Below are 1,153,433 nucleotides of genomic sequence, written 5' to 3' on the forward strand. Positions count from 1 at the left end.
TCATTATAGTTAAAATGATATTCGTAACGGGATTTTATTATACATAATTTTATAATAAGTGATCCTTTAACCCATTTTCACACTTAAGACCTGTATCCTGACTTAATTGCTATATTTCCATAAACCAACACAGAGTTCAAGTACTTTCTGTAACATTTTACTAGTACTTTTCATGTATTTACATTTTCATAGCAGTAATGCATTTCATTTTTTATAACTTTTACATTGATTTGCTTTCCTCTTTTTTCTTTCGGTTTGTCGTCGTTTCTGATGGAATGCAACTTTGGATTTTTTAATTCTGGCTTTGAGAATTTGTTCCTTTGTTTTCAGTTCATGTTTTGGCAATTTATTAAATTTGCCTCTCATCTTGTTTCTATGCATCATTTTTCCTGTAAGAAAAAATAAATAAAACAGCAAATAAATAAAATGACATAAAAATTGTACTCTCAACTAGATTCTTTAAAATGTTCTTAATCTAGCAACCCCTGTGACCTGATACTTGCTGGACCATGGAACTGACTGAACGGGCATAGTATAAAAAAAAAAAAAAAAAAATAAATGATGAAAGTGACAGAAATATTGTCAATAAATAAATATAATAATGCTAGAGATTCCATCTGCTATAGAACAGTCAGCGCACTTCACTGATTAGAGTCCACCAGAGCAGGACCCACGTTGAGTTACTTTGTGGTGATCACTTTTCATTGTATGCTAAGTTTTGGAATATTTTAATTATATTTATGATTACAAATTGCCTACAAATTAAAGGATCTAACTTCTTACTCTCACTCCTTATGAAATGGCATTACATGTTGAGAGAGAGATTGTGTCGCTAAAAATTTGCTTTTGTTTTTGGTGTTTTTTTTGACTAGTGTCACAGCAGGATTGGTGCCATTGAAGTGGAGGGCAAAATATCTCCAAAATAAGATTTGAAGACTGTTAATAAATGGATTAAAAAAAATTACACTGGTGAAGTGCTTAGATAACACATGCAACATGCTATTCAAATATTATATTAGTCATATACTATACTGCATATGCCAATGTAACAAAAAACAGATAGCACAGCACACCACAGGTATATTTCTACTTATCACAAGTTTAATTAAAATTGTTACACCTACATTGAAAGAGTGTGGTACAATAGATGTTCTATTAACCTTGTGAAATCGCAATTAAGAAACACCTTAAAATTCAGCAATTCTAAATTGTAGCATTGCAAACTGACTTAACAGTCAAAAGTCTTACAAACAGGTATTTCAACTGAAATCAGGCTTTTAGTATTTACCTCTTCCTGTAGGTAATGATTTAGCAAGCCTTTAAATTTTCTCAAACTGCTGACTTTTCTTACACAAAGAGGCAATTAGTTCTAACAATGCTGGCTAAAGGAAAAAATTGGATATTCTGAGTCTAGCTTATACCAAGAAAACTTGGTATAAGCTAGACTCAGAACATAATCCTCAGCCACTTTTATTAGGTGTGTTGCCCATTTCTGAACCTCCTGCAAAACCTTTATTTTCATTCATTCTTTTTTTTTTTTTTAAGGTGTGGCCTCCATCATCGCATACAGCAGGGATCTAGAAAAGTTGAGATGGGCTGAGAGGTGGCAACTGAAGTTTAACATTGACAAATATAAAGTACTGCATATGGGAAGCAGTAACACCAGAGTAACAGTATCAACTGTGTGGTACTACACTGACAATGGTAGAGACTGAAAGGACCCAGGGGTAATTGTGCAGGGAGATATGAAGTTTTCTGAGCAGTGCAGACAGTCTGCTAGAGTAGTTCATGGTGTCTTGTCAATGATATACAGGAATTTTTCTAGCAGGGATAAGGAGGTGATTATCCTCTTGTATAAGGCAATAGTCACGCCACACGAGTATTGTATACAGGTCTGGAGGCCTCATTTTAAGAAGGATGTAGAGCTGTTGGAACGAGTACAGAGAAGGGCAACAAGATTAGTGAATGGAACAAAGGGTTGTTCTTAAGAAGAAAGGCCTAAGTTTTGCAAATTACAGTGTCTGGAGACTAGGCACCTGCAAGGTGTATAAAGCTTTGAAGGGTTTGAGCATGCTCAATGCTGATGGGATTCTTCCTCTTGCTCAGAATAATTGCCCGAGAGGGCATAAATTCAAATTGAGGAAATACAGTTGTAGGATAGATGTGTGGAAGTTTGCCTTTAGCCAGTGGGTGGTTGATTGCTGGAATGAACTTCCATCTGTCGTTGTAGAACTTGATAGCTTAAATAGATTTAAGGCAGAACTAGACAAACATTTGAAGACAGTGGATAAGTGAAATAAGGGTTTTTTTTTTTTTTTTTTTGGCCGATGCTATATAAGCTTGTTTTCTTGCATCATGTGTCTTTGCTAATGCTTCTCAAACTGTGTTCCGCAGAACACTAGTGTTCCCTGAGATGTGAACAAGTGTTCCGCAAAAAATTGTAATTAATAATTAAAAAATTAAAATAAATAAATTTTGTGTATTTGTAGTGTACGCCACTTTTGTATCATTATATTATTTAACATCATTTTTTTTTTTTTTTTTTTCGGTTATTAATGTACTGGCATAAACTAATAATCAAATAGACCATGGAACACTTTATTTTGCAGGCTTTGCATAAAGAAGTATGCGTAGAGGTAATGACATCTACAAAAAAGTAGCAATGTGGTGATCTAGTATGCCATTCACATGCATTTTAGTCTAGAGTACACGTGTTGAAGGAGAGGAGGAAGTGAACCGATATCATAACTAATCTCACTTCCTTGTATAAATTTTTTTGATAATTATCAGTATTTCAAAATATTATTATTAATATATGCGACCACGGATTTGTGGTAGAAAAAAGGAAATTTAAAACGAGAAGCAAAGTACTTCTAGTAGTGCAACTGTGGTCGATGAGAACGAACACAATATTGTCACACTTCAAAGTGAGGATGAACAATTGCAGCCTTTTGTTCCCCAGAAATCTGAAGTGAGAAAACAGGAACCAACTAATAAAAGACCAAAACGAAAGTATAATGACAGTCATTTGAATTTCGGCTTTACATGTGTTGGAAATGAAGGTGCTCCTGATGCACAGAGATATATGTAATAAAATATTAGCAACAGTTCTTTGGCTCTCGCTAAACTCGTTTTGCAAGCATTCCACAAATATGTTGTGAGATGAAAAGTGTTCCATGACTAAAAAAGTTTGGGAAACACTGGCATACAGTATTCCAGAGTGGTATTGCACTTGTCTATATGGTGGAACTATAATTTCCCTATCTCTACAAGCAGTTGTTCATTTAATCATTGACAGGACACTGAGTTCTTGCCAATGCAGGCTCTTCATCAAGTAGTCTGTGCAGTACAGACATGAAGTTGTTGTAACATAAAATTACCTATGCACTGCACAGGTAATTTTATATCTGCTTGCACTGTAACTTACAAATAACTTTCTTCCTCTCATTTTTAATTCAACCCATCTCAGTGTATACGTGATTTTGGGGCTGTTATTTTCATCAAAGTGTAAAACCTTTTATTTTATAATATTAAAGCACAGTTGCCACTCATACAACTCAGTTTTCTTCTCGAGAAAATCATTCTGAAGCCGAGCTCCTTGATTTTGGTTAATTACTACTCTTTCCCAATCTTCACATCAGAAAATTTTGGTATCATGCCTTAATATCATTAATGTCATTTAAGAATATCTGACACAGGAATGCCCAAGCACTGATCCCTGGTCCATACTTCTAATCTGAAACTGTTCTGAAGGGTAGCTACTAATTACAATTAAATATTAAATAAATCTGGTTCCTTGAAAGAGAATTCTAAATGACATTTCAACATTACCTTACACAACCATATGTCACAAACCATTGGAATATTACACCCCATCTCCACAAAGTGGCAGACATGACGGTTTGGTAGTCTTGCCACTGCCATCTATCTATGGATCTTACTTGTGATCCCAGTAAGTTCCAGTTTATATAGCTTGGTTGGTAGACTGTTAATAAATGCATGATCGAAATATGTAATTCCACCGGGGGGCCTAGGTTTTATTGGAGCATCAGCAACACAGGCCAGAATGTGCTAAACTTGAACATTATACTGACCTACAGAATTAGATTATGTCACCATATACATGGGCAGCAACAGGTAAAAATGGTACCAAATATATATATTAAATAAGAGTAAACAAGTTTAACGATTTTAAATAATTAAATACTGCTGACAAATGGTCACCGGATAAAACCGGAGTGGGTGTATAGAGCTTAATTCAGATGATGAAAACTGGTACAACATAAACAACATTCATTGTTAAAAAAAGGACAGTGGGACAAAGTATGATGGGTAGTTAGAATTGTGTTGCAATCTTGAGGTGGTAATTGGCTTGCTGCAATTGTCTTTTGATGACTCTCATGACTGCATAAAATAGTGACATCATCAAAAATAGGGGCACTGTGCATCACTGGAGGAAGTTGTCCTGTAACAGAATTAACTTTTATAGCAAAAAAAGCATGGCACTTAGGACGGATCTGTGTGGAAGTCTCTCCTTTCGGCAAAAGGGCCAGGAAAGAGTGGACCTGCACACAAACTTGGATTGACTAGTTTGATATGAAGTGTTTAGCCTGGCAGTAGTAGCATGGGACCTGACAAGTGCCTTCAAGAGGAGGGGAGGAGAGGGAAAAAACCGTGACTCTCAACGCCACCCTTAAATCAATGAATAAAAATTTGAAATAATTTCTAACTGCCTAAATAAAGTTAAACTTTTAACTGCAATAGTTCTTGAATTTTTTTCTTATGCCTAGCATGGAGTAATTAAAACACGAGCATCTGTAAAGTGCCGTGCCATTTGTTTCATTTGCAGGAATAGCACTGTGGGAACTGGCTTTGCTATGGAGTTTTGAATTCCATGTTTATTAACATTCAAGATTAATTACCTTTCTAATCCCAGAAGTTAAACAAACTTCTACAGCTACACAAGAGCTGTTTTTTAAAGACTTTATTGTAGTTCACATGTTAAAGATATAGAAATGCAACACAATACCCATTACAGATATTGCTACTCTGCAGGAAACAATGTAGGTATCAACATTTTGTGTGCTGCAAAGCCTCCCAAATTCAAAATAAAATTCAGAAAAAATTAGAAAATTGATGGGTAGAATAGTATGTAATATATATTTAAAATATTTTTTTAGAAGTACAGGCAGTTCCCGCTTAATGAGTCCCCCCCCCCAATTATTAAGTATAAAAAAAATCAAAATTTTGAACATTAATTGCAATAAATAAATGGTAAACATGCATACATAAGGCATTTCACACAACTCGTGTAGCTATACAATACTACCGTGCTTATGTTTGTTTAGGTAGACAAGAATGTCTCACTGACTCATAACATAGAGCAGTTGCCATGCTGACGTTACAAAGCTTGATTGTGTTGCTCTTCCTTTTCATTGTCTTGTCTTATTTCAAATTTATCCCGCTTATTAATAAAAATAAACAGCGTAGAGGAACAATATTGGAAACAAAATGAGATCATTGGCCAGAATGATCTTGGAAATAAACAACTTTTGAAGCTTTTCTGAAGGAGAACACAACTCCTTGTGTTTCTAACAAATTAACAAAGTGCCGAGCCAACACGTGTTGAACCAACGAGTAAAGAATGATCAACAAGTAAGGGACCATCAACGAGTGTGCATTTAGTCGACGATGAGGTTTGCTCGATTTCATTTTTCATTTCTTTGGATAAATAAATCATTGTTTAAGCATAAATTATTATTTTGTTGACTTTATTTAGTAATACAGATATGTAATGACAGAAAGCAAGCTTACGTAGCATCAGGCAAAAAAAAAAAAAAAAAAAAAATTCACACAACATTTCCTCTAAAAGTTTGTTAAGCTCCTCCTTGAATTTATTTAAGCTATCAACTTCAACAAAAAAAATTAACCCCTGGGGCTAACATCTGGTTAGTATGGGCTTGGCACACCCAGGGTTCTGAGCTGGATATCATCATTCTTCTCTTCCTTGATGATTCCCTTCTACTTCTGACACTTGTTTTCTCTCTCTTGGGTAATTCAGAATTTTTTTGGCTGGTGCAGCATAAGCCTCAGTCTTCCTTGCACCATATGGCTAATAATAATAATAACGACAGATGGAAGTTTGTTCCACCAATTAACCACCTGCTGGCTAAAGGCAAATTTCCGCACATCTATTCTACAACTGTCTTTCCTCAATTTGAATTTATGCCACCTCAGGTTCTTAATCTCAGCAAGTGGAAGAATCCGATCAGAATTCAGTGTGCTCAACCCATTCAAGGCCTTATACACCTCAATCAGATCACCTCACAGGTGCCAAGGCTCCAGCTGCCGCAATTTGCAGAACTTAAGCCTTTCTCTCTTGGTAAGAATGATCCCTTCATTCCCCTCACCAATCTTGTTGTCCTTTTTTTGTGCATGCTCAAGCAAATCTATATCCTTAAAATGAGGCCTACAAACCTGTACATAGTACTCAAGGCATGGCCTGACCATTGCCTTATACAAAGGGATTATCCGAGCAAGCAGAAGAATCCCACCAGAATTCAGCGTGCTCAACCCATTCAAGGCCTTATCAGATCACCTTGCAGGTACCTAGTCTCCAGCTGCTGCAGACAGAGAATGTGATATACAGATTCTAAATGGATGTCACCTGGATCAACAGCACTTGCTGGGGAGAGTGATAATGCCATTCTAAGTTACAGCTTCAATGGTTATTTTTTGAATTTTTGTTTCAGGGCCAGAACTCTGGTGAATTATGTTTTCACAGACAATTTAGCAATGTTCCCCTTTATTCGTGGCGAGCAGACATGCCTATTACAGCTCTTCATTAAAGAAGCATAGATAAGAGGGGATTAAAGCAGGATTAGTGAAGTAGAGCATGATTTCAAAGGTTTTTTAGTATATTGTAAAGTATATTTTAATAAGTTTTCCCCGTAATAGTCTGATTTATTTTTTTACATTATAAATATAATCTTTTGAAAGTTTGCTTTATTAATAATTAGTAAATTTCATAATGGTTATTACAAGATCCACCTTGAACACTTCATCAGAGGGTACCATGACTCATATGGAAATAACCTATGGCGATTTCCGGGAGAGTCATGATTTTATCCTTTGCAGAACCTGCGGCATGTACTCCAAGGTCGACCTAGTGAATAATCCTAGCCCATTTGAAGATTCTTTTTGTTGTCACTGTTGTAATGAGTGCACCAATCCTTTGTAACTACATAATAGTATCCAATCAAATTGGTCGGACAATACTTTCCCTTAACAAACCCATGCTGTGTCCGAGCTATATCTGAAGTCTTGTCTAGATGATCCTGCAATGCTTCTTTAACCAGTGCCTCCATTAATTTCCATTAAGTTACAATTTGGTGCATTGCTAGAACAATTTGAGTCACTGAAAAAATGGGTGCTTGCCCTTGAGAATAATGTAACTGGGAGCTTGTCAGGGACTCTAGCAACCTACCAAGTGATGCACTCCTAATTTGGGCCACAGAACAGAATAACCAAGTGCAAACTACTCTGATTCAAAAGGACTTAGTTCTATTAGGAGACTCCATTGTCAGGGAAACGGGAAACATTTTTTGTAATAAGGATAGGTGGACTAGAACCAGGATAAGTCTGCTGCAGCAACTATTAATGATGTCAACAACAGACTATCAGATTTTAAGGGGGGAAGAAGAATATTATTATTCATGTGGGGACTAATGTCATTAAGCATAGACGATCTGACAATATGTTAGACAAATATAGGACCATGCTGAAGAAATGTTGCGAGTTAGGTCACAATGTCTGTGTGTCTGCAATTCTGCCCAAGGAACAATAGGAGGGATTACATGCTGAAAGCCTTGTGAATTAACTCAAGGCTTAAGGACTCTGCAAGGCTTTAGGGGGAAAATTTCTATCAGCTTGGCCTGCACTTGAAGGCAGAAGGAATCTGTTTTGTAGAGACGGGATATATTTAAGCAAAGGTGGTTCAAACATTTTTGCCCGTATTATTGAGGATACCTTGAAAGTTCAGGAAAACTACTAGTTTTTTTTTGGGGGGGGAGAAAGGGTAATATAGATATGCATTTCACTGATAGTATTGGTCAAATTAACTCTTGCACATACCTCAAGAGTATTTGTTTGTTACCATAACAGAACATAGTAGCAAGATGTTCTGAGGGCAAAAGCGTTTTAAATGTTTTGTTTCTCCTGATAGAACTAAGTGGGTAGCAAATGTCAGGTTAGCGAGCTTAAATAACTTTAAGGGGATGTCAGGGTAGTTAATTATACAAGAACACTAATTCTTAATTGTTTATACAGTAATGTCTTAATTGTTTATACAGTATAGAAGTGTCGTCAATAAAATGAGTGAATTTGAACTGCTGGTTAGGATAAGTAAAGTAGACATAATAGGGCTTACAGAAATCAGGAGTGGTGCCACCCGGAGATAAGGGATGATGAGTTGCAGCATTAGCATTAGTAGAGGCATATGATGCAAGAAAGCAAGCTTATTCAGCATCATCCAAAAAAAAACACACCACTCCCATTTCACCCCTCCGTTCGCTCGAAATACCTGTCCAGTTGAGCCTTAAATTTGTTTAGGCTATCAACTTCAACAACAAGTGATGGAAGTTGGTTCCACCAACCAACCACCCACTGGCCAAAGGCAAATTTCCGCACATCTATCCGACATCCGTCCTTCCTCAATTTGAATTTATGCCCTCTGAGCTGATTATTCTGAGCAAGATGAAGAATCCCATTGGCATTGAGCATGCTCAAACCATTCAAAGCCTTATACACCTCTATCAGATCACCTCGCCGGTCCCTAGTCTCCAGACTCTGTAATTTGCAAAACTTAAGCCTTTCTTCGTAAGAGCAACCCTTTGTTCCATTCACTAATCTTGTTGCCCTTCTCTGTACCCGTTCCAGCAGCTCTACATCCTTCTTGAAATGAGGCCTCCAGACCTGTATACAGTACTCAAGATGTGGCCTAACCATTGCCTTATACAAGGGAATAATCACCTCCTTATCCCTGCTAGAAAAATTCCTGTATATCATTGACAAGACACCATGAGCTACTCTTGCAGCTCGTCTGCACTGCTCAGAGAACTTCATATCTGCCTGCACAATTACCCCCAGGTCTTTTTCATTCTCCACCACTGTCAGTGTAGTACCGCAGAGTTGATACGTTGCTCTGGGGTTACTGTTTCCCATATGTAGTACTTTACATTTGTCAATGTTAAACTTCATTTGACACCTCTCAGCCCATCTGTTCAACCTTTCCAGATCCTGTTGCAGCAGCATAGCGGCAGTGGTGTCCTTAACAACCCTGCCAACCTTTGTATCATCTGCAAACTTGGACATTAAACTTGATATCCTGTCATCAATATCATTCATAAACACCGAAAACAACAACGGACCCAACACTGAACCCTGAGGAACTCCACTAATAACATTAGTCCACGTTGAGCAGTGTCCATTGATTACCACTCTCTGTCTTCTGCCACTCAACCATCCCCTTATCCATAGCAGCAATTTGCCTCCAATGCCACACTGCTCCAATTTGTGCAGCAGTCTTCCATGTGCAACAGTATCAAAAGCCTTTCTAAGATCCAAGTATATAATATCAAAGTTATTCCCTGCATCTAGTTCTTTTGTGACTACATCATAGTATCCAATCAAATTGGTCAGGCAAGACCTGCCCTTAACAAAACCATGCTGCGTCTGAGCTATAACTGAATTCTTGTCTAGATGATCCTGCAGTGCTTCTTTAACCAGTGCCTCCATTAATTTACCTGGAACAGAAATTAAACTAACAGGTCTATAATTACTTGTGTCAGCCTTTGATCCTCCTTTGTGAATTGGGGTTGCATTTGCACATCTCCAGTCTATGGGTACCTCCCCTGAGTCCAAAGAAGCTCTCATAATTATGGCTAGGGGTTTGCTTACTTCCTTTGCTGCCTCCTTTAATATAACTGGATAGATCCCATCCACCCCAGGTGCCTTTTTTATGTTTTTCCTCAACAATCTCTACTCCACTTTCCTCTCAGTTATTACAAAATCATCCAGCTCACTGCCAATGTTTACTTTGCCTACATCATTCTCCTTCCTGAATAACTCCTCATGCATGAATGTAGATGCAAAATACTCGTTTAGATTGTTAGCCACCTGAGCAGGATCCTCAACTGTTGAACCATGAATATCCAGTGGACCAATTCGATTCATCCCTTTCCTTCTTGAGTTTAAATAGGTAAAGAACTCTTTTCTGTTTTTCTTTGCATCCTTTGCCAAGGATGAATAATGTATAGTATGTATAATGTATTTAGGAAGGACAGGGAAGGTAGATGGGGCAGTGGGATCATGCTTCTTATCAAAAGTAGCCTGAGCGCGACGAAAGCTTTCCCGGATTCAGACGTTTCGCATGCTAGTATAGAATCTGTGTGGTGTTAAATAGTTGGAAGCAAAGGTATAATGAAAGTGGGAGTAATCTACAGGCCAGGTTATTGTGAAGATTATGATGACAACCTCTACATGCAAATGGAATGGGCAAGTAAGTGTGAATGTCTTATTATGGGTGATTTCAATTTGCCTCTAATTGACTGGAGCAAATGGGAAGGAAACTCCACATGGGGGAAAAATTTTTAAAATCAACTAGATGATTGTTATTTGTATCAACTTGTCACAGAAAGTACTAGCGAAAAGAACACTCTAGACCTCTTCATCACCCATGAACCAAATGCCAGGTTAGCAAGCACCTTCATGATGCTGGGCCTATCAGTAATCCTTGGTATAACCCCCATGCACAAGCACACTGGGGTGACTATGCAGGTGTGAACTAACGTAAGCTAGGATCGATGTGTGGCGACCACACCACATGGAGGAATGCCACCCCTCTGTGTTACCAGGCAAAACTAAGTGGTAGATGACTCTAATGAACCGGTCCAATACCACCACTTTGCTTATTGGAGGCTTGAAGTGGTGAAACCCATGTTTAGTCTCCAGAGCTAAGTTCTGGTGAACCCTTCTCCAAACCATCATGCAGTATGACTGATGACTTTTGAGGTTATGATGGACATCTTGGCAAGACCCCATCTTCCTTACATTTCAGAGTTTCAGCTCTAAATTGGTGTTCGCAGGCTGGCTGCTAGTTAGTACACCAGACCGAACCTATGGGTCAATCTTTAGGAGGCTTCTGGATCAGCTAGTGTATAATATTACTACCTATACTCTGCCAAATAGTGACTAGAGAGAGTCCGAGTAGTGTGTATGTGGAGGCATTGTCAAGGACACGTTGTGTCAAGGATATGGGTATATGGGTATGCCATAACCAAAAATTTCATTACTTCAAATAGCATGTCCCCCCACCACTTTTCCTTACTATTGAATACACCATGAATTGTCAAACTAATAGAGTAAGCTTATCTGCTAAAAGATCTAAACCTCCCAAACACTTCCTAGTACATTTCTCATTTCAAGTGGAAATGGACATTCAACGATGTCCATTTCCACTTGCAGTCTGCCAAACCCATCTACTTTTTATGACAGGATCCCAGTTATTGGTTGATTCAATTAGTGCTTATCTCAGTTGCCCAAATTATTTACTGTATGATTCCTTTTGCCTCAAAGGTGGTACTTGTGCATATGTGTGTTCCAATATTCCCTGTCAGAGACTTGGTAATTGGGAATCTCCTTTTTTCGAACTTCTCTGGCTTAAAATCTCTCTACCTCGTTCTGTCAAATTCATGTGCTGTCTCTACCGTTCTCCCAACTCCACTAATCACTTGCAGCTCCTTGACTTCCTCTCTTTGCAACTTGACTTTCTCCAGTCCAACTTTCCTAACAGTGAGGTAATTTTAATGTTCAAAACTCCAGCTGGCTTCCGTTTTCACACCGACACAGCTGGTCAAAATGCTGAGGCTTTTGCAATTACTAATGACCTAGCACAGATTGTTCATTTACCTACAAGAATACCAGACAATCCTAACCATACAGCCAACAAGCTTGAACTTTTTCTCACAAACAACCCATCCAAGTAACGGTCAAAGTGAGTGGTCCTAAGGACACCTCAGATTACAAATTGGTGATTGTCTCTTCTCCAATGGAGCCTTTATCTCATGGCTATTCCCAACCTCGTGTTGCTTGGCATTACAAGAATGCAAAATGGGATAACCTACAAGATTTCTTTTCTTCTTTTCCTCGGTCAGATTACTGTTTCAAAACTTCTGATGTTAATGTTTGTTCAGATCGTGTCAGTGAAATTATTCTTGTAGGAATGAAATTTTTTATCCCACACTCCACTTTAAAATTTTGTCCTTTATCTAAACCTTGGTGTTCCAATAAATGTGCTAAGGCTGATCAAGAGAAGAATGTTGTATATCGTAATTGGCTTCAGTTTCATTCTCTGCCTACACAAAAGCTCGCAACAATTGTAAAGCAGTTATTAATCAGCCAAAACTAGATTTTAATCAGGCTAAGTGTAGAAAACTTGCTTCTTGCCCTAATGGTAGCCGAGAATTCTGGTCTCTTGCCAAAGCTATTGGCCACAACTTTTGCCCATCTCTGTTCCCACCTCTGTCAAAACCAGATGGTTCTGTTGTCACCTCTGTCAAGGATAAAGCTGACCTGCCAGCATCCCATTTTTCTTCCAATTCATGTATTAATAATCTTGGTAAAACACCTCCTACCATGTTCCATTCAATGCCTCCTGTGGTCTTCCGTCAAAAGGATGTCAGAAGGATTTTGACGAATCTTGATATTAAGAAAGCTCCAGGTCTTGATGATATTTCTCCACTTGTTTCAAAAACTGTGCTCCTGAATTTACTCCTGTTCTTTGTGGGCCCTTTTTTCACTTTCTTATTCCAAATGTGTTTCGTCTTGGAAACTTGCTCATATCCGGCCAGTTCCTAAAAAAGGGTGACAAATCCCTCCCATCCAATTATCGTCCCATTGCAATTATTTTTACTCTTTATAAAGTAATGGAGAAATCAATTAACTGCCAACTCTTAAACTATCTAAAAACCTTCCATCTGATCAACAATCGCCAGTATGGATTCCATCAATGTCGATCCACTGGTGATATTCTGGCTTATTTTACCCATTTATGGACAAATTCAATGGAAAAGTTCTGTGAAACACATGCAGTTGCTCTTGACATCTCAAAGGCTTTTGATCGTGTTTGGCATAAAGGTCTTCCAAACAAGCTTCCATCTTATGGTTTGCCAACTGTTTTTTGTAATTGGTTATCCAGTTTTCTCTATGATCACTCACTGAGGGTGATGGTAGGTGGCTCTCTGTCTTCAACTTCTCCACTAATGCTGGTGTCCCCCCAAAGTTCAGTTCTTTCCCCGACTCTTTTCCTCTTGTATATTAATGACCTTCTTCAATTGACTGGAAATCCCATCTATACTTTTGCCGATGATAGCACATTGCATTCCACTTTCCATTATGAGAAACCTTGCCCTGCTGAATCAGCTTCAACTTCTCGAATACCCACTATCAATTTCTTAACTTCCGATCTCCAGTTAATTCCCCAGTTGGGCAAAGACAACTTAGTTGATTTCAATTCTTCTAAAACTCAGTCTTGTCTTATATCACGCAAAGAGGATTCTTCTACTCCTATGCTTATCTTTGGTGACACTCCGATTTCTAGGCAAGTTGATATATCTCTTTTGGGGATTACACTGACTTCTAATTTCTCTTGGCACAAGCACATTAGAAACATTGCTTCCTCTGCATCTTAAAAAACTTGGTTTTCTTTTTAGCTCTCGGCGTTACTTTTCCATCAAACAGATGTTCACTCTGTACAAATCTGCCCTACTATGGAATGTTGTTTCCACATCTGGGGCAGTGCCCCCAAAACCTATCTCAAGCTTCTAGATTCCATTCAGAAAAGGGCAGTTAGGTTAATTAATGACTCTTTTGTAATACAGTCTCTCCAGTCTCTGTCTCATACATGTACTGTTTCTGCTGCATGCCTTTTCTACACATACTTCCCTGGTCATTATTCTTCTGAATTGGCTTCTATTATTCACACTCTCTTTCATAACAGTCTGAACACGTGCCCCCACCAGCGAAAATCCATTTACTGTCTAACTTTAAACTCACAGAACCAACTTTTCACCTTCCTCATTTATTCATTCAACTGCCGTTTTCTTGAACTATCTTCCTTCATATGTATTTCCTGAAAATTACAGTCTACAGAAGTTCAAGTCTAATGTCAACAAATATCTTCTCTTGTCTTTTCAACCTCCAACTGAAACACAGTACTAAGTACTATAGGTTCTAATACCTCTCGTGTTTGAGGATTCCATAAAAAAAAAAAAAAAACCATACCCTATGTGGGGATGCTCACTTGCAGACTAGAGGGTACTGTGCATGTGAATGGGACACCAAGTTCACTTAGAGTATCATAGAAGCATTTCCAATGAATCAATGCTGTCCCAGGACTAAAGGGAAGGAGACCCACTGGAATACAGTTGACTCTAGCAGAAGAACTATCTGCTGATTGAATCCACTGATGCTGTTCCAGGATCTCACATCTGGTTAAAGCAGAAACACAAGTGGTGTTATTTGGATTGGGTCCCCTTACCCACCAGATCAACCTTTTTGAGTTTCTATGGGTTGTGGCACATGGCTGCACATGACAGATTCCAATGATAACCTTGGAACCCAGATATGGGTACTGGAGCCCTTTCATCATGTACAGATGCCTACACGGGGGGGGGGGGGGGTGTCAGTTTACAGAGGAAAATCTTGTGTAGGACCAAGCCAACTGTTTTGCTTAAGTCTAAATAAACCAGATTATGTTTCTGTGTCTAAGTCACGAGTGATATTGTTATAATAATTTAGCAGATTAGTTAAACAAGGATTTTTTCTTGAAACTATTGTGTGTTTCCTTAAGAAAATCATTTGTATCAAGATGACAATGCATTACATGCTTAATTATGGGCGATGATTGGTGCTTTTGAGGTCAGAACCATATGACACAGCAAAAATTGCTCTAATTCAGCAAATTCAATAAGAGATGATCTCTAGTTGATCCTGGAGCTTGCGACGGCACAGATAGGTCCTCTCTAGAGGACACTCAGGGATAAATTTGGTCTCTGAAGCTGGCGTTCTATTGGTCAACACGAGATCCCTCTATTGTGGTCGCTACTGGAGAGACTTCTGGAAAAGGCTTTCGTGATTTAATGGAAAGGCTGTCCTTCATGCACTTTGTATGTGGAAACTGCAAAGATGTTGGGCCCATTGTTGTTTCCTGTATTTATCAATGATATTGATGAAGATATATCAGACTTAACATCCAAGTTTTCACATGTTAAGCAGGTTGGCAGGGTTGTTGCTAATGACAGTAAAAACAGTATGCTACTGCAACAGGATCTAGAAAAGTTGGGCAGATGGGATGAGAAGTGGCAACTGAAGTTTAACATTGACAAGTGCAAAGTACTGCATATGGATAGAAGTAACCCCAGAGAAAGGTACCAACTGTGTGGTACTACACTTAGGGTAGTAGATAATGAAAGGGACAGACCTAGGAGTAATTGTGCAGTCAGATATGAAATTTTCTGAGCAGTGTAGACAGGCTGCCAGATTAGGTCATGGGGTATTTTCAATAATATACAGGAATTTTGCTAGTAAGGAAAAAGGAGGTGATTATCTCTTTGTATAAGGCAATGGTCAAGTCATGCCGTGAGTACTGCATACAAGTCTGGAGGCCTCATTTTAGGAAGAATGTAGAGTTGCTTGAACGAGTACAGAGAAGGGCAACAAGATTGGTGAGGGGAACAAAGGGGTCCTCTTACCAAGAAAGGCTCTTAAGTCCTGCAAGTTGGAGCATCTGGTGAGTAGGCACCTGCAAGGTGATCTGGGGGTGTATACAGCCTTGAATGGGTTGTGTGGGCTCAATTCTGATGGGATTCTTCCTCTTGCTTAGATTATGAACCTGATGGTGGATCGTTATTTGTTATTTGGTTTTTAGGAGCATTAGCAACTACGGCCATATTGCTCTGAGGATATGCGGTGGTCATACCCTGACCTTTCCGCATCCTCCGTATTTGGTGGTCACGGGCTCGAACCCCGGTCTAATCAAGAAGCGTGTGCTACGCACTGCTGCTTCTGCCCACCTGGCTACGGAGGCGCCCCTTGATGGTGGATGCAATCATATTGAGGAAAGACAGTTGTAGAATAGATGTGCAAAAATATGCTTTTAGCCAGCAGGTTGTTGATTGCTGGAACAAACTTCCATTTGTCGTTGTGGAAGTTCATAGCTTAAATAAATTCAAGGAGAAACTGGACAAACTTTTAGATGGAATGGATGTGTGAAATGTGTTTTTTTTTTTTTTTTTTTTTGCTGATGCTACATAAGCTTGCTTTCTTACATCATATGCCTCTATAACTACTATTGTTCCCCACACTAATTTCCTAAAAGTGAAGCCAGGCTGTAATTACTTATTTCATTCTTGGAATCAAATTTTATGGAGTGATGATGAGTTTCTCCAATCCAAAAGAATCAGAATCAACACTATGTCTAATGTTAACACAATTAATCTTAATGGTTTGATGCCTTTCCTTAATTGCCTTCAGGTATCACTGATTTTAAAGTGCTGTGTTTGCTAAGAGTTTTTCCTTACATCAAAAGGACCTTCATCTCAATAGACACAAAGTATCCATTCATCAGTATGGTTGTCACTAACTTCCCCCACAACCACCATGCAAGGGCAAATTGGAAATATAATTTCTTCTTTTCTTCTTTGCATTTACATATGTAAAATTTCTCAATCCATTTTCTATTCTTTTAACTAAGTAGTAGTACTGGCCCCTTTTGTCGTGAGTGACATCTGGTGCTGTAGCAGAAGGTATACTCTATGAATGTTATGAAAACCAGAGACCTACTGTGCATATCAGGCTTATTAATCGAAGTTCCTTTGGTTGCACAGAATAAAACAAGCAATTTTTCAAAGTAATATTCTGTATTTTGGTAATCAGCATATGAAAACCTGATAGTCAATGAAATAAAATTATGATATTTGTTTTTTCAAGTCTTTCAAAAACCAGAAGGTATACGGCATATACCAGTGTATACCCTCCATTACAGCGCTGGTGACATCCCATCCCTACAGGTGCAGATTTTACTTTCATATCTGAAAAAAAATATTGGTTTTTTGAAATGTGCTTTTAGTTTACCAACAATTGACCTTTTACCAATAGATTGCAATATTTATTAATTTCAACTTGACAAGGCTTAATTTCACAAATGTTCTGCTTTTTGCTATTAAAAATACTCATTAAATAAAATAAAATTAAAAGTTTATTAATTATACTTAAATTTTCAAAAACAAAATGAATTTCATGCTAGTATTTTATGTCCATAACATAAAACAGAAGAATGAAACATTTAATGTCTGGTAAATTTAAATTTGAGGGGGCATTAATTGCACAAAATTTAGGCATTACTCATACTCCAACACAACAGATTAAGCCTTTATTTACAAAAAACTTTTTGTGAATAAAATCAAATCCTCTTGTGTATCTTTCCCCACCGTTATTTTCTAAATGACGGAGTTTTCATTTTGATTTATCAAAATTACGAGGCTAACTGTTTGTTTGGCACCCGACAGATGGCATGAAACCAAACAAACCAACATAATTACCAGGGGGTGTACAATATTCATCCAACAACTCTACCAAGCATCTGAACCAATAGTAGATTACAGTGGTGTTGCATGCCCACTTAGGTTGAGCGTGTTGTTATGAAGGTGGGAAAGTTTTATGTAACCAGCACTACAAAATTCATAAACTATTTTGAACATACTATAGCATTTTTATCGACGTGTTGTGGAAGTTTTAAGAGTAAATAAAGCAGCAGTCTTTTTAATTACTTATATATAATAATCACTGCTGATTATCAAAAGTGATTATTCATGCATTAAGAATCTGCAGATAAGAGAACCACTAGATGACAATGATCACAGTGTATTGAACTGGGATTTAATGAATTAATAATATTAGTGTTGTAGAGAGATTAGGTTCCTAAATTAAATTTAGAAGTTAAATCAATTAAAACAAATTTAACAACATTCCCTTGATGACATCTAGAGAAAGCTGCATGAAATGTCACTATACAAGAAACTGGAACCAACCAAAACAACATGGCCAATGATACAAAGCAAAATAAATTAAAACAGATAGACCACTGAGCCCAACAATGGTTGTGGAATCACTGCATTTCAAATGCCAAATGAATCCATGCTCCAAACAAACTGACTCGCTGATTACTTGTCAGTTTGATCGACACATGGCTTTGTTTAGCATTTGAAATGCAGCGATTCCATTACCCGGTTTAATTTATTTAGTGTTATATCACTGGTCATGTCACTGTGGGAGGATTCCAGTTCCATTTATGATATTTTGTGAAATTCACTGAGTGCCCTTAAATTTGTTTTCATTGACATGTGTAATCTTTCTACGACACTCTTATTCTTAATTTATTCTCCCCTCCTCTATTTTGTTGCTCCATTTTCAGCATTTTCTGATGGTCTAAAGTTTCTTGAAACAAATTTTTAATAATATAAAATTGTATTTTTTATCAAAAAGCCTCTATAATACATTTATCGTCGATGTGCTCTGATAATTTTAATATTCTATTCATCAATATCCACCATAAGAGGCAAAATTACCTTTCATTCCTGGCCTTAGTTGCCCAAATTGATTATCGTTATCTTCTACATTAATATTTTGGTTATCGAGCTGTTGATGAGAAATTTTATTTCTCTCTTGCCATTTTTTATATCTAACGATTTTTGTTAAAGACAAAAATTATTATTATTGTTCTTTAATGGAAATAAATTTTTAATACAAAAAGAAAATTTCAGAATAGTATTAAAATGTTTAAGTGAAATTTAATTTAAGCATAAATACTGATGAGCTGTCCCTAGTATTAATGTGACAATACTTGTACAATTTCTGAAACATATTTAGAAATTTTGGAACTTAACTGAAATTTTCAGTACAAGCACAGAAATAACACATTTGAACTTTTTGTGTAACAGAAAAAAACAAATATATATATTTTTAAATGTAATTTATTTTCTCATTACTAAATAATCATTTGATAAAATTTTAAAACACAGCATTGCTAAAAAAAAACAAAATAAACAGGTATTATATACAAAAATAATAATTATAAATAAATAATCAAATGATATACAAAAGTTTTTCTTTTTTTTTTAAATGTACAACCTACAATGAAAGGACAGAGTTCATGGGATACCTGGTTCCAGGGCCATGCGATGCCGTCACCCCTCTCACTAGCGGACGAACCCATAGTTATGGAGGTATATAGGTACACTGCATCATTGCATTCATGTAGACGGTAATTTGATGTCAGCACGGATAAATGTCATGAGTTAACTGACTTTGAAAGAGGGATGATAATGGGTGCCCAACAGATGGGTCACTGTGTGTGTGGTATGGGTGTTTAATGGTGCACAAGCTGCTGTGGCTATATTGCGCCTATTCATAGGTATGTTGAAAAGATAAAATAAATAATTAATGTGAAGACGGTTCAATCTCATTTCATGCCAGAAACTAATCAGAGTCGCTTATGCATTCCTATTTGTTTCAAATAACAGAAAAGTTCATTAATATTGGCATTTTCACCAATGATATCATTTAATGTTATCCGTTCATGGAAATTAGCCAGAGAATGAAATATTGAAGTTCGATGTTGTTGATAATGTGGACAGTCAATCAAAATATGTTTGACTGTTAGATGCTCAGAGCACTGTGAACAAAGAGGAGGATCATCACCTGTCAGTAGATGGAGGTGAGTCAGATGAGTGTGTCCTATTCTAATCCGTGCAAGTACCACTTCTTCTCGCCGAACTGTCTGAATGTATGAGTGCCAAAATTTTGGGTCCTGTTTTAACTGGAACAGTTTGTTATTTGTTTGTTTATGCCATAGCTCTGTCCATTGTGCATGATATGCTGTTTGAATTATAATATTATAATCAGAAACTGGAATAAAGGCGGAGGTTAAGTCTACTGTTGATGGATTTTTAGCCGAAATATCAGCCAACTCGTTCCCTTTGATGCCTGAATGTGCTGGAATCCAGCAAAAGTTCACTCGTTGCTGGCGATCTTCGATTTTCAACAGCAAATACTTGATTTGATTTAGTATAGGGTGATCCTTATAAGAGAAATTCTGCATTGCTCTAAATGAGCTGAGAGAGTCGGTGTAAATTAAATATTTTGCAGATGGGTGAAGACTCAAATTTTCTAGAGCTAATTGAATTGCATATAATTCCGCTGAAAAGCTGCTGTACTCAGGTGGAAGAGAGGCTGATATGATAGCAGAGTGAAACACTGCTGCTGCTCCAACAGTTGAATGAGATTTGGAACCATCAGTATATATCGGTAAGAAGTCAAAACAGTTTTGAATATGGCTAGCATGGAGTTGTTGCACATTCAGAGTTGGTAGACGATTCTTTCCCCATTGGAGAAAATAATTATCACAGGCTGGTTGAGGAAATGGGGTCCATGGTGGGCAAGAATAATTCTTTCTGTAAAGCCTACTCTGGAGAGGAACATCCCAATTTTGTGCTATTTCAAGGAGCCGTAGGCCTGCTGGGCGTATTTTATTTGGTTTATTTCTATAGAGATTGTGAAATGATGGATTAAAGAGATATGGTTGGATGGGGTGCAGAGAACAGTTTCGTATTCTGACTGCATATTTAAGTAGTAACATTTTTCTGCGGAGGTAAAGAGGGGGCTCATGGGCTTCAATATATAGACTATAGGTTGGTGATGTCCTATAAGCACCAAGAGCAATCCTCAGTGCATTGTGTTGTACAGGATCGAGCCAGCGTAATACGCTCTTTCGAGCAGAATCATAAACTGGGGCACCGTAATCTAACTGAGATCTAATCAGTGCTCTATATAAGAGCAGCAAAGTTGTACGATCTGCTCCCCAAGAGTGGGCAGATAGAGCTCTAAGCATGTTCAGCTTTTTCAGACAGGTAGTACGTATTACTCTAATGTGCTAAAGGAAATTTAACTTGCTGTCTAATATTAATCCCAAGAATCTAATATTGTTGGTAATCGGGATGCTGGAATTTGATATCCGGAGTTCAGGGTCTGTATGTAATTTGCGTTGGTTACAAAAGTGGATAGCAACTGTTTTATGATGGGAAAGCCGATATCCATTGAACTCAGCCCATTTTTGAATTTTATTGAGGGATATTTGCAATTGGCGTTCAATAGATCTCATGTTCTGAGAGTGGCAAGAAATGGAGAGATCGTCAGCATAAAGATAGGCTTCTACAGTATTTGGAAGTTCTTTGGAAATGGAATCAATTCTAAGGGCAAATAGGGTTGCACTCAAAACCGACCCCTGTAGTACTCCTTCTTCCTGCAAGAATGTAGAAGAAAGGGAGTTTTGGTATCGAACCTGGAAAGAACGGCTCTGGAGGAAGTTCCTAATAAATATAGGCAGGTTGCCTCGTAGACCAAGATTATGTAGGTCACTGAGAATGCCATACCGCCAGGTAGTATCGAATGCCTTTTCTATATCAATGGAGACCATGACAAGGTGTTCATTTTTCACAAAGGCATTGCGAATTTCAGATTCGGCCTTGATCATCAGATCTAGAGAGGACCTATTTTTGTGAAAGCCATGTTGACAATTACTCAATAGTTGTTCAGTTTCAATGATCCAGCTGAGTCGACTGTAGATCATTTTTTCAAGAATTTTACCAAGGCAACTTGACAGAGAGATTGGCCTGTAACTATTAGGACTGGAAGGATCTTTTCCAGGTTTCAAAAAGGGCAAAACTGTAGCATGGTGCCAAGATGTTGGATAAATATTTTCCAGGAAGATCCGGTTAAAGAAAACTAGCAGCATTTGTAAGTTTTGCTCATCGAGATGCTGCAGCATGACATAATATATGCCATCTGGCCCAGCTGCACTGTTTCTCGTTGTTTTTATGGCTTGTAAAAGTTCACAATATTCAAGGGGCTAATTATACGGAAGTGATAGTGAGGTTCTAAAGTTAATGGGCCTCTGTTCGGTGGAGGTCTTAATTTTTTGGAATTTTGGAGTGTAATTTGATACAGCAGAGACTTCAGCAAAGGTTTTACCCAAGGCATTCGCTATATCTAGAGGACCAGAGAGTTCTTGTCCATTGTATGAAAGAATTGGGGAAGGGATGATTGGAAACTTCCCAGAAAGCTGTCTAATTTTCTTCCATATTAATCTGGAGTCGGTATTTCTGTTGATAGTACATGCAAACCGAGTCCAAGAATCTTTCTTGGCTTGCCTGTGAATGAACCGCGCTTTTGCCCTTAGCTTCTTGTAGCTAATTAAATTAGCTGTTGTTGGAAATCGACGGAATAAATTGAATGCTTTATTTTTTTCCTTCTTTGCTTTCGTGCACTCTTCGTTCCACCAGTAGTTGAAGTGCCGTCGGGTTGGGGGGTTTGATGATGGAATTGAGTATTTTGCTGCAACTAAAAGACTGGATGTGATATAATCGGTTACTTTATCTATAGGTTGTAGCTGAATAGTTTCTTTGTCCAGAATGATTGCTGATTGAAATTTGGCCCATTTGGCTTTAGAAAATTTCCATTTTCTGCAGGGTTGGTCTAATGGTAGTTGTGTAGTGAGCAGGTTACAGACAATTGGAAAATGGTCACTTCCCATTGGATCATCCATAGCGGACCACTGAATGACTGGAAACAGTATCGGAGAACAAATCGAGAGGTCAATTGCAGAGGTCTGTCCAGTAGGTAACTGTATATGGGTGTGTGTACCAGTATTAAGAATGGTAAGGTTTTGTTTATCTAGTAGAGTTTCAATCAGTCGGCCCTGTCTATCTAATTTAGAGGATCCCCATAAAGGGTGGTGGCCATTAAAATCCCCTAGCAAGCAGACTGGTGAGGGTAGCTGTACTAAAAGTTCTTCAATATCTTTGAAAGAGTAGGTATTGTTTGGTGGGAGATAGACTGAGACTAGCGTAAATGCAATCTCAGCAATCAGACGCACAGCAACGGCTTCAATTTGGGTTTGAAGAATGATTTGGCTAGCAGGGATCTTTGAGTTAACCAAAATAGCTACACCACCACGAGCAGATTCAGATGTATTCCGATCTCTTCGATAGACTGAGTAGTTTTTTATAGAAACAGAAATTTTAGCAGTTAAATAGGTTTCCTGCAGACAGAAACCCACTGGAGAGTAGCGTCTAATTAAGTACTGAATGTCATCAATGTTGCATCTAAAGCCTCTACAATTCCACTGTAAAATATAAGGCATTATTTGAGTTCAGAAGAAGCTGTACCTGACGTGGCTGTCTTGTGGCGTTCTGGCTTTGGTTTATTTCTTTTTGGAAAGGTGGGGTGACCTGTGTCCATATCTTCTTCTGCAAATATTTCAAGAATCGGATCTTCCTGTTTAGATGGGTACTCTTGATCCATTGATGTTTCCTGAATACTCTGTTTTGAAGTTGAACTGGGATTATTTGGTGTGGTAGCAATCATTGGCGAATGAGGAGATTTTGCTGGAATCGTAAGAGGCGTATTACTTGCTTGATCTGAGTGCTTCTGGATATTGGACTGTTGCTGAGAAAGAACAGCTCGGGCCCAGTCGGAGATTGATATGTTGGATGGAACAGAAACATCAGTTTGCATGGCTATTGATTGATATTTTTTTGCAATACTGGCATAGCTACGGTTAGATATACTGGGTGCAATTAATTTTCTTGCTTCCTGATAAGTAACTTTGTTTTCGACTTTATATTTTACAATTTTTTTCTCCATTTTCCATTTCTCACATGTTTTAGAGTAAGCAGGATGGTTACCCTTGCAATTAGGACAAGTCATTTCTTTTGCCGAACAGTCGTTTTGACTGTGATCAGAAGATCCACAGTTGGGACAAGCTGGGTTCCCTCTGCATGCCGTCTGAGAATGGCCATACTTTTGGCATTTGTAGCATCTCAGCGGATTAGGAATATAAGGACGAATGCGACAGAGTAGATATCCTGCTTTTACTGTTGAGGGTAGATTTGGACTGTTAAAGGTGAGAATGATACTTCTGGTGGGTGTGAGTATATTGTCCCTTTTAGTCATGATTCTTTTGACAGCAATTACATTTTGTTCATTTAGCTCTTCTTTAATTTCTTCTTCTGTCACATTCAAAAGGTCCCAACTAGATATAACACCCTTAGATGTATTTAGGGTTGCATGGGCAGTTACCTTTACTGGAATTTTTGCAAAGTTTGTCACTTTCAGGAGTTTTTCAGAATGCCTGCAGTTGACAGTTTCTACTAGTAAGTCCCCCGATTGCAATCTCTTAACCATCTTGGGAGACCCTGCAATACTTTCCAAGTGTTTTTGGATAAGAAAGGGGGATAGCTTACTAAGAGGCTGTTCTGATAATGAATGCATTATTAAAAATGCAGGAAACTCGGTAGCAGAGGAAATGGTTTTTAACCTCTTTGCTTGTGAAGAGTCATGTTCCTGTTCTGTGTCTAGCCGACTGCTTGTCGGTTGTAAAGAAGGAAACATATTTTGTTCCATTTTGGCTCCTTTTAGCCCCTGGCAGATGAACTTTTCTGCCAAGGTTACCGGCCCCGCCATGGGGAGGCAGGAGCAGTGCCTGGAGTGACCAAGCGAAATTAGTAGGAGTTAGTCTATTAAATATGAAAAATAAAGAAAGGTTACTTTCCTTCCTTGCTCTCTACCAGTACTTTTGATTAAAGAGCTACTAAATAAAAGGATTTCTCAACGAGAGGAACGTAAAAGAGAACGCAGAATTCACCAATGAAAAAGTCGCAGTGAAAGCACAAAGAGAAATCGCTCAGTCAATCGCTTGGCACCCGGGGCCAGATGGGTCACTCTATCGCGGAGGTGGTACAGAAATTGCTCTATCCCATTCGACAGTATCAAGAGTGTATCGGGAATACACCATTTCCGGAATAACATCTCATCATGGACAGTGCTGTGGATGGAGAAAGGTGGTGGATAAATGTGGCTGCCTGTCTGGCATTGTTTCAGCCAACTGGAGAGTGACAGTGGCACAAATCACCGCCAACTTCAAGGAGGGAGGTGCCAGAAATGTCTCCACCAAGACCATTAGGCGATCATTGCTGAATAGGTAATGGGAGTCCAATTGATAACACCATGACACATGATTCTACGCCTCAATTGGGCGAAAGAACATCAGCACCAGACCTTGGATAATTGGGGACAGGTCTCCTGGTCCGATGAGTCCTGTTTACAGTTATTTAGAACAGATGGGGAGGGGAGCATGTATCTGGTGGAAACTGCATAAAGTTATGCACTGGCCATATCAACATGGAACTGTTCAGGCAGGTGGACGGTAGGTAATGGTCTGGGTGTGTTCAACTGGCACATGTTGGGACTGCTGGTATGTCTAGACAATCTCTGAACAGTCCAGGTTACGTGTCCAACCTGCAGATGGTCTGATCTGCATCCCTTCATGGTCATCGTGCACGCACAGGGCAATGAACTCTTCCAGCAGGACAATGCACCTCCCCACAGAGTCATGGTGACTAGAACAGAGCATTTCGCAGATTTTACCACCATGGAATGGCCTTCACTGGACACAAACCCTGTGCAGCATCTTTGGGATGCTGTGGAAAGGTCTGTTTGAGCTTTGGATCCATAGAATCTATCTAGCTTCCATCTTATGGTTTGCCAGTTGTTTTTTGTAATTGGTTATCCAGTTTTCTCTCTGACCCCTCACCGAGGGTGATGGTACATGGCTCTCTGTCTTATAACTTCCCCACTAATGCTGGTGTCCCCCAAGGTTCAGTTCTTTCTCCACTCTTTTTGTCTTGTATATTAATGACATTCTTCCACTGACTGGAAATCCTATCCATAGTGTTGATGACCTTCAAGCTTTAAGCACATTGCCTTCCACTTTCCAGTTTGAGAAACCTTGCCCCACTTCATCAACTTCTCGAATATCTGCTACCAATTCTTTAAATGCCGATCTCCAGTGGGGCAAAGACAACTTAGTTGATTTCAACCCTTCTAAATCTCAGTCTTGTCTTATATCTAGTAAAAAGGATTCTTCTGCTCCTATGCTTATCTTTGGTGACACTCCGATTTCTAGGCAAAATGATATATCTCTTTTGGGGATTACCCTGACTTAATCTTTCTTGGCAGAAACACATTACAAATATTGGGGTTTGTTTGTTTGTTATTTGGTTTTTAGGAGCATTAGCAACTAAGGCCATATTGCTCCGGGGATATGTGGTGGTCATTCCCCGACCTTTCCACATCCTCTGTATTTGGTGGGGCTCGAACCCCGGCCTAATCAAGAAGCGTGTGCTATGCACTGCTGCTCCTCCCCCACTTGGCTACGCAAGTGCCCATCTGGGGGTGGTGCGCCCAAAACCTCTCTCAGGCTTCTGGATTCCATTCAGAAAAGGGCAGTTAGATTAATTAATGACTCCTTTTTAACAGAGTTTCTCCACTCGCTATCTCATAGACGAACTGTTTCTGCTGCATGCCTTTTCTACAGATACTTCCATGGGCACTCTTCTTCTGAATTGGCCTCTATAATTAATCTAAAAACAGTCCGAACACATGCCACCACCAGCCAACATCCATTTATTGTCCAACTTCAAACTCACAGAACCAACTTTTCATCTTTCTCGTTTATTCATTCAGGTGCCGTTTTCTGGAACAACATTCCTTTATATGTATTTCCTGAAAATTACAGCCTACAGAAGTTCAAGTCTAATGTCTACAAATATATAATTTTGTCTTCTCAACCTCCAACCCAAGCACGGTACTAAGTACTATAGATAGGTTCTAATACCTCTCGTGTTTGGGGTTTTCATAAAAAAAAAAAAAAAAAAAAAAAAGAAGATAGACAAGCAGTATATGCCCACTCAACCTAAGCGAAGAGTCCATCCCATCCAAAAGGCACAAATGACGCTAGAAAAATTGGCATGGAAGACACTCCATGGCAAACACTACGGTGACCTCCATCAAGATCACAAAGATAAAACTGCTTCCAATGCACGGTTAAAGAGTGGAGCGATATTTCCTGACACTGAAAGATTTATGCTCGCCACCCAAGACCAGATAATCAACACCAGGAACTATAGAAAATACATCACCAAGGAGCCTCGAGTGTCTGATGACACATGTCAACGAAGCCACCTGGCCTCAGAAATGATCCAACACATCACTGCGGGATGCAAGGTGATCAACCAGTCTGAGTATCCTCATAGATATGAGCAGGTTGCCAGGATAATACATTAGAAGCTAGCAAGGATATACCAATTGTTCGAAGTAAGTGTACCGTACTATAAGTACGAACCCCAGGCAGTACTAGAGAACCTAACCCACAGGCTGCACTGTTATTGCGCCATAATAACAGATAGGACAATCCTGCACAACAGACCGGACAAAACCCTTGTGGACAAGAAGGGAAAGGCTACCTATCTGACTGACATAGCAGTACCCAACACAGCAAACCTGCAGAAAACCCAGGGGGAAAATATCAGAAAGTACACGAACCTAAGACAGGAGATCAAAGAGATGTGGCATATGCAACAAGTAATGACCATCCTGATCATCATGTCAACCACAGGGATGATGCCAAAGACCCTACATAACAGACTAGCAGCAATAGATCTCCCAGAGAACACCTACAAGGAACTCCAGAAAGTCACAATACTGAACACCAGATATAACAACAACCACCCTATGTACTTGGTAGCAAATAGCCGTCACGAGGTGGAACCTCCAATCAGGGAGAAATAATAACAGCAATAATAATAATAATCCCCATCAGAAGAGGAATCTTTCAGGGTGATGCTCTAGGCCCACTTTGGTTCTGTCCAGCTCTCAACCCGCTATCCACCCTGCTTAATGACAGCAAGTATGGATATAACCTCAAAGAAAGAACCTGTACACTCTCACCCACCTGATGTGCATGGATGGCATCAAGCTCTACATGGCAATCAAGAAACAACTCCAGCAACTACTACGGATCACCGAAGAATTCAGCAAGGACACCAGGATGGAATTTGGTCTAGACAAATGCAAGACCCACACACTGAACCAGGAAAAATTATCTGGTCAAAACTACCAGCTGCTGACTGGTAAAGAGGTCGAGGCTATGACAGAAGGAGAGGACCTACAAATACTTAGGGATGATGCAGGCTCAGCAGTTAGAGCACAAGGAAATCAAGAGGTGCCTGACTGAAAAAAAAATTGAATGGAGGGAACACAGTTAAAGCCATAAACACCTATGCAGCTCCAGTACTAACATACACCTTGGGAATTATAGATTGGACTAACACTGAGCTAGAGGATATCATGCGAAAAACAAGGACAATGATGACCAAGAGCCAACAACACCACCCGAAGTCAGCAGTGGAGAGACTAACAATAACTCGGAAAGAGGGAGGAAGGGGCCTGATGGAGCAACAGAAAACAGCAATAGTTAACCTGAAGGATTAGCATTAGCATTAGTAGAGGCATTTGATGCAAGAAAGCAAGCTTATGCAGCATCAGCCAAAAAAAAAAAAAAAAAACACCCACTTCCACTTCACCCCTCTGTTCGTTCAAAATACCTGTCCAGCTGTTGTTGTTATTGTTGTAGACTTTAGCATTAGCAGAGGCATATGATGGAAGAAAGCAAGCTTATGCAGCATCAGCCAAAAAAAAAAAAAAAAACCCCCTTCCTCTTCACCCCTCCGTTTGTTTGAAATACCTGTCCAGCTGAGCCTTAAATTTATTTAGGCTATCAACTTCCACAACAAGGGATGGAAGTCTGTTCCACCAACCAACCACCCGCTGGCTAAAGGCAAATTTCCGCACATCTATCCTACATCTGTCTTTCCTCAATTTGAATTTATGCCCTCTCAGGTGATTTTCTGAGCTAGAGGAAGAATCCCATCAGCATTGAGCATGCTTCATTCAAGGCTTTATACACCACTATCAGATCACCTCGCTGGTGCCTAGTCTCCAGACACTGTAATTTGCAAACTTTAAGCCTTTCTTCGTAAGAGCACCCCTTTGTTCCATTCACTAATCTTGTTGCCCTTCTCTGTACTCGTTCCAGCAGCTCTACATCCTTCTTGAAATGAGGCCTCCAGACCTGTATACAGTACTCTAGGTGTGGCCTGACCATTGCCTTATACAATGGAATAATCACTTCTTTATCCCTGCTGGAAAAATTCCTGTATATCATTGACAATACTCCATGAGCTACTCTTGCAGCCCGTCTGCACTGCTCAGAGAACTTCATATCTGCCTGCACAACCACCCCCAAGTCCCTTTCATTCTCTACCACTGTCAGTGTAGTACCACAGAGTTGATACGTTGCTCTGGGGTTGCTGTTTCCCATGTGTAGTACTTTACATTTGTCAATGTTAAACTTCATTTGCCACCTCTCAGCCCATCTGCTCAACCTTTCCAGATCCTGTTGCAGCAGCATAGTGTCAGTAGTGTCCTTGACAACCCTGCCAACCTTTGTATCGTCTGCAAACTTGGACATTAAGCTTGATATACCATCATCAATATCATTTATAAATACAGAAAACAATAATGGACCCAACACTGAGCCCTGAGGGACTATACTAATAACATTAGTCCACGATGAGCAGTGTCCATTGATTACCACTCTGTCTTCTCCCGCTCAACCACCCCTTTATCCATAGCAGCAATTTGCCTCCAATGTCACACTGCTCCAATTTGTGTAGCAGTCTTCCATGTGCAACAGTATCAAAAGCCTTTCTAAGATCCAAGTATATAATATCAAAGTTATTCCCTGCATCCAGTTCTTTTGTGACTGCATCATAGTATCCAATCAAGTTGGTCAGGCAAGACTTCCCCTTAACAAAACCATGCTGTGTCTGAGCTATACTGAAGTCTTGTCTAAATGATCCTGCAGTGCTTCTTTAACCAGTGCCTCCATTAATTTTCCTGGAACAGAAGTTAAGCTCACAGGTCTATAATTACTTGTGTTAGCCTTTGATCCTCCTTTGTGAATTGGGGTCACATTTGCACATTTCCAGTCTATGGGTACCTCCCCTGAGTCCAAGGAAGCTCTCATAATTATAGCTAAGGGTTTGCTTACTTCCTTTGCTGCCTCCTTTAATATAACTGGATAGATCCCATCCACCCCGGGTGCCTTTCTTGTGTTTATCTTCAACAGTTTCTCCTCCACTTTACTCCCAGTTATTTCAAGATTCTGTAGCTTACTGCTAGAGTTGAATACACCTCTGGCATTCCCCTTGCTGAATAACTCCTCATGTGTGAATGTCGATGCAAAATATTCATTTAGTTTGTTAGCTACCTGAGCAGGATCATCAACAGTTGACCCATCAATATCAAGTGGACCAATCTGATTCATCCCCTTCCTTCTAGAGTTTACATAAGTAAAGAACTCTTTGCTGTTTTTCTTTGCATCCCTTGCCAAAGATTTCTCGTAATCTGCCTTCGCCTGCCTAACCTCCTTTGTAACTTGGTTGCATATCAACTTGTATCTGTCATAGGCTTCTGTGTCATGTGTTAATTTGTAAGTATCCCATGCATTTTTCTTCTCTGCCATATGCCTCATTAGTTCATCTGACATCCATTTTGGCCTAAACCTTGAACAATATTTCTTAGTTGGTATGTAAAGCCTAGTAGCTTTACATACCAACTAAGAAATATTGTTTACTTTGAGAACAACACAGCACCATTCCACCAGGCCAAAAGGAAGATAGATAAGTGGTATACCCCACTCAACCTAAGCGAGGAACTCCCTCCCGTCCAGATGGCACAAGAAACGAAGCTAGAAAGATGGGCAAAGAAGACACTCCACAGCAGACACTACAATGACCGCCATCAAGATCACATCGATAACAATTGCTACCAATGCATGCCTCACAAGCGGGACACTCTTCCCCGAGACTGAAGGATTCATGCTGGCCATCCAAGACCACGTAATCAACACCAGAAACTGTAGAAAATACATCGCAAAGGAGCCCGGAATGTCAGATGACACATGTCGACAATGCCGCGTGGCCTCAGAAATGATCCAACACATTGCCGCAGGATGCATGGTGATCACCCAGACTGAGTACACTCATAGACATGACCAGGTAGCCAGAATAATATATCAGAAGCTAGTGAGGAAATACCAGTTGATCAAAGAAAGTATACCATACTACAAGTACGAACCCCAGGCAGTACTACAGACCCGAACCCACAAACTGTACTGGGACAGCGCCATAATAACGGATAAGACCTTCCCGCACAACAGACCAGACATAACCCTTGTGGACAAGATGGAAAAGGCTACCTACCTGATTGACATAGCGGTGCCCAACACTAGTAATGTCCAGAAAACCAATGAGGAAAAAAATTAGGAAGTACACGAACCTGAGACATGAGGTCAAGGAGATGTGGCATATGTAAGAAGTAATGACCATCCTGAACATCGTGTCAACCATGGGAGAGAGACTTGGTAGCAGTACCCGTGATAATATGAATAATAATAATAATAATAAAGCAATTTCAATGATGGCACTAAAGACTATAAAAGGAATTTATGATTTATTTATTTTAACTTTTTCATCAAAGGATACAGATTAGATTTGTAAGAAACTGGTATCCAGTTTCCACTTTCAGTTTGAATTTTTTTCTTTTTTTGTTCATTTCCAAATTTTCGAACAAATTTCTTTTTCTTGCGATCCCTTAAAAAAAAAAAAAAAAAAAAAATTAACTTAATATTCACAACTACTAATATCAGTTGATTAAATTCCACATATACAGAGCCAAAAATTCAAAATGGAATCAGAATATAATATTTTATAATCTTAATGAAGAAAATTATAATGCCAGTGTAATGGTAAGCCAATATAGTGACAAGCAAGACTGCATTATGGAATTGCTTGCTACTTTCAATGCATGAATGGTAAATACCATTTTTTTAAAAATATTAATTTATATTTCATACAAATGCAGTAAAATCCCACTATACGAACTATATGGGGTGCATGTCTTTCTGTTGTACTGAAATTTCATTCTAATGAATATCACTGAAAATTATTTCAAAAGAATAAAACATAAGTTCTGTTGCATGCACTTTTCTAATATATATATATATGGTAATTTCTGCCTTGTTTTGCTTAATATCAAATTTAAAATCAATAATAATAGCGAAATTATAGTAATCTTATAATACCATGAGGAATCTGACTAAAAATTGAATAGCAAGTGCTTAAAAAATGGCACTCACCTTGTATAAATCTGCAATAAATTTATTGGTAGATGGTGGCTAAATTTAGGTTGGAAGGTGCATTAAAAACAACTCAGGCTGAGAATGGGATGAAAATATTTTAAACAGATTTTAAAATGAGCACAAGGAAGTAGAAGTGCAGATCTCCAATCCTTGATTGTCATAAAGAGGTTAAAGGACATAAATGAAAAAAATGGAAAAAATTGGTAAAAATGGAAAATATCGGTGATGGTCGTTACGAGGGACTTTCATTGAATAAACCGTCATCAGTTGGCAAATGGGAGAGAAGTGAGTGCGTGTTGTATTTAAAGTTTATCTATACTCTTGTGATGCTCTTTTTGACACGTGGGAACTTTAGCCGCAAGAGGTTCCAAGCCGGTGAAAGGTTTAAGGGAAGTTTAGCGTTAATAAATTGAGATCGGAATGGGGTCGGTACCATTCGATGGTGAGGGCTTCATATTGAAGAATTCCGTAGCTCAATCTAAGTTTAATAATGGTGATGGCAGAGTCTACAAGGGGGGTGTGTTTGTGGGTTTGAGCTTGGATTGTTAACTCAGTGCAGGATTGATTTGTCCTGAAACTGTTGAAATGGTAGTATGCGCGGGTATTGGAAGTTGTGGAGGAACCAAATTTGGTGGTATTATTGCCAATATAACAGGTGTCGCAGTTTGGTTGGCATTTTATGGAGATATATTATATTATTGAGATCGTTGATGGGATATTTGTGTGTATCTTTATAAGAATTAAATAGGGAACCTAGTTTATTGTAAGAAGAGAAGGTGAGGGAGATATCGCTATCTTTGGATATACGCCGGAATTGTGCTGCGAGTTCACTATGATAAGGGAGAACTATGCGAGTATTTGTCTTGTTACTGTGTCTGCTGGGGTTATTAATACTGTTTTAAACTGTGGATATTGTATGTTGGATGAGTTGAGGGGAGTAGCTCCTGGCTATGAATTTATCAGTAAGGTAATGAAGTTCATTGTGTAGATCGTTTTGTGAAGAACTGAATTTGATAGCATTGTAGTGGTTGTGTAGGGACGGCTTTTTTGGTACTAAGGGGATGATGTGAAGTGAAATGTAGATATTTACTGGTGTGCGTGTTTTTTCTGAAAATCTTTGTATTTAAATTCGTGTCTGTTGTATAAACAGTGAGATTAAGAAAATCTGGTTGTCCGTTGCGATTTTGAGGGTAAGGTTTAGCCTGTCATGTATTGTATTGAATTTTAAAAAGAGATTGTCTATGACTGTTCTGTTGCCTATTATTAGGATGTCATCGGCGTAGCATACGTATAATTTAATTTCGGAAGGAAAAGGTTGTAAAATTTGATTTTCAATAGTGGCGAGATAAATTTCAGAAAGGGGGGGCAGAAAGGCCTAAACCCATTGGTAAACCGAATGTCTGTCTATACATTTTATTATTAAATCTAAAATATCTAGCGTCTAGTAAAAGAGTGGTGAGTTCAAGGATGTGGTCAACTGAAAGAAAGGTATATTTCGTTAAAGTGTCATCAGCTGTTAGAAGTACGCGTAATGCTTTTAGGGTGAAAGGAATATGCACATTAGTGTATAGAGGTATGACGTCGAAAGAAGTTAATACGTCTCCGTCGGATATGGTGGTGGTACTGATTTTTTGGAAGGCTTGGTTGGTATTATTAAATTTGAATGTAGAGAATCGAGTGAGTGGGGATATAATTTTGACAAGGAAGGTGGTTAGATTAGCAAAAGTTAATCTATTAGCTTTGTATAAGCTGATCTACTAAAAGAAACAATAGGTCTTAGTGGGTGGCCAGGTTTGTTTAACTTGGTTATTCCGAACATGTGGGGCAGAATGTTGTTGTGAATACCTATCTGTTGTAAAGAGGTTGATTTCTTTGTTCTGTCTGAGTTTTCTAAGAATCGTGTAAAGTTTATTTTTGAGTTTTGTAATGTTGTGGTTCTGTCATTTGTATATGTATCTTGGTTGGCTAAAATTAATTCCATTTTTTCTGTGTAGGTATTCTTGTCCAGGATAACGACTGTCTCCTTTGTCAGCTTTTTTGGATGATGATATTTCGGGGTTTGCTTAGTCTTTGTAAATCCGAGAGTTGTTCTTTTTTTATGTTAGGCAGAGATATGAGTTTAGAATTTATTATCCTGTTGGACTGGTGTATAAAGTCACTGGTAAATATCTACATTTCACTTTGCATCATCCCCATAGTATCAAAAAAGCCGTCCTACACAACCAAATCTACAACGCTATCAAATTCAGTTCTTCACAAAATGATCTACACAATGAACTTCAATACCTTACTGATAAATTCATAGCCAGGAGCTACCCCCCTCTACTCATCCAACATACAATATCCACCATTAAAAACAGTATTAATAACCCCACCAGACACAGTAACAAGACAAATACCCGCATAGTTTCTCCCTTATCATAGTGAACTCGCAGCACAATTCCGGCGTATATTCAAAGATATCGATATCTCCCTCACCTTCTCTTCTTACAATAAATTAAGTTCCCTATTTAATTCTTATAAAGATACACACAAATATCACATCAACGATCTCAATAATATAATATATCTCCATAAAATGCCAACCAAACTGCGACACCTGTTATATTGGCAATAATACCACCAAATTCGGTTCCTCCACAACCTCCAATACCCCCACATACTACGACTTCAACAGTTTCAGGACAAGTCAATCCTGCACTGAGTTAACAATCCACGCTCAAATCCACAACCACACCCCCCTTGTTGACTCTGCCATTACCATTATTAAACTTAGATCGAGCTACAGAATTCTTCAATATGAAGCCCTCACCATCAAATGGTACCGACACCATTCCGATCTCAATATTATTAACGCTAAACTTCCCTTCAACCTCTCGCAGCTAAAGTTCCCACGTGTCAAAAAGAGCATCACGACGAAAGTATAGATAAACTTTAAATACACAACATGCGCTCACTTCTCTCCCATTTGCCAACTGATGACGGTTTATTCAATGAAAGTCCCTCGTAACGATTATTGGCATCACCGGCTTTCTTTTTTCAATTGTTTCCATTTTTTTCATTTACATCCTTTAACCTCTTTATGACAACCAAGGATTGGAGATCTGCACTTCTACTTCCTTGAGTTCATTTTAAAATCCGTTTAAAATATTTTCACTCCATTCTCCGGCTTAGTTCTTTTTAATGCATCTTCCAACCTAAATTTGGCCACCATCTACCAATAAATTCATTGCAGATTTATACAAGGTTAGTACCATTTTTTAAGCACTTGCTATTCATTTTTTAGTCAGATTCATCACTGTATTATAAGATTACTATAATTTCGCTATTGTCAAACTTAAGATATTTTAACGTCACAATCCACACGTTATCTGCACGGGTCAATACCTTTTATATACTTCTAATATCATCTCTGATGCTGTTAGACATGCCTGATAGGAAAATACAACTCTCCAAAGCGCTTATCAAATATTTCTCCAATAAACTACACATAGCTTTCCTACAAAAATGCTTATATCATAACAACGTTATCCCCAAATTCGCCCGCATTTTCCCCAAAAGTAACTGTAAAAAATACCCACATATCATACACCGCACGTCCATCGCGATCATACGTGAAGAACTTAAGAAAAGATTTAACAAAAAACATCAACTTTTAAACTGTATACACCAATTGCGATTCTTTCTTAAAAGAGACATGCTACCGTACGCCTGGATTGAATATATTAACCACAACAATATACATATCAATGCCACCATCCAACACAACACAAAAACACACCAAAAAATGGAACACACTCATATTCAAACCTCCCCCCCCCCAAATCTCCACCGTCAACCTCTTTCCACAATCATTCACCCCTTCCGAACGAATTTCGGTTCAATTTTGCCATTAAAGAGCAACACTATCCAATAAAAGATTGTATAATCAAACTCTAGTCCAAACTCGACCAACATCCTGATAAGTGGCGACTTATACACCAGTCCAACAGGATAATAAATTCTAAACTCGCATATCTGCCTAACATAAAAAAACAACGACTCTCGGATTTACAAAGACTAAGCAAAACCCCAAATATCATCATCCAAAAAGCTGACAAAGGAGACACAATTGTTATCCTGGACAAGAACACCTGCACAGAAAAAATGGAATTAATTTTAGCCAACCAAGATACATATATACAAATGACAGCAACCACAACATTACAAAACTCAAAAATAAATTTGACACAACTCTTAGAAAACTCAGACAGAACAAAGAAATCAACCTCTTTACATTACAACAGATAGGTATTCGCAACAACATTCTGCCCCACATGTTCAGAATAACCAAGTTACACAAACCTGGCCGCCCACTAAGACCTATTGTTTCTTTTAGTAGTAGATCAGCTTTTGCTAATCTATCCACCTTCCCTGTCAAAATTATATCCCCAACATTCAAAATTAACAATACCAACCAAGCCTTCCAAAAAATCACTAACACCACCATATCCGACAGAGACGTATTAGCTTATTTCGACGTCATATCTCTATACACTAATGCGCATATTCCTTTCACCCTACAAGCATTACACGTACTTCTAACAGCTGATGACACTTTAATGAAACATACCTCTCTTTCAGTTGACCACATCCTTGAACTCACCACTCTTTTACTAGACGCTAGATATTTTAGATTTGATAATAAAATTTATGGACAAACATTCGGTTTACCAATGGGTTTAGGCATTTCTGCCCCTTTTCTGAAATTTATCTCGGCACTATTGAAAATCAAATTTTACAACTTTTTCCTTCTGAAAATAAATTATACATATGTTATGCTGATGACATCCTAATAATAGGCAACAGAACAATCATAGACAATCTCTTTTTAAAATTCAATAGAATACATGACAGGCTAAACCTTACCCCCGAAATCGCAACGGACAACCAAGATTAATTTTCTTAATCTCACTAGTATTTGTATTAGTAATGGCCGCATGGTGCAAGAAAGCCTATGGCTTATGCTGCACCAGCAAAAAAACCCCCCCTCCTCATGGAGTATTTTTTTAATGGTATATGCACATTCAAGGCATCTGTGATTAATGTTTTAAAAGCATACCACAGTTCAAATGTATTCATTCTCTGTGCGATATCTACCCAGTTAATACAGGCCATGTAGTACCTTAAGGCATCATAATTTCCTTTTCTAAAATTAAAACCCATTCCTTTGCCTTTTACTGCTGCTACCTCTCTCATCATCATCGTCCACCGTAGAACTCCGTGATCACTTCCTGCTATGGTTCCTCTACTGTCAGCCCTGTTATGTCATCTGATTCATGGGTGATGATGAGGTCTAGGATATTCTTTTCTCTAGTACTTTCCCTGACATGTTGATACAAATAACAGTCATCTAGTTGATTTAAAAATTTTGTTCCCCATGTCGAGTTTCCTTCCCATTTACTCCAATCAATTAGAGGCAAATTGAAATCACCCATAAGACATTGACGCTTACTTGCCCATTCCATTTGCATGTAGAGGCTTTCGTCATAATCTTCACAATCACCTGGTCTGTAGATTACTCCGACTCGCATTATACCTTTGTTTCCAACTATCTCACACCATACAGATTCTATACTCGCATGTGAAACGTCTGAATCCTTGAAAGTTATCATCGCACTCAGGCTGCTTCTGATAAGAAGCATTACCCCACCACCGCTTCTATCTACCCTATCCTTCCTAAATACATTATACAAGCCATACTGAAATTCATCATCCCCAATTTCCGGGTGGCACCACGTCTCCATAAGCCCTATTATGTCCGCGTTACTTGTCCTAACCAGCAGTTCGAATTCGCTCATTTTATTGACGACACTTCTAACATTACTATATAAACAATTAAGACTTACTGTTCTTGTATATTTAACAACCCTAACACAATCCTTAAAGATTTTTAGGCTCTCTTCCCTAGCATTAGCTACCCACTCACTTGAAACGTTTCTGTCCGCAGAACATCTAGATAATATGTCCAGTTGGGGTAACAGATAAGAACACTATTTATACAACAGACACGAATTAAAATACAAAGATTTTCAGAAAAAACATGCACACCGGTAAATATCTACATTTCACTTCACATCATCCCCTTAGTACCAAAAACGTGGTCCTACACATCAAATCTACAATTCTATCAAATTCAGTTCTTCACAAAACGATCTACACAATGAACTTCAATACCTTACTGATAAATTCATAGCCAGGAGCAACTCCCCCCTCAACTTATGCTGCACCACCAACATACAATATCCACCATTAAAAACAGTATTAATAACCCCAGCAGACACAGTAACAAGACAAATACTCGCATAGTTCTCCCTTATCATAGTGAACTCGCAGCACAATTCCGGCGTATATTCAAAGATACCGATACCTCCCTCACCTTCTCTTCTTACAATAAACTAGGATCCCTATTTAATTCTTATAAAGATATACACAAATATCCCATCAATGATCTTAATAATATATCTCATAAAATGCCAACCAAACTGCGACACTGTTATATCAAGTACTACCACCAAATTCAGTTCCTCCACAACTTCCAATACCCGCACATACTACCACTTCAACAGTTTCAGGACTAGTCAAAATCCTGCACTGAGTTAACAATCCATGCTCAAACACACAACCACACCCCCCTTGTTGACTCTGCCATCACCATTATTAAACTTAGATCGAGCTACAGCATTCTTCAATATGAAGCCCTCACCATCGAATGGTACCGACACCATTCCGATCTCAATATCATTAATATTTAACTTCCCTTCAACCTCTCACCGGCTTGGAACCTCTCGCAGCTAAAGTTCCCACGTGTCAAAAAGAGCATCACGAGAGTATAGATACACTTTAATACAACACGCGCTCACTTCTCTCCCATTTGCCAACTGATGACGGTTTATTCAACGAAAGTCCCTCGTAGCGACTATTGGCATTATCAGCTTTCTTTTTTCAATTTTTTCCGTTTTTTCATTTACGTCCTTTAACCTCTTTATGACAACCAAGGATTGGAGATCTGCACTTCTACTTCCTTGCGCTCATTTTAAAATCTGTTTAAAATATTTTCACTCCATTCTCCACCTTAGTTCTTTTTAATGCATCTTCCAACCTAAATTTAGCCACCATCTACCAATAAATTTATTGCAGATTTATATAAGGTGAGTACTGTTTTTTAAGCACTTGCTATTCATTTTTTAATCAATAATAAATAAAAAAATAAAACGATGCCATATATCAATGAAAAAAAAAAAAAAAAAATTTTTTTTTCAAAAACAGCACCGTATTTAGCGGTCACAGACTTGAACCCCGGTCACTCAATGCATGTGCACCTTATGCACCCTTGTAGTTGACTACTCGGCTTCCACTAATTTTCAGATATTAATGTCAATTTTATTTTTAATATTTATCTTTTTTTTTTCTCTCTACATTAATGTGAAAACTGAACATCAGTGTAATCAAAATTACTGTAGGGGTAAAAAAAAACAGACGCATAATCATCATTCAAAAAAGCAGAAAATGTAATAAAAGGTGAGACTGAATTCTTTCACCACCACCTTTTAAAATTTCTATTTTTGCCTTCAAATGAATGCTGCAACAGCTGTATTTGCAACATCATATATACACATAATGCCATTGACAATTTTCTAATAAACTTTTTCTTTTATTGTAAACCAGTACATTTTAAAAATAGTTGGACTTAGAAAATAATTCATTGTATTAAATTTTCCATTGAAACAATTTCCTCAAAACGAGATTTACTGAGCATTAATAATAAGGGAAATCGGCTGGTTCCTAGAAATATTATTATAGAAAATTTTCATTAAAATGGAATTTGTTGTAATGGGATTGTGCTGTAATTAAAATACAAGCACAAACTGAAATGTGTATGGAATAATTTATATAGCAATTAAGAAAAACATTTAATTACTTCTCTGCTTTATACAGGAGGATACTGATTACTCAAACAAATTAGAAATTAACTAACTTTTCCTCACAATAATTTAATTGTATTCTAATCATTTTTTTACTATCACCATTTTTCTGATTAGCTTTTGATATCAATGAAATGACAATATGGTTAATGTTCTTTACAAAATTCATTTAACCATAATTGAGGTGATCTGACTGAGGTGTATAAAGCCTTGAATGGTTTGAGCATGCTCAATGCTGATGGGATTCTTCCTGAATCACCTGAGAGGGCATAAATTCAAACTGAGGAAAGACAGATGTAGGATAGATGTGCAGAGGTTTGCTTTTAGCCAGCAGGTGTTGGTTGGTGGAACAGACTTCCATCCTTTGTTGTGGAAATTGATAGCCTAAATAAATTTAAGGCTGAGCTAGACAGGTATTTGGATTGAACAGAGGGGTGAAACGGGAGTGTTTTTTTTTTTTTTTTTTGGCTGATGCTGCATAAGCTTGCTTTCTTGCATCATATGCCTCTACTAATGCTAATGCTAACCATTTGTTAAACAACTTTGTGAGAGAAGGAAAAAAATTATTAAATTTTGTCAGAAAGTACTAATGGTGCAGTGGCCACAACACTTGGTGTTGTTATTCTGCTATACTGAAATAATTATTACACTCCCATCTATTCATAATTCATATAAACAATGAGGAAAACAAAGGAAGTGTATCCGGTTAAAATAGGTCAACAGGGCAATGTTGAGTCACTTCTTGAGAGTAGGAGTGGGTTATAAGGTCTAATGCCAGATATGAGTACAGTGAACAACTGTACAGAGAAACAGAGTGGGCCAAGTAAAGCAGATTGTCTTATAAATGGGGATTTTAACATCCCAGACAGACTGGAACTTGTGGTTGGTCACCCACACACTAGCAAGACTTTTGTGGATTTATTGGATCACTGTTTTCTAAAGCAGTATGTTCGAGAAGCAACCAGAGGGAGTAATACTCTTGATCTGATTATCAGCAGTGATTCTTCATGCATTAAGAATCTGAAGATAAAGGGACTACTAGGCAGCAGTGATCATAATGTACTTATGTGGGATTTTCTTAAAGATGTAACTAGTATCAGAGGCAAAGGGAAGGATTTTTGCTTTCGTAAAGGTGACTACAGCGGTCTCAGAGATTTTTTAAATTCTATACTGAGGGACCAACTGATGATGTTACCAACAGCAAATTCTAATTGGGAATCATTCAAGGAATTAATCTTAGAAGCTAATAGGCTTTTCATACCAATTAAGAAATACTGTTCAAGATTTAGGCCTAAATGGATGTCAGACGACCTATTGAGACTTGTGGCAGAGAAGAAAAATGCATGGGGCACATCTATAAATTATCAAGAGACACAGATGCCTATTGTAGATATAAGATAATCTGTAATCAAGTCACAAAGAAACAACATTAGGCAAGCAAAGGCGGCATCATCATCAGCCATTTTCAATCCACTGCAGGATGAAGGCCTCTCCAGCAACCTTCCAGTTCCTTCTGTTTTGAGCACTGGCCATCCATTTACTACCCAAAAACTCATGAATTTCATCTATCCATCTTTGCCTTTGTCTTCCAGGTTTTCTTCTAGCTCCTCTTAGGTACCATTCTGTTATTTTCTTAGTCCATCTGTCATCATGTCTTCGAGCTATGTGTCCTGCCCAAGACCATTTTAGTTCTTTAGTTTTGATAAGAATGTCCTTTACTTGAGTTTGCTGCCTAATCCATGTGTTTCTCTTCTTATCTAACAGTCTGATTCCCAATATAATTCGTTCCATTCTTCGCTGTGTAGTTCTCAGCTTCTCTTCCATTCTTTTGGTGAGTGCCCAAGTTTCACTTCCATAAGTCATGGTGGGGAGTATACATTGGTTCATTATTTTACGTTTCAGACAAACTGGGATATTGCTCTTCAGTATGTGACTATATTTCCTGAATGCTATCCATCCAAAATTTATTCTTCTCTTGACTTCTAGCCATTTATCATTATTACAGCTAATAACTTGTCCCAGATAAGTATATGACTCCACCTTTTCAATTACTGCTCCTTCAATCATTATTTCCCTTTCTGTGGCATACTTGTTCATCATTACTTTTGTTTTAGCCATATTCATCTTTAGTCCAAAAAAATCCTTACTAACTGTGCATAACTGATTAAGATTTTCCTATAATTCTTTGGGATCGTGGCTTATGACCACAATGTCATCTGCAAATCGTAAATGGTTTAGGTGCTCTCCATTCACATTGACTCCTTTCTGCGACCAGTCTAATCTTCTGAAAGCTTCCTCAAGGGCAGCAGTAAACAGCTTCGGAGATATTGTGTCTCCTTGTCGAACCCTTTCTCGATTTTAAATTTCCTACTGTCTTTGTCTAGTCTAATAAAGGAGGTAGCACTCTCGTATATTTTCTTCAAAATCATAATATATGGGGTATCTATGCCTTGTCTTTCCAGTGCCCGAAACATTGCCTTATGCTGTATGGAGTCAAATGCCTTTTCATAATCCACAAATGCCAGACATAATGGTGTTTTATATTCATTTGCTTTCTCCATTAGCTGTGATATTACGAGAAGGTGATCCATAGTTGAGAATCCTGTCCTAAAGCCAGCTTGCTCTTTCGGTTGATTCTCATCAAGTATTCTTTCTAATCTGTTAGTAATGACCCTTGTGAACAACTTGTAGATGTGGGATAACAAGCTAATTGGTCTATAATTTCCAATTTCTGATTTATCTCCTTTCTTATGCAGCAAAACTATGATTGCATTATTCCACTGCTTAGGCATCGCACCTTTTCTAATGCACTTTGTGAAGAGCCTTGCCAGTTTTTGTGTTATGTCTGTTCCTCCCAATTTTAACAACTCTACGGTAACTTCATCTTCCCCTGGGGCTTTCTGATTCTTCATTTTCTTCAATGCATGTTCTACCTCATCAGGAAGAATATCGGGCATGTCGTATGTGTTGCTACTTTGCAATCCATCTTCCCCACTGCTGGCATCATTCCCTCGCTCCTTGTATAATTCTCTATAGTAGTCTTCTGCTATTTGAATTACGCCTTCTCTGCTGTTTACAAGTACACCATCGCTATTCTTCAGTATCATTTGTCTTTCTGTATTACTGCTCATGGCTGCTGATTTAAATCCTTTGTTTTCCCTTAATGTTTGTTCTACTTTTCTTGTGTTCAAAGGAATATTGCTAGAAATCTTTGGCAAATGATGCAAAGAAAAACAATAAAGACTTCTTTACTTATGTAAACACTAAAAGGAAGGGGATGAATCAGATTGGTCTACTTGACATCGATGGTTCAATTGTTAATGCACCTGCTGAGGTAGTTGACAAATTGAATGAGTATTTTGCATCTGCATTCACACATGAGCAGTTATTCAGGAAGGTGAATGCCAAATGTTTATCAAACTCTGCCAGAGAGCTAAATGATTTTATAATAACTGACATAAAAGTGGAGGAGAAATTGTTGAAGTTGAACATAAGAAATGGGCTCCAGGGGTGGAAGGTATCTCTCCACTTTTATTAAAGGAAGCAGCAAAGAAAGTAAGCAAACCCTTAGCCATAATTATGAAAGCTTCCTTGGAATCAGTGGAGGTCCATATGGACTGGCGATGTGCAAATGTGCCCACAATTCACAAAATGGGATAAGAGGGTGACATGAGTAATTATAGACCTGTTAATTTAACTTCTGTTCCAGGGAAATTAATGGAGACACTGGTTAAGTAAGCAAATCAGGATCATCTAGACAAGATTGCAGTTATAGTTTAGACACAGCATGCATTTGTTAAGGGGAAGTCTTGTCTGACTAATTTGATTGGATACTATGATGTGGTCACAAAAGAACTGGATGCAAAAAATAGTTTTGATATCATATACTTGGATTTTAGGAAAGCTTTTGATACTCTGGCATTAAGGGCAAGTTACTACAATGGACACTGGTCTTTATGCTCTTATTAGTGCTGCTCGTTATTAGTGGAGTCCCACAGGGTTCAGTGTTGGGCCCATTGTTGTTTTCTGTATTTATAAATGTTATTGATGAAGGTATATCAGGGTTAATGTTTAAGTTTGCAGACGATATAAAGGTTGGTAGGGTTGTTAATGAGAGTAATGATAGTATGCTACTGCAACTGGATCTGGAAAAGTTGAGCAGATGGGATGAGAGGTGATAAATGTAGTTTAACATTGACAAATGTAAAGTACTGCATATAGGTAGCAGTAACCCCATTGTAACATATGAACTGGGTGGTACTACACTCAGAGTAGTGGAGAATGAAAAGGACCTGGGGTAATTGTGCAGTCAGATATGAAGTTTCCTGAGCAGTGCAGACAGGCTGCAAGAATAGTTGCTCATGGTGTCTTGTCAATGATATGCAAGAATTTTGCTAGCAGGGATAAGGTGATTATCTCCTTGTATAAGGCAATAATCAGGCCACACATTGAGTGCTGTATATATAGGTTTGGAGGCCTCATTTTAGGAAATATGTGGAGCTGCTGAACGAATACAGAGATGGAGAAGTGTAAAGTACGTTAGTTATGTGACAGTACCAATGGTTTCCCCATCTCTGCACTGTATTGTATTGTGGATGCCAGAGATTTAAAAAGTGTGTGGGAGTCTGTTGTTTCTCTCAGCATTTGGCCTTTGGGTGCCTACTGGAACCTACAGTGGCCCACACTTTGCTACGAGGAGGCAGGTCAGGCACCCAGTAGATTATTTAAGTATTCTGGCAGGCTACACCACCTAATTTCCAAGGATTTCACTGGCAAGGCCTAGAAAAAAATTAAAAAAAATAAAAAAAAAAGGGGGGGGGGGAAACACTAGAATTTGGTGGTATTGTTCAAGGGGTCTAATCGGTCGGTTTAGTGAGGGGGTAGACTGAAGACTGGGGGAAAACGGGGAGAAGAATGGGAATGATAGAGTAGGCATCCCCAAAGAGGTCAGTGGAGACGAGCCCCACCAAGTGAAGTATGGAAAGGTAGGGATGGGAGGAGACAGAGACCTGTATCTTCCCTCCCCTGCCTGAGATGGGGTTTTAAAATGAAGCAGGTTAGAGTACCCAGTTCGATCACCAAATGATGTGTCAGCAGTAAGCCGTAGTATGTCTTCGTCAGTGATGGTGGTCATGTCCATGTAGTGTCGAATCCAGTAGGAAGGCCAAACTGGCCTTCCTCCTCGGGGATGGGACATGTTATCTGGCAGTGGCGAACTCACCAGTTGAAGAGGTGGGAGAGAGACACATTCACTTCATTAATAATCTGCATTCTCGCTCTACTTGCATTCTATTTTTATACTATTTTCTTATGTATTTCCCCCACATCACCTTTTATATATATATATATATACAGTGAAACTTCTCCTAACGGACACCTCTCGTTAACGGGCACCTCTCTACAATGGACATTTTCAAATTCCCCAACTCACCTCCATTGGTTTTAACGTGTTTGCAGCTTCTGTCTAGCGGACATTCTTTGTAACGGACGCGGACAGGCAATCTGCACTATTTCGTTTAGATTAGCACTTAATTTGATCTCCCCATAACGGACTGCGGGAGAGCTCACGGCCCTTTTTCTAGGAACTTTTCTTCCACATATTGCCTCAATCTATTTTCTATTTCCGATTCTCTGAATTTTATCAAGGTTTACGTTGCAGTTGTAAACCCTTTTTCAAGAATTTTAAGGCACGTGTAAAACTTCTGATGAATTCGGTGTGTGCGGGTGGGTATATGGTCGGCCTTTCGTCTTTTCAGTTTCTGTTTTCAGTTTTGTTCAGTGTCGTGTGAAGTGCACAATGTCTTCTCGTAAACATTTAACTTTAAAAGATAAAGTCCTCATTAATGAGTATGATCGGCAAAAAAATAGTGTTCGCAATCTCGCTGCAAAATTCAAAATCGGGAAGACGCAGGTAAGCGACATCCTAAAGAAAAAAAATGAACTGCTCGAACAATTTTGGCGACACTGAAATGATCAGGTTCAAAAATCATTCCCGAAAACTGTTGGACTTCAAACTGACAATGTTACGTATGAGTGGTTTTGTCACACACGTGCTAAAAAAATTCCCATTAATGGGCCTATTATTAGGGAAAAGGCTTTGGAGGTTGCGAAATCTATGGGAGTAAATGAGTTCAAAGCTTCTGTGGAATGGCTAGACAAGTTCAAAACTCGGCATAAAATTTCTTGGAAAACCGTAAGTGGTGAAGGTGGATCTGTTGATACTGGGGTTGTAACAGAGTGGACCGTCAAATTGGAAGATTTATGTCGTGATTTTGAAGCTAAGGATATTTACAACTGTGACGAAACAGGGTTGTTTTTTAAAGCTCTTCTTGAAAAAACAATGAGTCTAAAAAACGAAAAGTGCCAGGGCGGAAAAATTTCTAAGGAACGCTTGACTGTACTATTGTGTACAAATATGCTGGGAGACTTTGAACAACCTCTTGTTATAGGAAAACCACAAAATCCTCATTGTTTCAAGGGCATAAAGTTGAATCTTTTGAATGTTGACTTGAAGTCTAATAAAAAAGCGTGGATGACACGAGATATCACGAGCGACTTTAACCAAAACATGATTCGTCAAAACAGAAAAATTATTCTTTTCATGGATAATGCTGCATCTCACCCGCACATTGAATTGTCAAACATTCAAATCATTTTTCTGCCACCAAACACATCTGCAGTGTGTCAGCCCTTGGATCAAGGGATAATAAAAAAATTTAAACTTCACTACAGAAAACGTGTTTTAAGACATCTCATTGCAAACATGAACGATGTAACATGTGCGAGTGACTTTGCAAAGAAAATCAGCATCCTAGGTGCGATTCAATGGATTTCCTCTTCAGTAAACGCAATTAGAAAACAAACTGTCGTGAACTGTTTTGTAAAGTCTGGCTTCTCAAACGCAAAAATTGAAGTTGTGAACAGCAATGTGGAGCACCAAGAAGAACAAGAACTTCAAACATCTATTGATAATGTACGATACTTCAGCTACAAGTGACCCTGGCTACAAAGATATAGACTCGAACCTCACTACAGAAGATGGTGCTCTAGATATCAATGACATTATCATCAATATTTTTCAAGAAGTTCCTCATGAGGATGAAGTAATGGAAGGAGGTCATTCTGTCGATGAACATATTAACGACGAACCACCGATGAAAATAGAAGAAGCGCTCATACAAATCAATCGTTTAAAAATGTTTTTCGCCGCTGAAGAAGATACTGAAGGACTTTCGATGGTTTCTTCACCCCAAAAAAATGTTGAAAACAAAATTATCAGCCGGAAGAAGGTGCAGAAGAAAATAAGTGATTACTGTATGTATTTTTCTTAAGATAAAGTCATAATATGCATAGCACAACTGTACGTATATTATTTACAAAAATATTGTGCAAAATCTGTATATAATTTAATTTTATTTTACATTAAACGTTTAACGATTTTTCTTTCTTTTTTTTTTTTTCTCCCTCAGACTTCTTGTTAGCGGACACTTCTCTCTAACGGACACATTTTCATCGCCCATGGCTGTCCGTTAAAGGGAAGTTTCACTGTATATATATATATATATATATATATATATTTTTTTTTTTTTTTCACTCATTCATCTTTTTCTCAGACACCTAGGGAGGATGCAATGATGTGTAGTGTAAATTTAAATACAAATTAAAACTATAGTTAGTGTGTACTTAACTGTAGTATTTATGGTTTGTTCTTTTTCTCATAACCCTTACACTTCCATTCATTCTTCTGGCTTTCATTTCATTTATTCGACTCTTGCTTTCTGCTCTGCACTCTCTGGGCACCTCAACTTATTGTTATTCTTCAGTTGTGGTGCAGGCCTAGCCGGAAGTTTTTTGCAGGCCAGGGGTGAATGCAATGATAGTGTTTGTGTTGTTAGTAAATGTTTATATAAAGTAATTAGTATATATAAAGTAATATAAGTTATTATTAACTTTGTATTCTATCGGCCAATTACATTTGCTCTTCCACTCATTCCCATTCTCTCTCTCTTTCCCTCATGCTAAGTCACTCTTTCTTTCACCAAAACTGCTATTTATGCCATTTTACCATAATTCCTAGTTCACTCAGTACCCGGACTATTCATTCCATCTTTCGTTCTACATTGCATCCCCTTACTATTAGCTTACTGATATTTTTCAGCTAATCTGCTTCCCTGGCTGCCTGTAGATCTCCCTCCCCTAAGTGGTTATTTATTTGGTGTGGGCCCCCTGGTTCCTACACACGGCAGGGTAGTCCTGGGGTGTTTTACCATGTCAAGTTCTGTAAGAGAACAGAATACCGCTATTCCACAGGTACTATTGTTGTCGGTGACTCTATTGTCAGGAGAACAAATTGTTTTGTCAGACTCTATTGCCAGGAGAACAAATGGTGGAACAGGACCAGGGTATGTCTGCCAGGAGCAAAGGTTGATGACATTGTAGAGAAGATATCTTTTAAGGGCACAAAAGGTGATATTGTTGTGCATGTTGGCACTAATGATATTGAAAGTAGGAGACAAGCAGAATTACTCAACAAGTACAAGTCACTCTTGAAAAAAAAAAAGGCATGAATTACAGTTCAATTTGAAAGTGTCTGCAATTCTGCCCAGACACGATAAGAGGGAGTATATGATGAAAGCTTTGTCGATTAATTTGGCCCTGGAGAGATTGTGCAAGGCTCAAGAGGTTGAATTTATCTCAGCCTGGTCTGTGCTTATTACAGGGATTGGATACACTTAAATAGAAAGGGTGCAAGAATATTTGCTGATGCTATTGAGGCAGCGTTAGGTGGGTCAGAAAACGGCTAGCTTGGGGGGGGGATACACGGACTAATAGATTACCAGTAGCCGCTGGCAGAGGTGAAAGTGATTCTTGCGCTGCTTCTATTGGAATGAGCAGCAGTCTGGAAAACAAGATGCCGGGTATTTCAGAGACTGCTGGGAGTCATTGCTGTACAAGTAAACACATGGGTTGTGTTAGGGTAGTAGTGGCATGTAATGCAAGAAAGCAAGTGTATGAGCTTATGCCGCATCAGCCAAAAAAAAAAAAAAAAAAAAATCACACCATTCCCTCCAAATGCCTCTCCAGTTCCTCTTTAAATTTATTTAACCTATCAACTTCCACAACGACAGATGGAAGTTTGTTCCAGCAATTAACCACCTGCCGGCTAAAGGCAAACTTCCACACATCTATTCTACACCTGTCTTTTCTTAATTTGAACTTATGCCCCCTTAGGTTCGTAATCTGAACAAGTGGAAGAATCACATCAGAATTCAGCGTGATCAACCGATTTACACCTATATATCACCTTATACACTTATAGATCACCACACAGGTGCCTAGTCTACAGCCACTTCAATTTGCAGAACTTAAGCCTCTCTCTTGGTAAGAGGATCCCTTCAATCCCCTCACCAATCTTGTTGCCCTTCTCTGTACATACTCAAGCAAATCTACATCCTTCCTAAAATAAGGCCTCCAGACCTGTATGCAGTACTCAAGGCTTGGCCTGACGATTGCCTTATACAGAGGGACAATCATCTCCTTTTCCCTGCTAGCAAAATTCCTATATATCATTGACAAAACCCCATGACCTGCCCTGGCAGCCTGTCTGCATTGCTCAGAAAACTTCATATCTGACTGCACAATTACTCCCAGATCTTTTTCATTTTCTACCACCTTAAGTGTAGTACCATACAGTTGGCACGTTTCTCTGGTGTTACTTCTATCCATATGCAGTACTTTGCATTTGTGAAGGTTAAACTTCATTTGCCACTTCTCAGCCCACCTGCCCAAATTTTCTAGATCCTGTTGCAGTAGCACACTGCCATTACTGTCATTAACAACCCAGCCAACCTTTGTATCATCTGCAAACTTCGACACTAAGCCCGATATACCTTCATCAATATCATTGATAAATATACAAAACAACAGCAGACCCACCACCGAACCCTGTGGGACTCCACTAATAACATTAGTCCACAAAGAGCAGCACCCATTGATTACCACCCTCTGTCTTCTCCCACTTAACCATCCTTTTATCCATTGTAGCAACTTACCCTTAATACCATTCTGCTCCAATTTGTACAATAGTCTTCCATGCACAACAGTGTCAAAAGCTTCCCCGAAATCCAAATATATGATATCAAAATTATTTTTTGCATCCAGTTCCTTTGTAATCACATCATAATAACCTATCAGATTTGTCAGACAAGACTTTCCCTTAACAAACCCATGCTGTGTCTGAATTATTGCTGCAGTCTTGTCAAGATGATCCTGCAATGCATCTTTAACCAGTGACTCCATTATTTTACCTGTAATTACTCATGTCACCCTTCGATCCTCCTTTGTGAATTGGGGATACATTTGCACATCTCCAGTCCGAGGGGACCTCCGCTGAGTCCAAGGATGCTCTCATAATTATGGCTAAGAGTTTGCTTAGTTGCTTTACTGCCTCCTTTAATATAACTGGATAGATCCCATCCACCCCAGGTGCCTTTCTTATGTTTAACTTCAACAATTTCTTCTCCACTTTGCTCTCAGTTATTACAAAATCATTAAGCATCCTGCTACAATTTGATAACCTTCTGCCATTTTCAAACCTTAATAATTCCTCATGTGTGAATGTAGATGCAAAATACTCATTCAGTTTGTTTGCTATCTGAGCAGGATCATCAACAGTCGAACCATCGATGTCAAGAGGGCCAATCAGATTCATCCCCTTCCTTTTAGAGTTTATATAAAAAAAGAAATTCTTGCTATTTTTCTTAGCATCCTTTGCCAAAGATTTCTCGTAATCTGCCTTCGCCTGCCTAACCTCCTTTGTGACCTGATTACAGACTACGTTATATCTGCCATAGGCTTCTGAGTCACTTGATAATATTTATGCATCGCATGCATTTTTCTTCTCTGTCACGAGTCTCATTAGTTCATTTGATAACCATTTAGGTCTAAACCTTGAACGATATTTCTTAATAGGTATGAAACTTTTAGTAGCTTCCACGATTAATTCCTTGAATTAATCGTGGAAGCTACTAAAAGTTTCATAAATGGATGATGTTAAGAATCGTGAAATTCTTAACATCGTCCATTAATCCCACTGTACAGAATTTAAAAACTGTCTGAGACCACTGTACTCACTGTTAAAAAGCAAAAATCCTTTCCTTTACCCCTGATGGTAATTATATCTTTATGTAAATCTCACATCAGTACAATGTGATCACTGCACCTAGTCGTTCCTTCATCTGCAAATTCCTAATACACGAATGATCACTGCTGATAACCAGATCAAGAGTATTACCCTCTCTGGTTGCCTCTTGAACATGCTGCTCCAGAAAACAATCATCCAATAAATCCACAAAAGTCTTACTAGTGTGAGAGTGACCAACCCACAAGTTCCAGTCAATATCTGGGAAGTTAAAATCACCCATTATAAGACATTCTGATTTACTAGTCCACTCTATTTCTCTGTAAAATTGTTCATTGTACTTATTCGAGTCATTAAGCCTATAACACTCTCCTACTCTTATTCTTGCTTTCACAGTGCTTATGTCACTGTCAAACCGACTCAACAGTGCACTGTTCATCAATATCAACTGGATGCACTTCTTTTGATTTTATGTTTTTCTTCATTAACAGCATGACACCTCCTCCTTTCTATCCTGTCTATCCTTTCTGTACACATTGTACTCCCCAAATTCCAGTTCTGCATTCCTTATATCTGTGTGACACCACGTCTCTGATATCCCAACAATATCCGCCTTTTATGTCTTGACCAACACTTCAAATTCATCAAATTTATTTATTATACTTCTAGCATTGGTATACATGCACCTATTCCTATTTACCCTGACACATCCCATATACCCACCTGTTTCACAATGACTGCCATCAGTCCCCAGCACCCCTCGGCCCTGGTCGCTACCTATACTAATAGAAGTTGTGCAAGAATCAGCTTCACCTCTGCCTGCGGCTACTTTTAACCTTTTAGTCTGTGAATCCCCCCCAAGCTAGCAGTTTTCCAACCCACCTAACACTGCCTCGATAGCATCAGAAAATATTCTTGCACCCTTTCTATTTAAGTGTATCCCATCCCTGTTGAAGCAGTCTCTCCTGTTAACAAGCACCGACCAGGTTGAGATAAATTCTACCCCTTGAGCCTTGCACATTCCCTCCAGGGCCGAATTGATTGACAAAGCTCTCATCATGTATTCCCTCCTATCGTGTCTGGGCAGAATTGCAGACACTTTCAAATTTAACCCTAACCCACGACTTTTTTTGCGACATTGACTGTACTTGTTAAATAAATCTGCAGATCTCCTACTCTTAATGTCATTGGTGCCAACATGTACAACAATATCACCTTTTGTACCCTTAACAGATGATATATGCTTTACAACATCATTAGATGTTGTAAAGAATAACCAACTTTGTTAACTAACTAGGCTTTACATACCAACTTTAGAGATTTGGTAAATAAATTTGATGAATTTGAGGTGTTGGTCAAAACATCAAAGACGTGGTGTCACACAGATATAAGGAATGCAGAACTGGAATTTTGGGAGTACAATGTGTACAGGAAGGATAGGAAGGGATTATGCTATTAGTTATGAAACACAAAATCCAAGGAAGTGTAGCCAGTCAACATCGATGGACAGTGCAGTGTTGAGTCAGTTTGGTGTGACATAAAACTGGGAGATTAAAATTGAGAGTAGGAGTGTGTTATAGGCCTAATGACTCTAATGAGTATAATAAAAAAACTGTACAAGTGACCCCCGCTTAATGCTGATAATTCGTTCCGGAAAAACAGAGCACTAAGTGAATCAGCGCTAAGCGAGCGCCATATTCCCATAAGGTAACATATGTATTTGTGAGTTGTGGTCCGTGCCATAGGATATTCCCTAATCAATAATAAACGGTAGTGAAAAGATGCACAAATGTCGGTCAAAATATTTAATATTCAAATATTTGTACATATAAAATATTCTGCATTACATACGTATATAATTATGTGGTAATTACTTACGTATCAAAATTAAACTTAAAATTCCAATAAAAATCATGAATTTAATTGACCTAAACTGATTTAATTTAATTGATGAATTTAATCATTAAAAATGTGTAGATTTTGGGTTGCACTTTGGCCCTTTTCCAAATAAACTAAAAGGGGTATTAATTTTAAATCCCTGCAGCATTACCACTCAACAATAAAGTTAACCAATCCTTCGCCGCATTGAAACCTGGCATGTTTTTTCTTCTTTCAATATAAAACTTCTTTTAGGCATTTGTTCCCACAAAAGTCCTGCTTCATCTATGTTAAAAACTTGTTGAGAAGTATAACACATAATACCCCTCTTCAATAATTTTAACAAGTTTTTTTGAAAGTTTCGGCTCCTTCATCTTGCAGCTTGCAGCATTTGCGGCTTCTCCCTGGATTTTAAATCTATTCAACCAGCCCTTACCAGTTTTAAATGGATCCACATTTTTTTTTTAGGTGAGTTTTCTTCAGATCATCATACTGGCTAATATCTCTCTCTCTCTCTCTTTTATTATATTTAACTTAACTGAATTCTGCATTGTATATTATCTTCAATAAAATTAGTTAAAGTCGTTCCACATTTCAATCCTAATAGTCGGCTAGCCCTAGTTGCTTGCAGTGGAACAGCTATCTTTCCCGCTGCTAAAATTAATTCTTTATTTTTTTATAATTGTTCTTACAGTTAAACTTGCAAGTCCTAAATTATGGCACACATCCGCATGTCGTTGACCAGAATCGATTCGCATTAAAACGTCTAATTTGATTTTCAAATTCAGTCTTTTTCTTACATTTATATATAGTCTTCATACTGCGCCCAGACGTTGTTGCTTTATCATTCTTATCGGCCATTATTAACTCTTTGAAAATGTAACTGCATTGGTTGCATTAATTATGATATAATGTTCAATGCTGTATGAACATCGTTCGCACGATGTCTAATACTGTACTGAGTGATGATTAGTCTTTGGATAAATGCATATAACGCAAATATTACAAGCAATATACTTGATAATTTATTAAAATGTTGATCTCAGAACTACGTAAAAAGCGACTGTAATGCAATTAAATTAGCATGCGAGAAAATTTCACTGAGCGTGGAAAAATTTCTCAAGTTTGGCCTGGGAAACGATTAATGCTGTTTTGGAATTCATTTTCAAGCTGTCGACTCCATCAAATGAAATGATTTCATTAAATATGCCACAAGTGCAATCTGTAAAAGAGCGTTATAGTGATTTGACAGCATTATAGTCAGATACGGGTTATAATATAAGAACAGCGTTATAGTGAATCAATGTAAAGCGAACCGCGTTATACCAGGAGCCTGCTGTATAGGGAAATAGAGTGGGCCAGTAAATCATAGTCTTATAATGGGGGATTTTAATTTTCCAGATATTGACTGGAATTTGTGGGTTGGTCACACACACATTAGCAAGGCTTTTGTGGATTTATTGGATGATTGTTTTCTACATCAGCATGTTCGGGAGGCAACTGGAGGGAGTAATACTCTTGATTTGATTATCAGTAGTGATTCTTCAGGCATTAAGAATCTGCAGATAAAGGGGCTACTAGGTGGCAGTGATCACAGTGTGCTGAAGTGGGATTTGCTCAAAGAGGTAACTACCATCAGGGGTAAAGGGAAGGCAACTACAGAGGTCTGAGACAGTATTTAAATTCTATATGGTGGGACCAACTGATGATGTTACCAACAGGAAATTCTAAATGGGAAGCATTCAATTAATTAATCTTGGCAGCTACTAAGCTTTTCATACCAACTAAGAAATACTGTTCAAGGATTAGGCCTAAATGGATGTCAGATGAACTATTGAGACTTGTGGCAGAGAAGAAAAATGCATGGGATGCATATAAATTATCAGACAACACAGAAGCCTATGGTAGATATAAACTAGTCTGTAATCAAGTCAAAGGAGGATAGGCAAGCGAAGGCAGATTACGAGAAATCTTTCACAGAGGATGCAAAGAAAAACAGCAAAGACTTCTTTACTTAAGTAAACTCTAGAAGGGGATGAATCAGGTTGGTACACTTGATATCAGTGGTCTGACTGTTGATCATCCTGCTCAGATAGCTGACAAACTAAATCAGTATTTTGAATCTACATTCACACGTGAGGAATTCTGTATGGAAGCAGAGGACAGAAGCTTATTAAACTCTAACAAGGAGCTAAATGATTTTGTAATAACTGAGAGCAAAGTGGAGAACAAATTATTGAGGTTAAACATAAGAAAGGAACCTGGGGTGGATTGGCTCTATCCAGTTATATTATAAGGAGGCATCAAGGGAAGTAAGCAAACACTTAGATCTAATTATTAGATCATCCTGGGATTCAGAGGAGGTCTACACAGCCTGAAAATGTGCAAATGTATCTCCAATTCACAAAGGGGTACCAAAAGGTGAAACGAGTAATTACAGTCCTGTTAGTTTAACTTCAGTTCCAAGGAAAGTAATGGAATCATTAGTTAAAGAAGCTAGAGACAAGACTGCAGTCATAGTTCAAACACAGAATGGGTTTGTTACGAGGGTAATATTATCTGACTGATTTGATTGGATACTATGATGTGGTCAGAAACGAACTGGATGCAAAAAATAGTTTTGATATCATATACATGGATTTTAGGAAAGCTGTTGATACTATTGCAGATGGAAGACTATTGTAAAAACTGGAGCAGAATGACATTAAGGGCAAGTTGCTAGAATGGATAAAAGGATGATTGTGTGGAAGAAGACAGAGTGGTAATCAATGGACACTGCTCTTCTTGGACGAGTGTTATTAGTGGAGTCCCAGGGTTCAGAGTTGGGCACATTGTTGTTTTCTGTATTTATCAATGAAGGCATATCAGACTTAATGTTGAAGTTTGCAGATGAGGCAAAGGTTTGTAGGGTTGGTAATGACACTAAGATACTGCAACAAGATCTAGAAACTTTGAGCGGATGAGCTGAGAGATGGCAACTGAAGTTTAACATTGACAAATGTAAAATACTGCATATGGGTAGCTGTAACTACAGAGTAATGTACCAACCAAGCAGTACTACACTCAGGGTAGTGAAAATGAAAGAGACCTGGGGTTAATTGGGGAGTGAGATATGAAGTTTTTTGAGTAATGCAGACAGGCTGGCAGTGCAGCTCATGGGGTCTTGTCAATGATATGCAGGAATTTTGCTAGCAGGGATAAGATGATTATTCCTTTGTATAGGGCAATAGTCAGACCACACCTTGAGTTCTGTATAAGGTCTGGAAGCCTCATTTTAGGAGGGATATAGAACTGCAGTAACAATTACTGAGAAGGGCAATGAGATTGGTGAGGGGAACAAAGGTAGTGAACAAAGGTAGTAGTAAATAAGAAAGGCTTAAGTTCTGCAAATTGCAACATCTGGAGACAAGCATCCGCGAGGTGATCTGACTGAGATGCATAAACCTTTGAATGGTTTAAGCAAGCTCAATGGTGATGGGATTATTCCTCTTTCTTAGTGTACTTGAGGGGTTTTAAATTCAAATTGAGGAAAGACAGTTTTTTTTTTTTTTTAATGTAAACCACAAACACTAGAGGTATTACAACCTATAGTACTCAGTACCATGCTTGGGTTGGAGGTTGAGAGCACGAAAGAAGATATTTGTTGAGATTGGACTTGAACTTCTGTAGACTAATTTTCAGGAAATATGTATGAAGGAAGGTTGTCCCAGAAAGCGGCAGTTGAATGAATAAACGAGGAAGATGAAAAGTTGGTTCTGGGAGTTTGAAGTTGGACAGTAAATGGGATGTTGGATGGTGGCTGCACGAGTTCAGGATGTTTTGAAAGAGAGAGCAGGAATTATAGAAGCCAATTCAGAAGAATAGTGCCCATGAAAGTATCTGTAGAAGAGGCATGCAGCAGAAACAGTATGTCTATGAAACAGCGAGTGGAGAGACTGTTAGAGATGAATCATTAATTAACCTAACTGCCCTCTTCTGAATGGAGTCAAGAAGCCTGAAAGAAGTTTGTGGGCACCATCCCAGATGTGGGAACAATATTCCATGATAGGGCAGATTCGCGATTTATACAGAGTGAGCAGCTGATTGGAAGAAAGGTAATGCCGAGAGCGAAAGAGAAAACCAAGTTTTTTAGATGCAGAGGAAGCAATATTTGTAATGTGCTTGTGCAAAGAGAGATTAGAAGTCAGGGAAACCCCCAAAAGAGATATATCATTTTGCCTAGAAATCGGAGTGTCACTAAACATAAGCATAGGAGCAGAAGAATCCTTTTTGCGAGATATAAGACAAGACTGAGTTTTAGAAGGGTTGAAATCAACTAAGTTGTCTTTGCCCCACTGGAGAATTACCTGAAGATCGGCGTTTAAGGAATTGGTAGCAGATTTTCAAGAAATTGAAGCTGATTGAGCAGGACAAGGTTTCTCAAAATAGAAAGTGGAATGCAATGTGCTATCATTGGCAAAACTATGGATAGGATTTCCAGTCAATGGAAGAAGGTAATTAATACACAAGAGGAAAAGAGTGGGGGGAAGAACTGAACGTTGGGGGACAAAGGCATGAGTGGAGAAGTTAGAAGACAGAGAGCCATCTACCATCAATGAGCGATCAGAGAGAAAACTGGATAACCAATTACTAAAAACAGTTGACAAACCATAAGATGGAAGCTTGTTTAGAAGACCTTTATGCGAAACACGATCGAAAGCCTTTGAGATGTCAAGAGCAATTACTTGTGTTTCACCGAACCTTTCCATTGAATTAGTCCATAAATGGGTAACATAAGCCAGAATATCACCATTGGATTGACACTGACAGAATCCATACTGGCGATCGTTGATTACACGGAAGGTTTCTAGGTAGTTCAAGAGTTGGCGGTTAATTGATTTCTCCATTACTTTAGAAAGAGTAGAAGTAATTGCAATGGGACGATAATTGGACAGGAGGGATTTGTCGCCCTTTTTAGGAACTGACTCGACGTGAGCAAATTTCCAAGCAGAAGGAAAAACACCTTTGGAATAAGAAAGTGGAAAAAGCAGCAAAGAATAGGAGTAAGTTCAGGAGCACAGGTTTTGAGAACAAGTGGAGAAATACCATCGGGACATGAAGCTTTCTTAGCATCGAGATTCGTCAAAATCCTTCTGACTTCCTTTTGACGGAAGACCACAGGAGGCATGGAATGGAGCGTGTTGGGAATAGTGGGAGGTGTTTTACCAAGATCATTAATACATGATTTGGAAGTAAAATGGGATGCTAGCAGGTCAGCTTTATCATTGGCTGAAGTGACAACAGAACCATCTGGTTTGGACAGAGGTGGGAGCAAAGATGGGCAAAAGTTGCGGCCAATAGCTTTGGCAAGAGACCAGAATGCTCAGCTACCATTAGGGCAAGAAGCAAGTTTTCTACTGTTAGCCTGTTCAAACTCTAGTTTGCACTGATTAATAACTGCTTTACAATTGTTGCGAGCTTTGGTGTAGGCAGAAAATGAAACTGGAGAATTGGAAACAAGCCAATTACGATATGCAACATTCTTCTCTTGAACAGCCTTAGAACATTTATTGAAATAAAAAAAAAAAAAGTAAAGTGCAGACATTATCAACCCACTGCAGGATGGAAGCCTCCTCAACAATTCATGCTGAGGGAAATGGACCATAATCTGCCATGCTGGTCCATTGCGGGTTGGCAGATCGACCGTATTCAGCAGTCAGGGGCTTGAACCCCGGTCTACTCAGAGAGCGTTTGCTACTGCACTCCCGCTCCTGCCCACTCGGCTACGGAAAACCAAGGTTTAGATAAAAGACGAGATTTTAAAGTGGAGTGTGGGATAAAGGATTCCATTCCTGCAAGAATAATTTCACTGACATGATCTGAGCAAACGTTGACATCAGCAGTTTTGAAACAGTAATCCAACCAAGGAAAAGAAGAAAAGAAGTCTCGAAGGTCATCCCATTTTGCCTTCTTGTAATGCCAAACAACGAGGTTGGGAATAGCCATGAGATAAAGGTTCCATTGGAGAAGAGACAATCACCAAGTTGTAATCTGAAGTGCCTAAAGGACCTCTCGCTTTGACCACGTGCTTAGAAGGGTTGTTTGTGAGAAAAATGTCAAGCGTATTGGCTGTATGAGTAGGATTGTCCAGTATTCTTGTAGGTAAATGAACAATCAGTGCAAGGTCATTAGTAATTACAAAAGCCTCAGCATCACGATCAGCTGGGTCGGTGTGAGTAGAAAACTGAAGCCAGCTGGAGTTGTGAACATAAAATCACCAAGGAAAATTACCGCACTGTTAGGAAAGTTGGACTGCACAAAGTTGTTGTTAATGTTATTTGGTTTTTAGGAGCATTAGCAACTAAGGCCATATTGCTCCGGGTGTATGTGGTGGTCATTCGCTGACCTTTCCGCATCCTCTGTATTTGGTGGTCACAGGCTTGGACCCCGGTCTAATCAAGAAGCGTGTGCTACACACGGCTGCTCCTGCCCACCTGGCTATGAGGCGCCCTCTGGGGAAAGTCAAGTTGCAAAGAGAGGGAGTCAAAGAGTTCCAAGTGATTAGTGGAGTTGGGAGAATGGTAGAGACAACAGATGAATTTGACACAATGAGGTAGAGAAATTTTAAGCCAGAGAAGATCAAAGGAAGGAGATTCCAAATTGCCAAGTCTCTGACAGGGAATATCAGAACGGACATATGCCCAAGTACCACCTTTGAGGTGAAATGAGATTAGAATTAAGACCACGTATATTTGTGAAATGAATTAGGAAGTGCTTGGGAGGTTTAGATCTTTTCGCCGATAAGCTTGCTCTATTAGTTTGACAATTCATGGTGTATTCAATGGTAAGAATTTATCCAGATCTTAGACACTACGTGGCTGGCCTAAACAATGCTCCCTGCATACACACTACTCGGACTCCCTCCTGTCACTATCTGGCAGAGTAGAGGTAGCAAGATTAGACACTAGCTGATCCGGAAGCCTCCTAGAGAATTACCAATAGGTTCGGTCCAGTGTACTAACTAGCGGGCGGCCTACAAACATTGTTTTAGAGCTGTAACCTCGAAATGTAAGGAACATTGGATCTCACCACGACGTTCATCATAACCTCAAAAGTCATCAATCATACTGCATAATGGAAGAGATAGGGAAGGGTTGACTGGAACTTAGCTCTAGAGACTAAACATAGGTTCCACCACTTCAAGCCTCCAAGAAGCAAAGTGGTGGTATTGCACCGGTTGATGAGAATCAGCTACTACCTAGTACTGCCTGGTAACATAGAGGGGCGGCATTCCTCCATGTGGTGTGATGTGGGCGCCACACCTCAACCCCTGCTTACGTTGGTTCACACCTGGGTGGTCACTCACCACGTACTGGTGCATGGAGGTTATACCCAGGATTACTAACAGTCCGACCATCGTGAAGGTGCAAGCAGACAATTTGGCTGACACAAACCGTCCGGACTTCGCCAAAATTGCGTCCACTTGACTTGAGTGTCACCCGAATATGAGTTCCATCAGCGTTTTACACGCCCAGGTAGCAAGTACAGCTTGTCTGGCATATCTGAGAGAATGTCTGTGACAACCTCAAGGAGCTGAACAGATGCAGAATATATGTGCAGAAATTTGCCTTTAGCCAGCGAGTGGTTGATTGTTGGCAACAAACTTCCATATTTCATGGAAGAACTTGACAAACTTTTGGTGTGAATGGCTACGTGAAATGGTAAGTTTTTTCCCTTTGGCTGTTGCTGTATAACCATGCTTTCTTGCATCATATGCCACTACTAATGCTAATGCACAATTTTCTATGAAATGTAAGCATTTTGAAGTTTCATGGGGTACTCTCCCAGGTAAACAACAGATTGTTTTGTATATTCAAATTTGCAAAATTGCCTGGTTTGGAAAATCATGATGAATCAAAGTCTGGAATTGTAAATACAGTCCACTTACAATTCCAAATTAGTTGACTCTCATCAACTGGTGCAATACCACCACTTTGCTTATTGGAGGCTTGAATGGTGGAACCCATGTTTAGTCTCTAGAGCTAAGTTCCTGTCAACCCTTCCCTATCTCTTCCATCATGCAGTATGATTGATGACTTTTGAGGTTATGATGAACATCGTGGCGAGATCCAATATTCCTTACATTTTGAGGGTACAGCTCTAAAACGGTGTTCGCAGGCCAGCCGCCAGTTAGTACACCAGACCAAACCTATTGGTAACTCTCTAAGAGGCTTCCGGATCAGCTAGTGTATAATCTTGCTACCTCTACTCTGCCAGATAGTGACTGGAGAGAGTCCGAGTAGTATGTACGAGGGGGAGCATTGTCAAGGCCACGTTATGTCAAGGATCTGGGTATATTCTTACCATGTGTACGCCCTATCCAAAAATTTCATTACTTCATACAGCATGTCCCACCCAATTTTTTTTACTATTGAATACACCATGAATTGCCAAACTAATAGAGCAAGCTTATCTGCGAAAAGATTTAAACCTCCCAAGGACTTCCTAATTCATTTCACAAATATATGTGGTCTCAACGATGTCTATTTCCACTTGCAGTCTGCTAAACTACATGTACTTTTTCTGACAGAATCTCATTTATCAGTTGATTCAACTACTGCTCATCTCAGATGCCCAAATTATTCGCTGTATGATTCTTTCGCCTCAAAGGTGGCACTTGTGCATATTTCCGTTTTGATATTCCCTGTCAGAGACTTGGCAATTTGGAATCTCCTCTCTTTGAACTTCTCTGGCTTAAAATCTCTCTACATCATTGTGTCAAATTCATCTGTTGTCTCTACCGTTCTCCCAACTCCACTAATCATTTGGGGCTCTTTGACTTCCTCTCTTTGCAACGCGGCTTTCCCCAGTCCAACTTTCGTAACAGTGAGGTAATTGTCCGTGGTGATTTTAATGTTCACAACTCCAGCTTCAGTTTTTTAGTCACACCGACCCAACTGGTCGAGATGATGAGGCTTTTGCAATTACTAATGACCTTGCACTGATTGTTTATTTACCTACAAGAATACCGGACAATCCGAATCATACAGCCAATACGCTTGATCTTTTTCTCACAAACAACCCTTCTAAGTACACGGTTGAAGTGAGAGGTCCTTTAGGCACTTCAGATCACAACTTGGTGATTGTCTCTTCTCCAATGGAGCCTTTATCTCATGGCTATTCCCAACCTTGTGTTGTTTGGCATTACAAGAAGGCAAAATGGGATGACCTGCGAGACTTCTTTTCTTATTTTCCTTGGTTGGTTGGATTACTGTTTCAAAACTTCTGATGTCAACGTTTGCTCAGATCGTGTCAGTGAAATTATTCTTGCAGGAATGGAATCCTTTATCATACACTCCACTTCAAAATCTTGTCCTTTATCCTCAATGTGCAAAGGCTGTTCAAGAGAAGAATGTTGCATATGGTAATTGGCTTGTTTCTAATTCTCCAGTTTGATTTTCTGCATACACCAAAGCTCGCAACAATTGTAAAGCAGTTATTAATCAGTGCAAACTAGAGTTTGAACAGGCTAAGAGTAGAAAACTTGCTTCTTGCCCTAATGGTAGCCGAGCATTCTGGTCTCTTGCCAAAGCTATTGGCCAGAACTTTTGCTCATCTCCGCTCCCACCGAAGTCGAAACCAGATAGTTCTTTTGTCACTTCAGCCAAGGATAAAGCTGACCTGCTAGCATCCCATTTTTCTTCCAACTCATATATTAATGATCTTGGTAAAACAGCTCCCACCATTCCCAACACACTCCATTCAATGCCCCCTGTGGTCTTCCATCAAAAGGATTTTGACAAATCTTGATGCCAAGAAAGCTCCAGGTCCTGATGGTATTTCTCCACTTGTTCTCAAAACTTGTGCTCCCGAACTTACTCCTATTCTTTGCTGCTTTTTTCACTTTCTTATTCCAAAGGTGTTTTTCCTTCTGCTTGGAAATTTGCTCATATCGAGCCAGTTCCTAAAAAGGGCGACAAATCCTTCCCATCCAATTACCGTCCCATTGCAATTACTTCTACTCTTTCTAAAGTAATGGAGAAATCAATTAACCGCCAACTCTTTAACTACCTAGAAACCTTCCGTCTGATCAACGATCGCCAGAATGGATTCCGTCAGTGTCGATCCACTGGTGATATTCTGGCTTATGTTACCCATTTATGGACTAATTCAATGGAAAGGTTCGGTGAAACACAATTGCGCTTGACATCTCAAAGGCTTTTGATCATGTTTGGCCTAAAGGTCTTCTAAACAAGCTTCCATCTTATGGTTTGCCAACTGTTTTTAGTAATTGGTTATCCAGTTTTCTCTCTGATTACTCACTGAGGGTGATGGTAGATGGCTCTCAACTCCACTAATGCCGGTGTCCCCCAACGTTCAGTTCTTCCCCCCACTCTTTTCCTCTTGTATATTAATTACCTTCTTCCATTGACTGGAAATCCTATCCATAGTTTTGCCGATGATAGCACATTGCATTCCATTTTCCATTTTGAGAAACCTTGTCCTGCTCAATCAGCTTCAATTTCTCGAAAATCTGGTATCAATTCCTTAAACGTCGATCTTCAGGTAATTCTCCAGTGGGGCAAAGACAACTTAGTTGATTTCAACCCTTCTAAAACTCAGTCTTGTCTTATATGTCGCAAAAAGGATTCTTTTGCTCCTATGCTTATTTTTAGTGACACTCCGATTTCTAGGCAAAATGATATATCTCTTTTGGGGGTTTCCCTGACTTCTAATCTCTCTTGGCACAAGCACGTTACAAATATTGCTTCCTGTGCATCTAAAAAACTTGGTTTTCCTCTTTCGCTCTAGGCGTTACTTTTCTTCCAAACAGCTGCTCGCTCTGTATAAATCGCAAATCCGCCCTGCCGTGGAATATTGTTTCCACATCTGGAGTGGTGCCCCGAAAACCTCTCTTAGGCTTCTTGATTCCATTCAGAAGAGGGCAGTTAGGTTAATTAATGATTCATCTCTAACAGAGTCTCTCCACTCGCTGTCTCATAGATGTACTGTTTCTGCTGCATGCCTCTTCTACAGATACTTCCATGGGCACTATTCTTCTGAATCGACTTTTATAATTCCCGCTCTCTCTTTCAAAACAGTCCAAACACATGCTACCACCAGCCAACATCCATTTATTGTCCAACTCTAAACTCACAAAACCAACTTTTCGTCTTCCTCATTTATTCATTCAACTGCCGTTTTCTGGAAGAACCTTCCTTCATACCTAAGAACCTTCCTTCATAAATTACAGTCTAGAGAAGTTCAAGTCCAATGTCAACAAATATCTTCTTTCGTCTTCTCAACCTCCAACCCAAGCATGGTACTAAGTACTATAGGTTCTAATACCTCTCATGTTTGGGGTTTACATAAGAAAAAAAAAAAAAAAAAAATTAGGGGGGGGGGAGGAGAGAAGAAGGGCTTGGCACAATAACATTCCTTTCAAAAATGTAACTCTCCTTACATTTTTGAAAGGAGTTAAAAACACCATCGTTCATGACAAAGCTTAAAAATATTAGTGAAAATGGTTCTTCTGCTAAGGTACAGTGTAGAGTTATGGCATTAGGGGAAAAAATTATTGAAGGAGTGGAAATAGTGTTTTCTCCATTCTGTTATTAGGTTAAAAATCAATCATTCATATTATAAATAATAGAATTTTGTGTCCTATTGCAATTAATAACATTGAAGTTAGATGTGAAAACAGGCAAGGTATCTTATTTTGGTAATTTAAATATTAGTTATATTTTCTATTTCTATTGTTTCTGTATTTTCCAACTCACTGAATATACGACCCTTCTTTGCATATTACTCCTAAGTATTTCCTGTTTAATAATAATTTTTCATGAATATGATGGTGGGTTTTTGCCTAAAGATAGGTCTCTGCTCCTGAGAATTTTTTTTGTAGCCAACTGTAGTGGTTTTCTATTGTGTTCCATCCTTGTGTTTTTGGGTCTGTATCCAAGTATGTAGTAGTAGTAGTAGTGGCATGTGATTCAAGAAAGCATGTGTATGATCTTATGCAGCATCAGCAAAAAAAAAAAAAAAAAAAACACACCATTCCCTCCAAATGCCTGCCTAGTTCCTCCTTAAATTTATTCAACCTATCAACTTCCACAACGACAGATGGAAGTTTGTTCCAGCAATTGACCACCCGCTGGCTAAAGGCAAATTTCCGCACATCTATTCTACATCTGTCTTTTCTTAATTTGAAGTTATGCCCCCTTAGGTTCGTATTCTGAACAAGTGGAAGGATCCCATCAGAATTCAGCGTGCTCAACCCATTCAAGGCCTTATACACCTCAATCAGATCACCGTGCAGGCGCCTAGTCTCTAGCCACTGCAATTTGCAGAACTTAAGCCTCTCTTGATAAGAGGATCCCTTCATTCCCCTCACCAATCTTGTTGCCCTTCTCTGTACACGCTCAAGTAAATCTACATCCTTCCTAAAATGAGGCCTCCAGACCTGTATGCAGTACTCAAGGCATGGCCTGACCATTGCCTTATACAGAGGGATAATCACCTCCTTTTCCCTGCTAGCAAAATTCCTATATATCATGACCTGCCCTGGCAGCCTGTCTACATTGCTCAGAAAACTTCATATCTGCCTGCACAATTACTCCCAGGTCTTTTTCATTTTCTACCACCTTAAGTGTAGTACCACACAGTTGGTACGTTTCTCTGGGGTTACTTCTACCCATATGCAGTACTTTGCATTTGTCATGTTCTGGGCTGCAGTGAGTTTTTTTGAGTTTGAGTTAGGAAGTCTGATGCTTTGCTTAAGACTAGCTAATTAAAACCTGATTTAAAAGCCAGTCAGAAATTCCACTAGTTTAAGATGGGCTTTCCAAAGGACGCTAAATGGCTAGGCATATATATTGATAAGGAGACAGAATTTTTAATGGAGAAATATACATCTTACATATTTAAGAAAACCAAATAATTGCAGCCATGTAATCAAAAATTAAAAACTGACCTTAACATAAATTTAAAAGTGTAAAGTGACTTCAAAGAAAACATGTATGAAATTTTCTAAACTGTTTTTGTTTACTTCTAGCTAACTTAGTTCTGGAAAAAAGGCCTTTAAAAAATTGCTCTATTCATGTACAAACCCTGCATTACCGCTTATCACATGACTAATGCTACAGCAGTACTTTCCACTCATGCAAATTACACAATAGATTAACAGTAGCCACTGGCAGAGGTGAAAGAGATTCTTGCACTGCTTCTATTGGAATGAAAAGAACCCTGAAAAACAAGATGCAGGATATTTCAGAGACTGCTGGGAGTCATTGCGGTACAAGTAAACACATGGGTTGTGTTAGGGTAGCTAAGAATAGAAATAGGTGCATGTATACTTGCGTGTACATCAATGCTAGGAGTTTAGTAAATAAATTTGATGAATTTGAGGTATTGCTCAAAACATCGAAGGCAGATATTGTTGGGATATCAGAGACGTGGTATCACACAGATATAAGGAATGCAGAACTGGAATTCGGGGAGTACAACGTCTACAGAAAGGATAGACTGGATAGGAAGGGAGGAGGGGTTATGCTATTAGTTAAGAAATACATAAAATCCAAGGAAGTGAAGCCAGTGGACATCGCTGGACAGTGCAGTGTCGAGTCAGTTTGGTGTGACATAAGCATTGGGAGATCAAAATTGAGAGTAGGAGTGTGCTATAGGCCTAATGACTCTGATGAGTATAATAAGAAACTGTACAGGGAAATAGAGTGGGCCAGTAAATCAGAGAGTCTTATAATGGGAGATTTTAATTTCCCAGATATTGACTGGAATTTGGGGGCTGGTCACTCACACACTAGCAAGGCTTTTGTGGATTTATTGGATGATTGTTTTCTACATCAGCATGTTTGGGAGGCAACTAGAGGGTGTAATACTCTTGATTTGATTATCAGCAGTGATCCTTCATGCATTAAGAATCTGCAGGTAAATGAACCACTAGGTGGCAGTGATCACAGTGTGCTGAAGTGGGATTTACACAAAGAGGTAACTACCATTAGGGGTAAAGGGAAGGGTTATTGCTTTCGTAAAGGCGACTACGATGGATTAAGACAGTATTTAAATTCTATACAGTGGGATCAACTAATGATGTTACCAACAGCAAATGCAAAATGGGAAGCAATCAAAGAACTTATCTTGGAAGCTACTAGGCTTTACATACCAACCAAGAAATATTGTTCAAGGTTTAGGCTTAAATGGATGTCAGATAAACTGATGAGGCATATGGCAGAGAAGAAACGTGCATGGGATACATACAAATTAACACATGAAACAGAAGCCTATGATAGATACAAGTTGATCTGTAACCAAGTTACAAAGGAGGTTAGGCAGGCGAAGGCAGATTACGAGAAATCTTTGGCAAGGGATGCAAAGAAAAACAGCAAAGAGTTCTTTACTTATGTAAACTCTAGAAGGAAGGGGTTGAATCAGATTGGATCACTTGATATCGATGGGTCAACTTTTGATGATCCTGCTCAGGTAGCTAACAAACTAAATGAATATTTTGCATCGATATTCACACATGAGGAGTTATTTAGTGAGGGGAAAGCCAGAGGTGTATTCAACTCTAGCAGTAAGCTAGAGAATCTTGTAATAACTGAGAGTAAAGTGGAGGAGAAATTGTTGAAGATGAACACAAGAAAGGCACCCGGGGTGGATGAGATCTATCCAGTTATATTAAAGGAGGCAGCAGAGTAAGTAAGCAAACCCTTAGCCATAATTATGAGAGCTTCCTTGGACTCAGGGGAGGTACCCACAGACTGGAGATGTGCAAATGTGACCTCAATTCACAAAAGAGGATCAAAGGCTGACACAAGTAATTATAAACCTGTGAGTTTAACTTCGTTCCAGGAAAATTAATGGAGGCACTAGTTAAAGAAGCACTACAGGATCATTTAGACAAGACTTCAGTTATAGCTCGGACACAGCATGGTTTTGTTAAGGGGAAGTCTTGCCTGATCAATTTGATTGGATGCTATGATGCAGTCACAAAGGAACTGGATGCAGGGAATAACTTTGATATTATATACTTGGATCTTAGAAAGGCTTTTGATACTGTTGCACATGGAAGACTGCTGCACATATTGGAGCAGTGTGACATTGGAGGCAAACTGCTGCTGTGGATAAAGGGGTGGCTGAGGGGGAGAAGACAGAGAGTGGTAATCAATGGACACTGCTCGTCGTGGACTAATGTTATTAGTGGAGTCCCTCAGGGCTCAGTGTTGGGTCCTTTATTGTTTTCTGTATTCATAAATGATATTGATGATGGTATATCAAGCTTAATGTCGAAGTTTGCCGACGATACAAAGGTAGGCAGGGTTGTCAAGGACACTACTGACACTATGCTGCTGCAACAGGATCTGGAAAGGTTGAGCAGATGGGCTGAGAGGTGGCAAATGAAGTTTAACATTGACAAATGTAAAGTACCACACATGGGAAACAGCAACCGAGCAACGTATCAACTCTGCAGTACTACACTGACAGTGGTGGAGAATGAAACGGACCTGGGGGTGGTTGTGCAGGCAGATATGAAGTTCTCTGAGCAGTGCAGAAGGGCTGCAAGAGTAGCTTATGGTGTATTGTCAATGATATATAGGAATTTTTCTAGCAGGGATAAGGAGGTGATTATTCCCTTGTATAAGGCAATGGTCAGGCCACACCTAGAGTACTGTATACAGGTCTGGAGGACTCATTTCAAGAAGGACGTAGAGCTGCTGGAACGAGTACAGAGAAGGGCAACAAGATTAGTGAATGGAACAAAGGGGTGCTCTTACGAAGAAAGGCTTAAGTTTTGCAAATTACAGTGTCTGGAGACTAGGCACCAGCGAGGTGATCTGATAGAGGTGTATAAAGCCTTGAATGGTTTGAGCATGCTCAATGCTGATGGGATTCTTCCTCTCGCTCAGAATAATCACCTGAGAGGGCATAAATTCCAATTGAGGAAAGACAGATGTAGGATAGACGTGCGGAAATTTGCCTTCAGCCAGCGGGTGGTTGGTTGGTGGAACAGACTTCCATCCCTTGTCGTGGAAGTTGATAGCCTAAATAAGTTTAAGGCTCAGCTGGACAGGTATTTTGAACGAACAGAGGGGTGAAGTGGAAGTGGTTTCTTTTTTCTTTGTTTTTTTTGGCTGATGCTGCATAAGCTTGCTTTCTTGCATCAAATGCCTCTACTAATGCTACTAACAACACAAAAATATAAGTAAACCTGGAATAGAGGGACCACATGGTCTTATGCACTTACCCTGTGTGTTGTAAGTGCACTTACAACATGTGGTCTTTATTTACTTTCAGCCACTATAGATTAAAAGAACTATTCAAAGGGCAATGTAAAATCTATAAAACACTTATAACCAAATACTTTCAATTCCATTTTGGTGCTGACATCCAAATGTTACCTTCCTAGCAGCATGCAATTTCATAAAACTAACACTGGGAACTCTATTTAATTACTTATAAAGTCCAAATTTAATGTTCTCTGAATGTTTTATAACAATAGCCCAATAATTATATTTTTTGAAAATATAGAACATTTCTTCTGAAAATTCTGTAACCATTCCAAGTGATACACTTAAGAAAAGGACAAAGTATTTTTCTAAGGTAAAAATAAAACCTGTAAGCATACCATTTACATGCATTTTTCTGTCGTGTCATTTGATCAACATCATCACACGTAAAGTCAACCACAGTTTCAGCAGCTTGTCTATCAAAAGTTTTCTGCAGTTCTAATCTGCAAATCAATAAAAATAAAGCAATTAATTATAATAATACAACAAAAAAGTAACACTGATAACACAAAAATTAACATAAAAACAAAATCAGAATGCAAACAAATAGCATGAATAGCACAAAAGCAAGACTTGAGGTGTGTATTCTTATGATAGGCAGAAATGAATGCTTAGTAACAAAGAAATTTCATTAATCAAAATAATGAAATGATTGAATTGAATAATAGAATGGTATACAGTGGATGCTGCTTATTGTGATCACTTTGAGATAGTTAATTGATAATAATAACTGATTAAACAAGAATGCAACTGTTCAAGCATTGCTTATTGATGCAGAGTGGAAATGTGTACAAACAAACAAATAGATAAAAAATAAATGTGGAAGTGGACAGAAAGAAAAAAATAAAAACATTAAAATCAAGCAATATAAAATACTTTAATTTCACTGTCCACTATTCATTCAAGAAAGTCATCAATAAAAATGCAACTGTCATAATGTTTCTGAAAATCCATACAAACCTTAAAAACAAATAAAATTAAAATCAAGAATTAGAAAAGGCTTAATGCTCTATTGTAAAACAGTCGTATTTATAGAAGTACAGATATGGTACTTTCTTTCATAGATAATGACCTTGACAACCATATTATTAGCTATATGGTGCAAGGAAGCCTAAGGCTTAGGCTGCACTAGCCAAAAAAAAAAAAATTTCTGAATTACCCTGAGAGAGAGAGAAGTAGAAGGGAATCACCAAGACAGAGAAGAATGATGATATCCAGCTCAGGACCTGGGTGTGCCAAGCCCATAACTCACCGGATGTGAGCCCCTCGAGTTATATGAAACGTATAGAGCAATAGCTGTAACTAGATATGCTATGTGCAGGAATTAAAGAACAAATCAGAATGTTATGTAATTACTGTACTAAACCACAATAATAAAACTGAAACACTGATTACAGCAAACAATCTTTTTTCCTATGTATTAGTATATTTGATTGGGACTTCACAAAATTGATATCACAAGGATGATAGCAATAACCATGATCGCAATAAGCAGCATGCACTGTAATTCATTTATATCATTCAAGTAATATTATCAAACAAAATCGTCAAATGATGTGCTATAATCAAAATAATCGATTATGATCTCTCAATTATGTCCATCACTAGTATATTCATTCTTAACACCATGTAAATTAATACATATAAATAAAACCAAATTCTGGTTTAATCAGAATTACCTATTTTCAGTAGCCTACTTTTTAAAAATAGACAGCAGAATTATGAAATCACCATGTCTATGTGTTATTCTTCCAATTCCATAACGTAGCAGAAGCACCTGCAGTCTCCCACTGTTGGAATGGGGTAAAAACTGAATATCTTCGTAAGATTTCTTCATGAATATCTTATGAAAATAAGACATTTAAAAAAAGAAAAAAGTGCCATAACTGTATTAAAATACAATAGACTGCACTCAAACAACATTTTTCCCCTGAGGGGATGTAATCGGTTTTTTACCCCTCACTTTTCCACAATCCCCATCTCAAATTAGGATTAGCATTAGCAGAGGCATTTAATGCAAGAAAGCAAGCTTATGCAGCATCAGCCAAAAAAAAAAAAAAAAAAAAAAACCCACTTCCACTTCACCCCTCTGTTCGTTCAAAATACCTGTCCAGCTGAGCCTTAAACTTATTTAGGCTATCAACCTCCACCACAAGGGATGGAAGTCTGTTCCACCAACCAACCACCCGCTGGTTAAAGGCAAATTTCCACACGTCTATCCTACATCTGTCTTTCCTCAATTTGAATTTATGCCCTCTCAGGTGATTTTTCTGAGCTAGAGGAAGAATCCCATCAGCATTGAGCATGCTTAAACCATTCAAGGCTTTATACACCTCTACCAGATCACCTCGCTGGTGCCTAGTCTCCAGACACTGTAATTTGCAAAACTTAAGCCTTTCTTCGTAAGAGCACCCCTTTGTTCCATTCACTAATCTTGTTGCCCTTCTCTGTACTCGTTCCAGCAGCTCTACATCCTTCTTGAAATGAGGTCTCCAGACCTGTATACAGTACTCTAGGTGTGGCCTGACCATCGCCTTATACAATGGAATAATCACCTCCTTATCCCTGCTGGAAAAATTCCTGTATATCATTGACAATACTCCATGAGCTACTCTTGCAGCCCATCTGCACTGCTCAGAGAACTTCATATCTGCCTGCACAACCACCCCCAAGTCCCTTTCATTCTCTACCACTGTCAGTGTAGTACCACAGAGTTGATACGTTGCTCTGGGGTTGCTGTTTCCCATGTGTAGTACTTTACATTTATCAATGTTAAACTTCATTTGCCACCTCTCAGCCCATCTGCTCAACCTTTCCAGATCCTGTTGCAGCAGCATAGTGTCAGTAGTGTCCTTGACAACCCTGCCAACCTTTGTATCGTCTGCAAACTTGGACATTAAGCCCGATATACCATCATCAATATCATTTATAAATACAGAAAACAATAATGGACCCAACACTGAGCCCTGAGGGACTCCACTAATAACATCAGTCCACGATGAGCAGTGTCATTTGATTACCACTCTCTGTCTTCTCCCCCTCAACCACCCCTTTATCCATAGCAGCAATTTGCCTCCAATGTCACACTGCTCCAATTTGTGTAGCAGTCTTCCATGTGCAACAGTATCAAAAGCCTTTCTAAGATCCAAGTATATAATATCAAAGTTATTCCCTGCATCCAGTTCTTTTGTGACTGCACCATAGTATCCAATCAAGTTAGTCAGGCAAGACTTCCCCTTAACAAAACCATGCTGTGTCTGAGCTATAACTGAAGTCTTGTCTAAATGATCCTGCAGTGCTTCTTTAACCAGTGCCTCCATTAATTTTCCTGGAACAGAAGTTAAGCTCACAGGTCTATAATTACTTGTGTCAGCCTTTGATCCTCCTTTGGGAATTGGGGTCACATTTGCACATTTCCAGTCTATGGGTACCTCCCCTGAGTCCAAGGAAGCTCTCATAATTATGGCTAAGGGTTTGCTTACTTCCTTTGCTGCCTCCTTTAATATAACTGGATAGATCCCATCCACCCCGGGTGCCTTTCTTGTGTTTATCTTCAACACTTTCTCCTCCACTTTACTCCCAGTTATTTCAAGATTCTGTAGCTTACTGCTAGAGTTGAATACACCTCTGGCATTCCCCTCGCTGAATAACTCCTCATGTGTGAATGTCGATGCAAAATATTCATTTAGTTTGTTAGCTACCTGAGCAGGATCATCAACACTTGATCCATCAATATCAAGTGGACCAATTTGATTCATCCCCTTCCTTCTAGAGTTTACATAAGTAAAGAACTCTTTGCTGTTTTTCTTTGCATCCCTTGCCAAGGATTTCTCGTAATCTGCCTTCGCCTGCCTAACCTCCTTTGTAACTTGGTTGCATATCAACTTGTATCTATCATAGGCTTCTGTGTCATGTGTTAATTTGTATGTATCCCATGCATTTTTCTTCTCTGCCATATGCCTCATTACTTCATCTGACATCCATTTTGGCCTAAACCTTGAACAATATTTCTTAGTTGGTATGTAAAGCCTAGTAGCTTCCAAGATAAGTTCTTTGAATGCTTCCCATTTTGAATTTGCTGTTGGTAACATCATCAGTTGGTCCCACTGTATAGAATTTAAATACTGTCTCAGTCCATCGTAGTCGCCTTTACGGAAGCAATAACCCTTCCCTTTACCCCTAATGGTAGTTACCTCTTTGAGTAAATCCCACTTCAGCACACTGTGATCACTGCCACCTAGTGGTTCATTTATCTGCAGATTCTTAATGCATGAAGAATCACTGCTGATAATCAGCTCAAGAGTATTACTCCCTCTAGTTGCCTCCCGAACATGCTGATGTAGAAAACAATCATCCAATAAATCCACAAAAGTCCTGCTAGTGTGTGAGTAACCAGCCCCCAAATTCCAGTCAATATCTGGGAAATTAAAATCTCCCATTATAAGACACTCTGATTTACTGGCCCACTCTATTTCCCTGTACAGTTCCTTATTATACTCATCAGAGTCATTAGGCCTATAGCACACTCCTACTCTCAATTTTGATCTCCTAATGTTTATGTCACACCAAACTGACTCCACACTGCACTGTCCAGCGATGTCGACTGGCTTCACTTCCTTGGTTTTTAGGTGTTTCTTAACTAATAACATAACCCCTCCTCCCTTCCTATCCTGTCTATCCTTTCTGTAGACGTACTCCCCAAATTGCAGTTCTGCATCCCTTATATCTGTGTGACACCACGTCTCTGATATCCCAACAATATCTGCCTTCGATGTTTTGAGCAATACCTCAAGTTCATCAAATTTATTTACTAAACTCCTAGCATTGGTGTACACGCAAGTATACCTGCACCTGTTTCTATTCTTAGCTACCCTAACACAACCCATGTGTTTACTTGTACCGCAATGGCTCCCAGCAGTCTCTGAAATACCATGCATCTTGTTTTTCAGGCTTCTGCTCATTCTAATAGAAGCAGTGCAAGAATCTCTTTCACCTCTGCCAGTGGCTACTGTCAATCTATTGGTCTTTGTCTCCCCCCAAGCTAGCAGTTTTCCGACCCACCTAACACTGCCTCGATAGCATCAGCAAATATTCTTGCACCCTTTCTATTTAAGTGTATTGCATCCCTGTAGAAGCAATCTCTCCTGTTAACAAGTACAGTCCAGGCTGAAAAAAATTCTACCCCTTGAGCCTTGCACAATCTTTCCAGGGCCGAATTGATCGACAAGGCTCTCATCATATACTCCCTCCTATCGTGTCTGGGCAGAATTGCAGACACTTTCAAATTCAACCCTAATTCTCGGCTTTTGTTCAACAGTGACCTGTACTTGTTAAGTAATTCTGCCGGTCTCCTACTCTCTAATAACGTGTACAACTATATCACCTTTTGTGCCCTTAAAAGATGATATTCGCTCTACAACGTCATCAACCTTTGCCCCTGGCAGACATACCCTGGTCCTGTTCCACCTATCTTTTTTACAAAGCATGTTCCCCGTTTCCCTGACAATAGAGTCACCAACAACTACTAGTTCCTTCGGGACCAGCGCATTCTGCCTTAGGGGTTGTCTCTGTGTCACGCGATGCCCAAGTGCAAGCTCTGGCGTTGATGTGGGCAGCTGAGAGCTTGATGGGCCCCTCAATTTAGTTTCTTCGAGGGCATCCACCCTGTCCTTCAAGCTCTCATATAGGCCCACAAGAACGCCGAGTTGTTGCCTGATATCGATACACTCCTTGCATCGCGCACACACAAAGACATCCCCCTTGGCAGTATCATGTCCCGTACCCAATTGCTCTGCAAACATCAAGCAAACAGTGCATTTTATAAGGCTGTGAGTCAGAAGACAACTGCCACCCTCAGTTCTGCTCTGAGCCACAGCACTTCCATTAGCTTGAGCCTTTTGCTTTGCTGCTCTGGTCTGAGTCACGATTCTATTAATTTATTAATTAATTATGTTATGTTATTAATTATATTACGTTTGTAATCTAAGTCGTTATACGTATTTATTTAAACGTACAATTTTACTGCTAACGAAGTTCAACTAACGCTATCTAGTACGGTATATAACCTACGGTATATCTAGTACGGTATCACAATGGCGGGAAAGTTACTAACGGTAACGGTAGTTACGAACACGTGGAAACCCTTACCGATACTTTTACAAGGCCGAGTAAAGAATAAATACACCAAATTAATCAAAAAATCACAAAATAATGTTATACTACTAAATTTAAATCAAAAGTTTTAGAAAAACAATAATTTCAAATCAATAAATAAGAAAAATCCACTTAGCGGCTTTGAACACGACCGTCATCACTAGTAGCCTCGTCAGCATGCCATTGTTTATAATCGACTCCAATCAAATTTATAGTACAAGTGAGGGAATCTTACAGTACTTTAATAGTTTTATTGGGAGAAACCTAACATGAGTTTAAAGCATATACAAGTTTTATTTATAACCTATAAATGGATAAAAATTAAATTATACTGGCACTGTAAAGTTATGGTTGGTTTCCACCTGTCACATTTTCTCATTAGATTGACTTTCAAACAAATTTGGAGTGTTACTGCAACTGATATACAATCACTGGACAGTTCTGCTCCCTCAGATCATCGATGCCACTAGGACTTGGTCATAGTTCCAACTTAACTTAAGTTTTTAATATCTTTGTAAGATTCATCTGAACAAGAGATTCTTCTATGCATTTAAAAATTTGAGACACTGACAGGGGAGCAATTTTGAAGCCAACTGGGTTCTGTTGTTGTTTTGGTTTTTAGGAACATTAGCAACTAAGGCCATATTGCTCCAGGATATGCGGTGGTCATTCCCTGACCTTTCCGCATCTTCCGTATGTGGTGGTGACAGGCTCGAACCACGGTCTAATCAAGAAGCATGTGATACGCACTACTGCTCCTTCCCACCTGGCTACAGAGGCGCCACCAACTGGGTTCTCATCAGTCAAGCAGGTGGCCTCTATTAGTGAACACATGCCAAATTGTGCATAATTTACTTTGCCTAGGTCAGCAGTCAAGCTGGGGATGGAAGAATACTTTCATTTAAACACATAACTTGGCTGCTTTATGAATATATGTTTGGCCTTTGCTGAGATAGACCATATTGAACTTCTGTCTTGGTTAATAAAAAATGTTAACTTAAAAATTAAGACATTTTAACCCCCCCACTTCCTTTTTTTGAAGACAGTTCCTCCAGTAATTTAGAAGTTGAATACCTCTAATCTAACCCAAATAAGTAATTTTCCTGCAGAAAAAATGTTTGATCTCTTCATAAATGCTGCCAACTCTTATTTTCATGCATGGAAATCTACAATCACGTTCAATCATCTTTGTGTATCTCTTGCAAAAATTCTAACCCCCCAAACTAGACTGCTTTAATGCTTTGTACAGGAACCCCCCCCCCCCAACTTTCTTAACATTATTCTCATTCCTGAGTGTATTAATCTCTTTCTGCAGCATCTGTTACCATTCTGTCCTACTACCTTAATTTCTGATACTTCTAAATGGCTTGCTTGCATTTTCACCAACACAGTTTCAAAAATAACCCATAATAAAAAAAATAAGAAACTTTTTTAAACTGTCACTCAAGTTTCAGTACCCCCAGAATGAAAATATGTATCTGTATTTGCATCACCTATACTAAAGCATCGACAAATTTCTTTTGAAACCACTGGTTAGGCAAATTTTTGTTTCTAGACCAGCATCAATTCACTATGGTAGGTTCAACTGAAACATGTCTTTAACTCATTTACAGGATTTGTATCATGACAGAAAAGGAGAATCTACACCGCTTCTTCCTTGATATCACTGCTGCCTTTGACTGACTTGCTGTCAGTCCAATGATATCTCTGCTCCAGAACAATTACTGCAGCTCAGGATCATGCTGAAAGTGGCTCAACAATTACTTTGACTGTACTCTTATCTCGTATTTGGAATATTAGCTTAGCAGTGCCCCAAGGAGGAGCCCCCTTGGCTTCATTTTTTTCAGCCATACTCTTTCCTTTTCTTTCAAGTCACTCAAACTTCAGCTCTTATTCTGATGAGATTTTCCTGACTTTTCCAGCCTTTTCTGGCAATGTCAGCCTTTTCAAATTCATCATATAGGGCTCAACAACTGACTGATGATTCCTGGATTATATTGAACTTTTTAGTTTGAATATCAACCCCTCAGGGACCAAGTACCTGCCATTTGCTCCTTTCATAAACTCCTCCTTCCTATAAGTTACAATCTAAATTAATATAAATTAATCTATCCAATATAAATTAATTTCCCCTGTAAAAAAGATTACATTTTTAGGAGTACATCTGGATTCCAAACTTCTCTTCTCAGTCCACTGCACAAAGCTTCAGTCTACCATTCTAACAGAATTTTGGTTTATGAAGTGCAACCATACTTTTATTCATAATCTGAACATAATACAGAAATATTTACCTTCTATATCCTACCTCACTTCCTCTATGTATCACTAATCTGGTTTTTCAACATGAAATCCACCCTTCAGCCCATCATGTCAGGTGAATATTTTCTCAACAGATGGTTAAATAAAGCTTAAATATCCTATTTTCCAACTGTACTAACAAATTGAAATAATGCCTGTTACTGTTAAAGTGATGTTACTGGCAACACATCCCTTCCTTAAAACCTGGAGCTTTCTTCAGTGGCAAATTCCAACCAAGACTACCAGTCACTCTGATTTTTTTCAGCCTAAACTCTCCAGAATAAACAGATTTGATTCTTCATTCATCAACAACTCTGTCAAGTCAGCCACCTGCTTTGATTTTGAACCTAATGTCTGGACTCTAAACAAGGTATACAAGTATTTCAGATTCTCTCACATCAAACTTTGAACTGCTCTTCTGTAGACTTGTTATATTTCTATTTTATTCCTTTGCTAAAGCCACATTTACCTATTTAATATGGTGTCATTATCACTTAGTTTATGTAAACCCCCTTTACCTTGGCTGTAATGGGGTATTGCCCTTACTTTATCAAATGGCAATAAATGATTTTATATATGTTAAAGCTGTGATTACCCAAAACAGATAACATTAAGATCTATAATCAAGAGGAAGGAGGTGCCAACTTTGAGATAATGAAAAAGTAAAAAAAAAAAAAAAAAAAAAAATCTAAATTCCCCTACTCCAAACTCTCCTGTAAGGAGATGCTTTCATCTTTGTGTTTCACCAGTTTCGTTCTAATATTTTCTAAGAGAAGACTTACTGATAGATCTCAGTGTATAACTGAAACACCAGCAACCTCTTTCCAGTATAGCCCGGATCTTCGTAACCCAGTGTCAGGAAGACGGACAAGCATGCAGTCAGTCTTATAGTATGTAATTCCAGCCAAAAACAAAATCTCTACTTTTGAATCACTCAGACAAAACAGAATGTATACATGCAGCCACAGTAATCCCCATAGGAAGCCTTACAAAGATGTGATGTGGGACATGTGGATGATCTTATTGACACAGTAGTTATAATTTATAAATTAAGTTAAAAAAAAACCCTGTGTAGGCAAAGTAAGATTTTAGGTGCACTCGGAATCATACAAATTTCAATCAAAAATTTATGGCGAGAAGAGCATAAGAAAACACTAAAGAAAAAACATACCGTAAGAAAACACTAAACAAGATTGTTCATACACACTGGGTTCTGGATTTTCCCCAACAATTAGACCCTGTGGTATGGACGGATTCTATAAGAAGACTTGATTTGGACACCAACACAAAGTGACTGACAGTAATCTAATCAACAATAGATACAATGAACGATATATAATTCACATGCAAAACTGGAGGAAAAAACAATTTTAAAATTGTCACAAAAAACAGTTGGCAACTGGTGTTGATCCTTTATAGTTTTCCCCCATCATATTCTATTCCAGTAACCTCCACAAGCACATTATTCTATTCTACCCAAATTAACAATAACAAATCTCTTACTGATGACTCACATCATCCAAAGTCCACAAAGAAGCCTGAGCTTGCCATTTTTTACATCAACTTGTAACCATTCTTTGATAGTACAAAGGGTACTAGGAAAGTTTTGCAATAAGACACAACAATGAATCACAGGAAGCTGCTTGTTGCTGCATGTTGAGACATGTTCATACGTGCATAGTAGCCACTGCACCAAGTCGATGGGCTCAGTTATTCATTAGTAGTGAGAGTGTAAAGTGCTTGCGATGGCATCTTGGTCACGAAATGAGATAAGGACAGTTTTTTGGTATAATTTCGTGCGTGGTTTAACCATAGACCGGTGCTTAGAAGAAATGACTCTTGCACTAGATGATGATTGTCCACATCGTACAACGATATTCAGGTGGTATAGAGAATTCCAAAGGGGAAATTTCACTCTGGAGGATTCTGAGAGACCGGGAAAACCACGAACGTCAGTTACGGAGGAAAATGTTACTGCTGTGAGGAAAATGCTTGACGAAAACAGGCGAGTGACCTACCAACAGATAGAGGATACTTTGGGCCTAAATGCACCAGCAATTCGTTCGATTCTGCAAGATCATTTGCACGTGAAGAAACTTTGTTCTCTCTGGGTGCCGCATCAACTGACTGAAGAGCAGATGACACGACGTGTGACTTGGTGCCGGGAGATGTTAAAAAAGTTTGATAAGGGACAATCTCAGTATGTGAACAACATCGTCACAGGTGACGAGACTTGGCTGTACTATTACGATCTGCCGACCAAGGCTCAAAACAAAGTTTGGGTCTTGATGATGATGACGACACACCCGTAATTGTCAGAAAATCCCGATCTGTAAAGAAGAAAATGATAGCTGTATTTTTCAAATCGAGTGGAATTGTGGAACGTGTTGTTTTGGACATGCAGAAGACAGTCACAGCTAAGTGGTATACTGAACAATGACTGCCTAAAGTCATTGAATCTATGAAGAACCTGCGGCCAAAGTCAAGAATGGACACCTGGTACCTCCATCACGAAAATGCTCCAGCTCACCGCGCCAAAGCCTGCACCGAATATTTGACCATGACAGGACTGAAACTTCTCGAGCACCCTCCCTACAGTCCAGACCTTGCTCCCTGCGACTTTGCACTGTTCCCGCATGTGAAAACGAAGCTAAAAGGGGGGCGGTTTTCCAGTGATGAGGACCTTCTACAGGCTTGGGACAACGAGTGTGCTTTACTCCCTAGTGAAACTTGGCAGAACTGGTTTAAAGATTGGTTTCGGAGGATGGAGAGGTGTATTGAATGTAGAGGAAATTACTTTGAAAAAATTAAATAAACAAAGCTGTATTGCAAAACTTTCCTAGTACCCTTTGTATAAGGTGTTTCTGGCCTTCTCACAATGCTAGAAAGGTACTATAAAATTAAGGGTGATGTGATAAGCTTTTCTAAGATCCTTCCTGCAATACAGCTGAATGCATATGACAGTTTAAAACAAAAAAACAAAAACAGCTGATTGCAAAGTCCCTTAACTATGGAATAGTAAAAGGAGGAGTCATTTAGGCTTCTCTTTCTAGTCCCAGAAGAGGTTTGGGCCTTGACAAGTGAGTTTTCTGATAGGACCTGGCTCCGCAATGTGAAATTTTTCATGAAATTTTGAAAATTCATAAATTTTGTCATCATCATCATCATCCATTTTCAATTCACTGCAGGATGAAGGCCCCTCCAGCAACTTTCCAGTTCCTTCTGTTTTGAGCACTGGCCATCCATTTACTATCGAAAAACTCATGAATTTCATCTATCCATCTCCGCCTTTGTCTTCCAGGTTTTCTTCTAGCTCCTCTTAGGTACCATTCTGTTATTTTCTTAGTCCATCTGTCATCATGTCTTCGAGCTATGTGTCCTGCCCAAGACCATTTTAGTTCTTTAGTTTTGATAAGAATGTCCTTTACTTGAGTTTGCTGCCTAATCCATGTGTTTCTCTTTTTATCTAACAGTCTGATTCCCAATATAATTCGTTCCATTCTTTTGGTGAATGCCCAAGTTTCATTTCCATAAGTCATGGTGGGGAGTATACATTGGTTCATTATTTTACGTTTCAGACAAACTGGGATATTGCTCTTCAGTATGTGACTATATTTCCTGAATGCTATCCATCCAAAATTTATTCTTCTCTTGACTTCCAGCCATTTATCATTATTACAGCTAATAACTTGTCCCAGATAAGTATATGACTCCACCTTTTCAATTACTGCTCCTTCAATCATTATTTCCCTTTCTGTGGCATACTTGTTCATCATTACTTTTGTTTTAGCCATATTCATCTTTAGTCCAAAATCCTTACTAACTCTGCACAACTGATTAAGATTTTCCTATAATTCTTTGGGATCGTGGCTTATGACCACAATGTCATCTGCAAATCGTAAATGGTTTAGGTGCTCTCCATTCACATTGACTCCTTTCTGCGACCAATCTAATCTTCTGAAAGCTTCCTCAAGGGCAGCAGTAAACAGCTTCGGAGATATTGTGTCTCCTTGTCGAACCCTTTCTCGATTTTAAATTTCCTACTGTCTTTGTCTAGTCTAATAAAGGAGGTAGCACTCTCGTATATTTTCTTCAAAATCATAATATATGGGGTATCTATGCCTTGTCTTTCCAGTGCCCGAAACATTGCCTTATGCTGTATGGAGTCAAATGCCTTTTCATAATCCACAAATGCCAGGCATAATGGTGTTTTATATTCTTTGCTTTCTCCATTAGCTGTGATATTACGTGAAGGTGATCCATAGTTGAGAATCCTGTCCTAAAGCCAGCTTGCTCTTTCGGTTGAGTCTCATCAAGTATTCTTTCTAATCTGTTAGTAATGACCCTTGTGAACAACTTGTAGATATGGGATAACAAGCTAATTGGTCTATAATTTCCAATTTCTGATTTATCTCCTTTCTTATGCAGCAAAACTATGATTGCATTATTCCACTCCTTAGGCGTCACACCTTTTCTAATGCACTTTGTGAAGAGCCTTGCCAGTTTTTGTGTTATGTCTCTTCCTCGAAATTTTAACAACTCTACAGTAACTTCATCTTCCCCCCCGGGGCTTTCTGATCCTTCATTTTCTTCAATGCATGTTCTACCTCATCAGGAAGAATATCGGATATGTCGTATGTGTTGCTACTTTGCAATCCATCTTCCCCACTGCTGGCATCATTTCCTTGCTCCTTGTATAATTCTCTATAGTAGTCTTCTGCTATTTGAATTATGCCTTCTCTGCTGTGCCCCCCCACCCTCCCACAAAGTTGTTTCATACTGACTTTTGAAAATATCAGATTTTAATAATATTTGATTTTTATATGTTGCTGTCCTGTGTTTTACATATTTTCCTCAGAATTTAGCAATATTATTAATATTATGTAATAATTGGTAGATTTTCATGTTAAATTATTAAATGTAGATAACAAAAATGCATAATTAGTTGTAAGGAACTGGTCTTGCAGCCCAATTATCTGCTTGCCAAGACCACTCATACAGCATGCAACCTTCGACAGTTTATCTGTTTTGGCCTTGAGCCTAAAAATATTGGATGCTCCTGGCCTACGTGATTGTGTATGGAAAAAAAAAATAAATAAATAAAATAAGATGTCAATTTCTCCAATTTTGGTCCAATTTCAGTGAAATTTGGGAAATCTCAACACCATTATAAAATAGCTAAATATAAAATTTCATCCATCGAGAGTAGAATAGCTTAGAATAGTTTATAATTACTGCGTAGTTCTATTTTTAAAAGTATAGAGCAGGACATTTTTAAATGTAACTCATCAGTGCTCTATTGAATATAATTTGATATTTTTGTGATTTAAATTTTATTTAAAGGTAAATATGGTTTCAAGAAGAAAGGCAAGCATACCATGTCTCAGCATGTCATGAATTCACTTGCAGGTCACAGCCTTTTCACTTGTATTTAGTATAGCAAAACTTCTCTAAGGAGTGTGATGACTTGAAATAAGAACTGTGTACTGTTAGATAAGACTAAGTCTGAGACAACAAGTTAATACTCTAGAGTAAAACCAACTAATGGAAGCTCAACAGAAACTTAAATGTTTAATGCTATGCTTAGAGATGCTCTTCAAGTCCAGTCAGAGAACTAGATCATCTGGAACAGAATGTTTTGGTTCCACAACAGGTAGTCTTACTGGTAAAAATCAATTTTAGGAGAAACTAGGAATGCATTCTATAAAAAGGAAAAATGGAAAAGACTCAAGAGTATGTCCCCTTATTTGTCTTCTAGACATATTTATTTTCCTTCCTAGGTTCTTCGTTCTTGATTAAAGGATACAATAAAGCCTGAGTGGGTTGCAAATTTACAACCTATCCAGACTTTATTACAATATTTTGGTTCTTTACATTGAGACAGGTATGCTGGTGTCTCAACTGCACCATAACCTTTGTTTCACCTACCAGAAAGTTTATTACTATCTTTCTATATAATCATTCAGCTCTTATATCTTATGTGTATAACTTACTACATGGTGCATAGAGCACTATTAATTAAGTAAAAATTCTGGCCCATCAAACATTACTAAAATTAAATTTTCTGCATAATTCTCAATAGAATTGTTGATTTTGTTATTAAGTACCTACCTACTTAAGCATTTCTATTAATTGCATGTGCACCACAGAAGTATTTCTACAAAAATATTTGTGCAGAATATTTTTGTAGATTGGTGAATGGGTGTGTTCACAAATTCATAGAGATGGCATATTTGAACAACTTTTAGTAACTTCACCAAACTTATCAAACAATTACCTCCAACTCTAAACAAAACAGTAACATATACTACTTGTTCTTCCCCAACAGCAGTGCAGCAAAAGCCTATAGCTTCCTTGCACTCTATGGCTATTACTATATAACATACCCTTTTTCTGAATAATGATTAACTGGATTATAATGTAAATAGTGTTCTACATCTTTATAAACTAGCTTCCTCTTCTTACTAATACAAGGATCACCAACTTCTACATCCTGGTTAAATAAGATAGTGGGAAATGAATTCTGCAATAAAACAGAATTATTGAAATATCAAAAATACATAACACAATGAAAAATTAGTGAAACTAAAGGGGATTCAAATTACAGACTAAAATGAAAATATTTTATCAAAAAACATATTTACAGTGATGATTTTAACAGAAAATTAATGATTATAATAATCATATGAATATATTGCCATTTTGTAATATAACAGCCATACTTTTCTTACATTTTTTTTTTCAGTCAGAGAGAATGAAAAGTCATCATAACTACAAAGGTTGTTAAGTAATAAGATAAACATACATAAATATGATATACAGTAAACCTCCGCTTTTTGCGGGGGTTACGTTCCTGAGAAATGCCACGAATGCTGAGTTATGACACCCATAGTAATAAAAGGGTTCCATTCCAAAGTATGAAATATATAATAAAAACTAGTCTAAAATTTTGTCTGTATGTATTATATATGTATTTACCTATATAATATGACTATGTACATAGACAAACGTAGACAGTACATAGTGAAATACCAGCATAAGGCATCGAAATGAAAATAAGAAACAATTTAATATTAAATGTAATATTTATTAGAAATTTTAAACAAACCTTTCGAAACATATCAAGAACATGGGTTGCTGGGCGAAAAATAACTCTTAATCGAAGTTTGCTTCTTCATTTTTTTATTGAGCTCCTTTTGAATTTCCACGTAAGGCAAGAGTAATTGTTCTAGGTCTCATTTAAACTTGATGATTCTTTCCAAATTAGGATCCGTTTCCACCACCTTTTCTGAAAGTTGTATGGAGAGGCTAAAGATTTCCTTTAATGATTTGCTATTGAATTCTGGTCTAACAACATTTAGATCTTCCTCCTCAGGATAATTTTGGTTTTTATTTGACCATGTTACTAATTCATCCAACTCTTCTATTGTAAGTTCATCTGCATAAGTCTCAATAAGTTCCTGAATGTCTGTTGCATCGATGTTTTCAAAGCCCCCGCCTTCTATTACTTGTGCGATTTCTACAATATCGGCAACCAGTTCATTGACATTCGGGATTGTTTTAACAACAACTACTTCTGGCCACAATTTTCACCAAAATGCGTTAATTGTAGATGCACTTATCTCATCAACTGATGCCTTGATGTTGATCAGGCAATCTGCAATGTTATAATTTTTCCAACTCTGACTTAGAGTTAAGTCTGACTCCCGTTCCATTTTTTTCAACATAGTAGGACTTAAATGCAGAAATCACACCTTAATCTAGCGGTTGTAAAAGCGATGTGGTGTTGGGTGGCAAAAACACAATTTCAACATTTGGATGGTCGAATTCTAGACTGCTCGGATGTCCTGGCGCATTATCAATAAGAAGCAGAACTTTGAAAGACAAAGATTTTGAAGTTAAGTAACTTTCCACCTATTGCACAAAGCTATCATTAAACCACTCTCTCTAAAAAGTGTAGTTGTTACCCAGCCTTTATGGGATTTCCATTAAACTGGAAGATGACCTTTATTCTGCGATCCTTCAAAGCACGTGAATTCTGCGATTTATACACGAGCATCGGTATGATCATGTGTCCACTAGCGGTTGCACAAAACAAAAGAGTAAGCCTATCTTTGGAAGCTTTGAATCCAGGAGCAGATTTGTGTTAAGTAAGTTCTGGCTGGAATTCTCTTCCAAAACAACCCAGTTTAGTCTACATTGAACACCTGTTCAGGAACATATCCTTTCGTCCGTAATTAATTTTTTTAGTTCAGTCGGGAAAATTTCTGCAGCCACGAAATCCGCTGATGCAGACTAGCCTACAAGTTTCACGTTATGAAGGCCATATCGATTTTTAAATCTTTCAAACCAGCCTTGGCATGGCTAAAAAACTTATCCTGCCAGTGCTATCACCAGTTTTGGCTATAGTGTTGATAAAGGTGTTTTGCCTTTTCACGAATGATGAGTGAACGTACCGTGATTTTATTTTGAGTTCGGTCTATCCACAGATTTAAAGCCTTTTCCATTTTTTCTAATTTAACATCACGAGTTACAGAGCAAATTTTTGAAGCAATTAGTGCGTTTTCACTGACACTACGGCAGATTTTTACTTCCGATTTCTTGATTGATTGTACTGTTGACTCATTGATTTTATAATGTTTTGTCACTGACGAGACACTTTCACCATTAGAAATTTTGTCTAATAACTCAATTTCACTCGCAAATGTCATCACCTTCTTTGATCTTTTCACAATTCTATTGTTATTTGTAGCCACCTGACTAAAATCATCTTGCCTGTTCCACAGAGTACTACTCTGTGGAACGGGCAAGATGATTTCACCCACACGTTTTTTTTTATGGCGGAAAATGTTCACGCCGCTTTAAAATTCATATATTTTTTTAGGTTTAAATTAGCAATTTTTAGGAGCATTAGCAACTAAGGCCATATTGCTCCGGGGATACGCGGTGGTTTTTCCCCTGACCTTTCCGCATCCTCCATATTTGGTGGTCACGGACTCAAACCCCAGTCTAATCAAGAAGCATGTGCTATGCACTGCTGCTCCTGCCCACCTGACTACGAAGGTGCCAGAGGGGGGTATACTGTATTTAATCATCCAGATCAGTAAGTCTGTTTTTAGAGTATCCACATGGGAATGCAATGCATTCATCCCACTGCTTGATCCAGACTGTAAAACTGTGTCCAAATCACATTTTGATGATACTTTCATTTTATGTCCATGACATTTATGTCTTGATCAATGGAAACAGTTTGCCTTTCAGGCTTGGTTTTCCAGATATACTGCCATTTTTTTTTTTTTTTTTTTTCAGTGCATTGCTTCTTTATAATGAATTTGTAACATGTGCCCGGTATATTAAAGCACTAGTTCATGGAGGCAAGTCAAACTGTGGCAGCTCAAACTAATGTATAGTCAAACTAGTAGAACAAGCTTATCTGCGAAAAGATCTAAACCTCCTAAGCACTTCCTAATTCATTTCACAAATATACAAAGGGTACTAGGAAAGTTTTGCAATACAGCTTTGTTTATTTAATTTTTTCAAAGTAATTTCCTCTACATTCAATACACCTCTCCATCCTCCGAAACCAATCTTTAAACCAGTTCTGCCAAGTTTCACTAGGGAGTAAAGCACACTCGTTGTCCCAAGCCCGTAGAAGGTCCTAATCACTGGAAAACCGCCTCCCTTTTAGCTTCATTTTCACATGCGGGAACAGTGCAAAGTCGCAGGGAGCAAGGTCTGGACTGTAGGGAGGGTGCTCGAGAAGTTTCAGTCCTGTCATGGTCAAATATTCGGTGCAGGCTTTGGCGCGGTGAGCTGCAGCATTATCGTGATGGAGGTACCAGGTGTCCATTCTTGACTTTGGCCGCAGGTTCTTCATAGATCCAATGACTTTAGGCAGGCATTGTTCAGTATACCACTTAGCTGTGACTGTCTTCTGCGTGTGTCCAAAACGACACGTTCCACAATTCCATTCGATTTGAAATATACAGCTATCATTTTCTTCTTTACAGATCGGGATTTTCTGACAATTACGGGTGTGTCGTCATCATCATCAAAGACCCAAACTTTGTTTTGAGCCTTGGTCGGCAGATCGTAATAGTACAGCCAAGTCTCGTCACCTGTCACGATGTTCACATACCGAGATTGTCCCTTATCAAACTTTTTTAACATCTCCCGGCACCAAGTCACACGTCGTGTCATCTGCTCTTCAGTCAGTTGATGCGGCACCCAGAGAGAACAAAGTTTCTTCACGTGCAAATGATCTTGCAGAATCGAACGAATTGCTGGTGCATTTAGGCCCAAAGTATCCTCTATCTGTTGGTAGGTCACTCGCCTGTTTTCGTCAAGCATTTTCCTCACAGCAGTAACGCTTTCCTCCGTAACTGACGTTCGTGGCCTTCCCGGCCTCTCAGAATCCTCCAGAGTGAAATCTCCCCTTTGGAATTCTCTATACCACCTGAATATCGTTGTACGATGTGGACAATCATCATCTAGTGCAAGAGTCATTTCTTCTAAGCACTGGTCTATGGTTACACCACGCACGAAATTATACCGCAAAACTGTCCTTATCTCATTTCGTAACCACGATGCCATCGCAAGCACTTTACACTCTCACTACTAATGAATAACTGAGCCCATCGACTTGGCGCGGCGGCTACTATGCACGTATGAACATGTCTCAACATGCAGCAACAAGCAGCTTCCTGTGATTCATTGTTGCGTCATATTGCAAAGCTTTCCTAGTACCCTTTGTACATGGTCTCAATTCTAATCTTAACAATATCCATTTCCACTTGCAGTCTGCCAAACCCCATGTACTTTTTCTGACAGAATCTCAGTTATCGGTTGATTCAACTACTGCTCATCTCAGATGCCCAAATTATTCGCTGTATGATTCCTTTCAAAGTGGTACTTGTGCATATGTCCGTTCTGATATTCCCTGTCAGAGACTTGGCAATTTGGAATCTCCTCTCTTTGATCTTCTCTGGCTTAAAATTTCTCTACCTCATTGTGTGAAATTCATCTGTTGTCTCTACCGTTCTCCCAATTCCACTAATCACTTGGAGCTCTTTGACTCCCTCTCTTTGCAACTTGACTTTCCCCAGAGGGCACCTCGTAGCCAGGTAAGCAGGAGCAGCCATGCGTAGCACACGCTTCTTGATTAGACCAGGGTCCAAGCCCGTGACCACCAAATACGGAGGATGTGGAAAGGTCAGGGAATGACCACCGCATACACCCGGGGAAATATGGCCTTAGTTGCATATGCTCCTAAAAACCAAATAACAATAACAACAACTTTCCTAACAGTGAGGTAATTTTCCTTGATGGTTTTAATGTTCACAACTCCAGCTGGCTTCCGTTTTCTAGTCACACCGACCCAGCCGGGTGAGATGCTGAGGCTCTTGCAATTACTAATGACCTTGCACAGACTGTTCATTTACCTAGGAGAATATCGGACAATCCTAATCATACAGCCAACACGCTTGATCTTTTTCACACAAACAACCCTTCTAAGTACATTGTCGAAGTGAGAGGTCCTTTAGGCACTTCAGATCACAACTTGGTGATGGTCTCTTCTCTAATAGAGCCTTTATCTCATGGCTATTCCCAACCTCGTGTTGTTTGGCATTACAAGAATGCAAAATGGTATGACCTAAAATATTTCTTTTCTTCTTTTCCTTGATCGAATTACTGTTTCAAAACTTCTGATGTCAATGTTTGCTCAGATCGTGTCAGTGAAATTATTCTTGCAGGAATGGAATCCTTTATCCCACACTCAACTTTAAAATGCCGTCCTTTATCTAAACCTTGGTTTTCCAATAAATGCACTAAGGCTGTTCAAGAGAAGAATGTCGCATATCGTAATTGGCTTGTTTCTAATTCTTCAGTTTCATTTTCTGCCTATACCAAAGCTCGCAACATTTGAAAAGCAGTTATTAATCAGTCCAAACTAGAGTTTGAACAGGCTAAGTAGAAAACTTGCTTCTTGCCCTAATGGTAGCTGAGCGTTCTAGTTCCTTGCCAAAGCTATTGGCTGCAACTTTTGCTCATCTCTGCTCCCACCTCTGTCCAAACCAGATGGTTCTGTTGTCACTTCAGCCAAGGATAAAGCTGACCTGCTAGCATCCCATTTTTCTTCCAACTCATATATTAATGATCTTGGTAAAACACCTCCCACCATTCCCAACACGCTCCATTCAATGCCTCCTGTGGTCTTACATCAAAAGGATGTCAGAAGGATTTTGACGAATCTTGATGCTAAGAAAGCTCCAGGTCCCGATGGTATTTCTCCACTTGTTCTCAAAACCTGTGCTCCCGAACTTGCTCCTATTCTTTGCCGCCTTTTTTCACTTTCTTATTCCAAAAGTGTTTTTCCTTCTGCTTGGAAATTTGCCCATATCCAGCCAGTTCCTAAAAAGGGTGACAAATCCCTCCCATCCAATTATCATCCCATTGCAATTACTTCTATTCTTTCAAAAGTAATGGAGAAATCAAATTAACCGCCAACTCTTAAACTATCTAGATACCTCCTGTCTGATCAACGATCGCCAGTGTGGATTCCGTCAGTGTCGATCCACTGATGATGGTCTGGCTTATGTTACCCATTTATGGACTAATTCAATGGAAAGGTTCAATGAAACACAAGTAGTTGCTCTTGACATCTCAAAGGCTTTCGATCGTGTTTCGCATAAAGGTCTTCTAAACAAGCTTCCATCTTATGGTTTGCCAACTGTTTTTAGTAATTGGTTATCCAGTTTTCTCTCTGAGCGCTCACTGAGGGTGATGGTAGATGGCTTCTAACTTCTCCACTAATGCTGGTGTCCCCCAAGGTTCAATTCTTTCTCCCACTCTTTTCCTCTTATATTAATGACCTTCTTCCATTGACTGGAAATCCTATCCATAGTTTTGCCAATGATAGCACATTGCATTCCACTTTCCATTTTGAGAAACCTTGCCCTGTTCAATTAGCTTCAACTTCTCGAAAATCTGCTACCAATTCCTTAAATGCCGATCTTCAAGTAATTCTCCAGTGGGGCAAAGACAACTTAGTTGATTTCAACCCTTCTAAAACTCAGTCTTGTCTTATATCTCGCAAAAAGGATTCTTCTGTTCCAATGCTTATCTTTAGTGATACTCCGATTTCTAGGCAAAATGATATATCTCTTTTGGGGATTACCCTGACTTCTAATCTCTCTTGGCACAAGCACATTTTTTTTTTTTTTTTTTTTTATGAAAACCCCAAACACGAAAGGTATCAAAACCTATAGTACTTAGTACAGTGCATGGGTTGAAGAAGAAGTATGGGGGGGGGGGGAATGCCGGAAACTTTGCTCTAGAGACTAAACATGGGTTTCGCCACTTCAAGCCTCCAATAAGCAAAGTGGTGGTATTTCACCGGTTGATGAAAGTCATCTACCACATTACAAATATTACTTCCTCTGCATCTAAAAAACTTGGTTTTCTCTTTCGCTCTCGGCGTTACTTTTCTTCCAAACAGCTGTTCACTCCGTATAAATTGCAAATCCACCCTGCCATGGAATATTGTTCCCACATCCGGGGTGGTGTCCCCAAAACCTCTCGGGCTTCTTGATTCCGTTCAGAAGAGGGCAGTTAGGTTAATTAATGATTCATCTCTAACAGAATCTGTCCACTCGCTGTCTCATAGACGTACTGTTTCTGCTGCATGCCTCTTCTACAGATACTTCCATGGGCACTGTTTTTCTGAATTGGTTTCTATAATTCCCGCTCTCTCTTTCAAAACAGTCCGAACACGTGCCACCACCAGCCAACATCCATTCCTGTCCAACTTCAAACTCACAGAACGAACTTTTCATCTTCCTCGTTTATTCATCCAACTGCCGTTTTCTGGAATAACCTTCCTTCATACGTATTTCCTGAAAATTACAGTCTACAGAAGTTCAAGTCCAATGTCAACAAATATCTTCTTTCGTCTTCTCAACCTCCAACCCAAGCATGGTACTAAGTACTATAGGTTCTAATACCTCTCGTAGTTCCAAGTGTAAAATTTTATGTGTTAACAGTGTTAAACCTATGTGAAAATAATGGTAAACAAAATACATAAATCTACAAGACCTTCAAAAAATATTACTGATTGCAAGATCACATATTTTTGTACAAGGAAAAATACATGAAAATATTTAACATATCACATCCAGTAATTACACATTGGTGTGTTGAATGTCCAATTGCACATGCTTGTAATTTATCTCCCCACACAGAGCTGACTGAAAACTGATGGTGCAACTCATGAGCAAGTGCATTGCTAAGGATTTGACCCAGGTCTAAGGATTTGTTATAGTCTTTGGCAATTAAGTTGGCATGTTCATTTCTAGTGATCCTACTGACATGCATTTTCAACCTAAGCATCAATAATCAGAATGAATAACTGGAATTAAGGTTGGTATATATATAAACTATTTCCAATCTTTATACTTTCAAAATTTATAGACCCTCAAAATTAATGCACTGCTCTACACACAAGCTTCAATGCTCAATTTTCTACAAGGTTCTGTCACTGTGATAATGGTAAAGTTATCACACATATGACTACATCTTTTTAAACTAGAGTACTCTCCTATAAGGACAGGCTGCTATGTTCCCAGCTTGCCCAAGTATTAATCACACTTATTTTCTTGCTCTAAATGCTATGTCTTAATATTTCTTGCTTTTTAAACTTCTATATTACTATTAGAGCAATTCAAGACACTCTGCCATCCTTTTTATGCCTTTAACTGCTCTCTGGCATTCTAAAACCCCACTTCTAGTTGGCCTCTTTGGCTATCACCAAACCCTAGGAATAATAAAAATAAAATAAATTTTCTGTTTACATTCTGGAATAGGCACAGGGATAAGAGAAATTTAAAATGTAAAGATAATGCAAGAATATCATTATATGATATTCTTGTTTTATATTGTTGTAGCCTACACGACTATATTTAGCAGTCAGGTAGGCTAGAACAACACTCAACTCAACTGTGTGCGTACTATGGTAACCCTCACAGTTTGCTACCCAGCTATGGCAGCACTAATTATGTTAATTTACCTTCACAACAAGTTTCCATGGTATTGCACTACCTAGAATAAGTAATGCCTCACCAATGGAGAACAATAATGTTACTTATTCTCACTGAGACAAGGCTTGCTGGCCTCTCCTCGGTGGGTGGGTAGGTACCCTAGTGTTCAAATCGTGACAATCCACTTATGAAATTCCAGTTATCAACTCCACAACATGAGATGCCTGATGGTGTGCAATAGTATAAAAGTAACTGATTGTTTTGCATAAAGCATGAAACTACGCATAAGTGAATAGGATAGTGCCATTACACCATGTTTTATTCATTGTGAACTGCCGAAATAGATAACTGACATCCTTTTAATTGTATCTCATATTGTGAATACCTTCCCAAAGAGCTGCCACAGTATTGCACTACCTTGAATAAATAATGCTCACCAACGGAGAGACTAAGATTACTTATTCTTGGCGGGTACCACCACCCAGACAGCGCCAAAAGGTACCCTGTTGTTGCAATCGTGACAATTCAGTTATGAAATCTAACTCAGTATGTAAACTCTGCAATAGTATAAACTACAGCTGTGACTTGCAGGCCCCGAAAAAACGATAAGCGTTTGCCTTTTTATTTACATAATTGTTATTTTATATTGTACTTAATACGTAGTCTTATAGTTACGCTGGTTATTTTTATTTTAATTTAGATACAGTTTTTGTAGATATACGTAATACTTAATATACGTAAAACTGTTATTTCGTTCGAATCTTGCAGCCACTGTTTTTGTATATAGTGGTAGGGAATTCAAATTTTTAATTGAGGTAGTTAGGTAGCTCTAACGTATAATTTATAGAGTAATATGCTTCACTGTTTCTATTAGATAGCGTAGTATTGACATTTAATTAATTTAATTTATTGATTTTATTAATTTAAAATATCATGCCCCAAACTAGAGCAGCAAAGCAATGGGCGCAAAGTGGCAAGAGTGCTGTGACTCGGGGGAGAACTGAGGGGGGTGATTCTCCAACGCATCAGAGTCCAAAAAAATTTGCGACTTGTGAAATGTTTGCCGAACTCTCTGGAACGGAACATGATATTGCCACGGGGGATGTCTTTGTGTGTGCGCAATGTAAGGAGTGTAAGGAAATCAGGCGACAACTCAGTGTTGTTATGGGCCTATATGAGACCTTGAAGGACAGGGTGGATGCCCTCAAAAGATCTAAATTGAGGGGCCCATCAAGCTCTCAGCTGCCCACATCAACGCCAGAGCTTGCACCTGGTCATCACGAAACACAGCGGCAACCACCAAAGCAGAATGCGCTGGTCCCACAGGAACTAGTAGTTGGTGACTCTATTGTCAGGGAAACATGCTTTGTAAAAAGGATAGGTGGAACAGGACCAGGGTATGTCTACCAGGGGCAAAGGTTGATGACGTTGTAGAGCGGATATCATCTTTTAAGGGCACAAAAGGTGATATAGTTGTACACGTTGGCACTAATGATATTAAGAGTAGGGGACTGGCAGAATTACTTAACAAGTACAGGTCACTGTTGAACAAAAGCCGAGAATTAGGGTTGAATTTGAAAGTGTCTGCAATTCTGCCCAGACATGATAGAAAGGAGTATATGATGAGAACTTTGTCGATCAATTCGGCCCTGGAAAGAATTGTGCAAGGCTCAAGGGGTTGAATTTTTTTCAGCCTGTACTGTACTTGTTAACAGGAGAGACTGCTTCTATAGGGATGGGATACACTTAAATAGAAAGGGTGCAAGAATATTTTCTGATGCTATCGAGGTAGTGTTAGGTGGGTCGGAAAACTGATAGCTTGGGGGGATACAAGGACTAATAGTTTAACAGTAGCCGTAGGCAGAGGTGAAGGTGATTCTTCCACAACTTCTAGTAGAATAAGTAGCGACCTGGAGCGTGGGGTGTTGGGGGTTTCAGGGACGGATGGCAGTCATCCTGAAATAGGTGGGTATATGGGATGTGTTAGGGTAACTAGGAATAGGAGTAGGAGCATGTATGCTTGAATGTATACCAATGCTAGAAGTATAGTAAATAAATTTGATGAATTTGAAGTTTTGGTCAAGACATCAAAGGCGGATATTGTTGGGATAGCACAGACGTGGTGTCACACAGATATTAGGAATGCTGAACTGGAATTTGGGGAGTACAATGTGTACAGAAAGGATAGACAGGATAGAAAGGGAGGAGGTGTTATGCTGTTAATTAAGAAAAACATAAAATCAAAAGAAGTGAATCCAGTTGATATAGATGAACAGTGCACTGTTGAGTCAGTTTCGTGTGACATAAGCACTGCAGAAGCAAAAATAAGAGTAGGAGTGTGTTATAGGCCTAATGACTCGAATGAGTACAATGAACAATTGTACAGAGAAATAGAGTGGGCTAGTAAATCGGAATGTCTTATAATGGGAGATTTTAACTTCCCAGATATTGACTGGAACTTGTGGGTTGGTCACACACACACTAGTCAGACTTTTGTGGATTTATTGGATAATTGTTTTCTGCAGCAGCATGTTCGAGAGGCAACCAGAGAAAGTAATACTCTTGATCGGAATGTCTTATAATGGGAGATTTTAACTTCCCAGATATTGACTGGAACTTGAGGGTTGGTCACTCACACACTAGTCAGACTTTTGTGGATTTATTGGATAATTGTTTTCTGCAGCAGCATGTTCGAGAGGCAACCAGAGAAAGTAATACTCTTGATCTGGTTATCAGCAGCAATCATTCGTGTATTAAGAATTTGGAGATAAAGGAACCACTAGGTGGCAGTGATCACAGTGTACTGATGTGGGATTTACTTAAAGATTTAATTACCATCAGGGGTAAAGGAAAGGGTTTTTGCTTCTGTAAAGGTGAGTACAGTGGTCTCCGACAGTTTTTAAATTCTGTACAGTGGGATCAACTGATGATGTTACCAATAATAAATTCTAAGTGAGAAGCATTCAAGGAATTAATCGTGGATGCTATTAAAAGTTTCATACCTATTAAGAAATATTATTCAAGGTTTACACCTAAATGGTTATCTAATGAACTAATGAGACTTGTAACATAGAAGAAAAATGCATGGGATGAATATAAATTATCAAGCAACTCAGAAGCCTATGACAGATATAAGCTAGTCTGTAATCAGGTCACAAAGGAGGTTAGGCAGGCGAAGGCAGATTACGAGAAATCCTTGGCAAAAGATGCTAAGAAAAACAGCAAGGATATATAAATTCTAAAAGGAAGGGGATGAATCTGATTGGTCCACTTGAAATCGATGGTTCGACTGTTGATGTTCCTGCTCAGATAGCAAACAAACTGAATGAGTATTTTGCATCTACATTCACACATGAGGAATTAAGGTTTTAAAATGGCAGATTATCAAATTGTAGCAGGATACTTAATGATTTTCTAATAACTGAAAGCAAAGTGGAGGAAAAAATTGTTGAAGTTAAACATAAGAAAAGCACCTGTGGTGGATGGGATCTATCCAGTTATATTAAAGGAGGCAGCAAAGCAACTAAGCAAATCGTTAGCCATAATTATGAGAGCATCCTTGGATTCAGAGGGGGGGGGGTCCCCACTGACTGGAGATGTGCAAATGTAACCCCAATTCACAAAGGGGGATCGAAGTGTGCCACGAGTAATTACAGACCAGTTAGTTTAACTTCTGTTCCGGGTAAAATAATGGAGTCACTGGTTAAAGATGCATTGCAGGATCATCTAAACAAGACTACAGCAATCATTCAGACACAGCATGGGTTTGTTAAGGGAAAATCTTGTCTGACAAATATGATAGGATATTATGATGTGGTTACAAAGGAACTGGATGCAGAAAATAATTTTGATATCATATGTTTGGAATTCAGGAAAGCTTTTGACTCTGTTGCGCATGGAAGACTATTATACAAATTGGAGCAGAATGGTATTAAGGGTAAGTTGCTACAATGGATAAAAGGATGGTTAAGTGGGAGAAGACAGAGGGTGGTAATCAATGGGTGCTGCTCTTCGTGGACTAATGTTATTAGTGGAGTCCCACAGGGTTCGGTGTTAGGTCCACTGTTGTTTTGTATATTTATCAATGATATTGATGAAGGTATATCAGGCTTAATGTTGAAGTTTGCAGATGATACAAAGGTTGGCAGGGTTGTTAATGACAGTAATGGCAGTGTGCTACTGCAACAGGATCTAGATAATTTGGGCAGATGGGCTAAGAAGTGGCAACTGAAGTTTAACCTTGACAAATGCAAAGTAACCCCATCTGCATATGGGTAGAAGTAACCCCAGAGAAACGTACCAACTGTGTGGTACTACACTTAAGGTGGTAGAAAATGAAAAAGACCTGGGAGTAATTGTGCAGTCAGATATGAAGTTTTCTGAGCAATGCAGACAGGATGCCAGGGCAGGTCATGGGGTTTTGTCAATGATATATAGGAATTTTGCTAGCAGGGAGAAGGAGGTGATTGTCCCTCTGTATAAGGCTATGGTCAGGCCACGCCTTGAGTACTGCGTACAGGTCTGGAGGCCTCATTTTAGGAAGGATGTAGATTTGCTTGAGCATGTACAGAGAAGGGCAACAAGATTGGTGAGGGGAATGAAGGGAACCTCTTACCAAGAGAGGCTTAAGTTCTGCAAATTGCAGTGACTGGAGACTAGGGACCTGCGCGGTGATCTGATTGAAGTGTATAAGGCCTTGAATGGGTTGAGTACGTTGAATTCTGATGGGATCCTTCCACTTGTTCAGATTATGAACCTAAGGGGGCATAAATTCAAATTAAGAAAAGACAGATGTAGAATAGATGTGTGGAAATTTGCCTTTAGCCAGCGGGTGGTTAATTGCTGGAACAAACTTCCATCTGTCATTGTGGAAGTTGACAGGTTAAATAAATTTAAGGAGGAACTGGACAGGCATTTGGAGGAAATGGTGTGATTTTTTTTTTTTTTTTTTTTGGCTGATGCTGCATAAGCTCATACACTTGCTGTCTTGCATCACATGCCACCACTACTACTACTACTGAGGTGATTATTTTTCATAAACATGAGACTAAGCGTAAGATTTACTAGTGAATGGGAAATCTTTCACGTAGTCTCATGTTAATTAGTACTGCACCTTGTTTTGCATAGGCATTTGAAAAATTTAAGATGTCAAAGTAAAGTGAACTAAGTGAACAAAGTAAACTAATATACTGCATTTATGTTCAAGACAGTAATTGTAAAAGCTACTAAACTTTTTATATCAACTAAGAGATACTGCTCAAAAACTAAACAGACATCAAATGAAATGAAGATGACAGGAAGAAAAACAAATGGGATGTTTATAAATTATCAGGGGAAACTGAAACCAATGGTAAGTACCAACTAATCTGCAATCAAGTTGCTAAGTAATGTGAAGCCTTTGGCCAAGATTGAAAGAAAAGTAGCAAAGAATTCAAAGTAGCAAATTTGAACTCACCAATCTCATTCCAGCAGCTCTACATCCTTCCTAAAATGAAGGCTAGACCTTATGCAGTACTCAAGATGTGGCCCGACCATTGCCTTATAGAATGGGATAATCACCTACTTATCCATGTAGAAAAATTCCTGTACATCATTGACAAACCACATGAGCAGTCCTGGCAGCCTGTCTGCAGTGCTCAGAGTACTTCATATCACACTGCACAATTACCCATAGGTCTTTTTCATTTTCCACTACCCGAGTGTAATACCACACAGTTGGTACATTACTCTTCAATGACTTCTACCCATAGGCAGTACTTAACATTTGTCAATATTAAACTTCAGTTGCCATTTCTTAGCCCATCTGCCTAACTTTTTTACATCCTGTTGCAGTAGCAAACTGTCATTAACCACTCTGCCAACTTTTGTATCATCTGCAAACTTGGACATTAAGCCTGATATGCCTTCATAAATATCACTGATAAATATAGAAAATAACAATGGGCCCAACACCGAACCCTGGGGGACTCCACTAATAACATTAGCCTATAAAGAGCAGTATCCACTGATTACCACTCAGTCTTCTCCTACTCAACCACTCTCTTTATCCGTAGCAGTAAATTTCCTTTAATGCCACCTGGCCCCACTTTGTACAGCAGTCTTTTATGTGCAACAGTATCAAAAGCTTTCTTGAAATCCAATTATATGATATCAAAATTATTTTTTTGCATCCAGTTCCTTGGTTAATGCTTCATAGCAATCAATCAGATTGGTCAGACAAGACTGCCCCTTAAGAAACCCATGATGTGTCTGAATTATAACTGCAGTCTTGTCTAGATGATCTTGCATTAGTTCTTTAACCGTGACTCCATTATTTTTTCCTGGAACAGAAGTTAAACGAACAGATCTGTAACTACTGATGCCACCCTTTTATCCCCTTTTGTAAATTGGGAATACATTTACACATCTCCAGTCTGCCGAACCTCCCCAGAATCCAAGGCTTCTTTGCTGCCTCCCTTAATATAATTGGTTAGATCCTATCCACCCAAGGTGCCTTTCATATGTTTAACTTACACAAATTCTCTTCCACTTTCCTCTCAGTTTTTACAAGATCATTTAGCTCCTCCCTTTTATAGTTTGATAAACTTCTGGCTTGAACTTTCCTAAAGAATTCCTCATGTGCAAACATAGATACAAAATACTCATTCAGTCAGTCTGTAACCTAAGCAGGAATCATCAACAGTTGAACCATCAATATCAAGTGGACCAATCTGATTCATTCCCTTCTTTCTAGTGTTTACATAAGTAAAGAAGTCTTTTCTGTTTTTCTTTGCATCCTATGCAAAGATTTTTTGTAATCATCCTTCGCTTGCCTAACTTCCTTTGTCACCTGATACTTTATATAATCATCCCATGCATTTTTCTTCTCTGCCACAAATCTCACCAGTTCATCTGACATCCATTTACCTTGAAGAGTATTTCTCGGTTGGAACAAAAAGTCTAGTAGACTTTCTGATTAATTCCCGGAGTGCTTCCCATTTAGAATTTGCTGATGGTAACATTGTCAGTTGGTCCCACTGTAGTCACCTCTACAAAAGCAAAAACTCTTCCATTCACTCTTTATGGTAGTAATCATCTTTAAATAAACCCCATCTCAATACACTATGATCACTGCTAATCAGAGGTTCTTTTATCTGCAGATTCTTAACTGCTGAATTTAAAAGTAAATAAGACAGCCTGGGTAGGATGGAATCTGTTCAAACTTTTGACCATAACTATGACAGCAATCTTGCATTTGGGATTACCTACAAATTGGAGATGCGCAAATGTCTCTCTTTTCACTAAATAGGGAGGGGAGATCAAAGGGCTAAGATAAATTTCCTTTGGACAAGACTGAAAGAAGTGTAGCAAAGAATGAACCACACTGCTCCACTGCTGATCCTGTTTAGACTGCCGAAAAACTGAATAACTATTTTACACCTAAATTCACGTATGAAGATTTTTTTAGGGATGGAAATACCAGTAGTGCAACAGAAACTGCTGAATTTAAAAGTAAATAAGACAGCCTGCAGTGAATGTATTCTATTCAAACCTTTGACCATAATTATGAGAGCTTTCTTGTATTTGGGAGTACCTAGAGACTGAAGATGTGCAAATGATCCTCTTTTTCACAAAAGGTGGGAAGGATCAAAGGAGAAGTAATTATAGACCTATAAGCTATATAGACCTCAGTGGTTGGAGCAGTATTGCAGGATCATCTTCACAGGAATGCAGTTATAAGCAAATCACAGGATTTGTAAAGGAAGACCTCGTAGGACCAATCTGATTAGCTACTAAGATGCAGTAACAAAGGAATTGGATGTAAAAAAATAATTTTTACATTGTATACTTACACTTTGGTAAAACTCTTGACCCTGTTCCATAAAAAAGATTGCTGTACAAATTGGAGCAGTTAGACATCATGGGCAAGCTACTGTTATGGATGAAGGAATGAGTGGTAAACGATGCAGTGGGAAGGAGTTGGGGAGGGGGAAGTTATAAATGGATATGGCTCTCCTCTAGCTAATGTTATTAGTGGCATCCATCCATCAGGTGCAGTGCTGGGCACCTTACTGTTTTCAATATTTATTAATGACATTGATGAACAGATATCAAGCTTATTGTCTAAGTTTGCAGATGATACAAATGTTGACAGGGTAGTATATGACAGGAATGTGGTTCTACTGCAAAAAGCTCTAGAAATATTAGGCAGACGGGTCGAGAAATGGTAATTAAACCTGTTAAAAGAGGAATTAAGCACTTCAACCTATGGTAGAATATCTGTTTATTTCCAGTTGGAAATTACCAACAGACAAATGGGAATCAGACATTTCAGTATGTATTATTACCACTTTATCAATGATTGCAAGGACAGCAAATGAAAGATTAAAGTTAATACAAAATAATAAAACTTAAAAACTTAAGATTAAATTAGTAAAAAATTAATTAATTACTCCATCTCTTCCATCATGCTGTTGTTTGGTTTTTAGGAGCATTAGCAACTAAGGCCGTATTGCTCTGGGGATATGCGGTGGTCATTCTCTGACCTTTCTGCATCCTCCGTATTTGGTGGTCACAGGCTCGAACCCTGGTCTAATCAAGAAGCGTGTGCTATGCACTGCTACTCCTGCCCACCTGGCTACGGAGGTGTCTTCCATCATGCAGTATGATTGATATCATTTGAGGTTATGATGAGCTTCATGGCAAGATCCATTCTTTCTTATATTTTGAGGGTACAACACTAAAATGGTATTTGCAGACCAGCCACTAGACAGTTCCCGTATCAGCTAGCATATAATCTTGCCTCTATTCTGCTAGACAGTGACGGGGAGAGTTTGAGTATTGTGTATGTGGGGGGTCTACTGTTGAGGCAACGTTCAAGGAGCTGGGTATATTCTTGCTGCATGCATGCCATATACAAAAATTTCATTACTGGACACAACATGTTCCCCCCCACCTTTTCTTAATAATGAATACATCACGAATAGTCAAGCTATTAGAACAAACTTCTCTGTGAAAAGATCTAAACCTCCCCAACACTTCCTTGTTCATTTCACAAATATATGTGGTCTCAGTCCCAATATTAATGATGCCCATTTCCACTTTAAGTATGCCTAGCCCATGTTAGTTAGTTATTTGGTTTTTAAGAGCATTAGCAACTAAGGCCATATTGCTATGGGATATGTGGTGGTCATTCCCTAAACTTTCCGCATCCTCCGTATTTGGTGGTGATGGGCTTGAACCCCGGTCTAATCAAGAAGCGTGTGCTATGCACTGCTGCTCCTTCCAACCTGGCTACGGAGGCGCCTGCCTAGCCCATGTACATTTTCTGATAGAATCCAATTATCAATTGATTCAACCACTTCTCATTTCAGTGGTCCTAATTATTCATTGTACGATCCCTTTTACTTCAAAGGTAGAACTCATGCATATGTCTGCCCTGATAATTCCCGACAGATACTTAGTGATTTGGAATTTCCTCTTTTTTTAAACTGCTCTGGCTTAAAATCCCTCTACCCCCATTCGGCCAATTGCCTCTTATCATTCTCCAAACTCCACTAATCACTTGGAACTCTTTGACTTCCTTTTTTTTTGAAACTTGACTTTCTCCAATCTAACTTTCCTAACAGTGAGGTTATTTTCCTTGGCAATTTTAATGTTTAGAACTCCAGGTGGCTTCAGTTTTCTAGTCACATGGACCTGGCTGGTTGAGATCCTGAGGCTTTTTACTAATGACCTTGCACAGATTTTCTATTTACCTATCAGAATATCAGGCAATCCTAACCAGAGGGTCAACACTCTTGATCTTTTTCTCACAAAACAACCTGTCCAAGTGCAAGGAATACTGGGTCTTTAGGCACCTCAGATCACAATTTAATGTTTGTCGCTTTCTCCAATGGAGCCTTTCTCTTGTGGTCACTCTCAACCTTGTATTGTTTGGCATTACAAGAATGCAAAATGGGATGATCTACAAGAATGTAAAATGGGTTGATCTACAAGATTTCTTTTTTTCTTTGCCCTTTAATTTCATTACTGTTTTAAAACTTGTGATGTCAATGTTTGCTCAGATCATGTCAGTGTAATTATTCTTGAAGGGTTGAAATCGTTTATTTCACACTGCAAATTTCATCCTTTATCTAAACCTTAGTTTTCCAATAAATGTGCTAAGGCTGTTTAATCAAGATAAGAATGTTGCACACTGCAACTGGCTTACATCTCCAGATTCAGTTTCTACCAAAACTCAAAAATTGTAAAGGAGTTATCAATCAGTCCAGACTTTGAACAGATTAAGAATCTTGTGTATTGATGATATTCTAACTCTTCTAACTCGTGTATTGATGATATTGGTAAACTTCCTCCTACCATCATCAGTATAATCCATTCAATGCCTCCTGCAGACTTCTGTCAAAAGGATGTCAAACGAATTTTGAACAGTCTTGATGCCAAAAAAGTGCCAGGTCCTGATGTTATTTCTCCACTTGTTCTCAAAATCTGTGCTCCTGAGCTTACTCCTGTTCTGTGTCACCTTTGTTACACTTCCTTAATCTTCAAGTGTGTTCCCCTCTGCTAGGAAATTTGCTCGTATCCAGTCAGTTCCTAAAAAAAGGTGACAAATTCGTCCTGTCCAATTATTGTCCTACTGAACATACTTCTACTCTTTCTAAAGTAACGAAGAAATCTTCTAAAGTAATGGAGAAATACTGCCAGGTCCTAAACTCTCTAGAAACCTTTAATCTGAGCAGTGATTGCTAGTATGGAATCCGTCAGTGTTGAACTACTGGTGATGTGCTCGTTTATGTTACCCATCTATGGACAAATTCAATGGAAAAGTTTGGTGAAACTTTAGCAGTTGCTCTTGACAGTTCAAAGGTTTTTGATTGTGTTTGGCATAAAGGTATTCTAAATAAGCTTCCAACTTATGATTTGCCAACTATTTTTCATAATTGGATATTGTTATTTCCTCTGACCTCACTGTAGGTGACGATAGGTGGCTGTCTTCTAACTTCTGCACTAATGCTGGTGTTCTCCTGGTTTAGTTCTTTCTCCTACTCTTTTCTTACTCTTTTCCTCTTGTATATCAATGACCTTTTTCCATTAACCAGAAATCCTAACTATAGTTTAGTTGATGATACACATTGCATACCAGTTTGAGAAACCATACCCTGCACAAACAGCTTCAACTTTTCAAATATCCACTACCAATTCTTTAAATACTGATCTCCAGGTAATTCTCCAGTATGCCAAAGATAATGTAGTTATTTTCGATCCTTCTAAAACTAAGTTGTCTTATTTCTTGCAAAAAGGATTCTGTACTACTTATCTTTGATGACACATTACTAGGGACAGATTACACAGATTATTAGGGATTTTCTTGACCTAATCTCTCTTGGCATAAGTACATCACAAATATTGCTGCTTCTGCATCTAAAAAACTAGGGTTTCTATTCCTATCTCGGTTTTACTTTTCTTCTACACAGCTACTCTGTACAAATCTCAAATCCACAGTACCATGGAATATTGTTCCCACATTTGTAACGGTGCCCTCAAAACCTCTCTCAGGCTTCTAGACTCCATTCAAAAGAGGGCAGTTAGGTTAATTAATGACTAGTCTCTAACAGTCTCTCTCCACTCTCTGTCTGATAGATTTTCTGTTTCTGCTGCATGCCTTTTCCTGCTTTCATTTCATGCTTTTTTTTTGGATACTTCCGTAGGCTCTGTTCTTCTGAATTGACTTCCATAATTCCTGTTCTCTATTCCAAACCAGTTCAAACACATGCTGCAACCAGTCAGCATCCTGTTACATTCCAACTTCAAACTCACTGAACACACTTTCCTTCTTCCTCATTTATTTCTTCATATTCTGTTTTCTGGAATATTCTCCCATCATACATACATCTTGAAAATTATTGCCTACAGAAATTCAAGTCTAACGTCAACAAGTATCTTCTTTTATCTTCTCAACCTTCAACCCATGCACAGTACCAAGGATTCTAGGTTCCAATATTTTCTTGTTTGGGGGTTTCATAAAAAAATTAATTAATATTATATTAATTTAAGATATCAATTAAGGTTGCTTTTTTTAAAAATAAGATCTGTATTTTACTAATCATATTAAGGATACGATTTGCATTAAATAACTTATAACCATTCATTTGCTTTATTCCTCTTTTGACTAATTTTACATTACCTTTACACTATGCCACTGAAGCAAAATCCAAAGTGGCAATTAAAGTTTAGCAGTGATAAATGAAGGTACAAGCTCGTTTGTTATTTGGTTTTTAGGAGCTTGTTTGTTATTTGGATTTTAGGAGCATTAGCAACTAAGGCCATACTGCTCCGGGGATATGCGGTGGTCATTCCCTGACCTTTCTGCATCCTCCGCATTTGGTGGGCAAGGGCTCAAACCCCGGTCTAATCAAGAAGCGTGTGTTACGCACTGCTGCTCCTTCCCACCTGGCTATGGAGGCGCCGAAGGTACAAGCAAGGTTAGGTATAAGCAAATGCAAAGGTATGCATAAGGGCAGCAGTAATCCCATAATAACATACCAATCAGATGGTACCATCCTCAAGATGGTGAAGAACAAAAGAGACCTAAGTATAATTGACAGTCTGAAATGAAGTTCTCTGAGCTGTGCAGGCAGATTGCTAGCATGGAAAATGAGTCAATTATCCCACTGTAAAGCAATGGTTAGGCTGCATCTTCAATAGTGAATAAAGATCTAGAAGCCTCATTTTAAGGACAAAAACATGTGCAAACAAGATCAACAAAATTAGTCAAGGGCACAAAACGGTATTCTTACCATGAACAGCATGAGCTCGTCAAATCAGCACTTGGAAACTAAATGGGTGTTTAGTTAGTTTCCAAATGCTGATTTGACCTGATTGAAGTGGCTAAGATGGATTGAGTAAATAAAATTCTAACTCTGGCATCTTAACTCTTGTTCAGGTGAAATATATAATGGGACATAAATTTAAATTGAAAAAGAATGGTTGTAAGACAGATGTGTGAAAATTTCCTTGCAGCCTGAGAGTGATTGATCGTTGGATAAATCACTCTCAGGCTGTGGAGGCAAGTAGTCTGAATAAATTTAAAGAATTATTGGATGGGATGGGCGGATGAAGCAGGTTATTATTATTATTATTATTTTTTGTTTGTTTGTTTGTTGCTATATAAGCTTGCTTCCTTGCATAATTTGCCACTACTAATACTAAACACAAAAAACTGGTATATGTAGAAATCATGACATGATATGAAATTTTTTAAATGTGCATAAAAATTAACTTCAAACAGTTGATATATATATTAGTGAAAGTAAAAGTCATGTTGGCAGTGTACTTTAACCTATTCTTTGAAGCAATACAATTTATTCACTGTACTCCTAGGTTCAGTTGTACATGCATGAATATACACACATGTATTTACTTCTATTAACCCCTAACAGCCCATATATTTGCTTCTCAATTGATCCACTTATGGCAGACTTTGTAACCCCGTCAACCTTTTTTTCAAGCTGCTGCCTATCCTAATAGAAGCAGAGCAATAGTCAATTTCACCCCTTCTTGTAGTTGCCATTAGACTATTAGTCTGCAAGTCTCCAAAACTAAACAAAAAATATTCTTGCACACCTTCTATTTAAGTGTTTACAAAGGATGGATCATATGTGATACTTAGCAGCATCACATATTATCCCATCCTCTGTAAAAACACTCTCTCCTGTTCATAAGCAGAGCCTATGCTGACAATATTCTACCCCGTGAGCCTTGTACAATCTCTTCAGGCCTGAATTGATTGACATGGCTCTCAACCATGTATTCTCTCCTATCATATCTGGGAAAAATTCCAGACATTTTCAGATTTAATTCTAACTCATGGCTTTTACTTAACACTGTCCTATACCTAACTCCTCAGTTGTTTTTAATGATATTAAGTTCAATTCTTAATACCATTAGTACCAACATTTACAAAAAGATCACCTAAAAAGCTAACTGTTCTAGAATGTCATTAACTTTAGCCCCTGGCAGACATACGATGGTCTCCATGGTATATACAGGGTCTCCAAGAATAGTGATATTTATCAGTTTCCTGAATACAGACTGAATGGCCACTTTATTAGGCACAGCTACACTTCTCATGAAACGGAACACTCTTCCAGTAATAGCATCATATGTTTGTACTAAGTGATATAATGCAAGCAGGCAGATGCAAAGGGATTCTGTATGTGCTCAACTCCATGTGGGAATGGGAGATGAAAGATTTAATTGACTTTAAACACGGTATAGTAATTGACACAAGATGCAACAATATAAATATCTTGGAAACTACATCAGTGGAGTTTTCATGTATGACTCTCTTGGGTGTATCAAGGTTGCAAAAATAACTAAAGTGCATCTAGCTAATGGCAATCTCTGGTTGCAAATGGCCAAGAGACCAGTGGATATTGACAAGACTGGTGCAGGGTAAGAGAAAGGCTGCAGTCAGCAACATAACAACTGAGTATAACAGTAGTAACCAAAGAGTCATTCCAGAATGTACAATCAATATACAGGATCATGGATGCAGTACAGCACCAAACAACCAAACCAGTTCCTATTAGCAAAAAAAAAGTGTGGTTTTATTGGGTTAAAGACCACCAAGATTGAACAGTGGATGATTAGAAATAGGTTGCCAGGGCTGACAAATTCCAGTTCCTTCTGTTTTATGCTGATGGGACCAGAATATGGCAAAAACAGCAAGGGTCCTGGATCCATGCTGTCACGTGTCCACAAGAGCTGTTGGTGGCAGTGTAATAGTGCTTTCATTGTGCACATTAGGCTTCTGATTCAGTGGAGCACTTGTATTCCTCAGGTTACCTTCAAATTGTTTCCAACCATGCTCATTGTTTCCTGGCTGCAGTGTATCCATCTGTTAATTGGTCTTCCAATAAGATAATGCACCATATTATAATGCCAGAATTATACAGAACTGGTTGAAGGAACACGAGAGTGAATTCAGTCTTCTGTAGTGGCCTCCTCATTCATCAGATCTCAATTCAACTGAGTATCTATAAGGTAACATGAAACAAGCAATTTGGTAGAGAAATCTGTAACCATCCAATTTGCAACAGTTGTAGGAAGTAATTGCAACAACATGGCCCAGCATCCCTGTGACATGCTATTATTGAGGTCATGCCATGATGAATCCATGCTGTTCTGAGGACTAAAGGATGACCAACTCACTATTAGCCAAGTGTACCTAACAGACCCTTCAGAAGAATCACTTGGATCTAATGCACTAATCAATCAGAGGTCACTCAGTGTGAAGCACTAAGCAAATCATTTTTCTATAAGACTACCAAGGTAAAAAAAATTCACAGAAAAAATGTATTTTTTTTTTTACCTTAGTATTATTCTTATGGAAAAATGTGTTTTTTCTGTTTGCTTAGGTAAATCAATTTTTTGATTTAGACAGATAGAATCTACTTAAAAATAGATTTTTCTGGCTTTTTAATCTATTCTCAGTTTATAGTAATATATATTGACAACTTCTTGTTTTGAATAAAAAAAAAAAGTATGTGGGAAGATATGGGCTCCTCCATGACTTTGAAGTATTACATTTTCATTCTACCTCAGGATTCCTTATATTTTGGAACTACATGCTGCTTGTCATTTTAGATCAAAATGAGAAGCAAGATTTGTTTTACTACAACACCTTCTCAATTTCTGCAGTTCACTGTTAGTAACATTCCCACTCCTGCAGTGTTTGCCTCCCACTTTGTTCATTTATTGCTCTCAGCAGAAGTATTGTTTCCAAATAGTATAACTGCACAAAAAATGGTTTGATTGGATAAGGGAATGTTTCTGCTTTGGTTGATGGGATGGTCAGTTCCATTAAAACAGAATGGGTATGACAACAAACATTCCAATAGAATGGAAAACATCTGATGTCATAGGCAGCCCTGGAAAATCATTTATGGTTCTGTTGCTGAACATCAATCTACATCTGACAGTTTCTTTCTTGAATGTGAACCTTTTTTTTTTTGCTATTATACACCTTGTTTTGGAGAACAAATTGTATGATTTACAATAACAGAACTCTGTGACATTCTCTCTCTCCATCTTAGAACTGTATGCATCTGTTGCCTACTGGTTTCCTATATCAAGAAGTGCATAGATATGCATAACTGCATCATCTGACACAATTACCATATGTCATTTTTTTTTTTTTTTTTTTGTAGTTGTTGGCGCATAGGCTTCTATGGTCATAATGCACCTCCCAAGGTTTTTGAAGTACTTTGATCCAAGCCCGAGGTGGGAATCGAACCCGCGACCTTTGGGTTGCCAGTCAGGCACTTTACCCACCCGGCTAGCCCAGTCGGCACCATATGTCATGTTTGAATAAGATGCATATGATAACTTCACTCCCTCCCATAGCATCTTAACCTATATTGTACCATTGTATTATGTCAGTACAAGTGCATGTTTACAAGCAGATTTCTATAGCATGCAAACTGAAAAACCTGTGACTTATAGAGTAAAAGTTTACTCCCTCAGCCTGTGGGCAATGACCTACAAACCCCGATGAAAAGGCCTTTAAGGGTTCCTCTCCAGTCAGGAGGGATTCACATTAAGACCACCCCTAATCAACCTTATCCAACCAAAACATCTTTTGTGTAATTACATTTAGAAACAATATTTCGAGAGAGAGAGAGAGAGAGAGAGAGAGAGAGAGAGAGAGAGAGAGAGAGAGAGAGAGAGACGTACCACATCTTCACTAGTTACTTTCTCAATATCCACTTTAACGTCTTCATTAAGCTTTAATGACAACTCATTTTTCCTCTGAATTTTTGACGACTGAAATTCATCAATGACTCTTCTGTATCGTTGCCTTACTGATTTCATAGCGATGACAGCCTTGTTCCTTTTTTTTGTGGACTCAATTTCAAATATAGTCTGAAAATAATCAAATTATTTTAATAAAATATGGCAATTAAAATAATACAATAAGAATATTATGTAGGAATTAGTATTGAACATAATTTAAACATAATGAAGTTCCAAGAATTATAATACTGTTCTTGTTGGTGGTGGTGGGATTTATGGAGATCAGCTACTTTAGGCCATACTGCATCATTATGTATTATGTCTGCAGAAGTGTGATTCATGGGCCGATTTGCTTATTATGCAGGCTGAAAAACTTGGAAAAACCTACCCCCCTTTGCCTGAGATTGCTAACTACAGCTCTGATTGAAGAGGCCTTTAGAAATTCTTCTAGTCTATGATGGGACTTGAACTCAGACTTGTGGAGGACAATTATCCTTTTAGTAAATCTATTGACAAGAATTTGTATTCTAATTCTTGAAATGTCAATGCATCAAATTTTGTGTGTATCTTAACATACAGTAATGTATTGTGGCAGAGAATAATGAAAATTTAAATATTTCAACCTGTGTACAGTAAAATATCTTGAATTTCTTAAAGGAATACAGATAATTCTTAGGTGTTTCATGGTATTTCCTGTATCACTTGTGACTGAATTTCTGTTCTTATTACACCATCAATTTCACATGCATGCCACTAATGTCCTATGTGACAGTATAGTAGTCTCGTCTCTTGTTTGGAGAGGTCTGAGCTTGATTCTCATCTATAACTGGAGAAATTTTTAAAGTCTTCTTCAATCAAGGCTGTAGTTAGCTGATCATGGATGGGGAGGGAATAGGGTCTCCCATGAGATATTTTGGGGTTTTCAGTCCACACAACAAGCAAATCAGCCTGTAAACACACTTGTACAGGCACAATACATACTGGGGCAATATGGTGCGAGATGCTGATGTTCCTAAAATTCAACAACAATATGCCACAAAGAAAATTTAGCATGTATTACATTTATTCTTGGTTGAAATCAGTGAGAAACTTAGGATGAAAACCCAAAATATAGATAACTGGTTTGCAGCATTAAATCCATATTAATGATTAATATTTGTGAAAATAATTTATACAAACATTAAAAGAGAACACACATTCTTCTATTTAATACAGGCACGTCGAAAAGTGAAATGCAAGAAAAGTATTTTTGAATTTGAGTCCTTTTAAAATTTTAAAGAAACATAACTTTATGAATTTTACAATGAATTATATACATTATCTGTTCTAGTTAAATCTACTACAGTTGAGCAAAGGTATTAACATCAGGAAATTTCCATGTGTGGTCTTCTTGGATGTTGCTGGAAGCAAGTGTTAGATATGACAAGAATGTTCAGATGGCAAAATTCAATTAATCTTTCTCCTCGTTCATTTCAAGTCAGCATAGATCCAAAATAATACTTATATTCGAAATGCTTAATAAATTGTAGGAATCAGTATTATTATTATTGTTTGATTAGAGTTAAGTTACATAAACTATAAATTTTACATACTCTATTGGGACGATATTCCTTAATCTTTTCCACCATTTTTAAACGGTCCTTTTCAAAATTATTCATAGGTGTACCTAAAAAGAATATAAAAGCACAGTTAATAAACACATGTTATGCATACACAAGTCTATATTCACAAATACACTTTGCTGTGCTCTATTTCTATCAAAGTAAAGTTGAATCAATGCATTTCTGATCACACAGGTCAAAAAAAAATTTTGTTGGGTAAGGGGGGAGGGACTAGACAGAACGTTTGACACAGGTTCCAAATTTGTTTTCAGTTTTACTTCATCATGTCTAGTTTTTGTGATGAGCCCAATGAGACTGATTATACCACTTACATGCCTAGCCAACCTATTTGAATATAATTATTTATTTATTATTACTGATTGTAATAATAAATAAATATATTTTTTGAATATATCTATATTCTTGTTATTTCATAATTCAGTTATTTGATTATAAATTGTTTCAGGTGAAACTGGTGATCTCTCCTGAAACACCATCATTGTGCCTCAAAAATGTAATGAAACCAAATGCTATTTGTTCACTTGTTTGAAGACAACACGACTAGTGAACAAATAGAAAAAGTCACTGCCATTTTCCATACCCATGGCATTGAGGGAGCCAAAAAAACCAAGATGGTGATTGCTACATTTGTAACAAGAATGTAACTAGATTCTCGGTGAAGAATAATCACAAGATTGTTTATCTGAACCTGGATTCAGCAATGAAACCAACTCCTCACAATGTGTTCCAATTCCAGGAGGGACTAGATAATTTAGAAGATGAAACAGAATGCAGTGAAGGTGCAATTGGCAAAGATTTCAGTTGATTCTAAGTAAACCTCTCACTTTAAAATCATAAAAGAGTTACCTAAATATTTCTTCATGGGATGCCTTCTCTACACAACTCTCCAAACCTGACTTATTTTGATTACATTTAAAAATTATTTAAAATTACATAAACTTCATTCAAATACTATTAAATGGGTTCAATCCTCTTAGTCCATGAATAATCAGACACCACCATGATCATTGTCGAAAGCCCCAACCCAACCCCAGACTTATCCAATTCACCACAAAACCTCAAGTGACTGAAGACATTATGTCAAAAATTAAAAATAAACACAGCTAAAATTATCACAAAATATACTAAAAACAATGATGAAAGTAAATAAATTACGATGAAACAATTTCCTAAAAAAATCTTAAGGGGACCAAACTTTGACATACCGTTGTGTTCACAGTTAGGAATTCAAATGCTCTATGTGAGCATTCCGCCCCACTATTTATTAATGGGAGATTACTTGTTAATACGCATGCGCATGTGCAATATAGCCGAAGTAGCTTTTGCGCCACAAAACTACAAACAACAACGCATGTGCGTTGTTGTTTGTTTGTAATCCAGGATGAGAAATGGTCATCGTATGTTAATTGAGTTACTTTGTATTCTCATTTCTAAGGTTTCTGCAAATTAAAAGTTGTGTAATTGCAATGTATGTTTAAAACCTTAGCTTCAATGAACAGGAAAGTGTGATCCTCGTTGATGGCATGGAATGAAATTTCTGACGCGGTGGTCCTTATTGCCCTAACTGATGAAGCATGTTGTTTAAGTTGTGTGTCCAAAAGGCACCTTGTCAATCCCATGTACCAGGAATCACAATTTCCACATGGGATATTATATACTACATTGTGCATTTCTATGGGGATAAGTGGGGAGTACGGAACGATTTTTTAATATGGAATGAAGTTTCGGTGTGGGTTTTGCTGAAACTCTGAATTCAGCATCTCTGAAAAGAATATTAAGCTGTTTGTACCATTGCTGAATGTACAGAATTGTAATAAAGTGTTTTTCCCAATTGTATTGCTATTTTCTGTATTGTCTAACCTTTCTTTGGCCTGCAGCCTAATATTGTTAATGGTATTAAGCGAATAGCTCCTGTTTAAAAACCTGTATGTGGGTTCTTCAATTTCATTATCTAATGCAGTCTGAGTTGTCGAATATTTATAAGCGTTTGTAAACCGATTTAATATAATGGAATGTTTGTAGGTGAAAGGATGATAACTAGTATGGTGTAAAAACATCCCTGTATTTATACGCTTCTGGTAGATTTTTAACTGTAATTTGTGTCTCTTTCTCTCTCGGTAGTGTAAAATTTAAAAAATTAATCGTATTTGTCTGTTTATGCTCAAATCTCTAATGTAACCATGTACGTTGTTGAGCGTCCATAAAACATTATTAGTAGTCTATTCATCCAATATGATGAGTATGTTATCCAAATATCTCCCGTAAAAGGTAATCTCAGATAAAAATGGTGACAAATATACTTGTTCGATTTTATTTAAATATATTTCAGCAATAAAATCACTCAGACTTAGTCCCACAGGTAACCCAAATATGTCTATGCACTTTATTCTGGAAGGAGATTTAATTCGCTTGAACTAAAAATTTAACTAAATTAATTTTGTTTAATGTGAATGCGAATTTAGTTAAATTAAATTAAGCTAAATTCCCATTAGAGTATGAGGATATACAGATAAAGACGATAATTTTTAAATTTTACACTAACAAGAGAGAGAGAGAGAGAGAGAGAGAAATTAGTTCAAAATCTACCGGAAGCCTAAAAACACAGGGAAGTTTTGACACGATACTAGTTATCATCCTTTCACCTACAAATTTCCATTATATTAAATCAGTTTACAAATGCTTATAAATATTCAACAAATCAGACTACATTAAATAATGAAATTGAAGAACTCACATACAGGTTTTTAAACAGGGGATATTCGCTTAATACCATTAACAATATTAGGCTGCAGGCCAAAGAAAGGTTAGACAACACAGAAAATAACAATACAATTGGGAAAAAACACTTTATTACAATTCCGTACATTCAGTAATGGTACAAACAGCTTAATATTCTTTTCAAAGACACTGAATTCAGAGTTATAGCGAAACCCACAGAGAAACTTCATTCCATATTAAAAAATCGTTCCATACTCCCCACTTCCCCCACAGAAATGCATGATGTAGTATAAAATATCAAGAGGAAATTGTGATCCCTCATACGTGGGACTGACAATGTGACTTTTGGACGAACGTCTTAAACATGCTGCGTCAGTTAGGGCAATAAAGGTCATGGTGTCAGAACTTTCATTCCATGCCATCAATGAGGATCATGCTTTCCTGTTCAATGAAGCTAAGGTTTTAAAAGTACAACACAATTACACAACGCTTTTAAATGTGGAAACCTTAGTAATGAGAATACAAAGTAACTCAATCAATACACGATGACTATTCCTCATCTTAGATTAGTGGACGTTTATGCTCATGCATTGTTGTTGTTTGTAGTTTTGTGGTGCAAAAGCTGCTTCGACTACATTGCACCCGCATATTAACAAGTAATCTCCCATTAATAAATAGCACGGGAAATGTTCACATCACGCATTTGAATTCCTACCTGTGAACATGATGGTATGTCAAAAAGTTTAATCCCCTTTAAGGAAGATTTTTCAGGAAATTATTTCATAGTAATCTATTTATTTGCATCATTCTAGTTTTTAGTATATTTCATGATAATTTTAGTGTGTGTATTTTTAATTTTTGACATAATGTCTTCAGTCACTCGAGGTTTCATGGTGAATTGGATAGGTCTGAGGTCAAGTTGGGGCTTTAGACTGTGATCCTGGGGGATGATCATTCATGAACTAAGAGGAATGACCATATTTAATAGAATTTTAATGAAGTTTATGTAATTTTAAATTGTATCTAAATTAAGTCAGGTTTGGAGAGTTGTGTAGAGATGGCACCCTATGAAGAAATATCGAGGTAACTCTTTCATGATTTTAAAATTTGATTAAAACATAAGATATATTGAGATCTATTAGAGATATAGATTGAGATATATTAAAGATCTAGCCCTCTCAAAAGAAAGCAAAATTTCACCTTTAGACTAAAGCAGAAACAACTGGCTAAGAACAAAGTACCTCATTATTGAAAAAGACACGAAATTGGTGACATTCTTTACAATAAACAATCTCTCTGCTACTGCCTTGATAACAGTGGAATTTCCAGTTAAAGGCCACTCTGAATAATTCCTCTGCACAGTAAAGTTAAAACTGTTCTCCTGCATAATGTAAACTTAAAGTCATTTTCCCATTGCCTCCTTTGTTCGTCTAAAGAAGATATGTTACAACATGAATACACTACATGAAACAATTCAATATGGCACTCATCAATAGAATATCCGCAGTGACCTCATAGTCATTTTTATGTTAATGGGCATGGAGGATTCACAAAATAGTGTTTCCTAATACTAAGGGCATTATTTCAGATGTGCTTGGCCTCAGTCCTCAGCTGGACACGTATTTCGAATGAACTGAGGGGTGAAGTGGAAGTGAGTTTTTTTTTTTTTTTTTGGCTGATGCTGCATAAGCTTGCTTTCTTGCATCATATGCCTTTACTAATGCTAATATAAGCCAGGAATGAGTAGTATGCAGTATGTTTCATTAGTGGATCCAATGAAGATTATCTTGCCATCTCTCCACACTAAACTTGGCCTAATAAAGAGTTCACTGAAAGCAATGTGAAAGATGAATTTGAGAGGATTTCAATTACTTAAGTGAGAAATTTCCAAAGATCAGTCCACAAAAGTGAAAGAGGAAGTTTAATGAGGCCTCAAATCACAGCTTCTGTAGGATGAAAGCTATGGAAAATGCCACAATGTATTAAAACTAAAAGCATTAGCAGGATTTCAAAAACTGCTTTGCAGAAACTTTTTGGTAATATAATATTAACATATTCAAAATTTATTTAGAGTTGTTTCTTTTTTAACTCTTGAAACACTGAAAACTCACCACCAAGGTGGCTGGAATGAATGTATATTGGCGGACTACTGCTGGATGTTGAACCATGACATTCTGCACAAGGTGTACAAAGGAAATCATCCACATAACATCGTTAAATTGAATATATATATATATATATATATATTTTTTTTTTTAGAATACTGAAATGTATTACAGGTGACCCCCGCTTAACGCTGATAATGCGTTCCAGAAAAACAGAGCGCTAAGTGAATCCGCGCTAAGCGAGCACCGCATTCCCATAAGGTAACATATGTATTTGTGAGTTGCGGTCAGTGCCATAGGATATTTCCTAATCAATAATAAACGGTAGTGAAAAGATCCACAAATGTCGGTCAAAATATTTAATATTCAAATATTTGTACATATAAAATATTCTGCATTACATACATATATAATTATATGGTAACTACTTACGTATCAAAATTAAACTTAAAATTCTAATTAAAATCATGAATTTAATTGATCTAAATTGATTTAATTTAATTGATGAATTTAATTATGAAAAATGTGTCGATTTTGGGTTGAACTTTGGTCCTCTTCCAAATAAACTAAAAGGGGTATTAATTTTAAATCCCCCGCAGTTTAATTACCACCCAACAATAAAGTCAAACGATCCTTCGCCACTTTGAAACCTGGCATGTTTTTGTCTTCTTTCAATATGAAACTTCTTTTAGGCATTCGTTTCCACAAAAGTCCTGCTTCATCTATGTTATAAACTTGTTGAGAAGTACAGGAAACCCTTGATTAATGCGGTTTTGAACAATGCGGTTTTAATTAGTGCGAAAAATTTTTTTGATACTATCCCCTTAATATATGCGTTATCAAATTTGATTAGTGCGCTGTTTTTTTCTTGCGGTGCTTGGCAACTCACAACGGGGCCTAAAGCGGCAAATACGTGACACGCACTCACCAGGGTCTTCTAACTTAAATGAATGGGAATCGACTCCAAAATGCTCGACAGCAGCACCCCATACCACTCTGAAATTGAAATTTGCTCTGGTAACTCATATTCTTTTGTTCTTTTATTATTAATATTAAACTTCTTTAATATTATGATATTAAAGAAGCAGTTGAGAACATACACAAATCAAAGAAATGACGAACAACTGCATGAGAGCTGTCTGGCAGAATCTTTTGCCTGAATGCGCAAATGATTTTTGCGGTTTCATTAATCCTGTCAACAAAGTTATTGATGAAATTACTACAATTGGAAAAGACCTCGGCTTTGAGGAAGTAGATTCAGAAAACGTTAGAGAATTATTGGACTCGCATTCAAAAGACTTAAGTAACGACGATCTTGAAATTGAGCATCAACATGCATACGAGGAAGAAGACGAAAATGAAGCAGAAGAAAAGCAATTTGCTCCCAAAGAAATTTCATTCAAAAAACTTGAACTATTTAATACACTTTAAAAAGCAAAAGAACTCATACTAGAGATTGATCCAGATGCAGAGAGAAGCATGAACGTTCGTTGAGGGTTAGATAAGCAAATTGATTGTTATCGCAAAATCATGGAGGAAAGGAAGAAAGCCACCACTGTTCAATTGAAGTTAGATAAGTTTTTTTTTTGCAAAAAATAAAATTTAAATCATACTATCTTTTTTTAAATTTATTCCTTAATAATTTAAGAACTATGCAGTGCATTATAGGTACGTATTGAGTAAGAAAAAATATATTTTTACAATTTCATAATTTTCAAGGATTCATTATAATTATTCCCATTGTTTCTTAAGTTTGATTAGTGCGGTTTTAATATGTGCGGTATATTTCAAGGATTCATTAACTGCACTAATCAAGGGTTTCCTGTATAACACACAATACCACTCTTCAATAATTTTAATAAGTTCTTTTTTGAAAGTTTCGGCTTCTCCCTGGATTTTAAATCTATTCAACCAGCCCTTTCTAGTTTTAAATGGTTCCAATTTTTTTTTTTTTAGGCGAGTTTTCTTCAGATCATCACATAGGCTAATCTCTCTCTCTCTCTTTTATTATTTATAATATTTAACTTAACTCAATTCTGCATTGGATATTATCTTCAATAAAATTAGTTAAAAGTCTTTCCATTTCAATCCTAATAGCCGGCCTAGCCCTAGTTGCTTGCTGTGGAACAGCTATCTTTCCCGCTGCTAAAATTAATTCTTTATTTTTTTTTATAATTGTTCTTACAGTTAAACATGCAAGTCCTAAATTTTGGTGCACATCTGCTTGTCTTTGACTGGAATTGATTCGCTTCAAAACGTCTAATTTGATTTTCAAATTCAGTCTTTTTCCTTACATTTATAGTCTTCGTATTGCACTCAGACGTTGTTGCTTTTTCATTTTTATCCGCCATTATTAATCTTTCGAAAATGTAACTGCGTTGGTTGCATTAATTATGACACAATGTTCAAGTAAACTGTCCGTTTTGCACGATGTCTAATACGGTACTGAGTGATGACTAGACTTCGGATAAATGCATATAACGTAAATATTACAAGCAATATACTTGATCATTTTTTAAAATGTTGAGCTCGGAACTACGGAACAAGTCACTGTACTGCAATTAAATTAGCGCGCGAGAGAATTTCACTGAGCGTGGGAATATTTCTGAGGTCGGCGTGGGAAACGTTTTAACCGTATTTTTATATTCATTTTCAATCTATCGACTCCATCAAATGAAACGATTTCGTTAAATATGCCAAAAATGTAATCTATAAAAGAGCGTTATAGTGATCTGTGACAGTGTTATAGTCAGATACGGGTTATAATATAAGAACAGCATTATAGTGAATCAGCGTAAAGCGAACCATGTTATGACAGGAGCCTGCTGTACAGTATTTAAAACTATGTATATAAAACGCATTAAAGTTAATACTGTTAAGATGATAAAAATGTAATTAATTTTTATTGCCGTTCCATGTTTATCAGTGTTTTGTAATGAAATCATCTTAATTAACTTGTACTGATATTATCCGCAGTCATATTATGAAAACTAGTTGTTAGGAAAAAAAAAAAAAAAAAAATTGGGAACATATTTTAAAAAGTCTTAGAAGGTTGAAAATAACTGCTTGAATTTCAAGGCAGCTGCTTTTCTTTTTGAAAGTATTTGTCCAAAGAAGAATAACAAACATAAGTCAACATTCACCAATGGATCAACACTGAAGGACCACCAGTTTTCCAACTTACGGTTGTCTCAACTTTCCACCCTAATCAACAATAGTATGATCAGGAAAGTAGGAAAACTGGTATTTGATGAATTTTTCCATCAATTAGGAACAAATCGAGGTAAGCACAATGGGACAATAATTGGAAGGGAGGATCTGTCAACCATATGACAAATAAGCAAATTTCCATGCAGAAGGATGAAACGGTGGAACGATAGTGTAAAAAGGTAACATAAAGAGGATTAATCTCTGGGGGCAGAGGTTTTTGAGACCAAGTGGAGAAATACCACCGGATTAAGATTCTTAGCATCAAGCTTATCCAGGATTTTCCAATGTCATTCTGTCAGAATTGACTGGAATGTATTTGTTTTGGCAGACAGTTTACCAAGATTGCTAATGCAAGAATTAAGAGGAAAAGTAGGATGTTAATAAGTCAGCTTTATCTTTAGACGAGGATGCATAATTTTACAAATAAATACTGAAAACTTTTCAGTATTCATTGTAAAAGTAGTTTTCAGTACCAAGTACTGAAAAGTATTCAAATGAATATTCTCAGTACTTGGTACTGAAAAGTGAAGTGTTTCATAGTCACTTAAAAGGTGCTCTATACAGAGCTTGTTTAAATTGTCATACTTGTTTAAAGCTATATGCTTTAAACAAGCATAAAGTCAAATTATCCAAAAGACTAATCCAAAAATTGTTTGAATGTAGTGAATATTTTAAATTCGAATCTATAATTATTATCTTTTGATTTTAGTTTCTTCATATGTTTAAACCAGATAAAATAAGAGGTAAGTCTCAATAAAAACTAACTATGCTTTTAATTAAGTACAAAAAAATATAAACATCAATAATCACCACAAAATACGCTGCTCATTAAAATTAACAGAACAAAATGTTTTTCATGAATATTTTATTGTGAACCGTATAGCTGAAGGCGAAAATTTGATATAATAGGCATCCTAGCATGCAAATTCTGAGTATCCAGTAAAAATCAATCTACCACCATACAAGAGCTGCAAATTATGCAAATTATTCATGCCTATAAAAACACGGATTGCAACCACATCACTTCATTCCTGTTTTTTGGCTTGCTCAAGTGGGACTGCAGGATCATTTAGACAAGACTTCAGTTATAGCTCAGACACAGCATGGTTTTGTTAAGGTGAAGCAGTACTCAGGATGGCAAGTCATTTAGACGATTCTTTGAGATGGCAGTCCATTGGACGACTTGAAGCTGCGCAGTCGTAGGTGACACATTGGCCAAATGTGCATCTCACCACTTATAGAAAGTTTCAGGAGACAGGAACCATTAGAAAAGATGGCCAAGATTTCCCGAGGGCTACATCAATCAGAATGGCCCACTATCTGGCTCTAACAGCAAGACAAAACCCTACAATGTCTTGCCATCAATTCTCTTGAGGTTGTTATGGCCACAGGTGAAAACATTTCCAAGGAGACTGTGCTAAGAAGGCTCAATTCAAGTGGACTCTATACAAGGAAACCAGTGATTTGTACCCCCATTAACCCCAAACCACTGCAGAAATCATCAAAACTAGTGCAATGAACATGTGACTTGGAGCCCTGACAAATGGGGTACAATTCTGTTCTATGATTAGTCCCATTTTAGCCTACAAACAGATTCTAGACATCTGGAGACAATTAGGAATGCAATACAATCCCTCCAACAGCAGAGAAAGGAACACTTACAGCGGAAGCCATGTTCTCATGTGGGGTGAAATAATGATCAACAGCTGCACTCCTCATGTTTTTGATAGTGTTCTGTAACTGCAGAGACGTACCAAGAATACATCCTCGAACACTATAAGCAACTTTTTAGGGGTGCGGTTGGTCCAGATTTGCTTTTCATGCATGACAACATCACTGCACAAAGAGCTCAAGCGGTGGAGGAATATCTTGAAACTGAAGATATCCAATGACCAGTGGCCAGCATGATCACTAAATTAAATGCAATTGAACATGGGTGGGATGCCCTTGTGAGTTGCACTGCACGCTGACAGCCAACTCAGTCACTTAATGAGCTAAGGTCTGCGGTGGCAGAAGAATGGGATTTGTTGCCACAGAATCTTAGAGACCCCTTATAGAGAGCATGGTTCGCTGCTCTCTGGCCTGTTTAGCTGTTGGAGGGAATCATATTCCCTCCAACAGCTAAACAGGCCAGTGTCATGTGATCATATTTTCTAGCATCTTGTATCGACCTGGGTATTGACCTTTTTGGTGATTCTTATACAACCCCTATAAATTTCCCCTATACCTGTCTGAAATTTCTCGCTGTCTCCTCATTGCATCATTATTCCATGGTAAACTACCATACCAAATTCTGTCCCACTTCATAGCAAGATGCACGAGTTTCACCACGTTTTTCTATGTGTTCTGCCAATTTTTTCAAGCAATGTATAAAGAACTCTGCTATAAACTTATAAATTTGAGGATCAAAAAGATCTATGCAATAACATTATACATGATATACCCTTCTACTAGTGGCTTAAATTTTTGGAAAGAGTTCATTATAACACCTTTATTGAAAGTACTTTAACAAGGAAAAAATTAAAAAAAAAAAAAAAAAAAAATCTGTTACTGCTCTTTGTGGTCGCATTATAAGCTTATAATTGTTGGGTGTCAAAATCAGCAAATGCAATTACTAAGGTTAGGATGGTTGGTAAAGTGCTTTTTTTTTTAGTAAACAATACAGACTATGTATATATGTATTAATATGGCTGTGTATTAATGATGCAATAGCATCATTAATACACAGCCATTTCTGAATAAACAGAATATTTATAAGGCGGCATAGTTTTAAGTTATATCTCATATTGTGAATACTTTCACGAGTTGCCATGATATTGCACTACTTTGAATAAGTAACGCTTCATCTAAGGAGAAGACTAATGTTACTTATTCTCAGATAGGTACCACCATCCAGACGGCACCGTTTCAGGGCTATTTGGCCCTTTTTTCGGTGGGTGGATGGGTAGGTACCCAAGTGATGCAATGATGGCAAAACAGTTATGAAGTATAACTCCACAATATGAGCGATGCCTGATGGTATATGATGTATTTAGACTAAGATGCATTTAGGGCTAAAGCCTCAAGCTGCGAGCAAATTTAGACTATGTATATATTAAGTGCAATAGAATCATTAATACACAGCCATTTCTGAATAAACAGAATATGATGAATAAATCACAACCCTTTCTGAATAAATATTCTGTTTATTCAGAAATGGCTGTGTATTAATGATGCTATTGCACTTAATATATACATAGTCTAAATTTGCTCGCAGCTTGAGGTTTTAGCCCTAAATGCATCTTAGTCTAAATACATCATATACCATCAGGCATCTCTCATATTGTAGAGTTATACTTCATAACCATCTTCTGCCATCATTGCATCACTTGGGTACCTACCCACCCACCGAAGAAGGGCCAAATAGCCCTGAAATGGTGCTGTCTGGGTGGTGGTGGTACCTATCTGAGAATAAGTAACATTACTCTTCTCCTTAGGTGAAGCATTACTTATTTGAAGTAGTGCAATATTATGGCAACTCTTTGTGACGGTATTCACAACATGAGATATAACTTAAAACGATGCCACCTTATAAATATTTTGTTTATTCAGAAATGGCTGTGTATTAATGATGCTATTGCACTTAATATATACACAGTCTAAATTTGCTTGCAGCTTGAGGCTTTAGCCCTAAATGCATCTTAGTGTAAACAATACAGTTATTGATAGTTTAGTTTTAAGGTAAAACTCTACAGAACAGGAAAAATAAATTGAAGAGAAAATTTCAAACTTTTACTGAAAATATACATTGAAAAACTAGTCACAACATAACATTAACATATTCAAAATTTATTCATATATATATATATATTCTTTAAACTCTTGAACAGACCTTGAAACACTGGATGCACTCCTGGTTTTGTGAAATGTGTAATACTCTTGATCCTCTTAACAGATTCTTTGGATGGTGCTGGTCTTGATTTCATATACTTCTTATAAGCATTGTTACAAACTTTTTCCATGTTTTTCTATAGAAATACAAAAAGCTCTTTTTAACAACAAAACATGCATGCACACGCACACACACTTATAAAAAATATATTCTGTCCTTTCATGTGTTTTTGAAGACAGCAGGATTTAAACTGCTTAGTTAATGCAATGGTCTTAATGCTCACACCAGAACAAACATTGCTTTCATAATGAGTTTCTCTGGTATGGCATTACTTTCAAACAAATGCCTTACCAAAAGGTTAATTGGCCATTTGTTTAAAAGATAAGATAGTGCTATATGTAACTCCTGCTGTCTACAAAACCACATGAAAGGGCAGGAGAGTTCAAACAAACTCTAATTCTTATAATTCCCACTCTCCCTTCCAAACCAGTCCATATCAGGGGTATCAGGGGCTCACATCTAGTGAATATGGGCTTGGCACACCCAGGGTCCTGAGTTGGATATCATCATTCTTCTCTTTCTTGGTGATTCCCTTCTAGTTTAACTCTCTCTCTATCTCAGCATAACTCAGGATTTTTTTTTTTTTTTTTTTTTTGGCTGGTGCAGCATAAGCCTCAGGCTTCCTTGTGCCATATAGTAAAAGAATAATAATAATAAATAATAATATTCTTTTACTGTCCAACTTCAAACACACAGAACCAATTTTTCTTCTTCCTCATTTATTTCTTCAACTTCTGTTTTCAGGAACAACTTCCCTTCATATGTATTTCTTGAGAATTACAATTTACAGATATTCAAGTCTAATGTCAACAAGTATCTTCTTTAATCTTCTCAACCTTAAACCCATGTGCAGTACTGAGTGCTTTTAATATCTCTTGTGCTTGGAGTTTTTACAAAAAAAAAACCTTATGATTTCTACACGGTCATGCAGCATTAGTTATGCTTTAATTTGGAAACAAATGCTTATTTCTCATTTATATTTCTAGCCAAATTTTTTGAACATTTTTAAAGATTATGAAATGTGAACTTTAAAACAAGGTAGGCATCTTTCAATAGGGAAATAACTTTTGGAAAAAATATAATTAAACTATAGAAATATTTGAACTTCATTAGCAGAGTGAACACAGAAGAATAATATTAACACACAAATCCATAATACTTAAGTCCTGCACATTTTACAAAAAAAAAAAAATTCAATATTTTACAATTTGAAAATATAAAGAAAATAATCTCACACTTAGAACATCAATTGCATTAGTCTTGGAGAATCCAGAAAAAAGGAAGACATTTCTTTCTTTATAAGATGCTTGAAGAATTACTTTGTCCTTTAATCTGTTTTTTCAGCCAGCAGGATTTAAGCTACACAGATAATGCAATGGTCCTAATTCTCAAACTTGTCTTTGCAATGAGTTGTCCTCATACAAGCAGATAGCTTGCCAACAGATTAATTGGCCTTTTGTTTAAAAGATGAGCTGCTATGACAGCATGTTTAACGAATATTTGGTCCCTCATTAGAAAGAAGGTAATTACAATGCAGACAAAACAACAGTTGTAAAAAAGTTGGTAGATGTAAGTTGTTGGTGGTGTATGAAATCAGGGTTCCAAAGTTGTAACAGCTAGCTAATCTGTTGAAAGTGAGTGGTACTAATACTACTCACTACAAAGGCAAGGTTGTTCTGCTGTGAGATTTAAGACTAGGCACCAGTGGTGTGATCTGATGAAAGTGTTAAAGGCTTTGAATGGATTGAATAAGCTGAATGTGAATGGCATTTTTCCTCTTGCTGAGACTACACACATGAGGAGTGGATAAATTTAAGTTGAGAAAGAATGGTTGCAAGACAGATATGTAGAGGTTTGCCTTCAGCCAGTAACTGGTTGATTGTTGGAATAGGCTTCCATTTACTGTCATGGAAAATGGATGGTTTGAACAAATTCAGGGAAGAAGTCGACAAATTCTTGGAGGGTAAGGATGGATGAAGTGTTTGTATGCTTTTTTTTTTTTTTTGATGATTCTATATAAGCTTGCTTTCTTGCATCATTTTCCACTCTACTACTACTACTACTAAATTTTACAATGGTGGTTACAAGTACGCCTCGAACACTTTGTCAGTGGGTATCTCGACAGATGGAAACAGCCAATGCCGATTTCTGGGTGAGTCATGATTTTATCTTTTGCAGAACCTGTGGCGTGTATTCCAAGGTCGACCTAGTGGGTAATCATAGCGTATGATTAAAACAATATGGTTAAAACAATTTGAGACACTGAAATAAAAAGGGTGCTTGTCCTCGAGAATAATGTAACTGGGAGCTCGTCAGGGACTCAAGGCTCCAGTAACCTACCAAGTGATGCACTCCCAATTCGGGCCCCAGAACAGAATAACCATATGCAAACTACTCTGGTTCAAAAGGACTTAGTTCTATTAGGAGACTCCATTGTCACGGATGGGAAATTTTTTTGTAATACGGATAGGTGGACTAGAATCAGTTTGCCTGCCGGGAGCTGCAATTAATGATGTCACCAGCATACTGTCAGATTTTAAGGAGGATAAAGAGAATATTATTATTCATGTGGGGACTAATGATATTAAGAACACACGATCTGATGATTTGTTAGAAAAATATAGGACCATGCTGAAGAAATGCCGCAAGTTAGGTATCAATGTCTGTGCCTGCAATTCTGCCCAGACATGGCAGGAGGGATTATATGCTGAAAGCCTTGTGGATTAATTCAAGGTTTAGCATTAGTTGAGGCACATGATGCAAGAAAGCAAGCTTATAGAGCATCAGCCAAAAAAAAAAAAAAAAAAAAAACCCTTCCCGTTTCACCTATCCGGTCACTCCAGCCTTAAATTTATTTAAGCTATCAACTTCCACAACAACAACAAATGGAAGTCTGTTCCAGCAATCAACTACCTGCTGGCTAAAGACTTGAAGGACTCTGAAAGGCTTTTGGGGGGGGGGGATTTTTTTTTTTTTTTTTTTATCAGCTTGGTCTGCACTTGTAGGTAGAAGGAATGTTTTGTAGAAACGGGATACATTTAAACAAAGGTGGTGCAAGGGTTTTTGCCAGTATTATTAAGGATACCTTAAAGGTTCAGGAAAACTGCTAGTTTGGGGAGGAAAGGGTAATATAGATATGGGTTTATCAGATAATATGGTTAAAGTAATGCTTGCACATACCTCAAGAGTTCTTGTTTGTTACCGCAACAGAACATATTAGTAAGATGTTCTGAGGGAAGAATTGTTTCAAATGAGTAAGTAGTTAATGCCAGGGAAACAAGCTTAAATAACTTTAAGGGGTGTATTGGGGTAGTTAACTATACAAGAACACTAAGTCTGAATTGTTTATACAGTAATGTCAGAAGTGTCGTCAATAAAATGAGTGAATGACTGCTGGCTAGGATAAGTAACACTTGACATAACAGGGCATATAGAAACATGGCGCCACTCGGAAATAGGGAATGATGAGTTTCAGTATAATGTTTTTTAGGAAGGATAGGGCAATAGAAGGGGTGATAGGGTCATGCTTCTTATCAAAAGCAGCCTGAGTGTGATGAAAGCTTTTCCAGATTCAGATGTTTAGCATGCTAGTATAGAATCTGTATGGTGTGAGATAGTTGTAAGAAAAGGCATAATGAGAGTGGGAGTAATCTATAGGCCAAGTGAAGATTATGAGAGCCTCATTATGGGCGATTTTAATTTGCCTCTAAATCAGGCCTTCTTAAACTATGGGTCGCGACCCCATTTGGGGTCGCGTAGCAAAATTCTGGGGTCGCGAGAGATTTTAATGTCAAATATTTAAATACACGATTTTATAACATCTAGATGTGTATTTGTGCAGAGTCACACTCACGCACCTGCACACAAACAAAGGAATGCACGCGCACACGTGCAGCGAGACTATGATTCAATAACACTGACTGTAATGTGAACTAGTGTAGTATTGATGCTCTTCTAGTGTAGTCAATTGTCAGTGTTCCGCCGTAACGAGATTTTAGTTTTTTTTATTTATTCGGTAATTAATAAATCAATTATTATATGCAATATGTTATTTTTATATATTTATTGTATTTTAGGATCAAAATAACTTTTGGCCATGGATAAATGGCTGAACTTAAATAAGAATAGCAATGACGCAGATAATAATGCTACAAACTCTTCTCAGGCAGGACAAAATATTCAAAAACAGGCATCTTATGTGCGAAAAAGAAAATATGATGAGTCTTTTCTGCAATTTGGCTTTACATTTCAAAATTGTAAGGGTAATGAACAACCTCTTTGTTTGATCTGCAATTAATTATTGGCTCCGGAGAGTATGAAACCATCAAAATTAAAAAGACATCTTGAATCAAAGCATGTTTCGTATGTCAATAAACCAAAAGAATATTTTGAAAGACTGTATAAATCTTTAAATAAAGAAAAAAAATCCTTTGAAAAATTTATAACCGTTAGTGAAAAATGTTTACTAGCGTCATATGAAGTTTCATACTGTATTGCTAAAAATAAAAAGCCGTTCACCATTGGAGAAGATCTTGTATTACCTGCTGCTATTAAAATGGTAGAAATACTACATGGAAGTTAGTTAGTTAGTTATTTGGTTTTTTAGGAGCATTAGCAACTAAGGCCATATTGCTCCGGGATATGCGGTGGTCATTCCTTGACCTTTCCGCATCCTCCGTATTTGGTGGTGACGGGCTCGAACCCCGGTCTAATCAAGAAGCGTGTGCTACGCACTGCTGCTGCTCCTTCCCACCTGGCTACGGAGGCGCCACTACATGGAAGTAAATATGGCGATGATATTCGAAAAATTCCTTTGTCGAACGACACTGTCTCGAATAGAATTTCTGATATTAACAAGGACCAATTAGTGAAACTTATTACAAGAATTAAAGAAAGCCCAAAATTTTCAATTCAGTTGGACGAAACAACTGATATTACTAAATTGGCTCAGTTGTTAGTATATGTCAGGTACGTTTATAAAGAAAGCGTGGAGGAAGAATTGTTATTTTGTCGTCCTATGGAAGACCATACTACAGGGAAAGACATATATTGTAAAGTTGACGAATTTTTAAAAACTGAAGGTTTAGAATGGAAAAATTGCTGTGGAATATGCACAGATGGTGCAAGAGCGATGACCGGCAAAAACTTTGGTTTTAAATCATTTTTTCAAGCTGCTCATTATGATCATATAACTTTTACTCACTGCCTTATTCACCGAGAGGCCCTTGCAGCAAAAAAATTAGCACCAGAATTGAACGATGTGCTTCAGGATGCTGTTAAGATTATAAATTTTATTAAGAGCCATGCCCTTAACAGCCGCTTATTTTCAAATCTCTGTAAGGATACGGATTCCAACTACACAACTTTATTATTACATGCAGAAGTAAGATGGTTGTCAAGAGGTCAAAGTTTAAGAAGATTATTGCTATTAAAGGACGAGATCGAAATATTTTTAACCAAACGAAAATGTGAACTTGCTGCTTTTTTTCAAAATGACTTATGGCTATCCAGGCTGTGTTATTTGTCAGATATTTTTGCAAAATTAAACGATCAACTTGTCTCTCCAAGGAAAAAATTGCGATATATTTACTTCGAATGATAAAATTGAAAGTTTTATCAAAAAGTTCAACATTTGGAAAAGTGGGGTAGAAAAAAATTCGTTCGAAATGTTTTTCAGTGTCGACAATTTTATAATCGAGAAAATTCATTGTAAAACTTTTATTGCAAAAATTATTGTAGATCACTTAAAAGCGCTAGAAACACAGTTCCGTACATATTTTATATTAAATATTGATTTCCAAAAAATAGTTTGGATTCAAAAGCCGTTTTGGATTGGCTTAAGTGAGATTGATCACCTGCCACTTAAAGCTCAAGAGGAATTTGCTGAGCTTTCGAGTGACTCAAACTTAAAACTACAATTTCAAAAAAAGTCCTTGACTGAATTCTGGATCGGAACTAGAACTGAATTTCCCACAATCGCTGATATGGCGTTAAATGTACTTCTGCCATTCAACACCACATATTTATGTGAAGTTACTTTCTCAGCTTTAATACATATTAAATCCCAGTATCGTTCAGCGCTAAAAAATGTTGAAGAGGTCTTACGTCCAGCAGTGTCAAACATTCCACCAAGATTTAATTTGTTATGCAATAAAAAACAGGCACATCCATCTCATTAAATTTTTTACTTTAATTTTAATTTAATACTTACCACTCAACGACTGCGTTCGAATATATTCGAGCGAACTAAGACGGTCCGAATCCCCTTTTATTTATGTTATTGCAAAAAATGCAATTTTGATGAAAAATAGGGCATATAATTTTTGTAACTATAATAAATACAATTTTACAATTTTTTGTGCAATTTTTAATTTTAGATTTTTGTATGTTTCAAAACGAATTCTAAAACTATATATTTTCATATGTATATTGTTACCTAATAAATAAATCATCAAAAAATATTAATTTATCTTTCTTTTATATTTATATGGGGTCGCCAAGAAACTCGCAATCATAAATGGGGTCGTGAATGAAAAAAGTTTAAGAAGCCCTGCTCTAAATGATTGGAAAGAAGCTCCACATGGGGTACAAAATTTTAAAATCAACTAACTAAATGATTTTTATTTGTACCAACATGTGAGGGGAAAGTACTAGAAAAAAGAATATTCGAGACCAGAATTTCTCAACTGGTGGTATGTGGAAAAAGATTTGATGGTATGTCAATAACGGACAGTTGAATTTATGAAATTATCAAAAATAAAACATCATATTTTGTTTGCTCAACCTCCAAGCGGATTGCTATATATTTCTTGGAAAGCTTAAAATCACGACCAAGTCTTCTCTCGCATTGTTTTCTATTCCTTCCTGGAAAACTTACATGAATGTTTGCTATCAGTACGCCTTGTTGCTTTAGTAAGTTACTGTGCAGCATTGAGGATTTAGTAAAAGTCTGTGTAAGCATTTAGTAAAACAATTGCAAACAAAATATTTAAAAAATTGGACAATTTTATGATGTAACACAATATTTTTTGGAAGAACTGCATTGTGTGTATACTGATGGAGCTAAGTTCACTCATTGGTTAAATCGTTTTATTCACTGTGAAGCCTTGGTTGCAAAAGCAATACCAGAAGAACTGAAAACTGTTTTAAATCAGTCAGTTAAGATTGTTAATTTTATTAAATCCCATGCACTAAATTTATAAAAATGTTAAAAATTTTATGCCAAGAGATAGGGAGTGACCACGAAAAACTAATACATTCAGTTCTGCTACAGTGCGCATTTTTGAAGCGCAAATTTGCTCCAATGCAATTGATATATTAGGAAACAATGCAACTAGGTGCAAATCGAAAAATTTTAGTGTATCAAAGTTCAGTATCCATACGGTTTTGAATGGCAAAGGAAAATTCCGCGAAGCTGCTGCAAGTGGGCGGAAAATACCAAAGAAACTGCAACCTGCTCCAAGTCAAATGAGGTTGTTGTTGTTTGGTTTTTAGGAGCATTAACAACTAAGGCCATATTGCTCTGGGGATATGCAGTGGTCATTCCCTGACCTTTCCGCATCCTCCGTATTTGGTGGTCATGGGCTCGAACCCCAGTCTAATCAAGAAGCACGTGCTACGCACTGCTGCTCCTGCCCACCTGGCTATGGATACACCTAGTCGAATGAGGGAGATAGTACGAAAAGTGCAGTTGATCATTGTCAGTGAAAATCCAAAAACCCAAAGAGCTATAGTGTCAAGTGTGGGAACATCCCAGTCAACCGTTTGTCGCATAAGCAAAGAAAATTTGCAACTAGAGAAGCACAAGGCCCTCGTACACCACCTAGGAGCATAGCACATTGCAGAGTGGCGGGTCAATACTTGAAAACTCTGCGAAAAATATCTGGCAGCAGAAAGGTGGAATTTAGTAGCAACACTGGACGAAGCATGGGTGTAGCTCTCCTATTGCAACAAAATTTGGTCAATTTATTACCGTCCATAGGGTGAAAAGGCCTTTCCAACATGGGTGCATCAGTGCAATGAAAGTTTTTGCCGAGGTTTTATGGTTGTAGCCTATTTTTGTTATAACAGCAAATTTGAGTTGCGCAGAGTCGCTAAAAACGTGAAAGTCAACTTAGTGTATTACCAGACTGAAGTTCTACAGCCATTGTTTGAACGTGAAATACCCACACTGTACGGTTCTGACTGTGAAAAGGTCTGAGCGCACCAGGATAAGGCGTCCAGCCACAGTCACGTTCCACCCGTGCTTTTTTGCAGAGAATGGAAGCAGTGAAAGGTATTCATTCGATCCCATTTGAAGATATATCTGTTAAATCACCTCACGCCGCACCCATGGATTTTTGCGCATTCGGAATTTTGAAAAGAGCTCTCGGAAACCGCCGCACCAGAACTGTTGAAAGTTTGTAGAAAGTCTGCCAGCAGGAATGGGACAAGATCGACTTGGCAGTTTTCCAGCGGACATTACTTCAATAGAAATTGCGATGCTGTGTGATAGTCCATGAGCAGGGAAAACAAATAGAACACAACCGGTGGCGGCGGTACGGAATTTCGTAGTTTTAAAGGACTGTCAAAATCATTATCAAAAGGCTGAATCAACCCTCCGTACAAATTTATATTTTAATGAGTAGTAAAGTAAAGTGTGTTAGTTGTCTGACAGCACCAGGGGTTCCCCCATCTCCTCGTTGTATTCTTTGTAAGTGACAAAACTCTGTGGAGGCCAGAGATTTAAAAAGTGTGTGGGGAATAGTGGTCTGTTGTGTAGTACTATGTTCTATTGTTTCTCTGACCATTTAGCAGTTGGAACCCTATTATGGCCCACTGTTGCCATACTTTGACACGAAGAGGCAAGTCAGACACCTAGTAGATTATTTAGGTACTCTGGCAGGTCTCAACACCTATTTTCTGAGGATTTCAGTGGCAAGACCTATTAAAAAAAAAAAAAAAACAAACAAACAACAGGGGTGAGGGGGGGGACTAGAATTTGGAAAGGCTGAAAGAGGTTTACGAGAAAACAGTTGAATTTTTAGATGTTGATTAGAAATTGGTGGCATTGTACGAGGGGCGTACTCGGTCGGTTTAGTTAGTTAATAAGTTACCTACATGGATGGTAGAGTCTGATAGTTTTGGGAAATTCAAAGGTCATCTGAATAGGTAGGAGTTGTTTGTTATTTAATTTTTAGGATGCTCCTAAAAATTAGGAGCATCCCAATATGGCCTTAGCAACTAAGGCCATATTGCTCCGGGGATATGCGGCAGTCATTCCCTGACCTTTCCGCATCCTCCGTATTTGGTGGTCATGGGCTCGAACCCCAGTCTAATCAAGAAGCGTGTGCTACGCACTGCTGCTCCTGCCCACCTGGCTATGGAGGCACCTAGTCGAATGAGGAAGATAGTATGAAAAGTGCAGTTGCTCGTTGTCGGTGAAAATCCAAAAACCCAAAGAGCTATAGTGTCAAGTGTGGGAACATCCTAGTCAACCATTTGTAAAAATTCGCAACTAGAAAAGAAGCACAAGAAGTACACCACCTAGGAACATGGCGGGTCAATGCTTGAAAACTACGAAAAATATCTGGCTAAAAAGACCACACTTGGAATATCGTGTTCAAGTATGGAGACTGCACCTAAAGAAAGACATTTATCTTCTTAAAAGGGTCCAAAGACGGATAACTCACCTGGTGAGTCGTCAAAAGGGCATCGATGTGAGGAAAGACTTCGAATGTGGGTTGCGGAGCTTGGAAACTAGGCACTTAGAGGAGATTTGATTGAGGTGTTTTAAGGATCTGAGAGGCACAAGTAAAATGAATGAGGACAAAATTTTTGCAGTTATAAATAATTCTAGAACTAGGGCCATAAATTCAAGTTATGGGGGAGATGTTCAGCCTGGATTGCGGGAAGTTTTATTTTAGCCAGCAAGTTATAGACTATTGGAATAAGTTACCTACATGGATGGTAGAGGCTGATAGTTTTGGGAAATTCAAAGGTCATCTGGAAATGCATAAGTTGCCTATTTTCTTTTCTTTTATTTATTTATTTTTTTCTTAAATTTTCTTCTTATTTATTATTTTAATCTTTTTTTTTTTTTTTGGCTGGTGCAGCATAAACCATAAGCTTCCTTGAACTATGTGGCCATTGCTAATACTAATACTACTGTTATTAGGTATCTAGTTTAAATGCTTCTGCCTGCAAAAGGAGATGAAAGGACAAGATAGTCATTATAAAACGCTGATATATGTATATATAAGTTCATTTGTCTTTATTTAATTTTTATTAAAATCTGCTGAAACTAAGTATAACTCTCCAAAATTCAGCAACTCTCAATCTCCGGCTGTGCTCAATTTTAAAGAATTTGTGATAATGTCCAAATGGGCTGAGAAGTGGCTACATTGACAGATGCAAAGTACTGCATATGGTTAGCAATAACCGAAGAGAAATATACCAACTGGGTGGTACTACACTCAGGGAAGTGGAAAAGACCTGGGGGTAATTGTGCAGCCAAATATGAAGTTTGCTGAGTAGTGCAGATAGGCTGCCAGGGCAGGTCATGGAGCCTTGTTAATGATATATAGGAATTTTGCTAGCAGGGACAGGAAGGCGATAATCCCGTTATACAAGGCAATGGTCAGGCCACACCTAGAGTACTATGTAAGGTCTGGAGGCCTCATTTTAGGAAGGATACAGAGTTGCTAGAACGAGTACAAAGAAGGGCAACAAGATTGGTGAGGGGAACAAAGGGGTGCTCTTACCAAGAAGGGCTTAAGTTCTGCAAATTGCAGCACCTGGAGAGTAGGCACCTGTGAGGTGATATGATTGAGGTGTATAAGGCTTTGAATGGGTTGAGCAAGCTGAATGCTGATGGGATTCTTCATCTTGCTGAGACTAAGAACCTGAGGGGGCACAGTTTCAAACTGAGAAAAGATAGTTGTGGAATAGATGTGCAGAAATTTGCATTTAGCCAGTGGATAGTTGATTGGTGGAACAGGCTTCCATCTTTTGTTGTGGAAGCTAATAGCCTAAATAAATTTAAGGCTGAGCTGGACAGCCATTTGGAATGAATGGAGGGGTGAAATGAGAGCGTGTTTTTTTTTTTTGGCTGATGCTGCATAAGCTTGCTTTCTTGCATCATATGCCTCTACTAATGCTAGATAAATTATACACCATAAATTATCCTTAATTAGGAAATCTTTTGGCAGAATTTAATTTTTGTTGGATGTCTTGGCCATTAATAAGGTCACTTATTAATATAAACATTAACATTAACATAAAAACTAAAACTAGTAAGAACCCAATCAAACAAGGAATTAGGCCAATTTAACATTGTGATACCAGTGGGGAGAAGGAGGAATTTCTCATCTGGTGTTTTGAAATGTTACATTTAACATTGAAGAATAATAAATCTGATAAGGTTTTTTTATGTTTTGTTGCATATGAAAGACAAATAATAAAAATGAGACTAGTCTGTTGCAAAGTCAAATGACTGGATGAGCATAATGAATAACTATACAAACAAAGTGGAGCAGCAAATTAGAATATTCTATCATGGGGAAGTGGGCTAATTAAAATTTAACTCTCCAGATATCAAACTCTTGATCCAGTGAGATTTGCAGCTCACCCAGTAGCAAAACCGTTCTTGATTTGCTGTATGACTGCTTATTACCCAAACAGGTTAGAGTGAGGCAACAAGAGAAAACAATATTCTTGATCTGTTTATTAGCAGTGATTCATAATTTAATGAAAATTTTAAAAGTAAAGGAATCTTAAGTAGCAGTAATTATAGCATATTGATTTTGGATTTAGATGGCACGATGGGTTCAAGGATTAAAGGAAAGGTTCATGTTTTGCAAAGGTGGCTGTCACATTTTTTAAACTCTTTACAGTAGTACCAACTGATGTTGAAAAATATAACTGGCAAATGAGATGTGTTCTGAGAAGTAATCATTGAGACCAGTAAGCAGTTTATACCAACTATGAGATACTGTTTAGGATTTAGAGATGGCAGATAAAACTGATGAGCTTAGTGGCACAGAAGGAAAATGCATGAAATAATTACAAATTATCAGGGAATACAGAGTCCTACAATAAATATAAACTAAGGTGTAATCAAATAACTCAGAAGGCTAGCAAAGCTAAGGAGATTATGAGAAGTATATCTGACTAAGAATGCAAAGAATTCTTTGCTGCTTTTCTTTGCATTCATTTTTTATGCATGTTAACAATATAAGAAAGGGGATGAATCATATTGGCCCACTGGACATGAATGGTATAACTGGTCCTGAACTGACTGCTCATAAACTGAATAAATATTTTATTTCTACTTTTCCCATGACGAAGAGATGGGTTTAAGGTCCTATACTCTAATGGGAAATTGGAAGATGGAAGAGAAATTGCTACTAAAAGTCAACAAAGCACCTAGAGATGATGGGATCTAACAATTATATTAAAATAAGCTGCAAACGGGGTAGTTAAGCCCTGAGAGCATCATTACATTCAGGAGAAGCACCTGCAGATTGGAGATGTGCGAATGTATCTCCTATTCCCAAGTGTGATTCAAAGAATGAAGTGGGTAGCTACAGACTTGTAAGTAAAACCACTGTCACAGAAAATAACAGGGCTCACTCACAAAATGCTATAGAGATCTATGTAAATTAAGACCAAATATCTTCATAAAATAGAAAATACTGTTAAAATTGATACAATGAATATTTATTCAAAAAAGCAATCCTGCAAATTATAAAATATTTAACAATTGCATTTTGAAATATGATAACATTTTCAAAAGCACAAGGGTTACCTAATAGTTTTGTAAATAACATATATTGAGGTTAATTTTCTACACAGAGAGAATTTAATAGACAGTTTTCTTTGTGTAGCTGTCACTACCTACATTATAAATGTTGTAAACTGTCAATTACAGCTTGTGGTCAGCCCACTCAGTTATCTTTCAATCCTATATTCTACTATCTCTTCCAATAGGCAATTATGGCAAAGTATACAGTTGAAGGAAAGGCAGACAGACAGAAAGCAGTAATTTTGGAAAGAGGATGGTGGTCACACGTTTAGAGTGAATTAATCCAGACAAAAACAAAAACTGAAGTAAAAAAATAACACCAAAAAAAAGGAAAATAAGATGTAAAAACTAGGAAAGTGATGATCCTGTTAGTTGCAGATAGGGAGCAGAAGCAAGCTACAGTGAGAAAAGAGCTAGAACTACCAAGCTGAATTACCTAATTAATTCAAACTTGAAATCTGCACTCTTGTGCATTTTTAGCATTAGTAGAGGCATTTGATGCAAGAAAGCAAGCTTATGCAGCATCAGCCAAAAAAAAAAAAAAAAACCCACTTCCACTTCACCCCTCTGTTCGTTCAAAATACCTGTCCAGCTGAGCCTTAAACTTATTTAGGCTATCAACCTCCACCACAAGGGATGGCAGTCTGTTCCACCAACCAACCACCCGCTGGCTAAAGGCAAATTTCCGCACGTCTATCCTACATCTGTCTTTCCTCAATTTGAATTTATGCCCTCTCAGGTGATTTTTCTGAGCTAGAGGGAGAATCCCATCAGCATTGAGCATGCTCAAACCATTCAAGACTTTATACACCTCTATCAGATCACCTCGCTGGTGCCTAGTCTCCAGACACTGTAATTTGCAAAATGTAAGCCTTTCTTCGTAAGAGCACCCCTTTGTTCCATTCACTAATCTTGTTGCCCTTCTCTGTACTCATTCCAGCAACTCTACATCCTTCTTGAAATGAGGCCTCCAGACCTGTATACAGTACTCTAGGTGTGGCCTGACCATTGCCTTATACAATGGAATAATCACCTCCTTATCCCTGATGGAAAAATTCCTGTATATCATTGACAATACTCCATGAGCTACTCTTGCAGCCCGTCTGCACTGCTCAGAGAACTTCATATCTGCCTGCACAATCACCCCCAAGTCCCTTTCATTCTCTACCACTGTCAGTGTAGTACCACAGAGTTGATACGTTGCTCTGGGGTTGCTGTTTCCCATGTGTAGTACTTTACATTTGTCAATGTTAAATTTCATTTGCCACCTCTCAGCCCATCTGCTCAACCTTTCCAGATCCTGTTGCAGCAGCATAGTGTCAGTAGTGTCCTTGACAACCCTGCCAACCTTTGTATCATCTGCAAACTTGGACATTAGGCTTGATATACCATCATCAATATCATTTATAAATACAGAAAACAACAATGGACCCAACACTGAGCCCTGAGGGACTCCACTAATAACATCAGTCCACGATGAGCAGTGTCCATTGATTACCACTCTCTGTCTTCTCCCCCTCAACCACCCCTTTATCCATAGCAGCAATTTGCCTCCAATGTCACACTGCTCCAATTTGTGTAGCAGTCTTCCATGTGCAACAGTATCAAAAGCCTTTCTAAGATCCAAGTATATAATATCAAAGTTATTCCCTGCATCCAGCTCTTTTGTGACTGCATCATAGTATCCAATCAAGTTGGTCAGGCAAGACTTCCCCTTAACAAAACCATGCTGTGTCTGAGCTATAACCGAAGTCTTGTCTAAATGATCCTGCAGTGCTTCTTTAACCAGTGCCTCCATTAATTTTCCTGGAACAGAAGTTAAGCTCACAGGTCTATAATTACTTGTTTCAGCCTTTGATCCTCCTTTGTGAATTGGGGTCACATTTGCACATTTCCAGTCCATGGGTACCTCCCCTGAGTCCAAGGAAGCTCTCATAACTATGGCTAAGGGTTTGCTTACTTCCTTTGCTGCCTCCTTTAATATAACTGGATAGATCCCATCCACCCTGGGTGCCTTTCTTGTGTTTATCTTCAACAGTTTCTCCTCCACTTTACTCCCAGTTATTTCAAGATTCTGTAGCTTACTGCTAGAGTTGAATACACCTCAGGCATTCCCCTTGCTGAATAACTCCTCATGTGTGAATGTCGATGCAAAATATTCATTTAGTTTGTTAGCTACCTGAGCAGGATCATCAACAGTTGACCCATCAATATCAAGTGGACCAATCTGATTCATCCCCTCCCTTCTAGAGTTTACAAAAGTAAAGAACTCTTTGCTGTTTTTCTTTGCATCCCTTGCCAAGGATTTCTCGTAATCTGCCTTCGCCTGCCTAACCTCCTTTGTAACTTGGTTGCATATCAACTTGTATCTATCATAGGCTTCTGTGTCATGTGCTAATTTGTAAGTATCCCATGCATTTTTCTTCTCTGCCATATGCCTCATTAGTTCATCTGACATCCATTTTGGCCTAAACCTTGAACAATATTTCTTAGTTGGTATGTAAAGCCTAGTAGCTTCCAAGATAAGTTCTTTGAATGCTTCCCATTTTGAATTTGCTGTTGGTAACATCATCAGTTGGTCCCACTGTATAGAATTTAAATACTGTCTCAGTCCATCGTAGTCGCCTTTACGGAAGCAATAACCCTTCCCTTTACCCCTAATGGTAGTTACCTCTTTCAGTAAATCCCACTTCAGCACACTGTGATCACTGCCACCTAGTGGTTCATTTATCTGCAGATTCTTAATGCATGAAGAATCACTGCTGATAATCAGCTCAAGAGTATTACTCCCTCTAGTTGCCTCCCGAACATGCTGATGTAGAAAACAATCATCCAATAAATCCACAAAAGCCCTGCTAGTGTGTGAGTAACCAGCCCCCAAATTCCAGTCAATATCTGGGAAATTAAAATCTCCCATTATAAGACTCTCTGATTTACTGGCCCACTCTATTTCCCTGTACAGTTCCTTATTATACTCATCAGAGTCATTAGGCCTATAGCACACTCCTACTCTCAATTTTGATCTCCCAATGCTTATGTCACACCAAACTGACTCAACACTGACTGTCCAGCGATGTCGACTGGCTTCACTTCCTTGGTTTTTATGTGTTTCTTAACTAATAGCATAACCCCTCCCCCCTTTCTATCCTGTCTATCCTTTCTGTAGAAGTTGTACTCCCCAAATTGCAGTTCTGCATCCCTTATATCTGTGTGACACCACGTCTCTGATATCCCAACAATATCTGCCTTTGATGTTTTGAGCAATACCTCAAATTCATCAAATTTATTTACTAAACTCCTAGCATTGGTGTACACGCAAGTATACCTGCACCTGTTTCCATTCTTAGCTACCCTAACACAACCCATGTGTTTACTTGTACCGCAATGGCTCCCAGCAGTCTCTGAAATACCATGCGTCTTGTTTTTCAGGCTTCTGCTCATTCTAATAGAAGCAGTGCAAGAATCTCTTTCACCTCTGCTAGTGGCTACTGTCAATCTATTGGTCTTTGTCTCCCCCCAAGCTAGCAGTTTTCCGACCCACCTAACACTGCCTCGATAGCATCAGCAAATATTCTTGCACCCTTTCTATTTAAGTGTATCCCATCCCTGTAGAAGCAATCTCTCCTGTTAACAAGTACAGTCCAGGCTGAAAAAAATTCTACCCCTTGAGCCTTGCACAATCTTTCCAGGGCCGAATTGATTGACAAGGCTCTCATCATATACTCCCTCCTATCGTGTCTGGGCAGAATTGCAGACACTTTCAAATTCAACCCTAATTCTCGGCTTTTGTTCAACAGTGACCTGTACTTGTTAAGTAATTCTGCCGGTCTCCTACTCTTAATATTATTAGTGCCAACGTGTACAACTATATCACCTTTTGTGCCCTTAAAAGATGATATTCGCTCTACAATGTCATCAACCTTTTCTCCTGGCAGACATACCCTGGTCCTGTTCCACCTATCAATCCTTACATTTTGACACAATGTAAGGATTTCACAACTGTATGGAAAGTTTGTGAAAGCCAGAGGTATCATATTGGCAGAAGCACCAAGCTCACAAATTTTGAGAATTTCATCTAAGGGTCGTTCTCAGTTAAAATAATCTCTTAAATTTTATTAAACTAATTTTTTAATAATGGGCTCTTGGATAATCTCAAAAAAGTTTGTGCTCTTTAGACATTTTAAATGTTAATTATTTATATTATTTTAGTGTGTGGTATTTCTTGAAACTTTCAAAATCCTGCCAATTCTGGTATTCAGGTGTATTTCTCACAATACCAAACTTTTTTTCCCTCCCATTTCTATTACTACACACGGCATAGGCTACTTCTTTTTATTTGGATTGTTATCTTTGATTATAAAATGAGGACGGCCAGTCTTCAGCATCCAAACCTAGCCTCTTTCTAGACAATGTTCTTATTTTGGACATATACAGGGTGTCTCAAAAATATTGGAACAAACATTTAGGGGAGGTAGGTAACATCTAAAGGAATGTGAATCGCATTTGATTCACATTCCTTTTGATGTTACTTACATCTAAAGGAATGTGGATCGGAACCGTCACCTTAAGTCGGTAGATGGCGCTGTTCATCAGTTCGCGAGAGGGAAAATTTCTGGTTTACTCATTCAAGCAGTAGTCGCCGCACGAAGAGCATACATCGATATACGAACTGTGAGCTGGCAGATATACACCTAGTGTATGAATTAGCAGAGGGCAATGGACTAGCTGCTCAACGAATTTATGGAGAACACTTCCCAGACAGACATGTGCCGGACCACCGTTTGTTTGCATGTGTGCATCAAAATTTGTGCGAATATGGGTCATTTAGAGGTAACAGGAGTAGTGCGGGCAGACCACGTTTGACGTGAAATCCCGCCATGGAAGAAAGTGTGTTGAATGCCGCCCAGAATAATCCTACTACCAGCACACGTGCCGTTGCCTCTGCCTTAGGAGTGTCTCATTGCAGTGTACAGCGTGTCTGGCACGACGATTCCTTACACTCCTTTCATCTCCAAAGGGTTCAGTTACTGCTCCACCAAGATCATCCGGCACGTGTGGCTTTTGCGCAGCGGTTTCTCCAAGAAAGTGTTCAAGACTTGAATTTTCCAGCCTATGTTTTGTTCACAGATGAGGCTTATTTCACTCGGGAAGGCTTATTCAATCAGCACAATGCTCATATATGGGCTCACGACAACTCACACGGTGTGCGCCCCCATGTGGCACAACATCGCTTTGCAATAAATGTGTGGGCAGGTATGGTTGGTGACTGCTTAGTCGACCCATACCTGTTACCATCCTGCATGAACTCCGCTAAATATCGGATCTTTCTTGAACAAGTTCTACCAGAGTTACTTGACGATGTTCCAGCAAATGTGACGCCACATTTGGTTTCAACATGACGGGGCGCCTGCCCATTATGGAAGGTGTGTTCGTGACCATTTAAACAGACGTTTTGGGCGCTGATGGATTGGCCGTGGTGGACCCGTTGTCTGGCCCCCACGCTCACCTGATTTATCAAGCCTTGATTTCTTTCTGTGGTGGACCCCTCAAATCTATCGTGTATGAATCGCCTGTGGAGATGGAAATGGATCTCGTGGTGAGACTCGTCTGTGCTGCTGCTACTGTCAAAGAAACTCCAGGCGTGTTCGACAGTATCCGCCAATCCATGCTGCGTCAGTGTCATGCATGCATAGTGTCTCGTGGTGGAACCTTCGAGCATCTGTTGTAACATCATGAAATGCATCCATCTCATACTCCATTGTTAATATTATGTCAAATAAATGTTTGCCACTAATTACATTCTTGTGTTATTTCTGCTTCTTGTGCTTCTGTTACTACTTTCCCGTGACATTTCTGGTAATGGGTTCCTATGTGATTCACATTCCCTTAGATGTTACCTACCTCCCCTAAACGTTTGTACCAATATTTTTGAGACACCCTGTATAGCTGAACAAGCAACTTCTTTCAAAACTGCATGTGACAAAGGTTCTTTGGAGAAGGATCTACCATGATTACAATAGCATAGAAATAGCAATGGGTAAAAAAGCTTTTGAGAAACAAAGAATATTATATGAAAGATAATGAACTGGTTTGAGAAAAAACTATTATGACTTTTGGTATGGTATGTAGTACTTTATGGAACAGAGACATAAACATTGAGAATGAAATATATCCGATGATTGGAAAGGTGAGGTGAGAGATTGATGAACAGAAAAGTTCAGGGGAAGAGGCCTAAAGGGAGATTGAGGAAACTATGATAGCTGAATTGAGGGGAATGGTGGATATGGGGAGATGAAAAGGAGGACTAAGTACAAGGAGAAAGATAATAGAGAAGTAGTTGTTGACCACATGCGTGGCCCTGCCCTTGGTAGTTGGCCCTTAATGTTATCATCACCAACGATGATGATAACATTAAAGGCCAACTTTCAGAGAATTAACAGACACGCAAGATAGGATCTACTTTAGGAGGTAGTGAGGTGAAAGTGGTGCTAATTCTAATGGTTCCAACCTGACCAATAAAAAGCGGCCCAACAGATTTCATTGTTGAGATGATGCATTGCTATTGTAGTTCTCGAGACATACTAAAAATCTATAGATGTGTGAAACTCTTTGCTCTGCAGAACCTCTTTCACTTATTCCACCAAAGTCCATAAATGGACAAGGCAACACAGAGTATTTGATACTGATATGAGGCTTGTGAGATGCAGTGCTCCCAAGAAAACTATGAAACTGCTTAAAGACCTCTTAACATCTCCTCGGCTCAGATAAGCCAGAGTCTCTAGACTCTGGCTTATCTCAGCTTAATTAAGAAAGGGCAGTTTGCTTGTTTATATAATTGCTATTATTATCATTAAAAATTAAGAATTAACAGCTTATTTGTTCTTCTACTTATGCTTTTGAGATTGGGTAAAAACCCAATTTGTTGCAAGGTGATTTTTTAATCTAATCTTGACAAAAATATTTTAATATCTATTTACTTATTAAAACTATATTTTTATTTATTTTTTTTAAATTTAACATTTCTGATTTTAAAAATTAATCAAGATCAGATCTTACCAGGTCAACAGAATTTTCATGCCAAACTCTTAACAATTCTAATTCTTCATCAATACTATGTTGCGGTGTACCACCAAATATGTCATCTAAAAATAAAATTTTAAATATCATTTATCTAAAATTTTTTAAATTAAAAATTGAAATATCATAATATATAAGACAGTTCAAATACACATAACTCTTTAAGTCAAAGTGTAAATGTGGTTACTGAATGAAAACAACATATGTATGTCACACTGGATAATAAATCCATAAATTGGATGGGGAAGAGGAAAACTGTTTTTCCTCTTCCACATCAATCCTTCCTATAGCTTTATATAAAAAAAGGAAAAGCCTATTTCCTCAAAAGTTCTGTTTTCATTTCATAATTTCAATCAAGTGTCCTTCATTACGATTCCCACTACAGAATGCCTTACTGTAGAGCATGCAATTATTAATAATTCAGGTGATGACTAAAAATTTTCACAATTTTAAAAGTTCTACATAAATAAGTTTGACACACTGACCTTTCAGGCTTTTTTTAATTTTTATGTTAATGGTATTGTCAATTAAAATACCTCGAGCATCTCATGTAAACAAATTTCATTACACTCCAATGAAAACATACATTCCAGTCATATAGTTTAGTTGATCAATATAGGATTTCAAAGAATGCACAATAATTTTTAAAAAAACTGCTTTTTAAATATAAAAATATATTATTTAGTGCCTTAAAAAACTGGGAGCATGAACTAAACAAAAAAGTAGTGGAAATTTTTTTTTTTTATATTTCTTTCTATATATTAAAATAATTTTCCTCCTAATGATATTTTGCGGGTTATGTGGTAATACATAACAAATGCAAAAATACATAACAGAAGCTTGTTTTACTATGGTAAAACAAACTTCTGTTTAAGTGAGGTCACATACTATGTTTATCTAACATGACCATGTGGTACCATTCTTGATTTCCATAAATGCAACAAGGCATATTTGTGCTCTATTTATTGGTCCTCTAGTCTAAAGTTTTTTACTGTCCAGTGAATGTATTAGGCCAGCCCTAATGCTTTGTAAAAACCACAGGACTTGTGATCTCTGAGTTAACCATTGATAAATATCAATGAGCTGCTAATTTCACTCTTGAAAAGCAATAGAATCTACTGACCTTATTTATGCCATGCTATTAATTGTCACTTCAGTGTTTAAAATGTGGTCTTGTCTCAATGACTATTACCATATCATGCACCTGTATTTGTGGAGGGGGGGAAAAAAACATGAAAAACATTTATTTTTCAAGATTTTTTCTTTAACTTTAAAATTATTCTGAGCAATATTGTTTTTGGCTTTCACTGGAAATATATAACAGTTTTGCTACATTATAAGTTAAATAAGAGTCAGACTTTTATTGTTCTACAATAAATGTCTGCGTTCTGAACATCCAACTTAAGAATGAACTTTTACAATGCAACTAATTCATAAAACGGAGACTACCGGTATTAGGAAAAAAAAAGAACAAAACCCATTTTCTGTAATGAGAAGAACAATAACCTTCACAATAAGTTGCTTCAATATTGCACTAACTCAAATAACTCCAAAAAATATATGCAATTAAATGCAGTAAATATTCAATTTATGCTAGATTAAATATTCTAGTTTCTCAAAAAAAAAACAACTATGGTATTTAACTGATATTTATAAATAATGAGTTATGTTATGAGTTTTTTTTTTTTTTTTTTTTAATGTAAACCCCAAACACAAGAGGTATTAGAACCTATAGTACTTAGTACCGTGCTTGGGTTGGAGGTTGAGAAGATGAAAGAAGATATTTGTTGATATTGGACTTGAACTTCTGTAGATTGTAATTTTCAGGAAATACGTATGAAGGAAATTTGTTCCAGAAAGCGGCAGTTGAATGAATAAACGAGGAAGATGAAAAGTTGGTTCTGTGAGTTTGAAGTTGGACAGTAAATGGATGTTAGCTGGTGGCTGCACTTTTTCAGACTGTTTTGAAAGAGAGAGCAGGAATTATAGAAGCCAATTTGGAAGAACAGTGCCCATGGAACTATCTGTAGAAGAGGCATGCAGCAGAAACAGTACATCTATGAGACAGCGAGTGGACAGACTCTGTTAGAGATGAATCATTAATTAATCTAACTGCCCTCTTCTGAATGGAATCAAGAAGCCTGAGAGAGAGAGAGGTTTTGGGAGCACCACCCCAGATGTGGGAACAATATTCCATGGTAGGGCAGATTTGCGATTTATACAGAGTGAGCAGCTGTTTGGAAGAAAATTAATGCCGAGAGCGAAAGAGAAAACCAAGTTTTTTAGGTGCAGAGGAAGCAATATTTGTAATGTGCTTGTGCCAAGAGAGATTAGAAGTCAGGGTAATCTCCAAAAGAGATATATCATTTTGCCTAGAAATCGGAGTGTCACCAAAGATAAGCATAGGAGCAGAATAATCCTTTTTTTGCAAGATATAAGACAAGACTGAGTTTTAGAAGGATTGAAATCAACTAAGTTGTCTTTGTCCCACTCAAGAATTACCTTAAGATCCACATTTAAGGAATTGGTAGCAGATTTTCGAGAAGTTGAAGCTGATTGAGCAGGGCAAGGTTTTTCAAAATGGAAAGTGGAATGCAGTGTGCTATCATCGGCAAAACTATGGATAGGATTTCCAGTTGATGGAAGAAAGTCATTAATATACATGAGGAAAAGAGTGGGGAAAGAATTGAACCTTGGGGGACACCGGCATTAGTGGAGAAGTTAGAAGACAGAGAGCCATCTACCATCACACTCAGTGAACGATCGGAGAGAAACCTGGATAACCAATTACAAAAAACAGTTTGCAAACCATAAGATGGAAGTTTGTTTAGAAGACCTTTACGTCAAACACAATCGAAAGCCTTTGAGATGTCAACAGCCACTACAGTAATACTTCGCATAGCGCGGCTTTCTCTACAGCGTGGTTTACAAATTGAAATAAAAATTAACTGTGTTACGCACTAATACATTTGATATGTATTATAAGGCCAGCACGTAAGCCAATGCGTTATGGATTCAAGGCCACACTGACTGTTGTCACAACTCCCATTATATACAGACTCTGCTAGCTTTGATAGATTAGTAAACACTAAATTCCGAGCAGTGAGCACGTTGATTGTGCCTAAGCTGTACAAATATTTTTCGCTGTGTACTTTTATTAAAGATTATTTTTTAAAAACTTTAAACCTTTATATGCAAATATGAGTGGAAAGAAGAAATGTAATGGGCTGAGTGTTCCTCTAGATCCAAACTCGCAAGAGGTATGAAAGTAAGGCAGGCATTACAAAATGACATGCAATGTTATAAAGAGATGTATGCAGATAAGAAGAAGGAATAACTGTACAAACTAAGCTGATCAGTTATTTTTTCAAAATCAAAAAACAGTACATACTTCACTTATATTCTTTTGGTATGTATATACTGCAATAAAAATAATTTGTATTGTATTTACTAATATTTTTCATTTTTATCATTTTGGTTTCTTTTTTTGCAAGAATTTTGTGTGTATCAATTTATAGTAAACAAACACCTATATATTTTTGCAACTCGACCCATATAATCAAATTGTCGAAACGCATTACAATAAAATACATACTAATAATACCTCGATCGGTGCAGTTTCGCATAGCGTGGCATTTTTTTGGCATGAATTACCCGCTATGCGAGGTATTCCTGTCCTTGTGTTTCACCGAACCTTTCCATTGAGTTAGTCCATAAATGGGTAACATAAGCCAGAATATCTCGACACTGATGGATTCCATACTGGCGATCATTGATCAGACGGAAGGTTTCTAAGTAGTTTAAGAGTTGGCAGTTAATTGATTTCTCCATTACTTTAGAAAGAGTAAAAGTAATTGTAATGGGATGATAATTGGATGGGAGGGATTTGTCACCCTTTTTTAGGAACTGGCTGGATATGAGCAAATTTCCAAGCAGAAGGAAAAACACCTTTGGAATAAGAAAGTGAAAAAAGGCGGCAAAGAATAGGAGCAAGTTCAGGAGCACAGGTTTTGAGAACAAGTGGAGAAATACCATCGGGACCTGGAGCTTTCTTAGCATCAACATTCGTCAAAATTCTTCTGACATCCTTTTGATGTAAGACCACAGGAGGCATTGAATGGAGCGTGTTGGGAATGGTGGGAATTGTTTTTCCAAGATCATTAATACATGAGTTGGAAGAAAAATGGAATGCTAGCAAGTCAGCTTTATCCTTGGCTGAAGTGACAATAGAACCATCTGGTTTGGACAGGGGGAGGGCAGAGATGGGCAAAAGTTGCAGCCAATAGCTTTGGCAAGAGACCAGAATGCTCGGTTTACAATTGTTGCGAGCTTTGGTGTAGGCAGAAAATGAAACTGAAGAATTAGAAACAAGCCAATTATGATATGCAACATTCTTCTCTTGAACAGCCTTAGCACATTTATTGGAAAACCAAGGTTTAGATATGTATTGTTGAAAATGTCAAATAGGCCTGCAGATATCCCTATGGGTAATAGTGATAAGAAAAAGAGGAAGCATTTATGTTTACTATAGCACTGAAAGTCAAGCTGTTAGAGAAACTGGAAAGTAGTATGTGAAACATCTTACAGAATACGTATGGAGTTGGAATGACCACCATATATGACCTGAAGAAACAGAAGGATAAACTGCTGAAGTTCTATGCTGAAAGTGATGAATAGAAGTTAACGAAAAATAGAAAAACACTGCATAAAGCTAAAAATGAAAATCTCAATCGTGTATATAAAGAGTGGATCTGTTAGCATCACAGTGAACACACTCTGCTTAATGGTATGCTGATCATGAAACAAGCAAAGGTCTATCACGATGAACTGAAAATTGAAGGGAACTGTGAATATTCAACAGGCTGGTTGCAGAAATTTAAGAAAAGATGCGGCATTAAATTTTTAATGATTTGTGGTGATAAAGCATCTGCTGATCATGAAGCAGCAGAAAAATTTATTGATGAGTTTGCCAAGGTCATTGCTAATGAAAATCTGCCGCCAGAACAAGTCTATAATGCTGATGAAACATCACTGCTTTGTCATTAGTGCCCCAGAAAGACACTGACTATAGCTGATGAGACAAGCCCCTACAGGTATTAAGGATGCCAAGGACAAAATAACTGTGCTGGGCTGTGCTAATGCAGCAGGCACGCATAAGTGTAAACTTGCTGTGATCGGCAAAAGCTTGCATCCTCGCTGTTTTAAAGGAATGAATTTCTTACCAGCCCATTATTATGCTAACAAAAAGGCATGGATCATCAGGGACATCTTTTCTGATTGGTTTCACAAACATTTTGTACCAGTGGCTCGTGCTCACTGCAGGGAAGCTGGACTGGATGACGACTGCAAGATTTTGTTATTTTGTTATTCCTTGGCAACTGTTCTGCTCATCCTCCAGCTGAAATTCTCATCAAAAATAATGTTTATGCCATATACTTTCCTCCAAACATGACTTCATTAATTCAGCCATGTGACCAGGGTATCCTTAGGTCAATGAACAGTAAATATAAAAACACTTTCTTGAACAGCATGCTAGCAGCAGTTAACAGAGGCATGGGTGTGGAAGGTTTTCAAAAGAAGTTTAGCATGAATGATGCCGTATATGCTGTTGCCAACGCTTGGAACACAGTGACTAAAGACACAGTTGTCCATATCTAGCACAACCTCTGGCCAGCAACTACATTTGGTGATGATGATGAACAAGGTGGTGACTTTGAAGGATTCCGCATGTCAAGTGAGAAAAAAATGTCTGACCTCCTTAGATATGCAAAAAATATACCTTCAGAGTCCATCAATAAGCTGGAAGAAGTGGATATCGAAGAAGTTTTTAACATCGATAATGAGGCTCCAGTTGTTCATTCATGACAGATGGTGAAATAGCCGAAAGGGTTTTGAATCAAGGTGATTGTGATAGCAGTGATGATTAAGGTGATGTTATTAACACTGCAGAAAAAGTGCCTATAGACGACATGGTGAAAATGTGTGATGGGCTTATTGAAGGACTAGAGCAAACATAACAGAACAAGAAATCATGTCAATTTATAAAATTAAAGAGAGACTTCTAAGACAAAAACCGTTATTAATGAGGCAGATGACTCTAGAGGAAACATTTAAAAAAGCCATCCAGCAGAATGCCACCATAAGCCTAGAGGACTCACAACTGATTCTGATGTTTCTTCTCACCTAAAAAAATAAAATACGGTACAGTGTACAGTAACTTTTTAATCAAAACACAGCATCATAGGTGGAGACTGCCGCTGTTTGTTGTTGCTGTTTAACAGCTGATACAGGTATTCTGGTGATGCTGCTGTGCTTAGTTACCCTAAACACATTATTTTTTCACTGTATTAATGGTATGTCATACTTTTTACTGTTAAATACTTGTGTGAATAAGTGTAAGAAAATGATTGCTTATCGGTAACATATAAATTCAGAGTCAGGAATAATAGTGATGCCAAACAACCACAGATTGTCCACATGGGTGGCTGTGATAGTGACACCTTTGCTTTCTGATGGTTCAATGTACACAAACTTTGTTTCATGCACAAAATTATTAAAAATATTGTATAAAATTACTTTCAGGCTATGTGTATAAGGTGTATATGAAACAAAAATGAATTTCATGTTTAGAACTGGGTCCTATCCCCAAGATATCTCATTATGTACATGCAAATATTCCAAAATCCGAAAAAATCTGAAATCCAAAACACTTCTGGTCCCAAGCATTTCGGATAAGGAATACTCAACCTGTAATAATAATAATAATCCCCAGGGGCTCAACATCTGGTGAATATGGGCTTGGCACACCCAGCGTCCTGAGCTGGATATCACATTCTATTCTTTCTTGGTGATTCCTTTCTACTTCTGACTCTTGCTTGCTTTCTTTCTTTCTTTCTTTCTTTCTTTCTCTCTCTCTCTCTCTCTCTCTCTCTCTCTCTCTCTCTCTTAGGGTAATTCAGAATTTTTTTTTTTTCCCTGGTGCAGCATAAGCCTCAGGCTTCCTTGTCCAGTATGGCTAATAATTATAATAATAAATAATAATAATAATAAGAGACAAGATTTTAAATTGGAGTGGGGGATAAGGAATTCCATTCCTGCAAGAATAATTTCACTGACACGATCTGAGCAAATGTTGACATCAGAAGTTTTGAAGCAGTAATTCGACCAAAGAAAAGAAATCTTGTAGGTCATCCCATTTTGCATTCTTGTAATGACAAACAACATGAGGTTGGGAATAGCCATGAGATAAAGGCTCCACCGGAGAAGAGACAATCACCAAGTTGTGATCTGATGTGCCTAAAGGACCTCTCACTTCGACCGTATACTTAGAAGGGTTGTTTGTGAGAAAAAGATCAAGCGTGTTGGCTGTATGATTAGGATTGTCCATTATTCTTGTAGTTAAATGAACAATCTGTGCAAGGTCATTAGTAATTGCAAAAACCTCACCATCTCGACCAGCTGGGTCGGTGTGACTAGAAAACTGAAGCCAGCTGGAGTTGTGAACATTAAAATCACCAAAGAAAATTACCTCACTGTTAGGAAAGTTGGACTGGAGAAAGTCAAGTTGCAAAGAGAGGAATTCAAAGAGCTCCAAGTGATTAGTGGAGTTGGGTGAACAGTAGAAACAACAGATGAATTTGACACAATGAGGTAGAGAGATTTTAAGCCCGAGAAGATTGAAAAGAGGAGATTCCAAATTACCAAGTCTCTGACAGGGTATATCGGAACGGACATATGCACAAGTACTACCTTTGAGGCGAAAGGAATCATACAGCGAATAATTTGGGCATCTGAGACGAGCAGTAGTTGAATCAACCGATAACTGAGATTCTGTCAGAAAAAGTACATGGGGTTTGGCAGACTGCAAGTGGAAATGGACATCGTTGAGATTAGAATTGAGACCATGTACATTTGTGAAATGAATTACTTTTACATTTGTGAAATGAATTAGGAAGTGTTTACAATATGAATTGAGTTTTATGCTACTTATTTGAAATTTCGTCAGTTGCATAGCTTTGATTTGTAGGACTGATAACTTTACTTCTACTGTATACTGGTATCATCTGAGTTATGCTATTAATGCATTCCTGTTACTTAACCCTCAAACGTTTCTTATTTACAACCTACTTAGGGTCAAAGGTCAAAAATACTTGCATGAAATAAGAATGATAAATATGCTTATACAAATGCAATTAAACAATACATTGTTTACAAAAGTAATATTATTTCACACACAAAGTTTAATGAACATAAGCAATTAGACCTTTAAGCTTGGTTTCTGTTCCAGGGAATACAATTGGGGCAGTAGTTAAAGTAATGTAGTATCACCTTTACAGGTATACAGTTACATAGATTTTGATTTGATTTGATTTGATTTTATTTACTGGTGCAACAGCAACCTAGGATATCACAGTTATATAGAAATCAGCATGGATTTGTTAAGAGGAGATCTCGTCTGACTAATCTGATCAGCTATTATGATGCAGTATCAAAGGAACTAGAATAAAAAAAAAAAAAAAAAAGACATTGTATGTTTATATTTCGGTAAGCTTTTGATACTTGCACACGAAAGACTGCTCTACAAATTGGAGCAGTGCGGCATTAACAGCAAGTTACTGCTGGTAATGACAGAAGTTATTAGTATTAGTGTTATTAGTGGAGTCCCTCGGGGTTCAGTATTGTGTCCCTTACTGTTTTCAAACTTATTAATGATACTGATAAAGGCATATCAAGATTACTGTCTAAGTTTGCAGGTGACACAGAGGATTTTGGGATGGTTAATGACAGGAATAAAGGTCTACTACTACTACAAGACTAGAAAAATTAGGACATAGGCCGAGAAGTGACAACTGAGGTTTAAGATTGATAAATGCAAGGGAGCATATAGGCAGCACTGAACCCAGGATAACATACCAACTAGTGGTAACACACTCAAGGTGGTGAAGAACAAAAGAGACCTAGAGATTCAACTTGCCATGAAGTTCTCTGAGCAGTGCAAACAGGCAGCTGGGACAGCTAATGGAGTTCTCTCCATGATAAACAGGTACTTTGCCAACAGAGCCAAGGAAGTGATTATCTTGTTGTATAAGGCAATGGTTATCTTGCATCTTCAGTATTGTATATAGGTCTGGAAGTCTCATTTTAAGATATATATGGATGTTCTGCAATGGGTGAGAAGAGTGACACATTATCAAGGACACAAATGGGTACTCTTATTATAAAAGATCAGTTCTCAAAACTTTAAAATTGGACATTATGAGGAGGCCTCACTGAAATATTTAAGGCTTAGTCAAGTCTATGGAAAAAGCATCAAGCTATGAAAGCTATATAAACTTATTGTACACATCAGGCACACCTCTTCCTGTACATAGCTATGAGCAAACTGGACTTGTTCCTAGCTATGTAAATCAACCTTATATTGCAAAGGCACTTTGCCACGATCGCATCGTATTGCACTAAATAAATGGCTCTGCTCTAATGGCAAAGTATACTTTTATTTAAAGTGTATGCCACCACTCAGACCCAGGTTTTGACTCTGAATGGAGTCTCATTAGTGGGCACAGATCTTTTAATGCACTAAGTATTAAAGCGTGTTTGCTCATAGCTATGTACAGAAAGAGACTCCGCCCAATGCGTACAATGACTTTATATAGCATTTATAGCTTTAGACCTAAACTTAACTATGTCTACTTGTATCTCACATATTGTGGATATATCTCATCAATGCATTGCTCAAGTCTCTGCACTGCAAAAAAGATGACCAGTTGGAGTTCTGCAATTTTTAGGGGTTTAGGGGCGCATAAGATGCCGGAGCTATAGTGCACCTTATAGCCATTAAATGTCAGCATCAATAGGCAATTCAAGAATTAACTTGCGGGAGCAATGGAATAATTGACAGATAGAGGGGAACCATGATACGATGTCTGCAGGAAGGATGAAACATCCATCAATAGCACAAATGTGTGAATGGGTGCTGATTGATTGATTTATGAGTTCTTGGCGCAAGAGCTACCATGTCTAAAATGTACCTTAAAGGTCTTATATGGCAGTTCTGTTCATGTTTGTATTTTGCTGGAAAAAATTTTCAAAGATCAAGGAGTGTGTAAAGCTTAATACAGGGATAACATTTGATTTCATATTTGGTTATAGAAGTTTATTTCCTTGAGGAACTGAAAAACACCTGCTATATTTTTCCTGTCTGCAAATATGGTTTTGAGAGTGAGGGAATGATGCTTGGTTATTAACCCTTCAAAGGTTTGCCGCTCAGCTGCAAAAGCTGGACAAGTAATTAGTACATGTTCCACTGTTTGTTGTATTTGTGGCAGGCAGCACACAGAGGGGATCATCTCCTTGCAAGAGATAACAGTGGCTGAAATGAGTGTGTCCTATTCTTAACCTTTCAAGTATCACTTCATCATGTCTGTTTTGTTGTATGCTGGATTTCCATGGTTGGAGTACACTTTTAATTTGATGCAGTTTGTTATTGGTTAAGACTTGCCATTGCTGTTGCCAGCGATGTATCCCACTGTGATGAATAACTTGTTTGTAGCTGGAGAAAGCGATGTATTCTGATGCAGAAATATTGCTGTTAGTTTCTTTAGCAGCTCGGTCTGCTTGTTCGTTACAATATATACTGACATGATTTGGGATCCAGCAAATTCTAATATTATGACCCTCTTCAAGGAGTTTTGATACTCAGTATTGAATTTGTTGTTGTTGTTATGGATATTTGTTGGAATTGATATTTTGTATTGCCATCAGAGGGGAACAGGCATTCTGGGTGTTATCAGACACTCACTCTAAAACACTGACAGATCCAATATCTTTCTATTTCAGAAGATTTAGGAGAAGTCCGGTTGGCCTGCCTCCCTAAAATCCACTCATGCATGCCTTCTCGATAGTAAGCCCTGTTAAGTCACTTAGTTGGCAATGAACATGTAGACTGGTTCTCTTCAAGATGCCTGGTCAGCGTGAAGAGGAAAAGACCAAACCCTCCAGCACATGACAGGACAACAAAACAAATGGTCCTCAGTCCCCAGCGGCTTTCACTTCCCCTCTTATGGCAGTGGGAGGAACAGAGTGGAAGCAGAGGGTGCTAAGAATCTCTGGGCACAATCAGGCTGCCAAGCACGGAAACTGAACGTGGCCTGTTACAAAGTAAGATCACTCATCAGTGAAGACAGGATACTAGAGCTGGAAAAGGAATTAGAAAATGTAAATTGGAATATCATCGGTTTGGCTGAAACAAGAAGAAATGAATCACTTATTAAGTTTATCACGTGGAAATCTGCTATACACCAATGGAAACAGTGAAAGGAGTGAAGGTGGAGTTGGCTTTCTGGTCCATAAAGATATAAAAAACATTTTGGAATTCAAAAATGCATCACCAAGGGTGTCAAGACTACTACTCAGGATTTCTAAGAGGTATAAGCTAAAGGTTATGATTTATGCAGCAACATCAAGCCATGATGATGAAGAGGTTGAAGAAATGTACACCAAAATTGAGTCTTCTAGATGAACAGAAAACTCACTACATATCATTATGGGGGGACTTCAATGCTAAGGTTGGAAAGAGACAAAACAGTGCAGAAAGGGGAACTATAGGAAATTTTGGAATTGGTGAAAGAAACGAAAGAGATGAAAGACTTGTGGAATTCGCAGAATCTAGAGGAATGTCAGTAATAAACACTTTTTTCAAGAAAAGGGTGAACAGAAAGTGGACATGGAAGAGCCCAAATAGATTAACAACTAATATGAAATCGACTTCATCCTCACTAACAGAAGATATATCGAGAATGACGTTACTCTCCTGAACAAGGTAAACGTTGGAAGTGATCACAGAATGGTAAGATGCACACTTGATATAGATGTAAGAAAAGAAAGGAAAAAACTGACTCGAGTAAATAATACAAAGGTCTTTGAGATAACAGAGGAGGAGAAAAAGCAGTATGTACTAGAACTTAAGAACAAGTTTGAGCTTCTGCAGACTGTTCAGGACCAAGATATCAACGAGGAATATTACAACTTTCTGGAAATGATAAAGCCCAAGAAACCTATAGGGAAAAAGAAATCCAAAGAAGAAAAAAATCAGTCAAGAAACACTTGTCATGATGAACCGAAGACGACAAATGAAGAGCAAGAAAAACACTGACAGGGAAAAAATTGAGTATACTGAGTTATGCAAAGCCATTAGAAAGAGACTCAGAGAGGACATAAGAAGATTTAACACAAGAAAAGTAGAACAAGCATTAAGGGAAAACAAAGAATTTAAATCAGCAGTCAGTCATGAGCAGTAATACAGAAAGACAAATGATACTGAAACTGAAGAATAGCGATTGTGTACTTATGAATAGCAGAGAAGGCATAATTCAAATAGCAGAAGACTACTATAAAGAGTTATACAAGGAGCGAGGGAATGATGCCAGCAGTGGGGAAGATGGATCACAAATTAGTAACACATACAACATACCCGATATCCTTCCTGATGAGGTAGAACATGCATTGAAGAAAATAAAGAATCAGAAAACTCCGGGGGAAGATGAAGTTACTGTAGAGTTGTTAAAACTGGGAGGAAGAGACATGACACAAAAACTGATAAAACTGTTCACAAAATACATTTCAAAAGGTCTGGCACCTAAGGAGTGGAATAATGCAATCATAGTTTTACTGCATAAGAAAGGAGATAAATCAGAAATTTGAAATTATAGACCAATTAGCTTGTTATCCCACATCTACAAGTTGTTCACAAGGGTCATTACTAACAGATTACCTTTGCGTAATGTCACAGCTAATGGAGAAGGCAAATGAATATAAAACACCATTACGCCTGGCATTTGTGGATTATGAAAAGGCATTTGACTCCATACAGCATAAGGCAATGTTTCGGGCACTGCAAAGACAAGGCATAGATACCCCATATATTATGATTTTGAAGAAAATATATGAGAATGCTACCTCCTTTATTAGATTAGACAAAGACAGTAATAAATTTAAAATTGAGAAAGGAGACAATATCTCCAAAGTTGTTTACTGCTGCCCTTGAGGAAGCTTTCAGAAGATTAGACTGGTCGCAGAAAGGAGTTAATGTGAATGGAGAGTACCTAAGCCATTTACGATTTGCCGATGACATTGTGGTCATAAGTCATGATCCCAAAGAATCAGAGGAAAATCTTAATCAGTTATGCAGAGTTAGTAAGGATTTTGGACTAAAGATGAATATGGCTAAAACAAAAGTAATGATGAACAAGTATGCCACAGAAAGGGAAATAATGATTGAAGGAGCAGTAATTGAAAAGGTGGAGTCATATACTTATCTGGGACAAGTTATTAGCTGTAATAATGATAAATGGCTGGAAGTCAAGAGAAGAATAAATTTTGGATGGATAGCATTCAGGAAATATAGTCACATACTGAAGAGCAATATCCCAGTTTGTCTGAAACATAAAATAATGAACCAATACATACTCTTCACCATGACTTATGGAAGTGAAACTTGGGCACTCACCAAAAGAATGGAAGAGAAGCTGAGAACTACACAGCGAAGAATGGAACAAATTATATTGGGAATCAGACTGTTAAGAAGTGAAACACATAAGAAGAAGATAATAAGAAGAGAAACACATGGATTAGGCAGCAAACTCAAGTAAAGGACATTCTTATCAAAACTAAAGAAGTAAAATGGTCTTGGGCAGGACACGTAGCTCAAAGACATGATGACAGATGGACTAAGAAAATAACAATGGTACCCAAAAGGAGCTAGAAGAAACATGAAAGACAACAGCGGAGATGGATAGATGAAATTCATGAGTTTTTGGGTAATAAATGGATGGCCACTGCACAAAACAGAAAGAACTGGAAAGTTGCTGGAGAGGCCTTCATACTGCAGTGGATTGAAAATGGCTGATGATGATGATTGCCCATCACGGAGCTAAGGGAGTCAGTGAAAATGATGCTGTTTTGGGAACTTGTATGTTTGATTTGGTTTAGCGCTAACATAATGGCTTGCAGTTCTGCAGTATAAATACTGCAGTCTTTTGGGAGTTTTGGGCCAACATGTTATCTGAAAAGTAAACTGCTGCTGCCACATGAGATTCAGTGTTTGAGTCATCTTATATAAAAAGCAGTAATCTGAAAACTGTAGCTTGTAAGCAGCATGCAGATGTTGATAGTTTATATGAGGAAGTGTTTGCTTGCTCCAAAGGTGGAAGAAAAAGTCATATGTAGACAGTTTGATTATCATAGGTGGTGTTGGTTGGTTCGTCAGTGGAGTGATATTATCCAGGTTAAGATTAAAAATAGAATAAAAATAAAAGTGGAGGAGAAGGATTTTTAATCTCATGCTCACAGGTTAATTTATTCTTTGTTATTGTTGATAATGTTGTTCCCATTCTTATGTAAAAAGAATTTTCTGTAGGGGGTACCCTGGTCCAGAGCACGCAGTGATGTCATCTCAGTGCACTAGGCCTTGCTGCGTCATAGACAAGGGCACCACAGTCTAACTTAGACCCGATGAGTAATCAATATAATTGTAGTAGCACTGTTCTATCCACTCCCCAGGATATGGCGGATAGGACAGTTACAAGATGTTCATTTTCTTCAGACATAGAACTGTTATATGTCTAATATGCTCCGAAAATGTTAGTTTCTTGTCAAAGACAAGCCCCAAGAAACGGACACTATTTTTGACTGGAATGATCTGTCCTTTCAGCTTGAGTTATGGATCAGGATGGAGATTCCTTTCTCTGCAAAAGTGAATACATACAGTCTTTTGCACAGAAATTCTATATCCATTTGTTTCTGTCCATTTTATGATTATTTGTAACAGATGTTCTATCGTCCTCATATGTTATGCATGATAAGAAATGTTGAAATCATCAGCATAAACAGTTGTGAAGATGTTTGGCATTTATTCTATTATTGTGCTGAAGTGGACTAAAAAAAAGTGTGGCACTTAGCATTCATATGATGCAAAGTAAGCAAGCTTATATAGCATCAGCAAAAAAAAAAAAAAAAGCTCCCATTTCACCCATCCATTAACCCCAAATGTTTGTCTAGTTCTGCCTTGAATTTATTTAAGCTGTCAACTTCTACGACAAATGGAAATTTGTTAAAGCAATCAATCACCCGCAGGCTAAAGGCAAATTTCCACACATCTATCCTACAACTATCTTTCCTCAATTTGAATTTATGCCATCTCAGGCGACTATTCTGAACAAGAGGAAGAATCCCATCAGCAATGAGCATGCTCAAACCATTCAAGTCTTTATACACCTCAATCAGATCAACTCACAGGTGCCTAGTATCCAGACACTGTAATATGCAAAACTTAAGCCTTTCTTCGTAAGAGCAACCCTTTGTTCCATTCACTAATCTTGTTTCCCTTCAATGTACCTGTTCCAACACCTCTACATCCTTCTTAAAATAAGGACTCCAGACCTGTACACAGTGCTCAAGGTGTGGCCTGACTATTGCCTTATACAAGGGGATAATCACCTCCTCATTCCTGCTCGAAAAATTCCTGTATATCATTCACAAGACGCCATGAGCTACTCTTGCAAACCATCTGCACTGCTCAGAAAACTTCATATCTGCCTGCACATCTGCTTATCTCCAGTTCCTTTTCATTCTGTCCAATTTTAGTGTAGTACCACAGAGTTGATACGTTACTCTGGGGTTACTCCTTCCCATATGTAGTACTTTACATTTGTTAATGTTAAACTTCATTTGCCACCTCTCAGCCCATCTGCTCAACTTTTCTAGATCCTGTTGCAGCAGCATACTGTCATTAGTGTCATTAACAACCCTGCCAACCTTCGTATCATCTGCAAACTTGGACATTAAGCCTGATATACCATCATCAATATCATTTATAAATACAGAAAACAACAATGGACCCAATACTGAACCCTGAGGGACTCCACTAATAACATTATTCCATGAAGAGCAGTGTCCATTGATTACCACTGTCTTCACCCACTCAACCATCCCTTTATCCATAGCAGCAATTTGCCTTCAATGCCACATTGCTCCAATTTGTGCAGCAGTCTTCAATGTGCAATAGTATCACAAGCCTTTCTATGATCCAAATATACAATATCAAAATTATTATTTGCATCCAGTTTCTTTGTGACTACATCATAGTATGTTAATTACATTACATCATAGTGTCACATGTTAATTTATATGTATCCAATGCATTTTTCTTCTCTGCCACATGTCTAAAAAGTTCATCTGACATCCATTTAGGCCTAAATCTTGAACAATATTTCTTCAAGGCTTTTTTTTTTATGTAAACCCCAACACGAGAGGTATTAGAACCTATAGTACTTGGTACCATGCTTGGGTTGGAGGTTGAGAAGATGAAAGAAGATATTTGTTGACATTGGACTTGAACTTCTGTAGATTGTAATTTTCAGGAAATACGTATGAAGGAAGGTTGTTCAAGAAAACGGTATGAAAAGCCTAGTAGCTTCCAAGATTAATTCTTTGAATGCTTTCCATTTTGAATTTGCTCTTGGTAACATCATCAGTTGGTCCCACTGTATAGAATTTAAATACTGTCTCAGACCACCGTAGTCACCTTTATGAAAGCAAAAACCCTTCCCTTTACACTTAATAAGTTACCTCTGGGTAAATCCTACTGCAGCACACTGTGATCACTGCCACCTAGTCATTCCTTTATCTGCAGATTCTTAATGCATGAAGAATCGCTACTGATAATCAGATCAAGAGTACTACTCTCTCTAGTTGCCTCCCGAACATGCTGCTGTAGAAAACAATCATCCAATAAATTCACAAAAGCCTTGCTAGTGTGTGAGTGACCAACCCACAAATTCCAGTCAATCACTGGGAAATTAAAATCTCCCATTATAAGACACTAATTTACTGGCTCACTCTATTTCTCTGCATAACTGCTCATTATACTCATCAGATTCATTAGGCCTATAACATATACCTACTCTCATTTTTCCTTTCCCAGTGCTTACGTCACACGAAACAGACTCAACATTGCATTGTCCAACAACATCAGCAGGTTGCACTTCCTTAGATTTTATGTGTTTCTTAACTAACAGCATAACCCTTCCTGTACACACTGTACACACCAAATTCCAATTCTGTACTGCTTATGACTGTATGACACCACGTCTCTGATATCCCAACAATATCAACCTTTGATGTCTTGACTAGCACTTCAAGCTGATCAATTTTATTAACTATACTCCTAGCATTGGTGTACATGCAAATACACATGCATCTGTTTCTACTCTTCATTACCTTAACACAGCCCATGTATATACTTGTTCCACAATGACTCCCAGCAGTCTCTGAAATCCCCTGCACCTTGTTTTCCAGGCTGCTGCTCATTCCAATTGAAGCAGTGCAAGAATCACAATCACTTTCACTTCTGCCAGCGGCTACTGTTAATCTATTAGTCTGTCAACAGGATATCCCCCCCTCAAGCTAGCATTTTTTGACCCATCTAAATCTACTTCGATAGCATCAGCAAATATTCTTGCATCCTTTCTATTAAGTGTATCCCATCCCTGTAGGAGCAGTCTCTCCTGTTAACAAGCACAGGAGAGAAAAAATGGCTGAGAAAAATTCTACCCCTTGAGCCTTGCACAATCTCTCCAGGGCCGAACTGATCAACCAGACTCTCATCATATACTCCCTCCTATCGTGTGTAGGCAGAATTGCAGACACTTTCAAATTCAACCCTAACTCTCAGCTTTTTTTTAGTAATGACCTGTACTTGTTAAGTAATTCCGCCGGTCTCCTACTCTTAATATCATTAGTGCCAATGTGTACAACAATATCACCCTTTGTGCCCTTAAAAGATGAGATGATATCTGCTCTATGTCATCAACCTTTCCCCCTGGCAGACATACCCTGGTACTAGTCCTGTTCCACCTATCCTTTTTGCCCAATATGTTCCCTGACAATAGATCACCCACAACAAATAGTTCCTTTGGGACCAGCGCATTCTGCCTTGGGGGTTGCCGCTGTGTTGCCTGACGTTCTAGTGCAAGCTCTGGCATTGATGTGGGCAGCCGAGAGGTTGATGGGCCCTCAGTTTAAATCTTTAGAGGGCCTCCACCATGTCCGTCAAGCTCTCATATAGGCTCATAACAACGCTGAGTTGCTGCCTAATTTCCTCACACTCCTTATCATGCACACACAAGGACATTCCTGTTGGCAATATCATGTCCCGTTCCTGACTGCTCCACAAACATCAAACAAGTAGTGCATTTCAAAAGACTGTGATTCAGAGGACAACCGTCCCCCTCAGTTCTTCCCTGAGTCACAGCACTTCCATTAGTTTGAGCCTTTTGCTTTGCTGCTCTGGTCTGAGCCATGATTTCTATTCATTTTCAAATAAAATTCCAATAGAAAATGTAACGCTAAACTTATATCCGAATGTAGTTATAACACTATATATATGTATTTCAGTATCGAATATTATCTCCGAGTTATGTTATATGACTTCCTTATCTCCTGTCAAGTTATGTATTAATTTATAATGTTACGTTTGTAAAAACTAAGTCCTTATATTTATTTAGTTAAAAAAGCACAATTTAATTAACAATGAAATTTAATAAGATTAGTAAATTTTACTGATAATTGATACTACTATACTTGCTATCTAGTTTTCCATTAAACCTTACGCTATCTAGTTCGGGGTTTACATTGTATCATATAACAATGGCAGCAAGTTACAAATGGTAAATCTACGGACACGAGGTAATTACTTTCAAAATCGCGCTATCTAAATTCAAAATGAACCATGGTGCTTGACTAGGTCTATAAGCTACTTATATAAAATAATTTAATCTAACAATCAAGTCAATAAAACGCCTAAATATAATTAAAAACTTAACGTTCGCGGAAGCTGCAAAACTTGTCCAACCCGTGGATTAGATACCCTTACCGATACTAAGTAATAACCTACAAAATCTCTATCTAAGTTTAAATTAAACTAAAGTATTGTTACTAGGAATATAAAGGAACTCTAGAAAATAAATTAATATGCCAATTTAAGTCAATAAAAAGAAAAATTTAAGAAAACTTCCCTATTAGCTAGCAGTAGAAACAGTGACTGAAGAGAAGAATAATTACAAAAAGAAAGACATAAATACTTTGACTTATGCCCAAGTAGCAAGGGTCACCAACGCAGATTCATCACAAACTAAGCAGACCTGTCTACCAACAATAAGACTAAAGAAATACCAAAGGCAAAAGAAACAAACATAATAATTATAAAGGCTAAGCCTGACTCTACATACAAATCCAGCAAGACAGTCAGGGATACTGTCATGACAAAATTAAAACCTCATTTGAAAGAAATAAAAGTGAACAATATGAAAAAAATAAAAGATAATGGAGTTTTAATTGAAGTAACAAATAAAGAGGATGTTAAAAAGATTGAAACCAACCAAGAGGTAGTAAAATTGGGACTGCAAACAGAAAAGCCAAGGGGCAGAAACCCCAACATCATTATATTTGACATCCCTGAAACAACTCTGGAAAGAGATCTTATATTGGATTTCTACAACAAAAACTTTATCAATATAATGGAACTGGAAGAGTTTGCCAAAGAATTTCTCCTAAAAAGAGGGACAAAAAACCAATTGAAATGGGCAATTCAATATCATTGTGGAAGTGTCACCCAGAATTTGGAAAAACCTACAAAGACAGCAAAGAGTCTATGCTGGCTGGACCAGCCATAAATTCATGAAATTCTTTCCTGTACAGAAGTGCTTTAATTGTCATAAATATGGCCATACTGCCAGAGACTACAGTCAGAATTTCCCTGCCTGTAGCCACTGCACAGTCATTGGCCATGATTACAAGAACTGCCAAAATAAAAAGCAGCAGCCAAAATGTGCTACATGTAAAGCAGCACTATTGACTGACTATGCACACAGCATCAGTGATGTAAATGCCCCTGTTATAAAAAAATGGTAAAACTAATACAATCTAGGACCAACTATGGGCCAGATTGAAAACATAAATGTGACTAGGGTTCTAAATCTCGTCCAATTGAATGATCAAAGAGCAAGAGCAGTTGTAGATCAGATCAAACTCAAATTGGAAGAAAATAATATAGATATCTTGGTACTCCAGGAGCAATACACACATATGGATAGAGTTCAAGGATACCCAAGGGGCTATAAAATATTAGAATACACCTCAGGTGTCCCCCTTCTACAGCAATAGTAGTTAAAAATACTAACCTTACAGTCACAAAGGTGGGTCACTTCTGCTCTCCAGTAGCAGTGTGTGCCCATATCATCAGTGCTGTAGGACAGTTTTACATTATTTCACTATAATCTAGACCATGTGAAGATATAAATCCAGCTATTGAATAGCTACAAACAGTCAGAGACTTGCTACCTAATGCAAATATCACAGTGTGTGCTGATGTCAAATGCCGGTCAGCTTTATGGCATAGCTAGCCGTACAGAAGACAGAGCAGTCAGACACAACAGCCAGATACTTTCAGACTAAATAGCCACCTCACCCTTTCAAGTGCTAAACCAACCAAATAACCTCCCAACTTTTAGCAGTACCATGTGGGAGAGTGACATTGATGTTATTCTTGCCACCAATTCAATAGCTTGTAAAATTACAGACTGGTTTGCCCAGCCGGTCTGGACCACATCAGATCATAGAGCCATTACCTTCAAACTAAACAGGCAATTACAAACATTCCACCACTCCTTGTTGGATATCAAAAGGTATAACCTCAAAAAGGCAAACTGGCAGTTTTTTTGCAAAATATACAGCAGCTCAGCTGCAAAAACAGGATAATGAGTGGTCCAGATCAGGCAACTGTAGCCCGGATGAGCAAGCACTGACTATGACAACATTTTAACAAAAACAACAGACCTGTCTATCCCACGGAAAAAATCGAGGAAGCAGGCAGTCCTCAGGTGGTGCCCCGAACTGACTGTACTCAGGAGATGGGTGCACCAGGCGAGGAGAAATTTTCAAAGAGCAAGAACATCTTGGCCACAAAATGAGGTGGATGCACTGAGAGATTCTTATATCTCTCAGGAATCAGTATACAGCCCATATAAGGGACAAAAAAAAAAGGAATGCTGGAGGCACTTGGTGGGAACCACTGTAAACAATAACCCCTAGGGAGTTGTCTACCAACAAGCTACTAAGAGATGTCTTTACTGTCAAACCAGATGGAACCCCAACCCTGTGTTGAGCAAACTCTGCAAATAACATCCTAGACCCACGGTCGCCAACCTTTCAGACCTCACGGACCATTAAACTCAAAATTTTGAATCCCGCAGACAATTACCATGATTTTTTCATAAAAGTAACATTCTAAATATGAAATGATACATACACTTGTTTTTGCACTCCAAGTTATTTGCAAAAAATTGGATATCATTAACGTTAATATAATATAATGGCCTTATAATGATAAAAAAGTATAATAAATAAATGCAGATATATTCATTATGAAAAATGCAAAAAACATTTTAAATTTCATTTTATTAAAAAGAATTAACAGAAACAATTAATATTAACAATTATCAAATATCGAGTGCACCTCGACATAGAGGTGTATAAAGGATTAATTACAGCAAAATAATCAGTGTGACATTTGTTGCTGCTTGTTTGAAATAGGCTGTTGGATTCATGGCTCCAATGACGTTACTGCAACACGGAGAGCTGTTTGTATTTCTAGCAGACAGCGATACTTGTTTTTAATTGCCATAACTGATGAAAATATCTTTTCACACATATATGAAATTGCGAATGGAATTAAAATTTTGATGGCCTTTTCACTCAGCACTTGGTACTCACTTTTTATGGAAAGCCAAAAATGAGATCTTGTTAAGGACGAGTGGAATTTACCTTTGAGACTGTGGTCGGATGATAGATCGATTAGGCTTTCTTTTCCTTTCATGTTCAAATTATTATCCTCGATTTTCGCCAAAAATGGATCTATTATCCATGTACTTCCATGTCTGGGGTATTCTTCCTTTGGGTAATAATTACCAAAAGAGTCAGTGAGCGACTGTAAGTGCAATCGAACAAGAGCTATTACCTGTCGGTTGACATCCTCCTGTTTCATATAATCATCAAAATTTGGGAACATTTGCAGATCTTCTTCAGCCAACTGCGTTTGTCACAGCATCTTCCTTTGAAATGCATCCATTTTGCCTAGCAGTGTGAACACGTCCGTAAGCTGTCCTTGCAAAGGACGTGTTCCGCTCGTTTAACAGAGAAAAAATATCTACCAGGTATGCAAGCGTGGCTAGCCAATCATTGTCGGACAAGAGATCATGGAATCTCAAATTATTTTGCTACTGAAAGGATAACTTGACTTCTTGGAACAGGTTGAACAATCGGGTTAGTACTTTGCACTCACCTCAGCGTGAAGAAGAACATGAGTATGCTGAGAGCCCATTTCTTCACAAAGTGCCTCAAATATTCATGAACTGAGCGCTTTGTGGCGAATTTCGTTTACAATTTTAATTACATCAGAAAGTACTTCGTGCAGTTCTGGAGATAATCTTTTCGCCACAAGTTGCTCATGATGTATAATACAATGAGCAAACAATATGTCTGGGTGTCCAACGTCTTTCACTTTTGCAACAACTGCTGAACGATGTCCAGTTGTGCTTGTGGCACCGTCTGTGCATATCCCAATACTGTGTTTCAGGAAATAACCATTAAGTGCATCAAAAATTTCAGTCTGTTGTTCTACCCAACAAGATTAGCGAACAGAGGAGTTCTTCCTTTAATTCTCCTTGACAATCAAACCTCACAAAACAAAGACCTGCCTTGTTAGTTATGTCTGTTTGATTCGTCAAGTTGAATTGAATAAAACATAGAATTTTTTCACAAGTGCAATCACTTGATTTTCAATATCTTCGGCCATGTCTTCAATTCTGCACTTCACAGCGTTATCGGACATAGGAATTCCTTTCAGTTTCTGGACGGCCTGTTTCCCCAAAACTTCTTCACAGACTTGTAACAAGCAAGGCTTAATTAATTCTTCGCCAATCGTATACAGCTTTTTACATCTCGTGATTTGAAGTGCTATCAAATAAGAAGATTTTACTAAGGACTTATCTTCAACAATCATTGTTACTAATGAACTTTTTTGCTTTTGCAAATTTTCACACATCCTTTGGAAGTATTCAACTGGCTTTTTAGCTAATCTGGGTGTTTTGACTGCAAGTACCTGCCAAGTTTTGAAGGTTTCATGGCATCATTGGATAAACTCTCAGAACATATAATACAAAGTGGCCGTGGATCCAGTTCACTTCCAGGTTTTTGAATAAATCCAAACTTCAAGTATTCTGCATCATATTTTCTTGAAACTTTGAACTTTTTCTTCTTTCCGTCTCCAGTTCTAATGTCCTTCCTGATGATGCCTTACAGTGGCTGTGAGGCTCTGATTCATTAACCAACTCATGAGAACACGATGTATTACCTAAGAAGTGCAAAATGCTTGCTTGCTTTTTCTCACTCATTAGGGTTATTTTATTTGAAACTAAAACCAAACAGGTCCTTGAGGCTGTCACAGACATTCTCTCAGATATGCCAGACAAGCTTTCTTGCTACCTGTGAGTCTAAAACGCTGATGGAACTGATATTCGGGTGACACTCAAGTCAAAGTGGACCCAATTTCGGCGAAGTCCGGACGGTCTATGACAGCCAAATCCTCTGCTTGCACCTTCACGATGGTGGGACTGTTAGTAATCCTGGGTATAACCTTCATGCACAAGTACATGGTGGGTGACCACCCAGGTGTGAACCAACGTAAGCAGGGGTCGAGGTGTGGCGCCCACACCACATGGAGGAACGCCGCCCCTCTATGTTACCAGGCAGTACTAGGTGGTAGATGACTCTCATCAACCGGTGAAATACCACCACTTTGCTTATTGGAGGCTTGAAGTGGTGGAACCCATGTTTAGTCTCTAGAGCTAAGTTCCGGCCAACCCTTCTCTATCTCTTCCATCATGCAGTATGATTGATGATTTTTGAGGTTATGATGAATGTCGTGGCGAGATCCAATATTCCTTACATTTCGAGGGTACAGCTCTAAAACGGTGTTCGCAGGCCGGCCGCTAGTTAGTACACCGGACTGAACCTATTGGTAACTCTCTAGGAAGCTTCCGGATCAGCTAGTGTATAATCTTGCTACCTCTACTCTGCCAGATAGTGACTGGAGGGAGTCCGAGTAGTGTGTATGCGGGGAGCATTGTCGAGGCCACGTTATGTCAAGGATCTGGGTATATTCTTACCACATGTACGCCATATCCAAAAATTTCATTACTTCATACAGCATGTCCCACCCACTTTTTCTTACTATTGAATACACCATGAATTGTCAAAATAATAGAGCAAGCTTATCTGCGAAAAGATCTAAACCTCCCAAGGACTTCCTAATTCATTTCACAAATATACGTGGTCTCAATTCTAATCTCAACGATGTCCATTTCCACTTGCAGTCTTCCAAACCCCATGTACTTTTTTCTGACTGAATCTCAGTTATCAGTTGATTCAACTACTGCTCATCTCAGATGTCCAAATTATTTGCTGTATGATTCCTTTCGCCTCAAAGGTGGTACTTGTGCATATGTCCGTTCTGATATTCCCTGTCAGAGACTTGGCAATTTGGAATCTCGTCTCTTTGATCTTCTCTGGCTTAAAATCTCTCTACCTCATTGTGTAAAATTCATCTGTTGTCTCTACCGTTCTCCCAACTCCACTAATCACTTGGAGCTCTTTGACTTCCTCTCTTTGCAACTTGACTTTCTCCAGTCCAACTTTCCTAACAGTGAGGTAATTTTCCTTGGTGATTTTAACGTTCACAACTCCAGCTGGCTTCCGTTTTCTAGTCACACCGACCCAGCAGGTCGAGATGCTGAGGCTTTTGCAATTACTAATGACCTAGCACAGATTGTTCATTTACCTACAAGAATACCGGACAATCCTAATCATACAGCCAATACGCTTGATCTTTTTCTCACAAACAACCCTTCTAAGTACAAGGTTGAAGTGAGAGGTCCTTTAGGCACTTCAGATCACAACTTGGTGATTGCCTCTTCTCCAATGGAACCTTTATCTCATGGCTATTCCCAACCCCGTATTGTTTGGCATTACAAGAATGCAAAATGGGATGACCTGCGAGACTTCTTTTCTTCTTTTCCTTGGTCTGATTACTGTTTCAAAACTTCTGATGTCAACGTTTGCTCAGATCGTGTCAGTGAAATTATTCTTGCAGGAATGGAATCCTTTATCCCACACTCCACTTTAAAATCTCGTCCTTTATCTAAACCTTGGTTTTCCAATAAATGTGCTAAGGCTGTCCAAGAGAAGAACGTTGCATATCGTAATTGGCTTGTTTCTAATTCTTCAGTTTCATTTTCTGCCTACACCAAAGCTCGCAACAATTGTAAAGCAGTTATTAATCAGTCCAAACTAGAGTTTGAACAGGCTAAGAGTAGAAAACTTGCTTCTTGCCCTAATGGTAGCCGAGCATTCTGGTCTCTTGCCAAAGCTATTGGCCGCAACTTTTGCCCATCCCTGCTCCCACCTCTGTCCAAACCAGATGGTTCTGTTGTCACTTCAGCCAAGGATAAAGCTGACCTGCTAGCATCCCATTTTTCTTTGAGCTCATGTATTAATGATCTTGGTAAAACACCTCCCACCATTCCTAACGCGCTCCATTCAATGCCTCCTGTGGTCTTCCGTCAAAAGGATATCAGAAGGATTTTGATGAATCTTGATGCTAAGAAAGCTCCAGGTCCTGATGGTATTTCTCCACTTGTTCTCAAAACCTGTGCTCCTGAACTTACTCCTATTCTTTGCCGCCTTTTTTCACTTTCTTATTCCAAAGGTGTTTTTCCTTCTGCTTGGAAATTTGCTCATATCCAGCCAGTTCCTAAAAAGGGTGACAAATCCCTCCCATCCAATTATCGTCCCATTGCAATTACTTCTACTCTTTCTAAAGTAATGGAGAAATCAATTAACCGCCAACTCTTAAACTACCTAGAAACTTTCCGTCTGATCAACGATCGCCAGTATGGATTCCGTCAGTGTCGATCCACTGGTGATATTCTGGCTTATGTTACCCATTTATGGACTAATTCAATGGAAAGGTTCGGTGAAACACAAGTAGTTGCTCTTGACATCTCAAAGGCTTTTGATCGTGTTTGGCATAAAGGTCTTCTAAACAAGCTTCCATCTTATGGTTTGCCAACTGTTTTTAGTAATTGGTTATCCAGTTTTCTCTCTGATCGCTCACTGAGGGTGATGGTAGATGGCTCTCTGTCTTCTAACTTCTCCACTAATGCCGGTGTCCCCCAAGGTTCAGTTCTTTCCCCCACTCTTTTCCTCTTGTATATCAATGATCTTCTTCCATTGACTGGAAATCCTATCCATAGTTTTGCCGATGATAGCACATTGCATTCAACTTTCCATTTTGAGAAACCTTGTCCTGCTCAATCAGCTTCAACTTCTCGAAAATCTGCTACCAATTCCTTAAATGCCGATCTTCAGGTAATTCTCCAGTGGGTCAAAGACAACTTAGTTGATTTCAACCCTTCTAAAACTCAATCTTGTCTTATATCTCGCAAAAAGGATTCTTCTGCTCCTATGCTTATCTTTAGTGACACTCCGATTTCTAGGCAAAATGATATATCTCTTTTGGGGATTACGATTACTTCTAATCTCTCTTGGCACAAGCACATTACAAATACTGCTTCCTCTGCATCTAAAAAACTTGGTTTTCTCTTTCGCTCTCGGCGTTACTTTTCTCCCAAACAGCTGCTCACTCTGTATAAATCGCAAATCCGCCCTGCCATGGAATATTGTTCCCACATCTGGGGTGGTGCCCCCAAAACCTCTCTCAGGCTTCTTGATTCCATTCAGAAGAGGGCAGTTCGGTTAATTAATGATTCATCTCTAACAGAGTCTCTCCACTCGCTGTCTCATAGACGCACTGTTTCTGCTGCATGCCTCTTCTACAGATACTTCCATGGGCACTGTTCTTCTGAATTGGCTTCTATAATTCCCGCTCTCTCTTTCAAAACAGTCCGAACACGTGCCGCCACCAGCCAACATCCATTTACTGTCCAACTTCAAACCCACAGAACCAACTTTTCATCTTCCTCATTTATTCATTCAACTGCCGTTTTCTGGAACAACCTTCCTTCATACGTATTTCCTGAAAATTACAATCTACAGAAGTTCAAGTCCAATATCAACAAATATCTACTTTCGTCTTCTCAACCTCCAACCCAAGCACGGTACTAAGTACTATAGGTTTAATACCTCTCGTGTTTGGGTTCTCATAAAAAAAAAAAAAAAAAAAAAAAAAAAACAACAAGAAATAAGATAGTTATCAAACTCAAGCTCTTTGATGCCATTAAATATCAGACTGTGCACAGTTAAAATAAAAATATCACTGGTCACTTACCTAAGAAGAGTATCATATTGAATAAACACCAGTATAGTGTTGACGAAAATTCGCTTCTTGAATAGAAGGGAATAGAAGTGAAAGTCTTGCGAACTGAGCCGTGCCCAGGCTGGCCATCGATAAGAAATAGAAATAGCTTTCTATAATTTTTTACAATAAAAGCATCGCTAATACCGGATATTGCACTGGGCCTTTTATAAACATGCAACGTAATAAGGCAAAAATTGCAAAAAAGTAGAATCAGAATATAATGAAACATTTTAATAAACACGAAAATTGCAAATATATTAAAATTACTCTGCGGACCACCAAAATTCTCTTGCGGACCACTGGTTGCCGACCACTGTCCTAGACAATATTATTCAAACCGAAACTGGGGATCAATCCCCCACTTAGCTGGACATTATAAAAGAAAACACTGAATATGAAAATGCCAATATTGAACCTCTGTTTACTATATAAGACTTAGAAATAGAAATATACTATCTAAAACCAAAAACAATAAGTAACCAGGTTTTGACCTCAGCAGTTGAGATTATCAAAAAATTAGCAGAAATAGCACAAGACAAATTAAGAGCACTATATAATAACTGTATGACAAAATGTATATTCCCAAAAATATGGAAAACAGCTGTATTAAGATTAATTCTCAAAAACACTAAGAAACTTATTGGTCTATATGATTATGATCCCAAATCATATAGACCAATAAGCCCTATTCCCTGTACTAGGGAAAATATATGAAAGACTATATAATATATAGAAGTTTAGCCTAATACTACATAGAAGCAGATTTACATTCCAACAGTCAATATGATTTTAAGCAGGCCAACTCTATGGAGGATGCAATGCACCACCTACTGACAACAGTTAAAAACACAGAGGAGAAATATATGCTGGCAATTTCTATTGACTTTGCTTGGGCATTTAACCCACTCTGGGGGCCTAGTGTCGTTAGGAGACTCCGCCAGGCAAATGCCCCACAAAACCTATTAAGGTACAGGTCGACCATCACTAATCCGGCAGCGTTGGGACCTGTGGGATGCCGGATCACCGGTGGTTATTTTAGCACATACGTTTTACCCAACAGGTAATCACCTCTGTCTACCTTTAACACGTTGACTCCCAAGCTAGTTTAAGAAAAAAATTCCCCAGGGGCCAAAAAATATTTAGGAAATAATTTGATTAGTAATTCTAAAATAAATATTGTAATGTCAGTGTTGTCGTTTTTTAGCTTAAAATATTAAAAAAAAAAGTATTTTTTTATGCCGCATATATGGGGCCAACGGGGCCTCATATGTTGGTTGCTTTATTTCTTGAGAAGCCATGTCAGCCACATACGTGTAACGCTATTATGGCATACATATGAAGGTTGTTTGTGATTAGTTTATTGCACACGCGGTAAGTGCTGCAATAAAACTAATTACAATAAAATAAACTCTCAAACATTGCAATAAGTTTGTTAGAGATTTTGTGAAAACAAGTTCGTTAGCGTGCTGTATTATCCATCAAAATGTGTTGTGTTTTTCTGCGAGTTTGTGTGTGTTGTAAAAAAAAAAAAAAAAAAAAAAAAAAAAAAAAATCTAAAAGGGAATGGCTAAAAAAAATTACTAAGATTAGAAGAACAGAGAGAAATTGCCATAATTTACAATTAAGAAGAGTTAAACTTCTCACAGACACACCACTGTCGAGTTTTTTCAGAAGTTCAACTTTATCTGTTATGGACAATGTACGGTGTTTGTGCTTTACACCACGAGAGGCACTTCCTTTATGAAGTGGAACCATGGCTGGGGCTAAATGTGAGCAGGTTATAATAATAAATGTAGTAAGGATATTTGCTGATGCTATCGAGGCAGTGTTAGGTGGGTCGGAAAACTGCTAGCTTTGGAGGATACAAGGACTAATAGATTAACAGTAGCCACTGGCAGAGGTGAAAGTGACTCTTGCACTGCTTCTATTGGAATGAGTAGCAGAATGGAAAACAAGATGCAGGGTACTTCAGAGACTGCTGGGATACAAGTAACATATGGGTTGTGTTAGGGTAGCTAAGAATAGGAACAGGTGCATGTATACTTGCGTGTACACCAATGCTAGGAGTTTGTTAAATAAATTTGATGAATTTGAGGTATTGCTCAAATACATCAAAGGCAGATATTGTTGGGGTATCAGAGACATGGTATCACACAGATATAAGGAATGCAGAACTCGAATTTGGGAGTACAATGTGTACAGAAAGGATAGACAGAATAGGAAGGGAAGAGGGGTTATGCTATTAGTTAAGAAACACAAATTAAATCCAAGGAAGTGAAGCCAGTCGACATCACTGGACAGTGCAGTGTCAAGTCAGTTTGGTGTGACATAAGCATTGGGAGATCAAAATTGAGAGTAAGAGTGTGCTATAGGCCTAATGACTCTGATCAGTATAATAAGAAACTGTACAGGGAAATAGAGTGGGCCAGTAAATCAGAGAGTCTTATAATGGGGGATTTTAATTTCCCAGATATTGACTGGAATTTGTGGGTTGGTCACTCATACACTAGCAAGGCTTTTGTGGATTTATTGGATGATTATTTTCTACAGCAGCATGTTTGGGAGGCAACTAGAGGGAGTAATACTCTTCATCTGATTATCAGTAGTGATTCTTCATGCATTAAGAATCTGCAGATAAAGGAACCACTAGGTGGCAGTGATCACAGTGTGCTGACGTGGGATTTACTCACTCAAAGAGGTAACTACCATCAGGGGTAAAGGAAAGGGTTTTTGCTTTCGTAAAGGCGACTATGATGGTCTGAGACAGTATTTAAGTATTTATACAGTGGGACCAATTGATGATGTTACCAACGGCAAATTCCAAATGGGAAGCATTCAAAGAATTTATCTTGGAAGCTACTAGGCTTTACATACCAACTAAGAAATATTGTTCAAGGTTTAGGCCTAAATGGATGTCAGATGAACTAATGAGACATGGAAGAGAAGAAAAATGCAACGGATACATATAAATTAATGGGTGACGTGGAAGCCTATGATAGATATAAGCTGGTCTGTAACCAAGTCACAAAGGAGATTAGGCAGGCAAAGGCAGATTATGAGAAATCCTTGGCAAAGGATGCAAAGAAAAACAGAAAAGAGTTCTTTACCTATGTAAACTGTAGAAGGAAAGGGATGAATCAGATTGGTCCACTGGATATTGATGGTTCAACTGTTGATGATCCTGCTCAGGTGGCTAACAAACTAAACGAGTATTTTGCATCTACATTCACACATGAGGAGTTATTCAGGAAGGGGAATGTCAGAGGTGAAGTAAACTCTGGCTGTTGTTGTTGAAGTGGGATTTATTGGCGCAAGGGCTGCTATGGCCAAAATGCGCCTATAATTTAAGATCGTTGGTCAATATATGAAAGGAATTGTTCTAGAAGTGACTGTATACGTTTATCATTTTTAAGTATTTAAACAGTTCTGATAGATTGGCATCATCTCCAAGTATATGAGCTAGTTGCAAGGGTTTTTGTGAGTTGATTAAAGATCTGAAACATTCAATTCTAGCTGAACCATAGTGTGTACATTCAATAATAATATGTTTCACTGTAAGAATGGAACTACAATGCGAGCAGAGAGGAGGCTCTTCTCCTAGCAGTAAAAAAAGGTGCGTTAGGTGCGTATGTCCAATTTGTGCTCTTGCAAGCACGACCTCTTCGTGCCTGGTTAATCGGGAACTAGATCTCCATAGCTGTGGGTTTTGTTTTATTTCAAGAAGTTGGTTTGATATCTGATTATGCCACTTTTCAGACCACATCTTTGTACATATCCTCCGCATGATTGGCTTGTAATCAGAAAAAGGAACTGGGATGGGATCAAAGCAAGCAGGGTGTTTTGCTGCTTCATCTGCATGCTCATTTCCTGGAATTCCAACGTGGCTGGGTATCCAGCAGAACGTGACAGTCAGCTTATTTTTATTGAGGTGATATAACTGTGATCTGATTTGTGTGAGAAGTGGATGGGAATTTTGTGGTTTTTCCTGTAGGGCATTCATTGCACTTAAAGAGTCTGTGTTTATTATGACCTGGATATTTAGAAGATCATTAAGGAGATTTAGAGCCATTTTGATTGCATATAATTCGGCAGTAAATACACTGCATTCACATGGTAATTGTACAGAGTTTAGTTTTTTTTTAGGAGCATTAGCAACTAAGGCCATATTGCTCCGGGATATGCGGTGGTCATTCCCTGACCTTTCCGCATCCTCCGTATTTGGTGGTGATGGGCTTGAACCCCGGTCTAATCAAGAAGCGTGTGCTATGCACTACTGCTCCTTCCCACCTGGCTACGGAGGCGCCGTAATTGTACAGAAACAGTGGATGTAGGACTGATTACTGCAGCTCCCACGGATATATCAGTTTTGGATCCGTCTGTGTATATCTGAAGACTGCGAGCATTGGTCAATGCATGGTCCGCATGTAACTGTCTAAGATTGTGATTTGATAGGGAGTGTTTTCCCCACTGTTGAAAATAGTTATCGCAAAGAGGTATATACATTGCCCATGGTGCTTGTACTACATCTGCAGCTTGAGAGATGTTTCCTAGACAGATGTTCCAATTTTTGGTTAGCTCTTGTAGCCGGATACCAGCAGGTTTGTTTTCATTGGGTTTATTTTTATACAAATTTTCCCACTGAGGTTCAAACAGATATGTCCAGATGGGGTGAGAAGGGAGGCTATGTAGTTTGGCTGCATAGTTAAGGAGCAATACTTTTCTCCTAAGATGTAGTGGTGGTTCATTGGCGTCTATATACAAACTTTGCACTGGGGAGGTCTTAAAAGCCCCTAAAGCAATCCTCAGTGCACTATGCTGGACTGGATTGAGCCGGGCTAGTACTGTCTTACGCGCAGAGTCATAAACTGGGACTCCATAATCTAGACGAGATCTTATTAAAGTACGATATAAGTGTAAGAGTGTGAAGCGATCGGCTCCCCATGTCATAGAAGAGATAACTTTGAGAATATTCATCTTTCTCATGCACTGAGTTCTCATTTGCATTATATGTGCCTGAAAGGTAAGTTTAGTGTCCAGTACTAAACCCAAGAACCGGATATTGTTGTTAAGTGGTATTAGTTGGGCTCCTAACCTTAGCTCAGGATCTGGATGAAGCTGTCGCTTTTTACAAAAGTGAATAGCAGTTGTTTTTGTTCTGGATAGGCAATAGCCATTGTGGGATGCCCATGACTCTATTTTGTTTATTGAGAGTTGCAGTTGGCGTTCAATGGAGCACATATTTAGTGAATGGCAGGATATTGTAAGGTCATCTGCGTATAGATAAGTGTCGACATTAAGGGGAATATTATCTGTTGCACTGTTCAACCTAACTGCAAAGAGCATTGCACTAAGAACTGGTCCTTGTGGGACCCCTTCTTCCTGAACAACCTTTTGGGACAGTGTATTGCAATAACGCACCTGAAATGTTCTATTTTGGAGAAAGCTCTGTACTATTAGTGGTAGCTGGCCCCAAAGTCCTGTGGCATAGAGATTTTTAAGTATGCCATAACGCCAGGTTGTATCAAAGGCTTTTTCAATGTCCAGGCAGACCATGACGAGATGTTCTCTACGGATAAAAGCATTCCGTATGTTGGATTCTGCCTTGATCATAAGGTCTAGAGTTGACCAGTTTTTCCTAAAGCCATATTGATTCTTGTCCATTACCGAATAAGATTCTAGAAACCAGACTAATCGAGCATGAATCATTTTTTCCGTTATCTTACCAAGGCAACTGCTGAGACATATTGGCCGATAGTTTTGTGGTTCTGACTGATCCTTTCCAGGTTTAGGAAAGGCTAGGACAATTGAGTGGCGCCAAGAATGAGGGAAGTAACCTTCTGAGAATAGCCGGCTGAAATATGCCAGTAGTGAATTCAGAGCTTGATTGTTTAGGTGTTTAAGCATCATGTAGTATATTCCATCAGGCCCTGGTGCAGTATTCGCTGACCGGTTTAGGGAGCTCTAGTTCCAGTAATGTGAAAGGTCTGTTATATGAGAGAGATGCCATTGTATGAAAGTTCAGTATATACTTTTCTGCGTTGGCTTTATGATGTTTGAAGGCAGGCTCATATGCTACTGTGGCTGATATTTGAGAAAAGCATTCTGCCAGGGCATTTGCAATATCCACTGAAGAGGAAAACTCTTTACCTTTCCAGCTTAGAATAGGCGTTAGTTCTGGAAGGTATTTTCCATTTAGTTTCTTTATTTTATTCCACATTTTTCTACTTTCAGTATTTTTAGTGATGGAAGAAGCAAACCGGATCCAAGAGTCTTTTTTTTTGCTTTTTTCTGCACGTAACGTGCCTTGGCTTTGAGTTTATTAAAATTAATTAGCTTGTCGGTTGTTGGGTGCTTGCGAAAAAGATTCCATGCCTTATTCCGTTCTTTTTTAGCATCTTGACAATCACAATTACACCAAATATTGGCATATCTAGGTGGACCAATTATGACTTTGGGTATGGCACTGGTTGCAGCTGTTATTATCTGTGTAGTAATATGGTCGGTAACATCATCAATAGGCTGGTTTTTAATAACTTGATCATCAAAGGAAATTGCATTGGTGAACTTGTTCCAATCTGCTTTGGAGAATTTCGATTTTATGGGACTGATTATATGTGATGTTCTGTTTGTTTGCAATTTGCAAATTATCGGGTAATGGTCGCTGTTCAGTGGGTTATTTGAGAATGACCACTGAAATAAATTTAACCACTTGTCCATAATGATAATTAATTTTATTATATTTTAAATTTTCACTATTAAAATTCAAATATTATTACACACTATGAGAAAGCAATGATAACCTCACCCAAAGAATGTTGAAGATTCATAAGCAAATCAACAATCGGATCACCCTACATGAATAACAACTGAGCTCCTTTTGATTATGTTTGGAACAGCAACTGTTTGTAGTACAAAGGTTACCAGGAAAGTTTTGAAATATGTTAGTTTTAAGAACAGTAGGGACTTCAGGTGGATATTATTTCAATGAACGTTTAAATATAGGGGGAGTGATAATAATTGTTAATGGAAATGCAGCAATTGCTAAGCACAGTGCAATTAAAAATATCGAGTATGGCATCGTGGTCACAAAATGAAATTCGTGTAGTTATATGATACAATTTTGCAACAGGTTTGTCAACAAATTAATGCATAAATGAAATGCATTTCTTCTAATTCATATTTACTGCTAAATCGTGACATCATACCATTACTCTCAACACCTGTATCGGATACTCATCATAATTGTAACGACTCGGCCAGCGAAATTATGAAACCATAATTTTTAAGTGTGATTCAGATTCCGATTGTTGTGTCGGTCCACACTCTTGACTGCAAGTGCAGGTGCAAAACTGTAATAGCCCATAATTGTTGCCTTTTTAAGAAAAGGTGATTAGTAACTCCATTAATAATTATCAAATTTTTTATTTTTCCTAATTTTCTACAATCCCCCTAAAATTTTTGTGAACCTCCTGGGGGTCACAACCCCTAGTTTAAGAAGCACTAATCTGGAGAATACAAACTACTACGACAAGAAATTCACAACTCTGGACTACAGTTGTTTCCATAAAGTGAACTCTGCTATCTCATAAGAGATTTAAATCTACACAAAGGATCTGCAGAGCTTTTAGGGTCAAGACTGAAATTCAAGAACCTGCTGACCCCAGGAATGGTATCTTCACGTACAGACATTGTGAAAAAGAATTGGTTCCCCACTTTTTTTTTGAAGAAGGCTTAATGATGTAGGAATACGTCATTAAGCCTTCTTAAGGAATACATCATAACTGTAGGAATCCAACAGCAGTCCTACAGTTATGAACTTTTTTTTGAAATTTTCTAAAAATCCCAAGGAGTTCTCTTTTATAATAGAAACAAGTATGAATCCATTCCTGTAGCTCATTAAGCACACTTTAAAGAAAATTACAAAAATGTTAAACTTTTATAAAATATTCAGCATAAAGATTGTGTTTAGCAAGTGTGTGGGAATTTTAAAGTTACTGAATCGCCTACTCAGCTGTGAGTAGCATACCAAAAACTATGTTACAATTTAAAGATGGAGGAGGTTTAATAGGGGAGTCCATTGCCGCAATGGGCTCCCCTATTAGTGCTGTCACAGCAAATGTAGCTATGGAGGAGCTCGAGTCCAGGATTTTTGATGGGTCTGTTCTCCCCATGGCAGATGGAAACAATATAAACAATACGTCGACAATACATTTGCAATTATTCGGAGGGTGAGGTGCTTGGTTTTCTCGTGAAGATACCCTCCTTTTCCTTGATGTGTTGGTACATAGGGAGGGCACTAGAGTGAAAATCAGTGTGTATAGAAAACCCATGTGCTGGGGGCCAATACATACATTACACTATGGCACAAGCCAACCATCACAAGAACAGCATCATTATGGCATTACTCGATAGGGCTAAGTCCCAATTCAGCACCTCCGAGGATAGAAAGAAATTAAACGTGTCACAGCTGATCTCGGGAAATGCAGCTACTCCCAGAGAGTCGTAGATGAATGTATCTGAGAAGTGGGGCATGGATGTAGAGAGCCGTTTACACCCATTGCCACCGCATACATTCCCTACTATCCAGGCCTAACTGAGTGTATAACTCAGGTGCTGCACGATTGCCAGACACGCTGTGTGCAGCTACCAGGGCAGAGTTGCACACAGTTGTGTCAAAGGTTAAGGACCCCATACCTATGGAATGTGTAAGTAGGGTCGTATATGAGATAAAATGCCTGGATTGTGAGAATGTTATGTTGGTGAAACAAAGCATCGGTTTAAAGATCATATGGGGGAGCATATCAGCACGATAAAGACCACAGATTATGGGAGGTCTGCTGTGGCGGAGCATTTTTGGGAGGAGAACCATCAAATCTCTCCTGACGAAGCTGTTATCATCGACCGGTCACACAGATTTTAGGACTGCAAGTGGCTCAAGAGAGCTTGTGAATTTGCTCTTCTGAGGGTAACACTATTAATAGAGACAGGGGAGGCTGCATTCATCCCCTCTTTGAGGTTGTGGTTCTTGGACGAGATGAACAGTTCCATATATTAATTGCAATCATGGAACCCGTGTATACCCTATTATGGAAGTGGTAATTTTACGGCACGATGAAAGATTCTTGAAATGGGCCTCTGGGGTTGGGCATATTCATAATATAAATTTTTAGTAGTTTACACTAACCTTGCATTGAAATAATAAAACAAAAAACAAAATTAATAGTTTAATAACTGGTATTACTAATTTACAATAAATTACTATTTACAAAAAGCATATAAAAGAAAGAAAAAGAAAACCATAAAATAAAATAAAATATACAGAATTAAAAGTGCTAAAAATCTGAAGCTTTTGAAGGCTCTGCCTTCTTTCTGTTGAGAAAGAAGGCAGAGCCTTCGAAAGCGTCAAATTTTTGGCGCCTTTAATTCTGGATACAGTAAACCCCCACTATTTGCAGTATCTGTATTCGCGGTTGCTGACTTAACATAAAATGAAACCTAAAAAAATGTGAATTTTTAAAGCGCCATGAACATTTTCCGCCATAAAAAACGTGGGCGTGTCTAAAATTATCTTTCCCGGTAAAACAGCGCTCAGTGTGGGGAGAGGGGGTGACAAAATGGCGAGCGTGGATGTTTCTCGCTAATCCTTGTTCGGTATGTGTTATGCGCTTGCCATGGAAGGTTTCGTCGTTTGTTTTTAATTTATATGCTTTTAAAATTGAATAAATTTATCAGTTTATAAATTGATATGCTTACAAAATTGATAAATCTACCATTTTGCAGTGTAAAACAGACTTTTTCGAGTATGTTAACGGAATAAAGTGAATAATAATATTTGGACAAGTTCTTTCTAACCCATACAAAAATATGGCTACGAATAACAAGGGAAATGTGAATGTGAAATTATCAAAGAAGGTGATGACATTGGCAAATAAAATTGAGTTATTAGACAAAATTTCTAATGGTGAAAGTGTCTCCTCAGTGGCAAAACATTATAAAATCAATGAGTCAACGGTACGATCAATCTAGAAATCAGAAGAAAAAATCCGCCGTAGTGTCCGTGAAAACGCGCTAATTGCTTCCAAAATTTGCTCTGTAATTCGTGATGTTAAATTAGAAAAAATGGAAAAGGCTTTAAATCTGTGGATAGAAGACCGAACTCGAAATAAAATTCCGTTAAGTTCACTCATTATTCGTGAAAAGGCAAAACTCCTTTATCAACACTTAAGCGAAACTGGTAATAGCACTGGCGGATAAGTTATTTTAGTTAGCAAAGGCGCTGGTTTGAAAGATTTGTTTGAAATTTCTAATAAATATTACATTTAATATTAAAGTGTTTCTTATTTTCATTTCGATGCCATATGCTTGCATTTCACAATGTACTGTCTATGTACATAGTCATATTATGAAGGTACCTATAATACATACATAGACAAAATTTTAGACTAGTTTTTCTCATATATTTCATACTTTGGAACGGAACTCCTTTATTACTATGGGAGCCATAACTCAGTATTCGCGGCATTTCTCAGGAACGTAACCCAGCGAATAGTGGGGGTTTACTGTATTTTATGGTATTCTTTTTCTTTCTTTTATATGCTTTTTGTAAATAGTAATTTATTGTAAATTAGTAACACCAGTTATTAAACTATTAATTTTGTTTTTTGTTTTATTATTTCAACGCAAGGTTGGTGTAAACAACTACAAATTTATATTATGATGAAAGATTCCGAGCTTATAAGGCAGCAAATGTACATTGGCCTACTACTGTAGAGTCTAATGGCTGATGTTTTGTTCCTCCCCTTCACCATTCACGATCTGCATTTATTTGTGTAGTGCATGCGTATATGGTGTGCCTCTGCAGAATATGAAGAAGTACGTCATACAACTTATGTTCTAAGTTGATAAAGGGACACCTGCACCAAAACTTACTTAATGTATATTTTGTTTTTGTTCTTATTGCTTTTAGTACTTTTAATCACTTTATTATCACTATTCTTAATAAGTTATCATAAACTAAATTTAATTTTTACTGTATTTTTAATAAAGTTTAATTTTATAATTTTATGCTTCACCAGTATTTTTTTTCCTTTGGTCCTGTATAATGATATACAGGAATTTTCTAGCAGGGATAAGGAGGTGATTATTCACTTGTATAAGGCAATGGTCAGGCAACACCTGAGTACTATATACAGGTCTGGAGGCCTCATTTCATTTATAATATTTTTATTTTAATAATTTCATTTGGAATATTTATAATTTTTGTTTCATTAAAGTCGAATGAATGTCGTTCATTTATTGCGTGGAACGAAAGTTCCGATGCATTTGAATGACCCGCCCACACAGAAGCTTCGTGTTGTTTTGCTCAAAGCTGTGTCACTCCCATGGTAGATCCTACATAAACAGCGTCGCAATTTTTGCATGGGATGCTGTATACCAGGCCATGCTGTGATTGGAATGTGGTGTTTGAAGGTCAATTTCTGAAGAATGTGTATAATTTGTTCTTGGCAAATTATACACATGAACCAAGTGTATAATTTGTGTATAATACTGTATAATGTGTATAATACTGTATAATGTGTATAATACATGAACCATGAACAAATTATACACATTCTTCAGAAATCGACCTTTAAACACAACTACCACAAACTACTTATTGCGGAAACTTTAGAGATGAAACTACATGAAACTTCAATCAATATCCATAGACCATTCCTATTGTCTGACAATTGGTCGCTTATACGCATGCGTGAAGAACAAATACTATAAAATAAGACAAAAGTTTCGGATTAATTGTGAGTTGCTCTATTCCTGTGAACATGACGCCCTGAAAAGTTCTAATCCGACTTAAGGAATGTAGAGAATAATCCCCCCATATTCATTAAACTTTTTAGACCCCTAAATTTAATTCTAATGTCCAGCTACAGTGAAGAAAATAATTCGTCCATATTTATTAAGCGGTTTAGACCTTCAAAATTTAATTTTATGTCAATCCACGTAATGGTTTCCTTGCTGCCAGAGGTATGGTGTTTGAAGACAGAAGTCTTGAGTGCTCAATGTTGAGACTGAGGGGTCTGAACACTATGGTTCTGACAGTGGGGAAGAGGTCCCACTTGTTTTGTAAAATTGATATCGCCTTCTCAAATAATTATTAGCGCTTTGGACTATGAGAGTTGGTTGGAAAAGAAGCTTCCTATATCTAAAATAAAGGTAATCCCTGTTGTTTCATAAACTAATATTTATTGAATGGCTGCATTATAGGTATAGCACCACCACTTAAAGACAACACTTCAAGACTGAGCTGAGTAACTGTGGTCTGATGACATTATTCAGCTGAGTGCTGAAATATAACTTTTCAGTTAAGTACCTTGTATAGTTATTCTTCTTCTTCTTCTTGGTCCTTAGCTGGCAGCTGGGGGAGGCAGTTGGCCACGCAACCAGTATGCTGCTGTAGGTGCTGCAGGGTTTCGGACTTGCTCTGTGATGTTCTTCCATACTTTACGATCCATGGCGTCAGTCCTGGCCTGGTTAAGGTCGAGACGTCGGCTCTTCAAGTCATTTTCCGCTTGCTTGGCCCACGTTTTCCTAGGCGTGGTCCGTTGGATGCTCCATTGGATGGGTCGTTGTCTCCAAAGGAGTGTGGATGGTATTCTGTTTGTGCCCATTCTACATACATGGCCAAACCATCTAAGCCTTCGCTTCTGGATTTGGTCAGCAATGGTTGGTTGCTGTTGGCATCTGGTGCGGATGGTATCATTAGTGATGCGGTCACGAAGTGAGATGCCCAAAATCTGCCGCAGGCATCGCATTTGGAATACCTCAAGTTTGTTTAAATCTAGCTTGAGACAAATCCATGTTTCTGATCCGTAAAGGAGAATGGGCAGGATCAAAGTCCGGAAGAGTCGGATTTTAGTCTTTGAGGAAATGTTGGTCCTCTTCCACAGACACCATTTGAGCGAGGCGAACGCAGTGGCCGCCTGTCCAATTCTGCTGTGGATTTCCATGGTGGATGCAACTTTCTTCTCCTGGACCAGCGACCCAAGGTATTTAAAGTCCTGCACTTGCTCGATCTGGACGCCTTCGAGATAGATGGTGGCTTGCGACCCATCTGTTGTCAGGGCCTTTGTCTTATCAGCATTGATCTTCAAACCGTATGGCCGAGCAATGCGGGCAATGTCGTAGAGGATGTCCGTGGCTTCAGAGTCGTTACCAGCAAAGATAGCACTATCATCGGCAAACATCAGGTCAGTCACATAGTGATCCTTGTCATATTGTATGCCCCGTCTGTTTCTGAATGCTTGCCTCATAATGGCGTAGACCACGATGTTGAAAAGCAACGGGGAGGCTACATCCCCTTGGCGGACTCCAGTTTGGATGGTAAATTCCTCAGATAAATTGTTCTGGATGCGCACCTGGCTGGTTAAACCGTTGTATGCAGTTTGGAGGAGTGTGATGACTTTTCGAGGTACATGTTCGACCTCTAGTAGTTTCCATAAGGCAGGCCGATGTATAGTTATTACATAACCATTTCAATAAATTTACTTAAAATTGGTATAATAATGTCTTTCCTTCATATTAATATCATGCCAGTTATATTTCCATATAATTGTTATTTCCATTATTTCCATTATTGTTAGCATCAGCTGTTCAATATGTATCTGATTTAAAAATGCATACTATGTTATCAAAATGATAAAAATAAAACAGACTACAAATAAATGGAAAAAATAAAATAAAATAATAATAATCCCACTAAAAGGTTAATGAACACTCACTAGCTTATTCAGAGCTGAAAATAACTCTGCCTGGATTCCAGTCTTGTTCCGTTATTTTTAACGTTTTTGTCTAATGTATTTTTATATGCACTGTTAATTTTTAGTTACAATTTCACTGTCAATTTTGATAGAAGAACCATGCTTTAAACAGGAATTATCTTCCTTTGTAAGGTTTTTTTAGAGAAAACAGCCCTCAAATTAATGCATGGACATAAAATTCTTGTCACACTGACTAAACAAAAAAAATTTTTTCCTTTAAGTTAGTGGTAGGAATTCCTTTTTCATGCTTGCTGTTTCTCAAGATACCTTTTCCAATAATATACGGATTTATGGGAATGCAACTTGATGCTACCAGTACATTCCTGTTTTGGTACAGTATCTGTTAAACCCCTAGCATTGTTGCTGTTATGGGTATTGCATCAGGCATCCATGTAAAACTATTCGCTGATTGCAATAAAGATAGTATATATATTCCAAACATCAAGGCATAACAAATATTGTATCGTTGATCCAAATCAACTGATAACCTCAAAAGGGTTGTTCACAAGTAAAAACATGGATAAAAACAAAAATTTTTGAAAAATTTAATAAAATAAATATAGCACTTTTAGAAAATTACTTAAATTATAGCCATACATATAAAGTAATGCTAAAAGTGATTTAAAAAAATTCCCAGATGTCTTGTGCAAAATGCAATAAATATCTAGCACCGTATTTTTGGGAGGGAAAAACGCCTTATTATTTTTATTTTATTGTCTTAAATATGATTTTGTCTATTATTCTTTAACTTGAGTATGGGTTTTGTGACAGTAACAGCAAACATGATATATTAAGATTAACAAAAGCTACATATTGTAATAAACACAAATTGTTGTTTTTTGATTAAATCTATATTATTTAAAATTTATGTTTTGCTTAATTGATCAACTGGTTGATCATATTTCTTAGCTACTTTTCAGAATTTTTGGAAATCAAACTTTTTTAATACTGAAAAATAATAACGTAAAATATAGAACATGGGAATTAGAATAGCATGGGAAAAAAAACTTCACATTTTCCACAGACTATTCCAAATTACCAGTATAAAATACTGGTAAGTAACATGTACCATGTGAGTGATGTCAGGCCACTTTGCCCAAGATTTTCCAACTTACAAACACAAAGCATCATCTAGACTACTGAAAAGATGATATACGGCATATTTATGTATCCTGAAGCATTAAGGAAACAATTTCAATTGTAACCTTGATTCATACAAAATTTTTCTTGATGCTGGCATTCCTCTGCAGAAATTAGAAAAACACATTAGGAAACATGTCCCAAATGAGTGTATATTAAGAAATGAATTATATTGTTGGCTGCCACACTCTTGCTTTTTGATGTGTACCCCTGTACCCCCAAATGGTAAGAAGTGTGCTATGAGTGAAAACTGTGATAGTTTTATGACGACTAATATGGAAACTACTACATCCTCAAAACAAAGAGTATTAGAAGTATATGAAAAGCAAATTACAAAATGGTAGCCAAACTTTTTAAAAAAGCTCTTTTTATGTTTTGGTTGGACTGAATTAAGCATGATAATGTCTTGCTGTCCCTGGCCAATGCAGCACATTACACAAATAAAGTGGCAGAAGCTTTTAATATTCTTTTCCCTTCATTGTTTCACATAACATGTTTAGTGCATGTGTTACACCTGGAATGTGAAACTGACCAGTTCCTGAAATGGGTAAATTTTTGTCCATTCCAAGAATTGACCTCTCCTCTTGCCTATTTCAAGACCCGAATAAAATTTTGATCATGTCCTGCCCATTTAATATTTAATACTATATGACATCTGTTTCGGTTAGTGCCTAAGTCTAGTAAAAAAAGTTAGTATATCTGGCTATTCAGGAGGGATTCAAGTATGAATGAAAAAAAAAAAGTATATATATATATACAGCAGACTCTTGATTTACTGGGACTGATTTAACCAGGACACTTCAAGAGTTCAAATTAAAAAAAAAAAAAGAAATCACAAAATTCAAGTAATAACTAGAATAGGTATAAATAAACAGATGTTTTGCAAGTCGTTAATAAGCGACAATAAGCAGCGTTATAAAGTCGTCTCATCATTGGGAGATTATTACCTTGCAATCCCCACTGTCTTGACACACGATGCTGAAAAAAAAGAATAAAAAAAAAAAAAAAAACACAGAGAGAGAATAAATGTCTAGTTTTTTTAGTGCGTCGCACCGCAAAGGAAAAAATTCTGTCACACCGCAAAGGAAAAAATTTTATTTCATTATTTATGTCAGAGATAATGAAAATTTTTTTTTTTGTTTAGAAATCATGAAAACAATGGTTAAATGCAAAGGAGTTTCACTTTCAATTAAACAAAAACATGAAATCATTCAAAAGTTTGAAAAAACAGGGGGGGAAGCTATTAGATTTAAAGCCGACCGGGCTAGCTGGGTGGGTAAAGTGCCTGCCTGGCAACCCAAAGGTCGCAGGTTCGAATCCCGCCTCGGGCTTGGATCAGAGTACTGCAAAAACCTTGGGAGGTGCACTATGGCCACAGAAGCCGATGCGGCAAAAACTAACTTAAAAAAAAAAAAAAATTAGATTTAAAATCGACATCGAAAAAAATAAAGGGAAGAATTGTATTGGATGCGCAAGTAGTGTGGTAAGTTTTTTAATCCATCGCCATATTTTTTACGTAGGTTGCAGAACATTTTGGATACAGCAAGTCTTGAACTTGCTTTAATTTTTTTTACTCATTTTTTTTTTCTTTTTTAGGATTGTAAAATTTAAAACAGTAAAATAATAATAATTATAAAAAGCAATGAATAATGACAATCATAGCATGCACAAATTGTACAAGCGAGATAAGGAGTAACAAGCTTAAAAATAGGAATGAAGAGAAGATTCTTAAAATTTATTCAGGTTTTTTTATATATGACTGAAGATTTCAGCGAAGGGTCACACATTTCACCATAACATAAAATCCCACATAATTCCAGCTATCGATATTATCACAAATGCAATACGATCGAGTTTACTACCCATTTATAATGAATTGGACCAACAGAAAAGCCTAATAACCCGGAAAGTACAAATTGTTTTTATTGTTTTATGGCAGTGACCTCCAGAAATGAGTTTTAGTAAAGTGTGAGCTCGCATGGGATAATGGATAATAGTGAGTTTTCACCTTAACCCTGTGAAGTTCTTTACAGAAATTTTAATTTTGACTGTTATCATGGTGCTAAGAGAATGTGTGACAACGGTACTAGTAAATCTACCAAGAAAACGAAAGCAATCAATTTGGATCTGAAAATTAAAATAATAAGGAAGTAAGAAAATGGCCAAATATTAACAAGTATCGCCCAGAATTCAGATTTGTCAGTGTCAACAGTGAATACAATATTAAAGGACAAAGACAGAATGTGAGAAGCGGTTAAGGGATCGGCACCAATGAAGTCAACTATGATAACCGAGGCTCCGAAATACACATCAATTTTTACTGTACAATTTCTTCCTTTTATGTGCCACTCCAGCTACTTGACTGGATAAAATTTTTAGTTGAACAAATTAAAAATATATAATAACTTTATATATATATATATATATATATATATATGAAATATGAAAACAAAGATGTGGAAAAACAGGAAAAATAAGGAAAAAAAGTACGTGTACCTGAATGCGCAAAGCAGCAAAACAGGATACATGTATATAAATAATATAAAATAAAAATATATAAAAATAAAATAAAAATATAGATGGAGAAGTTATTAAACACAAAATGCCGAGCCTAGTTGAAGAAAAAAGAGAAAAAGAATGTTAAGATCCTATAAAAAAAAAAAAAAAAAAAAAAAAAAAATTAATTATTAAGTAGAATTAAATCCGAATTAATGCCGAATTAACAGGCCAATTATATGTACAAAAGCTGAAAGAAAAAGAGGGGAGGGTGATAGAGATAAAAATTATAAAATAATAAAATAATAAAATAAAAATTAAAAATTGGTACATAGATCAGGTATTTCATCAGGGGGCTACACCTGATCATGTACCAAACACTGTGTTTCTATGCAAACTCATGTTGATGGAGAAGCTGAAAAATGAAAAGGAAATAAAAAGGAAATAAAAAATTTTAAATTTTTTTTTTTTTTTTTTTTATAAAAATTTTTTATAGCTCCAGAAACATGAGTGAGGTAGCCCCAACGCAGTGTATTTAGATTAATAAATTAAGTAACGTAGTGTATTTGGAAATAAATTGAATAACGCAACCGCAGTGTATTTAGATTAATAAATTAAGAAAATTGAGTAACGCAGTGTATTTGGAAATAAATTGAGTCGATAGTATGTAAGAACGCCAGTTTAAATCGAAAGTATGTAATAAATAAATAAATAACAAGGTAGCGGTATAGAAAAAGGAAGCAATGCAAGGTAGGGGAGGGAAAAGAAGTTAAAAATACAGAGGCGAAGATAGTGAGAAAGAGGAAAGTGAGAATGTCCGAATCACCCTCGTATTACACTAATAGTTCAACGGACGGAAAAACGAAGAGTAGAAAGTAGAAAGATGTAAAGAGAAGGAAAAGAGTTTAAAGGATACTAGGCAAGCTGGGGGTGTAAGTACCCAACCTCATAGAGAGGGCCTTGGCTGTGAGAGTGTTAGTAGAAGTGGAAATTAATACCGCTAGCTTGTATTGTATATTTTACGAAATAAAATAAAATAAAAATATGAACAGGAGGAAAATTAAATACATACGATAACTGGCAGAAACAAGTTGAGTGAAATATAATTAAGAAATGACAATAAAATATGCAATCATGATTAATAAGGTACAATTATGTGAATATGATTAATAAGAATGGAATGCAAACAGAGGGAAAACTATGACAACGATGGTGGAGTTGCTCAGAAGAGAAGAACTATGGGAGCCCTCTGTGGTCAAAATAAAATAGAGAAAATAAAAGATTGGACATAAATAATTATTGATATTAAATTACGAAAATGAAAAGAAAACTTAGGAAGTGAAAGAACACGAACATCGTTCTAATAGAAGTTATAATAGAAGTCATTATGTGTGATCACTTTCCAAGTGGTGGAAATACCACCATTCAAATGTACAACTATACAACTATACAAGTATCGAATTAACCCTAATCAAGGTGGAACATGGTGAAACCGAATTTTTCTTTAATGTAATCAGAGAGAATTTTTATAATAAAATTTAAGAAATTAATAGGAATGTCATTATTGCGAAGTTTGGTATAAAGATCATTTAATGCACCAGCGAAAAGTGATTGATTGCTACTAATATTAGCTAAACGGATAATCTGTGTGCAGATAATATTTTTATGAACCTTAATCGAAATGTTCGAGTTCCAATTTGTTAAATAGATAATATTAAAATTAAATTCGCTTCTTTTGTCAAATAGTTCCAAATTATGACGAAGAGGAGGACTATTTAAAGTAATACTTAAATCCAAAAAATTTGCATGTTGGTTGCCAAAGTTTTCTTTATTGAGAGTGAGTTCAGTTGGATATATAGATTTAGCAATATTTTCAAAATGAATGTTGAGAATAAGAATGTCATCAACATAGCGGAATGCATAAAAATTAAGGTTCGGGTTGTTATCAATAAATAGATGTTCGTAATAATGGAGAAATAGATTAGATACTGTGCTAGAAATTTGTGAACCCATGGGAACTCCTATGGATTGTTTATAAGCATATCTACCATCATAGATATAATTGTTTAGGATACAGAGGTTGATGTAGTTATTCCAAGTGACCTCATCTGTTGATATAACGTTTTTGTATTTGAGGAACAATTGATGAAGTACATTAACAATCAGGTGATGCGGTAAGGAGGTAAATAAGTTGGTGAAGTCATATGTTTCAATACTAAATATGCTGGAATATGCATTGGAATTAAAAATTTTAATGATACTGTGGTTGTTGTTAATGATCCAGGTGGTAGGGATATTAATAAGGATAGTAGTTAACAATTTGAAAAATTGTTTACCTGGATGATAACAGCCACTTTTTTTGGCACTAGTGATGAATCTGAAGCTAACTGGATGTTTATGGAATTTGGCTATCATATTTTTTATGCAAAGCTATAATTTTTTTGATGATGGTATTAATGCCGAGATTACAGCGTAAAAAGGTGGAACTACTTTCTACTTCCTTTTTGAGGGTGGTGTAATAAAATTGCTTGCAGAAGATAGCAAAGTTATTAGAAGCCTTATCTACCGGAGTGATGATAAATTTTTGTTGTAAATCTGAGATGGCTTTTTTCAGGTTAAAATATTTGGTATGCGAATTATTATAAAGGTAGTAAGTTTTAGAAATAATTTTTTTAATGTCTTGAAATGTGACATTTATCCAATTATAGAAAGCTTCGTGGGGTATTGTATATTTATATGCTAACTTGTTGCAAAAATTCAAGATATTCAGATAAATATCTTTATATATATTATTGAGGTTGGCCTTATGGACTGGTCTGAATTTAAAACCTTTTTCCATAGCGGACTTTAGTGGAATGTTGTTAATAATGTCCAGGTTACCAGTAATAATATGTTTATGATGTTGATCAACATAAGGAGCATATATGGGATCATCACAGTGACATGGAAGATCTAAAGCTTGTAAGTTGCCTAAATTAGTAGCAAGAGTTTTATAATTACAGATTTTGAGTCCAATAGGAGATTCATAGTTGAAGCAGTGATGGATCTTGAACTTGAAATGATTATAAAATGGGAGAATATTATTACGATTATTAAGTAAATAATGCCAAGGAATTTTATCGAACCAACTATGAGTAAATTTAATAGTACAGTATTCATTACTGTATGTAGTAATGCGACCTAGTCTAAAGAGAGAGAGGTCTAAAATAATATGCTTAAGTTGAATATTTTTACATTTAAAATTGCTAATAAATAAAGTTAAGGCTTTAAGTATAGAGTTTTTGATATTAAAGAGAAAAAGAGAAATGTTGTGTACATCAAGAATGGTATTGTCCCAGGAGCTAATAATATTACGAAAATTGTGCCAAATATGCCTATGATGACGATTTGATTTATTTCCACGTTTGTATCTACGCTTATTGTTATTGAAGAAATGACTAAGATGGAATAAATTGTAAATGCAGTGGCTGGTGTTTAAACAACCATTGCTTAAAAGAGTTTTGTTAAAAAATCTATTGTTTAGGCCGTAGGGATATAAAGATTTATAAGTGCACATAAATAGATTCTCATAATAATCACGAAGAACGTTGTCATTGATAAGGGCAAGTATTTTAATTTTAACGTTGTTGAAGCCATGGTGGTGAAAATGGAAAAGTTCTATTTCAGTATCTAAAATGTTATCAAGTAAAAGATTTTTACTTTTGGATCTGTGCCCATTGATTCTGATATTAAGAGAATTTGTGGTTTGGCCTACGTATTTAACATTGCAAATATTGCATGTGAGCAAATATATGACATTTTTAGTTTTACAAAAAGGAGGATAAGTAGAGTTAGATTTGGATTCGGAGTTATCCATCATGGGACAAGTGAGACATCGTTTATCTAAACATTTTTGAAAAAATAAATTTTGGTTTAAAATATGTGTAATGTACTCAGGTTGGTTAGGGTTAAGGGAACGATTCTCCTGTTTAATATTTAACACTACATCCTCAGGAGTGGGATGTAGCGCAACACGTTTTCTAGCTGAACTAGGGGCAACACAGTGCTGACTCGCCGTATTGTTTAAAGAGACGTAGTGCATGACAAGTGGGGTAAAAATTAAATAGGGCAAATTGTGTTAGCAACGAATCCATCTAAAGGGAAGGAGTGGGGGTTGCATTTAAAAGTAGCCACGCGCAAAGCTGCAGATAGCTAAAATTAAATGAAATACATGAAATATGAAAACAAAGATGTGGAAAAACAGGAAAAATAAGGAAAAAAAGTACGTGTACCTGAATGCGCAAAGCAGCAAAACAGGATACATGTATATAAATAATATAAAATAAAAATATATAAAAATAAAATAAAAATATAGATGGAGAAGTTATTAAACACAAAATGCCGAGCCTAGTTGAAGAAAAAAGAGAAAAAGAATGTTAAGATCCTATAAAAAAAAAAAAAAAAAAAAAAAAAAAATTAATTATTAAGTAGAATTAAATCCGAATTAATGCCGAATTAACAGGCCAATTATATGTACAAAAGCTGAAAGAAAAAGAGGGGAGGGTGATAGAGATAAAAATTATAAAATAAAAATTATAAAATAAAAATTAAAAATTGGTACATAGATCAGGTATTTCATCAGGGGGCTACACCTGATCATGTACCAAACACTGTGTTTCTATGCAAACTCATGTTGATGGAGAAGCTGAAGAAATGAAAAGGAAATAAAAAGGAAATAAAAAAAAAAAATATATATAAAATTTTAAATTTTTGCAGTGTATTTAGATTAATAAATTAAGTAACGTAGTGTATTTGGAAATAAATTGAATAACGCAACCGCAGTGTATTTAGATTAATAAATTAAGAAAATTGAGTAACGCAGTGTATTTGGAAATAAATTGAGTCAATAGTATGTAAGAACGCCAGTTTAAATCGAAAGTATGTAATAAATAAATAAATAACAAGGTAGCGGTATAGAAAAAGGAAGCAATGCAAGGTAGGGGAGGGAAAAGAAGTTAAAAATACAGAGGCGAAGATAGTGAGAAAGAGGAAAGTGAGAATGTCCGAATCACCCTCGTATTACACTAATAGTTCAACGGACGGAAAAACGAAGAGTAGAAAGTAGAAAGATGTAAAGAGAAGGAAAAGAGTTTAAAGGATACTAGGCAAGCTGGGGGTGTAAGTACCCAACCTCATAGAGAGGGAATTGGCTGTGAGAGTGTTAGTAGAAGTGGAAATTAATACCGCTAGCTTGTATTGTATATTTTACGAAATAAAATAAAATAAAAATATGAACAGAAGGAAAATTAAATACATACGATAACTGGCAGAAACAAGTTGAGTGAAATATAATTAAGAAATGACAATAAAATATGCAATCATGATTAATAAGGTACAATTATGTGAATATGATTAATAAGAATGGAATGCAAACAGAGGGAAAACTATGACAACGATGGTGGAGTTGCTCAGAAGAGAAGAACTATGGGAGCCCTCTGTGGTCAAAATAAAATAGAGAAAATAAAAGATTGGACATAAATAATTATTGATATTAAATTACGAAAATGAAAAGAAAACTTAGGAAGTGAAAGAACACGAACATCGTTCTAATAGAAGTTATAATAGAAGTCATTATGTGTGATCACTTTCCAAGTGGTGGAAATACCACCATTCAAATGTACAACTATACAAGTATCGAATTAACCCTAATCAAGGTGGAACATGGTGAAACCGAATTTTTCTTTAATGTAATCAGAGAGAATTTTTATAATAAAATTTAAGAAATTAATAGGAATGTCATTATTGCGAAGTTTGGTATAAAGATCATTTAATGCACCAGCGAAAAGTGATTGATTGCTACTAATATTAGCTAAACGGATAATCTGTGTGCAGATAATATTTTTATGAACCTTAATCGAAATGTTCGAGTTCCAATTTGTTAAATAGATAATATTAAAATTAAATTCGCTTCTTTTGTCAAATAGTTCCAAATTATGACGAAGAGGAGGACTATTTAAAGTAATACTTAAATCCAAAAAATTTGCATGTTGGTTGCCAAAGTTTTCTTTATTGAGAGTGAGTTCAGTTGGATATATAGATTTAGCAATATTTTCAAAATGAATGTTGAGAATAAGAATGTCATCAACATAGCGGAATGCATAAAAATTAAGGTTCGGGTTGTTATCAATAAATAGATGTTCGTAATAATGGAGAAATAGATTAGATACTGTGCTAGAAATTTGTGAACCCATGGGAACTCCTATGGATTGTTTATAAGCATATCTACCATCATAGATATAATTGTTTAGGATACAGAGGTTGATGTAGTTATTCCAAGTGACCTCATCTGTTGATATAACGTTTTTGTATTTGAGGAACAATTGATGAAGTACATTAACAATCAGGTGATGCGGTAAGGAGGTAAATAAGTTGGTGAAGTCATATGTTTCAATACTAAATATGCTGGAATATGCATTGGAATTAAAAATTTTAATGATACTGTGGTTGTTGTTAATGATCCAGGTGGTAGGGATATTAATAAGGATAGTAGTTAACAATTTGAAAAATTGTTTACCTGGATGATAACAGCCACTTTTTTTTGGCACTAGTGATGAATCTGAAGCTAACTGGATGTTTATGGAATTTGGCTATCATATACAAGAAAGGCAAAGTAGAATTGCGAATTTTGGTATGCAATTTTTTATGCAAAGCTATAATTTTTTTGATGATGGTATTAATGCCGAGATTACAGCGTAAAAAGGTGGAACTACTTTCTACTTCCTTTTTGAGGGTGGTGTAATAAAATTGCTTGCAGAAGATAGCAAAGTTATTAGAAGCCTTATCTACCGGAGTGATGATAAATTTTGGTTGTAAATCTGAGATGGCTTTTTTCAGGTTAAAATATTTGGTATGCGAATTATTATAAAGGTAGTAAGTTTTAGAAATAATTTTTTTAATGTCTTGAAATGTGACATTTATCCAATTATAGAAAGCTTCGTGGGGTATTGTATATTTATATGCTAACTTGTTGCAAAAATTCAAGATATTCAGATAAATATCTTTATATATATTATTGAGGTTGGCCTTATGGACTGGTCTGAATTTAAAACCTTTTTCCATAGCGGACTTTAGTGGAATGTTGTTAATAATGTCCAGGTTACCAGTAATAATATGTTTATGATGTTGATCAACGTAAGGAGCATATATGGGATCATCACAGTGACATGGAAGATCTAAAGCTTGTAAGTTGCCTAAATTAGTAGCAAGAGTTTTATAATTACAGATTTTGAGTCCAATAGGAGATTCATAGTTGAAGCAGTGATGGATCTTGAACTTGAAATGATTATAAAATGGGAGAATATTATTACGATTATTAAGTAAATAATGCCAAGGAATTTTATCGAACCAACTATGAGTAAATTTAATAGTACAGTATTCATTACTGTATGTAGTAATGCGACCTAGTCTAAAGAGAGAGATGTCTAAAATAATATGCTTAAGTTGAATATTTTTACATTTAAAATTGCTAATAAATAAAGTTAAGGCTTTAAGTATAGAGTTTTTGATATTAAAGAGAAAAAGAGAAATGTTGTGTACATCAAGAATGGTATTGTCCCAGGAGCTAATAATATTACGAAAATTGTGCCAAATATGCCTATGATGACGATTTGATTTATTTCCACGTTTGTATCATAAAATAAAAATTATAAAATAAAAATTAAAAATTGGTACATAGATCAGGTATTTCATCAGGGGGCTACACCTGATCATGTACCAAACACTGTGTTTCTATGGAAACTCATGTTGATGGAGAAGCTGAAGAAATGAAAAGGAAATAAAAAGGAAATAAAATATTATATTAAAAATTATTATATTATATAAAATATTAAATTTTATATTTTTTATTTCCTTTTTATTTCCTTTTCATTTCTTCAGCTTCTCCATCAACATGAGTTTGCATAGAAACACAGTGTTTGGTACATGATCAGGTGTAGCCCCCTGATGAAATACCTGATCTATGTACCAATTTTTAATTTTTATTTTATAATTTTTATCTCTATCACCCTCCCCTCTTTTTCTTTCAGCTTTTGTACATATAATTGGCCTGTTAATTCGGCATTAATTCGGATTTAATTCTACTTAATAATTTTTTTTTTTTTTTTTTTTTTTATAGGATCTTAACATTCTTTTTCTCTTTTTTCTTCAACTAGGCTCGGCATTTTGTGTTTAATAACTTCTCCATCTATATTTTTATTTTATTTTTATATATTTTTATTTTATATTATTTATATACATGTATCCTGTTTTGCTGCTTTGCGCATTCAGGTACACGTACTTTTTTTCCTTATTTTTCCTGTTTTTCCATATCTTTGTTTTCATATTTCATGTATTTCATTTAATTTTAGCTATCTGCAGCTTTGCGCGTGGCTACTTTTAAATGCAACCCCCACTCCTTCCCTTTAGATGGATTCGTTGCTAACACAATTTGCCCTATTTAATTTTTACCCCACTTGTCATGCACTACGTCTCTTTAAACAATACGGCGAGTCAGCACTGTGTTGCCCCTAGTTCAGCTAGAAAACGTGTTGCGCTACATCCCACTCCTGAGGATGTAGTGTTAAATATTAAACAGGAGAATCGTTCCCTTAACCCTAACCAACCTGAGTACATTACACATATTTTAAACCAAAATTTATTTTTTCAAAAATGTTTAGATAAACGATGTCTCACTTGTCCCATGATGGATAACTCCGAATCCAAATCTAACTCTACTTATCCTCCTTTTTGTAAAACTAAAAATGTCATATATTTGCTCACATGCAATATTTGCAATGTTAAATACGTAGGCCAAACCACAAATTCTCTTAATATCAGAATCAATGGGCACAGATCCAAAAGTAAAAATCTTTTACTTGATAACATTTTAGATACTGAAATAGAACTTTTCCATTTTCACCACCATGGCTTCAACAACGTTAAAATTAAAATACTTGCCATTATCAATGACAACGTTCTTCGTGATTATTATGAGAATCTATTTATGTGCACTTATAAATCTTTATATCCCTACGGCCTAAACAATAGATTTTTTAACAAAACTCTTTTAAGCAATGGTTGTTTAAACACCAGCCACTGCATTTACAATTTATTCCATCTTAGTCATTTCTTCAATAACAATAAGCGTAGATACAAACGTGGAAATAAATCAAATCGTCATCATAGGCATATTTGGCACAATTTTCGTAATATTATTAGCTCCTGGGACAATACCATTCTTGATGTACACAACATTTCTCTTTTTCTCTTTAATATCAAAAACTCTATACTTAAAGCCTTAACTTTATTTATTAGCAATTTTAAATGTAAAAATATTCAACTTAAGCATATTATTTTAGACATCTCTCTCTTTAGACTAGGTCGCATTACTACATACAGTAATGAATACTGTACTATTAAATTTACTCATAGTTGGTTCGATAAAATTCCTTGGCATTATTTACTTAATAATCGTAATAATATTCTCCCATTTTATAATCATTTCAAGTTCAAGATCCATCACTGCTTCAACTATGAATCTCCTATTGGACTCAAAATCTGTAATTATAAAACTCTTGCTACTAATTTAGGCAACTTACAAGCTTTAGATCTTCCATGTCACTGTGATGATCCCATATATGCTCCTTACGTTGATCAACATCATAAACATATTATTACTGGTAACCTGGACATTATTAACAACATTCCACTAAAATCCGCTATGGAAAAAGGTTTTAAATTCAGACCAGTCCATAAGGCCAACCTCAATAATATATATAAAGATATTTATCTGAATATCTTGAATTTTTGCAACAAGTTAGCATATAAATATACAATACCCCACGAAGCTTTCTATAATTGGATAAATGTCACATTTCAAGACATTAAAAAAATTATTTCTAAAACTTACTACCTTTATAATAATTCGCATACCAAATATTTTAACCTGAAAAAAGCCATCTCAGATTTACAACAAAAATTTATCATCACTCCGGTAGATAAGGCTTCTAATAACTTTGCTATCTTCTGCAAGAAATTTTATTACACCACCCTCAAAAAGGAAGTAGAAAGTAGTTCCACCTTTTTACGCTGTAATCTCGGCATTAATACCATCATCAAAAAAATTATAGCTTTGCATAAAAAATATGATAGCCAAATTCCATAAACATCCAGTTAGCTTCAGATTCATCACTAGTGCCAAAAAAAGTGGCTGTTATCATCCAGGTAAACAATTTTTCAAATTGTTAACTACTATCCTTATTAATATCCCTACCACCTGGATCATTAACAACAACCACAGTATCATTAAAATTTTTAATTCCAATGCATATTCCAGCATATTTAGTATTGAAACATATGACTTCACCAACTTATTTACCTCCTTACCGCATCACCTGATTGTTAATGTACTTCATCAATTGTTCCTCAAATACAAAAACGTTATATCAACAGATGAGGTCACTTGGAATAACTACATCAACTTCTGTATCCTAAACAATTATATCTATGATGGTAGATATGCTTATAAACAATCCATAGGAGTTCCCATGGGTTCACAAATTTCTAGCACAGTATCTAATCTATTTCTCCATTATTACGAACATCTATTTATTGATAACAACCCGAACCTTAATTTTTATGCATTCCGCTATGTTGATGACATTCTTATTCTCAACATTCATTTTGAAAATATTGCTAAATCTATATATCCAACTGAACTCACTCTCAATAAAGAAAACTTTGGCAACCAACATGCAAATTTTTTGGATTTAAGTATTACTTTAAATAGTCCTCCTCTTCGTCATAATTTGGAACTATTTGACAAAAGAAGCGAATTTAATTTTAATATTATCTATTTAACAAATTGGAACTCGAACATTTCGATTAAGGTTCATAAAAATATTATCTGCACACAGATTATCCGTTTAGCTAATATTAGTAGCAATTAAATGATCTTTATACCAAACTTCGCAATAATGACATTCCTATTAATTTCTTAAATTTTATTATAAAAATTCTCTCTGATTACATTAAAGAAAAATTCGGTTTCACCATGTTCCACCTTGATTAGGGTTAATTCGATACTTGTATAGTTGTACATTTGAATGGTGGTATTTCCACCACTTGGAAAGTGATCACACATAATGACTTCTATTATAACTTCTATTAGAACGATGTTCGTGTTCTTTCACTTCCTAAGTTTTCTTTTCATTTTCGTAATTTAATATCAATAATTATTTATGTCCAATCTTTTATTTTCTCTATTTTATTTTGACCACAGAGGGCTCCCATAGTTCTCTTCTGAGCAACTCCACCATCGTTGTCATAGTTTTCCCTCTGTTTGCATTCCATTCTTATTAATCATATTCACATAATTGTACCTTATTAATCATGATTGCATATTTTATTGTCATTTCTTAATTATATTTCACTCAACTTGTTTCTGCCAGTTATCGTATGTATTTAATTTTCCTCCTGTTCATATTTTTATTTTATTTTATTTCGTAAAATATACAATACAAGCTAGCGGTATTAATTTCCACTTCTACTAACACTCTCACAGCCAAGGCCCTCTCTATGAGGTTGGGTACTTACACCCCCAGCTTGCCTAGTATCCTTTAAACTCTTTTCCTTCTCTTTACATCTTTCTACTTTCTACTCTTCGTTTTTCCGTCCGTTGAACTATTAGTGTAATACGAGGGTGATTCGGACATTCTCACTTTCCTCTTTCTCACTATCTTCGCCTCTGTATTTTTAACTTCTTTTCACTCCCCTACCTTGCATTGCTTCCTTTTTCTATACCGCTACCTTGTTATTTATTTATTTATTACATACTTTCGATTTAAACTGGCGTTCTTACATACTATCGACTCAATTTATTTCCAAATACACTGCGTTACTCAATTTTCTTAATTTATTAATCTAAATACACTGCGGTTGCGTTATTCAATTTATTTCCAAATACACTACGTTACTTAATTTATTAATCTAAATACACTGCGTTGGGGCTACCTCACTCATGTTTCTGGAGCTATAAAAAATTTTTATAAAAAAAAAAAATTTAAAATTTTATATTTTTTATTTCCTTTTTATTTCCTTTTCATTTTTCAGCTTCTCCATCAACATGAGTTTGCATAGAAACACAGTGTTTAGTACATGATCAGGTGTAGCCCCCTGATGAAATACCTGATCTATGTACCAATTTTTAATTTTTATTTTATAATTTTTATTTTATAATTTTTATCTCTATCACCCTCCCCTCTTTTTCTTTCAGCTTTTGTACATATAATTGGCCTGTTAATTCGGCATTAATTCGGATTTAATTCTACTTAATAATTAATTTTTTTTTTTTTTTTTTTTTATAGGATCTTAACATTCTTTTTCTCTTTTTTCTTCAACTAGGCTCGGCATTTTGTGTTTAATAACTTCTCCATCTATATTTTTATTATATTTTTATTTTATTTTTATATATTTTTATTTTATATTATATATATATATATATATATATATATGATCATCATCAGCCATTTTCAATCCACTGCAGGATGAAGGCCTCTCCAGCAACTTTCCAGTTCCTTCTGTTTTGAGCACTGGTCATCCATTTACTACTCAAAAACTCATGAATTTCATCTATCCATCTCCGCCTTTGTCTTCCAGGTTTTCTTCTAGCTCCTCTTGGGTACCATTCTGTTATTTTCTTAGTCCATCTGTCATCATGTCTTCGAGCTATGTGTCCTGCCCAAGACCATTTTAGTTCTTTAGTTTTGATAAGAATGTCCTTTACTTGAGTTTGCTGCCTAATCCATGTGTTTCTCTTCTTATCTAACAGTCTGATTCCCAATATAATTCGTTCCATTCTTCGCTGTGTAGTTCTTAGCTTCTCTTCCATTCTTTTGGTGAGTGCCCAAGTTTCACTTCCATAAGTCATGGTGGGGAGTATACATTGATTCATTATTTTACGTTTCAGACAAACTAGGATATTGCTCTTCAGTATGTGACTATATTTCCTGAATGCTATCCATCCAAAATTTATTCTTCTCTTGACTTCCAGCCATTTATCATTATTACAGCTAATAACTTGTCCCAGATAAGTATATGACTCCACCTTTTCAATTACTGCTCCTTCAATCATTATTTCCCTTTCCGTGGCATACTTGTTCATCATTACTTTTGTTTTAGCCATATTCATCTTTAGTCCAAAATCCTTACTAACTGTGCATAACTGATTAAGATTTTCCTCTAATTCTTTGGAATCGTGGCTTATGACCACAATGTCATCTGCAAATCGTAAATGGTTTAGGTACTCTCCGTTCACATTGACTCCTTTCTGCGACCATTCTAATCTTCTGAAAGCTTCCTCAAGGGCAGCAGTAAACAGCTTCGGAGATATTGTGTCTCCTTGTCGAAATCCTTTCTCGATTTTAAATTTGCTACTGTCTTTGTCTAGTCCAATAAAGGATGTAGCACTCTCATATATTTTCTTCAAAATCATAATATATGGAGTATCTATGCCTTGTCTTTCCAGTGCCCGAAACATTGCCTTATGCTGTATGGAGTCAAATGCCTTTTCATAATCCACAAATGCCAGGCATAATGGTGTTTTATATTCATTTGCTTTCTCCATTAGCTGTGATATTACGTGAAGGTGATCCATAGTTGAGAATCCTGTCCTAAAGCCAGCTTGCTCTTTCGGTTGATTCTCATCAAGTATTCTTTCTAATCTGTTAGTAATGACCCTTGTAAACAACTTGTAGATATGGGATAACAAGCTAATTGGTCTATAATTTCCAATTTCTGATTTATCTCCTTTCTTATGCAGCAAAACTATGATTGCATTATTCCACTGCTTAGGCATCGCACCTTTTCTAATGCACTTTGTGAAGAGCCTTGCCAGTATTTGTGTTGTCTCTTCCGCCCAATTTTAACAACCGGGGCTTTCCGATTCTTCATTTTCTTCAATGCATGTTCTACCTCATCAGGAAGAATATCGGGTATGTCGTATGTGTTGCTACTTTGCAATCCATCTTCCCCACTGCTGGTATCATTCCCTCGCTCCTTGTATAACTCTTTAGAGTAGTCTTCTGCTATTTGAATTATGCCTTCTCTGCTGTTTATAAGTACACCATCGCTATTCTTCAGTTTCAGTATCATTTGTCTTTCTGTATTACTGCTCATGGCTGCTGATTTAAATCCTTTGTTTTCCCTTAATGCTTGTTCTACTTTTCTCATGTTAAATCTTCTTATGTCCTCTCTGAGTCTCTTTCTAATGGCTTTGCATAACTCAGTATACTCAATTTTCTCCCTGTCAGTGTTTTTCTTGCTCTTCATTTGTCGTCTTTGGTTCATCATGACAAGTGTTTCTTGACTAATTTTTTCTTCTTTGGATTTCTGTTTCCCTATAGGTTTCTTGGGCTTTATCACTTTCAAAAAGTTGTAATATTTCTCGTCGATATCTTGGTCCTCAGCAGTCTGCAGAAGCTCATACTTGTTCTTAAGCTCCAGTACATACTGCTTTTTCTCCTCTTCTGTTATCTCAAAGACCTTTGTATTATTTACTCGAGTCAGTTTTTTCCTTTCCTTTCCTACATCTATATCAAGTGTACATCTTACCATTCTGTGACCACTTCCAACATTTACCTTATTCAGGACGGTAACATCAGTCACAATATATCTTCTGTTAGTGAGGATGAAGTCGATTTCATTAGTTGTTAATCCATTTGGACTCTTCCATGTCCACTTTCTGTTCACCCTGTTTTCTTGAAAAAAGTGTTCATTACTGACATTCCTTGAGATTCTGCAAATTCCACAAGCCTTTCACCTCTTTTATTTCTTTCACCAATTCCAAAATTTCCTATAGTTCCTCTTTCTGCGCTGTTTTGCCTTTTTCCAACCTTAGCATTGAAGTCCCCCATAATAATAGTGTAGTGGGTTTTCTGCTCATCTAGAAGACTCTCAATTTCAGTGTACATTTCTTCAACCTCTTCATCATCATGGCTCGATGTTGGTGCATAAATCATTATAATCTTTAGCTTGTACCTCTTAGAAATCTTGAGTATTAGTCTTGACACCCTTGGTGATGTACTTTTGAATTCCAAAATGTTGTTTTTAAAATCTTTATGGACCAGAAACCCAACTCCACCTTCACTCCTTTCACTGTTTCCATTGGTGTACAGCAGATTTCCACTTGATAAACTTATAAGTGATTCATTTCTTCTTCTTGTTTCAGCCAAACCGATGATATTCCAATTCACATTTTCTAATTCCTTTTCCAGCTCTAATATCCTGTCTTCACCGATGAGTGATTGTACGTTATAACAGGCCAAGTTCAATTTCCGTGCATGGCAGCCTGGTCGTACCCAGAGATTCTTAGCACCCTCTGCTTCCACTCTGATCCTCTCGCTGCCGTAAGAGGGAGAGTGAAAGCTGCTGGGGACTGAGGGCCATTTGTATTGTTGTACTCTCATTGCTGGAGGGTTTGGTCTTTTCCTCTTCACGCTGACCAGGCGTCTTGAAGAGAACCACTCTACACGTTCGTTGCCACCTAAGTGACGTAACAGGGCTTACCATCGAGAAGGTGTGCATGAGTGGATTTTAGGGAGGCAGGCCAACCGGACTTCTCCTAAATCTTCTGTAATAGAGAGATATTGGATCCATCAGTGTTTTAGGCTGAGTGTCTGATAACACACAGGATACCTGTTCCTCTCTAAGCCCCTATATATATATATATATATATATATATAACTAATTTAAAAATATATAACTAATTTTCTTCATTCTTCTGAGGATATGATATTATGTGGTTTTTCAATTTCGGCATATCACGGATATAGTAGCAATATTTGATTAGTCATTTCCGAGTTACGTAAAGCTCGACTTCTGTAAGAAGTCCTGGAACTTATCTCTTATGTATATCAGGGACTTACTGTATTTTTGGATTAAGCGGGAAATCGATTATCCGAGATTTTTTTTTAACCATCTATCCAGGAAAATCGAGAGTCTACTGTATATGAGATGTCATATTAAATCTTGAGTTTAGACCAGAAGTTTCAATTGGTAGATAAAAATTAAGATAAATAAGTAATATATGACATATGCACCAAAATGGGCAAAGCAGCAGTAAAGGATGCAAAAGTATATACAGCCACTCCCCAACTTACGCAAGGGTTGTGTTCTGCGGAACTCTACGTTAGTCAGAATTTCCTCAAATGCTTATGCAGCACTCACAGATTTGATTGAAGCAAAAAAGAAATGTTCGACGAACGTGTAAATAGAATTAGTTATTCAATTTTTTTATCTCATGAGCAGGAAAAATTACAAGTGTACAAAATTACAAAATTATAGAATTACAAAAAGAGAGAGGAGACAGGCATAACATCAGCAAATTTTAACATTCGAGCATTGTTGCCAGAATTAACTCTCCTGCTGATAAGCATGCCACTGCGGAAGTTGAGTGCTGTGGAGATTTAGACGGGGTTTTTTCCAACACATCACAAAATTTCTCTGCATTTGCAGAATCAACACCGGCGATTTCACTGCATACTTTAATGTTTTGGAAACCAGCGTGATGCTTGAACCTATTAAACTACCCATTGTTTGCCACGAACTTGGCTCGGGGTTCGCCATACTTCCTTAATGTCTTCATAAATACTTCTTGCTTTTGCTTGAATGGCCATTGGACTCAGGGGCACTTGCTTCTGAATCTGATTTTCCATCCATATTATTAATAGCCTTTCCATCTTCAATATGGCACCTGAATGTTGTTTTGCAATCATTGTTGATCTTATATGCATTGATCCTTTAACATGTTCGTTTAAAAGTGCACTGTCCCTTAAAATAGTATTCACTGTTGAAGCAGCGAGACCTAATTCTGTGTAATAGATGATAAACTTTGTCCTGCTTCATATTTCTTAACTAATCATCTTCATTTTTAAATCATTTATTTATGTTTTTTATATGATTGAAAATTTCAGTGAAGGGGAACTCATTTCACCATAATTATACAGTGATGTAAAAACCTACGGAATTCCAGTTATCGGTATTAGCGCAAATGCAATAAGATCGAGTTTACTACCCGTTTATAATATATTGCGCTAATGGAAAAGTCCAATAAACCAGAAAGTGCAAATTGTTTTTATTGTTTTATGGTAGTGACTGGCAGAAATGTGTTTTAGAAAAATATCACAAAGGCATTCAAAATTGATTCTTATAACGGAACACATAACAATGAAAGTGTAGTGCAATTTTCATTATAAAAATGACCTTTTAGAAAGATAAATAGCTTAGTTATATAGCGAAAATTTCAACTTTCGAGGTCTTGGAACAAATTACCAAAAAAAAAAAAAAAAAAACAATGTTATTGGGTTCACATTACAATATTTTCATGATACCTACATTTATCCCTATGGGAGGCAAAATATATTTCCATGATTTTTTAAAATTTGCACCAGCCAGCAAAAACTTATGTAAAGTCTAATTTCCATAAGTCACGTATTATGTAAGCTGGGGAATGACTGCATATGCAAGTAGGATTTAATAAGTCTGATAAATTTTGATGTAGGTACAAAGTTGGGAGTGAAAAATACACAAGGTGCCCAAAAACTAGAAGGGTGAGGATAGCACAAAAAGGAAGTATTGTAGGTTTGTAAAAAGAAAGAAAGAATGTGAATATCATATATGTTATGATGAATTAAGAGAATTATAGGCTAAATTGAAAAGCTAATTAGAGGTGAGAGAACTGTAAAGTAAATACAAAATGGTTAAACAAATAAAAAGTGAGATAGCAGTCATCAGAAATGGGTGGGCAAGTTTAGTTATAGGTCGAAAAAGGGGTGTAGAAAAATGCAAAAAATCTGATAAGAGCTAAGGTAAATATGGTACATGGTCATGATAATTACTGCTCAGATACAGATGAGGATGTCAATGTGTACCCCAGATGGTAAGAATTGTGCTATGGGTGAAAACTGTGATAGTTTTATGCTGACCAAAACTTGCAAATGAAATAATAAATAAAATAAACTTTGTAGGAGAATCTGCTGAAACAGATGTGAAATTCATTAGAGCTCGCTCTCTCTCTCTCTCTCTCTCTCTCTCTCTCACATGAAACATGTTGTCTGATAGGAGGTAAAATTAACCTCGAAACTTTGAAAATTCTTATTATTATGTATACAACAAATGATAACAATTATCTGGTTTGATTCATAAGCTAATATTATTTTGTGAATATAAAATTATTAAAAAGCACAATATCACTGAATGATTCCATGACTCATTAAATATTACAACAGACTGTACTACAATTTTTTAGCAATAAATAGACTCATACACCAACCATGAAAATATAAGTATTTTACTGTAACTAAAATATTTACAAAAACTGCTATTATATTAAATTAAATTATGTACGTTGTAAAAAAAAACAAAAAAAAAACATTAAAACTATGATGAAATCCTTGCGATAAAATACACTAAAATAAACCAGATTAAAAGCGATAAAAATCTGGAGCTTTCAGAAGCATCGGCTTCCTTCCTCAGCAGTAACAAAACTTCCTGCAGCACGTCCTTATATAACAGGCTCACAGTACTCATACACGTGGTTCAGTTGGCGCATGGTCTGAACTGGAAGCGGAAACAGCTCGGCAATGTGTCAAGCAAACCGTTCATCTGTACTTAGGATGATAGTTTAAAACAGAGGATGCATACGCATACCTCTATCCCTATTCATAATATTGTGGTTGGATGAACAGATTCGTAGGCTCTCGAGCCATTTACAGTTCCAGAACCCATGCGCTCGATCCACAATAATCGCATCCTCTGGGGAGATTTGATGCTGCTTCTCCCAAAAAATAGCATTTGCATGTTCCCCCATCGTCTGGGGGAACGTACAAATGCTATAAAAACCGCTGATTACAATAAGTCTGCTGTGGCCAAACATTTTTGGGAGAAGCAGCATCAAATCTTCCCAGAGGATGCAGTTATTGTGTTCTGGAACCGTAAATGGCTCGAGAGCCTACGAATCTGTTCATCCGACCACAATATTATGAATAGGGACAGAGGTATGCGTATGCATCCTCTGTTTGAAACTATCGTCCTAAGTAAGGATGAACGGTTTTGCTTGAAACGTTCCCGAGCTGTTTCCGCTTCCAGTTCAGACCATGCACCGACTGAACCACGTATAAGTACCGTGAGCCTGTTATATAAAGACGTGCTGCAGGAAGTTTTGTTACTGCCGAGGAAGGAAGCCGATGCTTCCGAAAGCTCCAGATTTTTATCGTTTTTATCGCTTTTAATCCGGTTTATTTTAGTGTATTGTATCGCAAGGATTTCATCATAGTTTTAATGTTTTTTTTTGTTTTGTTTTTTTTTACAATGTACATAATTTAATTTAATATAATAGCAGTTTTTGTAAATATTTATTTTATTTTATTTGTAAATATTTTAGTTACAGTAAAATACTTATATTTTCATGGTTGGTGTATGAGTCTATTTATTGCTAAAATATGAATTTGCCCAACCTCAGAGGCCTTTTTCAGGATGTACTACAATTTCAAAAAATCAAACCTGTAATGTGAATAAAAAAAGAATGACCAAGAAAAAAATTACTTGTATCTGCCATTCCATCTACTGCTATTTTCAAAGGACGACCAAGGAAAAGCTGTAAATCACAGAGAAATGGAGCTTCCTCAGGAGCAATTAAAGAATATGCTGTACCATTTCGTCCAGCACGAGCTACACGACCTATAATTTTTAAGATTAGCTAAATCAGAAAACACAAATACTGAACAAAATTTAAATGAATGGCAAAAATAAAAGTTGTTAATAAAACTTACTAATAAAATTTATAATAAAAGTGAAATAACAAATTCCTTGTTTTTGGAAAAAAATACAATATGAAACAAAAAGCTTTACATACCAACTCTATGCAAAAATAGCTTAGGCTGAGCAGGAAAATTGTAATTGATAACATTGTCTAAAAAAGGAATGTCAATTCCTCTAGCCGCTATATCTGTAGCTATAAGGATACCTACTTTCCGGGAACGGAATTTGGCTACATTAATCTTACGTGCTGTTTCATTCAGACTGCTATAGACATAAGTACAGGCAATGTCTGCTATAAGCAAGATCTAAAAAAATTAAAAGCAACTCTTAAATTAATATCACATAATAAAATATATAATGTAAAAAGAAAAAAGTCACATAGAAAAAGATGACATTCTGAATTTCTTAAAAAAACATACCATGTGGTTTACTGTGATAAAAAATGGATATAGAAAACAAATGTCAAAATCGCATAGTAAAAATATGAAATACACTGGACTCCCATTTTACGATTGGTTCACTATAAGATCAAATCACTTTACGATGGCCTCACCATTACAAAATACAGTTCACTATATGATATGTAGTAAGCGCCAGTCATTGTGATCACGTTTGTGAACTGAATTTTAATTCTATTAAACGGCAATTCTAATAAGCGGAAATAGGAGGAATATTATCCAAAGGCTATAAAAGTAAAGATATAGAGTACAAATTCACACTACATTACCTTACCAATTAGCAAAATTAAATGATACATGAAAATCAGACTATTTTCCACAGGTTAACAAAATAAAAAAGAATTTACACTTAAGTACACAGCTTAATTAATACTGTAATATATAATACTAACTAATTGATATTTCTGTTTACTGATTTTTTTTTTCTGGGTTGTAACATTTAAAACAGTAAAAAAGATAAGCAATCAATAACGAAGAACAAAGTGTGCACAAATTGCACAAGTGAGATACGGAATAACAAGTATATGAAGTTTAAAAAATAGGAACGAAGAGAAGATAATGAAAATTTATTTACGTTTTTTTTATATGATTGAAGATTTCAGTAAAGGGGAAACACATTTTACCATACTAACATAAAAACCCACAGAATTCTAGCTATTGGCATTATTGCAAATGAAATAAGATCGAGTTTACTACCCATTTATAATAGATTGCACTAACAGAAAAGCCCAATGAATCGGAAACAGCAAATTCTTTTTATTGTTTTATGGTAGCATCTTCCAGAAATGTGCTTTAGAGAAATATCACAAAGGCATTCAAAATTGATTCTTATAACCTTTGATAACGATGAAAGTGTAGTGCATTTTAATGATTTGAATTGGGTTTTTGAAATTTGTTTCTATAAAGCAGCTGATTCTACTAACAAGTGATCATGTTAACCAGTACTTGCTTATTTCACTTTACGATGAGCTTATGATTGTCTCTGACCAGACCACGTGGTCTTTCTTCTCAGCCAATAGCAGGGGTTGTAAACTTTCCCGCATGTTTTGTTTTTGCATCCTTTGGTTGAAGTCATTTTTTTGTGTTGTGCTTATTTGTCTAAGAATTTGCACATGCCACTTGCAATAATACAATCCTACTTATGCCAGTTCTATTTTCTATTTTTTATTATTATAACAAGTCTGTCACTAAGCTTTAATGTTCTTCTTTTCTTCTCTGTATGAGGTTTATTAACTTGCCATAGTGAGGAGTTTTAATTTAAAATGAATATAAAACAGCAGTATAATCTGTGATATCAGTACAGAATTCACTTTCCAAATTGGTGAACTTAAACAAATATAGTAATCATGTGACTTGCTGTTTTTTTTTTTTTTTTTTGTTTTTGTTTTTTTTTTGGCACTGCAAGTCATCTGCACTGTATGTAAATGTCCGATCTCAATGTGCCATTACCTTGAATGTTCCGTTATTTGGGATGCCGTGATTTAAAGTCTACTGTAAATCTGATACTTGCTAATGCAATTCAGAATGTTTCTTACAATAAAGCTTTAATTTGGTATGACAGCATTCTCTCTCTCTCTCTCTCTCTCTCTCTCTCTCTCTCTCTCTCTCTCTCTCTCTCTCTCTCTCTCTCTCTCCACACGTGTGTGTATATGATTGCTTAGAACAAAAACGAAACAAGGTGGTGAACCCTGCAAAAACCCAGTTATACAGATATATGTGTTCTGCTTTCCAATCTCACTCCCTTCACAAAAGGCTCCACCATTACAGTTACTGATTATATTCTGATGAAAAGTTCATTTGTAGTGTTTATTTGGAAGGGAGAATCAATTTAAATATTACCCAACTACTTAACCTACTTTAAGCCCAACAGAAATATAAGAATGAAACTTCAAACAAATATTTACAATTTTCCTAGTTAAATTCTAATATGAAAACTGTTTTAAAAGCAATTACAAAACAAATCACTATATTAATTAATTCACTCATAAATACAACTTACATCTTTCAAATATTCCACATGATATCGTGTAGCTACAAAAACAATTGTCAGTTCACAAGACTTCATCACTGACTTCAACAGGTACAGCAAGATTGCAAGCTTTTGCCTCTCATCAGAATGGCAGCTTAAGTATATGGTCTTAAATAAATAAATAAAAAAGGACAACTGTAACATTCATAAAAAAATGGATAATAATAATGCAAGTTAGTTATTTTCCATATACTAATCAGTGCACCATTAAGGCAATTAATTACGGCTGGGATTTGGATTAAAATAAAGTAAAGGCTTTCTTAATATTACTTTCTATGTTGCCAGAGGTTCTATAAGGCTGGAACAATAGAACTGCAGTTTTTATTGCACCTGTTAATCTAATCTGATATTATTGCTTGTCTTTGCGCACACAAATATAAGCAAAGAGAAAGAATATAAGGTGTATCACAATTTAAATAAATTTTATTAATAAAAACTTTAGCAAAAAATATAATGTATGCAAAAATTAGAAGTACTGAGTGATTTAACTATACAAGGGCTGAGAAAGTATCCATTAAAGATGAGATAGGGTGAGATTGGAGATAGCTGCATTTATTTATAGCTTTACATAACTAATAATTTTTTAATGATTTTTTTAAAAATATATTTTCTGTTATAAATTTGAAATCATCTTAACAGTTTTTATTATACTGAACACACATCTTAAGTTACATATATAAATCAGGCAAATATTTGAGAAGTTAAACTTAAATAAGTAGATGCTTGTAGTAATTTTTGGCACCAAAGCCTACAAACTTAGATAAGGATTTCTTTGAGGAGATATAAATAAATAGTATATTTAACTGAATATAAATAGTATTATAAACATAGATATTATAAATAGTATTTTAAACTTAGTGGCTACAATGGATAAAAGGATGGTTGAGTGGGAGAAGACAGAGTGGTAATTAATGGACAGTGATCTCCGTGGACTAATGTTATTAGTCCATGAAGTGCAGTGACCCAGAGTTCGGTGTTGGGCCCAATTTTGTTTTCTGTATTTATCAATGATATTGATGAAGGTAAAAGTAAGAGTAAAGTGCAGCCATTATCAACCCACTGCATGATGGAAGCCTCCTCAACAATTCATGTTGAGGGAAATGGACCATAATCTACCACGCTGGTCCAGTGCGGGTTGGCAGATCGACCGTATTCAGCAGTCAGGAGCTTGAACCCCTTGATGAAGGTATATCAGGGTTAATGTCTAAGTTTACAGATGATACAAAGGTTGGCAGAGTTGTTAATGACAGTAATAACAGTATACTACTGCAAAAGAATCTGTAAAAGTTGAGCAGATGGGCTGAGAGGTGGTTTTGTTGAACAAAAGCCGAGAATTAGGGTTGAATTTGAAAGTGTCTGCAATTCTGCCCAGACACGATAGGAGGGAGTATATGATGAGAGCCTTGTCGATCAATTCGGCCCTGGAAAGATTGTGCAAGGCTCAAGGGGTAGAATTTTTTTCAGCCTGGACTGTACTTGTTAACAGGAGAGATTGCTTCTACAGGGATGGGATACACTTAAATAGAAAGGGTGCAAGAATATTTGCTGATGCTATCGAGGCAGTGTTAGGTGGGTCGGAAAACTGCTAGCTAGGGGGGAGACAAAGACCAATAGATTGACATTAGCCACTGGCAGAGGTGAAAGAGATTCTTGCACTGCTTCTATTAGAATGAGCAGGAGCCTGAAAAACAAGATGCATGGTATTTCAGAGACTGCTGGGAGCCATTGCGGTACAAGTAAACACATGGGTTGTGTTAGGGTAGCTAAGAATAGAAACAGGTGCAGGTATACTTGGGTGTACACCAATGCTAGGAGTTTAGTAAATAAATTTGATGAATTTGAGGTATTGCTCAAAACATCAAAGGCAGATATTGTTGGGATATCAGAGACGTGGTGTAACACAGATATAAGGGATGCAGAACTGCAATTACAACGTCTACAGAAAGGATAGACAGGATAGGAAGGGGGGAGGGGTTATGCTATTAGTTAAGAAACACATAAAAACCAAGGAAGTGAAGCCAGTTGACATCGCCGGACAGTGCAGTGTTGAGTCAGTTTGGTGTGACATAAGCATTGGGAGATCAAAATTGAGAGTAGGAGTGTGCTATAGGCCTAATGACTCTGATGAGTATAATAAGGAACTGTACAGGGAAATAGAGTGGGCCAGTAAATCAGAGAGTCTTATAATGGGAGATTTTAATTTCCCAGATATTGACTGGAATTTGGGGGCTGGTTACTCACACACTAGCAGGGCTTTTGTGGATTTATTGGATTTTTTTTTTTTTTTTTTTTTTTTTGATTTGGTAGTTGTTGGCGCATCGGCTTCTGTGGCCATATTGCACCTCCAAAGGTTTTTGCAGTACAGTGATCCAAGCCCGAGGCGGGAATCGAACCCGCGACCTTTGGGTTGCCGGGCAGGTACTTTACCCAGTCGGCTAGCCCGGTCGGCAGGATTTATTGGATGATTGTTTTCTACATCAGCATGTTCGGGAGGCAACTAGAGGGAGTAATACTCTTGATTTGATTATCAGCAGTGATTCTTCATGCATTAAGAATCTGCAGATAAATGAACCACTAGGTGGCAGTGATCACAGCGTGCTGAAGTGGGATTTACTCAAAGAGGTAACTACCATTAGGGGTAAAGGGAAGGGTTATTGCTTCCGTAAAGGCGACTACGATGGACTGAGACAGTATTTAAATTCTATACAGTGGGACCAACTAATGATGCTACCAACAGCAAATTCAAAATGGGAAGCATTCAAAGAACTTATCTTGGAAGCTACTAGGCTTTACATACCAACTAAGAAATATTGTTCAAGGTTTAGGCCAAAATGGATGTCAGATGAACTAATGAGGCATATGGCAGAGAAGAAAAATGCATGGGATACTTACAAATTAACACATGACACAGAAGCCTATGATAGATACAAGTTGATATGCAACCAAGTTACAAAGGAGGTTAGGCAGGCGAAGGCAGATTACGAGAAATCCTTGGCAAGGGATTCAAAGAAAAACAGCAAAGAGTTCTTTACTTATGTAAACTCTAGAAGGAAGGGGATGAATCAGATTGGTCCACTTGATATTGATGGGTCAACTGTTGATGATCCTGCTCAGGTAGCTAACAAACTAAATGAATATTTTGCATCGACATTCACACATGAGGAGTTATTCAGCAAGGGGAATGCCAGAGGTGTATTCAACTCTAGCAGTAAGCTACAGAATCTTGAAATAACTGGGAGTAAAGTGGAGGAGAAACTATTGAAGATAAACACAAGAAAGGCACCCGGGGTGGATGGGATCTATCCAGTTATATTAAAGGAGGCAGCAAAGGAAGTAAGCAAACCCTTAGCCATAATTATGAGAGCTTCCTTGGACTCAGGGGAGGTACCCATAGACTGGAAATGTGCAAATGTGACCCCAATTCACAAAGGAGGATCAAAGGCTGACACAAGTAATTATAGACCTGTGAGCTTAACTTCTGTTCCAGGAAAATTAATGGAGGCACTGGTTAAAGAAGCACTGCAGGATCATTTAGACAAGACTTCGGTTATAGCTCAGACACAGCATGGTTTTGTTAAGGGGAAGTCTTGCCTGACCAACTTGATTGGATACTATGATGCAGTCACAAAAGAGCTGGATGCAGGGAATAACTTTGATATTATATACTTGGATCTTAGAAAGGCTTTTGATACTGTTGCACATGGAAGACTGCTACACAAATTGGAGCAGTGTGACATTGGAGGCAAATTGCTGCTATGGATAAAGGGGTGGTTGAGGGGGAGAAGACAGAGAGTGATAATCAATGGACACTGCTCATCGTGGACTAATGTTATTAGTGGAGTCCCTCAGGGCTCAGTGTTGGGTCCATTATTGTTTTCTGTATTTATAAATGATATTGATGATGGTATATCAAGCTTAATGTCCAAGTTTGCAGATGATACAAAGGTTGTCAGGGTTGTCAAGGACACTACTGACACTATGCTGCTGCAACAGGATCTGGAAAGGTTGAGCAGATGGGCTGAGAGGTGGCAAATGAAGTTTAACATTGACAAATGTAAAGTACTACACATGGGAAACAGCAACCCCAGAGCAACATATCAACTCTGTGGTACTACACTGACAGTGGTAGAGAATGAAAGGGACTTGGGGGTGGTTGTGCAGGCAGATATGAAGTTCTCTGAGCAGTGCAGACGGGCTGCAAGAGTAGCTCATGGAGTATTGTCAATGATAAACAGGAATTTTTCCAGCAGGGATAAGGAGGTGATTATTCCATTGTATAAGGCAATGGTCAGGCCACACCTAGAGTACTGTGTACAGGTCTGGAGGCCTCATTTCAAGAAGGATGTAGAGCTGCTGGAACGAGTACAGAGAAGGGCAACAAGAATTAGTGAATGGAACAAAGGGGTGCTCTTACGAGGAAAGGCTTAAGTTTTGCAAATTACAGTGTCTGGAGACTAGGCACCAGCGAGGTGATCTGATAGAGGTTTATAAAGCCTTGAATGGTTTTAAGCATGCTCAATGCTGATGGGATTCTTCCTCTAGCTCAGAAAATCGCCTGAGAGGGCATAAAATACAAATTGAGGAAAGACAGATGTAGGATAGACGTGCGGAAATTTGCCTTTAGCCAGCGGGTGGTTGGTTGGTGGAACAGACTTCCATCCCTTGTGGTGGAGGTTGATAGCCTAAATAAGTTTAAGGCTCAGCTGGACAGGTATTTTGAACTAACAGAGGGGTGAAGTGGAAGTGGGGTTTTTTTTTTTTTATTTTTTTGGCTGATGCTGCATAAGCTTGCTTTCTTGCATTAAATGCCTCTACTAATGCTAATGCTAACTGATGTTTAACTTTGATAAATGCACTGCAGCATATGGATAGCTGTTGTTGTTGTTATTTGGTTTTTAGAGCATTAGCAACTAAGGCCATATTGCTCCGAGGATATGCGGTGGTCATTCCCTCACTTTTCCGCATCCTCCGTATTTGGTGGTGACAGACTCGAACCCTGGTCTAATCAAGAAGCGTGTGCTACACACTGGCTCCTGCCCACCTGCCTATGGATGCGCCCCTATATGGGTAGTAGTAATCCAATAGTAATGCACCAACTGGGTGGTATACACTCAGGGTAGTAAAGAATAAAAAGGACCTGGGGGTAATTGTGCAGTCAGATATGAAGTTTTCTGAGCAGTGCAGAGAGGCTGCAAGAGTAGCTCATGGTGTCTTGTCAATGATATACAGGAATTTTGCTAGCAGGGATAAGGAGGTGATTATTCCATAGTATAAGGCAATGGTCGGGGCACATTTGATTTGATTTGGGTTTTATTGGCGCATTAGCAACTAAGGCCATAATGCGCCGGTCAGGCCACAACTTGAGTACTGCATACAAGGTCTGGAGGCTTCATTGAAAGAAGGATGTAGAGCTGCTGGAACAAGTACACAGAAGGGCAACAAGATTGGTGAGCGGAACAAAGCGTTGCTGTTACCAAGAAAGGCTTAAGTTATGCAAATTGCAGCATCTGGAGACTAGGCACCTGTGAGGTGATCTAATTGAGGTGTATAATGCCTTGAATGGTTTGAGGAAGATTCATACTGATGGGATTCTTCCTCTTGATCAGATTACACACCTGAGAAGACAAATTCAAATTGAGAAAAGACAATTGTAGAATAGATGTGTGGAAATTTGCCTTTAGCCAGCGAGTAGTTGATAGTTGGAACAAACTTCCATCTGTAGTAGTGGAGGTCAAAAACTTAAATTAGTTCAAGGCAGAACTTAAACAAACATTTAGAGTGAATGGATGGGTTAAATAGGAAGGTTTTTTTTTTTTTTTTGGCTGATGTTTTCTTTCTTTCTTGTATCATATGCCTCTACTAATGTTAATTCTAAACAATACTATAGTAATATAGGATTTTAAAGAATGTTATAACTGTAAAAATTATGAGTGGGAGAAGACAGGAAGTTATCAATGGACACTGCTCTCCATGAATTAATGTTATTAGTGTAGTCCCCTAGGGTTCGGTGTTGGACCTATTATTATTTTCGTTATTTATTAAATGATATTGATTAAGATATATAAAGTCTAAGTTTGCAGATGATACGAAGGTTGTCAGGGTGGTTAATGACAGTAATGATGGTATGTTACTAAAAAATTCTAGAAAAATTCGGCAGTTGAGCTGGGAAATGGAAATTGAGGTTTAACATTTACAAATGCAAAGCACTGCATATGGGTAGCAGTAATTCCAGGTTAATGTTACAGCTGTGTGGTACTACACTCAGTGTAGTAAAAATGATGACAGTTATTTGAATTTTGGCTTTACATGTGTTGGAAATTAAGATGCTCCTGATGCACAGTGCGTTGTATGTAATAAAATATTAACAAACAGCTCTTTGGTTCCCGCTAAACTTGTGTTTACTAAGTGTTCCATGAATATATTGTGAGACAAAAAGTGTTCCGTGAATAAAAAAGTTTGGGAAACGCTGCTCTACATGACGCTTGAAATATAAAAAGAAATTAGAATAAAAATTAAATAAAAATCATGCCAGCAGCATGGCAAAACAGTAAAGTGAAAATAGTCAAAATTAAACATAATAATCAAACCATAAGGGAGGGAAGAGAAAAGGGTAACAAGACTAAAAATATTGTAGCAGAAACTATCCAAGATAATTTAGAAAATCTAAATCAAAAATAATAATAAATAATCAATTAAATTTTGGATGCCAATTAGATAGAAATTTAATGGTGGTCCCTTTGACAGGCACCAAGTCCAAATTGTGTGAAATATCACCAACAGAGATGTAACCCAACTACGATAAAATTAAACAAAAATAGACTGACCATTATGCCCCACCATCTATAGTTTATTTGTCTATATAATCTTACTTTCTGTCAGTGGTGTGGCTTTGCATTAGAGTGCTTGTATCTGTCCTATTTTTAATTTTCACTGCATAAGGACCACTGCTATTCAAATCCTCTGCTTTGGCGATTCCATCTGTCGATCAAATGGGTGACTGATCTTTCAATCGACTCGCATTTGCAGCGATTTGTCTAGCGAGTGAAATGCAGTGATTCCTTGACTATTATTGGTCCTGTGGTCCTCTGTTGTGATGGGGCATAATGGTCAGTCTATTTTTGTTTTATTTTATTGTAGTTGGCTTACATCTCTGTTGGTTATATTTCACACAATTTGGACTTGGTGCCTGTCAAAGGGGCCGCCATTAAATTTCTATCTAATTGGCACCCAAAATTTAATTGATTATTTATTATTATTTTTTATTTATCGTGGAGAGTTTCTGCTACAATATTTTTAGACTTGTTACCCTTTTCTCTTCCCTCCCTGTTGGTTTGATTATTATGTTTAATTTTGACTATTTTCGCTCTACTGTTTTGCCATGCTGCTAGCAGATTTTTATTCTAATTTCTTTTATATATATATTAGTAAAATAATAAGAGGAGTCTACCTCAATATAGTGCGTAGAACCCTTCCGTATGATAACCTCCAGAAATTAAAACGGAAAAAACGAAAAAATCGGCAAACTTACCGGTACATTAGAGTAAAAAATAAATAATTAAATAATCAATTTAACACAATACAAATCAATTTAAAACAATTAAAAATCAAATTAACGCAATTAAAAGAATCAAACGAAAATATTCAAAACGATTTTCCTTCCTGAAGCTGACAACACTTTTCGACCGTATGTCGTGATCACAGGAATGAAAATTACCGAATCGGGTTAAACCTGTTACTTAAATAGAGATTATTTGTCTTCGCGCATGCGCGTAAAGGTCCACGAATCGGAGATCAAATATGGCCGCCGAACATTAACAGAATTCTCGTGTAATTTAATTTCAACGGTTTCTGCAATTAATAGTCGCGTATAATTACGTTGAACGTTAAGTATTTTGGCTTCGTTAAATAAAAAAGTATGTTTTTCGTTAATGGCATGAAAGGCTAATTCTGACGCTGCTGAACGAGAAGCACGAACTGAGGCTTCATGTTGATTTACACGAATATTAAGAGAAAATCGGGTCGAACCCTGATAAGACGAGTCGCAATCACCGCAAGAAATGTTGTATACCAGATCATTAATTTGTGTTGCGAACGCTGAAAGAACCGAGCGATTGTTCAATATAGTGTGTAACTTACGTATTGGCCTAGCTACAATTTTAAATTCGGTATCTTTAAAGAATCTGTTAAGCTATTTGTGCCACTGTTCAACATATGGGACAGAAATAAAGTATTTTTTGATGTTACTATTGTTGATTGGTGTAGTATTTTGTATCCTATCCTTAGCTTGTACCCTAATTCGGTTTATTGTGGTAATGGAATAACCCCTGTTTAAGAATCTGCTAGTTAATATTTGTATTTCTGAGTCCAAAGCAGATTCCGTCGTTGAATATTTATAGGCATTAAGAAATTGATTAAAGATAATCGATCTTTTGTAGGTGAACGGGTGATAGCTATTATAATGTAGAAGCATACTGGTGTTTGTAGGTTTTCGATAGATGCTAAATTGTATTCTATTCGAGTCCCGGGTAAGCGTGAAATTTAGAAAGTTTAATGACTTAGTATCCGTATCCTCCCTTTCCAATGTAAATTTGAGTCTAGAATGAATATTATTAAACGAATGTAAAATGTCTTGGATAGTATTACTATCGATAATAACTAGAACATCATCTAAATACCTATGTTCTACGTTGATAATAATATTAGTAAAATAATAAGAGGAGTCTACCTCAATATAGTGTGTAGAACCCTTCCGTATGTAAAACGGAAAGTATGTAGTTAAAGGAATTGAAGTCCAGAACATACAATATTCCTGCACTTTTCGGTCAGGTAAAATTACACAAGACTGGGTTTCCTATTCGACCTATTGTTTCTTACAGGAACTCGGCATTTTCATCCTTAGCCACACATGTGTATAACATTATAAAACCCTTTAGACAGGTAATACAATTTGGGATTAAGAACTACGATACATTATTTAATACGCTGAAAGACTGTAGACTCGGCGACAATGACAATTTATTCTCACTAGATGTTACCTCATTATATACGAATGTAAACGTTGAATACACATTAGATATTATTTGGGATATGTTAAATAAAAACTCGACACCGATTAATTATACGAAGCTACCTATTAAGGAAATTTTTCACTTAATTAAACTGTTAGTTGTGGCCAACTACATCACCTTTCGAGACAAGGTATACAAACAAATTTTTGGATTACCAATGGGTTTGAGCCTGAGTGGCTTAATGTCAGAGATCTATCTCTCAACGATTGAGCAGATACATTTGACACCTTTTCGAACCCGCATCACATACTATGGTAGGTATTTAGATGATGTTCTAGTTATTATCGATAGTAATACTATCCAAGACATTTTACATTCGTTTAATAATATTCATTCTAGACTCAAATTTACATTGGAAAGGGAGGATACGGATACTAAGTCATTAAACTTTCTAAATTTCACGCTTACCCGGGACTCGAATAGAATACAATTTAGCATCTATCGAAAACCTACAAACACCGGTATGCTTCTACATTATAATAGCTATCACCCGTTCACCTACAAAAGATCGATTATCTTTAATCAATTTCTTAATGCCTATAAATATTCAACGACGGAATCTGCTTTGGACTCAGAAATACAAATATTAACTAGCAGATTCTTAAACAGGGGTTATTCCATTACCACAATAAACCGAATTAGGGTACAAGCTAAGGATAGGATACAAAATACTACACCAATCAACAATAGTAACATCAAAAAATACTTTATTTCTGTCCCATATGTTGAACAGTGGCACAAACAGCTTAACAGATTCTTTAAAGATACCGAATTTAAAATTGTAGCTAGGCCAATACGTAAGTTACACACTATATTGAACAATCGCTCGGTTCTTTCAGCGTTCGCAACACAAATTAATGATCTGGTATACAACATTTCTTGCGGTGATTGCGACTCGTCTTATCAGGGTTCGACCCGATTTTCTCTTAATATTCGTGTAAATCAACATGAAGCCTCAGTTCGTGCTTCTCGTTCAGCAGCGTCAGAATTAGCCTTTCATGCCATTAACGAAAAACATACTTTTTTATTTAACGAAGCCAAAATACTTAACGTTCAACGTAATTATACGCGACTATTAATTGCAGAAACCGTTGAAATTAAATTACACGAGAATTCTGTTAATGTTCGGCGGCCATATTTGATCTCCGATTCGTGGACCTTTACGCGCATGCGCGAAGACAAATAATCTCTATTTAAGTAACAGGTTTAACCCGATTCGGTAATTTTCATTCCTGTGATCACGACATACGGTCGAAAAGTGTTGTCAGCTTCAGGAAGGAAAATCGTTTTGAATATTTTCGTTTGATTCTTTTAATTGCGTTAATTTGATTTTTAATTGTTTTAAATTGATTTGTATTGTGTTAAATTGATTATTTAATTATTTATTTTTTACTCTAATGTACCGGTAAGTTTGCCGATTTTTTCGTTTTTTCCGTTTTAATTTCTGGAGGTTATCATACGGAAGGGTTCTACGCACTATATTGAGGTAGACTCCTCTTATTATTTTACTAATATTATTATCAACGTAGAACATATTGAGTAGCACAGCTCTGATTCATACTATTTATATATATATATATATATATATATACATATAAGAAAAAAAAAGGGGGTGAACACTAGAATTTGTGTTCACCTTTTTGAGTTCACCTATGAGGGGAGGAACATAATATGATGCACAGTGAACACATTATGATGTTCTGCATGAAATCCCACACTGGCTAGACCAGCTGAAGCCGGTGTCAGCAGTTTCCATGCCGTGCCTCAAAAGAGGTATGGCTTCAGCATTGTAAAGGGGGGGGGGTTTCCCATATAGGTTGCTGTTATGTTGTTATTTGGTTTTTAGGAGCATTAGCAACTAAGGCCATATTGCTCCGGGATATGCGGTGGTCATTCCCTGAATGACCTTTCCGCATCCTCCGTATTTGGTGGTGACGGGCTCGAACCCCGATCTAATCAAGAAGCGTGTGCTACGCACTGCTGCTCCTTCCCACCTGGCTACGGAGGTGCCATATATATACATATAGGTTGCAGTCAGATTTAGGGTGCCTACAAGAATATCAGATACTGTACATGTACTCAACCCATCTGTACACCTGTCATCTTACATATATGCAAGTGAATTATTTTTATTTTTTTTTTTTTATTTAGGGGCTTTTGCAGACAGCACATAGCACAACTCTTACTCATACATTTGCCTTTTTATACTAAACACAAACATTCATTCAGTCACCACAAAGTTTACCAAGGTGACGTAGCTTTCCCTCACATTTATGCATTTTAACCTGCAAAAATGGCTAATATATTATTTATTATTTTTGTAAATATATATATATATATATATATATATATATATATATATATATTCGGGATACAACATTTAACACCTATAGGAGACATTCCCATGCATTCACAATTTTTACATGCTTATCACACTCATTACAGTACCCTGAATGGTTCAGCATTCAGGGTACTGTAATGCAGTACCCTGAATGCTGAAAATTTTTTTTGCAGGTTAAGTGGACTCATTTCCCACCCAAACACAAGACACACATGCTAACATATACCTGCATAATCAATATACACATGTACCCACATTCGCTCAAACATTTCCATACTTTAAAACACATTCACTCCATACATACTATACACATTCACACTCATGCTCTCAAGAACATACGTTTTATCACTTTTATACATAATTATACTCATTATACTCACAGTCATGCATTTGCACATATTATTATTATTATTATTACATATATCAATCATTTTTAATACGAGTGAAGTTATCATGAAAACAACAATTAGTAATGCATAATCAATAATTAATCATTCAGATGAATTAAATTACACATACAGATCCCAAGAACATGCACTTTATCAAGTTATACATAATTTTACTCATAACACTAATTAATACTTGCACTCATACTAATAATTAACATATGTACAATTTGCATATGCATTAATTATTAACACATATCAATCATTGGTTAGTCTTCAGTACAAAGTTCTTACCCATGGACCTTTGCGACATTGAGTCTTCCAATGACTGTGCAGCAGTGGGTGGGGGCCCACTGCTTCACAGTGATTGGAAAACCTAGTCCCAGGATGAAAATCACTAAGATTTTAAACCAGGAGCAAAGATAGGAAAATTTCTTTCCAATTTTAAACCACTGCCAAAAGGGGATAATTGAGAAAATTTTCCCCCTTTGCCACTGGATTCACTCTAACCCACAATTGTGGTGATTAACAGTCAATCACTGTGAAAAAGGAAGTGAGAGGAGCTAGACCTGCCTATCACTCATTGTTGCAAAGATCCACAGGTAGGAATCTTGTACTGAAGATTTAACCAATAATTATTAATTTTCACATGAAATAATTGTAAGGGCATATAAAAATATATATTTTTAACTAAGAATACACATAAAATCTGTTGTCCAAATGAATTTTATACATATACAGACTATTTTTACACAACTTTCTCACTGGATGGAAAACACATTCTTACAGGCCTTCTCATTTGGGTTTGTCTATTTCAGTTAGAGTCACGGTCAGGTACCACTTGTCTAGGTAGGTGGAGGTGTCACAGTTTGGGTGGTCATAGCATAGTTGCATCTTGTGGTCTCAAAAACTTTAAGCAAACTCAGAAGGCCATGTAACGCGTCTCATCAGAGATAAGTAATTGCTCATCTCCGTAGTGTATAGTCAGTCTTCAACAGAAGTCTACATCTGTGGTGATAATAATTAGGGCAGTCATATAAATGCTCAGAGGGCAATGAGTGTTGCTGGCCAGCTGGCTGCAGTCATGGAGGAGAAGAATAATGACCTAGTGACGTTGCAGTAGCCTTGTGCCGACAGTGGCCAGGTCTGAGGTTATCCAAAGAGATACAGAGTGGTTTCAGCATGGAGACCCCCCCCCCCGTACTGCTATAGTTATTATAAATCCTGAGTTGACTGTCCCTCATATTTCAACACTATGCTTCTCACATGGTGTCTGTGTAGAGGTGATTCATTCTCTGGGCCTATCTACTTTGTATCCCTATATTGTCAACATGCAGATTATACTACTCGGTATATCAGTTACCTGGAACAGGTTGAGCACATGCTGGGTCAACACAGGATCATCGTAGGGGTGGACTCAAATGCTAGATAGAGCTATGCTGTGGGGGGGGGATTGAATGAGGAAAGAAACTTCAAGGAGTTCCTTTCCTCCTCTGAATGTGTGTTGAATGACCCACATCAGCTCGCTGTGTTCTCCTCTGTGCCTGGGGAATCGTATATTGATGTTATTGCTATTACATGTTCAGCTACAAGAATGATTAAAAACTGGCATGTCTATGATAGCTGGACCACCAGTGACCACAGAGCTATCATTTACCAGCTCTAAACCAGCTTGGGACCAAGACATTGGGTTTTCAATGAGAAACTCATCAACAAGACAGTGGTATGAAACCAGACAGTTTTCAATGGGAAGTGTTAACTGGGACCACTTTTCTTCACTGATGCAATCCTTCCAGGATGAATGTACAGAATGGCATGAATTCAGCCAGTAGTACAGCAGAGTTGCTGACCGACAACTCACGTAAGATGTGTAAGAACATCATTAAGAAGAAAAGTAGACCAGATAAATCTGTACCGTAGTGGACCAATGCGCATTCACTTTCAAAGTTGAGACATGCTGTGAATAGTGGAAGAACAGATGCAGTGAGTGCACATTCTTCTCTCAAGTGTGAATACGTGGAACTAAGGAGCCAGTATATGAAGAAGATCTTTGTTTCCAAAAGAGATCCTTGGAGACATTCTGTGTAGTCCCAGGGTTCGATTTGTCCTGGGGCTCAGTGTATGGTCTGATTACAGATCTTATTTGTAATCAGATACTACACAGCTCTGTAATTGTCTGATTACAGGGCTGTTCTATATGGAAGCATAGATTCACCATAAGCCCCCTTTAACATTTCATACACTTCAGCTGACGTTTTCTTGAGATGGAAAAAAAATTTTGAGAGCAACATAGTGTTCCTTGCATGTCACGTCCATTTTTACATAGGTGAAACCAAACAGACAAACTTTCCTGACCACCAAGGTCATCCAGTGCACAGGAGTAACTGCACGACTGCTATGCGATGTAGCTTGGTTTCATCTTAAATTCCAAAGCACAACTAGAAATAGCAAGCACTAAGGTTGTTCATGAAAAATTATGACCATTCTTTATTCAATGGGCCCTCATAATTTTTTTGCTCAATTGAGAGCTCTCCATACTGATGGCCATCCAACAGATTTTGGAAGGCCTGCCAAACCATCAAAACAGTTTTATATAAAGAGTGGTGATATTTTTCCTATTACTTGTTAATTTGTCGAGTGAATAATTAAGAACCTAGGGAATGGAACTGATATGGCTTTTGTTCTAGCTCTATGGAGAAATGGCAATATCACATTCTCCACAAACGTTTCAATGGTGACCATGTTGGGGTCTCAAAAGAAGGGTGTCTACATTATCAGGAATCACAGAGATTTTGCTCTTGGTTCGGTACCCAAGCTCCCCATTCATCAGAAAGCTTTGGGGGGGGGGGGCTCTTGCTATCCAGCAAGCAGTAAATGCACATAGAGGGGGATGCTAGGGCTACTACCCAAGCACTGTACCTGCACTTCAATCTGCCTGAATTCTGTCCCTTGACTGTGAGGAAAGGGCATGGCATCAGCCAAGTGGTACCTTGCAGCCGAACCCATTAACTAACTATGGTGGGCACAGCATCTCAGAACCTCTTGTTTTGTTGAAGCAAGGACTAAAGTGGTCTGTTAGATCTGAACAGTTCAACTAACAGGAATTCCCTTTCTAAATTACCATGGGTTGCAGCAACCAAGTAACCAAGATGGATGGCTATGGTGTTAGTCTGGAACCCAGGCTGCATCCTAGGTCCCAGGCTAACAACTGGAACCTAGTAATCTGGATGGCCAACAATATAAGAAATTGAAACACCAAAAAAGTAAAGTCAGTAGGAAGTTACCAAATTTTAGATCATTAATGGAGATCACCCAATTGCATAGTGATGTTCCACATAAGCTGCCACAAAACACAGGCCGACTGGGCTAGCCGGGTGGGTAAAGTACTTGCCTGGCAACCCAAAGGTCGCGGGTTCGAATCCCGCCTCGGGCTTGGATCAAAGTATTGCAAAAACCTTGGGAGGTGCATTATAGCCACAGAAGCCGATGCGCCAACTACCAAAAAAAAAAAAAAAAAAAAAAAAAAAACAGAATATTACTATGAAATTGTTCAATGTTGCAAAATAAAATATTAATATTGTTTTTTCATAAAATCAACTTTGTGGAAATACTCTTTTACAAAATTGTTAGTAATGGTATAATAGTAACCAATAATAACACTCAAATGTAAAAATGACCACCTTGATAAAAGCTATACATAAACATACCTTCTCAAAACAAAAGCAGGTCCCTTCAATTTCATTATTATGGTGTCCAAAGAAATTCTGGTGGTCCAAGAAAGCGGGCTTTGATTTGGGAGTGGAGAAGGAAAATTCAGCAGACATCCATATTTATTCAATTCCAACTGGATAGCCACTGTTTTTGGTAATGAAGGCATTATAGGAGTTGTTTAAATGAAGCCATTAACATTTCATTACAGTAAAGAAGTACCACAAAAAATAATGGTAAAATGGATGGTAAGAAAGGTACTCGGTTTTTAAGTAAGGAAAAGAGAAATGTATGGAATAGAATATTGCAAGACTATTCATATAATAATTATAAGCAAATCTGAAACAAAACCAATGATAAAGTAAGACAGGAAAATGCTGAGAAATGAAAATTACTAGTTAAAGGAACTAAGAACAAGGAGTTCTACTCATGAATACAAGGAAGGAGAAACATAATATAATAGATGCTAAACAGACCCCTTACAAGATTGAAATTGTGGAATCATGGACAACAGAAATAAATTGGTAGACTTAAGCCGAACAAGTACATTGCAACATTTAGAAATTAATACACATTAATTTACTAAAAGGGACAGCACACGATCCATCAAATTAATAGTAATTTTAATGTGCATATCAACAGAGAAAAGAATGATTGTCCCCACCCTAGACAGGAGAAAGGCTAATTTCACCTCAATAAATTCACCAGTCAGTGGTTTCCCATCACTACTTTATCTCCTCTCAAATGGAAGGAGTTAACAAGTGGTGATAGGAAATCACTAAATATGAATCTAACTCCCATGTGGTGGGCAAGATCAGGGAGTCTATGGTTAAGGGCACAATACAGAATTATCTTGGTAAGGATGGATTCTTAAAGGGCCACAGCATGGTTTTCTCTGTATTGTAGGAATGTTCTAGCAATACATGTGTTATGAAAATAAAAAAAAAACAAGCAAACCAAACAGATTACAAACACACATATTTTAGTTTATCTCTTCAAATTCATGATTTTTTATTTAAATGTTACTTTTTTTTTTTTTCTTTTTAATTTTTGATGAATTTACCTTAAGTTGATTACTAAGTTTAGTATCAACATCAAGTCTAATAAGCACTGGGTCTGTCAGTCCTGCTTTAGCAAAATCCACAAGGCGGCATGGGAGAGTTGCAGAAAATAAAAGTCTTTGGCAATGATCAGGTAATCGATGAAGAACTTCCTTCAGTTGTTCTTGGAATCCTAATTCAAATAACCTGAAACAAGCCCATATACTGTCAGAATAATCCAGGTTCTGAAACTTCATGTTTCACAGTCTATTAATAACACCAAGCAAAAAATGTTTCACTGTGAAAACTCACTAAAATGAAATAATTACTTATGCTTTCATGTAAAAATTAAAACACTTTAAAGTTTTTTCATTTTTCTAACTTCTTTGGAGGAAAAGGCAACATCAAGAGCCACATAGAAATTTTAATAAAATACGATTCAGAAATTTTAATGTAAATTTAAATAACATATTGGTTAGCACTTTGCATCAATATAGCATGTAGCTGAATAGTGTGAAGCAAACAAGTTTGCATAAGAAGCATCATTAATAATACATCTCATACTGTGAAACTCTTCACACCAAATACCATATCCTTAGACCTCAAAAAAGCAACACTTCCCATATATGGAAATGTTACTTTATACTATATAGATTATATTTCTTCCCTCTAGCTTGAACCTTTAATAGCATTAAATTTATACAAATCCAAATTTAAATTTAAAAAATTTAATTATATCTGATGCAGTATGCATGAAATACTTAAGAATGCATACAAAAAATTCCTTACTTGTCAAATTCTGAAATATTTGTCCTCCTCATCCAAATATAATGTTCATAATCCAACACACCTAAGTATATCAGATAGTTTCTAAACTGCTGTAAAAAACTGTATACTCATATAATTAGATCTGAAAGACTGCTTGGTGTACACTAAGTTAGTTTCAGGAAGGCAAAAAGTTTGTCGACATTAGAACGTCCACCTAGAATTTGTGATAGAGAATCCTTTTGATGTACAGTGTGGTAGAGAATCCTTTTGATGGGGGGGGGAAGGCTGTTTGTTGTGCCATTTGATGAAGTGTTGATGCCATTTGTGCCATTTTATATCAAGCTTAATGTCCAAGTTTGCAGATGATACGAAGGTTGGCAGGGTTGTCAAGGACACTACTGACACTATGCTGCTGCTGCAACAGGGTCTGGAAAGGTTGAGCAGATGGGCTGAGAGGTGGCAAATGAAGTTTAACATTGACAAATGTAAAGTACCACACATGGGAAACAGCAACCCCAGAGCAACGTATCAACTCTGCAGTACTACACTGACAGTGGTGGAGAATGAAACGGACCTGGGGGTGGTTGTGCAGGCAGATATGAAGTTCTCTGAGCAGTGCAGAAGGGCTGCAAGAGTAGCTTATGGTGTATTGTCAATGATACATAGGAATTTTTCTAGCAGGGATAAGGAGGTGATTATTCCCTTGTATAAGGCAATGGTCAGGCCACACCTAGAGTACTGTATACAAGTCTGGAGGCCTCATTTCAAGAAGGATGTAGAGCTGCTGGAACAAGTACAAAGAAGGGCAACAAGATTAGTGAATGGAACAAAGCGATGCTCTTACAAAGAAAGGCTTAAGTTTTGCAAATTACAGTGTCTGGAGACTAGGCACCAGCGAGGTGATCTGATAGAGGTGTATAAAGCCTTGAATGGTTTGATCATGCTCAATGCTGATGGGATTCTTCCTCTTGCTCAGAATAATCACCTGAGAGGGCATAAATTCAAATTGAGGAAAGACAGATGTAGGATAGACATGAGGAAATTTGCCTTTAGCCAGCGGGTGGTTGGTTGGTGGAACAGACTTCCATCCCTTGTTGTGGAAGTTGATAGCCTAAATAAGTTTAAGGCTTAGCTGGACAGGTACAAATGAACAGAGGGATGAAGTGGAAGTGGTTTTTTTTTTTTTTTTTTTTTGGCTGATGCTGCATAAGCTTGCTTTCTTGCATCAAATGCCTCTACTAATGCTAAGTGGACATTCAGTAAGCAAATGTTTTACAGTAAGTTGACAGCAGTAGTAGTAGTACGGACATTCCAGTGGATCGTCCTTTCTAAGTAGGTAAAAATGTGTGAAGTGAGTGTGTCCAATGCATATTCTTGCTAGAATTACTTCTTCGTGCAGATTCATTCAAAAGCTTGATTTCCATTGCTTTAAATCCTAGGCGTTCCTGCTAGTGGAATCTGTTATAAATGGGTATTAAACTCGATCTAATTGCATTTGCGATAATACCAATAGCTGGAATTCTGTATGTTTTTATGTTATGGGGAAATGTGTTTCCCCTTCACTGAAATCTTCAATCATATAAAAAACATAAATAAATTTTCAGAATCTTCTCTTCATTCCTATTGTGTTGCATTGGGGTGATTCCAGTGTTTGACTGCCATTTCTTGTAAAAACGGAGGATGCGGAAAGGTCAGGGAATGACCACCGCATATTCCCGGAGCAATATGGCCTTAGTTGCTAATGCTCCTAAAAACCAAAATAACAAACAAACAATCTTGTAAAAACAAAGGCGAATTGTGCATAAGCGAATTTGGTTTGTGTTATATATGACACTGTTCCCCCTATTTATAAATCAGGTATGGTCGAATTCGTGTTGTGTAAACATGTTATACGAGGTCTGTCTGTAGTGAGAAAAATATGATAAATATGCTGCATGAACATGTTTAATGTTAGTTTTCCAGGGTATTTTTATCCCATTGCTGAAAACAACATGGAATATCTGTAACAGTACTACTTTGAGATATATTATCAAAGCTTAAAACCCAATTCTGTAGAACAAAACTACTTTTAAACCCCAGTTTAGAAGTAGTTTTACAGTCATATGCCTACTGGTTTATTTGTGGTGAGTTTGTTTCTGCATAGATTTTCCCATTGTGGATTAAAAGGTATTCCAAAATAAGGTGATTAGGCAGGCTATGGATTTTCAGGAAGAGTTTAATAGTAACGTTTGACTCTGGAGGTTTAGTAGTGGTGGTGCATAGGCTTCTGCATATAAACTTTGTGCAGGTGATGTTCAATATGCACATGATGTAACCAATATGACACTATTTTTCCTCTATCTTTCAAAAATTTCAGGACTAATTTCATCTACACCTGTTGCTGTTCCATATCTGATATTTTCCATGAATTTTTCTACCTCAGTAATGGGAACAGTATCCAAGATTTCTCCAATTTCCATCTTTCCTCTTCTTCAGCAGTCATCACATCATAGCAAGTATTTACCCCATAATTCTAAAATATCCTTCTCCTCTGTTTTATCAAAACCCTTATTAATCTCAAAATGATCAGGGAATGAACAATTCTTTTCAATGAACAATTAAGCTTTAGTTAGAGAGGACTGTTTATTAGAAAAACTTTAGAGGCTGAAAGCAAGCAAGGGCTCTGGAATAAATTGCATACATTTTTTTTTTTTTTTTTTTTTTTTTTTAATGTAAACCCCAAACACGAGAGGTATTAGAACCTATAGTACTTAGTACTGTGCTTGGGTTGGAGGTTGAGAAGACAAAAGAAGATGTTTGTTGACACTGGACTTAACTTCTGTAGACTGTAACGTTCAGGAAATATGTATGAAGGAAGGTTGTTCGAGAAAACGGCAGTTGAATGAATAAACGAGGAAGATGAAAAGTTGGTTCCGTGAGTTTGAAACTGGACAGTAAATGGATGTTGGATGCACGTGTTCGGGCTGTTTTGAAAGAGAGAGCGAGAATTATAGAAGCCAATTCAGAAGAACAGTGCCCATGAAAGTATCTGTAGAAGAGGCATGCAGCAGAAACAGTACGTCTATGAGACAGCAAGTGGAGAGACTCTGTTAGAGATGAATCATTAATTAACCTAACTGCCCTCTTCTGAATGGAATCAAGAAGCCTGAGAGAAGTTTGTGGGCACCACCCCAGATGTGGGAACAATATTCCATGGTAGGGTGGATTTGCGATTTATACAGAGTGAGCAGCTGTTTGGAAGAAAAGTAACGCCGAGAGCGAAAGAGAAAACCAAGTTTTTTAGATGCAGAGGAAGCAATATTTGCAGCCGAAGTACTGTAGCCCCCCCCCACCCCCATCACTGGCCCGAAATCAGATAATTCCCTTGAATCAGAAAAGTGCCAACAATACAGACAGTTCATAAAGGTGGTTCCAAGAATAAAGTGAGTAACTAGAGACTGGTCGGTCTGCCTTCAGTGATAGGGAAATGTAGTTATTTTAAAAGAAGAAACAAAGGAATGCATCAAATCATTAACACTCTTGTCTACACTTAGGCAAGAGTGTCCAGAGGTAACATGGGTGCCAGTGCAAAGTACACAAAAGTCTCCCTTGTGTTTGTGTGTTCACATGTACATGTAAAGGTTAAAAAGCAGCAGGTCAACTCTAATATAATAAAACAATAAGATAAAAAATTAATAAAATAAAAACATTTTTATTTTATTTACTTTGAAGTTTGTAAAAATTTTTTGCCAAATTATTAAAATAAATTTAATTACTTAAAAAATATAATATTAAGGTTGCGGTTAGGTTCCATGAACTGCAGCCGAAGTAGTGTAGCCCCCCCTCACAGGCTCGAATTCAGATAATTCCCTTGAATCAGAAAAGTGCCAACAATACAGACAGTTCATAAAGGTGGTTCCAAGAATGAAGTGAGTAACTAGAGGCTGGTCAATCTGACTTCAGTGGTAGGGAAACCATACAGGAAATGATTATCAATGCAATGCAGGGCCATCCAGATAGAAATAGTTTTCTCAAGGGAATATAGTACAGTTTTATAAAAGGAAAATCTTGTTTAATCAACCTGATAAACTATTATAACAGTCTCACCAGTAAGTTTAATGAAATAATTTTGATACTGCTTACCTGGGCATTATGGATATGGGGATTAAACAATAAGATCCTAGACAGATAATGGAATAGTGACTACATAACAGGAGGCAGATTATTTTAATTAATGGTTACTTTTCACAGAATGGGTTTTGGCTAAAGTAGAATCTCTTGGGAATCAATGCTTTTCTACTCCTGTTAATTTTTTTTAAATAACACTAAAAAAAAAACGAAAAAAAAAAAAAAAAAAAAACAGATATGAGCAAAGTCAAACTTTGCAGATATGAAAACTGGGAGAGTGGGTAATACCCAGTATCAAGCAGAGCAGCACTCCTTAAGGATACCTCAGAGAGGCTTCAGCAATGCTCAAATAAATGGCCACTACCTTTAAAGCTGCAAAATGCAGATTTTAAACTTGGGAAATAACAATCCTCAATTTATAGAATTGGAAATTGTGTTATTAACAGAAGCAAAAGAAGGGGATTGAAGGTACAGACAGACATAAGGCTGTCTGTGTAGTACAGATAAGAGACAAAGAAGGCTCTACCAAGGATTCATAGAACAAATGATTATAGAAATACGGAGGCTATATAATTCCACTGTATAGACAATTCTGATTCCGCACTTCGGAATACTGTGCCCAGTTATGGAAACTAGTCTTAAAAAAAATAATAATAAAATAAAATAATAATAATTTTTTTTTGAAAAGAACCAAACTCTCATCATTAAGTCACATCTCTGCCCAACAAAGAATGTGCCTAGAGCAAGACTTGCAGTCTAGGTATACTACTTTACCAAGAATTGCACAAAGTACCACTCATCCTTATGTATCAATCCTATGAACAAATAAGAATAAAATGAACAAATCTTTAACTGGAAATGGTGCTAACTTTTTTGCCAAGAAAACATGGATGGAACTTGAAAAGTAGGATATCACCGTTGCCTCTGCAGAAGGTTTTGGTTTGTGGTGTCATATGCCAATATTTTCCAATGACTCTCCTTTAAATTATTCAACAGTAGATCCACTGAACAATTTCATTATGATACCTTGATGGTAACAATATGAACAAATGTCTCTATAATCAACTTCTGCACTGTATATATTCCATCAATATCTATGTATGAGATTATCCTAGAAGCGCCAACAGACATTATCCTAGCCAGCCAACCAGACAGGATAATCAACTAAATCTATATCCTCTTTGTTTTAACACAGTGACTGGTGCCACCTCCTAAAGCTGCCTGTGATTGACTATGACTCCATATTAGCAGAAGTCCTCCTCCCTACACCGAATCTTTTCCATCAGGACTCCGCTGAATAAGACAAAATAATTACTCCTAACTATTCAAACCAATTATGCCCAAACTGCCCAATTATGTCATAGTATGTTCTATAGTTCCATGAAACCACTTTCTTGATTACTTTTATCTTGAGGTGGATCAATCCATGTAAGTGTATCACAGAGTACACCTTATACAAAAAAGATATTAATCACAGACTACTCTAAAGTATGGTAGTGGAACAGAAATGTGAATGAGGTTTTTCTACTTGAACATAACTGCAAAGAATTACTGAAAATCTGGGAACAGAACCAAGATATTACAAATCATATAACCTACTCCAGAGCTTTATGACCATTTTAAATGCCAGAAATCAAAACAATCAATGCTTTTGTCAACTCGCATCTAAAATGGGCAAGTCCCTTACAGATGGAGGAATACAAAATTCCCCAAAAGAAAGACAAATAATAACATCACCAAATTGGAAGCTGTCAATGAAAAGTTATATGTATTATATACTGTCTCTCCCTCTCTTCATAAGCAGGCTCAAAGATTCATTTACAAACAACCAATGCATCTTTGAGATGTTAGCATCGTTCCACAACCAGTCATGTGAGTTGTGTAGATGCTGTATGTGGTGTTGTGTTATGCGGTGATGCTGTATGTGGTGTTATGTTATGTGATGTTGCACAAGTGGCCTCTTAACTAGCAGAATTGGCCAAGCTGTGAATGAACATTTAGACTCCCATATTGGATTGGGTCAATACAATGTGAGTTGGGTGTTCAGTAATTTTGTGATTTGTGAGTCAGGTGCAATTCCAGTTTTTGAATATAGATAACTGAATACAATAATATCAAAAATTAATATATTAACTAATAAAGTAATGTTTTTATTACTTATTTCCAATTAACATTATTCACTAAATTATCATGTGTATCATATTTTATTGTGTAATTTGAATTATGCATAACACTACTCCACTGCTAATCTCTTTATATATTGCATGCATTTGCCTAAAAGGTATGATGTTTCCTATATTTAAAATTATTTTTTAACTTCCTCTCAATATTGTGTTGCCAGACATGAAGGGAGACAAAAAAAAAAAAAAAAAAAAAAACCTTCCTTTTTTGATTTCTGAATTATCTCTGATTATAATGTTATTGTTAAGCATTAGTATCTAAGGCCATATTGTGCTTTTGGTTATGAAGTTTGCACTTGGTGCTGCAGAATCAAAAATTAGATCAACACTAAAAATAAAGTTTTTCAGTACAAGACAAACATAATTAAAAGTGTCCTAAAAGCTGCAGTTAAAAAAGAACATTAACTTTTTAGGATTGCATTTGTTGCAGGAAATTCAAAATTACTGTATAATTTATTTAAGTAGTTATGGTCACACACAAAAAATAGTCTTCAATTTTTTACTCTTTATTAAAATTATTTTACAAAGTAAAATAATTACAAAGTAAATTCACATCCAGACCCCTTTAAGACAAAAGATATAAATATGGATATAAAAATTATTTGATTTGAATTTTTATGGTGCAGCTTAGGCCACGATGTGCCATCCAAGAATATAAAAATGTGAGTTATACGAAGATATAAAATAATCAAGTAAATAATGCAGTACATAATCAAGAAAAATAATGATAATTTACAATTTGAAAATGGGGCTGGAAATTATGGGGTGAGAGTGTGGACAGATGGATGCAGCTCCACCTCTGTGACCGATTAAGCAATCGGTGTAAATTATATGGTATCATCTGGATCAATACTGTGGGTAAATTTTAGGGCATATATTTCTCTCCTCTGTTGAGGAGAGAAATATACTTGGAATCCCTGCCAACAGTGCAGCAAAAAGAGTTTTCTACATCTAGATTCCTAATCAAAAAAAAAAAAAAAAAAAATTGCAAAATTAACTGTTTTATATTTTTTATGTATTATAATACAACAAAATATTAATATTACTGATGTGGTGAAAATTTTAATAAATTTTTATTTTCTTAATAAAAAATTTCATTATTTTTAATGTTTTTTTGTTAATTTTTTTTTTTTTTTTTTTTGTGGGTTGCAGATACAGTGTGGGTTTGGTTCGGGTGCAGGTCTAATACAGTGGGACCATGCAGGATTCTACAGTATACTACACTTTTGAGGTATCCAGTACTTGAAGAAAAGTGGTAATGGACCAAGGCTGATCAGAGTGTACTGAAATTGAATGCACACATCTCATAAATCTCACTGTGCAAAAATATTGGCATGTTTACATCTCATTCCACTGCTTCAGCCATTCATCTTATCAAGGTGGAAGTTTATTTCAACAACTGATTACTCTCTGGTTGAAGGCAAACTTCAACTGAGAGTAATTTATTGAGTTAAATTTATTTCATCTTGTGTATGTGTTATCTGAGAAAGAGTAAAGATGATATCACCATTTAGTTACTAACCCCTTTTAAATTCAACTGATAATAAGCAACATGCTAACATGCCTTGAGGACATGTAAGTGTCCAGAGTTATCATCTGTGAATTCAGCAACAAATGTGTATGACATAACAGAGTATGACTGACAACATTATTATTATTATTATTAATAATATTAGTTATATGGTGCAAGGTAGCCTGAAGCTTATGCTGCACCAGCCAAAAAAAAAAAAAAAAAAAAAAAGATGATATCCAGCTCAGGACCCTGGGTGTGCCAAGCCCATACTCACCACATGTGAGCCCCTGGGGGTATGCTGGTCCTGCCATCAGCATGCAACAAACAGAATTTAGATTCATAAGACAAGGCAACCTTTTTTCCACTCCTCCAATGTATAAAAGTGACAGTGTTTCTGTGCCCAGTCCGCCTACAGCTGCTTGTTTTAAATGAGAAGGAACAGAATCCAGTGGTTGTCTGTTGCTTTACACTATCCATGATATCCTATCTCTGGCTATGGTGCTACCACTGGTAAGATGGTTGCTGGGCCACTCTTCATACACTCTACACTGTTCTGTGTGAACCGTGTAGAGTGACAATAGGTGATAATGTTCAAAAAATCAGGGCCTAACTTGAGGATATATGGACCCTCAAAAAGTATTTTTGGGGCTCCTGTAAAAATGTTTATTATGAACAGGAGCTATCTTCAGAGTATTTGGTCCCTAGGCAAAATATTTTCCGGGAATCCAATGCCCTACTTTAACAGTAAAAAATTAGGGCATAAGGGCCCTTGGAAATTTAGGATTACACAATAAATATAAAAATGTAAAGCAAATAAAGCTGCATATATTTCTAAGGAATATAAATATAAGACCATATCAGTGGCATGCACATTTTGACCAGAAGCTACATTACAGTTTGAAAGTATATTTTATTTGTAAATTTTATAAGGAACACAAGCACTCATGCTCGTTGTTATACTACTGGATATTGCTGATATCCAGTAGCATAACAACGGCTGTGTCCATTGCCATTTATGGGCCCTAGGCACACATGCAGACCTAAGACAGGCCCTGCATAAAACCTGCAATGGCACGTCTAGTGCTGGCTATCACACTGCTCTCAAAAAAGCTTAAGTTGTGCTGCTTGTCCAGTCTTTCACTGAATTGCACATCTACACTATTCTTTGGTTTGTAACTACCTGCTTTATATAGCCTGAGGTGTGTATGCACATATATACAGGGTGTTTCAGTTAAACGTTTCAGAACTTCTAAGAGGGGTAGGGTACATCCTGACAACTCGAAATCATATAGCAATGTGGGGTCGGAAATGCTTTCCTGAAGCGGTGTTGTACACAGAAGCACCATAAAGAAAAGAGACCGTAAGTGAGAAATCGTTTTAATAATACATGAAAAGAAGCAAAAGGTACATGGATTAAAGTAAGTGTTCGAAGTTTCTTCCACGGGCTACAATGCACGCCTCACATCTCCGACGCATGGACATCCGAACATTCTGGAATACTCCAGGCGAATTTCAAATTTCTTCGGCAGCTACTGCGATTCTTGCAACCAGCTCCTCAGCATTGTCAACAGGGGTGTCATAAACTAGCGATTTCATATGACCCCAGAAATAAAAATCAAGACATGATAGGTCGGGTGACCGAGCAGGCCAACGCACGGGACCACCACGTCTGATCCACTGTTGACCAAATGTGACATCCAGGTAGTTACGAACATCTCCGCTATAATGGGCAGGGGCTCCATCATGTTGGAACCACACTGTCTGTTGCATCGATGCAGAAAGCTGTTCATCTCTCAAAAGTTCTGGCAATAATTGCTGCAGAAAGATCAAGTAGATAGGTCCGGTTAGACGACACGGTAACAGGTAAGGTCCGATGAGGTGATCTCCCATAATACCGGCCCATACATTGACCGAAAATCGAATCTGTGCTGCACGACGTCGTATTGCATGCGGGTTCTCGACCGCCCAGATATGGTCGTTATGCGTGTTGAAAATTCCTTCCCTTGTGAAAGATGCCTCATCGGAAAACAACACTTCAGCAGGAAAAAGGGCATTTGTAGCACATTTTCCAAGGTACCACTGTGCGAAAGCAATACGAGGTGCATAATCCTCCGGTTGCTGTGTCTGGACACGCTGCAGGTGAAATGGATGCATGTCTTGTTCTCGGAGAATCCTCCAGACGCTGCAATGGGAAACCCTGACTGCGTTAGCTAGACTTCGTGTACTCGTTCTTGGATTCCCCTGTACATGCTGCAGCACATTCTGTTCGACGGCTGGAGTCCCTGCTGTTCTTACCCTGTCCCTGTCAGCTCTTTCAAATGAACCTCTCTCAGCTAACCTCTGGTGCAGTCTTGCAAAGAAATTATGACTGGGAATACGCCTCATCGGATATCGTTCCGCGTACAAACGCTGTGCGGCTGGCCCACTACAATTTGCAGCCCCGTACGCCAAATGCATATCGGCTAACTCTGCGTTCGTGTAATCATCCATCCTACTAACTTGGCGTTCTTGTTCAAGAAATTCGAAATTCGCCTGGAGTATTCCAGAATGTTCGGATGTCCATGCGTCGGAGATGTGAGGTGTGCATTGTAGCCCGTGGAAGAAACTTCGAACACTTACTTTAATCCATGTACCTTTTGCTTCTTTTCATGTATTATTAAAACGATTTCTCACTTACGGTCTCTTTTCTTTATGGTGCTTCTGTGTACAACACCGCTTCAGGAAAGCATTTCCGACCCCACATTGCTATATGATTTCGAGTTGTCAGGATGTACCCTACCCCTCTTAGAAGTTCTGAAACGTTTAACTGAAACACCCTGTAAAAAGAATGACTGGTAAACACTGAATCTCAAACAATCAATATTAATCAATACTGAAGATGTTTCTAAACAATTAGTCAATATTATAAATTTTAATCTGCATTATATTTTAATATAATATTAATTTTAATCTGTTTTAAATTTAGAAAGTTTCGCTCAGCTAAATTTATTCTTAATATGATATCCAGATTTGGATACATGTCCTCCATTTCGTTACAACTGATTATGTTAACATCTTCATCTTCCATCACTGATATTTTTCAAATATCAATGATGGAAATCTTATGAAACAATGTTGTATAAAGTCTAGAAATATCAACATTTTTTTGTATAACTGAAATAGTTTTTAGTGACATAAGAGTATAACGAATAATTTTTTTAAAAAAGAATCAATTTTAAATAATTCTTTTGGATCAGCATTGATTTAATTGTTGTACTGCCTATGCAAGATGCCTGTAACAGTTTTCTTACTACAGTCATATTATATAATACTCATATCTCATGCTATATTACTCTAAATAAACTTTCATTTTAGGATTTGTAGTGATATTCAAAACTTTTAACGTCTCGTTTTCTCTGTCTATTTGAAAAAGTACCGTTTTCATGCTGTTTTATTATGCATTCCCAATTTCTAATACTGGATTTACTGATAATAAAGAGGCAGATTTTTAAAATCTCCCATGCAGCAGTTTATTTACAGATATCAATTTTTCTGATGATGTCCGAAAATATATTATCTGTATGTTGAATAAAAATATAAGAATTGTTTAATTCAAGCATGTTTGACACATGAGAGTTCTCAGCAAACAGAGTGCAGATGGGCATATGCTTTATAATTAATAGTGACATATGATTCAAGAAAGCAAGCTTATACAGCATCAGCCAAAAAAAAAAAAAACTTTCTCCAAAAGTTTGTTCAGTTCTACTTGGAATTTATTTAAGCTATGAACTTCCCCAACAACAGATGGAAGTTTGTTCCAGAAATCAACCACTCACTGGATAAAGCAAATTTCCACACTTTTATTCTGCAACTATCTTTCCTCAATTTAAATTTATGGCCCCTCAAGTGCATAATATGAGCAAGAGGTTGAATCCCATCAGCATCAAGCTTGCTCAAACAATTAAATCACCTCACAGGTGCTGCAATTTACAAAACTTAAGCCTTTCTTGGTAAGAGCACCCCATTGTTCCCCTCACAAATCTCATTGCCCATCTCTGTACTCATTCCAGCAGCTCTACATCCTTCCTAAAATGAGGCATCCAGACCTGTATGCAGTACTCAAGGTGTGGCCTGACCATTGCCTTATACAAGAGGATAATCACCTTCTCCCTGCTAGCAAAATTCCCGTGTATCAATGACAAGACCCCTTGAGCTGCTCTTGCCTTCAAGCTTTAAACCAATGCACCGACATGCTAGTTAATAACAAGACCTGCATTGGTTTCATTTACACCCTCATTACGATTGTGCGTGCTGTAATTTTTTTGTATAACATTTCAAATAAAGAGTAAGTTCCAACCAGATCAGTGTGCAATAATCCATTCCGAACTGGGGTCCAAACTTTCCATACATGGTAGAAGCAACTCATCTCCAAGAATTTTAAACGCCAATTCCAAATTTCTGCAAGAAAAGTTATGATAACCAATTTCTTGGAATGCTGGTATTTTCCTGTTAGATTTTAAAGAATTTGATGCCAATGTTAACTTGAAATGGGATGCTGAAACTTTGAGCTGCCTGCACTTTGATGTTACACATAAGCAACTGGCACACAACTGAAAGAAGGAATTATTTTGCTTTGTGATCATTTTTAACAACCTGATTAAAGCCTTGTTTCAAAAGATTTACCATGAGACACTCAAACACACCTGATATGCCTCAGGTTTGTCACCAACATTTATCTTGGAAATTACACATAACCTGAACAATAAATAACATATTATTTATTAGACTTCAATTTTTTTTAAATTAGTGCTTTCTATTCCTTAAATCTGCATACTGCATTTTTAAATAAACAATTTTATGGATTTATACCAGCTGTAATATGTGGGGCACTATAAAATGAGAAGCTCTAGACAACCCTAGATGGGTGGAGATACCCCTGTATCTCCACCCATTCCGAGTGCCGATATACGAATTTCTAACCTCGCAGTTTGTCTAGTGCTATCCAACTATGTGCAATGTTATCATTAATCAATATTTCTGAGTATGACCTGTGGTTATTTTTGATTCAAATATATTTCCATGCTCCTAAAATAGTCTTCCAATACACAGCTAAACCAAACCGCAATATATATAAAACACTTCTGTAATGATTTTGTAAGAATATTTTATGTTTACTACAGTAATGAATACATGATGACACTATAACAGTATTCCTCGGTGAAGAAAATTACACAACTCATGATAACTAAAGTTATTTTTTTTATATTAAATATCTGTTAAAAAAAAGAAAGTGCTATTGCAAAATAGGTATTCAGCTTGAGTGAAAACAATTTTTCCTCAGTCATTTCTTAAAATAGCTGGTTTATTTTTAAATTTTTTTGTACAAGCATTAAAAGAACATTGAATAGGGATAACGATGTTTTCCTGAATTATCCCACCACCAAATTAAAAATTTAATGGCATGCTGGTATATGATTCACCTACAGTTACCCTTAAAAAAAAAAAAAAAAAACCATTCACCTGAAACAAAATTTAACCTACTTCAGAAAAAGGTAAAATCGTAGTTTAAACTTCTTATCCCGCAAAAATCACATAGTGTTTCCTCATTGGCTGGATATAATAAGAATGACTCCAAAAAAAAAAAAAAAAAAAAGTTGAGATGGTACTAAGCATATATACTGATTTCTGCAGTCTTGAAAGCCCTACTTTTATTTGTCGACAGCAACTAATGGCTGAAAAGTGACAAAACCTGTGCCGTGCGCATCATGTAACATAAAATGATGTAAAGAGGGTATCAATCATAATGTTCTTTTCTATCATTATTTATAGCACGTGAGGACTTACCACTAACTGCACCAAATGTCAATATAAAATTCTGCACAAAACTCATCTAAAAATATCATTTACCTGTCTGCTTCATCAAACACTAAATATTCCATATGTGTTAATTTAAGATCCATCTCTATCACCAGATGGAGAAATCGTCCAGGAGTGGCAATTAATATGTCTGGATTTTCATGAATGGCAGCAAACTGTTCTTCCATATTATCTCCTCCTAAAATGACTGCTATTTTCAGACCAGTGAATCTGCCTAGCTAAAGGGAGAAGACAAAAAATTTATCATAACTGATTTTCCACATTTGACTAACTACAAATTAAAATATAAATTAGCTGTCACTTTTGCACACAGTTGTGCCACTACAGAATTGAACTCTATATTTCATTAAGGAATAGCAACATCTGATGTAATTTTTGCTTTAAATTACTGACTCTAAATCAAATTTTATTTTATCATTATAACTTTTTATCTTTACACATTATTTATTAAATTAAATATTTCTAAAGTCATATCTTCTTTGAGAAATTTAGTCCTTAAGACTGTCAGACAGTCTTCAGTGATAAAGCTGATACTCAAGTTGTATTCATGAGTCAAATAAGCTGAATTTCACCAAATCCTGAATTTGAACCTTTCATGCTGATGGGAGGGTTGGTGACCATACTGGAAGATTTCCACCACAATTTAAGAATTTCCCCCCAATCCCTTTTTAAAACATAAAAAAGGGCTGTAACTTGCAAAGAAAGATTTCTGGACATGTTTTCAACTTCATCTGTTATTGTACATAAAACTGCTCCTATAATTGTTAGTGTAATTTATAAACATCTTATAAACATGCAGATGTGCTGCATACGTACCTAACATATAAACAAGCCCTGGTTATTTTAAATCCTGATTTTGAATGCATAGGTAACTTATAAAATGGTTTTGTTTTAATCTTCTAATCCTGCCCCCAGGAAATTTTTTTGTTTATTTTGCAATTTTTGTCACTATATCCTTTATTCTTTTTATCCTTTATCCTTTTCCCACATGGGGAAAATATAGAGATATTCCCCTATATAGGGACTTATATCAAAAGGAAATAAATATGTAGGAGACAAATGTGAAAATATAGGGGCAAATTATTTTTTTAGAGTGTTCCATGAATGTTCTGCTTTCTCTGTGCATGATGGAGACCTTTCTGCTGCATATTAAAATGAAGTTATTTTCTAAAAACAATAGCATGAAACTGTAAAAGGGCTAATTGCGATCCACAGGTTTCATACGGGTGTGGTTACAACATGAACTGTGAATTACAGTCAAACTCAGATATACAGTTAACAACCCCACCCCTTCCATCTTATGTATATAATTTGTGTATATACATTTCTTCAGTCTATCTGTTAGGCTAGTTGTTATTCTGCCAGTAAGCTGTTAAAATTTTGATAAATCATTACATTTTTTTCATTAAGACTCATTGGACTTTCATTAGGTCCTGCTATGAGCGGCAAGTAATAATCAGAAATATAGCTTTTAATTATCATTATTTGGATGTATTGAATGGATGGTCCTTCATAATGTACCATTCAATGTATCCTATTATAATAATTACAATAATTTTAATAATAATATTTTATTTATTAAATCTTTAATCTTTTAGTATTAATCAACTAGCCTGTTTTCCACTTTTCTTTCTAATGTGCATAATTTTATTCCTTTTTTTTATATATATAATTCTCCATATTTTCTTATTCATATATATATATAAAAGTATGTAAGAACTGATAAGTCTGATTAAGTTTGCACAGATGGAAGTGAAAAATACACAAAGTGCCAAGTACTAGAAGGGTTGAGGATAACAGAAAAAAGAAGTATTGTAGGTTTGTAAAAGGAGAAAGAATGTGAATATCCTATAAGTTATGATGAATTAAGAGAATTATAGGCTGAATAGGCTGAAAATGATTAATACCAAATGATTAAACAAATAAAATAAAAGGTGGGATAGCTTTCATCAGATAATGGCAGGCAAATTTAATTAAGTTGAATACAGGGATAGCAAAAATCTGATGTAAGATAAAATAAATATTGATACATGGTCAGGTATTCTTACATAATTATATAAACTTTTGCATCCATTACTACTGCTTTGCGTGTTTTGGTGCATCTGTCATACCTTGCTTATTTATTTTATTTTTATCCATCAACTGAAACTACATGTTTAATACTCCTGATTTTATATTACATTGAATATACACTGATGAGCCAAAGTATTATGACCAGCAAGTTGTTATGCAAATCGAAGCAATGGCAGATGAACTATGGTGCTTGCACAGGTCGGGACACAGTAAAAAAAAAAAAAAAAAAAAACACCTGATACTCAGCTCCGCTAATCAGTGTTACTCTTGTTTTTCAGATGGGAAAGGCAGCGGACTTAAACAAGTTTGACAAAGGCCAAATTGTAATGGCCAGATGACTGGGTCAGAGCATATCCGAAATGGCACGGATGGTGGGATACTCATGGTTAGCTGTGGCTAGTACCTACCGAAAGTTATCTGAGGAGGGGAAACCACGAACTGCTGGCGACGTGTTGGACAACCACAGCTCATCAATGCTCGAGGTGAGCGAACGGTCTCCCAGATGGTACGTGGCAACAGAAAGGCGACTGGTGCAACTAGCCGGTAACTGGAATGCTGGTGATGGGAGTAATGCATCACAACACACAGTACATCGAACCCTGCTGAAAATTGGGGTTGTGTAGCTGCAGGCTGCTCCAAGTGCCCATGCTAACCATGGTTCACCAGGGGAACAGCACCTACAATGGGCAAGCGAGCATCGAAACTAGATCTTGAGTGATTGGAAGAAGGTTGTCTGGTGTGATGAATCACGTTTCCTGTTGCACCATGTGGATGGCCGGATACTTGTGCATCGTTTACCTGGGGAAGTAATGGTGCCTGGATGCACCGTGGGACAAAAACAAGTCGGTGGCACCAGTGTTGTGCTTTGGGTGATATTCTGCTGGGATACCCTGGGTCCAGTCATCCATGTGCCGGGCACTCTGACGTCTACCACCTACCTAAACAGCATTGCTGATCAGGTACACCCTTTCATGGCAATGATCTTCCCCTCTGGTGGTGCAGTCTTTCAGCAGGATAATGAGCCATGCCACACCGCCCGGATTGTTCGAGACTGGTTTGTGGAACATGAGGAAGAGTTCCAGGTATTGCCCTGGCCTCAAAATTCCACAGACATCAATCCCATCGAGCACCTGTGGTTTGTGTTGGAACAGCAACTCCGATCTGTGGCATCTCAACCGCAGACCTTACAGGCGTTAGAGGATCTGCTGGTACCAGATACCACAAGACACATTTATAAATCTTGTAGGGTCCATGCTTCGCAAAGTACAAGCTGTTTTGGCTGCACATGGAGAACCAACATCATATTAGGTAGGTGGTCATAATGTTTTGGTTCATAGTTGTATATACAGTCCATTCCGGTTATTTGGGACACATCGGGACTATTGCATTTTGGCCCAATTAAGCAGCTGCCCCAATTATCTGAAGTTTCACGTAAATAGTTAAAAATACAATGTAACCCACCCTTTACAATTAGGTCACTGTACAATCAAATCACGTTACAACAAACTCACCATAGTAATGTACCGTTCATACGATGTGTAGTAAGCGCCGGTCATTGTGATCACTTTTACGAATTGAATTTTAATTCTATTAAACAGCGATTCTAATTAGAGAAAATAGGAGGAATATTATCCACCGGCTATAAAAGTAAAGATATTAAGCACAAATTTACCCTTTGTTACCTTACCAATTAAAAAAATTAAATGATACGTGAAAATCGGAAGAATTAATACATACTATTATTATTAGCCAAATGGTGCAAGGAAGCCTGAGGCTTAAGCTGCACCGGACAAAAAAAAAAATTCTGAGTTACCCCGAGAGAGAGAGAGAGGGGGGGGGGGGGAAGGAATCACCAAGAAAGAGAAGAATGATGATATCCGGCTAAGGACCCTGGGTGTGCCAAGCCCATACTCACCAGATGTGAGCCCCTGGGGTTCACTGTAATATGTACATACGAACTAGTTGACATTTCTGTTCACTGACATTTGTGGGTTGGGATTAAAATTTAAAACAGTAAAAAGATAAGCAATCAATAACAAAGAACAAGGCACACACAAATTGCAAGTAACATGATACGTGCAAGTGAGAACGGAGTAACTAGTTACAAAGCTTTAAAAATAGGAATGAAGAGATCTGAAAATTAATTTTTTTATATGATTGAAGATTCCATGGAAGTGTAAACACATTTCATAATAACCCACAGAATTCCAGCTGTCAGTATTATCTCAAATTCAGTAAGATCGAGTTTACTATCCGTTTATGATAGATTGCACTAACAGAAAAGCCCAATAAACAGGTGACTGCTAATTGTTTTTATTGTTTTATGGTTGTGACCACCAGAATTTCGACCGAACCACGTGGTACCGTCGGAGACAATCGTAGGGTAATCTCCAGTGCTGCGGTCTCCTGCCCCGATTAAATGGCATGCTGTCCCAATTAAGCGGAATAAACCCTGGCTATTTTCTCAATTGGTTTCTGTTTTTTAAGATTTGCCCCAAATAAATGGCTGCCCCAATTAACCGGTGGCCCAAAATAACCGGAATCCACTGTATGCACACACACACTTAGGGCATGATTTTTTTTTTTTTAATCAATTTTTTTTGGTGTATTTATAACTTGGATGGAAGGCATTTCAGACATTAAGGCCTAATGGTGCTGACTAGCAATTTAATGTGCTAGTAGCAGCTGCTTTTTTTTTTTTTTTTAAATTATTATTTCACCTTTTTTTCACCTTTTTACTTTTTTTTAAAATTATTATTCATATTCATTCCCAATTTTACTAGTTAAATATTAAATTAGTATGATCTTATAGCTAAAGAACCATGTTGAAAAAAAATAAAATAAAACATAATACAGCCAGGCCTCGGATAATGCAAGTTCGATTAACGCGATTTTCAGTTAACGCTATTTGAAAAATTATACCACTTTTCACTTTACAAATTTCCAGTTAACGTGATCTTTTTTTTTTTTATGCAATAGTTGAAAAAGATTTGAATCGCGCGTTAAGCTTACCACGAGTCGTATGGGCAATAAACAAACGTTTGCCTGCTGCCTGCCTCGGTGTGTTCCATCAACCATTGGAAGAAGACGTGTTACTTGTTTGTCTCCTGCTAATAAAGTCAATGCACACTTGCATAAAAATTCAAATTTTTAAATGAGCCAGATGAAAATGTTACCACGAAGGAGATAACAGTAAAAGAATTAGATGAAATCTTTCGTATCGCACAGAACCTCAAACAAAAGGTTTGAGGTTCTCTGCGATATTTATTTCGCCAGGGCCCAGAGAAGATTGTTGTTGGCTATCGGAAATTGATTGATGAAAAGAGAAAGTCAACACTGTTCAAATATTTCCGCAACAGTCATTTCTTCATTGTGTATTTTATGTCAGAGGTTCCCAAACTTTCTCGGTTCATGGTGGCCTTAGTGTCTCAGTAATTTTTTCAAGGCACACCCAGACCAAAAGAAATACCTAACAGTTCCGTTTAGTAGTTAGGTCCAAACAACTTAATAAGAAATGCTGAAACTGTGAACTACCTCGAGCTAGCGCGGCGTCCGACAGATGTCGAGTATCGCTGTGTTTCACTCGAAAATTTAAAATATTCCGAGGTGCACAGTTTGGAAACCACTGTTTTATGCAATAAACATTTAATTCCATAATTATTTTCATTATCTTTTTCATTGTATACAGTTAAAAAGTTATTTAAAAGGTATTTTTAAAATTCGTTATGGACATTCCAGAAGGTCAAGGACCAATTATAATTTTTCCTATTGATTATTAGCATTAGCATTAGCATTAGCAGAGGCATATGATGCAAGAAAGCAAGCTTATTCAGCATCAGCCAAAAAAAAAAAAAAAAACCCACTCCCATTTCACCCCTCCGTTCGTTCGAAATACCTGTCCAGTTGAGCTTTAAATTTGTTTAGGCTATCAACTTCAACAACCAGTGATGGAAGTCGGTTCCACCAACCAACCACCCGCTGGCCAAAGGCAAATTTCCGCACATCTATCCGACATCCGTCCTTCCTCAATTTGAATTTATGCCCTCTGAGGTGATTATTCTGAGAAAGATGAAGAATCCCATTGGCATTGAGCATGCTCAAACCATTCAAAGCCTTATACACCTCTATCAGATCACCTCGCCGGTGCCTAGTCTCCAGACTCTGTAATTTGCAAAACTTAAGCCTTTCTTCGTAAGAGCAACCCTTTGTTTCATTTACTAATCTTGTTGCCCTTCTCTGTACCCGTTCCAGCAGCTCTACATCCTTCTTGAAATGAGGCCTCCAGACCTGTATACAGTACTCAAGATGTGGCCTTACCATTGCCTTATACAAGGGAATAATCACCTCCTTATCCCTGCTAGAAAAATTCCTGTATATCATTGACAAGACACCATGAGCTACTCTTGCAGCTCTTCTGCACTGCTCAGAGAACTTCATATCTGCCTGCACAATTACCCCCAGGTCCTTTTCATTCTCCACCACTGTCAGTGTAGTACCGCAGAGTTGATACGTTGCTCTGGGGTTACTGTTTCCCATATGCAGCACTTTACATTTGTTGATGTTAAACCTCATTTGCCACCTCTCAGCCCATCTGTTCAGCCTGTCCAGATCCTGTTGCATCAGCATAGCGTCAGTATTGCCCTTAACGACCCTGCCAACCTTTGTATCATCTGCAAACTTGGACATTAAACTTGATATCCCATCATCAATATCATTCATAAACACCGAAAACAACAACGGACCCAACACTGAACCTTGAGGAACTCCACTAATAACATTAGTCCACGTTGAGCAGTGTCCATTGATTACCACTCTCTGTCTTCTGCCACTCAACCATCCCCTTATCCATAGCAGCAATTTGCCTCCAATGCCACACTGCTCCAATTTGTGCAGCAGTCTTCCATGTGCAACAGTATCAAAAGCCTTTCTAAGATCCAAATATATAATATCAAAGTTATTCCCTGCATCCAGTTCTTTTGTGACTACATCATAGTATCCAATCAAATTGGTCAGGCAAGACCTGCCCTTAACAAAACCATGCTGCGTCTGAGCTATAACTGAATTCTTGTCTAGATGATCCTGCAGTGCTTCTTTAACCAGTGCCTCCATTAATTTACCTGGAACAGAAGTTAAACTAACAGGTCTATAATTACTTGTGTCAGCCTTTGAACCTCCTTTGTGAATAGGGGTCACATTTGCACATCTCCAGTCCATAGGTACCTCCCCTGAGTCCAAGGAAGCTCTCATAATTATGGCTAAGGGTTTGCTTACTTCCTTTGCTGCTCCTTTAATATAACTGGATAGATCCCATCCACCCCAGGTGCCTTTTTTATGTTTATCCCCAACAATCTCTCCTCCACTTTCCTCTCAGTTATTACAAAATCATCCAGCTCACTGCCAATGTTTACTTTACCTACATCATTCTCCTTCCTGAATAACTCCTCATGCGTGAATGTAGATGCAAAATACTCGTTTAGATTGTTAGCCACCTGAGCACGATCCTCAACTGTTGAACCATCAATATCCAGTGGACCAATCTGATTCATCCCTTTCCTTTTCGAGTTCAAGTATGTAAAGAACTCTTTTCTGTTTTTCTTTGCATCCTTTGCCAAGGATTTTTCATAGTCTGCCTTTGCCTGCCTAATCTCCTTTGTGACTTGGTTACAGACCAACTTATATCTATCATAGGCTTCCATGTCACCCATTAATTTGTATGTATCCCATGCATTTTTCTTCTCTGCCACATGTCTCATTAGTTCATCTGACAACCATTTAGGCCTAAACCTTGAACAATATTTCTTAGTTGGTATGTAAAGCCTGGTAGCCTCCAAGATTAGTTCCTTATTATATCTCTCTCGAGAAACGGTGCCTTAACGTGGCGAGAGAGTTTGCGTACATTAAAGAAACTGAAAGCTATACCGTCGGGAGCTATATGCTTCCAGAAGGGCCTCCCATGGCGGAAAGGTTTCAGTGGAGACGTCAGACGAAACCCGTTTCAAAAGGTCCACACACAACCTTTTCAACTAAATTGTGATCCAAGAAAGCAACGGGAAACTACTTGGATTATCCTTCCCTTGAAAACTTCAATGATAGCAAGCAAAATAAACCACGGCCCCGAGTTTCGGTGTCCCTTGAATGGGACAGGTGTGCTAAGAACCTCCGAGCTTGAGTCGAAGAATTTTCTGAAACTAGCTACATGGAACGTTAGAAGCCTACTACAACCAGGAAAACTAGCCAATGCTTTACAAGAAATGGAACGCATTAACATCAACATACTTGGGCTAAGTGAAACCAAATGGCCTGGAACAAAGAAGTTTATATCAAACGACCACTACATCTTCTGTTCCGGAGGAGAAGAGAACACCAAGCAGACGTACGGCGTCGCTTTCGTTGTCCACAAACAACTGGCCAACAAAGTCACCAGTTTCACCCCAATATCGGAACGAATCGCACTACTACAGTTAGCAGGTAACAAGATCAACCTGAATGTGCTCCAGGTCTACGCACCGACAGCGGACAAAGACGATCAAGAAATTGAATTGTTCTACGACAAGCTAAGCAACACTTTAAAGTCACTGAAGAAGCACGACATTACGGTCATCCTCGGTGACTTTAATGCCAAAATCGGTCAAGGAAAGCTACAAAACATTGTCGGAGAACATGGCTTGGGGACACGGAATGAACGAGGCGACAGACTCGTCCAGTTCTACCAAGAAGAAAAATTTAGCATTGCTAACACTTGGTTTAAACTACCACCTCGACGACTATACACCTGGACCTCACCACAAGACTCTGACAACAATATCGTCAGTAACCAAATTGACTACATCTTAATCAACATTAGACAGCCAAGATAACCAACGTAAAGGTCCTGCAGGACATGCACACGGAACGGGACCTGCTCAAAACCATCATCAGCAGGAAATGCAAATACCTAGGTCACATCGCTAGGAATCAACAAAAATATCACCTACTACCACTCATCCTGGAGGGAAAGATCAAAGGCAAGAAACGCCCAGGCAAACCGAAAATGGCATGGCTAGATAACATCAACACCTGGCTTCACTTGACAACAGCACAAATTCTACACGCAGCGCTAGACAGAGAACAATATCAAAACGAAGTCGCAAACGCCATTCAGCAGCATTAAAGAAGAAGAAGAGATTATTATATTCGATTAACGCGTTTCCGTTTTGTGCGATGCACTCACGGGACGAATTAATTGCAATAATCGAGGCCATCCTGTAATAAAAAAAGGAATGTAAAAGGTTTAGGGAGGAAATGGAAAATTACATTCATCTGCTTGGCCATCTCTCTGCTACTTCATCAAGGGCTTTGAACAGACATGTAGCCATATGAAATGAATCTCTCATGCATACCAGTTTCCGTAGTCCCAATATCAGTTTTACTATTATTAATTCCCTATTTTCCATTTTGGAATATACCAATTAATTTTGATAATATGGGATCAAAAGTTAAATTTATTTTATGTTTGGTACTTACAGTAAACTGGGATTGGAACCCAAAGCCCAATGGGTATGCATCAGCATAAAATATTACAATATTTACCTGAAATCTCCATAAAACATTTTGGATGGAGAAACCATATTATTGTAATAATGGCCGAATTTATAGGTTGCAGGGGTGTGATCTGGCCAATTTGCTGGATTGGAAGCAATCACAATTATTTTGTCTAATTCTAGGCTTTCACTACTCTATGTTGATGTTGAATAAATATCAAATTTTGATATTAATGATCATTTTGATATTAACTAATAAATTTGTAAATGTTAATGTAAAGCCATTTTTGATTATATTAGGATTAAAGGTAGACACAGAGAGGAATAAAAAAGAGAAATAAGAAGTTATGCGATTAATAATATAATATTAATACTAAATTGTAATGTTATCCGCTAGGCAAGGACTGGTATAACCTTTCTACAGTATAACAGTCACCGTATACCCAGTGGGATAGCTATTTAACCTTGACACCAATCTCAAGGTAGTGGAGAGTGAAAAAGATCCAAGGATATTTGTACAGTCTGGCACGAAGTTCTCAGATCAGTATAGACCAACTTGTGGGGTTTTGTCAAAGATATAGATAAATTTTGCCTACAACAATGAATAGATTATTATTCCATTGTATAAGGCAATGGTTATGTCACTAAATATTGGAATCCTGTAAGCAGGCATTGGGAACCTAAATTTAGGAAGGATACAGATCTGTTGGAAAGGGTGTGTGCAGAGAGGAGCAACAATGCCAGCTGGGGCCAAAAAAATTATATCCTTTACTAAGAAAGACTGAGGTTCTGTAAACTTTAATCTCGAAATTAGGCAACTCTGTTGTGACAAAAGGCATTAAAAGGATTAAGTAATCTAAATAATTATGACATCCTTACTCTTTTTCAGATGAGAAAGAGTAAGAGTAAGTTGCACAAACAACTATGGGATGTATTCAGACGATGTTCTAGTCATTACTGATAGCAGCACTATCCAAGACATTTTACATTCGTTTAATAATATTCATTCTAGGCTCAAATTTACATTGGAGAAGGAGAATATGGATACTAAGTCATTAAATTTTCTAAATTTCACCCTCACTCGGGACACGAATAAAATCCAATTTAACATCTACCATAAATCTACAAAAACTGGAATGCTTCAACAATATGACAGCTATCACCCGTTCACCTACTAAAGATCGATTATCTTTAATCAATTTCTCAATGCTTATAAATATTCAATGACGGAATCTGCTTTAGGCTCAGAAATACAAATATTAACCAGCAGATTCTTAAACAGGGGTTACCCACTTGCCAGAATAGACAGAATTAGGGTACATGCTAAGGATAGAATACAAAAAAATATACCAACCAAAAACAGTAATATCAAAAAATACTTTATTTTTGTCCCATATGTTGAACAGTGGCACAAACAACTTAGCAGATTCTTTAAAGATACCGAATTTAAAACTGTAGCCAGACCAATACCGAAATTACACACTATACTGAACAATAGCTCAGTCGTCCTTTCCTCGTTCGCAACACAAATAAATGACCTAGTATACAACATTTCTTCCAGTGAGTGCACCTCGTCTTATCAGGGTTCTATGCAGTTTACTTTGAATTTGCACATTAATTAACATGCGGCCTCAGTTCGTGCTTCTCGTTCAACAGTGTCAGAATTAGCCTTTCATGCCGTTATTGAAAAACATACTTTTTTTATTTAACGATTTTACTCAGTATTCAACATAATTATACGAGGCTATTAATTGCAGAAACAGTTGAAATTAGATTACATGAGAATTCTGTTAGTGTTCGCCGGCCTTATCTAATCTCTGACTTGTGGTCCTTTACGCAAATGCACGAAGGTAAATAATCCCTATTTAAGTTCCATGCTCGCCCCTATTCGGTAATTTTCATTCCTGTGATTGCGACATATGGTTGAAAAGCATTGTCAGCTTCAGGAAGAAAAATCATTTTGCAATTTTTTTCATTATATTAATTTTTGACTTAAATTTTAATTGCATTAAATTGATTTTTAATTGTGTTCGTTTGATTTTTAATTATTGTTAATTATTTCTTACTGTAATGTAAGATTTAAGAATTTTAATTGTTTGCATTTTAATTTCTGGAGACTATCATTCGGAAGTGTTCTACATATCATATTGAGGTAAACTTCTCTTATTCTTTTACAAATACAGTTTATTGGTATATGTTAATAAGGTGAAATTAGCTCCAAAATGCTTGTCTGCTTCTTCCTTGAATTTATTTAAGCTTTCAACTTCCATGACAACAGATGGAAGTTTGTTCCAGCAATCAACTATCCGTTGGCTAAAGGCAAATTTCTGCACATCTGTTCTACAATTGTCTTTACTCAATTAGAGTTTATGCCCACTCAGGTTCATAATCTCAGCAAGAGGAGGAATCCCATCAACACTGAGCTAGCTCAACCTATTCAAGGCCTTATACACCTCAATCAGATCACCTCGCAGATGATCTGATTAAGGTGTATAAGGCTTGATCATTCCCCTCACCAATCTTGTTGCCTTTCTCTGTACTCGCTCAAGAAACTCTACATCCTTCCTAAAATGAGGCCTCCAGACCTGTACGCAGTATCCAAGGTATGAGCTGACCATTGCCTTATACAAAGGAATAATCACCTCCTTAATCCTTGCTAGCAAATTTCCTGAAAATCACTGACAAACATTCCATGATCTGCTCTGGCAGCCTGTCTGCACTGCTCAAAAAACTTAATATATCTGACTCTACAATTACCCCCAGGTCTTTTTTATTCTCTGCTACCTTGAGTATAGTACCACACAATTGGTATATTTCTCTGGGATTACTGCTACCCATATGCAATAATTTGCATTTGTCAATGTTAAACTTTGGTTGCCACTTCTGAGCTGATCTGCCCAACTTTTAGTAGTAGCATACTGTCATTATCAACCATGCCAACCTTTGTATCATCCGAAAACTTCAACATTAAGCCTGATATACCTTCATCAATATCATAGATAAATATACAAAACAACAATGGGCCCAACACCAAACAATGGGGGACTCCACTAATAACATTAGTCCATGAAGAGCAGTGTCCATTGATTAACCCCAGGGGCTCACATCTGGTGAGTATGGGCTTGGCACACCCAGGGTTCTGAGCTGGATATCATCATTCTTCTCTTTCTTGGTGATTCCCTTCTACTTCTGATTCTCTCTCTCTCTCTCTCTCTGGGTAATTCAGAATTTTTTTTTTTTTTTTTTTTTGGCTGCTGCAGCATAAGCCTCCGGCTTCCTTGCACCATATAGCTAATAATAATAGTAATTACCACTCTGTCTTATCCCACTCAACCACCCTTTTATCCATTGCATCAACTTGCCCTTAATGCCATCTGCACCAATTTGTATAGTAGTCTTTCATGTTCAACAACTTTCCTGAAATCCAAGTATGTGATATCAAAATTATTTTTTCCATCTGGTTCCTTTGTAACAACATCAAATATCCAATCAAACTGGTCAGACAAGACTTCCCATTAACAAAACCATGCTGTGTCCGAACTATAACTAATGTCTTGTCTAGATGATCCTGTAGTGCTTCTTTAACCAGTGCCTTCATTAATTTCCCCAGAACAGAAGTTAAACAGGTCTGTAATTACTTGTGTCACCCTTTGATCCTCATTTGTGAATTGGGGTCACATTTGCACATCTCCAGTTCGTGGGGACCTTCCCCGAGTCCAAGGATGCTCGCATAACTATAGCTAAGGGTTTGCTTACTTCCTTTGCCAACCTATAACTGGATTGTCCCATCCACCCCATTAAAAAAAACAAAAAAAAAAGTCTGATCTATGCTGAGGGCATACAATTTTTCTCAACTGTAGCTAATAATGAGGACCTGTAATCAATCTATAAGTATAAAAGGGCAAAAATAATCTAGCAAAATGATGCATCCAGTGGCTGCACAACTTAAGTCCTCAAAAATGTTGGGTCATAATCTATGGTGGCAGGAAATGGAACTAGTGTTGCAGAGGTGGAGGTTTGATTATACTTAAAAGTACGTTTGTACTAATTATTGCAAGGAATTTAGACCTTGGAATCTAATGAGTCATTCCATAAACATATATGGTATGTTTTTGGAAACAATTAGGATTCAGCATATAGAACGACAGGTTTTATTAAAAGGTGGAGATTCAAATTTACATTAGACAAGGCATTTGAACTCTTGAACTGTGAACTGGTAATATCCATTCTAGATTATTTGGAAAATTAAATGCACTAGGCATAATCCTTATGAGTTTTGATAATTAACTATATAATATCGGTGTAAATACACCATAGTTAACCCATATATTTGAGCTACGATTGTAGCGTGGAAGGCATCATTTTAAATGTATCTCATAATGTGGTTGCCTTCACAACAAGATAGCTACTATTGAATTACTTCAAATAAATAACGCTTCTCTAGTAGAGAAGGCTACTGTTATTTAGTTTCAGCAGTACCACCACCCAGACGATCGTTTCGAAGCTTTTTGGCTTCGTCATCAGTAGGCGGGTAGGTACCCAGGTAATACAACAAGCCATCTCAGTCGCGAAGTTATATCCACATTATGAGAGATGCCAGAAGGGTGTGGTGGTAATGTATTTGGAAAATTAAATGCACTAGGCATAATCCTTATGAGTTTTGATAATTAACTATATAATATCGGTGTAAATACACCATAGTTAACCCATATATTTGAGCTACGATTGTAGCGTGGAAGGCATCATTTTAAATGTATCTCATAATGTGGTTGCCTTCACAACAAGATAGCTACTATTGAATTACTTCAAATAAATAACGCTTCTCTAGTAGAGAAGGCTACTGTTATTTAGTTTCAGCAGTACCACCACCCAGACGATCGTTTCGAAGCTTTTTGGCTTCGTCATCAGTAGGCGGGTAGGTACCCAGGTAATACAACAAGCCATCTCAGTCGCGAAGTTATATCCACATTATGAGAGATGCCAGAAGGGTGTGGTGGTAATGTATTTGGAAAATTAAATGCACTAGGCATAATCCTTATGGGTTTTGATAATTAACTATATAATATCGGTGTAAATACACCATAGTTAAACCATATATTTGAGCTACGATTGTAGTGTGGAAGGCATCGTTTTAAATGTATCTCATAATGTGGTTGCCTTCACAGCAAGATAGCTACTATTGAATTACTTCAAATAAATAACGCTTCTCTAGTAGAGAAGGCTACTGTTATTTATTTTCAGCGGTACCACCACCCAGACGATCGTTTCGAAGCTTTTTATTAGCAACTAAGGCCATATTGTTCCGGGATATGCGGTGGTCATTCCCTGACCTTCCCCATCCTCCGTATTTGGTGGTGACGGGCTTGAACCCCGGTCTAATCAAGAAGCGTGTGCTATGCACTGCTGCTCCTTCCCACCTGGCTACAGAGGCGCCCTTATGGGCCAGGATTAACATGATATAATTTGAAAAAATATGCAGTACAGGCAATCCCCACTTAATGCTGATAATTCATTCCGGAAAAATAGAGCGCTAAGTGAATCTTAAGCGATGTCGCATTCCCATAAGGTGACATATGTATTTGTGAGTTGTGGTCGGTGCCATAGGATATTTCCTAAACAATAATAAATGGTAGTGAAAACATGCACAATTGTTGGTCAAAATATTTAATATTCAAATATTTGTATATATAAAATATTCTTCATTACATACGTATATAATACAGTCAGTCCTCATATAGCACGATAGTTGTGTTCCTAGAAACCCTCGTGCAATATGAACAACAGCCCTATGGGAAAAATAGGGTTAGGTGCCGACCACCCAAGATTGAACACACATTTGTAACCAAAACATTACCAAACACAATAAATAATCGTAATAAAATACTTAAGTATTTTTTTACGACTATTACATAATAAAATATTGCTACTGCTTTTGCTTCTATCGTAAGCAAACTTGTTTTTTGTTTGATTTTCTATCCAAACAATTGACAGCCATTGCATCTCTTCCAATTCTTTGTGTCTTAATCTAATGGATTTTAATTACACTTTGAGTTGTTCCTGCTATGAAAGTTGTTTTTATGCATCTTTCTCTGATTCACTGTTGAAACATCATGAAATGCATCCATCTCGTACTCCATTGTTAATATTATGTCAAATAAATGTTTGCCACTAATTACTGTCTTGTGTGATTTCTGCTTCTTGTGCCTCTGCTACTACTTTCCCGTGACATTTCTGGTTATGGATTCCTATGCGATTCACATTCCTTTAGATGTTACCTACCTCCCCTAACCATTTGTACCAATATTTTTGACATACTATGTATAGCTGATGCAATATTACGTCATCACCTATGCATGTGAACACATTGTCTGTTGCGTCGATGCAGAAATCTGTTCATCTCTCAAAAGTTGTGGCAATACTTGCTGCAGAAAGATCAAGTAGATAGGTCCGGTTAGACGACAGTTAAGGGCCGATGAGGTGATCTCCCATAATACCGGCCCATACATTGACCGAAAATCGAATCTGTGCTGCACGATGTCGTATTGCATGCGGGTTCTCGACCGCCCAGATATGGTCGTTATGCGTGTTGAAAATTCCTTCACAAGGGAAGGAATTTTCACGGCCATATGAAATCGCTAGTTTACGACACCCCTGTTGACAATGCTGAGGAGCTGGTTGCAAGAATCGCAGTAGCTGCCGAAGAAATTCGAAATTCGCCTGGAGTATTCCAGAATGTTCGGATGTCCATGCGTCGGAGATGTGAGGCGTGCATTGTAGCCCGTGGAAGAAACTTCGAACACTTACTTTAATCCATGTACCTTTTGCTTCTTTTCATGTATTATTAAAACGATTTCTCACTTACGGTCTCTTTTCTTTATGGTGCTTCTGTGTACAACACCGCTTCAGGAAAGCACTTCCGACCCCACATTGCTATATGATTTCGAGTTGTCAGGATGTACCCTACCCCTCTTAGAAGTTCTGAAACGTTTAACTGAAACACCCTGTATATGGGCAACATAAGCCAGAATATCCATAGTGGATTGACATTGATGGAATCCATATTGGCGATCGTTGATCAGGCGAAAGGTTTCTAGGTAGTTTAAGAATTGGCGGTTAATTGATTTCTCCATTACTTTATAAAGAGAAAAAGTAATTGCAATGGAACGATAATTGGATGGGAGGGACTTGTCACCCTTTTTAGGAACTGGCTGGATATCAGCAAATTTCCAAGCAGAAGGAAAAACAGCTTTGGAATAAGAAAGTGAAAAAAGGCGGCAAAGAACAGGAGTAAGTTCAGGAGCACAGGTTTTGAGAACAAGTGGAGAAATACCACCAGGGCCTGGAGTTTTCTTAGCATTGAGATTCATCAAAATCCTTCTGATGGAAGACCACAGGAGGCAATGAATGGAGCGTGTTGGGAATGGTGGGAGGTGTTTTACCAAGATCGTTAATGCATGAGTTGGAAGAAAAATGGGATGCTAGCAGGTCCACTTTATCCTTGGCTGAAGTGACAACAGAACCATCTGGTTTTGACAGAGGTGGCGGCAGAGATTGGCAAAAGTTGCGGCCAATAGCTTTGGCAAGATACCAGAATGCTCGGCTACCATCAAGACAAGAAGCAAGTTTTCTACTCTTAGCATGTTCAAAATCTAGTTTGGACTGATTAATGACCGCTTAACAATTGTTGCAAGCTTTGGTGTAGGCTATTTATTCGACGGGCTCGAATCCCAGTCTAATCAAGAAGCGTGTGCTACGTGCTGCTGCTCCTTCCCACCTGGCTACGGAGGCGCCTTTGGTGTAGACAGAAAATGAAACTGAAGAATTGGAAACAAGCCAATTACCATATGCAACGTTCTTCTCTTGAACAGCATTAGCACATTTATTAGAAAACCAAGGTTTAGATAAAGGACAAGATTTTAAAGTGGAATGTGGAATAAAGAATTCCATTCCTACAAGAATAATTTCACTGACACGATCTGAGCAAACATTGACATCAGAAGTTTTGAAACAGTAATCCGACCAAGGAAAATAAGAAAATAAATCTCGCAGGTCATCCCATTTTGCATTCTTGTAATGCCAAACAATACGAGGTTGGGAATATCCATGAGATAAAGGCTCCATTGGAGAAGAGACAATCACCAAGTTGTGATCAGAGGTACCTAAAAGACCACTCACGTCGACTGTGTACTTAGAAGGGTTGTTTGTGAGAAAAGGTCAAGTGTGTTGGCTGTATGGTTGGGATTGTCCGGTATTCTTGTAGGTAAATGAAAATCTGTGCAAGGTCATTTGAAATTGCAAAAGCCGCAGCATCTCGACCAGCTGAGTCGGTGTGACTAGAAAACGGAAGACAGCTGGAGTTGAACATTAAAATCAGACAAGACCAAATAAAATTACCTCATTGTTAGGAAAGTTGAACTGGAGAAAGTCAAAGAGTTCCAAGTGATTAGTGGAGTTGGGAGAACTGTACAGACAACAGATGAATCTGACACAATGAGGTAGAGAGATTTTAAGCCAGAGAAGATCGAAAGAAGGAGATTACAAATTACAAAATCTCTGACAAGGAATATCGGAACAGACATATGCACAAGTACCACCTTTGAGGCGAAAGGAATCATACAGCAAATAATACAGCAAATCATACATCAAATAACCCCTGGCACCACCATGCCGTCACGGGAATAATTGTATGTCTATCATTGCTGCAATTAAAGATTCTATTCTAATTTGGACAGCTGAGATGAGCAAACTGATAACTGAGATTCTCTCAGAAAAAGTAAATGGGGTTTGGCAGAGTGCAAGTGGAAATGGTCATTGTTGAGATTAGAATTGAGACCACGTATATTTGTGAAATGTACTAGGAAGTGTTTGGGAGGTTTAGATTTTTTCGCAGATAAGCTCTCTCTATTAGTTTGACAATTCATGGTGTATTCAATAGTAAGGAAAAGTGGGGGGGACATGCTGTATGAAGTAATGAAAATTTTGGATGTGGCATACACATGGTAAGAATATACCCATATCCATAAACATAACGTGGCCTCGACAATACCCCCCACCCATACACACTACTTGGACTCCCTCCAGTCACTATCTGGCAGAGTAGTAGAAGTAGCAAATCCGGAACTAGCTGATCCAGAAGCCTACTAAAGAGTTACCAATAGGTTCGGTCTGGTGTACTAACTAGCAGCCAGCCTGCGAACACCGTTTTACAACTGTACCCTTGAAATATAAGGAAAATTGGATCTCACCATGATGTTCATCATAACCTCAAAAGTCATCAGCCATACTGCATGATGGGAGAAATGGGGAAGGGTTGAACGGAATTTAGCTCTGAAGACTAAACATAGGTTCCACCACTTCAAGCCTCCAATAAGCAAAGTGGTGGTATTGCACCAGTTGATGACTAACATCTAGTACTGCCTGGTAACACAGAGGGACGGCATTCCTCCATGTGGTGTGGGCACCACACCTCAATCCCTGTTTACGTTGGTTCATACCTGAGTGGTCACCCAGTGTGCTTGTGCATGGAGGTTGTACCCAGGATTACTAACAATCCCACCATCGTGAAGGTGCAAACAAAGGATTTGCCAGTCACAGACCGTCAGGACTTTGCCGAAATTGGGTTTACTTGACTAGAATGTCACCTGAATATCGGTTCCATCAGCATTTTAGACTCCCAGATAGCAAGTACAGGTTATCTGGCATATCTGAGAGAATGTCTGTGACAACCTCAATACACACACACACACACACACACACACACACACACACACACACACACACACACACACACACACACACACACACACACATAAAATGTGAAGTGAGAGAGAGTGTATGTGTGTGAGTGTGTGTGCGTGCATGCGTGCACTATTCACAACAATACATAGTTTAAACAAGTGACCTGGCATTCACTCATATATATGCAACTTAACCTGCAAATATAACTTTTTTTTTTTTTTTTTTACCCCCAATGTGTATATTAAGGGTACAACAATATGCATAAACAGGACATTCACATTCAGCCATCCTTTTCACACACTTATCTCACTCACTACAGTACCCTGAATAGGACTACACGTACACTTTTCTTTTTGCAGGTTAAGACATTCTGGTGATACATTGGTATCTTCTTTTAACTCACCTATCATCGATGTAGTCTTGTATACACCTGTACAATTTCTCAGATATTCCAGGGTGGTGAAGTCTGTGAAGTATGCTGTTGCACCATAACATGTCAAATGCACCAGCAAAATCAATACATGTGGCAAACAGGTAGGTTTCCTGGCAGTGTTCATTATGTAATTAAGAATCCTCAGCAGAGCTTCCTGGCTTGAAACCATACTCAAGTAATGAGTGTTCAGGCAGAGTAGCATCATCCTTTCCACCACCTTGCCCAAAACAAGTAACAATGTGATAGATCAGTAAGATTTTGGATCCATAAGGTGGTTTTCTATTCTGGGTTTTTTAAAATTAACCTGATATTTGCCTGTTTCAAGGTAATGGGAAAAATTTCCTGCTGCATGCAATTGTACAGCTGTAGTGAGTGATCTGAGAAACGTTTAGATACTTTTAGTACATCAATTTCGATGAGGTCATTTCCTGTGCATTGATTGTTTGTACTGCATTTAGGAGTTTGTTGTAAACTGGGAACAGTGCATCTAATATGATGCTGACTATTTTTCCCAGGTATGCATAGTGTTGACTATATCTCCTTCTGGCAGCTTTTCTGGTAATAATACAGTATGCCACACCCGATTAGCAGTGGTACCAACAAGTGATTGCCAAGACTTTCTGTTTCTGTCAAATAAGACTGGGATATTGGGTTCTGGGATTTTTGTATATGTCTCATTGGGTGCTAACTTTTGCTGGCAGCCAATTTGATCTCCCGATCTTTAAGTGTTTACTTGCCAGTTTGACACCCTTTGCTAGAGATTTTCAGCTCAGGGGACCACCAGGGAACTGCACTGGGTCTGGTATGTTTCTTCCCCATAAAGGTGTCAGTAGCTTCGATGGTAGTATCGAAGTTTGTTTTTAAATCTGTTCATTTGGGTGGACATGACTGTTTGTCTCTGGTGATACTCGTGTTAAAATAGTGCCAAGGGTGGCTGTATATTTGTTTCAATCTGCTTTTTTTTTTTTTTGATATAACAAAATATATCATACAATGGGGGGGGTAAGTTGATCTAGTTGGTATGCCAGTTGGGATGTAATTGCACAATGGTCGAACATATTCCAGGCCTCCTGCACTTTTCACTTGTTAAATTTGTGAGCTATGGCTTGGATTAGCAGTAGTAATAATGGCAAATGATGCATAAGCAAGCTTATATACCATCAGCCAAAAAAAAAGGACACAGTTCACCCTCCAAGAATTTGTATAGTTCTTCTTTTGAATTTATTCAACCAATCTATTTCCACAACAACAGATGGAAACCTATTCCAACAATTGAACACCGGTTGGCTGAAGCCAAACTCAACTTGAAATTATGCATCATCATATGTATAGTCTCAGCAAGTGAAAAAATGCCATTACCATTCAGTTCACTCAATCCATTCAAGGCTTTAAACACCCCAATAAAATCTCCCCAAAAGGTGCCTAGTCTCCAGCTGCTGAAATTTACAGAATTTAAGCCTTTCTAGGTAAGAGCACCTTTTGTTTCCTTCACCAATCTGGTTGCACTTCTCTGCACTTGTTCCAGCAGATCTACATCCTTCCTAAGTGAGGTCTGAAGACCTGTATATAGTATGAGACCTAACCATGACCTCATACAAAGGTATAATCATCTCCTTATCCCTGCTAGCAAAGTCTCTGTATAGCATTGACAAAATCCCATGAGTTGTCCCAGCAGCATGTCTGACTGCCCAATTACCCAAGGTATTTTTCATTCTCCAAGTACCCTGAGCGTAGTACCAAACAGTTGATAAGTTACTCGAGGGTTACTGCTACCCATATGCAGTACCATGCATTTGTTGATGTTAAATTTCAACCTACATTTATCAGCCCATTGATCCAATTTTCCAACATTAGGTTCAGCCGTACACCCTGATGAACATCATTAACCACCCTGCCATCCTTTGTATTATCTGCAAACTTAGATATTAAGCCTGATATACGTTCATCAATGTAATTGATAAATATTGAAAACAACAATGGACCCAGCATTGAACCCTGGGGAACTCCACTAATAACGTTAGTCCCCAAAGAGCAGTGCTCACTGATAACTACTCTTATCTTCTTGCACTTAACCATCCCTTTATCCATAGCAGTAATCTGCCCTTAATGCCAACTTGCTCCAGTTTGTACAGCAGTCTTTTATTAGTAAAATAATAAGAAGAGTTTACCTCAATATAGTGCGTAGAACACTTATTAGATAGTATGAATCAGAGCTGTACTACTCAATATGTTCTACGTTGATAATAATATTAGTAAAATAATAAGGAGTTTACCTCAATATAGTGCATAGAACACAAGTGTTCTTCTAATATTAGTAAAATAATAAGAGGAGTTTACCTCAATATAGTGCGTAGAACACAAGTGTTCTACGCTCTATATTGAGGTAAACTCCTCTTATTATTTTACTAATATTATTATCAACGTAGAACATATTGAGTAGTACAGCTCTGATTCATACTATCTAAGCAGTCTTTTATGTGTAACAGTATCAAAAGTCTTCCTGAAATCCAAGTATATGATGTCAAAATTATTTTTGATGCAAAATCATCTTTGGCGGCACCTACTAAATTTCAGACTGAAGTAAAACCAATCTGTCACGATTTTGCGACACAGAAATGACATAATTTCCAGTTTGTTGATTTAATCAACAAACCGAAAATTACTATTTTGCGACATGGAAATGATGTTGCAAAATCGTGACAGAATAGTGAATTCTAAGGGGACGAAAGAGGTCTCAATAACAGAAATGACATCATTTAATGCCATTTTTGGTTTGCCAATCAAATCGGCAAACCGGAAATTACAATTTTGCAACACGGAAATGACATGTCGCAAAATCATGTGTCGACACGCTTTTGTCGATTTGAAGCACATTCATGCAAAAAGGGGTGAATGGTGCTTCAAATTGACACTGTTATTTGTTATTTATTTTTTTTTTTTTTTAGGAGCATTAGCAACTAAGGCCATATTGCTCCGGAGATATGCAGTGGTCATTCCCTGACCTTTCTGCATCCTCCGTATTTGGTGGTCACGGGCTCGAACCACGGTGTAATCAAGAAGCATGTGCCACGCACTGCCGCTCCTGCCCATGGAGGTCAGGTGAGCGGGAGCGGAAGCGCGTAGCACATGCTTCTTGATTGGATGACAGACATGTCAATTTGGCCTCAAATTGACACGTCTGTCATTCACCCGGCATTATTTTCTTGTAACACGTGAATATATGTTTGTGAGTTTGAAGCATGATGCTCTCCGAAGCCTCGCTAGCAAAGACAGCCACTAACTCACCCAAAGGATCTTTGGGAGTGTTATTTGGCAACAGCAAAATGTGCATGTGGACTACCACGATGTTGAAATTCTATGCACTTGAAAAAGTTGACTACGTAAAATTGACTAAACGGGCTATAATGTTTTGACTGCAATATATTCAGAATTACATCCACAATCTTCTTGAAGTATATCACACAAGTTACAGTGTCTTCGTTCACCAGCGTTGCCTTCTGCATGAAGTCCATGTCACTCGCATCATCCTCACTAATATCATACCCCTTATTCTGTAACTTGTACAATAGCTGAAGCAAGTGTGGCCAACCGATTTCAAAAACATTGTAGATTTACCGAGCTGTCTAATCATAGCTAATAAATCGCACTTACATTAAGCCCAAAATAAATATGTTTCTTCTTTTTGGGTGGCCCCTAGACATAAGTCCATCTCCAACTTAAGGTATTCTGTGATAAGAAATAGTACAATTGTCTACAGGTCTGAATGTGTTAAGGTGCATACATGTAGAATGTAAGTAGCATGTATCAGAAACCAACAGTTGAAGCTCCTCACTGGCTATAAATACATAGAAAGCATTTGACCTGCCGACCAGAGTACAAGGTTCCTGGGCTGTATGTTATTGATTCTATTGTTCGCCAGTCGAGGCACCAGTTTGGGCCAGAAAGAGATGTGTTTGCACCTCGCTTTACAAAAAATATTACTGTCACGTTCCAGAATCTTTTTAAGTGCCCTGAAGATGAGAGGGTGAGTATATCAACTTTCCTCCTCCCATAACAGTCTAATCTAAGTCATCACACTTGAGATTAGAGTGTATGTCTGAATAAGCTCTTCATATAAGTTAATAAGAATTCAAACTGCAATACATTCAACAGTATTTAATTAGCATTCCTCCTTAGAGTTTACTGTTCATCTCTATGTAAGTGTAATGATGCAGATCTAAAATTTTGTGTGGTTTTGTACATTTTTGCTTTTGAATCTTTTTTTTTAATTTAGAAACCTTGAACTGTCCTTATTTAACTGTATGAGAGTGGTTTGAATGAAAATACCAAAGTTAAATAATTCTTTCTTTTAAAGCTGTTGTTAGCAACCATGTCATTGGAGTGGAAGTGCTTTTAGTGTACTTAATGCTTCATTCGGTTGTCCAAAAAAAAAAAAAAAAAGAAAAGAAAGAAAGAATCAGGAGCATAAACAAGGGTGAGCTCTTCAAACTGCAGATTTAGTATAGTATAGTATCAACAGTTGTACTGTCACTCTAAGGAGAGTTGTTGACATACTGTAAACAGATTACTTTTGAGATAAACTCATGTTTGTTGCGGATTAAAGTTGTCAGATTGTCCATAAGCATATCACGGCATGAAGAATATGGCATAGATATCTTGTAATCTGCCTTCGCCTGCCCAACCTCCTTTGTGACTTGATTACACACTTGCTTATACAGTCCATTCTGGTTATTTGGGACACATCGGGACTATTGCATTTTGGCCCGATTAAGCGGCTGCCCCAATTATCCGAAGTTTCACGTAAATAGTTAAAAATACAATATACCCCCCCCCCCCTTCACAAGGTGGTAGATGACTTTCATCAACCGGTGAAATACCACCACTTTGCTTATTGGAGGCTTGAAGTGGTGAAACCCATGTTTAGTCTCTAGAGCAAAGTTTCCGGCATCCCCCCCCCTCCCCTCCATACTTCACCTTCAACCCATGCACGGTACTAAGTACTATAGGTTTTGATACCTTTCGTGTTTGGGGTTTTCATAAAAAAAAAAAAAAAAAAAAAAACAAATCACGTTACGACGAACTCACCATAGTAAATACCGTTCACTATACGATGTGCAGTAAGTGCCGGTCATTGTGATCACGTTTGTGAATTGAATTTTAATTCTATTAAACAGCAATTCTAATTAGTGAAAATAGGAAGAATATTATCCACAGGCCAGAAAAGCAAAGATATATTAAGCACAAATTTACCCTTTATTACCTTACCAATTAAAAAATTAAATGATACATGAAAATCGGAAGAATATATATGATAATCGGAATAATTAATACGTACTGCAATATGTACATACGAACTAGTTGACATTTCTGTTCACTGACATTTGTGGGCGGGGGATTAAAATTTAAAACAGTGAAAAGATAAGCAATCAATAACAAAGAAGACGGCACACACAAATTGCAAGTAACACGATACGCGCAAGTGAGAACCGAGTAACGAGTTACAAAGCTGTTAAAAATAGGAATGAAGAGAAGATCTGAAATTTGATTTTTTTTATATGATTGAAGATTTCACGGAAGTGTAAACACATTTTACCATAATAACCCGCAGAATTCCAGCTTTCGGTATTATTGCAAATTCAGTAAGATCGAGTTTACTGTCAGTTTATGATAGATTTCACTAACAGAAAAGCCCAATAAACAGGTGACTGCTAATTGTTTTTATTGTTTTATGGTTGTGACCTCCAGAATTTCGACCGAACCACGTGGTACCGTTGGAGACAATCGTAGGGTAATCTCCAGTGCTGCGGTCTCCTGCCCCGATTAAACGGCATGCTGTCCCAATTAAGCGAAGTAAACCCTGGCTATTTTCTCGATTGGTTTCTGTTTTTTAAGATTTGCCCCAAATAAACGGCTGCCCCGATTAACCGGTGGCCCAAATAACCGGAATCCACTGTATCTGCCATAGGCTTCTTTGTCGCCTGATAATTTATATGCATCCCATGCATTTTTCTTCTCTGCCTTGAACAGCATTCCTTAGTTGGTATGAAAAGCCTAGTACCCTCCAAGATTAAGTCCCCTGAAGGCTTCCATTTTGAATTCACTGTTGTAACATCATCAGTTGATCTCATTGTATAGAATTTAAAAACTCTGAGACCACTGTAGCCACCTTTATGAAAGCAAAAACCCTTCCCCTTACCTCTGATGGTAGGTACATCTTTAAGTAAATCTCATATCAGTACACTACGATCACTGCCTCCTAGTGGTTCCTTTATCTGCAGATGCTTAATGCATGAAGAATCACTGCTGATAATCAGATCAAGATTATTACTCCCTCTGGTTGTCTCTTGAACATGTTACTGTAGAAAACAATCATCCAATAAATCCACAAAAGTCTTCCTAGTGTGCAAGTGACCAATCCACAAGTTCCAGTCAATATCTGGTAATTTAAAATCCCCCATTATAAGACATTTTTATTTACTGGGGCAGTATTTCTCTGCACAATTGCTCATTATACTAATCAGATTCATTAGGCCTGTAACACACACCTACTCTCCTTTTCCCTTTCCCAGTGCTTATGTTACACCACACTGACTCAACATTGCATTGTCCACCAATGTCAATTGGAAGCACTTCCCTAGATTTTATTTCTTAACTAACAGCATAACCCCTCCTCCCTTCCTGTCTTATCTCTCCTTTCTGTACACATTGTACTCCCCAAATTCCAATTCTGCACTGCTTATATCCGTGTGGCACCACATCTCTGACATCCCAACAATATCCGCTTTTGATCTTGCCCAGGAAATTCATCAAATTTATTTACTATAATCCTAGCATTGGTGTACATGCAAGTATACATACACCTATTCTTATTCTTAGTTACCCTAACTCAGCCCATGTATTTACTTATTCAGTGATGACTCCCAGCAGCCTTTGAAATCCTCAGTACTTCACTTTCCAGGCTGCTGCTCATTTCAATAGAAGCAGTGCAAGAATTACTTTCATCTCTGCCTGTGGCTACTATTAGTCTGTGAATCTCCCCAAGCTAGCAGTTTTCTGACCCACCTAACATATCCTCGATAGCATCGGCTAATATTCTTGCACCCTTTTTATATAAGTGTATCCCATCTCTTTAGAAACAATCTCTCCTGTTAACAAGCACAGACTGCACTGAGAAAAATTCTACCCCATGAGCTTTGCACAATCTCTCCAGGACTGAATTTATTGACAAGGTTCTCATCATATACTCTCCTAACATGTCTGGGCAGAATTGCAGACACTTTCAAATTTAACCGCAACTCACGACTTTTTTTCAACATTGACCTGTACTTGTTAAGTAAGTCCTCAAATCCCTGCTCTTAATGTCATTAGTGCCGATATGTAAAACAATATCACCCTTTGTGCCCTTAAAAGATATCTACTCTACAATGTCATCAACTTTTGCCCTGGCAGACATATCCTGGTCCTATTCCACCTATCCTTTTTGCACAATATTTCCCATCTCCCTGACAATAGAGTCACCAACAATAATTAGCTCCTGTGGGATCAGTGCATTCCCCTTGAATGTTGCTGCTATGTTGCCTGATGATCAAGCTCTGGCATTGTGGGCAGCTGAGAGCTTGATGGGTCCCCGATCAGGTGGTAGATGACTTTCATCAACCGGTGAAATACCACCACTTTGCTTATTGGAGGCTTGAAGTGGTGAAACCCATGTTTAGTCTCTAGAGCAAAGTTTCCGGCATCCCTCTCCCCCCATACTTCTCCTTCAACCCATGCATGGTACTATGTACTATAGGTTTTGATACCTTTCGTGTTTGGGGTTTTCATAAAAAAAAAAAAAAAAAAAAAAAATTTAAGTCCTTCAAGCTCTCATAAAGGCCCATAACAACCCCGAGTTGGTGCTTAACTTCTTCACACTGCTTACATCGAACGCACACAAAAACATCCTCCTTGGCAACATTATGTCCCATCCCAGAAAAGTCTGCAAACATTTCACATGTTGGACATTTCTTTAGGCTATGATGTGTTGGAGAATCGTCCCCTTTGGTTCACCTCTCCCAAGCCACAACACTTCTGCTACTTAGTGCAAATTGTTTTGCTGCTCTAGTCTGGAGCATGATTTCTGTTTAAATAAGATTTAATTAATTAACAATGAAAATTAATAAGGTTAATAAATTTAATTGATTAATTTACTATACTTGACTATACAATACTATACTAAGCTAATGCAGTAATGCATATTCTGCTATATAGTTTTACATTATACCTTAGCTATCAAATTCGAGATATACGTTATCAAGTTACGATATACTGTAATGATCCTAATGCTAAATTAGTTATATCCTTAGCTAAATACAAAAATATATGTCCAAAAAGTGATTAAAAACTTCAAAATACTTATTTATTACAATTAAAACTCTACTATACTTATACTGTGCTACTATACTGTGCTACAATATTCCAGCCAAAACATCAATATAATAGCAGTAAGAGTAGCTAGTTGTAACTTACTAAGTCACTAGCTAAATTTTAAAAAAATATGCCAATGAATGCTACTAAGTCTATTTAATCTATTTGTAAAAGACAAATTAATATGTTAACTAATCAAAAAAATACAACAGATATATGCCCAAAAGGTGATTAAACCCTTCCAAATACTTATTTATTACAATTTAAACCTTACTATTTTTCTGAGCTACTGGTTATGCTACAATATTCCCTCCAAAAAAACACCACTACGATAGCTGTAGGAGTAGTGAGTAGTGATAAGCTCCGAACTCCAATAAGCCTATTTAATCTACCTGTAAAACACAAATTAATACACTAATTAATCAAAAACACGACGAAATTTTCAATTTTTTAATTAAAACTCCTTTTAAACCTGTCAGTGAGCAGAATGCAAATTTAAAAACTGTGCACTTCAACAAACGCTGCAATTAGACATCAGCATGTCACTAACAGTGTACCGCTCACTGCGTGAAATGTGAATTGTGCATGTCAACAGTTTGATTTCAGATGATACACTAGTTTCACAAATCCAGAGAGTATTACCGACTGGAGGAAAGTGCATAGCAGTAGTTAACCAGCTTGCTATTAATAACTGTATGACAAAAGTTGATAAGCATGTACATATAATTAGGTTTGACTTAATCATGAATTTTTCCTAATTGTGTGATAATTAAAAGAAATAATTGTGTGATAATTGCTGAAATTTTCAGTGGAGAAATAAAAGAAAACATTTTTCAAGAGTGGCTGTTATGAGTTTCAGCTGTGTGGATAGAATAGATGAAGCACAAATTTCTGAAATTTTGTTGGAGTTTCATCAATATCATGTGCCTAATATAGGGTTAAAGAAAGAATCTAATTTTGTTTGCACAGTTTTTGTCTTATAATATGCATTATAAGACAAGTATAAGACATTATAAAATGCATTATAAGACAAGTGTGATATTTATAAGTCTTATATTATAAGACTTATAATATCACACTTGATTTCTGGACTGTTTTTAGATAATATCCTCTCCAAAGCCACTCTTCTTGAAATTGATTATTACACTTGATGTATTGTTTCAGTTTTATGTTGTGGATCAAGTACCTTATCAGGTGGGCTCTGTGCTCTCTTGAGGTTATAAGTTAATGCCTTGATCCAGTGGCTGCACAAACTGATGGTATTGGGGGGTAAAAACAACAGCCATATATTCACCAACTTAAGTGTCTCAGCAGAATGTGCTGTCAAACAATCAAGAACAATCAAAATATTCCCTTTTTCTTAAGCCATTCTTCTTCTTTTCACTCTTGATATCTAAGACTGAAAAATTTTGACCATAAGCCAAACACTTTGATTGGCCTCATGATTACATAGAAGTTGGTTAACTCCTTTAAAAAATCTTGGCTTGGAAAATTTATCAACCCCAAGTGGGCTAAGTTTTGTACTGTCATCTTTGTAGCATGACAGAGTAGTGATTCTTTGTTTACTTAGTTTTCCACCATTACAAAACTGTCCCTGAACAAAATGTTTCTTTTGGCAGCAAATTATAAAATACACCCTCTCATCAAGATTATATATATCCTTTACCTCATTTTTCAAGAATGGGCTGTATGGAACACAATTAGACTGCAGCCTTTTCTTTGTCAGCAACTGATCTGGATTCACCACAAACATTTTGCAAAATGTTATTTCCATTCTTAAATTTTTGCAGTTGGCCACTGCTGCATTTGAAGTTGCTAATTTCATTGCTGAAGTAGAGAATTAGCTTTTTCACACAAAATTGGACTTGATATTGGCAAATCAGATGCATGCATTTATTGGCACTACTCAAACGTTTTGTTTCAAGCTCATGTTTTGCATCATACTTTTGTTTTCCATTTTTTGATGCTGCTTACTGTCATGCACTTCAAGTTGTTTTCTGATTTTTCCATGTCATAGACAAAGTAGGTAAAAGGATGCATTCTTTTGCATTGTCCATTTTACTTTGTTCCATCCTATATCCATCCTCTTGTATAATTTTCTATTTAAATTCCAGGTTTAATTCTCTCTGCTTAAGCTTTGTCACTATAAATGCTAAATGAGGTTTAATGTAAACTAGGGTTGCCATAATCGAAATCACAAAAAAGAGGACATTTCTGAGAATGAGGGTAAAAAAAGAGGATATCAGTAGAGAGCATCATATTTTTTCGATATCAGTAGAAAAAAGATGATGCTCTAATAAACCAGTTTTTAATAATCAGTATAATATTACAAAGCCATGCATGATGATATTCAGCACTTCTAAATTTGTAAAATGTTGTATCTGACAGTAAGATCAAAAAATATATTAATAATCACTAAAGGTAACACACTTTTTTATTAAAATTGAAACTTGTTATTTCTGTGACCACTTATATTTTACAATGAAATTGTTTGTTTTAACAGTGTTAGGTTAGAATACAAGTAGGGATAGAAATTAGAGTAAGACATTTCTTTAAAGTTGTATTGTAAAAATATGTTTTTTATAGTATTTTGTACACTTTATTAATGAAAATACCCTTTCTATATTTGCATAGTGCGGAGTTTTATGTATTCTGTGTAATGCTCTGGGCCTTTTCCAATTTTGAAAAATTTGGTCCATTTTCGCGGGTTAGCAGTTGATTGAATTGTTTGTTTTCACTTTTTATTTCTACAAAATTTTTCAAGCTTGTAAATTGATCAAAACATTTAACACCATCAGTTTGAATCTCTTTAATGATCAAATACTAGACCAGCATTTCCCAAACTTTTTTTAGTCAAGGAACACTTTTCATGTCACAATATATTTACAGAACACTTATGAAACACAAGTTTAGGTGGAGCCAAAGAACTGTTTAATAATATTTTATTACATACCACACACTGTGCATCAGGAGTGCATCATGAAGAGGAGTGCTTCACAGTGAGATACCAGGTATTGCACTACTTCAAATAAATAACTCTTCTATAGTAGAGGAGACCACTGTTATCCCCTCTATTATAGAAGCATTGTTTGTTTGAAGTAGTGCAATACCCAGTATCTCGTGAAGGTAGCCACAACATGAAATAAAATCAAACAATGCCGTTACACTACTTATGTAGTTAAATTTATGGGCAAACTATGGTGTATTTACACTGATATTATATAGTAATTTCAACCCATAACTTATTATGCCTTGTGCATTTAGCTTCAAAAATATTTTGTTTACATATGTCCACTTCTTGCTCAATTATCTCACTCACACAGAAGACAAGGCATTTTTGTGCAATAACCAAGTTTTTTGTTGAACAGCAGAAGAATAACTAAAATCTTCATACACTAGCTAACCATGATCCTTGTATTAAATTTTTTCCAAAAGAAGCTAAACACTTTCATGGTTTTTCTTTTAAGTGTGCTGAATGAGTTACAAGAATGGATGTATGCTTGATTCCATTATGAAAGAAAATTATGAACCCCTTGTTAAGCCCTTTGAGACTTTACTTCAATGAGTCAATAAATAGGCTCCACTCTGTTGATTGTTAGAAAATTCCAAAAAAAGTTCAGGAATGTTGTTGCAATATATCATTGAACCTTCTCTGTAAAAATGGGGGAACCCATTTTTTTCCCCTTTTCCTACAATGTTTATAGCCATAAAAAGACTGTTCACAGGGCTAAAAGATTCTCTGATTTCAGTCTTGACCCTAAAAGCTCTTAGACCCTTTGGGTAAATTTAAATCTCTCACGAGGTTGTTGAGTTCACTTTGTGTAAATAGCTGTGGACCAGAGTTGTGAATTTCTTCTTAACAATAGTTTATATCATCCTCTAGATCAAAAATGTCATATTTGGTATCTGGTGGCAAAATATCAAGGACAACTGGTGGAGGTGGTACCAGTAGTTCAGGTCCATAGGTTATTGGCCTTAAATCTGAAGTAATGTTTTTTGGGTACACAATGCCATGCTTGTTCTTCGCGTTATAACTTGCTATAATTACAGACCAAATAGAAATGGCAACTGTCATGGCTCTCTGTTTACAACACTTCCACAACTGCAAGTCCTCCACACATATATGGCACACTTCATGGTGGGCCTAACTTTTATCTTCGTCACCTAATTTAATTCCAAAATAAGCTGCATATACATTTTTCACAAATGATCTAATATCCTGCCTCTGTTTCACCACAATGTAATTGTTGCAAATGTGACAAAATATATTTGGATTGTTCACACAACCATGAATTGACACTATCAAAGACAGAATATGAAAATCATGTCAGAAGCAGATACTAGTTAGCTCAACTGCACTATAAAACAAAAAACTGCAAAAGGAAATATCGGAAAGGTTATAAATATTTGCAGATTTATAAGCTACCTGATTTGCAGATCATAACATCTATACCCATTAATCACAAAGGAAGTAGTAGTATGTATACATGGAATATATCTAAGATAATTCTTATTGTTTGTAAAAAAAGCTGTATGTAGTTTGGACTTTTAGAATTAATGAAAGTACACCTAGAAGCACCACAAATATTAAAACATCAAAATCTATGCAGACCAGTGTATTTATTATTTGAGCACAAATCAATTGTCACTATTATCATGATTTAAAACAGTAGATCAAGTAGCTAAAATATAAATGTGAATTTTAGGTAATATTTAATCTTTGTGTGCTGGTATGCATCATATGTAAGCATAATGACTACGCTAATCCTAATATACATTAGCACTGCTATGTAGGATTAGGATTAGCAGAGCAATGCTGCTGCAACTCACCAAGAAACTGTTGTCATGACAGGCTGCATCAACACTACTATTGCTTTTTGCCACATGACTGTCTTCCAATAGTTACACAAGAGAAACAATGTGAGATGGTATCAAATATTCCTCTGAATATAGAACAATGTACTATCAACTTTCCAATGAAAGAGATTTTGAAACCCACTAAAATTCTATGTAAGTTATGCACAGTGTACCCAAGAAACCCTATTTCGTGTGTGTGTGTGTGTGTGTGCGCGTGTGCGTGTGCGCGCGCGCATGCACACACACAACTGGGGAAAACATTTTCAGGATACTAAGCAGTCACCAAATCAACGGCATGCTGGTATTCAGCTGATCACTGTCATGGGCACAAGTATTTGTTGCATCGAGGAACTGATTTCGGAAAACATGCAGTTAGGGTATTGATTTTTTTTTCTTTCTTTTTTTTCCAGGTTTTACCTCAAACTGATTTTAACTCAAAAACAGTTATAATAAAATGATCAGTAAATATGAAGATGGAATTAGCCTCCACTAGCTTACAAATAAAACTGAATGCAAGTAAAATATTTGATTGTTTAAATACACATAACCTACATTATTGTGGAATTGCCTTGTCAAAGCACATCAGTGTTTTGACAGGGCAATATAGCAATGTCATACAACGAATGCTCCTTCACAATGAATAAGTATTAGTATTTTTTGTTCATCAAATTTTTGAATATATGTAATAATTAAGTCAAGTTAAATTAAGAAAAGAATTGTTGGCAGTGAATGCAACTAGAATAAACGTCAGTTATAGTGACCACGTTTGCAAATTGAATTTTGATTCAAATAAACAGCAATTCTAATAAGTCAAAATCAACAAATATTATCCTAAGGCTGTAAAGATAAATATATAAAGCACAAATTTACACTCTATTATCAAAGGTTTATTACCAGTTAAATGATACGTGAAAATCGGAAGAATATTATCCACGGGTTAGCAAAATAAAAATAAATTTATACTTGCGTACAAAACAAAGTGTCATATTAAACATAACGCATTGTAATATGATTAATTTAAAATAGTCAATTGTTTTTGATTGCTTTAAATTATCTCTACAAAGTCTATTTATAGATTTTTCAATATTATATAACAGCCTATATTCACAATCAGTTGCACCAGTTTCTTCCAACAGTTTCCTCAGGATGGCTATAGCTTCACGAGTTTGCTGTTTTGTAACTGGAATTCATTTGAATTCATCTTCATTTTCCTCCTCCTCCTCCTCGACAAAATTATCAGTAACAGACTGGGCAATTTCTTCATCTGTCAAAGCTGTAGTAACTTGTAGATTACTATGTCCACTCGGAGCAATATGGCCTTAGTTGCTAATGCTCCTAAAAACCAAATAACAACAACTATGTCCACCCAATCATTAAACTACCGTTCACCCATGTCTTCAGAGTTGGGTGAACGGTAGTGAACGATGATCCTGCTCAGATAGCAAACAAACTGAATGAGTATTTTGCATCTACATTCACACGTGAGGAATTATTACAATTTGAAAATGGAAGGTTATCAAATTGTAGCAGTGTGCTTAATGATTTTGTAATAACTGAGAGCAAAGTGGAGGAGAAATTGTTGAAGTTAAACATAAGAAAGGCACCTGGGGTGGATGGGATCTATCCAGTTATTTTAAAGGAGGCGGCAAAGCAACTAAGCAAACCCTTAGCCATAATTATGAGAGCATCCTTGGACTCAGGGGAGGTTCCCACGGACTGGAGATGTGCAAATGTGTCCCCAATTCACAAAGGTGGATCGAAGGGTGACACGAGTAATTACAGACCAGTTAGTTTAACTTCTGTTCCGGGTAAAATAATGGAGTCGCTGGTTAAAGATGCATTGCAGGATCATCTAGACAAGACTGCAGCAATAATTCAAACACAACATGGGTTTGTTAAGGGAAAGTCTTGTCTGACAAATTTGATTGGTTATTATGATGTGGTCACAAAGGAACTGGATGCAAAAAATAATTTTGATATCATATACTTGGATTTCAGGAAAGCTTTTGACACTGTTGCGCATGGAAGACTACTGTACAAATTGGAGCAGAATGGTATTAAGGGTAAGTTGCTACAATGGATAAAAGGATGGTTAAGTGGGAGAAGACAGAGGGTGGTAATCAATGGGTGCTGCTCTTCGTGGACTAATGTTATTAGTGGAGTCCCACAGGGTTCGGTGTTGGGTCCACCGTTGTTTTGTGTATTTATCAATGATATTGATGAAGGTATATCAGGCTTAATGTCGAAGTTTGCAGATGACACAAAGGTTGGCAGGGTTGTTAATGACAGTAATGGCAGTGTGCTACTGCAACAGGATCTAGATAATTTGGGCAGATGGGCTAAGAAGTGGCAACTGAAGTTCAACCTTGACAAATGCAAAGTACTGCATATGGGTAGAAGTAACCCCAGATAAACGTACCAACTGTGTGGTACTACACTTAAGGTGGTAGAAAATGAAAAAGACCTGGGAGTAATTGTACAGTCAGATATGAAGTTTTCTGAGCAGTGCAGACAGGCTGCTAGGGCGGGTCATGGGGTTTTGTCAATGATATATAGGAATTTTGCTAGCAGGGAAAAGGAGGTGATTGTCCCTCTGTATAAGGCAATGGTCAGGCCACGCCTTGAGTACTGCGTACAGGTCTGGAGGCCTCATTTTAGGAAGGATGTAGATTTGCTTGAGCGTGTACAGAGAAGAGCAACACGATTGGTGAGGGGAATGAAGGGATTCTCTTACCAAGAGAGGCTTAAGTTCTGCAAATTGCAGTGGCTGGAGACTAGGCACCTGCGCGGTGATCTGATTGAGTTCTATAAGGCCTTGAATGGGTTGAGCACGCTGAATTCTGATGGGATCCTTCCACTTGTTCAGATTACCAACCTACGGGGACATAAGTTCAAATTAAGAAAGGACAGATGTAGAATAGATGTGCGGAAATTTGCCTTTAGCCAGCGGGTGGTTAATTGCTGGAACAAACTTCCATCTGTCGTTGTAGAAGTTGATAGGTTAAATAAATGTAAGGAGGAACTGGACAGGCATTTGGAGGGAATGGTGTGATTTTTTTTTTTTTTTTTTTTTGGCTGATGCTGCATAAGCTTCTACACTTGCTTTCTTGCATCATGTGCCACTACTACTACTACTACTACTACCAGTGCAAAACTTATCCCTTCACATACCGATAAGTTGCACTGGTCAACTGCCTCCTATGTGTTCACAGCCAGTCAGAAGCTTCAACTGCTGGATTCTGATAAGTGCTACCTGCATTCTACATGTGCACACCCTTATTTTTTTGTGTATCTGTTTTATACACACACAGCTTTGTGTATGTGCATATATATTGAGCCCAGTCGTAGGTCGACTTTGGAATTGTCCTTAGGAAGGCCAAATTGTTTTCGATACAGCTGTATCGAAAACAATTCTTTCGGCTGAACTTGCCACCATCAAAGAGATTCTCAATCCCATTATCTTCATTGCTCCGTAAAGGAGATGATCTGGGTGGCATCAGTCATATCATCTAAGCTCGCTCATTGCCATCATGAACAGAGTCGCTTGTAAATGCTCTCTGAAAATTCTGAATTGTCCGAGATAAATGATGGGAAAGGACAGTTCCTCTGCATGCTCATTAAACGGTAAGCTCTGTGGTACATCAGTTTCTATTTTTCGTCACTCCCCAACAACGTTTGCTGTTGGGCAATGAGACTTTCCTCAATCGGAACTGCTTCGCTTATGTCGTCATTAGCCAAATTACTTTTGGCTAACAGCTAAAGTCATGAAAATTGACTGATGAATTGAAGAATGACTGATCGATCATAATTTGATACAACTGACAACAGCGTGTCGACCAAATATTGAAGCCATGCTTTAACCACTCGCTTTCTTACTAACCAGATCAAATACCTGGACTTGTATATTTTCTTGAGTTTTATATGCACGAATAAGGTGCCTGAGACATGCATACGGACAATACAGCATTCTGGGCCAAGTGATCAATGTGCCTTTCAGTCAATTTCCCTTGGCAAGCAATGGACCATCGCATTGACTGAAACAGGCACATTGCTCACTTGGCCCAGAATGCTGTATTGTCCGTATGCTTGTCTCAGGCACCTTATTTGCATGAATGGTAAGTGAGGAGAAATAAGCCTCTCTGTCACTAAATCCAACTTTGGCAAATGCAGTGGAATTTCTAGGTATACAAAACTGTTCAACTTAGCACTAGAATGGTCTAGTTCTTAAGTGATCCTCTGCAGCTATTACACACAAGGATCCAGTCGACGTCAACATCAAGAAATGCAATGCATATCAATGGTGTATCTTTAGCAGTTGGTTTCTTTGTGTCGTTTTCGAACCATAGACGATCACAAATGTAGCATACAGAACAGAAATCATTTTTTATAAATATCCTTTCAAACTCTCGATGCGCATTCTAATGCAAAATAGTAGTAGGTATAAAGAAAAGGAGCTTGATCATTTAAACTTTATCTGCTCCACAAATGGAGAAATGTTCTGTTGTACTTAATTAATATTCACTTCGGGTACATCATTGTTAGATGGAACGGCATTGATGGTTGAAGGCACTACTAAATCCAATACTTGATTTTTTGTTTGTCTTTTAGCAATCTCTATAGTCTTTGTCATTATTGCATACTCACTGCTACCTCCATCTTTATTTTGTTAGGTTGGCTTTCTTGATACTCTCGATAACGCTTTGCTTTTGATTCAGCATTGTTGAATACAAAGGCTATAGCAGTGTGGCATTCAGTCCCTTTCACTACTCAGAAAATTACTGATGTGAAAACATCTATAGTAGCACCTCACCATGAATTATAACAAAAATGTGGACTGCAACAATACAAATCCTTGTATTGCTGCAATCATAATATTGAAAAAATGGCTACATTCAAACGGATAACTTAGGCTATTGGCTTGGATTTCACTAACCTCCTCCACATGTTAATTTGGTAGAGTAAATATAGCAGGAGTGAGCATAAAATGTTACATCGTCCATGACTTCAATTCTAGCTATTCGATTTTAAAATGGTTCTGATTTTTGTCAAAGATGTTTTCACATAAAACATCTTTCGTGCATACAGGGTATACATGTGGTGTTTTTTTGCATCCAGTTCCTTGGTCACTGCATTATAGTAACCTATTCAGATTGGTTAGATAAGACTGCCCCCTAACATATCCATACTGTGATTGCAGCATAATTGCATGCTTGTCCAGGTGATCCTGCATTACTTCTTTAACCACTGATTCCTTTATTTTCCCTGGAACAGACGTTAAACTAACAGTCTGTAATTACTCACATCACCATTTGATCCCCCTTTATGAATTGGGGGATACTTTGCACATCTCCAGTCCTTAGGGACCTCCCCTGAATCCAAGGATGTTTTCATAATTATGGCTAAGGACTTGCTTACCTCCTTTGCTGTCTCCCTTAATATAACTGGATAGATTCCATCCACCCCAGGTGCCTTTTTCATTTCCATCTTTAACAATTTCTCTTCCACTTTCCTTTCAGTTATAACAAAGTCATTTAGCTCCTCATTAGAGTTTGATAAACTTCTAGCATTCCCTTCCCTAAAGAATTCCTCATGTTTGAATGTAGATGCAAAATACCTATTCAATTTGTCCGCAACATGAGCAGGGTCATCAACAGATAACCCATAGTCATCGAGTGGCCCAATGTGATTCAACCCCTTCCTTCTACTGTTAATATAAGCAGTATATTAATATAAGTCTTTGCTAGAGACTTCTCATAATCTTCCTTAGCTTGTCTGATCTCCTTTGTGACTTGATTACAGACTAACTTATATCTACCTAGACTTCTGTATCACCTGATGATTTTCATGGTTGCCAAAAGTTGTCAATCACACTCTGATGCAACGTACTACTGTATGTTGGTAGCTGTAGCTAGTTCAGAATCTTAAAAGAGGTTGTGGTAATAAAGTCCTCCATCTGCTGCCCAATATTTGTGCCTACTTTGCTAGATGTGTGGCTATGCCATAAAGGTGATCCGCAATTTGCATTCATTGGTGCAAGGATTTTGCAAGCTGGTAGTAAGTTTAGTGCTGTTGTTAAGTATTGGATTGAAGGTGCAAAATCTTCACCCAACCTACAATATGAGATGACATAGAAGGATCCACGAGGAGAAACCATATGGACACAAGCAAATAGTAATGTACAAAAACTATTGGCTTTTATAGCTGTAAGTTTGGTATTTCTGATGACTATTGCAGTCCATGTGGTTTCCACATAGGCTTCAATGATTTTTAACTTCTTGGATATTCTTGAACCCTACCCCAATGTGTGTAGGACTCCGGAATACAGGCAACATCTATTATTTATTCTTCCACAAATGCCTTCTCACCATCTATTAACATCCTACTTCTTAGTACAAACACTGGAAATCTACTTTAACATTGACTAGCCAAAACACCACAAACCCATATCCTATGCTAACCTTATATGGAAGTAACCTTGTGCCTCACCCCTTTTATGCATGGTAACACTTTAATTTTAAAAAAAAAACTAACCTTACTAAGAAGTAACCTGCCGCCTACAAAAAAAAAAATGAAATAAAAAAACTTTTTAAAAATATATAAAATAATAACAATAGATAACATCCAATGCTATTCATGTTAACTACTCTCTCCTGCTTGGGTCAGATCACTCCTGGCTCCCACCCCGGATGTGGTTAGGGGGACATATATGTTTAAGCTCTAGCCACTGGACTAATTTCAGCCTTTCCAGAATGTGGCACGGTCCCAATGATGTAGACGAGCTCGACCCAGTGATCCAGATGGCATATAATGAGCAGTACTACACTACTTATCATGGCATCATCATCAGCCATTTTCAATCCGCTGCAGGATGAAAGCCTCTCCAGCAGCAACTTTCCAGTTCCTTCTATTTTTGTGCAATAGCCATCTATTACCCACAAACTTGTGAATTTCATCTGATCTCCGTTGTTGTCTTCCAGGTTTTCTTTTAGCTCATCTTAGGTACTGTTTTGTTATTTTCTTAGTCCATCTGTCATCATATCTTCGAGCTATGTGTACCACCAAGTCCATTTCAGTTCTTTAGTTTTGATAAGAATGTCCTTTACTTGAGTTTGCTGCCTGATACATGTGTTTCTCTTCTTATCCAACAGTCACCATGACTAATGGAAATTTCACTTCCATAAGTCATGGATAGCATTTCCTGAATGTTATCCATCCAAAATTTATTCTTCTCTTGACTTCCAGCCATTTATCATTATTACAGCTGACTTGTCCCAGATAAGTATATGAATCCATCTTTTCAATTATTGCTCCTTCAGTGATTATATCCCTTTCTGTGACATACTGCTTCATCATTACTTTTGTTTTAGCAATATTCATTTTTAGTCCAAAATCCTTACTAACTCTGGTTAACTGATTTAAGATTTTCCTCTAATTCTTTGGGATCATGGCTTACGATCACAATGTCACCAGCAAATCGTAAATGGTTTAGGTACTCTCCATTCACACTGACTCCTTTCTGCGACCAGTCCAATCTTCTGAAAGTTTTCTCAAGGGAAGCAGTAAACAACTTCGGAGATATTGTGTCTCCTTGTTGAACTCGTTTCTCAATAATGGTGTTTTATATTCATTTGCTATCTCCATTAACTGCGATATTATGTGAATGTGATCCATAGTTGAGAATCCCATCCTAAAGCCAGCTTGCTCTTTCAGTTGATTCTCATCAAATCTTCTTTCTAATCAACCCTTGTGAATAACTTGTAGATGTGGGATAACAAGCTAATTGGTCTATAATTTCCAATTTCTGATTTATCTCCTTTCTTATGCAGCAAAATTATTATTACATTTTTCCACTACTTAGGCGTCACGCTTTTCCTAATGTATATTTGGAGTCTTGCCAGTTTCTGTGTCATGTCTCTTCCTCCCAATTGTAACAACTCTACAGTAACTTCATCTTCACATGGGGCTTTCTAATTCTTCATTTTCTTCAATGCATGCTCTACCTCATCAGAAAGGATAATGGTTATGTCATATGTGTTGCTAATTTGTGATCCATCTTCCCCACTGTTGGCATCATTCCCTTGCTCTTTATATAATTCTTTATAGTAGTCTTCTGCTATTTGAATTATGCCTTCTCTGCTATTTATAAGTACACCATTGCTATTCTTCAGTTTTAGTATCATTTATCTTTCTGTATTACTGCTCATGTCTGCTGATTTAAGTCCTTTGTTTTCCCTCAATGCTTTTTCTACTTTTCTTGTGTTAAATCTTATCCTCTCTGATTCTCTTTCTAATGGCTTTTCATAACTCAGTATTCTCAATTTTGTCCTTGTCAGTTTTAATCTTGCCCTCCATTTGTCTTCTTCCATTTATCACAAGTGGTTTTTGACTAATTTTTTCTTCTTTGGATTTCTTTTTACCTATAGGTTTCTCAGGCTTTATTGCTTTCAGAAAGTTGTTGTATTCCTCGTCGATATCTTGGTCCTGAAACATCTGCCAAAGCTCATGGCAGTGACTGTTAAACAGCATGTATAGAGCATGGTGCCTTCTCCAACACTCGCCCTGATAGAAGATGATGCCTCCTCTCTCTCATCCCATAACACAGCAATCCCCAGATGATCAATTTCTATCCCCCAATTTACCTTTCCTATCCAAATCTTTCCTTTCATGTCGCATCTTATGTTATTTTTATATTCTATTTATTTTTATTTAGTATACTCATCTACCTTCCCCTCTTGGCAGGGACAGGAGCCAATCAAGAGATTTCAAAGTGACTTTCACGGGCCAGCTGCTAAAAGGCAAGTTGAACAACATATCACTAAGCAACACAACATACATGACTGACTTTGCAGAGGCCCTTAACACAGAGACATGAGCCAGATTAGAAACTGCTGTAACAAACTACATATACTTCCTACCTACTGTATTCAAATTCCTTAGGTCTAAGTGGCACCACATTTCTAATATTCCAACAATTTACACATTTGATGACTTAAGTAATACTTCAAATTCATTGAATTTATTTACCATACCCCTAGTATTAATGTACAATTACACATATATGCCTGTTTTTACTCTTTGTAACCCAGAATAGATTTGCTTGGTCCATGAGGATTCCCAGCAGACCTTGTAATCCACACATCTTATTTTCCAAGCTATCGCTGCATGTCCCAGTAGAAGCAGCAGCAGAAGAATCAATTTTGCCTCTGCTTAGAGTTACTATTAAACTATTAGCATTTGTGCCCCATCACAAGCAAGCAGTTTTCCAATCTATCTAGTACTACTCAATAGCATCAGCAAATTTTCTTCTACCCCTTCTATTGACGCATATTCTATTCTTTTCAAAGCAGTGTCTCCTCTTAACAACAGAAAATTCTACCCCATGAGTTTTTCACCATCTCTACAGGGACAAAGTGATTGACAAGACTTATCATATACTCTTTCATATCATGTCTGAAAAAAGTTCCATCAAACACTTTCAATTTTAATTATAACCCACAAATCCCCCACCAAGTGTTCTTTATACCAGCGTTTCCCAAATTGTGTTCAGCGGAACACTAGTGTTCCGTAAGATGTGACCAAGTGTTTCGTCAAAAATCGTAATTAACGATTAAAGAAATAAAATAAATAAATTTTGCATATTTGTAACATACACCACTTTAGTATCATTACAATACTTACCACTAATTTTTTTTTTGGTTATTAATACACTGGCATAGACTAATAATCAAATAGACTTCGGAATACTTTATTTTGGTGGGCTTTTGCATACAGGTAATGACATCTACGGAAAAGTAGCAGTGCAGTGATTTAATATGCCATTTGCATGTGATTTAACCTGGTGTACACGGATTGAAGGAGGGGGAAACAAACCGATATCATAACTAAATTCACCTCCTTGTATAAATTTTTTTTTGATAATTATTAGTATTTCGAAATACTATTACAATAGGACATCGGTTATCCAGGATAATTTGAAAGGCTGATCTTTCTTCTTTTTTTTTTTGATTAACCCAATAGTACAGTAAGCACTATTGTTTAGAGGGGGAACAGTCAATCTCTGTATTATCAGACACTCAGTCTAAAACACTGATGGATCCAATATCTTTCTATTTCAGAAGATTTAGGAGAAGTCCAGTTGGCCTGCCTCCCTAAAATCCACTTATACACACCTTCTCGATGGTAAGCCCTGTTACGTCACTTAGGTGGCAACGAACATGTAGAGTGGTTCTCTTCAAGACGCCTGGTCAGCGTGAAGAAGAAAAGACCAAACCCTCCAGCACATGACAGTAAGAAGAAACAAATGGCCCTCAGTCCCCAGTGGCTTTCACTCCCCCTCTTACAGCAGCGAGAGGATCAGAGTGGAAGCAGAGGGTGCTAAGAATCTCTGGATACAACCAGGCTGCCATGCACAGAAACTGAACTTGGCATGCAATAACGTAAGGATGCTCATCGGTGAAGACAGGATATTAGAGCTGGAAAAGGAATTAGAAAATGTGAATTGGAATATCATCGGTTTGGCTGAAACAAGAAGAAATGAATCACAAGTTTATCAAGTGGAAATCTGCTATACAACAATGGAAAGGAGTGAAGGTGGAGTTGGCTTTCTGGTCCATAAAGATATAAGAAACAACATTTTGGAATTCAAAAGTACATCACCAAGGGTGTCAAGACTACTACTCAAGATATCTAAGAGGTATAAGCTAAAGGTTATAATGATTTATGCACCAACATTGAGCCATGATGATGAAGAGGTTGAAGAAATGTACACCAAAATTGAGAGACTTCTAGATGAACAGAAAATTCACTACACTATCATTATGAGGACTTCAATGCTAAGGTTGGAAAGAGACAAAACAGTGCAGAAAGGGGAACTATAGGAAATTTTGGAATTGGTGAAAGAAATGAAAGAGGTGAAAGATTTGTGGAATTTGCAGAATCTCGAGGAATGTCAGTAATTAACACTTTTTTCAAGAAAAGGGTGAACAGAAAGTGGACATGGAAAAGCCCAAATGGATTAGCAACTAATGAAATCAACTTCATCCTCACTAACAAAAGATATATCATGAATGATGTTACTGTCCTAAACAAGGTAAATGTTGGAAGTGATCACAGAATGGTAAGATGCACACTTGATATAGATGCAAGAAAAGAAAGGAAAAAAACTGACTAGAGTAAATAATACGAAGGTCTTTGAGATAACAGAAAAGGAGAAAAAGCAGTGTGTACTGGAACTTAAGAACAAGTTTGAGCTTCTGCAGATTGCTCAGGACCAAGATAATGACGAGGAATATTACAACTTTCTGAAATTGATAAAGCCTGAGAAGTCTAGAGGTAAAAAGAAATCCAAAGAAGAAAAAATTAGTCAAGAAACACTTGTCATGATGAACCGAAGATGACAAATGAAGAGCAAGAAAAACACTGACAGGGAGAAAACTGAGTATACTGAGTTATGCAAAGCCATTAGAAAGAGACCCAGAGAGGACATAAGATTTAACACAAGAAAAGTAGAACAAGCATTAAGGGAAAACAAAAGATTTAAATCAGCAGCCATGAGCAGCAATACAGAAAGACAAATGATACTGAAACTGAAGAATAGCAATGGTGTACTTATAAATAGCAGAGAAGGCATAATTCAAATAGCAGAAGACTACTATAAAGAGTTATACAAGGAGCAAGGGAATGATGCCAGCAGTCGGGAAGATGGATCACAAATTAGCAACACATAGGACATAACAATTATCTATCCTGATGAGGTAGAGTATGCATTGAAGAAAATGAAGAATCAGAAAGCCCCAGGTGAAGATGAAGTTATTGTAGAGTTGTTAAAATTGGGAGGAAGAGACATAACGCAAAAACTGGCAAGGCTCTTCACAAAGTGCGTTAGAAAAGGTATGACGCCTAAGCAGTGAAATAATGCAATCATAGTTTTGCTGCATAAGAAAGGAGATAAATCAGAAATTGGAAATTATAGACCAATTAGCTTGTTATCCCACATCTACAAGATGTTGACAAGGGTCATTACTAACAGCTTAGAAAGAATACTTGATGAGAATCAACCAAAAGAGCAAGCTGGCTTTAAGACAGGATTCTCAACTGTGAATCACCTTCACGTAATGTCACAGCTAATGGAGAAAGCAAATGAATATAAAACACCATTATGCCTGGAATTTGTGAATTATGAAAAGGCATTTGACTCCATGGCAGTGACTAGAAAGACAAGGTATAGATACCCCACATATTATGATTTTGAAGAAAATATATGAGAATGCTACCTCCTTTATTAGATTAGATAAAGACAGTAGTAAATTTAAAATTGAGAAAGGAATTCAACAATGAGACAATATCTCGGAAGTTGTTTATGATTTATGATTTGCAGATGACATTGTGGTCATAAGCAACGATCCCAAATAATTAGAGAAAAATCTTCATCAGTTATGCAGAGTTAGTAAGGATTTGGGACTACAGATGAATATGGCTAAAACAAAAGTAATGATGAACAAGTATGCCACAGAAAGGGATATAATGATTGAAGGAGCAGTAATTGAAAAGGTGGAGTCATATACTTATCTGGGACAAGTCATTAGCTGTAATAATGATAAATGGATGAAAGTCAAGAGAAGAATAAATTTTTGATGGATAGCATTCAAGAAATATAGTCACATACTGAGGAGCAATATCCCAATTTGTCTGAAACGTAAAATAATGAACCAATGTATACTCCCCACCACAACTTATGGAAGTGAAACTTGGGCACTCGCCAAATGAATGGAGAGAAGCTGAAACTACACAGTGAAGAATGGAACAAATTATATTGGGAATCAGATGGTTAGATAAGAAGAAAAACAGATGGATCAGGCAGCAAACTCAAGTAAAGGACATTCTTATCAAAACTAAAGAACTAAAATGGTCTTGGGCAGGACACATAGCTCAAAGACATGGTGACAGATGGACTAAGAAAATAACAGAATGGTACCCAAGAGGAGCTAGAAGAAAACCTGGAAGACAACAGCGGAGATGGACAGATGAAATTAATGAGTTTGTGGGTAGTAAATGGATGGCCATTGCACAAAACAGAAGGAAGTGGAAAGTTGCTGGAGAGGCCTTCATCCTGCAGTGCATTGAAAATGGCTGATGGCAGCATGCACTGGTTATTGTGATCACGTTTGCAAATTGAATTTGCAAATCTAATAAGCAAAAGATTGAGTTTACTACCTGTTTGTAACAGATTGTACAAATAAAAAGCCCAATAAAGCGAAAACTCTGAATTGTTTCTATTGTTTTATGGTCGTGACTTCTATAATTCTGTGTCCTTCAAAAATATGCTGTAGAAAAATATTACAGAGCACAGGTGACCCCTACTTAACGCTGATTATTCATTCCGGAAAAACAGAGCGCTAAGTTTGTTTGTTTGTTATTTGATTTTTAGGATCATTAGCAACTAAGGCCATATTGCTCCGGGATATATGGTGGTCATTCCCTGACCTTTCCGTATTTGGTGGTGATGGGCTCGAACCACAGTCTAATCAAGAAGCGTGTGCTACGCACTGCTACTCCTTCCCACCTGGCTACGGAGGAGGCAGAGCGCTAAGTGAGTGCCGCATTCCCATAAGGTAACATATGTATTTGTAAGTTGTGGTCAGTGCCGTAGGATATTTCGTAATAAACGGTAGTGAAAAGATGCACAAATGTCGGTGAAAATATTTAATATTCAAATATTTGTACATATAAAATATTCTGCATTACATACATATATAATTATGTGGTAACTACTTACGTATCAAAATTAAACTTAAAATTCCAATTAAAATCATGAATTTAATTGATCTCATTTGATTTAATTTAATTGATGAATTTAATCATGAGAAATGTGTCGATTTTGGGTTGTACTTTGGCCCTCTTCCTGGTAAACTAAAAGGGGTTTTAATTCCCAGCAGCATTACCACCCAACAATAAAGTAAACCGATCCTTCACCGTTTTGAAACCTGGCATGTTTTTTTATTCTTTCAATATGAAACTTCTTTTAGGCATTCGTTTCCAAAAAAGTCTTGCTTCATCTATGTTAAAAACTTGTTGGGAAGTATAACACATAATACCTCTTTTCAATAATTTTAACAAGTTCTTTTTTGAAAGTTTCGGCTCCTTGATCTGCACTCGCAGCTTCTCCCTGGATTTTAAATCTATTCAACCAGCCCTTACTAGTTTTAAATGGTTACACATTTTTTTTTTTTTTTTAGGTGAGTTTTCTTCAGATCATTATATAGGCTAATCTCTCACTCTCTCTCTCTTTTTTTTTTTTTTATAATATTTAACTTAACTCAATTCTGCATTGGATATTATCTTCAATAAAATTAGTTAAAAGTCTTTCCATTTCAATCCTAATAGCCGGCCTAGCCCTAGTTGCTTGCAGTGGAACAGCTGTCTTTCCCACTGATAAAATTAATTCTTTATTTTTATAATTGTTCTTACATTTAAACTTGCCAGTCCTAAATTACAGCACACATCCACTTGTCGTTGACCGGAATTGATTTGCTTCAAAATGTCTAATTTCATTTTCAAATTCAGTCTTTTTCTTACATTTGTAGTCTTCGTACTGCATCCAGATGTTGTTGCTTTTTCATTCTTATCCGCCATTATTACTAACTCTTCGAAAATGTAACTGCGTTGGTTGCATTAATTATGATACAATGTTTGAGTAAACTGTCCATTGCGCATGATGTCTAATACTGTACTGCTAAAGTATTAGACTGTAATGTTGACTAGCCTTCAGATAAATGCATATAACGCAAATAAGCAATATAATTGATCATTTTGATCTCAGAACTACATAACAAGTCACTGTACTACAATTAAATTATGCGAGAAAATTTCACTGAGCATGGGAAAATTTCTCAATTGGGCATGGGAAACATTTTAATGCTGTTTTGCTTTCATTTTCAAGCTATCAACTCCATCAAATGAAACGATTTCGTTAAATATGCCGAAAATGCAATCTGTAAGAGAGCATTATAGTGATTTGTGACAGTGTTATAGTCAGATGCAGGTTATAATATAAGAACAGCATTATAATTAATCAGCGTAAAGCAAACCGCGTTATAATGAGGGCCTGTTGTACTGGGTTTTCTTGGAAACCACAAGTGAATTTCAGATTAGTTTAGCTAGCTCCAGATTCAGTAAGAATAATATCGCCCCGAAACTGTGCGATTTATTATTTTTCTCAATTTTTTACAGTAAAATGTGAACAAAAAGAAAACGCATAGTTTTAACATTGCATTAAAAAACGGAAATTATTAACAGAATTAGAAAAGGTGAAAATTCAGCAAATCTCAAATGTAAGGTAAGATTAAATAAATATAACCTTACTTTACGTTTGATTATCCGGAAATTTTGGCTATCAGGAAGAGGTCTGACAATTATTCCAGATAATTGATGCTCTCTGTATTAAAATAAATGACCATGGGTTTGTGGTTGAAAAAAGGAACTTTTAAACGAGAAGCAAGTACTTCTAGTATTGCAGCTGTAGTCGATGAAATCGAACTCAATATTGTCACACTTCAAAGTGAGGATGAACAATCACAGACTTTTGTTCCCCAAAAATCTGAAGTGAAAAAATAGAAACCAAGTAATAAAAGACCAAAACGAAAGTATGATGACTGTTATTTAAATTTCGGCTTTACATGTGTTGGAAATAAAGATGCTCCTGATGCACAGTGCATCATACAATGGGTACTAGGAAAGTTTTGCAATATGACGCAACAATGAATCACAGGAAGCTGCTTGTTGCTGCATGTTGAGACATGTTCATACGTGCATAGTAGCCGCCACGCCAAGTTGATGGGCTCAGTTATTCATTAGTAGTGAGAGTGTAAAGTGCTTGCGATGGCATCGTGGTCACGAAATGAGATAAGGACAGTTTTGCGGTATAATTTCGTGCGTGGTTTAACCATAGACCAGTGCTTAGAAGAAATGACTCTTGCACTAGATGATGATTGTCCACATCGTACAACGATATTCAGGTGGTATAGAGAATTCCAAAGGGGAAATTTCACTCTGGAGGATTCTGAGAGGCCGGGAAGGCCACGAACGTCAGTTACGGAGGAAAACGTTACTGCTGTGAGGAAAATGCTTGACGAAAACAGGCGAGTGACCTACCAACAGATAGAGGATACTTTGGGCCTAAATGCACCAGCAATTCGTTCGATTCTGCAAGATCATTTGCACGTGAAGAAACTTTGTTCTCTCTGGGTGCTGCATCAACTGACTGAAGAGCAGATGACACGACGTGTGACTTGGCGCCGGGAGATGTTAAAAAAGTTTGATAAGGGACAATCTCGGTATGTGAACATCGTGACAGGTGATGAGACTTGGCTGTACTATTACGATCTGCCGACCAAGGCTCAAAACAAAGTTTGGGTCTTTGATGATGATGACGACACACCCATAATTGTCAGAAAATCCTGATCTGTAAAGAAGAAAATGATAGCTGTATTTTTCAAATCGAGTGGAATTGTGGAAAGTGTCGTTTTGGACATGCACAGCTAAGTGGTATACTGAACAATGCCTGCCTAAAGTCATTGGATCTATGAAGAACCTGCGGCCAAAGTCAAGAATGGACACCTGGTACCTCCATCACGATAATGCTCCAGCTCACCGCGCCAAAGCCTGCACCGAATATTTGACCACAACAGGACTGAAACTTCTCGAGCACCCTCCCTACAGTCCAGACCTTGCTCCCTGCGACTTTGCACTGTTCCCGCATGTGAAAATGAAGCTAAAAGGGAGGCAGTTTTCCAGTGATGAGGACCTTTTAAGGGCTTGGGACAACGAGTGTGCTTTACTCCCTAGTGAAACTTGGCAGAACTGGTTTAAAGATTGGTTTCGGAGGATGGAGAGGTGTATTGAATGTAGAGGAAATTACTTTGAAAAAATTAAATAAACAAAGCTGTATTGCAAAACTTTCCTAGTACCCTTTGTATGTAAAAAAATATTAGCAAACAGTCCTTTGGCTCCTGCTAAACTTGTGTTCTGTAAATATATTGTGAGATGAAAAGTGTTCCGTGACTAAAAAAGTTTGGGAAATGCTGCTCTATACCATAAGTAAATTGCCACATTGCCTATTCTTAATATCACTAGTATCAACATTTCCAACAATATCTCTTGATCACTAAGATTAGTTGCTTATATGACTGAGAAACTGGCATAGCATGACAGTGTAACAAAGATAATAATGATGGGGTAATAATCAGTTAATTCCACTAATGTACAGTTCACTACTAATTATTACACTTAAAATTTCTGCTAAGATTTGAAATTGCTGTTTTAGGTTCTTCAAAACACCTTATCCAAACAATACATGCACATATGTAATAACAACATAATGCCAATATAGAATTACCTCTTTAGCAAACTTTAATGTCTGAAGAGCAAGTTCACGAGTTGGTGATAAGATAAGAGCTCGAGCACCTGTTGTGGAGGACCGTATTTTAAGTTTGTCAAATAGGGGCACAAGAAATGCTGCAGTCTTGCCACTTCCAGTCCGTGCCATAGCAACAACATCTTTGCCTTCCAAAATTAGTGGGATAGCCTGAAATACAACATAATATCACCATTTCATTGCAATAACATCTGCAGAATAGTTATTCTTGGAATGCTATTTCATATAAAATAACAGTCTAATTTCTTAACCCCTAAGCAAGTGCTGGTTACCAATGAAACAAAAATAAATTAAATGTAAAAATTCTATTAGAATTATGTCAGTGTGAATTTTAGTATACATTCAGTGTGGTCTTGAGTCTCAATTTGCATCACTGATTATGTTATAACTGGTGGCATAAAAAACAATATCAGGATCTCTCACTTATATTATTGTTGGTGCATCAGCAACTGAGGCTATAATGTACTGATGGAAGTCTTATCCCTTACTCTGTTTCACAAGGCACTTGGGGTCAGATAAGATATTTATTAATCATTTTCAGAAAAACAAAAAAGCATCAATATTCTGTTGATCTTCTAGATCATGGGTAGACGCAACCCGCGGCTCTTTAAATTTTAGCCCACGTGAAGCACAATTTGAAATGGGGTTAGAGGACTTAAAAATCAAGGACATGTGGAGTGCAAGACTAAAATGCCTTAAAACTGAAATTGTGGATTTGGAAAGGCCCTTGCAATTCTACACAAATGGAAGGCAATAGATAGTAAAAGTAAAATTTACTATCAAAATCCTTGATCTTACAATTCATCAAATTGTGTTCGATGCATGGAGTAGTTAACTGGAAAAGTATATAATTTTGAAAATATGTGCATTTGGACTTCTCTCAGTTTTTGGTTTGACGTATTTCTGCATGCAAATATTTTCGAACATAACTATATTAAAAATAAATCAAGAAACTGTCTGAACAATGAGTCTTTCAATGTGTTTAAAGATAAATTACAGCATACTTGCCTCATGTTGAGAGACTCGCTCAAAAAGTTCAGCAGCAAAAATCACATTAATTCATACCTAATTGGATGTTTGTTAGGTTTTCTTCGGTATTAATAAATAATATTTCAAAATATATATATTTTTTTAATAAAACACCTTCCCACTTTATTCCATTTCTTAACCCCCCCCCCTCAGATTGAGCTGAGGTGCAGCTCTTTGGATTCTCTCTTTTTTTTTTAATTAGATCAAAAATGGCTCTTCACTCAAAAAAGGTTGCCAATCCCTGTTTTAGAACACAGGGAACATATGATATTAACTGACTGCTCTTATAAAGCTACAAGGATAAATCAATTTGCTGCTTTCTTAGATATAACTGACATTCTATGATTGCATGCTTTACTGTGAATATGCATTGACACCTTCTGCATTGTGGAAGGGATGATTATCATTTGCATGTAGGTAACTATGAATGAGGTGCATATGGCCAATGTGCAATCTGGTTTCTAATGGTTTCTTCCTTTATTTCTTCTTAGGCTTAAAAGCCATTGTTTGGATTATGAGTTGATTTCAGAAAGTTTATTATTTGTTTGTTCGCCAAAGGTAAAGAAAGCCTGCACGAGAAGCACGCAAAAGTTCGATGAAATTTACCAGTAAAAGTACTTTGCCGTAACGGCATTTGTATTGATGCTCACTCGATAAACAGACAATGGGTGTTATCGGCCAGGAGTAGAAATAGAATCCCACGGGAGATTGAAACCCTCCCGAAGTGGAGGGGGTAATCTGACCTTTTTTCTTTAGAATCACTGGTGGATAAATTGTTTATTAAAAAAAAAAAAAGGCAAAGGAAGCCCACACGAGAAGCACAGCAATTTTTGAAAAAGTTTACAGGTGAAACTACGTTATGAACATTTTTTACGATGCCAGAACTTCCAATATGACCCTGTTCGTGATTCAATTAGTTAATTCAATTAGTGATTCTAAAAAAAAAAAAAAGGTCAGATTACCCCCCTTCCACTTTGGGAGGGTTTCAAGTTCACGTGGGATTCGACTTCTACTCCAGACCGATAGATAACACCCACCGTCTGTTTACCGAGCGAGCAACAATATAAATGCTGTTATGGCAAACTACTTTTACCAGTAAATTTCATCAAACTTTTGAGTGCTTCTCGTGCAGGCTTTTTTTTACCTTAGCCATTTGTTTTTATCACACTAAACTATTAATAATGCCTTGTAGATGTTGTTCAATTATTTAGATTTTTTGAGAATGATATGGTGTGGCAGGATTATCTGCATACAAACGTGCATCAATTTGGTCAGGTGCACTCAGTTAACTAATTGATTCCAACAGCAAAGAATGTGGCACACAACACTGTGCCCCGAGAAACTCCTATTCTTATATATACATACAAGAAAGAAAAAATGAAAATATACCTGAAAGGCTCTATTATTTAAGCATTTGAATAACTGTAAATTTTCTGTATATTTTCTTGTCTCAAACAGTTTGTATAATTATTTGTTTAAAGATGTATAACTTTCTGTATAATTCCTTCTCTTGCAAACAGTTGTGGTTAACTATTCTGAAATAGTTAATACCTGAGTTATCTATCTCTAATTGGTTCCACTAATTTTTAAAGAAAGTCTAACTCTAAACAATTTGAATTTGAATTCAAAATTTGAATTTGAATTCTTAATGTAACCTGAAATGGTTTCCTTCATGTTTACTTTGTTATTATAGCTACAGGCATCTGTAGGCCTCTATCACCACAGCGGAACACAGTTGAGTTGAACTGAAGTTCCAGGTGTTGCCATTCATCAGACATATATACTACTACTACTATTACTACTCAGAGTTCTGAATAAATTTTGGGATATGACCCTGAAGAGCATACAAGGTGTGGCTATTAAATAATGACACTGCATACACTGCCACCACCACCATCAAGCACCACCTGTAAAAACAAAGACATAGCAGTTGACCTTGAACTTTTCCCTGGTTGTCTGTCAAGTCACATTCCATTATGCATATTTGCTTTATTCTTACAGGTTTCATTACTTTATGTGTTTTTGCAGTTTGCCAGAAAAGTAACAGATAAAAAAAAAAAGAAAAAAAATCAAACAATGAATCAAGCTCAAAGTTTTAACAAAACTAAAAGTTATGAGTTGTTACATCAGTTTTATGGAGAAGACACTATGTTAAAAGCTTGTGTATTTGAATGCCATAAAAGATTTTTACAAAAATGTGGAAGACGATGAATGATTAGGCTGTCCAGTATCCATAAAAACTGTGAAAATGTGGACTGCATATGGACATTGATTAGAAGTGATCATCATTTAAGCATAAGAATGGTTGCATTAGAACTCAATATGGACAAAGAAACAGACAAATTTTAACTGAAAATTTAGGCATGAGAAAAGTGTGGGCCAAGATGGTGCCAAAAATTTTGAATGAAGATCAAAGAATGAGAAGACTCCAAGTTTATGAAGATGTTTTTAAAAAAAATAAAGGTCCAGACTTTCTCAGTACTGTAATTACTTACAATGAAAGTTGGCAGTTCCAGTGCGACCCAGAAACTAAAAGACAGTTAGTGCAATGGAAGACAAAACAATCCTCCAGACCGAAAAATGCAAGAATGTCAAAATTAAAAATGAAAACCATGCTTCTTGTTTTCTCCAATATTAAAGGAATTGTTATGGCTGAATACATCCCAGCAAATCAAACATACTACATTAAAGTTCTGACAAGGCAGCACCAAAAATTAGAAGGAAAATGTCTGAATTTTGGAAGGATGGTTGGATGCTCCATAAGTTTGCTTGAGGAATTTGAAAAATTTAGAAATATTTACCTGAGGAAGTTGAAAAATTCAGAAATATTTGCCTTGAGATTGTCTAGAGCAGGGGTTCTCAACCAGGGGGGGGGGGGAATTGGGGCCACAGATTGACAGACTCAAACTGTTGGAATATTGATCTTTCTACAAACTATACATAATCTGCAGGACATCACACTTTACTGGATGTTACATATTAAATTAGAAATAAAGATAAATATTTCATTTTTTTTTTTATATATATCTTTTTGGAATACACCTTTTGAGTCAAACAATCTTGGAAAGGGAGGGGAATGACATTCTGACATATGGTGAAAAGGGTGCATAGCGCAAAAAAGGTTGAGAACCACTGCTCTAGAGTTATTGGTTTACAAAGATTAACCAGTGACAGCAGGGTTGAAGTTCTGTGTTGTTTATTATAGGGGCAGTCAATGAGAATGTGTTTAACAGCCAGATTTATAGAACAATGTGGACACTGTGGTGGATCATCTCCTATGAGTAAATGAAGGTGGGTCAGGCAAGTATCATCTATTCTTTCCCTTGAAAGGACTACTACTTCTCTTTCTGATGTGCGGATACTAGAGCTCCAAAATTTCAGATTCCGTTTAAAGTGAGAGTTTATTATTAGTTTGAGAGTGCCATAGTGCTGTCCATTCTGATAGGCATGCATCATGAATGATTAGTGTATAGCCTAATGCTGAAACAGAGATATTTGTTAAATCTGAGGTGGTTGGATTTTTTTGCAGCTTTATCAGCCAGTTCATTACCCAAAATATAGGAATGTGCTGGAATCCAACAGGTGAATGGTGGTCTTCAATTTGTAGTAATAAGCTTCCAATTTAATCTAGAACAGGGCAAATTTTATCTGAGGAATTACATAATGCCATAATTGAGCCAAGGGAATCAGTGTAAATAACAGATTTTAAAGAACGGTCAGAACATAGATTTCCTGAAGCTAGTTTAATTGCATATAATTCAGCTGAGAAGATACTGAATGGAAGGGATGCTGAAATAACAGTATTCAAAAACACAGCAGTTGCTCCAACATTTGAATTAGATCTAGAGCCATCTGTATAAATTGGGTTAAAATTAATAAATCTTTGAGTGTGAAGTTGTTTGATATTTAATGCTTGCAAAATGTTCTTTCCCTATTGGTGGAGGTAAGTGTCACAGGTTGGTAGAGGAGGAAGGGCCCAAAATATAGGAATTCCTTTTTTTAACTGGGTGGTTTGAGTGCAAGATGCTACCTGTTATATGGAATGGATGGAAACATTCTAAACCTGCAGCAGTTCAAGAAGAAGAACAACTGGTTTTACTATGCTAGGCTTATTTCTATAGAGATTTTCTAATGGTAGATTGGAAAGGTATGACTGAATGGGATGTGAGGTACAACTTTGTATCTTTACAGCATACTTCAGTAACAGTGCTTTCCTACGTAAAGTTACTGGGTGCTCATGAGCATCAATGTAGAGACTATGTGCTGGGGATGTTCTGACCACCAAGTTGTATCAAAGGCTGTTTCAATATGAAGACATCATGATGAAATGTTCATTTCCTAGGAAATTAATTAAAAATATTTCCTTCAGTGTTGATCATGAGATCAAATGTCATTCTACTCTTCTACTAATGTTTTTCCTAAACAACTGATTAGAATAATAATTTGTTGGATCACTGTGATCTTCCCTTGGCTTTGAGAAACAAACAAATGAAAAGAGCACTAGCTAGCAGGGTAACATGCCGCTAAGAAAATTCTGCCGTACAGCAATTACCTAGTCTTAACTAAAATGACTAACCATAGAGTAATAAATTCTATCAGGATCTGAAGCACCATTCTTCACAGGGCTGGCTTAAGGAGAGAATCAATGTGGCACGGGCTCAGGAAACTGAAGTTTAGTTCAGAAGGTGCCAAAAATCGAAAGAGCAACACACACAAGTGAACAGTTAAAAAATGAATTCTGTATTTCCAGGTTGTTTTTTTTTTTGTTAATCTGAGGAGAACTTGTCCAAAAAATACAGATGTCTGGGAGGTGGTTACTGCTACAAGGACTGTTGGTAACTGTCCAGTCTATGAGAGGAAATACTGTATTGTTCGAGGCAATACTGAAAGATCGACAGAGCTTGATCAGAGGGTGGATGCATGTATGTGAATGAACCAGTGTTTAATGCTAGATTATGTTTAACTAGAAATTTTTATTAAATGTTCTCTGCTATCAAGACGCTGAGAACCCCATAGGAATGATGTTTACTGCAGTCACTCATGATACGGGGGAGGAGGTGTTTGCTGGATCATCTAAATCCGTATGCCTGATTTGGTGGGGGATACAAGAATATTAATGTTATTGCTATACTAATAGTAATGTGGGATGCAACTGCCTCTAAAAATGTTTGCAGAGATATGTCTAGAGACAGTTCTAGAATTCAATAGCAGTGCTACTCCTCCATGTGCTTTACTAGAGGAGTTAATCTTTTCTGTGTATGGTGTTTTATTGCTAGAGATATTGAATTGGCCAAGTCAGTTTCTTTGTATAGTCATTGATTATATAAAACATCTAAATTAGCACAAAGCCCACAGCAGTTACATTGAATCAGTGTGTGAATCGTTAGGCTTAATACATTTTCTAACAATGCCAAACACCACCCAAGTGTTGAGGCATGACACATGCAGTCATTCTTAAGTGGCCAATAAAAGAATGCTGTAAAAGTAAAGGTACATTAAATTAACTGCCCGATAACAAGTACACTGAATGAACTCTGTGTCATTTGTGGCAATACTTAATTTTTATTTATTATGAACTAGTAGTAGTAGTAGTATTTGAGGTTTTATGGGACAAGGGCCTCTTGGACCATATTGTGCCTATTCTTGATTTAGTTATTACTTAAGTTCACATTACTATAATTAGATATAATAATAAAAATGTATGCATGTTAAATACTGAAACAGTTCCTCCAAATCTGCTTTATTACTGAGAATATGTGATAATGTTAAAGGTTCCTGTGAGTTGGATAGGGAGCTAAAGCTGGATTTTCGGACAGTTGAAAGTTCAGAACATTCAATGAGTATGTTTTATTGTTAGGTGCAACTGACAAGAAACACTAAGGAGGGTTTTCTCCCATAAGCAAATACAGGTGAGTTGGATGCGAATGACCGATGCAGAGTCTTGCCAGAATCACTTCTTGTCGTCTGCTTCTCCTGAAACTAGATGACCGCTGCTGTGGCTCTTTTTTAATCTGCAACAGTTTATTATTGATTTGAGCTTGCCAGAGATGAGACCATTGTTTTCTACATGTTTTTTTTTTTTTTTAATAATGGATCTGTAGTCAGTGTAGGGCACTTTCAGTTGAGTGGAAAATCCAGAGTTGGGATGTTTAGCAGTGGAAGCCGCATGTTCATTACCTGGGATGCCGAAATGGCCAGGGATCCAGAAGAAGGTAACTTTCTGGTTGTCTGTTTGATACTAAGATAATTTAGACCTGATGTCTTTAAAAATGGGATGATAGGGAGAAAGAGTAGATTGAATGGCAGTTATTGTGCTTAAGGAGTCTGTATATATAAGAGATTGCTCAATATGGAAGTTGATTATGTTGTCTAGAGCCAGTTTCATTGCAAATAATTCTGTGGTATAGATACTGCATTCAGTAGGAAGAGAGAGCTACTGAGAAGGTGGAAGAAACTGCTACAGCACCTACAGCTGCATCTGTTTTGGAGCCATCAGTATAAATTTGTACTTTCTCTGAGCTGGCCAAGGAATGCAATTTGTGTAGCTGTTGAAAGGTGATATTTGCCAGGGAGGATTTTCCCCATCTTAAAAAAGAAATTATCACAGAGAGGTGAGAAATCAGTCCAGGGAGGTTCTGGAGTAGCAAGATCCTCAAATATGTTCTGAAAGTTAATATCCCAATTGAGTAAGAGTTCTTGCAATCGAAGCCCTGCAGGGTGGTTTTCGATAGGTTTATTGTGATATAGCATGGTGAACTGAGAGCCAAACAAGTACTGTCAGCTGGGGTGGGATGGATTACATTTAATCTTTGCTGCATAATTACACAGTAAAGTTTTTCTTCTGAGATGAAGAGGAGGTTCATTTGCCTCAATATACAGGCTGTGAACTGGGGATGTTCTGAAGGCTCCCACAGCTATCCTAAGGGCACTACGCTGGATGATGTCCAGACATAGTAGGGAACTTTTCTTTGCAGAGTCATAGACCAGTGACCCATAATCCAAGCATGATCTTATTAAAGCTCTGCAGAGATGTAGGAGAGAGCTTCTATCAGCACCCCAGGACATAGCAGAGACTGCTCTTAGGAAGTTCAGTTTTTTAAGACAAACTGTCCACAGATAAGCTATATGAGAAGCAAAATTTAACTTCATTGTCCAAGTATAACCCCAATAGACGGAACTTGTTGGTAACATGCATTTTTTTAAATATATTTCGGATGTAATTTGAGTTTTTTACAAAAACGAATTGCAGTGGATTTCTTTTCTGCTAGAGAGAAACCATTCCGTAATGCCCATGATTCTACTTTAGCTATTGAAATTTGAAGTTGCCTTTCAATAGTATTCATAGTTTGGGATTTACAAGAGATGAGATTGTCGGCAAACATCTATTTGGTACATCCCGTGCCTTGTTTGTAATTCTTATTAAAAATAATGTCGCACAGAGAATGGAACCCTGCGGTACACCCTCCTCTTGCTCAAATGATTTGGATAAATTGTTCGTGTATCTAACTTGAAACATTCCGTGGCATAGGAAGTTTTGAATAAATTGGGGTAACTGCCCTCTCAATCCAAAAGAATGAAAATCTTTAAGTATACGATATTGCGATGTTTTATCGCCAGGTGGTATCAAACACTTTCTCAATATCAAGATTAATCATGACTAGATGTTATCTCTTTATGAAGGCATTATGGATGTTTGCTTCTGCTTTTATCATCACATCTAGCATGGACCGCTTCTTCCGAAATCCATACTAGTTATTGTTTAGCAAGTTGTTTCCTGGAATCACGTTAGCTGCCTGTGAACCATTTTTTCCAGGACTGGTTAAAGAAGCACTGCAGGATCATTTAGACAAGACTTCAGTTATAGCTCGGACACAGCATGGTTTTGTTAAGGAGAAGTCTTGCCTGACCAATTTGATTGGATACTATGATGCAGTCACAGAAGAACTGGATGCAGGGAATAGCTTTGATATTATATACTTGGATCTTAGAAAGGCTTTTGATACTGTTGCACATGGAAGACTGCTACACAAATTGGAGCAGTGTGACATTGGAGGCAAATTGCTGCTATGGATAAAAGGGTGGTTGAGGGGGAGAAGACAGAGTGGTAATCAATGGACACTGCTCATCGTGAACTAATGTTATTAGTGGAGTCCCTCAGGGCTCAGTGTTGGGTCCATTATTGTTTTCTGTATTTATAAATGATATTGATGATGGTATATCAAGCTTAATGTCCAAGTTTGCAGACGATACAAAGGTTGGCAGGGTTGTCAAGGACACTACTGACACTATGCTACTGCAACAGGATCTGGAAAGGTTGAGCAGATGGGCTGAGAGGTGGCAAATGAAGTTTAACATTGACAAATGTAAAGTGCTACACATGGGAAACAGCAACCCCAGAGCAACGTATCAACTCTGTGGTACTACACTGACAGTGGTAGAGAATGAAAGGGACTTGGGGGGTGGTTGTGCAGGCAGATATGAAGTTCTCTGAGCAGTGTAGACGGGCTGCAAGAGTAGCTCATGGAGTATTGTCAATGATATACAGGAATTTTTCCAGCAGGGATAAGGAGGCGATTATTCCCTGGTATAAGGCAATGGTCAGACCACACCTAGAGTACTGTATACAGGTCTGGAGGCCTCATTTCAAGAAGGATGTAGAGCTGCTGGAACGAGTACAGAGAAGGGCAACAAGATTAGTGAATGGAACAAAGGGGTGCTCTAACGAAGAAAGGCTTAAGTTTTGCAAATTACAGTGTCTGGAGACTAGGCACCAGCGAGGTGATCTGATAGAGGTGTATAAAGCCTTGAATGGTTTGAGCATGCTCAATGCTGATGGGATTCTTCCTCTAGCTCAGAAAAATCACCTGAGAGGGCATAAATTCAAATTGAGGAAAGACAGATGTAGGATAGACGTGCGGAAATTTGCCTTTAGCCAGCGGGTGGTTGGTTGGTGGAACAGACTTCCATCCCTTGTAGTGGAGGTTGATAGCCTAAATAAGTTTAAGGCTCAGCTGGACAGGTATTTTGAACGAACAGAGGGGTGAAGTGGAAGTGGGGTTTTTTTTTTTTTTTTTTTTTTTGGCTGATGCTGCATAAGCTTGCTTTCTTGCATCAAATGCCTCTACTACTACTACAAAGTTTCTTCAAGAACTTTGCCTAAACAACTAGTCAGTGAAATCAGACGGTAGTTATTTGGAAAGGAGTGATCCTTTCCTAGCTTTGGGAAGGCTAGAACAATTGAGTGACGCCAGGAGATTGGGTAGGTATTTTCTAAGAATATTCTGTTGTAATATTTTAACAGTGTTCTTTTGACTCTGTTGTCAAGTTGCTTTAACATTATGTAGCAGATCCCATCAGGACCAGCAGCACTACTGGATGTTTTATTGAGTGTCCCTAAAAGTTCTGTTAATGTGAATGGCTGGTTGTATGGATGTGAAACTATTGTAGAAAAATTGATCTTTTGTTGTTCTGTAGCAAAAAATCTTTAATTCGTTGAAAGGCTGGGTTGTAGATGGATATTGCCAATGTACTGGCAAATGATTCTGCTAAGGCATTTGCTATTTCTACCGGTGATGACAACTCCTTCCCTTCCCAATTTAATATTGTAGCTGGGGACTGAACATATTTGCCATTAAGCATTTATATTTTCCTCCAGATGATTCTGCTGTCTGTGTCCTTATTTATACTTGAGGAAAAGGAATCCAGGCCTTTTTTTGCTTTTCGCCTTATGGTGATTAAGTTATTAGTTATGGGGAATTTGCGAAACAAATTCCCCCAAATTCCCAAGCTTTGTTTTTTTCCTGTTTAGCATGTGTACAATCCTGATTCCACCACGAATTACTGTGTTTGCGCTTCCCCTGCAAATATTTTGGTATTGCAGAAATGGAAGTTTGCAATATTTGGTTAGTTATGTGTTCTGTAACATTATCTATGATATGGGAATGGACTATTTAGTCATTAAATTGGATATGTGAGGGATATTCGTTCCAATGTACCCTACGAAATTTGCAAGTGGAGCGATGCAGTAAAGAAGGGTTTTACCCGTGTTTGCAGAGGATTGGTAGATGATCACTACTCATTGGATCTTCAAGAACAAACCACTCTGTATTGGTATATATCAAGAGTGGCCAACTTAATGTGATGCGATCTACTTTTTTACTTCAAAATGCGCCGCGATCCACCATCTCAAAAAATTTCATTGCACAAGGTGCACAAATCGAGGGATGACTGTATATTTAAAATTTGTCATGATCGACCAAAATTAAATCCGCGATCGACTCGTTGGCCACCCCTGGTATATACAGAGGAAGAACAGATTGATAGATCTATTGCACTCGTGGATCCTGTAGAAAACTGAATATAGGTAGGCTCGTCAGTGTTCAAAAGAGTAAGTTGACAAATATCAAGAAGTGATTCTATTAATTTACCTCTGTCTATTATTGGAGAACCCCACAGAGAATGATGTACATTGAAATCTCCAAGCAAGCAGAACAGATGTGGTAGTTGGTCTATTAGATTTTCTAGGTCATCTGAAGAGAATGAGGAATTAGGGGGGATATATACAGGCATACCTCGAATAACGAATAGGATGCGTTCCACGAAATTACTTCGTTAAGCGAAACTTCGTTTTCAGAGGTAAAAATACTATGGCCAGAATAGGGATACGTTCCTACGTAAAGAAAATGAAAAGCTTTTTTTTCGAACAAAGAAAGGTTTTATTAAATAAACAGTCAACTTACATACAAAGTGAAATCACATTTTAAAATACGAGTCTAAAGTTGTTGTTTATGCTCTTTTTCTCTTTCATTTAACAATTGCCTATACGGAGTTATTGCATTTAACACTGATCGCTTAACAATAACACTTCATCCTAAATCAGGATCATTTTCACTAAAAAAATTTAAAACGTTTTCAATGTCATTTAAGCACCTTTTTAAATCTTTGGTTGTTAACACTTTTTCGGCAGGAACTTCTTTAACCTCGTCTTCATTATCTTTGTCTTCGTTGCTAACAAGGTTTTCTAAATCTTCCACTGAAAAACCATCATCTTCTGCATTCAATAAATTTCTAACATCCTCTTCATCGACATTTTCGAAACCTATTGATTGAGCCATCTGGATAACTTCATTTCTAATTTCTTGGATGTTATTTTCTTCTTCTAGTACAACTTCTGGCCATATTTTGTGCCAAACTCCATTTAAGCATTTCTTAGTGATTTCTTTCCAAGAACTATCAATGGTTTCAATTGCGTTTTTAATGGTGTAGTTTTTCCAAAAAGTTTTAACTGTCATTTCCTCTTTATCCTCTAGTTCAGTTAAACTGCTTAATGTTCGACGCAGATAATAAGCTTTAAATGATGCTATTACTCCCTGATCCAATGGTTGAATCAGGGAAGTTGTGTTTGCTGGAAGAAACACAACTTTGACAGGAATGCATGTGTCCAACGTGTTAAGATCAGTAGGATGTCCCGGAGCATTGTCTAACAACAAAAGAGCTTTTTCTTCAAAGTTGTTTTTTTTTTGACAATACCGTTTTACTTCAGGACAAAAGTGGTTAACAAACCAATCAGTAAATAACTCCTTGGTAACCCACGCTTTTCTATTTGCTTTCCATATTACAGGTAAATTCATTTTTATGTTACCTTTTAACGCCCTCAGATTTTCTGAATGGTAAACTAATAACAATTTTAATTTATAATCGCCAGAGGCATTTGATCCAAAGAGTAACGTTAAACGGTCTGTGGCTGCTTTGAACCCAGCAGCTGATTTTTCTTCAATAGAAATGAAGCTTTTTGTTGGTGGCCGTTTCCAGAACAAACCGCTTTCGTCAACATTGAACACTAAATTTGGAAAATTTTGACGTTCAATGATTTCCTTTAGTTTTTCTGGAAACTTATTTGCAGCTTCTCCTGTTAATTTTACACTATGAATCCTGGCCCGTTTTTTAAATTTCTCGAACCAACCACGAGAAGCCCCAAAGGTTTCCGTAATTTCTTCAGTTTGTTTAGATTTCAGGTGATTGAACTGGAATATATTTTTTTTTTATGTTAAATGGGGCTTGAGATTGCCGACTTCGTTATATCGAAGCTTCGTTATCAGAGGTAACGTTAACCGAGGTATGCCTGTATATAGATGCTATTGTAAGAGTGGTCCCAATTACAGCGTGAACTGCCACTACTTCAAAAGTAGTTTGAAGAACAAGGTGTTTTGATGGAACGTTGTTTCTAATAAGAACCGCCACCCCCTCCACGAGTTGGCAAGTCACTCCTGTCTCGTCTGAAAACAGTGTAATTTTTTATGGTAGGACACACTTGTGAATTTAAATAGGTTTCCTGAAGGGATATGCTTGCTGGTTCATAGCATTCAATGAAATCATATAAATCATCTTTTATGTTGCGAAAGCCTCTACAATTCCATCGAAGTATTTATACTTGAGGAAAAGGAATCCAGGCCTTTTTTTTGCTTTTCGCTTTATTTGGTAGAATTTGGCTTTCATCCTTTTAAAGGTGATTAAGTTATTAGTTATGGGGAATTTGCAAAACAAGTTCCAAACTTTGTTTTTTTCCTGTTTAGCATGTGTACAATCCTGATTCCACCAGGAATTCCTGTGTTTGCGCTTCCCCTCCAAATATTTTGGTATTGCAGAATTCGAAGCTTGCATTATTTGGTTAGTTATGTGTTCTTGTTAGTTGTTTTAGTTTCTGACTGCTTTTTAGTTGTAGCTTGTTTGTATCTATCTATTTTTGCTTTTTCTTTCTTAGGAAAGCAAGGACTTGTCGTGACCATTTCATCGGTTGCATGAAATTCCAAAATTCCATCATCGGCTTCATTCTGTTGATCAATATCCATTCCGATTGAAATTGGAGGTTGCGGTTTTGTGGTTTCTGTCACTCTTGATTTTGCTGTTGGAGGAACATCAGCTGGAATAGTAATTGGGGGTATTACTGGCTTGTTCGGTTTTTAGCTGCGGAGCACACTGTTTGGAAGGAGAGAGTATGGAATGTGCCCAATTAGCGATGGATACATTTGGAGGAACTGAACTATGTTTGAATAGCTACGGACTGAAATTGTTGAGCAGCTGTGGCATATGTACACTTTGGTTCTGTTTTCATTATTTGTCTTATCGCCTCTGAATAAGTAACTTTGTTCTCCCCTTTCTATTTTTGGATTTTTTCCTTGCTTCCATAGATCGCATATTTTAGAGAAAGCCGGGTGATTACCCTTACAGTTTGGGCAATGAGAAGTGGTAGCAGTGCATTTGGATTGATTGTGTTCCTTTGATCCACAATTAGGACATATTGCCTCACCTCGACATGCAGTTTGGAAGTGTCCGTATTTTTGGCACTTATAGCACCTGATGGGATTTGAGATATAAGGACGGACACGGCAATGGAGATATCCTGCTTTGACAGATGGGCGAGCCAAATGTGAGGATTATGTTCCTAGTTGAAACTAGAATACCATCTTTCCGAGTCATGATCCTCCTTGCTTGGAGGACTCTTTGTTCACCTAGCGCTTCCATGATTTCCTCTTCTGATACTGTTAATAAATCCCATTTGGAAATTACTCCCTTTGAGGAGTTTAGGGTGGCATGAGGAGTAACTTATTGGTTGTCTGCCAAAAGTGGTCAGCTTTAACAACTTTGCAGAATGCTAGGATCTCAAGGTCTCTACTAGAAGATCCTCAGATTAGAATCGCCTTACTGCTTTTGGTGAACCTGCGGCAGACTCAATGCATTTCTGCACAAGAAATGGGGATAGCTGACTCAGAGGCTTGTCTGAGAGAGAGTGAAGTATGAGGAATATTGGTATCTCCTTTGAGGGTTTGTTTTCAACCTCTTGGGTTGAGAGAAGTCATTTTCGGTGTCTTTGTTAGATAGTCTTGAGCTCGATGGCACTAAAGGTGGAAATGTACTGTTTTCCATCTTTGCTCCTTTCAGCCTTGGGAGAGTGGATTTCTTCTCCCAGGTTACCGGCCCAACCATGGGGAGGCAGGAGCAGTGCGGCTAGAGTGACCAAGCAGTATGAAAGTTATTAAGTTAGTTTAAAGGAAAAAAAGAAAGGTTGTTTTCCCTTTCTGAAACTTACTTACAATTTGTAACACTAAGTTTACTATTACTTAATGATAATGTAAAAAAAACTTTTAACAAATGAACAAAACTGTAGCCTTGAGAAAACGCTTTAGAAATCACTCAGGGAATAGGTTGATCACTATAACGCTTAGCACTCGGAGCCTATTATGAACTATTATGTGCTCTAAAGACAGTACACAGATTTATATGTTCTTTAGTTATGCTGAGAAAAATAAAGAAGAGAGTACTGTTTCTTCAACAGTACCCTCTTCTTTATTCCCCCCCCCCCCTTTTTTGCTTTCATTTTGTGTTGTTTAAGTTCATTTTCAACCTACTGGTTTGCCATACTACTGGCATACATTTTATTTTAGTTTATTATAAACAACAAGTAGTGGTTTGTGCATTCCTGCAGCCACTGATTTTTGCTTTACTATTTTTTATTTATTTTTTCTGTTTACTCTTCTAATTAATTTTGGATCTTATATATATATATATATATATATATATATATAGGATAAAGGATAAAGTCTCTCCGCAAAACCAGGAACCCAGGGATCGTGATTGAGACTGAGAGCGAGAAGGAGATAGAAGAAATAAAAGCAAATGAGAAAATAACCACATTAGGGCTAAAGGCAGAATTACCGAAAAAGAAACGCCCAACTATACTAATATTTGATGTAGAGTATGACATGGATCCGCAGCAATTAACCAACGAGATTTATAGAAAGAACTTACAGAGCCACTTCCCAGAGTTGGAACCCTCTGAGCTGATTTTTCCAAAGTTCGAAATAAAAGCAAAGAACGGGATGGGAGTAAATTGGACGGTGGAACTGGCCCCATCTGCTTGGCAAATCTTAAGCACCCAAAACAGAATATATATAGAATGGAGCAGCCTGAGATACAGGGAACATATATCCATTCCCAAGTGCTTTCGCTGCTGCAGATATGGCCACACCACTCATACTTGCATACAAAGAGAGCCGACCTGCGGCCACTGCTCTGGCAAAGGGCATGAGTACAATACCTGCCCCAACAAAACCGATGCACCAACCTGCGCAAACTGTAAGAGTCTGAAACTGGAGCACTCACACTCCATCCGCAATACTGGGTGTCCGACAGACCAAAAAATCAAGAGTTCCTACCAACAGAGAATAGATTATGGGCACACACCATAAACAATTCAACCCCAGCGTTCTCACATTCCACCAGCTCAATGCACAGCGTGCCAGAGTGGTGGCGGAGCAAGTCCGACTAAAAGCTGACGATGAAAATGCTGACATCCTCATAATATTGGAACCGTACGCGCACCAAAAGCAAGTACGGGGGTATCCTATTAAATACAAAATTGTGCAGTACACAGATGAAACCCCATGGGCAACTGTGATAATCAGGAACCCCATATCACGGTCACAAAAATCCCACAATTCTGCACACCATGGGCAGCATGTGCCCACCTTGTCACCTCTCTGGGAAGTCTTTATGTGGTTGCTCTATACTGCAGGCCAGGGGCAGAAATCGACTATGCGATAACATACCTGGAGAATCTTCAAACTGCACTAAGCGGACACAAGATAATAGTGGGGGCAGACGTCAACTGCAGATCCCCCTCTGGCACAGTACCACGCCCGAAAAAAGAGGATCAACAAATGGGCAAAGGCTCGAGGAGCATCTGGCCAACTCCATATTTGTTGTTAAAAACCAACCCTTCTGCCTCCCGACCTTCTGCAACACCTTATGGGAAGCAGAGATTGACATAACATTAGCCACAAGAAACATAGACACCCACATCACAAATTGGACGGTTAGAAATGCCTGGACGACCTCGGACCATCGTACAATAACCTTCACATTAGAAAGGAACTTGACAAGGACAGCTGCCAACAGGCACATGCTAAATAGATTCGCCCTAAGCAAGGCAAACTGGGACACCTTCCGAGAGACTCTACGCACAGCAGGCCAGCAATACCTGCACACACTGAGGGAGCAGGAATGCGGGAGCGAAAACCCGGAACGACTCCAGAAGGATTTAACAAAAATAATATAACAGAAGCAGCAGAGAAAGCCATGAAGAGAAGAATCCCCATTGCAGGGGCCACGCCCTGGTGGACTCCAGAGTTCACACGAATGAGGAAAATAGTACAACACAGAAGGAAACAATTTCAGAGGGCTAGGAGGAATTGGCCGCAACAAGAAGTCACTGAACTCAGGAACCAATATAGAATCGCTAGAAATTGTTATACTGAACAGATAAAGAAAAATAAAAGAGAATCATGGGGGGAGGTTGGTACAAGGGTCAGGAAACAGCAACCCCTGGGGGGTGGTATACAAAATTACCACTCACAAACTCCCCGGGGAGGAAGTCGTGACAGCCACCTAAACAGCACAAGGAAATTTAACCATAACCTGGGAGGAGTCGATTGGGAGCATCCTGGACAACATCCTTCAGGAGCTGCCAACAACACTAACAGATGAGCAGCAGGCTATCTGCCAAGCAAACAATTCCTATAATAATGACCAAATAGAACCCCCCTTCACCTTAGAAGAAATTCAGGATGCAGCAAGCCGCGCGAAAAATAAGAAATGCCCTGGACTGGACCAAATTGAACCGGAGATGGCAAAAGAAGCAATGGAACATATACCTGAATTACTGCTAAAACTATTCAATTGCTGCCTGGAAGCAGGTAAATTTTCACTACAGTGGAAAAAAGCAAATTTAAAACTGATCCTAAAAAACCCAACAAAGCCACCAGAGACACCTAGTTCCTACAGACCCATAGCCCTGCTACCAACCCTCAGTAAAATATTCGAACGGCTGCTACATACAAGAATCACAAGGCATTATAATGAAGCAAATCCTAACATGACAAAGCAATACGGATTTACTCCTGGCAAATCCACTATCGAAGCAATGCAGAACCTCCTCTCTAGAGTCGCCCATTGTAAAAGGAAATACTTCCTCGTCATCGCAGTGGATTTCGCTGGGGCGTTCGACACCCTCTGGTGGCCGAGCGTCTTGGCGAGACTCAGAGCTGCCAACCTTCCATTGAATCTTTATTATTGCATGAAGGATTACCTGGCTGATAGAGCAGTGCAAGTTACCACACCATATAAATGCCTCAGTCGCCCAGTCCGCAGGGGCTGCCCCCAGGGTTCTGTCCTGGGACCGCTCCTGTGGAACTTTGTCCTGGACGAATTCCTAACCATGGATCTGGGTGGTGGGGAGGCCCAGGCCTATGCAGATGACTTGATCTTGACCATCGAGGCTGACAGCAGATCCTCCTTAGAAATCCAAGCAAATGATGCCCTGCAAAAGCTGCTAGATTGGACGAAGCTACACTTGCTCAAACTAGCACCCGACAAGACAAATTCGGTGCTGCTAAAAGGTATGCTAGACTTAAGGAGACCACCACAAATTAAGATTGAGAACAAAACAGTTAAGCTGTGCGAACAGATTAAATACCTAGGAATATCTTGGACAGAAAATTAAATTTCAAGCCACACCTAGAATATATTAAACAAAAGATAAGAAGATACGCGGCACTCCTCGCTAGAGTCACTCGCAGGGACTGGGGACTCAGACGTACTACCCTGTCTTTGTACTACAAAGCTCTCTTCATCCCTGCCATCACATATGGCTCCCCTGTCTGGTACGCGAGGGCGGCACTAGAAGTGAATAAACGGATCCTCGAAACCATTCAGAGGACCATCCTCCTTACCATGTCGAGAGCAACTAGAACGACTAGCACGGCTGCCCTCCAAGTCCTGGTAGGAGTTCTACCCCTGGATCTCGAAGCTACCCGCTGTGGTCTGCTCTACCATCTTGCCAGAAACACATCGGCTACGATGTATGACCTCACCACTGACATCACTAATGACCGCAACTATGAGAAGAGAAGAATCACTGACCACCTCATCCAGATTTGGCAGAGGAGATGGAGCAACACAGAAAAAGGTGCAGTGACCAGAAGATTCCTCCCCCCCACTGTCACCAAGCTGTACCCTAAGGCGCCAGCGTGGTTTCGCCCTGATCGAAATACCACCTTCCTCCTTACAGGACACGGCCCGTTTAAAGCTAAACTTCACCAACTTGGTATCATAAATAACGCGGACTGTCCCTGTGACAACCCGGAGTCCTGGAGACACTTAATGTTTGAGTGCGATTTGTATGACGACCTGCGACTACAGCTAATAACGTCAATCCAATATATCCCAGACAACCAAGAACCCAGACTGCTAGACACTCAAGAGGACTACAAGGCACTCAGTCAATATGCCCAGGATCTATTTTCTAGAAGGAAAACAATGATAGAAATATACCAAAGGCAACCCAACTAGAAAGAATGCAGGAGGTCAAACAAGTAAAAAAAAAAAAAAAAAAAAAAAAAAAAAAAAAACACAAGCAAAAAACTCACCATACCACAGAAAGACAAGACTTTAGGATGATTTGAATGGCCTACTATCGACCCAAAACTGCACTCCCTTTTGCGGTTTTTTTTTTTTTTTTTTTTTTCGGGGAGGGGGAGGCGGAGGGGGTATTTGCTCTTCTCCTCTCCTCCCCATATTTTCACTCTGGTGGGGCATGGGCATGCCCCACTGAAAATGGGGGTCACCTCTCTATCCGACCCCTCTTCTTCCTATTTCATCCCCCCAGTCTTCACCTTCCCCTCCCAACACTTTCTCTTGTACAGCGACTGGCCCACATGTCCAAATTTAAATCACATCAAATTTTGCCCGACCTTTTCGGCTCTCTAGAAATAGTTCTTTCAGCGTAAAACCCCACGCAGCGCTTTCTAAATGCAATTTTACTTAAACCGATAACTCCAACTTAGCAATAACTCCAACCTTTATTTTAGGTCCTCGTCACCGAAATCCCAGGAAAGTAAGTGGCAGGACCTGCCAGAGTACAATTAGTCTCTTGGTACACCCGGCCGGCGTCCCCGTCGCTAGGTATGGTAACGCCGGGTCCCACTGGGGGCCCGGCGGCCAACAGGCCGGATGAACAATGGGCACAACAAACTACATACCACATGACCCATACATTATTTTTAAACCTCTGGCATAGACAGGGTACTGTCACTCGATACAAAGAACATACGCGGAGATGGGAGAAATCCCCGGAGCCGTCAGACCCTGAACATACCTATACCTACCTATACCTATATATATATATATATTTATTTATTTATTTGAATAATGTCATTAAAAATTTAAAATGAAATAAGTAAGAAAATAAATATAAAGCTATCATTAGAGGCAGCAAAATACACATCCTCCACATGATACCCATTACATAAACGATAATAAATATAAAAATGATTCCATGACCATTATTGGCCTCATGGTCCTTAGTCGATATGGGGCATAATGGTCAGTCTATTATTCTGTTACTTTGTTTTATGTTAGTAGTTCGTTTAGTCCTGTCTCTCGGAACTGGTACCTTATAGGGGGGGTGCCGCTAAATTATTAAATAATTGGCTTTATATTTTAAAATGGATTTACTATTAATTGAATTTCTAAGTTAATTATTTGGAGACTTTCAGCTACAGTTTCAGTCTTGTTACTTTTTCCTTCCCCCTCCCTGTTGATTTAATTTTTATGTTAAATTTTCGCTCTACAGTTTTCCCATACTACTGGCATATGTATTAATTTATTTTTATATTTATCATCAGTTATATATGTATATGTATGTGTGTGGGTGGAATAAATACTGATAAACTTTTGAGGTATGTTCTCATTTACAGCTCAGCCTAAAAGCAAGTATTCACCATCAGCTCCAAATTTCAGACTTTTATTTTTCAACCTTTATTTAATTTTAGGCAGATATTAAAGGAAATTACTCCTCAACATTGTGAAAATTACACTGCATAGAATATACTTTGCAGCCCTTCTTGCAATTATTTTCATGAAGAGCTTTGGTTGTAAATAAATAACTAATAACATTGAATCTAAAAATATTTCTTGACTAAATGTCTAAGAGTATGAAAGAGTTTGTTTACACATGGGTACGGCACTTACATCATTTCTACTACTCAGGTAGTATGAATGCATTGTTTACTTATATCTCATATTGCGAATACCTTCACAATGAGTTGCCGAAGTATTGCACTGCTTTGAATAAGCAACACTTCACCAGTGGAGAAGACTAATGCTACTTATTCTCAGTGAATACCACCACTCAAATGGCACTGCTTTGAAGCTTGTTGGCTTACTCATCGATGGGTGGGCAGGTACCCTGTTGTTGCAATAGTGACAACTCAGTAACGAAGTCCACAATATGAGAGGTGCTTGATGGTGTGCGTAGTTTAAATCTAAAAATACCCACCCACCGATGAGTAATACAACAAGCTTCGAAATGGTGGCATCTGGGTGGTGGTATCTGTCGAGAATAAGTAACATTAGTCTTCTCCACTGGTGAAGCGTTACTTATTCAAAGCAGTGCAATACCTCGGAAACTTGTTGTGAAGGTATTCACAATATGAGAAGTAAATGATGCACTCATACTACCTGGGTAGTAGAAATGATGTAAGTGCCTTAAGGTAAAGGTAAACTGCAGCCATTATCAATCACTGCAGGATGGAAGCCTCCTCAACAATTCATGCTGAGAGAAATGGACAATAATCTGCCATGCTGGTCCAGTGCGGGTTGGCAGATTGACTGTATTTAGCATTCAGGGGCTTGAACCCTGGTCTACTCAAAAAGCGGGTGCTACCGCACTCCCGCTTCTGACCACTCGACTACGGTGTAAGTGTCATACCCACGCATAAAAAAATTCTTTTAACATTGAATCTGTTTATGTGAGAAGTTAGATTCTAATTATGTTATATATTTATATATTATGTTATGTTATGTTATATACATTCTGGCCACATAAATAGCATCAGTCTAAATTTTCTCCCAAAACAAGATATTAGAATTGAAATAACAATTCCTTTAGCTGCAAATTTTTTATACACTAATGTAAAATTATTACGCATTTTATTGATAAGAAAATAAATTGAAGAAAAAACTATTTAGACATTTATTTCACAAAAATATACTGCAGGCCATATGAATGCGTTTTCATTGTAACCAACATTTTAAATAAACATTATGTTAATAATGAAAAAAAAAAAAAAAAAGGAAAAAATATACCAGCAGCAAACAAATATGGTCTGTGATACCATTAATTCTTCTATAACAGATATTAGCATTTTGATGGCCTACCACTAGCTTTAATTATCATCTTGCACTTTCCTTGCAGCGTGCCAGATTCTTGACACTGCTATTTAGTTCATGGCACCAGATGTGGTGCCATGAACAAAGTTTAATAGTTTATTGCAACGTTACCTAGCTTGAAAGCATTTTAGCAACAATTTTCTGTCCTGTAATACTAGCAGTTTTCAACGAAGTTCAAAATCAGAATTATTTCCTGGCCTCAATAAGGTTATTGCAGTCTTCCACGAACTTCTTCACCTAAAAGTGGTCTTTACAAAATTGCAAGCTTTTGGACACAGAGCAACACATAAGGGGGAAATTTCTCAGATCCTCTAACTACTGAGGCTCCAGTGGAGCCCAGTGCCTATGAATGAATACTTTATACTTTAAGAATCTCCACAAAAAGTAATCTTAGTGTTACATCTGGGGAATACAGTGATTGTTTAATGAAACCCTGCATTGATCTGGGAACTTTTCACTGAAGAATTTGCTGACAATTTTTGCACCATTATCTGGTGCTCCATCACATACATACATCACACACATCATTCCAATACATAAAAAAGCAATGCTGAAAATTGATAAAGATTGCATTAATGGAATGATTTTTTTCATTTAGCAGTCTCAAGTCACTTTCTCCTGGCATGGTTCCCCCAAACAAAAAGATCCAAAATTACGTCCTGTCCAAGTTCTCAAGCCGAGAAGTTTTAAATTCTTGTTAGAGAATAAATAGGAGTTATTAAGAAAGTAATAAACACAGTTATTGCAATTAACAGGTCAATTTAGTTTAAATGTTGCTTGATCAATCCACAAAACCCAGATATCACTAATATCTGGGTTTTGTGGATAATAAATAGGTTCATAACACTCATGGCCAAAAACAATTCAGCAACTCCATCTGGATGGTTCTCATTCAAACTTTGTAGCAACATGGAATGATAAATCTTGTATTTAAGTTCATTTTATGATTCTATTTCAGCTTGTATTAAGTATTTTAAGTTCCAAAATTTGACTTTCTTTGAGATTTTTTTTGAATTTCATTTGAAATACTCTTACAAATTCCGAATCAATAGATGTTTAAATTGATCAAGGTCTAGCAGGTTTTGGTAGATTTTGCACTGTATCCACTTCAAACTTCTTCACAATTTGCTTTATGGTTAGCTCACAACTTCTTCAGCATTTCAATTTTGCATGCCACTTTACAATTTTAATCTTCTTCACTGTAAGGCTCATGCATACTTTTCCTATGTTCGAATTATTCTGAAACAATAAAAAATAAATAAAATATTTTTCACCATTGAAGAAAGGCATGTCTCCAACATAGGAAATTCATTGCAATTGCTTCCTGTGATTTTCCTGAACACAAATTGCTAATAGCATGGTAAATAAATTTGACGATTTTTAAGTAGCAGATAAGTCATCAAACACTGGAATTATAAGTATATCAGAAACAGTGGCATTCTGATATAGATGTAGAATTTGAACCCCTTTTTTTCTTTTTAATCAGAGTAAGGTAGAATCAACATGGTGTAACAAGTATTGAAAAAAACAAAAATGAGAAATTACAGGCCAAATGACTTTGATGACTATAATATATACAACTATACAGACAGACAGAGTGGATTAACAAATCAGAATGTCTTATTAGCATCAGCCGAGGCACATGATGCAAGAAAGCAAGCTTATACAGCATCAGCCAAAAAAATAAAATAAAATAAAAAAAATTCCCATTTCACTGAGCCATTCTTTCCAAATGTTTGTCTAGTTCTGCCTTGAATTTATTTAAGCTATCAACTTCCATAACAACAGATGGAAGTTTGTTCCAGCAATCAACTACCTGCTAGCTAAAGGCAAACTTCTGCACATCTATTCTACAACTGTCTTTCCTCAGTTTGAATCTATGCCGCCTCAGGTTTGTAATCTGAGGAAGAATCCCGTCAGCATTGAGCCGGCTCAATCCATTCAAGGCCTTATACAACCCAATCAGATTGCCTCACAGGTGCCTGGTTTCCAAAAGCTGCAATTTGCAGAACTTCAGCCTTTCTTCATAAGGGCACCCTTTTGTTCTATTCACCAGTCTTACTGCCCTTCTCTGTACTCATTCTAGCAACTCTACATCCTTCCTAAAATGTAGACCTGTACGCAGTACTCAAGGTATGGCCTGATCATTGCCTCATACAAAGGGATCATCACCTCCTTATCCCTGCTCACAAAATTCCTGTATATCATTGACAAAACCCTATGAACTACTCTGGCAGCCTGTCTGCACTGCTCAGAAAACTTCATACCTTGACTGCACAATTACCTCCAGGTCTCTCTCATTCTCCACTACCCTGAGTGTGACACCACATAGTTGGTACATTTCTCTGGAGTTACTGCTACCCATATGCAGTACTTTGCATTTGTCAATGTTAAACTTCAGTTGCCACTTCTCAGCCCATCTACCCAACTTTTCCAGATCCTGTTGCAGTAGCATACTATCATTACTGTTATTAACAACCCTACCAAACTTTGTATCATCTGCAAATTTTGACATTAAACTTGATATACCTTCATCAATATCATTGATAAATATACAAAACGACAATGGGCCCAATACCGAACCCTGAGGGACACCACTAATAACATTAGTCCACATAGAGCAGTACCGACTGATCATCACTCTGTCTTCTCTCATTCAACCATTGTCGCAACTTGCCCTTAATGCTATACTGCTCCAATTTGTACAGTAGTCTTCCATGTGCAACAGTATCAAAAGCTTTCCTGAAATCCACATATATGATATCAAAATTATTTTTTGCATCCAGTTCCTTTGTGACCACATCATAGTATCCAATCAAACTGGTCACTCTATTGTCAAGACTTCCCCTTGACAAACCCATGCTGTGTCTGAATTATTACTGCTGCCTTGTCTAGATGATCCTGCAATGCTTCTTTAACCAGTGACTCCATTATTTTCCCTGGAACAGAAGTCAAACTAACAGGTCCGTAAATTACTTGTCTCACCCTTTGATCCCCCTTTGTGAATTGGAGATAGATTTGCACATATCCAGTCCGTGGGGACTTCCGCCGAGAGCAAGGAAGCTTTCATAATTATGGCTAAGTGTTTGCTTACTTCCTTTGCTGCTTCCTTTAATATAACTGGCTAGATCCCATCCACCTCAGGTGCCTTCCTTATGTTTAACTTCAACAATTTCTCCTCCACTTTGCTCTCAGTTATTACAAAATCACTTAGCTCCTTGTCAGAGTTTGATAAACATCTGGCATTCCCCTCCTTGAATAACTCCCCATGTGTGAATGTAGATGCAAAATACTCATTTAGTTTGGCAGCTATCTGAGAATGATCATCTACAGTCAAACCAGTGATATCAAGTGGACCAATCTGATTCATCCCCTTCCTTTTAGAGTTTATATAAGTAAAAAAGTCTTTGCTGGTTTTCTTTGCATCCTTTGCCAAAGATGTTTCATAATCTGCCTTCACTTGCCTAACCCCCTTTGTGACTTGATTACAGACTGGCTTCTGTGTCGCCTGACAATTTATGTGCATCCCATGCATTTTTCTTCTCTGCCACGAGTCTCAGTTCATCTGACATCCATTTGGGCCTGAACCTAGAGCAGTATTTCTTAGTTGGAACAAAAAGCCTAGTATCTTCTAAAATTACTTCCGTGAATGCTTCCCATTTATAATTTGCTGTTGGTAACATCATCAGGGTAATTTCCAGATACCAAGCTCTATCTTCAAGATAATGCTAGGCCACATGTCACACAATCAGCAATGCAGACTTTAGCAAAAATTGGTGGTCACCCACTAGACCACCCTCCATACAGCTCAGACATCGCACCATGCGATTTCTGGGTTTTCCCAAGCCTCAAAAAAAGAGTTCAGAGGAAAAAAATTTAACACAAATGAAGAAGTTAAATCTGCCACATTCGCTATCCTGCAATGCCTTTTAGAAAAGGGGCTGCAGCACATGTTTCAGAAGCTAGTGAACCGCTGTGAAAGATGTATGTATAGAATGTGAAGGACACTATTTCGAAAAGGAGACCCATACCAACCTCCTCCTAAGTGACTCAGAGCAATGATCTCAGTCCGTGTATTTTCGGAACAGCCCTCGTGTGTGTGTGTATGTGTATGTATATATATATATATATATTTTTTTTTTTTTTTTTTTAAGTCAATTTTCTTATTAAAAATTACAGAAAATGAAAAAAAGAAAAAGTAACTATCATATTCACCAACCTGTAAGTGGTGAATATAGTAATAAATTTAACCAATGATTCTATGTTTAACCACTGAAAATATTTCTTTTAATCTATAAAATCACAGGCAAACAATTTTTATACCTTTCTTTGGATAGGTGTTGGAAGTTTATAGCCTTTTCTTAATATACCTTTCAACACTGGATATATTAAACCTAAAAAAGAAGAAAATTTCTATACATAGATATAGTGTGTGAGAGAGAGAGAGGGGGGAGGGGGGGGAGAGAGAGAGAGAGAGGGAGAGAGAGAGAGGGAGAGAGAGAGAGATTATTGGAACAAGAAAAATATGCTTTATAGCAAATGATTATCATCTGAAAATCAGAACAGTACCAGCTAGCTCTACAATATAATACAGTCAATATAATCTTGCAACCATATTCACACATCAGTTTTTAGGGATGGTGTTAACAAAAGTCCATCTAATGCTGATTGGAAGTTAAATGATATTAAAATAACAAAAAGGTAGGTGGAAAAGAAACTGCCACAGCTAAAAGTGATGGGGCGAAAGTAATCTATTCAATTATATTACAAGAAGCCACAAAAGAGGTAGTTAGCCATCATAATAAGAGCATCCTTAGATTAATGGTAAGGCAGTGTATAAAAACATTCCTACCATGAATATCCAGACACCCCTCCACTGATAGTTGGCCCCATCCAACCCAAGCACCATGTGTTGGACACTTTACAGGCCTTCGACGAGACAGTAGTACAATTGTGAATGTAAGATGCCGCAATTGGTGGAGTAAAGAAATGTCCAGTGCAGAATGATAATAGGGTGATGCATAAGCAATTGGTCTGAATGTGACATTTCAACAGCACTGATGATCACCAGGTTGATTATTGTTGATATGATCTACAAATGGAAGTAGCCTGCTGCTGAACTGACTGGAGCTAAAAAAAAAAAAAGTTGGCCACCTGTCAGTTACAGCACAATCCTCCCCATTACAACAAACTGGTGCATGACCACCGCAAGGTTAAGAAGCAATATGTCAGTGTTTTCTAATTCTTTCTTAGTTGCAGTGGATCAACAACACTGATAATTCTCAGGTTGATGATTGTTGATTTGATTTATAAATGGAAGAAGACTGGTGTTGAAACTGTCTGATGAAACTGACTGGTACTAAATGGAAAAAAAAAGTTGCCCACCTATCAGATGCAGCACAAGCCTCCCCATTACAACAAACTGGTGCATGATCACTGTGAGGTTAAGAAGCAATATGTCAGTGTTTTCTAATCCTTTCTTAGTTGCAGTGGATCAAAGCAAATCTAACATGCAAATTAAAATTAACTGATATTCAAAGTTCAGATTATGAACATTAGGCACGTTCCTGAAGCATGGCAACTATTTATAGATGCTTCTAAAATTAGCCTTAAGGCTGACATTAGAATGAAATAAGCTGCCTTCAATACCTCTTGAGTATGATGTCCATAAAAAAGAAATACGGGCTAACACGGAGAGCACCCTCTTAGGTGTACACTATCAAAAGTACAAGTGGCAGATATGTGGCGATTTAAAGCCATTTTATTAGGACTACAAAAGGGTTACATTAAATATTATTGCTTTCTCTGTGAGTGGGATGGTTGTGCCAAGGATATGCACTACAAGAAGAGGAGTTTGCCTCAACAAAAATCATTAACACCTGGAATGAAGAAGGTAGCATTTGAACCTCTGGTAGATCCAAATAAAGTTTTGCTTCCACTACTCCACATCAAACTGGAGCTCATTAAAAATTTCGTGAAGGCTTTGGAAGTGCACAGTACTGCATTCACATACTTTTAAGAGAAATTCCCAAGGCTTAGTACAGAGAAGATTACGGCAGGTGTCTTCATTGGTCTACAAATAAGGCAACTTTTCAAAAATGAACAATTCGAATGTGTTCTTAGCGATATCGAGAAATCAGCATGGATACTTTCGAAATGTTTCGACTGGTTTTCTAGGAAATGCTAGAGCTGTAACTACAGGCAGCTTGTGGAAGATCTCATTACTTCTTACAAAAAACTGGGGTGCAACATGTCGTTGAAGATGCATTTCTTGCACTCACACCTGGATTTCTTCCCGCCATACTGTGGTGCTGTCAGTGACAAACATGGTGAGCATTTCCATCAAGACATCACAGCAATGGAACAAAGATACAAAAGCAAATGGAGTGCCACCATGGTAGCCAATTATTGTTAGATGGTGAAAATGGATACTCCTGAAGCTGAATACAAGTGAAAGACAAAAAGGACCCATGTTTGATACAGGTATGTTCATAGCTACATCTTACTGCCATATAAATTAAAAAATACCTTGTATAAATATAAAGAACTACTATTTTTTATAAAACAAGAGCCATTTTAAGCAATATTTTCATATTAAGAATCCCAAAATCTATAAAGTAAACTTACTTTTGTGCCCGTAACAAGATATAACCCAAAATTTGTTGTTCAGTGTTATTGGAAGGAGTGTACAAGTGATGTGGGAGGGTTTTTTGGCTAATGCTTTATAAGCTTGCATCCTTCCGTCATATGCCCCTAATAATAATATTTCTTCTATCTATTACTTATATTCATTATGGTCACTGGGTTCTTTCTGACTAACAAGATTCGAGACTGTGAACTACAAAATTTAAATATTCCGAGCTTCTGGGAATGGCAAGTTTTTTTTGGAAAATTTTGTCATCTTTTTGATTTAATTAACATATTAAATTGTTTTCAATAAATGTGTAATAGCCTTAGTCACGTTTGTTACCTTATTCTTAAATTTAGCTAGAGATTTTGTAGGTTACATCTTAACATACATAGTACCTTTGATTTGGCATGATTAATGGGCTTTTTGATTTAATTAACATATTAAATTGTCTTATTTTTTTTTTTTAAGAGCATTAGCAACTAAGGCCATATTGCTCCGGGATATGCGGTGGTCATTACCTGACCTTTCCGCATCCTCCGTATTTGGCGGTGACGGGCTTGAACCCCGGTCTAATCAAGAAGCGTGTGCTACGAACTGCTGCTCCTTCCCACCTTTGCATAAGCTTGCTACGGAGGCGCCTAAATTGTCTTCAATAAATGTGTAATAGCCTTAGTCATGTTTGTTACTTTATTCTTAAATTTAGCTAGAGATTTTGTAAGTTACATCTTAACATACATACATAGTACCTTTGATTTGGCATGAATACAGGGTAGAAGAAATCTAGTGTTTTAATTGTGGTAAATAGGTGTCCCAATAGTTTGAATCACATAGATTGTTGTTAGTTAGATAATTTTATTATCTATTAAGGTAAACTTATAACTTTACAAAGGTAACGGTATAGCATAGTACATATAACAAACTTGATGGGCTAGTATGTATTATTGCTGCAGAGCTAGTGAGTAAGAGTAGTGTTATTATTGCATTTAAATATTCTACTTCAGTGTAGTACTTTCAATTATACTGAACTTAACCTAAACAAACCTAACCTAAAAACAGAAATCATGCCCCAAACTAGAGCAGGAGTACTGTTGTGGCTTGGGGTGGAACCGAAGGGGTGGTTCTCCTACGAATCATGGCCCGAAGAAATGTCCTGTTGCAATGTTTGTGGACCTTTCTGAAAAAAGACATGATATAGCCAAGGAGGATATCTTTGTGTGTGTGCTCGGTGCAGAGAGTATTAAGAAATGAAGCGGAAACTTGGTGTTAATGGGCTTTTATGAGAGCTTGGAGAGTAGGGTGAATGCCCTCGAAAGTATTAAAAGGGCCCATCAAGCTCTCGGCAGCCCAACTCAATGCTAGAGCTCACACTTGAGCATCAGGCAGTACAGTGACAACCACAAGGCCAGAATCCACTGGTCCTGAAGTTAGCTATTGTTTGTGAGCGTCTCCCCCCCCCCCCCATACTTCACTTTCAACCCATGCACGGTACTAAGTACTATAGATTTTGATACCTTTCATGTTTGGGGTTTCCATAAAAAAAAACAAGAAATACATAGTGAAAAAATGAGAGATGGAATAAGACCAGGGTATGTCTGCCAGAGACGGAATTTGAAGATATTGTAGGGCAGATATCATATTTTAAGGGCACAAAAGGTGATATTGTTGTACATGTTGGCACTAATGACATTAAGGGTAGGGAGCTCTGCTGACTTCTTTAACAAGTACAGGATAACATTGAGGAAAAGTCACGATTTAGGCTGAATTTAAGTGTCTGTAATTCAAGGCATGATAGGAGTACATTTCTCAGCATGATTCATGCTTGTTAATAGGAAAACTGTTCTACAGGGATAGAATGCACTTAAACAGAAATGATACAAGAATATGATGCTATTGAGGCATCAATAGGTGGGACAGAAAACTGCTAGCTTGCATGGGCAAAAAAATTAACAATAGGAGCAAGCAGAGCTGAAAGTGATTCCTGCACTGTTTCTATTGGAACATGCAGCAGACTGGAAAGCAAGATGCTGGGGATTTCTAGGCCTGATGTAAGACATCTTAAAACAGGTAAATACAGAGGCAATGTCAGAGTAACTAAGAGTAAGAACACATCCTCTTGCTCCGATTACTCACCTGAGGGGGCATAAATTCAAATTGAGGAAAGACAATTGTAGAGTGGATGCACAGAAATTCGCCTTTAGCCAGCAGGTGGTTGATAATTGGAACAAACTTCCATCTGTTGTAGTGGAGGTCAGCAACTTAAACAAGTTCAAGGCAGAACTAGACAAACATTTGGAGTGAATAGATGAGTGAAATAAGAAGGGTGTGTTTTTTTTTTTTTTTTTTTGGCTGAGGCTATATAAGCTTTCTTTCTTGATCATATGCCATACTACTAATGTTAATGTGCATGTATACTTGCACATACACCAATGTTAGGTGGATAGTAAATAAATTTGATGAATTTGAAGTTGGTCAAGTCATCAAAAGTAGACATTGTTGGAATATCAGAGATACAGTGTCACATAGACATAAGGGATGCAGAATTTCAATGTGGAGAGTACAATGTGTATAGAAAGAACATAGTGTTGATTGTCTAACAGCACTGGGGATCACCTCCAACTCTACGTTTGTATTCTCTGTGTCACAGCATGGTCCATACAAACTCTGTAAAGGCCAGAGAGGGTATTAGATTCAGTGTTGTGGTGTGTTGATATGTTGTAGCTCTGGTCATTTCATGGCAGTGCCCTAGTGGCACCCTACATTGCCCGTCCTCTGCCCCAGAGAGATAGGCCGAGTGTAGTAGAGAAGAGAAAGGTCTCTGGCAGCGGCGAACACTGGGCATTGCCTCAGTTTGCTGGGTGAAAACACACGGGAGGAAAAAATTCTGGAAAGTGAAAAAGGGAGTGGGGCAGACAGATGAGAAGAGGAACAGGTGAAGATAAAGCAGGTGGATGATAAGAAGACTTTCCACCTGGAAACAGGAAGTTAGTCACCAAAAAGGAAGCATTCAAGTAAATAATCATAGAAGCTACTAGGCTTTTCATATCAAATAAAAAATACTGTTCAAAGCTTAGACCTAAATGGAAGTCATATGAACTAATGAGACTTGCTGCCAAGAAGAAATATACATGGGATGAACACAAATTATCAGGTAATAGAGAAGCCAATAGTAGATATAAATTAGCATGAATCCAGTCATAAAGGAGATAGCCAAGCTAAGGAAGATGATGAGAAACCTTTGGTAAAAGATGCAAAGAAAAATAGCAAAGACTTCCTTTCTTATGTAAAAACTAGAAGGAAGGAGATGAATCACACAGGTCCACTTCATATCGATAGTTCAACTGCTCCGGTTTGAGGATTAATGATTCTGCTCTGGTTGCTAACCAGATGATTGCATCTACATTCACACGTGAGGAATTTAGCGTAGGAGATGCCAGAATTTTATCAAACTAAAACTCTACTCTTATCAAATTTTATCAAACTCTACCAGGGAGCTAAAGAATTTTGTAATAAATGAGAAAATTGGAATAAAAATTGCTGAAGTTAAACATACAAAAGGTGCTTGTGCTGGATGGGTTCTATCCAATTATATTAAGGGATGCATCTAAGGAAGCAAACCTTTTGCATTAATTATGAAATCATGCCTGGATTCAAGGGAGGTCTCCAAAGACCACAGATGTGTGATAATAACCCAAATTTGCAAAGTGGGTGACAAATAATAAAGGGTGACAAATAATTACAAGCCAGTTAGTTTAACGTCTGTTCTAGAGAAAATAATGGAGTCACTGGTAAAAGAAGTAATGCATAATCAACTATACAAGGTTACAATTACACTTCAGACACAGCATGGGTTTGTTAAGGGGAAAATTCAGCTGACAAATTTGCTTGGATGCTACAATGTGATCACAAAAGAACTGGATGCAAAAAAATAATTTTGATATTAAAAAATCTTTCATTTCAGAAAAGCTTTTGATACTGTTGCACATAAAAGACTACTGTATAAATTGGGGCAGTATGGCATTATGGGCAAGTGGCTGTTAATGATAAAGGGATGGCTGAGTGGGAGAGGACAGAGTGTGGTTTTTTATTTTTATTTTTTTTTTGGTAGTTGTTGGTGCATCGGCTTCTGTGGCCATAATGCACCTCCCAAGGTTTTTGCAGTACTTTGATCCAAGCCCGAGGCGGGATTCGAACCTGAGACCTTGGGATTGCCAGGCAGGCACTTTTACCCACCTGGCTAGCCCGGTCGGCACAGAGTGTGGTAATCAATGAACAATACTCTTTGTGGACTAATCTTATTAGTGGAGTCTTCCAGGGTTTGGTGTTGGGCCCTTTATTCTTATCTATATTTATCAATGATATTCATGAAGTCACTGCAGGCTTAATGTTCAACTTTGCACATAATACAAAAAAGTTGGCAGGGCTGTTAATGACGAATGATGGTATTCTATTGACAAAGGATCTAGAAAAGTTAGACAGATGGGCTGAGATTGTAATTTTTCATTGACATGCAAAATGCTGCATTTTTATAACACTAACTTATATTAGTGTTAAAAAATAAGTTAGTGTTATATTTTATAACTGCATTGCGATATAAGTTAGTGTTATTAGCATTAGTAGAGGCATACGATGCAAGAAAGCAAGCTTATGCAGCATCAGCCAAAAAAAAACACGCTCTCATTTCACCCCTCCATTCGTTCCAAATGCCTGTCCAGCTCAGCCTTAAATTTATTTAGGCTATTAGCTTCCACAACAAAAGATGGAAGCCTGTTCCACCAATCAACTATCCACTGGCTAAATGCAAATTTCTGCACATCTATTCCACAACTATCTTTTCTCAGTTTGAAACTGTGCCCCCTCAGGTTCTTAGTCTGAGCAAGACGAAGAATCCCATCAGCATTCAGCTTGCTCAATCCATTCAAGGCCTTATACACCTCAATCAGATCACCTCGCAGGTGCCTACTCTCCAGGCACTGCAATTTGCAGAACTTAAGCCTTTCTTGGTAAGAGCGCCCCTTTGTTCCCAATACCAATCTTGTTGCCCATCTTTGTACTCGTTCTAGCAACTCTACATCCTCCTTCCTAAAATGAGGCCTCCAGACCTGTGCACAGTACTCTAGGTGTGGCCTGACCATTGCCTTGTATAACGGGATAATCACCTCCCTGTCCCTGCTAACAAAATTCCTATATATCATTAACAAGACTCCATGACCTGCCCTGGCAGCCCATCTGCACTGCTCAGTGAACTTCATATTTGACTGCACAATTACTCCCAGGTCTTTTTCACTTTCCAATTCCCTGTATGTAGTACCACAGAGTTGGTATGTTTCTCTTTGGTTATTGCTACTCATATGCAGTACTTTGCATTTGTCAATGTTAAAGTTCAGTTGACACTTCTCAGCCCATTTTCCCAACTTATCTAGATCCAGTTGGAGTAGCATACTGTCTTTACTGTTATTAACAACCCTGCCAACCTTTGTATCATCTGAAAACTTGGACATTAAACCTGATACAGTAAAATCTCATTAATACAAACTTGGTTTATTCAAAGTACTCGTTTACATGAAGCACATACCATTCCCCGGCAAAAGGATAGGCTTTTCTACGTAAATATATTTTATTACAAAATTCGGTTAATATGTATTATTAAGTTCTTTTTCACCCCATGAGAAATAAATATTGTCATTTTGTATGTTTAATACAAATCTTGGCAAAGCAGTCCAATTATTGGCCCCAGCCCACCTGGCTCCCAACTTCCCAAAGGATGGCACTGATTTGTTAGAAATTAGTTTTGCGTAAACAAAAGCAGTTTATGGTAGCTACAACATCAAGTGAACTCTGAAAAACATCTTTCTGAACGATGAGTTGTTAAATTAACAAAAGAATAAAAAGTTTTTCTAAGTTGTTTACATGCACTCCCTCTCTCTCCATGGGAATAAGGTCAATTGCAATTGTTACCCCAGTTCAAAGAGTCTTTTGCTATCGTATGCAGCAATCTATTTTTTGTGCCATTTTATCTGAGCTGATATCTTTTTCGGAACTTGCATCTTTAAATTAATTTAAAATTTGTTTATATTAAATATTATCAAGTGTGTTATAGCGACAAAACATAGACAGACAGAATTAAGCCTGGAAATTAAACTAAAAATTATACAAGAGGCTGATAGGATAGAAAGAAGCAAAACGGACATTGCAAAGAAATACAACATCCCTTTACCTACAATACTGAAAAACCGAAAAAGACTTGAAGTGCTTGACACTGCAACAGCGATGAAAAACAGGAAACAAATTTGTGATGCAAAACACGAGGAGCTTGACAAAAAACTGAGTGGTACCAACAAATGAGTGCATCTAGTTTGCCAATATCAGGTCCCATTTTGCAAGAAAAGGCAAATTATCTACTCAGCAACATGGGATTAGCAACTTCATATGCAGCAGTGGCTGGCTCCAAAGATTTAAAAACAGGAATAACTTGGTTTCGCGAAATGTTTGCAGTGAGTCTGGATTAGTCGACAAAGAAAAGGCTACAGACTGGTTGTGTTCTGTATGGTCAATCCTTGAAAAATATGAGGCAAAGGATATTTTTAATCTTGACAAGGGAGGTTTATTTTATAATTTGCTGCCAAACAAAACATTTACTGTTTGAAGAGAGTCTTGTCATGGTGGAAAATTAAGTAAACAAAGACTCACTGTTCTGTTATGCTGCAATTCAGATGGCAGTACAAAACTATACCCACTTGTGATTGGTAAGTTTTCCAAGCCAAGATGTTTTAAAGCAGTTAACCAACTTCCCTGTGATTATGAAGCCAATAGAAGTGCTTGGCTTACAGTCAAAATTTTTCAGTCTTGGTTATCAAAATTGGACAGAAGAATGGCTTCAGAAAAAAGGAACATTCTGATGATTCTAGACTGTGGTACAGCACATTCTGCCAAGACACTTAAGTCGACAAATATACGGCTGTTGTTTTTATCCTCCAATATCACCAGTTTAATGCAACCACTGGATCAAGGCAATATTCAAGGGAGAGCATATAGAGCCCACCTGATAAGGTACCTGATCCGCAACATAAAAGGGAACAATTTGCAGCAAAATTGGAATGTCTTGGATACTATACGTAATCTTGTTATTGCTTGGAAAAGTATAACATCAAGTGTAATAATCAACTGCTTCAGAAAGAGTGGCTTTGGAGAGAACATCATCGAAAAACATGGTCCAGCAGACGAATGTGATAGCAACAGTGAGGAATGAAGGAATTTGAAGGAGCATATGGATTTTGTTGACGAATTTGAAGAGTTTGTGAAGGTGGATGATGAAGTTGCTACCACTGGCAACAGCAACGCCAGAAGAGCTGCTAGGTACCAAACAAAATGGTGTTTTTGTTACCAGCTACAGCAAAGTGCACACACTGCAATCTAAAAAAGATGCCCAATATGCATTGAACATACTAGAGAATGTGTTGGCTTGCAGTAACATTGATAAATAAACAGCTATTGCATTTGATAACGTCTGTGCTGTACTTAAACTGCATATACGAAAAAAACCCTGCAAACAACATTGGATTCTTTCTTTAAATTAGATTAATTTATTAAAAAGTTAATGGTTTGTATGTCTCCTTTTATATTAAGATTGTAATTCTTTTTACTGTGATACTAAAATATTCTATGTTTGTTATTTGGTTTTTAGGAGCATTAGCAACTACGGCCATATTGCTCCGGGATATGCGGTAGTCATTCCCTGACCTTTCCGCATCTTCCGTATTTGGTGGTGACGGGCTCGAACCCTGGTCTAATCAAGAAGCGTGTGCTACGCACTGCTGCTCCTTCCCGCCTGGCTACAGAGGTGCCCTAAAATATTGTATATATCAAAATATATACCGTACAATATTTTCATTTCCGTTAATACTGCTTTCCTCTTAGTTTATCTTGCAAATAAAATAAAATCTTTAAAAAATATGTTATTCCTATTACTGTATTATTAAACAAGGCTTTTGTTTTTATTTTAGTTTATTTTATAAATTAATTTGTGATATTATTATTCTTAGATATACAGTATGTACCAAAAAAAAAGGTAAAATTCTGACACTTTTGGGGGGGCCTCGTTATTACAAAACGTGAAAATTTAGGTCCCGTGAACTTTGTATTAACGAGATTCCACTGTATATACCTTCATCAATATCATTGATAAATATACAAAACAACGATGAACCCAACACCAAACACTGGGGAACTCCACTAACAACATTTGTCCACGAAGAGCAGTGTCCACTGATTACCACTCTGTTGTCTCACACTCAACCATCCCTTTATCCATTGTAGCAACTTACCCTTAATGCCATACCTCTCCAATTTGTACAGTAATCTTCCATGTGCAACAGTATCAAAAGTTTGCATGAAATCCAAGTACAGTGCATTCCGGTTATTTGGGCCAGTCGTTTATTTGGGGCAAATCTTAAAAAACAGAACCCAAATGAGAAAATAGCCAGGGTTCACTTCGCTTATTGGGACAACATGCTGTTTAATCGGGGAAGGAGACCGCAGCACTGGAGATTACCCTATGATTGTCTCTGACCGTACCACATGATTCGGTTGGATTTCTGGAGGTCACAACCATAAAACAATTAGCAGTCACCTGTTTATTGGGCTTTTCTGTTAGTGCAATCTATCATAAATGGATAGTAAACTTGATCTTATTGAAGTTGTGATAATACCTACAGCTGGGATTCTGTGGGTTATTAAGATGAAATGTGTTTAAACTTCCATGGAATCTTCAATCATATAAAAAAATTAATCTTCAGAATCTTCTCTTCATTCCTATTTTTAAAGCTTCGTAACTCGTTACTCCGTTCTCACTTGAGCTTATCGTGTTACTTGCAATTTGTGTGCCATGTTCTTTGTTACTGATTTCTTATCGTTCTACTGTTTTAAATTTTAACTCCCACCCATAAATGTCAACTAATTAGTATGTACATATTATAGTATGTATTAATTATTCCAATTATCACATATATTCTTCCAATTTTCACGTATCGTTTAATTTTTTTAACTGGTAAGGTAATAAAGGGTAAATTTGTGCTTAATATATCTTTACTTTGATAGCCTGTGGATAATATTCCTCCTATTTTCACTGATTAGAACACTGTTTAATAGAATTAAAATTCAATTCACAAATGTGATCACAATGACCGGCGCTTACTGCACATCGTACAGTAGTAGTAGATTTGTAAATGTATATAGATGTGTTGTAGATAGTATCTGAAAAATTAGGGTTAGATACTATCTAACCCTTAAAAATTAGGGTTAGATAGTATCTAACCATAATTTTTCATACCTCAAGACCTATTAGAGGGAAATAAAGGTACTATTACTATACTTATCTCTACTTCCTTTCTCCTTATGTCAGCAGTAGCTTTCTTTTGCATAAATATAAAACAAATAAAACTACAACAGAAATGGAATATTATAGTTGGCCTTTATTTTCTATATATTCATTTCAAATATATCTGTCGACCTAAAAGTTATCTTGCCTGTTTGCTGCTAAATTATAACCAAATAAGCCTTATGTTTAAGTTTAAGAATTGGACTTAGTTAAACAGGCAGATAGCAATCAGAAACAGATAACTCTGTTAATTATTGGTGGGATATATTGAAAGGGTTAGCCTTTGAAAAATTCCCTTTCAATGTATCAATATATCAATAATTAGCTACATAATCATTATTGTATTATATATTTATATATGTTTATTTCCAGGGTATGGCCTTGTAGACCTACATAGGCTAATTTAGTCTTGATAAGTTATTTTGGCCTTATGGGCTGCTGTATACTGTAATGTTTATATACACATATTCAGCATCTATATAGTACATATTAACTTTTACTATAATAACTACACACACACTTTTTTTTTTATGAAAACCCAAACACAACAGGTATTAGAATCAATAGTACTTAATACCATGCATGGGTTAAAGGGTGAGAAGATGAAAGAAGATACCTACCAGTTGACATTAGACTTGAATTTCTGTAAATTAATTTTCAGAAAATTATGAAGGTTGTTCCAGAAAATGAAAGGAATAAATGCAGAAGAAGAAATGTTGTTTCACTAAGTTCGAAGATGGACAGAAAAAGAATGCTGACTAGTTGCAGCACGCATTTGGACTGATTTGGATGAGAGATTGAGGTGGGGTGGGGGGAGACGGAAATATCTATAAAAAGATATGCAGCAGAAACAGAACACATGTGAGACAGAAGTGGAGAGACTTTGTAAAAGATATGTCATATGTTACCTATGTGCACTCTTCTTTGGAGTCAAGAACAGCAATGAATTCTTGAAGCTTGAGAGAGGTTATGGGTGCAATGCTCCAGATGTGGGAACGATATGCCATGCTAGGATGGATTTCTACAGAGTTTAGAAGACAAGTAACAAGAGCAAAAGAGAATCCATTTTTTTTTTGGTTGCATAGGAAGCAGTATTTGTGATGTGTTCATGACAAGAGAAATTAGAAGTCAGGATAATCCCGGTTTTTGTTTTTTTTTCTGTAAACACCAAACACGAGAGGTATTAGAACCTCTATAGTACTTACTACCGTGCTTGGGTTGGAGGTTGAGAAGATGAAAGAACATATTTGTTGACATTGGACTTGAATATCTGTAGACTAATTTTCAGGAAATACGTACGAAGAAAGATTGTTCCAGAAAACGGCAGTTGAATAAATAAACGAGCAAGATGAAAAGTTGGTTCTGTGAGTTTGAAGTTGGACAGTAAATGGATGTTGGCTGGTGGCGGCACGTGTGCGGACCGTTTTGAAAGAGAGAGCGGGAATTATAGAACCCAATTCAGAAGAACAGTGCCCATGGAAGCATCTGTAGACGAGGCATGCAGCAGAAACAGTACGTCTATGAGACAGCGAATGGAGACTTTGTTAGAGATGAGTCATTAATTAACCTAACTGCCCTCTTCTGAATGGAATCAAGAAGCCTGAGAGAAGTTTTGGGGGCACCACCACAGTTGTGGGAACAATATCCCATGGTAGGATAGATTTGCGATTTGTAAAGAGTGAACAGCTGTTTGGAAGAAAAGTAACGCTGAGAGCAAAAGAGAAAACCAAGTTTTTTTAGATTCAGAAGAAGCAATATTTGTAATGTGCTTGTGCCAAGAGAGATTAGAGGACAGGGTAATCCCCAAAAGAGATATATCATTTTGCCTAGAAATCGGAGTATCACTAAAGATAAGCATAGGAGCAGAAGAATCCTTTTCGCAAGATATAAGACAAGACTGAGTTTTAGAAGGGTTGAAATCAACTAAGTTGTCTTTGCCCCACTGGAGAATTACCTGAAAATCGGCATTTAAGGAATTGGTAGCAGATTTTCGAGAAGTTTAAGCTGATTGAGCAGGACAAGGTTTCTCAAAATGGAAAGTGGAATGCAATGTGCTATCATTTGCAAAACTATGGATAGGATTTCCAGTCAATGGAAGAAGGTCATTAATATACAAGAGGAAAAGAGCGAGAGAAAGAACTGAACCATGGGGGACACCGGCATCAGTGGAGAAGTTAGAAGACAAAGCCATCTACCATTACCCTCAGTGAGCGATCAGAGAGAACACAGGATAACCAATTATAAAAAACAGTTGGAAAACCATAAGATAGAAGCTTGGGTAGAAGACCTTTATGCCATACACGATCAAAAGCCTTTCAGATGTCAAGAGCAACTGCTTGTGTTTCACTGAACTTTTCCATTAATGAGTAACATAAGCCAGAATATCACCAGTGGATCGACACTGACGGAATCTATACTGGCAATCTTTGATCAGATGGAAGGTTTCTAGGTAGTTTAAGAGTTGGCAGTTAATTGATTTCTCCATTACTTTAGAAAGAGTAGAAGTAATTGCACTGGGACGATAATTGGATGGGAGGGATTTGTCAACCCTTTTTAGGAACTGTCTGGATATCAGCAAATTTCCAAGCAGAAGGAAAAACACCTTTGGAATAAGAAAGTAAAAAAAGGCGGCAAAGAACAGGAGTAAATTCAGGAGCACAGATTTTGAGAACAAGTGGAGAAATACCATCAGGACCTGGAGTTTTCTTAGCATCAAGATTCGTCAAAATCCTTCTGACATCCTTTTGATGGAAGACCACAGGAGGCAATGCATGGAGCGTGTTGGGAATGGTGGGATGTGTTTTACCAAGATCATTAATACAAAAGTTGGAAGAAAAATGGGATGCTAGCAGGTCAGCTTTAATCTTGGCTTAAGTGATAACAGAACCATCTGGTTTGGACAGAGGTGGGAGCAGAGATGGGAAAAAGGTTGCGGCCAATAGCTTTGGCAAGAGACCAGAATGCTCAGCTACCATTAGGGCAAGAAGGAAGTTTTCTACTCTTAGCCTGTTCAAACTCTAGTTTGGACTGATTAATAACTGCTTTACAATTGTTGTGAGCTTTGATGTAGGCATAAAATGAAACTGAAGAATTAGAAACAAGCCAATTACGATATGCAATGTTCTTCTCTTGAACAGCCTTAGCACATTTATTGGAAAACCAAGGTTTAGATAAAGGACGAGATTTTAAAGTGTAGTGTGGGATGAAGGATTCCATTTCTGCAAGAATAATTTCACTGACACGATCTGAGCAAACGTTGACATCAGAAGTTTTGAAACAGTAATCCAACCAAGGAAAAAAAGAAAAGAAATCTCGCAGGTCATCCCATTTTGCATTCTTGTAATGCCAAACAATACAAGGTTGTGAATAGCCATGAGATAAAGGCTCCATTGGAGAAGAGACAATCACCAAGTTATGATCTGAGGTGTCTAAAGGACATCTCACTTTGACCGTGTACTTAGAAGGGTTGTTTGTGAGAAAAAGATCAAGCGTGTTGACCGTATGGTTAGGATTGTCCAGTATTCTTGTAGGTAAATGAACAATCTGTGCAAGGTCGTTAGTAATTGCAGAAGCCTCAGCATCTCGACCAGCTGGGTCAGTGTGACTAGAAAACGGAAGCCAGCTGGAGTTGTGAACATTAAAATCACCAAAGAAAATTACCTCACTGTTAGGAAAGTTGGACTGGAGAAAGTCAAGTTGCAAAGAGAGGAAGTCAGAGCTCCAAGTGTTTAGTGGAGTTGGGAGAACAGTAGAGACAACAGATGAATTTTACCAAGTCTCTGACAAGGAATATTGGAATGGACATATGCACAAGTGCCACCTTTGAGGTGAAAGGAATCGTACAGCAAATAATTTGGGCAACTGAGATGAGCAGTAGTTGAACCAACTGATAACTGAGATTCTGTCAGAAAAAGTACATGGGGTTTGGCAAACTGCAAGTGGAAATGGACATCATTGAGATTAGAATTGAGACCACATATATTTGTGAAATGAATTAGGAAGTGTTTGGGAGGCTTAGATCTTTTCATAGATAAGCTTACTCTATTAGTTTGACAATTCATGGTGTATTCAATATCAAGAAAAAGTGGGTGGGACATGCTGTATGAAGTAATAAAATTTTTGGATATGGCGTACACATGGTAAAAATATACCCAGATCCTTGACATAATGTGGCCTTGACAATGCCCCCTGCATACACACTACTCGGACTCCCTCCAGTCATTATCTGGCAGAGTAGAGGTAGCAAGATTATACACTAGGTAATCAGGAAGCCTCCTAGAGAGTTACCAATAGGTTCGGTCCGGTGTACTAACTAGCAGCCGGACTGCAAACACCGTTTTAGAGCTGTACCCTCGAAATGTAAGGAAGATTGGATCTCACCCCGATGTTCATCATAACCTCAAAAGTCATCAATCATGCTGCATGATGGAAGAGATGGGGAAGGGTTGACCGGAACTTAGCTCTGGAGACTAAACATGGGTTCCACCACTTCAAACCTCCAATAAGCAAAGTGGTGGTATTGCACCTGTTGATGAGTCATCTACCACCTAGTACTGCCTAGTAACACAGAGGGGCAGCATTCCTCCATGTGGTGGTTCAGACCTGGGTGGTTACCCACCGTGTGCTTGTGCATGGAGGTTATACCCAGGATTACTAACAGTCCCACCATCGTGCAGGTGCAAGCAGAGGATTTGGCTGCCACAGACTGTCCGGACTTAGCCGAAATTGGGTTCACTTGACTTGAGTGTGACCTAAATTTCAGTTCCATCAGCGTTGCAGGTAGCAAGTACAGCTTGTCTGGCATATCTGAGAGAATGTCTGTGACAATCTTAAATAGAGATATTTGATCTTTTCCAGAAATCTGCTCTATAGGAGCAGAAGAATCTTTACAGCAAAATATAACAAAGGACTGAGTTTTAGAAGGATTGAAATTTACTAAGTTATCTTTGCCAAACTGTAGAATTACCTGAAGATCAAAATTTAAGTAATTGGTAGTGGATATATGAGAATTTGAAGCTGTTTATGCAGGGCAAGGTTTTTCAAACTGGAAGGCGGAATGCAATGTGCTAACATTAGCAAAACTACGGATAGGATTTCCAGTCAATGAAAAAAAAAAGTTCATTAATATACAAGAGGAAAAGAGTGGGAAAAAGAACTGAACCTTGGTGAACACATGCATTAGTGAAGAAGTTATAAGATGAAAGTTATGCCGTCTTCCATCACCCACAGTGAGTGGTCAAAGAGAAAACTGGATACCCCCAATTAGAAAAAAAGTTGGTAAACCAGAAGATGGAAGCTTATTTAGGAGACCTTTATGCCAAACACTATCAAAAGCCTTTGAAATATCAAGAGTAACTGCTTAAACGTTTCCATTGAATTTGGCAATGGACTCGTCCAGCAGGACTATGCGCCTCCTCAGAGAGCTGTGGTGTCTAGAACATGGTTCAAAGAGAATTACGCAGATTTTACCACCATGAAATGGCCTCCCTGTTCACTAGACAATTGTTATTGTTATTTGATTTTTAGGAGCATTAGCAACTAAGACCATATTGCTCCGGGATATGCGGTGGTCATTCCCCTTTCCGCATCCTCCGTATTTGGTGGTGACGGGCTCGAACCCCGGTCTAATCAAGAAGCGTGTGCTATGCACTGCTACTCCTTCCCACCTGGCTACGGAGGCGCCTTCACCAGACAAGAACCCTGTGGAGCATCTTTGGGATGCTGTGGAAAGGTCCTTTTGAGCTTTGGATCCTCCATCCAGGAATATGACAGAATAATGGACAGCAATGCAGCAAGCATGAATGGAAATACCTGTGAAACGCTTTCATGAACTAGTGGACTCAATGCCTCACCGAGTGACTGCCCTTATCCGGGCAAAAGGTGGGCCTACCTGTTACTAGGTAGGTATCCCACGATTTCTGTCCACTCAGTGTATATTGAAATGGAATGGCTTCCTGAAGAGATTCCATTTCACATATATCAGCCAGTTACATATAGTGTAAGATTATTATAAAATTATACTACAGGATAAGATTAGCTTTAGAATATATTAATACAGAAATATTATGTATAAGATTATTATATTTTTGTATACATGCATCTTTTTACTGGTACATATATCTACAAGGTCCAGGGCCATTACTAGAACAGAGAGGAAATGTGCTGCCGGATAACCCAACTTTATATTTGTATAATGTTCACTTTCATCCATTAATTTTTTCCACACTCTGAGCTATTAGTTTATTCAAGAGCAGAAGTGCCTATTTCTATCTTATTTTCTTACCTAATTTTGCCTCCTGTTAGACAGACTGATATACCATTGCTTGTGACCACAAAACACAACGTATACCCAAAATAAATACAGTGGGGTATTCTAGAAAAGAACATAATTGGTTCTAGAACCTTGTTCGTTCTAGTATACATTGAAATATATGTATTTAGGGATAATCCGTTCCAGTACCACAGTCTAGAGCAAAGTTACCATCCAATACAACAATTTAAACAGAAAAAATATGTGTAAAAATAATATAAAATTAATTTATTTAACTTTTATACACAGTACATAAAATTTGAAAAGCATAAATAATGTTTCCTTAGTGAAAAATATGAACAAACTTTCCCTAATAAAAAGCATAAACAATCTAATGCACATGAAAAGGATAAACAATCTTTCCATAATGAAAATATAAACAAAATTTCCCTAATAAAAATCATAAAAAAAAATCACAGAGGTGAAAGGAGAGGAGTCATTGTTCCTGCTCATCTTGGGTGACAGTCCTGTGGGAGGTTCATCAGCTGGAGGGCATTTGTCCACGTTTTTGAAGAATGAATCCAGGGTTGACTGTTTTATCCTGGATTTTTGGACACTTCAAAAATGGGCCATCAAGGTGTCATTAAAATGATTAAAACCCATTTCCATAGTGGAAATATCCGGGTGATAATCTTTTATAAGTTTGGACAGTTTATTCCAGCAAGAGAACATCTCTTTAAAGTCCTCAGCTGGAATGCTCTGACTGTTTTCCTTGTCCCGAAAGCTTTCCTCTTCTTCAGTGCCTCTGCCTCTTCATTGGTGAAGCTCTACTAGCTCCTCAAATGATAGCTTCTTCCTGTGGTCCTCCACCAATTCCTCCACATTGATTTCCAGGCCCATGGAACTGCCCAGACACAATTTCCTGCATAACAGGCTCTTCCTCCAACTGTTGAAAGCCTTTTGAAGTCCCTTGGAGCCACAGCATCAGGCAACAATGGCCTCCAAGCCGAATTCAAGCACCTAACACCTCCTTCCACGCAACCACAATTAGAAAACCAGCAGCCACTAAATTGAAGTGACCCTTCCAAGTCCTTCAGAGTCATATCACTGGAAGAAGTGACCTCAAAACATTTCCTGAACAGTGCCTTAGTGTAGAGTTTTCTAAAATTTGTGATCACCTGCTGGTCCTTAGGCTGGAGGAGAGGTATCGTATTAGGCAACAAGAAGTGAACCTAGATAAAACTGAACTCATCTTGGATTTCTTCCATCAAATTAGGAGGGTGGGCTGGAGCACTGTCCATGACCAAAAGAACCTACAATGGAAGATCCTTCTCCCTAAGGTTATTGTTAGGTTTTTAGGAGCATTAGCAACTAAGGCCATATTGCTCCGGGATATGCAGTGGTTATTCCCTGACCTTTCTGCATCCTCCGTATTTGGTGGTGATGGGCTCGAACCCCGGCCTAACTCCCTAAGGTAGTAGCAGACAGTGGGGCCAAACACTTCGGTCACCCAGTCGGAGAAAAGACTCCTGGTCACCAAAGCTTCGTGGTTGGAACACCACAAAACTCCAAGGCGGTTTTTCCTGATTTTTTAAAAACTCTGGGGTTCTCCGAATGGTATACGAGCAGTGGTTTGCAGTCCCCCGAAGCATTGGCACAAAAGAGCAATGTAGGCCAGTCTTTCGTTGGCTTATGGCCAGACAAAGTGGTCTCCTCCTTCGTGATATATGTTCTGCGTGGCATTCTCTTCCAGAAAAGGCCAGTTTTGTTGCAGTTAAACACCTGCTGCGAAAGAAAGCCTCCATCCACAATTATTTTCTAAAATTTCTCACAACATTGCTCAGCAGCATCCCTATCTGCACTGGCAGTCTCACCATACCTCACAACATTGTGTAATCTAGTCCTTTTCCTAAATCCTGTAAACCACCCCTTGGTGAAAAAAAAACTGCTTCACAGAACCAGTACTTGTACTAGAAGCCTTAGCACCAAGTTGCTCAAGCAATTGTTTGGACTTTTCACAAATAATCACCTCACTGACACTATCACCTGCCATTTGGTTTTCATTAATCCACACTAATAGAAGAGTTACCATCTTTTCCATGATATTACAACGTGAACTGCTTAACCTAGAGATTCCCTTCGCAACTTGTTCACTTTTTATTTCTTCCTTGTTTTTTAAAATATTGATTGTTGATTTAGCCATACCATATTCAGCACTTAGATCAACTACACTTTTTCCACTTTCTCGCTTAGAAATTATTTCTTTCTTAATGTCTAAGTTAATTAGCTTTCTCACTATTCTGCCGGCTCGTGGCTAAAATTATATAGCAGAATAATTAAAAAATATATTTTCATTGCTAAAGGGCAAATAAGCAGATAACTGAACCTTACAAACAATAACAAAGATGATAACTGACGCTCTAATCAAAGCGGGAAGGCTCCGACATGTCATGCGCACGTATGTGCTATGTCAGCCGATAGTATTCCTCGGCGTTCATTGTAGCATCCTGATTTTATTGATAAAAACTGTTCGTTATAGCATATCTGACTGAATATATAAGATATACTACCATATTTTGTCTTTGCAGCTAGCCATAAAATAGGCCAGTAGATATACCCAATTACAGAAACAACATAGGGAGAAAAATCTCATAACTAACACACACACACACACACACACACACACACACACACACACACACACACACACCATAAAAATAAAATAAATAAACTTTTGTGCATAGTTTAGCACACAAATTTAAATTAAATTGAACTGAATTTTTTTTTTTTTTTAATTTATATATATAAAAAAAATTTTTTTAGAAATAATATCATATCTACAGTCATAGTTACCATATTTTGAAAATGTTTCTTTCCAAAGTGAAGTGGTTTTGAATGATGCATAAATCACCTTGAAAATATTCTTTTCAGAAATATTTAATAATACAGCTTAATAATTCATTGGGAAGTGGTGGGGTGGTCATGCAAGCCAAATATATATATTTTATTTATTTTTATGAGCTGTAATTTAGTCTTAAAAGCAGAATGCAATAATAATTCAAATGCTTAATTTCCTAACATTTTGTTTAACATTTATGATTTGGTGGGCTCCTAAACAAGCTGTGCATGGGGTCCATGATCTGCTTAATCTAGTTCTGCACGTTTGTCAGTCTTAAAAGGTATAAACATCAAACACACTGTCATTGCCAGTGAAAATCTGCCTAAGTATAGAGGGCTTAGGAAGAGGTATCCAACTGGTAAATGAGGTATATTGATCATTTCTAAATTGTGGGAAGTCAAACAGCGGTATGCTGGATTGACAAGTGGTGGGGGGGGTGAGATCAGGGGCCTTCAGCAAGAAAGAATGTGTTTGAATGCTGGCACTATTTCCAATATGAATTCCACCAGGATAATTTCTTCACTGCACATTTTGCAGAAACTAGAGCAGGTTTTACAGAGATGGGATTCCATGCCATGATTATTGACTTTAAACTGATATAGTTTATCACTTGTTCATTCCATAATATTTGCCAATGTGCAAAACATTTTTAACAGATTATCAGTTTATGCTCTGCACACAGGACAAAAAAAAAAAAAAAAAAACAATGTTCAAGGAACTCTGCTGATTTGGCTGCCTTTAATTCCACCATGACCTTGTATTTGGTAATAATTCCACTATAACTTATTGGGTAGATATCGCATAGAGCCAACACAATGGAATTTTGGTGTACCTTTAAAAGTACGGAAGACTTGAATGTTTATATACCATTAAAAAATACTCCATGATGAAGATTCCAAGTAGGATGAATAAAGAAGTTGCCAGATTATTTGAACAGAAAAAGACGGCATGGAAAAGTTACAGAGCAATAAAAAGTACTGAAGCCTAAAACAGCTACAAATTGTTCTGTAATAGTGCCACAGAAAAGGTTAGGCTGGAAAAGGCAGATAAGAAATTGCTGGCAAAGAGAGCAATGAGTGGGGATAAGGAAATTCTTCAACATATATAAATGCAAAGAAGAGAAGGACAAACCAGATTGGACCTTTATGTAATGGACATGGGATAGTATTAGATACCCCAGCTGAATTTGCATATAAATTTTTTTTTTGGCTGATGCTACATAAGCTCATACTTGATTTCTTGCATCACATGCCTCTATTATTACTACTACAACTCAACAGTTACTTTGCATCGATATTTACAGAAGAAAAACCCTTTACGCAATGAGATATTAGGGAGTGAGGTTGAAAAAACTGCAATTACTGATGTTGAAATTTCACATTTATTTAATGTGAAAAACTTGGGCCTACAGGCCAGTAAGGCTCCTGGCATATACCCTATAATCTTAAGAGAGGTGTCAAGTGAATGCATTGAACCAATGAGGCTAATTATAAGAGCATCAGTGATTCAACTGGATTGGAAAAATGCCAACACATCTCTAATATATAAGGGCAGTTCTAAAAGTGAAGTGGGAAATTAGCAGCCAGTTAGTCTAGTTTCAGTAGTAGGGAAAATCATGGAGACAATGATCAAGAGTAGAATTCAGGATCATTTAGATAGTAAAGGAATTCTGAAGGATACACAGCATGGTTTTGTAAAGGGAAAATCATGTTTAACTACTCTGGTTAGCTATTTTGACAGGATCACCCAACAGCTGGGATTTAGGAAATAATTTCGACATTGTTTATTTGGATTTCAGCAAACCATTAGACTCATTCCCACATGGGTGGTTACTTTATAAGTTGGAACAGGTTGAACATCCTTACATGGATAGCTGGATGGCTTCAGGGCAAGAGGCAGAGGGTTGTGATAAATGGTTATTCCTCAGATTGAGTTAATGTAAGAAGTGGGATTACCCAAGGATCAGTATTGGGACCACTGTTGTTTTTGATTATCTTAAATGACATCTATGTAGAGATAGAGGGCATGATGTCTAAATTTGCAGATGATGTAAAGATTGGTAAAGTAGTTAATGATCACCACCAAGCAGATCTTCTTCAGAGTGACCTAGATAGACTTCAGGGATGGTCAGAAAAATGGCAGCTATGCTTTAATTCAGCAAAGTGTAAGGTATTACACCTGGGGAATAGTAACCCCAAAATAACTTATACACTTGGTGGAGTTGAACTAAAACCAGTAGTGGAGGAAAGTGACTTGGGTGTTACGATATGGTCAGACATGAAGTTCTCAAGCATTATAGACAGGTTGCAAAGGAAAACCGATGGTGTTAATTTGAATTTATACACCTGTTACACAGCAATAACACTACTATGCTACCAAGTTTGCATTATATAGATTAAGCTATACCATTACGCTTGAAAGTTAAAAGTTAATTATAATACAGGGTTATTCAAAATGAAGTCCAGGGTCATCCGTAAATGATTACATCTACCCATATACAGAGTTATCCAAAATGAAGTCCGGGGTCATCCGTAAATGATTACATCTACCCATATACAGAGTTATTCAAAATGAAGACTGAACATCGCGAGCGTGGGAATGAAACTTGAGATATTATGCATTCTTTCGAGATGGCTACAAATGACTATGACACATGCGCTTTCCCAAAAAAAAAAATCTGAAACCCCGGACTTCATTTTGAATAACCCTGTATAACAAAATTATCCAACTAATGCTGGCCTAAGTGATTTGAACTTCAGAACTACCTTTTTAACACAATCAAAAAATGAGAATTCCTCTACCACGCACTCTAACTATAACAATGGCATCAAGATTCGAACAATAAAAGGTTCCATGTATATTACGTTGTAAACTAAATAAAATAATGAGCGCAACTAGGACTATAATGCTACTTTTAGAGTAGCAATTAATATGACAATTAGGTCAAAAAAATTGTCAAATTTCTTCAAAATCTTATCAGTTTCTTGGAGCTGAAAATTCTTTGACTAGCACTTGGATATTCTCATCCTTAAATCAGCATCAAACAAGCACAACATAATTTGTGCCCGTAGGTTTTGGTTTCATGATGACCATGTTATTACATTACTTACTACATTCGAATATTTCGTACATGCTTACCACTTTCTCTAAAGCTTACTATGCAATGTAACTGTAACAGAACTCTTTTAAAAATAGAGCAGAAATAACTGAATTAAAATGTAAACATTAGTTCTTAATCCAGATTTTGTCACACACATCACTAGCAATATGAGAAAGATGAGTGCAAAAAGGGAGTGGTGGGGTCAACCTATAAGTGAAGATATGATTCAGCACAAATTTTGGGCAAAAAAATAAAATAACTTAAATGCCAGAATACAGTTATATAAGACACCTTTGACAATACATTTGTATGTAACAATATCACAATTTACACTCATGGGCCAAAAATTAGGACCACCTACCTAATAGCACATTGGGCCACCTTTTGCTATGATAACCGCTTGCACTCATTGAAGCAGACTCCACAAGACTGCAAAAATTGTACTCAGACATGCTGAACCAGCTGACCAGAAAGATATTGAGGAGCTTGGCAACAAAGTAAGGTACTGGCAAATGCTGTATTCCATTTCACAAACATGCAAAAGTGTTGATATCAGTGGAATTTGGCAGACAGAGGAGCACCTGAAATGCTTGCACAAGACCCTCAAACCAATACTGCAAACTGCTGCTGGCCTGTTTTTGTCCAACCATACAGTCTGGTTGCAGCTGTTCACTTGCTTGCCAGCAAATATGCACCTGTCCATTGGAATGGAGTTGGAACCTTAATTCTTCAAGACCATATGACTTTCCCAGTTGTCCAATGTCCAGGATTGGTGCTCACATGCCCATTGCAGGCAGGGTGTTGATGATGGTCAGTCAACACAGGCATGTAAACAGGACACCAATCCCACAGGCCTATCCGCAAGAATCCCACTGGATGATGTGCTTGGAAATGTTTCTCTGTAAGCCCTGGTTGTATTTTGCCATTAACTAAGGGTCTTCTGTTGAGCTATCTGTTGTTCAGAACAGAATGTGCCAACTGCCATTTACCTCGACTGGCAGCCAGTGGTTGTCTCCCCCGTCTCTCTCTCTCTCTCTCTCTCTCTGTTCAGACCATTCCCACCCCACTTTCACTACAGTAACCCTTGGACGTTGCCCTTTACCTTCCTAGCAGCACGAATCTTTAACCGTTCAAACTCCATCAGGCCATTAGGTCTTTCTCTATTGTAACAGCTTCTTACTAACAAACTGAGAGGCACCACCCATGCCATCATTATATGTTGCCATAGTTGGTTAGATTACTTCTAAGTGCTATGGGAAGTGTCCACTCATGGAGGCAGGGCTGATCATAATGTTTTGGTTTACAAGTGAATGTTACAAGGGCTTATAACATGTGCAAAAAGGTCATAACCACTCTGCATTAAACATCAATACTAACAGAATCTAAAAGCAAGTTATAATGAAACTATAGGAAATTGTTCTGCCTAACATGCATTGAAGGTAATCAGATTTCCCAGACCCTCATCAACATCACGCAATCACTACCTATATTTCTAGTTTACTGTTTCTTTTCCATCTTGTTTCTATGCCTAAAAAACAAGAAAAGAAGCAATAAGTAACTTTAACAGAATAATAATGATAGTTTGTTTTCCAAATACCTACCCATAGACTGAAATCCTCCAGACTTTTTGTTATTTATCTTTCGATCACTTAAGAAATTCCAAATATCTTTTTCTGTTTCATTATTATCTTGATCCTGAAAATAATAAAATTTTATATGTATCTAAAAAGAAATGTGTGCAGTTTCTCAATAAATTATAGGAAACCCCCATAATGGGTCTCCATTCAGAGGCAGACTGGATCAAAAATTCTTACCGGGGGAAAACTTGCAGCCGGCTCATACTAGTGTTTCTGGTCATATTGTTTATGGCAGAAATCACACCGGGGTTCCCCCGTTAAGTCTTATGGGCAGTCTGCCCGTCTCCATTTAAGAGTTCAGAAATAACAAACAACATCTAATGAATGCAATATTTTTGTCCATATGGAACCTAGTAATGATACAGCCTGATGGAATTTACCATCCGTTAAAATATTAGTATTAATGTCAAGTGATGCAAGAAAGCAAGCTTATATAAAGCATCACCCCTCTCAAAAAAACTTCCAACATCACTTGCCCCTCCCCTCCAATAATTTGTTCTAGTTCTTAAAATTTATTCAAACTAACCACTTCACAACAGATGGATGTTTGCTTCAACAATCAACCACCTGCTAACTGAAGGAAAACTTATCCACATTTATCCTTCGACCATCCTTCCTCAATTTGAACTTTATGCCCCCTCATATACATAGTCTGAGCAAGCTCAAACACCTTAAACTCCTCAATCAGATGACTCGCAGGTACCTAGTCTAAGTGCCGAAACTTTATGAACTGAAACCTTTCTTGGTAAGACCAGCCTTTTGTTCCCTTCACCAATCTCATTGCCCCTCTATGCATACATTTCAGCAGATATACTCCTTCCTAGAAGGAGGCCCCAGATCCATATACCATAATCAAGATGCAGCCTAACCATTGCCTTGTACAATGGGATAATTACCTCCTTATCCCTGCTAGCAAAGTTCCTGTATATCATTGGCAAAACCCCATGAGCTGTCTTGGCTACCTGCCTGCACTGCTCAGAGAACTTCATGTCTGACTGTACAATTACACGCTAGGTCTTTTTCATTTTCCAGTACCCTGAGTATAGTACCCACACAGGTGGTATGTTAACCTGGGATTATTACCATATGCATATTCCTTGTATTTATCATTAGTAGATGCATATGATGCAAGAAAGCAAGCTTATGCAGAATCAGCCAATGTCAATTCGTCAAAGTTAAACATCTGAACCTGCTGCAAGGATACTCAAGAGACCTTCGGTTTATGAAGAAGCTTTAGTCAGTTTCCACTGCAGCTAAAGAACAAAAAATTTCATGTTTCTCCACACAATAATTCCAGTAAAATACGCTATAACAACATTTATTTTTTATTTTTTATTTTTTTTTAATTTAACAGTACAGCACTTTCTCATATCTACACTTATTTCAATTCAGGCCTTACCCATTAAAATCTATTAAAGTGATGGGTTTTACTGTATTACTATTTGGCTAAATGACAAAAATAAACTAAACGAAAATAGCATGAATTAAACAACTGGTTACAAGAGCCGGACACTACACATCTTAACAAAATTGCAGATTAGATTCGGAATTGGCACAGAAAATAGTTCCTCTACAAGCTGCCTATGGAATTTGAGGTTTGCACTTGCATTCACTTTAATAGGTCTGTATGCTGGCAATGAAGCCTATTTTTGTAAAAAAAATCATATTACAAACAAGTATTAGCAAGTTGTTCTTTTTATTATCTTGTGTGTGGTGTATTATTTTGAAATTACTGCTACACAAGTGCAAGAGTAATGCATTTTTCAGTGTTAAAAAATTGCCCTTTCTCAGTCCATCGATATAATTTATCAGTCTTACTGAAGTAGCATACCTGATTAATTTCAATTATCCTCTCCACTTTTCAGCAACTTAGACATTAAATATGAAATATCTACATCAATATCATTAATAAATATTAAAAATCTGTGGCCAAAATTTCGGCTCCTAAAAAGGAGTTGAGAGAAGGCCATTTATAACTACTCTCTTGACTTGAGCCCATGCCCAAGCAATACACAACACAATAACATCCTCAAAAGCAAAGATTTCTGATCCCACAGGAGAGTAACAGTAATCAGTGACTATTGGCGGGGAAAGGGGAAATATACTGCATAAAAAGAACAGATAGAATAGGACTAGGGTACGTCTGCCAGTAGCTAAAATTGTTGATGTTGAAGAGCAGCTATCATTTTTAAAGGACACAAAAGCTGATATTGTTGTACATGTTGGTACTAATAATATTAAGAGATCTGAGAATACTTAACAAGTACAGGGCAATGCTGAAAGAGGTTGCAAGTTATGAATAAATTTGAAAGTATCTGCAATTCTATGCAGACAGAATAAGAGTGAGTACATGTGAGAGCATTGTCATTCAATTCAGCACTGGAGAGACTGTGCAAGGTTTATGGGGTACAATTTTTCACAGTGTGGTCTGTGCTTGTTAACAGGAGAGATCGGTTTTACAGAGATGGGGTACACACTTAAATAGAAGAGGTACAAGAATATCTGCTTGAGATATCAAGGCTGTGTTAGCCTCAGTGCACACAAGCAACAATGGATGCAGTGGTGATGCTGGGCAGTAGTGCATACACAGCGGCATAACAACACCAAGCATTGTTTTGCTGCTGAATACCCTTCCTGAACTCCAGTATTCAGGTCTCTCGGACTTTATGTCCAATTCTGGTCCTATTCATTTAAACCATGGAAGTGATGTTTTAAATTTTATTGTAAAAAATGCATACCATTCGCTTATTTTTTTAAGAAAAAGAGGAAACACAGGGTTCATCCTTTTGTTAATACATGCCTTCTGAAAGTTGTACTTTCATTTATATTTAGAGATTTAAGAAATGACAAGGCAAAATTTTTCAACTATTTCCGAATGAGTATAAAGCCATTCGATGAACTAACAGCAAGACTATGATGTAATCAAGGCAGAAGATGCAAACATGAGACTTGCAATACCTCTGGTAGAAATGGTGGCTGTAACATTAATGTAAGTAATGCAATAATCCTTTCAAAATTATTCTTTTATTTATTTAATATAAAGAAAAAAGATCTGCTGATTCTCCACTATCTTCAAATGATACAGTGGTGTTGCTTGGTTAGGGATTGTATGGATTATGAAATGAATGGGGCTGGAAAACTTGGTGATGGATAAACCTGATAAGGAGAGGCAGGATGATACTGATACAGGGAGGCAATGATAATGTGGATTATACAGAGAAAAATGAGGTGGATGAGGAGGTTGACTTGCTGACAATCTAATTTTTCTGACCAACTTTATTACCTCACTCTTTAATTCAGGTCAACACTGAACTTTTTTTATGGTAGGGAATTCAAAAATGCCTTGTCCTCATCAAATTCAGGAGATGGACAAGAGATAAGCAGTTTCATAAATTCTATTATTGTCTTATGTATCCTTCTGGCATTTGGTAGGTGGTTCATTGGCCAAGGGGCAAGTACTAGGGCTTCCTTCTGCTTCAGCAGCAGAAATTGTTTCCTCAGAAACAACATTTGCAATGAGAATGAGGCTTAATTGAGTTTCACTGATTCACTTGAATTGCTGCAAGAAAACTACACAGCCTAACACTACAGATAAGCATACTGCCACTCAGAACCAGCAGTTTTCTTCCAGAGGTTATGCGTAAAATTTCCCTGAATGTTTTTCCATCTACTCATATACTTCTTGCCTAAAACATAGTTTCATTAGTACATATAAAGTACATATAACTTTTATATTAAGAAGTATTTAAGTTTTACACTAAAATTTAAAACATTTAATTTTCAAAATTATTTTACAAGTGTTTTTATTATTATTATTTTGCATTTAATTTGTTATCAGCTTTAAATTACTAATATTTAAACTTGCAATAATTTTTTTTAGGCATTTTGAAGGAAGTCTTGTAGATCTACATTATTCATACAGAGCTAGACATTCGACAGTAAGCAAAATAGCCAAGGAAATTTGGAATAACTTGAAAGAGGAATGTTTTCCTATAATCACAAAAGAAGAGTGGGCTGAAACTTTTGTCTTTCGAAAAATATGCCAATTACCCAAACTGCATAGCAGCCATTGATGGGAGGCATATGATGATTGTCTGACCAAAAATGAGCAATTGCTTATATTATAATTACAAGTATTTCTATTCAATAATATCACTGGCTGTAACTGAAGCAAATTATAAACTTATTTATACTGATATTGAATCATTTGACAATATATTCTAACAGTACTATTTCTCAAAATTCAAATTTCTATAAACACCTCGAAAATAATGTTCTTACTATTCCAAGAGGTAAACCACGGGCAGGAACAGAAGGACCTGTTATGCTTTATATATTTGTTGGTAATAAAGCTGTTATTATGGGGGTTTGATGGCGCATATGCTGCTTTGGCTATAATGCACTTGGTAATGAAGCATTTGGATTAACAAAAAACGTGCTTTGAAATTATAGTGGAAAACTGATTCGCAAGAAGACAATATTTATTAGTATTATTAGTAATGGCCACATGGTGCAAGGAAGCCTATGGCTTATGCTGCACCAGCCAAAAAATAATAATAATAATAATAATAAAATAACAAAAATTACATAAAATAAAATAATAAGAATAAAAACAAATTAATAATAAGAAGAAAATTTTAAAAAAATAATAATAATAAAAATTAATAAGAGAAAAGGAAATGGGCAAAATATACATTTCCCTTCTCTCTTAGGTAATTATCTAGCTGACCTTTGAATTTCCCCAGACTGTCAGCCTCTACCATCCATGTAGATAACTTATTCCAGTAATTTATAACTCGCTGACTAAAATAAAACTTCCCGCAATCCAGCTTAACCCCCCCCCCCGTAATTATAATTGATGGCCCCTAGTTGCAGAATCATAACCGTGAAAATTTCGTCCTTATTCATTTTGCTTATGCCTCTCGGAGTCTTAAACACCTCAATCAAGTCTCCTCTAAGGTGCCTAGTTTACAAGCTGTGCAACCCACATATTCAAAGTCTTATTTCATATGGACACCCTTCTGCCAATTTCACCAGCCGAGTTACCCATCTTTGGACCCTTTCAAGAAAAACGATGTCTTCCTTTACGTGCGGTCTCCATACTCGAATGCAGTATTCCAAGTGTGGTCTAACGATACCCTTATATAATGGGATTATGTGCTTATCTCTACTAGTGATTGTTCTATAAATCAGCAATAGGACACCACGAGCCCTCCTTACAACCAATCTACAATGCTCGGAGAACTTCATATCTGACTCTATTGTAATACCCAAGTCCCTTTCCTCCACTATCGGCTTTAGTTCAACTCTGCCAAGTGTATCATTTACTCTAGGATTACTGTTCGCCAGGTGTAAAACCCTTGCATTTTTTTGAATTAATGCAGAACTGCCACTTCTGTGACCATCCCTGAAGTCTATCTATTTCATTCTGAAGAATGCTCTGTTTGGCAGTGATCATTAACTACTTTACCAATCTTTAATCATCTGTAAATTTAGACATCACTCCCTCTATCCCTTCATCAATGTCATTTTTGAAAATCAAAAACAACAATGGTACTAATATTGATCCTTGGGGAACGCCATTTCTTACATCAACCCAATCTGAGGAATAACCATTTATCACAACCCTCTGCCTCCTGCGCTGAAGCCACCCTGCTATCCATCTAAAGATTTTCCGTGTGATTCCAACCGGTTCCAGCTTATAAAGTAACCGCTCATGTGGGACTGGGTCAAAGGCTTTGCTGAAATCCAAATAAACAATGTCGAAATTATTCCTTAAATCCAGCTCACAAATGACCCTGTCAAAATAGCTAACCAGATTTGTTAAACATGATTTTCCCCTTACAAAACCATGCTGACTATCCTTCAGATTTCCATTTCTATCTAAGTGATCCTTAATTCCACCCTTGATCATAGTCTCCATGATTTTTCCTACTACTGAAGTTAGACTAACCGGCCGGTAATTTCCCACTTCACTTTTAGAAGAGCCCTTATGTATTAGAGATACACTGTCACTTTTCCAATCCAACAGAATCACTCCCAAGTCCAGTGATGCTCTCATAATTAGCCCCAATGGTTCAATGGACTCACTTGCCACCTCCCTTAAGATTATAGGGTAAATGCTATCAACCCCAGGAGCCTTACTGGCCTGTACGCTCTAAAGTTTTTTTTTTCATTAAATAAATGTGTGAAATTTCAACATCATTAATTACATTTTCTTCATCTTCACTCCCAGAATTTCTCAATGATGTGAAGGCTTTTTCTTCTGTAAATATCGATGCGAAGTAACTGTTGAGTTCATCTGCAACTTCAGCTGGGGTATTTAATACTATCCCATGTTCATTACATAAGGATCCAATCTGGTTTGTCCTCATCTTTGCATTTATATATGTGAAGAATTCCTTAACCCCCCCCCCTCTTTGCCAGCAATTTCTCATCTGCCTTTGCCCACCTAACCTTTTCAGTAGCATTATTACAGATCAGTTTGTAGCTGTTATAGCCTTTAGTACTTTTTATTGCTCTACCTTTTCCATGCCATCTTTTTCTGCTCAAGTAATTTGGCAATTCTTTTGTCTTTAGCTACTGCTACTGCTTTTTTTCTTTAGCTACTGCATTACATAAGGATCCAATCTGGTTTGTCCTTCTGTTTTTGCATTTATATATGTGAAGAATTCCTAATCCCACCCCCCCCCCTCTTTGCTAGTGATTTTTCAATCTGCCTTTGCCAGCCTAACCTTTTCAGTGGCATTATTACAGATCAATTTGTAGCTGTTATAGGCTTCAGTACCTTTTATTGCTCTAACTTTTCCATGCTGTCTTTTACTGCTCAAGTAATCTGGAAATTCATTATTCATCCAATTTGGAATCCTCCTCGTGGAGTATTTTTTAAATGGTATATAACCATTAAAGGCTTCTGTGATTAATGTTTTAAAGGTATACCATAATTCAATTGTATTCGCTCCTTGTGAGATATCTACCCAGTTAATAGAGGCCATGTAACACCTTAAGGCTTCATGATTTCCTTTCCTGAAATTATAACCCATTCCTTTGCCTTTAACTACTGCTACCTCTCTCTTCATCGTCATTCTTAAAACTCCATGATCACTTCCTGCTACTGCCAGCCCTATTAAGTCATTTGGTTCACGGTTGATGATGAGATCTAGAGTATTCTTCTCCCTAGTACTTTCCCTGACATGTTGATACAAATAACAATCATTTAGTTGATTTAAAATTTTTGTCCCTCATGTGCAGTTTCCTTCACATTTGCTCCAATCAATTAGAGGCGAATTGAAATCACCCATAATAAGACATTCACACTTACTTGCCCATTCCATTTGCATGTAGAGGGTCTCATCATAATCTTCATGATCACCTAGCCTGTAGATTACTCCAACTCTCATTATACCTTTGCTTCCATCTCACACCATAAAGATTCTACACTAGCATACAAAACGTCTGAATTTAATTATCGTTCAAGTTGCAATCGTAAGTATGTTGAGTATATTTGGAATTCTCACAAATAAATGGAGAATGTTTCACAGACCACTTAATCTATAGTTTGTAATAGAAATCTTAAAATAATTTTATGCACTTAGTAATTATGTTCATAGTTGGGATGGATATCAGTTTAAAGACACATTGAACGTAGAAAGATTAGAAGATTGGAGCAGTACGGCATTAAGTGCAAGTTACTACAATGAATAAAAGGGTGGTTGAGTGGGAGAAGACAGAGTGGTAATCAATGGGCACTGCTGTTCATGGACTAATGTTATTAATGGAGTACCCCAGGGTTCAGTGTTAGGACCATTGTTGTTTTCTGTATTTATTAATGATATTGATGATGGTATATCAGGCTCAAAGTCTATGTTTGCAGATGATACGAAGGTTGGCAGGATATTGTTAATGACACTAATGACAGTAAACTACTGCAACAAACTCTAGAAACGTTGAGCAGATGGACTGAGAGGTGGCAACTGAAATTTAACATAGAAAAATGTAAAGTACTGTGTACGGGTAGCACCAACCCCAGAGTAACGTACAAACTGTGTGGTACTACACTCAGGGTAGTAAAGGAAAAAAAAGGTTATTTGTTTGTTTGGGAATTTTTTAGGTGCATGGGAATCTATGCCCATGGTGCGCCATACATATGATAGTATGTATGCTATTTTTTTTACGGAACGAGACTCAGAAAACTGGTTTTTGAATAGCTAAAGGACATAGTACACATTGTCTGTGTACTACCTCCTTTAGCTAGTCAAAAACCAGTTTTCTGAGTCTCGTTCCATAAAAAAAATAGCATACATACTATCATATCACTTTGAGAAAGGTAAAAATCTTTGAGACGTTTGTTTTATTGCCCAAAAGTAAAGTAAGCATTAGTGGATTTTCTGTTGTGGCTGAAGAGAAAGAAAAGGACCTGAGCGTAATTGTACAGTGAGATATGCAGTTTTTTTATCAGTGCAGACAGGCTGCAAGAGTAGCTCATGGTGTCTTGTCAATGATATACAGAAATTTTGCTAGCATGGAGAAGGAGGTGATTATACCCTAGTAATGGCAATGATCAAGCACACCTTGAGTACAGCATACAGCTCTGGAGGCCTCATTTTAGGAAAGCAGCTGGAACAAGTACAGAAGGGCAACGAGATTGGCGAGGGGAACAAAGGGTTGCTCTTACCAAGAGCAAGGCTTAAGTTAAGCAAATTGCAGCATCTGAAGACTAGGCATCTGCGAGATACTCAAATTGAGGTGGATAAGGTCTTGAATGGTTTGAGCAAGCTCAATGCTGATGGGATTTTTTCTCTTGCTAAGATTACTCACCTGAGGCGATATAAATTCAAATTGAGGAATGACAATCATAAAATAGATGTGCAGAAATAGGCCTTTAGCCAGCAGGTGGTTGAGAGTTGGAACAAACTTCCATCTGTCATAGTGGAGGTCGAAAACTTAAATACCATATTTCCCCATGTATAAGACGCACCTTAATTTTGGGGCCCGAAATTTGAAAAAAAATGTATTACAAAGTTATTGAACTCAGGTTTTATTCATCATAAAATTCATACAACTCCTCATCACTGTCAAAACTTCCATCCATTAGCTTGTCCTCATGTGTCTGATGACGAATCACTGTCTTCATATATTGCCTTGTCCTCAGCATCTATGGCATTTGAAATGCCATACTTCTTAAATGACTTGACAACGATCTCAATCTTGATATTATCCCAGGATCTTTTCACCCAGGTACAAACTTCTCCTATAGTTGGTTTCTTCACTCTTCCTGCTGGTGTAAAATTGTCCCCAGAAGACTTCATTCATTCGTTCCATTCGTCTCATGGCAGATTTGATGGGTTTGTTAATGCTCACATCAAGTGGTTGGAGCTGGGATGTCAAGGTATGACGGCAAGTTTTGTTTTTTGCTCTGCAGCAATCTTCTTTGTGTTTTTTGTTATGTGTGCCCTGAACTGATCAAGCACCAATAGGGCAAGTTTGTGTAAGAGCCCACCTGGTCTCCTGCTCCAAACTTTCTCAAACCAGATCTTCATCCCATCATGATCCATCCAACCATTGTCATGAACATGGACAATCACTCCTCGAGGAATGTCTTCTTTTGGCATTCTTTTGCGTTTTAAAATCACCATAGGAGGCAGCTTGGTTCCGTTGGCACAACAAGCTAGAACAACTATATAATGGCTCTTTTCATGTCCACTTGTCTTCACAGTTATATTTCACCCCCTTCTATCAACAGTTCTGTTACTTGGGACATCAAATTGAAGGGGGAATTCGTCCATATTTGCAATCTGTCCCAACTCAAACTGATGTGCCTTCCGACATTGAATGACAAAACAATGAAATTCAAGGACCTTCTGCTCATAGCTTTCAGGCATCTTTTGGGCATGTCTGGTGCGTGTACGCATGCTTAGTCCATTCCATTTCATGAACCTGAAGCACCAATTGTGTTCTCCTTTGAAATCAGTAACTTTTTTTTCATCAGCAATTCTTTGTGGACACAGGAATTCCAATTGCCCTTTGCTCTTCAATCCATATCTTCAATTCCCTCTCTAAATCAAGCCATTTTGCTGACTTGCCTCTCATGGCCTTCTTCTTCCGTGGCATTTTCAGTAGGGCTTCTCCTTCCAGCTTCTCCTTCTCCTTTCAGTAGGGCTTCTCCTTCCTTCTCCTTCTCCTTACTTGAAGAAGGACCAAATTTACGTTCAGCAGCATGATTTCCATTCACTTTTGCAAAACTGGATCACTTTAACTTGAATTCAGCACTGTACGAAAATCTTTTCTGAGGCATTTCTGGGCAGAACGTGGCAAAACGTAACCTAATATACCGGTAACAAGTGCGAAACAATGAGTGCAAAGACAACAAACGCGAAAAAGCAGGAAATGCAAGTAAAAAAAATCTACAACCACTGTATAAGACGCACCCAGTTTTTAGACCCCAACTTTTTCGAAAAAGGGTGCGTCTTATACATGGGGAAATACGGTAAGTTCATGACAGAATTAGACAAGCATTTGGAGCGAATGGATGAGTGAAATGGAAAGGGGGTTTTTTTGGCTTATGCTGTATAAGCTTGCTTTCTTGCATCATATGCCTCTACTAATGCTAAGTACAAATTTGTCTGCAATCAGGTCACTAAGTTAGTTAGACAAACTAAGATAGATAAGCAGTGCTTAGTTAAGAATGCAAAGAAAAGTAGCAAAGAATTCTTTCCTTATGTTACCATTAGATGGAATGGGATGAAAAACGTTGTCCAGCTACACGGAAATGGTACAACTGTTGATGAAACTGTGCAGGCTGATGACAAACTAAATAAACATTCTTTTTTTTTTTTTTTTTTATGAAAACCCCAAACACGAGAGGTATTAGAACCTATAGTACTTAGTACCGTGCAAGGCTTGAACGTTCAGAAGATGAAAGACATTTGTTGATATTAGATTAAACTTCTGTAGATTCAAATTTTTAGGAAATATATATGAAGGAAGGTTATTCCAGAAAATGGCATATGAATGAATCAACAAGGAATATGAAAAGTTGATTCTATGAGTTCGAAGTTAAACAGTAAATGTATGCTGTCTGGTGGCAGCACATGTTCGGACTGTTTTGAAAGAGAGAGTGGGAATTATAGAAGCCAATTCAGAAGAACAGTGCCCATGAAAGTTTCTGTAGAAAAGGCATACAGCAGAAAGAGCACGTCTATGAGACAGCGAGTGCAGATACTCTGTTTGAGATGAGTCAATAATTAATCTAACTGCCCTCTTCTGAATGGACTCTAGAAGTCTGAGAGAGGTTTTGGAGCACCGCCCCAGATGTGGGAACAATATTCCATGGTAGGGCGAGTTTCAATTTGTACAGCGTGAACAGCATGAACTGCTTGGAGGAAAAGTAACGTCGAGAGCAAAGGAGAAAACCAAGTTTTTTAGATGCAGAAGAAGCAATATTTGTAATGTGCTTGTGCCAAGAGAGATCACAAGTCATGGTAATTCCCAAAAGAGATATCATCTTGCCTAGAAATCGAAGTGTCACCAAACATAAGCATAGGAGCAGAAGAATCCTTTTTGAGAGATATAAGACAAGACTGAGTTTTAGAAGGATTGAAATCAACTAAGTGGTCTTTGCCCCACTGGAGATCAACATTTAAGGAATTGGTAGTGGATATTCGAGAAGTTGCAGCTGATTGAGCATGACAAGGTTTCTCAAACTGGAAGGTAGAATGCAATGGGCTATCATCACCAAAAGTATGGATAGAATTTGCGGTCAATGAAAGAAGGTCAATAATATACAAGAGGAAAAGAATGAGGGAAAGAACTGAATCTTGGGAGACACCAGCATTAGTGGAGAAGCTAGAAGACAGAACCATCTACCATCACTCTCAGTGAGGGATCAGAGAAAAAACTGCATAACCAATTACAAAAAACAGTTGTCAAACATAATAAATGAGTGAAATAAGCCAGAATATCACCAGTGGATCGACACTGATGGAATCCATACTGACGATCACTGATCAGACGGAAGGTTTCTAGGTAGTTTAAGAGTTGGCGGTTCATTGATTTCTCTCCATTATTTTAGAAAGAGTAAAAGTAATTGCAATGGGAAGATAATTTGATGGGGGAAATTTTCACCCTTTTTTGGAACTGGCTGGATATGAGAAAATTTCCAAGTAGAAGGAAAAACAACCTTTGGAATAAGAAAGTGAACAAAATGTGGCAAAGAACAAGACAGGTTTTGAGAACAAGTGGAGAATTAATATCAGGACCTGGAGCTTTCTTAGAATAAAGATTTGTAAAAATCCTTGTGATATCCTTTTCACAGAAGACCACAGGAGGCATTGAACAGAGCGTGTTGGTAATGGGAGATGACTTACCAAGGTCATTAATACACGAGTTGGAAGAAAAATGGGATGCTATCAGGTCAGCTTTATCCTTGGCTGAAGTGACAACAGAACCATCTGGTTTGGACAGAGGTGGGAGCAGAGATGGGCAAAAGTTGCGGCCACTAGCTTTGGCAAGAGACCAGAATGATCGGCTACCATTAGGACAAGAAGCAACTTTTCTACTCTTAGCCTGTTCAAAATCTAGTTTGGACTGGTTAATAACTGCTTTACAATTGTTGCGAGCTTTGGTGTAGGCAGAAAATGAAACTGAAGAATTAGAAACAAGCCAATTACGATATGCAACATTCTTCTCCTGAACAGCCTTAGCACATTTATTGGAAAACCAAGGTTTAATGAAGGACGAGATTTTAAAGTGGAGTGTGGGATGAAGAATTCCATTTCTGCAAGAATAATTTCACTGACCCGATCCAAGCAAACGTTGACATCAGAAGTTTTGAAACAGTATTCCAACTAAGGAAAATAAGAACAGAAATCTCGCAGGTCATCCCATTTTGCATTCTTGTAATATCAAACAACAAATACCCCCAGGGGCTCACATCTGGTGAGTATGGGCTTGGCACACCCAGGGTCCTGAGCTGGATATGATCATTTTCTCTTTCTTGGTGATTCCTTTCGACTTCTCTCTCTCTCTCTGGGTAACTCGGGAATTTTTTTTTGGCGGGTGCAGCATAAGCCTCAGGCTTCCTTGCACCATATGGCTAATAATAATAATAACACAAGATTGGAAATAGCCATGAAATAAAGGCTCCATTGGAGAAGAGAATCACCAAGTTGTGATCTGAGTTGCCTAAAGGACCACTCACTTCGACCATGTACTTAGAAGGGTTGTATGTGAGAAAAAAAGATCAAGCATGTTGGCTATATGGTTAGGATTGTCTGGTATTCTGATAGGTAAATGAACAATCTGTGCAAGGTCATTAGTAATTGCAAAAGCTTCCACATCTCGACCAGCTTGGTCTGTGTGACTAGAAAACAGAAGCCAGCTGGAGTTGTGAACGTTAAAATCACTAAGGAAACTTACCTCACTGTTAGGAAAGTTGGACCGCAGAAAGTCAAGTTACAAAGAGAGGAAGTTAGAACTCCAAGTGATTAGTGGAGTTGAGAAAACAGTAGAAACAGACAAATTTGACAGTATAATGTAGAGCGATTTTAAGCTGGAGATAGTAGTAGTGGCATGTGTTGCAAGAAAGCAAGTGTATCAGCTTATGCAGCATCAGCCAAAACAAAAAAAAAAAAAAATTCACAAAAACATTCCCTCTAAATGTTTGTCCAGTTCCTCCTTAAATTTATTTAACCTATGAACTTCCACAACAACAGATGGAAGTTCGTTCCAGCAATTAACCACTCAATGGCTAAAGGCAAATTTCCACACATCTATTCTACATCTGTCTTTTCTTAATTTGAATTTATGTCCCCTTAGGTTCGTAATCTGAACAAGTGGAAGAATCCCATCAGAATTCAGCGTGCACAATCCATTCAAGGCCTTATACACCTCAATCAGATCACCATGCAGGTCCTAGTCTCCAGCCAATGCGATTTGCACAACTTAGGCCTCTCTTGGTAAGAGGATCCCTTCATTCCCCTCACCAAACTTGCTGCCCTTCTCTGTATATGCTCAAGGAAATCTACATCCTTCCTAAAATTGCCTCCAGACCTGTACACAGTACTCAAGGCATGGCCTGACCATTGCCTTATACAGAGGGACAATCACCTCCTTTTCCCTGCTAGCAAAATTCCTATATATCATTGACAAAACCCAATGACCTGCCCTGGCAGCCTGTCTGCATTGCTCTGAAAACTTCATATCTGACTGCACAATTACTCCCAGATCTTTTTCATTTTCTACCACCTTAAGTGTAGTACCACACAGTTGGTAAGTTTCTCTGGGGTTACTTCTACGCATATGTAGTACTTCGCATTTGTCAAGGTTAAACTTCAGTTTCCACTTCTCACCCCATCTTCCCAAATTTTCAACATCCTGTTGCAGTAGCACACTGCCATTACTATCATTAACAACCCTGCCAACCTTTGTATCATCTGCAAACTTCGACACTAAGCATACTTCATCCGCAAACTTCATCAACATCATTGATAAATATACACAACTGTGGACCCAACACCAAATCCTGTGGAACTCCACTAATAACACATTAGTGCACTAAGAGCAGCACCCATTGATTATCACCCTCTGTCTTCTGCCACTCAACCATCCTTTTATCCATTGTAGCAATTTACCCTTAATACCATTCGGCTCAAATTTGTACAATAGTCTTCCATGTGCAACAGTCTCAAAAGCTTTCATGAAATCCAAGTATATGATATCAAAAGTATTTTTTGCATCCAGTTCCTTTGTAACCACATCATAATAACCAATCAAATTTGTCAGACGAGACTTTTCCTTACCAAACCCATGCTGCGTCTGAATTAATTTTGCAGTCTTGTTTAGATGATCATGCAATGCATCTTTAACCAGCAACTCCATTATTTTATCCGGAACAGAAATTAAACTAGCTGGTCTGTAATTCCTCATGTCACCCTTCGATCCCCATTGTCAATTGGGAATACATTTGCACATCTCCAGTACGTGGGGACTTCCTCTGAGTCCAAGAATGCTCTCATAATTATGGCTAAGGGTTTGCTTACTTCCTTTGCCGCCTCCTTTAATATAACTGAATAGATCCCATCCACTCCAGGTGCCTTTCTTATGTTTAACTTCAACAATTTCTCCTCCAATTTGCTCTCAGTTATTACAAAATCATTAAGCACCCTGCTACAATTTGATAACCTTGTGGCATTTTCAAACCTTAATAACTCCTCATGTGTGAATGTAGATGCAATATACTCATTCAGTTTGTTTGCTACCTGAGCAGGATCAACAACAGTCGAACCATCGATATCAAGTGGACCAATCAGATTCATCCCCCTCCTTTTAGAGTTTATATAAGTAAAGAAATCCTTGCTGTTTTTCTTATCATCCTTTGCCAAAGATTTCTCGTAATCTGCCTTCGACTGCCTAACCTCCTTTGTGACTTGATTACAGACTAGCTTATATCTGCCATAGGCTTTGTGTTACCAGATGATTGAAAAGAGGAGATTCCAAATTACCAGGTCTCTGGCAAGGAATATGCACAAGTACCACCTTTGAGAAGAAAGGAATCATACAGCAAATAATTTGGATAAATGAGATGAGGAGTGGTTGAAACAACCGATAACTGAGATTCTGGCAGAAAAAATACATGGGATTTGGCAGACTGTAAGTGGAAATTGTTGAGATTAGAACTGAGACCACGTACATTTATGAAATGAACTAGGAAGTGTTTGGGAGTTTTAGATCTTTACACAGATAAGCTTGTTCTATTAGTTTCACAATTCATGGTTTATTCAATAGTAAGAAAAAGTGGGGGGAGGGCATGGTGTATGAAGTAATGAAATTTTTGGATATGGTATACACATGATAAGAATATACTCAGATCCTTGACATAACATTGCCTTGACAATGCCCCCCCACATACACACTACTCTGACTCCCTCCAGTCACTATCTGGCAGAGTAGAGATAGCAAGATTATACACTAGCTGATCTTGAAGCCTCCTAGAGAGTTACCAATAGGTTCAGTCCGGTGTACTAACTAGCAGCAGGCCTGCAAACACCATTTTAGAGCTGTACCCTTGAAATGTAAGGAAGATTGGTATGTCCATCATAACCTTAAAAGACATCAGTCATACTGCATGATGGAAGAGATGGGAAAGGTTTGGCCGGAAGTTAGCTCTGGAGACTACACATGGGTTCCACCACATCAAGCCTCCAATAAGCAAAATGGTGGTATTGCACCAGCTGAGAGTCATCTACCACCTAGCGAAAATGTGTGAAGAAGTTTTTCGGAATAGGAACAACAGAAGTATGCCAAGTTATAAATGGTAGCTAAATGATTTTGTTATAACTGAAAAGGAAGTGAAGGAAACTGCTGAAGCTAAAAGTCAATAATGCACCTGGAGAGGTGGGAATTATACAGTTATATTAAAAGCAGCAGCAGCAGCAAAAGAAGTACACACACCCTTGACAATAATTAGCATTTAGCATTAGTAGAGGCATTTGATGCAAGAAAGCAAGCTTATGCAGCATCAGCCAAAAAAAAAAAAAAAACCACTTCCACTTCACCCCTCTGTTTGTTCAAAATACCTGTCCAGCTGAGCCTTAAACTTATTTAGGCTATCAACTTCCACGACAAGGGATGGAAGTCTGTTCCACCAACCAACCACTCGCTGGCTAAAGGCAAATTTCCGCACGTCTATCCTACATCTGTCTTTCCTCAATTTGAATTTATGCCCTCTCAGGTGATTATTCTGAGCGAGAGGAAGAATCCCATCAGCATTGAGCATGCTCAAACCATTCAATGCTTTATACACCTCTATCAGATCACCTCGCTGGTGCCTAGTCTCCAGACACTGTAATTTGCAAAACTTAAGCCTTTCTTCGTAAGAGCACCCCTTTGTTCCATTCACTAATCTTGTTGCCCTTCTCTGTACTTGTTCCAGCAGCTCTACATCCTTCTTGAAATGAGGCCTCCAGACCTGTATACAGTACTCTAGGTGTGGTCTGACCATTGCCTTATACAAGGGAATAATCACCTCCTTATCACTGCTAGAAAAATTCCTATATACCATTGACAATACACGATGAGCTACTGTTGCAGCCCGTGTGCACTGCTCAGAGAACTTCATATCTGCCTGCACAACCACCCCCAGGTCCCTTTCATTCTCCAACACTGTCAGTGTAGTACCACAGAGTTGATACGTTGCTCTGGGGTTGCTGTTTCCCATGTGTAGTACTTTACATTTGTCAATGCTAAACTTCATTTGCCACCTCTCAGCCCATCTGCTCAACCTTTCCAGATCCTGTTGCAGCAGCATAGTGTCAGTAGTGTCCTTGACAACCCTGCCTACCTTTGTATCGTCTGCAAACTTCGACATTAAGCTTGATATACCATCATCAATATCATTTATGAATACAGAAAACAATAATGGACCCAACACTGAGCCCTGAGGGACTCCACTAATAACATTAGTCCACGATGAGCAGTGTCCATTGATTACCACTCTGTCTTCTCCCCCTCAGCCACCCCTTTATCCACAGCAGCAATTTGCCTCCAATGTCACACTGCTCCAATTTGTGCAGCAGTCTTCCATGTGCAACAGTATCAAAAGCCTTTCTAAGATCCAAGTATATAATATCAAAGTTATTCCCTGCATCCAGTTCTTTTGTGACTGCATCATAGTATCCAATCAAATTGGTCAGGCAAGACTTCCCCTTAACAAAACCATGCTGTGTCCGAGCCATAACTGAAGTCTTGTCTAAATGATCCTGAGAGCATTATGAGAGCATCTTTGTATCCAGAGGAGATTCCTAGAGATTGGTGTTCAAATGTGTCTCCTACTCACAAAGGGTATGAAAGGACGATGGGAGCAAATATAGACCTGTAAGCTTGGATTTTTGTTCCAGGGAAAATAATGGAGTCACTGATTAAAGAAATATTGCAGGATCATCTTAACAGGAATAGAATTATATGGAAATCACAGCATGCATTTGTTAAGGACAGGATCATGATGATTAGATATTATGACACAATAATGGGATGCAAACAATAATTCTGATATCATATCTTTAGATTTCAGTAGAAATTTTGACAACATTCTATACAAAATACTGCTGTACAAATTGGAAGTGTGGCCTTAGGGACAACATGTTGTCAGGATAAAAGAATGGCTGACTGGCAGAAGCCAGAGGTGTATCTATAAATAGGCACTGCTCTTCTTGGACTTACACCATTAGTGGAGTCCTTCAGGAGTCAGTGCTAGGCTTGTTACTGTTTAGTTTATTAATAGATTTGATAATAGAAAGCTATTAAGTGCTCAATAATTCCTATATTCTATTATATTATGAAACAACAGGGATTACCTTTATTTTAGATATAGGAAGCTTCTTTTCCAACCAACTCTCCTAGTCCAACTCTCTAATAATTCTTTGAGAAGGCGATATCAATTTTACAAAACAAGTGGGACATCTTCCCCACTGTCAGAACCGTAGTGTTCAGACCCCTCAGTCTCAACACTGAACGCTCAAGACTTCTGTCTTCAAACACCATACCTCTGACAGCAAGGAAACCATTACGTGGATTGACATAAAATTTAATTTTGAAGGTCTAAACCGCTTAATAAATATGGACCGATCAGTGTTTGTCCTTCACGCATGCGTATAAGTGACCAATTGTCGGACAATAGGAATGGTCTACAGATATTGATTGAAGTTTCATCTCTAAGGTTTCCGCAATAAGTAGTTTGTGGTAGTTGTGTTGAATATTTATAATTTTTGTTTCATTAAAGCCGAATAAATGTCGTTCATTTATTGTGTGGAACGAAAGTTCCGATGCATTTGAACGACCCGCCCGCACAGAAGCTTCGTGTTGTTTTGCTCGAAGCTGTGCCACTCCCATGGTAGATCCTACATAAACAGCGTTGAAATTTCTCTTTCAAGAAAAAATATACAGACAGATTTTTGTCTTCCCAATGGGCCTAAACATCAGTGGACTCATTGCTGAACTATACTTGGACAAATTAGAAAAGATCCATCTTGATCCATTTATATCACATATTACAGAAGATATCTGGATGACATCCTAATTATCACAGATCACTTGACCATAAGCAATATTCTATAGGTTTTTAATAATATCCATCAGAGATTAAAATCTGAGTTAGAAATTGAAGCAGAAACCCACTCTATAAATTTCCTTAATTTTTCCATATACAGATTAGACCAAAAACAAAATCAAGACATACTGCAACAAGACTAAGATAAGGTAGGCAGATGGGCTGAGAAGTGACCACGGTTTAACACTGATTAAATGTATAATACCGTATATGGGCAGCAGTAATCCCAGAAAAACATACCATCTGGGTGGTTCCACATTCAAGGTGGTGGAGAATGAAAGAGACAGTGGTAACTACAGTCTGACATGAAATACTCCAAACGGTAGACACAAGCTGCCTGAAAAGCTCATGGGGTTCTGTCAATGATACACAAATGTGACTACAGGGACAAGAAAGTCATTATCCCATTGTATAAGCAATACTTTGGCCAAATGTACTACATGAGTACTACATACAGGACTGAAACCTTCAATTTAAGAAGAAAATGGATCTTTTGAAATGGTTGAAGAGAAGAGCAACCAGATTAGTCAAGAACACAGAGGTAGAACTCCACAGTGTCAAAACATTATGGAACTCAGAATTTTCGGAACTAGAAGAAAATCTTACTCTTACCACAACAGACTTTGTTACTGATTTTAAGAATGTCTAATCTCCTCTAACCTCCTTTACATTAGTTATTTCTCTATAATTAATACAACATATAACCACTGCCACCTAGTGTTTCTTTACTTGAAGATTCTCAATATGAGATAAACCGCTGCCATTTGCAATCACTGCAATTCTACCATTCATACCCTCCAATAATTTGTCTCTTTCTGCATTTATTAAACCGTCCACTTCTATAACAACAGATGGAAACCTGTTCCAACAATCAACCATCTGCTGGTTGAAGGTAAACTTCTGCACCACTATCCTGCAACCATCCTTCCTCAACTAAAACGTATGCTAACTCATGTGTGGTCTCCAAAAGTGGAAGAATGCCATTAATCAATCCATTCAAGGCCTTAAACACCTCAAATAGATCACTCCATGGAGCCTATTCTCCAGAAGTTCAAATTTGTAGAAATTAAGCCTTTCAAGGCAAAAGCATTGTTTTGTCCTCTTCACCAATCTAGTGGCCCTTCTCTACCCCATTCCAGCAGATCTACATCCATCCTAAAGTGAGGCCTCCAGACCTTTATATAATACTCAAGGTGCAGACTAACCAGGACTTTGTACAAAAGGATGATTACCTCCTTATCTCTGCTACTAACATTTCGGTATATCATTGAGAAAACCCCATGAGCTGTTCTGGCAGCATGTCTGCAATGCTCAAAGAATTTCATATCTGACTGCCCAATTAGCCCAGGTCTTTTTCATTTTTCGATACCCTACGTGTAGTACTACACAGTTGATAAATTACTCTGGGATTATTGTTATCAATATTCAGTACCTTGCATTTATCAATGTTAAACTGCCATTTCTCAGCCCAATATCCCAACTGTTCAGTTCTTGTTGCAGTAGCTCACCCTGTTTACTATCATTACCTTGCCAACTTTTGTATCACCAACAAACATTAACATGAAGCCTGATACACCTTCATCCACATAATTAAAAAATATCGAGGAAAAAAAAAAAACGGCCCATTACTGACCGCTGGAGGCCTAAACTGATAACATTAGCCCACAAAGAGCAGTGCCCATTGATTACTGTTTCTTCTTCCACTTAACATTCCCTTTATCAACAGGAATTTTGTACAGGAATTTAATTATAAAACGAATAACCAATCTATTCACGTGATATAAGTGTGATCATTAATAAAAGTATAATTCTACGGGTAAAAAAACACTAAGTAATGTCCTACGCCAACTAAACAAGTAAGGTTTTCTTTTCATATTTTGGAAACGGCCTGTTCACAATGATTTCAGTAGTGAATTAGAAGGCGAGATGTCCGTATTTCCTGCTGAACCTGACCGGAAATATTCATGTTATTTCGTTTCTGAAAACTGGATATTTCCGGTCCTAAACCAGTACTAAATCACATATAATAAAAATTAGGCAAAATGACGCCGGTAGAAGGGAATCATATACTCCAATTTGTACAATAGTCTTCCATGCTTTTGACACTGTTGCGCATGGAAGACTATTGTACAAATTGGAGCAGAATGGTATTAAGGGTAAGTTGCTACAATGGATAAAAGGATGGTAAGTGGGAGAAGACAGAGGGTGGTAATCAATGGGTGCTGCTCTTCGTGGACTAATGTTATTAGTGGAGTCCCACAGGGTTCGGTGTTGAGTCCACTGTTGTTTTGTATATTTATCAATGATATTGATGAAGGTATATCAGGCTTAATGTCGAAGTTTGCAGATGATACAAAGGTTGGCAGGGTTGTTAATAACAGTAATGGCATTGTGCTACTGCAATAGGATCTAGATAATTTGGGCAGATGGGCTAAGAAGTGGCAACTGAAGTTTAACCTTGACAAATGCAAAGTACTGCATATGGGTAGAAGTAACCCCAGAGAAACATACCAACTGTGTGGTACTACACTTAAGGTGGTAGAAAATGAAAAAGATCTGGGAGTAATTGTGCAGTCAGATATGAAGTTTTCTGAGCAATGCAGACATGCTGCCAGGGCAGGTAATGGCATTTTGTCAATGATATATAGGAATTTTGCTAGCAGGGAGAAGGAGGTGATTATCCTCTGTATAAGGCAATGGTCAGGCCACACCTTGAGTACTGCGTACAGGTCTGGAGGCCTCATTTTAGAAGGATGTAGATTTACTTGAAGTGTACAGAGAAGGGCAACAAGATTGGTGAGGGGAATGAAGGGATCCTCTTACCAAGAGAGGCTTAAGTTCTGCAAATTGCAGTGGCTGGAGACTAGGCACTTGCGCGGTGATGTGATTGAGGTATATAAGGATTTGAATGGGCTGAGCACGCTGAATTCTGATGGGATCCTTCCACTTGTTCAGATTACGAACCTAAGGGGGCATAAATTCAAATTAAGAAAAGACAGATGTAGAACAGATGTGCGGAAATTTGCCTTTAGCCAGCGTGTGGTTAATTGCTGGAACAAACTTCCATCTGTCGTTGTGGAAGTTGCCAGGTTAAATAAATTTAAGGAGGAACTGGACAGGCATTTGGAGGGAATGGTGTGATTTTTTATTTTATTATTTCTTTTTTATTTTTTTATTTTTATTTTTTTTTTGGCTGATGCTGCATAAGCTCATACAGTTGCTTTCTTGCATCACATGCCATTACTACTACTACTACTATATCTATTCAAAATTTAGGAATTGTATTAATCAGCCGTAACAGCTTAAATTACAGTTAGTTCATTTATTAAATTCTAGTCTTACCATTTCAAATAAATAATTTTTCTCCCTTTTTCTATTTTCCTGTGCTAAAATTCTAAGTAAAGTAAAACTCTAATAACACCAAAATACATAAACACCACGTGTCAAATCCAACGTTTAAAAATAGTTCCACCTTACTAAATGGCGCTATACAAAGATCACAGTTACACAGCTGATCTTCGTCCAGCGCCACCTAAAAATAAACTAATTTGATCAGCAATATACTGAGACTAAAAGGGTTATCTAAACTAAAGAATTACGACGCCACAAAAAAAAAAGGCATATGTAACGCTTAATTGGAATAAAACCACTTCACCTGTTATTATTGTTAATAAAATATAGCAATCCCAGTTCCACAGATGTTTTCTCCTACGCGCCAGTAATGAATTTTAAATTTGAAGTTCGACATCACAGTACTGTATATATATACAGTAAACCCCCGCTATTCGCGGTATCTGTATTCGCAGTTTCGCGTATTCGCGATCGCCGATTTAATATAAAATGAAACCTAAAAAATGTGAATTTTAAAGCGCCGTGAATATTTTCCGCCATAAAAAAACATGGGAGTGGCTAAAATTATCTTTCCCGGTCAAAACAGCGCTCAGTGGGTGGGGGGAGAGGGGGGACAAAATCGCGAGCGTGAATGTTTCTCGCTAATCCTTGTTCAATATGTGTTATGCGCTTGTTATGGAAGGTTTCGTCGTTTGCTTTTAATTTATATGCTTATAAATTGAATAAATTTATCAATTTATAAATTGATATGCTTACAAAAGTGATAAATCTACCGTTTTGCGGTGAAAAACAGACTTTTTCGAGTGTGTTAACGGAAGAAAGTGACTTTGTTGTGGACAAGTTCTTTCTAACCCCTACAAAAATATCACTACGAATAACAAGAGAAATGTGAAAATATCAAAGAAGGTGATGACATTAGCGAATAAAATTGAGTTATTAGATAAAATTTCTAATTCCTCAGTGGCAAAACATTATAAAATCAATGAGTCAACGGTACGATCAATCAAGAAATCGGAAGAAAAAATCCGCCGTAGTGTCCGTGAAAACGCGCTAATTGCTTCAAAAATTTGCTCTGTAACTCGTGATGTTAAATTAGAAAAAATGGAAAAGGCTTTAAATCTGTGGATAGAAGACCAAACTCAAAATAAAATTCGGTTAAATTCACTCATCATTCGTGAAAACGCAAAACTCCTTATTAACGCTTTAGCGAAACTGGTGATAGCACTGGCGGGATAGGTTTTTTAGCTAGCAAAGACGCTGGTTTGAAAGATTTGTTTGAAATTGCTAATAAATATTACATTTAATATTAAATTGTTTCTTATTTTCATTTCGATGCCATATGCTTGCATTTCACTATGTACTGTCTATGTATATAGTCATATTATGAAGGTACATATAATACATACAAAGACAAAATTTTAGACTAGTTTTTCTTATATATTTCATACTTTGGAACGGAACCCCTTTATTACTATGGGAGCCATAACTCAGTATTCGCGTTTTCGGTATTCGCGGCATTTCTCAGGAACGTAACCCCCGCGAATAGCGAGGGTTACCTGTATATGACAGCTGATCGTACATCGTACGTTTTTATCGCGATTCGCGAGGTGTGAAAATAAATAAGCAATTCGTATCTATTTCGCAACATGACTAGTAGAGACAGATGCAGGAAGAAAGTATAGGTGTGGCTCTGATAAATTAAAGAAAAAAAGAAAGAGAGAAGAAATTACGGAAAAACAGAGGAACTCCCTCGCAAAATTTTTAAAAACCGAAAATGTGCAACAAACTGAAGAAACGAATAATTCACAGTTACTGGATGATCAAACTCGCGGAAATGAAATTGAAAAGAATTTGAAACTTGGAATCACTTTTGACAAAGAACATGAAAAAATAATTAAAAACGAAACACAGCGTTTAAAATGTGTTTGTGAACGAATAGTGGCTGCAATTTTATATGTATCAGAGCATAATTTGGCGTTCAGGGTTAGGAGCGATGCTTTATATAAACCGCACATCGGTAATTTCTTAGGTCTCATAGAATTACTTGCAAGATTTGACCCAATCATGAAACAACATTTGGATCGGTGCGTAGAATCAGCATCGCGTTCCTATTTACCTCATAGAATACAAGATGAACTGATTTCTGCTTTGGCTAAAAAAGTTAGAAAGGAAATCATAAATACAGTTAAGAAAGTTAAGTATTTCACAATTGTATTAGATTGCACTCCAGACGTAAGCCATCAAGAACAATTATCTGTTATTTTAAGATATGTTAATGTAGATAACGCTGAAAGTGATGTGAGTATACAAGAACGATTTATTTGTTTTGAAACAGTAAAAGACTAGACAGGAAAAGGGTTATCGGCCAAAATAGAAAGCATATTAGAAAAGGAGGAATTAGATATAGGGAACTGTCGAGGATAGGGGTACGATAACGGAGCTCATATGAGAGGTTTATGTAAAAGTGTGCAAGCACTTATCCTGCAAAATAATTCCAAAGCACAGTATATTCCCTGCGGAAGTCATAATTTGAATTTAGTTCTTGGAGACATTTCAAAATCATCTTCTCTTGCAAATCCATTTTTTGGGACTTTACAAAGCATATATAATATTTTTGCAAGTTCTTTGGTATATTAATATCACAGAACTGTGATTTTAATATATCGCTGGGATATATTAAGAGAGCATGTCAAACATCTTTCTCCAAAACCACTGTCAGAAACTAGGTGGGAATATCGCCTCGAAAGTGTGAAATCTGTGAGATGCCAAGTACCACAATTTTCTCTAGCTTTGAAATACTTTTATGAACATACCAGTGACATGAAAACGAAATCCAATCAATCGAAAATAAACTTATTTCATTTGAATTTTTATTAAGTTTGGTCCTTTGGTATGACATACTGAATTAAGTAAATATTGTGAGCAAGATATTTCAAAATTAAAATATAGATATCGGTACTGCAAATTCACATTTAAAAGGCCTTTTAAATTTTTTTGAACAGTATCGTGAATCGGGATTCAAATCTCCTTTAATAACTGCAAAGGAAATAGCTGTAGAATTACAAGTGACATCTGAATTTAAGAATCAAAGAACTGGACGAAAAACAAAGCAATTTTGTTATGAAGGAACCGATCAGCCTATTTCACCAGGCGAAGAATATTTCAGAATTCAATATTTTCTAGTCATAATCAATAGTGCGATTATTTATTTTAAGAAAAGATTCGAAATTTATCACGAACATGAGACATCATATGGTTTTTTACATAATTCGGATAATATTCAAAAACTGACTGAAAACGATCTTCTTAAATGTTCCAAAGACTTAAATGCGACCTTGCAAGACGATATTGATGGCATTGATTTATTTAATGAAATCAAAATTTGTCGTCCAGTTTTGCCTTCCAGGATCACAATGTTACAAATATTACAATATTTACTGAAAAATAATTTATTTGAATTGTATCCAAATTTTGTTGCTGTTCTGAAAATTATATTAACCTTACCAATTACCGTCGCATCTGCAGAGAGATCTTTCTCAAGATTGAAAATAATAAAAAATTACTTGAGATCTAACATTAATCAAGAACGATTTACCTCCTTAGCCATTTTATCTATCGAATCCGAAATAGCCAAAAAACTAAATTATCATGATATTATCAACGAATTTGCTATAAAATATGTAAGAAAATGAATCAAAAATCACATATTGTGACCTTATTCGATTAAGTCGCATACCAAATTGTATTTTATAAGTATATGAAGCAATTAATTTTCTTATCTGATTTATTAAAGAATTTTTTGTGATTGAAATGTTAATTTTATTAAAATAATTTAATTATTTATCATTTTCATGTAATCCTTACTAAACCAATTTGTGCAATGTAATAAATATCAAAATGCAATAAATTATTTTGTTGTACGAAATTTGTATCAAGGCCCCGCAAGTCAACTTTGCACTGGGTCCACTTTTGTTCGGGTCGGCCCTGGCTAAAGGTTTGCTTACTTCTCTTACTGCCTCCTTCATTATAACTGGATAGATTCCATGTGCCGTTTTGATGTTTACCTTCAACAATTTCTTTTCCACTTTGCTCTCAGTTATCACAAAATCTCTTAGTTCCCTGTTAGCGTGATTATGAACTTCTTGGTCTGTATTAAGACCACTGCGACATATCCTGTGAAGAGTCAGTATTTTGTGCCTGTAAACTGATTGCATTCCCAGCCATTTTCTTGTTTTGCAGGATGAGAAAGTGAGTTTCCTTAGGGGAGAGGAAAACCTACACTGCTAGCCTGATACCGACTAAGTCAAACACGTTGTTTAAAAATCTCGACTTTTAAAGATCGTGAACAATTGTGAAATGATAAAGTTCACACGTGGTTGGTTTAATTTATTTTCAGGTTGTTGAATTTTTAATTTTCAGACTTTGAATATAACTTCACAAAAATTTAAGCGGATTAAAACAACAACCAATCCCCCCCACAAAAAAATACAGTATATATATATATATATATATATATATATATATATTAGTATTTGTGGGGAATATTTATTCATTAATTTCAAATGAAACTCCAATAAATTATTATATAATTATTATTTTTATTTGTAAGGAGAGATATTTTAAATATACAATATTTGAAAGAAAATAAAAAATTTTCCGTCTTCTTTGGAGAATTCTTGGCAGGCTTTCAGATAATGTTAATAACATGATTATTGATATTTTATTTCTTATGTATATTAAAAATATGGCCATTTTTGGCGAGGTCGCTAGTTTTGCGACAGTATTAAAAAAAAAAAAAAAAATGAAACCATTTTTATTTTGCAAAATCAGTCAACGGCGCGGGGCCTTCAGAAACGCTGGGCATTGTGCGCTCGCACCGTTTGCGCCCCCCATCCTTTGGCCAGCTCTGCCCTTAGCCATAATTATGACAGCATCGCATCCTTAGATTCAGAGGATGTCCCCATGGACTGGAGATGTGCACGTGTATCCCCAATTCAAAAAGAGGGTTCAAAAGGTGATACAAATAATAAAAGACCCGTCAGTTTAAATTTTATTCCGAGGAAAATAATGGAGTCACTAGTTAAAGAGGTGATACAGGATCACCTAGACAAGGCAGCAGCAATAATTCAGACATATCATGGGTTTATTAAGGAGAAGTCTTGTCTGATCAAATTGATTGGATACTAAGGTTACAAAGGAACTGGATTCAAAAAATAATTTTGATATCATATACATTGATTTGAGGAAAGCTTTTGAGACTGTTGCACATGGAAGACTCCTGTACAAATTGGACTTTTGATTGGAATTTCCAGGATCCAATGTTGCTTGTTTTTGTTCCGGGATCTGATTTTAAAACGAACCTTAACAGAGTCGAAACCTTCCCAAGGAAATTTCATGATACACCAGATTTTTATTGAACAAGTCCTCCAGAAAATCAGGATCATTGACATCTTTATGTATGTCATAAATTATGACTGTTGGGTTTAATTTTTTAGGGGAAATCTACAGAAAATTTTAGGTCCTTGAACTTAGGACATGATTTAAGTTTATTAAGATCCTTGCCGTTATCAGTTTAAATTAAAATTCCCTTATCTCTTATTTTTCTGATTGATTTAATCCTTAATTTTTTAAATTCAGGTTTATGGTTTTTAGAAATTTCAGCTTTAACTTCGTCACTAGTTTTACAATTATTATCTACATTTGCTTTAACTATAAGAACGTACTTTATTTCTACATCCGGTAAGATAACATCACAGTGAGATTGTTTGCCAGCGCCTAAGGAAGCCACACCCACATAGGTGAAAGACGAAACGGTTGGCACGATATTTTGTTGTTTCTTGTCAACTTTAAGATAATTTAATTTTGTTCTCAACTTTTCATTCTCTATAGTTAGGTCTATCACTAACCTTTCGATATCGTTCCAATTTTTGGCCATCTCAACTACAATAAGAGGTGTCACAGTGGAGCCCACTAAAAAAGGATCTAGCATATTTGTTTTAATCCAAAGATATAGTCAAGAATAGCTGCACTACCAGTTTGTTCAGAGTTTTGGTAGTAATTATAAGTATGAGTAGAGTTTAAAGGTCCTTGAAGAGGGGAAAAGTTCAGTTCACCGGACAACTCAGCAAATGGAGCGCTATAGTTGTACATTTTGAACGACAAAAATATGTATGAGCGAGGATCGTCAAAGCTTCCCAAGTACCCATGGCCGTCTTTCCCATTAGACATTTCAGATACTGTGCAAAGGCTACGTGCCTAACGCTTTATGATGCATCACCCTGCGGCGGGGTTCTTTTATGAACTTTGCTTTGAGAGACTTCACCCGAGTGAGTGAATATCACTCCTCTCTGACGTTGATTGGGGGTGTAACCGAAGGGCTGTAATCAGGAAGGCAGAAATCCAAACTGCTGAAAATGGCGATCTTCCACAACAGAAAGTGCCTGGTTCGATAACTGTTACACACAATTTGAATGCGTTAGAATTAGCAGATGGGGTAGATTCTCACTTCGAGAGATGTAGAACCATTCAGCCATTGCACTGTTACGTGTGAAAACCTTTAAACCTTCACTTCAAGTAGAGAAATCATGTGACTTTCAGGAGCACAAAAAACGAACGCTTCACTGTGCCCACGCAGGAACACCAGACGTAGTGACAGTGTTTTTTTGACAGGCAGCACCGGTGTTTCCGCATGATCCGCATTTCGATCTCTTGGGAAGTAAGACAGTACTCTCAAGGCCAGTTAGCATATGTTAGTGAATGTTACGCTTGCTTAATATGGGTGAAGATGTTCATCTGGCCGCTTAGCCTAGAGTCTGTGCAACAGCACAGAACTCTAGTTACCGTCACTGGCTCTGGGAGCCGGACCAGGCAATTAGGAAGAGAACTCTGGCTGGCAAACCCCGGGGTTAGCCTGAGCTTCCCAAGGAAGGCCCAAAAAAATTTTATTTATGTGAGTTCCTACTCAAGTAAGAAAATCAGATATTGTACTACACCTCGAAGAGAAGACGATCCCAAAGTGGGCAAGGGCCAAGCGTCATAAATTAAATCTTCTTTGGCTAAGGGAACACTTGTAGGCTATGAGCAGTGTCCCACGCTGGGAAATAGATTTGGATTATCTTCTCAAGTTAGCCGATGAGAGGAGGCACATGGATTCATGAACCTCAAGAATTGCTTAGGGTTCTTGTGTATATTGTAGAAAAGTCGTTTTGGGTTAGTGGGTTTCTCAGAAAATTTTCTTTGTGAACGTCGTGAGATTCCTGTTATGTCAGGAAAAGTTCAATATCCTGTTGGTGTTTTCTTTGATTCCATTCAGGATATGTTCATTGAATTGGGTTTTGAGTCCATTTTAAGGTGGAGGTGCACTGAACAGTTTGCTGTAGGATTTGACGCATTTCAAATACAGTCTGGGCAAAAGTACTGAAGGCTTTGTTGTTGGTTTCGTCAATTATGTAGAGATGATCCTGCCCATGGGGTATATTTCCAGTTCTCGTAATTAGGAGCCTTCTGGGTAAATCATAAAGAAGGCAATTATACGTGAGGTAAATCCAGTCTTCATTGTCACCGCAAGGGCAGAGAGGGGAATCCAGGGCATGGAGCTTGCCCGGAACGATCCATGACCAGTGAGGAAGAACGAGACGTGAAGGACGGGTCAATACCACGGAGGAGGTTTCGGTGCAGTGATATTAACTTCTGGGAGAAATCTTTTAGTTGTTTCACCTTTGTCTGTTTGCTCCCAAGGCCGTTGCCAATGCTGCAAGAGCTTAGTGGAAATCTGTTTCATTTCGTTTTTTAGATCACTAACTAGATAGAGAAAGACATTGCGTTGAATTGTATATAGCTTCAACGCAATATCCTACTCAGTGTGACCAGAACTTGCCGCACAATCAGTAATCCTGCCCTGCAAATCTTAGCAGGGCAGGATTACTGGTTGTGCGAATTACTCTTCTTCTGGATCTAGAGGTTATTCGTCGCGGCATTGCACACCGCATAAAGAGAGGAATTCCCACCAACATTGCGCACCAGACAAACTATTATATTTAGGCCACCAGAAAAATTAAATTCATCTGCCGTGCTGTACTTTATGTCTGTTAATTCTGTGTGTTCTGTGGTCGATTTCTCTGTTTACTCGACGAAAAACCCCAGTTTCTGTGAAAAGATCCTTCTTATCTACGCCTGAGACCAACTAATTCAGACACGGAGTGAAAAAAGCCCATTAAAGTTCCTCAAGTCATCCAAGAGATTCGAATCCGGACCTTTTCCACCCGGATTGAGGAGGACAGTGATGTGTTCCACAGGCTTTTCCGTCATATTATGCTCTTGCCTATCAATATACTCGTGAATCCTCGCTATAGCAAGTCAGCACAATATCATGTGAATTCCAGAAAAGCCTGGGTTTCGAATGATCTATCTAGTGGTTCAAATTAGGACAAAATCCTGCGCCCTCAAGTCTCACTCAACATGTCACAGTGAGCGTACTCGCAGCGACAGAATTGCGTTGTGTTTTTCATCCCGAAACAACTCTTAGCTAAGGGCTGGTTCGAAATGCCGCCATAAATGATTCTTAAAAATAATTATTGTTCAGTGAATTGTATGTAATTTAGAAAGAATGATCAGAACGCAAAATAATAACAAACAAAATAAGGTTTATTTAACATATATGTATACAAGTGAGTACAATATAACTGGTACATAAGTTAGATTAGTTGGTATGTAATTGTTAAGTAAACTAACTGGATACAAGCAGTATCTTGCTTTAGCAATATTATAATTTTGTAATGTTCTTCATGTGACTTTTACACTAATTCTCTATCAAGTACAAAATTCTAGAACAGGGAATTATATTAACAGGAAAAAACTAGAACAGGTAATTATATTAACTTAATAGTGTAATTAATATTCGACCATTAAATTAATAAGTCGCATTTTCCATTAAAACTGAATACTAAGAAAATAATACAATTGTCGGGGTATATTTATATATATTTATGTGAGGAATGATGTCTTATAAATGCATTAAACGTATGCAGGTAATGGATTCGGCTTTTGGGTGATTTAATACTGTTTGTTATCAAACAATAGGGGTTGACTTACCCGAAAATATTCTGCAACGCCTTGGGGGGGTGAAATCTGTATCAGACATCAATACGATTCTTTTCTCATCTTTTCCTATTAATTATTAATTTACCTCTTCTTCACATAATGACAAAAATCGGCCAAAACTATCACTACTCTTTCTTCAGTCATGTCTTGCACCAAGATCACTGTGTCTCTCTCTGTGTCCGTCTTTCTTCCCCTTTTCCAATATATACCTCCGCATCCCCTCAACTGCGCTCCCTAAGAATTGTCTTATTCTCACGAGTCAACTATGTGGGGGGGGGGGAAGAATTAAATGGATACTGTACCATGCACGGAGTCGTAGTGACAATTAATATCTTTATAAAGGTCTTGTTATGCAAGACCTGCTGTGTCTTGTTCTGGTAATTTCTACTCATATCATATAACAATTTTCACCGTTCTTCGGACCTTTGCATTCGATCAACATTCTTGTCCGCTCAGGAGAACGGGTGACGTCACTGTGGTGTAGTATTACGGCGAGCGCACCCCTGGGGTGTTTGAATTCGAAAGTAAAAGCTTAGCTCAAGTGACGCTATCGTTATATAATTTAGTTGTATAGGCCGTGAAAAATATATCAGGCATTATTAGGCCAAATACCTCTTGAAAATAAGTGAAAGGGCTGAAAATGAAAAATATTTTTCACACACCTTCCCCCTACGGATAAGAAATTCTGAGCGCCGAGAATTTCACAAGCTCAAAATTTCTCAAGTTTTTTTTTTTTTTTTTTTTTTTAAAAAAAAACGTGTAACATGAATTCTACCGGTGTAAAAAAAAATGAAGTGACAGACATCTTTCCTCTTACAGAATTCGGATTGTTCTCCACTATGATAAATGGTACCCCAAACAAAAAGAAAAAATGTGTCTACATACTTTTCAAAATCTTCTGAGTCCTCTAATCCTACCTTGGATGAGCCAACAACTTGGTCTGCAGACCTTAAACAAAATCCCATATTAGCAAGTAAATTTTCACAAGAGGTGTTTATCATATATGCAATGTCTATATTGTAGCAATGTTTATTTTTGTATTAACACAAATTGTTGTAGTATGTTGCACTGAATGTTCTCTACACAAACGTCTGAACTGGACAATTGAAGCACTGGAATACTGATAGGATTGTTCATTGTTGGTCAGGGAAAAATACTGAAACTTCTTCTCAAAGAATTCTTTGGTCACATTTCCTTTATAACAGCATTGACTCCGCACAATAGTATTACATGCAACAAAAAAAATCAAAGAATCTGTATCTATTCCTTTTAACATAATTAGTATAATATGACACTAGATATACTATTCATTATGACAGTTAGCAACTGAGACAACACAAATGTTCAATACATATGACATCCTTTTATAATAAATGTATTTAAAAATATATCAAGTAAACAGCAAAAAAAAAAATATTCTTCTAACAGGTGAACATTTTTTTCTTATGCTATCTTATTTATTTATTTATTTATTTATTTATTTTTTTTTTTTTTAAAGAAAAACATAGCAGACATCAAACATTAAATGATTATATGATATAAATCCTCAAATATAATTAAATTCCTGCAACTAATATACAGAATTTGCAATAAGAACAAAAAATCAAAGAATACATTGAATAAATATGGCTACAAGTACTAACTTATTCTTGCAAAGTTATAAGACTACCAATTAAAAAACTGTAAAAATTTAGGCAGTTATATCAACTGACCAATTGTATAGTTTAACTGTTCAGCACCTTCTGATGGTGCAACCATCATCTGTGGAAAATATCTCACTAACTCTCCAGACAGAGAGAGTTCTGGGGTTCACAAATCCTTAAAGTTTAAGGCCACTGAGTACACTTGTCAGCTGTGAAGACTGCATCATATTCCTTGAGTGATTTCATGGAGATAGTCCTTCACTATTAACAGGAACACCATGTCAGAGCATGAGAAAGACTAAATGTTCACTACAGTTCTGAATAATAGAATTTTTTGCATGCCTTCAGAGGAAAGTCATCTGTTGTGCACAATAAAGAACTAAGACATCCTGAAAAATCTCCTCGAAGCAACTGAGCAAGAAGAGGGTAAAATGTTAAGTGGATCTCATTTCTCTTTCTTTCTTTCCCTTTTTTTTTGATCAACACGTTCAAATGTCATGTTCACAATCTTTATTCATCTTTTCAGATTTGTTTTGACTTGTAGGAGAGGGGGTGAGGTCTCATGCCATTTACCCTTCATCTATAGACTTTCCACTCACTTTTCTTGTACTTGTTCACTTTCCAAAACTGTCACCTCCTTATTTCTTTTCAATAAATGGATTTTTCTCTCTATTTTCAAAACAGAAACACACAAGTCACTCATGACAGATAAACAAGATTCCCATAAAAGGAATTGGTAACCAATCTCTAAACTTGAAAATGAGCTCTGATCTGCTCAATCAGTGCACTATTTTAATCATCAGCTATTTGGATTATCAAAGGCAAGAGCACAAGATTGATACTTCAACAGTTTGCTTTCAGTTCCCTTTTCATTGTAGTTGATATTGACCAAGTATGAGTACTATTCAAACTCTCTTTACTTTAATACAATATCATTAACCTTTCTAATGTCATACATGATAAAGTTCCAATTGGTGGATAAATTTCTTTCCAAAAAAAAAATATTTGTGGAACTAGAACTCTGATTTATATGGTATCAAAACTTTAACTCAGGATGAGGCTGAGTATTCTTTTTCAAAATGGTACAAGGAAAGATTCTCCTATCTTCATCTAGAAACACAGGTGTTACTATTTATTACACTCTACTCTTCTCTTCGGAGGAACGACAAAACAAGCAGTAACTGGGCGGAACCAGCCGTCCTCAGTCCACTTATTTCATCCGATCTTCAAAAGAAAAGCCTAAATATATATATATATGGACATATTTATATTTTTTTCCAGAATCTTTTCTCTTGTAGTGAAATTTTAGTCAGCAATGAGAGAGAGAGAAAACAAAAGAAACTAGGGGGTGCACCCAAAAGGCCCTAGTATCCACTGCAACCTTCCTCTCAAAATTGGCCTATACAATTGCAACATGTTTTGTGGAATGAGGGTGATAATATAGGTTCCATAAGAAAATATTTTCCTCAATGGTCAAATTTGAATAAGAGTTCTAGTATTTATCTTCTTTTACCTTCTCTTTTTTTTTTTTTTTAAAACAACTCCTGAAAATAACTCTTGTTTTTATTTGAAATCCAGATTCTCTTTCCATGTTCTCTACCTGTATCCTTTAATTCTCTGTGCTCACTACATCATCCCTAACATAACTGCTGATAAACACAATGATAGAGTTTGATGAGAACTAACCTTTCTGTTCCCTTTATAAGTAAAAACTTCATGGGTCTGATATTCTAATTAATCAGAAACTTCATTTAATGTATCTCTTAGCTTATAATCAAAACATCTTCAACCGAAGGCAATATTTATCTTCTGACACTATGCATCAATTTAGCATGATACTGGAATCATTATTCTTATATAACTTTCCCTCTCCAAGAACTGACTTCTTTTCTTTAAAGATGGAGGAAACACAATAACAAACTTTTCCTCATACTGTTTTCCCTTTCTCACAAATTTCAATTTTGCTTCTTTATAGTTTTAATCTCTCCACGCATCTCTTATAAGACCTGCCAAATCAAGGCCTCTGTCATCATTTGGTGTATTTAACCTCGCGGTAAGTGGACTTCCCAACATCCACTGAATAGTCCTATCTAATCCACTGGGTTGATCAGCGTGATCTGCACTTCCATGTTCTTCTGTATTTTGATCAGAAGATTCGCCTCTCTGCATCTCTGTTTCATGAGAGGAGCTTCCATGTTCTGTTCCTACTCTACTGTCAGAAGCTGATTCGTGAATTCTCACTTCATTTTGTGACGGTGGATTGAGGGTTACCACATATGGTGTGTGAGTTACACGACTACGACTGCGCAAATTATAGTCATGTGTCTGTGCTGGCCTATGGGTAGATTCAACTGTCTCCTCAGACTGTTTTCTCACTGATGGCCTATTTTGGTTCTCTTTTGGAGACATCATCATAGGTTCTGAAATAGGTGCAGTTCTGGTTGGCTGCAAATACACAGGTTGGGGGTCTATGGGTGGGATTAAATCACATTCTTCTATTATGGGGTCATCAAAGATCCATGTTTCTTTTGGCACTGTCTCTGTACCAGGTTGATCTTGTATTTCACCATCTTCTGATTCTTCTGACTCTTCTACTCTAAGTTCAGGAAACACTTTCCTATTTACCACCTTTGTCAATCTGTCAACATGCACTAACTGCTTGTCCTTAGGTTTATTTATATTCTGTATTTCAAAATTGACTGGAGAGGTCTGATTGATCACACGGTAAGGTCCTGTACTCAATCGAGCCAGTTTCTTCGTGGTACCGGCTTTCACCTTAGGAGTGAAAAGGTAAACAAGACTTCCTACTCGAATATTCTTATCCACAGCTACTGCTGCTCTACGCTGTTCTTGTTTCTGCACTGCTTCTTCTAAATGTTCAGAGACCATTTCATAAGCTCTACGGAGTCGTGCACACATTTCTTCTGAATAGTTCTCTAAGGATGCGTAACTTGGCCTTAATTTTGCATGCCATAAATCTGAAGGTAACACCAAATCTCTACCATAGATTAAAAAGTTGGGTGTTTCTTGAGTAGAACTGTGAGTTGCAGCATGATATACAGCCACAGCCAATGGAATCATTTCGTCCCAGTCAGTCTGAGTCTGATTTATGACATTGGATAATATGTTCGCTAAGGTACGGTTTAACCGTTCCACCTTGGCATTGCACTGTGCATGAAACGGAGAGGTATGAATTTGGTGAATGTTCAATTTTTCACATACTTGTCGCAATAATGAGGACATGAAATTTGTACCTTGATCGGTGAGTATGTATTTAGGAATTCCATGTCTCGCTATCACATTGTTTATAAATGCGGTGGCTACTTCATCTGCCTTCTGAGTTTTGAGTGGAACTGCTTCAACATAACGCGTGAAATTATCCACTGCTAACAATAAATATTTGTGTCCTCTCAAGGACATAGGAAGTGGTCCTAGGATATCTAATGATACTCGCACCCAAGGTGAATTTTCACTGGGAACTCTCATCAGAGCTGCTTTAGCTTTCGGATTGTATCCTTTTCGTTCCAAACACGATGGACATGACTCAATATAATTCTTAATGTCGCTGTAAATCCCAATCCAGAAAAAATTCCTTTTTACCTTCTCTAATGTCTTCTGTAGAGACCAATGGCCTCCGTTGTTGTGGCATGCTTTCAATACCTCTGTCTTTAGGCCAACGGGGACCACTAATTGTTCTGTTGGCTCTTCTCTTGTCGCTCCAGGGTCAGATAAAGTGTAATGATATAGTATTCCCTCTTTCGATAAATAGAAGGAATCTGGGATTTTTGCTGATGCCTGGGGTATTCCTTCCAATTGTTCAATTAAGTTTTGCAAAATTGGATCTTCTCTTTGCAGGGTTTTAATTAAATTTCTGGTTTGTTGCTGGGGCATCACCAATGATTCCATGGTTAAATCAGCTGATATGGGAGCTACTAACTCAGTTGTTTTAGCCTTCCTTAGCCCTTTTTTCTTTTCATCCTCTTCTAACACTGGCCTTGAAAGAAAGTCTGCGTTTGAATGTACTTTACCAGGACGGTACTGAATTTGGAAGTCGTATTCTTGTAAAAGCATACTCCATCTCGCTAAGCGGGGAGAAGGATTCTTCAGATTGAGCAAATAACTCAAGGGTTGGTGATCTGTTATCAGGGTGAAATGATTGGACACTAAAAAGGTCTGAACTTTGTGACTGCGAAAACAATAGCCAAAGCTTCTTTCTCTGTCGTACTATAATTCAATTCTGACTCCTTTAATAGCCTAGAAGCATAGGCAACTGGCTGTCTTGTATCTTCATCCATCTGAAGCTCGAGACAGGCCCCTACACAGTACGCTGAGGCATCAGTAGATAAGAGAAATGGTTTTGTAAAGTCAGGAAAAACCAACAGAGGTTCAGTTGTCAAGGCAGTTTTCAGTTGATCGAAAGCGTGCTGCGTGGAACAGTCCCAAACAAAAGGTTTTTCTTTTTTTGTTAGCGAAGTGAGAGGTCTTGCTATCTCTGCATAATTGGGAATAAATTTCCTATAGAAACCTGCCATTCCAAGAAATGATCGGACTTGTTTTACGGACCGGGGGGGGGGGCGTGCGTCTCGAACGGCGACTAAGTTTTCTCGATCCGGACGGATGCCTTCAGAACTAACTAAATGCCCAACATATTTAAACTGTTCTTTCAGGAACTCACATTTCTTAGGTTTTAGCTTAAGGTCGTATTCTCTCAGACGCTGGAAAACCTTTCGCAACCTCAAGAGATGCTCATTAAGGTTGGGCGATGCAATAATTATATGATCAAGGTAAGCGAAAATCGATTCTTCACCGAGTCCATGAAGCACTAATGATAAGGCTTTCAAGAATGACGAAAATCCATTCTTTAATCCATGTGGCATTCGAGAAAACTCAAATAAGGCTTCTCCAGTAGTGAAGGCGGTTTTGTGTCGGTCAGCTGGGTGCACCTCAATTTGATGGAATCCACTTCGCAAATCAAGTGAAGAGAAGTAGCGCGCTTTCCCTAAAAGTTGGAGAATTTCATTTAAATCTGGGACAGGATATGCATCTGAAACCGTTTTCTCATTCAATCTCCGAAAATCAATACAAAGCCTATATGATTGGTCCTTTTTGCGCACCAAAACAATTGGCGCTGAATATGGGGAGTTGCTTGGTTGTATGATGTTGGATTCCAAAAGTTCATTCACCTGCCTTCGAACTTCATCTTTCAACAAGAAAGGAACTCTATAAGCTGACTGCTTAACCGGTATACTGTCCGTCAATTTAATTCTATGTTTATATACCTTTGAATTTCCTAGCTGAGCTGGACACTTGGCAAAAATGTCTCTATATTCATACAACAAGTCTGATAGTTTACGTTTCTGATCACCAGTCAAATGATCAAGATTAAAGTCATTTAAAGTCACAGGAGATGTCTTATTGTCTTCTACTTCCTTACCTGCAAAAGTAACTGGATTAATTTCAACCCTTTCCAAACTAGCAATACCCATCCCCTTTGGAAGATATAAAGGCTCAGTTGACAAATTTGCCACCAGGACTGATACTAATCCATCGGCCTGTACTTTGTCCACTGAACAACGGACAGCTAAGTCCTCATGACCAAGGTTATAATTAGGCTCTGTTAACACCAGTTGTTCTGTGGAAACAGCAAGCTGGTTACAATAGGCTGTCAAAACCCTTTCGGACGATCCTGGTAGTACATGTTTACATGTGAGTTTTGCTACCACGGGTTTAGAACTCATAATTCGTTCCTTAACACCTACTTCTCTTAAACAAATATTCAATGGGATTGAGCGAACCATTTTTTTACCTAAGTCAATTATGAACGAAAAACGTCTCAAAACATTCAATCCTAATATAACATTATATTGTCCGGTGAAATTTCCATTAGCTACCAAAACATTATCTTGAAAACATGCATTATCCAGTTTAATGTTTACTGTAATTTCAGTATGGATCGGCACTACATATCCAGAAACACCCGTTACCGTCAAGTCTGGAGCTCTTGGATTTAGAGATTTATCTTTTTTAATTTTATTAAATAAATCTGTACTAATTAAAGTTACGCTAGCGCCTGAATCTACCAAAAATTTAGCCTCAACATTTTGAACTGATCCCATGATCAACGGCAATTGAGAATCGTTATCTAAGATATAAACTCCATGTTGCACATTTTTGTGGTTGGCATACGATTTAGCTCCTCTATAATAATTTTGACCTGGTAACACATTTCTATGACGCAGATAGTCCCTTCTATTTCCTTCTGACATCCGTTTATGTCAGAAATACCTATCTCTACCTTGTCTGTAACTTACATTATCTACCTGGTTAATTTGCCTACCAAAAATCGCTTTAGGGTGAGTTTGCCCCTGATTAAACTTATTTCTAGGCATTTCTTTTGTTGCCCCTGTGTAAGAGTTCATATCTGTCTTATTTTGATTATTATAATACATTTTATTTGCATTTTTAACCCCATTTCCATTAAAATTGCAACTTTGTGTATTAACATAAGGCGTCCGATATTTTGGTAACTCAGTGTATTCGCGCGCTCCGCGACTCGGGCACGGACGGTTAGAATAAGTTGGCGTCGGTCGGGAGCTGCTCGGACGACGGCAAGCGGCATAGCGTCTTACTGCCTGTCTTGCTTCGTATGTAGGGTTACAGTATACATGCTTCCCAGCATAGCACGGAGCAGGAACGCGTCTCTCACTTTGGGCGAGTTCATTGCTACTGACACCTGAGGGCATAGCGTCTCTTCGTTCGTCAGACTGCGAATACGTAAAACTACTGGGCGCTCTATTATTGTAGGGTGAAAAATATGGATAAGCTGCAGTATCAAAATTTTGACATCGTTCCGTTTCGTAAATTGGCGTTTGTAAATTATTACAAGTCGCGTTACTTACAGCTAAGGCTTTAAACGATTGTTGTAAATCTAGTATTTGATCTTGTAAAGGTTTAATAAATTTTTCGAAATAATTTTCCTGCTGGCTATCGACTTCATTATTAGATTGACAATATATGGCATTAACTGGTTTATGTTTTGTTTCTGTAATAAGTTCATTTGTCTCCTCTCGTTTCGAAATAATAATTGCTTGATGGAAAGTGAGGGGGTTTTGTGACAAGACTATCCTTTTAATTTTATTTGAAACACCCCTAAGAAATTGGGCTAACATTGCCTGATCTAAAATCGACTTTGCTTCAGGGGTTTCATTTTGTATCTTAAACGCCTTTCTTGCCAGATTTTGAATTCGGGCTCCAAAGCTGGCGACATTTTCGTCAGGTTTTTGCACAGTATTAGCGAATTCACTTAAACAAGTGACTATGGGTTCCGTTTTTTCAAAGTGAGCTAAGAAAGCATTTTTGAACACGTTATAATTTTTTTCCTTCCGTAATTCAATGGATTGTGCTAGAAATTCCGCAGCCAAAGAACGAAATTTCGCTCGACAAATCGAGATGAGTTCGGAATCACGCCAATATGCTAGTTCCCCTACGCTTTCTAAAGTTTCAAAAAAATATTGGGCAGATGGACCTTCATCTGTACCAAAAAAAGTAGGCACAAGGCCGAGAAAACCTGAGATATTAGCCACATGCAGTCTGTCAGATCCGGGAGGGGATTGTGTTTGTTGCGTATCAAACAATGGGGCAGAAAGGTCGGTTGAAGTTTGTGGGATTTGTTCTTCCATGTTGGATTTATAAGTGTCTATGTTAAATTAGGTGACTCTATTAATATTTGAGTAAAATTCGGGGTGGGAAGGTCCCTCCAAAATAGTGTACTTACCTTTACGTAGCTGAAACAGAACTAAACAGTTAGTACTGAGCAATGCTAAAAACAAAATGAGTTTCTAACATATAGCAACTAGAATTTTTTTTTTTTTTGTAATTTATTATTATTATTTGTTTTGACAAATCAATTAACTACTACTAAATGCTTCTAGTTGTATGTATTACTACTGTGTATGTACTTGAGGACTATGTTATTTGTATTGCTGAAAAAGAAAAAAAATAATAATAAAATGTCTCTAACCATTCTCTGTATACACACAAAATCACTAGTGTTAGACGTTTCCCTTTTATTCTATTACCACATTAATCCCTTATTTGTCTTCTATTCACTAGTTACTCTTGTTGTGCTTTGCTCTTCAGTTTACAGTAATCCTCATAACTCACAAGCTTTCATATATAAAAAAAGAGGTTTTTCATCCCGCAAAAGCACATTTCATCCTGGTCACGATTAGCAACCAGTGTTCCACAGGCTTTTCCGTCATATTATGCTCTTGCCTATCAATATACTCGTGAATCCTCGCTATAGCAAGTCAGCACAATATCATGTGAATTCCAGAAAAGCCTGGGTTTCGAATGATCTATCTAGTGGTTCAAATTAGGACAAAATCCTGCGCCCTCAAGTCTCACTCAACATGTCACAGTGAGCGTACTCGCAGCGACAGAATTGCGTTGTGTGTTTCATCCCGAAACAACTCTTAGCTAAGGGCTGGTTCGAAATGCCGCCATAAATGATTCTTAAAAATAATTATTGTTCAGTGAATTGTATGTAATTTAGAAAGAATGATCAGAACGCAAAATAATAACAAACAAAATAAGGTTTATTTAACATATATGTATACAAGTGAGTACAATATAACTGGTACATAAGTTAGATTAGTTGGTATGTAATTGTTAAGTAAACTAACTGGATACAAGCAGTATCTTGCTTTAGCAATATTATAATTTTGTAATGTTCTTCATGTGACTTTTACACTAATTCTCTATCAAGTACAAAATTCTAGAACAGGGAATTATATTAACAGGAAAAAACTAGAACAGGTAATTATATTAACTTAATAGTGTAATTAATATTCGACCATTAAATTAATAAGTCGCATTTTCCATTAAAACTGAATACTAAGAAAATAATACAATTGTCGGGGTATATTTATATATATTTATGTGAGGAATGATGTCTTATAAATGCATTAAACGTATGCAGGTAATGGATTCGGCTTTTGGGTGATTTAATACTGTTTGTTATCAAACAATAGGGGTTGACTTACCCGAAAATATTCTGCAACGCCTTGGGGGGGTGAAATCTGTATCAGACATCAATACGATTCTTTTCTCATCTTTTCCTATTAATTATTAATTTACCTCTTCTTCACATAATGACAAAAATCGGCCAAAACTATCACTACTCTTTCTTCAGTCATGTCTTGCACCAAGATCACTGTGTCTCTCTCTGTGTCCGTCTTTCTTCCCCTTTTCCAATATATACCTCCGCATCCCCTCAACTGCGCTCCCTAAGAATTGTCTTATTCTCACGAGTCAACTATGTGGGGGGGGGGGAAGAATTAAATGGATACTGTACCATGCACGGAGTCGTAGTGACAATTAATATCTTTATAAAGGTCTTGTTATGCAAGACCTGCTGTGTCTTGTTCTGGTAATTTCTACTCATATCATATAACAATTTTCACCGTTCTTCGGACCTTTGCATTCGATCAACATTCTTGTCCGCTCAGGAGAACGGGTGACGTCACTGTGGTGTAGTATTACGGCGAGCGCACCCCTGGGGTGTTTGAATTCGAAAGTAAAAGCTTAGCTCAAGTGACGCTATCGTTATATAATTTAGTTGTATAGGCCGTGAAAAATATATCAGGCATTATTAGGCCAAATACCTCTTGAAAATAAGTGAAAGGGCTGAAAATGAAAAATATTTTTCACAGATGATACCACTGTGCTACTCGCACAGACCTGCGCATCAGACAAGGACAAGGCACAAGGTATTCTTGTATTGATTGCGGCTTCCAGGGTTACCCCTATATACCGCTGTAGCATCTGTAGTTTATTTATAGCCGGCAAGTGTGTGTAAGTGTGTGTGTGTTTAAGTATATATGTGTGTTGTGATGGTTGTTGTTTGCGGGCCCTGGAGTCTTAGCAGCCGGGAGGCAGGGAGCAAGCTACCTGCGTCCCGACTCCCGTCCCTAGCCACGTGGAGGCGCTCCAGGAACTATCTAAATTACACTTAGTGGGATTCCAACAAGTGGAATCCCGGTTATAATAAATAAGGAATAGGGAGGATAAAGTAGGAGAAAAGAAAGTAGAAGAAGAAAAGAGAGCAAAACACTCTCTCAGGAAAAAGAAGAAATAGGAAAGAGGAAAACACTAGTTGGAAAATCTAACAAGCGAGAGAGCTTGAAGAGGTAAAATTTTGAAGCCTGAAGGCTTGTAATTTTGAAAGAAAGATTCCCCTAGCCGGGAAGGAAGCCCAACTTGGACCGACAAGGGGAAAAAGAAAAGTCTCAAGGAAAGAACATAGGTAATGTACAAGTGGCTATTAGATAGCCACTTAAAAGAATAAATTAAGATAAATAATAAATACTTATGTCAGCGATATGAAACATAGCAGTAAACATATTAACAAATTACACTGCACAAGCAGAGAGTAAAATATACAATATTTACAAAATAAGTAATTAAAATCTGGGCTGAAAAATTAGTTAACCAAGAAATTAACAGAAATAGTCAACCAGAAGAATGCGCACCAGACAGCCCTTTAGCCACCAGTTGGCCGATTAGTTGGCTCGCAGGATGCAAGGATGTTGTAATATGCTTTAGGGAGCATCAGCGACTAACGCCATATTGCTCTGGTCCTCGGTCTTTTCCTGTTCTTCAAATGAGCCCCTGAAGTCTTCGTAAGAGTCCGAGTATCTTCGTAAAGCTTTCGCTCTATTGAGGGAACGGGATCTTGTTGTCCTCGAAAAGTCCGAGTATCTTCGCAAAGTTCTCGCTCTATTGCACGTTCGGGAAGTTTATGAAACTGAGCAAGACTACCGTGTTAAAGTGTTGGAAAAGTTGGAATCTAAATTAAACAAACTTGTGCATTCCTGGTTTTTAGCTAAAAAGATTACCAAAAACCTTCGCTGGAAGCGTCATGCGACAGATTGTCGAGTCCCGCAGTTTTGTGGGCTACCAAATTCCATAAACTTGATGTGCCTTTGCGGCCCATTGTTTCTTCTATTAATACAACTACGCATGAACTTTCTAAATATGTTGCCAAGTAATTAGCACACCATGTTGAAAAACTGTTTACACTGTTTCTAGTAATACTCATTTTTTGCTTATTATTAAAGATTTTACTATTTCTGAGATGGAGGTTATAATCTCCTTTGATGTGGTTTCTCTGTTCACTTCTGTTCCTGTACTATAAAAGTTTGTGCGTGACATCTTTTGAGCGGAGATACCAGAATCGCTCTCTGAATTTTCAGAGAGCGATTTTCTGTTTCCATTGGAAACAGAAAATCGCTCTCTCAGACGATGTTTCTACCGCTCTCAATCTGCGTTTAACGGGATATTATTATTATTATTATTTTAGGGTTGCCCGTAATTAAATACATTGACCAGTATTTGTGTCTGTAAATTGTGTATGTTCTATGGTCGATTTGCCTGTTTTGCTGGACGAAAAAAACCCAGTTTCTGGGGAGAAAAACCTTGCTATCTACGCCTGAGACCGACTAACTCAGCCACGGAGTGAAAAAAGCCCATTAAAGTTCCTAGCGTCATCGACAGGATTCGAACCCAGGCCTTTTCCACCCGGTGTGGTGAGGACGGTGATGATACCACTGTGCTACACGCGCAGACGCGTTTAACGGGATGCGTGATCATGTTCAAGGACTCCTGTTTCAGCAAATACAGGGCACAGATATGGGTGCCCCTGTTAGTTGTTACGTGGCCAATAGCGCCATGGAAGAACTTCAGAGTCACATTTCTTGAACTTACCTCTTCCTATCATCTTCGCCATTATCCCTCGGGGATCAGAAACTCGACTGCTCCAATATCTCAATTCCTTATCACCTTTCATTGAGTTTTTGATTGAACTGAAAATCGATAATACTCGTTCTTTTGTGGATGTTTTAATCTAACGCATGGGTTCGAGTTTTGCAACTACGTTTTTTGGAAGTCAATGTGCGCAGGCCAATTTACCAATTATGAGTTTGCGGACGGCCCTGGCCATTTGCGTGGCACTGCTCTCACTCTTTTCTCCTGCGCTTGGACGCACTATAGTTCGATTGGTGACAGGCAATTGGAGATATTCAAAATTAGGGCGGATCGTTCAGATTGCGATTATCCTCTTCAGGTTCTAGGTAGATGTCAGCTCCAAGTTCACGAATTTGTTGGGCAATCTAGCCCTCCTAGCGTCAATGAATTCATTTCTACCGCATACATCCCATTTTATCCGGGCGTAAAGGAGCATCATGTTAGGATTTTGAGCCTCAACCATATACGATGTGTGCAACTTCAGGGAGGAAATTATAGTCTATTATTTCTAAGGTGAAAACGCCTATTCCTCCACTTCTATGGAACTGTTCTGTATACCGCAATACATATCTGGACAGTGGGCGATTTTTATGTAGGTCATTCAGGCAGGAGATTGAAAGATGGGTTCCTAAACATGATGTAACAATTCGAACCAAGGCTGGATTTACACATAAGCTAAACGAGCTACAGATTAGAGTCTCAGATTATAAGGGGCCTCGCTCTATCTTTAAAAATCCATTTTTTTTTAATATTGTCAGAGCTGAACTGTAAGACAGAAGGGCCTCATACATGTTATAGCTTAGGGCCTAATGTTACAACGGATCTCGCTCAAGCTTCAAAAATCTTTTTTATTAATATTGTCGTGGGTGAACTGTAAGAGAGAAGGGCCACATTCACGTTATAACTTAGGGGCACAACAAGTTTAAATCCGACCCTGCTTCGAACCGCTAATTTTTAACACCCTACGGTCGCCGAAGAGTATTAGGTTGAGCAGCAAAATTATCCCCGACAGGATATCGAAATTAGAAATAGCATTAGCATTATTGGAGGCATACGATGCAAAAAAGAAACTTGCTGCAGCATCAGCCGAAAAAAAAAAAAAAAAAAAAACACCCGCCCATTTCCCCCCCCCCCTCCATTCCTTCCAAATGCCTCTCCAGCTCAGTATCCTTAAATGTATCGTTAAATTTATTTAGGCTTCCACAACAAAAAAATGTAAGTCAGCTGCACGAATCAATTCCACGCTATCTAAAGGCAAATTTCCGCACATATATTCTACAACGCTCTTTCCTCAATTTAAATCTGTGCCCCCTCAGTTTCTTAATCTGAGAAAGAGGAAGAGTCCCATCAGCATTCAGCTTACTCAATCCATTCAAGGCTTTACACTCCAAATCAGATCACCTCAGAGGTGCCTACTCTCCAATTTTCCCCTCACCAATATTGTTGCCCTTCTTTGAACTCGTTCTAGCAACTCTTCATCCTTCCTAAAATGAGGCCTCCAGAACTGTTAGAGTACCTAGGTGTGGCCTGACCATCGATTCGTAAAACTGGATATTCAACTTCTTGTCCCTGCCAGCAAAGTTCCCATCTATCATTGATAAGACACCATGACCTGCCTGGCAGCCCTTCTGCACTGCTCAGCGAACTTCATTTTTGACCACACAATTACCTCCGGAACTTTTTCACTTTCCACTTCCCTTAGTTTAGTGCAACACTGTTGGTACGTTTCTTTTCGGCTATTGCTACCCATATGCAACACTTTGCATTTGTCAAAGTTAAACGTTTAAACTTCATTTGCCACTTTTCACTCAGTTGTCCAACTTATCTAGTCCCCTTCGAGTAACATACTGTCTTTACTGCGGTTTGCAACCCTGCCAACCAATGTATCATCTGCAAACTTGAACATTATTCCTTATATACCTTTATCAATACCATTGGAAATTATAAGGAACAATAATGGGCCTAACACTGAACCCTGGGGAACTCCAATAATAAAATTAGTCTACGAAAAAAAAGTGTCCATTGATTACCACTCTCTGTAGTCTCCCACTCAACCATTTCTTTATCCATTGTAGCAACTTATACTAAATGCTATACATCTTCAATTTGTATAGCAGTCTTCTATGGGCAAGAGTATCAAAAGCTTTCCTGAAATCAAAGTTTATGTTAGCAAAATTATTTTTTGCATCAGATCTTTTGTGACCAGATCACAGTATCCAATGAAATTGTTCAGCCATGACCATCCTTTAACAAACCCATGCTGTGTCCTAACTATTACTGCAGACTTCTCTGGATGATCCTGCAATGGTTTTTTAACCAGTGATTCCTTTATTTTCTCCGGGACAAATGTTAAACTAACAGGTCTATAGTTAAGTGTGTCACCTTTTGTCCCCTTTGTGAATTGTTGTAACACTTGCACATCTCCAATCCATGATTACCTCCCCTGATTCCAAGGATGGTCTCATAATTATGGCTCTGGGTTTGCTTACTTCTTTTGCTGCCTCCTTTAATCAAACTAGTTAGATCCCAACCAACCTAGATGCCTTTTTTATGTTTATCTTCAACAAATTCTCCTCCACTTTCCTCTCAGCTATTACAAAATCATTTAACTCACTGCCAGAGTTCAGTTCACCTCTGGCATTCCCCACCCTGAATAACTCCTCACGTGTGAATGTAGATTCAAAATACTCATTATTTTTTTAGCCACCTGGGCAGGATCATCAACAGTTGAATCATCGATATCCAGTGGAACAATCTGATTCATCCCATTCCTACTATAATTTACATTGGTAAAGGACCTTTTACTATGTTTCTTTGCATAGTTTGCAAAAGATTTCTCATATTGCGGGCATAACCTTCTTTGTGGGTCGGTTACAGACCAGTTTATATCTATCATAGGCTTCCAAGTCACCGATTAATTTTTATGTATTCCATGCATTTTCTTCTTTGGCACATGTCGAATTATTTAATTTGATATCCATTTAGGCCTAAACCTTGAACAATATTTCTTAGTTGGTATATAAATCCTAGTATCTTCCAAGATTAATTCCTTGAATGCTTCCTATTTTGAATTTGATGTTGGTAACATCATGAGTTGGTCCCACAGTATGGAATTTAAATACTGACAGTGACCTCAGTAGACTTCTGTACGAAAACAAAAACCCTTCTCTTTACCTTGCATGGCAGTTAACTCATTGAGTAAATCCACTTCAGCACACTGTGATCACTGCCTCATAGTCGTTCCTTTATGTGCTGTTTCATAATGCAAAAAGAATCATTACTGATGATTTAACCCCGGGGGCTCACATGCGGTGAGTATGGGCTTGGCACACACAGGGTCCTCAGCTGCATATCATCATTCTCATCATTCTTCTCTTTTTTGGAGATTCCCCTCTACTTTTGACTCTCTCTCTCTCTCTCTCTCTCTCTCTCTCTCTCTCTCTCTCTCTCTCTCTCTCTCTCTCAGGGTTACTCGTGAACATTTTTTTCTCCTTGTGCAGCATAAGCTTCCGGCTTCGTTGCATCATATCGATATTAATAATAATCATAATAATAATAATAATCAGATCAAGAGTATTACTCACTCTAGTACTGTCCCGAACATGCTGATATAGAAAACAATCATCCAATAAATCCAAAAAAAGCCTTGTTATTGGGTGAATGACCAGATCATAATTCCAGTCAATATCCGGTAAATTAAAATTCCCCGTTATAAGACTCTGTGATTTACTTGCATATTTTAATTCCCGGTACAGTTTTTCATTATACTCATCAGAATCATTAGGGCTAAAATACACTCCTACTCTAAATTTTGATTTCCCAGTGTTTGCGTCATACTAAAGTGACTCGACACTGCACTATCCAGCGATGTCGATTGGCTTCACTTCCTTGGATTTAATTTGTGTTTCTTAAATAATACCATAACCCCTCCTCCCTTCCTATCTTGTCTATCCTTTATGTACACATTGTACTCCCCAAATTCCAGTTCTGCATTCCTTATAACTGTGTGACACCACGTCTCTGATATCCAACAATCTCTGCCTTTGATGGTTTGAGCCATACCTCAAATTCATCAAATTTATTTACCAAACTCCTAGCCTTGGTGTACACGCAAGAATTCATGCACCTGTTCCTATTCTTAGCTACCCTAACACAAGCCATGTGTTTACTTGCAACGCAATGACCCCCAGCAGTCTCTGAAATATCCGGCCTCTTGTTTTTCAGGCTGCTGCTCATTCCAATAGAAGTAATGCAAGAATCACTTTCACTTTCACATCTGCCAGCAGCTACTCTTAATCAATTAGTCCGTGTATTCTCCGGATCTAGCAGTTTTTCCAAAGCACTTAACACTGCCTCGATAGCTTCAGTAAATATTCATGCACCCATTCTATTTAAGTGTATCATCATCAGTAAATATTCTTGCACCCATTCTATTTAAGTGTATCCTATCCCTTTAGAAACAGACTCTCCTGTAAAAAAGGACAGACCAGGCTGCGAAAAATTCTATTTCTCGAGCCCTGCACAATCTCTCCAGTTCCGAATTGCTCGACAAGGCTCTCATTATATACTCCCTCCTATCGTGTATGGTAGGATGAACACATTATAGAATTGAAGACATTTTCAAATTTAAATCTAGTTCATGGCTTTTTTTCAACAGGGACCTGTACCTATCATTCACATAGGTAGAGGCACACGATGGGAGAAATAAAGCTTATGCAGCATCAACCAAAAAAAAAAAAAAAAAAGCTCAGATTTCATTGCTCCACTAGTTCCAAATAGCTGTCCAGCTTATCCTAAAATTTACTTAGACTATCAACTTCCACAACAAAAGATGGAAGTCTCTTCCACCAATCAACCACCCGCTAGGTAAAGGCAAATTTCCGCACATCGATCCTACAACTTTCTTTCCTGAATTTGAATTTAAGCACACTCAGGTGATTATTCTGAGCAAGAGGAAGAATCCCATCAGCATTGGGCATGTTCAAACCATTCAAGGCTTTATACACCTCAATCAGATGACCTAGCAGGTGTCTAGTCTACAAACACTGTAATCCGTAAATCTTATTCATTTCTTCTTAAAAGCAACCCTTTGTTCCAATTACTAATCTGTACTGATTCCAGCAGCGCTACATCCTTTTTGAAATGAGGCCTCCAGACCTGCATATAATCCTCAAGGTGTGGCCTGTCCATCGCCTTATTCTATTGGATATACACCTCCTCATCCCTGTTACAAAAATTCCTGCGTATCATTGACAACACACCATGAGGAGACCGTTTTGCAGACAGTCTGTACTGCTAAGACAATTTCATGTCTTCCTGCAAAATAACCCCCAGGTCCTTTTCATTCTTAACCACTGTCATTTTAGTACCATAGAGATGATACGTTACTCTTGGCTTTCTGCTTCCCATATGTAGTATTTACTTTTGTCAATGTTAAACTTTATTTGCCACCGGTCAGCACATCTTCTCAACCTTTCTAGACCCCGGTGCAGCAGCATACTGCCTTTAGTGTCATTAACAACCTACTTATCAATCTGCAAACTTGGACATTAAGACTGATACACCATCATCAAAATCATTTATAAATACAGAATACAATGGACCCAACACTGAACCTTCAGGGACTCTACTAATGACATTAGTCCATGAAGAGCAGTATCCATTGATTACCACTCTCTCTCTCTTCTACCACTCAACCATCCCTTTATCCGTGGCAGAAATTTGCCTCCAATGCCCCACTGCTCCAGTTATTTTAGCAGTGTTCTATGTGGAACAGTGTGAAAAGACTTTCTAAGATCCAAATATATGATATCAAAGTTACTCCCTGCATCCAGTCCCTTTGTGATCAAATCATAGTATCCAATCAAATTGGTCAGACAAGGCTTCCCCTTTACAAACCCATTTTGTGTCCGAGCTATAACTGACGTGTTGGCTAGTTGATTCTGCAGTGCTTCCTTTAACCAGTGCCTCCATTAATTTCCCTGAACAGAAGTTAAACTAAAAGGTCTGTAATTATATTTGTCCCCCTTTGTCCTCCTTTTTGAATTTCGGTCACATTTGCACACTCCAGTTCATGGGTACCCCCACTGAATCCAAGGAAACACTCATTTTTATGGTTAAGGATTTGCTTGCTTCCTTTGCTGGCTCCATTAATATAACTGGATAGATTCCATCCACTCCGGGTGTTTTTTTTTATGTTTATCCTCAACAATTTCTTCTCCACTTTCCTGTCAGTTACTGCAAAATCATCCAGCTCACTGCCAGAGTTTAGATCACCTCTTGCATTCCTCTCACCGAATAACTCTTCCTGTATGCAGATGCAAAATACTCATTTAGTTTGTTAGCCACCTCAGGAGGATTATCAACAGCTGAACCATCGATATCCAGTTGAGTAATCTGATTCATCCCGTTCCTTCTAGAATTTACATACGTAAAGAAATCTCTGCTGTTTTTCTTTGCGTCTTTCGCGAAAGATTTCTCAAAATCTTCCTTTGCTTGCCGACCTCCGTTGTGAGTCGTTTATAGACCAGCCTATATCTGTCATTGAGTTCCATTTCAGCAAATAATTTACATGTGTCCCATGCATTTTTCTTTCCAGTCACATGTCTCATTACTTTACCTGACATTCCTCTTTGCCTAAACCTTTCACAATATTTCTTAGTATTATTTTAATTCCTTGAATGCTTCCCATTTTGAATTTGCTATTGGTAACATCATCAGTTGTTCCCACCGTATAGAATTTAAATACTGGCTCAGACCTTCGTAGTCGCCTTTATGAAAGCAAACCCCTTTCATTTACCCCTGATGGTAGTTTCCTCTATGAATAAATCCCACTTCAGCACACTCTGATCACTCCCACGTAGTGGAACCTTTATCTGCAGATTCGAAACGCATGAAGAATTGCTACTGATAATCAATTCAAGAGTATTACTCACTCTAGTTACCTCCTGAATATGCTGATGTAGGAAACGCTCATCCAATAAATCCACAAAAGGCTGGCTAGTGTGTAAGTGACCAACGAACAAATTCCACTGAATATCTGGGAAATTAATGTCCCACATTATAAGACTCCCTGATTTACTGTCGCACTTTCTTTCCCTGTACAGTTTTTTATTATACCCATCGGATTCATTAGGCCTATAACACACGTCTACTCTCAATTTTGATTTCCCAATGCTTATGTCACAGCAAACTGACTCTACTTTGCAATATTCAGCGAAGTCGACTGGGTGTACCTCCTTTGATTTTATGTGTTTCGTAACTAATAGCAATTCCCCTCCTATCTTCCTATCCTGCCTGTAGAAATTGTACTCCCTAAATTCCAGTTCTGGAATCCTTATATCTGTGTGACACCATGTCTCTGATATCCCAGCGATATCAGCCTGTAATGTTTGACCAACACCTGAAATTTATCAAATTTATTTACCAAACTCCTAGCATTGGTGTACACGCAAGTATACATGCACCTGTTCCTATTGTTAGCTACCCTAACACAACCTATGTGTTTATTTGTATCCCAATGACTCCCAGCAGTCTCTGAAATATCCTGCATCTTGTTTTCCAGGCTGCTGCTTATTCCAATAGAAGCAGTGGAAGAATCTCTTTCACTCTCTCCTCTTCCAGCGGCTTCTCTTAATCTATTATTCCGTGTAGCTCCCCCAAACTAGCAGTTAAGTTATTAAATCTTAACTACTTTTTAAGTAATTCAGCCGGTCTCCTTCTCTTAATATCATTAGTGCCAACGTGTACAACAATATCACCTTTTGTGCTCTTAAAAGATGATATCTGGTCTACAACGTCCATAACGTTTGCCCCTCGCCGATATATATAGGCCCATAACAACCCTGAGTTGTTGCCTGATTTCCTCACACTCGTTGCATTGCGCAGGCACAAAGACATTCCCCTTGGCAATATCATGTCCCTTACCTGTTTATGTTCGACTATTCTCGTGATTACAGCCAGAGCGCATGTCTTGAGGCAGTGCACATTGTTACTCTAACACCACATAGTATCATGAATCGCACTAGGGGAGTGCATTTGCATCCCATTACGGTGGAATCTACTGTTTTGCAGTTCGATGAGCGCTGGCGATCCTAACGTGTACGTAATTCTGCTGTGCCGTCACCAGACTCGTGATGCAGGATCACGCTCCTCTGACTTTTGCTGTTGTAACCAACATATATACAAATATGTTGTAACCAACAAATTTATATATATATATATATAAAGTAAAGTAAACTGCAGCCATTATTAATCCACTGCAGGATGGTGGAAGCCTCCTCAACAATTCATGCTGAGAGACACAGACCATAATCTATCACACTGGTCCAGTGCAGGTTGGGAGATATTTAGCAGTCAGGGCTTGAACCCCGGTGTACTCTGATGGGATCCTTCCACTTATTCAGATTACGAACCTAAGGGGGCATAAATTCAAATTAAGAAAGGACAGATGTAGAATAGATGTGCGGAAATTTGCCTTTAGCCAGAGGGTGGTTAATTGCTGGAACAAACTTCCACCGGTCGTTGTGGAAGTTGATAGGTTGAATAAATTTAAGGAGGAACTGGACAGGCATTTGGAGGGAATGGTGTGATTTTTTTTTTTTTTTTTTTTGGCTGATGCTGCATAAGCTCATACATTTGCTTTCTTGTATCACATGCCACTACTACTACTACTACTCAAAGAACGTGTCCCATGTATATATGTGTGTGTGTGTGTGTGTGCGTGTGTGTGTGTGTGTGAATACATCATACATTCTTTTTGCATCAACGCAAACTTTCATTTAATATACAACCCCGAGGGCTCACATCTTGTGAGTATGGGCTTGGCATACCCAGGGTCCTGAGCTGGATATCATCATTCTTCTCTTTCTTGGTGATTCCCTTCTACTTTTGACGCTCTCTCTCTCTCTCTCTCTCTCTCTCTCTCTCTCTCTCTCTCAAGGTTACTCGGGAACTTTCTTTTTTTTTTTTTAACTAGTGCAGCATAAGCCTCAGGCTTCCTTGCATCATATGGATATTAATAATAATAATAATATACTGCCATACACCAACTAAACTAATGAAGAGGCACTTCGTGTTGAAAGCTACTGTATATTTTATTAGTTTATCCATATTTTTATTGTATTTTTACGCTTTCATCTTATTGTTTTAGTCCTTTTTTATTTTATATTTTCTCTCTTTTATTATTTTATGTAGAGATTATTCATTTATTTTAATAAATTTATTTTAATTCAGTTTGTCCGTCGTCGCTACAAAGTTTTGTGATATGCAACCAGAAGCTTAGGGCCTGTTTTCCAGTTTCAAAGGTTTATTTTATTTTGAAATAAAGTTAAACATGAAATAAAGGTCATTCGCACCAGAAACGTTTCCAATGATGTATGCAAATTCCGATATAAATGATTCCTAAAATTTTCCCTTTCCCAAAATGAAAAACCCAAATATTGGAAAGGTTATAACTGGATTTATTCCTGTTTGTTAAAAAAAAAAAAAAAAAAAAAGGAGCGATATAAGGTGAAAAGCGTTTTAAACGGTATCACTATAGATAATAAATGGTTTGCATTGCATGGGATTGAAGATTTGACCACCAGAAAGTGCGCTAAGAATGCTTATAAGACAGAGTATTACAACTGGAGTTTATTGTGAATTGTCTTGTAGTGTTGGTTTTGGAATAAAATTTAATTCTCTGATGTGCTGTTTGTAAAGGTGGCACTCTAATATTATGATATTTTACGTCAAAGTTATATGTTCAGTAAGATGAGTGGTTTGTGTGGTACTATGCTAAATGTCAGAATTTAATTCCGTTTGTAGGCGCATATGCAAAGTAAGCGATCTTGTTGATATTATAAAGTGTTTAGTTGTTAATGTATTTTTTTTTTTATTTTGGTATGCTGTTGTGTTAATTTTGAACCAGACTAACAGTCTGTTCAGCTGGTATTTGAATATACAGCATTGTGTTTATTGCGAAAAATAAATTACTGTGTGGTGTAATGAATTGAAAAATAACCTAGATCTAGCAGGGATAGAAACATGCACAGTTCTTGAATTCTAGTGAATCCCTTTCATAATACTTCTTAAACCAGTGTCCGATTTTAAAAATGCAGAAAGAGCGGTTCAAAAAAAAAAAAAAAAATGGATGTTTTGGCCAACGTTGACATTTCTTGAAAAGTAAATGAAATACTAATTTGCCGTAGTTTTTTTGTTTTTTTTCTTGCTACATTCATTTCATTGCAGCATCGGGAAAATGTGTTTCCGCCGCTGGCCTCGCTGCTTGTGGTCTGCGTTATTGATCAAGATTTGTCTGGTGTTTGTGTATTTTTAATAACTTTTATCATATATTTTTATTTACTTATCAATTGATTAAAACATTTCAATATAGAACGTAATTTAATTATTAAAAAAAACGAGATGCAAGTTGCAAAAGATATAAAAGCTGCAATGTATGCATATTGATATAATTGCCCACAAAGGTCAGAAACTCTTGCAGATTATTATTAGCCATATGGTACAAGGAAGCCTGAGGCTTATGCTGCACCAGCCAAAAAAAAAAAAAAAAAAAAAATTCCAGAGTTACCCCCCTGTGTGAGAGAGAGAGAGAAGTAGAAAGGCATCACCAAGAAAGAGGAGAATGATGATATCCAGCTCAGGACCCTGGGTTTGCCAAGCCCATACTCACCGGATGTGAGCCCCTGGGGTTTAATGTGATGATAGTTCTCTGTTTTGGTTCCTAAAGTGCTAGTGGCCGATTTGTGCACGCCTCGTTCATAGTATTACTATTAGCAATATGGTGCAAGGAAGCCCAAGGCTTTTGCGGCATCAGCAAAAAAAAAAAAAAAAAAAAATTCTCAATTCCCTGAGAGAGAGAGAGAGAACAAGAGTCGTAAGTAGAAGGGAGTCACCAAGGAAGGGAAGAATTATGATATCCAGCTCAGGACCTTTGGTGTGCTAAGCCCATACTCACCAGATGTGAGCTCCTGGAGTAATGGTTAAACTATTAAATATAGCCATTGTCCAGCACTCTTAGTAATAGAAGAGAGCAGGACGTTGGCATTTTAAGATAAGCAAGACACAACAAAATAACTAATAATATTTCAGTCATACTATGAACACAGTATGCATAAAAATTGACACTGGGGCTTTAGAACCAAGCTTGCAGAACTGTGCTTGAATTTTTTTTTTTTTTTTTTAAATACTGTTGCTTCTAAGTTTTGTTTTTCAAGTACTCAAAACTGTGCGATATTCGTATTTTTTACGTGATCATCATCTCACTTGGTGCGCAATTGAATTGCAATGCCGTTTAGTTGATCATCATCATCAGCCATTTTCAATCCACTGCAGGATGAAGGCCTCTCCAGCAACTTTGCAGTTCCTTCTTTTTTGAGCACTGACCATCCATTTACTACCCAAAAACTCATGAATTTCATCTATCCATCTCTGCCTTTGTCTTCCAGGTTTTCTTCTAGCTCCTCTTGGGTACCATTCTGTTATTTTCTTAGTCCATCTGTCATCATGTCTTCGAGCTAAGTGTCCTGCCCAAGACCATTTTAGTTCTTTAGTTTTGATAAGAATGTCCTTTACTTGAGTTTGCTGCCTAATCCATGTGTTTCTCTTGTTATCTAACAGTCTGATTCCCAATATAATTCGTTCCATTCTTCGCTGTGTAGTTCTCAGCTTCTCTTCCATTCTTTAAGTGAGTGCCCAAGTTTCACTTCCATAAGTCATGGTGGGGAGTATACATTGGTTCATTATTTTAGGTTTCAGACAAACTGGGATATTGCTCTTCAGTATGTGACTATATTTCCTGAATGCTATCCATCCAAAATTTATTCTTCTCTTGACTTCCAGCCATTTATCATTATTACAGCTAATAACTTGTGCCAGATAAGTATATGACTCCAACTTTTCAATTACTGCTCCTTCAATCATTATTTCCCTTTCTGTGGCATACATGTTCATCATTACTTTTGTTTTAGCCATATTCATCTTTAGTCCAAAATCCTTACTAACTGTGCATAACTGATTAACATTTTCCTGTAATTCTTTGGGATCGTGTCTTATGACCACAATGTTATCTGCAAATCGTAAATGGTTTAGGTACTCTCTGTTCACATTGACTCCTTTCTGCGACCAGTCTAATTTTCTGAAAGCTTCCTCAAGGGCAGCAGTAAACAGCTTCGGAGATATTGTCTCCTTATCAAACTCTTTTCTCGATTTTAAATTTCCTACTGTCTTTGTCTTGTCTGATAAAGGAGGTAGCACTCTCATATTTTCTTCAAAATCATAATATATGGGGTATCTATGCCTTGTCTTTCCAGTGCCCGAAACATTGCCTTATGCTGTATGGAGTCAATTGCCTTTTCATAATCCACAAATGCCAGGCATAATGGTGTTTTATATTCATTTGCTTTCTCCATTAGCTGTGACATTACGTGAAGGTGATCCACAGTTCAGAATCCTGTCCTAAAGCCAGCTTGCGCTTTCGTTTGATTCTCATCAATATTCTTTCTAATCTGTTAGTAATGACCCTTGTGAACAACTTGTAGATGTGAGATAACAAGCCAATTGGTCTATAATTTCCAATTTCTGATTTATCTCCTTTCTTATGCAGCAAAACTATTGCATTAGTCCACTGCTTAGGCGTCACACCTTTTCTAATGCACTTTGTGAAGAGCCTTGCCAGTTTTTGCGTTATGTCTCTTCCTCCCAATTTTAACAACTCTACAGTAACTTCATCTTCCCCCCGGGGCTTTCTGATTCTTCATTTTCTTCAATGCATGTTCTACCTCATCAGGAAGAATATCGGGTATGTCGTATGTGTTGCTACTTTGCAGTCCATCTTCTCCACTGCTGGCATCATTCCCTCGCTCCTTGTATAATTCTCTATAATAGTCTTCTGCTATTTGAATTATGCCTTCTCTGCTGTTTATAAGTACACCGTCGCTATTCTTCAGTTTCAGTATCATTTGTCTTTCTGTATTACTGCTCATGGCTGCTGATTTAAATCCTTTGATTTCCCTTAATGCTTGCTCTACTTTTCTTGGGTTAAATCTTATGTCCTCCCTGAGTCTCTTTCTAATGGCTTTGCATAATTCAGTATACTCAATTTTCTCCCTGTCAGTGTTTTTCTTGCTCTTCATTTGTCGTCTTCGGTTCATCATGACAAGTGTTTCTTGACTGATTTTTTTCTTTGGATTTCTTTTTACCTATAGGTTTCTTCGGCTTTATCATTTCCAGAAAGTTGTAATATTCCTCGTTGATATCTTGGTCCTGAACAGTCTGCAGAAGCTCAGACTTGTTCTTAAGTTCTAGTACATACTGCTTATTCTCCTCCTGTATTATCTCAAAGACCTTTGTATTATTTACTCGAGTCAGTTTTTTCCTTTCCTACATCTGTATCAAGTATACATCTTACCATTCTGTGATAACCTCTAACATTTACCTTATTCAGGACGGTAACATCATTTACAATATATCTTCTGTTAGTGAGGATGAAGTCGATTTCATTAGTTGTTAATCCATTCGGACTCTTCCATGTCCTCTTTCTGTTATCCACTTTTCTTGAAAAAAGTGTTCATTACTGACAGTCCTTGAGATTCTGCAAATTCCACAAGTCTTTCACCTCTTTCATTTCTTTCACCAATTCCAAAATTTCCTATAGTTCCTCTTTCTGCACTGTTTTGTCTTTTTCCAACCTTAGCATTGAAGTCCCCCATAATAATAGTGTAGTGGGTTTTCTGCTCATCTAGAAGACTCAATTTCGGTGTACATTTCTTGAACCTGTTCATCATGGCTCGATGGTGGTGCATAAATCATTATAATCTTTAGCTTGTACCTCCTTAGAAATCTTGAGTATTAGTCTTGACACCCTTGGTGATATACTTTTGAATTCCAAAATGTTGTTTTTAAAATCTTTATGGAACAGAAAGCCAACTCCACCTTCACTCCTTTCACTGTTTCCATTGGTGTGCAGCAGATTTCCACTTGATAAAGTTATAAGTGATTCATTTCTTCTTCTTGTTTCAGCCAAACCGATGATATTCCAATTCACATTTTCTAATTCCTTTTCCAACTGTAATATCCTGTCTTCACCGATGAGTGAGTTTAGTTGATAATCTTGCTTCAAAGAGTTTTTTGGTTTTCTTGCTTTAAAAGACTGATGTAATTATGAATGGATACTGCTCTTCATGGACTATTGTTTTTAGTGGAGTTCACCCAGTGTTTGGTTTTGGGCCCATTGTTGTTTTCAGTATTATCAATGATATTGATGAAGGTATATTAGGGTTAATGTCTAAGTTTGCATACGATATGAATGTTGGCAGGTTTGTAAACGACAGTAATGATAGTACACTACTGTAACCGGATCTGGAAAAGTTCAGCAGATGGGCTTGAGCAGTGGCAACTGAGAAGCTTAACATTGACAAATGTAAAGTACTGCATATAGATAGCATTAACCCCACATTAATGTATCAACTGGGTGGTACTCCACTGTGGGTAGTGGAGAATGAAAAGGGCCTGGGGGTAATTGTGCAGTCAGGTTGTGAAGTTTTCTGAACAGTGCAGAAAAGGTGGCAAGAGTAGCTGCATGGTGTATTGTCAGTGATATACAGGAATTTTGCTAGCAGGGATAAAACACTTGGTAGTTCATTTCACAAATATACGTGTCAATTCTAATATCAACGATGTCCACTTGCACTCTGCCAAACCCCGCTTTGACTTTTTCTGACAGAATCTGTTATCAGATGATTCAACTACTACTCATGTCAATTGCCCAAACTATTCACTGTATGATTCCTTTCGCCTAAAAGGTGGTACCTGTGCATATGTCCATTCTGATATTCCCTGTCAGAGACTTCGTAATTTCGAATCTCCTCTTTTTGATCTTCTCTGGCTTAAAATCTCTCTACCTCATTGTGTCATTCTTCTGTTGTCTTTACCATTCTCCTAACTCCACTAATCACTTGGAGCTCCTTGACTTCCTCTCTTTGCAACTTGAATTTCTTCAGTCTAACTTTCCTAACAATGAGGTAATTTTCCTTGGTGATTTTAATGTTCACAACTCCAGCCGGCTTCTGTTTTCTAGTCACACAGACCAAGCTGGTCGAGATGTGGAGGCTTTTGCCATTACTAATCACCTTGCACAGATTGTTCATTTGATCTTTTTCTCACAAACAACCCTTCTAAGTACACGGTCGAAGTGAGAGGTTCTTTAGGCACTTCAGATCACAACTTGGTGATTGTCTCTTCTCCAATGGATCCTTTATCTCATGGCTATTCCCAACCTCATATTGTTTGGCATTACAAGAATGCAAAATGGGATGACCTGCGAGACTTCTTTTCTTTGGTCGGATTACTGTTTCAAAAGTTCTGATGTCAACATTTGCTCAGATCGTGTCAGTGAAATTATTCTTGCAGGAATGGAATCCTTTATCCCACACTCCACTTTAAAATCTTGTCCTTTATCTAAACCTTGGTTTTCCAATAAATGTGCTAAGGCTATTCAAGAGAAGAATGTTGCATATCGTAATTGGCTTGTTTCTAATTCTTCAGTTTCATTTCCTGCCTACACCAAAGCTCGCAACAATTGTAAAGCAGTTATTAACCAGTCCAAACTAGATTTTGAACAGGCTAAGAGTAGAAAAGTTGCTTCTTGTCCTAATGGTAGCCGATCATTCTGGTCTCTTGCCAAAGCTATTGGCCGCAACTTTTGCCCATCTCTGCTCCCACCTCTGTCCAAACCAGATGGTTCTGTTGTCACTTCAGCCAACGATAAAGCTGACCTGCTAGCATCCCATTTTTCTTCCAACTCGTGCATTAATGATCTTGGTAAAACACCTCCCACCATTCCCAACACGCTCCATTCACTGCCTCCTGTGATCTTTCGTCAAAAGGATGTCAGAAGGATTTTGACGAAGCTTGATGCTAAGAAAGCTCCAGGTCCCGATGGTATTTCTCCACTTGTTCTCAAAACCTGTGCTCTTGAACTTACTCCTATTCTTTGCCGCCTTTTTTCACTTTCTTATTCCAAACGTGTTTTTCCTTCTGCTTGGAAATTTGCTCATATCCAGCCAGTTCCTAAAAAGAGTGACAAATTCCTCCCATTGCAATTACTTCTACTCTTTCTAAAGTAATGGAGAAATCAATGAACCGTCAAATTTTAAACTACCTAGAAATCTTCCGTCTGATCAACGATCGCCAGTATGGATTCCGTCAATGTCAATCCACTGGTGATATTCTGGCTTATGTTACCCATTTATGGACTAATTCAATGGAAATCTTTGGTGAAACTCAAGTAGTTGCTCTTGACATCTCAAAGGCTTTCGATCGTGTTTGCCATAAAGGTCTTCTAAACAAGCTTCCACCTTATGGTTTGCCAACTGTTTTTAGTAATTGGTTATCCAGTTTTCTCTCTGATCACTCACTGAGGGTGATGGTAGATGGCTCTGTCCTCTAACTTCTCCACTAATGCCGGTGTCCCCCAAGGTTCAGTTCTTTCCCCCACTCTTTTCCTCTTGTATATTAATGACCTTCTTCCATTGACTGGAAATCCTATCCTTAGTTTTGCCGATGATAGCACATTGCATTCCACTTTCCATTTTGATGGCTTCAGGTTCTCGCCAGAGAAGACCGTTTGCGTACACTTTTGTCGCAAGCGTAATCTTCATCCTGAACCTGAATTAAGGCTCGGACAAAATGTTATTCCAGTAGTGTCAGACACAAAATTCTTGGGACTTGTTTGATAAAAAGTTGACCTTTCTCGAACATATTCGTCAACTTCGTACAAAATGCACGAGGGGACTCAATATTCTCCGCTCTCTCTCCTCAACGCGTCGGGGAGCAGATCGATGCACCCTACTACGGCTTTACCGTGCACTTGTATGACCCAAATTATTCTACGGGGCCCAGGTATACTCCTCAGCCAGAGACAGTGCCCTTCGATGGCTTGACCCTGTTCATCATCAGGCCATCCGTATCGCTACTGAAGCATATCGCACATCTCCTGTCCAGAGCCTATACGTCGACAGGCGCCTCCGTAGCCAGGTGGGAAGGAGCAGCAGTGCGTAGCACACGCTTCTTGATTAGACCGGGGTTCGAGCCCGTCACCACCAAATATGGAGAATGCGGAAAGGTCATGGAATGACCACCGTATATCCCGGAGCAATATGGCCTTAGTTGCTAATGCTCCTAAAAACCAAATAACAACAGCCTATACGTCGACGCAAACGAACCATCATTATCCCTTCGACGTAAGCAGTTGTCTTTAAACTATGCTTTAAAGTTGAAATCCCTGCCAGACCATCCTACGTGGACATCCGTTTTTGAGCCACGTTGGGAAAACTTGTACAATACCCGTAAGACTGCCAACCGACCTTTTGGCATTCGTGTCCAAGAGCTATTCAGAGAGTTTAACATCATGGTAGACAAGGTTGCACAAACACGAAAAGAAATTCCTCCATTCTGGCATGCTCATCCCCCACCGTGCGACTTTTCCCTTAAGAAATGGGTAAAGTCTGAGACCTCATCATCTGTCTACCAGAAGCTCTACTCTGCACACCAAGCTGAGTACTCAGACTTCCTGCCCGTTTACACAGACGGCTCGAAGTCTGAATCGTGTGTAGGATCTGCTGCTGTCTTTCCGGACACTATAATATCTCAGCAGATTCCTCCTGAATCCAGCATATACACTGCAGAGCTGTATGCTATAGAGCTAGCCTTGGATCACATTCGAACTTGTCAATTCCAAAGGTCAATAATATATTCTGACTCTTTGAGTGTATTACAGGCTTTATTATCTCCGAGACACAATTCTCATCCAGTTCTTTGTCGGGTTCAGCAGAAGATACATTCTCTTCATGAATACAAGTTTGATATCCGCTTGTGCTGGATTCCTAGCCACATTGGGATAAAGGGAAATGATTTGGCTGACGCTGCAGCCAAATCAGCAACACCCACTCATAATTGTTGCCTGTCAGTCCCCTATACAGACTACAGGCAAATAATACGCAACAAGATATATTCTCAATGGCAAGAACTATGGCACAGACAGAGAACAAATAAATTATACCAAATAAAGCCTGTAATAGAAAAAAAGCAGTCTAGTCTGCGTAGGAATCGGAGCGAGGAAGTTGTTCTTGCCCGACTCCGCATAGGACACAGTCATTTGACACATTCTTTTCTGCTGAGGGCGGATGACCTTCCTATGTGCGAGTCTTGCAACACCGTTTTAACTCTAAAGCATATTTTAATAGATTGCGTTCATTTTACCCATGTTCGCAATATACATTTTACCGCTTTTACTCATCCGACTGAGCCTTATACACTCAGTCAGATTTTATCAGACAACGACCACGTGTCGGCAGTTTTTAAATTTTTAAAAGCTATTAATATATACCCACATATATAAATAACAATTTGACTAGGTAACATTTTTAAAGGTTACCAGAATTTATCTTTATTGTTATTTTAATCGTTTCTTGGCGCAGTATAACCTTAGTTGTTTTTGTGCCAATAAACCCAAAATCAATCAATCAATCAATCAACTTTCCATTTTGAGAAACCTTGTCCTGCTCAATAAGCTTCAACTTCTCAAATCTGCTACCAATTCCTTAAATGCCGATCATCAGGTAATTCTCCAGTGGGGCAAACACAACTTAGTTGATTTCAACCCTTCTAAAACTCAGTCTTGTCTTATGTCTTGCAAAATGGATTCTTCTGCTCCTATGCTTATCTTTAGTGACACTCCAATTTCTAGGCAAAATGATATATCTCTTTTGGGGATTACCCTGAATTCTAATCTCTCTTGGCACAAGCATATTACAAATATTGCTTCTTCTGCATCTAAAAACCTTGGTTTTCTGCTTATATATATCTTTAGTGTATATAAGCAGAAAACTTTTTATATATCTTTAGTGACACTCCAATTTCTAGGCAAAATGATATATCTCTTTTGGGGATTACCCTGAATTCTAATCTCTCTTGGCACAAGCATATTACAAATATTGCTTCTTCTGCATCTAAAAACCTTGGTTTTCTCTTTTGCTCTCAGCATTACTTTTCTTCCAAACAGCTGCTCACTCTGTATAAATCGCAAATCCGCCCTGACATGAAATATTGTTCCCACATCTGGGGTGGTGCCCCCAAAACCTCTCTCAGGCTTCTTGATTCCATTCAGAAGAGAGCAGTTAGGTTAATTAATGACTCATCTCTAACAGTCTCTCCACTTGCTGTCTCATAGACATACTGTTTCTGCTGCATGTCTCTTCTACAGATACTTCCATGGGCACTGTTCTTCTGAATTGGCTTCTCTAATTCCTGCTCTCTTTCAAAACAGTCCGAACACGTGCCGCCACCAGCCAACATCCATTTACTGTCCAACTTCAAACTCACAGAACCAACTTTTCATCTTACTCGTTTATTCATTCAACTGCCGTTTTCTGGAACAACCTTCCTTCATACGTATTTCCCGAAAATTACAGTCTACAGAAGTTCAAGTCCAATGTCAACAAATATCTTCTTTCGTCTTTTCAACCTCCAACCCAAGCACGGTACTAAGTACTATAGATTGTAACACCTCTCGTGTTGAGGTTTACAAGAAAAGAAAAGAAAAAAAAACATTATCAACCTTTGCCCCTGGCAGATACTCTGGTCCTGTTCCACCTATCCTTTTTATATACCATGTTCCCCGTTTCCCTGACAATAGAGTCACCAACAACTGCTAGTTCCTGTGGGACCAGCGCATTCTGCCTTGGGGGTTGCTTCTGTGTTATGTGATTATCAAGTGCAAGCTGTGGCGTTGATGTGGGCAGCTGAGAGCTTGATGGGCCCTTCACTTTAGATCCTTCGGGCATCCACCCTGTCCTTCTAGCTCTCATATAGGCTCAATCTCATATACTTGTCATGAATAGTTACTGTACAGCTTAATATCAAAAAATATACAATATTTGTTCCTATTTCAGGCTTTGGAGAGATGCGCCTCCCAATTTCCCCCTCTTGTATCTGTGTAAGTGTACCAATTTGTGTATAATGATAAAAATTTAATTTAATGCTTCCTGTCTGGTTGGTATTGTCCATTCTGGTACTTTTTTTTTTTTTTTTTGACTGATGCTATATAAGCTTGCTTTCTTGCATCATATGCTTCCACTAATGCCAATATCTGGCATGTGTTTCCCAACAAACTGATGCTATAGGAGATCTAGGCAGAACATGCTTCCCACGTATTGCTTTTATCTATTCAGGACAGCTGTCAGGAAGTTAGACCAAAAAATCTTTTCTTTTTTTTTTTTCCAATCCCATCCCATTCCACTCCCAATATCACTATTCCCATTTCTTTCTGGTTGTAGTTATTGCAAGTTACTCCAAAATGGACTTATACCGACCAGCCATATCATTGTATGACTGGTCTATATAAGTGTTTTGGGGTCAGCAGAAATAGCATTTATCAACTCAAGCAGCAGAGATAATAATTGCTATTTTCTATCACAAATCACTTAGTATAGGTGTTTGTTCCCTCATTTAGGAGGGAGAAGTCACTGAGCATATGTTTTGACTCATTCTCTTCCATTGATGCTAGCACTACCCCCCCCCCCCCAGGGTGTTGTGCCCCATAAAATCCCATTCGGAGAATTTCTTGATCTTGGATTGCTAACCTTCTGACCATTTCAACATATATGTATATGAGTAGTAGTAGTAGTGTATGAGCTTATGCATCAGCCAAAAAAAAAAAAAATCGCACCATTCCCTCCGAATGCCTGTCCAGTTCCTCCTTAAATTTATTCAACCTATCAGCTTCCACAACGACAGATGGAAGTTTGCTCCTGCAATTAACCACCCTCTGGCTAAAGGCAAATTCCCACACATCTGTTCTACATCTGTCCTTTCTTAATTTGAATTTATGCCCCCTAGGTTCGTAATCTGAAAAAGTGGAAGGATCCCGTCAGAATTCAGTGTGCTCAACCCATTCAAGGCCTTATACACCTCAATCAGATCACTGCGCAGGTGCCTAGTCTCCAGCCACTGCAATTTGCAGAACTTAAGCCTCTCTTGGTAAGAGTATCCCTTCATTCTCCTCACCAATCTTGTTGCCCTTCTCTGCACATGCTCAAGTAAATCTACATCCTTCCTAAAATGAGGCCTCCAGACCTGTACGCAGTACTCAAGGCATGGCCTGACCATTGCCTTATGCAGAGGGACAATTACCTCCTTTTCCCTGCTAGCAAAATTCCTATATATCATTGACAAAACCCCATGACCTGCCCTGGCAGCCTGTCTGCATTGCTCAGTAAACTTGATATCTGACTGCACAATTACTCCCAGGTCTTTCATTTTCTACCACCTTAAGTGTTCTACCACACAGTTGGTACGTTTCTCTGGGGTTACTTCTACCCATATGCAGTACTTTGCATTTGTCAAAGGCGCCTCCGTAGCCAGGTGGGAAGAGGCAACAGTGCGTAGCACACGCTTCTTGATTAGACCGGGGTTCGAGCCCGTCACCACCAAATACTGAGGATGCGGAAAGGTCAGGGAATGACCACCGCATAATCCCGGAGCAATATGGCCTTAGTTGCTAATGCTCCTAAAAACCAAATAACAAACAAATAGCATTTGTCAAAGTTAAACTTCAGTTGCCACTTCTTAACCCATCTACCCAAATTATCTAGATCCTGTTGCAGTAGCACACTGCCATTACTGTCATTAACAACCCTGCCAACCTTTGTATCATCTGCAAACTTTGACATTAAGCCTGATATGCCTTCATCAATATCATTGATAAATATACAAAACAGTGGACCCAACACCGAACCCTGTGGGACTCCACTAATAACATTAGTCCACGAAGATCAGCACCCAGTGATCACCACCCTCTGTCTTCTCCCACTTAACCATCCTTTTATCCATTGTAGCAACTTACCCTTGATACCATTCTGCTCCAATTTGTACAATAGTATTCCATGTGCAACAGTGTCAATAGCTTTCCTGAAATCTAAATATATGAAATCAAAATTATTTGTTGCATCCAGTTCCTTTGTAACCACATCATAATATCCTATCAAATTTGTCAGACAAGACTTTCCCTTAACAAACCCATGCTGTGTCTGAATTATTGCTGCAGTCTTGTCTAGATGATCCTGCAATGCACCTTTAACCAGTGGCTCCATTATTTTACCCGTAACAGTGATAACTTTAATGCAACAAGCAGCATAATACTAATACAATACTACGTTTGTTTGGCAAGATGAGTGACCAGTAGAGAAGTGAAATTTATTATGGAAGTGTATTGCAAATACACAGGACAATACTACCTGTGAATGTGGTAACCAATTCACAGGCAGTATTGCCTATGTGGTAGTGAATTCACATGTGATTGGCTTCTGATTTTCTGTAGATGTAGGATCGATAGAGTAGTCCTTATGGATTATTTGGTATGTGCTCTGTTGCAGACTGCCTCTCCATTATATGTACTGGGAAGCAGCCTTCCTTGTGATTGCTGCTTCCTGGTAACCCGAGGGCCAGAACCAACTAAACAGAACACAAACATAACACCATACTCATTTCTGTCCATTTTACAGAAAATACCACGGTGGAGATGAGCAAACATTTGGGAGCCACTCTTCCTAAGACACAATACGTGTCCATAGGTATTGCAAAGAAAAATTTGAAATGCTAAAATTGCACTTTACCAAAATTTGCTTCTTAACTAAAAGGTATCATCAGTGATATTGATGAAGGTATATCAGTCTTAATGACAAAGTTTGCAGATGGTATAAAGATTGGCAGGGTTCTCAATGACAGTATGCTACTTCAATAGGATCTAGGAAAGTGACAACTGAAGTTTAACACTGACAAATGCAAAATACTGAATATGGGTAGCAGTAACCCCAGAGTAATGTACCAGCTGTGAGGTACTACACTCTGGGTAGTGGAGAATGAAAAAGACCTTGGAGGTAAATTGTGTGGTTAGGTACGAAGTTCTCTGAGCAGTGCAGACAGGCTGCCAGGACAGCCCATGGTGTTTTTGTCAATGATATACATGAATTTTGCTAGATATAGATGAATCTCTGCTTGTTGACAGGAGAGACTGCTTCTACAGAGATGGGGTACACTTAAATAGAAATGGTGCAAGAATATTTGCTGATGCTATCGAGGCAGTGTTAGATGGATCGGAAAACTGCTAGCTTGGGGGGGGGGGATACACAGGCTAAAAGGTTAACAATGGCCGCAGGTAGAGGCAAAAGTAATTCTTGCACTGTTTCTATTAGAATGAGCATCAGCCTGGAAAGCAAGGTAATGGAAATTTCCAGGACTGTTGGGAATCATAGTGGAACAAATAAATACATGGGCTGTGTTAGGGTAACTAAGAGTAGAAAACAGGTGCATGTACACCAATGCTAGGAGTATAGTTAATAAATTTGATGAGCTTGAAGTGCTAGTCAAGACATCAAAGGCAGATATTGTTGGCATATCAGAGACGTGGTGTCACAGATATAAGCAGTGCAGAATTGGAATTTGGTGAGTACAATGTGTACAGAAAGGATAGACAAGACAGGAAGGGAGGAGGGGTTATACTGTTAGAAAAGAAACACATAAAATCGAAGGACGTGCATCCAGTTGATGTTGGTGAACAATGCAATGTTGATTCTGTTCGGTGTGACATAAGCACTGGGGAAGCAAAATTGAGAGTAGGTGTGTGTTATAGGCCTGATGAATCTGATGAGTATAATGAGCAATTGTGCAGAGAAATAGTGGGCCAGTAAATCAGAATGTCTTATAATGGCGACTTTTAACTTTCCAGATATTGACTGGAACTTGTTGGTCACTCGCACACTAGCAAGACTTTTTTGGATTTATTGGATGACTGTTTTCTACAGCAGCATGTTCGAGAAGCAATCAGAGGGAGTAATACTCTTAATCTGATTATCAGCAGTGATTATTCATGCATTAAGAATTTGCAGATAAAAGAATCACTGGGTGACAATGATCACAATGTACTGATATGGGAATTACTTAAAGATGTAACTGCCATCAAGGCTAAAGGGAAAGACCTTTTGCTTTCGTAAAGGTGAATTTAAAACTGTCTGAGTGGTCACAGACAGTTTTTAAATTCTGTACAGTGGGATCAACTGATGATGTTACCAATGTTGAATTCTAAATGGGAAGCCTTCAGGGACTTCATTTTGGAGGTTACTATGCTTTTCATTCCAGTTCATGGTTCAGACCTAAATGGATGTCAGATGAATTAATGAGGCTCGTGGCAGAGAAGAAAAATGTATGGAATGCATATAAATTATCAGGTGACACAGAAGCCTATGGCAGATATAATTTCTCTAATCAAGTCACAAAGGAGGTTAGGCAGGCTATGAGAAATCCTTGGCAAAGGATGCAAAGAAAGACAGCAAAGAGGTCTTTACTTATGTAAAAAAACTCTTTACATAAGTAAAGATTGTACCACTTTACGTAGATGGGTTGACTATTGATCATGCTCAGGTAGCTGATAAACTGAATAAGTATTTTGCCTCGACATTCACACATGAGGAATTAGTCAATGCGAGGAATACCAGAAGTTTATCAAACTAACAGGGAGCTAAGTGATTTTGTAATAACTGGGAGCAAAGTGGAGGAGAAATTGTTGAAGTTAAACATAAGGAAGGCACCTGGGGTGGAACAGATCTATCCAGTTATATTAAAAGAGGGAGCAAAGAAAGTAAGCAAACCCTTAGCCATAATTATGAGAGCTTCCTTGAACTCAGGGGAGGTCACCATGGACTGGAGGTGTGCAAATGTTTCAACAATTCACAAAGGGGGTTCAAAAGTTGACACAGGTAACTATAGACCTGTTAGTTGTGTTCCGTGGAGAATAGTGGAGTCACTGGTTAAAGAAGCATTGCAGGATCATATAGACAAGACTGCACTAATAGTTAAGACACAGCATGGGTTTGTTAAAGGGAGGTCTTGTGTGACCAATTTGATCGGATAATATGATATGGTCACAAAGGAACTGAATGTTAAAAATTGATATCATGTACTTGGATATCAGGAAAGCTTTTGATTCTTTTGCACATGGAAGACTGCTGTAAAAATTGGAGAGGTATGGCATTAAGGGTTAGTTGTTACAATGGATAAAGGGATGGTTGAGTGGAAGAGAACAGAGTGGAAATCAATGGACACTGCTCTTCATGGACAAATGTTATTAGTGGAGTTCCCCAGGGTTCAGTGCTGGGCCCATTGTTGTTTTGTGTATTCATCAATGATATTGATGAAGGTATATCAGAATTAATGTCCAAGTTTTCAGATGATACAAAGGTTGGCAAAGTTGTTAACCCTAGTAAAGACAGTATGCTACTCCAACTGGATTAGATAAGTTGGGCAAATGGGCTGAGCAGTGCTTTTTTTGTAAAAAAAATAGGTGCCGGTACTCATTCTTTGCTATAAGAAAAAATTGAAAATTAAAAGGATATGAAAAGTACTGTAAATTTTTTTTTTTTTTTTCCTGATACAGGAAACCCTTGATTAGTGCGGTTAATGAATCCTTGAAATATACCGCACATATTAAAACCGCACTAATCAAACTTAAGAAACAATGGGAATAATTATAATGAATCCTTGAAAATTATAAAAACATATTTTTTTACTCAATACGTACCTATAATGCACTGCATAGTTCTTAAATTATTAAGGAATAAATTTAAACACAGATAGTATGATTTAAATTTTATTTTTTGCAAAAAAAACGTATCTAACTTCGATTGAACAGTGGTAGCTTTCTTCCTTTCCTCCATGATTTTGCGATAACAATCAATTTGCTTATCTAATCCTCGATGAACATTCATGCTTCTCTCTGCATCTGGATCAATCTCTAGTATGAGTTCTTTTGCTTTTTCAAGTGTATTAAATAGTTCAAGTTTTTTGAATGAAATTTCTTTGGGAGCAAATTGCTTTTCTTCTGCTTCATTTTCGTCTTCTTCCTCGTATGCACGTTGATGCTCAATTTCAAGAAGATCGTCGTTACTTAAATCTTTTGAATGCGATTCCAGTAATTCTCTAACGTTTTCTGAATCTACTTCCTCAAAGCCGAGGTCTTTTCCAATTGTAGTAATTTCATCAATAACTTTGTTGACAGGATTAATGAAACCGCAAAGATCACTTGCGCATTCAGGCAAAAGATTCTGCTAGACTGCTCTCATGCAGCTGTTCGTCATTTCTTCCCACGATTTGTGTATGTTCTCAACTGCTTCTTTAATATCGTGTTTTTTCCAAAATTCATCGAGAGTGATTGCGTCATCTCCAGTTGTAGCTTGAATTGCCTGAGCAAAAGTTCGTCTCAAATAATATGCTTTGAATGTAGAAATAACTCCTTGGTCCATTGGCTGGAGTAAAGAAGTCGTATTTGGTGGTAGAAATATAACCTTCACATTGTTATTTAAATCAGTGAGTGAGGTAGGATGCCCAGGGGCATTATCTAAAATTAAAAGAACCTTGAAATCTAAATTATTTGCCTTGCAGTATTTTTCGACTGCAGGACAAAAATGCATAGTGAACCATTCTTCAAACAACTGCTTTGTCACCCAAACCCTTTTATTTGATTTCCAAATTACTGGAAGGGATTGCTTGTTACAGCCTTTTAACGCTCTTGGGTTCATTGTACAATAAATTAGCATCGGTTTCAATTTGCAATCTCCTTCAGCGTTACCTCCAAGTAGAAGTGTTAATCTATCTTTGGATGCTTTATGACCTGGTGCGGTTGCTTCTTTTCTTGCCAAAAATGTTCTTGTTGGCCTTTTTTTCCATAAAAGGCCAGTTTCGTCGACATTGAAAATCTGACGATAATCATACCCATTTTCTTCAATTATTTTCTTCAGTTCAATGGGATATTTGGCTGCTGCATCTTTATCGGCACTGGCTGCTTCACCTGTTAGTTTAATATTTTTTATGCCAGATCGAGCTTTGAAATTTTCTAGCCAGCCTTTACTAGCCGAGAATGTTGAAGTATTCCCTTGATATTTGTTTTCTTTTAATGAAGAAAAAAGGCTCAAAGCTTTAATCTTGATGTTATTTCCATCAATAGGAATGCGTTTCTGATTACAATCTTCTAACCAAATAAAAAGCAAATCTTCCATTTCAATCATTAATGGACTTCTATTCCTAGTGCATTGCATATTTAAAGATGCAGATGCCATTTTGCCTTTTTCCCGATACTCATCTGCTTTGTTCAAAACGGTGCGTATGGTTGACTCACCAAAGCCTAGTGCCCTACCTATGTTTGCTTTGCTTTTGCCATTATCAAATCTCTTAATGATGTCAAGTTTAGTATCCAAAGTGATGAATTTTCGTTTATTACCCTTTTTCCTGTCCATAGCTATGAAAGGTAATTTAAAAAAAAAATTTGTTTTGGTAGGATGAGCGATAAGACTACCGCACTTCTGCACTTGTCGAGGATTGCTGAGGAACTGCCCAGCAACTAGTGAGAACTTTACGGACCACTTTCCCACAGCTTTCATACAAGATGAAATTAGCTCCAGATCCTCGCTAAACGCTACACAGGAATCACTAAAATTGAACAAATTGTGAAAAATCAGAGCAAAAATAATACAGAATCAAACATACATCATGTACTACTTAAACTACATTAATTGTACATTTAGCATGATGTAATATCTGTGTTAACGTTAAAATTATACAAGAATATGAGTTACCAGAGCAAATTTCAATTTCAGAGTGGTATGGGGTGCTGCTGTCGAGCGTTTCAGAGTCTATTCCCATGCATTTAAGTTGGAAGACCCTGGTGAGTGCGTGTCACGTATTTGCCGCTTCAGGCGCCGTTGTGAGTTGCCAAGCACCGCAAGAAAAAAACAGCGCACTAATCAAATTTGATAACGCATATATTAAGGGGATAGTATCAAAAAAATTTTGCGCACTAATTAAAACCGCATTGTTCAAAACCGCATTAATCAAGGGTTTCCTGTAATTACTTTCATAGTAATGTTTTTGGAATAAGAACAACAAATTTAGTATATTAACATAGTTTATTAAGTATAAATTAATTATTGAAGTATATATAGAAAAATAAGTAAAATGTGAATAAAATAAGTAAATAAATCGGTCAGCTACTGAGTGCTGGGCACTCAGCATGTGACATGAATGGTCGTTATTGTAGTATCTCAAATAGAGCTTTATGGTAACTGAAAAAAGTTTCTAGTCCCCCGGCTTGGCCTAAAACTGAGGAAATAACGAAAACATTTTCTATTTAAGTTTTTCCAGTTGTTGTGAATGCCAGGGGTGGGAAAAGCGACTCAGACTTCTTCCTAGAGAAGCAATTAAAGTCTCGGCAGGTGAGGGCCGTGCATGACTCCGTGCAGGCACCTCTCCACCACCGCCTCAACACTGGCTCTCTGAGTATCTCCTTGCCGGGATAACTCCAGCTTTGAAAATTGTTAAAAGTACTTCTGGTTGCAAAATTTATAAATGACCTTTATAGAATTATTAACTAACTATTTAGCAACCTTTTTGTCACCAAAAGGAGTTACTTAGTACAAAGAAGCGTGCTATCAAAGTGGAATAAAAAATTTGGTTTTTTAATTTTAACACATTTATAATTTATCATTTAATTATAAATGATAGATTTCAATCAGAATAGTTTTCCCATGATTAGCATCGAATAACGCATAGCTAATGTGAATTTTAAATTTTTTGCTCCGTTAGCAACTGAAATAGAGATGGGGACACGAAAATTATATTTTCCTGTCTGGCGCCACCATTTTTAATTTTAAAATTATATTTTAAACGTACTCGTTGAGCTCTTTCCAACGGTGTAGCTATAGGTTGTCAACAACATTTTTATCCCCCTACATTTTAACCCCCCTCCATTTCTCAGACAAATTTTTATCAACAATGATCAAATGGCATTATGTTGGCCCACTTGATGTGCCAACCCATGCAAAATTTCTAGTCAGTAGGTTGAGTAGTTCCAGAGATACAATGCTGTGACAGATGGACGGATAGACAGACAACAGAGTGACATTTTAAGGGTCCTTTGTTACACTGTGGCCCCTAAAAATAATAAGTAAAAATAATTTTATAATAAAGTTTTTGTAGAATATTCCAAATTTTTATCAAGTTTTCATACGACACCCTATGCTGACTTCTTTTTTCCTCTTTGTGTGTGTCGGTTGCTGAATGTTTCCGAATCAGCCACGAATCGACATATTTTGCGGGATCGAAGCGGGTCAGCGGTGGGCATAAAATTTTAAGAAACAGTAGTGAAGAAACTGTTTGTTTTTGTCATCAACGAAGCTCTGGTTGGGCTGACAATCAGATTCATTTGTGAAAATCCTTGTTCGCATTCACTCGATGAAATTGGTATTGTACTCAGAGCGTCCATCCAATTCTTCAATTCTTCCGAAACCATCTTTTCAATTAGGTACCCCTGAAGTCCACGAATTGCATTTAACTGTAACCTAATTGACAATTTTCTAACTTTATTTTCACCAACTGCCAACAATTCATGCTTAGAAGGTTTAATACCTCGTTGTCGTCGTTTTCCTTCTCTCGTCATCGGTATTGTCACTAGTTCTTAAATTTGAATTGTTTCTTTTTTTTTTTTTTTTTTTTTTTTTTTTTTTTTTGAAACTGTCCAAAATGTCAGTGTCATTTGGATATTCAGATACTGTGACCATGTAAACAGAGATAGGTAAAATTTACGGAAAAAGGTGGATAACACACTTCCGCAAAACAACAGATGATTATTTGTCGGGGTAAAAGAAAATCACTTTTCTAATTCTCGAATGGGGTGCTTACGGTTGATTCACGAAGGTGTCCAACCTATGGCCTGCCCAGAAAGTGAACTAAAACAGCATTTTAAATTTTGTTAATTATCAAAAAAATCTAATTAAATGTTTTGTTCAGTAAATGTAATTGTGTATTGTACTTAATAAAATTTTTGAATATTTTCAATTTTACTTTTACATGCAACAAGATATGGAAAATGTAACACACTAAAGAAATCTAACTTTGAATTTTTTTGAATATGGCCCCTGTACGGGAAATGTTTGGACACAACTGCAGTAGAAGGTGGGCCAGAGCCCATTGGGAACACACCTTGATCTGCTCAGTGCAGACCAGCGCGACTTTTCCGTATGTGGGACGGGTGATTGGATAGTTTTTACCAGGTACCACTAAGTTATAGAATGGTAATCCCTTTAGCTCTCTTAATTTGCGGAGCAGCACTAATTTCCTGAAGGCCAGAAATGCGAACAGGGCGTACTGAGTTAATTTTCTCCTAATCCGTTTCGCTATATGAAAATTTTCTCGCTCAACGAAACTATTTTAAATGTAACTTCCAAGGGGAATTCAAAATAATTAAACAGAGGTCCGACTGAGTAATTTAGAATTATAAAAATGGTTATACAGTTTTATATAGGAAATATCTTAACAATAGACAGTGAAAAATGTAAATTAAGTTAAATAATTTTAAGCTTATTTGAATAGTAGATAAACATGTGAAAAAAATTTAAGGAATATTACAAATTTCAAAGTGCATTGCATCCAAATGTCACACGTCATTGTTAATAAAGGCGCCGGTACGCCATACCGTTGCATACTGTCACAAAAAAAGCACTGGGGCTGAGAAGTTGCAGCTGAAGTTTAACATTGTCAAATGCAAAGTACTGCATATACCCTAGAAGCAATAACCCAAGAGAAACATACCAACTGTGTGGTACTACACTCAGGAAAGTGGAATGTGAAAAAGACCTGGGGTAATTGTGCAGTCAAATATGAAGTTTGCTGAGCAGTGCAGATGGGCTGCCAGGGCAGATCATGGAGTCTTGTCAATGATATATAGGAATTTTGCTAGCAAGAACAGGGAGGTGATTATCCCGTTGTACAAGGCAATGGTCAGGCCACACCTAGAGTACTGTGTACAGTTCTGGAGGCCTCATTTTAAGAAGGATATAGAGCTGCTGAAACCAGTACAGAGAAAGGCAACAAGACTGGTGAGGGGAACAAAGGGGTACTCTTACCAAGAAAGGCTTAAATTCTGCAAATTACAGTGTCTGGAGACTGGGCACGTGCAGGGTGATCTGATTGAGGTGTGTAAGGCCTCGAATGGGTTGAGCAAGCTGAATGCTGATGGGATTCTTCCTCTTGTTCAGATTAAAAACCTGAGTGGGCATAAATTCAAATTGAAGAGAGACAGTTGTAGAATGGATGAGCGGAAGTTTTTGCCTTTAGCCAGCGGGTGGTTGATTGGTGGAACAAACTTCCATCTTTTGTTGTGGAAGTTAATAGCCGAAATAAATTGAAGGCTGAGCTGGACAGGTGTTTGGAACGAATGGAGGGGTGAAATGGAAGAGTTTTTTTTTTTGGTTTTTTTTTTTTTGGCTGCTGCTGCATAAGCCAGCTTGCTTGCATCGTATGCCTCTACTAATGCTATCAACGTGACTTGAGTAATAATAGAATGATAAGCATAAGTGATAAATTTCTGTGAATTCTAATATATAATAGACATCCTATAATATAGGTGTCAGTGTTATAGGATGTTACATATATCCAATGTGCCTGTGCTATTAGGCCAACTAGGCAGCCATTTAGGCCACAGATCTCAGAGGGGTGCGGTCGACCGGGCTAGCCGGGTGGGTAAAGTGCCTGCCTGGCAACCCAAAGGTCGCGGTTTCGAATCCCGCCTCTGGCTTGGATCAGAGTACTGCAAAAACCTCGAGAGGTGCATTATGGCAACAGAAGCCAATGCGCCAACAACTAACTAAAACAAAACAAAAAACAATCAGAGATGTGCAGTACTGACCTTTGAGGGGCACAGCTTTATGTAGATTAGTTTTTTAAGCCATGTAAAAAAATGTAACTGACAATTTATTTTTTTTCTGTTTAATTAATTATAAAGTCTTATAAAAAATTTCTGTATGTTGTTCTCTTTTTATTTTTGAAGTTTAATTATATTTTTGGCTAAGAAAAATCGCTTATTCTTCTTAGCTGGCAACATGTTGTTTACAGCTGAATATGTCATATCATCGAGTGAGTAACAGCGTGTTTGTGTAGTTTTCACATGATTTTTTTTTGCATATGAAATGGAAACTTAAGAGATGTAAATTCACAATTCACAAGATTATTAAAAATTATTTGTGTGCTAAAACATTTTCTTTTGTATATGAGAAAGATAATCAAAGATTACATATTCTTGCAATTTAAAATAAATTTAGCAGTTTCAAGTTTTGTGCTCTTCATTTTTTCTACAAGTCATCCGATTTTGAAAATTGAAGTTGGTAATTTTTTTGAGGGTTGCAAGTAGTTTGCCTTGCCCAGGGTGCAAAATAGCATGGCACCAGCACTGCACATATCCATTTACATGTATGTAACAAACTATGATATGGTATAGTGTGAACATGTTGTTCAGTGTTTCACAATATTTACCTACAGATATTTGATGGCAACAGTGAGGACAAAACGTCAGTGGCATTTTATTTTCGGAGTACAGCAGTAAACTTCATACATCCCAGATATCGGTTTCATTCATTTTTTCTCTATATGAAATGTCTTGATGAGAGTGCCTGACATGCCCATTCAAGTTTTTAGAGAAAAATCTACTGTCTACTATAGGGATTTTATGGTGTGTCTGCTTTGAGGATTATAATAGTAGTATTTTGCTTTACTGGCACAAAAAATAGAATAAAATATGGAGAGCTAGTAACACCATGAAGTAAGTTAAGATGAAACAGCCTGACACATATGCAATCATTGTGGTTATTTTTCTTGTAACATAACATGCAGTTATAGAGTTGATCATCCAGTTTGACTGTGCTGTTATTGTATCAGTTTCAGTCAGTTATTTTGTGATGGAACAGAGTTTTCAGCGTGGACTGCAGTTGCTATTGTTAAATCTTCGAGCATTGCAGTTAATGCTTTTTAATAAAATCTATTTTTTTAAAATAGTTATTGGGATATTATAATACCATCATTTATTTCCTGAATGATTTTCTCTAATTAATGTTAAGAGTATGCTGTTTTATTTTGATTTATTAGAATTATAAGAGGTTAAATGTTCATTTGATATATGCCATGTGAGCAATAACATCTATCTTTTTTGGAATTAGCTTTAATATACAAATAACTTCTTTAACTTGAGTAGATGCTATGAATTAACAGAAATATATCCTAATGTATTAAGGGCTTATGCCTCAAGCTGCAAAAGAGTTAGACTATGTATATCTTAGTGCACTTACATCATATATACACAGCCAATTATAGATTAGCAAATTTGCAGTAGCAGCATCGTTTAAGTTACATCTCATATTGTGAATACCTTCACGACGAGTTGCCATGACATTGCACTACTTCGAATAAGTAACGCTTCACCTGAAGGAGAAGACTGTTACTTTTTCTCAGTGGATGCCACCACCACCCAGACGGCACTGTTTCAGGGCTGTTTGGCCCTTTTTTGGTGGGTGGGTAGGTACCCAAGTAATGTAATGATGACAAAACAGTTGTGAAGTATATCTCCGCAATATGAGAGATGCCTGATGGTGTATGATGTAAGTAAGAGTCCTAACTTATTTCATCAGCATTTGATCCCTCTCCATCCCATAAAGGGTTAAGGTTATTTCTGATTTGTGTAAATCTGATAACTGTATCGCAGTCGAGTATCAGTTACTGTTATCTAAGATAAAACTTAAAACATTTTAACTCAATAACACAGCAAGAAAAATGTAATACAGTCACTTCTTACCTTTCGCATGTTTAAATTATGTGAATGTGCTGCAACCACATTTACAGAAAGTGTTGAGAGGCCAGCTCAATAACCCACCATTTTCTCATTTTGTTTTGCTGACGATTGCCATCTATTGGAAGTGCAAAATTTTTTTTATTTTTAATTTTTGCTTATTTTTACTTATTTTGTTTTTATTATTACCTTTTTATAGCCTCAACGAAACAGGTTTAAATTGGAAAAAAATGCCTGATCGCACTTATTTCCTTTGCTGAAAAGGCTGTTCCTGGCTTTAATGGCGAAAGATTGGCTAAACTTCTGTTTGGTGCTAATATAGAGGGTCATAAACTGAAACCTGTGTGCATTTACCATTATCAAAACCTTCCTGCCCTTAAAGATTGCCCATACATGCCCGTGTACTGGTACTCAAACCTTAAAGGGTGGATGACTGCCGTTATTTTCAGAAGTTATCTTAGTTCTCAGTTACGGCCAAAATTCGAAATGTAAGGCAGAAGGAATTACATCCAACGTCTTACTTATTCTTGATAATGCTTCAAGCCATTCACCCAGTATTGTTAACGTCTGTTCCAATATCAAGGTTGGTTTTTTTTCCCGGCAAATACTACCTCGGTACTCCAGCCAATAGACCAACATGTGATTAAATCTTTTAAGGCTCAGTATTTAAAGTGCATTCTGGCTGATCTAATTGACAAGAACACCCATGAACAGATGAGTTTGCAGCAATATTGGCAAGTTTTCAGTAGAAAAGATGCTTTAAAATTCATTGATGCTGCATGGTGTAAAGTTCTGCATAACTGTATCCAAAGTTTGTGGCATAAGTTATGTCTAGAACTTAGCAACTCCTCCAAAGGCTCTGATACTGATGAAGATCATGCATAAACTAAAGATAAATGCATGAAACTCACTAAAAAGATAGGGTTCACTGAAGTGGAGGAAACTGATCTCGATGATTTAATTGATTTGCATCATCAAGAATTGTCAAATGAAGATCTGCTTGCCTGGAGCAGCATTGCATTCAAGAGGTGGAGGCAGCAGCAAGCAAAAGCACAGAGGTTCAAGAATGAAGCCTGACAGTTGTTGTTATTTGGTTTTTAGGATCATTAGCAACTAAGGCCATATTGCTCCGGGAATATGCGGTGGTCATTCCCTGACCTTTCCGCATCCTCCATATTTGGTGGATCATGGGCTTGAACCCCGGTCTAATCAAGAAGAGTGTGCTACACACTGCTGCTCCTGTCCACCTGGCTACGGAGGCACCAGTCTGACAGTGAATGGAATATCGAAAGTATTAACTCTTATAGATGAAGGCCTAAATCTGTTAGCTGATTAAAACCCTAATCTTGAACGAAGCTCTAAAGTTATGCTAAAACTTGGTTGCAACTATGAGTTCTTGCATGAGAAGAGGTTACGTGCAGAGCAACTAAGTGTGGATTCCTTTTTCAAGCAATCAAGGGATCAGTGAAGTCAACCCTCCACCTCATGGTTTACCGTAACACCACCACTCCTACCTATCTGGGCAGAAACAGAGGGAACGGAATCTGACCGTGACGATCCCTTTCATCAGTCTGCCTAAGGCCACCCTTCACCCAGATCTCTCTCTCTCAATTATTATGTTGATTATAGTCAACATACTTTATTTAACTGTACAAAAAAAAAAAAATAAGTAAATCAATAAAGATGAATGCATCTCTTTGGTTGCTCATCATTTTCTTTAAAGTGCCCAGTCTTTCCAACCAAAGAAAACTTATGGCATGTATCGGTAGGAGTAACTTAGATGCAAGAGTTACTCTCATAGGCCTATCATTGCATTTTTTTGGTGATTATTTACATTGTGTGAAGCGTTCTGGAATGTGACCTTCATTTAAATTAAGAAGTCACTGTAAAAGTTACGTGTAAAATATAAATTAAGAATCTGAAGGAAAGTGCCAGAATCAATATATAGCCATAATTGATATAGAAGGGTTTTGTAGGATATTATGTTTAATAAAGGGGGATCGAAGGGTGACACGAGTAATTACAGACCAGTTAGATTAACTTCTGTTCCTGGTAAAATAATTGAGTCACTGGTTAAAGATGCATTGCAGGATCATCTAGACGAGACTGCAGCAATAATTCAGACACAGCATGGGTTCGTTAAGGGAAAGTCTTGTGCGACAAATTTGATAGGATATTATGATGTAACCACAAAGGAACTGGGTGCAAAAAATAATTTTGATATCATATATTTGGATTTCAGGAAAGCTTTTGACACTGTTGCGCATGGAAGACTATTGTACAAATTGGAGCAGAATGGTATTAAGGGTAAGTTGCTACAATGGATAAAAGGATGGTTGAGTGGGAGAAGACAGAGGGTGGTAATTAATGGGTGCTGCTCTTCGTGGACTGATGTTATTAGTGGAGTCCCACAGGGTTCGGTGTTGGGTCCTCTGTTGTTTTGTATATTTAACAATGATATTGATGAAGGTATATCATGCTTATTGTCGAAGTTTGCAGGTGATACAAAGGTTGGCAGGGTTGTTAATGGCAGTGTGCTACTGCAACAGGATCTAGATAATTTGGGCAGATGGGCTAAGAAGTGGCAACTGAAGTTTAACCTTGACAAATGCAAAGTACTGCATATGGGTAGAAGTAACCCCAGAGAAACGTACCAACTGTGTGGTACTACACTTAAGGTGGTAGAAAACGAAAAAGACCTGGGAGTAATTGTGCAGTCAGATATGAAGTTTTCTGAGCAATGCAGACAGGCTGCCAGGGCAGGTCATGGGGTTTTGTCAATGATATACAGTGAAACTTCTAACGGACACCTCTTGTTAACGGACATCTCTCTACAACGGACATTTTCAAATTTCCCAACTCACCTCCATTGGTTTTAACGTGTTTGCAGCTTCTGTCTAGCGGACATTCTCTGTAATGGACGCGGACAGGCAATCTGCACTGTTTCGTTTAGATTAGCACTTAATTTGATCTCCCCATAACGGACAGCGGGCGAGCTCACGGCCCTTTTTCTAGGAACGTTTCTTCCACGTATTGCCTCAATCGTGTGTTTATTTTCTATTTCCGATTCTCTGAATTTTATCAAGGTTTACGTCGCGGTTCTAAACCCTTTTTCAAGAATTTTAAGGCATGTGTAAAACTTCTGATGAATTCGGTGTGTGCAGGGGGGGGGGAATATGGTCGGCCTTTCGTCTTTTCAGTTTACAGTTTTGTTCAGTGTCGTGTGAAGTGCACAATGTCTTCTCGTAAACATTTAACTTTAAAAGATAAAGTCGAACTCATTAATGTGTATGATCGGCTAAAAAATAGTGTTAGCAATCTTGCTGCAAAATTCAAAATCGGGAAGACGCAGGTAAGCGACATCCTAAAGAAAAAAAAAATGATCTGCTCAAACAATTTTGGCAACACGGAAATGATCAGGTTCAAAAATCATTCCCGAAAACTGTTGGACTTAAAATTTGTCGCGCACGTGCTAAAAAATTCCCATTAATGGGCCTATTATTAGGGAAAAAGCTTTGGAGGTTGCGAAATCTATGGGAGTAAATGAGTTCAAAGCTTCTGTGGCTAGACAAGTTCAAAACTCGGCATAAAATTTCTTGGAAAACCGTAAGTGGTGAAGGTTGCTGTTGATACTGGGGTTGTAACAGAGTGGACCGTCAAATTGGAAGATTTATGTCGTGATTTTGAAGCTAAGGATATTTACAACTGTGACGAAACAGGGTTGTTTTTTTTAAAGCTCTTCCTGAAAAAACGAGTCTAAAAAACGAAAAGTGCCAGGGCGGAAAAATTTCTAAGGAACGCTTGACTGTACTATTGTGTACAAATATGCTGGGAGACTTTGAACAACCTCTTGTTATAGGAAACCCACAAAATCCTCGTTGTTTCAAGGGCATAAAGTTGAATCTTTTGGATGTTGACTGGAAGTCTAATAAAAAAGCGTGGATGACACGAGATATCATGAGCGAATGGATAAGTCGATTCAACCAAAATATGATTCGTCAAAACAGAAAAATTATTCTTTTCATGGATAATGCTGGATCTCACCCGCACATTGAATTGTCCAACATTCAAATCATTTTTCTGCCACCAAACACATCTGCAGAGTGTCAGCCCTTGGATCAAGGGATAATAAAAAAATTTAAACTTCACTACAGAAAACATGTTTTAAGACATCTCATTGCAAACATGAACGATATAACATATGCGAGTGACCGTGCAAAGAAAATCAGCATCCTAGATGCGATTCAGTGTATTTCCTCTTCAGTAAATGCAATTAGAAAACAAACTGTTGTGAACTGTTTTGTAAAGTCTGGCTTCTCAAATGCAAAAATTGAAGTTGTGAACAGAAATGTGGAGCACCAAGAAGAACAAGAACTTCAACATCTATTGGTAATGTATACGATACTTCTGCTACAAGTGACCCTGGCTACAAAGATATAGACTCAAACCTCACTACAGAAGATGGTGCTCTAGATATCAATGACATTATCATCGTTATTTTTCAAGAAGTTCCTCATGAGGATGAAGAAATGGAAGGAGGTCATTATGTCGAAGAACATATTAACGAAGAAACACCGATGAAAATAGAAGCGCTCATAGAAACCAATCGTTTAAAAATGTTTTTCGCCGCTGAAGAAGATGCTGAAGGACTTTCGATGGTTTCTTCACTCCAAACAAATGTTGAAAACAAAATTATCAGCCGGAAGAAGGTGCAGAAGAAAATAAGTGATTACTGTATGCATTTTTCTTAAGATAAAGTCATAATATGCATAGCACAATTGTATGTATATTATTTACAAAAATATTGTGCAAAATCTGTATATAATTTAATTTAATTTTACATTAAACGTTTAACGATTTTTCTTTCTTTTTTTTTTTTTTTCTCTCTCAGACTTCTTGTTAGCAGACACTTCTCTCTAATGGACACATTTTCGTTCCCCATGGCTGTCCGTTAAAGGGAAGTTTCACTGTATAGGAATTTTGCTATCAGGGAAAAGGAGGTGATTGTCCCTCTGTATAAGGCAATGGTCAGGCCACGCCTTGAGTACTGCATACAGGTCTGGAGGCCTCATTTTAGGAAGGATGTAAATTTGTTTGAGCATGTACAGAGAAGGGCAGCAAGTTTGGTGAGGGGAATGAAGGGATCCTCTTACCAAGAGAGGCTTAAGTTCTGCAAATTGCAGTGGCTGGAGACTAGGCACCTGCGCAGTGATCTGATTGAGGTGTATAAAAGGCCTTGACTGGATTGAGCACGCTGAATTCTGATGGGATCCTTCCACTTGTGCCGACCGGGCTAGCCGAGTGGGTAAAGTACCTGCCCGGCAACCCAAAGGTCGCGGGTTCGATTCCCGCCTGGGGCTTGGATCAAAGTACTGCAAAAACCTTGGGAGGTGCAATATGGCCACAGAAGCCGATGCGCCAACAACTACCAAATCAAATCAATCAATCAAACCTTCCACTTGTTCAGATTACGAATCTAAGGGGGCATAAATTCAAATTAAGAAAAGACAGATGTAGAATAGATGTGCGGATATTTGCCTTTAGCCGGCGGGTGGTTAATTGCAGGAACAAACTTTCATGTGTCGTGGAAGTTGATATCTTAAATAAATTTAAGGAGTAACTGGACAGGCATTTGGAGGGAATGCTGTTTTTTTTTTTTTTTTGGCTGAAGCTGCATAAGCTCATACACTTGCTTTCTTGCATCACATGGCACTACTATTATGGTACAAAATTCTGTACAGGAACTCCCTGACTTACGAAAATTTGACTTTATGCAAGTTTTTGCTGGCCGGTGCAAGCTTAAAAAAAATTGTGGAAACGTATTTTGCATCCTGTAGGAATAAATGGAGGTATCGTGAAAATATTGTAATGCGAACCCGATAAAATAATATATTTCTGTGTTTTTTTTTTTTTTTTTTTTTTTTTTTTTTTTTTTGTAATTTGTTCCAAGTCCTTGAAGTTAAATTTCTCTATATTACTAAGCTATTTATATCTCTCTAAGAGGTCATTTTTATAATGGAAATTGCATTACCCTTTCGTCGTTATCCTATGGAACATAGGATAACGATGGTTCCCGTTATAAAAATAAATTTTGAACGCTTTTGTGATATTTTCTAAAGCACATTTCTGGAGATCATGACCAAAAAACAATAAAAACAATTTGCACTTTCTGGTTTATTGGGCTTTTCTGTTAGTGCATCTAATTATAAAACAGTAGTAAACTCAATCTTATTGCATTTGCGATAATCCTGATAACTGGAATTCTGTGAGTTTTTACGTTACAGTATTCTGGCGAAATGTGTTTCCCTTCACCAAAATCTTCAATCATAAAAAACAAATTTTCAGAAACTTCCCTTCATTCCTATTCACGTATTACAATGATGAAGGGAAAGTGACTAATGAAATGTAAAAGTGGTGGTGGTAGCCAGGAAACGAAACAAAACTGATTTTGAAATGAAGATGAAATGATTAAGAAGTACGAAGTAAGGACAAAGTTTGTTATCTATTGCAAGGTAATTAGGTTATATTTTTTTTTTTTTTTTTTTTTTTTTAGGAGCATTAGCAACTAAGGCCATATTGCTCCGGGGATATGCGGTGGTCATTCCCTGACCTTTCCACATCCTCCGTATTTGGTGGGCACAATTTCGAATCCCGATCTAATTAAGAAGCTTGTGCTACGCGCTGCTGCTCCTGCTCACCTGGATACGGAGATGCCTTGGGGAATTAGGTCTTGCTGCTTCAATAGTGAATACTATTTTAAAGGACAGTGGGCATATAAAAGAACATGCTAAAGGATCGACACACTTAAGATCAACAGTGATCACAAAACAGCGTTTAGGTGCTATATTGAAGATGTTAATAATATGTATGGAAAATCATTTAGAAGTGAGTGCCCCTGAGTCTAATGAACATTCAATAAAAAGCAAGTAATTATAAAGATATTAAGGATAAGTATGGTGAACCCATACCCAAGTTCGTGGCAAGCAACAGGTGGTTTAATAGTTTCAAGCATCACGCTGGTTTCCACAACATTAAAGTATGCGGTGAAGTCACCACTGTTGATTCTGCAGCTGCAGAGAAATTTTGTGATGTGTTGGAAAAAAATGATTGATGAAGGCGGCTATTCAACGCAGCAAACTTTTAACGTTGATGAGACTGCTCTATATTGGAAAAAACTGCCGGATCGAACATTCATTGCCAAAAGAGGAAAATACAATACCAGGTTTCAAGGTGTCAAAAGATAAGACCACGCTCTTGCTTGGGACTAATACTGTGGGAGATTACAGTTTAAAACCACTGCTTGTGTACCATTCTTGAAATCCTTGTGCATTTAAGGGCATCAATAAAGCCACCCTACCTGTGCATTTCCGATCAAACCAGAGAGCATGGATAACAGTATTTCTCTTTGAGGATTGGTTTATATGCTGTTTTATTCCCGAGGTTGAAAAATATTGTAAAGACAATGACGTTCCTTTCAAGATTTTGCATTATATTAGATAATGCTCTTGGACATCCTGTGCATCTAGATGATTTCAATTCAAATGTGAGAGTCATTTTTCTACCACCAAACACTACTTCACTCATCCGAACTATGGATCAGGGTGTTATTTCGAATTTAAAAGCATACTATTTATGCACATTTACTCAGGCATTGTCTGCAGTAGACAATGAGAAATATTTTATGTTAAGAAACTTTTGGAAATCTTACAATATTTACCACGGCATCTTAAACAATACGCCATTTAATAATGGCCAATGCACCATCACCATCATAATAATGGCCAATGTGCCATCGCCATCTTATATATGGCCTATATTCCATCTTAATAAGGCCTAGGTAGAAATTACTAAAAATTGTTTAAATGGCATGTGGAAGAAAATATGCCCATTGCACTTAAAAGGCTCTGAAGGATTTGAAAAAGACGAATCATACGAAGAGGTTACAGATAAGAGGAAAGTCCTGTCTGACAAATTTGATTGGATATTATGATGTGGTTACAAAAGGAATTGGATGCAAAAAATAATTTTGATATCATGTACTTGGATTTCACGAATTCTTTTGACACTATTGCGCATGGAAGACTACTGTACAAATTGGAACAGAATGGTATTAAGGATAAGTTGCTACAATGGAGAAAAGGATGGTTGAGTGGGAGAAGAGAGGGTGGTAATCAATGGGCACTGCTCTTCATGGACTAATGTTATTAGTGGAGTCCCACAGGGTTCGGTGTTGGGTTCACTGTTGGTTTGTATATTTATCAATCATATTGATGAAGGTATATCAGGCTTAGTGTCGAAGTTTGAAGATGATACAAAGGTTGGCAGGGTTGTTAATGACAGTGTACTAATGCAACAAGATCTAGAAAATTTGGACAGATGGGCTGAAAAGTGGCAACTGAAGTTTAACATTGATAAATGCAAAGTACTGCATATGGGTAGAAGTAACCCCAGAGGAACGTATGAACTGTGTGGTACTACACTTAAGGTGGTAGAAAATGAAAAAGACCTGGGAGTAATTGTGCAGTCAGATATGAAGTTAACTGAGCAATGCAGACAGGCAGCAAGAGCAGGTCATGGAGTTTTGTCAATGTGTTGGAATTTTGCTAGCAGGGAAAAGGTGATTATCCCTTTGTATAAGGCAGTGGTCAGGCCACGTCTTGAGTACTGCGTACAGGTCTGGGGACCTCATTTTAGGAAGGATGTAGATTTGCTTGTGTGTGTACAGACAAGGGCAACAAGATTGGTGAGGGGAACAAAGGGGTCCTCTTACCAAGAGAGAGAGTTAGGTTCTGCAAATTGCAGCGGCTGGAGAATAGACACCTGCAATGTGATCTGATTGAGGTGTATAAGGCCTTTATTGGGTAGAGCACGCTGAATTCTGATGGGATTCTTCCGCTTGCTCAGATTATGAACCTAGGCGGGCATAAATTGAAATTGAGGAAGGACAGCTTTAGAATAGATGTGCAGAAATTTGCCTTTAGCCACCGAGTGGTTAATTGCTGGAACAAACTTCCATCTGTCATTGTGGAAGTTGATAGCTTAAAGAAATTCAAGGAGGAACTGGACAAACGTTTAGAGGAAATGGTGTGTGAATTTTTTTTTTTTTTTTTGGCTAATGTTACATAAGTTCATACACTTGCTTTCTTGCATCACATGCCACTATTACTATAAGATTGTAAAGGGTGCAAATCTACTTCAGTTGGAGGTTGATGCCAAAGACGTGAAGGAGTTAATAGAGGAAGAAGAGAAGGAATTATCTAACAAAGAACTTATCGATTTTCAGGCAACGATAGTGAAAGAAGAAAATGCTGACGAAGCTCAAGATGAACCAAATAAGGTGCCAAGACGCTTCATCACCAGAGAGAGAGAGATAGCAATGGTATTTTGTGAAATTGCATCGGCAATGGCGAGGTTTGAGAAGATGGGTCCTTACTGTGAATAATATTAAAAGTTAGAGGGGTGAATGATATGCTTGCTTGCTAAAAAGAAATCTACAATGAAAAGCAAAAAGCCACCATACAGTCATCCATTAATATGTTCTTTTGTAAGGTTGGATGGCCGATCCCTTCTAAATCTTCACAGCCCTATACCTCTGCTGCGGCATACTTACTAGCTGAAGACGTTGATTTTGGCAACGATACTCAAGAGGTAAAACTTACTGATGTTATGCCTCTCCCCCTTTTTTTTTTGTAATTTTATAATTTTGAAATTTTTTTAAATTGCATGCTTTTGTAATTTTTCCTGTGCATGACATAAAAAAGTGAATAAATACAATAAATAATTCTATTTACATGTTCATCGAACATTTCTTTTTTGATTCAATCAATTCAGCGAACATGGTTCCGAGTGCTGCACAAACATCGGGGAAATTCCTGTATTTTATTTGGAAAACTCCAAAATATTTGATTTGAAATTATGCAGTTGATCTAGACTTACTGTTATTTTCCAGTATTTCAGCAGTGACTTGCTGATTTATTAGAAATTGTATTTCTCATTGTTTCAGTAGAAACAGAATTTCTTTTTTTTTTTGGTTCCTTAACTGATGGAATATTGCTAATTTAAAACAAAGATTTGACAACTAGACAGTGGCAATGTTTCCAGTGTAAACAAATGTAATATTTCTTTCATAGTATTTGATTGGAGATTGACCGGCCACCTAGAATACAGCAAAGAATTACAAACCATGTGCTTCAAAAAGCTCTGCTACTTTCAAGCATGGTGATACAGCTTGTTCAGCAAGTATATGCATGCCACTGTAATGATAGACAAAATGAGTCATTTAGCTGATTCAGCTCAGTCAAGTCATTATAGAAAAGTGATATGAGTCATTGAATCACAAAATGGGTGATCATTTAGCACAGTAACAGTGTCATTGAATAAGGAATTTAACTGAATCACTGATTTGGCTTGTTGAACCTAGAAGAAATTCAATAAACAATCTATTGAAGGGAAGCGACAGGTAATTTTATGTGCTCTTTGGAGTCTTGTAGTCAGAGCAGACAGTTTGTATTACATAGGACAAATCCTGCCTTCATTTTTTGGAGGGGGCGGTAAGAGTATCAGAAAATAAAACATTAGAAAGTATCTTTACAAATACTTCTAATATTACAATTAATTAATTGTAATTGCAATATTGTAATTACAGTGTAATATTATTTTATTATTACAAATGCCGACCGGGCTAGGCGGGTAGGTAAAGTGCCTGCCTGGCAACCCAAAGGTCGCGGGTTCGATTCCCGCCTCGGGCTGGATGTCACGATGGTGCCGCACCAACCGGTTGGTTGGATATCCCGGCCACGATACACGAAGGAAGCAAGAAAAAACTGGTTCCTTCGCGTATTGATCACATCATACGAAATAAATAAAATTATTACAAATGGGATTAATACAATTTTTTATCTCCCCACCCTCCTCCTTGGATAAGCTCTTACATTCCACTGAGAGTAAAGTGGAGGAGAAACTGTTGAAGATAAACACAAGAAAGGCACCTGGGGTGGATGGGATCTATCCAGTTATATTAAAGGAGGCAGCAGAGGAAGTAAGCAAACCCTTAGCCATAATTATGAGAGCTTCCTTGGACTCAGGGGAGGTACCCGCAGACTGGAGATGTGCAAATGTGACCCCAATTCACAAAGGAGGATCAAAGGCTGACACAAGCAATTATAGACCTGAGAGTTTAACTTCTGTTCCAGGAAAATTAATGGAGGCACTAGTTAAAGAAGCACTGCAGGATCATTTAGACAAGACTTCAGTCATAGCTCGGACACAGCATGGTTTTGTTAAGGGGAAGTCTTGCCTGACCAATTTGATTGGATACTATGATGCAGTCACAAAAGAATTTGATGCAGGGAATAACTTTGATATTATATACTTGGATCTTAGAAAGGCTTTTGATACTGTTGCACATGGAAGACTGCTGCACAAATTGGAGCAGTGTGACATTGGAGGCAAATTGCTGCTGTGGATAAAGGGGTGGCTGAGGGGGAGAAGACAGAGAGTGGTAATCAGTGGACACTGCTCATCGTGGACTAATGTTATTAGTGGAGTCCCTCAGGGCTCCACTAATAACATTAGTCCACGATGTGTTGGGTCCATTATTGTTTTCTGTATTCATAAATGATATTGATGATGGTATATCAAGCTTAATGTCGAAGTTTGCAGACAATACAAAGGTAGGCAGGGTTGTCAAGGACACTACTGACACTATGCTGCTGCAACAGGATCTGGAAAGGTTGAGCAGATGGGCTGAGAGGTGGCAAATGAAGTTTAGCATTGACAAATGTAAAGTACTACACATGGGAAACAGCAACCCCAGAGCAACGTATCAACTCTGTGGTGCTACACTGACAGTGGTGGAGAATGAAAGGGACCTGGGGGTGGTTGTGCAGGCAGATATGAAGTTCTCTGAGCAGTGCACACGGGCTGCAACAGTAGCTCATTGTGTATTGTCAATGATATATAGGAATTTTTCTAGCAGTGATAAGGAGGTGATTATTCCCTTGTATAAGGCAATGGTCAGGCCACACCTAGAGTACTGTATACAGGTCTGGAGGCCTCATTTCAAGAAGGATGTAGAGCTGCTGGAACAAGTACAGAGAAGGGCAACAAGATTAGTGAATGGAACAAAGGGGTGCTCTTACGAAGAAAGGCTTAAGTTTTGCAAATTACAGTGTCTGGAGACTAGGCACCAGCAAGGTGATCTGATAGAGGTGTATGAAGCATTGAATGGTTTGAGCATGCTCAATGCTGATGGGATTCTTCCTCTCGCTCAGAATAATCACCTGAGAGGGCATAAATTCAAATTGAGGAAAGACAGATGTAGGATAGACGTGCGGAAATTTGCCTTTAGCCAGCGAGTGGTTGGTTGGTGGAACAGACTTCCATCCCTTGTCGTGGAAGTTGATAGCCTAAATAAGTTTAAAGCTCAGCTGGACAGATATTTTGAACGAACAGAGGGGTGAAGTGGAAGTGTTTTTTTTTTTTTTTTTTTTTTTGGCTGATGCTGCATAAGCTTGCTTTCTTGCATCAAATGCCTCTGCTAATGCTAAAGATATGAAAAAATATTCTGCAGTCCTCCATTGAGTATATTGGTTTCACCACATCACTCATTTGGTCAGGTTTGAGTCTCATCTCAGATAGGTGGAATTTCCTCAGCCCTCTTCAATCATTGCTATAGTTATCATAGGAAGGTTTTTTTTTTTTTTTTTTTTTTTTCCCATGTGAGTTATTCCAGGTTTTTTAGCATACTTATCATGCAAATTGATTCATAAACATACACTTGAATGGACAATACACAATGGCATAATATGGCTAAAGTTGCTAATTTGCCTAAAAACCAACAACTGTATTCCTTGTATTGATTCCTGTATTTTATTTGGAAAACTCCAAAATATTTGATTTGGAATTATGCAGCTGATCTAGACCTACTGTTGAGACCCACATTTTATTTCAATAATTTTTTATATTTAGGTCAAGAAACACAATCACAAAGTTAGCTTACAAATTTGATTGTACATTTATTTTATTAGTATTTTATTATTCATACAAAATGCAGGAAAAATCCCAGTGTGTTGTATTTTATTTTTTTGTGCATTGTAATTAATGTATGAAGAAATAATATGTAATAAAATTACCCATTACATTTAGATGATATAAAAATTAGCATTAGTAGTGGCATATCTCTCTATACATTAAAAAAGTTTTCCTCCTTGTGATATTTATTCAAGCCAATGGGAGAAGAGGGCGAAACAATTACGTCACTATAATGCAATTAATTATTGACAGCTGCCTCCATAACGTTCAGCAACCTCGTGCTCGTCTTCCCTATCTCATATTTCATGTTTCATTGTAATGTTTTTGATTATTAATTAATATATAATTAATATATTTATAAATAAATAAACCTTGGTTTTCCAATAATTGTGATAAGGCTGTTCAAGAAAAGAATGTTGCATATTGTAAATGGCTTGTTTCATTTTCTGCCTAAACCAAAGCTCGCAACAACTGTAAAGCAGTTATTAATCAGTCTAAACTGGAGTGTGAACAGGCTAAGAGTAGAAAACTTGCTTCAACTTTTGCTTATCTCTGCTCCCACCTCTGTCCAAACCAGATGGTTCTATTGTCTTTTCAGCTAAGGATAAAGCTGACCTGCTAGCATCCCATTTTTCTTCCAACTTGTGTATTAATGATCTTGGTAAAATACCTTCCCCCATTCCCAACACGCTCCATTCAATGCCTCCTGTGTTCTTCCATCAAAAGGATGTCAGAAGGATTTAGACGAATCTTGATACCAAGAAAGCTCCAGGTCCCGATAGTATTTCTCCACTTGGCCTCAAAACCCGTGCTCCTGAACTTACTCCTATTCTTTGCCTCCTTTTTTCACTTTTTTATTCCAAAGGTGTTTTTCCTTCTGCTTGGAAATTTGCTTATATCCAACCAGTTCCTAAAAAGGGTGACAAATCCCTTCCATCCGATTATAGTTCCATTGCAATTACTTCTTTACTTTCTAAAGTAATGAAGAAATCAATTAACCACCAACTCTTAAACTACCTAGAAACCTTCCGTCTGATTAATGATCGCCATTATGGATTCCATCAGTTTCGATCCACTGGTGATATTCTGACCTATGTTACCCATTTATGGACTAATTCAGTGGAAAGGTTCGGTGAAACACAAGTAGTTGCTCTTGACATCTCAAAGGCTTTCAATCGTGTTTGGCATAAAGGTCTTCTAAACAAGCTTCCATCTTATGGTTTGCCAGCTGATTTTAATAATTGGTTATCCAGTTTTCTCTCTGATTGCTCACTGAGGGTGATGGTAGATGGTTCTGTCTTCTAACTTTTCCACTAATGCCGGTGTCTCCCAAGGTTCAGTTCTTTCCCCAATCTTTTCCTCTTGTGCATTAATGACCTTCTTCCATTGACTGGAAATCCTATCCACAGTTTTGCCGATGATAGCACGTTGCATTCCACTTACTGTTTTGAGAAACCTTGTCTTGCTCAATCAGCTTCAACTTCTCAAAAATCTGCTACCAATTCCTTAAATGCCGATCTTCAAGCAATTCTCCAGTGGGGCAAAGACGGCTTAGTTGATTTCAACCCTTCTAAAACTCAGTCTTGTCTTATATCTCGCAAAAAGGATTCTTCTGCTCCTATGCTTATCTTTAGTGACACTCTGATTTCTAGGCAAAATGATATATCTCTTTTGGGGATTACCCTGACTTCTAATCTCTCTTGGCACAAGCACATTACAAATATTTCTTCCTCTGCATCTAAAAAACTTGGTTTTCTCTTTCGCTCTCAGCGTTACTTTTCTTCCAAATATCTGCTCACTCTGTATAAATTGCAAATCTGCTCAGCCATGGAATATCTGGGGTGGTGCCCCCAAAACCTCTCTCAGGCTTCTTGTTTCCATTCAGAAGAGGGCAGTTTGGTTAATTGATTCATCTCTAACAGTCTCTCCACTTGCTGTCTCATAGACGTACTGTTTCTGTTGCATGTCTCTTCTACCGTGCACTTCCATGTGCACTGTTCTTCTGAATTGGCTTCTATAATTCCCTCTCTCTCTTACAAAACAATCCGAACACGTGCTGCCACCAGCCAACATCCATTTACTGTCCAACTTCAAACCCACAGAACCAACTTTTCATCTTCCTCATTTATTCATTCAACTGCCGTTTTCTGGAACAACCTTCCTTCGTACGTATTTCCTGAAAATTACAATGTACAGAAGTTCAAGTCCAATGTCAACAAATATCTTCTCAATCTCCAACCCAAGCACGGTACTAAGTATTATACGTTCTAATACCTCTCGTGTTTGGGGTTTACATAAAAAAAAAAAAAAAAAAAAAAAAAGGAATTAGAAAATTTGAATTGGAATATCATCGGTTTGGCTGAAACAAGAAGAAGAAATGAATCACTTATAAGTTTATTAAGTAGAAATCTGCTGTACACCAATGGAAACAGTGAAAGCAGTGAAGGTGGAGTTGGCTTTCTGGTCCATAAAGATTTTAAAAACAACATTTTGGAATTCAAAAGTACATCACCAAGGGTGTCAAGACTAATACTCAAGATTTCTAAGAGGTACAAGCTAAAGATTATAATGATTTATGCACCAACATCGAGCCATCATGATGAACAGGTTGAAGAAATGTACACCGAAATTGAGTCTTCTAGATGAGCAGAAAACCCTCTACACTATTATTATGGGCGACTTCAATGCTAAGGTTGGAAAAGGCAAAACAGTGCAGAAAGGGGAACTATAGGAAATTTTGAAATTGGTTAAAGAAATAAAAGAGGTGAAAGACTTGTGGAATTTGCAGAATGTCAAGGACTGTCAGTAATGAACACTTTTTTTCAAGAAAAGTGTGAACAGAAAGTGGACATGGAAGAGTCCAAATGGATTAACTACTAATGAAATCGACTTCATCCTCACTAACAGAAGATATATTGTGAATGACGTTACCGTCCTGAATAAGGTAAATGTTGGAAGTGATCACAGAATGGTAAGATGTACACTTGATATAGATGTAGGAAAGGAAAGAAAAAACTCTCAAGTAAATAATACAAAGGTCTTTGAGATAACAGAGAAGGAGAAAAAGCAGTATGTACTACAACTTAAGAACAAGTTTGAGCTTCTGCAGACTGCTCAGGACCAAGATATCGAAGAGGAATATTACAACTTTCTGAAAGTGATAAAGCCCAAGAAACCTATAGGGAAAAAGAAATCCAAAGAAGAAAAAATTAGTCAAGAAACACTTGTCATGATGAACTGAAGATGACAAATGAAGAGCAAGAAAAACACTGAGAGGGAGAAAATTGAATATACTGAGTTATGCTGAGAGAGAACATAAGAAGATTTAACACAAGAAAAGTAGAACAAGCATTAAGGGAAAAGAAAAGATTTAAATCAGCAGCCATGAGCAGTAATACAGAAAGACAAATGATACTGAAACTGAAGAGTAGCGATGGTGTACTTATAAACAGCGAAGGCATAATTCATATAGCAGAAGACTACTATAGAGAATTATACAAGGAGCGAGGGAATGATGCCAGCAGTGGGGAAGATGGATTGCAAAGTAGCACCACATACGACATACCAGATATTCTTCCTGATGAGGTAGAACATGCATTGAAGAAAATGAAGAATCAGAAAACCCTGGGGAGAAGATGAAGTTACTGTAGAGTTGTTAAAATTGGGAGGAAGAGACATAACGCAAAAACTGGCAAGGCTCTTCACAAAGTGCATTAGAAAAGGTGTGACGCCTAAGCAGTGGAATAATGCAATCATAGTTTTGCTGATAAGAAAGGAGATAAATCAGAAATTGCAAATTACAGACCAATTAGCTTGTTATCCCACATCTACAAGTTGTTCACAAGGGTCATTACTAACAGATTAGAAAGAATACTTGATGAGAATCAACCAAAAGAGCAAGCTGGCTTTAGGACAGGATTCTCAACTATGGACCACCTTCACGTAATATCACAGCTAATGGAGAAAGCAAATGAATATAAAACACCATTATGCCTGGCATTTGTGGATTATGAAAAGGCATTTGACTCCATACAGCATAAGGCAATGTTTTGAGCACTGGAAAGACAAGGCATAGATACCCCATATATTATGATTTTGAAGAAAATATATGACAGTGCTACCTCCTCTATCAGACTAGACAAAGACAGTAGGAAATTTAAAATCGAGAAAGGAGTTTGACAAGGAGTTTGACAGCAACAATGTTGCTGCCCTTGAGGAAGCTTTCAGAAGATTAGACTGGTCACAGAAAGGAGTCAATGTGAACGGAGAGTACCTAAACCATTTACAAATTGCAGATGACATTGTGGTCATAAGCAATGATCCGAAAGAATTAGAGGAAAATCTTAATCAGTTATGCACAGTTAGTAAGGATTTTGGACTAAAGATGAATATGGCTAAAACAAAAATAATGATTAACAAGTATGCCACAGAAAGGGAAATAATGATTGAAGGAGCAGTAATTGAAAAGGTGGAGTCATACTTATCTGGGACAAGTTATTAGCTGTAATAATGATAAATGGCTGGAAGTCAAGAGAAGAATAAATTTTGGTTGGATAGCATTCAGGAAATATAGTCACATACTGAAGAGCAATATCCCAGTTTGTCTGAAACCTAAAATAATGAACCAATGTATACCTCCCACCATGCAAAGTAGCACCAAAGTAGGAAGTGAAACTTGGGCACTCACCAAAAGAATGGAAGAGAAGCTGATAACTACACTGCGAAGAATGGAACGAACTATATTGGGACTCAGACTGTTAGATAAGAAGAGAAACACATGGATTAGGCAGCAAACTCAAGTAAAGGACATTCTTATCAAAACTAAAGAACTAAAATGGTCTTGGGCAGGACACATAGCTCGAAGACATGATGACAGATGGACTAACAAAATAACAGAATGGTACCCAAGAGGAGCTAGAAGAAAACCTGGAAGACAAAGGCAGAGATGGATAGATGAAATTCATGAGTTTTTGTGTAGTAAATGGATGGCCAGTGCTCATAACAGAAGGAACTGGAAAGATGCTGGAGAGGCCGTCATCCTGCAGTGGATTGAAAATGGCTGATGATGATAAAAAAAAAAAAATATTGCATACAGTATTTGTAAATAGTTTAGTATTTTGTAAATAATTTAAATATTTCTGTAGTTTGTAAATATTTCAGTTAAATATTTCAGTCCTGCTCTTTCGGACGCAACAATGTTCCTCATGCTTTATGGAACCCGAAGCAAAAGGCCTTTTCCTAAGTGACCTATGTAAACGCAGATAAATAATTACATAGTGATATTTATTCGACCTTGAGAATGCTGAGCACTACAAATGCACAGGTAAATAATTACATATGTCGATTTCCCGATTAGATATTGATCAGTGTGTATCGACAGATGTCTTTTACGTTGAAAAGATTTCACTTACTCCATATACCTCTACATTTTACGTCGAAAAGTGTGTGAGGGATGGGCGGGGACAAAGCCTCCTAGCAATAATAATAATAAAATTCTTTATTCACAAAATTTTACAAGGAAGCAATTCCCGTTACAGGCATCCAGAGGAATCTAACAGTCTAATTGGAGACATATTTACTTACATACAAACTGCAAAAACATTGAAAAGCTGTATAGAACATGCATAGAATATATGCATCACAGCAAATTCATTGTTTTCTCCTACATAAATTAACTTAAGCAGCTTTGAGTTATAGATAACTGCCTTTGAACTGGTTCTTCTGATCAGACAAAACAGGTATGCATTAATATGCATTTTTCAAAATAGGATTGAATTTCTGTTGACCAGTATTTATATTTGCATTTAATAATTATGTTAATATGAAAAAAATGGAAACTAAGACTATTATTACTTGACACTGATAACATTCTTGTTACATAGTTGTAATAATAATGTTAAATTTTTAGGAAAATACATAAAACATAAGGGGGGGCAATACAGAAAAATTGAATATTACAGAAACAGTTTTCAGAAGTCTGTGTGAATCTATTATGTGATATGCTAATTTTTCTTGGTGGGGGGTTGCATAGCATTTGGAGCTGCTTACATGGCTGTGAATCACACAGTATGAGAGAATGGGCTGCCTGTAATCTGTGGGTCAGACAAACGTGATCTACAGACTCATTTGGTTATTCTACAAATGTTGAAAATATTTCTTATTGCCACCATTCAGTATTATGGCAGTTTAAAATATCCTATCCTGCATTCTAAACAAATGAAAGAAGCATTTTTGTCTGATCCCAGATTACAAAGGGATTGATGGCAATGTGTCAGCTAGCTAAGCTTCCAAACTGCTATGACTCTAACATAGGTATCATTCTCATATAGAGGTTACAAATTGTGAATTTAGAATTACTGTAAGGCAGTAATTCTAAATTTGCAGAACAAACGTTTTCAAGCACAACAAAAGTTATAACTGTAGTATATCCATTCAAGGAAAATGGAAAGAAAATCCTAGCTATACTACAAAACAAAAGGTCATGGAGATATGCAGGCTTAACTTTTGTAATCAAAAGATCTGCCTCGGTATCAAAATTGCAATATAGCTCTAATTATCAAACACTATCCACCTTTGAAAAAACTTTTTGGATTGCTAGTAATGAGTTATAAAGATGAAGTTATTTTTATAACTTGGAAAAAGCTTGTAACTCATGAGTTTCACATTTAGTTAGTTTGTAGCTAACACGTGTGTGCGCATGCACATAAGTTTTTTCCACTTTGGAAAAAGAAATCATTGTTAGACAGTGGCAATCAGGGATTTGAAATAGAGATAATCAGTTTTGAAGTTTCAGTTTAGTTGTAGAGTTAAGCAGCATATCTCCTTAAAACTATTGGTTTCTATATTTTTTCGATTATTTGCCTTTATTTTATTTTCCTGAAGGTCGGTGAACAGTAGCTACATATGAAGAAATTTTTCAAGTATCTATTTGGTAATGAGAGCAGTGGCAAAAGTCTAAAATTTTATTGCCTTTGTGTTCCATGCATGAAGATTCTCTGAACATGAGTTAGAACCATTTGGAACTAGATATTATTCAGTAGGAAATTCAAAAACTTATTCTCCTGCAACTGTATAAATTTTATTTTATTATTATTTTTTTCATTTGAAATAGGTCTTGAAATTTTTAATTCACTTTTTATTTAACAAGTTATAACTCACCATAAAGGTCAGATAACCAATGTGCAAGGGCACAGATCTGTTAATTCTCCAGGCTGTGAGGTCTGGGCCTGGAGGATATGGCCCATCCAGCATTGCTTCCCACACAATCTCTCCAATTTTGAAATCTTTATTTCTAAGCTACAAAGTGCTATCATTGGCTAATATAAAAAGAATGATTAGGATTGAGGGGTATTATTTCAAGACAGGAGAGGAGAATTACCTTATTCAAATTTTGAAATGAAACTATTATTGAAATTTAGTGAAAATTTTACATATTTTATATTTAGATATCATCGTAATAAAAACAGACTAAATATATTTTTTTATTTCACGTTTCTCTAGCACTCGCTATCCAGCTTGGCACCTTCGGTAAGGTTAGGTGGTGCCCACGAATTGACAACCACCTGTTCTGAGAATGTGGTTTGGAGGATATTCTAGGATGTAAGTGTAAGAAATTAATCATTTTGAACAGAGGCGTAACTAGGGCACAGTGAATGTGGCCCTGGCCATAGGCACCAAGAGCACCAAATGGAATAAGAAAAGCCTCAAAATAACTGAATTTATACAAATCGCCCCAATTTTGCTATTATCTAAATAAATTACATAAATGAGCTTAATTTAATTTAATAAAAGCTTAGTTAAGCTATAATTTAATAATTGATATTATTAATATTACTATTGGCAATATGATGCAAGGAAGCAAAACTTGAAGAAAAAAGAAAAAAAAAGACAAGAAGTGAACAAATAAAAAATGAATCCTTTCCTCATTTCTTCTAATAATTTGGCCAAACCTTCCTTAAATTTATTCAAGCTACCCACCTACACAAAACTAAGCAGAAGTTTATTCCAATTGGCTACTCTTCTGCTAAATGTAAATTTCCACACATCTGTTTAGCAGCCATCCTTTCCCTATTTAAATTTGCCATTTGTTTGTTTCATCATCAGCATTTAGTTTACCTAACCCCTTTAAAGCTATATGCACTTCAATTAAGTCATCATGCAGATGCCTAGTTTCCGGAGACTGCAATATACAAAATTATACTGTAAATTACAGTATACAGCAAACCCCCGCTATTTGCTGTATCTGTATTCGCGATCGCTGATTTAATATAAAATGAAACCTAAAAAAATGTGAATTTTAAAGCGCCGTGAATATTTTCCGTCATAAAAAAACATGGGCGTGGCTAGAATTATCTTTCCCTGTCAAAACAGCGCTCAGTGGGTGGGGGGAGAGGGGTGACAAAATCGCGAGCGTGGATGTTTCTCGCTAATCCTTGTTCAGTATGTGTTATGCGCTTGTCATGGAAGGTTTCGTCGTTTACTTTTAATTTCTATGCTTATAAATTGAATAAATTTATCAATTTATAAATTGATATGCTTACAAAAATGATAAATCTACCGTTTTGCAGTGTAAAACAGACTTTTTCGAGTGTGTTAACTGAAGAAAGTGACTTTATTGTGGACAAATTCTTTCTAACCTGTACAAAAATATGGCTACGAATAACAAGAGAAATGTGAAAATATCAAATAAGGTGATGATATTAGCGAATAAAATTGAGTTATTAGATAAAATTTCTAATGGTGAAAGTGTCTCCTCAGTGGCAAAATATTATAAAATCAATGAGTCAACGGTACGATCAATCAAAAAAATCGGAAGAAAAAATCAGCCGTAGGGTCCGTGAAAACGCGCTAATTGTTTCAAAAATTTGCTCTGTAACTCGTGATGTTAAATTCGAAAAAATGGAAAAGGCTTTAAATCTGTGGCTAGAAGACCGAACTCAAAATAAAATTCCGTTAAGTTCACTCATCATTCGTGAAAAGGCAAAACTCCTTTATCAACACTTTAGCGAAACTGGTGATAGCACTGGCGAGAAGTTTTTTTGCTAGCAAAGGCGCTGCTGGTTTGAAATTTCTAATAAATACTGTATTACATTTAATATTAAATTGTTTCTTATTTTCATTTTGATGCCATATGCTTGCATTTCACTATATACTCTCTATGTACATAGTCATATTATGAAGGTACATATATAGACAAAATTTTAGACTAGTTTTTCTTATATATTTCATACTTTGGAACGGAACCCCTTTATTTCTATGGGAGCCATAACTCAGTATTCGCGTTTTCGGTATTCGCTACATTTCTCAGGAACTTAACCCCTGCGAATAGCGGGGGTTTACTGTACTGCAATATACTGTAAATACCTGCAATTTACAAAACCAGTTTGTCTTGTTAAGAATGTTCTTTTGTCTTCAGCTAATCTTGCAGGTTGTTTCTCTACCAAATCCAGTAGAATTTAATTCTTTAATGGAAACTGAGGGCAACCCAAATGAAAGGACATTGTCTAATTTTAGTTATTGGAACTAGTATTTCTATACAGAAAAATCAGGCATGTTTAAAACTTTTTTTTCTTTTTTTTAAATGAAAAACCCTAAACACAATGTATTCTAACCTGTAGTACTTGGTACCGTATGTGGGTTGAAGATTGAGAAGATGAAAGAAGATACTTGTTGATGTTAGTCTTGAATTTCTGTAGATTGTAATTTTCAGGAAATACATGAAGGGAGATTGTTTCAGTAAACAAAAGTTAAAAGAATAAATGAGGAAGAAGAAAAATTGGTTTTGTGAATTTGAAGTAGGACATTAAAAGGATGCTGACAGATTGCAGCGTTTGTTGGGGGGGGAGGGAGGGATCCAGTTCCTTTGTGACTGCATCATAGTATCCAATCAAATTGGTCAGGCAAGACTTTCCCTTAACAAAACTATGCTGTGTCTGAGCTATAACTGAAGTCTTGTCTAGATGATCCTGCAGTGCTTCTTTAACCAGTGCCTCCATTAATTTTCCTGGAACAGAAGTTAAACTCACAGGTCTATAATTACTTGTGTCAGCCTTTGATCCTCCTTTGTGAATTGGGGTCACATTTGCACATCTCCAGTCTATGGGTACCTCCCCTGAGTCCAAAGAAGTTCTCATAATTATGGCTAAGGGTTTGCTTACCTCCTTTGCTGCCTCCTTTAATATAACTGGATAGATCCCATCCACCCCGGATGCCTTTTTTATGTTTATCCTCAACAATTTCTCCTCCACTTTCCTCTCAGTTATTACAAAATCATTTATCTCACTGACAGAGTTTACTTCACCTCTGGCATTCCCCTTCCTGATTAACTCCTCATGTGTGAATGTAGATGCAAAGTATTCATTTAGTTTGTTAGCCACCTGTGCAGGATCCTCAACTGTTGAACCATCAATATCCAGTGGACCAATCTGATTCATCCCTTTCCTTCTAGAGTTTACATAGGTAAAGAACTGTTTTCTGTTTTTCTTTGCATCCTTTGCGAAGGATTTCTCATAATCTGCCTTTGCCTGCCTAATCTCCTTTTTGACTTCGTTACCTGTTGTAGGCTTCCATGTCACCCATTAAATTATATGTATCCCATTCATTTTACTTCTCTGCCATATGTCTCATTAGTTCATCTGACATCCATTTAGGCCTAAAACTTGAACAATATTTCTTAGTTGGTATGTAAAGCCTAGTAGCTACCAAGATAAGTTCTTTGAATGCTTCCATTTTGAATTTGCTGTTGGTAACGTCATCAGTTGGTCCCACTGTATAGAATTTAAATACTGTCTCAGACCATCGTAGTCGCTTTTACGAAAGCAAAAACTCTTCCCTTTACCCCCGATTGTAGTTACCTCTTTGAGTAAATCCCACTTCAGCACACTGTGATCACTGCCACCTTGTGGTTCCTTTATCTGCAGATTCTTAATGCATGGAGAATCACTACTTATAATCAGATTAAGAGTATTGCTCCCTCTAGTTGCCTCCCGAACATGCTGATGTAGAAAACAATCATCCAATAAATCCACAAAAGCCTTGCTATTGTGAGTGACCAACCCACAAATTCTAGTCAGTATCTGGGAAATTAAAATCCCCCATTATATAAGACACTCTGATTTACTGGCCCACTCTATTTCCCTGTACAGTTTCTTATTATACTCATCAGATTCATTAGGCCTATATCAAACTCCTATTCTCAATTTTGATCTCCCAATGCTTATGTCACACCAAACTGACTTGACACTGCACTGTCCATTGATGTCAACTGGCTTAACTTCCTTGGATTTTGTGTTTCTTAACTAATAGCATAACCCCTCCTTCCTTCCTATCCTTTTTGTACACAATGTACTCCCCAAATTCCAGTTCTGCATTCCTTATATCCGTGTGACACCATATCTCTGATATCCCGACAATACAGTGGTAACTTGGATTACGAGTAACTTGGTATGCGAGTGTTTTGCAAGACGAGCAAAAATTTTTAATAAATTTTAACTTGATAAACGAGCGAGGTCTTGCAATAAGAGTACAGTCAGTCCTCGTATAACACATGTTTACACTACATGAATTCGATCATACACGATTTATAAATACGGGAACGATATCTTGTATAACACTAACCGAATTCGCTTATGCACGATTCGCCTTTGTGTTTACAAGAAATGGCTGTCGAACGCAGAATAACCGCAACCCGATAGGAACGAAGAGAAGAATTTGAAAATGTATTTATGGTTTTTTATATCAGTGAAGGGGAAACACATTTCACCATAATAACGTAAAAACCAACAATTCCAGCTAGTATAATCGCAAATGCAATTAGATAGAGTTTACTACCAGTTTATAACAGATTCCACTAGCAGGAACGCAACTGGAAATTGTTTTTATTGTTTTATGGTAGTAACCCCTAGAAATGTGCTTTAGTAAAATGTGAAGTGTTAATAGTGTTGTTTATTCAATTGCTACACGCGCGCAGCTTTGTTTATGTGTATCAAGCGTGCCTCCTCATTTCATAATAGTGCGAGCGATGAATCTGATTTCCGTGAAATTCTCAAAAGGAGGCAAAAATCAAGTGTCATTGGAAAGATTCCTTGTTAAAAAAAAAAAAAAAAGAAAAAGTCAATAGATAGCAGTGATTCCGTTAGAGACAGTGAAAGTCGTCCTACCCAATAATTAATAAATTTGATTGCTTTATGTATATTAAATTTAAATATTAAAAATATAAATTCCCTTATGGGGAAATTCCCTTTGATATATGAGTTCTTTGGATTATGAGCACGTTTCCGGAACGAATTATCCTCGCAAATCAAGGTACCACTGTATCTGCCTTTTGGTGTTTTGAGCAATACCTCAAATTCATCAATTTTATTTACCAAACTCCTAGCATTGGTGTACACGCAAGTATACATGCACCTGTTCCTATTCTTAGCTACCCTAACACAACCGATGTGTTTACTTGTACCGCAATGACTCCCAGCAGTCTCTGAAATATCCTGCATCTTGTTTTCCAGGCTAAATCTATTAGTCCTTGTATCCCCTCAAACTAGCAGTTTTCCGGCCCACCTAACAGTGCCTCGATAGCATCAGCAAATATTCTTGCACAGTTTTTCTATTTAAGTGTATCGCATCCCTGTAGAAGCAGTCTCTCCTGTTAACAAGTACAGACCAGGCTGAAAAAAATTCTACCCCTTGTGCCTTGCACAGTCTTTCCAGGGCCGGATTGATCGACAAGGCTCTCATCATATACTCCCTCCTTTTGTGTCTGGGCAGAATTGCAGACACTTTCAAATTTAACCCTAATTCATGCCTTTTTTTCAACAGCAACCTGTACTTGTTAAGTAATTCTGCCACTCTCCTACTCTTAATATCATTAGTGCCAACGTGTACAACTATATCACCTTTTGAGCCTTTAAAAAGTGATATCTGCTCTACAGTGTCATCAATCTTTGCCCCTGGCAGACACACCCCAGTCCTGTTCCACCTATCCTTTTTACAAAGCATGTTCCCCGTTTCCTGACAATAGTCACCAACAACTACTAGTTCCTGTGGGACCAGTGCATTCTGCCTTGGGGGTATCTGCTGTGTTGCGTGATGAACAAGTGCAAACTCTGGCGTTGATGTGGGCAGCTGAGAGCTTGATGGGCCCTTCAATTTAGATCCTTCGAGGGCATCCACCCTGCCTTCAAGGTCTCATATAGGCCCATAACAATGCTGAGTTGTCGCCTGATTTCCTTAAACTCCTTACATCGCGCGCACACACACAAAGACGTCCCCCTTGGCAATATCATGTCCCGTATCCAATTGCTCTGCAATGCATTTTAAAAGGCTGTGATTCAGAGGGCAACTGCCCCCCCCCCCTCAGTTCACCTCTGAGCCACAGCACTCCCATTAGCTTGAGCCTTTTGCTTTGCTCCTCTGGTCTGAGTCATGATTTTGATTTAATTGCAATAAAATTTCAATTTCTGTACAAAATTATAACCCTAAACTTGTATCCCAACACAGTTATAACGCTATATATATTTTTCAGTATCATGTATTATCCAAGGGTTCCGTTTATATAACTTCCGTATCAAGTTATGTATTAATTTTATTTTTTTTTATGTAAACCCCAAACACGAGAGGTATTAGAACCTATAGTACTTAGTACCGTGCTTGGGTTTGAGGTTGAGAAGACGAAAGAAGATATTTGTTGACATTGGGCTTGGACTTCTGTAGACTGTAATTTTCAGGAAATACGTATGATGGAAGGTTGTTCCAGAAACCGGCAGTTGAATGAATAAATGAGGAAGATGAAAAGTTGGTTCTGTGAGTTTGAAGTTGGATAGTAAATGGATGTTGGCTGGTGGCGGCACGTGTTTGGACTGTTTTGAAAGAGAGAGCGGGAATTACAGAAGCCAATTCAGAAGAACAGTGCCCATGGAAGTATCTGTAGAAGAGGCATGCAGCAGAAACAGTGCGCCTATGAAAAAGCGAGTGGAGAGACTCTGTTAGAGATGAATCATTAATTAACCTAACTGCCCTCTTCTGAATGGAATTAAGAAGCCTGAGAGAGGTTTTAGGGGCACCACCCCAGATGTGGGAACAATATTCCATGGCAGGGCGGATTTGCGATTTATACAGAGTGAGCAGCTGTTTGGAAGAAAAGTAACACCGAGAGCAAAAGAGAAAACCAAGTTTTTTAGATGCAGAGGAAGCAATATTTGTAATGTGCTTGTGCCAAGAGAGATTAGAAGTAATCGTAATCCCCAAAAGAGATATATCATTTTGCCTAGAAATCGGAGTGTCACTAAAGATAAGCATAGGAGCAGAAGAATCCTTTTTGCGAGATATAAGACAAGACTGAGTTTTAGAAGGGTTGAAATCAACTAAGTTGTCTTTGACCCACTGGAGAATTACCTGAAGATCGGCATTTAAGGAATTGGTAGCAGATTTTCGAGAAGTTGAAGCTGATTGAGCAGGACAAGGTTTCTCAAAATGGAAAGTTGAATGCAATGTGCTATCATCGGCAAAACTATGGATAGGATTTCCAGTCAATGGAAGAAGATCATTGATATACAAGAGGAAAAGAGTGGGGGAAAGAACTGAACCTTGTAGGACACCGGCATTAGTGGAGAAGTTAGAAGACAGAGAGCCATCTACAATCACCCTCAGTGAGCGATCAAAGAGAAAACTGGATAACCAATTACTAAAAACAGTTGGCAAACCATAAGATGGAAGTTTGTTTAGAAGACCTTTATGCCAATCACTATCAAAAGCCTTTGAGATGTCAAGAGCAACTACTTGTGTTTCACCGAACTTTTCCATTGAATTAGTCCATAAATGGGTAACGTAAGCCAGAATATCACCAGTGGATCGACACTGACGGAATCCATACTGGCGATCGTTGATCAGACGGAAGGTTTCTAGGTAGTTTAAGAGTTGGCGGTTAATTGATTTCTCCATTACTTTAGAAAGAGTAGAAGTAATTGCAATGGGATGATAATTGGATGGGAGGGATTTGTCATCCTTTTTAGGAACTGGCTGGATATGAGCAAATTTCCAATCCGAAGGAAAAACACCTTTGGAATAAGAAAGTGAAAAAATTGAACAAGTGGAAATGGACATCATTGAGATTAGAATTGAGACCACATATATTTGTGAAATGAATTAAGAAGTCCTTGGGAGGTTTAGATCTTTTCACAGGTAAGCTTGCTCTATTAGTTTGACAATTCATTGTGTATTCAATAGTAAGAAAAAGTGAGTGGGACATGCTGTATGAAGTAATGAAATTTTTGGATATGGCATCTTGCGGTAAGAATATACCCAGATCCTTGACATAATGTGGCCTCAACAATGCTCCCCGCATACACACTACTCGGACTCTCTCCAGTCACTATCTGGCAGAGTAGAGGTAGCAAGATTATACACCAGCTGATCCGGAAGCCTCCTAGAGAGTTACCAATAGGTTCGGTCCGGTGTACTAACTAGCGGCCGGCCTGCAAACACCGTTTTAGAGCTGTACCCTCGAAATGTAAGGAATATTGGATCTCGCCACGACGTTCATCATAACCTCAAAAGTCATCAATCATACTGAATGATGGAAGAGATAGGGAAGTGTTAACCGGAACATAACTCTAGAGACTAAACATGGGTTCCACCACTTCAAGCCTCCAATAAGCAAAGTGGTGGTATTTCACCGGTTGATGAGAGTCATCTACCACCTAGTACTACCTGGTAACATAGAGGGGCGGCGTTCCTCCATGTGGTGTGGGCGTGACACCTCGACCCCTGCTTACGTTGATTCATACTTAAAAAAAAAACAAAAAAAACAGTCCATTCCGGTTATTTGGGACACATCGGGACTAGTGCATTTTGGCCTGATTAAGCGGCTGCCCCAATTATCCAAAGTTTCACGTAAATTGCTAAAAAATGCAATGTAACCCCTCCCCCCACCTTTACAGTTAGGTCACTGTACAATCAAATCATGTTACGACGAACTCACCATAGCCAAGTACCACACTATACGATGTGTAGTAAGTGCCAGTCATTTGATCACTTTTACGAATTGAATTTTAATTCTATTAAACGGCGATTCTAATTTTAGAAAATAGGAGGAATATTATCCACAGGCTATAAAAGTAAAGATATTAAGCACAAATTTACCTTACCAATTAAAAAAATTAAATGATATGTGAAAATCGGAAGAATATACGTGTTAATCGGAATAATTAATATGTAGATACTAACTAAACTAGTTGACATTTTTGGGTGGGGATTAAAATTTAAAACAGTAAAAAGATAAGCAGTCAATAACAAAGAACACACAAATTGCAAGTAACGCGATACGCGCGTGAGAATGGAGTAACGAGTTACAAAGCTTTAAAAATAGGAATGAAGAGAAGATCTGAATATTAATTTTTTTATATGATTGAAGATTCCATGGAAGTGTAAACACATTTCACCATAATAACCCACAGAATTCCAGATGTCGGTATTATCACAAATTCAATAAGATCAAGTCTACTGTCCGTTTATGATAAATTTCACTAACAGAAAAGCCCAATACACACAGGTGACTGCTAATTGTTTTATGGTTGTGTCCTCCAGAATTTTGACCAAACCACGTGGTACTGTCAGAAACAATCGTAGGTAATCTCCAATGCTGCGGTCTCCTGGCTATTTTCTCGATTGGTTTCTGTTTTTTTAAGATTTTCCCCAAATACATGGCTGCCCCAAATAACCAGTGGCCCAAATAACTGGAATCCACTGTATTATCTACTATACTATACTATACTAAGCTTATGCTATCTAGTTCGGGATTTAATGTTGTATCGTATAACAATGGCAACAAGTTACGAACGGTAAATCTACCAACACTTAAGTAATAATTAACTTCCATATCTTGCTGTCTCAATTCAGAATAAACTAAGGATCCTGACCAGGTCTATAAACTACTTATAGAAAATAATTTAATATAACAATTGGTCAATAAAGCGGCTAAATATGGCTAAAAAACTTCTCATTCAGCGGAGCTGCAACTTGTAACACGTGGATTTGATACGCTTACCGATACTGAGTAATACCTACAAAATCTCTATCTAAGTTAAACTTTAAACTAAGTATTGTAACTAGGAATATAAAGCTACTCTAGAAAATAAGTTTTATGCCAATTTAAACTAATAAAACAGAAAAAAACTTCTCTATTCCAGAAGCAGTAAAAACTTCGCCTGCACAAGGCTACTCTCGTTCTCAATGAATTCACTGATTTAGAATTCTCTGTTGGTAATATTGCACTGAATTGGCATCAGTTGATTGCACTGAATAGATTTTAAAATTGATGAAAACTTTGTATTCACCTTTAGAAAAGAAAAGCCCTTTCTTTTGCCAGTTAATAGTGGTCACATCTTTTACATAAGTCTCACATAGATACACTGTGACCTAGTGGTTCCTTTATCTGCACTTTCTTTAATGCATGAAGAGTCATTGCTGATAATCAAATCAAGAGTATTACTTTCCCTCATTGCCTCCCTAACGTGCTGATGTAGAAAATATTCATCAATTAAATCCAGAAAAGCCTTGCTCCTCTGTGAGTAGTCATTCCATAAGCTTCCAGTCAGTACTGCAAAATTAAAATCACCCATTATAAGATACTCTAATTTACTAGTTCACTCTGTTTGGATAGTTGTTTATTATACTCATCACAGTCATTGCTCTTATAATACACTCCTGCCCTCATGTTTTTCCCCCAGTGCTTATGCCATAACAAACTGACCCACCATTACACTGTCGATTGGGTGCACTGCCTTAGATTCTGTGTGCTTCTTAACTAAAAGCATAACTTTTCTCTACCACCTTTTCTCTCTCTCTCCATTGATTTTACACAGTTCAATACACGTTGGTCCAGGTGCCATCGTGTATTCAATTGTTGGTTTTTGTGATCTTATTGTGCTGTTGTTAGTTTTTGACCTTGTGATATCATTTTTCCTCTTTGTTCAATCTGTTTAGGAAGGCTCCACCTCCCCTTGATCTGGGCTTCAGCTGCAGGGAGTGATTTCCCCCAGCTGCCCAAGTGAGCCTTTTTTCGACTTTGGTTCTAAATTCTGTGAAATTTTGTTTGCTTTTACTTGTCTTATTTATTAGATCATCTACTAATATACTAGTGTTGTTTAGCTTAAGTTATTTATTTAATTCTAAATATAGCTTCTGGTTCAAAGGAAATTCCTTCTTTGACTGCTGCTAATCGTAGGGTTATTAAAGAAAATGCTAGTCCAAAAGTTTTGAAGCATTATTTCTCTTTCTCCCCCTGAGAGGAAAGAATGGCATATGGTGGATATGTCTTACTTCTTGCAAAAGAAGTTCATCGCAAGAAACAAGAACATGACGATGTACCTCTTATAGTCAATCAATTTAAAGCCAAGAAGGCAAGCAGAGAGCTGAAAATAAAGATACAGGACATTGTACCAAAAGCGAAGCTGGGTTTCCAGTGTTTCTGCATGTACCAGAGCAGCTATTGTAGTTCTTCATGAACAAGAACAAACCAAGATATCTGGTCAGGACTTGGATGAGTCAGAAGTGGAATCCGATGCAGGAGATTCTGCTTTGATGGCTGTCTTCTCTGGTGGGAGTTATGATTGAGGAAGTTTCAGATGATTTAAGTGACCAAGAAATGATCAGGAAGATGGTTGTGGTCAGTTGTGTAAGCTCGATGGCAGCTGAGGAAGATCATAATTTGGCTGACAAGCTGGATTTGTTTCGTTCATTGGTCTACAAGATTTTGTTGATCTGGGATAAGATGGAGACTGTTGTTACCAAGACTCAAATTGAAAATACTATGCTGATGGGCAATTTGACATCGGCCTTGCAGGATGAATTGCCCTCTGTGAAGACTTTTCCTCGGGCAATGTCTGCTGACGAAAAGGTGGCACGATTAATGACCTTAATTTTGAAGTCTGTTACGAACAGATTCCGCTCCAATGAGGGAGTGGAGAATGAACTCCTTCAGATGGTTCATCCAGTGTTGCAAGACACAAAGGTTGTAGGTGTATGACTGTCTAGGGATAAATGGGTAGTAGTTGAGTATGCTACTAAAGTGGACATAAACAAGATTATGTCGTGTTCTCATGTTAAGGAGTTAGGACTAGTGTTTGGTGCACCCTCAAAACTATCCCCTAGGTTGTTGTTTTTGACTTTAAAGACTCTCTCGTGAATATTTCCTTCAAGAATTGTGGCAAAGGAACTTGAACGACTGGGATTGAGGAAGATCAGTTCTGTTCTTCAGTTACAATGGTGGCGAGGAATAAAGCCAAGGGTCGGTCAGCATACAACTTTGTGGCACAGCTTCCTGGTGACATTAGGATGATACTGATGAGTGTTCCAGTGTTTTTTTGGACTGGAGCTTATATGCAGGGTATGTGATCTTGTGGTTCCCACACAGTGTTATTGCTGCATGGCCTTTGGTCATGTGGCTCGTTATTTCAGGAGCGATGCCTTCTGTGGTAACTGTGGAGGCAGAGACTATGATTTTAGGCAATGTTCTAAAAAGGATGTGAACTGCCAAGGTGTGCAATTTGTTGGCAAATGAAGATTCCTTCTGATGACACTTGTGGATAAGACCTGCCCAGAATATGCTAAGGCATTAGATATAGTCAAGTGGAAAACTGATTATGGATAAGTCGTGGATTGTGGGGCCACAGTTGCTGTTGGTGGACTTAGGGGTGAGATCAACGATGTTGTCTTCTGTTGGTGACTGTGGGGGCTGCCAACCTTGCATGACTACTTTAACATTTTGTTGGGAATTCCATGTGCAGGCTCCCTGAACGGCAGGACTTAATGAATTATTTAGGTGGACTCATGAATATCTTTATGATGACATACATGGGATGTGTATTGATTACTCTTTAGTGATTGTTAATTGTATGAATCTTTTGTTATTTTGCTCCTGGAGTTCAGGAGCTTATGTCACTTATATTGTTTTTAAATAGGTAGTACAGACCTACCTCTTCATGATGGGGTGTGAGTGTTTGTCCCCATCACGAGGCTAAAAGGTCATGACTTTATTGTACAATTTTGTTTATTTGGATTGACCATAGTGGGGTCTCTGTTAATTAACCAACTTATGTGTTTGAGTTAATTGTGCAGATGAGAAATGGGCACATATAGGCAAAAGACTGGGGGTGGGGCTAATAACTCTTTCAAATGAAATGTCCACAAAAGTAAATGAAACATTTACTTTTATGGTGAGCTTTAAATCAGAACAAAACTCAATTTCATCTAAAGTTTATTATATATACTAACCTAACTCAACACAAGAAAAAAAAAAAATAAATAAATAAAAATGTCTACCAGGCTATTAAAAAAAAAATGAATCATTGATGCCAATAGCCTGGAGTTCAATTATTGTGCCAGCAAAATCAAGCAGTTCATTTCATGTGTGTTTACTTTTACACTATTTGTTTATTGGCCTCTTAAGTATGTCCACCTATATGACATTATGGCACAGTGCTTAATGTACCGTTAAATGCCAGCCTTTGGAGCAGCAGCAGTATTTCCCTCTACTGTCATTTTGGCTTTCCTTCTATCTGAGTATAGCAGCTTCTCAGTGGAACTACATGCAATAAAATTGGCTTGAGAAAATCTGAATCTCTACCCATCTTTAAAATATATGGTATACACTGACTCTCTCAGCTCAATTACAGCAATGCAAAATTCTTCATATAAAGTTCATCCTGTTTTAAACCAAATCAGGAGCCTGCTATTGCAAATTGTATAATGTCAATAATCAATGACCTTTTTAGTTTGATTCCAGCACATTTAGGGATAAAGGAGAACAAACTGATTGATAAAGTTGCTAAAAATCTGTCAACTTTAGATTTAGTCTCCATTCTGCCTCTGACTATAATCATATTATACAAGCAGCAATCATTGCACAGTGAAAAAAGCTAGTGGCACACTCAAACCAATAATAAACTTTATCAGTTGAAACAGGATCCAAAGCTTTGGCACTCTAGCATTAAGACAGTGCAATGAGAAGTGGTACTTACGTGAGTCAGAATGGACATACATATCTGACACACCTCCATCTGCTTACAGGCAATGATCCTCCTCACCATCCATGCTGTTCAGCCTATTTAATAGCCAGACATAATCTGATTGACTGCCCTCATTATCAACAGGGCAGAACATCTGCCCTGCTTCCTCCGGCTTCCTTCCTTCGAGAACCGATGATAACATTATTAGCGATGAGGCACACATCAATGAATTTTTTCTTTTCTGAAACAAATTGGAGTATATCATCAATTGTGAAATAGGTATCTGTAATAGCAATTAAGTGATTACACGTCTTAGTTGGTTTATAACATATTTCCATGAATAGGTGCACTGCAGCTTATGTACCAATAAACATCCATAACACATACACACAATGTGTGTATTTAACATGTTTACTGTACTGACACGAATGCTTGTAAACATGTTAAATGGACTGAGTAAATTAAATGCGGACAGCATCATAAATTAAGAGGATTTAAATTGAAAAGGGCATTGTACGATAGATGTATGGAAATTTGCTTTAAGCTGGAGAGTGATTAATTGTTGGAACAGATTTCCACCTGTTGTTTTGAGGGCATAGTTGAAAAAATTTAAGGAGAATTAGATTATTAGAGACAACAGGCATGACTGCAAAGTTTTTTTTTTTTTTTGAGGAAGCTGTACAATCCTACTTTCTTGCATCATTTTCAGCTATTAATACTGATCATTTAGGTAAGTGTGTGAGTGCCCAGTTATGATAAATTTCATTCTTTCCTTTATTGGTTGTAACAGCTGGAATGAAAACTCATGTTGGCGGGTCAATTTTTAAAACTAGTTGGTTGATTAGCATTAGCAGTGGCAAATGATGCAAAAAAGTAAGTTTATATGGCATCAGCCAAAAAAAAAAAAGACATTTCCTATTCATTCCTTCCAATAGTTTGTCTAATTCTTCCCTGAATTTATTTAAACCATCACCTTCCACAGAAACAGATTGAAGTTTGTTCCAGAATCAACCACTTGCTGGCTGCAGGCAAACTTTAGCACATCTGTTCTGCAACAATCCTTCCTCAGTTTGAATTTTTGTGCCCTCGTGTGTGGTCGGAGCTGTAGGGATAATCTCATCAGCATTGAACTTACTCAATCCATTCAAAGCCTTAAACACCACAGTCAGATCAACATGCAGGTGCCTAGTCTCCAGATGCTACAATTTGCAGATCTGAAGCCTTTTTTGGTAAGAGTACCCCCTTTGTTCTGCTCACCAATCTTGTTGCCCTGCTCTGTACTTGTTCTAGCAGCTTTACATCATTTCCTAAAATGAGGCCTGTATGCAGTACTCAAGATGTGGCCTGACCATTGCCTTATACAACGCGATAATCACCTCCTTATTGCTGCTAAAAAAAAATTCTTGTATATCAATGGCAAAATCCTATGGGCTGTCCTGGCAGCCTGTCTGCACTGCTCAGAGAATTTCATATCTAACTGCACGTTCACCCCCAAATTTTTTTCATTTTCCACTACCCTGAGGGTACTACCACAGTTATTATGTTAATTTGGGGTTAGTGCTACCCATATGTAGTACTTTGCATTTATCAGTGTTAAACGTCAGTTGCCATTTCTCAGTCCATCCGCCTAACTTTTCTAGATCCTGTTACAGTAGCATACTGACATTATGTAGGCCTCCGTAGCAGAGTGGTCAGGAGTGGGAGTGCATTAGCACATGGCGCCTCCGTAGCCAGGAGGGAAGGAGCAGCAGTGCTTAGCACATGCTTCTTGATTAGACTGGGGTTCGAGCCAGTCACCACAAAATACGGAGGATGCAGAAAGGTCAGGGAATGACCACCGCATATCCCAGAGCAATATGGCCTTAGTTGCTAATGCTCCTAAAATACCAAATAACAACAGACACGCATTAGCACACGCTCTTTGAGTAGGCCAGGATCAAGCCCTTGACTGCTAAATACGGTCGATCTGCCAACCCACACTGGACCAGCGTGGCAGATTATGGTCCATTTCCCTCAATATGAATTGTTGAGGAGGCTTCCATCCTGCAGTGAGTTGATAATAGCTGCAGTTTACCTTTTTTTTTTTTGTTAACTGACATTACTTCCATTAACCAACCTTTGTATCATCTGCAAACTTGCACATCAAGCCTGATATACCTTCATCTCAGTATCATTGATAAATATAGGAAACAATAGTTGGCCCAATGCCGTATCTGGGAACTGCAATAATAACATTAGTCCACCAGGAGCAATGTCCACTGATTACTAATCTCTCTCTTCTCCCACTCAACCATCCCTTTATCCACAGTAACAAATGCCACACTGCTCCAATTTGTACAGCAGTCTTTTTATGTGCAACAGTATTAAAAGTATTCCTGAAATCGAAGTATATGATATCAGAATTATTTTTTGGATTCAGTTTCTTTGTAACCATATAGTAAGAAATCATATTGGTCAGACAAGATTTCCCCTTAACAAACCCATGCTGTGTTAAGTATAATTTTTTCCTTGTCTAGTTAATTCTGGAGAGAGAGAGAGAGAGAGAGAGAGAGAGAGAGACTTTACTGCACAACTTTTACTTTTGATTGTATCTGGTTACGTTACAAGATTGGATACTATTGCAATGTCCCTTCACCACCAAAAATCCGTGACTCCATTATTTTCTCTGGATCAGAAGTTAAAATAACAGGTCTGTGATTGCTCATGTCATCCTTTTATCCCCTTTGTGAATTTGGGATACATTTGTACATATCCAGTCTGCCAGAACTCCCCTGAATTCAAGGTTGCTCTCATAATTATGGCTAAGGGTTTGCTTGCTTACTTTGCTGCTTGCCTTAATATAATTGGATAGATCCCATCTACTCCAGGTTCCTTTCATGTTAAACTTCAATTTACCTTGCACTTTCCTCTTAGTTATTAAAAATTCATTTAACTCCCTGTTAGTGTTAGATAAACTTTTGGCATATCCTTCCCTGAAGAATTCCTCATGTGTGAATGTAGATGCAAAATACTTATTCAGTTTGTTAGAAACCTGAGCAGGATCATTAACAGTCGAACCATCAGTATCAAGTGGACCAATTTGATTTACCCCCTACCTTTTAGGGATTAGCATTAGTAGAGGCATATGATGTGCAAGAAAGCAAGCTTATGCAGCATCAGCCAAAAAAAACAAAAAAAAAAACACACCCATTTCACCCCTCTGTTCGTTCGAAATACCTGTCCAGCTGAGCCTTAAATTTATTTAGGCTATCAACTTCCACAACAAGGGATGGAAGTCTGTTCCGCCAACCAACTACCCACTGGTTTACATAAGTAATGAGGTCTGCTGTTTTTCTTTGCATCATTTGCCAAAGATTTCTTTTAATCTGCATTCACCTGTCTGACCTCCTTTTTGACTCTGATTACACAGTCGTTTATATCTACCATAGGCTTCTGTTTTGACCTATTCCCATGCACTTTTCTTCTCTGCCATGAGTTTCATCAGTTCATCTGACATCCATTTAGGTTGAAGAGTGTTTTTTAGTTGGTATGAAAAGCCTAGTAGCTTCTATGATTAATTCCTTGAATGCTTCACATATCGTCACCACCAAATACGGAGGATGCGGAAAGGTCAGGGAATGACCACCGCATATCCCGGAGCAATATGGCCTTAGTTGCTAATGCCTCTAAAAACCAAATAACAAACAACAAGCTTCACATATAGAGTTTGCTGATGGTAATATCATCATTTGGTTCCAATGTATAGAATTTAAAAACTGTCTGAAAGTCACCTTTATGAAGGCAACAATCTATCCCTTTGCCTTTGATGGTAGTTACATCTTTATTATTATTATTAGCTACATGGTGCAAGGAAGCCTGAGGCTTATGCTGCACCAGCCAAAAAAAAATTCCCCGAGTTACCCTGAGAGAGAGAGAGAGAGAGAGAGAGAGAGAGAGAGAGAGAGAGAGAGAGAGAGAGAGAGAGAGTGTCAAAAGTAGAAGGGAATCACCAAGAAAGAGGAGAAGAAGAATGATGATATCCAACTCAGGACCCTGGGTATGCCAAGCCCATACTCACCAGATGTGAGCCCCTGGGGTTTTAAGTAAGACCCAAATCAATACACTGATTACTGTCATCTAGTGATTCTTTTATCTGTAGATTCTTAATGCATGAATAATCTCTGCTGATAATGAGACGAAGAGTACAGCCAGGCCTCGCATAACGCAAGTTCGATAACGCGTTTTTCAGTTACCGCTATTTGAAAAAAATTTTTCACTATTTTTCACTTTACACAATGCAAATTTCCAGTTAACGCGATTTTTTTTTTTTTTTTTTTAATGCAATAGTTGAAAATGATTTGAAATGTGCGTTAAGCTTACCACGAGTCAATAAACAAATGTTTTTCCCGCCTTGGCGTGTTCCATCAACCATCGGAAGAAGACGTGTTACTTGTTTGTCTCCCGCTAATAAAGTCAATGCACACTTGCATTTAAAAATTCAAATTTTTAAATGAGCCAGATGAAAATGTTACGGCGAAGGAGATAATGGTAAAAGAACTAGATGAAATCTTTCGTATCGCAGAGAACCTCAAATAAAAGGTGGTGTGGTTCTCTGCGATATTTATTTTGCCAGGGTCCAGAGAAGATTGTTGCTGGCTATTGGAAATTGATTGATGAAATGAGAAAGTCAACACTGTTCAAATATTTCTGCAGCAGTCATTTCTTCATTGTGTATTTTATGTCTCAGAGGTTCCTAAACTTTCTCAGTTCATGGCACCTGCTCAGTAATTTTTTTCAAGGCACACCCAGACCAAAAGAAATACCTAACAGCTCTGTTTAGTAGTTAGATCCAAAAACTTAATAAGAAATGTTGAAACTGAGAACTACCTCGAGCTAGTAGTTTGCGCAGTGTTCGACAGATGTCGAGTATCACAGTGTTTCCTTCAAATTTAAAATATTCGGCGCGCAGTTTGGGAACCACTGTTTTATGCAATAAACATTTAATTCCATAATTATTTTCATTATCGTTTACATTGTATACAGTTAAAAAGTTATTTAAAAGGTATTTTTAAAATTCTTTATGGACATTCATTGGTCAAAGACCAATTATAATTTTTCCTATTGGTTATTATATTCAACTAACGCGTTTGCAGGATGAATTAATCGTGTTAATCGAGGCCAGCCTGTATTACTCCCTCTTGTTGCTTCTTTAACAGCCTGCTGTAGAAAAGTCATCCAAGAAATCCACAAAAGTCTTACTGGTCTGTAATTGACCAATCCACAAGTTCCAGTCAATATCTCGAAAGTTTACATCCTCCATTATAAGACATTCTGATTTTCTGGCCCATTCTATTTTTCTGTACAGCTGTTTGTTGTACTGGTCAGAGTCATTAAGCCTATAACACACTCCTGTTCTCAATTTTGTTTTCCCTGTGCTTATGTTACACCAAACTGACTCAACATTGCACTGGTTACCAATGTTGACCCGTTGCCCCTGCCTTAGATTTAATATGCTTCTAACCCCCCTCCCCCCAATCCTGTCTCTATACATTGTACTTCCCCATATTCAAATTCTGTATTCCTTATATCCTCAAATAAGCCTATGGGGCTGGGAAATTCCATATTCAAGAAAATTAATACTCAAACACCAGCCAGGTAATTAAATATTTAATATAAAATAATACAGTGAACTGGACTATTACAATAAGTACTAAAAGAAATAAAATCGGTTAAAACAGTTAAAAACAACAACGCTAAAATCTTTAAAATAAGTTAAAATACCAGAAATCCGAAGTTTTTGGAGACGGCTGTCTCCTTTCTCAACTGTATTCCTTATATTTGAATGACACCATGTCTCCAAAATCTCATTATCTGCATTTGATGTTTTGACCAGCACTTCAAATACTTACTATACTCTTGATACTCTTGGCATTGTGCATGCAAGTGTTCTTACTCTTAGTTAGCGTAACATGCCTCTTGTATTTACGTTTCCCAGCAGTTCTTGAAATCACTAGCACCTCGCTTTCAAGGCTGCTGCTCATTCCAGTAGAAGTGCAAGAATCACTCTCACCTCTGCCTGTGGCCATTGTTAATCCATTAGTCTGTGTATCCACCTAAGTTAGCAGTTTTCCGACCCACTCAACACTGCCTCAATAGCATCAGCAAATGTTAATATCAAATTACTTTGGACACAGAGCGAAATGCGCCTCCATAGCCAGGTGGGAAGGAGCAGCAGTGCATAGCACACGCTTCTTGATTAGACCAGGGTTCGAGCCCGTCACCACCAAATACGGAGGATGCGGAAAGGTCAGGGATTGACCACCGCATATCCCTGGAGCAATATGGCCTTAGTTGCTAATGCTCCTAAAAACCAAAACAAACAAACAAACAGAGCGAAATGGAGGCAGAATAAATGATGCCAAGTTTAATAATAGGAAAAACACATACATTAGATTAGATACATACAAAAAGCTTTCGGTTATTTTTGTTAACCTTCCTCAGTCAAACTGACAGTTAAGAGTGGAACATAAGGGCGTGTACTGCCAATCATGTACATGAACGTTGTGATTAATTGTTGGATGTTGAAGCCTGTGGCTGTGATGCATGTGAACGTTGCCAGCGTTTGTCATTAATCAAAATGGTTGTTTCGATGATAGGGTGGACACGACATCCACTGCTCCTGTTGACCAAGGTATTAGAGCATGTGATGTTCAACAACTTCAACCAGGCGCGTTGTCGATAGTGGCGGGACCTATCCACAATCACGACATCGCAGTGTGGGTCAATGTTGTGGTGGATTGCCCAAACATGTTCGGCAATAGCAGAGTGTTCTACATCCACTAAGTGGATTTCTCTTTCGTGTTCCGAAATAAGTTTTCTGAACAGTCTCCCAGTTTCCTCAATGTAGCAGCTAGTGCAGTCATGGCAAGAGATGCGGTAGACCAGACGACTTTGTAGTAAGGTGGGGACTGGTGTTTTCACTTTAGAGATGAGGGATAGTAACTTTCTGCCTGGTAGTTGTACGCATTTTATCCCATGTGATTTTAGGACCCTAGAAACCTGTTGTGATAGGTTTGGGTAGTATGGGATAAAGGCGCTCGCGGTTGAGTCATTACCTTGGATGTTTCTGTTGGTCGCTACGTGGCCATGTGTCTGTAGGTCACACCTGTCAAGGGTATTGATGGGATAGCCACACCTCGTAAGATCCGCCTTGATTTTAGCAATTTCGGCGTGCCTCTCATCTACAGAACTAGAGTGGGTCCAGGCACGAGTTAGCAAGGTTCGTGCAGTGGCAAGAAGATGGCTATGCACATGTGCTGACCAGAAGTTGGTAAATTGGCCAGCATGCATTGGTTTATGATAGACAGTTGTCTTCAAGCGCATGCCCTTGTGTTGGACAAGGGTGTCTAAGTATGGTATGGTGTTGTCAGATTCTAGCTGTATGGTGAATTTTATGAAAGGCGACAGAGAATTGAGGTGGTCTGAGTCGGTCACACGAATTTCTGGGGATAACCACAAACACATCATCCACGTAGTGACACCAAAAGGTAATGGAATCTAGTACATTCGTAAATGCACAGCCCTCTAATTCCTCTATTGTGATATTTGCCGTAACTGAACTAACTGGGGAACCCATGGCTGTGCCGTGTACCTGTTGGTAAAGGGAGTCGTTGAGCATAATTGCACCACCTGTTAAACACAGCCTGAGGGTGGTGGAGATATCATCTCCACCGCCCTGTCTGTGTTTTTCCTATTACTAAACTTTTCATAATTTTATTCTGTCTGTTTTGCTCTGTGTCCACAGTAATTCGATATTAATAATGAATCTAAGAGCACACAGGCCTCTTTAATCATATCAGCAAATGTACTTGCACCCTTTCTATTTGAGTGTATCCCATCCATGTAGAAGCAGTCTCTCCTGTTAACAAGCACAGACCATGCTGGGAAAAATCCTGCCCCAACGAGCCTCGCATAATCTCTCCACATCCGAATTGATTGAAAAGGTTCTCATCATGTACTCCCTCCTATTGTCTGGGCAGAATTGCAGACACTTTCAAATTCAACCCTAATGCCCAATGTTTTCTCAGCATTATGCTATACTTAATAAATCAGCAGATCTCATACTCTTAATATCATTAGTGCCAACGTGTTGAACAGTATCACCTTTTATGCCTTTAAAAGATAACTGCTCTACAGTGTCATCAAATTTTACCCCTGGCAAACATACCCTGATCCTATTGCACATATCCTGTAATGTAATTCTATCCTACTCTGTAAAAAAAAAAGTAAAGTGCAGCTGTTATCAACCTACTGCAGGATGGAAGCCTCCTCAACAATTCATGCTGAGGGAAATGGACCATAATCTGCCACGCTGGTCTAGTGCAGGTTGGCGGATCGACCGTATTCAGCAGTCAGGGGCTTGAACCCTGGTTTACTCAGAGCGTGTGCTACTGCACTCCCGCTCCTGACCACTCGGCTACAGAGGCTCTGTATTGTTATCTAATTGATTTAAAAATCTTGTTAGAGAAATTCCAGGAATAATAATATTGTGATCCTGATTTTCCATGCATCAGATTTTGTCATTTGGTACAGGACCAGTATAGGATCCCTTAGCAGGGAGTGATTTATGGAGTGATGAAGTGAGCAATTACGAGTGAGGTCTTAGGATATAACCTAAGGGTAGGGATTTCAATTCAGGAGAGGGAATCATGCAACCCTCATGTTTCATAGTCTGTATTAGCTAGGAAGACATCATGTGGAGATGGAAGATTGGTTAATAGTTGAATAACTAAAGTTGCTGGCATACCATTAAGAAAATGGATTTTAGAAAGTGACATATGGATGATAACCAAAGTGAATAAATAAAGAACTGGCTAGTTAATAGGAGTGGGGAGGGTGGAACAGTTAGAGAACAGTGAAAAGCTCTGAAGCATATAATAGTCATAACATGATTTGGAGTATTATCTCAGTAGTGGTAAGGCTGAAAAAGTCAGAGACAAAAGAAAAAAAGGTGGGGAAGGGAGTGAGGAGTACTACACAAAAATAAGAAGAAAGCAGCAAATCAGATTGAACCCATAATGATGTGGTAGTCATTGATAACTCAACTGATGAACTGAATGAGTACATCACTTTGCTCTTTATTGATAATTTCCTACATGGCATGGAAAAATGTGCTGATGATCCGGAGCACTCTTAAATCAGTGATATGTTGATTGCAAAGGATTATTTAGTAAAAACATATTTGAGCTTCAAGCCAAGGCCTGTATGATGGATGACATTTCATGACCTACACCCAGTTATTTTCAAGGAAGTGGCAAGAAAATGCAGATAATTAAGGTTAATTATGAGGGTTTCACTGGATTCAGGAGTCATTCACTTGGATTCAAAAAGTCCATATATTGACATTCCATGAACATATTCCGCAGAACAAACTGGGAACTTCAGTCTAGCTTAAGTGGTAAGATAAAATAATGGAAGTGATTATTAAGAATGCAATACACGTTCATCCAAATACCAAATGGTATTTTCAAGGGAGCTTGGCATTGTTTTGAAAAATAAAAATCTTGTTTAACTCACCTAGTAAAATATTATGACAGAGTGACTCATGTGTTGGATATAGGAAATAACTCTGACATTGTTTATTTGGATTTTAGCAAAGTCTGACTTGTTTCTTTATGAGAGTTTGTTATATAAGCTAGAACATACTAGTATTATGGGTGAGATCCTAAGATGAATTAAGAGGCAGGAGGCAAATAATTGTAATTTATGGTTGCTTTTTCCAGAAGGGACTAGAAGTGGGCCCTCGTGGATTGGAAGTGGGTCCACTCGTTTCTGATTTTCTTAGATGATATTGAAGAAAGGGATACAAGCATGATGTTAGATTTTCTGATGGAGTGAAGATTATTGCACAAGTTAATTATCAATGCCAAACAGCATCCCTTCAGGATGACTTGAGTTGGATTCAGAGATGGTCAGGTAAGTGGCAACTATGTTTCTGTGTTGCAAAATGTGACATTTTGCTCTTAGGAAATAGCAGTCCCACAACAACTTATACACTAGGAAGGGCCGAATTAGAAAAGGGTAGAGGGGAAAAAGGGATTTCAGGATTATGATTCACATAGACATGGAGTTCAATGTGCAATCTAGAAGGTAGCAAGGAGGGTGCCCATGGTGTCCTGTCATTGATTTATGGAACAATTATTTGCCGAGTGTTAGGTTTTAAATTCTGCTATAAGGCAGTTGTTGGACTACACTTGGAACAATACATCTAGGTATGGAGGCCCCGAGTGCCAAGCGAGTGATCTAGCGATTTACAGAGCGAATTTGAAAGCTTTTTTCTAAAGAGAAGTTGATAAAGAGATTTCCAAAGGCTTTACTTTCAAAGTTATTTATTTTCTGGCTCTTTGTAAATAAAGAAGGAAGCCTCCTACAAGAAAGGAAAGACACCTTTCTTTTGTATATATAACTACTTTTCTAACACACTAACCACTAACCTTTTATCGCTTGGTCACTGGTGGCACCGCTCCTGCCTCCACGTGGCGGGGCCGGTAACCCGGGGGATAAATCAACCCTCGGGGCTAAAAGGAGCAGAAATGGAAACGAATGAATTTCCACGTCTAGAGCCCAAGAGTGCTCAACATGACAATCGTGAACCCGACCATGACTTCTCTACCTCGAAGAGAATGAAAAAAGATGCAGGCAGACAGGAATCACCAGCCTTCCTGATTATCCATTCTCTGTCGGCACAGCCTGTTAGCAAGCTCTCCCCTTTCATCATCCAACGATGCCTTGAACATGCAGCATCATCACCAAAAATGGTGAAACGTCTCCAATCCGGGGACTTGTTAATAGAGACTTCTCTCCCAAGACACTCTGAACAACTACTGAAACTCACTACTTTAAGCGGAATTCCAATACAAGTCACTCCACATAACACCCTGAATTCATCCAAAGGAGTGATTACTGAGTGGGTTCTACTGAACGTGTCTGAAGAAGAAATAGTACAAGAACTAAAGACACAAAATGTAACTCATGCAAAAAGAATCATGATACGAAAAGATGGTACCTTAGTCCCAACACGTAACATAATTCTAACTTTCAATACACCGAATCTACCAGCATCAGTCAAAGCAGATTACTTGAATTGCCGTGTTCGACCCTTTATCCCAAATCCCCTAAGATGCTACAAATGCCAGAAATTTGGTCACTCCCAGACAGCATGCCGTGGCGTTCCAACATGTCCAAACTGTGGCTCCACAACTCATACCCAGTTAGAATGCAAAGCACAAACTCCACAGTGTCCTAATTGCAGGGGAAGCCATCCAGCATACTCTAAAGAATGTGATCTCTGGAAGATAGGCAAAAAAATTCAAAAATATAAGACTGAAAATAAAGTCTCCTATCAAGAAGCTAGGAAACAAATTAAACTAATCATGCCAAATAGCTCTTATGCCTCGATTATCCACTCTCACCAATCAGTAGCATGTCAGACAGAAGTGTCACTCTCTCCAGATAAATCGATTGCAGACTGGGCTCGATCAGTTCTATCGACCCAGCCTACATCAAAGCCAAACGCAGTTGATCAAAGTACGAATACACCTATCACAGTTCCAACCCAAATCATAACCCAAGGTAAAGTAACAGAAAAACCTCAAAAATCAGATCCTGTCGAGGTTAATCAACCACCCTCAACAAGGATGGATACTGACGATATGACGACTCAAGACCTTCTTGAATTACATGCAGATGATGAAATGGAAGATAGCAATAATTCAACATGCCCCAACTTCCCCAGAAAAGAAAAACCTAAGCTGGATCGTCACAAACAACCCACTTATAAAAAGCAGTCAGATTCATCTCCCTCTTTCAAATCCAAATAATGGAACAGATCATCCAGTGGAACTGTAGAGGCCTTCGCAGCAACATCGATGATATCCATGAATTAATTCACCAATAGATATACCGTAGGTTATATACCGTACTAGATAGCGTTAGTTGAACTTCGTTAGCAGTTAAATTGTACGTTTAAATAAATACATATAACGACTTAGATTACAAACGTAATATAATTAATAACATAACATAATTAATTAATAAATTAATAGAATCATGACTCAGACCAGAGCAGCAAAGCAAAAGGCTCAAGCTAATGGAAGTGCTGTGGCTCAGAGCAGAACTGAGGGGGGCAGTTGTCCTCTGACTCACAGCCTTATAAAATGCACTGTTTGCTTGATGTTTGCAGAGCAATCGGGTACGGGACATGATACTGCCAAGGGGGATGTCTTTGTGTGTGCGCGATGCAAGGAGTGTATCGATATCAGGCAACAACTCGGCGTTCTTATGGGCCTATATGAGAGCTTGAAGGACAGGGTGGATGCCCTTGAAGAAACTAAATTGAGGGGCCCATCAAGCTCTCAGCTGCCCACATCAACGCCAGAGCTTGCACTTGGGCATCGCGTGACACAGAGGCAACCCCCAAGGCAGAATGCGCTGGTCCCGAAGGAACTAGTAGTTGTTGGTGACTCTATTGTCAGGGAAACGGGGAACATGCTTTGTAAAAAAGATAGGTGGAACAGGACCAGGGTATGTCTGCCAGGGGCAAAGGTTGATGATGTTGTAGAGCAGATATCATCTTTTAAGGGCACAAAAGGTGATATAGTTGTACACGTTGGCACTAATGATATTAAGAGTAGGAGACCGGCAGAATTACTTAACAAGTACAGGTCACTGATGAAAAAAAGCCGTGAATTAGGGTTGAATTTGAAAGTGTCTGCAATTCTGCCCAGACATGATAGGAGGGAGTATATGATGAGAGCCTTGTCGATCAATTCGGCCCTGGAAAGATTGTGCAAGGCTCAAGGGGTAGAATTTTTTTCAGCCTGGACTGTACTTGTTAACAGGAGAGATTGCTTCTACAGGGATGGGATACACTTAAATAGAAAGGGTGCAAGAATATTTGCTGATGCTATCGAGGCAGTGTTAGGTGGGTCGGAAAACTGCTAGCTTGGGGGGAGACAAAGACCAATAGATTGACAGTAGCCACTGGCAGAGGTGAAAGAGATTCTTGCACTGCTTCTATTAGAATGAGCAGAAGCCTGAAAAACAAGATGCATGGTATTTCAGAGACTGCTGGAAGCCATTGCGGTACAAGTAAACACATGGGTTGTGTTAGGGTAGCTAAGAATAGAAACAGGTGCAGGTATACTTGCGTGTACACCAATGCTAGGAGTTTAGTAAATAAATTTGATGAATTTGAGGTATTGCTCAAAACATCGAAGGCAGATATTGTTGGGATATCAGAGACGTGGTGTCACACAGATATAAGGGATGCGGAACTGCAATTTGGGGAGTACAACGTCTACAGAAAGGATAGACAGGAAAGGAAGGGGGGAGGTGTTATGCTATTAGTTAAGAAACACATAAAAACCAAGGAAGTGAAGCCAGTCGACATCGCTGGACAGTGCAGTGTGGAGTCAGTTTGGTGTGACATAAACATTGGGAGATCAAAATTGAGAGTAGGAGTGTGCTATAGGCCTAATGACTCTGATGAGTATAATAAGGAACTGTACAGGGAAATAGAGTGGGCCAGTAAATCAGAGTGTCTTATAATGGGAGATTTTAATTTCCCAGATATTGACTGGAATTTGGGGGCTGGATACTCACACACTAGCAGGGCTTTTGTGGATTTATTGGATGATTGTTTTCTACATCAGCATGTTCGGGAGGCAACTAGAGGGAGTAATACTCTTGATTTGATTATTAGCAGTGATTCTTCATGCATTAAGAATCTGCAGATAAATGAAACACTAGGTGGCAGTGATCACAGTGTGCTGAAGTGGAATTTACTCAAAGAGGTAACTACCATTAGGGGTAAAGGGAAGGGTTATTGCTTCCGTAAAGGCGACTACGATGGACTGAGACAGTATTTAAATTCTATACAGTGGGACCAACTGATGATGTTACCAACAGCAAATTCAAAATGGGAAGCATTCAAAGAACTTATCTTGGAAGCTACTAGGCTTTACATACCAACTAAGAAATATTGTTCAAGGTTTAGGCCAAAATGGATGTCAGATGAACTAATGAGGCATATGGCAGAGAAGAAAAATGCATGGGATACTTACAAATTAACACATGACACAGAAACCTATGATAGATACAAGTTGATATGCAACCAAGTTACAAAGGAGGTTAGGCAGGCGAAGGCAGATTACGAGAAATCTTTGGCAAGGGATGCAAAGAAAAACAGCAAAGAGTTCTTTACTTATGTAAACTGTAGAAGGAAGGGGATGAATCAGATTGGTCCACTTGATATCGTTGGGTCAACTGTTGATGATCCTGCTCAGGTAGCTAACAAACTAAATGAATATTTTGCATCGACATTCACACATGAGGAGTTATTCAGCGAGGGGAATGCCAGAGGTGTATTCAACTCTAGCAGTAAGTTACAGAATCTTGAAATAACTGGGAGTAAAGTGGAGGAGAAACTGTTGAAGATAAACACAAGAAAGGCACCCGGGGTGGATGGGATCTATCCAGTTATATTAAAGGAGGCAGCAAAGGAAGTAAGCAAACCCTTAGCCATAATTATGAGAGCTTCCTTGGACTCAGGGGAGGTACCCATAGACTGGAAATGTGCAAATGTGACCCCAATTCACAAAGGAGGATCAAAGGCTGACACAAGTAATTATAGACCTGTGAGCTTAACTTCTGTTCCAGGAAAATTAATGGAGGCACTGGTTAAAGAAGCACTGCAGGATCATTTAGACAAGACTTCAGTTATAGCTCAGACACAGCATGGTTTTGTTAAGGGGAAGTCTTGCCTGACCAACTTGATTGGATACTATGATGCAGTCACAAAAGAACTGGATGCAGGGAATAACTTTGATATTATATACTTGGATCTTAGAAAGGCTTTTGATACTGTTGCACATGGAAGACTGCTACACAAATTGGAGCAGTGTGACATTGGAGGCAAATTGCTGCTATGGATAAAGGGGTGGTTGAGGGGGAGAAGACAGAGAGTGGTAATCAATGGACACTGCTCATCGTGGACTGATGTTATTAGTGGAGTCCCTCAGGGCTCAGTGTTGGGTCCATTATTGTTTTCTGTATTTATAAATGATATTGATGATGGTATATCGGGATTAATGTCCAAGTTTGCAGACGATACAAAGGTTGGCAGGGTTGTCAAGGACACTACTGACACTATGCTGCTGCAACAGGACCTGGAAAGGTTGAGCAGATGGGCTGAGAGGTGGCAAATGAAGTTTAACATTGACAAATGTAAAGTACTACACATGGGAAACAGCAACCCCAGAGCAACGTATCAACTCTGTGGTACAACACTGACAGTGGTAGAGAATGAAAGGGACTTGGGGGTGGTTGTGCAGGCAGATATGAAGTTCTCTGAGCAGTGCAGACGGGCTGCAAGAGTAGCTCATGGAGTATTGTCAATGATATACAGGAATTTTTCCAGCAGGGATAAGGAGGTGATTATTCCATTGTATAAGGTGATGGTCAGGCCACACCTAGAGTACTGTATACAGGTCTGGAGGCCTCATTTCAAGAAGGATGTAGAGCTGTTGGAACGAGTACAGAGAAGGGCAACAAGATTAGTGAATGGAACAAAGGGGTGCTCTTACGAAGAAAGGCTTAAGTTTTGCAAATTACAGTGTCTGGAGACTAGGCACCAGCGAGGTGATCTGATAGAGGTGTATAAAGCCTTGAATGGTTTAAGCATGCTCAATGCTGATGGGATTCTTCCTCTAGCTCAGAATAATCACCTGAGAGGGCATAAATTCAAATTGAGGAAAGACAGATGTAGGATAGACGTGCGGAAATTTGCCTTTAGCCAGCGGGTGGTTGGTTGGTGGAACAGACTTCCATCCCTTGTGGTGGAGGTTGATAGCCTAAATAAGTTTAAGGCTCAGCTGGACAGGTATTTTGAACGAACAGAGGGGTGAAGTGGAAGTGGTTTTTTTTTTTTTTTTTTTTTTTTTTTGGCTGATGCTGCATAAGCTTGCTTTCTTGCATCAAATGCCTCTACTAAAAAAAAAAAAAAAAATACCGACCTCTTGCAATATGCTTGCAGGAAACGAATTTGACACCTCAGAACTCAATCAAAATCAAAAATTATACCTTGTTTAGACAAGACAGAGCTGGCACTAACAGTGCTCACGGAGGAGTAGCAATACTCGTGGATTCAAGCATCCCCTCCAGACGCATCCATTTACAAACCTCCTTAGAAGCTGTTGCCACTCGCGTTGTAAATGGTATTACACTGACACTGGTTTCAATCTATCTTCCACCAAATCATCAATATACCATTCAAGAAATCGAAGATCTTGTCTTGCAGTTACCATCTCCCTTTTGTATCCTAGGAGACTTTAATGCCCACCATCCAATATGGGGTTCACCTATATCAGACAAACGAGGGAAGCTTATTGAAATGTTGATAGACAGGCAAAATTTAACTTTACTAAATACTGGCACTCCCACATATATCCATCTCCCTACAGGTTCAACTTCTACAATAGACCTTACCATTTGTTCCCCAATCCTCTTTCCAAGTATAGAGTGGGTAACTCTAAGCGATCCTTATAGCAGTGACCACTATCCCATAATCTGCAAAATTCAAACATCCTGTTCCTTCCCAACAGAAAATCCAATGAAATGGAAACTCTCAAGAGCTGACTGGATAAAATACAGAACGCACATATCATTTGACAACTACATTATTCAGTCCTGTTCCATCGACAGTGTTACTGAGCACATCACAAATCAAATTCTGTCAGCCGCATCCGCTACCATTCCTCAATATCAAGTAAGAAATAGACGAAAAACAAATTATTGGTGGAATGAAGACTGCAACCATGCGAAAAAAGAGAAAAACAAAGCGTGGAACCTTTTCCGCAAACACCCAACCACCTCCAATCTTATTAGTTATAAACGTCTTAGAGCAAAAGCTCGTTACATCAGACGTAAAGCGAAAAAAGAAAATTGGATTAAATTCGCCTCGTCAGTAAATAAAAATACTGATATTAGATTAATCTGGAGAAAAATAAAATGTTTAAACAGTAAATCCCCTCCTTTATCCACCCCACTAATGAACTGGAATGGACAGGAGCTTTCTACCCCTGCAGAAATATCAAATGCACTGGGAACCACATTTTCTCAGTTGTCCTCTTCTGTCGCCTATGATCAAACATTTCAAAAACTTAAAACAATTGCAGAGAAATCCAGACTAAATTTCACTGACAATTCCACTTTACCTTATAATAAACCATTTACCATGCTTGAGCTGCAACAATCCCTTAACAACTCAAGAAACAGTGCTGCTGGCCCAGATGGGATATACTATATAATGTTGCGAAATTTGGATCAGAGATCACTCTCATTACTGCTCATATTTTTCAATCGCATTTTTTCCGAACATTCCTTCCCAAGTTCCTGGAGTCATTCTTATGTACTAGCAATTGCAAAGCCCGGCAAAGACCATTCTGTTCCGCAAAATTACAGACCAATATCCCTTACCAGCTGTCTAAGCCTTTGACACTACATGGCAATTCGGCCTCTTAAAAGATCTGCATTCTCTTGGCCTGAGAGGTAATCTATCATACTTTATCAAAAATTTTCTACATCAGAGATCCTTTCAAGTTCGTTACCGGGGAACCCTCTCTAAGATCTATACCCAAGAAGAAGGAATTCCGCAAGGGTCGGTTCTCAGTGCCACTTTATTTGCAATGAGAATGAATCACATAATTGAACTCATTCCGAAAACTGTAGATTCCTACCTCTTTGCAGACGATCTCTCAATATCCTGTCATTCTCAAAACATGCATTATATTGAACGCCAGCTACAAATATCAATTAATCGCATCCTGACATGGATGACACAAAATGGTTATAGACTATCCAGCCAGAAATCTGCTGCCATACACTTCTGTAACAGACGCAATATGCATCCTGAACCCGAGCTCCACTTGAATAACCATCCTCTTCCCATAGCTAATTGTATTCGTTTACTGGGATTATTTTTCGACAGCAAGTTAAACTTCCAAAAACACGTTGAATATCTCCGGACAAACTGTCAAAAGAAACTGAACATACTCAGAGTTTTATTAGCGACAACATGGGGAGCAGATCGTTACACCCTGCTTCACCTATACAGAACCATAATTAGATCACGCCTGGACTACGGGGTGCCTGTTTTTGATTCTGCTAGGGAGAGTGTTTTATCTCGCCTCAACCCTATCCAACATTCAGCTCTTAGATCAGCATTAGGTGCGTTCAGAACATCTCCAGTGCAAAGTTTATATATCGAAGCCCATGAACCTCCTCTAAATATCAGGAGAAAGATGTTGCTGTTAAACTATGCAATCAAGATCCACAGCCAGGTAACCCATCCAAATTGGTCAATACTTCATGATCCGCTGTATATGACCCTGTATAGAAACAAACCACAGACAGTTCGGCCGCTGGTATTAGGCTAAAACATCTAACAGAAGATTGGGATATACACTTTGATAAAATCTTGCAAGATCCTATAGATCCTGACCCTCCATGGCCTGTCATCACGCCATGTTGTGACAAGTATTTCCATCAGTGGGGTAAACAATCTCTATCAGACTTTACCATCCAACAGCTGCACACTGAACATGCTCAACAATATCCTGACTTCGCTAAAATATATACAGATGGATCGAAATCCGAGAGTGGATCGGGTGCAGCAGTGGTGCTCCCTGATAAAATAGTTTCTCAATCTCTTCCGACAGAGTGTAGTAGCTACACAACTGAATTATTTGCCATAAAGCTTGCATTAGAAAATGTCTTCCATATGTCAATTCAAAAGAGCATAATATACACAGACTCGCAAGGTTCCGTATTAGCATTGCAAAACAATTCCCCACCTACTCATCCGATATTAAAGCTCATCAAAACACAGTTAATACGTCTTAGAGAGCATCAGCAAAAGATTATCTTCTGCTGGATCCCAGGCCATACCGGTATACCAGGGAATGAAATTGCAGATGGTGCTGCCAAAAATCCATCCAGCCCAGCCCCAACGAATTCTCTAGTACCCGTCACAGATTATAAAATGAATATACAAAGAATATGTAAAGATCAATGGACTCTTCAGTGGTAAACACAATTCCATAATAAACTATTCCAAATAAAACCCTGACCAAAATTATGGGCTTCTAGCTCTATAGCAAATAGACAAGAAGTAGTAATTCTAGCCAGAGCCAGAATCGGCCATACTCATTTAACCCATCTGTTTCTTTTGTCAGGAAATGATCCTCCCCAGTGTAATCATTGTCATACACCACTCACAGTCAAACACATACTTCTGGACTGTACTCTATATAATAATGCTCGACTAATGTCTTTCAAATCTCTGTCAAATTTAAAGGAACCTTTGTCACTTCGCCATATCATAGGTGAAAATTCAAATCTTGCAGAATTCTTCTCCTTTCTAAAACGAATAAGATTGTATAACCGTATTTAACTGCTTCTAAGTCAACAAACACAGACTGTATGCATCACTTCCATAAGTGCAATATGGCCTAAGTAGCCATTGCACTTTAAACCCCAACAACAACAACAACTAGGTATGGAGGCCACACATAAAGAAAGACGAGCAATACTTCTGGTGAGATTTGCATACAGTTGTCTATACTAGGTGAGACTTCAGCTATGTGGGCTACAGAACCTGGTAACCAGATACCTTAGCACAGATCTAACTGAAGTTCACGTGACTGAGTAGTGACAGTAAAATGAGTGAAGGCAATATTTTAACATATTAATGATGATTGAAGCAGGAGATATAAATTCAAAATAAGACAGAAGAAATATAGAATGGATTGTGGAAAAATTTTCTTTATCTGGGAAGTAGTTAATCACTGAAATACATTGCTTTCAGGCTAGTAGTTTGATGAAATTCAAAGGCCGGCTTGTACCAGTACCTATGAATATTCTAGACTTGATCATCATCATCCATGAACCACATGACATCATAGAGTTTTGACAGTACAGGGACCATTAGTAGGAGTGATTGTGGAGTTCTAAGTTGGATGAACAGAAGAGAGGCATCAGTTGTTAAAAGCAAAGGAATGGGTTTTAATTTCAGGAAAGGAGGTTTATAATAGTTTAAGTTACTACACAGCCTCCATCAACTGGAGGAGGAGCAAACAGACAGGTCCTATCTTAGGCGTAGGCATGTGCATAGGGCCCATACTTTGAGGGGGGCCTGTAAATGGCAATGGACACAGCCAAAATCGGTGATATCCAGTAGTGTAACGACAAACACGAGTGCTTGTGTTCCTTATAAAACTTTAAAATAAAATATACTTTCAAATTGTAATGTAGCTTCTAGTCAAAATGTGTGTGCCACTGATATGTTCAGATTTGTATATATTTCCTTAGAAATATATGCAGATTTATTTGCTTTACATTTTTATATTGATTGTGTGTTAATTGTAATTTTCCAAGGTTGTGTAATCCTAATTGATTGTGTAATCCCTATTTTCTTATGCCCTATTTTTTTACTATTAAAGTAGGACATTTCATAATGAACATTTTTACAGTGGCCCCAAAAAAAACTTTTGCTTAGGGCCCACATATCCTCAAGTTAGGCCCTGTAAACAGAACATGAATTCATCTGTAATTTTACCGTAGATTATGAGATTAAACTGGAAAATGCAGATTATGAGAAATCACTGGCTAGGAGAACAAATTTTTCATATATCTGAATAGAAAATACAGAAGAATGAGCCAGATCATGCCCTTTGTAACAGGTGTGGAAAAGTTTTAGATCCCCAGCTGATGTTGTGGATGAACTGAACAGGCATTGATATTTACAAACTTCATGGTGAAAAGAAATTGTGCAGTTGAAGCTGGAGAATCTTTTGAGCTTAAGAAAGCTCAAAAGTTAGTCTGACTTCAGTGGTAGAGAAAATCATAGAGACAGGATCATTTACATAGAAATGGAATTCTGAAGGAATCACAACATGGTTCTATAAAGGGAAAATCGTGTTTTGACAGTCCCTCAAGAGCTCGTGTAGGAAATGATTTCAATATTGTTTACCCAGATTTCAGTGAAGCATTTGACTTAGCCTTACATGAGAAGTTACTGTATAAGCTGGAACATTCTGGGATCACATAAAAAATCCTTAGATCAACCACAGGATGGCTGCAGTTCAGAAATCAGATGGTTGCGATTAATGGTTATTCTTCATGTTGGGCTAATGTGGGGTTCTACAAAGATCAGTATTGGGACTACTGTTTTCAATCTTCTTAAATGATATCAGTGAAGGGATAGAGGATGTGATGTCAAAATTTGCAGATGATTTCAAGTTTGGTAGAGTAGTTAACGTTCAGTGCCAGGCACAGTTTCTTCAGGATGACTTAGATAAACCCTAGAGATGGTCAGAAAAGTGACCATTATCTTTTAATGCATTAGCATTAGTAGAGGCATATGATGCAAGAAAGCAAGCTTATTCAGCATCAGCCAAAAAAAAAAAAAAAAAAACAACCACTACTCCCATTTCACCCCTCTGTTCGTTCGAAATACCTGTCCAGCTGAGCCTTAAATTTGTTTAGGCTATCAACTTCAACAACAAGCGATGGGAGTCTATTCCACAAACTAACTGCCCGCTGGCTAGAGGCAAATTTCCTCACATCTATCCGACATCCGTCCTTCCTCAATTTGAATTTATGCCCTCTCAGGTGATTATTCTGAGCAAGAGGAAAAATCCCATCGGCATTGAGCATGCTCAAGCCATTCAAAGCCTTATACACCTCTATCAGATCACCTCGCCGATGCCTAGTCTCCAGGCTCTGTAATTTGCATAACTTAAGCCTTCCTTCGTAAGAGCAACCCTTTGTTCCATTCACTAATCTTGTTGCCCTTCTCTGTACTCGTTCCAGCAGCTCTACATCCTTCTTGAAATGAGGCCTCCAGACCTGTATACAGTACTCAAGGTGTGGCCTGACCAATGCCTTATACAAGGGAATAATCACATCCCTATCCCTGCTAGAAAAATTCCTGTATATCATTGACAAGACACCATGAGCTACTCTTGCAGCTAGTCTGCACTGCTCAGAGAACTTCATATCTGCCTGCACAATTACCCCCAGGTCCTTTTCATTCTCTACCACTGTCAGCGTAGTACCACAGAGTTGATACGTTGATCTGGGGTTACTGTTTCCCATATATAGTACTTTACATTTGTCAATGTTAAACTTCATTTGCCACCTCTCAGCCCATCTGCTCAACCTTTCCAGATCCTGTAGCAGCAGCATAGTATCAGTAGTGTCCTTAACAACCCTGCCAACCTTGGTATCGTCTGCAAACTTGGACATTAAGCCTGATACACCATCATCAATATCATTTATAAATACAGAAAACAACAATGGACCCAACACTGAACCCTGAGGAACTCCACTAATAACATTAGTCCACGTTGAGCAGTGTCCATTGATTACCACTCTCTGTCTTCTGCCACTCAACCATCCCTTTATCCATAGCAGCAATTTGCCTCCAATGCCACACTTCTCCAGTTTGTGCAGCAGTCTTCCATGCGCAACAGTATCAAAAGCCTTTCTAAGATCCAAATATATATATCAGAGTTATTCCCTGCATCCAGTTCTTTTGTGACTACATCATAGTATCCAATCAAATTGGTCAGACAAGACCTGCCCTTAACAAAACCATGCTGTGTCTGAGCTATAACTGAATTCTTGTCCAGATGATCCTGCAGTGCTTCTTTAACCAGTGCCTCCATTAATTTTCCTGGAACCGAAGTTAAACTAACAGGTCTATAATTACTTGTCAGCCTTTGATCCTCCTTTGTGAATTGGGGTTACATTTGCACATCTCTAGTCCATGGGTACCTCCCCTGAGTTCAAAGAAGCTCTCATAATTATGGCTAGGGGTTTGCTTACTTCCTTTGCTGCCTCCTTTAATATAACTGGATAGATCCCATCCACCCCGGGTGCCTTTTTTATGTTTATCCTCAACAATTTCTCCTCCACTTTCCTCTCAGTTATTAGAAAATAATCTAGCTCACTGCCAATGTTTACTTCACCTACGACATTCCCCTTCCTGAATAACTCCTCATGTGTGAATGTAGATGCAAAATACTCGTTTAGATTGTTATCCACCTGAGCTGGATCCTCAACTGTTGCACCATCAACATCCAGTGGACCAATCTGATTCATCCCTTTCCTTCTTGAGTTTAAATAGGTAAAGAACTCTTTTCTGTTTTTCTTTGCATCCTTTGCCAAGGATTTCTCATAATCTGCCTTTGCCTGCCTAATCTCCTTTGTGACTTGGTTACAGACCAACTTATATCTATCATAGACTTCCATGTCACCCATTAATTTGTATGTATCCCATGCATTTTTCTTCTCTGCCATATGTCTTATTAGTTCATCTGACAACCATTTAGGCCTGAACCTTGAACAATATTTCTTGGTTGGTATGTAAAGCCTGGTAGCTTCCAAGATTAGTTCCTTGAATGCTTCCCATTTTGAATTTGCTGTTGGTAACATCATCAGTTGGTCCCACTGTATAGAATTTAAATACTGTCTCAGACCATCATAGTCGCCTTTACGAAAGCAAAAACCCTTCCCTTTACCTCTGATGGTAGTTACCTCCTTGAGTAAATTCCACTTCAGCACACTGTGATCACTGCCACCCAGTGGTTCCTTTATCTGCAGATTCCTAATGCATGAAGAATCACTACTGATAATCAGATCAAGAGTATTACTCCCTCTAGTTGCCTCCTGAACATGCTGGTGTAGAAAACAATCATCCAATAAATCCACAAAAGCCTTGCTAGTGTGTGAGTGACCAACCCACAAATTCCAGTCAATATCTGGGAAATTAAAATCCCCCATTATAAGACTCTCTGATTTACTGGCCCATTCTATTTCCTTGTACAGTATCTTATTATACTCATCAGAGCCATTAGGCCTATAGCACACTCCTACTCTCAATTTTGATTTACCTATGCTTATGTCACACCAAACTGACTCAACACTGCTCTGTCCATCTATGTCGACTGGCTTCACTTCCTTGGATTTTATGTGTTTTTTAACTAATAGCATAACCCCTCCTCCCCTCCTGTCCTGTCTATCCTTTCTATACACATTGTACTCCCCAAATTCCAGTTCTGCATTCCTTATATCTGTGTGACACCACGTCTCTGATATCCCAACAATATCTGCCTTTGATGTTTTGAGCAATACCACAAATTCATCAAATTTATTTACTAAACTCCTAGCATTGGTGTACACGCAAGTATACATGCACCTGTTTCTAATCTTAGCTACCCTAACACAACCCATGTGTTTACTTGTACCGCAGTGACTTCCAGCAGTCTCTGAAATATCCTGCATCTTGTTTTTCAGGCTTCTGCTCATTCCAATAGAAGCAGTGCAAGAATCTCTTTCACCTCTGCCAGTGGCTACTGTTAATCCATTAGTCTTTGTCTCCCCCCCCAAGCTAGCAGTTTTCCAACCCACCTAACACTGCCTCGATAGCATCAGCAAATATTCTTGCACCCTTTCTATTTAAGTGTATCCCATCCCTGTAGAAGCAATCTCTCATGTTAACAAGTAAAATGCAGCAAAAAATGCAGCAAAGTGCAAGGCCTTAAGCTTGGGGAATAGCAACCACATTGGGGATTGACCTAAAAACAGATGGAGAAGGGGCTTGGAGTTACAATGTGGTCATACATGAAGCTCTCAGAGCAGTGTAGACAGATGGAAAGGAAGATCCATGGTGTCCTATTAATGAGATTTTTTTTTTCAAATGTTTGCTTGTATTAGGGGGCCATAACACCACAGTATAAGGCAATTGTAAGACATGGAGTACTCTGTTTAAGTATTGAGACTCCACCTGAAAAAAAAAAAATATATATACCAAGCTTCTTGAAAGGGTTCAAAGACTGGCAATGTGCCTGGTTGATACCTGCAAAAGGATATCCATATGAGAAAAGACTTTGAATATGTGGGTTACAGAGCTTGGTAACTAGGCACCTTAGATGAGAAAGTTAACTGATTGACTGTGGAATTTTCACTTTTATTAATGATTCCAGAACTAGGTGCCATAAATCCAAATTATGGGAGAAGGGGTTTAGACTGGAATTTCTTTTAGCCAGAAAGTTAATTACTGGATAAGTAGTTGCTTCAATGGGTGGTTGAGGCCAACTGCTTGGAGAAATTTGGTGGTGAACTGGATAGCTAGTTTATTATTTATTCTGTATTATTATTTTTTAATTATGTAATTGTTTATAATAATTACTTAATTAAATAATAATAAGATAATAATAAAAAAATATTTATTATTATTTTTGGCTGCTATAGCAAAAGCCTCAGGCTATAGGGAAACAAGGATATATATATATATATATATATATATATATATATTTTTTTTTTTTTTTTGAATTGTTTTGTGCTGATGCAGCAAAAGCCTGGCTCCCTTGTATCATGGACCAATATTAAGACTAATAATGATTTAATTAATATTATAATTAATTAAAATAATAAATTATAACAATATTAATTTTAAACCATTATTTAATAGTTAAAAATAAAAGAAAGTTAATTTAGCCATTATAGTAAAATTAGTAAAATCAAAAGTGCATTTCTGATACAGGTGACCCCCGCTTAACGCTGATAGTTCGTTCCGGAAAAACAGAGCGCTAAGTGAATCCGCGCTAAGCGAGCGCCATATTCCCATAAGGTAGCATATGTATTTGTGAGTTGCGGTCTATTCCATAGGATATTTTCTAATCAATAATAAATGGTAGTGAAAATATGCACCCAATGTCGATTAAAAAATATTTACTATTCAAAATTTTGTACATATAAAATATACTACATTATATACACATATAATTATGAGGTAATTAACTAACGGAAATCATGAATTTATTAATTCGATGGCCCTGTGCTCTTGAGTTTTCGTATCTTTGGACTGAAAAATGTGTCAATTTTGGGTTGTGCTTTGGCCCTCTTCCTCTCATTGTACAACATCATGTAGGAATTCATTTTTTTCTTCAAATTTCTTATTACCTTGGCACTTCGTTCCATGTCAGGGTCGTTCTCCCGGAAATAATCACACAAATTTTTTTCGAAGTGTTCAAAAGCTTCACTAAGTTCTTTTGCAGTCAGCGACTTCATCGGTTCTTCATCTATAGTATCTTGATCATCATCTCCCTCAATAGCAAGCTCTTGTTCTTTTATAATTTCCATTAGTTCTTCATTAGAGAGGCCATCCCTGTCGTTGTCGATCATCTCTTGTACGATGTCTTCGTTAATTTCGTGTAATCCTGCTTCTTTTCCGAGCTCAACAATTTGTGTTTTAACAGTTTCAACGGAATCATCAGGTTCCTGATGATTCCGTTGGAATGCTTTATGCAATTTTTCCGAACTTTCCTCCACACTCCATTCATGGTTTTCTGAGTCACTTCATCCCAGGCACTTGAAATGTTGTAGATGGCAGTTTTAATGTTATAGGATTTCCAAAACTCCTTTAAGCTCGGTACATTTTCAGTGTTGATGGCTTTAATAGCTTGGGAAAAGGTGTTCCTTAGGTAGTACGCTTTAAATGTTGCAATTACTCCTTGGTCCATTGGTTGGATCAGAGACGTAGTGTTTGGAGGCATGTAAAAAACTTATGTGATTGTTCAAGTCTTCTAAGCTCTCTTTGCTTGGGTGTCCTGGCGCATTGTCCGTGATTAGAATAGCTTTATAACCAATGTTATTTTTTGCACAATATTTTTCCACTGCAGGACAGAAGAACTCAGCATACCAATCAATGAAAAACGGCCTGGTTACCCAAGCTTTTTTATTAGCCTTCCAGATTACAGGTAGGTTTGATTTAGCTAAACCTTTAAGAGCCCTTGGATTTTCGGAATGGTAAACTAAAAGGGGTTTTAATTTAAAATCCCCCGCAGCGTTACCACCCAACAACAAAGTTAACCGATCCTTCGCCGCTTTGAAGCCTGGCATGTTTTTTTCTTCTTTCGATATGAAACTTCTTTTAGGCATTCGTTTCCAAAAAAGACCTGTTTCATCTATGTTAAAAACTTGTTGAGCAGTATAACATCCCTCTTCAATAATTTTAACAAATTCTTTTTTGAAAGTTTCGGCTCCTTGTTGATCTGCACTTGCAGCTTCTCCCTGTATTGCTACGTTGTGCAGGTTATAGCGCTTTCTAAATCTATCAAACCAGCCCTTACTAGCGTTAAATGGTTCCACATTTTTTTTCGGGGTGAGCTTCCTTTAAATCTTCATATAGGCTCTTCGCTTTTTCTTTAATAATAATTGAACTTAACGGAATTCTACGTTGAATGTTGTCTTCAATAAAATTATGTAGAAGTTTCTCCATTTCAATCATAATAGCCGGCCTAGCCCTGGTCAATTTAGTTGCCTGCAGGGGAACAGCTGTTTTTCCAGCTGCTAAAATTGATTCTTTATTTTTTATGATTGTTCTTACAGTTGAACCTACCAGTCCTAAATTATTGCACACATCCACTTGTCTTTGACCGGAATCACTTCTCTTCAAAACGTCTAATTTAATTTTCAAACTCAATGTTTTTCTTACCTTTCCAATCTTTGCACCGTGTCCAGACATTGTTGCTTTTTCATTCTTATCCGCCATAACTCTCTGCAAATGTAACTGCGTTGCACTGATTGTGATACAATGTTTGAGTACAGTAAACTGTCTGTATGTCTGACAACTGTATGCACTGAATGATATCTAGAATTCCTCTGGCAAGTGAGCTGAAGACTGTGACAAATGTTTTATTTATCTGAAAAGTTCGATTTTACCGTGCAGTAAAATCAAATGGTTGTTTATTGCAGGAAAAGTACTGAAAATCAATTATGGTGTGACTCATGGAGAATGTTTATGGAATTTCCAAAACAGTAAAACAAACAAATTTTATGTACTTCGGGTGACCACAAGGTCAGAGTTCAGAAGACAAGAGAATACTGTACAAGAAACAGCACCGCATTTAGCACTCATGGGATTGATTGTGTGAAAAACATTTCGAAAGTTATAGTTCCCACAGTAAAACAAAAGAAGAGATAGGAAGTAAATCTATTTTTAGTATCATTCTATTACAGGTCAGAACAGAAAATGCAGACTTCGTAACAACATATGACACTGGATGGTAAATTTTTTCAGCTTGTGTACTAAAAAAGAATTTCTCCCTTGAAACTATCCACACCAAGAAAATAAGAGCATATTGAAAGTTTCAATTTTGTACATAGAGTAGAAATTATAAAAATAATTACTGTAGTTAATTTCATGGTGGCTATTTTCTCCTTTTGCCAAAAAAAAAAAAAAAAAAAGCTCAAAACAGACTGGACTGAAGACGGATTTGCCAAAAATTCAATCTGTATGCTAGTAAAATAGCGTTACAGTGAGTTTTGACAGCGTTATAGTCAGATACGGGTTATAATATAAGAACAGCGTTATAGCGAATCAGTGTAAAGCGAACCGCGTTATAACGGGGGCCTGCTGTATTTGCCCATTAGTGCCAAAAATTCTAGTTACGTCTCTGATTTTGAAATAAAATTAAATGTTAACTATTTAAATTTCCTTTCTTTCCTTTGCCTGCACTATTGAAATGTCCTATTATTGAAAAGAATTAAACTCCAACTATTTTAAACAATCGACCTATAAATTTGCACAAGAAAATTTTTAATGAATTTTATTTCTCCACAGTTTAACTTTGATTTGAAAATATATTGCATATATTTTCAAATGAAAGTTCTTTCTTGCTATATGACTAATTATGGATGATTAATATAAAAAAAAAACAAACTTAAAAATTAGTGCAGTATATGATTGTTACACCTAACATTTTCATATGAAATATGAGAATGTTAGATATAATGGCCATTTCATAAATTGTGAGAACTATTGGAAATAAAGGGTAGAAGAAAGAATAAGGAGTAAGAATAGAAGTATAAAGAATTTGAAGAATTAGTTGAGTTGCATGTTAAAGAATTAAATACCAGTAAGCTATAATTGAATGAACAATAATAAAAAATTATTAAAGAATTATGATAAATATATTCATATTGATGCTGTTCTATTACAGAGAATAAAGATGTACAAGAGTATGCAAAGTTAGTAAAGACAATAAGGGTGAAGAATTTAATGCCAAAAGTGATTATAAAAGTATGAGTGAGAAGTTTCACAAAGTATCAGTATAGTTATAATATATTTAGTGATTATAAGCTGCTGTAGTGAACATTGTCAAGTAATTACAACCATAAACAGCCTGAGTTTTTTGAAATGCCCGAACACAGGTTGCGGTACCTGTCTTTGTACCATTATTTTAAGCAGAATGTATGAGGAAACGGTTTCTTACAATATGTGGTCTACAGAGCTTGGTTACTATGTTCCTTAAGGGGAGGGAGGTATATGAATGGAGACTATACAGCTTTGAGGGGGTGGGGACAATATAAATATGAATATAAATATAAAATGGATGAAAGTAAAACATTCATGGTTATGGACGATACTAGAATTTGGGTGGGTAGATTCAGATCTCGAAAGGAGGGCTAGTCTGGATTGCAGAAAGCTAGTGAGTTGTTACAGAGCTTGGAATATGTTATGTTATCTCTATGGGAAGTTGAGTCTGGTGGCTTGGTGAAATTCAAAGATCAGCTGGATAGAGGTACCTACTCGAAGAAGGAAACAAGTAGATTTTTTTTTGCTGTTGCAGAAAAAGCTCAGGCCTTCCTTCACCTATATAAAGTATACAAATACTAATTCAAAAATAATGAAATCCAAACCAACAGCCATCAGCCTGCCACCACCAAATTTCAGGGTTTAGACAATACACTTCAATAGGGAATGGACAATCTTCATACCCATAGATGTCCATCTGAATGAAGAATTGTGTAGCAAGATTTTTTTTACACAATAGGGTCATTCCATGTCAAGTGGCCTAGGGGTCCCTGCTTGACTATCTTCAGGTTTTGTTGAAACTTGGTGTCGATCTTTAAACAGGTTTCAATGAAGCTGGGCAAAATTTCCGTACAAAATATAGTATGCTGGAGGCACTAACACCTTTTTTGTGGAGGTCACTTCTGTTACGTGGAGCAAATCACAAATTTTCAGTTTTAAGTGTTACTGTTGCACAACGATGAGAGGTCATCATCAGCCATTTTCAATCCACTGCAGGATGAAGACCTCTCCAGCACTTCCAGTTCCTTCTGTTTTGAGCACTAGCCATCCATTTACTACCCACAAACCCATGAATTTCATCTATCCATCTCTGCCTTTGTCTTCCAGCTTTTCTTCTAGCTCCTCTTGGATACCATTCTGTTATTTTCTTAGTCCATCTGTCATCTTCGAGCTATGTGTCCTGCGCAAGACCATTTTAGTTCTTTAGTTTTGATAAGAATGTCCTTTACTTGAGTTTGCTGCGTAATCCATGCGTTTCTCTTCTTATCTAACAGTCTGATTCCCAATATAATTCGTTCCATTCTTCACTGTGTATTTCTCAGCTTCTCTTCCATTCTTTTGGTGAGTGCCCAAGTTTCACTTCCATAAGTCATGGTGGGGAGTATACATTGGTTCATTATTTTACGTTTCAGACAAATTGGGATATTGCTCTTCAGTATGTGACTATATTTCCTGAATGCTATCCATCCAAAATTTATTCTTCTCTTGACTTCCAGTCATTTATCATTATTACAGCTAATAACTTGTCCCAGATAAGTATACGACTCCACCTTTTCAATTACTGCTCCTTCAATCATTATTTCCCTTTCTGTGGCATACTTGTTCATCATTACTTTTGTTTTAGCCATATTCATCTTTAGTCCAAAATCCTTACTAACTGTGCATAACTGATTAAGATTTTCCTCTAATTCTTTGGGATTGTGGCATATGACCACAATGTCATCTGCAAATCGTAAATGGTTTAGGTACTCTCCGTTCACATTGACTCCTTTCTGCGACCAGTCTGATCTTCTGAGAGCTTCCTCAAGGGCAGCAGTAAACAGCTTCGGAGATATTATGTCTCCTTGTCGAGCTCCTTTCTCAATTTTAAATTTCCTACTGTCTTTGTCTAATCTAATAAAGGAGATAGCACTCTCATATATTTTCTTGAAAATCATAATATATGGGGTATCTATGCCTTGTCTTTGCAGTGCCCAAAACATTGCCTTATGCTGTATGGAGTCAAATGCCTTTTCATAATCCACAAATGCCAGGCATAATGGGGTTTTATATTCATTTGCTTTCTCCATTAGCTGTGATATTACGTGAAGGTGGTCCATAGTTGAGAATCCCGTCCTAAAGCCAGCTTGCTCTTTTGGTTAATTCTCATCAAGTATTCTTTCTAATCTGTTAGTAATGACCCTTGTGACAACTTGTAGATGTGGGATAACAAGCTAATTGGTCTATAATTTCCAATTTCTGATTTATCTCCTTTCTTATGCAGCAAAACTATGATTGCATTATTCCACTGCTTAGGCGTCACACCTTTTCTAATGCACTTTGTGAAGAGCCTTGCCAGTTTTTGCGTTATGTCTCTTCCTCCCAATTTTAACAACTCTACAGTAACTTCATCTTCCTCCGGGGCTTTCTGATTCTTCATTTTCTTCAATGCATGTTCTACCTCATCAGGAAGAATATCCGGTATGTGGTGCTACTTTGCAATCCATCTTCCCCACTGCTGGCATCATTCCCCTGCTCCTTGTATAATTCTCTATAGTAGTCTTCTGCTATTTGAATTATGCCTTCTCTGCTGTTTATATGAATACCATTGCTATTCTTCAGTTTCAGTATCATTTGTCTTTCTGTATTACTGCTCATGGCTGCTGATTTAAATCCTTTGTTTTCCCTTAATGCTTGTTCTACTTTTCTTGTGTTAAATCTTCTTATGTCCTCTCTGAGTCTCTTTCTAATGGCTTTGCATAACTCAGTATACTCAATTTTCTCCCTGTCAGTGTTTTTCTTGCTCTTCATTTGTCGTCTTTGGTTCATCATGACAAGTGTTTCTTGACTAATTTTTTCTTCTTTAGATTTCTTTTTACCTATAGGTTTCTTGGGCTTTATCACTTTCAGAAAGTTGTAATATTCCTCGTTGATATCTCGGTCCTGAGCAGTCTGCAGAAGCTAAAACTTGTTTTCAAGTTCCAGTACATACTGCTTTTTCTCCTCTTCTGTTATCTCAAAGACCTTTGTATTATTTACTCGAGTCAGTTTTTTCCTTTCCTACATCTATATTAAGTGTACATCTTACCATTCTGTGATCACTTCTAACATTTACCTTATTCAGGACGGTAACATCATTCACAATATATCTTCTGTTAGTGAGGATGAAGTCTATTTCATTAGTAGTTAATCCATTTGGACTCTTCCATGTCCACTTTCTGTTCACCCTTTTCTTGAAAAAAAGTGTTCATTACTGACAGTCCTTGAGATTCTGTAAATTCCACAAGTCTTTCATTTCTTTCACCAATTCCAAAATTTCCTATAGTTCCCCTTTCTGCACTGCTTTGTCTTTTTCCAACCTTAGCATTGAAGTCCCCCATAATAATAGTGTAGTGAGTTTTCTGTTCATCTAGAAGACTCTCAATTTCGGTGTACATTTCCTCAACCTGTTCATCATCAAGGCTCAATGTTGGTGCATAAATCATTATAATCTTTAGCTTGTACCTCTTAGAAATCTTGAGTATTAGTCTTGACACCCTTGGTGATGTACTTTTGAATTCCAAAATGTTGTTTTTAAAATCTTTATGGACCAGAAACCCAACTCCACCTTCACTCCTTTCACTGTTTCCATTGGTGTACAGCAGATTTCCATTTGATAAACTTATAAGTGATTCATTTCTTCTTCTTGTTTCAGCCAAACCGATGATATTCCAATTCACATTTTCTAATTTCTTTTCCAGCTCTAATATCCTGGTGAGAGGTAGTGCTCTGAAACTTGGTAAACCTAGTTAACTTTTGGCAGAGAATGCAAATGTTTTGTTGTCCAGGCTCAAAAACCTTCACATTTTTTACAATGCAGTCTAAAACTGGCACTAAAAATTTGTCATGACAAATTTAAGCAAGACTTTTGAAAGTCATAACTTTGAAATAAAAACATTTGGTACCTTCTTTGGACATTCCACTTACCAACTGCATGAATTCAGCCTAACTAAATAACAGCTCTTATACTTGTTTTCTGGCCGAGATATTTTCATTGAAAGACTGACTCAAAATTTGAAAGTCAAATTTTACCTATCTTAAGGGAAAAATATCTTAATGTGGGACACCTTCAATTCTCTCCTTTTTGCCACCACTGGAAAGAGCAGAGTTTCAGCTACAAGGATCATGGGCTGACCAGGCTAGCCAGGTAGGTAAAGTGCCTGCCTGACAACCCAAAGGTCGCGGGTTTGATTCCCGCCTCGGGCTTGGATCACAGTAAAATGCAAAAACTTTGGGAGGTGCAATATGGCCATAGAAGCTGATGCGCCAACAACTAATACAAAAAAAAAAAAAAAAAAACAAGGATCGTGGTTTATCTGTTCTTTGTCTTTGCACTTAATGCCTTAAAATTAAGTCTAAACATAAAGTAGTTTTATGTGCTGTATTGTTATTTTGTGAGATCTTTTTTGTTGCAGAACACTTCCTTAATACTGCCTAATGTTTAGAATAATCTAGAAATAGAGAATATTCTAGAATTCCAAAAAAAACTAATGAACATTCTAGAACTCTGGAATATTCTAGAATCATACAAAAAAAGTATAAATAGCTGATATTTGAACCATGCTGTTATTAATATGTTTTATCTTCATGAAGAGTTTGTTTATTTTGTTCCTCTATTTTTAATTGTTTGACTGTAATAAAGTTAATTAATTTTTTAATTGCTTGCAGAAACGTCCAATTATTAGTCAGCATGAAAGCCATGGAATCAGAAGATTTTGCTGGAGATAAGCTGGACTCGTGCACCGTCAGTCATGGATAATTCTAAATGTCATGTCTATCCTATTCATGTTGCAATCCTTTCCAGAAGAAAAATCATATGGTGAAAAAAAGTTTACAACCAATTGATTTGCCAGTAGGCGCCTCCGTAGCCAGGTGGGAAGGAGCAGCAGTGCATAGCACACGCTTCTTGATTAGACCGGGGTTCGAGCCCGTCACCACCAAATACGGAGGATGCGGAAAGGTCACGAAATGACCACCGCATATCCCGGAGCAATATGGCCTTAGTTGCTAATGCTCCTAAAAAAAAAAAAAACAAATAATAAGATTTGCCAGTGACAGACTACCTGAAAGACCTAACAAAGGTAGACATAAAACCAGGCCAGAAGCTGTGCCCATCATGCTGAAAAGAGTCTAACAGCTGAAAAGCAGCAACAGAAACATCAGCTTCATCTGGATCAGACCATGATGACAAAATGCATGTGACTGAAAGCTTGAACACAAGTTTGATGGCTATTGGTATTTCTCCTCTGAAATTTCAATGAATGGCTAAGAGACTCACAAGGCTATGCCAAAAGGAAGTCGAGTACAAGATGTAATTGCCAGTAAAATTGCATCTATTGGTGGCTTGGATCCAAATGATATGGGACTGGAATAAAATTCAGTTTTGTTTCTAAAGAGGAAATTGAGCAAGTAAGGCCATTTCAAGAGAAAATATTTATAGACTGTCATACTATTGCTGGAACAAGAGAAAATCATCACTTCATTCCTATTGATGCCAGACAGATTCGTGTTTGAAGAGTATCAAATGACATACCATCATTTGTAGCTCATGTAGATCAGACTAGTGAAACCAATATTCAGTATGTGCCAATTGTTAATTTACAATCTGGCCAATACATTGCCTGTATTTATGACAATAATTGGTGGGTTGGAAATATTTGTGAAATTTCATTTGAAGAACATGATGTATTGGTATCATGCATCCTCATGGAGCAGCCTCCTCATTTCACTGGCCTGCTAGACAAGATGTCTGCTGGATTCCTGAACAACAAATTATTGCCAATCTTCCATCTCCAAAAACAACAACAATGGGACAACGATATAGCTTGCCTGATGTAGCAATATCAACGATCAATGAAAAATTCCAGTCCATTATGAAGCAGTGATTCAATATCTTCATACTCGTGGAAGCTACTAGACTTTATATACCGATTAAGAAATATCGTTCAAGGTTTAGGCCTAAATGGTTATCAAATGAACTAATGAGACTCGTGACAGAGAAGAAAAATGCACGGGATGCATATAAATTATCAGGTGACGCAGAAGCCTGTGGCAGATATAAGCTAGTCTGTAATCAGGTCACAAAGGAGGTTCGGCAGGCGAAGGCGGATTACGAGAAATCTTTGGCAAAAGATGCTAAGAAAAACAGCAAGGATTTCTTTACTTATATAAACTCTAAAAGGAAGGGGATGAATATGATTGGTCCACTTGACATCGATGGTTCGACTGTTGATGATCCTGCTCAGATAGCAAACAAACTGAATGAGTATTTTGCATCTACATTCACACGTGAGGAATTATTACAATTTGAAAATGGAAGAAGGTTATCAAATTGTAGCAGGGTGCTTAATGATTTTGTAATAACTGAGAGCAAAGTGGAGGAGAAATTGTTGAAGTTAAACATAAGAAAGGCACCTGGGGTGGATGGGATCTATCCAGTTATTTTAAAGGAGGCGGCAAAGCAACTAAGCAAACCCTTAGCCATAATTATGAGAGCATCCTTGGACTCAGGGGAGGTTCCCATGGACTGGAGATATGCAAATGTGTCCCCAATTCACAAAGGTGGATCGAAGGGTGACACGAGTAATTACAGACCAGTTAGTTTAACTTCTGTTCCGGGTAAAATAATGGAGTCGCTGGTTAAAGATGCATTGCAGGATCATCTAGACAAGACTGCAGCAATAATTCAAACACAGCATGGGTTTGTTAAGGGAAAGTCTTGTCTGACAAATTTGATTGGTTATTATGATGTGGTCACAAAGGAACTGGATGCAAAAAATAATTTTGATATCATATACTTGGATTTCAGGAAAGCTTTTGACACTGTTGCGCATGGAAGACTACTGTACAAATTGGAGCAGAATGGTATTAAGGGTAAGTTGCTACAATGAATAAAAGGATGGTTAAGTGGGAGAAGACAGAGGGTGGTAATCAATGGGTGCTGCTCTTCGTGGACTAATGTTATTAGTGGAGTCCCACAGGGTTCGGTGTTGGGTCCACTGTTGTTTTGTGTATTCATCAATGATATTGATGAAGGTATATCAGGCTTAATGTCGAAGTTTGCAGATGATACAAAGGTTGGCAGGGTTGTTAATGGCAGTATGCTACTGCAACAGGATCTAGATAATTTGGGCAGATGGGCTAAGAAGTGGCAACTGAAGTTCAACCTTGACAAATGCAAAGTACTGCACATGGGTAGAAGTAACCCCAGAGAAACGTACCAACTGTGTGGTACTACACTTAAGGTGGTAGAAAATGAAAAAGACCTGGGAGTAATTGTGCAGTCAGATATGAAGTTTTCTGAGCAGTGCAGACAGGCTGCTAGGGGGGGTCATGGGGTTTTGTCAATGATATATAGGAATTTTGCTAGCAGGGAAAAGGAGGTGATTGTCCCTCTGTATAAGGTCAGGCCACGCCTTGAGTACTGCGTACAGGTCTGGAGGCCTCATTTTAGGAAGGATGTAGATTTGCTTGAGCGTGTACAGAGAAGAGCAACACGATTGGTGAGGGGAATGAAGGGATCCTCTTACCAAGAGAGGCTTAAGTTCTGCAAATTGCAGTGGCTGGAGACTAGGCACCTGCGCGGTTATCTGATTGAGGTCTATAAGGCCTTGAATGGGTTGAGCACGCTGAATTCTGATGGGATCCTTCCACTTGTTCAGATTACCAACCTACGGGGACATAAGTTCAAATTAAGAAAGGACAGATGTAGAATAGATGTGCGGAAATTTGCCTTTAGCCAGCGGGTGGTTAATTGCTGGAACAAACTTCCATCTGTCGTTGTAGAAGTTGATAGGTTAAATAAATTTAAGGAGGAACTGGACAGGCATTTGGAGGGAATGGTGTGATATTTTTTTTTTTTTTTTTTTTTTTTGGCTGATGCTGCATAAGCTCCTACACTTGCTTTCTTGCATCATGTGCCACTACTACTACTACTCACTTGCTTGTTTCAAATTGTATTGTGTTTTAAATTAATTTTATTGCAGTTATAACTTCTATCAAGCTTAGAAACCAATAAAACATCTTTATGCTTGGAATCCTGAATAAAGACCACTTTTCAAGCTTGGGAACTTGCACTAAAGAAACACATGCAATTTCTTTTCTTGCCATTTGCACTCCCATGGTAAAAAATACAGATCTTTTTGTGCATTGGCAATATATCCTTTCTCCTTAAACCAAAGGGCAGAGTAATTGCAGAAAATTTCACTCTTGTAAATGCAATAGTTCTGTCCTCATTGAGATGTGAAACTTCACCATCAAATAAGTATGCAAATATTATGTGGAAAATATAAAATGTTTAAGGCCATTTTTTAGGCCTTAAGCAGCAAGACACAAAACTGAAAAACCATGAAAAACCACTCTTGTTGCTTAAAACCTGCTCTTCCCACATTAAGATATTTGCCCCTAAAGATAGGTCAAATTTTGAGTCCATCTTTGAAGGAAAATATCTCAGCCAGCAAACAAGTATAAGAGCTCATATTAGGTTAGGCAGAATTCATGCAGATATTAAATGGAATGCCCAAGGAAGAAGGTACCAAAGGTTTTTATTTCAAAGTTGTCTTACAAAAATCTTGCTTAAATTTGTTGCGACAAATTTTTGGTGCCAGTTTTTGAGCCTGGACACCAAAAGTTAACTAGGTATACCAAGTTTCAGAGCACTACCTCTCAATGTTGTGCAACAGTAACACTTGAAATTGAAGTTTGTTTGTGATTTGCTCCACGTAACAGAAGTAACCTCCACAAAAAAGGTGTTGGTGCCTCAAGCATACTATATTTTGAACTGAATTTTTACACAACTTCTTTGGAAACCTGTTTAAACATCTACACCAAGTTTCAATAAAATTGAAGATGGTCGAGCAGGGACCATCTTCAAAATTAGGACACTTGACATGGAATCACCCAGTAGCATCTTATGATCATCTAACATCAGATGAACATCAAATCCATTGCACATTGGGAATGGTACATGGTGCACAGAAACTAAATGTTCTCAGTTCACATGCAAAGTTTTTACTTTTTTTTTTTTTGTTATAAACGAATTATTACTATTTGCTGTTGCACTTGGTTAATATACATTAACCAACTTGTTTTTCTGTTTTCGCAAAAAAAATCTGTAAAAGAGCTTTGTTATTAAATTTGGAATTTTGTGAATTTGCGTGAAATCTCATTGCTTGTCTCTAGTGGCTAATACTCTGTGTTGTATAAAATTGTGGAATGTATTCACTGAAATGTATCAAGTTAGATTGGGCATATGTAAAAAAATGATAGCCATATAGTAGAGAGAGAGATAAAAATCACCAAGGAGGAGAAGAATGATGATATCCAGCTCAGGATCCTGGGTGTGCCAAGCCTGTACTCACTAGATGTTGAGCACTTGAAGCCCTTGGTCTCAAATTTCAATTTCAGTCCAACCTAAAAAAGAATAATTTTCTTTTTTATTTTATATATATGCACACTGGCCAAAAAAATGAATCTTTCTACTGAGAAAATCACAGACAGAAGAAATGTGAATAAATGCAAATAGATGCAAAGAAAAGTGATGTGTGGTAATGACATGTTGCCTTCTTGAGTGTAAAGACTGCACAGCAGGACAATACACTAATGCAACAGGATCTAAAAGTTGAGCAGGTGGGCTGAGGTGTCAACTGAAGTTTACTATTGACAAATGCAAAGTACTGCATATGGTCCAGGGTAACATACCAACTGTGCGGTACTACACTCAGGGTAGTAGAGAATGAAAAAGACCTGTAGATAATTGTGCTATCAAATATGAAGTTTTCTGAGCAGTGCAGACAGGCAGCAAGAGTAGCTCACGTGGTCTTGTCAATGATTTATAGGAATTTTGCTGGCAGGAATAAGGAGGTAATTATCCCCTTGTAGAAGGCAATGGTCAGGCCACACCTTGAGTACTGTATACAGGTCTGGAGGCCTTATTTTAGGAAAAATGTTGAGCTACTAGAACTTGTACAGAGAAGGGCAGTGAGATTAGGGAATGAAACAATGGGTTGATGTTACCAAGATAGGCTTAAGTTCCGCAAATTGCAGCATCTGGAGACTAGGTATCTACGAGGTGATCTGATTGAGGTGTATAAGGCTTTGAATGGTTTGAGCAAGCTGAATGCTGATGGGATTCTTCCTCTTTGCTCAGATTATGCACCTTGAGGGAGCATAAATTCAAATTGAAGAAAGACAGTTGTAGAATTGATGTGCAGAAATTTGCCTTTAGCCAGTGGGTGGTTGATTGCTGGAACAAACTTCCATCTATTATTGTGGAAGTTGACAGCCTAAATAAATTCAAGGCTGAACTAGACAAGCTTTTGGAGTGAATGGATGGTGAAATAGGAAGGTTTTTGGCTGATGCTGTATAAGCTCTTTCTTGTATCATATGCCTATGCTAATAGCAATGCCAGGTGGATGTTAATTTCAACAATTGATTGTTTTGACTGATGCAAATTTCCACATATCTATTCTGCAACCATCCTTGACTAATTTAAATTTATGCCCAGTTTTGTGTTGCATCTGAGAAAGATTAAAGATACCATCACTACACAGATGTTTAATTTTCATGGTCTACAATTTACAGAATCCCAATTTTTCTTGGTAAGAATATACGTTTGTGCTCCCAAAGGATTCTTTTCTTAGAATTCTATATAGGAGATCTGTGTTCTTCCTAAAACAAGGATTCATCACCTGTATGCACTATTCCAGATGTGACTTAACTACTGCTTTATAGAATAGGAAAATAACCTCTTATCCCTGATGTCGAAGTTCCTGGTATATCCTTGGAGGCACATCTATGTTAACTGGAGATGAATGGATACTTGAATGGGTGCATTTACACATCTTTGTGGACTGGCAGTGTGTGAATGTATCTGCAATTCACAAAGTGGGATCAAAGAGCGACATGATTAATCACAGACTTGTTAGATTCACTTCTGTTCCAAGGAAAATAATGGAGGCACTGGTTAAAGAAGCAATGCATAACAGCTAGGCAGGTGTGCAGTTACACTTCGTCACTGTGTGGGTTTGTCAAGGGGTGATCTTGTCTAACCAATTTGATTGGATATTATAATGCAGTTACAAAGGAACTGGATGCAAAAAATAATTTTGATATCATCTACTTCAGGAAAATTTTTGATATTATTGCACAAAATAGACTGCTGTAGAAATTGAGCAGTGTGGCATTAAGGGCAATTTGCTGCTATTGATAAAGGGGTGGTTGTGTGGGAGAAGGCAGAGTTGTTATTAATGGGTACTGTTCTTCATGGAATAATGTTATCAGTGGAGTTCCACAGGATTTGGTGATGGGCTCATTGTTGTTTTCTGTATTTATTAATGATATTGATAAAGGTATCAAAAAATGTCTCAGTTTGCAGACGAGAAGAATTAGGGATTTTGACTGGGAAATAGCAATTGAGGTTTTTAATTTACAAGTGTAAAGAACTGGATATGGGTAGCAGTAATCCCAGATTAATGTACCAGCTGTGTGGAACTGCATCAAGGTAGTGGAAAATGATAAAGACCTGGGGATAATTGTGCAGTCAGATGTGAAGTTCTGCAGACAGGCTGCCAAGACATCACAAGGGGTTTTTTATATGTTATACAGGAATTTTGCTATCAGGAATAAGGAGATGATTATTCCATTTTGGTCAGGCCACATCTTGAGTACTGCATACAAGTCTGAAGGCCTCATTATAGAAAAGATGTAGAGCTGCTTGAGTGGTACAGAGAAGGGCAATGAAATTGAAGGGAACAAAGGGGTGCTCTTATCAAGAAAGGCTTCAATTCTGCAATTTACAATATCTGGGGACTTAGATACCTGTGAGGCAATCTAATTGAGGTGTGTAAGGCTTTGAATGGATTGACCAAGCTCATTGGTGATGGGATTCTTCCTCTTGCTCATGCTATGCATATGAGTTTGCATAAATTCGAATTGAAGAAGAATGGTCAGAATAAATGTGCTTAAGTTTGCCTTTAGTAATGGGTGGTTGATTGCTGGAACAAACTTCCATTTGATGTTGTGCAGGTGGATTGCCTGAATGAATTCAAGGAAGAACTAGACATTGTTGGAGGAGATGGGTAGGTGAAGGTCACTGAAGGCACATGTACTAATGCGGCTTCGGCAGTATTGTATCAAATCGATAACAAAAGTTACCAATACTGCAATAAATATTGCAACTGCTGAATGAAATTTAAGGAAAAGTCTTTATTAAAATATCTTGGCAAATAAAGTATAATGAAGAAGGGAAAAAAAATAGAATAAAAGCTAAAATATATGAATAGAAATAAAAGCAGTAGGAAAGTACAGATAAAGAATAAACATGCCAAAAGCGATAAAAACAAACATACAAATAAAGAAGCTTTTGGAGTGACATGTTGCTTTATTATCTTTAAAGTTGATAAAGTTAGTAAATAAATTTGTTCAATTTGAAGTACTAATTTAGTCATCAGATGTAGACATTGTTGGCACATATGGTGTCACTCAGACGTAAGGGATTCAGAAATTGAATATGGAAAGTACAACGTATACAGAAAGAACACAAGGCAAGAGGGAGGACATGTTAAATCTAAGCTAGTGCATCCAGTCAACGTGGGTGGCCAGTGCAATGTTCAGTTGGTTTGGTGTGACATCAGAACTGGGAATACAAAAATGAGGCTTAATGACTGTGCTGTAGGCTTAATGACTGTGATGAGTGTAACATACAACTATATGGAAAAATAGTATGAGTCAATAAATCAGAATGTCTTATAGTGAGGATTTTAAATTTCCACATACTGACTGGGATTTGTGTGTTGGTCACTCGCACTCTAGCAAGACTTGTGATTTATTGGATGACTGTTTTCTACAGCAGCATATTAGAGAAACAACAAGAGGAAGCGATACTCTTGATCTAATTATTGGCAGTGATTCTTCATGCATTAAGAATCAGCAGGTAAAAGACCTGCAGATTTTTAATGCATGAAGATCAGTGATCATAGGCTGCTGATGTGAGATTTACTTAAAGACATAACTACTGTCACGAGTAAAGGGAAGGGCTTTTGTTTTCATAATCCATTTTGGTAAGCGATCGTAGAAACTAGTAGGGTTTTCATAACAAAAAATGAAATATATTCCAGGCTTAGACCTAAATGGATGTCAGATGAACTGATGAGATTTGTGGCAGAGGAAAAAATAAATAAATACGTGGAATGCATATAAATTATCAGGTGATATGGAAGCCTATGGTAGATATAGATCGCTCATTGGTGAAGACAGGATATTAGAGCTGGAAAAGGAACTAGAAATTGTGCATTGGAATATCATTGGTTTGGCTGAAACAAGAAGAAGAAATGAATCACTTATAAGTTTATCAAATGTACACCAGTGGAAACAGAGGAGCGAAGGTGGAGTTTGCTTTCTGGTCCATAAAGATATAAAAAAACAACATTTTGGAATTCAAAATTACATCACCAAGGGTGTCAAGACTAATGCTCAAGATTTCTAAGAGGTACAAGCTAAAGGTTATAATGATTTATGCATCAACATTGAGCCATGATGATGAAGAGGTTGAAGAAATTTACACTGAAACTGAGTCTTCTAGATGAGCAAAAAACCCACTAAACTATCATTATGAGGGACTTCAATGCTAAGGTTGGAAAAAGACAAAACAGTGCAGAAAGGGGAACTATAGGAAATTTTGGAATTGATGAAAGAAATGAAAGAGGTGAAAGACTTGTGGAATTTGCAGAATCTCAAGGAATGTCAGTAATGGACACTTTTTTTTTTTCCAAGAAAAAGTGCCCATTATTGATAGAAAGTGGACATGGAAGAGTACAAATGAATTAACAACTAATGAAAGACTTCATCCTCACTAACAGAAGATATATCGTGAATGATGTTACCATCCTGAATAAGGTAAATGTTGGAAGTTATCACAGAATGGTAAGATGCACACTTGATATAGATGTAGTAAAAGAAAGGAGAAAACTGACTCGAGTAAATAATACGAAGGACTTTGAGATAATAGAAAAGGAGAAAAAGCAGTATGTACTGGAACTTAAGAACAAGTTTGAGCTTCTGAAGACTGCTCCGGACCAAGATATCTTCAAGGAATATTACAACTTTCTGAAAGTGATAAAGCCCGAGAAACCTATAGGGAAAAAGAAATCCAAAGAAGAAAAAATTAGTCAAGAAAACACTTGTCATGATGAACCAAAGACGACAAACACTGACAAGGAGAAAATTGAGTATACTGAGTTATGCAAAGCCATTAGAAATAGACTAAGGGAGGACATAAGAAGATTTAATACAAGAAAAGTAGAACATGAGCCATGAGCAGTAATACAGAAAGACAAATGATACTGAAACTGAAGAATAGTGATGGTGTACTTATAAATAGCAGAGACGGCATTATTCAAATAGCAGAAGCCTACTAAAAAAGAATTATACAACTAGTGAGGGAATGATGCCAGCAGTGGGGAATATGGATTGCAAATTACATTAACACATACAACATACCTGATATTCTTTCTGATGAGGTAAAACATGCGTTGAAGAATCAGAAAGCCCAGGGGAAGATGAAGTTACTGTAGAGTTGTTAAAATTGGGAGGAAGAGACATGGCACAAAAACTGGCAAGACTCTTCACAAAATGCATTAGAAAAGGTATATGGAGTGGAATAATGCAATCATAGTTTTCCGGCATAAGAAAGGAGATAAATCAGAAATTGGAAATTATAGACCAATTAGCTTGTTATCCCACATCTACAAGTTGTTGACAAGGGTCATTATTAACAGATTAGAAAGAATACTTGATGAGAATAAACCGAAAGAGCAAGCTGGCTTTAGGACAGGATTCTCAACTATGAATCACCTTCAAATAATGTCACAGCTAATGAAGAAAGCTTTTTCTTCTTTGTACTTTTTCTGACAGAATCTCAGTTATCGGTTGATTCAACTACTGCTCATCTCAGATGCCCAAATTATTCGCTGTATGATTCCTTTCGCCTCAAAAGTGGTACTTGTGCATATGTCCGTTCTGATATTCCGTCAGAGACTTGGCAATTTGGAATCTCCTCTCTTTGATCTTCTCTGATTTAAAATCTCTCCACCTCTTTGTGTCAAATTCATCTGTTGTCTCTACCGTTCTCCCAACTCCACTAATCACTTGGAGCTCTTCGACTTCCTCTCTTTGAAACTTGACTTTCTCCAGTCCAACTTTCCTAACAGTGAGGTAATTTTCCTCGGTGATTTTAATGTTCACAACTCCAGCTGGCTTCCGTTTTCAAGTCACACCGACCCAGCAGGTCGAGATGCTGAGGCTTTTGGAATTACTAATGACCTAGCACAGATTGTTCATTTACCTACAACAATACCGGACAATCCTAATCATACAGCCAATACGCTTGATCTTTTTCTCACAAACAACCCTTCTAAGTACACGGTCGAAGTGAGAGGTTCTTTAGGCACTTCAGATCACAACTTGGTGATTGTCTTTTCTCCAATGGAACCTTTATCTCATGGCTATTCCCAACCTTGTGTTGTTTGGCATTACAAGAATGCAAAATGGGATGACCTGCAAGACTTCTTTTCTTCTTTTCCTTGGTCGGATTACTGTTTCAAAACTTCTGATGTGAACGTTTGCTTGGATCTTGTCAGTGAAATTATTCTTGCAGGAATGGAATCCTTTATCCCACACTCCACTTTAAAATCTCGTTCCATATCTAAACCTTGGTTTTCCAATAAATGATCTAAGGCTGTTCAAGAGAAGAATGTTGCATATCGTAATTGGCTTGTTTCTAACTCTTCAGTTTCATTTTCTGCGTACACCAAAGCTCGCAACAATTGTAAAGCAGTTATTAATCAGTCCAAACTAGAGTTTGAACAGGCTGAGAGTAGAAAACTTGCTTCTTGCCCTAATGTTAGCCTAGCATTCTGGTCTCTTGCCAAAGCTATTGGCCGGAACTTTTGCCCATCTCTGCTCCCACCTCTGTCCAAACCAGATGGTTCTGTTGTCACTTCAGCCTAAGATAAAGCTGACCTGCTAGCATCCCATTTTTCTTCCAGCTCATGTATTGATGATCTTGGTAAAACACCTCCCACCATTCCCAACACGTTCCATTCAATGCCTCCTGTGGTCTTCCGTGAAAAGGATATCAGAAGGATTTTGATGAATCTTGATGCTAAGAAAGCTCTAGGTCCTGATGATATTTCTCCACTTGTTCTCAAAACCTGTGCTCCTGAACTTACTCCTATTCTCTGCCGCATTTTTTCACTTTCTTATTCGAAAGGTGTTTTTCCTTCTGCTTGGAAATTTGCTCATATCCAGCCAGTTCCTAAAAAGGGTGACAAATCCCTCCCATCCAATTATCGTCCCATTGCAATTACTTCTACTCTTTCTAAAGTAATGGAGAAATCAATTAACAGGCAACTCTTAAACTACCTAGAAACCTTCCGTCTGATCAACGATTGCCAGTATGGATTCCGTCAGTGTCGATCCACTGGTGATATTTTAGCTTATGTTACCCATTTATGGACTAATTCAATGGAAAGGTTCAGTGAAACACAAGTAGTTGCTCTTGACATCTCAAAGGCTTTTGATCGTGTTTGGCATAAAGGTCTTCTAAACAAGCTTCCATCTTATGGTTTGCCAACTGTTTTTAGTAATTGGTTATCCAGTTTTCTCTCTGATCGCTCACTGAGGGTGTTGGTAGATGGCTCTCTGTCTTCTAACTTTTCCACTAATGCCGGTGTCCCCCAAGGTTCAGTTCTTTCCCCCACTCTTTTCCTCTTATATATCAATGACCTTCTTCCATTGACTGGAAATCCTATCCATAGTTTTGCCGATGATTGCACATTGCATTTAACTTTCCATTTTGAGAAACCTTGTCCTGCCCAATCAGCTTCAACTTCTCGAAAATCTGCTACCAATTCCTTAAATGCCGATCTTCAGGTAATTCTCCAGTGGGTCAAAGAAAACTTAGTTGATTTCAACCCTTCTAAAACTCAGTCTTGTCTTATATCTCGCAAAAAGGATTCTTCTGCTCCTATGCTTATCTTTAGTGGCACTCCGATTTCTAGGCAAAATGATATATCTCTTTTGGGAATTACCCTGACTTTTAATCTCTCTTGGCCCAAGCACATTACAAATATTGCTTCCTCTGCATCTAAAAAACTTGGTTTTCTCCTTTGCTCTCAGTGTTACTTTTCTTCCAAACAGCTGCTCACTCTGTATAAATCGCAAATCCGCCCTGCCATGGAATATTGTTCCCACATCTGGGGTGGTGCCCCCAAAACCTCTCTCAGGCTTCTTGATTCCATTCAGAAGAGGGCAGTTAAGTTAATTAAGGATTCATCTCTAACAGTCTCTCCACTCGCTGTTTCATAGACGTACTGTTTCTGCTGCATGCCTCTTCTACAGATACTTCCATGGGCACTGTTCTTCTTAATTGGCTTCTATAATTCCCGTTCTTTCTCTCTTACAAAACAATCCGAACACGTGCCGCCACCACCAGCCAACATCAATTTACTGTTCAACTTCAAACCCACAGAACCAACTTTTCATCTTCCTCATTTATTCATTCAACTGCCGTTTTCTGGAACAACCTTTCTTCATACGTATTTCCTGAAAATTACAATCTACAGAAGTTCAAGTCGAATGTCAACAAATATCTTCTTTCGTCTTCTCAACTTCCAACCCAAGCACTGTACTAAGTACTATAGGTTCTAATACCTCTCATGTTTGGGGTCACATAAAAAAAAAAAAATGCAAACGAATAAAAAACACCATTATGCCTGGCATTTGTGGATTATGAAAATGCATTTGACTCCCTACAACATAAGGCAGTGTTTCGGGAACTGGAAAGACAAGGCATAGATACCCCATATATTATGATTTTAAAGAAAGTATATGAGAATGCTACCTCCTTTATTAGACTAGAGAAAGACAGTAGTAAATTTAAAATTGAGAAAAGAGACACTATCTCCGAAGTTGTTTACTGCTGCCCTTGAAGAAGGTTTCAGAAGATTAAACTGGTCGGAGAAAGGAGTCAATGTGAATTGACAGTACCTAAACCATTTATAATTTGCAGATGACATTGTGGTCATAAGCCACGATCCCAAAGAATTAGAGGAAAATCTTAATCAGTTATGCAGAGTTAGTAAGGATTTTGGACTAAAGATGAATATGGCTAAAACAAAAGTAATGATGAACAAGTATGCCACAGAAAGGGAAATAATGATTGAAGGAGCAGTAATTGAAAAGGTGGAGTCACATACTTATCTGGGACAAGTCATTAGCTGTAATAATAATAAGTGGCTGGAAGTCAAGAGAAGAATAAATTTTGGATGGATAGCATTCAGAAAATATAGTCACATAGTGAGGAGCAATATCCCAATTTGTCTGAAACAAAAGAATGCAAGAGAAGCTGAGAACTACACAGCGAAGAATGGAATGAATTATATTGGGAATCAGACTGTTAGATAACAAGAGAAACACATGGATTAGGCAGCAAACTCAACTAAAGAAAATTCTTATCAAAACTAAAGAACTAAAATGGTCTTGGGCAGGACACATAGCTTGAAGACAGATGGACTAAGAAAATAACAGAATGGTACCCAAGAGGAGCTACAAGAAAACCTGGAGACAATGGTGGAGATGGATAGTGAAATTCAAGACTTGTGGGTAGTAAATGGATGGCCATAGCATAAAAGAGAAGGAACTGGAAAGTTACTGGAGAGGTCTTCATCCTTCAGTGGGTTGAAAATGGCTGATGATGATGGTAGATATATAGTTGTCTGTAATAAAGTCACAAAGGAGGTTAAGTAGGCTAATGCAGATTAAAAGGCGCCTCCGTAGCCAGATGGGAAGAAGCAGCAGTGCGTAGCACATGCTTCTTGATTAGACCAGGGTTCGAGCCTGTGACCACTAAATACGGAGGATGCGGAAAGGTCAAGGGAATGACCACCACATATTCGCGAGCAATATGGCCTTAGTTGCTAATGCTCCTAAAAATCAAATAACAAACAACAAACAAACATAACAGCAGATTACAAGAAGTCTCTAGCAAAGCATGCCAAGAAAAGCAGCAAAGATTTTTATACTTATATTAACTGTAGAAAGAACGGGTTGAATAACATTGGTCCACTTGAGGTCAGTGGTTATTGTTGATGATCCTCTTCAGATTGCTAACAAACTGAATAGGTATTTTACATGTGCATTCGCCCATGAGGACTCTGTCCTTTAGGGAGGAGAATGCCAGAAGTTCATCAAAATGATTTTTAATAACAGGAAAGTTGAAGAGAAATTGTTGAACATAAAAAACTGCCTGAGGTGAATCAGATCTATTCAATTATATTAAGGGAGGCAGCAAAGGATGTAAGCAAACCCTTAGCCATAATTATGAGTGCTCATTTGGTTTCGGGAGAGGTCTGAAGATTTGCTTATGCATCCCCAATTCACGAAAAAGGTATCATGAGTAATTATAGACATGTTAGACCTGCTTATTCCTGTTATATATATATATATATATATATATATATATATATATACAGTATATAATAATTTTATTCTTTATAGAGGTACTAAGTAAACATCAATTATAGATCATCACAAAATTAAAGATACCGTACACCTTTTTATAATTAAGTAAACACTTAAATTTAAAAAAATAAGTTTAAGTAATTAAACCCAAATTACGTGGCACCCCTGAAATGTTGTTGCGACACCATAAGGTGCCGCGGAAACCCGGTTGAAAACCACTGTGTTAGACCTTTGATTCCTGGTTTCTCTTGTTAGAGAGAAACCAGGAATTGAAGTGGTTCCCTGAGGCTGTCCCAGACATTCTCGCAGGCATATCAAGCTGGGCTTGCTACCTGGAATGATAAAAGCTGATGGAACTGATATTCAGGTAACATCCAAGTTCAAGTGGACAAAATTTCAGCAAAGTCCAGTCATTTTGTGACAACCAGATCCTCTGCTTGCACTTTCACAATGGTTGGACTGTTAGTAATTTTGTGTATAACCCCCATGTGCAAGTTCTGAAATATGGCACTTAGTATGCTGGAGGTGACTCTGTGTGGTATGTGCCCACACCACACCGAGGATTGCTGTCCCTCTGTTGTTACCAGGCAATGCTAGATGACTCATCAACTGTTGCAATACCATCACTCTGCTTATTGGAGGATTAAAGTGATGGAACCCATGTTTAGTCTCTAGAACAAAACTCCGACAATCCCCCACTCCATCTTTTCCATCACGATAATGAGGATCAGAACGAAAGTAATGCCTCCTAATTTTTTCCTTTCAAATATGCCGCTGTAGATTAGTGTTCAGCAACCAGTGTGCTACCACAAGATGACAGGTGTACCACAAACTTTGCTGAAGCTGTATATCTATAAATAATACTATATATGTTATGATTAGAAATTGATAACTGAGAACTTTAACCTATTGTAAGAAATTAACTGCACAATATTCATTCCCAATTATAGTTTTTATATATGTTTGTAATGCTACTCATTGTTATATTTCACAATACGCCATTTTTACTGAAACACAATGTTGTATGTGTGGGACAGTAAATTTTTTTTTCATATGAGTATTCAACAGTTGGTTTCTAAAGTTATTTGTGTGTTTGCCCTTCCAATATTTCTCATTTTGTCGCTGTGCTGACTGAAATAAGATGCCTCTTGTTAAAGTTAGATACATGGTAGTAGTAGTTGAGGCATATGATTCGAGAAAGTAAGCTTTGTGTATCATCAGCCAAAGGAAAAAAAAAAAAAAACATTTCATACATCCAGTCAATCCCTCTAAACATTTGTCCAGTTCCTCCTTGAATTTGTTTAAGCTATCAACTTCCACAATGACAGATGGAAGTTTGTTCCAGCAATCAACCACCCACTGACTAAAGGCAAATTTCCACATATCTGTTCTACAACTGTCTTTCCTCAATTTGAATTTATGACCCCTTAGGTGCGGAATCTGAGCAAGAGGAGGAATCCTCTTCAGCACTGAGCTTACTGAAACTATTCAAGGCCTTATACACCTTAATCACATCACCTCGCAAGTGCCTAGTCTACAGACTCTGCAATTTGCAGAACTTAAGCCTTTCATGGTAAGACCACCTTTTCAATCTTGTTGCCCTTCTTTGTACTCGCTCGAGCAACTCTACATCCTTCCTAAAATGAGGCCTCCAGACTTGTGTGCAGTACTCAAGGCGTGGCCCGACCATTGCCTTATAAAAATGGATAATCACCTCGTTTTCCCTAATAGCAGAATTCCTGTGTATCATTGACAATACTCCATGACCTGCGGTGGCGCCTGTCTGCACTGCTCAGAAAATTTCATATCTGACTGTACAATTATTCCCAAATCCTTTTCATTTTCTACCGCCTTAAGTGTAGTACCACACAATTGGTACATTTATCTGGGTTTACTTCCACTCATATTAAAACCATATGCAGTACTTTGCTTTTGACAATGTTAAATTTCAGTTACCACTTCTCAGCCCATCTGCCCAAATTTTCTAGATCCCGTTGCAGTATAGCACACTGCCATAACTGTCATTAACAAACCCTGCAAACCTTTGTATCATCTGAAACTTCGACATTAAGTGTGATATGCCTTCATCAATATCATTGATAAATATATAAAACAGCAGTGGACCCAACACCGAACCCTGGGGGACTCCACTAATAACATTAGTTCATGAAGAGCAGCGTCCATTGATTACCACTCTGTCTTCTCCCACTCAACTATCCTTTTATCCATTGTAGCAACTTATCCTTAATACCATACTGCTCCAATTTGTTCAGTAGTCTTCAATGCACAACGGTGTAAAAAGTTTTCCTGAAATCCAAGTATATGATATCAAAATTATTTTTTGCATCCAGTTCCTTTCTAACCACATCATATTATCCAATCAAATTTGTCAGACAAGACTTCATCTTAACAAACCCATGGTCTGTCTGTCTGTTGTCTAGATGATCCTGTAATTCATCTTTAACCAGTGACTCCATTACAGAAGTTAAACTATCTGGTCTGTAATTACTCGTGTCACTCTTATATCTCATTTTTGGAATTGGGGGTATATTTGGACATCTCCAGTCCGTGGGGACTTCCCTGAGTCCAAGGATGCTCTCATAATTATGGCTAAGGGTGGGTTTACTTCCTTTGCCCCTCTCTTTTAATATTCCTGGATCCCATGCACCCCAGGTGCCTTTCTTATGTTTAACTTCAACAATTTCTCCTCCACTTTGTTCTCAGTTATAAGAAAATCATTAAGCACCCTGTTACAGTTTGATAAACTTTGCAATTTTTCTTCCTTAATAACACCTCACGTGTGAATGTAAATGCAAAATATTCATTCAGATTATCAGCTATTTCAGCAGGATCATTAACAGTCAAATCATCGGTATCAAGTGGACCAGGCTGATTCATCCCCTTCCTTCTAGAGTTTATTTTTGACATGTCTTGACTACTAGTTTTGGGTCAAGTGTTGATAGTAATATTTGGTAATTTATATATAAAATTCTGTTCTCGGATCTGTTACAGCTAGAAAAAGAATTGAATTTCAGTTATTTTTGGATTGTAATTGTTGAAATAGTGATTTTTGTGAATCATTCATTCTCTTTAAAAATCACAGGCTGATTTAAATTTAAGTCATGTATGATTAAATAAGATAAGTTAACAGCTCTAATTATATTGGAAGCTCTAAAAGTGAAGATTGAATGAAGAGAAACTTAACTTGTCACACACAGCAGAATATTCTGTTCAGTAGTACAGTATAATGATATTCTTGTCACATAACTTGTAATGTAACCTTACATGATTATACTGGAATAAAAACAACATTGGGAAAAAAAAAAAAAAAAAATCCATACCACAAAACTCACAGCATGTGGAAGTAATTTTGATCCAATTTGATAGACAATTCTTAAAATTTTGATTAAAAAAAAACCCCCAAAGAGAATAAACTTTTCTGGCAAAGTATGATCAGCTGTATGAACAGTAATTTCTGAAAGTGTGTACTTTGCAAAAGTGTTATAAACATATACCTAATTTTATGGATAATAATATTAGTTTATACATGAGAAAAAGTGGGAAAGACCAACTAAATCATCTTATATGGGGATTCTTCCTCATGCTCAGTATAATTGCCTGAGAGTGTATAAATTCAAATTGAGGAAAGACAGTTGTAGGAGTGTGGAAGTTTGCCTTCAGCCAGTGTGTGGTTGATTGCTGGAATGAACTTCCATCTGACGTAGAAGTAAAATAGATTCAAGGCAGAACTAGACAAACATTTGCTATATAAGCTTGCTTTCTTGCATCATGTGCCTTTGTTAATGCTAATATTAAGTAATTAAATGAATCTTTTCACAATTATATAAGAAATGAAATTAATTTTATTTCTTATATATAAATGAAAACAGTGCCAATAATAAAATTACTGCTTTAAAATTTAATTATCTATTAAAGATTTTTTTTCCCTAAGTGTAATTTTGTATTGATTTCAGAACAAAGGGAACCCAAGTTTTAGTAAGCCAAGAATGAGCGATTATCAAAGAAAAAGTAAATCATTTGATATTCCTCCAAGATGGTTAAATTGTCCAAGAAAAGGAGGCTTAATTGCAGGTATGTAATGGGAGATTTTAAAAGTAGATTATTAGGCATGTACTACTGCAGAAATTAATTTTTTTTTTTTTTTTTTTTTGAAAGAGTATGCTTTATGATTTTAATATTAGCCATTCAAAGTAAAACTGAAGTTAAACGTCATGACTGGAAATGGAAATTAAGCAAAGAGATGGAATTTTTAAATTGGATGTTTTTTTTTTTTGAATTGGTGTGTATATATATTAATTTAAAACAAAATTACTAGTTCAGAACAAATTAATGCCATCAGAAATGATTTAACATTACATTTGCCTGAGAATATAGAAATCATTTTTTAATTCAGTAGTTATAGCATGTAATGGAACCAGTTGTAACAAATTAAAAAAAAAATTGGCAGTGAATATCTGCAGCATACAAAGGATCCTATCAGCCTCTGTATAAAGCAGAGCTAATAATTCCATATATATGAAATGCAAAATCTAAAAAACCAAAAATACAAAATTGATCAGTTATTATTGAATAAGGCTTACATTGAAAGGCACATTTTCATAGGGCTAGTGCCTCAATATATGCCATCAACAACAACCAAAACTATCTGTTTCTGCTAATAGTACCTCAATCTCCCTCGAATACTCTAATAGATTGAGGCATAAGATATTAGTTAGATAGTATACAGATAAGGGCAAAGAAAAAGAATGCAGACTACTTCAGAAAATTACCAGGGGTATAAAGCCATGTCCGTCCCTTAGTAAGGTTAATGGTAATTCTTTGTTTAAAGAAGCATGTACTTTTAAGAATTTTTAAACACACATTATGTATCAGAAGTAAAATTTTAAAATTAACAACAATCAAGATTAAAATGATTATTATAAATTAAAAATGCATGTATTAAGAAACAGGCATAATGAACCAATTGACATACTTAAAGAACAAAGCAATTCTTATCCATGCATTTGAACTTTCAAAAACGTGGATAAACTCAAGCTGCTGCTGGAAATGAAAGAAATTTCAAAGTTCCCTCTTCAACCAATTAAGATCACAGTTCCCTCTTCCTCCAATTAAAAACAATGGGGACAGCAGCAACCCCTGAATACAACTCAAATGCAGGAATCTTAATTTTTTCATTTTTAAAATTACCAATAACTACGCTAATTTTATTTAGAGAATATATTATTAAATTTATGGAATTTATTTTATTTTATGACATACAAAATACATAACCCACTAGGGGGAACAATTGTGTCTGGCTGTTTGTATGATGTGCTTCATAAACTTTTCTTGATTTGTGTGTTTTTTAATTAAAGTATTAAGTTCCTATTAGTGCCACCACATAAAGATAGGCCCTTAGATTGCCAGATGCAAGTGCTTTATTATTTGAGCAGACAACAGATAAGTATTAAATGATTTTTTGCATGTTCATTCTTCTTCTTTATACAAGTGCTTTCAGCCATCTTGTAGTTCAACTTATACATGTGTCCAACAGACACTTGATCTTGACCCAGCATTAGAGTTTTACATAGCCTCTCTGCACTCCCCTCCCTACTTAGATCCCTGCTACCTGTGGATTTCTCTGCGGGACAACTAAGGTGACCGGATGGTCACAGTGCCAGTTGCTTGCAAAACCACAACTGGTAGTGATATTAAATTGTCTCGTAACACTACAGTATCTGAATTCAATATGACAAATACTACCTTCTGTCAAAATTCTAGCATCTTGCACCATCTGTGGGACCAGCTCTGACCCAATTATCCAGTGTATTGAGTGTAAGCAATTAATATGCAATGACTGCACCCAATCTGACTTGAAAAAATTAAATAAAAGCTGTTGGAAATCATTCTGTTGTGACAGAATGATTTCCATTGAAATCATTCTGTCACAAAAAAAGATGTCAACTCAGAAATTCTCAGAAAAGCCCTATAACTGTTGCAATGCAAAACAGCATGGAACCTGAGACACTTTCCTCCTCTTCCACAAGCAAACTTGAAATTCCTTACTGTAGTTCACTTGAGACAAATATCATGCCAATAACTAGAAATACCGACTCTGAATCTTACGTGGATGAAGCCTCTAATCCTTTGTTGTCTCCAGGATCACATCAACTTTCAGATGAATCAACTCAAACACATATATCTGTGCTGTTAGAAGATCTCAGCGCTAACTCCCTCCCTACTGAAACTCTGAATCCAACCTTTTCTATTCTGCAATTAAATGAATTCCAGGAACTACTCTTTAATACTATGAAGAAAATCCTCCATCAAACTCTGCTAATCAGCATACTGCAAAATCTGATATTCCCCTGGATTCTAATACACTCAATGAAGGAAACTGCGAGCCATCCACGGATATTCGTGGTATAAAAACAATATTAACTAATCGACAGGCTGAAATTTCTGACATTAACGCCCAAATTAAAAATCTCACATCAATTATGTCTTGCCATTTAAGGGAAGCTAAGAAGAATTCTGAACCTACTCTTGAAACTAATGGGATCAAAGTGAATAAGAATTCTTCATTACCTGATGATGCCCTTAGTATTGAAACCTGATCATCTTCCACCAGCCTCAATACTCCTACTGCTACAAATATTAATTTGCCAAAGCCTGCTAACATTCATGATTCAAGTCATTCAGCAGAGCAATTTATTGCCAAACAGTCTCTGTCAGATGATTCTTCTGATGTAAATCGAACCACTCCCACCACCTGCTCTCCTCTGCGGAACAGTTCTGTCTGTATCTCTATTTTACAAGCCCAGAGTCACGAAGTGGAATCTTCTTCAACATCAGTTAAGGCAACATATGCAAAAATAACTGCTGCCATATCTAATGTGGTCTGCAAACCTATCTGTATGGCTGCCGCCACAGTGAGTAAACCTGCTTCTGATTGCCAGCCTCAAATATTACACCAAAGATCAAAACAGAACAAGCCTTCAGAAAATGTTAAAGCCTCTATCTCAAGATACTTCCCCAAGCTTCCAGCCAAAATTCATCAAACACAGAATGTAACTAATGCAGATAAATCTCAGTTATTCAAACAAAAGTACAATATCATAATTATTCCCACAAAAGACCGAATTTTTGTTTCTAGGCTTGGACCTGCCACTAAATCTGAAGGTCTTATCAACTTAATTAAAGAAGAATATGGTTTCGGAGTAGATGTCCGTTCTCTGAAGACACGATGTCCTGCCTACTAATCTTTTATAATAACATGCCTTCCATCACAAACAGAAAAAGTGCTAAATCTAAGATCCCTGTTATCAGGGGCTCTAGTAAAATGCTTCATGGACAGACCACCAAGGGAGTCCAAAATCTCTTCTCCACATGAATAGCAGTCAGTGGCCCTGCTGTCTACACATACTACGCTCTCCTCTCGTCATAGAATCCCCAGATGTCAACTTTTCAGTATTTACCTTCAGAATTGCAGGAGTATAATTAGCAACCTAAACCACTTTAGAGCAATCCAGGGCTCACATATTTACAACATTTACATGCTCAATGAAACCTGACTCTCCATAGAAAGGACAGAGGATCTCGTGGAGGTGGAGTAGCTATTATACATTCTAACCATATACTCTGAAATTGCATCAAATTTCACAAATATTGAATCACTATACTGCCTTCTTCTTGGCAAGTTAAAAGTTTTAATCGTAATCCTTTATTTTCCCCCTCCCTTAACTAATATCGACCTTCAGTACTTAGAAAGCTCGCTGTAATCTGTCTTCCCGCTAATTCAATCTGCCGACATAGCAATGGTTTTGGGTGACTTTAACTGTCAAATGGCCAATTTAGGCTCTTCTTCTCCATCACTGTAGACTAGGACTCTCTTTAATATGCTTCACAGCTATGGTCTTGAATAAGTTTGTAATTTTACAACCAGAGAAAATGCCTACCTTGACCTAATATTCTCCTCTACTTATATAGAGGTTCACAATGACAAACCGATATTTCACTCGGATCATTTGCCAATTACTTTTGACATCACTCTGACTTCTCATAACTTCAAATGCAGCTCCTGTCCTCCACGATTCAATTTCAGAATTGCTGACTGGCCTCTGCTCAACCTAGCCCTCGGCAACATAGACAAGCAGCTCTTTGACGCTATGGATGATATTGATGTGCTCACCAATAACCTGATCAACTGTATCCACTCAGTTATATCTGATATTGTTCCTCAATCCCATCTGGCCGCAAGCTCTACCTACCTGCACTGGTATAACAGCAAGCTAATACATAAAATTAAATCCAAATAATTCTATAGAAACAAGTATAAAAGCAATCAGGTGACAGTTAATACTATGAAATATTCAGCCAACTCCACAAAGAAGTGAAAATGCTCATATTAAACTCTTACAATAAGTATACAGAGTCAGTTCAGGATAGTCTGCTTACTCACAGAGATATCAAACCATTCTGGAATTACATGAAGCATAACAATATAACCAGTATAAAGTTACAACTCCATAACGCAGATGGAATTCTCTTATCGGGCAATTTCAGGATTGCTCAAGAGTTTGCCAAACATTTTTACAGAATTCAAACAAATTATACATTGAGACCTGCCTCATTAACCTCTTTATCACTGATGAAGATTTAAATTTGGCATTAAAAAGCATGAGAAATGACTATACTAGTGGTCCAGATGACATTCCAGGCTTATTTTGGAAAATGACTGTCACTGACTTAAAACCCCTCATACTGCGGATCTTCAACTTGTCTCTCAGGCTGGGGAAGTATCATAAGCACTTTAAGCAGGTCAATATAGTTCCTGTTTTCAAAAAAGTTGATAAAAATGATGTAACTGATTACAGACCCATATCCTTGCAAAACAGCCTGGCTAAACTCTTCGACATAGCAGTACACAAACATCTCTTTGAATTCTTCAGGCCTTTCATTGATCAGAATCAACATGGTTTCTGTAGTGGCAAGTCAGTAGTCACAAATTTGTTTCCTTTCTGGCAGTACACCTCTGAAGTTCTTGATAACCACCTTCAAGTTGATGCAGTCTACACAGATATATCTAAGGCATTTGATAAAGTCCCACACGAACAACTTCTGGAAAAACTTAAGCTATATGGTATCCGTGACCCTTTGCTGTCATGGCTATGCAGCTATATTACACATCATTCCTTGAGCGTTATCATCAATCAAGTGAACTCAGACTGTTTTATACCACTAAGTGGAGTACCAAAAGGCTCCCCCTTAGGTCTTCTTTTCTTCATTGTTTTCATAAATGATTTTCCTTCTTTCATCTACACTTCCAACATGCAAGTTGCTCTCTATGCAGATGATCTTAAGATCTACTCAGCAGTGAAGAGGATTACCGATTCTTGACAGCTTCAATGTGCTCTCTATAAATTCTCTGTGGCTATCTCTGAATGGCTTGTCTGCTAACCCCTCTAAGTGCAAAGTAATCTTTCTCATCCTGCAGATCTCCACAACTAATAAATACGGAGTACACTATTAACTCTGTGATCATCGAAAGGTGTAACCAAGTTAATGACTTGGGGATTCTCTTCTCCAGCAGTGCTAAATTTGATGCCCATGTCCTTAAAATCACCAGCAAAGCATTCAAAACACTGGGATTTATCAAATGCAATACCTACAAGTTCAAAACTACAGGTATGCTGGCATCCTTTATAAAACCATAGTTCTCCCAATCCTTGAATTCAGCTCACCCATCTGGAATCCTCATACAAAAACTTTAATTAATAAAATTGAAGCAGTCCAAGAAAATTCTGTTACCTTACGTTACGTAATCCTCTATTTTATCACGCAAGTTGGCATAATAGGAACATGTAATTGTTCTACCTTTTGGCAGGTAATCAGTCATTATTACACCTTTCTCATCCCAAAACACTGTCAGCAAGACCTTTCCTGCTGATGCTTGGACCCTTGCCTTCTTAGGTGGGGGGAACCATGATGTTGCCATTCCATGGGCTGCTTTTTACTTTCAGGGTCACAATGGTTTATCCAACTTTCATTCTGAGTGATTAGACGAGAGAAAGTCTTTCATTTTTTTGGCACAGGACCAACCAATCTTGTGATTTCTGTTGTCGATCAGCCTTCTGGAAACCAGTCAATAATCGGGGAATCTATCTTGCACTCAGTTTTTGTAAATGGAGTTTGTCATGAAGGACTGTTTCAACAGAGCCCACACTAATTTTCACCTCTTGGGACAATTCACACACAGATATCCGGCGATCTTCCATGATTAACGACTCCACTTTTCTGAATGTGCTGTCATCAATGGCTGAATGGGGATGAACTGGAATGGGCTCAGATTCTACCGATGTCTGACCACACCTATACTTTGTCTGTGCCAGTGCTTCACAATGCCTTAGGATCGGGCTTCATCCTTATATATAGCAGTCATTGCCTTATGGATTTATTTAGGAGATTCCCCTTCAAGAACAAATACTGGATTACAGCTCCGCCTTCAACTTTGTCCATGATGCTACTTTGTCACATGATGTTCAGCTCTAAGAGAAAAACAAATTAAAGACACAGGGCTGAAATTTTACACCTTTAGTACAGAGATATTAGCATTAGTAGAGGCATTTGATGCAAGAAAGCAAGCTTATGCAGCATCAGCCAAAAAAAAAAAAATAATAATAAATAACTAAATAAAAAATAATCACTTCCACTTCACCCCTCTGTTCGTTCGAAATACCTGTCCAGCTGAGCCTTAAACTTATTTAGGCTATCAACTTCCATGACAAGGGATGGAAGTCTGTTCCAGCAACCAACCACCCGCTGGCTAAAGGAAAATTTCCTCACGTCTATCCTACATCTGTCTTTCCTCAATTTGAATTTATGCCCTCTCAGGTGATTATTCTGAGCAAGAGGAAGAATCTCATCAGCATTGAGCATGCTAAAACCATTCATCGCTTTTTACACCTCTATCAGATCACCTCGCCAGTGCCTAGTCTCCAGACACTGTAATTTCCAAAACTTAAGCCTTTCTTTGTAAGAGCACCCATTTGTTCCATTCACCAATCTTGTTGCCCTTCTCTGTACTCATTCCAGCATCTCTACATCCTTCTTGAATTGAGGCCTCCAGACCTGTATACAGTACTCTAGGTGTGGCCTGACCATTGCCTTATACAAGGGAATAATCACCTCCTTATCACTGCTAGAAAAATTCCTATATATTATCGACAATACACCATGAGCTACTCTTGCAGCCCGTCTGCACTGCTCAGAAAACTTCATATCTGCCTGCACAACCATCCCCAAGTCCCTTTCATTCTCTACCACTGTCAGTGTAGTACCACAGAGTTGATATGTTGCTCTGGGGCTGCTGTTTCCCATATGTAGTACTTTACATTTGTCAATGTTAAAATTCATTTGCGACCTCTCAGCCCATCTGCTCAACCTTTCCAGATCCTGTTGCAGTAGCGTAGTGTCCTTGACAACCCTGCCAACCTTCGTATTGTCTGCAAACTTGGACATTAAGCTTGATATACCATCATCAATATCATTTATAAATACAGAAAACAATGGACCCAATACTGAACCCTGAGGGACTCCACTAATAACATTAGTCCACGATGAGCAGTGTCCATTGATTATCACTCTCTCTTCTCCCTCTCAACCACCCCTTTATCCATGGCAGCAATTTGCCTCCAATGCCACACTGCTCCAATTTGTGCAGCAGTCTTCCATGTGCAACAGTATCAAAAGCCTTTCTAAGATCCAAGTATATAATATCAAAGTTCTTCCCTGCATCCAGTTCTTTTGTGACTGCATCATAGTATCCAATCAAATTGGTCAGGCAAGACTTCCCCTTAACAAAACCATGCTGTGTCTGAGCTATAACTGAAGTCTTGTCTAGATGATCCTGGAGTGCTTCTTTAAACAGTGCCTCCATTAATTTTCCGGGAACAGAAGTTAAACTAACAGGTCTATAATTACTTGTGTCGTCCTTTGATCCTCCTTTGTGAATTGGGGTCACATTTGCACTTCTCCAGTCCATGGATACTTCCTCTGAGTCCAAGGAAGCTCTCCTAATTATGGCTAAGGGTTTGCTTACTTCCTTTGCTGCCTCCTTTAATATAACTGGATAGATCCCATCCACCCCAGGTGCCTTTCTTGTATTTATCTTCAACAATTTCTCCTCCACTTGACTCAGTTATTACAAGATTATCTAGCTTACTGCTAGAGTTGAATACACCTCTGGCATTCCCCTCGCTGAATAACTCCTCATGTGTGAATGTCGATGCAAAATATTCATTTAGTTTGTTAGCTACCTGAGCAGGATCATCAACAGTTGACCCAACGATATCAAGTGGACCAATCTGATTCATCCCCTTCCTTCTACAGTTTACATAAGTAAAGAACTCTTTGCTGTTTTTCTTTGCATCCCTTGCCAAGGATTTCTCGTAATCTGCCTTCGCCTGCCTAACCTCCTTTGTAACTTGGTTACAGATCAACTTGTATCTATCATAGGCTTCTGTGTCACGTGTTAATTTATGTATCCCATGCATTTTTCTTCTCTGCCATATGTCTCATTAGTTCATCTGACATCCACTTAACCTTGAACAGTATTTCTTAGTTGGTATGTAAAGCCTAGTAGCTTCCAAGATAAGTTCTTTGAATGCTTCCCATTTTGAATTTGCTGTTGGTAACATCATTAGTTGGTCCCACTGTATAGAATTTAAATACTGTCTCAGTCCATTGTAGTCGCCTTTACGAAAGCAATAGCCCTTCCCTTTACCCCTAATGGTAGTTACCTCTTTGAGTAAATCCCACTTCAGCACACTGTGATCACTGCCACCTAGTGGTTCATTTACCTGCAGATTCTTAATGCATAAAGAATCACTACTGATAATCAAATCAAGAGTATTACTCCCTCTAGTTGCCTCCTGAACATGCTGATGTAGAAAACAGTCATCCAATAATTCCACAAAAGCCTTGCTAGTGTGTGAGTGACCAACCCACAAATTCCAGTCAATATCTGGGAAATTAAAATCCCCCATTAGAAGACTGTCTGATTTACTTGCCCACTCTGTTTCCCTGTACAATTTCTTATTATACTCATCTGAATCATTAGGCCTATAGCACACTCCTACTCTCAATTTTGATCTCCCAATGTTTGTCACACCAAACTGACTCGACACTGCACTGTCCAGCGATGTTGACTGGCTTCACTTCCTTGGATTTTATGTATTTCTTAACTAATAGCATAACCCCTCCTCCCTTCCTATCCTGTCTATCTCTTTTGTAGACATTGTACTCCCCAAATTCCAGTTCTGCATTCCTTATATCTGTGTGACACCATGTCTCTGAAATCCCCACAATATCTGCCTTTTGATGTTTTGAGCAATACCTCAAATTCATCAAATTTATTTACTAAACTCCTGGCATTGGTGTACACGCAAGTATACATGCACCTGGTCTTTTTCTTAGCTACCCTAACACAACCCATGTGTTTACTTGTACCCCAATGATTCCCAGCAGTCTCTGAAATATCCTGCATCTTATTTTCCAGGCTGCGGCTGATTCTAATAGAAGCAGTGCAAATATGTATGATGCTACACACAAAATATCATTACTCTGCAATATGTGGAAGTAGGTGAGGGTGATTCTTTATTGAACCACCCTCATATGATGGTGAATCTACTGATGTGGTCCATCCTAGGCTCACCATCAATTTTCTGATATGTCGAGTGTTACAAAAACATGGGCTGTTGGATGTTGTTAAATTCATTTTCTTCATTCCCATCTTTAATTTTTCTCCTAAAATCTGTCAGATGTGAGTAACAAACAAGGAGAACTGTTTCATCAAGATATTTCCACAATGGAAAAGCGGTACCAAGATCACTGGAATCCTGTAATGATGGGGAATTACTGTTGGTTCCTTGTGAGAGAGAGTAAGCAGGAATACAAGAGACGATTTCTTAGTAGTAGCAAACCTGATTAAGGATAATTACAGGTATACTGATTATATATTATTTAAATATAACTATTTTGCGATGATTTATATTTTTTCCGAAGTTAAATGCAACATATAAAATTTTTTTTTCACTTGTTACAAACTTGAATTATACGTGTATATCCCTTTATTTTAACATTAAACGTTGGTACATCTTTTGATGTAGTCGTGACTTTTTATGGTGATATTTGGAATGTCATGTTTATTTCCTCCAGAATAACATATTTTCATTGCAGAGGTATGACAAAAAATATTTTATTGGCTAGTGTTATTAATATTATTGTTGTTTCTTTATTCATATTTTCAGTTAAGAATAATACTGTATGAGGTGTGTCAATAAAGTTTCTGGACTCTGCATTAAAATGAATACAAAGTTAAGGAGCTCAAAAATATTTTTATTTTCATTAAAAGTACTAACTCCCTAATTGGATGAATGTATTTATTACACAATTCTAAAAGTTTCTGAAAAGTGTCAGCAAAGGTACCAACGATATGAAATTCAGTTCAGCTGGTAAATTTTTCTTTGTTCTCAACATCCTAAAATCTCTCTCCTTTGATGGCAGTTTTCACCTTGAAAAAGAGGAAGAATTCTACTGGTGCTTGATCGGGAGAGTAGAGTGGATATTTGATCTGGATGGTGCCATGTTTCCTCAGAAATGTCTTTGCAACGTGTAGCAGGGGCATAGTTGTGTAACAAGAACCAATTGTCTTTCTCTTGAAATTGTGGCCTCACCTGGGAAATACACTTCAGTGGTCTTTGAAGCAAGTCTCTTGACTGTTTAGAAAAGCTGTGCGGAAATTTTCTTTTAGCCAGAACGTGGTTGATTGCTGGAACTAACTTCCATCTGTTGTTGTTGGAGTTGACAGTGTAAATAGATTCAAGTCTGAACTAGACAGACTTTTGGAGTAAATGAATGGGTGAAATGGGAAGGTGTTTTTTTTTTTTTTTTTTTTGTGGCTCATGCTATATAAGCTTGCTTTTTTGCATCATATGCCTCTGCTAATGCTAACTCCATTGACCCTCAGCTGCACTATTGCTCTGTAAACAATAGTGATGTCTATAGAAACCTCTTGAAACATCTGGTTTAAAATTAACCCTTATGTAGAAACTATTTACATATGGAAATTGTGTTTACTCTTATTACTTTCTTCTTTTATTGCTCATATGTGAACTAACAAAGTTAGTATTATTAATAGTAAATAAGTAGGCAAGCTTATACGGCATTAGCCAAAAAAAAAAAATAAATACATAAATAACATGACTTTCTATTTCACCTATCCATTCTCTCCAATAGTTTGTCTTTGTCTTGCTTTAACTTATTAATGCTATCAACTTCCACAACGGCAAATGGGAGTCTGTTTCAGCCATCTGCTGGCTAAAGGCTAACTTCTGCACATCTTTTGTGCAACCACCCTTACTCAATTTGAATTTATGCTCCCTCATCTACATAGCCTGAACAAGAAGGATCCCATCAACAGTGAGCTTGCTCAATTTATTTAAATCCGTGATCACCTGCAAGTTCCAGACACTGTAATTTGCAGAACTTAAGCCTTGCTTGGTAAGAGCAACCCTTTGTTCTCCTCCACACCTTTATAGCATTGAATGACCATTGTGATTTATAGCCATGACACAGGAAACTTGTGCCAATACAAAAATTAGTTTCAGAAAAATTCCTAAAAAATTCCAGTTACAGAAAATTAACACAAATATAAATATTCAGCTGCACAAAAAAAAAATGATAATTTTTAGGGCAATAAACAGACACTTTAATTTTCTCCTTGTTGTAAATAGTTTGGCCCACAACGTAGCTGTTTTCTTGAGTTGAAAGTCAGTTTGTAACTCACAGACTGAAAGTTGTAACTCACAGCACATGCCTACAAAGAACACCTTTGTAGGCATGTGCTGTGAGTTACAGTATATTGGAAAATCAGATTGAAGAACATTAAAGTATTTTTTGACAGTACATCTCAGGCACCCAATTCTCTGCTAATGGATAACTTCTGAAGCATTTTGGGATGTACGGAGCTATTTCAGGAGAACAGAGCACAATTCTGGGATAGGGTAGGGTATCAAAAAGCACAGAGCGCTATAGTGAATTTGCACCGAGTGAACCATGCTGTCGCAGGTGATAACCTTTTTTTTTCACTGGGACCTTCCAAGGTGTTTGGAGTGAATGGAGTAGATCTAAATATAGAGCGCTACATTAAGCAAGCACTGAGTGAACCACACTATGCTGGGAGTGGAGATACCTGTATTTCTTTGTCTTGCTTTAATTTATTAATTCTATCAACTTCCACAATGGCAGATGGGAGTTTGTTCCAGCAATCAATCATCTGCTGGCTAAAGGCTAACTTCTGCACATCTTTTGTGCAACCATCCTTATTATCCCAAATTTATAGTATTATCATATTATCCCAAATTTATAGTATTAAGTACAGAAAAATATATGTTGCGTTATACTCATTTCTACTGTGTTCAGTTCATATATTGTAGGGCTTTTACAAATCATAATTATGTTTAAGTTCTAAGTGTTGGAAGTATTCATTGCACTAGATTATAAATATTCCTTTAAGAATTGATATTATCTTTAAGAATTAATTTATCTATTCCTGAAAATACTGTATATTTTCAGAAAAATTTATTCCATTCAAGACTCCATTAAATGAAAATTATAACAGTCAGATTCCTGAAGCAAATAGATTTTATCCTTCCATGATGATCTCCTCTGTTACTAGCTACAAGGTATGAATGTTCTCAGTTATAGATTCTAGTAATTTTTAAAAAGATTGCAAGATCTTAATGTAAAGTTGTGTAAAACTAAAGCAAAATAGCAAGAAAATGAAATGCTGAAAGTCATTTCATGAATATTTTTTTTTTGTTCAGAAAGTATATAAGAAAAAAGGATTTTTTCTTATACATTTTTTCTTATATTTTTTCTTATTAACACAACTGAAAGTTAATAATGCCTTGGACGTCATCAATTATGCTGCTTTCTCTTGACTCTTTGGAAATACATCTAAAATGAGTTATTTTATCTATTCCTCAGCTAATCCTGTTTTCTTTTCATTATCTTTCTTTCTTTGGCTCCAGTAGTTACATTTTTGGGCATTTATTTTAAAATCAAGCATAGAAACTTTGTTTCAAGGTTGAATGAAAACAGGTTTCAATCTGGTTGATGAAAACAAACTTCATTTTTAGGGCATATTATAAAATTATCTATGTAACTTGTTCCAGTAATTTATAACTTCCTGGCTAAAATAAAACTTCCTGCAATCCTTTCTAAATGTCTCCCTCTGTAACTTGAATTTATGGGCCCTAGTTCTAGAATCGTTTATAACCATGAAAATTTTGTTCTCATTCAATTTACATTTTCCTCTCAAAGCCTTAAATACCTATCAAGCCTCCTCTAAGGTACCTAGTTTCCAAGCTCTTCAACCGACATATTTGAAGTCTTTCATCATATGTATGCGCTTTTTCCGAGCTCACCAAGCGAGTTACATGTCTCTGCACCCTTTTAAGAAGCTTGGCGTCTTTTTTTAGGTGCAGTCTCCATACTTGAACACAGTGTTTCAAGTGTGGTCTAACAATAGCCTTATATTATGACATCCTTATCTCTACTAGCAAATGTTCAATAAATCATCGATAGAACACTGTAGCCTTACTTGCAACCTGTTTAAAATGCTTGGAGAACTTCATGTCTTACCATATTGTAATTCCCAAGTCCCTTTCATCCACTACCGACTTTAGTTCAAATCCACCAAGTGTATAAGTTATTTTGAGGTTGCTGTTCCCCAGGTGTAAAACCCTTGCATTTTGTTGAATTAAAGCAGAGCTGCCACTTTTGTGACCATCCCTGAAGTCTATCTAGGTCATTCTGAAGAAGCTCTGTTTGGCAGTGATCATTAACTACTTTACCGATCTTTCGTCATCTGTAAATTTAGACATCACCCCCCTCTATGCCTTAATCAATGCCATTTTAGAAAATCAAAAACAACAGTGGTCCCGATACTGATCCTTGGGAACCTCACTTCTTACACGTGTAATCCAATCTGAGGAATAATCATTTATCACAAACTTCTGGCTCCTGCCCTGAAGCCATCCTGCTATCATCTTAAGGATTTTCCCTGTGATTCCAACCTGTTCCAGCATATAAAGTAACTGCTCATGTAGGACCGAGTAAGATGCTTTGCTGAAATCCAAATAAACAATGTTGAAATTATTCCCTAAATCCAGCTCACAAGTGACCCTGTCAAAATAGCTAACTAGATTTGTTAAACACGAGTTTCCCTTTACAAAACTATGCTGTATATCCTTTAGAATTGCATTTATATCTAAATGATCCTGAAATCGTGGAATAAATCAAGATTTATTCCACGATTTTTTTCTACTACTGAAGTTAGACTAACCGGTGATTTCCCACTACACTCTTAAAAATCGCCTTTATGTATTAGCAATACATTGGCACTTTTCCAATCGTGCTGAATCTCTCCCGAGTCTAGTGAGTCTCTCATAATTAGCTTTAATGGATCGATGCACTCACTTGCTGCCTTCCTTAAAATTATAGGGTATATGCCATCAACCCCAGGAGCCTTACTTGCATCTGTAGGCTCGAAAGTTTTTTTTCATTAAATAATCATGTGAAATTTCAGTATTATTAATTACAATTTTTTCCACTTCACTCCCGCTGACTGGGCTAGCCAGGTGGGTAAAGTGCCTGCCTGGCAATCCAAAGGTCATGGGTTCGAATCCCGCCTCGGGCTTGGATCACAGTAAAATGCAAAAAAAAAAAAAAAAAAAAAAAAAAAACACGTTGGGAGGTGCATTATGGCCACAGAAGCCGATGCATTAACAACTAAAAAAAAAAAAAAAAAAAAACTTCACTCCCATAATTTCTCATTCACATAAAAGGTTTTTCTTCTGTAAATATCAATGCAAAGTAACTGTTGAGTTCATCTGCAGCATCGGTATCTAATACTATTCCATGTCCATTACATAAGGGTCTGATCTGATTTGTCCTACTCTTCTTTGCATTTATATATGTGAAGAATTTCTAATCCCCACTCATTGCTCTCTTTGCTTGCGATTTCTCATAATCTGCCTTTGCTGGTCGTATCATTTTTCTGTGGCACTGTTACAGATCAATTTGTAGCTGTTATAGGCTTCAATACTTTTTATTGCTCTGTAACTTTTCCATGCTTATTTCTGCTCAAGTAATCTGGCAACTTCATTCTAACTTGGAATCCTCCTCATGGAGTATTTTTTTTTTAATGGTATATATGCATTCAAGACTTATGTGATTAATGTTTTTAAGGTATACCATAATTCAATTGTATTCGCTCTCTCTGAGATATTTTTACTGGTTATTAGAGGCCATGTAGCACCTTACGTCGTCATAATTTCCTTTCCTGAAATTATAACCCATTCCTTTGCCTTTAACTACTGCTACCTCTCTTCTTCGTCTACAGTAGAACTCCGTAATCACTTCCTTCTACTGGTTCCTGTGCTGTCAGCCCTATTATGTCATCTGGTTCATGGTTGATGATGAGATCTAGAATATTCTTTTCCCTAGTACTTACCCTGACATGTTGATACAAATGATAATTGTTTAGTTGATTTAAAATTTGTCTCCTATGAAGTTTCCTTACTATTTGTTCCAATCAATTAGAGGCAAATTTATTTTATCTATCATGACTATACAGAAGTGGTAGATTTTACCATCTAAATTTATCATATTTTATTTCAATTTACCACTATACTTAACCACATTGTGAAGTGTCAGCTTTTACCGTCTAAATTTCAAATGGGACTCAATATCTGGGACTTTATACAATGGAATATTCAAAGACTTTGAATGAAGTCACCTTGTTTTACATTGCCATTTAAATTGACTAAAGTGTTGCAAAGACAAAAGACAAAGATGCAAACATGACATTTAGATTCATTACAGAACTTGAATGAAATCTGTTATTAATGATTTGACTTATTTTTAATTTGCTTTTTTCCTTGTGAGTAAGCTTTGTATAAACTTTAAAAATCATTGTGAATTTCTATGCTGAGGTGTGTCAATTGTTTTTAGTTTTAATACCCTATACTTAGGTAGCAGTTTCCTTAAAGGTTTTTCTGTGATGAGGTATGCCAAATTTGTATATGCATATCTATTATATTAATAATGAACTTGATATAAAGATTATGGGCTGTAGTCATTGCATTTACAATATATATTGAAGGCTGAGATCATAATGGAATCTATTCTATTAGTCTGAGTATTTTTAAGAATATCTGAGAAAAATTAGCATTTGAAATACATAGATAAAACTATGTATTTCAAATGCTTATTTCTCTTGGATATGCTTTATGAAAAGTGACTTTTTCCAGGGTCACTCACTGAGATTGTGAAATACCACTGTAATAATCAGTACTGTGTATTCATTATTACAGAAATAGCTCAACACATCATTGAATTTTCCTTTCAAATGCAGTTGTTGCCCTCGAACAATGTTATTTGGATTATAGGTATGCAACAATATGTACTCAGTGTATATTTATCACAATGTTAAAACATATTTTATACTTAGATGTACTCCCACGGTTTTACTTATGGATTAGAATTACAAATGTTTATTTTTTTTTATATTACAAAACCTTTTCTCAGATTTTTGATATATTCTATCATCTTATACTGTGTATGTTTTATTAATTAATAATCTGTGTTTAATGAATAATACAGATTATTAATTAATAAAACAGAAATTTATTTCTGTTTCCTTCTAGAATTTACTGATTCCTCCTATTTTCACCACCTAAGGTCATTATAGTCTTCTTTGTCTAGGCAAACGAACTTTGTTTTGTTTAGAAAATATTGGCAAAATGACAACATGAAATCAGGCAGTTTTCAAAATTTATTAACATTTGCATTAGTAGAGGCACTGATTCAAGAAAGTAAGCTTATATAGCATCAGCCACAAAGGTGGGGGGGAAACTTCCCATTTTTCACCCATCCATTTGCTACAAACGTTTTTTTAGTTTTTCTTTGAATTTATTTAAGCTATCAACTTCCACAACAACCATTGGCAGTTTATTGCTGCAATCAACCACCCTAGCTAAAGGCAAATTTCCTTACATCTATTCTACAACTGTCTTTCCTCAATTTGAATTTATGCCTCCTCAGGTGCATACAGGAGAAATCCCATCAGCATTCAGCTTGGGCAAACCATTCAAAGCCTTATACACCTCAATCAGATAACCCTTCAGGTGCCCAGTCTCCAGACACTGTAATTTGCAGAATTTAAGCCTTTCTTCATAAGAGCAACCGTTTGTTCCCTTCACTAATCTTGTTGCCCTTCTCTGTACTCATTTCAGCAGCTCTATATCCTTCCTAAAATGAGGCCTCCAGAACTGTATGCAGTACCGAAGGTGTGGTCTGACCATTACCTTATACAAGGGAATAATCAACTCCTTATCCCTGCTAGTAAAATATCCTTATATCATTGACAAGACCCCATGAGCTGCTCTGGCAGCCTGTTTGCACTACTGAGAAAACTTCACATCTGACTGCACAATTATCCCTAGATCCTTTTTATTCTCTCATAACCTGAGTTATGAGAGAATGATTACAGAGTAACATACCAACACAGTTGGTAGCAGTGATTACAGAGTAACATACCAACACAGTTGGTAGCAGTAATTACAGAGTAACATTACATGGGTAGCAGTAATTACAGAGTAACATTACATGGGTAGCAGTAATTACAGAGTAACATACCAACACAGTTGGTATGTTACTCTGTAATTACTGCTACCCATGAGCAGTACTTCGCATTTGTCAATGTTAAACTTCACTTGCTGCCTCTCAATCCATCTGCCCCACTTTTCTAGATCTTTTTGCAGTAGCGTATTGTCGTTAACTAGCTTGCCAATCTTCCTATAGTCTGCATATTTACAAATTAAGCATAATATACCAAAATCATTGATAGATATAGAAAACAACAATGGGCCCAACACCAAACCTTGGGGGACTCCACTAATAACATTATTCCACGAAGAGCAGCATCCATTGATTACCACCCTCTGTCTTCTCCCACTCAACCATCCCATTATCCATAGCAGCAGCTTGCCCTTAATGCCATACTGCTGCAATTTTGTGCATGCAGTCTTCCACGTGCAACAGTATCAAAAGCTCTCCTGAAATCCAAGTATATGATCTCAAAATTATTTTTTGCATCCAGTTCCTCTGTGATCTCATCGCTGTTGTTATTTGGTTTTTAGGAGCATTAGCAACTAAGGCCGTATTGCTCCGGTGATATGCGGTGGTCATTCCCTGACCTTTCCGCATCCTCCGTATTTGGTGGGCACAGGCTCGAACCCTGGTCTAATCAAGAAGCGTGTGCTACGCACTGCTGCTCCTACCCACCTGTCTACGGAGGTGCCCTCATCGTAGTATCTAATCAAATTGGTTAGACAGGACTTCCTCTTAACAAACCCATGCTGTGTATGAACTATTGCTGCAGTCTAGTTTAAATGATTCTGCAATGCTTCTTTAACCAGTGAATTCATTATTTTCCCTGGAACAGAAGTTAAACAGTGTGTAATTACTCCTGTCACCCTTTGAGGTGCCTCCGTAGCCAGGTGGGAAGGAGCAGCAGTGCGTAGCACATGCTCCTTGATTATACCGGGGTTCGAGCCTGTCACCACCAAATACGGAGGATGCGGAAAGGTCAGCGAATGACCACCACATATCCCTGAGCAATATGGCCTTAGTTGCTAATGCTCCTAAAAACCAAATAACAAGTCACCCTTTGACCCTCTTTGTGAATTTGGGATTACATTTGCACATCTCCAGTCCCTGGGGACCTTCCCTGAATACAAGGATGCTCTCGTAATTATGTCTAAGGATTTCCTTATTTCCTTTGCTGCCTCCTTTAATATAAGTGGATAGATACTATCCACCCCAAGTGCTTTCCTTATGTTTAATTTCAACAATTTCTCCTCTGATCTCCTCTCAGTTATTTCAAAATCATTTAGCTCCCTGTTAGAGTTTGATAAACTTCTGGCTCCACTTCCCAGCAGAATTCCTCATGTGTGAATGTGGATGTAAAATACTCATTGTTTGTCAACTACCTGAGCAGGTTAATCAACAGTTGAACCATCGATATCAAGTGGATCAATTTGGTTCATCCCCTTCCTTCTAGAGTTTACATAACTAAAGAAGGTTTTGCCAACGATTTATTGTTAATCTGCCTTTACTAGCCTGACCTACTTTGTGACTTGATTACAGACTAGCTTATATCTACCATAGTCTTTGTGTTGTCTGATAATTTATGTGCATCCCATGCATTTTTCTTCTCTGTCACAAGATCCATTAGTTCATTTGACTTCTTTAGGCCTAAACCTTGAAGAGTATTTCTTAGTTGGTATGATTGGCCTAGTAATTTCCAAGATTAATTCCTTGAATGCTTCCTATTTAGAATTTGGTAACATCATCAGTGGTCCCACTGTATAGAATTTAAAAACTGTCTGATGTCAGTGTAGTCACCTTTTATGAAAGCAAAAACCCTTACCTTTACCAGTAATGTTTATCCCAATATATATATATATATATATATATATATATATATATATATATATATGTTATACCATATGAGGTGCTACCCAAATGTTCCTGAAATTTTAATTTTGCATGGAAACGACATCTGGTATGGGCTTGGGGCACTAGGTATCACTACATGCATCCTTTGTGACTCTGTGTGCTATGTGGCATCAGGCTAGATAGTCATTGAATATTTATGCTCAGTTCTTTGGTGGTGTGTGTTGTGTAGTTTGTGATTGTTGCAATTGCTGATGTGAGAGAGCAGCATGCTTTCATCAAGTTTTGTTTTTGGGCACAATGCTTTAGGCTGGACGCAGACCTACTACTGGTTTACCCGTTTTAAAAATGATTGCTCTGGGCATCCATCATCGAGCACCACCCTGGAAAATGTTACAAAAGTTTGGGCAGCAATCTGTGAAGACCGCAGGTGGACCATCTACGACATCTATGGCATTGTAGGACTATCGTATGGTATGTGTCAGCGGATTTTGTCAGAAGAGTTTAACACGAGAAGGATTACGACCAAGTTCGTGCTACGGTTACTGAATGAAGACCAAAAGTAGCATTGCGTGGCAGTTAGTAGAGACCTTCAAGAACAGTCTAGGAGTGATCAAAACTTCCTTTCTATGATTGTCACTAGTGATGAGAGTTGGATTATGGGTTTGACCTAGAAACCAAGCAATAATCATCCCAGTGGAAGAGCTGACCAAAGAAAGCCTGATAAGTGAGGAGCAATGTGAAATCCATGCTGATTTGTTTTTTGGACATCGATAGGATTATCCATAAGAAATTTTTCCCTCCTGGCCAGACTGTCAGTTCAAAGTTCTACTGCTACATTCGGAGGCAGTTAAGGGAAGCCGTCAGGAGGAAATGTCCAGAGAAGTGGTGCGCAAAGAACTGGGTCCTTTTTAATGACAATGTGCAGGCCCACATATATCTCACTGTGGTGCAGTTTTTGGCATCCAACACATGACAAGAGTCTCCCCCTTATTTGCCAGACTTACCACCCTGCAAGTTCTTCTTCCTCCCAAGAATGAAAATCAAGTTGAAGATTTGACAGCTTAGATGATATCCGAATCGAATCACAGGTAGTGTTGAATACTATGACAAAGAAGGACTTTCAGGACGCATTCGAATCATGGAAGAAGTGCTGGGATCGTTGTTTACGCTCTCAAGGGGACTATTTCAAAGGTGACCGTGGCGAATAAAACCCAGGGGGAGTATTATTTATTTAATAAATACATTTTGGGAATGTTTAGGTAGCACCTCATATACAGGGTGTCCAAAAAAAAAATATATATATATACGCTTTATCAGTGCATAACTCGGTAACCTTTTTTTTTTTTTTTATTTATTTTTCAGTTGCAAGTTGGTGGTAATAATGGAGAAGACCAGACTTAGGTTGGAACAGTGGAAATTTGTGTTGAAGTGGTATTGGAAGTTGGAAAATATCAGCAAAATCCAGAGACAATTTAGGAGTGAATACCGCACTGAACCACTACCGCGTCTCACAATTTCACGTATTCGTGATAAGTTTGAAACAGATGGCACTGTGCAAAATGTACGCAGGGAACGATCAGGAAGAGCTCGCACATCCATGAGATCACAAGAGGTGCTGGAATTTTTCTGACAAACACCAAGGCAATGAAAAGGTACATTCCAAGATTAGTGCTGGCCCTGAACGAAGATGATCTTGATTGTAGGGTTGAATTTTTCGAGTGGTTTTTAAGAAAATCTGCAGAAGACCTATGTTTGCCAATAAGATCGTTTGGAGTGATGAGGCAACATTCAAATTGAATGATACAATTAATTGCCACAGTAGTTTGTACTGGGCAACCGAGAATTCACACATTACTGTGAAACAACATTTGGATTTAACAGGCATTATAGTTGTTGTTATTTGGTTTTTAGGAGCATTAGCAACTAAGGCCATATTGCTCCAGGGATATATGCGGTGGTCATTCCCTGACCTTTCCGCATCCTCTGTATTTGGTGGCTCACGGGCTCGAACCCTGGTTTAATCAAGAAGCATGTGCTACGCACTGCTGCTCCTGCCCACCTGGCTACGGCATTATAGTGTGGTGTGTATTATCATCCTCGTTGGACCATTTGGATTTAACAGGCATTATAGTGTGGGTTTGGTTGGACCATACTTTTTTGATGTTACTGGTGCTGTTTACCTCAATGTGCTTGAGGAATCAATCATCCCACACATTCGTGAGCTGTTTGAGGATGATGATGAATTTTATTTTCAACACTATAGGGCACCTCCCAATTTTCATTGCAATGTTAGGGCTTATCTGGATGAAACTTTCCCAAACAGATGGATTGGGTGAAGAGACAGTGTTGAGTTCCCTCCGCATTCACCAGATCTAATGCCATTGGATTTTTATTTACAGGGATTCCTCAAAGATAAAGTTTATGCTACAAAACCAGCAACAATTGCTGAATTATGGCAATCTGTTGAAGCAGAATGTGCAGCAATATCAAGAGATATCTCAGGTGATGTATGCAATTCAGTTTCTCTACAATGTCAACAATGCCTGGATGAGGTAAAAAAAAAAAGGTAAAGTGCAGCCATTATCAACCCACTGCAGGATGGAAGCCTCCTCAACAATTCATGTTGAGGGAAATGGACCATAATCTGCCACGCTGGTCCAATGCGGGTTGGCAGATCGACCATATTCAGCAGTCAGGGGCTTGAACTCCGGTCAACTCAAAGAGCGTGTGCTACTGCACTCCCGCTCCTGACCACTCGGCTACAGAGGCCTTTGATGGAGGCCTGGATGAGAATGGAGGACAATTTGAACACTTGCGTTAATACATATTTCTTTCTCACATATTGTCTTCATTATAAAATTGAATTTATTAAAATAAACAGAAGTTATTAACAATCAGTGTGTGTACATTTTTTTTTTTTTTTGGACACCCTATATATATGTGTAATATTTATAGAATATATGTTTACCCCAAAAACTCGATTGTTAAAATCTGTATCCCAGTAAGCTGCAATTTTTTTTTTTTTTTTTTTTTTTTTTAATTTAATATGGCTGCCAGAGGGTTAAATAAATAGCAGTATACTTCTTTTCTGCTGTTTATTTATGTGTTGTGCAATAGGGCAGCTTGGGCAATGTGCCTTTACAACTTGGTGCATTTTCTTGCTTAAAAAGATTAAAAAAACTTTGCAACTTTTATAATATTAAAAAAACACTGCATACTGCATAATTTTGGGCAAGTGATTTAGCTTGATGAAATAATTGGCTTCACTGTAAATGTAACAATGAGCCAACCATTTGTGCCATATTTGATGATGCTTTAAACTATTTTCCCTTTACTCTCAACAGTAGTTAATCTTTAACTATTATTGGAGATAGGTATTTGGTGTCGCTAACAAATGCAAATGATGAATGGGAGATGTTCAAGGTATAGACCTAAATGGATGTGAGATGAACAAATGAGAATAGTGGCAAAAAAGAAAATTGCATAGGATGACAATGAATGGGTTGAACAAACTAAATGCTGATGGAATTTAGTTTGTTCAACCCAGTAAGGATGAAAGTTTGAACAAACTTTCATCCTTACTGGTTTGTTCAAACTTTCATGAAAGTTTGAACAAACTTTCATCCATACTCTTGGATGACACAAAGGGATGTTAATTTAAACCAAAAAGGATGATTGCAGGATAGATGTGTGAAAATTTTGCTTTCTGCAAGAAAGTGATTTGTTTCAGCTAGAACAAACTTCCATATGGTGTCATGGAAGTGGGTAGTTTGAATAAATTGAGTTGTCTAGCAGGTGTGCAAATAATTTTCAAATTTCTCTTTTTTTTTCTTTTGTTTAATTCACAAATAAAAAAAATAAAAAGAATTAGAAATAATAATTTGAAATAAAATCAGATTCTCTCACATACCTTTGCTCACTGCTGTTCTTCATATTTTTATACAATGTTTTATGTTTTCGCTTTGTGAATTACAAAAAACTTTTTTTTTTTTTTTTTTTTTGGAATTTAACAGATGCATTTTGACTGATCACATCTAAGTTTCTTGTGCTCCATCCTGCTCCTTGTCTGGCATCTGTAAGAGTTCATTGTTCTTTTACTCTTTTGCTTTACAGAAACAAAATGTGATCAGCTGTAGCTGTTCAGTCATCACCACATGCACATCCATATTTCAGCTTGTGGTGAGTGATTTTGAAATTTCCAAGGAACATGATAAAAACATTTTATTATTATTATTGTTTTTTTTTTTTTATTCGATATTTTGTAATTGTACTGTTTAAATCGTAATTAATAAAACACATTTTTCAATTCGACAAAAAGCCAAAAAATTTAAAATTTTTTAGGTTAAAAAAAAGGGGTTTTAGCATCTCTAAGAGTGAGTGAAACAAATGCTGTTTCACTCTTACGGATGCCATCCCGCTCTTTGTCTGACATTGGTAAGTGTTCATGTTCATTTGGGTTGAGGTTTAAACTCTGTTGGCCACTGCAAGGGAAAGTCTGTTAAACTTAATTTTCTCCCCTTATTTTCTGTATCACAAATACTGGGCTGTATTTTTGATATGAAACTAATTATTGATTGCAGCTAAAAGGAGTTCATTATTGAACCTTGTTTACTCAATTTTAATTATTTGTTTAAAATTTCCATGTAATTTATTTATATTTTGCAGCAGATAAATCTATCTATAAATTAATAGCATATCTATAACACTAAAAAATATGAATATAGTATTGCTATTATTGGAGTTTGAGAAGTAAACTGTACAATTACATTGAACTACCGTTGTAGTTAGTAAGTAGTGCTCTCTAACTTTTAATGCTCTTTTCTTCTGGTCCATATGGTCATTTCTTTGAAATGTCATTATTTTTTAATGTCTGTAACATACCTGTTTAAATCACTTTTCCACATATGCCACTTTTTTAAGGTTCCAAGAAGGAATAAACCTAGGTATAATCCTGTTTCCTCTTGGTTTTTGGTTTTGGTATGATAGATACTAAATTCAAGAAATTGTTTATGGTACACTTTGTTTGCTTCATAGAAATTGTTCTGGTGCAGGTAATATTTATTTCACATATATAACTCAACGTTGACTGTAGAAAGGCTGCTCTTTACAGCTCAGAGTGTAGCCATTTTTTGTTGCATTCATATTCTCCTCACCCTTTGTTTTTTTAATCATTATTCACCTTCATTGCTGTAATGAGTACAGTAATGAGTGTCTTTTGTGTGTTCCATAGCATCAATGAATCTCATTAATCACAACATTATTATTATGTTAATATTGCATTTATCATGTTTATAATACTTAAGATGTGTTTACTTTAATTTGATAAAATATTTTAAAAATGTTTCATTCTTTTAATACAATGCAGTAAAGGTCGAAGGTGCCAAAAAAGCAAGCATAGTATATCAGATGTGCTGGTTTCCAGTGTACATGTAAACTGTTGCTTTATAAATAACACCAAAAAAAAAAAAAATCAGTGTTATTAATGTTTCCCCAAAGATCACTGTATATGTATGATTAGTATAATGAATAATTTCAGTTTTTTAATAACTCATTTATAATTTTCTCTTTAGATAAAGATGGGATTATGGATAGATCTTACATTCACTGATCGTTTCTACAACAAAAGTGAAATTGAAGCTCAAGAAATAAAATATGTAAAATTGCAGTGTCGTGGGTAAGAATTATTTCTGTTTATGTATGTTTTAATTAACCGGAAACCAGTGTAATTGTAATCATCATATAATCCTTCTCAAACAAAAAGACTCTCAACATGATTAGCATTGCCTTGTCTGGCAGTGCACTGGTTCAAATGAAGTGTCTGATGTGCTTAAACCTGTTCAAAAATTAGTTTTCTTTGTGTTTTCTTAAACCAAGCATTTTCTTAGTATTCTTTACTTTTGTAAGGATAGTTTATTAAAATTTTACTGCTTGGTTAAATAAACTAATAGTATGTTAGCCCATCTTTTACAGCAATGACTTCTTCAGTGTGTTGTAAAACACTACTAAATTCTAGTATAAAGTTGGATAGTATTCTGGTCCATTTCTTCTGAAGCATATGTGAGCTGCACCATAGAGGGGTATCACTTGGCCTTCCCTAATTCTGCATTCCATTTTATCCAGGCGATGTTCATTTGGGTTGAGGTTTGAACTGTTCCGTTAGCCACTGCAACACTTTTTTTTTTTTTTTTTTATTATGTAAACCCAAACATTAAGGCTACCTGCACATAGAGGACGGGCCTACAACAGAACAAACATCTTTCCACCATTCCCAAATTCCCGGCGACTAAATAGCCATTTGTTATTTGGTTTTTAGGAGCATTAGCAACTAAGGCCATATTACTCTGGGGATATGCGGTGGTCATTCCCTGACCTTTCCGCATCCTCCGTATTTGGTGGTCACAAGCTCGAACCCCGGTCTAATCAAGAAGCGTGTGCTACGCACTGCTGCTAAATAGTCGTATGACAACAGCTAGATACAGAGCCTATAATGCAGGTGTGTTTGTAGAGAGTAGAGCTGTTGTTGAATTCATCCCTAGCTTTCTGCTTTTTATTCATTCCCTTTCAAACGTCCTTGAACATAGTTTCCACTCTGTTTTCCATCTTCATTCTTTATTCCCTCCAAAGTGCTGTGCTGTTAAATACATGGATGATAAAGAAAGTATTAAAAGTTGATCAGTGAAGTAGAGAAAAAAACCAACATTGTTTTCAAAAATGTTACAAGGATATTCAGACAATGTTATAAAAAAATTTATGGAAAGAAGTCTGTAGTACAAAATGGTCTGAAATAATACCTGAGGGAAAAAACTAACAGGTATGTATATTAATTTTATTAGACATTTATTTGTTTTATTAAAAATGTATATTAATATTTACATAATAAGTAGTGTTCCCACTTTATCATACTGCCAAGGAACGATCACAGAGGTAAAGTAAAATAAGAGGTGAAATATTTCTAATATCAATCCCATAAAACACTTCCTTCACAAAATAAATTCCATCATTCATTCGAATATACAGGCAACCCCCCCCCATATAACATGGTACTTCTACAACACGGTTTTGCTCTAACATGATTGATAAATTGTGGCAATCCTCACACAACATGGTAGTTATATAACATGGTTTCACTCTAACCTGGTTAGAGAATTTCATTAAAACTCTCATAACAGGGTATTTTTGAGCTTTTGTGGGAGGGGGGTGCTGCTATTATGTTGGTTGTAATTTTTCAACATTTCCACTCTTTTTGTATCCCCGCTGTTGACTCACTATTCAAAAAAAAATTGAGAGATTCCTGTATTTTATTTTGTTGGGAAATCCCCATGTTATGTTCTGTGCTATTGAACTTGTGGAAAAATCTAGGTTTCAAAGTTTTATTACTATTCGATAGCACACCAGGCCATCCAAAAGATTTACTGTATTTCCCCATGTATAAGACGCACATTTTTTTTCGAAAAATTTGGGGTCTAAAAACTGGGCGCGTCTTATACAGTGGTTGTAGATTTTTTTACTTGCATTTCCTGCTTTTTTGCACTTGTTGTCTTTGCGCTCATTGTTTCGCACTTGTTACCAGTATATTAGTAGCATGAGAGTAGCCTGTGCGGACGTACATTTCTGCCGCTCCTGGAACAGAGAAGTTTTTTCTGATTTATTTTCTGTTCTATTAGCTTAAATTGGCATATCAACTTATTTTCTAGAGTAGTTTTATATTCTTATTTACGATACTTAAATTAAAGTAACTTAGATAGAGATTTTGTAGGTATTACTTATTATCGGAAAGAGTATTAAATCCACGTGTTTACCGTTCATAAATAGCCGCCATTGTTACAAGATAGAATATATCTCGAAATAGATAGCATAAGCTTAATATAGTATAGTACATAATATGGTCAATTAATCAGATAATTAATCTTGTTGAACTTCATTGTCAATTAAATTGTACTTTTAACTATACATATAACGACTTGGGTTACGTAACATAAATAATTAGTAAAAAATAAATAATTAATACTTAACTTGATATGGAAGTTATATAAAGGGATTTCGTAGATAACACTCGATACTGAAACATAAATATAGTGTTATAACTGTGTTGAGATATAAGTTAAGGGTTTTAATTTTCTACCGAAATTGAAATTTTATTGAAATTAAATCGAAATCATGACTCTGACCAGAGCAGCAAAGCAAAAGGCTCAAGCTAATGGGAGTGCTGTGGCTCAGGGGAGAACTGAGGGGGGCAGTTGCCCTCTGAATCACAGCCTATTAAAATGCACTACTTGCTTGATGTTTGTGGAGCAGTCAGGTACGGGACATGATACTGCCATGGGGGATGTCTTTGTGTGTGTGCGCGATGCAAGGAGTGTAAGGAAATCAGGCGACAACTCAGCATTGTTATGGGCCTATATGAGAGCTTGAAGGATAGGGTGGATGCCCTCGAAAGATTAAAAGTGAGGGCCCATCAAGCTCTCAGCTGCCCACACCAATGCCAGAGCTTGCACTTGGTCATTGCACAACACAGCGGCAGCCCCCAAGGCAGAATGCGCTGGTCCCAAAGGAACTAGTAGTTGTTGGTGACTCTATTTTCAGGGAAACGGGAAACATGCTTTGTAAAAAGGATAGGTGGAACAGGACCAGGGTGTGTCTGCCAGGGGCAAAGGTTGATGACGTTGTAGAGCGGATATCATCTTTTAAAAGCACAAAAGGTGATATAGTTGTACACATTGGCACTAATGATATTAAGAGTAGGAGACCGGCGGAATTACTTAACAAGTACAGGTCACTGTTGAAAAAAAGCCGTGAATTAGGGTTGAATTTGAAAGTGTCTGCAATTCTGCCCAGACACGATAGGAGGGAGTATATGACGAGAGCCCTGTCGATCAATTCGGCCCTGGAAGGATTGTGCAAGGGTCAAGGGGTAGAATTTTTTTCAGCCTGGTCTGTACTTGTTAACAGTAGAGACTGCTTCTACAGGAATGGGATACACTTAAATAAAAAGGTTGCAAGAATGTTTGCTGATGCTATCGAGGCAGTGTTAGGTGGGTCGGAAAACATTAGCATTAGTAGAGGCATTTGATGCAAGAAAGCAAGCTTATGCAGCATCAGCCAAAAAAAAAAAAAAAAAACCCCCACTTCCACTTCACCCCTCTGTTCGTTCAAAATACCTGTCCAGCTGAGCCTTAAACTTATTTAGACTATCAACCTCCACCACAAGGGATGGACGTCTGTTCCACCAACCAACCACCCGCTGGCTAAAGGCAAATTTCTGCACGTCTATCCTACATCTGTCTTTCCTCAATTTGAATTTATGCCCTCTCAGGTGATTTTTCTGAGCTAGAGGAAGAATCCCATCAGCATTGAGCATGCTTAAACCATTCAAGGCTTTATACACCTCTATCAGATCACCTCGCTGGTGCCTAGTCTCCAGACACTGTAATTTGCAAAACTTAAGCCTTTCTTCGTAAGAGCACCCCTTTGTTCCATTCACTAATCTTGTTGCCCTTCTCTGTACACGTTCCAGCAGCTCTACATCCTTCTTGAAATGAGGCCTCCAGACCTGTATACAGTACTCTAGGTGTGGCCTGACCATCGCCTTATACAATGGAATAATCACCTCCTTATCCCTGCTGGAAAAATTCCTGTATATCATTGACAATACTCCATGAGCTACTCTTGCAGCCCTTCTGCACTGCTCAGAGAACTTCATATCTGCCTGCACAACCACCCCCAAGTCCCTTTCATTCTCTACCACTGTCAGTGTAGTACCACAGAGTTGATACGTTGCTCTGGGGTTGCTGTTTCCCATGTGTAGTACTTTACATTTATCAATGTTAAACTTCATTTGCCACCTCTCAGCCCATCTGCTCAACCTTTCCAGATCCTGTTGCAGCAGCATAGTGTCAGTAGTGTCCTTGACAACCCTGCCAACCTTTGTATCGTCTGCAAACTTGGACATTAAGCCCGATATACTATCATCAATATCATTTATAAATACAGAAAACAATAATGGACCCAACACTGAGCCCTGAGGGACTCCACTAATAACATCAGTCCACGATGAGCAGTGTCCATTGATTACCACTCTCTGTCTTCTCCCCCTCAACCACACCTTTATCCATAGCAGCAATTTGCCTCCAATGTCACACTGCTCCAATTTGTGTAGCAGTCTTCCATGTGCAACAGTATCAAAAGCCTTTCTAAGATCCAAGTATATAATATCAAAGTTATTCCCTGCATCCAGTTCTTTTGTGACTGCATCATAGTATCCAATCAAGTTGGTCAGGCAAGACTTCCCCTTAACAAAACCATGCTGTCTGAGCTATAACTGAAGTCTTGTCTAAATGATCCTGCAGTGCTTCTTTAACCAGTGCCTCCATTAATTTTCCTGGAACAGAAGTTAAGCTCAGAGGTCTATAATTACTTGTGTCAGCCTTTGATCCTCCTTTGTGAATTGGGGTCACATTTGCACATTTCCAGTCTATGGGTACCTCCCCTGAGTCCAAGGAAGCTCTCATAATTATGGCTAAGGGTTTGCTTACTTCCTTTGCTGCCTCCTTTAATATAACTGGATAGATCCCATCCACCCCGGGTCCCTTTCTTGTGTTTATCTTCAACAGTTTCTCCTCCACTTTACTCCCAGTTATTTCAAGATTCTGTAGCTTACTGCTAGAGTTGAATACACCTCTGGCATTCCCCTCGCTGAATAACTCCTCATGTGTGAATGTCGATGCAAAATATTCATTTAGTTTGTTAGCTACCTGAGCAGGATCATCAACACTTGACCCATCAATATCAAGTGGACCAATCTGATTCACCCCCTTCCTTCTAGAGTTTACATAAGTAAAGAACTCTTTGCTGTTTTTCTTTGCATCCCTTGCCAAGGATTTCTCGTAATCTGCCTTCGCCTGCCTAACCTCCTTTGGAACTTGGTTGCATATCAACTTGTATCTATCATAGGCTTCTGTGTCATGTGTTAATTTGTATGTATCCCATGCATTTTTCTTCTCTGCCATATGCCTCATTAGTTCATCCGACATCCATTTTGGCCCTAAACCTTGAACAATATTTCTTAGTTGGTATGTAAAGCCTAGTAGCTTCCAAGATAAGTTCTTTAAATGCTTCCCATTTTGAATTTGCTGTTGGTAACATCATCAGTTGGTCCCACTGTATAGAATTTAAATACTGTCTCAGTCCATCGTAGTCGCCTTTACGGAAGCAATAACCCTTCCCTTTACCCCTAATGGTAGTTACCTCTTTGAGTAAATCCCACTTCAGCACACTGTGATCACTGCCACCTAGTGGTTCATTTATCTGCAGATTCTTAATGCATGAAGAATCACTGCTGATAATCAAATCAAGAGTATTTCTCCCTCTAGTTGCCTCCCGAACATGCTGATGTAGAAAACAATCATCCAATAAATCCACAAAAGTCCTGCTAGTGTGTGAGTAACCAGCCCCCAAATTCCAGTCAATATCTGGGAAATTAAAATCTCCCATTATAAGACACTCTGATTTACTGGCCCACTCTATTTCCCTGTACAGTTCCTTATTATACTCATCAGAGTAATTAGGCCTATAGCACACTCCTACTCTCAATTTTGATCTCCCAATGTTTATGTCACACCAAACTGACTCCACACTGCACTGTCCAGCGATGTCGACTGGCTTCACTTCCTTGGTTTTTATGTGTTTCTTAACTAATAACATAACCCCTCCTCCCTTCCTATCCTGTCTATCCTTTCTGTAGACGTTGTACTCCCCAAATTGCAGTTCTGCATCCCTTATATCTGTGTGACACCACGTCTCTGATATCCCAACAATATCTGCCTTCGATGTTTTGAGCAATACCTCAAATTCATCAAATTTATTTACTAAACTCCTAGCATTGGTGTACACGCAAGTATACCTGCACCTGTTTCTATTCTTAGCTACCCTACTGCTAGATTGGGGGGATACAAGGACTAATAGATTAACAGTAGCCACTGGCAGAGGTGAAAGTGATTCTTGCACTGCTTCTATTGGAATGAGCCGCAGCCTGGAAAATAAGATGCAGAATATTACAGAGACTGCTGGGAATCATTGGGGTACAAATAAACACATAGGTTGTGTTAGAGTAGCTAAGAAAAAGAACAGGTGCATGTATACTTGTGTGTACACCAATGCTAGGAGTTTAGTAAATAAATTTGATGAATTTGAGGTATTGCTCAAAACATCAAAGGCAGATATTGTTGGGATATCAGAGACGTGGTATCACACAGATATAAAGAATGCAGAACTGGAATTTGGGGAGTACAATGTCTACAGAAATGATAGACAGGGTAGGAAGGGAGGAGGGATTATGCTATTAGTTAAGAAATACATAAAATCCAAGGAAGTGAAGCCAGTCGACATTGCTGGACAGTGCAGTGTCGAGTCAGTTTGGTGTGACATAAGCATTGGGAGATCAAAATTGAGAGTAGGAGTGTTCTATAGGCCTAATGATTCTGATGAGTATAATAAGAAACTCTACGGGGAAATAGTGTGCCAGCAAATCAGAGTGTCTTATAATGGGAGATTTTAATTTCCCAGATATTGACTGGAATTTGGGGGCTGGTCACTCACACACTAGCAAGGCTTTTGTGGATTTATTGGATGATTGTTTTCTACATCAGCATGTTCGGGAGGCAACTAGAGGGAGTAATACTCTTGATTTGATTATCAGTAGTGATTCTTCATGCATTAAGAATCTGCAGGTAAATGAACCACTAGGTGGCAGTGATCACAGTGTGCTGAAGTGGGATTTACTCAAAGAGGTAACTACCATTAGGGGTAAAGGGAAGGGTTATTGCTTTCGTAAAGGTGACTACGATGGACTGAGCCAGTATTTAAATTCTGTACAGTGGAACCAACTGATGATGTTACCAACAGCAAATTCAAAATGGGAAGCATTCAAAGAACTTAACTTGGAAGCTACTAGGCTTTACATACCAACTAAGAAATATTGTTCAAGGTTTAGGCCTAAGTGGATGTCAGATGAACTAATGAGACATATGGCAGAGAAGAAAAATGCATGGGATACATACAAATTAACACATGACACAGAACATGATAGATACAAGTTGATCTGTAACCAAGTTACAAAGGAGGTTAGGCAGGCGAAGGCAGATTACGAGAAATCTTTGGCAAGGGATGCAAAGAAAAACAGCAAAGAGTTCTTTACTTATGTAAACTCTAGCAGGAAGGGGATGAATCAGATTGGTCCACTTGATATCGATAGGTCAACTTTTGATGATCCTGCTCAGGTAGCTAACAAACTGAATGAATATTTTGCATCGACATTCACACATGAGTTATTCAGCGAGGGGAATGCCAGAGGTGTATTCAACTCTAGCAGTAAGCTAGAGAATCTTGTAATAACTGAGAGTCAAGTGGAGAAGAAATTGTTGAAGATAAATACAAGAAAGGCACCTGGGGTGGATGGGATCTATCCAGTTATATTAAAGGAGGCAGCAAAGGAAGTAAGCAAACCCTTAGCCATAATTATGAGAGCTTCCTTGGACTCAGGGGAAGTACCTATAGACTGGAGATGTACAAATGTGACCCCAATTCACAAAGGAGGATCAAAGGGCGACACAAGTAATTATTGATCTGTTAGTTTAACTTCTGTTCCTGGAAAATTAATTGAGGCACTGGTTAAAGAAGCACTGCAGGATCATCTAGACAAGACTTCAGTTATAGTTCAGACACAGCATGGTTTTGTTAAGGGGAAGTCTTGCCTGACCAATTTGATTGGATACTATGATGCAGTCACAAAGGAACTGGATGCAGGGAATAACTTTGATATTATATACTTGGATCTTAGAAAGGCTTTTGATACTGTTGCACATGGAAGACTGCTGCACAAATTGGAGCAGTGTGGCATTGGAGGCAAATTGCTGCTGTGGATAAAGGGGTGGCTGAGGGGGGAGAAGACAGAGAGTGCTAATCAATGGACACTGCTCGTCGTGGATTAATGTTATTAGTGGAGTCCCTCAGGGCTCAGTGTTGGGTCCATTATTGTTTTCTGTATTTATAAATGATATTGATGATGGTATATCAAGCTTAATGTCGAAGTTTGCAGACGATACAAAGGTAGGCAGGGTTGTCAAGGACACTACTGACACTATGCTGCTGCAACAGGATCTGGAAAGTTGAGCAGATGGGCTGAGAGGTGGCAAATGAATTTTAACATTGACAAATGTAAAGTACTACACATGGGAAACAGCAACCCCAGAGCAACGTATCAACTCTGTGGTACTACACTGACAGTGGTAGAGAATGAAAGGGACTTGGGGGTGGTTGTGTAGGCAGATATGAAGTTCTCTGAGCAGTGCAGACGGGCTGCAAGAGTAGCTCATGGTGTATTGTCAATGATATATAGGAATTTTTCTAGCAGGGATAAGTAGGTGATTATTCCCTTGTATAAGGCAATGGTCAGGCCACACCTAGAGTACTGTATACAGGTTTGGAGGCCTCATTTCAAGAAGGATGTAGAGCTGCTGGAACGAGTACAGAGAAGGGCAACAAGATTAGTGAATGGAACAAAGGGGTGCTGTTACGAAGAAAGGCTTAAGTTTTGCAAATTACAGTGTCTGGAGACTAGGCACCAGCGAGGTGATCTGATAGAGGTGTATAAAGCCGATGAATGGTTTGAGCATGCTCAATGCTGATGGGATTCTTCCTCTCACTCAGAATAATCACCTGAGAGGGCATAAATTCAAATTGAGGAAAGACAGATGTAGGATAGACGTGCGGAAATTTGCCTTTAGCCGGTGGTTGGTTGGTGGAACAGACTTCCATCCCTTGTCGTGGAAGTTGATAGCCTAAATAAGTTTAAGGCTCAGCTGGACAGGTATTTTGAACGAACAGAGGGGTGTAGTGGAAGTGGTTTTTTTTTTTTTTTTTTGCTGATGCTCCATAAGCTTGCTTTCTTGCATCAAATGCCTCTACTAATGCTAATGCTAATCCCTTGTTGTGGAAGTTGATGGCCTAAAAAAATTTAAGGCTCCTCAGTTGGACAGGTGTTTTGAATGAATGGAGGGGTGAAATGGGAGTGGGTTTTTTTTTTTTTTTTGGTTTTTTTTTGGCTGATGCTGCATAAGCTTGCTTTCTTGCATCATATGCCTATGCTAATGAAAGGAGACGAAAGTTCAAAAGGGAGCTTCAAAAATGCGTAGTTCCATATGATGAAATTCACAAAGATTTATCAAGAAAAAACAAACAAACCCAGCTTACTGATTTTTTTATAGAGAGTAGAAGATACAAGAAATCTAGAATGGTGTATTTTTTTAGTTTTGTTAACATTTTGTTAACGAAATAGTGTATTTTTGTTAGTTTTTGGAACATAAACCCCCTTTTTGTACTTTTTCTTAGTCCTGTATAACATGGTTTTGTACAACATGATATTTTATAGGAACATAACTACTGGGTTATATGAGTGTTAGCTGTAGTTATGGAACACACAACAGGCCTAAACAGTGTTGTCACAAAATTCAATATTTGCAACAAGAAGTGTATGAAAAATCCTCCTTTTGCTTGCCAAAATTGCAATTGTACATGCTACTATTCAGCATGCTCTTGTGTGCCTGCAGTTGAATATTTTTTTTTTTTGGGGGGGGGAATATCAAATTTTCCTTAGCAAACAGCCAAAAAACTTACTTTGAGAGACCAAATACTTCATTATCTAAAACAAATGGTATAATTTTCCATTGTCATTGTTAGGTAGCTGTCTGTCATTTTGAATGTTAAACAGGTTGTGCTGAAGTCTTTTTCATATATTTGAATCACTGGAACTTCCATAAGATCCAACATCCACACAAATTGAACTTATAATCCACCCATGCCATCAAATCTCAAAAAATATTTTATGTAATTTAAAAAATGAATAACCACTCTTATCAGGTTTTGTTATCATTATGTGTTTCCCATCAACTGTGCCGATAAAATTAGGGATATTCATGCATTTAGCATTAGTAGAGGCATGCGATGCAAGAAAGAAAGCTTATGCAGCATCAGCCAAAAAAAATCCCCTCCCATTTGTTCCAAATGCTTGTCTAGCTCAGCCTTAAATTTATTTAGGCTGTCAACTTCCACAACAAAAGATGGAAGTCTATTCCACCTATCACCTACCTGCTGGCTAAAGGCAAATTTCCTCACATCTATTCTACAACTGTCTTTCCTCAGTTTGAATCTATGCCCCATCAGGTTCTTAATCTAAGCAAGAGGAAGAGATCCCATCAGCATTCAGCTTGCTCAACCCATTCAAGGTCTTATACACCTCAATCAGATCACCTCACAGGTGACTACTCTCCAGGCACTGCAATTTGCAGAAATTAAGCCTTTCTTGGTAAGAGCACCCCTTTGTTCCCCTCACCAGTCTTGTTGCCCTTCTTTGTATATTCATTCTAGCAACTCTACATTCTTCCTACCTGTATACAGTACTCTAAGTGTGGCCTGACCATTCCCTTGTAAAATGGGATAATCACCTCCCTGTCCCTGCTAGCAAAATCCCTATATATCATTGACAATACTCCATGACCTGCCCTGGCAGCCCGTCTGCACTGCTTAGTGAACTTAATATTTGACTGCACAGTTATCCCCAAGGACTTTTTCACTTCCCTGAGTGTAGTACTACACAGTACTTTTCTCTTGGGTTATTGCTAGCCATGTGTAGTACTTGGCATATGTCAATGTTAAACTTCAGTTGCCACTTCTCAGCCCATTTGCCCAACTTATCTAGATCCAGTTGGAGTAGCATACTATCTTGACTGTTGTTAACAACCTGCCAACCTTTGTATCATCTGCAAACTTGGACATTAATCCTGATATACCTTCATCGATATCATTGATAAATAAACAGAACAACAATGGGCCCAACACTGAACCCTGGGGAACTCCACTCATAACATTAGTCCACAAAGAGCAGTGTCCATTGATTACCACTCTGTCTTCTCCCACTGAACTATCCTTTTATCCATTGTAGCAACTTTCCCTTAATACCATACTGCTCCAATTTGTATAGTAGCCTTCCAAGTGCTACAGTATCAAAAGCTTTTCTGAAATCCAAGTATATAATATCAAAATTATTTTTGACATTCAGTTCCTTTGTGACCATATCATAGTAACCAATCAAATTGGTCAGTCAAGACATCCCTTTAACAAACCCATGCTGTGTCTTAACTATTAGTGCAGTCTTGTCTATATGATCCTGCAATGCTTCTTTAACCTGTGACTCCATTAGTTTCCCTGGAACACAAGTTAAAATAACAGGTCTATAGTTACTTTTGTCACCTTTTGTGAGCTCCCTTTGTGAATTGGTGATACATTTGCACATCTCCAGTCCATGGGGACCTCCCCTGAGTCCAAGGAAGCTCTCATAATTATGGCTAAGGGTTTGCTTACTTCCTTTGCTGCCTCCTTTAATTGAACTGGATAGATCCCGTCCACCCCAGGTGCCTTCCTTATGTTTAACTTCAACAATTTCTCCTCCACATTGCTCTCAGTTATTACAAAATCACTTAGATGACTGTTGGAGTTTGATGAACATCTGGCATTCCCCTCATTGGATGACTCCTGATGTGTCAATGTAGATGCAAAATACTCATTTAGTTTATCAGTTACCTGAGCATGATCATCAATAGTCAACCCATCTAGGTTAAGTGGGTCAATCTGATTCATCCTTTTCCTTCTAGAGTTTACATAAGTAAAGAACTCTTTGCATCCTTTGCCAAATATTTCTCGTAATCTGCATTTGCCTGCCTGCTCCTTTGTGACTTGATTACAGACAAGCTTATACCTGCGTTAGGCTCCTGTGTCACCTGATAATTTATATCTATCCCATACATTTTTCTTCTCTGCCACGGGCCTCATTAATTCATTTGTCATACATTTAGGCCTTCAACCTTGAACAGTATTTCTTAGTTGGAATGAAAAGCTTTAATAGCCTCCAAGATTAATTCCCTGAAGGCTTTCCATTTAGAATTCAATTTTGGTAACATCATCAGTTGATCCCACTGTACAGAATTCAAAAACTGTCTGAGACCCCTTTAGTTGCCTGTACAAAAGCAAAAGCCCTCCCCGTTAGCCTTGATGGTAGTTACATCTTTAAGTAATTCCCATATCACTACATTGTGATAAATGTCACCCAGTGGTTACTTTATCTGAAAATTCTTAATGCATGAATAATTACTGCTGTTAATCAGATCAAGAGTATTACTCCCTCTGGTGTCCCCTCGAACATGTTGCTGTAGAAAACAGTCATCCAATAAATCCACAAAAGCCTTGCTAGTGTGTGAGTGACCAATCCACAAATTCCAGTCAATATCTGGGAAATTAAAATCCCCCATTTATAAGACACTAATTTACTGGCCCGCTCTATTTCTCTGCACAATTGCTCATTATACTCATCAGATTCATTATCCCATAACACACACCTACTCTCATTTTTCCTTTCCCAGTGCTTATGTCACACCAAACAGATGCAATATTGCATTGTCCACCAACATCAATTGGATGCACTTCCTTAGATTTTGTGTTTCTTAACTAACAGCATAACCCCTCCTCACTTCTTGTCCTGTCTATCCTTTCTGTATGCATTGTACTCCCTAAATTCCAGTCAACACTGCTTATATCTGTGACACCATGTCTTTGATATCTGAAGAATATCTGCCTTTGATGTCTTGACTAGTACTTCAAGCTCATCAAATTTATTAATTGTACTCCTAGCATTGGTGTACATGGAAGTACACATGCACCTGTTTCTACTCTTAGTTACACAACACAGCCCATGTATTTATTTGGTCCACTGTGACTCTCAACAGTCCTGGAAATCTCCATTGCGTTGCTTTCCATGCTGCAGCTCATTCTAATAGAAGCAGTGCAAGAATCACTGTTGCCTATGTGTGCGGCCACTGCTAACCTTTTAGTCTGTGTACCCCCTCCAAGCTGGCAGTTTTCCGACCCACCTAACACTGCCTCGATAGCATCAACATATATTTATACACCATTTCTATTTAAGTGTATCCCATTCTTGTAGAAGCGGTCTCTCCTGTCAACAAGCATAGATCAGGTAAAAAAAAAATTCAACCCTTTGAGCCTTAAACAATCTCTCCAGGGCCGAATTGATCAACAAGGCTCTCTCATCTTATATTCCCTCCTATTGTGTCTGGCCAGAATTTCAGACACTTTCAAATTAACTCCAACTTGCAACTATTTTTCAACGTTGATTTGCTGGTCTCTTAATGTCATTAGTTCCAACGTGTACAACAGTATCACCTTTTTTGCCCTTAAAAGATGATATCTGCTCTACAATGCCATCAACTTTTGCCCCTGACAGACACACCCTGGTCTTGTTCCATCTATTTGTAGAACTGATTGGCAGCGATATTCTAATTGCTTTATATTATTGTTTTCAGATTATTTTTTGAATTTTTGTTTTTGTTTAAAAAAAAAACCGTTCTCATTTCACCCATCAACTCACTCCAAATGTTTGTCTAGTTCGGCCTTGAATCTGTTTAAGCTATCAACTATGACAGGTGGAATTTTGTTCCAGCAATCAACCACCTGCTGGCTAAAGGCAAACTTCTGCATTTCTATCCTACAGCTGTTGTTCATCAATTTGAATTTTTCCTTCTCAGGCGAAAATTCTGAGAGGAAGTATCCCATCAGCATTGGGCATGCTCAAACCATTCAAGGCTTTATACAGCTCAATCACATCACCTCGCAGGTGCCTAGTCTCCAGACACTAATTTGCGAAACTTAACCCTTTCTTCGTAACAGCAACCCTTTGTTCCATTCACTAATCTTGTTGCCCTTCTTTGTACATCCTGTATACAGTGCGCAAGGTGTGGCCTGACCATTGCCTTATACAAGGGGATAATCGCCTCCTTATACCTGCTTGAAAAATTCATGTGTATCATTGACAATACACTGTGAGCTGATCTTGCAACCGTCTGCACTGCTCAGAAAACTTCATATCTGCCTGCACAATTACTCCCAGTTCCTTTTCATTCTCTATCACTGTCAGTGTAGTACCACAAAGTTGATATTTTAATGTGGGGTTACTGCTTCCCATGTTCAGTACTTTACATTTGTCATGTTAAACTTCAATTGCCGCCTCTCAGCCCATCTGCTGAACTTTTCTAGATCCTGTTGCAGCAGCAGCACACTGTCATTAGTGTCATTAACAACCCTGCCAACCTTTGTATCATCAGCAAACTTGGAAATGAAGACTGATATACCATCATTAATAAATACAGAAAACAGCAATGGACCCAACACTGAATTCTGGGGGACTCCACTAATAACATTAGTTCACAAAGAGCAGTGTCCATTGATTACCACTCTCTGTCTTCTACCACTCAACCATCCCTTTATCCATAGCAGCAATTTGCCTCTAATGCCACACTGCTCCAGTTTGTGCAGCAGTGTTCTGCGTGCAACAGTATCAAAAGCCTTTCTAAAATCTAAATATATGATATGAAAATTATTCTTTGCATCCAGTTCCTTTGTGACCATATCATAGTATCCAATGAAATTGGTCAGACAAGACTTGTTTGAAGTCTTGTCTGACCAACTTCATAACTGAAGTCTTGTTTAGATGATCCTGCAGTGCTTCTTTAAGCAGTGCCTCCATTAATTTCCCTTGAACAGAAGTTACACTAACAGGTCTATAGTCACTTGTGTCACCTTTTGATGAATCCCCTTTGTGAATTGGGGATACATTTGCACACCTCCAGTTCATGGGGACTTCACCTGATTCCAATGAAGCTCTGATAATTATGGCTAAGGGTTTGTTTACTTCCTTTGCTGCCTCTTTTAATATAACTGGATAGATCTCATCCACTCCAGATGCCTTCCTTATGTTTAACTTCAACAATTTCTCCTCCACTTTGCTCTCAGTTATTACGAAATCACTTAGCTCCCTGTTAGAGTTTGATAAACATCTGGTATTCTCTCCTTGAATAATTCCTCGTGTGAATGCAGCTGCAAAATACTCAATCAGTTTATCGTCTACTTGAGCAGGGCCATCAATAGTCGAACCATATATGTTAATTGGACCAATCTGATTGATCCCTTTCCTTCTAGAGTTTACATAAGTAAAGAACTCTTTGCTATTTTTCTTTGCATCCTTTGTCAAAGATTTCTCGTAATCTGCATTTACCTGCTTATCCTCCTTTGTGACTTGATTACATGCCAGCTTATATCTACCATAGGTTTCTGTGTCACCTGATGATTGATATGCATCCATGCATTTTTCTTCTCTGCTACAAGTCTCATTAGTTCATCTGACATCTGTTTAGGCCTAAACCTTGAACAGTATTTCTTATTTGGTATGAAAAGCCTTGTAGCCTCCAAGATTGTCTCTAAAGGCTTCCCATTTATAATTCATTGGTAACATCAGTTGGTCCCACCATATAGAATTTAAATACTGCCTCAGACCACCATAGTCACCTTTACGAAAGCAAAAACCCTTCCCTTTACCCCTGATGGTAGTTACCTCTTTGAGTAAATCCCACTTCAGCACACTGATCACTGCCTTTAGTGGTTCCTTTATCTGTAGATTCTTAATGTATGGAGAATCACTACTGATAATCAGATCAAGAGTATTACTCCCTCTAGTCGCCTTCCCGAACGTGCTGTTGTAGAAAACAATCATCCAATAAATCCATAAAAGCCTTGCTGCTAGTGTGGAAGTGACCAACCCACAAATTCCCGTCAATAACTGGGAAATTTAAATCCCCTATTATAAGACACTCTGATTTACTGGCCCACTCTATTTCTCTGTACAATTGTTTATTATAGTCATCAGAGTCATTAGGCCTATAACACACTACCACTCTCAGATTTACTTTCCCGGTGCTTATGTCACACCAAACTGACTTGACACTGCACTGTCCAGCGATGTTGACTGGACCAACTTGTTTGGATTTTATGTTTCTTAACTAAAAGCATAATCCCTCCTCCCTTCCTATCCTGTCTATCCTTCCTGTGCACATTGTACTCCCCGAATACCAGTTCTGCATTCCTCATATCTGTGTGATACCATGTCTCTGATATCCCAACAATATCTGCTTTTGATGTTTTGATCAACAACTGAAAATTATTTACCAAACTCCTTGCATTGGTGTACATGCAAGTATACATGCACCTGTTCCTATTCTTAGCTACACTAACACAACCCATGTATTTACTTGTTCCACAATGACCTCCATCAGTCTCTGAAATCCTCTGCACCTTGTTTTCTAGGCTGCTGTTCGTTCCAATAGAAGCAACTGGTAATGGTATTTTTATATATTAATAAAATTGTTTGTTTACTTGATTTGAAACATATAACATTTATTAAAAAATTAAAAGGGATTTTTTCTAATAAATTTTGTTTACTTACCTTATAGTTTTTTTCTTAATATCTTTCAACCAACAACTGTATTATCATTACCTTCCTGTGGTTCCTGTATTTTAAGGCTTGTAATGTTATTTGGATTGATTGCTGATACAAATAATAATAATAATACAGTTTATTTGAAAATTTTGTTTCCCCACGGTGAGCTTCCCCCCACTTATTACAGTGAAGTCACCTATAATAAGACATTAGTTGTAGTAGTAGAGGCATGTGATGTGAGAAAGAAGTAGCATCAGCCAAAAAAAAGTAATTTCACACAACCATTCCCTCCAAGTTTTTCCATTTCCTCCTTGAATTTATTTAAGCTATCAATTTCCACAACGACAGATGGAAATTTGTTCCAGTAATTAACCACCTGCTGGCTAAAGGCAAATTTCCGCACATCTATTCTACAACTCTTTCCTCAATTTGAATTTATGCCCCCTCAGGTTTGCAATCTGAGAAAGTGGAAGAATCCTATTAGAATTCAGTGTGCCAACCCATTCAAGTCCTTATACACTTCAATCAGATCACCTCGCAGGTGCCTAGTCTCTAGCCACTGCAATTTGTAAATCTTAAGCCTTTCTTGGTAAGAGAACCCCTTCGTTTCCCTCACCAATCTTGTTGCCCTTCACTGTACACGCTGAAGCAACTCTACATCATTTCCTAAAATGAGAACTATAGACCTGTATGCAGTACTTGAAGCATCGCCTGACCATTGCCTTATATAAAAGGATAATAGTCTCCTTTTCCCTACTTGCAAAATTCCTGTATATCATTGCTAATACCCCATTACCTGCTCTGGCAGCCTGTCTGCATTGCTCAGAAAACTTCATATCTGACTGCACAATCACTCCCAGGTCTTTCATTTTCTACCGCCCTAAGTTTCTACCATACAGTTGGGTCGTTCCTCTGGGGTTACTTCTAACCATATGCAGTTCTTTGCATTTGTCATTTTTAACTTCAGTTGCCACTTCTCAGCCCATCTGCCCAAATTTTCTACATCCTGTTGCAGTAGCACACTGCCATTACTGTCATTAACAGCTCTGCCAATCTTTGTATCATCTGAAACTTCGACACTAAGCCTGATATACCTTCATCAATATCATTTATAAATATACAGAACAACATTGTGCTCAAGAAACCTGTGGGACTCCACTAATAATATTAGTTCACAAAGAGCAGCGTTCATTGATTACCACTCTGTCTTCTCCCTTGTCAATCCACTGCAGGACCCTTTTATCCATTATAGCAACTTACCCTTAATACCATATGCTCCAATTTGTACAGTAATCTTCCTTGCACAACAGTGTCAAAAGCTTTCCTGAAATCCAAATTATTTTTTTCATAGTATCCAATTAAATTTATCAGACACCAGTTTCCCTTAACAAACCCATGCTGTGTCTGAATTATTGCTGCAGCCTTGTCTAGATGATCCTGCAATGCATCTTTAACCAGCGACTCCGCTATTTTACCCGGAACAGAAGTTTAACTAACTGGTCTTTAATTACTCGTGCCACCCTTAGTTAATGGGCAAACATTCACAATTGTTTGCCCATTTCATTTGCATATAGAATTTAGAGACTCTCTTCATATCTTCTCAATCATCTGGTCTGTCGATTACTCCTCTCATTATTCCTTTGCTTCCAGTGAACTCAAACCAGTCTTATTTTATGTGGGAAGGTGTAACGTCTGACTTGGCAAAAACTTTTCGTTCCCAGGCTGCTTTTGATAAGAAAATGATCCTTATCCCTCCTATCTTCTCTCTCTTTCCCAAATACATTATACACACCATATTAGAACTTGTCATCCCCAATTTCTTGGTGTGACACCACATTTCTGTTAGCTCTATGTCAGCATTAATTGACCTAACCTAGCATGATTTAGAATTCAACCATTTTATTGATAGCACTCCTGACATCACTATAGACACAGTGAAGACTAAGTATTCTTCTAAAGTTTACCAACCTGACACATTCTTTGAAGTTATACTTGTCTGATTTTATTGTCAACACTAAGGAGTGTTTCTCCATTTTATCGACAACACTCCTGATGCTACTTTTGGTGCACTCTTGCACTCTGGCCATAGTTGCCAATGCGCCTAACACATCCCAAAACAAACCTAATTGCTACTGTATACACGTAAGGTTGTGTTTGCTTAATATCATAAATCCCCATATGGATAATAATGCTCTCTTTCATAGTCTTCAGCCATTGTCAGTCCACTGCAGGATGAAGGTCTTCTCAACACTTTTCCATCAACTGCAGCATTGGGCTTTCTGTTGCCATTGTACATCAGAAAATTTCACAATTTCATTGCTCCACCTCATCTTTGATCTTTTTCTTGAGTGTTTAGAGTCAAGCAGTATCCACTAATATGTAACCTTTATATTTCCATTTTAAGTGCTTTGTTCTTTCAATGATGTCACAGACCTTAATTTTGTTGGCAATCCCTGCATGTTTTTTTTTTAGTCTCTTTTGGTTATGTCCAAAATTTGGCAATCCATACTTTGTGTGACCCTCAGTCTTTGTAAGGTTTTGGCATTCAATCTCCATGTTTCACAACCATATGTTAGGACAGGGAAGATACAATGTTCAAAAACATTTCATTTGAGACAGAGGGTACCTAATTTGTCTTGAAAATTATATTAAGCTTTCCAAATGGTTGCTATCCCAGCTTTGTGCTGTTCAATTTTCATCATGGTGTTCCATCCTTTGAAATTTCTTGTTCAAGGTAAACAAACATACCTTTCCACTTCTAGTTCTTGTCAATCAGCCATGATTTTCTTTGGTCTGTTAAATTTGTTGAACATAACCTGTGTTTTGTTGAGTCTTCAAACTGAACTTATTAATTTCATGCTGCATTTCTTCTGGATCATTGGCAAAGAGAATGATATAGTATGTAAATCGTAAGTGATTTTAGCTAATCTCCATTTATCTTGAGTCCTTTATTATCCCAATTTAGCTTGCAAAAAATTTCTTCCAAACAGTCAGAGAATAGTTTTAGGGTGATTGTGTCTCCTTTTTCTATGTTGACCTGAATTTTATTGTTATTGACCCATATTGATGCATTCACCTTTTCATACATTGATTGGAGAATATTGATGTAAGCTCTTTCTACTGCCCCCCCTCCCTCTTTATTCCCCCTCAATCTGTTGGTAGTACCATCAGTTGTTGCTCCCTGCAAACATACTCTGGTTCCAGTCTACCTGTCTTTATTTAAAAAAAAATTTACCCATTTTTTTCTGACAATAGAGTCTCCCAATAAAACAAATCTCCCTCAATCACAGCAGTATACACTTGACTTCTTTTCTGGAGGGGCAAGTACCTGTTTCTTCAGTGACTCAAATTCTTTGTAATAGTATTTGCCATATAGTGCAAGGAAGCCACAGGCTTTTGCTGCACTGACAAAAAAAAAAAAAAAAAACCAAGTAGATAAGAAAACACAAATTATACTTCCCTCCTTACACAGGTAAGTAACCAGTACCAGTAGACCCCTGAATTTATTTAAACTGTCAGCCATAATTACCTGCAAGGGCAACTTGTTCCTGCTGTCAATGACTTACTGGCTAAAAGAAAACTTCCTACAATCTAATCTAAACCTCATGCCCTGTAATTTGAATTTATGATCCCTAGTTCTGGAATTGTTTAGAACATAGTGTATAGTGTTAATTGTAATGTGTCTCCAGGGGTTACTCTGCATCAGGCAATGAGATGAATACAAAACTGTAAAGGCAGGATTTGTGTAGTGAGTTTTCATGTAGATTAGTGTGGGGTTGTGTTGTTCATCTGGCTTCTTAGCCTAGGGGGGGCCTGTGTTTTCACACAAAAACTTCTAATTTACCATCCAGCTCCAGGAGGAGATGGGCCAGGCAGTAAGGAGTGAAAAGCACTGGGGGGGTAAACCCTGTGGTAGCCAAGGCTACAGACAGGGAAACCAGTGAAAAAAAAAAAAAAGGTTGAAGATGACAGTGGGAAGGGATTAAAGTGGTAGAGATGAAGAGGAGGGGTCAGTAGTAAAGGTGCCCACCAGGTTGAAAGGGGGGGGGGCAAAAGAGGTTCCTGGAGGAGTAACAGAACAACCAACCCAGGTGGTTGGAATGAAGAATCATAGGGAAAAGGGTCCTATGTTAGAGCACCTGCATTAGTGCTCTATCCCAGTGGGGTGCAACCCCTCTAGGGGTCACTTGATAAATTAAAGGGGTCTTGGAAATTTTTAAATAAATTTATTTTTGTGTACATAAAAGCTAAAAACCTGTTGTTAAAATTACTTTTTCAGTACTGTAGGTGTAGAGACCTTGCTATTCGAACTAAGTCTGAGATACGAATGAAACCTACTGCCCATTGCACCTTAATTTGTTCACTGGCTATGGACACACAAAAAGCAGCTGACTAGTGCGACTTCTCAGTATGTATTGATACTTCTAATCAATTAATCCCTTACGGTAATCCCTTTAGCTGTTAATTCATGCTTCCTACAGGACAAATTCTTATTGCACTGCCTAAAAGTCAGAGGTGCGAATGTGCAGGAGCAGTAAATATACATAGCAAGTGTGTCGCACGCAGGTGATAGGGTTTTTGGTGCCCCTAGACAGAAATGTATTTGGTGCCCTTGAGATACTTTTATTAAATATTATTATAATAAAAATTTTGAATTTCGGCGCCCCTATGCCATGCTTACCAGGCTTACCCTGTTCCGTCGGCTCTGGTTGCATGCAAGCTTTATTCTGCTTTGTAATTCAGTGCATTCTCCTTGCTGCAATAAAAATTATTTCAATAATGCATGGAGAAAAATACAGCGATGATTTAAAAACCATTCCTCTCTCCAGAGACACAGTTTCAAGGGGTCTTACAGTCATCGGACAACATAAAATTCAATTTATTAAATCGACTGAGAGAAAGTCCAATTTTTGCAATACAATTAGATGAATCCACAGATAATTCAAACCTTTCTGAACTTATTGTATATGTTGTATACTGCTACGAGGAAGATATTTTGGATAATTTTCTATTTTGCAAAACTTTGGAAGGAAAAACGACAGGCCCGAAGATTTTCGATGTTATAAATATTTTCTCTGAAACAAATAATCTAATGTGGAACACTGGTGTTGCGATTTATGCTGATGGCTGCATTAACAGGAGAAAATAAAGGTTTAAAAGGCAGAGTAAAGGAAATTACTCCAAATATCATTTTTAATCATTGCATTATACATAGGGAAGTATTGGTAGCCAAGGAAATGTAAACTGATTTGCACGAAGTTTTGAAAGATGCAGTACGTGTGACCAACTTTATCCGCTCATAATCCTCATTCACTCTGCTCTCATTCGGGTTTTATAGTTTTTTCCTACATTTTCTGTTAGGTTATACAATTTTTTTTAACACATTCATCTTCATTCTCACACCATGGTGCAGTGATGTGTAGTGGACTTACTATACTAAACATCTAATAATTAATATTTAGACTATGAGTTAGTAAATACTTAAATTAATATGTAATTTGCACCCTTTCACACCCACATATATACGCATTTATTCTGCTGACATTTGTCTCATTTACTCAATTATTTCTTATTGCACTGCTCTCCCGGGCCACTTTAATTTTCAGTTAAAGTGCAGCACTGGCTGCAGATCTTGAAAGTCAGTGTTTGTGTTGCTGTTAGTATATAGTCGAGATTTTGTTAATATTTCTAATAAATATATTGTTGTTATATATGTGTTCTTGCGGTCAGTTTCTTTCATTCTTTCACTCACTCCCATTTACCTTAATACTCATTCACTCTCTCTAGCCGGGTCACTTTATTCCACCAAAACTAACATACATTTCCTTTTACCACAATTCCTATTTCACTCTATCATTCAGTGCCCAGCCCATTCTCTGTCTTTCACACTTTCATTCATTTTTCTTTCTTTCTACAGTGTATCCCTTTGCTGTTAGCTTACTAATATTTTTCAGCTAAGCTGCTTCACTGGTTGCCTCTGCATCTCCATCCCTTAAATGTTTACTTATTTGGCATGGGGGCCCATAGGTCCCCCACTAGGGGCAGAATAATCCTGTGGGTGGCCACTAGTCAATCTGGTTTAGTCAGATTTGGGTATCTGTCAGGGAGCTGGATACACCTACCCTGTCAGTTTAAAAAGTCATCATCTGGGTGTGGTGAGAGACTTGAGCACTTTGGCTATGGAATGTTTTGTTGCTGTGGGGGCTGTAAGTTGTCTGTGACCACCAAATACGGAGGATGTGGAAAGGTCAATGAATGACCACCGCATATCCCCAGAGCAATATGGCCTTAGTTGCTAATGATCCTAAAAGCCAAATAACAACAACAGTAAGGTGTGTCTCTGGATATTTCCACTCATTTCAAATACTTTTTGTGTAAAGCTTTATAATTATTTTCTTCTCTTATAATGTTCTTGTCACCTGGGTAGGGGCCCAATTTCTGCTAAAAATTGGGTTCTTGGTATATCATAAATTATACATTCATAGAGAATGTGTACCCAGCCTTCACTTTTGCCACAGGTACAGTTTAGGTCATCAGTCCGCCCCAAGGAAGTTAATTTAGCCTTTAGAAAGCTGTGACCTGTCAGTATAAATGTTGTGAAGAGTCCAGGAGCATACCACTTTGGTGGCTTTGGACTAACCATTGCCACCTGTGGAAGAAACCTTTTGGTAACCAGACCTCTAGTTTCCTGTTCCCAGTTTGTTTTCCATTGGAGTTTGTCAATTCCTGGAATCTCATGCAAACTGACACTTCTGTCTTTAAGGTACCTGTTTATTACCTTAGAGGTTTTGTGGGACATTTGTCTGGCAGAGTCTCCTAAGAATGCCACCAGAGTGAATCAAATGCTCTAGCAAAGTCTATAGAAATTGCCAACATGTACTTTTCCTCTGTAGTTTTTACTGTTGTCAGTAGGTTCTGCATGGCATCCTCTGTAGAGTAACTCTGCTTCAAACCATACTAATTGAATGGAAGCCTGCTTCTGTATAATACACAGATATTCTATTGTAAATTTCTTTCACAAAAATTTCCTTAGTACTGGGAAGCAGAGCTATTATTCTTCATGATTTTGGATCAGTGGGAAGTTTCTCTGGGTTCTTCAGGATTAATCTTAGTACTGTCTTTTTCCAGATTTTAGGGAATATTCCCCTGTCGTGCAGTGGTTGTATTATTTGGTGCTATTTCATTTTTTTTTCATCATAAAATTTTTTTATGATTTCAACTTCTAGGAGGACAAAATCTGGACTTTTGTTGGTTTTGGTCAGAGCTATTCTAATTCATATGTTATAAAAGGAGGCTCTATGTTTGCATTTTCATATTTAGTATATTCTTTTATAATGTCAATCTGAGTAGGGGAAAAATCTTCAGCCTCAGTCTGGTTAATATTGTCTTAAGATGTTGTTCACAGACTCTCCCCAACATAGGGTTGGGGTTCCATCTAATTTAACTGTAATTTCTATTACATCTCCTCTTGGCAACTTGTTAGTCACTATTTTGTAGACAACTCCCCAAAGATCAGTGTTTCCAGAAGTTCCCACCAAGTGCCACCAGAATTCTTTTCTCTAATGTGGGAAGTATATTGGTTCCTGAGAGTTCTGTAAGAATTTCTCAGTGCATCAACCTTATTGCTGCCAAGATGTACTGGCTCTTTGAAAATGTCTTCTTGCATGGTGTACCCTTCTCCTGAGTATAGTCAATTTAGAGCACCACCAGGGAACTACGTGCTTCCTCTGTTTTTTTATTTTGGATAGAAGACAGGTTTGATGTTTTTATTAAGACATTTGTCATAATCAGTGTATGGGCATCCAAGCTATAATTGTTGTTTGATCTCGACCACTCATTTTCCTGCTTTTGCAGCCCAGCTGTTGTAAGTTCCAATCTGCTTTCTTTGTTATCTTTTGATATCCAACAGGGATTGTTGGACTGTTTGTAACTGTTTATTTAGTTTGAAAGTAATTGCTCTATGACCTGATGTGGTCCAGGCTGCCTTGACACGCTAGTCTGTAATTTTATAAGCAATTGAATTTGTAGCAAGAGTGACATCAATGTCACTCTTCCAAATGGTGCTGCTAAAAGTTGACAGGTTATTTGGCTGATTTAATTGAAATGTGGAAGGTATTATGTATTCAGTAAGTATCTGACTATTGTGTGTGCCTGCTCTATCTTCTGTGCATCTGTACCATAAGGGTGACTGGTGGTTGACATCAGCATATGCAATAATGTTAGCATTAGGTAGCCAATCTGTAACTACTTGTAGATATTCAATAGTGTGATTTATGTCGTCACATGGTCTGGAATACAATGAAATAATATAAAACTGTTCCGCAGCACTGGTAATATGGGCATAAGCTGCCACTGAGGAGAAGAGGTAGCCCACCTTTGTGACTGTAAGGTCAATGTTTTTAACTACTATTGCTGTAGAAGGGACATCTGAGGTGTATTCTATAATTTTATAGTTTCTCGGGTATCTTTGAACTCTACCTATATGTGTGTAGAGTTCTTGGAGTACCACGATATCTATATCATTTTCTTCTAATTTGAGTTCGATCTGATCCACATTTTTTGTTTTTTGGGCATTCAGTTGGATGAAGTTTAGAGCTCTAGTCACATTTGTATTTTCAATCTGGCCCATAGTTGGTCCTAGATTGTTATTAGCCTTATCATTTTTGGTAGCAGGGGCATTTTATCATTCCTGATGCTGTGGGAATGGTCAGTCAGCTGTGCTTCAGCTGACTGACAGCACTTTTTTCAGCTGCTGATCTCTCTATCAGCTGCTGATTTCTGTTTTGACGATTTTCATAGTCATGGCCAGTGACTGCACAGTGACCACAGACAGGATTTTCTGGCTGTATTCCCTGGCAGTATGACCATATTTATGACAATTATTTCTGTACAGGAAGTGTTCCATAAACCTATGTTATAGATTCTCTATTGTTTTTTTGGGCAATCCATATTCTTGTTGATATTTCCACAATTACATGTAACTGACCATTTTTTTCCCTGCTCTATATCCTTTTTCAATATAAATTCTCTAGCAGATTCTTCTATTGTCATATTATCCTCAAAGTTTTTATAATATAGATCAGTTATTAATTCCCTTGAGATTTTATTGGTTGGCATACTGGGATTTTTCCATTTGGGCTTTTCAGCTTCTAATTTTCACTTCTGGGTTTCTTTCTATATTATTTAGGTCTTCTTTGTTAGCTAACTTAATTAAAACTTCATTGTTTCTAGTTTTTCTTATATTGTTTACCTTTGTCTTTTATGTGCGGTGTCAGTTTGGTCATAATAGTTTCCCACTGCCTCACTAGATTTAAGTATTGATTCAGGTTTTGCCTTTTTTTTTAAATTTAAGCTTTTTCTTTCCTTTTTTTTTTTTTTTTTTTTAAATTAAGCAGTAATCACATTAACAGCAGCAGATAGAGATCGAGATATAAACCTAAGGATGCAGATGTAAAAACATGACGTATTCATGCACATGTTAAGTTTGAATATGTCTATGGTCTCCACCTCAAATGTAAAACTGTTCCATGGCTTCCACTGCAAATTTAAAGTGTTCCTTATCTGAAAAAGATTGAGAAACACTGCCGTACTTCATTAGTTCTTTGATTTTTCTCTACCACAGAAGTCAGACTTTCCAATCATTAGTTAGCCACTTCACTCTTAGAACTGTCTTTTATGTTGGCACTTCTCCAATCCATTGGAATCTTTCCTGAGTCCCATGATGCCCTTAGAATTAACCTTATGGTTTAAAGTTCTCTTGCCACCTAGTTTTCCTAATAGTAATAGTTAAGACATAGCATGGGTTTGTTAAAGGCAGGTCATGTCTGACCAATTTTATTGGATAAAGTAAAGTGTAAAGTGTGTTTAGGGTCTAAAGGCACCAGGGATTTCCCCCATCTCCACGTAGTCTATATTGTTGTGTGTTACAGAACACTGTAAAGGCCAGAGATTTAAAAGTGTATGAATATTGTTGGGTGTAGTGTCGTACTGTTGTTCATCTGGCCATTTAGCTGCTGGATCCCTACTGAGGCCCAACGTTGCCCACACTTAGCCCTGCTGAGGCAAGCCAGGTACACCAGTATATTTTAATAAGTACTCGGGCAGGTCCTGCCACCTAATTTCCTAGGATTTCAATGGCTAGGGCCTTAAAAAATAATAATAATAAAAAAAGAGGTGCGCTAGAGCTTGGGCCAAAGGAGTTTTAAGTTATACAGTGTGGAATTAAGAATTTTGGTTTACGGCTAGGATAATTTTGACATGGGATGAACGCTAGTTGGACAGCTGGGGGTGGGGGGAGACTGAAGGATGGGGAGGTTAGAGACAGAAATATAGGGTCGATAGAGTAGATGACCTCAAAATAGTGAGGCAGGCCCATGCCCCACCAGAAGAAAGAAGGGGTGGTGGGGGAGGAGACAAGTGTACTCCCCACTAGGAGAACAGGGGAAAAACAGGGCCGTGCAAGGGAGCACGGGTTCAGGATCGCCACGTGGCATTGGCAGCAATGCTGCATGAAGTCATAGTTGGCAGAGTCCAGTCCGAGAAGGTCAAATTCAAGTAGTGCAATCCTGGGACAGACAGGTCCTGTCCAGGTGGTGAACTCATTTCAGTAGTGAGCTGCATGAAGATATATTTGGTAGAGTCAATCTGAGAGGGTCAAATCCGGATAGTGTCAATCCTGGGACAGACAAGGCCTATCCAGATAGGATTTTTTTTTATATAAACACCAAACACGAGAGGTATTAGAACCTATAGTACTTAGTACTGTGCTTGGGTTGAAGATTGAGAAGATGAAAGAAGATATTTGTTGATATTTGTTGTTCCAGAAAATGGCAGTTGAATGAATAAACGAGGAAGATGAAAAGTTGCTTCTGTGAGTTTGAAGTTGGACAGTAAATGGATGTTGGTTGGTGGCTGCACGTGTTCGGACTATTTTGAAAGAGAGAGCAAGAATTATAGAAGCCAATTCAGAACAGTGCCCATGGAAATATCTGTAGAAGAGGCATGCAGCAGAAACAGTACATCTAATGAGACAGCGAGTGGAGAGACTCTTAGAGATGAATCATTAATTAACCTAACTGCCCTCTTCTGAATGGAATCAAGAAGCCTGAGAGGTTTTGGGGACACCACCCCAGATGTTTTTTTTTTTTTTTTTTTTTTTTTTTTTTTATGAGAACCCCAAACACGAGAGGTATTAAACCTATAGTACTTAGTACCGTGCTTGGGTTGGAGGTTGAGAAGACGAAAGAAGATATTTGTTGATATTGGACTTGAACTTCTGTAGATTGTAATTTTCAGGAAATACGTATGAAGGAAGGTTGTTCCAGAAAACGGCAGTTGAATGAATAAATGAGGAAGATGAAAAGTTGGTTCTGTGGGTTTGAAGTTGGACAGTAAATGGATGTTGGCTGGTGGCGGAACGTGTTCGGACTGTTTTGAAAGAGAGAGCGGGAATTATAGAAGCCAATTCAGAAGAACAGTGCCCATGGAAGTATCTGTAGAAGAGGCATGCAGCAGAAACAGTGCGTCTATGAGACAGCGAGTGGAGAGACTCTGTTAGAGATGAATCATTAATTAACCGAACTGCCCTCTTCTGAATGGAATCAAGAAGCCTGAGAGAGGTTTTGGGGGCACCACCCCAGATGTGGGAACAATATTCCATGGCAGGGCGGATTTGCGATTTATACAGAGTGAGCAGCTGTTTGGGAGAAAAGTAACGCTGAGAGCAAAGGAGAAAACCAAGTTTTTTAGATGCAGAGGAAGCAATATTTGTAATGTGCTTGTGCCAAGAGAGATTAGAAGTCAGGGTAATCCCCAAAAGAGATATATCATTTTGCCTAGAAATCGGAGTGTCACTAAAGATAAGCATAGGAGCAGAAGAATCCTTTTTGCGAGATATAAGACAAGATTGAGTTTTAGAAGGGTTGAAATCAACTAAGTTGTCTTTGCCCCACTGGAGAATTACCTGAAGATCGGCATTTAAGGAATTGGCAGCAGATTTTCGAGAACTTAAAGCTGATTGAGCTGGACAAGGTTTCTCAAAATGGAAAGTTGAATGCAATGTGCTATCATCGGCAAAACTATGGATAGGATTTCCAGTCAATGGAAGAAGGTCATTGATATACAAGAGGAAAAGAGTGGGGGAAAGAACTGAACCTTGGGGGACACCGGCATTAGTGGAGAAGTTAGAAGACAGAGAGCCATCTACCATCACCCTCAGTGAGCGATCAGAGAGAAAACTGGATAACCAATTACTAAAAACAGTTGGCAAACCATAAGATGGAAGCTTGTTTAGAAGACCTTCATGCCAAACACGATCAAAAGCCTTTGAGATGTCAAGAGCAACTACTTGTGTTTCACCGAACCTTTCCATTGAATTAGTCCATAAATGGGTAACATAAGCCAGAATATCTCACCAGTGGATCGACACTGACGGAATCCATACTGGCGATCGTTGATCAGACGGAAAGTTTCTAGGTAGTTTAAGAGTTGCCGGTTAATTGATTTCTCCATTACTTTAGAAAGAGTAGAAGTAATTGCAATGGGACGATAATTGGATGGGAGGGATTTGTCACCCTTTTTAGGAACTGGCTGGATATGAGCAAATTTCCAAGCAGAAGGAAAAACACCTTTGGAATAAGAAAGTGAAAAAAGGCGGCAAAGAATAGGAGTAAGTTCAGGAGCACAGGTTTTGAGAACAAGTGGAGAAATGCCATCAGGACCTGGAGCTTTCTTAGCATCAAGATTCATCAAAATCCTTCTGATATCCTTTTGACGGAAGACCACAGGAGGCATTGAATGGAGCGTGTTAGGAATGGTGGGAGGTGTTTTACCAAGATCATTAATACATGAGCTCAAAGAAAAATGGGATGCTAGCAGGTCAGCTTTATCCTTGGCTGAAGTGACAACAGAACCATCTGGTTTGGACAGAGGTGGGAGCAGAGATGGGCAAAAGTTGCGGCCAATAGCTTTGGCAAGAGACCAGAATGCTCGGCTACCATTAGGGCAAGAAGCAAGTTTTCTACTCTTAGCCTGTTCAAACTCTAGTTTGGACTGATTAATAACTGCTTTACAATTGTTGCGAGCTTTGGTGTAGGCAGAAAATGAAACTGAAGAATTAGAAACAAGCCAATTACGATATGCAACGTTCTTCTCTTGGACAGCCTTAGCACATTTATTGGAAAACCAAGGTTTACATAAAGGACGAGATTTTAAAGTGGAGTGTGGGATAAAGGATTCCATTCCTGCAAGAATAATTTCACTGACACGATCTGAGCAAACGTTGACATCAGAAGTTTTGAAACAGTAATCAGACCAAGGAAAAGAAGAAAAGAAGTCTCGCAGGTCATCCCATTTTGCATTCTTGTAATGCCAAACAATACGAGGTTGGGAATAGCCATGAGATAAAGGTTCCATTGGAGAAGAGGCAATCACCAAGTTGTGATCTGAAGTGCCTAAAGGACCTCTCACTTCAACCTTGTACTTAGAAGGGTTGTTTGTGAGAAAAAGATCAAGCGTATTGGCTGTATGATTAGGATTATCCGGTATTCTTGTAGGTAAATGAACAATCTGTGCTAGGTCATTAGTAATTGCAAAAGCCTCAGCATCTCGACCTGCTGGGTCAGTGTGACTAGAAAACGGAAGCCAGCTGGAGTTGTGAACGTTAAAATCACCAAGGAAAATTACCTCACTGTTAGGAAAGTTGGACTGGAGAAAGTCAAGTTGCAAAGAGAGGAAGTCAAAGAGCTCCAAGTGATTAGTGGAGTTGGGAGAACGGTAGAGACAACAGATGAATTTTACACAATGAGGTAGAGAGATTTTAAGCCAGAGAAGATCGAAGAGAGGAGATTCCAAATTGCCAAGTCTCTGACAGGGAATATCAGAACGGACATATGCACAAGTACCACCTTTGAGGCGAAAGGAATCATACAGCAAATAATTTGGACATCTGAGATGAGCAGTAGTTGAATCAACTGATAACTGAGATTCAGTCAGAAAAAAGTACATGGGGTTTGGAAGACTGCAAGTGGAAATGGACATCGTTGAGATTAGAATTGAGACCACGTATATTTGTGAAATGAATTAGGAAGTCCTTGGGAGGTTTAGATCTTTTCGCAGATAAGCTTGCTCTATTATTTTGACAATTCATGGTGTATTCAATAGTAAGAAAAAGTGGGTGGGACATGCTGTATGAAGTAATGAAATTTTTGGATATGGCGTACATGTGGTAAGAATATACCCAGATCCTTGACATAACGTGGCCTCGACAATGCTCCCCGCATACACACTACTCGGAGTCCCTCCAGTCACTATCTGGCAGAGTAGAGGTAGCAAGATTATACACTAGCTGATCCGGAAGCTTCCTAGAGAGTTACCAATAGGTTCAGTCCGGTGTACTAACTAGCGGCCGGCCTGCGAACACCGTTTTAGAGCTGTACCCTCGAAAAGTAAGGATTATTGGATCTCGCCACGACATTCATCATAACCTCAAAAATCATCAATCATACTGCATGGTGGAAGAGATAGGGAAGGGTTGGCCGGAACTTAGCTCTAGAGACTAAACACGGGTTCCACCACTTCAAGCCTCTAATAAGCATAGTGGTGGTATTTCACCGGTTGATGAGAGTCATCTACCACCTAGTACTGCCTGGTAACATAGAGGGGCGGCGTTCCTCCATGTGGTGTGGGCGCCACACCTCGACCCCTGCTTACGTTGGTTCACACCTGGGTGGTCACCCACCATGTACTTGTGCATGAGGGTTATACCCAGGATTACTAACAGTCCCACCATCGTGAAGGTGCAAGCAGAGGATTTGGCTGTCATAGACCGTCCGGACTTCGCCGAAATTGGGTCCACTTTGACTTGAGTGTCACCCGAATATCAGTTCCATCAGCGTTTTAGACTCACAGGTAGCAAGAACAGCTTGTCTGGCATATCTGAGAGAATGTCTGTGACAGCCTCAAGGACCAATGTGGGAACAATATTCCATGATAGGGTGGATTTGTGATTTGTACAGAGTGAACAGCTGTTTGGAAGAAAAGTAACACCGAGACCGAAAGAGAAAACCAAGTTTTTTAGATGCAGAGGAAGCAATATTTGTAATGTGCTTGTGCCAAGAGAGATTAGAAGTCAGGGTAATCCCCAAAAGAGATATATCATTTTGCCTAGAAATCGGAGTGTCACCAAAGATAAGCATAGGAGCAGAAGAATCCTTTTTGCGAGATATAAGACAAGACTGAGTTTTAGAAGGATTGAAATCAACTAAGTTGTCTTTGCCCCACTGGAGAATTACTTGAAGATCTGCATTTAAGGAATTGGTAGCAGATTTTCGAGAAGTTGAAGCTGATTGAGCAGGGCAAGGTTTCTCAAAATGGAAAGTGGAATGCAATGTGCTATCATTGGCAAAACTATGGATAGGATTTACAGTCAATGTAGAAGGTCATTATTAATATACAAGAGGAAAAGATTGGGGGAAAGAACTGAACCTTGGGGGACACCAGGGCTGTGCCGTGCTATGATACAGAGAGGTGGCACCGTAAGGGGGCGGCATAAGCAGCGAAATCAAAATACAATCTGAACCATTCAATAATTAAAAATCTTTACGCGACGCTTTTCTATATTGGTCTATGTTATTCCGATATCGATGTTTATGATTTATCGCACGCCTCTGCCTAAGCGCTTTCGGTACCCTTTGATTTCAATTTCTGGTGCAGGTGCATCGTTGACGAGCGCTCGCCGAAAGACTTTTGATCTGACAGCGCAAAGCTATTATTTTTGTTTGTAATATACCGCGCAGCCGCTCCTAAAAGCTGAGGTGGCAGTTATCACAAAAAACAATTGCACGTGTTATGTGTTGATAGTTCTGCTTTGAGCTTACAATTATTGACAATATTTGATTTTAATGTTAATTTGTCTTGAGAAGTGGCAAGTGGCTGTGTGTGTGTTTAAATCAGATATATAATATATCTGTATCAGTATAATATTTTTGCATTTATACTAATTCAGTTTTTGTGTTTAAAAAGTAGATCAGGTAAGAAAATTATTGTCTTTTACAGCAATTGTAGTTACTTATTATCATTGAAAATGATTATGCTATGACAATAGGGACTCGAATTAAAAAGTAGCATTTGCATGGGCTGGGTATATCTCAGGTGCGGAACGTGTGCCTGTGTGTGATAGATAGAGTTATTTAGATAATATTGGGCTACTTTTGTGTTCTGTGTGTGATATAGAGAGAGTTGCTTAGGAAATATTTGCATATGTCTACTTTTGCATTTGTTATTTATTGCTCTATTTTTACCAAATTCATATACGTTTAAGTGGAGACAATATAATAACAAGTTAAAGAAAGGCATATGTCAAAACGGCTGCTAGCTGTCAATTTGACAGATATTTGTTATCTATTTATTATGTTCTGTTACCTACAAATCTTACTAGCTTTGCAACTCATTTCTATCGTTATTTTATCTACCCTATTTTAATAGCATGATAAGCATCATCATATTTAACCATTTTCAATGACCTCCCCCTACCCCCCGGTTGCATCTTTGCGAAGGACTGTGAATTTTTATTTAATATTTTTATTACATTATGGAACAGAAAAGGAAAAAATTGTCTGGAAGTCAATATAAAAATAAACACTTAAAGAAAGAAGAACAAGGAAGAAAGCTAAGCTATGTTATGAAGGAATTCTTAGTACAAAAGTCCTGTTTAGATGAGCCATCCACATCAACAGCGACTGCTTTGGATTTGGCAAATAAAAACTCAGTGCCGCCCCAATCACTTCTAGAAGAAGTTGTTGAAGAGAGCCAAAAAATAACACCATCAGAAGTTCATCAAGAGCCGGGTAGCAGTGGCAGCCAGCAGATATTAAACGAAATTCCTTTTGATCCTGCATTATGGAATGCTTTCTGCATGTCATCTGAAACACGTCAAATACTGGTTGAGAGGGGTCCACATCAAATTAAAGAATTAGTTTCCTATTAATAAAGGAAGGCGTAGATTTTTGCCCTCGCATTATTTGAAAGTGTTGAGCAATGGTGAAGTCGTTGAGAGAAGTTGGCTGATTTACTCTGTTACAAATGCCATTTTTTGCTTATGTTGTATGTTATTTGATAATTCGTCTGCTATTAGTGACTGGCCCAAAAAAAGGCTATTCTGACTGGGGAAATCTTATAAGAGCCCTCACAATGCACGAAAAGTCTGTAAATCACAGAAATGCTTTTAGAGCATGGAAAGAATTGGACATTCGATTAAAGCAGAAAAAAAACTATTGACGCTGAATATCAACAAATTATGGATATGGAAATTCAGCATTGGAGATTAGTTCTAAAAAGAATTATGTCAATAATTAGACTATTGGCCTCACAATGCTTAGCTTTTAGTTGAACAACTGAATAATTTCAGCCTAATAACTTCCTAAAACTTCCTAAAGTTGGTAGAATTGCTTTCTGAGTTTGATCCAGTTATGGAAGAACATATCAGGAAAGTTCAACGCGAGTCTGATAAATGGTCTGTGACTTATCTAAGCAATAATATATAAGATGAATTCATAAATTTGATGGGAAATGTAATTTTAAGCAAAATTGTCGAAATAACAAAAATCGCTAAATATTTTTCGATAATCGCTGATTGTACCCCAGACGTAAGTCATATTGAACAGCTCTCATTAACAATAAGAGTTGTCACTTTTAACTCCATTAAAAATAAATATGAAATTGAATAATTCTTTATTGGTTTTTTTTTGAAGCTAGTGATTCTACCGGAGAGGGTTTGACAGAACTTATTCTGACACATTTGGAAAAGTTAGGTTTTGAGTTAAAGTGGCTTAGAGGACAAGGCTATGACAACGGAGCTAATATGAAAGGAGTAAGAAAGGGTGTACAAAATAGAATACTTGAAAAATATCCAAGGGAGTTTTATGTGCTCTGTGCATGTCATTCTTTAAACCTAGTTGTGAATGATGCAGCATCTTCTTCTACAGAAACAACAACTTTTTTTTCTATTGTACAAGAACTTTACACCTTTTTTTTTTTCGGTTCTACAAAGCGTTGGGAAGTGTTAAAAAAAAAAAAAAAAAAACGTTTCACAATTAACTCTAAAACCATTGAGTGCTACTAGGTGGGCAAGCAGAGTAGATGCATTAAAACCTTTACAATTTCAACTTTGCAAAATTTATGATGCATTATTCCAAATAATAGAAGACGTCAACAGAGATGCAGAAACTAAAGTTAAAACAAGAGGGTTAGCAAAAAATATTAAAAATTGCAAGTTTATATGCCGTTTAATTCTTTGGCATGATATTTTATTTGAAATACATTCAGTCTCGAAGCTATTGCAATCTGTAACTATAAATTTGTCAGATTGGGTAAGGATGTTATCAGAAACCATACAAAAAGTGAAAAGTTATAGACAATCTGGATATGATAAGATGAAAATTGCTGCTAATGAAATTGCAGAGAATCTTGAATGCAGTACGGAATTTCCTGCAGAAACTGAAGTTAGAGCCAGAAGGAAAAAGCGTCAATTTGACTATGAAGAAGCTGTTGATGAACCCTTAACAGAGCAGAATAAATTTAAAATAAACTTTTTCAATTATATTCTGGACATTACCCTTAATTCTCTGAATGAATGATTCACACTTCTGGAGACCCATAGCAAAAATTCAGTTTTTATATGACGTTTTAAAACTCAATTATATAGATGACAAAACGCTAGAAAATTATTGTACCAGGTCTCCAGTCAATACTTTTGGTCGAAAATGAATCAGATATAAATTCAAATGATCTTCAAGAAGAATTACGTGATGTATCCCGAATGCTACCATATTCTATGAAACCTTTGGATGTTTTAAATTATTTGTGCCAAAATAACTTAATTACTTTGTATCCAAATAATGTTGTAGTTCTGAGAATTTTATTAACACACCCTGTCTCTGTAGCTAGTAGGGAAAGAAGTTTTTCCAAATTAAAATTAATAAAACAATACTTAAGAAGTTCAATAAGCAAAACAAAACTTAGAAATCTGTCATTAATTTCTATTGAATCTACATTGGCTACCACTCTAAACTACACATCCCTAATTAATGAATTTGCTAAAGTTAAAGTTAGAAGGGTAAAACTGTAATAGATTCTTATAGTTGATATCATTATTTTAAAGTAGTTTATATTTTCAAAATAAAAATAGTATTTGTACATTTTGTGCAGTTTTTTTTTTTTAAATCGCAATCGAAGGTTATTTTAAAGAAAAAACATTTAAGGGACAGCATTTCAAAGACTTGCATCATACTGAGAAAATCTACCGCACTGCCCTGGGGGACACCGGCATTAGTGGAGAAGTTAGAAAACAGAGAGCCATCTACCATCACCCTCAGTGAGCAATCAGAGAGAAAACTGGATAATCAATTACAAAAAACAGATGGCAAACCATAAGAGGAAAGTTTGTTTAGAAGACCTTTATGCAAAACATGATCAAAAGCCTTTGAGATATCAAGAGTAACTACTCAGAAAGCAAATGAATATAAAACACCATTATGCCTGGCATTTGTGGATTATGAAAAGGCATTTGACTCCATACAGCATAAGGCAATGTTTCGGGCACTAGAAAGACAAGGCATAGATACCCCACATATTATTATTTTGAATAAAATATATAAGAGTGCTACCTCCTTTATTAGACTAGACAAAGACAGTAGGAAATTTAAAATCGAGAAAGGAGTTCGACAAGGAGACAAAATATCTCTGAAGCTGTTTACTGCTGCCCTTGAGGAAGCTTTCAGACGATTAGACTGGTCGCAGAAAGGAGTCAATGTGAATGGAGAGTACCTAAACCATTTACAATTTGCAGATGACATTGTGGTCATAAGCCACGATCCCAAAGAATTAGAGGAAAATCTTAATCAGTTATCACAGTTAGTAAGGATTTAGGACTAAAGATGAATATGGCTTAAACAAAAGTAATGGTGAACAAGTATGTCACAGAAAGGGAAATAATGATTGAAGGAGCAGTAATTGAAAAGGTGGAGTCATATACTTATCTGGGACAAGTTATTAGCTGTAATAATGATAAATGGCTGGAAGTCAAGAGAAGAATAAATTTTGGATAGATAGCATTCAGGAAATATAGTCACATACTGAAGAGCAATATCCCAGTTTCACTTCCATTATTATGGAAGTGAAACTTGGGCACTCTCCAAAAGAATGGAAGAGAAGCTGAGAACTACACTGCGAAGAATGGAACGAACTATATTGGGAATCAGACTGTTAGATAAGAAGAGAAACACATGGATTGGGCAGCAAACTCAAGTAAAGGACATTCTTATCAAAACTAAAGAACTAAAATGTTCTTGGGCAAGACACATAGCTCGAAGACATGATGACAGATGGACTAAAAAAATAACAGAATGGTACCGAAGAGGAGCTAGATGAAATTCATGAGTTTGTGGGTAGTAAATGGATGGCCAGTGCTCAAAACAGAAGGAACTGGAAAGTTGCTGGAGAGGCCTTCATCCTGCAGTGGATTGAAAATGTCTGATGATGATGATGAAGCCAAAATATCACCAGTGGATCGACACTGACGGAATCCATACTGGCGATTGTTGATCAGACGGAAGGTTTCTAGGTAGTTTAAGAGTTGCCGGTTAATTGATTTCTCCATTACTTTAGAAAGAGTAGAAGTAATTGCAATGGGACGATAATTGGATGGGAGGGATTTGTCAACCTTTTTAGGAACTGGCTGGATATGAGCAAATTTTCAAGCAGAAGGAAAAACACCTTTGGAATAAGAAAGTGAAAAAAGGCGGCAAAGAATAGGAGTAAGTTCAGGAGCACAGGTTTTGAGAACAAGTGGAGAAATATCATCGGGACCTGGAGCTTTCTTAGCATCAAGATTCGTCAAAATCCTTTTGACGGAAGACCACAGGGAGCATTGAATGGAGCATGTTGGGAATGGTGGGAATTGTTTTACCAAGATCATTAATACATGAATTGGAAGAAAAATGGGATGCTAGCAGGTCAGCTTTATCCTTGGCTGAAGTGACAACAGAACCATCTGGTTTGGACAGAGGTGGGAGCAGAAATGGGCAAAAGTTGCAGCCAATAGCTTTGGCAAGAGACCAGAATGCTCGGCTACCATTAGGGCAAGAGGCAAGTTTTCTACTCTTAGCCTGTTGAAACTCTAGTTTGGACTGATTAATAAATGCTTTACAATTGTTGCGAGTTTGGTGTAGGCAGAAAATGAAGCTGAAGAATTAGAAATAAGCCAATTACGATTGCAACATTCTTCTCTTGAACAGCCTTAGATCATTTATTGGAAAACCAAGGTTTAGATAAAGGATGAGATTTTAAAGAGGAGTATGGGATAAAGGATTCCATTCCTGCAAGAATAATTTCACTGACACGATCTGAGCAAACGTTGACATCAGAACTTTTGAAACAGTAATCCGACCAAGGAAAAGAAGAAAAGAAGTCTCGCAGGTCATCCCATTTTGCATTCTTGTAATGCCAAACAACACCTTGACCTCTGCTTACGTTGGTTCAGACCTGGGTGGTTACCCACCATGTACTTGTGCATGGAGGCTATACTCAGGATTACTAACATTCCCACCATCGTGAAGGTGCACGGAGAGGATTTGGCTGTCACAGACCGTCTGGACTTCGCTGAAATTGGGTCCACTTGACTTGAGTGTCACCCGAATATCAGTTCCGTCAGTGTTTTAAACTCCCAGGTAGCAAGTACAGCTTGTCTGGCATATCTGAGAGAATATCTGTGACAACCTCAAGTCAACTTGGTGGTGGCGAATCCGGAGCAGCAGTAATGGTAGATCGAGGTTATATTGAGGCTGCATTGTGAAGGCATGATTATTGTGCAGGTTGAAAGTCTTCACCGGGATTGCAGTACGCTGAAGCAAGTAGTGGTCTTGACACATGGCTGATTAGGCCATTTCATTGTCTGGTTGGGTCTCATTCTGAGATTGTGGTAGCGTTTTCTGTCTCTGAGCAAAGTTAGAAAAGGCTGTATAGGAATGGTGGTCTTCCAGGAGATGGGATGAAATGGATTTGTGTGATGAGAGAAGATCTGAAGATCTACATCATATAGTAGGCAGTCATGCATCAAGTTGTCCCAGATCTCCTTGGCACCACAGGTGCAAAGGGAGCTGTTGGTAAGTCCAAGAAGGTTCAGTTTGCTGCAAAAGGCACCATGCCCTGTTAGGAGGTACATGGTTAGGAGGCCTGGGGAGAACCGGGATGGTGATTTGGGATATACTTTGCATATATCTGATATAAATTTGTGGGTTATTGGCCCTTTAGCACCCATTGATTACCACCCTCTGTCTTCTGACCATCTAGCTGATTCAAACCATCTAGCTTGCCAGGTCTGTTGTAAGTAGGTTAGGAGTCTGCTTTTTTCACTGGAATAGGTGTTAGTAGGATCCGTGGTAAAATCAATAAAGGTAGTAGACTTTCCTCTGCTAAGCTGATACAGCAACCCCACGTGGGCCACCTCAAGGTCCAGGGACAGTACACCAGCGAGGACCTGTAGAGTGTGCATGCTGGAGGTGTAACATGCTCTGGTTATCGTAAGGAGAATTGGCCGTTGAATGATGTTCAGCTTTTTTTGTCCTACCACAGTGGAAGCTTTGGTAAGCCAGAAGCATAAGTGATAGCCGGTATGAATATGGCTTTATAGAGTAATGCTAGACTGCATTTTTTGAGTGCCCAATCTCGGCAGGTCACCCTGGCAACCAGTGCAGTGTAGTTTCTCCTATTTTCCTCTGTAGATAGTTGAGGTGTGGGATAAATGTTAGTTTGCTGTCGATGATAATGTCAAGGAGTTTCAGCTGGGTAACAAGCTTGATGGTTGTGCCATGTCTCTTGATTTGAGGTGGCCTCCACGGATCAAGATAGCCCTTCAGAAGGATGATTGGGTTTTAGTGGATGAGATGCTCAGATGGTTTTTCCAGACCCACTCTTGCAGGGTAGTAAGAGCTCGAACTTGAAGGGCTCAACTTGAAGTATCTGTTGGCAGATACTTCAAGTTGAGCCCTGGAGTACCCTGCCAGGATCAGGGAGAGATCATCAGCATATGCCAAGATCTGGATGTCGCCTAAGTCAGTACTGAGAAGCTTGTCGAGTACAGAGTTCCAGAAAAGGGGGCCCAGGACAGAGCCCTGAGGGCAACCTCGGTGGACATGATGTTCCACACTGGAGAAGGGAGCCTGAACCACGATGCATTTGGAGGGAATGGTGTGACTTTTTTTTTTTTTGGCTGATGCTGCATAAGCTCATACACTTGCTTTCTTGCATCACATGCCACTACTACTACTACTAAGCCTGATATACCTTCGTCAATATCATTGATAAATATACAGAACAACACTAGACCCAACACCGAACCCTGTTGTTGTTGTTGTTATTTGGTTTTTAGGAGCATTAGCAACTAAGGCCATATTGCTCCGGGAATATGCGGTGGTCATTCCCTGACCTTTCCGCATCCTCAGTATTTGGTGGTGACGGGCTCGAACACCAAACCCTGTGGGACTCCACTAATAACATTAGTCCACGAAGAGCAGCACCCATTGATTACCACCCTCTGTCTTCTCCCACTCAACCATTCTTTTATCCATTGCAGCAACTTACCCTTAATACCATTCTGCTCCAATTTGTACAGTAGTCTTCCATGCGCAACAATGTCAAAAGCTTTCCAGTCTTTTACGCTGCCTGATCATCACGTTGTAGGCGTTTCAAATCTCTCTGTACTCCTGCCGGAGGTATTCAATTTCTGTGGAGGGCCAGGATTGCCTGGCCCATTGGAATGCACGCCTCTTTTGGTTTACTTTGCGCTGAGGGCCTGAAGCTCCAATTTGATAGGATAATGGGCATATGCCATTAATTCCAGTAGCCTTACTTGCCTTTAGGCTCAGACGGTTTTCTAATAAATAATGTGAAATTTCTATATCGCTAATTTCACTTGCTGGCTTCATTCACATAGTTTCTCTAATGAAGGGCCTTTTGTTTGTAAATACTGGCACAGTGTAACTTGGCAGCTGATACAGCAAATGAATTAATTTGCAATATCACTTGGATAATTCAAGATTTTTCCTGCACCAAATATACAAGGGTCTAGTCTGATCTGCTCTTTTCTTCTGTGTATTCATGTGTGAAAAACGCCTTGTGTCCATTCTTTGCCCTCCTAGCCAGTTATTTCTCATTATCTGCATTTGCTAGCTTGATTTTTTTCTGTTACAATTACAGATCAACTTGTGGCTATCCTCTATCTGCTCTGTTACACCAGCTAGTTTGCTATTCAGCCATCTTGGTAACCTCCCCATATTTTCTTAGTGGTATATATGAATTCATGGCTTTTGTGATCATAGTTTTAAAGGCATACCATAATTCTAAAGTATTTGTCCTCCGTATGCTGTCTCCCCACTTGATTAGAGGCCTTTCAGCTTTCATAATCTCATTTCCTAAAATTAAAAGCCATTCCTTTTCTTTTAACAACTACTATTTCTCTACTCATCATCCAACTTAGAAATCTGTGATCACTCCCTGCTAAGGCAACCAGAGGGAGTAATATTCTTGATCTGATTATCAGCAGTGATTATTCATGCATTAAGAATTTGCAGATAAAGGAATGCAGATAGTACAATGTGATCACTGTCACTACTGGGTGACAGTGATCACATTGTACTGATGTGGGATTTACTTAAAAATGTAACTACCATCGCAGGTAAAGGGAAGGGTTTTTGCAATTGTAAAGGTGACTTCAGTGATCTCAGACAGTTTTTAAATTCTATACAGTGGGATAAACTGATGTTACCAATGATGAATTCTAAATGGGAAGCCTTCAGGGATATAATATTAGAGACTACGAGGCTTTTCATACCAACTAAGAAATACTGTTCAAGGTTTAGGCCTAAATGGATGTCAGATGAACTAATGAAACTTGTGGCAGAGAAGAAAAATGCATATCAATCATCAGGTGACACAAAAGCAGTGGTGAGTTATAGTGGGCGTGTGAGAGCCCTTTTTTTTTTTTTTTTTTTTTTTCGAAAATTTGCGAGCCCATTGTTGAGATTATTATTTATTTTACAAATGAAATCCTGAATGCAATTACTGAGTATCCAGAGCCAAAACTTCGGTGGGGTGAGCGAGCTCGATTCCTAAAATTTTAATGGTGCAATCGATCGGTTTTGTATTTTAAAATTGCTTCATTGTTGATTTAATTACAGTTGAACCTCTGTTTAACAAACTTCTTTATACCCAATTTTTTGATTCCCCTTGGTAATTTAAAATACATTTAAAATAGTTTCCGTTGAACAAAGAAAATTTCCATGTAACGAACAAATTAGGAGAGAACTTTGTATGCATTGTTCTCACCTCTGGCCTTTAGGTAATTAGAAAGTGCAAATTAAGGGTGAAAGGAATTACCATTTCACTATGTTAGTGGTGTCTGTAAAACCTATGCAGCCACATACCGAGAAGTCGTGCTAGTCAATATGATTTCCATAGCCAGTCAGAGGATTAAGAAGATTCTCGACACAGATTATAGCCTCTGGTCAACGTGTGTTGTGGTTCCCCTTTACTCTGATGAATGGGCATATGTTTTTCGGAGAAGTGAGTGAGCCATGCCTTCCAGCAAATTTCTCCTGTCTATGTTTACATGGTCACAGTAGCTGAGCATTCATGTGATTTCGACATTTTGTACTGTATTCAAAGAACTAGTGAGAGTAGAAATGTAGGGGGGGGGGGATTGAGGCAACTAAGATATTATATAAACTTTATGAGGATGAAATGTTGGCAGATTTTGAAACTTTGTTGAGCCCTTTGCTGTGTAGAGAATGTTCTAAAATATAATGGCATGCAGGCAATAATTAAAAAAAAATCTATCACCAATCTTGCTAAAACTAGCGGAATTTAAGGGTGATTGCTAAAGAACGATGTGGAAACTATAAAGATCGGTCGTGTGTTCGGGCCATGTGAGAAGCTTGTAGGTTGCGGATGGCAATTGTAGGTAGGAGGAATTATCCCACTTTGTGCAAACATTTTGGATTTTAGATATTACGGATTATTAAATTGACTTAAATTTGAAATTTCTTCATTATTTAGTACTTAATGATCGACATCCTGCAGGAGCTCTCTTACCTTTCAGATGCTTTATAGAATCACAATGGTAAAAGCATATAAATTAATTATTTGAACTATCAATGCTATTGCTAATTTGAAAAATTCTGAAGGAAATTATGAAGCTAAAATTGAGAGCATGTTGAAGTGAAAAGAATTTGAAGGAATCAAAATTGAAAGTAAAAAAATTACCTCATGACAAGTTATTAAATGCATTGTTTTATCCTTAAAAAATAAGTTATTAATGCAACAGGGTGATTCTAAATTAAATAAAGAAAATAACGATACCATTGAAAGAAATTTTAAACATGTGCTACCCAAAATCATGTAATGTGAAAGAACGTTTGTCTCAGTTACAACTCACTGAAAACTGAATTAAAAGTTTTCTGATAAAATATGAAATAAAAATTGATATTAGAGATTTTGTCGAAGACAGTTTATCTTTAAAATCAAGTGAAATTACCTTTTCAATTAAGAAAGCCAGAAAATATCTTTGAGACCATTGCGATTAGCAGTGCTGAAGCTGAGTGAGCTTTCAGTGTAATGAATAATATTGTGACAATTAAACATGTTGCAAATTATGATGACCATACAACTAAATGGAAAACCACTGCTTCGGTTTGATCCGAATCGTTACGTCAAATCATTCCTCTGTAATCATCACTCAGCTATTAAGCAAAGCAGAAGATCAACAACAAATATTAATAAATTCTATATGGCAATTTTTAGAATAAATTTTTCTTAAATATTTGTGAAATAATTTTTTTCAGTGTGGTCATTCCCTGACCTTTCCGCATCCTCAGTATTTGGCGGTCACGGGCTCGAACCCCGGTCTAATCAAGAAGCGTGTGCTACGCACTGCTGCTCCTGCCCACCTGGCCACGGAGGCACCTTAATCAAGAAGCATATGCTACACACTGTAGCATACGCTTTAGCACATTGATGTACCAAGCTTGAAGTTGAAGCGACATATGCAGGTTTTAGGGGAACCTAACAATGGAATGTAACGAAAAAAGAAATTGTTAACAAATATTTGTATTGTTGCAGTCATACTTACTGCAGTAGTAACTTCAAGAAGCATGACTGTGATGTCATACTATTCAAAAATTTTGAAAAGTTAGAATTCCAGACACTGTCGTATCCAGTTATCATCATAAGGCAAGGCATGACGACCAGTTTTTTAATTTTTTTTTTTTTTTTTTTTTTTTTTAGATGGACCTAGGAACATTTTTGCACATTTACTTATACGCATGGTTAAGGGGGTAATAAGCTGCATCTGTCCAACCCCCTAAATCTGCCCCTGACTCCAGATATCATACTAGTCACGAAAAATGTGTCACGTGCTCTAATCACACTATAATAGTATTTTTAATAATTTTTTCAGAATATTTATTATTGCAAGAAAAGTTTATTTAAAACATGAATTCAAGTAATTACAGAATATTGTTTTTTCTTTACTTTATTGCACCTAATTGGCATCAAAATTTATTTAGAAATATGTTTGTTTTTGGAATACCGGTATTAATGCTGGTATCCCAGTTTCATAAATTAAAAATCCCGAAATATCGGTAGTAAGATTTTGACTGGTATTGTAAGCCCTACCTGTGGCCATGTAAGCAGCTTTGAGTGTTATATGTCCCCCAAGTTTAAGACTACTGTGTCACAAAATATAGTTCACATTGACTTTTGAAAATTTCTGTTTTTAATAATACAGTTGAATTCATTTGTAACGAACGCAGTTATATATAATGAGAATTCGGCTATTGCAAGCAAACAGAGAAGAGTTGGTTGTAAATTATGTATTTTACGAGCAAAATTTCACAATTAGAGTGATCATGGTATTTAAGAGTTTCACAGGTATAACGAGAAAATCTTTAAGCCATTACAACAAACACTGGCTGAACTGCCATAGAAGAGACTAAGATCTTTTGTTTCTTTGCCCATTTATGACATTTTCCCCTTATCACTTTTCCACATTCCTATCGATGGCAATTTATGTATAACCCTTTTAATGATTCCCAGAATCTTTTTTAGTGCAGTATACTACCACAAAGAGTATAGTTTCATTCCAGTGGCATAGTGGAAATCTCAGAACACCTCATGTGATGGAGCATTTTGTTTTCTTTCTCCAATCTCTTAATCCTCTTTTGTGCTGTATCTCTTCCCTATTGTGTTATGGATTCTCAGAAGATCTAGGGAGCAAAATTATCTGTCAAATTTACCTGTGAAATATTTCTGTATTGGTATAAAACATTCAGCTTTCAGATTTAGTCGAAAGGAAGAATTCAGTGCAACTTAAAATCTTTGTGTGAACGTGTCATTTTAAAACTTGGAATTTTTTAAAACAATTTTGATTTTGTAGTTTAGGTTTTGTTGTGACGTGTTAATTTTTTTTTTTTTTTTTTTTTTTACTTTGAAATGTAGGAGTGAAACTAAAATTTTAACAGTCGGCAAGATAGTGAAAATTATTCATGACTTAGAATGGAACAAGCAATGTGTCCATTGCAAAAAAGTTAAACTGAATTCGTCAACTATTTGGAAAAATTGGGAAAGAATTACTAGTGCTTTAATTAAAAAAAAAGAAAAAAGAAAAAAAATCATGGCAAAAAAAGTTGCCTAAGTGTGATGAAAGTGATCTGGATAAAGCTCTTTTGAGTTGGCTTATGTTGAAAAGAAATTTGTATATCTATTAGTGAAATTGAAACTACATGCTGAAAAATTTGCTGACCAACTTGGATATGGAGATTTTGTTTGCAATATATGAGTGACTTGACAGATTCAAAAAAAAAAAAGAAAAAAGAAAAATCTTATTCATTATGGCAAGATAAATGACAAATCTGGTTGGTGTGAATGAAGAACTGAATAATGACTGGAATGAAAATGTGTGGCCAGATATAAGAAAAGGTTTTCTGTGACAGTTCCATTTTTAATGCTGATGAAGCCAATGTGTTTTAGAGATTGCCCTCTTCCCCACATGACCCACAAGTTTAAAGGTGAAAGTACACAGGCAGAAAATTGTCCAGAGAATGACTGACTGTTCTAATTTGTTTAAATGTGAGTGAAACTGAAAAAAGAAAGCTGTTAGTAATAGGCAAATCTGAGATTTTTTAAAAATATTAAAATCTTCCTAATATTATTATTAGCCATATGGTGCAAGGAAGCTTGAGGCTTATGCCTGCACCAGCAAAAAAAAAAAAAAAAAATATCCCGTGTTATCCTGAGAGAGAGAGAGAGAGAGAGAGAGTCAGCAAGAAAGAGAAGAATGATTATATACAGCTCAGGACCCTGGGTTTGCCAAGCCCATACTCACAAGATGCGAGCCCTCGGGGATAATGAGCTAACAAAAAAAGCCTGGATGACCTAATATATTTAGGGAAGGACGTTACATGGTTGTTTTCCATTAAAATTATTACTAAATATATTACCACTCTTATACCACGTGAAATTAATAATATAGTTTATTAAGTTATTCACCTAAACCACTATACATAAGGTAATGTTTCAGGTACCTTACTGATACACATCATCAGACTGTACTGTTGGGGAAACAAAAATAGAAAGGGTTACAAATTTGAATACAATTACCAGTATTAAAATTACAATTATCAGTATTGCACTCACAATTACCAATATTATGAATATTACAATTATCAATATTACAATTACGATTTGCAAATAATTCTAAGTTTGGATTATTGTTACAATAGAACCAGATATTAAGTTAAGTAAATACAAAGAGATTAAATTCTTACCTGCTGACAGACTCTTCTTGCCAATGCTCTCAGAAACGCGATGTACATAAAGGCAAGTGGCCTGCCAGCAGTTAATTTATAGGCGAGGGATTAAATTCCATTGGCCAATAGAATTGTGCCAGGATTTTTATCCTTGATTCGGGGTTCTTCTGTAGTGGACTCCTGAGGCAACCTTTGCTCTCCTACTCTGGTTTTCTGTCCTAGAACTGGGGCTTTTGTGTAGTGGAATCCTGAGATTACCTTTGCACTCCTCTTTCTTTTGACATCAGGGTTGGTTCTGGTGGTCTGGAAAGGGTTGATGTGGGTTACTCCTCCGGACAAGTGTCCCTTTTTCTTTTCCTGGTTTCTCATTTCTTCTTCTATTTTCTTTTTAAATAGATGAAAATATTAATATGAAAATAATAATTTAATCTCTTTGTATTTACTTAATTTAATATCTGGTTATATTGTAACAATAATCCCAACTTAGAATTGTTTATTTGTAATATTGGTAATTGTATTCAAATTTGTAACCCTTTCTATTTTTGTTTCCCCAACAGTACGATCTGATGATGAGTATTGGTAAGATACCTGAAACATTACCTTATGTATAGTAGTTTAGGCGAATAGCTTAATAAATTATATTATTAATTTCACATGGTTTAAGAGTGGTAATATATTTAGTAATAAGCATGGATGACATCATCCATTTTTGAAGAATTGCATAATGGACAAAGCTTTAAAAAAAAAAAAAAAAAAAAAAAGGAAAATATTCCTGATTTTATCCCATCACATCCCATTCTTCTCAATCTAACCAATATCAACTTGTATTTTTGCCACCAAACTCAACTTCTGTTCTCCAACTATGGATCAAGGTGTTATTAGAAGAAGCTTTAAATGCCATTTTAGAAAATTTTTAATGTTGGAAAGTATAGAATCCATTAAAAGAAAGGAAAAATTTCAAATTTCAATTCTTGGTGCCACAGGAGGCATGGGATAAGGTCACATCGCAGACCATCAAAAACTCTTAAAAAGTTAGGATTAAAGCCCACAGAAGTCAACCAAGACACTGAAGAAAATTATGACAATATTCCATTAACAACATGGTTTGAAGAAATATAACTTGGATAATGGTTTGGATGTGTGGACAGTTAAGAGGCTCTGGATGACAAACTTGTAACTGCTGAAATGCTAAGGAGAGGAGGACATTCTCAAAGCTTGTTAGAGAAAAGGGGGCTTTTGAAGATGACAGCAAGGAGGAAGAACAATGTAGTCTCAAATGCAGAGGCACAAACTGCTTTAAAAACTTGGTTTTATGAAACCAATGATATTGATCTTGAATTTTGATTTTTATCTCAGTAAAATGAAAGACATTGCACATAAATTTCACCTTAAAAGAAATTTGAAACAAATGACATTGGAGGACTTCTTTAAAAAATGAAAAATGTATTACATCAAGAATTTTTAATAATGAAATTATTTTTCTGGTGAATTATTTATATAGTTCATAAATATATCATATAACTTGTTAATCGTGTAATTGTGAGCTGTGGTTATTCATTGTTGTTTTTATCTCCTTTTCATAAGTATTGTATTTATGTGTACATGTGTGTGATAAATGTAGTGAGTAACACCATATAGCTACAAAATGTCTATAACAAGTAATGATAATAATGAACAATATTCTTTGGTCCCTTGGATCTCGTTATAATCCGATTTTGACTGTTTGATTTTTCTATATTGTTTTTTCATGTTTTATGCATCTTCCTGAGAATTTGTTTTATGTATCTTCCTAGCAATATTATTATAACCATATAATAATAGTGGTATAATAGTCTAGTATTATAATATTATATAATAATTGGGGGTTTCATGCTTAATTATTAAATAAAAAAACTAATACGAATGCAAATTAAAAAAAATCATGGTTAGAAACTGGTGAAACATGTGACCAGCAAAAATAGTTTAATTATTATTGTGTTAATTAAAAAGACAAGTGATAAGATTAAATAATATATCAAATTTCTAATAACAATACATTTTGAAATTATTAATTATGGTTACTACTCATATCTGACTTCAGCAGTTGAGTCTGAGGTTATGATATGCAACTCTTATTATTTTTTTTTATGATTGTTGTTATTATTGTTATAATGCAAAATGTTTGGCCACTCCTGTTTTATAGCTGGAAAGCTATAACTTGAACTGGAAAGGTAAATTTGCTATACATTGCTAGCAAGTGCTAAAACACAACTGTTTTATCACTTGCTAGCTTCAGATCATTTGGTGACTGGTCTTTATTAGCAAATGTATGCCAAATTGTAAATAATGGAGCTCACATCTGGTGAATATGGGCTTGACACACCCACGGTCCAGAGCTGAATATCATCATTCTTCTCTTTCTTGGTGATTCCTTTCTACTTCTCTCTCTCTCTCTCTCTCTCTCTCTCAGGTTGATTCAGAAAATTTTTTTTGGCTGGTGCAGCATAAGTCTCAGGCTTCCTTGCATCATATGGCTCATAATAATAATAATTATAATCACATATCTGAAGCCTAAAGATGAAGATACAAGAAACCCGGCGAAATATAGGCCAATCACCTGCCTCCCAACAATGTACAAGATCTTGACCAGCTGCATAACCAGGAAGAATAGAAGACTAGTGGAAGAAGGCCCTAACAGAATTCGAAGGAATGGACCCCACAAAGATTCACATGATACTGAAGCAGAGGCCAAATAGAACCTTGTGGAGAGTCACAGACCATCTGAATCGACACATAATACCACATTACCTTGATAGCAATGGAGCAAAACTGGAGGCCATCCACACAGCCGTGTATTGTGCTGCTGTAGTAGCCATGAGGATTAATGGAAGAGAAGCGAGAGACCGAAAACAGAAGGAACCACCAGCTTTGGAAAGAAGACTTCAGCAGAAGATAGAAGAGTCAAGATAGGCCAATTGACCCAGTAACAACCGGACAATAGGAGTAAGAAATTAATTGGAAAAGTGAAGACCATTCTCAAGAGAGACAGCATCCACAGCAAACATGAGACAAGAAAAGAATAGGAGAGTACTTGGACACATTGAAGCAGAACCTCCTTGCACTCAGCAAGAGACTACTCCGATACAAAGACAGCTCCCAGAGGAAAATAAACAACCGAATCTTCATGAGGACCAAAGAAGCTTCTACAGGAATCTCAGAGAAGACAGGAAAGAAGGAAATGGACCACCTGAGAAGAAGACGATCTAGGAGTTCTGGGGAAACATACGGAGCAGGGAAGTAAGACATAATAGCCGAGCCACCTGGATAGAACTAGAATGCAAGAACCAAGGACGTACAAGAAATGAGAGGGTGGGAGATTCGGGAAGAAGTAAAACAGACTATCAAGAACTCTCACAACTGGTGAACTACAGGAATAGATAACGTCCACAACTACTGGTACAAGAAGCTCACTTGCACACACAAACACCTGGCAGCGCAGTTCACCCGAATGATAAGGCAGCACCCAGAGACAATTCCAAAGTTTCTCACTCAAGGAATCACATATTGAAAGCCTAAAGATGAAGACACAAGAAACCCAGCGAAATATAGGCCAATCACCTGCCTCCCAACAATGTACAAGATCCTGACCAGCTGCATAACCAGGAATATCAGACCACTTGGAGAGCCAGAACATAATGGCCGAACTAAAAAAAGGATGCAGGCTGCTGGGCAAAAGATGCATGGAACAGTTAACCATAGATGCCGTGGTTATGGAGAAAGCCTACAAGAAGTGCCACAACATGTACACAGCCTACATCGATTACCGCAAGGTCTTCGACTCAGTGCCTCATAGCTGGCTAATAGAGATGCTGAACATCTACAAAGTCAATCCCCAAAATGGGAAACTTTGTAAAAGTTTCCCCAACAGGCTTTGTCAGCATTTTCTTCTTTATCGCTGCCTACAAGTCAATAAGTTCTTCATTAGATAATTCCTTCTCTTCATCCTCTAACTCCTCCACATCTTTGGCATCAACATCCAATTGAAGTAGTTCTGCAACCTTTGCAATTTTATCTGTAACCTCTTCATATGATTTGTCTTTTTTAAATCCTTTGAAGCCTTTTACGTGCGGTGGGCATATTTCCTTCCATGCGCCATTTAAACAACTTTTAGTAATTTCCTCCCAGACCTTATTAATGTTTAAGATGGCATGGTAAATATTGTTAGATTTGCAAGTCTCTGAACGTAAAATTTTTCTCATCGTCTACTGCAGACAATGCCCAAATAAATGTTGTAAATAGTATGCTTTTATATTTGAAATAACACCCTGATCCATAGGTTGGATGAGTGAAGTCGTGTTTGGATACTATGACTCTCATGTTCGAATTGAAATCATTTAGATGGTAGTATGTCCAGGAGCATTATCTAATAGAAGCAAAATCTTGAAAGGAACGTTGTTGTCTTTACAATATTTTTCAACATCTGGAATGAAGCAGCATTTAAACCAATCCTCAGAGATACTGTTATCCATACTCTCTGGTTCGATCGGAAATGCACAGTTACTGGGGCTTTATTGATGCCCTTAAATGCACTATGATTTCCAGAATGGTACACAAGCAGTGGTTTTAATCTGTAATCTCCCACTGCATTAACCCCAAGCAAGAGCATGGCCTATCTTTTGATGCCTTGAAACCTGGCATTGTATTTTCTTCTTTGGCGATGTATGTTTGCTCAGGCATGTTTTTTTCCAATACAGAGCAGTTTCATAAATGTTAAAAATTTGCTGTGTTGAATAGCCGCCTTCATTAATCATTTTTTTCCAACACATCACAAAATTTCTCTGCAGCTGCAGAATCAACAGTGGTGACTTCACCGCATACTTTAATGTTGTGGAAACCAGCGTGATGCTTGAACCTATTAAACCACCTGTTGTTTGCCACAAACCTGGGTTGGGGTTTGCCGTACTTATCCTTAATATCTTCTTAATACTTGTTGCTTTTGCTTGAATGGTCATTAGACTCAGGGGCACTTGCTTCTCAATCTGATTTTCCATATTATTAACAGCTGTTCCATCTTTGATGTAGCACCTGAATGCTGTTTTTGATCACTGTTGATCTTTAGTGCGTTGATCCTTTAACATGTTCTTTTATACGCACACTGTCCTTTAAAATTGTATTCACTGTTGAAGTAGCAAAACCTAATTCCCTTACAATAGATAACAAACTTTGTCCTGCTTCGTACTTCTTAATTAATCATCTTCATTTCTGAATCAGTTTTATTTCGTTTCCTGGCACTACCACCGTTTGCACTTTTCGTTGGTCACTTTCCCTTCATCATTGTAATCCGTAAATAGGAATGAAGAGAAGTTTCTGAAATTTTGTTTTTTATATGATTGAAGATTTCAGTGAGGGGGAACACATTTCACTATAATAGCGTAAAAATTCACACGATCAAAGTTATCAGTATTATCGCAAATGCAATAAGATTGAGTTTACTCCCCGTTTATAATTCGATGCACTAACAGAAAAGCCCAATAAACCGAAAAGGGCAAATTGTTTTTATTGGTTTATGGTTGTGGCCTCCAGAAACGTGCTTTAGAAAATTATCACAAAGGAGTTCAAAATTCATTCTTATAACAGGAACATATGATAATGATGAAAGGGTAGTGCAATTTCCATTATAAATATGACCTCTTTTAGAAAGATAAATGGCTTAGTAATACAACAAAATTACAAAAAAAAAAAAGTGTTATTGGGTTCATATTACAATATTTCCATGATTTTTGAAGTTTGCACCAGCCGGCAAAAACTTACGTAAAGTCGAAATTCCGTAAGTTGGGGAGTTCCTGTATATTCCTTTCTGAGCAAATAAATACATCACTTGGCCAAAACAGCATGGATGTTTCTTAGTAATGTCTGATTTGTCTGTTGCACAGATAAAAGGAAAAAAAAAAAAAAAAAAAGACCACAGCCATTATCAGTCCATTGCATTTCCCTCATATTGAGGGAAATGGACCATAATCTGCCACGCTGGTCCAGTGTGGGCTGGCAAATCGAGTATATTTAGCAGTCAGGGGCTTGAACCCCGGTCTACTCAAGGAGCGTGTGCTACTGCACTCCTGCTCATAACCACTCGGCTATGGAGGCCAGTGTTGCACAGATATTGAATAAAATTCTATCAAGTGTGAACCACCATAGGAGGAGATTAAATGTTTAATCTCTCATTTCTCAGAATTGCTACCCAGTTGTATCTTTTGTATTAGAGAACATTGCAAATCTGGAACTTTCTACCATGCTACTTTCTACTGAATGCTGCAATAAATTTTTTCCCTTCTTCATGTTTAAGAATAAACTTTAAGGAAACCAAATGTATTCATTAAATCAAGTGACTGCAGATAGCTCTGAGCTATATGTAACTTGCAAGCCCTAATGTAAGATAATGTGCATTGGAGGCCCCTAGTGAAACAGTTGAGCTGTTTCACTAGGTTGAACATGTGAAACAGTTGAGCTGTTTCACATGTTCTTAAAGAACTGTAATAATGCCATTAGTTTTACTAAAGTTTCTGTATAAATAAATGTAAGAAATTACAGTGCACCACTTCCTCTTTGGGTGGGTGCACTTGCACATTTCATAATATACATGATGACAGTCGTAAATAATTTTTTTTTTTTTTTTTTTAATTTCCTTAGCCATGGAGAGTGTCCTTCATTAGAACAAACTCAGACATTCATCACTTTATGTCAGAATTTCATTGCCAAAAATCCTCTTGAAGTGATAGGTGAGTATGTGTGTGTCTGTGTGTGTGTATGTATATATATATATTGTGTTCTTAATGATGGTTATGATAATGATATCTAGTCAATTTTACAGTGTTAGGAGTTTGTCAGTTGTGCAACGTTAATGCTATTGTACAAAGGGCAATTAGACATTATATGTGCATGAAATTGTATTGATCGATTTTGTTTAATTAAATGTTATTAATCTGTAGGCAATTAGGTGTATATGGATCAGGTTACCAAGTTAGCAAATGTAAACTAACTTTAGCCTGGGAGGCCTATAAACGTTATATGAATGTAATGGTATTAAAAATAATATGATGCTAAATGATGAAAATAACGAGTAAAAATAACAGTATAAATTGCAATAACATTCCCTCACTTAGCTATCAATCTGCTACTTCATCGGGGGCTTTGAGCAGAATGATAGCCAGACTAAAAGAATGTCTCATACTTACCCGTTTCTGTTTTCCCCATACCAGTTTTGCCAGTTATAAATTTTTAAGTGCTAGTATTAAATTTAAATTGATAGAAAATCAACGAGATAGGATAATAAGTTAAGTTTATATAAATTTTTAAATTTAAAATTTAAATTTTGCCTACATATTGTCTGAAATAGCAAACTGGGGATAGGTGGCACAAAGCCTAACGGGTATGTATCAGAATAAATGAGAAAGGTTCTTACTTCCATCTTGTGCTGTGGTCAGACTGAAAAGGGGGTAAATTCCCGCCTTCTGGTTATTTTACATGTTGATAAGATTATACTGCGCAGTCGCGCCTTTTGTATATTATGGTGTGATGGTGAAATTGCTGTAGGCATTATATCCTATGTAAGTGCGAGTGTTTTGAAAGCCATGGGTGGGTTTATATTTGTGCTTGTGGGGGGGTTGCTTCTAATGTCGAAAGGAACCAATATAAATGAATTGAGTGTTTATATCATTACATGTGTTGTAAATTACAAGATGTATGTTAAAAACACTGTGTAGGAATTTACAAGAAGCATATTAATAAAAATGTGTTGCTATACCCTGGACAAGGGCCGGTATTGTTTTTCTAAGGCATAACGACCCGTGTTTGTCTGGGGGGGGGGAGATAGCTATGTACGTATTTACAGCCTCCTTCAAGTGAATTTTTACCCTATGTCACAAGATTAAACTGCAGGGATATCAATATAGTGTGTAAATTATATCTTAGGCACAATTATTTTGTTGTCAGGAGTTTGTTTCCGGTGATAACTTCCCATACTTTTGATTGTCCCGTTTTGGAAGGGTGGGGTGGGGGGGAATTTGGTAGGCCGGGTTGCAGTGCAGTCATATGACGAGCCTCTTCTGAGCGTAATAAACCCGGGTATCAAAATTTGGGAAGTTTTAATCTTATTTGAAACTGGATACATATATTTTAGACAACCTAGTGTATTTTAACCTGTTACAGTGCAATTTCAATAAGTGTATATGGATTGGCGTTATGGTGGTGTTTGTTGAGGTTCGTAAGAATGGCTGCTTTAACATGGTGTCTGCTGTATTTAGTGGGTATATTATTCTTTAAGAGGGTTTCTATGAGTTTTTTTTAATTGCTTCCGTAGTGTCCTTTAGATTATTGCAGATGTGCATTAACCTGTTTGTTTGATTTCTAATGGTGTTGCCATGGATATGCTTAGCTAGCTTGCTCTCCCAGTGAATAAGCTTTATGGCTGGGAAGCTGAAATGGTCTCTCTTATCATAATGTTGAGTGTAGACATGGTTTTGGGTGATGGTGATTTTGCTTTCGAGATAGTATGCTTGCAAGTTGCTATTATGCTAGTATGCCAAAGTTGTCGTAATTGATGACTAGGACATCATCAATATATCTGTAAAAACTGATTTCTTCTTTGATGTTGTTTTCGAAGAAATGTAGGTAAAGGTTGGCAATGGAGCATGAACTGCTAGCCTCCATGGCTACCCCCCTTGTCTGTATGTAAATGCTGTCTCCCATGAGCACGTAATTGTTGTTGACGTTAAGATTAATAAGGTCATGCCAGTATTTTTTACTGCATTTCAAACTGTTTTGATGGTTTTCGTAGTAGTGTAAAAGGACTTTAATTAAATTGTCGTGGGAAATACTGGTGAATAGGTTTTTAAAGTACGTGTATAGACTTCTGATACTATTGTTTTTGATGTATTCTAAATATTTTATGTTATTGGAAATAATTTTTGTATTAGTGATTTGGTTGGCAATATTATTTAGTTTGTCCGAGGTTATGAACCTTTTTCCAGTCGGGTCTTTATGGAATTTGGGGATCCAATAGATGAATGGGTATCGTATATTATCTATTTTTAATTTGAGTTTTTTGTGCAAGGCTATAATTTTTTTGCTAAGGCTGTTAGGTGTGGAGTTCATAATTTTGTATGTATTGCTGTGGTTCATCTCCTCTTTAAGCGTAGCCAGGTGGGAAGGAGTGGCAGTGTATAACACACGCTTCTTGATTAGACCAGGGTTCGAGCCCGTCATCACCAAATACGGAGGATGTGGAAAGGTCTGGAAATGACCACCGCATATTCTCAGAGTAATATGGCCTTAGTTGCTAATGCTCCTAAAAACCAAATAACCAACCAATCCTCTTTAAGCGTGTCAATGTAGAACTTTTTGTAAATAATGCTGAATTTGTGACTATATCTGTATTTGTGATGACAAATTTGTTTTGAAGTTCTTTCGTTTTAGGATTAGCATTTTTTTAGGTTATATTGCTTAAAACATTTTTGTATTGGTATGATTTCTTTGAATCTGGTCATAATACATTCTGTGGAAGTATTTATCCAACTTTGAAAGGCTTCAACTTGTGTGTTGAATTTGTATGCGGTTTTGATGGCAAACTGTAGTAGATCCGTGTATATAGATTTGTGTGTGTTTTTTTGGTTGGCTGGGGAATTGGGTCTAAATTTTGTTCCCTTTTCCATGATCTCCCTAAGTGTGTGATCCTCTATAATGTTAAGGTCACCAGTGATGATATGGTTGCTATGTGGATCTATGTATTTTTTGTATATGCTTTCCTGGCAGAAGCAGGGTTGGTCTGTGTTGTTCATATTGGCAATAGTGTTTTTATAGTTACAAATAGCCTCTTTTGGTGGTGTTTTCCATAAAAGCTAGGATGGCAATGGTTATGTAAGTGAAGTTGTGTTTTTGGAAGTGTTTGAGTTCAATTTCATTGGTGTATTTGTCTGTATTGCTGGAGCTGCTGTCTTTCGTGGGGTTTTTGCCCTATTTCTTTATCTGTGAACGGTGAAGGTTTAATCTTATGTGTAGTTCTGTGCTGGTTTGCCCTATATATTGTATTCCGCATATTCCGCATTAGAAGGCCGCCGTAGCCTAGTGGTCAGGCGTGCGGGTGCATAAGTACACGTGCCTTGAGTGACCGGGGTTCAAGCCCGTGACTGCTGAATACGGTGCTGTTTCCTGTATTCTGTCTATCTTGTTAACTCCTCTGACTGTTTGGTCGTCCCGGAGTATAAACAGAAAATTTATTTTAAAATTTATATGATATTTTTAGTATGGCAAAAAAATGGTGTGTTATTGGAGTTATGTTGGTGCTAGTTGTGCATGTATGGGCATGTTTTGCATAGCTTACTGTTACATTTTTTAAATTTTAGCTGCCTCTGGTGGCGTAGACAATCATCATAGTCTTCGATGTGTGGGAAATTGTAGTTTTTAGTTCCATTAGGTTTCGATATATTCACTTGTGGTGTGGCAGCATTGTATGCTATATGACCGTTTTCAGGAAATGTCGGGTCCTGTGTGGTCATGTCTAATCCCAGGGTGCAGTTTATGCTGTGCTACCCGTACAGCATGTTGTTCCTATATGTAGTTTTGTTCATGTTTAATTAGAATTTATGAGGTTTTTGCGATATAAGAAAATATATGAAAATATAAGGCTCGGGTTCCATGTAGTTACACTTTATTACCTATATTAATGGAGTTTTATCAATTTTGCTTAAATTATTAGTTTTAATTGTAAACCTTGTTATTTATTTTAAATTGTTAACCTTACAGTCTCTGCAGTCCCAGTAGCTGGCTAGCAAAGCTGGGTACTGGCAGGGCAAATTATATTGTGTTCTTAATGATGGTTATGATAATGATATCTTGTCAATTTTACAGTGTTAGCTTACCAAGTTAGCAAATGTAAACTAACTTTAGCCTGGGAGGCCTATAAACATTATATGAATGTAATGGTATTAAAAATAATATGATGCTAAATGATGAAATTAATGATAAAAATAACAATATAAATGCTAATAAACAAATGCAAATGAACAAAATAAATTGCAATAACATTCCCTCACTTGGCCATCAATTTGCTACTTCATCGGGAGGCTTTGAGCAATGCTAGTATTGAATTTGATAGAAAATCAACAAGATAGGATAATAAGTTTAGTTTACATAAATTTTTAAATTTAAATTTTGCCTACATATTGTGTAAAATAGCAAACTGGGATGGGTGACACAAAGCCCAACGGGTATGTATCAGAATAGCACTTGAAAATTTAAAACTGGTATTGGGACAACAGAAATGGGTAGGTATGAGACATTCTTTTAGTCTGGCTATCATTCTGCTCAAAGCCCCCGATGAAGTAGCAGATTGATGACCAAATGAGGGAATATTATTGCAATTTATTTTGTTCATTTGCATTTATATTGTTATTTTTATTGTTATTTTCATCATTTAGCATGATATTATTTTTAATACCATTACATTCATATAACATTTATAGGCCTCCCAGGCTAAAGTTAGTTTACATTTGCTAACTTGGTAACCTGATCCATATATGCCTAATTGCCTACAGGTTAATAACAATTAATTAAACAAAATCTATTCTTAGGAACCTCAACAAACACCACCCTAATGCCAACCCATATACACTTATTGAAAATGCACTGTAACAGGTTAAAATACACTAGGTTGTCCAAAATATATGTATCCAGTTTCAAATAAGATTAAAGGTTTATTACACTCAGAAGAGGCTCGTTGTCTGACCGCACTGTAACCCGGCCTACCAAATCCCCCCCCCCCCAAAAAAAAAACCGGACAATCAAAAGTATGGAAAATTATCACAGAAAACAAACTCCCAACAACAAAATAATTGTGCCTAAGATATAATTTACACACTATATTGATACCCCTGCAGTTTAATCTTGTGACATGGGGTAAAAATTCGCTTGAAGGAGGCTGTAAATATGTACATAGCTATCCCCCCCCCCAGACAAACACGGGTCGTTATGCTTTAGAAAAGCTATACTGGCCCTTGTCCAGGGTATAACAACCCATTTTTATTAACTTACTTCTTGTAAATACCTACAGTTTTTTTTTTTTAACATACATCTTGTAATTTACAACACATGTAATGATATAGACACTCAATTCATTTATATTGGTTCCTTTCGACATTAGAAGCAACCCCCCCCACAAGCACAAATATAAACCCACCCATGGCTTTCAAAACATTCGCACTTACATAGGATATAATGCCTACAGCAATTTCACCATCACACCATAATATACAAAAGGTGCGACTGCGCAGTATAATCTTATCAACATATAAAATAACCAGAAGGCGGGAATTTACCCCCTTTTCAGTCTGACCATCACAGCACAAGACGGAAGTAAGAACCTTTCTCATTTATTCTGATACATATCCGTTGGGCTTTGTGTCACCTATCTCAGTTTGCTATTTCAGACAATACGTAGGCAAATTTTAAATTTAAAATTAAAAATTTATGTAAACTAAACTTATTATCCTATCTCGTTGATTTTCTATCAATTTAAATTTAATACTAGCACTTAAAAATTTATAACTGGCAAAACTAAAGTCTGTGATAACCTCTGGTCCTTGAGGTTATCACAGACATTCTCTCAGATATGCCAGACAAGCTGTACTTGCTACCTGGGAGTCTAAAATGCTGATGGAACTGATATTCGGGTGACACTCAAGTCAAGTGGACCCAATTTCGGCGAAGTCCGGACGGTCTGTGACAGCCAAATCCTCTGCTTGCACCTTCACGATGGTGGGACTGTTAGTAATCCTGGGTATAACCTCCATGCACAAGTACATGGTGGGTGACCACCTAGGTGTGAACCAACGTAAGCAGGGGTCAAGGTGTGGCGCCCACACCACATGGAGGACTGCCACCCCTCTATGTTACCAGGCAGTACTAGGTGGTAGATGACTCTCATCAACCGGTGAAATACCACCACTTTGCTTATTGGAGGCTTGAAGTGGTGGACCCCATGTTTAGTCTCTAGAGCTAAGTTCCGGTCAACCCTTCCCTATCTCTTCCATCATGCAGTAGGATTGATGACTTTTGAGGTTATGATGAACGTCGTGGCGAGATCCAATATTCCTTACATTTCGAGGGTACCGCTCTAAAACGGTGTTCGCAGGCCGGCCGCTAGTTAGTACACCGGACCGAACCTATTGGTAACTCTCTAGGAGGCTTCCGGATCAGCTAGTGTATAATCTTGCTACCTGTACTCTGCCAGATAGTGACTGGAGGGAATCCGAGTAGTGTGTATGCGGGAAGCATTGTCGAGGCCACGTTATGTCAAGGATCTGGGTATATTCTTACCACATGTATGCCATATCCAAAAATTTCATTACTTCATACAGCATGTCCCACCCACTTTTTCTTACTATTGAATACACAATGAATTGTCAAACTAATAGAGCAAGCTTATCTGCGAAAAGATCTAAACCTCCCAAGGACTTCCTAATTCATTTCACAAATATACGTGGTCTCAATTCTAATCTCAACGATGTCCATTTCCACTTGCAGTCTGCCAAACCCCATGTACTTTTTCTGACAGAATCTCAGTTATCAGTTGATTCAACTACTGCTCATCTCAGATGCCCAAATTATTCGCTGTATGATTCCTTTCGCCTCAAAGGTGGTACTTGTGCATATGTCCGTTCTGATATTCCCTGTCAGAGACTTGGCAATTTGGAATCTCCTCTCTTTGATCTTCTCTGGCTTAAAATCTCTCTACCTCATTGTGTCAAATTCATCTGTTGTCTCTACCGTTCTCCCAACTCCACTAATCACTTGGAGCTCTTTGACTTCCTCTCTTTGCAACTTGACTTTCTCCAGTCCAACTTTCCTAACAGTGAGGTAATTTTCCTTGGTGATTTTAATGTTCACAACTCCACCTGGCTTCCGTTTTCTAGTCACACGGACCCCGCAGGTCAAGATGCTGAGGCTTTTGCAATTACTAATGACCTAGCACAAATTGTTCATTTACCTACAAGAATACCGGACAATCCTAATCATACAGCCAATACGCTTGATCTTTTTCTCACAAACAACCCTTCTAAGTACACGGTCGAAGTGAGAGGTCCTTTAGGCACTTCAGATCACAACTTGGTGATTGTCTCTTCTCCAATGGAACCTTTATCTCATGGCTATTCCCAACCTCGTGTTGTTTGGCATTACAAGAATGTAAAATGGGATGACCTGCGAGACTTCTTTTCTTCTTTTCCTTGGTCACATTACTGTTTCAAAACTTCTGATGTCAACGTTTGCTCAGATCGTGTCAGTGAAATTATTCTTGAAGGAATGGAATCCTTTATCCCACACTCCACTTTAAAATCTTGCCCTTTATCTAAACCTTGGTTTTCCAATAAATGTGCTAAGGCTGTCCAAGAGAAGAACGTTGCATATCGTAATTGGCTTGTTTCTGATTCTTCAGATTCATTTTCTGCCTACACCAAAGCTCGCAACAATTGTAAAGCAGTTATTAATCAGTCCAAACTAGAGTTTGAACCGGCTAAGAGTAGAAAACTTGCTTCTTGCCCTAATGGTAGCCGAGCATTCTGGTCTCTTGCCAAAGCTATTGGCCGCAACTTTTGCCCATCTCTGCTCCCACCTATGTCCAAACCAGATGGTTCTGTTGTCACTTCAGCCAAGGATAAAGCTGACCTGCTAGCATCCCATTTTTCTTCCAGCTCACATATTAATGATCTTGGTAAAACACCTACCATTCCCAACACGCTCCATTCAGTGCCTCCTGTGGTCTTCCATCAAAAGTATATTAGAAGGATTTTGATGAATCTTGATGCTAAGAAAGCTCCAGGTCCCGATGGTATCTCTCCACTTGTTCTCAAAACCTGTGCTCCTGAACTTACTCCTATTCTTTGCTGCCTTTTTTCACTTTCTTATTCTAAAGGTGTTTTTCCTTCTGCTTGGAAATTTGCTCATATCCAGCCAGTTCCTAAAAAGGGTGACAAATCCCTCCCATCCAATTATCGTCCCATTGCAATTATGTCTACTCTTTCTAAAGTAATGGAGAAATCAATTAACCGCCAACTCTTACACCACCTAGAAACCTTCCGTCTGATCAACCAGTATGGATTCCGTCAGTGTCGATCCACTGGTGATATTCTAGCTTATGTTACCCATTTATGGACTAATTCAATGGAAAGGTTCGGTGAAACACAAGTAGTTGCTCTTGACATCTCAAAGGCTTTTGTTCGTGTTTGGCATAAAGGTCTTCTAAACAAGCTTCCATCTTATGGTTTGCCAACTGTTTTTAATAATTGGTTATCCAGTTTTCTCACTGATCGCTCACTGAGGGTGATGGTAGATGGCTCTTTGTCTTCTAACTTCTCCACTAATGCCGGTGTCCCCCAAGGTTCAGTTCTTTCCCCCACTCTTTTCCTCTTGTATATCAGTGACCTTCTTCCATTGACTGGAAATCCTATCCATAGTTTTGCCGATGATAGCACATTGCATTCAACTTTTCATTTTGAGAAACCTTGTCCTGCTCAATCAGCTTCAACTTCTCGAAAATCTGCTACCAATTCCTTAAATGCCGATCTTCAGGTAATTCTCCAGTGGGGCAAAGACAACTTAGTTGATTTCAACCCTTCTAAAACTCAGTCTTGTCTTATATCTCGCAAAAAGGATTCTTCTGCTCCTATGCTTATGTTTAGTGACACTCCGATTTCTAGGCAAAATGATATCTCTTTTGGGGATTACCCTGACTTCTAATCTCTCTTGGCACAAGCACATTACAAATATTGCTTCCTCTGCATCTAAAAACCTTGGTTTTCTCTTTCGCTCTCGGCGTTATTTTTCTTCCAAACAGCTGCTCACTCTGTATAAATCGCAAATCCGCCCTGCCACAGAATATTGTTCCCACACTGGGGTGGTGCCCCCAAAACCTCTCTCAGGCTTCTTGATTCCATTCAGAAGAGGGCAGTTAGGTTAATTAATGATTCATCTCTAACAGAGTCTCTCCACTTGCTTTCTCATAGACATACTGTTTCTGCTGCATGCCTTTTCTTCAAATACTTCCATGGGCACTGTTCTTCTGAATTGGCTTCTGTAATTCCCGCTCTCTCTTTCAAAACAGTCCGAACACGTGCCGCCACCAGCCAACATCCATTTACTGTCCAACTTCAAACCCACAGAACCAACTTTTCACCTTCCTCATTTATTCATTCAACTGCCATTTTCTGGAACAACCTTTCTTCATATGTATTTCCTGAAAATTACAATCTACAGAAGTTCAAGTCCAATGTCAACAAATATCTTCTTTCGTCTTCTCAACCTCCAACCCAAGCATGGTACTAAGTACTATAGGTTCTAATACCTCTCGTGTTTGGGGTTCACATAAAAAAAAAAAAAAAACTGGTATGGGGACAACAGAAACGGGTAGGTATGAGACATTCTTTTAGTCTGGCTATCATTCTGCTCAAAGCCCCCGATTAAGTAGCAGATTGATAGCCAAGTGAGAGAATGTTATTGTAATTTATTTTGTTCATTTGCATTTTTTGTTTATTTGCATTTATATTGTTATTTTTATTGTTATTTTCACCATTTAGCCTCATATTATATTTAATACCATTACATTCATATAACATTTATAGGCCTCCCAGGCTAAAGTTAGTTTACATTTGCTAACTTGGTAACCTGATCCATATACACCTAATTGCCTACAGATTAATAACATTTAATTAAACAAAATTGATCAGTATATATATATATATATATATATATATGAAAACGAAGAAGTGGAAGGAAAAAATGAAAAGGCGGAAAGGGAAAAAAGTGTCATTTGTGACACTTATATATATGTCTTATATATATACAAATGACACTTAGATAATATATGTATCTTTGCATAGTTTGACATTATGATTTATTATAATGGTTTTTAAACTTATATATTTTACAGGCATAATATCTTACATTCCTCCTTTTTTTTTCCCAATTCATCCTAATTTTCAAAGTATTGCATATATGACGTTAGCTTAGTGCCCTGTATTTTTTTATAATAAATCATGTAGTAGCCCAGTAAACTATTTTTATATCTGTATAAGATATCTAGTGATATTTTCTTTATATCTTGTTGTATTGTTAAATGTTATAATCAGCACTTCCTTGTGTATTGTGTTGACACTTACTCTGTTGTTAACATCTACTCTGAATTCTTCTGTCTTCTTGTCCTTGTTGGTCAAGTTGCACAAGTAGTAGTAATGATTGTTGTTAAGTTGCCCAAGTGTCCTGAAAGTTATTTGATATATGTTGTCTGAACTCTGTGTGTATCCATGACTACCCACCTGGTTTCTTCAAACTCATGAAATGTTTGAGGGGGGAAATAAATGTGGGACAAAACATGCACAATGGATATTTTGAGAGAAATAATAAATCTTAGTGCAAACTAAGTTGTGCTGCTATTATCATTTATGCATCCACCAAAAAAAAGTAAGTTTGGTGTGCCTATGAAAATTAAAATATCAGGATATCGAGTTCTGCTTGGTGGAAACTGTGCATCAAAAAATTGTTTATGACATCCTTTAAGATCCTGACCAACTTATGAGGTTTTGGGGATGGTTTCAGAGTAGGTGAATGAGGATGAATAGGTCATGAACGTGGTTTGCCAGTTGGACAAAATCACCTTTAAGCTTGCCATTGTGAACCTTCATATTGACACCCAGAGATCTAGATACTAATACAGACAAGGCTGCAGATTTGTCTCTTAGTGGTATGTTATATCCTCCAGAGGCATTTTAGGACCATTTTTCTCTGCAAGAATAATTATAACACTGAACAACAAACTTTGGTTCATATCTCGTTACAGGCATGAAAGTAAGTTTACTTTATAGATTTTTGGGTGCTAAACATGGAAATAATGCTTAAAATGGTAAATTAGCTCTTGTTTTTGAAGAAAGTAGTTTTTTATATTTATACAAGGTATTTTTTTTTTTTTTTTTTTTAAATATGGCAGTAAGATGCGGCTATTAACATATCTGTATCAAACATGGAACCTTCTCACCTTTCAGCTTCAGGAGCATCCCTTTTCACCATCTAACAGTAATCGGCTAACATGGTGGCACTCCATTTGTATCTTTGTTCCATCACTGCGATGTCTTGATGGAAGTGCTCACCATGTTTGTTGCTGATGGCACCACAGTTTGGTGGGAAGAAATCCAGGTGTGAGTGCAAGAAATGCACTTTCAGTGACATGTTACACCACAGTTTTTTGTAAGAAGTAATGAGATCTTCTACAAGCTGCTTGTAGTTACCGGCTTTAACATTTCCTAGAAAACCAGTTAAAACATTTTGAAAGTATCCACGCTGATTTCTCGCTGTCACTGACACATTCGAACTGTCTGTCTTTGAAAAGTTGCCTTATAATGGACAAAATGGTGGATCCTTTGATGTATGTGGCTGCTGTATTTCTTCTTGTATATCAAGTTGGTGTTCATCAGTGTCTTCATCAGAGTGTACAGAAAAACGGTCGAGTGGTTCGAAGTGGTTCGAGTGGTTCCTTATAATGATAAGGCAACTTTTCAAAGACTCTTTCTTCTCTGTACTAAGTCTTGGGATATTCTCTTCAAGGTGTGTGAATGCAGGACCATCCACTTCCAAAGCCTTCACGAAATTTTTAATGAGCTCCAGTTTGATGAGTAGTTGAAGCAAAACTTTATTTGGTTCTACCAGACGTTCAAATGCTATATTTTTCATTCCAAGTGTTAATGATTTTTGTTCAGGCAAACTCCTCTTCTCGTAGTACATATCTTTGGCATGACCATCCTTCTCACAGAGAAGGCAATAATACTTAGTGTAACCCTTTTGTCGTCCTAATAAAATGGCAATTACCTTTAAATCACCACATACTGCCTCTCCTACTTTTGATAGTGTACACCTAAGAGGATGTTCTCCATGTTTGCATATATTTCTTTTTTGTGGACAGTATATGCAAGAGGTATTGAAGGTAGCATATTTCCTTCTAAGGTCAGTCTTAAGGCTAACCTTAAAAACATTTGTAAATAGTCTCCATTCTTTGGGAACATGCCTCATGTTCATCAGTGCCATAAGACCACAAACGTCCTTACAAACAGTGTGTTCACCTTCTGTTTGATAGAATTTATCATAGTCTTTATTTCAAATACGAAATGTTGTGAATTTCACAGAATGATCTAGAAGATTCCACTCTTGTAGCCTCGAGGCCAATAGCTCTGCCTTATTCTTTGGCAGTTTGAGATCCCTGATGAGGTCATTAAGCTCACTTTCTGTGATCTTATGTGGTTTGGAATGATAAAGGTTTGGACAAAATGGTGGATCCTTTGATGTATGTGGCTGCTGTATTTCTTCTTGTATATCAAGTTGGTGTTCATCAGTGTCTTCATCAGAGTGTACAGAAAAACGGTCGAGTGGTTCAGGAATAGGTAGTACTTCACCATAAAACACAGGACGAATTGCAGATGGTATATTTGGGTACGTCACTGTCCTCTTTTTCTTCATGTCATCCCTTTTATAATAGGGGGCACCATACAGGTGTAACAATCTGTGACATGGTTTGTTAGTCCCTCCATATCACCTGTGCTGTGAAAGGCATAAAATGTCAGTAGTGCAGTTTTTAATGAACAGGTAGTGCAGCATATTTGTGGAGCCCAGTTGTTGTCCTGGTTGCCTATTTTACACCCAAAGTACAAGAAGCAGGCCTTTTTTTATGGCTTGAGTTAACCTGACTTCTCCACATATGTAATAGAAGTCATCCAGACTTCACACAATTACGGGGCATATTAATGTTACATGACACAAATACTATGCAAAAAGTAGGAATCTCACAGAGAACAACAGTTAATTGAGGACAAATCTCCCAGTATAGCCATATTTGAGTATTACTGCAACAGAGTTGAAGACAAATTTGAGGTGACAACAACTTGTCAGGTGATGCAGAGCAAGGCGACAGTTGTCGATCATGTGATAAAAGTGTGGTTGTACTGAAACTGCAGTGTTCCCATGCATTTTGCTGAAAGACATAGTTGATAATGCAGAGTAACTCACTAATATGAGACCCCAACTGTAATTTGAAAACAAGAGCCAATCAATAAAATTTTAATGCGATTTTCGTGTTCAGCAGCATAAAATTAGTCATTGGGTATTTTCTTTTTTGTAACATTTTATGTGTTGACCGGTATTACCGGTGCCGAATACCTTAACATGCTCTGGAAACGAATTGTACCTGTGTGTGTGTGTCATCAGATGTATAGAGAAAACAAAGCTTGCTATTTTCCATGCTATTTTGATGGTTGAAGAAGAAATACTTAATTTCTACCATATTTGCCTGTTTTAACTCCACCGGATTTAAATACCTATGTGGTTACCTGAAGAATACGGTATACAAACTGCAACGACATTCACTCCGAAAACTTAACCTTAAAATTGAGCAATCTGTCGTCAATCCTAGTACAAACACTTGCCCAAGTTTAATCTAAATACTTGAATTAAAAACACTTTGCCTGTGTAAAGTTTTTACACTTTTTAATGAAACCCCCAAACATGAAAGGTACTAGAACCTGTAGTATATACTACCATTCATGGAAGCAAGAAGTTGATGTTAGATTTGAATTTGTAGGTTGCAATTTTCAGAAAATACATGTAAAGGACTTCCCCCTCTTGAATAGTCTAGAACAGAAGATCCCAAAGGGTGATTTGTAACCCCCTTGGGGGCACACTCGGTTTTCTGAGAGGGGCTTGTTTTCATAAAGCACTTTTTTAACAAAAAAATGGAAAAACCATCCCACTAATCCAGGTACAAAGGCTTTTTTAATTTATTTGTATTTTTCATATTTCATTTCTTTGAGACTGTATGTATTAAAGTATATATTAATTTATAAAAGTATGTGTATTCATTACTAAGTTTTAGGTCAAATCTGTTTATTTCTCCATTAAGCTTGCTTTCTTGTATCATATGCCTCTAGTAGTGCTAATTTGCACTTGTTCTTGAACTTGAGGGGGATCTAGGTATAAAAGTTTAGAAACTTCTGGTCTAGAAGCTTCAGATTACTTTTAGGGTTCCAATCCAGAGGGAAATAATATTCCATAGTAGGCTAGTGAGATTTGTAGAATGAGTAGTTGTTTAGAAGAAAATTAATGTTGAGAGAAAGAAAGAAAACCCAATTTTTTTGATGCAGAAGAAGTAGTATTTTTGATGTGCTTATTGCCAAGAGAGATTTAGAAGTCAGGATAATTCTCAAAAGATAACATTGATTTTGTCTAGAAATCAGGGTATCTTTAAGATTGAGCCTAGAAACAGTCTTTTCTGTAAAAAAAAATTAGACTAGACTGAGTTTTAGAAGGATTGAGGTTACTACCATTACCACCATTCATGGGAGGCTGAAAAACAAGAAGATAATAATATTAATATTAACAATGGCCACATGTTGCAAGGAAGCTTATGCTGCACCAGCCAAAAAAATAAAAAATAAAAGAAAATAAATAAATAAAAGAAAAAAAATAATAATTAATTAGAGAAAAAGAATGTTTCCCTCTTCCTGTAGGTAATTATCCAGCCTCTACCACCCATGTAGGTAACTTATTCCAGTAATTTATAACTCGCTGGCTAAAATAAAACTTCCTGCAATCAAGTCTAAACATCTCCCCTTGTAACTTGAAATTATGGCCCCTAGTTCTAGAATCATTTATAACCCTGAAAATTTTGTCCTCATTCATTTTACTTTTTGCCTCTTGGAGCCTTGAATACCTCAATCAAGTCTCCTCTAAGGTTTCAATCTCCTCAATCAAGTCTCCTCTAAGGTTTCAATCTCCTCAATCAAGTCTCCTCTAGTCTCCAAGCTCTGCAACCCACATATTCAAAGTCTTTCCTCATATGGATGCCCTTTTGCCAATCTCACCAGGTGAGTTACCCATCTTTGGACCCTTTCAAGGAGCAAAATGTATTTCTATAGGTGTGGTCTCCATACTTGAACACAGTATTCCAAGTTTGGTCTAACAATAGGCTTATATAATGGGATTATGACATCCTTATCTCTACTAGCAATTGTTCAATAAATCATTGATAGAACACCAGGGTCTTCTTTGCAACCTGTCTACAATGCTCGGAGAACTTCATGTCTGATCAAAACTGAATCATAACACCCAAGTCCCTTTCCTTCACTTTAATTCAACTCCACCGAGTGTATAAGTTCTTTTGTGATTACTGTTCCCTAGGTGTAATATCTTATACTTTGCTGGATTAAAGCATAGCTGCCAATTTTCTGACCATCCCTGAAGTCTCTCTATGTTACTCTGTAGAAGCTCTGCTTGGCGGTGATCATTAACTACTGTACCAATCTTCACATCTTAAAATTTAGACATTACACCCGCTATCTCTTCATCAATGTCATTTAAGAAAATCAAAAACAACAGTGGTCCCAGTACTGATCCTTGGGAACCTCACTACTTACATCACCACAATCTGAGGAATAAACTGTTTATCACAACCCTCTGCCTCTTGCCCTAAAGCCATCCAGCTGTCCATCTAAGGATTTTCCCAGTAATTCCAACTTCTTCCAGCTTATAGAGTAAGCGCTCATGTGGGGGATGATTAAAATGCTTTGCTGAAATCCAAATAAACAATGTCAAAATTATTCCCTAAATCCCACCCTTGAGTGACCCTGTCAAAATAGCTAACCAGATTAGTTAAACATTAGTTTCCCTTTATGAAACCATGCTGAATATCCTTCAGAATTCCTTTTCTATCTAAATGATCCTGAATTCCACCCTTGATCATGCTTAGAACTGTCCTTATGTATTGGAGATACATTGGCACTTTTCCAATCCAACGGAATCACTTCCGAGTCCAGTTATGCATGATTAGCCTAAATGGTTCAATTCACTCACCACCTTCCTTAAGATTATAGGTTATATGCCACCAACCCCAGGAGCCTTACTGGCCTAGCTTGGAAGGTTTTTCATTAAATAAACATGAAATTTCAACATCATTAATTACATATTTTTCAACTTCACTCCCATAATTTCTCTTTGACATAAAGAGTTTTACTACTGTAAATATCAATGCAAAGTAACTGTTGAGTTCATCTGCAACTTCAGCTGGGATATCTAATACTATCCCACCTCCATTACGTAAGGGTACGATCTGGTTTGTCCTTCTCTTCTTTGCATTTATATATGTGAAGAATTCCTTACCCCCATATAATCTGCCTTTGCCAGCCTAACCTTTTCTGTGGCACTATTACAGATCAATTTGTAACTGTTATAGGCTTCAGTTCTTTTTTAATGTTAAACTTGAATTTCTGTACATTGCAGCTGTCATGAAATACATGTGGAGGATAGGCTGTTCTGAAAAAAAAAAAGGTAGAAGGGATAAATGAAGAAGTGGAAAAGTTTTTTTTAAAATCTGTATCCTTCACCCCTCTGGAGAATTACCCAAAGATTGGCATTTAAGGACTTGTTGGTGGATATTCAAGATACTGAAGCTGTTTATGCAGGACAAGTTTTCTCAAACTATAAGTATTAGTATTAGTAATGGCCACATGGTGCAAGAAAGCCTATGACTTATGCTGCACCAGCCAAAAAAAAAAAAAAAAAAAACGAATAAAACAATGTTAAAAAAAAAAAAAAAACAAAAAACCTAATAATTAATAAAAGAAAAGGAAATTAAACCTATCATCCTATGCATTTCCCTCACCCAAAGGTACTATACAGATAACCTTTGAATTTCCCCAAACTGTCAGCCTCTACCACCTATGTAGGCAACTTATTCCAGTAATTTATAACTCGCTGGCTAAAATAATACTTCCTGCAGTCAAATTTTCTCCTACCATTGATGGGACTCGGGCCCTTTCCACCCGGTGTGGGGAGCACGGCAATCCTACCAACTGTGCCACACTATAAGGTGAAATGTAGTATGCTATCATAAACAAAATTATCAGTAGGATTTCAAATTAGTGGAAGGTCATTAAAATACAAAATGAAAAGAGTAGGAGAAGGGCCTGAATCTTAAAGAACATGCCAACATTACTGGAGAAGTTAGAAAACAAAACAATCTATCATTACCCAGAGTGGTTGGCCCAAGAGAGAACTGAATACCCATTTGCAAAAAACACTCGGCAACCCATAAGATGGGAGCTTGTTTAGAAGACGTTTATACCAAATGTTAGTAATTCTTAGAAATGTTAAGAGCAGTTACTTCAGTTACACCAAACTACAATCAAATTTCTCTAAAGATGAGTAACGTAACATAAGCTCTAAAACATATAGCTCTAAAAACGGTGTTCGCAGGCCGGCTGCTAGTTAGTACACTAGACCAAACCTATTGGTAAATCTTTAGGAGGCTTCCAGATCAGCTAGTTATAATCTTCGTGCCTCTACTCTGCCAGATAATGACTGGAGGGAGTCCGAGTAGTGTGTATGCATGGAGCATTGTCGAGGCCCCGTTATGTCAAGGATCTGGGTATATTCTTACATTGTGTACGCCATATCCAAAAATTTCATTACTTCATGCAGATCCCCCCCCCCCAACTTTTCTTACTATTGAATACACCATGAATTGTCAAACTAATAGAGTAAGCTTATCTGCGGAAAGATCTAAACCTACCAAACACTTCCTAGTTCATTTCACAAATATACGTGGTCTCAGTTCTAATCTCAATGATGTCAATTTCCACTTGCAGTCGGCCAAACCCCATGTACTTTTTCTGACAGAATCTCAGTTATCGGTTCATTCAACTACTGCTCATCTCAGATGCCCAAATTATTCGCTGTTTGATTCCTTTCGCCTCAAAGGTGGTACTTGTGCATATGTCAGTTCTGATATTTCCTGTCAGAGACTTGTTGGAATTTGAAATCACCTCTCTTTGATCTTCTCTGGCTTAAAATCTCTCTACCTCATTGTGTCAAATTCATCTGTTGTCTCTACCGTTCTCCCAACTCCACTAAGCACTTGGAGCCCTTTGAGTTCCAACTCCAGCTGGCTTCCGTTTTCTAGCCACACCGACCCAGCTGGTCGAGTTGCTGAGGCTTTTGCAATTACTATTGACCTTGCACAGATTGTTCATTTACCTACAAGAATACCGGACAATCTTAACAATACAGTCAACACGCTTGATCCTTTTCTCACAAACAACCCTTCTAAGTATATGGTCGAAGTGAGTGGTCTTTTAGGCACCTCAGATCACAACTTGGTGATTGTCTCTTCTCCAATAGAGCCTTCATCTCATGGCTATTCCCAACCTCATATTGTTTGGCTTTACAAGAATGCAAAATGGGATGACCTGCGAGATTTCTTTTCTTCTTTTCCTTGGTTGGATTACTGTTTCAAAACTTCCGATGTCAGCCTTGGCTCAGATTGTGTCAGTGAAATTATTCTTTTAGGGATAGGAATCCACATTCCACCTTAAAATCTCGTCCTTTATCTAAACCTTGGTTTTCCAATAAATGTACTAAGGCTGTTCAAGAGAAGAACGTTGCATATCGTAATTGACTTGTTTCCAGTTCTTCAGTTTCATTTTCTGCTTACACCAGAGCTCGCAAGAATTGTAAAGCAGTTATTAATCAGTCCAAAGTAGATTTTGAACAGGCTAAGATTAGAAAACTTGCTTCTTGCCCTAATGGTAGCAGAGAATTCTGGTCTCTTGCCAAAGCTATTGGCCACAAATTTTGCCCATCTCTGCTATCACCTCTGTCAAAACCAGATGGTTCTTTTTTGTCACTTCGGCCAAGAATAAAGCTGACCTGCTAACATCCCATTTTTCTTCCAACTCACATATTAGTGATCTTGGTAAAACACTTCCCGCCATTCCTAGCACACACTCTATTCAATGCCTCATGTAGTTTTCCATCAAAAGGATGTTACAACGATTTTGACGAATCTTGATGCTAAGAAAACTCCAGGTCCTAATGGTATTAGTAGTAGCAGTAGTGGTATGTGATGCAAGAAAGCAAGTGTATGAGCTTATGCAGCATAAGCCAAAAAAAAAACAAAAAAAAAAAAACACACCATTACCTCCAAATGCCTGTCCATTTCCTCCTTAAATTTATTCAAACTATCAGCTTCCACAACGACAGATGGAAGTTTGTTCCAGCAGTTAACACCCGCTGGCTAAAGGCAAATTTCCGCACATCTATTCTACATCTGTCCTTTCTTAATTTGAATTTATGCCCCCCTTAGGTTCGTAATCTGAACAAGTGGAAGGATCCCATCAGAATTCAGCGTGCCCAACCCATTCAAGGCCTTATACATATCAATCAGATCACCATGCAGGTGCCTGTCTCCAGCCACTGCAATTAGCAGAACTTAAGCCTCTCTTGGTAAGAGGATCCCTTCCATCCCCTCACCAATCTTGTTGCCCTTCTCTGTACATGCTCAAGCAAATCTACATCCTTCCTAAAATGAGGCCTCCAGACCTGTACTCAAGGTGTGGCCTGACCATTGCCTTATACAGAGGGACAATCACCTCCTTTTCTCTGCTAGCAAAATTCCTATATATCATTGACAAAACCCTCATGACCTGGCAGCCTGTCTGCATGGCTCAGAAAACTTCATATCTGACTGCACAATTACTCCCAGGTCTTTTTCATTTTCTACCACCTTAAGTGTAGTACCACACAGTTGGATCGTTTCTCTGTGTTTACTTCTACCCATATGCAGTACTTTGCATTTGTCAAGGTTAAACTTCAGTTGCCACTTCTTAGCCCATCTGCCCAAATGATCTAGATCCTGTTGCAGTAGCACACCGCCATTACTGTCATTAACAACCCTGCCAACCTTTGTATCATCTGCAAACTTCGACATTAAGCCTGATATACCTTCACCGATATCATTGATAAATATACAAAACAACAGTGGACCCAACACCGAAACCTGTGGGACTCCACTAATAACATTAGTCCACGAAGAGCAGCACCCATTGATTACCACCCTCTGTCTTCTCCCACTTAACCATCCTTTTATCCATTGTAGCAACTTACCCTTAATACCATTCTGCTCCAATTTGTACAATAGTCTTTCATGCGCAACAGTGTCAAAAACTTTCCTGAAATCCAAATATATGATATCAAAATTATTTTTTGATATCATATACAGACACAGCAAACCCATGCTGTGTCTGAATTATTGCTGGAGTCTTGTCTAGATGATCCTGCAATCCATCTTTAACCAGTGACTCCATTATTTTACCCGGAACAGAAGTTAAACCAACTGGTCTGTAATTACTCGTGTCACTCTTCGATCCCCCTTTTTGAATTGGGGATACATTTGCACATCTCCAGTCTGTGGGAACCTCCCCTGAGTCCAAGGATGCTCTCATAATTATGGCTAAAGGTTTCCTTAGTTGCTTTGCTGCCTCCTTTAATATAACTGGATAGATCCCATGCACCCCAGGTGCTTTTCTTATGTTTAACTTCAACAATTTCTCCTCCACTTTGCTCTCAGTTATTACAAAATCATTAAGTATCCTGCTACAATTTGATAACCTTCTGCCATTTTCAAACCTTAATAATTCCTCATGTGTGAATGTAGATGCAAAATACTCATTCAGTTTGTTTGCTATCCGAGCAGGATCATCAACAGTCGAACCATCGATGTCAAGAGGGCCAATCAGATTCATCCCCTTCCTTTTAGAGTTTATATAAGTAAAGAAATCCCTGCTGTTTTTCTTAGTGTCTTTTACCAAGAATTTCTCGTAATCTGCCCTCGCCCGCCTAACCTCCTTTGTGACCTATTTCTCCACTTGTTCCCAAAAACTGTGCTCCTGAACTTTCTCCTGTTCTTTGCCGCCTTTTTTCATTTTCTTATTCCAAAGGCGTTTTTCCTTCTGCTTGGGAATTTGCTCATATCCAGCCAGTTCCTAAATAGTGTTACAAATCCCTCCCATCCAATTATGGTCCCATTTAAATTACGTTCACTCTTTCTAAAGTAATTGGAGAAATCAATTAACCGCCAACTCTTGAACTACCTAGAAACCTTCCGTCTGATCAGTGATCGCCAGTATGGATTCCATCAGTGTTGATCAACTGGTGATATTCTGGCTTATGTTACTCATTTATGGACAAATTCAATGTAAAAGTTTGGTGAAACACAAGCAGCTGCTCTTGACATCTCAAAGGCTTTTGATCGTGTTTGGCATAAAGGTCTTCTTAACAAGCTTCCATCTTATGTTTTGCCAAATGTTTTTTGTAATTGGTTATCCAGTTTTCTCTCTGATTGCTCACTGAGGGTAATGGTAGATGGCTCTCTGTCTTCTAACTTCTCCACTAATGCTGGTGTCCTCAAGGTTCAGTTCCTTCACTCACTCTTTTCTTCTTGTATATTAATGATCTTCTTTGATTGACTGGAAATCCTATCTATAGTGTTGTCGATGAAAGCACATTGCATTCCACTTTCCATTTTGAGAAACATTGCCCTGCTCAATAAGCTTCAACTTCTTGAATATCCGCTACCAATTCCTTAAATGCCGATATTTCGAGCCCGTGCCCACCACGGGGATATGCGGTGGTCAGGGAACGACCACCGCATATCCCCGGAGCAATATGGCCTTAGTTGCTAATGCTCCTAAAAAACAAATAACAAACAAACAAACAAAATGCCGATCTCTAGGTAATTCTCCAGTGGGGCAAAGACAACTTAGTTGATTTCAATCCTTCTGAAACTCAGTCTTGTCTTATATCTCCCAAAAAGGATTTTTCTGCTTCTATGCTTTTTTTTGGTTATACTCCAACTTCTAGGCAAAATGATATATCTCTTTTGGGGATTATCCTGACTTCTGATCTCTCTTGGCACAAGCACATTACAAATATTGCTTCCTCTGCATCTAAAAAACTTGGTTTTCTCGGTGTTACTTTTTTTCCAAACAGCTGTTCACTCTGTGCTAATTGAAAATCTGCCCTACCGTGGAATATTGTTCCCACATCTGTGGGTGGTGCCCCCAAAACCTCTCTCTGTCTTTTAGATTCCATTCAGAAGAGGGCAATTAGGTTAATTAATGACTCCTCTCTAACCAAGTCTCTCCACTTGCTGTCCCATAGATGTACTCTTTCCGCTGCATGCCTTTTCTACAGATACTTCCATGGGCACTGTTCTTCTGAATTGTCTTCTATAATTCCTGCCATCTCTTTCAAAACAGTCCGAACACGTGCCGCCACTGGCCACAGCCATTTACTGTCAAACTTCAAACTCACAGAACAAACTTTTCATCTTCCTCGTTTATTCATTCAACTGCTGGTTTCTGGAACAACCTTCCTTCATACTTATTTCCTGAAAATTACAGTCTACAGACGTTCAAGTCTAATGTCGACAAATATCTTCTTTCATGTTCTCCACCTCCAACCCAAGCGTGGTACTAAGTTGTATAGGTTCTAATACCTCTTGTGTTTGTGGTTTTCATAAAAAAAACAAAAAGGGATTTGTCCCCTTGTATAAGGCAATGGTCAGGCCACACCTTGAGTATTGTATATAGTATAAAATAAAAAAATAAACCAGTATGTCATTAGAGACCATCACTGAAATCTGTATTAGCAATCATTAATCAGATGGGAGGTTTGGGATAATTTAAGAGTCAGTATTTGATGGAATTCTGCATTACTTTGAAAACGGTAGCAGTAAGTGCAATGGGGCTATAATTGTATGGGAGGCATTTGCCACTGTTTTTTTAAACTGGCTGGATATGAGCAAATTTCCAAGCAGAAGAAAAATGTCAATGTAATAAAAAAAAAAGCGTGAAAAGGTGACATAGAACAGGAGCCAGCTCAAGTGCGCAAGTCTGGAGAACAATTGGAGAAATGGTATCAGAATCTGGTGCTTTCTTATCTTCATGATTGCCATTCAGAATTCTTTTAAATGTCCTTATGTCAGAAGTGCACAGGAGGCATTGAGTGGATTGTATTAGGTATGGTAGTAGGTGTTTACTATGATCATTGATACATGAGGTAAAAGAAAAGTAGGATGCTGTTAAGTCATCTTTGTCTTTATATCGGGTTGCAGTAGAACTACCAGGTTATAACTGAAGTGGGAGTAGTAACGAATGGGCCTGGTGTACTGGAATCCATGGTTGAGAAAAATAGATATGTACAGTTGAAAAAGAGACTCGTTTATTATATTACATTAAACTGGGTTATCATTGTACGTATCTATTTTTCTGAAGTGTGAGTATTATTAGGCAGAAGTTTGGTCAATAGCTATTGGCAAGAAATTCTAAACTACTTACTTTTTGCCAGAATAGTTTGGTTTGATTAATAACTGTTTCCCAATTTTTGCAAGCTTTAGTATAAGCAATAAGGAATTAGAAACTGAATGCTAAAATGTATATTTTATTTTGTGTAACGAATTATGAAAAAAAATTGTAAACAATTTATGCAAAAATGCTAGCTATCTGTGAACATTTTTATTTATTTTTCATTAAATGTAGGAGTGCATTGTACCCATGGTTTCAATAGAACAGGTTTCTTGATAGTAGCCTATCTTGTTGAGAATTTGAATTGGAGGTATGTTTAAGTATTTATGTTAACGCCCATGTTCTTTATCTTATATCTAAAAATTATTAAAAAAAAATGCACAATTGTTTATACCTAATTTGCTTTTATACTGATTTCTTTACATAATACATCTGTTAACAGGTCCCCCTATATTAAAGAGTAATATTTCTTCACAGGTCTTTTAAAAAATATTCATTTCTTTCACTTGTGGGATTAATTTAAATTTTAATTCAAATGGTCTTTATGCTTGTGCCTACATATGTGTGTATTTGTACTACGATACCTGAAAAGTTTCTTTGTCATAAAAGATATTATGACTTTTTAGCACTTTTAGACACAGAGCTTTTAGGACATTATTTCTGTACATACCACGCACACACTTATTGTTCTTTTTCACAGTGTGGCTGAGTTAGTCGGTCTTAGGTAAGGGTAGCATGATGTTTTTTTCTCCCAGCAAACAGAAAATCAACCTCAGAACACATGCAATTTACAGACAATATACACTGAGCAACATGGCCTTAGTTGCTGCTGATGCTCCTAATACCCAATAACAACAACAACACACACGTAATATCCTAAAAGCTAACATCACTTAGGAAATCAAAAATTGAATATAATACAAAGTCAAAGGGCCAGTAGATGCTGGGATTACAATTTTTTGTATGTATACTGTGCCACATTCCTACCAAAAATCATTTTACAATAATGAATGCATTATCATAATAGGAGTGTGTCCTTCTGGACTACCAGTCTTCCACTCATTATTTTATGCCATGGTATCCTGTTTGCTGTTAGATCTTTATATCTATCCAGACTGATAACTTTCTTTCCTCTAATGTCTGTATTCTTTTGTTTATATTCCATGTTTGATTATCCATCTTTATTAAAGAATGTTCCTAAATATAGAAAATTAACTTATTCCAATATTTGGTTATTTTAGTATATAGACTTTCATAACTCTTATTTTTGGGAACTAATTTTGATCCCAAATTGTATGAAAATTTATCTAATTTTATCACCAAATGATTTTTCACTTACTTTACACTTACAATAAACTGTACTGTGTGGATATTATTTCACTCTAATTTAGATTACTGAGTTATAAGTATTTGTATACATAAGGCTTATATATCCTAAGGCATATATATATATATATACTTATCCTTACCCCCACTTTACTGTAAATGAAAAGTAGGAGCAACAAATAATTTGGTTAATTTCTTGTTTGGCATTAGAAAAGGCATACGATGAACAACTTCTGCAACAACAAATGGAAGTTTGTTCCAACAATCAACCACCAGCTGGTCAATTGATTAAATAACAAATATACAACTCAAAATCGATTTATAAGGTGGTAATAGTATTTCCTACCGAATGAAAGGAAGCCACAAGCTTTTGCTCACAAGCTGTGGGCAAAAAAAAAAAAAAAAAATAGATAAGAAAATATAAACTGTAGTGTCAGACTTGATGCACCCTACTGCAGTGCAGTTGAAAACAATTCTGCGATGGCTGCTGCAGTGCATTCGTGAGCTGTTGCGAGTAAAGGCACTCCTTAGCCATATGTTCAGGATCAGGAGTGCAATAGCACATGCTCTGTGTAGATTGGGGTTTAAGCCCCTGACTGCTAAATACAGTTGATCTGCTAACGTGCACTGGACTAGTGTGGCAGATTAAAGTCTTTTCCCCCAAAATGACTTGCCGAGGAGGCCTCCATCCTGCAGTGGATTGACAATGGCTTCAAAATTAGTTTTATTTTAAGAGTACACAAATTAAGTGCTTCCCTCGTATAGGCAACTATCCAGTTGACCTTTGAATTTGTTCAAACTGTCAGCTTCATCTACCTGCGAAGGCAGTTTGTTCTAGCAATCAACGACTCGCTGGCTAAAAGAAAACTTCCTGCCGAGCCAAGTCTGCTGAGTTACTTGCTGCAGTCATGTTCAGTAAGTTTGAAAAGAAATGGAAGTGTTATGTTGTAGTTCAAACTTCTTCCAACAGAGGGTGGTACAGAGATTGTCCAGTAGGCTGACAGGTTGCAAGTAACAACCAGTATTGTTAAAAGTTCCATGTCATAATTTTGTAATGGAGCAAAAACAAATAACAAATTTTGCTTTAAACTGGGTAAATCTGCAACAGAAATGTATGAAATATTAAGAACTGTTTATGGTGATGAAACACTAAGTTGTACCAGTGTGTTTGAATGGTAAAAGTGGTTCAAAGACAGACATGAGGATGTTCGCAATTACCCAAGAAGTTGGCATCCATGAACCTATCAATGAGAACACAGTTGCAACTGTTCTGGAAATTGTGGCAAGAGATCATTGTTTAACCCTCAAAATGATGGGTTGAATGAGGAAATGATTTGTCAAATTCTGCATGAAGATTTTGGGAAAAGGAGAGCCTGTACAAAATTTGTGCCAAACAGCCTCACAGATGAGTAGGAGCAACAGAGGGTGTCATCAAGCAAAGACTTCATCCAGAGTTTTCAGAACAATCCTAATTTCCTCAACTGGATTGTGATTGGAGATGATTGTTGGGTGTTTCAGTATGACCCAAAGAGGAAGTATCAGAGCATGCAGTGGACTTCTATATAATCACCAAGGCCCAAAAAGTTTTGTTTAGAGAAGTCCAGGATCAAAATGATGCTGATTGTTTTTATGTGAATCTTAAGGAATTTGTACTTGAAAGGAAGGGAGTTAATGCTGCATTCTACAAAGATATTCTACAGGTGCTTCAAAGACTATTGAAGTGCATTTCCTGGGTGAGGCTACAATTTCGAGAGGTAAGGCACCACCTGGTTATTGTTGCACTTCCATGTCCTGGCCTATTCTGCACTTGTGAAGACATTTCAGAAAGAACATTGCATTGTACAGATCAAACATCCACTGTACTCTCCTGATCTACTACCAGTTGACTTCTCCCTTTTTTCATGGTGATTTGTGAAAGAAAAAAAATGAATAAAATTTTTGAACTCAAAACTGAATTAAAAACAGCTGTTAGTTTACAAACATCAAAAACCAATGCAGAGTGGTGTAAGTTATACACATCCCATGCATTTTTCTTCTCTACCGCATGTCTCAATAGTTCATCTGACATCCGTTTAATGTCTAAGCCTTGTCTGTGTTTCTTTGTGGGTATGAAAAGCATATTAGCTTCTGTGATTATTTACCTGACTGCTTCCCATTTAGAATTTGTTGTTGGAACAGCATCAGTTGGTCCCACTGTATAGAATTTAAAAACTGTCTGAGACCACTGTAGTTTTCCTTCCCTTCCCTTTACACTTGATAGAAAAACGTACCCATCAAACTGAACATCATCTCTTTGGACAACTTGACTGACTCTCTTCAGAAACCTTTAGAATGGTATAATAAGTTTATTCAATCAGGTGGTGATTACGCCTACCTTGATTAAAAATAAGACCATTTTTGAGCTTCTTTACTTTGCGTTCTTTTTATTACACTAGTCTGGGAACTTTATTGCCATAGCTCTTATATTGTAATAGTAGAATTACATTAAATGTTAATTTTCGTTGTTCTGCTGATTTTATGAACTATCAATATAACATTCCTTTGATATAACAACTGTTTTGCTCATCCCCACCTCTAACGGGTCACTATAAAAGTATCAACTTTATATCCAATTTTGGATATATATATATATATATATATATATAGTAGTTTCAGTGATGTTTTTTATTATTCAAAGAAATTTATGTCCCTTAAACAATGAATTTTGAAAATTGTATTTCTGTGTTCAGTTTGTCTTGGAAACTTTAGTTTCTGAAATTTCAGAAACAAACTTTTAGCTTTCAAGGAACAGAAATTATAATTTCTGTTCCTTGAACAGCCACTCCCCGATTAACATAAGGGTTGCGTTCCGCGGGACGCTATGTAAATTGAAATTTACATAAGTTGGAATTTCCCTAAATAAGCATTTAGGGAAATTCTGCACTCGCAGCTATGCACGCCGAATTTGATAGAAGCAAAAAAGAAATGTTTGACGAACATGAAAATAGAATTATTCAATTTTTTTTTATCTCATGTGCAGGAAAAATTTCAAAATTATAGAATTACAAAAAGAGAGAGGAGACAGGCGTAACATCAGCAAGTTTTACCTTTCAAGCATTGTTGCTAAAATTAACTTTCCAGCTGATAGTGCACCGCTGCAGAAGTTGAGGGCTGTGGAGATTTATAAGGGGTTTTTTTCCAACACATCACAATTTCTCTGCAGCTGCAGAATCGGTACTGGTGACTTCACCACATACTTTTAATGTTTTGGAAACCAGCGTGATGCTTGAACCTATTAAACCACCCATTGCTTGCCGCACACTTGGCTTGGTGTGTGCCGTAGTTATCGTTATCTTCATAAATACTTCTTGTTTGAATGGCCATTAGAGTCAAGGACACTTGCTTCTGAATCTGATTTTCCATCTTCGATATAGCACCTGAACTCTGTTTTGTGATCACTGTTGGGGCAGACTGGCCCGGTGTGAAGTACGTTGATCCTTTAACATGTTCTTTTTTATGTGCACTGCCCCTTAAAATAGTATTCACTGTTGAAGCAGCAAGTCCTAATTCCATGAAATGGATGACAAATTTTGTCCTGCTTTGTACTTCTTAATTAATCATCTTCATTTCTAATTCAATTTTGTTTTGTTTCGTTTCCTAGCACTGCCGGCACTTGCACTTTCCATTGGTCCACCATTCACTTTCCATTCCCTTCACCATTGTAATAAATAAATAGGAATGAAGAGAATATTCTGAAAATTTATTTATGTTTTTTATATGATTGAAGATGTAAGTGAAGGGGGAACATATTTTGCCATAATAATGTAAAAACCCAAACAATTCCAGTTATCGGGATTATTGCAAATGCAATAAGATCGAGTTTACTACCCGTTTATAATTAGTTGCACTAACAGAAAAGCCCAATAAAGCAGAAAGTGCAACTTTTTTTTGTTTTTTATGGTAGTGACCTCCAGAAATGTGTTTTAGAAAAATTTGATTCTTATAATGGAACATATGATGAAAGGGTAGTGCAATTTCCATTATAAAAATGACCTTTGAGAGAGATATATATATATAGTGTAAATTTCAACTTTCGAGGTCTTGGAACGAATTACCAAAAAAAAAAAAAAAAAAAAAACGTGTTATTGGGTTCACATTACGATATTTTCATGGTACCTGCATTTATTCCTACAGGATGCAAAATAATGTTTCCATGATTTTAAGTTTGCTGCACCAGCCAGCAAAAACTTGCGTATTCTGTAAGTCAAGTATTACGTAAGTCAGGGAGCGACTGTATTATACAATTAGAATTTTATATATAATGTATGTGGGTAATTATTGTTGATATTATTGCATATTTCTTACAAGAGAAGAATTGGCTTACTGGCACACTTTTCAAATATTTCAATATTTTTTACTTCACATAGATCAGAAATTATACTAATGCTGTGCTACCAGATGATACGTGAAACTTATTGATATCTAATATATTTGATTTCTTCAGCAATCTCAGTACAGTTTTGTTTATGCTGCTTGTGTTTAGTATTCCAAATAATTCTCTGCAAATTTTTTTGATTAAATATGAAATTACTAGGTTTTATTCATCTCAATTCTCTACTAACCCTTTACTTAATCAGATCTTTCTTGTGCACACGCGCGTGCACACACACAGAGGATGATTGCACTCCCAGCTCCGGTGAATTTTTGGCAAAAACACTTTCTCCACCATTGTTCTTATTTAAAGTTTAGCAAAAATAGTATAATTAGATAATTGATTATCAAATTATATATATAATTATATTAGATAGTTATGTAATAATATATAATTAGTATTCCAAACAGTTCTCTGCAAATTTTTTTGATTAAATACGAAATTACTAGGTTTTATTCATCTCAATTCTCTACAAATCCTTTACTTAATCAGATCTCTCGCATGCGCGCGCGCGCACACACACACACACGATGATTGCACTCTCAGCTCCCTGAATTTTTGGGAAAAACGCTATTTCTCCACCATTGTTCTTATTTAAAGTTTATTAAAAATATAATTAGATAATAATCTACTAATTATATAATTAGATTTATTTTCAAAGAAAAAATTATCCATTTTCAACTCTTACTCACATTGCCAATAGTCTACAGATAAAACTGGTTTAAACCATAACATGTTCTATACATATAGTAAAAAAATATAAAAGCATTAAACAAAGTTTGTGTTGCACTATCAAGGCAATTTGTATGCTGATATGATCTAATAAAGTGTATGCTGATATGATCTAATAATATTTGATCTTCAAATATCTGATATACTCATTAGCATTAGCAAAAGGCACATGATGCAAGAAAGCAAGCTTGTATAGTATCAGCAAAAAAAAAAAAACTTATTTCACCCATCCACTCACTCCAAATGTTTGAAAAAAAAATTGAAATGAATTAATTTTGAAAAAAAAAAAAAAAAAAAAAAAAATTTACAATGCTTCGCAAATATCAATGAAGGTAAAGGAATATTTTACAGATCAGCTATGTCAATTTAAATGTAAGAATCTACCAGACCGCTATTCTGAAAGAAGAAAAGTTTATGTACTGACGAGTGCACAAGGAAGCATGAAATATAAGTTATCCCAAGTAATTCTTGGCATTTTAATAGTTCCTCGTACCAGTGCCAAGTGTCAGAGAATATTCAACCAGGTGAAGAAAAAAATGAATTCAGATCTTCTCATTCTAGTGCAATTTTGGAAATGCTCTGGACAGCCAAGTTTGAATAGCAGTTCTATTGTTATAAACAAAACATTTCTGAAGATGTGCAAAGTTTACTAGAGTATCTTTCTTAAAGAAATCATAAATCAATGTCTAATAGTATTCCAATTAAAATTCCACAGACAGAAAAATGTGAGGTGAGCTAATGTTTAAAAGCATACTCTGCTGATAAACAATCTTCTATTTGTGTTTTAATATCAAAGGGTTTTCATCAGTAAAATTTATTTCTAGTACAATGTGTCCCTTCAAAAACCTCTCATTTTTCTGAAAAGTCTCCTGTTTTCTTCTTGTTATTATGGGAACAACACCTGTGTTAGTCTGTTTTATCAAAAATAAAACCCATGTTTTCCTCCTGCCTGCAATTCCTCATCTTCAGGTTTTTTAAAATGGATTATTGGTAGCTGTACTTTTAACAAACAAGCTTGTCTTCTGTCCTCTGCACTGTCAGGTTAGGTAACCTGAGGACCATAAATGTTTTCTTGCTTTTCTCTCCTTTTAATTTCATAGAGCTCTTAATTTTTTAATTAATAAAATATAATTTATTTAATTAATAAAAGCTTTACTTAGCTTTTTTCATAGCTTTTCTCCATCTTTTAGTAATAATGTAGTTTCCTCAAAAAAAAAAAATGAAACTGTTAAAAATCATATTTTTTTAAAATTATGTTAATTTCTCATTTTTTGTTGACAAATATGATCACAGTGAACACATGACAATAGTTTTCATTTTTAGCACAATACATAAATTACAGCACAGGGATGATACTTTCTCTCTCTCTGAATTTAGGAAGCATTAAAGATTAATAAGAGAATTTAAAAGGTGATAAAAACTGTCATTGATGATTTATTTTCAAAGAAAATAAATGAATGTGATGGCACTTCTCTAATTTGTTTTTCCTGATAGTTATTTGAACAAGGGAGAGAGACCCTGGAAGATGACAGGCTATGGAAGACCTGCAATATCCATTACTCCAGAAGTTGACGTGTGTGCGCGTGCGAGTGATTGATCGATTGATAAGTGACAGTTCAATGGATCCCAAAGTTGTTGACAGCAGGTCAAAAATGCAACAGTTGCCGACATGGTCCAGTGAACTGTTACAAACTGATTCAAAGTAGACTCATAAATATATACATTAAAATATTATTTAAATAAAATACTCTATATTAATTATTTGGGGAATCAATTTTATCCGGTAAAACTATTTGGTGTTGTTTTGACCCAAATTGAAATGAATCAATTTCACACACATGCGGGCGCACGCACACACAGAGCAAAAGTCTAGTATTAGTAGTGGCAAATGATGTAAGAAAAGTTTATATAGCATTAATTAAAAAAAAAGAAAAACTCCACATCTCTCCATTCCCTCTAATAATTTTAGTCCCTCCTTAAATTTACTGAAACTACCCACATCCACAATAGATAAAAGTTTACTTGCAGATCTCTTTGCAAATGCCTAGTTCCCAGATGCTGAAATTTGAAGGGCTGAAGTCTTTCTTGATAAGAGTATCCATTTGTGCCACTGACTAATGTTACTCTTCTCTTCACCTGTCCCACATCCTTCTAAATTTGGGCTTCTAGGCCTGTATGGGACCTACACATTGACTATATAATGAGGTAGTGACTTCCTTTTTCCTGCTGTCACAATCACTATATATCAGGGTTGGCCAAAGAGTCGATAGCGGATTTAATTTCGGTCAATCACGACGAATTTTAAATATACAGTCATCCCTCAATTTGTGCACCTTGTGCAATGAAATTTTTGAGATGGTAGATCATGGCACGTTTTGAAGGAAAAAAGTAGATTGCATCACAAATTAAGTTGGCCACTCCTGCTATATATCATTGACCAAACTAATGGGCTGCCCTAGCAGTGCTAATTGCTTTGAGAACTCCTTATTGAACTGTACAGTTACCGCTGAGTCTTTGTTGTTCTTCACTATTGAGAATACAAATAGCATGTTATTCTGAGAGTACCACTACCCAAATGCAGTACCTTGCATTTATCAGTGTTTCACCTCAGTTGTAATCACTTCTCAGCCCACATGACTAATTTCTCTAGATCTTGTTGCAATAGCATACACTGATTAATATCATTAACTACTCTGCCAATACTCCTTCATATCATCAACAAATTTGGATGTGAAACTTGATGTGCTTTATCACTAAATAAATATTGAAAACAGTAAGGAGACCCAGCATTGAACCCTGAAGGACTTCAGGTCTAATAATGTTATTCTAAGAGTAGTGCCCGTTAATAACCACTCCTGTCTACTGCCACCCAACCTATCTCCCGTTTCATATTAGTAACTTGCTCCAATTCCACACAATAAACTGCTGTGCAAATTGAAGCAGAATGGCATTAGGGGCAAGTTATTAATGACTTGTAAATTGGATTTCAGTAAAGCTTCTGATACTGTGGAACAGTATCAGAAGCTTTACTGAAATCCAATTATATGATTGGTAGAATTATTTTTTCCAACCAGTTCCTTTGCTACTACATAAAGATTTAATGTAAAATATTGTTTTATGGTTATTTCAAATCCAATTAATGTCAAATGAATAAAGCTAATATTTTCAAAAAGTTAGAGGTGTATATAGGCAGCTCTTGCTTTACGAGTTCTCGTGTTTACAAGTTTTTTTCCCTGAAGTATCAACAAAATCGAAAATATGAACATTAATTGCAAAAATTGAATGTTAAACATTCAAAAATACTGCATTGGAAACCACGTGCATAGCTATACAATACAGTATACCCAGCTTTATGATATTAATCCATTCCAGAGACACCATCGTATCATTAAAATATCGTAATGTGAACCCAATAACATATTGTTTTTTTGCAATTCATTTCAAGATCTCAGAAGTTAATTTTTGCCATATGACTAAGTTATTTATCTCTCTAAAATGTCATTTTTAAGGTCACGAGCGTGACCTTAAGGCCATATAAAAAGCCGTGAGCGCATGGTTTGTAAATTGTATTAGTTACCAATTCTCATCGTGGTCTAATTTTATTAGTGGAGTCCCACAGGGTTCAGTGTTGGGTCCATTATTGTTTTCTGTATTTATAAATAGTAGTAGTAGTAGTGGCATGTGATGAAAGAAACCAAATGTATGAGCTTATGCAGCATCAGCCAAAAAAAAAAAAAAAAAAATCCTCCTTAAATTTATTCAACCTATCAACTTCCACGACAGATGGAAGTTTGTTCCAGCAATTAACCACCCGCTGGCTAAAGGAAAATTTCCACACATCTATTCTACATCTGTCCTTTCTTAATTTGAATTTATGCCCCCCATAGGTTCGTAATCTGAACAAGTGGAAGGATCCCATCAGAATTCAGCGTGCCCAACCCATTCAAGGCCTTATACATATCAATCAGATCACCGCGCAGGTGCCTAGTCTCCAGCCACTGCAATTTGCAGAACTGAAGCCTCTCTTGGTAAGAGGATCCCTTCATTCCCCTCACCAATCTTGTTGCCCTTCTCTGTACACGCTCAAGTAAATCTACATCCTTTCTAAAATCAGGCCTCCAGACCTGTACGCAGTACTCAAGGTGTGGCCTGTCCATTGCCTTATACAGAGGGATAATCACCTCCTTTTCCGTGCTAGCAAAATTCCTATATATCATTGACAAAACCCCATGACCTGCCCTGGCAGCCTGTCTGCATTGCTCAGAAAACTTCATATCTGCTTGCACAATTAGGTCTTTTTCATTTTCTACCACCTTAAGTGTAGTACCACACAGTTGGTACGTTTCTCTGGGGTTACTTCTACCCATATGTAGTACTTTGCATTTGTCAAGGTTAAACTTCAGTTGCCACTTCTTAGCCCATCTGCCCAAATTATCTAGATCCTGTTGCAGTAGCACACCACCATTACTGTCATTAACAACCCTGCCAACCTTTGTATCATCTGCAAACTTCGACATTAAGCCTGATATACCTTCACCAATATCATTTATAAATATACAAAACAACAGTGGACCCAACACCGAACCCTGGGGGACTCCACTAATAACATTAGTACACGAAGAGCAGCACCCATTGATTACCACCCTCTGTCTTCTCCCACTTAACCATCCTTTTATCCATTGTAGCAACTTACCCTTAATACCATTCTGTTCCTATTTGTACAATAGTCTTCCATGCGCAACAGTGTCAAAAGCTTTCCTGAAATCCAAATATATGATATCAAAATTATTTTTCGCATCCAGTTCTTTTGTAACCACATCATAATATCCTATCAAATTTGTCAGACAAGATTTCCCTTAACAAACCCACTGTGTCTGAATTATTGCTGCAGTCTTGTCTAGATGATCCTGCAATGCATCTTTAACCAGTGACTCCATTGTTTTACCCGGAACAGAAGTTAAACTAACTGGTCTGTAATTACTCGTGTCACCCTTCGATCCCCCTTTGTGAATTGGGGATACATTTGCACATCTCCAGTCCGTGGGAACCTCCTCTGAGTCCAAGGATGCTCTCATAATTATGGCTAAGGTTTGCTTAGTTGCTTTGCCGCGTCCTTTAATAGCATTAGCAGAGGCATTTGATGCAAGTAAGCAAGCTTATGCAGCATCAGCCAAAAAAAAAAAAAGAAACCCACTTCACCCCTCTGTTCGTTCAAAATACCTGTCTGTCCAGCTGAGCCTTAAAACTTATTTAGGCTATCAACTTCCACTACAAGGGATGGAAGTCTGTTCCACCAACCAACCACCCGCTGGCTAAAGGCAAATTTCCGCACGTCTATCCTACCTCTGTCTTTCCTCAATTTGAATTTATGCCCTCTCAGGTGATTATTCTGAGCTAGAGGAAGAATCCCATCAGCATTGAGCATGCTCAAACCATTCAAGGCTTTATACACCTCTATCAGATCACCTCGCTGGTGCCTAGTCTCCAGACACTGTAATTTGCAAAACTTAAGCCTTTCTTCGTAAGAGCACCCCTTTGTTCCATTCACTAATCTTGTTGCCCTTCTCTGTACTCGTTCCAGCAGCTCTACATCCTTCTTGAAATGAGGCCTCCAGACCTGTATACAGTACTCTAGGTGTGGCCTGACCATTGCCTTATACAAGGGAATAATCACCTCCTTATCCCTGCTGGAAAAATTTCTGTATATCATTGACAATACTCCATGAGCTACTCTTGCAGCCCATCTGCACTGCTCAGAGAACTTCATATCTGTCTGCACAACCACCCCCAAGTCCCTTTCATTCTCTACCACTGTCAGTGTAGTACCACAGAGTTGATACATTGCTCTGGGGTTGCTGTTTCCCATGGGTAGTACTTTACATTTGTCAATGTTAAACTTCATTTGCCACCTCTCAGCCCATCTGCTCAACCTTTCCAGATCCTGTTGCAGCAGCATAGTGTCAGTAGTGTCCTTGACAATCCTGCCAACCTTTGTATTGTCTGCAAACTTGGAGCAGCATAGTGTCAGTAGTGTCCTTGACAACCCTGCCAACCTTTGTATTGTCTGCAAACTTGGATATTAAGCTTGATATATCATCATCAATATCATTTATAAATACAGAAAACAATAATGGACCCAACACTGAGCCCTGAGGGACTCCACTAATAACATTAGTCCACAATGAGCAGTGTCCATTGATTACCACTCTCTGTCTTCTCCCCCTCAACCATCCCTTTATCCATAGCAGCAATTTGCCTCCAATGTCACACTGCTCCAATTTGTGTAGCAGTCTTCCATGTGCAACAGTATCAAAAGCCTTTCTAAGATCCAAGCACAGTGGTACCTCGACATACGAGTTTAATTCGTTCCGTAACCTTGCTCGTATGTCAAATTGCTTGTATCTCAAAGCAATTTTCCCCATTGAAATTAATTGAAATGCCATTAATCCGTTCCAGCTCCCAAAAAACCACCTCAGTTGTTTTTGTTAAGTGTTTTTGAATAAGAAAAATGTACTGTATTTACAAGAAGAAGCATTTATTTATAAATAACAAATACATATTCTATAGAAACATAATAAAAGAAAAGGTGAAGTGCTTACGGAAGCGTATAATTTTCGTCATTGGTCTTCACTTTTTTTGTCACGCTTTGCTCATTTTCACCTGCAGATCGTTTAAAAGAACTGTCCAAGGAGGTTTGTTTCTTCCTCCCTTTCAGGATATTGCGGAAATGTGTTAGGCAAGTTTCGTTGAACAACTCAGATGCATGACCAGTTGCAACTTTTTCGGGGTGATTTTTATCCACGAACTCTACAACTTTCTCCCACATTCCCAAGATCTCCTTTATATTTCTTGTAGAGATAACCTTCTCCATCTCTGGCTCCTCTTCAAAACTAATTTTTCGTTGAACCACCATATGCTGCTGCGAATGTAGATCGTGTAACTCCTCGGTTGTCAACTCCTGAGTCTGTTCCTCGACAAGTTCGTTCACATCTCTCTCATCCACCTCCAGACCCATGGATTTTCCCAGAGAAACAATCTCCTCTACCACTGACACTTCGGGTTCCAATCCTTCAAAAGCCCTTTCAGCTACAGCCTCAGGCCACAGCTTCTTCCATGCAGATATTAAGGTCCTCGTTGTAACACCCAGCCAGGCCTGATCAATAATTCTTAGGCATATCACGATGTTAAAGTGGTCCTTCCAGAACTCTCGAAGGGTAAGGTTTGTGTTCTCCGTCACTTCAAAGCAGCACCGAAAAATGTGCTTGGTGTACAACTTCTTAAAATTAGAAATCACCTGCTGATCCATGGGCTGCAGGATAGGAGTGGTGTTGGGTGGTAGGTAGAGAACCTTTATAAACTTGAACTCTTCGAGTAAATCATCTTCGAGATTTGTTGGGTGAGCAGGGGCATTGTCGAGGACGAGAAGGACTTGCATGGGTAGGTTGTTTTCCTGTAGATATTTTTTAACAGAATGGCCAAACACCAGGTTTATCCACTCCACAAAGAATTTCCTGGTGACCCACACCTTCGGATTTGCCCTCCACATAACTTGTAGTTTTTCTTTTAAAATCTTATGTGACTTAAAGGCTCTGGGATTTTCCGAATGGTATACTAGCAGAGGCTTGATTTTGCAGTCGCCACTCGCATTGGCGCAAAGTGCTAGAGTTAATCTATCCTTCATGGGTTTGTGACCTGGCATCGTCTTCTCCTCTGCCGTTATGTAAGTCCTATTCGGCATCCTTTTCCAGAAAAGCCCTGTCTCATCACAGTTGAAGACTTGCTGAGGGATGTATCCTTTGGCTTCTATCAGTTCGGAAAACGTTTTGATGAACAAGTGGAAGGATCCCATCAGAATTCAGCGTGCCCAACCCATTCAAGGCCTTATACATATCAATCAGATCACCGCGCAGGTGCCTAGTCTCCTCAGCTGCCTTCACATCCGAACTTGCTGCCTCACCATGCCTGACGACGGAGTGAATGCCGGTTCTTTTCCTAAAGTTGTCAAACCAGCCCCGACTGGCTTTAAACGAGTCTTCCGATTCCTCGTTTGTGGAAGTGTGTGGGATCTGCTTCAGCAAATCACCGTAAATCGCTCGTGCCTTCTCACATATGATACTTTGTGTTAAGAATCCTCCTTGAAGCTCCTTTTCTGTCACCCACACCATCAGTAGTTTCTCCATTTTCTCATGGAGAGAGGTCCGGAGCTTAGAAATTATTTTAACGCCCTTGGCTGGCATTATACCCTTTATCAACTTCTTCTGTTTAAGCACAGTACATATCATTGATGTGCTACGCCCGTACATCCTCGCCAAGTCAATTACTCGCACACCTTGCTCATGTTTTTCTATGATTTCATGCTTTAATTCAATAGACATCATCTTCTTCGGACCCATGGTTATAAAAATAAATTTGATAATGTTTTGTAAATGTACAAAAAGCAAAAAACGCAAACCCAACTTATCAAAAATGCTACGAAAACGAGGGAAACAAGCACACAGACTGAGGTCTAGTCTGAGGTGGGAGAAACTGTTAGAAGCTGCACACGACCCCAACATGCGCCCCGCATGTTGGTGTCATGTGCAGCGGTGTAGTGTGCGATTCCTCGTATCTCAAATCTTGCTCTCATCTCAAAGCCTCGATATACTCGAGGTACCACTACCTCGAGTATATCGACGTAGTGGTACCTCGATATACTCTTATATCGAGGTACCACTGTATATAATATCAAAGCTATTCCCTGCATCCAGTTCTTTTGTGACTGCATCATAGTATCCAATCAAATTGGTCAGGCAAGACTTCCCCTTAACAAAACCATGCTGTGTCTGAGCTATAACTGAAGTCTTGTCTAAATGATCCTGCAGTGCTTCTTTAACCAGTGCCTCCATTAATTTTCCTGGAACAGAAGTTAAGCTCACAGGTCTATAATTACTTGTGTCAGCCTTTGATCCTCCTTTGTGAATTGGGGTCACATTTGCACATTTCCAGTCTATGGGTACCTCCCCTGAGTCCAAGGAAGCTCTCATAATTATGGCTAAGGGTTTGCTTACTTCCTTTGCTGCCTCCTTTAATATAACTGGGTATATCCCATCCACCCCGGGTGCCTTTCTTGTGTTTATCTTCAACAGTTTCTCCTCCACTTTACTCCCAGTTATTTCAAGATTCTGTAGCTTACTGCTAGAGTTGAATACACCTCTGGCATTCCCCTTGCTGAATAACTCATGTGTGAATGTTGATGCAAAATATTCATTTAGTTTGTTAGCTACCTGAGCAGGATCATCAACAGTTGACCCATCAATATCAAGTGGACCAATCTGATTCATCCCCTTCCTTCTAGAGTTTACATAAGTAAAGAACTCTTTGCTGTTTTTCTTTGCATCCCTTGCCAAGGATTTCTCGTAATCTGCCTTTGCCTGCCTAACCTCCTTTGTAACTTGGTTGCATATCAACTTGTATCTATCATAGGCGTCTGTGTCATGTGTTAATTTGTAAGTATCCCATGCATTTTTCTTCTCTGCCATATGTCTCATTAGTTCATCTGACATCTACTTAGGCCTAAACCTTGAACAATATTTCTTAGTTGGTATGTAAAGCCTAGTAGCTTCCAAGATAAGTTCTTTGAATGCTTCCCATTTTGAATTTGCTGTTGGTAACATCATCAGTTGGTCCCACTGTATAGAATTTAAATACTGTCTCAGTCCATCATAGTCGCCTTTACGGAAGCAATAACCCTTCCCTTTACCCCTAATGGTAGTTACCTCTTTGAGTAAATCCCACGTCAGTACACTGTGTTCACTGCCACCTAGTGGTTCTTTTATCTGCAAATTCCTAATACATGAATGATCACTACTGATAACCAGATCAAGAGTATTACTTTCTCTGGTTGCCTCTCGAACATGTTGCCGCAGAAAACAATCGTCCAATAAATCCAGAAAAGTCTGACTAGTGTGTGAGTGCCCAACCCACAAGTTCCAGTCAATATCTGGGAAGTTAAAATCCCCCATTATAAGATATTCCGATTTACTAGCCCACTCTATTTCTCTGTACAATTGTTCATTGTACTCATGCAAGTCATTAGGCCTATAACACACTCCTACTCTTATTTTTGCTTTCGCAGTGCTTATGTCACACCAAACTGACTCAACAGTGCACTGATGATATTCATGATGGTATATCAAGCTTAATATCCAAGTTTTCAGATGATACAAAGGATGGCAGGATTGTTAAGGACACTACTGATGCTATGCTGCTGCAACAGGATCTGGAAAGGTTGAGCAGATGGGCTTAGAGGTGGCAAAGGAAGTTTAACATTGACAAATGTAAAGTACTACATATGGGAAACAGTAACCCCAGAGCAACGTATCAACTCTGTGGTACTACTACACTGACAGTGGTAGAGAATGAAAAGGACCTGGGGGTAATTGTGCAGGCAGATATGAAGTTCTCAGAGCAGTGCAGACGAGCTGCAAGAGTAGCTCATGGTGTCTTGTCAATGATATACATGAATTTTTCTAGCAGGGATAGGGATGTGATTATTCCCTTGTATAAGGCTTTGGTCAGGCCACACCTTGAGTACTGTATACAGGTCTGGAGGCCTTATTTCAAGAAGGATGTAGAGCTGCTGGAACAAGTACAGAGAAGGGCAACAAGATTAGTGAATGGAACAAAGGGTTGCTCTTACGAAGAAAGGCTTAAGTTTTGCAAATTACAGGGTCTGGAGACTAGGCATCGGCGAGGTGATCTGATAGAGGTGCATAAGGCTTTGAATGGCTTGAGCATGCTCAATGCCGATGGGATTCTTCCTTTTGCTCAGAATAATCACCTGAGAGGGCATAAATTCAAATTGAGGAAGGACGGATGTCGGATAGATATGCGGAAATTTGCCTTTAGCCAGCGGGCAGTTGGTTTGTGGAATAGACTCCCATTGCTTGTTGTTGAAGTTGATAGCCTAAACAAATTTAAGGCTCAGCTGGACAGGTATTTCGAACGAACGGAGGGGTGAAATGGGAGTAGTGGTTGTCTTTTTTTTTTTTTTTTTTTTTGGATGATGCTGAATAAGCTTTCTTTCTTGCATCATATGCCTCTACTAATGCTAATGCTAAAGACTTTGAATTGGCAAACCGTGAAGAAGCTGAATAAGAAGATTTAACAGCTGAAACTCCTGTTCGTTCCTTTACTCTCAAGGGGCTTGAAGGAGCTTTTTAACATGTAGAAAAAGCAGTTGAGATTTTCAAGTCACAAGATTGAAATTTAGAGCACACTAGAAAAGTTTCTACAGATTTTTAAAAAATGCTTATGCATGCTATCATAAAATTTATAAGAAAAGAGACGGCTGTCTTGGAAACAAACGACTCTTGAAGCATTTCTGAAGAAGAATACTCCGTGCTTCCAACAAACCGAGTGCTGAACCAGCAATGAGTGATGAACCATCAAGGAGTGTGCATTTAGTATGAACATTTGTTAATGTTAATAAAAAATAATTTCTTTATTATAATTTGTTTGATTTAAAAGGCTATTTTTTCATTTCTTTGGATAAAAAAAATCATTGTTTTGTTGACCTTTATTAACATTACTATGGTCGAATTTCATTGTTGTGAGCATAATCCCTGTTTTGAACATTATGTATATGGTAAATAACTTCCCACTTTAACGAGTTTTCTCTTTACGAGCATGTGCTAAGAAAGAATTAACTCGTAAAGTTGGGAACTACCTGTATTGATACTGTTAATTTCTTTTACCCAGAAATATCCAGAGAAGTTGCACACTAATGTAAAATTACTTCGATACTTATGTGGCAAAATATCATAAATCCAGTAATTCCATATATTTTGATATATAGTTGTCAAAGTTTTATCCTAAATTTTTTGATTATTGTTATTATCTTTCACTTTTTCCAGTTTTAATTAGTTAATAATTGTTTCTGTTTCTTCAAAGTTTCTGAAATTAAGAATAAATATCATGGTTGAAAGATATTTAATCACCATAAGCAGATAATAATGTTATGAACACAAAGAAGAACTATGGATGGCATTTTTGCACTTAAAGAAAGCATTTGATGCCATCAATGGAGAGAAAATGTGAGAGGTTTTGAGAAACTTGGGGATAGAGAAACATCTTGTGGAGAGAATTGAGAATATGTACACCAACACAGTGAGCAAAGTAAGAAGTGATGGGATTGACGGAGAGCCTCAAAATAACATCACTGAAATAAGGTTTTAGGCAAGGAGGCATCTTGTCACCACTACTGTGCATATCTGTTATGAATGAAGTGCAATGTAGAGTGGGGGAACTACTTGGACAAGACCAGATGAAAGTCATGCTCTTCACAGATGACCTCTGTATATGGGGAAGAGTGCAGGGAACAAGTGCAATGCAAGTTGATATGTGGGCTAGTATGGCCAGTGAATTTGGATTGGTTTTCAGTCAGGAGAAGAGTGAAGTAATGGTTCTAAACAGGAGTGGTGAGCCTGATGGATACCTTACAATGGTAGGGAAAGAGCTAAAAATTGTTCACAACTTCAAGTATCTAGGAAGCACCATCACAAAGACTAGAGTTGATAGACGAAGAAATAAGTAGAAGGATACAAGCGGGCATGAATGTCTATAGGCAGATAAGAGATCTGATCTAGAACAAAAACATTCCACTGAAGTGTAAGAAGGCTATATACCAGACCCATTACATACCGATTGTGATATATGCATTGTAAATGTAAATTTGAACTATGTGAAAGAAGGATGAAATCAGAATGCACGCGGCAGAAATGAGCTTTGTGGGGAGCATAGCTGGAAAGACAAGATGTGATGAGGGAGAGAATTCAGGTTAAAAAAAACTCCAGAATAGGATTGAAAGGTCCCTTTTGAAATGGTTTGGACATGTCAAGAGTCTGAACGAGAAGTGTTTTCCAAGAAGGATGTTTGATTTTCTATTAAGGAACAAAAGACCAAGGGGAAGACCAAAAATGAGGTGGCAGGACATGATAAAGACAGATGTCATTAAGAGAGGAGGAAATGGGAGTGAAATCAACTATGGAGAGAAAAGTACACTGGCTGGGCATGGTGGTGAGGCTTCATACGTTGACCCGTGGAATAGTGGAATGATGACAGATGATATCTGCAATAAGGCCTCTAACGTTGGGATTATTCATACCACAAATTTAAACATATACACCAACCGTTTATAACTGATTTAATAATAAAATAAAATAGAATAAAATGATACAAAAGATTGTGAAATAATATTTACAAAAAATATTATTTACAAAAAACTAATTTACAACAAAAATAAAATAAGTAAATAAGTTAAAATGCATTAAAATATAAATTTAAAATCGATAAAAACACTATTAAAGCTTTCGGAGGTATCTACCTCCTTCCTCAGCAATAATGAATATTTAAGCGACACATCCTTAAGTACCAGGTTCACGGCACACGTGGATGACCAGGCGCATACTCGGTATTCCTATCACTTGTACCAGAACCGGAAGTGGTCTGGGGACGTGGAAAACTAAAACGTTTATCTCTGGCAAAAACCACCGCCTCAAAAAGGGGGTGAAGCCTAACTCCCCTGTCTCTGTTCATGCTATTGTTGCCAGAGGATCCAATCCACAGACTTTCCAGCCACTTGCAGTCCCAGAATCTATGCGCCCGGTCAAGGATGACAGCATTGTCGGGGGAGATCTGGTGTTTTTTTCCCAATAGTGCTCGGCAATGGCAGATTTATTGAGCTCTGCGGTCCGTATCGCTCTTGAATGTTCCCCCAGACGGTCCTTGAGACGCCGTCCTGTCTCCCCCATGTAACATTCCCCACAATCCGGGCATGTGATCTCATATACCCCACTACTAGAATCCCTAGTAATGGGGTCTTTGACCTGTGACACTACTGTGTGCAACCTCCGGCCCGGGAGCTGCACACAGCGTGTCTGAAAGTCGCGAAGCATCCTTGCAATGTGATCCGACAGGCCCGGATAGTAGGGAACATGCGGAACTACCCGATTGGGCTCTTCCTCTCTATTGTATTTATCAATGACCCTCTGGGGTTAACCGCACCTCATAAGATCCGTCATTGTTTGCCTAATTTCCTTCTCCCCCTCCTCAGAGGTGCTGCAATGCATCCTCACCCTACCCAGAAGTGCTCTGGCCACACTATTTTTATGTTGGGCAGTCTGTGCCGTCCTATAATGTGTGCTGGCCCCTACACATTGGTTTCCTATAAACCTTAGTTCTAAGTCTGGGGCCTTCCCTATATACCATAATGTCCAGAAATGGGAGGGTAGCATCTATTTCTACCTCTGAAGTGAATTTATAAAGGGGGAAAAACCATTGAGAAACAAGACCACATCTTCCTCTCTCCCCTTCTTTACAATAGTAAACGTGTCATCAACATATCGTTTCCACTTACGCATAGGGAACTCCAATCTCGCAAAAACCCTATTCTCTAGTTCCTCCAAAGCCAGATTTGCAACAATGGCGCCGATTGGAGAACCCATGGCTGTGCTGTGAACCTGTTTATACATCACTCCTTGGAAAACCAAGTTTGTACTGGAAAGACATAATTCAACAGCACAACATATATCTTCTATGTTTAGGTGGGATCTAGCACTTAAGGTATTATCCTTCTGTAAAGCCAACTTCACACATTCTACTCCATGTGCTATGGGGATACACGTGAATAATGATATGACGACATCATCTCGTCCTCTCCAATATCTTGACTCCTTACAAAGTTCACAAATTCCACACTATCTCCAATAACCAACACGGACCGACCCACAACCGGAGAAATCAGCTGCGCCAGATATTAGATAGAGCATACATAGGGCTACCAATGAAGGAAACTATGGGCCGTAATGGAACATTCTCCTTGTGCATCTTAGGTAACCCATAAAATCTGGGCAGCCGACACCCTGTTGCATGCATGGACCAATACTTGTCCTTTGGAATCTTTTCCATTTTTAGCATCTTATTTACATGCTGTTCTAAGCTAGCCAAGGGTAATCTTATGGATAATCTTATAAGTACCACTATCACCTAATAAGTCTAACACTTTCTTGTGGTAATCTTCCTTGCTTAATACCACTGTTGATCTGCCTTTGTCTGCTGGTAGGATTATAATATCTTCGTCCCGTTTAAGTTCTTCTAGTGCTTTCTTCTGTTTTGGGGTAAGATTTGGAGCAACCGTTTTTGCCTGTCCCAGAATGGCAACAGCTTTAACACGAATTTGATTGGCAATGTGTTCAGGTAATTTGCTAATTGCCCTCTCAATGCCCATAGATGTTTCGGTGATAGGAGGTTTTGGGGGGCAGCAATGCAAACTTAGGTCCAAGAGCCAATAGTGTCTCTTGTTCTTGGGTTAAAGGCTTGCCACTTAAGTTCTGAATAAAGTTAGCAGGGTTACTACCCCAAAATACAGTTGACTGCTCCTCTAATAACGTGTTAAACTTCCTAATATGTCTCTGTTTATATGAATAGGTAATCCTATTCGTCCTCTCCAAAACTAACCTCTTCACACTCATCAGGTGTAGAGGGGACAATCTACTACTAATATCACCTAATGCTACATTAATCAATCTCCTATGTCTCAAGTCATCATGAAGTTTCTGGATCCATGTATTCAAAACCTTCTTTTGGTACCACATGATAATTCTGGACAAATGGGCATCTTTGAATGGTGCCTTGATCCTAAATCCATGGGGAATAAGATTATGATCCCTGCAATGGTAGGCAAACCTTAAATGCTGTTGCTGTTTGGACTCACCTATGCTGTATCTTTGGAACCTTCGGATGTGCCGCAGAACTGTATGGCCATAAACATTAACTATATCTGCAATAAGGCCTCTAAGGATGGGATTATTCATACCACAAATTTAAAAATATACACCAACCATTTATAAATGATTTAATAATAAAATAAAATAGAATAAAATGATACAAAATAAAATATAAAATGATACAAAATGTTACATGGGGGAGACAGGACGGCATCTCAAGGACCGCCTGAGGGAACATTCAAGAACGATACGGACCACACAGCTCAATAAATCCGCCATTGCTGAGCACTATTGGGAAAAACAACACCAGATCTCCCCCCCCCCCCGACAACGCTGTCATCCTTGACCGAGCGCATAGATTTTGGGACTGCAAGTGGCTGGAAAGTCTGTGGATTGAATCCTCTGGCAACAATAGCATGAACAGAGACAGGGGAGTTAGGCTTCACCCCCTTTTTGAGGCGGTGGTTTTTGCCAGAGATAAACGTTTTAGTTTTCCACGTCCCCAGACCACTTCCGGTTCTGGTACAAGTGAAAGGAATACCGAGTATGCGCCTGGTCATCCACGTGTGCCGTGAACCTGGTACTTAAGGATGTGTCGCTTAAATGTTCATTATTGCTGAGGAAGGAGGTAGACACCTCCGAAAGCTTTAATAGTGTTTTTATCGATTTTAAATTTATATTTTAATGCATTTATTTTAATTTATTTTATTTTTGTTGTAAATTAGTTTTTTGTAAATATTATTTTACAGTCTTTTGTATCATTTTATTCTATTTTATTTTATTATTAAATCAGTTATAAACGGTTGGTGTATATGTTTAAATTTGTGGTATGACAGATGATGATGCAGGCAATTATATGTACTGCTAAAATAGTTAACTTAAAATAATTCCTCATGAGAAATTTATTATTACAACTCAATATATCTAAATAAATAAGACAATATTATTGAAGACTTTTGCAAATATGCATGCTCATGACACAATATAAGAAAAACTTTATTGAAACAAGTATATGGTTGATATATAGTGGTTAATATTGCATTCTAATATTAAAGTTAATTGTTCCTAAAAATTCATTCACAATTTTGCCTTACAATTTTTATTTAATATGTTCTTTAACTTCTGCTACAGCTTTTGTAGAGCAATATCAGTGCTCCTAATGCTTTCTTTTTGTCTCTTCCAAATATTTTGGTTACAGATTTGTATTTTATAATGAAGCATTCTTTACCATGTGTATTCTGAACTTTGGTTATTCTTTGTTATAATTTTGTTAGATAAAGATTGCTTTATTTGACAAAATTATTGTTCTGTTTTTAATAGAAAGTTGTATTTATACAGTTTATAAAATAATTTATTGGTATTAGTCTTGTGACAATTAATTCATGTGATGCCAGTTAAATATGACATTGATTTTGAGATATGTTTATTATGTCAGTAGGTGGGGGACAAATTAGGTATGTATGCATAGCAGTACATTTTCAAACATGTTAAGTTTTTTCTTCGTTTAATGTTTTTCCAATTATTTTCATGTAGCATTCTAAATAGATATATTATGAAATTTAATGAAAATCTGATTAAAAAAAAAAAAAAGAAGAATTAATAAATAACCAAAGATATACTTTAAAGAAATCATTGGAGTTCAGTTCAGCCTGTAGAATTTTAATGAAATTATGAATGGCTCTTCAAATCTTCCTAAAAGAACCAATATAAAATTTCACAAAAATTTCTTCACCAGGAGTTGAATTGTTATATGTAGAACACATATATGGAAACTAATTGGTGCTATTGCTTTTGCAAATACACATAATAATGTATAGAAATTTTATATTTCTAGTAAGTTAAAAAGCATTGAAAATATAAAATAAATGTTTATTTCTTAAGTTAAAATATTGAGTAACTTGATTTCCTTTTCATTTTTAAACTCAAGGCAAGTCAGCATTAGTAGACGCATATGAGGCAAGAAACAAGCTTATATAGCATTAGCGGGGGAAAAAAAAAAAAAACCTTCCTGTTTCACCCATCCATTCATTCCAAAAGTTTGTCTAGTTCAAAATTGAATTTATTTAAGCTGTCAGCTTCCACAACGATAGATGGAAGTTTATTCCAGCAATCAACCACCCGCTGGCTGAAGGAAAATTCCCACACATCTATCCTGCAACTGTCTTTCCTCAATTTGAAATTATGACCGCTCAGGTTTGTGATCTGAGCAAGAGAAAGAATCCCAGCAGCATTGAGCTTGCTGAAACCATTAAAGGCCTTATACACCTTAATCAGATCACCTCTCAGGTGCTGAGTCCCAGATGCTGCAATTTGCAGAACTTAAGCCTATCTTGATAAAAAAGCAACCTTTTGTTTCGTTCACTAAATCTCGTTGTCCTTCTCTATACTCGTTTTAATAGCTCAACATCTTTCCTAAAAATGAGGCATCCAGACCTGTATGCAGTACTCAAATTGTGGCCTGACCATTGCCTTATACAAGGGGACGATCACCTTCTTATTCCTGCTAGCAAAATTCATATGTCATTGACAAGACCCCGTGAGCTACTCTTGCAACATGTCTGCACTGCTCAGAAAACTTCATATTTGACTGCACAGTTACCCCAGGTTCTTTTCATTCTCCGCTACTGTGAGTGTGTAGTACTGCACAGTTGGTATGTTATGGAAATAAATTCTGTTTCACTGAGAAGACAGATAAAAACATAGATTTATTAGGTAAAAACTCTTTTAATATCAAAACACAAGTCAAAAAGTTAAAAATAAAAATGAAGTAAATAAACCACAAAAGCTTTCGAACATAAGTTGTCCTTCCTCAGTTGTGAACGTTATTACAAAAATAATAAAGAATGTCATGTGCCCGGCCATGGTGGTCATGGGAGGTGAAACTTGTGACACAGGTGCAGACAATCAGCAGTTGGAAGTAGAGGCTTGTGGTTGTAACTGCAATGCTAGGGTATGCTCTCTGTGCCAATGTTTATCATTCAGGAGGATGACTACTTCAGTGGTGGGATGGATGTGACTTCCTTTGTTCCAGTTGAAGGAATCGCAACAACACGAGATGAGGAGATTCAATCAGATGCTACGATTGCTAGTGGTGGGATTGGTCGATAATCTCAATGTCGCGGCATGGGTCGGAAGAATCCATCCCAGCAGCATTGAGTTGAGTAGACCAGAAGTGCTCCAGTATCGCTGGGTGCTCTAAATCCATGGAATGGATTGCTCTTTCATGTTCAGAGACTCGACCTTTGAGTCTCCTGTCAGATTCACTAACGTAGCAGCCACAGCAGGAAATGTACACCAAATTGCTCTGCAAGAGGGGAGTGAAATCATTGTCTTTATCCTCGAAATGTGTGACTGCAATATCCTGCCTGGAAGCTGTAAGCACTTTATCCTGTAAGACCCTAGAGAGTTGTTGTGACGTGTTAGGGTAGTAGGGGATAATGGCGGTCGAGGCAGAGTAATTGTTATGTGTGGCCCTAGTGTTAGCTGCATGGTCGTGGGCCTGCTGTTCACACCTATCTAAGGCACTGGTAGGTTTGCTTTTACCCTAACAATCTGTGTACCTCTCATCCACAGAACTGGAGTGGATCCATGCACAGGTTAGCAGGTAGTTGATTGGTGGAACAGACTTGCATCTTTTGTTGTGAAAGTTGATGGCCTAGCTGGACAGGCATTTGGAATGAATGGAGGGATGAAATGGGAGGTTTTTTTTTTTTTTTTTCTGGCTGATAACTGCATAAGCTTGCTTTCTTGCATCGTATGCCTCTAGTAATGCTAATGCTAATTAATATTTATCCTGGACAAGTTGTGCATACACGATCTTGAATTCTGCATTTTGAGCAGCATGTAAGATGATCTCTCACATTAATAAGTGACTTTCACCTTCTAATTGCAATTTATTCATTTGTAGTAACCCAAATTTACAGAAGCATTTAATGTAATATGTTTGCTTTGTATAGAAATTTGTAAGTTCTGTAATTGTTACAGTTGAACCTGTAATAGTAAAGAATACAAATACATAAATTCATTAAAAAATTAACATAAAATTCTAATGTTAATTTGTTTTTCAAATAATATATGAATATATTATCCTTTTAGTGTTGATGCTGCAGTGAGCTGCTTTGCTAAGGTAAGTTAGTTATTGAAGAAATTGTTTTGTTAATTTTATTATCATTTTATATATTTTTAAAATATTTTATGACTGTGCCAAGTACATTGTCTGTTCAAGTCAACAATTATTTAAAAAATAATGTCCATTTTTAAGTTTTATTTAAAACTTGTTATTTAATACTTTAAACTTAAGTGTGACTAAGGCTATTTTTTTTTTTTTTATGTAAACCCCAAACACGAGAGGTATTAGAACCTATAGTACTTAGTACCATGCTTGGGTTGGAGGTTGAGAAGACGAAAGAAGATATTTGTTGACATTGGACTTGAACTTCTGTAGACTGTAATTTTCAAGAAATACGTATGAAGGAAGGTTGTTCCAGAAAATGGCAGTTGAATGAATAAACGAGGAAGATGAAAAGTTGGTTCTGTGAGTTTGGAGTTGGACAGTAAATGGATGTTGGCTAGTGGCGGCATGTGTTCGGACTGTTTTGAAAGAGAGAGCGGGAATTATAGAAGTCAATTCAGAAGAACAGTGCCCATGGAAGTATCTGTAGAAGAGGCATGCAGCAGAAACAGTACGTATATGAGACAGTGAGTGGAGAGACTCTGTTAGAGATGGATCATTAATTAACCTAACTGCCCTCTTCTGAATGGAATCAAGAAGCCTGAGAGAGGTTTTGGAGGCACCACTGCAGATGTGGGAACAATATTCCATGGCAGGGTGGATTTGCGATTTATACAGAGTGAGCAGCTGTTTGAAAGAAAAGTAACGCCGAGACCGAAAGAGAAAACAAAGTTTTTTAGATGCAGAGGAAGCAATATTTGTAATGTACTTGTGCCAAGAGAGATTAGAAGTCAGGGAAATCCCCAAAAGAGATATATCATTTTGCCTAGAAATTGGAGTGTCACTAAAGATAAGCAGAGAAGCAGAAGAATCCTTTTTGCTAGATATAAGGCAAAACTGAGTTTTAGAAGGTTTGAAATCAACTATGTTGCCTTTGCCCCACTGGAGAATTACCTGAAGATCGGCATTTAAGGAATTGGTAGCAGATTTTCGAGAAGTCGAAGCTGATTGAGCAGGACAAGGTTTCTCAAAATGGAAAGTGGAATGCAATGTGCTATCATCGGCAAAACTATGGATAGGATTTCCAGTCAATAGAAGAAGGTCATTAATATGGGGAAAGAACTGAACCTTGGGGGACACCGCATTAGTGGAGAAGTAATTTCAAAAAGCAGAAGACAGAGCCATCTACCATCACCCTCAGTGAGCGATCAGAGAGAAAACTGGATAACCAATTATTAAAAACAGTTGGTAAACCATAAGATGGAAGCTTGTTTAGAAGACCTTTATGCCAAACACGATTGAAAGCCTTTGAGATGTCGAGAGCAACTACTTGTGTTTCACCGAACCTTTCCATTGAATTAGTCCATAAATGGGTAACATAAGCCAGGATATCACCAGTGGATTGACACTGACGGAATCCATACTGGCAATCGTTGATCAGACGGAAGGTTTCTAGGTAGTTTAAAACTTGGCGGTTAATTGATTTTTCCATTACTTTAGAAAGAGTAGAAGTAATTGCAATGGGACGATAATTGAATGGGAGGGATTTGTCACCCTTTTTAGGAACTGGCTGGATATGAGCAAATTTCCAGGCAGAAGGAAAAACACCTTTGGAATAAGAAAGTGAAAAGGTGGCAAAGAATAGGAGTAAGTTCAGGAGCACAGGTTTTGAGAACAAGTGGAGAAATACCATCACAATCTGGAGCTTTCTTAGCATCAAGATTTGTCAAAATCCTTCTGACATCCTTTTGACGGAAGACCACAGGGGGCATTGAATGGAGTGTGTTGGGAATGGTGGGAGGTGTTTTACCAAGGTCATTAATACATGAGCTGGAAGAAAAATGGGATGCTTGCAGGTCAGCTTTAACCTGGGCAAGTGACAACAGAACCATCTGGTTTGGACAGAGGTGGGAGCAGAGATGGGCAAAAGTTGCTGCCAATAGCTTTGGCAAGAGACCAGAATGCTAGACTACCATTAGGGCAAGAAGCAAGTTTTCTACTCTTAGCCTGTTCAAACTCTAGTTTGGACTGATTAATAACTGCTTTACAATTGTTGCGAGCTTTGGTGTACGCAGAAAATGAAACTGAAGAGTTAGAAACAAGCCAATTACGATATGCAACGTTCTTCTCTTGAACAGCCTTAGCACAGTTATTGGAAAACTAAGGCTTAGATAAAGGACTAGATTTTAAACTGGAGTGTGGGATAAAGGATTCCATTCCTGCAAGAATAATTTCACTGACACGATCTGAGCAAACGTTGACATCAGAAGTTTTGAAACAGTAATCCAACCAAGGAAAAGAAGTCTCGCAGGTCATCCCATTTTGCATTTGTTTTCAAATAATTCACTGAGAATTTTTTTTTTTTTAGATGGATGTAAGGTGCACGTTTCAATGTATATGTATTTTTTCCCCTAACCATGTATGTTTCTCTTACACGACCAGTCATGTTGGATATAGAATACAACAAAAATTAACTGGATGAAATTAAGTGATTTAGATCAAAGTCAAAACCATAAAGGAGTTATAATAAAGATCATATTGCTTTACTCAAATAGACAGATAGATAGTTTTATTTACACACACACCCACCCACTGGTGTTCAAAGAAAGTGTGTTACCTCTTAAAATTATAATTGTCTTCTGAATAACGTAAGTATATGGCAGTATTTCTTACATATTGCATCAGATAAAATTGACATGCATAGGTGATGACGTAATATTGCATTAGCTGTTACTTTCAGTTATATAAGCTATATCTTGCACAGCTTTGCCGATGCAACGCTGTGCAAGAGTTGCAGTCATTCCTTGCTTGTGTCAGGATGTCGAGTTACGTGAGGAAGGATGTTCTTCCTGTCATATTGCTTATAAAGTGTCTTGTAATCAGTCAACAGTGAGCAGATTTCTTTCCGAACTTAAGAATACTGGTTCTGCTGATAGGAAAAAAGGAACCGGACCCAAACTAGTCTCGACACCAAAACAGGACCACATTTTGAAGTGCTTATGCGTTAAAAACTGTAAAGTTTCTTTGTCAGAGCTGAAAAAAGAATGGGAAGAACACACAGGAGTGGGAGCAAGTGCAGTAACAATCAGAAGACGCCTCTTCAAAAATGGAATAGTAGCCCGTCGTCCTAAGAAGCCCCCTCCTCGCACAAAAAATGAAAAAGGTCCAATTAATTTGGTGTAAGGAGCACGTCAAATGGACCCCCGAGCAGTGGAAGTCCAGTTATTTTCTCGGATGAGAAGAAATCCAACTTGGATGTCTCTGATGGGAGATGAACGATTTGCCGTAGATGTGGTGAAGAATATCATCCACACTGTATGGTGTCTACAGTGAAATTCCCTACCAGCCAAATGACATGGGGGTGCATTTTGTATCGTGGAGTAGGTCACCTGAATTTTATAAAAGGTTCCGTAAATTCCAAGAATACCTGGCTATATTGGAATGCAAATTGCTGCCACCCATTAGAGACCATTTCAACCTGCCAAGTAGCTGCTTCTTTTTGGATGACTCTGCTCCTTGTCACTGGGCGAAAAGTGTAAGTAGGTACTTCTGTAGTTACTTTAGCTACATTTCTGCATTAGAGGTTCGACAGTAATGTGTTTACATTTGTTATAGGTGAAAAAAACAGTCCATTACAACTGTTAGCTGGCCAGGGAACAGTCCGGGCCTGAATCCTATAGAGAACTGTTGGCATTATGTGGAATCTACAGTTGCCAGAAAGAAACCAGACTTGCCAGAAAATAAACCCTTCATGAACTTCAGGAATCCATAATTCGTGTTTGGAACCACGAACTATCAGTTGATTATCTTCAGAAATTGAGCTTGTCAGTGCCCTGACAGTGTGCTGCTGTCATCAGGGCCAGAGGCAGTTCAATTAAATATTAGTTTGCACCTGGTGAACTTTCCATTTTGTTTTCCATTTAAAATGATAAACTGAAGCAAATTGAAGGCTTCTGATAACATTTCAGTCATAATTGTTTTGTTTACCAAAACTGCTGTATAAAGGTTGCAAATGCTCATTTTGAAAAATTGAGAGCACGTGTCAATTGTTAGTTAGCTTTGCCTTAACTATTAATAAATATATTTTGTTTATATTTGTGATGCTAGTTGTTAATGTAATGTACCATTGTGAAAAAGGGTTAGAAATGTGAAATTCCTAGGTGATGCACTTTCTTTGAACACGTGTGTGTGTGTGTGTGTGTGTGTGTCTGTGTGTGTGTGTGTGTGTGTGTGTGTGTGTGTGTGTGTGTGTGTGTGTGGACAAAAAGGTAAAAATCTGTATATGGTAGGGGAGTTGGGCTATAAGGTGTAGTAACCATGTAAGAATAGGGAGAACCTGGAAGTAAAAAATCAATTTACCTAAAATAAAATGCAATTAATAAGGGCATAATAATTGTAAGAACCAGCAGCTGTGGGTCCTAGGATTTTAACTACTTCTTCAAAAGCGTCGGCAGCAAAAATCGTAGGAGCCACAACAATAGTCCAGGTCTTTGTTTCTGTTATGATGTATATGTAAACGGTATACGTATACATCACAGCCAACCCGACCAGAAGGAAGAATAAATTAATATATAAACTATAAAATAAAAATAATAATGAAAAATAAAATCCTGTGGAAAGAGAAGTATGAAATTTAAACTCAAACATATCTAAGAGATGGCGCAAAAACAAGAAAACTTACTGTCTGTATGGACCGGAAGACGTTGTTGTCAATGGTGATTGAAGGAGAGCTGAGTGTTCACTTGCAGTGTATATGTGTCATTTGGAGTAACCCCATGTGGAGGGGGGAAAGGGCGTGAAATCGTAATCTGGAACTATGTCACCTTGTGACAGGGAATTGAGCAATTAAACAGATGAGACAAAAAGCCAGCAGAGGGAGAAACAAAAACTAACAGAGTAGTGTGGAAAAGACACTAAACTTTGTAATAGAAGAAACAAGTAGCGATGGTAGAGAAATAGCATCTTTATTTCTTTCGGCCAGCCTAATTTCTCACAAGAAATAAAATGTAGTAAAGAGAACAGCAGAAAGTAATTGAAATGGAGGTGAATAAAGTAGTGTTCGGGTAGTCAGGGGTTGCAAGCCCATACCACAGATGGCCCCTGGATGGATGACTGGACATTTGCTTCATGTGTTTAAGTCAGTAGTGGCAATGTCAAAGAAAATAAAATAAATAAGGTAATAGGATAAAAAATGAGATAAAAATACATAAAAACCGATGACAAAACAAGAAACATAATACCCCTGTGTTTCTTGTTTTGTCATTGGTTTTTGTGTATTTTTAATTTTATTTTTTATCCTATTATCTTATTTCTTTGACATTGCCACTATTGATTTAAGCACATGAGGCAAATGTCCAGTCATCCGTCCAGGGGGCCATCTGTGGTATGGGCTTGCAATCCCGGACTACCTGAGCACTACTTTATTCACCTCCATTTCAGTTACTTTCTGCTGTTCTCTTTACTACATTTTATTTCTCTACTATCACTACTTGTTTCTTCTGTTACAAAGTTTAGTGTCTTTTCCACACTACTTTGTTAGTTTTTGTTTCTCCCTCTGCTGACTTTTTGCCTCATCTGTTTAATTGCTCACTTCCCCGTCACATGGGTACAGTTCCGGATTACGATTTCACACCCTTTCCGCTCCCACACGGGGCTACTTCAACTGACACATGTATATACTGCAAGTGAACACTCAGCTCTCCTTCAATCACCATTGACAACAATGTCTTCTGGTCCATACAGACAGTAAGTTTTCTTGTTTTTGCACCATCTCTTAGATATGTTTGAGTTTAAATTTCATACTTCTCTTTCCACAGGATTTTATTTTTCATTATTATTTTTATTTTATAGTTTATTTATTATTTTATTCTTCCTTCTGGTCTCTGTCGGGTTGGCTGTGATGTATATGTATACCATTTATACATGTACATCATAACAGAGACCTGGACTGTTGTTGTGGCTCCTACGATTTTCACTGCCGACCCTTTTGAAGAAGTAGTTAAAATCCTGTCTTTTGGTTCTTGCAATTATTATGCTCTTATTAATTGCATTTTCTTTTTATTTCAGGTAAATTGATTTTTTATTTACTGGTTCTCTCTATCCTTCCATAGTTACTACATCCTATAGCCCAACTCCCCTACCATATACACAAATATACTGATTTTTACCTTTTTGTCTGTTATTCATTATGGTTGTCAGTCCTTTCTCTGTTTACCGTAGTTCCCGGATCCATAACCCGTCTTATATACATTTTATTAATTTTGCTTAAACTCTTATAGCTCATTCCTGTTTTATTAAACTTTTGTAATTTCATTGCATCTTTATATATACAGTATATATAATATTTATATACAGTGCTTTTTTTTTGGGATGGTACGCAACTGTGCGGCATACCGGCACCTTAATTAATAGTGACGTGTGACATTTGGATGTAATGCACTTCGAAATTTGTAATATTCCGTAAATTTTTTTCCCATTTACCTACTATTCAAATAAGCTTAAAATTATTTAACTAAATTTGAATTTTTTACTGTCTATTCTTAAGATATTTTTTATATGAAACTGTATAACCATTTTTATAATTCTAAATTACTCAGTCGGACCTCTGTTTAACGAAGTCCTTTTATAGCAAATTATTTTGAATTCCCCTTGGAAGTTACATTTAAATTCTTTCCATTGAGCGAAGAAAATTTTCATATAGCGAACAGATTAGGAGAAAATTAACTCTGTACGCACTGTTTGCATTTCTGGCCTTCAGGCAATTTAGGCAGTTAGTCCTGCTGCGCGAATTAAGAGAGCTAATACATTCTACAACTTAGTGGTAACCGATAAAACCTATCTGACCACCTTTCCCACATACAGAGAAGTCGCGCTAGTCAAGAGTGAGCAGTTATGGTGTATTCCCTATGGGCTCTGGCCTACTTTCTACTGCAGTGATGTCCAACCTTTTCCCGTATAGGGGCCATATTCAAAAAAATTCAAAGTTAGATTCCCTTAGTGTGTTGCATTTTCCATATCTTGTTGCATATAAAAGTAAAATTGAAAATATATTTGAAAATTTTATTAAGTACAATACACAATTACATTTACTGAACAAAACATTTAATGAGAATTTTTTTGATAATTAACAAAATTTAAAATGCTGTTTTAGTTCACTTTCCTTGTGGGCCGTAGGTTGGACACCTTTGTGAATCAACTGTAAGCGCCCCATTCGAGAATTAGAAAAGTGATTATCTTTTACCCCGACAAATAATCATCTGTTGTTTTGCAGAAGGGCGTTATCCACATTTTTCCATAAATTTTCCCTATCTCTGTTTACATGGTCACAGTACCTGAATATTCGAATGAAACCGACATTTTGGAAAGTTTCAAAAAAATAGAAAAGAAAAAATTCAAATTTAAGAACTAGTGACAATACTGATGATGAGAGACGGGAAAAGAGGACAACGAAGATATTAATCCTTCTAAACATGAATTTTTGACATTTGGTGAAAGTGAAGTTAGAAAATTGTCAATTAGGTTACAGTTAAATGTGAAAGAGATGCAATTTGTGGATTTCGGGGATACCTAATTGATAAGAAGGTTTCGGAAGAATTTGATGAATGCTATGAGTACGATACAAATTTCATCGAGTGAGTGTGAATGAGGATTTTCACAAATGAATCTGATCGCTAACCCAAGCAGCGCTTCGTTAATGACAAAAACATTTTCTTAAAATTGTAGGCCCACCTCTGACCCGCTTCGATCCAGCAAAATATGTCGATTCATGGCTGCTTCGGAAACGTCATTCAGCAACCGACACACAAAGAGGAAGAGTTGGCATAGGACAGGGGTCGGCAACTTGCAGCTCGCGAGCCGCATGCAGCTCTTTTAACATGTAACTGCGGTTCTTTAACTTTACAGCTCACATGAAGCACAATTTGAAATGGAGTTAAGAAGACTTAAAAATCAAGGACATGTGGAGAGCAAGACTAAAATGCCTTGAAACTGAAATTGAGGGTTTGGAGAGGCAAAAGGCTGCCCTTGCACAAATAGATGGCGATAGATGAGTTTAAAATGCAGACCAAAATTGTGTTTGATGCATGGAGTAGCTTACTGGACCCATATATAAATTTGAAAATATTTGCGTTTGGACTACTCTGTTTTAAGTTCAACGTATTTCTGCGAGAAAATATTTTTTAACATGAACTATATTAAAAATAAATCAAGAAACCGTCGTCTGAACAATGCGAGCATGTTTAATTATGATATATTCGCAATGATGTTGAGAGACACTTGCTCAAGAAGTTCATCGGCAAAAGTCACATTAATTTGTACCTAATTGGATGTTTGTTACGTTTTTTCAGTATTAATAAATATTTCAAAATATATTTTTTAATAAACACCTTCCCACTCTATTCCATTTCTTAAAAAACTCTCACCCCCCCCCCCCTCCTTCTCCTCCTTCCAGCTTTAGCTGAGGTGCGGCTCTTCGGATTCTCTCCCTTTTTTTTAATTAGATCAAAAATGGCTCTTCATTCAAAAAAGGTTGCTGACCTTTTTTGAGTGACCATAGGGTGCTGGATGAGAACTTAATAAAAATTTGGAATATTCTACAAAAACTTTATTATGAAATTATTTTTACTTATTTTACTCATATTTTACGTATTTTTTATATACTTGAATAATAAATTTATGCTTAATAAACTGTTAATATGCTTAATTTGTTTCTTATTCTAAAAACATTACTATAAAACAACAATATCAGGGGAAAAAAATTTTAGAGTACTTTTTCATATCATTTTAATTTTCAATTTTTCCTGATAGCAAAGAATGAGTATCACACCTATTTTTTTATAAAAAAAAAAAAAAAAAAGCACTGTGTGTGTGTGTGTGTGTGTGTGTGTGTGTGTGTTTATTTATTTATTTTTTTAATTTATTTTATTTTTTTTTTTTGCTTACACTTTCTGCAGTATTCTCTCTCTGGGGAGTTAAGGAAGCAGCAGCAATACTCATTATGTGTTATTTGGGTGGGTAGTTGCATTGTGCTCACTCTACAGGGTGGGCCAGACTAACTTATGGTCTATTCTGTAAAGTGAACATAAGGTGTGATGAAGTTTGGGGACTAGGCTGATATTTGGGAAACAAAGCTTACTAGCTATTTGGATGGATCTCCTCTGAAGTAATCTCTTTGAAATTGGATACCACTTCCAACCTTCTGCAATTTCTGGAAACATTCTTGATAGTTGTGTTGTTTATTTGTATTTTTTTTCAATTGCTAATAGTTTGTGTCATATTCTGATTAATTTTTTCAGCTTTACAAATTGCAATCTTTCAAGTGGGCTTCAAGCTTGGGAAACAAATCACAGACTGATTAATTTTTTTTGTTTTGCTGATTTTGATGCTATTTCTTGTTTTACAATTTCATAAAATTTGCATATCAATTTCATTACATCGGATAGTTGTTTTGGCAATTTAATGCCTTGAGATCTTAAATTGGCTTCTGCAAATAGTAGATATCAGAATTTTGTCTTTGGCAGCCATCTCTGACAAGTGTTGGGCTATTATTGCTAATCGTAACAAATTTATCAATGGTTTTAACAATTTTCGAAGTGCAACGAACACAGTCTTCTTTCTGATTTTGTTTCATAGCATGCGTACTAACCAAGTGCCTGTGTAAGTCCATTGTTGATTCTTTGCATCCTAGTATTTTTTTTACACATTGCATTGTGCTTCATCATCATTTCTCTTGAAATATTTTCATACATCATTATATATGATGTAAAGGGAAGGGAAAAGTGACTGTGGTGGTCTGAAACCTTATTTAAATTCTATACAGTGGGACCAACTGATGATGTTACCAACAGCAAATTCAAAATGGGAAGCATTCGAAGAATTAATCTTGGAAGCTACTAGGCTTTTCATACCAACTAAGAAATATTATTCAAGGTTTAGGCCTAAATGGATGTCAGATGAACTAAAGAGACGTGGCAGAGAAGAAAAATGTGTGGGATGCACATAAATTGTCAGGAAACACAGATGACTATGGTAGATACAAACTAGTCTCTAATCAAGTCGCAAAGGAGGTTAGGCAAGCGAAGGCAGATTACAAGAAATCTTTGGAGACGGATACAAAGAAAAACAGTGAAGACTTCTTTACTTATGTAAACTCTAGAAGGAAGGAGATTAATCAGATTGTTCCAATTCATATTGAAGATTTGACTGTTGGTGATCCTGCTCAGGTAGTTGATAAACTGAATGAGTATTTTGCATCTGCATTCACTCATGAGGAATTTTGTAGGGAAGTGGAGGCCAGAAATTTATCAAACTCTAACAGTGAGCTAAATGATTTTGTAATAACTGAGAGGAAAGTGGAGGAGAATTTGAAATTAAACATAAGAATGGCACCTTTCATATGTTTAACTTTAGGGATGGATTGGTCTATGCCATTATATTAAGGAGAAAGCACAGGAAGTAAGCAAACCCCTAGCCATAATTATGAGAGCATTGGTGGATTCATGGGAAGACCCCACAAAATTGAGATATGCAATATCTCACTCCAGTTCACAAAGGATGGTCAAACGTTGACACGAATAATTACAGACCTGTTAGTTTAACTTCTGTTCCAGGGAAAATAATGGGGTTACTGGTTAAAGAAGTAATACAGGATCATCTAGCCAAGACTGCAGTTATAATTCAGTCACACCATGGGTTTGTTAAGGAGAAATCTTGCCTGACCAATTTGATTGGATACTACAATGTGGTCACAAAGGAACTAGATGCAAAAAATAATTTTTATATGACTTGGATTTCAGGAAAGCTTTTGATACTGTTGCTCATTATTATTATTATTAGCCATATGGTGCAAGGAAGCCTGAGGCTTTTGATGCACCAGCCAAAAAAAAAATTGAGTTACCCTGAGAGAGAGAGAGAGAGAGAGAGAGAGAGAGAGAGAGAGAGAGTATCAGAAGTAGAAAGGAATGAACAAAAGAGAGAAGAATGATGATATCCAGCTGAGGACCCTAGGATTGCCAGACCCATACTCACCAGACTGAACAAATTGGAGCAGTATGGCATTAAAGGCAAGTTGCTGCTATAGACAAAGGGATGGGTTGATTGTCAGAAGACAGAGTGGTAATCAATGGACACCACTCTTCGTGGACTGTTATTGATGGAGTCCCCAGGTTTCCGTGTTGAAACCATTGTTTCCTATATTTATCTGATATTTTTGAAGGTATATCAGACTTAATGTGAAAATTTGCAGTTGATACGAAGATTGGCAGGATTGTTAATGACAGTGCATGCAGCAACAAGATCTAGAAAAATTGAGCAGATGGGCTGGGAGGTTGCAACTGAACTTTACTTTGCATTTGTCAAAGTTAATGCATATGGTTAGTGGTAATCGCAGAGTAATATACCTACTGTGTGGTATTACACTTGGGGTAGTGGAGAATGAAAAAGACCTGAGGGTAATTGTGCAGTCAGATTTGAAGTTTTCAGAGCAGTGCAGATAGGCTGCCAGAGCATCTCATAGGGTCTTGTCAATGATATACTGATAAACACCTTTACTAGGAGAGATACGGAGGTGATTATCCCTTTCTATAAGGGAATGGTCAGGCCACACCTTAACTACTGCATACAGGTCTGGAGGCCTCATTTTAGAAAGGATGTAGAGCTGCTAGAATGAGTACAGAGAAGGGTAACGAGATTGTTGAGGAGAACAAAAGAGTCCTCTCACCAAGAAAGGCTTAAGTTCTGTAAATTGTATCGTCTAGAGACTTAGGCAACTGCAAGGTGATCTGATTGAGGTGTATAAGGCTTTGAATGGTTTGAGAAAGCTCAATGCTAATGGGATTCTTTCACTTGCTCAGAAATTTGAATTTATGCATTCAAGTGGGCATAAATTCAAATTGAGTTGCGACATTTGCAGAATAGGTTTGGTCAAATTTGCCTTTGGCCAGCGAGTAGCTGATTGCTGTAACAAACTTCCATTTGTTTTTGTGGAAGTTGATAGCTTAAATAGATTCAAGGAAGAACGGGTCAGACTTTTGGAGCTAATGGATAGGTGAAATGGGAAGGGTTTTTTATTTGTCTGATGATGTTATAAGCTTGCTTTCTTACATCATATGCCACTACTGATGCTAATATTGGTCTTTCCTTGGTATTGGAGTGTTTTCAAATTTTCATGTCTCTGTATTGGAAACAGTGGAAGGCCGTGTCTGACATGTCTTCCCTGTAATACTGTACATCTTTGTTTCAGTCTGGGAAAGCCACGAACATGATTCAGCTATATAAATTCATCTGCACTCATAATTTGTCATATAAATAGGGCTACTGGGATTAGCATCACTGGGTGGTTATTGAACTTTTTGCTTCGGGAAGTGCTGTCGTTTGCAGTGGAATTTTTTTTTGTGTGTGTGTTTTGTGATTTTTGACTATATTCTCCTCAATACGGTAAGCTCCCACTATTCACGGGAGTTACGTTCCAGAGAAATGCTGCGAATACTGAGTTATGGCTCCCATAGTAATAAAAGGGTTACGTTCCAAAGTATGAAATATATAAGAAAAACTAGTCTAAAATTTTGTCTATGTATGTATTATATGTACCTTCATAATATGACTATGTACATAGTGAAATGCAAGCATAAGGCATCGAAATTAAAATAAGAAACAATTTTATATTAAATGTAATATTTATTAGAAATTTCAAACAAATCTTTCAAACCAACACCTTTGCTAGCTAAAAAACATCCCACCAGTGTTATCACCAGTTTCGCTAAAGTGTTGTTAAAAGTATTTTGCCTTTTCACAAATGATGAGTGAACGTAACGGAATTTTATTTTGAGTTCGGTCTTCTATCCACAGATTTAAAGCCTTTTCCATTTTTTCTAATTTAACATCATGAGTTACAGAGCAAATTTTTTTAAGCAATTAGCAAATTTTCACGGACACTACGGCGGATTTTTTTTTTCTTCTGATTTCTTCATTGATCGTACCATTGACTTATTGATTTTATAATGTATTGATTTTGCTACTGACGAGACACTTTCACCATTAGAAATTTTGTCTAATAACTCAATTTTACTTGCTAATGTCATCACCTTCTTTGATCTTTTCACAGTTCCCTCGTTATTCGTAGCCATATTTTTGTAGGGGTTAGAAAAGAACTTGTCCACAATAGTCGCTTTCTTCCGTTAACACACTCGAAAAAGTCTGTTTACACTAACACACTGCAGACCGGTAGATTTTTCACTTTTGTAAGCCTATAAATTTATAAAATTATTTAATTTATAAGCATATAAATTAAAAGCAAATGACGAAACCTTCCATGACAAGCGCATAACACATACTGAACAAGGATTAGCGAGAAACATCCATGCTCGCGATTTTGTCACCCCTCTCCCCCACCCACTGAATGCTATTTTGACCGGGAAAGATGATTTTAGCCACGCCCATGTTTTTTTATGGTGGAAAATGTTCACGGCACTTTAAAATTCACATTTTTTTTTAGGTTTCATTTTATATTAAATCAGCGACCGCGAATAAAGGAGGTTTACTGTATATCGTAAGTGGAGGGGGGAACCAAACGTTTTTTTTTTTTGTTCGTAAAGATCTTAATTTGGTTGAATGTGCTGATGATAGTCTTACATTGTTTTATTGATGACGTGAGTTGGGAATTCATTATCTGTAGTTAGAGTGTTGGTGGATAGTTTCTGTGTTAAGAGATTTACAGTTACAGATCCAAAGAACTCACATTGTATTTGACTTAAGAATACCTATTTTGGTAGAAAACGGATAAGAGGAGTTGTAGTTAGTATATGCTTAATATCATGGATGATCACCATGTTATGCCCTGAAAGTTACATTAATTAACAATATTTGTGCTTTGATACATATGCAAATCTATAGACATTACCATTAGTCCAGGCATATGATTAAGAAAGCAAGCTTATACAGAATCAGCCAAAAAAAAAAAACTACCCCTTCCCATCCATTCACTCCAAATGTTTTTTGTACCATTTGATACTTTTTCTGAGGGTGATATAATTAGATGACATTTGGTCCGAGACATAACGTGGAGTTTTATTCAGAGGCTACCGGTGGTACGTGACGGCCCCAGTAAAAGAATATTCATTGGAGCCATTGTGTACCGCCGGTGGTATACTAAAAGTACAGTTTATAAACATTTAATTCATAAAAATATCAAAAAATTTTTCAGATGCACACTAAGCATACTGTTAACAGCACTGTCGCCAACATGTTAAGTGTGGCCTGACCATTGCCTTACACAAAGGGATAATCACCTCCTTCTCCCTCCTAGCATAGTTTTCTGTTTATCATTGACAGGACCCTATGAGCTGCTCTGGCAGCCTATCTGCGCTGCCCTGAAAACTTCATATCTTACTGCACAGTTACCCTCAAGTAATTTTCCTTCTCCATTACCCTAAGTGTAGTAGCATACAGTTTGTACATTACTCTGGGATTACAGCTAACAATAAGCATTACTTAGCATTTGTTAATGTTAAATTTCACTAGCTACTCTCAGCCCATTTGCTAAAATTTTCTAGAAACCGTTACAGTACCGTATGGTCATTAGTGCCATTAACAACCCTGACAACCTTAATATTATCTGAAAACTTGCATGTTAAGTCTGATATACCTTCATCAATATCAATAATAAACACAGAAAACAACAATGGGCCCAACACCAAATTCTGGGATACTCCACTAATAACATTAGTTCACGAAGAGCAGTGTCTATTGATTATCGCTCTCTGTCTTCTCCCACTCAGCCATCCCTTTATCGATAGCAACAATTTGCCCTTAATGCTATATTTCTCCAATTTGTACAGTAGTCTTCCGTGTGCAACAGTATCAAAAGCTTTCTTAAAATCCAAGTATACGATATCAAAATTTATTTTTTGCATCCAGTTCCTTTGACTACATCATTAGCATCCAACAATCAAATTGGTCAGAAAAGACTTCCCCTAAACAAATTCATGCTCGGTCTGAAATGTAACTGCAGTCTTGTCTAGATGATCCTGCAGTGCTTCTTTAACCAGTGCCGCCATTAATTTCTCCTGAATAGAAGTTAAACTAACAGGTCTGTGATTATTCATGTCTCTGTCTGATCCCCTTTGTGAATTGGGATCATTTGCACATCTCCAGTCCATGGAATCTGAGTCCACGGAACTCTCATAATTATGGCTAAGGGTTTGCTTACTTCCCCTGCTGCCTCCTTTAATATAACTGGATAGATCCCATCCACTCCATGTGCCTTTCTTAAGTTTAACTTAGACAATTTCCCCTCCACTTTGCTCTCAGTTAATACAAAATCATTTAGCTCCCTGTCAGATTTCGATTAACTTCGGGCATTCCCCTCCCCGAATAATTTCTCGTGTGTGAATGTAGATGCAAAATATAAAGTTTGTCAGCTACCTGAGCAGGATGATCAATAGTCGAACCGTCGATATCAAGTGGACCAATCTGATTCATCCCTTTCCTTCTAGAGTTTACATAAGGAAAGATCTTGCCTTTACATCTTTTGCCAGAGAATTCTTGTAATTTTCTTTTACCTGCCTAACCTCCTTTGCGACTTGATTACAGACCATCTTATATCTGCCATATGCCTCTGTGTCACCTGATAATTTATATGCATCCCATGCAATTTTCTTTTCTGCCATGAGTCTAATTAGTTCATCTGACATCCATTTATGCCTAAACCTTGAACATTATTTTTTAGTTGGTATGAAAAGCCTAGTAGCTTCCCAGATTAATTCTTTAAATGTTTCCCATTTAGAATTTTCTGTTGGTAACATCATAAGTTGGTCCCAATGTATAGAATTTAAAAACTGTCTCAAGAACACTGTAGTCACCTTTACGAAAGCAAAAACATTTCCATTTACCAATGATGGTAGTTACATCTTTGAGTAAATCCCACATCAGCACTCTGTAATCACTGCCACCTAGTAGTTCGTTTATATTCAGATTCTTAATGCAAGAAGAATCACTGCTGATAATCAGATCAAGCATATTACTCCCTCTGGTTGCCTCTTGAACACAGCTGCTGTAGAAAAGAAATCGTCCAATAAATCCACAAAAGTCTTGCTAGTGTGCAATTGACCAACATACAATTTCCAGTCAATATTTGGGAAGTTAAAATACCCCATTATAAGACATTCTGATTTACTAGCCCACTCTATTTCTCTGTATAGTTGTACATTGTACTCCTCAGAGTCATTAGGCCTATAACACACTCCTGTTCTCAATTTTGCTTTCCCAGTGCTTATGTCGCACCAAACTGACTCTTGAGGTGTATAAGGCTTTGAATGGATTGAGCAAGTTCAGTGCTAATGGCATTCAACAGTGCACTGTCCATCCATGTCACTGGATGCACTTCCTTAGATTTTGTGTTTCTTAACTAACAGCATAACCCCTTATCCTTTCTGTACACATTGTCCCCAAATTCCAATTCTGCCTTCCTTATATCTCTGTGACACTACGTCTCTGATATCCCAACATATATGTACTTTTGATCTCTTGACCAGCACTTCAGATTCATCAAATTTATTTACTATACTCCTAGCATTGGTGTTCATGCAAGTATACATGCACCTATTCTTATTCTTAGTTACCCTAACACAGCCCATGTATTTACTTGTTCTGTGATGACTCCCAGCACTCCTAGAAATCTCCAAAACCTTGTTTTCCTGGCTGCTGCTCATTCCGGTAGATACAGTGCAAGAATCACTTTCACCTCTGCCAGCGGCTACTGTTAATCTATTAGTCTGTGTAACCTCCCAAGCTGGCAGTTTTCCAACCAACCTAATACTGCCTCGATAGATTCAGTAAAATAGTCTTGCACCCTTTCTATTTAAGTGTATCCCATCCCTGTAGAAGCAGTATCTCCTGTTAACAAGCACAGAACATACTGAGAAAAATTCCAACCCATGAGCCTTGCACAATCTCTCCAGGGCTGAATTGATTGACAAGGCTCTCATCATATACTCCCTATCGTGTCTGAGCAGAATTGTAGACAATTTCAAATTCAACCCTAACTCACTGCTTTTTTCAATATTGATCTGCACTTGTTAAGTAATTCTGTAGTTCTCGTACTGTTACTGTCATTAGTGCCAACGTAAACAACAATATCCCACTTGGTGCCCTTAAAAGATGATATCTGCTCTACAACGTCATCAGCTTTTTGCCCTTGTGGACATACCTGATCCTGTTTCACCTATTCTTTTTGCACAATACTGTATATTCCTGGTTTCTCTGACAATAGAATCATCTATAACAATTAGTTCATGTGGGACCAGTGCATTCTGTCTTGAGGATTGATGCTGTGTTGCCTGATGATCAAGTGCAAGCTGTACCATTAGTGTGGACAGCTGAGAGCTTGATTGGCCCCCAGTTTAAATCCTTTGAGGGCATCTATAGTGTTCTTCAGACTCTCATAAAGGTCCTTAACAATGCTGAATTGGCACCTAACTTCCTCACATTGTTTACATCAAGCACACAAAAATACACACTTTGGGAATATCATGTCCTGTTCCTAATAGTCCAGAAACATCAAAAAGCAGTACATTTAAAAAGGCTGTATTTCTGTCTTTTGAAGTTTTATTTCTGCCTTTTGAAGTTTGTTATAGGTATAACTTCAAAATTATGAATATAGGGCAAGTTACGATAGTCTATAAATGAGGTGGCATAAATTGAAATTGGGGAAGGATGGTTACAGGATACATGTGCAAAAGTTTGCCTTCAATAAGCAGGTAGTTGATTATTGGAACAAACTTCCATCTATCCTTTTGGAAGTGGGTAGTTTGAATAAATTCAAGAAGTAAACAAACTGTTGGAATGGTAATGTGGAGAGGTTTTTTTTTTTTTTTTTTTTTTTGTTCATTCCATATAAGCTTGCTTTCTTGCATCATTTGCCACTATTAATACTAAGTTCCTGAATCTCTCTTTTGTTTTATGGCCAGCAGGATATAAACTGCCAGGTATCTATAATGAGCTTAATGATCACAGTAGAATAAATTCATCTCTATCATTGGGTTTCCAATACTTTCAAATAATATTGGCACAAGTTAATGTGCTTTTTATAAATTTACAAATATAAAAAATAAATATGACAGCTCTAAAGATAAAGGAATTTTTATTAACATATATTTTCAAAAGTGTAGGAGTATCATTGGAAATCTCACACTTAAAGTAGATTAGCCACTCTGATTTTGATATTTGAGTCCTTAGAGAGACCTAGCTTACTTTTAGCATTTTAGATTCCAAAGTTCATCCTCTGAATTAATTAGTGATCTAAGAAATTATCCCATTAGCTGATATAGAAGGTAATTATATCAAATTATAAATATGTAATATAACAGTCGATTAGTAGCAATTTACCTACCTCCTCCAATTAAAACGGTCATGTTAAAAAAACTTGAGCAGATACTAGAATTCATATTAATCTCCTGCAAGAGAGATGAAAAGATAATAGTCATGGGTGATTTTAACATTCAATATGACTATGGAATGGAAAATGAAGACTCTCATAGCAAAAATAAATATTTATAACAATATTTGAAAGATATATTCTTCAGATTGAATTTAAAGCAGAAATGCAAACTGCCATCCAGAAAAGACAAACTTCTAGACTTGATGTTTACAAATTGGAGATAAACATAAATTATCTTACTAATTACTTTTACTTTGATCATCAATTATTACTTCCTGATTTTGATCTCAAAATTAAATTAATCAAAAATAGAAGTCAAGCATTGCTGGTATAACTTTAAGATGGCTCCCTGGGATAAACTTAGAAAAGAAATTACAAATACTGACTGGCAAATTGTCTTTAGTATTCAGGACCATAATATGATTTTGGATGCACTTTATGACAATTTAGATTTGATAATTAAAAATAGCATACCCATTAACCTTTCTAAGTTAAACACTGATAAATTTCTGTGTGGGTTTTCTAAAAGAATAATATAGGGTTTTATTTGTTGTTACAATACAATATAATTATTAGGGAAAATAATGTTTATTAAATATAAAAATACACAGGTACATGACTTATATCCAGTTTTCCAATTTAAGATTACAGGTTAAGTACAATATCATTTTGGCTTACCAGAAATATTTATCCACTTTACAAAATGCAGTGTTAAAAAGACATATGAGACCATTTTGGAAGCATTGGAAGATAGGAAATAAAAACCATAATTATGCTAATAAAATGGAAGCCATTAATGTAGATGATTTTGCTAAATATGAGGGTGGGGTATCAAAGTGTTTGTACCCTGACCTAGATAAAACCTCAGTAGGAAGATGCCTTTTTTAACATAAGTTGTCTACATATTCAATAACTAACAGGTGAAATTTCATTCTCGTAAATGATTTTACACCAGAGGATAGTATGCCCGGAATCTGAGGAAGGTCGCTGTGGTTGACAAAGGTAGAGTATCAGGCAGTGATCAAGTTCCTGCATTTGCAGGGCAAGAAAGCTCAGGAAATTGACAAAGAAATGAAAGCTGTGTATGGGCAGAATTGTCTATTCCATGACACTATCAAAAAGTGGAAACGGGAGTTCCAGTGCCATAGTACAAGTGTCTTTGACAAGCCAAGAGAAGGAAAGCCATTAACATCCACAGACAGTGAGATGGTTGCAAAGGTTGAGCAGCTGGTGCTGGGTGACAGACGTGAGACAATTAATTTCATCTCAAATGCAGTGGGAATTAGTTATGGGTCTACCCCCGGCATTTTACATGACCATCTGCACATGTCTAAGGTCTCTGCACGATGGGTTCCAAGATTGCTGACGCCTTCGCAGAAGCAATGTTGAATGCAACGTTCTTGCCAACTGTTGGATTTGTATAATGCGGATATTGAGAACTTTTTTGATTGGTTGGTTACAAATGATGAATTCTGGGTGTACAGTAGAGAAACCATTGCGTGGATGCCGCTTTGATTCATCTCAGGAAGTCATCAATGAAGTGGAATGGTGGTTTCGGGCAAAAAAGTGCAGAGTTCTATGATCAAGGGCATTAAACAACTGATCCATAGATGGGAGAAATGTGTTACTATACATGGAGAGTAAATACAAAAGGATTAAAGTTCCTGTGAAGTTTCATCTCTCTTGGGCTATTATTTCTAGATAAGGGTACAAACATTTGATACCCCATCGTACAGGCGATCCCCGCTTAACGTTGATAATTAGTTATTGAAAAACAGAGCACTGAGTGAATCGGGGCTAAGTGAATGCCGTATTCCCATAAAGTAACGTATTTGCGAGTTGCAGTCTATGCCATAGGATATTTCCTAATCAATAAATGGTAGTGAAAAGATGCACATATGTCGGGTCAGAATATTTAATATACAAATATTTGTATATGTAAAATATTCTGTATTACATACTTATATAATTATATGGTAAATAACTATGTTATGTATTGAAATTAAACTTAAAATGTCAATTAAAATCATGAATTTATTAATTTGATGGCATTGGGCTGTCAAGTATTCTATTTTAGGACAGAAAAATGTGCCGATTTTGTGTAGTACTTTGTCCCTCTTCATCTCATACAAAATCATATAGGGATTCATTTATTTCTTTAATTTTCTTATTACATTGGAACTTCGTTTCATGTCAGAATTGTTCTGGAAATAATCACATTTGGGATTTTTCACTAAGTTGTTTTGCAGTCAGTGACTTTATTGGTTCTTAATCTATAGGATCTTGATCATCTTCTCCCTCATTTGCACGCTCTTGTTCTTTTGTTATTTCCACGAGTTTGCATTAGAGAGGCCATTACTGTTGTTGTTGATCATCTCTTATTTTTCACCATCATAGGTGAGTACAATGTGTACAGGAAGGATAGACAGGATAGGAAGGGAGGAGAGGTTTGCTAATAATTAAGAAATACATAAAATCCAAGAAAGTGCAGCCAGTTGACATTGCTGGACAGTGCAGTGTAGAGTCATTTTTGGTGTGACATAAGCACTGGAAGATCAAAATTGAGAGTAGGAGTGTGTTATAGGCCTAATGACTCTGATGAGTATAATAAAAACTGTACAGGGAAATAGTGGCCAGTAAATCAGTCTTATAATGGAGGATTTTAATTTCCTGGATATTGACTGGAATTTGTGGGTTGGTCACTCTCACACTAGCAAAGCTTTTGTGGATTTATTGGGCGCATTATAGCCTCAGTTGCTGATGCGCCAATAAAACCCAAACCAGTGGATTTATTGGAGGATTGTTTTCTACATCAGCATGTTTGGGAGGCAACTAGAGGGAGTAATACTCCTGATCTGATTATCAGTTGTGATTTTCCATGCATTAAGAATCTGCAGATAAAGGAACCACTAGGTGGCAGTGATCACAGTGTGCTCAAGTGGGATTTACTCAAAGAGGTAACTACCATCAGGAGTAAAGGGAAGGGTTTTTGCTTTCGTAAAGGTGACTACGGAGATCTCAGATAGTATTTAAATTCTATATGGTGGGACCAACTGATGTTATCAACAGCAAATTCAAAATGGGAAGCGTTCAAACAATTAATCTTGGAAGCTACTAAGCTTTACATACCAACTAAGAAATAGTTCAAGGTTTAGGCCTAAATGGATGTCAGATAAACTGAGATGTGGCAGAGAAGAAAAATGCATAGGATACATATAAATTAAAGGTGACACAGAAGCCTATGATAGATATAAGCTGGTCTGTAACCAAGTCACAAAGGAGATTAGGCAGGCAAATGCAGATTATGAGAAATCTTTGGCAAAGAATGCAAAGAAAAACAGCAAAGAGTTCTTTACTTATGTAAACTCTAGAAGGAAAGGGATGAATCGGATTGGTCCACTGGATATTGATGGTTCAACTGTTGATGATCCTGCTCAAGTGGCTAACAAACTGTATTTTGCATCCACATTCACACATGAGGGAAATTCCAGAAGTGAGTTAAACTCTGGCAGTGAGCCAGATGATTTCATAATAACTGAGAGGAAAGTGGAGGAGAAATTGTTGAAGATAAACACAAGAAAGGCACATGGGGTGGATGGGAACTATCCAGTTATATTAAAGGAGGCAGCAAAAGAAGTAAGCAAACCCTTATCCATAATTATGAGAGCTTCTTTGTACTCAGGGGAGAGGTACCCATGGACTGGAGATGTGCAAATGTGATCCTAATTCACAAAGAAGGACAAAGGGCAACACAATTATAGACCTGTCAGTTTAACTTCTGTTCCAGGAAAATTAATGGAGGCACTGGTTAAAGAAGCACTGCAGGATCATCTAGACAATACTTCAGTTATAGCTCGGACACAGCATGGTTTTGTTAAGGGGAAGTCTTGTCTGACCAATTTGATTGGATACTATGATGTAGTCACAAAGGAACTGGATGCAGGTAATAACTTTGATATCATATATTTTGATCTTAGAAAGGCTTTTGATACTGTTGCACATGGAAGACTGCTGCACAAATTGGAGCAGTGTGGCATTGGAGGCAAATTGCTGTTGTGGATAAAGCAATTGTTGAGTGGGAGAAGACAGAGTGGTAATCAATGGACACTGCTCTTCATGGACTAATGTTATTGCTTGAGTCCCTCAGGGTTCAGTGTTGGGTCCATTATTGTTTTCTGTATTTACAAATGATATTGATGATGGTATATCAGGCTTAATAGTTGCCTCTGTAGCCAGGTGGGCAGGAGCAGCAATGTGTAGCACACGCTTCTTGATTAGACCGAGGTTTGAGCCCGTGACCACTAATTATGGAGGATGCGGAAGGGTCAGAGAATGACCACCGCATATCCCCAGAGCAATATGGCTTTAGTTGCTAATGCTCCTAAAAACCGAATAACAAACATCAGGCTTAATGTCCAAGTTTGCAGATGATACAAAGTTTGGCAGGGTTGTTAAGGACACTAATGACAGTATGTTGCTGCAACAGAATCTTTCTTTTCTTTTTTTGTTAATTGTTGGCGCATTGGCTTCTTTGGCCATAATGCACCTCCCAAAGCTTTTGCATTTTACTCTGATAAAAGCCCGAGGTGGGATTCGAACCCTTGACTTTTGGGTTGCCAGGCAGGCACTTTACACACTTGGCTAGCCCGTTCGGCAACAGGATCTAAAAAAGTTGAACAGGTGGGCTGTGAGAGGTGGCAAATGAAGTATGTAGTACTTCCCATATGTAGTACTTTACAAATGTAAAGTACTACATATGGAAAGCACTAACCCCAGAGAAACATATCAACTGTGTGATACTATACTGACAGTGGTAGAGAATGAAAAGGACTTGGGAGTAATTTTGCAGGTAAACATGAAGTTTTCTGAGAAGTGCAGACGGTCTGCAAGAGTAGCTCATGTTGTCTTGTCAATGATATACAGGAATTTTTCTAGCAGGGATTAGGTGATTATTCCTTTGTATAAGGCAATGGTGCCGGCTGGGCTATCTGGGTAGGTATAGTGCCTGCCTGGAAACCCAAAGTTCACGGTTCGAATCCCACCTCGGGCTTGGGTCAGAGAACAAAATGCAAAAACCTTGGGAGGTGCAATGTGGCCACAGAATCCAATGCACCAACAACTAACAAAAAAAAAAGGCAATGGTGAGGCCACACCTTGAGTGCTGTATACAGTTTTGGAGGCCTCATTTTAATAAGGATGTAGAGCTGTTGGAATGAGTACAGAGAAGGGCTACAAGATTAGTGAATGAACAAAGTGTTTCTTTTATGAAGAAAGGCTTATGTTTTGCAGATTACAGTGTCTGGAGACTAGTCACCTGCGAGGTGATCTGATTGATGTGTATAAAGCCTTAAATGGTTTGAGCATGATCAATGCTGATGGGATGCTTCCTCTTGCTCAGAGTAATCACCTGAGAGGACATAAATTCAAATTGAGGAAAGACGGTTGTAGGATAGATGTGCAGAAGTTTGCGTTTAGTCAGCGGCTAGTGGAACAGACTTCCAAATTTTATTGGTGGAACAGACTTCTGCCTTTTGTTGTGGAAGTTGATAGCCTAAATAAATTTAATTCTGAACTGCACAGATATTTGAAAAGAATGGAGGGGTGAAATGGGAGTGGGGTTTTTTTTTTTTTTGCTGATGCTGCATAAAGCTTGCTTTCTTGCATCATATGCCTCTATTAATGCTATATAACAATCCAGATCAAATCGAAGCAGTAGTTTTCCATTTAGATGTATGGTTCTCATAATCTGCATTGTGTTTAATTGTCAACATTATTCATTCATTCATTCACACAATATTATTCATTATGCTGAAAGCTTGCTCAGCTTGAGTCCTGCTAATTGCAATGGTTTCAAAGATATTTCTGGCTTTCTTAATTGAAAAGAGAATTTCACTCGATTTTAAAGATAAACTGTCTTCGACAAAATTTCCAAAATCATTGATTTTTATTTCATATTTTTTCAGAAAACAAATTTCTTATTCGGTTTTCACCGTCTTGCCACCGAGACAAAAGTTCTTTCATATTCCACAATTTCCAGTAGCATATGTTTAAAATTTCTTTCAATGGTATTATTATTTTCTTTATTTAATTTAAAATTTGCTCTGCTGCATTAATATCTTATCCTTTAAGGATAAAACAATGCATTAAATAACTTGTCACAAGGTAATTTTACTGTTCTTACTTTTGATTTTGATTCCTTCAAATTCTTTCCACTTCAACATGTTCTCAATTTTAGCTTCATAACTTCCTTCAGAATTTTTCAAATTAGCAATAGCATTGATAGTTCAAATAATTAATTTATCTGCTTTTACCATAGTGAATCTATAAAGCTTCTGAAAGGTAAGAGAGCTCCTGCAGGATGTCGATCATTAGTGCTAAATGGTTAAGAAATTCCAGATTTAAAAATTGATTTAACAATCCGGAATATTTAACTTCTGATTCAAAATGTTTGCACAAATTCCCTTAACCCCCAATTACCATCCGCAAGTCACAACTGCTCCTCGTAGCCCGAACACACGACCGATCTTTGTAGTTTCCACATAAAGTTCTTTAGCAATCATCTTTAATTCGGGCTGGTTTTTTGGAGATTGGTGATATAATGCATAGTTTTTTTTTTTTTTTCTAAATTATTGCCTGTATTCCTTTATATTTTAGAACATTTCCTACACAGTGAAAGCCTCGACGAAATTTCAAAATCTGCCAAAATTTTATCTTCATAAAGTTTATAGAATATCTTAGTTGCCTCAATCGCCCCCCCCCCCCGTACATTTCTACTCTCACTAGTTCTTTGAATACAGTGCAAAATGTCGAAATCACATGAATGCTCACCTACTGTGACCATGTAAACATAGACAGGAGAAATTTACTGGAAGGCATGGATCACTCACTTCTCCGAAAAACATATGCCCATTCATCAGAGTAAAGGGGAACCAAACACAGGTTGACCAGAGGCTATAATCCATGTCGACAATCTTCTTTATCCTCTGACTGGCTATGGAAAGCATATTGACTTGCACAACTTCTCGGTATGTGGCTGCATAGGTTTTACGGACACCACTAACATAGTGAAACAGTAATCCCTTTCACCCTTAATTTGCACTTTCTAATTACCTAAAGGCCAGAGGTGAGAACAATGCATACAAAGTTCTCTCCTAATTTGTTCGTTACATGGAAATTATTTTCGTTCAATGGAAACTACTGTATTTTAAATATAATTACCAAGAGGAATTTTAAAAAATTGGGTATAAAGAAGTTGGTTAAACAGAGGTCCGATTGTAATTAAATCAAAAATTAAGCAATTTTAAAATACATAACTGATCAATTGCTCCATTAAAATGCTGTGAATGGGGTCCTGCTCGTCCCACTGTAATTTCGGCTCTGGATACTCAGTAATTGCATCCAGGATTTCATTTGTAAAATAAATGATCGTCTCAACAATGGGCTCGCAAATTTAAAAAAAATGGGATCTCTATAACATACTCGTTAAATCTAAATAGCATAAAACTTACCAATTTTGCTGTGTGGCAAGGTGCTGAGTCCTGTTGAAAAATGTAGTTTTGGACGTCTGTGTGGTGACCCTTAATAACAGATTTCAGGCATTCCTCCAAGGTAGCAGTGTAGGTTTCTCCATTCACCGTTCTGTTAATAAACTTAATTCGCCCCATCCCTTCGTTTTTTATGCATCCCCAGACCATCTGACCGGCGGGGAATTTTACAGTTGGTGATATGCAGTCGGGATGGTATGCCTCCGATTTTTGTATTTTGACATATTGCTTCCAATCCGAGCCATGCAGGTTGAATTTCGATTTGTCAGAAAAGATGACAGTGTCCCATTGCTCTTTTGTCCATGAAACGTGTTTTAGCCTAAGCAAGTGGCTTCTTCCTGATTTGTTGTGTCAATAAAAGCTTCTTCTTGGGCCGATATGCATGTAGAAAACATTGCGAAAGCCGTTTATGGGTAGTTCGTGCACTTCTTTCAACACCAGAGGCAATCTCAAAGAACAATTTTAGATCAGCAATACTAGCATGGTGATTACGAAGGCATAGCCGTTTCAAATATTGATCTTAGGAAGGCATAGTCACTCTCTTACGTCCTGATCTAGGTCTTCTCCTCACATCACAGGTTTCATGCTTTTATTTCAGCACACCGGATACTGTTGATTGTGGCAGTCTATTTTATCAGCGATAGCACATGCAGAAAGCCCTTCCTGGGACAGAGCAACAGCTGTACTTTTTTTTTCTTGGTGTGCCTCTGATGCTTACACCTCCGCAAAACAGGATACTAATGAGTGTGTATTCCCTTGCAACGCTGTATTTATAGACACAGCTGATGCAATACCTTGCAATTACTGTCTGATGCAACAGAAGTGTTATCTGGCACAATACCTCTGCTTTGCGACACACAAAATGACTGTAATCAAACAATATCTTATACATTTCACTACAAATATTACTTTTTTTAAGGTGATGCAATTTTTTTGTCCACTACTGTATTTAGTGTTGTTCAAAGACTTTTTTTTTTTTGTAGTTTATGCTGGTATTATTTTGTATACAATTTGGTGAGACTTAAACAGAATGAATTCAGATTTATAATGCGACCTTATTCAAATACAAAAACATATTCATAGCAATCAGTTATCAATAAGCTTTTCTAAAACTAAATTATTACTTATAAATGCCCCACATCCACTAGCTGGTATCAGTGCTAAATTATGCTGTAAATATTTGGGCAAGAGCCAATACTTCTGAATTACTTATGATGGATAAAATTATACAAAGGATACTAAAAAGAGTTATTTGAAGTGATATATGGAACTACATTAAAAAAGGAAATGTGTTTTATTACAGTGTAATATACGGTTTCCTACTCAGAAATTATTAGTTAATTTGATTTTAAAATACCTTAAATCAATAAAGAGTGCTATAAATTCTCTAGGAGCAACAAATTACAGTTTATGTCACACAAGGTCTTTTATATATTTCAACATCCTAAACCATTAAATAAATGGGGAATAAGACATCTTTATTACATCATAAATAACTGTTTGTCAAAGTTGAACTTTAAGATTAGTCAATCGCTGACATACACTCAGATGAAATTTTATTTATGAAAGTTTTAATATTCAATGAGTTACCAAAAGAATTGTAATTTTTACTTGATCTCTTTCTTGGTTTGATGGAATCAACTAATTTATGATCTTTTTTCCTCCTTTCCCCTCCTGCCTTTTTTTTTTTTTTTTTTTCAGGAAGTGGGACTGAGAACTGTATAGTCAAATTTGTGCTTTGGCAATTGTATAACAACTTGTTGATAACAATTCTACAATCCTTAATGAGTTTGTGATGTAATTTATTTGATAAAGACTAATAAATATATTGCATTGTATTATTATTATTATAGGAAAGGCCACCAGGAATTTATAAAAAAGATTATTTGTTGGAATTGTTTAAGAGATATGGCGATCCTTCTGATACCCCGCCAGTTCCTGTTTTACCAGACTGGTGTACAGGTTAGTATTCATTAACAAATTTCTCTTATGTTATCTTATTCAAAAAGTATTAATAAATAAATAAAAAAAAAAAAAAAAAAGTAGTAAATTGATACTATAACTTTTATAATAACAGGATGTACTTTTGAAAAGAAAGGTAACTTGTTAATATATGATATTAACAGGTAAATAAATTGAAGTAGTTAAATTTTAATATATAGGGTAGTTACATTAGAATGAAACCTATGCTTTTTTCCCCAAAAATTGGGGCTTTTAAAATCTGGGTGCAGCTCCTAAGTGGTTTGGGGGGGGGGGGGAACCAAAAATTGTTATTGGATTGTTGAAGTTTGGTACAGTTAAGTTCATTGCTATACCAAGCAGTAATGCTTTAGTTTCAAATAAACAGTGCACTGATGCAAACTCTTCAGTTGAGTGTACCAACTGCTTAATTTTTTGATATTCTCAGAGAATTTCATTGTAACTATGTGTCACAATGTGAAACTTGCTTACTCTGAGTTATAATTGTTTCTCTTTGAATTTCAAATAAAAAATATTTTAAAAAATATTTTATTGGGGATAAAATGAAAAAGAAAATTGTTATTGGATTGTTCAGATCTAGTATAGTTACAAGTTCATTGTTATACCAAGAATTAATGCTTTGGCTTCCGTTAACCAGAAATTAATGAATTGGTTCCGTTAACCAATACCAGAAATGATCTAAATGAATGAAATATTTTTTTCATTTCAAGACCAAATAATTTTGGGATTATGATTTATATTTAAAGGAGACTGACATTTTGGCAGATATGTTATTTCAACTGTATCATTTTGAAGGCCTGCAGATGGAAATTGGTGCATATCATGGAGTTAAAATTTGAACATTAGCAATATCAAGCAGGATCATCTAGACAAGACTGCAGCAATAATTCAGACACAGCATGGGTTTGTCAAGGGAAAGTCTTGTCTGACAAATTTGATTGGTTATTATGATGTTGGTTACAAAGGAACTGGATGCAAAAAATAATTTTTATATCATATACTTGGATTTCAGGAAAGCTTTTGACATGGTTGCGCATAGAAGGCTACTGTACAAATTGGAGCAGAATGGTATTATGGGTAAGTTGCTACAATGGATGAAAGGGTGGTTGAGTGGGAAAAGACAGAGGGTGGTGGTTGTTGTTTTTTAGGAGCATTAGCAACTAAGGCCATATTGCTCCAGGATATGCGGTGGTCATTCCTTGACCTTTCCGCATCCTCCGTATTTGGTGGTGACGGGCTCGAACCCTGGTGTAATCAAGAAGCATGTGCTACGCACTGCTGCTCCTTCCCACCTGGCTACGGAGGCGCCTACAGAGGGTGGTAATCAATGGACGCTGCTCTTCATGGATTAATATTATTAGTGGAGTCTTACAGGGTTCAGTGTTGGGCCCACTGTTATTTTGTATATTTATCAGTGATATTGATAAAGGCAATATCAGGCTTAGTGTTGAAGTCTGCAGATGATACAAAGGTTGGCAGGGTTGTTAATGACAGTAATGGCAGTGTGCTACTGCAACAGGATTTAGAAAATTTGGGCAGATGAGCTGAGAAGTGGCAACTGAGGTTTAACATTGCCAAATGCAAAGTACTGCATATGAGTAGAAGTAACCCCAGAGGAACATACCAACTGTGTGGTACTACAATTAGGGTGGTAGAAAATGAAAAAGACCTGGCAGTAATTGTGCAGTCAGATGTGAAGTTTTCTGAGCAATGCAGACAGGCTGCAAGAGCAGGTCATGGGGTTTTGTCAATGATATACAGGAATTTTGCTAGCAGGGAAAAGGAGGTGATTATCCCTTTGTATAAGGCAATGGTCAGGCCACACCTTGAGTACTGTGTACAGTTCTGGAGGCCTCATTTTAGGAAAGATGCAGATTTGCTTGAGTGTGTACAGAGAAGGGCAACAAGATTGGTGACAATGAAAGGGGATTCTCTTACCAAGAAAGGCTTAATTTCTACAAATTGCAGCTGCTGGAGACTAGGCACCTGCAAGGCGATCTGATTGAGGTATATAAGGCCTTAAATGGGTTGAGCACACTGAATTCTGATGGGATTCTTCCACTTGCTCAGATTATGAACCTAAGGTTCTAAGGTTAAATGGATTCAAATTGAGGAAAGACAGCTGGAGAATAGATGTGCAGAAATTTGCCTTTACCAGCGGGTGGTTAATTTCTGGAACGAACTTCCATCTGTCATTGTGAAAGTTCATAGCTTACATAAATTCAAGAGGTACTGGACAAACTTTTAGAGGGAATGGTTGTATGAATTAATTTTTTTTTTAAATTAATTAATTCATTTATTTATTTTTAATTTTTTTGGCTGACTCTACATAAGCTCATGTGCTTGCTTTCTTGCATCACATGCTTCTATTACTATTACTATTGTGGAATTGAAAGGAATGAAATTATAAAGCAGGTTCTAACAGTCACACCAAGACAAAATAGATTATGTTCTCTGCTCTATAAATCTATTCAGATCACAGTGATTTGGCTGACACCACAGCCAAATCAGCAATTCCCACTAATAACTGCTGCCTGTCAGTCCCCTATACAGACTACAGGCAAATAATACACGAGAAGATACACTCCCAATTGCAAGATTCGTGGAATATACAGACTACGAATAAATTATATCGTATAAAGCCTGTAATTGAACCGTGGCAGTCTAGTCTGCGCAGGAATCGTAAGGAGGAAATTGTTCTTGCCCGGACCCACATAGGACATAGTCATTTGACTCATTCGTTTTACACTCAGTCAGATTTTATCCGACAATGACCATGTCTCTGCTATTTTTAGCTTTTTGAAATCAGTAAACCTTTTCACTCATATTTAAAAAATCTACCTTGTTATTGTTACTTGTTTATTGATATTTGTCTTTTAGTTTATACTTGTTTTTATACCTTGACTTAGTGACCTGAATCATTAGGCCACTGAAAATTTTACTTTTTATGACCAGGTTTTGGTGCATTATAGCCTTAGTCGCTAATGCGCCAATAAAACCCAAGCAACAACAACAACAACAACAACAGATCACAGTATGATATAGATGCTACATATTTTGTTGATTAAATTATTTAGTGTGATGACCATCAGTATTAACATTAGGAAAAGGCACTTGCAGCATTTACATGATGGACATCTTTCTTGGTATCTATCAACAGGACTGGTATAGTAGACTGTCGGAATAATGGCACCCCAAATAACAATGGAACATTTGAGCTAATGGCACATTGAGATCGGATGTTTATATACATTGTAGATGTCTTGCAGTGCCAAAAAAAAAAAAAAAAAAAAAGAGAGAGAGAGAGAATGGCAAGTCACGTGATTACTGTATTTGTTTACGTTCGCTGTTTTGAAAGTGAATTTTGTACCGATATCATAGATTATACTGCTGTTTTACATTTATTTTAAATTAAAAACCCCTCACTATGGCTCCTAAAATTAATTAACCTCATACAGAGAAGAAAAGAACACCATTAAAGCTTAGTGGCAAACTTGATATAATCTGAACTGTTACATTAGGGTTACCTGGAAAGTTAATTCATATAGCTATGTGAATTGTGTCTGTAAATTGCAATGTGTTCTCTGGTTGATTTGCCTGTTTTGCTGGACGAAAAACCCCAGTTTCTGGGGGAGAAAACCTTACTATCTACAACTGAGACAGACTAACTCAGCCATGGAGTGAAAAAAGCCCATAAGATCCTTGTGTCATCAACGGGATTCAAACCTGGGCCTTTTCCGTGGTGACGATACGACTGTGCTAATGCGCAGACTAAACTTGATATGATAAAGAAAATAGAACCAGGTGTGAGCAGGAGTGTATTAATGGCAGAATATAACATTGGATCGTCAACATGCTTGTTTTTTATGCGCAGTTCATAAAATTGCATTCTTAATCTCTATTTCTTATGTAGCCTCATTATTTCTGCATTAAATATATTAAAAATAAAACTTTCTAGATAACAGAAAAATTTAAATAATGGCACCTCGAAACCCCTTGGTCAATATTGTCTTAGTTTTAGTTGTGGAAATCTTCAGTTTATATGTTTGGCTTACATTAAAGTAGTTGTTCAATAGTGCTGTTTGCACATCATTCTAAGCCAGCTGGCAAATCTGCCCTAGTAAGGATGATGAATTCCTCTGTGAAAGTCTGCATCATATTCACGATGTAGAACTCTTTAACAAGTCATTCATCCAGGACTATTCTCCACAGAATGGAAGCATGTATGGAACCCTGCAGGCAGTCGTCATGACTGTACTAGTGATTACTTAGTGCATACTGCAACTGTACAATCAAAAGTATAACTTATACAAGTTAGTGCACAATTATCTGGAGCTTTCATCTGGAAGAAACATTGAAATGTGCTATTCCATCCAGACAGAACCCTGCAGGCAGTAATTGTGACTGGATTAGTTATTGATTGCTTAGTACTTAGTCTATATGTGTAAAGTGTGTTTAGTGTTACACGGCACCAGCGGTTTCCCCCATCTCCACGTAGTTTTCATTGTTGTGTAATACTGTATACTATAAAAGCCAGAGATTTAAAAGTGTGTGGACCTTGTGGTGTGTAATGTTGTGTACCATTGTTTTCCTGGACTATTAGCTGCTGGGCCCGTGGTGGGGCCCAGCACTGCCCACACTAAACCTCAGGGAGGTTGACCAGGTACACCAGTTTTAGATTTTACTCTGGCAGGTCCTGCCACCTAATTTCTTGCGATTTCAGTAGCTAGGACCTATAAAAAAAACTCTGCGAGGATTCTAAGCTGAAAGTGAATAGTGTCAAAAGGTCGTTGAGCATTTGATTTTGATGTGTGGGGCGTATGCAGTGTAAGTTAACAGATGGGGAAGGAGACTGAAGGCTGGGGGAGAAGCACACTAAGGCAATAAGAAGTGCGGACTATGGTAAGTCCGCCGTGGCCGAGCATTTTTGGAGAAGCAGCACCAGATCTCCCCGGACGATGCTATCATCACCGATCAGGCGCATAAGTTCTGAGACCGCAAGTGTCTCGAGAGTTTGCAGATCTGTTCCACAGTGAACATTAATAGAGATAGAAGAACGCGGATCCATCCCCTCTTTGAGGCTACTATCCTCAGAAGGGATGAACGGTTCCACATGACCCACTCTCGAGCCACTTCCGATTCCATAACACAAGAGAACGGAACACGTGGGAATGAAACACGTGATGAGTACCGTGAACCTGCTGGTATTTAAAGACGCACAGCAAAACAAAGAAAATACCGCTGAAGAAGAAGACAGGAACCTTCGAAAGTTATGGTTTTATCACTTTTAATTTAGTATATTTTAATGTAATTTATTGTTCTTAACCCAGTATATTTTAATGTATATTTCATATATTTTAGTTGTAAAGTTAAATACAATTTATTGTAAATACAGGCAAATATAATTTATTATAAATACATAGTTATCAAGATTCCAGTTTTCTTTTTCGTTGTGTTTTATTTCTGCATAAGGTTGGTGAAAAACATTTAAAACTACAATATGTAGTACCACATAGTTGGTACGTTTCTCTGGGGTTACTTCTACCCATATGCAGTACTTTGCATTTGTCAAGGTTAAACTTCAGTTGCCACTTCTTAGCCCATCTGCCCAAATTATCTAGATCGTGTTGCAGTAGCACACTGCCATTACTGTCATTAACAACTCTGCCAACCTTTGTATCATCTGCAAACTTTGACACTAAGCCTGATATACCTTCATCAATATCATTGATAAATATACAAAACAACAGAGGACCCAACACCAAACCCTGTGGGACTCCACTAATAACATTAGTCCACGAAGAGCAGCACACATTAATTACCACCCTCTGTCTTCTCCCACTCAACCTTCCTTTATCTATTGTAGCAACTTACCCTTAATACCATTCTGCTCCAATTTGTACAATAGTCTTCCATGCACAACAGTGTCAAAAGCTTTCCTGAAATCCAAATATATGATATCAAAATTATTTTTTGCATCCAGTTCCTTTGTAACCACATCATAATATCCTATCAAATTTGTCAGACCAGACTTTCCCTTAACAAACCCATGCTGTGTCTGAATTATTGCTGCAGTCTTGTCTAGATGCTCCTGCAATGTATCTTTAACCAGTGACTCCATTATTTTACCCAGAACAGTAAGCAGCATTTCACTTCTAAAACTGCTCAGCTAAGTTTGTATATAATTAAAAGATAGATGGATGTTGCAGTCAGATATTTTGCTGGAGGTTCCGTAGACCAGGTGTGACTGCTGCAGGGTTAATTATTATATAAATTGGTTTCTTGTCTATTATTATTTTTCTGCTTATTCATTTAATGAAACATATATACTGGATACAAGTTTGAATTTGTGTGCTTCTTGATAAACTTGAAAATGATATAATTTCCTGTTTATATTTTATGTTTATAGTGTTTAATTGCCACCACAAGTTATAAAAGTTTAGTTTCATTAGAATAGTTATTAATAGAGGATGTATAATGCATAGTTTAGTAACAGATGTGAAAAACAAATTTTAGATTTGAATTTTTCATTTTAAAAAATAAATGTATTTAATGAGTATTGCAATCTATTACTTATAGATCTAGCATTTGTATACAATAAGCACAAGTCACAAAAAAAAAAAAAAAAGCAAAAACTTATAAAAAAGAAAATTTTGGTCTTATCAAGTGCTACTGTAAATGTTAAAATTGCTAGCAACAACATTTCTTTCAGCAATAGTTCTGCCTTCCTTTTTTCTCATGCTGTTTGACCACACACAATGCATAAAGTACACTTCCACACCCTCACATTGACACTATATAGGGTTGTATGTTCTCCTATAAAATTTAAAATTTTATGGAATTTAATGAGCACTGTTATCTTATATAAGCAAGTTTTATGGCTAGTCACCCACCTATAAAACCTCAGCTTCAATTATTGTTGGCATACACCAAAAAAGGTCTGGAAATCACTGTCAGAAAGAATTACCGTTTCATCATTATCTTTCTTCTTCTTCTTCTTTTTTTTTTTTTTTTTTTTTAATTTATGTTTCCTTTATTAGTTTAAGTTGAAAACAAAAAAGGGTTTATTTTTCTTGTTTGTTGTTTAATGAATGAAGAACAATCATTTTCTTGTTAAACCAGAATTTGATGATACAGTTGATGACGAAGGAAATAGCGTGAATGGTGACAGATGCTCTACTGATGCCCCTGAAATACATCGCAAAAGGCGAAGAGAATTTAATAAAAAAGTAAGCTGATTTAGTTTAATAAGAAAGTAATTTTGGTTTAATTTAATAATAATTTGATTTTAATTTTGTTAATTTGGATGGCATTAGAGAACAACCTTCCATGCAGCTAGCATTTATTATGGTTGCTGTTCTTCCACACTCTGTGAGTGTAGATTGGTCTAGTTTCAAAGTCTTGTTGATGTGGAGAACTCTTATGCCTTGATATCCTCTGGCTGATTTCTCTGCTGTGGGCTGTATATTTTCTTTTAGAAACCGATTTTTCCTCCAGCAAGATGTAAATTGGAAATAGCTACAATTTACTGATGTTCTCTGAAGAGCTTGATGTAAATGCTAAATAATAGTTACAACATGGCAATTTGGAAAAGCTTCCATGAAATAATGAAAATATTCAGTAGAAAGGTGGTGAATAAAAAGGCCATACAAAAAAGAGAAAAATCTATAGATAAAATTCCTGTTTATATTCTGTAATGGCCATAAGGGCCAGACAAGTTTACAAAATGGACTTCACAAGAATATTACTGTATCATCATCTGGATTCAGAGTGTGTATAATTTTGCACTTGCATTCTTACCCCTTATGGTACACATTACTCAGAATTAAAGAGAGAGAGGGAAGTGACACTTGTTACAAAGATTATAAATCTTTGTGCTGATGCACATGCAGACCTTCCACCCCGACTGCATGTTTATGATAAACACATCAAAGTTATCCTGATAGCCTACTGCCCATCATGTTGACTTCACAGTTCAAGAAGTATATACTGTTTCAGAAGTTTGACAGTAGTGGGCAAGTATTGTATGCATAATGCAGCACATTTTTATGAGGTTTACATTCTTATGGAAACAGAGATGGAGACCATTTGTTGATTCAATTATCTTCAAGAAATTGTTTAATGAAGTGTGTGCTTTAAGAAGTATCTCATCACAGCATCACCTTGCATAGACAGCCCATCCATGTAAAAGATGATGTATCCATGGAATGCTTGCCCATGCAATACGTCCCTCATCCCCCTGCATATAAAAAGTTACTTACTCTTGGCCTTGGCACCTCCATAGCCAGGTGGGAAGGAGCAGCAGTGCGTAGCACACGCTTCTTGATTAGACCGGGGTTCGAGCCCGTCACTACCAAATACGGAGGATGTGGAAAGGTCAGGGAATGACCACCGCATATCCCGGAATGATATAGCCTTAGTTGCTAATGCTCCTAAAATCCAAATAACAAACAAACAAACAAACTCTTGGCCTTTACAGAATTCAATTTGAATTTATTAATAACATGTTTACACAAGTGTTGGGAGCTCTAGTGTATTCAGAAAAGCTAGACATCTCAACACAAGCCACGTGCAATATAGTCCACACACTTAATCCGAACAGCCCTATATCACATTTTTTAGGCTTGGCACAAAGTGACAAATTTAGTTGAGCAACTACAGCAGACTCTCGATTAACCGGGACACTTCAAGACTCCAAATTTAAAAAATAAATAAATAAAATAAAATAAAAAAAAAAAAATCAACCAGAAATCAAAAAATTCAAGTAATAACTAGAATAGGTATAAACAGATATTTTGCAAGTCATAAATAAACAACAAGCAGAATTATAAGTTGTCATTGGGAGATTAGTGTACCTATTATCTTGCAATCTCTGCTGTCTTCACACCTGCCACTCAAAAAAAAAAAAAAAAAAAAAAAAAAAGAGAGAGACCAAATCTTTAGTTTGTTTTAGTGTGTCGTGTCGATTGTTGTGTTCTGTTGCAGCACAAAAGGACAACTTTTGTTTTGTTATTTAGCATTAGCATTAGTAGAGGTATATGATGCAAGAAAGAAAGCTTCTGCAGCATCAGCCAAAAAAAAAAGACCGCTCCCATTTGACCCCTCCGTTCATTCCAAATACCTGTCTAGCTCAGCCTTAAATTTATTTAGGCTATCAACTTCTACAACAAAGGAAGGAAGTCTGTTCCACCAACTAACTACCTGCTGGCTAAAGGCAAACTTCCGTACTTCTATCCTATAACTGTCTTTCCTCAATTTGAATTTATGCATTCTCAGGTGATTATCCTGAGCAAGAGGCAGAATCCCATCAGCATTGAGCATGCTCAAACCATTCAAGGCTTTATACACCTCAGTCAGATCACCTCGCAGGTGCCTAGTCTCCAGACACTATAATTTCCAAAATTTAAGCCTTTCTTCTTAAGAGCAACCCTTTGTTCCATTCTCTAATCTTGTTGCCCTTCTCTATACTCGTTCCAACTGCTCTACATCCTTCTTAAATTGAGGCCTCCAGACCTGTATAGAGTACTCAAGGTGTGGCCCGATCATTGCTTTATACAAGGGGATAATCACCTCCTTATCCCTGCTAGAAAAATTCCTGTATATCATTGACAAGACACTATGATCTACTCTTGCAGACCGTCTGTACTGCTCCTCAGAAAACTTCATATCTGCCTGCACAATTACCCCCAGGTCCTTTTCATTCTCTATCACTGTGTTTAGTACCACAGAGTTGATACGTTACTCTGGGGTTACTGCTTCCCATATGTAGTACTTTACATTTGTCAATGTTAAACTTCATTTGCCACCTCTCAGCCCATCTGTTCAACTTTTCTAGATCCTGTTGCAGCAGCGTACTGTCATTAGTGTCCTTAACAACCCTGCCAACCTTCGTATCGTCTGCAAACTTGGACATTAAGCCTGATATACCATCATCAGAATCATTTATAAATACAGAAAACAACAATGGACCCAACGCTGAACCCTGAGGGACTCCACTAATAACATTAGTCCACGATGAGCAGTGTCCACTCTGTCTTCTCCCACTCAACCATCCCTTTATCCATAGCAGCAATTTGCTTCCAATGCCATACTGCTCCAATTTGTTCAGCAGTCTTCCATGTGCTACAATATCAAAAGCTTTTCTAAGATACAAATATATGATATCAAAGTTATTCCCTGCATCCAGTTTCTTTGTGACCACATCATAGTATCCACTCAAATTGATCAGGCAAGACTTTCCCTTAACAAAACCATGCTGTGTCCGAGCTATAACTGAAGTCTTGTCTAGATGATCATGCAGTGCTTCTGTAACCAGTGTCTCCATTAATTTTTATGGAATAGAAGTTAAACTAACAGGCTTGTAATTACCACCTGTGTCTCCCTTTGATCCTCCTTTGCGGATTGAGATCACATTTGCATATTTCCAGTCCAAGGAAGCTCTCATAATTATGGCTAAGGGTTTGCTTACTTCGTTTGCTGCCTCCTTTAATATAACTGTAACATAACTATATTTATGTCAGGGATGTCGGAATTTTTTTTTTAATTAAAATTTTTTTTTTTGTTTAGAAATTGCAAAAATGATGGGTAAATGCAAAAGAGTTGCGTTTTCAGTTAAACTAAAACTTGAAATTATTCAAAAGTTTGAAAACGGTGCATCTGTTAAATCTCTAAGGAATCATTATAATAAGGATGTATCAAAATGGCTAAACATTAACGTATCGCGCGGAATTCAGATTTGTCAATAATAATATAGGAGCAATATGTTATTAGTCATTCCCGAGTTACGTAAAACTCGATGAAGTAAGGAGTTGTGGAACGTATCTCTTACGTATGTTAGGGACTTTTGTATTTTTGGATTATCTGGGATTTGTTTTTTACTATCTATCCTGGAAAATCGATAGTCTACTGTATTTAGTCTTAGCTATGTACTCTCACATACAGAAATGTTTTTGTTAGATGAAGCATTGCTGGTGTGAGAATGCATGGATAAGAAATTTTTGTTGTTGTTGCTGTAGCAACTTAAAAAGGTGTGATATGCTCCATTCTTGACACAAAACTGTTACTTGTATGAAATGGGATACAATTTTTAAGTATATTCATGTATTCAAGCTGTAGTAGTGTCCTTATTACAGGGCCATGCCCATTGTAAATGAAATTTATAAGTTATAAAAATAAATCTGTTAAGTGGGGGGGGTATTGCTATATAATAATAATAACAACCCAGTGCATTTTAATCAAATCTGCAACTCAACATGCCTTCAGAAATTAATTAAGCTGCTGATACTCATTCAGAAATATATTGGAAACTTCTTAAAAATTATAATATCTTAATTACATCCTAATTTTTTAAGTTTTTCTTTTGTTTCTTGCAAAATAGGCTAAAATCCCATATAATGCTTGTGATTATAAATTATACATACAAAGTATTTTAATTAAATAAATACATTATACAAACATCACAGCAGTATCAAATAATTTTAATATAGTCATAAAAACACTAATTTCTAAGAATTGTGTACTTTGAACAGTGATTTCACTGATTTTAAAAATCATTAAATGGTGAAAAGGGATCCAGATTATTACTATTCAATAAATTCAAATATCTGCAAATAAGTCCATAGTCAATTTCAAAAGTCAGGTGAAATTTTTTTGAAATTGGGGGACTTTACATGAAATGTGAGGAAGCAGTTCATTATTTAAAGGAGTTCGATCCCGTGACCACCAAATACGGAAGATGCGGAAAGGTCAGTGAATGACCACTGCATAGCCCCGGAGCAATATGGCCTTAGTTGCTAATGCTCCTAAAAACCAAATAACAACAACAACAACAACATTATTTAAAACGGCGTTATTTAAAACTTTATATATGAATCTTGCACCCATGATAATTCATGGGTGTTTCAAGTGTGTTCAGATTTAGTTCATGTAAGTAATTATAGTAATCTGTGATATTCTGGAGTTTCATCTTTTAGAGTAGTTAATTTTTTATTGTATCATTTATGAAACTGCCCCTTTAACGGTCTTTTGCTAACTGTTGAATCTACTCGGTGTTGCTTTTTGCATTATGCAAAGCAGTAGTAGTAGTAGTAGTAGTAGTGGTGGTGGCATTTGATGCAAGAAAGCAAGTGTATGAGCTTATGCAGCATCAGCCAAAAAAAATATTTTTTTTAACAAAACAATCCCCTCTAAATGTTTGTCCAGTTCCTCCTTAATTTAACCTATCAACTACCACAACAACAGATGGAAGTTGTTCTAGCAATTAACCACCCGCTGGCTAAAAGCAAATTTCCACACATCTATTCTACATCTGTCCTTCCTCAATTTCAGTTTATGCCCCCTTAGGTTCGTATTCTGAACAAGTGGAAGAATCCCATGAGAATTCAGCGTACTCAACCCATTCAAGGCCTTGTACACCTCAATCAGATCACCTCGCAGGTGCCAGTCTCCAGCTGCTGCAATTTGCAGAACTTCAGCCTCTCCTGGTAAGAGGATCCCTTCATTCCACTCACCAGTCTTGTTGCCCTTCTCTGTACACACTCAAGCAAATCTACATCCTTCCTAAAATGAGGCCTCCAGACCTGCATGCAGTACTCAAGGCATGGCCTGACCATTGCCCTATACAGTGAGACAATCACCTCCTTTTCCCTGCTAGCAAAATTCCTGTATATCATTGACAACACCCCATGACCTGCACTGGCAGCCTGTCTGTATTGCTCAGAAAACTTCATATCTGACTTCTTTTTCATTTTTTACTACCTTAAGTGTAGTACCACACAGTTCGTACGTTTCTCTGGGGTTCCTTCTACCCATATGCAGTACTTCGCATTTTTCAATGTTAAACTTCAGTTGACACTTCTCAGCCCAGCTGCCCAGATTTACTTGATCCTGTTGCAGTAGCACACTGCCATTACATATTATATATTTATAATATAATATTAGTATAAAACTAATATGATTATATATTAGTTTTGTACTAATTTAAAAAATAATTATCCATGATTTATTCACATAAAGTTTATAAAATCAACAACAATAAATCATTAATTAATACTGCTGAATTTGCAAATGAGGGATTGTTATACACAGTACAAATGCAACGGAAACCTGAAAATGTCATGAAACTGTAAGACTTAAAATCTTACAAATATATTTCTCTTAGTAAGTGCAGTGCGTTTGCAAGTAAAGCACTTAAGGAATAACAAAAACATCATTATGGAAATATTTCCATTAGTGGGAGTAGGTTTGAGAGGGCAATTAAGGAATATGGTGAACAATGGTATGGCAGGTGCTTCTGAAAAATAGTTTAATCCCTCTATTATATCACTACTTGAGGATGTGACACTTAGTGTATTTTGGCGAAGGGTGTCGGTATATAGTAGTTCAAAGGTATTGTGAACAGGTGAACTAGAGGTAAAAGATGAAAGTGTTTTGTTGTGTGGGAAAAATATTCTGTTTTTCTCACCAAAGGAAGAAGAGTGAGTTTAAAGAATAACACCCTGATTGGGTCAGATTTAAATTATATGGGGGAGATAAGTAAATGAGTGCAAACCACTCTGGGGTTTGCACATAAGCTTGCGTATAAAAAAGCAGTACGGGGGGCGATTGTAACTTGCAATCAATTCAATAAATAAATAAATGAAAAGGAAATAAATAAGGTGCTCGCACCCAAAGAGGGGTTTCTGATTATTGTTCGGAGGGGTTGCAGACTTCCAGTGGTAGTTCTAGTAGTGTCCAGCTATATAGTAAACAGTTCCAGCAGGCATGTTCCTGTACTAGAAGTTAATCCAGAAGTTGAATAACAAGCCAGTCAGATAGTGCCCTGGCTTCTACTAGTGCTGTAGTAATTTCCTTCAGTATTAACAGAGAACTGTTCTCGAAATCCCGAAATAAGACCGTACTGGAAGAGCTATACAGCAGAGATGCAGAGTTCAACTAAGAAGAGAGAGAGAGACAGACAGACAGACATCACCACACTCCTTGGAAGGAATCCGCACAAATGAATCCCACCGTGAAAGAGAAGGAAGATAAGTCCTCTGAACTGTGTTGTTTTGGAAATGGTACTAAGATAAAGTGAGAGATTATTTTAGAGTAATGTTTAAGTTGAAGTTGAAACTCGAGAAATAAGGAAATGCTTAGTATTGAGTTGGTTTATTGATTGAAGTTGTAAAGAAAATTGATATTGCTAAATTAAGAGAGATTACATAGAATTGTTAGCATTAAGTTGGCGACTTATGGATTGCTGTTGTGAAGAGAATTGATATTGGTGATTAAAAGAAATATGAGGAAGTGGTTAAGATTGAATTAGTTTAGTGTTTGAAGCTGTATAGAGAGTTGAGATTGTTAACTGAGAGAAATTTTATGGAAATGAAAGCATGTATTAACAGATCAAATGAGAAAAATGAGTGGATTAGATGTAAATGAACACCAGTTATGTATTGTAAGTCGATTTGTATGATAAATGACTTGTTTTATATTTGTGTCATTGCTGTTGAGAAAGTGGCAGCTCACACACACACACACACACACACACACACACGCACACAATATATATAATAATATATATAATAATATACTCGTGTGTTGGGGAGGGGATATCCTTCAGCTCCTGTAAATTCTCAATTTTCGATGCAGTCAGGTAGCTTGTGAAGCTTAGTGCTTGAGGGGAGCTGCTATACGAAAATCATAACAGCCACTGATGGTGATACTAAGGTACGGGGAAATAAAAATTAATAAATAAATAAATACCCCCCCCATGCCTTAGATTTGGTTTGCTCACCAAGCTTAACTGTTAGTCCCTTTATTTCGTTAACATGGATATAGTGCCCTAAAAGTTTTATTTGTGATAAAAAGGAAATAAGATTTTTTGAAGATGAGAAAACCAGCACAAAATCCAAAAAGACGTTTTCTGCTGCCAATTAAATATGTACCAAAGTTAGATCCAGTTTAAACGATAATGCTATTGAGTTTCTTAAGGGCTCACTTTATTCGGACAGGTAGTGTGGGTGCTTATTTTTTTGTTTTTAGAATAAGTGTATGTTTAATAATTTTTGCTAGAATATTTATTATTGTAATAGTTTGATTTAAAACATGAATTTGAGTAATTGTTTTTTCCTAACTTTACTGCCCCTAATTGTCATTAAAATTTAATCTGAAAAATGTTTTTTTTTTTTCAAATTTATGAAACCGGTATCCTGGTTTCATAAATTAAAAATACCGACATACCAGTATTAAGATATTGACTGGTATTGTGAGCCTTACTCCAAATGTTTTTCTAGTTCAGCCTTCAATTTAAGCTATCAACTTCCACAACAACAGATGGAAGTCTTTTCCAGCAATCAGCTACCCACTGGCTAAAGGGAAACTTCCTCATATCTATTCTACAACTGTCTTTCCTCAATTTGAATCTATGCCTTCTCAGATTCGTAAACTGAGCAAGAGGTAGTATCCCATCAGTATTGAGCCTGCTCAAACTTATGCACCTAAATCAGATCACCTCACAGGCACCTAGTCTCCAGATGCTGCAACTTGCAGAACTTAAGCCTCTCTTGGTAGGAGTACCCTTTTGTTCTTCTTGCCAATCTTGTTGCCCGTCTCTGTAGTTGTTCTAGGAACTCTAATTCCTTCCTAAAAGCGAGGACTCCAGACCTGTATGCAGTACTCAAGGTGTGGCCTGACCGTTGCCTTATACAAAGGGATAATCACCTCCTTGTCTCTTGTATCAAAATTCCTATATATCATTGACAAGACTCCGTGACATGCTGTGGCAGCCCGTCTGCTCAGATAACTTCATATCAGACTGCACAATTACCCCCCCCCCCCAGGTCTTCATTCTCCACCTCCCTGAGTGTAGTGCCAAACAGTTGTTACGTTTCTCTTGGGTTACTGCTACCCATAAGCAGTTCTTTGCATTTGTCAGTGTTAAACTTCAATTGCCACTTCTCAGCCCATCTGCTGCCTAACTTTTCCAGATCCTGTTGCAGTAGCATACTGTCTTTACTGTTGTTAACAACTCTGCCAACCTTTGTATCATCTGCAAACTTGGACATTAAGACTGATATACCTTCATCAATATATCATTGATACACAAAACAATAATGGACCAAGCACTGAACCCTGGAGGAGTCCGCTTACTAACGTACTCTGCCATATCCCACTCAACATCCCATTATCCATTGCAGCATCTTGCCCTTAATGCCATTCTTCTTCAATTTGTACAACAGTCTTCCACATACAACAGTATCAAAAGCTTTCCTCAAATCCAAGTATATGATATCGAAATTATTTTTTTCATCCAGTTCTTTTGTGACCACATCATAGTATCCAATCAGATTGGTCAGACAAGACTTCCCCTTTACAAACCCATACTGTGTTCGAACTATTACTAAAGTCTTGTCTAGGTGATCCTGCATCACTTCTTTAACCAGTGACTCCATTATTTTCCTTGGAACAGAAGTTAAACTAACAGATCTATAATTATTTGTGGTACTCTTTGAACCCACTTTGTGAATTGGGGATACATTTGCCCATCTCCACGAGGACCTCCCCTGAATCTAAGGATGCTTTCATAATTATGGCTAAGGGTTTGCTTACTTCCCTCGCCGCCTCCTTCATTATGACTGTATGGATTCCATCTGCCCGGAGTGCCTTTTTTATGTTTAACTTCAATTTCTCCTCCACTTTGCTTTCCATTATTACCAAGTCATTTAGCTGTCTCTTAGAGTTTAGTAAACTTCTGTCCTCTCCTTTACAGAATTTCTCATGTGTGAACGTAGCTGCAAAATACTCATTCAGTTTGTCAGCTCTCTGAGCAGGATCATTAACAGTCGAACCACCAACATCAAATGGACCAATCTGATTGATCCTCTTCCTTCTAGAATTTATATAAGTGAAGCAGTCTTTGTTTGTTTTTCTTTGCATCCTTTGCCAAGGATTTCCCGTAATCAGCCTTCGCCTGCCTAACCTCCTCTGTGACTTCATTACAGACTACCTTATATCTGCCATAGGCTTCTGTCTCACCTGATAATTTATATACATCCCACGCATTTTTCTTCTCTGCCAAGAACCTCATTACTTTATCTGACATCATTTAGGTCTAAATCTTGAGCAGTATTTCTTAGTTGGTGTGGAAAGCCTAGTAGCTTCCAAGATTAATTTCTTGAAAGCTTCCCATTTAGATTTCACTGTTTTTAACATCATTAGTTAATCCTACTGTATAAAATTTAAAAACTGTCTGAGACCACTGTAGTCACCATTACCAAAACAAAAACCATTCCCTTTAGCCTTGATGGTAGTTAACGTAAATCCAATATCAGTACACTGTGATCACACTCACCTAGTGGTGAGTGGGATCCCAATTTTTAAAGCATGAATAATCACTGCTGATAATCAGATCTAGGATATTTCTTCCTCTGGTTGCCCCTCGAACATGTTTCTTTAGAAAACAATCCCCCAATAAATCCACAAAAGTCTTGCTAGCATGCGAGTGACCAACCCATAAGTTGCAGTCAATATCTGGAAAGTGAAAATTCCCCAATTACAAGACATTCTGATTTACTAGCCCACTCTATTTCTCTGTACAAATTGTTTCTTGTACTCTGTCATAAAGGAGTTTTAATTTATTCCTGTTTATTGTTTCTAAAACTCCCACCCTCCTGTTTTACATATTTCTTATTACAAAATTAACCTTCTTTTAGTACTCCCCTACTTACTAAGGATTTATACAGAATCTTTTACTTGTAATATCCAATTATGAACTCCATTATAATGAAGCATAGAAGTACATAAAACTCTCACCTGATAATTTATATACATCCCACGCATTTTTCTTCTCTGCCAAGAACCTCATTACTTTATCTGACATCATTTAGGTCTAAATCTTGAGCAGTATTTCTTAGTTGGTGTGGAAAGTTGTCACAACTTCTCACAAAGTTGTACTGAGCTGTTTCTTAAAACAACCTATATTATAAACAGAGAAGCCTTATGCTACTAACTAGGACACAAATCACATGCCTTTAGTGATATTCACGCTATGGGTATCAACAGCTGTACCAAATATGGAAATGCGATTGGTACTTCAGGTAGTCACCAGACAGGGCCGGACACAGATTGAGAGAGAGATGGGGAGACATTATGATCATTTCTTTTCCATCACGTGCACGAGATGAATGAGTACTGGTGAGTCCAATCAGATGTTAGGTTTATGTAAACTCTGCAGGATATTTTTCCTATAAAAACTGATCCTGGGAAATCCAGAGAGTTCGGGACAGAAAGAAAAAGTAAAAAGTTCAGTAGAGCTGAGAGTGGAAAGGAGAGTGTTGGGAGGTGTCGTCAAAGCAGTTTTTGACCATAGTGTGTGAAAAATGTCGTGATAGTATTGCTTTGTGATATGGTGTCTGTGTCGTCACCAAGGAGAAGGCCGCCGCCCAGTTCCTCCGGATGTGCCCATGAGAGGACAGCAAGGGAGTGAGAGGAGAATGGGGTAGGTGAATCCCTTTTCATAACAGTGAAAGGATTGGGTGGAAATGATAACTGAATAGAAAACATTCATGTTAATTCTTACCCATAATGAATGATGATTTCTTCCTTAGAATATATATTTCTTCTTAATGTTATGCCTAGTATATCTTGTGTTTCTTAGTATTCTGATAACTTAATAGATATGGCTAATGAATTGATATTTCCAATAAAGCGTTTTCAATGTAAATTCCTATAATATGGACTCAAATGAGTGACCACTATAAGTAATTATTATGTTGACTTATTCTCGTAAATGTAGCATACGTTATAAATGTTCATGTCATTAATCTTTTTATAATCTTCTTGGATGGAAGGTGTGATGTATGTTTGTTTATTAATTTGCTATATTAAATGTTTTGTTTGAAATAATTGTCTCTCTCTGCTAACTCTTCATTTACACCAGAGAAAAACCAGTTGTGGAATCAAGAAACGTTTTTGCAGCGTTAGAGATTTTAAGCTAATTTGCATAACTGAAGTCTAATGTAAAACGCAAATCTAAATCGCGATATTTTATTGGTGGGGTGATTTCTCCCCTTTTAGAATATTCAAGATATACGAGATTATTGTCCTATTTTGCCACTAGATGGATGTATTAAGCTAGAGGAATGTTCAGAGCTTAAGTGCACTGATAGTGAAAAATATTAGGAGCACCTGAACTCCCTATCTTCATTTAGCATCACATAAGTGTCATAACCCCCCCCAACATCTGGTGTTAATTCCCCCTACATCTGACGCTGGGACAAATAACATTTATCTAAACCACCCAATAACTCATCAGAGGCATTAGGCCTATATCACACTCCTACTGTCATTTTCCCTTTGCAGTGTTTATGTCACACCAAACTGACTCAGCATTACAATGTCCACCCTTGTCAACTGTGGATGGACTTCCTTAGATTTTATGCATCTCTTAACTAATAGCATAACCCCTCCTCCCTTCCTACCCTGTCTCTCCTTTCTATACACATTGTACTCCAAAAATTCCAATTCTGCACTGTTTATATCTGTGTGACACCATGTCTCTGAGATCCCAACAATATCTGCCTTCGACATCTTGATCAGCACTTCAAATTGATCAAATTTGTTAACTATACCCCTAGCATTGGTGTACATGCAAGTATACATGCACCTGTTTCTACTCTTAGTTACCCTAACTCAGCCCATGTATTTATTTGTTCCACTATGACTCCCAGCAGTTCTGGAAATCTCCATTGCCTTACTTTCCAGGTTGCTGCTCATTCTAATAGAAGCAGTGCAAGAATCACTTTTGCCTCTGCCTGCGGCTACTGTTAAACTTTTAGCATGTGAATCCCTCCAAGGTAGTAGTTTTCCGACCCATCTAACACTGCCTTAATAGCATCAGCAATTAGTCTTGTACCATTTCTATTTAAGTGCATCCCATCCCTGCAGAAGCAGTCGCTCCTGTTAGCAAGCACAGACCACACTAAAAAAATTCTGCCCTGTGAGTCTTGCACAATCTCTCCAGGGCCGAATTGATTGATAAGGCTCTCATTGTATACTCCCTCCTGTTGTGTCTGGGCAGAATTGCAGACACTTTCAAATCTAACCATAACTCATGATTTTTTTTCAACATTCACCCATACTTGTTAAGTAAATCTGCAGATCTCTTACTCTTAATGTAATTAGTGCCAAAATGTACAACAATATTGCCTTTTGTGCCCTTAAAAGATGATATCCACTCTACAATGTCATCAATTTTTGTCCCTGGCAGACATACCAGGTCCTGTTCCATATATCCTTTTTGCATAATATATTCCTCGTCTCCCTGACAATAGTCACCAGCAGTAACTAGCTCCTGTGGGACCAGTGCATTTTGCCTTGGAGATTGCTCCTGTGTTGCCTGATGCACAGGAGCGAGCTGTGGCATTGAGTTGGGCAGCTGAGAGCTTGACGGGCCCCTCATTAATTTCGAGGGCATCTACCTTACACCTCAAATCCTCATAGACCCCCCATCAGAACACTGAGTTGGTGCCTAATTTCTTCAGTGTCTGCACCTGGTACACACAAGAACATCTTTCTTGGCTAGATCATGTCCTGTTCTAGAAAGGTCTGCAATCATTTCACATTTTTCACATTTTTTTAGACTGTGATGCATTGGAGAATCGTCCCTTCAGTTCTTCCCCGAGCTACAGTACTACTGCTACTTTGTGCTCATTGCCTTGCTGCTCTGGTGTGGGTCATGATTCCATTTAAGTATGATTTAATTAGCAATGAAATTTAATAAGTTTAAAAAATTTTATTGATTAATTAATAATACTATACTAACCTTACAGATTTCTGATACAGTGCTACATATTTTACTATCTAGTTTTATGTTAAACCTTACACTATGAATTTCGGGATATAAGTTACGCTATTCCGTATCATATAACAATGGCAGCAAGTTACAAACGGTAAAATCTATGGACACTAACTATATTAACTTTCAAAATCGCTAACTAAATTCAAAATAAACCAAGAAGTTAGGACTATAAAGCTACTTATGAAAAATAATTTAGTATAACAATTAAGTCAATAAAACAGCTAAATATAAATAAAAAGTTAGCCTTCGCTGGAGCTGCAATATTTTGTCCAACACGTGGATAACTTCGTACCCAATTCATATCCACAATACTACATATCCAGGAAAATTTATATACCATCAAATAAAAACCGAAATAACCTTACAAAAACCTTAAAAGTCACGAACTCCTCACTTCGAAGTCAAAAATTTTTATCGCACAAGTTCAACAGCAGAAAACCTAACACAGTGGTTTACCTTTTTTTTTTTTCTTTTCTTTTCAGAATGACTAGCGAGTCAACAGTAGGGATTAACAAAAAAGAATGGAAATGTTGAAAAATTACATCAGCGTAATAGCAGTGTTTTCCCTGCACAAAAGCTAAAAAAATAGTGTTATGTGAGGTTTGCCACACTCCTCTAAAGCGAAACCGTGTTATTCAAGTACTGTGTTGTGCGAGGATTGCCGCAATATATCAATCGTGTTAGAGTGAAAAACTGTGTTATACGGGGTTACCTGTATATAGAAGACCTATGTCCTGAGGACAATATACACATTATAACACGTCACAAGCCAACATTCGTAAGAACAGTATTATTAGGGCCTTGTTGGATAGGGCTGGATCCCACTGTAATTCCTCCGAAGGTAGAAAAGATGATATTAAACATGTCACAGCAGATCTCCAAAAGTGCAAAGCTTGAATAAATATATTCAGCAAGTGGAACACAGACGAAGAGATGTGTTCTCACCCATTGCCACCGCATACATTCACTGCTATCTGGGTTTAACAGAGCGGATCTCCCGAATAGTGCATATCTGTCAGACACACTGTGTGCGGCTGCCAGGGTGAACCTTGCACACAGTCACGTCAAAAGCAAAATGTCCTGTACCTGTTGACGGTACAAGTGGGGGTTACAAATGAGATGAAATGGCTGGACTGTGGGGGAGTGCTATGCTCGTGAGACAAAATGCAGGTTCAAAGATCGTATGCTCCCCCTTATGATCTTTTAGAACTTGCGTTTTGTCTCATCAACATAATAAAAACTGCAGATTGTGAAAAATCTGCTGTGGTTGAACATTTCTAGGAGAACCACCAAATTTCTCCAGGCGATGCCAAAAATTGGAACTGCAGATATTGGTTCGCACAGATATTAGAACCACAGATGGTTCGAGAGCTTATGTTTGTTCTTCAGAACATAATACCATCTATAGAGACAGGCGAGTCCATTATCATTTCATCTTTGAAACCGTAATTCTTGTACAGGATGACTGGTTCCACCTGGAACACTCTCGAGCCATTTCCAGTTTCCATGCTCATGTGGAGGATAATGCCCATGCTCCTATGATAACACATGCTGCGTGCCGTGATTCTGTAGTTATTTAAGGATGTACCATAGCAGTTGTCTTATTATTATTATTAACCATGTGGTGCAAGGAAGCCTGATGCTTATCTGCACCAGCCAAAAAAATTCCGAGTTACCCTGAGAGAGAGAGAGAGAGTCAGAAGTGAAAAGGAATCTTCAAGAAAGAGAAGAAAGATGATATCCAGCTCAGGACCCTGGGTGTGCCAAGCCCATACTCACCAGATGCGAGTCCCCGGAAAGGTGAAAGCTACTGGGTTTTTTTTAATTGCTTTTAATACTGTATAGTGTAATTTCATATTTTATTTTTATCTGTCATTTTATCGATTTTAATTATACAGTCAGTGTATTTTATTTGTATATTTTTATCTTTAATTTTTACAAAATTTGATCTGGTCTTATATTATTCTTTTTAACAAAATTTCACTTTTAGACGGTTGGTGTGTTGATTGCAGTTATTATGAATGAGCTATACTGACATATTAAAAAAATAATTCACTATGGGCCACAATTATTAAAATTAGAAATTTTTAATAGAAACATTCTTATATAAATTTACTATCTTATTTGCTTGCTGATTGACTTCCATCAGTTTATTTTGGATGTCAGTCAAAATTATTATATTTATATATATCTTTAAAATTGTTATTTATTTTGAAGATAATTTTAATGATCAATATCATGATTAATAATCTATAGATCAGTGTGTGTGTGTGTGTGCGCGTGCGTGCGCGCGCGCGCATTTATTTATTTATTTTTTTGTTGTTTAATTATTTTAAGAATCCAACGTTTATGGAAGGGGTGCCTGGAGTATCAGCCATTACTACACAGCCAACCCTATTACAAATACAAAGGAAATGCCAGCAGATGTGTAATTGGCAAGAGTATGTGTATGATTTGATTACAGTTAATATTAACATAAAAATTATTGAGAAAATATTGTAAAAAATATATATATTTTTTTTTTTTCTGTTCTAATTCTATAGTATATCTTTTATAGCTATATTAAAAAGGTTTGTACTAAGACAGTATTTTTAAGCACAAAAACTGGTATATGCCTGGAAAAAATAAAATCGGTAAAACTTGCTGGAAGTTTATTCCTCTTTCATTTTAAATGTTATTGAATGGTGTTTTATTACCTTTGTTATCTAATCAACTCTTTCCAATGCATATGAACTACCCAAGTTATGGTATTGCCAATCGTTGAATTGTAACTAACCTCCTTTATACAAATTTTTACATTCTAAAATCATAAATGTCAAATAGAAATTATTTATGCCTATATTAACTCTGCTTTCTCTCTTCTATACTGCAATAATTAAAGACAAACACCGGCCAAGGAATTGTGTTTTTTACTATAAAAATTTTTACTATAAAAATAAAATATACAGAAATAAAATATAATGAAATACTGTGATACACATCGGAAGATTAAAATATTACAATAAATTATGATAAAATATGATAAAACATTAATAATACCAAAGCAATAAATTATCTAAAATAAACTGGATAAAAGCGATAAAACCTGAAGCTATCGGAGACTGCTGTCTCCTTCTGTCCACCAACATAAAAGCGCTAGCAATTTGCCTTAGATAGAGTTTTTACTAACAGTCTGTTCAGTTTATTTGCTACCTGGGATTGACATCTTCCATAAAGACCGTGATGATCTCATTGTTTGCAGCTGAAAATAGCAAAGAAAGGTCTATATTATAGATTTGAAAAAAAAAAAAAAAAAAAAAAAAGGAATCCAATGGAATTCCTAGGAATTACCCTAAACCCTGCCAATGACATCAAGGCAGAAATAAAACAAATTGCCATCCAATTAAATCAAATATGGTAAACCAAATGGGAGCATGAAACCAAAGGTGCTGTCACCAGAAAATTTCTACCACAGGTGGCTATGGTTAGCCATAAGCCACCTAAGTGGTATGCTCCAGGACTGTTTACCACATATTTATTGACTGGTCATGGGTCTTCCAATGCCAAATTGGCTTCCTTGGGACAGACTGATGAACCCCACTGTACCTGTGGTGAAAGTGAGGATTGAATGCATGTCTTGTATGACTGAACACTGCATGAAAACCAAAGAAACCAGCTTATTACAGAAATTGGTCAGCTTTCAAGGGCCAAGAACACCTATTTATAATGTAGGAGAACCTTTATAAGGCCTTCATCAATTTTGCACAAAAAAGCATATGAAATCAGGAGAGATTTGCAAAGACAGGCACTGCAACCAGTCCCTGTACCAAATCCATAGCTCCTTAACTAAATCAGTCCAGTCTATTCCCTTCCCGGTGCCCATAGAATGGCAAAATTAACTTGACATGACCACCTGAGATGAAGAAATATACCAGACAAGACCGCCAAACTTGACTTCCACCCCCCTCCTGTAGGCTTCCTAACCAATTGTTGGGGGGGGGGGGTGACTCCAGAGGCAGGAAAACAACCTGTGACTGAATGGGAGGGCAGTCCGGTACTGCCCCCATCATAGCATATGTCTTAAAACCGACTTGGATAAACATACCTAAATTGACCAAATAATCTATAGGACCACCAGGAGGCTAAATGGTGCCTGTATCCAGGGCTACCTTTCAGCTAAAGAAAAACAGTAAGCTGAGTCACTGTGGTATCCTTGTGTGAATGAGCAAGTCTAAAGGCTAGGAAGTGAATAGATGCATGGATGTGAGTGACTGAATGATGCAATGAATGTGAGTACCTGAATGCTGTGGTGAATGTGAGTGGCTGAACATTCTGGTGAAAGTGAGTGACTAGTGGGGTAAATGGGAAACTGAGTTGAGTGTGTGAACAAATGAATGTGGGGATGAATAAATGACTGTGTGCATTACTGGATGAATGTTGAAGTGCATGAGAGAATGACTTACTGACACTAATCAAATGAACTGAATGAAAGAACACAAGTAATAATATATGGCATTAAAGGAACTTTTACCTCATTATATTAAGATCACATAAATGTGTGAATGACTATTATTTTGACCCATCACTTTAATTAGTTATCCTTGCATATAGGCTAGATTAAATGACTGGTTATTGATATATTACATTTGCCATATTGACTGCATACTTCCCCCCAACTGGTGTGAAAGAGATGATGGACAAATGAACAAACCAAAAAAAATTGTAAAAGGGTAAAAATATGTAAAATGTGTGTTGTATATAAAATGTAAGAAAAACCATAAAAAGTAAAATTGTGTGAATTTTGAGTGAATGAAAGTTATTATTATTAATTGCATGATCTATCTTAGCCTCTTCACCAGACAGACTGATGGCTATCCAAGCTGACACCTTGCTGTAGCTTTTCCTAACCACTATGGTATGGGATGCTGACACTGGCCATTAGGGTAACCCCAGGCCAGTATGGGACAGAACTGCAAAAACCCCACCCTAGGGATCTCTTTCCCTATGTTCTTTTATTCCCTACATGGAATGGTTGTCTCCTTCCCTCCACCTTTCACCTGGTGGCTCACCCCACCACCCACTTTCAACTCCCACCCTCTGGATCAGCATGAGCATCCTGTACCAACTGTCCTTTCATATCAAGCAGGTACCTCAAATACTGCCCCCATTCTCTACCCCTTTTATCCCACCCTCTTCCTATCTCCCCATTATCTCCTTTCCAATAATTTTTTTTTTTTGCTCTCCTTGGATGCCTAGGCTACCCTAGGGTTTGCTCCGCCAGAGCTATTCTCTCCTAATGTGTTCTGGCCCACCTCCCTGGGGCAGTGACAGAAACTGAGGGTGTTAGTGGCTCATCACACGCCCCCAGGCTAGGTGGCCAGAGGAACAACACAACCCACACTAATACCTCACAAAACACACACACACCCTTGCCTTATGCAGAGTATTGTATTCTATATAGAGTAAAAATGTGGAGTTGGGGGAGACTCCCGATGCTGCCAGATAAAAAACACTACGTTACTATGTGCAGCTGCCCACCCCTACCTTAGTCCTGGGTGATTCCAATGGACATACCACCTTGTGGGGCAGTGCCAACATTAATTGAAGGCGATGTGTCATAGAGCATATGCTCACTGACAACGATGTCTCCCTTCTAAACATGGGAACTAACACATTTTTCCATATACCCACCCACACATTTTTGGCTATTGATCTTTCTGTATGCTCCCCTTCTCTTTCTCTCTCTCTCTCTCTTTTTCCTTCAATCACTTGGGAAGTAGAGGAGAACCTCTACAGAAGTGATTGCTTCTCTGTAATTACCAGTCTACTTAACAGGAGGCCACATCTAGTTTTTTGGTTACAACGGTGGGAGACTGATCGGGCTGACTGGAATGCTTTTCAACATCTGGCACAATTTAACATCAGTATAGTTGATCAGGTGTCTATCAATGATGCAGTGGTGTACATCACAGAAAAGATTGCCACTGCAATTACAGTTCTGTAAACATCTACCCAGTTCTCGCCATTTCCAAAACTTTGGTGGAATGCCGAATGTACACCAACAAAAAAGGCACAAAACAATGCTTGGGGGATATTCTGACAATATCCTACCATGGCCAATCTCTTAGCTTTCAAATGTGCATGCACCAACTTACACCATATTTGCCATCAGTCAGAGCCAAGAGGAATCATGAACCGGCTTTACATCCACTATTACCCAGTCAACCAATACTAACGCTATCAGGGACAAAATCTAGAAAATGAATGCAAAATATACATTGCACCCTTCATCGATCCCGAAATATAATGAATGCATTATTTCAGATCAAACTGCAATAGCCATGCTCTAGGGGAGACCTTTTCTATCATCTCGTCAACACCTTACTCCCAGGAATTCCTGGTCCTGAAAGACAAACTCGAAAAGCAGCCAATTAACTTCAAATCTAAAAATTCCCATCCTTATAATGGGCCTTTCACCATAGAAGAGTTAGAAACAGCTCTAACTCTTATTTACCAAGGCAAGTGCTGCTGGACCAAATCTCATAGATTATGATATGACCAAACATCTCATCAGCAAAATCCATGGACCAACTGCTCTTTCTGTATAACAGAAAGATTCTGTTATATCAGAAGAGCAGTTTCCAGATTCCTGGCATAAGGCAATTGTTTGCCTTTCCTAAGCCAGGAAATGATCCCTTGCTCTGACTAGCTGTCTGCCAGTCCTCTTGCTCTGACTAGCTGTCTGTGCAAAATCCTGAAGAGAATGGTCAATGCCCTGTCTTATATGATATTTGGAGGCATATGGGCTCCTCTCCAGAGAGCAGTGTAGCTTCTGAAGGAATAGGTCCACTTTGTACCATTTAATCAGGCTTGAAACTTCCATTCGAAATGCCTTTTTAAAACAAGAACACCTGGTGTCCATGTTCCCCTACGTGGAAAACGTTTGACACAACTTTGAGATTTGGAATTTTAAAAAGGCCGTTGTAGCATCAGCCTTAGAGGCTGATGCTATAACTAAAAAAAAAAAAGCTTTTTCTTTCCAAGAAAGAAAGCTTTTTTTTTTTTTCCCCCCTCATTCTTTCCAAGTTTGTGTAGGAACTACTCTCCCTCTCAGCTCTATAGCCAAGAGGAGGGAGTACCTCAAGGATCAGTTTTAAGTGTTACACTTTTTTGCCATTAAAGTGAATTCCATTACAGAACTTCTTCCAACTGTAAACTGTGCATGCTATTTTGACAATTTTATCTTAAAAATCCTGCTACTTAAGCCTTTCTTATTAACAGGAACAAAGGGTTGCTGTTATCAAGAAAGGCTTATGTTCTGCAAGTTGCAGCATCTGGAGACTAGGCACCTGCGAGGTGATCAGATTGAGGTGTATAAGGCCTTGAATGGTTTGAGCAAGATCAGTGCTGATGGGGTTCTTCCTCTTGCTCAGATTACGAACCTGAGGGGGCATAAACTTAAATTGAGGAAAGGCAGTTTAGAATAGATGTGTGCAAATTTGCATTTAGGCGGTGGGTGGTTGATTACTAGAACAAGCTTCCATCTGTCGTTGTGGAAGTTGATAGCTTAAATAAATTCAAGGAAGAACTGGACAAACTACTGGAGTGAATGGGTGGGTGAGATGGGAAGGGATTTTTTTTTTGGAAATTCTATGTAAGCTTGCTTTCTTGCATCATATGCTTTTACTAATGCTAATGAAGTAATTGAGAGTCAACTGCAACATGCCGTTGACCACCTGACTTTATGGGCAGTAAATACAGGAACTCCTTGACTTAAGTAATACTCGATTTACGGAAATTCGACTTTACGTAAGTTTTTGCCGGCCAGTGCAAACTTAAAAAAATCGTGGAAACGTATTTTGCATCCCGTAGGAATAAATGTGGAGGTATGGTGAAAATATCATGTGAACCCAATAACACATCGTTTTTTGTTTTTTTTTTTCTCGTAATTCGTTCCATCTTTTAACTTCCAAGTCCTTGGAAGTTAAAAAATTTCACTATATTAGCATTAGCATTAGTAGAGGCATGTGATGCAAGAAAGCAAGCTTATGCAGCATCAGCCAAAAAAAAAAAAAAAAAAAAAATACTGCTCCCATTTCACCCCTCCGTTCGTTCCAAATACCTATCCAGCTCAGCCTTAAATTTATTTAGGCTGTCAACTTCCACAACAAAGGATGGAGGTCTGTTCCACCAACCAACTACCCACTGGCTAAAGGCAAACTTCTGCACATCTATCTTACATCTGTCTTTCCTCAATTTGATTTTATGCCCTCTCAGGTGATTATTCTGAGCAAGAAGAAGAATATAACTAAAAAGAAATCTTTATTGCACAATAAAGATACAATAAGCTATTTATTTCTCTAAATGATCATATTTATAATGGGAATTGCACTACCCTTTCATCGTTATCATATGTTCCTGTTATAAGAATCAATTTTGAACTTTGTGATATTTTTTTAAAGGAAGTTTCTGGAGGTCATGACCAAAAAACAATATGCACTTTCCGGTTTATTGGGCTTTTCTCTTATTGCATCTAATTATAAACGGGTAGTAAACTCAATCTTATTGCATTTGCGATAACTGCAATCATATGGGTTTTTGCACTGTTATGGTGAAACGTGTTCCCCTTTACTGAAATCTTCAATCGTATAAAAAAACAAATTTTCAGAAACTTCTAATCATTCCTATTACAATACAGTGATGAAGGAAAAGTGCAAGTGGTGGTAGTGCTAGGACTCAAAACAATATTTATTTAGAAATGAAGATGTACGAAGTATGAAAGGACAGTGCGCATATAAAAGAACATGTCAAAGGATCAGTTAAGGTCAACAGTGATCACAAAACAGCGTTCAGGTGCTATATCGAAGATGGAACAGCTATTAATAATATGATGGAAAATCAGATTCAGAAGCAAGTGCCCCTGAGTCTAATGACCATTCAAGGAAAAGCAACAAGTATTTATAAAGATATTATGAATAAGTACGGCGAACCCCAACCCAAGTTTGTGGCAAGCGGCGGGTGGTTTAATAGGTTCAAGCATCGCGCTCGTTTCCACAAAGTTAAAATATGCACCGAAGTCTCCAGTGCCAATTCTGCAGCTGCAGAGGAATTTTGTGATGTGCTGGAAAAATTATTGATGAAGGCGGCTATTCAATACAGCAAATTTTTAACGTTGACGAGGCTGCTCTGTATTGGAAAAAAAAAATGCCGTATCGAACATACATTGCCAAAGAGGAAAATACAATGCCAAGTTTAAAAGCGTCAAAAGATAGGGACACACTCTTGCTTGGGGCTAATTCAGTGGGAGATTACAGATTAAAACCACTGCTTGTGTACCATTCTGGAAATCCTCGTGCATTTCCAATCGAACCAGAGAGAATTGATAACAATATCTCTCTTTGGGGATTGGTTTAAATCCTGCTTCATTCCCGAGGTCAAAAAATATTGTAAAGACAACAACATTCCTTTCAAGATTTTGCTTCTATTAGATAATGATCCTGGACATCCTATGCATCTAGATGATTTCAATTCGAACTCGAGAGTCATATTTCTACCGCCAAACATGACTTCACTCATCAAACCTATGGATCAGGGTGTTATTTCTAATTTAAAAGCATACTATTTGCTCAGGCATTGTCTACAGTAGATGATGAGAAAAATTTTAATTTAAGAGACTTGGAAATCTTACAATATTTACCATTCCATCTTAAACATTAATAAGGCCTTGTCGGAAATTACTAGAAGTTGTTTAAATGGCGCATGGAAGAAAATATGCCCATGGCATGTAAAAGGCTTTAAAGGATTTGAAAAAGACGAATCATATGAAGAAGTTACAGATAAGATTATAAAGGTTGCAGACCTACTTCAGTTGGAGGTTGATGCCCAAGACATGGAGGACTTAATGGAGAAAGAAGAGAAGGAATGATCTAACAAATAACTTATTGACTTGCAGGTAGCGATAGTGAAAGAAGAAAATGCTGACGAAGCTCAAGATGAACCAAAGGAAAAGCCAGGGTGCTTCATCACCAGAAAGATGGCTATGGATGGCATTTCATGAAATTGCATCGGCAATGGCGAGGTTTGCGAAGATGGATCCTGACAGCGAACGTTTCTTAAAAGTTAACAGAAGGGTGAATGATATGCTTGCCTGCTAGAAATAAATCTACGATGGAAAGAAAAAAGCCACCATCCAGTCATCCATTAATATGTTCTTTCGTAAGGTTGAGCGGCCGACCCCTTCTAAATCTCCACAGCCCTCAACCCCCGCAGTGGCGTACTTATCAGCCGAAGACATCAATTCTGGCAACAATGCTCGAGAGTTAAAACTTACTGACGTTATGGCTGTCTCCTCTCTTTTTTTGTAATTTTTTCCGCGCATGACATAAAAAAAATGAATAAATAAATAATTCTATTTACATGTTTGTTGAACATTTCTTTTTTGATTCAATCAATTCAACAAGCACAATGATACAGGAATTTTGCTACACATTCCTTTGCATAAGGCAATGGTCAGGTTACAACTTGAGTACTGCGTACTGGTCTGGAAGCCTTGTTTTAGGAAGGATGTAGAGTTGCTAGAATGAGTACAGAGAAGGGGAACCAGACTGGTGAGGGGAACAAAGGGATGCTATTACGCAGAAAGGCTTAATTTCTGCAAATTGCAGTGTCTGGAGACTAGGCACCTGCGAGGTGATCTGATTGAGGTGTATAAAGCCTTGAATGGATTCAGCAGGCTCAATGCTGATGGAATTCTTCCTCTTGCTCAGATTACAAACCTGAGTGGGCATAAACTGAAATTGAGGAAAGACAATTGTCAAATAGATGTGCAAAAATTTGCCTTTAGCCAGCAGGTAGTTGATTGTTGGAACAATCTTCCATCTGTCATTGTGGAAGTTGATAGCTTAAATAAATTTAAGAAGTGGACAAACTTTTGGAGTAAATGGATGGGTGAAATGGGAAGGGTTTTTTTTTATTTTATTTTATTTATTTTATTTTATTTTTTTTTTTTGGCTGATGCTGTATAAGCTTTCTTTCTTGCATCATATGCTTCCACTAATGCTAATGCTAATTTCGAGTGCTGCACAAACATGGGGGAAATTCCAACATGTAAAATCCGACTTACGTAGTGTTCTGCGGAACACAACCCTTACGTAAGTCGGGGAGTTCCTGTAATGGATTCTGGTTCTTCCCACAAAAGACCGTTTGCTTACATTTTTGGCATAGACACAATCTTCACCCTGAACCTGAACTGAAACTTGGACAAAATGCTATTCCAATAGTACCTGAGACTAGATTTTGGGTCTCGTATTTGTTAGAAAGTTGGCTTTTCTACAACACGTACATGTGCAGTGCACAGGAGACTTGAATTATCCTACATGCAATCTCATCTAATTCCCGGTGCACTGACTGATGCATCTTTTGCACCTGTATTGTGTCTAGCAGGTTATGCATCTGCTAGACTAAGCATACTCCTCTGATGGTTGGATCCCATCCACCATTAGACAATTCATGTTGCCACTGGAGCATTTCAAGCATTTCCCGTCCAGAGCCAATATGTTAAAGCAAATGAGCCATCATTATCACTTCATAGGAAACAGTTATCTCTACAGTATACTTTGAAACTGAATCCCCTCCCAGACCACCCCACTTGGACACCCATTTTTGAAACATGATGGGAAAATCTCTACAACACTCCAGACTTCCAGTCATCCATTCGGTATTTGTATCCAAAGGCTATTCCGAGATTTCAATATCACATTAGACAATATTGCCCTATCACCAGGGCAACCTTCTCCACCCTTTCATGCTCGTTTCTAGCCTGTGACTTCTCTCTTAACAACTGGGAAAAGGACAATATTCCATTTGCTGTCTACCTGCAGCTCTTTTCAGCACACCAATGTGAAAATTCTGACTTCTTACCAGTCTACACAGATGACTCAGTCAGAAGTGTCTGTGGGATCTGCAGCTATCTTCCCAGACACCACAATATCTGAGCAGAGCTGCACACGGTTTAGATAGCCTTGAATCATATAGAAACCATCCACCACAAAAAAAAAAAATATATATATATATATATATATATATATCGATTATCTTACTTCTTTTCAGGCCTTATCAATGATATTTAATCCTCATCCGGTCCTGTCCCAGATACAGCAGAAGTTGCACTTTCTTTCTCAATCTAAATTTGATGTTTTTTTCCTGCTGGCTCCTCATCCACATTGGGATCTTAGGAAATGATTTGGCACACAACACACACACAGACAATATGAAAAACACTGGTTTCCCAGTGTTTTTTATATGGGAAGAGCAAGCTGTAAACAATTTATAGCAGATTAATCCTGCAATTGAAGTCTAGTCTGCACAGGAACTGTAAAGAGGAAGTTGTTTTTTCTTGACTCTGCATAGGACATTGCCACTTGATGCATTGTTATTTGCTGAGAGTAAACGATTGTCCTCTGTGTAGAAATTGATACCATTTTAACAATCTGTCATATTTTAATTGAATGTACATGATTATTTTAATAATGATCGTCATTTGTGTTTTACCCATCTGTTTGAGCCTTATACACTCAGACCGATTTTATCGGACAATGACAATGTGTCAGATCTATCTAAGTTTTTACAATTATTAATTTATATAATTTTATCTAGAATGTTTTATTGTTTTATGCTTTATATATATATATACAGCAGGCCCCCGTTATAACGCTGTCACAGATCACTATAACGCTCTTTTACAGATTACATTTTTGACATATTTAACGAAATCGTTTCATTTGATGGAGTCGATAGCTTGAAAATGAATAGCAAAACAGCATTAAAACGTTTCCCACGCCGACTTGAGCAATTTTCCCACGCTCAGTGAAATTTTCTCTCACGCTAATTTAAGTACAGTCACTTGTTACGTAGTTCCGAGATCAACATTTTAAAAAATGATCAAATATATTGCTTGTAATATTTGCGTTATATGCATTTATCCGAAGTCTAGTCATCACTCAGTACAGTATTAGACATCGTGCGTAACGGACAGTTTACTTGAACATTGTATCATAATTAATTCAACCAACGCAGTTATATTTTCGAAGAGCTAATAATGACCAACAGGAATGAAAATGCAACAACGTCTGGGCGCAGTACGAAGACTATAAATGTAAGAAAAAGACTGAATTTGAAAATTAAATTAGACGTTTTGAAGCGAATCGATTCCGGTCAACGACAAGCGGATGTGTGCCATAATTTAGGACTCGCAAATTTAACTGTAAGAACAATTATGAAAAAATAAAGAATTAATTTTAGCAGCGGGAAAGATAGCTGTTCCACTGCAAGCAACTAGGACTAGACCGGCTATTAGGATTGAAACGGAAAGACTAATTTTTTTGAAGATAATATTCCAATGCAGAATTCAGTTAAGTTAAATATTAAAAAGAGAGAGAGAAAGAGATTAGCCAATACGATGATCTGAAGAAAACTCGCCTAAAAAAAAAAATGTGGAACCATTTAAAACTGGTAGAATAGATTTAAAATCCCGGGAGAAGCCGCTAGTGCAGATTAAGGAGCCGAAACTTTCAAAAAAGAACTTGTTAAAATTATTGAAGAGGGGTATTATGTGTTATACTTCTCAACAAGTTTTTAACATAGATGAAGCAGGACTTTTGTGGAAATGAATGCCTAAAAGAAGTTTCATATTGAAAGAACAAAAAACATGCCAAGTTTCAAAGCGGCGAAGGATCGGTTGACTTTATTGTTGGGTGGTAACGCTGCGGGCCATTTAAAATTAATACCCCTTTTAGTTTATTTGGAAGAGGGCCAAAGTTCAACTCAAAATCCACACATTTTTCATGATTAAATTCATCCATTAAATTAAATCAATTAAATTCATTATTTTAATTGAAATTTTGTTTACTTTTGAGAAGCAAGTAGTTACCACATAATTATACGTATGTAATGCAGAATATTTTATATGTGCAAATATTTGAATATTAAATATTTTGACCGACATTTGTGCATCTTTTCATTACCGTTTATTATTGATTAGGAAATATCCTATGGCACCGACCGCAGCTCACAAATACATATGTTACCTTATGGGAAAGCGGCGCTCGCTTAGCGCGGATTCACTTAGCGCTCTGTTTTTCCGGAACGAATGATCAGCGTTAAGCGGGGGTCACCTGTATAACTGTTTTATGTAACTTTATATAACTGTTTTATACCTCTTTGACTTGGTGCATTATATATTGCTGATGCTCCATAAAACCCTTAAACAAACTGAAATTGAAATTCACAAAGATCCTAGCATTCACTTTGATTCCAAATGCAATTTTACCCCTCGCATTAATTATCTCTTGATGAGTGAGTGATTGTTTTGAGTCATTACCCACCAGTCTGCCTTTATTTTCACAAGATATGAACTTAACGCTTACCTTCACAAGATATAAGCCTAAATGTGACTGGCCTGCCAGGATGTGTCTAGTTTGTCTAAATAGGGGAGGATGTCAGTTTGGGGAGTTGTGGCATGATTGCTTCTCCTAGTCTCAAAGGTTCTCTGAGCAAGCTCAGAGAAGGCCATGTAGTGTGTCTCATCAGAGATTAGCAGCTGCTCATCTCCATGGTTTATAAGTCCAATCTTTGTGATCAGTCTGCAATGGTAATTGGGATAGTCATGTATGACATATGCCCAATCCTCGTCAGCACCGCAAGTACATTTAGGGTCCTGTATGAAGCCCAGTTGGTATAGTTTTGCATTCAGGAAACCATGCCATGTTACCAAAAATTGGTATATTGACCTGGTGCAAACCATGGTGTGAGGCGTGGGGGAAATTAGGGTTACGTGTGGCGGGAATCTTCTAGTAAAGTTCGCTTTGTCTGATTCATCCCACCTGTCTTGCCACTTCTGCTACAGGTAGGTTTGTATTATTTTCTTTTCTTTTCTTTTTTCAGGCCAGTTGTAAGTTAATATTGATCCCGAAGATATCTGTTGGGATCTGCCTCCTAAGTCTGTATGAGGCCTCTTCAGATCACTTCTAGGTCAAGCAGCTTGTGCACCAGCCATGACTAGAAAAGCTGTTAGTTAGAAGCCTTAGGAAACCAGACACAAACCTCCATAAGTAATCACTGAGAGGATGATTGTCTTACAGATAAGGTCAAGGGTCTTCCTTTTCAGTCCCCAATCGGTTCTGCTAATTCTGGTAGTCATACCAGTATAATAGTGTTTCAATTTTCTACCAACATATGTCAGATAAGAGTGAAATGTTCGTTTGGATTCAAAGGTGATCTCCAAGGTATTTTAGTTCTGTTGTCAAGACTATTCTTTTTCCTGAAATCTGTATCAGAGGTGATCTTAATTTGCCTTTTAGTAAGATAGGTTTGGTTTTTGTACTCGAGTTTATGGGTTTGTGCCCAGTTCTCTAGTAGATTCCGGGTATGGTTAGCCTGATCTTTCAGTGCCTTCTGGTGTTGTCTTCATAAGGAGAACAAGGTCATCGACAAAGGCATCCTTCTCCACTGGGCCTGTGTCATCCCCCCCCATCCGAAACTCATCCAGCCAAGTTCCAAAAACAGGCCCATCGCTATACCCTGGGGGCATCTGCGGGTAACATTTCCTCTGTAGAAATTGATACCTAGTTTGCACTGCTGTTTTCCTTTAATGAAGACAGTCCTTAATACAGTTATGCAGATTCTGTGGAATACCAGAATGGCATAATCTCCTGAGATTTCTGGGCCACCGTAAGGTATCAAAGGTGCCAGCATATAGGTTTTATGAGTGGTCTAAGCTGCAGTAATTAGTATATTCATTGCATCCCCAGTCAAATATCCAGGTTTGAAGCAAACTGTTTGTCTGACTGAAGGTTTGCATTCAGGTGGTGTGTTTCTGTGTTTGCAGGATGAGCCTTTCCAATACCTTGTCCAAAACTGGTTATTTGTTATTTGGTTTTTAGGAGCATTAGCAACTAAGGCCATATTGCTCCGGGGATATGCGGTGGTCATTCCCTGACCGTTCCGCATCCTCTGTATTTGGTGGTCACTGGCTCGAATCCCAGTCTAATCAAGAAGCGTGTGCTACACACTGCTGCTCCTGCCCACCTGGCTACGGAGGCACCATCCAAAACTGGTAACAAAGCTATTGGTCTGTATGATTTTGGGTCACTTGGAGGTTTCTCTGAATTATTTAGAATTAATCTTAGGTTTTCCAGTTTCCAGATGGTGGGAATATTTGCTTAGACAATTATTATACAGATGGAGCAGGAGAGACATATTTTGCAAGAATTTTTATCATTTCTGGTTCGATTAAGTCATGAATAGGCCATTTCTTTTCCTTGGTTCTGATGAGTGCATTAGTTAGCTCTTCTGTTGTGAAAGTGGTGGGGGGAGGTTCTGTGTCAGGAGATACATATACCTCATTCACATTGCAGATGTTTTGTTCAGAAGTGAGAGCTTGGTCATAATGTGGGAACAGAGAATCAAAGATATTAATCATAAAAACTGCAGCATAAGACACCAACTGTATAATATAAACTTTATTAAAATAGAAATAATATAATATAAGACGGCACAAGCCAACAATTACAAGAGTAGTGTTATTAGGGCTGGGTCCCACTGTAGCTCCTTCAAGGCTAGAAAGGAGGAGATTAAACATGTCACAGCAGATCTCAGGAAATGTAGGTTCCCCCAGAAGGTCTTGGATAATATGTTTGGGGAGCAGAACACAGACTAAGAGAGTGGTTCACACCCATTGCCACGACTGCATACATTCCCTGCTATCCGGGCTTCATCATCAGCCATTTTCAATCCACTGCAGGATGAAGGCCTCTCCAGCAACTTTACAGTTCTTTCTGTTTTGAGCAATGGCCATTTACTACCCACAAACTCATGAATTTCATCTATCCATCTCCGCCTTTGTCTTCCAGGTTTTCTTCTAGCTCCTCTTGGGTACCATTCTGTTATTTTCTTAGTCCATCTGTAATCATGTCTTCGAGCTATGTGTCCTGCCCAAGACCATTTTAGTTCTTTAGTTTTGATAAGAATGTCCTTTACTTGAGTTTGCTGCCTAATCCATGTATTTCTCTTCTTATCTAACAGTCTTGATTCCCAATATAATTCATTCCATTCTTCGCTGTGTAGTTCTCAGCTTCTCTTCCATTCTTTTGGTGAGTGCCCAAGTTTCACTTCCATAAGTCATGGTGGGGAGTATACATTGGTTCATTATTTTATGTTTCAAACAAACTGGGATATTGTTCCTCAGTATGTGACTATATTTCCTGAATGCTATCCATCCAAAATTTATTCTTCTCTCGACTTCCAGCCATTTATCATTATTACAGCTAATAACTTGTCCCAGATAAGTATACGACTCCACCTTTTCAATTACTGCTCCTTCAATCATTATTTCCCTTTCTGTGGCATACTTGTTCATCGTTACTTTTGTTTTAGCCACATTCATTTTTAGTCCAAAATCTTTACTAGCTGTGCATAACTGATTAAGATTTTCTTCTAATTCTTTGGGATCGTGCTTATGACCACAATGTCATCTGCAAATCGTAAATGGTTTAGGTAGTCTCAGTTCACATTGACTCCTTTCTGCGACCGTCTAATCTTCTGAAAGCTTCCTCAAGGGCAGCAGTAAACAGCTTCGGAGATATTGTGTCTCCTTGTCGAACTCCTTTCTCGATTTTAAATTTGGTTCCGGCTTAACTGATCAAATCTCCCGAGTATTACGTACTTGCCGGACATGCTGTATAAAACTGCCAGGGAGAAGGTTGTACACAGTAGTATCAAAGGTTAAAGATCCCATACCCATGGAAGGTAAAACTGGAGTCATATACAAGATTAAATGCTGATTGTGGGGAGTGCTACGTTGGTGAGACAAAACACTGTTTCAAAGATCATATGGGGAGACATGTTAACGCAATAAAGGCTGCAAATTATGGGAATCCGCTGTGGCCGAACATTTTTGGGAGGAGAACCACCAAATTTCATCTGCCGATGCCATCATAGTCAGTCGTTCACACGGATATTTGAACCCCAAATGGCTTGAGAGATTGTGGATTTGCTCTTCTGAGCATAATACCATTAAAAGAGACAGGGGAATCCATATTCATTCCCTCTTTGAAACTGTAATTCATGAATGGTTCTGCCTGGTGCACTCCTGGGCCATTTCTGGTTTCTGTGCATGTGTGGGCGATACTGCCTGTGCTCTTACAATGACCTTGCTGTGTGCCATGGTCCTGCAGTTATTTAAGGATGTACCGTGACAACTTAAGTCTTTCTGTTAATAAAGGAGGCGATCACCTCCTTGAAAGCTATAGTTGTTTTTATCACTTTTATCCCATATAGTGTAATCGCTATTCTTTATATTTTATTTTTATATTTTTATTTATTATTTTACTGCTGTTATTGTACAATCAGTGTACCATATTTTCTGGCTTATAAGACACACGGGCATACATGCAAGACGCATCCTAGTTTTGGCCACATATTTTGGGAAAAAAATAATAACCCTTCTATTATCCTTCGATACTGTTTACGGTGAAACTAAGAAGCAATCTTTTACCGACTGATGTAAACAAATATGGCGACATGGTATGATACAGGACGTAATCAGGGGGTAGGTATTAAAAATAAATTACATGGAGTTAATTAAAAATAAATTAAATTTTTTTTATTAAATAGACTTACAACGTAAAACACAAAAAATTTTTAAAAATATTTATTTGTTCTTAATGAAATCATCATAATATTCAAGATATTCAGTGTCACCATCGTCCATGTTATGAGCGATCTCTGAGTCAGATGAATCTGTTTCCTCATAGAAAAGGTCGTCTTCCGTGCCGTCAAGAGCATTGATTATGCCACACTTCTTAAACGATCGTACTATTGTCTCCATTTTAATTTCATTCCAAGCATTTTTGACCCACTGGCAAACCTGTACAATAGTAGGTCTTTTGATTCGCCCTGTTGATGTTAGGTCATGTTGTGGGAGCATCATCCATTTATTCCATTCTTCACACATGTAGTCCTTGAAAGGCTTATTTATTGATACATCCAGGGGTTGCAGTTGACCCGTTAACCCTCCAGGAATTACAGCCATTTGTGTGTTTAAACTTTTTAATCTTATCTTAGTACAATTAGTTAGGTGAGACCGGAACTGATCCCACACGAGAAGTGACGGCTTCTTGCAAAGTCCACCAGGACGGCGTGACCACACCTTTTCCAGCCAAAACCTCACGCCATGCTCATCCATTCATCCTTTGGGGTGAACTTGAATAAAAACTCCTGCTGGAATGCTTTTGGCATTGTTTTCCTTTTAAATATTAGTAATGGTGGTAACTTGGTACCATCAGCACAACATGCCCAGCACTGCTGTAAAATGGGATTTCTCATTGCCGGAAGTTTTAATGGTCACATATTTAGCACCCTTAAAATCAACTGTCTTATTAGAGGGAACGTCAAACGTCAATGGAACTTCATCCATATTTGCAGTTTGACTAAGGTCAAAGTCATTTTCTTTTCTGACTTTGATAATATATCGGTGAAAATCAATAATTTTATTTTCGTACTCCTCAGGCATTTTCTGTGCTATTTTTGTTCTTGTTCGCATCGCTAATCCGTGTCTCTTCATAAATCTATAGCACCTGTAAAGTCATCATGCCCTCTTGCATCTGCCCTCAATTTATCTTCAGAAATGACATTTTTAGTCTTTACCACAATACCTTGGCTCCTCTGATCTGTAACCTACGTCTTCATCTCATTCTCCATCCTCCCATCTAGCTTTTTGCTTTCGAAGGTTGTGTTTTGACTTTATTGCTTGTCAAAGTTTCTCCTCTTGCTTTCGTCAGGCACGTACCATTTTCTCAGTAGGAGGTGGTCCAAAATGTCTTTCAGCAGCACGGTTCTCATATTGCTTTGCAAATTCTATTACTTGTAATTTGAAGGCAATTGTGTAGCAATGCCTTCTCAACAAATCCATCATAACAGGGTGTCCTGAAATTTATAAAAAAATTGATAAAGTAAATAATAATAATAAAATTAAATACGGTAATATATTTTTCTCAAAATAATGGTATACACTTGGGTAAATGTTCAACCAATAATGAAATCTTTGTTTCTGAAAAAAGCTGACAGAAGTAACGTAACAGAAATTCTTACTCACCCTAAGACAAATACGGGCGTCACTTTCTCTTTGTAAAAGACGGTTGGAATTGAAAAATCCTGATCCAGTCTAATTAGCCAGCCATACCATAAAAGTGTGATATCATATTATAGAGGAAGCAAACACATGGGAAAATGAAACGAGTTTTTATTTACGTCTGATTGTGAGATTCACATCACGCAGATTTCAACAAATTTTCCATGAAAAAAAAGATTACTGGTATGTATTGTTGCCATAGATTGCAACCACTGATAATTGTTAAAAATATATTTCAACAGATAAATCTTAAGTAAAATTGGTGTGAATTTCAAAGGGAAGTTTTCAGAACTCAGTTTACCTGCACTGCGTCATTGAAAATGCATTGCCGGTAGTCTTTAGGCCTAATCTGACATTGACCATATAAGACGCAGGGTGATTTTCCGAGTATATCTTTGCGAAAAAAAAACCGCGTCTTATAGGCCAATAAATGCGGTATTTTATTTTATAATTTTTAATTTGATCCTGTCTTATATTATTATATTATTTCTATTTTAATAAAGTTTTCATTATACAGTTAGTGTATTTAGTGATATTACATTGCAGATATTATGAATAAGAACTTTCCGAACCCGAGAGGCCTATTTGAAGAACAAAGATGGTATTAACTGTTCCATACCAAGTGTATGTTGGCAGTTCTGCCATGGTATTAGCAATATGGACCCCTCTGCTTTAGGCAGCTTATTCCTGTCCCTTGATGGTGGCACCCTGAACTGCAGAATCTCCGGTACGGGGCACCACCAAGGGACTGCATTTTTTCTTCCTAAAAGGAACTTCAATAGCCTTTACGATTAGGTTAATAAATTTTGACACCTGATGATCAGGGTGCAATTGCTGGTTAGAAATTGAGGAAATTCCTACATGGGTAGATTTAGACTCATAATAACTGCAGTGGAATACACCAGCTGTATGGGACTGAAACTTTATTCACATAAATTAAAATAGAGTAATAAAATAAGACAGGATAAAATTTTGTTGTAAAAATAAAATGCACTGGCAACTGTAGAGTTAAGAGGTAAAATGATGGATAAAATTAAAATATAGGAAATATTATAAATTAAAAGGATAAAAATAACCATAGATTTCAAAGGCAACCACCTCCTTTATCAACAGTGAAACTTGACTGTCACAACGCATCCTTAAATAACATCAGCAGGATCAATGCTCATGGCATGTATTACTGTAGGAGCATGGAAATTATCCTCCACATGGGCACAAAGACTGGAAATGGCTTGGGAGCGTGCCAGGATGAACAGTTAAAGGGATGAATACGGACTCCCCCATCTCTGTTGATGGTATTATGTTCCAAAGAACAAATCTGCAAGCTCTCAAGCCATTTCCAGTTTTTTTTTTTTTTTTATGTAAACTCCAAACACGAGAGGTGTTAGAACCTATAGTACTTAGTACGGTGCTTGGGTTGGAGATTGAGAAGATGAAAGAAGATATTTGTTGACATTGGACTTAAACTTCTGTCGACTGTAATTTTCAGGAAATACGTGTGAAGGAAGGTTGTTCCAGAAAACGGCAGTTGAATGAATAAACGAGGAAGCTGAAAAGTTGGTTCTGTGAGTTTGAAGTTGGACAGTAAATGGATGTTGACTGGTGGCGGCACATGTTCGGACTGTTTTGAAAGAGAGAGAGAGAGCAGGAATTATAGAAGCTAATTCAGAAGAACAGTGCCCATGGAAGCATCTGTAGAAGAGGCATACAGCAGAAACAGTACATCTATGAGACAGCGAGTGCAGAGATTCTGTTAGAGATGAGTCATTAATTAACTTAACTGCCCTCTTCTGAATGGAATCAAGAAGCCTGAGAGAGGTTTTGTGGGCACCACCCCAGATGTGGGAACAATATTCCTGGCAGGGCGGATTTGTGATTTATACAGAGTGAGCAGCTGTTTGGAATAAAAGTAACGCCGAGAGCGAAAGAGAAAACCAAGTTTTTTAGATGCAGAAGAAGAAACATTTGTAATGTACTTGTGCCAAGAGAGATTAGAAGTCAGGGTAATCCCCAAAAGAGATATATCATTTTGCCTAGAAATCGGGGTGTCACTAAAGATAAGCAGAGGAGCAGAAGAATCCTTTTTGATAGATATAAAACAAGACTGAGTTTTAGAAGGGTTGAAATCAACTAAGTTGTCTTTGTCCCACTGGAGAATTAACTGAAGATCGACATTTAAGGAATTGGTAGCAGATTTTCGAGAAGTTGAAGCTGATTGAGCAGGACAAGGTTTCTCAAAATGGAAAGTGAAATGCAATGTGCTATCATCGGCAAAACTATAGATAGGATTTCCAGTCAATGGAAGAAGGTCATTAATATACAAGAGGAAAAGATTGGGGGAAAGAACTGAACCTTGGGGGACACAGGCATTAGTGGAGAAGTTAGAAGACAGAGAGCCATCTACCATCACTCTCAGTGAGCGATCAGAGAGAAAACTGGATAACCAATTACAAAAATCAGTTGGCAAACCATAAGATGGAAGCTTGTTTAAAAGACTTTTATGCCAAACACGATCGAAAGCCTTTGAGATGTCAAGAGCAACTACTTGTGTTTCACCAAACTTTTCCATTGGATTAGTCCATAAATGTGTAACATAAGCCAGGATATCAGCAGTGGATCGACACTGATGGAATCCAGACTGGTGATCATTGATCAGACGGAAGGTTTCTAGGTAGTTTAAAACTTGGCGGTTAATTGATTTCTCCATTACTTTAGAAAGAGTAGAAGTAATTGCAATGGGACGATAATTGGATGGGAGGGATTTGTAACCCTTTTTAGGAACTGGCTGGATATGAGCAAATTTCCAAGCAGAAGGAAAAACACCTTTGGAATAAGAAAGTGGAAAAAGGTGGCAAAGAATAGGAGTAAGTTCAGGAGTACAGATTTTGAGAACAAGTGGAGAAATACCATTGGGACCTGGAGCTTTCTTAGCATCAATATTCGTCAAAATCCTTCTGAGATCCTTTTGACGGAAGACCACAGGAGGCATTAAATGAAGCATGTTGGGAATAGTGGGAAGTGTTTTACCAAAATCATTAATGCATGAGTTGAAAGAAAAATGGGATGCTAGCAGGTCATCTTTATCCTTGGCTGAAATGACAACAGAGCCATCTAGTTTGGACAGAGGTGGGAGCAGAGATGGGCAAAAGTTGCGGCCAATAGCTTTGGCAAGAGACCAGAATGCTCGGCTACCGTCAGGGCAAGAAGCAAGTTTTCTACTCTTAGCCTGTTCAAACTCTAGTTTGGACTGGTTAATAACTGCTTTACAATTGATGCAAGCTTTGGTGTAGGCAGAAAATGAAACTGAGGAATTAGAAACAAGCCAATTACGATATGCAACATTCTTCTCTTGAACAGCCTTAGTACAATTATTGGAAAACCAAGGTTTAGATAAAGGGCGAGATTTTAAAGTGGAGTGTGGGATAAAGGATTCCATTCCTGCAAGAATAATTTCACTGACATGATCTCAGCAAACATTGAAATCAGAACTTTTGAAACAGTAATCCGACCAAGGAAAAGAAGAAAAGAAATCTCGCAGGTCATCCAATTTTGCCTTCTTGTAACGCCAAACAACACGAGGTTGGGAATAGCCATGAGATAAAGGTTCCATTGGAGAAGAGACAATCACCAAGTTGTGATCTGAAGTGCCTAAAGGAGCTCTGACTTTGACCGTGTACTTAGAAGGGTTGTTTGTGAGAATAAATCAAGCGTATTGGCTGTATGATTAGGATTGTCTGGTATTCCTGTATGTAAATGAAGAATCTGTACAAGATCATTAGTAATTGCAAAAGCCTCAGCATCTTAGTTCCAAAACCTATGCGATCAATCAACGATGATGGCATTGCCTGGAGAAATTTGGTGGTACTCCTAACAGAAGTGTTCAGCCACAGCAGATTTCCCATAGTCTGCAGTTTTCATTGTGCTAATATGTTCCCCCATACAATCTCTCTAACAAAGCACTCTCACTTTGTCCCTCAATAGGTACAGGATCTTTTACCTTTGAGTCGACTGTGTGCAATCTCTGCCCTTGCAGCTGCATACAGCATGTCTGACAGGTGCATAATATTCTAGAGATCCACACTTTTAAACCCGGATAGGGAATGTATGTGGTAGTAGTGAATGAGAATGCCTCCTTTCACCCGTGTTCAGCCTCTTGAATACATTTGTCTAAGATCTTCTGGAGCTAGCTGCATTTTTGGGGGCCCCGAGTGCAAGCATTTCTAGTGATCAGGTGATTTCTCATATACCATAAAGACAAAGTAGCAGGGGGCACAACCCATGGTGGTGTGGCAATTCTGGTAAATTCGCACATTCTTTCCCAGATTCTTCTACTAAACACAACCATTGGAGCGGTTGCAGTACACATAGCCACTAATTATCTCATAACCATTATAACAATTTATGTTCCCCCAAACCAAGAATTATTACAACAAGATTTAGAAGATATACTAATTCAGTTACCTCCACCCTTCTATATACTGGGAGACCTTAACAGACACAGCCTTTTGAGGGGTAACATAGCTGTAGACTGGAGAGGAAGACAAATTAAAAAATGGATAGAACAGAATGACAACCCAGTTGAACGACGGCACATGTACATACATGCATCTTTCATCAAGAAACAGCACAGCTGTTGACTTATCTATATGCTCTCCGTGGGTAGGAGCAGCAGCGTATAGCACACGCTTCTCGATTAGACTGGGGTTCCGGCCCGTGACCACCAAATACGGAGGATGCGGAAAGGTCAGGGCATGACCACCGCATATCCCCAGAGCAATATGGCCTTAGTTGCTAATGCTCTTGAAAACCAACCAAACAAACAAACATATGCTCTCCAACATTATTTCCAATGCTTGATTGGTCAGTACACAAAGATTCTCTCAGCACCGAACACTATCCGATAATTATTACCATGGTATTAGGATCCACATGTCAGTCACTCAGAAATCCCAGATGGCAAATAAATGAAGCCGATTGTGAAATGTATAAATCTATTGCAAAATTAGATGCAGATATTACCAAGCAAACACTGTTAGATGCAGCAGTACAATATGTAACAAATAAACTAATCCAAGCTGCTAAGCAGACTATTCCAAAAACATCGTCACACTTTCCAACACATCCAAAATCATGGTGGAATGAAGAATGTTTACATGCTAAAAGAGAGAGAAATAAAATCTGGAATAATTTTCACAGATGTCCCACTACTGAGAACCTCATATCATTCAAAAAGGCACAAATGTGAGTCAGATATGTTAGAAGAGCCAGTAGGAAAGCATCCTGGATAAAATTTGCATCCACTTTAACAAGTTCCACACCATCTCAAATTGTCTGGAACGAAATCAGCAAAATGAATGGACAGATCACTTCATAGCCTTCAGAAATAGCCAAAACCTTTGCCTAAACATCAGTGACTACATCATATGCTACCAAATACAGAAGATGTGGAAAGGTCAGGGAATGACCACCACATATCCTCGGAGCAATATGGCCTTAGTTGCTAATGCTCCTAAAAACCAAATAACAACAACAACATATGCTCCCAGTTTTCAAATGTACAAGGCAAGAATAGAAAAATACAAACTGAATTTTTCCACAAGAAATAATGAACAGTAAAACCTGTTAACTTTCCATGAATCAAAAACAGCTCTATCGCAGACAAAGCAGAGCACTGTAGGACCAGGCCAAATTCACTACATGATGCTAAAGGAACTTGACAACCAATCCCAAATGGCATTACTTGAATTGTATAACAAAATCTTCCTAGAAAACCAGTTTCCAGATAGTTGGCATCATGCAATAATTCTAGCTTTCCCAAAAACAGGAAATAAATTCCCGCTTTACGAGCACTCGCTAGGAATGAACTAACTCATAAAGTCGGTAACTACCTGTATTTTTACTGCTGAATTGCAAGCAATTTTGATGGCATAAACAAAATTAAATATAAACAGATATAAACAGCATAATTTTCACTGACTCACTTAGCTCTGTTATTAACTTGCAGAATGCTAATACCACAACACACCCAGTTCTACAACAGATCCAGTTTTCATTATCAAGTATTTTGTAAATAAATCACAATATCAGATTCTGCTGGATTCCAGGCCACACAGGAATAACGGGAAATGAAAGAGCAGACAATACCAGCAAAAGAAGCTGTCACCGCTGATTATGCCTTTTGCTCAATACCATATACTGACTATAAGTCCTTAATTCACCAAAACAGTGGCAACAACACTGGCTAGATCTGACCAATAACAAACCTCATTTAATTAAACAAACACTTCAACCATGGCCGAATAGTTTCCGATCCAACAGATAAGAAGTGACCCTTGATCGATTGCGAATTGGGCATACACATATCACTCACTCTTACTTACTCAGAGGTGAAGATCCTCCTCAGTGCTAAAACTGTCAAGTTCTGCTTATTGTACTTCACTTCATAGCAAACTGTCCAAAATTTAATAGAGAACGTTTAAGAGCATTTTAAACAATCATGAATGCACAAAACAACCTGATTCTTAAAACAATTTTAGATGACTGGCCAAATATTAATGATGTTTTCTTTTGCGTTAAGCTAATTGTATACTCCCAAAACATATAAAATGAATTGTACAGCATTTATGGAGAAGCTACATGAAGAATCTTGACTTTCTTCTAAACCACACCAAGCAAAGTGAAAAATGTTGAAATACGAAATTCTCCTAACCTAGGCTAGGTGCATTATAGCCTAAGCTGCTCTTGCACCAGTAGCTCTCAAACAACAACAACAAGCATTTTTGGATATCCACTGTGACATGTTTAATCTCCTCCATTTTATCCTCTGATGTGCTGCAATGGGACCCAGCCCTAATTATACTACTCTTATGATTGTTGGCTTGTCATGTTGTAATGCATATATTGTCCCTGGCAAATAGGTTTCCTATACACTCTAGTTTTTACTCTGGGGTCAACCCTAAAACCAACACATCACGAAAAGAGAGGGTACCATATATTTCCACTTCTGAGGTAAACTGAATGAAATGGGAGAAACCATTGAGGAAGCTGAGAACATTGTCCTTTCCTCCCCTCTGTACAACGAGTGTATTGTCGACATAACGTTTCCATGCACGCATAGTGGCGGTGGGGAACAGATGCATCAAAAATTCTGGAATCCAGCTCTTCCATGGCTAAGTTTGCAACAATGGTGCTAATTGGAGAGCAGATAGCTGCACCGTGAAGATTCTTATACATAGTATCTTGATATAACATAGTAGTACTATAAAAGCATAATTTGACACTGCTACAGATATCGTCCATACCCAAGGAAGGCTTTTCCCATAAGGTGTCATCCCTCTCCAATAAAATATTATACACTTCACACCATGCTCAGTGACGATGCATGTGAATAAGGACACCACATGAAATGACATCACAGCCTCACAGTCTTCAATTACCTGAGAATGTATAAATTGCACAAAGTCTGTACTATCTTTGATAGTAAAGTTGGAACGTCCTACAATAGGAGATAGTGTAGGTGCCAACTCACCATTCTGATGGGCATCTATGAGAACTTGAGGTGTAGGGTAAATGCTCAATTTGAATTTATGCATTCTCAGGTGATTTTTTTCTGAGCAAGAGGAGGAATCCCATCGGCATTGAGCATGCTAAAACCATTCAAGGCTTTGTACACCTCTATCAGATCACCTCGCCGGTGCCTAGTCTCCAGACAGTAATTTGCAAAATTTAAGCCTTTCTTCGTAAGTGCAACCCTTTGTTCCATTCACTAATCTTGTTGCCCTTCTCTGTACTCGTTCCAACAGTTCTACATCCTTCTTAAAATGAGGCTTCCAGACCTGTATACAGTACTCAAGGTGTGGCCTGACCATTGCCCTATACAAGGGGATAATCACCTCCTTATCCCTGCTAGAAAAATTCCTGTATATCATTGACAAGACACTGTGAGCTACTCTTGCAGACCATCTGCACTGCTCAGAAAACTTCATATCTGCTTGCACAATTATCCCCAGGTCCTTTTCATTCTCTACCACTATCAGTTGAGTACCACAGAGTTGATATGTCACTCTGGGGTTACTGCTACCCATATGTAGTACTTTACATTTGTCAATGTTAAACTTCATTTGCCACCTCTCAGCCCATCTGCTCAACCTTTCCAGATCCTGTTGCAGCAGCACAGTGTCAGTAGTGTCCTTGACAACCCTGCCAACCTTCGTATCGTCTGCAAACTTGGACATTAAGCTTGATATACCATCATCAATATCATTTATAAATACAGTAAACCCCCGCTATTCGCGGGGGTTACGTTCCTGAGAAATGCCGCGAATACTGAGTTATGGCTCCCATAGTAATAAAGGGGTTCCGTTCCAAAGTATGAAATGTATAAGAAAAACTAGTCTAAAATTTTGTCTATGTATGTATTATATGTACCTTCATAATATGACTATGTATAGACAGCACATAGTGAAATGAAAGCATATGGCATCGAAATGAAAATAAGAAACAATTTAATATTAAATGTAATATTTATTAGAAATTTCAAACAAATCTTTCGAACCAGCGTCTTTGCTAGCTAAAAAACCTATCCGTCCAGTGCTATCACCAGTTTCGCTAAAGTGTTGATAAAGGAGTTTTGCGTTTTCACGAATGATGAGTGAATTTAACGGAATTTTATTTTGAGTTCGGTCTTCTATCCACAGATTTAAAGCTTTTTCCATTTTTTCTAATTTAACATCAAGAGTTACAGAGCAAATTTTTTAAGCAATTAGAGCGTTTTCACGGACACCACGGCGGAGTTTTTCTTCCGATTTCTTGATTGATCGTACCGTTGACTCATTGATTTTATAATGTTTTGCCACTGAGGAGACGCTTTCACCATTAGAAATTTTATCTAATAACTCAATTTTATTCGCTAATGTCATCACCTTCTTTGATATTTTCACATTTCTCTTGTTATTCGTAGTCATATTTTTGTAGGGGTTAGAAAGAACTTGTCCACAATAAAGTCACTTTCTTCCGTTAACACACTCGAAAAAGTCTGTTTTACACTGCAAAACGGTAGATTTTGTAAGCATATCAATTTATAAATTGATAAATTTATTCAATTTATAAGAAAATAAATAAAAAGCAAACGACGAAACCTTCCATAACAAGCGCATAACACATATTGAACAAGGATTAGCGAGAAACATTCACGCTCGCGATTTTGTCACCCCTCTCCCCCCACCCACTGAGCGCTGTTTTGACCGGGAAAGATAATTTTAGTCACACCCATGTTTTTTTATGGCGGAAAATATTCACGGCGCTTTAAAATTCACATTTTTTAGGTTTCATTTTATATTAAATCGGCGATCGCGAATACGCGAAACCGCGAATACAGATACCGCGAATAGCGGGGGTTTACTGTACAGAAAACAATAATGGACTCAACATTGAACGCTGAGGGACTTCACTGATAACATTAGTCCACGATGAGCAGTGTCCATTGATTACCACGCTCTGTCTTCTCCCCCCTCAACCACCCCTTTATACATAGCAGCAATTTGCCTCCAGTGCCACACTGTGCTCCAATTTGTTCAACAGTCTTCCATGTGAAACAGTATCAAAAGCCTTTCTAAGATCCTAATATATGATATCAAAGTTATTCCCTGCATCCAGTTCCTTTGTGACCACATCATAGTATCCAATCAAATTTGTCAGGCAAGACTTTCCCTTAACAAAACCATGCTGTGTCTGAGCTATAACTGAAGTCTTGTCTAGATGATCCTGCAGTGCTTCTTTAACCAGTGCCTCCATTAATTTCCCTGGAACAGAAGTTAAACTAACAGGTCTATAATTACTTGTGTCACCCTTTGATCCTCCTTTGTGAATTGGGGTCACATTTGCACATCTCCAGTCCATGGGTAACTCCCAGAGTCCAAAGAAGCTCTCATAATTATGGCTATGGGTTTGCTTACTTCCTTTGCTGCCTCCTTTAATATAAGTGGATAGATCCCGTCCACCCCGGGTGCCTTTTTTATGTTTATCTTGAACAATTTCTCCTCCACTTTCCTCTCAATTATTACAAAATCATTAAGCTCACTGCCGGAGTTTAACTCACCTCTGGCATTCCACTCTCTGAATAACTGCTCATGGGTGAATGTAGATGCAAAATACTCATTTAGTTTTTTAGCTACTTGAACAGGATCATCAACAGTTGAACCATCAAATTCCAGTCAATATCTGGGAACTTAAAATCCCCCATTATAAGACTCTGATTTACTGGCCCACTCTATTTCCCTGTACAGTTTCTTATTATACTCATCAGAGTTATTAGGCCTATAACACACTTCTACTCTCAATTTTGATCTCCCGATACTTATGTCACACCAAACTGACTCGACACTGCGCTGTCCAGCGATGTCGACTGGCTTCACTTACTTGGATTTTGTGTTTCTTAACTAATAGCATAACCCCTCCTCCCTTCCTATCCATCCTTCCTGTACACATTGTACTCCCCAAATTCCAGTTCTGTATTCCCTACGTCTGTGATATCTGCCTTTGATGTTTTGAGCAATACCTCAAATTCATCAAATTTATTTATCAAATTCCTAGTATTGGTGTACATGCAAGTATACATGCACCTGTTCCTATTCTTAGCTACCCTAACACAACCCATGTGTTTACTTGTACTGCAATGACTTCCAGCAGTTTCTGAAATATCCTGCATCTTGTTTTCCATTCTGCTGCTCATTCCAATAGAAGCAATGCAAGAATCACTTTCACCTTTGCCAGTGGCTACTGTTAAACTATTAATCCTTGTATCCCCCGGAAGCAGCAGTTTTCCGATCTACCTAACGCTGCCTCAATAGCATCAGCAAATATTCTTGCACCCTTTCTATTTAAGTGTATCCCATCCCTGTAGAAGCAGTCTCTCCTATTAAGAAGTACAGACTAGGCTGAAAAAAATTCTACCCCATGAGCCTTGCACAATCTTTCCAGGGCCGAATTGATCAACAAGGCTCTCATCATATACTACCTCCTATCGTGTCTGGGCAGAATTGCAGACACTTTCAAATTCAACCCTAATTCACGCCTTTTTTTTCAACAGTGACCTCTACTTGTTAAGTAATTCCACCGGTCTCCTACTCTTAATATCATTAGTGCCAATGTGTACAACTATATCACCTAATACAATTTACATTATAAAAACAACATTTTATGGAGTTATATAGCGAATATTTGAACTTCTGGGGTCAGATTACGATATTTTCGTGACACGATGGTAACGGATTAATATCATAAAGCAGGGTACACTGTATTGTATAGCCATGCAAGTGGTTTGAAATGCGGTATTTATGAATGTTTAACATTCATTTTTTGCAATTAATATTTTCCATTTTGTTGATACTTGTTACTACTGGGAAAAAAAAAAAAAAAAAACTCATAAACCCGGAACTCATAAAACGAGAACTGCCTGTACCTCGATTTATCCCTACAGATGCAAAATAAGTGTCGATATTTTTTTCAGTTTGCATTGGCCAGCAAAAACTTACGTAGAGTTGAATTTGCGTAAATTGGGGAGTTCCTGTATATCTATTTCTTTTTCTTCTCTTATAATTTTTATCTGATCTTCAACTGGCAGGTTGTCTGGGCATTAAGCTGTAGGAACCTCAAGGCCTAGTGAATCTTGTGATTATGGGGAGTATCCCTAATCATTGTTCTGTTTTTGTTGGTTTACTGCCTCAGTGTAAATAGAGCATTTTGAGTTTCTGACTGAGTGATTAAATGTGAACTCAGCAGTCTTACACTTGGCCTCTGTTTTTTTATACTGTTTGTAATCATGGCATCTGACTGGGCAGTGGCCACAGGTTGGTTCTTTTTGGGGACAGGTGTGTGAGGTATTCCCAAACCGCAGGCACCTGTATCATTTAGTACTGGGATGTGTTCCCTGTACCTATGGCTTCCCTAACCAATATATTCGGTCTTGTTTTGGTTATTATCTGCCATACCAAAAGTGATAGTTCAACTATCTAGTTTCAGGTATGGCCAGACTTTGCCTTAGTTGAATATTTCAGTATAAATTCTTTGCTTAGTTTGTGTTTAGTTATCTGATCATAGCAGTGTTTATCATAGATTTCATTTAGAATTTTTTCTTTGGTCTTATTTTCATCCAAGTTAAATATGATATTTGGGTTTTAGGTTTTGCTGCTTTCAAACCTATATTTGCAGCTTCAGTACCATTCCTTATCTTGTCAGCATCTTCCTTGGATGCAGCTTCAATAACTAGTCCTCTGTACCTTGTTTACTTCTTTGCCTTAATTTTGACTGTTTTAAATTCAGTCTAGTTTTTTAGTGACATCTTGCTTGATGGCCTCACTAGAGTTTAGGTTACTGTGCTCTGTGGGTCTTATTTTTATAATATTGTCCTCTTTGTATTGCTTATTAGTCATGTTTGGTGGTTTTTTGGTCCCATGTTGAGGTATCTTAATACCTGTCCTAGAGTGTTGAGACTCTGCCTAATTAGCCTAGAGCTTAGCTCCCAGAACCTTCATTCTGAATGTGGAAATCTGTTATTGTCCTTTCAAGGCAAGTCCAGAGCCCAATGCAATGCCCAGGGCCCATTTGCAATGTCTCTAAGGGGTCCAGAGAAAATTGGTAAGTTCAACTAAGCTTTCAATGTGTAAACAAAAGGATTGCGGTGGGTGGAATTACCCGATGATACAGTATCTAGCATTGGTGAATCAATTACCACACGCACACACTTCATCAAATTTTTTACCTTTAAACAAATTGCAACAAGTTTTAGCGGTATCTAGATCAAAACACTAGTCTTCATTAAGTTGCAGCAAAATGTGGGCATGTGAGGCAAATCCTCTAATGAAACAAAGGATTGCTATAACAATGGCAGTCATCATCGATGGCGGCATTGTCAACATCTAGGAAATGAAAATGGCCTGATTAAACTTTATGAAGATGGAAATTATTAACTTCGTCAGTAAAATCTTATCTTCCTGCATTTAAGGGGCAATATATAGTGATAATAGTAGAAACAGTAAGAAAAAATTACTTAGTAATGCTTACCTGATACTCCTCAATACAGTCAGTCCTCGTATAGCACGATAGTTGTGTTCCTAGAAACCCTCGTGCAATGCAAAATCGTGCAATATGAACAACAGGCCCTATGGGAAAAATAGGGTTATGTGCTGACCACCCAAGACTGAACACACATTTTTAACCAAAACATTACCAAACACAATAAATAATCATAATAAAATACTGACGTATTTTATTACGACTATTATGTAATAAAATATTGCTAATGCTTTTGCTCCTATCGTCAGCAAACTTGTTTTTTGCTAATTGCAGAGCAGATAGCTGCATTGATTTTCTATCCAAACAGATGACAGCCATTCCATCTCTTCCAATTCTTTGTCTTAATCTAATGGATTTTAATTACACTTTGAGTTGTTCCTGCTATGAAAGTTGTTTTTATTTTCTCTGCATTCTTTGTAATTCTCGGTGTTGCCTTATTTAGGTCTGTAGCTCGTGCAATATCAATGGTCTTTCATTTCGCTCAAAGCGTTTCACAATTTCATATTTTTTCTCTATCGACAGAGGCGGACTGGCCATAAGCCTTACTGGGGAAACCCCGGTGGGCCGGAGTCCGGTGTGATTTTGGCCATAAACCATAGTATGAGGCCACTATAAATTTTCCCAGGTAAGAATTTTTGACCCAGTCCGACTCTGTTTATCGATATTGCTTTTCTTTTTCTCTCTGAATCTGTAGTGTCTTCACCAGGATGCTTCCTTTTCACACCTTTTAAGTATTTTACTCATTTTTAGGGAATTAAGCACAATTACAAAACGAGGAGGCACGCTTGATACACATAAACAAAGCTGCGCACATGTAGCAACTGAATAAACAACACCGTAAAGGCAGAGATACACTATTAATACCTCACATTTTACTAAAGCACATTTCTGGGGGTTACTACCATAAAACAATAAAAACAATTTCCAGTTGTGTTCCTGCTAGTGGAATCTGTTATAAACTGGTAGTAAACTCGATCTAATTGCATTTGCCATTATACCGATAGCTGGAATTGTGTGGGTTTTTACGTTATTATGGTGAAATGTGTTTCCCCTTCACTGATATAAAAAACAAATACATTTTCAGAATCTTCTCTTCATTCTTATCGTATTGCGTTCGGTTGGGGTGATTCCGCGTTCGACTGCCATTTCTTGTAAACACAAAGGCGAATCGTGCATAATCGAATTTGGTTCGTGTTATAAAAGATATCGTTCCCTATTTATAAATCGTGTATGATCGAATTCGTGTAATGTAAACACGTGTTATACGAGGACTGACTGTACATTTCTTAGTTGTGGTGTCCACCATTGACATCAAGTGCTAGCTCCAAAGAAAGAAAGCTCCTACTCAGGTGCAGCTGCTGTTTACAAACAAGTGGACCTCTACTGTATCGATGTGACACAGAAATGCAGGGGATTTTAATCTTCCATTAACCTAATATCTCACATTTTCAACACATTGATGGCAGACATAGTAGATTCTGTGACACATTTTTTTGTAAGAATCAGTAATTTGTTTCTTACTTTGCGGCCTAAAATTTCCAGGTGTAACAGGAATGTTATCTGTCAAAAACATGATATATTAAGTCTTTTTATTAATATAATTGTTAATTTGGCATTAATTTTAATAAGAAATTAACCATTAATTCCTAATGGGTTTAGGAATTAGGTCAAAAGCACTTAATTAATAACTAACTTGGTAATATCCACGGAATGAAGGAGTGGTTCGGTTGAGAATTAATCCTTATGTAATTTTTTGAGATATATTTGTTCCATATGTGTTAGCTTCATGGGGGGTGGGGGAGATACACAGACAAATAGATTAACAATAGCTGCAGGCATATATGAAAGTAGTTCTAGCACTGCTATTGGAATGAGCAGCAGCCTTGAAAGCAAGATGCTGGGGATTTCAAGAATTCCTGGGAGTCAACATAAAACAAGTAAATACATGGGTTGCATTAGGGTAACTAAGAATAAGAACAGGTGCATGTATACTTGCATGTATGCCAATGCTAGGAGTGTACTAAATAAACCACCAAATACGGAGAATGCGGAAAGGTCAGGGAATGACCACCGCATATCCCTGGAACAATATGGCCTTAGTTGCTAATGCTCCTAAAAAAAACCAAATAACAAAGTACTAAATAAATTTGATGAATTTGAAGTGCTGGTCAAAACATCAAATGCACACATTTGTAGCGATTTCAGAGACATGGTATCACTCAGATATAAGGTATGCAGAATTTGAATATGGGGAGTAATGTATATGGAAAGGACAGATGGGAGGGGTGGGATTATTCTCTTATTTAAGAAGCATATGAAATCTAAAGCAGTGCATCCAGATGTCATGGGTGGCCAGAGCATTGTTGAGTCAGTTTGGTGTAACATAAGTACTGGGAAAGCAGACATGAGAGTAAAAGTGTGTTATAGGCCTGATGACTACAATATGCAGCTGTATCAATAAATCAGAATGTCTTATAATGGGGGGTTTTAACTTTCCAGATATTGACTGGAACTTGTGGGTTGGACACTCACAGACTAGCAAGACTGTTATAGATGTATTAGATGACTGTTTTCTACAGCAGCATGTTGGAGAGGCAACAGAAAGGAGTAATACTCTCAATCTGATTATCACCAGTATTTATTCATACATTAAGAATCTGCTGATAAAAACACTGGCAAGTGGCAGTGATCAAAGTGTATTGATTTGAGAATTACCTAAAGATGTAACTACCATCAAAGGTAAAGGGAGAGGTTTTTGCCTTCATAAAGGTGACTACAGTGATCTTAGACAGTTTTTAAATTCTGTACAGTGGGACCAACTGATGATGTTACCATTAGCAAATTCTATATGGAATGCATTCAGGGAATTAATCACAGAAGCTGCTAGGCTTTTCATGCCAACTAAGAAATTCTCTTCAAAGTATATGCCTAAACAGATGTTAGATGAACTGATGAAACTTGTGGCAGAGAAGAAAAGTGTATGGGGTGCATATAAATTATTGGGTGACACAAAAGCCTATGGTAAATATAAACTAGTCTGTAATCAAGCTATGAAGGAGGTCAGGCAAGCAATGGCACATTATGAAAAAATTTTTACGAAAAAAAGGGGTTGAATCAAATTGTTCCACTTGATATTGATGGATTGACTGTTGATGATCCTGCTCAGGTTGCTAACAAACTGATTGAGTATTTTGGATGTACTTTCACACGAGGAATTTTTTAGGAAGGGGGATACCAGAATTTATCAAGCTCTAATAGGTGGCTAAATGATTTTGTAATAACTAAGAGGAAAGTAGAAGAGAAATTGTTGAGGTTAAACGTAAGAAAGCCACCTGGGGTGGATCGGATCTATCTAGTTATATTAAGGGAGGCAGTGAAGGAAGTAAGTAAACCCTTAGCTATAATTTTGAGAGCATTCTTAGATTCAGGGGAGTTCCTTGTGGACTGGAGCTGTGCAAATGTAAATGAGTAATTATTGATGAAGATGGCTATTCAATGCAGCAAATTTCTAATGTTGACAGAGTCTGCTCTGTGTTGAAAAAAAATGCAGGATCGAACATACATTTCCAAAGAGGAAAAGACAATGCCAGATTTCAAGGCTTCAAAAGATAGGGCCACACTCTTGCTTGGGACTTGACACACTCTTGCAGCGGGAGATTACAGATTAAAACCACTGCTTGTGTACCATTCTGGAAATCCTTGTGCATTAGCGTTAGTAGAGGCATATGATGCAAGAAAGCAAGCTTATTCAGCATCAGCCAAAAAAAAAAAAAAAAAAAACCAACCACTACTCCCATTTCACCCCTCCGTTCGTTCGAAATACCTGTCCAGCTGAGCCTTAAATTTGTTTAGGCTATCAACTTCAACAACAAGCAATGGGAGTCTATTCCACAAACCAACTGCCCGCTGGCTAAAGGAAAATTTCCGCATATCTATCCGACATCCGTCCTTCCTCAATTTGAATTTATGCCCTCTCAGGTGATTATTCTGAGCAAGAGGAAGAATCCCATCGTCATTGAGCATGCTCAAGCCATTCAAAGCCTTATACACCTCTATCAGATCACCTCGCCGATGCCTAGTCTCCAGGCTCTGTAATTTGCAAAACTTAAGCCTTTCTTCGTAAGAGCAACCCTTTGTTCCATTCACTAATCTTGTTGACCTTCTCTGTACTCGTTCCAGCAGCTCTACATCCTTCTTGAAATGAGGCCTCCAGACCTGTATACAGTACTCAAGGTGTGGCCTGACCAATGCCTTATACAAGGGAATAATCACATCCCTGTCCCTGCTAGAAAAATTTCTGTATATCATTGACAAGACACCATGAGCTACTCTTGCAGCTCGTCTGCACTGCTCAGAGAACGTCATATCTGCCTGCACAATTACCTCCAGGTCCTTTTCATTCTCTATCACTGCGTAGTACCACAGAGTTGATACATTGATCTGGGGTTACTGTTTCCCATATGTAGTACTTTACATTTGTCAATGTTAAACTTCATTTGCCACCTCTCAGCCCATGTGCTCAACCTTTCCAGACCTGTTGCAGCAGCATAGTATCAGTAGTGTCCTTAACAACCTTGCCAACCTTGGTACACCATCATCAATATCATTTATAAATACAGAAAACAACAATGGACCCAACAGAAAACAACAATGGACCCAACATTTAAGGGCATCAATAAAGTCGCCCTACCTGTGCATTTCCAGTTGAACCAGAGAGCTTGAATAACAATATCAATCTTTGAGGATTGGTTTAAATGGTGCTTCATTCCCAAGGTTGACAAATATTGTAAAGACAACGATGTTCCTTTCAAGATTTTGCTTTTATTAGATATATAATGCTCCTGGACATCCTATGCATCTAGATGATTTCAATTCGAAAGTGAGAGTCATATTTCTACCGACAAACACGACTTCACTCATCCAACCTATGGATCAGGGTGTTATTTCAAATTTAAAAGCATACCAGTTTACGCACATTTGCTCAGGCATTGTCTGCATTAGACGATGAGAAAAATTTTACATTAAGAGATTTTGGAAATTTTACAATATTTACAATGCCATCTTAAACATTAATAAAGCCTGGGCAGAAATTACTAAAAGTTGTTTAAATGACTCGTGGAAGAAAATATGCCCGCGGCACATAAAGTATTGAATGATTTGAAAAAAATGAATCATATGAAGAGGTTACAGATAAGATTGTAAAGGTTGCAGAGCTACTTGAGATGGAGGAGTTAATAGAGGATGAAGAGAAGGAATTATCTAACAAAGAACTTATTGAATTGCAGACAGCAATGGTGAAAAAAGAAAAATGCTGATGAAACTCAAGATGAACCAAATGAGGAGCCGAGGCACTTCATCACCAAAGAGAGAGAGAAAGAGAGAGAGAGAGAGAGAGAGAGAGAGAGAGAGAGAGAGAGAGAGAGAGAGAGAGAGAGAGAGAGAGAGAGAGAGAGAGAGAGAGAGAGAGAGAGAGAGAGAGATGGCAATGGTGAGGTTTGAGAAGATGGATTCTGACAGCAAATGATTCTTAAAAGTTAAGAGGTGTGAATGATATGCTTGCTTGCTACAAAGAAATCTGTGGTGAAGAGAAAAAAGCCACCATCCAGTCATCCATTAATATGTTCTTTTGTAAGGTTGAGTGGCCGACCCCTTCTAAATCTCCACAGCCCTCAACTTCCTCAGTGGTGTACTTATCAGCTTAAGACATCGATTCTGGCAATGATGCTTGAGAGGTAAAACTTACTGATGTTATGCCTGTCTCCTCTCTTTTTTGTAATCTTATAATTTTGAAATATTTTAAATTACACGCTTCCTTAATTTTTCCTGTACATGAGATAAAAATTTGAATAAATACAATAAATAGCTCTATTTACATGTTCATGAAACATTTCTTTTTTGATTCAATCAATTGAGCGAACACAGTTGCGAGTGCTGCACAAGCATGGGGGAAATTCCAACTTACATAGCATTCCACAGAACGCAACCCATTACAGTTGGGGAGTTCCTGTACTGCATATGGGTAGCAGTAACCCCAGAGTATCGTACCAACTGTATTGTACTACACTCAGGGTAGTGGAAAATGAAAAAGACCTCTGAGTAATTGTGCAGTCAGATATGAAGTACTGCATAGAGGTCTGGAGGATTAATGAAGTATGTGGTGCTACAGGAATGAGTACAGCGAAGGGGATTGAGATTGGCAAGCAGAACAAGGGTTACTCTTACGAAGAAAGACTTTGGTTCTGTAAATTATAGAATGTCAAGACTAGGCACATGCAAGATGATCTGATCTTGGTGTTTAAGGCCTTTAATGGATTGAACAAGCTCACTCGCTGTTGATTGGATTTTTCCTCTTGCTCCTTCCATATGTATAAGGCAGCACAAATTCAATTTGAGCAAAGACAGGTGCAGAATAGATGTGTGGAAGTTTGCATTTAGCCAATGGGTAGTTCATTTTTGGAACAAAATTTCATGTCGTTTTTTTTTTTTTTTTTTTTTGTTGATGCTGTAGAAGCTTTCTTTCTTGCATCATTTGCCATTGCTAATTCTGATATGTGTGAAGCACCTGTTGTCTTTCCACATGTAACAACTATTTCCAGTGGATGGATTTTCATTAAATTATCCCAAATTTCATTAAAATCAAACAAATAGAAATCTGGCGATTATTATTTTTATCTCATTCCTACAACTTAGATTATTCATATACTGTGTATTGTAGCTGATGCATTGGATATTTTTTGTTGCCTTGATTGTAAGTTGTAGTCATGAATGGGCAATGTGATGAATGTGCAGAAAAGAAATGTTCTTGGTTCATGTTTATGAAACAGTTGCTTATTATATTAATCAGTATAGAAACATCAAATGTATTGTCGTTATTATTATAAAATTCAGAAGGAAATAAATAAACAACATTACAAAAATTTTCACTGCATTTGCTATCTGATGCACCTGTTGCTATTTCTTTATTTTGTTATATCACAGAAGATCTTTAAAATATGTTACATTTCTGTTTTTATTAAAAATCCAAGAGGAAATAAAGTATTAAAAAATATTAAGTGACTGTTAAATAAAAGAATAAACAAATTTCTGTTTATTCTCTAGCTGTCCAAAATCAGAAGATTTTAAAAATTCATTCTGACCGAACATATTGAATTATTAATGGCATGTAGATACGTCTAGTTTCTTATGTTGGGTAACACCTGAACATATGTTCAACTCAGTCTTTGTACACTGTGATGAATAAAGAACTTTGTAAAGGCCAGAAATGTCTTTAATGTTATGTTTGCGCAGTGTGTATGATTATGTGTTGTTTAGTTAGTTCTGGCCATTTTGCCACCAGGAAGGAGATCACCTGGAAAGCTTGCCCAAGTGCCCACCTACAAGATGAGGTGTGCCAAAACTAAGGAAGAACCACAGCGAACTTTCATATTTTGTAGTGAATGGTCCCAAGCAAGTTCAGGATCATTAAAAAAAAAAAAAAAAATCTGCACCCTCAGGGCCCCAAACCAAGTGCACCTCCAAAAAAACACAAAGAAGCACCCATGTATATAAAATGTATATATTCATGCATGCAAGAAGGTGGGCAACAATAAACTGAAAAATATACTAGCAAATTGATGTTATATACATATCAAATTAAATAGATTAGTTTGGATAAACTATTCAAAGTTAGTTTTCAAAAAAAATCTGTAAAGTAATATACAAATTATATGTTTATTTTAATTTATACAAGAATAAGACAAATTTACCTCAGTATTGCCCGTAGAACAATTCGATTCAACACTCTCAAAAATTTAAACAAAAATAAAACTATATCAAATGAATTCTCACACCCAAAGAAACAATGATTCAGCGCAACCGGAATCGATGCCCGAGGTGCCCCAACCCGACCCTAAATACATCCAACCACCGATAAGCAACCATGAGTGGAAGAAGACATTATGTCAATTAATAAAATCAAGGGAAAAAAAAATGATTACGACAATGATATAAAATAATTGCGAATTGGCAGAAGCCAGACCAGTGCAAAATGAGGGCTACCTGTGTTTGATAGATGACCTTTAAGCAGAATCATTTTCGTTTTTCAATTTGAGATGACAGGTTTATTTCCAATATCCCATTGGAGGGATTCCTCTAAAATAGGATTAGCTGTGTTTTCTAATTGTGACCGTGAATTGCCAGATAACAGTAAAACAGGTCATCTCCATAAGCTATGGTGGAATAGTTTGGAAATAACTTTAGTAACTAAGAATTTAAAACCAGATTCCAAAAAAAAACTGTTTGATTAGAGAGTGAAAGGTTAAAGCTGCAGTGTCGTATCTATCAGCAAAATAGTTTGAAGCCAATTTAAATAGATTAAGTGCAAGATTTAGAGTATGAAGACTTTCGAGGGCATTACCCCACTGGCTGACCAGGCTAGCCGGGTGGGTAAAGTGCTTGCCTGGCAACCCAAAGGTTGCGGGTTTGAATCCTGCCTCGGGCTTGGATCAGAGTAAATGCAAAAACCTTTGGGAGGTGCATTATGGCCACAGAAGCCGATGCACCAACAACTAACAAAAAAAAAAAAAAAAAAGAAAATTACCCCACTAAAGTGAGTTAAAAGCACCCTTGAAGTCAATGAAACCCCAAGAACATATTTTTGAGATGACTGAGATACAGAATCATAGAGTTTAACAAGTGCATCTTCAGTGCTGTAACCTTGCTGAAAACCGTAAACTGAAAATCATTGATGCGTAATGAAATTAATCTTTCTAATACTTTTCCCCAAATTAGGCAATAAGCTTATAAGATCTGAGAAGTGTAGCCAGCTTACCTGGTTTTAAAAGTATCTTTAGAAAATCAGATTTCCACAACAACAGAAATTGAGAATATTGGAGACATCTGTTGAATAATTGAAGCAGGATAAGGGGAAAATGTGAGTGAACTGTAACAAATTCATTTTCCTTAAGTCTGTACTGGGACAGTGTTTTAATCTAATTTTACTAATAGCTGTGTTGAGTTCCTCTGATGAGAAAGGAGGAACCATAAGAGGAGTGTAATATTTGCCATTGGGCAATCTAATGTCAAGATAAACCAGAAGATTAGAATCAGTGTCATCAAGAAGGAACAAAGCTCCTAAAATTGTGTCAATGGTGGAACTCCAAGAATTGGTTTCAACAGAATTTGAAACAATAGTGTTGTAAATAGTTGAAGAGAAAAGTTTCTCCCTGGCAGTCTTATAAATAACCCCAAGGAGCCTTGTTACAGGTATCAACAACAAAGCTGTGCTAAGTCTCAGTTTTCCTTTGAATATTGATTAGTTAAGAAAAGGAGCAATTACCTCTATGATGTGTTGTTCAACGCTTCTGTGCTGATATTCTCCGTTTATGAATTAACTATACAAATAGCTTGCATGTATTTCTCACACTCACAGACAAAAACAATGATCGAATGCACCCCAGAATTGGAGGCCCACGGACCCCAAAGCCCGACCCCAAATTACGAATCACCAACTTTCAATCTTTGAGTGAAAGACAGTAAGTCCATACTTTAAAAACAAATTAAATGCTTTGAAACCAATTTACATAATGAATCCATTCATTTAACTCTTTTAAAACATAAAACTTTAAAAAAATCCTCTGGACATTAAGAAATTAAAAGAATTTTGATACTTCCTTGAAGCAGACAGGGCTTTTCGATTAGGGTCAAGATCACAAGAAAGTGAAACCCTGGGTATTGCGATGGAATTTATAGCATGGAGATTAGTTGCAACCTTGGCACATGCTCGTGAAGGACCATGCATCTGAGAGGAGGTAGGGGCGACGTACATTGACTGAATTTTGATGAAATTTAATTTCAAGTGTCTCAGCAATTAATAATTTGGTGTAATCATGTTGGATGCTAAGTATTTTTGCTTCGTGGAATAGAAAGATATGGGCTTCACTGATCACATGAAATGCAAGTTCCAAAGCAGAGGAGCGGAATGAAAAGATGGACATTGAATGTTGCTTTATTCTAGTATACAAAGAGTAGATCCTTCTATGAAGAGTTACAATCCTTGCAAGATACATTGTAGACTAAATGATTTAATTGGAATGTGGTAGAGGATTGGACCTTGTGATTATTAAGGCTGCATGTAGTTTCATTGTGGGTGCAGCTATGATTTTGAATCGTGTGTCTTTGAGAATACTATTTAGTTGTTTGAACCATTGTTTAATATATGGTAAAGCAATAAAATATTTTTTTTAATGTTATTATTATTGATGACTGATATGGTATTAAGTAATCTATTTTTTGCTTGTAACCTTATTTTGTTTATAACAGATAAAAAAATAATAATTTTGATACTTTCCTTGTTTCGGGAAAGTATCAAAATTCTTTTAGTTTCTTAATGTCTCAAAGGATTCTTAAAGTTTGTTTTTAATGTTTTAATATTTGTTTTAAGATTTAAACAAATGGATTCATTATGTAAATTGGTTTCAAAGCATATAGTTTTTTTTTAAAGTATGGACTTATTGTCTTTCACTCAAAGATTAGGGTTGGTGATTCAATGTATTTTAGGGTCCGCGGGCCTCCTATTCTGTGGTGCATTCAATAATCATTGATTTTGTCTGTGAGTGTGAGAAATACATGTAAACTATTTGCACAGTTGATTCAACAACGGAGAGTATTAGCACAGAAGTGTTCTATAACACATCATAGAGTTAATTCCTCCTTTTGTTAACTAATTGATATATAACGTAGAATGTATTTGAGCCACTGCAGCTCTGATATCTATTAATTTGAATATTGATGTAATTTTTTTTTTAGAGTAAGACGGTGCTCTCAAAGCTTAGCTACATCAGCATCAGACCAAGAAAGATGCGAACACTGCTGGCCCTATGGGCCCAAAATACCTCCCTGTAGGCAGCAGAGGGTTCAGAAGATTACCAAGGATTAACATTCTGACATGTGGTCTTCTTAGTGGATCTAGAAGCTGCTTTAAGAATGGCATTTTAGACAAAAAGAACAAATTGTAGAGTATCCATGTTTTGACTAGAGATTTAAAAGTTAGTGAACTTTGCATTCAGTATATTAAAAAAGAGATTCAATTTCATTTTATGTAGAGAAAAATCTAGTAAAGGTATGAGGTATACAATGAAAATCAGAGGCAGGAGCAGAGAGAGGATAAAAGACCAGAGCTCTGTGATCAGATTGAGTCCAATCTGCAGAGACCGGTGACAAATAAAAGGAACTCTGGAAGCAATAGTTAAGTCAATATTGGGGATTGAGTGGTTGTGCATGAGTATGTTAAAGGGAAACCTGGTTGATTTTATACTAACAGTGGATGTATAATAATTAAATCATCAATGAGATGGCCATGATGGTCAATTTGGCATTAAGATATGCACAAATCAAAAGTCTGTTAGATCTAAGCAATCAGATAGAATGAGCTAGAGTGGTCAGTAAAGGTTCAGTGTATTCAGTCACAGAACAGTAGGCGGAAAAGATAAAAACAGTGCTAAAAGAACTAGAAACAGAGATGCATGTGATAAATTGTGGACACAGAACATTAACATTTGTAACCTCTAAATCATCATTAATTAAAACAATAGCAATTCTAGGGTGTGGATGCTCAGAGTGAATAACCCATTTAGTAATGAGATGAACTGTCACTTTCCTGCAAAGATAATAAGTTTTTTGTAAATTAAGAATATCTATGGATTTCTCAATGATTTGTCTGAGTTCATCTGCCACAGTTCTAGCGTTAAGCTGAAGACATTTGATAGAATAAGGAGCCTTATAATCATTAAGTATTCATATTATGTGATTATCAGAGTAGGTTTTGTTATCCATAGAAAGTTCTATTTCTTACATTATCTAGGGTTCAAATATATATAAGTAGTTGGTATCAAAGTACTTACTTACAAAGTTACTTACTTTTCCCTTTTGTTAATCACTGAAAAAGAAAAAAATTCAATTAATTGAAATAAATTTGAAGGTGCATAAAATGTGAAGCAGTGTACACGTTAACTAACCTGAACACTGATGTGTAGGGAAAAAATGATATGGGGTGTTTGGTAATCCTGTCACCCATAAAATAAAACTGTACTCAGTTTGAAATTAGCAAAAACCATACATAAAAACTAGTGTTGTTTATATATTACAGTTCTGGATTTCCTGGTTCACAGCCAGTATCCATGGATAATGAAAATATTAATTTCCTTCGCTTGAAGCCATACAAAGTCAGCTGGAAAGCTGATGGTACTCGGTAAGTGTTTTTATAATTTTATTTCATGATTCAAACCTATAGACTCACTTTTAGTGTTAACAAAAAGCATTTTCTGACTTCCCTTCTTTATTATTATTATTAGTAGTAGTAGTGGTGGTATATGATGCACGAAAGCAAGCTTATAAAGCACCATGTCACATGTCCATCCTCTCCATTTCTTTATTCTAGTTCTTCCTAAAATTTATTCAAACTACCCAATTCCACAGCAGCAACAGATGAATGTTTGCTGCAACAATCTCCAAATTTAGTGGGAGAAGACAGGGAGTGGTAATCAATTGACACTGCTCTTCATGGACTAATTTTATTAGTGGAGTCCCCCAGGGTGCAATGTTGGATCCATAGTTGTTTTCTGTATTTATTAATGATATTAATGAAGGTATATCCGGTTTAATGTCCAAGTTTACAGATGATACAAAGGTTGCCAGGTTTGTTAATGACACTAATGACAGTGCACTACTGCAACAGGATCTAGAAAAGTTGAGCAGATGGGCTGAGAGGTGACAACTGAAGTTTAACATTGACAAATGTAACGTATTGCATACATGTAGCAGCAACCTCAGAGTAATGTACCAACTGGGTGATACCGCACTCGGGGTAGTAGAGAATGAAAAGGACCTGGGGTAATTGTGCAGTCAGATATGAAGTTTTCTGAGCAATGCAAAAAGGCTGCAAGAGTAGCTCATGGTGTCTTGTCAATATTATACGGGAATTTTGCTAGCAGAGATAAGGAGGTGATTGTCCCCTTGTATAAGGCAATGGTCAGGCCACACCTTGAGTGCTGCATACAGGTCTGGAGGCCTCATTTTAGAATGGATGTAGAGCTGCTGGAACGAGTACAGAGAAGGGCAACGAGATTAGTGAGTGGAACAAAGGGTTGCTGTTACCAAGAAAGGCTTAAGTTCTGCAAATTGTAGCATCTGGAAACTAGGTGCCTGCAAGGTGTATATAAGGCCTTGAGTGGTTTGAGCAAGCATGCAGAAATTTGTCTTTAGCGAGTGGTTGGTTGATTGCTGGAACAAACTTTGTTGTAGTTTGTTCCAGCAGTTTTAGAAGTTGACAGCTTAAATAAATTCAAGGCAGAACTAGACAAACATTTGGAATGAATGGATGGGTGAAATAGGGAGGTTTTTTTTTTTTTTTTTTTTGCTGATGTTATATAAGCTTGCTTTCTTGCATCATATGCTTCTACTAAAGCTAACCATTGACTGAAGGCAAACTTCTGCATGTCTATCCTGCAACTATCCTTTCTCAATTTGAATTTATGCCCCCTCTTGTGTAGTCTGAACAAGTAGAAGAATGCCATCAACACTGAGCTTACTCAATCCATTGAATACTTTAAAACACCTCAATCATTTGTATATGCCTAGTCTCCAGATGCTGTAGTTTGCAGAACTGAAGCTTTATCTGATTTCCCCTTCTCTGCACTCATACCAGCAGATCTACATCCTTCCTAAAATGAGGCCTCCATACCTGTATGCAGTACTCAAGACCTTTGTTACTCTTTGTTCCTTGAGGTTGTCACATGCATTCTCTCAGATATGCCAGACAAGCTGTACTTGCTACCTGGGTGTCTAAAATGCTGATGGAACTGATATTGAGGTGATATTAAAGTGAAGTGGACCCAATTTCATGACAGCCAAATCCTCTGCTTGCACCAATGCCCAAGCACACTGTGGGTGACCACCCAGGTGTGAACCAAGCAGGGGTCGAGGTGTGGCACCCACACCACATGAACTAATGCCGCCCCTCTGTGTTACCAAGCAATACTAGGTGGTACATGACTGTCATCAACTGGTGCAATACCACCACTTTACTTATTGGAAGATTGAAGTGGTGGAACCCATGTTTAGTCTCCAGAGCTAAGTTCCGGTCAACCCTTCCCCATTTCTTCCACCATGCAGTATTACTGATGACTTTGGTGGTTATTATGAACATCATGGTGAGATGCAGTCTTCCTTACATTTCAAGGGTACAGCTCTGAAACGGTGTTTGCAGGCCGGCCGCTAATTAGCACACTGGAACTAACCTATTGGTAACCTTTTAGGAGGCTTCCGGATCAGCTAGTGTATAATCATGCTACCTCTACTCTGCCAGATAGTGACTGGAGGGAGTCCGAATAGTGTGTATGCAGGGGGGGGCATATTACTTCATACACCATGCCCCCCACACACTTTTTCTTACTATTGAATACACCATGAATTGTCAATCTAATAGAGTAAGCTTATCTGCAAAAAGATCTAAACCTCCCAAACACTTCCTAGTTCATTTCACAAATATACGTGGTCTCAATTCTAATCTCAATGATGTTCATTTCCACTTGCAGTCTGCCAACCCCCCCGTGTACTTTTTCTGACAGAATCTCAGTTATCGGTTGATTCAACTATTGCTCATCTCAATTGCCCAATTTTTTCTTTTTCTTTTTTTTAGTTGTTGGCGCATCTGCTTCTGTGGCCATAATGCACCTCCCAAAGTTTTTTCATTTACTCTGATCCAAGCCCGTGGCGGGATTCGAACCTGCAACCTTTGGGTTGCCAGGTTAGGCACTTTACCCACCCGGCTAGCCCGGTCAGCCAATTGCCCAAACTATTTGCTGTATGATTCCTTTCGCCTCAAAGGTGGTATTTGTGCATATGTCCGTTCTAATATTCCCTGTCAGAAACTTTGTAATTTGGAATCTCTCTACCTCATTTTGTCAAATTCATCTGTTGTCTCTACTTTCCTCCCAGCTCCACTAATCACTTGGAGCTCTTTGACTTTGTCTCTTTACAACTGGACTTTCTCCAGTCCAACTTTCCTTAACAGTGAGGTAATTTTCTTTGGTGATTTAAATGTTCACAACTCCAGTTGGCTTCCGTTTTCTAGTCACACAGACCCAGCTGGTTGAGATACTGAGGCTTTTGCAATTACTAATGACCTTGCACAGATTGTTCATTTACCTACAAGAACAAGAATACCGGACAGTCCTAACCATACAACCAACACGCTTGATCTTTTTCTCACAAACAACCCTTCTAAGTACACAGTCGAAATTAGTGGTTCTTTAGGCACCTCAGATCACAACTTGGTGATTTTCTCTTTTCCAATGGAGCCTTTATCTCATGACTATTCCCAACCTCGTATTGTTTGGCTTTACAAGAATGCAAATGGGATGACCTGCGAGATTTCTTTTCTTCTTTTCCTTGGTTGGATTACTGTTTCAAAACTTTTGATGTCAATGTTTGCTCAGGTCGTGTCAGTGAAATTATTCTTGTAGAATGGAATCCTTTATTCCATACTCCACTCTAAAATTTCGTTCTTTATCTAAAACTTGGTTTTCCAATAAATGTGCTAAGTCTGTTCAAGAGAAGAATGTTGCATGTCTTAATTTTATTTGCTATACTCAATAAAAATATTGCCAAAATTTCAAAAAAAATGGTAATGCTGACAATTAATAAACAGAAATTGAAAAATAATTGTTTAAATTGTGAAATAAAATTAATACCTGTATTTCCCTATATTTTCTTTGTATTACATGTTTTTTTATCCTCTGTTTGCTTTTCCTGAAAAATGAATTAATTCATGATTAATGAATGTTCAGAAGGTTTTGTTTTAATTAACACCAATTTTTTTTTATTTATTTATTTTTTTTGTTTTTTTTTTGATGAAACCCCAAACATGAAAAGTATTAGAACCTATTGTACTTAGTACCACGAACGGGCTGAAGAAAAGTTGATTCTGTGAGTTTGAAACTGAAGAGTAAAAGGATGTTGACTGGTCGGACTGGTTTGGAAGAGAGAGAGAGAGAGAGAGAGAGAGAGAGAGAAGGAATGAGAGAAGCCATTTCAGAAGGACAGCGCCCATGGAAGTATATATAGAAAAGACATTGCAGCAGAAATAGAGTGGAGAAACTCTGTTAGAGATGACTCATTAATTAGCCTAACTGCCCTCTTTTGAATGGAAATTAGAAGCTTGGGAGAGGTTTTGGAGGCACCGCCTCAAATGTGGGAACAATCTTCCATGGTAGCGCAGATTTGCTATTTGTGCAGAGTGAATTGCTGTTTAGAAGAAAAGTAATGGCAGGAGCAAAAGACAACCCAATTTTTTAGATGCACAGGGAGCAATACAGTAAACCCCCGCTATTCGCGGGGGTTACGTTCCTGAGAAATGCCGCAAATACTGAGTTATGGCTCCCATAGTAATAAAGGGGTTCCATTTCAAAGTACAAAATATATAAGAAAAACTAGTCTAAAGTTTTGTCTATATATGTATTATATGTACCTTCATAATATGATTATGTACATAGATAGTACATTGTTAAATGCAAGCATATGGCATCAAAATGAAAATAAGAAACAATTTAATATTAAATGTAATATTTATTAGAAATTTCAAACAAATTTTTCAAACTAGCCCCTTTGCTAGCAAAAAAACCTATCCCCCCCCCCCCCTGTGTTATCGCCAGTTTCACTAAAGTGTTGATAAAGGAGTTTTGCCTTTTCACGAATGATGAGTGAACTTAACGGAATTTTATTTTGAATTCGGTCTTCTATCCACAGATTTAAAGCCTTTTCCATTTTTTCTAATTTAACATCGTGAGTTACAGAGCAAATTTTTGAAGCAATTAGCGCGTTTTTACGGACACTACGACAGATTTTTTCTTCCGATTTCTTGATTGATCGTACCGTTGACTCATTGATTTTATAATGTTTTGCCACTGAGAAGACACTTTCACCATTAGAAATTTTGTCTAATATCTCAATTTTATTCGCTAATGTCATCACCTTCTTTGATCTTTTCACATTTCCCTTCTTATTCGTAGCCATATTTTTGTACGGGGTAGAAAGAACTTGTCCACAATGAAGTCACTTTCTTCCGTTAATATGCTCGAAAAAGTCTGTTTTACACTGCAAAACGGTAGATTTATCACTTTTGTAAGCATATCAATTTATAAATTGATAAATTTATTCAATTTATATGCATATAAATTAAAAGCAAACGACGAAACCTTCCATGACAAGCGCATAACACATACTGAGTAAGGATTAGCGAGAAACATCCACGCTCGCGATTTTGTTACCCCTCTCCTCCACCAACTGAGCGCTGTTTTGACCGGGAAAGATAATTTTAGCCACGCCCATGTTTTTTTATGGCAGAAAATGTTCATGGTGCTTTAAAATTCACAGATCTACCATCACCCTCAGTGAGCAGTCAGAGAGAAAATTGGATAATCAATTACAAAAAACAGTTGGTAAACCATAAGATGGAAGCTTGTTTAGAAGACCTTTATGCCAAACATGATTGAAAGCCTTTGAGATGTCAAGAGCAACTACTTGTGTTTCACCAAACTTTTCCATTGAATTTGTCCATAAATGGGTAACATAGGCCAAAATATCACCAGTGGATCGACACGGACCGAATCCATACTGGCGATCGTTGATCAGATGGAAGGTTTCTAGATAGTTTAAGAGTTGGCGGTTAATTGATTTCTCCTTTACTTTAGCAAGATTAGAAGTAACTGCAAAGGGACAATAATTGGATGGGAGCGATTTGTCACTCTTCTTAGGTAGCGGCTGGATATGAACAAATTTCCATGCAGTAGGAAAAACACCTTTAGAATAAGAAAGTGAAATAAAGGCGACAAAGAACAGGAGTAAGTTCAGAAGTACAGGTTTTGAGAACAAGTTGAGAAATACCATCAGGATCTGGAGCTTTCTTAACATCAAGACTCGTCAGAATTCTTCTGACATACTTTTGACAGAAGGCCACAGCAGGCATTGAATGGGGCGTGCTGGTAAGTGGGAGGTGTTTCACCAGGATCATTGATTAGTTTGAAGAAAAATGGGATGCTAGCATGTCAGCTTTATCCTTGGCCGAAATGAAAATAGAACCATCTGTTTTTGAAAGAGGTGAGAGCTGATATGGGCAAAAGTTGTTGGCAAATAGCTTTAGCAAGAGACCAGAATGCTCGCCTACCATTAGGGCAAGAAGCAAGTTTTCTACTCTCAGCCTGTTCAAAATTTAATTTGGACTGATTAATAACTGCTTTCCAATTCTTGCGTGCTCTGGTGTAAGCAGAAAATGAAACTGAAGAATTGAAAAAAGCAAGGTTTAGATAAAGGACGAGATTTTAAAGTAGAATGCGGAATAAACGATTCCTATTCCTACAAGAATAATTTCACTGACACAATCTGAGCAAACATTGACATCAGAACTTTTGAAACAGTAATCCAACGAAGGAAAAAAAGAAAAGAAATCTTGCAGTCATCCCATTTTGCATTCTTGTAATGCAATAATACGAGGTTGGGAATAGCCATGAGATAAAGGCTCCATTGGAGAAGAGACAATCTCCAAGTTGTGATCTGAGGTGCCTAGAGGACCATTCATTTCGGCCGTGTACTTAGAAGGGTTGTTTGTGAGAAAAAGATCAAGCTTGTTGACTGGGTGATTAGGATTGTCCGGTATTCTGTTAGCTAAATGAACAATCTATGCGAGGTAATTAGTAATTGCTAGAGCCCCAAGATCTCGACCAGCTGGGCCTGTGTGACTAGAAAATGGAAACCACTTGGAGTTGTGAACATTAAAATCACCGAGGAAAATTACCTCACTGTTAGGAAAGTTGATCTGGCAAAAGCCAAGTTGCAAAGAGAGGAAGTCAAACAATTCCAAGTGATTAGTGGAGTTGGGAGATAGGTAGAAACAACGGATGAAATTGACAGAATGAGGTAGAGAGATTTAAAGCCAGAGAAGATCGAAAAGAGGAGATTCCAAATTACCAAGTCTCTGGCAGGGAATATCGGAACAGACATATGCACAAGTACCACCTTTGAGGCGAAAGGAATCATACAGCGAATAATTTGGGCAACTGAGATGAGCAGTGGTTGAATCAACCGGTTACTCAGATTCTGTCAGAAAAAGTACATGGGGTTTGGCAGACTGTAAGTGGAAATTGACATCATTGAGATTAGAAATGAGACCACGTAGATTTGTGAAATGAACTAGGATGTGTTTGGGAGGTTTAGATCTTTTCACAGATAAGTTTTCTCTTAGTTTGACAATTCATGGTGTATAAAATAGTAAGAAAAATTGGGGTGGGGGGCATGCTGTATGAAGAATGAAATTTTTGGAAATGGCATACACATGGTTGCGAAGTTAATTCCACAGTAAAATAAAAAATATTGTAGTAGTAGTGGCATGTGATGCAAGAAAGCATGTGTATGAGCTTATGCAGCATCAGCCAAAAAAAGAAAAAAAAATCACACCATTCCCTCCAAATGCCTGTCCAGTTCCTCCTTAAATTTATTCAACCTATCAACTTCCACAATGACAGATGGAAGTTTGTTCCAGCAATTAACCACCCGCTGGCTAAAGACAAATTTCCACACATCTATTCTACATCTGTCTTTTCTTAATTTGAATTTATGCCCCTTTGGTTCATAAGCTGAACAAGTGGAAGGATCCCATCAGAATTCAGCGTGCTCAACCCATTCAAGGCCTTATATACGTCAATCAGATCACTGCGCAGGTGCCTAGTATCCAGCCACTGCAATTTGCAGAACTTAAGCCTCTCTTGGTAAGAGGATCCCTTCATTCCCCTCACCAATCTTGTTGCCCTTCTCTGTACATGCTCAAGTAAATCTACATCCTTCCTAAAATGAATCCTCCAGACCTGTACGCAGTACTCAAGGTGTGTCCTGACCATTGCCTTATACAGAGGGATAATCACCTCCTTTTCCTGCTAGCAAAATTCCTATATATCATTGACAAAACCCCATGACCTGCCCTGGCAGCCTGTCTGCATTGCTCAGAAAACTTCATATCTGCCTGCACAATTACTCCCAGGTCTTTTTCATTTTGTACCACCTTAAGTGTAGTACCACACAGTTCATACGTTCCTCTGGGGTTACTGCTACCCATATGCAGTACTTTGCATTTGTCAAGGTTAAACTTCAGTTGCTCCTTCTTAGCCCATCTGCCCAAATTATCTAGATCCTGTTGCAGTAGCACACTGCCATTACTGTCATTAACAACCCTGCCAACTTTTGTATTATCTGCAAACTTCGACATTAAGCCTGATATACCTTCATCAGAATCATTGATAAATATACAAAACAACAGTGGATCCAACACTGAACCCTGGGGGACTCCACTAATAACATTAGTACACGAAGAGCAGCACCCATTGATTACCACCCTCTGTCTTCTCCCACTTAACCTTTTATCCCTTGTAGCAACTTACCTTAATACCATTCTGCTCCAATTTGTACAATACTCTTTCATGTGCAACAGTGTCAAAAGCTTTCCTGAAATCCAAATAGATGATATCAAAATTATTTTTTACGTACAGTTGCTTTGTAACCACATCAGAATATCCTATCAAATTTGTCAGACAAGACTTTCCCTTAACAAACCCATGCTGTGTCTGAATTATTGCTGCAGTCTTGTCTAGATGCTCCTGCAATGTATCTTTAACCAGTGACTCCATTATTTTACCCGGAACAGAAGTTAAACTAACTGGTCTGTAATTACTCGTGTCACCCTTCGATCCCCCTTTGTGAATTGGGGATACATTTGCACATCTTCAGTCCGTGGGAACCTCCCCTGAGTCCAAGGATGCTCTCATAATTATGGCCAAGGGTTTGCTTAGTTGCTTTGCCGCCTCCTTTAATATAACTGGATAGATCCCATCCACCCCAGGTGCTTTTCTTATGTTTAACTTCAAAAATTTCTCCTCCATTTTGCTCTCAGTTATTACAAAATCATTAAGTATCCTGCTACAATTTGATAACCTTCTGCCATTTCCAAACCTTAATAACTCCTCGTGTGTGAATGTAGATGCAAAATACTCATTCAGTTTGTTTGCTATCTGGGCAGGATCATCAACAGTCGATCCATCGATATCAAGTGGACCAATCAGATTCATCCCCTTCCTTTTAGATTTTATATAAGTAAAGAAATCCTTGCTGTTTTTCTTAGCATCTTTTGCCAAGGGTTTCTCGTAATCTGCCTTCGCCTGCCTAATCTCCTTTGTGACCTGATTACAGACTGGCTTATGCATGCCATGCATTTTCTTCTCTGTTAAGAGTCTCATTAGTTCATTTGATAACCATTTAGGCCTAAACCATGAATAATATTTCTTAATAGGTATGAAACTTTTAGTAGCTTCCACGATTAATTCCTTGAATGCTTCCCACTTAGAATTTACTGTTGGTAACATCGTCAGTTTATCCCATTGTACAGAATTTAAAAACTTTCTGAGACCACTGTACTCACCTTTACGGTAGCAAAAAGCTTTTCATTTACCCCTGATGGTAATTATAACTTTAAGTAAATCCCACATCAGTACACTGTGATCATTTTGGAAATAAGTTCCATTGATAACTTATTTCCATTGTGGAAATAAGTTCGCAATCGTGATGGCGTGTCTGCATTATTATTAGAGTACCTGCCCACCATTGAGTGAGCCAACAAGCTCTGAAATGCATCTGGGTGGGTGGTTGTGCCCACCTGGTATCTTGTTGTGAAGGTTGCCACAATATGAGATAAAATCAAACTATGGTGTATTTACACCGATATTATATAATATGGTAAGAATATACCCAGATCTTTGACATAACGTGGCTTCGACAATGCCCCCTGCATACACACTACTTGGACTCCTTCCAATCACTATCTGGAAGGTTAGAGGCAGAAAGATTATACACTAGCTGATCCGGAAGCCTCCTAGAGAGTCACCAGTAGGTTCGGTCAAGTGAACTAACTAGCAGTGGCCTGTGAACACCGTTTTAGAGTTATACCCTTGAAATGTAAGGAAGTTTTGGTCTCGCCATAGTGTGTATCCTAACTTCAAAAGGCATCAGTCATACAGCATGATGGAAGAGATGGGGGGGGTTGACAGTAACTTAGCTCTGGAGACTAAACATTGGTTCCACTACTTCAAGCCTCCAATAAGCAAAGTGGTAGTATTGCACCTGTTGATGAGAATCATTTGCCAACTAGTATTGCCTGGTAAAACAGGGGCAGCATTCTCCGTGTGGTGTGTGCACCACATCTCGACCCCTGCTTAAGTTGGTTCACACCTGGGTAGTCACCTACAGTTTCCTTGTTCCATGGGGCTTATACCCAGGATTACTATCAGTCCCACCATGACAAAAGTGCAAGCACAGGATTTGGCTGTCACTTGACTTGAGTGATTTGTCCATTACTTTGGGAAGACTAGAAGTCCAGTGGGATGTATTTTTCACCATTTATAGGAACTGGCTCGATTTCCAAGCGTAAGGAGAGTTGCTAGAATGAGTACAAAGAAGAGCAACAAGACTGGTGAGGGGAACTAAAAAATACTGTTCAAGGTTGAGGCCTAAATGGATGTCAGATGAACTAATGAGGCTCGTGGCAGAGAAGAAAATTTTTTGGATGCATATAAATTATCTGGCGACACAGAGAAGAACACTTTTGGAATAAGAAAGTGAAAAAAAAGGCAACAGAACAGGAGTAAGCTTAGAAGCACAGTGTTTGAGAACAAGTGTAGAAATACCATCAGAACCTGGAGCTTTCTTAGCATCAAGGCTGGACAAAATACTTTTGACGGAAGACCACAGGATGCATTAAATGGAGTATACTGGGAATGGTGGGAGGAGGTTTACTCAAATCATCAATATACGATTTGGAAGAAAAATAGGATGCTAACAGGTCAGCTTTATCTTTGACCGAAGTGGAAATAGAACCAGCTTGTTTTGACAGGTTTGGGAACAGAGATGGGCAAAAGTTGCGGCCAATAACTTTGGCAAGAGAACAGAATGCTCGACTACCATTTATACAAGAAGCAAGTTTTCTACTCTTAGCCTGATTGAAATATAATTTGGACTGTTTGATAGCTACTTTGCAATTATTGCAAGCTTGGATATAGGTTGAAAATGTTGGAAATTTAGATACAAGCCAGTTGGAATATGCAACATTCATATTTTGAACAGCATTAGCATATTTATTGGAAAACCAAGGTTTAGATAAATGATGTGATTTTAAGGTGCAGTGTGGAATAAAGGATTTCGTCCCTACAAGAATAATTTCACTGACACGATCTGAGCAAATGTTGAAATTGGAAGATTTGAAACAGTAATTCGACCAAGGAAAAGAAGAGAAGAAATCTCGCAGATCGTCCCATTTTGAATTTTTGTAAGGCCAAACAGCACGAGGTTGAGAATGGCTTCAATAGAAAGGCTTCATTGGAGAAGAGATCATGACCAAGTTGTGATCTGAGGTGCCTAACTACCACTCACCTTGATCATGCACTTAGAAGGCTTTTTTTGTGGGACAAAGGTCAAGCTTGTTGGTTGCATGGTTAGAACTGTGTTGTATTCTGGTAGGTAATTGAACAATCTGTGTGAGGTCATTAGCATTAACAGAGGCATACGATGCAAGAAAGCAAGCTTATACAGCATCAGTCAAAAAAAAAAAACCTCACATTTCATCCCTCCATTTGTTCCAAATGCCTGTGCAACTCATCCTGGAACTTATTTAAGCTATCAACTTCCACAACAAAGGATGGAAATCTGTTCCACCAATCAACCACCCACTGGCTAAAGGCAAAAATCTCCACATCTGTTCTACAACTATCTTTCCTTAATTTGAATCTATGCCCCCTCAGGTCTTAATCTGAGCAAGAGGAAGAATCCCATCAGCATTCAGCTTGCTCAACCGAATCAAGGACTTATACACTTCAATCAGATCACCTCACAGGTGCTTACTCTCCAGGTGCTGCAGTTTGCAGAACTTAAGCCTTTCTTGGTAAGAGCACCTGTGCTCTGTGTCGCCAGATAATTTATATGCATCCAAAAAATTTTCTTCTCTGCCACGAGCCTCATTAGTTCATCTGACATCCATTTAGGCCTCAACCTTGAACAGTATTTTTTAGTTCCCCTCACCAGTCTTGTTGCTCTTTTTTGTACTCATTCTAGCAACTCTACATCCTTCCTAAAACGAGCCCTCCAGACCTGTACACAGTACTCTAGGTGTGACCTGACCATTGCTTTGTAGAACGGGATAATCACCTCCCTGTCCCTGCTAGCAAAATTCTTATATCTTTGACAAGACTCCATGACTTGCCCTGGCAGCCCGTCTGCACTTCTCACGAACTTCATATTTGACTGCACAATTACCCCCAGGTCTTTTTCACTTTCCACTTCCTTGAGTGTAGTACCACACAGTCGGTACATTTCTCTTGTGTTATTGCTACCCATATGCAGGACTTTGAATTTGTCAATGTTAAACTTCAGTTGCCACTTCTCAGCTCATTTGCCCAACTTATCTAGATCCAGTTGGAGTAGCATACTGTCTCTACTGTCGTTAAGAACTCTGCCAACTTTTGTATCATCTGCAAACTTGGACTTCAATCCAGATATACCTTCATCAATATCATTGATGAATACACAAAACAACAATGGGACCAGCACCGAACCCTGGGTAACTCCACTAATAACATTTGTCCGAGAAGAGCAGTGTCCATTGATTACCACTCTCTGTCGTCTCCCACTCAGCCATCCCTTTATCCATTGTAGCAACTTACCCTTAATACCATACCTCTCTAATTTGTACAGCAGTCTTCCATGTGTAACAGTATCAAAAGCTTTCCGGAAATCCAAGTATATGATATCAAAATTATTTTTGACATTCTGTGCCTTTGTGACCACATCATAGAATACAATCAAATTGGTCAGACAAGACCCATGCTGTGTCTTACTGCAGTCTTGTCTAGATGAACCTGCAATGCTTCTTTTTTTTTTTTTTATGTGAACCCCAAACACAAGAGGTATTAGAACCTATAGTACTTAGTACGATGCTTGGGTTGGAGGTTGAGAAGACAAAAGAAGATATTTGTTGACATTGGACTTGAACTTCTGTAGATTTTAATTTTCAGGAAATACGTATGAAGGAAGGTTGTTCCAAAAAACAGCAGTTGAATGAATAAATGAGGAAGATGAAAAGTTGGTTCTGTGGGTTTGAAGTTGGACAGTAAATGGATGTTGGCTGGTGGCGGTACATGTTCAGACTGTTTTGAAAGAGAGAGTGGGAATTATAGAAGCCAATTCAGAAGGACAGTGCCCATGGAAGTATCTGTAGAAGAGGCATGCAGCAGAAACAGTATGTCTATGAGAAAGCGAGTGGAGAGACTCTGTGTTAGAGATGAATCATTAATTAACCTAACTGCCCTCTTCTGAATGGAACCAAGAAGCATGAGAGAGGTTTTGGGCGCACCACCCCAGATGTGGGAACAATATTCCATGACAGGCCGGATTTGCGATTTATACAGAGTGAACAGCTGTTTGGAAGAAAAGTAACGGCGAGAGCGAAAGAGAAAACCAAGTTTTTTTAGATGCAGAGGAAGCAATATTTGTAATGTTCTTGTGCCAAGAGAGAGATTAGAAGTCAGGGTAATCCCCAAAAGAGATATATCATTTTGCCTAGAAATCAGAGTGTCACTAAAGATAAGCATAGGAGCAGAAGAATCCTTTTTGCGAGATATAAGACAAGACTGAGTTTTAGAAGGGTTGAAATCCACTAAGTTGTCTTTGCCCTACTGGAGAATTACCTGAAGATCGGTATTTAAGGAATTGGTAGCAGATTTTCGAGAAGTTGAAGCTGATTGAGCAGGACAAGGTTTCTCAAAATGGAAAGTGGAATGCAATGTGCTATCATCGGCAAAACTATGGATAGGATTTCTAGTCAATGGAAGAAGGTCATTAATATACAAGAGGAAAAGATTGGGGGAAAGAACTGTACTTTGGGGGACACCGGCATTAGTGGAGAAGTTAGAAGACAGAGAGCCATCTACCATCACCCTCAGTGAGCGATCAGAGAGAAAACTGGATAACCAATTACTAAAAACAGTTGGCAAACCATAAGATGGATGATTGTTTAGAAGACCTTTATGCCAAACACGATCAAAAGCCTTTGAGATGTCAAGAGCAACTACTTGTGTTTCACCGAACCTTTCCATTGAATTAGTCCATAAATGGGTAACATAAGCCAGAATATCACCAGTGGATCGACACTGATGGAATCCATACTGGCGATCGTTGATCAGATTGATTGATTAATTTGGTAGTTGTTGGCGCATCAGCTTCTGTGGCCATATTGCACCTCCCAAGGTTTTTGCAGTACTTTGATCCAAGCCCGAGGCGGGAATCGAATCCGCGACCTTTGGGTTGCCGGGCAGGTACTTTACCCACTCGGCTAGCCCAGTCGGCCGTTGATCAGACGGAAGGTTTCTAGTTAGTATAAGAGTAGAAGTAATTGCAATGGGACGATAATTGGATGGGAGGAATTTGTCACCCTTTTTAGGAACTGGCTGGATATGAGCAAATTTCCAAGCAGAAGGAAAAACACTTTTGGAATAAGAAAGTGAAAAAAAAAAGCGGCAGAGAATAGGAGTAAATTCAGGAGCACAGGTTTTGAGAACAAGTGGAGAAATACCATCTGGACCTGGAGCTTTCTTAGCATCAATATTCATCAAAATCCTTCTGATATCCTTTTGACAGAAGACCACAAGGGAGGCATTGAATGGTGATTGTTGGGAATGGTGGGAGGTGTTTTACCAAGATCATTAATACATGAGTTTGAAGAAAAATGGGATGGTAGGAGGTCAGCTTTATCCTTGGCTGAAGTGACAACAGAACCATCTGGTTTGGACAGAGGTGGGAGCAGAGATGGGCAAAAGTTGCGGCCAATAGCTTTGGTAAGAGACCAGAATGCTTGGCTACCATCAGGGCAAGAAGCAAGTTTTCTACTCTCAGCCTGTTCAAACTCAAGTTTGGACTGATTAATAACTGCTTTACAATTGTTGCGAGCTTTGGTGTAGGCAGAAAATGAAACTGAAGAATTAGAAAGAAGCCAATTACAATATGCAATATTCTTCTCTTAAACAGCCTTAGCACATTTATTGGAAAACCAAGGTTTAGATAAAGGACGAGATTTTAAAGTGGAGTGTGGGATAAAGGATTCCATTCCTGCAAGAATAATTTCACTGACACGATCTGAGCAAACGTTGACATCAGAAGTTTTGAAACAGTAATCCGACCAAGGAAAAGAAGAAAAGAAGAGTCACAGGTTATCCCATTTTGCATTCTTGTAAAGCCAAACAACATGAGGTTGGGAATAGCCATGAGATAAAGGTTCCATTGGAGAAGAGGCAATCACCAAGTTGTGATCTGAAGTGCCTAAAGGACCTCTCACTTCGACCTTGTACTTAGAAGGGTTGTTTGTGAGAAAAAGATCAAGCGTATTGGCTGTATGATTAGGATTGTCCGATATTCTTGTAGGTAAATGAACAATCTGTGCTAGGTCATTGGCAATTGCAAAAGCCTCAGCATCTCGACCTGCTGGGTTGGTGTGACTAGAAAACGGAAGCCAGCTGGAGTTGTGAAAGTTAAAATCACCAAGGAAAATCTTTAACCAGTGACTCCATTATTTTCCCTGGAATACAAGTTAAACTAACAGGTCTATAGTTACTTGTGTCACCTTTTGAACCCCCTTTGTGAATTAGTGATACATTTGCACACTCCAGTCCGTGGGGACCTACCCTGAGTCCAAGGAAGCTCTCATTATTATGGCTAAGGGTTTACTTACTTACTTTGCTGCCTTCTTTAATATAACTGGATAGATCCCGTCCACTCCAGGTGCCTTCCTTATGTTTAAATTCAACAATTTCTCCTCCACTTGTCATCCCATCTATGTTAATTGGCCCAATCTGATTCAACCCTTTCCTTCTAGAGTTTTCATAAGTAAAGAACTCTTTGCTGTTTTTCTTTGCATCCTTTGCCAAAGATTTCTTGTACTCTGCGTTCGCCTGTCTAACATGCTTTGTGACTTGATTACAGACTAGTTTATATCTGCCATAGACTTCTGTGTCGCCTGAATTTATATGCATCCTATACATTTTTTCTTCTCTGCCACGAGTCTAATTAGTTCATCTGACATCCATTTAGGTCTCAACCATGAACAGTATTTTTTTGTTGATGTGAAAAGACTAGTAGCCTCCAAAATTACGTCCCTTAAGGACGTAATTTTGAATTATAGAAATAATTTAGAAATATTTAGAATTCAACCTTAGTAGCATCATCAGTTTATCTCACTGTACAGAATTTAAAAACTGTCTGGGAACCGTGTAATCACCTTTACAAAAGCAAAAGTCCTTCCCTGTATCCTTGATGGTAGTTACATCTTTATGTAATTCTCATATCAGTACATGGTGATCGCTGTCACCCAGTGGTTCCTTTATCTGCAAATTCTTAATGCATGAATAATCATTGCTGGTAATCAGATCAAGGGTATTACTCCCTCTGGTTGCCCCTCAATCATGCTGCTGTAGAAAACATTCATCCAATAAATCTAAAAAAGTCTTGCTAGTGTGCAAGTGACCAACTCATATATTCTACTCAAAATGTGGAAAGTTAAAATCCCCCATTATGGGATGTTCTGATTTACTGGCCCACTATTTCTCTGCATAATTGCTCATTATACTCATCAGATTCATTAGGCCTGTAACACACACCTACTCTCATTTTTCCTTTCTCAGTGCTTATGTCACACCAAACAGACTCAAAATTGCATTATCCACCAACATCAATTGGTTGCACTTCCTTAGTTTTTGTGTTTCTTAAATAACAGTATAACCCCTCCTCCCTTCCTGTCCTGTTTGTCCTTTCTGTACACATTTTACTCCCCAAATTCCAATTCTGCACTGCTTATATCTGTGTGATACCACGTCTCTCTCATATCCCAACAATATCTGCCTTTGATGTCTTGACTAGCACTTCATGGTCATAAAATTTATTAACTATACTCCTAGCATTTGTATACATGCAAGTATACATTCACCTGTTTCTACTCTTAGTTATGCTAACACAGCCCATGTATTTATTTGTTCCACTATGACTCCCAACAGTCCTGGAAATCTCATTTGGTTTGCTTTCCATGCTGCTGCTCATTCTAATAGAAGCAGTGGAAGAATCACTTTTGCCTCTGCCTGCAGCCACTGTTAACCATTTTTCTGTGTATCCCCCAAGGGGGGGATACACAGAAAAATGGTTAACAGTGGCTACTCCAACTGGATCTAGATAATTTGGGCAAATGGGCTGATAAGTGGCAACTGAAGTTTAATCTTGACAAATGCAAAGTACTGCATTTGTCAAGGTTATTGGGTAGCAATAACTGAAGAGAAACGTACCAACTTTGAGGTACTACACTCAGGGAAGTGGAAATTGAAAATGACCTGAAACAATTATGCAGTCAAACATGAAGTATGCTGAGCAGTGCAGACGGACTGCCAGGGTAGGTCATGGAGTCTTGTCAATGATATATTGGAATTTTGCTAGCAGGGATGGGGAGGTGATTATCCCCTTGTATAAGGCAATGGTTAGGCCCCACCTAGAGTACTGTGTATAGGTCTGGAGGCTTCATTTTAGGAAGGATGTAGAGTTGGTAGAACAAGTACAGAGAAGGGGGAACAAAGGGGTACTCTTACCAAGAAAGGCTTAAGTTCTGCAAATTGCAGTGCTTAGAGAGTAGGCACCTGTGGGGTGATCTGATTGAGGTGTATGAGGCCTTGAATGCTGGTGGGATTGTTCCTCTTGCTCAGATTAAGAACCTGAGGGAGCACAGATTCAAATTTAGGAAAGACAGTTGTAGAATAGATGTGTGGAAATTTGCCTTTAACCGGCAGGTAGTTGATTGGTGGAACAGGCTTCTATCTTTTGTTGTGGAAGTTGATAGCCTAAATAAATTTAAAGCTAAACTTGAGCTGGTCAGGCATTTGGAATGAATGGAGGGGTGTTTTTTTTTTTTTTTTGGCTGATGTTGCATAAGCTTGCTTTCTTGCATCATATGTCTCTATTAATGCTAAATGTTTGTTTACAGTAATCATGAAATACTATGATATACATTAAACTGAAATGAAAATAAAAATTTTTGAAGGTGTGTGTTCCACAATATTTTTTGGAATTTTCACCTTCAGTGTCGTTTTTAATCTTGGGCATGTGGTAACCCTAAGTATACTAAATAAATCTGATGAATTTGAAGTATTGGATAAGTCATGAAATGTTAAACATTCTAGAGAATCAGAAACATGGTAGTACTTAGGCATAGGGATTGTTGAATTTGAATATGGTGAGCACAGTTTATACAGAAAGGGCATGATTTGTGTGTGCGGGGGAATTATGCTCTTTGTTACGAAGCACAAAGAATCTAAGGCAGTACACCCAGTTGACATGGGTGACCAGTGCAACATTAAATCAGTGTGGTATGACAAAAGTATTAGTGGGGGAAAACAGGAGTAGGAGTATGTTATAAGCCAAATAACTGTGTTGATTATAACAACTACACACACAAACAGAATGGACCAGGAAATCAGAATATCTTATAATGGAAAATTATAACTTTGAAGATTGAAAGCTTGAACTTGTGGTTTTACCCCTTACACAATAGCAGAACTTTTGTGGATTTATTGGATGACTGGGTTCTACAGCAGCATGTTAAAGAGGCCGCAGGAGAAAACAGTATTTTTAATCTGATTATCAGCAGCAAATCTTCATCCATTAAGAATCTCCACATAAAGGAATGACTAGGTGGCTGTGTTCATAATATACTGATGTGAGATTTAATTAAAGATGTAGCTATTATCAAGGCTAAAGGGAAGGGGTTTTGCTTTTGTAACAGTGACTGTGTAGATCTTAGATAGGTTTAAATTATTTTCAACTGATGACGTTACCCACTGCAAATTGTGATTGGGAGGCATCCAGAGAAGTAATTATAACTACTAAGCTTTTTATATCCAATAAGAAACTGTGTGAGGTTGAGACCTAAATGGATGTTAGATGAACTGATGAGACTAGTAGCAGAGAAGAAAAATGATTGGGACAATTAAAATTTTTAGGGGAGACAGAAACCTACCGTAAGTACACAGTAGTCTGCAATCAAGTCACTAAGTGGGTTATGCATGCCAGAGCAGATTATTGAAAATCTTTGGCCTAAGAATGCAAAGAAATGTAGCAGATAATTCTTTGCTTATGTTAACACTAATAGGAAAGGGATAAACCACATTGGCCCACTAGATACGAATGACAACCTGGAAAAACATCTTGTATCTCTATTCACACATGAATATTTTGGGAACTGTGCTTGTTGTCAAGATATCACATATAATTCTCTGAATGAAATAAAATATTAATTCTCGATTAATAGAATAGTCACAGCAAACAGTAATGCTTCAGTGATTTTTAATGTAGACTGAGCCCTTCTCAACTCTGTTAAAGCAATGAGTATTTATTTATTAAAAATTCTCATAAACATGCCATAGAATAATTAATAATGTACTGGTCTTTTGTAACAAATTTACTGTGGCTCCTGTGTTCAACACAGGTGTAAAATTCTTAGTTTCAGAGTTGCTTTCTACAAGATATGTTCAAATAAGAGGACGTTACCCATTTTGCTCTCTTAAAAAAAAAAAAAAAAAAACTGTTTTGTGATTACAAAATGAAGGCGTTAAAAAACATATATTAAAAGACAGATATGCAACTAATAATGAGGTACTGTAACATCTTTTAGAAACAAAAGGTATTTTCTGATTTATAGAATGGCTTATTCTAATGATTCTAGCTAATTTTAAGAATAGTTAGATCGACATTCTAGTCACGAAGGAAGGTGCGGAAGCATGGGCTTCAAGCTCATGACTGCCAAATACAGTTAACCATTGTATTCGTTTTCAGAATAATTTATATCAACTTCTTTGACCTAGTGGTTGTGCCAGAATATAAACAAGAACATAATGCTTCATGCATTTTCTAAAATCATCACGTTAACCTTTACTCACATTTACATTATCTTCATTATTAAAATCTTGTCATTAGTTGAAAAGTGAAATCTTATTCAAAGAAGATTTTTTCATCCAAAAAATAATAACTTGGTTAAAATATTAAGTTTTTCCCAGTGAATAATCTTCTTCTAACATTACATTCTGAATGTACAAACATATGTCCGACAAAATTTTGAACTTGTTTGAGAATAAGTTTAATATGTTTCGTACCTTCATATGTTTTATATCTTTATAACTTCATTATTATAGGAAGGTATAAACATATGGAAGTTTATTTGTGAAGTTCCATGTAACCATTATAGAAGATTAATTTTTAAATTTAATTTTTATTAAAAGCTTCTGATGCTATTTTGTGGTTTTTTTTTGTTTTTTTTTGCAGATATATGTGAAATTATAGTTAAATGATTTTGTGATAATTGAAAAGAAAGTGTAAGAGAAATTGTTGAAGCTAAAAGTAAATGGGGCAATTGGAGCAACTAAAAGCTGCACAAGAGGCAGTGACATAGCCAGGGGGAGCAAATGCTCCCCCTATCATATGATGAAAACTATAAAAAAAAAATAACATTCAAACAAACAACCGGCACCTATTTTATCCCTTTAGCATTAGTAGAGGCATTTGATGCAAGAAAGCAAGCTTTTGCAGCATCAGCCAAAAAAAAAAATAATAATAAATAAATAATAATAATAATAAATAAATAAATAAAAATAACCACTTCCACTTCACCCCTCTTGTTTGTTCGAAATACCTGTCCAGCTGAGCCTTAAACTTATTTAGGCTATCAACTTCCACGACAAGGGATGGAAGTCTGTTCCACCAACCAACCACCCGCTGGCTAAAGGCAAATTTCCTCACGTCTATCCTACATCTGTCTTTCCTCAATTTGAATTTATGCCCTCTCAGGTGATTATTCTGAGCAAGAGGAAGAATCCCATCAGCATTGAGCATGCTCAAACCATTCAAGGCTTTATACACCTCTATCAGATCACCTCGCTGGTGCCTAGTCTCCAGACTCTGTAATTTGCAGAACGTAAGCCTTTCTTCGTAAGAGCACTCCTTTGTTCCATTCACTAATCTTGTTGCCCTTCTCTGTACTCATTCCAGCATCTCTACATCCTTCTTAAAATGAGGCCTCCAGACCTGTAGACAGTACTCTAGGTGTGGCCTGACCATTGCCTTATACAAGGGAATAATCACCTCCGTATCCCTGCTAGAAAAATACCTATATATCATTGACAATACACCATGAGCTACTCTTGCAGCCCGTCTGCACTGCTCAGAAAACTTCATATCTGCCTGCACAACCACCCCCAGGTCCCTTTAATTCTCTGCTACTGTCAGTGTAGTACCACAGAGTTGATACGTTGCTCTTGGGTTGCTGTTTCTCATATGTAGTACTTTACATTTGTCAATGTAAAGCTTTATTTGCCACCTCTCAGCCCATCTGCTCAACCTTTTCAGATCCTGTTGCAGTAGCATAGTGTCAGTAGTGTCCTTGACAATCCTGACAACCTTCGTATTGTCTGCAAACTTGGACATTAAGCTTGATATACCATCATCAATATCATTTATAAATTCAGAAAACAATAATGGACCCAATACTGAACCTTGAGGGACTCCTCTAATAACACTAGTCCACGATGAGCAGTGTCCATTGATTACCACTCTGTCTTCTCCCTCTCAACCACCCCTTTATCCATAGCAGCAATTTGCCTCCAATGCCACACTGCTCCAATTTGTGCAGCAGTCTTCCCTGTGCCACAGTATCAGAAGCCTTTCTAAGATCCAAGTATACAGGGTGTTTCAGTTAAACGTTTCAGAACTTCTAAGAGGGGTAAGGTGCATCCTGACAACTCGAAATCATATAGCAATGTGGGGTCGGAAATGCTTTCCTGAAGCGGTGTTTTACACAGAAGCACCATAAAGAAAAGAGACCGTAAGTGAGAAATCGTTTTAATAATACATGAAAAGAAGCAAAAGGTACATGGATTAAAGTAAGTGTTCGAAGTTTCTTCCACGGGCTACAATGCACGCCTCACATCTCCGACGCATGGACATCCGAACATTCTGGAATACTCCAGACGAATTTCGAATTTCTTCGGCAGCTACTGCGATTCTTGCAACCAGCTCCTCAGCATTGTCAACAGGGGTGTCATAAACTAGCGATTTCATATGACCCCAGAAATAAAAATCAAGACATGATAGGTCGGGTGACCGAGCAGGCCAACGCACGGGACAACCACGTCCGATCCACTGTTGACCAAATGTGACATCCAGGTAGTTACGAACATCTCCGCTATAATGGGCAGGGGCTCCATCGTGTTGGAACCACATTGTCTGTTGCGTCGATGCAGAAATCTGTTCATCTCTCAAAAGCTGTGGCAATACTTGCTGCAGAAAGATCAAGTAGATAGGTCCGGTTAGACGACACGGTAACAGGTAAGGTCCAATGAGGTGATCTCCCATAATACCGGCCCATACATTGACCGAAAATCGAATTTGTGCTGTACGATGTCGCACGACGACTTCTGTGTACAATACCGCTTCAGGAAAGCATTTCCGACCACACATTGCTATATGATTTCGAGTTGTCAGGATGTACCCTACCCCTCTTAGAAGTTCTGAAACATTTAACTGAAACACCCTGTATAATATCAAAGTTATTCCCTGCATCCAGCTCTTTTGTGACTGCATCATAGTATCCAATCAAATTGGTCAGGCAAGACTTCCCCTTCAACAAAACAATGCTGTGTCCGAGCTATAACAGAAGTCTTGTCTCGATGATCCTGCAGTGCTTCTTTAACCTGTGCCTCCATTAATTTTCCGGGAACAGAAGTTAAACTAACAGGTCTATAATTACTTGTGTCACCCTTTGATCCTCCTTTGTGAATTAGGGTCACATTTGCACATCTCCATTCCATGGGTACTTCCCCTGAGTCCAACGAAGCTCTCATAATTATAGCTAAGGGTTTGCTTACTTCCTTTGCTGCCTTCTTTAATATAACTGGATAGATCCCATCCACCCCCAGGTGCCTTTCTTGTGTTTATCTTCAGCAATTTCTCCTCCACTTTACTGTCAGAGTTGAATACACCTCTGGCATTGCCCTCGCTGAATAACTTCTCATGTGTGAATGTCGATGCAAAATATTCATTTAGTTTGTTAGCTACCTGAGCATGGTCATCAACAGTTGACCCATCGATATCAAGTGGACCAATCTGATTCATCCCCTTCCTTCTAGAGTTTACATAAGTAAAGAACTCTTTGCTGTTTTTCTTTGCATCCCTTGCCAAAGATTTCTCGTAATCTGCCCTCGCCTGCCTAACCTCCTTTGTAACTTGGTTACAGATCAACTTGTATCTATATAGTCTTCTGTGTCACTAATTAATTTGTATGTATCCCATGCATTTTTCTTCTCTGCCATATGTCTCATTAGTTCATCTGACATCTACTTAGGCCTAAACCTTGAATAATATTTCTTAGTTGGTATATAAAGCCTAGTAGCTTCCAAGATAAGTTCTTTGAATGCTTCCCATTTTGAATTTGCTGTTGGTAACATCATCAGTTGGTCCCACTGTATAGAATTTAAATACTGTCTCAGTCCATCGTAGTCGCCTTTACGGAAGCAATAACCCTTCCCTTTACCCCTAATGGTAGTTACCTCTTTGAGTAAATCTCACTTCAGCACACTGTGATCACTGCCACCTAGTGGTTGATTTAACTGCAGATTCTTAGTGCATGAAGAATCACTACCGATAATCAAATCAAGAGTATTACTCTTTCTAGTTGCCTCCTGAACATGCTGATGTAGAAAACAATCATCCAATAAATCCACAAAAGCCTTGTTAGTGTGTGAGTGACCAGCCCCCAAATTCCAGTCAGTATCTGGGAAATTAAAATCTCCCATTATAAGACTCTGATTTACTGGCCCACTCTATTTCCCTTTACAGTTTCTTATTATACTCCTCAGAGTCATTAGGCCTATAGCACACTCCTACTCTCAATTTTGATCTCCCAATGCTTATGTCACACCAAACTGACTCGACACTACACTGTCCAGCAATGTCGATTGGCTTCACTTCCTGGGATTTTATGTATTTCTTAACTAATAACATAACCCCTCCTCCCTTCCTGTCCTGTCTATCCTTTCTGTAGACATTGTATTCCCCAAATTCCAGTTCTGCATTCCTTATATCTGTGTGACACCACGTCTCTGAAATCCCCACAATATCTGCCTTTGATGTTTTGAGCAATACCTCAAATTCATCAAATTTATTTACTAAACTCCTAGCATTGGTGTACACACAAGTATACATGCACCTGTTCTTTTTATTAGCTACCCTAACACAACCCATGTGTTTACTTGTACCCCAATGATTCCCAGCAGTCTCTGAAATATCCTGCTTCTTATATTTTCCAGGCTGCGGCTCATTCCAATAGAAGCAGTGCAAGAATCACTTTCATCTCTGCCAGTGGCTACTGTTAATCTATTAGTCCTTGTATCCCCCCAATCTAGCAGTTTTCCGACCCATCTAACACTGCCTTGATACCATCAGCAAACATTCTTGCACCCTTTCTATTTAAGTATATCCCATCCCTGTAGAAGCAGTCTCTCCTGTTAACAAGTACAGACCAGGCTGAAAAAAATTCTACCCCTTGAGCCTTGCACAATCTTTCCAGGGCCGAATTGAAATACGGGGCTCTCATCATATACTCCCTCCTATCGTGTCTGGGCAGAATTGCAGACACTCTCAAATTCAACCCTAATTCATGGCTTTTTTTTCAACAGTGACTTGTACTTGTTAAGTAATTCCGCCGGTCTCCTACTCTTATTTAATTTGACTTTGATGGCTTCCTCGACTGGGGTTCCTAAATTGGGAGCCCTGGTGCAGTGCATCCAATGCACCCCATTTGCATTGTCCTGCTGATAGTAAGGGGCTCACTCCATTAATAATATTGAAGGCACATCTTGCTTAATGTCTAAGTATGCAGATGGTATGAAGGTTGGCAGGTTGGTGAATGACAGGAATTAGGGTATACTACTGCTATAAGACGTAGAGAAATTAGGCGAATGGGCTGAGAAGTGGAAATTGATTTTTAACATTGATAAATACAAATTACTCCTTATGGGTAGAGTTATCTCAGAGTACTCATAACATACTAGCTGGGTGGTAACACGCTCGAGGTGATGGAGAAATGAAAGGACCTAGGGGTAATTGTGCAGTCTTACGTGTAGTTCTCTGAGCAGTGCAGATGGACTGCTAGAACAGCTCATGGGATTCTGGTACGATATACAAGAATTTTTCTAGCAGCGACCAGGTGGTGATTATCACATGATGGTTAGTCTGTATCTTGAGTACTTCATACAGATCTGGAAGCCTCATTTTAGGCAGCATTTGTCTTCAGATTGGGGGGATGCTGATCTGTTGGAAAAAGCAACAATTAGTCTGGGAAAAAAGAGTAGTCTTACTAAAAAAAGCTCAGTTCTTCAAATTGTAGTGCTTGGGAAGACCTGAATTTAAGGCTTTAAATATACCCTTATTTTTTTATAATTTTGTTTTTTTTTTCAAACAAGACATATGGGGACATTAATTTAATTTGAAAAAAATGCTTGCATAATGGATGTGTCATCACCTAGAGAGTAAATGATTGTTAGAACAAACTTCTATCTGGTGTTTTGGAATCCCCATATATTTATTCTGAATTTTAACTTCAATAAACAGTTAGTCTCTATTTGAGTCCTAATAACCGATCATCACTTAATCCTATGTTGGTCACATGAAATTTCTATCCAATGTGGGTTGAATAGAATTTTCATGTGACTACTTAGTTTTAATGAAGAGGAAATTTTAGTGAACAATTGGTTGGGAAAGGCATCTACAATTGCAGATAAAAAAACTTTTTTTTTACACATAAAAAAAAAAAAGTTTTTATGTCTAAAAGTTTGTTTTTTTTTTTTTTTTTTTTTGCATGATGCACCATCTGTAACTTGTTTGGTGAGGTCTGGGTTCAATTCCCATCAATGACTGGAAGAATTTTTAAAATCCTCTTCAATGAAGACTGTAGTTAGCTGATCTTAGACAGAGGGAGTAGAGTTTGCTATTTTGAGTTATTCCACATTTTTCATCTCTCACAACATGCAAATCGGCACACAAACATATGCTTGCTTTTTTTTTTTTTTTTGTTAGTTGTTGGCGCATCAGCTTCTATGGCCATATTGCACCTCCCAAAGTTTTTGCATTTTACTGTGATCCAAGCCCGAGGCGGGAATCAAACCCGCGACCTTTTGGGTTGCCGAGCAGGCACTTTACCTACCTGGCTAGCCCGGTCAGCCCAAACATATGCTTCTTAGTTAAATGTAATACACATTTGGTTATGTGTATTATAGTGAAGGATTGTGTTTTAATCCTCCTGCATTAGCATATGCTTGTGGGTCTGTTAATACCAATATGTAATATGTTGAGTTTGTATTAATATAGAATAAAATGATCCTAAGGAGCATGTGTCAATTTTAAATTTTTTTAAAGATACATGATGCTCATTGATGGTGAAAATGAAGTCTACTTCATTGATCGAGATAATGCTGTCTTTCAAGTACATGGACTCTGGTTTCCAAGAAGGAAAGAGCCAGAGAAGCACATCTGTGATACTCTTCTTGATGGGGTAAGAATGCATCTTTGTTGGTTTGATTTTTAACTCATTTCAAATCATTTTCTGCATTTTTCATTTCTTCCTACACTTGTAGTAAATATGTGTAACATTATTTTATTCCCCCCCCCCCTCAGGAAATGGTTATCGATAAGCATGATGGTAAAAGCATACCTCGTTATCTTGTGTATGATATCGTTCGTTTTGAGGTAAGTGTTTAAGAAAGTTATAAACAAATAAATATCATTTATTAATACTAATACACTACCCTTCCAAAAGTCATGGAGCACTTGTAGTTATGAACGAAGCATATTTATTCAAAAAAATTAATAACCCGTTGGCCATGTTTTGCCATATCGACCTCTTCAGTATTTCATGAAAGATCTACTAATTTCTGTTAGAAAGCTGGTGGTATTGTGCTTCAGTTCTTAAAAACATTCATGAGCTCCATTGACAAAGGGGAGTTATCTTAACCTTGCCCTGTTCTGTATGTCACATCCTAAAAATGTACAACTGGATTAAGGTGTGGCCAGCTGCAATGTTCTGCTATTCTGTTCTGTTAATTATTCTTCTCAAACTATGCATTCACAATCCTTGCTTTACAGCATGAAGTGTTTTCATGTTGGAAAATGCGGGATCCACTTTGATAAAATTGCCAGAGTGCAGGGCCACAGAATCATTCTTAACATCAATATAGAACTCAGTATTCATAGTTTCACACAATGATACCAATGGACCCAGTCCGAACCATGAGATGTACCCTAGACCATGACGTCTCCTTCCCATCTTCACAACTGGGACAAGACTTGGATAGTAGGTGTTCTCTGGGCATCCTCCATACCCAAACATATACTTGAGACTGGAAGAGATTTTGGGCTGTGACTGAAAATTCATGCCATGAAGCTGTGTGCCACAGAAATGCAGGTTTCCATATTGGCTTCTGTTAGTCAGTATTTACACCTACCTGATCATTTCTTGAGCTCTTTATCACCTCTGGACTTTTGTTACTTCAGCATGTTACCAAGTTTTATTGATTTGGGAATTTTTTATTTCTGGGCAGTGGTATGCATAGATTTACAATTCTCATTCTTCTCTGAAATTCCGTTAGCTCTTTGTGTATGCTCTTCATTCTGCAAATGCAGTTAAAATTAATTCCAAAATAAACACTGATCACTTTATAGGCTAAATTATTTGCAGATTTAATAAGCACAAATTCTTCAATCAGAGGGGTGTCCCATCAAAATGTTTTTGGAGTGAGGTATATATTAGGCTTATTATACAGAGATATCCAATTAATGCAACTCTGTTTACAATAAAACAAAATTTTATTAAAAACCAATATAGGATTTGAAATTGTTATGAAATGAGGTGGATGTGTCCACTTTACCCTTTGTAGACATGCAGTTTATTCTTTTTAGTGTGGTTGAGGTACCTCTGTGAAGCATATATTTATCAGTAGTGTGAATTCAGTTGTCAGGGATTTTCTTCTGTATTATTTGCTACAGACCTTTTGGGATAAAAATCCTGTACCAAAGGACCAATTTCTTAAACTCTTCTGTGTTACTCTCAAGTTGCTTAATATTATTATCTTTCCTTGAAACATAATTGAATGACTCTCCCATTGAGCTATCTTGTATTGCTGTGAACTCGTCATCTTTTCCTCTAAAGTCTCAGAAGTCTGAGAATTATGGTGGGATGAAGAAATGTTGAATTTAGAATTAAACAAAAATTAATTATGAAAAAAAAATGATGATTCTTTCATCTCAAAATTGTTATAACCACAATTATGTTAGAGCTGTTTCTCCTTAAAAAAAAAAAAATCCAGTATTGACTTATGTCAAAACGTTTTCAAAATCATTAACCAATTTCCCTGATGATTTTAGCTCTTAGCTAGATTTTAATTTTTTGTTTTAAGAGTCAGTCCAGTTGTCACAGTTTAGCTCAGTTCCCTTTGAATACTACTTTTCTGCTTCCTTATCCTCTATTTTTCTTCTGATTAGTATTATAATGGCTAAATGATGCAAGAAAGCAGGATTTTTCTGCATCTGTCAAAAAAAGAAAAAAGGAAAAAATCTATCATTCATACCTTCTCTCTCCATCACCAAAAAGTACCTATTCAACTCAGCTTTGAACTTTACCAAACCTTGACCACTGTTGCAAGTGATTCATTCCAGTGGGCTGCAACTCACTGCCCTAAAGTAAACTTAATGAGGTCCAGTTTTCTGTTGTTCCTCAGTTCTCTCTTTTTTTTTTTTTTTTTTAATGAAAATATAATTCCATCGTACATTTTCCCAATTCCCTTCAAGGACTTATACCGCTATCAGTCCCTGCCAAGATGTCTAGTTGCTAGTTTTGCAGTCTGCACCTTCTAAGTTGTTCATGATATTGATTAACTATCACTAACTAACTAACACACTAACTATCACTACTAGGCTACTAGAGACGGTCGTGTTCGAAGCCGCTAAGTGGATTTTTCTTATTTATTGATTTGAAATTATTGTTTTTCTAAAACTTTTGATTTAAATTTAGTAGTATAACATTATTTTGTGATTTTCTGATTAACTTGGTGTATTTATTCTTTACTCGGCCTTGTAATTGCATAAAAGTATCGGTAAAGGTTTCCATGTGTTTCAACTCCGCTACCGTTCATAAATTTTCCCGCCATTGTGAAACGATAGTTGTATGCCGTACTAGATAGCGTTAGTTGAACTTCGTTAGCAGCTAAATTGTACGTTTAAATAAATACATATAACGACTTAGATTACAAACGTAATATAATTAATTATATTTAACATAATTAATAACATAACATAATTAATTAATAAATTAATAGAATCATGACTCAGACCAGAGCAGCAAAGCAAAAGGCTCAAGCTAATGGAAGCGCTGTGGCTCAGAGCAGAACTGAGGGGGGCAGTTGTCCTCTGACTCACAGCCTTATAAAATGCACTGTTTGCTTGATGTTTGCAGAGCAATCGGGTACGGGACATGATACTGCCAAGGGGGATGTCTTTGTGTGTGCGCGATGCAAGGAGTGTATCGATATCAGGCAACAACTCGGCGTTCTTGTGGGCCTATATGAGAGCTTGAAGGACAGGGTGGATGCCCTCGAAGAAACTAAATTGAGGGGCCCATCAAGCTCTCAGCTGCCCACATCAACGCCAGAGCTTGCACTTGGGCATCGCGTGACACAGAGACAACCCCCAAGGCAGAATGCGCTGGTCCCGAAGGAACTAGTAGTTGTTGGTGACTATTGTCAGGGAAACGGGGAACATGCTTTGTAAAAAAGATAGGTGGAACAGGACCAGGGTATGTCTGCCAGGGGCAAAGGTTGATGACGTTGTAGAGCGAATATCATCTTTTAAGGGCACAAAAGGTGATATAGTTGTACACGTTGGCACTAATAATATTAAGAGTAGGAGACCGGCAGAATTACTTAACAAGTACAGGTCACTGTTGAACAAAAGCCGAGAATTAGGGTTGAATTTGAAAGTGTCTGCAATTCTGCCCAGACACGATAGGAGGGAGTATATGATGAGAGCCTTGTCAATCAATTCGGCCCTGGAAAGATTGTGCAAGGCTCAAGGGGTAGAATTTTTTTCAGCCTGGACTGTACTTGTTAACAGGAGAGATTGCTTCTACAGGGATGGGATACACTTAAATAGAAAGGGTGCAAGAATATTTGCTGATGCTATCGAGGCAGTGTTAGGTGGGTCGGAAAACTGCTAGCTTGGGGGGAGACAAAGACCAATAGATTGACAGTAGCCACTGGCAGAGGTGAAAGAGATTCTTGCACTGCTTCTATTAGAATGAGCAGAAGCCTGAAAAACAAGATGCATGGTATTTCAGAGACTGCTGGGAGCCATTGCGGTACAAATAAACACATGGGTTGTGTTAGGGTAGCTAAGAATAGAAACAGGTGCAGGTATACTTGCGTGTACACCAATGCTAGGAGTTTAGTAAATAAATTTGATGAATTTGAGGTATTGCTCAAAATATCAAAGGCAGATATTGTTGGGATATCAGAGACGTGGTGTCACACAGATATAAGGGATGCAGAACTGCAATTTGAGGAGTACAACGTCTACAGACAGGATAGACAGGATAGAAAGGGGGGAGGGGTTATCCTATTAGTTAAGAAACACATAAAAACCAAGGAAGTGAAGCCAGTCGACATCGCTGGACAGTGCAGTGTTGAGTCAGTTTGGTGTGACATAAGCATTGGGAGATCAAAATTGAGAGTAGGAGTGTGCTATAGGCCTAATGACTCTGATGAGTATAATAAGGAACTGTACAGGGAAATAGAGTGGGCCAGTAAATCAGAGAGTCTTATAATGGGAGATTTTAATTTCCCAGATATTGACTGGAATTTGGGGACTGGTTACTCACACACTAGCAGGGCTTTTGTGGATTTATTGGATGATTGTTTTCTACATCAGCATGTTCGGGAGGCAACTAGAGGGAGTAATACTCTTGATTTGATTATCAGCAGTGATTCTTCATGCATTAAGAATCTGCAGATAAATGAACCACTAGGTGGCAGTGATCACAGTGTGCTGAAGTGGAATTTACTGAAAGAGGTAACTACATTAGGGATAAAGGGAAGGGTTATTGCTTCTGTAAAGGCGACTACGATGGACTGAGACAGTATTTAAATTCTATACAGTGGGACCAACTGATGATGTTACCAACAGCAAATTCAAAATGGGAAGCATTCAAAGAACTTATCTTGGAAGCTACTAGGCTTTACATACCAACTAAGAAATATTGTTTAAGGTTTAGGCCAAAATGGATGTCAGATAAACTAATGAGGCATATGGCAGAGAAGAAAAATGCATGGGATACTTACAAATTAGCACATGACACAGAAGCCTGTGATAGATGCAAGTTGATATGCAACCAAGTTACAAAGGAGGTTAGGCAGGCGAAGGCAGATTACGAGAAATCCTTGGCAAGGGATGCAAAGAAAAACAGCAAAGAGTTCTTTACTTATGTAAACTCTAGAAGGAAGGGGATGAATCAGATTGGTCCACTTGATATCGATGGGTCAACTGTTGATGATCCTGCTCAGGTAGCTAACAAACTAAATGAATATTTTGCATCGACATTCACACATGAGAAGTTATTCAGCAAGGGGAATGCCAGAGGTGTATTCAACTCTAGCAGTAAGCTACAGAATCTTGAAATAACTGGGAGTAAAGTGGAGGAGAAACTGTTGAAGATAAACACAAGAAAGGCACCCGGGGTGGATGGGATCTATCCAGTTATATTAAAGGAGGCAGCAAAGGAAGTAAGCAAACCCTTAGCCATAGTTATGAGAGCTTCCTTGGACTCAGGGGAGGTACCCATAGACTGGAAATGTGCAAATGTGACCCCAATTCACAAAGGAGGATCAAAGGCTGAAACAAGTAATTATAGACCTGTGAGCTTAACTTCTGTTCCAGGAAAATTAATGGATTCACTGGTTAAAGAAGCACTGCAGGATCATTTAGACAAGACTTCAGTTATAGCTCAGACACAGCATGGTTTTGTTAAGGGGAAGTCTTGCCTGACCAACTTGGTTGGATACTATGATGCAGTCACAAAAGAGCTGGATGCAGGGAATAACTTTGATATTATATACTTGGATCTTAGAAAGGCTTTTGATACTGTTGCACATGGAAGACTGCTACACAAATTGGAGCAGTGTGACATTGGAGGCAAATTGCTGCTATGGATTAAGGGGTGGTTGAGGGGGAGAAGACAGAGAGTGGTAATCAATGGACACTGCTCATCGTGGACTGATGTTATTAGTGGAGTCCCTCAGGGCTCAGTGTTGGGTCCATTGTTGTTTTCTGTATTTATAAATGATATTGATGATGGTATATCAAGCTTAATGTCCAAGTTTGCAGATGATACAAAGGTTGGCAGGGTTGTCAAGGACACTACTGACACTATGCTGCTGCAACAGGATCTGGAAAGGTTGAGCAGATGGGCTGAGAGGTGGCAAATGAAGTTTATCATTGACAAATGTAAAGTACTACACATGGGAAACAGCAACCCCAGAGCAACGTATCAACTCTGTGGTACTACACTGACAGTGGTAGAGAATGAAAGGGACTTGGGGGTGATTGTGCAGGCAGATATGAAGTTCTCTGAGCAGTGCAGACGGGCTGCAAGAGTAGCTCATGGAGTATTGTCAATGATATACAGGAATTTTTCCAGCAGGGATAAGGAGGTGATTATTCCATTGTATAAGGCAATGGTCAGGCCACACCTAGAGTACTGTATACAGGTCTGGAGGCCTCATTTCAAGAAGGATGTAGAGCTGCTGGAACGAGTACAGAGAAGGGCAACAAGATTAGTGAATGGAACAAAGGGGTGCTCTTTCGAAGAAAGACTTAAGTTTTGCAAATTGCAGTGTCTGGAGACTAGGCACCAGCGAGGTGATCTGATAGAGGTGTATAAAGCCTTGAATGGTTTAAGCATGCTCAATGCTGATGGGATTCTTCCTCTAGCTCAGAAAAATCACCTGAGAGGGCATAAATTCAAATTGAGGAAAGACAGATGTAGGATAGACGTGCGGAAATTTGCCTTTAGCCAGCGGGTGTTGGTTGGTGGAACAGACTGCCATCCCTTGTGGTGGAGGTTGATAGCCTAAATAAGTTTAAGGCTCAGCTGGACATATATTTTGAACGAACAGAGGGGTGAAGTGGAAGTGGGTTTTTTTTTTTTTTTTTGGCTGATGCTGCATAAGCTTGCTTTCTTGCATCAAATGCCTCTACTAATGCTAATGCTAATTAGTATCCCTCACCAATCTGGTTGCTGTTTGGTGAATCCTTTCTAGAAGTTCTATGTCTTTATTCAAGTGTGGCCTCTAGACCTAAACACAATACAGGTAACAGGTAACCCTTGTATAACATGGTACAAGGGTTTCCTCAGGTAACCCTTGTATAACATGGTTGTTGGGTTCCTATAAAATGTTGGGGATGATGATGATTTATTTTAATGGCAGATTTTTTAGTAAAAATTACCTATATTTTTTGTGCATTTATGATTGCCTGTTGTGCGAAACCGTGTTATACAGGACTAAAAAAAAAAGTTTAGAATTTTCATATGTGCTATCATCCCCTGAATTGATTTGGTTTTACCTCCGATGCCATTTCCACCAAATCTGCTTCGCTAGCCTCATTTTCTACCAGTAATTCTTGAATGTCTCCAGTATTCATATCTTTTTTTCATTTTTTTAGGGGCATCGGCAAATAAGGCCATGTTACTCAGTGTATATTATTATAAATTGTGTCCTGAGGTTGATTTTCTGTTTTGATGGATGAAAAACCCGAGTTTCCAGGAGAAAAAATCATGCTACCCTTGCCCAACCCGACTAACTCAGCTACGTTATGAAAAAGACCCATAAAATCCCCCCCCTCCCAATTATCGATGGGATTCGAACTCTGGTCTTTTTCACCCAGTGCTGTGTTACCCACGAGGGCTTTAGTAGTCATTTCATCAAAACTTTCCCCTCCTACCGACGTAGCAAGTTCTGTCCCACCGATTCCATTTTCGACCATATTTCCTGAATGAACTGACTCTGTCCATAAATTTTTCCACACAAATTTAACGTTGACGGTTTTACTTCTTTAAGCGATAAAGCTATGATTCTGACACACATAAAATTGAGAAATGTATCCATGCCTTCATTACTTCAATAGATTTGGAATAAATTTTTTTCCAAAATCCATTGTAACGATTTTCTGATGTAATGAGTTTTAAAGGTGGATATAATGCCTTGATCTAATAGCTGAATGAAAGTTGTATTAACCTAGTACAGCTGTGGTGGTAGAAATATAGCTTCAGCATTTGGATGGCCTGGTGTGCTTTCCACAAGTTCAATAGCACAGAACATAACACAGAGATTTCGCAATAAAATACAGAGATTTCTCAATTTTTAAAATTTTTTTTATTTTATTTTTTTGACTAGAGAGTCAACAGTGGGGATTGAAACAGAGTGGAAATGTTGAAAAATTGCATCCAACATACAGTAATAACAAGGTTTCCCCCCGCACAAAAGCTGAAAAATACTCTGTGAGGTTTGCCAAAATTCTCTAACGTATTAGAGTGAAACTGTGTTATATAAGTAACATGTTGTGCGAGGATTGCCGCAATTTATCAATCGTGTTGGAGCGAAACTGTGTTGTTCAAGTACCGTGTTATATGGGGGGGTTGCCCGTATTTTAAATGCAATCTCACCCTCTTATACAAAAGGATATTGATATTTTTTTCCCTATTTGCAAAGGTCTTCTATACGATATACAAGGCACAGAGTGCCTTCCTCGCTCTCTGTTTACACTGTGTGGAAAATTTCATGTCTAGCTGTATTCTAACATCTAAGTCTTTTTTTGAACTGCACCACTTTTAATTCCACCCTCCCTAGCTTGTAAGTGCAAGTAACTGCTGGAATTTTGTTCCCTAAGTGCAAAAACATTTAGAAGCATTAAACTGTTGAAGTTAAACATAAAAAGGCACCTGGGGTAGATGGAATCTATCCAGTTGTAATGAAGAGGCAGCAAGAGAAGTAAGCAAACCCTTAGCCATAATTTTGAGAGCATCCTTAGAGTCAAGGGAGGTCCAAGTTCCCATGGACTGGAGATATGTAAATGTTTCCCCAGTTTTCAAAGGGTGAAACAAATATAGACCTGTTAGTGTAACTTTTGTTTCGGGAAAAATAATGGGGTCACTAGTTAAGGAGATGAAACAGAATCACCTAGACAAGACAGCAGTAATAATTCAGACAGAGCATGGGTTTGTGAAGGGGAAGTCTTGTATGACCAATTTGATTGGATACTATGATGTGGTCATAAAGGAACTGAATTTCAGGAAAGCTTTTGATACTGTTTCACGTGGAAGACTGCTGTACAAATTGGAGAGGTATGGCATTAAGAGTAAGTTGCTACAATGGATAAAGGGATGGTTGAGTGGAAGACAACAGAGTGGTAATCAATGGACACTGCTCTTCGTGGAAAAATGTTATTGGTGGAGATCCTGGGGTTCAGTTCTGGGCCCAATGTTGTTTTGTGTATTCGTCGATGATATTGATGAAGGTATATCAGGATTAATGTCCTAGTTTGCAGATGATACAAAGGTTCGCAGAGTTGTTAACGACAGTAAAGATAGTATGCTATATTTCAAATGGGCTGAGAAGTGGCAACTGAAGTTTAACTTTGACAAATGCAAAGTACTGCATATGGGTAGAAATAACCGAAGAGAAATGTACCAACTGTGTGATAGTGCATTCTGGAAAGTGAAAATGACCTGGGGGTAATTGTGCAGTCAAATATGAAGTTCGCTGAGCAGTGCAGATGGGCTGCCGTGGCAGGTCATGGAGTCTTGTCAATGATATATAGCAGGGGTGGCCAACGAGTCAATTGTGATCTACCAGTCAGTTGCGGCTTTAATTTTGGTCGATCACAACGAATTTTAAATATACAGTCATCCCTTCGATTTGCTGTGTCAGGTATACAGCCAAAATTTTATATTGTGCAGCGGGTTTCGCTACCCATGCATTATTTTTTTTTATTTGTTTATTTATTTTTTTTTTTTTATGAAGCTTCAAAAATAGCAATGAAGACTAGATTTTGAAAATGTTTTGTTTTTTTTTTTTTTTTTTTTTTTTTGCATGATTGAAGATTTCATTGAAGGAGAAACACATTTCTCCCTAATAATGTAAAATCCCACAGAATTCCAGCTGTCGATATTATTGCAAATGCAATAAGATTGAGTTTACTACCCGTTTATAATTAGATTGCACTAACAGAAAAGCCCAATAAGCCAGAAAGTGCAAATTGTTTTTATTATTTTATGGTCGTGACCTCCAGAAATAGCTTTAGAAAAATATCACAAAGGCATTCAAAACTGATTCTTGTAATGGTATAACCAAACAGAGCAATAAACGGTGGTGTGTTTGTCGAGTTATTTTGGAAACAGCTTCCTCATTCGGGAATCCTCTTCATGAATTATCCTACGTTAGCAGTTCAGACAGAATATTTTTCCTTTTCGTGCAACTTAGTGTTTTAATCGGTAAGCATTGATTTTGCTGATTTAATAACTGGACAGTACTTTATACAGTATGTTAATTTAATACCTTTTGATTTAAAATGAATACTATAAAAATGAGTAAAACGTATTATTTTCATCAAGGGTGGGAACTAGAATACTTTTTTGTGATTGTGAAAGAAAAATGTTGCTGTTTGATTTGCAATTCTTCCGTGGCTATACCCAAAAAGGAAATTTAGAAGTAGTAGTGGCGTGTGATGCAAGAAAGCAAGTGTATGAGCTTATGCAGCATCAGCCAAAAAAAAAAAAAAAAAAAAAATCACACCATTCCCTCCAAATGCCTGTCCAGTTCCTCCTTAAATTTATTTAACCTATCAACTTCCACAACGACAGATGGAAGTTTGTTCCAGCAATTAACCACCAGCTGGCTAAAGGCAAATTTCTGCACATCTATTCTACATCTGTCTTTTCTTAATTTGAATTTATGCCCCCTTAGGTTTGTAATCTGAACAAGTGGAAGGATCCCATCAGAATTCAGTGTGCTCAACCCATTCAAGGGTTGAGCACGCTGAAAGAAAGGCACTTCAATGCACTCCATGGTAAATACCAATTGGATTTTCTGCCGAATAGTGACCTTAGAAAAAAATAAATTAAAAGAACTTAAATTCAAATTATTCATGCAAGAAAATTTCTTCATGACACCTAATTTTCAATCTAAAGCAGTAACCGTAGCATCATTTAAAGTGAGTCATCTTCTTGCAAAAAAATGCAAATCATTCATCAAAGACATATTTTCAGAAATAACAGATTTTCTTTTTGAAAATTTTAAGAACAAAAATGAAATTAAAAGTGCCCTTCAAGATCTGCAATTATCTGAAAATACAGTGATGTGACGCATCGAAAAAATGAGTAAAAATGTGAGCGAACAATTGCGTGCTGATATTGCTAATTGTGTGTCTTTTTCTTTACAACTGGATGAATCTACAGATGTCAGTGATACAGCTCAGTTGCTTGTTTTTATTCGAATGGTTTTTGATGATTCTGCCACTAGAGAACTGCTGGGTATGGTTTCATTAAAAGGAAGAACTAGAGGTCTTGATATCTTTAACTCATTCAAACATTTTATTGAAAAAATTGAATTACCACTATTTAAGCTCGTATCAGTAACAACAGATGGAGCTAAAGCAATGATAGGGCATCTTAATGGATTTATCGCATTGTGTCAAAAAGATGATGAATTCCTAGATTTTTTGAGTTACCACTGTATCATCCACCAACAAGTGTTAGCCAGCAAAAGATTAAATACTAAAAGTGTTACGGACATCGCTTTCAAAATCGTGAATTCCATCAGAGGACAATATCTTCAAAGGAGACTTTACAAAATGCAACTTGAAAAAGAACCAGATCTGATATTAAACACAGGTGTGAGGTGGCTGAGTCGGAGTAAGTTTCTACAGGGATTTCGAATTTTGCTGAATGAAATTAAAAAATTTGTTGATCAAAGGGGAAATGATTATCAGCAGCTACAAGATACGGAGTGGTTGTGTGATCTGGCTTTTTTTGGCAGAATTTACCAGTAAATTAAGTGATCTGAATATGGAATTACAAGAAAAAAATAAAAATGTGGGTGACACATTTTTATTTTTTATTGATTAGTAGTATTTCTGCATATAAATATCAATTTTTGGCAATGGCTGAGGATCTTAAAGAAAAAACGTTCGGCCATTTTGCAAATATGCAAGATCATTTGCAAAAATATCCTGTTTTTGAATTTAATAGTGAGAAACATGTTTCTGAAATTGAGACTATTGTGAACGATTTTGAAACCAGATTCAGTGATTTTCAAATAATTGAAGACATTGTTCAATATAATTCTTATCCATTTAATGTTGACTCAGATACGAAACAAATTGCAGAAAAAATTGCTGCAATTTTTCACATAGAGAAAATATTACTTGAAAATGAAATTATTACATTGCGAAACCAATATATTCCTAAAAGCCATATCATCAGAAAAAGAGTTTTGGAAATATGTTCGCTGAGAAAAGTACCCAAATGTAAAAAAATGCAGTGAACTTTTAAATTCCTGTTTTGGTTCCACATATCTATGTGAATCAGCCTTTTCTTATTTAAACAAACAAAGAATCACTGTGCTCTTACGGACTTGCATACAGAAGATTCTTTATGGTTGGCCTTATCACAGTATATCCTTGATTTTGAAAGCTTGGCAGATGACATGAAGACACAAACTTCGCATAAATTAAAATTTTAAATACATATGAATTTAAAATAAGAATTCTGAATTGTATAGAATGTTAAAATTTATAAACATTTTTCAATATGTGTTTAACTTTTTTAACCTTGTGCAATGAAATTTTTGAGATGGTAGATCGTGGCACATTTTGAAGGAAAAAAGTAGATCGCATCAAAATTAAATTGGCCATCCCTGATATATAGGAATTTTTCTAGCAGAGACAAGGAGGTGATTATCCCTTTGTATAAGGCAGTAGTCAGGCCACACCTTTAGTACTGTGTACAGGTCTGGAGGCCTCATTTTAAGAAGAATGTACAGTTGCCAGAACGAGTACAGAGAAGGACAACAACATTGGTGAGAGGAACAAAGGGTTGCGCTTACAAAGAAAGGCTTAAGTTCTGCAAGTTGCAGCATCTGGAGACTAGGCACCTGCGGGGTGATCTGATCAAGGTGTATAAGGCTTTCAATGGTTTGAGCAGGCTCAGTGCTGACAGGATACTTCCATTTGCTCAGATTAAGAACCTGAGGGGGTGTAGATTAAAATTGAGGAAAGACGGTTGTAGAATAGATGTGTGGAAGTTTGTCTTTAGCCAGCAGGTAGTTGATTGCTGGAACAGACTTCCATCTGTTGTTGTGGAAGTTGATAGCTTAAATAAATGTAAGGCTGAATTAGATAAACATTTGGAGCGACCGGATGAGCGAAATGGGAAGGTTTTTTTTATGCTGTATAAGCTTGCTTTCTTGCATCATATGCCTGAACTAATGCTAATTTCACTTGACATTTCACAGACCATTTGTGCAATTCATGAAATTCATTTTGAAGTAAAATGGCCTAGTTCTGGTGATTCTTTCCTACCTTTAAATCTTTCTAACTTTGACAACTTCCCCTGCATGCCTTCATTAATGTCATTGAGGCAGATTAGAAACAGAAATGGCCCGAACACAGATCCCTGAGTGACTCCACTTGCTACAGCGGTCAACTTGAAGTATATCCATATGTAGCTATCATCTCTTTCCTGTCTTTTAGCCAGCCCTTGATCCAACAAAGGACGTTCGATTACTGAGTTTGCTCAAGTATAATAGCCTTTCATGGGGAACTGTATCAATAGCCTTACTTGAAGCCAAAGTAGTTTCTTGCACCTAACTGTTAACTAGTTGGATGCAAAAAACTAACTTGACTAGTTGATCAGAAAAATCTTCCTCTGTCACCCTAGCACATCTTGAAATTGGACACACAAATGCTATTCATGCCTGTCTACTAAGATGCAATGACCCCCCCCCCCTTCGGTGTCCTAGATGTAACACACTTGTTACCTTCAACACATCCTTGTGGACTGCCTTGGTATGAGTATTAGCAAATAATGCAAGAAAGCAACCTTATACAGCATCAGAAAGAAAAAAAAAAAAGAAAAGAAAAAAACACACTAATGCTTCCCATATTGCCAGTGAATTCCATCTAACAGTCTGTCTAGTTCTTCCTTTTATTCACTTCCACAATACCAGATAGAAGTTTGTTTCAACAATCAGTCACCTGCTGGCTGAAGGCAAATTTCCACATGTCTGTCCTGCAATTATCCTTCATCAATTTGAATTTATGCCCCCTTGTGTGTAGTCTGCACAAGAGGCAGGATGCCATTGGCATTTTGCTTAGTCAATCCATTCAAAGCTTTAATCCACTCAATCTTGATAGCCTTACAGTTGACTAGTCTCCAGACACTGTCTGCAGTGAGACCTTCAAATCATTGCCTTATACAATGGGATAATCACCTCCTTATTCCTGTATGTGATTAACAAAATCCCTAGCAGCCCACATGCACTGCTCAAACAACTTCATGTCTGACTGTCCAATTCCCCACCCCCAGGTCTTTTCCATTCTCCACTAAAACTGAATGTTGTACTACATGGTTTGCATGTTATTCTAGGATTGCTACTACCCATATGCACTACCTTGAATTTATCAATGTTAAACTTCAGTTGCCACTTCTCAGCCTATATACCTAATATTTCCAGATCCTGTTGCAGTTCCATACCCTGATTACTGTCATATTTAACCACCTTGACAACTTTCATATCATCTTCAAACTGCTCAAAATGTTAAGCCTAATATGCCTTCATTCATCATTAATAAATAAAGAAAACAAAAATAGACCCAGCACTGAACTCTGGGAAACACTAATAGAAAACTGAGAAGAGCAGTGCCCATTGACATCCACTCTTTGTCTTCTACTCAACCATCCCTTTATCCATAGCAATAAATTTCTCCTAATCCAAGGATGCTGTCATAACCTTGGATATAGGTTTGTTCACTTCTTTTGCCCTACCTTAATGTAATTGGATTGATCCCATCCACTCAAGTTGCATTTTTAAATTTAGCTTCAGAAATTTCTCTTCCACTTTCTTCTCAGTTATCACAAAATCATTTAGCTCCGTGTTAGAATTTGATACACTTCTGGCATCCCCATCCAAAAAAAATTCCTCATTTGTGAATGTAGATGGAAAATATCTATTACGTTTGTTAGAAACTTAAGCAGGATCCTCAACAGTTAAACCATTCATATCTATTAGAACAATATGATTCATCCCCTTCCTTCTATTGTTTACATAAGTAGAGAATAGTCTGCTGCATTTCTTTGCATTTTTGCCAGAGACTTCCAGTAATCTTCCTATCTTGCCTAACCTCCTTTGTGACTTGATTGCAGTATAGTTTATATATATTATAGTTCTCTGTATCACCTGATACTTTATATGTATTCTCTGCCAAAAGTGTCATCAGTTCATTTAACATTAGCATTAGTAGAGGCATATGATGCAAGAAAGCAAGCTTATGCAGCATCATCCAAAAAAAAAAAAAAAAAACCTTCCATTTCACCCCTCCTTTCGTTCGAAATACCTGTCCAGCTGAGCCTTAAATTTATTTAGGTTATCACTTCCACAATAATGGATGGAAGTCTACTCCACCAACCAACTACACACTGGCTAAAGGCAAATTTCCACACATCTATCCTACATCTGTCTTTCCTCAATCTGAATTTCTGCCCTCTCATGTGATTATTCTGAGCAAGAGGAAGACTCCCATCGGCATTGAGCATGCTCGAACCATTCAAGGCTTTATACACCTCTATCAGATCACTTCGCCGGTGCCTAGTCTCCAGACATTGTAATTTGCAAAACTTAAGCCTTTCTTCGTAAGAGCACCACAGAGTTGATACATTGCTCTGGGATTGCTGTTTCCCATTTGTAGTACTTTACATTTGTCAATATTAAACTTCATTTGCCACCTCTCAACCTTTCCAGATCCTGTTGTAGCAGCATAGCGTCAGTAGTGTCCTTAACCCTGCCAACCTTTGTATCGTCTGCAAACTTGGACATTAAGCTTGATATACCATCATCAATATCATTTATAAATACAGAAAACAATAATGGACCCAACACTGAACCCTGAGGGACTCCACTAATAACATTAGTCCACGATGAGCAGTGTCCATTGATACCACTCTCTGTCTTCTCCCCCTCAACCATCCCTTTATCCATAGCAGCAATTTGCCTCCAATGCCACACTGCTCCAATTTGTGCAGCAGTCTTTCATGTGCAACAGTATCAAAAGTCTTTCTAAGATCCAAATATATAATATCAAAGTTATTCCCTGCATCCAGTTCTTTTGTGACTGCATCAGAGTATCCAATCAAATTGGTCAGGCAAGACTTTCCCTTAACAAAACCATGCTGCATCTGAGCTATAACTGAAGTCTTGTCTAGATGATTCTGCAGTGCTTCTTTAACCAGTGCATCCATTAATTTTCCTGGAACAGAAGTTAAACTCGCAGTTCTATAATTACTTGTGTCAGCCATTGATCCTCCTTTGTGAATTCGGGCCATATTTGCAAATCTCCAGTCTATGGGTACCTCCCCTGAGTCCAAGGAAGCTCACATAATTATGGCTAAGGGTTTGCTTACTTCTTTTGCTGCCTCCTTTAATATAACTGGATAGTTCCCATCCACCCCATGTGCCTTTCTTGTGTTTATCTTCAACAATCTCTCCTCACTTTACTCTCAGTTATTACAAGATTATCTAGCTTACTGCCGAAGTTGAATACACCTGGCATTCCCCTCGCTGAATAACTCCTCATGTGTGAATGTCGATGCAAAATATTCATTTAGTTTGTTAGCTACCTGAGCAGGATCATCAACAGTTGAACCATCGATATCAAGTGGACCGATCTGATTCATCCCCTTCCTTCTAGAGTTTACATAAGTAAAGAACTCTTTGCTGTTTTTCTTTGCATCCTTTGCCAAAGATTTCTCGTAATCTGCCTTCGCCTGCCTAACCTCCTTTGTAACTTGGTTACAGATCAGCTTATATCTATCATAGGCTTCTGTGTCATATGTTAATTTATATGTATCCCATGCATTTTTCTTCTCTGCCATATGTCTCATTAGTCCATCTGACATCCATTTAGGCCCAAACCTTGAACAATATTTCTTAGTTGGTATGTAAAGCCTAGTAGCTTCCAAGATAAGTTCTTTGAATGCTTTCCATTTTGAATTTGCTGTTGGTAACATCATCAGTTGGTCCCACTTTATAGAATTTAAATACTCTCTCACACCATCGTAGTTGCCTTTATAAAAGCAAAAACCCTTCCCTTTACCCCTGATGGTAGTTACCTCTTTGAGTAAATCCCACTTCACCACACTGTGATCACTGCTGCTTAGTGGTTCCTTTATCTGCAGATTTTTAATCCATGAAGAATCACTGCTGATAATCAGATCAAAAGTATTACTCCCCCTAGTTGCCTCCCCAACATGTTGATGTAGAAACAATCATCCAATAAATCCACAAAAGCCTTGCTAGTGTGTGTGAGTGACCAACTCACAAATTCCAGTCAATATCTGGAAAATTAAAATCCCCCATTATAAGACGCTCTGATTTACTGGCCCACTCTATTTCCCTGTACAGTTTCTTATTATACTCATCAGAGTCATTAGGCCTATAGCACACTCCTACTCTCAATTTTGATCTCCCAATGCTTATGTCACACCAAACTGACTCAACACTGCACTGTCCAGCGATGTCGACTGGCTTCACTTCTTGGATTTTGTGTTTCTTAACTAATAGCATAACCCCTCTTCCCTTCCTATCCTGTCTATCCTTTCTGTGCACATTGTACTCCCCAAATTCCAGTTCAGTATTCCTTATATCTGTGTGACACCACGTCACTGATATCCCAACAATATCTGCCTTTGATGTTGTGAGCAATACCTCAAATTCATGAAATTTATTTACCAAACTCCTAGCATTGGTGTACACGCAAGTATACATGCACCTATTCCTATTCTTAGCTACCATAACACAACCCATGTGTTTACTTGTACCGTAATGACTCCCAGCAGTCTTTGAAATATCCTGCATCTTGTTTTCCAGGCTGCTGCTCATTCCAGTACAAGCAGTGCAAGAATCACTTTCACCTCTGCCAGTGCCTACTGTTAATCTATTAGTCCTTGTATCCCCCCCCCCAAGCTAGCAGTTTTCCGACCCATCTAACACTGTCTTGATAGCATCAACAAATATTCTTGCACCTTTTATATTCAAGTGTATCCCATCCCGGTAGAAGCAGTCTCTCCTGTTAACAAGTACAGACCAGGCTGAAAAAAATTCTACATCTTGAGTCTTGCACAATCTTTCCATGGCCGAATTGATCAACAAGGCTCTCATCATGTACTCCCTCCTATCGTATCTGGGCAGAATTGCAGACACTTTCAACTTCAACCCTAATTTACGGCTTTTTTCAACAGTGACCTGTACTAGTCAAGTAATTCCGCCGGTCTCCTACTCTTAATATCATTAGTGCCAATGTGTACAACTATATCACCTTTTGTGCCCTTTAAAGATGTCTGCTCTACAACGTCATCAACCTTTGCCCCTGGCAGACATACCTTGGTCCTGTTCCACCTATCCTTTTTACAAAGCATGTTCCCTGTTTCTCTGATAATAATCACCAACAACTACTAGTTCCTGTGGGTCCAGTGCATTCTGCCTTGGGGGTTGCCGCTGTATTGTGTGATGACCAAGTACAAGTTCTGGCGTTGATGTGGCCAGCTGAGAGCTTGATGGGGCCCTCAATTTAGATCCTTCAAGGGCATCCACCCTGTCCTTCAAGCTCTCATATAGGCCCATAACAACGCTGAGTTGTCGCCTGATTTCGTTACACTCCTTGTATCGTGCACACACAAAGACATCCCCCATGGCAATATCATGTCCCGTACCTGATTGGTCCACAAACATCATGCAAGCAGTGCATTTTAAAAGGCTGTGATTCAGAGGGCAACTGCCCCCCCCTCAGTTCTCCCCTGAGCCACAACACTCCCATTAGCTTCAGCCTTTTGCTTTGCTGCTCTGGTCCGAGTCATGATTTCGATTTAATTTCAATAAAATTTCAATTTCAGTACTAAATTATAACCCTAAACTTGTATCTCAACACAGTTATAACGCTATATATATTTTTCAGTATTGAGTATTACCTACAAATTCCATTTACATAACTTCCGTATCAAGTTATATATTACAGTATTTCCCATGTATAAGACGCACCTTAATTTTAGGGCCCGAAATTTAAAAAAAAAAAAAAAAAATGTATTACATAAAGTTATTGAACTCAAGTTTTATTCATCATAAAATTCACATAACTCATCACTGTCAAAACTCCCATCCATTAGCTTGTGTGTCTGATGACGAATCACTGTCTTCATATATTGCCTCGTCCTCATTTCCATCTATGGCATTTGAAATGCCACACTTCTTAAATGACTTGACAACAATCTCAATCTTGATATTATCCCAGGATCTTTTCACCCAGGTACAAACTTCTCCTATAGTTGGTTTCTTCACTCTTCCTGCTGGTGTCAAATTGTCCCCAGAAGACTTCATCCATTGGTTCCATACGTCTCTCATGGCAGCTTTGAAGGGTTTGTTAATGCTGACATCAAGTTGTTGCACTAGGATGTCAAGCCTCCAGGTATGATGGCAAGTTTTGTTTTTTGCTCTGCAGCAATCTTCTTTGTATTTTTTGTTATGTGTGCCCTGAACTGATCAAGCACCAATAGGGCAGGTTTGCATAAGAGCCCACCTGGTCTCCTGCTCCAAACTTTCTCAAACCAGATCTTCATCCCATCCTGATCCATCCAACCCTTGTGATGAAAGTGGACAATCACTCCTTGAGGAATGTCTTCTTTTGGCATTGTTTTGTGTTTGAAAATCAGCATAGGAGGCAGCTTGGTTCCGTCGGCACAACAAGCTAGAACAACTGTATAATGGCTCTTTTCATGTCCACTTGTCTTCACAGTTACAGTTTTCACCCCCTTCTTATGCGGCATTAAACTCCCATAACAACCCCCTTCTTATCAACAGTTCTGTTACTTGGGACATCAAATTGAAGGGGGACTTTGTCCATATTTGCAATCTGTCCCAACTCAGACTGATGTGTCTTCCGACATTGAATGACAAAACGATGAAATTCAAGGACCTTCTGTTCATAGCTTTCAGGCATCTTTTGGGCAAGTCTGGTGCATGTATGCATGCTTAGTCCATTCTGTTTCATGAACCTGAAGCACCAATTGTGTCCTCCTTTGAAATCAGTAACTTCTTTTTCATCAGCAATTCTTTTTGCCTCATGCTGAACCATCTTTGTGGACACAGGAATTCCAATTGCCATTTTTCCGACTTGCCTCTAATGGCCTTCTTCTGCCCGTAGCCAGTCTCAGATTGTTTTCTCAGTTGGAGGAGGACCAAACTTACGTTCAGCAGGCACGATTTCCATTCACTTTTGCAAACTGGATCAGTTTTAACTTGAATTCGGCACTGTACGAAAATCTTTTCTGAGCTATTTCTGGGCAGAACGTGGCAAAACGTAACCTAATATACCGGTAACAAGTGCGAACAATGAGCGCAAAGACAACAAGCGTGAAAAAGCGGGAAATGCAAGTAAAAAAAAAAAAAAAAAATCTACAACCACTGTATAAGACGCACCCCGTTTTTAGACCCCAAATTTTTTGAAAAAAAAGGTGCGCCTTATACATGGGAAAATACGGTAATTAATTATGTTATGTTTGTAATCTAAGTCGTTATATGTATTTAGTTAAAAGTACAATTTAATTGACAACGAAGTTTAACAAAATTAATAGATTTTACTGATTAATTGACAATATTATATACTGTACTATACTAAGCTTACACTATCTAGTTCGGGATATAACGTTGTGTTGTATAACAATGGCGGCAAGTTACGAACGGTAAATCTACGGACACTTAAGTATTAATTAACTTCCAAATCTCGCTGTCTGAATTCAGAATAAACTAAGGATCCTGACTAGGTCTATAAGCTACTTATAGAAAATAATTTGATGTAACAATTGGTCAATAAAGCGGCTAATTATGGCTTAAAAACTTCTCGTTCAGCGGAGCTGCAACTTGTAACATGTGGATTTGATACCCTTACCGATACTTTTATGCAATTATAAGGCCGAGTAAAGAATAAATACACCAGATTAATCAGAAAATCACAAAATAATGCTATACTACTAAATTTAAATCAGAAATTTTAGAAAAACAATCATTTCAAATCAATAAATAAGAAAATCCACTTAGCGGCTTTGAACACTTCTGACTCCCACTAGCCTCGTCAGCAGACATCATATATTATCTTAATTTGTATAAAAAGTGATAGTGAGAGAAAGAGAATCTTTATTGCTTGTATACTAATATACAAATAGTATATAGCAAGTTATCCCTCGATGGCTTTAAGGCTAGGGGTTTTACCGAGAAGTTTCAAGATTGACTAAAATGAAATTTATTGAAAATATAAGTACAACCACTCCCCGACTTACGTAAGTTGGAATTTTGTGGAACTCTACGCAAGTTTGAATTTTATGTAAGTTGGAATTTTCCTAAATGCTTATGCAGCACTTGAAAATTTGATTGTAGCAAAAAAGAAACATTTGACAAACATGTAAATAGAATTATTTATTCAATTTTTTATCTCATGTGCAGGAAATATTACAAAAGTGTCCAAAATAACAAAAATTTCAAAATTATAAAATTGCAAAAAGAGAGAGGAGACAAGCATAACGTCAGCAAGTTTTACCTTTTGAGCATCGTTGCCAGAATTAACTCTCCAGCTGATAGGCACGCCACTGCGGAAGTTGAGCTATAGAGATTTAAAGGGTTTTTTCCAACACATCACAATTTCTCTGCAGCTGCAGAATTCGCACTGGCGACTTCACATACTTGAATGTTTTGGAAACCAGCACGATGCTTGAAACTATTAAACCACCTGTTGCTTGTCACAAACTTGTGGGGTTTGCCGTACTTATCCTTAATATCTTCATTATTACTTCTTGCTATTGCTTGAATGGCCATTGGACTCTGACACTTGCTTCTGAATCTGATTTTCCATCCATATTATTGCTATTATTATTATCCATATTATTAATTGCTTTTCCGTCTTTGATATAGCACCTGAAGGCTGTTTTGTGGTCGCTGTTGATCTTAAATGCATTGATCCTTTAACATGTTCTGCTATATGCACATTGCCCCTTAAAATAGTATTCACCGTTGAAGCAGCAAGGCCTAATTTCGTGCAATAGATGATAAACTTGTCCTGCTTCATACTTCTTAATTAATCATCTTCATTTCTAAATAAATTTTGTTTCGTTTATTTTTGTTTTTTTATGATTGAAGATTTCAGTGAAGGGGAACTGATTTCATCATAATATCGTAATGTATAAACCCTCAGAATTGCAGTTATTGGTATTATTGCAAATCCAGTAAGATCGAGTTTACTACCTATTTATAATACATTGGGCTAACAGAAAAGCCCAATAAACCGGAAAGTGCAAATTGTTTTTACTGTTTTATGGTAGTGACCTCCAGAAATATATGTTTTAGAAAAATATCACAAAGGCATTAAAATTGATTCTTATACTGGAATATATGATAACAATGAAAGGGTAGTGCAATTTCCATTATAAAAATGACCTTTTAGAGAGATAAACAGCTTAGTTATATAGCAAAAATTTCAACGTCCGAGGTCTTGGAACAAATTACCAAAAAAAAACAAAAACAATGTGTTACTGGGTTCACATTACAATATTTTCACGATACCTCTATGTATTCCTACGAGATGCAAAATACGTTTCCACGATTTTTTTAAGTTTGCACCGGCCAACGAAAACTTATGTAAAGTCGAATTTCCATAAGTCGAGTACAGTCAGTCCTCGTATAGCATGATAGTTGTGTTCCTAGAAACCCTCGTGCAATATAAACAACAGGCCCTATGGGAAAAATAGGGTTAGGTGCCAACCACCCAAGATTGAACACACATTTGTAACCAAAACATTACCAAAAACAATAAATTATCATAATAAAATACATAAGTATTTTATTATGACTATTACATAATAAAATATTGCTAATGCTTTTGCTTCTATCATAAGAAAAATTTGATTTTTGTTTGATTTTCTATCCAAACAGATGACAGTCATTCCATCTCTTCCAATTCTTTGTGTCTTAATCTAATGGATTTTAATTACACTTTGAGTTGTTCCTGCTATGAAAGTTGTTTTTATTTTCTCTGCATTCTTTGTAATTCTCAGCGTTGCCTCATTTAGGCCTGTAGCACGTGCAATATCACATGGTCTTTCATTTTGCTCAGAGCTTTTCAAAATTTCATATTATTTCTCTATCAACAGAGGCAGACTGGCCATAAGCCTTACTGGGGAAACCCCGGTGGGCCAGAGACCAGTGTGATTTTGGCCATACACGCTAGTATGAGGCCACTACAAATTTTTCCGGGTAAGAATTTTTGACCTGGTCTGCCTCTGTCTATCAATATTGCTTTTCTTTTTCTCTCTGAATCTGTAGTGTCTTCACGAGGATGCTTCCTTTTCACACCTTTTAAGTATTTTACTCATATTTAGGGAATAAGCCCAATTACAAAATTAGGAGGCACGCTTGATACACATAAGCAAAGCTGCGTGCGTGTAGCAACTGAATAAACAACACCGTAAAGGTAGAGACGCTATGAACACCTCACTGGCTCACATTTTACTAAAGCACATTTCTGGGGTTTACTACCATAAAACAATAAAAACAATTTCTAGTTGCGTTCCTACTAGTGGAATCTGTTATAAACTGGTAGTAATTGCATTTGCGATAATACTGATAGCTGGAATTGTGTGGTTTTTTTTACGTTATTGTGGTGAAACGTGTTTCCCTTTCACTGATATAAAAAAACATAAATACAATTTCAGAATCTTCTCTTCGTCCTATCATGTTGCGTTCAGTTGGGGTGATTCTGCGTTCGACTGCCATTTCTTCTAAACACAAAGGCGAATTCTGCATAAGCGAATTCGGTTTGTGTTATATACGATATCGTTCCCCTATTTATAAATAGTGTATGATCAAATTCGTGTAGTGTAAACACGTGTTATACGAGGACTGACTGTATCACATAAGCCTGGGAGTGGCTGTAGTGAGTAAATAATTAATAATTAGTAAGCAGTAAATAGTGAATAATGATAAATAAATTGCAATAAATACATCCAGACATATGAGGTACATTCAAAAAGTTGCCAGAATTTTATCATAAAAGTTTATTCTGTGAACAAGTTGGGCTTACTAACCTAATCACTTCAAAGCACCTTCCTTCTGCGCCAAAACATTTGCTCCACTAGTCTTCCCAAACTTTGAAATAGTCTTTAAAATCTTGATGGTGTTTTTTTTTTTTTTTTTGTTTTTAGCACACATAAGGCCACTTTGGCTTTTCAGGATTAAAGTGCAATGTAGCTGCTGTTTAAACATATAGTCTGATTCAGGAGTCCACTAAGCTCTGAGCCAGTTAGAGATGGAGACTTTTATTGAAGTTGCATATTTAACCCCAGGGGCTCACATCTGGTGAATATGGGCTTGGCACACCCAGGGTCCTGAGCTGGATATCATCATTCTTCTCTTTCTTTCTCATGGTAACTTGGGAATTTTTTTTTTTTTTTTTTTTTGTCTGGTGCAGCATAAGCCTCAGACTTCCTTGCATCATATACAATAATAATAATAATGATGATGCTATATTGTTAAGCCACCAGGTGATTAGACCGATGGAGAGTTCAGGATCACAGTTTTCCAAGACAGATCATGGGATGGCTGACATAGCTTGAATGTATTTTGGGCTAACTACCATTTTGGTTTTGTAGGAATTACTGCCACAATGGATGTGGTAATTGGGGTTGTAGTAGGATGGGTTCATGAACAGATTGGAATGCTGTTTCTGACGAGTATCACTGAACAACAAATTTTGGGTCATATCTTGTTACAGACATGAAATTAAGTTTACTTTATAGATTATGGTGTGCTAAACATGGAAATAGTGCTTAAAATGGCTCGTGTTTTATAAAAGAGTAGTTTTCATACAAGATGCTACCCAGATGTTCCCAAAATTAGAATGTTGTGTGGGAACTACATCTAGTATAGACTTGTGGCCGCTAGGTAACACTGCATGCATCCTTTGGGAATCATTGTGCCATGTGCCGTCGGACTGGATAGAGTCATTGAATATTTGTGCACAATTCTTTGACAATGTGTTTCACATAGTTTACAGTTGTTGTGATGGCTGATGTGAGAGAGCAATGTGCTTGCATCAAGTTTTGTTTCCTTCTTGCCAATACAGCAGGAAAAACCCATAAGAAGTTGAAACGAGCTTTTGGTGACAATGCTTTAGGTCAGACACAGGCATACTACTGGTTTAACCATTTTAAAAATGGTTGAATGTCGGTTGAGATGATCGCTCTGGGCATCCATCATCGAGCACCACCCCAGAATATGTCACAAAAGTTCTGGCAGTGATCCTTGAAGACCGCAGGCGGATCATCCACGACATTTGAGGCATACTACCATACAGCATGTGTCAGCAGATTTTGTCAGACAGGTTGAACATGAGAAGGATTGCATCGAAGTTTGTGCCATGTTTACTGAGTGAAGACCAAAAGCTGCATCACTTGGAAGTTAGCAGAGATCTTCAAGAACAAGCCAGGAGTGATCAAAACTTCCTTTCTACGGTCGTCACTGGTGATGAGAGTTGGGTATATGGGTATGACCTAGAAACCAAGCAACAATCATCCCAGTGGAAGAGCCCATCTTTGCTGCAACCAAAAAAAGCCCGACAAGTGAGGAGAAATGTGAAGTCCATGCTGATCTGTTTTTTGGACATTGATGGGATTATCCATAAGGAATTCGTCCGTCCTGGCCAGACCGTCAATGCAAAGTTTTACTGCGATGTTCTAAGGTGGTTAAGGGAAGCCATCAGGAGGAAACATCTAGAGAAGTGGCACACAAAGAATTGGGTCCTTCATCATGACAATGCCCTGCCCAAAACATCTCTCGCTGTAGTGCAGTTTTTGGCATCCAACGTGACAATCATCCCTACCCCCTTATATGCCAGACTTAGCCCCCGCAACTTCTTTCTCCTCCCAAGAATGAAAATCAAGCTGAAGGGTTGAAGATTTGACAGTGTAGAGCAGTGGTTCCCAAACTACCTCTCTCTCTCTCTCTCTCTCTCTCTCTCTCTCTCTCTCTCTCTCTCTCTCTCTCTCTCTCTCTCTGTGTGTGTGTGTCTGCACCTAAGAGGATGTTCTCCATGTTTGCATATATTTCTTTTTTGTGGACGGCATAAGCAAGAGGGTATTGAAGGTAGCATATTTCCATTGTATAATAACACAGCCTTAAGGGTAACTTTTGAAGAGTCTGTAAATAGTCACCATTCTTTGGGAATGTGCCTCATGTTCATTGCTGCCATTAGACCATCAACATCCTTACAAACAGTGAGTTCACCTTCTGTTAGATAGAATTTATCATAGTCTTTATTTAGAGTATGTAATGTTGTCACTTTCACAGAATGATCTAGAAGATTCCACTGTTGCCTCTAAGCCAAAAACTCTGCCATATTCTTTGGCAGTTCAAGATCCCTGATGAGGTCATTAAGCTCACTTTCTGTGATTTTATGTGGTTCAGAAGGAAAAAGGTTTTGGCAAAATGGTTGATCCCCCTTGATGTAGGTGGCTGCTGTACATCTTCATGTATATCAAGTTTATGTTCATCAGGGTCTTCATCAGAGTGCACAGAAAAACAGTTGGGTGGTTCACCAATAGGTAGTACTTCACCATGAGGCACATGACAAATTGCAGATGGTATTTTTGGGTACATCACTGTTCCCTTTTTCTTCATTATCATCCCTTTTCTAATAAATAGGAGGCACCATACAGAAGTAACAGTCTGTGATGTGATTTGTTGGCTCCCTCCATATCATGAGCACTGTGAAAGGCATAAAACGTTCCTTTCAGTTCACTCACTTAAGTGATTGCCTTCTTTACACTCATGGTACAAGGAGTAGGCCTCTTTTACGGCTCGAGTTAAGGAACACTTTCTTGAAACTAACGTGACTACTACGTGAACATATGCATCATCCGGACTGTTCACACAATTACTGGGCATATTAATCTTACATGACACAAATACTGCTGAAAAAGTAGGAATCTCCCAGAGAACAATCTGAAACTGTGACAATTCCATGCATTTTGCCGAGAACCATAGTTATTAATGTAGAGTAACTTGCTAATATGAGATCCCAACTGTAATTCGAAAATAAGAGCCAATTGACAAATTTTTAATGTGATTTTCTTATCCAGCAGCATGAAATTAGTCAAGATTGGGTATTTTTCATTTTCATAACATTTTGTGTTGACCAGTGCATTCAGTTGTGCATGGCACAATAGCAAAAATGAGAACCAACAGGTGCTCACCTCTGTTGGGGAGATTATGAGTTAGCTGGAGACCAGTACAAGAAAGCTGTGACACAAGGACAGTTTGCGTGATCCATTAAGTGTGTAGGCAAGTTGAAGTCTCCACACATTATGCTGTGCAGAGGAATGGAGTTAACTGATGATCCAGTTTTCAGTGTCCATGATGGTTTTGCAAATGGGAGATGAACGAATATAATCACAGTAATATCAATTAGATTACTATTGTATTTGAGGGCTAATTACAATGCTTCATATTGTACAGTCTCTCTGGATCTTTGTGAACAACGTGAAACGTGGATGTTTAAAGAAATTTGCAATTGCACTCCTTTTTGTGCCTATTTCCATAACCAGCAACTGCAAGTTATTCCTGTTCTCTCTCTCTCTCTCTCTCTCTCTCTCCCTCTCCCTCTCCCTCCCTCCCTCTCTCTGTTTCAGTGAGACTTAGCAGGTCAATTTTGCCTGGAAGGAGGATATGCTCAAGTGTTTCAAGCTTGTGCCAATTTCTCACATTCTTGTATATTAAGGTGGATAGGCATGGATGGTCTCAACATTGACTTATGCATGTGTCAGATTGGAAGTCTATTAGTCACATTGACCAGAATCACAGGCTTGATAGTTAGTAGTGCACTCATGGCAGGCAGTGCATAACATTCATTGAAGGTTTGCTGATAATGTGACTTTGGATCAAGCTGGCAGTTGACTTATTGTGGTTGGAAATAGTGGAATTGAATCTGCAAGTAGAAGTTTGGCATCCGTGGAATGGTTGGATTGATATGCAGAATGGTCTGAATGATGGTGCTGTTGTGATATAGTGTTCTCTCTCTCTCTCTCACACTGAATTTTAAGAGATGAGTATTCTAAACTCTTCATTGGGAGCTGTGTCACAGCAGGTGATAATAAAAGGTCTTTTATGGTGGCAGCAATTTGAAAGCTGTAGTGTTTGTTGCCAGTCAAGAGAGATAAATACAGTCAGTCCTCATATAACACGTGTTTACACTACACAAATTCGATCATACACGATTTATAAATAGGGGAACGATATCATGTATAACACGAACTGAATTCGCTTATGCACAATTCGCCTTTGTGTTTACAAGAAATGGCAGTCGAACACGTAATCACCCCAACTGAATGCAACACGATAGGAATGAAGAGAAGATTCTGAAAATGTATTGTATATTTTTTATATCAGTGAAGGGGAAACACATTTCATCATAATAACGTAAAAACCCACACAATTCTAGCTATCGGTATTATCGCAAATGCAATTCAGTTTATAACAGATTCCACTAGCAGGAACACAACTGGAAATTGTTTTTATTGTTTTATGGTAGTGTAACCCCCAGAAATGTGCTTTAGTAAAATGTGAGCTAGTGAGGTGTTAATAGTTTCTCTCTGCCTTTATGGTGTTTATTCAGTTGCTACATGCACGCAGCTTTGTTTGTGTATCAAGCGTGCCTCCTTATTTTGTAATTGTGCTTTATTCCCTAAATATGAGTAAAATACTTAAAAGGTTTCAAAAGGAAGCGTCCTCGTGAAGACACTACAGATTCAGAGAGTAAAAGAAAAGCAATATTGATAGACAGAGGCAGACTGGGTCAAAAATTCTTACGTGGGAAAATTTGTAGTGGCCTGATACTGGGGTTTATGTCAAAAATCACACTGGCCTCCAGCCCACCAGGGTTTCCCCAGTAAGGCTTATGGCCAGTCCGCCTCTGTCGATAGAGAAAAAATATGAAATTATGAAAAACTTTGAGTGAAATGAAAGACCATGTAATATTGCACATGCTACAGGCCTAAATGAGCCAATGCCGAGAATTAGAAAGAATGCAGAAAAAATAAAAACAGCTTTCATAGCAGAAACAACTCAAAGTGTAATAAAATCCATTAGATCAAGACACAAAGAATTGGAAGAGATGGAACGGCTGTCATCTGTTTGGATAGAAAATCAAACAAAGAACAAGTTTGCTTATGATAGAAGCAAAAGCATTAGCAATATTTTATTATGTAATAGTCGTAATAAAAATACTTAATACTTATTTATTGTGTTTGGTTACAAATGTGTATTCAATCTTGGGTGGTCGGCACCTAACCCTATTTTTCCCATAGGGCCTGTTATTTATATTGCACAATTTTGCATTGCACGTGGGTTTCTAGGAACACAGCTATCATGCTATGCGAGGACTGACTATACTCCTATATGATGCCTTTTTGTTGGGGATTGTTTGTAGTCTAGAAGTAGTGGAGGTGCCAGCAACTAGATTCCATCTATTTCAAGGTTTGGGTTTCACTGGAACAAAGTGAGGTCGGGTTGGTGGAGCAGCAGAGATACTCTGATGCAGTTGTTGGGTAGTTAGTTTAGAGTCAGCGATCTGTGTCCAAGACCTTGAACTGGTTTGGTCTACTAGGAATAGCAGTGATAGATTATTAAGTGGGGAGATTAAAGTCTTGCCAGAACAGTTTAAATTTGTTAAGTGCAGTGAGCCACTACTTGATAGCAGGTGTGTTGTTGGAGTATGGTTCACATTTATATCATTTCTCACAGGCTTATCCCTGGTGCTACAATTGAAGCTCTATATAACAACTCCCCAGGGGAATGAGAAAACGGTTGTCACCTCCTTGATAATGAAATCGGAAGGGCGTTATATCAATTGTTCATAAAATAGCATTAGGTCAATGATAAATTGGCCAGGACCAACCACATAGGATGTAAGGTGTGGGATGTTAAAAACAGGGTCTCTATAAAGGACTTCAACTACATCTATGTGTTGAAGGAAGATGAGACAGTGGTGATTGGTTAGGCATTACAGTGGTGTTTTTATTAATGCTTACTTGAGCAGCATCCTGAGATGACCGTAGGCCAGTATTTGAAGAAATGGCACACTACAAGAAGCAACATATGGATGAAAGCAAAATATCAGAAATATACAGGTAACCCTCTTTTAACACGGTAGTTAGGTTCCTGTAAAATCTTGTGTAGTGCGAAATCATGTTGTATGGGACCAAGAACCAATAAAAAAAATGGGGATTATGTTCTAAAAGCTAATAAAAATACATTATTTTTTTTTAACTATCGGAAACTTAATTTTTATTAAAAATAGTAATAACTGAACAAATGTCTTACAAGTTGTCATACATAATATGTCAGTTAATGTATGTTCATTTAATTTTCTTCCTCTTCATTGCTGTTAAGCACAATCAAACAATGTTTTCTCTGTTGCAGAATATCTTCACCTTCTGAACTTTTTTCTGCAGCATTTAGATTTTGTACAACTTCTGCTCTCTCTAAAATATCAGTATTCTGTTAATTGTGTGGTATGGAGCTAAGCATTTTTGAAGCCCCCTTTTGAACTCTGTGTTCCTTCTAATTGAAGGATCTGCATTCAGAAAAATAAGATTCTAATTGCTCTGCTAAGTTTATGCCTTCCAGTATGCTTTTTACTGTAAAATTTGGAACTTCAGTATTTTCATCTATGCTATCATCTTCTGTGAGTTGATTTGGTGCCATTTCCACCAAATCCACTTTGCCAGTCCCTTTTTTTACCAGTAATTCTTAAGTCTTCAGTAGTCATATCATCAAAACCTTCCCCTCCTACTGACTTAGCAGTTCTGCTATCTCACCGATTCTGTTTTCTGCCTGTTTGATCATATTTCTAGAATGAACTGACTCTGGTCATACATTTTTCCAACACGGTTTTAATGTTGATGGTTTTATTTCTTGAAACGATGAAGTTGTGATTCAGATACAATCCACAATTGAAAAATGTTTCCATAATGCCTTGATCTAATGGCTGAATTAAAGAAATTGTATTAGGTGGTAGGAACATTTTAGATGACTTAAACCTTTTGGGTGGCCTGGTGCATTATCCAATAGTAATAAAATTTTGAAATCTAGATTTTCCGCTTTAAATAGTTTTTAAAGCGGAAAACAATTTAGAATCTATTCTTTAAATAAATCAGCAGTTACCAAAATTATGCCTAATTTCCTTAGCCATAATTTAGGGCTGGAATTTAATTCACAACAAAGAAATTATTTCACTATGCTTCTTAAGAACGACGTTAGTAATACATACATATTTAAAAAATTTATAAACGATCAAATAAAGACCAGAATAACCTTATAAAAACCTTAAAAGTTATGCTTCAAAGTCAAATTTTTATTGTCTTAAACAAGCACAAGTTCAGTAGCACAGAAACTAACACAGGGATTTCCCAACAAAATAAAATACAAGGATTTACCTTTTTTTTTTTTTTTTTTTTTTTTGCATAATGACTAGCAAGTTAACAGCGGGGATTCACAAAAAAGAATGCAAATGTTGAAAAATTATATCCAACATAATAGCAGGTTTTTCCCCACACAATAGCTCAAAAATACCATATTATTCGCAGTTTGTCGCAATCTCTAACTGTGTTATATAAGTACTATGTTGTGCACGGATTGCCGCAATTTATCAATTGTGTTAGAGCAAAGCCGTATGGGGATTACCTGTATTCAATAATTGTCATGTGGAGCATTGTTGATGAATATGAAATATCCCATGGAGACCGTTCCATATGAGGAGTAAAACGCAGTAATTTAATGTTACAGAAGACATTGAACTGCTGTTTATAGCAGAAATATATCAAGAGCACAAAACACCAAAACCACTGCATACTCACAATATCTCTCTTCCATATAGTAATGTTTATGCTTACTTTCCTGAATGCTTCCCATTTAGAATTTGCTGTTAGTAATATCATCTGTTGTTACCAACAGCAAATTACGTGAAAAGAAAATTACAAATAGCATTCTTGGAATTTTGGCATTACTGAAATTGATCAAATACAGTAGAAAATCTAGGATAGAATTCAAACTTTGCTTATTAATTGATGTTAACTTAACTTGTTTTCATTGCATCATGTAATTTTTGTAAGCTCAACTTCAGAAAGTGCACTTATCTCATTGTCCATTATTTTGTAAGCTTACAATAACCATTTGTTATTCTGCTACGAAATTTATAATATAGCACATATATTTTTTTTATAGAATCAAGATGTGGGAAGCGCAACCTTTGATAAGAGACTGAATTGCATTAGATGTGAAATTGCTGCCCCTCGAATAGAGGCCATGAAGAAAGGTAGAATTGATCGTGCAAAAGAGCCATTTGGAGTTAGGGCAAAGGAATTCTGGGACATAACTACTGCTGAATCGGTATGACTTATTGTTAGTAATGGCAAAATTGATACAAGGATGCACTGCTGAATCGGTACGATTTATTGTTAGTATTGGCAAAATTGATACAAGGAAGCAAAGCTTATACAACAGCAGTCAAAAAGAAAAGTAAAAACTTTGTTTTGCTCATTCATTTTAATAATTTGCTGAAATCTTTAAATTTATTTAAACTATCCATTTCAACAATGCTTGTTGGAAATTTATTCCAACAAACAATTACTCTATGGCTAAATGCAAATATTTCCATATCTATTCTGCAATCATCTTTTTTTCATTTATTTATGACCCTATCTATGTGTCATCGAAGAAAAAGTAATGATAATTTACTTAACCTTAAAAACTTTAGGTTAAGTTTACCGCACTCAAGTCTCTCTTGGAAAAAATATCCTTCTGCGACCCAACTAATCTCATTATTCTTCTTCCCCGCACTCTTTTCAATGATCTGTGTTCTTCCTAAAACGTCATTTCCAAACCTCTTTGCAGTATGGTCCAGATGTGACTTAACCATTGGTTTTTATACAACGGAATCACCTTATTGTCCTTGTTGGCAGAGTTTCTTTGTGTCGTTAACAGAACATCTGTGAGCTGTTTGTTCTTGCAGACAATCTACACTGTTCAGAGAACTTTGTTGGGTTGTATGGTTATCTCTCATTATTTTCCTTATATCTTAAATTTTGTGCCAATCTAACAGTATGTTATTCTAAGATTATTGATATGCACTGCAGTAGACCTCAGAGACCTGAGAGTTTTATCACTGTAAAACTTCATTTTTCAGCCCATCTGCTAATTTATGTAGATTTTCTTGCAGTAGCATTTTTTTTTTTTTTTTTTTTTTTATGTGAACCCCAAACACAAGAGGTATTAGAACCTATAGTATTTAGTACCGTGCTTGGGTTGGAGGTTGAGAAGACGAAAGAAGATATTTGTCAACATTGGACTTGATCTTCTGTAGACTGTAATTTTCAGGAAATGCGTATGACGGAAGGTTGTTCCAGAAAACGGCAGTTGAATGAATAAACGAGGAAGATGAAAAGTTGGTTATGTGAGTTTGAAATTGGACAGTATATGGATGTTAGCTGGTGGCTGCACGTTTTCAGACTGTTTTGAAAGAGAGAGTGGGAATTATAGAAGCCAATTCAGAAGAACAGTGCCCATGGAAATATCTATAGAAGAGGTAAGCAGCAGAAACAGTATGTCTATGAGACAGCAAGTGGAGAGACTTTGTTAGAGATGAATCATTAATTAACCTAACTGCCCTCTTCTGAATGGAATCAGGAGGCCTGAGAGAGGTTTTGGGGGCACTACCCCAGATGTGGGAACAATATTCCATGGGGGGTGGATTTGCGATTTATACAGAGTGAGCAGCTGTTTGGAAGAAAGGTAATGCCGAGAGAGAAAGAGAAAACCAAGTTTTTTAGATGCAGAGGAAGCAATATTTGTAATGTGCTTGTGCCAAGAGAGATTAGAAGTCAGGGTAATCCCCAAAAGAGATATATCATTTTGCCTAGAAATAGGAGTGTCACCAAAGATAAGCATAGGAGCAGAAGAATCCTTTTTGCGAGATATAAGAAAGACTGAGTTTTAGAAGGGTTGACATCAACTAAATTGTCTTTGCCCCACTGGAGAATTACCTGAAGATCGGTATTTAAGGAATTGGTAGCAGATTTTCGAGAAGTTGAAGCTGATTGAGCAGGACAAGGTTTCTCAAAATGGAAAGTGGAATGCAATGCGCTATCATCCGCAAAACTATGGATAGGATTTCCAGTCAATGGAAGAAGGTCATTAATATACAAGAGGAAAAGAGTGGGGGGGAAAGAACTGAACCTTGGGGGACACAGGCATTAGTGGAGAAGTTAGAAGACAGAGAGCCATCTGCCATCACCCCCAGTGAGCGCTCAGAGAGAAAACTGGATAACCTATTACAAAAAACAGTTGGCAAACCATAAGATGGAAGCTTGTTTAGAAGACCTTTATGCCAAACTCGATCGAAAGCCTTTGAGATGTCAAGAGCAACTACTTGTGTTTCACCGAACCTTTCCATTGAATTAGTCCATAAATGGGTAACATAAACCAGAAGATCACCAGTGGATCCACACTGGCGGAATCCATACTGGGGATCGTTGATCGGACGGAAGGTTTCTAGGTAGTTTAAGAGTTGGCGGTTAATTGATTTCTCCATTACTTTAGAAAGAGTAGAAGTAATTGCAATGGGACGATACTTGGATGGAAGGGATTTCTCACCCTTTTTAGGAATTGGCTGGATATGAACAAATTTCCTAGCAGAAGGAAAAACACCTTGGGAATAAGAAAGTGAAAAAAGGCGGCAAAGAATAGGAGTAAGTTCAGGAGCACAGGTTTTGAGAACAAGTGGAGAAATACCATCATGAATTGGAGCTTTCTTAGCATCGAGATTCTTCAAAATCCTTCTGACATCCTTTTGACGGAAGACCACAGGAGGCTACCAAGATCATCAATAGTCTTGATCATTAGAGCATTAATGATCAAGATCATTAGAGCATGTTGGGAATGGTGGGAGGTGTTTTACCAAGATCATTAATACATGAGTTGGAAGAAAAACAGGATACTATCAGGTCAGCTTTATCCTTGGCTGGAGTGACAACAGAGCCATCTGGTTTGGACAGAGGTGGGAGCAGAGATGGGCCAAAGTTGCGGCCAATAGCTTTGGCAAGAGACCAGAATGCTCGCCTACCATTAGGGCAAGAAGCAAGTTTTCTACTCTTAGCCTGTTCAAAATCTAGTTTGGACTGATTAATAACTGCTTTACAATTCTTGCGAGCTTGAAACTGAAAATGAAGCAGCTTGAAGCAGAAAATGAAACTGAAGAATTGGAAAAAAGCCAATTACGATATTCAACATTCTTCTCCTGAATGGCCTTAGCATATTTATTGGAAAACCAAGGTTTAAATAAAGGACGAGATTTTAAAGTGGAGTGTGGGATAAAGGATTTCATTCCTGCAAGAATAATTTCACTGACACAACCTGAGCAGCCGACCGGGCTAGCCGAGTGGGTAAAGTACCTACCTGGCAACCCAAAGGTCGCGGGTTCGATTCCCGCCTCGGGCTTGGATCAAAGTACTGCAAAAACCTTGGGAGGTGCAATATGGCCACAGAAGCCGATGCGCCAACTACCAAAAAAAAAAAAAAAAAACAACCTGAGCAAACGTTCACATCAGAAGTTTTGAAACAGTAATCCGACCAATTAAAAGAAGAAAACAAATCTTGCAGGTCATCCCATTTTGCATTCTTGTAAGGCCAAACAACATGAGTTTGGGATTAGCCATGAGATAAAGGCTCCATTGGAGAAGAGACAATCACCAAGTTGTGATCTGAGGTGCCTAATGAACCACTCACTTCAACCGTGTACTTAGAAGGGTTGTTTGTGAGAAAAAGATCAAGCGTAGTGGCTGTGTGGTTAGGATTTTCCGGGATACTGAGGCTTTTGCAATTACTAATGACCTTGCACAGATTGTTCATTTACCAACAAGAATGTTGAAAGTTGGTCTGGCAAAAGCCAACTTACAAAGAGATGAGGTGAAAGAGCTCCAAGTGATTAGTGGCATTGGGAGAACGGTAGTGACAACAGATAAATCTGACACAATAAGGTAGAGAGATTTTAAGCCAGAGAAGATCTAAAAGAGGAGATTCCAAATTACAAAGTCTGACAGGGAATATTAGAACAGATATATGCATAAGTACCACCTTTGAGGCGAAAGGAATCATACAGTGAATAGTGTGGGCAATTGAGATGAGCAGTAGTTGAGTCAACCAATAACTGAGATTCTGTCAGAAAAAGTACATGGGGTTTGGTAGGCTGCAAGAGGAAATGGACATCATTGAGATTAGAATTGAGACCACGTATATTTGTGAAATGAATTAGGACGTGTTTGGGAGGGTTTATAAGCTTGCTCTATTAGTTTGACTATTCATGGTGTATTCAATAGTAAGAAAAAGTGGGTGGGACATGCTGTATGAAGTAATGAAATTTTTGGATATATAGCGTACACATGGTAAGAATATACCCAGATCCTTGACATAACGTGGCCTCGACAATGCTCCCCACATACACACTACTCGGACTCCCTTCAGTCACTATCTGGCAGAGTAGAGGTAGCAAGATTATACACTAGCTGATCTGGAAGCCTCCTAGAGAGTTAACAATAGATTCGGTCCTGTGTACTAACTAGTGGCCGGCCTGCAAACACCGTTTTATAGCTGTACCCTCGAAATGTAAGGAATATTGGATCTCGCCACAATGTTCATCATAACCTCAAAAGTCATCAATCATACTGCATGATGGAAGAGATGGGGAAGGGTTGACCGGAACTTAGCTCTAGAGACTAAACATGGGTTCTGCCACTTCAAGCCTAAAATAAGCAAAGTGGTGGTATTGCACCGGTTGATGAGAGTCATCTACCACCTAGTGCTGCCTGGTAACATAGAGGGGTGGCATTCGTCCATGTGGTGTGGGTGCCACACCTCTATGTTGGTTCACACCTGGGTGGTCACCCTCCATGTACTTGTGCATGGAGGTTATACCCAGGATTACTAACAGTCCCACCATCGTGAAGGTGCAAGCAGAGAATTTGGCTGTCACAGACCTTCTGGACTTCGCCAAAATTGGGTCCACTTGACTTGAATGTCACCCGAATATCAGTTCCATCAGTGTTTTAGATTCCCAGGTAGCAAGTATAGCTTGTTTGGCATATCTCAGAGAATGTCTGTGACAACTGCAAGCACCAAGAACTGCATCCCAATTACTGTCATTAATCATCCTACCCACTTTGTATTATTGGAGACTGCAATTTTTTTTAAGTTTGCTGTTTGCTGGAATTTTAAATTAGGAAATTTTGTGTACTGGATTCACCTATTCAGGTGATGCTACACAATTTAAAAAGATATTAATAACTGTATTTGTGTCTGAGTTGAACATATTTATTTCAATTACTGCATTGAAATAACCCTACAATTTTTATATTATTGTACTGCACGTAACAAATGCCTCCCAGTTATAGGGATTAAAGGTAAACATAATAGTTATGTTTCTAAATGAAAGTTTTACTTCACCACTTTGTTGTTTGTTTAGACAAAATAAATATTCACAGTTCAGCATACATTTGATTATAGTGACCATTCAATAGCTGAAGAGATGCTCTTAACTTTGAAACAGCTGGCCTGCTGTCTCAGATTTTTAAATGTGTAGCAGATTTGCCTGTTCAAGTGATGCTATACAATTTAAAAAAGACATATGCAACTTATCCAAACTGCAGATAACAGTGTTTGTCTCTAAGTTGAACATAAGCCCAAGCCTTAGCACCATGAAACCGTTTGCTTGATTTTCATTGAGAGCAAAATGTCTCTCCATGATTGAAAGTGAACAAGGATAACATAAAATTTTGATATAGAATGCTTGCTGTTTCTGGAACGACATGTAATCACGTAAATTTAAGAAAAGATCACTGTTTTATTATATCACAATGAAGATGGAGTATGCAACTGTGCTCACTTGTGATCCAGACATTTTCCAAACCAAAATTTTTTAAAGTAGTTAACCAAATTCCATGCAATTATGAGGCCAAGAGAAGTGCTTGGCTCAATTATTATTTATTTTTTAATTTTATTTTATTATTTATTTATTATTATTTTTTTTTTTTTTCACTTTTATTTTTTTACAGTGGACTAAAGAATGGCTTCAAAAAAATAATAATAATAGAATAAATTTCATTGTAATGATTTTAGATTGTGTGTGCAGATGCTGGATCAAGATTATTTATAATCTTAAGCAAGCATCTAGAGGCCATCTATGAAGGTAGTTTCAGCAACATGTGAGGTACCAATATGCAACTAAAGTAGAATGCATTGCATGCTATCTGCATCCTACTCTAGTTGCATATTGTTGCTTAATGTCATTAGCATTAGTAAAGACACATAGTGCAAGAAAGCAGGCTTATATAGCACAGTCCAAAAAAAAAAACCCCCCTCAATATCCACTCGCTCCAAATGATTGTCTAGTTCGGCCTGGAATCTATTTAAGCTATCAACTTAGGCGACACAAGCAGTTATAGACCTGTTAGTTAAACTTCTGTTCCTGGAAAATTAATGGAGGCACTGGTTAAAGAAGCACTGCAGGATCATCTAGACAAGACTTCAGTTATAGCTCAGACACAGCATGGTTTTGTTAAGGGGAAGTCTTGCCTGACCAATTTGATTGGATACTATGATGCAGTCACAAAAGAACTGGATGCAGGGAATAGCTTTGATATTATATACTTGGATCTTAGAAAGGCTTTTGATACTGTTGCACATGGAAGACTGCTACACAAATTGGAGCAGTGTGGCATTGGAGGCAAATTGCTGCTATGGATAGACAGAGAGAAGATAGAGTGGTAATCAATGGACACTGCTCATCGTGGACTAATGTTATTAGTGGAGTCCCTCAGGGTTCAGTATTGGGTCCATTATTGTTTTCTGTATTTATAAATGATATTGATGATGGTATATCAAGCTTAATGTCCAGGTTTGCAGACGATATGAAGGTTGGCAGGGTTGTCAAGGACACTGCTGACACTATGCTACTGCAACAGGATCTGGAAAGGTTGAGCAGATGGGCTGAGAGGTGGCAAATGAAGTTTAACATTGATGAATATAAAGTACTACATATGGGAAACAGCAAACCCCAGAGCAACGTATCAACTCTGTGGTACTACACTGACAGTGGTAGAGAATGAAAGGGACCTGGGGGTGGTTGTGCAGGCAGATATGAAGTTTTCTGAGCAGTGCAGACGGGCGGCAAGAGTAGCTCATGGTGTATTGTCGATGATATATAGGAATTTTTCTAGCAGGATTAGGGAGGTGATTATTCCCTTGTATAAGGCAATGGTCAGACCGCACCTAGAGTACTGTATACAGGTCTGGAGGCCTCATTTCAAGAAGGATGTAGAGTTGCTGGAATGAGTACAGAGAAGGGCAACAAGATTAGTGAATGGAACAAAGGGGTGCTCTTACGAAGAAAGGCTTACATTTTGCAAATTACAGTGTCTGGGGACTAGGCACCGGCGAGGTGATCTGATAGGGGTGTATAAAGCCTTGAATGGTTTGAGCATGCTCAATGCTGATGGGATTCTTCCTCTTGCTCAGAATAATCACCTGAGAGGGCATAAATTCAAATTGAGGAAAGACAGATGTAGGATAGACGTGAGAAATTTGCCTTTAGCCAGCGGGTGGTTGGTTGCTGGAATAGACTTCCATCCCTTGTTGTGGAAGTTGGTAGCCTAAATAAGTTTAAGGCTCAGTTGGACAGGTATTTCGAACGAACAGTGGGGTGAAGTAGAAGTGGTTATTTTTTTTTTTGGCTGATGCTCTATAATCTTGCTTTCTTGTATCAAATGCCTCTACTAATGCTAATGCTAACTTCTACAATGACATATGGAGGTTTGTTCCAGCAATCAACCACCCACTGGCTAAAGGCAAACTTCTGCACATCTATCCTACAACTGTCTTTCCTAAATTTCAATTTATGTCCTCTCAGGCAATTATTCTGAGCAAGAGGGGAAATCCCATCAGCATTGAGCATGCTCAAACCATTCAGGACTTTATACACCTCAGTCATATATTACCTTGCGGGTGCCTAGTCTCCAGACACTGTAATTTGCAAACCTTGAGCCTTTCTTCCTAGTAGCAACCCTTTGTTCCATTCACTAATCTTGTTGCCCTTCTCTGTACTCATTCCAGCAGTTCTACATCCTTCTTAAAATGAGGCCTCCAGACCTGTATACAGTACTCAAGGTGTGGCATGACCATTGCCTTATACAAGGGGATAATCTCCTCCTTATCCCTGCTACAAAAATTCCTGTATATCATTGACAAGACACCATGAACTACTCTTGCAGACCATCTGTACTGCTCAGAAAACTTCATATCTGCCTGCACAATTACCCCCAGGCCCTTTTCATTCTCTACCACTGTCAGTGTAGTACCACAGATTTGATATGTTACTCTGGGGTTACTACTTCTCAAATGCAGTATTTTATATATGTCAATGTTAAACTTCAGTTGCCACCTCTCAGCCCATCTGCTCAACTTTTCTAGATCCTGTTGCAGCAGCTTACTGCCATTAACAACCATGCCAACCTTTGTATCGGCTGCAAACTTGGTCATTAAGCCTAATATACCATCATCAGTATCATTAATAAATACAGGAAACGACAATGGGCCCAAACACTGAACCCTGGTGGGACTCCACTAATAACATAGTCTACGAAGAGCAATGTCCATTGATGACCACTCTGTCTTCTTCCACTCAACCATCCCTTTATCCATAGCAGCAATTTGCCTCCAGTGCCACACTGCTCCAATTTGTGCAGCAGTCTTCCATGTGCAACAGTATCAACAGCCTTTCTAAGATCCAAATATATGATATCAAAATTATTCTTTGCATCCAGTTCTTTTGTGACCACATCATAGTATCCAATCAAATTGGTCAGACAAGACTTCCCTTTAACAAACCCATGCTGTGTTTGGGCTATAACTGAAGTCTTGTCTAGATGATCCTGCAGAGCTTCTTTAACCAGTGCCTCCATTAATTTCCCTGGAACAGAAGTTAAACTCACAGGTCTCTACTTACCTGTGTCTCCCTTTGATCCTCCTTTGCGGATTGGGGTCACATTTGCACATCTCCATTCCATGGGTACTTCCCCTGAGTCCAACGAAGCTCTCATAATTATGGCCAAGGGTTTGCTTACTTCCTTTGCCGCCTCCTTTATTATAACTGGATAGATTCCATCCACCCAGATGCCTTTCTTGTGTTTATCTACAACAATTTCTCCTCCACTTTACTCTCAGTTATTACAAGATTATCTAGCTTACTGCCAGAGTTGAATACACCTCTGGCATTCCACTCCCTGAATAACTCCTCATGTGTGAATGTTGATGCAAAATATTCATTTAGTTTGTTAGCTACCTGAGCAGGATCATCAACAGTTGACCCATCAATATCAAGTGGACCAATCTGATTCATCCCCTTCCTTCTAGAGTTTACATAAGTAAAGAACTCTTTGCTGTTTTTCTTTGCATCCTTTGCCAAATTTTTCTCGTAATCTGCCTTCGCCTGCCTAACCTCCTTTGTAACTTGGTTACAGATCAGCTTATATCTAACATAGGCTTCTGTGTCACATGTTAAGTTATATGTATCCCATGCATTTTTCTTCTCTGTCGTATGTCTAATTAGTTCATCTGACATCCATTTAGGCCTAAATCTTGAACAATATTTCTTTGAATGCTTCCCATTTTGAATTTGCTGTTGGTAACATGGTAGTTACCAACCATTTTAAGAAGAATATAGAGATATTTGAACGAGTACAGAGAAGGGCAATAAGATTAGTGAATGGAACATAGGGTTGCTCTTACGAAGAAAGGCTTAAGTTTTGCATCACAAAGGAACATTCGGTTCCTCTGTGACCACATCATAGTAACCAATCAGATTGGTCAGAGAAGACATCCCTTTAACAAACTCATGCTGTGTCTTAACTATTACTGCAGACTTGTTTAGATGGTCCTGCAATGCTTCTTTAACCAGTGATTCCATTATTTTCCCCTGAAAGCAAGTTGGGTAGTTACCTCTTGATCTGGTTATCAGCAGTGATCATTCGCATATTAAGAATTTGCATATAAAGGAACCACTAGGTGGCAGTGATCACAGTGTACTGATGTGGGATTTACTTAAAGTTATAATTACCATCAGGGGTATAGGAAAGGGTTTTTGCTTCCATAAAGGTGAGTACAGTGGGATCAACTGACGATGTTACCAACAGTAAATTCTAAGTGGGAAGCATTCAAGGAATGAATCGTGGAATCTACTAAATGTTTCATACCTATTAAGAAATATTGTTCAAGGTTTAGGCCTAAATGGTTATCAAATGAACTAATGAGGCTCGTGACAGAGAAGAAAAATGCATTGGATGCATATAAATTATCAAATAACTTAGAAGCCTATGGCAGATATAAGCTAGTCTGTAATCAGGTCAGAAAGTAGGTTAGGCAGGTGAAGGCAGATTATGAGAAATCTTTGGCAAAATATTCTAAGAAAAGCAGCAAGGATTTCTTTTCTTATATAAATGCTAAAAAGAAGGGGATGAATCTGATTGGTCCACTTAATAACGATGGTTCGACTGTTGATGATCCTGCTCAGAGAGCAAACAAACTGAATGAGTATTTTACATGTTCATTCACACATGAGGAGTTATTAAGGTTTGAAAATGGCAGAAGGTTATCAAATTGTAGCAGGGTGCTTAATGATTTTGCAATAACTGAGAGCAAAGTGGAGGAGAAATCATTGAAGTTAAACAAGAAAGGCACCTGGGGTGGATGGGATATATCCAGTTATATTAAAGGAGGCGGAAAAGCAGCTAAACAAACCATTCCCCATAATTATGATAGCATCCTTGGACTCAGGGGAGGTCTCCACGGACTGGAGATGTGCAAATGTATATCCAATTCACAAAGGGGGATCGAAGGGTGACACGAGTAATTACAGACCAGTTAGTTTAACTTCTGTTCCGGGTAAAATAATGGATTCGCTGGTTAAAGATGCATTGCAGGATCATCTAGACAAGACCGCAGCAGTAATTCAGACACAGCATGGGTTTGTTAACGGAAAGTCTTGTCTGACAAATTTGATAGGATATTATGATGTGGTTACAAAGGAACTGAATGCAAAAAATAATTTTTATATCATATTTTGGATTTCAGATAAGCTTTTGACACTGTTGTGCATGGAAGACTATTGTACAAATTGGAGCAGAATGGTATTAAGGGTAACTTGTTACAATGGATAAAAGGATGGTTGAGTGGGAGAAGACAGTGGGTGGTAATGAATGGGTGCTGCTCTTCGTGGACTAATGTTATTAGTGGAGTCCCACAAGGTTCGGTGTTGGGTCCACTCTTGTTTTGTATATTTATCAATGATATTGATTAAGGTATATCAGGCTTAGTGTCGAAGTTTGCAGATGATGCAAAGTTTGGCAGGGTTGTTAATGACAATAATGGCAGTGTGCTACTGCAACAGGATCTAGAAAATTCGGGCAGATTAGCTAAGAAGTGGCAAATGAAGTTTAACCTTGACAAATGCAAAGTACTGGATGTGGGTAGAAGTAACCCCAGAGAAACATACCAACTGTGTGGTACTACACTTAAGGTGGTAGAAAATGAAAAAGACCTGGGAGTAATTGTGTAGTCAGATATGAAATTTTCTGAGCAATGCAGACAAGCTGCCAGGGCAGGTCATGGGGGTTTTGTCAATGATATATAGGAATTTTGCTAGCAGGGAAAAGGTGATTGTCCCTCTGTATAAGGCAATGGTCAGGCCACGCCTTGAGTACTGCGTACAGGTTTGTAGTCCTCATTTTAGGAAGGATGTAGATTTGCTTGAGCATGTACAGAGAAGTGAACAAGATTGGTGAGGGGAATGAAGGTATCCTCTTGCCAAGAGAGGCTTAAGTTCTGCAAATTGCAGTGGCTGGAGACTAGGCACCTGCGCGGTGATCTGTTTGAGGTGTAATAAGGCCTTGAATGGGTTGAGCACACTGAATTCTGATGGGATCCTTCCATTTGTTCAGATTACGAACCCAATGGGGCATAAATTCAATTTAACAAAAGACAGATGTAGAACAGATGTGCAGAAATTTGCCTTTAGCCAGTGGGTGGTTAATTGATGGAACAAACTTGTATAACTGAACAGGCATTTGGAGGGAATGCTGTGATTTTTTTTTTTTTTTGGCTGATGCTGCATAAGCTCATATACTTGCTTTCTTGCATCACGTTACTACTACTACATAATCAGTTGGTTCTGCCTTGTAGAATTTAAATACTGTCTCAGACCACTGTAGTCACCTTTATGAAAACAAAAACCCTTCATTTTACCCTTGATGGTAGTTACCTCTTTGAGTAAATCCCACATCAGCATACTGTGCTCACTGCCACCTAGTGGTTCCTTTATCTGCAGATTCTTAATGCATGAAGAATCATTATTGATAATCAGATCAAGAGTATTACTCCCTCTAGTTGCCTCCCGAACATGCTGCTGTAGAAAACAATCATCCAATAAATCCACAAAAGCCTTGCTAGTGTGTGAGTGACCAACCCACAAATTCCGGTCAATATCTGGGAAATTAAAATCCCCCATTACAAGACACTCTAATTGACTGATCCATTCTATTAGTCTGTGTATCCCCCCAAGCTAGCAGTTTTCCGACCCACCTAACTCTTTGTGGACTAATGTTATTAATGGAGTTCCCCACGGTTCGGTGTGGGTCCCATTGTTGTTTTGTATATTTATCAATGATATTGGTGAAGGTATATTAGGTTTAATGTCCAAGTTTGCAGATGATAGAAAGGTTGGCATGGTTTTTAACGACAGTAAAGACAATATGCTACTGCAACTGGATTTAGATAAGTTGGGCAAATGGGGTGAAAAGTGGCAACTAAAGTTTAACGTTGACAAATGCAAAGTACTGCATATGGGTAGCAATAACCGAAGAAAAACCTACCAACTGTGTGGTACTACACTCAGGGAGGTGGAAAGTGAAAAAGATCTGGGGGTCAGTGTGCAGTCAAATATGAAGTTTGCTGAGCAGTACAGAGGAATTGCCAGGGCAGGTCATAGAGTCTTGTCAATATAGAATTTTGCTAGCAGGGACAGGGAGGTGATTATCCCATTATACAAGGCAGTGGTCAGGCTGCACCTAGAGTACTGTGTACAGGTCTGGAGGCCTCATTTTAGGAAGGATGTAGAGTTTGTAGAATGAGTACAAAGAATGGCAACAAGATTGGTGAAGGATAACAAAGGGGTGCTCTTACCAAGAAAGGCTTACTAATAAGTTCTGCAAATTGCAGTGCCTGGAGAGTAGTCACCTGTGAGGTGATCTGATTGAGGTGTATAAGGCCTTGAATGGGATGAGCAAGCTGAATGCTGGTGTGATTCTTCCTCCTGCTCAGATTAAGAACCTGAGGGGGCACAGGTTCAAATTAATCAAAGACAGTTGTAGAATAGATTTGCCGAAAACTTTTTTTAGCCAGCGGGTAGTTGATAGTGGAACAGACTTCCATCTTTTGTTGCGGAGGTTGATAACCTAAATAAATTTAAGGTTGAGCTGGACAAGCATTTGGAACCAATGGAGGGGTGAGGTGGGATGTTTTTTTTTTTTTTTTTTGTTTTGGCTGATGCTGCAAAAGCTTGCTTTTCGTATTGTGTGCCTCTCCTAATGCTCATGCTAATTTGAAAATGTGGGTTGGTGATTTGTTATTTGGTTTTTAGGAGCATTAGCAACTAAGGCCATATTGCTCCGGGAATATGTGGTGGTCATTCGCTGACCTTTCCATATTTGGTGGTGATGGGCTTGAACCCCGGTCTAATCAAGAAACGTGTGCTATGCACTGCTGCTCCTTCCCACCTGGCTACGGAGGCGCGTGTGTTGGTGAGAGCCTACTACTGTTCAGAGAATGACTTGACATAAAACAATACACACATTAAATAACCTAGATTTGGTGTAAACAGTTTGTTTTATGTGATATGAGACTGGTTATATATCCTTAACCTAATTAACTAAATTGCTTACACACTGAATTGCAACTAAATACCAATAAATGCAAATTTAAGTAAGTTGGACTATTATTATGCATTTATTTCAGCATTATCTTGGTAAAGGTCATAGTTTATATACACACATCTGGGGTTATGTTACATTGTTCGTCTCACGCCTTAGCCTAGAGGCCCTTGGAATACCAACGACCTCTAGTTACTGTCCAGACTAATTGGTGGTGGAGGTATGTGGAACTATAGCAGGGCCAATCCTAGACTTGCCTGAGCTTTCTAGGGAAGGCTCTTAAAAAATTTTCTTTTTATTAGAAAGGTGCACAGGAAAATCGTTTGAGGGAAGAGGAAAGAGGGAAATTACAGTGACAACCATAGTGAAGGCAGCCACCTGAAGTGTCTGGTCAGGGTCAAGTGAAGATAAGGGCATAGTTTTGGGGGTATGGCACCATCGGTGGTTTCCCACAACTGTGCCATCGGTAGTCTTGTGTAGTATAGTGTGTTGTTGTTCTGGCTACTTGGCCACAGGGACCCTAGTGGGACTCCATATTACCTACTACCACCATGGTTGCCTGAGCTTCCTGGTGGAGACCAAGTTAAAAAAAAAAAAAAAAAGTGAGATTAAGGGAGACAACCTTAGAGGAGAAGCAAAAGTGGGAAGTTAGTAGGGAGGACAGAGAAATAAGGTGCCATCCTTATGAGGGATTAAAAGGGTTAGATCTCTTTGCGCTGAGAGGCCCAGTCAAACCCAGGAAAAGCAGACGGCATGCAGTGCAAGGGTGCCCTGCAAAGTAGAGTGCCAGAATGGCATCCCACACCTGAGAGACAGGTGTCAGCAGCACCTGACCCACTGGACAGTATACAATTGCATCTTTTGCAGTCTGTTGAAGACCAGTGAACCCTACCCTGAGCTGCAAGGTTCACAATCCTACCCTGGAGTAGCCAGGGTTGGAAATTCTTGTAGGAGACTAGTCCATTTGTTCAGAAGTCCATTTGAGCAGTTTCTTCCATAGTCGAGTCCAGTAGATAGAGGAGATAGATTGTAGTCTGACTTTGGGAATTTTCAGCTCAGAATTTGTTTGTTCAGTTCAATGGATGTCAAATTAGGGAGGTCACCTCTAATTAGAGTGCCTGTATTGGAATACTGATTGTGCAAATGCATTAAGTGCAGTATAGAGCTATTCTTCTTGCAAGAGGAGATTCCTGGTTTTGTGGGTTTTAATATATTTTAGTCATGAGTCTGGTGCGATATTCTTCATATTCATGACATGTATGCAATCTGTAACATGGCTCCAATTTTCAGGTTCATCACAAGTGCAGAGAGAGTTTTTTGTATTCCAGGGGTCATTGACTTCTGGTTAAACAGACCATGTCTCACCAACAGAAATGTTAATGGGTCATGGTTCAAAATTCCTTCCTAGGCCAGTGTTTCCTGGCCTAAAGCCAGGCACCACTGCAGGAAGGAATTTTTTGATGACACCTTTTGTAGTTTCATTCCAAGATTCCTGCCAAATGGCTTTCATCTCTCCACTATGCATCTTCTTTCCCTCTTCAGGTCATTCTTGAGGTGGTCAAATGAGGCCTCTTTCCTTAGTTGTTGAAAGAGACCTGATTTGACTACCTCAAGATATAGAGGCATGAAGCTGGCCAAGACCTGGAGAGCTGAGGTATAAATTGTATGGCAGGCTCTAATGACTGTAAGTTGTATAACACTTTGGATAGAGTCAAGATTTGACTTGTTATGCACCGAGGTGGCATTTGTGCACCAAGCTGCTGCTGCACTTTAGCAAAAAAGATAACTTAATAGGTGAGGGCCCAAGCCCTTCATTTGAGACCCCAATCCATCTGACTTATTCTAGGGCCGACCGGGCTAGCCATGTGAGTAAAGTGCCTGCCTAGCAACCCAAAGGTTGCAGGTTCGAATCCTGCCTCGGGCATGGATCAGAGTACTGCAAAAACCTTGGGAGGTGCATTATGGCCACAGAAGCCGATGCGCCAACAACTACCAAAAAAAAAAAACTTATTCTAGTTATCATAGCCATGTATTTTCTTATCTTTAAAGCCTGGTAATTACCAGGCCTGGATATTTTATTTCTGATGATAGTTTGGTTGTGGTATTTACAATCTCAATGGTTGGAGGTTGTTTCAGCTTTCAGTCTTCTCTCCAGCTATTGGAAGCCTGGGAGTGGTGGCCCAATATTGAAGCCACCTATTATTGGAAGAAAACCCACCTCAGTGCTCCTCCTGTCACAGACAACTTATGGTCCATTATTTTCTGATTGATTGTCCCTTACATTCAACCATCTGGTCAAACACTTTTCAGTCACTCTCCATGTTGAACATCTCACATGATTTAACTCACTTCTTAGGAAATTAAACAAATATAGAAGAACTTTTAATGTATTTAAAACATATTGGCCTGTACAGGAGCATATAATTTAACATCTCTAGCTATGCTGCATGTAAATAAATTATGAACAGACACAATTTGGCCTCAAGTAGCCTTGTGTCATTAAGCCCAATACCAACAACAACCCCTTCAAAGAAAGCCAAGTCAATCCTTCTGCTGGAAAGATGATGACATTGATTTTTTGAGATGGTGATGGAGTGTTGCTAATGATTACCTTTAGAGTGGACAGACAGTTACAGGGGCATATTATGCAAACCTTGAGAGGTGTTTGAATGAAAACATGAAAGACAAATACCAAGGAAAACTCAGCAGATGTCTTATTCCACCAGTACAATACCCCTGCTTATGAGTCTGTCGTTGCCATAGCTGCACTGCACGAGTGTGGCTTTAAAATTTTGGCCCACATAATCACCTGGTCTAGACTCATCAACCCTTCACCTATTTCCTAATTTGAAAAATTATCTGGCTGGTATCTGTTTTCCCACTGACAGTGACACCATTGCTGCAGTGATGTGTTCCTGGAGACCCAAGAGACAAAATTCTTCACAGCTGGAATCAGTCCATTGCATCATCAATGGCAAAAGTGCATTGGCTTCAAAGGGAACTATATTGAAAAGTAATATGTTCCCGGATTCCTTTAATAAACTCTTCATACTTAGGCCATGAACTTTTCAAATGCTCCTCATTATTTCATGTAAAGAGGAAGAGATAGATTGCTGTAAAGTGCTGAGGCAGATGGGTTCTTAACCCTTTTGTGAGTGCGATATCTGCAGATCGTTGTGTATGAGCTCTGGAGTGTCTATATACTTTTCAAAGGTGTTTCCACAGTATTAACAAGTTATATCTACATGTGCACAAATTGCCTTGAGATTCCAGGAATATGCTGCTATCTATTAATTGTGTTTGCAAGTAATAGTGCCTTTTCAAAAATTGGTATAGGAGGGTGCCGCCTTTCAGCAAAGTTCAGCACAATTGTAGACTTGTACAGGTCAAACTTGGACGAATTCCGTAGACATCAGATATAGAGGTTGATAAATGTGAATCCAGTGATACATATATAAATGAAGATGATATTACTGCATTTAAAAAAAGTAACAGGTTTTTAATTTTACAGTTTTTTTTTACCTTGATTTTATTTTTTATAATAATCCCACTCTAAGTGTTTAGCTATCAAGTCAATAGGAAAAAATTTAATTTAAAAGATTTGTATAATACAGTTTTTCAATTTTTAAACCAAATTCCCTGAATCCATTCAAGGAATTTGGAAGTGGTATAAAACTTGCCAGAAACTCACTTGCAAAAGTGTTAATACTTTTTTGATAACATTACATTCATGTGTATCAGGTACAATAGAATATGATGGCACACTAATCACTGACTTATGCCTCTGTCAGTGATCAGGTTGCCATTACAGAGTTGCACACATGCTGCTTGATCTAATAGTGTTTCCCAACTGTGGTCCACAGGACTTGACAATGAAACAGCTTTTTTTGAATTAGGCAAGAATCCTATTAACAGTGATGGGAGATACTGGTATGCCTATAACAACCTAATGTACACAACAGAAACATGTGTTAAGTACAAGTGCATATTACTGTATTTAAAAAATGATTATTAATAAATATATTTTCGGTTTGTGTAGCTAAATATTTTTTGTGGTCCATGATAATATAAAGTGGTCCTAGCTGAAAAAAAAGGTTGAGAAACACTGATATAATGCATGGGATGTTACAAATTATGACAAAATATCTGTAAATCACTGTTCTGTAGTTGCAGATTACTCAGACCTTCTGCAGTTGCCCAAAGTCTAAACAGAAAATTTATTTATTAAATGAAATTAAGAATGCATTAGTCTAAAATTCTTTTTCTTTTGTTTTAGGTTCTCGGAGAAAAGTTTGCACAGAGTGTGGGACATGATATAGATGGATTAATATTTCAGCCAATAACTGATGTAAGTTTATTGTAGTAATGTTATAGTAAGAACAGAAGGTTAAGTGATTAACCTTCGCTAAAATAGAAATAATCATTCTTTTTTTTTTTCTCTTTTTTTCTTTTTTTTTTAATAAGGAAATGTCTACCTTAAATGTGTAGAATATTAAATCATGGAATATTCAATTGGGTATAAATGCATTTTATTTCTTCCATTGATTGCCAGTTATTAAATGAAAGAGGAACAAGGTCAGTATGTCCTATGTTATTAATCAATTTTACGTTGGAGTTCTGATGTACTTTGGTGACGGGTTTAGAGCTCTCAGACTACGATACCAGGTACATTGGATTGCTAATGGGTTGCCTCTGATGGTAGAATTCATTTTGTTATTTTAATGTTCATTTCAATTCAAGTAGAGTGTTAGTGAAGAAATGTCCTACATGCATATATTGAGGTAATTCCTCTCGTTATTTTGAAAATTGATTACTAGTGTGAAATGAAATTGTTGTAATCATGGGAACAATTATTTATGCATTTCTGTTAGCAAAGGGTTTTAACCCTTCTGTGGGTTGCACCCTTAAATGAAAAATACAAATGCCACATGGTGTAAGTAGATAATTTTGTTTATTATAAAAAATTGATTTTTAGCCCTATTGTTGAATTTAAAATGATCATTTACTATTTTCTACATAATTTTTCTCCATTTTTCATTGTTTGAAATTTATTTTTACAGGAAGGAGGCATACAGCAATTTCTTTGAAATTGCTGTATGCCTTCCCCCATTTTTTTTATATCACCCTTCCCTTAATTTCTAGCTTTTTGCTTTTTCAATCAATAAACCCCTCCTCGGTGGTTATAAAAAGGGGGGGGGAGAACTTGGTGGCACAAAGAGCCAAGCTTACTATAAGATACAAATTACTTCACCCAGGCAGCCCAATGAAACATGAATGGAGCTATTCAGCATTGTTTATTGGTGCACATAAAAAGGTGGAAGTGGACAGAAAGAAAATTATTAAAATTAAGCAGTATAGGATACTGTAATTTGACTGTCTACTATATTTTCAAATCCATACTAACCATTAAAAACAAAAAAATATATATTAAAATTATTATTGGTCCAGAGAGTGGAAATATTAATTTCCACTTGCTGCACCAATAAACAGTGCTGAATAGCTGCATTCTTGTTTCATTGGGCTGCTTGGGTGAAGAAATTTACAATATATTTAACATAAGAAACAATTTATTTAACATAGTAAACTGCATCAGCAGTATCTTATAATTAGTTTGGCTCTTTGTGCCACCACTTTTGTTTGTTTGTTTTTTACTACCATGGAGGGAGTTTCAAGAATTAGAAAAGGGTTAAATGCTCTACTATAAAATAGTCAAATTGGTAGCAGTACAGATACAACTTTCTTTCACAGAATAACAACACCCATACAGACTATATACAAGCAACAGCAATAACTAGATATGCAATGTGTCAGGAGTTGAAGAAAAAACTGTGATTTTGCTTAATCACTTCCACTGCGTATGCATGATAAGGCAAAAAAAAAAAAAAAACCCTGAACTTAAACTGAAACACCGATTACAATAAACATGTTTTTTTCTCTATCTATTAATATGCTCTGATCAGGACTTCATAAAAGTGATAATATTACATGAAAGATAACATTATTCGTAATCGCAATAAGTGCTGTGAGCTTTCTTATACAGTGATAAATATAAACATTTTATACAAAGGTAGACTGGAGGATAATATGTTGCATTGATATAATGTTTATACATGTTGAAGTTGATTAGTCTCCTATATTTCAGCATAGAGAAATTTAAACTTTACCTTTTCTTCTTATATTACAGATCTGAACAAAATTAATGAAGGTTTGTTTTGAGGGAGTCATACAATCGAATGGTTTTGGCAGGGAAAAGCTTCATTAATCCAACTATGTTATGGAGTTACGAATGTATTGGTATCTGTCTGGCTCTGTGGTTGTGGAACTTATAGATTGCTCAATGATGGTTTCAATTTTGAGCCCATCAATTTGCCCTATGATGAATTTATAAAAAGTTGTAAGAATTTTCTCAATGAGCAGTTGGGTGAGTGGCTTCCATGAGAGCAGGCCTGAACCTGGATCATATCATAGTTTTGAATAGGTAGAATTCTTCAACTTAGCAACTTTGTTTTATGGTTTCAATCCCACATTTTTGAAGCTCTACCAGTGGATTGCCACCTTGGTTTTTTTTTTTTTTTTTTTTTAGCTTAAATATGAATGTATACATCCCTCCCTAGCTCTGAAGAACAGGTCTTTCTAATAGATTTCATTGCTTAGCTCATTCATAGTCTTAATTTGAAAATTAGCACTATTATTTTTGTTGATGTTAATCTTCCTTTGCCTTCCTATTATGAATTACATTCACAAGTGCTTCAAACATTTTAATGCTCTTAATTTATTCCAAGTTGTTAACATTCCTACCAAACTTGACCAGACTACTAATCTGTTATTCACAAATATTACCAACTACTCCTTCTGTACCTGAGAATCCCCCTTTGTCTCCAGCCATCTTCCCATCTCTTTGTCCTTACCTGTATTCAAAATACATGCAGGCAGTTCTCGCTTTACAAGTTCCCAGGTTTTAGTTTTTTCCCCCAAGTATCAAATATCAACAAAATCGAAAATATGAACATTAATTGCAAAAATGAATGTTAAAACATTCATAAATACTACATTTCAAACCATGCGTAGCTATACAGTACAGTGTACCCCACTTTACAATATTAATCAGTTCCAGAGACACCATCGTATTGTGAACCCAATAACACGTTGTTTTTTGGTAATTCGTTACAAGATCTTGGAAATTGAAATTTTAGATGTATAACTAAGCTAATTCGTTGTATAACTAATCTCTCTAAGATGTAATTTTTAAGGTCACAAGCATGACCTTAAGGCCATATAAAAGGTTGTGAGGTAAACTGTATTAGTTACCAATTCAAATCATTAAAATGTACTGCACTTTCATCGTTATCATATGTTCCGTTATAAGAATCAATTTTAAACGCCTTTGTGATATTTTTCTAAAGCATAATTTTGGAGGTCACGACCATAAAACAATAAAAACAATTTGCACTTTCCAGTTTATTGGGTTTTTCTGTTACTGCAAGCAGTTATAAATGGGTAGTAAATTCGATCTTATTGCATTTGTGATAATACCGATAGCTGAAATTGTGTGGTTTTTTACATTATTATGGTGAAATGTGTTTCCCCTTTACTGAAATCTTCAATCATATAAAAAACATAAATAAATTTTCAGAATCTTCTCTTCATTCCTTTTTTTAAGCTTCGTGAACTTGTTACTCCACGCGAATCGTGTTAGTTGCAATTTGTGTGTGCCGTTAAAAAATGCTTATGCATCCAATCATGAAATTTATAATTAAAAGAGAAGATTATCGTGGAAACAAACGCCTCTTGAAACATTTCTGAAGAAGAAGACTCCTTGTGCAGCAAACCAAGGAAACTGAGTACCGAACCAGTAATGAGTGATCAACGAGTGTGCATTTAGTCGATGGTGATGAAGTATAAACATTCTTTAACATTTGTAAGTCGTAAATAATTTCTCTATTATTATAATTTGCTTGATTTTACAGGCTACATTTTCATTTCTTTCAATAAATCAATCATTGTTTAAACATAAACTAATTAGTTAACTAATTTCATTGTTGAGAACGTAGCCCCTATTTTTAACCTTATGTCTATGGGATATAAATTCCCACTTTACGAGCGTGCACTAGGAATGAATTAACCCATAAAGTCTAGAACTACCTGTATTTCTTTTTTATCTCAAGCCAAGGTGCCTCGGTAGGCAAGAACAGCAGCAGTGCATAGCACACACTTCTTTATTAGACCGGGGTTCGAGCCAGTGACCACCAAATGCAGAGGATGCAGAAAGGTCAGGGAATGACCACCGCATATCCCCAGAGCAATATGGCCTTAGTTGCTAATGCTCCTAAATGCCAAATAACAACAATCTCAAGCCAAGAATAACATACCTTCTTTCGGTAAAAAGCTCTTCTTTTCTCTTAAATTCTACTATATTCCTGCAGCTCATGAACTTAATGTTTTTCCCATGGCATATGCTTTCTTCTTGCCCTCTAGATCATGCATTTTTCCTATGCTCACAGTGGTTAGTTTGCATTGCTACATGTGCAGCCTACAGCCTCCAAGGTAACCCACATGACATCCGTTTCCAAATGCTTGTGGGATAGTGAATTGGTGCTGCCTCTTTTAAGAAGAAATGCTTTAAGCCAAATCCCCACTGACCTTTAACTGTCACCTCTATACTTAGGCCCATGTAACGTTTGTCTTTCAAAAAAAAAAAAAAAAAATTCCAAATTCTTGGAATTCCCCCTCCCCTCCTGTAACAATTTTTGCCCTCTCAGACTCATTATTCCTCTCCTCTCCAACCTCGTTGCATGTGTTGAACATGTAAGCAGATTCAGTGACTTAGCATTGGCATATGATGCAAGAAAGCAAGCTTATACAACATCAGCAAATAAAAGAAAGAAAGAAACCTTCACATTTCACCCATCCATACGTTCCATACGTTTGTCCACTTCTTCCTTGAATTTATTCAAGCAATCAACTACTTGTAGGCTAAAGGCAGATTTCCGCACATCTATTCTACAACTGTCTTTCCTCAGTTTAAGTTTATGCCCCATCAGCTGCTCAAACCATCAAGCCCTTATACACCACGATCAGATCACCTTGATCAGATACCCAGTCTCCAGATGCTGCAATTTGCAGAACTTAAGCCTTTCTTCATAAGAACACCCCTTTGTTCCCCTCACTAGTCTTGTTACCTTTCTCTGTACACATTCTAGCAACTCTACATCCTTCCTAAAATGAGGCCTCCAGACTTGTATGGCCTGGCAACTGTCTTATACAAGGGGATAATCACCTCTTTATCCATACTAGCAAAATTCTTGTACATCCTTACCAAGATCCCATTATCTGCTCTGGCAGCTTGTCTACACTGCTCAGAAAACTTCATATCGGACTGCACGATTACCCCCAGGTCTTTTTTCATTCTTCACTACCCTGAGTGTACAAGCACACAGTTGGTGCATTTCTCTGGGGTTACTGCTACCCTTATGTAGTACTTTGCATTTGTAAATGTTAGACTTTAGTTGCCACATCTCAGCACATCTGCTCTAGATCCTGTTGCAGTAAAGTACTGTTATTAACAACCCTGTCAACCTTCATGTCACCTACAAACTTGGACATTAAGCGTGATATACCTTCATCAATATCATTGATAAATACAGAAAACAACAATGAGTCAAACACCGATCCCTGGGGGACTCCACTAATAACATCAGTCCACAAAGAGCAGTGTCCATTGATTACCACTCGGTCTTTTCCTTTATCCATAGTAGCATTCCTTTATCCTTGATGCCATACTGTTCCAGTTTGTACATTAATCTTCCATGTAATATCCACTAATGATATTAAGAGTAGGAGACCGATGGAATTAATTAGCAAGTACAGGTCACTGTTGGAAAAAAGCCGTGAATTAGGGTTGAATTTGAAAGTGTGTGCAATTCTGCCCAGACACGATAGGAGGGAGTATATGATGAGAGCCTTGTCGATCAATTCGGCCCTGGAGGGATTGTGCAAGGCTCAAGGGGTATAATTTTTTTCAGCCTGGACTGTACTTGTTAACAGGAGAGATTGCTTCTACAGGGATGGGATACACTTAAATAGAAAGGGTGCAAGAATTTTTGCTGATGCTGTCGAGGCAGTGTTAGGTGGGTCGGAAAACTGCTAGTTGGGGGGGATACAAGGACTAATAGATTAACAGTAGCCACTGGCAGAGGTGGAAGTGATTCTTGCACTGCTTCTATTGAAATGAGCAGAAGCCTGAAAAACAAGATGCAGGATATTTCAGAGACTGCTGGGAGTCATTGCGGTACAAGTAAACACATGGGTTGTGTTAGGGTAGCTTAGAATAGAAACAGGTGCATGTATACCTGCGTGTACACCAATGCTAGGAGTTTGGTAAATAAATTTGATGAATTTGAGGTATTGCTCAAAACATCAAAGGCAGATATTGTTGGGATATCAGAGACGTGGTGTCACACAGATATAAGTAATGCGGAACTGGAATTTGGGGAATACAATGTGTATAGAAAGGAAAGACAGGACAGGAGGGGAGGAAGGGTTATGCTATTAATTAAGAAACACATAAGGTCCAAGGAAGTGAAGCCAGTCGACATCGATGGACAGGGCAGTGTCGAGTCAGTTTGGTGTGACATAAGCATAGGGAAATCTAAATTGAGAGTAGGAGTGTGCTATAGGCCTAATGACTCTGATGAGTATAATAAGATATTGTACAGGGAAATAGTGGGCCAGTAAATCAGCGAGTCTTATAATGGGGGATTTTAATTTCCCAGATAGTGACTGGAATTTGTGGGTTGGTCACTCGCACACTAGCAAGGCTTTTGTGGATTTATTGGATGATTGTTTTCTACATCAGCATGTTTGGGAGGCAACTAGAAAGAGTAATACTCTTGATTTGATTATCAGTAGTGATTCTTCATGCATTAAGAATCTGCAGTTAAATCAACCACTAGGTGGCAGTGATCACAGTGTGCTGAAGTGAGATTTACTCAAAGAGGTAACTACCATTAGGGGTAAAGGGAAGGGTTATTGCTTTCGTAAAGGCGACTACGATGGACTGAGACAGTATTTAAATTCTATACAGTGGGACCAACTGATGATGTTACCAACAGCAAATTCAAAATGGGAAGCATTCAAAGAACTTGGAAGCTACTAGGCTTTATATACCAACTAAGAAATATTGTTCAAGGTTTAGGCCTAAGTAGATGTCAGATGAACTAATGAGACATATGGCAGAGAAGAAAAATGCATGGGATACATACAAATTAATTAGTGACACAGAAGACTATGATAGATACAAGTTGATCTGTAACCAAGTTACAAAGGAGGTTAGGCAGGTGAGGGCAGATTACGAGAAATCTTTGGCAAGGGATGCAAAGAAAAACAGAAAAGAGTTCTTTACATATTTAAATTCGAGAAGGGAAGGGATGAATCAGATTGGTCCACTGGATATTGATGGTTCAACGGTTGAGGATCCTGCTCAGGTGGCTAACGATCTAAACAAGTATTTTGCATCTACATTCACGCATGAGGAGTTATTCAGGAAGGAGAATGATGTAGGTAAAGTAAACATTGGCAGTGAGCTGGATGATTTTGTAATAACTGAGAGGAAAGTGGAGGAGAGATTGTTGAGGATAAACATAAAAAAGGCACCTGGGGTGGATGGGATCTATCCAGTTATATTAAAGGAGGCAGCAAAGGAAGTAAGCAAACCCTTAGCCATAATTATGAGAGCTTCCTTGGACTCAGGGGAGGTACCCATAGACTGGAAATGTGCAAATGTGACCAATTCACAAAGGAGGATCAAAGGCCGACACAAGTAATTATAGACCTGTGAGCTTAACTTCTGTTCCAGGAAAATTAATGGAGGCACTGGTTAAAGAAGCACTGCAGGATCATCTAGACAAGAATTCAGTTATAGCTCAGACGCAGCACGGTTTTGTTAAGGGCAGGTCTTTCCTGACCAATTTGATTGGATACTATGATGTAGTCACAAAAGAACTGGATGCAGGGAATAACTTTGATGTTATATATTTGGATCTTAGAAAGGCTTTTGATACTGTTGCACAAATTGAAGCAGTGTGGCATTGGAGGCAAATTGCTGCTATGGATAAGGGGATGGTTGAGTGGCAGAAGACAGAGAGTGGTAATCAATGGACACTGCTCAACATGGACTAATGTTATTAGTGGAGTTCCTCAGGGTTCAGTGTTGGGTCCGTTGTTGTTTTCGGTGTTTATGAATGATATTGATGATGGGATATCAAGTTTAATGTCCAAGTTTGCAGATGATACAAAGGTTGGCAGGGTTGTTAAGGACACTACTGCGCTATGCTGCTGCAACAGGATGTGGAAAGGTTGAACAGATGGGTTGAGAGGTGGCAAATGAAGTTTTACATTGACAAATGTAAAGTACTACATATGGGAAACAGTAACCCCAGAGCAACGTATCAACTCTGCGGTACTACACTGACAGTGGTGGAGAATGAAAAGGACCTGGGGGTAATTGTGCAGGCAGATATGAAGTTCTCTGAGCAGTGCAGACGAGCTGCAAGAGTAGCTCATGGTGTCTTGTCAATGATATACAGGAATTTTTCTAGCAGGGATAAGGAGGTGATTATTCCCTTGTATAAGGCAATGGTTAGGCCACTTCTTGAGTACTGTATACAGGTCTGGAGGCCTCATTTCAAGAAGGATGTAGAGCTGCTGGAACGGGTACAGGGAAGGGCAACAAGATTAGTGAATGGAACAAAGGGTTGCTCTTACGAAGAAAGGCTTAAGTTTTGCAAATTACAGAGTCTGGAGACTAGGCACCGGCGAGGTGATCTGATAGAGGTGTATAAGGCTTTGAATGGTTTGAGCATGCTCAATGCCAATGGGATTCTTCATCTTGCTCAGAATAATCACCTGAGAGGGCATAAATTCAAATTGAGGAAGGGCGGATGTCGGATAGATGTGCGGAAATTTGCCTTTGGCCAGCGGGTGGTTGGTTGGTGGAACCGACTTCCATCACTTGTTGTTGAAGTTAGCATTAGCATTAGTAGAGGCATTTGATGCAAGAAAGCAAGCTTATGCAGCATCAGCCAAAAAAAAAACCACTTCCACTTCACCCCTCTGTTCGTTCAAAATACCTGTCCAGCTGAGCCTTAAACTTATTTAGGCTATCAACCTCCACCACAAGGGATGGAAGTCTGTTCCACCAACCAACCACCCGCTGGCTAAAGGCAAATTTCCGCACATCTATCCTACATCTGTCTTTCCTCAATTTGAATTTATGCCCTCTCAGGTGATTTTTCTGAGCTAGAGGAAGAATCCCATCAGCATTGAGCATGCTTAAACCATTCAAGGCTTTATACACCTATCAGATCACCTCGCTGGTGCCTAGTCTCCAGACACTGTAATTTGCAAAACTTAAGCCTTTCTTCCTAAGAGCACCCCTTTGTTCCATTCACTAATCTTGTTGCCCTTCTCTGTACTCGTTCCAGCAGCTCTACATCCTTCTTGAAATGAGGCCTCCAGACCTGTATACAGTACTCTAGGTGTGGCCTCACCATTGCCTTATACAATGGAATAATCACCTCCTTATCCCTGCTGGAAAAATTCCTGTATATCATTGACAATACTCCATGAGCTACTCTTGCAGCTCGTCTGCACTGCTCAGAGAACTTCATATCTGCCTGCACAACCACCCCCAAGTCCCTTTCATTCTCTACCACTGTCAGTGTAGTACCACAGAGTTGATACGTTGCTCTGGGGTTGCTGTTTCCCATGTGTAGTACTTTACATTTGTCAATGTTAAACTTCATTTGCCACCTCTCAGCCCATCTGCTCAACCTTTCCAGATCCTGTTGCAGCAGCATAGTGTCAGTAGTGTCCTTGACAACCCTGCCAACCTTTGTATCGTCTGCAAACTTGGACATTAAGCTTGATATACCATCATCAATATCATTTATAAATACAGAAAACAATAATGGACCCAACACTGAGCCCTGAGGGACTCCACTAATAACATTAGTCCACGATGAGCAGTGTCCATTGATTACCACTCTGTCTTCTCCCCCTCAACCACCCCTTTATCCATAGCAGCAATTTGCCTCCAATGTCACACTGCTCCAATTTGTGTAGCAGTCTTCCATGTGCAACAGTATCAAAAGCCTTTCTAAGATCCAAGTATATAATATCAAAGTTATTCCCTGCATCCAGTTCTTTTGTGACTGCATCATAGTATCCAATCAAGTTGGTCAGGCAAGACTTCCCCTTAACAAAACCATGCTGTGTCTGAGCTATAACTGAAGTCTTGTCTAAATGATCCTGCAGTGCTTCTTTAACCAGTGCCTCCATTAATCTTCCTGGAACAGAAGTTAAGCTCACAGGTCTATAATTACTTGTGTCAGCCTTTGATCCTCCTTTGTGAATTGGGGTCACATTTGCACATTTCCAGTCTATGGGTACCTCCCCTGAGTCCAAGGAAGCTCTCATAATTATGGCTAAGGGTTTGCTTACTTCCTTTGCTGCCTCCTTTAATATAACTGGATAGATCCCATCCACCCCGGGTGCCTTTCTTGTGTTTATCTTCAACAGTTTCTCCTCCACTTTACTCCCAGTTATTTCAAGATTCTGTAGCTTACTTCTAGAGTTGAATACACCTCTGGCATTCCCCTTGCTGAATAACTCCTCACGTGTGAATGTCGATGCAAATTATTCATTTAGTTTGTTAGCTACCTGAGCAGGATCATCAACAGTTGACCCATCAATATCAAGTGGACCAATCTGATTCATCCCCTTCCTTCTAGAATTTACATAAGTAAAGAACTCTTTGCTGTTTTTCTTTGCATCCCTTGCCAAGGATTTCTCGTAATCTGCCTTCGCCTGCCTAACCTCCTTTGTAACTTGGTTGCATATCAACTTGTATCTATCATAGGCTTCTGTGTCATGTGTTAATTTGTAAGTATCCCATGCATTTTTCTTCTCTGCCATATGCCTCATTAGTTCATCTGACATCCATTTTGGCCTAAACCTTGAACAATATTTCTTAGTTGGTATGTAAAGCCTAGTAGCTTCCAAGATAAGTTCTTTGAATGCTTCCCATTTTGAATTTGCTGTTGGTAACATCATCAGTTGGTCCTACTGTATAGAATTTAAATACTGTCTCAGTCCATCGTAGTCGCCTTTACGGAAGCAATAACCCTTCCCTTTACCCCTAATGGTAGTTACCTCTTTGAGTAAATCCCACTTCAGCACACTGATAACTGCCACCTAGTGGTTCATTTATCTGCAGATTCTTAATGCATGAAGAATCACTGCTGATAATCAAATCAAGAGTATTACTCCCTCTAGTTGCCTCCCGAACATGCTGATGTAGAAAACAATCATCCAATAAATCCACAAAAGCCCTGCTAGTGCATGAGTAACCAGCCCCCAAATTCCAGTCAATATCTGGGAAATTAAAATCTCCCATTATAAGACTCTCTGATTTACTGGCCCACTCTATTTCCCTGTACAATTCCTTATTATACTCATCAGAGTCATTAGGCCTATAGCACACTCCTACTCTCAATTTTGATCTCCCAATGCTTATGTCACACCAAACTGACTCGACACTGCCCTGTCCATCGATGTCGACTGGCTTCACTTCCTTGGTTTTTATGTGTTTCTTAACTAATAGCATAACCCCTCCCCCCTTCCTATCCTGTCTATCCTTTCTGTAGACGTTGTACTCCCCAAATTGCAGTTCTGCATCCCTTATATCTGTGTGACACCACGTCTCTGATATCCCAACAATATCTGCCTTTGATGTTTTGAGCAATACCTCAAATTCATCAAATTTATTTACTAAACTCCTAGCATTGGTGTACACACAAGTATACCTGCACCTGTTTCTATTCTTAGCTACCCTAACACAACCCATGTGTTTACTTGTACCGCAATGGCTCCCAGCAGTCTCTGAAATACCATGCACCTTGTTTTTCAGGCTTCTGCTCATTCTAATAGAAGCAGTGCAAGAATCTCTCTCACCTCTGCCAGTGGCTACTGTCAATCTATTGGTCTTTGTCTCCCCCCAAGCTAGCAGTTTTCCGACCCACCTAACACTGCCTCGATAGCATCAGCAAATATTCTCGCACCCTTTCTATTTAAGTGTATCCCATACCTGTAGAAGCAATCTCTCCTGTTAACAAGTACAGTCCAGGCTGAAAAAAATTCTACCCCTAAGTTGATAGCCTAAACAAATTTAAGGCTCAACTGGACAGGTATTTCGAACGAACGGAGGCGTGAAATGGGAGTGGGTTTTTTTTTTTTTTTTTGGCTGATGCTGAATAAGCTTGCTTTCTTGCATCATATGCCTCTGCTAATGCTAATGCGCAATAGTATCAAAAGCTTTCATAAAATCAAAATTATTTTTTGCATCCAGTTCCTTTGTAATCATATCATAGTATCAAATCAAATTAGTCAGACAAGACTTCCCCTTAACAAACCCATGCTGTGTCCGAATTATTACCGCAGTCTTGTGTATATTATCCTGCGATGCTTCTTTAACCAGTGACTCCATTATTTTCCCTGTAAAAAGTTAAACTAACAGGTCTATAATTATTTGCATCACCCTTTGAACCCTCTTTGTGAATTGGGGATACATTTGCACATCTCCAGTCCATGGGGACCTCTCCTGAATCTAAGGATGCTCTCATAATTATGTCTAAGGGTTTGCTTACTTCCCTCATTGCCTCCTTTAATATAACTGAATAGGTGTCAAAAGCTTTCCTAAAATCCAAGTATATGATATCAAAATTTACTTTATACACCTCAATCAGATCACCTTGAAGGTGATCTGATTGAGGTGTATAAAGCCTTGAATGGTTTGAGCATGCTGAATGCTGATGGGATTCTTCCTCTTGCTCAGAATAATCACCTGAGAGCAGAAATTCAAATTGAGGAAAGACCTTCAGTTGTAGGATAGATGTGCGGAAGTTTGACTTTAGCCAGTGGGTAGTTGATTGGTGGAACAGACTTCCATCTTTTGTTGCAGAAGTTGATAACCTAAATAAATTTAAGGCTGAGCTAAATAAATTTAAGGCTGGAACGAACGGAGGGGTGAAATAAATCTATGCGTTTTTTTTTTTTTTTTTTTTTTTTGGATGATGCTGCATAAGCTTGCTTTCTTGCATCATATGCCTCTGCTAATGCGAAAAATAATTTTTTCATCCAGTTCCTTTGTGATCCAATCCAGGCACCTTTCTTATGTTTAACTTCTACAATTTGTTCTCCACTTGCTCTCAGTTATTACAAAATCATTTAACTCCCTGTTAGAGTTTAATATGCTTCTGTTCTCCACTTTTGTATAGAGTTCTCATGTGTGAATGTAAATGCAAAATACTCATTTAGTTTGTCAGCTATCTGAGCAGGATCATCAGCAGTCAAATCATCAGTATCAAGTGGGCCAATCTGATGCATCCTTTTCCAAAGATTTCTCGTAATCTGCCTTGTCGTAATGTAAATGCAAAATATTCATTTAATTTGTCAGCTATCTGAGCAGGATCATCAGCAGTCAAACCATCAATATCATGTGGACCAATCTGATGCATCCTTTTCCAAAGATTTCTCGTAATCTGCCTTCTCTTGCCTAACCTCCAGACTTGATTACAGACTAGCTTATATCTACCATATGCTTCTGTGTCACCTGATAATTTATATGTATGCCATGCATTTTTCTTCTCTGTGACAAGTCTCATTATTTCATATGACATCCATTTGGGCCTAAACCTTAAACAGTATTTCTTAATTGATCTGAAAAGACTAGTGGCATCCAAGCTTAATTCCTTGAATGCTTCCCATTTAGAATTTATTGGTAATATCATCAGTTGGTCCCACTTTATAAAATTTTTAAAAATATGAGTCCACTGTAGTCACCTTTACGAAACCAAAAAGTCTTCCTTTGTCCCTAATGGTAGTTACATCTTTAAGTAAATTCCACATCTGTACACTGTTATCATAGCCACGTAGTGGTTCCTTTATCTGAAAATTTTTAATGCATGAATAATCACTGGTCATAATCATATCAGATCAATAAATTGTATCAAAGATCTGTTCTCCATCTTCTAAATTTACAGATTCTATCTCCTCCTTTCTCCCACATTCACTGTGGAAACAAAATTGTTATATCATAACTAATCTTCTAGAAACTACTTTCTTACATCTGATGCTATTTAACTATAAGGGTCAAGTTGAGGTGGTTTATCCTGTTCATTTGATGCTGTTTATGCATCAGTTCTGTACCCATTGAAAAAAATTAATGATGTACATGGTAATTTGCACTTTTTCATATAGGAATCCTTCCTCCATAGAACCCTTCTGTTACAGTTCACTGATTCCTTTCTAATTCCAGGAGATCTCTCTCTCTCTCTCTCTCTCTCTCTCTCTGTCTCTCTCTGTCTTCCCCCCCCACCTCTTCTGCTTATGCAGTTGCCCCTTATCACTTATCCTGATAAAATTTAAAATGTGGACTATATCTATATACCTCAGGAAACACAGCAAAACAACTCAATTATTAATAATGCTGTTACTATGGTTACTAATTATTTTAGGATTTTTGGCCTTCATACTAATCCTGATAAGAGTGCCAGTTCTCCAAGAAAATCTTACCTGTTAATCTTACCCTTCTAATTGTATCTCAGCAGGTTCAGTCATTTCTCTGTTATAAAGAACTTAGGGTGCTCTTCAATACATAATTTATTTTTCATTCTCACATCAACTTTCTTGGCTCTCTCTTTGTAAGATGTGGCTATTGCAAAAACTCAATTTCTTCAGCCCAGTTAACATTTTTCACTATATAAATACATATCTTATATGCTGAAATCTGATCAGCTGCAGCACCCTTCCACATTGTCTCCTCCCTGTGGAATATGGGCTAACCTAAAAACTGGCTGCAAACAGATCATCTCCAACACTACAATTGCAGAAAACTTAAAGTGGGTTTCCCCTCAAAAAATTGCTCCACGTAAAATCTTTTCAAGCAAATTCCAAAATCTTCTGAAATCATGGCAAGCCTTTTCTATTTGGGATATGGTTGGCTGGCACATTTCCCCAAAGAAGTACTAGACAGAAGACATTGTTACTTCCTCTCTGTTGAATCAAATCTTTCTCTTGTGATAGGTTCTTTCCTTATTCAGTAGCTCAATATAGATATATTATTCTCCGTAGGCCATCAACACTGCAAGGAAGCTGTTGATGCCATCCTATTTTCTGACCTATAGGGCTCCTTGTGTGTGTGTGGGACAGACTTTTTATTATTATTACATTTGATTGATTCTTGATGTAAATAAGACTCATTTTGTTATTATTTTTATATCTTTGTGATCTGTTGTAAACCCTTCTTCCCTTTGTTGTATCACATATATTGTCTCCACTTGGTTATGTATTTGCCTGCAACAGATAAACAGGTACTTCTTTAATTATATTTATTTAAAAGACCAGAAGTAGAAGGTGAAGTTAAAAGTTTCCTATTTCAGATTATGTTGAAAAAGATGTGTATATGTGTATAGCACATTAGTTCTTGATAACATCTTAAATGGGATATTGAAATCTCTGTCCATCTATAATCATTGAAATGGTTAAAATAAGACATGATCTGAAATTCAAACAGACTTTCCTTCCTGGCACAAACTAACAGAGATGTGATCTCTGTTAGTTTGTGCCAGACTAACAGAGATATGATCTTCAAATGGTAGCTGAAACTGTCATGAAATGACCCAGAAAAAATCTCTGAAGCTGACAGAATATGAAGAGCTCTATAAAAAATTGTCTTACGTGGGACAGAGATCAACATCGTCTCAGCACGCACAATCCCTCAGTGAGCCCGTTGGGAGATAGTGGCTGGGAAAACTGCATCATGCAGCCATCCACAAGGTACTAATCATTCCGATTAATGCCAAATACCGTCTAGCTTGATGTACAGGTTGCCGTTCTTTGTTTGCCATCTTTGTTTGTTTGTGGGAAGCCGTGCTTTGGCTTTCACAGTACATGGTCTACCAGTCTGGTAGTCATGCCTGGCATGGAGAAAGCTACCTGTAAGACTGTATTATCCCAACAATGAAGTTTGGAGAGGCAGCATGATGATCTGAGGCTGTTTTTCATGATTTCCTGGGACCATTTCTAATCAACAATGCACTAGTTTGTATGTGTAGTAATTTTTCTGTAGTCTGAGGCTTTTAGGCCTAAATTTTTATTGAGTTTTAAACTACCGTATACCATTTGGCATCTCTCATATTGTGGATTTAATTTCACAACTGGGTTGTCAGTCATTATATCAGTGGGTACCTACCCACCCACCCATCAATGAAGGACAAAATAGCCCTGAAATGGCCATGTGGGTTGTGGTATTCACTGAGAAAAAGTAGCAGTAGTCTTCTCTATTGGAGAAGTGTTACTTATTCGAAGTATAACAAACAGGCAACTCATTGTGAAAGCATTCACAATATGAAATGTAAATAAAACGATGCCATGTAATCAACTTTGGTTGACTTATGATGTACAGACTTGATGCATTGCACTAACTTTTATGTCTGTATAGAGAACATAAAACAATAGAGTTTTATTAAGGGTTCTATAAAGTTATTTTAGTAATTTATTGATAAAAAGATAACATTTTTACTTTCACTTCTATTAATCACAGAAAAAAAAATTGAATTAATTTAGAAAAAATCAAATGTGCCTGAAATGTAATGCACTGTACATTAATGTGTTATTTATATGATTTTAGCATGTGTGGTATTCCTTGAAACTTCTTACATTCTGTAATCCTGGTTTTCAGGAGCATATTTCACAACACCAAAATGTTTCTTTTCTTCCACTTCTATCGCTACACAGTCATTTTATCATAAAATGAGGACAGACATCTACTAGCTGAACAAGCAACTTCTTTTGGAAGTGCTTGTGATGAAATTTTGTTTTGAAGTGTACCTGCCACCTTTGTCAGGATGACACTGTTCACAATCAAGATTTCTGAAATCCCAAAAAACAACTTCCACCATTTCAATGATATTTGACTGAATGAATAACTAGAAAGTAATAGTCAATGTACAGTACAATGCACCCATATTTCTTGTGTATTCCCAAATATGGTGCACATTTTGGAAAAAAAAAGCAAGCATGTTTAGTTCTTTAATCTTTTCTCTATCCTCTTTTTTAAAATAAATAATTGAGCTTTTTATTTTTCTTTGTGGTCTTCATCTGATATAATCCATTTATGTTTGTCATTCCTTTTGGAAGTATACTAATTAAAGTCAGCCAGTGAATAAAGGAAACCCACTTTCCCCCTAATACTGTTTTTGGATAAGATGAACCATGATCCTTTGGCTGGAAGTCAAGCCTGGCCTTATAAAACATATTAGGCTTCCCAAAATATGACAGGCATCCTTTCCAGTCATGCGTAATAAATAGACAAAGGCCTGCTTTGTTGGCTTTTCATGGTTATAACTTTTGAATGAATTTCTACCCTTAAAACCAACAGTATTTGGTTTTAAGGGTAGAAAATATAAATTATTTATCTTTACTAGTTTATTACCACTCACAAAAATCAGCATGGATGGACTCTGCATTTTTCAAAGAATGTTTTTTTTTTTTTTTTTTTTTTCAGGAATTTGTACCTTTTCTAAAGAAACATTTGAAAATAAACTTACCTGAATAGGCTATTCTCTTTCTGATTAACACTCCTCATCCCAGTTGTGAAGAACTCAAAGAAAAGGACATAAAGGCCATATTTTTATCACCAAATGTGAAATTCATGGTCAAGCCAATGGATCAAGGTGAATTGTAGTGTCTAAAGAAACAACATTTTGGAAAAAAGATAGAAGACACAACTATAGTCTTACAGAATTGTTAAAATTTGTTAACATCAAGATGTATTTACAATATAGCACGAAGTTCTGCTGAACATTTACTAAATCTTGGAGAAATCTTTGGCCCTAATTTGGCAATACTAACAAAAGTCCTGAGTTGCAAGACGATAATGATGAACTTAGTTTATTAATTGATTTAAGACAAACTAAAGGTTCCTAGATTTACAGCAAGAAGATATATACAACAATGGATTCAACAATTTTTTTTCAAACAAATTTTATTTTATTTATTTATTTTTTTTTTTTTAATTATATATATGGTTTTATATATATGTATATATAAAAGAAGTAGAGAACCATGCTGCAAAACTGCATTTCATCATCTAAACAGATGAAAATCACTGATTTTATGTAAATGGATACACATGTATACGTTCTAAGTGAAAATAAAATTCTTAAGGTATGTGGGTATACATTATGATTCCCTGCTTTTACTGACTTAGTTTTACCAAACAAGTACTAATCCCAGTCACACTGGATAAGTGGCAAATGAACCCATAAACAACATCTTTCCTCTCCCCTTCCCACATCACCTGTCAGTTCCCTCTAATAATGTTTTTTTCTAGTTCTTAAATCTATTCAAACTACCCACTGGTGTAAGCTTCTTTCACTTATTGCTTTTGAGTACCAATAACTGTTTGATACGGCACCTGGAGTGCTTCAGGTAAAATCATTTGTAATCGTTATTGATTTTATGTACTTTCATAGTCTTGTTTAATATTTATAAATTTATTATAACTATATTGTTATTGTGTGTGGGTGTGAGGTCAATATTTTGTGACCTCACACCAAAATAAAAAAAGTAAACAAAAAATAACTGACTGCACCAATATCTCCTTTAACTGTGACCAATTTAACCAAAACTTTTGCCATGGGGTTCCCTAATTAATTCCCTATTACAGGTTCTGGTTTTCAAATTTCACTTTCCCAAATAATATACTGTAGTTTTATGTGTGAACTGCTGTATTCAAATTTAATTGAGACAAAGTGCTTTTTCCAAAAAAAAAATACATATATTTTTCTCAAATTATTCCCCTTGAATATAGTTTCCTTCAAAGACAGTTACATATCATCTGAATTAGTATGTCACTGTTTCATGCAAACAAGGAAAGTGACACAGCTAAGAGTGACATATATGCAAGCTCATTTCTTTTCTGTTTTTCTATATTGTGTTTAAGAATGGATGGTGGGTTAAAAATTAGGTTTCAGACTAGAGGTTGGGCATAATTGAAATAATCAATTATGTGATCATTTGCTTACAAAATCTAAAACAGCAAGAGTTAAAAAAAAAAAAAAAAAAAAAAAAATGGATTTCAGCTGATATTATTAAAACCAAAGCTGGAGCAGTGCAACGTCTTATGCCTCTCAGCCAATCTATCTTTTTGCCCATATATGTATATACACACGGACAGATTGGCTCTGTGGCATAAAACATTGCAGGATTTTAGTAAATATTTTGATTGTGAACTTATGCCTAACTCTTGTTCAGATTAGCACCAATAGTAGCATCTGAAACAGAAGGTGTACAAATGAATCTTATTTTCTGATCATTATTCAGAACAGTAACTATATTCAATACAAGAGAACTAAGGCGTTATTGCTGCATGCTCTGTAAAGCTTACATCTGTGTTATCATGTTCTCATTCCCAAAGTTTTGGGCCCTTTTTTTGCTCTCTAACCTTCCTCAATTGTTTTTTTACAGTCCACTGTTTAGTTATGGTGCCATCAACATTTGAGTCACTGCAGTAAGTGCAACTTATGGAAGTGAGCACCCTGAAATTTAATTTGTTCAACTTCTGTAGCTTTTCTTAAAGCATCATCAACATTTGTGATATTTATCTTAAATACAAACATTCTCGGTGCTTTATAAGTAAGAAAAGTAAAATGTATCTCTCTCTCAATGTCTGTGTTGCAAACATTCGCAAAAAACAAATTGACTCTTTTTAAAAATTGAGACATAAATCTCCTTTTATCATACTCTAAGGAGAGATGAACCTATTACAAATAAGCGAGCCTTTTCCTGAAGCCTAAGATGTACTACTGCAAAGGTGTTTTTTGAACCTTCCCTTTACTTTATCTTTCTATTTCCAATAAAAATACACAGTAATTGGGATTATCTCCAGAATTTAAATATAACCTTTGTGAGTCTGGCATATTTGCATTTACACCAGAATCAATAAATAATCAATTCTGAACATTAATTAAGTGTAAAAAATAGTTAAAATCAAATAATTCTACATAATGTGCATAAATCAGTAGTGCATATATTTCAAAAATGGTTTTGCCACAAGGCTTAAAAGAGAATGAAAACCATTTCACACTTTGGTTTTGCTATTACATTGTTTAAACTTTGGATTCTTATTTTTGTGCAGTTTTGACTGAATTAAGTCTGGATGATTTTGGTCATTTAGAATTTTTTTTTTTTTTAATGGTGTCCCCAGTCACAAAAGATTAATGGATCTCTAGTAATGAGTGAATAAAGAAATGGGAAGAGAGAACTTACTGAATATTAGGCTAAGCATTATTTTATTTTATTTATTTTTTTTTTTTATATATATATATAATAGCCTTATACATATGGAAGCAGTCCTTGTGTATTGAAGTGGAAACCACCAAGTCTGAATTCTGTTGACTTCAAATTAGTTATAAAAAGGTTTACTGGAGAAGGGTAAGACTTCATTTATAAAATCTATTAGCAAATTTAAAAAACAAATAAAAATTAGTAGAATTATTGTGATATAACATTGTATTCTTCATTGTGTTATTTTTTATTTTTTTAAATAATGTGGACATGACAGGATAAAACTGAAATAAACATTGACTATGTAAAGTAAAACTGTTTGCTTTATACTTCAGGCTCATCTAAGTACAAAAATAAAAGAAATGTCTCTAGTTGTCCTGCAAATCTTCTTCTTTCTGATGTAGGACAAGTTTTAAATCACAAGTGGAATATGATTATTTGGATTGCATGCTGATTTGTGGTTGAATATAGTTTTTCATTGGCCAGAAACAGTGGAGATTGGATCATGGACACAAACTGAAAGTGAATGTTAGTCTCAAAGAGGATTGCAAGATTGATGAACAAGATATGAGATTATTTGAAGTCATACTTCTAATGTTAATATCTGCTAGATATTAATATCAGAAGTATGGCACCAGATAATCCATAAATTAACTGAAACTAATATGATATAACATGAGCTCGGAAGCAATGATCTCTTATTGTGGAGCCCTGATTTATGATCTCTGGTGTTGTTAAAAGAAGAGATGGTTCTGATTCTCATTCTTATGGAAACATTTTCTGTTTCCAACACAGACTAGTTGGTATATTTCAGAGATTGTGAGTTAGTGCTGAGGTTAGTTTCATGTCTGGTTTGTTATACAGAAAAACACAGGAAATTAATATTTATATGCCCTGTCCCTGATCTGTAACCTTTAAAACATGTTTAAGAACTTTATTTTTAAATAAATAAGTTGAACACATTCACTGCCTTTATGCACATAAGCATAAAACTGCACTAGGAGCAATGTGCTGCAACATATATCTCAGTTCAAAATGCATTCAAGTGCTGTGCTGTAATGCATATGAGCAGTCATTCTTAAGCAGTCAACCAGTGAGTGCAGTAAACCTAAAGGCAGATGAAATTAACAACTAGTCAGTATTAGCACACTGATTGAATGCTTTGCAGTAGTGCTTGGCTTTTGTTTATGGACTTGGCACACATTTTTATTTGTTCTTTGCTTGTGTTGATGTTAGTTTATGTACTTGAAAAACTTTTTATAAAATTTTAAGCTGTGTTCTTATTTACAGCTCGGCACAAAAATAAGTGTTTGCTTTCAACAATGAATTCCAAACTTTTAATTTTCAACACTTATGTAAGAATTTTCAGAATGCTGGGAATATCAGATTGTTGATTTTTTTTCAATATTCCAAAAATTATGGAACATTGAACAGTTCTCTCACATTTAGGTGGCAGTGATCGTGTCAGTCTGTAATAAGATGTTGAACATAGCCTGTTTTCAAGTTATTTGTCACTATACATTATTAGGATCAGTGTTAACTGAAGTTTCCTTAATAACTCAAATGTTCTGTAAACTTTATTCCCCCAAAATTTGTAGTCTAAAATAAATCCAACATTGAAGACAAAAACTTACTGCATTCCTTTTAACTTAAAATTAAGTAAAAGTATTTGTTTTTCTGATTTGCCTGTAGCCAATCATCAATGTTCCACTTATACTTACACAGGTCAAGATACCTCAGTTATCTTTTGTTTAAAAAGTTCGAGAAAGATGGAGAATTTGTTCCTACTCGTAGCATCAATCTTACTTTCTCTACACCAAACCTTACTTCATCAGTAAAAACCAGATACTTAAACTGCCTCATTCGTCCCTATACAGCCAACCGCATACGGTGCTACAAGTGTCAGAAGTTTGAGCATTCCCAAATTGTTTGCCGAGGAGGTTCATTTTGCTCAAACTGTAAATCAAAAAAATATATTCATATTGATTACAATGCTGAATCATCATGATGTCAAAGCTGTAGAGGCAACCATCTAGCTTTTTCTAAATCCTGCGATCAGAGAGAAAAATCCAGAAATTCAAAATAGAGAACAAAGTGTCATACCCAGGAGCAAGAAAACATCTGCTACAAAATATGCTGAAGCATCCCAAAGATACCGTACAGTTTCAACTCAAACAGATGCATCAATTTCCGAATGGGCTCAGTCACTGCTGTTGCCTGCATCACAATCAATGAACTGTAGATAGGGCAAACAATACTCCAATTTCAATACCACCTACTGGTCAATCAACTTCAATAACACCAGACAACATTTAAAATCCAAATTATGTTAGCGTAAAACCATATGATACCATTTTTTTTTTTATATATATATATAAAAGAAATAGAGAACCATTCTGCAAAACTGCATTTCATCATCTAAATAGTTAAGCACATTTATGTAAATGGATATACAGGGTTGTTAAATTAAGGTATCCCTATGTAGAGGGTTGTGGAGCGAGTTCCAAGGCTTGTACTGAAGAGAAATTTGGACAACAGGTACAATAAAGAATGTGCTTGCCATTTTTTAGAAAAAAAATTAGTTATAAAATTTGTCACTGGATGGCACTTAACTATTTTAGTTAAGATTATGAAATAACTTACGTTATTTGCATAATCGTAAGTTATTGCCACAGCGCCACTACTCAGCTCTACTGTACTGTGTAAAAGCAAAGCAGTCTCTTCAAAATCATACAGTAGATGTTTGCCTTCACTACAGCAGCAGCAGTGCCAACAGCATGCAGAAAAAGGCACTATTAGTGAAGCTGTACTATCAGAACAGCAACAATGCAGCTGCAGCTATCGGAGAATTCCGGCGTCAGAAGCACATGAAGCCCACGTGGACCTATGACTGTTTGTGCTGTCCACAAAATGATTGCGAAATTTGAAGTGACAGGACATCTTGGTGTTCAACCAGGTAGAGGTCGAAAATGAGTGGACTCCTCTCGTGTTGAAGGTGTGGCTGTGGTGTGGTAGCACAAGTGTGCAGCTGTTTCTCATGAAGTGGACATGCCGTATTCCACTCTAAGGCTAGTAATGCATCAGGTGTTGTGGCATTATCCTTACAAGGTGCACATGCTACAGAAGCTAAAGCATGGCGATGCAGATATTCATTTGACATATGCACTTCAGTTTCTGGCACGAATGAGAGTGAATATAACTTGGCCATGGAACATCCTTTGGAGTGATGAAGCCCACTTCTGCTTAAATGGACAAGTGAATATGCACAACTGTCTCATTTGGGCAATAGAAAATCCTCCCAGTTATCCAAGAGGTCCCGTTGCATTCTCCAAAAGTGACAGTGTTGTGTGGATTTACAGCCACATTCATGATTGGGCCATATTTTTTGAACAGGTAATACAGACTGGACCCAGCACCTGTTCCGTCACTGGACAGCGATATTATGAAATGTCAGAAAATTTCCCAATACCAGAGCTGCAACAGCGTGGGTGCCTTCGGGATACCCTATTCATGCAAGATGGTGCGCCACCCCACATCCACCATTGTGTCCAAAGATTGCTAAGGCAACTGAACGGGTCATCAGCCGTTGTTTCCAGACATCTTGGCCACCCCGATCACCGGACCTCACCCCATGCGACTTCTGGTTGTGAGATTTTTTGAAGAACCAGGTGTATCAGGAAGGATGTCAAACTCTGGCAGATCTGAAGGACAGTATTAGACGTCAGGTGCTGGCTATTCCAGTTGACATGTTACGTTCTGCTGTAGAAAATGCTGTTCTTCGAATGGAAACTGTTGTTGACCAAAATGGAGGACACATTGAACAATTGTAGCACTGTTCAAGTGATTTGTATTGCCACAGTGCCATATAGTGACAAATTTTGTAACTTAATTTTTCTTCCCCCAATAAATGGCGTGCGCATTCTTTGTTGTACCTGTTGTCCAAATTTCTCTTCAGTACGACCCTTAGAACTTGCTCCAGAGCCCTCTACATAGGGATACTTTAATTTTAACAACCCTGTACATGTATATGTTCTAAGTGAAAATAAAATTCTTAAGGTATGTAGGTATACATTATGATTCCCTGCTTTAACTTCTTAGTTTTCCCAAACAATTACTAATCCCAATCACACTGTATAAGTGGCAAATGATGCAAGGATGCATTGCAGAGAATAATTGTTATGATTAACCCATTCTAGACCTTCATGCGGAAGATGACCTGGACATACGTCCATTCTTCCCAAAAAAGGATAAAATAAAAATTGACCATTACAAGCAGAGCGCTTCTAAAAAACAGACAATTCTAAACCTAAATAATGAACAATATTGTTCAATGGAGGAACATAGATGGTATCATTCAGTCAGTATCTGCCTACAAGAGAAAAATCGAACACCTCAAGTATCTGCTCCAGTTAAATACTATATTCTGTTTCAGCAAGACAGATCCCTTGCAAATATTGCTCACAGAGGAGTAGCCATACTCATGGACTCAAAAGTTTCATGTTAGAGGTTTGGGGAGTGAATAGCTCACCAACCCTCCTTAAAAACTGTCACTGCACGTATAATTAGCATTAGTAGAGGCATATAATACAAGAAAGCAAGCTTATACAGTATCAGCCACAAAAAAGTACCTTCCCATTTCACCCATCCATTCACTCCAAATGTTTGTCTAGTTCTGCCTTGAATTTATTTAAGCTGTCAACTTCCACAATGACAGATGGAAGTTTGTTTTCCAGAAATCAACCACCCACTGGCTAAAGGCAAATTTCTGCACATCTATGATTGTTGCCATTGTTTTAATGCTTATTTCAATATATCTTCCACCTAATCATCCATATATGATTCGTGAACTGGAAAACCTTGTTTTGCAATTATCGTCCTCAGTATGCTTATTAGGAGACTTGAGTGGTCATCATCCATCAAGGGGTTCTCCTGTCTTGGATGGAGAGAACTCAGTGAAATGCTACTAGATAGACAGAATCTAACACTACTGAATACTGGCTTACACACATATCCATTTTTCTACTGGGTCAACCTCTGCAATAGATCTCTCAATCTGCTCTCCTATCCTCTTCTCAAATATTGAGTGGGAGGTGCATGACAATCCTCTTAATAGTGATCACTAAATGCTGATATGCAAAATTCAAACCACATATTCCAAAATAAGAGAAACACAAAGGAAATGGAAATTTTCCAAAGCAGACTGGACAAAATATAATAACCATGTCTCTTTTGATGATCACATAGTTTTCTCCTGTTGAACTGTCACCAAGCATATCACAATGCAGATACTATCAACTGTAAAGGCTACCATCCTGCAGTCTCAGTTAAGAAACTGTAGACATACCAATCAGTGGTGGAACGAAGATTGTAACAAGGTGAAAAGAGAAAAAAAATGCAGCATGGAACTTATTCCACAAATACCCCACCATTACCAACCTTATAAATTATAAGAGACTTAGAGCCAAAGCACATTACACCCAGCGAAAAGCTAAAAAGGGCTCGTCAATAAAATTCACTTCATTAATCAACAAAGATACTGATGCCAGAATAGTTTGAAAAAAATGAGACACCTAAATAGTAAATACTTTATGTTACCTTCACCTGTTCTTAGTTGGAATTGGAAGGAGATCTCGACTCATGTAAAGATTGCAAATACATTAGGAACTGTGTTCTCTGAATTTTCTGCCTCAGTTGCATACAGGGTGTGTCAAAAGTGATGGTAAATAATTTAAAGGTGAAAAGTACAAACTAAAATAAGCAAAAAAGTCCTAGTGAACATTGGGCCTCAAATGAAGATAATGCACATTTTTCTGTTAAGATATGCCACTGACTGTGGGAGCACTAGTTTAGCAAAAAGGTGTGAATCCTTTGCTAAGGGTGGTTTTATTACACATAAGATAATGCATTTTTAATATTTGGTTTCAACACCACAGGATTTTACAGATGTTACATGTTACAGGATGTTCTTTCTAACACCCTTTCCTCAAGATCAGGTGTTATGCTTCTGGACCTACTTGCTCATACTCCATGTGCAGAGCGCCCATGTTCTCTAAGGTGTTGATGTACCCTGATGAATGTGCGCCTGATGGGCTGCCTTCGGCAGAGAAATGCTTCTTGGTACAAACGTGCAGCCTTGAGTGCACTGCCGTTGGCTTTACCATACATGAAGTGCATGTCTGCATACTCTTCATTGCTGTAACCTCTTTTCATATTGACTATCCTTTGACAACTACTACTATGCCTGCTACGTCTCAGAGCATTGAGAGAGGGGAAACGGAAAGAATGAGTCTAACCTAAATAAGTCAGTGGTGGATCCCAACTAGAAATGTGCAATATCTCAAAAATGATTCACTTAAGAACCCATGTTTACTAGGCTTTTTTGTATATTCTAGTCTGTACAGTTCACCTTTAAATTATTGACCATCACTTTTGAAACACCATGTATAAGCCATCATTCCAAAAACTTAAATCCGAAGCTGAGAAATCCAAACTAAGCTTCGGTGCTGCCTGTTCTTTATCCTATAACCAACTACTCACAATATCTGAACTGAAACAATCTATTTATACCTCTAGAAACAATGCTGGCCGTGATGGAATTGACTATGTAATGCTTAAACATCTAGAACAGAAATCTTTATCTTCACTACTGAACTTTATATACTCACGACAATGAGATCTTTTATGAACATACATTCCGCAGTTTCTGGAAATGTTCCTATGTAATAGCTATCCCTAAACCAGTAAAAGATCATTCAATTCCTAACAACCAGAAACCAATTTCTCCAACCAGCTGCTTGAGTAAAACTCTGGAGAAAAAAAATGTTCTGCTGTCGACTCACCTGGTACCTTGAGTCCCAAAAACATAATCAGTAATAATCGGTTTGGCTTTTGGAAGAATAGATCTTCCTTAGATCTCGTGGTAGGCTGAATTAACAACTATAAGAAATGCATTTATCAGAAATGAACATCTCATCATGGTCTGTCTTGATGTCGAGAAAGCTTTTGATATCATATGGTGCTATGGCATTCTAAGGGATCTCCATTCTGTTGATATGAGAGGCCATATTTTACCATATTTTATTCAAAACTTCCTTTGCCACAAGTCTTTCCAAGTTCGATGCCAGCAAGCTCTGTCCTCGGCACCACTTTATTTGCAATACAAATAAACAGTATTATAAACAGCATTCCAAACACTGTTGACTGATATCTCTATGGTGATGATCTTACATTATCTTGTTATTCTCAAAATATTAGCTATATTGAGAGGCAATTACAAATATCAATAAATAGCATTGAACTATGGATGACACAGAATGAATACAGGCTATCAAACCTCAAAACTACAGCCATGCATTTCTGCAACAAGTGCAAAATACATCCTGAACCTGAGTTACATTTGGACAATTATCCTTTACCATTTGTGAACAGTATTCATCTCCTAGGGCTGATTTTTGATAAGAAGCTAACCTTCAAAGAACACGTGAAACATTTAGGAACTACTTGCATTAAAATGAATATACTGTGTCATCTCTAGTACATTGTGGGATGCAGATCATTATACTCTGCTCCACTTATATGGGTCCCTAATTAGATCTTGGCTAGACTATAGAGCACCTGTTTATGACTCTGCTAGGGAGAGTACCTAACATGGCTTGTCCCCCCCCCCCCATCCACATTCTGCTCTTAGGATTGTCCTAGGTGCATACAGAACATCCCCAGTTCAAAGTCTATATGTTGAGGCTCACAAACCTCCACTCAATTCAGAAGAAAGATGTTACTGCTGAAATACTCAGCTAAAATTAAAAGCCTCCCACACTCATCCAATGTGGCCACTACTGCAGCATCATAGGTAATGATTCGCAGTAGGCATGTTTACTGGAATGTTTACTTTCATAATACCATCAGAGAGATCCAGATCCTCCGTGGATTACCTTCACTCCTTCTTGTAATGATTACTTTTAACGATGGGAAAAGATGGTATAGCAGATCTTAACATCCAGCAACTATATCTTGTTCATACACAAAATTATTCCTGCTTTTCTAAGATTTATACTGATGGTTCCAAGTCTGGCAACAAAGTGAGTGCAGCTGCTGTATTTCCTAACATAACTGTTTCTATTTCAATTTAATTGATGAACTCCATGCCATTAAGTTTGCCCTAGAAAATATTTCACTCCTTTCAATCAATAAAAGTATAGTATACACAGATTCCAAGAGTGCCCTTTTTAGCCTTACAGTCCCTTGTTAAAACTAATCAGACATGAGCTAATACGTCTTCACGAGCATCAACAAACTCTTATCTCCTCTTGGATCCCAGGTAACAGTGGTAATCCAGGAAATGAGTGCACTGATGATGCTGCAAAACTTTCTTCCAGCATAGCATCGACATACAGAAAATATGTATGGAACAATGGACACTTCTGCAGAAAAAGCAAACACAACAAGCTATTTCAACTAAACCTGGACTACAATTATGAACTTCTAGCCTCTATAAAAATAGAAAAGAAGTAATCCTAGCCAGAATGCAAATAGACCATATTCACCTCGCTGATCTGTTTCTTCTGACAGGAAATGATCCTCCACGGTGTGCACACACTGCTTGCAACAAATATCAGTAAGGCAAATACTTGTTGAATGTAGCTTATTCGAGTGTTCAACAGTCTACTGCCAGCTCCTGCTCAAACCTATAAGAACCCTTGTCATTTGCATCATTACCTATGTCAGCATCATAGGTAATGATGCAAAACTCTCTGAATTTTTCTCCTACCTTAAATGAATTAAAAATATCATTGATTCTAATTGCTCATAGAGCAGTTATCACATATAACCTGATACTTTGATAGGCACAATATGGCCTAAGTATCCCTTGCACCAGAAACTTCCATAACAACAGCAACAAACAACCACCATCTCTCTCTTGTCTGTCTGCATATAATAACTCAACTTCTAGTGGATAGATTTTCATATAATTTTATATTTGGCTCCGATAAAACTTTGTTTAAGCCATCCTATTCATTAAATATGGACCAATAGAAAGTCGGCTGACTATTTCTTTGTCTCTGTCCATGTGTAATAACTCAACTCTCAGTGAATGAATTTTCACTGAATGAAAAATTTTATATTTGACTGTTTTAGAAAGGTCAATCATGCTATCCCAAATTTCATTAAAATGAGACCAATAGAAATTCATCAATTATTATTATTTTTTTATATATACATATTGCATATGCTATTCATATACTATAGTGCATATTGTAACTGAAGCACTAGATATTATGTCTGTTGCTGTGCACCATTTAAAGGAATGAATGGATAATAGGTGGATGCAAAAAAAAATTATGTTCTCAATTTTCCTATAAAAGCTGTTGCTTTTTGCCCTCCCCCTTTTTGTTATAAATCACAAATTATTACTATTTGCTAACATGTTTGAAATGTAATGCACTCTATACATTAAATAACTTGTTATCACAGCTGTGCAATGTTTTTGATATGTGTTCATTTTTGTTAATAGCTATTGTAATTCTTTTCTGATTTTTCCAAATGGTCAAAACAGTAGACGAGTTAAAATTTGGCTTTCTGCAGATGACTGCATTACTTGCTCCACTCTCTAAGTCACAAATAATGTCTAGTTTCTCCCCAGTTGCAAGAATTTCTTTTCACAACTGCCATTTCAAGATGTTGTTTCAAAATGAAACTGAAATTTGCAGACCACAGAAAATTACATAACAAAAAATCATGACACTTTCAAAGATTACAAAATTAACTTAATTTTTGTTTAGAGCAACTTTGAAAGGTGTATGACTAATAACTTTGCAGTAAAATCTCACTGATTAGTCCTACAATTTCTATTAATAAAAATTCGGTAGGAAAGGCCCAACTTAATTTTCATCTAGTACCAAATGCGAAACTTCAATCATACTGTATCAAGTGGCAGTTATATGCTATTTTCCATTTCAGTTTGTTGCTGCCTGCCTGCACATTCATGTTGTTTCTGCACAAGCAAGAATTAAGCAATTAGCACATGGCTACTCCTGTCACTCTATATTGAATGACTGCAGAATACATGAGTGTAAAATGCTTTTTTTTTTTTTTTTTTTTTTTTTTTTATGCATGTCTAAGCAGTTACAGCACTATACAGAAAAGTAACTTTAGACAAATTCTTAATATAGTAATAGCCATGTAGTTCAAGGAAGTCCCAGGCTTGAGCTGCACTGGGAGGGGGTGAGTAGATAAGAAAACACAAATTATTTGTTTCCCTCCTCATATAGGTAACTATCCAGTTGACCTTTGTCAACTGGATAGTTACCTATGTGAAGAGGAAAGCAAATGATTTGCTGGCTAAAAGAAAACTTCCTACAATCTAGTTATTGTTGTTATTTGGTGTTTTAGGAGCATTAGCAACTAAGACCATATTGCTCCGGGGATATGCGGTGTCATTCCCTGACCTTTCTGCATCCTCCATATTTGGTGGATCACGGGCTCGAACCCCGGTCTAATCAAGAAGCGTGTGCTATGCACTGCTGCTCCTGCCCACCTGGCTACAGAGGCACCTCCCTACAATCTAGTCTAAACCTCTTCCCCTGGAATTTGAATATATTCCCCCAAGTTCTGGAAGTTTGTCTTCTCTTAGCATCACTGTGATCTTGAACTTGATAGGTAAAAAAAAGACATTGTGGCTTCTCGTTAAGAACTTCCTCACTTGAACTGTAAAGCTCATAATTATCATGCTCATTGTAAATGGGAGATTTTAGGTCAAATCATTTATTTTTGATTTTCTTGCAGTAGCCGTTATCTTATACCTGTGCTTATTATAAACAAGTTGTATTGTTTATTTTATGATTAAGACATTTTATTTTTAGCAGACATAATTATAACAGCTAGCAAAAAAAATTTCAATAAAAAAAATGTATTTAACATGCACATTATAAGCTACTAAATTCCAACATATAATAAAAATTGGAATGATATAAATCAACACATAATAAATTAGAAATGACACGAATGCTTTATTTTTTGGTTATTTTTAAATAAACTGATGTAGTTATATATATATATATTTACGTTAGGATTATTTGCATAATGTGGCATAGAATGGGTACTTTGCATCTGTCTTTACTGAAAAAAGACCAGGCTGAGAGAGGTGCAAGTGAGTCTCAGCCGTACTAAGTTAGTGATTTTGAAATTACAGATGACTGTTTATTAGAAAAACTTTCAAGCATAGAGGCAAGAAAGGCTCCTGGAGTTGATGGCCTATGCCCAGTAATTTTGAGGGAGGGAAGCTGTCAGGAAATGTATTAAACCATTGGGGTTAATTATGAGGACATCTTTGGACTCAGGAGAGATTCCTTTAGATTAGAGAAGTTCCAGCATATCACCTATACTTAAAGGCAATTCTAAGAATGAATTTGTGACTAAAGACAGACAAGGCTTTAGTTTTTTCAGGATCATTTAGATAGAAATGGAATCCTGAAGGATACATGGTTTTGTAAAGGGAAAATCATGTTTAACTAATATGGTTAGCTATTTTGACAGAGTCACTTAAGAGCTGGACTTAGGGAATAATTTCAACACTGTTTATTTGGATTTCAGCAAATCATTTGCTCAGTCCCATATGAGCAGTTACTTTATAAGCTGGAACAGGTTGGAATCACAGGGAAAATCCTTAGATGGATATCTGAATGGCTTCGGTGTAGGAGGCAGAGGGTTGTGACAAATGGTAATTTAATTTTTTTCAATAAAATGTTTGAATGAGTTAAAGATATAAAGAACTCTAGTTCTTTCTTTTAATGAAACCATACCCAGCAGTTCTTCTCTAGTGGAAGATTCATTGAAAACCGTACGAATAAAAATGAGCAACTGAGCTGTATCACTGACATCTGTAGATTCATCCAGTTGTAAAGAAAAAGACACGCAATTGTTCGCTCACATTTTTACTCATTTTTTTCAATGCGTCGCATCACAGTATTTCGAGATAATTGCGCAGATCTTGAAGGGCACTTTTAATTTCATTTTTGTTCTTAAAATTTTCAAAAAGAGAATCTGTTATTTCTAAAAATGCATCAGAAAATGATTTGCATTTTTTTGCAAGAAGATGACTCACTTTAAATGATGCTACAGTTACTGCTTTATATTGTAAATTAGATGTTGTGAAGAAATTTTGTTGCGTGAATAATCTGGATTTAAGTTCTTCTAATCAATTTTTTTCTAACATCACTGTTCGGCGGAAAATCCAATTGGTATTTACCATGGAGTGTGTTGAAGTGCCTTTCTAAATTTCCTTTTTTGGGTATAGCCACAGAAGCATTGCAAATCAAACAGCAACATTTTTCTTTCATCATTACAAAAAAGTATTCTAGTTCCCACTCTTGATGAAAATGATACGTTTTGCTCTTTCTCGTAGTATTCATTTTAAATCAAAAGGTATTAAATTAACATATAAGTACTGTCCAGTTATTAAATCAGCAAAATCAATACTTACTGATTAAACCACTTTAAGTTGCACGAACCGGAAAAATATTCTGTCTGAACAGCTAACGTAGGATAATTGATGAAGAGGATTCCCAAATGAGGAAGTTGTTTCCAAAATAACCGGACAAACACACCACCATTTATTGCTCTGTTTGGTTATATAGTTATAAGAATCAGTTTTGAATGCCCTTGTGATACTTCTCTAAAGCTCTTTCTGGAGGTCACAACCATAAAACAATAAAAACAATTTGCACTTTCTGGCTTATTGGGATTTTCTGTTAGTGTAATCTAATTATAAATGGGTAGTAAACTCAATCTTATTGCATTTGCAATAATACCGACAGTTGGAATTCTGTGGGATTTTATGTTATTATGGTGAAATGTGCTCTTTCAGTGAAATCTTCAATCATGCAAAAAAAAAATAAATAAATTTTCAAAATCTGTTCATTCCTATTTTTGAAGCTTCGTAAAACTGAAACACTCCATGTTCATTTCCAATAACAATACAATTGATGCAATTAGGATTGTTTCGATGAAATCTTCGTATGATGAGACTCTTCCTTGCTTCTGTTCCTCTGCGAGGCTGTGTGGCACACATTTTGCACAGGCCTTCCTTTTCCCTAAATCTATGAATAATTTGATGAATTGTTCCTCTATTCATATCCAACTCATCATTGCCTTTATATTCAACTCATTTTTGCCTTTAGCCAGCAGATAGTTGATTGGTGGAACAGGCTTCCATCTTTTGTTGTGGAAGTTGATAGCTTAAATAAATTTAAGGCTGAGCTGGACATGTATTTGGAACGAATGGAGGGATGAAATGGGAGGAGTTTTTTTTTTTGGCTGATGCTGCATAAGCTTGCTTTCTTACCGTGTATCCTCTGCTAATGCTAATCATGAGGGTTAAACGACAATCTCTTAACATAATTTTCTAAACTTTTACAACTCTGTCATTTCAAGAGGCTGACAAGTGCCCACTTCTTGGGTCATCGCAAATATCCTCACATCCATCTTTGTGCCATTTATACCATTCAAACACCCATATGGCTTAACATTTCATTGCCTTAAACAGTTTATAACACTTCATAAATTCCACTGGGAAGACTGCTGCTTTATTTCTGGTTCATAGCCATAAACCTATATCTGATTTCCTGTAATGACCTTTGAAAGGAAGGTCATTACAGGAAATCTTCATTCCTATATCAGCAGGACAATTCTCCATGTCATACTGCTCACATTGTGACAACTCGTTTGAGGACATGTGTCAAAGTTTAATCATCCTGAACATTTGATTGAAGTGTATAAAGCCTTGAATGGTTTGAGCATGCTCAATGTGGATGGGATTCTTCCTCTTGCTCAGAATAACTGCCTGAGAAGGCATAAATTCAAATTGAGGAAAGACAGTTGTAGGATAGATGTGCGGCAGTTTGCCTTTAGCCAGCGGGTGGTTGATTGGTGGAACAAACTTCCATCTGTCGTAGAAGTTGATAGCTTAAATAGATTCAAGGCAGAACTTGGCAAACACTTGGAGCGAGTGGATGGGTGAAATAAGGGGTTTTTTTTTTTTTTTTGGCTGTTGCTATATAAGCTTGCTTTCTTGCATCATGTGCCTTTGCTAATGTGTTCTCAAAGATTGTGATACATATTTGGCACGCTGTTGCTTTTGATTACCAGTAAGCATAAATTTTTTTTTTTTTTTTTCTTTCTTTCTTTCAAATGTGATAGCAGAGTTCAGTTGGAGAATCCTCGTTGTTCTGTCAAGTCAAAACAGAGATGGTGAAATGGTTGTTTTGATGAATCAGCTCACTAGGTTATTCAACATTTTCAGCTTAACTGGCCTTGAATGTTCTACATCTTCAACAGAGGCCAGTTTGAATTATCTTTGTTAGCAGAAGTTGCTTTTCCAAGTTTGTAAGAGAATTTACAAACTAGCTGTTCCTTCAAATCTATCAACCGTAGTAAAACAGAGAAATCACGAGTTTTCAACAGTCTTGCTATGAGTTGCATAAAATAATACTGAAGCAGAAACTGAGCATGGCTGATGACAAAGGTATATACTATCACTATAGTAGCAGAATTTCATTCATTCTTGTCAAAAACAAGGGAAATTTTGGAATTTTTAAATAATACCTGATATATACCATTTGGGAGGGGAAAAATGTAAAAGTTATAATCATTATAAAACATTAAAAACGAGTAAGGAATTATTTGCCTATATTTGGGCAAATAATATCCTTACACTGCTCTACCATTAATATCACATCTTACCCAAGCGCCACATGTAGGATAAAACTATAAATATGATTGTAGTCCTCATGGAAACAGTAGTATGACTGTGAATGCAAGGTTCTACGATCAGCATAGTTAACAGACTTCCAATTGGAAGAGTATGCCAAACTAGCATCAGTATAAGTGACATTTCAGTGGCACTGAAGACCCTTAAGTTGACAATTGGTGATGTAATCTGTAAATCAAAGCAGACTGGTGTTGAAACCATCACAAAATAATCCAGAAAACCTCCAAAGCTGATGGAATATGGCAGGAGAGCTCTGCAAAGAACCATCCGCTCCAAACGCAGGTTGACATCGCAGCGTGCGCACACACACACACACCCCCTCAGTGAGATTATTGGGATATATGCTAGTTCAGTGTGCAGGATGCTACATGATTTGGGTTACCACTGTTGTGCAGCCATCTACAAGCCACTAATTACCCCAACTAATGCCAGAAGCTAGCTTGGTATAAGGCCCTCCATTCTTGGACCATAGACAATGAAAAGTTGTTTTGGAGTAACAAGTCCTGGTACATGATCTGTTGTTCCTGGGTTTTGTAGATGCCCAGAGAAACTACCTGCCAGGCTCTATCATCCTAACAGTGAAGTTTGGCAGAGGCAGCATGATGGTCTGGGGCTGTTTTTCATTATTTGGCCTTGGGACTATTGGTTATTTTGAACTAAACCATGAATGCTGAGGTCTGTCTAGATGTCCTGGATGATAATGCATTACCTGCATTGTTGCAGCATGTTGGGGAAAGCCCATCCCTGTATTCAGCAGGGCAGTTCTCCATGTTATACTGCTTGCATCATGACAGACCAGTTTGAGGATATAAGTGTCAAAGTTTGACTGGCCAGCTCAGAGTTTTTCAATCCAATAGAGAACTTTTGGGATGAATTTGAGGAGAGGCTGCCTGAAAAACAGAGCTTAACTGGCTGCCACTTTTGAGACCGAATAGTTGAAAATATCACAGGGCATTTACAAACAAGTTAATTCAAGTATGCAGTGCATTATATTTCAGGTCTGTTCGTTTTATTTATTTATTTATTTTTATTATTATTAAAATTAATTGAATTTGATCTTTTTCTGTGATTAATAGAAGTGAAAAGTAAATATAGCTAACTTCTTATCAGTTAATTGCTAAGCTTATAACTTTATATAACACTTCATAAAGCTTAGTAGTTTTACTTTCTCTAAACTTAGCCATTCAATTTAATTACAACTGAATATTTATTAATATTTATTATTTATTACTCTTCTCCTGTAAACTCTTTTTCTCTTTTCTTTATATTTACACACATTTTCACACACACACACACACACACACACACACTAGAGTGTCAAATTCAAATGTCAATAATTCAAACGAGCCAGCATTTATTTTTTTTCTTATGCTGGTGCCATAAAATAATTGCAGTGAGTGCCGGTTATTGTGGTCATGTTTGCGAATTGAACTTCGATTGCCATTTAGGCAATTGTAATAAGCGAAAATTGGAGGATTATTATCCACAGGCTATAAAAATAAAGATATGAAGCACAAATTTATACTTTTATTTTACCTTACCAGTTAACTAAATTGATTGATATGTAAAAATTGGAAGAGTATTATCCACAGGTTAGCAAAATAAAAATAAATTTATGCTTGCGTAATTAACATACATACAGTACTACCTAAATGTAACACTTTGTATTCTGATATTTGTGTTCACTGACTTTTTTTTTTTTGGTAAAATCAAAACAGTAAAAAAAAAAAATAAGCGTCAATCAATAACAAAGAACATGGCACGCAGAAATTGCAACTAATACGATATGCGCAAGTGAGATACGGAGTAAAATATTTACGAAGTTTAGCTATAGGAATGAAGAGATTCTGAACTTTTACAGAATTTTATTTTACCATACTGAAGTTATGGTCTTCTTCATCTTTTGAAAGGAAGCAGAAATTTTTAACAATTAAATCGAAGATTGAGATTTTAAACAGCCTTTCAAAGAGAGAAAGCTGGACTTCATTTGCACAATTTATGAAGTTGGAAAATCAACCATAACAGAAATTAAAAACAAGAAAAAAATTAAATTTCTCATCGAAACTTGATACAGATGATGGGGTAAATGAAAAACTATGAAACCCATCCCTTGAAGATGCTGCTTGTAGTTGGGTTCTGGGAGCATCACCAACTAAGGCCATATTTTTCATAATTCTGTGGTCGATTTTCTTTTTGCTGGATGAGAAACTCTAGTTTCGGAGTGAAAAACCATGCTAACCTTACCTGAGACTGACTAACTCAGCCATGTTGTGAAAAAGGCCGAAAAAATTCCTCCCATCATTGACGGGACTCAAACTCAGGTCCTTTTACACCCAGGGTGGGGCGGACAGTGATTCTACAACCAACTGTGCTACCCACAAGGGCTAGGCACGAGCAACAAACTTAATACTACCCAACTCAACTACTCTTGTTGAAAAAGAGTGAGAGATCTAGTAGCAAAGAAACAGTAAAAACAGTAACAAAAAAGTATCAAAAATGGTGCAGCAAAAAATAAGTAATTATTTTCGTTTAAGATCTATTCATATGTGTTTTATTGTGACTGAAAGTTCCATTTGTTTTGTTACATATGAATAAAAATACGTAAGTACAACTTAGTGTTTTTATTTCTAAACTTACTATACCTTTTTTTTAGTCTCCAGAACTTATATTTGATAAGTTTGAAAATCCAAACAAATCAGAAGTTCGTATTAGTTCAGATTATTGACGCTCTACTGTATTATATATGTATTTGTATTTAATCTATTATGAAATATTGGAATAGATGTAAAAGGTATGTCAGATCAGATTAATGCCATCAATTGTAGATTGAACATTACATCAGTCTGTAATCTAATTACTATTGTAAGAGTAGAATTGGTACTATATAGGTATTCAAATTGTATTGAAACATTGGCATAAAAGTACTCATTGGGCCAAAAGAACCTATAAAGACTAAGATAGCCCGTATTGACTTACATTGCTATACCCTAGAAATAAACATAATTTGCAATAAAATAATATATAAAATAGCATAAAATAAAATAATGATTATGCAGCTAATTATTTATAATCGGATACATTGAATGGCACTTTTTCGAGGACTAACACCATTCAATATATCCCACCAATAATTAGCAAGGATTTCTGTTTCTAATTGTTATCTGCCTATTTAACTAGGTCCAAATAATTAAACATAAAGGCAATCTATGCTAAACTTTAAATTTAACAGCAAACAGGCAAGATAACAGATAGCTTTGAAACAAATATACAGAATATAATACAGAAAAAGAGTGCCAACCATAATTTTCACTTCAGTTGTGGCATTTTTATTTATTTTATACATGTGCAAAAGAAAGCTTATGCTGACATAAGGAGAAAGGAGGTAAGAATAAGATAGTAATAGTACCTCAGTTTCCCTCGAATTGTTGTAATAGATCTTGAGGTATAAAATTTTAGAGTTAGAAAGTAAAAAGTGAAAAGCAAAGAAAATAGCTTTTTATAATGGTACTTGGGATATACTGGGAGTGTAACTGCCCGACCCTTTAGTAAGGGATCCTGGTATAAAGGGTTAAAGGATGATTTAATGGACAAAAACAGGATTACAATAATGAAGAATTGTAGATAATAATAAGGAAATAAAAGAAATAACTATTACCAAATGTATGAATATTTAAATAAAATTGACATTTGTAAGAATTTTATAATAATTAAAATAAGATAGTAATAGTACCTCAATTTCCCTCGAATTGCTGTAATAGATCTTGAGGTGTAAAATTTTAGAGTTAGAGAGTAAAAAGTGAAAAGCAAAGAAAATAGCTTTTTATAATGGTACTTGGGATATACTGGGAGTGTAACTGCCCGACCCTTTAGTAAGGGATCCTGGTACAAAGGGTTAAAGGATGATATTCAATGGACAAAAACAAGATTATAATAATGAAGAATTGTAGATAATAATAAGAAAATAAAAGATATAACTATTACCAAATGTAGGAATATTTAAATAAAATTGACATTTGTAAGAATTTTATAATAATTAAAATAATTCATCCTATCTGATATAGTAATAGATTGTAATGATGGTCTGTAATTTATTACTATATCAGATAGGATGGATTTGCTTTTTTCGCTTTTTACTTTCTAACGCTAAAATTTTATACATCAAGATCTATTAGAGCAATTCAAGGGAAACTGATACTTATGCTTACCTCCTTTCTCCTTATGTCAGCATATGCTTTCTTTTGCACATGTATAAAATAGATAAAAAAAACACCACATCTGAAGTGAAAATTATGGTTGGCACTCGTTTTCTGTATTATAATAATAATAATTCTTTCAAAAACAACTTTTAAGGCTGTAGATGTATTGAACTAGCCTGAGAAGGAGATCAAAACTATAAACAAACAGTGTCAGCACTTGTCTATTACCCACCACTATCCAAGCAAAAAACCAGTTAGTTGCAAAAACAGTGACAAATTACCTGACAGGTTCTAATGCACAATTTCTCTACAAAAACTTTTAAGAAAAAAATCATTTCTGAAACTATAGCAGTAAAATTTGACTATATTTAGGAAGGTAGAAAAAAATTTCAAATTTTTAATCATTGTTTTAACGTTAATGCAGGAACGTTATTTTCAAGATTCACCTATTGGGTGAACCTTGAAAACCCAGTCACCACCACCAAATTATGTTTGTCTTTGCATGTGCCCATCATATTAAAATGAAAAAGGACTGTTCTTTCTATTGAACAAAAACTTCAATTAGTTGGTAAACCTGAAAAAGGTGCTTCTTCAAACTATTAACTTTAATGAATATCTACTTGAATGCATAGAACAATTCCATACTTTCTGTGACATAATGCTTTGAAATTATAAAATATATAATACATTAAGTTTAATATCAAATCTTCTCACAGTTTGGTATTCTTTTATAATTAAGAATACATTAGGTACATAAAAAAAATTCCCCCATACATTATATGGGGGAATATATATATATATATATATATATATATATATTTATTTATTTTATTTTTTTTTTATATCTTTTGTTTGAATTATCTGGAAAAATTTCCCAATTGCTTCAGATAATCAGGCAGCTACTATAATCAATCAAAAAAAAAAAAAAAGAAAAAAAAAAGCATAAATTAGTATCCTTAAATGGCTATATAGTCTCTCTTTCATTCCTAATGTGTTGAAGCTCATAAAGAGGCTATCAAGAAATATTTTTTTAAATTATATAAAAATAGTTTTATATTTGCTGAGGTTATTCGATGCAAATAAAGTTGGGAGGGAACAATCAACCCCCTGAGCTAGCAGGATGCTCCTTCATAATATTTGGAACCATTGCCATATATTTATTTGCATATTTTTTAATATTTATTTCAGCCAAATATCTGAGTCCCGAGGGTATTTATACGTAGGAGGAATGGACTCTCCTGTTTCACAGATAAAGGTAATTTTATTTGAAAATTAATAAAAGTATATTAAGCTTTGGAATTTGAAACAAACTTTCTTTGTTGCTTGCCAAAAGGGCATTAGTTCTTTTTACTGCAGATATTTTCAAAGATTCGAGAATTCTGTTAAAATTTGGCAGAAACACATGTGGTAGCTCAAAAATTCATTATTACTCCCTTGTTTCTAATGGTATAGTAGTCACTGTTTGTCACCCTATGGATCTGCAGTCAGGCTGGTGAGATTTTCACTTGGGACATTTAATTAGCCAATATATTTCTTCCCATTCAAACCTAGAATACACAGTTTACAGACATGGCAGAAAGATACTTCATTCCTTTAGTTACCATGAAACATTTCCCAGTCATCAGTCATGCCTGACAGCCAATTTAAGACAGCAGGCCATTGTTATGAGCCGACCAGGCTAGCCAAGTGGTTAAAGTGCCTGCCTGGCAACCCAAAGGTCGTGGGTTCGAATCCTGCCTCAGGCTTGGATCAGAGTAAAATGCAAAAACTTTGGCAGGTGCTTTATGGCCACAGAAGCCGATGCACCAACAACTAACAAAAAAAAACATTGTTATGAAGAAAACTTGGACCAACCATTTCTGAAGAGGGCAAAGTTGATGGTTCAACTGTTGATGATCCTGCTCAGGTAGCTAACAAACTAAATGAATATTTTGCATCGACATTCACACATGAGGAGTTATTCAGGAAGGGGAATGCCATAGATGAAGTAAAAACTGGCAGTGAGCTAGATGATCTTGTAATAATTGAGAGTAAAGTGGAGGAGAAATTGTTGAAGATAAATACAAGAAAGGCACCTGGGGTGGATGGGATCTATCCAGTTGTATTAAAGGAGGCGGCAAAGGAAGTAAGCAATCCCTTAGCCATAATTATGAGAGCTTCCTTGGACTCAGGGGAGGTACCCACAGACTGGGTATGTGCAAATGTAACCCCAATTCACAAAGGAGGACAAAGGCTGCCACAAGTAATTATAGACCTGTGAGTTTAACTTCTGTTCCAAGAAAATTAATGGAGGCACTGGTTAAAGAAGCACTGCACGATCATCTTGACAAGAATTCAGTTATAGCTCAGACACAGCATGGTTTTGTTAAGGGAAGGTCTTGCCTGACCAATTTGATTGGATACTATGATGTAGTCACAAAAGAATTGGATACAGGGAATAACTTTGATATTATATATTTGGATCTTAGAAAGGTTTTTGATACTGTTGCACGTGGAAGACTGCTGCACAAATTGGAGCAGTGTGGCATTGGTGGCAAATTGTTGCTATGGATAAAGGGATGGTTGAGTGGCAGAAGACAGAGAGTGATAATCAATGGACACTGCTCATTGTGGACTAATATTATTAGTGGAGTCCCTCAGGGTTCAGTGTTGGGTCCATCGTTGTTTTCTGTATTTATAAATTATATCGATGATGGTATATCAAGCTTAATGTCCAAGTTTGCAGACGATACAAAGGTTGGCAGGGTTGTTAAGGACACTACTGACGCTATGCTGCTTCAACAGGATCTGGAAAGGTTGAGCAGATGGGCTGAGAGGTGGCAAATGAAGTTTAACATTGACAAATGTAAAGTACTACATATGTGAAACAGCAACCCCAGAGCAACGTATCAACTCTGTGGTACTACACTGACAGTGGTAGAGAATGAAAAGGACCTGGGGGTAATTGTGCAGGCGGATATGAAGTTCTATGAGCAGTGCAGACGGGCTGCAAGAGTAGCTCATGGTGTCTTATCAATGATATACAGGAATTTTTCTAGCAGGCATAAGGAGGTGATTATTCCCTTGTATAAGGCAGTGGTCAGGCCGCACCTTGAGTACTGTATACAGGTCTGGAGGCCTCATTTCAAGAAGGATGTAGAGCTGCTGGAACGAGTACAGAGAAGGGCAACAAGGTTAGTAAACGGAACGAAGGGTTGCTCTTACGAAGAAAGGCTTGAGTTTTGCAAATTACAGTGTCTGGAGACTAGGCACCGGCGAGGTGATCTGATAGAGGTGTATAAAGCCTTGAATGGCTTGAGCATGCTCAATGCTGATGGGATTCTTCCTCTTGCTCAGAATAATCACCTGAGAGGGCATAAATTCAAATTGAGGAAAGACAGATGTAGGATAGATGAGCGGAAATTTGCCTTTAGCCAGCGGGTAGTTGGTTGGTGGAACAGACTTCCATCCCTTGTTGTGGAAGTTGATAGCCTAAATAAATTTAAGGCTCAGCTGGACAGGTATTTCAAACAAATGGAGGGGTGAAGAGGAAGGGGTTTTTTTTTTTTTTTTGGCTGATGCTGCATAAGCTTGCTTTCTTCCATCATATGCCTCTGCTAATGCTAAAGTCTACAACAATATCTTTATTGAAGCAAGCAAAATCATTTGATGGTCTAATAGAACATCCAAACAGAAAAATGCTAGTTAAAGCATACTGTACTGGGTAAACAGTGCAATGGCTGTATTTTAATATGTATTTTTTCAGTTAAATTTAATTTCTAGTGTAGCTTGAATCTTTTTTAAAAACATGCTTTTTCCAAAAAATCTCATGGTGTGTGTGTGTGTGTGTGTGTGTGTTTGGCTTTTCTCTCTCTCTCTCTCTCTCTCTCTCTCTCTCTCACCTTTTGAAATCAGTGGTACAGCTCCACCACTGTGTCCTGCCCCAGTGGTGAGGGCTGCACCCAGATGTTGTCATCAGGACAAAAAGGAGCTTTTGTGGATTCAGCTAACTCTTCAGCTCTGATACCTATAGGTTTGACAATCATGGAAAATGACAACCTGGAAAGATGATAATCCGAGACATCAAATTTGACTCCCCATAACTAATCTTACCAGCCTTTCTTTTGATGCATTCATTGTCAAATAAAGTTTTATTCAAATTATTTCCATTTCTTACCCAAAAAAGCAAAGAGCAATTTTAGGATCCCCTAAACTGATAAAGACATTGATGTCTGGGGATCTATTAGCATGGTATTGGCCATATTAGTATAGTATTGGCCAGAGCCATATGACACAAGGAAACCTGAAACATTTGCTGCACCAACCAAAAATAAATAAATAATATAACATAACAAATAAATGATAAAAGAAAAGAAAATAAGCCATATAATTCCCTACTGACATAAGTACCTATCTGGCTGAATTTTGAATATCCCAAAGCTGTCAGCTTCAACCCACACAGGGAGGCAACTTATGCCAGTAATCAGCAACCACTTCGACCATATTGCAAAAGTGTGCATGCTGACTAAAAGGAAACTTCCTGCAATCCAGCCCCTCGACGTGGGCACCTGTATGTGGTGAGGGGACCTCCCAGTGACGCTGCGGGACTTCCAGACTAGCATCACTGGGATCCAACGCCCACACCCCAGGTTCCAGGCTTACATCGATGAAATCCGGCGTGTTTGCCGTGCGCTGCAACCCGTGGAAATTCGGAAAGGGGGATCCTGGTGACGCTGCGGGTGGTTGAGGGGCCCAGCTTCCATACACCACTTTGGCCCCTGCTTCGACAAGACGGGAGGTCCTGGAAGGCCCGGCTAGGATCAATCGGCTAGTAGGCTCGCCTGCGAGGGTCAACCGTGTCAATGCCATGCATGGTCCGAGGCTGGCGGCGGTGCGGATTCAGGCTGGCGGCGGTGCGGATTCAGGCTGCCGGCGGTGCGGGTATGGTGTCTGGGTAGCCCTGGCGTTCCACTCCCGAGCGCATTTATTGCATGCCGGGTAGTGGGTCCCTTTGGGCTCCATGGTGGGTGGGGAGCCCGGACACTGAACCACTTAAAAAACTACATGAATCCTGATAAATTAATTTCTTCTGGGGCCCCAACCTGGTCCCTAACTGAAAATTTTACCGTTGACCAAGAGAACGTCACTTTTGCAAAAAGACAGAAAAAGGAGGTTATATCAGGTCCTACACCTCGGTTCCTGATAATTCACTCAACTAGTGAGAAGCCTATAGGAAAAATGTCACCCTTCTTTATCCAGAAGGGTTTGGAAGGGTTGGCAGGCTCTCCTAAGTCTGTCAAACGGCTTCATTCGGGTGACATACTTGTAGAAACAAGAAGTGATATACACTCAGAACAGCTCCTCCGTGCTACATCTATCGGGGGAATGCCTGTCACTATAACCCCCCACAAGACACTGAACTCATCCTGTGGTGTCATCACGGAATGGGATCTGATGGATGTAACTGAAGAGGAAATCTGTTCAGAGTTAAAACCACAGGGAGTGACAGCTGTTAAACGTATATCCATGCATAGGGATGGAAAATTAGTTCCCACTAGAAATATCATCTTAACATTCAATTCACCAACTTTTCCTCATGAAATCAAAGCTGGCTATATTAATTGCCCAGTGCGTCCGTATATCCCAAATCCGTTACGGTGCTTCAAGTGCCAGAAATACGGACACTCACAGATGGCTTGTCGTGGAACCCTTGTATGCGCTTGGTGTGGCACAAAGGACCACGAAACAACATCATGTTCCGCTGCAAAACCAACCTGCATTAACTGCCAAGAAGAACACCCGGCCTACTCAAGGGCATGCCAGAGGTCGAAACAAGAAAAAGAAATTCAGTGACTTAAGGCAGAGCTGAACATATCTTATCAAGAGGCAAGGAAAACTGTGAAACCTATAAATATAAATAAGCCAACCTACGCTAAGAAGGTAGCAGGGAGATGTTCCATCGGAACTCAGACTGAAATGACCATACCACCAAAGGAGGCATTCACTCCTATTGCTCGCTACCTGTTAGGTTCAATAAAACCCGCACAAAAGGACCAATCAGCTGCCACTCCAATATCTGTACCTCCTAGTGCCCCACCAGTTAGAAAATCAGTTTCTGAACAAAAGAATAAAAAAATCAGACGTACATCCTAGTTCTCAGGAAAAAATGGATGTTGAGGAGAAGGAGGTACAAGAAGAAGCAGTCTTGGAACTCTTTACTGAGGAGGATATGGACACGGGGTAGCGTCCATACTTCCCCAGGAAGGATAAATCCAAGACTGACAAAAATAAGCCCTCAGCACCTCGGAAGCCGCCTGAAGGAACCACCAAGCCAAAATAATGGCTAAATTCCTACAATGGAATTGTCGTGGATTCCGGCAAAATGCAGAAGACATCAAGGCACTCCTGCAAAAGCACAAACCATCTTGCTTTTGCATACAGGAGACTTACCTAAGGGCAAATGATGACCCGAGGATGCACAACGTTACTATCATTCGCAAGGATAGAACTGGGGATGGCCCCGCTCATGGAGAGTCGCAATCCTTGTGGGCAACCATACCCCTTTTCAGCATCTGCAACTTACTACCAGCATAGAGGCAGTAGCAATTCGAATAACAGTGGGATTTTTACTAACCGTTTGTCCTATATATTTGCCACCTGGTACTGACATCTGCCAGAAAGACCTTGATGATCTCGTAATGCAGTTGCCTCCCCCTTTCTTACTTCTTGGGGACTTTAATGGACATAACACCCTTTGGGGTAGTGCTAGCATTAATAGAAGGGGACGAGTCATAGAGCGTATGCTCATTGACAATGACTTCTGCCTTCTTAATGTGGGAACAAACACCTTTTTCCACATGCCTACCCGTACGTTTTCTGCCATTGATCTTTCTATCGGCTCGCCTTCTCTTCTCTCGTCACTTACCTGGGAGGTAGAAGGGAACCTGTATGGAAGTGATCACTTCCCCGTGATAACCACCTTAATTACTGGGAGACCTTGTCTTCCTGTCAGGTTACCGCGGTGGAAGTTTGATCAAGCTGACTGGAGTGCCTTTCAACACCCGGCAAAATTTGACAACTCTGCAGTCAGTCAGGAGCCTATCAATGATGCAGTTACGTACATAACAGAAAATATTGTCCATGCAGCTGCAACTACAATTCCAAAAACATCCACACGGTTTCCTCCCTTTCCAAAACCATGGTGGAATCCAGAATGCACAGCAGCTAAAAAGGCTCAAAACAAGGCTTGGGGGATATTTCGAAGATATCCTACCACAGTCAACCTATTAGCCTTTAAACGTGCACGAGCCAAAGCACGCTACATCCGCCATCAGAGTCAAAGGGAATCATGGGTCCGTTTCACATCATCCATTACCCAGACGACCAGCACTAAGATGGTCTGGGAAAAAATCCGGAAAATGAAGGGAAAATACACAGCACACCCCTCATCGGTCCTTGAATATAATGGATGTACTATTGCAGACTCTACTGCAATAGCCAGTGCTCTTGGGGAAACATTTTCTAACATCTCTTCAACATCATCTTACTCCCCAGAGTTTCTGGTCTTAAAGCGCAACATTGAAAACCAGAGCCTTAAATTCACATCGAAGGGTTCCCACCCATACAATGGGCCATTTAATATCAATGAGCTGAAAACAGCACTCGCCCATACAAAGGCTACAGCTGCTGGACCAGATAACATCCATTATGAAATGATCAAACATCTTTCACCAGAATCCATGGACCATGTGCTCTTCCTGTACAACAGAATCTTCCTTGAAGAGCATTTTCCGGATACCTGGCGCAAGGCAACTATCCTTGCTTTTGCTAAGCCAGGAAAGGATCCTATATGTCCAAAAAACTATCGTCCCATTGCTCTAACCAGCTGTCTGTGCAAAATATTGGAGAGAATGGTCAATGCTTGTCTCTTATGATATTTAGAATCGAGTGACCTTCTCTCCCACTTTCAGTGCGGCTTCCGAAGAAACAGGTCCACACTGGACCACCTAATTAGACTGGAAACATCTATCCGAGATGCTTTCCTAAAAAGAGAACATTTGGTGTCCATCTTCTTTGACATGGAAAAAGCGTACGACACAACTTGGAGATTTGGTATTTTAAAAGACCTTTACAACCTCGGTCTAAGAGGCCACCTTCCAATTTTTATTAAAAATTTTTTATCCTGCCGTTATTTCCAAGTTCGTGTAGGATCCTCCCTTTCACAGCCCTTTTGCCAAGAGGAGGGGGTACCACAAGAATCTGTCTTAAGTGTCACACTTTTTGCCATTAAAATAAATTCTATTTCTGAACAACTTCCTCCAACTATAAACAGTGCACTCTACGTCGATGACTTCAGCATATTCTCTCAAATATGCAATATGAGGGTTATTGAGAGACAACTGCAACAAGCTATTGACCGTCTTAACTCCTGGGCCACGGCCAATGGTTTCAGGTTCTCACCGGAGAAGACCGTTTGCGTACATTTTTGTCGCAAACGTAACCTCCACCCTGAGCCTGAATTACGACTTGGACAAAGCACCATTCCAGTTATATCAGAGGCGAAATTCCTGGGACTCATTTTTGACAAAAAGCTGACATTTGTCCAACACATTCGTCAGCTTCGCACAAAGTGCACGAGAGAGCTTAACATCCTCCGCTCTCTCTCTTCTACCTCTTGGGGTGCAGACCGATGCACTCTCCTACGTCTATACCGTGCACTTGTACGCTCAAAATTAGATTATGGGTCTCGGGTATATGCATCTGCCAGAAATAGCACTGTTAGTTGGCTTCACCCCATCCATCATCAAGCCATTCGTATTGCTACTGGTGCATTCAGAACATCACCTGTCCAAAGTCTGTATGTCGAAGCAAATGAACCATCCTTGTCGCTTCGACAAATGCAGTTGTCTCTACAATATGCCTTCAAGCTGAAGTCCCTGTCAGATCATCCCACGTGGACATCCGTTTTCGAGCCATGATGGGAAAATCTCTACAACACACGACGGACCGCCAATCGCCCATTCGGCATTCGTGTTCAAGAGCTACTCAATGAGCTTAACATTTCGGTAGACAAGGTTGCTCGATCACCAAAGAAGCCCCTTCCACCCTGGCATGCACAAACACCAGCATGTGACTTCTCGCTCAAGATTGCGATGAAGTCTAATACTCCGCCTTCTGTCTACCTGCAGCTTTATTCACAACACCGTGCAGAACATTTTGACTTCTTGCCACTCTACACAGACGGCTCGAAGTCAGAATCGTGTGTGGGATCTGCTGTTGTCTTTCCAAATAATACCATATCAGAGCAAATACCCCTTGACTGCAGCATTTACACTGCAGAGCTGCATGCTATAGAGTTAGCTCTAGATCACATAAGAAAACATCGTTACCAACGGTGTATTATATATGCCGATTCAGTGGGTGCACTACAGGCTTTATCAGCGATGTCACACACTAACCATCCAACCCTGTCCCGAATTCAGCAGATAATATACAATCTCTATTCAAGTGGATTCGATATCCGCTTCTGCTGGATCCCCAGTCATACCGGGATTAGAGGAAATGATTTGGCTGACATTGCAGCCAAATCGGCAGCCCTGATGGATAATCTTGACCTGTTAGTCCCCTATACAGACTACAGGCAAGTGATCCGTAGTAACCTACAATCTCAGTGGCAAGATTCGTGGCATTGACTGATTACTACAAACAAACTATGTCGAATTAAGCCTGTGATCCATCCTTGGCGGTCCAGCTTACGCAGGGATCGCAAAGAGGAAGTTGTTCTTACCCGGCTCCGCATAGGACACTGTCATGCGACACACTCCTATTTGCTGAGGGCTGATGACCCTCCTATGTGCAAGCAATGCGACACCGTTTTATCCATCCAACACATTTTATGCGATTGTACTAGTTTTATAAATGCTCGTTTTAGCGCTTTTACCCATCTGACTGAGCCATATACACTCAGTCAGATTTTAAATGACAACGACAATGTGTCAGCAGTTTTTAAATTTTTAAAATCGATCAATATGTATACACTCATATGAAATATACAATTTGCTACTGATTTTATGTATTGATATGGCTGTATATATGTGTGTGTATATATATATATATATATATATGCAACTTTAGACAAAGTAACCTTTTTAAAAGTAACAAGTCTAATCTTTTTTGAATCTTATTCTTTCCATGGCGCACTATAACCTTGCTGTTTTTGCGCCACAAAAATCAAAATCAATCAATCAATCAATCAACCCAATCCAGTCTGAATCTCTTCCCTGTAATTTCAATTTGACTACTTCTGGAATCCTTTTTCTTCCCTTTATACATCTCAGTCTGGTCTTTTCTCATATGGTTACTCTTTTGCTGATCTCATTTGCCATGTTGTCCATTTTTTGGACCCTTTCAAGAAACCAAGTGCTTTTTTTTTTCTCCCAGGTGTGGCCTTTATTCTCTGACAGTGTTCCAATTGCAGTCTTACAAATTATTTTGTTCGGTGGAATTATGACCTCCCTATCCATATAAGTGAATGTTGATAAATCATTGTTAGGAAACCATGGACCTTCCTTGCCACCTGTGTACATTGTTTTGAGAACTTCATTTCCAACCATATCGTAACTCCCAGATCCTTTTCTTCTTCTTGTACTGTTTTTAATTTCACTTCATCGAGGGTAAGTTATTTTGAGGTTGCTATTTCCAAAGTGTTATACCTTGTATTTTACTGCATTAAAACGTAGCTGCCAATTTTCTGACAAACTTTTGAAGCCTATCTAAGTCATCCTGGGGAAAGTACTCCTTTGTACTGATCATTAACTACTCTACTTATCTTGACATCATCTGCAAATTTTAACATTGCACTTTGTATCCCTTCATCATTTCGTTTAAGGAAGTCAAAAACAACAGTAATCCCAGTACTGATCCTTTGGAAATCCCACTTCTTATTTTAGCCAATCTGAAGGATAACCATTAATCATAGCCCTCTGGCTCCTACCTTGCAGCTACTCTGTGATTTAGCTGAGGACTTCTGCTGTGATTCCGGAATGTTTCAGCTTATAAAGTAACCTCTTGTTTGGGACTGTGTCAAATGAAATGCTTTTGCTGAAATCTAAGAAAAGAATTGTCAAAATCATTTCTTACCTCCAGCACATGAGTGGCTCTGTGAAAATAGCTAATCAGGTTGATTAAACATGATTTTTCCCTTTACAAATCCATGCTTTACAAATCCAATCTTCAGAAGTCCATTTCTATCTAAGTAATCCTGTACTGCACTCATCATCATTGCTTCTGTGATTTTTCCCTACCACTAAATTCTGACTGGCCCATCAAAAGTTAACCATTTCACTCTTAGTGCTGATTTTATATATTGGTGATGCATTGGCATTTCTCCATTCCAAGGGAATTTCTCACAAGTTTAGTGATGCCATCATAATTAACCTTAATAACTTCATGCGCTCTTGCCATCTCCCTCCAAATTACTGATATATCAGTAACCTCATGAGCCTTACTCATCAGGTTACTTACGCTCAAAAGTTTTTATTTCTCTAATTTCATGCCTCTCAATTTTTATCCCACAGTTTATCCTTACTATAAAGTATCTTTCACCCATAAATATCGAGCCAACTATCTGTTCAATTCATCAACATCAGTTGGGTTATCTGTCACTTTCCACACCCATTACAGAGTAATGGGTGTGGAAAAAGGGAGCCAATCTGATTTTTTTTGTATTCACTTATGTGAAAAACTCTTTGTCCTGTTCTTTGCTCTCTTAGTGACTTTTTCATAATCTGCCTCTGCTAACTTAACCCTTTCTGTAGTATGATTACAAGTCAACTTGTAGCTGCTACAGGCTTCACCACTTTTCATCACTCTGTATCAATGGTTCTCAAACTACTGAGATCTATAGACCTCTTCAAAAATCAAAAAAAAGTTTGCAGACCCTTATATATATATATATATGTGCACACTGGGTTTTCTGAAAAGAAAATTCAAAGTTTTATGTTTAAAACAACTCAGCTTTATTCTTGTTTTTACATAAATATATAATAATAACTTTATTTATCATCAATTTTCTATACATAGAATGAATAATTTGATCAGTTCCAGAGGGTTCGTTTTGCGGACCCTCTGAAACTGGTCTATGGACTCCCAGGGGTCCGCAGACCCCAGTTTGCGAAACACTGCTCTATATCATTCTTTCGGCATCCTCCCAATGCTATATTTTCTTAATGATATATTCATGGCTTCTGTGACCAAACCTTGAAAGGTATACCATAGTTCTAAATGTATTCGTGCCTTATGCACTGTCTCCCCAGTTGACAGAGGCTATGTAGCACCTTAAGCTATCGTAATCTCCTTTCTTGAAATTCAAACCCATTCATTTGACTTTTAACAACTGCTATCCAACTTTGACCTCTCTGACCACTCACTGCTAATGGTTCCTGTACTATTACACTATGATGTTATCTACTTCATTGGGGGGATGATATTTATTATATTCTTGCTTCTAATACTTTCACTAACATGCTGATTACAGTCATCTAGTTGATTAAAAAAATTTTGTTCCCCCATGACAAGTTTTTTTTTCACACTTGTTCCAATCAGTGTGGGACAAATTGAAATCACCCATAATAAGATATTAAAACTTATTTGCCAATTCCATTTACTTAAGAGGCTCTTGTTATAATGTTCTGGTCTGTAGATTACTTCCACTCTCATTATAACTTTTCTTACAACACATTGGTTCTGTTGATCACACCACATTAATTCTGTAACTTTTAACATCTGTCACTTCTGAATTTGAACTTTTGTTGCACTCAGGTCACTTTTGATAAATGCATGACCCCACCATGCCTTCTGTCTCCCCTATCCTTCTTAAATACATTGTGCATACCATAGTAAAACTCATCATCCCCAATTTATGGGTGACACAAAGTTTCTGTTAGCCCTACTATATCAGCATTTGTTTTCATAACTAGGAGTTCAAATTCACTCATTTTATTGACAACACTAATGGCATTACTGTATACACAGTTATGCGTTCCTGTTTAGTTTTCTATCCTGACCCATCCCTTGAAATTATTTAAGCCTGTTTCCATAGTATTAGCTTTTCATTCATTCCAAACATCAATACCATCAAAACAGCTTACAATATCAAATGTTGCAGCAAACAAGAATTTTGAATATGAAAAAAGAGGTTGCAGTTGTTAAATGCAAAGATATGGCAGGTTAATTTTGGGAAAGGGACTACGGCAAGACCTTTGTGGATTTATTCAATAACTGTTTGCTAAATCAGCATGTTAGAGAGACAACTATAGAAAGCAATATACTTGACCTGAATTATCATCAGTAACTCTTCATGCATTAAGAATCTGCAGTCATAGGAACCACTAGGTGGCAGCATTCACAGTGTATTGTTGTGGGATTTACTAACCAAAAATATAAGAAAAGCAAATTGAAGAGCTTTTGGTAAGGTGACCAACTGATGATGGTACCAACAGCAAATTCTAAATGGAAGGCATTCAGAGAAGTAATTGTAGAAGCCATTAGGCTTTTATGTCACATGAACTGATGAGACCAGTGATAAAGAAAAAAATGCATGGGATGCTTATAAATTATCAGGAGATACAGAAATCTACAACAGCTATAAACGAACCATAATTACTAGCCATAGCTACAGAAAGTTGGGTAACTAAGGAAGATTAGATTTTATCTAATTACAAGAAGTCTGGGAAGCAGTGTAAAGAAAAGTAACCAAGATTTCTTTAACATTAGTGGAGGCATATGATGCAAGAAAGCAAGCTTATGCAGCATCAGCCAAAAAAAGAACCACTCCCATTTCACCCCTCCGTTCGTTCAAAATACCTGTCCAGCTGAGCCTTAAATTTATTTAGGTTATCAACTTCCACAACAAGGGATGGAAGTCTGTTCCACCAACCAACTAGCCGATGGATAAAGGCAATCTTTTACACATATAACCTACATCTGTCTTTCCTCAATTTGAATTTTGGCCCTCTCAGGTGATTATTCTGAGCAAGAGGAAGAATTATATCAGCATTGAGCATGCTCAAGCCATTCAAGGCTTTATACTCCTCAATAAGATCACCTCGCAGGTGCCTAGTCTCCAGACGCTGTAATTTGCAAAACTTAAGGCTTTCTTCGTAAGAGCAACCCTTTGTTCCATTCACTAATCTTATTGCCTTTCTCTGTACTCATTCCAACAGCTCTACATCCATCTTAAAATGAGGCCTCCAGACCTGTAAACAGTACTCTAAGTGTGGCCTGACCATTGCCTTATACAAGGGGATAATCACCTCCTTATCCCTGCTAGAAAAATTACTGTATATCATTGACAAGACACTATGAGCTACTCTTGCAGACTGTCTGCACTACTCTGAAAACTTCATATCTGTGTGCACAATTACCCCCAGATCCTTTTCGTTCTCTACCACTGTCAGTGTAGTACCACAGAGTTGATACGTCACTCTGGGGTTACTGCTTCCCATATGTATTACTGGCCCCGAGTGCCAAGCGATTTTCTGTGCTAAATAGTACTGCGACTTTCTAAAGCAACTGAGTTTTTCGTTGTTTCATTTCATTCATAAGACTTTCTGTTGATCCACTCTACTTTTTAAAAGTATAGAAAGAGAGCCAGAAAAAGGAAAGTACCTTTTTCTTTATTTATTGTTTATACTAACTGTACTAACTCCTACGCTTGGCCACAAGTGGCACTGCTCCTGCCTCCCCGTGGCGGGGCCGGTAACCTGGGTGGAAAAGCTAATCCCCCAGGGCGAAAAGGAGCCGACATGGATAAAGAAAATTATCCAGCCTTAGAGCCTTCAAGCTCAAATACCATAGATTGGTATAACTCTGAAGAAGGTAGTGCGCAACATAAGCGCTTAAAAATAGATAATCATCAACCTGAGTATCCAACTTTCCTGATTATCCATTCCTTAACTAGTCAATCGGTGAGCAAACTCTCTCCATTTATTATACAGAGATTTCTAGAAAATGCTGCTGGATCACCTAAAATGGTCAAAAGGTTACAGTCAGGGGATTTGCTTGTGGAAACTACACAGTCGAAACATTCAGAATTGTTGTTAAAGATGACTACATTTGGTGGTATCCCTGTTAAAATATCTCCCCACTCAACCCTAAATAGTTCCAAAGATGTTATCTCTGAGTGGGATCTATTGAATGTAACAGAAGAGGAGCTTGTACAAGAACTTAAAGACCAAAAGGTCATACAAGCTAAGAGAATTTTGACTCGTAGAGATGGCAATCTCATTCCAACCCGCAGTGCAATTCTCACATTCAATACTCCAAACTTACCAAATACTGTAAAAGCTGGTTATCTAAATTGCCATATCCGCCCGCATATACCAAATCCAATACGGTGTTATAAGTGTCAGAAGTTCGGACACTCTCAGGCAACATGTCGAGGAAACACAATATGCCCAAAATGTGGATCCCAGGATCACACTCAAACAGACTGTACTGCTACATCTCCAGTTTGCCGTAACTGCAGGGAAGATCATCCTGCATATTCTAGAAATTGCGAGCTATGGAAAGTTGGGAAAAAAATACAGAAATTTAAAGTTGAAAATAAAGTGACTTATCAGGAAGCGAGACGACAAATACTGAAAGATACTCCTGCACGTACATATGCAGAAGTTACAAAGAAATATCGTTCAATTGCTACATAAACCAATGACTCAGTTCCGCCAAACATATCACTTGCTGAATGGGCTAGAGCTCAGCTTTCAGTTCCTCAGCCATCCTTGAAGCAAAACAACAGAGACCAGACTTGTAATACCCCAATTTCCATCCCCATCACTAGTGGCATCAAGTCACAAAGTGAGACCAGGATGACAAATGCTGAATCTTCTACTAAAACCCAAATTAATACTGCAGAAATGGATACAGATGACAAAACGCAACAAGAACCTATATTAGAAATTCATGCTGAAGAAGATATGGACACTGGACGGCCTACCTTTCCTAAAAAAGATAAAATTAAAATAGATCGCAATAAGCCTACTGCCTCTAAAAGGCAACCGGATCATCCTACCACTAAAACTAAATAATGAAGTGCATTTTACAATGGAATTGTCGAGGACTACGTACTAATACAGATGAACTTTATGACCTAATCCGAGATTTCAATCCAGCAAGCATTTGTTTACAGGAAACATTAACTCCACAAGTGACCCCCTCAATAAAGAAATATATTTTGTACAGGCGTGACAGGAATGTAGCAACTGCAGCCCATGGAGGTGTAGCGGTTTTGGTATCCGTTACTATTCCGTCCAGACAAATCCCCTTAAAAACTAATTTAGAAGTTGTTGCTGTAAGAATAGAAATTGGAATATCTTTATCTCTTGTTTCTATTTATCTTCCACCAAACCAAGCGTATATACTCCGAGATTTTGATGAGCTCCTTGCCCAGATACCACCTCCTTTTTTGTTTGATGGGTGACTTTAATGGACACCACCCGTTATGGGGAAGTCTCCATATGGATAAAAGAAGGCAGCTAATAGAAACATTACTGGACAAACAGAATCTAACTCTGCTGAACACCGGTGCACATACTCATGTCCATTTTCCCTCAGGAAATACTTCAGCCATAGATCTATCTATCTGCTCCCCCGCTCTGTACCCAAGTATACATTGGGCGGTATTGGATAATCCCCACAATAGTAATCATCTTCCAATTACTTGTAAATTCCAAACTACCCCCACCACCTATTCACTCGCAGAAGGTGGAAATTTACAAAGACAAACTGGGAAAAATTTTCCTTAAGTACAGTTTTAGATAAAAACTTCATTCTGAACCAGTCAATGGATGAAGCTAATGACCATATTACTAAATGGATACTAGCAGCAGCTGACAAAACTGTTCCTCAGTCATCGACTCATCCACGCAGGTGCAAAAACTACTGGTGGAATGATGAATGTAATAGAGCAAAAAAAGAAAAGAACAAAGCTTGGAATATTTTCCGCAAGCATCCCACTATTATTAATCTTATAAATTACAAGAAATTAAATGCTAAAGCACGACAAATAAGAAGAAAAGCCAAAAAAGATTCTTGGATTCAGTTCGCTTCCACTATCACCAAAAACACCGATACTAGATTAATCTGGAGGAAAATCCAACATCTGAATGGCAAATATCCATTGTCATCCTCTCCAATATTGATCTGTAATGGACAGGAACTGTCTTCCTCCAACGACATTGCAAACGCTTTTGCTAAAGCCTTTGCAAAAATTTCAGCAGCAAATTCATATGATACTTCATTCCAACAAATTAAAGTGGTAGCAGAAAGGTATAAGTTAAATTTCAACACCGGTCTGTCTCTTCCGTATAATCAGCCTTTTACTATATCCGAGTTAACGGATGCTTTTAACAGATCACCCAATAGTGCAGCTGGCCCTGATGGTATATTTTATGTTATGCTAAAACACTTGAATGATACTGCTTTACAAATTCTTTTAATATTTTTTAACAGAATTTTTGAGGAACATGTTTATCCTCGCTCTTGGAAACATTCACTTGTATTAGCCATCCCTAAACCAGGAAAAGACCTCTCTAATCCAGACAATTATCATCCAATTTCCTTAACTAGTTGTTTGGGGAAAACACTGAAGAAAATGGTTCTAAAGCGCCTCACCTGGTTTCTTGAGTCACATAACATCTTGCATAAAAATCAGTATGGCTTTCGGCAAAATAGATCTGCATTAGATATGATGACCAAAGCAGAATCAAACATCAGAAACGCTTTTGTCAGAAATGACCACCTCGTTATGGTAAGTTTCGATTTAGAAAAGGGCTTTCATATGACATGGCGTTTCGGTATTCTTCGGGATCTTCACACCTTTGGTCTACGAGGCAGGCTTCCTTTGTTTATTCAGAGCTTTCTCGAGGGCAGAACCTTTCAGGTTAGTCACCTAAATGTTCTTTCTAGAATTTATACAGGAGGAGGGGGTCCCTCAAGGATCTATCTTGAGCCCTACACTATTTTTAATAAGAATAAACAATATCATCCATGATATTCCAAGCACGGTAGAATTATATCATTATGCAGATGACCTCATGATTTCGTGCCAAGGAAAAACTATGAATTCTATTGAGAGACAGCTTCAAATCTCAATTAATAAAATTGAGCTGTGGATGTCTCGCAATGGCTACCGCTTATCAGCACAAAAATCTAACTGTATTCATTTCTGTAAAAAACGTAAGATCCACCCTGAGCCTGAACTACATCTTAAAAATTTCACCATACTTCTTTCCAATAGTATCAGATTTCTTGGCCTAATCCTGGACAATAAATTAAACTTCTTACAACATATCACATATCTGAGAACCATTTGCTTGAAAAAATTAAATATCCTCCGAGTACTCTCTTCATTGACATGGGGTGCTGACCGATACACTCTGCTTCGACTATATCGGGTATTAATTCGATCTCGTTTGGATTACGGAGCTCCAATCTATGACTCTGCCAGGAAAAGTGCACTAACTCGGCTAGACACTATCCATCACAGTGCCCTAAGAACTGCTTTAGGAGCATTCAGAACATCCCCTGTACAGAGTCTATTTATGGATGCACATGAACCTCCACTCCATCTTCGGAGGAAAATGTTGATCCTTAACTATGCAGCAAAAATACGGAGTCTTCCTTTTCATCCTGTCTCGCCATACTTATTTGAGCCCCAATGGACCACGTTTTATTAAAACAAACCTAACGAAAACAAGCCTATTGGGATAAGGTAGCAACAGTTATCACAATGTTGGAATCTAGACACGGGTAATGTCTTTCAGGAAATGTGCAATCACGACCCTCCGTGGTCTGATTATACACCGGACTGTGACTTCTCATTCCAACAATGGGGAAAAAAGCAAGCAGCAGACATTACCATCAGGAAACTCCATGCTGCACATGTCGCAGAAAATTCTCGGTGTCTTCAAATATATACAGATGGCTCGAAAACAAGTACGACAGTGGGCGCAGCGGCAGTCTCTTCTATCTTTTCTACTTCTGTGTCCCTTCCAAAGGAATGCAGCGTCTATTCTGCTGAACTGTGGGCGATTAAAATAGCTCTGGATCACGTGATAAATCTGTCCAGGAAGCGAATTATGATCTACTCTGATTCTCTGAGTGCAATAAAATCTTTGAAAAATCCATCCAAACCAACCCACCCTGTCTTGAAGCAAATTAGATCACAGATTATTGCATTACAAGCTGTAAACCAACCAGTTAGTTTCTGTTGGATACCAGGTCATGTAGACATCAAGGGAAATGAATACGCAGATCAAGCCGCTAAACATCCAATCAATGTAAGATCTCTAACTACAAAGTGCCATACACAGACTACAAATCAGTCATAAAAAATGTGTGTGAAGAGCAATGGTTGCAAATCTGGCAGGCTCAGTACGGCAATCAACTACTACAATTTAAACAGGAACCTAAGTTGTGGCCCTCAAGCATGCGATCAAATAGGCAAGAGGAGGCGATCCTGGCTAGGACGCGTATTGGGCATACGTATCTAACGCATATTTATCTCCTCAAGGGGGAAGATCCGCCTATTTGTACATTTTGTCAGACTACACTTACGGTGAGACATATTCTAATAAATTGCAATCATTATAATAATTATCGAAACAAAATTTTCAAATCGCTTTCACATCTGCAAGAACCTTTGACATTAACACATCTGATTGGAGACAATGCAAATCTACCTGAGTTCTTTTATTTCTTAAAGCAGACTGGATTATTTTAGAGATTTTAACTGGTAATTGCACTACCGAATAGAATCAGGCACAATATGGCCTTAGCAGCCCATGTGCCATTAAATTGGAGGCCGTGGAATTGCCTCCAATTCCACGGCCTCCTTTAATATAACTGGATGGATTCCATCCACCCTGGTTGCCTTTTTAATGTTTATCTTGAACAATTTCTCCTCCACTTTCCTCTCAGTTATTACAAAATCATCTAGCCCACTGCCAGAGTTTAACTCACATCTGGCATTCCCATCACTGAATAACTCATCAAGGGTGATTGTAGATGCAAAATACTCATTTAGTTTGTTAAGCTACCTGAGCAGGATCATCAACAGTTGAACCATCGATATCAAGTGGACCAATCTGATTCATCCCTTTCCTTCTAGAGTTTACAAAGGCAAAGAACTCTTTGTTGTTTTTCTTTGCATCCTTTGCCAAGGATTTCTCGTAATCTGCCTTTGCCTGCCTAATCTCCTTTGTGACATGGTTACAGACCAGCTTATATCTATCATAAGCTTCCTTGTCACCGATTAATTTATATATATCCCATGCATTTTTCTTCTCTGCCATATGTCTCATTAGTTCATCTGACATCCATTTTGGCCTAAACCTTGGAACAATATTTCTTAGTTGGTATGTAAAGCCTAGTAGCTTCCAAGATTAATTCTTTGAATGCTTCCCATTTTGAATTTGTTGGTAACATCATCAGTTGGCCCCATCGCATAGAATTTAAATACTGTCTCAGACCCCCATAGTCGCCTTTACGAAAGCAAAAACCCTTCCCTTTACCCCTGATGGTAGTTGCCTCTTTGAGTAAATCCCATTTCAACTCATTGTGATCACTGCCACCTAGTGTTTCCTTTATCTGTAGATTCTTAATGCATGGAGAATCACTACTGTTAATCTGATGAAGGGTATTAATCCCTCTAGTTGCCTCTCGAACATGCTGATTTAGAAAACAATCATCCAATAAATGCACAAAAGCCTTGCTAGTGTGTGAGTGACCAACACACAAATTCTGGTCAATATCTGGAAAATTAAAATCCTCCATTATAAGACTCTCTGATTTACTGGCCCATTCTATTTCCCTGTACAGTGTCTTATTATGTCCATCAGAGTCATTAGGCCTATAACTCACTCCTACTCTCAATTTTGATCTCCCAATGCTTATGTCACACCAAACTGACTTGACACTGCACTCTTCAGCGATGTCGACTGGCTGCAATGAAAGATGGAAGTTTTTTCCAGTAATCAACCACCCGCTGGCTAAAGGCAAACTTTTGCACATCTGTCCTACAACTGTCCTTCCTCAGTTTGAATTTATGCCCCCTCAGGCGATTATTCTGAGCAAGAAGAAGAATCCCATCAGCATTGAGCATGCTCAAACCATTCAAGGCTTTATACACCTCAATCAGATCACCTCACAGGTGCCTAGTCTCCAGACACTGTAATTTGCAAAACTTAAGCCTTTCTTCGTAAGAGCAACCTTTTGTTCCATTCACTAATCTTGTTGCCCTTCTCTGCACTCGTTCCAACAGCTCTACATCCTTCTTAAAATGAGGCCTCCAGACCTGTATACAGTACTCAAGGTGTGGCCTGACCATTGCTTTATACGAGGGGATAATCACCTTATCCCTGCCAGAAAAATTTCTGTATATCATTGACAAGACACCATGTGCTACTCTTGCAGATTTTGTGATAACTGAGAGGAAAGTGGAAGAGAAACTGAAGTTAAACATAAATGAGGCACCTGGGGTGGAATGGGATTTCTCCAATTACAGGACACTCTCAATTTTCCAGGATAGATGGTAAAAAAAAAATTCCCTGATAATCGATTTTCCAGTTAATCCAAAAATACAATAAGTTCACAACATATGTAAGAGATACGTTCCAGGACTTCTTACATAAGTCGAATTTTACGTAACTCGGGAATGACTAAAAAAAATATTGCTACTGTATCCCTGATATGCCAAAGCACCACCGTAGCCAGATGGGCAGGAGCAGCAGTGCGTAGCACACACTTCTTGATTAGACCGGGGTTCGAGCCAGTGCCAACCAAATACAGAGGATGCGGAAAGGTCAGGGAATGACCACCGCATATTCCCAGAGCAATATGGCCTTAGTTGCTAATGCTCTTAAAAACCAAAATAAAAAGAACAACAGATATGCCAAAATAACAAAAACCACATGATATCCACAGAAGAATGAAGAAAAATAGTTATATATTTTTAATTAGTTCAATTAAAAACTTTATCTATGGGGACAGCGGTAAAGTAGCGGAGTGTCACATAAGAAAAGAAAACATAAAAGGAAGAAAAAACTCATGTTATTGTTCTGTGAAAACTGATTTGTATTTCATAGCCTTGGTTATTATATTTGACCTCATTGGTGCCCATCGCTTCTCGTATTTTGTCTTTCTCCTTTATTGTGTTCACCGTTACCACTGATGAATCTGAATTCCACGAGATACTTGTTAATGTTTGGCCATTTTCATACATCCTTATTATTTTAATTTTCTGATCCAACTCGATAGATTTACTAGTAGCGCTGTCACTTATTCTCTTAGGCAGCACCATGATAACAGTCAAAATTAATTAAATTTTCTGAAAAGAACTTCACAGGGTTGAGGCAAAAACTCACCATTATCACTCCACACAAACTCACATTTTACTAAAACACCTTTCTGGAGGTCACTATCATAAAACAAAAACAATTTGCAATTTTCGGATTACTGGGCTTTTCTGTTAGTGCATCTAATTATAAACGGGTAGTAAACTCGATCTTATTGCATTTGCAATAATACTAATAGCTGGAATTCTGTGGGTTTTTAAATTATTATAATGAAATGTGTGTCCCCTTCACTGAAATCTTCAGTCATATAAAAAACATATAAAAAAGTTACGTAAGTCGGCGACTTACTGTATTGAAAAATGTTTAACAACCTACGTAAAAAGTATGGTGATAGATAAAAAACGAAAACATTTACCATGCACTACCTGCGTGCCCAATACAATGCTTCCCTTTATTTTTTACGATGTCGATTTTAAATCATTAGGTTCAAAATCAATTAAGGGTTGATTTTAAATCATTAGGTTCAAAATCGACCCTTAATTTAGCTTCCCTTTATTTTTTACCATGTCACATATGGTTTGGTCACCAACATTATAATGGTTCTGCAGAGATTTAACGGTGCACCGTTTTCAAACTTTTGAATAATTTCAAGTTTTTGTTTAATTCTCTTGCATTTGCCCATCATTTTTGAGATTTCTAAACAAAAAAAAAAAAAAAACCCAGTTACTATAAAAAAAATTTCCGATATTGCTAACAAAAATAACGAAACAAAATTTGTCCTTTTGCGGTGCGACGGAACACAACAATCAACGCGGCGCACTAAAACAAACTAAACATTTGTTTTTTTTTTTAGCGACGGATGTTGCAAGATATGCAACCCCGCTTCCTTTCGCTCATTTATGATTTGCAAAATGGGGGTGCCTCCGTAGCCAGGTGGGAAAGAGCAGTAGTGCGTAGCACACACTTCTTGATCAGACCGGGGTTCAAGCCCGTCACCACCAAATACAGATGCGGAAAGGTCAGGGAATGACCACCGCATATTCCCGGAGCAATATGGCCTTAATTGCTAATGCTCCTAAAAACCAAACAACAACAACGATTTGCAAAACATCTGTTTATACCTATTCTAGTTATTACTTGAATTTAATGATTTCAGGTCAGTTTTTTTTTTTTTTTTTTTTTTTTTTAATTTGGAATCTTCAAGTGTCCTAGTTTATCCGATCCCAATAAATCGAGAGTCTGCTATATATTAAGGCAGGCAGCAAAGGAGAGAAGTGAATCTTTAGCCATAATTTTGAGAGCATTATTGGATTTACTGGAGTTTCCACAGAGTGCATCCTTCAGTTGGCTGAAGAGGTGATAGTCAAAAGGTGCAAGAGCCAGACAATGAGAAGGGCAAGGAAGAACAGTGCACCCCAGTTTTGCAATGGCCTCCATCATGTGCAGGGTGGTGTAGGGTCATGCATTGTCATGGAGAAGAACTTCATTAAGGTTTTTGTCTGGTCAAATTTTGTCTCGATGCGGGCTTTCAACTTTTCAACATTTCCATATATCGATCTGAGTTGATTGTGGTGCCATGCACCAAATAGTCCATCTTTGTTCCAAAACACTGTCGCCATGACTTTGTCTTTTTAACTTCTTGCACTGTGAATTTTGATGGTGCCACTACATCAACTGTATCTTCGTTTTAGGATTATAATGGTGGACCCAGGTTTCGTTCACCTGTGACTATGTGTGAAAGAAAAACCTCTCCTTCACTCTTGTAGTACTGGAGAAGTTCTGTACATATGACTTTCCGGGCTTCTTTGTGCTCGTGTCTCAGCATTTTTGGTACCCACTGGGTGCAAATCTTGTTGTAGACTATCTCCTTTATGATGGTTATCACAGCAGGTTTTCCTATACCTACTGCATCACACAATTTGTGAGTTGTGATGTGGTGGTCCTCTTTGAATGCATCGATCCAGCTCTTGTTGTCTGTTGTCACTGACATTACTAGCCAGCCGCCTTGAGGCTTGTCAACAATGTCACTTTTCCCACTCTTAAAGTGTCTTACCCAACGTCTAACTGTACTCGCATCTACAGTATTGTCACCATAAACAATTTTGAGATGCGTATGGATTTCGATAGGAATCACTTCTTCCTTGGAATGAAATTCAATCACCACTCTTTGCTTGATACTTATATCTGTAACGTCCACCATTTTGAACTATCCATGTGCTGCACTCACGAGACCGATCACAGCACCACTCAGTGTGATGAAAGTAGACACTGCTCAGTGACACTCGAATTGATCTACGGTGCCACATTTGAATAGCAAAGAATTAGGAGGCATTACTTTCATACCAGTCCACGTACCAACTGTGCCTGATGTAGCCAAGTGGTCAAGAGTGCAAGTGCAGTAGCACACGCTCTTTGAGTGGACCAGGGTTCAACCCCATGACTGATAAATACAATTAACATTTGTATTGATTGATTTGTTATGAACTCTACTGACCTGGTGGTCGTGCTGGAGTATAAACAACTTTTTTTTTTTTTTTTTTGATATATTATTCTGGGATTTCTGCTATCCATGTGCAGTCCAACTTTAGGTTCTATTAACAGTAGAGAAGGCTGCTAGGACAGCTACTGTCTCTGCTGTTCAGAGAACTTCATGTTGGACTGCATGGGATTTGTTTTTGATATACAAGCAATGTGGGGTTTGTATGATATCCAAGAATTTAGCTAGCAGGGATGAGAAGGAGATTACCCTGTTGTATAAGACAGTTCTTGGGTCACGTCTTGAATAATGCATACAGCCAGCTGCATACTGCATTTTAAACTGTCTAAGCAAAAAAAGGTTGCATGGGACAGCTAAAGAATAATGAAAAGTACTGAAGTGTATGACAGTTACAACTTGATCTGTAATAGTACCACAGATAAGTTGAGGTTGGCAAAGATTGAGTATGAGAAATCAATTTTCTAAAAGTAGGAAGGATGAGGCTATATGAATACCAAGAATAGAAGAAGAAATCAGATCAAATCCTTGCATAATGGATATGAAAAAGTGTTTAGATAACCCAGCTGATATGCTGATGAATTGAACAGGTATACTGCATTGATCTTTACCAACAAAAGACCCTTCTTGGTAAGGAGAGTTTGTGGGATGAGGCTAAGCGGTATGAAATTAGCAAAATTTTAGGAAAACTTTTAAGCCTAAAGGCATGGAAGGCTTTTCCTGGAATCAATGGCATGCACCGAATAATTTTGAAGCATTCAATGAGAGAGAACAATAAACTTTGAGGTTGTCACAGACATTCTCTCAGATATGCCAGACAAGCTGCACTTGCTACCTGGGAGTCTAAAACGCTGATGGAACTGATATTCAGGTGACACTCAAGTCAAGTGGACCCAATTTCGGTGAAGTCCGGACGGTCTGTGACAGCCAAATCCTCTGCTTGCACCTTCACGATGGTGGGACTGTTAGTAATCCTGGGTATAACCTCCATGCACAAGTACATGGTGGATGATCACCCAGGTATGAACCAACGTAAGCAGGGGTCGAGGTGTGGCGCCCACACCACATGGAGGAATGCCACCCTTCTATGTTACCAGTCAGTACTAGGTGGTAGGTGACTCATCAACCGGTGAGATACCACCACTTTGCTTATTGGAGGCTTGAAGTGGTAGAACCCATGTTTAGTCTATAAAGCTAAGTTCCGGTCTACCCTTCCCTATCTCTTCCATCATGCAGTATGATTGATGACTTTTGAGGTTATGATGAACGTCGTGGTGAGATCCAATATTCCTTACATTTCGAGGATACAGCTCTAAAACGGTGTTTGCAGGCCGGCCGCTAGTTAGTACACCGGACCGAACCTATTGTTAACTCTCTAGGAGGTTTCCGGATCAGCTAGTGTATAATCTTGCTACTTCTACTCTACTCTGCCAGATAGTGACTGAAGGGAGTCAGAGTAGTGTGTATGTGGGGAGCATTATCGAGGCCACGTCATGTCAAGGATCCAGGTATATTCTTACCACGTGTACGCCATATCCAAAAATTTCATTACTTCATACAACATGTCCCACCCACTTTTTCTTACTATTGAATACACCATGAATTGTCAAACTAATAGAGCAAGCTTATCTGCGAAAAGATCTAAACCTCCCAAGCATTTCCTAGTTCATTTCACAAATATATGTGGTCTCAATTCTAATCTCAACGATGTCCATTTCCACTTGCAGTCTGCCAAACCCCATGTACTTTTTCTGACAGAATCTCAGTTATCGGTTGATTCAACTACTGCTCATCTCAGATGCCCAAATTATTTGCTGTATGATTCCTTTCGCCTCAAAGGTGGTACTTGTCCATATGTCCGTTCTAATATTCCCTGTCACAGACTTGGAAATTTGGAATCTCCTCTCTTTGATCTTCTCTGGCTTAAAATTTCTCTACCTCATTTTGTCAAATTCATCTGTTGTCTCTACCGTTCTCCCAACTTCACTAATAACGTGGAGCTCTTTGACTTCCTCTCTTTGCAACTTGACGTTCTCCAGTCCAACTTTCCTAACAGTGAGGTAATTTTCCTTGGATTTTAATGTTCACAACTCCAGCTGGCTTCTGTTTTCTAGTCACACCGACCCAGCAGGTCGAGATGCTGAGGCTTTTGCAATTACTAATGACGAAGCACAGATTGTTCATTTACCTACAAGAATACCGGACAATCCTAATCATACAGCCATTATGCTTGATCTTTTTCTCACAAACAACCCTTCTAAGTACACGGTCGAGGTGAGAGGTCCTTTAGGCACTTCAGATCACAACAACTTGGTGATTGTCTCTTCTCCAATGGAACTTTATCTCATGGCTATCCCCAACCTCGTGTTGTTTGGCATTACAAGAATGCAAAATGGGATGACCTGTGAGACTTCTTTTCTTCTTTTCCTTGGTCGGATTACTGTTTCCAAACTTCTGATGTCAACGTTTGCTCAGATCGTGTCAGTGAAATTATTCTTGCAGCAATGGAATCCTTTATACCACACTGCACTTTAAAATCTTGCCCTTTATCTAAACCTTGGTTTTCCAATAAATGTGCTAAGGCTGTTCAAGAGAAGAATGTTGCATATTGTAATTGGCTTGTTTCTAATTCTTCAGTTTCATTTTCTGCCTACACCAAAGCTCGCAACAATTGTAAAGCAGTTATTAATCAGTCCAAACTAGAGTTTGAACAGGCTAAGAGTAGAAAACTTGCTTCTTGCCCTAATGGTAGCCGAGCATTCTGGTCTCTTGCCAAAGCTATTGGCCGCAACTTTTGCCCATCTCTGCTCCCACCTCTGTCCAAACCAGATGGTTCTGTTGTCACTTTAGCCAAGGATAAAGCTGACCTGCTAGCATCTCATTTTTCTTCCAGCACATGTATTAATGATCTTGGTAAAACATCTCTCACCATTCCCAACACGCTCCATTCAATGCCTCCTGTGGTCTTCCGTCAAAAGGATATTAGAAGGATTTTGATGAATCTTGATGCTAAGAAAGCTCCAGGTCCCGATGGTATCTCTCCACTTGTTCTCAAAACCTGTGCTACTGAACTTACTCCTATTCTTTGCCGCCTTTTTTCACTTTCTTATTCCAAAGGTGTTTTTCCTTCTGCTTGTAAATTTGCTCATATCCAGCCAGTTCCTAAAAAGGGTGACAAATCCCTCCCATCCAATTATCATCCCATTGCAATTACTTCTACTCTTTCTAAAGTAATGGAGAAATCAATTAACCGCCAACTCTTGAACTACCTAGAAACCTTCCGTGTAATCAACGATCGCCAGTATGGATTCTGTCAGTGTCGATCCACTGGTGATATTCTGGCTTATGTTACCCATTTATGGACTAATTCAATGGAAAGGTTCGGTGAAACACAAGTAATTGCTCTTGACATCTCAAAGGCTTTCGATCGTGTTTCGCATAAAGGTCTTCTAAACAAGCTTCCATCTTATGGTTTGCCAACTGTTTTTAGTAATTGGTTATCCAGTTTTCTCTCTGATCGCTCACTGAGGGTGATGGTATATGGCTCTGTCTTCTAACTTCTCAACTAATGCCGGTGTCCCCCAAGATTCAGTTCTTTCCCCCCCTCTTTTCTTCTTGTATATTAAAGACCTTCTTCCATTGACTGGAAATCCTATCCATAGTTTTGCCGATGATAGCACATTGCATTCCACTTTACATTTTAAGAAACCTTGTCCTGCTCAATCACCTTCAACTTCTCGAAAATCTGCTACCAATTCCTTAAATGCCGATCTTCAGGTAATTCTCCAGTGGGGCAAAGACAACTTAGTTGATTTCAACCCTTCTAAAACTCAGTCTTGTCTTATATCTCACAAAAAGGATTTCTTCTGCTCCTATGCTTATCTTTAGTGACACTCCAATTTCTAGGCAAAATGATATATCTCTTTTGCGGATTACCCTGACTTCTAATCTCTCTTGACACAAGCACATTACAAATATTGCTTCCTCTGCATCTAAAAAATTTGGTTTTCCCTTTCACTCTCAGCATTACCTTTCTTCCAAACAGCTGCTTACTCTGTATAAATCGCAAATCCACCCCACCATGGAATATTGTTCCCACATCTGGGGTAGTGCCCCCAAAACCTCTCTCAGGCTTCCTGATTCCATTCAGAGGAGGGCAGTTAGGTTAATTAATGATTCATCTCTAACAGAGTCTCTCCACTCGCTTTCTCATAGACGTACTGTTTCTGCTGCATGCCTCTTCTTCAAATACTTCCATGGGCACTGTTCTTCTGAATTGGCTTCTATAATTCCCGCTCTCTCTTTCAAAACAGTCCGAACACGTGCCGCCACAAGCCAACATCCATTTGCTGTCCAACTTCAAACCCACAGAACCAACTTTTCATCTTCCTCATTTATTCATTCAACTGCCGTTTTCCGGAACAACCTTCCTTCATACGTATTTCCTGAAAATTACAATCTACAGAAGTTCAAGTCCAATGTCAACAAATATCTTCTTTCGTCTGCTCAACCTCCAACCCAAGCACAGTACTAAGTACTATAGGTTCTAATACCTCTCGTGTTTGGGGTTCACATAAAAAAAAAAAAAAAAAACATCAAGGTTAATTGTGAGGGCATCATTGAACTTGGGACGGATTTCTCTGGAAAAGTGCAAATCTATTGCCAATACATAAAGGCGGTTCTAAGAGTGAAGTGGGTAATTACAGTCCAGTCAGTCTGACTTCTGTGTTAGGAGAATGTCATTGAGGCAATGATAAAGAATGTAATACAGGGATGTTTAGAAGGCCAAGGGCTGTGATTAATGATTACTCTTTGGATTGGTCTAATGTTACATTTGGTTTCCCCCATTAATCATTTTGGGACTGCTGTTGTTTCTGATTTTCATAAATGACATTGTAACAAAGGGATAGTGTGTGATGCCAAATTTGCAGATGATATAAAGTTTGGGGGAATAATTAATTGTCAACACCAAGCAATACTCCTTCAGGGTGACTTGGATAGGTTTCAGGGATGGTCATAAATGTGGTGGCTGTGTTTTAATGCAGCAAAATGCAAGGTTCAATTGGGGAATAGCAAACCCAAAGTAATTTAATCAGTTTGTGGGATTGAATTAAAAACAGAGGAAGAATGAGATTTTGGAGTTATAGTATGGGCAAGCATAAAGTTCTCTGAGCAGTATAGACAAGCCAAGAGAAATGCCCATGGTGTTCTGTTGATGATATCATAGATTTGCTCGTGGAATTAAGAGGTTTTAATTCCACTGTATAGCAACCCCAAAGTTAATTAATCACTCGGTGGGATTAAATTAAAAATAGAGGAAGATTGGGATTTTGGAGTTGTCATATGGTCAGACATGAAGTTCTCCAAGCAGTGTATAGACAGGCAAAGCAAAAAGCTCATGGTGTTCTGTTGATGACATATCATCCACTTGCTTGTGGAGATAAGGGGGTCATGATTGCACTATATAAACCAACTGTAAAATCATACTGGAATATTTTGTCGTAGTATGGAGATGGCACCTAAGAAAAGACTTCTTGGGTTTCTTGAAAGGCTCCAGATGTCTTTTCTTGGTAAAATCTGCAAAAAGGACACCCATATGAGGAAAGACTTCAAATATGTGAGTTGCAGAACTGAACAGGAGGAACTTAAAAGCAACCTGATTGGGGCCTGTAAGGCTCTGAGAGCAAGGGGTGAATATTAGAATGAATGAAGGCAAAATTTTCATTTTTAAAAATGATTTTAGAACTAGAGGCCATTCAAATTACAGGGAAAGAGATTTAGATTGCACTACAGGAAGTTTTGTTTTAGCTAGAATGTTAATTACTGGAATAAGTTACCACCAGGGATTGTTGAGAGGCTGAGAGCTTGGAGAAATTCAAAGGTCAGCTCAGTGGCGTAGCTACCATGTAGGCAGGCAAGGCAATTGCCTCCGGGCCTGGGCCCATTTGGGGCCCGGTGTCTTTGGCTGTCTCCTCTTTTTGCAATTTTCATTAATTAAGTAGGGGCCCGAACATGTTCTTTGCCTCTGGGCCCGAAAAAGGGTAGCTACGCTACTGGGTCAGCTGAATAGCTATGTAAAGAGAGAAACATATAGATTTATTTATTTATATATCTTTTTCAGTGCAGCAAAAGCTGGTGGCTTGCTTGCACTATGTGGCTAATACTGATGGCTTGGCCCAAGATACCATTTGACCCAAATGGTAAAATATATGATCTGCAGTTTGTGATCATATTAGATACAATCAAAAACTGGATGTATCTAAAATTGAGTATTTAGTAGGTGTAGCAAGGGTGTTTCCAGGCTTTCAGATTTTAAAAACTATTCCATTCATCTCTCGTGTATTGACTGCTGAGTTATATGCAGTCAAACTAGTTCTGGATGGCACCAAAAGACACCAACCTTTCCCTGCCCTAATATATATATAAACTCTTGTTGCATATCCAGTAATAAATTATGCCAAAAACATATTCAAAGTGCTGCATGAGCTAAGTCAAGATATAGTGATATATGGTATCACCAATCATATAGGTATATGAAAATGAAGAAGCTGAGATAATTTTCAGTTTCTCTCTCTCTCTCTCTCTCTCTCTTAGAGAACTTAAGTCTCTAGAGAAAGAAATAGACAAATAACTTTGTATGAACAAATTTGTAGAGAATTCATGTAATAAAGTGCATAGAATAAAAACTTCAGAGGAATTGTTTTATTTTATTTTGTTGTAATATATCTAATTGCTATATGGCCTCAGAGAAATAAGAAATGTTCATACTTTTATGTATTTTTGCTCCTTTGCAAGGAGTTGCCCTGTATTTGCACCACTTTCAAACATATCGTGAGATATCAAATGGTGTCTAGCGACAATACTCAGGCAAAACAGTTTTAAATTTTAAAAAAAAAAATGTTGTTCCATGTGGGGGGGCTGACCCGTTTTCCCCCCTTTTTAGACTTGGTTCCTGTTTCACATTTCTTTTTCTTGCATAAAATTCCCTGTACCAGTAGTAAAACTTCCAAATTTATAGTTACCCAACCTCGCCATTTAGACTACCTTTGTGAATGAGAGAGACATTTGAATCCAACTTATGCATATATTTTGCAGCCATCCTTTTTTAATTTAAATTTGTCCCCTTGAGAAAGATTAAAATTCCATCAGCATTTAGTTTACTTACCCTTTTTAAGGCATTGTATAATTCAATTATATAATGCCTTAAAATTAAAATACATTATATAGTTCACCATGTAGAAGTCATAGACTGCAATTTCCAGAACTTAGTCCTTCATATGAATATCCTTTTACATACACCAAAACTAATCGGGTTCCTCTTTTCTGCACCCCTTTCTGACATATCTATGCCCTTCCTAAAATGAGGTTTCCAAACCTTACACTATTCCATATGTGGCCTTAACTGTTCATGGGATAATCATCTCTTTGTTCCAGTTGAAATAGTTCCTGTATATTATTGACAAAACCCCATAACCTATTCTAGCAGCCTATTCTCATTACTCAGAGATCTTTGCATTGGATTGTGCAACTATTTGTAGTATTTTGTATTATCAACTATCTTGTTTTGTTCTAACAAGTGGTATTTTATTCCAAGATTACTGCTACCCAAATTTAGTAACCCCTGCTTTTCATGTTAGTAGTGAAAAATGATGCAAGGAAGCAAGCTTATACAACATCAGCCAGTGATGGGGGGAGATTCATCCATTCCTTCCCCCTAATAATATAATTTGTTGTAACAATCAATTATTCTCAGGCAGAAAGCAAATTTTCAACCATTAGTCCTGCCGTGCCATCCTTTTACAATTTATCTCTCCTTATATTTGTTGTCCGAGAAACATTAAGGATGCCATCAGCATTTATTACTCAACCCATTTAAAGCCTTATCCACTTCAATCAGGTCTCTTCTCTGGTACCTGGTTTCCAAGCACTGAAATTTGCAGAACTGAGTTTTTTTTGTGGCAGGAGTACCCTTTTTGTGTCCTTGTTGAATGATGTTACTCTTCCCTGCACTTATTACAGGAGATCCACATTTTTTTTTTAAAATGAAGCTTCCAGACCTGTGTGCAGTACTCAAAATGTGGCCTGACCATTGCCTTATACAATGGAATAACTACAGCCACTCCCCGACTTACGTAAGGGTTGCGTTCTGTGGAACTCTACATAAGTTGGAATTTCCCCTAAATGCTTATGCAGCACTCACAACTATGCACACCGAATTTGATTGAAGCAAAAATGAAATGTTTGACAAACATGTAAATAGAACTATTTATTAAATTTTTTTTATCTCATGCACAAAAAAATTATAAAAGTGTACAAAATTACAAAAAGAGAGAGGCGACAGGCATAATCCAGCAAGTTTTACCTTAAGAGCATCATTGCCAGAATTAATTCTCCAGCTGATAAGTAGGCCACTGCAGAAGTTCAGGGCTGTGGAGATTTAGGTGTTTTTCCAACACATCACAAAATTTCTCTGCAGCTGCAGAATCAACTATGGCGACTTCACCGCATACTTTAATGTTTTGGAAACCAGCTTGATGCTTGAACCTATAAAACCACCTGTTGCCTGCCACGAAATTGGCTTGGGATTCACTGTACTTATCCTTAATATCTTCATAAATACTTCTTGCTTATGCTTCAATGGCCATTGGACTCAGGGACACTTGCTTCTGAATCTGATTTTCTATCCATATCATTAATAGCTCTTCCATCTTCGATATAACACGTGAACACTGTTTTGTAATCACTGTTGATCTTAAATGCTTTGATCCTTTAACATGTTCTTTTATACGCACACTGTCCCTTAAAATAGTATTCACTGTTGAAGCAGTGAGACCTAATTCCGTGCAATAAATGACAAACTTTGCCCTGCTTTGTACTTTTTTATTAATCATCTTCATTTCTAAATCAACTTTGTTTCTTTTCCTAGCACTGCCAGCACTGGCACTTTCCATTGGTCCCTTTCCCTCCACCATTGTAATAAGTAAATAGGAATGAAGAGAAGATTCTGAAAATTTATTTATGTTTTTTGAAGATTTCAGTGAAGGGGAACTCATTTCACCATAAAAACCCACAGGATTCCAGTTATCGGTAATATCGCAAATGCAATAAGATCGAGTTTACTACCTGTTTATAATAGATTGCGCTAACAGAAAAGTCCAATAAACGCAAAAGTGCAAATTGTTTTTATTGTTTTATGGTAGTGACCTCCATAAACGTGCTTTAGAAAAATATCACAAAGGCATTCAAAATTGATTCTTATAACAGGAACATATGCTAACAATGAAAGCGTAGTGCAATTTCCATTATAAAAATGACCTTTTAGAGAGATAAATAGCTTAGTTATATAGCGAAAATTTCAATTTCTAAGGTCTTGGAACGAATTACCAAAAAAAACCCTGTGTATTGGGTTCAGATTACAATATTTTCATGATACCTCCATTTATTCCTACAGGATGCAAAATACATTTCCACGATTTTTTTAAGTTTGCACTGGCCAGCAAAAATTTACATAAAGTCGAATTTCCGTATTACATAAGTCTAGTATTACATAGCTGGGGAGTGCCTGTACTTCTTTGTCCCTGCTGCTAAAATTCCTGTGTAAAATTGAAAAAATCCCTTGAGTTGTCTTGCAGCCTGTCCACACTGTTCAGAAAACTTCATGTCAGAATGTACAACTATTCCATAGATATCTTTTGTTCTATACCACGTTCAGCGTGGTACCACCTAATTGTTATCTTATTCTGAATTACTGATGCTACATTCAGTATCTTGCATTTATCAATGTTAAATTCAACTGCCGCTCCTTAGCCTGCCTGCCTAGTTTTTCTAGGTCTTGTTGCAGTAATATGCAACAAGACCAAATTAACCACCCTGCCAACCTTTCTATCATCTGCAAACTTAGGCAGCAAGCTTGATATGACTTCATCAGTACCATTAGTAAATATTGAAAACAGTAAGGAGCCCAGCATTGAACCCTGAGGGACTCCACTAATAACATTAGTCCATGAAGAATGACACCCATTTATGACCACCTTCTGTCTTCTACTGCTCAACCATCCCTTTATCCATAGGCGCCTCCATAGCCAGGTGGGCAGGAGCAGCAGTGCGTAGCACACGCTTCTTGATTAGGCTAGGGTTTGAGCCCGTGATCACCAAATATGGAGGATGCAGAAAGGTCAGGGAATGACCACCACATATCCCCGGAGGAATATGGCCTTAGTTGCTAATTCTCCTAAAAACCAAATAACAAACAAACAAACAGACCTTTGTCCATAGCAGTGTGGAACTTTATAAAAAACTTTACTGAAATCTAAATACATGAAGTCAAAATTATTATTTGCATCCATTTCTTTTTTTTTTTACTGTGTCATAGTAACTAATCAGATTGGTCAGACAGGAATCCCCTCCTTAAACCCATGTTGTGATTTCCATATAATTCCGTCCCTGTTAAGGTGATCCTTCAATACTTCTTTAACTATTTAAACATCGTAAAATCATTTACCTCCTAGTTATATACTTCTGATATACCCATCCCTAAACACTTCATGTGTGAATGTAGATGCGAAGTATGTTTAGTTTTTCATTAGAACAGGATCACCGATAGTTTTGCCATTCATACTAGTGGGCCAGTGTGATTCCTCCCTTTACTTCTTTGCTACCTTTATTTGCATTCCTGACCCAGGATTTCTCATAATCTTCTTTAGCTTGTCTAACCCATTATCTCCTGAAATCCATATATTTTGATTTCAGGAAGGCTTTTGATACTGTTGCACATAAGACTGCTGTATAATCAAGAGCAATGTTGGCATTAAGGGCAAGTTACTGCTATGGATAAAGGGGATGGTTAAGTGAAAGAAGACAGAGCGGTTATCAATGGGCACTGCTCTTCATGGACTAACGTTATCAGTGGAGTTCCCTAGGGTTCAGTGCTGGGACCATGGGCACCAGCAGCATGGTGCAAGGTGTTGCAAGTGCACCACCTTTGGATTTCGAAGTAATATACAGTTTTTAATATTTTTAATTTATTGAAATATAAGATATTGCATGTATTCAAAAATTTGTCGAACAAAATATTTATTTCCCACGTTCACCACCTTGCAAAATATCCTGCTGGCACCCATGGCTGCGACCATTGTTGTTTTCAATATTTATTAATAATACTGATGAAGGTATATAAAGCATAATGTCACATTTTGCAGATGATACAAAGGTTGGCAGGTTGATGGGTGCAGAGAAGGGCAGCCAGATTGGTGAAGAGAACAGTTCTGCAGAGAGACTAGACTAATCCTACCTCACCTGGGGATTCTTTTCTTTGTGATCGATGTAAGGAGTGCACCGATCTTAAATTACAATTTGGTGCACTGATGGAACAATTTGAGTCCCTGAAAAAACGAGTGCTTGCCCTCGAAAATAATGCATCTCGGAGCTCGTCAGGGACTCAAAACTCCAGCAATCTACAAAGTGATGCACACCCGATTCGAGCCTCAAAACAGAAAAACCAAGTGCAAACTACTCTGGTTAAAAAGGACATTGTTTTATTAGGAGACTCCATTGTCAGGGAAATGGGGAATATTTTTTGTAATAAAGATAGGTGGAGCAGAACCAGGGTATGTCTGCCGGGAGCAACTATTGATGATGTCACCAACAGACTGTCAGATTTTAAAGGGGGTAAAGAAAATATTATTATTCATGTGGGGACAAACGATATTAAATGTACACGATCTGAGGATTTGTTGGAAAAATACAGGACCATGCTGAGGAAATGTCGCGAGCTAGGCCATAATGTCTATGTGTCTGCAATTCTGCCCAGACACGATAGGAGGGATTATATGTTAAGAGCCTTGTGGATTAACTCAAGACTTGAAGGAATCAGCAAGGCTTTAGGGGGTAAATTTCTATCAGCATGGCCCACACTTGTAGGTAGAAGGAATTTGTTTTGTAGAGACGGGATACACTTAAACAAAGGTGGTGCAAAAGTTTTTGCCAGTATTATTGAGGATACCTTAAAGGTTCAGGGAAACTGCTAGTTAGGGGGGGATGTAGGTAATACTGACACGCGTTTATCTGATAATATTGGTCAATGTAACTCTTGCACATACCTTAAGAGTTCTTATCTGTTACCCCAACTGGACATATTATCTAGATGTTCAGGGGGCAAAGACGTTTCACGTGAGCGGGTAGCTAATATCAGGGAAGAGAGCCTAAAAAACTTCAAGGGTTGTGTTAGGGTTGTTAAATATACAAGAACAGTAAATCTTAATTGTTTATACAGTAACGTTAGAAGTGTCGTCAATAAAATGAGCAAATTCGAACTGCTGATTAAAACAAGTAACGCGGACATAATAGGGCTTACAGAGATGTGGTGCCACCCGGAAATTGGGGATGATGAGTTTCAGTACGGCTTGTATAATGTATTTAGGAAGGATAGGGTAGATAGAAGGGGTGGTGGGGTAATGCTTCTTATCAGAAGCAGCCTGAGTGCGACGATAGCTTTCCCGGATTCAGACATTTCACATGCTAGTATAGAGTCTGTATGGTGTGAGATAGTTGGAAACAAAGGTATAATGCGAGTAGGAGTTATCTACAGACCAGGTGATTGTGAAGATTATGACAAAAGCCTCTACATGCAAATGGAATGGGCAAGTAAGCGTCAATGCCTTATTATGGGCGATTTCAATTTGCCTCTAATTGATTGGAGTAAATGGGAAGGAAACTCGACATGGGGAACAAAATTTTTAAATCAACTAGATGACTGTTATTTGTATCAACATGTCAGGGAAAGTACTAGAGAAAAGAATATCCTAGACCTCATCATCACACATGAATCAGATGACATAACAGGGCTGATAGTAGAGGAACCAGTAGCAGGAAGTGATCACGGAGTTCTACGGTGTATGATGACGAAAGAGGTAGCAGAAGTAAAAGGCAAAGGAATGGGTTTAATTTCAGAAAAGGAAATTACGATGCCTTAAGGTACTACATGGCCTCTATTAACTGGGTAGATATCGCGCAGAGAATGAATACAATTGAACTGTGGTACGCTTTTAAAACATTAATCACAGATGCCTTGAATGCGTATATACCATTAAAAAAATACTCCACGAGAAGGGTTCCAAGTTCAATGAATAGTGAAGTTGCCACATTACTTGAGCAGAAAAAGGTGGCATGGAAAGGTTACAGAGCAATAAAAAGTACTGAAGCCTATAACAGCTACAAGGTGATCTGTAATAGAGCCACAGAAAAGGTTCGACAGGCAAAGACAGTTTATGAGAAATCACTAGCAAACAGAGCAAAGAGGGGGGATAAAGAATTCTTCACATATATAAATGCCAAGAAGAGCAGGACAAACCAGATCGGACCTTTACGTAAGGGAAAGGGGATAGTAATAAATACACCAGATGCCATTGCAGATGAACTCAACAGTTATTTTGCATCGATATTTACAAATGAAAAGCCTTTTGTGGCAATGGGAAATTGTGGGAGCGAAGTTAAAAAATATGTAATTAATGATATTGAAATTTCGCAAGATTATTTAATGAAAAAACTTTCGAGCCTAGAGACCAGTAAGGCTCCTGGAGTTGATGGAATATACCCTATAATCTTAAGAGAGGCGGCAAGCGAGTGCATTGAACCATTGAGGCTAATTATGCGAGCATCACTAGACTCTGGGGAGATTCCCTTGGATTGGAAAAGTGCAAATGTATCTCCCATACATAAGGGTGGCTCTAAAAGTGAAGTTGGAAATTATCGACCTGTCAGTCTGACTTCAGTAGTAGGGAAAATCATGGAGGCAATGATCAAGGGTGGAATTCAGGATCATTTGGATCGAATTGAATTTCTCAAGGATACTCAGCATGGTTTTGTAAAGGGAAAATCATCTTTAACAAATCTGGTTCGCTATTTCGAAAAGTGTCACTCACGAGCTGGATTTAGGGAATAATTTCGACATTGTTTATTTAGATTTCAGCAAAGCTTTTGACTCAGTCCCACATGAGCGGTTGCTTTATAAGCTGGAACAGGTTGGAATCACTGGGAAAATCCTTAGATGGATAGAAGGATGGCTTCAGGGCAGGAGGCAGAGGGTTGTGATAAATGGCTATTCCTCAGGTTGGGTTGATTTAAGAAGTGGGGTTCCCCAAGGATCAGTATTAGGACCACTGTTGTTTTTAAATTTCATAAACAACATTGATGAAGGGATAGAGGGCGTGATGTCTAAATTTGCAGATGATGTTAAAATTGGTAGAGTAGTTAATGATCACTGTCAAGCTGAGCTTCTTCAGAGAGACCTAGATAGACTTCAGGAATGGTCAGAAAAATGGCAGCTATGCTTTAATCCAACAAAGTGTAAGTAAGGTATTACACCTGGGAAACAATAATCCCAAAATAACTTATTCACTTGGTGGAGTTCAACTAAACCCAGTACTGGAGGAAAGGGACTTGGGTGTTACGGTACGGTCAGACATGAAATTCTCTGAGCATTGTAAACAGGTTGAAAGGAAGGCCCATGGTGTCCTATCGATGATCTATCGAACTTTTGCAAGTAGAGATAGGGACGTGATAATCCCATTATATAAGGCTTATGTTAGACCACACTTGGAATACTGTGTTCAAGTATGGAGACCGCACTTAAAGAAAGACATCGAGCTTCTTGAAAGGGTGCAGAGAAGGGTAACTCGCCTGGTGAGATCGGCAAAAGGGCGTCCTTATGAAGAAAGACTTCAAATATGTGGGTTGCAGAGTTTGGAAACTAGACACCTTAGAGGAGATTTGATTGAGTTGTTGAAGGCTCTGAGAGGCATCAGTAAAATGAATGAGGACAAAATTTTCAAGATTATAAATGATGCTAGAACTAGGGGACATAAATTCAAGTTACGGGTGGTAATGTTTAGATTGGACTGCAGGAAGTTTTATTTTAGCCAGCGAGTTATAAATTACTGGAATAAGTTGCCTTCATGGGTGGTAGAAGCCGACAGTTTGTGGAAATTCAAAGGTCATCTGGATAGTACTTTCGGGTAAGGGAAGCGCATAGGATGATAGGTTTAATTTCCTTTTTATTTATATTTTATTTTATTTTTTTTTTTATTTATTAATTATTATTATTTAGTTATTTATTTTATTTATTTTTTGTTTTTATCATTGTTTTGTTAGGATTTTTTTTTTTTTGGCTGGTGCAGCATAAGCCATAGGCTTTCTTGCACCATGCGGCTGTTACTAATACTAATACCTGTGGGGCGATCTAATTAAAGTGTTTAAGGCCTTGAATGGATTGATTAAGCTGAATGTATGAATGGCATTCTTTCTCTTGCTGAGACTACACACGAGAAGATATAAATTTAAGTTGAGGAAGGATGGATGGATGGCTGCAAGGTAGATATGCGGAAGTTTGCCTTCAGCCAGGAGTGGTTGATTGTTGGAATAGGTTTCCATTTGTTGTGGAAGTGGATGGTTTGAATAAATTCATGGAAGAACTAGACAACTTCTTGGAGAGTAAGGACTGGTGAAGTGTGTGTGTGTGTGTGTGTGTGTGTGTGTGTGTGTGTGTGTGTGTGTGTGTGTGTGTGTGTGTGTGTGTGTGTGTGTGTGTGTGTGTTTGGCTGATGCTATATAAATTTGCTTTCTTTGCATCATTTGGCAGTATTACTATATTTCAGCTTGGCTTTGGGTCCAGTATAGTACTATTACTGCAAACTGCTTACACCAGCCAACTGATGGGTTGTAAAATCCTAAATAATTTGAATTTATGAAGTGTTGACAAGCATACATACCTTTTAAGCTTCTTCAAACAAAGAGCAGGAGAGAAACTTGATACTGTCCATTATGTTCTGTTACTCAAGTAAATGATTTAAAATTTTCAGAATTCTTTTGTAATTTACGGTTACCTTTAGTGGCAGTACACTTGCTGTGACTAATGAGAGATACACTTAGCATATAACACAGAGCATTGAAACATTGGCCCTGGCACCAAGTGTTCCATGGCCAAGCAATTTCTGTGCGTTTCTCAAAACGTTATCTCCAGAAAGCCTCTAAGTCAGTGGTCTTTAACTGGAGTGCTGCAACAATATTCCAGGGGTGTCATGTAATTTGGGTTTAAGTGACTTAAATTTATTATTTATTTATTTTTTTTTATTTATATATTTATTTCATTATAAAAGGCATACAGTATCTTTTTAATTTTGTGGTGATCTATAATTGATGTTTATTTAGTACCACTATATAAAGAATAAAATTATTATATATATATATATATATTATTTTATTATTTAAGATGTTAGTTTTAGTGGTAGTCTAATGGTGTATTTATAATCAAAATTTAGCAGGTTATAGTGTATACCGAGAAACCAACCAGTAATATAACGGCCCAAGAAACATAAGAACCTATGTACGCGCCTACAGCAACCTGGAAAAAATATATATATGCAATATAACATAAGGCAAAACCTTACATATCAAAATTATATTATAAAATAAAATTATGTTAATTATAGGTATATAGACACATTGAAAGGGACTTTTTCGAGAGCTAACCCTCTCAATGTATCAACCATAATTAACAGGCTATCCATTTCTGTAGTCATTGTCCAGCTTAACGGTGTCCAGAATATAGCTATGTAGTATGAGATAGCAATACCAAATTAAGGTAATGTAGTATTGGATCACAAAACCAAAATATATTACAGTTAACTAAAATTAATATATTCCAGTTTAGTAGTTAGCTGGCTAGATGACTGTTAGCCCGACGGATAGCTAATTTACAAAAACATAATAATATGTAGCTAATGTAGAAAGAGATCCATCCTTTGTTAAACATATACATATGTGGTATATTATATATCGTATAGGTAGCATAAGTATTAGTAGCATACGCTAAAAGTAACAAGAAGCAATAGTAGCATAAGCTAAAGAAGGCGAACGGAAGTAGAGAAAAGTATAGATATAGTACCTCAATCCCTCTCGAATTACTCTAATAGTTCATGAGGTATGAAAAGTAGAATTATTACAGTAAAAGGTAAAAAGCATAGAAAAGGTGAAGCATAATTTTACTTAGGATAAAACTGGGAGCATAACTTCCTGTCCCTTATAGTAAGGGATCCTGATTATTAGATATAACAATAATAGTCAATAAGTATAAGATAAATTTATATATATAAAATGCTTACCACTGCAAAGAAAATGTAAGAAAGAATAAGGCCGCACGTGTAGCATATATGCATACTTAACCGATCGAAGCTCCCCCTGGTAACTGTAGTTAATGTCACTAAATAGCCAAAATTAATTCTAAAATCTATAGCGTCCTCTGCAATTTTGTATATAAATATGGAACTAGCATATGGTAATGTTAACAAATAGATAGTTCTAGGAGGCATCATAGAGGATAATAGAATAGGTTTCTACCCATAGAGTAAATATAGGTACGACTTCTTCAATGAATGTAAGCTATATATAGCTTACTCCATGGGCAGTGCCTACTATGTACATATATACATGTCCAACAAAAGCTACCTATGCCAACAGTAACTTCAACGAAATACACCTACATATTCTATGCTGTATAAGTGCTGCTCAAGATTTTATCCATAATAAGATGTGGGTTAAGGTTATTGTGCCTTTTGTTAAAAGCTATCAAAATAGCTTTATGTAGGTATCGTGCAATAATATGGTGTGGGAATCCGTTTTTTGTTAACTTAGATCTGAAATCTATAATGTAATCTACCTTGTTACATATGCATGTTCTTCTGATACCTTGTGCGACTATTATATTTCTATGACTCCGTTTGGAGATGTTAGAGTTCCAATTGGTGAGGTCTATGGAATTAAATTGAAATTCTTTACGTTTGTCATACAGTTTGGTGTGTATAGTATTATTAACTATGTGTATGTCTAAGGCTAGGAAGGTAGCTGATTTAGAACTGTTTCTGTTAGTACATTCTAATATTAATTCAGGCGGGTAGTGTTTAATAGCTTCTGTGAGGAAGTTAGTTATGTTAATAGCAATCAAATCATCTATGTATCTTTATAGAATAATGTCCTGTTTAAAGCTATTTTCAAGATGGTGAATGTATAAGTTGGGCTACTAGGCAAGAGCTACAGGCTCCCATAGCAATGCCTATGTGTTATCTATATATGTTGCTGCCATTAAATATGTAGTTGTTGAAAATACAAAGGTTAATGAGGTCGTCCCAGTAGTATTTCTGACATGGTAATATATTTTTATATTTGTTGTAATAATCGCTAAACACGGTTTTTAGGCTGTTATGAGGGATACTGGTAAACAAGTTATTAAAGTCGTATGTATTAATATGTTCTATAGTATTATTGTCTTTATTAGTATTTAGGTAATTTAATATCGGGCTATTATTGAATATAATATTAGAAATAACTATATTGTTGAAAATAATTTTTAGTAGGTGAATGAGCTCATGAAGTGGAATCTTGGCATAGCTGTCTCTACACGAAGTGATAAATCTAAAACAAGTGGGTGTTTTATGAAATTTAGGTATGCAGTATATGTAAGGATACATCGTGTTATGGTTAGTTAACTTTAACTTTTTATACAGGGCCAGTATTTTCTTAGTTAATGGAGTTGCATTTGTCGATTACTAATTTGTATGTAGGACTATTGTTTAGTTCATTTAGTAGTGTAAAATTTTTTACATATTATGCTGTAATTATTAGAGGCTTTGTCAATAGTAGTAATAATAAACCTGTTTTGTATCTTTTTAAGATTCTGTTTAATATTGGCTAGATTGAAAACCTTAGTGGGTGGTAATTTGTTGTATATTAACCTTATCTGTTTTTCAATAGCCTGGTATGCAAGTGTAAGCTAAATGTGGAAAGCTTCTAAAGGTATGTTGTGTTTGTATGATAGTTTTGGCAGAACTGCATTAGATCTAAGTGTAGTTGTTTGATAATCGTTTTGGTATTGCTGTAAGTTTTTGGATGAAATTTAAAACCAAAAGAAAGGATTTCGCGCAGATCGAGGTAGTCTATGATACTTAAATCTCCAGTGATGATATGTTTATGGTGTTTGTCTGCATAGTCCTGATATTGAGGTAGATGGCAATAGCATTCAGCGTCAATATCACTATTAACTAGTTTGCTAGCAATTTTTTTGTAATTACAGACTGTAAGTCCAAATGGTTTATTATAGCTGAATCTGGTGTAGATGTGTGCATTTGTAATAGGAAATTCATGTTTGTATATGTTGATAATCTTATCTAAGCATATATGATCCAATATAGCGATGCTGAATTTAATATTAATGTATTCATTAGTAACCATAGTTTTATTATTTAACATAAATTTAAAAATATCCTTAAGTAGGTGGTTGAGGTGTATATTATTATGCTTATATGTAGAGTTGATTTTGGTGAGTGCTCTGAGTTTGCTATGCTTCAACCCGAAGGTAAAATTGTGAATCTGCTTGATATGTATAATAGGTTTATCCCAATTAATTAACATATCAGCAAAATCACATGTTATCTTACCTGTACGAGTTATTTTATTATTATTGGTTTTTATTACTCTATTAGCTTAAGTTATAGGTCTTTTTACTATTTGAAAGAGTTTATATATGCAAGTATCGTGTATATTGTTGTTGGTATAGCAATGCCCATTAAATTTATTATTGAGACTGTATGGATAAAGCGTTTTATATTTTAATATATTGATATTTTCTATTTCTAGCCTAGTACTATGGTTGTTTTCTATAGCTAATATAGTGGTATTATTAAAGCAGTGTACTTGAAAGTGCTGTAATTCAATGTCTTTAATGTTCATGGAATTTTTAATGTGTGATCTATGTACGTTTATTCTAATATGCAATTCCCCTCCTATTTGTCCAATATATTTAGCTTCACATTTATTGCAATTAATGAGGTAAACACACCCCACTGGTATGGCAAAATATTGGAGCGTCTAAGTTATTAGTGTGATGTTTACTGCTCATGGATGGACAGGTTAGACATAGCGGGTTATTGCAAATATTGAATTTTTAAATGGCTGTTATTAATCTTATTATAAGCGTCCAGCTCAGTAATTTCATGAGTAGTAATGGCAAAGTCTATAGGATTGTAAGATATATCCGTATTGGCCACAACATTGGCACAGTGTTGGTTTATTTATTTATTAAATTAAATTTGATATATTTATTATATTTAGTTTATTGATTATGCATTTTACATACTTTGGATATATATATATAATTTGTATTATGAATTGTAATTTTGTTTATAGTTATATTATTATAATAATTATAATATAACATTTTTTAATCTTAGCTATATATATATACACACACACACACACACACAGAATCAGATCTAACAGGCAGAAAATTGAGTAGGGGTGCCACAAAATAAAATAAATTACTTAGGGGAGCTGTTATTAATATTTGTTATTTATTTGTAAATTAGAGTAGCTCTTTTGCACTACAAGAGGTGGGCAAAATCCCAGAAAGCAAATCCACCTTTTTTTTTTTGTTGTTGTTTCTAACAGTACTAACTCACCCAGCCACTTGGTCACCTTGTGATTCTGCTCCTGCCTCCCCGTGACGGGCCAGAAACCTGGATGGTAAAAAAAAAAACCCCCAGGGCCAAAATGAGCAAAACATGGACTCTGACAATTTTCTAACTGCAAATCCAAGTCCTTTGGATTTTATGTGTTTCTTAACTAATAGCATAACCCCTCCTCCCTTCCTATTCTGTCTATCCTTTCTGTAGATGTTGTACTCCCCAAATTCCAGTTCTGCATTCCTTATATCTGTGTGACACCATGTCTCTGATATCCCAACAATATCTGCCTTTGATGTTTTGAGCAATACCTCAAATTCATCAAATTTATTTACTAAACTTCTAGCATTGGTGTACACGCAAGTATACGTGCACCTGTTTCTATTCTTAGCTACCCTAACACAACCCGTGTGTTTACTTGTTCCACAATGACTTCCAGCAGTCTCTGAAATATCCTGCATCTTGTTTTTCAGGCTTCTGCTCATTTCAATAGAAGCAGTGCAAGAATCTCTTTCACCTCTGCCAGTGGCTACTGTTAATCTATTAGTCTTTGTCTCCCCCCAAGCTAGCAGTTTTCTGACCCACCTAACACTGCCTCGATAGCATCAGCAAATATTCTTGCACCCTTTCTATTTAAGTGTATCCCATCCCTGTAGAAGCAATCTCTCCTGTTAACAAGTACAGTCCAGGCTGAAAAAATTCTGCCCCTTGAGCCTTGCACAATCTTTCCAGGGCCGAATTGATCGACAAGGCTCTCATCATATACTCCCTCCTATCGTGTCTGGGCAGAATTGCAGACACTTTCAAATTCAAATCTTAAATCGTATAAAAAAACAAATTTTCAGAATCTTCTCTGAATTCCTTTTTTTTTTAAGCTTCGTAAACTTGTGACTCCGCCCAAATTGTGTTAGTTGCAATTTGTGCATTCCGTTCGAAAATGTTAATGCAAACTCCCCTTGAAGCATTTCTGAAGAAGACGACTCCTTGTGCAACAAACCAACGAGTACCGAGCCAGTAGTAAGTGATCGAGTGTGCATTTAGTCGATGATGAAGAATAAACATTCTTTAAAATTTGTAAGTCATAAATAATTTCTTTATTATTATAAATTTCCTTGATTTTGCAGGCTACATTTTAATTTCCTTGGATAAATCAATCATTGTTTAAACATAAACTAATTAGCTAACTAATTTCATTGTTGAGAACGTAACCCCTATTTTTAACATTATGACTATGGGATTTAATTCCCACTTTATGAGCACACGCTAGGAACGAATTAACTCGTAAAGTCAAGAACTACCTGTACTCTTTTTCTCATTGTGCATTCATGAACAAACCAGTGCTTAATCAATTTATTGCCATTTCTCATACAGAAATGTCTTGACAGCATAGCTGGTTCCCCAAAAATGGTGCGACACCTGAAATCTGTCCGCCTGCTTATTGAGATCATCCACCAGCTCCAAACACTGAGCTCTACTCAGACTTACCTGATTTGGTGGAGTTCCAGTTAAGATGCCAGCACATGCAACACTTCATGCCTTCATAGGTGTAATTTCAGAATGGGACTTGATGAATGAGAAATATGAGGAAAAAATCCTCAATCCTGTCTCAGAGGAAAAAATTGTTCAGTAACTGCAGAATCAGAAAGCCACACAGGCAAAGAGAATTATGCTGAAAAGAGACGAGGTTATTCCAACTCAAATCCACATATGATGTGGATTTGAGTTGGAATACTGACATTCATATGTTATTCAGTTAGAATACTGACATTCATATGTCAGTATGTTGCTGACATATGAATGCCAGCATCATACTGACATTCAGCTTATGAAATCTGCCTTCATCAGTGAAAGCAAGGTATTTACACTGTCGCATTTGCCTACATATTCAAAACTCAATAAGATGTCGTAAGTGTCAGAAATTTGGACGCTCTCAAACAGTCTGTCGAAGTGACTGTCTGTCTTAACTGTGGATCAAAAGTATGGATGCCTAAGCTGACTGTAATGCCAAGTCTTTGTTTTTCTCCAATTTGCAACAGCCTTCTCTAAAAATTGTGAACAGTGGAAATATGAGAAAAAAATCCAGAAATATAAAATAGAAAAGAAAATCTCATTCCCAGAAGCAAGAAAGCAATTAAAACTACAGATGCCTAGATGTACATATGCTGAAACCTCTAAAAAATTTCACTTTCTTTCAGAATCAGTCCAAACTGATACATCAATTCCACCAAACATCTCTATTTCTGAATGTGCTCGATTTTTTGCTCTGTTCTCTACCTCAATCCTCAAAACAACAGATTTCAACACACCAGTCATGAAACCGCCTGCTGCCCATGCAACTCCTCTGAGACCCGTCCAGGCAGAGAACTCAGTTCCCATTAGTAAACAGCCATTTGACTCCTTCCTTATGGATACCAATGAAATTTCCAGTCGATATCTGGCCAAAACCATTCTGAAGATCCATCCAGAAGATAAAATAGACACAAGACCTATTTTCACAAAAAAAAAAGAGAAAATTAAAATTGACCACCTCAAACAGACTTTTAAAAAGCAGACAGACAGCACCTTCATCTAAATCAAAACAATGAACAATGTCGTCAAATAGAATTGCAGAGGCTTTCATAGTAATATTGATGACATCCACAAAATAATTAAGCATCATAATCCAGGTGGCATCTGCTTACAGGAGACATACTTAATGCCTCAGGTATCTCCCTCCATAAAAAAATCATACTCTTTTCTGACTGGATAGACCTGTTGCAAATAATGCTCGCAGTGGGGTAGCCATTGTCATACATTCATGAGTCTCTTGCAGATGCATTCCTTTACAAACCTCCATGAACTTGAAGGTCTTATTCTGCAGTTGCCAACCCTTTTCTGCTCATTAGGTGATTTCATTGGATACCATCCATTGTGGGGTTCTCCCAATGCTGCAGATGGATAAGAACAACTCGTTGAAATGCTCATTTACGGACAACATCTAGCCTTACTAAATACTGATTCACCAACCTACATCCATCTCCAAATGGGAACAACAATAGATCTCTCTATGTGCTCTCCGATCCTCTTTCTTAGTTTTGAGTGGACAGCTCTTGGCAATCCACTCAATACTGACCACTGCCCATTAATCTGTAAAATTGGAAATTTTACAGATTAATGTAAAATGGAAATTTTCCAAGGCAAATTTGGCGAAGTACACTTCTCGTGTAATCTTTGATAATCAGATCATCAAATCTCATCCATTTCACAACTTCTATTAGAATAAGGAGCGAGGGGTACTGGGGGTTTCAGGGACTGATGACAGTCATCGTGAAACAGGTGGGTATATGGGATGTGTCAGGGTTACTAGGAATAAAAATGGTTGCATGTATACCAATGCTAGATGTATAGTAAACAAATTTGATGAATTTGAAGTGTTGGTCAAGACATCAAAAGCGAATATTGTTCGGGTATCAGAGACATGATGTTACACTGATATTAAGAATGCAGAGTTAGAATTTGGGGAGTACAATGTGTACAGAAAGGATAGACAGGATAGGAAGGGAGGAGGTGTCATGCTGTTAATTAAGAAAAACATAAAATCAAAAGAAGTGCATCAAGTTGATATAGATGAACAGTGCACTGTTGAGTCAGTTTGGTGTGACATAAGCACCGCAAAAGCAAAAATAAGAGTAGGAGTGTGTTATAGGCCTAATGACTCGAATGAGTACAATGAAAAATTGTACAGAGAAATAGTGGGCTAGTAAATCAGAATGTCTTATAATGGGGGATTTTAACTTCTCAGATATTGACAGGAACTTGTGGGTTGGTCACTCACACACTAGTAAGACTTTTATGGATTTATTGGATGATTGTTTTCTGCAGCAGCATGTTCGAGAGACAACCAGAGAGGGTAATACTCTTGATCTGGTTATCAGTGTATTAAGAATTTGCAGATAAAGGAACCACTAGGTGGCATTGATCACAGTGTACTGATGTGGGATTTACTTAAAGATATAATTACCATCAAGGGTAAAGGAAAGGGATTTTGCTTCCGTAAAGGTGAGTACAGTGGTCTCAGACAGTTTTTAACTTCTGTACAGTGGGATCAACTGACGATGTTACCAACAATAAATTCTAAGTGAGAAGCATTCAAGGAATTAATCGTGGAAGCTACTAAAAGTTTCATACCTATTAAGAAATATTGTTTAAGGTTTGGGCCTAAATGGTTATCAAATGAACTAATGAGACTTGTGACAGAGAAGAAAAATGCATGGGATGCATATAAATTATCAAGCGACTCCGAAGCCTGTGGCAGATATAAGCTAGTCTGTAATCAGGTCACAAAGGAGGTTAGGCAGGCGAATGCAGATTACGAGAAATCTTTGGCAAAGGATGCTAAAAAAAAAAAGCAAGGATTTCTTTACTTATATAAACTCTAAAAGGAAGGGGATGAATCTGATTGGTCCACTTGATATCGATGGTTCGACTGTTGATGATCCTGCTGAGATAGCAAACAAACTGAATGAGTATTTTGCATGTGCATTCACATATGAGGAGTTATTAAGGTTTGAAAATGCCACAAGGTTATCAAATTGTAGCAGGGTGCTTAATGATTTTGTAATAACTGAGAGCAAAGTGGAGGAGAAATTGTTGAAGTTAAACATAAGAAAGGCACCTGGTGGATGGGATTTATCCAGTTATATTAAAGGAGGCGGCAAAGCAACTAAGCAAACCCTTAACCATAATTATGAGAGCATCCTTGGATTCAGGGGACGTCCCCTCGGACTGGAGATGTGCAAATGTATCCCCAATTTACAAAGGGGGAATCGAAAGGTGACACCACTAATTACAGACCAGTTAGTTTAACTTCTGTTGTGGGTAAAATAATGGAGTCACTGGTTAAAGATGCATTGCAGGATCATCTAGACAAGACTGCAGCAATAATTCAGACACAGCATGGGTGTGTTAAGGGAAAGTCGTGTCTGACAAATTTGATAGGATATAAGATGTGGTTACAAAGGAACTGGATGCAAAAAAATAATTTTGATATCATATATTTGGATTTCAGGAAAGCTTTTGACACTGTTGCGCATGGATCACTATTGTACAAACTGGAGCAGAATGGTATTAAGGGTAAGTTGCTACAATGGATAAAAGAATGATTGAGTGGGAGAAGACAAAGGGTGGTAATGAATGGGTGCTGCTCTTTGTGGACTAATATTATTAGCGGAGTCCCACAGGGTTCGGTGTTGGGTCAACTGTTGTTTTGTTTATTGATAAAGGTTTTCAGATGATACAAAGGTTGGCAGGGTTGTTAATGACAGTAATGGCAGTGTGCTACTGCAACAGGATCTAGAAAATTTGGGCAGATGGGCTAAGAAGTGGCAACTGAAATTTAACCTTGACAAATGCAAAGTACTGCATATGGGTAGAAGTAACCCCAGAGAAACGTACCAACTGTGTGTTATTACACTTAAGGCGGTAGAAAATGAAAAAGACCTGGAAGTAATTGTGCAGTCAGTTATGATGAAGTTTTCTTAGCAATGCAGACAGGCTGCCAGAGCAGTTCATGGGGTTTTGTCAAAGATATATTGGAATTTTGCTAGCAGGGAAAAGGAGGTGATTGTTCCTCTGTATAAGGCAATGATCAGGCCACGCCTTGAGTACTGCGTACAGGTCTGGAGGCCTCATTTTAGAGAGGATGTTGATTTGTTGAGCATGTACAGAGAAGTGCAACAAGATTGGTGAGGGGAATGAAGGGATCCTCTTACCAAGAGAGGCTTAAGTTCTGCAAATTGCAGTGGCTGGAGACTGGGCACCTGCGTGGTGATCTGATTGAGGTGTATAAGGCCTTGAATGGGTTGAGCTCGCTGAATTCTGATGGGATCGTTCCACTTGTTCAGATTACGAACCTAAGGGGGCATAAATTCAATTTAAAAAAAGATAGATGTAGAACAGATGTGCGGAAATTTGCCTTTAGCCAGCGGGTGGTTAATTGCTGGAACAAACTTCCATCTGTTGTTGTGGAATTTGATAGGTTGAATAAATTTAAGGAGGAACTGGACAGGCATTTGGAGCGAATGGTGTGATTTTTTTTTTTTTTTTTTTTGGCTGATTCTGCATAAGCTAATACACTTGCTTTCTTGCATCACATGCCACTACTGCTACTACAACACAGTCACTGACTGTATTACCAAACAAATTCTAGCAGATGCATCTGTTGCCATCTCACAATCATAGTCAAGCATCTGTAGGCCCATAATGCTCGGCTACCATTAGGGTAAGAAGCAAGTTTTCTACTCTTAGCCTGTTCAAAATCTAGTTTGGACTAATCAATAACTGCTTTACAAAGCATAAATAATACTTAATAATAATTTTTATTATGCAATGTCACTTATAAAAATGTAGTACTGGAAATATTTTATAATGAAAATTCAGCACTTTTATACGATTTCAGGTAATATAGGCTTAGGGGTTTGCGATAAAAATATTATGTTGAAAGGGGTTCGCGAGTCAAAAAAGGTTGGGAACCACTGAGCTACATTAAATATTTGCCGATTGTCATATTCACCATCCTGAATGATTTTTTGCAATTCTCCAGGAAATTTGGCTGCAGCATCTTCATCAACTCTAGCACCTTCCCCTGTTACTTTAACATTATGCAGTCCTGCTTGATTTTTGAAATGTTCAAACCACCCTGAACTAGCAACAAGCATTTCAGTCTCCACTTGATATGTTGTTTCTTTGAGCTTAGTAAAAATGTTAATAGCTTTGCTCTGAATATTGTCTTTAGATAATGGAATTCTTTTTTTGATTGCAATCTTCTATCCAAATTGATAAAAGACTTTCCATTTCAATCATTATTGGAATTCTGTTTCTGTATTTTGTAAAACAAAAGAAGTTGATGAAACTTTACTTTTCTTTTATATTCATCCTTACGGCTCAAGATAGTTCGTACAGTAGACTCACGGTATCCTAGATCTAGTACAATTTTCGCATGGTTTGCACTACTTTCATGTTTTTTTAATAACTTCGTTTTTCAGCTAAAGTAATAATTTTTCATTCTTTTTATTACAATCACGTTGTTTTTCACTATTTCTTTTATCCATAATTAACAGTGGTAGAAAATTCGGTTTTAAATGCGTCTGCACATTAACTTTATTAGCAGGAGACAAACAAGTAACATGTCTGCTTCCTATGGTTGATGAAACACACTCAGGCAGGCAACTCTTGTTTATTGGCTTCAGAGGCTTAGTGTGCAATTCAAATCTTTTTCAACTATCACATAAAAAAGATCGCATTAATTGGAAATTGCATAAAGTAAAGAGTGGTATAATTTTTTCAAATCGTGGTAACTGAAAAATGCGTTAATCAAACTTGTGTTATATGAGGCCTGGCCATACTAGAGGAAGGGGTCCCACTTCATAAATAAATCATAGATTCAAACATTTTCCTAACCCCGTTGACTCATACCTCTATGCTGTTGATCTGCTTGTTTCTTGCAGTACACAGAATGTGATCTTCATTGAAAGTCAACTACAAATCTCACTTTTCAGTATTGAGTTATGGAGGACGCAGAATGGTTATTGACTATCTCATCAAAAATCTAGTGTCATTCACTTTTGTAACAAATGAAAGATATATCCTGATCCAGAGTTACACTTAACAAATCATCCTATCTCAGTTATGAATAACGTTTGCTTCCTTGGCCTGATTTTTTTATAGTAAGCTGAAATTCTTAGAATATGTCAAACATCTATGGACTACTTGCCCGAAAAAATTTAACATACTCATAGTTGTTTCTTCTGCAACATGGGGTGCAGACTGCTACACCTTACTTCACTTGTATAGAACTCTAATTAGGTCTTGCCTTGATTATGGTGCCCCGGTGTATGACTCTGCTAAGGCGAGCATGCTAGCATGCCCTGCTCCTATTCAACATTCTGCCCTCAGGATTGCTATAGGCACTTGTAGAACATCGCCAGTACAAAGTCTTTATATTGAAGCCTGTGAAGTTCCACATCTGTCTCAGAAGAAAGATGTTACTTCTGAATTATACAGCTAAAATTCAAAGCATGCCTGCCTACCCCATTTGGCTGATACGTAGTGATCCACAGTTTACATTGTACTCTACATATAAATCCAGAGCAGTTCAGCCTACTGGTATCAGACTGTAGGCACTATCACAAATTTGGAATGTACACCTTGAAAAAGTCCTCCAAGATCCAAACAGTTCAGTTGCCCCATGGTCTTGTATTAATCCATCCTGTGACAATTATTTCCTAAACTGAGGGAATCATTCCCTTGCAAATATCAACATACGATGACTCCATACTGGTCACACAAAATTATGTGCATTTTACGAAAATATATGCTGATGGATCACAGTCTGAGTATGGGTTAGGTGCTGCAGCAGTTTTCCCATCTCTTTATCACTTCGCACTGAACACAGCAGTTATACAGCTGAGTTATTCGCCATCAAGCTTGCCCTAGAAAATATTCTCCCTCTATCTATCAAAAAGGTATAATACATATGGACTTGCAGAGTACACTTGTAGCCTTACAAAACACCTCCTCAACCAGTCTGTTAATATAAAGCATAAGAAGTAAGCTGATACATATTCAGGAATGCCAGCAAGTAGTCATCTTTTACTGGATATCAGGAAACAAATATGCAGACTATGCTGCCAAACATCCATCCACCCAACCCAGCCTTATCATGTTTTTGGGTTTTCATATGTTGATTACAGATCTAATATACAAAGGATATGTAATGGACACTTCTATGGCAAGCTCAAACGGATAATAAGCTCTTTCAAATAAAACCAGAACCATGGTTATGGGCCCCTAGCTTCCACACAAAAAGAAAGTAGGAAAATAATCCTAGCTAGAGCACAAATGGATCACAGTCAGGTTACTCACCTGTTTCTCTTCACAGGAAATGATCCTCCACAGTGTATACGCTGCAACTCTCCGCTCACAGCAAAGCACATTATCATTTAATTTTCTTTCAGATCTTAAAGAATCTTTGAAACTATCCTATCATAGGTAATGATGCTAATCTCATAGTTATTCCGCTTTCTTAAATGGATAAAATTATATGATCATTTCTTACTGTTCCAATAACGGTCACCATGGGTAACTTCCACATCACTGATAGGCACAATATGGCCTAAGCAGCTCTTGCACCAAAAATAACAACTGAAACATTATTCAGCAGAACCAAAATAAGAAAAAGACTTGCCTGTTTGTTTTTAGTACAACCCATGTAACTGCTAGGCCTGATCCCACTTTACATGCTTTATACATATCACAACAGAAGAAATGCAAGTTCAAGTTCTACCTCTGAGTATGGCTGTGATTAGTCTCTGTGTGTCCTCCCCCCACATTAAAGCAGTTTAGTGTCCTCACACTGCTTCAATAGTATTGGTAAATATTCTGCATCTGTTCTATTTAAGTGTATGCCATCTCTATAAAAACAGTTCATTCTATTAATTCCTTATAATGCTATTGCATTATACAAAATAAGTCTGCTCATCTTATAGCATGTTCATGTTATAATGAGAAACAAATAAAAATATACATTGATTCAAATGCTGTGCATGAGAAACAAATAAAAATATACATTGATTCAAATGCTATGCATGAGAAACAAATAAAAATATACAGTAAACCACCGCTATTCGCGATCGCTGATTTAATACAAAATGAAACTTTAAAAAATGTGAATTTTAAAGCGCCGTGAATAATTTCCACCATAAAAAACATGGGTGTGGCTAAAATTATCTTTCCCCTTCAAAACAGCGCTCAGTAGGTGGGGGGGGTAACAAAATCGTGAGCGTGGATGTTTCTCACTAATCCTTGTTCAGTATGTGTTATGCGCTTGTCATGGAAGGTTTGGTCGTTTGCTTTTAATTTATATGCTTATAAATTGATATGCTTACAAAAGCGATAAATCTACCGTTTTGCAGTGTAAAACAGACTTTTTCGAGTGTGTTAACGGAAGAAAGTGCCTTTATTGTGGACAAGTTCTTTTTTACCCGTACAAAAATATGGCTACGAATAAGAAGGAAATGTGAAAAGATCAAAGAAGGTGATGACATTAGCAAATAAAATTGAGTTATTAGACAAAATTTCTAATGGTGAAAGTGTCTCTTCAGTGGCAAAACATAAAATTAATGAGTCAACGGTACGATCAATCAAAAAATCGGAAGAAAAAATCCGCCATAGTGTCCGTGAAAACGCGCTAATTGCTTCAAAAATTTGCTCTGTAACTCGTGATGGTAAATTAGAAAAAAATGGAAAAGGCTTTAAATCTGTGGATAGAAGACCGAACTCAAAATGAAATTCCGCTAAGTTCACCCATCATTCGTGAAAAGGCAAAACTCCTTTATCAACACTTTAGCGAAACTGGTGATAGCACTGGCGGGATAAGTTTTTTAGCTCGCAAAGACGCTGGTTTAAAAGATTTGTTTGAAATTTCTAATAAATATTACATTTAATATTAAATTGTTTCTTACATGTATTTTCATTTTGATGCCATATGCTTGCATTTCACTATGTACTGTCTATGTACATAGTCATATTATGAAGGTACATATAATACATACATAGACAAAATTTTAGACTAGTTTTTCTTATATATTTCATACTTTGGAACGGAACCCCTTTATTACTATGGGAGCCATAACTCGGTTTTCGCATTTTCGGTATTCGCGACATTTCTCAGGAACATAACCCCCGCGAAAAGCGGGGGTTTACTGTACATTGATTCAAATGCTATACATATAACACAACTACATCATAAACTAATGTGATGAAGTTTTTTTTTTTTCCCCTTAAATCTGGTCACATTTAATGAAAGTTAGACATAATCAGGTTGCATTATTATAGTGATAGAAATTTTTTAAAAAATAGAAAATTTAGATAATTTAATTTCTACTACTTTCAATTTCTACTACTATACTTTGACTTGTCTTGAAGTGGATGTCCACACATGTCTCAAGAAAGCTCCATTGAAAATGACCAAGCAGATCAGGTTCCAAAAATCCGCATGACATTCTTTCATGATAGTCCTAAGTTAAAGGTTTAGTGTAGACTCATGCAAGATAGGGTGAATAGGTTCCCCCCTTTTTTTTTTTGTGAGAAGCACATTGCAGGAAACATATCTTCACATGCTACAGCAATCAATGATCCTTTAACAGGATGGAATTTATGAACATTTGCACTCCATTTGGAGTGCAAATGTTCATTTCCTGGTAGATAGATGGGCAGTGAATCACCTGGTCTCCATGTTCCCCTGAAATCAAATCCTTAGACTTCTTCCTATGGGGGCACCTCAAGGATGTTGTGTACAGAACACCCGTTACTAACATTGAAACTTTTCAGGCAAGGATAACCAAAGCAATTAAAACTATGAGCATTATATGCTGGTCTGTACATGGAAAAAAGTGGAATTTTGCCTTGATTGTCTGAGGGCTGCAAGGGTGCACAAATTGAGATGTATTGAATGGCATATTGAAGAACATTAACTTATGAAGTTTCATAATAATTTACATCTCACCTCATTGCCCTATCTTTTAGTTATTACAAAATTAAATTTTAAAATAGTAACAGGACTTTATGGACACCCTGTACTGATTAAAATTCACAAGTTTCTTACAGCAGTCGCCCTTATTGTAAACTCATTTGAAGTAAAGTTGAGTATTTAAATCTCATTCATCTCTTATCGTAATAAAGAAATTTTTATTTGTTAACAGGTGATGTTTTCAAAACTACAAAGTGAAATAATTTGCAACTTTCTCAACAGTTTAAAATAATTTTAGCATTGGCATTAGTAGAGGCATATGATGCAAGAAAGCAAGCTTATGCAGCATCAGCCAAAAAAAGAACCACTCCCATTTCACCCCTCCGTTCGTTCAAAATACCTGTCCAGCTGAGCCTTAAATTTATTTAGGTTATCAACTTCCACAACAAGGGATGGAAGTCTGTTCCACCAACCAACTAGCTGATGGATAAAGGCAATCTTTCACACATATAACCTACATCTGTCTTTCCTCAATTTGAATTTCTGCCCTCTCAGGTGATTATTCTGAGCAAGAGGAAGAATTATATCAGCATTGAGCATGCTCAAGCCATTCGAGGCTTTATACTCCTCAATAAGATTACCTTGCCAGTGCCTAGTCTTCAGACACTGTAATTTGCAAAACTTAAGCCTTTCTTCATAAGAGCAACCCTTTGTTCCATTCACTAATCTTGTTGCCCTTCTCTGTACTTGTTCCAGCAGCTCTACATCCTTCTTGAAATGAGGCCTCCAGACCTGTATACAGTACTCAAGGTGTGGTCTGACCATTGCCTTATACAAATGAATAATCACCACCTTATCCCTGATAGAAAATCCGTTTTGTAAAGAGTTTATACCACAAATGCTTTTACCAGGTTCTTTATGCAAGTTAAAGATACATCTGATCCTTCAAAACAACTTACTACTAATAAGGAACTACAATTTTTATAGTAGAATGCCTATAATAAAATTCCACCTTAATATTGCACATTTGACTAAGAAACAATTGATTACATTTTGTACATTGCATTTCTTTTTTTGATTTAAACAGTGATATTTGGAGCAAGAACACATCTTTGCAAATCTGAGATAATACAAAGGCATCACACACTTTAAATGAATGTAATCTTTAAACTTCAAAAAGACTCCAAACTTTAGATATGTTTTGATAAGCAAACAAAACAAACATACCAATGAATACCCCCCCCCCCATCTCATGCTCTAATTTTTTTTTTTTTTTTTTGAGAACACTTTTTCCTTGATCAGGACAACAGACCAAGTAAATTCCACCATAAAATTTTTATTCTAATATTTATTGAAACTTTACTTCTTCCTCCTTTCTGCATTAAGTCTGCACATTGTTGCATCCATTCAGTTTTCTGGCCTAATTCCTTCCACCTTAATTTGGTTCTTCCTAGGCCTCACTGCTTTTTAGTGTCCAGTCCTTTTGTTGTTTGTTTTTATTTACTAATCTTCTGTTTTCCATTTGGTTGATGTGTTCATTCCATTTTAATCTTCAAATTTTTTATCCCATTATTTATGGGTTCAATTTCACATTCAGATCTTATCATAGAGCTTGTAATTTTGTATCTTAGTGGTTTTTCTGTAATCTTACATAGTATCTTAATTTCTGTGGTTTCATTTATTTGCTTATCTGTTTGTGTTTGGCCCTGCTTTCGCATCCATATGAACTGCTTTATATATTATTGGTTTTTTCTTTTCTTCGTTTCTTATTGTCCCAAATTTAAGCATCCAGATGTTTTGCCTGGTTTATGATTTCGTCCACTATTCTATTACTGCTGTTAATTTCTGTACCCAAATAATTAAATGTCATTATCTGGCTAGATCGTAGATATAGCTTAGCTTAATTTTTCAGCACTCACCTCATAGTAATCCGCTTAGTTGGTGGAAAGTTTTACCACATACATAGTGGTTATGAGATTCTAATAACTTATGGGGATTATAAATTTAAAAACTAAGTTATGGGCTTTAAAAAATTTTCTGAGAAAGGAAAGTGCACCTTCCATTCTATGGTTGTCTAATTAAATAAATTAATTGAAGTGAGATAAAAGCTAATAGCCACGCACGAGCAACTTTCGAAATCGTCTTCAGTTAATTATTGTGGGGAGGGGAGAGGAGTGTGTTATATACAGGTTGAGTTCCCAAAATGCATTTCAGTGCACGTGGAAACTTAATACATGCTAAATTCCAAATAGGGAAGAAGTTGGCTGGAATCTTTTGGTTTAATATGTTAAGTGATGTGTGGTGCTTAAACCATTCAATGACGAGGGCTTCGTTTTGAAGGATTTTATAACTGGAATTTAGTTTAACTATTGTGATCGCTGAATCGATGAGTGGGTTATGATTATAAGATAGATTGAACTTGTTGTGTTAGTTCTGTACTTGCTGAATTACATCAGAAGCTATTACATAAATGCTATTAAATTGAAGCTATTACATTTGAAGTCATTACATCATAGCACATAAGGACTCCTTAAAATATCATCATGTCATTATCTGTTATTTTATTTTTCCTTCTAATTCCAATTTAACTCTTACTGACTGGAATTTGTGGGTTAGTCACTCACACAGTAGCAAGAAGTTTCTGGATTTATTGGATAACTGTTCTACTACATCACTATGTTAGAGAGGCAATAAGAAAGCAGTTTACTCTTGATCAGATTATCAGCAGTGATCCATCATCAATTAAGAATCTTGATAAAAGACCCACGAGGTGGCAGTTACCAAAGTGTATTGATGTGGGATTTACTTAGAGATGTTACTACTATCAAGGTTAAAGGGAAGAGCTTTTGCTTTTATAAAGATGACTGAAGTGGTCTCAGAAAGTTTTTAAATTCTGTGCAGTGGGAACTGATGAAATTACCAACAGCAAATTCTAAGTAGGAAGCATTGAGGAAAGTAATCATGGAACCTACTAGGCTTTTTGTGGAAATTAAAAGATATGGTTATAATGATGTTATATACAGTAGCGGATTAAGGTCGGTTGAGGCCCCGGGCGCGGAAGAAAATATTGGGCCCCTTAAAAAAAAAAAAAAAAAAAGAGAGAGAGACAGGGAAAATAAAAATACATGTTAACCATTTTTTTAAATAAATAAAAAATATTATGTACTATTAATGTTTTATTTCCAATAAAATTTGAATATAATATATGTATAATATAATTAATAATAGCATAATAATAATCACAAAGTTTTGAACTAATAGTTGAACATATTAGTTCAACTAATTTGTTGGAGTTTTGCATGGGCCCTTCAGAAGTTGGGGCCCAGTGCACCCACTGTTAAATCTGCCTCTGGTTATGTATAGATCTAAATGGATGTCACGTGCACCGGAGAGACTCACATCAAAGAAGAAGAAGAATGTGTGGGAGGCATGTAAATTATCAGGGTGGTAGCATTAACAAGGGCACATGATGCAAGAAAGCAAGCTTATATAGCATCAGCAAAAAAAAAAAAAAAAAAAAAAAAAAAATCTAATTTCACCCATCCACTCACTCCAAATGTTTGTCTAGTTCTGCCTTGAATCTATTTAAGCTATCAACTTCTACAACAACAGATAGAAGTTTGTTCCTGCAATCAACCACGCTGGCTAAAGGCAAACTTCCACACATCTATCCTACAATTGTCTTTCCTCAATTTGAATTTATGCCCTCTCAGGTGATTATTCTGAGCAAGAGGAAGAATCCCATCAACATTGAGCATGCCTAAAACCATTCAAGGCTTCATACACCTCTATGAGATCACCTCGCCGGTCCCTAGTCTACAGACACTGTAATTTGCAAAACTTAAACCTTTCTTCGTAAGAGAAAACTTTTGTTCCATTCACTAATCTTGTTGCCCTTCTCTGTACTCGTTCCAACAGCTCTACATCCTTCTTAAAATGAGGCCTCCAGACCTGTATACAGTACTCAAGGTGTGGCCTGACACAAGGGGATAATCACCTCCTTATCCCTGCTAGAAAAATTCCTGTATATCATTGACAAGACACCATGAGCTACTCTTGCAGATCATCTGCACTGCTCAGAAAACTTCATATCTGCTTGCAAAATTACTCCCAGGTCCTTTTCACTCACTACCACTATCAGTGTAGTACTTTACATTTGTCAGTGTTAAACTTCATTTTCCACCTCTCAGCCTATCTGCTCAAATTTTCTAGATCCTGTTGCAGCAGCATACTGTCATTAGTGTCATTAACAACCCTGCCGACCTTCATATCGTCTTCAAACTTTGATATTAAGCCTGATATACCATCATCGATATCATTAATGAATACAGAAAACAATGGACCCAACACTGAACACTGGGGGGACTCCACTAATAACATTAGTCCACGATGAGCAGTGTCCATTGATTACCACTCTGTCTTCTCCCACTCAACCATCCCTTTATCCATAGCAGCAATTTGCCTCCAGTGCCACACTGCTCCAATTTGTGCAGCAGTCTTCCATGTGCAACAGTATCAAAAGCCTTTCTAAGATCCAAATATATGATATCAAAATCATTCTTTGCATCCAGTTCCTTTGTGACTACATTATAGTATCCAAATTGGTCAGACAAGACTTCCCCTTAACAAACCCATTCTGTGTCTGAGCTATAACTGTAGTCTTGTCTAGATGATCCTGCAATGCTTCTTTAAAGAGAGAAGATTTATATCTATTGTAGAGAAGCCTACAATAGATATAAATTAGTCTGAAATTAATCAAGTCACAAAGGCAGTTAGGCAAGTTAAGGCAGATTATAAGAAATCTGTGGCAAAGAATGCAAAGATAAACAACAAAAACTTCTTTATTTATGTAAATACTAGAAGAAAGGGGATGCATCATTTGACCTACTAGATATGAATGGTTTAACTGTTGATGAACCTACTTGAATAGATGACAAACTGAATAAGTACTTTGCATCTACATTCACCCATGAGAAATTTTTTTAGGGATGGGGATGCCTGTAGTTTATCACATTCTAACAGGGAGCTAAATGATTTTGTGATAACTGAGAGAAAATTGGAAGAGAAACTGTTGAAGCTAAACTTAAAAGAGGCATTTTGGTTTGATGGGATCTATCCAATTATATTAAGAGAGGAAGTGAAAGAAGTAAGGAAACCCTTAGCCATAATTATGAGAGCATCCTTGAATTCAGGGTGGATCCCTGTGGACTGGAGATGTGCAAATGTATTCCAAATTGCAATTCACAAAGGGTGACATGAGTAATTACAGACCAGAAAAAATAATGGAATCACTGGTAAGAAATATGCAGGATCATCTAGACAGGAATGCATTTATACTGCTGTCTCAGCATGAATTTGTTAAGGGGTTTGTTAAAGAGAATACCTTGATATCAATAACAAAGGAACTGGATGCAAAAATTAATTTTGACATCGTATACTTAGATTTCAGAAGGGCTTTTGATACTGTTGCACATAAAAGACTGCTGTAGAAATTGAAGCCATGTGGCATTAAAGGACAATTACTGTTATAGAGTGGTGGGGAAATGGTTGAGTGGGACAAGACAGAATTGTTATCAATGGGCACTGCTCTTCTTGGACAAATGTTATTAGTGGAGTAGTCCAGGGTTCGGTGCTGGGCCCATTGTTGTTTGCTGTGTTTATTAATGATGTTGATGAAGGTATATCAGCATAATGTCGAAGTTTGTAGATGATACAGGCACCTCCGTAGCCAGGCGGGCAGGAGAAGCAGTGTGTAGCACATGCTTCTTGATTAGACCACGGTTTGAGCCCATGACCACCAAATATGGAGGATGCAGAAAGGTCAGGGATTGACCACCGCATATCCCCCCGAGCAATATGGTCTTAGTTGCTAATGCTCCTAAAAATCAAAATAACAAACAACAAGCAGATGATATAAAGGTGGGCAGAGTGGTTAACTATAGTAATCAGGATATGCTACTGCTTATTGGATGATTGTTTTCTACATCAGCATGTTCGGGAGGCAACTAGAGGGAGTAATACTCTTGATTTGATTATCAGCAGTGATTCTTCATGCATTAAGAATCTGCAGATAAATGAACCACTAGGTGGCAGTGATCACAGTGTGCTGAAGTGGGATTTACTCAAAGAGGTAACTACCATTAGGGGTAAAGGGAAGGGTTATTGCTTCCGTAAAGGCGACTACGATGGACTGAGACAGTATTTAAATTCTATACAGTGGGACCAACTGATGATGTTACCAACAGCAAATTCAAAATGGGAAGCATTCAAAGAACTTATCTTGGAAGCTACTAGGCTTTACATACCAACTAAGAAATATTGTTCAAGGTTTAGGCCAAAATGGATGTCAGATGAACTAATGAGGCATATGGCAGAGAAGAAAAATGCATGGGATACTTACAAATTAACACATGACACAGAAGCCTATGATAGATACAAGTTGATATGCAACCAAGTTACAAAGGAGGTTAGGCAGGCGAAGGCAGATTACGAGAAATCCTTCGCAAGGGATGCAAAGAAAAACAGCAAAGAGTTCTTTACTTATGTAAACTCTAGAAGGAAGGGAATGAATCAAATTGGTCCACTTGATATTGATGGGTCAACTGTTGATGATCCTGCTCAGGTAGCTAACAAACTAAATGAATATTTTGCATCGACATTCACACATGAGGAGTTATTCAGCAAGGGGAATGCCAGAGGTGTATTCAACTCTAGCAGTAAGCTACAGAATCTTGAAATAACTGGGAGTAAAGTGGAGGAGAAACTGTTGAAGATAAACACAAGAAAGGCACCCGGGGTGGATGGGATCTATCCAGTTATATTAAAGGAGGCAGCAAAGGAAGTAAGCAAACCCTTAGCCATAATTATGAGAGCTTCCTTGGACTCAGGGGAGGTACCCATAGACTGGAAATGTGCAAATGTGACCCCAATTCACAAAGGAGGATCAAAGACCGACACAAGTAATTATAGACCTGTGAGCTTAACTTCTGTTCCAGGAAAATTAATGGAGGCACTGGTTAAAGAAGCACTGCAGGATCATTTAGACAAGACTTCAGTTATAGCTCAGACACAGCATGGTTTTGTTAAGGGGAAGTCTTGCCTGACCAACTTGATTGCATACTATGATGCAGTCACAAAAGAACTGGATGCAGGAAATAACTTTGATATTATATACTTGGATCTTAGAAAGGCTTTTGATACTGTTGCACATGGAAGACTGCTACACAAATTGGAGCAGTGTGACATTGGAGGCAAATTGCTGCTATGGATAAAGGGGTGGTTGAGGGAGAGAAGACAGAGAGTGGAAATCAATGGACACTGCTCATCATGGACTAATGTTATTAGTGGAGTCCCTCAGGGCTCAGTGTTGGGTCCATTATTGTTTTCTGTATTTATAAATGATATTGATGATGGTATATCAAGCTTAATGTCCAAGTTTGCAGACGATACAAAGGTTGGCAGGGTTGTCAAGGACACTACTGACACTATGCTGCTGCAACAGGATCTCGAAAGGTTGAGCAGATGGGCTGAGAGGTGGCAAATGAAGTTTAACATTGACAAATGTAAAGTACTACACATGGGAAACAGCAACCCCAGAGCAACGTATCAACTCTGTGGTTACTACACTGACAGTGGTAGAGAATGAAAGGGACTTGGGGGTGGTTGTGCAGGCAGATATGAAGTTCTCTGAGCAGTGCAGACGGGCTGCAAGAGTAGCTCATGGAGTATTGTCAATGATATACAGGAATTTTTCCAGCAGGGATAAGGAGGTGATTATTCCATTGTATAATGCAATGGTCAGGCCACACCTAGAGTACTGTATACAGGTCTGGAGGCCTCATTTCAAGAAGGATGTAGAGCTGCTGGAACGAGTACAGAGAAGGGCAACAAGATTAGTGAATGGAACAAAGGGGTGCTCTTACGAAGAAAGGCTTAAGTTTTGCAAATTACAGTGTCTGGAGACTAGGCACCAGCGAGGTGATCTGATAGAGGTGTATAAAGCCTTGAATGGTTTAAGCATGCTCAATGCTGATGGGATTCTTCCTCTAGCTCAGAAAAATCACCTGAGAGGGCATAAATTCAAATTGAGGAAAGACAGATGTAGGATAGACGTGCGGAAATTTGACTTTAGCCAGCGGGTGGTTGGTTGGTGGAACAGACTTCCATCCCTTGTGGTGGAGGTTGATAGCCTAAATAAGTTTAAGGCTCAGCTGGACAGGTATTTTGAACAAACAGAGGGGTGAAGTGGAAGTGGGGTTTTTTTTTTTTTTTTTTTTTTTGGCTGATGCTGCATAAGCTTGCTTTCTTGCATCAAATGCCTCTACTAATGCTAATGCTACAAAATCTAAAATTGGGCAGATAAGCTAATTGACAATTAAAGTTTAACATTGACAAATGCAGGGTATTTCATATGGTTAGCAGTAATCCCAGACTAACATGCAAACCATGTGTTACCACACTCAGTATAATGAAGAATGAAAAAGGTCTGGGAGTAATTGTGCAATCAAGCATGAAATGCTGTGAGCAGTAGACTGGCTACTAGGATATCCCATGAAGATTTTTCAATGATATATAGGAATTTTGCAGTAGGGATGAGGAGGTGCTTATCCAATTGTATAAGACATTGGTTAGGCTGCATCTTGAGTATTGCATACAGGTTTTGAAGCCTCATTTGCGGATGGAGTTGGAGCAGTGAAAAACAAAGTTAGGAAGGGGGCACAAAAGGGTGCTCTTAATGGGAAGGGCTTCATCGGAACACTAGACAGCTGCAAGAACTGATTGAGGTGTTTAAGGCTTTGAATGAATTTAAGTAAGCTCAATGCTGGTGGCTCAGACTATGTATGTGGGGGGTATAAATTGAAGTGGAGGAAGGTTGGTTTCAAAAATGTGCAGAAATTTGTCTTAGGTCATTGAGTAGTTGATTGTTGGAACGAACTTCCATCTGGTGATTGAAGTGAGTACTTTGAATAAATTCAAGGAACTGGACTGACTGTTAGAGGGGATGGACAGGTGATATCAGAATTGGTTTTTGTTGTTGCTGTTATAAGCTTGCTTTCTTGCATCATTTGCCGCCACTAATATTAATACTAAAAAATAAAATTTTTAAATGTATAAAAATATAAACTATTAAAGGTGCATATTCTCCTTAATACTTTTTTTTTAATGATAAATATAATGTATACAGGATTATCATGAAAAGATGCAAGCGATGTTGAATGCCGTTGTGTTTTTCTTATGTATTGTGTTGACATTGTAATAATTGTGATAAATTCTGCTTTATAAATACATAACAGTAGACTTTCGAAAAACGCCACCTTCAGGGATTCAAGGTGCTGTTATTTTGATTTTTCAGTTATCTAGAAAGTTTTATTTTTAATTTAATGTATTTAATGCAGAAATAATGAGGCCAAATAAGAAATAGAGAGATTAAAAATGCAATTTTATTAACTGCAAATAAAAAAACAAATATTGACAATCCAGTGTTATATTCTGCCATTAATACACTTCTGCTGTTGCTACATGCGCAGTGATATCATCACTGTCCTCCCTACACCAGGTGGTAAAGGCCCTGGTTCGAATCCCATCAATGAATGCAGGGAACTTTTATAGACTTTTTCATTCCGTGGCTGAGATAGCAAGTCTCAAGTGTAGATAACAAGGTTTTTTCCCCCAGAAACTACGATTTTTCATCCAGGAAAACAGGCAAATCGACCAAGAACACGTGCAATTTACAGACACAATACACATGGGTATATGAATTAACAGTTTGGGTGATCCTAATCTAAAGTAGTTTGGATTATATCAAGTTTGTCACTAAGCTTTAATGTTGTCTCTTTTCTTCTCTGTATGAGGTTATTAACTTTAGGAGCCATAGTGAGGGGTTTTTAATTTAAAATAAATGTAAAACAGCGGTATAATCTGTGACATCAGTACAGAATTCACTCTGAAAATGCCGAACGTAAACAAATACAGTAATCACACCATTTTCTTTTTTCAGCACTGCAAGACATCTGCGCTGTATGTATACATCCCATCTCAATGTGCTGTTATTTGGGGTGCCGTTATTTCAATAGTCTACTGTACCATATATTTACCATAAAGACAAATGTAGTTATCGCTCAATGCCATATTTTTAATAATATGGTAGAATCTTGTTAATATAAGGTTAGTGATTAATAAATTTAGAGTTTTGTGATAACAAGGTTTGCCAAAAAACAAAGAAATACAGCAAATTAATGCTGCAATTCTATTATCTAAATACAAAGATCAAATTTTTTGAATATTTATTTAGAATAAAATAAAATAAAAGAAATGGTTCTTGATAATCCTGTATACATTAGGAAGGAAAGATGCAGCAGTTTTGAATGCCTATTTTTTTTTATGTATTTTGTGCCGACATTGGTGAGAATGATGCCATTTACATCACACTCATTGCTGCCACCAGTCTTGGAGTGATTTTATAGTAGTTAAGTAAGAAAATTATCTTACTTGCAATTAATGATCTCTTAACATTTATATTTCAGCTCACAAAAGCTTTAAAGCAACTGGATATGAAGATTATAGAGTGCAAATTTGAAGATAATCAGTGGAAGTTTTTAAGAGAAAGGACTGATAAGTCATTCCCTAACAGTTATAATACAGCTGCATGTAAGTAAAGTTCAGTTCTGAAAACATGCAGCCTCTATTTTTCAAGAATATAAATGGAGCAACATATTAAGAACCTTAACTATAACCAGTGCTTTTTTTGTAAAAAATAGGTGCTGGTACTCATTCTTTCCTATCAGGAAAAATTGAAAATTAAAAGGGTATGAAAAGTACTCTAAAAATTTTTTTTCATGATATTGTTTGTTACTTTCATAGTAATGTTTTTAGAATAAGAACAACAAATTTAGTATATTAGCACAGTTTATTAAGTATAAATTAATTATTCAAGTATATATAGAAAAATAAGTAAAATGTGAATAAAATAAGTAAATAAATCGGTCAACTACTGAGTGCCGGGCACTAAGGATGACATGAATGGTTGTTAGTGTGGTATCTCAAATAGAGAGCTTTATGGTAACTGAAAAAAGTTTCTAGTACCCAGGCTTGGCCTAAAACTTAAGAAATAACGAAAACGTTGTCTATTTGAGTCTTTCCAGTTCTTGTGAATACCAAGGGTGGTAGAAGCGACTCCGACTTCTTCCTGGAGATGCGATTAAAGTCTTGGAGGAGAAGCAACTGGCAGGTGAGGGCTGTGCCAGACTCCGCGCAGACACCTCTCCACCACCAATGCCTCAACACTAGCTTTCTGAGTATCTCCTTGCCGGGACAACTCCAGCTTTGAAAATTGTTAAAAAATACTTGTTGTCACAAAATTTATAAATGACCTTTACAGAATTATTAACTAACTATTTAGCAACCTTTTTGTCACCAAAAGGAGAGTTACTTAGTTCAAAGAAGTGTGCTATCGAAGTGCAATAAAATTTTTTTTTTAATTTTAACACATTTATAATTTATCATTTAATTATAAAAGATAGATTTCAGTCGGAATAGTTTCCCCTTGCTAAGCATCTAATAAAGCATAACTAATGTTATTTTTAAATTTTTAGCTCCATTAGTGATGGAAATAGAGAGGGGGACCCGAAAATTACTCACATTTTCCTGTCTGTCGTCGCCATTTTTAATTTTAAAATTATATTTTAAACATACTCGTTGAGCTCTTTCCAACAGTGTAGCTATAGGTTGTCGACAACATTTTGATCCCCCCACATTTTAACCTCCCTCCATTTCTCAGACAAATTTTTATCAACAATGATCAATATGGTGTTATGTTGGCCCACTTGATGTGCAAACCCATGCAAAATTTCTAGTCAATAGGTTGAGTGGTTCCAGAGATACAGTGCTGTGACAGACGGACGGACAGGCAGACAACCGAGTGACATTTTAAGGGTCCTTCGTTAGACTATGGCCCCTAAAAATAATAAGTAAAAATAAATAACATAAGTAAAAATAATTTTATAATAAAACTTTTGTAGAATATTCCAAATTTTTATTAAGTTTTCATCCGACACCCTATGCCGACTTCTTTTCTTCCTGTTTCTGTGTGTCGGTTGCTGAATGACGTTTCCGAAGCAGCCACAAATCAACATATTTTGCTGGATTGAAGCGGGTCAGCGGTGGGCATACAATTTTAAGAAATAGTAGTGAAGAAACTGTTTATGTCATCAACGAAGCTCTGGTTGGGCTGACAATCAGATTCATTTGTGAAAATCATTGTTCACATTCAATCGATAGAATTGGTATCATACTCAGAATGTCCATCAAATTCTTCAATTCTTCCGAAACCATCTTTTCAACTAAGTGCCCCCGAAATCCACGAATTGCATTTAACTGTAACCTAATTGGCAATTTTCTAGCTTCATTTTCACCAAATGCCAACAATTCATGCTTAGAAGGTTTAATACCTTCGTTGACTCGTTTTCCTTCTCTCGTCATCGGTATTGTCACTAGTTCTTAAATTAGATTTTTTTTTTTTTTTTTTTGAAACTGTCCAAAATGTCAGTCATTCGGATACTCAGGTACTGTGATGACCATGTAAACAGAGATAGGGAAAATTTACGGAAAAATGTGGATAACGCACTTCCGCGAAACAACAGATGATTATTTGTCGGGGTAAAAGAAAATCACTTTTCCAATTCTGGAATGGCGCTTACAGTTGATTCATGAAGGTGTCCAACTTACGGCCCACCCGGAAAGTGAACTAAAACAGCATTTTAAATTTTGTTAATTATCAAAAAAAAATCTCATTAAATGTTTTGTTCAGTAAATGTAATTGTGTATTGTACTTAATAAAATTTTCGAATATTTTCAATTTTACTTTTACGTGCAACAAGATAGGGAAAATGTAACACACTAAAGAAATCTAACTTTGAATATGGCACCTTTACGGAAAATGTTTGGACACCACTGCAGTAGAAGGTCGACCAGAGCCCATTGGGAATACACCTTGGTCAGCTCACTGTAGACCAGTGCGACTTCTCCGCATGTGGCCCGGTTGGTCGGATAGTTTTTACCAGGTACCACTAAGTTATAGAATGGTAATCCCTTCAGCTCTCTTAATTCACACAGCAGCACTAATTGCCCGAAGGCCAGAAATGCGAACAGGGCGTACCGAGTTAATTCTGTCCTAATCTGTTCACTATATAAAAATTTTCTCGCTCAATGGAAACTATTTTAAATGTAACTTCCAAGGGGAGTTCAAAATAATTAAACACAGGTCCGACTGAGTAATTTAGAATTTTGAAAATGGTTATACAGTTTTATGTAGAAAATATCTTAACAATAAACAGTGAAAAATGTAAATTTAGTTAAATAATTTTAAGCTTCTTTGAATAGTAGATAAACATGTGAAAATAATTTACGGAATATTACAAATTTCAAAGTGCACTTCATCCAAATGTTACACGTCACTGTTAATAAAGGTGCTGGTATACCATACCATTGCGTACTGTCACAAAAAAAGCACAGACTATAACAAAGGATACAGAATTTTGCCAATGGTCAGGTGTGGCCTGACCACTGCCTTAAATAAGGGGATAATCACCTCCTTATTCCTGCTAGAAAAATTCCTGTATATCATTGACAAGACACCATGAGCTACTCTTGCAGACCATCTGCACTGCTCAGAAAACTTCATATCTGCCTGCACAATTACCCTCAGGTCCTTCTCGTTCTCTACCACTGTCAGTGTAGTACCACAGAGTTGATACATCACTCTGGGGTTAACTTCATTTGCCACCTCTCAGCCCATCTGCTCAACTTTTCTAGATCCTGTTGCAGCGTACTGTCATTAGTGTCCTTAACAACCCTGCCAACCTTCATATCATCTGCAAACTTGGACATTAAGCTTGATATACCATCATCAATATCATTTATAAATACAAAAAACAACAATGGAACCAATACTGAACCCTGAGTGACTCCACTAATAACATTAGTCCACAATGAGCAGTGTCCATTGATTACCACTCTCTGTCTTCTCCCACTCAACCATCCCTTTATCCATAGCAGCAATTTGCCTTCAATTCCACACTGCTCCAATTTGTTCAGCAGTCTTCCATGTGCAACAGTATCAAGAGCCTTTCTAAGATCCAAATATATAATATCAAAGTTATTCCCTGCATCTAGTTCCTTTGTGACCAGATCATAGTATCCAATCAAATTGGTTGGGCAAGACTTTCCCGTAACAAAACCATGCTGTGTCCGAGCTATAACTAAAGTCTCGTCTAGATGATCCTGCAGTGCTTCTTTAACCAGTACCTCCATTAATTTTCCTGGAACAGAAGTTAAACTAACAGGTCTCTAATTACTTGTGTTGCCCTTTCATCCTCCTTTGTGAATTGGGGTCACATTTGCACATCTCCAGTCCATGGGTATCTCCCGAGTCCAAATAAGCTCTCATAATTATGGCTAAGGGTTTGCTTACTTCCTTTGCTGCCTCCTTTAATATAACTGGATAGATCCCGCCCATCCTGGGTGCCTTTTTTTATGTTTATCTTCAACAATTTCTCCTCCACTTTCTTCTCAGTTATTACAAAATCATTCAGCTCACTGCAAGAGTTTCTCGCCTCTGGCATTCCCCTCCCTGAATAACTGCTCATGGGCACCTCCGTAGCCAGGTGAGCAGGAGCAGCAGTGCGTAGCACACGCACTGGGGTTCGAGCCCGTGACCACCAAATACGGAGGAGGCGGAAAGGTCAGTAAATGACTACCGCATATCCCCGGAGCAATATGGCCTTAGTTGCTAATGCTCTTAAAAACCAAGTAACAAACAAACATAACTGCTCATGGGTGAATGTAGATGCAAAATACTCATTTAGTTTGTTAAGCTACCTGAGCAGGATCATCAACAGTTGAACCATCGATATCAAGTGGACCAATCTGATTCATCCCTTTCCTTCTAGAGTTTACAAAGGCAAAGAACTCTTTGTTGTTTTTCTTTGCATCCTTTGCCAAGGATTTCTCGTAATTTGCCTTTGCCTGCCTAATCTCCTTTGTGACATGGTTACAGACCAGTTTATATCTATCATAAGCGTCCTTGTCACCGATTAATTTATATGTATCCCATGCGTTTTTCTTCTCTGCCACATGTCTCATTAGTTCATCTGACATCTATTTAGGCCTAAACCTTGAACAGTATTTCTCAGTTGGTATGTAAAGCCTAGTAGCTTCCAAGATAAATTCTTTGAATGCTTCCCATTTTGAGTTTGCTGTTGGTAACATGATTAGTTGGTCCCACCGTATAGAATTTAAATACTGTCTCAGACCACCGTAGTCGCCTTTACGAAAGCAAAAACCCTTCCCTTTACCCCTGATGGTAGTTACCTCTTTGAGTAAATACCACTTCGGCACACTGTGATCACTGCCACCTAGTGGTTCCTTTATCTGCAGATTCTTAATGCATGAAGAACCACTAGTGATAATCAGATCAAGAGTATTACTCCCTCTAGTTGCTCCCCGAACATGCTGATGTAGAAAACAATCATCCAATAAATCCACAAAAGCCTTGCTAGTGTGTGAGTGACCAACCCACAAATTATAGTCAATATCTTGGAAATTAAAATCCCCCATTATAAGACTCTTCAGTAAATCAGACCCCCTTGGTCTCAACATTGAGCGCTCAAGACTTCTGTCTTCAAACACCATACCTCTGGCAGCAAGGAAACCATTACATGGATTGACATAAAATTAAATTTTGAAGGTTTAACCGCTTAATAAATATGGACCGATTATTTTCTTCGGTCTTGTAGCTTGACATTAGAGTTAAATTTAGGGGTCCAAAAAGTTTAATGGATATGGGGGGATTATTCTCTACATTCCTTAAGTCGGACTAGAACTTTTCAGGGTGTCACGTTCGCAGGAATAGAGCAACTCACAATTAATCCGAAACTTTTGTCTTATGGTGTAGTGTTTGTTCTTCATGCACGCATATAAGTGACCAATCATCAGACAACAGGAATGGTCTATGGATATTGATTGACGTTTCATGTAGTTTCATCTCTAAGGTTTCCACAATAAGTAGATTTTGGTAGTTGTGTTGAATATTTATAATTTTTGTTTCATTAAAGCTGAATGAATGTCGTTCATTTATTGTGTGGAACGAAAGTTCTGAAGCATTTGAACGACCTGCCGCACAGAAGCTTCGTGTTGTTTTGCTTGAAGCTGTGCCACTCCCATGGTAGATCCTACATAAACGGCATCGCAATTTTTGCATGGGATGCTGTATACCAGGTCATGCTTTGATTGGAATGTGGTGTTTGAAAGTTGATTTCTGAAGAATGTGTATAATTTGTTCATGGGTTTTGCTATGATTTTCATATCGGTTCCCTTGTATATTTGGTTAAGTTTATTGTACCAGTACTCGGCATATGGAATGGTGATGAAATATATTTTGATCTTGTCAGATTTTTGTGCAATATTTGTTGCGAGGTTGTTGTTGTTAATTTTTCACGGGCTATTGTTTTAACTTTGTTTATATAGGTTAGCAGGTAACCCCTATTTGAGAATCTTCTAGTTAATTCATTTATTTCTGTCATTAAGAGAAATCTGGGTGGAAGAATATTTAAAGGCGTTAAGAAATTGATTCAGCATGATCGATTTTGTGTATGGTTGGGGGATGATAACTGTGGAAATGCAAAAGCATCCCCTTATTAGTGGGTTTTCTATATATGCTGAAATTTAGTTTTTGGTCTAAGGTAAAATTAAGGAAATTTATGGAGTGGGTTTCTGCTTCAATTTCTAATTCAAATTTTAATCTCTGATGGATGTTATTAAAAACCTGTAGAATATTGATTACGGTCAAATGATCTGTGATAATTAGGATGTCATCTAGATATCTTCCATAATATGTGATCTGTGGTATAAATGGATCAAGATGGATCTTTTCTAATTTGTCTGTTATCATCGCTTAAGTAGGTCCAGACTGTGTCTAAGGCATAAGGTACATTTACGTTAGTGTATAGTGAAGTCACATCCAGTGAATATAACTTCATATTCTCCTTGATATGGAGATCTTTAAGGTTCATTAGCATCGTAGTTTTTTATGTTATATGTTAGGAGTTCTCGGAGTGGTGTTAGAAATGGGTAGATGAACATGGCTAAAGAAGCAAAAGCTGAATTCTTATATGACACTTAAATAAAGGTAATCCCTGTTGTTTCATAATATAATAAAATATAGGAATTATCGAGCACTTAATAGCTATTATCAAATCTATTAACTAATAGTATAACCCCTCCTCCCTTCCTATCTTGTCTATCCTTTCTGTACACATTGTACTCCCCAAATTCCAGTTCTGCATTCCTTATATCTGTGTGACACCACATCTCTGATATCCCGACAATATCTGCCTTTGATGTTCTGAGCAATACCTCAAATTCATCAACTAAAGCATTGGTGTACATTAGCATTAGTAGAGGCATTTGATGCAAGAAAGCAAGCTTATGCAGCATCAGCCAAAAAAAGAAAAAAAAAACCACTTCCACTTCACCCCTCTGTTCGTTCAAAATATCTGTCCAGCTGAGCTTTAAACTTATTTAGGCTATCAACTTCCACAACAAGGGATGGAAGTCTGTTCCACCAAACAACCACCCGCTGGCTAAAGGCAAATTTCCGCATGTCTATCCTACATCTGTCTTTCCTCAATTTGAATTTATGCCCTCTCAGGTGATTATTCTGAGCGAGAGGAAGAATCCCATCAGCATTGAGCATGCTCAAACCATTCAAGGCTTTATACACCTCTATCAGATCACCTCGCTGGTGCCTAGTCTCCAGACACTGTAATTAGCAAAACATAAGCCTTTCTTCATAAGAGCACCCCTTTGTTCCATTCACTAATCTTGTTGCCCTTCTCTGTACTCGTTCCAGCAACTCTACATCCTTCTTGAAATGAGGCCTCCACACCTGTATACAGTACTCTAGGTGTGGCCTGACCATTGCCTTATACAAGGGAATAATCACCTCCTTATCCCTGCTAGAAAAATTCCTGTATATCATTGACAATACACCATGAGCTACTCTTGCAGCCTGTCTGCACTGCTCAGAGAACTTCATATTTGCCTGCACAACCACCCCCAGGTCCCTTTCATTCTCTACCACTGTCAGTGTAGTACCACAGAGTTGATACGTTGCTCTGGGGTTGCTGTTTCCCATGTGTAGTACTTTACATTTGTCAATGTTAAACTTCATTTGCCACCTCTCAGCCCATCTGCTCAACCTTTCCAGATCCTGTTGCAGCAGCATAGTGTCAGTAGTGTCCTTGACAACCCTGCCTACCTTTGTATCGTCTGCAAACTTCGACATTAAGCTTGATATACCCTCATCAATATCATTTATGAATACAGAAAACAATAATGGACCCAAAACCGAACCCTGAGGGGCTCCACTAATAACATTAGTCCACGACGAGCAGTGTCCATTGATTACCACTCTCTGTCTTCTCCCCCTCAGCCACCCCTTTATCCACAGCAGCAATTTGCCTCCAATGCCACACTGCTCCAATTTGTGCAGCAGTCTTCCATGTGCAACAGTATCAAAAGCCTTTCTAAGATCCAAGTATACAATATCAAAGTTATTCCCTGCATCCAGTTCCTTTGTGACTGCATCATAGTATCCAATCAAATTGGTCAGGCAAGACTTCACCTTAACAAAACCATGCTGTGGCCGAGCTATAGCTGAAGTCTTGTCTAAATGATTCTGCAGTGTTACTTTAACTAGTGCCTCCATTAATTTTCCTGGAACAGAAGTTAAACTCACAGGTCTATAATTACTTGTGTCAGCCTTTGATCCTCCTTTGTGAATTGGGGTGACATTTGCACATCTCCAGTCTGTGGGTACCTCCCCTGAGTCCAAGGAAGCTCTCATAATTATGGCTAAGGGTTTGCTTACTTCCTTTGCTGCCTCCTTTAATATAACTGGATAGATTCCATCCACCCCGGGTGCCTTTCTTGTGTTTATCTTCAACAATTTCTCCTCCACTTTACTCTCAGTTATTACAAGATTCTCTAGCTTACTGCCTGAGTTGAATACACCTCTGGCTTTCCCTTTGCTAAATAACTCCTCATGTGTGAATGTCGTTGCAAAATATTCATTTAGTTTGTTAGCTACCTGAGCAGGATCATCAACACTTGACCCATCAATATCAAGTGGACCAATCTGATTCATCCCCTTCCTTCTAGAGTTTACATAAGTAAAGAACTCTTTGCTGTTTTTCTTTGCATCCCTTGCCAAGGATTTCTCGTAATCTGCCTTCGCCTGCCTAACCTCCTTTGTAACTTGGTTACAGATCAACTTGTATCTATCATAGGCTTCTGTGTCATGTGTTAATGTGTATGTATCCCATGCATGTTTCTTCTCTGCCATATGCCTCATCAGTTCATCTGACATCCATTTAGGCCTAAACCTTGAACAATATTTCTTAGTTGGTATGTATAGCCTAGTAGCTTCCAAGATAAGTTCTTTGAATGCTTCCCATTTTGCATTTGCTGTTGGTAACATCATCAGTTGGTCCCACTGTATAGAATTTAAATACTGTCTCAGTCCATCGTAGTCGCCTTTACGAAAGCAATAACCCTACCCTTTACCCCTAATGGTAGTTACCTCTTTGAGTAAATCCCACTTCAGCACACTGTGATCACTGCCACCTAGTGGTTCATTTATCTGCAGATTCTTAATGCATGAAGAATCACTGCTGATAATCAGATCAAGAGTATTCTTCCCTCTAGTTGCCTCCTGAACAGTGTGTGAGTGACCAGCCCCCCAAATTCCAGTCAGTATCTGGGAAATTAAAATCTCCCATTATAAGACTCTCTGATTTACTGGCCCACTCTATTTCCCTGTACAGTATCTTATTATACTCTTCAGAGTCATTAGGCCTATAGCACACTCCTACTCTCAATTTTGATCTCCCAATGCTTATGTCACACCAAACTGACTCTACACTGCACTGTCCAGCGATGTCCACTGGCTTCACTTCCTTGGATTTCATGTATTTCTTAACTAATAGCATAACCCCTCCTCCCTTCCTATCCAGTCTATCCTTTCTGTAGACGTTGTACTCCCCAAATTCCAGTTCTGCATTCCTTATATCTGTGTGACACCACGTCTCTGATATCCCAACAATATCTGCCTTTGATGTTTTGAGCAATATTTCAAATTCATCAATTTTATTTAATAAACTCCTAGCATTGGTGTACACACAAGTATACATGCACCTATTTCTATTCTTAGCTACCCTAACACAACCCATGTGTTTACTTGTACCGCAATGACTCCCGGCAGGCTCTGAAATACTCTGCATCTTGTTTTCCAGGGTGCTACTCATTCCAGGAGAAGCAGTGCAAGAATCACTTTCACCTCTGCCAGTGGCTACTGTTAATCTATTAGTCCTTGTATCCCACCAAGCTAGCAGTTTTCCGACCCACCTAACACTGCCTCGATAGCCTTAGCAAATATTCATGCACCCTTTCTATTTAAGTGTATCCCATCCCTGTAGAGCGAGTCTCTCCTGTTAACAAGTACAGACCAGGCTGAAAAAAATTCTACCCCTTGAGCCTTGCACAATCTTTCTAGGGCCGAATTGATCTACAAGGCTCTCATCATGTACTCCCAGGCGCCTCCGTAGCCAGGTGGGAAGGAGCAGCAGTGCGTAGCACACGCTTCTTGATTAGACCGGGGTTCGAGCCCGTCACCACCAAATATGGAGAATGCGGAAAGGTCATGGAATGACCACCGTATATCCCGGAGCAATATGGCCTTAGTTGCTAATGCTCCTAAAAACCAAACAACATCATGTACTCCCTCCTATCGTGTCTGGGCAGAATTGCAGACACTTTCAAATTCAACCCTAATTGACGGCTTTTTTTTTCAACAGTGACCTGTACTTGTTAAGTAATTCTGCCAGTCTCCTACTCTTAATATCATTAGTGCCAATGTGTACAACAATATCACCCTTTGTGCCCTTAAAAGATGATATCCGCTCTACAGCGTCATCAACCTTTGCCCCTGGCAGACATACCCTGGTCCTGTTTCACCTATCCTTTTTACATAGCATGTTCCCCGTTTCCCTGACAGTAGAGTCAACAACAACTACTAGTTCCTGTGGGAACAGCGCATTCTGCTTTGGGGATTGCTGCTGTGTTGCGTGATGATCAAGTGCAAGCTCTGGCATTGATGTGTGCAGCTGAGAGCAGGCATCCACCCCGTCTTCTAGGAAGACTGAATTGTCTTCCTAGAACACAAACCAACCCTTCTCTAGAAATTTATTTCTAGAAATTTTTCACACAGCAGTATGGCCCTTTCATGTTGCCAGTCAACTGCAAAACACTCATTTTCGTGTTCACACTTTTCTCTGCTAAAAATGGCCAACTTGTCAAATATCTGTCACCCTGAGCCTTTCTCTTTTGACACAAACACTGGACATGCACTAATTTCCTGTTTACTTCCTAATGGTAGCTTAGATCAAAAGAGATGCTTCGTAATCCTATTTTACGGTCCTATTGTTCTTGCCCCTCAGCAACCCTTTTCACACCTGTTCTCAAATGGCAACCTCTACCTACTCCTGCACTGTCTGTTTGTTCTCTTGTATTATTTAAATTACTTGTTTACATTTAGTCGCTATTTTAATTCACACATCTAAAACTGTCCATTCCTAAATCCAGTGTTTCTTCACTTTAACCATATTTACATTAAAACTAAATATCCAATCTTAATACTTACTATCTTTAACTTAATACACTGGCATTAATGCTAAATCTTACTTTCGATCACCCCTTCTGGATTTATTTTAACAAAACAAATATTTCTGTTTTAATTTGTAAGATCTACATCTTACAATGTGAATAGTCCGGATGATTTATTATTAGTAGTAGTCATATGGTACAAGGAAGCCTGAGGCTTATGCTGCACCAGCCAAAAAAAAAAAAAAAAATTCCTGAGTTACCCCCTGTGAGAGAGAGCGAGAGAGAGAGAGAGAAAAGTAGAAAGGCATCACCAAGAAAGAGAAGAATGATGATTTCTGTTAAGTATGTGAAGAAGTAATGTTAGCTTCAAGAAAGCATCCCTTGACTAGAGCCATAAAAAAAGTCTACTTCTTATACTTTGAGTGTAACGTAGACAGTCAGGACAAGAACTGGGTTCCGCACATATGCTACACTACTTGTTCATCAATCTCCATGTGGGTGAATCATAAGGGACATTTTATGCCTTTTGCAGTGCCCGTGATATGAAGGGAGCCAACAAATTATGTCACAGACTGGTTACTTTTGTGTGGTGCCTCCTATTAGAAAAGGGATGACAATGAAGAAAAAAGTGGACAATGACATACCAAAATATATCGTCTGCAATTCTTCCGGTGCCTCACGGTGAAGTGCTACCTATTCCTTAACCACCCAGCCATTTTTCTTTACACTCTGATGAAGATGAAGACACTGAAGAATATTAACTTGATATACACGAAGAAGTACAACAGCCATCTACTTAAAGATACCCACCATTTTGTCCAAACCTTTTATCTTTCTGAACCACATAAGATCACAAAAAGTGAGCTTAATGACCACATCAGGATCTCTAACTGCCGAAGAATAAGACAGAGCTTTTGGCCTCAAGGCTACAACAGTGGAATCTTCTGTATCATTCTGTGAAAGTGACATTTCATACCTAAAATAAAGGCTATGATAAATTCTATCAAATAGAAGGTGAACTCACTGTTAGTAAGGATGTTGATGGTCTAATGGCAGCAATAAACATGTGGCACGTTTCTGAAGAATAGCAACTATTTCTAGAGACCTCTAAGGTTAGCCTTAAGGCTGTGTTATTACACAATGGAAATATGCTGCCTTCAATACCTCTTGCATATGCCATCCACAAAATAGAAACATATCCAGACATGGGGGACATCCTCTTAGGTGTACACAATCAGAAGTATGAGAGGCAGAAATGTGGTGATTTAAAAATAATTGCCATTTTATTAGACTACAAAATAATTACACTAAGTACCGTTGCTTTCTTTGCAAGTGGGGTGTCAAGGATGTGCACTACAAGAAGAGGAGTTGGCCTCAACGAAAATCATTAACACCTGGAATGAAGAACTTAGCATTTGAACCTCTGGTAGATCCAAATAAAGTTTTCCTTCCACCAGGCCACATCAAACTGGGACTCATGAAAAATTTTGTGAAGGCTTTGGAAATGAACAGTCCTGCATTCACACACTTGCAATAGAAATTCCCAAGACTTAGTACATTCCATTTAAGCCTCCTTTAACCACCATTCCCTAGGCCAGTGGTGTCCAACCTGCAGGCTAGATCTGGCCTGCGAATAATTTTTACAAGGCCCGCGCAGAAAGTGATTTAAAACAGCATTGATCTTCACTGCGTGTACAGGCATGCAAGCATCCAGAAGACTGTATAAAAGTTTGTTTGTTATTTGATTTTTAGGAGCATTAGCAACTAACGCCATATTGCTCCGGGAATATGCAGTGATCGTTCCCTGACCTTTCCGTATTTGGTGGTGATGGGCTCGAAACCCGGTCTCATCAAGAAGCGTGTGCTACGCACTGCTGCTCCTTCCCACCTGGCTACGGAGATGCCCGTATCAAAAATGTACATGTGGTTCAATGCAGTCATATGTATACTAAATACAGATATGTATTTTGATATAGTTTGTTCATTGCATTGAATTAATTATTAATTTGTATTGAATTAAAAAAAATCATTCTTAAAAATGTTCCAAAAGGGGAAAATTGATTTGGAATGTCATGTTTTTGGTCCAGCAGGGTGGACTGAAGACTATTTCTCCATTGATTACCACCAAAAAAGCAGTGTGTTTGGTGTATCAGGAGACTGTGCGAGTTTTTAAAGAATATGACACTGATTCCATTCCAATCTTATGATCAACATAAAGGAGTGCTGCAAAAAGAAAAGTGCATTCGAAGTTACAAAATGAATTAAGAAGGCAACGAAACATACTGAAAACGTATCAGTCAAGAAATTTATCTGCTGTACATGCCAGTTATCAAGTTACACATTTGATTGCTTTTGAAAGTAAACCATTCAATGATGGTGAATTTGTTAAGCATTGTTTGTTAAAGGTTGTGGAAGAAATTTGTCTGGAGAAACAAACAATGATACAAGACATCAGTTTGTCTCGACAAACAATTATGCGAAGAGTAGAAGATATTGAAAAGAATTTGTTCGAACAACTTTTGGAAAACATAAAACAAATGAAATATTTTAGTGTGGCACTGGATTACAATACTGATGTAAATGACAGCCCAACTCCTCGTCTTCATATGTGGAATTAATGATAATTTTGTACCAGTCGAAGATTTAGCTGATCTACAGAGTCTGCGCAGAACAACTACAAGTGAAAATCTTTACCAATCTATCGAAAAGTTAGGATTAAATAATAAACACCTGGTTGGAGTCACAACTGGCGGTGCAAAAAATATGATTGGTAAAAACATTGGGCTTATGGGTAGAATAACCAAGAAAATGATAGATGTCGGAGCTGAAACCCCGATTGGAATCCTTGTGCCAAGAGAGATTAGAAGTCAGGGTAATCCCCAAAAGAGATATATCATTTTGCCTAGAAATCGGAGTGTCACCGAAGATAAGCATAGGAACAAAAAAATCCTTTTTGCGAGATATAAAACAAGACTGAGTTTTATAAGGATTGAAATCAACAAAGTTGTCTTTGCCCCACTGGAAAATTTACCTGGAGATCGGCATTTAAGGAATTGGTAGCCGATATTCGAGAAGTTGAAGCTGATTGAGAAGGGCAAGGTTTCTCAAAATGGAAAGTGGAATGCAATGTGCTATCATTGGCAAAACTATGGATGGGATTTCCAGTCAATGGAAGAAGGTCATTAATATACAAGAGGAAACAAATGGAGGGGAAGAACTGAACCTTGGGGGACACCAGCATTAGTAGTGAAGGTAGATGACATAGAACCATCTACCATCACCCTTAGTGAGCGATCAGAGAGAAAACTGGATAACCAATTACTAAAAACAGTTGGCAAACCACAAGATGGAAGTTTGTTTAGAAGACCTTTATGCCAAACACAATCGAAATCCTTTGAGATGTCAAGAGCAATTGCTTGAGTTTCACCAAACTTTTCCATTGAATTTGTCCATAAATGGGTAATATAAGCCAGAATATCAGCAGTGGATCGACACTGACAGAATCTATACTGGTGATCGTTGATCAGACGGAAGGTTTGTAGGTAGTTTAAGAGTTGGCGGTTAATTGATTTCTCCATTACTTTAGAAAGAGTAGCAGAAATGGGACGATAATTGGATGGGAGGCATTGTCACCCTTTTTAGGAACTGGCTGGATATGAGCAAATTTCCAAGCAAAAGGAAAAACACCTTTGGAATAAGAAAGTGAAAAAAGGCAGCAAAGAACAGGAATAAGTTCAGGAGCACAGGTTTTGAGAACTAGTGGAGAAATACCATCATGACTTGGAGCTTTCTTAGCATCGAGATTCTTCAAAATCCTTCTGACATCCTTTTGACAGAGGACCACAGAAGGCTACCAAGATCGTTAATACATGAGTTGGAAGAAAATGGGATGCTAACAGGTCAGCTTTATCCTTGGTTGAAGTGACAATAGGTTTTGACAGAAGTAGGAGCAGAGATGGGCAAAAGTTGTGTCCAATAGCTCTGGCAAGCGACCAGAATTCTCGGTTACCATTAGGTCAAGAAGCAAGTTTTCTACCCTTAGCCTGTTCAAAATCTAGTTTGGAATGATTAATAACTGCTTTACAATTGTTGTGAGGTGTGATGTAAGCAGAAAATTAAACTGAAGAATTGGAAATAAGCCAATTACAATATCCAACGTTTTTCTCTTGAACAGCCTTAGCGTATTTATTGGAAAACCAAGGTTTAGATAAAGGACGAGATTTTAAAGTGGAGTGTGGAATAAAGGATTCCATTCCTACAAGAATAATTTCATTGACATGATCTGAGCAAATGTTGAGATCAGAGGTTTTGAAACAGTAATCCGACCAAAGAAAAGAAATCTCGCAGGTCATCCCATTTTGCAATTTTATAATGTCAAACAATTCTAGGTTGGGAATAGCCATGAGATAAAGGTCCATTGGAGAAGAGACAATCACCAAGTTGTGATCTGAGGTGCCTAAAGGACCACTCACTTCAACCGTGTACTTAGAAGGGTTGTTTGTGAAAAAAAGATCAAGCTTTTTGGCTGTATGGTTAGGATTGTCCGGTATTCTTGTAGGTAAATGAACAATTTGTGCAAGGTCATTAGTAATTGCAAAATCCTCGGCATCTCGACCAGCTGGGTCGGTGTGCTTAGAAAACGGAAGCCGGCTGGAGTTGTGAACATTAAAATCACTAAGGAAAATTACCTCACTGTTAAGCAAGTTGGACTGAAGAAAGTCAGGTTGCAAAGAGAGGAAGTCAAAGGGCTCCAAGTGATTAATGGAGTTGTTGGAGAACGGTAGAGACAACAGATGAATTTCACAGAATTAGGTAGAGAAATTTTAAGCCAGAGAAGATCGAAAAGAGGAGATTCCAAATTACCAGATCTCTGACAGGGAATATTGGAACAGACATATGCACAAGTACCACCTTTGAGGTGAAAGGAATCATACAGCGAATAATTTGGGCAACTCAGATGAGCAGTAATTGAATCAACCGATAACTGAGATTCTATCAAAAAAAGTACATGGGGTTTGGCAGACTGCAAGTGGAAATGGACGTGGTGGGGGTACATGCTATATGGAGTGATGAAATTTTTGGATGTGGCGTACACATTGTAAGATATCCTTAACATTTCGAGCCCATGACCACCAAATATGGAGGATGCAGAAAGGTCGGGGGATGACCACTGCATATCCCTGGAGCAATATGGTCTTAGTTGCTAATGCTCCTAAAAACCAAATAACAAACATCTTAACATAAGGTGGCCTCGACAATGCCCCCCTGCATACACACTACTCGGACTCCCTCCAGTCACTATCTGGCAGAATAGAGGTAGCAAGATTATACACTAGCTGATCCGGAAACTTCCTAAAGAGTTACCAATAGGTTTCGTCTGGTGTACTAACTAGCAGCCGGCCTGTGAACACCATTTTAGAGCTGTACCCTCGAAATGTAAGGAATATTGGATCTCGCAGTGATGTTCATCATAACCTCAAAAGTCATCAGTCATACTGCATGATGGAAGAGATGGGAAAGGGTTGACCAGAACTTAACTCTGGAGACTAAACATGAGTTCCACCACTTCAAGCGTCCATTAAGAAAGTGGTGGTATTGCTCCGGTTGATGAGAGTCATCTACCACCTAGTATTGCCTGGTAACACAGAGGCACGGCATTCGGGTGTCGGTGGTCACCCACAGTGCACTTGTTCATGGAGGTTATACCCAGGATTACTAACAGTCCCACCACTGTGAAGGTGCAAGCAGAGGATCTGGATGTCACAGACCATCCGGACTTCACCGAAATTGGGTCCTCTTGACTTGAATTTCACCCAAATATCAGTTCCATCAGCGTTTTAGACTCCCAGGTAGCAAGTACAGCTTATCTGGCATATCTGAGAGAATGTCTGTGACAACCTCAAGGACCATTGTGCATCAAGAAGATCTTTGTGGTATAGTATTGGATCTCCAACACGTTATGAATGTGGTTATTTCAACTGTAAATTTTACAAGATCACATGACCTTAATGTGGCTGTTGAAACATCTCCGAATGTTTCAACACAGAAAAAGGAAAACCAATAACACAACTATCATATATGGAGTGGCTGTTTGACCTTGCAATTCATATATACATTTCTAGTCATTTAAATGCTTTTAATTTAAAACTATAAGGGAAAAGAAAATTGGTCAGATTTGTTTGGTGACATCAAATCATTTCAGAATAAGTTATTATTATTTAAATTCCAGTTGAGCAAGACAGTTTAGTTCACTCTGAATGTTGTAATGAGCTAAAGGAGAAACATGTTTCCAAATCATTGCCTTTCGTTATTACAATTACTTTTTGACAAGTTTGAAAGTCAATTTTCTTATATAAAATCCCATGATAAAACACAAGCTTTTGTTTGAGAACCCGTTTACTTCTATGGCTGCTGAAAACTACAATCCCAGATTACAACTTGAAATTATTGATCTTCAAGTGAAAATATGATTCAAAAATAAGCTATTTGAATTCTACAAGGCTTTCCCATCTGAAGATGTTCCGCTAATAAAAGAAAATGCCATGAAAATGGCTGCTTTGTTCAGATCAACGTATGTTTGTAAGCAGATTTTTTCACTCGTAAAATCAAATAAATATTTAAAAAGAAACGGAATAACGATTGAGCTTTTTTTTTTTTTTTTTTATGAAAACCCCAAACACAAGAGGTATTAGAACCTACAGTACCGTGCATGGGTTGGAGGTTGAGAAGTCGAAAGAAGATATTTGTTGACGTTAGACTTGAACTTCTGTAGACTGTAATTTTCAGGAAATACGTATCACAGAAGGTTGTTCCAGAAAACTGCAGTTGAATGAATAAACAAGTAAGAAAAACAGTTGGTTCTGTGAGTTTGAAGTTGGATAGTAAATGGATGTTGGGTGGTGGCGGCGGCACATGTTTGGCTGTTTTGAAAGAGAGAGTGGGAATTATAGAAGCCAATTCAGAAGAACAGTGCCCATTGAAATATCTGTAGAAAAGGCATGCAGCAGAGACAGTATGTCTATGAGACAACGAGTTAGAGATGAATCATTAATTAACCGAACTGCTCTCTTCTGAATGGAATCTAGAAGCCTGAGAGAGGTTTTGGGGGCACCGCCCCAGATGTGGGAACAATGTTCCATGGTAGGGCGGATTTGCAATTTGTACAGAGTGAACAGCTGTTTGAAAGAAAAGTAATGCCTAGAGCGAAAGAGAAAACAAAGTTTTTTTAGATGCAGAGGAAGCAATATTTGTAATGTGCTTGTGCCAAGAGGGATTAGAAGTCAGGGTAATTCCCAAAATAGATATATATCTTGCTTAGAAATTGAAGTGTCACCAAAGATAAGCATAAAACCAGAAGAATCCTTTTTGCGAGATATAACACAGGGCTGAGTTTTAGAAGGATTGAAATCGAATGATAGAAGTTGTCTTTGCCCCAGTGGAGATCAGCATTTAAGGAATTGGTAGCAGATATTCGAGAAGTTGAAGCTGATTGAGCAGGGCAAGGTTTCTCAAACTGGAAAGTGGAATGCAATGTGCTATCATTGGCAAAACTATGGATAAGATTTCAGTCAATGAAAGAAGGTCATTAATATACAAAAGGAAAAGAATGGAGGGGAAGAACTGAACCTTGGGGGGACACCAGCATTAGTAGTGAAGATAAATGACATAGAGCCATCTACCATTGCCCTCTGTGAGCGGTCAGAGAGAAAACTGGATAACCAATTACAAAGAACAGTTGGAAAACCATAAGATGGAAACTTATTTAGATCTTTATGCCAAACATAATCGAAAGCTTTTTAGATGTCAAGAGGAATTGCCTGTGTATCACTAAACTTTTCCATTAAATTTGTCCATAAATTGTTAACATAGGCCAGAATATCATCTGTGGATCAACACTGATGAAATCCGTACTGATGATCGTTGATCAGACAGAAGGTTTCTAGATAGTTAAAGTTGATGCTTAAGTGATTTCTCCATTACTTTAGAAAGAGTAGAAGTAATTGGATGGGAGGAATTTGTCACCCTTTTTAGGAACTGTCTGAATATGAGCAAATTTCCAAGCAAAAGGAAAAACACCTTTGGCATAAGAAAGTGTTAATGGTGGCATAGAACAGGAGTAAGTTCAGGAGCACAAGTTTTGAGAACAAGTTGAAAAATACCATCAGGACAATCTTCATTATGGATTGAGATTGGCATCACAAATTTGCAACCAAATTTTGAACAATTATTTAAAAATATCCAGCCTCAATCATCTCATGAAATGATAAGTTTTGTCCATTAAATGTTAATTTGTATTAAACTTAATAAAATTACATTTCAAGTTGTAAATTTTCTAAAGAAAATTTACAACCTGAAATGAGCAAGTGAAATTGAACCAAAAATGAGCATTTTTAAACAAAAGTGAAGTATTTCAAACGGAAACAAAAGTAAGTCATATTTTTGTAATTTTAATAAAATCTAAAAAATAAATCACTGACATAGATTTGTTGCACATAAAAGTGCTGGGAATTTGCATTTTTTTATGTATAGCTTGAAAATAAAAAAGGTAACATGAAAATAGAAACTTCCTTTTTACGAGTAACAAGATATAGAAAATGTGACACAATTTTTTCTCAAATCACTGCGTGCAGCCCGCAAAAAAAATCTAACTTTGAATACAGCCCCCGTACTGGAAAAGGTTGGACACCACTGCCCTAGGCCATAGTGTATCCATGGCTTAGGTCTTAATGGGATTTAATATCAGAGTCTTTAACTCTAAAAAGTTAAAACAAGTTAGTAAACTTATGGCCACTTGGCCTCTTGTGAGAAAAATTGACTTTGAAAAATATTCCACGATCTTAATAATGAGAGTTCCTGCACCTGCCGATATGAGGCGGGTCTCTACTATCTAGATTCACATTCCAATGCCTATTAAATGTGGCTGCAACATATTTATTAAAATATGTAAAAAAAAAGACATTTTTCCGAAAATAAAATCCAGCAACTCTCCCCCCCCCCCACCAGGATATGCCAACAGACCTTTCAAGCTCATGCCTTAAGTGAGTATAATTAACAGCGCCTCCGTAGCCAGGTGGGAAGGAGCAGCAGTGCGTAGCACACGCTTCACGATTAGACCGGGGTTCAAGCCCATCACCACCAAATACGGAGGATGCGGAAAGGTCAGGGAATGACCACCGCATATCCTGGAGCAATATGTCCTTAGTTGCTAATGCTCCTAAAACCCAAATAACAATAACAAACAATAACGAGTATAATTAATACAATCTAACATTACATGTTCTGATGTTTCTTGCTCTCCACATTGACATGAATCATTTTCTCTATGCCCGAATTGGTGTAGTCTCATAACAAGACCATGTCAAGTTATCAAAAATGTCACATGGAATCCAAATTAGAACCAGACTTTCTTTTTGTTATCTACAATATTTACTTTCAGAATGAACATATATGTTTGCCTGCCCTTCTCTGTCATTTCCAAACATGTCCTTTTATCATAATTTCTTTTAAGAATCTTTTCTTTTCTTCCTTTACATCTGCCTTACTAAATAATATACTTTCATTTGGGCAAGATGTTATGTCCATATATGTTTTCTTTACATTCCTTTTTGTTAAATATAACATTCCAGAAATTAATACCACAAAATAAGCCAGAATTCTGCCGGATATAACCTGCAAGGCTTCTGAAGACACAGTTCGGTATGTTCTAATTATACTCAGTAATGCAAACCTTTGAGCTTGCGTTAAGTATTTTTGAAGAACACCTTCGATATCCTACGTACCCAAGCCCTGGTGGCATAAGTAACAATGGGAACAAAGTGGCATTCATATATCAAATTTATAGTCCTTCCTCTTACACCCCAATCTGCTCTCACAACTCTCCAGAGCTTGGCATACAGTGTCCTTATTTCACCTTTTAAATACTTGACATGCTCTGTAAAAAATATTATTTCTTCAATTATAAGCTCTAAGTATTTCGTAACATTCACATATCGAACAGCAGACCCTGGTTCATACTTAATTTACCTTTGAGCAATATCTCTACTGTTTTCCCCCTTGATATTTGCAACTTATACTTTCTTGTCCAGTTCTCTAACAATCTCAAGGCGTTTTCATTGGTCCACAAGTAAGGCAACATTTCAAAGACCAACAGTTCGAATGCGTCCTTAGTAATAGCGAGAAATCAGCTTGGAAAGCCTTTCGAAATGTTTCGACTGGTTTTCTGGGAAATGTTAAAGCAGGCAAATACAGGCAGCTTCTGAAAGGTCTCATTACTTCTTACAAAAAAGTCAAGGATGCAACATATCATTGTAGATGCAATTCTTGCACTCATCCATCCAGCTCAGCCCGAACAAATTCCTTAGTACGGTTCACAGATTATAAAATGAATATACAATGTACAGGCACTCCTCGACTTACTTACTTAATCAGGTTTTTTTCATGTATGTAAGTCCAACTTCGGTCTTGTAGATACAAAATACATGTACAGCATTTTACGATTTGCAACCGAGTTAAATGAAGCTGAAAAAAAACATACAATGAATGATAAGTAATTGTTATTAAGTAACGATATATAATAAGTAACGATATTTAATTTAATCTATGATCAGATCACTTTACGAGGGACGCTCCATAACAAAATACCTTTCATTAAACGATATGTAGTAACCGCTAGTCATTGTAATCACGTTTGCGAACTGAATTTTAATTGTATTAAACTGCTATTCTAATAAGCGAAAATAGGAGAAATATTATCGACAGGCTATAAAAGTGAAGATATGGAGCACAAATTTACACTTTACTTCCTCCAATTAAAAAAATTAAATGATGCATTAAAATTGGAAGAATATTTCCCACAGGTTAGCAAAATAAAAATAAATTTATACTTGCATGCATAGCTTAATTAATACGTACTGTAATATGTACATACTAACTAGTTGATGTTTCTGTTCACTGACATGGGGGGGGTGTTAAAACTTAAAACAATAAAAAAGATAAGCAATCAATAACAAAGAATATGGCACCACAAATTGCAAATAACACAACAAGTGAGATACGGAGTAACAACTTTACGAAGCTCAAAAAATAGGAATGAAGAGAAAATTCTAAAAATTTGTTTTTTATGTGATTGAAGGGGAAGCACATTTCACCATAATAACGTAAAATTCCACAGAATTCCAGCTATCGGTATCATCGCAAATGCAATAAGATAGTAGTAGTGGCATGTGATGCAAGAAAGCAAGTGTTATGAGCTTATGCAGCATCAGCCAAAAAAAAAAAAAATCACACAATTACCTCCAAATGCCTTTCCAGTTCCTCCTTAAATTTATTCAACTTATCAACTTCCACGACAGATGGAAGTTTGTTCCAGCAATTAACCACCCGCTGGCTAAAGGCAAATTTCCACACATCTATTCTACATCTGTCTTTTCTTAATCTGAATTTATGCCCCCTTAGGTTCGTAATCTGAACAAGTGTAAGAATCCCATCAGAATTCAGCTAGCTCAACCCATTCAAGGCCTTATACACCTCAATCAGATCACCGCGCAGGTGCCTAGTCTCCAGCCACTGCAATTTGCAGAACTTAAGCCTCTCTTGGTAAGAGGATCCCTTCATTCCCCTCGCCAATCTTGTTGCCCTTCTTTGTACATGCTCAAGCATATCTACATCCTTCCTAAAATGAGGCCTCCAGACCTGTACTCAAGACGTGGCCTGACCATTGCCTTATACAGAGGGACAATCAACTCCTTTTCCCTGCTAGCAAAATTCCTATATATCATTGATGAAACCCCATGACCTGCCCTGGCAGCCTGCCTGCATTGCTCAGGAAACTTCATATCTGACTGCACAATTACTCCCAGGTCTTTTTCATTTTCTAAAACCTTAAGTGTACCACACAGTTGGTACATTTCTCTGGGGTTACTTCTACCCATATGCAGTACTTTGCATTTGTCAAGGTTAAACTTCAGTTGCCACTTCTTAGCCCATCTGCCCAAATTAATCTAGATCCTGTTGCAGTAGCACACTGCCATTACTGTCATTAACCACCCTGCCAACCTTTGTATCATCTGCAAACTTCAACACTACGCCTGATATACTTTCATCAGTATCATTGATAAATATACAAAACAACAGTGGACCCAACACCGAACCCTGTGGGACTCCACTAATAACATTAGTCCACGAAGAGCAGCACCCATTAATTACCACCCTTTGTCTTCTCCCACACAACCATCCTTTTATCCATTGTAGCACCTTACCCTTAATACCATTCTGCTTCAATTTGCACAATAGTCTTCCATGCGCAACAGTGTCAAAAGCTTTCCTGAAATCCAAATATATGATATCAAAAGTATTTTTTGCATCCAGTTGCTTTGTAACCAGATCATAATATCCTATCAAATTTTTCAAACAAGACTTCCCCTTAACAAATCCATGCTGTGCCTGAATTATTGCTGCAGTCTTGTCTAGATGACCCTGCAATGCATCTTTAAACAGTGACTCCATTATTTTACCCACAACAGAAGTTAAACTAACTGGTCTGTAATTACTCGTGTCACCCTTCAATCCCCCTTTGTGAATTGGGGATACATTTGCACATCTCCAGTCCATTGGGACCTCCCATGAGTCCAAGGATGCTCTCATAATTATGGCTAAGGGTTTGCTTAGTTGCTTTGCTGCTTCCTTTAATATAACTGGATAAATCCCATCCACCCCAGGTGCCTTTCTTATGTTTAACTTCAACAATTTCTCCTCCACTTTTCTCTCAGTTATTACAAAATCATTAAGCACCCTGCTACAATTTGATAACCTTGTGGCATTTTCAAACCTTAATAACTCCTCATGTGTGAATGCACATGCAAAATACTCATTCAGTTTTTTGCTATCTGAGCAGGATCATCAACAGTCGAACCATCGATATCAAGTGGACCAATCAGATTCACCCCTTCCTTTTAGAGTTTATATAAGTAAAGAAATTCTTGCTTTTTGTTTAGCATCCTTTGCCAAAGATATCTCGTAATCTGCATTCGCCTGCCTAACCTCCTTTGTGACCTGATTACAGCCTAGCTTATATCTGCCATAGGCTTCTAAGTTACTTGATAATTTATATGCATCCCATGCATTTTTCTTCTCTGTCACGAATCTCATTAGTTCATTTGATAACCATTTAGGCCCAAACCCTAAACAATATTTCTTAATAGGTATGAAACTTTTAGTAGCTTCCACGATTAATTCCTTGAATGCTTCCCACTTAGAATTTACTGTTGGTAACATCGTCAGTTGATCCCACTGTACAGAATTTAAAAACTGTCTGAGACCACTGTACTCACCTTTACGGAAGCAAAAACCCTTTCCTTTACCCCTGATGGTAATTATATCTTTAAGTAAATCCCACATCAGTACACTGTGATCAATGCCACCTAGTGGTTCCTTTATCTGCAAATTCTTAATACACTGATAACCAGATCAAGAGTATTAGCCTCTCTGGTTGCCTCGAACATGCTGCTGCAGAAAACAATCACCCAATAAATCCCGAAAAGTCTTACTAGTGTGTGAGTGACCAACCCACAAGTTCCAGTCAATATCTGAAAAGTTAAAATCCCCCATTATAAGACATTCTGATTTACTGGCCCACTCTATTTCTCTGTACAATTGTTCCTTGTATTCATTCGAGTCATTAGGCCTATAACACACTCCTACTCTTATTTTTGCTTTCACAGTGCTTATGTCACACCAAACTGACTCAACAGTGCACTGTTCATCTATATCATCTGGATGCACTTCTTTTGATTTTATGTTTTTCTTAATTAACAGCATAACACCTCCTCCCTTCCTAACACCGTACTCCCCAAATTCCAGTTCTGCATTCCTTATATCTGTGTGACACCACGTCTCTGCTATCCCAACAATATCCACCTTTGATTTCTTGACAACACTTCAAATTCATCAAATTTATTTACTATACTTCTAGCCTTGGTATACAAGCAAGTATACATGTACCTATTCTTATTATTAGTTACCCTTACACATCCCATATACCCACCTGTTTCACGATGACTGCAATCAGTCCCTGAAACCCCCAACACCCCTCGCTCCACGCCGCTGCTTATTCTAATAGAAGTAGTGCAAGAATCACCTTCACCTCTGCCTGCAGCTACTTTTTACCTTTTAGTCTGTGAATCCCCCCAAGCTAGCAGTTTTCCAACCCACCTAACACTGCCTCGATAGCATCAGCAAATATTCTTGCACCCTTTCTATTTAAGTGTATCCCATCCCTGTAGAAGCAGTCTCTCCTGTTAACAAGCACAGACCACGCTGAAAAAAATTCTACCCCTGTAGCCTTGGAAATTCCCTCCTATCGTGCCTGGGCTGAATTGCAGACACTTTCAAATTTAACTCTAACTTGCGACTTTTTTGCAACATCGACCTGTACCTGTTAAGTAAATTTGCTGATCTCCTACTCTTAATGTCATTGGTACCAACGTGTACAACAATATCACCCTTTGTGCCCTTCAAAGATGATAGAATTTACTACCTGTTTTTAATAGATTGCACTAACAGAAAAGCCTAATAAACCGGAAACTGCTAATTGTTCTTATTGTTTTATTGTAATGACCTCAAAAATATGTTTTAGAAAACTATCATGAATGCGTTCAAAATTGATTCTTATAACCGAACATAGCAACAGCTTTGTGTTTTGTACATATTTGCAAGTTGTACGCAAGTTGTTCGTACATAAGTAGAGGAGTGCCTGTATATGTAAAGGTCAGTGGACTCTTCAATGGCAAGTGCAAATTCCAAATTAAACTTATAACAAAATTATGGGCTTCCGGCCTTATTACAAACAGACACAATGAAATAATTTTAGCCAAAGCCAAAATGAGCCATACTCGTTTAACCCATCTGTTTCTTCCTCAATGACCTTCCTCAGTGTATTCACTATCATACATAACTCACAGTCAAACACAAACTTCTGGAATGTACTGTATATAATAATGCTCAACTAGTGTCATTCAGTTCTGTGGCAAGTTTAAAGGAACCTTTGTTGCTTAGCCATGTCATAGGCAAAAAATCAAATCTCACAGAATTCTTCCTAAAACGAATAGGATTGTATAGCCGTTTTTAAGTGCTTCTAAATCAACCAACACAGGCAGTATGGACTATTTTTGTAAGTGCAATATGGCCTGAGTAGCCGTTGCACTTAAAACCCCATCAACAACAACTTGCACTCATACCTGGATTTCTTCCAGCCAAACTGTGGTGCCATCAACGACGAACATGGTGAGTGCTTCCATCAAGACATTGCAGTGATGGAACAAAGACACAAAAGCAAATGGAGTGCCACCATGTTTGCCGATTATTGTTCAATGTAGAACACGAAGCTGAATTCAAGCAAAAGGCAAAAATATTCCATGTTTGATACAGGTATGTTCGTAGCTACATCTTACTGTCATATATATAAAAAAATACCTTGTATAAATATAAAACACTACGTTTTTCAAAAGCAAGAGCCATTTGCCATTTTAGACACTATTCCCGTGTTTAGCACCCCAAAAACCTATAAAGTAAACATATTTTCATGCCCATAACAAGATATGACCCAAAATTTGGTGTTCAGTGTTATATACTTTCCTCCTCACATAGGTAATTATCTGGCGCACTATGGCCATAATTGCCAATGCACCTAACAAATCTCTAAATCAACAAACTAGGTAATTATCCAGTGACAATCAGTGGCGGATTTAGCACTTGAGAGGCCCCAGGCGCAATTCAATTTTGAGGCCCCCCTCTAAATATTTTTGGTACCACTACAGTGTGCATTCTATGCACACGTTTTTACTATAGCACGCGCTCTAGATTTGGTGTTGCAGTTTTAATCATTTTGGTTGCGCAATTCTTTCATACATATTTTATTAATTGGGAATTAAAAAATTAATTCCCAATTATCACTTGCTATAAATGTCACGCCTCATCAAACAATTCAGTTTTGATAAATACATAAACAATACATAAGATGTTACAGATACTTGATAACAAAACAAAAATACTCCTACACTAAAACACCAAACTCTAGTAATTTGTAACAGATTCGTGAGTGAAATGTTAGTTCCGAAAGCTATTAAAAAAGACTATGCTCCGTTACATGTGAGCCAGCGCAGTAGTGATTTCAGAGGCTTTAAAAGACTACTGCACTTGTTTATTGGTTCCCAATTAGTTGTGAATAGTTTTGAACTTCCTCCGCGAACAAATCTAATATTGTTTCTTGAGCAATATCATCACAGGGTTCTTCACTCGTGGAATTACCTCCACTAGGAAAAAACTGAAAGTGTTTAATTTAAGCATTAATGATATGTATTCTACTTCAGATTCACTTAGTTCGCACAGATATTTCATATAATATGTAGGGATATTTGCATAAGAGTTTACTAACTTCTCATCTTAAATTATAGTTTTATTCAGTAATGGTAATAAAGATGAGTGTAAAAATTTTAAATGAAACAAATTTTTTTTTTTTTTTTTTTTTGAGACCTGAGATTTGAGGCCCCAGGCGTGCGTCTGTGCAGAAATCCGCCACTGGTGACAGTGATGCATGTTCAAGTCCTTTGAATTTATTCAAACTGTCAGCCCAGCAATCAACAACTGGCTGGCTAAAAGAAAACTTCCTACAATCTACAATTTAAACCTCAACCACTGTAATTTGAATTTATGATGCCTAGTTTTGGAATTCCTTATAACAGTGAGGATTCTACCTTTCATTCATTTTACTAATCCCTCTCAGAGCATTATAAACTTCAATCAGGTCACCTCTGAGGTGCCTGGTTGCCAAGCTCCATAGTCCACATAATCAGAGTTTTTCCTCATACAGTTGTCCTGCTGATCTCACCATTCCAGTTGCCTGTATTCAGACCCTTCAAGAAGCTCAATGTCTTTTTTCAAATGAGGTCTCCTTACTTTAACTCAGTATTCTAAATGTGATCGTACAATTGCCTTCTATGTGGGATTAAGACATCCCTATCTTGACGGGATAGGGTTCAATAAATCGTTGACAGGAAACCATGGGCTTTCCTGGCTGCCTGTTTACAATGTTCGGAAAACTTGATATCTGCCTGTATTGTAACTCCCACATCCCCTTCCTCCTCCACTGTTTTTAATTCAACCCCACCAAGTATGTATAATTTATTTGTGGGTTGCTGTTCTTGAAGTGTAAAGCCTTGCATTTAGCAGCATTAAAACATAACTGCCACTTCTCTGACCATATTTGAAGTCTGTTCAAGTCATCCTGAATGAGCACTGCTTGGCACTAATCTTTACATCATCTGCAAATTTTGACATCATGCTGTCTATCCCTTCATCAATGTCATTTATGAAAATGAGAAATAACAGTGGTCCAGGAACCAATCCTTAAGGGACCCACTCCTGATGTTACACCAATCTGAAAAATATCCATTAATCACAATCCTCAGCCTTTTGCACTAGCCACCGAGCAATCTGTCTTAGAATGATACCAGTAATCTCAACATGTTCCAACTTATACAGTAACCTCTCACATAGTACCTCTTATACAGTAACCTCTTGGGGACCGAGTCATATGCTTTGCTAAAATCCAAATAAACTGTCAAAATTGTTCTTAAAATCCAGCTCATTATTAACTCTGTTAAAATAGACTACCAAGTTAGTTCAACATGATTTTCCCTTAAAGCCATGTTGTGTGTCTGTATCTATCTAAGTTCCCTGGATTAAACTCTTAATCATGGCCTCTAAGATTTTTCTTACCACTGAAGTCAAACTAAGCAGTCTGTAGTTACCAGCTTCACTCTTAGAACTGCTTTTATGTGTTGGTGATATATTGCTGATATATCGTTTCTTCTCCAATCTAAAGGAATCACCCCCAAGTCCAGATGCCCTCATAATTAAGCTCAATGGTTCAATACACTCCCTTTCGCTCTCCCTCAAAACTACAAAATATATGCCATCAACTCTGGGAGCCGTACTTGCCTTATGCTCAAAGGTTTTTCCAATAAACAATCAGCTGTAATTAAGACCACTCATTTCATATGGCTCAGCCTCACTCTCACAGCCTCTCATATAGTAGATATTAATGCTTCAAGAAAAAAGTAACAAGTTTATTTATTTTTTCTTTTTTTTTTTTTTTTTTAATTCCAGTTTGATTTTTGACATTTTTACTCAGAATAAATGTTGATTTACTGTAATGAGTAATGCTGAGCAATGAAGTCAATATAAAAAATTAATATTTATATGTAAAAGTTTCTATTTTTACATAACTTCAATCAGCCTGTTACTACCAAGTGCTCAATCTCTTCTTTTAATGTGAAAGAGTTAATACATCTTCTGATGTATTAACCCTTTCACAAGCAAGTTTTCCAAACATGTATAAGCAAACTATAGTTAGTTTTCCATAATGAGCAAACTCGGGAGTGAGTTTCTTCACAAAATTTTGAAGTTATGTAAAAATAATAACTTTGCATGTAAAATATTCGTTTCTTTTTATTTAAAGAGGCTGAAAGTGGTGAGTAAAGTTATTGCAACAAAGTTACCAAACTGAGAAGTACAACAAGAAAGGAATCATTTGTGAGTGGCACTGATGCATGTTCAAGTCCAGTTTATGATCTTAAAGAAGTTTTGAAAGGAGAAAAATTAATGACCTCCTCAATGAAAAGAACTGCTGAATCATAAACATTCCAAACAAGCTGATTAGTCTAGACAAGTTGCTGTCATGTGTGCCAGAATGTTTATCCACTTTCCTGTCTTCTGGCTTGAATAAAGCATTTTGCTAGTTACTTTTAATTGTTGAAAATCCAGAAACAGTTCATCAGTCAAATGCAGCCCATATCTAGTTACTTACTGAGTCCCTTACCCCTTGATAGGTTGAACAATGATGTCTAAATTTTTTAGACCAACAGTTATTAAATCTTTCACTTCATTTTTTGATGTTGATTTCTTTAGCATATTGATTACCCCATAAGTCAAAAACATCCAAGGATGATTTGATTTAGTCATAATGGCTCAACTGCCAAAATTGTGGAGAGTCAAAAACAAGAGAAGATTCTGTTCTTTTGTTCAGTGAGGAAGTACTTTATTGTTGCATATAACTATATGGTATACAGCACAGATTTCAGTGGTTGTCAATTCATCATTTAACTTTGAAAATTTTTGTGGATAAGTTTTCAGTGCTGTTCAGTAATATTGAAGATAAAGAAATAGATGAAGTCGTAGAATGGTTTGTAGTATGGTGTCATACAATACCGTACTACATTTCATACTGTTGATTTCATTGTGAGAACCTACCAAAAGCTATCATGAAAGAATCGATATACAGTGTTCTGTGGAACTGACAAGAAAAAAATCTGAATGAGTTGTTTTTTTTTTAACTATATGTTCTGGGGAACTGATACAAAAAGAAACTTGAAATATACAACAAATTATATCAAGTGATTCTTGGTGTTTTAACAATACTCAGAGCAGTGCTGGATGTGAGAGGTTATTCAGCAGGTTTAAAAAAAAAAAAAAAAATACAGTTCATAACTTCTAATGATAGTTTGTAAATACTCTTAGCAGCCAAGTCAGCAGGACCATCATTATAAACAAAACTTTAACTCAGCATTTCTGAAGGGGACAGAGTGCTCCTTGAAACATTCATAATCAGTGGTATCCAAACAAATGCACATGCAAAAAAATCCTAGGTGTGCTATTGTTTGAAAACAAACTACTGAGAAACAATCTTTTAACCTTACCTCATAATAAAATGAATATGGTCTCAGTGAAATTTAATTAAGAGTCAAAAGTCTGGATTTTAAAAAAAATAAATCTTTTTTTTTTTTTTTTTTCCTGATAAAAATTTTGAAATTTCCCAATGTACTAAATACAATAAGAAGCATCATCCTGTACCACTCTGATCATAGCTCTGTTGAGCTATGATCAGAAGAGATCTGATATTTTATTACCCATTCACAATTTCTGTATATCACATTTTAAACTGTCTCTAAATATGTTCATCTTATTAATGTTTTTGTTGTTTATTGATGTTAGCTGTGTTTAACAGTATCAAAAATCCAGTAACAAAGGATAAATTGCTTTACTTCATTGAACATCATCGGTGGCATCCTCCAGAACCCACATCTTTACCAAGAGCACCACAGCCTGATGGAGCGGCATCATCATCATCACGAAGAGATCATGCTCTTATGCCACCACCTAATAAGGTTCTCAAGAGATAGCAGTTTTATAATACATTTTCAGGACATTACATTTTGCTAGTAACTCATCCCATCTGCAAAATGTAGGGAAAAATGTTTCTAATATGTACAGTTATTTGTTAAAGAAAGCCTTCAAGATCCCCTAATTTTTTTTTCCTTAATCTGCAAGAGATTGGTGATCTGCTTTATTTAAAATTGAAACTGGAAAAAAAAAAAAAAAAAAAGTTCTACTGAAAACTCTCATCTGTGTTCATTTCAGGAACATGTTGATTTATGTACAGATATTTAAGTTGAATTGCCATCATCATCAAAATGAGTATCATTAATGTATTTTTATGAGATTTTATGTAAAATTTTTATATATAAATCAATGCATAAGAAGATATAACTATATAATAAAAATAATACTTAGCAATTTGGATATATGTTTAAAAGGAGAATGTATTCTAATAATGTATAGAAAATAATTCAAATAGAACTATAACAAGAGAATTGCCAGCTTTGTTTTAATGAGTATTCTAGTTTCCTGTTGCATAATCCCATCTTACTTGTATATTGTGTGAGACACTACAGAATAAATCCTTAAATTTTTAGAAAATTTCCTTTTGTTATATTGTACATATAAAACCACTAATAGACAAAAGTTGTCGTATTAATGACAAAAGAACAGTACTTTGTAAAATAACTAGTAAGTCATCGAAAATTTTTACAACACAATATGCAAAAAAATAAATAATTTATATATACACCGATGAGCGAAAACATTGTCCAGCCAGTCATTATGCAAATCAAAGCAACTGTAGGTGAACTACGGCATGTAACAGTGTAAAAAACACCTGATACTGAGCTCCAGTAATCAGTGTAACTCTTGTTCTTCAGATGGGAAAGGCAGAGAGTTTGACAAAGACCAAATTGTAATGGGCAGACGACTGGATCAGAGCATATCCGAAACAGCATGGCTGGTGGGGTGTGCTCACTGTCAGCCATGGTTAGTACCTACCGAAAGTGGTTTGAGGAGGGGGGAAAACCCACCAACTGCCAGCGAGGTGTTGGATAACCACAGCTCACTGATGCTCGAGGTAAGCAAAGGCTCTCCCAGATGGTACGTGGCAACAGAAGGGCGACTGTGGCACAACTCACTGGTAATTGAAATGTTGGTGACAGGAGTAATGTGTCACAACACACACAGTACATTGAACCCTGCTGAAAATGGGGCTGCACAGCTGCAGGCCACTCCGAGTGCCCATGCTAGCCAAGGTCTCCAAACTGCTGGTTATGTGTTGGTACCAGATACCACCAGACACATTTAGAAATCTTGTGGTGTCCATGCCTCGCCAGGTACGAGCTGTTTTGGCTCATCGGTGTATACATACAGAGTGTATCATAACATGTGGTATCCACTTCAGGGATGGATTTAGGACCTAGAAATAATAAAAAAAAAAGTTCAAGTAAAAATAGGTCCATGGGTCTGAGATTTTGCCGTATTTGCGGGTAAGCTATTTTTGTGCTACAGCAATTCTTTCCACAAACTGAATTAGCATAGCTGATCCCATTGCACTGTTTGCAAATGATACTTGATATCTCATAGTGGGCTTTGCTGTCTCATAGAGGACACTACGGGAACTTATGTAAACAAGTTCCCGTAGTGTTCTTTGAATGATTTTTAGTTAGTTCTACTGACAAGAGCACTACATTTGGAGCTTGTTAATATTTTGATACTGTAGATTTGCTGTGATAATGGAGGCTCGTTCAAAACAAGAAATGGGAGACATGCATCTCATGTATGGACTTCGTAGATGCAATGCAGCTGAGGCAAGACATCTGTATGCAGAAAACTTCCTTAATCATCAGGTGCCAAATAAGACCTAGAATACACAAATGCCTTGTAGAAACTGGTTCATTTAGAAAATGAATTCAGCTGATGGTAGTACATCAGCACTAGAACTGTTGATTTGGAAGAACAGATCCCCCATACCATTGTTTGGTCAAGGTTACCAGCAACGATTCAGCAGGAATAATTGGCAACAATTTAATCAGGCCTATTGTTCTGCCTGGAAGATTAAAAGGAGCATCCTACTACAAATTTTTAAAATAACATTTAAATGAGTTTGAAGATATGTCTTTTTCACATGTGGTTTTTCACAACAATGCTCATTTTAGCCATATCACTAAAAACCTTTTGATAAGTGATTTTGATATCCTAATAAATGGATAGTTTGTGTAGGACCCATTTCCTGGCCTACGTGCTCTCCAGACCTGAATCTACTCAATTTTTACTTGTGGGGCCATCTGAAAGCCATCATTTATTCCATACCAATTGATAACATTGAAATGCTCCACCGATGTGTGAAACAAGGCCAGCAAATACAACAGACACCTGGAACTTTTGAGTGGATGAGAATGTCTATGATGAGCTGTTTGCAGGCTTTTATTCAGGCACGTTTCCTGTAAACATAAGCAGATAGTTGTAGGAACACAATTGCTGTAACTCAGAAATAAGGTGAAATCAGACCTATGTTTACATGAACTTTTTTTATTGTTTTTAGGTCCTAAATCCATCCCTGAAGTGGGTCCCACACCTTATGATACACCCTGTATATGTCATATAAATTTAATCATATGTTCAAATAAATAATATTTTAACAAAATAGTATTGTGTGTGAACTTAGGGGTAAAGCATGCTCTTTCTGAAATATAAAAATTAGTTTGTGCAAATTAAAAAATGAAAGCATATGCACCAGAGGAGGTTATAGATCTCCTGGCAACACTCAGTCTCATGCTGTTAATAAGTGTTCAAGAGGGTGCCAAGGTATTGAAGTTAACTCACTCAAGTGAATATTCACGATGCATGCAGGGTTCTGAAAAAAAGGAAGTGGGAATTAACTCAGAATTTATCTTTATAGCGCACACCCATATGTGCTCAATTACAGATCCTGGGCTGCTGAAAACCTCTGAGAACATCCGATTGAAGAAATATCCAAACTCTGAACAAAATTCTCCACTAGTTACCCATGGATTGGAGGAGGATACAATAATGAGGTATAGGAGTGAAATTAGGTACAGTAAGTGCCAGTTGTAGTGATCATTGGTTATTAGAATCAGCCACTTTATACAATCAAATTTCAAAGAACTAATTCAAATCAATAAAAATTCACTACACTCATCGTTTATTAGAATTGCATCTTCAGTTATAAGAATCAATTTTTAATGCCTCTGTGATATTTTTCTAAAGCACATTTTTGGAGGTCACATTTCTAGTAACACGTTTCTTCCATTTATGGATCAGTTGTTTAATGCATTGATCATGGAAGATAGCACTTTTTGCTTGAAACCACGATTCCACTTCATTGATGACTTCCTGTGATGAATCAAAGTGGCATCCGTGCAATGGTTTCTTCGTTTCTTGAAACAAGAAGTCTGACAATGCTGGGTCAAGAGAATAGGGTGGGTGTTGCAGTAGTTCGAAACCACACTGGGCAACAAGGTGGTGGCAGTGGCTGGTGTGAGCCAGTGCATTATCTAACAGAAGATGGACACCTTTGGTTAACATTTCCACGCCTTTTCACCGTCTAAGTTTGCTAATGCGCCAGTAAAATCCAAACCAAACCTAAACATCGTGTAACTTTTTTAAAAGATTTCTGTAGTATTCTCTACAGAAATCCTTTTAATCCTTTTAAGTGTGGAACCACAAGGTAGGTAATCTGTCAGGATAACCCCTTTTCTGTCCAAAAACACAGGTAATGTCACCTTCTTTGCAGATGGAGTGGTCTTTGCCTTTTTGGGAGGTGGAGAGGAACCAATCAAAAAAGTTCACAACATCAGCATTACACAAATCCAACAGTTGGTAAGAACACTGCATTCAACATTGCTTCTGCAAAGGCGTCAGCAATCTTGGAAACCATTGTGCAGAGACCTTAGGTCATGTAAAATGCTGTGGGCAGACCCATAACTAATTCCCGCTGCATTTGCAATGAAATGAATTGTCACACATCTGTCACTCAGCACCAGCTGCTCAACCTTTGCACCTGTCTCACTGTGGAGGTCCCAGGTGCCAAGCGATTGTGATAGAGCGTTTTCTCTGTGCTTAAAGTGTGATTATCCAAATGCGATTTAGAGCTATATTAAGTTCCTGCCCTTAAGAAATTTATTTATTTAAAATCAGTTACTGTTACAAAAGTACTTGTACAGAGCAAGAAAGAAAAGTTACCTTTCTTTATTTTTCATATTTCTTTTACTAATACTTACTACTTTACACTTGGTCACACCGGGCACTGCTCCTGCCTCCCTGTGGTGGGGCCGCAAATCTTGGCAGAAAAGCTAATCTGCCAAGGGCCAAAAGGAGTAAGCATGGACCAAAATACATTTCCGCGTCTAGAGCCAACAAGCTCTCGGCCAGAGATAGACATTGACAATAACATGCGCATCCCAAAAGGTTGAAAACCACTTCCTCAGTGACAATTTATCCTACATTCCTTATAATGCACTCTCTTGCAGATCAGCCTCTCAGTAAGCTCTCTCCGTTCCTTATCCAGAAACACCTGGAAAGTCTGGTAGGATCTCCTAAGACAGCCAAGAGACTACAATCAGGTGACCTTCTGTTGGAAACAGTGAATTGTAAACATTCAGAGAAACTGCTAAAACTTACAAACTTTGCTGGAATTCCAGTAAAAATTTCTTCCCATACTACCCTAAATACATCTAAGGGTGTTATATCCAGCTGGGACCTATTGAATGTCACGGAGGAGGAGATAACACAAGAGTTTCAAGATCAAAATGTCATTGCTGCGAAAAGAATTATGGTGAAAAGAGAAAATATACTCACACCTACAAGGAATATTCTAACTTTTAACACGCCAAATCTACCACCATCGATAAAAGCAGGCTACTTACTCTACAGAATTAAACCATATATTCGTAACCCATTGAGATATTTCAAGTGCCAGAAGTATGGCCACTCTCAAACGGCATGCAGAGGAAACCAGGTTTGTCCTAATTGTGGGTCCTCTGACCACACCCAAAGTGACTGCTTGGCAAAAGAAATAACTTGCCCCAACTGTAAAGGAAACCATCCAGCCTACTCAAGGGCATGTGACAGATGGAAAACTGAAAAGCAAATCGTTAAATATAAGATAGAAAATAAAGTAAGCTTTCAAGAAGCACGGAAATTACTTACTCCCAATATGAATAAACATACGTACGCCAATATTGCGCAAAAATATCAATCAGTGGCAACCCAAACTGATGTTACAGTCCCTTCAACCACCTCAATCTCTGACTGGGCTCGGACTTTTCTCTCTCAGCAACAGTCCAATGTCCCGAAACAGTTGAACCACGCAAGTAATACTGCACTTACAGTACCAGCTACATCTCCTCCCCCAGTGATTTCTTCTATATCGAATAATCGTAACTCAAATTTAAAAAAGATTTGAGTACCGTACCCGTTTGCAGAGCAATCGGGTATGGGACATGATACTGCCAAGGGGGATGTCTTTGTGTGTGCGCAATGCAAGGAGTGTATCGATATCAGGCAACAACTCGGCGTTCTTATGGGCCTATATGAGAGCTTGAAGGACAGGGTGGATGCCCTCGAAGAAACTAAATTGAGGGGCCCATCAAGCTCTCAGCTGCCCACATTAACGCCAGAGCTTGCACTTGGGCATCGCGTGACACAGAGACAACCCCCAAGGCAGAATGCGCTGGTCCCGAAGGAACTAGTAGTTGTTGGTGACTCTATTGTCAGGGAAACGGGGAACATGCTTTGTAAAAAAGATAGGTGGAACAGGACCAGGGTATATCTGCCAGGGGCAAAGGTTGATGACGTTGTAGAGCGAATATCATCTTTTAAGGGCACAAAACGTGATATAGTTGTACACGTTGACACTAATAATATTAAGAGTAGGAAACCGGCAGAATTACTTAACAAGTACAGGTCACTGTTGAACAAAAGCCGAGAATTAGGGTTGAATTTGAAAGTGTCTGCAATTCTGCCCAGACACGATAGGAGGGAGTATATGATGAGAACCTTGTTGATCAATTCGGCCCTGGAAAGATTGTGCAAGGCTCAAAGGGTAGAATTTTTTTCAGCCTGGACTGTACTTGTTAACAGGAGAGATAGCTTTTACAGGGATGTGATACACTTAAATAGAAAGGGTGCAAGAATATTTGCTGATGCTATCGAGGCAGTGTTAGGTGGGTCGGAAAACTGCTAGCTTGGGGGAGACAAAGACCAATAGATTGACAGTAGCCACTGGCAGAGGTGAAAGAGATTCTTGCACTGCTTCTATTAGAATGAGCAGAAGCCTGAAAAACAAGATGCATGGTATTTCAGAGACTGCTGGGAGCCATTGCAGTACAAGTAAACACATGGGTTGTGTTAGGGTAGCTAAGAATAGAAACAGGTGCAGATATACTTGCATGTACACCAATTCTAGGAGTTTAGTAAATAAATTTGATGAATTTGAGGTATTGCTCAAAACATCGAAGGCAGATATTGTTGGGATATCAGAGACGTGGTGCCACACAGATATAAGGGATGCGGAACTGCAATTTGGGGAGTACAACGTCTACAGAAAGGATAGACAGGATAGGAAGGGGGGAGGTGTTATGCTATTAGTTAAGAAACACATAAAAACCAAGGAAGTGAAGCCAGTCGACATCGCTGGACAGTGCAGTGTGGAGTCAGTTTGGTGTGACATAAACATTGGGAGATCAAAATTGAGAGTAGGAGTGTGCTATAGGCCTAATGACTCTGATGAGTATAATAAGGAACTGTACAGGGAAATAGAGTGGGCCAGTAAATCAGAGTGTCTTATAATGGGAGATTTTAATTTCCCAGATATTGACTGGATTTTGGGGGCTGGTTACTCACACACTAGCAGGGCTTTTGTGGATTTATTGGATGATTGTTTTCTACATCAGCATGTTCGGGAGGCAACTAGAGGGAGTAATACTCTTGATTTGATTATCAGCAGTGATTCTTCATGCATTAAGAATCTGCAGATAAATGAACCACTAGGTGGCAGTGATCACAGTGTGCTGAAGTGGGATTTACTCAAAGAGGTAACTACCATTAGGGATAAAGGGAAGGGTTATTGCTTCCGTAAAGGCGACTACGATGGACTGAGACAGTATTTAAATTCTATACAGTGGGACCAACTGATGATGTTACCAACAGCAAATTCAAAATGGGAAGCATTCAAAGAACTTATCTTGGAAGCTACTAGGCTTTACATACCAACTAAGAAATATTGTTCAAGGTTTAGGCCAAAATGGATGTCAGATGAACTAATGAGGCATATGGCAGAGAAGAAAAATGCATGGGATACATACAAATTAACACATGACACAGAAGCCTATGATAGATACAAGTTGATATGCAACCAAGTTACAAAGGAGGTTAGGCAGGCGAAGGCAGATTACGAGAAATCCTTGGCAAGGGATGCAAAGAAAAACAGCAAAGAGTTCTTTACTTATGTAAAGTCTAGAAGGAGGGGGATGAATCAGATTGGTCCACTTGATATTGATGGGTCAAGTGTTGATGATCCTGCTCAGGTAGCTAACAAACTAAATGAATATTTTGCATCGACATTCACACATGAGGAGTTATTCAGCGAGGGGAATGCCAGAGGTGTATTCAACTCTAGCAGTAAGCTACAGAATCTTGAAATAACTGGGAGTAAAGTGGAGCAGAAACTGTTGAAGATAAACACAAGAAAGGCACCCGGGGTGGATGGGATCTATCCAGTTATATTAAAGGAGGCAGCAAAGGAAGTAAGCAAACCCTTAGCCATAATTATGAGAGCTTCCCTGGACTCAGGGGAGGTACCCAAAGACTGGAAATGTGCAAATGTGACCCCAATTCACAAAGGAGGATCAAAGGCTGACACAAGTAATTATAGACCTGTGAGCTTAACTTCTGTTCCAGGAAAATTAATGGAGGCACTGGTTAAAGAAGCACTGCAGGATCATTTAGACAAGACTTCAGTTATAGCTCAGACACAGCATGGTTTTGTTAAGGGGAAGTCTTGCCTGACCAACTTGATTGGATACTATGATGCAGTCACAAAAGAACTGGATGCAGGGAATAACTTTGATATTATATACTTGGATCTTAGAAAGGCTTTTGATACTGTTGCACATGGAAGACTGCTACACAAATTGGAGCAGTGTGACATTGGAGGCAAATTGCTGCTATGGATAAAGGGGTGGTTGAGGGGGAGAAGACAGAGAGTGATAATCAATGGACACTGCTCATCGTGGACTGATGTTGTTAGTGGAGTCCCTCAGGGCTCAGTGTTGGGTCCATTATTGTTTTCTGTATTTATAAATGATATTGATGATGGTATATCGGGCTTAATGTCCAAGTTTGCAGACGATACAAAGGTTGGCAGGGTTGTCAAGGACACTACTGACACTATGCTGCTGCAACAGGATCTGGAAAGGTTGAGCAGATGGGCTGAGAGGTGGCAAATGAAGTTTAACATTGACAAATGTAAAGTACTACACAGCAACCCCAGAGCAACGTATCAACTCTGTGGTACAACACTGACAGTGGTAGAGAATGAAAGGGACTTGGGGGTGGTTGTGCAGGCAGATATGAAGTTCTCTGAGCAGTGCAGACGGGCTGCAAGAGTAGCTCATGGAGTATTGTCAATGATATACAGGAATTTTTCCAGCAGGGATAAGGAGGTGATTATTCCATTGTATAAGGCGATGGTCAGGCCACACCTAGAGTACTGTATACAGGTCTGGAGGCCTCATTTCAAGAAGGATGTAGAGCTGCTGGAACGAGTACAGAGAAGGCCAACAAGATTAGTGAATGGAACAAAGGGGTGCTCTTACTAAGAAAGGCTTAAGTTTTGCAAATTACAGTGTCTGGAGACTAGGCACCAGCGAGGTGATCTGATAGAGGTGTATAAAGCCTTGAATGGTTTAAGCATGCTCAATGCTGATGGGATTCTTCTTCTAGCTCAGAAAAATCACCTGAGAGGGCATAAATTCAAATTGAGGAAAGACAGATGTAGGATAGACGTGCGGAAATTTGCCTTTAGCCAGCGGGTGGTTGGTTGGTGGAACAGACTTCCATCCCTTGTGGTGGAGGTTGATAGCCTAAATAAGTTTAAGGCTCAGCTGGACAGGTATTTTGAACGAACAGAGGGGTGAAGTGGAAGTGGTTTTTTTTTTTTTTTTTTTTTTTTGGCTGATGTTGCATAAGCTTGCTTTCTTGCATCAAATGCCTCTACTAATGCTAATATCCAAGAAACGTCTATGGATACTATTGACTCATCTAGACAAGAAGAATAGATCTTAGAAATATATGCGGAAGAAGAAGTTGTTGTTGTTGTTGTTTTGGTTTTTAGGAGCATTAGCAACTAAGGCCATATTGCTCCTGGGATATGCGGTGGTCATTCCCTGACCTTTCTGCATCCTCCGTATTTGGTGGACACGGGCTCGAACCCCGGTCTAATCAAGAAACGTGTGCTACGCACTGCTGCTCCTGCCCACCTGGCTACGGAGGCGCCGGAAGAAGAAATGGACACCGGTCGACCATTATTCCCAAACCAAAGCCTAAACGTCACAAGACAGTCACATTAAAAAAACAGTCAGAAACATCTTCTTCTACTAAACATCAGTAATGCCTTACATTCTACAATGTAACTGTAGAGGATTTCGTAGCAACCTTAATGATATTCAAGTCTTAATTAACCGCTACTCTCCGGTTGGTTTCTGTCTACTGGAAACCTATCTAACTCCTCAAATTTCTACCAACATATAGAACTATGCCATCTATCGGCACGATCGTAATACTTCAAATGCTGCCCGTGGGGGCGTGGCCATCTTGGTCAGCTCAAAGATCCCGACCAAGCAAATTGTTTTTAAACTAAAATTGAAGTTGTCGCCGTACGTTTGATAACCCAGATTGCTTTAACGCTAGTATCAGTCTATCTCCCACCAAGTCATACCTTCTCTTATCAAGATCTTGAAAACCTGCTAATGCAATTAGTACCCCCTGTCTGTCTCTTGGGTGATTTCAATGGCCACAACCCCTTATGGGGATTGACAAAATTAGATATACATGGCCGCTTAATTGAAACCATTCTGGATAAGCAAAACCTTACTGTTCTTTATACTTGTGCACCCACTCACAACTATCAGCTGGACAAACCTCTGCAATCGATCTATCAATATGTTCCCCGATTCTGTTTCCAGTCATAGAATGGTCTGTTATGGACGATCCCATGGGCAGTGACCATTTTCCGATTATTTGTGATCTGCTCACTGCACAACCACCATTAGCCATACCCTGCAGGAAATGGAAGTTCTCTCAAGCCAACTGGGTCAAATTTCAATCAGTTGTCACCCTGGATGAGCAATATATATGAACACAGTCGATAGATGAAGCCACAGATTATATCACTTCACACCTACTATCTGCAGCTAAATGTTCAATTCTATTGTCGAATCCCCAATCCCGACAGCACCTTAACTATTGGTGGAATCAAGAATGCACAATAGCTAAGAAGTTAAAAAATAAAGTGTGGAATTTATTTTGTAGATCCCCAACCACAGCTAATCTTATCAATTACAAGAAACTAAAAGCAAAAGCACATCACATTCAAAGAGAAGCCAAGAAAAATTCTTGGATTCGGTTTGCATCTACCATAAACAGAAACACTAACTCCAGGTTAATATGGAAGAAAATCAGGCAGATTTCCGGAAAATTTCCAACCACCCCTTCATCAGTTCTCTCATGGAATGGGCAAGAACTATCTGCTCCTGAAGACATTGCAAATGCCTTGGCCAAAACATTTGTCGAAGTTTCTGCGGCATCAAATTATTCTCTGGTTTTTCAGAAAATAAAGACCAAGACTGAACAACGAGCCATCAATTTTCGAACCTCAGTTTTCTTTCCATATAACCAGCCTCTTCAATATCATGAACTTCTACATGTCATTAAAACAACACGCAACAGTGCCACTGGGCCAGATGGAATATCTTACATTATGTTACAAATCCTTGATGACAGAAATTTGCAAATACTGCTGGTCTACTATAACCGGATATTTATGGAAAACATTTATCCCAGCTCTTCGCATCATGCCACAGTTCTTGCCTTTTTGAAACCCAGTAAAGATCCTACCAGTCCTAACAGTTATAGACCTATTTCTCTAACCAGTTGCCTCAGTAAATTACTTGAAAAAATGATCCATAATCGCCTTGTTTGGATCATCGAAACGCAACAACTAATTAGCAATAATCAGCATGGCTTTCGAAAGAACAAGTCTTCCTTAGATCTCATGATCAAAGCGGAGTTTGCAATTCGTAATGCCTTTGTAAAAAATGAACATCTTGTTATGGTTTCCATAGACATAGAGAAGGCATTTGATACTACCTAGCGTCGTGGCATTCTCAGTGACCTCCATGCTCTAGGTCTACGAGGCAACCTGCCTATATTCATCAGGAACTTTCTCAGGACTCATTCAATCCAAGTTCGATACCGCAACTTGCTTTCTATGACATTTTTACAGGAAGGAGTGCCACAAGGGTCTGTACTGAGTGCAACCCTTTTTGCCCTTAGAATCGATTCCATCACAAAAGAACTTCCAAATACTGTTGAGACCTACCTTTATGCCGATGATCTCTCTCTCTCTATTTCTTGCCATTCTCAGAATATGAGATCCATTGAACGACAGCTGCAGATATCTTTGAATAAAGTCCAAAGGTGGGCAGAGTTAAATGGCTATAGTCTATCACAGCAGAAAACTGTTGCAATATACTTTTGCAATCAACGGAAAATGCATACAGGTCCCGAACTTCAGATGCAAAACTTTACCGTTCCAGTGACTAACAACATCAGATTCTTGGGATTAATCCTTGACGGAAAACTAAATTTCCTTGAGCACATTTAAATCTGTCCGTATATCCTGCCTCAAAAAGCTGAACATACTAAGAGCTTTATCTGCCTTGTCTTGGGGAGCAGACCATACATCTCTGTTGCTGTTATATAGAGCATTGATCAGATCCCGATTGGATCATGGTGCACCATTTTATGATTCTGCCCGTAAGAGTACACTACGATGGCTGGATCCTATACAACATAGCGCATTGCGGATTGCACTTGGTGCTTTCAGGACATCTCCTACTCATAGTTTGTACATTGAACCTGATGAGTCTCCCCCCTTTACTTACACCCTTTACCTATGCAGAAAAATGCTGTTTCTTAAGTATGCAGCCCGAATACAAAATTTCTATCATCATCCTATTCAGCCATACCTCTTTAATCCACCACTGCAAAACCTCTATAGAAATAAACCCAGTAAAATAAGACCGGCAGACTTATGCCTTATTGAATTAATGCAGAGTTGGAAAGTTCAAATTTTCAACAGGAAACATTTAATGAATTACTCCCAACCGCCATAGATTCCCCCTCCTCAGTTGTATTTCGATACTTCACAAGTGGGGAAAGAATCATCTACCAACACTCAATGTGAAACAACTCCATGCAAACCATATTCAGAAATACGCTGATTTTTTGCCCATATTTACTGATGGCTCCAAATCACATTCAGCCGTTGGAGCAGCGGCATTATTTCCCTCTACTATCATTTCGGCTGCCCTTCCACCTGAGTATAGCAGCTTCTCCGCAGAACTTCACGCAATAAAATTAGCTTTAGACAACCTGAATCTCTACCCATCTCTAAAATATGTTGTACACACAGACTCTCTCAGCTCAATAACCGCAATGCAAAACTCCTCCTACAAGGCTCACCCTGGGTTAAATCAAATCGGAAGACTCCTATTACAAATTGAAGAATGTCATCAATCAGTGACCTTTTGCTGGATTCCAGCACATTCAAGGATAAAGGGTAACGAACTTGCTGATGAAACTGCTAAAAATCCCTCAACTTTTGATTTGATTTGACTACCCATCTCTAAAATATGTTGTACACACAGACTCTCTCAGCTCAATAACCGCAATGCAAAACTCCTCCTACAAGGCTCACCCTGGGTTAAATCAAATCGGAAGACTCCTATTACAAATTGAAGAATGTCATCAATCAGTGACCTTTTGCTGGATTCCAGCACATTCAAGGATAAAGGGTAACGAACTTGCTGATGAAACTGCTAAAAATCCCTCAACTTTTGATTTAACCTCCATTCCGGTTCCAGCCTCTGACTACTGTCAAATCATACAAACAACATGTTTCGCGAAGTGGAAAGAGCTATGGCACACCCAAACAAATAATAAACTCTACCAGTTGAAACACGATCCAAAGCATTGGCACTCTAGCACCAAAACAGTATGAAGAGAAGAAGTGGTTCTTGCACGGGCACGTATCAGACACACATATCTGACCCACCTCCGTCTGCTCCGAGGAGAAGAGCCTCCTCAATGTCCATACTGTTCAGAAAATTTAACAGTCAAACATATTCTGATTGACTGCCCTCATTATCAACAGGACAGAACATCCGTCCTGTGTTCCCTGAGTAATCTATGAGAACCAATGACATTACAACATATTATTGGAGATGATGCAAACATCAACTCCAATAGTTTTTCAGATAAGAGTTTTTCTCTTATCTGAATATAATTGGACTATATGATAAATTCTAAAATATCTTTGTAAACACAACAAAGTTGTTATGCCTAAATTTTGTTTTTAGCATTTTCCTGGCCAATATAGGTGCATTATAGCCCCATAACACACACGCACACTGTCTGTGGATGTTCATGGCTTTCCTTCTCTTGGCTTGTCAAAGACACTTGTATGACCACACTGGAACTCCCGTTTCCACTTTTTTTACAGTGTCATAGGATGGACAATTCTGCCCATACACAGCTTTCATTTCTTTGTCAATTTCCTGAGCTTTCTTGCCCTGTAAATGCAGGAACTTGATCACTACTCGATATTCCACTTTGTCAACCATAGTGTACTTCCTCAGATTCCAGAGCCCACCTCTGGTGTATTTTCACCTGCGGGGAAATGAAATTCACATGTTAGTTACTGAATATGTAGACAACTTATATTAAAAATGGCATCTTCCTACTGATGTTTTATCTAGGTCAGGGTATCAGGGTACCTTTACGAGGGGGTATCAAACTTTTTGATACCCCCTCATAAAAACAATGCAGTTTTCGGTTTATTGGGCTTTTTTGTTTGTACGATCTGTTATAAACGGGTAGTAAACTCGATGTTATTGCATTTGCAATAATACTGATAGCTGGAATTCTGAACGTTTTTACATTATTATGGTGAAATTTGTTTCCCCTTCACTGAACTCTTCAATTATATAAAAAACAAATTTTCAGAATCTGCTCTTTATTCCAATATCTATACTTCATAAACGTTTTACTCCATATCACACTTGTGTGTGTCGTGTTAGTTCCAATATGTGCATGCCTTGTGCTTTGTTATTGATTGATGCTTTATCTTTTTTACCGTGTTTTAAATTTGTAAATTTTACTACCCAAAAAAAAAAAAAAAATGTCAGTGAACAGAAAGAGAGTGAATTTTAGAGTAAAAGATGTCACAAATTATAGAAAACATGTGACAAATTAAACTTAAGCAATATGTCTGAAAGGGAAGCAGCACTAAAATTAGGAGTGCTCAGTCATCTTTATTAAAATCATGTCATATAATAGACACTAATGCGATTAATGAAACAAAGAAAAAAAAAAGGAAGTATGAAGGGAAATGCCAAACAGTAGATGAAGCTCTGTTCGTTTGGTTCAAACAGGCCAACTCATTTAATGCACCAATCATAGCATTCTTCTTCAAAAAGCTAATGATTTTGCTGAAAAACTACATGAAGAGTTTAAGGCTACAGAGAGATGGCTGACAAGATGGAAGGAGAAGCATGATATTATTTACAAAAAACTTCACAGAAAAAAAACAGGATTCTGATGGTTCTGCATTTGACAACTGGTTGAAAACCTCTTGGCAAACTGTGTTAAGCACTTATAATCCTTAAGACATTTTTAATACAGATGAAATAGTATTAAACTTCAGGTCTACCCCAGACCATTACATGATTTTTAAAAATTCCTCTTCATGGAAAGAAGGTCAAAGACAAGATTGCAATTCTTTTACCATGCAACATGACGGAAACAATCAAGGTGAAGCCATTAGTTATAGGGTAAATCGCCTAGATGTTTTAAATGAGTAAAACAGCTGCCTGATGAATGTGCCAATAACTCTATCACTTTATTTGAAGATTATCTTCATAGATTTTACACTGTTCACCCATTGGTATATAATCCTGCTGATATACAGCTTCACACCTTGCTCAAAAACTAGCAGCTTGATAGATCTTTCTAAATTAGCCACTTCTGTTGATTGTTCTGTCATTCCTCCACAAGCCTTCCTCCCCAAGTATATGATTTAGCACTTAAAAATTGAGGAAAAGCCACTCCCTCACAGCAAAATATTAAGCAGCTTCATAATGCTCTTACTAGTCAATACAATTCCTATATACAAATATTCCCTGATGGTTCCAAAACTAACCAGCATGTTGGTTGCATTCTTCCATCATCTGTAATCAAAGCTCGACTGCCTGAAGAATGAATAATGTTTACTGCAGAATTACGTGCAATACAAAATGGCACTGGAATCAATTCATTTTGAACATTTACCCTACATCAGTGGTCTCAAACTCAAATTGAATGCGGGCCGAATGACAATCTTAAAGCAGCTGACGGGTTGGAATTTTTTTTTAACAAAATGAGAGTGAATATATATTGCACCGTACTTACCCCTAATGTATGGATACCATCCCTTTATAACCTGGCGTGACGCGTGTGTGTGGTGTGTTCCGTGTAAGTTTATAACAGGTTTGGAAATTTTACTTTTAAAATTTAATTTGCCTCGAATATGGTTTAATTGAAAATCTATTTCAATAATGTTCAATTATATTTTCTACAATGATTTTCTCTATACTTACTTTTTATTTCTCAAACTTATATTTCTCTCCTTCTCTCCCTGGCTAAAATTATGAGACTCTTTCTTTCGGTTAAATTTTCTTTTCTGTTTTCTTTAGATGCCTAAAGAAAATACTTACTAAATATTTATCAAAACATGCATAAACAATAATAATAATAATAATGCAAAGGAAAAAATTCAAATTTATATTTATTTTCTATCTGAAATCTAAAGGTTGGTACCTGCAAGAAATTTCTGTTGGTTACACTTTGTAATTCAAATGCATTGACAGCTAAATATTAAATTTTCAGACTGACATTTATTTCAAATAATTCTATGTTGAATTAACCACTAAATAACTTACTTTTAACTTAAACTAAAAATAAACAAATTATGAAAAATTTCCAAGTGGGAAAACTTGAGAATTAATAATGATAACCTATTCTCTTTTATTTATTAAATTTTTCTTTCTTCGACACATACAGAAAAAATACATATGTTTGTATGTAAATAATTATAAACTTCTTTATTTCTTACTACGAATTGACACTTGATGGCATTTCGATTCTGATAAAGTTTGTAGCCTTGGAGAAAAATTACTAGAAATTATCTTCATCACGGATTGTATATGCTCATCAGTCAATCGGGTTCTTTTCTTAGACTTATTAATTTTCAACTACAAAAAAAAACTGTTCACAAGTATACAGTGACAAAGACAAAGCCCCAACCTATTCATTCTATCTCTTTTTCCTTCAATAGCAGTCGCGCACATAAGCTCAGTCCATATCTCTATGTCTCTAAAACTATAAGCACCGTATTTACAACAAATACATAATTGAAATGTATTCGCGGGCCATGTAAAATTGCTTCTGGGGGCCGGATGTGGCCCGCGGGTCGCCAGTTTGAGGCCACTGCCCTACATCATCACTTTCGCTGATTCTTTCAGTGCCATCCTTACAAGCAAGCGGGAAGTCATTACAACCCCCTACTTGAACATATCCAGACTGCACTAATCAGTCTTACTGAGAAAATGTAAGTTGTGAAATTTTGCTAGGTCCCTAGCCATGTTGAAAGGGCAGACCATGCTACTAGATTCTCCAAAGAGCTAGTTTTTATATATGCTTTTCACAGTGCCTTTTAAAGATTATAATTGTGTAATGATTGAATCTGTATATCACTCGTAAAATATCTGGCAGTATTGAAATGGCAATAAACTCCTACAGCTTAAACCAGAACTTCATCCAGTTTCTGCCCAACTAGAAAGGAAGAGGTCACCCTTCCAAGAATTTGGATAGGCCACATCCACTTTATTCACTTTACTGCAGTATCTCGTTACTGCCTACCTTTCTTCCCTCACTGTCATATGTCAGTCTGGCATATCATTGACTGCCCTCTCTACAACAAAATTCAGTAGACTATATTTTCATTGAGAGAAACAACACAAAATGTTACTACTATAAATCGTCCTGAATGATGATTTTGTCATTGAAATTGTTCTGATACTATAGCCTGTACAATCTGTACCTTTGGCTTTATGTAGAACTGTTACAGCTTTTGTTTGGTGCATTATGGCCTTTAATTGCCATTGTGCCATAAATCCCTTAGTAACAACAACCATAAAATTTAATACCAGAAAAGTATTAAATAAAAACAAGGTGATATAAAAGTTGTGATGATTCTTGGTTGTATACATAAGACTTGAAGCAGTGTCTTCAATATATAAATACGAACATTATTGCTTCAGGATATCTGGAAGCAGGCATTATGATGCAAGATAGCAAGCTTGTTAGCATAAGCCAAAAAAAAAAAAAAAAAATCATTTCACTCCATCCATTTGTTAAAAATATTTGTCTAGTTCAGCCTTGAATTCATTTAAGCTATCAACTTCCACAACAACGGATGGAAGTTTGTTCCAGCAATCAACTACCCACTCGCTAAAGGAAAATTTTGCACATCTATTCGACAGCTGTCTTTCCTCAATTTCAGTTTATGCCCTCTCAGGTTTGTAATCCGAGCAAAAGTAAGAATTCCATCAACATTGAACTTGCTCAATCAATTGAATGCCTTATACAACTCAATCAGATGCCTCACAAGTGCCTAGTCTCCAGACACTTCAATTTGCAGAACTTAAGCCTTTCTTCGTAAGAGCACCCATTTGTTCCCCTGACTAGCCGTACTGCCCTTCTCTATACTCATTCTAGCAACTCTACATCCTTCCTAAAATGAAACTTCCAGTCCTGTATGCAGTACTCAAGGTGTGACCTGACCATTGCCTTATACAAGGTGTAATCACTTCCTTATCCCTGTTCACAAAATTCCTGTACAGCCACTCCTCGACTTATGTAAGGATTTGTTGCACGGAACTCTACATCCTTTTCTTTATCTATCCTAGAAGCTATCACTCTGAGCATTTTGGGGATCATTCTACCCCTAGTCACTTTAACTGAATCAGGAGACCACCTTCTTACAGAATCCACAGACTCCGATCCAGAAGAAGCAGCCCTCTGCATCAGAATCCCCTATCAATGTTTTTTCCAATTCTGTACTCATATAAGTAATGTCGAGTAAAGAAATTAGAAACAAAAGTTACAATATAACTTATCTCTTATCAAGTAAACAAATCCTCTTCTTCTATTGGCCAGAAATCTATAAGTCAAAGTATGTATATTTGTTTGTATTAACACTTTTACAGCTGGAGGAAAAATCTGCATAAAACTCCAGATTTATCCAAATAAAGGTTTTTCAAATCCCCTCATCTACCTATCAGGGGAGTGGGAAACATTCTTAAAATTAAGTAACTTTTTGAGACCTGTACCTACCAAAGATGGGGTTCCTAGAACCAATAGGTAAGGAGATATAAGCAGTTTAAGGCTGAAAAAGATAGTCCAAACTAGCCCACCATACTATCCTATAGGAAAACAGCAGCCATATTGACGATCTCCAGTATGAGTTGTGCGTTGTTTTGTGTAAGTGTAGTGTTGGGTTGTGTTGTTCATCTGGCTTTCTGCCACAGGCCCCCTAGTGGGATCCCACATTGCCCGCCACTACCTCTGGGTGGTAAGTCAGGCAGTCCTATATTCTCTGGCTGGTCTCTTCTAGAGTCTCCTGAGCTTCCTGACAGAGACCATAATAATAAAAAAAATAAATAAATAAATAAAAAGCTACAGTGTGTGGGGTTTAGGGAAAAAGGGGGGGGGGGACCTGACAGTCAGAAATGTAGAGTGAAGGAATCCCCAAGGAAGGTTTATTATTTGGTTTTTAGAAGCATTAGCAACTAAAGCCATATTGCTCCGGGATATGCGGTGGTCATTCCCCGACCTTTCCGCATCATCTGTATTTGGTGGTGATGGGCTCGAACCTCGTTCTAATCATGAAGCGTGGCTACGCACTGCTGCTCCTTCCCACCAAGGAAGGTGAAATTGAATTCCAGGCGAAAAAGAGGATGCTTAGTGCGAGTTCGAACTCGTACTAAGGACGCTTAGTGCGATTTCGCCAAGAACTCTTGGCTGCAGTATTCTGCTGATAGAGTCCAGTCAGGTATTGTCAGTCCAGTTGTAATGTCTATCTAGAGACGGTCAGGAATTGTCCTATATATAGCTCTGTTTCTACTGGTGGGCATCGTGGTCCGGTGGATATTGCTGTTGTGGAGCGTCTTGTTCGTGATTGTTCGGGGCACTACCGGTATGAGTACTTGTCACAGGAGCCGCCAAAAATAGGCGCTGCTAGATGCGCTACTGCATATATATGCGTGTTAAGATATGATATGAATTAGGCGTCGTTACAAGGTTCGCCTCAGGTGCCACAAATGCTAGCGCCAGCCCTGCTCTCATCATGGCAATATCCCAGCGACGTTGGTACCACTCTTCTGTCGTGGATATGTCCTAGTGAAAGCGTTCCCTTTGTTCATCACTTGCATCCCAAATTCTGAGGGAAAAAATTAAAATGGAAATGAAGAAAATGAATTTTCCAAAACATTCGATAGCCTATATCTTTATAACACTGCAATAAAGCTGACATCAAAGATTCACAGTTACCTTCTTCCAAGAAATCCATGCACAACTTCTTTAAGAGATCGCCAAGCTGCTAGTTCAAAATCCTGTAGCTTTGTTCCAAATACATCTTTGAAAAATTTCTTTATTTGAGGCAAAATGCTGTTATTGGGGGTTTTTTTAGGAGCATCGGCGACTAAGGCCATGTTGCTCCGCATATATTGTCTGTAAATTGTGTGTTCTGAGGCCAATTTTCTGTTTGCTGGACGAAAATCCTGAGTTTTAGGGAGAAAAAACCATGCTACCCTCGCCTGAGACCGACTAACTCAACCACGCTGTGAAAAAGATCCATAAAAATTCCTCCTGTCATCGACGGGATTCGAACTTACGTCTTTTTCACGCGACGTGGGGAGGCCGGCGATCTTACCAACTGTGCCTACCTACGAAATCAAGAGGCAAGGTCCAAATTTTTTCATTGGACTTCAAACCTCTCTGTAGAGCAGTGAGTAATTCAATTACGTTAAGATCACCACAGACATTTCAAGCAACGTCACGCTACTTTATTGGACTCTGGATTTTAAACATATGAGTACTTTCATGTTTCCTTCAAGCCAAAAGCATAAAATAGGAGAACTGATGGGAATGCATTTTCGTTGTGCACCAAAACTGCTTTTAAACTTAGTTTTCAGCCACCAGTAAACATATGCCATTCATTATGATCGTGTTCGATTCCCAATTCGTTCAGAAAAACCAGTAATATCTATATAGAAACGCATACAATCTCCCATAAGGAAATATTTTGAAAACACTTTGTGACATTTTCGATACCGTATACTGCAATTTTTGGTTTCTTCTACAACTTCCACTGTTGTAACCTAGAACCAAGAATAAAGGATTTCTGCTTGTTCTTTAGATAAGTTTAAATCACAAACTAAGTCATTCACCTCTTGTTATGTCATTAAGTGCCACGCGTTATAATTTTCTGGTTGGTAGTCCAAATCTGTGCCACTTCAGCAAAGTCTGCAACACAATCTTTATCTTAAGATTTCGAGAGATCTGGTATTCGTCATCATTGTGTAGAACGGGCCTTATTGCAGATAACAGTTAAGATATTTGATGCCGTGTTTGCTTTTTCTGGACATGCCTGATATTTTTGTAATTCAGAAATAGCAATCGTCAATGTGGTTGAGCGGTTTTCGCACCACCATAGGAACGGTAAATGGCATATTTTTTTTATCTTCCCAGTTACCACATCCTCATATTTGCTGTACAGGTAATACAGCACATTCAGTATGTGACGCACAAGTCCTGATCACCTTTTGTTACTGAAACTAAAGTACAATGAATATGCGCGTGTAGTAATAACTCTACAGATTTTCTTCAACTGAGTGTTTCTCGTAAATCGTCCACACGCGTAGCAGAAAATGTTAGTGCGAAGATGTCTTTCCGTCACTGAGAGAGTGGTGGAAGGCAAACAGACAGTTAATTTTTTTCAACATTATTGCCATTTATGAACACAAGTGAACATTATTATTTGTACATATAAACATTAATTTTCAGATTTAGTGTAGATTAAGAAAATTTGCCAAATCTATTCACAATTTACAAAATTATGTATGTGTTCATGAAACAGACAGTTTTTTGTTGTCACTAGGAAACAAAACTTATTACTCAAGCAGCAAGTTGCTTTTCTTTGGGCAGATATCTTTTCCAACATCTGCTCAATTAAACGTTTCGATAAGTAATTTCATTCATTGGAGTCATAATTTTGTGTTGCGAGTTCTTCCTTTCTCACACATGAGTATAATGGAATGCTTGTGGATGGCCGTGGTTCATTTCTATGTTGAGTTTTCTAGTTTATTCATTAAAAATAACATTCGATACAGTGATAAAATGTTACTGATTCTAATGTATGTACAACGCGGAGATAGCAATACAGTAAAACTTCCTCTATTATTCGGACCTCTATAATTATGGCTACCTTCCTTTACATTTATTTATTATTATTATTGCTGCTGCTGCTGCTCTTATATTATTTCTCCCTGATTGGGGGTTCCACCTCTTGACGGGTATTGCTACCAAGTACACAGGGTGGTTGTTGTTATGTCTGGTGTTACTGTTGGTTGAGGAACTCTCTGACTATCCTACAGGTGTTCAGGATTGCGACTTTCTGGAGTTCCTTGTAGGTGTTCGGTGGGAGACCTATTGCTGCTAGGCTATTATGTTGGGTCTTTGGTACCATACCTGTGGTTGACACAATGATCGGTTTGGTCGTTACTTGTTGCATATGCCACATCTCTTTGATCTTCTGTCTTAGGTTCGTGTACTTCCTGATTTTTTCCCCATGGATTTTCTGCAGGTTGCCAGTGTTGGGTACCGCTATGTCAATCAGATAGGTAGCCTTTTCCTTCTTGTCCACAAGGGTTAAGTCCGGTCTGTTGTGCGGGATTGTCCTATCCGTTATTATGGCGCGGTCCCAGTACAGCTTATGGGTTGAGGTCTCTAGTACTGCCTCGGGTTCGTACTTGTAGTACGGTACACTTTCTTTCTTATAATAATAATAATTATTATTATTAGCCATATGGTGCAAGGAAGCCTGAGGCTTATTCTGCACCAGCCAAAAAAAAAAAAAAAAAAAAAATTCTGAATTACCCCGAGAGAGAGAGAGACATAAGTAGAAGGGAATCACCAAGAAAGAGAAGAATGATGATATCCAGCTCAGGACCCTGGGTGTGCCAAGCCCATACTCACCAGATGTGAGACCCCAGGGGCTCTCCTTTCTTATATACAGAAAGGAGAGTTTCCTAAATGAGTTTAGTGGTACAATTCCGAACTTTTTTTAGGATGGTTACACACTTCATTATTTTTATGAAATTAAAATACCATTATACTACGTCGAAGAGATAGCTGCAACCGTGATCAGTAATTGTTTGTTTGTTATTTGGTTTTTAGGAGCATTAGCAACTAAGGCCATATTGCTCCGGGATATGCCGGTCGTCATTCCCTGACCTTTCCGCATCTTCCGTATTTGGTGGTGACCGGCTCGAACCCCGGTCTAATCAAGAAGCGTGTGCTATGCACTGCTGCTCCTTCCCCACCTGGCTATGGAGGCATCTCAGGAATCAGTAATGCAGACGAGACTAACCGCCACCGACATACAAGCAAAGATTAAAATAAAAATAAACATCGCAATTTTTGTCATGGCAATAAGGAAATAATAATTTGCTTATGTTCCCCTGTCCGGAACGCTCTTTGAATTTGAATAACCCAAAGACTAAACAAGCTTTTAACCTAATTCCTTTTGCAATAGGTTTTGTTGTTTGTTATTTGGTTTTTAGGAGCATTAGCAGCTAAGGCCATATTGCTCCGGGATATGCGGTGGTCATTCCCTGACCTTTCCTCATCCTCCGTATTTGGTGGTGACGGGCTCGAACCCCGGTCTAATCAAGAAGCGTGTGCTACGCACTGCTGCGCCTTCCCACCTGGCTGCGGAGGCGCCATAGGATTTGTTTAGCAGCAAAATTGAGAAAAATAAATTTCCAAAAAATTTTCCGACCGATTTTCAAAACCCGAGAATTGAGGCCGACCGGGCTAGCCGAGTGGGTAAAGTACCTGCCTGGCAACCCAAAGGTCGCGGGTTCGATTCCCGTCTCGGGCTTGGATCAAAGTACTGCAAAAAACTTTGGGAGGTGCAATATGGTCACAGAAGCCGATGCGCCAACAACTACCAAATCAAAAAAAAAAAAAAAAAAAAACCGAGAATTGATTTAGCTCACAATGAAACTAACGGCAAGGCTGTTAACTTTGAAGGGAAGACAATTTCTTCGCTTTTGTCATCACAATCAACAAATATCAACGTCAGACTTTCAAAAAAAAAAGTTGTCATTTTTGCTCTTGAACAAATTTACGTAGCAATCTCCAAGTCCAGATAAGTTTTGTACAATAATTGTAATTTTTTAAAGGCCGGATATAGTCATACATGTAAAAAATTATCAATTGCATTTTTTGTCATTTTATTACCCGATTCCGTCCAGCTGACACCTTAGTTAGCAGCAAAGGGAACTGAGGAAGAGATTATTTCGATATTAATCTTTACTTCTGCTCGGAAACAGTTTTATTTAGCAGTAAAATTGAATGAAATTATATCAACGGTACAGTACTACCACGAGGGCTACATATTGAAGAAGAGTCTCTGTGATTGTATTCTTCAGTATTTTTACATATTCTTATTTAGTTTGTTAATTTATTTGCATGATTATCTGTGTTTTAGTTCATATGTTTGTTTAATAAATTAATCTAATTTTGTAGTTGATGTGCCGTTTTCTGTTTAATTTTGGACAGAAGATGTTATGTTGCATATGTGCGTCTTATTTTAGCTTCTATTGGCGGCCGACATCTAATTTGCATTTGTCGTTCAGTTCGTTTGCATTGTCTCTTAGTTATTGTGATAACCATATTTAAGCTGTGTTTTCTGCTGTCGTGGCTGGCTGCGCGTGTAGCCGTCGCCACCGTAATAATATTATTACGGTGGCGACGGTGTAGCATAGTGGTATCGTTACATCGGGTGGAAGGCCTGGGTTCGAATCCCGATGAACTTTCATGGGCGTTTTTCACTCCGTGGCTGAGTTAGTCGGTCTCAGGTGTAGATAGCAAGGGTTTTTTTGTTTTGTTTTTTTCGTCCAGCAAAACAGGCAAATCGACCAGAAACACACGCAATTTACAGACACATTACCCTAATGCTCCGTAGGCCTCCGTAGCCGAGTGGGCAGGAGCGGGAGTGCAGTAGCACACGCTCTTTGAGTAGACCAGGGTTCAAGCCCCTGACTGCTGAATACGGTCGATCTGCCAACCCGCACTGGACCAGCGTGGCAGATAATGGTCCATTTCCCTCAGCATGAATTGTTGAGGAGGCTTCCACCCTGCAGTGGGTTGATAATGGCTGCACTTTACTTTTTTTTTTTTTACCCTAATGCATTAAGGGCTTATGCCTCAAGCTGCGAAAGAGTTAGACTACTGTATATATATATTTTAGTGCACTTGCATCATTTATACACAGACAATTATAGATTAGCAAATTTGCAATAGCGGCATCGTTTAAGTTACATCTCATATTGTGAATATCTTCACGACGAGTTGCCATGACATTGCACTACTTCGAATAAGTAACGCTTCACCCGAAGGAGAAGACTGTTGTTACTTATTCTCATAGTCTAACCCTTTCGCAGCTTGAGGCATAAGTCCTTAATGCATTAGAGTCTTAACTTATATCATACACCATCAGGCATCTCTCATATTGTGGAGATATACTTCACAACTGTTTTGTCATCATTACATCACTTGGGTACCTACCTACCCACCCACCGAAGAAGGGCCAAATAGCCCTTAAAGGGGGAGCCTGATGATGTCCGGAGTTTTCAAGAGATAGGTAACAACAGCCTTCTCCACTGGGGAAGCGTTGCCTATTCGAGGAGTTTATGAGTGGTGTGAGTTGAAGGAGTTATTGTCCCTTTCATTCTTCTACACCGTTTCTTTTCCTCTTCCACTCCTGCTATTACTTTCCATCTATCTTTTTGCTTTTCTAAGTCTAATAGGGACAACTAATAGGGACGGATAGTCTAGTTATTATCCCACACAAATGCAAAATAGCCCTGAAACGGTGCCGTGTGGGGGGCCTGATGGCCACTGAGTTTCCTCTAATAGGTAACAACAATCTTCTCTACTGGGGAAGCGTTACCTATTCGAGGAATATATGAGCTTTGTGTGTGTGAGTCGAACGAGCTGAGTTTCCTCGAATAGGTAACAACAGTCTTCTCTACTGGGGAAGCATTGCCTATTCGAGGAATATATGAGCTTTGAGTGTGAGTCGAAGGAGCAACTGTCCCTTTCTTCCTTCTACGGCATTTCCTTCCTTTACCTCTTCTACTATCACCTTCCTACATCTTGATCTCTTTTCTAAGTCTAATAGGGATAGTATGAGGATAACCGAGAACTTTATCCCATACCATATTTCAAAACGGTGCCGTGTGGGTGGTGGTGGTATCCACTGAGAATAAGTAACAACAGTCTTCTCCTTCGGGTGAAGCGTTACTTATTCGAAGTAGTGCAATGTCATGGCAACTCGTCGTGAAGGTATTCACAATGAGATATAACTTAAATATACATAAATATACACATAAATGGGTATAAGAAATTACGGATAGCCCTAATATAACAATTTGATTTTTGTTGTTGTTGTCGTCGTCGCTATCTTGATTGCTCGCATTGGGAGTTTCCGAGTTTCCATGGTTCTTTTACCTGTTGAAAAATTCAAGTGTGCCTGTTGAAAAAATAGTCACTGTGGTTTCCCTAAACTTTCTTCTGTTAGGGGCTGCATTCGCTCGTGGATTAGGTGGCGTTGTGGGGGGAGGGGGAGAAGTTTCATAGTTTATTTCCTGTAGCTGTTGCGCCAAAACCAAGCAGGAGGGAGACCTTGTTCTTTGCTTCCTGTACATGTCGCCTGTACATGCAATAGCATGTACAGGAAACTCCCGTATAACAAGGTCTACAATACGGTTTCGCCCTAACACGATTGATAAATTGTGGCAACCCTCGCACGGTTATATAACACGGTTTCGCCCTAACACGGTTATATAACACGGTTTCGCCCTAACACGGTTAGAGAATTGTGGGAAACATCGCAAAACAGGGTATTTTTGAGCTTTTGTACGGGGAAAACCCTGCTATTATGTTGGATGTATTTTTCAACATTTCCACTCTTTTTGAATCTCCGCTGTTGACTCCCTAGTGAAAAAAGAAAAAATATATATATATTGAGAAATCGTATTTTATTTTGTTTGGAAACCCCCGTGCTATGTTCTGTGCTGTGGAACTTGTGGAAAAAATCTAGATTTCAAAGTTTTATTACCATTGGATAGCACGCCAAGCCATCCAAAAGATTTAAGTCATCCAAACGTTGAAGCTTACTACCACCACAGTTTACTAGGTTACTACAACTTCTTTCATTCGGCCAGTTCAATACAGCTTCTTTCATGAAGATCAAGGCATTATATTCACTTTTAAAACTCATTACACGAGAAAATCGTTACAATGGATTTTGGGAAAAAACATAGTCCCGTATAACACGGTTTCGCACAACACGACATTTTATATGAACCTAACTAACGTATTATACGAGGATTACCTGTATTTTATTTTGACGAGGTGGCAGTTGGCATCTCGTCAGCATAACTGGTTACTGTTGCAACTATCTTTTCGACATGATATAGCAGTGTTTTAAATTAATAAAAATCATTATTTAATTAGACCATTTTTATTTGTAACTTGTAAAAGTTACACAATTACAGTACTTTACGGTACCCTTCCCCATCTCTTCTATCATGCAGTGTGACTGCTGACTTTTCAGGTTATGATGAACATCATGGCGAGATCCAATCTTTCTTACATTTCGAGGGCACTTATTCGAACACCATCAGGCATCTCTCATATTGTGGAGATATACTTCACAACTGTTTTGTCATCATTACATCACTTGGATACCTACCTACCCACCCACCGAAGAAGGGCCAAATAGCCCTGAAAGGGGGAGCCTTTCAGGGCTATTTCAGGCCGGTCGCTAGTTAGTACACCGGAACGAACCTATTGGTAGCTCTTTAGGAGGCTTCTGGATCAGCTCTTGCTACCTCTACTCTGCCAGATAGTGACTGGAGGGAGTCTGAGTAAGTGTGTATGCGGGGGGCATTGTCGAGGCCACATTATGTCAAGGATTTTGGTATATTCTTACCATGTGTACGCCATATCCAAATTTTCATTACTTCATACAGCATGTCCCCCCCCCCCCACTTTTTCTTACTATAGAATACACGAAGAATTGTCAAACTAATAGAGAAAGCTTATCTGCGAAAAGATCTAAACTTCCCAAAACACTTCCTAGTTCATTTCACAAATATACGTGGTCTCAATTCTAATCTCAACGATGTCCATTTCCACTTGCAGTCTGCCAAACCCCATATACTTTTTCTGACAGAATCTCAGTTATCAGTTGATTCAACTACTGCTCATCTCAGTTGCCCAAATTATTCAATGTACGATTCCTTTCGCTTCAAAGGTGGTACTTGTACATATGTCCGTTCCGATATTCCTTGTAAGAGACTTGGTAATTTGGAATCTCCTCTTTTCGATCTTCTCTGGCTTAAAATTTCTCTACTTCATTCTGTCAAATTCATCTGTTGTCTCTACCGTTCTCCCAACTCCACTAATCATTTGGAGCTCTTTGACTTCCTCTCTTTGCAACTTGTTTTTTTTTTTTTTTCCAGTCCAACTTTCCTAACAGTGATGTAATTTTCCTTGGTGATTTTAATGTTCACAAATCCAGCTGGCTTCCGTTTTCTAGACACACCTACCCAGCTAGTCGAGATGCTGAGGCTTTTGAAATTTCTAATGACCTTGCACAGATTGTTCATTTACCTACAAGAATACCGGACAATCTTAACCACACAGCCAACACGCTTGACCTTTTTCTCACAAACAACCCTTCTAAGTACACTGTCGAAGTGAGAGGTACTTTAGGTACTTCAGATCACAACTTGGTGATTGTCTCTTCTTCAATTGAGCCTTTAACTCATGGCTATTCCAAACCTCGTATTTTTTGGCATTACAAAAATGGAAAATGGGATGACCTGCGAGATTTCTTTTCTTTGGTCGGATTACTATTTCAAAACTTCTGATGTCAACGTTTGCTCAGATCGTGTCAGTGAAATTATTCTTATAGGAATGGAATCCTTTATTCCAAACTACACTTTAAAATCTCGTCCTTTATCTAAACCTTGGTTTTCCAATAAATGTGCTAAGGCTGTTCAAGAGAAGAACGTTGGATATCGTAATTGGCTTGTTTCCAATTCTGCAGTTTCATTTTCTGCCTACATCAAACCTCGCAACAATTGTAAAGCAGTTATTAATCGGTCCAAACTAGATTTTGAACAGGCTAAGAGTAGAAAACTTGCTTCTTGACTTAATCGTAGCGGAGCATTCTGGTCTCTTGCCAAAACTATTTGGCCGCAACTTTTGCCCATCTCTGCTCACACTTCTGTCAAAACCAGTTGTCACTTCAACCAAGGATAAAGCTGACCTCCTACCATCCCATTTTTCTTCCACCTCATGTATTAATGATCTTGGTAAAACACCTCCCACCATTCCCAACACCCTCCATTCAAAGCTTCCTGTGGTCTTCCGTCAAAAGGTCAGAAGGATTTTGAAGAATCTCGATGCTAAGAAAGCTCCAGGTCGTGATGGTATTTCTCTACTTGTTCTCAAAACATATGCTTCTAATCTTACTCCTGTTCTTTGCCGCCTTTTTTCACTTTCTTATTCCAAAGGTGTTTTTCCTTCTGATTGAAAATTTGCTCATATTCAGCCAGTTCCTACTCTTTCTAAAGTAATGGAGAAATGAATTAACCGCCAACTCTTAAACTACCTACAAACCTTCCATCTGATCAACGTTCGCCAGTATGGATTCCGTCAGTGTCTACCCACTGCTGATATTCTGGCTTATATTACCCATTTATAGACAAATGCAATGGAAAAGTTGGTGAAACACAAGCAATTGATCTACCGATCGTGTTTGGCATAAAGGCCTTCTAAACAAACTTCCATCTTATGGTTTGCCAACTTTTTTTTGTAATTAGTTATCCAGTTTTCTCTCTGATCGCTCACTGAGGGTGATAGTAGATGGTTCTATGTCATCTACCTTCACTACTAATGCTGGTGTCCCCCAAGGTTCAGTTCTTCCCCTCCATTCTTTTCCTCTTGTATATTAATGACCTTCTTCCATTGACTGGAAATCCCATCCATAGTTTTGCCGATGATAGCACATTGCATTCCACTTTCCATTTTGAGAAACCTTGCCCTTCTCAATCAGCTTCAACTTCTCGAATATCCGCTACCAATTCCTTAAATGCCGATCTGCAGGTAATTCTCCAGTGGGGCAAAGACAACTTTGTTGATTTCAATCCTTCTAAAACTCAGTCTTGTCTTATATCTCGCAAAAAGGATTTTTGTGTTCCTATGCTTATCTTCGGTGACACTCCGATTTCTAGGCAAAATGATATATCTCTTTTGGGATTTACTATGACTTCTAATCTCTCTTGGCACAAGCAGATTACAAACAGTGCTTCCTCTGCATTTAAAAAACTTGGTTTTCTCTTTCGCTCTCGCCGTTACTTTTCTTCCAAACAGCTGTTCACTCTGTACAAATCGCAAATCCGCCCTACCGTGGATTATTGTTCCCACATTTGGGGCGGTGCCCCCAAAACCTATCTCAGGCTTCTATATTTCATTCAGAAGAGGACAGTTAGGTTAATTAATGACTCCTCTCTAACAGTGTCTCTCCTATTATATGTTTCTGCTGCATGCCTTTTCTACGTCCATGGGCACTGTTCTTCTGAATTGGCTTCTATAATTCCCGCTGTCTCTTTCAAAACAGACCGAACACGTGTCGCCACTAGCCAACATCCATTTACTGTCCAACTTCGAACTCATAGAACCAAGTTTTCATCTTCCTCGCTTATTCAGTCAGCTGCCGTTTTCTGGAACAACCTTCGTTCATACGTATTTCCTGAAAATTAGTCTACAGAAGTTCAAGTCTAATGTCAACAAATATCTTCTTTCGTCTTCTCAACCTCCAACCCAAGCACGGTACTAAGTACTATAGGTTCTAATACCTCTCGTGTTTGGGGTTTTCTTAAAAAAAAAATAATAATAATAAAATAACATTGTAAATAAATCAAAAGGAAAAATTAAATTCTAATGAAAACAAAAAAAATAAAGTCATTTTATTGTGCCTTATTCATTATTTGATGAATAAGGCACTTTCTGATAAGGCACTTTATGTCCTTTTACAAACTGTAGACGTTTGGAAGCGAACCATATGGTAGGCATGCCCTCCAGAAATGACCTTCGAAATTTCCCACCAAAACCACCAAAATGGTTATTTTCGGTGCTACTACCCCTTCAACTCCCATCAATGAAGTTCTAGTTACTGCCATCAGAGCGCAATATCCAAAATACCCACACTATTCGTTACCATTTCCGTGACAGCTTTCCAGCATACAAAGGTCAGTAGGCTTGGTCAGCTTCCTTCTACTTGGGGAGGGAGAGAACCAAAGAATGATCCTAAAAATAGCAAGCGGCAGAGTGTCTATTGACGAAAACAAATCGCGTTATCTCAGTGCCACTCCTTGGAAATGCTGGCAAGCGAGCACTCGTGGTAGTTATCGTCCTGACCGTAAATAAGTAGGGGTACCAAGCCACCATTTGTCCCAACAGGCTATTGTGATAACCCATTTCTAGGTTCGTTGTTTCCCTATTAGAAAGTGGGAGAAGTTTTCCGATGAATACTGAAATGTTTCAAAGGGAAAAGAAATGAAAGAGAAGAGCAGCTGCGTGGTGAACAAAAAATTCTAAATTTAACCCATGAACGTACGTTATCCTTACTACCTCCATGTGTTTAGGAAAAAGTTGCATATGCTAATAATTCTTATGTTATTGCGATAAAAAAGCATTAATGGAACAAATCAACAGTTCATTCATTAAAAATAACATGTAATACAGTGAACAAAATGTCTCTAATTTTAAGGTATATAAAACGCAAATAGATGACAATATAGTCAAACCTCACACAACCGTCTATTTTCGAACAGCTCTTTTTATGGATTTATTTTATACAGATATGCAGTAAAAGAGAGTTATTGTAAACGAAAATGTAATTTATACAATACGGAACTTTTTTCTTCAGAATAGTGTCACAGTCACTTGGTGTAAGAAGTAAAATTATTTTAAACGGAAAAATTAAATGCTGACGAAAACAGTAAGGATTTTATTGTTATATTATGAACTCGCAAACCCTTCTAATGAAATTTTATCAAGCGATGATTGCAATATTTATTTGCAACCTTCTCACCCGCAGGGCACGCTGACCTAGTTAATTAGCGATGAAAAAGCTTAGCATTAATTATTAATTAATGCTTAGTATTAATTAATTATTTATTTATTAAAGCCAAGTTCTAAGATGCATTAAGGGCTTATGCCTCAGGTTGCAAGAGAATTAGACTACGTACAAGTTAGTACAAATTTGCACTAATTTGTACGTATTCTAATTCTCTTGCAGCCTGAGGCATAAGCCCTTAATGCATCTTAGTCTTAATTCATCTTATACACCATCAGGCATCTCTCATATTGTGGAGTTATACTTCATAACCGTTTTGCCATCATTACATCACTTGGGTACCTACCCACTCACCGAAGAAGGGCCAAATAGCCCTAAAACGGCACCAGGGGGAGCCTGGTGATGTCCGGAGTTTCCAAGAATAGGTAACAACAGCCTTCCCCTCTGGGGAAGCGTTGCCTATTCAAGGAGTTTGAGTTTTTGAGTGGTGTGAGTTGAAGGAGTTACTGTCCCTTTCATTCTTCTACACCGTTTCTTTTTCTCTTCCACTCCTACTATTACTTTCCCTCTACCGTTTTGCTTTTCTAAGTCTAATAGGGACAACTGGATAGTCGAGTTATTATCCCACGCAAATACAAAATAGCCCTGAAACTTGTCTCTTATGCCGATGATCTGAAGTTCTATGTGAGTTCAAACCTCCTGATGAGATCCTTGATATTAACCAACAGACCTCTACACAGATAATGAAACTGGAAAACTATCTAGCCATAATTGGGTTGCATCTGAATCCTTCCAAATCTGCTCAACTATCGATAACCAAAAACAAGAGTTAAAAATAATGTTCAAATTTTCGCTGGTGGGGAAAGGGTAACTTCCCACACAGACCCAGGCCTCACCTGGGATGTTGGACTCACCTTCCAGCCTCACTTTGCCAGGATGAGACAGAAGACGTACGCGGCACTGTGGGCAATGCATCAGGAGCTCGTTGGTGTGCATCAGCCAGCGCTGCTTTGTTGGTACATACTGAGGTGCATTACCCCTATCCCTCTCTATACCCATCTGAAATTTGGTCATCTGCTCCTGCCTACCACCTAAAAAATACCTCAGTCTGGAATATTGGTTACTCAGATGGATGAACAGGTGGGTCACCCTTTTACTATCTCTAGATCCATCCTCCAAGCTAATCTAGGGACCATTCCCTAGAAACTTTTCATCACGACAAGAAATGCAATCATGCTAGCACGGCTTATCATGGGCCGAATTCATGCTCCATCTGTATCCCCGTTAATCTCTGGCCTAAAGAAGACAAAAGGTGAACGCCGCAAACTCCTGCCACCCTCTTCGGTTTACACTTACAAACACTGATTCCCTTAGGGGAATGTTTCCGGCCAACTGCCTCCAAATCTACAATAAACTGGGCATCAACCCTGATAAGTTCTGGAGGACAAGCTCTACAGAAAGGAATGCCTCAAGAACTGCTACCAACTATTGAACTTGTAACGATCACTTACACCTGGTCTTGTTGGCTGCTCCATTTTTTTTAATTTATCTATTTTTTTACTTTTGATGTCTATTGCTATAAACTTTGTTTTTATTTCAAGCGTATGTAAGTTCAATTATGTAAATATATCGGGTCGAGCACGCATGTACTTTTGTACATTGTACACGTGGTTCCTCGCACCTCAGTATGTAAATCTCACACCCTCCTGGCACACTGCCGTCCCGGGGTGACCTACAATTTCTTGTGGTTAATAAACGGATAATAATAATCATAATAATACCAGCTGAACAAAGAAAGTGTACCATACTACAAGTACGAACCCCAGGCAGTACTAGCGACCCGAACCCACAAGCTGTACTGGGATCGCGCCATAATAACGGATAAGACCATCCCGCACAACAGACCGGACATAACCCTTGTGGACAAGATGGAAAAGGCTACCTACCTGATTGAATAGCGGTGCCCAACACTAGCAATGTCCAGAAAACCCATGAAAAAATTAGGAAGTACACGAACCTGAGACATGAGATCAAGGAGATGTGGCATATGCAAGAAGTATCGACCATCCCAATCATCGTGCAACCACCGGTGTGGTACTAAAGACTCTACATAGCAGCCTAGCAGCAATAGGTCTCCCAGAGAACACCTACAAGGAACTCCAGAAAGTCGCAACCCTGACCATCTGTAGGATAGTCAGAGATTTCCTCGACCGACAGTAACACCAGACATTACAACCACCATGTGTACTTGATAGCAGTATCCGTCACGGAGTAGAAGCCCCCAATCAGGGAGAAATAATATAACAGCAACAACAATAATAATAATAATAATAATAAAGGGATGCAATCCCCAGTGGTTAAGACACTGGACTACCAGCCTGATGGATCCGGGTTCGAATCCCGCATTGGTGGAAGCGAACGCGGCTCTATTACGCTGGGAGACCGATATAATAATATTAAATGATTAAAAAAAACATCACGAAAGTTACCCCATTGGACTTACCTTCCCCAAGGTCGGAGTTACGGCTGAGACAGATAGTGGCGCCGTCTGGTGAAATAAAATAAATAAACCACTGAACATAAGCCGAAGCTAAACAAGTCCACTTCCATAGGTGGATGATGTCGCAGATAAATGTTATTCATACTGCATCGAGTGTGGCGCAGGATAAATTCACTCGCGTTCAGGCCTTAGGCAGAGGGGTCAGGTCGAAAAGTTGGAAACAGGCTCCCGAGCAAAACAGTGGAGCAAGTGGCGCTGTCCCCCGTAAGGCTACCACAAAAGAAGGCCAAGACCATCCAGCCCACCAACTGAAAATGTTTCCTACGCAAGTGACCACCCAGGAAGGAAGAAAACGCCAATGCATGAAGTGGAGCATTGAAATGAATACATATATCATGTGAGCATACTATGAAATAACCAGGCTAGTGACTGATATGACAATGTACAGATCGCGACTACATACCAAGTGGTTGGAGCGATACCCGGATATTCAGGTTACCGAACAGCGATTAACCAAAGAAGGACCATCGTCATTAAGAAGAGGAGGAACAGCAAGAAGAAATACCACCCAGAGTAACTGAAGTGGAAAGAGAGGAGGTCATGCTATCCAGAATAGAAAACCAGTAGCAGAAGGCCCCAACAGAATTGGAAAGAATGGACTCCACAAGAACCCACATGATACCTAAGCAGAGGCCAAATAAAATCCTGTGGAGAGTAACAGACCACCTCAATCGGCAAATAATACCACATTACCTTGACAACAATGGTGCAACACTGGAGGCTATCCACACAGCCGTATGCTGTGCTGCCATAGCAGCCACTAGGATTAATGGAAAAGAAACGAGAGACTAGCAGTAGAAGAACCGAAAACAGAAGGAATCGCTAGCTTGGGAAAGAAGACTTCCGCAGAAGATAAAAGAATTAAGAGGCAAGATAGGTCAGTTGACCCAGTACCAACAGGGTAACAGAAGTAAGAAATTGATTGGAAAGGTGAAGAGCATCCTCAAGAGAGACAGCGTCCACAGCAAACATGAGACCAGAAATCAGAGAATAGGAGAATACTTGGACACACTGAAGCAGAACCTTCTCGCACTCAGCAAGAGACTACGCAGATACAAAGAGAGAGCTCCCAGAGGAAAATAAACAACCGAATCTTAGATGAGGAACAAAGAGCCTTCTACAGGAAACTGGATGAAGATGAGAAAGCAGCAAACGGACCACCCAAGAAGAAGACGATCGAAGAATTCTGGGGAAATATCTGGAGCAGTGAAGTAAGACATGACAGCAGAGCACCCTGGATAGTAGTAGAACGGAAGAAAACGAAGGACATACAAGAGATGAGAGAGTGGGAGATTCGAGAAGAATTAAAACAGTCCATCAGGAATACCCACAACTGGCGAACCCCGGGAATTGATAACATCCACAACTACTGGTACAAAAAGCTAACCTGCACACTCAAGCACCTAGCAGAGCAGTTCACTCGAATGATAAGGCACCCCGAGACAATCCCGAAGTTTCTCACTGAAGGAGTCACATATCTGAAGCCTAAAGATGAAGATACAAGAAACCCGGCGAAATACAGGCCAATCACATGCCTCACAACAATGTACAAGATCCTGACCAGCTGCATAACTAAGAAGATATCAGACCACTTAGAGAGTCAGAACATAATGGCCGAACAGCAGAAAGGATGCAAGCGGAGGAGCAATTAACTATAGATGCCACAGTTATGGAGAAAGAAGCACCGCAACCTATACACGGCCTACATCGATTACCGCAAGGCCTTCAACTCCGTACCTCATCGCTGGCTAATACAGACCCTGAAGATTTACAAGGTCAATCCGATAGTGACAAACTTCCTAGGAGCAACAATGGCGATATGGAGTACCACTATTAAGGTTGAGAACATCACAACCAGGCCAATCCCCATTAGAAGAGGAATCTTTCATGGAGATGCTCTGAGCACACTATGGCTCTCTCTAGCACTCAACCCGCTATCCACCATGCTCAACGGCAGCAAGTATGGATATAACCTCAAAGAAGGAAGGAAGAAAGAACCTGTACACCCTCACCCACCTGATGTACATGGATGACATCAAGCTCTACGCGGCAACCGAGAAGCATCTCCAGCAACTAATCCGGATCACCGAAGAATTCAGCAAGGACATCAGGATGGAATTTGGTCTAGAAAAATGCAAGACCCACACACTGAACCGGGGAAAATTAGTTGGCCGAAACTACCAGCTGTTGACTAGTAAAGAAATCGAAGCTGTGACAGGAGAGACCTACAAATATTTAGGGATGATGCAGGCTGAGCAGTTAGAACACAAGGAAATCAAGAAGTGCCTGACCGAAAAATATCATCAGAGACTCAGAAGCCTGCTGAAAGCAAAATTGAACGGAGGGAACACAGTTAAAGCCATAAACACCTATGCAGCTCCAGTACTAACATACACATTCGGGGTCATAGATTGGACTAACACCGAGCTAGAAGATATCATTCGAAAGACAAGGACAATGATGACCAAGAGCCGCCAACACCACCAGTCAGTGGAGAGAATAACAATACCTCGGAAAGAGGGAAGAAGGGGTCTGATAGACCTGATAGAACAACAGCAAACAGCGATGGTTAACCTGAAGGATTACTTCGAGAACAACACAGCACCACTCCACCAGGAAATAAGGAAGATAGATAAGTGGTATACCCCACTCAACCTAAGCGAGGAAACCTCTCCCGTCCAGACGGTACAAGAAACGAAGTTAGAAAGATGGGCAAAGAAGACACTCCATGGCAGACACTACAATGACCTCCATCAAGATCACATCAATAACATTGATTCCAATGCATGGCTCACAAGCGGGACGCTCTTCCCCGAGACTGAAGGATTCATGCTGGCCATCCAAGACCAGGTAATCAACACCAGAAACTATAGAAAATACATCGCAAAGGAGCCCAGAATATCAGATGACACATGTCGACGATGCCAACTGGTCTCAGAAACGATCCAACACATCACCGCGGGGTTCAAGGTGATCACCCAGACTGAGTACACTCATAGACACGACCAGGTAGCCAGGATAACACATCAGCAACTAGCGAGGAAATACCAGTTGACCAAAGAAAGTGTACCATACTACAAGTACGAACCCTAGGCAGTACTAGATACCCGAACCCACAAGCTGTACTGGGACCGCGCCATAATAACGGATAAGACCATCCCGCACAACAGAACGGACATAACCTTTGTGGACAAGATGAAAAAGACTATCTGACTGATTGACAAAGCGGTGCCCAACACTAGCAATGTCCAGAAAACCCACGAGGAAAAAGTTAGGAAGTACACGAACCTGAGATATGAGATCAAGGAGATGTGGCATATGGAAGAAGTATCAACCATCCCAATCATCGTGTCAACCACCGGTATGGTACCAAACTACATAGCAACGTAGAAGCAATAGGTTTCCCAGAGAACACCTACAAGGAACTCCAGAAAGTCGCAATCCTGAACACCTGTTGGATAGTCAGAGATTTCCTCGACCGACAGTAACACCAGACATTACAACCACCCTGTGTACTTGGTAGCAGTACCCGTCACGGAGTGGAATCTCCCAATCAGGGAGAAATAATATAAGAGCAGCAATAATAATAATAATAATAGTAATATGAGATATAACTTAAACGATGCCGCCTTTGCAAAAATTTGCTAATTCAGAGTTTAGCTGTGTACTAATATGATGCATTTGCACTAACTTGTACGTAAACCCAAGTATTAATGAATTATTTAAGAACATCAATACAAAGTAGTCATTTGCATTAAAATATATACAAAATTAGGATTAACAAAACAGAGCAAAAATAAATTTCATATACATAGATAGTTTAAGTGTAAATTGGATGTTGTGATTATTTAATACTTGAAGGAAACGGAATTCGAACTGAGGACTACAAGTAAAAACAGAGGACTACCAATTATGTTGAGTACGAGGGGCCGGCAGTGAGAAATTAATTTATAACGAAAATTCAAGTGAAGTATACTGAAAGTTATTTGTTCAAGAAATAGACAATCGATAATAGAGTTTGTGATATTGTAAACAAAAAGACATGTGGTTGTCGTGTGTGGGTAAAGAGGAAGGAATCGGAAGCAATGGCAAAGTGCTAGACCCTTTCGACTGAGAAAGGAAAGACGATTTCGAAAGCATGAGAATTTATTGAATCTGATTTTAATTCGCTCAAGTCTGTGAGAAAGATATTCCTGTTGTGGAGATGCCAAATAATATCACAACTAGTTTTACCCCGCGTAACTTACGCCATCTTTCTGATCCTTCAGTCTTCACCATTCTTGTTGAGCGGTGATATAATTCTACAGCAGTCACCTGTGGGATATATGCATATGTCTCTATTTGCAGGTGGTTCCCCGTCTTCTCCAACAAACATTGCAACAACCTCCGTTTTGGATGTAGGTGAATTATATCGTCTCTTATCTCACATTCATTGTTGGATTGGCCTGATGGATTTGTTTTGTTTTTTGTTATTTGATGCATTTGTTTATATGACTCAGAAAATGGGTTAACTTGTCGTAGCATCTCGTTCAATTGTTGCATTACTTCGACCACACAACCTTGGTTTGACTGATTTTCAAGCCGTTGTGTTGTTGCTTCAGCAGAATCAAAAATATAAACTTGTCCATATCCTGGCTTACTTGCCTCGTTTGGATATAGCGGTGAGACCAAATGGTAAAGCTGGCCGTGTATTCTAAAACAGTATGGATCTCTGCGCCCACTGATGCGAACGCCATTGCTCTTCTGTAATTATTTGCTTCACGTGTATCCCCTGTAAGCATCTCTTGTAATAGAGTAGGTGTCTCAGACAGTGAGTCAAGTGAAACCTTTCGATTCTGACAGCATTTAGTGTATTCATTCGATGTGTTTAACTCGTCCCCAATATCTTGCATTGCAATACTCACAGTTGTACCATATACAGAGGGTCGATTTAGCCTTTTGATAATGATTTTGACAGTCCTTTAAAACTACGAAATTCTGTGCCGCCGCCACCGGTTGTTCTCCCTTCTCATGGACTATCGCACGTCATTGCAATTTCCATTGAAGTAAAGCCTGCTGCAAAACTTCCAAGTCGATCTTGTCCCATTCCTGTTGGCAGACTTTCCACAAACCTTTAACAGTTCTGGTGCGGCGGTTTCCGAGAGCTCTTTTCAAAAGTCCGAATGCGCAAAAATCCACGTCAGGTGATTTAACAGGTATAACTTCAAACGGGATCGAACGAATACCTGTCACCGCTTCCATTCTCCGCAAAAAAGCACGGGTGGAACGTGACTGTGGCTGGACGCCTTATCCTGGTGCACCCAGCCCTTTTCAGCGTCAGAACCGTACAATGCGGGTATTTCACGTTCAAACAACGGCTGTAGAACTTCAGTCTGTTAATACACTGATTTGACTTTCACATTTTTAGCGACTCTACGCAACTCTAATTTGCCGTTATAACAAAAGCCGGCTACAACAATAAAACCTCGGCCAAAGCTTTCCTTGCACTGATGCACCCATGTTGGAAAGGCCGTGTCACCCTGTGGACGGTAATAAATTGGCCGAATTTTGTTGCAGTAGGAGAGATACCCCCCCCCCCACGCTTCGTCCCATGTTGCTATGAATTTCCACCTTTCAGCTGCCAGTTTTTTTTTTAGAGTTTTCGAGCATTGACCAGCCGCTCTGCAATGTGCTTTGCTCCTAGGTGGTGTACGAGGGCCTTGTGTTTCTTCTCCATTTGCAAATTTTCGTTGATTATGCGACAAACGGTTCACTGGGATGTTCACACGTGACACTATAGCTCTTTGGGTTTTTGGATTTTCACCGACAACGAGCGACTGCACTTTTTGTACTACCTCCCTCGTTCGACTTGGAGCATGTTGCAGTTTCTTCGGTGTTTTCTGCCTACTTGCAGCAGCTTCGCGGAATTTTCCTTTGCAATTCAAAACCTTATGGATACCGAACTTCGATACACTAATATTTTTCGACTTGCACCTATCAATAATTTTCGCATAACAGTACACGTCTTCGGAAAGTGCGGTTATGTAACCTTCCAACCATGGGTCCAATTTCCGAGGCATGTCGACGTTAAAACAACTTTTACAACTGATACACCTGTTCATAAGTTTTGGGACTGCGCCTGCGGGAAAAAAAATTATATTGCTGCCATACGTCACAAGCCAGATTAATGTCAAAATTGTTATCAAAATGCTGAATCAACCCTCCGTACTGCAGATCTTCCAACAACTGCTTCTAGGAAATTCATGTACGCAGATGACATAGCCCTGACTGCCCAGTCTACTGACTTCAATGCAGCCGAAATTGTACTTACAAAGGATCTTCATAACCTGAATAAATATTTTCACACATGGCGACTTAAACCTAATTTAAATAAAACCGAAGTTAGCTGTTTTCATCTGGATAATCATAGGGCTAACTATACGCCACAAGTGGAATATAAAGGTCAACGACTGAAACACAACCCTTTCCCAAAATATCTGGGAATTATAATGGACCGAACACTGATGTATAAACAACACCTTTGTAATATTGCAGCAAAGATAAAAACTAGGAACAGGCTGGGGAGCAAACGCAACGGTGCTACGAACATCAGCCCTTGCCCTAGTCTACTCAGTTGCAGAATATTGTTGCCCCGTATGGCTTAATAGTGCACACTCTGTAAAAGTTGATATCCAACTGAATGACACAATGAGGACAATATCAGGCACCATTAAATCGACACCTTTAAAATGGCTACCAGTGTTATCTAACATCTATCCCCCTCATATAAGAAGAGAAATAGCCTTGCTGAAAGAATGGCAGAAATGTCAAAGAAATCCTCACTTGCCCATACATCAGGATTGCAACCCCCAGAAGCCGGAGAGATTGAAGTCTAGGAACGCCTCATGGAAGCTAGGCGAGAAACTTATCAAGTCACATTTTAATGCTGACCAGACCTGGCGCGAAGACTGGACTACTTCAAATCCCGACCACCTGGGCTTAGTTAGTGATCCATGCAGAGCTGTTCCAGGTTTCAACTTACCAAGAAAGGAATGGACATCCCTGAACAGAATCCGAACAAATCACGGAAGATGCAAGTTTTGGCTGCATAAGTGGGGAAAAACTGAAAACCCATTCTGCGACTGTGACAACGTGCCCCAGACCATCCAGCATGTCATCTCGGAGTGCCCAAAGAGGAGATTTGAAGGCTCCATCCAAGATCTACATAGTGTTACTGATGATGCTATTAAGTGGCTGAATAAACTGGACATTACATTTTAATTCATCAAATGTTACTTATAATTTTTTTCTGTAAATATTGTTTTTAGGCTTATTGTAATTCATTTATTTATTTTTTGACATTGTTACAAATGTATCCTCATTTTTTGCCATACGAAATAATAATAATAATAATAACCCTCCGTATTTCATATGCCATGCTCTGCACATTAATTACAGCTTGTTGATTATTCGCATCCGGTACTTCTATTTGATTAGTCCTACGGCGTCTTCTCATTTCCAATCTTGCTTCTCATTCTTCAATGTTTTCTCTCCGTGTTCGTAGTCGTAGAGTCAAGTTTCGGTCTCATATTCTATTAGATTATCCTCTAATGTTTTATTAGCATTTCTTCTACATTTTCTCAAAGTTCTTACACGCTGTTCAGCCATTTTTACACTTCTTAAAACTTAGAACGGTTTATTAAAATTGAAGACAGACAAAATAAACATACATCGATAGCTTTTAAGCATATATTGCCTTTCTTCAGTCGAAAAACGTTAGTATAAAAATTAATAAAGAATGCCCTTATGTGAGGTGAACGGGTGCTGGCAACAATTAGCAGTTGGAAATTTTGGGTAGCATACCTAAGCGTTTTATATATAGAGAGAGGGCCGCGTTAAGGCTACGGCGAACCTGGCCATGGCCGGTTTTACTCAGTGTAAATATTTTCTAAAGTAGTGATAAAAAGTTCTGATTATAATAATAAACCAAGAAAACGTGTAATATAAAAGCATACTTAAACTTAAGTGCTTAAATTTTATTCTATTACCTTTTTATTGTACAATAAGTTAAGAGTTTCTATTAAATTTGTTTTTATTGTTACTTGATTTTTCAAGTCAAAGAATATAAAACATTTTTGACCTCTTATTTTGCATTTTTATCAAAGAATTATTATTCACAATATAAATATAAAAATCTATATATTTATATATATATATATATATGTCGATATATATATATATATATATATATGTCCAAATTATATAAGTTAACGTAATGCAAGTACCTCATCGTTTGAAAATTGATGTAACCATTCTCCAACCGTACCTCCAGCATACATGAAAAAATATGCAAAGTTACATAAAAATATATCAAATATTAGATAAATAACATAATAAGCCCAACATGGGAACCCATTTTGTAGGAGACTTTGTCGAGGGTTAAACCCCTACAAAATAAAAACCCAAGTTAGACTGAGCCATCGGTTTCTGTTATCATCTGCCTGTATACCAATTCCAATATCCATAATAATGGATAATACAATTAATTTAGCATTAGGTTATAGTAATTACTATAAATTAGTATAAATCTGGCCGTCCAAAATGTGGGTTATGTCTAATCATAATTTGTACGAATACAGACTGGATGATATTTAGCCCGACCGATCGCTACAAAATTATAAGCACAACTGAGAAATATTAATAATTGTTGAAAAATATGCAGAAAAATTTGTTGAACAATATGCAAAAAATATTTGCAGAAATAAGCTAATAAAGCTAACTAAAGGCCTTTAGTTAGTTTTTCTTAGTTAATTAGTTAATTAATATTTCTCAGTTGTGCTTATAATTTTGTAGCGATCGGTCGGGCTAAATATCATCCAGTCTGTATTCGTACAAATTATGATTAGACATAACCCACATTTTGGACGGCCAGATTTATACTAATTTATAGTAATTACTATAACCTAATGCTAAATTAATTGTATTATCCATTATTATGGATATTGGAATTGGTATACAGGCAGATGATAACAGAAACCGATGGCTCAGTCTAACTTGGGTTTTTATTTTGTAGGGGTTTAGCCCTCGACAAAGTCTCCTACAAAATGGGTTCCCATGTTGGGCTTATTATGTTATTTATCTAATATTTGATATATTTTTATGTAACTTTGCATATTTTTTCATGTATGCTGGAGGTACGGTTGGAGAATGGTTACATCAATTTTCAAACGATGAGGTACTTGCATTACGTTAACTTATATAATTTGGACATACCTAACGTCCGATGTAATGTTCTATCGTTTGATGGCATTAATCGGTTAGTTCTATATGTAACATTTTGTTTTTATTTTTATTTTTATATAATAGTAACACTTAATATATTTATATATATATATATCTTACAATTTAACACTAGTATATTTGGATTATATATATATATATATCGATGAGCCAAAACATTATGACCACCTACCTAATATGATGTTGGTCCTCCATGTGCAGCCAAAACAGCTCGTACCCGGCGAGACATGAACACTACAAGATTTCTAAATGTGTCTTGTGGTATCTGGTACCAACACGTAACCAGCAGTCCTTTAAACATCATTGCTGACCAGATACACCCTCTCATGGCAACAGGCTTCCGCTCTGGCGGTGCCGTCTTTCAGCAGGATAATGCGCCATGCCACACTGCCCGGATTGTTTGAGACTGGTTCGCGGAACACGAGGAAGACTTCCAGGTATTGCCCTGTCTGTGCGGTAGCACAGTGGCAGTGGCAGCGTCACCGTCCTCCACACACCGGGTGGAAAAGGCCCGGGTTCGAATCCCGTCGATGGCGCGAGGAACTTCAATGGGCCTTTTTCACTCCGTGGCTGAGTTAGTTGGTCTCAGGCATAGATAGCAAAGGTCCCCCCCTCCCCCCAGAAACTGGGGTTTTTCGTTCAGCAAAACAGACAAATCGACCATAGAACACACGCAATTAACAGACATAAGACATAGCACGGCAGATGAATTTAATTATTCGGGTGGCCTAAATATAATAGTCAGGTATTGCCCTAGCCTCCAAATTCCCCAGAGATCAATACCATCGAGCATTTGTGTTTTGTGTTGGAACAGCAACTCCGATCTGCGGCATCTCAACCACGGACCTTATAAGAGTTAAGTATATATGTAGACATGCATGGTATCTTATGTAGGACGGCACCTGAACGAAAGTTTAACTCGGCCTTTGTACACTGTGATGGTTACAGAGCACTGTAACAGGCCAGAAATGTGTGTAATATTATGTTCGTGAAGTGTGTGTTGCTTAGTTATTTCTGGCCGTTTTGTCACCAGACAGGCGATCACCTGGAAAGCCTTCCCAATGGCGCCTTCGTAGCCAGGTGGGCAGGAGCAGCAGTGCGTAGCACACGCTTCTTGATTAGACCGGGGTTCGAGCCTGTGACCACCAAATACGGAGGATACGGAAAGGTCAGGGAATGACCACCCCATATCCCTGGAGCATATGGCCTTGGTTGCTAATGCTCCTAAAAAAAAAATAAATAAATAAAAATAAATAGCCTGCCCAGTGGTCCGTCTACGCCACTGGAAGGTAGGCCATAACTACGCATGAACCAATTGGTGGGGACGGATGGTCTTGCCCTGCTCTTGTTGTTGTTGTTGTTTCTTCCCGATTTCCACCCCATGACGGGTATTGCAACCAAGTACACAGGGTTGTTGTTATGTATTGGTGTTACTGTTGGTCGAAGAACTCTCTGACCATCCTACAGGTGTTCAGGATTGCGACTTTCTGCAGTTCCTTATAGGTGTTCTCTGGGAACCTATTGCTGCTAGGCTGTTATGTAGGGTCTTTGGAACCATAGCGGTGGTTGACACAATGATAGGGATGGTCGTTACTCGTTGCATATACTACATCTCTTTGATCTCCTGTCTTAGATTCGTGTACTTGCTGATTTTATTCCCCATGGGTTTTCTGCAGGTTGCCAGTGTTGGGTACCGCTATGTCAATCAGATAGGTAGCCTTTTCCTTCTGGTCCACAAGGATTATGTCCGGTCTGTTGTGCGGGATTGTCTTATCCATTATTATGGCTTGGTCCCAGTACAGTTTGTGGGTTGGGGTCTCAGTACTGCCTTGGGTTCGTATTTGTAGTATGGTAAGCTTTCTTTGATCAATTGATATTTTCTTGCTAGTTTCTGATGTATTATCCTGGCTACCTGGTCGTGTCTATGAGTGTACTCAGTCTGGGTGATCACTTTGTATCCCGCGGTGATGTGTTGGATCGTTTCTGAGGCCAGGTGGCATCGTCGACATGTGTCCTCGGACACTCCGGGCTCCTTTGCGATATATTTTCTATAGTTTCTGGTGTTGATTACCTGGTCTTGGGTGGCGAACATAAATCTTTCAGTCTCAGGGAATATCGCCCCGCTCGTGAGCCATGCATTGGAAGCAATTTTACCTTTGTGATTTTGATGGAGGTCACTGTAGTGTCTGCCATGGAGTGTCTTCTTTGCCCATCTTTCTAGCTTCATTTGTGCCTTCTGGATAGGATGGGACTCCTCGCGTAGGTTGAGTGGGGTAAACCGCTTGTCTATCTTCCTTATGGCCTTGTGGAGTGCTACTGTGTATTTCTGGAAGTATTATTATTGTATTATCATTATAAGTATTATTATTAGTTTCTGGAAGTATTATTATTATTATTATAAGTATTATTATTAGTTTCTGGAAGTATTATTATTATTATAAGTATTATTATTAGTTCAGATAAGACCATACTAGTAGGAGATTTTAATATTAATTTACTAACGGATAGAACTGATAATGTGATACCCAGATACTCTGCAATCTTAAACAATTATGGATTTGAACATACCTTATTTGGAATAACTAGGCAACAAAGGATGGAAGGTAATAGAACAGTCAGCTCTTGTTTGGACCACCTAATTACAAATATCAAGTTGAAGTATGCTAATTCCTACATACTATTAAATCAACTTCCAGATCACAGAACATGTATACTAATAGTAGATAAGTATTCAAAACAACGTTCATATGAAGATATAAAATTAACAAATGCTACGAAGAAAAATTATTTATCAACAGGTAAACTGAAACAGAACATAGAAAACATGTTAATACAAGAGCAAGCATCTTACACAACAAATGTAAATGTTTTTTCAAATAAGATAATACAAATGATAAACAATTTGACGTTTAATACCGAGAGAAAAGTTAATCACACAGCCAACAACACAAACACTGGGAGTAGCGGGATTAAGCTTAGGAAACCTTGGATGACTAAAGAAATAGAACTAATGGTACAAAGGGATAAATATTTCAGGCAGTATAGAAATTGTCCATCAAAGAAAGAACATTATCACAATTAAAAAACACTCAGAAATAAAGTGACAGGTATGATAAAAAAGCAAAAAAAAACACTTATTACAATCATCTTTTCATGGATAAGCAGATAACACAAAAGGATAAATGGAGCGTTATAAATAACATGTTAAGTACAAGGAAGAAAAAGTCAAGGGGAAACCAAATTAAAACACTAGTAGAACAGATTTCTGGTGCAAACAAACAATATGAGGCTGCAAATAGGTTTGCCAAAGCTGTATTAGATCTCAACAGATATTTAATTCATTATTGCCAAGACTCCTTTACTCAACAAGATAGTCTTCCTCAGATAATGAACTCTTGTGTAGTCTTAGCTCCACATTATACTAAAATTCTTAAAATTATAGAACAATTAAAGAACAAGAAATCTTACGGAGTGGACTGTATTACATTAACCAAGGTAAAGAGAAACAAAGAACAGTTCTCTGTTCTCTTGGAAGAGCTAATAGCATGGATGTTAGAGTCGGGAAGCTATCCTACAAATTTACTCTCATTTAAGATAATTCCTATATATAAAAAGGGACCACCTGATGACTTTTGCAATTACAGACCAATAACAATACAGTCAGTTTTAAATAAGATAATAGAAAATTATATATTTTCCCATATAAGCAAATATTTATATCAATATGGACTGTTAAACAACTCTCTATTCTCATATCAGAAGGGCAAGAGCACACAGACATTATTAGAGAACTTAGTAGACTCTCTAAACTTACATTTAAACAACAATAACTTCATATTGATTTTATCTATAGATTTTACCAAAGCATATGACCTAATTGATATCCCAATATTGCAACAGAAATTACTGAAATATGGTATAAGGGGAAGACTCAATCAACTCCTAGCAAATTATTTAACGAAAAGAAAAATAACAGTAGAAGTCGAAAATACAAAGGGAAAATCTTATAATGTAAAGAGAGGAGTACCTCAGGGCACTCATGCTGGGCCAATCATGTTCAACATCTACATAAATGACATATTCGAAGTAATTAAGAACTCCTTTATAAAAATTTATGCAGATGATATAATCTTATATACAATAGGAAAGAACCTAACAAAAATGGCGAATGATTTACAACAGGATGCAATACATTTACAAACTTGGTTGCACGATAATAAATTAGCACTCAGCTTTGAAAAAAACAAAATATTTGGTAATAAGATCTCCTCATCAAACCTTGGACATTCAACCCTCTATCAAATAGCACAAACATGATTGCCTACATGATCAGAATTTCAAGAATTGCAAATGTCTAACTGTGGAAGAAGTTTCAAATCATTGTTACCTTGGGTTATGGATTTACTAGTCTAAAGTTAAAAACTGAAGTTAAATCTATTCTTAAAAAATCTTAACACTATTTTTGAAGTCGAATCTGCAAAGAAATGTCTCACAAAATTTAAGGAACCCAAAAGCAATTACTTTGCCTCACCCTAGGATACTAAATAGATTTGGAGATAGGCACACAATGAATATAATAAACAACTTGTTGGCTAGTGTTGATTTCCGGCTCAGCAGAAGTTACCCCATCTCCAAATTAAAATTCCTAATAAGAAAATTCTTGATACTCAGTGACACAGTAGATTAGAATTGATATGCAGATAAACTACTATATACCTCTGTAAACCTCTGTTTACAGTGTGGAATATACTATGTGTAGTGACTTCATAGTCTTTTCTGTAAGATAACAAATTTGTACAAAACTGTTGTAAAGGAAGAATTACAACTTGTTGTCAAGAAATTTACTTTTCTTAACAAGTTCATTTATTGTAAACGAATTCTCTTGATAAATAAAATTGTATTGTATTGTAAAAAAAAAAAAAAAAAAAAAAATTAGTAATTTTAGGTTGATTCCTTTTAATCCAAGCCTATACAGCTGTCAGCGAAGGCAACAAAGTGTCCCAAGACAAAATGACAGAAAAAAAGAAGTAGAGTAGTGCCTGTTATCATATTATTTGCACTCCAGCACTTTTACTAATTTCTTTTATAATATGTTTGGGTACATTTAAGATTTTTCGGGGGCTTTAGACAAATTCGCATATACAGGCCTATACAAAATATCCAAACAAAATATTTTTCTGGCCCTTCATCGGGGAGCCCGGTATAAATTTTCCAAATAATGATGATTAAAACGCTAATTTAATGCTTTTTAATGGTATAAATGGCTGTAGTCTATGTATAGTCTGCACCGATAGCACAGTGATATCGTCACCGTCTCGTCTACACCGGGTGAAAAATGCCCGGGTTCGAATCCCGTCGATGACGCGAAGAACTTTAATAGACTTTTTTCACCTCGTGGCTGAGTTAATCAGTCTCAGGCGTAGATAGCAAGGTTCCCCCCCCCCACAACCTTGGGTTTTTTCTTCCGGCAAAACAGACAAATCGACCAGCGAACACACGCAATTTACAGACATAATATATAAACGGGTATATGTAAGAAATTACGGGTGGCTCTGAATATAATAATACGAATTTGTTGTCTATGTATTAGCATAGCTACCTTCCTTCCGGCTGAAGTCTATGAAAGCCATCTACTGTGGACTAATGTAGCAGGGTTTCCCATGTAATTTAAATATGTATAAAAGTATGTAACTGTTTTTTTATCTAATAGTAATCCAAAAGCTTGACACCCTGCAAGAGGGTAGGGATGACTTGCTGACAAAAGAACTAGATACAGAAGAACTAGACGCAGTAGAGCTTGATGCAGTGGACATAGAAAGGACTGTGACAAAAACTGCTTATCATTGTTTTCAATTTCCTTATTCTGTTTATATTCCAGACGACTAGGTCAGAGGAGTTAGAGTTAATAATTGCGACCATGAATATACTCGTTAACAATATTTAGCAGTCAAATATCACGGGGAGTTGGATCAGGGTGCACTCTTGTGCTTTCTCCACTGTTATATCGGGTCTTGATTTACTTTTTCGTGAAATTTGTTCAAAGAGGAGTAACACAAGCTAAACTATCACCAGTGGATCGATTTTGACGGAATTCTTAACGGCAATCGTCAATCAGATAGAAAGTGTCGAGATGTAAAAGTTGGTAGCTGAGGGATTTCCCTATTACTTTGGAAAGCGCTAAGAGATAAGTACAATGGGACAATTATTCGAAGGGAGCTTTTTCATCCTTTTATAGTAATTGGCTGGATATGAGAAAATTACTACGCGGCTGGAAAAATACTATTGGAATAAAAAAAAATTAAAAAAGCGACCTAAAAGATCCAATGGAACTGGATGAGAATTTCTGGTGATGGGTTATTAGTAAAGTTTTTATGGTTTTTATACTTATTTATTTTTATTTTGGGGGGAGCGATGGATGCAGATAAAGATCATCAAATATCCATCACATATTGCCCTCGCGAGTAGCACAGTTAGTAGAATCGCCGTCCACCCTACCGGGTAAAAAAGATCCGATTTCGAATCCGGTCGATGACACAAGGAATTTTTATGGTCTTTTTCTCAAAGTGGCTGAGTTAGTCGGTCTTAGGTGAGAATAGTCTGGTTTTCTTCCAGAAACTCGGATTTTTTGCCCAGGAAAACAGGCAAATTGGCCACAGATACACGCAATTTACAGACATAATACAAACTGAGCAGTATGGCCTAAGTCGCTGATGTGCCTAAAGGCCTATAAGAAACACCTACCACATATCCATTCTAATAATAATAATACTCGCAAATCTATATGTTCTACAGTATATCCACTAAGGTCAAGCAAGAATACTATCTTTGTAACTTGGGAAAAATGCGTCTGCCTGGACCTGTCCGTGGAAAATACCATTCTAACCTCGGTTATAGTATATAAGAGATGTGCCGTCTGTGTGGAATAAACCAAATGATAATAATACAAACATAATAAAGACAGTAATAAAGCAGTTTTGCAGTCTCTCTTTGGCGATTCCACCTTTTTCAGGAAATCGATCGCGCGTGGGTAACATCTTGTCAATGCTGGACTAGGCAGTAAGTAGTAAGTAGTAGTAGTTGTTGTTGTTATATGGTTTTAGGAACATCAGAAACTAAGGCCGTATTGCTCCGTGTATACTGAGACTGACTAACTCGGCCAATTTGAGAAAAAAGGCCCATAAAAATTCCTCAGATCATTGACAGGACTCAAAATCAGATTCTTTCCACCCAATGTGGGGAGGACGGCGATTCTACAAACTGTTCTACCCACGAGAACAGGAGTAGTAGTAAGGAGTAAATAGTAGTTGGCAATAAAGAAAGCATTATGGTGATCAGACTGTTGACCCCACCAACTTGAGGAGACCAACAAATACTGTCATATTAGGGTTACTCGAGAACGACTTAGTCTACCCATATGTATCATGTCCATAAATTACCGTGTCTTCTGGTCGGTTTGTGTTGCGTTCAAAAAACACGAGTTTCCCGGAGGGGAAACCTTTCTGTCCTCGCCTGAGACCGACTAACTCAGCCAAGTGAAAAAAACCCAAAAAGGTTCCTCACGTCACTGATCGGATTGGAATATGTGCCTTTTCCACCCAGACGGTAAGGAGACGGTGATTATAACCACTGTGGTCTTCCCCCCCCCCCCTGCGAGGACTAGAGGAGATCAACATCTGGACTTGATGGACCATAATGCTAGTCAAGCGACTTTAGCTGACATTCCCTACCAAATTTTTGTCAGATCGTTCACCAATTAGCGCCGAATTCGGTCTTCACCAAAATGACATGCAGTGTTGTAATGAAGAACAAAAAGAGATAAGAGTGAAAAGGAGTTTTTTCAAAACTGTATAAATCATGACAGAATCCTGACGCTCCTATCATCATATGACTAGCAGAATATAATCAAGTTATCCATTGAGGAAGCAACTACGGAACTGGACAACATCCAAACATATATTGCAACAGAAGCACCGAAAATAATCGAAATAACGAATCGAACCAACGGTTTAATAATAAGATAAAGATAGCCTTTAGCCTTAGAAAGAAAAAAAAACTGAAAATCGCATGGCCCTTAAAAAAAGGAGCGAGCCCAGTTCTTAAAAAATGAAAAAGCGATTACACAATATGATGTTGGAAGAAGAGCCATGCCGATCAAAGCACAAGAACCAGAAGGTCGAAATGGACGAATTATTCTTTCATTTGTCTATGTAAATGGACAAATGAAAGAGTGAAAAGAATGATATATAAGAACGGGTGTGGAGAGGAGTGATCTACCAGCTCATATGCGAGGTAGGGAAGGGAAAGATGGTAACTAAAAATAAACGGCCTACAGGAAATCTAGTACCTATATCAATCACAGAAACGAAGTCATAACCGTAATAAATAGCTTGCCAAATAAGGTAAGCTATTTGGCAAGCAATAAGGGGTATAGGGAAGGGTTTTTGCTTTCGTCAAGGTGACTAAAATGGTCTCAGACAGTTTTTAAATTCTATACAGGGGACCTACTGATGATGTTACCAACAGAAAATTCTAAATGGGAAGCATTCAAGGAGTTAATCTTGGAAGCTACCACCTCGTGGGTAGTACAGTTGGTATAATCTCCGTCTTCTCTACACCGGGAGAAAAGACCTGAGTTCGAGCCCAGTCGAAATTTTAATTTTTTAACAACGTGATTGAGTTAGTCGGTCTCAGGCGGGGGTAGCATGGGTTTTTCTCCCAAAACTAGGGTTTTTCGTCCAGCAAACAGAAATCGACCATAGCACACATGCAATTTACAGACAATATACACGGAGCAATATGACCTTAGTTGCCGAAGATCCTAAAACCCTATTACAACAAGAACAATTGGAAGCAACCACACTTTTCTTACCAACTAAGAAATACTGTTCAAGGTTTAGGCCTAATTGGATGTCAGTTGAACTGAGACCCGTTGTTGTTGTTGTTGTTGAGTTTTAGAAATATTAGCGACTAAGGCCATAATTGCTCTGCATATATTGCGATTGTGTTCTGTGGTCGATTTTCTGTTTGTTGCACGACAAACCCGAGTTCTCTGAAGAAAAAACATGCTACCCTCCCATGAGCCCGATTAACTCATCCAATTTGTGAAAAAGGTCCATAAAACTTCCTCTCGTCATCGAAGGGACTCGAACCCCGGTCTTTTCTACCCCATGTGGGGAGGACGGCGATTCTACCAACTGTGCTACCCACGAGGACATGAGACTAGTGGAAGAGAAGAAAAACGCATGGGATACATATAAATTATCAGGCGACACAAAAGCTTATGGTAGATATAAGTTAGTCTCCAATCAAGTCACAAAGGAGGGTAGGCAAGCGAAGGCAGATTACGAAAAATTTTTGGAGAAGGATACAAAAAAAAAACAGTAAAGACGTCTTTACTTACGTAAAACTCTAGAAAGAAGGTGACGAATCAGATTGGTCCACTTGATATCGATGGTTCGACGTTTGATGAGGATCAGGTAGCCGAGAAACTGAATGAGTACACCTGTATCAGCAAAACAACGTGCCAAGCAATACTGCTCGGGTCGTAACAGAGTGGTTTGAGGATATGGGTGTGGAAAAGTTGGATTGGCCAGCCCAGAGTACTGATCTTAACCCTATAGAGCAACTTTGGGATGTATTGGATCGTCGGGTACTTGTACGTCGAGATCGCCCAAAGAACAAGGCCGAACTGGTGGCTGCATTAAAGGCCGAGTGGAGGAACATATCATCTGACATTTATAAAAAGCTGGTTGAGGGTATGCCACGAGGATTGAAGGTCATCATAAAAGCAAAGGTTTAAGCACAAAATGTTAAATAACACAAAAAAAGCACTGTTTTGAGTTTAAAGGCAGGCGTCCGGATATTAATGGTAGGGCAGTATATATATTGTATAGTAGTTATAAATGTAGTGGAATATGTATGAAATGGAACTATATTAATGTAATGAGCCAAAATATTTTCTTAAACAATGTAATGTTTAGGAAATATTGTGTATTATTTTATTGGAGGTGAAACATATTTAAATATACGTAAGATATGTACTTTTTACTTATTGCTGTTATCTATATATACATCCTTCTAGCCTGCCGGCGTGTCGAGATTTCCATTGTCGGAATAAAATGATATTTATTTATTTATATAGTAGGCACTCTCAATGATACAAAAGAGACCTGACCACTTTTGGCTTTCGAGTTCTCTAGCCATAATAAAAAAAGATTTTAAAAAATTAAGATGCAGGAAAATAAAACAGGACAGAAAAAAGTTACATAATTTGAAAGTATATTTTATAGGACAAATACTTTTCTTGTCTTTTTATATATATAAATGTAAACTAATTATTAAGGACAAATCTACGAAAAACTAGTTCAAGTCCCATTTGAGCTTGAGGCCCAAACCAAATAGCCCTCATGAACCCTCCCCCCGGTCAGGTCTTAGTTAGTAATGTTGTCTAAAACCCACAAGGATAAATTCCGTTCATGGTAGGGATCCATTAATTCTTACTAGTCTGTTGAAATACAAACGCAGCTCCTCCCCATTTGAAATTTCGGACGATTTGGACTGATTGATCTATCTGGGAGTCTTTCTTTATATATACACCGATAAGCCAAAACATTATGACCACCTACCTAATATGATGTTGGTCCTCCACGTGCAGCCAAAACAGCACGAATCCGGCGAGACATGGACACTACAAGATTTCTAAATGTGTCTTGTGGTATCTAGTACCAACATGTAACCAGCAGATCCTTTAATTCCTGTAAGGTCCGTGGTTGAGACGCCGTAGATCGGAATTGCTGTTCCAACACAAACCACAGATGCGCGATGGGATTGATGTCTGGGAAATTTGGAGGCCAGGGCAATACCTGAAAGTCTTCCTCATGTTCTGCGAACCATTGTCGAACAATACGGGCGGTGTGGCATGGCGGATTATCCTGCTAAAAGACGGCACCGCCAAGGGGAAGGCAGTTGCCATGAAAGGATGTACCACGTTAGCAATGGTGTTTAGGAAAAGTATAAAGTGTGTTATTGTCATAGCACTAGAGGTTTCCCCGTCGCGTTGCTTTCATTGTGAGTGTACCAGTTCGCTGAGAAATGCCAGAGATTTAAAAGTGTGCGGGAGTTGTTCATGTGTAGTGTCGTTGTTCATCTGGTCATTTAGCCGCTAGACCCCTGCTGAGACCCAACGTTGCCCCATTTACGCCCCGTGGAGGCAGCCCAGAACCTTGGTAGACTCAGTTTTACTCTGGCAAATCCTGCCGCTTACTTTCGGCGGCTAGGACCTAAAAAAAAAAAAAAAATTCGTTAGATTAGTGACGATGCACACACACACACACATATATATACACACATTCACGATTACATATACATATGCGTTGGCGTGACGGTATGATCGCTAAGGTTGTTATGCCGAATTATGGGCGCAAAGAATTTTTAGTATATTAAGTTTTTGTTTTTGTTATTTTGGTTTTTAGCAGTATTAGCAACTAAAGCCATATTGCTCCGGGAATATGCGGTGGTCATTCCCTGACCTTTCCGCATCCTCCGTATTTGATGGTCACGGGCTCGAACCCCGATCTAATCAAGAAGCATGTGCTACGCACTGCTGCTCCTGCCCACCTGGCTACGGAGGCGCCAGTTTTTGTTGTGTGGAGCTTTCGCTAGCGTAAAGATAGAGGTGGGGGAGCCGGAAGACAGGGGGGAAGAGACAGAAATATGGGGCCAAAAGGGTAGATAGCCCCAGTTTTTAGTGAGGCATGCCCATGCCCCACCAGAGTAGATGTGGTGTGGCGAGGAGGGGAGGGAGCGAAGGTCGTCCCGCTCTCCCAAGGATGTGGAAATAAAAGGTCTGGGGGCTAGGGTGCCTCCTTCAGGTCGCCGTCAGTCTGTTGGCAGTTATGCTGCTTTTAGTCTCTTCTCAGTTTTCGGTGTCACTCATGTGGGAAATCCCCGTCCTGATGTCTCCTCCAGCGATCAGCGTTCCACTCGGTCGAGTCTGGTGTCACACGAATTTCGATTTTCTCTTTCTTCTGGTAGCGTTTCTTGTCAATCTCTGTGTTGATTGCTGTAAATTGCAATTAGCATTTTCCTAATGGCGAATAGATCCTGCGCGAAAAGAGAGAGAGAGAGAGAGAGAGAGAGAGCGCCCTGTATTTTTCCTCTGAATCCAGTGTAAGCTTTGGCTTACCAAAAAAAAAAAAAATAATAATAATAAAATAATAAATAAATAAATAAATAAATAAATAAAAATAAAGTAATAATAATAGGTATATATGCATTTAACATCAGAATATTCTTACAAATTAGACTGATTCAGTGAACAATTGATTATACATGCAACGTACAATTAAGATAGGATTAGAAATAAGTCGTTAGGAAAATGTTTAAGGGCAAGACAAAATTCCCAGAAGGAGGGTGAGTTTAGACCTTCAAAAAGAAGGTCAAGTTAAATTTCCCCGAAATGATCCGAACCAGGAGTTCGGAGAAATACGGAGAAACGGAGAAGGTCAAGGACGATAGAACTAATCAGGGATTATATTAAAATTAGGGATGGGGGGGGGAGAATTTTAGGACAAAAAGGATATATATAAGGATTTGTTTCGGCGGGAAACGAAGTAGTTGTTGGTCGGTTTAGAGTGAGTTTGTGGTTTGGAGGTAGTTGTTGGTCGTTTTGGAGTGCGTTGGTGGTTTCCAGAGAGAGTTGGTGGTTTTAAGTGAGTAGGCAGTTTTAGAGTGAGTAGGCCGTATTAGAGTGAGTTGGTCGGTGAGTTTTTTGGTACAGAACAAAGGAATCCGATTTGAAGACCATAATGGAAAGTGATCCAAAATTCAAGGAGCTGGCCCGACCTGGAGAAGGAGACAAATAATTGTAAGTATTGTTCGTATTATTATACCTAGTCAAGATATAGTCCTGGGGAAAGGAGAAAGGCATTCTGAAACCTAACTGTGAATGACTTGATTAGCCTGTGAGGTGGAAGGAAAAACATAATTGATGTTTTAAAGGAACTGTAAATAAATCTTCCTGGTAATGAGATATAGTAAGGAACTTTTGTAACTGTACATCCCAGTGGAGGTTGCCTGTATTAGAAATTTAGTGAAAAATTTGTATGTACATGAATCAGTTTCCTAGAATTAAACATGTTGCAATTTACTTGTGTTTTGTTAGTTGTCTCACTCATTTCTAGCTAACCCGAAAATCCCTGGACCAGTATACGCAGTCAGAGGCCCAAGGGTAACATACAGTTACCGAAATAATGAATTAATCGTAGGTGAAATAATCGTAGGTGAAACAAAGGTATATACAGGGTGTCTCAAAAATATTGGTACAAACGTTTAGGGGACGTAGGTAACATCTAAAGGAATGTGAATCGCATAGGAACCCATAACCGGAAGCGTCACGGGGAAGTAGTAGCATACGCAAAAGAAGCAGAAATGACACAAGACAGTAATTAATGGCAAACATTTATTTGACATAATATTAACAATGGAGTACGAGATGGATGCATTTCATGATGTTACAACAGATGCTCGAAGGTTCCACCATGAAACGGGATGCATGCGTGACACCGACGCAGCATGGATTGGCGGACACGGTCGAACACACCTGGAGTTTCTTTGACAGTAGCAGCAGCGCAGACGGGTCCCGCCACGAGATCCATTTCCGTCTCCACAGGCGATTCATACACTATAGATTTGAGTGCCCCCCCCCCACAGAAAGAAATCAAGGCTCGATAAATCAGGTGAGCGTGGGGGCCAGGGAACGGGTTCACCACGGCCAATCCATTGGCGCCCAAAACGCCTGTTCAAATGGTCACGAACACACCTTCCATAATGGGCAGGCGTCCCGGCATGTTGAAACCAAATGTTGCGACTCACATTTGCTGGAACATCGTCAAGTAACCCTGGTAGAACTTGTTCAAGAAAGATCCGATGTTTAGCGGAGTTCATGCGGGATGATAACAGGTATGAGCCGACTAAGCAGTCACCGACCATACCTGCCCACACATTTATTGCGAAGTGATGTTGTGCACCATGGGGGAGGGGGGCACACCGTGTGGGCCCTCTGCTAATCTATACACTAGGTGCATGTCTTCCAGCTCATAGTTCGTATATCGATGCATGCTCTTCGTGCGGAAACTACTGCTTGAATGAGCAAACAAGAAATTTTCCCTCTCGCGAACTGTTGATGTTTGTTTGTTGTTGTTATTTGGTTTTTAGGAGCATTAGCAACTAAGCCATATTGCTCCGGGAATATGCGGTGGTCATTCCCTGACCTTTCCGCATCCTCCGTATTTGGTGGTGACGGGCTCGAACCCTGGTCTAATCAAGAAGCGTGTGCTACGCACTGCTGCTCCTTCCCAACTGGCTACGGAGGCGCCATGTACCGACTTACGGTGACGTTTCCGGTTATGGGTTCCTATGCGATTCACATTCCTTTAGATGTTACCTACCTTCCCTAAACGTTTGTACCAATATTTTTGAGACACCCTGTATATATAAATTACTATTTCTAAAATAATAAGAGGAGTTTACCTCAATATAGTACGTAGAACACTTTTTTTTTTTTTATGTGAACCCCAAACACGAGAGGTATTAGAACCTATAGTACTTAGTACCGTGCTTGGGTTGGAGGTTGAAAAGACGAAAGAAGATATTTGTTGACACTGGACTTGAACTTCTGTAGATTGTAATTTTTAGGAAATAAGTATGAAGGAAGGTTGTTCCAGAAAACGGCAGTTGAATGAATAATTGACGAAGATGAAAAGTTGGTTCTGTGGGTTTGAAGTTGGACAGTAAATGGATGTTGCCTGGTGGCGGCACGTGTTCGGACTGTTTTGAAAGAGAGAGCGGGAATTATAGAAGCCAATTCAGAAGAACATTGCCCATGGAAGTATCTGAAGAAGATGCATGCAGCAGAAACAGTACGTCTATGAGAAAGCGAGTGCAGAGACTTTGTTAGAGATGAATCATTAATTAACCTAACTGCCCTCTTCTGAATGGAATCAAGAAGCCTGAGAGAGGTTTTGGGGACACCACCCCAGACGTGGCAACAATATTCCATGCTAGGGCGGATTTGCTATTTATACATAGTGAGCAGCTGTTTGGAAGAAAAGTAACGCCGAGAGCGAAAGAGAAAACCAAGTTTTTTAGATGTAGAGGAAGCAATATTTGTAATGTGTTTGTGCCAAGAGAGATTAGAAGTCAGGGTAATCCCCAAAAGAGATATATCATTTTGCCTAGAAATCGGAGTGTCACTAAAGATAAGCATAGGAGAAGAAGAATCCTTTTTGCGAGATATAAGACACTGAGTTTTAGAAGGGTTGAAATCAACTAAGTTGTCTTTGCCCCACCTGAAGATGGGCATTTAAGGAACTGGTAACAAGAAGAACTGTTCTCCGAGCCTTTCTTCAGAGGCAAACCTAGTGTCTTAATTGTCTTCATGGAGTTTCACTATTTTTTTTCTACATCTGGCTGGCGGCTGGGGTGCTGGACCTGATTCATGGTGTTGGGTCTGGTGGTCTGGTTGGTTGTCTTTCGTGCTGCGATTATGAATACTCCATTCTGGATTCTGCCGTGCTGGATCAGATTCATTGCGTCGGGTCTGGTGGTCTAAAGGTTCTATTATCCATGGCGTACAGTTGGAGATTGCTGGATAGTAACGTTATTGGTTTTGGAGGTTCCAGTGCGCGTGAAACAGCAGCTGAGGAAATATTCAATTGAACTGTGATTTTTGAAGTTTATAGTTGTGCCATCCAGACTATTGAATATTATTGTTGTTTTATTATATATATATATATATATATATATATATTTTTTTTTTTTTTTTTTATTATTTTTTTTTTTTCCCCTGCTGGCTCCCTGGTATGGGCAACCCGGGGCGCGGGATTGCTGGCACTCACTGGTATTGCACTACCTTCAGTGAGTGCGGGATTTCAAGTGCGAATAGCGCTACAATAAAATCAGACTCAGGTAATTTAACATACTTTTTAAGGACTGCTTTGTAAAGACTATATATTCCCAAGTTCTCAAGGTAGATTTGGGCTTATGCCTGGGAGATACCCTGAATAAGAACACACTTGCACACACACACACGAGAGTTTAATGTTTGTCAGAGCATATAATTATATGTAAATATATCTTGTATTAGAAAAGAATAGCGAAAGCTTAAAAAGCGGTACTCACCTTGAAATTAATCTGCGATGGTTTACTTAGGTAGTAAACCATCTAAGTAAACTACCTAAGTAAACCATCGCAGATTAATTTCAAGGTGAGTACCGCTTTTTAAGCTTTCGCTATTCTTTTCTAGTCTATTAACACGGTACTTGAAGATTTCTAAAAATTTCGTATATATCTTGTATATAAATCATGTATATACTTTTATGTACATAATGTTGAGACTATATTGTGTGTAATTAATAAATGAATGAAAAAATGAAAAATACACATATTACGTGGGATGACTCGGTGACCAATATTCTAAACACCATCTTCCTGGAACAGGTAACTCCTACCCTCCCAGAACAACTGCGGATCTGTCAAGAAAATGACTCATACTTCACTGACCAACAAGAAACACCCTTCACTGTGGATGAGCTGCATGCGGCCGCCATGCAAATCAGAAGCAAAAAATGCCCTGGCCCAGACCTAATTGAACCGGAAATTGTGAAGAAAACGGTGGAATACACGCCGGATCTGTTACTGACGCTATATAACACCTGCCTCCAACAAGGAACCTTTCCTAATGACTGGAAAATTGCCAACATCAAACTTAAATTGAAAAATCCATCAAAGCAGCCAGAAAAACCAGAGTCCTACCGCCCGATCGCCTTACTCCCAGTTGTAAGCAAACTATTCGAGAGAATGCTGCACAAGAGGCTCCTCCACTATTACGAAGGGGCAAACCTAACAAACACAATGCAATTTGGATTCAAACCTGGCCTATCCACGATCGAAGCTCTCAAGACACTGCTGGATAAAGTAGAAGCCTGTACTACCAAATATTTTCTTGTTATCAGTATTGACTTCGCAGGGACGTTTGACGCCATCTGGTGGCCGAGCGTCCTCACGAGACTTAGGCAGGCTGGAGTGCCCCTAAACCTGTATAACACAATCAGTAGTTACCTAACACAGAGAGCGATCGAAGTACATGCACCGTATAGGAAGCTAACTAGACAAATCCACAGGGGGTACCCGCAGGGCTCTGTCCTAGGACCCCTGTTATGGAATATGATTTTAGATGAATTCCTGGCCCTTGATATTGGCGAAGTCGGCGCCCAGGCCTTCGCCGATGATTTGATAATAACTGTTGCTGCTGACTCACGAGCGCAGATCGAAGAAAAAGCCAACCACGCGATACAAATTTTGCAAAACTGGGCTACAATCCATTGCCTGCGGATTTCTCCAAGTAAGACCTGCTCGGTACTCCTGAAGGGCAGACTCGACCTTGCCAGACCACCGCAAGTAAAAATCCAAGGCACCACAATAAAACTTGCTACAGAAATCAAATATCTCGGAATCATCATTGACAAAAATCTGTCTTTTCAACCCCATCTAAAGTACATTAAACAAAAGATACGGAAATATTCTGCATTGGTCGCAAGAGTGACCAGGAGGGACTGGGGGCTAAGCAAGCAGACCCTGTCCCTCTACTACAAATCTACCTTCATCCCGGTCATCACATATGCTTCACCAGTTTGGTACAAAAAGGTAACCACAGTGGTAAATAGAAGAACCTTGGACAGCATCCAACGGTCAATAATTCTGACAATCACACGAGCTGTCTCCACAGTCAGCACGCACGCACTCCAGGTTCTGGCCGGTGTCCTCCCGCTGGACTTGGAAATCATCAGATGCGCCCTGACATATAATATGACAAAAGAAATACCGTGCACTATCCTGAACTTCACGTTGGATCTCACCAACAACAGGAAGCTTGAAAAAACCAGACTGCTCGACTACCTCCGACAGGAATGGCAGGATCGGTGGACAGAATCCACTAAAGGGGAAATCACCAAGAAGTTCCTCCCTAGCGTAAACAGAGTCTTTCCAAAACTCCCGAGCTGGTTCCAACCAGGGCTCCACGTCACCTTTCTGCTCACAGGGCATGGGCCATTTAATGCAAAACTATGTAGCTTCCGAATCACTGAGGATCCCCGTTGCCTCTGTGGCCACGAGGAAACATGGCAACATCTCATGTATTACTGCGACCAGTATGAGGACCTGCAATGCAGGCTCACCACTGCTATCACCTACTTCCCGCAGAACATGGAACAGCATCTTCTCGACTCGGAACAAACATACAAAGCCCTTACCATTTTTGCACAGAAACTCTTTGCTAGAAGGCGAGCACTTATAGCAAACCACCATGCACAGCACCCAGAAGCTGATGATGAATCCCAAAACCAGGACTAGAGAAAACCGGAATACACAAGAAAACTGTACCAAATAACCCACAACCACGAACATGACCATCATTTAGCTTTGTTCACGAGGGAACTGACAACCAGGAAGACCTACGTCTGAACCAGAGACAACCTGACACAGGACTTGATTCATGTATGACCCTGCGACTGGGATCTGACTCCTACATTGAAAAAGAACACCAAAGAAGATCCGGGTTCAGATCACTTGGACCCCCCACGTGCTCACAACTGTCAATGCCTGATGGCGATCTGTACCAGGCTCTCTTGCCTGGTACCTTTACTCCCTTTCCCCTGGTGGGGAGGAGGAGACAGTCTTGTCTCCTCTCCACCCCTGCCAACCCTGATTCTTCTCCTGGTGGGGCTTGGGCCTGTCTCACTGAAAATCCTGGGGTCGCCTTCTCTATCGTCCCCATATTTCTGTCTTTCCCCCCCAGCCTTCAGTCTCCCCCCCATACTCTGCCTAATACGCCAGCGTATAACCCCACACAAACTGCAAAAACTTAACTTCGTCCAAATTAAACCGCATACACCTCAATTGGCTTTTCTAATTCCAGCGCTCACCCCTACCGAGTCTTTTTTTTTTTTTTTTTTAGGCCCTAGTCACTGAAATCTCAGGAAACTAGGTGGCAGGGCCTGCCAGAGTAAAACTTCATTCTGTCTACCTGGTCTGCCTCCACGAGGCCAAGTGTGGACAACGTTGGGCCTCAGTAGGGGTCCAGCGGCTAAACGGCCAGATGAACAACGATACACAACACTACACATATACAAAATCCACACACTCTTAAATCTCTGGCCTTCCCAGTGAACTGGTACACCTACAATGAAAGCAACGCGGAGATGGGGGAAACCCCTGGTGCCGTTAGACATCAATAAAATAAAAATAAATTTTCTGTTTATACTCCAGGACGACCAAACGGTCAGAAGAGTTCACAAGATAGACAGAATACAAGAAACAGCACCGTATTTAGCAGTCACGGGCTTGAATCCCTTGAATCCGGTCATTCAAGGCACGTGTACTTATGAACCCGCGCGCCTGACCACTAGGCTACGGCGGCACTTTACACTTTACACTTACACATATTACTATTATTGTTATTATTCAATTTATTGCATACGCTTCACCCCTGAACAGTCTTCAGCTAGGAGGGTGTCTATATACATTTGTACATTATAATTTACACAGCAGACATAGAAGTCGTACATAAATTGCGCATATATAAACATTTGTTTCTATACAATTATACTACAGAGGGTTGATTCAGTCTTTTGATAACGATTTTGACAATCCTTTAAAACTACGAAATTCCGTGCTGCCACCACCGGTTGTGTTCTATTTGTTTTCCCTGCTCATGGATGCATATTGCACGGCATCGCAATTTCCATTGAAGTAAAGCGTGCTGCAAAACTGCCAAGTCGATCTTGTCCCATTCCTGCTGGCAGACTTTCCACAAATCTTCAGCAGTTCTGGGGCGGCGGTTTCCGGCGGCTCTTTTCAAAAGTCCGAATGCCCAAAAATCCATGGGTGCGGCGTCAGGTGATTTAATAGGTATATCTTCAAACGGGATCGAACGAATACCTGTCACCGCTTCCATTCTTCTCAAAAAACCGAGGGTGCAACATGACATGTGGCTGGACGCCTTATTGTGATGCACCCAGACCTTTTCAGCGTCAGAACCGTGTAATGTGGGTATTTCACGTTCAAACACGGCTGTAGAACTTCAGTCTGGTAATACACTGAGTTAACTTTCACATTTTTAGCGACTCTACGCAACTCTAATTTGCCGTTATAACAATATGGCTTTAGTTGCTAATGCTCCTAAAAACCAAAACAAACAAAATCACTTTCTCCCGTGCGGGATGAAAAACTTTTCCCTTTTTTTCCCTCTCTCTCTTTCTCGTCTTCCTTTTCATCTATCTTCATCCAACACGGGATATTTCTGTGTGGATTTGGATTGGAAAAAAAAAAAAAAAATTATTATTATTTATTTATTTATTTTATTTTATTTTTTTATTTATTTTTTTTTTACACGACACACACTGGCCTTACCTTGACAGAGTCTGTAAAAACTGAACAGAGCAACGAGGCGGAGATGAACTTCTGTTCTAGGAGCCGCCCACACAAAAACACAAAAATATAAAAAAAAAAAAAAAAACACATACACGGCACAAACAGCATTACACACATTTCTGTCCTTTCTGCAGAGTTTTTGTAACATCACAGTGCACCATGGTGGAGTTGAACTAGCGTTTGGGAGCCGCCTTACATAAGATACTATACATGTCTACATGTCTCCAAACGTACAACACCCTGAAGATTGATCCCCACAAGTTCTGTAATGAGAAAGCGTACAGATCTCAGAAGACAGAGGACATGTACCACCACATACAACTGTAGACGTTTCCTGATTATCTCCTTCAGGATGGAATCTCCGTTGAATCCTACTTTGCTCCTCTACAGAGAAGAATTAACTCGTTTTAAATTATTATTTGTTTGTATGTATATATTACGATACGTATGTATTTATATCTCTACCTTTTGCTCGTATCATTGTATATAAGTGTATGTGCTATATTTGCTGGCAATTAGATGTTATTTGTTGCATTATAATATAGAAACTAATGTTTATACATGTACAAATGTACATGTATAAACATGTTTGTATACATTGTATACAAGCATGTTTGTATACATGTTGTATACATGTTTGTATATGTGTAATTTATATACGACTTCTATGTTTGCTGTCTAAGTTATAATGTACGATATGTAGGCACCCTCCTAGCTGAAGGCTGTTCAGGGGCGAAGCATATGCAATAAATTGAATAACAATAATAAATAATAGAAAACTTCTGATTCCAGAACTTCTCAATCAGCAGTTCAACTAATTACGAACAGATTAGCCAAAATCTAAGTACATGCGCGAAAACTACATTAGGTTTAAAAATACGCAAGTTCGTTACATTTCTATTGAAAATATTCATCATTGTTGTTCAGTGTTATTAGGAAAAATCTATTTGAAAAACTGTTGGAGGCCCCTTTTGAGCTTTAGCTTCCAAGTGTATATAAATTAAAAAGTCTTTCATAGTCGTTGAATGTAGTGCATTTAACGTCCTGTCTAACGAGAAAGAACAGATTTAAAAATCACATTAATTGTACTATGTCCTGGATCACAGAAGATAGAGCAAAACTTTATTACAGTGATTAGTCACGTTACCTAGTTAATTTGCATTATTTTCTCTACTGACTGTTTGGGAAGCCCTGTTTTCCTGCATGAGGTCAAATAAAATGTCGAGAACCATGTGAACATCCGGTGTTTCTTTTTGTGTATCCTAGCAGAAAGCATCAACGGCGAGACAACTACATTATGTGCTGTTTATGCTATTATTTGACTATGAGAAAGGGCCACGAAACTAATAATAAACAATGCATCGAGACCCATAATTGCAAATGGCACAGGACACAGTAGCTTACACTGAATACTGGCCGAACATGCAATCGTTAGGTATGAAAACCACCACTTCACATAAGCGTAGCGATTATACGAGTGGATTGAAATTCATTGCATTATTTTCTTTTTACTGAGAGACAGCCTAGGCCGAGTTATTTTTAGCCACGCATTTCAAATTTTTTACTAAATGATCTAAATTAAAATGGTCTGCTTCTAAATGAACTTAGGGTTACATAATTTTAAATTCGTATTCTTCAAATGCACTAAAGTAGAGGAAAAAAGACAGGCGGTTGAATATCAAACAACATGAGAAAAACAACGGGGAGGTTCTACCATACCATAGTACGGACTGGATTATTCACTATGGTAAAAAAAAAACAAACCTTAAGTTCATTATTTGAATCTTGTAACCACCTGACTGTTGGACTCTGGAAACAGATACCAACTGATCCGACACCACTTATTTCAATATAAAATTCAAACTACATGCTCAAAAACGCCACTGTTGGATTAGATAATATAAATTGTGCCGTGACAGTCTCGTTGCGACGTTCACAGCAACTTTTCTAATTTTCTGATCAAATGATTTCCTAGACTTGACTGCGTGGGAAATGATGAATTGTGAAATTATATATTATAGAGGCACAGTCTCATGACTGTTGACCTTCTTCCTGACGCTAGAGGTTTTTGTCATCTGCGTCCAGTACATCTCTTCTGTGGAAGACTGAAAGGCAATATTTCTAATTGTTGAGTACCTCTGACTGGGAGGATGACAAGGATCATTATGTTCTTCCGTGGCAGTGGTCTCTTGTAAGGTTGATATTTCAAGTTGAGTAACGTCGTTTTGGACCAGCTAATATTAATGGGCTGTGGCAGTCTCATTGTGGCTGTTCATAGCAATCATCATCGCCATTAAATTTTTGATCAAATTTTCCTGAATTTGAATGCGTGGCAATCAATGCTTTATAGAGAAACAGTCTCATCGACTGTTGTTTCCCTGTTGATGCTACTGGCTTTATCATCTGCTTCCAGTACGCCTCTTCTCGTGGAAGATTGTAAAGATGTATTTCATTGCTACACAGAAATGAAATACATCTTGGAGCGGAAGTGACGAATATCAACATGCTTCCTATGGCAGTAGTCTCATCGTGACTACTTGCCACCGGCTATCCTTTTAAATGCTTTCGTACATAGTTAAAGTTTTAACTTTTAAATTTCCTTGCGTTGTAATATCTAAAAGTTAAATTCAAGTAAGGTAATATCAGAATTTCTGAGTAAAATAATTACTAGGTTAATTTTCTTTTCTTTTTTTTTTTTTTGCTGCCTCCCTGGTTTGGGCAACCTGGGAGCGGGATTGCTGACGCCCACCGGTATTGCACTATCTCTGTTGGGTGCTGGATTTTGTGCGTTTTGAGCACTACAAGTGATAGTGAACCCAGACCAGCACATTAGGCTGACACACGAGCGCCTACACTTTTTCGGGTCCGCACCACCACAGATGAACAAGGGGGAGATGGGCAAATGCCTAGAGCCACCAGCGATACCACATACACACACTATATAGGGCAGAGAACGCCTGGTGAGTGACCTTCAGCAGCCTGTTCATTTTCTCCTTGGTATAACTATGAATAAAAATTAAATTAAGTAAATTTTCATAGCATGAGTAATTTATTTCGCGTTTGCCTTTCCTGTAATCGATATTCAGGTTATCGTTAACCTATGATCTACAGGTCAGTGGATGACCAATATCACAATTTAGCTGACCAGCTAATTGGACATCGTGTTGCCAGGCGGCCGGTTTTACCCTCGTAGTAGCACAATGCTTAAAATCGCAGCCCTCCCACACCGGATGAAAACGACCTGAGTTCGAATTTTATCAATAACGTGAGATATCTTTATGAGTTTTTTCAATGGCTGAGTTAGCCGGGCTCAGGCATTGCATTTTTTTTTTTTTTTTTTAATCCCGGAAACTGGTTTTTCGTCCAGGAGACAGAAACCGCCCTAAGAATAGACGCAGACACAATATACGGAGCAATATGGCCTTAGTTGCTAATGCTCCTAAAAACCAAATAACAAACAACAACAAACAAACGACACAATATACTGACGCCTCATAGTCTTAGCCTTTCGCGCTTAGCACACACACACACACACACACACACACACACACACACACACACACACACACACATCTAACATACGTCTGATTTTTATTCGGACAGCCAGTATTTGAACTGTTCTCTTTATCTCGTGAATCTCTCTAACTTCATTTGGGCTCGCGAATGATAAGTTTATTTGTCCCTTTCGGTAATGTCCGTTGTGAGATAACAGCAAAAAAGAAGGAAGAACACATAAGCCAAAGGCTTTTTAGTGGGTGTTCCCTTAGAAAAGAAATAAACATAACAGTATGCAGTTCTGAAATTAAACAGGTGTTATAACAACAGATAAACTATGAATAAATTGGAAATTTTATGTATATTTTAATATTGGAAAATTTCAAACATCTGCAAGAGAAAAGGAATTAGAACAAGAAAAGCTGTCCACTCGCGTTACGTGGTGTACAAGTTTCTTTACAGTTAAATTGTGAACATTTTTAAGATTAAAATAATAAAATATCTACAGTTTTGTTTTCTGTTGTCTCTTCAGGGCATTTTAAACACAACCTCAGCAGCTTTGTGAGTCAGTCACTAGGCCTGACATAGCCGAGTGGTCAGGAGAGATAGAGCATAGCACGCGTTCCTTGAGTGGACCGGGATTCAAGCCCGTGGCTACTAAATACGATAAAATATGATTTATTGTAAATAAATCGTATATAGTAGTCACGTATAATCATATTTTCTCGTATAAATAAATACGATGATTTATTGTTAACTCTACTGACCTGGTTGTCGTGCCGGAGTATAAACAGAAATATTTTAGATGCTGAGTAGTCCCACTTCCTTTTATATTGTGCTGACTTACGTGTTCCAGGAATGGCCTAAAATTGAACGCACACACACATTGGTGAGACCGAGTTGATTCTAGTACGGTTTCTTGGCAGATGGTTGCCATTAGGTAATGCCATAGGTAAGGTGGGGCTGAATTCAAAAGAGAAAGACTTGTCTGAGAAGGAAAGGTATACCCAGGCAGAGGCTCGGGTAAGGATTCTCGCAAGTGACGAAGTCTTCTTGTGTATGCTTCTTATGCTTCAATATTTAGCGGTTTGTTTTTGGTCTAAACACTATACATTTGGATTTTTCTGGATTAAGCATGAGATGATTTTTATGACGCCAATTATGCATTGAAGACATCAAGGCACAGATTTTGATTTGGAGCTGGTTAGGGTCTGTAATTATAATTGTAATATCATCAGCATAAACGACTATGGCAGAAGAAGAACGTGCGAAAATTCATTGTTGAAAAGAATATGAGACAGGTCCAAAAAGTGAGCCTTGAAGAATTCCCCTGGGAAAAAAAAACAAATATCCGGAATAAAGACTGATCTGATTTTACAACAAATGGACGAACAGAAGGTTAATTTTCCCTCTCAAACCATGATGTTGAGTTTGTTGAGGAATAGATTATGATTTGTGCGACCGAAAGTCTTAGGCAAATTTTTTTTTCGAGAACAAATTACTTATCTAAAGCTTTTGATAAGTAATAAGTTTTTTGTTATGTTTCCAGGAGAGTGCCTCAAGGAACAGTGCTATTGCACAGTGACCCTTTTCAAGACCATCAATGATCTTGGAGAAAATATCAATAATTTTCAGGTTAGAATCATTTGCATATATCACTGTAAATGCATACATATCTCGGAATGAGTTCCTCTACTCCTGCTGGGCCAAGCAACTGCTCTTGAAGTGGGTCGCCGGTTTTTCTATTTATTAGCTTTACCATTGAATAATCGGTACTCTAATACTGAAATGACAGATATTTATTTCATTTATGATCGAGGGAACGGGAACAGCAGTAAAAAGCACAGCATCTTTACCGGAGAATTTTTCCGCAACGACGATGACCAGCCAAGGATAATTTTACAGTCAATCACCGGCATCTTCGAGAGATAGAATCCTTTTTGCCTATTACCTGAGGAAGCAGTGCCGGATTAAGGCACAGGCTAGCAGAACCCTTACCCGGGGAGCCATTCTTTAAGGGGTAACAAATTTTACAAATCATGAAAAAATATATATAAATCCTTAATAAAGCGAGCGCCGAAAAATATTTCTGCCCGGGGCGCAATAATACCTTGGTCCGGCACTGTGAGGAAGAACCAGAACTGTCCGAATACCTGCTTTAGAAAGCATGTGTTCGCACAAGTTCAAGGAACTAGCACGAGAAATGTAACAGTAGTATTAGGTGTTGCGCATTCAATTATATGAAAAATTCATGAGCACAGCTCTACAACGTGGCTGAGTTAGTCGGTCTCAGGCAAGAGTAACATGGTTTTTCTCCCAGAAACTCAGGTTTTTCGTCCAGAAAAGAGCAAATCAACCACAAAACACACGCAATTTCCAGACATATTATAATTATATACGGCGCAATTTAGCCTGAGTTGCTGATGCGCCTAAAACCCTACAACAACAACAACAATAACAGCAATTCTACCCATATCATATGCTGCGCATGCAGTCTGCAAGTGATAGGGCAGAGTCGTTGCTCTACTCACGTCAACTTCGCAAGAAGACTTTCATTCACCAGTTGTTTTATCAATGGCTTCTGCAGCAGTGAATTCAACCTTCTTTTTTCTCTAATCTACTTTTCATGGATGAATCACAATGTACAAGAAATTCAACTAAGAATTTTCAAAATAATCATCAATGGGCACAAGAAAAATTCGCATGTTATCAACAGGTCTCGACATCAGCAGCAGTTTCATTGGAACATTTGGACTGGCATCATTGGTGACTATCTGGCTGGTCCATTTTCCTGACACCTATGCTCAATAGCCAAAATTAAAGACATTTCTTGGAAGAGGAGGAACTACCTGCATTGCTGGAAAAAGTTTCATTGCAAACAGTCCGTCAGATATAATTCATGCAGGATGAAACTCCGGCACATTTTAGCCTCGCTTCTTGAGAATTTCTCGATAACTATCCTGGTCTTGCAATTTATAACAGTGGAACAACTGCGTGATTTACACGTTCTGCCGATTTATGCACACTGGATTTCTTCTTTGAGGACATCTCAACGCTTATGTTTACGCTGACCACAATTCGTGCACGATCCTCCGAGAACGGATCGTGTATGATTGTCAAACAATTCGGAACCCTCAGGAAATTTCGAACGCGTTAGACAATCTTTGAGAAGACACTGAGGCGTGCATCGTTGCTCAAGGAAGTCCGCTTCGAACACTTGCTCTGGTGTATATGTAAAAGAAAATTTTCGTCCATCTGACAAGGTGAATTAATTACTTTAATAATAAAAAATAAAATAAAATAACTTGATAATAGTTTCTGTAGTGAAAAAAAAAAAAAAAAAAAAAAGAAAGAAAGAACTCGAGCTATAACCCAGAAGGATAGCATTTTCGGACACATGTCCATATGAACTTCTTTTTATCCCTATGCTCAGTAAAAAAACGGTCCCAAAGTTTGACGAGACCTTTCGAAAAACACCTTGTATACTCTATAATTGACTTTCGGGCAAATAAAGAACATTTATATTTTCAAATAGGTAAGCAGTTCCTTATTTGGGAGCAGGACTATGTTACGATGGAATCCTAGAAAGTACCATAACCAGACGGCGCTAGTTCTTGAGGGTGGCGAAAAGTACAGTACCAGTGAGACTTTTTTTATCTAGTGAGGCAACAAAAAAAAAAATAATAATAAAATAATAATAATAATAATAATAATAATACAATATTACTAGCACCTTTCCATGAAGTGTATGAAGCATCTAATACTGCTAAAACTTGCCTCTAAAACTGCTGCTACTAACTGTAGCTAAGTTTCTACTAGAGAGAGAGGGAGAGAAGAAAAGTGAGTGTGAATGAAACGAAAGCACAATATGTACAGTAATCCAAATAAAAACTTGACTGGAATAAGAAATGATGCGCCCGTCCGATTTCAATTTTCTGCATAATAAAGCCAGTACCGACTGGAGTCTGACATAAAAGTAACATGAGTTCTCGGACAGTTTCATTACAAAGAAAAATAAATAAATAAACTTATAGAGCAGTTTCTTCTGGAAACCAGAAAGACATTAATCGAGAAGTTGTCTAGCCGCCCCAAGGTCACTGTCTGAGACGGTGTGACCTAACGTTTTCCGTTTATACTAGTGAGTGAGTGAGAGCTTACAGCACCTTGAGACAGCGAGACCAAATGAAGTTTGAACATGTGAGCAAAAGTCGAGGATGATCGTATTCTCAGGAGATTGTCTACACCTGATATTTTGTAGAAAAAGGGTTCTCATGGCGCACATTTATTTTTGTGAACTCCACACGATTGTTTTCGATCTGCTATCTTTATTTCGTTGATCGTTATTGTTGAATAAATTGATCAACTACACGCAATTTGGACGTTTTAATACAGTATTTTTCTACCCAACGAAATAAATTTTAGCCCGCTGAATTCTATAACTTATCTGTTGTGCCGTGCAGTAATAAAAATGTAGTGGTTTCACATAGAGCCGTAGTCCATTGAACGATTAGCTCAGTGATTCCGACCAGCACCGGACCAAGGTATTTACGCGCCCCGGGCAGAAAGATTTTTTGGCGTCCTTTACTAAGGATATATATTTTTTCGCCTCATTGTTCTTCTGTGTTTGGCGCCCCAGCAAGAGCCCTGCTGGCTCGTACTATAATTTTTTTTTTTTTAGGTCCTAGCCACTGAAATCCCAGGAAACTAGGTGGCAGGACCTGCCGGAGCAACTCGTCATGATTCTGGACACCCGGTTAGCCTCCACGTGGCAAGGTATGGGCAACGTCGGGCCCCATCAGGGGCCTGGCGGCCAATAAGCCGGAAAAACAATGGGCACAACAGATCACACTGCACAGACATGGCCCACACACTTTCAAGTCTCTGGCTTGACAGTGTACTGTCCTCGATACAGCGAACATACGCGGAGATGGGAGAAATCCCAGGCGCCGTCTGGGAACAAACCTAATCCAGCACTGATTCTGACCTTTTCGTCACTAGAAACACCCTTGGCCATAATTGGTCCCCCAAAAAGAGCGAGTCCTATTATTCTGAATTGAGCATTTCATAATCTTGCAGCACCCTTTAATGGTTTACCGAACAAAATGGTTTTTCGAACAAAAGTATATACCGGGTTGTTATAAAATAAGTTTTCCTATTTTATGAAAATAGGAAAACTTATTTCCTGTGAAAATTAGTGGGTATGTCATTTAGGGTGTGGGGAAGCGATTTGTAGAAGAAAAAAAAAAATTAGTTCAAATTTCTGCCGCCAAGGGAGAAATTGGCACTGTAAACATGAGATGGAATTACTTAACTTAAGATTAGATTTTAATATCAGAACTTAGAAATCTACAGATATTGTTCTATGTGCTTTCCTTCACCTGAGATGACATTCTGAAAACGGAGGACTGCGTGCGACACAGTTTCGTGTAGCATCTCATTGGGGATATTGACTACATGCTGTTTAATGCTTGCTTTCAAATCGTCAAGCGTCTGCATACTGCCACGGTAAACTCTGTCTATCAGGTTTCCCCATAGCCAGAAATCACACGGATTGAGATTTGTAATCGGGCTGGCCAGAACTGTGGAATGTCTCTAGAAATGATGCGATCATTTCCGAATGTTGAACGGATCAGTTCCTTCACTTGCCCAACGTAGGGAGGGGCACCATCTTGCATAAACACTACGGTCTCCAAGCATTGCCTTTCTTTCAAAGCGAGAATAATGTGATCCCTTAGAAGAGCGCAGTACCGTGCACTAGTTACCGTACTCCTTACGGGGCCATGAAGTGTAGACTCTTCAGTCTTCAAAAAAAAATGGTCCGATTATAAACTCTGCTGTGAATCCACACCATACTGTAACGTATGGACTTTGTAGTGGTCTTTCATGCACAGCAGATGGACGAGAAGTTCCCCATATTCGGCAGTTTTGTGCATTTACAGCCCCATGAAGAGTGAAATGGGCCTCATCAGACCACAAGATCCTTCGAGCCCATGTATCATCAAGTTCCATACGAGCCAGAAATCGCCAAGCAAAGACTACTCGTTGTTGCTGATCACAAGACTTTAGTTCTTGCACTACGTGAACCTTGCACGGGAACCAGGCGTACAATTATTCGAAGCACGTTACGTACAATAGATCAAGGAAGATTCAAGACTCTTGACACTCCTCTGGCACTACTGACTGGTAGTGTTTCGCATTCTGACCATTGCAACCGCCACTTCATCCAATACCTCAGTTCCGATACCTCATCGTCCCCTGCCTGAAATTACACCTAACTCCCCGATCGTTTCAAATTTCTTTATTAGTTTTGGAAGTCCCACTGACGTTAAAGGTCCTTTACGCAGACCTTTATAAGTTTCAGTTATTCACGTAGTGCTACATTAGCGTTACTATTATTCTGGTAGAATAGTTTTACTAAAAGAGCACGTTCTTTTTTTGTAAGAGCTATAATGGTTATTGACGGTAGCGTTGGCCTTTCTGCTTTTATCTAACAGGATGTCATTTGCGTAAGCAGCGTCTTGAAGTAAATGACAACTTTTACATATGTACAGCGCCGTTTTCCCCTGGTGGTGGAAATTTGAACTTTTTTTTTTTTTTTTTTTTTCCCTTCTACAAATGGCTTCCCCATATCCTAAATGACATACCCACCGATTTTCACGGCGCTAACTCTAACCGTTTTGACACTATGGTCTCCTGAATAGGAAAAATTATTTTATAACCACCCTGTATATACCTTGTGATTAAGTATTCATTTGCGTGGATTTTTGCAATATACCCTCAGTCTTTTATTTTTATTATTTGTTTATACGACTACGGCACTACCCAACCTCTAGACCCTAGAGCAACTGTTCCTGAAGAAAGAAAGAGTCTTTATTGCACTAATTAATTAAGATTAAAATAGAATTTGATTAAAAAGATATTTGTGGGGATTCACATATTAACCTCACTTCTGATCTTGACATCATCTGAAAATTTTGACATCACACTTTGTATTCCTTCGTATCATTTAAAGAGAATGAGAAACAACAGTGATCCCAGGACCGATCGTTAAGGAATCTTTTCTGACTTTAGCCCATTGTGAAGAGTAACCATTAATAACAACCCTCTGCCTCCTGTCTTACAGCCATCTTCCGATCTATCAAAGAATCTTACCCGTGATCCCAACATAAAACATGTTGATATAGTAACCATTCTCGAACCTGAAGTTCGAGATCCGCTAACAAAAACGTAAGTAGAAACACTGAATAATCCTGACAATGAAAAGATGACTATTGACATCATACAGAAGCATATTGCCATATCCCATACAGCGCTTTCGGATTTTATTGTGGACGCTTCATTGAGGAGCTGGAAAAAGAGAAACTCGTTATAAACAGCAAACTTATACCTCCTCTTATTTATAAAAGCTGGGAATGACCATTTTTTAATGCCACGTAAATTGTAATTCATGTCGTAAGTACAAAGGAAGGGGTTTAAAAGCAAAACGCAAATCGAAATAAAATAACGGAAACCAAGAAAATCATAGTATTAAACAAACCAAATTATATAAATAAAATTAAAAGCTTACATACCATCTATCATAAACAGAACCATAAATTATTTTAATAGACCAGAATTTAACTAACAAAAATAAAACCTTAATTAATGATCGGAATCAAACAAAACATAGGAACTGTAACCTATTCAAGAAAGTGCTGTATTAGTGGACTAAAAAAAAGTGCCAAATTTAATAGCCTTCAAAGATCGTAAATAAAAAAAAAATGCACTACAGATTGGCCTCCGTAGCCGAGTGGTCAGGAGCGGGAGTGCAGTAGCACACGCTCTTTGAGTAGACCGGGGTTCAAGCCCCTGACTGCTGAATACGGTCGATCTGCCAACCCGCACTGGACCAGCGTGGCAGATTATGGTCCATTGCCCTCAGCATGAATTGTTGAGGAGGCTTCCATCCTGCAGTGGGTTGATAATGGCTGCACTTTACTTTACATGCTAATGCCTCGAAGTGCAATACATTTCTGCATTGGGGCAATCTTAGTACAGTCACAGTCATCCTTTCACGTTCTGGATTATTTGGTGTTCCTGCTTGTATTTGTCAGGTCTCGAACTTTAGGTAATGTACAACCAACGAATTTTAATGGTCTGTAAACTTTCAAACTTTCAGAATTTCGTGCACATTTTCATCTATGGTCTTTGAACATTGATCTCTCGTGCAGAACTGGGTCAATTATCTGCTAAAATCTAAATAAACAGAATCAAAATCATTTCCTACATCCAGCTCAGATTAGTTAGCCAGACTAGCTAGCCAAATTAGTTAAACAAAAAAAAAAACAAAACCAAACTATTATTTTTAGGCCACCCGAATAATTAAATTCATCTGCCGTGCTCTGTGTTAATTTCGTGTGTTCTATGGTCGATTTGATTGCTTTGCTGGACGAAAAACCCCAGTTTCTGGGAAAAATCCTTGCTATCTCCACCTGAGACCGACTAACTCAACCACGGAGTGAAAAAGCCCATTAAAGTTCTTTTCGTCATCGACGGGATTCAAACCTGGGCCCTTTCCACTAGGTGGGAGGACGGTGACAATACCACTGTGCTACACTAGCAAACAGATTAGTTACACATCATTTTTCCTTTAAAAATCATACTGTACTTCCTTCAAGATAACATTTCCATTTCTATCTCTATGCCCCTGTATTCCATTCTGAGATCATCGCCTTCAAAGGGTAGCCTGACCAGTTTGTAATTACCACTTTATTCTTAGAACTGTCTTTATATATTGACAATACGCTGGCACTTCTGCAATTCGAAAGAATCTCTTCCTCATCCAGTGATGCTCTCATAATTAATCTTCAGGGTCTTGAAAGTCTGTCTTCGCGGGAGGCACAGTAGCTATAACCTTCCTCTCCACACCGGCTGTAAAATTCCCGGGTTCGAATCCTCAATGACGGGAGGAAATATCATGGGCTTTTTTTCACTCCGCGGCTGAGGCCTTCGGTTTCAGGCATGTAGACGTATATTGTAGTATGTTTAAGCCACAGCGCTTAACTCAGCAAACATTGATTTGGATGTGTGGTCCAGAGATTCTGCCTACAGAGAAGAAAAGCGCAAATCCATAGTCAAGTGCAGTCGGCATTCCTGCAATTGTCAGCGGAACTAGTCAACTCCCAGTGAAAGTTTCCAGACTGTCTCAGTGTGTTGCAGCTTATATATAATAACTAAAAAATCTATATAATGCAATATATTATAATAACTATAAAATCTATTTAATGCAATATAAGCTGTGTATAATGTATTGCACGGTGAAAGTGATTCTTGCACTGCTTCTACTGGAATGAGCAGCAGCTTGGAAAATAAGATGCAGGATATTTCAGAGACTGCTGGGAGTCGTTGGGGTACAAGTAAACACATGGGTTGTGTTAGGGTAGCTAAGAAAAAGAACAGGTGCGTGTATACTTGCGTGTACACCAATGCTAGGAGTTTGGTAAATAAATTTGATGAATTTGAGGTATTGCTCAAAACATCAAAGGCAGATATTGTTGTGATATCAGAGACGTGGTGTCACACATATATAAGTAATGCAGAACTGGAATTTGGGGAGTACAACGTCTACAGAAAGGATAGACAGGATAGGAAGGGAGGAGGGGTTATGCTATTAGTTAAGAAACACATAAAATCCGAGGAAGTGAAGTCAGTCGACATCGCTGGACAGTGCAGTGTCGAGTCAGTTTGGTGTGACATAAGCATTGGGAGATCAAAATTCAGAGTAGGAGTGTGCTATAGGCCTAATGACTCTGATGAGTATAATAAGAAACTGTACAGGGAAATAGAGTGGACAAGTAAATCAGAGAGTCTTATAATGGGGGATTTTAATTTCCCAGATATTGACTGGAATTTGTGGGTTGGTCACTCACACACTAGCAAGGTTTTTGTGGATTTATTCAATGATTGTTTTCTAAATCAGCATGTTCAGGAGGCAACTAGAGGGAGCAATACTGTTGATTTGATTATCAGTAGTGATTCTTCATGCATTAAGAATCTGCAGATACAGGAACCACTAGGTGGCAGTGATCATAGTGTGCTGAAGTGGGATTTACTCAAGGAAGTAACTACCATCGGGATAAAGGGAAGGGTTATTGCTTTCGTAAAGGCGACTACGATGGTCTGAGACAGTATTTAAATTCTATACAGTGGGACCAACTGATGAGGTTACCAACAGCAAATTCACAATAGATAGCATTCAAAGAACTTCTCTTGGAAGCTACTAGGCTTTACATACCAACTAAGAAATATTGTTCAAGGTTCAGGCCTAAATGGATGTCAGATGAACTAATGAGACATATGGCAGAGAAGAAAAATGCATGGGATACATATAAATTAACATGTGACACAGAAGCCTATGATAGATATAAGTTGATATGAAACCAAGTTACAAAGGAGGTTAGGCAGGCGAAGGCAGATTACGAGAAATCTTTGGCAAGGAATGGAAAGAAAAACAGCAAGGAGTTCTTTACTTATGTAAACTCTAGAAGGAAGGGGATGAATCAGATTGGTCAACTTGATATCGATGGTTCAACTATTCATGATCCTGTTCAGGTAGCTAACGAACTAAATCAATATTTTGTATCTACATTCACACATGACGAGTTATTCAGGAAGGGAAATGCCATAGGTGAAGTAAACACTGGCAGTGAGCTAGATGATCTTGTAATAATTGAGAGTAAAGTGGAGGAGAAATTGTTGAAGATAAATACAAGAAAGGCACCTGGGGTGGATGGGATCTATCCAGTTATATTAAAGGAGGCAGCAAAGGAAGTAAGCAATCCGTTAGCCATAATTATGAGAGCTTCCTTGCACTCAGGGGAGGTACCCACAGACTGGAGATGTGCAAATGTAACCCCAATTCACAAAGGAGGATCAAAGGCTGACACCAGTAATTATAGACCTGTGAGTTTAACTTCTGTTCCAGGAAAATTAATGGAAGCATTGGTTAAAGAAGCACTGCAGGGTCATCTCGACAAGAATTCAGTTATAGCTCAGAAACAACATGGTTTTGTTAAAGGAAGATCTTGCCTGACCAATTTCATTGGATACTATGATGCAGTCACAAAAGAACTGGATGCAGGGAATAACTTTGATATTATATATTTGTATCTTAGAAAGGCTTTTGATACTGTTGCACATGGAAGACGTCTGCACAAATTGGAGCAGTGTGGCATTGGTGGCAAATTATTGCTATGGATAAAGGGATGGTTGATTGCAGGAAGACAGAGAGTGGTAATTAATGGACTGCTAATCGTGGACTAATGTTATTAGTGGAGTCCCTCAGGGTTCAGTGTTGGGTCCATTGTTGTTTTCTGTATTTATAAATAATATTGATGATGGTATAACAAGCTTAATGTCCAAGTTTGCAGACGATACAAAGGTTGGCAGGGTTGTCAAGGACGCTACTGACGCTATGCTGCTGCAACAGGATCTGGAAAGGTTGAGCAGATGGGCTGAGAGGTGGCAAATGAAGTTTAACATTGACAAATGAAAAGTACTACATATGGGAAACAGCAATCCCAGAGCAACGTATCAACTCTGTGGTACTACACTGACAGTGGCAGAGAATGAAAAGGATCTGGGGATAATTGTGCAGGCAGATATGAAGTTCTCTGAGCAGTGCAGACGGGCTGCAAGAGTAGCTCATGGTGTCTTATCAATGGTATACAGGAATTTTTCTAGCAGGGATAGGGAGGTGATTAATCCCTTGTATAAGGCAATGGTCAGACCGCTGAGTTCTGTATACAGGTCTGGAGGCCTCATTTCAAGAAGGATGTAGAGCTGCTGGAACGAGTACAGAGAAGGGCAACAAGGTTAGTGAACGGAACGAAGGGTTGCTCTTATGAAGAAAGGCTTAAGTTTTGCAAATTACAGTGTCTGGAGACTAGGCACCGGCGAAGTGATCTGATAGAGGTGTACAAAGCCTTGAATGGTTTGAACATGCTCAATGCTTATGGGATACTGCCTCTTTCTCAGAATAATCACCTGAGGGCATAAATTCAAATTGAGGAAAGACAGATGTAGGATAGATGTGCGGAAATTTGCCTTTAGCCAGCGTTTAGTTGGTTGGTGGAACAGACTTCCATCCCTTGTTGTGGAAAGTTGATAGCCTAAATAAATTTAAGGCTCAGCTGGATAGGTATTTCGAACGAACGGAGGGGTGAAGTGGAAGGGGTTTTTTTTTTGGCTGATGCTGCATAAGCTTGCTTTCTTGCATCATATGCCTCTACTAATGCTAATGCTATTTTATGTATTTGCTGTGTACCCACGTAGTTTTTTATGTACTAAATGTAATGTGTCCAGTTAATTGTGAGATTCTTCTGGTTGCCTGTAGCGGGAATCATGTCTTACATTTCTATGGATAAAGAATTTTATTATTATTATTATGTAGGGTGGCTCCAGAATGCTAGTTCAACTCCGCCGTGGCACACTGTGATGATACAGAACTCGATAAAAAGGCCAGAAAGGACAGTGCGCGCGCGCGTGTGTGTGTGTGTGTGTGTGTGTGTGTGTGTGTGTGTGTGTGTGTGTGTGTGTGTGTGTGTGTGTGTGTGTGTGTGTGTGTGTGTGTGTGTGTGTGTGTGTGTTGCTTCTGGCCACTTTGCCAGGTGCCCGTCTAAACCACGAAAAGGTGGACCATAATTAAGTACATATTAAGTATATACCCTGACGGATCTGGACTAACCCGTACTTAATTCCAAAAACGTGTTTGGGATCATTTTAAAAAATACAAATCCCGCATCGAATGGTGGAGTGCAAGACCAGTGGATGGCCAGCGATCCGTACCTAGGGAGCCCAAACAGAGGCGCCAGAAAAATCTAGTCTCTGATAAAAGGCTAAGGGTCGAAAAATAAATAAATCATAATAAAAAAATACAAATCCCACATCCACTGGTGGAATGCAAGACGAGTGCATGGCAATCCCATATTCAGGAAACTCCAGCCTGGGCAACAACAAAATCTATCCTCTTTCACACACACTAAAGGCCAGCAAAAAGGGGGCAGGGGTTGTAGGGAGGAGGAGGAGGAAAGGTTTCAGGCAAAGACAGAAAAGATTTCTTAATTTGTAAACTTCGGTTTTTCGTTTAGCAAAAGAGGCAAATTCTGGTTGTTTTCGTTGTTATTGGCTGGGGTTTAGGCGCATCAACGACTTTGACCATATTGCGCGACGAACATATTTACATATTATATCTACAAAAAGCATGTGTTCTCGTACTTGCTTCGGCAGTACATACACTAAAATTGGAACAATACAGAGAAGGTTAGCATGGCCCTGCGCATGTGTTCTGTGTTTGATTTGCCTGTTTGCTTTGTTTTTGAGTCACTAATCACTGAATTGGTTTTTGCAAACTGAATGATACAAAATGCTTTTCCAGTGGAGACTAGCCATTTTAAAAGAATATTCCAACTTCCCGGGCACACGACAGAAATAAAAAATAAAAAAAAAAGATCAGTTCATCTATCGTTTCGTATTGAAGAAGTCAGTATCATGCGCGTACACTCGCCTGTAGAACAGTGATTGTATTTCGTATGGGAAAGGTTTGGGATTCAAATTCCGTCGATGACACACCGAATTTTTATGATTTTTTTTTTTTTTTTTTCACACTTCAACCAAGTTAGTAAGACTCAGGCGAAAGTTGCATTATTTTATCTATCCTATAACTTGGGTTTTTCGTCCAGTTCTCTAATCATGGCGCAATACGCAATTTAGAGATAAAACTGAAGAGTATACGGACTGCGGCTCAGGGACCCCATGTGATAAAATGGCATATGTATGTTTTGTGCTTCATGACTCTCATTATCCGGTGCAATGTTGTTGTTGTTGTAGGGTTTTAGGATCATCAGCAACTAAGGCCACATTGCTCCTTGTATATATTGTCTGTAAAGTGCGTGTGTTCCAATGTCGATTTTCGGTTTTGCTGGACCAAAAAACCAGAATTTCCGGGAGAAACGTCATGCTACACTCGCCTGAAACCGACTAACTCATCCACATTGTGAAAAAAAAAAAAAAAAAACCAATAAAAATTCCTCACGTCATCGACAAGACTCGAACTTAGGTCTTTTCAAGCCGGCATGGGGAAGACGGCGATTCTACCAAAATTCAGTGCAATACCACCATTTAAAAAAAAAAAATTTAAGTAAACCCCAAACACGAGAGGTATAGAACATATAGTTTTGTACCGTGCTTGGGTTGGAGGTTCAGAAGACGAAAGAAGATATTTGTTGACATTGGACTTGAACTTCTGTAGACTGTAATTTTCAGAAAATACGTATGAAGGAAGGTTGTTCCAGAAAACGGCAGCTGAATGAATAAACGAGGAAGATGAAAAGTTGGTTCTGGGAGTTTGAAGTTGGACAGTAAATGGATGTTGGCTGGTGGCGGCAGGTGTTCGGACTGTTTTGAAAGAGAGAGCGGGAATTATAGAAGCCAATACAGAAGAACAGTGCCCATGGAAGTATCTGTAGAAAAGGCATGCAGCACAAACAGTACGTCTATGAGACAGCGAGTGGAGAGACTCTGTTAGAGACGAATCATTAATTAACCTAACTGCCGTCTTCTGAAAGGGATCAAGAAGCCTGAGAGAGGTTTTGGGGGCACCATCCCAGATGTGGGAACAATGTTCCATGGCAGGGCGGATTTGCGATTTATAAAAAATCAGCAGCTGTTTGGAAGAAACGTAACACTGAGAACGAAAGAGAAAACCAAGTTTTTTAGATGCAGAGGAAGCAATATTTGTAATGTGCTTGTGCCAAGAGAGATTAGAAGTCAGGGTAATCCCCAAAAGAGATATATCATTTTGCCTAGAAATCGGAGTGTCACTAAAGATAAGCATAGGAGCAGAAGAATCCTTTTTGCTAGATATAAGACAAGACTGAGTTTTAGAAGGGTTAAAATCAACTAAGTTGTCTTTGCCCCACTGGAGAATTACCTGAAGATCAGAATTTAAAGAATTGGTAGCAGATTTTCGAGAAGTTGAAGTTGATTGGACTGACAGGGCAAGGTTTCTCAAAATGGAAAGGGGAATGCAATGTGCTATCATCGGCAAAACTATGGATAGAATTTCCAGTCAATGGAAGAAGGTTATTAATATACAAGAGGAAAAGAGTGGGGGAAAGAACTGAACCTTGGGGGACACCAGCATTAGTGAAGAAGTTAGAAGACAGAGAGCCATCTACCATCACCCTCAGTGAGAGACCAGAGAGAAAACTGGATAAATAATTACTAAAAACAGTTGGCAAATCATAAGATGGAAGCTTGTTTAGAAGACCTTTATGCCAAACACGATCGAAAGCCTTTGAGATGTCAAGAGCAACTACTTGTGTTTCACCGAACCTTTCCATTGAATTAGTCCATAAATGGGTAACATAAGCCAGAACATCACCAGTGGATCGACATTGACGAAATCCATACTGGCGCTCGTTGATCAGACGGAAGGTTTTTAGGTAGTTTAAGAGTTGGCGGTTAATTGCTTTCTCCATTACTTTAGAAAGAGTAGAAGTAATTGCAATGGGACGATAATTGGATGGGAGGGATTTGTCGCCCTTTTTAGGAACGGGCTGGATATGAGCAAATTTCCAATCCGAAGGAAAAACACCTTTGGAATAAGAAAGTGAAAAAAGGCGGCAAAGAATAGGAGTAAGTTCAGTAGCATAGGTTTTGAGAACAAGTGGAGAAACACCATCGGGACCTGGAGTTTTCTTAGCATCAAGATTCGTCAAAATCCTTCTGAAATCCTTTTGTCGGAAGACCACAGGAGGCATTGAATGGAGCGTGTTGGGAATGGTGGGAGGTGTTTTACCAAGGTCATTAATACATGAGCTGGAAGAAAAATGGGATGCTAGCAGGTCAGCTTTATCCTTGGCTGTAGTGATAAGAGAACCATCTGGTTTGGACAGAGGTGGGAGCAGAGATGGGCAAAAGTTGCGGCCAATAGCTTTGGCAAGACACCACAATGCTAGACTATCACTGGGTCAAGAAGCAAGTTTTGTACTCTTAGCCTGTTCAAACTCTAGTTTGGACTGATTCATAACTGCTTAATAACTGATTAATAACTGCTTTACAATTGTTGCGAGCTTTGGTGTAAGCAGAAAATGAAACTGAAGAATTAGAAACAAGCCAATTACGATATGCAACATTCTTCTCTTGAACAGCCTTAGCACATTTATTTGAAAACCAAGGTTTAGATAAAGGACGAGATTTTAAAGTGGAGTGTGGGATAAAGGATTCCATTCCTGCAAGAATAATTTCACTGACATGATCTGAGCAAACGTTGACATCAGAAGTTTTGAAACAATAATCCGACCAAGGAAAAGAAGAAAAGAAATCTCGCAGGTCATCCCATTTTGCATTCTTGTAATACCAAACAACACGAGGTTGGGAATAGCCATGAGATAAAGGCTCCATTGGAGAAGAGACAATTACCAAGTTTTGATCTGATGTGCCTAAAGGAACTTTCACTTCAACCGTGTACTTAGAAGGGTTGTTTGTGAAAAAAGGTCAAGCGTGTTGGCTGTATGATTAGGATTGTCCGGTATTCTTGTAGGTAAATGAACAATCTGTGCAAGGTCATTAGTAATTGCAAAAGCTTCAGCATCTCGACCAGCTGGGTCGGTGCGACTTGAAAACGGAAGCCAGCTGGAGTTGTGAACATTAAAATCACCAAGGAAAATTACTTCACTGTTAGGAAAGTTGGACTGCAGAAAGTCAAGTTGCAAAGAGAGGAAGTCAAAAAGCTCCAAGTGATTAGTGGAGTTGGGAGAACGGTAAAGACAACAGATGAATTTTACACAATGAGGTAGAGAGATTTTAAGCCAGAGAAGATCAAAGAGAGTAGATTCCAAATTGCCAAGACTCTGACAGGGAATATCAGAACGGACATATGCACAAGTACCACCTTTCAGGCGAAAGGAATCATACAGTGAATAATTTGGGCATCTCAGATGAGCAGTAGTTGAATCAACCTGAAACTGAGATTCTGTCAGAAAAAGTACATGGGGTTTGGCAGACTGCAAGTGGAAATGGACATCGTTAAGATTAGAATTGAGACCACGTATATTTGTGAAATGAATTAGGAAGTACTTGGGAGGTTTAGATCTTTTCGCAGATAAGCTTGCTCTATTAGTTTGACAATTCATGGTGTATTCAATAGTAAGAAGAAGTGGGTGGGACATGCTGTATGAAGTAAGGAAATTTTTGGATAGGGCGTACACATAGTAAGAATATACCCAGATCCTTGATATAACGTGGCCTAGACAATGCTCCCCGCATACACTCTTCTCGGACTCCCTCCAGTCACTATCTGGCAGAGTACAGGTAGCAAGATTATACACTAGCTGATCCGGAAGCCTCCTAGAGAGTTACCAATAGGTTCGGTCCGGTGTACTAACTAGCGGCCGGCCTGCGAACACCGTTTTAGAGCTATACCCTCGAAACGTAAGGAATATTGGATCTAGCCACGATGTTCATCATAACCTCAAAAGTCATCAATCATACTGCATGATGGAAGAGATAGGGAAGGGTTGACCGGAACTTAGCTCTGAAGACTAAACATCGGTTCCACCACTTCAAGCCTCCAATAAGCAAAGTTGCGGTTTTTGTGGTTAAAATCTTCCAATTTTGCTTATGGGAAGTTTTAAAAGGTGAAACCCACTTTCAGTCTCACAGCAAAGCTCTGGCAACTCCCATCTCTTCTAGCATGCAATATAAGTTGACGTTGAGGTTATCCAGTATTCCTAAAATTTCCAGGGTACAGCTTTAAAACGGTTTTCGCAGACCGGTGCTGCTAGATAGTCAAACAGACCGAACTTATTGATAACTCTCCGGGAGATATCTGTATCAGCTAGTTGACCTCGGTGCGTCTACTCTTCAAGCTATTGACTATAGGCGTCTTGAATGCTGACCAGGTGTTCAAGACGCCTGGTTAGTGTGAAGTGGAAAAGACCAAACCCTCCAGCACATGACAAAACAAATGGCCCTCAGTCCTCAGCGGCTTTCACTCCCCCTCTTACGGCAACGAGAGGATCAGAGTGGACGCAGAGGGTGCTAAGAATCTCTGGGTATGACCAGGCTGCCGTGCACGGAAACTGAACTTGGCATGTTACAACGTAAGATCCCCTGTTACAGTGATTAGATCTGGAAAAGGAATTAGCAAGTATGAATTGGAATATCATCGGTTGGCTGAAACAAGAAGAAGAAATGAATCACTTATAAGTTTATCAAGTGGAAATCTGCACTACACCAATGGAAACAAGCGAAGGTGGAGTTGGCTTTCTAGTCCATAAAGATATAAAAAACATTTTGGAATTCAAAAGTACATCACCAAGGGTGTCAAGACTGCTTCTCAGGATTTCTAAGAGGTACAACCTAAAGGTTATAATGATATATGCACCAACATCGAGCAATGATGATGAAGAGGTTGCAGAAATGTGCACCGAAATTGAGAGACTTCTAGATGAACAGAAAGCTCATCACACCATTATTATGAGGATTTCAATGCGAAGGTTGGAAAAAGAGAAAACAGTTCAGAAACTGAAACTATAGAGAATTTTGGAATTGGTGAAAGAAATGAAAGACTTGTGAAATTTGAAGAATCTCGATGAATGTCAGAAATGAACACTTTTTTCAAGAAAACGGTGAACAGAAAGTGGACATGGAAGAGCCCAAATGGATTAACAACTAATGAAATCGATTTCATCCTCCCTAACAGAAGATATATTGGGAATGATGTTACCGTCCAGAACAAGGTTAGAAGTGATCACAGAATGGTAAGATGCACACTTGATATAGATGTAAGAAAAGAAAGGAAAAAACTGACTCGAGTAAATAATACAAAGGTCTTTGAGGAACAGAAGAGGAGAAAAAGGAGTATGTACTGGAACTTAAGACCAAGTTTGACCTTCTGCAAATCTTTCTAGACAAAGATATCGATGAGGAATACAACTTTCTGAAAGTGATAAAGCCCAAGAAACCATTAGGTAAAAAGAAATCCAAAGAAGAAAAAATTAGTCAAAAAACACTTGTCATGATGAACTGAAGAGGACAAATGAAGAGCTAGATAAACACTGACAAGGACAAAATTGAGTATACTCAGTTATGCAAAACCATTAGAAAGAGACTGAGAGATGACATAAGAAGATTTAACACAAGAAAAATAGAACAAGTATTAAGGGAAAACAAAGGATTTAAATCAGAAGCGATGAGCACTAATACACAGAGACAAATCATACTGAAACTGAAGAATAGCCAGGGTGTACTTATAAAAATAGCAGATAAGCCATAATTCAAATAACAAAAGGCTACTAAAAAGAATTATATAAGGAGGGAGGGAATGATGCCAGCAGTGGGGAGGATGGATCACAAATTAGTAACACATATGACATACCCGATATCCTTCCTGATGAGATAGAACATGCATTGAAGAAAATGAAGATCAGAAACCCCAGAGTAAAGGTGAAGTTACTGTAGAGTTGTTAAAATTGGGAGGAAGAGACATAACACAGAAACTGGCAAGACTCTTCACAAAATACATTAGAAAAGGCGTGATGCCTAAGGAGTGGAATAATGCAATCATAATTTTGCTGCATAAGGAGAAAAATGAGAAATGGAAATTATAGACCAATTAGCTTGTTATCCCACATCTACAAGTTGTTCACAAGAGTCATCACTAACAGATTAGAAAGAATACTTGATGAGAATCAACCGAAAGGGCAAGCTGGCTTTAGGACAGTATTCTCAACTATGGATCACCTTCACGTAATATCACAGCTAATGGAAAAAGCAAATGAATATAAAATGCCATTCTCTCTCTCTCTCTCTCTCTCTCTCTCTCTCTCTCTCTCTCTCTCTCTCTCTCTCTCTAAGGCGCCTCCGTAGCCAGGTGGGAAGGGGCAGCAGTGCGTAGCACACGCTTCTTGATTAGACCGGGGTTCGAGCCCGTCACCACCAAATACGGAGGATGCGGAAAGGTCAGGGAATGACCACCGCATATCCCGGAGCAATATGGCCTTAGTTGCTAATGCTCCTAAAAACCAAATAACAAACAAACAACAAACTCTCTCTCTCTCTCTCTCTGTCATCCTTAGCTTCGTATTGTTTGGCATTACAATAATGAAAAATGGAATACTCTGCGTGATTTTCACTGAGTGGGCAGAAATCATGGGATACCTACTTAGTAACGGATAGACCCATCTTTCGCCCGGATAAGGGCAGTCACACGGCTAGGCATTGAGTCCACTAGTTCACGAAAACGTTCCGCAAGTATTTTATTCCATGCTCGCTGCACCGCTGTCCATAATTCTGTCGCATTCCTGGGTGGAGGATCCAAAGCTCGAACGGACCTTTCCACAGCATCCCAAAGATACGCCACAGGATTCATGTCAGGTGAACAGGGAGGCCATTCCATGGTGTTAAAATCTGTGGAATGCTAGTCATCACGGCTGTGTGGGGAGGCATTGTCCTGCTGGAAGAGTCCAGTAGGTGCACGATGACCATGAAGGGATGAAGATGGTTTGCAAGGATGGACACGTAACCTTGACCATTCAAAGATGGTCTGAATGTACCAGGGGTCCCAACTCGTGCCAGATGAACACGCCCTAGACCATTACCGACCGTCCACCTGCCTGAACAGTTCCTTGTTGAAATGACGGGTGCATAGCTTCGTGCAGTTTCCGTCAGATACGCACCCTTCCGTCCGCTCGAAATAACTGGAAACAGGACTCATCGAACCAGGAGACCTGTCTACAATCATCCGAGATCCAGTGCCGATGTTCGTTCGCCCAGTTGAGGAGTAGAGTTCGGTGTCGTGGTGTTAGCAGTGGGACTCTGGTGGGTCTGCGGCTAATAATCGCCTGATGGTCTTGGTGGAGACGTTTCTGGCACCTCCCTCGTTGAAGTCGGTCACGTTCATCCACCACCTTTCTCCGCCCACAGCGCTGTCCACGATGAGATTTTATTGTGGAAATGGAGTATTCCCGATACACTCTTGATACTCTCGAACGGGGATAGTGCAATTTCTGTATATTATGCCCAACGTTGAAGACCGGCATCGGAACTATCTATAAAGCTAGACTGCCCACAGGAGTAATAAATCAGATCTAAACCGACCACTACAACAGGTCACAATGAAAACAACACGGATGGGACTTATCCCACGAATGGCTTGATAACCGGTCTGATCTCTGCTGAGATCGGATTGGAACAACCGAACAAATCGCAGCTATGCTGCCAATCGCCTTTTGACGATCTGAATAGGGTGCCCTAATCCTATTCACTTTAAACTCCTTTGCCCCTGACAGGGGGGGGAGAAGGAGACGGTTCCTCTGTTTCCTCCCTTCCCTGCTGTCCCTCTTTCTTCGCCTGGTGTGGCACTCGTCTGCCTCACTGACCTACTGGGGTCGCCTTCAATATCGTCCCCATATTTCTGTCTTTCCCCCAGTCTTCAGTCTCCCACCCTACTCTGCCTATATTGCTAGTGAATGCCCCACACAACGTTAAAAATTTAAAATGTCCAAAATTAATCTGCATACTTAGATCTCTTTCGGCGTAACTAGATTCCAGCGTTAATTCCCCCCCCCCCTTTTTTTTAGGTCCTAGCCACTGAAATCTCAGGAAATTAGGTGGCAGGACCTGCCAGAGTGAAAATTTAAAACTACTGGGTGCCTGGTCTGCTCCACGGGGTTGAGTGCGGGCAACGTTGGGCCTCAGCAGGGGTCCAGCGGCTAAATGACCAGAGGAACAACGGTGCATAACACTACACATATACAATATCCACACACTTTAAATCTCTGGCCTTCCCAGTGAACTGGTATACCTACAATGAAAGCAACGCGGAGATGGGGGAACCCCTGGTGCCGTTTGACACTCTACCACCCCCCGCGATAGAGTGACACATGCGTCGGGCACCCACTATCATCCCTCTTTCAAAGTCGGTTAACTCACGACGTTTATGCGATGAACACACCAAGCGGTGGGTTCATCCACTAGCGAGAGGAGTGATAGCGTCGCGTTTCCCAGAAACTAGGTATCCCAATGAATTCTGTCCTTTCAGTGTATATTCTTCTTTTCCTTGGTTGGATTACAGTTTTAAATCATCTGACGTAAATGTTTTCTCAGAGCGTGTCAGTGAAATTAATCTTTTAGGAATAAATAAGAAATAAATTTTCTGTTTATACTCCGGGACGACCACACGGTCAGAGGAGTTCACAAAATACAGAGAATCCAAGAAACAGCACCGTATTTGGCAATCATGGGATTGAACTCCAGTCACTCAAAGCATGTGTAATTATGCACCCTCGCGCGCTTGATCACTCGGCTACGAATGAAATCCTTTATTCTACATTACACCTTAAAATCTAGTCCGGTCCTTTATTAACCTTGGTTAATAATGCATTAAAGCTGTTCAACTTAATATTTCATATCGCAACTGGCTGACATCCAAATCTGCAACTTTATTTTTTGCCTACACGCACGCCACAGTTGTAAAAGTTATTAATCAATCCAAACAAGCTAACAGTAGAAAACTTGCTTGTTCTTTAAACGGTTATGACGCATTCTCGTCTCTTGTCAATGCTGTTGACCGCAACTTCTATCCATCTATACTCCCATCTCTGTTAAAACCTGATGAATTCTTTTTTACCCTTAGCTAAAGTTAAGCCGACTTACTAAAATCCTACTTCTCTTCTAAACCCTGTATTGATGATTTTTTTTTATTATTATTAACATCTTTTTATTTCCACATCAGTGGGCACCCCCAGAACGGCCTGGTTCGGCTAGAGGGGTGTACATAATAAATATTCAGATTATATAATAAATATATAAACACATTAAGTTTAAAAAATATATGAACACACATTGTATTTACAAGTACGCTGACATGACATAACCTTGAAGTTTCAAAACTGTGAAGGTGTTACAGCCAATAGTTCTACTTTGTACACATCTTTCACGGAGTCCTGTCTGTAGCGCTTCGAGCTGCAAAAAGCTGAGGCATCGATTACGAGGGAGTTATATGATCTGACCGTATTTGCCGGAAACACTGATCCTAGGTAATGGAGGTTTTGTAGTGAAGATCGTGAACAAGGTGTTGCATTGCACCGGGTTCATTGGATAGTCCGAGAGTTTGTCGTCACTTCCCAGATGTCGGGCGAATCCATTCGGCCACAAAGGAGTTGAGCCAATATGTGCAGGTTCCTCTCCTTGATGATAGTTTCCCATAGTTTCAGGCGGAGGTTTGCATAGAGCACGCACCGAGAGATGGTAAAAGGGTGGCCGGCCCATCACCCTGTGTAACCATCTCAGAAGCCAATACTTTGTAGCCAATACTCTGTCCCAAGGAATCTCTTGAGTAGAGCAGGAGAGGCCCCTGCCTCTCCTGCTCTACTCAAGAGAGTGGTACAGGGATAAAATTTCTTTGGATGTAATCCAAGATGAACTCTCGAGGCCTAAGACCGACCAGCTCCTGTCGGATTGCCCAGAGAGCAGCAAGCGTTTTCTGCCTGGTCATTTTGAGGTGGTCTTTGAAGGTTAGTCTGTCATCCCACTTCAACCCCAAATCGGTGTGAGAGTTTACCTTTTCAATGACGGTCTCGTTGATTTTCAGTGTAATTTCAAGGTCATCTGAGCTGCTTTCTGAGGGTTCAACTTTATTCCGAGACATCATAGATAATCCTGAAGTTCGACCAGGACGTTCTGTGTGTTTTTTTTTGTTTTTTTTTTGGTAAACCTCCTCCTATTATATCCATTATATTCTATTCAATGCTTCCTGTAGTCTTTTGACAGAATGTTAAAAGAATTCTGAAATACCTTAATGCCATCTTAATGCCATTTCTCCACCTGTTATCAGAGCCTGTGCTCCTGTGCTTGCTGCTGTTCTGTCTTCTTTTTACGCTTTCTTATTCCACTAAACAGAAGCAAAAATTACAGAATTACAAGTAAAAGGAAAAACTGGCATTTTTCTTTCTGCTTGTAAATTTGTTCATATCCAGCCAGCCCATTAAAATAGTGACAAATCCCTCACATCCAATTATCTCCCAATTCCTCTTATCTATACTCTTTCAAAGTAATGGAGAAATCTATAAACGGACATTTCATCCTTCCTTCCATCTGATCAAAAATCCAAAATTTTCACCTAATCAGTGATCGCCAGTACGGATTCCGTCAGTGTCGATTAACTAGTGATATACTAGTTACTCGTCTTTGGAGAAATTCTATGGAAAAGTTTGGTGAAACTCAAGCAGCTGCTCTCGAGATTTCTAAGGCTTTTTATCGTGTTTGGCATAGAGGTCTTCTAAACAAGCTCCCATATTATGAAATGTAGACTTAGTTTTTTTGAAGTTTTTTTCCCCAATTCAGTTATCCAGTTTTCTCTCTGACCGCTCACTGCATACGACGGCTGCCCTTCGTCTTCTAACTTCTCCATTAATGCTGGGGGTTACCAAGGTTCACTTCTTTCTCCCGCTCTTTTCCTCTTGTATAATAATAAACTTCTTTCACTAATTGAAAATCCCATCCATAGTTTTGCTGGCGACAGCACATTGCATTCCACCTTCCAGTTTGATCAACCTTACGCTCTGCACAAACAGCTTCAACTTCTCTAGTATCCTTTACCAAGTCCTTAAATGCAGACCTCCAAGTAATTCTGTAGTGGAGAAAGAAAACGTGTTACCTATAATTCCTCTAAAACTCAGTCTTGCTTATACTTCCCAATATATCTTTTATGCTTATCTTTGATAACACTGAAACTTCTAGACAAGATCACATATTCTCTACCAAGAATTACACTAACTTCTAATCTCACTCTTGGCATAAGCACATCATAAATATTGCTTCTTCTGCATTCATAAAATTGGGTTGTTCTCTATTTCGCTCTCGGCGTTACTTTTCTTCCAAACAACTACTCAGTCTGTACAAATCTTAAATCTGCTATATTATAGAATATTGTTCCAACATGTGAGGTGGTTCCCCCACAAAACCTACCTCTCTCTCTCTCTCTCTCTCTCTCTCTCTCTCTCTCTCTCTCTCTCTCTCTCTCTCTCTCAAGCTTCTAGACGATTAAAAAGAGGTCAGTCACGTTTATTAATGGCTCATTTCTTACAAAGTTCTCTACTCGCTGTATCATAGACTTTCTGCTACAAAAACCCAGAAATTACAGAAGCCAATTCAACAGAATTGGCTTCTGTAATTGATTCCAAACCAGTCCGAACACGTACTGCAAACAGTCAGCATCCATTCACTGTCTAATTCCAAACTCATAGAGTCAACTTTTTCTCTTTCTTATTTATTTCTTCTACTTTTGTTTTCTGGAACAACCTTTCTTCACCTGCATTTATCTAAAATTATAACCTACAAAAATTCAAATCTAATGTTAATCTTCCGTTTCTAAACCAACAACATTACTATTAGAACCTACAGTACTTAGTACCATACACTGTGCTAAGTACTATAGGTTCTAATACCTTTCGTGTTTAAGGGTTTTCATTAAAACATGTTTACTTCTTTTTGAATACTTATACATAAAGTAACCAGACGTCCAGGATCATGCGGGACAGTCCGGGATTTAAGTCGTTTGCCCCGCATTGCAAACTGGAATATATAGGAATTTTGCAAGCAGGGACAGGGAGGTGATTATTCACCTCCCTGTGTTTAAGGGTTTTCATTAAAACATGTTTACTTCTTTTTGAATACTTATACATAAAGTGACCAGACGTCCAGGATCATGCGGGACAGTCCGGGATTTAAGTCGTTTGCCCCGCATTGCAAACTGGAATATATAGGAATTTTGCAAGCAGGGACAGGGAGGTGATTATCCTATTATACAAGGCAATTTTCAGACCACACCTAGAGTATTGTGTACAGGTCTGGAGGCCTCATTTTAGGAAGGATGTAGAGTTGTTGAACGAGTACAAAGAAGGGCAACAAGATTGGTGAGGGGAACAAAGGGGTGCTCTTACCAAGAAAGGCTTAAGTTTTTGCAAATTGCAGCGCCTGGAGAGTAGGCACCTGCAAGATGATCTGATTGAGGTGTATTAGGCCTTGAATGGGTTGAACAAGCTGAATGCTGATGGGATTCTTTCTCTTGCTCAGATTAAGAACCCGAGGGAGCACAGTTTCAAATTGAGGAAAGATAGTTGTAGAATAGATGTGCGGACATTTGCCTTTAGCCAGTGGGTAGTTGATTGGTGGAACAGACTTCCATATTTTATTCTGGAAGCTGTAGCTTAAATAAATTTAAGGCTGAGTTGGACAGGCATTTGGAACGAATGGAGGGGTGAAATGTTTTTTTTTTTTTTTTTTTTTGGCTGATGCTGCATAAGCTTGCTTTCTTGCATCATATGCCTCTACTAATGCTAATGCGAATGCTAATGCTAACTGTACCGGAAAATGTCCCGAACTGGACATGTAGCCTCCATACTTATATCATGAATCACGATAAAATTAAGTAAATTGATGCGCGGATGAAGAATATGCTGGTGATTCAAAAATAAAATAATTGAATGACGAAAGAATGACAACAGCTATGAGGTGGGTCGAAATATTTAAACATTTTGACACAAGGGACATACTACGCAGGCATCTGGAAAAAGTAATTGGATTTGCATTACGTTTGCTGGGAACCAATGGTGCAACGGAAAGAGTTTTTTCGGTAGTAAATAAGTTGTGGACATCAGAAAAAAACACAACTGACCTTAGAAACGCTGAAACCAATACAAGTTAGGTGCTATTTTGCTAATTCTTGTGGAGAATTTTACGAAGAATAGCAAATAATGAAAAATTATTATTAAGAAAAGTCCACTCCGCGGAAAAATATATTTCATTCTATTATTTAATTTATATTGTTTTTATTGTTAAAAGTAGTAAAAGTTTCACAAATATACGTGGTCTCAATTCTAATCTCAGCGATGTCCATTTCCATTTGCAGTCTGCCAAACCCCATGTACTTTTTCTGACAGAATCTCAGTTATCTGTTGATTCAACTACTGCTCATCTCAGTTGCCCAAACTATTCACTGCATGATTCCTTTTGCCTGAAAGATGGTACTTGTGCATATGTCCGTTCCGACATTCCCTGTCAGAGACTTGGTAATTTGGAATCTCCTCTTTTCGATCTTCTCTGGCTTAAAATCTCTCTACCTCATTGTGTAAAATTCATCTGTTGTGTCTACCGTTCTCCCAACTCCACTAATCACTTGGAGCTCTTTGACTTCCTCTCTTTGCAACTTGACTTTAACCAGTCAAACTTTCCTAACCATGAGGGGCTCACATCTGGTGAGTATCGGCTTGGCACACCCAGGGTCCTGAGCTAGATATCATCATTCTTCCCTTTCTTGGTGATTCCTCTCTCTCTCTCTCTCTCTCTCTCTCTCAAGGTAATAGGGATTTTTTTTTTTTTTTGGCCGGTGCAGCATAAGCCCCAGGCTTTCTTGCACCATATGTCTAATAATAATAATAATAATAATGAGGTAATTATCCTTGGTGATTTTAATGTTCACAACTCCAGCTGGCTTCCGTTTTCAGCAGCGGCCATGTGTATGACTCTAAATGCTCATAGTTCTGTCAGTCTTGAAAATATAATACATGTTCATATAAATGCTCTTTTTACTCCGGAACGACTACGTAAGGTCACAAGATAATAAGGACATCACTGTACTGTATTTAGTATTCACTGTGGTTTGAACCACGGTCACTCAAACACATCTACTTCTGCCCTAGCGCTTAACCCCTCGACTAAAGCGACAATCCACTTAAGGTCACTAAATTAATAACTTCATGAAGTTTCGCAATCGTTCTTCCTAAAATCTTGTTATATAATTTTTTCCTGCGTTCATTTCTTCTCGACGTTGGTTTTTTTTTTTTTTTTTTTTTTTTTGTTTTTTATACTGGACTTTTTAATCTTGAATTATTTAGATCTGAATAAATTTAAATAAAGGTTTAGATTTTATACTCGGCGTATCCGGTGGTGAACCTCTAATACAGGCGGGCCTCGATTAACGCGATTAATTCGTCCCACGAGCGCATCGCGCAAAACGGAAACGCGTTAATCGAATATCATAACCAATAGGAAAAATTAATTGGTCCTTGACCTTCTGAAATATCCATAAAGAATTTTAAAAATACCTTTTAAATAACTTTTTAACTGTATATAATGTAAAAGATAATGAAAATAATTATGGAATTAAATGTTTATTGCATAAAACAGCGGTTCTTAAACTGTGCGCCGCGGAATATTTTAAATTTTCGAGGGAAACACAGCGATACTGTGTTTCCCTCGGAAAACACAGTATCGCGAAAACACAGAAAAACACAGCGATACGAGGGAAACACAGCGAACAGCGAACTACTAGCTCGAGGTAGTTCACAGTTTCGGCATTTCTTATTAAGTTGTTTGGACCTAACTACTAAACGAAACTGTTAGGTATTTCGTTTGGTCTGGGTGCGTGTGCGTCTTTAAAAAAATTAAAGGCGCCGTGAACCGAGAAACTTTGGGAACCTCTGACATAAAATACACAATGAAGAAATTACTGTTGCAGAAATATTTGAACAGCGTTGACTTTCTCTTTTCATCAATCAATTTCCGATAGCCGACAACAATCTTCTCTGGGTCCTGGCGAAATAAATATCGCAGAGAACATCAAACCTTTTGTTTGAGGTTCTATACGATACGAAAGATTTCATCTAATTCTTTTACCGTTATCTCCTTCCCGGTAACATTTTCATCTGGCTCATTTAAAAATTTGAATTTTTAAATGCAAGTCTGCATTGACTTTATTAGCAGGAGACAAACACGTCTTCTTCCGATGGTTGACGGAACACACCGAAGCGGGAAGCAGGCAAACGTTTGTTTATTGACCGTACGACTCGCAGTAAATTTAACGCGCGATTCAAATCTTTTTCAACTATCGCATAAAAAAAAAGATCGCGTTAACTGGAAATTTGCATCGTGTAAAGTGAAAAGTGGTATCATTTTTCAAATAGCGTTAATCGCACTTGCGTTATGCGAAGCCTAGCTGTACCTCCAGTTCCCCATAGCGTGCAGGGCAAGAGTCGGGTGCCCGGACGTCACGGGGAGCACAAAATTTGCAGTTTTGTTATTGAGTGAAAGCAGTTTTTAAAAACTTTAAAAGTTAAGATGATTTTTTAGTGCTTCAAAGGTCGACTTAACAAGGAGTATGCTTTAACTTAATGGAGGACACTGGATTCTTAGATCTTTTTGGATGAATAAGGGTTGTAAAGAGATACTGCCCTTATTCGTCCAGTATGACCAGAGGAACATAGTTCCTCTTGAAGCACTAAAAAATATGACCAGAGGAACATAGTTCCTCTGGTCATACTGGATTTAGCTCATTGTACTTGTGTGTATATATTTTGAGTATTGCATTGTTTCTCGGGCGTTTATTTGATGAAATACCAGAAACTGACTCAACTGGGTTATAGCAGATGACAAATGAAAAAAGAATACGACACAAGAAATATCACACAAATGAGATAAATTTGCAAGTCATAATTATTAAAAGACAAGTTGAGTGGGCGAAGACTCTCTGTCTTCTCACACTCAACCACACTTTTATCCATTGTAGCAACTTACCCTTAATACCGTACTGTGCAAATTAGAGCAGAATGGTATTAAGGGTAAGTTGCTAAAATGGATAAAAGGGTGGTTGAGTGGGAGAAGACAGAGAGTGGTAATCAATGGATGCTGCTCTTCTTGGAATAATGTTATTAGTGGAGTCCCTCAGGGTTCGGTGTTGGGCACACTGTTCTTTTGTATATTTATCAATCATATTAATGAAGGTATATGAAGCTTAATGTCGAAGTTTCCAGATGATACAACGAAAGTTGGCAGGGTTACTAATGACAGTAATGACAGTGTGCTACTGCAACAGGATCTAGAAAATTTGGGGAGATGGGCTGAGAAGTGGCAAGTGAAGTTTAACATTGACAAATGCGAAGTACTGTATATGAGTAGAAGTAATCCCAGAGAAACGTACCAACTGTGTGGTACTACACTTAGGGTGGGTGAAAATAAAAAAGACCTGGGAGTAATTGTGCAGTCAGATATGAAAGTTTTCTGAGCAATGCAGACAGGCGGCCAGAGCAGGTCATGGGTTATTGTCAATGATAAACAGGAATTTTGCTAGTAAGGAAAATGAGTTGATTGATTTTTTTTTTTTTTTTTTTTTTTTCTTTATGAAAACCCCAAACACGAGAGGTATTAAAACATATAGTACTTAGTACCGTGCAGAAAACGGCAGCTGAATGAATAAATGAAGAATATGAAAAGTTGGCCCAACTTCATTTACTGTCCAACTTCAAACTCACAGAGGTTCTGTGAGTTTGAAGTTGGACAGTAAATGGATGTTGGCTGGTGGCGGCACGTGTTCGAACGGTTTAGAAAGAGAGAGCGGGAATTATAGAAGTCAATGCAGAAGAACAGTGCCCATGGAAGTATCGTATCTGCAGAAAAGACTTGAAGCAGAAACAGTAAGTCTATGAGACAGCAAGTGGAGAGACTCTGTTAGAGATGAGTCATTAATTAAACTAACTGCCCTCTTCTGAATGGAATCTAGACGCCTGGGAGCAGTTTTCGGGGAACAGCTCCAGAAGTGGGAACAATATTCCATGGTAAGGCGGATTTGCGATTTGTATAGAGTGAACAGCTGTTTGGAAGAAAAGTAACGCCGAGAGCTAAAGAAAAAAACCAAGTTTTTTAGATACAGAGGAAGCAATATTTGTAATGTGCTTGTGCCAAGAGAGATTAGAAGTCAGGGTAATCCCCAAGAGAGATATATCAACTTGCGTAGAAATCGGAGTGTCACCAAAGATAAGCATAGGAGCAGAAGAATCCTTTTTGCGAGATATAAGACAAGACCGAGTTTTAGAAGGATTGAAATCAACTAAGTTGTCTTTGCCCCACTGGAGAATTATCTGGAGATCGACATTTACGGAATTGGTAGCGGATATTCGAGAAGTTGAAGCTGATTGAGCAGGGCAAGTTTCTCAAAATGGAAAGTGGAATGCAATGTGCTATCATCGGAAGTCAATGGAAGAAGGTCATTAATATACAAGAGGAAAAGAGTGTGGGAAAGAACTGAACCTTGGGGACACCAGCATTAGTAGAGAAGTTAGAAGACAGAGAGCCGTCTACCATCACCCTCAGTGAGCGATCAGAGAGAAAACTGGATATCGAATTACAAAAAACAGTTGGCAAACCATAAGATGGAAGCTTGTTTAGAAGACCTTTATGCTAAACACGATCGAAGGCCTTTGAGATGTCAAGAGCAACTGCTTGCGTTTCACCGAACTTTGTCTATAAATGGAATTGAATAAGCCAGAATATCACCAGTGGATCGACACTGACGGAATCCATACTGAATTCCGTCTGATCGTTGATCATCCGGAAGATTTCTAGATAGTTTAAGAGTTGGCGGTTAATTGATTTCTCCATTACTTTAGAAAGAGTAGAAATAATTGCAATGGGACGATAATTTGATGGGAGAGATTTGTCACCCTTTTTAGGAACTGGCTAGATATAAGTAAATTTCCAAGCAGAAGGAAAAAGACCTTTGGAATAAAAAAATGGAAAAAGGCGGCAAAGAGCAGGAGTAAGTTCAGAAGCACAGGTTTTGAGAACAAGTGGAGAAATACCATCAGGACCTGTAGCTATCTTAGCATCAAGATTCGTCAAAATCCTTCTGACGTCCTTTTGATGGAAGACCACAGGAGGCTTTGAATGGAGCGTGTTGGGAATGGTGGGAGGTGTTTTATCAAGATCATTAATGCATGAGTTGGAAGAAAAATGGGATGCTAGCAGGTCAGCTTTATCCTTGACTGAAGTGACAACAGGATTTGATAGAAGTGGGAGCAGAGATCCGCAAAAGTTGCGGCCAATAGCTTTGGCAAGAGACCAGAATGCTCGGCTACCGTTACGGCAAGATGGAAGTTTTCTACTCTTAGCCTGTTCAAAATCTAGTTTTGACTGATTAATAACTGCTTTACAATTCTTGAGAGCTTTGGTGTAGGCAGAAATGAAACTGAAGAATTGGAAACAAGCCAATTACGATATGCAACATTCTTCTCTTGAACAGCGTTACCACATTTATTGGAAAACTAAGGTTTAGATCAGTGTTTGCCAACCGGGGTCCATAGAAGAGGGGGTCCACAAGAAAAAAATTGTATTTCGGGGGTCCATAATATGAGCTAAGGGGTTCATGATAAAATATTATAAATAAAATAATTTGTTAAATAAAAAAATTAATAATAAAATAAACTAATGTCATAGAAAAGTCCAGAAATTCGCAGTTAGAAGATACTCATATTTTCTGGAACCTTCTTTAGTTGACGCAAAAAAAAATTTCTTTCCATAGAAAATTCTCGAAGAAGAAAACATTATTTAAGCACCGACTAATCTAGAAAGAGCCAGTCAGTCAGAGGCAGTCATTTAATTCTATATTGAGTAATCGGCATCATCGTGGTAAAATCTATTGTTTGTGTTATTGAACGTTATTGTTCTAGTGAACTATATTTCCATTAGTACCTACAAGTATATCCAATATTAAATATTTGAGGTTAATAATATTATTATTGTTGTTTTCAGATTACCCATGGCTCATGCAAAGAAGAAAACTGGACAATATTTGACTGAATATCTGTCGTATGGTTTTATTGAATCACCAGAGAATATCACAAAACCAATGTGTCTTATATGTATGACTGTGCTGTCTAATGATAGCATGAAGCCAAGTAAGCTTCGTCACCATTTGGAGACAAGGCAGAGCGAAAAGAAAAATAAATCAGTGGAGTATTTCCGAAAACTTCGAGACAATTTTCAAGGAAGAAACAAATTGGATCAGATTTTTAGTAAACAAGCAAGCAATAAAGATAGCGGTTTATTAGCATCATATGAAATCAGCAAAATAATAGCAAAATCTGGAAAGCCACATAGCACTGGTGAAACTGTCATCTTGCCTTCAATATCAGTTGTAATTTCAACAATGTTAAACAAAAATGCACGTGAAATTACCGATAACCTTCCTTTGAGAAATAACATAATATCCAGAATGCATTGATGAAATGTCTGAAGATGTAGAAAATCAACTTATTGCTCAATTACGAGTGAAACAGTTTGCAATGCAACTCGATGAATCAACTTTGATGGGCAATGAAGCACTTTTATTGGCATATGTAAGATGTATGGATGATAATCAACTCAGAGAGGAAATGCTTTTGGCAAGATTCCTCAAAACAGATACTAAAGGTGAAACAATATTTAAGGAAGTCCAGTCTTATTTTAGAGAAAAAAATATTCCACTCGAAAATTTAATGGCTTGTGCTACTGATGGAGCTCCTTCCATGGTCGGTAGGTACGGAGGGTTTATCACTCATTTAAAAAATGCATTGCCAAAAGTATTTTGCATACATTGCGTGATTCACCGCCAACATCTGATGGCGAAGAGATTGAGTGGACGTCTTCATGAAGCCTTAACTCTTGTAATAAAAGCTGTCAACCTCATTAAGGCTAATGCGCTTCAAGATCGTCTCTTTCGCAAATTTTGCGATGAAAATGAAGGATTTAACCGTCTTGTACTGCATACAGAGGTGCGATGGTTGTCTAAAGGCAATTTGTCCTTTGGGACAGTATTGCATCATTTCTAAACGAAAAGGAGATTGGAAAACAGTTGGTTGCCATAAAACAGACATATTTTACCTCTCGGATGTGTTTGAAAAACTGAATTCTCTTAATAAGCTGCAGCAAGGACATAATTGTGATTTAATATCTAGCAAAGAAGCCATTAATGCATTCATAGGAAAACTCAAATTGTGCAGTCTTAATATCTCATGCCGTGCGTTTGACCAGTTTCCAAACCTTGCTTCAGTTAGCAGTGATTTAAAAGATGATGATTGTGTTGTGTATGTTGATCATTTAAAAAAAAAATTATGAAGACACGCATGTTCGGTTCAAGGACCTACTAGAACCGAACATCCCACATTGGGTGCTGATTCCATTTGAGGTAAATGTTGCTGATGTTGAAATTGATTTACAAGAGGAACTTGTTGAATTGCCGTCTGATGAGACAGTCCGAAGTCTATTCAAAAAAGGAAAGCATGACGTATGGAAGAATAGTGACACTGCATGTAAATATCCGCTTTTATGGGAGAAAGCTAAAATGTATGTCATTGTTTTCCCATCATCTTATCTTGTGGAATCTGGCTTTAGTCGTGTAACACAGGTGTTAACTTAAAATCGCAATCGACTTGATATAGTAAAAAGAGGTGATCTTCGTCTGACTCACACAAAATTGGAGCCAGATATTAAAATGCTAACAAAACATCAGCCACAAGGATCTCATTAGTAGGGCCTATTTAATGGGATCCTATTTAATAGCCTTAGGAATAAATTTATATATGTTGTTTGAAATAGTAACTTTTAAAATTTTTTTTACTAATTCTGTCATTACAAGTAAAAATATGTTTCAGTTTTATCAATTAAAATTTTCAAAATTTGTAATTTACATTTTTTATATTATATTGGAATTGTTTAATTATTAGCTTTTACTAACCTACAAATAAATATTTAATTAGGAATATTACATATGCGTATATGGGGGTCCACATATGTAAAGTTAGGACTCAGGGGGTCCACAAGCAAAAAAAGGTTGGGAACCCTTGGTTTAGATAAAGGACGAGATTTTAAAGTGGAGTGTGAAATAAAGGATTCCGTTCCTACAAGAATAATTTCACTGACACGATCTGAGCAAACGTTGATATCAGCAGTTTTGAAACAGTAATCCGACCAAGGAAAAGAAGAAAAGAAATCTCGCAGGTCATCCCATTTTGCATCCTTGTAATGCGAAACAACACGAGGTTGGGAATAGCCATGAGATAAAAGCTCCATTGGATAAGAGACAATCACCAAGTTGTGACCTGAGGTGCATAAAGGACGACTCACTTCGACCGTGCACTTAGAAGGGTTGTTTGTGAGAAAAAGATCAAGGGTGTTGGCTGTATGGTTAGGATTATCCGATATTCTTGTAGCTAAATGAACAATCTGTGCAAGGTCATTAGTAATTGCAAAAGCCTCAGCAAATCGACCAGCTGGGTCGGTGTGACTAGAAAACGGAAGCCAAGCTGGAGTTGTGAACATTAAAATCACCAAGGAAAATTACCTCGTGGTTAGGAAAGTTTGACTGAAGAAAGTCAAGTTGCAAAGAGGGGAAGTCAAAGAGCTCCAAGTAATTAGTGGAGTTGGAAGAACGGTAGAGACAACAGATGAATTTGACAGAATGAGGTAGAGAGATTTTAAGCCAGAGAAGATCGAAAAGAGGAGATTCCAAATTACCAAGTCTCTGACGGGGAATATCGGAATGGACATATGCACAAGTACCACCTTTCAGACGAAAGGAATCATACAGTGAATAATTTGGGCAACTGAGATGGGCAGTAGTTGAATCAACCGATAACTGAGATTCTGTCAGAAAAAGTACATGGGGTTTGGCAGACTGCAAATGGAAATGGACATCGTTGAGATTAGAATTGAGACCACGTATATTTGTGAAATGAATTAGGAAATGCTTGGGAGGTTTCGATTTTTTCGCAGATAAGCTTACTCTATTGGTTTGACAATTCAGGGCGTATTCAATTGTAAGAAAAAGTGGGGGGACATGCTGTATGAAGTAATGAAATTTTTGGATATGGCATACACAGGGTAAGAATATACCCTGATCCTTGACATAACGTGGCCTCGATAATGCCCCCCACATACTAATATTGCCTCCCTCCGGTCAGTATTAGGTAGCAAGATTATACACTCGCTGATCCGGAAGTCTCCTAAAGAGTTACCAATACATTCGTTTAGGTGTACTAACTAGCGGCCGGCCTGCGAACACCATTTTACAGCCGTACCCTCGAAATGTAAGGAATATTGGATCTAGCCACGATATTCATCATAACCTCAAAAGTCATCAATCATACTGCATAATGGAAGAGATGGGGAAGTGTTGACCGGAACTTAGCTTTGGCGACTGGGTTTCACCACTTCAAGCCTCCAATAAGCAAAGCGGTTGATGACAGTCATTTACCACTAGTATTGCTTGGTAACAGGGAGTTACGGCATTCCTCAATGTGGTGTGGGCGGCACACCTCGACCCCTGCTTACGTTGGTTCACACCTGAGTGATCACCCACAGTGTGCTTGTGCATTGGGGGTTATACCCAGGATTACTAAAAGTCCAACCATTGTGAAGGTGCAAGCAGAGGATTTGGCTGTCACAGACCGTCTGGACTTTGCCGAATTTGGGTCTACTTCACTTGAATGTCACCCGAATATCAGTTCCATCAGTGTTAGGACTCCCAGGTAGCAAGTACAGCTTGTCTGACATATCTAAGATAACGTCTGTGACAACCTCAAGGACCAGTTTATCCCTTTGTATAAGGCAATGGTCAAGCTGCGCCTTGAGTACTGCATACAGGTCTGGAAACCTTATTTTAGGAAGAATGTAGAGTTGCTTGAGCGAGTACGGAGAAGGACAACAAGATTGGTGAGGGGAACGAAGGGGATGGCCTTACCAAGAAAGGCTTAAGTTCTGCAAACTGCAACGGCTGGAGACTAGACACCTGCGAGGTGATCTGATTGAGGTGTATAAGGCCTTGAATGGGTTAAGCACGCTGAATTCTTAGAGGATTCTTCCGCTTGCTCAGATTACGAACCTGAGGGGGCATAAATTCAAATTGAGGAAAGACAGTTGTAGAATAGATGTGCAGAAATTTGCTTTTATCCAGTGGCTGGTTAACAGCTGGAACAAACTTTCATCTGTCGTTGTGGAAGTTGATAGCTTAAATAAATTCAAGGAGGAACTGGACAAACTTTCAGGGGGAATGGATGTGTGAAATTGGTTTCTTTCTTTTCTTTTCTTTTTTTTTTTTTTTTTTTTTTTTGTTTGTTTTTAAGCTCATACGCTTGCTTTCTTGCATCACATGGCTCCATTACTACAATTTCCAATTCAACAAAGCAGCTAAAAATTAGTTTGTAAAATAACAAAAACTGAATCTATAAATGCAGCTCTAGCACTTTTGTGTTACATCTAAAGGTGTTACTAACCTGAAGTTAAGAATTGTACATCATAACACTTAGAAAAAACTAAGCATGGAATAAATTATCAATAATAAAAAAAAAAAAAACTAAAATAAGAAGAAAATATGTACCAAAGATAAAATAAACATGGTCTGTACTACTCAGATGAAGTAGTTTTTTTCAACAGGAACTAGTTTTCTTCAACAGATATTTTTCTAAGCAAAATAATTATAATGATTGCTTTTTGTTTTGCTTTTTTAACTGAAAATCAATGAAGGAGTCCTTTTTATATTTGCCTTTCGCGAAAGTATAACAACATTCAATTCAAAGAACATGAATTTTAACTTCATAACAACGTGAAATAATGTTTTTGTTCTTCAAATAACCAGACTATATTTTGTGGAAATGGGGAGAAAACTGTGTAACTTACATTTTCGTAAAAGAAACAAAACACGGCATGATGAGTATCACCATTTATACAGAAATGCTTCTTTTATTGTTACTGAGATCACATCGCTGGCACTTCCCACGAAAACAAGGTCCTATCCAGTAGCGTAGCTACCCCTTTTCAGGCCCGGAGGCAAAGAACATGTTCGAGCCCCTAATTAATTAATGAAAATTGCAAAAACAGGAGACAGCCAAAGACGCCAGGCCCCTAAAAGGCTCGGGGCCGGAGGCAATTTCCTTGCCTGCCTACATGGTAGCTACGCCACTGGTCCTATCAAAAATAAGAGAGAATCTCTATTGCTTATAGCAATTTACCCTTCGTGACTTTGAAGAACTCGCCATGCGGATTATAGAAATATTTCAGAACTAACTAACATGAAATTTATTTAACGAGTATGTGATGAACAAATAAGAAAATCAGGACATATTCTGACGAAAATCATGACGCTGGATAGATCTAGTCTTGTTCAATAATCTGTCGTTGTATTGGAACATGTTGTCTAAATCAGCAAGAAACACCTCTAAATATGGACTCTTTTTTTTTTTTATTTATTTGTAGCAGAATATCTTAGACGAGATATGCATTGAAATAAAAAGAAACAGAAGATTGGTGATGAAATTTTAGCGTGACTGAATGTTCAGTTAAAGAAGGGAGAAGAGCGGGAGGGAGGACAAAGAAAAGTACATTATAATTCGAGCTATTTCTATAGGCACGGCCAGTGGAGCTGGTTTGCAGCACCATCTTGCGCATATCCCCCTCCCCCTTTCTGAAACTGGTTGTGACGGTAGATGACCTCGGTGACCTTCACGTGTCGCTGCCTGAGAACCACGAGGTCGACGGTCTCCGTCAGTTGCCGCCATGACCAGAAAATAACGTTCACTGGCTAGTAACATTTAAGCATGTAACTATAGGTTTATCTAGTAACGACGCCAGGTAGCGAAGGGAGGGGGCACGGTAAGGGAATGCAGCATTCAGAGATAATGACTCGGACCCAGGATGGTTTACTTCTAGAATTCAGCTTACCGCCAAGGGGAGCACCAAAGGGAATAGGGTAGGTAGCCGAACGTTGTTGCAGCACCTGGTCCGCAATAAGAAAACGGAAGGTGGGGAGTGGTAATGTATGGTCCCTCTAGTTAGTTTACAGTTCTTTGTTTCCACTTAGCTTCGGGCAGTAAGGACGGGTGGGGAAAGCCCATCAGGCTTGTTCTGTTTATATGGTTATACTGTATCTTCCCGCGCAGGCTACTGGAAAGAACACTAACGCCATATTTCGTGAATATATATGCTTGAGATTACCAAAACTTTGCAGTAGTTAACCTGATAATCTAATATACTGTAGTTGGAGTAGGACGTTACATGGTGATTTTCCATAGAATTATACTTTCAGTAATGACACTCATACCACGTGAATATTAAGAGAGTTTATTCAGTTAATAACTAAATACTTTAATGTATAGGAATTTAGTTATTAAATGAATAAAGTATCTTAATATTTACATGGTCTAAGAGAGGTCATTGCTAAAAGTATAATTTAACCTTAAAAATTACACTTCTCATTAGGTGAGCGAGCATTTATAGACACTTACACTCGCACTGTATCACTACAATGAAAACTTCGATTAGATTTGTACACTACAGCTTTCTGTAGTTCACAAATTTACGGATCACTGAACCCATGCAAATCGTTAGCCACTCAGGTGACCAGTTCTGATGCCCATTTTCTTCTGAAATGAATGCTGCACCGTCAGTAGCATGTGTACAAAGCAAACAATATATGTATTTTACGACCTGGCGAGGGTTTCGCACACAATGAACGCAAATATATGGGCTGACAGAAACCTACAAAAAAATTGACAATATGCATTTCAAAATGATCCTCAAAATGCTATGGATTTCGTGAAAGGTGGGACGATATTTGATTAGCCATTAACTTTTAGAGATTCAATTGGGCATCGAAATTCCGTCTGATGTGATTCACTTAAATAAACATTTAAAACTCTATCACCTGGTATCACAATGTTTTTAATTTTCCTTTTAATCAGAGCTAAATGGATTTTATTATTTTTCAGGCTGCATACTGTTACATTTTAGGGGCATCAGTGCCTGAAATATAACTCACTGTACGTTAACTAAGTTGTTTAAATTTATGAACTTGAATGAAAATCAACAGATTATAACAAGACTTAGGTGTAAAGAAATGTCTAATAACGAAGACAGTCACGACACCTGAGGACCATAAGGCGCTCTTGGATGTAATTCTGCATACCGTAACTTTAACTGGCGCTTTCTACAGAGTAAAACCTCACTAATTCGGACTAACAGAAAGAAGGGATAAGAGAAGGGGGTTTCTTGGGGGAAGTAAAAGTAGGTGCAATACACCTCAGTGTCGGACTGAAAAGGGATTTTAACAAAGCTTCTCCTTTCGCTCACCCAGACATGGAAAACTTCCTCCTTGCTGCCCTTTTCCCCAACTTTACTTTATACACCCTGATCCCCAAACTTTGGGTCGGCCCTAGTAGGGATAGTTTGAATTAGTGAAAAGACGTATAGACCTGAATTAAATAATATATATATTTCAAGTTGTGGTTCATAAAAAAAAGCAAAGTTATTCACAGTCCAGCAGTATACATTAATTTAGATCAGGGGGTTTATATATCAAATAAAACAATGACAGAACCCTACAACTTTATAAAATAAACAGTTGCCAAAATCTAAAGCAAAACTAAAAAATTTACAGTCCTACGTTGCTCGCAATCCCTGGGGGGAGGATCGCAACACAGTTTGAGAAACCTGATCTAGATGGTATATTATGACACGAACACGAAGAAAAGAAAACGAATTTTATAAAATGTTTATATTTCATTAAAACAAAAGTGGATACAAATATTTCAAATTAAATGACCACCGATAACACGCTTTTTAAACAACAAACGTTAATATTGAAAGACTTCACATATAATCAGGTCTAGACGGTCTCCACCCAGTCCTATTGTCCGGGTTTCTCGAATTCCACAGATAATCCTGTCCTGTCTACTCCTGAGATCTTGTAGAAAACGTTGGTTGGTTAGAACATCAGCAACTTAAGCCACATCGCGCCGTATATAATATATTTGGAAATTGCGTGTGTTCTGTAGTCGATGTGCTGTTTGCTGGACGAATAACCCGAGTTCCCGGGAGAAAAATTATGCTACCCTCGCCTGAGACCGACTAATTCAGCCACGTTGTGAAAAACGCCCATAAAAATTCCTCTTATTGACGGAATTCGAACTCAGGTCTTTTCTACCGGTGTTGGGAGGACGGCGATTATACCAATTGTTCTACCCACGAGGGCTGTAGAAAAAGATGATCTGCACTTTTGGCAAGGGGTGGGGCGATATATAGGCAGGTGAGAATGCAGTAGTGGCGATTAGTAGTGAATGTAGTAGTGTTTTCCATATTCTGTAGTTTTTGAATTTCAATCTGTATTTTTGTATTCATTCCAAGACCAGAGAATGGTGTTTATATTTAGCGAAAGAAGTAGACTTCTCCTAGAGAAAAATAAGTTTTATACGCTATTGAAACAACTCTTGAGTATAAAGTAAAGGTCCTGTATGCGGATCATTCCCAAAAACAGATGTTGGATATATCAAATAAATTTATATGTAACTTGTTCTAAAATTGTAAATATGCTAAGGACTTTGTTTTGCCCGTTTTGAATCCTTCAGAAGTACATTTGGATCCTACAGGAGTTTGGATCCGCCGAGCAAGAGACGGCTGAAGCGTCATCAATGCTTTTCAGATTACTATATTTGTTAGATAAGTATATTGATGACACTTACTGCCAAATTTTGTTGAAACGTCCGGGCTTCCTCTAAAGCGTGAAACTTTACTAATTCGAATTAATAAAAAAGAAGGTATGAAGGCTGATTTTTTTTTTCCGAGGGAGAAGGGGAAGGAACAACAGGTACAATATCACTCGGCGCCTTACTGAAAAGGGCTCCAAATTCCAACGAATTCGTATTTGTGAGAGGACAACACCAGTGCATGCAAGGCATTCCGTGTGAACTCAATATTTGAAGACTTATGCTTATTTCAGTAGTATGCTTATAACCCTTTTCATTAAAAAATGAAATGTGTTCTTGTTTGTACCCCGGGATGGCCAGAGAGGAACCTAGAGAATAGCAACAAGATTACTATTTATTTAAGAATAATACCGTACTTCGTGATATCACGTGAATTTGACATGTGGAGTGAGTAACTCTACCTTTGAATATTTATTACTTGGCTACGGTCGTATATAAAAAGGAAATACAATACGAATTTTGTGTAATACTCCGGCACGACCATATACAACAGAAGAGCTTACAGATAATCAGTTTAATAAGAATACAATCATTAACCGTATTTAGTAGTCACGCGAGCTTTAACCAGTCAACTCAAAAGCGTGCGCACCCATTCCTGCGTTTTCCCAGTATTCCAAAAAAAAAAAAAAAAAAAAAAAAAATGTCAATTTTAAGAACAAGAAACTTTAATGAAAGAAAAATTTCTCGATTTCTGTTTATTAAACTTGCACCGTATCGTTATAGTAAAATAATAAATAAATAAAATAAAGTTTAATATTGTAGAGTATTAATAGAATTGCAGTGGTTTTTCAATAAAATCATAAAATTATATACAAAATTTTAATGTTCATTTTCTGGGGACAGTATTGTTCCCAAAATTCACAGTGTTTTCGAAACTTGGTGAAGATTCCCAGCACATTCAAAATTCATTAAATTCCTGTGCCTGTAATGTTCTTATTCCAAATAAACTAAGGCTATTCAATTGTCCCTTTGTTACCTCTGTTGCTATACACGAGATCGAAATAAATGAAGAAGTTAATATAATTTTTAGGCAATTTTTTTCAGTCTAGTTCATTGGTGGCCAACCTTTTTCTTCGATGTGCCCTATATTACGTTAATGTGTCGTATGCTCCCCGAGACAAATATCAAAAAGCAAAACAAAAAAGGTCTCAAACCACAATTTCGTAATCCACATATTTTTGTGAACTGTGTACATGAATTTCATGCTAGTTAAGTAGATAAACTAAAATAAATAAGTTCGTGAAATAATCAAAAATTAAAAGAATTTTTATAAAAGAATAAATTTCTTTTTATATTAAATTATTTTTATATATATTTTTATTTTTATTTTTTTAAATTAAACATACAGGTGCATGTAGGTGCATACACATAAGTATTCCAACTGTCCGTTCCCATATATTCTCCTTTTACGCAGTAATTATCCTGCATAACTCGATTGAATCTGTTTCAGGCCTATAATTTGTTCAATGTTTGGCTCAACCTGATCGTCTAATATGAAATTATTGTTAAAAATCAAATTAGTATTAAAAAAAAAATCGTGACAAAAATCATGAAAAAAAAGTCCATCATTACTTTTTTGATGCAGTTATCATCCCTCAAATTATGTATAATTTGATAATTTGTAAAATTTCATCAACTTGAAGATGATAAATCCAAAATTTACTCAATTTCGTCTTTTGTAAGCCCAAATCGGACAATTAAAGGTAACAGGGCGCGCTTTTCTAAAGATTTTTTAAAGCTAATTTTTTACCGCCATAAATTATAAATTAAGTCTACAATTACTGTACATGTATTCGGAAACACGAGATAACGTATGGTGGCGACACCTACTTGAATATTTCTAGAGTCCAGAAATGTTCAAGTAGATTACATTCGTACATTAACGGACACATTACTTCAAATGAACTTCAAAATGTATATATACGTGCGTACCGAAGGGAGGCCACATACGAAACTCGTGTGTGTGTGTGTGTGTGTGTGTGTATATATACACATGTATATATAAGTGCATATTCCACAGATCCCACATGTATATATCCGTGCACATTTATGAAAGGGTTAAGCTATAACTAACCTATGTGTTTATTTTCATTTATGATTTTTCCAAGCAGTTGTATAATTTTTTTACGTCCCCTCCCCCAAATCGAGAGGCAGGCCACTGACAAGAGGGGCGCATGCAAATTTTGTGGCTTGTATACCACAGGCTGGCCAATCCTTGGTTTAGTTTATAAAACTTGCGATTTTTCTCCCCCTCATTAGTACGTGTTGTTTTGAAGTAGCTGACCGACTACTAAACCGGAAAGTGCAGTTCACATACTCGATTTTCTAGGTCTCCATAAGGCCATCTTTTTCATTAGGCACTTTAGACACTGTGCTCAGGGTCTACGAAGTTTTTAAGGCCTACCGAGAAAATATAATGCAAATAGAATTCAACGATTTTATTCTAACAGTAAAATTCTACAAACTAGTTTTTAAGCACAGGTTTCGAAGATAATTTCTTTCTTCGGCTTTTTTCTGTTAATAAAGTTAGAGTTCGCACTGCGAGTAAGTTATGGAATAAGTGTTGTGGAAATAACTTCAAGTCAAATTTAAAGAACCGTTTTGGAATTATTTTAAACACAAAACATTAGATTTAACTCAAGGGCATTTTAACGTATTTGATATGTGGTGAGGCCTCGGAATAAAGAGTACGCAAGGCCTGCAAACAACAAACGAAAAGTAACTAGGGAATACGAATCCTTGACGCCCCTTGATCTCCAGTGTAATTCGTCTTATTTTTATTTATTTTTTTTTTTTCTCGTGGATTACTTCCAGTGCAATTACTGTAGTATGCATCCGAATTGCCATTTTTGGAAGAAATCGGAATTTCTGTCGAGTTTCACTGTATTGCCGTTTCACAACATCCATTGTTTCTTTTAGAGAGTAAAAATACTTTTCGAATTCCTCCCCAAAATTAGCAAATTTAATGAGTATATCCAGGCAGCTTCTGCCGTCGTGGAATTGAGCTATTTCTTCTTTATTTTCTTCTTCTTCTTTATTTACCACTTAACCTACATAGGGTTCTCCATGAAATGCTGTTGCTATTTCTTCTGTCCTCCGCCATATGACATCATCGGTAACTATTTTTCAGCAAGCACTTGCAATGAAAGATCATATGCAAAGCGTGACACTCAGTTATGCCAAGAATCTTCAGAGTGAACTTTAACGCTGTAACTGCTGTAAATACAGATTTCGCAGCACAAGTGTTTCGGCTTCCAGTATTAAAAGATTAAAGGATGGGCTCGTTTTCAATGTCTATGAAAAAAGGGGCCTACAATGTATCTCCGCACCGTCGTACATTTTATTTAATCCAAAATTTATGTGGTGTAATAGTGTTTTTTTTTTTTTAATTATTCTTTAATGATGACACGCCACTTATCCTCTCCCTCTCAATTTATTGACTCCTAATATCCTCGAAATTTGACGAGTAATCAGATGGATATTGGCGTCGACCGACAGTCACAGACCCATTTTTGAAATCTCTCTATCTATATATATATATACACATTTGTAATAATACGAATTTGTTGTCTATGTATTAGCATAGCTACCTTCCTTCCGGCTGAAGTCTACGAAAGCCATCTACTGTGGACTAATGTAGCAGGGTTTCCCATGTAATTTAAATATGTATAAAAGTATGTAACTGTTTTTTTATCTAATAGTAATCCAAAAGCTTGACACCCTGCAAGAGGGTAGGGATGACTTGCTGACAAAAGAACTAGATACAGAAGAACTAGACGCAGTAGAGCTTGATGCAGTGGACTGTGACAAAAACTGCTTATCATTGTTTTCAATTTCCTTATTCTGTTTATATTCCAGACGACTAGGTCAGAGGAGTTAGAGTTAATAATTTCGACCATGAATATACTCGTTAACAATATTTAGCAGTCAAACATCACGGGGAGTTGGATCAGGGTGTACTCTTGCGCTTTCTCCACTGTTATATCGGGTCTTGATTTACTTTTTCGTGAAATTTGTTCAAAGAGGAGTAACACAAGCTAAACTATCACCAGTGGAACGACTTTGACGGAATTCTTAACGGCAATCGTCAATCAGATAAAAAGTATCGAGATGTAAAAGTTGGTAGCTGAGGGATTTCTCTATTACTTTGGAAAGCGCTAAGAGATAAGTGCAATGGGACAATTATTCGAAGTGAGCTTTTTCATCCTTTTATAGTAATTGGCTGGATATGAGAAAATTACTACGCGGCTGGAAAAATACTATTGGAATAAAAAAAAAATTAAAAAGGCGACCTAAAAGATCCAATGGAACTGGATGAGAATTTCTGGCGATGGGTTATTAGTAAAGTTTTTATGGTTTTTATACTTATTTATTTTTATTTTGGGGGGAGCGATGGATGCAGATAAAGATCAAATATCCATCACATATTGCCCTCGCGAGTAGCACAGTTAGTAGAATCGCCGTCCACCCTACCGGGTAAAAAAGATCCGATTTCGAATCCCGTCGATGACACAAGGAATCTTTATGGTCTTTTTCTCAAAGTGGCTGAGTTAGTCGGTCTTATGTGAGAATAGTCTGGTTTTCTTCCAGAAACTCGGATTTTTTGCCCAGGAAAACAGGCAAATTGGCCACAGATACACGCAATTTACAGACATAATACAAACTGAGCAGTATGGCCTAAGTCGCTGATGTGCCTAAAGGCCTATAACAAACACCTACCACATATCCATTCTAATAATAATAATACTCGCAAATCTATATGCTCTACAGTATATCCACTAAGGTCAAGCAAGAATACTATCTTTGTAACTTGGGAAAAATGCGTCTGCCTGGACCTGTCCGTGGAAAATGCCATTCTAACCTCGGTTATAGTACATAAGAGATGTGCCCTCTGTGTGGAATACTAAATACTCATAATTATTGCTACGGGTTTGCTTACTTCCTTTGCTGATTGGATAGATTCCATCCACCCCATGTGCCTTTCTTATGTTTAACTTCGACAGTTTCTCTTCCACTTTCCTCTCGGTTATTACAAAATCATTTTTCCCCCGGTTAGATTTTGATAAACATCTGGCATTCACATCCCTAAAGAATTCTTCATGTGTGAATGTGGACGCAAAATACCTATTCGGTCTAGCAACCAGAACAGGATCATTAACGGTTAAACCATCGATATCAAGTGGACCAATGTGGCCCATCCCCTTCATTCTAGTATTTACATTAATAAATAAGTCTTTGCTGTTTTTCTTTACATGCTTTATCGAAGGCTACTCATTATCTGCCTTGGCTTGCCTAACCTCCCTTGTGACTTGATTGCAGACTAGTTTGTATCTATCACTGGCGTCTGTTGCACCTGCTGATTTATATGCATTCCATGCATTTTCTTATTTTCCACCATTTAGACATCCATTTAGACCTAAAATTACCTAAAATTAGACACCTTATTTTGATATCCATTTAGACGTAAATGGATGTCAATTTGGCCTTGAATGTAATTTTTAGTTGGCATGAAAAGCCTAGTATCCTCTATAGTTGAATACTTCCCATTTAATATTTGTCCCTCAGTGCTTCCCATTCAAAATTTGTTGTTGGTAACAACATTTTGTATGGAATACTGTATAGGTTTATACAGGTTTTATCGTATAGAATTTAAAAACTGTCTAATACCACTAAACTCCTTTACGAAATCAAGAAATCAAAAGGGTAATTACCATCAAGGTACACTATACATCTATACACTGTGATCACTCCCACTTAGTGGTTCCTTTATCTGCAGTTTTCAAATATCGTAGGTTAATGACCGAAATCCAAGACCTGTAGTTGGTTTAATCATCTTTCCCCATTTATTTTATCTATTTATTTTTTTTTCTAGAACATTCGGGAGCTTTCTACAACATCCAAGAATGTTCCGGAACGTTCTTGAATATTTTAAGTGCGGCAGAAAGGTCGAAATGTTTCTGGAAAGTTCCAAAACTTTCGACGTAGTTCTCTAGAAACATTTTAGGCCTTCGAAAAACTTCTCTACTAGTACATATACGAGTGGGTCTGCAAGCAAGCATTTCAAAAATTCATATCGTATTTCAAAAATTGTATGTGTATGAGCGAGTGGCGAACAAATTGCATAAGTGTTTTAGTGAATTAGCGTTTATAAACAAATGTGTGCCTTAGCGCAAATCGTGAACTGCATTTAAATTACAAATAAAAATCTACAATTTCTTAATTGTCTTATGTGTGCGTACATGAAATATGTCTTGGCGTTCTTGGCAAAATAAGCCTAATAGTTTTGCTACATTTTCGGAGAAGTGGTATTAAAATCCCAGCGGAACCACTGACACAACTCCTGAGAAAAGCCTATGAATTCTATTTTGATGTAAGGTCGGAGATCAAGATAAAGCATCAGCTCCAAATGTTCCTGTAGCTCATGTTCAAGGACATTAACAAGCCGGCTTAGAGGTAGTCATAAATCGATGCTTTCTGCTGTTCCGGTGATATGGCAGGAACCTCGAGACCATGTAAACGATTGTTAATTTTGCGTGACCAATATTTTTGGTTTTTCTGGGAAATCCAAGAATAAAGTAGAGTATCCCAACATACCTTTTGCTCTAAGGCCAGTTTCTCACGATGATACAATGCCAGTGCCAAAGCCAGCAGAAAACTGTCTTGACTCAGATTCAGGATCGGAAAAGGAGGCTCCGGAAGAAGCAGAAGCCAGAACGAGTACAGATCCAGACTTTTCAACTCTTGATACTGCAAAACCACATCTAATCACTCAGGCACAATTGAACAATTTGGTCAGAGATTTCGGACCACTCCAAAACCAAGGCTCAATTACTAGGAAAACGGCTTCAGCAGTGGAATCTTCTTGAAAAGGGTGTCACGGTGTCTTTTTATAGGAAGAGGCAATCTAGCATAACGACCTATTACTCCATGGATGGTGCTTGGTTTATTGTAACAATTTCTAGGAGTTAATGAAAGAGTTACATCTGGAGTATTTCTCCGAGCAGTGGAGGCTTTTCATTGATTCATCCAATGTCAGATTGAAAGCAGTTTTACTCCATAATGGAAATAAGTATCCATCTATACCACTGGCCCATGCAGTTCACATGAAGGAAATGTACGAGAACCTAGAGGTTCCTTTGCAAAAAAATATGCTATCAAGAATACGAATACAAATGGAATATCTGTACGGATCTAAAAGTGCTAGCTTTACTGATTAAGTTAAAGATTAAGTGGATACACTAAATACGGCTGCTTTTTATGCGAGTGGGACAGCCGAGCGAAGGATTGCCACTACAGGGTTAAAAAATGGCCAGACTGTTCCGAAACTACACCAGGCCAAAAAAATGTAGTACATCCTCCTTTGGTGGATAAGATAAGAATCTATTCATCTCCATTGCATATCAGGCTAGGTTTGATAAAAATATTTGTGAAAGCAATGGACAAAAAGGAGGATTTTCCTGTTTGAGGCAAAAGTTTTCTCAAATCAGTGAGGCCAAGATAAAAGAGGGAATTTTTGTGGGTCCTGAAATCAAACTGTTATTCCAAGATGAAGAATTCACTAAAAAATTAAATGCTACTGAAATAAGAGCCTGTAAGGCATTCGAAAACGTCTGCCGGAACTTTTTAGGCAATGAGAATTCACAAAATTACAGTGAAATTGTGGATGAGCTAATTTTAGCGTACAGAGAGTTGGGATACAACATGTTAAAGCTTCATTTCCTACATTCCCATTTAGACTTTTTCCTGAAAACTTGAGAGCCTTCTCTGACGAACACGGTGAAAGGTTTCACGAAGATATTTCTCAAATGGAAAAAAGATACCTTGGAAAATGGAGTCCAAATCCTGTTGGCAGACTACTGTTGGAATATCGAACGGAAGACACAAATCGACGATTATAAAAGGAAAAAAAAAAACCGACAAAATAAGTGTTTTGGTACCAAATAAACATTTTTGTAAATAGAATAAGGTTAATATTCTATTGGGAAATTGTGGGAGCGAAGTTGAAAAATATGTAATTAATGATATTGAAATTTCGCAAGATTATTTAATGAAAAAACTTTCGAGCCTACAGGCCAGTAAGGCTCCTGGAGTTGATGGAATATACCCTATAATCTTAAGGGAGGCGGCAAGTGAGTGCATTGAACCACTGAGGCTAATTATGCGAGAATCACTAAACTCTGGGGAGATTCCGTTGATTCGAAAAGTGCCAATGTATCTCCCATACATAAGGGTAGCTCTAATAGTGAAGTGGGAAATTATCGACCTGTCAGTCTGACTTCAGTGGTAGGGAAAATCATAGAGGCAATGATCAAGGGTGGAATTCAGGATCATTTGGATAGAATTGAAATTCTCAAGGATACTCAGCACGGTTTTGTAAAGGGAAAATCATGTTTAACAAATCTGGTTCGCTATTTTGAAAGGGTCACTCACGAGCTGGATTTAGGGAATAATTTCGACATTGTTTATTTAGATTTCAGCAAAGCTTTTGACTCAGACCCACATGAACGGTTGCTTTATAAGCTGGAACAGGTTAGAATCACTGGAAAAATCTTTAGATGGATAGAAGGATGGCTTCAGGGCAGGAGGCAGAGGGTTGTGATAAATGGCTATTCCTCAGTTTGGGTTGATGTAAGAAGTGGGGTTGCCCAAGGATCAGTATTAGGACCACTGTTGTTTTTAATTTTCATAAACGTCATCGATGAAGGGATAGAGGGTGTGATGTCTAAATTTGCAGATGATGTTAAAATTAGTAGAGTAGTTAATGGTCACTGTCAAGCTGAGCTTCTTCAGAGAGACCTAGATAGACTTCAGGAATGGTCAGAAAAATGGCAGCTATGCTTTAATCCAACAAAGTGTAAGTAAGGTATTACACCTGGGAAACAATAATCCCAAAATAACTTATTCACTTGGTGGAGTTCAACTAAACCCAGTACTGGAGGAAAGGGATTTGGGTGTTACGGTACCGTCAGACATGAAATTCTCTGAGCATTGTAAACAGGTTGCAAGGAAGGCCCATAGTGTCCTATCGATGATCTATCGAACTTTTGCAAGTAGAGATAGGGACGTGATAATCCCATTATACAAATTTGTATAAGGCTTTTGTTAGACCACACTTGGGATACTGTGTTCAAGTACGGAGACCGCACCTAAAGAAAGATATCGAGCTTCTTGAAAGGGTGCAAAGACGGGTAACTCGCCTGGTGAGATCGGCAAAAGGGAGTCCTTATGAAGAAAGACTTCTAATATGTGGGTTGCAGAGTTTGGAAACTAGACACCTTAGAGAAGATTTGATTGAGGTATTTACGGCTCTGAGAGGCATCAGTAAAATGAATCAGGACGAAATTTTCAAGATTATAAATGATGCTAGAACTAGAGGACATAAATTCAAGTTACGGGGGGAAATGTTTAGATTGGACTGCAGGGAGTTTTATTTTAGCCAGAGAGTTATAAATTACTGGAATGAGTTGCCTACATGGTAGAGGCTGACAGTTTGGGGAAATTCAAAGGTCATCTGGATAGTACCTTCGGGTCAGGGAAGCGCATAGGATGATAGGTTTAATTTCCTTTTCCTTTTATTAATTATTATTATTTTTTTATCACTGTTTTATTCGTTTTTTTTTTGGCTGGTGCAGCATGAGCCATAGGCTTTCTTGCACCATGCGGCCATTACTAATACTAATAGACACTGGCGCCTCCGTAGCCAGGTGGGCAGGAGCGGCAGTGCGTAGCACACGCTTCTTGATTAGACAGGGGTTCGAGCCTGTGACCACCAAATACGGAGGATGTGGAAAGGTCAGGGAATGACCACTGCATATCCTCGGAGCAATATGGCCTTAGGTGCTTATGCTACTAAAAACCAAATAACAACAACAATAAACTCATTGGTCAATATTTAGTACTTCTTGTTCTCTGTTTGTCATCTCCTAAGGGAGGTCGGCGACCACCACGGCAAATATCTGTCTCTGGTAGCTCTGAAGAGCTGCTCGGTGTTCGATCCTGTCCAATGTTATCAAGGCACGATATACGGCTTCTCCCAGGCTTTCTTCTTCCTTCCATTCTCCCCTCAATAATTAGCCGTGGAATTGCGCATTTGTTTTTCCTCACGAGGTATCCAAGATACACCGTTTTTCTTTTCTTTATGTCCTTCGGCAATTCCCGGGTTTTTCCAATTCTCTGCAGGACACTCTCATTGGTCACTCTTGCTGTCCATGGTGTCTTTAGCATTCTTCTGTACGTCCACATTTTAAATGCTTTTAGTTTTTTCGAGGTGTTAGTTTTCAGTGTCCAGGTCTCGGTACCATACAACAAAACTCACAAAATGTAACATCTAATCATCCGGATTGTAAGGTGGAGATCCAGATTTATATTGCACAATAAGGTCTCATTTTAAGAAAATACTGCCTGGCCATTTCAATCCTTGCTTTTATTTACACATTCGGTTCGTTTTTGTCATTGATCCGACAGCCTAGACATTTGATTTTGTCAACTCTCTCTATCAGCCTTCCGTTTAACTTGAAGTTGAAGGGAGGTGTTAGTATTGCCACATTAAGGACCATGAGCTTAGTTTGTTGATATTAATCTCGAGGCCCATTCTTTCACTTTCTTCACTCACACGATTGAAGAGTATCTGTAAGTCCTGCATATAACTTGTACAAAGCACAGCGTCATTTGCATAGCGAAGGTTGTTAGTCACGCTACCATTGACAAATATTCCTTCATTTCTTCCATTTAATGCTCTCTAAAGCTTCTCAACTGGAGAATCCACTGGAGTTAAAAAAATTCATTGATGTACTTTGCCTGAAAGGAAACACACTTAATCCACACATGTTAACTAAAATCTGGGAGCGATGAACAACTTGTCCGACGTGATTGGCAGCCATATTGGTGATCAAGTAAGTGTAAAGTGTATTGATGTCAAATAGCACCAGGGGTTTCCCTCATCTCATCGTTGCTTTCATTGTAGGTGTACCAGTTCGCTAGGAAGGCCAGAGATTTAAAAGTGTGTGGATCCTGTAGTTGTGTAATGTTGTGTACCGTTGTGTACCATTCTGTCCATATACCCTGCTGAGGCTCACACTTGGGCCCGAGGAGGAAGACCAGGTATCCAGTAGTCTAAGAATTTTACTCTGGCAGGTCCTGCCACCTAATTTCCTGAGATTTCAGTGGCTAGGACCTAAAAAAAAAAAGAAAAAAAAGTCCGCTAGGTTGGAGGCCAAAAGAAATGGGCAAAGTTCAATTTGCACAGTTAAATTTTGATGTGTAGGGCATACGCTAGTGTATAGGCAGAATGCGCGGAGGGAAACTGAAGGCTGGAGGAGGAAAATCAGAAGAATGTGTGCGATAGTGAAGATGCTCCCAGTTAGTGACAGTGGGGTAGGCCCATGCCCCACCAGAAGCCGTGCAGAAGACGAGGGGGGGGGGGCAGGAGGGCAGGAGTGTGGCTCCTCCCACCCGCCAGGGAAGGGGAATAAAGGTACCCAGCAAGGGAGCAGGGTACTGATCGTCAAATAGCGCATAGGTAGCAAGGCTGCAGTTGGTCGAATCTGATGCGTTTCCTTTTTCGTTTCCATTGTCCTACTTTTGGCCAGTTTCATAGTCTGGCCAAAAGTAGGATAATGTCCTGTCCAGAAAGGTCAGTCCCAGATAGTGGTCGCTATGATGGATCTCCGATGATGCATGTGCAGCAGAGCTGCTATCTGAGTCAGAGTCTGTTGTAGGAATCCAATAATTGGGTCAAGTTCCGTAAAGCTTTTCTTTTTAGGAGTTCAGGGTCCATTCCGAGTTGAAGTCTTGTCAAAAGATTCCGTCTTTCTTAGCAGACTATCCCATCCAGGTTGTTGGTTGTGTTAAGTTTGGTTTTCTTTGTCCGTTTTGGGTTTCGAGGTCTAATCCGGGTTGTGGGCATTGTCCAGAGCTGCAATCATTCTTCAGAGTGTCCCATTCTGGTTAATGGTCATTTTCTGTTAGAGGGACAGCGGCATGGAGAGTCCATCTGGTTCCAGTCACTTGCTAGTTTGTCATCGCGTATAGGGTTCCTCTTCTCGCAAAGAAGTCCTGGGCGTATTCTGTGAGGGTTTTGTATTCATTGTGTGAGTCCAAGAGGTGATACTCCTGGTCCTGTGGGATGTATGTCAATATTGTGTAGAATAATCCCCGCAGATCTTCGTACCTTGGACACTGATACATAAGATGTGACCAGCTCTCAACATCTCTGCAGGTGCAGCGTGGGTCATCAAGGAGCCCTTGCGTGGTGAATTTGTCATTGAAGGGCCCATGGCCCATTAGTAGAAAGGTGAGTGCCCGTCCCGGCTGAAGCTAAGTCGGTGATTTTGGGTTGACCTTGTCAACGTATGGTAAAAATTTCCTTGTAATCTCCTCCTTGGTGGAGGCTGTCCACCTGTTCTGCCATTCTCGTTGGAGGTATTTTTGTAGTCGCAGTTTTTCCATGCTCTTTCTTTTTAGAGTAGGCCGCGTCGGACTGCCTCCAGGTCCAATGGGAGGACACCGACCAGCACCTGGAGGGCCTCATTGCTGACTGTGTTGCAGGCTCGAGACGCTGTAAGTAGGATTGACCGATGGGTTGATTTTGGTGTTCTTCTATTGACGACCATAGTGGTCTTGTGATACCAAATAGCGGCCGCGTAGGTGATCATTGGAATAAAAGTGGTCTTGTAATACAACGTCAGGACGCGTTTTTTGAGGCTCCAGTCGCGGTGCGTGATCCTTGCAACCATGGCAGAGTATTTCCTTATTTTGTTCCTGACTTGTTTGAGGTGGGGCTGGATGATACGTTTGTGTCAAAAACGACCTTGGTGTCGTTTTTGATACCTTGGTGCCATTTATTTTATTTGGGGTGGCCTTCTGACATTGAGGGTTCCTTTCAGTAGGATTGATTTGGTTTTCTCTGTTGATATGTGGAAAAAGTTGTCCTCTGCCCACTTCTGTAGGATTTTTATGGCGTTGTTTGCTTGGTCCTCCAGCTGAGCTCTTGAGTCTGCAGTCACTGTAGGGATTAAGTCATCGGCAAAGGCCTGTGAGTGCACTTCCCCAAGCTTAATGTGCAGGAACTCGTCGAAGACTATGTTCCTGAGCAGGGGGCCTAGGACGGACCCCTGCGGGCATCCTCAGTGTACTGTTCTGGTGATTCGGTGGCATGGTGTCACTACTTCTATAGCTCGGGAGAAGTAAGTTTTAATGCTGGCGATCAAGTAATGAGATCTTCCACAAGCTGCCTGTAGTTGTCGGCTTTTAACATTTCCTAGAAAATCAGTCGAAACATTTCGAAAGGCTTCCCACGCTGACTTCTCGCTATCACTAAGGGCACATTTGAACTGTTCGTCTTTGAAAAGTTGCCTTATTTGTGGACCAATGAAAACGCCTGTCTTAATCTTCTCTGTACTAAGTCTTGGGAATTTCTCTTGCAAGTATGTGAATGCAGGAACGTTCACTTCCAAAGCCTTCATGAAATTTTTCATGAGCCTCAATTTGATGTGGCGTGGTGGAAGCAAAACTTTATTTGGATCTACCGGATGTTCAAACGCTACGTTCTTCGTTCCAGGTATTAATGATTTTCGTTGAGGCCAGCTCGTCTTCTCGTAGTGCATACGAGACATGACTATACCACTCGCAGAGAAAGCAACAAATACTTAGTATAACCCTTTTGTAGTCCTAATAAAATGGCGATTACCTTTAAATCACCACATGTCTGCCACTCACACTTCTGATAGCGTACACCTAAGAGGATGTTCTCTAGGTTTGCGTATGTTTATTTTTTGTGACAGCATACGCAAGAGATATGGAAGCAGCATATTTCCATTGTGTAATAACACAGCTTTGAAGTGTCTATAAATAGTTGCCATTGTTCGGGAACGTGCCTCATGTTCATTGCTGCCAGTAGACCGTCAACATCCTTACAAACAGTGACTTTACCTTCTATTTGACAGTATTTATTATGATCATTATTTCGAGTACGAAATGTTGTCACTTTCACAGAATGATCTTCAAGATTCCACTGTTGTAGCCTCGAGGCCAAAAGCTGTGCCTTGTTCTTCGGCAGTTCGAGTTCCCTGATGAGGTCATTAAGCTCACTTTCTGTGATCTTATGTGGTTCAGAAGGACAAAGGTTTCGACAAATTGGTGGATCCCTTGATGTAGACGGCTGCTGTACTTCTTGGTGTATATCAACCCCTGGCCGTGAAGGGTTTATAAAGTTAGGGCACCTGCGTGTACCTATGAACCTTACAATAAAAATCATATTTATCAGGTTGATGTTCATCAGTGTCTTCATCTTCATCAGTGTACAGAAAAATGGTCGAGTGGTTCAGGAATAGGTAGTACTTCGCTGTGAGGCACGGACTAATTGAAGATGGTATATTTGGGTACGTCACTGCCCACTGTTCCTTTATTTTCATCCCTTTTCTAATAGGAGGCACCATACAGAAGTAACAGTCTGTGATGTGATTTGTTGGCTCCCTCCATATCATTGGCACTGAGAAAGGCATAAAACGTCCCTTTCGATTCACCCACGCGTCGAGTTTTGATGAACAGATAGTACAGCATATATGAGGGGCCCAGTTCTTGTCCGGGTCACCTACTTTATACCCAAAAGTACAAGTAAGCCTTTTTTATGGCTCGAGTTAAGGGACACTTTCTTGAAGCTAATGTGACTTCTCCACATACGTAACAGATGTCATCTGGGCTATTCACACAATTAAGGAGCATATTAATCTTATATGACACAAATACTGTTCAAAAAGTAGGAATCTCAAAGAGAACATTAACTGAGAAGAAATCACACCGTTACTTAGCCGTATTCGACGATTACTGCAACAGAGTTGAAGACGCATTTGAGGCGACGACAAGTTATTACGTGATGTAGAGCGAGGCGACAGTTGCCGATCACGTGATAAGAGCATGGTGGTACTGACACTGCGGTGTTGCCAAACGTTTTGTCGAGAGCCGTAGTTGATAACGTAGAGTAACTCAACTGAGACCTCAACTGTAATTCGAAAACAAGAGCCAATCTACAAATTTTAATGTGATTTTCGTGTTCAGCAGCATGAAATTAGTCAAGTTTGGGTATATTCGTCTTCGTAACATTTTACGTGTTGACCAGTGTAATTACAACGCAAAATCTGCATCCAGATTTTTCGTTGTGCTTCTGGGATAGTCGAAATGCTGTACATACCTTGATCCAACGTTTCGATTGTTTCTCAAATTAAACGGAGATTTCTAGAATTTGAGAGAAAATCAAAATTATTTAAGTACAAAACCAAAAGTGGAAGGTATTGTGAGTTACATTGGATGGATAGATTAAATAAATAAATTTTCTGTTTATACTCCGGGACGACTTCGGGGTCACAAGAGTTCCAAGATAAAGAGAGAAAATACAAGAAACAGAACCGCATTTAGTAGCAATGGGAATAACAGAGGTCATAATCGATTATTTCAATTATACTCATAACCATTCGATTATTTAAATCTAAGAGTGGGGCATTTATTTTGTGTACCATCTTAAATCTAAGAGTGGGGCATTTATTTTCAAACCCACAGAACCAACTTTTCATCTTCCTCATTTATTCATTCAATTGCCATTTTCTGGAACAACCTTCCTTCATACGTATTTCCTGAAAATTACAATCTACAGAAGTTCAAGTCCAATGTCAACAAATATCTCCTTTCGTCTTCTCAACCTCCAACCCAAGCACGGTACTAAGTACTATAGGTTCTAATACCTCTCGTGTTTGGGGTTCACATAAAAAAAAAAAAAAAAATCCTCCATGAACATTTGTGGATCACTAAGGTCAGTGCAAGGTGGGTCCCCAGATTTCTAAACCCTGTGCAGAACAATTCAGATTATGGTATTTTGAATAGCATTTAGAGCTTTATGGAAAGAATCCTGAAACTTTCAGCTCCAGAATTGTTACGGATGATGAAACATGGGATCCTGAGACCAAAAATCCTTTATGACCCAAAAAATTTCGGACACAACCTTCAGCTGGCAAGATTATGGCCACTATTTATTTGGGATTCTGGGGGAATTTTGTACTTTCACTACTTGGAACACAAGCAGACAGGTACTGGGGAGTCATATGCATCCCTACTGTACAACCTAAGGGATGTCATAAAGGAAAAACGCCGTGGAAAACTTTCAAGAGGTGTGCTGCTTCTCAGGACAACGCACCAGTGCACAGTTCACATGCTGTTGCTGCTGCTTTGTCAGACTGTGATATGTTTCAGAACTTACCCATCCACCTTACATTTTGTATCTGGCCCCCGGTGAATATTTCCTGTTTCGACACCTAAAAAAAAACGTACGTGGACGTCGCTTTGCTGATGATAATGAATGAAGTCTGCTGTTTCTATATTCTTTAATGTACAAAGAATTTTATTTGTCTAGTATTTCCTCATTGCCAACAAAATGGAACAAGTGTACTGAAGTTCAGTGGAGTACATTGAAAAATTAAAAAAAAAAAAAAAAAGATTTTGGCTCCATCTCAATTCCTTCATAGATAGGTAGATAATTTATTGAACACCCGTCGTATATTCCTCGTGTGGACATTTTACCCCCCCCCCCTCGAAGGGTATTCCCATCTGGGTTCGATGATTCCTAAATCTGCTGGTTTAAGTGCTGGGTTATGAGAAGTCAAAGCTATGTATATCATGTAAATTGCATGTACAATATATGGGGAAGTAAGAAAAGTTTAAGGGAAGAGAAGGGGGGAAAAAACAGTCCCGCTAGGTCTCAAGTGAAAAATCCTTTATGACAGGGGCATACAACTTTGTTTGGTAGGGAGCCAAAACGGCTTAAGGTTGAAAGTTCCAGGTCGCAGGAACAGTTCCTTACTATTAATTACGCATTTTTCGTAGTAGAGGTTAATTTTTGTTATCGATGTTTATAATCTATATCTTATTTTTTTTTACATTTAATAATAATGAAATACGAAAATCCAATGATTATCACATAACATCAAAACACTAATAACATTTGCATTATATGGTTTTTATAATGATAATGTTGTTAAGTACTGAGGAAGATACACAATAATCATAAGAAAGCAACACATAAAAATGGAATATTACTAAACAAAGTCGATATGAAACTGCATTTTATAACACGCTAGTTTTAAAATTTACACTTAAGATATATACACTTAGGGCTTCTCACGTGGGCCGCGTGCATTACAGTGAAGGAATGCAGCTCATGGGTTGGAGCCCCTCGTGCATGAAGGGGTCTTCAGTCTGGAATGAAAACGTGTCACTTTTATGAAACGGTAACGGGAAGGCGCATCCACTGAGCTGCCATGGGAAGCTCATTTATTTGTAAATGTGAATATGAGGATATTTATTGCAAAATAGTTTTGAAATGTGAGAATATTAATAAAAACAAATAGTGAAGCAATACAGACAACAGTAACTAATAAGCTAATAAGAAGAATAACTAATAAACAGTAACTAATAAATTAATAACTAATAATAATAAATTAACTCCGCCATGGACGGTCCCAAGCCCGGCTGCGAAAGGAGGAGGGTGGTCATCCTGCCGAAATGACCAGAACCGGGAAACCGGGGAAACTAGGCAAGAAACCGCATGAAATTCGGAACAAGCTCTTACAACAATGTTACCGCATCCGGGGTAGCCGATGCGCCAGCACTGGGGACCCAGGGTACTGGTGTGAAGTGGACCACTGGCCACAGAACAAGCTCTTATAACAATGTTACCGCATCCGGGGTAGCCGATGCGCCAGCACTGGGGACCCAGGGTGCTGGTGTGAAGTGGATCACTGGCCACAGCAATAAGCTTACTACGCCGAAAAGGACAATTAACATTGGCGAATGGAATGTTCGAACGGGGAACCACGTTGGACAAAAGGAAATCATTGCCCAAGAACTACTTAGGTGCAAGATATCAATCGCGGCATTATCCGAATTAAGGCTCACCGGGTCTGGAACGATGATCATCCAACCACCAGCACCTAATGAAGCGGTTATGCTATTCTACTCTGGTGGTGAGAAACCAGAAGCAGGAGTGGGCTTTATGGTCGATGCTCAGGCCACCAATAGTGTGATCGCTTTCCAACCAATATCGGACCGCCTGGCAGTCCTTACTGTCAAGGGCACCATCAAGACCCATATTATCTCCGCCTATGCGCCAACTGAGACTAGCCTGGACCCGACCAAGAATGACTTCTACAACCAGCTCCAACATACGCTGGATTCAATTCCGCAGACAGAAGTGATCATCCTCGCAGGGGACTTTAATGCCCATATTGGCGTGGACAGATCTGGTTGGGAAACAACAATGGGCAAGTTTGGCCATGGGAAGATCAATGACAACGGCTTACGTTTGTTGTCCTTTGCCGCATCTAACAACCTGATCATTGGAAACAGCCATTTCCAGCACCCTCAAAAACATCAACTTACATGGCGAAATCCATCTGGCAAGGACTCAGCAATCCTGGACTACATTTTGATCAATGCCAGATTTCGCTCATCACTCATGGACGTTCGTGCCATGAGGGGACCTGATTGCGGATCTGATCACTACCTCATCCGGGCTAAGGTGCAGCTCAAATTACGGCATGCAAAAAGATCATCTCGGTCAGCCAAGCTGGACTGGAGGCAGCTAATGAATGCTGCCAACAAACAGGCATATCAGATCGCCCTATCCAACCGCTTCGAGATGCTGGCCGTGCCCGAGGATATAAATGAAGAAGAAAAGCAGATCTCTGATGCCATCCTGGAATGTGCCAAGCCCCTATGTCCACCTGCCCGACGTCGAACACAACCATGGATATCAGACGAGTGCCTCGACCTCGTGGACAAACGGAAACAGGCAAAGTTGGTCGACTTTGAACGGTACCGGCAGCTAAACCGAGAAGTCCGACAAAGAATGACAGCAGAAAGAGAAGCATACTGGAACCAAGTGGCAGACGATCTTGAAGTGGCGGCATCCAAAAACGAGTACCGCACTCTCTACCGCACCCTCAGATGTCTGAGTGGAAAGACCAAATTGACTAGTGACAACATCAAGAATGCTGATGGGACCTTCGTGCGATCACCATCCGAACGCCTGCAACGGTGGAGTGAATTCTTCAAAGCTTTGTATAATCACGACCCACCTCAGGGACCGCCAGCAACAGCACTCTCAATCGACCCCCCTGAGGTCTCCATGGTCGATGTTGAGCCTACAGTACAAGAAGTGAAAGCAGCCATACAATCCCTGAAGAATGGCAGGGCACCAGGAGTGGACCAAGTCACCACAGAAGCGATCAAAGCCGGGGGAGATGTACTGCTTCGCTGACTACACTCACTCCTCAAAACCATCTGGTGCACTGAACAAATTCCGTTAACATGGAGGAAAGCCATTATCGTACCGATCCACAAGAAAGGTGATAACCGGGACTGCAAGAACTACCGTGGCATCAGCCTCCTTTCCATCATCGGAAAGGTCTTTATGAAGATCATCCAGTCAAGACTGCAAAAACATCGCGAGCAAACCAGTCGAGAAGAACAGGCAGGATTTAGACCCGGGCGAGGATGCTGTGATCAAATCTTTGCCATTCGTCAGCTGATGGAGGAGAGGATCCGGTATGGACAGCGAACCGTCATTGTTTTCATTGACTTTAAGTCTGCTTTTGACTGTGTCCACCGGCCTGCCTTATGGAAACTACTAGAGGTTGAACATGTACCTCGAAAAGTCATCACACTCCTCCAAACTGCATACAACGGTTTAACCAGCCAGGTGCGCATCCAGAACGATTTATCTGAGGAATTTACCATCCAAACTGGAGTCCGCCAAGGGGATGTAGCCTCCCCGTTTCTTTTCAACATCGTGGTTGACGCCATTATGAGGCAAGCATTCAGAAACAGACAGGGCATACAATATGACAAGGATCACTATGTGACTGACCTGATGTTTGCTGATGATAGTGCTATCCTTGCCGGTAACGACGCTGAAGCCACGGACATCCTCTACGACATTGCCCACATTGCCCGGCCATACGGTTTGAAGATCAATGCTGGTAAGACAAAGGCCCTGACAACAGATGGGTCGCAAGCCACCATCTATCTCTAAGGCGTCCAGATCGAGCAAGTGCAGGACTTTAAATACCTTGGGTCGCTGGTCCAGGAGAAGAAAGTTGCATCCACCATGGAAATCCACAGCAGAATTGGACAGGCGGCCACTGCATTCGCCTCGCTCAAATGGTGTCTGTGGAAGAGGACCAACATTTCCACAAAGACTAAAATCCGACTCTTCCGGACTTTGATCCTGCCCATTCTTCTTTACGGATCGGAAACATGGATTTGTCTCAAGTTAGATTTGAACAAACTTGAGGTATTCCAAATGCGATGCCTGCGGCAGATCTTGGGCATCTCTCTTCGCGACCGCATCACTAATGATACCATCCGCGCCAGATGCCAACAGCAACCAACCATTGCCGACCAAATCCAGAAGCGAAGGCTCAGATGGTTTGGCCACGTATGTAGAATGGGCACGAACAGAATACCATCCACACTCCTTTGGAGACAACGACCCACCCAATGGAGCATCCAACGGACCGCGCCTAGGAAAACGTGGGCCAAGCAAGTGGAAGATGACTTGAAGAGCCGACGTCTCGACCTTAACCAGGCCAGGACTGAAGCCATGGATCGTAAGGTATGGAAGAACATCACAGAGCAAGTCCGAAACCCTGCGGCACCTACAGCAGCATACTGGTTGCGTGGCCAACCGCCTCCCCCAGCTGCCAGCTAAGGACCAAAGAAGAAGAAGAACTAATAAATAACTAATAAGCTAATAAGAAGAATAACTAATAAACAGCAACTAATAAATAACTAATAAGCTAATAAGAAGAATAACTAATAAACAGTAACTAATAGAAGCATCCGCACAATTATACTTGTCATATAGCTTATTTTCTTATAGTGATAGTACTCATTATGACATTGCTTAATTATATAAATTAAATATAATAATAATAACATTTTAATTAAATTATAACAATTGAATGACATTATTTATAATCATTATTATTAAATAAAAACATAACGATAACTTTCTTTTAATTGACTTTATGTACATGAGGATCATTGCACTTATTCATTGAGGTGTCAATTGTGGTGCTAACCTCATTGTCTTAATTATAATTCGTAAATTTATAAAATTATATTTAATCACGTATTTATTTTCATTTTTTTTTAAAATTAACTTTCTTAATCACTCGTATCCATTTTATTTATTAAATTTTCACCATCATCCCATAAACTTTTTCGACAGCCCTGGTACCATATTCCTAAGTTTGGCAGTTTGTCTTTTTTACTTTCTTTTTTACTTCAAGTTTTTACTTTCTTTATTCTCTCTCTCCCCACGAAGAGAGATGTTGATGTCAGCGGTCCAATCTTATAAGTGAAGCACTAGCAACCTCCAACACGTCTTTTCTTAGTTTTGCAATTTGGAAACCTACTAGTCTGACTGAACCACATTAATGCTAACGATAATCTCCTTTTATGTGAATCATTGGTATTAACAAAGAAAGGTTGTTGTAGCGAACAATGTTATAGGCGTGTTGGGTGTAATAAATATTGTTGCATTTTATAGCCTGTTTTTTGTAAGAAAAAGTCAAATGATATTATCGGGATTCGTAAAAATCGCATCATTCTTTTATGATAGCGTCACCACTAGGATCTTTACAAACAACTATGACTCACTCTTTTACATGACAGGAGTGCAACGTCATACGCGTTGGCTGTCTGGTTTGAAAGTGCTCTATTAACGAACATATGACGTCACGACCAGCGAAATTAGAAGCCTACTGTATGGGATAAGGTTCACAAAGATACCGAGAATATCAGAGGCGGATCCAGGAGGGGCGATGGCCACAATCGCGCTCTCTAGAGCAGTGGTTTCCAAACTTTTTTTGGTCGCGCACCCTTATTTTACTTAAAAGGACTAGCACGCGCCCCGGAATAAAAAATTAAAAATATAAGTTTAATATATATATGCATGTATATATATATATTTATAAATCATTTACATGGAAGGCATTATATCGAAAATCACATTTATAAAATCACATATAATTTTCAAAGATAACAAATAAAAAAAATAAAAAAATTAAATTGAAGTTCAAGTACAAAATGCATGTACCTGAACGTGCCTGATCAAATAAAGCCGCGCGATCAAGGAAATCCGCATATGAAGTATTAAAAACAGATTTATTTATAATTTTTATTTTCAATTACATTTCGAAAAACTAAAGTTTTCATAATTAATAAATATTGATTTATTGCTGATTATCTCGCGCACCCTAGGGGTGCGCGCACCGCACTTTTGAGACCACTGCTCTAGAGCATGACTAAATTTGGAAGAAATAGTGTATATTTTATGATAATATAGTAAAGACTGGTGTTGTAAGTATATTACATAAAGGCTGGTTAAAAATTCGAGCTTAATTTTAAATTATTGTCAATCACATATCACCATAATCGATATCTCGCCCCTACCGGTATAAAACTTCCTGGAAAGTACCTATCAGATTTATCAAGTGCATTGAGCTTTTTGAAGTCTCCTAATATGACAGCGTTGTTTTAGCGGTTTTTTTTTTTTTTTTTTCTTTTTTTCCAAAGATCGAATCATCGCGCAAACTGTCAAAACCAGATGGTTCTGTTGTCACTACAGCCAAGGATAAAGCTGACCTGCTAGCATCCCAGTTTTCTTCCAACTCATATATTAATGATCTTGGTAAAAAATCTCCCATCCATTCCCAACACGCTCCATTCAATGGAGCGTGTGGTCTTCCATCAAAAGGATGTCAGAAGGATATTGACGAATCTTGATGCTAAGAAAGCTCCAGGGCCTGATGGTATTTCTCCATTTGTTCTCAAAATCTGTGCTCCTGAACTTACAGCTCTTATGCTCCTGTTCTGTGGTCCTGTTCTTTGCAGCCTTTTTTCCATTTCTTATTCCAAAGGTGTTTTTCCTTCTGCTTGCAAATTTGCTCACATCCAGCCAGTTCCTAAAAAGAGTGGCAAATCCCTCCCATCCAGTTATCGTCCCATTGCAATTACTTCTACTCTTTCTAAAGTAATGGAGAAATCAATTAACCGCCAACTCTTAAACTACCTAGAAACCTTCTGTATGATCAACAATCGCCAAATGGATTCCGTCAGTGTCAATCCACTGGGGATATTCTGTCTTATGTTACCCATTTATGGACTAATTCAATGGAAAAGTTTCGTGAAACACAAGCAGTTGCTCTTGACATCTCAAAGGCTTTCAATCGTGTTTGGCATAAAGGTCTTTTAAAAAAGCTTCCATCTTATAGTTTGCCAACTGTTTTTTGTTTGTTTGTTGTTTGGTTTTTAGGAGCATTAGCAACTAAGGCCATATTGCTCCGGGATATGCGGTGGTCATTCCCTGACCTTTCCGCATCCTCCGTATTTGGTGGTGACGGGCTCGAACCCCGGTCTAATCAAGAAGCGTGTGCTACGCACTGCTGCTCCTTCCCACCTGGCTACGGAGGCGCCTCTGTTTTTTTGTAATTGGTTATCCAGTTTTCTCTCTGATCGCTCACTGTGGGTGATCGCTCACTGTGGGTGATGGCTCTCTGTCTTCTAACTTCTCTCCTAATGCTGGTTTCCCCCAAGGTTAAGTTCTTTCCCCCACTCTTTTTCTCTTGTTTATTAATGAACTTCTTCCATTGACTGGAAATCGAATCCATAGTTTTGCCGATGATAGCACATTGCATTCCACTTTACATTTTGAGAAACCTAGCCCTGCTCAATCAGCTTCAACTTCTCGAATATCGGCTACCAATTCCTTAAATGCCGATCTACAGGTAATTCTCCAGTGGGGCAAAGACAACTTAGTTGATTTTAACCCTTCTAAAACTAAGTCTTGTCTTATATCTAGCAAAAAGGATTCTTCTGCTCCTATGCTTATCTTTAGTGACACTCCGATTTCTAGGCAAAATGATATATCTCTTTTGTGATTTTATTACCCTGACTTTCAATCTCAGTTGGCACAAGCACATTACAAATATTGCTTCCTCTGCAAGTAAGTTTTCTCTTTCGCTCTCGGCTTTACTTTTCTTCGAAACAGCTGTTCACTCTGTACAAATCGCAAATCCGCCCTACCATGGAATATTGTTCTCACATCTGGGGCTGTGCCCAAAACCTCTCTCAAGCTTCTAGATTCCATTCAGAAGAGGGCAATTAGGTTAATTAATGACTCATCTCTAACAGAGTCTCTCCACTCGCTGTCTCATAGACTTACTGTTTGTGCTGCATGCCTTTTCTACAGATACTTCCATGGGCACTGTTCTTCTGAATTGGCTTCCATAATTCCCGCTCTCTCTTTCAAAACAGTCCGAACACGTGCCGCCACCAACCAACATCCATTTACTGTCCAACTTCAAACTCACAGAACCAACTTTTCATCTTCCTCGTTTATTCATTCAACTGCCGTTTTTCCTGACGTATTTCCTGAACATTACAGGCTACAGAAGTTCAAGTCCAATGTTAACAAATATCTTCTCTCGTCTTCTCAACCTCCAATCCAAGCACGGTGCTAAGTACTATAGGTTCTAATACCTCTCGTGTTTTTGGGGTTTTCATTAAAAAAAAAAAACAGAAAAACTAGTTATCGGTTTATTTCTGATAATATTTAATGGCAAGATATCCATTCAATATGATTGTCAACACCTGATCATGTAAAACTTGCTTTTCTGTGGTTATTAACTTAATGATAAAGTTCTAACTTCATTATCAGGCAATGATTTTTAATTTTGCAAATACGAAGGGCAGCTTAAATCTACTGCGATAGAAGTAAACAGTTGCATCAGATTTAACTCCGTTTGAACAAACGTGGATGAATAAGCTATCTGGTGAAACTTTAAAGTTATAATTATTCATTCAATTAGAGGACAATAAGATATTTTGAATTCACCAAGTGTTCTTGAGATAAGCTTATGTATATTAGTTAACTGCAAGGTTCAAAATTATCGGTTTTATAAATACCAGTAATAAGAACAGAGAGCTAATTAACATTTCGATATTTCTCAAATAAATTGTATCTGTTTTGAAAGTTATTAGCAAGTTGTTACACGACTTTTGAAGAGCACAGTTTATGTTAAATTGTCATTGGCCCTACTGCTTTACTGACTTCTCGAAATTGCGTGAGAAATTTAGAAAGTACCTTGAAAATCTATTATCCAATGCATAAGTTGCAGTTCCAGACATAAAAGAAAAGGATGAGAAACCATCCCTATTTTGAGAAAAACCAGAATCTTTATTTTTAATCTAACCGAAAGTCGATTGTACATTAAATTTCTTCTTAAGATCTGAAGAGAACTGAATGCACATTGCAAGAGCTACATTTGCAATGCCAGATTGAGATAGTCGGGGAACCTGGCTCGCATTTTTAGAGGCCCTAAAAAAAGATCGCGAGGAGGCCTTGAGCCAACAATAATCTTGTTGGTCCGGAACTCAAGCCACATTGGGATTTTGGAGCACTGTGCCTCTACACCTCGGTAAATTCAGGCTTATACACTTATATTTTAATTTTGCTTTTAATGGCATCTTTTTATAGTATTTTGGTTTCGATACTTTCGACATCTGCAATTTAAGAAAACTCAGTTCATACAGCAAGAGTATGAACTATACAGTAAGTAAATCGGGGGGCGGGGCGAACAAACTAATTTTTAAAGTATAAATACGAGTATTTACCCCAGGAGTAAAACTGGTACGTTCATCATTAACAAAAGCACTTGTCATTGGCCATTTGACGCATGAGATCCCCAGACTTTTGCTTCACCAGTCAAAAAAAAAACCTATATATATCCATATGTATTTATCTCACAATGCCGATCCAGTTGATCTTTCAATTTCTCCAAGCTGTCAACTGCAACTGAATGGAGGTATTTTATTCAAACAAAATAATTCCCTTAACAAATCCATGTTGTGCCTGAATTATTGCTGCAGTCTTGTCTAGATGATCCTGCAATGCATCTTTAACCAGTGACTCCATTGTTTTACCCGGAACAGAAGTTAAACTAACTGGTCTGTAATTACTCGTGTCACCCTTCGATCCCCCTTTGTGAATTGGGGATACATTTGCACATCTCCAGTCCATGCCGACCTCCCCTGAATCTAAGGATGCTCTCATAATTATGGCTAAGGGTTTGCTTAGTTGCTTTGCCGCCTAACTTAATATAACTGGATAGATCCCATCCACCCCAGGTTCTTTTCTTATGTTTAACTTCAACAATTTCTCCTCCACTTTGCTCTCAGTTATTACAAAATCATTAAGCACCTTACAGTTTGATAAACTTCTTGCATTTCCTACCTTAATAACTACTGATGTGTGAATGTAGATGCAAAATACTCATTCAGTTTGTTTGCTATCTGAGCAGGATCACAATCAGTCGAACAATCGATATCAAGTGGACCAATCAGATTCATCCCCTCCTTTTTCAGAATTTATATAAATAAAGAAATCCTTGCTGTTTTTCTTAGCATCCTTTGCCAAAGATTTCTCGTAATCTGCCTTCGCCTGCCTAACCTCCTTTGTGACTTGATTACAGACTAGCTTATATCAGCCATAGGCTTCTGTGTCGCCTGATAATTTATATGCATCCAATGCATTTTTCTTCTCTGTCACGAGTCTCATTAGTTCATTTGATAACCATTTAAGCCTAAACCTTGAACAACATTTCTTAAAAGGTATGAAACTTTTAGTAGCTTCCACGATTAATTCCTTGAATGCTTCCCACATAGAATTTACTGTTGGTAACATTATCAGTTGATCCCACTGTACAGAATTTAAAAACTGTCTGAGACCGCTATGCTCACCTTTACGAAAGCAAAAACCCTTTCCTTTACCCCTGATGGTAATTATATCTTTAAGTAAATCCCACATCAGTACACTGTGATCACTGCCACCTAGTGGTTCCTTTATCTGCAAATTCTTAATACGCGGATGATTCCTGCTGATTACCAGATCAAGAGTACTACCCTCTTTGGTTGCCTCTCCAACATGCTGATTCAGAAAACAATCAACCAATAAATCCACAAAATACTAGTGTGCAAGTGTCCAACCCACAAGTTCTAGTCAATATCTGGGAAGTTAAAATCCCTCATTATAAGACCTTCTGATTTACTAGCCCACTCTATTTCTCTGTACAATTGTTCATTGTACTTATTCGAGTCATTAGGCCTATAACACACTCCTACACTTATTTTTGCTTTCGCAACGTTTATGTCACACCAAACTGACTCAACAGTGCACTGTTCATCTGTATCAACTAGATGTACTTCTTTTGATTTTATGTTTTTCTTAATTAACAGCATAACACCTTCTCCCTTCCTATCCTGTCTATCCTTTCTGTACACATTGCAATCCCCAAATTCCAGTTCTGCATTCCTAATATCTGTGTGGCACCACGTCTCTGATATCCCAACAATATCCGCCTTTGATGTCTTGACAAACACTTCAAGTTCATCAAATTTATTTACTATTATTATATTGTTATTATTATTATTATTTGGTTTTAGGAGCATTGGCAACTAAGGCCATATTTCTCCGTTATTTACTATACTGCTAGCATTGGTATACATGCAAGTACACATGCACTTATTCTTATTCTTAATTACCCTAACACATCCCATATACCCACCTGTTTCACGATGACTGCCATCAGTCTCTGAAACCCCAGCACCCCTCGTTCCAGGCTGCTGCTTATTCTAATAGAAGTGGTGCAAGAATCACCTTCACCTCTGCCTGCAGCTACTTTTAACCTTTTAGTCTGTGAATCCCCCCAAGTTAGCAGTTTTCCGTGGAGTGGCAAACCATTGGAATCAATCAATCAACGAGTGCATTACTCAGAATTTTTCCGCACAAAAAAAAAATCAAATTATTATTTTAGGGTTGCCCGTAATTAAATACATTAACCCGTATTTGTGTGTGTAAATTGAGTGTGTTCTATGGTCGATTTGCCTGTTTTGCTGGACGGAAAAACCCCAGTTACTGGGGAGAAAAACCTTGCTATCTACGCCTGAGACCGACTAACTCAGCCACGGAGTGAAAAAAGCCCATTAAAGTTCCTCGCGTCATCGACGGGATTCGAACCCAGGCCTTTTCCACCCACCCGGTGTGGGGAGGACGGGACGATACCACTGTGCCGCCCGCACAGACTCTCTTCCACACATAAGAAATGTTGCTTATCTGGGATGTACATGGTTTACTTCAGGCGTGCAATGTACTTTCTTTTGAATGGTCATCGATCCATTTTCGCAAAGTTAAATCAGTTCGGAACATCTGAACGAATTAATTGCCTTTGTGGTTCTATTGTGACTTGGAATCACATATTATATCACTTTAATAAATATGCAGATCGCACATTGGAACTGATTTCCTCTGACAGAGCCAATGAACAATTATTAATTGTTTCTAAAGAGGACTTTGTTGCCTTTTAGCAGTTTGCGAAAGCTCTACTTAATAGGCAGAGAATGTTTCTGTTATGAAGCTATCGAAAGCTGACCACAGATCAGACTGGAAGAATTCCTGTAAGGCAACTGTATGATTATAAATTCAGAACACAATTTTTATGTTAAATATCTTACGAGTTAGCGCAGATGAGAAGTAAATTTTCTGAATATTTGGTGGGCTGCTTACTCCTAATTCAATCCATGCCTATCATTGATGTAACAAATCATTAAAGTGACAAGTTGAGGGCATTGCCTTTCAGGAGTTAGGTTAGCGAGAACAGATTTTAAAAAGCGGAGACAGTTCCTTGGATCTCAGGTGAACTGAAGCGACAAGTTGAAGAGAGTTTGAATATTAGCGATTTCGTGTTGTGAATTACTGGATTTGGATTAGTTTCTTTTGGGAAACTTTTGGGGTTCTCTCAGTCATTAAGACACTATGGCGAACCTTGACCCTGTTGTATTGCATCATGACTTTAGTTGTGTGAACTTTCCTGCACTAACTAAATAAAATCTCAGACTGCCATACCACTTGGGAAGATCGCCAATATGGCCGCCTTACTGTTCGTACGTGTTATTCATCGCTCCGTGAACTTCGCTTTTAAATATGTGGTTTAAGTGTATTTTATCTCCAGAAAAGTGTTTTCAACTGAAGAGTAACATCAGTGGATTCCTCCGGTGAGATACTTTTGGTGCTTTACTGGGTTTATCGACAGATATCCGTGGCCTTTGCTCTCATGGCTATGCAGCTATATTAAGCATCGTTCCTTGAGCGTTATCATTAATCAAGTGAACTCAGACTGTTTTATACCACTAAGTAAAGTACCACAAGGCTCCCCCTTAGGTCCACTTCTCTTCATTGTTTTCGTAAATGATCTTCCTTCTTTCATCTACACTTCCAAGTTGCTCTCTATGCTGATGATCTTAAGATCTACTTAGCAGTGAAGGAGATTACCGACTCTCAACAGCTTCAATGTGCTCTCAATAAATTCTTCTCTTCTCCAGCAGTGCTAAATTCGATGCTCATGTCCTTAAAATCGCCAGCAAAGCATTCAAAACACTGTGATTCATCAAACGGAACACACACAAGTTCAAAAACTACAGATATGTGGTTATCCTTTATAAAACTATTGTTCTGCCAATCCTTGAATTCAGTTCACCCATCTGGAATCCTCACACAAAGACTTGAACTAACAAAATTGAAGCAGTCCAAAAAAATTTTGTCCGTTACCTTACGTACCGCAATCCTCTATTCTATCACTCAGTGTATTATGAATCGCTGTGTGATTAATTTCATCTGAGGCCTTTGTGCACCAGAAGAGTTACTGCTGACATCACCCTTCTAGCCAAAGTAATCGCTGGAACTTATGAAGCATCTGATATCCTTAGCAAAATCAACTTCAATGCTCCTTGTAAACAAGTCAGGAACCTTACACCATTTCGCCTTGACTCTGTCACCACAGACTTTATGAAGTTCAGTCCACTGAACGCAATCAGCAAAATCAGCAAATGACTCTCTCATTGACTTCTTTGACAACTTCCAATCACTGATGAACTCTATCCACAAGTTTGCCTCTTCTCTTAAACTGCAAAGTGACTAGCTCTGATCTAATTATTGTAGTTTATCAGTATTATTTGTTTTATTATTTTTCTATTCTCTAACTGATTAAATTAATTATTACTTGTTTTACCGGTAACTTAACTTGATGCAATCCTCTTTTGTACATATGATTTTAATGTTTGAATCTATATCAATGTTTATCTTCCTGTTGGATTTCATATTATTGTTATTATGTTTATTGTTAATGGTTACCTGTTGTGTATCTTGTTATTAATAAAAATAAAAATAAAAAATAAAATAAAAATATTACGTTAGTATCTATTTCTTTTGTTATGAGACTGCACTGGTCGCCATGTGGCACACAACAAGGAAATAGAGAGGCACGGATATAACGCGGGCGCCACGTACCTATCTGTCTCTTGACTGGGGAAGTGTAGTGTACAGTGAATGTAACTTTGGACAGTGATCGTGTCCCAACTAATTTCTATCAAACTGATTAAAATTCCAACCGGAAACAATAACTTTTGTTTCTCCCATACGGGTCCTCTACCATAAACTGACCATGGAAAGAAGCTACTTCCGTTCCGATGAGTTTTCCAACAAAATAACGCTACCAAAGTGTTCGCCGATATAAAATACCAAAACGGAAATTAACCCCGTTTTTATGGGTCGGTGCTTGGGCCACTCCTGTGGAATATGGTCCTCGACGAGTTCCTGGGGTTGGATCTGGGACCCGTCGGTGCCCAGGCCTTTGCTTGGAGACCCAGGCAAATAGGGCACTATAGCAACGTCAACAATGGGCTAGCAGAAACCAGCTAAACATATCACCTACTAAGACAGCATCGATCTTACTTAAAGGCACCCTCAACTTGCAGCGACCGCCACAAATCAAAATAGACGGCGTTACCATCAAGCTACTGAACCAGTTGAAATACGTAGGCATCGTCCTTGACAAAAAACTCTTATTCCAAGAACATCTAAAAATGTAAGAAAAAAAATCAGAGGTTACTCCGCATTGGTGGCTAGAGTCACTAGAAAAGATTGGGGTCTCAAAAAAAGAGCCCTAACCCTTTACTATAAGACAACATTTTTACCGGAAATCACATATGCATCCGCAATATGGTTCCCGAAAACGATGTTGGCAGTAAACAAAAGAATCCTGGATATGATACAACGGACAATTTTGTTAACAACAACAACGCGTGCCTGTAGCACAGTTAGCACTCTTGCGCTCCAGGTAATCGGTGGGACGCTCCCCCTGGATCTGGAGGCTGCCAGAACCGGGCTACTACACCTGCTATCTAAAGGCGTCGCCGCTACACATCTCAACTATACAACTGATCCAGAGGGTAACCATAAAACTGAGAAAGCACGACTGCAGACCCACTTCTTGCAAATATGGCAGAGGAGATGAACTGAAACCCCAAAAGTGGAAATCACCCGTAAATACCTACCCAACCTGGAGAAAATCTATCCCAAACAGCAGCCTGGTTCTTCCCGGGACTGCACATGACAACTTTATTAACCGGTCAAGGACCATACAATGAGAAACTATTTAGCTTTGGCCTCATGGAGGACCCCAACTGCACATGTGGGGAGGTCGAAAGTTGGAATCACCTAGTATGCGACTGTCCACATTATGAGAACCTCAGAGGTATCCTCATCACGAGGATTAGATACCTTCCAAAAGAAATGGAACACCATTTCTTGGACACCGAAGAGGAGTACAGAGCGCACTTCCAGTTCGCGCAGGACTTCTTCGCCGGAAGAAAGACGCTCAATGCCATTTACCGGATTTGACTTTGAAACACAAAATGGAGAAATCCATGAATACACGGACGGGGCTCGCCCCATGAATGTCAAGCTATGCTGTGAATCCCAGAGAAGACAGTGCAGCCCAGCTGCCTGATGTCATATGGCGATCTAAAGAGGGCGCCCTAGCCCTCTTCACTTTAAACCCCTATGCCTGGAGGGGGAGGAGGGGACGGCCTCTTCCGTCTCCTCCTCTCCTTGCCCCTCCCACTTTCCTTCCTGGCGGAGCATGGGCATGCCCCACTCAAAATCGGGGCTGTCTACTCTATTGACCCCACCTCTGTCTTTCTTCCCCAGTCTTGTCTCCCCCCCACTCTATCTGTACATAAGCATATGCCCTACACGTCAAAAGTTTAACATTTCAAAATTACTGCTCGCCCAAAATTCGGACTAAGACCTAGCGATATCCCCTCATGCGTCCTATCGTCCTCAAATGTACATATGTACGCATATACATGGATTTTTTTTTTTTTTAGGTCCTAGCCACTGAAATCTCAGGAAACTAGGTGGCAGGACCTGCCAGAGTAAATATCTTAGACTACTGGGTACCTGGTCTGCCTCCACGGGGCGAGGTGTGGGCAACGTTGGGGTTCCAGTAGGGGTCCAGCGGCCAAATGACCAGAGGAACAACGGTACACAACACTGTACTTTACATTACCTATATACTTTTAAATCTCTGGCCTGCCCGGTGAACTAGTACACCCACAATAAAAGCAACGCGGAGATGGGTGCCGTCTGACACAAAATACACCTTAGACCTTACAGCACTTGGGAACGGCTGCAAGTTTGGCCACACTTCCCACACATGTGGCCACTGCTCGGAAAAGGGGCATGACTTCAAAGCCTGCCCGAACCAGGATAAAAATCCTGTACGCGCAAATTGTAAGTGGCAAAAACTAGACCACAACCACTCCATTAGAGACTCTAAATGCCCGATATATCTTAAAGTCAAGGGTGTCTAGCAAGGAAGAATAGATTATGGGGACACGAACTAAAACCTTCAAACCACAGTGATAAAGATCTTTCAGACAAATGCACAGCGGCCAGAGCAGTGGCCGACTAAGTCGGAGTCAAAGCGGCGGAGGAAAGCGTAGACGTTATTATACTTCAGGAACCATATGTGCATACTAAGTCAGGGTCTATTCACTGACCTACAAAATCATTCAGACAGAGGAGGATACGCCGTGAGCAGCCATAGTGATCAGGAACCAAAACATAACGGCTACAAGAATCACGCAGTTCTGCACTGCCTAGGCTGCATACATCCCCCTTATCACAGCCCTGAATCCCCGAGAAACGGCCTACTGATCCCAAATCATATAGACCAATAGCCCTACTTCCTGTACTAGGGAAAATATACGAAAGACTAATTAATATATAGTAGATTAGCTCAATACTACCCAGAAGTAGGGTTACATTCCAACGATCAGTATGGTTTTAAGCAAGGCAACTCTACGGAGGATGCCATGCACCACCTACTGACAACAGTTAAAAACTCAGAGGAGAAATATATGCTGGCAATCTCTATTGACTTTTCTGGGGCATTTGACTCACTCTGCTGGCCTAGTGTCCTTAGGAGACTGCGCCAGGCAAAAGCCTCACAAAACCTCTATAAGGTAAGAAACAGCTACCTAACAGACAGAAGTGTCTCAGTCCGCACAAGGTTCAAGGAATTGACACGCTCCGTGAATAAAGGCTGCCTGCAGGGTTCAATCCTTGGCCCTTTCTTCTGGAACATTGTTCTGGAAGAATTTCTGGCCTTGGATCTGGGCCCCTTTGCAGATGACATTATTCTCCTTGTAAAAGGTAACACGCGAGTGGTCGTAGAGCAAAGATCAAATGCCGCTCTCTTGCAACTGCAAAAGTGGGCACAAATGCACATGCTCAAAATATCGTCTGAAAAAATCAAATACTTCTAAAAGGCAATCTGGACATAAGAAGACGTCCACAAATCAAAATTAACACAACTACTATAAAAATGGTAACAGAACTAAAATATCTTGGATTGGTCTTTGATTCAAAATTAACTTTTTATCCCCATTTCACCTACTTGGCGAAGAAAGTGAGAAATTGTGCAGGTATGATTGCCAGGATCAGTCGAGCAAACTGGGGGCTCAAATGAAAGACCCTGGCAATTACATACCGCGCAATGTTCTTACCTGTTATCACCTATGGAGCCGGTGCGTAGTTCACCAGCTCGGCCATAGTAAGAAATAGGAATAAATTAGAATCAATACAAAGGACAACACTGCTCACTATTACTCACTATTACCAAAGTATGTTGCCCAGTAAGTATGTTGCACACCTGCGCTAGAGTTGCTGGCCGGAGCTCTCCCACTTTACTTGGAAGTAGCCAAAAGAGGCTTATATTATAGACTTAAAAGGGCATACCCACAGAATTTCTGGGGATAGCCCTTGATACAGCCAACACCTTCGACCCTGAAAGAAAAAGAACAGCCACAAAGCTCCATGAGCTATAGCAAACAAAGTGGGAGCAGGAAACCAGTCTGGTTACCAAAAGGTTTCTGCCACGGATTGCAATGGTTAGCCCAAAGCCACCTAAATGGTATTGGTGGACTTTTTATAACATTTATATTGAGAGGTCACGGCTCCCTAAAGATGAAACTAACCTCCTTTGGGCTGACTGATGACCCAAACTGCACCTGTGGCGAGAGTGAAGACTGAGCACACATTCTATATGAATGAATAATTTATGACATTCCCAGAACACAGCTAATAGCATAGATTGCCCCCCCCTTCCCAGGGGCAAGAAGATCCGTTCATCATAGAAGAGGAAAATTATAAAGCCTTTACATCCTTCACACAGAAATTATTTGAAATGCGCAGAACTCCAAAGAATGGCAATTCAGCCCCCCAGCAATTATGAATAGTTAAAATTGGCCCACGTTTCCCACCATGCCCGACCGATGACTTAAAAACTGTCAGGATAGTAGTATTATGCGCCCTGAGAGAAACCGGATTGACCCGGGTACCCCCCCAGGACTACCCTGCCATGTGTAGGAACCACACCAAATAAGTAACTATGAAGGAGATGTTCAGGCAGCCAGAGAAGCAGATGAGCTGAAAAATATCAGTAAGCTAGTAGCAAGGGGATGCAATGTAGAATGAAAGAAGACTGAATGAGGAGAATAAATGAATGAGAATGAAAGACAGAATGAATAGGCTGGGCACTGAATTAAAAAGTGAATTAAGAATTATGGTAAAAGGGAATAAATGGCAGTTTTGGTGAAAGAAAGCGTGACCTAGCATGAAGGAAAGAGAGAGTAAATGGGGATGAGTGGAAGAACAAATATAACTGGCAGGAATAATACAAAATTAATAACTTACATTACTTTATATATACTAACACGCATTTACTAACAACACAAACACTACCACTGCATTCTCTCCTGGCCTGCAGAACTGAAAAATAACAGTAAGTTGAGGTGCCCAGACAGTGCAGTGTAGAAAGCAAGAGTCGAACAAATCAACTGAAAGCCAGAAGAATGAATGAGTGCAAGTGTGTGACAAAAAGAACACAAACCGTAAATGCTACAGTTAAGTACACGCTAACCATAGTTTTAATTAGTATTTAAATTTATATTACACATCATTGCATCCCCCCTGGTGTGTGAGAAAAATATGAATGAATTAGTGAAAAAAATGTACGTGTATATATATATATAACCTAACAGGGGAAAATTTATAAAATATAAGAAAAAGTATTAAAAAAAACTGAATACAAGAAGAGTGAGAATGCAGATTATGAATGAAATAAATGTATGTCTCTCCAACCCCTTCGCCTGGTGGGTTCCCCACTGCCAGCTAACATATCCCATCCCCAGAACGGGATGGGTAGTTTGAATTTCCCAAATGGAAAATTTGAATTTTGGATTCGACACTACATGGACCTGACAACCATCACCGACGAAGACATACTGCAGCTTTGCTGTCGACACCATTTGGCGATCTAAACTGGGTACTATAACCCTGTTCCCTTTAAAACTCAATCCCCAGGCAGGGGAGGGAGGAGATGATATCTGTCTCCTCCCCTCCCTGCTTCCCCCTTACTTCGCCTGGCGGGGCTCATCTCCACTTTCCTCTTTGGGGATGCCTACGCTATCGTCCCCCTCCATCTTTCTTTTTTTCCGCCAGTCTTCAGTCTCCCCCCCCCCACACACACACTCTAACTAAACGGACCGAATACACCCTTCTAACAATGCCGCCAAATTCCAATCAACGTCTAAATTCTACCACTTTCTTGTAAATCTCTTTCGGCCAAATTCTATGTTCACCCCCCCACACACACTTTTTTTTTAATTTTTTTATAGGCCTTGCCACTGAAATCCTTGGAATTAGATGGTGGAGCCTGCCAGAGTATTTAAATAATCTACTGTATGCCTGACCTGCCTCCTCGTGGCAAAGTGTGGGCAACGTCTGACAATTTAGCCGTTGGGCTAAATGGTCAGAGAAACAACAAACCACTCCCCACACACTTTTTAAATCTCTGGCCTCCACAGAGTTCTGTGTCACTTACAAAGAATACAACGCGGAGATGGGGGGAACCCCTGGTGCCGTCAGACTAACACACTTTATTCTTAGCCCTGGGCGCCATCTATGTGGTAGCGCTGTACTACCGACTGGGCGAAGAAACAGCCTTTGCAACAAACTACCTACAACAACTACTGAACACACTGCCGAACCAAAAAATCATTATTGGCGCGGACGTAAATTGCTCTTTGCCAGTATGGTACAGTCCTACTCCAGATAGAAGGGGTATAAGAAATGGCCAACTCCTGGAGGACTTCCTGGAGGGATCACAGCTCTCTGTTCTGAACAAACCGCACCGACTGCCAACCTGCTGCAACATCCTCTGGGAGGCCACGAATGACGGCTCTCTGGCTACAAGGAGTCTTACTGGGTTCGTGGCTGACTGGAGGGTTGAATATTCATGGACCGACTCTGCATAACGTACAAGATTAGCATTAGCATTAGCATTAGTAGAGGCATTTGATGCAAGAAAGCAAGCTTATGCAGCATCAGCCAAAAAAAAAAAAAAAAACCACTTCCACTTCACCCCTCTGTTCGTTCAAAATACCTGTCCAGCTGAGCCTTAAACTTATTTAGGCTATCAACCTACACCACAAGGGATGGAAGTCTGTTCCACCAACCAACCACCCGCTGGCTAAAGGCAAATTTCCGCACGTCTATCCTACATCTGTCTTTCCTCCATTTCAATTTATGCCCTCTCAGGTGATTATTCTGAGCTAGAGGAAGAATCCCATCAGCATTGAGCATGCTCAAACCATTCAAGGCTTTATACACCTCTATCAGATCACCTCGCTGGTGCAAGATTGCAAGAGATTTAACAAGACCAACAGTTAGAGTAAACTTAAACTGCTAGGTACCTGGTCTGCCTCCACGGGGAGAAAGTGGGGCAACGTTGGGACTCAGCAGGGTCCAGCGGCTAAATGACCGTACACAACACCGCACATTTCAAGATCCGTACTAGCCATAAAACTGGGATTTTTCGTCCAGCAAACAGAAAAATCGACCATAGAACACACGCATTTAACAGACATAAGACACAGATGAATTTAAATATTCGGGTGGCCTAAATATAATAGTTTGGTTGGGTTTTTTTTTTGATAGCCAATATGGCCAACATCAATCTATAGTTGGTCCTCTGTTATATGGTGTTTTCCATTTGGGTTGTCACTAGTAGGACCAGGTCCCATCCAGTTCAGTCAATTCAGTTGGATAGGGTTTACCATCCTCTGTCATTCCTGGTATATTGCTTGTACCGTTCTCCCTCTTGAGAAGAGATCTTGTCAAAGCAAGTCAAGACTCTGTACTCCTCCTCTGTATCTAGAAGGCAGTACTCCTGTCTTTTGGGAAGGTATCTTATTTTCTTGATTAGGGTGCACCTAAGATCCTCATACTGCCCGCAATCGTGCATGAGGCGTTTCCAGGTTTCTATTTCACCGCACGTGCATCTTGGGTCTTCTGTCAGGGTGAAGTCCACTAATTTTGCATTAAATGGTCCATGTACAGTGAGCTGGTATGTTTTTTGCAACCCCGGAAAGAACCATTTTGGCGATTTTAGGTAAAATGGGTCTAGTTGTGGCATAAACTTGTGAGTAATGGTACCTTTAGTTGTTTCAGCCCACCTATTTTGCCAGACCCGCAACAGGCACGCCGAAAGCCTGGATTTTTCTGTCTCGCAGTCATTGGTCAGGTCTATTGGGAATTCTTGGAATGTGGTAGCGGTAGTGCTCGATTTGGACATAGCAAGCAGTATAGTATTGTCTAGTATAATTCCTGTATACTACTACAGTTGATTCGAAAGCTTCATAGTTTTCCCTTCAATCTTAATTTAGGGTGGTCATGTGATTTGTAGTGTTCCTTTTAGTAGTATCGACGATGTTTTTGTCGGCGATATTGTAAGAAAATTTTTGGAGGCCCTTTGTTGGAGTGTTTGCACGGCTTGGTTTGCTTGATTTTCTAATTGTGCTCTCGAGTTCGCTTAGACTGTTAAGATCAAATCGTGCGCAAAGGCCTTCGTGTCCGTAGTGCCCAGGTCCATCCTTAAGAACTCATCAGAAACTAGGTTTCAAAGGAGTGGGCTCAGAACAGATCCCTGCGGACAGTCTCTATGCATCATTCTTGTGATTTTTTTTTTTTTTTTATGTGAGGTATTTATCTCTATTTTTCTGTTGGATAGATATGTTGCTATGATATTGTAGAAGTTGATGGGTACTTTTGCCCCTCTGAGTCTGCCCAGGACGCTCGGCCACCACAGTGAGTTGAACGCCCCGGCAAAGTCAATTGAAATGACTAGGAAATATTTAGTGTTACTTTCCTTGGCTGCGTTAACTAGGTTTCTGAGTGCTTCTATTGCAGAAGATCTTAGTTTAAATCCGTATTGATTTCGAGCTTGAAAACTAGCTGTTCCGTAATGCCTGAGGTTTCGTTTGTGAATCAGCTTTTCAAATAGTTTGCTGACCACTGACAGAAATGCAATAGGCCTATATGACTTCGAGCATTCTGGTTGCTTAGTCGGGCTCTTTATAATAAGTTTGACATTCTCCGTTCTCCATTTGGTTGGGAATTTTCCTGCTTCTAGGCATCTGTTATATAGGGATAGTAGGAGTTGCGGTATGTACTCTATTACTTTTTTGAGTATACCTGGTTCTATCATATCTAGACCAGAACATCTCATGTTCCTTATTTGTGCGGCAGCCTCCTTAGCTCCTCCATGGTCAATGAGGGTTCCTTTTTTTGGGTGTCATAGTTCCTGTTTTCCTGGCTAGATGGTCTTGCTCCGGTAGGGTTAGAATTGATGATTCCTTGAAGATAGCATTAAGATGTTATGTATAGATTCTTCCCATGTAGTTATCAGTAGTCCTTGTGGAGTTCGGGTGGAAGTGATCACTTCCCACCCTGGGGAGTTTGATGGTAATAACCTTATAGACTGTTCCCATGGTCGTCATTCCCAGTTGCTGTCACTAAGTGTTACCAGGTTCGTTTCTTACTGTTGCGTATAGCCTCCGTGTACTAGTTTCTGGCATCTCTGTAATGTTGCTTTAGGGCCTCTGGCCAGGTCCTGCGTGCTCGTTGCAATTCCTTTTAATTACCACCTTGCGAAGGGCATTAATTTTCTGTGTCTTTCAGGATACCGCCTCGGGCTTCGGGTTCCTTTTATTGATGGTTTTGTCACTTATGGCTGTGATTATTTCAGTTATCTTTTTCTGTAGTACTTCTGGGTCAGTTTGCAATTTTAGTTACTGTTGGTTGTTTTCCACCGCTGTGTTCAGTAGGTTCCTCAAGAGCTCCCAGTTTGCATTCGTGATGGCATATCTACTGCCACATAATTTCCTGAGATTTCAGTGGCTAGAAACTAAAAAAAAAAATGTTTTAACGTCGATTGCGTAGGGTGATGTCGCTTAAATGGGAAAGGCAAAGATTGTGGACGAAATTTAACTTGGACATATTTAAATTTAGGTGTGTGGGGCATATGCTTGCTTAAAGATAGAAAGGGGAGGAGACTGGATACTGGGGGGTGAAAGGCAGAAGAATGAGGTCGATAGGGAAGAAGACCTCAAGTGAATGACAGCGGAGGAGCATGCCCTCCAAAAGGAAGGAAAGAGGTGGCGAGGAGAGGAGGAGATGGAAGGGCTGTCTCCTCCCCCGCCAGGGTGAGAGTAAAAAGGGCCAGCCGGACAAGGGAGCCTGCACAGATTGCCAATACGGTGTGTGTGCAGCGAGGCTGCAAGCTGATCAGGGCAGCATTCGGTGTTAAGTGGCCTTCTCTACGGAACAAGGTGCACACCAACTGTTACAGTTCAGTTCACTACGAACATTGCACAGGTCAGTTCACTACTAATATTCTCCAGTCCAGTTGAGTCCTTGTCATGATTTGTCCATTGTTGTGCCATTCTTTGGGAGAGGTCACGTTCACGGTTAGTTCCGTTGTCTGGAAGACGGTGTTGAGTGGTGTCGCTCCTGGGATCCGAGCCCGTGCGGTTGTTTCGTCATCGTGAGTCTCCGTTTTGATTGTCACGTTCAAGGATAGTTCATGGGGGTGAATCCTTTTTACTCAGTCCAGTTGGCAAGGTATCAATATTTGATAGTGGCATTCGTGGGAGGAGTCCCATCCAGTTAGATGTCTGGGCTTCCTGTTCTTTCTGGACCAGTTGACAAGGTGCAAAGTTTGGTGTGTCATTCGTGGGAGCGAAGTCCAGTCCGGTGAGTTGTGGTCGTGGTTTTCTTTTCTTACTGGTTGCTTGTCCGGTTGTTAAGTCCTGCATCGGGCCTTGGGAGGTTGCGGCATTGCTCGCTGCTGGGTTAACAGCTCACGTGCAAAGCACGAGTGAGCCTTGTAGTACTCCTCCTGATGTAATATGAGGTTCTCCCTGTCCTTCGGGTTGAAGCGTATTTTGGTGATGAAGCAGCATCTTATGTCATCAAAGAGGGGACATTCGTGCATTAGGTGAGACCACGATGGTTTTCTCCACAATGGCATAGTGGAGATTCCCTGATGCCAAACGCCGACAACTTGGCGTTAATGAAGCCATGCCCCATTAAAGAAAGGAGATATAGAGCCACGGTGAGAACGAGATTGGCTGCTCAGGGTATACTTAGTAATGACCGAGATGAATTTCCGGGTTATGTGTCCCTTAGGAGAGTCGGCCCATCGGGACTGCCAGGTATGCTGAAGGTGTGAGGTTAGGCGTTTTTTCTCCGCGCTTCTGTTATTGGTCGGGTCTGTGGTGAAGCCAATGCATGTCACATAGGCAGCGTGCCACAGCGGACAATTTCCAGGTCCAAGGGTAGCAATCCCACAAGGGCCTGCAGTGCGTGGGAACTGACCGTGCAACGTGCTCTGGCGATGGTAAATAGAATACTGCGCTGTATTGTTTTCAATTTTCTTTTATTGACAGCGGTGGTCACTTTTTTATACCAGATCCCTGCTGCGTAAGAGATGGCTGGGATGAAGAAAGCCTTATAGAATAGGGACAAGGTTCTTTTGCTTAGGCCCCAGTCCTTTCACGTGACTCTTGGAATAAGGGCTGAGTAGTTCTTAATCTTTTTTTGCAGGTAAGCAAGATGTGGGCAAAAGCCAGATTTTTGTCGAGGATGATCCCTAGGTATTTTAGTACCATGGTTAATTTTATTGTGGTTCCTTCTATTTTGATCTGAGGTGACCACCTGATATCAAGGGAATCTTTTAAAAGTACTGACGATGTTTTAGTTGGTGATATAGTTAAGTGGTTATTCCTTGCCCATTCTTGCAGGGTGCCAATGGCCCGGTTGGCAGTGGCCTCAAGTTGTGCATGGTTATCCTCCTCTATCATCAGGTCTAGGTCATCTGCGGAGGCTTGTGCGTCTGCTCCATTTAGATCCTTGCTGAGAAAGTCATCCAACACCAGGTTCCAGAGGAGAGGCCCTAGGACTGATCCCTGTGTGCATACCCAGAAGACTGGTCGGGTGAGTCAGCTGTAGGCTGTATATACCGAGATCCGAGAGATAGGTTTGGATGCAGTGGTACAAGTTGGGAATGTTTGCCTCTCGGAGTCTGCCGAGGACACCTGGCCACCAGAGTGAGTCAAATTCCCCGCCAAAGTCGATGGAAATAATCAGAAAGTATTTGCTATTGCTGTTAGTGGCTGCATTTATTATACGCTCCAGGGCGACCACAGCAGCGCATCCTCATCGGAAATCAAATTGTTTGGGAGATGAGAGGCCTGCTTGTGAGTAATGGGCTTTAATTCTATTGTGCAAAAAAGTGTTCATACAATTTGCTTAGAACCAGTAATAGGGCTATGGGTCTGTATGACTCTGGGAGTTCTTGTGGTTTTGTCGGATTCTTCAGTATAAGCTTGATCCGTGCAGATCTCCAATCATAAGGGAAGTATCCTGCAGATAGGCAAGGGTTGTACAGGTTCAGGACAGCGGCAGGAATATATCCCACTGTTTTCTTAATAATTTATGGCTCCAGGTAATCTTCGCCAGGTGTTCTCTTATTTCTTAATTCTGGTTTGCTTGATTTTCTAGTTGTGCTCTCGAGTTCGCTTAGACTGTTAAGATCAAATCGTGCGCAAAGGCCTTTATTTCTGCGGATGCCAGATGGAGATCCTTGAGCATGAACGGATCTTCCCGATGCGCTGGGCTGTAAGAGGCATTTTCCTCACAGAAGTGAAGTTGCTCAGGTGTGTGGTTGTAGGGGAGTTTCTGGAAGGTGGTATTGAGGATGTTATCTATTGTTTGTTGCCAGGATTTGGTGTATCTGCCATCAGGTGTTTTTGTAGAGGATGCTACTTCTCCTTTGGGTAATTTGTTGGTTACAAATTTGTATACAACCACCCAGGGGTATTCATTTTTTGTAGTTGAGACTAGTGTCTCCCACGAACGTTTCTTCCTGGTTCTTATCAGGGTTGTGTATTCGTTTCTGACCTCACGGTATTGTTGTCTAAGGATTTCTACCTCTGCCGCTGGGCAGGATCTTCTCGCTCGGTGGAATCTCTTACGCTGCATATTTACTTCTATCCGTAATTTCTGCAGCTTCGGGCACCACCATGAGACTGCGCCCGGTGATGTGATTTCGTACTTTTGATGGCAGTGTTAGCAGACTCTGTGATTAGGTTTACTATTGCACGTTGGTGCTGTTCCAGGGTGAGAGTTATGCAGTTGAAGGTTTCAGCAGAGGATGTCAATATCTCTTGGAACTGTTCCCAGTTCGCCTTGGCTATGGAAAATCTGTTGAGGATTATTCTGGGTGTGGGTTGTCTATTGAGGGCACGGTGCATTTGGAATGTGATTACTCAGAGGTAGTCCAGTCCTCTCTGACCTTCCATGAGGTTATGTATCCAACAGTAGTGCGGGTGGCTAGGCTAATATCTATTGTCGCCTCCCTGAGTGTACTCGAAAGGTAGGTGGATTGTTTCGCTGGTTTAATACTGTTAAAGAGTTATTGGTCAGGAATTCTTCCAAACGCTGTCCATTTGCGGTTCCCCGTCGATCAGGGGTTGTACTGTGAGAAGCTGGTGACCTGCAGTTTGCATCAGCGCAGACAATTATTTTTGCATTAGGGAGCTCGTGGAGGACGTTTTGCAGATATTGTATTGCTGAGAGGATGTCTTCGCCAGGTCGGCAGTATAAGGATAGTGCATAAATTTCTCCTAGTGCGGATACGATTTGGGCACAGACAGCCCATTCACTACAGAGGTGTGTTATTTTGGTTACCGTGAGGTTAGAACTGCAGACAATCAGTGCCGCCCAGGGGGTGTTACCGGCATTTTGGACTATTTTGTACGTGGAGGGATAACCTCTCACTTCATTCTTTTGTGCATAGGGTTCCTGGAGGAAGAGGACGTCCAGGCTGTCCTTGTCTCACTTTTTCTTTAATTGAGACGGCTTTTGCCTTTGGGCATTATGTTGAGCAAATTTCATTATGTTGGAATTTTTATTTTTATGCCAAGTTCCCATAGTCTGTTCTGGATTGTTGGTTACTCTTAACTTTTAGATATAAGGGACAGCTACTGTCTCTGACGGAGTGGTCTGGCGGTAGCTTAAGGGCTTTGCAGTTTGCACACACTGGTGGAGCCGTTTTGTTGGGGCAGGACTTGTAGTTTTGACCTACTTCCGTACAGTGCCCCCGTTGCCTCTGTGGCCACGAGGAAACATGGCAACATCTCATGTATGACTGCGACCAGTATGAGGACCTGCGATGCAGGCTCACCACTGCTATCACCTACTTCCCGCAGAACATGGAACAGCATCTTCTCGACTCGGAACAAGCATACAAAGCCCTTACCATTTTTGCACAGAAACTGTTTGCTAGAAGGCGAGCACTTATAGCAAACCACCATGCACAGCACCCAGAAGCTGATGATGAATCCCAAAACCAGGACTAGAGAAAACCGGAATACACAAGAAAACTGTACCAAATAACCCACAACCACGAACATGACCATCATTTAGCCTTGTTCACGAGGGAACTGACAACCAGGAAGACCTACGTCTGAACCAGAGACAACCTGACACAGGACTTGATTCATGTATGACCCTGCGACTGGAATCTGAATCCTATATTGAAAAAGAACACCAAAGAAGATCCGGTTCAGATCGCTTGGACCCCCACGTGCTCACAACTGTCAATGCCTGATGGCGATCTGTACTGGGCTCCCTTGCCTGGTACCTTTACTCCCTTTCCCCTGGTGCGGAGGAGGAGACAGTCTTGTCTCCTCTCCACCCCTGCCAACCCTGATTCTTCTCCTGGTGGAGCTTGGGCCTGCCTCACTGAAAATCCTGGAGTCGCCTTCTCTATCATTCCCATTTTTCTGTCTTTTCCCCCTAGCCTTCAGTCTCTCCCCCCCTACTCTGCCTAACACGCCAGCGTATAACCCCACACAAACTGCAAAAACTTAACTTCGTCCAAATTAAACCGCATACACCTCAATTGGCTTTTCTAATTCCAGCGCTCACCCCTACTGAGTCTTTTTTTTTTTTTTTTTTTTTTTAGGCCCTAGTCACTGAAATCTCAGGAAACTAGGTGGCAGGGCCTGCCAGAGTAAAACATCATTCTGTGTACCTGGTCTGCCTCGACGAGGCCAAGTGTAGACAACGTTGGGCCTCAGTAGGGGTCCAGCGGCTAAACGGCCAGATGAACAACGATACACAACACTACACATATACAAAATCCACACACTTTTAAATCTCTGGCCTTCCCAGTGAACTGGTACACCTACAATGAAAGCAACGCGGAGATGGGGGAAACCCCTGGTGCCGTTAGACATCAATACACTTTACACTTTACACAGTGCCCACAGGCTGGAGAGGTTTGCGGCTGGGTGCACGTGTGTGTGATGTGGCCAAATCGGCAACATCTAAAATACTTTGGAACAGCCACATGCTCTCTGTAGCAATGGCTACCCCAGTTAATGTAAATTCTTGCCCACTGGCTTAATACCTTCCAGGCCCTGGGGGCTAGTTCAACCACCCAGTGTGTTGAATTGTTACCTCTGACTTTGTCTGGTATTTTGGGTGTTATCAGTTTCGATTGGTCCGTATCCGGGAATGCTTGCTGCAGGTTTCTTTGATATATCTCATCCTGCAGTTGTGTTGGTGAGAGGTCATTTCCTGTATTTAAGATTACTATGCTTGGTCCTTTGTTGCTGGGAGTCTCTGCTTGGAGGCCCAGGACAGCACCTTCGGGTTTACTATAATTTTGTTGGTCTCTTCCTGTGTTTCGGTCTCGATGATGACAACGACACTGCGGGTTTTCCTTATCGATTTTATTCTGGTGTTTTTGAATTCATCGCTAAGGTTAATGATTACGGTATTCTTTACTTCTTCACTTGCGTGAAGGATCTCAGTATTGGTAGGCTTCAGAATGACCAGGTTAGGTCTTTGTAGTAAGAGCCCATTCTTTTAGCCAGGGGTGGCAAGGATTGGTTGTTGCTCCACTGTGACTGTGGTCCTCGGCACTTGGGCATATGAGGAGGTGCACTGTGGCATTTGGTTTGTCCCACATTCCATGTATGCCTGGTGCTTTGCATAGCTCTCTCACTTTCGAGGTAGGTTTCCATTAAGAGTGTAACCAATTAATTCCACAAGTTCATGATTAGTGCCCTCAGCCCTGTGGTCACTCTATTAGTTTGTTCCTTGAATAGAGTTCCAGGGAAGCTTTGAGGAACACTGACTTTTCATGGACTGTGCCCTCTGGCAATGTGGGATCGGGGGTGGGGCTCGTGTGGTTTATCCTTGCTGGCGTCCCTTTGGCTTGTTTGGTTTTAAGTTGCATCCTTTGTTTCAGTTTGGGAGCAGGTCTACCGCTTGATCTCAGTAGGGCTGAAACCAAGTTCTTCCTGTTTTTGAGTTTCCTTGTCTGTGGACCCCCAAGACAGGGTTCTAACGCCTCTTCCTGGTGGTCTATGATGACAGGGTCATCATTTTGGCTCAGCTGCAGTGCGTCTGTCCGAATTTCTATCCATTTTATGAATTTCGGATTATTATTCAGCCTTTTCGGATAATCGGGGTTTATGAGGTACCGCGTGAAAGGGCTCGTGGAGGTAAGCAAGAAGCCACCTTCTCGAGTCTCTATGTGAATTTGGAGCTGAATAGTCCTTCAATGAAGATTTTGGGCTATCCCCCTCACTGTCACTTGGGAGGGATGACCAGGTGCTAAAATTGTCTCAGAGATACGGCGCTAATTTCTTCTATGGTTTATTTGGGCGCTGAATATAATGGCAACAGATATTTCCCTATGAGAGTAATGGTCTACAATCGCAACGTGGAAAAGGGGAGTAGTCACAGCACACATGGTTGTAGTTAAAGTTGTGATTATTTAAGCACTTTACAGTCACTGCAAGTTAGGGCTCTTGATGCGCAAGTTTAACACTGATGGGGGCACCCTCCCCAGTCAAGTTCAAGGTATTTACGTGGCAACCATATCCTCTATATCCTTGAAACCAGCCGCGTGGTGACCACCATGGTCTCGCAAACAAAGGATACAGATAAAATGCAAATAACCTGCTAAATTCCCGTATAAAATTCAAAACTTCTTAGGCAGTAGACATCAGGGTGCCCAGCAAATGGATGACTGGACCCAGGGTATCCCAGGAGAACATCGCCCAAAGTATGACATGCCACCATCAGCTTGTTTTCGTCCCGTGCTGCATCCAGGCGCCATCATTTCCCCAGGTAAACGACTCACACGTACCAGGCCGTTCACATGGTGCAACAGGAAACATGAGTCATCAGACCAGAGGACCTTCCTCCAGTCACTCAACGTCCAGTTTCGATGCTCGCGTGCCCATTGTAGGTGCTATCGCCGATGAACCGTGGTTAGCATGGGCACTTGGAGCAGCCTGTGGCTACGCAGCCCCATTTTCAGCAGGGTTCGACGTACTGTGTGTCGTAACATATTACTCCCGTCACCAGCATTCCAATTACCAGCGAGTTGCGCCACAGCCACCCTTCTGTTGCCACGTACCACCCGGAAGAGCCCTCACTCACCTCGAGCATCGATGAGCCGTCGTCGTCCAACCCTTGCCGGCAGTTCGTGGGTTCCCCCTCTTTGGACCACTTTCGGTAGGCTGACAATGAGTATCCCACCAGCCACTGACCCAGTCGCTTGGCCATTACAATCTGGCCTTTGTCAAACTCGCTTAAGTCCGCTGCGTTACCCACCAAAGGCCGCCGTAGCCTAGAGGCGCGCGAGTGCATAAGTACACGTGCCTTGAGTGACCGGGGTTCAAACCTGTGACTGCTGAATACGGTGCTGTTTCTTGTATTCTGTCTATCTTGTGAACTCCTCTGACCGTTTGGTCGTCCCAGAGTATAAACAGAAAATTTATTTATTATCTGAAAAACAAGAGTAACACTGATTAACGGAGCTCAGTATCAGATGTTTTTTATACCGTGTACCGACACACGCACGCGTCGTAGTTCACCGCAGTTGCTCCGATTTGCATAACGACTCGCTGGTCATAATGTTTTGGCTCATCGGTGTACCCTTGTCAGGCTCTGTCAGGTAGCCGGAAGTATGGCCACTTCGTTGTGCACATTTGTTTATTTTATTCTTGTTTAATACTTTACACATTTTCCCTAAAATAACCTAATGATGAGCCTGCTACTCGTATATAAAATAGGTTAAACAAATTTAGAAAAAATTGAAGAAAATAAGAAGAATGAAGAAGCATAATAGAGATGCATGATACTATCTGGCTGTATGGAAAAGCACGCCACTTGTATTTTGTCGGGGTTTCTACAAATGAACAATAAACTCTCATATTAGGGCCACTCAAGAACTAATTTATATACCCATGTGTACTACGTCCATAAATTGCGTGTGTTCTATGGTCTGCTTGTTTTGCTGGAAAAAAACCCGAATTTCAAGCGGGTAGACACCTTGGTCTTCACGACTCTGAGACCAACTAACTCGGCCACGGAGTGAAAGAAGCCCATAAATGTTCCTCACATCATTGACGAGATTCGAACCAGGTTTTTTTAACCGGTCGATGTTGTTGTGCTACCGCGCAGAATTCTACAAATGAACAAGTAAGTACATGTACTCTAGTATCTCATGTAGGGCAGCTCTGGGACATTAGTTCAATTCTACTATACAAACGGACAATGCACATGTAATGTAATGTGTACTTGTCTAGGCGACACTAGAAGGTCACCCTCAACTCCACATGATGTCTCTATGGACACATGATGTTGATACGGACTATGTAAAGCCGGTCAGTGTGGGTTGTGTTGTGTGATTGGCCTCTCAGTTACTATGAGGTTACGATCACCTAGAAAGCGACCACCCAGCATCCATCCTAGGGCGTGAACCAGAGCCATTTCTATACCCTATCTATGACGAGCCGACCCAGCTTGCCTGGGCGAGCCCAGGTCAGTCTGTAAATGAACACAATATAATGTTTCTTGTCTAGCGGCACCGGGGGTTTTCCCTACAATTCGCGAAGTATATTTTGTGACGGAGTGCAAACTCTGTAAATGCCAGAGATAGTGAAAGCATTTGTGTTAGTTTTCGTAGTGTAGTATAGTGTAGGGTTATGTTGGTCTGTTGTTCCTCCAGCATTTAGCCGCCAGGGGCCCCTAGTGGAACTCGGCATTTTCCTCCACAGCTTCAGAAGAAAGACGCTGGTAGGACGAACCCTGGACTGGACCTGAGCTTGCCAGGGAGGGCCCAGTGTAAAAAAAAAAAAAAAAAAAAACTCTAGACGGGGAAGACGTGAAAGGGAGTGACAGAGGAGGGGGAGGGAGCAGAGCAAGAAGGTTAGGGTGGATTATAAGAAGGCTGACACATGAAAACAACAAACGACGGTGATTCAAGCAATTCAAAGGACCAGCTATCTAAAAAAGCTGCGCACGGAAGACCGAGAGTATTCAATAAACCGCAGAAGTTGTCAATTAGCTTATTGGGCCATATAAAAAACATTGTCTACAGTGAAAAGACCGATGATATGGTTCACTTAAAAGAAGTCATCCTAAAGCAGTTGAAAATGCGACGCTTCAGATTGTTAATTGAGTATGGACAGAAACTGAGTACCAATTGTGTTGCTCTGTGGCACACATCGATATTGTGTAATGTCCTTACACAAACCTTTTGATATTATGGTGAGCTAAATTAATTAACTGATATCAATAAAATTATCAAAAGCATATTGATATCAAATATCAATTATCAAAATAAATTTTATTGATATCTTTTGTTATTTTGAATAAAATAACACTAACCAACAAAAAATATTTTTCTCATAATAATAACTCCGCAATGGAAATATGTGATCTTGAGGAAATAAACGCGCTGATTCCGAAAATCACCATAAAAGTCTCTATCACGTCTACATCAAAAGATGTACCAACGTTTAATTTTAAAATAAAGGGCTCCATACGTATAATTCAAGTTTGTAATACAAGTAGAAAAAATATATTATACGTTCTCTATAACTCATTTAATTTCGGAAAAAATACCGCGAAATCATTGCGATATAATCACATTTCAATAATATATAATCAGCATACCTGTAATTGTCCTTAAAAATATTTGCTCCTAAGGGATTTTCTCTTGTATTCCTGCTTACTTTCAAGGAACCAGCAGTAATCCCCCATCATTATAGGATCCCAGCTACTTTGGTACCGCTTTTCCATTGTGTAAATATCTTGATGAAACCGCTCCCCTTGTTCATCATTAACATCTCCCAGATTTTCAACGACATTCGGCAGGCCAAGTTTTGCAGTCCACGAGTATATTAGACACAAATATTTCATAGTTTTCTGCTATCTATTTCCCAAACATCCATGTACTATCGCCTTAACTGGTCGCCAAGCTGCCAGTTAAACCTCCTTTAACTAGGTTTCAAACACATCGTCTTTCAGGATATTCCTAATTTGGGGTCCTCCGGAAATTCCTTCCTTAAGTTTGTTAAATTACTACACTGGTGTGCAAAACCTAAGGACCAACACTATTTCTAAAGGTTACAACCACAAAATCTTTACTTAAGGTACTCTTTACTGATGAGAGTATATTCAGTCTCAGCTGCGATTCTGCACGTCAGCTAATCTGGCGAGAGGTTGTCACAAGGTATCACCCCACAAACATCACTGAAAGGGATCAATATGGCGATCGAGGTGTTCTCGTCTGAGGAGGCGTTATCTTGGATGGACGCACACAACTCCAGATATTGGAAGGCGGTACTGTAACCGGTGTACGCTACTGTACTGAGGTAATCCTTCCCCAGTTGCGTCTGTTTAGAAGTGCCATTGGACCCAAGTTCGTGTTTATGGATGATAACGCCACACCAAATCGCACTGCATCTGTTGATATGGTTTTGGAACGTGAAGACATTGTTCGTATAGATTGGCCTGCCCGTTTCATAGATCTAAATCCCATCGAACACATATGGGACGCTCTGAGGAGACGCCTAGCGGCACGTCCCATTATATAAGGCTTATGTTAGACCACACTTGGAATACTGTGTTCAAGTATGGAGACCGCACCTATAGAAAGACATCGAGCTTCTTGAAAGGGTGCAAAGAAGGGTAACTCGCCTGGTGAGATCGGCAAAAGGGCGTCCTTATGAAGAAAGACTTCGAATATGTGGGTTGCAGAGTTTGGAAACTAGACACCTTAGAGGAGATTTGATTGAGGTGTTTAAGGCTCTGAGAGGCATCAGTAAAATGAATGAGGACGAAATTTTCAAGATTATAAATGATGCTAGAACTAGGGGACATAAATTCAAGTTACGGGGGGAAATGTTTAGATTGGACTGCAGGAAGTTTTATTTTAGCCAGCGAGTTATAAATTATTGGAATAAGTTGCCTTCATGGGTGGTAGAGGCCGACAGTTTGGGGAAATTCAAAGGTCATCTGGATAGTACTTTCGGGTAAGGGAAGCGCATAGGATGATAGGATTAATTTCCTTTTTATTTATTTTTTATTTCATTTTATTATTTTAATTTATTTATTAATTATTATTATTTATTTATTTATTTAATTTTTGTTTATATCATTGTTTTTTTTTTTTTTTTTTTTTTTTTTGGCTGGTGCAGCATAAGCCATAGGCTTTCTTGCACCATACGGCCGTTACTAATACTAATACTAATACGTCCGCACCCAGCAGAAAATGTTCACAAGCTGAAAATGGCGCTGACAGAGGAATGGACGATATTACCGCAAGAACTTATCAACAACATTGTTCTAAGTATGGACAGGGGGTGCAAAGCCTGCATCGACATCATGGCAGCCAGTGTTATGTTGCCATTTTTGAATAAAGTCCCTTTGTACCATTTTGTTTCCGTTGTGTCGGTGTTGTTTCCTTCATCATTTCTGTACCTCACGAGGTTCCTTTGGTATGCTTTTCCCATATCCAGGCCACTCCTATGAGAAGCTACAGGTGAAAACCTGACTACTCCTTAAATTGCGCACACCAGTGTAGCAGTAATAATAGTAGTAGAGGCATGTGATGCAAGAAAGCAAGCTTATATACCATCAGCCAGAAAAAGAAGAAAAAACCATTTCAACATCCATTCCCCATAAACGTTTGTCCAGTTCCTCCTTGAATTTATTTAAGCTATCAATTTCCACAACGACAGATGGAAGTTTGTTCCAGCAATCAACTACTCGATGGCTAAAGGCAAATTTCCGCACTTTATTCTATAACTGTCTTTCCTCAATTTTAATTTAAGCCCCCTCAGGTTCGTAATCTGAACAAAAGGAAGAATCCTATCAGAATTAAGCCTGCTCAACCCATTCAAGGCCTTATACACCTCAATCAGATCACCTCGTGGGTGCCTAGTCTCCAGACGCTTAAATTTGCAAAACTTAAACTTTCTTGGTAAGACCACCCCGTTCGTTCCCCTCACTAATCTTGTTGCCCTTCTCTGTACTCGCTCAAGCAACTCTACATCCTTCCTAAAATGAGGCAGGCCTCCAGACCTGTACGCAGTACTCAAGGCGTAGCCTAACCATTGCTTTATACCAGGAGTGGCCAACTTAATTTGTGATGCAATCTACTTTTTTCCTTCAAAATGTGCCGCGGTCTACCATCTCAAAACTTTCATTGCACAAGGTGCACAAATCGAGGGATGACTATATTTAAAATTCGTCGTGATCGACCGAAATTAAATCCGCGATCGACTCGTTGGCCACCCCTGCCTTATACAAACGGATAATCGCCTCCTTCTCCCTACCAGCAAAATTCCTGTATATCATTGACAATACCCCATAATCTGCTCTGGCAGCCTGTCTGCACTGATCAGAAAATTTCATATCTGACTACACAATTACTGCCACGTCTTTTGCATCTTCTACCAACTTAAGTGTAATACCACACAGTTGGTACGTTTTTCTGGCGTTACTTCTACCCATATGCAGTATTTTGCATTTGTCAATGTAAACTTCAGTTGCCACTTCTCAGCTCATCTGCCCAACTTTTCTAGATCCTGTTGCAGTAGCACACTGCCATTACTGTCATTAACAACCCCGCAAACTATCTATTATCTGCAAACTTCGACATTAAGCCTAATCTACCGTCATCAATATCATTGATAAATATACAAAACAACAGTAGGCCCAACACCGAACCCTGGGGAACTCCACTAATAACATTAGTCCACGAAGAGCAGCGTCCATTGATTACCATATGCCGACCGGGCTAGCCGGGTGGTTAAAGTGCCTGCCTAGCAACCCAAAGGTCGCGGGTTCGAATCCCGTCTCGGGCTTGGATCAAAGTACTGCAAAAACCTTGGGAGGTGCATTATGGCCACAGAAGCCGATGCGCTGACAACTACCAAAAGAAAAAAAAAAAATTGATTACCACTCTATGTCTTCTCCCACTCAATCACCCTTTTATCCATTGTAGCAACTTACCCTTAATACCATTCTGCTCCAATTTGTACAATAGTCTTCCATGCGCAACAGAGTCAAAAGCTTTCCTGAAATCCAAGTACAGTATATGATATCAAAATTATTTTTTGCATCCAGTTCCTTTGTAACCACATCGTAGTATCTAATCAAATTTGTCAGACAAAACTTTCCCTTAACAAACCCATGCTGTGTCTGAATTATTACTTCAGTCTTATCTAGATGATCCTGCAATGCATTTTTAAGCAGTGACTCGATTATTTTCCCCGAAACATAAGTTAAACTAACTGGTCTGTAATTACTCGTGTCACGCTTAGATCCCCTTTGGGAACTGGGGATAAATTTACACATCTGTAGTCCGTGGGGACTTCCTCTGAGTCGAAGGATGCTCTCATAATTATGGCCAAGAGTTTGCTTACTTTCTTTGCAGCCTCCTTTAATATAACTGGATAGATCCCATCCGCCCCGAATGACTTTCTTACGTTTAACTTCAAAAATTTCTCCCCCACTTTGTTGTCAGTTATTACAAAATCATTAAGCACCTTACAGTTTGATAAACTTCTTGCATTTCCTACCTTAATAACTCTTTATGTGTGAATGTAGATGCAAAATACTCATTCAAATTGTCAGATATCTGAGCAGGATCATCAACAGTCAGATCATCGATATCAAGTGGACCAATCTGATTTATCCTCTTCCTTCTAGAGTTTATATAATTAAAGAAGTCCTTGCTGTTTTCCTTAGCATCATTTGTCAAAGATTTATCGTAATCTGCCCTCTCTTGCCTAACTTCCTTTGCGACTTGATTACAGACCAACTTATATCTATCATAGGCTTCTGTGTCGCCTGATAATTTATATGCATTACATGCATTTTTATTCTCTGCCACGAGTCTTATTAGTTCATTTGGCATCCATTTAGGCCTAAACCTTGAACAGTATTTCTTAATCGGCATGAAAAGCCTAGTAGCTTCGACGATTATTTCCTTGTTGTTGTTATTGGGTTTTAGGAGCATCGGTGACTAAGGCCATGTTGCTCCGTATATATTGTTTGCAATTGTGTGTTCTGAGGTCGATTTTCTGTTTTCTGGAATTAAAAATCGTTTCCGGGAGAAAAAAACTATGTTACCCTCGCCCGAGACCATCTAATTCAGCCATGTTATGAAAAAGGTCCGTAAAAATTCCTCCCGTCGACGGGATTTGAACTAAGGTCTTTTCCACCCAGTGAGGGAGGACGACGATCTTACAATCTGTGCTACCCACGACGGCGTTACTTCCTTGAATGCTTCCCATTTAGAATTTGCTGCTGGTAACATCATCAGTTGGTCCCACTGTATTCACCCACCGGTATTGCACCATCTCCGGTGGGTGCGGAAGCTATGCAAAAAAAAAAAAAAAGCACGTACAGATGATAACAGAACACTCACTACTCATAAAACCAAATATTAACACTTTTTCAGGCTCGCTATACAGAGTTTCTGTACGATCACAGAGGACAAAGATGGAGATGGGCATTTGCCTAGGAGCCACCCCACACCGGAATACACACATGCATGTACACCCTTAGGATAGATATATTTGAGAATGTTTATAAAATTGTATATAAATCTTGTATATACATTACTTGTATATTCATCTTGGGAATGTACATCAAATTTCTGTGTGCGTAAATAAATGAAATGAATGGTCCCAGTGCATATTAGTCTGCACGCGTAGCACAATGATATCGTCACCGTCCTCCCCACACCGGGTGGAAAAGGCCCCAGTTCGAATCCCATGGATGATACGAGGAACTTTAATGGGCTTTATTCACTCCATGGCTGAGTTAGTCGGTCTCTGACGTAGATAGTAAGGTTTTTCCTCCAGCAACTAGGGTTTTTCGTCTAGCAAAACAGACAAATCAACCATAGAACTCCTCTCTCTCTCTCTCTCTCTCTCTCTCTCTATATATATATATATATATATATATATATATATATATATACATATATATACATATTTATATTTATTTATTTATGAGTAATATTCAGCTGAGGGTCTTCTATGGGAACGAGTTTGCGATCCCGGGCTTACCCGAGCTACAACTTATATCTTGCATTGTCTTTAAGCTGTCCTACACTCTTTGTTCTTATTTCTCCGAAATTATTGGGGTAATCCGAGGATGTAGGAGAAACTACTTTGTACTACTATATTTTCGCCTTCATGGAGTTCAGGTTCTATTATTCCTACTGTTGTTATTTGTTGTTATTTGGTTTTTAGGAGCATTAGCAACTAAGGCCATATTGCTTCGGGCTATGCGGTGATCATTCCCTGACCTTTCCGCATCCTCCGTATTTGGTGGTGACGGGCTCGAACGCCGGTCTAATCAAGAAGCGTATGCTACGCACTGCTGCTCCTTCCCACCTGGCTACGAAAGCGCCCTATTATTCCTACACCATTAGTTTTATTCATCTTACTATCTGCATGTTTCTCTTTGCGTTAACTTAATTATAATTAATTATTTATTTATCATAACCATCACATAGGGGTCACCGCATATATAATAACTCACTACAGGGATTATTATTTCATGACGACTATTACTACATTATGTCCTGGATACGGTAGATATGCCTTATACTTTACATTCATTCTTATTTTAATTATTAAATTACGTTCTCTGTCGGGTCAACGATGTTCAATATGTGCTTGCATTTATACTATCTTTCTTTTGATTCTAAAATTTTTAACTACCTTTAATTGGTTTAGATTCAAATTACTTAATCTCTGAATTTATATATCTTAGCAGATATTGATCATTACAGAAACAGAGAGCTCCTTGTCGTTTTTGCCTTCAGTCTGGGTGGTTGACCCTAGCTGAAGTCACCTAGATTGTGGATAGACAACGACAAGTTTTATGTGTATGTATATATATATATATATTTTTTTTTTGTATATATATATATATATATATATATATATATATATATTTTTTTTTTTTTGTATATATATATATATATATATATCCTACATTACTTTATTAACCTTACTTTATTATACAACATATTTTATATATATATATATACTGTATTATGTTGTGCAACATTGGAACAAGCGGGACGGGTTCATACCAGGACAATGCAATGTAAAATATATTCTTTCAGTTCAATCAAACATGGTTCTTCTCCGCCCTTGCACATGAAACTTGGATTAATAAAAAATTAATCCAAGTTTCATGTGCAAGGGCAGAGAAGATATTTATATATATATTTTTTTTAATAATATATATATATATTATTATTATTATTATTATTATTATTATTAAAATCCCCCCATTATTACACAATTTAATTTATTGGCCCACTCTGTTTCTCTGTACAGTCGTTCGTTGTACTCATCAGAGTCATTAGGCGTATAACACACTCCTACTCTCATTTTTACATCACACCAAACTGACACAACATTGCACTGATAATCTATGTCAATTGGAGGCACTTCCTTTGATTTTATGTGTTTCTTAACTAACAGCATAACCCCCCCCCCTCCCTTCCTATCCATTCTGTACACATTGTACTCCCCAAATTCCAATTCTGCACTGCTTATATCAAGGTGACACCATGTCTCTGATATCCCAACAATATCCGCCTTTGATGTGTTACCAGCACATCTAATTCATCAAATTTATTTACTATACTCCTGGCATTGGCATACATGCAAGTATACATGCACCTGTTCTTATTCTTAGTTACCCTAACACAGCCCATGTATTTATTTGTTCCATAAGGACTCCCACCAGTCCCTGAAAACCCCAGCACCCCACCCTCCAATCTAATAGAAGCAGTGCAAGAATCACTTTTACCTCTGTCTGCGGCTACTATTAATCTTCTAGTCTGTGAATACCTGCAAGCTAGCAGTTTTTCGACCCACCTAACACTGCCTAGACAGCCTTAGCAAACATTCTTGCAACCCTTCTTTTAAGTGTATTCCATCCCTGTAGAAGCAGTCTCTCCTGTTAACAAGCACAGAACACGCTCAGAAAAATTATACTCCATGAGTCTTGTACAATCTCTCCAGAGCCGAATTGATTGACAAGACTCTCATCATGTACTCCCTCCTATCGTGTCTGTCTGGGCAGAATTGCAGACACTTTCAAATTTAACCCTAACTCACGACTTTTTTTCAACATTGACCTATACTTGTTAAATAAGTCTGTAGATATCCTACTCTTAATGTCATTAGTGACAAAGTGTACAACAGTATCACCCTTTGTGCCCTCTAAAGATGATATCTGCTCTACAACGTCATCAACTTTTGCTCCTGGCAGACGTACCCTGGTCCTATTCCACTTATCCTTTTATATTGTTCAAGAAATATTATTCAAAGTTTAGGCCAAAATGGATATCAGATGAACTAATGAGGCATATGGCAGAGAAGAAAAATGCATGGGATACTTACAAATTAACACATGACACAAGAAGCCTATGATAGATAAAAGTTGATATGCAACCAAGTTACAAAGGAGGTTAGGCAGGCGAAGGCAGATTACGAAAAATCCTTGGCAAGGGATGCAAATAAAAACAGCAAAAAGTTCTTTACTTATGTAAACTCTAGAAGGAAGGGGATGTATCAGATTGGTCCACTTGATATTGATGGGTCAACTGTTGATGAGCCTGCTCAGGTAGCTAACAAACTAAATGAATATTTTGCATCGACATTCACACATGAGGAGTTATTCAGCGAGAGGAATGTCAGAGGTGTATTCAACTCTAGCGGTAAGCTACAGAATCTTGAAATAACTGGGAGTAAAGTGGAGGAGAAACTGTTGAAGATAAACACAAGAAAGGCACCCGGGGTGGATGGGATCTATCCAGTTATATTAAAGGAGGCAGCAAAGGAAGTAAGCAAACCCTTGGCCATAATTATGAGAGCTTCCTTGGACTCAGGGGAGGTACCCATAGACTGGAAAAGTGCAAATGTGACCCCAATTCACAAAGGAGGATCAAAGGCTGACACAAGTAATTATAGACCTGTGAGCTTAACTTCTGTTCCAGGAAAATTAATGGAGGCACTGGTTAAAGAAGAACTGCAGGATCATTTAGACAAGACTTCAGTTATAGCTCGGACACAGCATGGTTTTGTTAAGGGGAAGTCTTGCCTGACCAATTTGATTGGATATTATGATGCAATCACAAAAGAACTGGATGCAGGGAATAGCTTTGATATTATATACTTGGATCTTAGAAAGGCTTTTGATACTGTTGCACATGGAAGACTGCTACACAAATTGGAGCAGTGTGACATTGGAGGCAAATTGCTGCTATGGATAAAGGGGTGGTTGAGGGGGAGAAGACAGAGAGTGGTAATCAATGGACACTGCTCATCGTGGTCTAATGTTATTAGTGGAGTCCCTCAGGGCTCAGTGTTGCGTCCATTATTGTTTTCTGTATTTATAAATGATATTGATGATGGTATATCAAGCTTAATGTCCAAGTTTGCAGACGATACAAAGGTTGGCAGGGTTGTCAAGGACACTACTGACACTATGCTACTGCAACAGGATCTGGAAAGGTTGAGCAGATGGGCTAAGAGGTGGCAAATGAAGTTTAACATTGACAAATGTAAAGTGCTATACATGGGAAACAGCAACCCCAGAGCAACGTATCAACTCTGTGGTACTACACTGACAGTGGTAGAGAATGAAAGGGACTTGGGGGTGGTTGTGCAGGCAGATATGAAGTTCTCTGAGCAGTGCAGACGGGCTGCAAGAGTAGCTCATGGAGTATTGTCAATGATATACAGGAATTTTTCCAGCAGGGATAAGGAAGTGATTATTCCCTTGTATAAGGCAATGGTCAGGCCACACCTAGAGTACTGTATACAGGTCTGGAGGCGTCATTTCAAGAAGGATGTAGAGCTGCTGGAACGAGTGCAGAGAAGGGCAACAAGATTAGTGAATGGAAGAAAGGGGTGCTCTTACGAAGAAAGGCTTAAGTTTTGCAAATTACAGTGTCTGGAGACTAGGCACCAGCGAGGTGATCTGATAGCGGTGTATAAAGCCTTGAATGGTTTGAGCATGCTCAATGCTGAAGGGATCCTTCCTCTAGCTCAGAAAAATCACCTGAGAGGGCATAAATTCAAATTGAGGAAAGACAGCTGTAGGATAGACGTGCGGAAATTTGCCTTTAGCCAGCGGGTGGTTGGTTGGTGGAACAGACTTCCATCCCTTGTAGTGGAGGTTGATAGCTTAAATAAGTTTAAGGCTCAGCTGGACAGGTATTTTGAACGAACAGAGGGGTGAAGTGGAAGTGGGTTTTTTTTTTTTTTTTTTTTTTTTGGCTGATGCTGCATAAGCTTGCTTTCTTGCATCAAATGCCTCTACTAATGCTAATGCTACACAATATATTACTCGTCTCCCTGACAATGGAGTCACCATTAGGAAACACGCTTCTCGAGTATTCACATCCGTTACCTTCTTTATCTAGTCCCTTCACGAAGTTTTTTCATTAATCCAAGTTTCATGTGCAAGGGCGGAGTGCAATCAAACCTTGTTTGATTGCACTAAAAGAATATATTTTATATTGCATTGTCCTGGTATGAACTCGTCCCGCTTGTCCCAATGTTGCACAACATAATGTTCTTCTGTCGCACGGTTGTCCCACAAACAAAAAAGTCAACAATGTTTTGTGAAACCCCTTTCCCCCTTGCAAACCAACAAGCAAACTTTAAGATCACTGCATATGTTCCAACCATAATTCTGATATTTTATAGCATGTAGAATCTTAGACATGCTTTCATGACTTTCTTTAAAGTCCAACTGAATGAAGCACAGCAAATGATGGAAATTCGTTGCCATTATGAAGCAAAACTGATTTTAAACTTTATTTTGAGGCATCTACGAATAAACGCCACTCATCTGACTTATGCACGACACCTAGTTCTTTCAGAAGTCCAATAATGTCTTTGCAAAAACACATACTGTCCTCCGTAGCAAACTATTTCAAAAACTTTTCATGTCTCTTTCAAAACACTGAAATCTTTGTTTCTGCTGCGAGTATATTCCATTGCTGTAACCTAGAACCTATTTGGAAAACCTTCGCACAGCCTACAAAAATCCTCACCAAAAACACAAAGTGTGCTGTCTTGAAATTGTAAAATGTTGCATCGGAACCTAAGAACCATAGGTAGAAGTCTGATTATGTTTATCACAAGAAAACCGAGGCCGGAATCGATTACTAAAATTAAGAGAATTAGCTTATATCTGATAAAATAAATCAGTATGTCATACATTACTGGCTAAGTTATGCGAAATTTGCATATTTTGGTAAAACTCTATCCATATGACGACCTGATGTGAAACTAACTGTGACGTGATGTGAAACTGTCATGGCGATTTTCGAAAATCTACGCATAAAAATTGATTAAAAACAGCATTCAAGTTCTTGGAAGTAAAAATCGTGTTGGCTTGTGTAATCAAAGTATTTGTACAAAATACTTTGTACAAATTTTAGTTGGCGAATAAGAAAAGAAAGATAATGTACTGAAAGAACCTGTTTTTTTTTTTTTTTTTTTCCAAATCAGCTTACAAAACCAACCATTCCTTTATGGTAACACTTTCCATTATCAGCTAATTTACTAATTTCTATCCTAACTGAGAAAAACTGCTCTGTTTAGTTATATTGAGTTGCATTAGGGTAGCAAAATTTGCTGATGTAATTACTAAAAAGAATTACTTGGAATAGTTCCAATATATATATATTTTTAATAAATCATTAGAAGAATTAGCAACTATAAAAAATAATAACATAATAACTGCAGTTCTTTAGATATTACCATGAGGAAAGTAACAGCCTTTGCGAACAAAGACGTACAAGTATGTCAAAGGTGATTTCATAAATAAGCATACGGGAAAACAGAGTTGCAACAACTTATGATGCCTTCGGTTTGAAAATTAATGATACTTCTAGTGCTTAGAAGCACAACGTTTTTTGGCCCATGCAAAAATCTAGAGGAAGGTCCCATAAGTTTTAATTTGTATAGGGACGTCATCGATGACGTAGTCACACCATCACTGAAGATGTAGTCACACCATCACCAACGACGTAGTCACATCACCTGTGGAGTAGTCACACCACCGATGACGATGATACAGACAGAAGCGTGGCATAATCAATTTTATTTTATCAACATAAAATGTTATACTGTCCAGAAGATTTTCAATACAGTATGAAGTTATTTGTCAGTATATTATATTTGATTATAACGCTAATTGAGAGAAAAAAATAGAGATTTATGCCAATCTTACCTTCCTATTCAGCATCTTCGATAGCTACTTTTTAAAGCTTCGTTGCCATAATCTCCTTCTGTCATCATAACTTGATATGGAAAGTATAAGAAAAAGTATTTTTGAAACAACTGAAGTGCAAAATAATATCAGAGCATATGATTCAATAAAATAGCATATTTTATTCTATGGCTAAAGATTTATTAAAAACACTTACAAAGCAATTAAAAACCTTATCCGGTTAAAATCAGTGACTAGAAAAAAAGTGTATCTAATCTAGGAGAGGGCGACCGGAACGATCGCTTCCCGCCCCTCCAAGTGCTTGCGTAAATTGGAAAGAAATAAAGAAAGAAAATTTTAGTTTATAATCCGGGATGACCACATAAACTCAGAGGAGTTGACAGATGGAGAGAAAGATACAAAGAACATTGGCGTATTTGGTAGCCACATGGCTTGAACCAGGGTTACTCAAAGCATGCATATTTCTGAACCCTGGTGCTGTACTGTATGTTTTGTGATATTAAGTTATTGTATGATAGTTGTTCGTTTTGTATGTACATTATATGAAAGCCAGTTAAAAATTCGAGATAAATCCAAACTAAATCCGAGCTTAATTTCTGTCACTCAAACACATACAGGGTGTATCATAATATGTGGGACCTACTTCAGTGACGAACTTAGGACCTAAAAACAATAAAAAAAAAAGTTCATGTAAACAGACTGATTTTGCTTTGTTTCCAAGTTAAGTTATCGTTGTTCCTCACGCAGTTTCTGTTGTGTTATTCCCTTCTCGCGAGCAAAAGGTGATCAGATTTCGTGGTGCAAACTATTGAAAATTTTCTTGACATTGAGTTGTCCGGCTAGAACATCCGAAGCTAAAAAGGAAGTTAACCGATTTGGAAACGCTTCTCCTCTTACAGAAGGAATGTTTGATTAAAGAGTGATCATCACTGGCATATCATCACGAGCTTGGGCCCCTAGTGCAACGCGATATAGTGTTTACGCGATATTGAGCACGCTGAATTCTGATGGGATCCTTCCACTTGTTCAGATTACGAACCTAAGGGGGCATAAATTCAAATTAAGAAAGGACAGATGTAGAATAGATGTGCGGAAATTTGCCTTTAGCCAGAGGGTGGTTAATTGCTGGAACAAACTTCCATCTGTCGTTGTGGAAGTTGATAGGTTGAATAAATTTAAGGAGGAACTGGACAGGCATTTGGAGGGAATGGTGTGATTTTTTTTTTTTTTTTTTTTTTTGGCTGATGCTGCATAAGCTCATACACTTGCTTTCTTGCATCACATGCCACTACTACTACTACGTAACTTTCTCATTTTTACCCCTTTCTTTTTAGCTGCAAACGAAAACAAGATCAGGGTTCTGGTGCAGTATTATTATTATTATTATTGCTGCTCTTATATTATTTCTCCCTGAATGGGGGTTCCACCTCGTGACGGGTATTGCTACCAAGTATACAGGGTGTTTGTTGTTATGTCTGATGTTACTGTTGGTCGAGGAACTCTCTGACTATCCTACAGGTATTCAGGATTGCGACTTTCTGGAGTTCCTTGTAAGTGTTCCCTGGGAGACCTATTGCTGCTAGGCTGTTATATAGGGTCTTTGGCACCATACCTGTGGTTGACACGATGATCGGGATGGTCGTTACTTGTTCCATATGCCACATCTCTTTGATCTCATTATTATTATTATTATAAAACAACTGCACGAGGGCCCTGATATCGTTTTCAGCTAAAAAAATAGGGATAAAAATGAGAAAGTTACGTAAACACTAAATCACGTTGGACTAGCGGGCCAAGCTCGTGAATCACGTTGCACTAGGGGCCCAAGCCAGTGATGATCACTCTTTAATGATTAATCAAACATTCCTTCTGTAAGAGGAGAAGCGTTTCCAGATCGGTCAACTTCCTTTTTCCACCTGCACCATAAGATGATAGTCTGGATTAATTGTGCTTAATGCAGTTAATGTATAATGTTATTTTTGCACTGACGATCATACTTTTGCTGATTCGGTTTCCTGGATAACCTTCAAATCTGACCTATAAGGCAGCGCCACTACGTTTGGCATCTGCGATCTGCCTATGGCTATGTATACAGAACCTGTGTTACAAACTCATCAAAAATTTAATTCCTCCCATTTGCGTAAAGTATTAGTGAAGACAAGTTAGGGAAACCCGAGCTGCTGTATTACCTTATAAACAACTTAAAGAAGTTATAAAGAAGAAATATATATGAGTGGCTTTCAATCACACAATTCTTGATGGAGATTTATACATTCATTGCATCTCTCTCTTCTACATCTAGGTCTTCCATTAACGAATCACCCCTATCATAAACCAACTTGTCAAACCTCGTATATGGTCTATTTTGGATTAATTATTGATAAATTAAACATATATTTTATATGTATAATTTGTGTTACTAATTTTTCCTATTTCTATTGTTTAACACGCTGAATTCCCCAACGAAAACTTGATACGGGAGGGGGGAGGTTCACCAGTTACTGTATTCTTTAATGCAGTGTATACAGGTAAGTTTTCATGGTGCTTACCTGCGTACTTATCGGGTGGCCAAAAAAAAATTCGTGTGGTTTTTTCAAGGTTAATCCATCTATAATGGCTTCCACATACTTTTGTCGAGATATTAATCTCGACAAAAGTATGTGAAAGCCATTATAGATGAAGATTATCAATCAAATACATTTCGAAAATGCAAATGACAGAGTCAATTGATGCCTAGCAAGCGTGTAGTCTGCAGCTCTCCTCGTGCCACCTCGGAGTTTCGAAACTCGGACAGATTTCGAGAGAAGTTTGAATTTTTGGAAATGGTTTCAGAGTAGTAGTAGTAGTAGTAGTAGTGGCACTTGATGCAAGAAAGCAAGTGTAGGAGCTTATGCAGCATCAGCCAAAAAAAAAAAAATCACACCATACCCTCCAATTGCCTGTCCAGTTCCTCCTTAAATTTATTTAACCTATCAACTTCCACAACGACAGATGGAAGTTTGTTCCAGCAATTAACCACCCGCTGGCTAAAGGCAAATTTCCGCACATCTATTCTACATCTATCCTTTCTTAATTTGAACTTATGTCCCCGTAGGTTCGTATTCTGAACAAGTGGGAGGATCCCATCAGAATTCAGCGTGCTCAACACATTCAAGGCCTTATAGACCTCAATCAGATCACCGCGCAGGTGCCTAGTCTCTCTTGGTAAGAGGATCCCTTCATTCCCCTCACCAATCGTGTTGCTCTTCTCTGTACACGCTCAAGCAAATCTACATCCTTCCTAAAATGAGGCCTCCAGACCTGTACGCAGTACTCAAGGCGTGGCCTGACCATTGCCTTATACAGAGGGATAGTCACCTCCTTTTCCCTGCTAGCAAAATTCCTATATATCATTGACAAAACCCCATGACCTGCCCTAGCAGCCTGTCTACATTGCTCAGAAAACTTCATATCTGACTGCACAATTACTCCCAGGTCTTTTTCATTTTCTACCACCTTAAGTGTAGTACCACTTAATTTCTACCTTAATTTCTTAATTTCTTAATTTCTACTTAATTAATTTCTTAATTTCTTCATTTTCTACCACCTTAAGTGTAGTACCACACAGTTGGTACGTTTCTCTGGGGTTACTTCTACCCATATGCAGTACTTTGCATTTGTCAAGGTTAAACTTCAGTTGCCACTTCTTAGCCTATCTGCCCAAATTATCTAGATCCTGTTGCAGTAGCACACTGCCATTACTGTCATTAACAACCCTGCCAACCTTCGTGTCATCTGCAAACTTCGACATTAAGCCTGATATACCTTCATCAATATCATTGATAAATATACAAAACAACAGTGGACCCAACACCGAACCCTGTGGGACTCCACTAATAACATTAGTCCACGAAGAGCAGCACCCATTGATTACCACCCTCTGTCTTCTCCCACTTAACCATCCTTTTATCCATTGTAGCAACTTACCCTTAATACCATTCTGCTCCAATTTGTACAGTAGTCTTCCATGCGCAACAGTGTCAAAAGCAGAGTCTCTCATAATCAGTCAGCTTTGGCTTGCTTCCAACCTCCATGTTCTTTGCACCCCAAAGAATCATTCCAAACGAGATCTCTGTGGAGTTTTCACAATGATAGCCGTCTTGAAATCGATTGTGAATGCAATAAACATGAAATACAGAGATTCTGAAAAACCATGTTTTTATCTGGTTACCCGATTTGCACGGTTTATATTGTTTGTGTTACATATATATATATATTTTTTTAAGGAGGTTAGACGGAGATTATTTTGTTTTTTAAAATGATGAATACTTATATTGGTTCTATTTTCATTTCTGTTTAAAAATGTATTCGCATTTATAATTTTTAACTTCTTCCTTAACTTCTTAGCTCTTGAGCAGTACTAACTAGAATTTTAGCAAAATATCAGAAACTGCCTTTGCATAAAGTTTTACTCAATTATTATTATATAATAAAATAAATTAAATTACTAGATAAGTTCATAACAATTAATTATTGTTGTATAATATTAATTGGTATTTTAAATTAATCAATTAATTATAAAATAGATAAAAACTGTTATTATTAAATTATTATCCAAAAGACTAACTTTTATAGAAAGCTATAGAATTTTGTAAAAAAAAAAATTACACATACCAACTGCAGTCATATTTTCAATCTTAATCATAAAGTGAGAGCATCACTGGACTCAGGAGCGATTCTGTTGGATTGGAAAAGTCCCAATGCCTTCCAATACATAAGGACGGTTCTAAGAGTGAAGTGGAAAATTACCGGCCGATCAGTCTAACTTCAGTAGTAGGGAAAATCATGGAGCAATGATCAAGGTTGAAATTCAGGATCATTTAGATAGAAATGGAATTCTGAAGGATACTCAGCAAAGTTTTGTAAAGGGAAAATCAAGTTTAACTAATCTGGTTAGCTATTTTGACAGGGTCACTCAAGAGCTGGATTTAGGGAATAATTTCGACATTGTTTATATGGATTTCAGCAAAGCCTTTGACCCAGTTCCACATGAGCGGTTACTAAGCGGTTACATAAGCTGGAACAGGTTGGAATCACAGAGAAAATCTTGTTGTTGTTGTTTGAGAGCTATTGGCGCAAGAGCAGCTTAGGCTATGATGCACCTAGTCTAAGTTAGAGAGTTTCATATTTCAGCATTTTTCATTTTTCTTGATGTTATTTAGAAGGAAGCCAAGATTTTACTTTATAATTACGTAGCGTTTTCGTAAATGTTATACTATTCATTTTATAGGTTTGGGTAGTATCCGATTATCTTAAGGAAAAAGAAAACGTCGTAACATTTGGCCGGTTATCTAAAATTGTTTTGAGTATTAGATTGTTTTGAGCATTCATTATAGCTTGAAAAGCTCTTATACGTTCTCTATTAAATTTTGGACAATTCGCCATGAAGTGATATACCGTGAGCGGAACTTGACAGTTTCGGCATTGAGGAGGGTCTTCACCTCTCAGTAGGTAAGAATGAGTCATATGTGTATGCCCGATTGGCAATCGAGCAAGGATCACTTCTTCGTGTCTGTTGGATCGGCAGCTGGTAGTCCATGGTCGAAGTGTTTGTTAAATTACACGAAGTTTGTTGTTAGTTTGAGCTTGCCAGTGTTGTTACCATTGTTTTGAACTGCTGTGGGGGATTAAGGACTTGTAATCGGTATATGGTACTGAGCGAAATGCGTAGTCAGAGGTAGCAGCTTCTCTTGCCGCTTTGTCTGCTCTTTCATTTCCAGTTATTCCTGTGTGGCCCTGGATCCAGCAGAATCTGATCTTGTGACTTCTTTATAACAACTTTGATACTGAATATTGGACCTGTTGTAAAATTGGGTGTGTTTTGGTATTGGCATTCTGCAAGGCAATGACATAGTGAAAATTATGCTGTTTTCTATCTGTTTATGTTTAATTTTGTTTACAGCCATCAAAATGGCTTGTAATTCGGCGGTAAAAACACTGCATTCTTTTGGGAGTTGTTGGATAAGGGTACAATCTTCAAAGTGAATCGCAGCTCCTACAGATGTTCTTGATCCATCTGTGTATATGAAAGTGTGATGTTCATATTGTTCTTTGTATGCTGCATGTAGCTGCTGATAGTCTGTTTTCGGGAAAGTTGTTTTCCTCCAGGCTTGAAAATGCAGGTCATATACGGGTTGAATATGAATGTATAATCCACGATAGAATTATCTGTGCAGTCGTAGTAGCTGTGCTGTCATAATTAAGCTCTCGACTTAACATTAAATCTTTTAGACGGATGTTGGCAGGTCGGTTCATTCGTGGGTGAGCTTGGTATAAGTTTTCCCAGTAAGATGAAAACAGAAACTCTCTATTTGGATGATCGGTGAAGGATTTTACCTTGACCGCATAGTGTAATAATAAGTTCTGTCGTCTAAGTTGCAATGAAAGTTTATGGGCTTCTGCATAAAGGCTCTGTACAAAGGGAAAATCCTTAGATGGATAGCAGGATGGGTTCAGGGCCGGAGGCAGAGGGTTGTGATAAATGGTTATTCCTCAGATTGGGTTGGTGTAAGTGGGTTCCCCAACGATCAGTATTAGGATCACTGTTGTTTTTGATTTTCATAAATGACATCGATGAAGGGGTAGAGGGCGTGATATCTAAATTTGCAAATGATGTAAAGATTAGTAGAGTAGTTAATGATCACCGCTTCTTCAGGGTGACCTAGCTAGACTTCAAGGATGATCAGAAAAATGGCAGCTATGCTTTAATCCAGCAAAGTGTAAGGTATTACATCTGGGGAAGAGTAATCCCAAAATAACTGATACACTTAGTGGAGTTGAACTAAAGCCAGTAGTGAAGGCAAGAAACTTGGGTGTTACGATACGGTCAAACATGAAGTTCTCCGAGCATTGTAGATAGGTTGCATGGAAGGCCCATGGTGTCCCATCGATAATTTATCGAACATTTGCTAGTAGAGATAAGGACGCCATAATTTCATTATATAAGACAATTGTTAGAGAACACTTAGAATACTGTGTTCAAGTATGGAGACCGCACCTAAAGAAAGACATTGAGCTTCTTGAAAGGATCTAAAGACGGGTAACTCGCCTGGTGAGATCGGCAAAAGATCATTCATGAGTTAAGGCTTCGAATATGTTGGAAACCAAGCTTGGAACAGAGCTTGGAAACTAGGCACCAAGTTTCCAAGTAGACTTGATTGAGGTGTTTAAGGCTCTGTGAGGCAAAAGTAAAAAGAATGAGGACGAAATTTTCACGGTTATAAATGATTCTAGAACTAGGGCCATAAATTCAAGTTACGGGGGGGGGAGGAAACTGGATTGCAGGAAGTTTTATTTTAGCCAGCGAGTTATAAATTACTGGAATAAGTTGCCTACATGGGTGATAGAGGCTGACCGTTTGGGGAAATTCAAAGGTCAGCTGGATAAATACCTACGGGAGTAGGGAAACGCATAGGTTGTCTATTTCCTTTTCTTTTATTAATTATATAGTTATTTTTAATTTTATTCTTATTATTATTTTTATTTTATTTTATTATATATATATATATATTTTTTTTTTCTGGCTTCCTTGCACCATGTGGCTATTGCTAATACTAATAAAGTTATTCATGGATATTTTCTTTAAAAAATACCCGTAATAACTTTATGATTGGCCAGTGTCGTAACTAGAAAATTGGTCCCAATGCAAAGTTTAATGTGGGCCCCCCCTAAAAATATTTGTTTTGGTATAAATAAAAATCCTTAAAAATTGCCCTGGAAGCAGCAGCTAGGAAAAAAATTATTGTTCGTAGACATAGTAAATTTTATCATATAAACATAACTAAAAAACTTACATTTTTACTCAATTAAATTTTTTTCTGTTTCGGGCAGGAAGGCAGTGGGCCCCCTTTTGGTCGTGGGCCTCAATTCACTGCATTAGCATAGGTTATGCCACTGTGAATGACCAAGACTACTGCTACCTTGCCATATCCTATTTATGCCACTGCCCTTGAACACTAGTGCATACTACGTTAAGTAAAGTACGCATGAATTCCTTTAGCCCAGAAACCTTGAAATATGATCTATACCGAATTATAGAATTTTTCGGACCAAAGGCAGTACCTTGAGCAATGGTATATGATACCATAACTAAATAAGGTCATAAGTTCGAGATAAAACATCGAGCTTTGGGTTCGTAAATCGAATTTATGTCAAAAAAATTCCTGTTCGTAAGATCGAATGTTCGAAAATCAGAATACCGCTGTATCCATAGTCTGTCTACTCATCTTTGAAACTGACGCATAGCAGCAAGTCAGTGCGCTAACAACCTCTAATGCCAGCTAACCTTTAAATTACTGCAAGTATTGAATTTTAAATGTATGTGTACCCTGCATCGTGTTTGGTATTATATTCAGTACACAGGAGCGGATTAAGGTCGATTGAGGCCCCGGGCGCAGAAAAAAATATTGGGTCCCTTAAAAAGAGAGAGAGAGAGAGAGAGAGAGAGAGAGAGAAAATAAAAATACATGTTAACCATTTTTTAAAATAAATAAAAAATACTATGTACTATTAATGTTTTATTTCCAATAAAATTTGAATATAATATATGTATAATATAATTAATAATAGCATAATAATAATCACAAAGTTTTGAAGTAATATGTTCAACTAATTTGTTGGGGTTTTGCGTGGGCCCTTCAGAAGTCGGGGCCCAGGGCGCGCGCCCGGTGCGCCCGCCGTTAAATCCGCCTCTGTCAGTACAGGAACTCCCCAACTTACGTAATACTCGACTTACGGAAATTCGACTTCATGTAGGTTTTTGCTGGCCGGTGCAAACTTAAAAAAAATCGTGGAAACGTATTTTGCATCCCGTAGGAATAAATGGACTTATCGTGAAAATATCGTAATGTGAACCCAATAACACACTGGCTTTTTTTTTTTTTTGTTTTGTAATTCGTTCCAAGTCCTTGGAAGTTGAAAATTTCGCTATATTACTAAGCTATTTATCTCTCTAAAAGGTCATTTTTATAATTGCAATTGCACTACACTTTCATCGTTATCATATGTTCCGTTATAAGTATCAATTTTGAACGCCTTTGTAATATTTTTCTAAAACACATTTCTGCAGGTCAGTACCATAAAACAAAATAGGAAAACCCTAGTAAACTCGATCTTATTGCATTTGCGATAATACTGATAACTGCAATTGTGTGGGATTTTACGCTATTATGGGGAAATGTGTTCCCCTTCACTGAAATCTTCAATCATATAAAATACAAATTTTAAGAAACTTCTCTTCATTCCTATTTACATATTACAATGATGAAGGGAAAGGGACCAACGAAAAGGGCAAGTGGCGGTAGTGCCAGGAAACGAAACAAAATTGATTTAGAAATGAAGATGAAAATGATTAAGAGGTACGAAGCAGGACAAAGTTTATCATTATTACAAGAAACCTCCAGCGAGATCACCCAGACATGGAACCCACAAGCCTAATAACACCAAAACATCAAACGAGATCCAGATCAGGCATAGTCACAAATTGGGTCGTGGAAAACCATCAGCCAGCAAAACAGAGTATTTATAAACTGGGGCAGCCACCGCTACAGGGAGCATGTGTCTGTACCCAAATGCTTTAGATGTGGCCGCTTTGGGCACACAACACATACCTGTGCCCAAACCCAGCCTACATGTGGCCATTGCGCTGAACGAGGCCACGAATTTAAATCATGTCCAAAAAAGGACAAACCACTTACGTGTGCAAACTGCAAGTCACAAAAGCTGCAGGCGGATCACTCCATCAGGGACAATAAGTGCCCTATATACCAAAAAGCAAGGAGTATATACCAATTGAGACTCGATTATGGGTACACATCTTAGACCATATAATAACAACAGGGTACTATTTGCACAATTAAACGCCCAGAGGTCCAAGGCAGTTGCCGCGCAGCTGACCAGGACAGCAAACGAGGAAAACCTGGATATCCTGCTCATCCAGGAACCATATACGCACAGTAAGAAGGCAAAGGGATATCCCCTGAAGTACAAAATCGTGCAAATTGATGATGAAACGCCATGGGCGGCCATTCTAATCAGAAATCCAGACTACACAGTCACCAAAATCACAAATTACTGTCTCTCATGGGCTGTATGTGCCCACGTCATCACTGCACTGGGCGAATTTTATGCAGTATCGCGTTACTGATGGCCAGGAGAAGATATCCTCCCAGCTATAACTTACCTGCAAAATGTTCTGGAGGAATTCCCGAACGCTAAAATCGTAGTGGGCGATGATGCAAGCTGCCGTTCGCCGGCGTGGTTTAGTGAAACCCCGGAGCAACGTGGCGCAGTAAATGGACAACACCTGGAGGAGTATCTGGCAAACAGTTACTATATGATCCTTAACAAACCAAACAACCTACCAACATTTTCAAACACGATGTGGGAGGCCACGATTGATGTTACTTTGGCTACCAGATCTCTAGCGGACCACATTGCATTCTGGACTGTCAGAGAAGACTGGACCTCATCTGATCACCGAACAATTACCTTTCAACTAAACCGGAAACTAAATAGACAAACGGTACATAGACAAATGCAACACAGATATGCTGTTCAGAAGGCAGACTGGCCTCTCTTCCAGGAGTCATTACGTACAGCTGCTCAAGCACTTGACACAGAAGGACTAGACCCAGATAGACACCAAGCTAAAATTGTCAAGCTTATCACAGATGCAGCAAACAATTCCATAAAGCGGAAAAAACCTACTCCGGGAGCTGTTCCCTGGTGGTCCCCAGAATTACAACAACTCAGACGTGTGGTAAACACCTGCCGAAAAAATTTTCAACGTGCCAGGCGTAGCTGGCCTGCAGTAGAGGTGGAAGCACTACGACAACAGTACCGAACGGCCAGGAATCAATATACAGCAAAGATCCGTGAAAGAAAACAACGCTCCTGAGAGTGGTCTACAGAGTGACCACAAATAAACTCCCCAGAGGCGAAGTCATCCCCACAACCAAGAAGCCACAAGGGGAGTACAACAAAACGTGGCAGGAATCCATCAATAATATCCTAGATGCCATGTTCCAGAAACACCTGGATCCAACCACCCCAGAACAAACATCGCTCTGCCTAAGAAATAGTACCTACACAACAATCGAAGAGGAGGAGGAGCCCTTTACTAGGATCGAACTGGACATTGCAGCCGCCAAACTAAGAAACAGGAAATCGCCTGGTGCAGACTTATTAGAGCCGGAAATCGTAAAAAAGGCAGTTGAGACTATCCCAGAAAAAATACTAAATTTATTTAACCAGTGCCTAAAAGAAGGCTATTTCCCACATACCTGGAAAACGGCAACGCTTCGGCTCATCCTCAAAAATCCAACAAAGCAGCAGGATCTCCCAGGGTCCTACAGACCCATAGCCTTACTATCCGTACTCAGCAAACTGATGGAACACCTTCTACGAAATCGGATAGAAACTCACTACTCAAACGCAGGCCTTCAATCCCGAAATCAGTTCGGGTTCAGAAAAGGACACTCCACCGTAGGTGCATTGGAAAATAATGTTAACGCCGCAACCACAACCAACCGAAAGTACTTCCTCGTCATCGCAATAGATTTTGCTGGGGCGTTTGACCCTCTCTGGTGGCCAAGTGTCCTCGGCAGGCTCCGGGAGGCTAACCTGCCAGCAAATCTATACAAATGCATCAGTACATACCTCTCAGACAGATCAGTCACAGTCACTACTCTGTATTGCTCCGTATCACGGTTGATACACAGAGGATGCCCACAGGGTTCCGTTCTGGGCCCTCTTCTTTGGAATGTCGTCCTAGACGGCTTCCTAAATCTCAACCTTGGAAACGTCACATCCCAGGCTTACGCAGACGATCCTATTCTGATGCTTGCTGAGGACTCCAGAGCACAATTAGAGAACTCCGCAAATAGAGCAGTCACTACCCTGCAAGACTGGGCTGACAACAACAAATTCACAATTTCTCCAACCAAGACATGTTTAATCCTACTCAGGGGAAACCTAGATATTAGGAGGCCTCCCCAAATCAAAGTCCAGGGGAAAACCGTCAAACTCGCAACGGAATTAAAACATTTGGGAGTCATGCTCGATAGGAATCTATCCTTCACACCACATCTGACATACATCAGGAATAAAATCAGAAACTATTCTGCACTCTTTGCAAGAGTCACCCGTAAGGACTGGGGCTTGAGGAAAAGGACCCTCGCCCTCTTCTATACGGCAGTATTCCTGCCAGCCATTTGATATGCCTCCGGAGTCTGGTACCACAAAGCGACCACCGCGGTCAACAGGAGAAAACTCGAGACGATACAAAGATATACCCTGCTAACGATCTCCAGAGCCTGCAGGACGGTGAGTACTCACGCGCTGCAGGTCCTTATGAGTGTCCTTCCCCTGGACCTGGAGATCGTTCGTCGCGGAATCCTACACCACCTCAGCAAAGGTAAAACGTCCACCTGCCTGAACTACACGATTGACTTAGCCAATGACCCTAAAATGGAAAAGAAGCGACTCACACTGCATCTCCAACAGACCTGGCAAACCCGCTGGGAAAATTCAATCAAAGGTGAAATCACCCGGAAATTCGTGCCGACAATTCAGACGGTATATCCAAAATATCCCCACTGGCTGTCTCCAGGACTCCTGGTCACATACCTACTCACCGGACACGGTGCATTCAGACACAAGTTATCAGGCTTCCGACTCAGTGACACTCCTCTCTGCCACTGTGGCCAAACAGAAACATGGGAACACCTCATGTATCACTGTCACCTGTATCAAGATCTATGCTGCCGGCTCATCACTGAAATTCGATTCACACTGCAAAACCAGGAACACCTCATCCTAGAAGAAGAAGACAGCTACAAAGCGCTAACAAAATTCACTCAGGGCCTCTTCACCAGAAGACGGACCTTCCCCCAGCCGCAACCACTGCAATGAAGAGAATGCAAGTACCCATCAAAGCTGCCCATAATCTGAAAAACAATTCGACACCACTAAGGACCACCAGAACAAATCAAACCCGCAGGGATCCGACTTCATAACAGAAGGAACAAAATGAAATCGCAAATGCACATCCAAACTGACTGGACTAAATAACCTCGGATGGGATCCTAACCAATGAATGGCTACAAAATAAACTGGACTTTTGTAAACCTCGGACGGGACAATGTCCCAGAAATGACATTCCACCGACTGAAGAAACTGCAGAGCCTCTCTGCCCACTAGCCTTATTGGCGATCTGAACTGGGCGCCCTTGCCTGGCCCACTTTTCTTCCCTTTCCCTGGCCGGGGGGGGGGGGGAAGGTGACGGTCCCTCTGTCTCCTTGCCACCCACACTTTCCCTTCTGGTGGGGCATGCCCATGCCCCACCAAATCTTGGAGTCACCCTCCCTATCGACTCCATTCTTCTGTCCGTCACCCCCCCCTAGCCTTCAGTCTCCCTCCCACTCTACCTGCATGCAAACGAATGCCCCACACATTCAAACTTAACTACAGCCAAATTAGATTCGCCCACAATGTTAGACCTCACAATTCTAGCACAACTACCACGCGATAACCTCTCAAATTTTTTTTTTTACTTAGTTATTTTAATTTTTATTTTTATTTATTTATTATTTATTATTTTATTTTATTTTATTATTTTATTTTTTTTTTAGCTCCTAGCCACTGAAATCTCAGGAAAGTAGGTGGCAGGACCTGCCAGAGTACTTATTTAAAATATTGGTGTACCTGGTCTGCCTCCACGGGGCGAAGTGTGGGCAACGTCTGGCCTCAGCAGAGGCCTGGCGGCTGAATGGCCAGAAGAACAACGGTACACAACACTACTCATGTACAATATCCATACACTTTTAAATCTCTGGCCTTTACAGCGTACTGTATCACACGACAATGTAAACTACGCGGAGATGGGGAAAACCCCTGGTGCCGTTTGACCCCAAACACACTTTACACTTTACACTATTGCAAGGAATTAGGCCTCGCTGCTTCAACAGTGAATACTATTTTAAAGGACAAAGAACATGTTAAATGATCAACGCACTTAAGAGCAACAGTGATCACAAAACAGCGTTCAGGTGCTATATCGAAGACGGAGCAGCTGTTAATAATATAGACCGAAAATCAGATTCAGCAGCGAGTGTCCCTGAGTCTAATGACCATTCAAGCAAAAGCAACAAGTATTTATAAAGATATCAAGGATAAGTACGGCGAACTCAAACCTAAATTTGTGGAAAGCAATGGGTGGTTTAATAGGTTCAAGCATCGTGCTTGGTTTCCACAACGTTAAAGTATGTAGTGAAGTCGCCAGTGCCGATTCTGCAGTTGCAGAGAAATTTTGTCCGACCCCTTCTAAATCTCCACAGCCCTCAACCTTCGCAGCGTACTTATCGGCTGAAGACGTCGATTCTGGCAACGATGCTCGAGGTAAAGCCTGTCTCCTCTCTTTTTTTGTAATTTTATAATTTTGAATTTTTTTTAAATTGCACGCTTTTGTAATTTTATAATTTTGAATTTTTTTAAATTGCACGCTTTTGTAATTTTTCCTGCGCATGAGATAAAGGCGCCTCCGTAGCCAGGAGCAGCAGTGCGTAGCACACGCTTCTTGATTAGACGGGTGTTCGTGCCCGTGACCACCAAATACTGGGGATGGGGAATGACCACCGCATATTCCGGGAGCAATATGGCCTTAGTTGCTAATGCTTCTAAAAACCAAATAACAACAACAGCATGAGATAAAAAATTGAATAAGTAATTCTATTTACATGTTCGTCGAACATTTATTTTTTGATTCAATCAATTCAGCGAGCACAGTTGCGAGTGCTGCACAAGCATTGGGGAAATTCCGACTTACGTAGCGTTCCGCGGAACGCAACACTTACGTAAGTCGGAAAGTTCCTGTATATGCTTTTCTTATTGTAATCTCTGAATATTCTTGTAGATCAGTGGCTTTTCCACCAAGGTTCCACCTTTTGTTATTATTCCCCCCCACGGATCCCATGTTAGTTTTAAAGATTCCGTCTTCCCATAAAACTGTTTTAATTAATTAATAATGAATAATTAATTCGAAATTAGTAAAGTAACGAAATCAAAATAAAAAGAAATTCAGAAGCCATGCGCAGATAATGGGCAACCCGTACAGTTTACCAAAATGAAAAAAGTTCACGGATCCCCAAGTTGAAAACAAAGGATATAGATGATTGGCAAAAACAAATATACTGTACTTATTGGATAAATTGACTGACTCCCCACCCCTGCGCTATGAGGTGTTTCTGAGCCTATATAAGTATAATACTGTAGTTATATACAAATAATAGAATCTTAGTTTTATAACTAATAATGTTATTTATTTTATTATTCTATGAATTATTAAGTCTAATTTTGCTAATTGAATTTATGATTATTTAATAACAAAAACAACATGATTAAGGTGGTAGATAGCATGAAAAGCGACGCTAACTGTAAATCTGTTCTGTAGTTACCCACCTAGTATTCAGCAAAACAACCGGAATCATAATTGCAGGGTGGGCAGACCTGGCTCACTCTCCGATTTAGGGGAAGGAGGGTCTTGGGAGTAAAACTGTTCTTTAGGTCTTTTATCTTTCCAGGACTGGTTTTAGAATAAGCGCCAAATTCTAGCACCTGCAGCGCAACGTCCCAATGATAAGAAGATAAAATAGAGGTCAGTTTTAGCGGGGTTGGGCAAAGCTATGAAAGGAAAGGAAAGGAAAAGAAACACCAGAAAAAGCATAAAGTACCCTATATATAGCATATATCGGGACCAAAAAATTAAAGTAAATTCAGTGCTCGAAATGGATCGGAGTGCACCGAAACGCCGACCGTGTTCGTAATGCGCATATTTGGTAATGTCACGTACGTACTTGATAAAGATATTTTATTAAAGCGGTTCGTAAAGTTTTCCATTTCGACCACTGAGTAAATTAACTTTCTTTTGTAAAGAAAGTGTGCTCGATGACGCAGTAGGTCAACTCAGCAAATTTATTAATCTCAAAGGACGAACAGGGCAACATAAAAAAAAGGGAGCTTTCTGATCAATTGGGTCGACCGGACAAAATTTATAATCCTCTTAATCTCAGGTGCGGGGTGTAGGTGTTGTAAAATTAAAATGATTTCCTTTTAATTCAAAAGGAAAATCATTTCAATTTCCGTGTATTTAGTTGTAGAATCGCCTACTTTTGGATACTTATTTAAGTTGCCAGATTTTCTGTATTAATATTTGAATCTAATAAGCATGCCAAAACATTAAAATAAGCAAAATACGAAAAATAATCGCAGGCATCCCAAGTATAAAGTGAACAAACATATAAATATACAAAAAAGTTATATGAATATGAGTACATAAATTTTATACAGTGCTGTAGTCATAAAATTAGCAGAAGATAAACTTCGTGAATGGTACGTATGCAGAGAGTATATCGTAATTCCAAATTTTGGTGTTGGTACATTGTCTTCGTTTCGCCCCCCCCCCCCATTTTTAATTTTAGCATTAGTTATCAAACTGAAAAATTTTTGGCCCTAACGAACTGTAATATATGACGATTTAGATTGCAAAAGCTTGAATTCAATTTCGTATGAAAACTCTCCCACATTCTCCGTTTGGTGACTGAGACATCCACATTTGGCGCCTCCGTAGCAGGGTGGGCAGGAGCAGCAGCGTAGCAGACGCTTCTTGACTAGACCGGGTTTCGAGCCCGTGACCACCAAATACGGAGGATGCGAAAAGGTCAGGGAATGGCCACCGCATATCCCCGAAGCAATATAGCCTTAGTTGCTAATGCTCCAAATAACAAACAAACATCTACATTTCAGGAGAAAATTTACTTTCTTTCAGCTATATAGATTACATCCAAGATAGCTACAGGATTCTTCTGAACGATTATTTTCTTGTTGAAATTACAATCTTCCACAAAACAATCTGACACCTCAGTGGGTTTCAATGATGACATTCCACTTATAATACCTTATGACTATTAACTCTCAATTATTTCCATTTCATAAGTAAGCCTAGGGTTAATTTGACTTCTACCTGAATCCTGGGTGTTTTATAATGAGGTTATAATGATTCCCGTTAGATGCTTCCATGGGGGTGACTTCAAAATAACTCTTAGCAAAAGTGAAACTCATTTAAAATTTCTCCAAAGAAACCTCAAAAAAGTTGAAAACCAAAATTATTCTGAATTTAGGAAAACATTTGGCCCTCATTCAGTGCAGTGGTACTTTATAAGTTCAAGCAATAAAGTTATTATCCCCCCCACACCAATCATCACTCTACGTTACGGGCATCGCAAAGGTAAACTGCCGATATGACCCTTGTATTTTAAATAAAAATTGAGTGTGTGTAACAATGGCTAAATGATCTTTCTAAGGAACATGTATCTGAGGCCATAATACTATTTCGGGATCATAATACTGTTTTGGTGTGCAAGCCTAGGATTAATTTGACTTCTACCTCAATCCTGGGTGTTTTATAATGAGGTTATAATGATTCCCGTTAGATGCTTCCATGGGGTGACTTCAAAATATATAAATAGGTTAAACAGAATTTCGAGTAGGTCTTAGATTATGTATGTTTATCTATGCATATTTATGTGTTTTATTTCGGCAGAAAAACCTTAGAAATTCTTCGAAACGCTATCAAAATATTTTTAAATCTATATACGAGGTAATTATTTTTTCAGCTGCTGTTATATAAGAAAAATATTTTAATTTCCATGAAACGACCGTTAGAAAATAATACATGATGGGGAGGGGAAGAATGTTAGTCTTAAAAAGGTTCCGATGAAGGCATTATTTGACTACTGAACATTTATTTGGAGCTTCAAGTAAAGGACAGATCTGCACACCAGTAAATACAGTATATGGATAATGTAATAATTTCTAATTGCGCTCTATTTTTTTTAGGATAGGGACAAAAACAGATTAAAGGCTGAACATCGCAGAGGCGGCCACAAGAATAATAATAGTAATACCTTACTATTATTTACACGTCTCTCGAGAATTTAATTTTTATTATCAAGAGTTTTATTTACTTTTCTTTTTACATTTCATAATTAAATACGAAAATCGAACAATTATTACATTTTAATTTTTATATCTAACCATACAATAAGAATGTTATTCTTATTGTATGGTTAGACTACGATAATTTTGCGATAATTTTGCTAAATATTGAGAAAGGTACATCATAAGAAAGCAATACATAAAAATCGAATATCCTAAACGGATACTTTTTAAATGTCAATATGAAACTATATTTTAAGACAGGCCAGTTTTCAACTCGGGAGACATATAACAGGGCCGCCTACATGGCCGCGTGCTGCACGGTGTGAAGGAATGGACCGTAGGATGGACACTCCTGATTCATTCTACTAAATGAAAACAGAGTGCAGCTGAAACGAAGTGGTCTCTGACTGTGAGAAATAATCAATGCTGACACTGTCATATGCGATTACTATGACACTAAACTGTATAGAACATGTCATAGAAAAGAACTGCCCACGTACGCCATTGTACACCGTTAGTAAATACTTGCGTCTAATGTTCAGCTCCACTTGATGCAAAATGTAAGAAGCAGATACCATTGCCTCTGTTCTAATTCTTGTATGCCTTAATTTATAGTTTAGAAAATAATATTCTCTCTTTCAATCTGTATATACTTCCAGTGAAATCAAGTGACAAATAATACTATTTTAATTAATTCAAAAATTTCACTGTAATATTTCGGACTTTTCTTATTATTAATGCAGTCTGACTGAACGATAGAGTTTTGACGAAAAATTCAGTACAACAAATTATTTTAAAAGTTTCCACCAATGTATTAGCTTACGACCAAAGAAAAGCCATAACGGAAAATTATGAATGACGGTGGAATTCCTATTGTAAGGACTGATGTGGCTGAGTGGTTAGCAGGGGAGTGAAATAGTACATGCGTTTGAGTTGATCATGGTAGCAGTCACATGACTACTATTCCTTGTCAAAATACTGTATTTAGTTGTAAACTCTGACTTACGCTTTCATGCCTGAGTATAAACAAAATATATACAAGACATATTTGTAAAAAAAGTAACAGTGAACTGTTACTTTTTACGTATTAATATCTATTATTATATCGACTAAAATACTTATGGCTGTGTGGTTTTCTTATAAATAAAACATGCTTTCAAAACAATATTCTCTAACAAAAATATTTTTAATAATTTTGTAGTATACGTATTTGGTCATTATATTTATTTGTTATCGATTGAAAGTCGATATTTAGTTAAATAAAGTGTAATTACTACTTCTGTATATCAGAATTTATTTGAACAATTAATAATTCTATTGTAAAATAATTCTCAGTGATATTAGATATGTTATAGAATATCTTAAAATACCGTTGTGATTGGACTAAGTTCAATAGTAAAGCTTAATTAGACGGTACTCACCTTATATAATCTGCAGTTGTTTACTTGAAGTAGGATGGATAGATAATTCTGGGGTTTGAAAAGTTTAAATGAGTTAATCAATAAGGATACGGGATTAAAATTAAAAACAGAATTAAAATATGCTCAAGGAAGTAGAAGTGCACAACTCCGTCCTTGATTGTGCACTTATACTTCCTTGAGCATATTTTAATTCCGTTTTTAATTTTAATCCCGTATCCTTAATTAACTCATTTAAACTCTAAATTATTTAAACTTTTCAAACCCCAAAATTATCTATCCATCCTACTTCACGTAAACAACTGCAGATTATATAAGGTGAATACCGTCTAATTAAGCTTTGCTATTGAACTTAGTTCTCAGTGATATTCATTAGAACGAAATGATTTGAAGACCCCGAGAAGTTCGTTGTAATTGGATTTTACTGTATATGTTAAATGTACTGTCTGTATCTTCAATGTACACTTTTAAAAAAATGAAGGGTGTATATTTGTTTTCAGACGTTTTCAGATTTAGAGGTTGAGAGAATGGTTAACGATCGGAACAGGGCTACGCTGCTTCAAAACGATTTGAGCCGATTGCATGTATGGTCTGAAGAAAAGCATAATTTAAAGTTTAATGATACCAAATGCAAGGTAGGAGAAAGTGAGGAATGAAGATCCAGAGAATTTTTAGACTGTGTGGAAAGTGGAAGCAATTGAAAGATGTTCAGGAAATGAAAGACTTGGGTATTACGATACAGAAAGACATGAAGTTCAACACGCAGTGTAAACAGACGGTATAAGAACACATGGTGTTCTATCTGATTTTTCGGAATTTTGAAAGTAGAGAGAAAGAGGTCATTATCCATCCCTCTATAGGAAGATGGTGAGACTATGCTTAGAATATTGTATCTATTCTAAGATACAATATTCTAAGCATAATAGAAATTCAGAGAAGGTGCAAAGGGTGATAGATTAGTGAAGAGCGCTAAGCATTATCCCTATGAGGAATGATTTAAAAGACGTGGATTAATTGTAGAATTTGCAAGAACATGGGCAAATATAGATATTAAAATACCTCTTGGTCCAAGAAGATCATACTGAAATACTTCTTGAGTAATTGTTTGTTTGTTTTTTTAATTCCGAAATGCTCTGATTAATTTTTCTCCCTTTTGTGATGCGATGGCATCTCATAAGGTGTGATGCAATGGAAACTTATCACCAACTGGATTCCCAGAAGTTTCGTTATATCGTCTTCAGAAAGTTGGTTGCTATTATCTGGGTTTAAAAACAAACCACTATATTTGATTTCTCTTTAATTATTGATAATAGATTTTTCTGTTATGTTGTATTTTAAATAAAAGCAGAACAAAAGGCAGGATAGGGTCCTATTGTATTTTGTTCTTCGGTCTGTAAAATCAATGGGACCCTTTCGTAAAATCTAACTTTCTCCGTTGATGGAGCCTGAGCGAAGGTCTGGGTAACATACTAAATTTCGGAGTGTCGTTATGTATATCCTAGTGCTGGCATCGGAATGCGGCTATGGACATGTCCTCCGTGACAATATACATATATATATATATTTTTTTTTTTTTGTTATTTATTTGAATATGAAAATGTCTCTTAACATTGAGAGAGAGATTAGCCTCCCTAGTCAGCTAACATTGAAAGAGATTAGCCTCTATAGTCAGCTGTCTTGTAACCTTATTCATTGCACACTTTCATAGCATTACTGATTCTCTTCACTCTTATCTTATGTAAACGTACTGGAATTTCTGTTCGTATCAATTTCTTCATTTGCTTATAACCACTGTGTGATCCTTCTGTACTGCAATAGTCAGTCAGACTGCAGCTGTTATTAATCTAGGCTCATTCAACGAGTCGATATTTTTTGGGTTGAATGGCAAAACTGATTGCCATACAACCGAAAAAATTCTTGATTACCTTCAGATATCAAATGTCGTTCATCCGCCGATCAGAAATAGTAATTTGGCAATTCTAGAAACTTCGTTGGCAACTGAGGCCCATGCCTTAGCAATAAGAAAATGAGCACGCACGCACACAAACTTAGTGAGTTAGGAACACCTGAAAGTTTGGTTGTGAGTCAGCTTCTGCAGGCCAAGTTCGAGGGCAGCGAACGAAACACCTTTTTCTTTTTCTTTTTATTATCGTTCCAGGAACTGGTTCTCATGTAATAATGATATCACTGGTCAAGGTCATGATCCCCTGAAGGAGCATCGCTCTTTCAACCACACACGCGTCAACAGATATACACGTAGTTTCGGCCGCAGAGGAGAGTGAGAGAGAGAGAGAGAGAGAGGCTGGACAATAGTAAATTTCGACTGCTTTGGCAGGTATAATGAGTAGATACCAAAAATGATATGCGACAGCGTTGATATATCATTGGTTCACAGAAGTGAAACAGCTATATAATATTAAGAAAACTGTAATAATATTAGTACAAAAATTGCTTAATGATGCAAGGAAGCGAATTAATTCTGCATCTTCCACACACACAAAAAAAAAAAACATTATTCTCGTCAAAAAGTGCCTATCTGCTTCCTTCTTGAGGAAGTAGACAGCCACTTTTTGATCAGTGTGTCGTGAAGAACCTAGCATGAAGAATTTTGAAAAACTTTACATACCTCACAGACACTTATTCCGACGTTCAAAACCACGCTGCCCGAAGGTAATCTATTGTTTCTTCCTAAGCTTTTATAGTTGTGCCCTCTAATTCTTCTCTCACTGATCAGTGAGAATATTTCTCCTTCATTCGTTTTATTAAACTTCCCTCAATGCCTTATACATTCAATCTGAACCCCCTCCCTTAGTGTCTGTTATACGGTATTATTTATTTACTATATATGAAGTATACAACTTCACCTCTGTACAGTAGTATATGCTAGTGGGGTAGATAAAATAAGTATAAATTAGAATAACAAGTACACAGCAGAGTGAAATGAATACAATAAATAAAGTACAGCACAGTGTATATATACAAAAGTAAATTATAGTGCAAAATATATAATAAATATAAAAATGGCGATTGCTGGAGCTGTGGCACACGAAGCAGTCCAGAGGTTCTCCATCAGCTGGTAAGTTTGCTGAAAAATGGCAGTTCTGTAGATCTTATCTGGCACAGAGCCGTTCTATATCTATGCCCAGCAGGTTCACAAGATTTATCGCATTGGACGGGAACCACCCGTTGTAGCAGTGTTGAATCCAGGGCGTTTACACGGAGAGAGGGAGCAATGTAAACTTCGGGGGGAAGGGGGGGTACATGTATATTTTTTCATTATTATTATTTTCATATATCATTTACATATGTTAATAATAATATTTTCATATATTATTAACATATGTAAATGTTACAAACAAATCTGTATATTTATATTTATTATTTTTCATTATTATTTAATATTTACAACATATGTAAATGTTACAAACAAATCTGTATATTTATATTTATGCATAACTATAAATTTAATTTTTTTTTTTTTTAGTACCGTGCTTGGGTTGGAGGTTGAGAAGACGAAAGAAGATATTTGTTGACATTAGACTTGAACTTCTGTAGACTGTAATTTTAAGGAAATACGTATGAAGGAAGGTTGTTCCAGAAAACAGCAGCTGAATGAATAAACGAGGAAGATGAAAAGTTGGTTCTGTGAGTTTGAAGTTGGACAGTAAATGGATGTTGGCTGGTGTCGGCATGTGTTCGGACTGTTTTGAAAGAGAGAGCAGGAATTATAGAAGCCAATTCAGAACAGTCGCCATGGAAATAGAAAATCCATGGGCACTGTTCATCTGTAGAAAAGGCATGCAGCAAAAACAGTACGTCTATGAGACAGCGAATGGCGAGACTCTGTTAGAGAGGAGTCATTAATTAACTACCTGCTCTCTTCTAAATGGAATCTAGAAGCCTGAGAGAGGTTTCGGAGGAACAGTCCCAGTTGCGGGAACAATATTCCATGCTAGGGCGGATTTCCGATTTATACAGATTGAACAGCTGTTTGGAAGAGAGGTAACTTAGTTAGAGGTAACCGAGAGCGAAAGAGAAAACCAAGTTTTTTAGATGCAGAGGAAGCAATATTTGTAATGTGCTGGTGCCAACTGAGATTAGAAGTCAGAGTAATTCCCAAAAGAGATATATCAACTTGCCTAGAAATCGGAATGTCACTAAAGATAAGCATAGGAGCAGAATAATCCTTTTTGCGAGATATAAGACAAGACTGAGTTTTAGAAGGATTAAATTCAAGTAAGTTGTCTTTGCTCCACTGGACAATTACCTGCAGATCGGCATTTAAGGAATTGGTAGCCGATATTCGAGAAGTTGAAGCTGATTGAGCAGGGCAAAGTTTCTCAAAATGGAAAGTGGAATGCAAGGTGCTATCATCGGCAAAACCATGGATAGGATTTCCAGTCAATGGAAGAAGGTCATTAATATACAAGAGGAAAAGAGTGGGGGAAAGAACTGAACCTTGGGGGACACCAGCGAACACGATCGAAAGCCTTTGAGATGTCAAGAGCAATTGCTTGTGTTTCACCTAACTTTTTCACTGAATTTGTCCATAAATGGATAACATAAGCCAGAATATCAGCAGTGGATCGACACTGACGGAATCCATACTGGCGATCGTTGATCAGACGGAAGGTTTCTAAGTAGTTCAAGAGTTGGCTGTTAATTGATTTCTCCATTACTTTACAAACAGTAGAAGTAATTGAATGGGACGATAATTGGATGGGAGGGATCTGTCACCCTTTTTAGGAACTGGCTGGATATGAGCAAATTTCCAAGTAGAAGGAAAAATACTTCTGGAATAAGTAAATGAAAAAAGGCGGCAGAGAACAGGAGCAAGTTCAGGAGCACAGGTTTTGAGAACAAATGGAGAAATACCATCAGGACCGGGGGCTATCTTAGTATCAAAATTCGTCAAAATCCTTCTGACATCCTCTTGACGGAAGACGACATGAGGCTTTGAATAGAGCGTGTTGGAATTGGTGGGAGGTGTTTTACAAGATCATTAATACAGAGAGAGAGAGAGAGAGAGAGAGAGAGAGAGAGATAATCTTTATTACCCTTCACGGCCATAAAGCCAGGGGCTTACAGTTTCCCAAACTTCCGGGAAAATTGAACAATTATTTACAAAAAGGTAATTTTACAAAGAAAACATATTATAATACAAAGGAGAGAACTCCTTACGAGAGTTAAATCTGATTGAGCTGGCTTAACATCGAGATAAGAGCACCAGCTCAATCATACAGGAACAGATGCAAGGTACACATGTCATTGCTGATTAGTCCTACTAGACATAATTTTTTTCCGGTAAGTCCGGTCAACAGCGAATTTGTTCAGGTCGGCGTCAAGTGCCTGGGTTTGCTTGAGCATCTGAAGGTGTTGCGATTATGCCTGTTATCATCTTGACTGTTGCTAGGAGGCGTTGGTCGTCGACTAAGGTGGGAAGCCGTGGAATCCCGAGAGAGTTGGCAAGCTGCGTGGTACGAATCAGAGCTGGAAGGTTGTGCTTCCTGTTGGCCCACTTTAGGAGCCAGAATTCTGTGGCAAAGAGTGGTTTTTTATTGACAGTGCCGCTGACGCCCAAATTTCAGCAGCATAGAGTAAAGGTGGAAAGATAACTGTTCTTATGTACTTCACGGTTATCTTTTTATCTGTAATATGAAGGAGTTGTTGTTTTGCTATCCACCGGAGTCTTGAAGCACGTGTGAGGAGCATATCCATGTGGGCGTTGAATCGAAGTTTTGGGTCGAATACAACGCCCAGATCACGATGGCTGGACACAATTGGGATGAGGGTGTTGCCGACCGAAGGCTGGAGAGAAGAAGGAGTTTGCTTCAATGAATACACCACGAATTCGGACTTAGCAGGATTGATCTTGAGCCCAAACTGGCAGAGGTAAGATGTGACTGTGGTGAGAGTGTTGTTAATTTCCACTTTTACCAGATCTAGGTCTTGACCGGGGATGATGGGAGTGAGTATCTTGATATCGTCCGCATAGCTCAATAGACACCGAGAATGTGCAACCAGTGGGAAGATAATGGATGAAAACAGAAGGCCCGAAAGGACCCCTCCTTGTGGAACTCCTGCGGTGACGGATCTAGTAAGGGTGCGATCTCCTGTATGAAGCTTTATAACTCTGTTATTCAGAAGAGAGGAGAGAAAGCATAATATGTTCCCTGTGATCTGGAAGTGGCATTCCAGGAGAGTGAGAAGTTGGTTTACTTGGACGGCATCAAATGCAGCCTCAATGTCTAAGTAAGTCACAGCTAGTTCCTGCCTATTCTCCAATGCTGACAAGATAGTATTCGTGGTGGCTAGCAGATTGGTGATCGTTGATTTGTTTGGAAGGGAGTAGTGAATTTGGGCTGGATTACTGGGCAAGATCTGCTTAGTGAGGATGTCCCGGGAGTAAGGCCTTCTCCAGGAGCTTCAGCAGGCTGGAGGAGTTGGAGATGGGTCGGAAGTGTTTAGGTTTCGATGGCGACTGAACTTTGGCTAAAGGTTTGATGAGATAGTTTTTCCACTGCTGTGGGAAAATTTTGTTCGAGTAACTGGTTGAAGATAATTAAAAGTGGCTGAATAATGTACGGACTTAGGCATTTGAGCACGAATTGGGGAACTCCATCATCATCGGTAGTTGACGAGGCAGGTAGAGAATTGATGGCTACGATCAGCTGTTGTTTTGTAATCTGAATGTTGTTCAACACTTCTTGCTGGATGGGCTCTGTTAGTAGAGCTAGATCTGAGTTTGGCATAGGATTACGGTTAAATCTTGTGACGAAATCGAGCCACAATTCAGGATCAAGTTGTAAAGGAAAATGAGGGTTCACTTTCTTGTATGGAATTTTTTTTAGCCAGCTCACGGTTAACGTATAATTTGATTGCCTCAGATTTCAGGCGATTAAATTGAGCCCGTGCCCTTGAATAAACGATACGATCATTGACATTTTGAGACTGTTTCCATGTGCGATGGAGCTGTTGCTTCAGCTGGAAACTCATTTTGAGTTCAGAATTCCACCAAAGTCTTGTATATGGACTGATTGTGATCTTTTTAGAGGCGGCATATTTGGCAACCGTGTTGATCCAGTTTGTGAGAATGTTCACAGCTAGTTCTGGGTCACAAGTCTCCAAGGCCACCCAGGGAATGAGAGAGGCGGCTCTGATGCACTTATCTACGTCAAGTAAGTTGGGGCTAGTGATGTCAACCTTTGTTGTTGTCCTTCTGGCTTCTAATTTGGGGGCTGGCAGATATGCGGTCACATGTATCGGGGACATGATCAGAGTCAAATGACGTTTCTGTAATGTAATCAAGGGTGCAAGGGAAAGAGGCTAGAACTAGATCTAAGAGGTTATTCCTCCTAGTTGGAGCTTCATTAATAAGCTATAGGTCAGCACATCTCAAGTGTGCCAGAAGATCCTTTTTCAGATTAGATAGCTGAAGAGGTAAATTTAAATCACTACAAACTAAGTGAGAAGCTGTGGGATGCAGCTGATTGATTAACCAGTTGGAAACTTCAAGGATGATTTGCTGGGACGGCTTTGGGGGTATATACAGCACACAGACGTCAAACGTCACGAAGTTGTATCCTAACGTAACGAGGATTGCTTCATAGTTAGGAGAGTTACTGGATTTATTATCCAATAGCTTGAAAGCGGATTTCTTGTAGAATATTGCGACGCCTCCACCCTTGCGTGCAATCCCAGATGTGAATACGACCCCATAATCAGCTGGGGCAGCTGCCGCTAGGAATTCTTCATCCACTGTTGTTTTGTATATTTATCAATGATTTTGATGAAGGTATATTAGGCTTAGTGGCGAAGTTTGTAGATGATACAAAGGTTGGCAGGGTTGTTAATGACAGTAACGGCAGTGTGATACTGCAACAGGATCTAGAAAATTTGGGCAGATGGGCTGAGAAGTGGCAACTGCAGTTTAACATTGCCAAATGCAAAGTACTGCATATGGGTAGAAGTAACCCCAGAGAAACGTACCAACTGTGTGGTACTACACTTAAGGGGATAGAAAATGAAAAATACCTGGGAATAATTGTGCCGTCAGATATGAAGTTTTCTCAGCAATGCAGACAGGCTGCCAGGGCAGGTAATGGGATTTTGTCAGTGATATACAGGAATTTTACTAGCAGGGAAAAGGAGGTGATTGTCCCTCTGTATAAGGCAATGGTCAGGCCACGCCTTGAGTACTGCATACTGGTCTGGAGGCCTAATTTTAGGAAGGATGTAGATTTGTTTGAACGTGTACAGAGAAGGGCAACAAGATTGGTGCGAGGAATGAAGAGATCCTCTTACCAAAAGAGGCTTAAGTTCTCCAAATTGCAGCGGCTGGAGATTAGGCACCTGCGAGGTGATCTGATTGAGGTGTATAAGGCCCTGAATGGGTTGAGCACGCTGAATTCTGATGGGATTCGTCCACGTGTTCAGATTACGAACCTAAGGGGGCATAAATTCAAATTGAGGAAAGACAGATGTAGAATAGATGTGCAAAAATTTGCCTTTAGCCAGCGGGTAGTTAATTGCTGGAACAAACTTCCATTTGTCATCGTGGAAGTTGATAGGTTAAATAAATTTAAAGAGGAACCAGACAAACATTTGGACGGAATTGTTTTATATATATATACATCCACACATTAAGATGCTTCTAAGATCTGTGATGAGTGCCAGTCATATGGATTGTATGGATATAAACATGTTATTCTTTATAAATCCAAATTTAATAATTGAGAGTTAACAATAAATAAATAAATTTTCTGTTTATACTCTGGGATGACCACACGGTCAGAGGAGTTCACAAGGTAGAGAGAATGCAAGAAACAGCATCGTATTCAGCAGTCACGAGCTTGAACCCGGGTCACTCAAGGCACGTGACCACTCGGCTACGGCGGCCTCTTCAGTTATTAATTCTGATGTGAAAGTACAGGGTTAAAATTACATTATCCCTGTGTTAAAATTAAAGTATCCCTCTGGAGCGAGTTATAAGGCTCGTACTGAAGAGAAATTTAGACAACAGGTACAATAAAGAATGCGCTCGGCATTTATTGGGGAAAAAAAATTGTCACTATATGGCGCTGTGGCAATTCAAATCACTTGAACAGCGCTACAGTTATTCAACGTGTCCTCCATTTTAGCCAACAACAGTTTCCATTCGAAGAATAGCATTTTCTACAGCAGAACGTAACATGTCAACTGGAATAGCGAGCACATGACATCTAATGATGTCCTTCAGATGTGCCAGAGTTAACATCCTTCCGGATACACCTGGTTCTTCAAAAAAACCAACAACCAGAAGTCGCATGAGGTGAGGTCCGGTGTTCATCATCAGCCAAGATGTCTGGCAACAACGGCTGATGATCCGTTCGTCTGTAAAGTGTTGCTTTAGCAATCTTTGGACACAATGGTGGATGTGGGGTGGTGCACCATATTGCATGAATATGGTATCCTGAAGGCACCCACGTTGTTGCAGCTCTGGTATTGCGAATTTTCCAAAATTTCATAATATCGCTGTCCAGTGACGGAACAGGTGCGGGGGTCCAGTCGATGTTACCTGTTCAATAAAATATGGCCCAATCATGAATGTGGCCGTAAATCCACACCACACCACACCGTCACTTTTGGAGAATGCAACGGGACCTCTTGGATAACTCGAGGGTTTGTCCATTTAAGCAGAAGTGGGCTTCATCACTCCAAAGGATGTTCCATGGCCAAGTGATATCCACTGTCATTCGCGCCAGAAACTGAAGTGCGTATGTGAAACGAATATCTGCATCACCATGCTTTTGCTGCTGGAGCATGTGCGTCTTCTGCATCTTGTAGTACCGCAACACCTGACGCATTACTAGCCTTACAGTGGTATACGGCATGTCCACTTCACGAGAAACAGCTGGCACACTTGCACTACCACATGGAGATTGATTTGATAAATCCACGACAGCCATAGCCACATCAACACGAGAAGAGTCCTTTCTTTTTCGACCTCTACCTGGTTGAACACCAAGATGTCCTGTCGCTTCAAATTTCGCAATTATTTTGCGGACAGCACAAACAGTCACAGGTCCACGCCTTATGCGCTTCTGATGCCGAATTCTTTGATAGCCGCAGTTGCATTGTTGCTGTTCTGATAGTACAGCTTCACTAATAGCGCCTTGTCCTACAACGTTGTTGGCATTACTGCTGTGCATCTTGCTGTTCTGATAGTACAGCTTCACTAATAACGCCTTTTCCTGCAACGTTTTTGGCATTGCTGCTGTAGTGCAGGCAAACATCTACTGCATGATTTTGAAAAGACTGATTTGCTTTTATACAGTACAGCAGAGATGAGTAGTGGCGCTGTGGCAATAACTTAAGATTATGCAAATAACTTACATCATTTGCATAATCGTAACTAAGATAGTTACGCGCCATACAGTGACAAATTTTGTAACTAATTTTTTTTTCCAATAAATAGCGAGCGCATTCTTTATTGTACCCGTTATCCAAATTTCTTTTCAATACGAGCCTTAGAACTCGCTCCAGAGCCCTCTACATAGGGATAATATAATTTTAACAACCCTGTATATATTCAGTGCGAGTATCATTATCCCAGTGCTTGTGCTGTTAAACCGCACACTTTGTACTTTAACCTCCTGGACTATAGCAGGTAGTTGCTTACCTACAACAAGCTTACATTAACTTTCATTAACTTACTTCTTATTTCTATTATTTGTTGCCTATTTTAGTATATGTTAATCATTTGTCTCTTATCACAATGTATTACATTAAACATTACATTTAACTGTTTATGGCATTCTCTATGGCTCCAAAGTCTAGACTTCAACTGGTACGACGCATCTTAGACGACTTTTCGCGGGGGAATTTTGGCTATTGAAGTGGGCCATATGGAAATTTCGGATTCCCCTGCACCAAGGATCACCCAGATGACCGCAGCTCTTGACATCAGACGTCTTCCTGACATCATTCACGAGAGAAGACTCGTCTTTGCTGTCAAAATGATGGTTAGCATTATTTTCGAACCAGATTTCTGGTCTAACTGCGGATAAAGGATCCCAGTCCCAAGCCTCAGGGTGGGCCCTAAGGCTTGTGACTGGTCCACCTTCAGGCCACCCCAAACCAGTTAAAGTTATCTGATCAGTTCCTACCCGTGCAAATGCTGCAGTACATATACTCCTTGGACGGCGACCTCTTCAAGTTCACAGTCGATAAAAAATATAGGAGAACTTAAGCCTATCGACTTCGTTCTCAGACCCACGTCATATGACATTACAACCTGCTGCTGAGGACCTCTCCATAACTGCCATGAATCCATCACTCCAATGTTTCAACCTTTTTACTGTCCTGCACTATAAAAGGACTTCTCCCTAGAAAATAACTTTACGTGCCAACGTGCTGTTGTATATATATTTTTATATGTAAATTTTCATTTTTTGTGCTCCAAACTTTAATCATACGGTTATTTAGTAATAATACTGTTTGTATTTTTGTTTTTTTTTCTCATCCTTGTTTACTATGTTGTGTTATCCTTTCATGTGAACCTGTGGCTTGTAGCCATGAAAGGTGTTGTGTACGGCATGTGCCTTGTGTATACAATAAAGAGTTCTTCTTCTACAGATTTATTTACTTATTTATTTTTTCTTTTTTGACCAAGTTTCAATACTTGCGAGCTTTTTTTTTTTTTTTCCGGGCTAGTCTGTTCCATCAGAATTAATGTAGATTTCTGCTACATGATGAGAACGATGTAGCTGCTTTGCAATAGACATCACGGAATGTTTGGTTTGCACTCAGTGATCACTGAATTATAACCATCCCATCTATGGACCATGCAGCATAGCTCGCAGTATAAAAAGCCAAACAGCTTCCTACTCTAGAGCAGTGCTAATTTTTCATCAACGTGCCGTTGAGACTGTACTCGTTTGTACAGTCTCAACGGCACGTCACTGTGCGACAGTTGACATCGCAATACAATATGGGGAATGCAAGAACAATATCCCAAATGAGATGCGCCGCACACTTTCTCAACGTGCCGTTGAGACTGTACTCGTTTGTACAGTCTCAACGGCACGTCACTGTGCGACAGTTGACATCGCAATACAATATGGGGAATGCAAGAACAATATCCCAAATGAGATGCGCCGCACACTCAGACATATAGGGTTCCATAACAGACGACCTAAGAGACACCCTCTCCTCCGCTGATCATCGTCGACGGCGAATGCTGTGTTGCCAACAACACGCTCGTTGGACACTGGAAACGAATGAGTCCAAATACACGGTGCAACACGCCAACGAACATCTTCGTGAGTGGAGAAAACAACACGAGTGCATGGTGCCCACTGTTCAGGCAGGTGGCGGTGGTTGCTTAATGTGGAGCATGTTTTGCTATCAAGAACTAAGACCCCCCCCCTGGTGCGTATAGACCAATGTTTCACTGGTGAGGCCAACCGACAGCTTCTAGGAGACCACATGCATTCTGCCTTGTAGCTTTTTTTTTGCCGGACAGAAATGGGATCTTCCAAGACGATAATGCGCCGTGTCTTCGGGCCCACACTGTGCACGAGTGGTTTGAGGAACACAATGAATACAATCACCCATCTTAATGGGCCTCCAAATTCACCTGACCTCAATCCAATTGAACACCTGTGGGATGTTTTGGAACGGGAAGTGAGGCGTGTGGATACGCAACTGTCATCTGTTCCGAAACTGTTGAAAGCCTTTTAAGCAGCATGGCTACAGATCCTTACGGACGTCTTCGGACATCTAGTGGAGTCAGTTCCTAGGCAGCTGTTATCCGCTATTTGCCTAGGAACTGACTGAATCACTGAATTATGGCCACCAACGTGGCCATAATTCAGTGATTACTCAGTGTAAATTACTCTTGAGAGCCGTTAACATAATAATAATAATAATAATAATAATAATAATTATTATTATTATTATCATGTCATAAAAATATCATATCATCTGCAAAAATAAGTATGTAGACCCGTTTTTTCAATTTCCATTTTGGCTACTTCATTTATTAAGCTCGCGAACAGTACTGGTCCTATAGATAAACCTTGTTGGACAATTTTGTGAAAAGAAGTCTCTCGAATTCACACCCTGGATAGTCACTCTGTAGATCCGATAATTGATTTAACTAACATTTCACGAATGGAGTGAATCTTATATGGCATACTAGAATAGCTTTTTGGTAAGAATGCTGGAGAAACAATATAGCCCCACGGAAGAGATCCCTGTAAATCATATTAACCTGTGCACTGCAATCAACTTTGCTGAATACTGAAGTCCCAGAGCACTATCAGATTTGTAGTGACTAATCTACTGTTGGTGAATCTGTGTTGACAGTCCATCATGAAATTCTCAAAACTATTTGTTTTTGTACAAGTAAACAATACAGTAGCATCAAATATTTTTGCTGCTGTATTTAGTAGGCTGATCAGTTTGTAATTTTGGACTCGCTCTTTAGATCCTTTTTTTGCGAAGTGGAACAGTACTAATATTTTTAAATTGAGTAAGGTTATGTATAATGAGCAGTTGAAAAGGGGTACAACAGAATGGAAGTGATATTTCCTAAGCAAAACAGACCACGACCAATAGAAATCATTCTTCAACGTTGATAACGCATACTGTACACGTTGATACTTAGAGTGCTGATAACATCATGCTTGCTGACGTCAAATTGAACTGACACAGATTCCAGATTAATATGGCTATGTGTGAGTGAAGAAAGCGTTCGGCGAAGAAGTGGCATAGTGTTTGGGTAAGGCGCCACCTGTGGTTTCTCACATTTGCGCCATCAGTACTCTTGTGATGAATATAGAACGTCTGAAAAAGCCAGAAAAGTGTTGTGTGTTGCATGTGTAATTTAGTGTTGGGTTCTGTTGTTATGTGCTGGCTTCTTGGCTGCAGTGCCCCTACTGGAACACTGCTTCTCCGTGCCTGGCTCACCTCCCGCCACCACCACCACTGGCAGATGAGCCAGGAACGAAGAAGCAGTGTGCCTTTTCCAAAAGAAGCCTAATTAGATTCCTTTGACTGTCCATCAAAGAGACAGAAGACACTAATCATCTGTGTATTGAGCGTCAATGAAACTAAGACTATGAAGAGTCAGGATATTGTGCCTGCAATTACGTGTATTCTTCAGTCGGTTTGCTGTACAAAAACCCCGAGTTTTCAGGAGGAAGAAACCAGGCAACCCCACCTGAGCCCGACTAATTCAGTCACATTGTGAAAAACCCATAAACATTTTTTGCGTCACAGGAGTGTGGATTTAGCTTTGATTTAGACAAATTTAAATCTTACTTGTTCTGATCAAACAAGTAAGATGAAGGTAGGTGTGTGTGTGTGTGTGCGTGTGCGTGTGTGCGTGCGCGCGCGCGCGCGTGTTTCACTCCGTGGCTGAGTTAGTCGGTCTCAGGCGCAGTAGCAAAGTTTTTCCTCCGGAAAAACTTAGGGTTTTAACCTAAGGTCTTAGGTTTTAATCTGACCTTTTAGGGTCCAGCAAAGCGGGTAAATCGGCCAGAGAACCCACGCAATATACAATGCACACGGGTAGTTGAAAGCAATTTTCCAGGTGACCCTAATATAATAATAGTTAGTAACTTCTTTCAACGCTGTATCTTTTCATTAACGTTTTGGATCCATTTTAAATGACCTATTAAAGCGAAATAAATAAACGAATCAAGTAAAATAGTACAAGTACAAAGAGCCAAAAAAGCACATCAGACAAATTACCCCTAAGCACTTTCTCCTCCAATCAGCTGGAGCACGCTGATTTAAATAAGTTAGTGCAGAAAAAGAAGTACAGACGCTACGTTCTTTATACGCTCACTACAGGCTGGTTGATAACTCCTCAGTTACCCTCGGGGCTCGAAATGGAAAAGTTTACGAAACACAGTGCTCATGCGTAGCACAGTTGGTAAAATCGTCGTTCTCCCCACACCGAGCGGAAAAGACCTGAGCTCGAGTCCCATCGATGACGTGAGGAATTTTTATGGGCCTTTTTTACAACTTGGCAGAGTTAGTCGGTCTCAGGAGAGCGCAAACAGGAAACTAGCACACAGAAAATCGACCACAGAACCCACGCAGTTTACAGACATATACACGGAATTTTTTGGCCTTAGTTGCTGATACTCCTAAAATCCTACTATAACAACAACAACAAACAGCTCGTCAGGATCGCATATACCAACCGACGCCCACGGTGTAAAAAAATAAAATAAAATAAATAATAATAATAAATAAAATCCTAAAAATCCTTCTATCATGGGTGATTGGCGGGCAGCCCTTTTTTTTTTCTTCACTGTGTAGGACAGCCATTGTAACCAAAGTACATCACGCAAGGGTCTTGTGGGGAGTCACCCAAGTTGTGAGAACAAGAATAATATTCCAGGTAGAATGGTTTCATTATCAGCTATTTAGAAAAAAAAGTTACGCCGAGAGCAAAAGCTTAGTTTTTCTCGATGCAAAGAATGCAATATGTTTATTCCCAAAGGTTACAAGTCAGGATTATCCCCAATAAAGATACATTATGTTATCAAAAGTACTAGAATATTAAGATATTCATATAAGTGAATGAAAAACACAATTTTAATATGATACAGGTCCACCTATGATTTTCACTACAGCAGATAACCTACGCAGAACACTTTCCACCAATTTTTGACAAGCTTCACTGGAAAAATTTCTTTCTTCTTCACTCAATAAATCTTTTAACTCAGCTTATAGTGTCTGCTTCCGTAGTCGATTTCGCATGAGCATCTAGAGGGCGTAAGGTCAAACAACGTTATAATATAATATTACTACAAAATAATTTTGTAGTAAACGTTTTTGTAATTAACCAAGAAAAAGTCATTTAACATCTTCTTGGTTTACCGGAAATGTGTTTATAGCACAAGCTAACTTGTAAAGATCTACAGGGATACAGCTGTGTGACATTAGCATTAGCATTAGTAGAGGCATATGATGCAAGAAAGCAAGCTTATGCAGCATCAGCCAAAAAAAAAAAAAACACACTCCCAAAATACCTGTCCAGCTGAGCCTTAAATTTATTTAGGCTATCAACTTCCATAACAAGGGATGAAAGTCTGTTCAACCAACCAACTACCCGCTGGCTAAAGGCAAATTTCCGCACATCTATCCAACATCTGTCTTTCCTCAATTTGAATTTATGCCCTCTCAGGTGATTATTCTGAGCAAGAGGAAGAATCCCATCAGCATTGAGCATGCTCAAACCATTCAAGGCTTTATACACCTCAGTCAGATCACCTCACAGGTGCCTAGTCTTCAGACAGTGTAATTTGCAAAATTTAAGCCTTTCTTCGTAAGAGCAACCCTTTGTTCCATTCACTAATCTTGTTGCTCTTCTCTGTACTCCTTCCAAAAGCTCTACATCCTTCTTAAAATGAGGCTTCCAGACCTGTATAGAGTACTCAAGGTGTGGCCTGACCATTGCCGAACATGCTGATGTAGAAAACAATCATCCAATAAATCCACAAAAGCCTTGCT

The 1,153,433-nt window shown here is 38.1% G+C and overlaps 2 protein-coding genes and 1 non-coding gene across 7 annotated transcripts; 2 read left to right on the top strand and 1 right to left on the bottom strand.

Moving 5' to 3' along the window:
* Nucleotides 1–204: 204 nt before the first annotated feature.
* LOC150084448 (ATP-dependent RNA helicase DDX54) lies at nucleotides 205–366,734 on the bottom strand. The gene is made up of 18 exons (XM_090376237.1): nucleotides 366,580–366,734; nucleotides 344,100–344,193; nucleotides 318,569–318,639; nucleotides 291,893–292,081; nucleotides 241,504–241,691; nucleotides 227,073–227,256; nucleotides 210,477–210,614; nucleotides 208,114–208,324; nucleotides 207,804–207,938; nucleotides 143,232–143,317; nucleotides 123,332–123,467; nucleotides 111,398–111,471; nucleotides 109,746–109,934; nucleotides 84,378–84,514; nucleotides 69,879–69,983; nucleotides 31,620–31,727; nucleotides 18,684–18,796; nucleotides 205–389 (listed from the first exon to the last, which is right to left on the bottom strand). The coding sequence occupies exons 1-18, from the start codon at nucleotides 366,580–366,582 to the stop codon at nucleotides 205–207; spliced, it is 2,346 nt and encodes a 781-aa protein (XP_090232363.1). The 5' UTR covers nucleotides 366,583–366,734.
* A 31,953-nt stretch (nucleotides 366,735–398,687) lies between these two features.
* On the top strand, nucleotides 398,688–947,087 carry mRNA-cap (RNA guanylyltransferase and 5'-phosphatase mRNA capping enzyme). 5 transcript variants are annotated; one of them, XM_090376080.1, is made up of 21 exons: nucleotides 398,688–398,955; nucleotides 443,383–443,481; nucleotides 485,987–486,066; nucleotides 509,593–509,710; nucleotides 522,254–522,363; nucleotides 534,778–534,881; nucleotides 588,119–588,207; nucleotides 611,887–611,962; nucleotides 637,981–638,011; nucleotides 665,884–665,992; nucleotides 673,133–673,239; nucleotides 689,187–689,290; nucleotides 732,209–732,310; nucleotides 758,695–758,830; nucleotides 758,953–759,024; nucleotides 790,965–791,129; nucleotides 809,043–809,114; nucleotides 829,218–829,318; nucleotides 849,320–849,386; nucleotides 915,493–915,616; nucleotides 946,733–947,086. In XM_090376080.1, the coding sequence occupies exons 3-21, from the start codon at nucleotides 486,046–486,048 to the stop codon at nucleotides 946,918–946,920; spliced, it is 1,896 nt and encodes a 631-aa protein (XP_090232206.1). In that variant the 5' UTR covers nucleotides 398,688–398,955; nucleotides 443,383–443,481; nucleotides 485,987–486,045; the 3' UTR covers nucleotides 946,921–947,086. The 5 variants fall into 5 exon arrangements, with proteins under 5 accessions (XP_090232206.1, XP_090232208.1, XP_090232207.1 ...); XM_090376082.1 differs by lacking the exon at nucleotides 485,987–486,066 and adding an exon at nucleotides 466,643–466,835 and having other exon boundaries at nucleotides 946,733–947,085; XM_090376081.1 differs by lacking the exon at nucleotides 485,987–486,066 and having other exon boundaries at nucleotides 946,733–947,085.
* An 80,730-nt stretch (nucleotides 947,088–1,027,817) lies between these two features.
* Nucleotides 1,027,818–1,027,923, top strand: LOC150084450 (U6 spliceosomal RNA). The gene has a single exon (XR_016547125.1). It is a non-coding gene; the product is annotated as a U6 spliceosomal RNA (small nuclear RNA).
* Nucleotides 1,027,924–1,153,433: the final 125,510 nt, after the last annotated feature.

The sequence above is a fragment of the Mastigoproctus giganteus genome, chromosome 6, assembly GCF_048544385.1.
Source record: "Mastigoproctus giganteus isolate SK-2022 chromosome 6, ASM4854438v1, whole genome shotgun sequence".
Lineage (NCBI taxonomy): Eukaryota > Metazoa > Arthropoda > Arachnida > Uropygi > Thelyphonidae > Mastigoproctus > Mastigoproctus giganteus.

What these genes read in the sequence shown, in the direction of transcription:
- mRNA-cap (XM_090376079.1), top strand. Translation starts at nt 398,917, where the DNA reads ATGTCAGAATTTAATTCCGTTTGTAGGCGCATATGCAAA. An exon ending in GAAGAGAATTTAATAAAAAA is followed by an intron (nt 673,240 to 689,186) that starts GTAAGCTGATTT and finishes AATTATTTTAAG; the next exon opens with AATCCAACGTTTATGGAAGG. An exon ending in CTCCTGTTTCACAGATAAAG is followed by an intron (nt 849,387 to 915,492) that starts GTAATTTTATTT and finishes TTTATATTTCAG; the next exon opens with CTCACAAAAGCTTTAAAGCA.
- LOC150084448 (XM_090376237.1), bottom strand. An exon ending in GCTATTTTTGCATAGAGTTG is followed by an intron (nt 207,939 to 208,113) that starts GTATGTAAAGCT and finishes TAAAAATTATAG; the next exon opens with GTCGTGTAGCTCGTGCTGGA. An exon ending in CAGAAAAATGCATGTAAATG is followed by an intron (nt 31,728 to 69,878) that starts GTATGCTTACAG and finishes TTTTTTTTTAAG; the next exon opens with GGATCGCAAGAAAAAGAAAT.